Below are 1,153,433 nucleotides of genomic sequence, written 5' to 3' on the forward strand. Positions count from 1 at the left end.
TCCTTTTATTCATTGTAGCAACTTACCCTTAATACCATTCTGCTCCAATTTGTACAATAGTCTTCCATGCGCAACAGTGTCAAAAGCTTTCCTGAAATCCAAATATATGATATCAAAATTATTTTTTGCATCCAGTTCGTTTGTAACCACATCATAATATCCTATCAAATTTGTCAGACAAGACTTTCCCTTAACAAACCCATGCTGTGTCTGAATTATTGCTGGAATAATGTCTAGATGATCCTGCAATGCATATTTAACCAGTGACTTCATTATTTTACCCGGAACAGAAGTTAAACTAACTGGTCTGTAATTCCTCGTGTCACCTTTCGATCCCCCTTTGTGAATTGGGGATACATTTGCACATCTCCAGTCCGTGGGAACCTCCCCTGAGTCCAAGGACGCTCTCATAATTATGGCTAAGGGTTTGCTTAGTTGCTTTGCGGCCTCCTTTAAAATAACTGGATAGATCCAGTTATTTTAAAGGCGCTAAACGTGATGCAAACACTTAATGGTCCATCCTGGTATTACCTAAGTTGCAGAGTACAGCAATTTTTAATCAAGCATGAGGTTTCGCCATCAACTTTCATTGTCCCAAGTAAGCAGTAGATTAACTCTAGACTGCTTAAAACAACTCCGTACTATCACATATTTATTGTCCAACCAAATTCGAATAGATATTTCGGGTGGTGATTGTACTTTCGCGCAGTACCATCTGTTTGAAACCTTTCTTTGGCCATTCACCATATCCAGGTGCTCCCATCTGATTTCTGGACTGTGCAACGCGATTCATTACTACGCATCACCTTCTGCCACTGCTATAATGTCTAATGGTCCGTTCTCTGTGTCATAATAAGCAATGGCGTGCACTGATGGAATGTGCTTCGGCTTACGAGCAATTGCAGGACCATGGAAACCCATTTTATGGAATGTTTTTTTGACGGCTGTTACTGCAACATTCGTCTCAGTTATCGAACGTCTCTGAGTCAGCTTATTAAAGTTGCCTTTGCGATTTTCTGAATTGTTAGGATGTTCGTTAGATTTAATTGTGGCTAACCTCGTTTAGGATGAGTAGTAGTAGCATTGCATTCTGTTTTGCACTGGCGCATTTTATTTGCGACAGTTGAGTTGGGGAGGTGATAGCATACTGTTGCTTCTTCTGTGAAGAGATCTAGGTCCTTTTCTACCTTTGTCCCGTCCATCTACCTGTGATTGAGAGAACATGGCTTTTTTATCATATGTTTAACTGATATCGCTATCTAAATGATATGGAATTAAGCATTATTCTCATGTGTGAGATGTGTCGATTTATGTTGACTCTCATACTTGCTTTGATGTCAAAGAATATGGCATACTGTATAATTGTTCTCTGTTATTCAGAGCTTTCTGAATTCAGATAAGGATGTCCATTAGGTTCGTCTCTCTTGTTAAGAAAGAAGAAACTGCTTTTCCCACTGACGCCTCGTGGCCCTAGTTTCACTAGCACAAAAACAAAATAAGCAAAGGATTGATGTTCGAGAGAAAAATATTCGTCAAGTCAGTAACTTTTTAATAATTGTTTAGGCTTTATGCCAATATTTGTAACGGATATTTCGATTTTAACTCTTTTATAAAGAATGACGTATCATCACCATCACCATAGTCGGGTAGTCAAACACGAAGATACATTAGTAAACGCGTTTAGGTTCACTGTTATTCCAGTCACATGACTGATAAAATACTCTTAACACAAGGTAAATAGATCGTGCTCATTTTATTTTACCACAGAGTGTAAATAAGGGTACATTGATTTCTAGAATTAAAATTACTTTCGCCCTAGTTCTGTTTGGATAGAATCCACCTGAAAGATGCAGTGCCTGAGAAAATCAATATCAAATAAGATAACTTCAAGTGATCAATAATTTGGCATAAGCGCAATCAAACTACCAGTTAATTAAAATTTCTGAGAAACAAGGGACGGGGAGATTAAAAGAATTAAACGGAACTTAAGAAACTACAAACATTTAAGTAAGAAAACTTAATACTGCCTTACAGAAATTAAAAAAAACACGGCGGAAATTGCAGTTAACTTTACAAGTGTCCAACAAATGAATCGCATTTTTTATGCCTTTTAACGATGCTAAAATAAGCATTAAATACGGCCACATCGGTAAGTTGTTGAACAAGCGGCTGAAAAAAATAAATTTAAGAGAAAGGCATACTGTCAAACGAATGCGAAGAAAATAATTAAAGTGTACGCTATATGGACAACTAATTAGTGTGGTAGTGGAGGAAACGGCTTAAGAAGACGTGGTTCAGACAAAACGTCGATAGAGAAGTGAGCCAAATAAAAGTTTCACTGGAATATAAATCGCCTTGGGTAGCGGAACGAGCGATTTAAAAATGCCTCTGATACCAATGGGCAACTTCTCATGGCGGTGTTGATAGAGAAATCGAAGAAGTAAACAAAAAAGAAATGCATTCGTGAATAATTACGGACTTCGAAGATTGATTCGTGTCTGAGATGAAGTGAATGGAAAATTGGGCTATCAAATGATGCAGCCAAGTATTCAAACTGGAAAACACTGGAATAATAGTCCAAAATACGGAAATAATAGTCCAAAAATTATATTTTACTTCATTAACTTTATATCTACAGCAGCGGCAACTTAAACTGCATCACTATAAATTTTAGACGAAAACAAGCGTTACAAATGAAATAATTGGCATTATGGCTTCAAATTTGTTATACACTGATCTAAAATGATTATGCGTTTTTATTGATAAGAAAGTAAATTAAACAAAAAAACTATTTAGACATATTTCTTTACAAATAATCACAGAAATACACTGCAGGCCACATGAATGTCTTTTATTGTGTTTGAGAAATATCCCCAGCAGCAAATACGCTTGTAAACCATTAGTTCTTTTGTAACAGATATTAGTATTTTGCTGGCTCACCACGAGCCTTAATTTCCATCTTGCACAAGTCTGGCACGGCATATATCAGATTCTTAATATAATCGTTGCTCAGTTCATGGTACGAGACGTGAACTATTGGTTTTTAGCAGAAATTTTCTGTCCCATAACACTCCAGCAGTTTTCAATCGAGTTCAGATCGGTACTATATCTTGGCCATGAAATTGTATTAAATAATTGCAGTGGGGAAAGGAGCAGAGTCATGTGGGAAACCACAATTTTCTGTTTCTTGAAAGAGAGGTCTCTGATGATGGGAAGAAGTATCTCCTTTACATTTTTTTGTGTAGTAGTCACCATGAACAGCAACATTTTAAAAAATATGTGTTCTGACCACTCTGCTCATTTTGCACCCTCAAACTATCTGTCCAAATGGAAACATAACTCTTTATTGAATACAGTTAGGGTAAACTTCTTTAGATCCAAGTCAAATGTAGCATTTACCATCCGATCCATGGAGGTTAAATTTGGATTCATCAGAGAATATTACAAAATTGCATTGCCCAATTGTCCAATTAATATTATCTTCAGCACAGATTAGTTTGTTTATCGTCATGGATTTTGTTAATAAAGACTTCTTACGAGGTCGATGTGCTTTTAGATCACTGAACACAAGTCTTTGCCGGACAGTCAGTTCTCTCACTTGCATTTATCTCACTATGTTCCTTCCGAATGGATTTTAGATCTATGGAACTTTTATCTTATTTGAATTCAGGCTCATTACTCTTTAGCAGCATTGTGTATATATTTCAACACACTTATGAGCACTCTGATATTTTCGAGTTCGCGGGAAGAGTTTTTGGAAACTGTGACAACAGTTAAAATTCAAAACTCTAAATATATATTGAACAGATTTTTTTTATATAATAATGGGACCAAGCTTTTGATCATTAGACCATAATGCAGTGGTGTCTCCATCCACAGATTTTATATTTATCTAAGCTTAACTGTGAGCACAGTGATTCAAGTAGACGTTGTATTCAAATAAAGACAGAAGAACTACGAATTAGTGAAAGAACGAATTATAAAATGACCGATGGAGGAACCGAATAGCTTCGGATGGGCACAGGTATCAATATGAAATTTTCGCTATTTAGGAGCATTAGCAACTAAGGCCATATTGCTCCGGGATATGCGGTGGTCATTCCCTGACCTTTCCACATCCTCCGTATTTGTTGGTGACAGGCTCGAACCCCGAGCTAATCAAGAAGTATGTGCTATGCACTGCTGCTCCTTCCCACCTGGCTACGGAGGCGCCTGATATCAATATGAAAGAGAAGATTCAAATGATATTAGAAAAAGATTTTTCCATACCAGCTAATGAGTATCATATACTGTGCTGTGAAACAAGTGATTACGATATCACCTAAAGAATAAACCATTCTCAAATAATCAGAGAATTCAGGTTTTTTACTAAAATTATGAGAAGATGATGAAATACGTTTAGCCTGCTTCCCAAATTCTATACAAATTAATATAAAGTATGGGGATGAGTTTTTTTATTTCGATTGGCACCTTTGAAACAAAATGAATGACTGCCTCTCGAATTAAAAGCACTACCTTTTGAGAAGTCCTGAGTTTGCAATCCAAATTAAACTAATTTATAATGCAAGTGAAGGACTCTAAAGAGAGGGACTCCTTAGAACAGGTTATATTTCATATAAAGTGATATTCCGTTTAAAATAAAATAGTTAATGTACGCAGTTTGTTACATTTCAGGCGCGTTAGCAAATAGCAATAATTCATGATTTATAACAAAATAATTCAACCCATCGACATGAAAATTTGTGACAAAGTTTCCTAAAATATTCTAAGTAAGCATTGAAATTTTGAAATAGATGAGAGCTACTGTTCTAAATTTATAGTAAAATATTAGTATTGGAACTGGTAAGGGAATGCTATGAAATTTAAATCGAATTTAACTTAGAACAATCACCGGGGCCAAGAAAATATTTATTGAAAATTTGGTAGCATTGCACATTTTTCTTATCGATTAATTCGAAAACAAACTTATATTTACGTCCACTCCTTTGCTCACTATGCACCCCCATTTTTGTAGGGGGAAGAGGGAACGAGAGCTGTGAAATCGTAAGTAGACCTGAAATTTTCTCAAGAATCAGCAAAAGAACACAGGTTGAAAATTTGGCCTCGATTCGACTTTACGGAATATACAGTACTTTCGTTTATATGGATATATTTCTGTGGTAGGGATGGGCAGTGGAGGCTCTGACTTATCTTAAAAGCTTTCCAGGAACCCACGAAACATGCTGAAAATGCGATATCGATTCACCTTTTACTTATTAAGTAATGCCTAAACATCCAATAGCATTCTTCCATTACGAGTGAGGTTAAGCATATAATGCGTTGCATTTCAGACGCATTCCATTTTTTTTTCATAAAATTAATCTCTTTTTTTTATTTTGCTATGATTAACTGAAGTGAAAATTACATATACCTCTCTTCTTATGAATTATACTAAGATTATTACTTTATAGAACACTTAATAAAACTATAGTTTTACATTCTCGAAACTATCCGTTCAGTTTAATTAGAACTGTATAATTCATTGCTATTTTCTTTTCTCTCTGTATATGCGTATTTCTTTACAAGCGTATCCACGTTCACGAGTCTTAAAATGTTTTGCGATCTTCACCAATCCAGTTGTCCCTTTTTGGCCCGCTCTATATGTTCTATATCTTCCTTTAGAAGACACGATATTCCAAGTGCGGGCTCACCAGTGTCTTGTAGAGTGGGATAAAAACTTCCTCCTCTCAACTTGCAAAATTCTGATAAATCACAGATATAACACTATATGCCCTTCTTACTGCCTGCTAACAATTTATAGTTTGTATAATAAACTAATCTGTATAGGCACTCGGTGATCACTGAATTATGACCGCCCCATCCGTATTGGAATAACCCACATAGCTTTGAGTATAAAAAACCGAACAACTTCCTACGCTAGAGAAGTGGTAATTTGCATCTGGCCGTGCAAGTCAGAGTAATAAAATTGCAGTCATGGGACTTAGTAAAGATATCGCGAAATTTTAAAGGTACACGATTCTGGGCGCTCGTGCGTTGGGTGTTTCCATATCGAAACATCACGTATTTTCGGTTGCTCACGGCCCACTGTAGTTAAGGTGTATACAAAGAATAGGGTTGAACGGATTAAACCACCTCCCTCCTACAGGACTCTGGATGTTCGTGATGAGCGAAAGTTGCATCGCATTGTACGAGCTCAATGGCAGGTCAGTGTGAGACAGCTAACATCGCAATACAACATGGGGAATGCAAGAACAACATTCCAAATGGCTTTGCGCCGCACACTCACGTAAGGGGTTCCACAACAGACGACCCAAAAGAGACACCCTCTCCTCACTGCTGATCATCATCGAGGGTCAGTTCTGTGGTGTCAACAACAGCGGTACCAGTAATCCCTACAAGGCCAGATGAAGTAGTGTGGGTGCCATCAGAAAAGTGTTGTTGTGTTGTTTGTGTTGTTCGTCTAGCCACTTAGTTACTATCAGGTTCAGTCACCAGGAATGGGCATTTCAGCATCCGGCCACGGCACGAGAAGCTGAACGAGGTCAGTAGAGAGAAGACTGTTGTTGTTCACCTTCCCCCATAGAGCAAGGAGGGAGAGGACTCAAGAAAGGAGAAGGGTATATGGAAGAAGGGGGAAAAAGGTGAAGACAAAGTTAGGTTCACAAAAGATGAGATCACAAAGGCAAGAAGGAGGATAGAAAGCCACTAGTGGACGAGCATTATCTACTCGAGAAGGATGTGTGAGAGAGAGAGGACAGCATAAGATCTATCAAGAAAGTGGACAGAAAATAAAAAATATGCTGAAAAATCAGCAATCGCGCCCTTGCCCCAAGGCAAGAAAGAAAGGAGGCGTTAGCTGAAAGATTCTACGCTGAAGGATTTGCAAAGACACTAGAGAAAAGAACTTAGGGAATCCCGAGCTTAGATGAAAGTGCGCAGGAGCAAAAAAAAAAAAAAAAAAAATACTACCCCATATTGGTGTTTGCAAGAAGATAGACCGATGGTCCTGGAGTGAAGACAGAGACAGATCTGATGGTTGACCAGCGGAGCGTCCTAGTCTGGGACTGATAGAACAGTAGGAGCGGCAGCAGCAGCAGCAGCAGCAGCAGTCTAAAGGTGTATTTTTTGCTTGAATAGAGCGGTGCAGAAGCGCAGAAAGGCATTGAAGGAATCCTTTGTTTTGATGAGAGAGTGAAAAGGCTGAAATTCTGAGAGTTTACTTCGAAGAAGGAGTTGCTGTCTAAGACCCAGGTAAACAACACAGCCCATCCTAAGGTGAATGCAGATTTTCGTATCGCCACGGATGCGCACGTCGTCATCGACTATGCCGAGCTGTCGTAGATGGGCTTTAAGGACCGTTTCGTGTAAGCATGAGTGAAGGTGGTCTCCAAGTTTGGAGCGAGCCAAATCAGGGTACTTTTGGAGAGAGAAAAAGGCGACATCGGGAATCAAATTTCTTGTAATTTTTCATTTGATTCGGTGGACCAGCGGGCCTACCACAAGTGGGACTGTTCAGACTATGGCCTTTTCTTTTTTGGTTGCGAGGTTCACATCACCAGCTGTAGAGATTACATGAAAGGTGATCAGCATATTGGTTCTGGAGCTGTGCAGGAAGCCAAAGAAGGCTTCTACAGGTCCATAGAGAGGTTGCCTGAAACGACTTGGAGTGCCAGAGTGGATCTAGTTTTGCAGATGAAGGTCGCGTGTCCTTACTGGCTCTGGTGGACTGAAGGAGGAACAGACGTTTTAATCTGGTTGAGTTTACTGGAAAAGGGTGATTCTCTCATCCGTGCGGAACAAGGTCGGGGTAACATACGTGACGATTGGAAAGAAAACTAATAGAGTACATTTTTGTGAAGTCTAACGGCAGCTCTTAAGAGACCATGTTCATCCTGCCATGTTGTAATTTTTTTCGGAAAAAAACGGGATTTTCTAAGTGGATAATACGCCATGTCATCGTGCCCGCACTGTGCACGAGCGATTCAAGAAACACTGCAGATATAGGCATAATGTGGCCTTAGTAGCCCTTGTGTCATTAAACAACATACCACCACTGCAAATATCACCCATCTTGATTGGCCTCCAAATTCGCCTGGCCCGAGTCAAATTGAATATCTGTGGTATGTTTTGGAACGTGAAGTGAGGCGTATGGATATGCAACTTTCATCTACTCCGACGCTGTGGAAAGCCTTGAAGACAACATGGCTGCAGATCCCTAATTCAGGGATCTAATGCCGCCTTCAGACATTTAGTGGAGTCAATGCCTAGGAAAATAGCGGCTGTTATTCTTGAGAACTGTGGCCCAATACAGTGTTAAGTAGAAGGTCATAATTCAGCTATCACTCAGAATTATAATTCAAACCAGGTTTACAAAAATGAAATATTTTTATATTTTATGTTGTTCATCTGACAAAATTCCATGAATTTTTTTTTTCATGGATTATTATAAATTATAAAATTATAAAATTTTAGCATTAATATTGAACTGTGTTATTTTTAAAATGACTTCATAATCCTCATGAGAAATTAAAAGGTGCTGATAGTAAAGGTGGTTTATACTTGTTCATTTCTCAATGCATCTTTTCATTTTCTCGCGAAAGTTTCCAGTGCTCGGTTTAGATTAAAGAAAGTGTATAGTAATGCATTATCAGAGAACCGGAGGGAAAATAAAGAAAACATAACAGTGGTTTACCAAGAGATGTCATTTAATTAGATTTTGAATTCACGGACATATTTTATCGAATTTTGGTGGGACAAAAATGGAGCACTCATAATAAATCCACACCACACAGACTAAAGCCAACTAATTCCTACCACAAGAGATAATTATGCAGAAAAAAAAACATCAAATGGAATTTAGATTGAATATCAGTTCAATAAGCAGTTGTGTTATGTTGTGCCCCATGTAATTCTTAGTTCAAATTTCCTCAAAATATGAAACAAAAATTCAAGAGAAAATTATGCATAAGGAGTTTCTGAACATAAATAACGCTCTTTATCACCGACGAGTTTGCCTTAAAAAATTGCTAAACTCTTGCTAATGTTGCATTTAATTTCATAGTCACAGTCTATGTATATGCTAATATCCAAATGCAGTAGGGTGGAGCGTTATTGGAAACAGTTGTGCCAAGTGTACAGCAGTATTCCAGACATTAATTGCCGTGAAGCAAACACAAAGACTAATAGGAGTAACTAATTGCTGCACATCCTGTTTGGAGGTTTAATTAAAAGCTGCTGGACCTATAATTAAAACAGCACCCGTTAACATATGAATTTATTACACTAGACCTGGTCACATCATGTAGGGACAACAAATCTCCACCTCTATATTTAGAACTGGAGCCCCGACAATGTCCAGGAAGTTGATTACATTTTGCCGTCAGGAAAATCCTACTGAAGTCGCTTATCTCTTTTGCTAGAAATTTTACTTACTGTCGGAAGTGCTTGGGGCATCGTTAGTTTTCATCTGACTTTCAGAAACCGAATAATCTTAAATTACTTAAATGAATTCTTTTTATTATTTTCTGTAAAAAAAAAAAAAAATGTTTTCTAAGGTTTGCGGCTGTTTAATGAGTCACTCAGTAATTTTTTGGGAACCCTTTTTTTCTTTTAACCGCAGTGTGATACTCAATTCTCATTTTAATTAGCCCGAGTTCAGAAAGTTGCGTTTCAATGGATTCCATTAAGCTATTATTATGTGAAAAAATAGCCAAGAAATAAGCTGGCTAATACGCTGTTTCAAATTTGCAGTAAATGAAAATGAACTACTTCTTTATAGGCACTTCAGATCTACAATATTTGAAATTTGAGGTGAAACTAGATTTTAGAACTTCATACCTCTTTGAAGTTACTAAAACTAGTAGTTCACGTCTCTCGGAGATCACTTGCTAGTATAACTATTTAACCATACGATTCGGATGTGGATTAATGTTTTCCTCTATATGCTTTTTTTGTTCATAAAATGTGACCTGAAAATCTTAAGGAGAAAGAAAAGCAGTAATGTGAGTGATCATTAATGATTGACTGAAATCTGGACGACCTGTGACTGCGTAAATCGCAGAAAATATTGATGCTGAACTGATTTTGAAGAAGCATCGGATTGCAAACACATTGCAAATACTGTAAACATGTCATATATACAAGTCCATCCTGTGCTGAAAGGATTGGCCATTCAAAAATTCAGTCATAATGGTTCCATAAGATTTAAACGGCTTAGCTCATGCAGGAGAGACTTGTGGATTACCCACAACTGCATTGAACCATTATCCTAAGATATCTGCTCTCTGTTGTGAAGGAGTTGGATTCCTTCCGTTCTTTGTTGAAATGTTTTGTGATTGTGTGAAATGCTGCCTACCGATTTTTTCATACTTGGTAGTCCCAATATCTGTGGACTAAGAGACATGGTACTACAAGGAGAAAATACTCCAGTCATGGAGTATCTTCTTCTGGTAGAGTGCTTCTTCAAGTTGTTAGCCTCCGTGGAAAACCTTAGATACTGTCTGCGCCGATACTTGGGGAAATTCAACTAGTGTAACAATGCTCTCTCTCACTGTACTCGCAACTTGTGATCATGCTAGTGATGCTTTTTGTCGTTGTCTCCTGCCTTTCCCATGGTGCTTCTTTTAGGGCTCCACCAAGGTGCATCAACTCTTCTCGTAGGTCTGTTATAAACATGTGACTCTGCAGGTTATGGGCCATTTCGTTTGATTTGGTTGGTGTTCGTTGGATTTTCGTATAAACTATTCGGCAGTAAATGATTTTAATCTACTTCGTGAATTAATACAAATGGGTGAGTTTATTAAAATAGTTTAAAAAATTTCTACATTTATTTACATTTTATATCGAGGAACTTGTATTTTTTTGTAGGATTTTTTTGAAGTTTTTGAACCTCTACGTTACCAAGGATGTATTTAAATCCTTATCCTACTTTAAGGTGTGCAGTTTAGCGATTGATTTATGGTTTTTATTTCGTATGAAAAGTATTAATCTTTAAATTTCAGTGATGTAAAATACTGTCCACTTGTATTTCCTTACTGTGAACTTTCTAATGTTATTTTTATTATTTTTAGCAGCATTAGACCATTAAGCTCCCTGAAATTTTAAAGAACATTTATTTACAACTGTTGAGTAGTACAGTTTTAGGCTAACATCTTCTTTCTCTTTATCTTAAAACTGCTCTCTAACCTTTCGTTGTTGGTATTCCGAAATGGCTAGAATGTTTAGAAGCTTTCAACAATGTAATGCAATCATTAAAAAGGAAGAAAAATTCCTAAACCCACGTTACCGATGTCTTTTCAAGTCTTCCTTCTCTCCTTTCCCTGTCACGTCATTTTCGGTTAGCGAATGTGGTCTTCTTATGCTAAGCGATAGAATTTTCTAGCCGTGAAGAATACCGGCTACGGTTTGCCTTCATCTACATGAAACATCACTTCTAAAAGGCTTTACACACCGAAATCTCCATGGCAACAGATAAACTTGATTTTCTTTCCCTATTCAACCAATAGAAAGCGAAAAATGGAGCAAGAGGTAATGCAATTCTTCTTAAAACAAAGATAAAGTGGCTACTTTTCCACATATAAACCGCAAACACTCTGTTCCCTAAGGCTGCAACTCCAATGTTCATAGGAATTTGGTTATTGCTCGCACATAAAAAAACATCAAAAAAAAAAAAACATGGCGCTTTACTAGATGCGGTGAAACTGTTATTGTTTCTGTTGTTTGAATAACGTAAAGATGAACTGTAGATCATGAAATTTCTAGAAAACTTTAGTGAAAAAAAAATGCAAACTACTTATCCATAGTCTTCGCTTAGTGCGAAAGGGAATGAATGAATGCTTTGTCTTTTGAAAACACTGAATAGTTTTAGTGCTCTAGACTGGCTGTTATGAAGACGTTAAGAAAGTCGCCATTGTACAGTCTTGTGGGTTGCTTCTTTCTTTTAAGAAGTACCCGCCACAGTATTTTTAAGGTTTATGGCATATTTTTAAATGCTCCTCTAGTTTCTTATAATATCTTCTCTTTTAGTGAATCCGCTTCTACAGACTGGGCGCTTTACATATGAATCAGCTATTCGGATGTAAATAAGTTACGAGATTCTGTGAATACGATAAGAATTTTTGTTTTATTTTATTTTATATTTTTCACATTGTGGCCAAGTTAGTCCATTTCGCATGAGGAGCAGACATTTCCTTCCATCCAAAAAACGAGATTTTATTCTGAAAGACAGACAAACCAACCACAGAACATCATATAGACCAGTAATGGAGTCTGGTTGGTGATTGAATAATCAAAGGCAAATTGCTATACCTTAACTCTGATTCAGAGTTAGGGGCAGAGTACGCGCATTTGTCTTTAGTCAATATGAAATTGGTATATTTTTAATGGCTTGGAACTTGAGTCTGCTAAATAGTTCTCTGGCTCTGGAGTACTGGATTATGTTATGCACTGTGCATGACTGTTTTATTGATTGTGAGGAGACTGCTTTCCCTTGAGCTGTAATTTAGATCAGGAGACCATCAGATATCGTTTCTAGCAGAGACGGACATCTGTTTTTGAGCTGCAAACATCGTAACAGTGGACAGCGATCCAGTTAATATGTCGAGGGCCTGTTCTGGGTCGCCTGTTTCGAGAACTTCCAGCTGATTCAAGAAAGATAGGAAAAATTGCAGCTTTCCTTTCACAGCACTGGACACATAAAAGTTGTGCGCAGGAAGTTGAAATATGATGTCAGTGGGATCATGATCAGATTCAAAATGAGTTTCAGGTTTGTTGTCTGTACATCAGGAATAAGACGACAGTATGAGATCGAGACGTTTAAGATTCTTGTCAAGTCTTCATTTAATCCCTGTGGTGACTCAAAGAGACTTTAGAGGCTATCTGCACTAAAAGAAGTTGCTGAAAAGAATGTTAGTTATTACCTTTCATGAAACATTAAAATAAATGTGTGCAAAGTGATTGGAAACGTTGCTTTTAATGATTTTAAAAATATTTCCAACAGCTCTGAAAGCGATCCTACAATAGTGCGTTGCTGCCGAAGATGTCTGGTCTTCTCTGTCCTGGATTTAACAACATTTGTTGAGACTAACGATCCCACATTAAGAGGTTAAGATCGGAATAAATTTGGGTAGCCTATATTTGACTTTTCCAGAACTTTGTTTAAGATTTTTTATTTTTTTAATTATATTTTCAATCTGAAAGAATTCTTTGCTTATCGGTCACGCATCATATGCAACATTAAATGTTTTGCTGTTCCAGTATAATAAATTCCTCCACTACTCTCTACTAACATTAATTAATCACAAGTGAAATTACGTTAACACGAATATATCGTACACAACTTCCAACGAACCTGATATTTTTATTTTTACTTTATGTGGCGAAACTTTATTAAATATTTTCATGTGTGTGTGGGAATACGGAAGGAGATATGTTTTTCGTCAGCCTTCTCACTTCAAGCTGGTGCGGAAATTGGAAAGGTTCTTTAACTATAAAAAAAGGAACAGAGGTGGTGTGTACTTCAGTTTCGACAGAAGAAGGAATGATTACCTAGAAGGCGGGCAGAGGAGAAATTTTCTAGTTAACAGAGTTCTCAAACTACACACTATTATCATCAAATATTTGGTACTCATGGTCTTAAAATAAATTACCACGCAAGACTTGATTATACGTGGTCTCGTGGTTTAAATTCCATTATTACCTTTCATGGAAACTTTCGTAAAGTTTATTAAATTTTCTCTGCTAGTTGTTGAGATGCTGTTTTTATTTTCAATTTTCCCATAATTCTGGCAAAGTTGAGAGTGGCATAACCTTTATTGTACGCGAAGTGTAATCTATTTTCTGTGGACCTGATACGCTCTACACATGAATGACTGAAGATATTTGCTATCAACAACGTAGGTAGTTATTAAAGCAATCCCTTTGACTAACATCGGCTGTGTGCTAATTTTCTCTATCGAAGGTAAGGCAGCTCATCCATCATTATTTTGCTGTTTTATTACTGTTTTAATGCAGCGTTCACAAATAACCTTTCGCTGTTGGGGGTTGGAACTCCACATTTTTCGTTTTAACTCTCGTGCCCCTGTATTATTCTTTCTGGAGGGGCATCGCACATTTTTATGTGCGATGAAATAGTTTACGATTTAAAAAAAGGACTTTCATATTTTATTCCTGACAAATTTATTGTCTCAAGTTTTTCTTTCTTTAAGTATAATGGTTTCTTTTAGTCAGGAGCAATTTAAAAATGTTTTGACATTTATATCATACCTCTTTAAGCTACATAAATAAGGAGAGTAGAAGTTGACCTGAACTGAGCTTTCAGCAGCAGTAGGCTCTCTTCAGGGAAATATAGTTTCCTTCGCAGTGACACCTTTCGTTTATCATCTGATGCTATAAAAGCGTACACAGTGTTCACCAATAAACGTGAAGTCTCTCTTAAGGCAGTTCCATCAGTTCTCACGAGGAAGCGGGAAAGAAACACTGGACATTCTATCGATCCGCTCAATTCCTTTTAAAAGAGTTCTGAAAAACACTGTGAAGATTTATAATCCTGACATCTTTCAAAAACATATCAGTAGAAACTTCTAACGGGGTCAACTCTGCCTTATTCTACCATTGGGTAAGCGATAAAAGAGATTGCTTTGAACATTTGCTGTTTTGAAATGCAAAGTATCGCTAGTCAAAGTATTGCATTCGGTTGAAATCTGTCGAAGTGCCAGAAATTGTTTTCCTTGGAGAACTGTCAGGCATCAGAAGATACAGCAAAAATCTTTAGCCAATATTTTGAGTGATAACGTTCTCCAATTAAATTTGGTGATACAATGAAATTAATGTGAAGGATAATAGATGGATGCCCGTTAGTTCATATAAAAGAACATATTTACATCACCTCGTTTAAAAGATGCATTCGTGGATCGCGCATACTACTATTTAGATGCATTTTCGTGGGTCTCTTCAAGAGATGCGTTTTTTGGGAATTTTTTGGATTTTTGGCCGAATACTAAATTATAAATTACTCCTGTGGACTCTGGATTTCGCTATCGCATAAAGACTATTTGCTCAAACTATCTGACTTAGACTATCTGCTCAGTATGAAGATCAACCAAACAGAGCGGTATAAGCTCTGTATGAGTTCAGGGCTTTGGAAATATAAGGTATAATATCGGTATAAGAGTTCAGGGCTTTGGAAATTATGAGTTTAGAAGTGTGTGTGGGTTCACTGGCCAGTTTGCATATTTTGTTAGTAATAAATTACCCTGAGTGAGTATGGGCCTCGCACCTCTGTCTGACATTGGCTAACTGTAGATCCAAAAGACCTTTAAAGAAATTGATAACGTGTAATAAATCATGTAACTCAGATAATTTCGCTTTTAAAAGAAGCCGTTTTGGGTATCAGTTGGTCGGGTCGCCCTCTTCTCCACAGCGGGTGGATAACACCTGCCTGGAAAAGAACTGGGTACAAATCCAGTTAAGAAACCCTTCCATGCGAATTGGCAGTTGTTTTATGGGCTATTTTACGCCGTGTCCAATTTTATGTTGTTTTTTTTTCTTTTTCTCACATCTCGATCTCGGACGAGAGCTGCATGATTACTCGAGATGGATGAAAAACCGAATAAGAGTAAGTTTCACATAAATATCTTAGAGTGATCAAGATCCGGAAAGCAGGGAGAAGAGACGCACTACCTCGTTTAAATTATTTCATTGAGGTATAACAATTCTGAGTCTTAAAAGCTGTAGAGAACGGGTTTAAAAGCAATCTTAATATCTGAATGTAAAAATATTCTCAAACGTTTCTTGCCACGTAGAATATAAGGGAAACAAACGTACTTTAGGTGAAGAATTACTTGAGCTAATAGCCTACGCCTTATGGAGATAAAGAGAGGTGCACCTTTTTAATAAAACTAGTTTATCAACCATATTTAAATAAACCAGCATTATTTTGATAATAAATAAAAGCTTAGTAATTTTTACAGCAATTACTTTTAACTTCGTTGAGTATCTTGTTATGAAACTTTATTCTATGCTTCGAATAATGAAAAGCTTTGTTAAATCAGGCTTTAAAGCTGCATACTACGAGAATTTACTAATACGTATTTGGTCACGTAAAAAGGTTAGTTAATATGTGGCATAACCTTTAAGGGTCACGTAAAAATGTTCTTTACAAAATTTTATTTATATTTATGTGGTGCTTGTTACCTTAAATTTTGGTTTATAGTGTATATTTCGTTCGGTAGCAAAGGAAATCGAGTTTCAGAGTGATATTTGAAACGAAATATGATATACGAAGTGCATTATGCAATAAATCCACATATTTTAGTGGGGAAGCAGCAAACGTTTTCCCCTACTCTTGTATATCAAAATTAATACAGATTGGGTCTTAGTTAAAATCAAATTTAAAATTTAAATAATAAATGAAATACATTAATAAAGCAATTAAATAAAAGTGAAATTAAAGTGAAGAAATCGAAATCTTAAAAAAAGAAAGAACAGCTTTAAATATATGAAAAATAAAACAAACACATTATTCTTATTTGAAATTAATCAGTTTCTCTGATTAATTTGAAGAGATTATTTTATTTGCTTATTTTAGTTGGTTATCTCTCTTTAAAAGCAGACTTGCTGGAATATCGTTTCTAATAAGGTACGGTAACGATATAGAACAATAAAGTACTAAAAGAGAATGGGAATTGCACTTTGAACAGATTTCAAATTGGTGGTGACGCTGGTGATAAAAACTGATGATTGTTCAGTAGAAAGAGATGAAAGCAAACCCCTGTACCTAATCACGATAAAACTGTTCGGTGTTATTAGCTTGAAGCCGTTCTATTGGCGTTTTACGTTGTAGCAAAGACTTACTGGATCTTTTATTACATTCGTTCAAAGCTCTCTTTCCCAACTTAGAGATGGGGTGGCTGATTAGTTATAAGAATTATTACGACTTTACTTCGCGGTTTTGCGCATATAATTGTATTGTCAATGCACTTTGAAGAACACAGCGCCTAAATAAACCTCTTTCCTTGGTATAGTTTTCTCAGTAGCCTTTAAGTTGTTTGAAATTGTTCTTTTTTGACTAATGGAGAAAGCAATAATTATTCAATTCAATTTAATTTAGTTAAGGATTTTTTAATGAAGTAATGTTACTAAATTTAGTTTCACTGCTCATGATTGATTAAAATATATATATATATATATATATATATATATATATATATATATATATATATATATATATATATATATACCTATGCTATTAAAGATCCAGGACTGAATAACTGCATATACTGAACAGAATATGGGATATTTAAATACACTGGTGTTTGTTTTGCTTCTTTCTGAGTAGGCTACCTTGAAATAATAGTCAGTGTTGCTGAAGACCATTGAAACAGTTCCGAGCTTGTTTTCTGGATGGAAAAACCCACGTATCAGCTATAATAATAATCAGTATTTGTTTCGTCTTGCAAAAAAGTTGCATGGTTTGTCATATTCTAGTGAGACCAATTGTTAATTGCTTTATCGGGCAGAAAAATGTAGTTGCACTATTCTATACAGAAAGATCCAAGAAATATGGCTGACCATAGTACATTCCGCCTCCAGAGCAATACATTTGAGTTTTTAATCCTAGTTTTCCTTCGTAGCTTATAGTTTCGTGGAATTTTGGTCTTGAATTTCTCGCACTTTCAAAAACTTTTATACTGTTTGTCATTCCTTTAATTTATACGTCTGTGCTTAGAAATACATGCAGTTATATTTAACAAATGGGTACGAAAAGTTATTTTTGGATCGCCCAAAGCTCTAGGTAAAAGCAGTTACACTTTAGAATCCCCATAAACGGTACTTTGTCGACCGAAGAATTAAGTCATAAATGCTACCATCGTTGTATAATGAAAGAAGTGGCTACGCACATCGGGGATTTAGTTCATCGTTTCCACATACATCTGTGCATTTGAGCATAAACCTTTATGCGGCTCCTCTCCATAATAACTACTAACTATGCATAAATGCATACTAATGTTTCTTTACTACCCATTGGGACCTTTATGCTCTACGTCGGTCAGGAAATATAAAATGAAGAAAGACCGCGAATATAAAAGATATGGTGCTTCATACTTAATCTATATATTATAAATCTCTCTTTCTTCCTCAATTATTAATTTAGGAAACGTAAACCACACTATTATTAAGTTTAGAGAAACAAGGAACCTCCATTATGGCGATTCAATGGCGATTATTTCTTATTTTCATGCTTATGCTATGTGCCACAGACGTTTGTACTCAGTCATGTGTATCCGGTAATTACAATTATCAATAATAATTATCAATCAAAAATATCAATGATAATTATCAATCAAAAATATCAATGATAATTATCAATCAAAAATATCAATGATAATTATCAATCGAAACGATATCAATAACTATTGATATCGTTTCGATTTTTTTTTGAGCAAATGGTCAGGTTTTTAATGTATTCAGTGGAAAATATAACGTGGGGAAATGCAACATTATTTCAAAAATGACACCGATCTGAAACGAAATTCATTAAGTAGGGTACTGAACGCTAACTTAACTGTTTATTACAGTAGTAATTACTTAATGGCAACCTATGACAAAGATATTCAATTATTTATCATTGGCCAATGATATACGCACAGAAAGTATTCAGAAACATCACCCCGATAGGTAAATAGTTCAATAATTGGATAATGTGCTGGTCAATGAGATCAGTATTATTTTTTTATACAAATTATGGTTCATTGTTCATGACCTTTCATGGCATTTCAACTTCCATGATCTTAACACTGCTTGTGCGGTTTAGTTCGTCAATAATATGTTCCCTATGCACTAATATTTGCATATGAGGGCAGATGTTATTAATTCACGAACTGTAAAATTTTTCCAGAAAATTTGTCCATGTTTAGTTCTTTTCAGAATTTGTGTAATCTTTCTTCAGCTCCTCTAGCTCTGCTGCTGTGGAGAAACACCTTCGCCCCTAAAATCTCTTTCCTATTGTGCATAAAACATGCTTCAAATTGGTAAAGCCAGTTGGCCGCCATTTAACAAGAGGCTATTTGATAGATTTCTTTCTTACAGACACCTTTGAAACTTTTCAAAGTACTGCTGAATAAAGCTAACCACTTTAATGCATTGATATTGTCCAATTCATCTGTCAAGAGAAACCTAATTTCTTCCCCATCTGAGATTTGATTCCTCGAATTGCAAATCTACGCAAATATTCATTTCTAGAAGGTAATACTCCACTTTTAGCAATAGTTTACGCTATGGTCCGATGGACACTGACAGACCAATCTTTTCCAATCCTCCAATCATTTATCCAGTTGTCCATGTTAGTACCTGTCAGAGTAATGTCAATGTTAGATTCGACATTTACCATCGTAAAGGTAGCAGAATGTCCAATAATATATGTTATTAAGTGATTCACAGAGGTAAATTTCCCAATAACTTTCAACTATCAACTCTGCCACAATTTTTTTCACGGAAACTCGGATTTTTCGTTCAGCAAAACAGGTAAATCGACCTGAGAACTCACACACTCGACGGACATAATGCACATGGGCAGATGAATTAGTTTTCAGGTGGGACTAATATAGCACTTTACTTTTATATAAAAATGTTGATTTTGAATTAGAATCTAGAGCAAATTAATTAAGGCGTTCGCCAGCAGCTCAATGACCTCAATCATATACCCAGTGTACATTTACAAATCAGTAGAGTTCTGGCATTAAATAGAGACAATGAAGAATGAGACTTTATTAAAAGTAATAGTTACGCACACAGGTTGTGGAATACAGAGGAAACTTATTAAAGGTACAACAAACCCCCTATTTAATACCACAATGGCAGCTCGCAGATTCATGTCCCAATGCTGAATTATCCTCGCGTGTAAAGGGTATCAAGCAAAGCACCCATTATGGCTATACAGTACTTGGAGATAGATTATGCTAATACTCTCTTTTGTATACTCAGAGTTCTCATCTAATCAGCCATATCTGTACGAATTGATTTCATTACTGGAATGTTCCATTCTTGGTTGAATCATTTCTGGCATCATTAGCATTGTTTTTTTACGAATTGCGGTTTTCCTTTGTATTCAAGATAGGTCCTATCACGTACAGAGTGATATGGACTTTTGCTTTGTACGTTACAATTCGCCACAAGGCAGAGAATTTTTATCAGGGCAACTACGGTAACGGTCACCAATAGCTCTACAATTACACATATTGGATACAGTTTACAAGTCTTTATTTTCTAAAGGAAGAAACATTTTATTCTGGCAGAGCCATCTACTATCCAATCGTTACCTTTTTTTTGATGATTTAAAGAACAGAATCGGACTACCATTTACGAATTAAATTCTTCCGGTGATAACATCAATTGCTTCCTTTCACTTTTATTCTATGCCAATAAGGAATTCTTCCCCAATCAAGGAATGGTCCATATTGTAGATTATATTTTGTTTGGCCAACTAACTTGAGCTTATCCATTTTTAATCCCGGGTTCTGTGCCGTTCTCTACCATTTCTTGTTCGACATGACTATTAACCTCAATGATTACACCTTTCTCGCGGATGTCGTTCCAGCTCTTCACTTTCACTGTTTCCAAGGAGCTAATAGCTCTTTAACCACTTCACTTTTGTATTATCTTTGAGCTAACATTCCTTAACGCCTTAATGGTAATTAAATTGACTCTCTAATTAAATTAGAATCTAGAGCAAATTAATTAAGGAGTATAAATTTGTACATATTTCTCTCTAGGCTCTCAAACAAATTTAGTAGTCTGCGCCTTCGATGCCAAACCTCCCATAATATCACTGTGTAATTTCTGCTTACTTGATATTCCACGACAACTGTGGAATACAAACTAAGAGTATTTCTTCATACAGTTCTTTCTTGAATATTTCCTACTCCTTGAGGTCCTTTGCATATAGCTATCACCTTCCCCATAATTCGCCTTCCTTGTGAATACTAGAAGAGCATGGTGCGTCAACGGTTGAAAAAGTATGCCTTGCTGTACCCGTCGGACTATAACCACCTCTTGCAGATTCATTCCTTAACAACGGTGAACAGGCTCCTCTCACTGCGGGGTTACTCTCATCCGTTCTGGTTTGGCCCCATTTGGAACTCATACTCTTTGGTGACCTACTGCTAGAACTTAGGTGTCTACTCCGATAGACTCTATCTGCTGATCAAACGCATGCTGTGACCAACTCATTCTTGCCTTTATAAAGACCCTGTCACTCTTATCTCTACTTCCTATTTGTTGACTTCTTGAACGGCTTGGTATTGAAGACGCCACCTCAGTATCGTCTACTTGTACTTCATGCAAGTGTGGTTTACACTCTCTCTTTTGAACACGAGATTCACCATCTAAGATTTTTGATTCATATGACTACTGGAAAGTTTATTCCCAACATTATGTTTAAGTATACCCCAGTTTGTTTTGAATTATGTCTTTGAATGTCCTGATGTGTACAGAAATTAAACAGTACGTCATATAAATTCAATTATTATACTAATATATCGCCACGTGGTACCTAAAATAAATGAAATTTAAAACTTTATTGATTATACAATTAGATGGCAGTGTAACTAACTGAAGTTGACAGTACTGATGAAGACGGCAATATGTCTGCTCCTCCAAGATGGCTTCCACAGGGCATTTCAATGAGGAAACTGGCTCTGAAATATCTTAGTCAATATAAAGAATAGAGTCCTGGCATGAAATAGAGACAGAGAAGAATGAGATTTTATCAGAATTAATTAATTTTTGTGGAATACTATTTGTGGATTTCCACAGCCCTTCAACTTGATGGAAATTAGGCAATGGATTGGTATGTGCAACATTGGTCAATTATAAACATACGTTTTCTCGACAACTCAGATGCGGAGGTCACTGCTAATTTAATGAAACACTTTAGTTTCTCAATGTGCGTGTAAAATCAGGGAGATGGCGTTGCAGAGCAGCTGCCAAGGCTGTAGATCATTTAAAAGTGGTCGAATGTGATCTAATTATTTAGCCTTGAATTTCAACTAAAAATACGTAGAAAGTAAAGTAGTGGTGCCTCAGTCACAACAAGGCCACCAGCTGAAAGCTTTTCTTTTATGCAAATTGCCAACCAACAAATTTACAATAATTATTCACTCCGAATTAAAGTGACTACAGAAGAATGCCCAGCTTTAAGTTTTCTTAGCACTAAGTATAGTCAGACAGCTGCTAGGCGTACTAGAATAGTATAACTATCAAAAATCTATTTCCACCTGTAAATCCCGAAATATACGAAAACACTAGCTGAAATTTTAATAAAAGTTAACAAAAATTGCAGAGCTAAAATCAAATCAACTGAGAGCATTCGAGACAATTTAGTCATCATTTTCTCATTGCAGTTTACCTTGGTATCTTTTTTCCCTCCCATGTGTTATCCAGTGCTCTTTCACGCTGCCTTTTTTCCACTGGATGAAGGTTCTGTTGAAAGTATTCAAGGCGTCCGTATTCAAAATTAACCTTAATACACCGGTTGAAAACTGTTTTTGAAACTGGTAAGCATTTTTTTGACGATCTTCTCGTAGTCCATTGATTTAGGGATACCTAAAATGTTTTCCAAAAAACTGTTGAATGTTTAATCAAATTCTCTCCACCTCTTTCTGAAACATGGAAGTTGTGGAATTATCTTCTTGCAGTTGCTCGCAGATTTTTAGTCGGAGAGCAGCTGCAAGGTTAAAATACCAGCATACAGTTTATCATTGCTTCTTTCAGAAAGTTTTAAAATAATATATGGACAACAACCTACCTTTTCTCTTTTTATAATCTTAACAAACTGTTTCATTACTCCTAGTTTTATGCCTACCGATGGCGGAAACACTTCGCTTGGAGAGACATTTTTGCTTCTAGTGACCAAATCACACTCTGTCAGAGTATTTTACATTTTATAACAAGACCGTTATACGTGTCTAGTAAGTTTATGGTATAAGCGAAAAGGAATTGAAATTAATGTTTCCAGATTGTAGGAGGAACTCCTTTTAAGTGCATCATCGTGCTGTCAAGAAAGAATCTCCATTCCAACGGATCATACGTTATACCCAGTGCATTATTCAAACAATTTATATCAGTACAGAACACAAGAGGTCCCTTCAAGAAAGGAGAACACAATCACTAAAGAAGCAGAAGAAAAAACACCCGCGAAACGTATAATTATTAGAATTCATTAGTAATAAGGGATGTTAAACTTTACAAAAGATGAAATGCTCTTCTTTCAAGTATTTGTTTGCGCGGTAACACAGTGGTTGTAATCATTGTCCTTCCCGCACAGGGTGAAAAGGGTCTGGGTACGAATCCCGTCAATGATGCAAGAAAATTTCTTTGGGTTTTTTAACCTTGGTTGAGGTAGTCGATCTCAGGTGTGATAGGAGGACTTCTGGAAACTAAGGTTTATCGTACAGAAAAGCAGGCGAATCGACCTGACAACACATCAATTTGTGGATATATTAAACATGAGCAAATCTCTGGGAGCCTTAATATTAATGATACTTTTTTATATCAAGTATTTACAATTTGTGATGAATTATACTAAAGGTGTTGCTTTTGCAAGGATTTAGTCAAGTCAGTAACATAAAACTTGACAGGCATCCACAAACGCAAACTGAGCCCGACATTCCGCTCTTGGTAACAACGTCGGATTCCACGAGAGTGGAACCTAACGACCGAACTGGTTTCTACTCTTGTAGAGAAAAACAAGACGGTACAACTATAGTGGGAGTGGAAAAACGAAAAACCCTTGTTTGGTCTGACCAATTCTGGTTCTTGTCGTTTCACGCTGGTATGAGGAACAGAAGAATATGGTGAAAACCGGCTTGAGCTCATGGACCCATCCTATTGAGTATCAGCAATGCAAGCTGGTGATGGCGTGTAATCGTGGGCCGAATGTTCTCGTGGTGTACTGGGCTCCGTTATACCAAAGAACAACAGTTGGATGCTAGTGGTTATCTGAAAATTGTTTTCGATTAGACGCATCCCTTCATGGCTGCAGCGTATCCAACTGCGAATTTTTATTATTTTTTATTTTTTTTATTTTTATTAAAGCTTAACAAATAGATATTTATTGTATACCCAGTATAAAATGAAATATAAGTACAATTTCAGTTCAGTAGCTTTCGGAACTCGTGTCCCTTTATCAACTGACAAATTTGAATACATTACAAGCAAAGTGTGGCACGTTACTCATTCGTCATTGTTGTAGCACGGACGTGTGCTGCCTTGCGCCAGTGATCATCCATCAATAAAACGGTTGTCTCCAGGATTGGATGTACGCATGCCTTTCTGGCGATTTAATGCCTTAGGGTTGTTTATTATGTTTAGTGACTCTAGCCATAGGCGGTGGCGAAAGTGTCGCGCGTGGTCCACTATCTCAAAGTCGCGCTTGGGGTCAAGATCGTGGTTGGTAGCCCAAAAATGTTCTGCAAGCGCGGACTGGTCAGTTTCGGCAAGCCGGATTGCTCTGTCGTGTTCCGTGAGGCGATCCTGGAGACGTCTCGATGTCTCACCTACGTAGCAACTGTTACAGGCCCTACAGGTGATACGGTACACTACATTGCTGCGTAAGACAGGTGTGACAGGGGTCTTCACACTGGAGACAAGTGAACGTAGGTTCCTACCTGGTAATTGCACACATTTGATGTTGTAACTTCTCAGGATCTTCGAGATACGTCCTGACACTCCTGGATAGTACGGAATGTAGGCGGATGATATGCCGACTTGCTTCGGAGGTCTTGGGTTGGAAGTAAGTTCTTGTGCCTGTAACAAGCATCTGTTTAGTACATGGGATGGATAACCGCATCTGGTTAGGTCCGCCTTCACACGGGAGATCTCGTTACGTCTAATTGTGTCGGTGCTGGAATGGCTCCAGGCCCTGGAGAACAGGGTGCGGGCAGTGCTATTGAGATGGCTTGGAGCGTGGCCGGACCCGTAGTTGGTGAATTGACCGCACCAATTCATCAACTACGGGTCCGGCCACGCTCCAAGCCATCTCAATAGCACTGCTCGCACCCTGTTCTCCAGGGCCTGGAGCCATTCCAGCACCGACACAATTAGACGTAACGAGATCTCCCGTGTGAAGGCGGACCTAACCAGATGCGGTTATCCATCCCATGTACTAAACAGATGCTTGTTACAGGCACAAGAACTTACTTCCAACCCAAGACCTCCGAAGCAAGTCGGCATATCATCCGCCTACATTCCGTACTATCCAGGAGTGTCAGGACGTATCTCGAAGATCCTGAGAAGTTACAACATAAAATGTGTACAATTACCAGGTAGGAACCTACGTTCACTTGTCTCCAGTGTGAAGACCCCTGTCACACCTGTCTTACGCAGCAATGTAGTGTACCGTATCACCTGTAGGGCCTGTAACAGTTGCTACGTAGGTGAGACATCGAGACGTCTCCAGGATCGCCTCACGGAACACGACAGAGCAATCCGGCTTGCCGAAACTGACCAGTCCGCGCTTGCAGAACATTTTTGGGCTACCAACCACGATCTTGACCCCAAGCGCGACTTTGAGATAGTGGACCACGCGCGACACTTTCGCCACCGCCTATGGCTAGAGTCACTAAACATAATAAACAACCCTAAGGCATTAAATCGCCAGAAAGGCATGCGTATACATCCAATCCTGGAGACAACCGTTTTATTGATGGATGATCACTGGCGCAAGGCAGCACACGTCCGTGCTACAACAATGACGAATGAGTAACGTGCCACACTTTGCTTGTAATGTATTCAAATTTGTCAGTTGATAAAGGGACACGAGTTCCGAAAGCTACTGAACTGAAATTGTACTTATATTTCATTTTATACTGGGTATACAATAAATATCTATTTGTTAAACTATGGACCCCAGTACTCCAGGCCCATTTGTCACTATTTTATTAAAGCTAAAGGCCGCACCCAGAACATAAGTTCGAATCCGCCTAACAACTCTCAACTGAGTAACTGAGTATCTTACATCTTTCATAAAATAAATAAATAAATACAACATTATAAAAACATAAAATATATAAATTAATTTAAAAAAAACAACAACAACACAAAATTTACACTAGCAACTCATCCATAACATCAAAAATAGACAAACTCTAAGTATTGTTCAGATCTTCTTGGTGAAACGAATCTTATAGTCCAATTTTATCTTCAGACTTGATTGATTTGTGGCAGAACTGGGTTCGCCTCAAGAATACGCCTCTTCCTTTGAGAAAAAAACTTTTGCAGAGGTCTGGAGTGCTGCAAGATTACTTGCTGTTTGGATTAGCTGTTCCACTACAGTTGAGGAGAATCCCTGGACGTTATTCCTCAGCTTTTCTCTGGATTCATTATATATAGAACAGTCAAAGAGTATATGGGAACAGTTCTCCTTTGCTCCACAGAAACAAAGTTCTGACTCTGAAAGTCTAAATCGAAACAATTTCTCATTGAGGGCCCCATGCCCTGTGACTAAATAGGAGGTTTCCATCGTGAGAGTAAACCATTTCGTAACGGATTCTGCCATTGAAAAGGTAACATCCGATATGAAGTTTTTCGTGAATAGTCCCTTGTTGGTTGTGTCCCATCGTTTCTGCCATATATGAACTAGCTCATTATAGCAGCGCAGCTTCTCTCTTTTCACGTCCGTGTCTAAGTTAAGTCGGATGCCTAGAATTGCTGCAGGAATCCTTCTCCGTATTCTGTAGCATAGTCCCCTATAAACTACAAAGAGATTCAGTGGAAGAACCCCTGTAATGACTTGTTTTGTTTCTGTGGAGACAGTTCTGCAGATCCGATGGGTGGCCAGGAGAAGTCCCCGTTGGACAGAGTTCAGCTTCTCTTTAATTTTACACTTAATTGCCCGGTTAAACCACGCCACTGCAGCGAACGTGACTATGGGGAGGAACACCGCCTTGTAGTGTTGACTATTGAGGCTGAGAAGTTTTTTACTTTTATGTTGAGATTCTGAAGATGAAGGAGGAAAGTAAGTCTATGGTCAATGATGACCCCTAGGACTCGGGTTTGGGTCACAAGAGGTAACTGCATGCCTTGGATTTTAACTTGGGGAGGCCTTTGAAGGTCAAGATTGGCTCCAAAGATCATCATATTGGATTTTGTTGGATTGATTCGGAGCTTATTGGTTTGAGTCCAGTCGTCAAGGTCGTTAAGAACGTGGTTTGCAGTGGTCTCAAGGGCTCTCCGAGAGCGGCCCGAGAAGATGATGGTGAGATCGTCTGCGAATGCAGTGATCTTGGTACTGTTGAAGCTGCGGCACGCCAGTCCTGAAGAACCAGGTTCCAGATTAGGGGGCCCAATACGGAGACCTGTGGGCATCCTCTGTAAATTGGTCGTGTCAGTTGCCTATGTCTTGCCTGCACTGTAATGATTCTGTCGGTGAAGTAGTTTCTAATTAACCAGTAGAGTTGTGGTGGGCAATCAGCAGAGAGCAGCCTCTCAAGAGCTCTCTCCCACCATACCCGGTGAAAGGCCCCCTCAAAGTCTATAAAAACGGCCAGTTCGTACTTGGCCTTGGAGGTTTCCAGATGGAGTATTATTTCTGAAAGTGCATCCTCACAGGAGCCACCTTGTGTGAATCCATATTGTGAAGGAGAGATAAGTCCTTTCTCTTGAAATATGCTTACAATTTTTATCACTATGAGTCATTCCAGAATTTTACCAAGGTTGGGAAAGAGAGCAATGGGGCAGAGTGCCCGAGGTTCTGATGGTGGTTTTTTAGGCTTCGGAATGAGTCGGAGAAGAGCAACTTTCCAGGGTTCAGGGAAGAGAGATTCTCTAAGGCAGCGGTTAAAAAGGAGAAGTAGGTGCTCTGGTTTCAGTTTGAACACCCTTTGTGTGAATGCATACTCAATAAGATCAATGCCAGGGCATTTATTCAGGTTGATTCTGTTCATTGATGTCTCCAGTTCTTGGGATATAATAGGTTCATCAGGTGAGGTTGATGTGTAGAGTGAATTTCTTTTCCAACTGCGAATGAATCCTTCTAATAGAATAAAATGTGCGATGTCACAAGGATAGAACTGTACAGAGCTGGTTCAAGGATACAGTGATTTCAGCCTGGCCAGTCACCAGTTCTCAATTCAGATGCGAACCTTTGAGATGAGAGTGTTATGAACTTTTTTGGAGTAGAGATCTGAAACCATGCAGTTTTCATCAACTGTGGGAACACTGTCAGTTGAGTCAACATGGACCAGCTATCCCTGTAGTACATTTTCTCCACCTACCTAATAGCAAGTAGGTTTCACTTTAGCCCACAGAACAGCCTGGATATGTCAGCATGTACTCAATGAAGCCACTCATTTAGTGTATATCTGTTGGAACTGTTTCAGGTTCTAGGCCTATGGTAACTTTCAACCATCTGCTGAAACTTTCAACTGTTTTTAACGTTGTTGTTGTTGTACGGTTTTAGAGAATTGGCGACTAAGGCCATATTGCTCCGTGTATATTATCCGTAAATTGCATGCGTTATGAAGTCGATTTTCTGTTTGCTGGATGAAAAACCCGACTTTTCGGGAGTAAAAAACCATGCTTCCTCGCCTGAGACCAACTAACTCAGCCACGTTGTGAAAAAGGCCCACAATTTTTTCCCATCATTTCTCAAAATTAATGAACTTTCTTTTAATATCTCTTCTGTTATTTAATTTATTGTCTTCATTAGAGAAGAATTGCGCTTAAAACAGAGAGATAGAAATTTTGTGAAGTTAATAAGCTAACATGATTTCATAATTTTGATTCCATCAATTAAGTAAAACGATTTTCACCTTCTTCCTAATTTATGCGTCATTTTTATTCACGTTACGACAGACCAAATAAAACAATACTTTTAATGCTTCCCAGAACAATTCTGTATAATCAAATTATGACTGGGTTTGCTGAGCATGGGCATCTAACGCCATATTGTTTAAGTTTGTTATGATAAAGTAGGTGCTTTAAAGAGCCAATCTGCATGTTTTGCAGACCAAATAACTCGGAATAACACGAGGGAACAAAAACCTTTATTCTATCTTCCTGAGATCGGCGGCAACTGCAACGTCACTTGAAGAGGCCTTTAAAAATTCCTTTGGTTTTCAACAGGATTTGAACCTAGACCTCTCCAAACGACTGACAAACCAAGAGAAGACAACCACCTATATTTTGGGAATCAATGCAGAGGCCTACCAGCAAATGAGACTACACCACCACCAAATCTAAGAAGATCCAGTATAGGACAACCACAGCTGCATTCCTATTTATATCCCTACTGACTTAGACACAAATCACCGGATGACATCACCACTGAAATTGACATCACGACCGGACCTGAATGAGAAGAGCAAGAAGATTCTGCCAAATGGCGATCACGCTTGTGCTCTCTTGCACGGCAACTTTTCTCCCACTTCCATCCCTTACTTCCGCCTGATGGATATATTCCATTGTACCTGGGGGATGCCTTCTTCATCCCCCATATTTCTACCTGTCCCCCCTTTCTTGACTCTAAAGCCCACCCGCTCTAACTCTTTTTTTTTTTTAACACTGGTCTCTGTCAGAAAGCTTAGGCGACCCTGCAGAGACTAGCCAGAGAATAATGGGCAGCCTGGCTGCCTCCAGCGGTGTGTGCGGGCAACGTGGGGTTCCATCAGGGGCCCTGCGGCCAAATGCCAGGACACCCAATAGAACCCAACGCAAAACTACGTATTCAACACAGAACACTTTTCTGGCATTTACAGTAGTTCTGTATTTCTTCACAGTGTACATATGGTGCAGATGTGGGAAACCACAGGGGGCGCCTGACCCTAATACTATGCACACTATGACAAATGGCAAACCCACTATACATTCACTGAGATCCAGTTTTGGCTCTGAGGGCGTGGTAATAGAAAAATATAGGAATATCCATTGTGAACTATTTTTTATTACAGCTGGATAGAGCTAACTTGATGTTTTAGGGAATTAAATTTCATATATTTTGCAAAAATATTTTAGTAAATTTATATATTTCTTAAAAAGAGATCAATATTCATTTTTTTATATGTTTCAATTATATATACTGTAGATAATTAATTAATATAACTAAAAAAAAACGAATGTAAGAAAATACTACTGTGTTTTCTTATACCTTACCTTTTGGACTGGACATTGATATGAATTCTTCATATATTTTTTAAAATATAGACACATTTTGTCTTACTCAGAGATGACTGGGTTTCCTTTCATCGATGAACTTGTCTCTCTCTTCATACGCAGAAGAAATATTCTTAGAAAATATGTAATAAGTATTCTACCCATATCTTATCACGGAAATATAATTGATGCAGTACTGATCGTGTGTAGACACATTATGAGAACTATTTGTATAAATAATTTTAATAATATGTGTATTATTAATAATACACATATTATTAAAATATGTTAAAATAATATGTGTATTATTAAGTTTTAAATTCTGCTTGCGGTCCGGCACACAGCACTGTACTATGTATGCAATATTTTCGAGTATATAATAAATTAAATAAATTATTGTGTAAGTACTTTTTTAATTTGTAAACTTTTCCCTTATTACACGTATTTATTTCTTCAGTTTTTCTTTTATCGAATCTTTTAAATTTCGATAAAGTTGAAAAAAATTCAAAATGTTCAATGTTTTTCATGTTTTATATAACTCTTTGTGTGAAAAGAAAATAAAGTTTCTTTAAAAGGTTTTTGGTGTTATTTTACATAGTTGAGATTGTATTCCAATTTTAACAAGAGATATTTTTAAACAAAACTTGCAAACATCAGTCGTCAAAAACTAGCGGTCTGTGAGACTGCACTGGACCAAATTCGCACCATACAAGTTAAAATAAATTTAACTAAGGGCTAAAATAAATTCTTTTCTTAAAAGCTGCTAGATGGTATTTGTACTTACCTGCTATGTATAGAAAATAGTAAAAAAAAAAAAAAAACACGCAATACATAAATGCGTTGAGTGAAATACATAATGTGGTTTTGTTCTAATTGAAGTGATAAAATATGAATAACACTAGTTGAATTGTTAAAACCACGTAGATTGTTTTTTAAGTGAAGTTTATTGTGCAAAAATAATCTATTATGTTCGTCAAACTACACCATAATGCTTAATAATTGACAACGTTTCTGGAATCCATACTGAAGCCAATCATCAAGCATAACTAGGAAATATTTGGTGGTTTCTCTAATTTGCAGGGTGCAAGACTGTTTCTGGTTAGACCTGATCACAGAATTCCTTATGGATTAAGTAACGTTGTGTGGGAGGTTAACATACTAAATATTATATTTTTTACACAATAAAATTCACTCGATAGCAACAATTAACGTAGTTTAATTAGTGTTATTCACATTTAATTAATGTAATACATAAAATTTTGAAAATTAGTAAAACTGCTACAAAATTCAAGTCATGGTCCTAAACATGTCGATTCCTACACAGGGTGAAATGGGCACACAGAAATACAGGATGATTCTTTATTCATCGTAACATTTCATTCCCAAGAAGAACATATTGATTAAAAGCAAAATTAACACTTAACAATATTTATTAATGTTGGGAAGTTCATGACACAACATGTTCAATGTGTCTTCCAGGTATATCGATAAGTATTGCCGCCGGAGTGCTAAGTTGCAAATAACATGCTCCAACGTTTTCTCCGACTGAAAAATATTCATCTGTAATTGCTTTATTTAACGAAAAATTGTTTGTAGATTCTTCTGAAATACTCTGCCTTTGAGATAACCCACAGAGATAAAAATCACACGGGTTTAAATCAGTGACATTGGAGACCACGCCACTCCTTTGCCATACACCTCGGGGTAGCGATTAGAAACCACCTCGGGGTAGCAGTTGGTATAATCGCCGTCCTCCCAACACAGGCGTGTGGAAAAGACTGAAGTTCGAATCCCGTTGATTATGTGAGAATTTTTTATGGGCCTTTTTCATAACGTGGCTGAGTCATTTGGTTTCAGACGAGGGTAGCATCATTCTTTTTTCGCCCTGAAATTCCCGATTCCGTTCAACAAACATGCATATCGACCACAGAACACACGCAATTTACAGACGTAATATATACTTCAAAATATGGTCTAAATCACTGTTGCCTTAAAAACCCTACAACAACGTAGAAAACCACCCTGTTGTCAAAAATTACATCCAGGAATTTAAAGACGGCTCCTGCTGTAGTATGGAGCTTCGCACGGTCCTGTTGAAACCGCTTGTCATCTACGTAAAATGCCATAGCCATAGAAAAAAGGCACAAATTTGCTTCTAATGACACTGAGGTCGACTTCGCTTGTGATGTTTCCATCAACAAACACTGGCCCATAAATGCCAAATTTAGAGATTGCATACTACACACAGTGATCCTTTGTGCATATAATGGCCGTCAACATTAAACCAAAATTTTGCATTTGGCTTGTCCACGTAGCTGTCTAAATTAAAATACCTTTCATCAAGAAACCAAAATTTGTTTTGTTTAGAATGTCAGGTTCTCCCAATAAGAGTGTACGGAATTACATGCTAAACGGAACACGCCATTCTTTCTTATTTGGACTTAACAGGCTGGCTGATCTGAATTTTGTAAGAACATGTAGAGAAGTCACTTCGCTAAATGTTTTTTATTGTGTTGCAAGACATCCTCATTTATTATGAAAGTTTATGCGGACTCTTAAAGCTTCATCATCCTTCACTGGAGTTCTTAATGATGGTCGGCATACACGACCTTTCCTATCTTCTAAAATACTGCCTGTTTTCTCAAATTAATCCACTATCCTCAAGACTATTTGTTTTATTTGTCCATCACACTCACTGAAGTGTTGTTGGCATTTTCTTAGAGCAGAAGCACTTCAGTTCCAACTTCTCTAGCACTCCTCAGCAGTAAACGCTTTTTGATCAGTGCCTTACGCCGTCATATCCGTCACATCAGCTGGAGCGTATTGAGTATTGCAAACAGAATCTTCAAACCTTTCTCTGCAGAGAAATTATGTTGTTCGTATGCAACTTTTGCAGCTTACGAAACAAAAAACAAAATAAAAGAAAAGAAACAGCGCGATGAATAAAATATAACCCTGTATAACATACATTAAAATTATAATCTAACGGTTACATTAGCATTATAAATCATTATAATCGAAAAATAACAAAGCGATATCTATGAATCTGCAAGATACGACGTCACCTTCAATTACCAAGTTGGTTTGTGTTGTTTCAGAGGTATTTTACAAAATTACCATATAATTTTTTTATAAACTATTCACCTATTTGTTTTCAATTGACATTTACAACTTATCTCATATGTGCTATTCTTAGGATGAATTTCGCTGTTTTCTATAAACCAAAAGTCATATTAATGACTTATCTGTTTGTTGCTTAAATTTTGAAAACGAGTGTAGATTATTTTTATTCCTTGAAGCATATAAGTGATTATGAATTATACATTATTAAAATTAGTGTAAGGAATTTTAAACATATACGCATAATTAGAAAACTTTAATCATCACCTGCATTGAGTTATACATTTACTTTTAACAAAAGCTGTTCTTCTTTCTTTCTGATTTCGAATTATTGGACCGGTTTAAACTTCTCTTTTCGACACTGAAAGGTTTTTTTGGAACTGCATCTGTATTTTGTAGAGGAAACTACAGCTTTCGAGGCTTTTCGCTTCAAGTTGTTGCAATTATCCTGAATTTTTAATTTTCACTACCATTCAAATTGCAGGATGTACGAATTAATAAGATTTTACTCTAGTTTTTCTTTTGTAATGCCCTAACAAGTTGGAGTGCAGGTATTCGAAGAATAATTATACACAGTCGTTATATACAATCTATAGCTGCTAACTAGTAAAATGTAATTTGTCCTCGCCTATTTATGTCGTATCCAACATCAAAAATTTTATCCCTTTAAGGCAGATTTCACTTTCAAATCCGTACTGGTTAATCTCCTCGAAAAGCGAGCATAAATCTTTATGAGAAAATGAAGTCTCGTGATTTGAGGATTGTGTTCCCACTACTGTTTGTTGGAAAGAATTTAAAGGCTTAAATTGCCGCATATAAAATGGGTGTGTATTTGATATCAGATCTAGTATTTCAGGACACAGTGACATTAGGATGTAGTAGGTTGTAAGTATCTTGGGATGTAGTATGTGCTCCGCTAAAATGTTAAAGGTATTTCAAATATATTTCTAACTGAATTATTAAATTTCATCAAACCTTTTACTTTCAATAACTCTCTTTTTTCCAATATGTTTCGTTATCCAACCTAATGTTTATTAGATGCGATCTTACTGGTATCCTTCACAAGTTAATGAATGAGTTTCGAAATCATTCATTCATTTGAAAACATTCATTGATTCATTGATTAAATTTGCTGATGAAATCGAGACTTACTATTCCCATTTATTGCATATAGGCGCGGAACAGACTTAATATTCCAAATCTGTTTAAGACATTAGATTTCATTAAATAGGGACACTAGGCCGATGTCATCTACTTAATTTTATTTACAGCATTCGACTCGATATCCAATGATTATCTTTTAAAGATTTAGTACCGTGAATAAATGTGCTGCTTCGTTTCTATACAACATAAAATGATTGTGAGATCCTACTTAATGATATCCATTGATCTACATTTAAATTAAAGTCTCAAGGTCCTTGAGAGTCTTGACTCTAGCTATGTTTGCATCGTTTCCATCACTTAGCTAAACATAAAATCAACGGCCAATAAAACGGCTTTTCAATGTGTGCAAAACAACGCAAAATGATTTTGCTGTTTTATTACATTCAACTTACAAGATAACATCATTTTGTACTGTCTATATTTTCAGGTTGAATTTTACAAGGACACTTGCTTTCCTGTATTTTAAATACCATGTTTGTGGTCAGCGATATGTTGAAATAGCAGCTTTTGGCTTTAGGTGAAGCTATGAAGTTTCATTAAAAAATACTCTCTCTTTGTATTTTAAAAAAAATACTCTCTGTATTAAACCAACAAGTTAGTCAATCTGCACAGCGCGTTTCATTTCAGGAGCGCTATCAAATCATAATAATTCGTAATTTATAATTAAAAAAAGAACAACAGCAACGACTTTTATGCGCGAACCGAGAAAATTAATAATTGCAGGACTTCCATTGGTCCGATTTTAATGAAATCCGGAAATAGTCGAGAAATGGTTCTAACAGAGAGAAATATAAGATTTCATAAAAATCGCTAGGATTCGAGTTATTAGATAACTATATTTAATTAAAGGATGATGGAAAATAAATAATAATTGTCGAATTTCGGTTAGTCCGATTTTAAGGAAATTTGGGAGGGTTCTATACGCTTTCTAAGAGTCTCAATTATCAAATTTTCTGAATATCCAAATACCTGAAATCGAGTTATCACCTTAAAAAAGTATCATTTGTAGTGAAACGTATAAGATATTGTTTGATTACAGTCATTTTGTTTGTCGCAAAGCAAAGATATTGCGTCAGATAATGCTTCTATTGCATCAGCCGTTTCTATAAATACGGCGTTGGAAGGCTCTACACGCTCATTAGTATCCTGTTTTGCGGAGGTGTAAGCATGGCTCCATATGTTCAATTGACACCAGGAAAAAAAAATGTAGCTGTTGCTCTGCCCCAGGAAGGGCTTTCTACGCGTGCTGATAAAATAGGCTGCCACCAGTCAACAGTATCACCGGTGCTGAAATTAAAGCGTGAAACCGGTGATGTGAAGAAAAGACCTGGATCAGGTCGTAAGAGAGTGATTACGCCTTCCCAAGATCGATATTTGAAACGGCTATGCCTTCGTAATCGCCATGCTATTGCTCCTGATCTAAAACTGGACTTTCAGACTGTTGTGTTGAAACAAGCGCACTAACCATCCAAAGACGGCTTTCGGAATGTGGTCTGCATGTCTATCGGCCCAAGAAAAAAGCCTTTGTTGACCCAACAAATGAAGAAGAAGCGACTTACTTGAGCTGAAACATGTTTCATGGACAAAAGAGCAATGGGACTCCGTCGTCTTTTCTGACGAATCTAAATTCAACCTGCATGGCTTGAATGGGAAGCGATATGTCAGAAGACGAAAATCGGAGGCATACCATCCTGACTGCATAACACCGACTGTAAAATTCCTCACCGATCATATGGTCTGGGGATGCATAACAAGCAAAGGGATGGGGCGAATTAAGTTTATTAACGGAACGGTGAATGCAGAAACCTACACTGCTAACTTGGAGGAGTGCCTGAAACTCGTTATTAGGAATCACCACACAGACGTCCAAAACTCCATTTTTCAACAGGACTCAGCACCTTGCCAAACAACAAAATTGGTCAGTTTATGCTATTTAGATTTAATGATGAGTGTGCCTTCTTGTCTCACAAGGCTTAAAACATACACCAATGTTTTCCCTCGTTTTCCTCCCTTAAGGTGCAGTCATACCCCAGAAATGTTGACATTACAGTCTTGGACTGGCCCGGCAACGGTGCAGATTTGAACCGTATTGAAAAGTGCTGCCAGATAATGTCGTTTAAAATTGCTCAGAAGAAGCCAACAAGTAAGATTCAGCTGCGGGAGAGCATTGTAAGGGTGTGGTTGTTGGGACACCGTATATCTAGAATTTGATTAACTCTATGTCAGATTGTTGCAAGTCTGTACTTGCAGGTCGAGGAGGAACAACAAAATTTTTCGGACTTATTTTGCTGATTTACAGTACATAATACTATTACGTTAACTTGTCATTTCAGTTTATACACGTAAATGCAATAAAATGTATGTTTGGTTGTAATTATTGCTATTTCATGATTTCTCATATTTCCATTAATTGTGTATTTTACCCTTTGGGAAGATATTTATGACAAACAGGTATATCAGGTAGAGCCTTTTTATTGGATGTCACTCACAGAGATATATATCCCATCTAACAAATGCATTTCGAACATTTCTGCAATTGCAGCGCAATTACAGAAGCATTGCAGCCCACATTGCAGCGCAAAACACATTATTTGCAAAATTTACAAGTGATGCAGTATTTTTGTCCACCACTGTATGAGGACGAAAAAATAATCGTTTCCAAATTTATATTAGTCTGATTTTTAATGAAATTTGGAACGGGTCGAAATGGATGGGGAAACCGGTGCTATGCATGCAACACGTCACAGAACCTGCTATAAATATGCATACTGGGCTTCGAAAAGACAATTGCAAAAGTGGGCATGCAAGATGACACATTCAACAGAATTACCTCAACAGTTCAACAGAATTGATCACCTCAACAAATACTAGATGCCGATTAACATGGTGTAAGGATCACGAATTCTAGGCTGTAGAGCAGTGGAAACCAGTTCTATGGACAGACGAGTCGAAGTTCGCACTCTACCAGTCTGATGGCCGTTCCTGGGTGTGGCCAGGGGAACAGTTCCTTTCTGATTGTATCCTCCCAACAATGAAGTTTGGTGGAGACATTGTCATGGTATGGCGCTCCTTTTATGGTTTGGCTTCAACCCATTAGTCATTATCGACAAAACCATAAATGCTGTGCAATACCAGGCCATCCTGGACAATTATGCACTTCCAACATTATGGCAATACTTCGGGGAAAGTCCATACCTGTATCAGCAAGACAACGCGCCATGTCGTACTGATCGGGTCGTAACGGAGTGGTTTGAGGACATGGGTGGAAAAGTTTGTTCAGCCCAGAGTACTGATCTGAACCCTATCGAGCATTTTTTCGGCTGTATTAGATCGTCTGGTACGTGCACGTTGAGATCGCCCAAAGAACAAGGACGAACTGGTGGCTGCGTTAAAGGCCGAGGGAAGGAATATATCACCTGACATTTATAAAAAGCTGGTTGAGAGTATGCCGCAAGATTGAAGGTCGTCATAAAGCAAAAGGTTTCAGCACAAAATATTAAATGGCACAATAAAAGCTCTTTTTAATGGTAGGGCAGTGCGTATTCTAATGAACCTAATAAAACTGTTATACCATGTAAATAAAGGACAGTTTATATTATTTCTTTGTGTGTTGTCTGCTCATTTTGGATAGTGATACCTCTTATAAAACTTTCATATAGAGATTCCACTGAACAATATTCAAAGTTATTGTTTAGCTTAACGTTTTTTATTACATTACAGTTATTCAAAGTTAAGTTGTTGCAAAACATTTAAAGGAAAGAAACGAGTAAAAATTACTGTTTAGATTAGTGAACGTTCCATTGTGGCGATCTAAATTAATTTAGTTAAAAAATTATCAGTTATAATGTGCTGTGCGGTCACATGTAGAATGGCGCCTCCGTAGCCAGGTGGGAAGGAGTAGCAGTGCGTAGCACACGCTTCTTGATTAGACCGGGGTTCGAGCCAGTCACCACCAAATACGGAGGATGCGGAAAGGTCAGGGAATGACCACCGCATATCCCGGAGTAATATGGCCTTAGTTGCTAATGCTCCTAAAAAAAACCAAATAACAAAAAACATGTAGAATATTGCATTGTTATTCGCTTATCACCTGATGCACGATGATGACTTCAGAACAAAATTGATGTCTCCATTTATCGCAACTCTTAAAGTTTCCTACTGACCGTGACTGTTTTAATGAGCTTGTTAAGAAGAACAACAAAAAAAATGGAGAAACCATTATGGAATAACATCACTGGAATTAAAAATGATGATACTTTTTGTGGGAAGTTGGCTATTTAATTTTCATAAGCGAGCCAATAATTTTTGCTGCACTCTTCAGCATGTGTGAAAAGAAAGTGTTTCAGAATTAATAAGTGATAATAATTTTATTATTTAAGCCTCAATAAGTTTATTTGCAAATTTTATTAAAATCTTGTTGTCATTTTGAGGCACTTTCGCAAACGAAAAAAGCGTTAATTGCTTCAACCACATCTTATCCGTCCGTCCACATGCGTGTAACAATTCGATTTCTAGTTAACGAATTTTCATGAAATTTTGTATTTGGTTCTTATAGTGAGAATTTTTGAGACATTCCAAATTTTACTAAAATCGGCAAAATTTTTTAGCGTATATTCTGTTAGTGCCTAGGTGGTTTTCATGATCAATTTAGATCCTTTTCATTCCTTCGAAAAGAATCTATATGCAGTTTCGAATGTCCTCCGTAACAGCATATTCGTATCGCCACTTGTCACTTTTGGAAAGGGCTGAGTTCGTTCCATCGATGACTAGAGGAGTCTAAAGTAGGAATTTCTATAAAGACTGTGGTTAGACATTCTCAGGCAGATGTATATGTCAGTTATTCCGGATTTTTCAGCAGCACAATAAATAAATAAATTTTCTGTTTATACTCCGGGACGACGAAACGGTCAGAGGAGTTCACAAGATAGAAAGAATACAAGAAACAGCACCGTATTCAGCAGTCACGGGCTTGAACCCCGGTCACTCAAGGCACGTATACTTATGCACCCGCGCGCCTGACCACTAGGCTGCGTCCTGGGAACACAATGGCGCAATATGGTATACATTGTCGATGGACTTAAAACTCTACAACGACAACAACAACAGACCGATTCCAAATATTCAGTGCATGTTTAAATTGGTCCCTAAAGAGGAATTAGGACTAATTGGATTCTATAGCTGTAGTTTTGTGTAAATCCAATCGTTTTCAAAATTTTAGGCGTAATTAGGATAATTTTAGGCAGCTTTGTACCAAATATGATGACGATAGGTTAATCCATTTTATTTGTGGGCCCATCTCCCTTTAGAAAGTGATATTACAAAATTTCCACCTGTAGGCTTGCCATCACATGACCACAAGAGGTGAAGTTTTGGTAAACAATTCATGGAACCATATAAAAGTTCTTAATAACTGAATACGCATGAAATATTAATGCGTACATTGCCCAACGTGTTAAATGTATATTTAATCTGTTTGACTAGAGGTTCTGCTGAAATTGTCTTTCTGAAGTGCAAGTTCATATTCAGTCAGTGTTCTGTCCAGTATACGAGTCTGCAAATCCCTTTTAAAAGTGTATCTTCCACCTTTTAAATTCTATCTTTCACTTGAGTAGATATCCTAGTCCTACTAACCGAACGTGTTCACATATGTCTGGGTAACGTAACTGATAAAGTGACTATCGTACAGTAGTTAGGTTACATTTTGCCAACCATGATCCTTTGAGTGAACACCTTTTGTCTCCCAATATCATTTGAGCGAAATGGCCTCTCCATTAGTGACACACTCCTGTCCGATTTGTCTCCTTTTCTCTTTGCCGCCAGGGGCACCACTTATTTTTAAAGTGTTTTTCTTATGAAAAAAATGTTTGTTTAGTTGGCTTTGAATTACGTCCACATATTCTACGGTTAACATCATAAATCCAATCGGTGATTGAGACATTTAGCTTTTGCGACAGAAAAACTGTATTAGAATGCAACCTAAGACGTTTTTTGTTTTAAATTCTGAGGAGAAATAAAGATAAATAAACAAAATAATAGTGTATTTTTCTTTTGAACTTTTCTGAGAAGCATGTAATTCTTTTTAAATACAACTCGATATTTTTAAATTGTAACGATAAATCCGAAAGTGTGAAAATAAACATGCTTCCTAAGAGAGAGAGAGAGAGAGAGAGAGAGAGAGAGAGAGAGAGAGAGAGAGAGAGAGAGAAATTATATCTCCCTAAAATTAACAAAATAACATGAGATTTTTCAATTTCCTGACTGTGGATAAAGTTTGAAATATTGATTTCTTAAAATTATGAGGTAAACATTCCAAGCTGTAATTATAATGTTTATAAACTCTAAACTATGGAAACACATATCAAAGACACAGATTTTAATGAACGAAAGTCTTTTATTCAATATTATTTACAAAGGAGATATTATCAATAATAAAAAATATGCACAAGTGTTATCTAATAATGAAGTTCTCAATTCTGATAACATACCATTAACAAAATTAAATAGGATGCAAATTGTGACTGCCAGGTTTCCCTAATAGTCTTTTCAGCAAATATTTTGTTGATTCTGGAAACTTTTTTCTGTAATCGAATCCACTACTGTTGGCCACTTTTTGAAATTTCACAAGACTGACATGAACAATCCACTTTGAACTTACACAACGAAAGATAACACATTTCACTTATTTACAATGAGAGTAAAAAAGTTATATTACCTTCCTCTAGTCAATGTCAGTAAAATAGGGAAGTTAGAGAGTCTCAGATGATCTCCGAAGTGTAGAAATCATAGAAGGACTACTTGGAAACTGATGTTGAACTGTTACTCAGTTTGCATCTGGCTGAAAGTCTAAAACAACATTGTATGGTTCTTGCGAAGAGTTTGTGTACTTTTAGAAAAGGAATATCACAGACACTGCAGACACTGTGACTTTGCATGTTCTCGCGCACCACTTGTGTTTAATCCGTTAAACGAAATGTATTCTTTTCGGCGTTTAGAATTTCTACGAAATCATCCAAATATCAAATATTTTGTATAACAAGGTTTCACTTTCAAGACGGCCAATGTGAAGATTTTTCTTGAGTTGGCTTCTCGATTCCTCACTAAGGTGGGACTGCAGCATTCAGTTTGCGCACTTACGCCTTTCGCAATAGACAAACGTTCAGTAACTCAATAATCAATAACTATACAGCGATAGACATGGAAATAAGGAGTTATTTTTACCTCTAAACTGAAATTTGAAAGCTTCCTACACAACGTATAACTTGTGTACAAGATTATGTGCCAGGACGCAGAATTTTGTGCTGATGGAAACGGTTGTTTTTTTGGAAATATTTACTGTCTTTTTGGATTAATTAACATATTAAATTGTGTTTTACAAATAGTTTAAATAGTCTTAGTCACGTTCGTTAACTTATTTTTAAAAGTAGCTAGTAATTTTGTAAGTTACGACTTACTATTCGTTACTGCTATTACCTCTATTTTGGTGCGAATATCATAGCACGTAACCGTTAGTATAGAGGAATAGTAGGGTTTTAACTGTGATAAATAAGTAGCTTGAAGGATCTAATCACTCTTTGGGCATATATCTTTTTGTACTTAACTAAGGAGTTTTTACTTTTTAGCAAGGATATAACTACAGTAATTTAACATTGCAATCCTCACGGTATAGACTAACGTATATCCTGAACTTGATAGCGAAAGATAAGGTATAGCGAAAAAGATAGATAGCGTATAGATAAAAAGGTATAGATAGCGTAATACGTATCACTGCGTTTAGGAATCTATTATCTTAATGTAGTATTGTCAATTAATCAATTAAATTTATTAATCTCATTAATTTTCATTGCTAATCGATTAAATTGTATTACAACGTAAATCATGTAAATTGTATTACAACGTAAATCAAGGCAATTGTATTAAAACGGAAGTCATGAAATTCTCTGAGCAGTGCAGGCATGCTGCCAGGGCAGCACATGGGGCATGGAGTTTTTATCAATGATATGCAGAAACTTTGCTAACAGGGATAAGAACGTGATTATCTCTTTGCAGACCACGGTTAGGTCGCATCTTGAATACTGTATATAGGTCTGGAGGCCTCGCTTTTTAGAAGGATGTAGACCTGCAGAAACGGGTGCAGAGAAGGGCAACAAAATTGGTGAAGGGGACAAAAGGGTGCTATTACCTAGAAATATTTCAGTTCTGCAAATTGCAACTTCTCGAGACCAGACACCTGCGGGGAGATCTGATTGAGGTGTTGAAAGCCTTGAATGTATTTAGTAAGCTGAATGTTAATGGTATGCTTCCAGGATGAATGTACGGAAGTTTGTCTTCAGCGGTGGGTGGTTGATTGTTGGATCAGGCTTCCATTAGTTGTTGTGGAAGTGGATGAGTTGAATAAATTCAGAAGAGAACTAGATAAATTCTCGGAGGATAAGGATGGGTGAACTATTTTTTTTTTAACTGATGCTATATAAGCTTGCTTTCTTGCATCATTTGCTATTACTACTACTACTCCTACTACTGCTAATTCACTCTATTGATTTTTGAAAAGATTGATGTACGCTTCCGAATTCTCCAAACTGACTACTATTTCAGAACTCTTACAAAATGACAAGAAGTGTTGTCTTCAGTAAAGCACATAAGTTTTCTTACCGATATAAGATTCATTGGTAATACTGAAACTAGACATTTTAGAAATAATTATCACAGAGTTATATGTCCGAACTACTGCTGATTTTGACAATATTGAAAACTTAGGGAAAAAAATACAGGACGCACTCATAACATTCAACTTCTATTAATGTGAATTAGTCCTTTGAGCATAAAGTGCTTCTTTCCTTCAACACAACTGTAGAGCGTGTCATATGATTTTATTAGTCAGAGGTCGTAGGTCTTTCAACTGAGCGTAGCATCGATATTTTCACTTTTGCTTTTCCGGTGCATGGGGTTACTATTGTTATGTTCAGCTTTTGAAATGTCCATTGCAAAAATTAACAAATGAAAAATTTGACTGTTGAGAAAAAGAAGAAAAAGGACAGAAAGATAGAATGAGAGGAAACGTTCTCCATGAAAAGTTCTCTTGTTGCAACAGAGAGGAGAAATACAGATTTATTCCCTTAAAAATAAGCAATTTTTTCTTATTCTCCCCTCAGTAATACCTCTTTGTGTGAGTACAACTGTAATAGGGATTAACCAAGGAGGTTAACTTAATCTTTCTAAAAAACCAAGCGTGCAAATCATATATATGTTTTGTTACTGCCGCTAACAACGATACTTCTTACTTCGTCAATGAGCGAAGAGAAATCTTCGCTGATTGATGAAGCTCCGACAGAATTCTTTGTTAATTTTGACTAGAACTCACGTGCATGATTACATGTGCAAGTTACATACAAATGCTAACACGAATAATGCAGATTGAACTAACAGAACGAAAGAAATAATAACAGACACCTGAGAATCTGGTCCTCCCATCGCCGCCTAAGAAAACCATACACTCGCCTGAAAAAAAAATGTATAATGGACACGCATATCCATTTCACCGTGCTAACACAAACGGACACTCCTTCTATACCCACAGAATGGAGAAAGCTCGGATATATTTCTCTGAATTGAATAAACTCTTGCGGGCTTTATTAATCCCTTAAAACAGACAAATTGAATATAGAATACTAACAATTTACAGAATATGTGGATGCAGCGTTGCCTTAAACGTCCTTGTATTTTTCTGAAGAGTAACCTTGGCTATTCGTCAATGGACTTTGCTGTCCCCCTTTGGATCAAACACGGGTGGCTACATTCAATGTATGATATCATTTATGATACTTTTGGAGAGTATATTTATGATACACATGGAGAGTATATCAATGGTTATTTAACGATACGGCTCTCATGAAGGTATTAATATATATGGAATACTAGAAAGTGCCGGTATGTTGCCGAACAACCACTCTCTTAAAGTTTCAGATTTCCAACTCGGAACTTAGTTATATATTGCAGTACTGTTAGGGCTCCGTGGCTGTTATCACAGGAAGAATGCCCACAATCACTACCCATTCTGTCTATTACTCTTGAATGAGTATCTTTTTTTATGTGTTTTCTAGAGGTTTCAATTGCTATCTCTGATCTTATTAGGACGGAAGAAATTTTGTTGGCTTTATTCACAACGTAGCAAAATTAGTTTGTCTCGGGAGATGGTTGCATGAATATTTCGCTTGGAGGTCAGGTTTTTCATCCCGTATGGTCAGCTCCTTAGGCACTTATTCTGAAAAACTGCAACTGCATCTCAATATTATTTCGTTTTCGTAGCTTTTCTCCAAAACATTTATTAAAAAAAGTCTCAGAGGGGATATTTATAGTTATGTAACTATCACACTTTGGAAAATTGAAAGAAGTTAAAGTTAAATACTTCGTCTATCTCATAATTTATTTCTTTAGTTTAAGATTTAATTATACGCATTTGTCCGTAAATATGCTGCACTGATATAAAAATAATAAACATTGAAATTAATTAAAAAGAAATACAGTTTTCATTTTTTTTTTTTTTTTCAAAATACGATATAAAAAGAAATAAATTCTGTACGCGCTTTAAATCAGACATATATGAAGTTTACTTCTGTATTAACGTTTAATGCTGTTAAACTACAGTAATATAACGAAAATTACAAAACTTTTTATATAATTAAAAAATATAATTATATTTAGATAAATGATTTAATACTTCTTGATTTTTAACACAACGCGAAAAGTATTATTTAACTCTAGAGGGCGAAAGTCAACAGGTTGCTATGGTTGAACTTTGTTATCTTGCTGACTGTCATTGTATGTTGCTATCAGTTTCTTATACTGTAATATAATAAACTCTTACAATTTATTATGAAGAAAATGAAAGATATTCTAAAAGGATGTGCATGCCGTGAGAATACTGCAAACGTTTTACGTGATTTAGGTAAGCGATTTAACGAAAATTTGCCTTATGTCGATAATTGCAGAAATTAGGCTTAGAATATATTACGACTATAAAAATGTTACACAATTCTTGAGGTGCTTTTAATGTATTAGATTTTATTGGCATTTAGGCACATTGCTCTGTGGAATTGTAATGATTTTGCTAATGCGGCATAAGGTAACAATATTATGAACATGGTATTAAAATAAGAAATATATTAAGTCTGCTATTTATATTGCTATTTATTTTTATTTGTATTTATTACCAGTACAGTTGATTTCATATTTTTGTGGGAACCATTTTTTATTTTCTGCACATAATAGTAACAATAATGTTATGCTGCCTGCATCAGTATCGATCCTTTTTCATCTTATAATAATATCGAACCCGAAAGAAATGTTAAGACATTTATAATTTTTAGATTTGAAAAAAAAATATTACCTGTGACTGTTTATCCGGAGTTCAACTTGAAGAGATTTTAATAATTTTGCAACTTCCGCCTTTTTATTTGGCATATTAAAGCAATAATAATAATACAATTTTATTCATAAGATCAAAAATGCAATTCAGAACTTATTAAGGCAGGCATAACCAATCATGTAGTCCTTTTTAACAAAGCTTCCAAATAGATATAAAATATCTAATGAAAATACAAAAAAAAAAAAAAAAAAAAAACGAAAACAACAGATGAACTCATAAAAAATTAACGGGGGATTTCAAATACTTATTTATACCACTCTGAGAGGGAGAAAATAATAATTTATTCTTTCAAAAAATGATTATAAGTAAACTTAAGGAGAATAACGCATTTACTCATTATTATTAATCATAATAATATAATACAATGCTGATAATGCAGTATTCATTTTATTCAATATAACAATAATATTAATTATATAATTATATTATATTATTTATATAGTAATTATATTATATTATTTATATAGTAATTATATTATATTATTTTTATACTAATAATAAGGAGCAGCGAAGTTAACCATAACGTCCATGCCCCCTGGATTTACCTTGAACGGAAGAAAACCAAGGACATACAAGAGATGGCAGATTGGGAGATTCAAGAGGAAAAAGAATAACAGTCCATCAGGGAGTCGCACAATTTGTGAACTCTAGGAATAGATAATATCCACAATTACTGGTACAAGAAGTTCAGTTGCACCCGCCGCTACATAGCGGAGCAGTCCACCCAGATAATAAGACACCCTGACACAATTAGAGAGTATCTGGCTCAAGGAATCACTTATCCGAATGCTAAGACAGAGACTTCACAAAGCCGGCGAAGTACAGATCAATCATCTGTCTCCCAATAATATAAAGATCTCCAGACCAGCTGCATAACCTAGAAGATATCAGACCACATCATGGACGAGCAGCAGAAGGGATGTAAGCTGATGACCTAAAGATGCAAGGAGCAATTGACCATTGACACAGCAGTCATGGAACAAACCAACAAAGCACTGCAGCCTGAACATGGGCCACATCGACTACCTCAAAGCCATCGACTTCGTGCCCCATGGTTGGCTGATAGAGACACTGAAGATCTACAAAATCAATCCGATACCGACACTTCCTAGTAGTAACCATGGCGAAATGGAACGTCATGACCAGACCGATTCCCATCAAAAGAGGAATCTTCCAGCAAGATGACCTGAGCCCACTATTGGAAAACAGGCCTTGAGCTTCGGGATGCATATGATTTAAAGATGTTTATTATTTCCAAATCCTGTGATGACATTTCCAAGGTTAGCCATAATGCGAATTTACAGATGTGCGGAATCATCGAGTATCCAAAGAATTTCAATCTGACTATAAATGCAAACAAATCTGCTCAATTAACTTATTCCTTACAGAAACAACCAAACTACATAGAAATTAAAATTGCAGATGTTTCAATTCCAAATGTATATGCTCACAAAGACCTAGGAGTTTTTTTGACAAAAATCTTTCCTTTAATTCTCACTATGTATATGTTGCTAAAAAAATTCAAAAAGCAAAATGGCTGATTAAGCAAGAAACAGCAGCGATTCAAGGTAGAAAAACGGTCATAAACCATGTTCAGAGATGCATTTTTCCCATTCTGTGTTATGCCTCCTAAATCTGGTCTGGTGCTCCTCAAGTTACCGTCAAGAAATTTCTTGTCCTAGAGTATTGGGTTCTTAGATGCTTGAACAGTAAACTTGGTTTTCCCCATACAATATCTAGGCAACAGCTTTATAAAAACTTAAAAACAAAGCCTTTGTAACAGATGATCAACGAGTCTGGAGTCATGCTTCTTGCAAAGTTAATTACCTCTGCAACCAATTCACCAAACTTAGCCAACATAATAGCTCCCACCAACAGAGAAAATTCAAGAAACCAACAACAATTCAAATCCAAACTCTCCAGACTAAAACAAATGGACAGGATGTTCCCCAATCCCTTCACCTCATAAATTATCACAACATTGATTGTAAGAGGTTGCTCAACTCTGAAGCCTATAGGAGTCTCATTTCCAATCAAATGATGAGAAATAAAACAGTTGCCTGCCTGCAACCCAGTAACTGCATCCGAGAGCCAAATGTGATGTTCTGTATATATATTTTTGATCATTATAATTCATATTCGTTGTTAATGTATACAGGATGATTCACTACCAGTGCGACAAACTTGCAGGAGGTGTAGGGGGCACAAAGACGAATCGGAATCACATAGCATTGCAGGGTCCGAAATGCCTTCGTCATGCGGTAGAGGACGTTAAACGGGAGGTCGCGTGAACAGCGATCCCGCTAGAAGTCAGCATTTGCGAACCGTTTCTGTTGAAGAAACCAAGTAGAAAAAGTCCTCCGGAGTGGATAATCCGCAGGCTCCAATGATTGGACGCGTTGCAGATGGTATGAACTCATTTGGTTTGTTGACAGTATCCTCCATGCAGTGGATTGGGAAATACCTAATCGTTGGCCTATCGCTCGAGTACTCGTACTCGGATTGCCTTCTGCTTGTTTTTGTTTGTTTTGTTTTGGTTTTTAGGAGCATTAGCAACTAAGGCCATATTGCTCCGGGATATGCGGTGGTCATTCCTTGACCTTTCCGCATCCTCCGTATTTGGTGGTGACGGGCTCGAACCCCGGTCTAATCAAGAAGCATGTGCTGCGCACTGCTGCTCCTTCCCACCTGGCTACGGAGGCGCCTATTGCCTTCTGCAAGACGTAGGACATTCTCCTCATTGTCTGGCGTCCTCGTCGTTCGCTCTCGATTCATGGTACCTCTCGTGAAACAACCAGCCTCACGTAACCTTCTGTGCACACGTGCGAAAATCGTATGATGAGGAGCACGCCTGTGCAGTAAACGTTCCTGGTACAAGCGCAGAGCGGCGCGCCCGTTACAGTCCGCAGCTCCATACGCGAGGTGCATGTCGGGCAGTTCAACGTTTGAATACTCGTCCATCCTACTGCCTCGGGAACCGGTTCGCAAATGCTGACTTCCAGCGGGATCGCTGTTCACGCGACCTCCCGTTCAACGTCCTCTACCGCATGACGAAGGTATTTCGGACCCTGCAATGCTATGTGATTCCGATTCGTCTTTGTGGCCCCTACACCTCCTGCTAGTTTGTCGCACTGGTAGGGAATCACCCTGTATATAGAATATGCTATGTATTTGTTTTTATATTTGTCTCCTTTGTACTGAATTTATGCCCCTAGCCTAGTGCTGTGATGGGCTTGCTTTATTTGCAATAAATGAACATTTATTATTTATTATATCACTCAACTTTCTAGCGACGAACGACAAACTGACTTAAAATAAATTTATTAAAATAAATGAATAATATCATATCTACATAAAATTCTAAAAAAAGAGAGATAAAATAAAACTGTTAAAATACAATGAGATAAATGCTTTAAAATACAACAAAACTGTTAAAACACAATGAGATAAAACCGTTAAAATACAATAAAATATGGATAAAATACAAAAGTGGTGAGCCCACTATTGTTCTGTCTAGCACACTGTCCGCCATGCTAAATAACAGCAATACGGATATATGCTAAAAGAAGGCAAGAATAACATCCTCTCTCACTTGATGCACATATATATCATGCTCTCTGCCGCAACCGAGAATTAGCTCGAAGACCTACTACGGAACACCAAAGAGTTCTTCACTGACATGACATCAGGCCTAGACAAATCGGACTATTTGGCCTAGACAAATGCAAGACCCATGGATTTAATCAGGGAAATCAATCGGCCGAAATTATCAGCTGAAGACCGGTCAAAGGACTGTAGTCAACAGAGAGAGAGAGAGAGAGACCTACAAATATCTGGGGATAATGCAGGCTCACCAGTTAGAACACAAGGATATCAATGCCCGTCCGAGTGACATTACCATCCGTGACTGAGGAGCATGCTAAAATCAAAACTGAATAGTAACACATACAACATACCTGATATCCTTCCTGATGGGGTAGAACATGCGTTGAAGAAAATGAAGAATCAGAAAACCCCGGGGGAAAATGAAGTTACTGTAGAGTTGTTAAAATTGGGAGGAAGAGACATGACACAAAAACTGGCAAGGCTCTTCACAAAGTGCATTAGAAAAGGTGTGACGCCTAAAGAGTGGAATAATGCAATCATTGTTTTGATGCATAAGAAAGGAGATAAATCAGAAATTGGAAATTATAGACCAATTAGCTTGTTATCCCACATCTGCAAGTTGTTCACAAGGGTCATTACTAACAGATTAGAAAGAATACTTGATGAGAACAACCGAAAGAGCAAGCTGGCTTTAGGATAGGATTCTCAACTATGGATCACCTTCAAGTAATATCACAGCTAATGGAGAAAGCAAATGAATATAAAACACCATTATGCCTGGCATTTGTGGATTATGAAAAGGTATTTGAATCCATACAGCATAAGGCAATGTTTTGGGCACTGGAAAGCCAAGGCATAGATACCCCATATATTATTATTTTGAAGAAAATATATGAGAACGGTACCTCCTTTATTAGACTAGACAAAGACAGTAGCAAATTTAAAATTGGGGAATGAATTCGACAAGGAGACAATATCTCCGGAGTTGTTTACTGTTGCCCTTACTGGAAGCTTTCAGAAGATTAGACTGGTCGCAGAAAGGAGTCAATGTGAATGGAGAGTACCTAAACCATCTACGATTTGCAGATGACATTGTGGACATAAGTCCCAAAGAATTAGAGGAAAATTTAATCAGTTATGCACAGTTAGTAAGGATTTTCGACTAAAGATGAATATGGCTAAAACAAAAGTAATGATGAACAAGTATGCCACGGAAAGGGATATAATGATTGAAGGAGCAGTAATTGAAAAGGTGGAGTCACGTAGTTATCTGGGACATTGAGACGGGAAGTGTGACCACGCAGTTTGTTGCTCCTTGTTTAGTGCAAAAAATATATATTTTAAAACAGTTATCGAGATGAATCGTATACCAGGACATTCCTGTTAGTATGAGGAACCCATTGGCGGATCGAGTACGTTATTACATGTGACAGGTAAACTTTTATTTTCATTTTTCTGTGAGTTATAATTCAACTAATCAGTAATGTTTCATCAGAACAAAGTTTGTCTTCTACTACCCCGGCAACGCTAAAGCTATCCACGCGGAAACCTTTCAAGGTCAAGGTTTGCACTTAAGAGGGTCGTTTAAATCCCTTATTTACTTAAAGAATCAATTCCCTAGTAACCTGCTGCTAACGACCTACAAGCCGGTTTTTGTACCGTTCGTAATATACGGCACTACCGTATGGTTCCATCGTTTGTCCATCATCAGCACTAGGAACGTTATTCTGCAGATACAATGGTTGATGCTATTAAAAATGACTCGGGCTTGTAGAACGACCTCAACAGCAGCACTTCAAGTATTAACAGGTTGTATCCCCTTTGACCTCCAAGCGGCCTTCACAGCGCTTTCACATGCCATCAGAAAGAACAAAGAAACTGAGTTCCTTGGGATAAAAACTATTGTCGATGCAGATCCGAAACAAGAACTCCGGCGTACTTGGCAGGAACTTGTTTCCCTCTGGAAAATCCGTTGGGATGATTCCACCAAAGGCAGTACCACCAAGCTGTCTCTACCTAGTGTCTCCTACCTCAACAAACAAAGACTCGGCTGGTTCTTCCCTAATTTACACACTACCTTTCTTCTGACAGGACATGGCTCATTCAAAAAGCGACTTCAGGACTTTGGGCTTGTAAACGATGCCCATTGTGTTTGTGGAGAACTGAAGGACTGGCACCACGTAATGCACTCGTGTAACATCTACCTGGACCTACGTAATCAACTGTTATTGGATATAAATTTAACCACACTCAGTCCGGAAAGCAACCTGTTAAAATAAAAGAAGCGTTTTTAGCTTTTAGCACGTATGCCGTAGCAGTCTTCAAAAGCCGTTGGTATCATCTCTCCACGTCTGATCCCACAACATAGACATCCACACCAGACGTTCCTGAAACCGCTATGATCTCTCCTCGTGTATACTCTTCTCTCATCACCGGCCACTTTCAGAACTGATTGAACACCTAACTGGACGTCTTCCGCGTTGGAATGATGGCACTGTACTGATATATATCAAACTCAGATACTTCCCGTTGCACCTACCCAACTTTGCAGAATGCCCTTGTTCTGCAAGCTGTCTTCCTTCCCCTGGCCTTCGGTGGGCGTCCAGACCAGGGATGATTCCTACTTCTCCCTTCCCACCTCTTCTTTCCGCTGGAAGGTGCCTTCTTTCCTCCTCCTCCTCCTTTTGCCTACTTTTACTCCACCACTTCTACTATCTTCCCCCCCCCCTTTTTTTTTTCTTTTTTGGTCTCCGTCCAGAAAGCTCAGGCGACCCTGGCGGAGATCAGCCAGTGTATCAAGGCAGCCTGGCTCACCTCCCAGTGGTGGTGGCGGGCAACATAAGGTTCCACTAGGTGCCCTGCGGCCAAGTAGCCAGAGACACAATAACAACAGAACATAACACAATACTGCATAAACCAGACTACATTTTTTTCTGGCTTATGCAGTAGTTCTGCATTCCATCACAGAGTACATACGGCGCAGATGTGGGAAACCACAGGTGGCACATAACCCTAAATACTATGCCACTTATCTCGGACAAGTTATTAGCTGTAATAATGATAAATGGCTGGAAATCAAGTGAAGAATAAATTTTGGATGGATAGCATCCAGGAAATATAGTTTCATTTCGTCTCGTTGTTGTCTGTAACGTAAAATAATGAACCAATGTATACGCCCCACCATGACTTATGGAAGTGAAACTTGGGCACTCACCAAAAGAATGGAAGAAAAGCTGAGAACTACACAGCGAAGAATGTAACGAATTATATTGGGAATCAGACTGTTAGATAAGAAGAGAAACACGTGGATTAGGCAGCAAACTCAAGTAAAGGACATTGTTATCAAAACTAAAGAACTAAAATGGTCTTGGGCAGGACACATAGCTCGAAGACATTATGAGAGGTGAACTAAGAAAATAACAGAATGGTACCCAAGAGGAGCTAGAAGAAAACCTGGAAGACAACAATGGAGATGGACAGATGAAATTCACGAGTTTGTGGGCAATAAATGGATCACCATTGCACAAAACAGAAGTAACTGGAAAGTTGCTGGAGAGGCCTACATCCTGCAGTGGATTGAAAATGGCTGATGATGATGATGCTGCCCGTCACTCACCACGTGAAGGTAGGAGAGGCGGTGATACTCTGGCAATGTCCGCCGCAGAATTGCCTAAGCTTTCCATGGCGAGCCCTAAAAAATAAATATCATAGTAGAGTAAGGGGATATACATCGATGAGCGAAATCATTATGACCAGCGAGTCGTTATGCAAATCGAAGCAACTGCAGGTGAACCTCTGTGTGTGCGCGCGTCGGGACAAAGTATAAAAACACCTGATACTGAGCTCCGTTAATCAGCGTTACTCTTGTTCTTCAGAAGGGAAAGGCAGCGGACTTAAGCGAGTTTGAAAAAGGTCAAATTGTAATGGCCAAACAACTGGGTCAGAGCATATCCGAAACGGCATTGATGGTGGGATGCTCACGGACAGCCGGGGTTAGTACCTACCGAAAGTGGTCCGAGGAGGGAAACCCGCACCGCCGGCGAGGTTTTGGACGACCACGGCTCATCGATGCTCGAGGTTGCGCCATAGGGAGTAATGGTAATGGGAGTAATGTGTCACAACACGCAGTACATGGAATCCTGCTGAAAACGAGGATGCGTAGCTGCAGGCCGCTACGAGTGCCCATGCTAATCACGGACACCGGTGACAGCACAGCGCCTGCAATGGGCACGTGAGCATCGAAACTGAACCTTGAATGATTGGAAGAAGGTCGTCTGGTCCGGTGAATCACGTTTCCTGTTGCACTATGTGGACGGCTGGATACGTGTGCGTCATTTACTTGGGGAAGTGATGGTGCCTGTATGCACCATGGGATGAAAACAAGCCGGTCACTTTCCGTCTTGAGACCATACGTTGGTCTCAAAACGGAAGACCCTCAGATCTTGGCGAAATTTGGTGAACACATGATAGTACTGTTCTTCTGTAACGAGCAGGTATCTGTGTTGCTCTGATACGTCTTGGATCCTAGTGTAAAAGATGTTACTGAGGTCCTCATAGAGTAAGCAAATATATAGTAAATGGTTCCAGGGCTCGATCTGTCCACAAGAACAATAAGAGTTGTCTATTATGCCTGTGGAAGTCAATTTGTGATTGATGGAACCATGTCTAGTTGTTAGATAGGTTGCGTAAAAATCTGGGAAAAACCGAGTGCGAGGCTCTTCAACGAGACCGGAGGATTCATGTCAGAATCCAAGACCAAGTAATCAACACCAGGAACTACATCGCCAAATATCTAGCAGTGACAGATGACGCGTGTCCACGATGCCACGCTGGACTCAGAAACAATCTAGCAGTTCACCGTGGGATACAGGGTAAACACCCAGACGGAATACACTCATAGACACGACCAGGTTGCCAAAATATACATGAAAAAATACCAGTTGATCAAAGAACGTGTATCGTATTACAAGAACCCCAAGCCGTACTAGAAACTTTTACTCACAAACTATGCTGAGACCATGTCATAATAACGGAAAAGACAATTCTGCATAACAGACCAGACACAACCTTATCGACAAGAAGGAAAGTGCTACCGACCTGATCGCCATAGCCCAACATCATCAACTTCCAGAAAACCTACGAGGAAAAGATAAGGAAATAAAGTGACCTAAGAGAAGAAGTCAAAGAAATGTGGCATATGGAACAAGTAATAAAATCCCGATCACCGTGTCAACCACTGGCATGGTGCCAAGGACCCTCCATAAGAACTTAGCAGCAATATTCCTCCCAGAGAACGCTTATATGGAACGCTTACATATTCAGAAAGCTGCAATCCTCCACGCCTGTAGAAAAATTAAATGTTCCTAGACCAACACTATGATAATAATAATAATAATAATAATAATAATAATAATAATAATAATAATAATAATAATAATAGTAACCGGACACAACAAAGCATCCCATGCACCTGCTAACAGTCCCCGTCATGGGGCGGAAAGAATCTCATAAAATCAGAGAAAAAGTTTTATAATAAATTTTGAGCAACTAAGTTGCCAACACGAGCACAAGATATATAAAGTGGGGTGATGTCGACAACCCTCTCTGCAATCCTACTTGAAGCATTCCTTGCAAAAAACCCAAATTTTAGCTCCTTCGCTGACGATCTAAAATTCTTTATCATTTCAAAAGACGCCAAACAGATACAAGAAATTAATAATGAACAGATACAAGAAATTAATAATGAACCTCCAAGAAAATTCAACAGTTAATTGACTTCCTGCAGCGATCTGGACTCCAACTAAACAATGCCAAGCCAACCCACATGACACTCACGAAGAGGAAGGTCAAGAATGACACCCGAGTAATAGTTAATGGTTAGACAGTCCCTAAAGTTTCATCTCATACTGATCTTGGGAGAAGGTGGGATGAAACTTAAATTTCAAGGAACACTTCCTAAATGCAAAGAAGAATAGCTATGCTGGTTTCTAGATTATCCGCCAGGAGCTCTCAGGCTGTCAGAACGTTAAACTGATCGGACTATAGGTGTGAGACATTAATAGATGTCTCACGCCTATAGCACTATATGCATCCAAAATCTGGTCCTCTGCATCTACCTCTCAATCTAACAAATTTCTGATAATGGAATATTAGATTCTGTGGTGGTTGAACCGTCTGGGAGGGAACCCTTCAGCGTCTCGAAATCTGTTCTCCTAGTCAATCTAGGCACGGCCTCCTGGAAGCTCACTCTCCTCAAAAAGAATCTGTCAACAATTGCTAAGCTGCTAACTCAGCAGATAGTTTCCCCATCGATAGAAGATATTATTGCATTTCCAAAAGCAAGAAATAGAAACCACCAAAGCCAGCTTCCCCCATTTAGGATGAAGCTATCTAACCTGGACCCCTTAAAAGGAATGCTCCCATGTAATACCATCTAACACTTCAACACCTTCTCCATTGTTCCAATAAAGTTCGAAGACAATAAAACATATAGAAGCCAAATTGTGGACCAAATCACCAGGACTACCGTGAAAATTGAGCTGAATTGATTTAAATAATTAAATGTAATAATGTATTGAAAAATAAGTAAATTTATTATGACAGTTACTGCAGATAATATATATAGGTCACCCTGTATATTTATCTGTTTAATTTTTAAGATCAATTTTATTTTAAAGTGAATTGTAACTTGCTATTAAGTAAATATGATTATCTATTTAATACCATTATTGTAAATATCTTGAAAATTTGTATAAATTTGAATGCTGTATATAAATATATATATATATCTGTACACTCTCTTAGGCCACTGGCTGTTCAGGGGGTATACCATGGATAAATAAACTGATAATAATACAATACAATTTATTTTCATCAAAAGAATTTGTTTACAATAAATGAACTTGTTAAGAAAATTAAATTTCTTGGCAAGTTATAATTCTTCATATATAACAGTTTTTTCCATACAAATTTGTTATTTAACAGAAAAGATAATGAAATTACAACACTAAAATTACAATTACTATCATAATTGTAATATAATAATGAAATTACAATTACTATCACTGCAAACAGAGATAGTAATTTATCTGCATAGCAATTCTAATCTACTGAATCATTAAGTATCAATTTTTTTCTTATTAGGAATTTTAAGTTGCAGATAGGATAACTTCTCCTGACCGTGAAATCAACACTAGCCAATAAATTGTTTTTTATATTCATTGTATGCCTGTCTACAAATCTATTTAGTACCCTAAGCAATACAATTGCTTTTTGGTTCCTTAAACTATGTGAGAAATTTCTTTGCAGATTCAACTCTTCAAAAATAATGTTTAGAATTTTCAAGATTAAATTTAACTTCAGTTTCTGAACTGGATAAATTATTTTATATTTCAAATGTTCATTCCCATTAAAAGTCTCAAAATCCTGTTAATTAAGTTGTTTATTATCCTTATTTCAGTTATATTTACTCGTGCCCATACATTTCCTAAATAATTGAGGTGGTAACTTTTGTTCTAAGATTTGACTTATTCTTGATGTAGTAAAAAAGTACACATAAAATCTCATTTTTGTACAAATTTGTTATATGAATTGCCCAACTTAGACTGTAGTCAATCCATAACCCAAGGTAACAATGATTTGAAACTTCTACGACAGGTTGACATTTGCAATTCTGGAAATTCTGATTATGAAGGCGTTTATGTAATTTAATAGAGGGATGACTATCTAAGATTTGATGAGGAGGTCTAATTACCAAAAATTTTGTTTTTCAAAGCTGGGTGCTAATTTCTTATCATATAGCCAAGTTTGTAAATGTATTACACTGCTGTAAATCAGCCATTTTTGTTAAGTTCTTTCCAACTGTATATAAGATTATATAACGTGCATAAATTTTTATAAAAGATTTCTTAATTACTTCAGTTATGTCATTTATTTAGATATTGGACATTATTGGCCCTGTATGAGTGCCCTGAGGTACTCCTCTCTTTACATTATATGATTTTCCTTTTGTATATCTACATCAACTGTTATCTTTCTTTTGGGTAAATAACATGCTAAAATTGATTGATTCTTTTCCTTATACCATATTTCAGTAATTTTTGTTGCAATATCAATTAAGTCATATGCTTTGGTAAAATCTATAAATAAAATCATTACGAAGTTATTGTTGTTTAAATGTAAGTTAAATTAATTCGCTAAGTTCTCTAATAAGGTCTGTGTGCTCTTACCCTTCTGATATGAGAATGGAGAGTTGTTTAGCAGTCCATATTGATGTAAGTATTTTCTAATATGAGAAAAAATATAATTTTATGTTATCTTATTTATAACTGACTGTATTGTTATTGGTTTATAATTGTAATAGCTATCTGGTGATCCCTTTTTATATATTAGAATTACCTTAAATGAAAATAAACTAGTTGGATAGCTTCCTGACTCTAACATTCATGCTATAAACTCCACCAAGATAACAGAGAACTGTTCTTTATTTCTCTTCACTTCGGTTACTGTAATACAGTCCAGTCGACAAGATTTCTTGTTCTTCAATTGTTCTATAATCTTAAGAATCTCAGTACATTGTGGAGTTACGACCACACAAAGTTCACTATCTGAGGAAGACTATCTCGTTGGTTAAAAAAATGTTGAAAATAATGATTATAATACCTATTCAGATCTAATATATCTTCAAACGAATATTGTTTTGAGTACATATCCACTATTAGCATACATGTTCTGTGACCTGAAAATTGATTTAATAGTATGTACGAATTAGCATACTTCAACTTTATATTTGTTAGAAAGTGATCTAAACAAGACCTTTCTATTCTATCACTCTCCATCCTTTGTTGCCTTGTTATTCCAAATAAGGTGTGTTCAAATCCATATTTGTCCAACATCGCAAGAGTATTTGAGTATCACATTATCAGATTCATTGGTAAGTAAATTAATATTAAAATCTCCCACAAGTATAGTCTTATCAGCTTGTATGTCACCCCATTGCAAAATTGTTGTCTAATTCTATTAGTAAACTGTTTATAGCATCTGATGGTGGCCTATAAAAAGCACAAATCATGAATGTGTTTTCAGGATCTTCTAGTAATTTCAAACAACAGTTTTCACAAGACTGAGTTAATAATAACAAAAGTTTTCACAAGAATGAGTAAATAATAATAATAATAATAATAATATACTAGGGGGCTTCGCCCCCTGCTCGCCGCGCTTGCTTCTTTTGATAAAATGAAATAAAATACTTACAGGAGCTTTCGACAGTGTGTGTCTCTTCCTATGCTATGACTACATAAAGAAGTTTCTGTTACGTATTTTAGTATTTGTTACGTATTACACGTAACCCACATCTCTCTTCTCCAATTGACTGAATATCCTCCTGTCAATGTCCTCCTGGCTGTGTGTCCTTCGATCTGCGTGTAAAGACTCGACTCGCAATGAAAGGATTTTCATTAAACTTTATATTTATATCTTTTAGAAAGATTTCTGGAGCCATCCTAAATTTCATTGAAATTAGACAATTCGAAATCTGGGTTATTATTGTTATTACTAGCTGTACCCGTTGCGTAATTTTCGCAATTGGTAGCAGAGTTTTTCTCTAGCTATCCTAAAGAAATGTAGTCCGTGTTTTGTCGTGAGCAGGTAAGCCAGTACGCGATAAATCCTTTCTTATTTCTTGTATCTGAGGAAATAAATTTTCTTTCGTTTCACCATCTTTCCCATTATTACACGTTGTGTAACAATTTCAAACGTACAAAATGTAGTACAGTCTCTATAATACTTCTTTGACGACATTGTTTTTTATATTCTTGTGCCCTTCTGATAACCTTATCTTAACATGCTGGAATGACCTGACCCAAGACATTGCTACATACAATTGGCCGTGACTAAATACAGGGTTAGTAAGCGAAATTCCGACTCTATCAAACGTTTGCCCTTGACTTTTATTTATAGTAATCGCAAAGGCCTGCCGAATAGTAAACTGCCGTCTCCTAAATGAGAATGGCAAAGTCGAATTGGATGGAGTCAAATGTACACGCGGTAAGAGTACCCGTTTTCCTTTAGCTTCTCCTCTTATTATTTCTAGATACAAACAATTCTGATGCATAACGTTTACTATAAGTTTCGCACCAATGAGCAATCCTTCTGAAATTGTCATATTCCACAGTAAAATAAAATGATCCCCGACTTTTTCACGCTTAAAATGTAAGACTTGACAGTGAACATACCTTTCACTAAGTAAGCCAATTCTGTGACATATTAAATCTTTCGGATCCTCAAATGCACATATCAGCCTATCCTGGATGCATTTGCAGGAGCACCAAAACGCGTGTTTCTTCTTTGCCTCAAGGTACGTTCAACACGCTCAGACATGGTAGCATGGCGGTGTAGCGTGGCTAAGGTATGCAGCGCTAATAGACAAAACTGACCCCTTCCTTAAAATAAAACTATGCGGGATTTTTATATTTTCCCAATTTTCTGCATACCTAGGAAGAAATATCTTCAATTTGAGACTACCTTCAGCCCGATCGTTTAGGCCTATCGTTCACAATGGCCGTCTGAAGAAAACGGCTTCCGTATTACTATATAGACACTTCGCGCTACGAAGGCTTGCACAGATCGCAACATTAATGTGAGTTTTGACTTAGGAAGGAATGGATTATAAGGAAAACCCACCCATTGTCAATCGTGACTTCAATACCGCCAGCAGTTTTTTTCAACAGTGTATCCAGTATTAGGGCGTCTTCGATAGACTGGGGAAGACTATCTCGTTTTTCTCTTGTTTCTAATGGGAAAATTTTTGGAGCATGCGTTGTCCTTCATACAAACACATAATGGATTCAGCGTACCGCACGGTCCATAAATCATGTGTGACTTTACTAAGTCATGCATTATAAGTCATAATGAGGATCGAGGATTTCAGAACAAACTACTTTATCTATGTCCTCGGTTTCCTTTATTTTATATTCATCTTTTAAAGAAAGAAGTGGACATGAGGTAAACCTCCTTTTTGAAATTCGATGGTGTAAATGTAAGTTTTAGGAATCCAAAAATATTCTGCGTTTTAATCAGCTCCTGAACTTTTTCATTAAAAACGCTAACTACAATATCTGGCCGATTGTTGGGTATTTCGTTATGGGTTAAAGATTGTCGTATTTCGTCCCAATTTCCATTGCAAGTCATTGTGATATAACAGGTTGTCATTTTACAAATTTTGAAACAATCGCCATAGCATCCTGATAGTTCATCATCATATTTAGAAGGCTTTCATTGAACGAAAATTAAAATATAACAATACGGCCTGCTGTTAGAATTTCAAATACAACATAACTTTCGACTCTTAACCGAGATTGCTGATGTCTTATGAACTTCAAACAATCTCCTTCAATCCTACAATAATAATCAACTAATACTTGTTGAGACAGTTTTCCTGCATTTAATACAGGATTGAAATCTCCTGTGGGGAGTGAACCTCTGACTGTAATTTAATAGCAAATGTATTCTCGTAAAGTGAGCTGATGACTAACTGCTGTTTGTCTTATTCCGTTGTGCGTCATAGAAATATGTCAACCAGGCTCTCCTCGCGGCCAAATAAGTGGATATGCCATAGGGTCAACATGCATGCTGTCATAATTTATAACTTGTCTCTGTCCCTCTTTAGGGCAAACATCAATTTATCGGTTGGATGGTGGTGCACCATCATGCGATTCAAAAAACGCAGCAGCCGTTGATACCGTAGGCTCCTTAAAACGACTATGGTCTTTGTTTGGTTCATGATAGAACTCTAAATAAAATAAAATTTAAATTGGGTTGTCGGTTTTCAGCCAGTGCTCGATTGTATTCATCATCCATTTCTTCCTTCATGAATTTGTAAGTTCGAGCATATGCGTTAACATCATACAAAATTTTGCTTAACTGTTCGACGATTTCTTGCTTTAGGGGCCTATTTTTGGGTCTTTACATTCAAAAATTATTTGCTTGGGCTAAATCTATCTAATATATATAATTAGCCGTAAGTTTATGTTTCATGTTGTTCGTGTTTCATGTTGTTCAGGTTTCATGTTGTCCTGGAAATAGGGAACTGATATAATGATGGATATATTCAGTTTCAAGATATTCCTCTATCACTTGAGCTCTATGTGCAGTGGCGTTGTAGTGCATGAAAAGAAAATCTGGTCCAACGTCAGCCCTAAAAAGTCGCACATCGGGCTCGAGGATCTGTTCTGGGTAGTTTTGCGCAATTACGGTACCCCTATCAAAACGTGATGGGGTGCGGCCGTTGGTCGTTATTCCTCCTCCCACGAGAATACTGCTTCTACCGTAAGTATCCCTTTCTCTGACGTTGGAAGGATGATACTGCATTCCTCTGATATTGGAGGGCTGATACTGTATTCCTCTGACGTTGGAGGTAACGATACTGCATTCCTCTGATATTGGAGGGCTGATACTGTATTCCTCTGATGTTGGAGGTAACGATACTGCATTCCTCTATGTCTCCAGATGAAATAATGTCTAAGATCTGTTTTAGGTTAAAACGGGATTCATCAGAGAACAGAACTATACCTCATTTATCAGGGCTCCAAGTCACATGCTTTTTTTAACAGTTTCGACGAGGTCTGCGGTGGTTTGGAGTTAGTGGGACACAAACCATTGGCTTCCTTGCATAGAGTACACTTAAATTGAGCCTTCTTAACAGTCCGATTGGAAATGTTTTCACCTGTGGCCGCAGCAACCTCAATATGACAATTGATGACTGTTCAGGTTGAGGTAGTCCTCTGGCGACCTTGGCCGGCTCTTCTTGTAATGGTTTTCCTCTCCTGAAACTTTTCCCATAATGATGAGACGGCACACACTGCCTGACACATTAAGCCAACATGCTACCTCCGCCTGAGATCGCCCGGGTTCAAATCGTCCGACAGTCCGCCATCTCCAAGTATCATATAAACGACGATGGCAAGCCATCCTGAGTACTGGAGATGTGGCTGTTATTTGGTTTTTAGGAGCATTAGCAACTAAGGCCATATTGCTCCGGGAATATGCGGTGGTCATTCCCTGACCTTTCCGCATCCTCCGTATTTTGTGGTGGCGGGCTCGAACCCCGGTCTAATCAAGAAGAGTGTGCTACGCACTGCTGCTGCTCCTTCCCACCTGGCTACAGAGGCGCCCTCTCCACTGAGCAAACCAAAAAATGGGAATGAAGTGATGTGGTCACAACAGGTGTATTATAGATCTGAATAATTTGCATAATGTGCTGCTCTGTAAGGTGGTAGAGCGGTTCCTATTGGATACTCGGAATTTGCCTGCCAGGATGCCATTATATCGAATAATCGCCTTCGGCGACAGTGTTCACAATAAAATATGCATGAAAAACTTTTATTTTTTATTTTATTATTATTATTTTTTATTTTATCGAGCAGTGTATTTAAGTGTATCCCACCCCTTTGAAAACAGTCTCTCCTATTAACCAGCACAGACCACGCTGTGAAAAATTCTACCCCAGGAGCGTTGCATATTCTCTCCAAGGCCGAAATGATTGACAAGGCCCTCGACATGTACTCTTTTCTCTCGTGTCTGGGCTGAATTCAGACACTTTCAAATTCAATCGTAACACGATATTTTCTTAACGTTGCCATTATGATGGCTGGTTGTTTTATTCCTGTTTTGCTACTCAGTGTATCTCTTAACATAAGTTGTTCAGGAGTAGTCCATACGCCATTTTGCAGGTGGGGCGAGATATGTACTTAGTGTAAATCTCATTCTCTTTCAAACTCTAATAATCACTGTTTCTGCGTGCTTGGTACAATTACAGATTTGTGAATGTTACAGAGTACGATGTAGTGAATGCTTTCAACGATAGTTCAGATAGTCTTTTAATACATTGAAGGGTGGGTTCATTTTCTCTATTGTGATAGTAACTGTGGCTTTTCAGGTATCACTGAATGTATCATTCTGATTGTTAAGCAGTTGCACCTAGCAGGAAGACCACAACTATTCATGCTTTGCCTGTGAGACAAGTCTGCATTCGTTTACCATTGTGATGTAAGGAATTTTTGTTGGACTTTTTCACACCGTTACCGAGTTGATCGATCAGACGCAAGAATTGCATGTCTTTCTGCCGTAATTTGTTGTTTTTCATCCAGCACACAGTTAAACTACTGAAAAAAAAAAACATCATCAAAATAGAGTTACACGAGATCCACCTCACCCACCCATTTAAACCATGGCTTGTAGCCGTGAAGGGTATTGTGTACGGTGTGTGCCTTTTGTATGCAATAAAGAGTTCTTCTTTTTTCTTCTTCTAAATTTTGCCCATAAATTACGTGTATTCTCTGCTCAGTTTGCCTGTTTTCCGGACAAAAAACCGAGTTTCCAGGAGTATAATCTTCGCTATCCTCGCCTGAGACCAACTAACTCAATCATATAGTAAAAAAAATCCCGTAAAAGTTCCTCGCATCATTAACAGAATTTGAACCTAGGCCTGTTTCACCTTTGGCCTGTGTGCCAATTACAGTGATTGTAACTGGTGTTATCCACGGTAGGTGGATAACGCGATTCCGGACACAATACTCTTGCTATTTCGAGATCCTAAGGAGTTGGCAACATTTTTTTTTTTTTTTTTTTTTTTTTTTTTTGAGAGGGGAGGAACTTCGCAGTTAGCACAGGAAAGCCTTTAAAATGAAAGTAACTTCCATCGGCTTATATTCACAACCGGCCGGTTAGTAATAGTATTATTATTAATTTAACTAAAAATAAAACACTTTCCACATGGCCTGTCCAGCCCTTATAATAAATTGTCTACTTCCTACTTGAATTTATTCAAACTACCCACTTCCATAACACTAGACAGACATTTATACCAACAATTGTGTTGTGCGGATAGATGTGCAGAAATTTGCCTTCAGCAAATTTCCACACATCTTTCCTTCAACCATCCTTCCTCAACTCAAATTTATCCCCCCTCATTTCTATTAAGAGGAAAGATGCCATCAGCCTTTAGCTTACTTAATCAATTCGAAACCTTAAACACCTTAGTCAGATATCTTTGCAGATGCGTATTCTCCATTTGTTGCAGTTTGCAGAATTGAAACCATCTTTCTTGCTAAGGGCACTCTTTTGTCCTTTTCTCACTAATCTCGTTGCTCTTCCCTTCACTCGTTCCAAAGGATCCACATCCTTCCTAAAATAAGGTTTTCAGACCTGTACGAAGTGCTCAAGATGTAGCGTAACCATTACCTTATGCAACGAGGACAGTCACCTCCTTGTTCTTTCTGACAAAGTTTCTACATATCATTGACAAAACCCTGTGAGCTGCACTGCTCAAAGAACTTCATACCTGACACGTTTGATTTTCCACTACCCTGAATGTGGTTGTAGTAGGATTTTAGACGCATTAGCGATTAGGTCATATTGCGCTATAAACATTATGTCTGCAATTGAGTATGTTTTCTGGTTGATTTGCCTGGTTGCTGGACAGAAAACTGTAGTTTCTGGGAGAGAAACGATGCTACCCGTACCTCAGACCACTAACTCAGGTACGTTATGAAAAAGATCCATAAAAATTCCTAACATCATCGACGGGATTCGAACTTCGTTCTTTTCTACTCGGTGTGGGGAGGACGGCGATTATACCAATTCTGCTATACGCAAAGGCCAGAGTGTGGTACCACACGTTGCGCTATTTTTGGATTACTGCTGCCGATTTGCAGTACTTTGCCTTTGTTAATGTTAAACTTTAATTGCCAGTTCTCAGCCCACCTTCCTAATTTTTCTAGTTCTTGTTGCATTAGCATACCTTGATTATTGTCATTAAACACCCTGTCAGTCTTCATTACATCTGCATACCTAGATGTTAGGCCTGACAATCCTTCATCGGTATCATTAAGAAATATTGAAAACAACAGCGAGCTCAGTACTGAACCTTGCCGAACTCCACTAATAACAGTAGCCAAGGAGGAGCGGTGCTAATCGGTTACCACTCTTTGACTTTTCCTACTCAGCTATTTCTTAATCCATTGTAGTAATCGGTATACATAGTAGTATTGAGTTAGTCGGTTTCGAGTGAAGGTTGCGTGATTTTATTTCCCTGAACTCGCGTTTTTTGTCTAGCAAAGAGCTGAACGAATAATTCATGTTAATTTATACCGTTTATTTTTCGTCCGAAGAATATATGCTATTTATAGAGACAATATATTGATGCCTCGTGGCCTTAGTCCCTTTAGCTTTACACGAGGATCTAATACATACCGTATCTTTGTGCAGATTTTTCTGTCTAAGAAACACAGTCTGATCTCTTATTCACTGGTATTTATCAGATACAGCTTCCTATGATTTATTTCGCCTTCAAGACCAAAATTTAAATTGAAAGGGAAGATATTTAAGTACATTATGATCAACGAAAATCGAAAGAGTTGAGTGCAAGAGAAAACGAAGCAGGAGTTTTGCAGTAAGGAGAAAAACTATCGGAAATTCACGGTTACTACTAGGCCTACCTACTCCATATTCAAGCTGTGGAGTGAGTTGTTGTTATTTAGTTTTTAGGAGCATTAGCAACTAAGGCCATATTGCTCCGGGGATATGCGGTGTCATTCTCTGACCTTTCTGCATCCTCCGTATTTGGTGGTCACGGACTCGAACCCCGATCTAATCGAGGAGCGTGTGCTACGCGCTGCTGCTCCTGCCCACCTGGCTATGGAGGCACCCGTGGAGTGAGTGAGCAAAGAGAAGCCTAATGGGTGATCTTGAACAACCTATTATTTTTCTCCTTCTATAGTGCTTCAAGTAGTGGGAGAAACGCTGGACAAAGTATATTACCTCGGGGAAAAACTATTTAGAAGGGGAAATAGGACAGCCAGGTTGGTTGGTTGATTGGTTGGTTGTTGTTGGGTTTTAGGAGCATCGGTGACTAAGGCCACTGTTCAAATACTGTAATTGGCCCCACATGTGTTGTTTCTCAGCTCTGGTATTATTTCATAGATTAATGGTAATGCCAGAATAACTAATTAAAGTTCCATGCGGATATAGAAGCAGAGTTCCCTGCAAACAAGATAGAAGCACATATCCATTCACCACGGTGTAAAGCAGGGATGGTAAAAGTTCTGCAAGTTCGACGTATGGCAAGTAACATGCTCCTTTGGTTAAACAAATTCTTCATTTGGACACTCTTACTGGAAAACCAAAATCATGCGCCAGCGTGTGCGTAAACAAGAATACCGCTTGGTAAAAAATTCATAGCGTTCTGTGATTAAGGTCAGAAGAATATTTTGAAATTTGTAGCAATATGGATGATGCATGCTTAATAGCTTTTTTATAAATATGGAGATAATTCGTTGAAAAAAATTTAATTTCAGATCTAACATGAAACTCCAAAAATTTAGAAAAGCTGATCATGTAAAATGATTGATCAAACAATTTGATGACAGGAGAACGTTGAATGTCAAGATTGCCTTTCTGTTGGAACAGAATGATATTCACAAAATGTGTAAGCATCGTATTTAGAATTTGATATTTGTACGATTAGCACTGATCGTTGCTTCGTTTTACACCATACAACTAAAGCGATGAGACCTCAGTGTACTGCGTCTGTAAACTTGTATTCTATGGTCTGCTTGCCTGTTTTGTTGTTGAAAAATCTGATTTTTTTCCGAAAGAAAAAAACCTTAAATCTCGTGCACAGGACTGCGTTATTGACTGAGATTTGAGCTAGAACCAAAATATTTGCTAAATGTTTCTATTATCTTTCATATCTTTCTCAGCTATGCTGAGCAAGATTAGTGAAATAAGTTTTTGTGCAAGCTGAGATTATTAACAATTGTTGTGTTTTTATTATTTTGCGCATAGTAACAGTTAAAGAGTTTTTGTGACTCCTCATCTTATTCTGGCGCTCTTTAAAGTGTTTCAAAAGTACCGTTTGTGTGCTTTTTCTCTTAAGTGGGGGTACATTTATCTTACAATAAAGATCATATTTATATTTTAAAAATTGAAAACAAAACTTTAAAAAGTTATCCAAAATTTAGATTCCCTTAACGTTTTTTCGACATCTGCGAAGGAAATCTTTACAGACTCCAGTGAATTCAGATGTTTATTTCGTTAATCAAGCTTTGACTAACGGAAACAAACGTTCATTAATTGTACTAATTTGTCTGGACCGTGCTTTACTTATTTCTACAACAGCTTAGTAACTTTGTAAATATGCAAGAAAAAATAAAAGTAGTGCATTAAAAAATCACGAGCGGAGTGCTCAGTATTTCCTTAATAATTCAAGCCAATTGAACTGTCCTTGCTTGAAATTGCATAGAAAGTAAATGAAATGGTAAATACACACAATTATGAGAATAGAAGGAAGGGAAAAATTCAGTATGATTTTGGAATTTGTCCGAGATAATCCCAAATTAACGCGTTTTGTTCTGCAAGTTTGCAGAAAGGAGCACACCCATTCTTCTTCAAAGAATGAACAATAACCAGCCCGAGCAACACATGATGGATGCAGAATTATCTGATTCTATAGATTGCTCAGAATGATCTTAGCAAAAAATGTGCTCTTCGAACAAGATGACGCACTCACTCCATCATTTCCATAATTCGAAGCTATTTGGATCTCCGCTCTACAGGTCAATGGGTCAGCGCACCGGTCCGATTCTTTGGTCAGGTCGATCAATGGACTACTTTCTGCGCGATTACGTTAAGGACCAGACATGTAATTCCCTAGTTGCTAACTATTATGAATTCCTTGAAGATAACGATAGACATTGTTACACCAGCCGTCTTATAGCCCGTCTGGAAAGAGGTTGATTACCATTGCGATGTACCATTACTGGTGGACATCACAGCGAAATGTGTTAACTCTTGCTTCCACTGCAGATTTGGATTTGTGCTAATTTCTCCCAGCACAATGTTTCGTTATGAACAGAAGTTGTATTCATAACTAAATGAACACAACTTCTATAATGAGAAGTTGTTTCTATAATAAGAAGTTGTACCAAATGTGTGAAGCTGTTTTTGACGTACTCTGTGTTCCTTTATTGCTAGTTTTTCGCCAGGCTCAGCTACAGTGTGTTGATCTAAATGTTCAGTAAAAGAGAGTTTAGCGATTTTCTTCGTATTAAAGCCTTTCAGTGTTAAATGATTAAATATCAGTTAACATTTTTTTCCAAAGTTTCTGTGTTCTGATTCTTCACTTTTGAACTGAACTTTCTTCTGTTGGTTTGAACTACACATCCAATATTTACATTAATGAAACATAGCTTTACCGCGGATTTACATTTTTCTTTATAAAATGTGCTCATTTTTATTATTTTGCATATGGTACAAACAGCGAAATAAAGATTGTTTAGGTTTACTCGCGAATTCTGTTTTATAGGTACTAATTTTTTTTTAATCTAAACCATACCGATCAAACCTGTGACTTGTATTTTTTTGTCAATAGGTTACCCACTGGACGAAACATTTTGGCTTGTTGCTGGAAACTACCATTGTAGAGATAAGGATCAGAACTACTATATTGTCCAATAAAAATAACGAATTACTCCCGAATACTTAGATATGTTCATAACCTTTACAAACCGGAATTTTCAAAAATCCATCATGTGTTGAGTCCTGAGGATGCCGGATTTATGAGGTTCTCCTCCAATTGATTTGCGTTCTGTGTAGAATTCCAGATAAACCTGATTAAGTCTGCTATAAACAGATTTACAGTTTTGTGTCTTTCTCATGTTACCCTTTGCTGAATACCTTTTTAAAGAATGTCACTAAAACTAGAGAGCAGTTTAGTGTTCTCTGAAACAAGTGAAACAATCTGTCTCTCTCTCTTGAAGAAGAAGAAGAAGAAGAGAGAGAAACACAATCTCTCTCTCTTGAAGAAGAGAGATTGTGTTTTTTAGTAACATTCAATCTAAAGTTATTGATATAAATTTCTGGTATTCGACAGATTTTCTTTTCTTTTAATAAGAAAGAGGTGTATTTTCAGTACAATTTTCGATACATGCCTGATTACTAATTTATTCATTAATAAATAAAATTGTAAGCATCATCTCCCTTAAATACTCGTAGCATTAAAATTTAAAAAAATCTGACTCCTAGTCGATTCTAAGAAAATCCAGAAATCTAAAGGAGGGTGAACCAACAAGATTAGCCCAGAGGCGCTCGCGAGCACTATTATGCTCTTTAAAAAATAAATTTTGCTCGCGACCGATCCTAAAATGAGTGCTCGCGAGCACCTTCGCTTAAGCTAAAAAAATTATATATAAATTTTTGTATTTAAAAAATGTGCTTTCTATTTCTCAACTCTCTGGATATTCTACAAAAATCCATGCCACTCTTCGCTAGAAAATCCTTTTGATTCACCCAACGCCTCAAATTCTATGAAAGAGCGTAGGATCGCATAATAATGTCATAGAATTCGGTAGTCTATAGTGGACACAAAACTGGACTTTTCAACAGAAAACATGCAAGCGACCGGCAGATAGATTTACCTTCGTAAATCTCCAACCTTCTTGGAAAGAAAAACGAAAGTGGCTTTTAGAAGTTATTTTGTCTCCACTGCATTCATGAGTATGATGCGAACTTGATAGTTAAAACGCACTGTTATCGATGCTTCTCTTGGAAATTTTCAATTTAGTAAGAAAATTTTTATAAAATACTTTGTTCAGAGTACGATCATTGTGTCGTGGTGTCGCCGAGGATACTGCTTCATGCGATTTTCAATTTCTGGTTTTAACCGGTTTTTACGGGGTTACGCTCAGTTGCGTTGCTGCAATTGGTACCGTATATGTATAGTGCTGAGTTTAAAGGTGATGAAAATGTTATAGTAAGGAATCTTTTGATTTTGTGTGCAAATGCTTAAATGCATTTTCTTTTAATAGATTTAACTGAAGCTACTAAACCCTTTCAAATTGGATAAGTTTTTAAAAAGAAACCGAAACGAACATGATGAGGGAAAAAAATATGCATTAACACTTGGCAGTCGTCTTATTTAGACCTACACGTTTCACATTCAAAGAAATTGAAAAGTATGCATTTTTGTCCTCTTCGGAATATGATTATTTGGTAATAGGTAGTAATACTATTGGACTGGTGTAATTTGATTATTATGTAGGCGTGTTTGGCTGGCTATCGGAAGCCGAATTGTGAAAGACATTACGAAAAACATGTCATAGGAATTTTCATGAAGCTTTTCCAAAATTTAGTAATATTAGAAAATCTAAAATTCAAGAAGAAAAAAAGAAACTCGAAAGACAGAAAAATATTTTAAATTTAGGTCAAGCTAATAATAGTAAAGTGTTAGCGAATGAAGTTTCATTTATTTTATCAAATATAATTGCAAAGAATTCATTGCCTTACGCCAGTGGTGAAATAATAAAAAATTGTGTAGTGTCATCGTTAGAAGAGCATGCTAGCGCCTTACCAGAAAAACAGAGAGCTACCTTGATTAGCTCCACAAAAAATATTCCTTTGAGTAATGATACAGTTTCAAATCGAGTTCATAAAATGGCAGATGTAATATTCAATGAATTATTAGGTAGAATGGAAACCTTTGTATATTTTTTCACTGGCACTTGATTAGTCGACTGATGTTTCGGACATATCACAACTCATGTGCTTTGTTCGGTTCATTCAATTTGATGGCGGCTGTGAAGAAGATTTTTTGGCTGTTTTGCAGCTTACTGGTCATACAACTGGAAAAGATGTATATGAAGCACTTATGAAAGTCCTCACAGTGCACAAAACTGATCTGAGTAAACTTGTATCAATTGTTATCGATGGTGTGCCTTCCATGATAGGTAAAAACAAAGGCCTTATTGCTTATCTTAATAGAGATGAAAGGATATCTAATTTTTTGCATTATCACTGTTTGATTCATATTGAGGCCTTGTGTTCACGAATGAAATATCAAAAACAAATTATAGGATGTGTTAAAGTCATTGTTAAAGTCATCAACCATTTTATTGCTAAATTCCTAAATAAGCGACTTCTAAAAATATTTTTGGAAGATCTTCAAGCAACGCATTCTGATCTTATTACCCATACGGTGCTGATTCTTGTATTCTCTCTACCTTGTGAACTTCTCTGACCGTGTGGTCGTCCCGGAGTATAACCAGAAAATTTATTTATTTATTTATTTATACAGACGTTCGTTGGCTCAGTCGTGGAAAGGCGCTCTCCAGAATTTTGGAGGTGTTTAAAGAAGTAAAAGCTTTTCTAATAGAAAGCAATAAAGAAAACCTTTTTAACGAAATTTTTACTGAAGATTTCAAGATTACACTTTCATTCATGGTTGACATCTTCAGCCATTTAAATTAGTTAAATTTGAGACTACAGGGAAAAGATAAATTTGTGGTAATTTTATACGAGGAGATTATTGCATTTGCTAAAAAACTTCAAGTGTTTCAGAATCAAGTTTTAAAAGGAAATTTGCTTCATTTTCCTACTCTTAAAAATGTCTGGAGGAAACTGCTGGGGAGTGCCCGTCGTTTGTAATGAATGTAATCAAAGTAACCTTAGTGACCAATTCTAAGAAAGATTTGAATATTTGAAAGAGCACCTCCAAAAATTTGATTTAACGATAAATTACAGAAATTTTGAAATCATTAAATTGGAACATATTTTCAATAAAAATGAAGTAGCAGCAGCCGAGTAAGAACTTGATATGCAGTCATCTTTAGCTCTGAAATGCCTTTTCCAACACAAAACTATTTTAAAATTCTGGTGTTCTTCTGACTACAAAAAAAAATTTCCTTTATTACAAAGGGAAGCGTTCAAAGTACTTTCTATGTTTCGATCAACATACACGTGTGAAAGTGCTTTTTCATTAATGCGCAATATCAAAAAAATAAAAAAGAAAAGATTGTTGATATCGCATTTGGAAGAAAATTTGCGATTATCTTTTCATAATGGAGAAAATAATTTCAAAGGCTTGACATTATCTCTTCAAAGTCAAGGTTTACATTGATAAGGTAAAAAATATTAGCGCCCAAAATTTTAATTGAGAAATATGATTATTGTATTTGTAATACGGCTAAACAATTTATTAAAAAAAATCATTTTCAATCTTTAAGCAAGAAAATTTATATTCTAATGAACGGTGCTTGCACTTATTGTAAGATGCAAAATCTTGCTCCATTAAAGCAAAAGGTTAAAGAACCCCTGGAATTAGCTGTAGGCAACAACTGAAATAAATGTTTTCATTGTGCAAAAACAAAATTAGGAAGACTGAGACCATGCGCTATTTAAAAATGGTTTATTTACATAACATATATACATGCGCTCAGTACACTGGCAAATAGACTTACAAGTATTATATTTAAATAACCAATTTATTACTACATCTACACCAAAGTGTGAAACGTTATTTCCGTTTGTCATTACAGACACATTCATTATCACTTGGTATTATTAATTAACTTATCAGTTGCAGAATCTTTATTATTGTGAAAACAGTTTTGTCAATATATAACCATATATTACATTATGTATAAAAATATGTATTGGACTTTCTGCAGAGATTGACCATCTCCTTCTCTTAACACTCACTGTCTAAAACTTGATTCAGTATTACCCTAATATACACTAAAATAACCAATCATCAATACAAATTCCTGTATTTTATCAGTAAAACATTTGCCCTGCATTTGTTTGTCTTGTGTAATTCTGGGTAATCACTCTTATTCTTTTGGGCATATTCGTTTCATTACCATGTTTTTAGTTCTAAGCCAATCTGCGTTCATACTATTTTAGAAAATGCCAAAATTCCATAATAAATATCTGATAACAGAAAAATATATCCATCTGATTCGGTATTGCCTTGTATCTTCCAATGAATGTATCGGTATACTCAATGACCATTGAAATTTCCACTTTATAAGACGTCATCGGAGGGGATAACTGCTTGAACAAATTTTATATGGATGTTACGAAATTAGAAAACATATCTTTATATGATCCACCATACTATCTGTAGTGGTTACTACAGTTGCACCAAAGTTATCAGTGGGGGATCTACACTTCACACAACTGATTCATTCTTATCCCGTAGGTGTTCAGTGGAGTTTATATTTGGTGATTTACTGGCCAAGAGATGAGGGTAGTCTTCCAAATGCTTTGAAAAAAAAATATATAATATGTATAATAATGAAACCATATCTGCACACTTCTAGCCCACTGGCGTTGTTCATTGTCCTGTTAAAATATGTCCTCTCCATTAATGAATGGAGAGGGACATCTTTTAACCGAACAAGGCGCATTAATATACATTAATTAAGGTGCGCACTTGATATCCATAACAATTTTCAGGTAGTTCACAGAGGCCAAATTGTTGTTTGATGCTTTTCATATCCTTTTGTACCTTGAGCAGAGTGCACAAGGATACGCAATGCTTCACACCGCCACATCTTTCTCAATCATCATGCGAGTTGCAGCTGTTTGTAATGTGTGTTTGGTCATGGGGTATAGACTTATACATCTCTTGTTGTATTCGAGCTGGTGGAGGATAGGACACATTGTCTTGCAGGCTCGGAATATAACACTGTACTTGGACTGTCCAGTGTTATTTTCCGAGGTTTGTGTCTACATTGTCGCCGTACTATTGATACTCCTTAAATTTTCCAGTCTTTTTTATCTTTCTCCTTACATTACCTCGCTTGTGATAATCTTGTTTGCTTATGATCAAGTGTGCCTGTTTTCCTTAAGTTTTCCGGCCCATGTGTGTAATTTCAGAATGACAGTTCTGAACAGATATTAAGCATGTTTTTCGGAGGGTGAGAAGCACCTTCCCTTCAGGCACCAACAACAGCATATCTCCTTCAAACTCTGAAAAATCACAGTGTTTTTTTTTACACTTGGTATAATTACTAATTCACTTTAAAATCGGGGCGGGGGTGCTTGGTGGCATATTTCAATAGCCAATGAGTATATTTTCTATTATTAAAACCCTTAGTTAAAGTTATGAAGTCAAATTAAGTCTTATGTTGATTTATTCTGTAGACCAACTGCATCCATACACATTTACTTACGCATTTTTTCCAAAGTCCTGTTAAATTACAAAAATTGTCTTTGTGTAATCTGTAGTGCGTTTTGTGATTCCATTTTAGCCCTTCTTATCTAGAATATTTAAACCACAGAGGTTTAAATATTCTAGATAAGAAGGGCTGAAATTGGAATCACAAAACGCACTACAGATTACACAAAGACAATTTTTGTCCCATAATTTGCGTGGCAGATGATATCACTTTTACTTGATTCTTGTCAGAAAAAACCTTTACTCTACTGTCCCAGTAGAGTAAAGGTTCGCTGAATAGGTTACGAACCTAAGAATTACTTCTTCAGCATTCTAATCTACAGGTATACCACATGTATAATTTCGTAGTTGTGTGATTAGGGATGGTGTCCAAATTATTCAACTGGTGCAGTTACATAGGCCTCGACGTATCAAAGATTCCTTATACAATCATTTTATACTCGATATAAATTTATTTTTTAATAGAACTCTAGAGATTTGTTTACTATGGTCTACTTCCTTCCACATTTATTTACTGCCTTTAAAACATCATATCATACTTAGCAAAATCCAGAATACCATTCGTCAGTTAGGCAAAATTAAAGAGATAGGTGTCAAAAAAAAAAAAAAAAAAGAAAAAAGAAAGAAAGCTACAGTGGAATTCTCTCATCTGATATGATGTGCATAACGGATTATGCATTTCTAAATATTTATTAATCTCTATGGTTAATTTTATCACCCTCAGTGAATCGACTTGAATATACTAAAATTATGGACCTATCTGCCGTAGTATATTGTTGATTTCTTCTGGGCTTCATGGACTCTACAAATTCATACTTCTCCAAAGCAGCTAGAGCTGCTCATTACACGTGACAATTCGTCATCTATCGGTATGTCATCAGGAAATCCCATGCAGGAATTTCTTCTGTCACTGAAAAAACTCATAAGTCAATGAGATAGATATAACTTCGCTTATTTCTTAAATTTAAGAAAGCTTAATCTATAAATGTACAAAATCAAAAAATAAATTGTATTAAATGTAGCAATTAGGACACGAACAACTAGCGTACTAAAGTTTTCTAGCTAAAATCAGCCAATATTCAAAAACAGAGGTCATCCCTTAATAAAGATACATAATCTATTTTTATATATTTACACAGGTGGACAAAAAAAGTTAAAAGTATAAATTAAAAAATCCTGAATAGTTGGCAAAATAAAAATGAGAGTGAAATTTGGTATGGTGGTACATTATATTATGAACAATGCATATGTGCAGACTCCTCCGATTTATTCGGAAGCTTACTGATAATTGGAAGTCTTGAGATTGTCTGATAAGTTTAGTTTTCTTCCGGCGTTTAGTCAAGGTTATGTTAAGTTAGTTTTAAAGAAATGCACTTTTTCACGTGATAAGTTTTAAATTAGATTTAGTGGTAAATCAGGATAATTCTTTTTACTAAGGATATGCACTTAAAAACCCAACTTTAGGTTAATTAGCCCATGTTTAGCCTAAGAATAACGACTACGCGCCTATATTAATGTCTTTGCAACGTGGACGCGAAAACGTTTATCTGGACTGCCTATATCATGTTCTACAGATTTGTTTACATAGTCCATTTTTGTAATAAAGTTAACTTTTAATATATTACTTTCAATGGGTTCTGAAAGTAGCTTAATGAGTTGGAGATGGAGGGGAGTTTAGTGCACTATTGTTTTAGTTATCAGTTGATTTGTTGTGCATTATCTAATTCATTTTGTGTTGTTAAAAGAAAGTTAGTTTAATTTGAATGTATAAGTGTGTACGTTTTAGGAGAATTTGCTTGTGAAAGATTGGGATTTTTATCCCAATTGGGATTACTTGGAAATTTTGAGTGATATGATTTGCACTGTGGTAGTCGATTAGCGTAAGCTTTCTTGGTGTACTAACAATTGCAGTATCACCTTCAATAACAGTAGCAAGTGGTGTTCATATATGCGATGTAAAGCAGATGGGCTTATAAAGATGCTGTATAGGTGGAGTTCAGTGCTAGAATGGAAAAGACGAAAGATTTTTAAAAGTATGCAACTCGTCACACCTCGTCAAGGATTGGATATCGATCCCGACAACCAAACGGGTTCTACTCCTGTCAGGGCAAAAAAAAAAAAAAAAAAAAACAAGACAATACAGTTAGAGTAGGCTCAAAAACACCAACGCTGGATTGTGGAGTATTGGAAAAACGATGCCTGGTCAGACCAATCAAGGTTCCTGCTACTTCATGCTGATGGGAGAACTAGAATATGGTAAAAAGACACGAGTCTATGATCTTATCCAGCCAGAGGTTAAGGATACAAATTTTTGATGGCGGCATAATCGCCTGAAGAGTGTTTTGTGGTGCACATTGGCCCCTCTTAATATCAGTTAGCAATATTTGGATGCCAAAGGTTATTGGAAAATTGTTTCTGACCTGGTACATCCCTTCATTTCCGTAATATATCCATATGCGGGTGAATTTTTGCAACAGAATAATGTGTCGTGTTATAAAACAAGAATTGTACCGACCTGGTTCTAATGACATGACAATGAATTCATCCTACTGTGGTGGCCTGCCCGTTCAGCAGAGCTCAGTGCGATTAAGTACTTGTGGGATGAGGTGGAACGAGCTCTTCGGACAGAGATTTGCAGCCATCCAAGTTTGCAAAAATGTGGAAAGAAATTGAGTCAACATGGACACTTTGTTTGGTCCATGTCATGATGAATCCAGACATAAGGGTTAAAGGAGACTCTTCGCTCTTGGATTGGTAGAACTAAAAAGGGACCAATTAGTGTAAATACAACTTCTAAAATGATGGATTGCATTTTTTTCAGCAGTTTGGTTTGGTCGCGTTATAAAAAAAAGTTTGAGAAATGCTAATACATTCATGAGCCAAAACATTATGACCACCTACTTTATAGCTGTTGGGCAGTCTTTCGCCGTGATAACTGTTTGCACCTTACGTAGCATCGATTCCAGGAGACCGCGGAAGGTGACCTCAGATATTGGACCAGTTTGACATAAGGACATCCCGCAGTTCGGCAACGGAATAAGGCACTGGCGAGCACTGGCGAATATTGCGTTCCACTGTATCTCACAAATGTTCGATGGTATTGATGGAGCAATTTGGCAGCCAAGAGAGCACATGAAATTATTGGACATGATCTCGAACCATTTCTGCACATTGTGGGCCCTGTAAAACGAGACACTGTCTTATTGAAAGAGTCCAGTGCCATGTAGGGATGATAGTGAGGATGAGGGGACCCGGTGTTGTCCATAAAACATCCCCTAAACCTATACTACCACCGCTGCCGGCCTGTTTTCGTGCAACCGTGCAGTCCGTTTTCATACACACCCATGCATACGTCGAATACTCACCCATCCATCGATATAATGGACCTGGATCCTTTTTCTGGAGCTCTTTTCCAGTCATCCAATATCCAATGCTCCATTGTCCACTGCAGGCGGAGGTAAAAGTCGATTAAAATGGCACATGAACAGGTTGCCTACTCCTTAGGCCTATTCGCAAGTGCATCTTCTGGATGGTGTGTTCAGAAACGTTTCTCTGTGTGCCCTTATTGTAGCGACGTTCACTAAGGGACCGTGAGCCGTCTGTTGTCCCAGACAGTACTTGCTAACTGTCATTCATCTCGACTGTCAACCAGTGGTGGTCTCCCCGTTCCAGCACGTTGGGTGGTTGTGTGTCCCTCTTCGGACGATTCCTGTCACATCTTCCTACGACGAACCTGGAGCAGCCGGAAATATCGTTTGGTTTCTGGGATGTTGATCCCCACCTTTCTAGCGCCTCAAATCATTTCCCGATGAAACTCCATCAAGACCTTCCTTTTCTCCATTGCACGAGCTTCCTACTGACGGAGACTTCCGTGCCATGACTATATATGCTGTGCCGGACAGTGACATCATTCCAAGTGCTGTAGAATCCGTCCATTCCTGGAGACAGGATGGTCATAATGTTTTGGCTCATATATAGACTGCATATACGTACTGTCTCTTACTTAATTTTATAATCGTTTTATTAGAGACACAATATATACAGACAACCGTAGTCTTATTTGCACCTAAGAGTTATTTACTTCGTACATAGAGGAAAGCTGTCCTTGGTTATGATGAACCTTTTTCGTTACTACTTTTAACAAACGAATAATTTTTCACAAAAGCTACTCTTAAAGCGAAGGTCCTCACGATTAATTTCTGTCATGATGTCACTTAATAGTGCTCATGTTAATAAAAGTAATATCTCTTGAACTCATCTTAAAGAACATTACTTTAGACAAAGTTTTCTCCAAATGCTCTAAAGCTCTAAACGTATACAGATTTCATTATACCAATCCAGTTCTGGGCATTCAGTGAAATTCCATTATTACCAATAACGAAACTCCATTGAATAATGAAATAATAAAGTTAATCCTAAAGAAGCGCAATAGTCGGGGTGGTCAAGTTAATTATAAAGTTATTCTCAATGTGTGTTCAAATCCACATAATACCAAGAAAGATTGTAATATTCTTGTTTCTATCTTGTAAGCCTCTTTGTCATTGTGGCTGTCTGGGAATATAAATAGGAAATTTATTTCATTTTTTTGTTTAAAAGAATAATCAATAATAATAACAGCCTGAAAATTACTGTTATATTTTTTTTACAATTGTATTTTTTGTTTACTTATTTACGACCGAATGAAGCACTAAGTTCTTCATTTATAGAGTTATCTGCTCTTAGTTTAATATGTTCACTCTTCTAATTTTCGTTTTTTTTTTTTTTTAATCTGTATTTTCGTTTTGAAAAATATTACACCTCCGTTAAAGGCATCCCGTAGTTAGAGTACAAAACTCTGAAAAACTTAGCTTAGAACATAAAGTAATAATACGAGGGGTTTCCGAAAACGTATACAGATTTCATCATAAAGAAATAATTAATATACCAATCCAGTTCTGGGCATTCAGTGAAATTCCGTTATTACCAATAACGAAACTAAGGAAACACATTTTTTTTCTCGATGATGTTTAATAATACGAAGTTCAAATCACACACCAAGAAATAAGTGAACTGCACTACTTTTCCACAGTCTCCAGTTTTATTGATGCATTTGTCCCAACGATGGATCAGTTTATCAATACCAGGACTGAAGAAGGCCGTAGTAACCAACATCGCACCGCCTGGTGAACTTCCTCATCCGTGGTGAAATGCATTTCTGAAAGGTGTTTTTTCAGAGGGCTGAACAAATGGAAGTCTGAAGGCGCTAAGTCTGGTCTATAGGGGGAGGGGATGTGACAGAGTTTCCCAACGATTACGGCGTAACCAATCACGAGTGGTGTGGGCAGCGTGTGAGGTTGCGTTATCGTGCAACAAAATCACGCCGCTTGTCAGGAGTCCTGGTCGTTTGCGTCGAATGTTGGCTTTCAGTTTTTCCAATGTTGCACAGTAAAGCTGTGCATTGATTGCTCCTCCCTTCGGCAAGAAATCCACCAACAGAACTCCTTGGCGATCCCAAAACACTGTGGCCATGACTTTTCGGACACTGGGAACAATTTTGAATTTTTTGCGCACAGGAAATTGTGGATGTTTCCTGGTCATGGAGTCTTGTTTGCTCTCTCCGGGGTAAAGTGATGAACCCACATTTCGTCTGCTGTGACTATGCGAGCGAGAAAATCCTCTCCTTCGTCGCTGTATCGCAACAGGTTCTCCAGACACATCCCCATGCGTTTTGCTTTGTCCTCCTCTGACAATTGTCGGGGAATCCAGCGGCAGCACACCTTTCGAAAGCCAAGGACATCGTGAACAATTTTGTGAAAAGTTGACTTACTCACGTTCACTATTTGTACAATTTCATGCAGTTTCACTCGCCTGTTTTCAAGAACGATGCCTTTAATGCGCGAAAGTTGTCTTCTGTCTTTCTCGATGAAGGCCTGCCCGCCCCATGTCGATCTTCAATGTCAACACAGCCCGCTTTAAATTCATTGCACCAAAAACACACCTGCTTTTTTGTCATCACCTTGTCGCCATACACAGCAACCAGTTCACGGTGAATGCTAATAAATAATAAAAGCTAATAACTTCATGAACACCTGCTTTGGACCACACTCGCACGGTAGCCGCCATTTTGCAACTGGAATCTACTGTGAGGCAACAGTACCGTTACACTGCCCTGGCGGTCTTTTTGAACGCTATTAACGGGTCTATCTGTCCACCGCGCTTCATCTTATCCCCTTTCACCATTATTAAGAAAAAAAAATGTGTTATCTTACTTTTCGGAAACCCCTCGCCCGATAATTTTTATTTGGCACATTTGTAAATGCATTTATACAACAGTATCATGAAAATTATTTTAACGGTCTGTGCCTGTATTCAGTAGTCAGAGCGTGTACAAGTAGTGGACAAATCATTTGTAACAAGTAACCAACCTTTGAAATTATGTACAATTCCTTAAAATAATCAGAGATTCCTTACACAGTATTACGCAAAATATATACTTTATGACAGTCGCAAGCTTTTTATAGTTAGAGGCATGCCAATTTCTCTTTATAATCACGTTACTCAAAACATTAAATGCCTCAAAAATGCAATGCCATTATTGTAGAAATTTATTTAAGTAATCGTCTTTACAAAAAAGAAGCTAATTAATTATGTGTTTATCCGTTTTTTAATATTTTATTTTTCAGAGTGGCAAAAAGGACCCAATTCCGATTGAGTAAGAATTATTAAGATTTTTTATTCGTACAGATTTTTGCTAAGTAACTGAAAAACAGCTTTGATTGAATTTATACATTAATAGGAGGAATATACTGATATACTGGGTCATCATTCATATGTTGGAGAATTTCGCAGCCGATGTCTAAACCTTTGTCTTTGTGGGTAAAAAGTCTCTTCTTACTCAAAAGCACTTGAAATTCTGTCGAAATAGCTGTGCGTTGTTTTAGTAATCAGCGGGTCGCTTTCTCAAACAATTTCAACCTCTCTAGTCCTGACGATGTACAATATGTCGAGCATTGAAAGGATGACCAATTTCATCCAAATTATGAAACTATGTAATAATTTGGATGAAATGTTTTTCTAGTATGGATAGAGCATGACTTCACTATGTGAGTGCTAGATGAATACAGACGCTTATATTCACATTTTGGAGTGTCCTTTGTCTTCACTTGGGAAGTGATTCCTTATTTTGTTACGTCACCCAATACGTGAATCGATCAGTTAATCCTTGTTATTTCAGGCAAAAAGATAATTTTTTACATTATTTTTAAACTAAAATTCTGGTTTAATTTTCTATCAAATAAGAAGTATAATACAAATTTGATTTGTTCTGTGTTATAGTCTTTAGACTCTTTATAACAAAGTAATGCTTCATTGTTAAAAATGCCCTCTTAACAATCATCATCCAGTAAAACAGGAAAACCTAGCATGAAATACACTCAGTATGCAGACAAATACATTGCAAATGATGTCTCGTAGCCTTAGTTGCTTTGGTCACAAAACCAAACAGTGATAATAACAGTCTTGATCTAAATCTAGTTGAAAATCGTTGATTTCTGATGAAGAAACTGCTGCCAAAAACATCTTAGGATCAAAGGTGGGGGGGACTTAAGTGTCCATAGGTCGATCCAGTAAATTGACAGAGTAATAGAGTGGGGTGGGGTATAGCGGCCCTTCACATCAGCTACACAGTGAATCACTTAGGGTTGAACTAGGACTCGAACTGCTACAGATCACTTCAGCTTTGTCAGTATCTCATGTAGTCAGGGTTAGTCAAGTACTAAGTCAAGATTCGGAAGAAGAGTGAAGAGTACGAAAAGATTCACATACCACTATAGTAATGAAGTTGAAAAGACAAGGTTGCTGACTTGCTAAATTTATAGTATAGGGAAAGTCTCCGACAAGATCCTCTTCCGATATGTTTTGTTTCTGCAAAGCATTTTATTATCAGTTTCTAGGATGTGAAATATTTCCAGGGAGTTTGACGGAAACATCCTCTGAAGAGATGCATGCAGGGATAAACTGGTTATTCCTGTTAAGCCTACCCCTTCCCCCATGACGAGAGAGAGAGAGGACAACAAAACGGAAGATATCCGGGATGTGTATCTGTTTTGTGATGAACTGCTCAATGAGAAGGTATTCCATAATTATCTGCTGCTCTGGTATCGTGTTCATGTTCACTTGGAGAATGGCACAAAAAATAGTGAAACATTTGCCTGTAATACTGTTCATCCAATATTCACTCTCAAGGTGTGGAGGACTTCATGTATGTGTAGGACACGGAGGACCAGATGAGAGCGGTATAAAATGGAAATATAAGGGTTTGATTTATAGGATATCAACACGATGTACAAATGTCATATCGGTAAACGGCGCTTATTTTATTACTATACATATATTTCTTATTTTAGTAATGTGCACGTATTGTTTATTTGAGTAATATTAATTTTCTATTAAAAAGTGCACTACGAATTATTAGTACGTGTGCTGTTGTTTATTTTACTAGAAAGGTTAGTAAGGCCATGAGACGTCTGTGTATTCTGTCTGTAAATTGTGTATGTTGTATGGTAGGTTTGCCTGGAGTTGCAAAGCCCAAGTTTTCGAGAAATAAAGAAACCATACAACCGTCGCTGGAAACCGGTCTACTGGGCCAGTGTGTGGCATGCATATACATTCTAAAAATTGTTTCCTTTTTAAACATTTGTTCGTTACTTCTATGTAGATGAAGAGGCCATCTAAATAGAGTTTATATTAAAATCAGTGGTATTAATTTAGAAATATATATGAAACTGTTTTTGTATACAGTACATATAAACATAATTTATTATTGTTTTGTAAAAACCTTTTGAATAAAAATTTTCAATTTTCTCTAAAGCTCATTCACAATCTGACTGTAAATACGTTTTATTTTACATTTTTAGGAAATTGTTTATTTTAATATAAATATGGTGACCTGGAAATAAATATAAGAATAGGACGTAAACACTCAAATAAAAATGTTATGTTTTTGTTTGCATAACTTTTCTGTTCGCACTGTTTCTATTAAAGAAGTATTATGTCTTATACATTTGGTTTATATAAGATTTCTATAGTTGAAGGTCTGTTAGGGAGGCCAAGACCTCCCTAACAGATCGTAAAAGAAACCATTGGCTAAGAGAGCAAAGAATGGGGACAAGGAATTTTTCATGTATGTGAATACAACGAAGAGGAAAGCTAATCAGATAGTACCCTTGTACACTGGGTGTTGGAAATTGCTAGATAACCCAGCTGAGATTGCGGATGAACTGAATAGGTACTTTGCATCGGTCTTTACTGAAGAAAGACACTTCATGATGAAGAGAGGCTCTGCGAGTAAGGCTGAGCCATATGAGATTAGTGATTCTGTAATTACAGATGATTGTTCATTAGACCAACTTTTGAGCAGAAAGACAAGTAAAGCTTCCCGGAGTTGGCACATATCCGATAGTTTTGAAGGAGACCTCAAGAGAGTGTATAGAACCATTGAGGTTAATAATTATGAGGACATTTTTGGACTGTGCGGAGATTCCTTTGGATTGGTAAAGTGCTAATGTATCGCGAATACATGAAGGTGGTTATAAGAGTGAAGTTGGTAACTACAGACAGGTTAGTCTGACTTCAATGGTAGGAAAAATCTTAGAGGCAATGATTAAAAGTGCAGTCTATAAATATTTAGATAGATATGGCATTTTTTTTCATTTTGAAAGACACAGAGCATGGTTACGTTATGTTATAGGAAAATCATGTTTAACTAGCTTAGTGCCTATTTTGACACAGTTAGTCATGGGCTGGATGTAGAGAACAATTTAGACATAGTTTATTTGTAATTTAGCAAAGCATTTGACGCGGTCCCTCACGAGAAGTTAGTGTTATAAGCTTGAACAGGTTGGGATTACTGTTAGATTCTAAGATGAATTGCTGGGTGGCTGCAGGTTCTTGGACCAATGTTATTTCTCATTTTCATAAATGACATAGACGAAGGGATAGAAGGCATGGTGTCAAAATTTGCAGATGGCGCAGATTATTAGGGTCGTTATTGATTAGTGGCAAGAATGACTTCAGGTCAATCTTCAGGATGATTTGAACAGGCTTCAGGGATGATCAGAAAAGTGGTAGCTAAGTTATAAGGCAAGGTCTCACATTTGGGGAAGAGCAACCCCAAAATAAATTATACACTTGGTGGAGTTGAATAAAAAATAAAAGTAGAAATAGAAAGGATCTGGGAGTTATGATACGGACAGATATGAAATTTTCTGAAAAGTACAAACAGGCAGCCAGGAAAGGCCAGTGTCCTATCGATGATTTATCGAACGTAATCCTGTAGAGATAGGGAGGTCATAAGGCAATTGTAAGGCCACATTTGGAATACTGTGTTCAAGTATGGAAACTTCATCTGAAAAAAAAAATCTCTGAGCTTCTTGAAAGGGTCCAAAGACGAGTAACTCGAATGGTGAGATCGGCAAAAGGACGACCGTATGAAGAATGATTCCGATTATGTGGGTACAGCGCATGGCAACCAGGCACCTCAAAGGTGATGTGATTGAGGTTTATAATGGACTGAGAGGTTAGTAAAATGAATGAAGGTGGAATTTTCACTGTTATAAAGAATTCCAGAACTAGGGGCCATAGATTCAAATTAATTACAGGAGTTAAAGTTTAGATTAGATTGTAGGAAGTTTTCTTTTAGCCAGCCCCAGCCAGTCGTAGAATGCTGGAACAAGTTGCCCTTGTTCCAGCATTCTACGACTGGCTGGGGCTGGCTAAAGGAATAGAATACTTTAACAAGTTGCCCTTGTTCCAGCATTCTATTCCTGCTAGTTGAGGCTGACAGTTTGAACAAATTAAAAGGTCAACTGGATAGTTACCTGTATCAGGAGAGAAGCATATAATTTGTATTTTCTTATCTACTTGTTTTTTTTTTTTATTATTTGTCAGTGCAGAAAAAGCTTGCGGCTTCCTTGCATCTTATGGCTAATACTATTACTATTAGCACAGTGAATAGGTTTATCCCCTTGGTTTGGATTATGCTACCAAGATACAATTAACTGAAACGCAGAATTTCAGCAAAGCCAAAACAACTCTCTTCTTTAGTGAAGCTCACAAATGCTTTAAAAGCAAGGCGTGGAGCACAGTACCACCATCTTTGCATAGGAATTAGTAGAAAGTCTCAACCAACGCATTGAAGCAGTCGCTACGGCCAAAGGTATGCCAATAAACGATTAGATTCTTTGAATAACTACATGTTTTGTTCATAACTGAAATTTCTAATGACTTTTGGTATTCTTCTTATTTGATATGTATAAAGAAAAAAATGTATATATAAAGTAGTTTTATATATATATTTCTAAATTAATACCACTTGTTTTAACCTAAACTATATTTAGATGATATTTTTGCATTGGCATTAATGAAAACAGGAGATTAAAACGGTACCTTGGTACCTTCTTAGTAGACGCTAGAAGTTCATCGAAGCAGCTGTCAGGTTGCTGGCATATGCATTGTATAGGAATAGCAATACGTACTTGTCCTGAAAAGGGAAATTTCGTTTATATAAAGTATTAATATCATAAATTTTAATTTCATTTTTGAAAACTACTGTTTTCAAAAATGAAATTAACTTACCGGCTTATATTTCTAGACAACTTACCGACGAATATTTCTAGAGAGTTAAAAATTTTCATCACTTATGACACTAACATCAATTTCATCCCTTGTAATGAGATGGGAAACATCCAGCCTACCATTAGAAATAGGTAAGTTTAAAATTTTCTTTTGTGCTCGAGAGAAATAATTTTGTATTTTTTTTATAAATTAGAAAGGAGATTTGGCATTTCTGAATATAGCTTGCTTTTTGGAAAGATTTTACCACTCTTTTAAAGTAAATGCTGGATACCCTGATTTAAATATAGTATCCAAATATGTTAATATGCACATATAGTGTCTTTCTGACATTTTAGTAATTAGATACGAAATTATATTTCATGTTATTTCTATAATCTAAAAAATAAGTTATTTTTTAATCCAATCGAAAGCCAACTGTTTGCATCATGTGGGCTCTTTGACACTTTAATTGCGGCTTTCAGAGAAATACGGACTGCAAAAGTGCATGACTCAAAATAATTTTAACAGAAATTTGAGAACCAAAAAAGAAAAATAAATAAATACCCCTTCGCAAGTAGCAGCCAAATATCTAAGGACTTCAAAATCAATCGGCGTTTTTCAAGAAATTCGCTCAATTTCTGACTTTCATTCTTAAAAAACATAATCACAAACTAATAAGAGGAATTACCTCGATATAGTCATACAGGACGCTTCTTTCCTAACACTCTCCTTGAAAAAAAAGCGTGTTGTTACTATCCTGTGATCACGATCAAAGTAAATATTTTTTTTAGAATAGTTTTGTATTCGTTTTAATTATAGACACTGTCTTCCTTCGCTCGTTGATATTTGTTGGTGGTCTGATGTATTTTGTTGTAGGGTTTAGAGCTCTTGAACCACAGATTCCCGGTATGTTTGACCCAAATGTTTTCTCTCCGATTGTAGAGAATTCATTTAGCTTTTTTAATTTCTTTTATTCAAGGGGAGTGTTAGAAAAGAAGCGTTCTGCATGCCTATATCGAGGTAATTCCTCTTATTAGGTTGTAAATTGATTAATAACGTAGAATATATTGAGCCTTGATGCTCTTTCATTTACTAATTAGAGAACTATACAAGCTGCTTTATCTTGCTTTAGGAAAAGAAGAAAATTTCCTGGAAACAATTATAGTGTCTTTATTCATGCGACGTTTTCCTACTTGAAGGGGCACGCATTCTCCCGGAAACATCTCTTACCCTATTTTTTAAACAGAGGTCTTAGTTTAAACAGCTCTCTTATTGAGGATTTACATAAAATGACCATAAAAATTCAACTCACTACTGTGCTTTTTTTAATTACTAATACTTTACGAATCATTTTACGGTGCGTTATTTTTTAACAAGAATTTTAAATCTAATTAAAAATGAAGTTATTAATCATGGTTTTGAAGGACTCGATCTGAAAAGATCGTTTTTTTATTATTGCGGATACGAATTTTATTTAATAAAAGTTACGTATACACTTCGAAAGCTTGCGACTCTCAGACTTCGAAGGTTACCTTGTGCTTCTCGAAGGAACTGGATGCAAAATATAATTTTGATATCGTGTACTTGGATTTCAGGAAAGCTTTTGACACTGTTGCACATGGAAGACTACTGTACAAATTGGAGCAGAATGGTATTAACGGTAAGTTGCTACAATGAATAAAAGGGTGGTTGAGTGGAAGAAGACAGAGAGTGGTAATCAATGGACGCTGCTCTTCATGGACTAATGTTATTAGTGGGGTCCCACAGAGTTCGGTGTTGGGCCCACTGTTCTTTTGTATATTTATCAATGATATTGATAAAAGTATATCAGGCTTAGTGTCGAAGTTTGCAGATGATACAAAGGTTAGCAGGGTTGATAATGACAGTCATGGCAGTGTGCTACTCCAACAGGATCTAGAAAATTTGGGTAGATGGGCGAGGCAGATGCAGTTTAACATTGACAAATGCAAAGTACTACATATGGGTAGAAGTAACCCCAGAGGAACGTACCAACTGTGTGGTACTACACTTAGGGAGGTAGAAAATGAAAAAGACCTAGGAGTAATTGCGTAGTCAGATATGAAGTTTTCTGAGCAATGCAGACAGGCTGCTAGAGCACAAGTCATGGGGTTTTGTCAATGATATACAGGAATTTTGCTAGCAGGGAAAAGGAGGTGATTATCCCTTTATAAGGCAATGGTCAGGCTACACCTTGAGTACTGCGTACAGGTCTGGAGGCTTTATTTTAGGAAGGATGTAGGTTTGCTTTATCGTGTACAGAGAAGGGCAACAAGATTGGAGAGGGGAATGAAGGGATCCTCTTAACAAGAGAGGCTTAAGTTCTGCAAATTGCAGCGGTTGGAGACTAGGCACCTGCAAGGTGATCTGATTGAGGTGTATAAGGCCTTGAATTGGTTGAGCACGCTAAATTCTGATGGGATTCTTCCACTTGTTCAGATTAGAACCTAAGGGGGCATACTACATTCAAATTGAGGAAAGACAGCTGTAAAATAGATGTGCGAAATTTGCCTTTAGCCAGCGGGTGGTTAATTGCTGGAACAAACTTCCATCTGTCGTTGTGGAAGTTGATAGCTTAAATAAATTCAAGGAGGAACTGGACAAACGTTTAGAGGGTATTGTTGTATGAATTTTTTATTTTATTTTTTGGCTGATGCTACATAAGCTTATGCGCTTGTTTTCTTGCATCACATGCCTCTATTACTATTACTATATTCTCTCAAGCCTTTAAAGAATATCTTTTGTGGCTCTCAGGATTACTAAGCATGGAAACTCCTGGGTTAGGATATGATTTATTATTTAACTTACTGAAAAAAAAATTAAAGGACTTGCTGGTGTAAAAAAGAATAACTAAATTTTATTGTGTTTGAGCTACAAAACGTTTTTTTAATAAACGTAAAGATCGGTATGGTTTCGATTTTCGCGGAATTAAAAAAATATATTCTGGAAGGGATTAAATTAGCACTGTCCTTCAAATTACAAATTGATATGTTTTGCTATTTATATATAAACATATCTCTAAATGCGAACAGTTATTGAAGAAAGTAAATCCGCTTTTGCAATGCAAAGTATACGCAAAAATGCGAAAATAGCGTGCATTGAACAAGTGAGTAATGTAAGAAGAAATTTCCAAATTTTAGAAGAGAGTAATGGGATAGTTCGCATCTCTGGCTGGTTCGAATAGAAAGTTATATTTTAGAATAATTTGCTACTTTTAATGCATGATTCTTGTATAACATAAAGGTTCATTACTTATCAATTGTCTTGAACTCTGGGGCTTACTGTCTTCTCCGTTTTGTAAACCATTAATCCCTCAATGCTTTCCGAAACGAATGCTCGACATCCCAGGAACTCAAATTTTGGAGTTTTAGTAAATTCTTTGCTACATATGTATTATATTAAGCATATATTATATTACAAAAAGCATCATCAGAATCGTTTTATTCATTTATATGCAGTGGTACATATCTGACAATGATGCTCAACAGTGAACAAAATCACAGTATATTCGTTATAGTAAAAGAAAATTCAAACAGTTTTTAACATTTTATTCACAAGAATATTGTCCAAGATTTTGTATAGTTTCAGTGAACATAAAATCTAAAATTAAATCATATCATTATTACAAGTGTACTATAGAAGAGTAAACAGATTGCTTTCGAAAAGTAACATAAAAGGTCTGCAAAATACACTTGTAGCAATGCATTTTGATATTACATTTGCACAGTCTTATGAAGATTATATACTTCATTTAGTGCAGAATGGTTACTTTCGTCAGCATTCTTAAAGTAGAATCTGAGAGCACAAAAGACAACACATAAATCCTTGATGAATACTTAAGTGTGTATGTGTATATACAAACTCATTTATCAACAATTTCCAATGAACATTGCAGTGCTATCTTAAAACTTAATTTTAAAGTAGCACCGTGAATTCCTTGAATGATCACTTCATAAATTGTGTTTAGTTTAGATTCATGATAGATTTGGGAAAAAAAGTATTTTATTGATACAAGAGATAAATAAAAAATACAGTTTATAGATCTATAAAATTATTACATAATAAAATGACAGTTTTCCATTATTTTAGAGCTACATAATACAGTTTCAAGCTGAGTAATTATATCAAAATGGAATATAAAGTTAGAGGCATAAAAGCCATTAGCTGTGCTCCAATTTCGTGAAATATAAAAGATGACCTATATAACACACACCACACACACATCAAAACCAAAAAAAGAGGCCTTTTAGCTTAGCTTACTTCTCTTATATTGCATGGAAACTACTAATCCATCACACCTATGTGTTTTACAAGGCGGCATAAATGTGATGGTATTGGTGGTACCATTGGAAGCAAGTATTCTTTTTGTGAAGTTTGCGCACAGCCCGTCCCATTTAAAAGTAACAGGTTTTCATGTGTGTGTACTGTTTAGTGAAAACTTTATTATATTTGGCGCAGTAGGAGTAATATGCTTAAAAGCTTTTATGTCCAGCTTTATATCAAGGTAACAAATAATATGCAAAATTTAATTAACATATTATAACATTATATAAATAGAGATATGGTTGCCTGCACGTAATGAGATTACTGACGAATGGAATTGTTACATATATATTAAATCGTGGATATTTGTGTATTGAAATAACAATAGGGAAAAGTATCTCTGAATTATGAAATTAATTCATGTTTTTCATAAATGAACTTATGTTAGAGATTAAATTATGTGAAATAAGGGAACCTTTACAGTTCTACCAGATAAGAATCGAATAAATCAAACTTATTGGTACATTGTTAATATTAAAGATCACGTGCTCTCGGAGAGAGTCAGTTCAGTTAATGCTATGGAAGTGGGTTTTATAATGACTTCTTACAGATTTGTGCAGTCTTGTGTGAAAATGGAGGATCTGAGTATGTGAGTATTTGAGCATGGAATTCATGAAATACAATAAAATATGCTGTTTTAAGCATTTCTTTGATATACACTTCCCTGTGTCAACAAGGCTGTTCTGAATCTGTGATACTGGCTTGTTCTTTCAAATTTCTTTCACTTATGTACAAAACCGAATTCCTCCCCTAATTAACGAATCCTATGCTACTAACTATAACATTGCTTTAAAGCATTGAGCAAAAAGTGGATCTGACTAGTCATCAAGGACAAGAGTCACCCAGATTATTTCCATCATTCTGTGTATTGCTGCTAATCTCATGATTAAATACATACTCTGGGTTAATTAAAGCAAACGTCATGTCTCATTCAAAATGATCAAAGAATTTTAGTAAGCAATAATAAAGTATAAAGTGGTAACATACTTGCTCACATTGAAAAATGAAACATACTAACGCACATGTACATATACAGTGTAAGGTATGGAATGTGTAAATTACCAAATGAGTAAAATAGAGTTAAAATGAAAAGGTGAGTCAGCCTGACTAAATTCCCACTGCACTTGCTTAGCGCATATAATTTGGACTTCACGCTAAAACCTAAAAGTTGCGAAGGGAAATAAAACTGACTACTAGTTTAACAGAAGTAATACAACAGGCTACTTAAATGCTAATAAATAAAACATTGTTTCCTCCTCTATCAAAATAGAAACACTGTACTCTATATTATCCCTTTATCAGACGGATTGGTAGAATTTCACTAACTACATTCTTTAAAAACTTCAGCAACGGGATATATTTTAGCTTTAATTATGATTTAAAAATTTAACAGCATATCACCTAGAGCTACAGTCACTAAATTCCTTATTTCAAAGATAATTAACGGCTTTTACATGACTTGATGTAAACACTGAAGCAACAATCACATGCAATCTAATAAGAGCGAACAATAGTTCTTGGGTATAGTGAGAAACCACTTGTAAAGTGTGCACAAATAGAATGTTAACTGATTTCTTCATAATGGATTGCTTTTTCTTATATGCTATGTGTATAATTAACAGCGGAATTTCCTAAACCAAATAAAGAGACTACCTATAAACACACTACAGGATTGCTGAGGAATAAGACAGGAAATATAGAGAGGGCACAGCTTGCGATGATAACATTCCAAATGAACACATAATCTTTAGTTCTTTATTAATTCTATTTCTAAAGCAACTCGCCTCTGATTTTTGGAATTTTAGATCACAGAAATTGGGTCTATTTTTTTTTGCCGGCAGACCCCTTTATAGATTCGGCGGAAACACTAACCCGAAATGAAAAGCTAAATAGGAGGTGTCTTTGTGTAATCTACAGTTTTGTGATTTGGCAAATTTTATTGTGTGATGGCTCTATACATGCACTTTGGTAACTACGATGAATATTGCTCTGTTATTATCAGTACAGTATATTAGTGTCAAAAGAGTGTTGTTGAATAATAATCACTTTTAATGAAGTACGAAGTTAAGTTGTGTATCAATGTGTTTGTTTTAAATGTGTTCGGCCATGACAACATATACATATCAACAGCCTATTTACAGTCCGGTCCACACTATGTGCACTTGTTCTCTTCTCTTCTCTCTTTAAATAAGATGGTCATGAGAAACATCATACTATTAGGATTTGCTCCTCGTGAAGTAAGACCCCAATATCAGCGTATAAAGTCTATCTGGCTTGAAATCTAATTTCCATTGTGATAGTCAAAATTTGCGATTTACAAGAAACACTTCAGTATTGTGCCAGCGTGAGAGAAGAGCTAACCAGAGACGTAAGCCATTCATGGTGTACCGGATTAGATATTACCCGCCATGATATCCGATCGTCATTTGTTAAGGAGTAAATATTAGGAGGAGAGAAGATATCTAGAAATCTCTAGGTGTGAAACACATAGCTGTTAAAACTACCCTTGGCATACCGTCAAGTTACATCTCTGCACATGATGTGGTTGCCTACACAATGATGAACACACCTCGACTCTAAATGATCTTTACTATTGAATGGCAAGGGTGAAGATTAACTACTGGATTTCATGCGTTTCTTCTCTAAACTTGGCTATGCGAGGTAATGAGGTTGTGCATGTCATAATAATATGAAAATGGTGGAATCCCCAACTCCTCTTAAAAGAGAAGATGGCTGTGGGTAGTCTAGGAAGTCAGCAAAAAAGTACAAGTGTGTTGCTAGCCCGTGCAAGTAGCATAAGCCACAGTCTGATTCAAGAGTTTTGTTTTCAATGATCAGTCAAGCTCCTATGGACACAAAGTCTTCGCTGAGGACGTCGCTGATGTGTAAATAGATGATCCAATACATCAGGTTAAAACAGACGAAGAAAACGGGGAACACCACTCGAGAATATTTGTCAATGTCGCTCGGGCTGACACCGAACAGATTATTAGGATTTTTGCCGAAGGCAGCTTCTAGCTCCGGAGGAGGAGGAGGAGGTGCGCTGACGGTGTTTTCGAGAGATGATGTTTTACTGATACCTCGAGAATCGACCATCTTCAGTCGAACCTCCTGCAAAATAACAGAAGAACATCGTATAAGTATTTTTTTCAGTATCCTCCATTACTAATTTGCTGCATCTGTAAAATGAAATTTAGATCCTAAAGTAAAATAACAGTCGTGAAAAGTTTCTCTTCATCTTTTCTACTGAAATACTTTAACCACCAGTTGATTTATGTCGTATTCTGAATATGAGATACTGCAGTTTAAATTAATCCATATACCCTAAGTTCTTCAGTAGAGGCACAACCACTTGAAATATTGTTAAATGATCGTCTTGCATGTCAAGCATATGTCACAATTCTCGATTTACTTTAGTTGTTTTTCAGTCATTATCACACTTGACAAATGTTCTTAAATCCTTTTTAGCAGTATTTGTCTTCAGCCAACATATGCAAAGCTTGCTCGCCGAAATGAACTGGATTGGGACTGTTTACATTTCCATAGCGGAAATCTTATATACTTCCGACAATAAATTAACTTAATGGTTTGAAACTGCATTCATTAAATATTCAGACATGTTAAACATTTTGCTATATTTGGATACAGTGAACTGTAGGATCAGGAGGAAATATTGAATAATATAAGAAGTTTTTAGCTATAATATAATGATAATACTAATCAGAAACAACGTTCGTTTAAGAATAACAACTTATTTTGAAATAACCTTAAAATAATACTTTGTAGTTATAAGCCGTGTGCGGATATATAGCAAAAGTCATTTTTTATTATTTTTTTATTTTAATTTTATTTCGAAACGATTAAAGTTAAAGTGGCCTATTTTAGTTCGCTGCAACACAATTTTAGGATGCTGTTAACTATAAGTGTTTTGGAATAAGATCCTTTCTTAGCTAGTAAAAGTCAAATTTTAATTTTTTTTATAAGATACTGTATGGTATTTCTTTCTGTAACCGTATAATGGCTTTATTACTCGTCACCCGATTCGAAAAAGAAAATCTTTATCTGATTACAAAATGGTGGAATCCAGAATATAAACTAAATTATGATATGATGGTTCTGAAGACCTTTCTGAACTTCAAATGTTTTACTCATATAGTGTTTTAGTTTTTTTACTCATATAGTTTTTTAGTTTTTTTACTCACATAGTTTTTTTAGTTTTTTTTACTCATATAGTTTTTTTAGTTTTTTTACTCATATAGTTTTTTAGTTTTTTTACTCATATAGTTTTACTCATATAGTTGCTCATATGTTTTTTACTCATATAGTTTTACTCATATAGTTATTCATATAGTATTGATACTCCTGGATATTTTTTATATAACGGAGACTGACTTATTTTATGCATTGAATGAGAGAAATCATATTTTACTATTTTATGGACACTCATTTGTTCGGTTTATAATTATCTAAATTATTTAATTTCCTAAAAATAATTTATAAAACTAACGTCATTTTAATTTGAATCGATTTTTAGTATTTTGCTCGATATTCTCTAGTTTCTTGTAACATATCGAAAAGATCTTATTTACTGAAATAAGTAACTCTCTTTCACGTACTGTCTATGCCACCTCCGTAACCATATAGTGGCTTTATCACTCGTCACCCGATTGGAAAAGGAACGTCTTCATATAATTCTGAGTGCTGAACATAAGAAATTGAAGTGATATTTTCTCTTAGGTTAATCGGTCTAGGGCGGAGGTTTACAATTTTTCCGAGGTTTTTCTTGATTTTTTCCATGCTGCAAACACAAACCAGGTCATGATCTCATGAAGGAACTGGTGTAGCTGAGTAGACAGTAAAAGTACACAAGCAGCGTATTTTTGGAGTCCATGTGATACAGTAGTTTCTTAATCTCTCTTTTGTAAACTCCCTTAATACTCTGCGGCCGTCTCAGAATATAAACTAAATTATGATGTGATGGTTCTGAAGACCGAATGATCGTATAGCCGTAGTAAACATTCGACAATGGCTATGGTGATCTCTGTTATTGGAGACGGGTCCTGCATGACAGATTAATCAGCACCATACATCGCCTACTATCACTCGCTTCCAGAGATGAGGGTTCGATTGCCGTTGACGACTTGAGGAATTTCTGAAATCCTGTTTAATCAACGCTGTAGTTAACCGATCTCAGGCAGAAGGAATAGGATTTTTCTCCTTGAGTTAATCCGAGGTTGTTCAGCCCTCACACCATGCAACTTAGCCCGTGAACACAGAAAAAACACACGGTGTTTGCATTTCTACAACGCTTAATTAGGAGAACGAATGTCGGTTACGGTATTTTGCTGAAACTCGCCATATTATTATTATTGGGAACGACACTTGGGTTGGATACCATATTCCCAAATAGTATTTCATGTTCGTCTTTGGACGTAATGTAATTCCTAAATTGTATTTGGACAAATATACTTTAGGAATTATGTTATATTTTTCCAAAAGATAATTTCATAAATTACTTTTTCTCTAAAGGTAAATCTTGCTTCCCTAAAAGTGGCCACAATTAAACTACAAATAATTAAACGTTCTATAATTGCATATAATTTATGCTGTAACAAAACGTAAAAAAAAAAAATTAATACTAAAATTACAATTATAGAATAAAATACAAGATAAACCAGACAACAGTAGTCGCACTGATAGTTTTTCATTTGTGCAGCTTTATTGCATTGAAGGCATTATTCTATGGTAGTTTAGCAGTCGTAACTATATCGGTATTGGCAGAGTGTCCCAGGCAATGGTTAGATGTTTTTACTCCCCGAAACTTTGGTTTCTCTCTCCAGTAAAGATCTAACTGACCGAAGAGTATACTCAATTACAGACACAATAACTGATGCCTCATAGCCTTATATGCTTTGGCGCTTAACATATAAACATAGCCTAACCGGCAGAAAAATCAAGCCCTCTGATTTCCTTAAACACGCCTTGATGATATTCTCAATCTGAAAATCATCGGCTGGTTAAACACATAATTTTATTTCATGGTTTCATGAAAAAAAGTTGTAATTTGACAGATTTTTCATAATAAAAATTTATTAAGAATGTGCTCTCCAAACAGTATATAATTTCTAAATATGTCAGGTATGAGTTAATCAACACTGTAGTTAACTGATCCAAAGCTGCTACTAAGGCTAAGGGGCGTCTATATATTGTGACTGTATTTGCGTGTTTTCTTTTGGAGAGGAGGCAAATATTAATGAACGTTTCTATTTTTTGAAACAAATTGGAGTGTATAAACTTTTATGAATAGGTTTCTGAACTGAAAGTAAATTGAGCTGGCTTCATTCTTAATTATTTTCTGATATTCCTACGAATAGGCGCACTATAGCCATAGCAATCATACCACACACACACACACACACACACACACACACACACACACACACACACACACACACACACGGGTGTTTTCTTGGGCCAATGGGCCAATTTGCTGTTCTTTGGAAAAAAATAAGAAATAAAAATCTCAGTGAACAAACTCCAAGTTTTTGGGAAAACATACCATCCAACCCTCGCCTGATACCGACTAATTCAGCCGCATTGAGAAAAAAGAGGAAAAAACCTTAAAAATTCCTCGCATTATTCTTGACGAGATTCGAACGCATTTTTCCTCATCCGGTATGGAAGAACGGTAATTATAACTACTGTGTTACCCGCGAGGGGCCCAATTTCTGCCAAAAATTATAACTCCTAAATGATAACAAAACGGAATTCTGTATCTGGATCTACATGGCTAAATGAGTTTTTCACTCCACCCATTCGTTTGAGGCGGGTGACAGTTATGATTCAAATTTTGGTATGTGAGGAACTTATTCGGACGCTATCATGCAGAGATTCGTTAGCCGGCATTGCAAGTAGGTGCGCAGCTTTTGGAATTGGGAGATATAATAGACTGAAGCATATAGTTACCTAGGCAATAATCTAATCAGCCAAACCGAAATCATCTTAAGTACAGTAGAACCTCACAAATCTGGAATGCTCGGGACCAGTTGATGCTGGGTTTTTGAAAATTCCGTTTTTTTTTTTTAAGGTTCATCACATAGGCTAAATATTCAGAGATAATTTAGTACTGTTATTAGATAATACAGTATTTCTGCCCCTATAGTTTCCACAGAACAATAGTCGCCAGAATTAAGTCGATGTTAACCGTACTGCTGGTTTGGTCTAATAGTTAACGTACTTGCCTAATTTGTCATATGCAAATAATAGAAAATAATGCATTCAAAAGTGCCGGATTTTTGAGGTTCTGCCGTAACATCTCTTACAAAACTGTGGTGTATATCGAATGCTATGTAAATTTTTGCAATCTAGAGTTTATAGGCCGAAAATGCATACTGAGATTTATTTTATAATCTTAATTTTTCAATATTTAAACAAATCAATGAAAGAATTTGCTGTTTAAACTCTGGGATGACCACTTAGAATCAAAGGAGTTTATAGGATAGAATACATGAACAACACCGCATTTAGTAGACACCGGAATTTGATCCACGTTTAACTCAAAACGTATTATGCACTCTGGCCGTTAACCATTTCGCTAGAGAAGACTACTTTTGTTTTATTTATATGATAAATAAATAAATTTGTAGCTTTCTTGCAACACTGCTGTATAATAATAATGAAGATGCATAATAACCCTATATATAAATATGCCTAATATTTATTAGGCATATTACGAATTAAGGCAATTACGAATAAATGCATATATACCTGATGGCGAAGTAGCAGGACAGGGGATTGTAGTAAAAATCGGAAAACAAGTAAAATAGTATTGCAAATGAAAGATACTCATAACGTACTCTACACACAAGCTATGCCTTGTGACACGGGGCGTTACCGTATTGGAAATTGTAGGGGCTGTTTCTATAAAATTGTACCACACTGTAGGGTACACATCATTATCAAGTACGTTGGGGAGGTAGTGAGATTACTAGGTATTCATACTTCCATGCACTTTGACTTGGGAACCAAGGCCATACACCCACCCCATAACACTGTCACCTGCAAATTTTACAGTTATCCCAACAAATCTGGCAAGGCAAATACTCGTCTCAGCAGGACCAAATGACGGCAAGAACATGCACCGTAACTGATCACTCCACAATATTGTTTTTCGCTGGTCCATAATCGAGCTTTCGTGTTCCTAGCCCCATGTCATCTGGCGTGTGCATTAGATTTTCACCGTATAAATTCATGGAATATAACTTGAGTTATGGAAGAGTCATTAGAATTATTTGTGACTTCCGCATCACTAACGCAAGCATCGCTAAGAGTTGGTGATGATGACGTTACCAGTTTTTGCACTGCCCGTCAGCAGCCTCTTGGTAAAGATTGGCTTGTCTCGTAGTTTCTTTACCTTCATCATCCATTTTTGCAGTACATTGTTAACAGTTGTCTTCGATATAGTACGCACTGACATTTGTGCAATATTACATCAATTATCACATCCACCCTAACTCTTTTTCACGACTTATCCTGCTGCAGACAGCTATGAAATACCAAGTGACGTGCGTTTCATCTTTAGAGCATAAAGCTTTGCATATTCACATGCATTTCTCTGATTGAGATCTGCTCCTCCATTCAGAAGAGTGTTTCATTACTTTTAGTTGGGTAGAGGATTCATGGATTTCGTCGCCGTACCTTTATTTTTGTTCAGAGACATCTATAATCTCAAGTATACAGGGTGTTTCAATTAAAAGCAAATTGTTTGGACTGAAATTTTTGAATTTGATATAAAATTCAACTAAGTATTACTGTTTCGATTTTATGATTTCCAAATTTAAATTTTGTTTAATAAACGCCTTTTTTCTCAGTGGGAAAGTTGTACCCAACGTCCTTGGTTTATTCTAAAATCGCAAATAACGCATTCCTCAATCGAACGTAAACCGATTTTATTTCAAGAAAAAAAACAATAATAACACAATGGTTGTAGCATAAGAAAGCACAACACAAACCGCCCTCGTACAGCTAGCTGTTTTGTACAAATAACGGAGCACAACCAGAGCAAACAGAACGTACAAACGAAGTTTGCTTTATGATTCCGCACCTAAAGTTTTCTAAGCCTAAAATCAAATTGCTTAAACCTAAAAATAAGTGAGTAAATAACCTGTGTCTAATAATTTATCAAATAGCTCATTGGAAACAATTCCTTTCTAGGGGATCAGGAAAACACGCAATTTGTAAGCAGCTACTTAAAATATTGTTGAATGCTTAAGGCGTAGTTTATTAAGAAATACAGCACAACGTTATTTTAATTATAAATGGTAAAAGTAAGAACAACAGTAAATTAGCTGCTTGATCGGTGAAGATTAGTTAGCTAATTTATGAAATCAGTATTATCTCATGTATCTTCAGTTCAACATTGTCTCGTTTTCAATCTTGACTTTATTTCAAGTTGAAGACTTTATTTGCTTGCGGAGTCTACTCCACAAGCAAATAAATTTCGATACATTTAAAATGAGTTTCACTGATCCAAAAAAAAAAAATATATATACCTGCATATTCTTTAATAATTCATTCATATAAACAGTTATTAATAAATTATGGGGGATAATTCAGAATCAAAATCTCAGGCGAATGAAAATACCGAATAAAAATATCCGTTGTAACTTCTTCCCAACTAACTTGCCCACATATTTTTTTTCAATGGCACAAAATTTGTGGGCAAGTTAGTTTAGTTGGGAAGAAGTTACAACAGTTATTTTTAGTGACTAATTCCATACCTTATTCCAAGCTATAATCCATGACCAACGTTCAGAATACAATTCGTGTGCGTTAAGCTATATTGAATAACAACTGATCCAGAGGTATACGTTTTAAAAATACGCGATATGCATTCTCTCCTTGGACAATATTATGGCAGCACAACAGAATCTGTACCCAGATCAAATCATGTATATTACAATTTGGTTCCAAGAGGACTTTTATCCTGCGATTCATCCCCTTCCCGACCATTTCTTTGGATACTGTTGCACTTGGAAAACTGCTGTACAAATTGGAGCGTTATGGCATTAAGGGCGAGTTGCTGCAATGAATAAAGGGTTGGTTGAGTGGGAGACGGCAGAGAGTGGTAATAAATGAACGCTTCTCTACGTGGACTAATGGTATTAGTGGAGTCCCCCAGGGTTCGGTGCTGGGCCCATTGTTGCTTAGTGTATTTATTAATGATAACGATGAAGGTGTATCAGGATTAATGTCCAAGTTTGCAGATGATACAAAGGTTGGCAGGGTTATTAATGATAGTAAAGACAGTATGCTACTGCAACAACATCTAGAAGAGTTAGGTAGATGGGTTGAGATGTGGCAACTGAAGTTTAACATTGATAAATGCAAAGTACTGCATATGGGTAACAGTAACCCAAGAGAAACGTACCGGCTGTGTGGTACTACACTCAGAGAGGTGGAGAATGAAAAAGACCTGGCCGTAATTGTGCAGTCGGATATGAAGTCCTCTGAGCAGTGCAGACGGTCTGCCAGAACAGGTCATGGAGTTTTGTCAACGAGGTATGGGTATTTTGCTAGCAGAGACAAGGAGGTGATTATACTTTTGTATAAGGCAATGGTCAGGCCACACCTTGAGTACTGCGTGCAGGTCTGGAGGCCTCATTTTAGGAAGGATGTAGAATTGCTAGAACGAGTACAGAGAAGCGCAACAGATTGGTGAGAGGAGCCAAGGGGGGTTCTCTTACCAGGAGAGACTTCAATTCTGTAAGTTGTAGCTTCTGGAGACTAGGCACCTGCGAGATGTTGTTATTTGGTTTTTAGGAGCATTAGCAACTAAGGCCATATTGCTCTGGGGATATGCGGTGGTCATTCCCTGACCTTTCCGCATCCCCCATATTTGGTAGCTCACGGGTTCGAACCCCGGTCTAATCAAGAAGCGTGTGCTACGCACTTCTGCTCCTGCCCACCTGGCTACGGAGACATCACCTGCGAGATGATCTGATTGAGGTGTACAAGGCCTTGAATGGTTTGAGAAGGCTCAATGCTGATGGGATACTTCCACTTGCTGAGATTAAGAACCTGAGGGGGCATAGATTCAAATTGAGGAAAGACAGTTTTAGAATATATGTGCGGAAGTTTGCCTTTAGCCAGCGGGTAGTTGATTGCTGGAACAGACTTCCATCTGTTGATAACTTAAATAAATTTAAGGCTGAACTAAACAAACATTTGGAGTGACTGTATGGGTGAAACGGGAAGGTTTTTTTTTTTTTTTTTTTTTGGCTGATGCTCTATAAGCTTGCTTTCTTGCATCGTAAGCCTCAACCAATGGTAATGCTGATCTCACCCGAGGAAATTATCCCAGGTATGGTAGGGGAGGATGGAGCACTTAACCCCAATATGCATCGGTACATGTGAACGTAAACTAATGCAGAACACCAGTATCATGAGGACTGCAAGTGTAGATTATTGCAAGTACCACCGTAGTTAAACCACTAGCAAACCTAAAACATTATACAGTCACAATAATTCTTCAGATAGTTAGCTTTTAGTTAGTTAGCTTTTTCTTTAGTTAGCTTTCAAAAAGATTGTGGTATCTAAATGTTATATGTGTCGAATCGGCAACGAAAACTAAGAGATTCTCAGTTGGCATTACTGTCAATTAGGAATCTTCTGCCAGTGCTGTTTCGCTATTATGCTCAAAATATTATCTCATAATGATGAAGAATATTTAACGAGAGGTGAAATCCCTAATCTCTGTGCAGACTTGAGTTGTATTCTTCAATTAAATGGTGACCGATTTTATGAATGATCATCTGATTGGTTCCTGTGTCCTGTAAAGGGGTATCGTTAGCAATCTCATATGTGATTCAAAAATGTCGGGTATCACCATATGTCTTCAGGGGTGTGTGTGTTCGCACATTGCTCAATCAGTACTTCCTAGAACAACTTTTCATTCTAAAGTCATCCTCAAAGATACGTTCTTAATTAAGAATCGCCTTTTTATTGTTATAATTCTGGGCGCTTGGGTGCAGCGATATATTTTCCTCACAAATTACCTTCGACCAGCGTTACAGAAGGATGTCAAATTAAACCCTCTGGAAGAGTGCTGTTATTTTTGTTCAGTTTTCTTAAAACTGCATATATTCTAGGTATGACGAGTACTTTTTACTCGATTGTAATAATCAAACATATGCATTATTAGATAAGTACAATCCCATGATGCAACTGAGTGTTTAAGGCGGACGTTTTACACGCGTTTCGGGTGACAGTGTTTCGAGCCAAAGTGTCCGCTAAATACCACTCGCAGTTGGCAAATTGGATGCAAAAATCGTTCTCCCGCACTAAGTGAAAAGAGGACTTGGTTCAAATTCCATCAATGAGATTAGGAATTTTTGTCGTCTATTTTTCATAACGTGGCTGAGTTAGTCGGTCTTAGGAGAGGTCTGCATTATTTCAGCTCCCAGAAGCTCGCTGATTTTTACTGTTCAGGAAACAGGGCAGTACGGTTGTTAGAATTGCCATCCTCCCCACACTAGGTGGAAAATACCTGAGTTTAAGTCCCGTCAGTGAAGTGAGGAATTTTTACGGGCCTTTTCCCCAACGTGGCTGAGTCAGTGTCAGGTGAGGGTAGCGTGGTTTTTCATCCACAAAACAGAAAATAGACCACAGAACACACGCAATTTACAGAGAGTATACACGGAGCAATATGGCCTTAGCGCTGATGCTCCTAAAACTATTATAACAATATAGTCGCTGATGTTCCTAAAATCCTACTACAAGATAAGAAATATAGTCTTAGTTGTTTTGGGGCTTTTAACACACATGCACTTCAGCAAAAATTCAATATAGTATAAAGTCCGCCAGTACGGTAATGTTCGTATGCTCTTTCTATTTTGTAAACTCCTCTGGCCATATGTGGCTTTCCTGGTGTATAAGTAAAACGTTTATTTATTTATTTATTGTATAATGCTATAATGTGCCCAGTCGAATGATAAGCAGAACAAAAAATAATGCGCCTTAACTTTCTATTTATTCTGTTGCGATTAATATTATAGGATATTAATTGCATTTATAATCAAATACGAATTGTCGATATTCTTAAACAGGATGGCTGTATCACTAAAGTCAAGGAAGCGACGCCTACAACACTGGCCGGAAATAATTCAAAGTACAAGGCGATTATTTACTTAATTAATCTTTACAGCTTTAGAACTGAAAATATAAAAGATTTTAGGCACATGTTGAAATTTATGTTGGTAACTTTGGAACTATGCCATTTTAACTCTAAAAATTGGCGGCCTTGGAATGTATTAGAAAACTTCTGCTGCATTTTGTAGGCTATCGTAGGCCGCAGTGAACCAATGAAAGGCTCCTACCTTTCACTGTGACCAATGCAAGTGGAGTTTTTTCGTCCAGCAAAACAGGCAAATCGACCAGAGAACACACGCAATTTACACACAAAATACATATATGGGTATATATTAGAAATAATGGGTGGCCCCAATATAATAATTTGATTTGATTTGATTTGATTTGTGACCAATGAAATGCAGAAAAAAATTTTCATTGTGACCAAGCGCTACAGAGATGAAATTCCTTCGTTAGAGCACAGAGGAAAATCATCTATACAGTTTGGTTTCGTAATGTGCCATCATAAAATAGTAGTTGATGTTTAGTTAAGGAGTTTGGAAAAACGTATTGCCTTTTAATCGGAAATGACGTGCTGAGCTGCCATCCGTTCACATACCGACTTACTTGGTAAAGCCACAGAAATATTATTGAGGATTCCTAAGAAAACATCAGTATGAGTTGCGCTGTAGTTTATATTGATATTTCGTATGTTGCAAGCTTTTCTTTATCCAGACTTCAACTGGGGTCTTGAAACTGCTTAATTGAACGCCGAAGGGTGATTTAGTTGCGTATGCATTACGTAAACCTAACTCTGTACAGACTTTTCTTTGCTCTTCAACTACAGAAATTCCATTTTTATGGCAGTCAGACAGGCAGACAGGCACTCCTTCATAATGAACACTTTCTGCTGCATAATGTTGGCTGCCATGATGTTTGGAATTAAAATTGTGCAGTTTAAAATTTTCCAGAGAGTGTAAATTTCAAATATATACCTAGAATCTTTTACATTTTCAGTTATACAACAGTTAGAAAAATATATAGAACTAAAGTAGTTTAATGAATTAAAGATCAGCAGTATGCTCTTCGTGTTGCAGCTATATATTCATGACCAAAATCAAGAATTACTGCGTGTCTTTCAGCGTACAAAGAAAGAAAAATCGTTTCATCATAGTGTATATATTGATGTATATAGGAAACGTAAGGTCACGTTGTGACGTTTTAAAAAGTGAATCGAAGAGCGTTGCAGTGCATAAATATTTGCTTATGGCAGGTTAAATGCCCAGTGGGCAATGCAATATACAATTTTCGATTCCAACCTGCATTTTATTGTGAATACAATGCGAATGGTTACTTAATTAACAATATTTATTTTAAAAGATTAGCGGATGTGTGCAAGTCTATTAACCATAGACTGTTCATATTCAAATATTCTTTAGCATATTTTTATGGTTTGTTTGTGACTTTTTTCTTTTTAATATAATTTCATATGATAATACGTTTTCATTACATAAGATTGAGATATCAATTATATGAAAGGTTTATACGATGAGTGGCATTTTAATATATTTAAGGTGGAAGATAGCGAAGAATTCACTCCAGGCAAAGGAGGAACCCAGTGTTCATCGCAGCTTCAAAGTCTGGAAACGAATAAGATTAGCTGCTGACAGTGTCAGCTGTACACTGTCCAGTCAGAACATTACGACCATCTACCGTTAGTTAGGGGGTAATGTCCTCTTCTTGCCACCAGTACTGCCGTTAAATGGTGAAGTATGGACTCTATAAGGCCTCTGAACATTGCAGTTGGTGTAGTGTATCATGTCACCATGATTGCCTCCCATAGATATGCAATAGTTTGTGGTGGAGGATCCAAATGCTGGAGGATCCAAAACCCACGTAATTACAGAGATGTTCTGTAGAATTCATGTCTGGCGATATCGGCGTTCAAGGTAGTTCAATTTTCGTGTTCAGTGAACTACTCTCGAACAATACACACAACGTGGCAGGCGGCATTATCCTGTTCGAACAACCAGCACCACGGGGTTTTTTTTTTTCTTCTTCCCCCTCTTGCTGCTTTCTTTTCCTCTGGAATGGGCCCCAGAGAATTCGGGTCACCTTTTGGCAACACTAGGTGAGTCAGAGTCTCTTTTGAGACATTACGTGCTCTACTGGAGCTGGCCCACCTTCCAGTGGTGTGATGAGTACCCAAAATCATCTGTCCAGGTGACTGTTGCTTCTGGGTAGCCAAGCGGCCAGAACATAACAATAGAACACACACAGAATGCACACAAACCTACATCACACACATATCTGGCCCATTTGTAGTGACACTGTTCTTCACGGAGACACGAGGCGGAGTTGAACAGACGTTCTAGGTGCCGCCCTATACATATACACATGTCCACATGTTCGAACACGCCGGTGGTGGCCTGTAGTACGAGTTGATGGTCAATTGTGCTCCCTGAAGTGGCAAATTTAGTGAAAAATCTAGGTCATTACCAAATATGATGGATATCATAGTGGAAGCCAAAAGCTTTCCAATCATACGAATCATGGAGGCACAGGACTTAAAGCAGATAAGTAACTTTTAATTTTAATTTATCTTTGGAAATTTTGTTAAAGCCGAAGCAAACTACTGCCATTGTCTGACCGGCTGAAGGTCACTGCTGGGAAGAGCGCTTTTTGGTCGCTATATTGTCTTCGGCAGTAGTTGCCCTCCCGCCCGCCCGCGACTACCTGTAGTTAACCCATTAGACTTAAACGCTATTGTTCTTCCTCAGACTCTACTGCAGAATAGTAAACTGACTACCCCATCCCCAGTTCATGCTTGATTTGGCATCTGCTGCTATAGTTCTGCTTACTGGCTGAAAAAGGAAATGCACATCGTAGATTTTCGATGTGCTCCTGCAGGCAACCGCACCAGTCCTCAGGAGAAGAAAACTCAGGGAGGGGGTTCTCTCCTCGATTCCGATGACTAGAAACAAAATTCGGACCACAAAACAACAGGCTTCCGTGGCAAATGAACATGGCATACCTGCCGCGAACAACGATCCCAGCGGCGACGATCCCGATCGTAATGGGGGAACAGCGATTGTGCTCCCGAGCATCCAAAGAGACTTCCTCCCCTCAAGAAAAAAGGTTCTCAAAAGACCCGAAGCATCTGGTTCACTCCCCCTTAACAATGGGATGAAATGCTGAATTTATTTAGCAAAGATTTTCTCAATCATAAAATTATACACAAACTGATGTGCGAAATGGAATGCTGCCTCCGTAGCAAAAACAGTAAAGTTACCAGGGCCGTATCATTACAAATTTCGCGCTGCTGGGGCTCTTTAGAGAAGAAGTTACATGAGGTCATTATAGAAAATGAACAGCTGAAGGCCGCCAATAGCCAACTCCAACAAACTATTCAAACCCTATCTGAAATAACGAAAAATCCAACTATAGCAGCTCTGAATACTAGGCTACCCTCCAACCAATCTTCTGATGAAGGTACTCGGTACCAGTTGTCTTATGCTGCTTGTGCGTAGCACACGCTTTTTGATTAGACCGGGGGTCGAGCCCGTGACCACCAAATACGGAGGATGCGGAAAGGTCAGGGAATGACCACCGCATATCCCCGGAGCAATATGGCCTTAGTTGTTAATGCTCTAAAAAACAAATAACAAACAAACATCTTATCCTGCCAGGCTCAAACTACATCAGATTCCCACCACACAGAACAAGCACATGCTGATTATAAAAGCTAGAGAAGGGTGTGATATCCCAGACAGCGATAGAGTAAAGGACACCGTCCTAAAGAAGATAAAACCAAAACTAGACAATTTCCAAATCAAAAGCATTCGCAAAATTTGCGACAGAGGGATAATATTGGAAGCAGCCACTAAGTCAGATCTAGAACATATCAAGTCTTGCAGCACAGCTGAAGACCTAACTCTCTTTGAAACCCCCAATCTCAAGGGTTTATTTGTGTTTGATGTAGACGGCTTTCAAATTTATTTGTGTTTGATGTAGACGGCTCAATCAAAAAAGATGACTTGCTGGAGGAGGTGTAGAACAGAAATATCTTTGAATCTATGAGCAAGGAAGAAGCCCTGATGGAAATAAAAATTCAATTTTTTACCAATACACGGGCTCGTGGTCGACTTAACTGGGTTATAGAAGAGTTCCCCAGGATAAGGAGATTCGTACACAGCCAGGATAAAATTTTTCTGGACTGGTCATCCCACAGATTCAGAGATTTTGTGCCAGTCCTGAAATGACACAAATGTCTTGGTTATGGGCACACCTCTGCTAAGAGACTTAAAAAACAACCAATATCTGGGCATTGTGCTGAGGCAGGGCATCTCTAAAAGATTGTCCTAACAAAGCTTCACCTCCTAAATGCTCAAATTGAAAAGCAATTAACAAACCGTACGATCACTCTGTGCTGGATGGAGCGTGCTTTGCATATAGAAGAGCAGCAGATGCGGTACGCAATAAGACTAACTATGGAAAATAGGATGCTCAAGTCCCCCTCTCCCAGACTTCGAATAGCCCAGATCAATGACCAAAACTCCATCTCAGTGGCAACACAGCTTCATCCTTTAATGGACGAGTTGAATCTAGATTTCTTCTCCTTCGGAAACCCTACTGCGTCCTGTAAGGGTCTGTGGTTACATCATAGCTTTCAGCAAAATCTAGTAGTAACACAGATAGAATCACCTTGCACTCTCAACCTAGCTTAGGCTACAACAGATGACAGCTTCGGCCGTATTGCAATCTTAACAGCATACTTCTAATTTGGTACTGATATCCTCCAGCTCGACTGGAATAAGCTCTTGACCTCCTGGAGAACACGGATGTTAGTATAGCAGCAGATTCGAATGTCCGGTCTACACAATGGTTCAACACCGCTACCGACGCAAGAGAAGACGTGTTAGATGAATTCATTGTCTCACGTGGCCTTGAAATCATCAACAGACGAGGACAACCAACCACTTACTCTTCGGGAACTGGAAAGTCTAACCTGGACATCACACTGACTGCTTCTTTTCTTTGCAATAGACTCCTTCAATGGCAGTTGCATGACACGGTCACTACTAGCGACCATCGCCTCATCACCTACAGTGTACCTAGTCCGCCCTCTTTCCTCAAGTGTCTATCCAGGATATTGCAAGATTCTCTACTAAAACAGCGAATTGGAGCCGGTTTGACCATGTAATTCAAGATGTTCTTCATGACCCAGCTAGCAACTCCTACCAATCAATGAACAGTGTACAGAAAACAGAGTTTGTGCAGCGTCTGCTTCTCAAAGCTTCAGAATCTTCCATGAAAAAATGTTCCAGGAACCCAAGATCTGTACCATGGTGGGTTGCAGGAACTGACTAACCTGGGCAAATCTCTGAAGCACGCTCGCAAAGAGTACCAACGCAAGCGAAGGACTGAACTTTCTCACGTCGTAGAACAGTATAGAGACCGATTCAAAGCAGTCCGCCGTGAATATACTAACAAAATTTACCATGCGAAGCAGAGTTCCTGGTGTTTCCTTGTTGAGACTGAGGGCAACCAGAATCCGTAGGGTTTAGTCCACGAACTCATGAGGAATAAGTTGGATCCATGGGTGTCATAAACTCTGTCTGCTCTGATGACTCATTTGAGACTACCCACTGGGAGGATACAATCAACCGGATTCTGGATGAACTAATATATCAGGACAACACCAACTCTAACACTCAACTCTAGCACAATTCCAGCTTCCAGCCAGACATTATGGAGGAACCATTCACAGAGGAGGAAGTCGATGCAGCAATTAAAAAAATCAAAAATAATAAAGCTCCTGGTCTGGATTTGAGCTATGGCCCAGAGACTGTGCAATGTCTCTGGACCATAGCTCCAGTGATACTTATTCAGCTCTTCAACACCTGTTTGAGCGAGGGTAACTTTCCATCACGTTGAAAGCATGCTAACCTGAGGCTCTTACCTAAGGATCCCACAGGTATACCTCCAAGGCATAACACCCAATTGTGATGTTTCTCATTCTTGGCAAGGTTTTTGAGAGACTGCTGCTCTCCTGCTTCCAACCCCGATATGAAGCCAATATTTTGGCATCCTCACTTCAACTTGCATTCAAACAAGAGTGCTCCACAATTGATGCTATTTCTAAAACCATCAAAGGGGCAGAACAGTCAGATGCAACTTGTGTACTGGCAAACTTAGTTGAGTTCAAAGGAGCTTTTGACACAGTGTGGTGGCTGTGCGTTCTTTAGAGGGCAAAAGTCTCTAACTGTACCTGGAATTTCTACCACTGCCTCAAAAGCTACTTCTCTAACTGCAAGGTCAGCATCAAAATAAAATATCACTGCATCACCCTACATCTAACCCGAGGCTGTCCCTTAGGGCTCCCTTCTGGGGCCAGCTGTCTGGGATATGATACTCGACGACTGGCTCCTGAGGCACCACACACACTACTCAGCTTTCTTATGCCGATGACATGGTTATCATCATCGAGGGCCCAACCCGCGTCACCATAGAAACCCAGGCCGCAGTTGTTCTCTCTGCTCTGTCTGCATGGGCCATGGAAAATAAACTGTCTCCACTGAGAAGAGCCAGACCCTCCTATTGAAAGGCAAACTGGACTTCTCCAGACCTCCACCCATACGTTTTAATAGCGGCCCACTGAAAAACTACCGATCGGTGAAGTACCTAGGAGTAATTTTGGACGACAGGAGACTTTCATCCCCCATTTCCAAGCTATCAAAGAAACGATAAAAAAATTACATCACTATGTTAGCACGCTTTACCCACAAGGACTGGGATCTTAAAGGACTAACTCAACGCCTTCTATTTTAAGCAGTATTTATTCAGCAGTATACCAATTCTCACATACGGAGCTGCAGTATGGTGGTACCATACCGCAGCTCCGTATGACTATAGAGCCTTCACGTCAAATTCAGCAAATTCAACGACTTGTGCTACTACAAATCAGCCGCGCATGTAGAATGATATCAACTGCCGCCCTACAGGTACGAAAAAAAAAAAAAAAAAAAAAGCCCAAAAAAAAAAAAACCCAGTTTCTCGGCAAAAAAAAAATCTATGCCCGAGACTGACTAACTCAGCCACGGAGTGAAAGTGAAAAAAAACTCACTCAAGTTCCTCGCGAACCCCGGCCTTTCACAAACGGTGTGAGCCCTACTGGTACAAACAGACTACCTCCCCTTGGACCTCCACGTCGCTTTTATCGGACTCTCTCATGCTATTAAGAAGAATAAGAAAGCAGAATTCCTCGTTATTCAAACCCGTACCGATACCGATATCAAACAGGAACATAAACGTGTGTGGCTAGAATTGATAAACCTATGGCAAACTCGCTGAAATAACTCCACAACTGGTGCAGCTACTAAACTTTTCCTCCCTGAGGTAACCTACAACGTTCCACTTGGTTCTTCACTAACGTCTATGCTTCCTCCCTATTAACTGACCACGGGTTCTTCAAGAGACACCTTCTAGAGTTCGGCCTAGTCGAGGATGCCCTCTGTACCTGCAGAGAACCTGAAAACTGGGACCTTGTGATGCACTCATGCAACGTATATTTAAACCTAAGGACCCAACTACTCCTAGACCTCCACACTACATCACTTCGGCCAGAAACCAAGTTATTGGAATCTAACGATGCTTTCCGTGCACTGACCAGTTATGCCAACGAGGTCTTTCGTCGTCGCTGGCATCACCTGCAACTCTCTAACACTACTCTTGGATGACCTCCTCCATACAGCAACTGATACGCAGCACCAGAAACTTCCAGTCATGAAACTGCAAATTGCGGCCAGCCCTGCCGACGCCGCTCCGTGATTCTCCATTCTGACGATCCCGGTCTCTTTCATTTTAACTTTACCTGTTTTCGTCTCCCTAGACACGTTCCTTCTACAGGACTTCCACAACTGCACCTAGCACTCTTCCTGCTCCTTTTCGCCTGGGGGATGCCTATGCTCTGTCATTCCCCACTGTCTTCCCTGTCTTCCATTTTCCTGTCTCTTCTCTGCTCTTTTCTTGGCCCCTCAACACTCTCGCTCGTGCAGGAGTGTGTACGACCCGTCAGATGTGTTTTTACTCCCTGGTCTGACTCCTCGTGCCAGTGGACGGATGCTGGGAGGCTCCTTCCTGGTGATCACGCCTCCAAATAACGAAGAGGCCAGTCAAACAACAGAATCAACACACTACTCGCTCAACTCACACTGACTGGCTTTGCAATTTTAACAGAATATTTAAAGCGAATTTGTGGGAAAACACGGGAACTGCATTACAATAACACTATGAAAAAAAAAAAAAAATGTTCGAATACACCTCTGTTCGTTGATCAAAATTATTCACAAGCCTTACAAAAATAAATCTGATCCCAAAGCATACAGACCCAACTCTCTTTTGGCAAACCTTGGCAAACTGTTTGAGAGATTGTTAGTACCCAGAGTAGCAGATTTAGTTGAAGGTCCAAACTTAATGTCTCCATTCCAATCTGGCTTCAAGAAGGGAAAATCCTGTGAACACGCCTTGATGTCTTTAGTTAACGCATATCAGCTTGCAGGTCTATATATAAACTGGCCATATTCATTGACTTCGAGGGAGCTTTTGATTCCCTCTGGTGGGAGAGCACTCTCAATTGTCTTACCAAAGCCAAGTGCTGTCAGCAACTATTCCAAGTCATTAGAAGCTACTTCAAAAATAGACTCATTCAAGTAATCTCGAAACAGCAGTCTCTCTCAAGGACCATCTCAAGAGGATGCACCCAGGGATCAGTTTTGGGACCCCCCTCTTCTGGAACATAGACAGCTCATGCAAAACCCTGACAATATCTCTGCCTTCGCCTACGCTGATGATTTGCTTCTTCTAATTCCAGGTCGATCGCGTCTTCAACTAGAACAATCAGCCAATATAACTCTTTCGGAGCTAATCAATTGATCTGGTATAAAAAAACTGCGAATATCTGCCACAAAAACAAAACTGATGGTTTTTAAGGAGAAGTTAGATTACAGAAGACCTCCTAATATAAAGATAGACTGTAAGCAAGTCACTTTTGTACCTGAATTAAAACTAAAACATCTTGGCGTAATTTTAGATGACAGCTTAACCTTCTCCTCTCATATTAATCACCTTGCCTCGAAGATTAAGAAGTTCGCTGCAGCAATTATCCGGATTTACAAATCGGACTGGGGAAAAATAGGAAGACTCTCTTACTGTATTATACAGTAGTATTCGTACCAATAAAAACATATACTTGGGGGTCTGGTTTCATAGAGCTGTTAATGTTAAACTCCGTCCCAAGCTCATCTCCATTCAACGGATTATACTGCTTGCCATGCTCCGGGCCTGCAGGACAGTGTCCTCTGTTGCTCTGCAGGTCCTTGCTGGAGTCTTACCTCTAGACCTGCATGTCATCTTCAAAGTACTATGCTATCGTCTAAAGCACAGAGTTCCTGGCGAGATTCGCAGCATCTCATGCAACCTAACTCTTAACATCAAAGACGAGAAACGAAGAACTGGAAGAACTTATCAATGTGTGGCAATCACGATGGGATTGCAGCACTACTGGTCACGTCACCTGATGTTTTGTTCCTGCAGTTACCTTCCCTCTCTACAAGCTCGTCCGCCAATGGTTTTCTCCCAGCATAACAACATCATATATACTTATTGGGCACGTAACAACATCATATGTACTTACTTCATCAACTTCAAACTATTCCAGTTTGGCTTGTCTGACACCAACTTCTGCTTGTGTGGTGCTGAGGAAACCTGGACGCACATTCTGTATCGCTGCAAATTATACAAAGACGATAGATCTAGACTACAAACTGCTGTCGGCAACTTTTCTGAAGGAAATGAAGTGGCATTGACCGAAAATTCTCAATCGTTCTCAGCTCTATGATAATTCTCCTCTGCTGTTTTCACCAAAAGAAAGCAACTCTTCTCGAGTCTATCATCATCTCAACTACAAGGAACCAACCCAACGCATGCAATGTGTATTGATATTTCTAAAAACTGATATCACCCCTGCCATCTTCCGTTTTTTTTTTTTTTTTTTTTTTTTTTTTAGCTGGTACTCCGGTTTGGGCAGCATGGGTACAGGATTAGCTAGCACCCTCTGGTATATGAGTGCGGTTTTCGTCCTTCCTAGGGCAGAAAAAAGCTATCGGCCACATCGAGTACTTTTGTTATCAAGGAAGAACAAGAGAGCACGCCTCTTGTGGACACAGCAACACCAGCACTGGACTATCGAGGATTGGAAAACAGTTGCTTGGTCTGACGAGTCTAAGTTCATGATGCATTATGTTGATGGAAGGCTCAGAATTTGGTGAAAACAACTTGAATCCATGGACCCGTCATATCTGAAGACTACTTTGCAAAGTGGGGTGGGGGCAATGTTATGTATGGTCTGGGGAATGTTTTCTTGGCACAAGTTGGGTCCATTGATACCTATAGATTCACGTCTGAATGCCACTTCGTACCTAAACATCGTTGCTGACCAAGTGCATCCGTTCAGGTTGACAGTTTATCCTCAGTCAGATGGTTATTTCTAGCAGGATAATGCGCCGGTGCACAAAGCCCGAATCACTATGGAATGGTTACAGGAACATGACAATGACTTATTTGCTGCAGTGGCTCACTCAGTCCACGGATCTCAATCCTATTGAACATCTTTGGGATGAGCTGGAAAGGATTGTTCGCTGCAGACGTACACCTCCGTCGAATCTCAAGGAACTGCGTGACACACTCATGTCTGCAAGGTACTCCATTCCTGCACAACGTTTTCGGCATCTTGTTCAATCGATGCCTAGACGAATTCAGGCTGTTTTTACGGCTAAAGGAGGCTCAACACGCTACTAGGTAGGTGTAATAAAGTGGCAGCACAATGTATAATATAATATGTATGTATGTATATAGCGGATTTGCCAGTTTCTGGCTGGGGGTCGCTTGTTGTTATTTTGTTAATAAAATAAAAAGAAGCACTTCTGACGCCCGAGATTTGTTATCTTTGATGTCGACCAAAGTATTGCAAAGGAACATTTTCTACATGAATTGTGGACAAGAAATTTAGTAGAAACTAGAATTTCTAAAGACCAAATGTTATCCGATGTGATAGTGTTAACACGAAATAAGGCCGGAGGATCCTCGTGATTGAAATTACACGAACTATAAGAAAGTTTCTTGAGGCTCGAAGTAGAGGGTTTATGGACTGGGGGTCACACCGGGTGCGTGAGCTCCTGGCACTGACCCAATGATATAAGTGTTTAAGCTACAGACATGTAGCAAAATACTGTAAAGTAGAAGAGTTCTGTGGCCACTGTGCTGGGCGAGGCCACTCTTTTAAAGACTACACTAAGCGATCAGATCCGCCAAAGTGTGCCAACTGTTGGCGGAGGAAGTCCACTTCTGTGCACGCAGCAGTTGATACAATATGCCCATATTATGGATGTTGACATTCTAAGACAAAGGACCGAGTATAATGATTAGTCTTCCTGCTGTGTTGTGTGGTTGGGTACTGCCCTATGCTGTCGGCTAGTATTGATAGAGTTTAATAAGGTCGAGCCCTACAGTGGCGGTGGAGCAAGTCTTGCTAAGCTAATGGTATGGTAATGGGGAAGAGGGTTGGGTTGTGTGCCGGAGCGATGCTCAGGTGAACCTGCCTGCCATTTTGATGTCAAATGAGTCACTTGTTGAGTTGAGGATTGCTGTACAAATCCACTCAGAATATAATTGTCATGTTAAAAAGGCAATGTGGGTTGAGATGCTAGTTGCATCCTTAATTGAAATGTTACAGTGGCAGTGCCCTAACTAAGTATTGGATTAATCGCTGAATTGTTGTTCTTATTTAATTTCGTCTGACGAGATGTCGAATAATTAAGTTGCTTAGATGAGGCAACCTACCTCCTCGTGGTGGGGGGGTGGAGACGCCGTCCCCGCTGTGGGGCAAAATGGTTGTTTCACCTATTGTTATTAGTCAAAAGTTAACTCTGAAGATGTTACAGTTATAAAACTAACCAGAAAGGCTGGGAACAATTGCAGCATAGACAAAGTGGCATATGGGCTGAAGCCCGGGAGGCCACTCGTCCAGAGATTTCACAAATGACACCTTTGCCATCCGGGAAGATAATCGCCAAGAAGCATTGAATATGTAGTATTCAGCATTCAGAGTGTGATCTAGTTGTACGAAGGCTCCAAGATTTTCCCAGGAAAACTTACCCCATACCAAAACATTGCCACCTGCCTCTTCTTGTTGGACCAGGACATGGGACTGATTCCTCTCCGCAGTTTGTCACCGTACTCTCCATCTCCATCCACACTGCATAGCAAGAATCGTGATTCATCGGAAAAGTCAACTTTTTTCAATTTGTCAATGGACGCAAACTTTAAGGGTCGTTGGCGATGGTTTGTTGTAGGCGCCCATACGGAGAGGTTTCGTTGAATCGTGGTCTTGGAAACACCACTGATTGTTATCTGATTAAATTCCATGGTCAGCCATTCCAGTTTTCAGTCTATCGGTTCGCACAAGGTAGAGCAAGCAGCCTGCGTTCACCACCACCATCGATGATGTGCGGGAACTCGCTTTCGTCCCGGCGACTCCTGCTCTGTTCACTGTCCCGTCCACTCTTGGGAAGCCTTAATTACAGCAGTCCACGAACAGCCCACGGGATTCGTACTTTCCGTAATACTGCCGCCCTACAAACTGCACCCGACAATCATCCTTTTTATAAAATTCCATCAGCTCACGTCCCTTCCTCATGGCGATCAAGTACTTCATATGGACCATATGCCATGAGCCTGCAGTATCACATTTAACGGTTCTTGTCGAGATAGATGTGCCACCGGGCGGGGAGGAAAGGCCAATAGCTAAAACACAGGGGTTTGTCATAACGTTTTTACTGGGCACTGAATATATATATTTATATAAAGAATTGAACAGAGAGGAGATCCAATAACTGAAACGCAGACGGCACATTAATTGTAGTATGGTAACTCTGAAACCGCAAAATTTAAATAAATATGCTAAAAACAAAACCCGTAAAAAATGAGACTTAAAACGCATTTTTTTTCCATTTTATTTGGCCTTTGCCTTTTGTATCTGTATTTAAATTTTAGAGTTTCACAATCAGTATACTACTGTTATATGCCTCCTGTATTTCGGGTATTGGATTTATTTTCCGTTCTAATATTTTATATTATCCCCATATTAGTCTGTGTTGCTTTGTGCACAATCTGTAAGAATGGACTGGTCTGCAACGCCGGTGAAAACTCAAAGTTGGGAACAGCTGATATAAGATTGTAATTCTCACATGTGGCCATCAGTTTTTGAATATCTGCGAAGAAGAATGAATAATTATAATACTGGTTACCTGGTCTGCCTCCACGGAGCGGAGTGTGGGCAACGTTGGGCCCTATTAGGGGCCCAGCGGCTAAATGACCAGAGGGACAACGGTACACGACACTACACATATGCAAAATCCATACACCTTTAAACCTCTGGCATTGACTATTCTGTTTCACACCCATAATGTGTACTACGTGGAGATGGGGGAACCCCTGGTGCCGTTTGACAATAAACACACTCTACACTCTATCGAACGTGGAATTATTGCTGGAGCAAAACGTGGAGGTCCAGTATGTCAACAACAGCCAACTTGTCTGTGTCGTCGCCGACCGAGAACCCTCCCCATTCCCGATGACAATGTTTCTAGATAACTCCGGCTTCTATCAACAAGACAATGTGCCCTGCTACAAGACCTGGCAGGTTGCAAAGTGGTTTCAGGAACATGACAATAAATTTTCCGTCATCCAATGACCGCCCACCACATCCGATCTCAAGCCATTTGAGCGTGTTTAGGACGTACCGGTAAAGGAAATTCGATGCCTACGACCATTCACCTAACAATGTGCCGGTATTACTGGAAGTATTATATATATAGAAGTATGTAAGAATTGAAAAGTCTGATAATGTTTGCGTAGGTGGAAGTGAAAAATACACAAAGTGCCAAGTACTAGAAGAGTGAGGATAGCTGAGAAAAGAAGTACAAGGAAAAAGAATGTGAATATACTATAAGTTAGGATGAATATAAGTTATAGGCTGAATTGTAAAGCCAATTAGAGTTGAGGGAACTGCAAAGTAAAATGATTAACACTTAATGTTTAAACAAATAAGATAACAGGTGGGATAGCTATCATCAGATATGGGAGGGAAAATTTAGTAATAAGTAGAATATAGGGACAGCAATAATCTGATGCAGGCTGAAGTAAATATTGATACATGGTCAGGTTATACCTGACCAAGTATCAATATTTACTTCAGTTTGCATCGGAATTTTGCACATTTGCTGTCCCTGTATTCCACTTATTACTAAATTTTCCCACCCATATCTGATGATAGCTATCCCACCTTTTATCTTATTTGTTTAATCATTTGGTATTAATCATTTTACTTTGCAGTTCCCTCAACTCTAATTGGCTTTGCAATTCAATCTATAATTCTCTTAATTCATCATAACTTATAGGATATTCACATTCTTTCTCCTTTTACAAACCTACATTCTTTTTCTGTTATCCTCACCCTTCTAGTACTTGGCACTTTGTGTATTTTTCACTTCCATCTACCCAAACTTTATCAGACTTGTCAATTCTTACATGCTTATACTGTATAAACTTTTGCATCCTTTACTGCTGCTTTGCTCCTTTTGGTGCGTCTGTCATACCTAGTTTATTTTGTTATCCATCAAATGAAACTAGATGTTTAATACTGATATTTTTATATTATATTTAATTCATTTAATATTATTATTAAATGTAATTATTAATAATTACATTTAATAATTTTATATTACATTTATATAGATAGTTATACAGATATACACTGATTGATCACTGAATTATGTCCACTTACCTAATGCCGTATCGAGCCAGAGCACGGATAACAGCCGCTATTCGCCTAGCCATCCACTAGATGTCTGAAGACGTCCGAAGGGATTTGCAGACATGCTGCCTGCAAGGCTTTCCACTGTGTGGGAAAGATGGCGGTTGCGGGTCCATACCCCTCACTTCCCGTTACAAAACTTCCCACAGGTGTTCAATTGGATTGAGGTCAGGCGAATTTGAGGCCAATCATGATAGGTGATATCTTCGCTGTGTTCCTCGAACCACTCAGCCACAGTGCGGACCAGATGACATGGCGTATTATCGTCTTGGAAGATCCCGTTTCCATCCTGAAAAAAAAAATGCAACATGGCAGGCTGCACATGGTCTTAAGAGCTGCCGGTATATCTCATCAGTAAAACGTTGGTCCATACGCACCAGGAGTCCTAAGTTCTTTATAGTAAAGCATATCCCATATTAAGCAACCACCGCAACTTGCCTGGATAGTGGGCACCATGCACGACAGGTCCAAGAACTCGTAGGACTGAATCCTAGACTAGACCATGGATTCGGGTTGCTTACTCCCTAACCCAAGGCGTCTGTCGGCGTGTTGCACCATGTATTTAGACTCATCCCACTAGCACACCCGTTTCCAGTCCTCCAGTGTCTAACCAGCGTGTTGTTGACACCACAGCATTCGCTTTCGACGATGATCAGCAGTGAGGAGGAGATGGTGCCTGTTGGGTCGTCTGCTGTGGAACGCCATACGTCCGAGTATACGGTGCATCGTCATTTGGGATATTATTCTTGCAATCCCCACATTGTATTGCGATGTAAACTCCGCGTAGTGTCCTGCCGTTGAACCCATACAACGTGCTGCCCGCTTCTCTTACCAAGAAGATCCACCTTGCGTAATCCTTTACAGTTCTTTCGGTGGCAGGTGGTTTGACCATTCGACATCATTATTTACACGCCTTAACCACAGTAGGCTGCGAGCATCCGACAAGACATGCGGTTTCCGATATGGACGCATCTGACGCACCCGCACCCACAGTCATGCCCTTTTGAAACTCCGTGATACTTTTACTATGTCCTATAACTGCTACTTTATCACTTCGATTTGCACGACAAGATTGAAATCACCACTTCTCTTGCGTAGGAAGCTGTTCGGTTTTTTTTACTGCGAGCTATGCGTCATATTCCATTACAGACGGGGTGGTTATAATTCAGTGATCCCTCAGTGTATATAGATATACAGACGTACAAAATATATAGATTTATAAATATACATAATGTAGATAATATATATGACTAATAAATTAAAAGTCCATCTTACGATTTTCAAAATAATTTGGCTTGTCGGTCTATACGCTAGTGAAATAATACTCTCGTAGTATTATCATTAGCGTATGGTACACAACGCTAATCTCGTAGTAATATTAACGTATGGTACACAAGGCTAATGTTTAATATAGCAGTACTTTTCCCCATTCATGAATATTAATTTCAGAATGGAGGAAAGTTTCCTTATCCCATAAAATATTTTGCTTTCTTTATGAACTGCAACGAGAATCAACATTACGAAAGAAATCTATGCTTTGTGATATGAAATGAGTTTAATTAACGCTAAAAAATATAGCAATTGAACATAAACAACTCTGTATATCCTTTTAGTGGTCTTTGCTGTTCCTTCTAGTTTTCTTCATTTTAAAAATGTAAGAACATGAGAATTACAACACGTAAGGTATTTTAATTCTTTTGTTTAAACAGTGTTTTGAGTGTTCTTTAATTTCGAGAGAAATGTTGTAATTAAACACTAAACAGAACATACGTGAATCAACTACGTACTTGTTTATACAGTATTTGATTCACGTATGTGTGTGTGTGTGTGTAATTACATCATTTCTCTGTACAGTGTGTCTCCGCATGAAGAGGCGCAATTCGGCCAAAATAGTCCTTCCGCCAAAAACAACAACAAAGTTATTTCTCTCGAAGATACGACCACTGTCCTTTCGCCCTGGGCGAAGTCCTGGGCTCGAATTCTGTCTGTGTATGGGAATTTTTGTAGACTTTTTTTTTTTTTTTTTTTTTTTTTTTATACAGTGGTAGAATCAATTGGTCTTGTTTAGGGGGTCGCACGGTTTTGTTTCCGGACATTTGATTTTTTTATCAGGAAAACACTTAAACAGACATTGAAAAACAATTTACAGACACAATACCATAATATCGATGCCACATAGCCTTAGTTTCTTTGCCGCAAAAACAAAATAGCGCGTGGAATGCAAATAACAGTTATTTACAGGAGCAAACACTTAAAACAGCCACCCTGCATTTCATGGGAGCTATTCCTGAAATTACATAATAATTGCTGCCATTTAAGCGGTCTGGAAATAGATTTGGAGCAAGTAGTTTTCGTCGACAATTCTAGCGCATTTTTTAATGTTCCCCCTGTACATATGAACTATATGAAATCGTAATTCCCATTTGGGATGGGGATTACTTGAGATCACACTTGCCTGTTGCGATTGAAAAATACTCTCTACGCTTAAAATGCTCTTTGCCGCACGAAGCTGCAGTTAGTGGCATGCTGCTGCAGAAAGCACCGGCAGAACTGGATGCGGTCTTATCTTGCTTACTCAGTAGTTACCAGGTCTATCATGTTTGCTACATCATACACTGAACATATTAATCTTCACCACTCAATTATCAGTATAGGAGTTTTACTCTTTTTCTTGCAGCGGCACAATCAGGCCGAACTTCTGCATAGTGAAAGGAATATTAAACTAAAAAACTATTATTTTTAGGCCACCCAAATAATTAAATTCATCTGCCGTGCATTGTGTGTTATGTCTGTAAATTGCGTGTGTCTTCTGGTCGATTTGCCTGTTTTGATGGACAAAAATACCTAAGTTTCTGGGGGAGGAGTGAACCTTGCTATCTACGCCTGAGATCGACTAACTCAGCCACGGAGTGAAAAAAGCCCATTTGTAACCTCACATCATCGACGGGATTGCAACCTGGGCCTGTTCCACCCGGTGTGGGGAGGACGGTAACGATACCACTGTGCTACCGCGCAGACTAGTGAAAGGAATACATACTTTCTGTGCATAAGGAAGCAGTGGGCGCTTTTGTACAAACGCTCTCTGAATAGCGGGTCAATTCAAAGGATGATCTGTTTTCGCTGCCGATACTACTACCACTACTTTTGATATCCGCATGGCACGTGAGCTGACTAGAACGATGTACTGTCAGTCTTTTACTGCCTGGTAACATGTTGCCCATCTCTCTCTCTCTCTCTCTCTCTCTCTCTCTCTCTCTGGCTTTTCAGGGTCACAACATGCCTACTAAAGTAGGCATGTTGTGACTGAAAATTTTGCTTCAAGTTTGCAATTTGCATACATACAAATGACCAATTTTTATCTGTTTATGGTTAGGTGTGCGTCTTAAGCTCCATAGTAACTAAGACTATGAGACGCCAATATATTATGTTGGTAATTCGATCGGTCTGCTCTTTGCTAGAAGAAACACACTAATCGGAGAAAACACCATACAATCTTCGCCTGAGACCGACTAACCAGCCATTCTGTGACAAAAGAAATATAAAAATTCCTCCCGTCATTTACGCAATTAAAGTCAAGCTTGTCCCCAGTGATGGAGGACGATAATTATAGCAACTGTGCTACCCATGAGGGCGTACTGTCATGTTTGCTACATCATGTTCATCACGCAATTATTAGTACAGGGGTTTTACATTCTTTCTTGCAGCGGCACAATCAGGAATTCGAAATGGGAGTGTTTCTCTGGTTATTTATTTATGCGAGTGATTATCTGTTTATTTGCTTATGGGTTTGGTCGTCTGTTTATGGGAGTGATTATTTGCTCGTTTTTAATTGTTCTATCTGAAAATTTTGTCACAAAATTTTGCGAACTGCGGTTAAATATACAGATTGAACGTTAACATCTTCTGGAGTCGATGATGATGCAAATAGTTGTCATTGAGGGCAATCGAAGCATGTTGAAACAAATGAAATTTATACGCAATTGTAGAATGGTACTCGTAATAAATTCTTCACTGAATGTACACTATAACTTAGTTAAGCGCTTTCGCACTATGCAGTTCATTATTTTGTTAGGGAACTTTTTCAGTGAACGCAGAATGGCTGTTGTACGTTATCAGTGTATAATTTACTTCTTAATTTATTGTGTATAATTTTTTATCCATGTCAGCCCAGGAATGCAGTAGTACAGGCATTTTAGCCAATGATAATTCGAGTCCAGTTGACCGCCAAACACGTTAATGATTGTATTATTGTCGAAATGATTAGTTGTAAACTACCTGACTTATGTAGTCTTGCTGGAGTACAAAGAGAACGTTTCTTTTATCAAGGCTCGAGTCTTTTAGCAGAAGCTATGAAACTATCGGTTCTCTAGCGAACTTCATTCACAATTATGTCTTCGATAATATTTCAATCTAAAATAGGATAGCTATAAACCATAGTACAGGGGTCTGCAACCTTTTTTGAGTGAAGAGCTATTTTTGATCTAAAAAAAAAAAAGACATCCGAAGAGCCGCACCTCAGCTCAAGCTGGTAGGAGGGAGCGGGGTGGGGAAGTTTTTAACGAAATGGAATAGAATGGGAAGGTGTTTTATTAAAAAATATATATTTTTTTGAAATATTATTTATTAATACTGAAAAAACGTAATGAATATCCAATTAGGTACGAATTAATGTGACTTTTGCTGCTGAACCTCTTGAGCGAGTCTCTCAACATCAGGCGAGTATCCGTAATTTTCATCTTGGTGAGACATGCTGACACATGCTTTCAACATGCTGAGAGACTCGCATTGTTCAGACAGTTTCTTGGTTTATTTTTAATATAGTTCATGTTCAAAAATATTTTCCCGCAGAAATTCGTCGAACCAAAAACTGAGAGAAGTCCAAACGCAAATATTTTCAAATTTATATACGTGTCCAGTTGATCTTGCTTTTTCAACTCATCTGTCGCCCTCCATTTGTATAGAATTGCAAGGGCAGCTTGTTGCCTCTCCAAATTCTCACTTTCAGTTTTAAGGCATTTTAGTCTTGCACTCCACATGTCCTTGATTTTTAAATCCTCTTTCAAATTGTGCTTTATATGAGCTAAAAGTTAAAGAGCCGCAGTTACATGCTCAAAGAGCCCCATGCGGGTCGCGAGCTGCAGTTTTACGACCCCTGCCATAGTACATAATATCTTTTCAAGAAGCCACGAAATGACTGTGATTTATGGAAGCAAAGTATTTCGATGGCTAGTCAATTTATTGCATGAATATAATAGTGATTTAAGGAATGTAAATAAAACTATTTAATGGCTTATTTCTGTTTTAATTTTTGTGCAAGTTAATTGAAAGTGTTCTCCCGTTTTGACGGGATTCGAATCCGGCCTTTTTCAACACGGTAAGAAAAAATATCGATCGTAACCAGCGTGTTTCCCGATAATAGGTATTTTAAGGAAAATAAGACATGCATGTAAAACGGTAGTGGCAGTTGTACAGCGCTGCAATTGTAAAGCACATGGCAGTTGACTTTACATTGCACATGGCAGTTCGTTATTAGCACTTCTTTTTTTTAATTTTCATAGATCATTTAATGCAAGAATGAAATTTGCAGAAAAAAAACTTTTTCTAAGAAGACGTAATACTATATTGCTGTTTAATAGTAGCTTGAACAATCTTGTTTCAGTTTTGGTTATTTTGTCCACTCTAGATTAAGGACAGAAATGAGGCATATGGCCCTGAAAGAGATCACTGAAAGAGAGGTATATATTCTCACTGATAGGAGAGGCGAGAACGACGGGACCCAAATCTTAGGGAATAACAGAAGGCCGGTGTTATGAAGCTTTCCTTGGGGCAGCGTGTTGGAGAACATTGTGATAATTACTTCCACATTAGTCGAGGCGGAGAGTTTGTTAGAATTCAAAGCAGAATTTGACGGTCACTTTTCTGCCGATGGAGAAATATGAATGAATGGCGATTTTATTATTATTTTTAAGGCAGGTAGAGAAAATTCTGCTTCCTTGGGAAATTTAGCTATTGTAATATTAATGCTTATTTTTCTTGTCTCTGCCAAATTATACCCACATTGGCCAAAAAAATTCCAACTTTTGTATTAAGACAATCACAGACGGAATAAATGCAAATACTGTACATACAGCAGGGATAAGGAGGTGATTATCCCCTTGTATAAGGCAATGGGCAGGCCACACCTTGTGTGCTGCATACAGGTCTGGGGGTCTCATAATAGCAAGGATGAGCTGCTGCAACGAGTACACAGGAGAGCAACGAGATCGGTGAGTGGTTGCTCATACCAAGAAAGACTCAAGTTCTGCAAATTTCAGTGTCTGGAGACTAGGCATATCTGCGAGGTGATCTGATTGAGGCCTTGAATGGTTTGAGCAAGCTGAATGCTGATGGGAGTCTTCCTTTTGCTCAGATTACGCACCTGAAGGGGTGTAAATTCAAATTGAGGAAAGATAGTTGTAGAATAGATGTGCGGAAATTTGCCTTTAGCTGGCGGGTTATTGATTGCTGGAACAAGCTTCCATATGTTTTTGTGGAAGTTGAGAGCTAAAATAAATTCAAGGCAGAACTAGACAAACTTTTTGCATAATATGCCTCTGCTAATGCTAATATGCAAATAAAACTGTGACGTGGGGTGAGTACGTGTTGCCTCGTTGCATAGACTGCTCTGCTGCGGTAATCTGAAGCCAGAATGGGGAAAACGCGTCATCTCTTAGGCTTTAAAAAATGTCTTATTGTGGGCGCACGTTTAGCAGGAGCCACGATTCAGGAAACAAAACACATAACTGGTTTCTCAAAACATCCATCTCGAAAGTTTTGATGACTGTAAAGCAAGCGGTTCTTCCAAAGATGTAACTGTGGAAAAAAAAACACGATACTTCACGAGTCGTACTCTATGGAGCATGGTACGGAAAAAATAGGACATCCAAATAACATCTGAATTTCACCAAGCCAGAACTATCCTATTTTAACCGGTACCATGAGCAGGGAATTGAAGAAATTGGATAATGGAACACACTTGCCTAATCGGAATCCACTTGTTTCAGAGAAAAACAGAAAAATCCCCTTGCAGCTGTGCCAAGAACGTCGTGACGGGACAGTGGAACGATTGAAGAAAGTCATATGATCAGACGAATCACGATACACTTTGTTTTGCACTGATCGCAGGCAGAGTGTGCGAGTGTAGCACAGTGGTATTGTCATTGTCCTCTCTACACTGGGTGGAAAAGGGCCGGGTTCGAATCCCATTGATGACACGAGGAACTTTTATGGGCTTTTTCACTCTGTGGCTGAGTTACTCTGTCTCAGGCGTTGAGAGCAAGGTTTTTCTCCAGAAATTGGGGTTTTTTCGTCCAGCAAACAGGCAAATGGACTAGAGATCACACGCAATTTACAGACAAATTTGATAGTTTATATGGGTAGATGTAATCATTTACGGGGAACGCTAATATTATAATTTTTTTTTTTTTAATCGTAGGCAGTGTGCGCGCGTGTAGCACAATGGTATCATCATTGTCCTCCCCACACCGGGTGGAAAAGGCCCGGGTTCGAATCCCGTCGAAGACACGTGGAATTTTTGTGGGCTTTTTCATTCCGCGGCTGAGTTAGTCGGTCTCAGGCATAGATAGCAAGGCTTTTCCCCAGAAACTGAGGTTTTTCGCCCAGCAAAACAGGCAAATCGACAAGAGAATACACGAAGTTTACAGTTGCAATACACATTGGTATATATAATAACTTACCGGGTGACCGTAATGCAATAGTTTTTTTGTTTCTTTTTATGGTAGGCAGAGAGTGTGGCGAGGACTTCACGAAGCCGTGAATCCTGTTTGCTTTGTTAAGATAACGCAAGCAGCAATATCACAAATAAGGAAATGCCGAAACATCTTATGGCTAAAGTAATACTCAATCAAAGGTAAGCAAAGCAAGCTTAGATAGTTTGGACGTATGGAAAGGATGGGGGAAGGAAGATAAGCTAAAGAAATAATGTAGCACACATGGAACTATAGATGGACCAAGATGAAGGTGAATCGATGGCATCAAGCGAGCATTAGAGGGGAGAGAGTTTACTCTGATTATAGCTAGAGATCTCACAGCAAATATCTAGAACATCAGTAGGAAAACAATAATTGAAAGCCTGACTGACCAAAAAGACCGATACATATATAGCTATAGCAGTTCGTATAAGCAGAACTCTAGTTTTCCGAAGGGGAACCCTTAGAGTTAATCTCTTGAGACCGAGTAACTCAACCACTTGTGAAAATAAATATATAAACATGAAAATTCTTCTGGTTTGAAGGGATTCAAACTAAAGCTTACTCTAGCAGGTGCGGGAGGAGATGGTTATGACCACTTTTCTAACCCGCGCAGGCTGATGCAGACGCTGGAATACAAGCATTTTAATGACACAACATACCGATTCCTCACGGGTTCGGTTTTACTGGGCGCAAAAAAAAAGTAAAATAATAATAATAATAGATTACAACTAAAATGCAGTCACTTGTCGTAATACGGTATAAAATAAAAACGATTAACATAATAATGATTCTAAGTTTCAATGTAGGCACCAGCAAAAAAAAAAAAAATTAAAAAAATTAAAAAATATAGAATTATGTATAAATATAGTGCAAATGCATCAGGAATACATAGCTATATCTGAATAAATCAGATTATTAATAAAACGGCATCGTTTTAAGTTATATCTCATATTGTGAATACCTTCACAACGAGTTGCCATGATATTGCACTACTTCGAATAAGTAACGCTTCACCTAAGTAGAAGACTAATGTTACTTATTCTCAGATGGATACCACCACCCAGACGGCACCGTTTCAGGGCTATTTCGGTGGGTGGGTACCTACCCACCCACCGAAATAGCCCTGAAACGGTGCCGTCTGGGTGGTGGTATCCATCTGAGAATAAGTAACATTAGTCTTCTACTTAGGTGAAGCGTTACTTATTCGAAGTAGTGCAATATCATGGCAACTCGTTGTGAAGGTATTCACAATATGAGATATAACTTAAAACGATGCCGTTTTATTAATAATCTGATTTATTCAGATATAGCTATGTATTGCTGATGCATTTGCACTATATTTATACATAGTCTAGACTCCTTCATAGCTTGAGGCTTATGCCCTAAACGCTTGAGCCAAAATATAGAATTTTATGTATTTGGACCCATTATCACCAACGAAAAGTATGTGAAATTAGGATTAACCTCTGGCTTATCGCAATGAAGGGTTTGTAAAGGTAGGGTACCTGCGTGTACCTATGAACCTTACAATAAAGATCATATTTATGTATACACTATATTACCTGCCTATCTTTGCCTTTCTGATTTTTTTTTCTTCGCGGATTATAACTAATAAAGGCTTCTACTCTAATCATAATAACGGCAGTTTTATTAAGCATCATATATAGTGATGAATATCACAAAGAAACATAGCAGAAAATCGGACACCTGCATGCGTTATATATGAACTCGTTTTGTTCTAGATGCATATCAACACGAAAAAGTGTTCACTCATATGAACAGATCATATGGGCTACAAAACCAGAGGCAGTTACTTATATTGAATGAAGAGGTAGTAACTTGCAGCGGGCACACTTCATTCACTACGGATGAAGTATGCCCGTAGCAAATTACCTTGTAATTCACTGAATTCCTCCGTTACATGCATTTGGAGAATTAAAAAATTAGTTCGTTATATTTAGTCAAAATTACCATTGCTCATGTTATGGTCTCGTTTTAGCTAAATAAAGTTAAAGATGCCAATGTATACGGAGCCTCCAATAACAGCGCTGCTAGTATTGTAAATTCATAATACACCAGAACTTAAATAACAGTCACAAGAAAATAACCTATAACGAGACCTCGTAAAAATTGTGGACTGCAACTTTCCTAGGGATCTTTAAAGATTATTATAGATTGGTAAACAAAAAATCAGAGTTAATGGTAAAAATGATAATGACTATATAAGCACAAATGGGGAAGGATAAAAAAAAAAAGAAATTATAATATTAGGGCCACCCAAGAACAACTTCATCTGCTCTTGTGTATTATGTTCATAAATTGCGTATGTTTTCTGGTCAATTTGCCTATTTTTCTGGACGAAAAACCCCAGTTTCCTTGGGAAAAATATCTTGCTATCCTATCCACTGAGACAGACTAATTGAGTTACGGAGAGAAATAATCCGTAAAAGTTCCTTGCGTCCTTAACGGGATTCGAACCCGAGCTCTTTCTACACAGTGTGGGGGAGGACGGGAATTATGACCACTGTGCTACCCGTGCAGACAGTGAGGAAGGACACGCAGATTTAAGACTGAAGTCGGGGATGGAATTATCTCATTTGCTGATCATGGAGAGGGAGGGGTAATATCTCCTCTGACTACGTTAGAGAACGTGCAAAGATGTTAAGCGCTGTTGATAAGGCTATCAAGATGTCCAGAGACAATAATGCTTGTTTGTTCAAGAAAACGCCTGTAATACTTGTAAGTTCCTGAAGAGACTATGGATGTCATTGTAATATAGTAACGTGTCTCCCAATGCATTCTATACATTTTCTATAGGACAAAGGTCGAAAGATTTAGTTGGCCACGACATACAGATAATGAGGTTCATTTCTGCCTCTATTGAACCTGTATAAATAGCAATGCGGGGATTAATCGTGCTTCTTAAAAGCGCATACAAGTCAATTTGTCCTATATACATATAGCACATATAGGTCGAGATGCCAATATCGGTAAACTAAAGGTTATCCTTTCAATTATATTGTGTGGGAAATGGCGTGTCTTGGCTCCCACCAGATGAGAATATGTCTCGTATTACTCTGCAGAGGAAACAGAACTGGTTAGTAAACAGTTCACACGGCATTACTCTTGTATCGTGTAACATAACATGCTGCCTACACCAATTCAGGTACACCCTTGGGATGTTTGTGGTGAGGGGGAAACACATACCATCTGTTGTTTTTCCTAGAGGCAGATAAGACGGTTGTGCGTCTGCCAAGCGGTTCTTGGCAGACGCAAATGCCGTCTTTTCAGTATATATTAATGTGTTCACGGCACGTTATAATATGGAAAGAGCTCGTATATTGCAAATTAATATGTTGTTTAAGTTTTAGTATTCTATATAATACTTCTTAAGACGTGGCGCCTGTAGCTTGCAGTTTAGGATATGCAGGTCACAAAAAATTATATATATATATTTGACAATCTTATAGGGTTAGAGCAAAACGACGAGGATTCAGAAGTGATGGTTTCTCTCATGCCATTAGGGAAGTGTTTAAAGGTTTTCTTCTACGAAAAACGTGGGTACTCATAGAGAAAAACACGAAAACTGACCAAAGAAAACACGCAGTTTACAGATACAATAGGTTCACGCATAATTAACGCAATTATTTTGGGTCAAAAGCAAAGAACAAATGGTGACTTGGTCTGGAAACGTTGAGAATCTTTGGGTGAGTCTTCTGGTGATATAGCAGAATAACAGCTGGTGACTGTGAACTGTTTGAATATTACTGCAGATCAAGTACGGCAAATCGGTGTTCATAGTACCTTTCAACAGGATAATGCACCATGCATTCCGATCACCATAGCCATTTTTGAGAGCCATGTTTTTGTATCTCAAGAATCAGCAACTACCTGTCATATTTTATTCTTAACTTTTATTTTTAAATCGGCTAATTTTATTCAAGTAATTATTTTATTCATATATCTGTTAAGTGATTTGTGTTAAACGTTTGTGGTTCAAACATAAGGCCCACAGGTGAGAAGTTTCCAGAACTCTATTAAGCAATGATATAAAAAGAATGTAAAATTTCTAGGAAGGATTTGAGGCGCGCCTATTTCATGGCATTAATTTTATCTTTGAAATTGTACTGTTTGTATAATACTATTGGCCAATTTGAATTAGATGCAAAGCTCTATTGGAATCTTTAGATTTTATAGCTTAAAATTCGTTCGTGTTCAAAGCAAAATTACGGCGTTCTTATTGGGCGCACGATTTCAAAGCTAAATTGTAATTATTTTCGAATATTATTTAATTAAGTGAAAACAGTTTTCGCATAATTTTCTTACTTTTATTACAACACAAACATGGCACTACATTCATGACAGAGTTGAACTCACGTTTAGGAACCTTCCTACATAAGACGTAACACATATCGATGATCCCTCGCTGTGGCACAGTTGATAGAATAGCCGTCCTCTCTATACCGGGTGGAAAACACCTGTGTTCGAATCCCGTCAATGACCCGAAGAATTTTTATGGGTCTTCTTCACAACTTGGCTGAGTTAGTCGGTCTCAGGCCAGAGTAGCGTTGTTTTTTTCTCATATATCTGCTGGAGAAAAAAACCCCCAGAAACTCGGATTAGGACCCCGAGTTTCTGGCCGTACAGTTTCTGTACGGCCAGAGTGCAATCTCCTCCCCCACATAGGTTGCCCTGGCCCTGTGACTTTATTCCCCTTCAGTACCTGTTTCCCCTTCCCACCTCCCATCCAAAACCTTTCATGCTTGGTGGAAGCTAACGCTAACACCACAAACTTTCCCTGCTTTTAACAGTTCCCCCTGTGGAGGATGGGCTCCTTTCACAGGGGTATCCCTTTGTCCCCTTTGACTTCCGTTTTCGAGATGGAAACTTTCCTATCATCCACCTTATTTTCACCTTTATTTCCAATACTTGAGCTATTACCACGCGCTCCTTTTCCAATAAAAATCTTCCAGCGTTTTTTTTTTAAAGAAGGGGGTCCTCCCTGCCAAGCTCAGGCGATACCCAGGGTTCGCCCCAGCCAGAAACTTTATTTACACCATATGCCTGGCCTCATCCAAGTGGCGATGGCAGGCAACTGGGGTCTGCACTACACAGGCTACACTGAAACTCGCACTGTGTCTGACCTTTACATAGTTTGTACGCGTAGTGTGCAGAGTATGCTACTCAGAGTTGGGGGGTGGACCCGCACCTCTTGACAGTAAAACTGTACTACACTAATTTCAATAGGTATTACATAGTGATAAGTTTTCTTTTTTTCTTTTTTTTTTTAATTTTGTACAGTGGTATCGAGCCCGAAAGGAACTAAGGCCAAGAGGAGTCACTATATCATTCTGTAAATTTCTTGCATTCTGTGGTCAATTTGCTTGTTTGCTGGACTTACGGGTTTACAGGAGAAACAACTATTAACCCTCGCTTGAAAACTGAGTGGTCGATCTGAGTGTTCAAGTGCGATAATGCAAGAAATTGCAAAGAAAATGAAAGTAATACATATGCGTTTGAGTGGAACGCAGTTGCAGTCTGCGTGACTACTAGATACCTTTCCTTGTGATAACAAAAAAAAAAAAAAAAAAAAAAATCCCTTAAAATATCTCACATTATTGACAAGATTGGAATCCTGTCATTTTTTACCCGATGTGGGGAGGAGAGGGTGATTGTATCAATTGTGTTATATGCGATAGCATTTACGGTACAATCCTTTCCTATAGAGTCTGCGATCCGTGTGCAAAGCACCCAAATTCTCTCAGGGAGATTACACAGACTTAAAATTCGTAGTTTTTCCATTGCCTTCCACCACTACTATTTAGTTCATGAGCCGATTTGTATGTTGTGCTGATAAACACAGACCGGAATAACGGGGACTCTTATTCCCTCCGTCAGAGCTCGGCTACCGCAGCCCAACTATAATCCATTAGTCTAGTTGCGAGTGATATTCCTCCGGTGCAGACTTCTCCAAAAGAACGACAAGAGACCGAATCATTGTATTATTCGTGGAGGACATAGTTTATACTAAATTAATAATATTTCGTTGAAAATCCATACGGGGCTCTAACGGGACTTGACCTCAAGCTTTTACAAACTGCGACAAGAGAGTCAACAATCTCTATACTCTCATGGAGGACATAATTTATTCTAAATTCTGACTAAATAAAAATCCATAAATTATATGGTTATTCAATGATTTTATTACTGAATTTTTCGTGAAACGATAGCATTGGCGTACCATGCATTTATAGGCAATTTCCAGCAATTATTTCTATATCCCCTATTTGACGTGTCCAATAAAAATATGTTCGCATGCTTTTTTCACATAGTTTGTAAAGGTTTATCGTTAGATATACTAACTAAATTTTCATAGTATACGCCACAGTATAAACAATACGTTATTAATTGCTTCATAGCTTATTTAAATATATTCGAGAATGCTGAGAACGAATGCGCCACCTACATGGAAACATACCTATCCAAAAAAAGAGTTTTTAAGCGGTTTATGAGTCTGACTGCTTACCGAAGGCTGATGTCGTTTCGCGGCATTAGCTAATGTGCAGGCTTTATGGAGAGACAAATGTAATGGTTTTAAGAACAAGTCATGATCAGAGATGACAATTGCGCACTCTAGAAGTGAAACCGCCTTATAGACTTCTTTTCTCTTGATTATTGCGCTTTGGATGCATGAGTTTCCCATCCATGAGCACTTTTGGTTTTTCACTTTTTCATTTATGACATTTCTTAAATTTCCTATACAGGAGAATTACATTTATTGCAGTATTTCTCTGCAAATTCTTCTCTGGTGGCTTAATAACATTGGTTTCTAATATAACTTTCCAAATACTTGCTGAAGATTGTACAGCATTCTTGTTATCAATGTTTCTTTCTATGACAGAAAGAAAAATAAAGAAACATTACTTTAGTGGATTGCGTTTCTTTTTGATAAGTAAAACACTGCTTTAATTAAATATCAGTGAAAGTCATATATTTATGAATAAAGTGATACGATAAATATTAACAAATAATAGGCAAGTAGAGGTAAACGTAGACCTCATAAGTATATATATACCCTGATACAGTTAGTATCAAATTTCGTAAATAGTATAAGAGAGATTAATATGATGAAATACTAGTTTTAACTATTGTTTATAATTTTAATTTAATTAAACTATGATATAACTATTTTAACTGATTATAGTATATAATTTAAATTAATTTAAATTCTGAAATATTTTTTACTATTTTACCTTTTAATTAAATTAATTCAGTAAACCTTCACGAGCAATTGACAAAGTAAAAATCCATTTTACGACACTTATAAGCAGATTATGTATGAAACAATTTTCAGAATGTTAACACTACGAACAGATTTTTCAAAACGATTCTGTTTATATGCATTTCATAGTGTTTATGAATTTCAGTATGCTGATAGCGAATATAACCGTAATTTTTGCAAAGCATCAATGATTTGCCTAGAAATGAACGAAATGTGCAGTAATACTTTATCAAATTTATTACAATGTTTAACCGCTATGGAGAATAAAGTATTAATCTTTGCTACAAGTAAAGAACAAGATAAACAAAAATCACAAATTAAAAAGTAAAACCCCTCTCGGATTAACCATAAAATAAAATTCCTTAAAATATATATTTAAAGGTCTTTGTCCTTTGTGGTCAGTGTGATCATACTGAACCAAGAACGGAGACGTTGTCGACCATCATAGCTTCATCGCACCTTCCTTGATACCTCTTCTCCATTTACTGTGTGGCTTGTGTATTGTCTTTCCATGCTCTTCACTTTCAGATTTGGTCTGAAAAAATCCAGATGAGAGTGCAATTAATGGGGCTTGATTGACATTTGCATCCCATTTTTCCGTAATTTTCAATCAACGTCAATTAGTTTTTTTGTAAATTCGCTCTATTCTACGAAGAAAGTTTAAGAGGAGAAACGACTGTCAGGAATTTTGCACTGCAGTTGTAATGAAGCCGACATCTGCTTAACTTATGGACCAATAAATATGCCACCACCTTTCACTTTTGCATAAGACGGTTTTGGATCCATAGACAGATATATGTTTGAAAGTGTCATCTTGAGAATCCAGAGGAAAGCAAGGGAACTTACATAAACTATCTTTCAAACCCAGAAGTAACCAAAGAATATCGAAGTCCTCATAGATATGCTATTTATATTGGTCATTCTCTTCTCTAACACATGCCCCACATTTCGGCAGTCTTTAATATGAACAGAACTTGAATAGAACAGAACATTGCTGCAGTTGTGGAGCAATACAGTTTTCAAGCTAGTACTTGAACTGTCTATGAAAATCCCTCTACTGTCTTAGTTTGGAACCAGCTTCTTTTCTCAATGAAATCACAACAGGTATCCCAAACGAAAATTGATATCACAAAAGTTTACTTTTCATTGGGATTTTATATTGTTAGCTGATATTTCTCATATATTTGAAAACTATTTTGGTTTAATTAACAGGAAAGCCTTATAAAAATGCCTTAATTATTGCCTATCTGCCGGTGATATTTGTCTAACTGTAAGTTGTCTTTCGACATTTAGCATCAACGAAGATTTGCTTCTGTGATAGATAAAAGAGGGGTAGCGTCTGTCTCTTTTTTTCTCCGAAATTCAGGGTTTTGTTTCCTCTCTCACATGCATAAAGCAGCCCAGAATGCCTGTAAATTACAGAGGATTCATGGACAAGTTGTCTGTTCTGTTACCTAGAACAGACTTAACACAACTTACTTGGTATACTGCAATGCGTCATTAAATAATCATTTCTTGCATCTATCTTTTCCAGCTTGTTTTATAGAACTATGAGCACTCCATATCAGTTTCCGAAGCTTATTGAATTACGACAAATATGTTCATATAAATTAGCTGTCAGACTGCACTAGTCTAAACTACCATTACTATCATGGTTTTTTAAGAATTCAAAGGCTAATAGTGTCCAAAAATTAGGCAAGCAGTGAAATTGTTGAGCATCGTAATGAAGTAAAGTAAATAAATAAAGCCGTGACATGCATAGAAAATAATACTTTGAACAGAATAATTTTGAACTATTTCCATTAAAGTTTTTTAAACGTGTAAAATATGCAAACTTCTCAAGAACCCTATGAATCTGCTCTCTTTAATACATCTTTGGAGTGTTAAGGATAATTCAGAGAAATCAAACGTGAAGAAGAGACCTTGATGATAAAACTACACTGGGAATACATTATGAATGAAAACATATTCTGAAATTTTATTATTATTAGTCATATTATTAAACAGAACATGGCTTTTGTTTCGAGAATGGGTGTACAGTTCTTTTTCAAAGCAATATTAAAGATACAACGAGTTAACAGTATGTATATAGCACTAATGCCTGATTCATAGATACAATGTATCTTTGTATCTAGAACCTTTGCATCATTCCCCTAAAAAAAGACTTTTCTACTGTTCTCGAAGCACGCATAACCTTGTTTTATTCAGTTTATGCTGTATGTGCTTTATAGTTCATTAATTGGCAGAATTTCCCTGGTGGGTAGCGAAGTTAGTAGGATCGCCGTCTTCCACACACCAAGTGAAAAAGACCTGAGTTCGAATCTCGTCGATGACGTGAGGAATTTTTATGACCTTTTTCACAACGTGGCTGAGTTAGTCAGTCCCAGGCGAGGGTAGAATGATATTTTCTCCCGGAAACTTGGGTTTTTCGTCTAGCAAACAGAAAATTTAACTCGGAATACACGCAATTTACAGACAATATATACAGAACAATATGGCCTTACCCTCTGATGCTCCTAAAACCCTATTACAACAAGAATTATCATAATAAATTTGTTTTTATAACGTGGTACATATATTGTCATTTTTTTCCAAAATGTTTATATTTCTTCCTGTTTATCAAAGTGTAGAAAAGTGAACATTATCCTAGAGTGACTGACTTCTTCTACGAAACCCATTGTTGTATTGTAACTTTAAATATCAAATTATGACCAAATTATACAACAAACTGGATTACAATGGTTCTGAAACACATAATGGTAAGAAATCACCACCGACATTCGCATTCTCATCTTTCCAAGCGAAAATTGAATGAGAGGGAGAAGAAGGCACCAAGTTACGAACCATATTTTTTTCCTTTATCAGTTGTCACTAGGTCTGTATTTATTTAACTGATATCTAATTTTATTTTAATGTTAGTATATGGTCCACCACACAGAGCTTATCTAATGAACCAATCCCAACAGAATGAGACTTCAGCGCAGCAAAAACACTGCTGGCAATAGACAGCATTGATTAATCATGAACAATTAGTCATTCCTGTCTATTGTCTAGAAAGCATTAGGCCCTTTTGATTTATCTGTAAGGTCTTATAACTGCTTCCTTTTCTATAAAGGAAGAGAGGGAGATTTGAACTTCATTCTTTAATGGATTCTCTTCTTCTAAACATGAGGAAACATAATAGGACTGATATTACAGTGAGAGCCCTCATTTTCCTTATTTTTCCAGGTCATGTTAATCGACAAATTAATTGTTGATGGTTTTGTATACTAAACAAAATGAGTATTTAGAAAAAATCCAATGAGTATTTTGAACTGTTTTGTTTTCTGCTTAACCTTTACACATCATTGCTTATTCAAACATATCAGAAGAGTCGATATGTAGAGAACATTGTAAAATTAGCTCTACCATTCAATCATGTCATAATTGTTTTTTTCAAAAGCACCCTTGCATGCAACTTATTCCAAAGTTCCACAACAGTGTACCCCGAAGGTAAACTTCATGAATCTGGCTACTCTTCTTCCCTAAGATATTATGGCTGTGCCCTCTGGTTCTTGTTTCACTTATCAGTCATAATATTCCTTCCTCATTCATTTTACTAATCCAACAAGGTCTTACACACTTCATGAAATCCCTGCTAAGGTGTCTAATTGCTAAGCTCTGAAGGCTACATCTTCTAAGTTGTTTTTCATAGGGATAATGCTTGGCCTTCTTAACCAGTCTAGTTGCCCTTCTTTGAATCTACTCTAGAAGTTCTGTATCTTATCAAGTATTCTAAGTCTGAAGGCACAATCGTGTTATAGAGAGGGATAATAAACTCATTCGCTTTACTTGCAGAATTCCGAAAATCATAGAATTCCATGTCCTTTCTTAACGTCTGTTTACACTACATGGCTTCCAATATTGTAATTTACAAGTCTTTCTCATTCTAAATATTTTATTTCTCTTCCGTTATTTATAAACTACTCTCGAGTTTCTCTTGCTGAAGTACAATACTATAATACTTTGTCTTTGGCAGTAGTAGACTTCAGTTACCACTTTTAGCTCATACTTGCAGTCTGTTCAAATCCCTTTGAAGCAGCATAGTCTGGTTCTGATCATTAACCACCCTCCCAACCTTCACGCCATCAGCGGACTTTGATAACTTCTTGTGCACCCTTCATAAATATCATGTAAAAAGATAAGAAACAAAAGTCGTCCGGGCACTGATCTCTGAGGGACCTCATTTGCGACTCCATCCCACTCTGAAGAATATTCATTTATGACGACCTCTGTCTCTTTTCTTTAATTAAGCCCCAGATTCACTGATGGATCTTTCCTGTTATCGTAACCTGCTATAATTTATACAATAACTTCTTGTGAGGAACTGTATCAAAAGCTTTATTAAAATCCTGATATCATCTGAAATCCTGATATGATATGACATCAAAGTTGTTTCTTGCATCCCACTGCTTCATAATGTCAACATATTAATCTACCAGATTAATTAGTCGAGATATATATATATATAAGATTTATTTATACTTATATTTCTATCAGGAAAGAAATATCTAACATAATCTTAAAAGATTCTACTAGAGTTTGAGACTGTGTTTTTTGTCTAGCAATATATGTTTAGCATACGAATTTCTTTGTTTTACAAGGCAGCTTACAGAGGATGGCAAAGCAATGAGAGAAACAGACTGAATGAAAGTATATGACAATAATCATATACATATAATTTATGTATACACTGATTTTAATAAAAAATAAATTAAATTCACCTCCACCAGGAAGATTTCAGTAACTAACCTTAGCTATAAATCGTTGAGCTGGTGTAAGATGAGACTTGGATAAGTCTTTTTCTCAGCTGTTAATGGACAATTTCAGTTCTCCGCTTATCTTTCAGCTGGTTGAAGAATCTTCCCAGGAATATTATAAGCCTCCTTCAGTGTACCTTTTAAATTCAGCAAATTACAGATGGTGGATCTTTGGTTCCCTCTTATCTCAACAAACTAATGATCTCACAAATTTTGATGCCACTCTGCACCTTAAGGACAGCCACTGAGGAAATTTTTCTCTCTGCTTAGTGCAATTCCCATGTTCTGATAGCTTATGGAAAATAGATTTGGTTTGTTTTGGTTTTTTATGGTGCAAAGACAACTATGGTTATAATGCGTCACGTTACATGGAAAAGAGAGATTTCTATTTAAAACATAATCTTGTTCCTTGTCTTGTACTGTAACCTAGGAATCATGCTTTTGATATTAAACAGTGTTATTATTATTATTAAATTGATATGTATACGTTCTGCTTGTTCATAGTACTGCGCCTATCTTACTGCCATTGCGTGCAATAATTCATTTCTTAAAGATAACAACGAATTGTTATTTATTTATTACCAGCCAAGGCAGCAGCCTAAAACTAGTAACGGGGATTCAATAATCATGGCAATTATTTTTATAACCTAAATTAGTTCCTCAGTATTTTCTCTAGTTTCCACAACTGTTTTTCATTTTTAAAAGCCAAAGTTTTATTTTCTTCTCTCAAACGAATTTCTTATAATTAGGGTGGTTTTTGCAAATATTGCTAGAATATTATATACTGTTAGAATTTATGTTATTAAAATCATTAAAAGATTTAATTGCACTGTAAGTTATTGTATTTTAAAGCCTATTGCTAAGTCTATTTTTGTTTCAGAATTTAATGAATTCATCGAATTTTAACTAGCCGATTTTGGTAAGAAAAATTTGTACGAAAATAATTAAATAGATAGTTCACAAGAGCATATTTTTGGATAACCAGCATTAAGTTTTAATAAGATCTTAATGAAATTCTTCGACATAAATTTAATTTTCTTATTCTTATAGGCCTTAAGTTAGCCGTTTGCCTAAGCATCTCGTTTATGGGACTGGTATTCATTTTTAAGATTAATGTTGTTTGAAACCAAATAATTAGAACTCTGTGGATCTTAATAAAAAGACTTATGATAAATGTTTTAGATTGGAGAATTTACATTCTGAAATTTAATTTGAATTTAATTTTAATTATTTGTTGCCTAGACAAGTCTTGATAAATATTCTTAAGTTGTGTTTCCCAATTTCAATAATATTGCTTTCGTTGTAGGAGAATATTTTAGTGATGTTCATTTTCAGCCTTTAGACTTGCTTGCTTTTGAGAGTTCCTTGGTGCATTGTCTACTGTGGTAATAGCAAACCGAATTCATATAGTCCTCGAATTCATTTGGTCTTTATCGTACATAGCATATCTGTACAATTATGTTTTCACTGGCCGATTTTCATCTTGTGGGATGAAAATCCATTTGGAAAACCTTATTCCATCCGCCTAAGATCAGCTATCTACAACACCTATGAAGAGTCCTTTAAGAATTCTTCCGGTCTCCGACGGAATATCAACCTCGACTTCTCCAAATGAGTGGCAAGTAGCAAACCCACTGTATTGCCACGGACGACCACACTTTAAAATGCTTCTGCATTTTTCAAGGGAAGCCATTTTTCTTACTGAATTAGCTGTGGTAGTAATTTGAGTTATTAAATTAAATGTATATATCTTGATGCAAGGTTTTCCTTTCTTATGTTAGTTGTGTCACTCACGTTCTATGTACTATACAGGATGTTTCAAAAGTATGTGCAAAATTCCAGTTATCGGATCCAAACAAGAAAAAAAAATCATATAAACATGTGCCGGATTCTGAATGGTTACTGTGATATCTGAATGAAAAAATTGTTATGTAGTTTTTAAACAAGTTTATTAAAAAAAATAGAAGAATAAGCAAATATGTACCTATATATACGATGGAGAGAAAAAAATTGTTAACGCAATGTCTCACTAGGTCTGTCCACTTAAGATCTCACTCACTAGGCTTTATCTTCTATAACGTTAGTACGGAATGGGACGCTTAGTGATAATAGCCTTATGTTTTTTTATTTGAGCTGCTCCAATTTTAGTATAAATAACCATTTTTGCTAGATATGTATCTGTGCGTTGTAATTTTTTTATTATAATATTGTTGTTATTCTTTAATGATGGAGAAAAATATCTTGCACTTAGAGAGAATGATGAACTGGTTTTCAGTCAGGTGAAGAGTACAGTAATGGTTCTAAAAAGGAGTTACGAGCCTGACGGAAACATTACAATGGAAGGGAAAGAACTAAAAATGGTTAACAACTTCAAGTATTTAGGAAGCACCATCATAAAGACTAGAGAGATAGATGAAGATATAAGTAGAAGCATTCAAGCGGACGTGAATTTCTATAGGCAGACAACAGATCTGATCTGGAACAGGAACACTACTGAAATGTAAGAAGGTATATATTATATATATCATATATTATATGATATATATAATATATACCAAACCTATTACGTACCAATTGTGACGTATGCATCTGAAACTTGGAGAATGAGGAAAAAGGATGAAAGCAGAATGCAGGGGGCAGAAATGAGATTTGTGAAGCGCATAGCCAGAAAGACAAGACGCGACAAAATCAAAAATGATCTGATTAGGAAAAGAATTCAGGTGGAAAAACTCCAGAATAGGATTGGAAGGTCCCGTTTGAAATGGTTCGGAGATGTCAAGAGGATGAACGAGAGACGTTTGCCAAGAAGACTGTATGATTTACAATTAAAGGACAAGAGACCAAGGGGGAGACCAAAAATGAGGTGGCAGGACATGATAAAGTCCGATATCATTAAGAAAGGAGGAAACTGGAGTGAAATCAAAGACGGAGAGAAGTATACGGACAGGGCATGGTGGCGGGACGTCTTACGTGGAACAGCGGAACAATGACAGATGGTGATGATGATGACTTAAAGAGAAATGCAGCAGCACCGTTATTTGTTATTATGCACTGGTAACTTACACTAAACCATAGTGAAAAATATTTTCAATAGAAAAAATATAGTGGTCTTCTACCACTGACTTTTGTCGAATGTGCATCCCGTTTTTTCTCTGTTCCCTCAGTTCGCAATATATTTGATATTTTACTTTTCACGTACTTTGATTTTGGGCTGTCCATTAATATTAAACTACTGGTTGAGAAGTTCTGGAGGCAGGAGTTTTCTAGATCTAGGTGCAGTGGGCACTTTCTGCTTTCTATATTATTCTGTTCCATCTGTATCCACCCTGCATGTCAGCCGGATAAATCCAAACGGATAGGTCGTTCAATCAGAATTATAAGTCTGTGAAATAACATTGATGCATATTAGCAACAATATTATCTCACATTTTTTTATATATTAGTAAGCCCGTGTTCTTTTTATAGCTGCAGTTGAAATATTCTTTTAAATGTCACACTAGTGCAATAAATAACCAGATAGCTTTTGTTATCTGTGTGGTGATTACACAATTAAATCTGACAGACGGTCTATAACGCCGGTTAAAGAAAGCATAATTAACGTTATTTTAGTTGCAAAATAGGTGATCCGAAAAATAAATTGGCTTCTTATATAAGCTGTACTAATAGTACTTCGCGGATCAGAGGCTCGTTAAAAAATAAACATGTGTCACTTCCATTCTATGTTCCTATTTGTGTGTAGCGGGAACCAACCTTTCATATTAACGACTGCTTGATTTGTAAAAATGAAACTGAAGGATGGAAAGGGAAAGACAGAAAAAAGTGGCTCCGAATATGCCTTCAGCCATTACATCAATTAGTGGCGAACTACCCATTCCTGTTTCTCTAGAAACTAGTCATTAAAGGAGAAAGCATAGATGCACAATGGAAACAGTCAGTACGAGCTTTGAAAAAGAATGTGAATGTCCAGACATGAACAAGACTTATCTTATAATTTCAAGTGAATTAAAAGATCTTGTACATGGTTTAAAGCTTAGCAAAGTGCAATCCAGGTTGAAGGACTGAAATTTACAAATGGACAACTATATCTATATTTCGTAAACAACAAAAAGGGTTTTCTTAATACAATCTGTGACACTAAAATTGCAGTACCCTGAAGTAACAGAAATATATAACGGGTAATTTAGAGTAATGATAGCCAAGGGGTTAAGAAATTCATGATGTAGGCGCTGATGTGTGCGTGAACACATTTAATGACACAAAATGATGTTTACAATGGCGAGATCAATATGGGGTAAATCAACCACGGTTGCGGGTACATTGAGCTAAGCGTTTCAGTATTGAGTCACACAGCTGTCAAATAGTCCCATGCGGTATTTCCCACCAAGCCTCTTGCACCTGGTCTGCAGAACAACCGTGGTCTGTGCTGGCTCTCTAGTTAGCATCCAATCATGGCCCACATGTTCTCGATGGGAAGAAATCCAAGAATCTGCCTGGTCAAGACAGTACGTCCAAACCACGAAGACACTCAGAGGAAACCCCTGTGGTGTATGTTCGGGCGTTATCGTGTTGAGAAATAGCGTCAAGCACCCGGTAAAAATAAGGGAGGAGCAACGGATTTCAGAATCTTGTCGACATAGCGCCGAGCAGTCAGATTGCCGTTGACGAAACTAACAACGACCGGCTATCAAACTGGTCGCGTCCTAGACCATTACAACAATGGAGCGTGCCGTATGGCGTTCAGCAGTGGCTCTAGGATCATAGTGTTCACCACACGTGTATGCAGCGATCATTTGGCCCCAAGCAGAAGCGGGATTCTTCGTTAAAGACCACTTGACACTATTCTGTATCCCAGATGGCACGTGTGCGGCACTATTCCAGAACTGTTGATGATGGGCAGCGGTCAGGAGTAATCGACGCAAAGGCCAGTACGCACCCCCCCCCCCTTTCTGCTATTTGGCGTGCAATGGTTCGAGAGGTGAAGGGACCATAGCCAGCTGATGTTACAGATCGTTGGTTGGTAACCAGAATGGATGTAGGTACAGTGTAAACCTATCGATGGATAAAGCGATTCTTCCGTGCTCTGGTCCTCTGTCGTGTTCCACTACCCATTCGACGAACAGTCCTACCTTCTTGCAGCCACTGTTGCCAACATCTGTGTACTGTGGTATTGTCATGGCCCATACCTTCCCTTATACGACAAAGCGACTATCCAGCCTCTTGAAAGCCGATAATCCGTCCTCTGTTAAAATCGTTGAGTTTTTAATATCGGTGTGGGACATGACGTTTCGACATTCTCTGCAGTCTTCTTGCTCTCTGAAGTCGGTTCCTGTGAGAGAGAAGTTTGTTAACTGCGTCATGCATGTGTTGATTTGAACTCTACTATCTCTACCTTCATTTTTATGTCAGCCGAAGCTTCTGCCCGACTGGTCCCGTATTCCAATTATTTGTATATCGCAGCGCAATTCATCTGCCTGCTGATTTTCATACATTTTCGATCATTCCTTTGGGTGCTGTAATTTCAGTGTCACAGAGTATATTTTGCAGTGTATGATTCAATTTACTAATATAATGATATTGATGTACTACTGGATGCCCTTGGAAGAGAACAGAAGGGAACATAACAAAAATTATAGAAGCTTTTCGTCTACTCTTCGAAATTACGTCTAAAAGTAGTGTTACGCCGCAATATAAATATCGATCTATCTATACCAATCGGTTATGCTGTCCACATGAATGAATCCAAAGAGAGCACGAAACTTAAGAAAAGCTGTATGATAAATAAAAATGGCACATCTGCAAAGATTTCAAAGTTATTGGAATTCTTTTTGGTCTTAAATCTGGCTGTATAGAGTATTGGAACTTTTTGTGAGAGTAGAACAAGAGAGCCAAACCATTCATTACTAAATTAAGAGTTGTCTCTCTCTCGCATAAATATTGGAGCTAGAAAGAACAATATGATCTATAAGCCATTAGTTGATCGAAGAAGCATCTTTTTTTTACCGCCGATTTACATAATGAAGAACTTCGTAAAAGCTGTGGAATGAAATGGTGGTGGATTTCTCATATTTAAAACTAAAGTTTCCACGCATTAATGATGTCAGAATCAAAGACGGTGTATTTGTTATTTGGTAGATCAGACAGTTACTGAAAGACGAACAGTTTTAAAAAGTGTTAATTCCTTTTGAATTGGTAGTTTGAAAATCATTCAAGAAAATTCGTGAATGTTTTTTGGCAACAACAGAGCTCACAACTATAAAATCTTGATTGAGATTTATTAGAATCCTACCAAAGTCTCGGTTGCAGTATACTCTTTAAAATACATCTCTTCCATTCTCATTTAGACTTTTTCTCATGTAATGTTGGACGCGTTAATGATTAAAGTTTTGAAGATATTGCTACCGTAGAGAAGCGTTACTAAGGAAAGTGGAAGCCCATCATGATTGCTGACTTTTGCTGGGAATTGATTAGAGCAGCCCTAGATTATTACAAACGAAAAATAAAATACAAAATGATTAATTCAATTGTGCCGCTTTTATTTTAATATTTGTTAAAATTTCATTTAAAATTCGGGTGCTGAAGTGTAATCTGTCTTTCCCTACAGAACTGTCTGGTTCAAATTTTGATTCAGTTATCAATATCCATGAGACGTACCATATTTCGGAAAAAAATCAAAAGCTTAAAATGTGTTATCCACCTTATTTATTGCTGTTATTTATTTCGATTGAATTTCATAAAGTAGATTGTTATTAGGGGATTTGAGAGAAACCACCAGACACAAAAGCTTTTTAAATTGGGTGTCTCACTGAATTTAACCACACATTTACGAAAATGCACTATTTTTGTCATCTCATCTGCTTATGTGTGTGTCCCCTTCTACCTATCATTTTTGTCATTGGGGGATGTGCTCCCCAGCTTCCGGGAGGTTAGTATGCCGTGGTTTAAAGAAAGTTGCAATCCACTGGGATAGGTTAAAGACGCTTTGTATAACTGATGATAGTGCGCTTATCGCGTAAGTTAAGGTTTCATATAACTGTAGGAGAGAGAGAGAGAGAGAGAGAGAGAGAGAGAGAGAGAGAGAGAGAGACGCAGTGAAATGAAAAGAATAATATAAACCAATTCGAGTGTTTCTTGAAGGTAGTTTACTTTCCTAAAAATATATCCTTAGATATGTTTTCTGTCATATGAACTGGCATTAATATTGCTAAATATTTTTCTGTAATTCTTTATGCTCCTCTCTAGACTTTAAATGCAACAGTTTATAAAACAGATGTATTAAAATATGGTACTAGCTATTTGTATTGCTTTATTTCAGACATTTATTAATTAAAAAGCTTCTCATAATATTGTTTAATGCACGCTAAGAGGTTAAAAGAAAATTAGTTAAACCTGTTTTCTTTTTTATTGATTTTTGTAAAAAAATACACTCACTGTCAGATAAATTGTGTGAACTTTATTATAGAAACGGGACAAAGATATGGTTTTCAATAGAATGGCGCGCAGCAATATGGAGTGGGCCATTATGCACCTTGGAATTAAACCAGAAAGGCTCCAGATATCAATAATTATACTATTCCTATTCAATCAATTTATACTATTCTTATTCAATTAAATGTCTTTCCACGCCTAGGTTAACTATACTTCTCTTGTTGAGATTCAGAGCTTTTAGCATATCATGGAAGCATGTTGACATCGAACAGAAAATATCTGAGGCCGATCGCTGTCCTGATGGTATAAAGAATTACGTCATCGCTGCTCAAGAAATGGCAGAAAACTGGTTAATTTAAGTTTTAGCATGTCGTACTGCGAGATATACATAAGTTTGGACTGTATCTTCTTCCGATCTGTCAATTTTGACAAAGTTGCAGAACGCTGTAGACTATAGTGAAATTTACGAAATCTTGCCTTTCTGTGTATAAATGACTATATACTGTGAGATTACTTTCAGCAAAAACCAATGTTTCGCGGCTGCCATTAGAAATATTAGAATGCCATGGCTCATGGTGTTATGTTTGTGTCTTTATTGAATTACAGGCAGAAAACCTCTTTCACCAAAATGTCACCACACTGACTGATCTTTCTGTTATCGTTCCCCCAAACAGAATATTTTCTCATTAATAAGGATGATTCCTTGCCATTCTTTATTCCAGCTATGTACTCTTGCATATGCGCCACGAATTCGCTGTACACGGTGAAATAGAGTTGTTACCGCAATACACAATAAGAATACATCATTGCTTCTACCCGTCATCTACTAATGGTTTCTCAATGATGAATTCACATAATCTCTAAGCTTTCTCAGAAACTCAAATCTGTAAGTTGTAGCCTTTCGGTGAATAATCCGATCTGCATGCTCTGATTTTTTTTCCCTGAGTATTTCAGACTCTGAACGACTATGCGGGGGTGTGTGTGGGTATACGGGTGTACATCGATCCGTTGTAAAACACTTCGACCAACTACGTGCAGCAGGTAGGGAATTTTCACCCATTCCTCCTCCTTCACTGCATTCGCCACCTCAGCTGTAGAAGAGTAGTAGCATATTGGCAGTGTTCTGATCTGGTGTTTCAGTTCATCCCGAAAGTGTTTAATCGTAAAGTTGGATATGTTGCACTTCTCATTTCTGACACCAGGTTTTTGCATAGCTCTTTATATAAAATTATGCATTATCGGGCTGAAACATGGATAGGACTCTTTCCATAGAACTGCCAGAATGTGAACACAACATATGGCTCAAGATACTGTACGACTTGGTATTGTTGGTTGGTGGAACTACAACTAACGATCCGAGTCAGAACCACAATATTCAGCCCCACACTATGAGTCCGCATCCTTCGAACTCCATAATACACTACGTTCTTTAGGCATTCTCTACGTGCATACGCGACCTTGTGATCTGAAGTCTGTGTAGCGCGACTCTTTGCTGCACTGAACCTGTTTCTACTGCAGGATGGACTAGGCACACATCTGACTTTCGTTGGTGTAATGCGGGGCTTGTGAACCCCGCATTACACCAACGAAACCATAAAAAGGTATACAGCACAGCTACCTGGGGATCGTGGACTATATGGTTGAAGAATATTCTGTGGATAATTGCAATTAAAAATGTCTACAGAAGTGTTCATAACTTTTCTAAGGACACTGGTCGGTTTTGCTTCACTACTTTCTTCGGATTGGTGATGTTTTTTTTTTTTTTTTTTTGACTAGCCTGGCCATTTGTTTATATATATATATATAATATCCTATTTTTACATTTAAAATTAGCATTAGATATCAAATTTAATTAGTGATGTGTAGTGTTAATGGTATACTTAATCAATTAGTCATTATACGAACACGTAAGATACCATATTTTCAGTAAATATAATATAGTTGCATTCCAGGTGGTTTATATCATTTTTTTTGTGCTAACTAATAATATAGATCTGGATGGCGCAGTAGTAGCTAATATATGCTTATCTATCTAACTATCTCTTCCCCGAAATGTTACCACCTTGTCGCGGTGAGGAGGCTTGAGTATCCCGCTGACCCAGACAGCTATGCTGGCGGTAGCTAGACTACGCTAGGGCCACCCTAGCCAGACAGGTCAAAGGGTAGGGATCAAATGAAGAGTAACATGCTGGTCCTCCAGATTGGGGGTTGTGCGGAAGGCTGGTTCCCTCCCCATGTAAAAAAAATAAAAACTCATAAAGCTTATACTTATTTAAGCTTATACTTATTAAGCTTATACATATAGAGCAAAAGGAAAAAGAGACAGAGGAAGACCAAAGAAAAGATGGGTAGACTTCTTCGAGATCGGAACAGGCGGATCGCCTAATCCATGAAGGAAGATAAGATAAGATCTATCTATCTATAATACATATAGTATATATGTACATCAGATGTCATGCTAGAATTAAAAATAGAATTTAAAATTAGGATTTACCAAATTAGATCTTCATCAGATCAGTGACCAGAAAATAATGAACCGATTTCGATTTTTATTTCATGATCTTAATAGTATTAATAGTTGTGTATTAATATTAAGTATTTGTAATACTTTAATTTACTGTATTAACGTTAGATTACAACTAACAGCATGTTATTCTATTTTATTTTATTTATATTCTTTATATTTATTTATATTCCTTATGGCCTGGTGGAGAGGTACTGTGTTGTTCTCGAAGTAATCCTTCAGGTTAACTATCGCTGTTTTTTGTTGCTCTATCAGGCCCCTTCCTCCCTCTTTCCGAGCTATTGTTAGTCTCTCCACTGCTGACGACTTCGGGTGGTGTTGGCGGCTCTTGGTCGCCATTGTCCTTGTATTTCTCATGATATCTTCTAGTTCGGTGTTAGTCCAATCTACGACCCCGAAGGTGTATGTTAGTACTGGAGCTGCATAGGTGTTTATGGCTTTAACTGTGTTCCCTCCGTTCAATTTTGCTTTCAGCAGACTTCTGAAATCATCATCATTCAAAAATATCATCAGCAAATATCATTGCTGATGATATTTTTTGGTCAGGCACTTTTTGATTTCCTTGTGCTCTAACTGCTGAGCCCGCCTGCATCATCCGTAGGTATTTGTAGGTCTCCTTCTGTCATAGCTTTGATCTCTTTACCAGTCAGTAGCTGGTAGTTTCGGCCAATTAATTTTCTCTGGTGTAGTATGTGGGTCTTGCATTTTTCTAGACCAAATTCCATCCTGATGTCCTTGCTGAATTGTTTGGTGAACCGGAGTAGTTGCTGGAGTTGCTTCTTGGTTACCGCGTTGAGCTTGATATCATCCTTGTACCTCAGGTGGGTGAGGGTGTACAGGTTCTTTCTTCCTTCTTTGAGGTTATATGGTGGATAGCGGGTATAGTGCTAGACAGAACCACAGTGGGCTCAGAGCATCTCCCTGAGGGATTCCTCTTCTCATGGGGATTGGCGTGGTTGTGATGTTCTCGACCTTAAATGGTGGTATTCCATTTCGCCATTGTTTTCCTAGGAAGTTTGGCACTATCTGATTGACCTAGTAGATCTTCAGGGTCTATTAGCCAGCTAGGAGGTACGGAGTCGAAGGCCTTGCGGTAATCGATGTAGGCCGTGTATATGTTGAGGTGCTTCTTGTAGGCTCGCTCCATAACTGCGGCATCTATGGTTAATTGGTCCTTGCATCCTTTGCTCCTCCGCTTGCATCCTTTCTGCTGTTCGGCCATTATGTTCTGACTCTCTAAGTGGTCTGATACCTTCTTGGTTATGCAGCTGTTCAGGATCTTGTACATTGTTGGGAGGTAGGTGATTGGCCTGTATTTCGCCGGGTTTCTTGTATCTTCGTCTTCAGACTTCAGATATGTGACTCCTTCAGTGAGAAACTTCGGTATTGTCTCCGGGTGCCTTATCATTTTAGTGAACTGATCTGCTAGGTGCTTGTATGTGCAGGTGAGCTTCTTGTACCAGTAGTTGTGGATGTTATCAATTCCTGGGGTTCGCCAGTTGTATGTGTTCCTGATCGACTGTTTTACTTCTTCTTCTTCTCGAATCTCCCACTCTCTCATCTCTTGTATGTCTTTGGTTTTTTTTCCGTTCTACTTCTATCCAGAGAGCTGTGCTGTTATGTCTTACTTCACTGCTCCAGATATTTCCCCAGAATTCCTCGTCTCGGGTGGTCCGTTTCCTGCTTTCTCATCTTCAGACAGTTTCCTGTAGGAGGCTTTTTGGTCTTCATCGAAGATTCGGTTTATTTTCCTCTGGGAGCTCTCTTTTTATCGTTGTAGTCTCTTGCTGAGCGCGAGAAGGTTCTGCTTCAGTGTGTCCAAGTATTCTCCTGGTCTCTGATTTCTGGTCTCATGTTTGCTGTGGACGCTGTCTCTCTTGAGGATGCTGTTCACCTTTCCAATCAATTTATTACTTCTATTACCCTGTTGGTACTGGGTCAACTAACATATCTTGACTCTTAAGTCTTCTTTCCCAACCTGGCGGTTCCTTCTGTTTTCGGTTCTTCTGCTTCTGGTCTCTCGTTTGTTTTCCATTAATCCTAGTAGCTGCTATGGCAGCACAATATACGGCTGTGTGGATAGCCTCCAGCGTTGCACCATTGTTGTCAAGGTAATGTGGCATTATTTGTCTATTGAAGTGGTCTGTTACTCTCCACAGGATTTTATTTGGCCTCTGCTTAGGTATCACGTGGGTTCTTGTGGGGTACATTCCTTCGAATTCCGTTAGGGCCTTCTTCCACTCGTCTTCTATTCTGGATATCATGACTTCGTCTCTTTCCACTTCAGCTACTCTGGGTTGTATTTCTTCTTGCTCTTCCTCCTCTGGTTCCATATTGACCATATTCTTTGTGCTTTGTAATTGATCGCTCACATCCTACTTGATTTTTTCCAAGATGGCAGGAGCTATTATTATTGTTATTATTAAGCCTATATATATATTATTAAATTAATTAATAGCATTTAAATAAACTGTTCAAACCATTTTTAGTTAAAGATGAACTTAAACAGTTCATCTTTAACTAATTTTCTTGTCTTGTCAGTAAATTGCTAATCTTCTCGATAAACTGACTTAGGAATATATGCTATTGCCCTCATTGAGTTTATGCTTGATTTATGCATCTAGCTTTTATAAAAAAAAATGTTCTTTAATTTTAGTGCCAGCATATCATGTGATAAAATGACAGTATCATTTTACAGGGTGCTGCTTTAATACCTTAATTAAATAATAATAATTCATTGCAATTTATTTGAAGTGTGATGACATCCAATAGAGTATATAATAAGCTTTGTGAGTCTACTGGAATTAGTGGAATTACATTATACAAAGAAAAACAATTCGTGGGTAAGGAAAAAAAGATTTTGACTCCAGAACAAAGCCTTTCCGACGTGGTATCGAATTGATTTTTTATGCGCTATGAAACCTTTAGAAAAGATTCATTCACTCATGGGACATAAGAGCAGTGGGCATTGATCAAGTTGTGATGTTATCCCTATGAATTTCCATAATTTTACACTATAAACAAACTAAACAGTATTTCTCGTTTGAAAGATGTTTACTAATTGGCATGGTTGCTTGTGGCGCTAACAACAATCCAATAGTTTTGAGAGAGAGAAAAAGAGGTCTGCAAAGGCTTTACGCTATTGCAATCAACAACCAACTTTTCACTTAGGCGTATTAATAAACGTATTGTGTAAATGATGCAACTGCACTAACTTATGCGCTACATATTGTGTATTTAATTTTACTGTTGAGAGGCGTTATATAACTGATTTTAAATCCAGTTTACTTTGAAAGTTGTCATCTGCTGTCAGCTACTCAAAGTTTTTGTGTAATATGCTGTTTTTGTGTAATGCTGTTGTTTTCTGTGTTTTAGAACTATTCTTGTATATTTGGAGGAATGCTTTTCTAGGAACGTTAAAGGCTTTAATAGATTGTAATGATGATGATATTCAACTTGGTACTATGTTTAAGAAAAAAATGTATTTTATCTACAAATCTTACGTTACACACTTGGGTACTCATTACCGATTTTTCTCAGTTAAATGATGTGTATAACCAGATTCATAAAACGTAAGCTGTGTGATAGATCCTGACCACTCGGTACACACGTAAGCTGTGTGTACCGAGTGGTCAGGAGTGCAGTAGCACGAGCTCTTTGAGTGGACCGGGGTTCAAACCCGTGACTGTTAAATATGATTAATGTTTGCATTGATTGATTTATTGTAAACTCTACTGACCTGGTGGTCATGCAGGAGTATAAACAAGAAGATTTGTGCACTTTACGTTGGACATGCTTTCCGCTAACGCAGGTAGGTGGTCATGAATTCTGATGTACACAATGGCAACATCATTCACCACGTCACCTGCCTTATGAAGCATTCCATGGCGAGCCGCACACGCCAGGTTACCTTTCCCTCCCCAGTTGTATTGCACATGAACTGAAAACCATCCTTTTATTGTTTGCACCACTTGTAACCAATGTTTATCGTAATCATGTTACACGAAATATCGCATTTGGAAGTAGTACTGCAGTAATCAAAAGCTTTCACTGGGTGCTGTACTAATTTTCCGTAATCTGCCATTGTGTATTTTGTGTGCGTGTGTCCCACACTTAATACATCCTTCACAAATTCTACTTTGCATGCTACTGTGCACTTATATAGGTATTTTTATCGATGCCCCTGTGCGATAGAAACAGTTCCCACAATTATGGAATTTCTGTGTTTAATATCAACAACCCTTCTAGATTCATATACACCTTTCAGATGTTTGTTATTATTTACATGAAATTAAAATAGTATCTACAATTGTGTGGCCGATTATTTATAAAAATAAAATATTTATAAATATCCTAGTTATTATTATGAATGAATTGCTAAACAGCATTATTATTATTACTATCTCTAATTTAAATTACTAAAACTATATCAAATGATCATTCAATTGACGTTGACAATTCGCTAGTTACCTCTAAGCCGATTCATTTTCTCTTGATTTCTGGCATGCATATTTGTTGTTAGCAACAATATCAATTATTTATTTTGCATCAAGAGTCCCTAACTTTATTTACTTACTTTTATAATATGTATATACACGTGATTGTCAACTCAATTTGATAAATAATGTATATTTTGTATTCGTATAGTGTGTTTCATAAATTTCAGGCCAACCCGAAATTTAGGTTAAAAAAAAGATAAAAAAAAAAAAAAACTAGACAAAAAGTTTATATGAATGTGCATGAAAACTGCTTCCTCTTTGAATCATAGCTCACGAAAATACAAGGCTAAAAGTAAATGTTATTGCATCAGGAATCGATTTCAAAACTATCAGCCCACATATTTATTCAAGGTGTGCTGAGACAGCTACACCCATGAGGCAATCTGCAAATTGCTTCTATTCTAGTTTTGTGTGTTTCTTTTGTGGGATTAAATGCAATATCATATTTTCTTGTGACGGAAAACATGCAACTATCACGGTAGACCACGATGTGAAAAAGTCCGTAAAAGCTCCTTGTCATTATTATTAATTTTGCACTTTGTACTAAATTTCATATATTGGGCTATAAATGAAACTGTAAACGTTTTCAAACCCATGTTTACTATAAACGTTTATTTCAGTTTACCAAGTAGAATATAACTTTTATGAGTGTTTATTTACTGTGACAGGATTAATCGTTTTTGATATTGGATAACACAGTCTTCTCTCCCGAAAGTCAAATTCGAGTTTTTTTCCTTCCTCAAAACAGAATAACTACACTTAGAATATATGCACTTTACAGACATTGCATTTGATGCTTCATGGTTTTAATCGTCTTGAAACAAATCCAATGAATTTGTGGGCAGGTATTCTCAGAATTTTGCATGTAATAAACTATTTTGCTTATTATTATTTTTATTGCTTATTTATTAAATTTATCGTTAGTTATAGCAAAAAGGAAGAGTTTTTCGACTCATCTTCATATTAAAGTTTTGTTTTCGATTTAAGTTCACCTACCCTCTATCCTGAAATTTATTAGATAGTATAAACTAGAGCTATGGTGCCTGAAATTTATGAAACTTGTGATATTATTACCCTACTTAATATATAATTAAAAACCTTAGCCACACATTATAAGCGCTTACGAACACATTCAGAATGATGTTCACTCGCTTGAGGAGCCAAGTTTTTGCTAATATATATTCTTTATTTATGACTCTATTTCCATAAATTTAGTGAAAACAAGTCTCAGTCTTTGTCATTCTGATTTCAATTACATTATAGGTTCTGCCTCTAAGTTATAATATACGTTTAATCGCACCTGATGCTCCATATTAGCGAGTGTTCGAAGTAGCGTGTCCTTTGACAGCCGTTTTGTCATCGGTGGTGCAGTGTTTATTCTCGAACACGTTTTCTTTAAAATAGAGGTCCTGTAACAAATCAACATAAAAAAAAAAAAATCTGGCGGTCTTAAATCCTGAGATCTGAATTGTTAGACGCTTTTGAAATTATTTTATTGCCAAAGAAACGTCCAATTTCCACCATGCTAATATTCGCTTGTGACGAGTTGCTGGAAATAGTCACATATTAGCTACTCGTCGATTGTCTTACATATTCATTGAAATCAAAGATGCACACATTAAAGGAAAGGTATTATAGCATATGCTTCCAGCTATAGATGCACAAATGGAAAATATTCTACATAAGAAGTCAGCCAACGAAGCGCTTCTACAATGAACATTCTCTAATATGAAGCACTGTGTACAGTGGGTTTAGATGTGGAAGGAGACCACTTCATTTAGCATATGATGTAATTCACTTCACCTCATCAAAAACTGAGATATGTTACTACAAAAACTTTACGGAAAATAGTTCATCAATGAAGTTTATATTAATTAAACTCCGGGGGATCCATTGAGTGAATCAGTCTGTATTATTTTATCAGTTAAATGAAGTAATGTTGTTAAATTTCAGATGGACTGCCAGAGGTGCATAACTGAAAACATTTTATGACAATTAAAAGCTATATTTCATAGTCCAAATTTCTGGAAGACTTGCTCCGCTGAAGATTTACTTCTGAAACATGATTGTTAACTAAAAGGACATTCTGTCGGCTCCCTCTCGGTTTCCATTGTCTATTTGAATTTTTTCTCCATTTAAGCCCAACAGTTTTCAATTGTATTCGAGGTGAGTGCTTTTGCCCTTGACGTGTTAGAGAGAACGTAATTCATCTTCACACTTGTAAAACCTTAAAAAAATAAAATAAAAATGTATCATTACCGTCAGAAGCGAAAAGTTAAACTTTGGACAATATTTGAAATTAACGTTCATTGATTAAGAAATTCAGTTACTCACCTATCGTTCAGATTCCCTAGAGCAGAAGGTCCGAAAAGTTTAGATATTTATAACCATGATAAGGTCTTGAATAAAGTAAATAATTCTTTTAGATTTCATAGAATTTGATCCTAAACTGGCTATTGTTCATTATTGGTTCATCACTGTTATTTTACTAATATAGATTTCGAGTGTCCATGAAATTCTTACATGACTAATAACTGTCTCTTATATGAGGAAAAAACATTACGGATGCCTCAGTTTCGATGATTTCATATTTACATGTCCTTTTTTCTGTGCTTACATTCTTTATAATTAGTGAATATTGCTTTTATGTATATTTTATAGAGGTCTCTTTTTATTGTCTAGTATAAAGAACTTAGTAGTGAATGCTATATGGTCATACTGCAGTCATAGCAGTGAAGTATAAGTTGCTGGGATGCGACTGAAAGCTGAGGGATAAATAACCGGGAAAAAAGAGATTATAATATAAGCTGTTAATTACAAACCCTGAAAACAGAAGCGATATTTACTGCTTAAAACTCCAGTGATTAAAATGTTACATCTTGGTAGATTTCTTCCTTTGTCGAAAAGTGGCTAGTCCCTTGTTGCCTATTTTATCACACGCTTTTTGATATAGTTAATTTCAAGAGATGGATTATCTCAAAACCTGTTGTACAGTTCCCCCCCCCCACGAATTTTTCTTGACCTTGTATCATCTCATAAAAATATAAATTTGCTTTAAAATAAACACAATTTAAAAGATGACATACTTAGTCGTCTTCGTGGTAATTACATCCCGAACCCATCCTGGATCGAGAAGAAACCGCTATTTAGAAACATCTCACTGGAGAGTAGAACGGCAGCCAATGTTTGCAGGATCGCAAAATATAATTTTGATTTCGACTTTTGAAATTCTGTTAGCAAGGTTGATTGAATCAGTTGTTGTATGTAATTTAGATATACAAATTGTGTTTCCTTGATTCGGTAACAAATTAACAAAATGAAAAAAGAAGGTTTTTTTTTTTTTTTTTTTTTAGATATCATTTGAATATATCATATTGTTCTACTAATATTAAGTAGAAGATACGCATACACACAATTATAATAAAATATAAATGTTAATTATTTGTCGAAAGAAGATCACCATGTGGTTGCTATCCAGATAATAATATAATGTGTGGCTGTTATCCAGGTAATAGAAGTACTAACTTTAATAGCGATGTTTAAAGATTCAAGTGAAATCCTGATGAGAAACCCTTTATGGCATTAACAATGCTTAAAGTTAATTAGATTGTGTGACAGTTAATACAGAGAACATCACAATAATTATCAAAACCATTATAATAACTGTTAGATTCGAAGTGTTACCCATTCTATATTTTCAGGATCTTCATGCTTTTTTTAGCCCCGTATAGGCCTGATGAATTGATTCAGTTCAAAATCCTTCGCCGTGTCATTACATGTGTTATGGTTGCTATAATACGAGCAACATTTCCAATAAATTTACTTGATTATTCTCTCATGAGCCAAAATATTATCAACACTTACCTAATAGCGTGTTGACCTATCTTTCGCCGTGATAACTGCTTGCACTCGATGTGGCATTGACTCCATTTGACTGCAGAGGGTGTCGTTAGGTATCCAGGACCAGTTGAACAGAACGATGTCCCACAATTCGGCAACAGAGCAAGACACTGGCGTGGCCTGGTGAATTCCTCGTTCCACCGCATCCCACAAATAAATGTTCGATGGGATTGATGTTCGAGGAATTTGGCGGCTAAGGGAGCACATGAATTGCTTGGATATGATCCTCGAACCATTGCTACACAATTCGGGCCTTGTGACACGTGGTGTTGTCTTATTGAAAAAGTCCAGTTCCATCTGCATACACGGTCACCATGTATGACAGAACTTCGTCCGAAACAATGAGACGGGATATGGTGGTGGGGATGTGTTCAGAAGGGATGAAGGAACCCAGTGATGTCCAAAAACAAATCCACTATGATACCACAGCCGCCGGCCTGTTTTCGACAAACTATGGAGCCTGACTGCAGCTATTCCCCTGCTCTCCGTCGAATATGCACCCGTCCATCGGCATGATGGAGCTGAAACCTTGATTCGTCAGACCAGGCGACTCGTTTCAAGTCGTTCATTGCCCAGGAACGGTGCTACGTGCCCACTACATGCGGGAGGTGTAGATAGCGGTCATGGGCACATGAACAGGTCGCCTACAGGAAAGATTTCGCTGCTAGCGAAATCTTTCCCCATTCACACTCCGCTCCGCAGGTCCTTACCTTTCACTATTGCACAGACTTTGTATTAAAGAGCTGACAGGAACTACCTGTCAGTTCTACAATACCTTCTACCTGTGCCGTCATTATATGAGACCATGTGAGCCCACTGTGTGAGACCCGTGGCAGCATGCCGTGATGGTATATTGTATGATATCTTTACGTACAATTAAGATTAATTATATATGCTTCGCCAGTCAGTGACGCCATCCTTAGGTGCTCTGGGATACGTCTACTCGTGAAGACAAGGGTGGTCATAGTGATTTGGCTCATGAGTGTAAGTAGTACAATTGTGTCCGTTTTTCATCATTCATAAATGTTAATATTTCGTTTCCGAACGAGCGCATTCCCAACATATTACTTCCCAGCCATACTTTGCCTTTTGGCATGCCCAGATATACATGCATATTCAGGACTATTTTCCAGGTAAGGTTTACATAATTTCAGAAATGAAGTTTAATTTTGGAACAACATCTTAAACTCTGTTGTTCAATATTATATAATATTACATTTATTTCCACACGATTATCTCTAACCAAACTTGTTTTTAAAATACCTTTATCACTCTAAATAATAAAAGTACGTCTTTCACTATGGAAGGCAATTTTTTATTCAGTAAAATAACAAATTGTCTACTCCCTATGTGGATTGCAGAAAATGCTATATTTCATTGGTTAAAATCCTTTCTCCCACTCGTTAGGTAGCATAATAACTTTATTTTCACATAATGTTTGCATTTAAAAAATAAAGTAAATAAATAAGAATAAGCAAATATGTACCTAGTATGAATAAATATTTTACTAGGAGTGTATCCGCTTATTTCAGTAGAGAATCGATAATCAGAACTACGTAATTGGGACGGGGTGTAGTTCGGACGTCCAATTCGTTCAGATTTTCAAAAACTTATAAAATATACTGTTCTGGACACTAAAAAAAAAAGGTTTAGTAAGTTTAGAAATACAAACAGTGGCTTTAAAATCTGAGGGACTGCCTAATTTTTTTTTTTTAAATCTAATGTCTTTTCACACAACAGAGGTCTAGATATGGGTTCTCCTAAACTTCGTCCTGTGTGAACAACAAATGAACGACGTCTGCAAGGGATGGGTCATTAGCAGTTCTCATAGTTTCTCTTTTTTTTTTTTTTTGCATCATCTGAATCAAGTTTCGATGCGAATTTAAACTCTTTCCTAGTTGTTTTTAATGTCCGTTATGGTTGACTTCCCAACCTCGTAAAATTTTGCAAAGGAAGACCAGCTTTGTCCCTCTGAAAGTCCGTTTAAAATCTCAATCTTCGATTCAATATCAATGAACGGAAATATCAGATTACAAAGTGTATTGAATAACAAATTACAAAGTATTATGTTTAGTTAGTACTGTATGTATGTTAATTAAGCTATGTACGTAAGCGTAAATTTATTTTTATTTTGCTAACCTGTGGATAATATTCTTCCAATTTTCACGTATCATATAATTTAGTTAATTGTTAAGGAAAAAGAGGCGTAAATTTTTGCTTTATACCTTCATTTTTATAGCTTGTGGATAATATTACTCAGATTTTCGTTTATTAGAATTTCCGTTTAATAGAATCAAAATTTAATTCGCAAACGTGATCACAACAACCGGCGCTTACTGTAATTATTTTATGGCACCAGCATAAAAAAAATAAATAATAAATAAATGCTGGGTCGTTCGGATTACTGATGTTTCGAATTATTGACTGTCGGATTTTCGACGCTCTACTGTATTACCTTTTACTACATTTTGCCATTGAAAACATCATAATCATATAATTTGAATTGAAATATCGATAGCTCCGTAACTGTTCAGAATTGAACACATGTTTATATAAACAATTTTTAATTGTTTTAAAGTCCTGAATCGATCCTGAAAATATTGCCCACATGTTATGGAACACCCTGTATATATAGATTCAGACATGAGTGAAAAATGTTCTGCTTTTAAATATGAATAAAATTTTTATTTCACTTCATCTGTTTAGTTATGGAATAAAGTATCATTTTAAACAGCTTAAAACAAAACAGTAAAATGTTAATATAATTTAATTTTAATTTATATAAACCTTTTATTTTAGTGGGTTGTTATAAAGGGTTAAAAACTTAAATGTAAGCCAAGTTTTTTGTTTAAACATGTCTTAAACCATGAAGAAATATAACTGTCAGTAAAAGGGAATAAGATTACTCCTAGCAAAATCTTTACGCTGCAGAAGTATACAACAAAAAATGATTATCGAAAACATTTAAGGAATCAATGTGTTCAGTTTATAACTGTCATCTTAGAACTGTATTATTTCTATTGGTGATAGTAAAATACATATTTTCTGTGTAAATATGTATTTTACATATTAGTATATGTAAAATACATATATGTTATAGTAAATATATAGTTTCTGTTTCTTTTTATCATATGGATGATGCCAGATGTTTTTAATCGTCTTTTTAAGTCCCATTACTGCATTGTTACCAATTCCATTTTTTCGATGATTAATATTAAGCACACTGGAGAATCAGCCGCATTCGTGCAAATAGCTTTTCGCTGAACTATCTTAACACTTCACTTGAATCAGATTACCATATTTTCAAACTTTTGACTCAGTCCCACATGAGCGGTTGCTTTATAAGCTGGAACAGGTTGGAATCACTGGGAAAATCCTTAGATGGATAGAAGGATGGCTTCAGGGCAGGAGGCAGAGGGTTGTGATAAATGGCTATTCCTCAGATTGGGTTGATGTAAGAAGTGGGGTTCCCCAAGGATCAGTATTAGGACCACTGTTCTTTTTAATTTTCATAAACGACATTGATGAAGGGATAGAGGGCGTGATGTCTAAATTTGCAGATGATGTTAAAATTGGTAGAGTAGTTAATGTCCACTGTCAAGCTGAGCTTCTTCAGAGAGACCTAGATAGACTTCAGGAATGGTCAGAAAAATGGCAGCTATGCTTTAATCCAACAAAGTGTAAGGTATTACACCTGGGAAACAGTAATCCCAAAATAACTTATTCACTTGATGGAGTTCAACTAAACCCAGTACTGGAGGAAAGGGACTTGGGTGTTACGATACGGTAAGACATGAAATTCTCTGATCATTGTAAACAGGTTGCAAGGAAGGCCCATGGTGTCCTATCGATGATCTATCCAACTTTGATAATCCCATTATATAAGGTTTATGTTAGACCACACTTGGAATACTGTGTTCAAGTATGGAGACCGCACCTAAAGAAAGACATCGAGCTTCTTGAAAGGGTGCAAAGACAGGTAACTCGCCAAGTGAGATCGGCAAAAGGGCGTCCTTATGAAGAAAGACTTCGAATATGTGGGTTGCAGAATTTGGAAACTAGACACCTTAGAGGAGATTTGATTGAGGTGTTTAAGGCTCTGAGAGGCATCGGTAAAATGAATGAGGACGAAAATTACAAGATAATAAATGATGCTAGAACTAGGGGACATAAATTCAAGTTACGGGGGAAATGTTTAGATTGGACTGCAGGAAGTTTTATTTTAGCCAGCGAGTTATAAATTACTGGAATAAGTTGCCTTCATGGATGGTAGAGGCCGACAGTTTGGGGAAATTCAAAGGTCATCTGGATAGTACTTTCGGGTAAGGGAAGCGCATAGGATGATAGGTTTAATTTCCTTTTTTTTTTATTAATTATTATTATTTATTATTTTTTTTTATCATTGTTTGTTCGGAATTTTTTTTTTTTTTTTTTTTTTGGCTTGTGCAGCATAAGCCATAGGCTTTCTTGCACCATGCGGCCATTACTAATACTAAACAACTGCTATGAAGAACTTTGTTGTTTCAACGCTTCATATGTCAATTATTAATTTGTTCTGTATGTATTCACTTAGAGTGATATTGCCATGTTCTTTTCGAGATGCCCAAAAATAAGGCAAGGTCATGTGCATTGTATTTAATTTTTTAGATATTATTTCTGGTATTGTTCGCTGCTTATAACCAAAAATCCTCCCCGCATCGGGTGGAACCCTTTTTCACCTAGTGCGGGGAGGATTTCCAGATTCGAATCCCGTCAATGACACGAGGAACTTTTATGGGCTTTTTCACTTCGTGGCTGATTCGATCTTAGGCGAGGATAGAAAGGTTTACTTTCTCCCCCCAGTAAACTTCAGTTTTTTGTCCAGCAGAACAGGCAAACCTACAAGACAACACACAAATTTATGGGCATAATACCCACGGGCAGGTGCGATTGTTTTTGGGTGGCCCTAATGGCAATTTTTGCTCCTTATTCTGCATGAAATTATATTATTTAATGTTAATTCTTATAAACAACATATGGGAAATTAGTATACAAACTTAATTGTTATTATTTTATGGATAGCTATGCAGAACATAATCGGATAAACAATTAAATTTTAATAAATGTTTGTGAAAAATATGACTATAATATGACATAGAAAAGAGTATCAAAAGAAGATTTGTACTTTGAAAATAAAAATTCTACTGCCTTTCATTTTACTTTGCAACATTGGTTTATAGACTTCAAGGACATTGAAATTGGATTACCTGCTCTAATGGGAGCAAGTGGACTGCACGGAAATAGCAGATTGACTGAGTGACCGCAGTTAACAAATCGATGTCTGGACATGAGTACAGCTAGCACATATTTTTACATGCGACGAGCACGGGAAGAGGATGGATTATGACTGGCTTTCAGCGAAGCATGATTGTTGGTGCAAAGTGTGGAGATGTGCCCGTCTCCAAAACAGTGCACCTAGTGGACTGTTTCCTACCTGCATTGTGTGAGTGTACTAGGATGGCAGAAAAGGGACAAAACAAATAGCGTGCACAAAACCAGTGTTGCGAAACCGATGGTGGACGAACAAGTGGGAGACTACTGGTGCTCGTGAGGGCTAACAGGGCGGTCACTGGCACAATTGATCGCAGGATGCTACGTGATACAGTCCAGAGCACATTGCAGCAGGACTGTTTGACGTATTCTCCACATGACTGTGAGGTGTAACGGTCGGACGAATTGAGTTTTCTTTTGTAGCCTGTCAAGGGAAGGGTACCTGTGTTTCAATGACAATAAGAAGTGATGGACACCACATGCATAGTGCGGACTGCGCAGGTGGGGAGGCTGGTGTTCTGGTCGGAAGAATGCTTTGCTGGGACACTGTAGGTACTCTGATGACTGTAGAAGGACGTTTTATGGCAGAGATCTATCGAACCATCGTTGCCGACCACAATATACGCTTTCATGTTCCAACGGTCGTGACGTCTTCCTGCAGAATAATACATCATGCCTTCTGGCCAGATGTGGACAGGAATCATTTGCTGAAAACTCTAAAGAATTTATCCTCCTTCAGTGCCCCCAATACGCCCCTGACTTGAACTCCCCCATTGAAAATCAATGGGATGAGATAAAAACGGTCTCTCTCTCTCTCTCTCTCTCTCTCTCTCTCTCTCACACACACACACACACACACACACACACACACACACACACACATTTTCAAATTATGAGATATTATACAGATAGCATGGCGATCTATATCTTCCAGTGTGTTTAAGAACGTTGAAACATTCATGACACAACATATCTGGGAATCCATGGAGGCTCGAATGGATATTAGTATATGGTGCTATTTCAATAGAACCACGGAAGAATATAGGAGGGCACTGTAGTGATTTTAATGTAGTATCAATTCTTCAGTGATTGAAAATGTGATAGATTGAATTAAAACATTAGATTAACAAGGGGGAAGCATATCACGTTGAGCTTTAAACTTAAGCATGAAATTTGATACACTTTTTAAATTAAATTAGTAATGAGTTACAGTTAAAATTTAATAGGGCTTAATGCTTTCAATGTTTCGAAAATATTAATATTAAAACTAATTTCATATTAATATTATTATAATCTTAATGTTAATTAAGATTATAATAATATTAATTTTAACATTAAGATTATAATAATTATAATCTTAATGTTAAAACTGCACATTAATATTTTAGAAACATTGAAATTAAAAGATGGAAAGATTACTGATAAAAATGATGTAACTAAAAAATCGGAATTGAAATATAATTAACACGTTAGGGAAAGCTAAGATGCTCCGATATCCCCAACTTATTGCAAAGGGCAAGCAAATATGCATCTGCAGCAATCCTAATTTGTCTGCATGACAAGTTAGAGTTATCGGAGATAAGTCAAAAAAAAAAAAAAAAATTATGTAGTATAAGACGTTTTTTTGTAAACAAAATGTCTTATACTATGCGACGACCACTCTCGGTTAGAGGAGTTCGCAAGACACAGAGAATACAAACAACAGCACCGTATTTAGTAGTGAATGTTGCCTTGACCCATGGTCGCTCGCTCAAGCGGATGTGTCTTTGGCGGCGCACCTTTGTTTGCCCTAATGTATTGACAGAAAATAATTAATCAATAGTAACGATTTCAGTCCAGTAAAAGTCCTTGTAAAAACTTATCCGCAATATGCTTTGTGGTTTATATTTATCACAGAAACCGGCCAAACATATCATTTCACTTGCTATTTTGTCTATTTGCGCTCTGAGACCGAAATTGCTGCTTCCCCTGGTCATTATTTCATAGGGACGTTTGAAATAGGTAGCCTGAGGAGGTTGACTGTCATTTCATACCGCAACTACGTTGTTTCTGTTGTAAGTAAACGTTGTAAGTTACGTTATAACTTACAACGTTACGTTTTGAGTAAACGTAATTACTATTTACGAGGGCCGTTCAATAAAGAATCATAATTTTTTTTCACAGCATGCCTTTATTAATCATCCATATTTTTATGGTCCTTTTCAAAATAGTTCCCATTTGGTGAAATGCATTTACTCCAACATTTCTGCCATTCTTCAAAATCATGGACATGTTTGATATGCGTTTGAAAATCGCCCCCGGTGTCTTTACAACTTCTTCTGACCACTATTTGCATAAATGTAAACAAGCGGTATAAAACAAACTTTAAGAAACACACTACTGCATATTAGTCTCATGTCCAGAAGTGACAATTTTTCTATTTGGGCGTAGTGGAGCGGGGCTCAAAAAAAATAATAATAAATAAATAAAAAATAAAAATAAATAAATAAAAAATAAAAAAAATAATAAATAAATAAATTGTAATCAAAATTAATTTTTCCCACTTTTGTCATATCGGTGGTCAAGTATATAAGTTAGGTATTATAACAACAAGAACAAAAAAAAAAATATATATATATATATATATATATATTTGGTGCTCTAACCATTTTCTTTTCTTTTCTTTTCTTTTTTTTAACCGTTGCGGTTTAACGTGTTAAAATAGCTCATATAGTGGGCTACTTTAACACGTTAAAATATTGCGGTGCTTGATACGATTATTAAATAGTTTTGAAAGTTATACAGTATTAAAAAAGTGTATAATAATAATAATATAATATTCGCATCAAAATGGAATAGTAATTTTATTTTTTCTCTACCAATTCTGCCACCCGAAGAAATTACAAAAAATTAGGAGTCCGAACACAACCGCATGCTTAAACTCGAAGGCACGAAGACACCGGATCAAACTTGAAGTCACAATTTTAATATAGTGCAGTATTTAATACTAATTAATTTTTAGATGTAAGAAAGACTATATCATTAACTGTAATTTATCTCTGTATAACTACGGTTTAGAAGCTGTTGCCCTAAGACTATATATGCATGCATGCATTCTTACTCTTCCGAGTGAATAATAAGAATTCATATATGCTCACCCTTAAAATCACTGAAGTTCTGCCACTCGGTTTAATAACTTTGAAAAAGAAATAATTTGTATATATACTGTATTAGGTGTGCATCATATAACATTTATGGACTTGACTATGCATCACTTTACTCTCTGTTGTTTTCTAGGTATGTGTGAAAGAGGCTCGGTTTGAAATCCCGTGTCGATGAGAAACCTTTTATGAGAAATTTTCATATCATTGCCTTGCCGACTCTATTAATGTTGGGCAAAGGTTGAATCCCCACACGTTCCTCGTTTGGTTACTCGGGATTTTTATCTAACAAAACAGGAATTAAAAAATAAACAGATCATATACTGACGCCTCATAACTTTAGTTGCCTCTGCATTCATTTTGAACAATTGCAGAACTGTGGTTTGGAATGTGGAACACTGTGTTTGTTAGTAGAAACACAATAAACCTCGGCATTTAATATAAACAATCACAGGAAATGTGGTTTAGAATAAGGAACCATTGATTGTGCTGGCAGTTACTGAGACTGTTGAAATTTTGGGCCAAGGCAGTTAAGATCATGGGGCACCAGTGTATCATGATTTTAGATTGCATTTATTGCGTGTTCTGTTTTCCTGCTCCGAGGGATGGAAAAATCATGTAACTCTGTTGATTCCACGAATATTCTTTTGAAACAAGCAGAAAACAGTTTACCACTCGACACCGGTTGTAGAATACACCTTTGATAAATTTCACCCACACCACAAAATAAAATAATTGAATTCACCCTCTAATGCAAGTGAAATAGATATTTGGCAATATTGCATTTAAAGTATCATAAATTTAGTGAATTGTATAGATTTTCTATTTTTTTTCCAGGCAGCATGTAGTAAACAGGTATTCAGTTAATTTACATAAACAATTTGCATTTTTATAAAATAGTAATTTTTATTAGCAGTTATGGTTTAGGTAAACCACCCCTTCTTTTTCTTTTTTCCTAATGTGATTCAATGCAGTCTCTCGCAGCCATCTTGAAGGTTAATGGGTATATGACATCAAGTCCAGATTATGTTCGAAGGTTTTTAACAAATAATTATCTTTAATTTCAGTATTACTAATTCAAAGCTGCTTGGCCTCATTCACACAACTTCTCACAATAAAGGGCCCTTTGTCTGTAAAGATCGATGTGAAGTACTTGTTCAATTCATCAACATAATCAGCTGGGTTATTTAAGGCTTAGCCATTACGCGAGGATCTAGTTTGATTCATTCTCTTGTATTTACATACAAGAAAAACTCCGAATTCTCTCACCTTTTCTGTAGTGCTATTACAGATGAACTTGTCGCTCTCATGAGCTTTAGCACTTTTCTTCAATGTGTATCTGTCTTGTGTCATCTTTTTCTGCTCTATTAAACGGGCCAGCTATGTATTCATCCATCTCCGCATCCTCGTCGTGCTATATATTTTAATGATATATATGCATTAATAGTTCTGAGAAAGCTTTAGTCGTGCTCAAGCTGCCTTGATAACAAACATGACCCCCCACCCCTTCTATTCTGTCTACTCTTCCTAAATAAATTATACATGCCACAGTGTAATTCATCATCCTCTATTTCTTGGTAACACCACATTTCTGTGAACCCTATTGTGTTATCATTAGTTGTCCAAACACGAGTTCAAATTCACTCATTTTATTGATGACACTTCTGACATTACTACGAACACAGTTAAGACTAAGTGTTCTTGTGTAGTTTTCTGCCGTGACACACGTCATGAAGGTATTTTAGAGGTATTTCCCTACATTAATTTCGCTTTAGTTTAAAACATCCCTATAATGAAGACCTTATAATTAACTTAATGATTACAGGCGTACGCTATCCTTGACACAGCTTTTTTTTATATCGGTTGTTCCGGCAACTAACAAGAACTTTTGAGATGTGTGCCAGTCGTTACTTTGGTCCATATCATCAGATAAACGGGTACCTATTATTCTTTCTCCCTAACTAGCAGATTTACTGAACCCTTAAGGTATTCTTAATGATATTTTCAATTATCCTTTTACCACCGCACCACCTTTGTTCAAATTACTACCATGCTGATAAAAAATTAAAAATCATCATTTGAGTTATGATTATCAACTAGATAGACCTTTGAATACATGCCACGCACTCATAACTGTATTCAGTGTGGATCATGCAGCAACCATTATTAAGATAAGAATAAAACTAACAAAATATTACAGAATTAACTTGACACAATTAGAATAAACAAAATATTACAGAAAATAACTTCAAAAAATTGTCGCTAAATTAAATTTATATAAAATTACAGAAACAAAAGAAAAGAAAGGTATTTAAACAAAGTAAGGAAAAATAAAAAAAATACATCTACTGATCTCTTCTTGAAATACAGTTTCTTGAAAGCAGTTTTAAAGAACTCAATGCCCAGGGCTCTCATAGGAACTATTTATCAGTCACCTTAGGTAGAGTCACAAACGCGTGTTCCAGTATACCCTCGCCTTTGGCCACTTGGCTACGTTCTTTTTCAACGGCTCTGTTCTTTTTGTGAAATTTATATACATTTTGTTAATTTGATGGTGTGTTTTATTTGGCTACGCCAAATTTTGTTCAAATCGGTACACGTAGTGATGAAAATTTGCTAATACGTGAAACTTCCTTTGCTTTTATAAACGTCTGTAATTGAGAACTGCAACGAAATAGTGCACTCCTTTACTGATACTTCTTTTGTAAAATGTTTGTTAATTTGTGAGATTCCCCTATAAACCTGTGAAAGGAATCATAACTCTAACACAATTTAGTTTGATAAAGATTATTATTATTATTTTTTTTTTATTTAGAAATGTTTTTATAAAATTATTACAGCCTGTTAATTGTTATTCTTAATATTCAACCTAATTTCTGTCCCTTAAATAAGAAATACATAATGAGCGATTTACTTTCGATCGCGGATTGATAGTAGTTATCATTTTTGCACTCCTAGATCTTTCAGTTAATATTATAATTTACGTTGTTTTTTTTTTCAGGTTGCGGAATACGCAATCTATCGAGTTTGTTGAAAATTAAATTGAAGTCGTGGTATGAGATCACCCGTTCTGTAGAATTTATTAAGGTAGTCCTGATACCTTTAGAATTAAATCTTCATGTTGAATGGATACTAATTCTCTTGTCTTTGCTTCGATGAGGGAGTAAAGCAAGAGAAAGATATACTTACCGTCATTAGAAGAGACTTTCGTTATGCTAGTAAACTTTATTTTGCCACAATGTCAACGGTCATTATAATAAAGTAATGAAAACGGTCAGTATAACTCTGTGTTGTATTTAATATTTCCTAAAATATTTGACTCCAAAATATTTTAATTACATATTTCTGTTTTTTCACCAAAGATGAATTAATTTAGGTCTACGCTTATGCTTCTTAATGCAACTGAATAATTTTGGATGTTCATTTGCCATTCTGTTCTCAGTATTGGTCACCTTCGCTTTCTTCAGTTTTAATTACCCTTTCCTCATTTTTCTTCCATTTACAGATTTTATTTTTGTTGTTGATGTTATTTTCTAAATGTTGTTCGCCTTCTTTACCTAGCGTTCGTGTGCTTGTGCATGCTCAAGCAGTTCGGCGATTTCAATGTTAGATGTTCAAATGGCCTCAAAATGTGGCTCACACTTGATTTTCAGGACAGGTAAAACCTGCAAACTAGTTAACTATTATAATTTATGAATATGCTAATTATTCATTGGTTGATCCCAATACGAATATTTGGTAAATGCAAGACCATTTTTGTAAATCCAAAATAGTAGCCTAGTTGGTTCAACGAACTAGTAGATACGACTTTTTCCTTTATAATCTCGATGTATTGTTAATTTTCTACTTACTCTTTTATACATGTATAATTTGGCTTGTTTTATGTACTGTAGTGAAAAACCAATAATTCTTATATTTGGTTTAAACATTCCATTTAGTTTCCTCGACCCTACCTGCATGTAGTATTAAATGGAATATAATGTCGCAAAAGTTATTAAATGGCACACATCTCAATAGAATATAGCTGCACTAAATGGGAATGACAAAGTGTATACTTTACCGTTTTCCACAAATGATAGCAGGGAACTTCATACCTTGATGAAATCTTGAGGTGTCCTGGATTTCTCTGATCAAAGACAAACAGAATAATAGCCCACTCCAACAAGACAGAGGACACCAGTAAGAAATGTTGCAAGCTTAGCGTTCACGCATTCTCTGAGTGAGAGTGGTGCACTTTGTATACGTATTCCTATTATGAACTGTTAGGAAAGCATTTTTCAAAATGTAATACAAAAGCATTTCTCCCACCTTAATAGATTTGTATTTTTTCTGTTAAGAAACAGTAAAAATTATTATAACGGTAGAACATAATAAACCTCTTCTGGAACGGAAGACTTCCTTTCACGTTAGAAATCAGAAATACCAGGTGTTACTAGCTCAACAAAAATAATATGTTGAAGTACACTTCCTTTCTGTTTTTAATGGGAAAACTACGACTACAATGTCGTCAAGTCAGGACCTTTTATTTGCTTGCTATAAGCAGTAAATAACATTGAATGCATTCGATAGTTTACGATGGACAAGAGAGAAATCTCGCATCTGTTATATCTTCATAAGGAAATAATTACCTTCTTGCAGTTTCATAGTGAGGTAAAGAAAATAAATATAGCTCTTTGAGAATGAAATGAATTACAACTCTAAAACTGTATATAAAAATAAACTTAAATATTGGCACAATTTGTGTTTGCCTGTATTATTATTATTGTATTATTAATAACTATCATGTTCTAGGAATTTCGATACGCGTGTATATATCATCTGAGCAGTATAAACAGGTGACTAGAAAAGTCAATGGTATCCTATCGATGATAACACCGAATAATATCCTGTAGATATAGAGAGGTCAAAATCCGACTGTATAAGCCAATTGTAAGAACGCATTTGGAATAGTGTTTGTAGGTATGGATACCTCATCTGAAAAAAGACAGAGTTTTTGAAAGTGTCCAAAGACGAGCAACTCGCATGGTGAGATCGGGGAAAAAGAGCGACCATACGAAGAAAGACTTCGATTACGTGGGCTACAGAGTTTGGCAACAAGGAACCTTACAGGGACCGTGACTGAGGTTTATAAGGACCTGAGCGGGGTTAGTAAAATGAATGTAGGTGAAATTTTCACTGCTATAAAGAATTCGAAAACTAAGGACCATGAATTCAAATTACAGGGGAAGAGGTTTGATTGGGTTCAAGGAAGTTTTATTTTAACCAGAGAGTTGTTTATTACTGGAACAAGTTGCCTCTGCAGGTAGCTGAAGCTGATAGTTCGAAGAAATTCAGTAGTTAACTGGTTAGTTACCTACATGAGGGGGGGAGAGGAAGTGCTTATTTCTATTTTCTTATCTACTTTCTTTTTTTTTTTTTGTTGGTCGGTGCAAAAAAAGCTTGCGACTTCCTTGCACTATATAGCTAATACTAATACTACTAATACTAAGGAAATTATTTTTCTGTTTGTACTCTGGAATGGACACTAGAGTCAAAGAAGTTTATAAGATAGAGAATACAAGAATATTATCGCATTTAGCGGTCTTGTGTTCTCGATCCGCTGTCAACTCAAACGTGCGTACTCCTATACTCCCGTATTGACCACTCGGATACTTCAGCGCATAACAATATTGTGGTACTTGTCTATTATCCTCCCTCCAGTGTAAGTTACAAGTAAGTCTAACTAAACCAGTTGTTGGTGTGTATTGTCGTCCACTGTTATATTTCGATTATCACATCTTCAGTCATTTCCACCACGCTGATATTACCTTCTAAACTGTTCTACGTGCATAGGTTTTGCCGTCTTTGGCACAGATGTCCATACTAATCTGGCTCAAATGATTTTACAATCATTTTAGAGTAGTGTATAAGAAAGCTTATACAATAATCTACCAAAAATATTCGCCCCCTCCCAATGTAGTGAACTGTGTGAACGAGATGTATGCAAAGCAGGAAGATGATGAAACAACATGGAACAAGATGGATGAACAAGAACAATGTACACTGGTGTTCAAAGAAAGTACGTCACCCCTTAAAATTGTAATTGTCGTCCAAATAACGTATGTATATGGCAATATTTCTTACAGATTGCATCAGATAAGATTGACACGCGTAGGTGATAACGTAATATTGCATCAACTGTTATTTCAGCTATATAAGCACGCTCTGAAAGAGTTGCAGCCATTCCTTGCTTGTGTCAGGGTGGCAAGTTACGTGCAGTTGACGCCACGGAGAAAGAATGCTAGTGTTGCTTTACGTGAGGTAGGATGTTCTTCCCGTCATATTTCTTATAGAGTGTGTTGTAATCAGTCGATAGCGAGTAGATTTTTTTTAGAAACTCAAGAATACTGCTTCTGCTGATAGGAAAAAAAGAACCGGACGCAAACGAGTCTCTACGCCAAAACAGGACCGCGTTTTTAAGCACTTATGTCTTAAAAACCGTATAGCTTCTTCGTCTGAGCTGAAAAGAGAATGGGAAGAACATACAGGAGTGGCAACAAGTGCAGTAACAGTCAGAAAACGACTCTTCAAAAATGGACTTGTAGCCCGTTGTCCTCAGAAGAAGCCTCTCCTCACACAAAAAATGAAAAAGGCCCGGATAATTTGGTGTAAGGAGCATGTCAAATGGAACTCCGAGCAGTGGAAGTCAGTTATTTTCTCGGATGAGAAGAAATTCAACCTGCATGGCTCTGATGGGAGACAAACGATTCTTTGAAAACATGGGGTCCGACATATCCAGACTGTATGATGTCTACATTGAAATTCCCTACCAGCCAAATGATATGGGGGTGCATTTCGTATCACCTGCAGTTTATAAAAGGTTCCGTAAATGACAATTGACACCCTACATTGGAAGGCAAATTGCTACTAATCATTAGAGACCATTTCAACCTGCCAAGTAACTGCATCTTTCAGGACGATTCTGCTCCTTGTCATTGGGCGAAAAGTGTAAGTAGGCACTTCTGTAGTTACTTTAGCTTCATTTCTGCATTAGACGTTATTTCTATATTAGACAGTAATGTGGTTACATTTGTTACAGGTAAAAAATGGTTGGAAGAACGGTCCATTACAACTGTTAGCTGGCCAGGAAACATCCCGGACCTGAATCCTATAGAGAACTGTTGGCATCGTGTGGAATCTGAATCTGCAATTGCCAGAAAGAAACCAAAGATCCTTCGTGAACTTCAGGAAGACATAATTCGTGTTTGGAACCACGAACTATCAGTTGATTATCTTCAGAAATTGATCTTGCCAATGCCTCGATGGTGTGCTGCTGTCATCAGGGCCAGAGGCGGTTCAACTATTTATTTATACCTGGTGAACTTTTCATTTTGTTTTCCATTTAAAATAATAAACTGAAGTAAATTGAGGGCTTCTGATAATATTTCAGCCATAATTGCCGTGTTTACCAAAACTCTTGTATAAATGTTGCAAATGCTCATTTTGGAATATTTTGAGAGCACCTGTCAAATATTACATTAGCTTTGTCTTAACTATTAATAAATAGCTTTTGTTTATATTTCTATTTGTGATGCTAGTCATTAATGTAACACACAATCGCGAAAAAAGGGTTAGAAATGTGAAATTCCTGGCTGATGCACTTTCTTTGAACACCAGTGTAGATGTGCGCAAAGGTGTGTTTTTTTTTTTTTTTGTTTTTTTTTTGTGAAAACCCAAAATACGAACTTATTACATTCTGTAAAACTTAATACTGTACATGAGTTGACAGCTGAGAAGTCAGAAAACACTAATTGACATTAGACCTGAGTTTCTGTAGACTAATTTTTGGGGAATACATGTGAAGAAAGAGTCTTCCAGAGAATAGAAGAAGAGGGGATAAATGAGGAGGATAAAAAGTTAGTTCTGTAAGTTTGGAGTTGAGCAGTGAATGGACGATTTCTGGTTCAGCTACGTGTTCGGACTGGTTTGAAGGAAAACTGTGGAATTACTGTTGTCACTTCAGAAAAGCAATGCTCATGGCAATATCCATAGAAAAGGCATGCAGCAGAGACTGAACAACTATAAGACAGAGAGTAGAGAGACGTTGCAAGAAGCGGTTCGTTAATGAACCTGACTGCTCTCTTTTGAATAGAGAGGAACTTCAAAGAGATATTGGCGATCCCCCCTTCCAGATATGGAAACAGTATTTCGCGGTAGGGCGGATTTAAGATTTTTACAGCGAAGGAGAAAACACTGTGGATAATATATTTTATTATCATTGGATAATATATCCAATAGATAATATATCCAATATAATACATTGGATAATATATCCAATAGAAATATGTGATCTCGTCTTGAAATGTGATCGTTATTGAAGACGAGTATGGGACAAGTGGACTCTGTTTTTGCGAAAAAAAAAGGATTGAGTTTTAGAAGGAGTGAAGTTAACTACACTCTTTTTCTCCCCATTGGAGAATTACCTGGAGACCGACGTTTAAGGAATTGTCTGTTCTGAAGAGAACTCTAGATGAATGTGAACTTACATTTTATTTGTGTGTTCATATTCAGTTTACTTACAAAATCATTACTGGAATTTTTCTAGCTACACCAGGTATACATGCATACAGCTTATCTTCTAAAAGCCCAGAAGTTGCTGAAGTGACAGCATAAAAAAGAAACGACACTTATTTTATAGCTAATTTTGAAAAAAAATATATCTAGCTGGGTCAAATCTCGTTAAAAACGGAGCATGTAATAAAATATTCTAAACACATTTCTCTATTTACAAATATTTTTCTATGGTCATCGCTAAGCATTAATTCGATGAGGACTGCAAGTTCTACCAGTATAGTTCTATTTGCATTCCTGCCGTAAAGTGGCAACCATGACTTTCATCATGTCTAAAGTTAATGATGGATAAAGAATTTATATGCGTCTACGCTCTGTTATAATAATTTAATATACTTTTTTGTAAGAAAAAAAATGAAATATTCCTGTAAAGATAATCAAAAGGAACCCATATGTTATCATCACTGTAATATACTACAATCATTTCTGAGATGATTTTCAGAGAAAATTAGCTCGTACGCAAAAAGATTTTTCCGCATATTAATTAATGCAGTCTAATCATTTGTAGCATGATACCAACAATGAAGACACCAGAAATACCTTCTCTCTTCTGGTCCTGTTCATATACTTGCTGACTAATATTTTGAATTTGTCGGAAATGACCGTATTTTCTTGTTCACAGCTTCTAATCATGTAAAAAACATATGGCACAAGAATTTTTGGAACTATATCCTGAACAAGAAATATAAGTGTGATTAATAATAGCTAACGTTTGGCGCAGGTTCGAATTTGACTTTGAGTATCTGTACAAATGCAAATGGCATCATTCACAACAAAATAAAATAAAAAATAAAAAAAGGAAACATCTTTACTCACATCGGAGTGAAAGCAAATATCACCATTTACATAACAGTGAAAGCAAACAGCCTCACTGGCATCAGAGTGAAAAATCTTTATGCCTTTTACATGTCTAATGGCCCCCTTGGTTTTATGACCTAATGATGAAATGATTCTGCTTCAAGACAAGTACTATGGGGAGAATTGAACTGGTTGGGTCTTAGAGCAACATCAGGCAAAAAGTTCGTAATTCTTTGCCTGAACTAAAGTTTCTAATAATAATGTAACTGCAGTAGTTAACTATTAAAAGCACATTGCGAAGATTTATCCATTTCGTATTGGCTGAAAGTAAGAAACAATAGAAACCCACAGGGAAATTATGACTGTGTATAGTGAGAGCAGCATGATCTGGTAGCGTTCTAGATACTTATAAAAAATTCAAACAAACACCATCTGAAGGAGAAGGAATGTGCGCAGTCTTCTGGAGCAGAAAATAAATTCTCTGGCTCGATTTCGCAGAACATTACCATTTTCCGCGAAACACTCTTAGTGCTCAAACCTATTGCCTAATACTACAGGCAGTGCAAAATGCCATAAGAAGAAAATCACATAAAATTATTGCATGGACTTACTGATGATGGGGGGTCATCACATTGCGCGACAAGGCACGACACACATTGAAAAACGTACACGACATTGGTTGAAGTACGCTGGATGCTCAAACCTTGCCTAATTCTGGAGGCAATGAAAACTTCCATATGCAGATCGAGCATTAAATTATTAAATCAACTTACTGATGATGGAGTTATCACTTTGCGTGACAGTGCACTCACAAACATTGTATAGATAATAACCGATTGGTTGGAATAGGAACTCTACTGCATCTCCCATAGCTCTGATTTAGCGCCTTTCACTTCCATCTGTTTTCTTACCTTAGAATACATCTTGCAAGAAAGAGCATTTCCTTAACAACAATTAAGTTACAGTAGCACTACTATAATTGTATTACCGGTAACATGACACATCCTTTCAAAGGGGTTTCAAAAATCATCAAATCTTGAGATAAATGTTTGATTTTCATGACTCCTCCGTTGAGAAATAGATTACCCGTCTCCTTGTAACTGCACAGAAATTATTTTATATCTTTCACTGACTTCCTTGCATTATTCGGCCTTGATAGTATTAGTACTATTTTCAAATGAAAATTTCAAATGAATGTATTAATACTTGATAGTATTAATACATTTTCAAATAAAACACTGGAGTTCTTTTATTTGCATTTACTCTCGTTTTTTTTTTTTGCTAGTTGTTGGCCCATCGGCTTCTGTGGCCATAATGCACCTCCCAAAGTTTTTGCATTTTACTCTGATCCAAGCCCGAGGCAGGATTCGAACCCGCGACCTTTGGGTTGCCAGGCAATTTACTCTCGTATATTGTCACGCACAGAGGGGAATTCAAGGATGAAAGACAAATTCAATTTATCTCCTCGGCAGCACGGTTGAATCACGTTACAATAGAACTCTTAAAATGATTTTGCTTCCGTTATTATATATAGAATTAGCATTAGTAGAGGCATTTGATGCAAGAAAGCAAGCTTATGCAGCATCAGCCAAAAAAAAAGAAAAAAAAAACCAATCCCACTTCACCCCTCTGTTCGTTCAAAATACCTGTCCAGCTGAGCCTTAAACTTATTTAGGCTATCAACTTCCACGACAAGGGATGGAAGTCTGTTCCACCAACCAACCACTCGCTGGCTAAAAGCAAATTTCCGCACGTCTATCCTACATCTGTCTTTCCTCAATTTGAATTTATGCCCTCTCAGGTGATTATTCTTAGCGAGAGGAAGAATCCCATCAGCATTGAGCATGCTCAAACCATTCAATGCTTTATACACCTCTATCAGATCACCTCGCTGGTGCCTAGTCTCCAGACACTGTAATTTGCAAATCTTAAGCCTTTCTTCGTAAGAGCACCCCTTTGTTCCATTCATTAATCTTGTTGCCCTTCTCTGTACTCGTTCCAGCAGCTCTACATCCTTCTTGAAAATTCATCATTTACCATCATGAGCACTCTTCATTTTCACCTTTAGACCATAAAAGTTTAAGAGAATCATTCACTAATCGAGGGATTGTTGTGTGCAACTTTTTCAGCATTTGAATTCCTGAAGTCGACCCATCCCTGATTCTTCGGCACAAACTTTCTTACAACCATATTCGTTACAAACTTTCCATACACGTCGATACTTTCCATATTCTCCACCTAAATCGTGGAGAATATACTGCATTGTTTGGTTAGCTATAAACAAAACACATAATTTTTATATGTGGATAATTCGAGTTTATTAACTAACATAGCATTTCTACAGGAATGAACAGAAAGATAGATCACACAGTTTTTTTGTTTTTAATTGTATGTTGTTATTAGTTTCAGCTGTACACAGTTGTTAAGGACGCTCAAAAATTTGGTACACTTAATTTGAGCTCATGACTCCTCTGTTGAGAAATAGATTACCTATCTCTTTGTAACTGCATAAAATTTATTTTATCTCTTTCACTGACTTCTTTGCATTATTCGGCCTTAATAATATTAATATTGAAGTGTCAGATAAATCTTTAATCTTTATTTCCTTTATTTTCTTCGCAACATTGCGAGTAGCAATGTTTAAAGGTTGATTCAGAGGCAATTGATCTTTCAAACTGGAATTGTATGTTTAAAAAAATTAACTGCGTTCATTTCTTTTGTACATCTTTGCACTTTACCTATTTTCAGCAGAATTTAATGTTCACTCATTACCTCTTCATTCTTGTACATCTGGCTGGATATGACAAAGTGATGTGATATGAATATACAATATACAGGGTGTCTCAAAAATATTGGTACAAACGTTTAGGGGTGGTAGGTAACATATAAAGGAATGTGAATCGCATAGGAACCCATAACCGGAAACATCACCGTAAGTCGGTACGCGGCTTATATGTATTCTTTCCCTTTTCCAATATCTAGGCACCCCTTTGAATACATCATTGGATACATTATACATTTTGATCGTTGCTTCTACTGGTTCCTTTACTCTGAACAGTTCTTGCTGCTAATAGATCACTCTCCCTTGAAACATCTTTAACATATTACTTAAGTCAGCCAGCTGCCAAATCTAGAAATTGAAAATGTTTTTTTTTTGAGCAGTTAACTCACAGGTGCTAGCTAACATCTCTAAAGTTCCCCATAATATGGCATTCTAATCTGCTGCCCACTGTATATCTCTCTCTCTCTCTCTGTATAGATGTTCATTGTAATAATCATAGCCATTTGAATTTTAGTATAGTCCTACCCTCAGTTTTGTTCTCCCAGTGTTTACATCACACCAGGCTTACTCACTATTACACCGAAATTCACAACTGCTGGGTATACTGTTTTTTAATCTGTGCTCTTCTTGATCACAACAACTCCTCTCTCATCTTGTGAATCTGCGCCCTCAGGTTGCCCAATGGATTGTATCACTACTTTCTTGTATCATGTAGGAAAGGACTGGGTTCGGTTACAGTCACCAGCCGAACTTCAGAAATACGGGTAACTCACCTGGTGAGATCGGCAAAAGGGCGTCCTTATGAAGAAAGACTGCGAATATGTGGGTTGCAGAGTTTGGAAACTAGACACCTTAGAGGAGATTTGATTGAGGTGTTTAAGGCTCTGTGAGGCATCAGTAAAATGAATGAGGACGAAATTTTCAAGATTATAAATGATGCTAGAACTAGGGGACATAAATTCAAGTTACGGGGGGAAATGTTTAGATTGGACTGTAGGAAGTTTTATTTTAGCCAGCAAGTTATAAATTACTGGAATAAGTTGCCTGCATGGGCGGTAGAGGCTGACAGTTTGGGGAAATTCAAAGGTCATCTGGATAGTACCTTCGGGTCAGGGAAGCGCATAGGATGATAGGTTTAATTTCCTTTTCTTTTACCAGTTAAAACAGTTAGGGGATCGCAGTATGTGCAAACGATGTTTATGTAAATCTGACGGCATACATACTACATGATGTATTTGAAACTAAATTCCAATCAGGGTGTGTCAAAAACATTCAGAACATCTCAACAGTGGAAATTATAGTTTTATTGAAACATGACAACACATCAGAAGAAAAATATTGTAAGCTTGTAAGTGTAAGTGTAAGTGTATTTAGGGTCAAACGGCACAAGGGGTTCCCCCCATCTCCGCGTAGTTTACATTGTGGGTGAACCAGTTGACTGGAAAAGCCAGAGATTTAAAAGTGTATGGACTTTGTATATGTGTGATGCCTTGTACCGTTGTTCATCTGGTCATTTAGCCGCTGGGCCCCTACTGAGGCCCAACGTTGCCCCACTTACGCCCCGTGGAGGCAGACCAGGAACCCAGTAGTCTGTTTCACTCTGGCAGGTCCTGCCACTTAATTTCCTGAGATTTCGGCGGCTAGGACCTTAAAAAAAAAAAAAAAAAAAAAAAAAAAAGAAAAAAAAAGAGACAGAAACGCGTCGACGTAGGGGTAGAATCGCTTAGTTTTGCTAGGCCAAGTTATGGGCGTAAGGTAATTTAGATATGTTAGGTTTTTGGGTAGGGCTTTCGCTAGCTTATAGATAGAGAGGGGGGAGGCAGAAGGCTGGGGGGAGAAAGACAGAAATATGGGGCCAATAGAGTAGGTAGCCCCAGTTTTCAGTGGGACATGCCCATGTCCCACCAGAGTAGAAGATATAGGGTGGAGAGGAGAGGAGGACGAAAATGTCCCCCCTCCCCCCAGGGAAGTAGGTTTAAAGGTGAAGGAGGCTAGAGTGCCCTCTTCAGATCGCCATATGGCTATTGGCAGCTATTGTTTCAAGTTTCTTTATTCATGGGGCAAGCTCCGTCCTTGTGCTTGTGTCCCTCATCTTTAGTTGCAGCCTTTACATTGTGCTGGCTGGTGTCTCAATAGTGGTACTTGATGTCAGTCATTGTAGATGGTGATTAATGTCCTTCTCCTGATGAAGAGGTCTTGTGCGAACTGGGATAATGCTCTATATTCATCCTCAGTATCTATGAAATGGGATTCCAATCCTTTTGGTAGGTATCTTATTTTTGTTATAAGTACTCCTCTGAGGTCTTCATATTGTGGGCACTCGTACACTATGTGATTCCAGCTTTCTGTCTCCCCGCACGTACAGTTTGGGTCCTCAGTGAGTCCGAATCCGTGCAGCTTCTCATTGTAGGGTCCGTGTCCTGTTATTAGAGATGTCAAATGGTACCCTGGGAAGTACCAGGTCGGCTGTTTTGGGTAGATTTTCTGGAGGTCAGGTAGATATCTTCTGGTTATCTCACCCTTGGTGGTCTCCGTCCATCTTCTCTGCCATAATTTTAGCAGGTGGTTCTGTAATCTAGTTTTTTCCGTTTTTAGGTTGTTCGCTGGGTCAGTTGTGTAGTCCAGATGTGTGGCCGCCACTCCCCTGGATAGCAAGTATAGCAGACCTGTGCGAACGACCTCCAGGTCCAAAGGAAGCGCTCCAGCGAGTACCTGTAGTGCTGGAGTACTCACTGTACTACACGCACGCGTCGTAGTTAAGAGTATGGTCCTTTGGATCATGTCCAGAATTCTTCTATTCACTGCCAGTGCAGTTTTTGGGAACCAAATTGCTGAGGCGTAAGTAATTGCTGGGAGAAACGTTGTCCTGTAATATAGCGTCAGGGCTCTTTTTTTGAGTCCCCAATCTTTCCTAGTAACTCTGGCTACCAGTGCAGAATAGCTCCTGATTTTTTTTCTTATGTACTTTAGGTGCAGCTGGAACGAGAGGTTGTTGTCCAGCACCACGCCTAGGTACTTAAGTTGGTTTACAAACTTAATGGTGACATTGTTAATTTTTATTTGCGGTGGTCGTCGCAATTGCAGGGTTCCTTTAAGCAGGATTGAAGAGGTCTTTGTGGGTGAAATTGTTAGCTGGTGTTTTGCGGCCCATTGCTGGAGTTGCTGCAGTGCTTGGTTTGCGTGGGTTTCCAACTGGGCCCGGGAATCCGCTCCCACGGTCAATATCAGATCATCAGCGAATGCTTGTGTCCTGACGGGTCCCAGATCCATCACTAAGAACTCATCTAACACCATATTCCACAGGAGTGGTCCCAGCACCGACCCCTGCGGACAGCCTCTGTGTACTTCTCTTGTGACCTTATGGTATTCTACATTGATCTCCACTCTTCTATGTGATAAATAGTTTTCCATGACCTTGAATAGGTTTGTTGGCACCCGTGCCTCCCTCAACCTCGCCAGGACGCTTGGCCACCAAAGTGAGTCAAACGCCCCAGCAAAGTCAACCGAGATGAGAAGCAGGTACTTGTTTCTACATTCTTGTACCGTCCTGAGTAGGTTTCCCAGTGCGTCCACTGTCGAGGTCCCTGGCTTGAAGCCATACTGATTCGCGGCATGGAGTCCAGCTTTTCCGTAGTGAGCAATTATTCTTCTGTGAAGTAGTCTTTCGAATACTTTACTTACCACCGAGAGCAGTGCGATGGGTCGATATGCATCTGGGCTTTCTGGGTTTTTTTGGGGTTTTTTTGGAATTAGTTTTAAGTTGGCCGTTTTCCATGCCTTTGGAAAGTGGCCGGCTTCCAGGCATCTGTTGTATAAGGTGAGCAATAGGTACGGTGCGTATTCAACAGTTTTCTTTAAGATTTCCGGCTCAATCATGTCGAGACCTGGGCATTTCTTGCTTCTTACTCGACTAGCTGCCACGCTGAGCTCGTCATTGGTAAAGGGGGGCTCCATTGCCTGATTGGTGTAACTGGCATTGCTCTCGCATATTTCTCTCTGTGCTGTTAGTATCGGCATCGCTGGTTTCTGGTAGATTGTGTCCAGTATATTGTCCATCGACTGCTCCCAGGTCGTGGTAAGGTTTCCCTGCCGGGTCCTGGTTGTGGCATTCACCTCCCCTCTGGGCATTTTGTTGGTGGTTACCTTATAGACTAGGCCCCAGGGGTTAGTGTTTCCTTCTGTGGATACTAAGAGCTCCCAAGAGCGTCTTTTGCTCTTCTTAATGGCATCAGTATAGCGGTTTCTTATCTCCCTATATTGTTGTCTCAGGACTTCGACTTCGTTTGCAGGCCATGATCTGCGGGCCCTCTGAAAGTCCTTCCTTGCTTTTATCGTTTGCCGCCGGAGCATGGCAATTTCTCGAGTCCACCAGGGTAGTGCCCCCAGTTGGGGGTGTTTTTTTCTTATTGCTTGGTTACTGATAGTTGTCATCAGTTCCGTAGTAACTTTCTGCAGGTCGTCTGGGCTGTTCAATGGGTTCAGGGTTAGTGGGTTACTGTTGATCGCTGTGGTTAGTAGTTCTTTGAATAGCGGCCAGTCCGCTTTGGCAACTGCATATCTATGGCATCGTTGGTTGATTGTTGTTGCTCTTGTCATTGTTCTTGTTATTGTGCAAGTTATAACTCGGTGATCCGAGGTGGTCCAGGCTTCCTCCACCCTCCAGTCGGCCACGTGGTTCGCCAGGTTCCTAGTGGCTAAGGATATGTCGATTGTGGCCTCCCAGAGGGTGTTACAGAATGTCGGTAACTGGTGTGGCTGGTTTAGGACCGCTAACTGTGATCCTGTCAGGTAATTCTCAAGCTGCTGTCCGTTTGCTGTCCCTTTTCTATCATCTGTAGCGCTATACCATAGCGGGGAGCGGCAGTTTACATCCGCGCCTATTATGATTCTTTCGTTTGGCAGGATGTTCTGTAGGTAGCGTAGGTAGTTGATGGCGATCTCTATTTCTTGTCCCGGTCTACTGTATAGAGCCACCACGTAGAGGGAACCCAGTGCTGTGATGAGTTGGGCACAGGCTGCCCAAGCCGTGCATAGTTGCGTTATTCTTGTTGCGGTAATATTCTTGTTTCTGACCAATACCGCCGCCCACGGGGTGTCTTCTTCTGTGTGGATCACTTTATATTGTAATGGGTAGCCCGCCACCCGCCTTGCATGGACATACGGCTCCTGTAATATAATAACGTCTATGTTCTCTTCATCGGCCTTGACCCGAATCTGGTCAACCACCGCTTTTGCTCGCTGGGCATTTGTTTGTATTATTTTTATCATGGTTGTGTTATATTTCTTAATTTTTGTACCCATAATCGATTCTGTTTTGGTAGGTGCTCTTGGCTTTTATATAGATTGGGCAGTTAGGATCCCTGATTGAGTGTGTATATTCGAGTTTCATTGTTTTACAATTTGCGCATGTGGCTTCCTTGTCTTTGTGTGGGCATTCTTTATATTCATGTCCCTTTTCAGTGCAATGTCCGCATGTTGGGACTGTCTGGGAACAGACGTGGCTGGAGTGGCCGAACTTACAGCATCTAAAGCATTTCGGTACTGCCACCCGCTCACGAAAACGATAGCTTCCCCATTCTATGTAGACCCTTGTCCGGTCCTTTAGGACTTGCCACGCTTCCGGGATTAGTTCCACACTCCAGCTGTTTTTTAAGCCTCCTCTCGCCTCTATGTGGAACTTTGGTGTTATCACTTCTTGTGGCTGCTTGTCCGGGATCTCGCGTTGGAGGTTTCTGTGGTAAAGTTCTTCAGCTATCTGGGTGGCTGTAATTTCTGGGCTAACGTCATAAATTATTATATTTGGTCCCTTCCTTTTGGGCGGCTGGGCCGTTAATCCAAGGGCTTCAATCTTGGGGTTTTCAATGATGCTCTGGATTTCTTGCCTCGTCTCTGTCTCTATTACCAGCCCTACGTCTCTCATCTTTCTCATCCCTTTTATTCGTGTTAGCTTCAGATCCTCCTTCATGTTATTTATTACTTTTGCTTTGAGGTCTTCGCTTGTGGGAATTTTCCCTGTTTGTTTCGGTCTAAGTATCACCAGGTTTGGTGTTGGTAGTAGCGTCTTCCTCTTCTGGTGCGTTGTTATTGTCTGGTGCGTTGTTGTCTGTTGCGTTTCCGTTGGGGTCCTCAGCGCTTCTGTATATGTCGGGGCGCGCTGTGGCATTTGTCTTGCCCCGCATTCGATGTAGGCGTGTAGCCGTGTGATGGCTCTCTCGTTTTCAACATATGTGTCATGCAGGATTGTCTCCATCTTGTGAAAGATGGTGACAATCTGTGATCTCAGGCCAGACGATATCCTACTGGGATTCTCCTTAAAAATGGTTTCGAGGGCCGTTTTCAGAAAGAGAGTTTTCTCGTATACGGAGCCTTCTGGTATGGTATGGTCCAGACATAGTTCTTGTTGTTTTTCATCATTTCTTTCTTTTTGCGATGCATTGGCTTCTGGCTGTTCCTTTGTTTCAACCCGAGATCGTGTTTCGCGTTCCGGTTCGGGAACCAATCGCTTGCGGGTTTTCCGCTTGGTTGGGGGGGGGTCCCAGGTCGGGTGTCCTCTATATCCTCCAGTTGATCAATAATGATGGGATCATCATTTTGTGTCTCTGTCAGGGAATGTTTGTGCTTATCTTTCCCCTCCATATCCGTGGATTCCGGATTACCGGGACTGTTCGGTTAATCGGGTTCACAATGTTGGGGTTAGATGGTTTGTTAAAAATGATGGCGATTGATGCCAACCACAAGTTCGTGGGTGTATTTGAAGGCACACAATGGACTGTGAAAGTTTTGGGTCTCCCCACAGCACTTTGAGCGGGGGGAGGGGAACGCCGGATATATAAATTCTCCTAAAAGGACGGGATTACTTTCCCAGCGTGATATCTAGTAGCGGCGAAGAGGTTCATGGCATTCAGGTTTCTGGTAGAAGCACAGGTGCGAAGATAGCCTCTCTCTCTCTCCGTGGAGAGTTTATGGTGGGGGGGGGGGAAACGCCGGATATAGAAATGCTCCTAAAAGGACGGGACTACTTTCCCAGCGGGATATCTAGTAGCGGCGAAGACGTTCATGGCAGTCAGATTTCATGGCAGTCAGATTTCTGGTAGAAGCACAGGTGCGAAGATAGCCTCTCTCTCTCTCCATGGAGAGTTTATGGTGGGGGGGGGGGACACATTAAATTCATATTTCTTTGGTGATATTATTCGGTAAAGGCACAGATTGATAGAGCACAACAACTGCTCAGTTTGCACTAGTTGGGGCACCTCCCCAGTCAAGGTGTCAGGTGGAAACGCGGCCGCCGTGTTATATCGGCAGCCTCTCTATAGCCCTGTTGTCAGCGACATGGTGACCATGCGGTCTGGCAACAAAGGATACAGATAAATAACGCTTCAACCTGACCAAATTCCCAATATATAGGCAAAATTTTCTCACCAAAGGAATCCAGTCCAGTTTGTCTTCAAGTGAGGATACATTTCATGGCACTGACAGAAGTAAAACACATATTTTAAACTGAAATTAGCGGAGCGATGAAACACACGTCTGTTCACAACGGCAGCCATATTGGCGATCCATTGTAAGCTTGTAGGAACAGTTAACAGTTTTTGTCACCGTTGCGGCGGCATGTTCACGAATAACTGCTTTCATATGGTGTATGATTCCCAGCAACCGCCAGACATATTTCGCAACTGCGATTCATTGATGAGTTGTTGCGGAGACAATCGCCATTCTCTTGTAGGATAGGTAATAAAACTACTGACGAGGTAAGACTTTCAAAAGTTACGTATAGAAAACCGTTGGCGAAGAGAGCCAAGAACGGCCAAAAGGAGTTCCATCGTATATGAATACAAAGAAGAAAAAGTAAATCCGATAGCTCCCTTTCTTTGCAAGTTCAAAATGGTGGTATAATTGACCTTACAGCCGAAATGGCTGCCTAGTTGAACAGGTATTTGGTAACTATCTTTACTGCTGAAACTGTAGTAGATCCAAAGGGGGACTTAGAACAGTAAAACCGAGTTGAACCGTTGAAAAATAAGTGATATAATGACATCAGAGAAGCCTGAGGAGCAGAAGGTAAACATCCAATTATACTGAAAAGGCCGCAGGTGAGTGCGTCAAATCATAGTAATATTAACGAGATCATAATGATCATAATTATATTCAGGAATTATCCTGTGGCTAGTAAGATTATAAAATGCATGACTATAGACGCAATATACAGGACAATCTGAACAAGAATAATATCCTAAATGCGTCTCAGTATGGTTTAGCGAGGTAGAAATTTTGCCTTAAAACCTGATAAATTACTATGACAAAGTTATAAAATAATTGCATGCGAGAAACAACGCTGACTTACTTATCTGGAGTTTAGTATGAGTTTGATATAGTTCCTCATGAGAGGTTATTATATAAATCAGAGCAGATCGGGATAACGTGGAAATCCATTATTGGATCGGCACTGGTCGAAGGACACGAGGCAGAGGGTTGTCATAAATGGGTATTCAGAGTGACCTGGAGTAATTAGTGGAGTTTTTTAAGGATCAGTACTCGAACATCCCGTTTCTTATCTTCCTAAATGATATCGATGACGGAATACATGGGAAGCTTTCAAAGTTTGCGGATGACTGAAAGGTTTGGAGAATGGTTAACGATCAGAACCAAGCTAAGCTATTTAAAATGATATAGGTCGATTTCAAGTACTGGCTAAAAATGGCAGCTAAAACTCGGTGCGATCAAATGCAAAATATTGCACTTGAGGAATAGAAACCCAGGAGCAGTTTATTGATTGGATGGTAGACAGAAAAATTAAACAAACTCTGTACTGGATAAGGAAGTCTTGGGGGCTATGATACAGAAAAGCTTGAAGTTCAACGTACATGCAGTGTTTACCAGGCGGCAAGAAGGGCACATGGTGTTCTATCTATGATTTATAAGAATTTTGCAAGTAAACAGAAGGTGGTCATTATTTTTCTCTGGTAGATATTATTGTCACCACAATTGAAATTTTGTATTTAGGCCCCGAGGCCGGATCTAAAAAAGTACAGAACTTCTTTAGAAGATGCAAGTAAAGGCAACTAGATTGATGGAAAGCGCTAAGCATTATCCTTATGAAGAAATTCTCAGAACATGTGGTTTGCAGAACTACATAATACAATATACATCATAATATCTTAATAACACAATATTTTATGTCTTCTCATCCTTTTTTAGGGTTTTCATAATAAGGGAAAAAATCTTAGCAAGTAGAGGAGGATTAAGAGAGGAAGTAAGTCCCTGAGGAGGATTAGTAAAATGAATGAGGGAGGAATATTCTTACTAGTATGTGTGACAAGAACCAGAAGGCACGACTATAAAAATCTTAGGGATTACATTAGACTAAATCTTATTATTATTATTATTATTATCATCATCTGTTTATTTCCCATGAAATTTACCTTCGGGGCAACATGTTGTAGAACGCTGGAATAAGTTGCTTGAAAGGGCAATTTAGTCGAATAATTTGGCAAAATTCATTCAAGGAAGAATTGCCTAGACACTCTGCAGATTGGAATAATATGTGGGTATTTTTTTTTCGGAAAATGCATAATTACTTCGATTCCTTGCATCATTATACTATTTGCTTTTGGCAGTAATACTAATTTCAGTTCTTTTTTATTTTTGTTTTTATTTTTTCAAAAGTAAGTGCTTCTTGTTTGAATCACACAGTGTGATTCAACACTGGACACTTTTTATTTGAAATTTTTCTTTTATTTTTAGAATTTTTATTCCAAAGTGTATCAAAAGTAGCAAATAATGCCTGTAGAATGATTATAAGCGAACACGTTACCCTTCTTTCATGATTCCCAAATAGATGTAATGCATAAGACGTGAGTGAATATGAAACTAATTACTAGCTGAATTCTGAGGTAGTGGTGAAGGCAGTTCGATGTTGGAAAGGTGGAATTAAGGAGTTGCGATTAAGAGTAATTTTTAGCAAAGGGTGGCGTTCGTGTGAGAAGTTGTTTTACATTTAGGAAATTCAACAATTACTTCTTGTCTGGTTAACTTTTATAAATGACAGTATTACAAAGTTATTGGAAGGCACTAAACACAGACCCCGACCCTAGACTGATTGCCCTTGATTTTTGAATTTAAAGCACTGTCGAATTTAAAATTTCCACCGTGCAATGTTAATTTTTCATATTTTGATGTATTTTTGTTCTGTCAACCTTTTACTCCTGATTATTTATTTTCAAATGTTCAGAACAAACGATTACTAACAGTGTAGATAGAGAGAAGTAATACAAGAGTTCATAAGTAGAAATACATATAAAGCTAAAAGAGTATAAATTAAGAGTAAGTATATTGTTTTGAATCTAGATATCAAACGACTTAATGTAACTTCTGTAAGATGGGTTATGACAAATGTAAAGTGGGCTCTGGTTCGTATTATAGGGATTTTTTTACTTAATTTACGCAAGAAAGTCGCTTGCTTTGGGAGAATTAGGTGTTTAAAACGTAAATAAAATTCCATTGAGATCTTTTTGAAATTGTAGCAGGCGGCTTCCCTTTCAATATGTGATCAATATGTCTATGAAAGGAAATTCTATGTTTGCAGCATATTTTTTATTAATCTAACCTCGATTTTTTAACGTTCTTTATAAGATATTGTTGTTTGGCAGACTCATTTTTTGTCTTAGGAGAAATTACTATTTTTAGAGCAAAAGTAATTTGTCAGATGGAAATTTAATGGATAATTTGTCGGATTTGGACGTTTCGATGAATCGTTTGATCGTGCATAGCGCTGGAGATATAGGAATTGTTAATACTGTATAGGCTCCGGGATGTAAACTGACTAGTGAAGGCCATTAGAGAACTAAATATTATCACTGACTGGAATATTTACATTGCGGTCAGTAATAATGGTTATATCGGTAATGGTCTTATGAAATGTAATTGAAGATCAGGCATATATATTAAGTCCCAGTGGAGAGCCCTTGGTACTCCATCCTCCGCAGGATAGGCTAGATGCACCATTACTGTAACTGATCTCTTAAGTTGGTATTGAGATAACCAAGTTAGCATTAAAGATTGCTTCCTTAGAATTTCAGCTTGCAAACTAATAAATAATGATGTGCATCGAAAAAAAAAAAAACAAACATTAGGTATATTTGAAAAGGAAAACATCTGTTTGGCTGAAAAAAAAAATTGAAGAGCACGGATGGAGTGAGAGAAGGTGACACTTTTTTCAAACCAGTACTCTGCTTTTGGTGTAATGTCATTAAGCTGTGATTATACTTCATTTCGTTGTCTTTACTGAGCTCTTCCAAATATTGTTACAATTTGTAATTTTTATTTACAAATAAAATGGAAAATTAATTTTTTTATAAAATTACAGATTGATAATTTTTTCATGATTATGGGATTTATTCATGCTTCCTTTTATGATGCACACAAAGCATAATCCAAATTTTATTGTCTGATAGATGAAAGGTCATTCTTTACAGCAGTAGTTCCCAAATAATGAATTCTTACCGCTTATGTTCATATATCATTTCAGAATGCTGTACAAATAAAAATAAATCGTATTTGCTTTATTGCAAATATTATTTATGTCACTATCTATGTTTTTTTTGTTTGATGTAGTAAAAGTTAAAACTTTAAGTTAAAGCAAAGTCTAGGAACCCATGCTTTTGGGTAGCATGTAGGACGGATGATCATTTAAATCGCAGACTGGTGCAAGGTTTTATGTTTACCGCGCGAACTCTCCATAACTGCCGCTATAGGAGCTCTCCCTGATCACTATTGAGCAGACTGTGTGCGCATGCCTGTACTTGTCGACGTAGCGTTGCGTGCAGAGAGTTTTTTTAGCCGCTTTTCACTGACGATCAGTTTTGAAGAAAGTATGATGTCGGGCATACAGACTGAACAGCGATATGTGATTCATTATTGTGTCAGACGGGGCTTAAATTCATCGGAAACAGATAAAGGAATGTTTCGTATGGTAATGAGTGTCTTAGTAGGACGGCCATATTCCGGTGTGAAGTGGTTTCTCCATCAAGACAATGCCAGGCCTTATACGGCTAATATTGTGCAGGCATAGTCACTGCCATAGGTGCCAAGGTTCTTCTACATTTCCCTTATTCATCGGACTTAGCCTCGTGTGATTTCTTCCTGTTTCCACATCTGAAGGAAGCTCTGAAAGGCGAGCGTTTCGCGTTCGACACAATAATACTCGCAGAGCCACAACGGAAGCACTTCGCAGTCTTTCGAAAAATGGCTTGCAAGACGCATTTAATGCGTAGGTACGACGGTATTGAAGATGTGTATTATGATGACAATTAAGATAATATCTTGCACCAGTCCGCGAATTAAATGATCACCCCCCTTACCTGGATAGTGATATTGAAGTCTGCAAGCCAACATGCAAGCTGAAGTTGACTTTCGCTCTTGGTTCTGTTTACATTGGGTGTTGCGTGGCAATGATAAAATTAGGACTGTGGATTTTTATCGGATTTGGAAGTCTGTATAGAGCAATACGCATACGAAAAGTACATGAACATGTCACCGTAAATTTATTTAGGCTGGGAACAGGCAGAAATTAAAAATGGCCGAGAATAAAATGGATATCAAATCATCTTGAAAGTGGAATAACAAACGTTTTGCGTTTTTGAAAAAGCTTAAATTTTTGATAACCTTACTTTAAGAATATCCGCATATGGTAAATATTTTGATCCTCTTTTGTGTAGTGATTGGAGAATTCTCTTGTATCATGTCAGTCAGTCAAATATCTTTGTTATAAGCTTTTATACTTATCCACCAGCTGTAAAGGCATCGGTTTTTTAAGTTGTCAACTTTATTCTCGCACCCACGAAAGTTAGTTCCCTTCATTAATTATGAGTGTTTATTTAAATTATAATATTTCACTAATTATGATATTTTCACTTTATGCTACTTATTAAGCAATAACTTTTCATCATATGCATGAGCAGCCCTTAAAACCCAAATAAGAATTGTTATCAAATATACCAAATAGCAGTTTCTTTCAATAATCCTACTTTTAATGAATTGAGTTATCAGCTTTTACTTAAATTTACACCTGAGCTGAGCTATGCCTAATGATCAGTTTTATATATTTAGCAGCTATAATTTAAATTAGATAGGCAGATAAATGGATAAAAATTTTCATCATAATAGCCACTCTGCGAACAATTATTACGTTCTACGTTTATCAAATTTGCGCTCAAAGATCAGCAAACAACAATTACACAACAGCTCTATCGACAAGTCACTTTGAAGGCTTGACTACCCTTTTCAACATTTTACCTGGTTAGCTAACCAACTACAGTACTCTATCGAGTTGCTGAAAACCTAGTGACTAAGCGGTTGGAAAATTGTTCACTGTCAGAATTATATTTTCTTAAAATTTATCATAGAACGTCTTATAGGTTCGCACATCACTATTCGAAAATGTCTATAAAAGTTTTCACAAATTTCAATTATTATTTTATATTTTTGAGAGAGTTTATCTTCTGTATTATACGAAGAACTAAATGAAGTATGGAGTTTCAGTGAAAATAAATTGTTTAATGTAAGGGTGACGACCCTTTTCACATATGGCATATGAAGTGCTTTAAAAGTAAACAAAGTCTCGTGTACTTTTTACAATTTTTTGTAAGGGTAAAAAATAGTAATAGGTCAATCATTCTTCAGTTTAAATAATTCTTCAAATGTGTTTTAAATAATATAAAGTTTAAGAAAACATTTATTATAAAACCCATAGGTCTGTAGATGGCCTTAAATATTAATTAGGCAAGTAATTAATAAGGTTTCTGGCATTAGTTTCTTCAGAAAATTATATCATAATTTTTATAACCGCGTTACCTAGTTATGATGAATATAATATAATTATCTGAGGAACACCAATAGACCAAAATATGCCAGCCCCTGATTAATGTAATGAAAACGTTAAAAAAAGATAAATACAAGAGCTTTTTATCAACGAATTAATAGCAACTAGTGAAATGAGTTAAAAGTTCAAAGCTATCTATTTAAAATAAAATTAGATGAATTATGGCATAATCAAGTTTAATGCATCGTATTAGCTTACTGCCAGCAATACTTCATCAGCAGGCTTTAAAGAAGTCACCAATAAGCAGCAAATATGAACATTCGAAAGCCACCTTGAAGATCAGAAGCCAGCGATGAAAGGCAGAATTTGGACCATTCTCATTAAAATTTACATTGGAACTGATGTAAACTTTCATTAGCATTAATCTTGCTGTAATTTATCTTAACTTACAAAAACACGTCGCAGATTTTTGAAATTGTTCCCCTAGCCTTGGTTGTAATGGCTTGCCCATTATGGCATAAATGATATACAATTTATTTAGTTGCCTGAACAAGGAGAGTCTACTATTGTTTGTTTGCATCTAACTGGAACTATTCTCATCAAACTGCTATTTGGCAACCTTATTACCCCATCAGCATTGTGTTATATCCATCCACCGAATGTTCCCCATTCCAAAACTGTATAGCTATCACAAATATTTTGCAGTATATTTCAACGTGTGTAAAGACGCATATAGCTTAATTTAATAACATTTTGAAAATTTTATGGTACTGTACTGTCTATATTTTAAATGTCGTAGTTTAATTTAAAATGGCATATTTTAATATGTCATTTTTAAGTTAACCTCATGTTGACATAAGGTATAATATTTATGCCAAGTTGACATAAGGTATAATAATATCAACATAAATCTCGTGTTGGCATGAGGGTTTTTAAAATCGTACAACAAAAGCAAGACTCGGATGGACCGGAGAGTTGTTTCGTTTCGTCACACGCATCGGCACTGTAATATATTGTATATGCTTGACTAATAAAATATTTTATTAACAAACATTCAGTTTTATAAAACTTTCCATATCCCAAAACTTTCCCGAGCAAAACACTACAATAATCGAAGAAAAGTGTTACCATAACTTTTCCTGCAGACATCTGGATCGATATTTGTTCACCCTTGGAAACAGAATTTTTCCACTGCGGACTTTAAAACATAACCCAGTGATATCCAGTTCAAAATGATGGCACAGCGACTCATTTCCTGCCACAGTTTTATTCAAAAATTTATAGCCCTTCACCTGATAGCGCAGCAAGTATCCTTATTTATACTCAAAAATTCATAGCCCTCTACCTGACAGCGTAACAAGTATTCTTGTTTATACTCCAGCACGATTTCTAGCTCACAGGAGTTCACTATTTTGACAATGAATACAATCGTTAACCGTATTTAGCAGTCATGTGTGCTTGAACCATTGTCCACTCAACTGCGTGTGCATGATTGCACCTCTCGCATGACCACTCGGCTTATGGCTTTCATTTCATTCGTAACTTATTTTCTTTTCTAGAGTTAATTGCCATTTAAGATACTTAACACTCCAAGATAATTACTGCTAATAATTACGTTAGGAAACCTATGCTCGTTTCACGATTAGCTGTGCAGTGAACTGCATATCAAAACTATAAGAGTTAAATAGAAAAGAAGGTGATTTTCTCCACAAAATTTCTAAATTTTGTTACGAAATTCAGTTAGGCAAATCTATATACAACCACAACTGAGAAAGCATTACACTGTCTAGCTGATGAACTTTTCCAAATAGTCACAGAGGGAGCATCAAAATAAATTCGTAAAACCTTCAAAACCAACCCATGATTTAACAACTTTACTAAACAGGCTTTTTGTGTAAAGCAAACGAGTTATCTCAAATGGCGAAGAACAAAAATTCTGAATGATTTCCGTGCATATAAGGGGACTATGATTCAATTTTTAATGCAGAAAAAATTACCTTGCAGACAAATTATCCCTGATAACCTAAAACAATCCAGAAGGTTACATAAAGATATAGGAAGTTTAGGATAAAAAAACATTTAGAGAGCTGATTAAGATAACTCTCCGTAAGCCTGAGTTAACTAATTTCCCTTTAGTTGTACCTAGTTTCTCCCCAGACCAAACGTCCCCTGCACTGACTAACCGTCTCCTGAGCAAACCTAGTCAGAGTTATAAAGAAACCACCACTAAGTTATTATTGGCCCAGATATATTCCCCTTGTTCACAAAGAAGTTCTGCAAATTTTCTGGTGCACATCTTCAATAAAATTCGAATCGGTGAATATCTGCCAGAAATCCGAACTCTCATTATGTGAGTCCAACACCACAATACAAGAATCACAAATTATCAAGCGATTTCTTACCCAATCGTGGTCAGCAATGGTTTTCTAAAGATTTTGAAAAGGAGAGTCAACCTGCATTAGAACCCTGTTTGTTTTAGTTATAGCTATAGGCCACCGTATCTTCATACTTTCATAATACGAAGATCCATACCAACACACACCAACCTATAAATGATAGATCCGATCTCGACGTAATATATTTCGATACACAGATTGATCGTTTCATTCGCGGAATGGATCTACCTTAATTTTAATGTTCGTCGCTGAGAGCTGCCGGTTCTCTCTTCTTTTCGAAATGTATACACCTGCCATCGATAAACTCTCTGGTAGAAGCACTCACAGAATCAATTTCTAGATAAGTCTTTGAGAATGGTCATTGTGGCCGACGATCTCGACCTTTAATGCCCCTGTGCCACTTGAAAATTGTACTTATGTTCAAAAATATTTCTCTAAACCTCTGACAGGTTTTGTAGCACTCAAACGCAATATCTAATAACAAAACGTTTTTTAACCTCCCATTATTGAATTCAGTTCACACTACCAGCACGTAACGTAAGCCCACTTTGCAACTATCAGAAAACATCAGAATTTGCAACTATATCAGCGTATTCTTGGACACACACACACACACACACTCTCTCTCTCTTCCCGCCGTATATTAGCAGTTTACCGAAACGTAAATTATTGTACGGTAGCGCTACCATTCTGCGAGTTAAGTGATCAGTCTGTTTATAAAGGTAGCATATGATTAATTACAGGAGTGCTCTACAAGTAATCCAGCCAATCCTGAAGCCCAGCCACCTAATCATAACTGAAATCTGAAAAGTTGAATATTTGGAGATATGTAGAAAAGGGAAATTAAGAGAAATATGAATTAGTTGTTACGTCAGGTAATTAAGATTTCTTTCATACAGCTATCGCATTTAATATAGAAATCGATCAGTAATTTTGAAAAACCACGTGACTCCAGTAACGTATCGATCAGTAACACCATTGAATTCAATGGCCAAAATATTCAAATTTATTAATTTGCTTTGCAAATTAATAACGTTTACTAATTCGATTTTAAACAAACTAGAAATCACAACCTACTACACAGGTAAACAAAACAATTGCCAAACGCAGCATATTCACGAATAGGCCCTATGTGTGCAGGGGGGGGGGGGGTATGATGAATTAACTCGCGGTACGAAATTATAATTTCAGCAAATGAAATTAATTTACCAAAACGATTAACTGACAGGTGAGTGAGTCACGTCGAAGTGGCCAGAGAGTAGATGTCGGAAAAGTGATCTGTATAGTGAAAATTCAATCTGCTACCGGACAGGTCCCACCATTCCTAAAGCGCACCTGGTTGGAATCGTTAAATATAAAATGCTTGGATGCCTCTTTGAACAGGAACAGTGGTTGGCAAGTTAACCCCATCACGGAGGCAATAATTCTATCCATAGACAAACGCTGGCCACGTCACCACCATATGTCACAGCCACAAACATCAACAAACAATTAACCACGCGCCTCACGCACCATCCTGGCAGTGCACATCTCTATTCCAACTGCCATTCATGTATTCAATCTGAAGAAGGCTGCCTCCCAGCCGAAAGCTGATTAATTGTAATTATGTTTAGTTTGCTCTGAGAAACAAAATAAATTTTCGTAATGAATCCAGAGCACGTAGGCCTTTTTTACTATACCGGAGTGGAAACTTGGGTTTCCTAGTAACAATTAAAATCTACCTGATTCATAAACAAAACTTAAATTCTGAATTCATATTTAAATTCTGAATTAATTCTGCAAATTTCCTTACCCTACACCAAAACGGATGAGTCAGACATTTGGATATTTTCACAAGATAAATTAAAAATAATTTGTTTCACCCACCAATAACATACAAGGTGGTCCATAAGTGAAGCAACATGTTTGACTATAAATAACAATACTATTTTAAATATATATTATAATCAATGCTAGCACAATATAAAGGGCATATAACTTTAAAAAATAAATTGGTTCAATTTTACCGCCATTTTGGTATTTATAAAATTGTAGTCTTTTTGGCAGAGAGCAAGCAACATAAAGCAAGGCACAATTTCTCAGAAATATTCTAAAAATTATCTAATTATTGACTGCTCAAGCTTAGCACAGACTTGTGCTTATTATTAAATACTTCGTCCTTTAAGAATCCCCACAAACAGTAATCGCAGGGTGTCATATCCGGAAAGCGCGGTTGCCATTTAATGGAACCCGCCATCAGATCCATCGACATTGCAACTTTTCGTATAAGAATTCGCGGACAACTTTTGCATAGTGAACTGGTGCTCCATCCTGCATAAAAAAGCAATGCAGAAAATTGATTATGAACTGCATTAATGGAATTATTTTCCTTTTAGCAGTCTCAGTAATTTTTCGCCTGTCTGTTTCTTCAAAGAAAATAGGTCTGAGAACGCCTCCGGTCTAAATTTCATCCCAGACTGCCAAGCAGGGAGCTTTAAATCCTTGTTAAACAATAAATAGGAATTTCTAATAGAGTAATAAACACAGTTATGCCGATTAAGAATTCAGTTTTAGTTTAAATGTGTCTACATAATTAACAAAACATTGTCAGCGTTATCTGGGTTGTAACATTCATGGCCAAAACTGGTCGGCAATTCCGATCTTCTATTTGAGTCGTCCTCATTCAAACATTATAGCAACATGGGATGATAAACCCCGTTTTTGAAGTTCCTTTTGGTTCCAGACTTCGCTTTCTTTGAGATTTTTGGACTTCTTTCAGTATCCTCTCTTACAAAGTCCATTTTGCAGGTGTCTTTGGTACAAGGTCTTTTCGGTAGATTGTGCACTTTGCACTTCATCACTCTTCTTCACATTTGCTTTAAAGTTGCGCGTGATTTATGTCCAGTAGGCCTCTGGGATTGAAAAAGTTATGAATTATAATAATTGCAGTGCAATAAATACACCAATAAATACAGAAATAAATGAACCAACCGCATATGACCAAAACTTTATTAAAATAAAATAAAAATAAAACAGGATAAATTTGAGGTTAAAAAAAAAACACACTGACAACTGTATCTTTAAGTAACAGCAAGATCACTCATCACGGCATGTGTTACTGTAGGAGCATGGAGCCGGAAATGGCTCGGGAGCGTGCCTAACGCAACCAACCGTTCATCCTTTCCAAGAATTACGGCTTTAAAGATGGGGTGCATACGGACTCGACTGTTGATGGTATTATGTTCTGCAGAATGAATCCGCAAGCTCTCGAGCCAATTCCAATTCGAATGATCAATGATCATCTCCTGGAGAAATTGATGGTTCTCCTCCGAGAAGTGTTCAGCCACAGCAGATTTCACATATTCAGCGGTCTATATTGCTCTAGTATGTTCCAGATTTGTTCCTCAAACTATACTAGAGCAATAGTATGTTTCGAGTGATAGCTCTAGTATGACTCCCCCCTCCCCATGCGTGCATGGAAATGCCATGTGGACAATACTTTCGCCATTATACGGAGGGGAGGACGATGCTCACAACTTTCTCAATTATTTCTGCTCTTTCATTCAGTTTACCTCGGAGGTGGAAATAGATGGCACTCTTCCTTTCTTTGATGTGTGGTTTGTAGGGTTGGCCTCAGAGTGAAAACAAGGTGTAGAGGAAACCTATGTGCTGAGGACTGTATGCGCATTACAGCACGGCACAAGCCAACAGTCATAAAAATGGTGTCATTAGAACTCTATTGGATAGGGTTAGGTCCCACTTTAACACCTCCGAGGATGGAGTGGAGGAAATTAAACGCATGGTGGATCTCCGAAAATGCGACTACCCCTAGAAGATCTTGGACAAACATCTTCGAGAGGCGTTCTCAAACGCTGCTACCGCCTACGTTGCCTGTTATCCGGGCTTAAACAGAGCGGATCTGTAGAATATTACGGACTTGTCGACATGCTGTATGCAGCTATCTGGGCGGAGACTGAACACAATTGTGTCAAAGGTAAAAGATCCTGTATCTATCGAGGATACAAGTGGAATTATATATGAGATCAAATGTCAGGATTGTAAGTGTCAATAAAGATAGATGAGTCCGTATTTATCCTCTCTTTGAAACCGTAATTCTTGGATGGGATGAACGGTTCCCGCTGGCACGCTCCCGATATTTCGGTCTCCATGGAGCCGGAGGATCATTCCCATGCTGTTACAGTAACACGTGCCATGAACTGTGATCCTGCTGATGTTATTTAAGGATGTGCCGTGATAGTAAAGTTCCACTGTTCATAAAGGAGGGGGTCGCCTTTGAAAGTTACGATGATTTATCGCTTTTAATTTGTAATATTTCGTGTATATTTTAATTTTATCTATATTTTTCTTGCTTTTAACTCTATAGTTGTCAGTTTTGTTTTTATATAAAAATTTATCCGGTGTTATTTTTATTTTATTTTAAGAAAGATTTGGTCATATATCGGTGGTGTATTCCATTGTAGTTATTATGAGTCATAGTGCTTTTCCTATGTTCAAATTATTCTGAAACAATAAAGAATTATAAAATATTTTTCAAATAACTTTTACATATTTGCATTAGAAGGTATTCGAAATAGTTTCAGTAATTATGGACCACCCTGTAAATTCGGAATATTTCCTTACCCTACGCTAAAAACTGGTAATACAGATATTAGGACAAATTAAAATGGTAAAATCAAATAATAAAAAATATATTATATTATTTTTTCAATCTCACGCATAGGTACAGATTAAAAATTAAAATAAAATTAAAAATTTTAGATATATCTTAGCGTAGCTTAAATAATGTCACGCAACCTGTCCAAGCTGAACTGTAACAATAGGAGGCAGAGGGATTTTGTATACAGTGAGACAACAACATGGTTTTAGAAACTCAGGCTCACTGACAAAACTTATTCGTGTTATGACAGGAAGTTTCACATGCCTTGGATTCAAGTGCTTATATAGACGTCATATGTAAAGACCTTTCATGCGCTTTAGACTCAGTGAACCACAGGCTATTGCTAGATAATCTTTATTGTTATGGTTTCGTGCAACCCACTGCTTTAATGAATGAAGGGTTATCTGGCCAATCGATCGAACATAGTTCCTGCGCTTATGTAGAGTATATTTCTCTCCCTTCTTCTTAAAAATAGTTATGCCCCAGAGATAATCTCTTCATGTTAAAAGTTCATCTGCCCCTCATCTCTTAGTCTCCCCCCCCTTTCCAGCTTATATAGTAACAATTTGGGCACCACTAAATTGTGAACTGGTAATCCCTTCAATAATCAGGTACCAACCCTTCCTAGAATTCAACAGATATCCAATAATTTTCAGCTTAAAGGTTACCACGAGATAAACAGTTATGGGGAAATGGGTAGAGAGCGTGGTTTTCTAATGTAGGCAATTTATTGTCAGTTTTCTAAACAACCAAAACAGGATAATCCGATAAAACGTTCATTGGGATTGAGTACTGAAATAACTGAAAATGAAACGGGCAAAACTTTATTACTGGTGAACAGTTTTAAGTTTAGTAAGGAAGAAAAAAAGAAAGAAAAACGGTTAAATAATGTCGAGGTCTTTTGGAGCTGAAAAAAAAGAACAGTGCACTGCCAAAATGACTACACGTTCTCGAGGATTTTACACTTGGTCCTAGTTTTTTGTAATTTTAAAAAAATTATATCTTCATAAAATGAATTTTCATTAAATATTCTGTGCGTTGCACCTTCGGTCAATACAACTACAGAATAATTTTTTTATTTATGCATTGGTTGCATTAAGTGCACGGTCGGATTAAGAATACAGTTACTAGATCTAGAATCCAAAGGCAAGGATAGGGTTACCAGGCGTCTTCGGACGTCCTCGCGGATTTTACACTTGCGTCCTAGTTTTTTGTAATTAAAAAAAATAATCTCGCCATAAAATAAATTTTCATGAAATATTCTGTGCGTTGCACCTTCGGTCAATACAACAATAAAAAAATGTGCTGGTTGCATTAAATGGACTGCATTATCCAAAAATTACACAAGTGGACTGTACTATCTCAAATTACACAAATCCGATTATGACCTTCGCTACCAAGATTCTTTCTCGTACTCAATGGCATTCCGACGAGATCAGAAACCTCTGACAAAAAATTGAGAACAGTATAAAATTTTACAATTCATGGAATTAAAAGGTATTCCAACATGGAATGATATACAGAGTTCTTTGAATTTTTTTATGAAAAAGGTGTAAAAATCGATGATTTGACCAATATTTATGCATTTTAAGGATTTTGTTGCTGAAAAAAAGAAAGATGATAATTGGAAAAAAATATTAGCCCATAGAAAGTGGGCTGAATATTTTAATAAATGCAAGAGATCCGAGATTTTAAAAAAAATGCATTTTCGATTTTTGCCCACAATGGAATTTAGAGCGTGTATTTTCATTAATTAGCAATCAATGGAATAAACATTAGGAAGAAAATGGAAACAAATACTGTGACTAGTATTTTGTGGTTACTTATAATTTGAAAATAGATTGTAAAACATTTTATAATTACTTTCTTTGTAATCGAAACTTACTGAAAATGACTGACAGTAACGATAAAAATCTATTATAATTTTTTAGTAATAAATATAAATTTTAATATGCCCTCGTTTCGTCCTGGTTTTTACAACTAAAAGTGTCCTGTTTTTTTCCGATTTTTTTCTAGCCTTTAAATTCTAGATCTTGTAAGTCTTTGATAAGGCACAGTGCTACATCGATGGACGATCGCGATATGCTTTCCTCCAACATCTTAAGGTAAAGTTTTGAGTTCAATCCCTTTAAGATTGGAGGAATGAATTATATTGGCACTGTTCACAAATGACCGAGATAGCCCACACCGGGAAGAGGTTGAGTGGTTTTCACACCCGGTAACTTGTAATTTTTAATCAATAAAACAGGCAAACCAACCATTTAATACACGAAATTTTCAGACAGAATATACTGAAGCCTCTTAGCCTTAGTTGCTTTGGTGCAACTAACGCTATTTTCACATCGTGGCTGTATCAATCAATCTCACGATTTCTTCCCGAAACTCGAGTTTTTCAACCACACGTCTGAAAATGCTGCTCCAGTTGGCCCAGAGGCCTGTCCAAGTGATTATCTTTTGTATTGGATCACCAGGAAAATAGGCACACCGACCAACGAATGCATGTAATATTCATATAGAATACTGACACTTGATATCTGGAGCGCATGCTTAATATAGGAATATTAAAAAACTTTTATCTTATTCTTAATAAGTACTTTAAGAGATACATGGCCTGAAACTGCGTAAGTTGCTTTATATCACTCTGTATATAAGGATATTCATGGATAGGATGATAAATCTAAATATTTGGGAAGGATATTGAAGTATTAGGAATGAATTTGTTCCACAAAAGAATTAATATTTTAATTTTGAGATATAGGTTAGAATAAATTTCTTATTTATTTATTAATTTTCATTTTTTTATTTTAATTTTACTTCTACGTTTCTTTCTATAACATGAGTTTTTAAAAGATGTTTCCTTTTATAACATGAGTAATTATCATGGAGTACTAAGTTTCAATAACAGGTAACATGGCCAGCGCTACCCACTAGGCTGTTTAGGCAATTGCCTGTGATCCCTACATCTGGGGGGGGGGGGGGGGGGGGAACCTACCAGTTTTGAAGAAACCTAGATAAAATTGCCTAATCTAAGGAAAAGTGCGGAGCTTAACTTAGTGAAGGGAAGAATGTGTAGGGAAAAAAAAAACTTTGTTGACGAAGAATGGTTCTTTAAAACTAACAATTCATTCTTACATGAATTTATCAAAAGTTACCCGGGACACACACGCATCTGAAGATTCACTTAGGGCGCAGAATACCCTGAAGTCGTCCCTGCCAGTTTACTCGAAATAAAAGGAAACAGCGAAGAAAACGACTCTCTTTTCACTAACTTTGGATCCACTGAACCGTCAGTACGCAACCAAGGTCATGAATAATGGACATGTCACTTTCTGCCAGTCCAGTATTCATGGCAGAGAAAATGTGACAATTTTCTCTATTAAGCAATTGTTTTCTAACTGTTATACCTGTACTATTGTGTATAGAGTTTCAAAAATTCAACATTCTCAGTAGGTTTATCTGATGAGGCTATTCTTAATGCAGAAAATCGCATTTTCTTTCTCTTCCTTCTCGAAACTTTCTTGGTCACTCCACACAGCGGTTTTTGAGCAGCAACCTTCGTTATACACAGTAAATATTGTGTGTTTTGAATTTCCTGTGGTTCTTGCATTTCAAAACTTATGAGGATCCAATTTAGATGTATCATCTATTTGAAATGCATTACGAAAAATTACCCACACAACGGTAACAAAGAGCACGAAAGGAAGAAGTCCTTTTTATAAACTAGCATATCAGCTTGTTGGTTTTAGTGTCCTTCTAACCGTGTTGGGAAAGGTCTGGATTCGTATCTCGTCAAGGCAGGAGGAATATTTATGGATTTTTTCACACCATAGCCATGCCAGTCGGTGTTGGGTAAGGACTGGGCGTGGATCTCTGTAAACTTGGATTTTCGTCCAGGAAAAAATAGGCAACGCGACAATAGGATATCATGATTCAAGATAATCAAGCAACCTTCTTATGTAGAAAAAAAAAAGAAATATATATATATATATATATATATATAAAGGCGCGTGCTAAGCACGCGCGGTAGTTGCTTTTATGTGAAACATCCTTGGAGGCTCCTGTAATGGATTTATCATAACTAAAGTAAGACACGTATACTTGCGATTGCAACGTATCTAAATGTCTCTGGAAAAACAGCGTCGATACTTGCGACCTTCGTCTTTATTTTCTTAGGCTTTGTCGCTTTCATTCTTGCTGAATACTTTCGAGAACACTCTGCACTTGACTTCGCCATCGTTGAACACTAAAATTTTATTTTCGACAATTATTGATGTGAAAATATCTATAGCGGCACCTAACAATGGAATTTAACGAAATGCGAGACGAAAAAAGAAATTGTTGACAATTGTTGCAGTCATATGACAAATACTTGTATTGTTGCAATTATATGACAATTACCTGTATTGTTGCAATAATATGACAGATACTTGTATTGTTGCAATCATATTTTCAGGAAGTATGATGGCAGCAATTGAAAGTACGATTGTGACGTCGTACTATTCAACAAATCGCTACAGTCAAATGGGTAATTAGGCTACAGGCTTGAATTTTGCTAAACCCTTCCAAGCCAAGGATATTTTCACATAAGATAAAATATCTTTCGTGCGTACATGGTACACACGCGGTTTTTTATTTTATTTTTTGTATTTTTCTAATGCAGTTTGACGAAATTCAAACGAATGGCGTTTGAATTTTGTAAATAGATTCCCTAGAACTCGAGATATCGTTACAGTCACGAAAAATGCGTCACGCGCTCTAATCAAACTACTAGAGAGTGCTCAGCACAGACTAGTGGTGGGAGCATGGGTAGCACCTCTGGCGCAAGCCGCAGATGACGGAATCACTTCTGTGACGCATTTTTCGTGACCAATCAGATTTACTCCCTTTTAGGTGTCCCTAAGGATGTCTCACATAAAACAAAGGGACTCAACACTCTTGCAGCAACACTTATTGGTCTTCCTGGCAGAACTGTTGAAAACTTGTCACCCATTTAGAAATAATCGAAGAAATGTTCGATGCAGTAAAATCCAGTTATAATGAATTTTGCGGAGATGCATACATCATTTCGTTGTGCTGATATTTCATTATAATGAATATCGCTGAAAATTATTTTAAAAGGCCAATTATTTGTTCGAATAAATTCTGACACATTTCTAATATTAGAAGTACCAATTTCCGTTTGATTTTAGTTATTTGAATATCGACTTTACAATCAGTAATAAAAAATAAACAAAAAGACAAAGCGGTTTTTCTAAGAAAAGTAAAAATGTTTGTTCAGAGATGTCGCTTTGAAAACACATTGTATTTACATGACATACTGTCGCAAAATTTTAATAACCCACACTTTCAGAAATATGGTGCAGTGAACGTAACTTATCGTCACTTTGCACGTTAATTAAAAATTAATACGCCCCTTTTTAATACATCTAACTTCTTTTTTTTCGAAAATTAATGCGAAAATTCTATCCTTGTTCAATTGAAAATGTGTCTTTACGTTGCCCTAAGTTAAATTAAATTATTACTTCTTGATTTTTTTTTTTTTTTTTTTTTTTGATTTCTTGATATTTTTTTCGGTGTGAACCGTTTTCTTTCATTTCAGTGTTCTTTATCTTATTTAAGAAAACTGGTAAACGAAATATTTTTGTAAGTAATTTCTGTAATTCATCATAAATAGTCGTAAGTAAATGTAAGCAGCGAATTCGTCATCTCACGTACAGCATCATCCAAATAGTGGATGCGACATCCCCTCCCTTTCTTACTTTTTAATTAAATCTATTTCACTACTTACTCAATTGTTTTTAGTAGCTCTGTTACTTGGTCTATCTTTCTAAGAGCGGCACTTTAGTTCCATTAATTATTTTTACTTCCAAGTCCATACAGTGAATGTTCTAACTTTTATACTTTCTTGAAAAAGAATATTCAAGCCGAAGTGGAACAATTGTACAGGTCAACAAGTACTCAGGAAAAAGAAAATATGTAGGTTAGATAGATTCATCCTTAGATGCTGATTCTAAATATATTTTCAGTTTTCCTCTCTCTGTGATGAGACCGATTACACGAACATGATGACTGTGATTATACTACTCACATTCATATTCACTAATCTACTTGAATATAATAATTATTTATTTTATTGTTGATGCATTCTCATTTGGGTAATTCCCTGAATGTATCTATACCCTGTTTCACAATATTTTCATACACATTTATTTCACAATTGAAATATTTGATTATAAATTGTTTTATAATCATATAATTCAGTGAATTACTGAAACACATTTTCATCATGCTTAAAATGTAAAAATTACCCCAACAAATTCTGCTGTGTGAGGCTCTTTCCTAACTAAATCGCAACAGCGTACAATCACGACGGATATTCTTAAAATTTACCAGCTATACTTTGGTTGTTCTGTGGGTGAGCAAAATAAGGTGTGGGCACCACATGGTATTTGTTCAAATGCACTACGTGACTGGTTATACATAAAAAAAGTCAATGCCTTTTACCATATATCTATGATATGGAGGGAGCCAAAAGACCACGATCACGATGTAATGTTACCTTTGTAATGTGAATGTAACTGGATCCTCAGCGAAGAATAAGCATAAGATTATTTATCCGAACCTGGATTAGGAGATGAGACCAATCAATCACAATGACAGTAGACCAGTTCCAGTACCTCCAGAGCATAGACTACATTGTTTAGAAGACGAAATGGAATGCTATGAAGGTGATATTGGCGGAGACTTAAGAACTTCAGCCCCTCCTAAGTACACACCCGAAGAACCATCGGAGCAGGAGCTATTCACCCCAAGATGAGTTGAATGACCTCATTAAAGATATAGACTTCTCCAAATATAAAGCCGAACTTTTCGCCGAGAGACTAAAGCATAAACACTTGGTGAAGAAGAAGAAGAATGTCAAAGTGTTTCACTGTCGAAAAAGAAACCAATCTTTGGCAGCATTCTTTACAGTAAACGGCCTGCTTTACTACAGCCCTGTTTTTTTATGGAATTGTCACAAGTAAACTTCTGAACAGCGGCTATTCATTAATCCCTCACAGCACACTTTTAAAGCTCATGAAAACAGTACTCCACTCAGTTTAATGCAGTTCTCATCAATTGAGTATCTGTGGTGATTTCAGAGTCATTGGTATGTTATATTGGCATGCAAGGAGGGTCATAACATGTTCTTATGTCTGTGTGACAGCCGTTCTATCACATGCCATCATATCAGCCGTGCCTGTCTCAAACAAGAACATATGAGGCAGGATCCAGTGGAGTGGTATCATGCAGTGGTGTCCAACCTAAGGCCCAAGAATAATTTTATACGACCCTCGGGGAAAGTGAACTGAAACAGAATTTTAAATTTTGTAAATTATCAACCAAAATTTTCTCATTAAGTGTTAAGTTTTGTTCAGTAAATGTGTGTTGTATTTAATAAAGTTTTCGAATATTTTCAATTTTAGGTGTATCATTATATTTATTTATTCACCTTAACATTGAAAAGTAGAGATCCTTTTCGGGTTGTAAATTTTCTAAAATGGGGATTTAAAAGCAAAAGTAAGGTATTTTTTTAAAAAAACAAAAGTAAGTCATATTTTTATAATTTTAATAAAATATAAAAAATAAATCACTGACATAGATTTATTGCACGAAGAAGTGTTGGGAATTTGCATTTTTTTTATATATAGCCTTAAAATAAAAAAAAAATAAAAATAAAATAAACGTTAACATGAAAATAGAAACTTCCTTTTACATGTAACAAGATATGGAAAATGTAACACACTTGAGTCACTGAGTGCGGCCATGTGGGGCCTCACTCAGTGACATGTCGCGCCACAACCCTCACTGTGGCGCGACATAATCACTGGGTAATTGAAAATGAGAGTAAATGTGTTCTAGGCGTAATGACTGTGATGAGTATAATAAATAAGTATACAGAGAAATAGAGTCCTAGTAAATCAGAATATCTTATGATGAGGGAGTTTAACTTTCCACATATGGATAGGAACTTTCGCGTTCCCGTCCATATCACACACTAGCAAGACTTTTGTGGATTTTTGGATAGCTGTTTTCTACAGCATCGTGTTACAGAGGCAACAAAAGGAAGCAATATTATTGAACTAATTACACTAGCCAACACGAATTTTACCTTCAAGAACTCAAATGCTGTTTTTTACCAATTTTTATGCTTAGATTTCGAAAATCACCATGACAGTTTTACATCACGTCATAGTTATTAAATATAGAGGGAGTTACGTTTTATCCAAATATGCCATTTTCGCATAATCCAGCCAGTAATGTACGACATGCTGAATTTATTTTAACAGATATAAGCTAATTCTCTTAATTTTATCAATCTGTTCTGGCCTCTGTTTTCTTGTGATAAACATAATGAGACTTCTACCTGTGGTTCTTATTTTCAAATTCCGATGCAAAAATTTACAATTTGAAGAGAGCGCACAGCGTTTTTGGTGAGGATTTTTTCAGGCTGTGCCAAGGTTTTCCAAGTATTAACTGATCGTGACACATGTTCTCAGGGTTGTAAATCTATCCTCCAATAAAATTTTTTATACTTGTATTACAAACTTGAATTATAAGTATATATCCCTTTATTTTGATACATCTTTTGATGTAGACGTGATAGAGGCTTTTTGTTGATTTTGGGAATCAAGTCTTATTTCCTCCAGAATCACATATTTTCATTGCGAAGGTATGACAAAAATATTTTTGTTGGCCAGTGTTATCTGGAGCGATTTTTCATTCGTTGAGAATTTGCGGGTAAAAGATCTACTAGGTAGCAGTGATCACAGTGCCCTGATGTGAGATTTACTTGAATACATAATTACTGTCAAAAGTAAAGGGAAGGGTTTTTGCTTTGTTAAGTATGACTACAGGATCTCAGGGTTTTCACATTCTATGCAGTGGGAAGTAATTGTAGAAGCTACTAAGCATTTCATACCAACTAAGAAATATTGTTCAAGGCTAACTTGACCTAAATGGATGTCAGATGAACTTACGAGATTTGTGGCAGTGGCAGTAAAGAAAAAAGCATAGGATGCACAGAAACGATCAGGTGATACAGAACTTATGGTAGATATAAACTAGACAGTAATCAAGTCACATAGGGGTTTAGGCAAGTTTAAGGCAGATTACGAGAAGCGTCTGGCAAAGAATACAAAGAAAAGCAGTGAAGACTTCTTTTTTATATTAACAGTAAAAGGAAGGGTTTTATTTTAGTCCAGTTGATGCTGATGTTTAACTGTTCATGATCCTGTTCAGGCTGTTGGCAAACAGAATAAGCATTTTTCAGCTACATTCACGCACGAATTCTTTAGGGAAGGGAATCTCAGATGTTTATCAAACTCCAACAGGGAGTTAAATGATTTTGCAATGACTGAGAAGAAAGTGGAAGAGAAATTGTTGAAGCTGAACATAAAAAAGGCGCCAGTTGTATTACGGGGGCAGCAAATGAGGTGAACAAACCATTAGCTATAATTATGAACGCGTTTTTGAATACCAGGATGGTCCTTATCGACATTAGATGTGCGAATGTATACCCGAGTCACAAAGCGGGATCAAATGGCGACATGAGCAATTACAGACCTGTTAGCTTGGCTTCTGTTTCAGAGAAAATAATGGAGTCGCTGTTTAAAGAAGAAATGCAATTAAGTCACAGTCTGACTGGATACCGTGGTGCAATTACAAAAGTACCGGATATAAAAAAATAATTTTGATATAATATGCTTGGATTTCATGAAAGTTTTTGATAGCTTTGTATAAATTGCAGCAATGTGGCATTAAGATCAAGTTACTGCTATGGATAAAAGGCCTTCGTGAGAAGCGCAGTTGGTATAATTACCGCGCTCCCCACACTGGGTGGGAAAACTCCTGAGTTCGAATTCCGTCAATGATTCGAGAAATTTTTTTTGGGTGTTTTCACAACTTGGCTTGATTAGTCGGTCTCAGGCAATGTATCATGTTTTCTTATCGGATTCGCGGGTTTTCGTCCAGAAAACAGCAAATCGACCACAGTATTCACGAAATTTACTAGCTAAAGTATTCTGCGGTCACGAAATGTACATACATTTTATATACGGTTCAATATGGCCTAAGTTGTTTATGCTCTTTAAACCTTACAACAAACAACATAGATAAAGGGATGTTTGATCGGGAGAAGACAGTGTGATTATTAATAGAAACTGCACTTCGTCGATTAATGTTATTATTGGTGTCCCCCTTGGTTCAGTGCTGGGCCCATTGTTGTTTTCTATATTTATTAGGGATATTGATGAAGATATATCAGGCTTAATGTCTAAGTTTTTTGATGATACAAATGTTGGAAGAGTAGTCAATGACAGCAATCAAGTTAAGCTACAGCAAACACGATCTAGAAAAATTAGGAAGTTGAGCTGAGAAATGACAGTTAAAGTTTTGCATTAGCAAATGCAAGGTATTGCGTATGGATAGCAGTAATCCCATATTAACGTACCAACTCTGTGTTACTACACTCTTGGCAGTGGAAAATTAAAAAAGAGTAATTGTGCAGTCAGATGTGAAGATATGGAGAATGCAGATGTGCAGTTAAGTCAGTTCTTGATTGGGTTTTTTCAATATTATACAAAATCTTTTCAGCAGACCGAAGGAAGCGATTATCCCATTGCACAAGGGAACACAGGCCGCATCTTGAGAATTCTATACACGTCAGGAGACCTGCTTGCAAGGATGTAAATATGCTGGGACGGGTGCGGAGAAGGGAAAGGAGATTGGTGAAGGGAACAAAAGGGTGGTTTTACCAAGAAATGCTTCAGTTTCAGCTTCTGGAGGCCAAGCATCTGCGAGATGATCTGAATCTGATTTAGGAGTTTAAGGATTTGAGTGAATTGAGCATGCTTAACGTTGATGGTATTCTTCCTCTTGCTTAGGCTACACACATAAGGGATCCTAAATTCATATTGAGGAAGGAGGATTGCAGGAAAGATGTGCAGTGGTTTGTCATCAGTGAGTTGGTGGTCGATGGTTGATAAAAATTTCCATTTGTTGTTGTTGTTGTTGTGGAAGTGAGCAGTTTTAATAAATTCAAGGAAGAACTAGACAATTTATTGCTGATAGCCTTAATTGCATTGGCTTTTAACGCATACCTAATCTTAAACGATGGATTTTAGATAACCCAGGTAAAATCGAGTGTATTCAGTTCACCAGTTTCGTAGCCTACACAAGAAGGACTCCAGCTCCAGCTTGAGCCTCTTCCTAATTAGCATTAGCATTAGTAGAGGCATTTGATGCAAGAAAGCAAGCTTATGCAGCATCAGCCAAAAAAAAAAAAAACCCACTTCCACTTCACCCCTCTGTTCGTTCAAAATACCTGTCCAGCTGAGCCTTAAACTTATTTAGGCTATCAACCTCCACTACAAGGGATGGAAGTCTGTTCCACCAACCAACCACCCGCTGGCTAAAGGCAAATTTCCGCACGTCTATCCTACATCTGTCTTTCCTCAATTTGAATTTATGCCCTCTCAGGTGATTTTTCTGAGCTAGAGGAAGAATCCCATCAGCATTGAGCATGCTCAAACCATTCAAGGCTTTATACACTTCTATCAGATCACCTCGCTGGTGCCTAGTCTCCAGACACTGTAATTTGCAAAACTTAAGCCTTTCTTCGTAAGAGCACCCCTTTGTTCCATTCACTAATCTTGTTGCCCTTCTCTGTACTCGTTCCAGCAGCTCTCCATCCTTCTTGAAATGAGGCCTCCAGACCTGTATACAGTACTCTAGGTGTGGCCTGACCATTGCCTTATACAAGGGAATAATCACTTCCTTATCCCTGCTGGAAAAATTCCTGTATATCATTGACAATACTCCATGAGCTACTCTTGCAGCCCGTCTGCACTGCTCAGAGAACTTCATATCTGCCTGCACAACCACCCCCAAGTCCCTTTCATTCTCTACCACTGTCAGTGTAGTACCACAGAGTTGATACGTTGCTCTGGGGTTGCTGTTTCCCATGTGTAGTACTTTACATTTGTCAATGTTAAACTTCATTTGCCACCTCTCAGCCCATCTGCTCAACCTTTCCAGATCCTGTTGCAGTAGCATAGTGTCAGTAGTGTCCTTGACAACCCTGCCAACCTTTGTATCGTCTGCAAACTTGGACATTAAGCTTGATATACCATCATCAATATCATTTATAAATACAGAAAACAATAATGGACCCAACACTGAGCCCTGAGGGACTCCACTAATAACATTAGTCCACGATGAGCAGTGTCCATTGACTACCACTCTCTGTCATCTCCCCCTCAACCACCCCTTTATCCATAGCAGCAATTTGCCTCCAATGTCACACTGCTCCAATTTGTGTAGCAGTCTTCCATGTGCAACAGATAGTTCGGGAAGGACCAGTTTCGTAGCCTACACGTCCGTGTAGGCTACGAAACTGGTCCTTCCCGAACTATCCATTTATCACTAAGTCTCTGCCTATTCGACTAAAATGAGACAAAGCGTCTTCGTGAAAAATTCCGCAAATGATGTTGGACAACAAGAGAAACTTCATCTAGTAAATCGCGTAAATCTTAAAAAAAAAAAAAGAATAGGTTCTTAATGTTCCAAGCAAAACAAAAGGACCAATTAAGCAACCTGTAATAATTCCTTCCCATACGTTATTAATAAATTGTTTCTGTGCCTTAACTGGATATTGGCATGTGGATTGTTTTCTGTCCAGTCGTGAATATTGTGAAAATTGATCGCGCCATATTTTGTGAATCCATCTGCATCATAGAAAACAACATGTTCGATAAAAAAAAGGAAGATTGCGAGCACACCCTGTGTCGAAACCAAGCACAAAAAGCTTCTGGTGTTGGGAAATCAAATTTAGTAGCGCCTTGTAATCTTTGAAAGTGATATGAATAAAGATGTTTATTTCCGCAAAATTCTCCATGAAGATGCGTGTTTTACACCTTCTGCTACTGATGTCCTTTGGGTGTTGTTGCTATTATTTTCCTGCACTCAATTCAGGACCCGCTCCTCCAGCCTAACACTTCTGGTGCATATTGATCTACTGCCATATAAAACTCGTTTGTTGAATCTGCATGGTGCTCATCTTTCTTATCTAGAAGAGGACGATTCGGAAACCTTGCTGTGATCGCGTTACACTAGGCATTTCCATGCATGAGACGCACGTGTGCCATATATGGGTTTCAAAAAACCTCTATTCTCACTTTAAATGAGTACCCACCGTCACATAAGAGCACAAAACGTTTAAGTTTTTTTTTTTTTTTCTCCTCACTGAACTGTACTCATGACTCATTTTATGGGCATAAGTTACAATTAGGAGCAGTAAAATATCGTTTCAAAATAAATTTTCAGATTGCACACGCCAGATTAGTAATCAACTGTTATACCTATCTACCTATCTAGGCTGTTGTAATGTCGTTTGCCTGCCGCGAGACCAATGGGCATTGTTTAGTGGATAATTTCTAAACAATTTTAATTATGCGTTTATAAAATATTGATTTTTCAGGTCCTGAATCGGTTTTTAAAGTTTTTAAAGCAGTCATTTTAGGGCACACGCGTGTTATAAAAACATCGTGCATAATTGGAGAAAATTTTGCTTAGTAGTAAGATACTTTGTTGGAACGGGGAGCGGTTAAAAGAGATGAGACACAGTGCTTTTATAAATGGACATTCTTCAGGATGGAAAAATGTAGCAAGTAGAGTTCTTTCGGGAACTCCACTTTCTACATTTGCTGTGCTCCTCCACGTTCTAATTTTAATGAAATTGGTACTAAAACAGGGGAACTGTCAAGATTGCTAATGATTAGAAGGTGGGAAGGGTCGTTAGCCACCTGCACTAGATTCTGTTGCTCCAAAATTACATGGGTCGGTTTTGGATATCGTTTGCAAAACGGTAAATAACGTTTAGGACTTCTAAACGTATGGATATACACTTGGAGGAACACAAACCCTGCAGTTAGATATAAACAAGGGGGGAGTAGTTAAACGTTATTCAAATTGAAAAAGACTTAGAGATTATTATACAGTTAGATATGAAATGTAACATGGAGTGTACGTAGGCAGCCAGAAAGGTACATGATATCCTATGATAAATTTCAGATCTTTGCAAGTACGGAGATTGATGGACAAGACGTTGGTGCAACCGCATTTTGAATATTGTTTTCAGGTCAGGAGCCCAAACCTAAAAAAAAGAAAAAAAAAAGACATACACCTTTAAGAGAGCGTCAAAGAAGGGCAACCCGATTGGTGAGAGGGGCTGTTCAGTGTCCATATGAAGAACAGCTTAGATGAGTTGGACTAGAAAGCTTGGCAACTAGACTTAGCACCTTGGGGGAGGACGGGACGGACTAATTGGGATATACATTACCGTGAAGGGGTTCAGTAAAATGAACAATGAAAGTGGAATTCTTCCTGGCCGGAGAGACAAGAACTGGAAGACTGCTAATCCGGAGGTGTTCAGTTCAAACTGTTATCTGGAGGATGTCTGCCACGATTCTTAAAATCTTCTGATAGTCTTCTTTTTACCAAATTCTGTAAATGTATCTGAGATGTACCTTTTCATTTCGTCAAACCTTCAGATTCATACTGTACTCCCTGACCTTTACTGCTTCCCACAAGATTGTATCCCCATGGACTGTGTGTCCATGGAGGAATTTTTACTGCACTTCTGTGGCCTAGCTATCTCTAGGAAATTTTCATCAAGAAAATGAAGGTCTGTATTAAAGAAATGAGGTGCTTCCCGACCTTGTCGGATGTACGGTTGAGAGAAATCAGGCAGCTACTATATCTCTGAAGTCGTCTAGTCGCTCAATATTCGTATGTATTCATCCCTGTGACTGTTTGGTCAAATAAAACTGTCTAGGACACTAAAGCTTGCAGTGTTACCTGAAACGATAGCACTCCGCTAGCTGAAACCTACTTGAATTTGGTTGCTCAGTCTCAAGTGACCTCTTGGCACTTCAATATACACAGCCTGTTAATATTTTCAAAAAAACTTCAAGATGGCCTGCTAAAATCTCACATTTGAACTGAGATTATGGGTTTCAAGATTTATGGTCAATGAGATTCTGAAGCATCATTGACCATAATCTCGAAAAACTGCAGCGGCCTGTCTAGATCATCATCGAACAAAACGTGGATAAACCCTGGGTAATAAATGTATCAAATCCACAGACACAATGCAAAAATGTTCGTGAGATTTTGAGTTATTTCCAGGCTCACCTAGGAAACTTCGAAACACATTAACTGAATGCTTTTTGGGCAACTTGTTTTTTCTCCCCGTGGGCTATACCCGCACGTCTGTGTTGACCGAATTTATTGCCATTCGCAATTGAGCCAGTGGTTTAGAATTTATGGCAAATGAGCTAGATCGACGCCTGCTTGGAGCTGATGTCCCGGATTTACAATAATGATCATTAGGCACCTCTGTTGGTTGGCCATTAGTCAGGTTACCATCCGTTATTACCTGCCGTAAAGGAAAAAAACAATTAATTTATTCATTATATTCAACATATGCAATTGTATGCCTACTTTTGGGACACACTGTATTATATACATATTATTTTTGTTTTAAAGAAAGTTGAAAAATATATTTAGAACCTGCAGTGGAGAAAAAAGAATACCTTTTTCCCCTACAGTGATCGAACCGTGGGGAGACTATTCCCAGTCACTTCTCTGTCTTCGTTACTTATGCAGCAATTGTCACTTGCTTCTCGTTGGTGTGGTTCTAATCCCATCGATTACTGAGGAACTGATTAAGACCTTTTCAACTGGGGTGAGTTAACATGTCTCAAGTGACAGTGCAAATGTTTTAAATTCACAAGAAATTAAAATTGAAAGACATGGCACGCAAACGCTTCTTTATTCAATCCAGTGGCTTTTTTGTTGTTGATCATGTTGTAGTAATAGAATTTTTAGGAGCATCAGCGACTAAGGCTATATTGCTCCATATATACTCTCTTTAAATTGCGTGTGTTCTGTGATCGATTTTCTGTTTGCTGGAAAAAAAAAAAAATCTGAGTTTCCCGGAGAAACACCATGCTAACCTCGCCTGAGACTAACTCAGGTCTTTTTGTGAAAAAGACCCATGAAATTCGTCACGTCATTGACGGTACTCAAACTCAGGTCTTTTCCACCCGATATGAGAAGGACGGCAATTCTACCAACTGTACTACCCACGAGGGCTGAGTTTTTTTATTTGGCGGATGGTAGCGCCAATGGAGTTTAAAATTCTATTGTTTTGCTTCTTAAAAACATTATACAACTTTGTATTTCTATACAAGAACTCGTCATGCACTGCGTAAATAATCCATTAGCCGTTCTTAGAATTCACCGAAATAAAGTTTTGCTATTCTCACTGATAACCATGGGTATCAGTCCAATCAAACATTCTGTTATTTATGATAGAAAGCAGTTATTTATTGAACAGATAATAGAAATAATTTGTCTGAGAGTCTGACAAACATGCACAGTTCAGACTGGACCAAATATTCCGTCGCAATGCATAATGGGAAAGCGTTAACAGGCAGCAACAAATGGAATGAGGTATTTAAAATGATATTATATAGTATGATTATTAATAACAGTATAATTATTATAATATAATTAATAACTATCTAATCTATATAATATAATATAAGCCCTGCATAATCGCTATTGCAGAAGAACCAGCCCGAAATGAAGAATCTATTAACTGGGTAGATATCTCACAGGGAGCGAATACAATTGAAAAATGGTATACCTTTAAAACATTAATCACATAAGCCTTGAATGCGTATATATGCGTACATTAATCACATAAGCCTTGAATGCGTATATATGCGTACATTAATCACATAAGCCTTGAATGCGTATATACCATTAAAAATGCTCCACGAGGAAGATTTCAAGTTGGATGAATAATGAAGTTTCCAGATTACTTGAGCAGAAGAAAACGGAATAGAAAAGTTACAGCGCAATAAAAAGTACTGAAGCCTATAACTGCTACAAAGTGATCTGTAATACTGCCACAGAAAAGATTAGGCTGGCAGAGGCTGATTATGAGAAATAGATAGCAAACAGAGTAAAGAGTGGATATAAGGAATTCTTCACATATATTAATGCAAAGAAGAGAAGAGAAGGGCAAACCAGATCGGACCCTTACTTAATGGATGTGAGATAGTATTATATACCCCAGCAGAAGTTGCAGATGAACACAACAGTTACTTTCCTCGATATTTACAGAAGAAAAACCCTTTATATCAAAGATAAATTATAGGAGTGAAATCGAAATATGTAATTAATAATATTGACATTTCACATGATTATTTTACGAAAAAACTTTCAAGCCTACAGGCCAGTAAGGCTCCTGCGGTTGATGGCATGTACCCTGTAACCTTAAGGGAGGTGGAAAGTGAGTGCACTGAACCATACAATTGAGGCTAATGAGAGCGTCACTGGACTCGGGTGTGATTCCGTTGGATTGGAAAAGTGCCAATGTATCTCCAATACATAAAGGCGGTTCTAAGAGTGAAGTGGGAAATTACCGGCCGGTCAGTCTAACTTCAGCAGTAGGGAAAATCATAGAGACAATGATCAAGGGTGGAATTCAGGATCATTTAGATAGAAATGGAATTCTAAAGGATACTCAGCATGGTTTTCTGAAAGGAAATCATATTTAACTAATCTGGTTAACTATTTTGGCAGGGTCACTCAATTTCTGGACTTAGGAGTAATTTCGAAATTGTTTATTTGGATTTCAGCAAAGCATTTGACTCAGTCTCACATGAGCGGTTACTTTATAAGCTGGAACAGGTTGGAATCACACGGAGGAAGGCTTCAGGGCAGGAAGCAGAGGGTTGTGATAAATGGTTATTCCTCAGATTGGGTTGATGTAAGAAGTGGTGTTCCCCAAGGATCAGTATTAGGACCACTGTTGTTTTTGTTTTTCATGAATGACATCGATGAAGGGATAGAGGCAGGGATGTCTAAATTTGCAGATGATGTAAAGATTGGCAGAGTTAATGATCACTGCCAAGCAGAGCTTCTTCGGAGTGACCTAGATAGATAGATAGATAGATAGATAGATAGATAGATCAGACCTAGATAGATAGATAGATAGATAGTTTAGAGATCGTCAGAAAAATGTCAGCTATGCTTTAATCCAGCAAAGTGCAAGGTGGAACAGTAACGCCAAAATAACTTATACACTTAGTGGAGGTTGAACTAAAGCCAGTAGTGGAGGAAAGGGACTTGGGTGTTACGATACGGTCAGACATGAAGTTCTCCTAGCATTGTAGACAGGTTGCAATTATGGCCCATGGTGTCCTATCGATGATTTATCGAACAATTCCTAGTAGAGATAAGAACGTCATAATCCCATTATATAAGGCTATTGTTAGACCACACTTGGAATACTCTGTTCAAGTATGGAGACCGCACCTAAAAAAAGACATTGAGCTTCTTGAAAGGGTTCAAAGAGGGTTAACTCGCGTGTGAGATCAGCAAAAAGGCGTCCTTGTGAGGAAAGACTTCGAATATGTGAGCTGCAGAGCTTGGAACTAGGCACCTTAGAGGAGACTTTATTGAGATGTTTAAGGCTCTGAGAGGCATAAGTAAAATGAATGAGGACGAAATTTTACGGCCATAAATGATTCTAGATCTAGGTGCCATAAATTCAAGTTATGGGGGGGGGGATGATTTTTAGACCGGTTTGCAGGTAGTTTTATTTTAGCCAGCGAGTTATAAATTACTGGAATAAGTTACCTACATGAATGGTAGAGGCTGACAGTTTGGGGAAATTCAAAGGTGAGCTGGATAATTGCCTATGGAGGAGGGAACCGCGTAGGTTGTCTATTTCCCCTTTCTTTTATTAATTTATTATTATTATTTTTTAATTTTCTTCTTCTTATTATAATTTTTCTTTTTCTTTTTTGGCTGGTGCAGCATAAGCACCGCCTTCCTTGCATCATGTGGCCATTGCTAATACTAATACTAAAATGTAATTAACTTTAATCAAATCTGATTATATTAGCTTTATGTTGATGAAAACGAGGTGTTAGCAGGTTCTATGTACAGTATTTGCTATTTACCTACGTAGTTTTGTAAGTACTCAATTTAATGTGTCCAGTTAATTGTTAGATTCTTCTGGAAGTCTGTAGCGAGAATAGACTAGAATCTTTAATTGCAGCATGATATACATACAATTAGTCCGGTCACGGTATGGTGGTGCCAGGAATCTTGTCCTTGTGCATGAATAAAGAATTATTTTAATATTATTATTAAATGTATCTCATTTTAATGAGCATCGGCAGTGACATCTCTAGAAAGAAGTACCAGTTTTTCAGGACAAAAACAAAGTTTTACCTCTGGACACGTGGGATCAGAATTAATCACCAAAGATTTCTTGTAGTACCTTGAATTTTTCTCCATATTTTCGCTTTCGTCGATGTGCATAGCAGGGTTCTGTTAGCTTTTATCGGGTCATACTGTTGTTAAACCAGTTGTGCTTTGCATGTTATTGAGAATGTCTCAAATTTTCTTATAAATTTCATTACAACCTTAATGTTACTTTCAGTTATTGAATATTTTAAGAATAATTTAAAAAGTCTACAAATTGTAGAAATTAAGTAAGACTTACAACAGAAAATTATTGTTTTGTGTTCGAGGCTTGAAGTGGTGGAACTTATGTTTAGTCGCCAGAGTCTCCGGCAACCCCCCATCTCTTCCATCCTGCAGTAGATTGATGTCTTTTGAGGTTATGATGGACATCATGGAGTGGTCCAATAATTCCTTACATTTCGAGAGTACAGTTCTAAAAATGTGTTCGCAAGCAGATCGCTAGATTGTCCACCGGACCGAACCGCCTCTACACGACCTACCTGCTAACGGGTCACGGAGCATTCAATGCGAAACTGAACACTTTTAGGATCATGGACGACCCACGCTGCGTTTTGCGGCGAGGCTGAAATATGGATCCACATCATGCATGACTGTACACACTAGGAAGACCTCCGTTGCAGGCTAATAACGGAAATCACATACTTTCAAGGGACACTGCCCCCAGACCTTGCAGCATAGACCCACTATATAATGACAAACGGTAGTGTGAGGACTATCAAACATCACGGAAGGGATAAAACCCCATAATGACAGCCAGTAGACTTGATTATGACCCCGAGATAATGACCAGAAAATAGGACCCAGACCACATGCAGTCTGGAAGGATGACATCCCAAATTTAACCCCCTATTAGTGTCCCACCTAGATGAGACTCAACGGCCAGCTTTTTAGGGCCTGCAAACTGATGGAGACGACATACGGTGGCACTCTCCCGCCGGAACAGCTTATTGGCGACCCAAATCCGCACTCTCTTGAGCGGATCTTTCTTTCCAAACTCCTGGGGAGGAGAGGCTTGCCTCTCCTTGCCTCCCCAATTTTCTCACTCTGGTGGGGCACGGGCATGCCTCACTACCTGCAGGGGCTATCTACTCTGTCGGCCCCTTATTTCCAACTTCTTCCCCCCAGTCTTCATCCTTCCCCCAAACTTTTGTCTTGCACAGCGTTTAGCCCTACATTTCAAAATCAAAAGAGAACATCAAAATTCTTGCCCAAACCTATTTGGTTTTTAAAACTCATTTTCACGGCACAGCCCCACGTCGCGTACTATTAATACTAACTTGCTAAGTATCACTAATATCAACCTCGATTTAGATTTATTCATTTATTACAATTATTATTATTTATTACTTTTTTTTATTTTATTATTATTTTTTTTTTTTTGGTCCTAGCCACTGAAATCCCAGGAAAGTAAGTGGCAAGACCAGCCAGAGTACAAATATTGGTAACACCCGGCCGGCCTCCCTGTGGCGGGTATTGGTAACGTCGGGTCTCACTAGGGGCCCGGCGGCTAACAGGCCGGATGAACAATGGGCACAACAAACTACCCAGTACATATCCCACACACTTTTAAATCTCTGGCTTGTCCGATACAAAGAACATACGCGGACATGGGAGAAATCCCAGGTGCCGTCAGACCCCGAACATACCTAATACCTTCCAAGGAACCAAGAGATGCATATACTGGACTCACTGGAGGAACATAAGGCCCTGACCAAATATGCCAAGAACTGTTCCCCAGACGCAGAACCCTAAACGCAACCCATAGAGAACACTAACTAGAACCTTCTGAGCCAACACCTAGGCTTTTGACAGTGACAAAACTAAACGACAAAGCCACACCGAGCATATACCATCTACCTGCACCTGAAGGAACAAACCTGGACGGGTCGACGACCCATGCTTGAATAAAACCCTGACGAGACGCATACTAAAAGACAGACTTAACCTTGCACAACTAACAGGAACGAGTCGCTCAAACTGTGACCACAACTCCATGTGCCGACATCTACCTGACCCTTCTCAACTGAAACAAGTCACCGGAAGGGACCTGATCCCAAGGGTAACAGACACAAATGACAGAAAAATCACCTGAAATGACCGTTATCACCTTAGGAGCGAAAAACACCACATTAGACAACACCGAAGGATGGGACCTACTCCACTGAGAGGAAAGCACAAGCCATACTGTGACCTACCTTGATTGGACATTTCTTTGATCATGACTGCAGCTCCGCTGCCGCATAGCCAGCTGGCGATCTGGACTGGGCACCTTGCCTGGCCCGCTTTCTTTCCCTATCCTGGCAGGGGGAGAGGAGAGACGGCCTCCCCCTACCTCTATCCCCCCTGACCCCCTCTCTTCTCATGGTGGAGCTTGTTCCCACTGACTTTTCTAGGGTCCCTAGAAAAGAAGGTCCCCTTCACTAGAATCCCCATATTTCTACCTGTCCCCTCCAGCCTTCAAGTCTTTACCCCTACTCCAACTGCCAACCTACCGCGTGCCTATCTTTAAACTTAACTTTAACCTAACGATTAACTTCAAACTTCATCTTAACATAAATCTTAAACTTAGTTCTAAATTCTAAAGTTTAAACCCTTTGGGTGGTGTTTTTTTTTTTTTTTTTACATTTAGGCCCTTGATACTGAAATCCCCAGAAACTAGGTGGCAGGGCCTGTCAGAGTACTACTTCTACTGCGATCCCTGTATGCTTGAACTGATTCTTTGGGGAAAAGTGTGGGCAACGGGCGGTCCCACTAGGAGCCCAACAGTTGAATGGTCTTCCGGATCAGCTAGTATATAATCTCGCTGCCCCTACTCTGCTAGATAGTAACGAAACTAAACTATTATATTAGGTTTACCCGGAATTTCTTACATATACCAGTATTTGTGTCTGTAAATTGCGTGTGTTCTCTGGTCGATTTTTGCTGGGCGAAAAAACTCAGTTTCTGGGAAAAAAAACCGTGTTGTCTCGCCCGAGAAGACAGTGACAGAGGGAGTCCGAGTAGTGTGTGAGCGGGGGCATTGCCGAGGCCACGTTATATCAAGGAGCTGGGTATATTCTTGCCATGTTTACACCATATCCAAAAATTCAGGAAACAGAAAATTGACCACAGAACACACGCAATTTACAGAAGCATATACGGAACAATATGGCCTTAGTCGCTCAGATACTCCACATTCTTTCAGAGCTAATTACAGGAAAAACTGATGCACTATAAATTGCAGAAATAATAGCCGAACAGAGAACATTAAAAAAAAAAAAAAAAAGCATAACCCGAAATCTCAACTACGAACAGCTCTCAGTTATCATCAGTCATTGTCATGTATGTTCCCAACAAATACAATAAAGCTCTACAACGAAATGATTATTGAGCCTGAAAAGTATTTATTGTAAAAACGACAACTACGGAAGACAGAAACCGGAAAATAACTATCGGCTAGCTGAGATCAAACAAGACGGCCACTTTAGAATAAGCAAATTTAGAAGACTGTGAGGACAACCTCACCAGTGGAATAGCATGAACTGAAAGCTGACATGTTGACAAATGATGCATAACTTATCGCCGGCATACAATTCACGACATATGCCCTTCAGGGGCCTCTGATAATAATAACTGCTTAAGTAACAAAAGCCTACTACGACATATATTCAATGAGGAAAATCTTAAGAACTGAATAAATTCCCGAACACAGAGGTTATAATCAGCGTCACTCCCACACCGTGTAGATAGTCTGAGTTCAAATCCTGTCAGTTATGCGAGGAACTTTAATGTGCCTTTTGCATACCGTGGTCCAGTTAATCAGTCTCAAGCGAGAATTTTTCCTCCCCAAGAATCCCGTTTTTTTCGTCCACAACCCAAACAAACCAACCAACCAAAACGCGTTCTTTATAGACATACAAGTAATACGCCTGCGTGGATGAGTTTGTTTTCTCGGGTAACCATAATATGAGATATTTATTAACAACTGAATGGATTTTAACTGTAGCTATAGGGGTTTCTTAGTTTCATTGTAGACTAATGCCCTGGCCAGGGATGATGTCTTAAGGTTCACAGCAGAGCAAATTCTGCCTTCACAACGAGTTGTCCTGATATTTCACTGCTTTTATCCTTTTTTTTTTTTTTTTAAATAGAGCAGTTGGCAGATTAATCATCTGGCGATGTAATTTGTTTAAAAGTAGTGCAATAGTAGTGCAACTCATTGTGAACGCAAAGTTTGTTATGCTATAGGTTTAAAACGATTTAAAAATGCCGCAAAAAAAAGCAGGAAAAAAAAGCAGGCCATATAATGAATATTTTTATAATTTAATTATTATAATTAATTAAATTTATCAGTTAATGTTATGACATTAATTTCATTTATTTAATTGATTTGATTTATACAATCGAGTATAAGTGCTACACTGATCTCTAATTTAAGATTAGCTCTGTCTTTAGCCATGTTACAAAATGACATATGTTTTTCGATTACCTCTACGAAATCAATTAATTGGAATATATTCGCGTTAACGCTACAGCATTATATTCTTCAACTGAAATCTGCTTATCCGCTCACATTAATCAAAGAATGAAACCCCTCTCTTACCCTACATAGGAACTCAGAGTTTAAATAGGCCCTAGCTCCATAAGAGAAACCAATTTCTTTTTGAGAGAGAGTCGTTTTCTTCTTAATCTTGCCAAGGTAAATGCATTCTTCGCAAGGTCAGGAATTCATGTAAAATCATTATTAAAACATTTATATCCTTCCGAGTATTGTTTTTGATAGAGGGCCGCTTCTTTTCTTTCCTTTGTTTTTTTCCCCTTACTGATGTCCTAATGATTTGACGTTCTGCCGCTTTTAGATTGGGATTCGCATTTGCGACCATATTATCGTTCTTGAGCGTATACCTCTGGGAATGAGTTTCCCATCCTGACATGCTTCAAAAAATTCTAAGATTGTTCTTAGCATCCTTCTCACCGAGCATCTCTTGTTCTCTCATGGTTTTGTCTGAGTACTGTCCATATCTTTACCTAATTATGACTTTCTATATTTGAAAATGTATATTTAAAACAGTGGTTTCCTTCGCGGGTTATTTCCATTGAGATAATAACTATTTACTAAGGTAGTTATCTCTTATGCACTATTACAACGCGATTGAGAAATGGAAGTAACCAGCAAAGGAAACGGCTCTTTTAAAATCATGATCGCCATTATTTAATTCGGACCATCACATCCCTTATAGTTAGTTTTCAGTCGTTAATAGATAGTTGTTAATAATTATAATAATTAGTAAGCCAAAATAACCCACGCTTTAGACAAGATAAAAGCTTTAAGGAGGAAATTAATATGCTAATTATTTATTTTTTGTAATTGAACACGACCTAAGCTCACACTATGTTAGTCTTAAATTAAGACCAGCCACAGTAAGAGATATAGTAAGAGAACCATTATGTTAAACTTATTTCGATGTATAAAATTCAGAATTTCAAGTGCAATCTTTCATGAAACTGAATTTCTTAACAATACCATTAATTTAATAAGTTTAACTTGACATGTGCTCAAAGGTTTGGAGGAACATTAATAAAACTGAGTATTAAGATGCAGCATAAAGGAATTGGAAATAACCACATGATCCCTGAATTAATTTAATGGAAATACTATAAGGCCGCCGTAGCCTAGTGGTCAGGCGGGCGGGTGCATAAGTACACGTGCCTTGAGTGACCGGAGTTCAAGCCCGTGACTGCTGAATACGGTGCTGTTTCTTGTATTCTGTGTTTCTTGTGAACTCCTCTGACCGTTTGGTCGTCCCGGAGTATAAACAGAAAATTTATTTATTTACTTATTTATTATAAATGTGGACAGAAGCCGCATTTGGAAAGCCTCTGAATGAAAAGCAGAAAAATTGTGAGGAAAACATCCGCGAGATGCAGAAAATGATTAAAAAACTGATGGATACCACTGACACTAACCAAACTAGAGCTAGAAACATATTACATGAAATTAATATCACCAGGGAAAACTTAAAGGAAGCTATTAATTCGCTCCCCAGTAAAGCAACGATCGGGCCGGACCAGTTCCCGCTATTCATGATAAAAATACGTAGTGCTTACATAATCGACCCGCTCCACCATTTCTTCCAACTGAAGAGATGGTGGAGTGAAGGAGTTATCCCGAAACATGGAAGAGATATTATGTAAAACTAGTTCCAAAAATAAACAATCCTAAAACCAGTAAAGGTTTCAGACCCATAGCAATCGGATGCTCTCTGCAAAAAATATTTGAGAAAGCAATCCTGAACACTGTCAATCAAGCACTGCTTTGGGGACAGGCCAGAACACTTGCATTCTGTGCTTCCTCGAAGGTCGACTATTACAAACAACGGATACAGCTAGCATTAAATAATAAACAGTTGGACATCGTTTTGCTGGATGTAGCAGCAGCCTTCTACAACGGCTCTATCCCAGCTATGACAGTAATCCTCAAGGAATATTTCCTCATTTCAGGAAGCACTTTAAGTGTTCTGACTAACACCTTTCAAGAAAGACATATCATCGCAATAAACGGGAAAAAACAGCAACTTACTGTATCTCCAGGAGAGTACCCGAAGGGGGGAAGTATTGTCCGCTACCTTCTTCGCAATAGCACTAGCCCCATTTTTAGCTCAAAACTGAACAATTCATTATATATGCTGACGATTTGAAATTTTTTGTTACCTCTAAAGAACAAGAAACTGCACTTCATCTATCCGAGGAAGCAAACAAGACAATCAGGAAACTAGAAGAATATCTATACTACATTGGCCTGAAACTTAATGAAAAGAAATCTTCCCAAAGGACCTTCATCAACCAAAAGAAGAAAAACGAAATTATGATCTTTGTGAACAATACCAGAGTCCAAAAATCCCCCGCACATGTCGACCTTGGCCTTAAGTGGCATGATTAAACTTCATACCTCACTTCGAACACATTAGGAAAAAGACATACGCAGCACTCTGGACCACTAGACAAGAACTCACCGGTCTCCGAAGTCCTCATCTTATGATTCAATACATCCTTAAATGCGTTACACCGATTCCGTTGTACGCATCGACTATCTGGTCATCGGCTCCCGAGAACAACGTCAAGGCCTTCTTAGGAGTAGAATGCTGGCTCCTGAGATGGTTAAATAAGATCGCCGGGAAACCGTTTACCATTCAAGAGTGGTCTTGTTTTCCAATCTTGACATCACACCCTGGAAGTATATCATCATAACGATAAACATCTTAACTCTGGCAAAGCTACTAACGGAGAGAACAGATGCGCCGAAAGTGGGAAATGTGATCACTCGCCCACGGATGATACGACCGAGGATAAACAGGGAAGAACCAAGTCTCAAGTGCGAATTGACTCAGTTGGACTCTCTAGGTAGATCCTTCCCAAGCAAATACTGTGAATTATTTTAGTAATTTAAATATAGATCCAGAGAAACTATGTACAGACAAAATGTATAGGACAGAAATCTTTGGTAATGTGTACCGGCAGGTACAAATATAATAAGAACACTAATTTAATAATTTATTTAATAATATTTAGCTTTTATCAATTTAGTAATTAATTAAAATTACTTAATAATTAATTCATTAACCACATGCTCTATTTTTTCATCTCCAAATTTTGTAAATAAGCTCATGTAAATATGCTTGTACATACTGGAATAATGTAACCACACCCTCTAGTTACATGCTGTTTATGGGTGTCTCGAAAGAGAAATAAACAGATAATAATAATAATAATATTTATATGCATACTATATTTACACTGCCCTACCTTTAATATCTGGATATCCCTCCATGAATTGGGAAACAGGCCCTATGCATGCAACACGTCACAGAACCTGCTATAAATATGCACACTGGGCTTTGTGTGCAATTGTAAAACGTGGGCATGCAAAATGACACGTTCAACAAAATTACTTCAACAGAATTGATCACCTCAACAAATGCTAGACACCAATTAGCATGGTGTAAGGAACACGAATCCTGGACTGTACAGCAGTTTCTACTGTTAGAGTGTGAACGAGGTTCGCACTCTAACAGTCTGATGGCCGTTCCTGGGCGTGGCAAATGGTAGGGAAACAGTTTATTTCTGATTGTATGCTTCCAACAATGAAGTTTGGTGAGGCAGTGTAATGGTATGGCGCTGCTTTTCATGGCTAGGCTTGGGCCCATTAATCGTTATCGACAAAGCCATGAATGCTGTGCAATACCAGGACAACCTGGACAATTATGCACTTCCAACATTATTTATTGCAATACTTCGGGAAATTGCCCATACCTGTATCAGCAAGACAACGCGCCATGCCATACTGCTCGAGTCGTAACATAATGGTTTGAGGACACGGGTGTGGAAAAGTTGGATTGGCCAGCCAGGAGTACTGATCTGAACCATATCGAACATCTTTGGGATGTATTGGATCGCCGGATATGTGCACGTCGAGATCGCCCAAAGAACAAGGCCGAACTGGTGGCTGCGTTAAAGGCCGAATGGAAGAACGTATCACCTGACATTTATAAAACAGCTGGTTGAGAGTATGCTGCGAAGATTGAAGGCCGTCATAAAAGCAAAAGGTTTCAGCACAAAATATTAAATGACACAATAAAATCTCTTTTTTTTTTGTCTAAAGGAAGGTGTCCGGATATTAATGGTAGGACAGTGTATATGTAAATATCCAATTATTTATTAGTAAAATATTGTAAATATATATTTTTTATTTTATTATAAATTCATCAAAAGAGGGAAACCCCGTAACATTACATGAAGGCTTAACATTAGAACCAGAGGCCGACCGGGCTAGCCGGGTAGGTAAAGTGCCTGCCTGGTAACCCAAAGGTCGCGGGTTCGATTCCCGCCTCGGGCTGGATATCACGATGGTGCCGAACCAACCGGTTGGTTGGATATCCCGGCCACGATACACGAAGGAAGCAAGAAAAAACTGGTTCCTTCGTGTATTGATCACATCATACGAAATAAAAAAAAAAAAAAAATTAGAACCAGAATTATATAAACCAAGCAAGACCAATCAGAACAACAAAAATAGGGCGTTCATAATCAGATGAAAGCTAAGTGTGCTACTAGTAAACTGGTATACTCGTATAAAAGCAAACCTTTTAGGTGGTGAATAATAACGCGATTAGCCCAGTCTTTACGCCGCCAGACCACCAATATCATGGACCCGGGTTCAAATCCCACGACAGAAAAAAAAAATCGCTAAGAAGGAAGAAAAAAATTGCCAAAATCGCTTTTAGGGACATACCCGACAACTGGGGTAGAGAGCGGAGGCTTCTGGTGCCGTGTCCATAAATGCCACCACCACTGGATGTCAAAGCTAAATAGGTCCATCTCCATTTTTGGAAGATGAGAAGTATAAATGCTGAACATAATCCAGCGAGTGTGGGCAGGATGAAGTCATGCTTTCAGACCTCAGGCAGAGGGGCGGAGCAGTTCGAAAAATCGGAGGCAGTTTCCGACGGACTAAAGTGGAGCGAGTCGCTCTGTGTCCCGTATAGTTACCACAACTGTAGGGTAAAACCATCCAGTCCAACCAACTGGAAGTACTTCCTGCGCACCGGTGATAATGACACCCAGAAGAGAAGAAGAAAGCAACGCATGAACTAGAGCATTGAAATGAATACGTTCATCATGCGGGCATATTTACGAATCTAGAGACAGACATTGTCATGTTTCTACACACCAAGGGATTGGAACAATCAGCGAACAGCAGACCGGAGACGGACCATCGTCAAGAAGAACCCGATAATTCCAGCAATCGTGAAATAAAAAGATCAAGGTCGTGAACAGCGCGACTAGACCTGTACCAATCAGAAGAGGAATCGTCCAGGGAGATACTCTGAGCTTACTATGTTTCTGTCTTGCACTGAACTCCCTGTTTACCATGTTCAATAACAGTAAGTACGCGTATACCCTAAAAGAAGGGAGGAAGAACTTGTACACCTTCTCTCTCTTGACGAACATGGATGATACCAAAATCTATGCCGCCACCGAGAGTCAACTCCAACAGCTAATCCGGTTCACCGAAGAGTTCAACACTGACATCAGGATGCAATTTGGCCTAGACAAATGTAAGACCCATGGATTGCATCAAGGAAATCCATCGGGCAAACTAGTAGCTGAAGACCGGTGAAGAGATTGAAGCCATGACACAGAGACAGAGAGATAAAAATATCTGGGGATGATGCGGGCCCACCAGTGAGAACGCAAGATCATGGCCCGCCTTACCGAGAAACACCATCAGAGATAGAGAAGCTTGTTAAAATCAAAGTTGAATGGCGGAAACATGGTCACAGCCGTAAACACTTATGCAGTCCTCGTACTCACGTACTCTTTTGGGATAGTAGATTGGACCAGTGCAAAGCTGGAGTAGTGATGACCAAGAAGTGCCAACATCACCCGAAGTCTGCCATCGAAAAACTGATCATAGCCCGTAAAGGAGGGATAGGATTAACTGACTCCTTCGAACAAGAGAAGGCGATTAAGAGCCTGCGGTTTGCTTCCAGGAAAATACAGCACCAATCTACCAAGCTATAAGAAAGACAGACAAACGGCACACAACAGTGAACCTCAACAAGGGGACCACTCACATAGACAAAAGAAACAAAGGTAGAAATATGGACGAATAGAAGAAAAAGATGCTCCAGGTGAGACACTACAAAGACGTCCATCAAGCCTACATAGGTAAGATGGCTTCTAACGCATGGCTGACGAGTGCGAGGCTCCTCCTCGAGACGGAAGGATTCATTCTCCCAATTAAAGAACAGGTACTCAACACCAGGAACTACAGAAAATAAATCCCCAAGGACCCTGGAGTGACAGATGACACATCTGGACGATGCCGTCTGCCTACAGAAACAATCCAGCACATCACCATGGGCTGCAGGGTGATCCCAGAGGAGTACACTCATAGCCACGACCAGGTCACCTGTATAATACATAAGTAGCTATCGCAAAAATATCAATTTGATCAATGAAAGTGTACTGTGTTACAAGTAAGAATCTCAGGTTACTAGAGACCCCTATTCACAAACTGTACTGGCACTGTGATATAATAACGGACACGACGATCCCGCACAACAGATAAGACAATCCTCATTGACAAGAAGAAAATGGCAACATACCTGATCGATGTAGTGATGCCCAACTCCAGCAATATACAGAAAACATACGAGGAAAGTATCAGTCAGTACTTTGACCTAAGGCAGGAAGTTAAACATATATGGCATATGGAACAAACAATGACCATCCAGTTTATCTTGTCAATCATCGGCATAGTGCCAATGAGCCTCAATAACAACCTAGCAACAATAAGCCTTTCAGAGAACACTTACATGGAATCCAGAAAGCCACGGTCCTGAACACCTGTAGGGTAGTAAGAGTTCTTAGACCAACAGTAACAATAATAGTAACCGGACACAACCAACCATCTCATGCACTTGGTACCAGTACCTGTCACGGGGCGAAAAAAATCCGCACTGTGACGGGTACGGGCACGATTTTTTCCGCCCCGTGAGGGAGAAAAAAAAAAAAAGTTTTAAAATAATAATAATAAAACCTGTAGGATAGTCAAGAGAGTTCCTCGACCAACAGTAACACCAGGCATAACAACCAACTTGTGTACTTGGTAGCAATACCTGTCATGGGTGGAACCCCCTCCCCCCCAATCAGGGAGAAAAATCTATAACAGCAATAATAATAATAATAATTTAATGAGATTTCATTTATCCTCATTTTCACAAGTTTCATTAAAATGAACGACAAATAATAGAAAGTCAGTAAAGCCGAGTTTGCAGATCTTGCTGTTTATTTCAATTCATTGTAGAGGAGTATAGACTAAAACTAAAGTATTCAAAATATCAGCATAGAGAACAGAAATTCCAGAAAGTATGGCCTAGGAATACGCAGCGTAAAATAAAAAAAAAAAAAGAAAATAGTTGCATGCTGAAAATAAAATTTTATTATTAGATTATTCTCTCTAATTTTATAAGATTTTTTCAAGGTTTTTAACTTAGTTTTAATTACGGCAATATTAATACTCTTAGCATATGCTGAGACAGCTTTGCATTAGGGATCACCAGCTATAACTGCATTTTATCATATTTTATTTCTTCAAAGTATGCACAATGGTGAACCCATTTACTGTGTATAGCAGAGATGAGAAAGAAATATAATCATGCAAAAAGAAACATTTTCAAGTTGTAGGTTACCGAATCAATACCCCAGCGTATTATATTGTAAACTGCGTGTTTTCTGGTCAGTTTACTGAACGAAAAGGAATTCCAGTTTCAGAGAGGAAAATGCTTATTATCCTCGCCGCACTAACTGTGGCATGGTTTGAGGAAAGTCGATGAAAGTTCCTCGGGTCATTAAAGAGATTTGAGCCCATCACTTTTTTAGACGGTGTGGAAAGATGGTGTTTATAATTGCTCTACTGCTGCTAAGGTAATACAATTATTTTAAACAATTCAAAATATTGTTAGAACCGAATCGAAGCTTGTTGGATATATACTTTATATATTTTTTCCCTACAAGTCTGTGTTCACTGGTCGATTTGCATGTTTTGAAGAATGAAAAACCCAGATCAGTCCCTCTTTCTAAGATCGTCTAACTACAACCTGATAACGACTTCAGAAATTTCTCCAGTCGTCAACTGGAATCGAATCCAAACCTCTAGAAATGGGTAGCGATAGATAACAGCGGAGTATTAATGTATCGTGGCTCTGTTGTTTTCAATCATATCTCTGAATTTTCATTCTAACTTTAAGTAGAATCCAAAATTAGTAATTTCCAGGAACCGTTTCAAGTGACTACAATCTAAATTTAATAAATTTTAGGACTGGCTCATGTGGGCACTGTCATATGAACCTGATATCATCGCTAAAAATGCATATGACATCGTCTGTATATAGATAAGTTAGTTCTTTTCTATAATTTTATCAGGTTCCTATTGATATTGAAGGAGTTAAACTGGTGTTCCTGGTGCCGCCTCCATAAGCCATCTACTTACATAATCAGTGAATGTGTATTTAAAGGTTTCTAAATCCTTCCTTAGTATTATATATACTGTACTTTACTGTGCTTTAAACAGTTGATTTTCTTGGTTCCTTCCAAACATATATTTGTAATTTATGTACATAAAATCAGTCGAATATAAATATAATAAAACAATAAAAAAATCAGGTTCATATACCGCTACGGCTATCGTAGCAATTTCATTAGATGCAATTAAAAACTAAGTGCTATAGTCACTTAGTAACTGCGGACTCACTGATCCACCTCCCAGAGTAAGTACTAAACGGACGGGAATTAAATATTAGGAGTTATAACTTCAGTTATATATACTGGCCATGCAAGTATATATAACTGAAGTTAAAGATAAGGTTTAAAATATCATTTTAAACCTTATTTATAAGATAATTCAGTTTCGTTTTTTTATGGAATCCAAAAACTCAAAAAGTATTAAAAGCTACAGTAATACACCTCATACGTAGTACCATCCATGGGTTCAAGCTGGAGATGTCAAAAGATACTTGATGATATTAGACTTGAATTTTTGTAAGGGGAAATAAATGAAGAAGAGAAATAGTTGGTTCTGTGAGTTTGGAGTTGGACAGTGAATGGATGTTGAGTTGCCGCACGTGTTGGGACTGGTTTGGAAAAGAGTGGTAGAATTATAGATGGTAATTCAAAGAAACAGTGCGTATGGCAGTACCTATAAAAAGGCAAGTAGCAGAAACTGAACGTCTTTGAGTAGAGGTCATAAGAGACGGGTCAATAATTAACGTGACTACCGTATTTGAATAGTCTAGAAGCTTACGTGCGCTGAAAGCGAAAAGGAAACCCCAGTTTTATGCAGTGAAAGCAATATTTGCGGTGTTTATGCCAAGAGAGATTAGAAGTCAGGGTAATCCCTAATATAGATATGTGATCTTGTTTAAAAATCTGAGTGCCATCGAAGGTGAGAATGGAAGCAGTTAAACCTTATTCGCGAGAAATAAAATAGGACTGAGTTTAAGAAAAATTGTAATTAACTAAGTTTTCTCCGCCACATCGAAAAAGCACTTGGAGATCAGCATTTAACGAGTTAGTAGTGGATATTCGTGACGTTGAAGATTTTTGTACAGCAGAACGTTTTTCAAACTGGAAAATGGAAAGTACTGCGCAATTATTAGTAAAAATATATAGAATTTCCAGTCAGTGGAAGGTCATTAATATACAAGAGGAAACGAGTGGCGGAAAGAACTTAATCTTGCGGAGACCAGCATTAGTAAAAAGTTAAAAGTTAAAAAAGTTAAAAGTCTGCCATTACCCACAACGAGCGGTAAGAGAGAAAACTGGCTGCACCCCTCCTCCCACATTTGAAATGCTCTTTACAGATTAAAATCTTTTGATATATCAAGAGCAACAGATCGAGTTTCGCCGATCAGTTGCAGTTGAAACTCGAAGATAGTACAGATTTTATAATCATCCACCTCCCTTACTGGATGAAAAGAGCTTGAATTTCCAATCCCATTTTATGAAAAATCAGGTTTAGTCCAATAAAAAGCAAATAGACTGAAGAATACATGCAGTAACAGATAGAATATACTGACACCTCATAGCATAAGTTGCTCTGGTACTTAAAGCAGCATAATCTCACCATCGCTGAAATTTTCCTTCAGATTTCTCCAAAGATAAGCAATATAAATATATGCCAATTTACCACTATTGGTTCGACTCTGAGGGACTCCACAACGTTCATCATTGGTCAGACGGAAGATTCAGAGATAGTTTAAGAGTTGGCGGTTGATGACTTTCTCCATTACTTTGAAAATAATAGAGGAAAGTGAATAGGAGGATAACTGGAGGGAAAGGATATGAACAAATTTCCATGCGGAAGGACAAACACTATTGAAATAGCAAAGTGTAAATGGGCGATACTAAACAGGACCAAATTCTGGGGAACGGGTGTTGAGAACAACAAACTGACCCCTTCTTGCTATCAAGACTGTTCAAAATTCTAATAGCTTTCGTCGTCCGCGCGGTAGTACAGTGGTATCGTCACCGTCCTCCCACACCAGGTGGAAAAGGCCCGGGTTCGCATCCCGTCGATAACGCGAGGAACTTTAGTAGGCTTTTTTCATTCCATTGCTGAGTTAGTCTTTCTCAGGCGCAGATAGAAAGTTTTTTTTCTCCAGAAATGGGTTTTTTTCGTCCACCAGAACAGGCAAATCGACCAGAGAACACACTTTGATTATTTGTGATTCAATTTACAGACACAAATAGCGGTTTATGTATTAAATTGCGGGTAACCCTAATAAAATAATAATAGCTTTTGTCGGAAGAACAGAGGACGAATTGTATTTAGACTGTTTGGTGTTGCAGAAGATGATTTATCAAGATCATTAACCCATAGTTATAAGAAAAGTACAATGCTAATCAATGAACTGTAGCTGAGGATGTAATAGAATGATTATGTAATTATAGATGTGGAAATATAATTGAACAGCATTTGCGACCGAAATGCGACCGAATTTTAGAAAGAGAACAGAACGAACGACTATTATTTGGACAATGAACAAGTTTAATACCCTTTGCCTATTCAAAATCGAGTTTGAATTGATTAATAATTGTTTTACAGTTGTTTCAAGCATTAGTGTATGTAGAAAACGATAAAAATCACAGAAGCAGGATAAATGAATATAAGCAAGTTGCGATATCCTACATTTTTTGCCATGAACAGCATTGAACATTCATTGAAAAACCAAGGCTTAGATAAAGGATTTCATTACTATAAGCATAATTTCACCGAACGGTGAAATTATTCTTATAGGGATAAAATCCTTTATGGAAGAACTCCTTAGGGGTGAAATACTGCGATCCTAGTGTTTATTAGTATGAGAAAACATTAGGATCGCACATTTAAAACGGTAATTAAAAAGGAAAACAGAAATATAAATCACGCAGATCATCCCATTTCCCATTCTTGCAATGCCAAACGCACGTAATGAGAATGGCCATGAGAGTTGTGATTTGAAGTAGCTAAAGGGCCATTATTAATCGAAAAACTTTCGAAATAAAACAAAAATAATTTTAAAAATTCTAATTTTTACGAAAGTTAGATCGGAGAAAATCGTCAAAGAAAGTAAAATTCAAAAAGTTCCGAGTGATTAGTAGAGCTGGTAGAACAATAGAGACATCAAGTGAATTTGACAGAATGGGATAAAGAGATTTTAAGCTAGAGGAGATCAAAAAGAGGAAATTCCAGATTAGGAAGTCTCTGACTAGGAATATCAGAATGAACGTATGCACAATTACCCCTTCGAAGTGAAAGGAATTAGAATGAATAATTAGGGATTAATATTACAACTGAGATGAATGCTGGTAGAGGCAATCGATAATTGAGATTCTCCAAGAACAAGCGAGTGGAGCTTATTCGACTGCAGGTGGAAATTAATATCAGTGAGTTTGGATCTGAGATCACATATATTTGTGATATGAAGGAGAAAGTTTTTAGGAGGTTTAAATCTTTTTGAAAATAAGTTTTTTTCTCTTACTTTGATTATTCGTGATGCATTGAGTATATCGCGTAAAAAGTATTGGTGAGAGCATCTGTGAATTAAGGAAATGTTTGATATGGCGTACACACAGTAGAAATATATCCTGTCACTGGCATAACCTGGCCTCGACAATGCTTCCCCATACACACTACTCGGACTCTTTCCAGTCACTAGCCGTTACTCGATTAACTTGCACTTGCAATTTCTAAAATCAATCTGTCAAAATGTCCTGAAATGGACTTAGTTGAAAATGCGGCAATAAAAAGATTTCACCAACATTTTCCACATATATTGTTGAATGTATTCAACAAATAACTATTAGAGGGGACTTTTCCAAATTTTTGGAAGATTGCATTATTAAAGATGCTCAGATAACCTGGAAAATTGGCAAGGGTTCCCAAGGCATATCCTCCTATATCCCTTTTATGAAATCTTGGAAAGCGTTATGAGAGATTATTAGCGCCTAGATGGAGCAGATTTTAGCTACAAGTAATATGATTTCTAATTCACAATTCAGCTTTAATAAAAGCTCCTCCACTGAAGAGGCCATCAGAAATTTGGTGACTATGTAAAATAACAGGCAAGAAATACATGATGATTATTTTTATTGACTTTGAGGGCGCTTTCGATACATTCTGGTGGCAGAGCGCCCTCGGATCGTTTCGACAAGCAGAATGTGATGATTTACTCCATCAAAGTATTAGATCTTATTTTTCAAATAGCAGATAAAAGTAATTTTACAACATTTGGTATTTTCAAAATTCATTTCCAGAGGATGCCCACAAGGTTGGGTCCTTGGGCCTTTCCTCTGGAATTCTATTTTAGACCAATGGTTACTAAAAGAAAGTCAAATTTGCAATAAAATAGCATATGCTGACGATTTAGTGCTATGCATACCAGACAGGTCAAGACTTTTGCTAGAAACACATGGGAAAGAAATCCTGGTTGATTTACTGGAATGGTCTGGAATAAAAAATTAAATTTCTGAGACGAAAACTAAAATTATGATCTTCAATAATAAACTAGATTATAACAGACCTCCTAAACATATCAACAATGATATGTTATGTTAATGATAAGATACATATCAACAATGCCCAATTGCCTTATATTTCTCAAAATGAATATCTTGATCTCTTAATTCATGATAAAGTTTATTTTATTCCCCACGTAAAGAACTTAGCTGAAAAGATTAAAAAGTTTACTGCCAATGCGATTAGGCTCTCCAGAGCTGCCTGGGGTATAAAGTACAAAATGTTGGCATTACATATTATAAGGCTGTATTTTTTCCAATTGTAGTATATGTGGCTGCCATATGGTTTCCTACAGATGCTCACGTCACAGTGAAGGCCAAAGTTTTATCATTGCAGAGAAAGATGATATTGGCAACACACACAGATGTTGCAGAACAGCATAAACCAATGCATTACAAGGGATTATAATCCGATCGACCTTTATATGGCATACTGAGGCGGCATGATTTCTAACTTAAAAAAAGGTTTGGCAACTCAAATCCTCGACATTGTAAGTAATCAGACCACGGATATTCGGCAGGAGAAAATTAATCTTAGGACAAAATTCACAGAGAACTGGAAATACATATGGCAATCCATTGAAATAGGATTCACTAACAGGGAGTTCATTAAGATGTAACATTTGCTGTAAATAAAAAAGTTATGGGATGGTTTTACCCTTCAATGACGACGTCATATTTACTTACTGGACAACATGGTTCACTGCGGGATAAACTGTGTAAATTTGGACTTGAACCTGACCCTTTTTGTTTCGGTGGGGCAGTAGAAAATTGGAGGCATGCTTTATTGACTGGCTTATGAAGACTTCAGACAAGAATTATCTAATAGCACTCATCCTATTAGGACTGACAACCTCAATATTTTGATTCAAGATGGCAAGAACTTTGCGGCATTCCAATGTTTTTCTGTTAGTTTAAAAGAAAACCCACCTTGTTTACTAATTCTAGAAGTGGACAGTAGACTGATGCATTCATGAACTTATATTTCTAACTTACTTGGTCAAACAGCTTTTAACTTAGAAACTAAATTTTGTTTTCTTAAGTTAGTAACAATTTGGAATGCATATAGTGGTATTAACTATACATAGAAGGATATATTATTTCTCTGGCATTGAGAATTTGTGGTTCAATTATTTTAAGGGGCTAACGACCTATAGCCTGTGTTGCCACGGTTCATATGTAGTTTTGGAACAAGACTACACAGGTTGTGTAGTCTTTTCTTGGATTATAAGTTTATCTAGTTTTTAAAATTATATTTAAACATGCATTCAACCTTTTACAGGATTTAGTAATTATTTTTATTTATTTTTTATTTATTTTTCCCCTCCGATTGGGCAGCCTGAGGGCTCCTGTCCTTTGCTATTACATTCCTTCCACTGGACGACAATTTGGTGCAGTAGCATTAGATAATAGAATAAGGTGCAGCTCCTCATGCTTAGGAATGGATACTAGGCAGTGATCAACTTAGTGTTACTTTTTCAACACAGATTTTCCCAAGGTGGGTGGAGTTCGCCTAAACGTCTTATGTGCCACATAAAACAAGTACATATATACATAGTATATCTTTTTATTGCCTTTTATAACTTGCAAGTGAAGCTGTATAATTAAAACTTTTTATGCAGAATACGATGATTGTAAATAGAAAGTGTTTGTATCTATGTATATTTGTATAAATGTAATAAAAATGTATGTAATAAATTTTAAAAAAAGTCACTAGCTGCAGAGTAGTGGCAGCGAGATTATACACTAGCTTATCCGGATGTCTCCTTGAGAGTTACCAACAGGTTTGGGAACACTTTTAAAGCTGTACACTCGAAATGTAAGGTCCTCCAACCAGTAAAGTATATCAGATCAGTGATGGCCATAACTTAAAAACAAGAACAGACAAGAGAAACAAGTAAATTTCAGTAACCATTTGAAAATTTTTAATATACTTTCAGGATGTGATGGATGTAGCTCTCTCCTCAGGATGCAACAACATTGTCGAGCAAGTTTACTGGAGAATGGCTCTTGAGCTTACAAAAACTGTAATCTAAGGCTTTATCGCGAGTAACTTTCGAGAAAATATAAATGTACATGGGCAGACCTCCACAAATTTGTTCAAGACTTAGTCACCACTGCAAATGCTAGCACAGAAGAACATAATAAAAATAGCCATCTGGAGCTGTGCAGTAAACTCTATTTACAGACAGAATGAAAATACCGGGGTTGTCCTTGCTGTTTAGCGTTAAATTCACATTATGTTAATTTCCCAAAGCAGTCGATATACACTGAGTGATCACTGAATTATGACCACCTGCCTAATACTTCGTAGGCCCTCCTTTTACCCACAGTACAGAAGGTATAAGATGTGGCACTGATTCAACAAGATGTGGGAAGCGTTCGAGATGTATGGCCAACCAAGCCGTGGGTAATGCGGTCAGCAATGCAGGTATGGAGGTGATTGGTGTATTCCGACGCCTGATATGCCTTTCCATAGTGTGCACAAGTGTTCTATGGGATTGATATCGGGGGAGTTCGGAGGCCAGTCGATGTGCTGGAAGTCAGAACCGTGTTCCTCAAACCATTCCTGCACAACAAATGCCCGATGGCTCGACGCACTGTCATCTTGGAAGAGACCATCGCCATTCGTGAAAAAGTGTAACATAGCGGGGTGTACACAGTCAGCAAGCAGTTGAGATAGCGGAGACCAGTGATACGTTGTTCCACATGCGCCAGGTGTCCAAGTTCCTGCCAGTGAAACATGCCGTTTGGGAAATTGGGGCGCCAGCTCGTCGAGTTCCCACAATCTATCCCTTATCAAAGTCCGCTAAATCCTTCCTCTTAACCATCACGCTCCGAATTTTACTACCTTCAGAACCATTGACACCTTATCTATGCTACGTATGTCGACTAACTCTCACGTGGTCAACGGGTTGCATTCAGTTTTCATAGGGATAGTCATAATTCAGTGATCACTCAGTGTATCAGTCGCACGCTATGATATTGGACGATCACTGTATACAGTAATTAAACTCTATCTATGAAAATTAAAGTCGTTTTTTTAGTGCCTTTTATTGATTAGCTTTCATCTGTACGTTAACTATAAATAATTTAGAGCAGCAAAAATCGAAAACGCAAAGGTATGTTAAAATTATTAGGTCATCCCCCCGTCCCCAGTTGCAAACACCGTACTTATAAAAATGGATAAGCAAACAAAGATCTATAGAATAGTAATGTATAATGTTTTCGCGAATGAAGAATCTTCGAATATTTATTTATTTATTTTTTTTTTTTCAGTGAGCAGTTAAGAAAGGATTAGGTTAGCTATATTGATGTTGAAAAGAAACAAATTACGAAATGATCTCCAGGTAACTTCAGTTTTCTCTCTGTCTTAACGAAAGATGAATACGATTGATTAGGCTATTATTATTTGTCAGGTTATTTCAACGAATAAGATTCATTCTGTAAAATAATGCTATCTATGATCAGTACTAAGAGTCCACCGTACTCTACTTTTATCGAAGTCGTGCGATTGTAAAATCAAAAAACTGACAGTTCAGTCTCATAGCCGCTAGGCCGGCTTGTAAAATACTAGTCAACAGGCTAGATTTCCTAGTATTCATGAAGAACGTTTTGATTGATACTTGAATGGGTTAATTCTGATCATTTTTGATGAATATCAGTAGATTCTGCAATATTTCCCGAAGCCATTATCGCGTAAACTGTTGCAAGAAAATAAACATGCAAAAGTTAATTAGAGATGATCCTCCTCAGTCGAAACCTTAAACTGGAACCGCTTCTTTTACCTGAGTCCCTAGTCAGTCATCGAGTATAACTCAGTTTCCATATTCCCTAGGTAACAACGACCCCTCAAAGACTAAGTTGCTCATCTTCTTACAAAAATGTACTGTTCAACTTAATCGTAACAGTAATCAAGATCCTGATCATACGACAAACCACCACATGCCCTACTAGTCATAGCAGGAACCCCCTTCGACCGTGAGGTTATTAAGACTACCTTCATGTATTATTACGCCAGAGGAACCCTCATCACCTTTGCTAGATTCACCGTCAATCCTGAAAACGGCCAGAAAATAGAAAAAAAATCAGACTAACGCAATACCTGCGGCAGCGTGGCAGGATAGGTGGGCAAACTCTACCAAAGGAGAAATTGCGAAGAAATTCCTTCCACATATTGACAGGGTGTACCCAAAGAACCCCCCCCCCTGTTCTTCCAAGGACTGAACACGACAGATACTCCCCAGTTAACCAAGAAGCACATCTTGACACTGAGGAGGAATACAGAGCGCTCACGAGCTTCGCCCTATAATCGTTTTCCAGGAGACGAACACTCAGTGCTATCCACAGGGCAAATTGAGACTAGCTAGACCCAGAAATTATCCAGATTAGGAAATAGACATTAAATACTGGACGGGATTTCATCCCATGAATCAACCAACAACTGGCCAGCTTCCTGCTGCTAAACGCCATCTGCGGGGCGAAGAGGGGGAGACAGTCTTCCTGTCTTCCCGTAGTCACTGAAATCCCAGGAAACTAGGTGACAAGGCCTGCCAGAGTAAACATTTCAAATTACTATGTACCTGGTCCACCTCCACGAGGCCAAGTGTGGCAACATTGGGCCCTAGCAGGGATCTAGCGGCTAAATGGCCAGATGAACAATGATACATAACACTACTCTTACAAAATTCATGCACTTTTAAATCTCTGGCCTTTTATAGTGAACTGTTACACCCGCAATTACTATGTACCTGGTCCACCTCCACGAGGCCAAGTGTGGCAACATTGGGCCCTAGCAGGGATCTAGCGGCTAAATGGCCAGATGAACAATGATACATAACACTACTCTTACAAAATTCATGCACTTTTAAATCTCTGGCCTTTTATAGTGAACTGTTACACCCGCAATGAAAGCAACGCTGAGATTGGGGGAAATCCCTGGTGCCGTTTGACATCAATATACTTTGCACTTTACACTTACAACAAACCACCAAATCTGCGGATAGCAGCTCATTTACCCCAGCTCACCAAATTTCGTAAAAGGAAGAGACAGAAATAATCAGTCATCCAAGAATACTCAGGAGACAATGAAACAAGCTTCTGAAAAGGAATATATATCTGTTGCTGCTTGTGTTGCAGTCAGACACAAACTAGTAAATGCTGACTTTTATCAAAAGTAGTAGACTAGCCACAAATAAATAAATATAATGTTATGTGGTTCATAAAAATACATACAAATCGTTTTACCATTAAGGAACGTCAGGAGTTTTAGAACATAAGCGATGCCATAAAAGCCACAAAAACAGATAAAACTCATTAAATTAATAGGATAATAAATTACAATTGATTTTAACTGATATACATATAAACCATGGATGTTCATCACAGTTGTTTACAGTCCTTGAAGGAGGGGGTTCATTAGAGAATAATCAGGATAATATAAGGCAACAGAAGTATCAAAATTGAATGACGGGAAACAGCAGATGGACCCATGAATACTTCCCCATTCAAAGCAGAAAGGCGCAGAAAGTAATCCCAAGTTTGGTGACATGAGCTCTGTAAGGTTGATTATGGGGAAATTTCTTTATGGTAACAAAAATATGCTTTTCTTTATTTTTTTCTCTTTGACAAACATGTGCAAGCCTGCATCTGTTTTACTAAGAGTGTCGAGCAGTCGGAAGGAATCTAGCAGAGTGGAAAAATCTATTCTAGTGAGTGACGAGCATTGGAAAGAATCTAAGCTGGGGTTGTGGGATCCTCGAGGAGCAGGAATCCTAGATGTTAGGTTGGGAGAGAGATCCTATTAGCATTTTGGCCATGAAGATTACCCTAATTTTTATAAATAAAGGAGGACACTCTTCTGATTGTCAAGACAACTGTTATTTCAGTGGTAGCGATCTTGGAATTGGTCCACTTCACTAACCATTACTCTGTAGCTTAGAGTCTTTTCATGTTAGGAGCTGTTGTGATAAAAATCTTGTAATGTTGGAGGGTCCTCATGTAGCAGTTGCTGATTGGCGGCCCTCCTGAACCAATAGAGTATAGTAGTTACCAAATTAATGTAGCTATTGATGACATTTTGACATCAAAGCGCGCACCGGAGTCATTGTGGGCCTTGGCATTGAATTCCGGCTTCTCTAAACAAAGGGTTCAGTTGGGAAAAACTGAGTTTGAATGGGAAGCCCACTTGCGCAGACTTCAGTGAATTTACTTATAGGACAGGTATGCTTCAGAGTCCATGAGGGTTATGTTTATGATATATGCAACCTCCAGGGGACTGTCATCGGTGTAACCTTTGTTACGAGATTCAGGACGTCTGCACAGCTAAATATATTATCTTTGGATAAGATAAGTCTTTTGTGGATTTATTGGATGACTGTTTTCTACAGCAACATGTTCGAGAGGCAACCAGAGGGAGTAATACTCTTGATATGATTATCAGCATTGATTATTCATGCATTAAGAATTTGCAGATATATAGGAACCACTGGTTGACAGTGATCACAATGTACTGATGTGGGAATTACTTAAAGATGTAACTACCATCAAGGCTAAAGGGAAGGGCTTTTGCTTTCGTAAAGGTGACTACAGAGGACTCAAATAGTTTTTAAATTCTGCACAGTGGGATCAACTGATAATGTTACCAACGTTGAATTCTAAATGGGCTTCAGGGACTTAATTTTGGAGGCTACTGGGCTTTTCATTCCAACTAAGAAACACTATTCAAAGTTTAGGCCTAAATGGATGTCAGATTAATTAATGAGGCTCGTGGCAGAGAAGAAGAATTTATGGGACGCATATAAAGTATCAGGTGACACAGAAGCCTATAGCAGGTATAAACTAGTCTGTAATCAAGTCACAAAGGAGATTAGGGAGGCGAAGAAATCTTTGGAAAAGGATGCAAAGAAAAACAGCAAAGAGTTCTTTACTTATCTAAACTTGAGAAATAAAAGGGATGAATCAGATTGGACCACTTAACATAGATGGGTTGACTATTGATGATCATGCTCAGGTAGCTGATAAACTGAATGAGTATTTTGCATCTACATTCACGCATGAGGAGGTATTCAATGAGGGGAGCGCCAGAAGCTTATCAAACGCAAACAGGGAGCTAAGTGATTTTGCAATAACTGAGAGCAAAGTGGAGGAGAAATTGATGAAGTTAAACATAAGGAAGGCAGCTGGGGTGGACGGGATCTATCCAGTTATATTAAAGAAGGCAGCAAAGGAAGTAAGCAAATCCTTAGCCATAATTATGAGCGCTTCCTTGGACTCAGAGGAGGTCCCCAATGACTGGAGATGTGAAAATGTATCACTAATTCACAAAGGGGGTTCAAAAGGTGACACAAGTAACTACAGCCCTGTTAGTTTAACTTCTGTTTAGGGGAAAATAATGGAATCACTGGTCAAATAAGCATTGCAGGATCATTTAGACAAGACTGCAGTAATAGTTAAGTCACAGCATGGGTTTGTTAAAGGGAGGTATTGTCTGACCAATTTGATTGAATACTATGATGTGGTCACAAAGGAACTGAATGCCAAAAATAATTTTGATATCATATCCTTGGATTTCAGGAAAGCTTTTGATGCTGTTGCACATGGAAGACTGCTGTATAAATTGGAGAGGTATAGCATTAAGGGTAAGTTGCTACAATGGATAAAGGGATGGCTGAGTGGGAGACGACAGAGAGTGGTAATCAATTGACAGTGCTCTTCGTGGGCAAATGTTATTAATGGAGTTCCCCAGGGTTCGGTATTGGGCCCATTGTTGTTTTGTATATTTATAAATGATATTGATGAAAGTATATCAGGTCTAATGTCCAAGTTTGCAGATGATACAAAGGTTGGCAGGGTTGTTAATGACATTAAAGACAGTATGCTACTCCAACTGGATCTAGATAAGTTGGGAAATGGGCTGAGAAGTGGTAACTGAAGTTTAACGTTGACAAATGCAAAGTACTGCATATTGGAAGCAATAACCGAAGAGAAACGTACCAACTGTGTGGTACTACACTCAGGGAAGTGGAAAGTGAAAAGGACCTGGGGGTAATTGTGCAGTCAAATATGAAGTTCGCTGAGTAGTGCAGACGGGCTGCCAGGGCAGGTCATGGAGTCTTTTCAATGATATATAGGAATTTTGCTAGCAGGGACAGGAGGTGATTATCCTGTTATACAAGGCAATGGTCAGGCCACACCTAGAGTACTGTGTACAAGTCTGTAGGAGGCCTCATTTTAGGAAGGGTATAGAGTTGCTAGAACGAGTGCAAAGAAGGGCAACAAGATTGGTGAGGGGAACGAAGGGATGCTCTTACCCAGAAAGGCTCAATTTCTGCAAATTGCAGCGCCTGGATATTAGGCACCTGCGAGGTGATCTGCTTGAGGTGTATAAGGCCTTAAATGGGTTGAGCAAGCTGAATGCTGATATGGGATTCTTCCTCTTGCTCAGACTAAGAACCTGAGGGGCAGTTTAAAATTGAGAAAAGATAGTTGTAGAATAGATGTGCGAAAATTTTCCTTTAGCCAGTAGACAGGTGATTGGTGGAACTGACGTCCATCTTTTGTTGAGGAAGCTATTAGCCTAAATAAATTTAAGGCTGAGCTGGACAGGCATTTGGAACGAATGGAGGGGTGAAATGGGAGGGTTTTTTTTTTTTTTTTTTTGGCTGATGCTGCATAAGCTTGCTTGCTTGCATCGTATGCCTCTACTAATGCTAATAAGGGGTGCGATTATTGCCATAAATAGGACGACAGAAAAAAACTCCTCCTCCCTGATAAACCTGTGTGATTATCAAGGAGGAGGTTTTGCAAGAGAGGGTGCGGCTACTGGCTTTTAGCACGCGTGTCCTCTGATAGATAAAGGAATCCAGGAAGAAAAGGATATCTATCCACATATTCTAGTGATGATGTTGTAGATGAAGTGAGGCAGGAATGGAAATAACATCAAAAGCTAGGTGGATGTCAAGGTAACTGATAATCAAGTACTTGAAGAATGGACACTGTGGTTTCTATTAAGTTTGATATGGTTGATTTACCAGAAATTACACACACACACACACACACACACACACACACACACACACACACACACACACACACACACGTATTTATTCTATAGCGAGCGAAAGAAGTGCTGTGCAAAGCACGAATTATAGATGGAGAGAAACGGGTCCATAATAAATAGGCTGAAACATTTCGCAATAAAAATTGTGGTATTTTATCATCTACAATAGTGACTGCGGCAATTAAGGCATTAATTACTTTAATAAGATATTGTTTAGTGAAATAAATCTCTGCATGTGCATTGGGAGGATGGTCATTTATGATTTGTAATGACATTGCAAAAGCAGTAGTTTTATTAGAACCCCAATGATATATTTCAGCCATTTCCCAAGGTCGAGACAGATATTGTTGTTTGTGGTCTTATAGAATGGTTTACCACTTCTTAGTGTAGATTTTGTGTGATATTGAATTATAGCCACCTCTTGCGATTGAAGATGGCTCTGGAGGGAGAGGATCGAAATCTGTCTACGAGGTCCACAGAGGATTTCCACTTGCTATAAAGGAACTGCTTTCAGTTCAACACCATCACTTTCAGTGGATGGTGTTGAAATATTGGAGGAGTAAAGTAATGCGGAGAGCGAAAGAGAAAACGCAGTTTTTTAGAGCAGTCAAATTAGCAGTCTTCCATGCCCTAGGAAAAACGCCCTGCGAAATACGAGAGTTAAACAAAGCAAAGATAACAGCAGGAACAATCTTCCACACCCATTTAATCACATCAACCTCCAAACCATCATTACCCAGGTATTTTCCAGAGCGCATTGATCTGATGGAAAAGTCAATCTCCTCCATTGAGAAAGGGGGTTCCTCAGGAGAACCAGTATAGCCAGAGTTTTTCATTTTGATTTCTGCTTGCACGGGATGTACACAATCTTTATTATCCTGATAGATAGTGACATCAAGGATCCTATTAATAGTGGAGGCCCAAAAGAAGTTATCCTGATCATCTGCCGCTCTGACCGAAGCAAACACCTCTCCAGGTGGAATTTTATTATTCAACAGCTTATAAATAAGTCCCCAGGGATCAGCATTTCCCTGAGTACTCACCAAGTTTACCCAAGAGGCTTTCTTCTGTTTAGAAATGTCCTGATTATATTTCCTTCTTGCCCGTCAGAGGATATCAGCGACATACTTCCTTCTTTTGGAGTGCGTGTTCTGATTTTGTTTGGCTGATACCAATTCAGAACGGTAATAGCGATATTCGCTGATTTCCTGCACTTTCGATATGCTTGAAGCAGTTGTGGAGCTCGTCGCTTTGGGGTTACCAGTATTATCTGATGTGTTGCTCTCTACTGGGATATGCCAGTGTCCGATTTCTTGTTAGTGGTGTTAGTAGCAGCTGCAGATTTTTTCATTGAACAGCATTCTCTTAAGAGGTTTTTATGGTTTTCCTCTTGTTGAGAAACACACATGAGATACTAGAGTATAATGCCGATATGTGGCATATTCAGTGCTTGGATTTGCTATAGAATAAAGTTTTCTCTGCTGAAAGGTGACAGTGGTCACATAACTCATCGTTCACCGCGAGAGACGTGATTTTAATTACGTTCCTAGTGGGCTGTTTTCTTTGGTCAAATTTGAAATAAGCACGTCTGCGCAGAAAGCTAGAAATGTCTGGTGATAAGTAGTGATCAGCTCAGTAGAGATTATTCTTTTATAGCTGGAGAGTTAAAATTTGCAGTTTCACAGGGGGGGGGGGTATCGCTTTGCAGGGAATAGAAACACGCAGGGCACAAATTAATAAAAAGTGCAGCTTAGTTTATATATTTTATATACGTTTCTATATATATGACTGGTTGATTCTGGGTGTTGATTTTCTTGCTGAATAATGGCGACATGGTAGCCTATGTACGATGGAATGTACGAAGATATTTAGTAAACGGTTGTACTTTGCTTTCACTACAGATTCCTTTGAATTCAATGGCACAATCAGGTTTAGAACAACATTTCGATGTGTCATTGGTTAGACAGGATAATGCATATGATCAGTTAATTTTGATATTAAAGCAAAAACTAAAAGCACGTGAAATGAACAGTCAGACGGACGATATCGACAACTTGCACAACCTACTTATCGCCAGCCAAACCAATGAACCTACACTACGGTGTCATGCCATCATGATATCTGAGCTATTAAGCTTGTTTAGATAAAATAATCACAATTTTATCTAATCCCGTACCAGTCTTTATTCTTGAAAAACGACACACACTCCTTTCCTATGCTTTTCCACTAAATCATCACCCTCTGAAATGTACCCACTGAGCCAGCAGACCCCAACAGCTCTCTCCAACCATTCCACTTCTGTCCCTCGCCGACCCATTCAGCAATAGTTCTCGTGGATAGCACAATAGTTAAAATCTACATCCTCCCAACACCCGAGTTCAATTCCTGTCAATGACGCAAGGAACTCTTGTGTTTTTCATTCTGTGGTTGAATGAAAAATCAGTCTCAGGCGAGGATCTCTCCCTCCCGGAAATTAGGGTGATTTGTACAGCAAAACAAGCAACTAATACCCATACAATTTATGGACATAATACACATGGATAGATGAAATTATCGGGTAGCCTTAATATGACATTTTTTTTTAGGCAAACAGCAATAGAGTTGAACTAAAGTTCAGAAGTCGCCCCACACACACAGCTTGTATTCAAGACCCTTATTATTTTAAGAAAGGGGTTAGAGGTTACCCTCTCTCCAATTGTATTCAGACTAATCAATGTAACTGGCTGTTTTGTAACTATAATTGTTCGTAATCGTGAATTTGTGACGACAAAAATAAATTCTCTGTCCGTGTTTCATATGGTTGGCGCAAACGCGGGTTCCTTTAGTTCCCTCTTTGTTCTGTCTCCATACTATCAACTCAATCACATGGTTGAAATGTACATTAGACTCAGCTGAAAAATGAAGCTATCCTGTTTGCCATTGGTACAAATGCTAAATATATGTTTGTTGTGGCGCAACTTCACTACTAATCACATAGGAGAACTTAAGGCATTTTGCTTTCACAACATCACTTTCCAATTTACTTATGTACATGTTGTGAAAATAATATTGATATCACCTTTTGTATTCAATCGGAATTTCAATACTTTGCCAACTGGACTGTAAATCAAAATATATTCGCCTTACAACGCTCACTATTAGTCTTCGGGACGTTGAATTATTATTTTTTTTCCGTCGAACGTTTTAAGAAATACGGTAGAGAATGACAAAAGAAATATTTTGGATATTAAATTTTTAAAATCGGACTGCTAGAAGCTGATATATAGTGATTCAAAACGTAAACGCGACACGCATGCAAGTTAGACCATGGCTGCGCTCTAGGGGTGTTGATTGTGTCATGCGTCGCTGCTACGCACGGCGCTGCCTTACTCGTGCCTGTTACGGAGTGGTACAATGGTCGAGGCGATGAATCACTTCGTGTCGCATTTTCGTGGCAGTTTTTGTCAATCTACGGACAAGTTACTCCCATGTGAAAACTGCCTGGGGCGTGCCTAAAGAAGTTTCACTTCAAAACGTACGCATAATATGTCATAGGTTGGTATCACTGATAGCGGAATTGTCGCTGACAATTCACTTGGAAATTGCAGCCTTCTTCGTTGCACTCGTCCTGCATGTATGCACTGAGTGATCACTGAATTATGACCACCCTTATGAAAACTGAATGCGACCCGTTGACCACTTGAGGTACGAGAGTGCGGAGTTAGTCGACCTACATAGCATAGATAAGGTGTCAGTGGTTCAGTACGTAGTAAAATTTCGAGCGCGATGGGCAAATGGAAGAATTTAAAGGACCTTGATAAAGGACAGTGTGGGTATTCGAGAGCCGCCGTAGTTAAAGTGTAGCAGGAGTGGCGTCAAAATAGTCAAACAACGACCCGACGGCAAAACTGCAAAGGTCAGCGAAAGGTTGATGTTAGAGGTGAGCGCCGGGTCCAACAACGAAAAATGCATAGTAGATTTAAGACAAATAAGGAAATATGCCTTTACAATAAATATTCTTCCTTAAGAAGACAGGTTAAAATGACATTAAAACAGGACTACAACAAATACTTGTGCTTTTTCGAACGAAGAGTCTTCGAGGCAAAAAGATATGAAGCCTATGTTCAGCTATTTCAAAGCAAAAAATCAAACTGCGGCTGTAAACACGCTAGATATTCCCAGTAATTTGTTATCTTTGTCTGAGGCAGACTACCTTGCTAGCAGCTTTGAAGAAATTTACAAAACAGATACGAGATGGAAGGTAACGAAAATATTCCTCTCAACTACATTGATACACTAACAGCATTTGAAATCAACCAAGCAGAATTGTTGAGCATAGTCCACCCCGGACGGTATTCCTACTGTCTTATGGAAAAAATGTGGAACCACACTTGTAAAGCCATTACATCACTTAATAAAACTGGTATTTGAGAGTGGAATCTATCCAGCTCAACTGAAAAAGGTCTTTGTTACCCCTCTTTACAAAAAAAGGAGACCCATCCTCACCCAATAATTACAGACCAGTTTGCCAATTGAATACACTCTCAAAGATAATTGAATCCATTGTAATGAAGCAGCTATTTAACTTTATAAAACTTAATTTGTCAGATCACTCTCACGGATTTATCAAGGTTCGTTCCACCTGCACAGATATGATTTCGTTTGTCTCGAATATGATTTCGTTTGTCCCAGGCGCTTGACGAAGGAAAACAAGCCGACTCCATCTTCCTTGATTTAAGCAAAGCCTTCGACAAGGTAGTCCATCAGAGACTAATTAACAAACTGCATCACTATGGTCTCAGAGGACAGGCCCTAAACTGGATTGAAAACTACTTGGAAGGTAGAGAAATGCCCGTGACATTTAAAGGTAAAACCTCATATCCTTTGAAGCCTGAAATTGGTGTCCCACAGTGTTCATCCTTAGGCCCGCTATTATTTCTTATCTACATCAACAACCTGCCAAGCACCCTTGGAGACTACCAAATCAAAATCAACATATTTGCAGCCGACATAAAAATCCATAAAGCAATTCGCAGTACCAATGACTGCATCATCCTAAACGAAGCTCTTCAACGAGTTATTCAGTGGCTGAAGGAGAAAAAAATGACAGTCAATGAAAATAAGTGTTAGCTGATGAGCCTTGCTAATTAATGCACACAAGAAAAACAAACTTAATTTTTCTTATTGTATCAACAACAAGGCAATCATAAAAGTTAGTACAGCCAAACATTTAGGTATCTTTATTAAAGAATCATTTTCCTTTGATGTCCATGTCTCTAACATTGTGAAGGCAGCTAGTAAAAAACTAGGTTTCCTGAAAAGAATTAACCCAGACTTCAATCAGTTGGCACTTTTCATCTTTCTTTACAAAATCTATGTTAGGCCAGCCCTAGAATTTGCCTCACAGGTCTGGTCCCCACATGTTGCTTACCAAAAATTAGAAATTGAAAATATTCAAAAAAGAGCAATACAGTACGTCTGCTTTAAAAGTGGCCTTGAATACAATGAGAAATCCTACCAAGAGTGGTGTGTATTCTTTGGACTCGAAACGCTGGAAAAAAGAAGAGATAAAGCCGACTTACTCCTTCTTAACCAGCTGTTAAATGGTACCCTGAATTGCCCTCATCTCGTCTCACAAATAAATTTCAACGCACCGACAAGAGCGTTAAGAAACCATCCTATGCTAGAACACATTATGGATACTACACTATCAACTTCTACAACTGGACTGCAAGATCAATGAACAAAGCAAATGTGGAGATATTTGACACTCCCGGACACTTCAAGAGGCAACTGAAATTGCTAACCTCATCCATTACCTGACTTAAAATGGACTCTTCTTGCAAGTTCTAAGACTGATTGTGTAATGTGTGTGAAGTGCTCTGCCTTACACCTACCTCTTCACTTAAATAGGACGGATGAAGTCCTACTTTTATTTATTTAGTTTTATTTTATCTGTACATTTCAATTCACTAATCTTCTTATTTACTTCTCTCTTTACTTTGGAAATGTATACTCCAAGCTTCTGCTTTGAAGCTGTGTAATAATGCTTTGTAGCTGCACCCTCAGGCACGTTTGATTGCTGTTAATAATAATAATAACAACTCGTAGAGGGGCAACACTGTTGAGAATTTGACTACCCAATACAACATGTGCCAACCCGGAACAACATCTGGCATGATCATGCCGGATGTTGTTCCGGGTTGTACCAGCAGACGACCTCTACGGCATCCCCTCCTAACCAAGATTCATCGGCGTAAAAGACTCGCCTGGTGCAAAGAGCATGCAAGTTGGACGTTAGAAGACTGGAAGAAGGTGTACTGGTCGGATGAGTCACGTTATTTACTTGACACCGTGGATGGTCGTGTACGGATTTGGCGTCAACAGCATGAGGCTCTTGATCCATCATATATGGTATCAAGAGTGCAGGTCGGTGGAGGCGGTTGTATGGTGTGGAGCATGTTTCTCTGGCAGGAACATGGACCCCTGGTGCGTGTGGAATAGTGGTCTCTGCTGTCGTCAACTGCTTGCTGACTGTGTACACCCCGCTTTGTTACACTTTTTCCCGAATGGCGATGGTGTCTTCCAAGATGACAATATACCAAGCCATCGGGCACTTGCTGTGCAAGAATGGATTGAGGAACACAGTTCTGACTTCCAGCATATCGATTGGCCACCGAACTCCGCTTATATCAATCCCATAGAGCACTTGTGGGACACTATTGAAAGGCATATCAGGAATCTGGATACAATCACATCCATACCTGCATTGCTAACTTCATTAAACACAGCTTGGTTGGCCACACCTCCTGAACCCTTCCGACACCTTGTTGAATCAATGCCACGTCGGATAGCTGCTGTGCTGGGGGAAAAAGGAGGATCTACGAATTATTAGGTAGGTGGTCATAATTCAGGGATCACTGTATTTCTCTAGTATACAGAAAAAAAATTCATTTTTTTGCTAGAGATGTAGGAATTGCGATGACTTTAAATATCAACTCGGTTGTCTGTTGGGGAGTTTGAGTCTCTGAGAATACCAGTTGAAGCTCTAGAAAAAATCGAATTGGGACTTCGACAGTCTGCGCGGTAGCATAGTGGTATCGTCACCGTCCTCCCCAAACCAGGTGAAAAGGCCCGGGTTGGAATCCCGTTGATGACGCGAGGAACTCTAATGGGATTTTTTTCACTCTGTGGCTGTGTTAGTCGGTCTCAGGCATAGATAGCTTTTTCCGTCCAACAAAACAGGCAAATCGACTAGAGAACACAATTTACAGACATTGATTACATATATGGATATATGTAATCAATTACGGGTGACCCTAATATAATAATTTGTTTTTTTGAGGGTTCGGCAGATACCCAATGTCTGATTCTACACTGCGCGTTAATCTTATAATTCCAGCCCCAGCATTCGAACTTTCGGAGCAGAAGGCTCTAGTTCCACAGGGAAATTCAAATTTAAGAAAACCGAAAATATGAAGAACAGATGGAACAGAAGGTATGTCTTATAGGTGTGAAAATTGAAGCTGTGACTAACCGGCTCTGAGTTTTTAAGGGTACGAAAACGTGTGCAGCGACGAGTAGTGATTACTTAAATTGTAAACGAACTGATGACTATATTAGAAAATAGAAGCTCATGCTGGAAAAATATCGCGATATGGGAGAAAATATTCTTGTATCTGCTGTGCTGTCAGGCATGAAAAATACGAGGGAATTTATATATGATGAAAGTCTTGTGGGATAAGTGCAGTGGATCAAGTGCTGACTTGCGGGTTAGGGCAAGGCTTATTGGGAAAATGCTTCTCATTGTGGCCTGTCTTAGTTAATTGGACAAATTTGTTTTGTAAAGATGAAATTCATAGGTCCGACGGTTTTGCTAATGTCATTGAGTTCAACTTAAGTGTTCAGGGAAACTGCTAATTCAGAATATTAGATGAGTCATTGAAATGACGTAAGTTAGTGACATTGGCCAAAATCGCACTTACACCTTCCTTGTGAGTATTTATATCAAACCTGCAGTACATTATGCAGAAAAAGAAACATTGAAATCAGCAGAAATTACAAACCACTTGCAAAAATCGTCTATAAGCAATTCTAAGGGATGCTTCAGGGTTGCAGAAAGCCAAAAACTATAAAAAATATATTTTTATACAGTAATGACGATGTGTTGTAAATAAATAAAATTGATTTGAGGTTTTAATTAGATAAGCCAATGTTGATATAAATGTAATAATAGAAAATGGTACGATCCAGAGAACACTGATAAAGAATTTCATTATGATGAGTATACTATGTTCAGGAAGGAAAGGGAGGGTAGAAGAGGAGCGCGAGCCGTATTTCTTATCATAAGCGCCCCAAATGCGATCAGACTGCACCTAGAGCCAGATCATGTCAGATGGACATTGAGTCTGCCTGTTTCAAAATGAGGCACCCACCGGTATTGCACTATCTCCGGTGGGTGCGGGATTTGTGCCCAAGGCACTAAAGGTAATAGTAGACCCAGGCAGGCTGCTTGTGCCTGGGGGCAGGCAGCGGCTGCATAGGTGTTGGCTGCTCCCTGGTGGCAAGGTGGACGTACACAAGCGATAAAAAGCTTTGCAGAGTTTCTGCACCAACACAAACGTGCAACGTGGAGATGGGATAAGGCCTAGGAGCCACCCTTGATACAGGTAAAACACACACACACACACGTGTTCGTATATAATACAGTATATATATATATATATATTTTTTTTTTTTATATGTATAATGAGAATGCTAATGTATATAAAATGTATATATATCTTCTCTGTAAGTTTTTGTATATAATCTGTAAAGAATTGTGTGTACAAATAAATGGAAAATGTTTCAAAATGATTTGAAGTAAAGCAGATGATAGTTGTGGTAAGTTACAGACCAAACGACTTTGAAGAGTATGGCAAAAATCTCTATAGACAACATTAATTGATGGCAAAATGTGATTGCCTCATAATGGGCGAGTTCAACTGCCATTATGCTATGGGGAAACAGATTTTTTGAGCAGTCTAAGTGACTTGCATTTATTCAAACATGCCAGACAAAATATAAGGAACTCTAAAATATCAAATTGTTTCTCACCAAGAATATAAACTGCATCCATAATTCTGTAGTTAAGAGAGATATTAGCCGGTAGCGACCACAATGTCAAGAAATGGATAGTGTCCTAAAAGATTTATGTGGTCAAAGAAAAGGCGAAGGCTTGAATTTCAAAGGAGCACTATAATGTTTTGCCATATTTCTTGGGCTGTAATACAAGGAAAGGCGATTAAAATCCTTTGATAGAATGTATTCAGTGGATTTATCCTGGAAGATGCCAATTAAATGTATTTATTCCGGTGTAAAAGTCTTTCAAAAGAAAGTTGTCCAACTAAACGACAAAGAGGTTAAAGGTTCAATGGAACAATGGAAAACAAGCATGGGACAATTAAAAACCATCGCGAGATACTAATTTATTAGTATTACAAGATTATGTATAACAAAATCACTGTTAGGATAAGATAGGCAAAAGCTGAGTACGAGAAATCATCAAAAAAGGGAGCTAAAAATGGAGACAATGTGTTAATTTCTTTGTCTCGATTTACTTATATTTTCAACCTCTTCTTTTTTTGTACGTACATATAAAATAAGAAAAGAGTGAATCAGATACACTCCAGAAAAGCGATGCATAAGAATTTGCATATTATTATGTACTTGAGCCTGCCCTTTTTCCAGGTTAGTATTTTGCATATCACATGAGTTCTTTCGCCAAACGGTCAACGATAACATATTCGCTTACCATTACTATGGCTGAAATTAGTGCGAATGTGATTAGTCTAAATAAGGTATGACAGTGGGTATCCCGAGATACTAATTTAAATGAGTATTACAAATTATATTTAACAAAACCACTGCTGGGATAAGATGGTCAAAAGCCTATCTTATCCCATCAGTGGGCTCGAATGCAGATCAGAACTTTTCCTTCACAAAGAATTGCTCTGGTATTGCACTGCTAACAAACATTTGTTTTTTTAAAAGAGTGTGCAAATTAACCTTTTAGAGACGGAATTACATGGCTGAAAGGTTAATCGACTAGTTAACTATTGTCTTATTGTTTTTAAATAAATGGTAAAGTACACTGGGTGGACAGAAATCATGGGATACCTAACTTGTAACGGGTAGACTCACCTTTCGCCCGGATAAGGGCAGTCACGCGGGGAGCCATCGAGTTCACTAGTTCACGAAAGCGCTTCACAGGTATTTCCATCCATGCTTGCTGCACCGTTGTCCATAAGTCCATCGCATTCCTGGGTGGAGGATCCAAAGCTCGAACGGACCTATCCAAAGTATCCCAAAGATGCTCCACAGGGTTCTTGTCCAGTGAACGGGGAAGCCATTTCATGGTGGAAACATCTGCGGAATACACTGCGAACCATGTTCTAGTCACCACGATCTGTGGGGAGGCTCATTGTCCTGCTGAAAGACTCCATTGCCCCGTGGTTTTCGATGACCATGAAGGGATGCAGATGGTGTGCAAGGATGGACACGTAACCTGGACCGTTCAGAGAAGCGGCTAGACGTACCAGAGGTCCCAATGTGTTCCAGTTGAACACGCCCCAGTCCATTACCGACCATCCACCTGCCTGAACAGTTCCTTGTTGACATGAGCTGCATAACTTCGTATAGTTTCCGCCAGATACGAACCCACCCGTCCGCTCGAAATAACTGGAAACGGGACTCATTGGGCCAAGCGACCCGTCTCCAATCATTCAAGGTCCAGTGCGGATGTTCTTTTGCCCAGTTGAGACGTAAGGTCCTGTGTAGTGGTGTTAGCAATGGGACTCTGGTGGATCGACGAATCCCATAACCTATTGCTGCTAATGATCGCCTGATGGCCTTGGTGGAGATTTCTGGTACCTCCCTCGTTGAAGGGGCGGTGATTTGTGCCACTGTCGCTCTCTGGTTGGCTGAAACAACGCGAGACAGACGTCGATGGCCACGTTCATTCACCACGTTTCTTCGCCCACAGAGCTGTCCGCGATGAGATGCTATTCCGGAAATGGCGTATTCCCGATATACTCTTGATGCTGTCGAACGGGGTAATGCAATTTCTGTACGATTCTCACGATAGAGTGACCCCATGCGTCGTACACCCACTATCATCCCTCTTTCAAATTCTGTTAACTCAAGACGTTTGTCCATACTCACATCGAATTACCGTCTACGTGAATGCAATCTGATGCAGTGTACCTATATACCGGCCAAGCAGTGGGGTCGTCCACTAGCGAGAAGGTGACAGCGTCGTATTGCGCAGGAAACAGCTCTCCCTTGAATTATGTCCTTTCAGTGTAATCTAGAAACAGCTGTCCCTTGAATTATGTCCTTTCAGTGTAATCTGTTTGTGGTGTCGTTTGTGCGAAAATAATGCCTCACCAGTGCAATTCTTTGTGCAAGCAGTATTTGTCTGTTGTCATCATTAAACTAAACAGTTTAAATTCTGCTGGCTGCAAAAAGAAATGAGACGGAATAGAATAATACGCCTATGATCATTTAATTATTATTTTATTATCTGTTTATTTTATTAATTTATATAATCTAATATTAAAATTAATAAACAAAATTATTAATTAATGTTATAATATGACTATAATTTAATTTATTTAATAATAATTATTATTATTATTTGATTCCATCTCGGGAAATATAAAACGATTTATGTTCATCTTTCATATTCTTTAACTTGAAGATTTTACAATGGATTTGAATGGTTAAAACTGCTAACCGTGGACGTTATGTTCAAGAGTGAATTGTATAATCATCTTGAGTAGTATAATATACTATATGGACACAACAGCTTTTTAAAAGGAAAATCTGGTTTACTAGGAAAGTACTCATCGTGGCAATAAAAGTAGGCAGTTTAGCCAGTATATATACAAATTCGATTTTAAAATTAATAATATTTAAAATATTAATTAAGGATAAATTTTTAATAATAAAATACAAATAAAGATAAAATAAACGGTGTTAGAAATTTTGAAAACTGACTCGGCTTGTCAGGGTGTAACAGGAACTAACAGAGGGTTAGATACAATGGTTCCAGTACATCAGATGATTCTTAATGAGCACATACCAGTAGGAATTGTTATGCCCTATTAGGGTTGTTGGACTTAAACCAAATTTTCTTAAATTATGTTTCCTCATATAAAAACAGGTATTCGGCCTCACAATCACTTTATGGTTATCTGTACAGCTGAACTCTAAATGTCAGTTCCATAAATGATATCTGAGTAATCAATTCCGTGGATATGAGTCAGGGTACTGTAACTGATCCCTCACATGGTATCAATCTGTCTGGTGAAATGGACAGAACTTATGGTGCACAGTATGTCTTATGTTTTTCTTTATTCTTCTTTCTAATCTTATTAACAATTCTCCGTATTATCCATATTAAATCGACGTCAATATTTATTGAAGGAATGGTTCATTAAAATACAAGACGAAAGTCTATATTCAGTTTGAAGCAGGAGCAATGGGTTTTGAGTTAGAGCATTAAAGAGATTAGTGACGTCATTTCCGCTTTTAGTTTATGAAAAGTAATCATTATGTAAAAGCTTACTTTAATTAGGAACATTTTATATATGTAAAAACGTTTTTATTTTAATTATTACTTACTATCTGAATAATGTTACTTTACTGTACATAGTTATCAATAAATCCAGAACAATAAATGTTCGTTGATTAAAATTTAACCATGGATTGAAGAGAACTCAGAAATTCACTTTGATCTTAGTGAAAAGGCTTAGAAGCGTATAGCAGGAGTAAATGAATTGCATTAGTACTTGCAATCAAACTGAAGCATGATCAAAAGAAATATCGCAAAAGATGATCGAAATGAGTGCCGTGTGACAGGAGACAGACAGGCTTCATTCAACACTACGTGAGAAAGAATCCCATATACGTTCAAGCTGCATTGTGTCGTTTTTAATAGCAGCAGCTTCGTCCATGCGATTCAACAAGCCATCTCGTTTGGTAACCTCTGTGGCATAAACAGTTTGTTCCATGTGACCCCACGCGTAAAGATCCAACAGGTTTAGGTAAAAAAAAAAAAATACTATTTATTAGGGTCGCCCGGAAAATTATTTCATCTACTCATGTGTATTGTGTCTGTAAATTTCGTGTGTTCTCTGGTCGATTTGCCTGCTTTGCCGGACGAAAAACCCCAGTTTCTGGGGGAAAAAACCTTGCTATCTACGCCTGAGACCGACTAACTCAGCCATGAAGTGAAAAAAAAAGCCCATAAAAGTTCCTCATGTCATCGACTGAATTCGAAACGTGTCCTTTTCCACTCGGTGTGTGGGAAGAACGGTGACAATACCACTGTGCTACCGCGCAGACATCGGGTTAAAGTCATTTATTTTTCCTCTATTTACACACACAAAATACAGCCTCGGGACTTATGTACATCAAATTATATACAAGATATATTTATGTATATTTAAATACGCTCTGACATAACTTTTAACGCGTGTGTGTGTGTGTGTGCGCCTGGAAAAGTATATTGTGTGACATGGGTCTACTATCACTGTAGAAAAATGAAATCCCACACCCACCAAAAGTAGTGCAATACCGGTGGATGGCAGTAATCCCGCTCCCCGGTCAGAAGGCGTGGCAGCCAAGAAATGGGACCTCTGCTAGCAATCCAGTGATTCCGGTGACGATCATATAAGAATGTTTTTTCTTGTCGCCCAAAATGTGGAGGCGCTCCATTGGGCTGAAACCACATATTGACACGTACACCTGAAGGAAAATCTTCCAGAAGTGTTGGAAATGTCCTCTGCAAAAAGTGTAAGTAATGACCAGCTTTAGGCGGACAGGGAACTCGTCATGAATAAAGTTATTTTCTACAATGGCGACCCACATATTGACGCTAAAATGCCACTTGGAAACGGGATTGGACTGCCAAATGGTGTAAGGCTTTTCCACTGACCATGTATGGAGATTGTGCACGTTGAAATGTTGAATATCCCATCTCGTGTAAATGGTGCCTCATCGATCACGGGATATTGACAAGAAACTCAGATCTGTTGATACGATTAAGTATCTATCAACATAATTGCTCACGTGCAAGTGAGTGAATCTCTTGCTTGCAGTGCCTGAACCATCTGCATATGGTATGCATACTTCCCATGTTCATGCAGTGTGCACCAAACGAAGGCGTTCGGATGACGTGTTCTTGCAGCAATTGTTCGTGTGCTAGTAGAGGGATCTAATATCATGATATCCAGCACCTTTTCATCTGCTTGTGTAGCATATGACTGGGGCCGGCTTCGGTCGTCAAGCCCTTTCATTGTTCTCCATTCCCTCAAATGACAGGACGTTGACAAACACATGCCAATTAGGGTCACATTAGTGGAAAACGATGCTGGTATTCGGTGGTAGCAGCTCTAGCATTTACTTCACATACACCATATACACAAAGTGAATGTGTACATATTCTGCCAATGTTAATGCTCTTCTATTCACCATACACGTAATGACGTTTCTGTACCACAGCAACAATCCGTTTGTTGCATCCTTACATTTTCATCTCACGGTTTAATAAAAAAATAAATAAATATCAGATCGTTGCACAAATGCAACGATCTGATATGTATACCGCATTTCGTGATATTCGCAAAACACTAGAAGCGGAAATGATATGTTTAACGCTCTGAGTGTGGACTTTTCTCCTTGTATATTAATTTCGATAAATCTACTTCGATATTTATTGGCGAAATCATATACAAGGAGTATATGATTTCGCCAATAAATATCGAAGTCGATTTCAAGGACATTCCGTATATTTCTTAAAGACATAAAATAAGTTGTTGTTATTTGGAGCATTAACAACTAAGGCCATATTGCTCCGGGGATATGCGGTGGTCATTTCCTGACATTTCTGCATCCTCCGTATTTGGTGGTTACGGGCTCGAACGCCGGTCTGATCAAGAAGCGTGTGCTATGCACTGCTGCTCCTGCCCACCTAGCTACGGAGGGGCCATAAAATAAGTGGAACTGCTGCTATTATAAGAAACGACTTCAATCTTTAATGTATACATTTCAACTCTGAAAACTTGGAAGGGGTAGCAATTGAAATTCACTTCAGTGATTTTACTTTATAACCCTCTTTAACACAATAGTTCTCCTTTACAATATCCAGCACCCAAATTTGCATAACGACCAAAAATTAAATCTTTACTCGTACTCATTCGGATAAAGAACAAATGAGATTGCTATTTAAATACTATATACCACATTAATGGAGTATCCAGCTATCAAAAATATCATAAAATTAGCATCGGCCATTATTAAACCAATAAAAATGTAGATTTAATAAGCTATAAAAACATAAAATTGGTTGTTGTTGTAGGGATTAGGTGCATTAGCAACTTACGCATATTGCGCCGTAAATAATATCTGTAAATTGCTCGTGTTCTGTGGCCGATTTGCTGTCTGCTGGACGAAAAACCTGAGTTTCTGGGAGAAAAAACAATGATACTCTCGCCTGAGACTCATTAACTCAGCCATGCTCTGAAAAACGCCCATAAAAATTCATCGCGTCATTAACGGGATTCGAACTGCGGTCTTTACCACGTGGTGTGGAGAAGACGGTGATTATACTGTGTTACCCACGGTGGACATCATAAAATTAACACAGCGGTTATCACGCAAGAAATATGCATCCATACTCATTCATATTCAACAAGCTTTTAGAAAATGGACAGACTATCCCCAAGGGTAACTATCCCCTTCAGTTGATAAATCACACCACATAATAGAATCTCAAAGGTACTGTGGTCGTTAAGGAATTTTCCCGCCTGAAAGGTGGAAAAATTCTCTGTGCAAATTTGAATTACGTAAACGGTTAGCTTTTCAAGACAGTTGACACAGAAGCAATATGATCGATTATCCTGTTTATATAATGCTAGTGAGGGCTCTGAACAACACATTTTATAACCGTTTTTAAAATTTGCGACACAGGAATAACGTCTTAAACAAAGGGAGCACTTTCGTATGTCGTTAATGAGCGAGCAGGAAGGAACTCTGAATTACAGACATATGAGTGCTTTCTGCAAATATTTAAGTGAAATGTAGTATACGTTGAGAGCGTAATACCTTCCTTTACGTGTACTTCAGCAAAACTGAACAGACAAATTATAGAGTTGTTTGAAGTTGGATGGTTAACATAGTAAGTCACTATTCATGTGGGCCATACTGCCTATCTGTAATAAGGCTTTGCCAATAGTCCTTTTGCAACAGCCGTTACAAAAGGATAATACCCATAACTGTCTCCTACCGCAACACAGGGACAATCAATGGCTCCTTCGAATGTCTAAAGGGCAATTTCTACCTAGAGAACACTGAGAAAAATTGAACTGCAAATGATCAGGAAAATACGTAAGATTAATCCTGTATGCCTCTCTCTCTCTCTCGGCACCATTGTTGTTTGAAGTGGAAGGAACGAACTCATCGGTGTTATCAAAAATTCAGTAACGAGTTTAGACTTATTCTCGAAGTCGAAATTCGTCACTGCTTTCATGCCGCTTATTGCGACATTCAGTTTACATGCATTATGGAATATATTCTATGCCAGTGTGGTCATTATCTTTCAACCTCTATTGGAAAAGGTCTAGATTTGAATTCTGTCTTGATGAGAGGAATCAGTTTAGGCTTAGCAATAAAATGGCATAATGCTGCGAATAAGGAAATTTATTCTGTATATGCTGCCAAAAACACCTTTCTCATGTTGTTTTCATTGTCAAAAAGTCCATCTAATTTTTCCATTCTTTCTTGAAATTTGTCAAACTCTCAGCCTCCACATTCTTGCAGGCAACCTATTTCTGCGTTTCAAGACTCTGCCCAAAGGAAACTCATCTGATCTGGTGTGTCGCTAAGATTTTATAGTTGTGCCCCGTGGTTCTTGTCTTGCTAACTGGTCAGTATATTGTCCCTTATTCATTTTACTAAACCCCTTAATGCATTATGGTATCTAGTTGCTAAGCTCTAAAGATCACGTTTCCTAAGCCGTACTTCATAGGACAATGATTAGCGCCGTTCACTAATCTTGGCCCCCTCTTCTTTAGAAGTCCTATATCATTCTTTAGATACGACTTCCAGAAAATGGATGTGATATATCAAGTGTGGTCTCAGTATCATCCTACTGAGAGGGTTGATAATGATCTCCTCTTCTTTTCTTGCAGGAATCTAAAAAATCAGACAGAACATCGTGTGCCTGTCTCACTATCTGTTTACATTGCACTGAACTTCATGTCTTTCTGTATAGTTAAATTTACAAGTCGTACTCTGAACGTCTTTTATTTTCTCCCTCCCCACCTAATCAATAGACCAACCCTCGGTTTCTGTTCCCCAAGTGCTATTCATTGCATTTGGTAGCATCCAACTTCAGCTGCTATTTTTGAGAACATACTTGCAATCAGAGGAAATTCTTTTGAACCACCATAGCATGGGTTTGATCATTAACCAACTCACCTTCTCCCAAACATTAAGTTTTCACCGAATATTGATAGTCTTCCTTTATCAATATTACTTAGGAAAGTAAAACAAAAAACAAAATAAAATAAATGTCTGAACATTGATACAGTGGACCCCACTTGCTACTCCAGTCAACGCTGAAGAATACCCATTTGCTCTGTATACTATCCCTGCTACCACCTCCTAATCTACTGATGTGTCTTCACTGCTGTCCTAACCTTTCTGTAATTCAGAAAATAAACGCATGAGGTATCGCGTAAAAGCCTTGCTAAAATTTAGATATATGAGGTGTTTTCGTAACATATCGGCCGTATTTTCCAGGACCTGAAAATAATGAGAAACGATTATATAAATATACGCTCGAAATCACATTTGTTCCCAGTTATGTGATGTGTTATGTGTAACAGTTATCCACCTTACATTTAAGGGAAGTGTTAAAAATAACCGATTTGCACTTTAATACATGACTGAACTCTCTTTTTCATGGACCATGACAGATTCTAAAATTTCAGGTATTGTTCGGATATGCTAGCATCCTTGTGCTACCTATTAGCGAAGCATTTCAATGTTGTCACTGAGTGCTCCAAAAATGATAGATTTCAGATCTTCCCACAGATTAAAACAATATATTGTTTTAATCTGTGGAGCGCGCAGGCTACCAAACAGGATCATCAAAGTCTATCCATTTATCAAGAATATGCACATCTAAATAGTCTCTGGTTCTAGTAAAATAAGGAAGTGCGTCGTTATGAAAATACGACATACGACGTCGGAGGACCGATTAATCAGTCGGCAAAAAATTGCTCCCCATACGTTAAACTATTAAAAATCAAAAAACTATTATATTAGGGTCACCCAATAATTATTTAGATATATCCGTATTTGTGTCTGTAAATTGCATGTTTTCCTTGTCGATTTACCTGTTTTGCTGCACGTAAAAACTTCACTTTCTGGGGGAAAAAAACCTTGCTATCTACGCCTGCCCCATACATTAATATTAAATTGTTGTTGATGCCTTGGCTGCATGATGGTATGCAGATTCTTCACTGTCCAGTCATGAGTGTCGTGAAAATTGATCACACGACATAGCTTGTGAAGTCACCCTCCTCAGCAATCACTACGGATGATAGAAAGAAGAGTGCGAACACACTGTTCTTGGAACAAAGTATAAAATACTCCTCATGCTGGGAATCAGCTTCAATAAGACCTTGTAATCTTTGAATATGACATGGTTAAAGCTGTTATCTCCGTAAAATCGAAACAGTTGCGTGTCTTACATCCTATGCTGCTGGTATCTTTTGATGTTGTCACGGGATTTCATCTGGTACTCAAACGGATGCTCAATACGTTTGAGTACCCATTCCTCCACCCTAATAGATCTGGGCTTGACTGGTCTGTTACCATCTGAAACTCTTTCTTTTGAATGAACCTATATCTCCAAGACGCTCGTCCATTCCGTGAAAGGTCTCATCTGGCAGACAACGTTTCTTAAACATTTACGCGAACTGTGGTCCTGTACAATCGGCTATTACATATATGAGATGCGTGACTGTTATTTCTCGTTTTGAATTAGCATCCATTCTCACTTCAAATGTACACCATCATATAACAGCACAAAAATTCCCAATTTTTTTTCTCAGTGAATTGCACTTACAACTGATATTACGGCAATGATGTTTTTGCTGTTGTAATAGGATTTTAGGAGCATCAGCGACTAAGGACATATTGCTCCGTGTATACTGTTTGCAAAAATTGCTTGTATTCTGAGGTAGATTTTCTGTTTGATGGACGAAAAAACTCCCGAGTTTTCCGGAGGAAAAAAAAACATGCTACGTTCGCCTGAGACTGACTAACTCAGCCCCCATTGTGATAAAGGCCCATAAAAATTCCTCTCATCGTCAACGGGACGCTAACTCGGGTGTTTTTCCCCCGGTGTGGAGAGGATGGCGATCATACGAGGGCTACTGTAATAAGTTGCGATTACGAGAATTTAAATACTGTATCAAAATAAATTCAGATTATGCGAAATACGAAAGAGTAATCAACATTTGCACCTACCAACTTATGTTGTTATGTGGTTTGCCTATCCGGGGACAGACTTTTTTCGTACCGTGTAACTTCTGGAACACAAAAAGGGCTTTAACTCAGAAATAAAGCGATTCATCTGTTTATATAAACTGTTTTCATTGCTTTTGGCTCCTGAATCGATCCTATAATTACGATCCACGTGTTATGAAAAGCCCTGTACAATTACAAAGTTGTGCCTAGCATACAACTGCTTCACAAACCTGTGCTGAAATCTATTTAGGATGCTTGCCGTTATTGTGGAGATGGCCGAAGTTGCTAATGCAACTTCGGCCATCACCAAAGGTGTCCATATTGCGCTGTATATAATATGTCGCTAAATTTCATGTATTTTATGGTCAATTTGTTGTTTGATGAACGAAAAACCGAGTTTTTTTGGAGATAAAACCATGCTAGCCTCCGCCTCAGACCGACTAACTCTTCCACGTGTGAAAAAGATCCATAAAAATTCCTTGTGTCATTGACGGGATTCAACACAGGTTTTTTCCACCAGATGTGGGGAAGATAGTGATTATTCCAACTGTGCTACGAACGAGGGCTATTGTGATAGCACTGTATTGCGTTTTAACTATAGATTGCGTAATCTTACTAACTGCAGAAGTCAAACCCACCGCTTTTTAACTGCCTATCATTCTAGCTAGCTCCTCCCTTATACAGTGGCGTGTGTGTGTGTATCCTGGTATCAAGGGTGGCCCCTAGGCATAGCCCATCTCCACCTAGTGGATCTGTATTGAGTGTAGGCCCTCTGCAAAGGAGCAACCGACACCTGGGCAGCTGCTGCCTGTGCCCGTCCCCAGGCACGAGTAGCCGGGCCTGGGTGTTTTTTATCCTCTTACATGACACAGCGCACAAAATCCCGCACCCACTGGATGTAGTTCAATACCAGTGGGTGCAGCTATCCTGCTCCCAGGCTGCCCAGGGAGCGGGATAGCTTGCAAAAGGCTGGAACTCCAAAAACCCATTGAAGTCACACAGCCGAGACAAACATTTTTTAAGAACCCTGCAGTTTTCAATAGCATTATATATCAGTTACCCTATTAACGTTAGCACTAACGTTAATAGGGTAGCTAACAAGGAAATAAACTATTAACATTGATTACACATTCCACTGAGGTTTACCAGTCTCTCTGTTTGCGAGTTCTAGCAACAGAATTTTATAATTATTTACAGTCGGTTTTTACAGCAATATTAATTGTTACTTACCAATAGTTACATGTATTTTTGTTTTATACAATTGTAAAGTGTCCAGTAGTCTGACTGTTCAGTAAAAATGTAATCTGATTTAATTTCTTCCCTAGTAGAATCTGAGCTTGTACAGTAGGGCTATAGAAGTTCCTCAAGGCGATTTCATGTAGAGAGTTCACATGGTATTCCTGGGCTTTAGGCAGGAGAGGAAGTTCCCAGGATGCACAAAAGCACTTGCAGTAGCACTGAGCATTCTTGCAGAAGGTTTTCCTCTACGTGTAGTTATAAATTATCAGTCACAACGCAGAAATTGGAGTTGTGTTCAATAGGCTCGATGGCATTTTAGATTATAGCTGGAGTCATCTTATGGGGTGAATATCTTTTTTTATTTTATTTATTTATTTTTTTAATAAGACTTCATAAGAGAGAAGCGTGTTGGGGTGCACCGAAGTATGGATGTTCTTAACTATATGGTTAAACAATTATTAACAATTCTTCAAGGTTAGCTTCCTAATAATTTAGGCCCGTTTATACACAAAGCTTCTTGTTGAGCCGTCCAGCATCACCTAAAGGAAAAAGGGGTCTACCTATCATTTCCCGTTGCGTTGATGACTATTTTCCGATATGTTCTTCCCAAAAGTAAGTTAATCTGGTTCATTATGACTCCACAATAGAGTTTCTAGCCGCAAGTCTTTTTTTGAAAACTTGCCGCAGAGAACTCTTGAAATGTAGTGAAGACATCAGAATTTTCAAAGAGGAAATGTGCATTATTTTCTGAGAGATTATTTCTTTTACTCAGCAGTATGTGTCTTTCTTTCGAATAATCGTTACATTCAGGCTCAAGGCCCGTTTTAAAAAAATGTTTAGCCCTCAGCCAGTCATTAAATATGATGTGATCATGCTAGGCACAAACCATTTTGAGACTGTGGATAATGATGCGAATTCAACGTTTGAAATATATCTTCGTGTAACCTCACCATGTTCACTTTGAGCCCATCTTTGCTGCCATACAGCAGTGAGTTCCTTCCAGAGTCTTCGTTTTTCCTCTTTTATTCTGTTGGCAGGGTCTGTTACAATGTTAAAGATATTTACAGAAATTCCTTTTTTGAGATTGTAGATCATACCCCTGTAGGAGATATAAAGATCCAGAGGCAGGGTTCCTGCTAGGACGTGTAGAACGTTATTCGACACCGTCCTAGGAGCTTGAAGAAGAGTGAGCAACACCGAATGCTGTAATGAAAGAAGTTTAGTCCTAATCTTAGTTTTTGAGACCCTCCAAAACTAAATACCTGCTGCGTATGCAGCAATCGGTAGGAAGATAGTCCTATAGTATAAAGACAATTTTTTTTTGCTAAGGCCCCATTGTTTTCTGGAAATCCTTGCAATTCCAGCCGTGAAGTTTTTAATTTTCTCAGAAATTTATTATACATGAGCATGAAAGTTTAGTTTGTCATCGATCGTAAGTCCCAAGTACTTGGTGCTGGATACGTAGGGGATTTGTGAACCATTTAGGATAACTCTGGGAGGTCTGCCATAATTGAATTTCTTTCGGAAAACCAGGAAATTAGTGTTTTTGTAGGGAAAATTGAGCTTATTTAGATTGGCCCAGTTGGATAAATCATCCAATATTGTTTAGATCTTTTGTTCCAAAATTGATCTCGACCTTCCAGTAACGCCGACTGCCAAGTCGTCTGCATATGCAATTTTTAGGCAATCCCCATTTTCCTTTGTCAGCTTTTGGTTTAAGACTTCATTCCAGAGGAGAGGCCCCAGGACTGAACCCTACGGGCACTCTCTGGAAGCAGTCGTGCTGCAAGTCAGGTGCTTAACACAAACCTTGATCTGTCTGTCTTGAAAGTATGATCTCATAGTTTGGTAGATATGATTATCACACATGGCTGAACGTAGCGACCCGAGGGCGCTTTCGACCTCGAAGTCCACGAACACCACCAAGACAATTGCTGTGAGAATCCTGGATGTATTTCAGAAGAGAGATTATAGCGTCTTGACTCATTTTAAGAACAGTTACTTAACTCAGGAGTAGATGTATTCATTTTCAAAAATTTTTATATATATGCAGTGACATCAGGTATGCAAATGCAAGTTTACTTATGACCTTACTTTTTTTTTTTTGAAAAGTACACTTTTCAAAAAAAAAAAAAAAAATTATTATTTTTATTTTTTTAAATTTTATTTATAGAAGGAAGTAAATAAAAAAAATCATTTACTTCCTTCTGTAAATAAAAGAAAAGAGCCAAGTAAGAAAAATTTTCTTGCTTGGAAGGGCTGCGTTTATCGGACCTTTGTCCGTAAAACTTTTGCTCATTGGGACATGCTCCCGAATTTTGTTGACTTCTTTGAAAAATGCTCTGTACAGACAGGTTAAGTTTTGTATTTTCCTACTTTTTAGTACCTTATGCATCATTTATAGTTATTTATCCAAGCCATGCAATTGGGGAAGATTGTTTCTGGTTCACTGGCTCCTCTCATTTCAGACATATAGAATTAGGATAAATCATACAAATACTAAAGTACTAAAGTACTTGTGTGATATGTCCTAATCACACAAATACTTTCACACTATAGGTGATTATTTGCTTTCAGTCGAGGGTTACATTGTTTATTCTTCTGGAAATTCGGATTTTTCAACGAGCAATAGGTAGACCATCCACAGAATATACGCAATTTACAATCGCAGTGATCTGATTTCTCATGGCTGTCAACTTCCTCGAGGCTAATTCCAAACTAGTATACTGTGCCAATGATGAAAGTAATGATTTCAAGAGCTGTTACTGGCCATTACTAAAGGCATTTTGACAGCCCAACATTATTATGATATCATCGATCTATTGTCATTAATATATCTCGACTCTCGAATATGGTGCTAGACATCATACTCCAGCGAGACAGTGTCTTTGTGATACTGGCATATTTTCCTAGGCCCGAAATAGTTCATCCGATCTATTGGGTAGATTTATTCTATCTGTTTCATATAGCATGCTTAGGTCACGTTGTAGTCTACAAAAAACTCCATTCTCTTCAAGCTGAAATTGTTGTCCGGCTTATAGAAAAATTACCGAAAGTTTGCAAAACTCTTCTATAGGATGCTATTTACCAAATCTCTGACTCGCTCATAAGTGGCATAGTGGCTTATGGGGTGGCTCGTACGCAGAATCGATGTTTTTTTGTAAGCTGAGTGTAAATGAGTTCCTTTTGTGTTTGAAAATTTAATAATGTATTGCTTATGTTATTACCTATGTCCATGCAGGCTGCCTATATAGACATAGATGCTAACATACGGAATCCTTTGACAAAAGCAATGTTTAGGTTAAAAATGATGGATATTAATGACGAACTTCAGGTACCATCTTAAAGCTTATACATAATGTGAATTATGTATGAAGTGTAAACATGACTCCAGAGTGAGTGTCATCAAAATGCTTTTAATGATTCCAAGGTGATGTCCATCGAGATCCATCTACAACCGGGAACTCTGTTGAATATTTTCTAGGCAAGGAACAAATCCAACCATAAAAATAGCCAAAAAGATCATAAAAACTGGCGATATCCGGTAATCATAAGTGCCTCCATTTTCACTGTCTTTGTTCCTGTAAAGAAGAATCGAAAATCCCATGATTATTGCAGTCAAACTGTACTGCATCCTCTTTCTATCCACAGAACTGTGGTGAGATTGACATTGTCAACACTCAGTTGACATTGAGTATTCTTGACAGAAAAGTGTATATTTATTAATTTTTCTGTGCTGAGACCTATTAACGTGGAAGAGGTCACGATTTCACATAGGAAAACATACAGCATTCCGCACAAATTTTATAACAGATATACTTAATAAACACTTTCGCATCTTTTTAGAGGAAACTGATTAAGATACTTCATTTACATGATCCATAATTAAGAATATGTCTGGCTAGTGTAGCGGTGGAGAGGACAGAATGGCCAAAAGATCCTGCTATATCTTTGCATATAAATTACTTCTGTGTTCTAGGGCAGTTTATGTGGGAAATAAAACTGAAGAAAATGCGGGGAGGACCCTAGATTTCTTCTAAGATCTGCTAAATCAGCTCCAATCGGAAGAGAATAAAAAGTATCACAAGTAGGCGTTCTCCTGAGATTTTCTGAGGCAAAGTCTTAAATAATTAAATGTGCTTCCCGAATGCGGATTTGGGTGTTTGTATGCTTTTGGAAAAAGATTATACCTAAGGATTTTATCACCGTAATTGTCTGACAACAACCATGACTACTCTATAACTATTATTGTATTATTGTTATCATCATATCGCATTGCATTTATGAAAATTGGTTCCTGGCGTTCATAAGAAATCCAGTTTTATTTGATGCTAATTATCGACGAGATGCTGCAAATGGAGAGTGTAACTAGTCGTTAATAATGCGTAGATGCCAACTTTCCGAATTTACGAGGAAGAATCAGCCTTTTCGGCTCATTTTTTTCCCCCTCTCTCTTCTCACCGCAACACAGTTTCTAACCTAATTTTTCTCCCCCATTTGAAATAGCATAGTTTTTCCTTTCTTCGGAAAAATAGTAAAATTCCATTAAAACATTTGTTTTTTAATTTCTGCGAATTTCTGCATATTTCAGTTAATGAATTGACCATGTGTGCTGTTACGTTTCAAAATAGGAACGGGGGATATATAGCATTGTTCTCTATAATATGCGACCATTTCATCGAACTTGTGTGGTGCGAAGCTAATTAACACTATATTTCGGCAAGATACCAAAGAATAGGAAATAAAATTTCAAAAGACATGTATGCATGTTTTTTGAAATTTTAAATTAAGGTTTTCCACGTGTTGTAAAATCTGGGAAAGCTAACGAGCTTGGTTTGTGTATTGTAAGTAGGTTTCAAGTGGTGGCGATGTAATCAGACATTTCCAAACAAATAAGTATACGGAAAACGTGCAATGCATAGAAAGAAATGCAAAAAATGCACATATAATTTCACAATGACGACGTCATAGGCGCCATGTGTTCATTTGTGTCGTTTAACAAAAGCATAATCTTAGGCTGAGTTGTGCTAAACATTAGCATGTAAAGGCATGTGATGCAAGAAAGCAAGCTTATATAGCATTGGCCAAAAAAAAAAAAAAAAAAAAATATATATATATATATATATATCCCTTCCCGTTTCACCTATCCATTCACTCCAAAACTTTGTCTAGTCCACCCTTAAATTTATTTAAGCTGTCAACTTCCACAACAACAGATGGAAGTTTGTTCCAGCAATCAACCACTCACTGGCTAAAGACAAATTTCCGCACATCTATTCTACAACTGCCTTTCCTCAATTTTAATTTAGGCCCCCTCAGGTGCAGAATCTGAGCAAGAGGAAGAATCCCATCAGCATTGAGCTTGCTCAAATCGTTCAAGGCCGTATACACCTCAATCAGATCACCTCTCAGGTTCCTAGTCTCCAGACGCTGCATAACTTACACCTATCGTGGTAACATCAACTCTTTGTTCCACTCACTATTCTCGTTGCCCTTCTCTGTACTCGTTCAGATAGCTCAACATCTTTCCTAAAATAAGGCCTCCAAAACTGTATGCAGTACTCAAGGTGTGGCCTGACCATTGCCTTATACAAGGAGATAATCACCTCCTTATCCCTGCTTGTAAAATTCCTATATATCATTTACAAGACCCCATGAGCTACTCTTGCAGCTTGTCTGAACTGTCAGAAAACTTCATACCTGACTGAACAGTTAACCCCAGATCTTTTTCATTCTCCATTACCCTTAGTTTAGTACCGCACAGTTATTATTATTATTATTATTACTCTTATATTATTTCTCCCTGTTTGGGGGATCCCAATCCGTGACGGGTACTGCTACCAAGTACACAGGGTGGTTGTAATGTCTGGTGTTACTGTTGGTCGAGGAACTCTCTGACTATGACTATCCTACAGGTGTTCAGGATTACGGCTTTCTGGAGTTCCTTATAGGGGTTCTCTGGGAGACCAGTTACTGCCAGGCTGCTATGTAGGGTCTTTGGCAGCATACCGGTAGTCGACACGATGAACAGGATGGTCGTTACTTCTTGTATATACCAGATCTCCTTGAACTAATGTCTCAGGTTCGTGTACTTCCTAATTTTACCTCATGGGTTTTCTGGACATTGCTAGTGTTGGGCACTGCCGTGTCAACCAGGTAGGTAGCCTTTTCCATCTTGTCCACAGGAGTTATGTCTGGTTAGTTGTGAGGAATGATCTCATCCGTTATTATAACGCATTCACGGTACAGCTTGTGGGTTGGGGGTCTCTAATACTGCCTAGGGTTCGTACTTGTAATATTGTACACTTTCTTTGGTCAACTGGTAGAATTATTATTATTATCATTAAAATCCGTTTATTGCCACAAGAAACCTTGGATCACCCCGGGACGGAAATATGCTGGAAGGGTGTGAATATTTACAGACTAGGGTGCGAGAAACACATGTATAATATACAAGAATACATGCGTGCTCGACCCGAGAAATTTACAGGATTAAACATACAATTCCACGGGAACAAAAACTTTATGATATATAAATAGGTAAGGAAGTAAAAAAAAAAAACAGTCAGTTATATCCAGGAGCAAATGAACATCATATATTCATTATCTGGTAACAGTTCTTAAGGATTTCGTTCTTAAGGCTAGAAACATGTTCCTCAGGGAATCAATGCTTGACAGCGTAAGATGCAGAGGGAGAGAGGAGTCGGTGTGCTCCCCCTCTTGTCTTCTTCGGGCCAGAGATTAATGTGGATACCGATGTTGCATCAATTCGCCCCGTTATAAGCCGTGCCAGCGTGAGGACATTTCTTGTCATGATAAGATTTCTCGAGGGAGTGGTGCCCAGATTTGCTTGTAGGATCGACCTGGAGATAGTTAGAGGGTGGCCTTCCACCGTGTTCTTCCATCTAAGCAACCAGTACTCCAAACTGAGATACTTGTTTTAGTATGAGGCAGGGGCAGATGACTAAATTTCGAATGCATAGAAAGAGATCGGAGTAATATACCTCAGGATGTGCCGAACAAGGAACGCTGGCTGATGCAATCCAACGAGCTGCCCAAAGAGCCGCGTAGGTCTTCTGCCTCATACTCAAAGTTAGACTAGAAGGTGAGCCCAACATCCCAGGTGAGCCCACGGTCAGTATGGGAGGTCACTTTTTGCACTGGCTCCCCGTTGACAAAGATTTGGATATCTTTTTTTAATCCTCTTTTTGGTTATCCGTAGTTGCGCTGATTTGGAAAGGCTCAGATGCAGCCCAATTGTGGCAAGGTAATTCTCCAAGCTCAATATCTGCCTAGAAGCTTGTTGGTTGATATCATGAATCCGTTGAGGATTATCAGAGCTCACGTAGAACTTCAAATCGTCTGCATAAGCGAAAATTAGGATTCTGAGCTAAGAATTGCTAAAAACCTGCTGCGAACAGGATAGCTGAAAGCACGCTCCCCTGCGGGATGCCTCTCGACACGTCAATATGGAAGTTGTTGTGGATCACAGACACATTTGAAGTAAGTTATCTGCCAGACCGATGTAGTGTTTCAGAATAGTAAAAAGAGCTGGGAGGTGTATTCTGTCATATGCGGATATAATATCCAGGAATATGATATCAATCTGTGAATATCAATCTGTGATTTGCTGTTGAGGATCGGTTGAACTCTGAAGAGGGTATCAAGAAGATTGGGAGTTGTCGATCTCCTGTGCAGAACGGTATGAAGGTAGTCGGGCCTGTGTTCAAAGCAGTGCTGGGAAATTGCTGGCTGAATCACTTTTTCAAAAATTTTCAGTAAAGAACAACTGATTGAGATTGGTCGGAGATCTTTCGGAGATTTATATTTCTTTATCTTTGGAATGGGCTTCACATAGTAAGTTTTCCAAATTGAAGGAACTATTCCAGATTGAAGAATTTGGCTGAAGAAGTTAAGGAGAAGATCAAGTATATATGTACTGCAAATTTTGATAATAAAGAGTGGAAAACCATCCGGAGACACAGTAGCTTTGTTGGGTAATTTATTAATGACATCAGTTAGTTAGGTTCTCTCTAGACATTTCGATGTCGGTCAACTGTGCCCTAGGTAACCAGTCCTCCTGGGAGAGAGAGCAATGAGGATCACGAAAATCTGCCTGTAGAAAGTATTACTGGACAAGCTTTTGGTCAATGGCTAGATGATGATGCGAAAGGATCCTTCTACTCCTCTTCAAACAATCCAGAACAGCTTGGATAAGGACTTGCCTTTCCTCTTTCAAGAAACATGCTCTTTCTTTCTTAAAGATGCCAAGGTTTGAGGGATGTTGAGTTTTCTACCATTTCCGGTAGGTCTTCTGCTTTCTGATGCATGCCATCTTAGTTTCTTTATTAATGCACCGATTCGACCTGATACCAATCCTGTCTATTCTGGCTGCACCACGTAGTACAATTAACTTCAGTTGTTCGGAAAAAAGCATAATGGCATCCTCTAACGGCTCAGAATAGAGACACCCCAGTCAAATCCAATCAAGCACTGAAGAATGACATGCAGCTTCAAATATTTAAGAGAGAAGTTGGTATGTTACTCTAGGGTTACTGCCACCCATATGCAGTACTTTGCATTTGTCAATGTTAAACTTCAGTTGCCACCACTCAGCCCATCTGTTCAACTTTTCTAAATCATGTTGCAGCAGCTTACCGTCCTTACTGTCATTAACAACCCTACCAATCTTCATATTGTTTGCAAACTTGGACATTAATCTTGATATACCTTCATCAGTATCGTCGATAAATAGAGAAAACTGCAATGTGCCCAACACAGACCACCGGGGAACTCCACTAATAACATTAGTGCGTGAAGACCGGTGTCCATTGATTACCACTCTGTCTTCTCCAACCCAACCATCCATTGTAGCAACTTCCTCTTAATGCTAAACTGCTCCAATTGTACAGTAGTTTTCCATGTGCAACAGTATCAAAAGCTTTCTTAAAATCCAAGTATATGACACCAAAATTATTTTTTGTATCCAATTCCTTTGTGACCACATCATAGTATTCAATTAAATTGGTCAGACGAGACTTCCCCTTAACAAACCCATGCTGTGTATGAACTATAACTGCAGTCTTGTCAAGATGATCCTGCAGTGCTTCTTTAAGCAGTGACTGCATTATTTTCACCGGAACAGAAGTTAAATTAATAGGTCTGTAATTACTGGTGTCACCATTCTATCCCCCTTTGTGAATTGGGGATACATTTGCACATATTCAGTCCGTGCGGACCTCCCCTGAGTCCAAGGATGCCCTCATAATCATGGCTAAGGGCCTGCTTACTTCCTTTGCTGTCTCCTTTAATATAACTGGATAGATCCCGTCCGCCCCAGGTGCCTTGCTTACGTTTAACTTCAGCAATTTCTCCTCCACTTTGCTCTCAGTTATTGCAAAATCATTTAACTCCCTGTTAGAGTTTGATAAGATTCTGGCCTCCCCTTCCCTACAGAATTCCTCATATGTGAATGTCGATGCAAAATATTCATTCGGTTTGTTAGCTACCTGAGCAGAATCCTCAACAATCGAACCATCGATATCAAGTGGACCAATCTGATTAATCTCCTTCCTTCTAGAACTTACATAAGTAAAGATGTCTTTACTGTTTTTCTTTGCATCCTTTACCTAAAGATTTCTCGTAATTTGCCTTTGCTTGCCTAACATCCTTTGTGACTTGATTACAGACTATCTTATATCTACCATTGGCATCAGTGTCTCCTGATAATTTATATTCGTCACATGCATTTTTCTTCTCTGACACGAGTATCATTAATTCATCTGACATCCCTTTAAGGCCTAAACCTTGAAGTATCATGAGTGCAGAAATGTTTTCCGCAATGAAATGGTAAAACAAATTTGGTTGTAGAGCGGATATTTTTAGGGAAATTGCACAGGATGTTAGTAATCAAAGTGATTTCGAGTTATATCGCACTGTGTTGACCTTTCGTAATAAAAATAAGCATCAAAAAGAAAGTAACTTACTCTCGGTGCCAGCATCGGAATCTGACACTACCAGGGTACGGGCATCTACTGTAAAGTGCAATATGGCCTAAGTAGCCATCGCACTTAAAACCCCATCATGAACAACAACAACAGCAGCAGCAGCAGCAGCAGCAGCATCATCATCATCTTCTGTACAACCTGAAAACATGTCGGATTCCTTTAAAAAACTCTTTCACTTTGTGCTGATAGCGGCCTAAAAACTGGAGTGGCAAGTATTAAAAAAGAAAATTAAGCACTTTACGGTAATATCTTCCTGAAAAAGAGAACAATTACTTGATGGACATTTACTCCTGTCTAGAAAGATGGGTTAAAAAGAAAAATAGAGTTAAAGAGGTTCGAATAATGCATTCCACTGTAGAAAAAAAAAAAGATTTTGATGTGCGTGCACTTTGGCTCTACTTGGTTAAATGTGCTGCTAGACTGGTAGAACAGTGACAATCTGTGACACATCTATTTAAATAAACGGTTAAAATTGGTGAGAAAAGCCATATCAGCAAGTTACCAATTTGAAAAGTACAGGAAGCGACCACTTGTGAGTGTCGCTGGCTCATACAAATTCAGTTCATCAAAAAGAAATTTAAGAGAAACAAATTAATGAACTCAAGGAAGAGGACTTCTGAATCAGAAACTTCTGGTGAAAACAATCCAAAATAGACCAAGAAAACTTAACCTTATTATCTTAGGAATGTTTATCCTTATTGATACAGAAAGGCTTGAATAAAGCAGTCTGCTGGTTTCTTTTAAATGCTCTGCTAAAGTTCGAAAATCTGAATGTAGCTCTTCAGTTAAAAGAACATCTCAACCATGTTCTGTTTTAAATTTTTATTTTGGAAGTTTATTATCAATAACGGACTAAACCAAAAATATAGTTCTGATTTAGTCAGAAATATTTCTCGGTTTCATCAAAAATAAAGAAATGGATGAAACACTAAATGTTGTGCACCATCTATTCTCTTATTTTCAGATTTAGAATCTACCAGACGCTATTATGAAAGAGGAAAGAACTGATGTATAGTGGTTCTTGGTTGGGGAACTCACCATTGTACAAGGAAGTTTGAATTATAACAAATTATGCTTCGCATTTTAACAATTTCTAATGGTAATGCTGAGCGTGAGAGTTTAGACGAAAGATAAAAAAAAAACTAAGTTCAGACCTCTTTCTGGTAAAACTTTGGAAATGCTCTCGACAGCCAATGTTAGACATCAGGGTCATTGTTATGAACAAAACATTGATTCTAAGCCTGAAGAGGGCGAAGTCTGCAACGGTATCTTTGATTGGAGCAATCATAATCAGTTTGTGTCTAACAGACAATACAAACAGAAGTTTACTGTACTGATAAGCAATCCTATAGATGTAATTTAATTTCTTGTGCAGCGTGGACTTTAAAATAGCTCTTGCCTTTTTCTGAAAAATCTCCTGTTTTCCTCCTGCTTGCAGTTACCCAATCTCCAGCTTTTCGAAAGTTGGCAGCTATGATAATGGTAGAAATTTTCATATCTATCAGAACAGACAGAAGCACATCAGAATGATTATTTTATAACGAACAGAGACGACTATAAATAATAGAACTCTGTAGTATATCCGAGTTTCAGAGTTTAGTAAATAAAGCAATGCCCATAAAAGCACTAAATGGAGCAATCGAATTCATTGCCATAAAAAATTACGGTATCTTAAAAAAAAAAAAAAAAAAAAAAAAAAACTACTCCTTGCATCTTTGTCTTCAAACATAAAAGATATCACCTAAGAACATAAAAGATATACCAGCTTGTTCAATATTACAACTATTCAGAATCATATTTTCTTGTGGAAAATATATAATTACGCATTGGAAAAAGTGCAAAATATTGTCGGGCACTTTATGTTAATATCACCGTTACGCAGGCCTCCATTTAATGCTGCACGTTGCCTCCTCTTGCATTTAAACATTTCGGTTTATCTCAGTTATATTATTACCTTAAATAACGAGCAAATCTTATATCTTTATTCTTTTTATAAATAAATATATACCTAGAATTAGGCTAAATTATCCATGCCATTGCGATATGAACAACCGCCCCCCCTACTTTATTTACATTATTTCTACTGTTCGAATTGCATTCAAATAGACCTCGGAATTCTTCTTCTTCCAGTCACATAGTTCCCTAAGGAGCTGTTGTGGCAACCAACAAAATCCTCCAACTGCATTGATCATATGCTTTAAGAGCGGCATCGCAAAATGTCACGCCCAAAAGTTCACTGATCCCATCCTTCCACCTAGTTGCAGGTCTTAGTTTATCAGCAGTTTTTGGAGTTGGTTTTATTATGGTCTCTGTGACATCAGATAATGTGGTGGTATGCCATTGCCTACCACATGGCTAATTTTGAAAGGGGCCGGCTTTAATCATCATGCATCCCACGAGATGATCTTGAAGAGGAAAGGTGACTGCAGCAGAGCCCCACTTAGTGCAGAAGGTTGATTACAACCTCCGAATACGGATATATATACATGGAATATACGTATTGATATACGTATTTTTATGGCAAATACTTGAAAACAAAAGTGAACCCTTGTACAAGTTATTCGTTACAGTAAAAGATGCATGCAGAACTTCAGTGATCAAGAGACATGACTGTTACTACTATCAGTCTCGAATGGGAGGTTTCGAAAATATATCTCCCCCATATTTTTTTAAAACGGAGGCTTTTGTGTAATTGAAAATCATCACACTCTAGTTATACGTATAACCCAAACTTCGATATCTTAAAATATAAAAAGGTGCCAGATGGCAGCATATTATTTATGGTTACTCTCTGCATTTACCCGGCAATTCTGCGTAAATCTTAATGTATTAGATAAGGGTAAGTTAAAATGACTGAGGACAATTCACCATCAACGTGCATGAGGTTTTTTATTGAATTAATTCTTAATTAAACCTATTATGTCTATGAGAGATATTTCACTCTGATCAACTGGGCATGATATAAAAATTCTCCATTCACTTTGTAATTGACTATACTCGTTCAGTTTAATTTTTATATTTTCATGTGAGAATCCGTTAACGGCAAGCATTTTCTATATTACTTTCTGCCATATTAGTTGTTAATGATGGATGATATCTTCATTGTTCTGGTTCACAGTCAAGACAAACTAAAATTTCCACAAATTGAAACAAAAATTACATTTCTCTGATTTTTGCAAACTGCTTATGGGATTTTAATATTTATTTATTTATTGATAGCAGTTGGTTCCAAAAATAGAAGTTCCTACTTTCTTCTGAATAAAATTCTGTCCTTTCAAACGTTTTGCTACTTTATGCCTATTCTTCTTCAGAAGGAGAATTTCTCCTAGTGAATACGCGACAGCGGAAGTTACGGAAATGACCCAAAAGGAAGCATTTTTGTTTACATTTTTTGGAAAACTGTAGTTTGCATTCACTTGAAAACAATGCAAAGAATTTTTAATCCAGCTATAGTTTGTACTGAGTGACCGCTCTAATTTGCGTACCTCGCTTTATCATTTGTCTGTGGACATTTTTTTAAAATTCAGTTTGAATTTTAAGTTTACTGTATACACTGTAAAGCAATCTTACAATTCAAATTGGAATTTAATGTAAAGTTTATACTAAGTTTAAAGTTATAATTGTAATAAATTGAATAAAATTTGGACTACAGTTTTAGAGTGCCATATAATTACCTATCAAAAATTTTAATTAAAATAACAAATGCGTTTATGTTCCATAAAAGGTTGTTCACTAGATCTGATTTATATTAAGATCTCAGAGGTATCTTTGTTCGGTAAAATAAATGCACCATATATTACTCATTTTTTTTTTTTATATTACTCATATAGCGTTTATAGTGGATCAAACTGCGTTAGAAACTCGGTTAATTAATTAGCTCAAATTTCCACGTTTTAACTGAAAAGAACGGAATTTGGGAAAAATATACGATGGATTAACTGTGTCTTTTTACTCGTAAAAATTATATATATAATTATGAGTACAGTCGGAATATGATCTACATACGGAGTAAAATAGTATATAACAGAGCTATAATGCTCAATACGTTCTACGCTGATACAATATTTGTAGAAAAATAAGAGAAATTTACCTCACTATGATACGTAGAACAATTATGTATGATACTCTTCAGAATTGGTTTTAATTTCTGGAGAGTATCATGCGGAATTGTTCCCCGTATCATATTGAGGTAAATTTCTTTTATTCTTCTACAAATACAGAGTAAAAATATTACAGAATATGAAAAGAATACTGCACAATATTAATTTAGTGGTGGAAGAGGTTGTCCCTTGGCGGTGTTGATTATTTAACTTCAGATAGAAGGTTGTTAGAATAGGTCAGATTTTAGCTGAAGTGTAGATAAGTCTTTTTTTAGCTGCATTATTTCAACTACTTGCAGTTTACGTTATTTCACATGCAGCCAAATGTTATTTCGTTATTATTCAGTTATTTCGTGCCGCAACACTTATATAATGTATACATTCACTATAATTTTAGTTATTCAATTAATACTCAAACAGTAAAACTATATATTTTCTCAAGTAAAAAATAACTTTACTGTACAGTTTTCAGTTTTCTAGAATGTAAGAATGATTTTTTTTTTTTAATTCTTTCTCTAGAGGTATTTTATTTTAGTTTCTCTTTTCTCTAGAGGTATTTGATTTTAAGCTTATTTTGTGTTAATTCCTATTTTATATGCTTGACCGTGGTATTGTTCAGTGGAAATTTATACTAAATCAAGTATTTAAAGATATACGAAATAGATTTTTGGTCGAAAAGGCATATAAGTGTCACTTTCGAATATCCTCTCCCCTTAGTTATAGTACATAAATTACTGTAAAAAAAATAAAAAACGTAAAGAACAGAATTTGGGAAAAAATATACGATGGATATATATATATATATATCCATTGTATATATAGTGTGTGTGTGTGTGTGTATATATATATATATATACACACACTTTTTCATGGGAAATGTGAAAACATTTCAAGGCAACTTTATTTCATTAAACTAAAATTTTAATGATTTTACCCTATTCAGGAAACAGGAATTGGTATACGATAGGTTAGATAACAATTATTTAGGTATAGGAATAATTCCATAAATCTTTCAATAGACAGAAATATAAACAATGCCTGAGCAATTTATTTGAACGCAACAAATGGATTTTCTTACACGAATTAGCCATTTCATGTAAGAAAATTGTCCTTGGTTACGAAACTTATATATATATATATATACTTATAATATATAATTATAGTTAAATCCAAATGAATCGAAAATTAGCCCGCAGAAATAAGAGTAAAATTAAGTGAAAATAAAAAATAGAGATAGTAGAGCAGACATTGCTATAATTATAATATATATAATTTAAAATCCCTGCTTTTTTTTTTCAGTCACCGCAAAAAAATGTCAAAATATCTCTGGCTTCTTAAATATCACAATTCAAGAATAACTTTTATCACTGTCATTGGACAGGAACACAATGAAAACGTTCTGTTGCAGAAAGTTTCTCACAAAAAATGTTTAATTTCTTTCATTATTATACATAATATTTTACGAAAGTGTTATCAGAATCAGTTAGTAAAAGAAGAAAGGTTAAAAGAAAGAAAGAAAGAAAGAAAGAAAAGTGAATTCGGTATAGTAAAAGAAAGGTTCAAACAGTTTTAACATTTTATTCACAAGAATGTGGCCAAAGATTTTTTTTTTTTTTTTATTTCAGTGAACACGAAACCTGAACTGAAATCATTCTTACAATTGTACTTTACAGAGTAACATATAGTTTTTTTGAAAAATAACATAAAAGGTCTACAAGATACACTTGTTGTAGCAACGCATTTTGATAATACAGTTGCACAGTCTGATCTGATGAAGAATACTTCATTTGGTGCAGAATGTTTATTTTCGTACAGCATTCTTAAAGAGAGAATGTGATAGCATAAAAGACAACACATAAACCCTTGACGAATACTTAAAGTGTGTATATACAAACTCATTTTCAACGCAGTTTCCAAAGAACGATACAGTTGTCATGTTAAAACCCAGCTTCAACGTAGCACCCTGAATCCAAACATGGCATTCTCATAGTTTTATTAATAGTTCATATTAGGTTTATAAATTATATATGTTTATAAATATTACTTGACCTGAAATGACAACTTCACATTTTCAAGAACTATAAAACTATTTTATAATAAACTATGGCACTGCTATTTAAATTCTAATGTAAAATATAGTAACATATATTTAACATACGCATATCTTATAAAGTGTAAATGACACGAATGAGCAGTGTAAAGTATAATCATCATTAAAAAGTTATGCGCTTAAAACAGGGAAAACATTAAGAATATTTTCGATCCAGCACATATATATATATATATATATCTTTACCTTTCTTGCTGTTTGAAAAGAAAATCTTGAACACAAAAATAATCTTATTTATTTTTGTTCTATCAAACGAATGAGATATATATTTTACGCCAAACAGCGTAATATCAATACCATAAGCTCTGGATTATGTGAGCCGGTATTATGATTTCTTAAAGACTTGTGCTGGCTTGTGTGAGAATGGAGAATCCGAGTAGGTGAATATTTGAGCATGGAATTCGTGAGATCCAATAAAATATGCCTTTTTAAACATTGCTCAGATATACATTTTCTTGTATCAATAAAACTGTTTCGAGTCTGTGATATACCAACTTGTGCTTACAAAACTCTCTCTTCACCTATATACAAAACCGAAGCCCTCCCCCCTTAATTAATGAAACCTAATCTACTTACTACAACATTGCTGTAAAGCATTGAGCAAAAAGTGGATCTGACTAGTCATTCAGGACAGGCTATGCCCACAATTTTCTCATCATTCTGTATATTGCTGTTTTTCTCAGAGTTGAACACTTCCTTGGGGTTAATTAAAAGAAACATACTCTTGTATGTGTTTAAAACGTAGGATGAAAGAATGATACTTAAAACATTACGGATTTGTTTTATAGATAAATTATATGAAGATGAATGGGCGAAATATAGAAAGATGAACACACGTCTAAATTGCTTTCTTTAGTTAACAGTGAAATTTAGGTAAGCCTCTTAAACGATAATTGGAAAGATGCGCAGAAATAACGATAATGGGCTTTGGGTTACTACGAATTAAAAAGCTGAAGACCTTCTCTATCAAAATAGAAACGCTATATTCTATATTCCCCTTTGTATCAGACGGATTGGTTAAATTTTACTAACTACATTCTTTAAAAACTTCAGCAACGGGATATATTTTAGCCTCAATTACAGTTCAAAAATTTAACAGCGTATCAACTAGTGCTAAGGTCACTAACTTCCTTATTTCAAATATAATAATGAACGGCTTCTACATGACGATATAAACATTTAAGCAACTGTCACATGCAGCCTAATAGAGCATACACCAGTTCTACGTAATGAGAAACCACTTGTAAAAATTTATAAACAAAATATTCCATGGATGTAATTTTTCCATAAATGATATATGTATGTATGTATGTATGTATTTATTTATGTATACATACATACATATACTTTCTATATTTATTTCTTTAGTTATGAAATTATACTTAATTCTTCTAAAAAGAAGAAAGTTACTGATATCGCTTGCCATTGAACAAGAATACAAATGAAAAAATCGAAAGCAACTTGCAGGAATATAATACCGAATAAACACTTCTCATTTCTGTCAGTCATAATTCTGTCCTTAAAGCATCTCGAACCTTCATTTATGAAATTTTAAAATCACAGAAAAAATCTAATCTCTGCAAGCCCTAGCCTAGATATGAGAAAACATTAAATAGAAACGAAAGAGAAAAGAAGGCGCTTTTCCAAAGCTGATGTCCGGCATTTTGCAGATTTTTATTTATGATGATACTAGACATGCACTCTTGTAGCTACCATGAATATTGCTCTGTTATATCAATACATTTCCTTAGTGTCAAAAAGTTTTGCTCAATAATAACCAATTTTAATGAAGTATGGAGATATACTGTATATCATGGTGTTTATGTTTTAAATGGCTCTGGCCATGATAACATAAACATATCAACAGGCTATTTACAATCCGGTCCACACCATGGCCAATTGGTCTCCTCTCTCAGTTAAGATGGTTGGTGAATAATATAGAATTTGTTCATTGTAAATAAGACCCTTGCGTATAAAGTCTATCATGCGTGACATCTAATTTCCATTGCAATAGGAAAAATCAGTGTTTAAACGAACTCCGTTGTGTCAGGGGCAAGGAAAGGTGAATGGAGAGAGTGATGAGGGGGGAAAGGATGGGAAAGAGAGGGGGGGGGAGAGAGAGAGAGACCTTAGCCAGTTATGGTGTCCCGGGTGAGATATTACCCGCCATGGGCTCCGAACTTCATTTGCTAAGGAGTAAATATTAGGAGGAGAGAAGACATCTAGGTGTGAAACACATAGCTGTTAAAACTATTCTTGCCGTACCGTAAAATCACATCACTGCATGTGATGGATGTATTTGTCTATGCAATGATCAACACACCTCGACTCTAAATGATACTTCACTATTGCATGGCAGGGTTAGGATTAACTATTGGATTTCATGGTTTTTTTTTTTTTTTTTCTTCTCTAACTTGGCTATGCGAGGTAATGAGGTTGTGCATGTCACAATAATATGAAAATGGTGGAATCCCCCTGTTCCTTGTTGGGGAAATATGGCTGTGGGTAGTCTAGGAAGTCAGCAAAAAAGTACAAGTGTGTTGCTAGCCCGTGTAAGTAGCATAAGCTACAGTCTGATTCATGGATTTGTTCAATGAACATTCAAGCTCCTATGGACACAAAGTCTTCGCTGAGGACGTCGCTGATGTGTAAATAGATGATCCAATACATCAGGTTAAAACAGACGAAGCAGACGGGAAACACCACTCGAGAATATTTGTCAATGTCGCTCGGGCTGATACCGAACAGTTTATTAGGACTTTTGCCAAAGGCGGCTTCAAGGTCTGCAGCTCCGTTGACGGTGTTTTCAAGTGATGAGGTTTTACTGAAACCTCGTGAATCGACCATCTTCAGTCGAACCTCCTGCAAAATAACAGAACAACTTATGAGTATTTTTTTCAGAATCCTTCGTTACTAATTTGCAGCACCTGTAAAATGAAATTTAGTTCGTAAAGTAAACTAAGAGAGTGATGAAAGGTTTCTCCTCATCTTTTGTAGTGCAATGCGTTAATCTCGATCCGCTGGATGTGTTATTGATTAAATGGTGTTCTTCAGTGGATAAATAGTGGTAGCATCTTTTTACTCATCCGGTGATGTCGAACATCAAATTATTCATCGAAATGTAACTTTTCGTTTTCATCAGTAGTATTTTTTTCCATTTCACAATATTTCTTAAGTCCTTGTTCGACAACGCTTCAGAAAAGATATCAGTTTGTTTCTATTGAAAAATATGGTTTTGAACTGCATTCATTTTAGCAGACAGATCTTTATTTCTTTCCAGACCAAACTGGCTCTGAAAAATGTTATTTTCTAGTCCGCATTTGTATTACGGAACCTCCTCCAAGTATTTGTATCCAGGCATAGCTATGGTAGTAATTTTGGGTCTTAAAGTAATATTATTTTCCAGAAAATTCTCATTGAAATATTGATTACTGGGTATTAATATTATTTCGAAAATTAACGCTATATTATAGATTTAGATAATTATTGTGCACCCAAACTTACCGTAATACATATTTATTTATAGATACACCACCTGCGACAAGTTACAGGACTCCTTCGAATTTGCACAGTGACAGCTGAATTTCAGAATAGGATTATCGCTACTAATAAGGAGTATAGGATTATCTCTATTATTAGTTGTTCACAAAAGTTGATTATAATAATCGCATGAATAATTACAAGATCGGTTCGTTTAACTGCTATTCATTAAAAAGAACTAGTCTTCTTTCATAATTAAACTGATGCATTATTGTGGATGAAGGTAGAATGATTGCAATGTTTTGAAGAGAACTGATGAAGCAATATAGTTTTAATTATATATATATAAAATTAAAATTATATATATAAATTATAATATTACATTTATTATTATTAATTAATTAAAAGATTTATAGTATTTAGCTTTTCGTTGCATAATTACTTTAGTATACATTAAAGACTTTTTTGCATAATCACCTCTGAAAAACTTAGTGTTTATTCTTAGATTGTATATTCAGTCATCATTCATAAAACAATTATATACATATTTAATACTAATAAATGATATAAATAATACTTTCCAATATCAATATTGTAGTAATGCCTTAAAGTTACAATTTATTATCTATATTTCTTTATTATCTATATGTATATTGTATTATCTATATTAATACGGAAGCCGTTTTCTTTACTCCGTCAGCGTGAACGATAGGCTTAACCGATCGGGCTGGAAGTGGTCTCATTTCAAAGAGATTTCTTCCAAGGTGTGCACAAAGTTGTTAAATTTTAAAAATTCCGAATAGTTTTATTTTGCGGAACGGGCCAGTTTTGTACTACAAACAAGAATAGTTCAACATTCACTTCATAGGTGGAGCGACAAGATGTTAACTTAACAGTTAACAAACAGTTGTCTAATATGATGACTTTTTTTTTATTAACGATTTGCACGTTCGCACAATCGTGTTCTTTGTTCCGAAAATAATAATAATAATGCAAAAGTAACGACCATCCCGATCATCGTGTCAACCACAGGCATGGTGCCAGAGACCCTGCATAACATCCTAGCAGCATTAGGCCTGCCAGCGAACACCTACAAGAAACTCCACAGTGTCGCAATCCTGAACTCCTGTAGAACAGTCAGAGAGTTCGTCGACCGACAGTAATACCAGACATAACGACAACTACCCTGTGTACTTGGTAGCAATACCCGTCACGAGGTGTAAACCCTAATCAGGGAGAAATAATATAAGAGCAATAATAATAATAATAATAGCGGTACCCAACACTGGCAACCTGCAAAAACAACCTGGAAACGATCCAACACATCACCGCGGGACGCAAGGTGATCACTCAGACTGAGTACACTCATAGACACGACCAGGTAGCCAGGATAATATATCAAAAGCTAGCAAGGAAATGCCAGTTAATCGAAGAAATCGTACCGTAGGCAGTACCTAGAGACCCCAATCCACAAGCTGTACTGGGACAGAGCCGTAATAACGGATAAGACAATCCCGCACAACAGACCTGACATAACCCGTGTGGATAAGAAGGAAAAGGCTACCTATCTGATTGACATAGCGATACCCAACAATGACAACCTGCAAAAAAAACCATGGATAAAAAATCAGAAAGAACACGAACCTAAGACAGGAGATCAAAGATAAGTGGCATACGCAACAAGTTACGACAATCCTGATCATCCTGTCAACCACAGGTATGGTGTCAAAGAACCTACATAACAGCCTAGCAGCAATAGGTCTCCCAGCGAAAACGTACAAGGAACTCCCGAAAGTCGCAATCCTGAACACCTGCACGATAGTCAGAGAGTTCCTCAACCAACAGTAACACCAGACATAACAACCACCCTGTGTAGTTGGTAGCAATACCCGTCACGAGGTGGCATCCCCAATCAGGTAGAAATAATATAACAACAATAATAATAATTATAAAACTCTGCTACCAATTGCGAAATTCTCTACTAGCGCTGTCTACCTTAAGAGAAAGAACTAATCATTAGCATTCTATCACAACTCACTATATGTCCCCACGTTGGGCATGCGAGCTCCTACACTTATTGCCATTCGTTATGTTTAATATGTTCAGAACTCACCATTTTATCATTATCAACTTAAGATTTTATTTGTAATTTGTTTTGAGGTTATTTAAGGTAAGTAATTTGCGGATTTAGAAGTATGTCAGAGTCAAAATGCTACTCTGACTGGTCGTGTTGAACGTACCTTGCGGCAAAGGAGAAACACGGCTTTTCGTGTTTCTACAAATTTATTTAGGATCGTTTTGAAAGACCGATCCTGAATACATTTACACATATACACTGGTGCGCAAAACTTCAGGACCAGTCAGGTTTTCACCTGTAGCTTGGATATGGGAAAATCCAAGGGAAAAGGAACCTCGTGAGGTCCAGAAATTAAGGAAACAATGCCGACAACGGAAACAAAACGGTACAGAGGGACTTTATTCAAAAATGGCAACATAGCACTAGCTGCCATGATACAGATGCATCACTGCCAAATATGGAACAAAGGGAAGAGGTGGTCTTCAGTAGGAGATATGGCCACCTCTAACGTCATTGCAGGCTTTGCACTGCCTGTCCATACTTAGAATAATGTTGTTGACAAGTTCTTGCGGTAACATCGTCCATTCCTCTGTCAGCGCCATCTTCAGCTGGTGAACATTTTCTGGTGGGTGTGTACGTGCAGCTAGGCGTCTCCCCAGAGCATCCTATATGTGTTCGATGGGATTTAGATCGGCGAACGGGCAGGCCAATCCATACGTACAATGTCCTCACTTTCCAAAAACATATCATCAGCTGCAATCCGATGGGGTGTGGCGTTATCATCCATAAACACGAACTCGGGGCCAGTGGCACCTCGGATCAGACGCACATTGTGAAGGATTACCTCAGTACAGTAACGTGCACCGGTTACAGTACCGCCTTCCAGTATTTGGAGCTGTGTACGTCCATCCAAGATAACGGCTCCCCAGACGAGAACACCTCGACCGCCATATCGATCGCTTTCGGTGACGTTTGCGGGGTGATACCATGTGCCAACCTCTCGCCAATTAGCTGATGTCCAGAAAACGGCATGTCCGATGGCCAGGTGTTAAAGGGACACAGCGTACTGGCTGTCGAGCAAACAGCCCACCTTTGTGGAGTTGCCTGGCCACAGTAAACCGCGATATCCTGCGTCCTGTGCAGTTGGTTTGCAATTAATTCCGCTGTCTGGTGTCGGTCCCTCTTGGTCTGTAGGAGTATATAGCAGTCATCATTGGGCGTTGGTTTTCGTGGCGACCACCACTGGTCCTTTGAGCAGCTGTACCTGTCGGAAGTCGATCACGCACGTGAGACGATGCTATGGGCGATACCGAACTCTGCAGCCACACTCCTCGCACTTCGACCTTCCTCGAGCTTCCCAATTATTCGACCCTGGGTAAAGTCATCCAGATGTTGTCTACTGGCCATTTCGTTGTCTGTAGCACTGTATGAAACCAATCGAACGTCTGTAACAATCGTACTCATCATTCGTTAATTTGTACTTAACTGCTGGTTTTATCTGTTTATGTGAACCCTCTCATCACGATTCAAATTTTTGCATGTGCACCAGCTTTCTACTGAACGGCCACGGTTATGCAAAACGCCACAGGCTGTTTCGTTTAATTTAGTTGTTGTAACCTTTATAAATAGTGTTGGTCCTTAAGTTTTGCACACCAGCGTATATTGATACGACTTGGGTACTACATTTCTTTAGGACAGCTGGAGAAAAATCTGCTACCTATTGCGAAATTTTCGCACGGGTAAATTTTCTACACGGGTAAAGCTAGCTGAAGCCATTGCCTCCGATATGTAGCCATTGAGTATAACAGGCCTAACTGATTTGGTGTCAAATTGAAGATATTTCTTCTTAGTTGTGAAGAAACATGGGAAAATACAAAAATTCCGAATAGTAAAGAAAACCGAGTAGTTTTATTTTATAGAACGGGCCAATTTTCTCTACTAGCGCTGCCTACCTTAAAAGAAGGAATAGTTTTATTTTAGAGAGATTAGAAAACAGGGTAATTCTCAAAAGGGATGTAGCATCTTGCTTGCCTAGAAATCGGAGTGTCACCAAAGATAAGCATAGGAGCAGAAGAATCCTTCTTGCGAGGTATAAGACAAAACAGTTTTAGAAGGATGAAATCAACTAATAGAAATGAGAAAGGATTCGACGCGTGCTAACTTACCTGCTCACGACAAAACACGGACTACATTTCTTTAGGACAGCTAGAGAAAAACTGTTACCTCTGGATATATTTAACTAGCTGTTCCCATTGCGAAAATTTCGCAATGGGAACAGCTAGTTAAATATACCCTTCTTTGCATTCTTTTACTGAGAGTGTCAATTCTGTAACATTCATTAAATGTAGTAGTCTGGTGTATCGATTATTGAATATTATTGTTTGGCAAAGCATTTAACTATTATTGCTTAATTCATAATACAGAAAAAGAACAGTATACTGCACACTTTCTCGTAATACGAGTGATTTTTATCCGAGATAAGCATTATAGCATTTTTGAAGATGCTGTAGAGTAGCATAAGCTAGAATATATCAGCTTTTCAGTATGTGAGCTTCGTCACGCTGCTGAGCAGTTAATTAAAAGTGGGTCCCAGAAAGTATTAACATTTTTTAAAAATATTTTAATATTTTCTGATTAATTTTAATTTATCAATCTTAATAATTATAATGACTAACATATGCAGCCAACTTGTAACTACTAATTATGTATAGATATAACTGATAGGAAGGCCACGAGTTCCTTATAGTTTAAGTGGACCCATTATTTAATAAATTAAGTGCTGACCGGGCTAGCTGGGTGGGTAAAGTGTCTGCCTGGAAACCCGAAGGTCGCGGGTTCGAATCCTGCCTCGGGCTTAGATCAGAATAAATGCAAAAACTTTGGGAGGTGCATTATGGCCACAGAAGCCGATGCGCCAACAACTAAAAAAATAGAATAAGGAGACACTAGTGAAGACTGTTCTTATTTGTTTAATTTTTTTGTCTATTTAATGGCATTTAGGAATTATATTACTAATTGCATTATACTAGTTAACGGATTTCACGTATACATAAAGTACATTGATATTGAAGAAAACGGCTAATGAAATGCAAGAGTATGTAATCTAAATATTAATCCAAGACCAGAATTTATAAACTTCCTATACCTTTTGTTAATTAACATATATTTATTTCAAATTTTATCTGAATGTCTGAGGGTAAGCCTTTCTTGCCTGTTTTAATTACTTGTATTTAAATAACTAATATCAGAAGGTTAAAATGAGCATATTTCTAGCAGTATATGAAATCGAAGTGGTCATCTCTCTCTTTGTCTAGAAAGAGAAAGAAATGTTTTCGTGGATTGCAGGAAACACGTGAGCGTCACCCAAGTTTATCCTGTTCTTCCCGTCAAATAAATTGAAGACAAGAACCAAGAAATGTGAGTGTGCCATTCAAATCATTACATACGACTCAGATAGCGGAATCACATTTTTTCACAAGCTATCGGTGTGAATGCTGTATTCTGCCACTCTTTCTGTTCCTGGAGAATCTCTCTCTCCAACAAGAAACGACGGACTCGCCATGTTTTATGGGATGGTGCTGGTAACCTTGCCTAGTAATAAGAGGTAGACCACAAAAAATATTAAGACTATTTTAATATTTTATGACGAATTTATCAATTTTAATCAACTCTAATGACTAACATATAATAAAAGCATTGCTACATCGGTGGAAATGAAATAAAGAGGCTTGAGCAGGTTTTCTTGACATGAGTTTGCTGACTTTGGAATGCTTTACAAGATGAAGTAGACTCACATATTTGAAGTAAATACTCAAAACTGAGGTACAGTACAAGATATACTGCAGTCTTGTGTTATTCAGAAACCGAGTATCATCAGCAGCTTGGTCTTCAATAAAATCAGGCTGCTAACGGTATCAGACGCTTCTCGTATGTTTTCTGTATAACGATGATGTTAATTTATTTTTATTTATTATTACTTTTTTATAACAGCCGTGTTCCGCTGCATTTTGAATAAGCACTTAGAAAGCAAAAAGTTTAGTTCTGTTGTTGGGTTTACGAGGCATCAGCGACTTAGGAGGAAACTATACGCCTTCCGGTTCACTACAGTTTCTATTGTAGAGAATTTTAGAAATTCGTACTCTCAACAAGAATCAAATCCAGACCATTCAAAAAGAGCGAAAAAACCACTACACTCTCACGAAGTACAAAAGCCAGTGAGCTACTCATTACTTACAAGTAAATTTCAATTATTTTAATCAAAATTTATTTTAATTATTTATAAAACTTATTAGAGCAACCCTTTTTTATAGCTGATCTTCAATATGTAAAAGTTGTGCTATTACTCAAAGTTTCTTTTTCTTAAGAAATAATAAAAGTTGATTCAAAATCTCTATGAAAATAAATATTACCATATTTTTAGAAAATGGTTGAATGGTTTATATATTTCACAATTAAATGTTTACGTTCATAATTATAGTTGTAGATGTTTAATAGATATACTAAACAATATAAACTGTTTTTAACGTAAAACATATCAACTGAACTTGTCTATTTTAAAGGTGGATCTTGGAGATAATATTCATTCAACTGTTCATTGCACTATGTGAATATACTGGAAATGTAAAGTACAAAGGGTAAATGAACGAAATCACAGAGAATCGAAAATGAGTAGTGTGGCTAGGAACTTTCTCGAAAGACTGGTTATTTCTACGTAATCATCCCATTTGCGTTATACTATTATCTCTGTGGTTTTAGTACCCGTTACACTGCCATTTTACTGATATCCAGACACCACTCCGCTGATATTTGCTCACGACCTACCAAGCACCACGTGTCAGGGATATTTAAAAATATGCTCTTGGGAAACAGTAATACTATTGTGGATGCAAGATGCCGCTATCGCGTGGAATGATAATAAGTTTCCACATAAGCAATCGGTCTGTACGTGACACTTCAACGGCACTGAAGAGCCCAAAATCGGAAACTGATGTGATCTGCAAATGGCAGGGAACTTTCACGCTAAATTCTGCTATATGTTATGCACTTTACACAACAAGTGAAAATGATACTTCTAACCTTTGGAGCGTCATTTATAGCTATAAATGAGGCTGCAAAAAATAGATGAAAATATTATATAAATATTGTATAGGGCACTACCACCTACAATATTTGAATAACAATATGCACAAGAAACACTAAAACGCTCCATCCACGTTGATTCTTCCGGCAATGTAGGCGTCATAGCTCACATCACCAATTCAAGACGAAACGTTTGTGGGCAGGAATCCTGATACATAAGTTAGAGTCGACGATGGAGTCGGCTTCTCGCTTCGATCTGGATTCCATAAACCGGCATCCGAATCTTAAACGTGAATCATGAATAGAAGCATGAATCTCCTTACAGAGAGGGGATAGCGCATTATTATGTACTCACTCGTTGGAGTCCAATTAGATTGTAAGATTAACAGTACCAAGGGCGACAAGTAGGGTACTGGCTTAATTTGAATGAAAAATTAATAGTGGGCACAATTTGAATTACAAGGAGCACCAATATTATTGCCTAAGAACTACCCTCGGATTAAAATTTTAACTTCTTTTAGGGTTTATCTTTATGTTTGGCAACATAAAGATAAACCCTAGCCTATTGCGCTTGGACATGTCATACTTGACGTCAGTGCGTGTGTGGGAAATACCGATACCAATGCAGGAGTCGCGATAAATCGTTTATTTTGTTTGAATGTTCACGCGTGTGTGTGTGTGTGTGCTTGGGTGTAGAGAGAGAGAGAGAGAGAGAGAGAGAGAGAGAGAGAGAGAGAGAGAGAGAGAGAGAGAGAGAGAGAGAGTGTACAGTTGTTCAGTCCAAATTGAACGCAGTTTTTTTTATTTCCCCTATTTTCCAGCCGCTATCATAATGCTAATATTAATCACATATTATTGTTTAATGTTTTTCAAGATCGTGACTTTTTACCGAAGTTTTTATTGGGGTATCAAATTATTATATATATTGTATTCAATATTTAATTTAAATAATAGTAAAATATAGGATGTGATTATAATTAACGCGTATCGTCACCTTGGCCGCCTGTAATATACAGTGCCTACGCGGAAACGAAAGGTGCGAAAAATCGTTCCCAAAAGGGAAACATTCATGGTTCTTTTGAGATGGCTCTGTATGCCCTAAGCTGAAAAATTGCAGTTTATTTGTTAAAGTTGCAATACAGCATGAGAAAACTACAGTTATGAACATAAAGTTGTTTATAGATGTCATAGCCATTTGTGTTAAAATTATGCTATTAGTGCAGTACAGAAGCACTACCGGCAGTCGTTATACGAAGCATTTCACGTGGAATGTCCTCAGCATACCTTGCAATGCGCTCCTTCAGGTCAGTCAGAGAATAAATATTGCCTTCATAAATTGTCCTTAACGGATCCTCATAATTTGAAGTCACAAGGTTGTAGGGTCCAGAGAACTAGGTGACCAAAAATTTCCAAAATACCAGGAGATGATGGCCATCTTCATATGTAGCCTAAATCCTGTATAAAAACAATTTATACGCTTGAAGGGCAGAGATCGTACGGTGTCGGAGAAGATAACAGTAACCACCCGTAATAGCTCCATTTTGGGAATACTTGCTTTAACTTCCTCGATGAACAGTTCAATTATGAAGCTGATGTGAACCAATTCCAAAGAGTGACTAATGTGTGGGCATTGGAGAGGAGCTTAATAACGTTTGGAGGTGATGTTCGTAACACCCGACAGTTATGGGTACTTACACCACTGTCTAGCCGGGAATGAATCTTTTTTGTACATAAGATGTTTCCAAGGCCATATTCAGTGCTGGCCATTTCCAATTCTGTCCTATTCAAAAACAGTCAACAAAGTCGGTGAGATGTTGGGAATCTGGAGTATTGGCTATGCTGATAACCTAAGGATTTTCAGTCCCATCAGACCATATAATGGACTGATAGGAAAATGATAACAAATTGCCTTAACTTTGTCTTAGAATAAATCTTAACAAATATAGGTGCATGATGTTTTCTCTGAAAGACCATAACATAATTTATACAGCCCACGCTAATTGATAATCTTATCCTTAAAATAAGCCAACACATTGAGATAGTGCTAATGTTCGACCACAAGCTGCGCTTCTCCACAAGGACCACAAAAATGGCAAGTTCCCTACAAGCAGCTTCCTTTATTAATTGAGTGTGAACGCTTACTGGTTATAGGGAAATGATTACCGACAAAATCACGTCACCATCATCTGAGAGTTTGTTGGTAGCCAGTTCCTCACTCAAGCCCACCTCACACATCTGTTCAGGCCTATGTCGCCTGTACCTGTGATTATATCTTACCATGCCATTCGATGATTCCACTGGCATCATCAGAAATCGGAAGCAGATCTCAAGTTTGCCGAAAATAAAGCGTACCGGCGGTTCAACGTACTCTTGATCTCCTACTCCAAATCCACCTTCGAATTGAACTGTGACTATCTCCTGTCTCTCTACACAATTAGGTCACTGGATGAAAATGCATCTGTCAACTGAGGATGTGCAAACTTACCAGTAAATTTATAGCAGTCTCAGGAAAAGATACCATAGGGAGATTGCCAATTCCAAGAGCAGTTATTGGCAAAACTTAATTAAAGAAATAGGGAATACGGAACCGTGGGGTTTAATTTATCGCATTACAAAAAATAAAATGATTGCAAGAGACGTGTAAAATGAGTCTTTTTTGTCCATAAGATGTTTCCAAGGCCATAGGAAATGAACAGCATATTCAATGCTTTTCATTTCCGTCCTAGTCAAAAACAGTCAACAAAGTCGGTGAGACGTTTGGAATCTGTTATGGAGCAAGGGCAGAAAATAAGTGACTGGATTTCCACAATAAGGTCTATTGTCTCCAACCTTTTTCCTTTGGACTCCCCTGATTTTGATGTACGGGAACAACAGGAGATAAGACACAATAATGAAATGTATAGTGGCCCTACGGCCATCGTCCCGTTTACCCTCTTGGATTTTGGTGCTGCCGTTAGTAAACTAAACAGTAAAACATGTCCTGGGATTGACATTATTATTGAGAATGCTGTTATTGTTAAATTTTTTTACCTATTTCCGCAAATTCTGTTAAATGGTATGACCAAATGTCTCCTTGAGGGTATTTTTCCAAGGCAATGGAAAGTAGTTTTGCTGAAAATTCTTCAACAAGCCAGGGAAACCAACATCCGATCCCTGTGCCCACAGACCAATTTCATTGCTTGCGAATCTCGGAAAACTTTTTGAAAGACTTCTATCCCCGAGACTTCATAAGATGTTACGCGAAAAATAATTTTGTTCTAACCTACAATTTAGCTTCAAAAAAGGGAAATCTACGGAGGAGGCCATATCTGCTCTAACTACTTTTGCCCAGAATTCTACTTCAAAGTATGTTTTGGCTGTGTTTGTGGGCTTTTAGGGTGCTTTCGACTCCCTTTGGTGGGCGAGGGCCCTCGAGTCCTTAAGAGCTGCTAATTGTGATGATTATACCTACAAGGTCTTAAGATCTTATTTTAGGGATCGTATGGTAAAGGTAATTGCAAAGCATCTGACGTATAGTTCCCCTATATCCAGAGGATGCCCTCAAGGATCAGTGACCTCAAGCCTCTCCTCTGGAATGCAGTTCTAGACTAATGGCTTTTGAGAGATCATCAAGGTGTACTTAAAATTGCATATGCCGAATACTTAGTGGTGGCCATCGAAGGAGATCCAGAAAGGTGCTTGAGGAGTGTATGCAGCCAAAAATTGACAATTTAGTAACATGGGCGAATACAAACAAATTAAAAATTTCACCAAGTAAGATGACTTTTGGAATCATTTCAACTATAACAGATCTCCTAGGATCCTTGTTAATAACATACAGATACCATATGTCTCTGAGACTAAATATTTAGGAGTTATATTAAATGACAGATTAAGTTTTCAGTCGCATGTTTCAGAATCGAAGAAAAAAATTCGAAATTTGACTGCCTCAGTGGTTAGGATCTCTAGGAAAGAATGGCGTCTTACTAAGAAGACATTATCATCGTATTATAAGACGATATTTTTGCCCGTAGTTTATTATGCCGCGAACATATGGCATAAAAATGTTATCAAAGTCAAGATAAAAACAAAGCTAATATCCTCGCAAAGATGCGTCTTACTAACCATTCACCGCATTCCAAGAACTATTTCTAACAATGTCTTGCAGGTTTTGGGACGAGTTATGCCACTTGACCTTTATATCATTTATCGAGGAATTTTGTACAATCTCAAAAAGGGAATTTCGATCACGGCGTACGGAATAACAACCGACCCCGAAAATAACATAAATCAAGAAAAGGCTAGAATTTGGAGTGAATTAACTGGAATTTGGCAAAGCAGATGGGATGAAAGCCATTTTGGTCTCATCACTAGGAAATATATACAAAAGGCTGACTATCTAACATCCCTAGCTATCAACTCATGGTTTACGCTAAATATGTACACTTCCTATCTGCTCACGAGGCACGGCTCCTTACGGGCTAAGTTCTTTGAGCGTGGACTCGAACCTGATCCATACTGTACATGTAATGACCTCGAAACTTGAATATATTTTTCTTATTTTTCCCGGAATATGAAAAATTTAGACAGACTTTAGTTGGTCTTGTTCCCGAGTTATCAGAAGAAAACGTCAGTATTCTTGTTGAGTGTACCAGTAACTTTAAAGCCCTCCAATATTTTGCTACAAATGTTTTCAAGAAGCGTCTTCAACTAAGATCCCTGGCTCTCGGAGGATGTAATTAAGTGATCGCCAACTTCTTTCTCCCTTTTTCTCTCTTCTTTTTTTATCAGTAAGGATTTTATTATTCATTTTTTAACTATTTTTATTTCATTTTATTATTTTTATTGGCTGGCTCCCAGGTGTGGGCTACCTGGGAGTGGGATTGCAGGCACCCACTGGTATTGCACTACCTCCAGTGGGTGCGGGATTTAATGCTTATTTGCACATCACAGGTGATAATAGACCCAGGCCTGAATCTTAGTGCCACAGTTGAGCACCAGGCAGCAGCTGACCAGCTGTTGGCTGCTCCCTGATGAAAAAGTGGCCTGACACAAACCAGAACACACACTAACATCCCACACCCAAATATTTACACTTTTCCAGACCCGCTATACAGAGTTCCTGTATCAACACAGAGGACAAGATGAAGATGAGCTTTTAGCCTAGGAGCCACCCAGAAACGCAAATACACGCACCCACTGGATGAAAATGTACTATTTAAAATCATGTTGTCAATGCGTACAGGACGAGTCGCTCTGATTTCTCTGCCTAGCGGCCGCACCGTACTGATTGCGCTGATTAATGTAACAGCTGAACATTATTTATGATTAAATGACTAACTTTAATATTTCTTCAATGCTGCAACAGTCTATAATAACAGTAAACACAACAACAATCTATAATAACAGTAAACACAACAACAGTCCATAATAACAGTAAACACAACAACGGTCCATAATAACAGTACACACAACAACAGTCCATAATAACAGTACACACAAAACAACAGTCCATAATAACAGTACACACAAAACAACAGTCCATAATAACAGTACACACAAAACAACAGTCTATAATAACAGTGAACACAAAACAACAGGCTATAATAACAGTAAACACAAAAAAGTGCACAATAATAGTACTCTGGTATTGGAGACTGTTATTGTAGTTAAGGTTTCAATATTAATTTTTTTATATCAATTAATCTACGGTTATACTTTCGGGAACAGCAAATTCCAATTCATGTTAACGTCACCCGTAACTTGTTGCCCAAATTCGTGTGTGTGTGTTCTGTTCACGGGACATTTGCATGTTGTGAGGGCTAAAAAAGCCCTGATAATTCACGACGAAAGCGTACTTCTTCCTCCGCCCAAGATCGGTTAAGTACAGTCTCCATTGAAAAGGGGCTCTAGAAATTCCCCAGTCGTCGACGGGAATTGTCGGCGCCTGCGACTTAGACGAAGATGTTTCGTGCAGAATGATCTGCCACATATATGGGATTCGATTAAAAATTAGTCAAGTGTTCAGAGAGGAACATGTTTCTGCAAAGAAATTAATATTGCAAAAGTGGCATATAAAGTAATACTAGCAGAACCCATTGAAAATTTCGCAATTGGTAGCACGGTTTTTCTCCAGCTGTCTGTCCTAAAGAAATGTAGTCCGTGTTGGATCGTGAGCAGGTAAGCCAGTACGCGTCAAATCCTTTCTGATTTCTTATTTCTGTAAAATAAAACTATTCTTTCTTCTAAGGTAGGCAACGCTATTAGAAAAAATTGGCCCGTTCTGTAAAATAAAACTATTCGGAATTTTTATATTTTCCCCATGTTTGGGGAAAACTTGGTGTGCAGTTTTCCCCAAAACTGCACACCCAGAAAGAAATATCAATTTGAGATCAAATTGGTTAGGCCTATCGTACACAATGGCTACAGCTAGCTGTACCCGTTGCGAAAATTTCGTAATTTGTAGCAGAATTTTTCTTTATCTATCCTAAAAAAAAAGTAGTATCCATGTAGTATCAATATATACGTGTAAATTGTATTCAGGATCGGTCTTTCAGAACGATCCTGAATACCTCTGCATAAACACGAAAAGGCGTGTTTCTACTTTGCCGCAAGGTACGTGCAACATTACCAGTCAGAGTAGCATGGCGGCGGACAGGTCTTCACAGTTCTGACTGTGACATACTTCTGAATCCTTAAATTACTTACCTTAAATAACCTCAAAACAAATAAACTCGAAGTTAATAACGATAACATAATGAGTTCTGAACGTAATAAATGGCAATGAGTGTATGGGCCCGCTCGCACAACGTAAGGACATATAGTGAGCACTGAATGGAATCCTAACGATTAGTTATTCCTATTAAGGTAGGCAATTTAGCAATTGGTAGCAAAATTGTATTATTATTAGTTATTTTTATTTTTTTCGGAACAAAGGACACGATTCTGCGAAGGTGCAAATTGTAATCAGTTGCATACTTAAAAATTGTTAATCAGAAAAAATGCCTTATCAATTTAGACAACTGTTAACATCTTCCTGTGGCTTCATCTATGAAGTGAATGTTGAACTATTCTCGTTTGTACTACAAAACTGGCCCGTTCCGTAAAATAAAACTATTCGGGATTTTTAAATTTTAACAACTTTCTGCGCACCTAGGAAGAAATATCTTAAATTTGCCATTAAGCCTATCGTTCACACTGACTATTGAAAGAAAACGACTTCATCATTTAATACGGCATATAGATTGTTCTAAAGCAGTAGATTACAAGTGAAGAAAAATTCAGTTCAGTGAAAAATTCTACAGTTATAACAATATAATTATTGAAAAGGTTGTTTGTGCATGGGTGCACTTCCATCATTTCTCCTACCCGGGTAGTATTCATGAATTATTTAATTTTATCTCATATTGTGAATACCTTCACAACAAGTTTCCGAAGTATTGCACTGCTTTGAATAAGTAACACTTCATTAGTGGACAAAACTAATATGACTTATTCTCGGCGGATACTACCACCCAGACGGCACCGTTTCGAAGCTTGTTGCTTACTGATCAGTGGGTGGACAAGTACCCTGTTGTTGCAATAGTGACAACCCGGTTATGAAGTCTTGCCACTATTGCAACAACAGGATACCTGCTACCCACTGATGAGGGCCAACTAGCTCCGAACCAGTGCTGTCTGGGAGAGGATCTCGTTGGGGCCCTCGTTACCTCGAATAGGTAACAACAATCTTCCCTAATGGGGAAGGGTTGCCTATTCGGGGGATTCATGAGTAGTTGGTTTATTTCAGTGAGTGAATGTGAGGAGTGACTGTCGCTTTCCTCTTTCGATGGCATTTCTTCGTCTCCTACTATGACTTTCCTACATCTTTTTGGCTTCCCTAAGTCTAATAGGGACAGTATGTGGATAACGCAGTATTTTATCCCATACCATTTTTCAAACTGGGCCGCCTGAGTGGTAGTATCCGCCGAGAATAAGTAATATTAGTCTTCTCCACTGGTGAAGCATTACTTATTCAATGCAGTGCAATACCTCGGCAACTCATTACCCATGCATAAACAACCTTTTCATACTCTTAGACATTTAGTCAAGAAATATATATAGAATATAATAATTTGAAAAACCGGGTATAAAATGAAAAACTTTTGCCTCATGACTCACTGGGTATAATCTTGTCTTCCTTACTGGCCTAAGGGCTAATTACCTTTAGGCAGTTAGCCTTTAATACACGCTTATTCTATTAATTTTCCTTTAGGGCTCTATTGTATAGCTTTTGTTGTACAATATTGTACTTTAAACACCGTTCAAATCCTTTTATCAAAATAAAAAAAAAAACATATAATAGCATTTTTATAAATGCTATTATATGAAGGATTTGAAGCAGTCTCCGTCTAGATAGTTTCTCCCTGATTTTATTTATTTACTGAATGATCGTGTGCAACACAGATGGAAAGTAATTCCCATATAATTACGCACATTTATAATTTGCGATGAATTCAAAGTAATAATAAAATAGTTCATCCATTTAAAACATTAACAATTGTTAATGTATAAAATATATAATTAAATAAATAAAATATATATAAAATAAAAAATACATAAATAAAATATATATATATAAATAAAAAATAAATATATATAAATAAAATATATATAAATAAAACAAATAATAAAAATATTGAAAATATATTAAAATTAATAACAATAAATATTTAAGTAACTAAGCAAAACAAGAGCATGCGATTTACATTCATTTTTACCAATAAAAATCTAGTTAATACTCACTGATGAACTTGTGCGAATAAAATAAAGGACGAAAAGAAGAATAATTGTATAATTAGTATGAAAGAAAGGCAGGGAAGATGTACAGTAAGAGCTAAAGTTAAAAGGTAACTAAAAAAAGGCGAGAGATAGAGGAAAGATACACAAGTATCAGTGGAGAGATAGACAATGTGTCACAAATTAATTATGAAAATATATGTTTTGTACACTTCTCGCTAAGTAAGGCTAGTATTTATATCCCTATAAATAACATTAGGATTTAAGGAGCATTTCTAATGCGTAATATTAAAGAGAATTTTCGAAGAATCCATTTAATGAACTCAATCCTCTTTTTGGTAAATTTTCATGAATTAAAAGTTTCAGATGACTTTAAAATATATTTAAAATATTTTATATATTTTAGTATTAATAGCAGCAAACTGCCTCCATAGCCGGGTGGTCAAGAGCGGGAGTGCAATAGCAGACGCTCTTTGAGTAGACCGGGGTTCAAGCCATGCAAAATACGGACTGTTATTATGGTCGACCAGCTTGGCAGGCATTTTATTGGAGGGGATGTACAAATTTAGTAGGTAGTTGTTTATTTGCAGGATTAAAAAAAAAGGGATAAGCTTCTTTCTTGCATCGTTTTGCAAGGAAAATGGAAGCCTCCTCAACAATTCGTGTTGAGGGAATGGACCAATTTGTCCATCCCTTCCAATAAAATGTGTAATTCTTCTTTAATTTTTTTTTTTTTTTTAAACTACTCATTTCCACAAAACCACACGAAAATTTATTCAGCGTTCGGTTACTCTCTCTGGCCTGCAGCAATTTTTTCCACTTCAAATTTATGTCGCTTTCTGTGCATCGTCCGAGGAAGAATAAGGATGTCTTCATCAGTTAGTACACGTAACCTATTTCTTGCTTTAAAAACTTTATTCAGGTCTCTTCGCGGGTGTCTAGTTACAGATATTGCAAATTACTGAATTTGAAGGTAGAGGTAGTTCTTTATGAGTGTACCCTTTTTTGCCTTTGATTAATCTTGTTGCTGTTCTCTACATCCGTTCCAACAGATGCACTTTTTTCTTAAAACGAGGCTTCCAAATGTGTATGCAGTACTCAAGGTGTGTCGTAAATAGTACCATCTACTATTTACGCCAATTTACGTAATAGTACATACAACGTATAGACACGTCCTTGTCCCAGTTGGAAAAATTCCTGTAGGCCCAATATCACTGAAAACCCCCATGAGCTGTTCTAGCGGTCTAGATGCACGGTTCATAGAAACTTCATTTTGGACTGTACCTTTTGGTCTTGTTCAGTCCTCTATACCTATTGTGTATCAGAATAACATAACATTCTAGTAACAGAATACGCAAACTAGCATAACATACTACTAATAACACAACAATTGGGTACACAATCATTATTTTATTGTAGGATTACTGCTACTCAAATGCATTACCTTACATTTGTCAATGTTAAATATCTCAATTGCTGCTTTTCAGCCCATCTTCCTAATTTTCACAGGTCTTGTTGAACTAGATTACACCGTTTCCTGTCATTAACTAAAATTCCTGCCAGTCGTTACAACTCAGACAATGAATTTGATATGCCTTCGACATATCAAGTTTATTGTCTATATTGAAAAACAGTAAGGGGGCCCTATAAACTAAGGGGGCCCTATATCGATCCTAAAGGAATCCACTAATAACATTAGTCCATGAAGAACCTTTAATAACCATTCTTTCTCTCCTTCCACTTCCCTTTGAAACATCCCTTTAGCTATACCAATAATTTACTCATAATGCCACATTATGAGCAAATAATTATGAGTGAATTTATACAGCGGTCGTTTGTGGAACAGTGTCAGAATATCGTAATAACCACTGAAATTTAAGTATATGAAGTCATAATTAATTTTTACTTCACATACTTAATGAATAATATTTTTTTGTTCTTCCAGTGACATTATGGCTACCTTACATATTTAATATTAGAGTTACCAGAGAGAATAAACTCATGCATCCATATTGATTATGTCCGTAAACTTCATGAGTTCTCTGGTCGGTTTGCCTGTTTTGCTGAACGGAAATAAGCCCTGAATTTAGGGAGGAAAAACCTTACTGTCCTCCTGAGACCAGCTAACTCATCCACAGTTTGAAAAAGGCACATAAAAGTTCCTCGTGTCATTTACGGGATTCGAACCCATACTTTTACCAAGTAGTGTCGAGAGGACGGTGATGATAACTACAGTACTACATGCGAGGACTCCGCTACCTAACAGCTAATTGCATTGGTACACGAGATATCTCCTTAACAAATCTTTGCCGTGATTGTTGCCTAACTGCATTCCTGTCAAGATGAGCCTAGATTCCTGTTTTTAACCACTGACTCCATTACTTTTAGTGAAAAAAAGTAAAGCTACAGTTCTGCAATTACTCACTTCGCCATTTGATCCCCCCACACCCTTTGTGAATAAGAGAGACATTTGCAATTCTCTGGTATGTGGACCGCTCCTGAATTCAAGAATGCTCTCATGATTATGACTAATGGTTTGCTTATCACTTTTGCTGCTTCTTTTAATGTAATTGTATAGATTCTGTCAGCCCCAAGCGCTTTATTACTTTTAATGCCAATAATTTCGCTTTCATTTTAGTAAATTTACCTTCAGTTAGTACAGCAAATTTACCTCCAATAAATTTACGTCTGGCGTATTTAATGCTAATCCGGTGTATACCTTTTAAAATTTATGACTATCATAAAAACAGTGTTATCAAATTTTACTTAGTCTTTAATATTAAGAAATTCTTAATAGATTTATTTCGTGACTGTTTTAAATAAAAGGAAACAATTAAATTGAATTTCCTTTATTTAAATTAGTAAGTAGTTCAGGAGGCATCCCCCAGTGATATTATTATTACATTAATGCGACTTGCATTGTAAGTTGGAACAATTTTTATTAACCACAGAGCACCAATTACAGTGCATGTTTAACAGTATAACTGGTTTTAAGTTATAATAATAGAAAAATAACGGAAATAATGTGAGAGAAACTTATCAGATCATCAAAAGGGAGAGTCTGATTAGACTGTATCACTTAGTTGCTTTAGAGCTTAACACAAAACAGACTTAACACATTAAGACTAAGACAGCATATTGTGTGTGTCTGGCGACAGCATATTGTGTCTGTAATTGCAAGCATTTTTCCATCTTATGTTGTTTTCTGGAGAAAAAAAATCATGAACCTTAGACCGACTAATTCGGCTATGTTGTGAAAAAAGACCATAAAAATTCCTCGCGTTGTTAACGGGATTCGAATCACGCCTTTTCCTCATGGTGTGGACGGACGATGATTAAACAATTTTCCACCCGCGAGGGCAACTTTATCACTTATTTCACAAAGGGAAGATGCACAAACATCAGCGTTATTAAGGACATTCTGATAGTCAAAAAAAAAGTCTCAGTTTACATTACTTGCAATTGAGGAGAGTAATTTGGTGACTTTGAATTTGCTTCAAATGACTCCCAATTTAAAACAATCAAAGATGCCTATTTAAATAGAACATTATAAAAAAAAAAATACAAAATACTTAATAAAATTGGAAGTTTTCATTTAATTTTTTTTGTAATCTTCCATCTCTTTAAAAATTATCCATTTTTTTTTTAAATTTGTTTTTTTCAGAGTTGTATTCCGCTTAAAAATGAATGCCAGTTTATATTGTATGTATTAGGAAAAAAAAGAAGAAACTAAACTATTATATTAGGTTAACCTGGAAATTCTTTCAACTATCCATGTGTATGTAAATTTCGTGTGTTCTCTGATCGATTTGTCTGCTTTGCTGGACCAAAAACCTCCGTTTTTTGCGGAAAAAACCTTGCTATCTATACCTCAGCCCGACTAACCTTAGAGTGAAAAAAGCCCATAAAACGTTCCTCGGGTCATCTACGGGATTCGAACCCGTGCCTTTTCCAGTCGGTGTAGGAAGAACGGTGACGATACCAATATGTTACCGCGCAGACTATACATATTAGACATTGAAATGCATTGTATACTTACTTTTATCTGATAAGTCTCACCTTTCGGTTAATTTAATCGAAAAATACTTATGTCATATTGCACCGTCTATAATATGTCTGTACACTGCACATTTTCTGTGTTCGGTTTGCTGGACGGAAAATCCGAGTTTCTGGAAAAAAAGCCATACTTCCTCTCCTGAGACGACTAATTCAGCCATTATGAAAAAGGCCCATAAAAATTCCCGAGATCTTCGACAGGATTAGAACTTGTTGAACTAGATTACACCGTTCCTGTCATTAACTAAAATTCCTGCCAGTCGTTACAACTCAGACAATGAATTTGATATGCCTTCGACATATCAAGTTTATTGTCTATATTGAAAAACAGTAAGGTGAGGGGAATGAAGGGATCCTCTTACAAGAGAGGCTTAAGTTCTGCAAATTGCAGTGGCTAGAGACTAGGCACCTGCGCGGTGATCTGATTGAATTATATAAGGCCTTGAATGGGTTGAGCACGCTGAATTCTGATGGGATCCTTCCACTTGTTCAGATTACGAACCTAAGGGGGCATAAATTCAAATTAAGAAAAGACAGATGTAGAATAGATGTGCGGAAATTTGCCTTTAGCCAGCGGGTGGTTAATTGCTGGAACAAACTTCCATCTGTCGTTGTGGAAGTTGATAGGTTGAATAAATTTAAGGAGGAACTGGACAGGCATTTGGAGGGAATGGTGTGATTTTTTTTTTTTTTTTTTTTTGGCTGATGCTGCATAAGCTCATACATTTGCTTTCTTGCATCACATGCCACTACTACTACTACTACTACTACTACTATTACTTTTCCACCCGGTGTGGGGAGCATCGTGATTCTACCAAATGTGCTACCCACAAGGGTACCATGTTTCGGAGAGGACGCAGAAGCTTCGTTTCAGAATAAAGCTTTGGCGTCCTCTCCATCTCTTAGTCAGCGCGGGTTATCACAGTGGTATCGTCACCGTCCTCCCCACACCGGGTGGAAAAGGGCCGGATTCGAATCCCGTAGATGATGCGGGGAATTTTAATGGGATTTTTCCACTCCGTGGCTGAGTTAGTCTGTCTCAGGAATAGATAGCAATGTTTTTTTCTCAGAAACTGGGGTTTTTTCGTCCAGAAAAACAGGTAAATTGACCAGAGAACACACACAATGTACAGACATATTACACAAATGAATATATAGAAGAAATTCTGGGTGACTAATACAATAATTTGAAAAAAAATGTTTTACATCTCTTATATTATACTATACCAATCATAGTGGTTATAACAGCCATCACTTGCAGTGAGCCAATATTCATTACATTTCAATATTCCTTACAATCCTTAGATTTTTTATTCGTTTCCTTACATTTTTAAACGGTGTTCTCAGGCTGACCGCCGTACCGAAATTATTGCTAACCCCATTGGAGGATTCCAAATCAGCTAATTGTGTAATTTCGCTGCCTCTACTACGCTAGCTAATAAATGGAGAGTTCGCGTGGTGTGTATGTGAGAGGCACTGTCGAAAAACCACGTTACGTCAAGGAACTGGTTATCTTCTTGCTACGAGTCAAATAAATCTAAAAATTTCATAAATTCTTGTAGATCCTCCGCTCTACTCTTATCTACATATTGCATTATGAGTATTCAAACTGATTGAACGGCTTTATCTGAAAAAATATCTAAACCTCCTATAGGAACTTCTTCATTCATTTCCCAAATATATGTGGTCGCAGTTCCAATCTCTGTGATGTCTGTTTTACCTGAGATGTATCAAGCTCCACTTCCTTTTTATGACGGAATTTTAATAATCGATTGTCTCAAGCACCACTCATCTCATTTGCCTTAATTATTCGTTCTATGATTCCTGTCGCTTCAAAGGCGGTATCTGTGCGTACATCCTCTCTGATATTTCTTGTCAGAGACTTCCTAATCTAGAATCCTCTCTTTTTGATATCCTCTGGATTAAAATCTCTTTACAACAGTCTGTCACCAAGCGTTGCCTCTGTCTTTTTCCCAACTGTACAAATCATCTAGAACTTTTTAAACATTTGACTTACTCCAGTCTGGTTTTCATAACAGTAAAGTACCTTCAGCACTTTAGTGTTCACAGCTCAAATTAACTTCAATTTTGTAGTGACACGAACCCAGCTCATTGAGATGCTGAAGCTTTTGGGACATTAATGACCGGATACAATTTTTTTCATTTATCTAACAGAATACCCAACAATCCTAGCCACATGCAACACTCTTGACATTTTCCTTACCAACAACCATAAAAAAGTAGTACATAGTTAATGTTAATAGTTCTCTCGGTATCTCTGATAACAATCTGGTGATGATCTGTTCTCCAATGGAGCATCTTTCGTATGCCCATTTTCAGTCTCATGTCTTTTGTCATTACAAGAATGTGAAATGGAAAAAAATCTGCGTGATTTATGGTTCTTTGGTTGCACTACTGTTTTAAATTTACCATTCTTAATATTTTCTCTCATCACATCAGTGAAATTATTCTTTGTATGTATAAAATTCATTATTCCACATTCGACCTAAAATCTATTTATTTAAAACTTGTTTTTTCCACTAAATGTGTTATGGCCCTTGAACATTATGGTGAGCTGAAAAATTGGATCCAATTTTTCAGCTCGTGCTTTGTGCCCACACTAAGCACGCAACAGGTGTAAAACGATTATCAATCAATCAATCAATCCAGACTTGATGTTGATCAGGCTAAGAGTAAAATCCTGCTTCATGTCCAACCTGTAGCTAAGTATTCTGGCCGGAGACCAGAATGTTTAGCTACCAAACGGTAGCTAAACATTCACATTCTGGAAGCAAATAACTTCTTGTCCAAACGGACAAGTATTTATTTGCCGCAATGTCTGTCCATTTGGTTCTATTGCATTTTCAGTTAAAGATATAGCAGATTTATTAGCAACCTGGTTTCTTTCTTGCTCTTGCCGTGATTATCTTGGTAAATCACCTCCTAACTTACCTAACACGCTCAATACAATGTCTTCTGTGGTCTATCGGTAGAAGTATATAAGAGTTTTGAAAGAAAGCTTTAGGTCTTGATGGTATTTCTCCACTTTTTCTCAAGCCCTGTGCTCCTGAGCTTGCTCTTGTTTGTGTGGCCTTTTTCCCCTTATTCTGATTGTATTTTTCCTTCTGCATGGAAATTTGTTCACATCCATCTGATAAGATAAACAAATCTTTCCATTCCAATTATCGCCCCATTGCACTTACCGCTGCTCTTTCAAAGTAAAGAAAAATACATCAACCTCCAACTCTTACACTATATCGAAACCTTCCATCTGACTAATGATCTCGAATATGAATTCCGCCAGTGTCGGTCCACTAATGTTACCGTATACTGTGTCTGTTATTCATCTTTCGATAAATTGGATAGAAAGTTCGGCGAAACTCAAAAAGTTGGCCTTGATATAAGTTTCTTCATCGTGTTTGACATAAAGGTCTTCTAAAGTCTTATGCATTGCTGTCGGTTTTTTATAAATGGGTAGACAGTACTCTCTTTGATTGCACACGTTATAGATGGCTCTCTGTTTTCTAACTTCTCAACTGTCGGTGCTCAGTTCTATCTCCGTCACTTTTCCTTTTGTATATTAATGACCTTCTTTTAGTGATTGGAATATTGGTGGTAGTTTTGGTGATGGGGCGCTCTACATTCGATCACACAGTTTGAGGACTCTTGTTCTGCGCAAAGAGCTCCAAACTTTATAAATACCCACCAGCATTAAAGGCCGATCTCCAGGTCATTTTCCAAAGGGATGAAGAATTTTGGTGGCTTCAATCTCTCAATAACTCAGTCCTGTCTTATTTCTCGCAAAAATGATTCAACTGCTCCCATGCTTGTCTTCGATGACACCTATTTCTAGGCAATATCATGTATCTCTGTTCGGGATTATATTGACTTATTTTTATTGGCATAAGCATACCAGAAATATTGTTTTCGTTGCATCAAATGGTTTTCTTTTTTTGTTCCTAGCTAAATTTTTCTTCTGAATAACTGCTGACTCTGATAAATCTGAAATTCAAATCCGTTGTCCTGCGGGATATATGTTCCACCTCTGGAATAGTGCTCCGAAAATCTCACTCAAGCTTCTACACTATTCAAAAGAGGACAGTTTAGTTAATTACCTACTTCTCTCTTACAAATTCTTTTCACTTTTTTGTCCAGTTTATTCTCTAGCCCTTCCTATAATTACTTCAATAGGCACTGTTATTTCGAACTGGCAAGCGTAATTCCACCACTCTTGCAAACCAGTCCGAAGATGTGCCCTTACCAGTCGATATTTACAGAATTAACTTTTCCCTTTTCTCATTAACCCTTGTACTTCTGTTCTCTGTAATCATCTTCTTGCGTTTGCATTTCATGAACATTTTCCTGTGCACACGGTATCTTTTTCTTAGAATATTGCGTTACCCATCTGGGTACCATGATAACAATGGAGTAAGAAGTCCTTAACGATACTTTCTGAAAATTGGAAGTGGTTGTCAGTGATAGTGACAAATCCAACTGTATCCTGCAACTTCTTTCACACACTGATAGGCGTTGAATCGGAGCCATTACATTTTACTATAAAGACCAATGCCGGCATTTATGATAACTGTTCAAAATGGGTGTGCCATTCCTCTGAAACATAAGGGGAATAACAGTTGCGTATCTCTCATTTAGGTGCCCATATCATCCTGAACTCGACATTCACTCACTCAGTCCGATGCTCAGTATGTGTAGAGCAGTCACGCAGTGTTATGTGCGACGAGCGTGGGAAAAGGATAGCAATGTGACGGACTTTCAATGAGGGATGATTATTAGTGCAAAGTGGGGCGGTATATCCATATCGAAGACAGCGCGTAAGATGCCCCTTCCATTTCTTTACTTCGGGAAGCTCACCTACCGATGACTCAACAAGAGTGAAAGACAATGGGAGAAAACAACCACCTTGCAGAGAATGTGTGGTGGGTGCGAAACCGATGGAAAATAAACAGAGTGCGCTGCCTGTAAATATAAATTAAGCAACATAAATATTTATGGACAATGCTATATAATTTTATTATGAGTCACTGAAATAAATAACTATTAATTTGCAGGCAGAACAGCAATTGTTATCGTGTAGCTGAACAAAGCGTCTTTCTTTGATGCATGTAAATCTACCGTGAAACAGAAGTGTTCTTCTCCCCTCAATGGAGGTGATTTTGACAATAAAATAATTAGAGTTTGAATGGTAAGGATGCATCCCGTGCTTCTAGACTTAAAGAAATCTGGAAATTTTCACCAATTCTCAACAATAAGGAAAAAACAATTCTATATCTGAGGAAAGACAGATGTAGATTAGATGTGTGGAAATTTGCCTTTAGCCAGCGGGTGGTTAATTGCTTGAACAAACTTCCATCTGTCATTGTGGAAGTTGATAGGTTAAATAAATTTAAAGAGAAACTGGACAAACATTTAGAAAGAATTGTTTTGTACTTTTTTTTTTTTTTTTTTTGGCTGATGCTGCATAAGCTCATACACTTGCTTTCTTGAATCACATGCCACTACTACAATGCCTATGTATATTTATTTATTAAGAACAAGCATGCAATCAAACCCAGAGAGAGAGAGACGAAAAAACTAACCCGTCTTTGTAATAATACTTGTTCACAAGTAGTATACTTTGTCCAGACTATGTGGTGTAGAAATCAATGGGAGGATTTAAAGCTTTCCATTTCTGTGTTTAGATCTCTGTTTCTGCAATTTCCATATCTTAAAATGGAAAATGGCACTTGGAAGGATGATCATTCGAAGGCCGAATTGAAGCCGACTGTCAATAATTTGTTTCATCAGCAGTCGATAGAATTCGACGAGAAAATATCCTGCATATTGTATGAATTAGCCTTGCAGGTAAGCCTGGAAGCGGTTTATATTGCACCGTTTTCTCAGAGATATAATTTATACTGATCATTATTTTTTTTCACTTGGATTCGATCAAGTTTTTATTTTCGGATTGGATTTTAAGTTTATTAACAAATAACTGCAAGGCAGTTATATGTTAGGCACTGAGAAACATGAAGATCTCCGATTCTAGGAAATAGAATTTCAACGGTTATATCAGTGGGGGCCTCTGCTGTATCTGATTTTTTAAACGATCTCCTAAATCATCTGGAGCGACCACATAGGTCATGCCGAAGTATAAACAGAATGTTTTAATGCCTGACCGCCGTATTAGTCTGGATGATCAGTTATATCCTTTGATAAAACACAAAAAAAAGGAATGTTAGGCAGTTACTTATGCAATTTTTAAATGAATAAATAAAAATAAAATAAATAAGATGAAATTTTAGTGTAGCTTGAAAACGGTTTATTTACAAAATATAGAAATATCCTTTTTTTATTTTGGTAATTCTCTTTTATCTGCACATATTAAATCTTTTTTCGATTCCATCTTTATTGAATAATAATAAGCTTATTTATCAAATTGCACTTGCTCATAAGTACGGCATGGAAGGCGTAAAACGTTGAAGATAAGGATACCATACTGATAGGAACATACTGAATCTCAGCTTACCAACGCGTGCTTTGATTTTGATTATCAAGTTCTACTGCCAAAATGGAAGAAATGCAGCGGCAGCAATCCGGAACTATAGTGTTTCAAGCATCGGAGAAGATGTCCGATTACAACATTATGGTGTAAAGAATTGGAAGGTACGTATGGTTAAGCGTGAATGCAACTAAGGCGTGAGGGATCGATGTGTTGAATCTATAATGCGTATATTCTTCAGCTGGGAGATGAAAAACCAGAATTTTCGGGATAAAAAACCATCAACCCCTCGCCTGACATTAAGTCAGCCACGTAACCAAACAAAAGTCCAAAAAATGACATCATTGACAGGATTCGGACCCAGGCCTTTCCCACACAGTTTGTGAGGAACGGTGATTATATCAATTGTTCTACTCGCAAGGGGTGTAGGAGGACGATTGCACACGGTACGAGTAAACAAATTCCAAAAGAGAAGACAGAAAGAGGACGCAAACCTCCTCAACCAAGAACGGATTGATTGATATTGCTACTGCAGTTGTGGAAAAGTCTGTAAACCTATTCTGTAAATATATTCTGGTGAAAATACTGGTGTATTTTCACCAGAATGCAAAACCAGCGGACACGAGGCAGTAAATCGGCTGGATACCGTCTGCTACAGTATAGTATAGAAGGTGTAATGTAAGGTCTTTTGCGTTTCTACCCACATAAACATCACCGACAACAACTGCATGCAGGTTATTCAGAATCGCGACCAATATTTTCTCTCAGCTTCGTGGTACAAATGGAAATATACAGTGAATAACCATAGAAAATCATTTTTTCGAGGGTAATTTCTACTTAAATAGGATGTGAACTCCAAAAACAACAAGATTTGGGCCTCGGAGCCAGGAAGCTAAGGACAGGAAATCCCTTTACCTAAATGCACCTAACTCCACTTTGTGGTGTTGTTTCTCGGCTACTTTCATTATCGTTCCATTCCTTTGTTGAAAAGAAAAGAAAATAATGAAAAAAAAAATTCTATTTGACGTGCAATATGTTCATTTGCAGCGAACGATAGTGAGACTTGTTAGCGACTGTTGTCGGTTTAAAATGACAACAGCGAGGATGCCCTGGAAACAGTGATACGGCAATGTTCTTGTAAATTCTTCTGACTGTACGTGGTCGTCCCGGGCAAAATAAAAGTCATTTTAAGGCCACCAGAGGATGATCTCATCTGCCCACGTATATATTTTTATCCATAAATTGCGTGTGTTCTCTGATTGATTTGCTTGAACACGCGGTCACGTACCTTTAATGTTTCGCTGGACGAAAAAAACCGAGTTTCGGAAGGAAACCTTGCTATACACGCTTTAGGTCAACTAACTCAGCCACGAAGTAAAATAAACAAAAATAAAACAGTTCCTCCTCGTCGTTGACGGGATTCGAACCCTGGCTTTATTCACTCGATGCGTGTGGGGGTGGGGGGACGGTAATTATAATCATTATGCTACCCGCGCAGACCTTCCCGTCGTATAAACGGAAATGAAATTATTTTATTTATTAGGAGATATGTACAAGAAGCACTGGGATAGCAGTTTACTGCTGAAAAGGTAATTAGCTGCTCATTTCCCCTCAGCTTAGGTATCCGATCGCCCTCCCGCACTAGCGAATTTGGTTGTCGAGCCACACATTAAGGTTATTTTATCTTGGCATCTTGAAAGATATCACATGCACATAAAAAACATCATCCTCGATATTTTACAATTGACCATTTCGCGATTCAGTTTGAACTACAGTTCTGATACTCTTAAGTTGACCATTCTGGATTTAGTTTTGAAGTTCTGCTAGACCATAGTGGTGATCACATTGAGGCACGTATGGAGTACTGGTTGGTGAATCAATATTGCTACTCGGAACACGCCGTCCCGTACCTTTAATGTCGTCCTTATATACTTGACAACAGTCATACCACATCTTACGTGTTGTCTGAAATCGTGTTACTCGGAAAAGAGAAATAAAGTAACGATATCACTCTACTTATGTTAACATTTTCTTTTTTGTAGTACGAACAACCGCTTTATCAACTATTCAAAGAGAAACTTTTTCCGGTAATGATTTCTGGTATAATTCTTTACTGCATCTACCGAAGAACATAACTTCCTATTCAAATTTGGCTGCATTTCCATCATTATATGGTGTTCCAGAAGGTTCTACATAGGCATGCTTTAACTGTGGCTAGCGACCATTACAAGACCCATGACAGTAAACTTCTGGTTGTTTTCCAGCATGAGAAATCCAATCAGAGTTTTCTTAAGAAAGGTCCACTGATGTTTCCTCATACCTAATGGAAAATGTTTCTTATTTTTTAATCGTCAACAAGAGTCCAAACCAAACCTCTTCACAGAATATGAGAAATCAACGCCATTATCTACTGTGTTGTCTGCAAGAATCAAGGTTGCCGGAAAGTATCAACTCCCTGCACAGTCCTACTAGAACTTGACCCGAGAATTAAAATTTAGTTTCAGCATTATCGTATATAGGCGAAACAGGATCAATAAAGCTGGAGATGGGGAAAGAAGTCAGTCGTAGAGGTTTTGACATCGGTGTCTAAGTTTTAGGTTGTTATCATTGTTATTTCCAGAGGAACCTCTAGACCGGGTAAAAAAGACCGAGTTCGAATCCCGTCAATGACGTAAGGAGATGAGATCTTATACATCTTTTTCACAACGTAGCTGAGTTAGTCGGTCACAGGCGTGGGTAGCATGTTTGTTTTCTCCAGAAAACTTAGGTTTTTCGTCAAGAAAGCAGCAGCAGAACAACCACAGAACACACGCAATTTACAGACATATATACAGCGCAGTATGGTCTAAGTTGCTGATGAATCTAAAATTCACAACAATAACATCGGGAGGAACCTGCCAGCTAGATGGTATTTCTTTTAGTGAAGCGAATTTTATTTTGCCTGCGGGAAGTGATTATAATTCTTCTTTAATGACATTGGTGAAGGAGGGGTCGAAGGGGCGCGAGGTCATGCTTCTTATAAAAGCTCTCTGAAAGCGACTGGGCTGTGTCAGAGTCATATCACGTGTAGACAGACATTGAGTTTGAGTCTTGTAAGATGACAGATGACGTGCAATAAAGAGAACATTGCAGCGGGAGAAGATTCCTCAGACAATTCCGAGGAGAATGACAAAATTTTCCTTGGGCAAGTCATCTTGAATAAACACAGAAGTGTGACTTATGAGAGAATTCATAATACCTTTTATAGAGTTCAACCTACCTGATATTTATTGCAACATGTCAGAGAAAGGGGACTCTATCCTCGATTTGGTTCTAACTAAATTGCATCAAGTATTTGAGACTGCAAGAACTAATAGTGGGTTCCTGCACTCTCAAATACTATACCACTATATTATAAAATCGGGTATCTAAAGAGATTTTCAAAGGAAAATGTGATTACTTCAATTTATAGAGAATGGACTATAGTGATTGAGATATTTCTTGCGCTCTGTTAACTGGAGAGATTGTTCTATACTGTTGGATGCAATTTTATTATGGGAAGTATTCAATGGAATTATCTATAAAATAAATACTACAAATAAACAGATATACTGTATGTATCGAAATATGCATTGTATGGGGGAGAGAAGTTTTCCCATCGAAAGATGTTCAACTAGATGATAAGAGAAGTTAAAGGTTTAATTAAGCAAAACAAAGAGGCATGGGATCATTACGTCCCATGCGATCAAAAGCGTATGTGTAATAAAACTACTGAGAAATGCGAGAAATAACAAAAAACATGCGATTAAAATGGAGACAAGAGTTCCCATACGTGAATAATACTAAAAAAGAAAATAATAAATGATATAGTTTCTTTACTTGATCGAAGTGGAAGAACCATAGAAGCAAAAGAGGCGCATGAGTTGAATAGGTACTTCGTAATGGTATTTACAGTTGAAAGACCTTTCAAATCATATGTAATAGATATGATGTGTCAGATTACTGTAAAATGAGTGATATAACGATTAGAGATGAATGTCTATTAGAAAAGTTACTGAAACTGATGACAGGCTCTAGGGGAAGACCGATGACTTTTATTCCTGAAGTGGGTAAGATCACCGAGTCTGTGGCTAAGGATATGATTGAGAACATCTCGATTTAAATTGTATTCTTAATGGATCAAAGTATTCAACTTATTTACCTTGTTTTCAATAAACTTTTTTAAATTGCAGGAAAAACTATCATATAAATTTACACAAATTAAGACTAGTGATAAGATCTTTCATAGGATCAGAAGTTGGCTAAATGCTAGGAGATAGTGGTTAGTCGTAAATGGACATTCTTCAGGGTGGACCAGAGTAACAAGGGGAGTCAATATTGGAACCGTTTTTTTACAATTCTTCTTTAATGACATTGGTGAAGGAGGAAAGGGAAGCTGTCAAAGTTGCTAATGATTTAAAGATGGGAAGGGTAGTAAAGATAGAAGGATAGGAACGACTAGAATCAGGCAGCTTTAGACAGCTTTAGAATGACTTGAATCTGTTCAGTACTTCTAAATGTAAGGTTTTACCCCTAAGTAATAGAAATCCAAGAGTTAGTTATAAGAGGTGCGAAGAGAAGAGGACAGTTAAAAGTGGTTCAGAACGAAGAAATTAAAAGATATAATACAATCAGATAACAACCCATGCTCCTTATCTCCTTAGTCAAAGGCTGGGACCTTTATGACTAAGGAGAACAATGTCATTGTTCAGCTGTATATAGCATTGGTGAGACGGCATTTGCAAGTTGTATTTCGAGGTTTGAGGACCACACCTAAAAAAAAAAAACAGATTCTAGAATGGATTCAAAGAAGCGCAACCATATTGATTAGGGGGGAACTCAATCGCTGTCAATTGGCTTAGAAGGCATGGTTTGCAAGTTTGACAAATGGACATCTTTGGGAGAACCTATCTGGGAGTAATAGAAGATTAGATCTCTGATGTTTACCCTCAGTGTACTGTATATCACTATATAGAATTACCAGCTAAGCTGGCTGAATGAGCAGACAGTTTAGTAGAGTGTAAGGCGGAATTTTATGGTCACTTTGGTTTTGGGGATTGGAAAGTATGAATGATGTTTGTCTAAAACAGGAAATGTTCACTCCTTGCATCATTTAGCTACTCTAATACTAATTTTGTTAAGAGCTGTTTTATGTCAGTTCTGGTAGTTGGGTTGGTTAATATCCAGGAAGACTGGTGGTATGAGTGGGAACAGTATTTCCCGCCATACAATCCAGTAAGCGTTGTTGGGGAATTCCAGAACTGTACAAAATAGAAAAGATCCTGGAGAAGATATAAGAATTTGTTTAGATTTGTAAGTGTACCGAGGGCGTTGGCTAGGATCTAGAAGAGGCTGAGGGTCTTCGATATTTTTCTCGGCATCTTCCTGGTGCAATACAGTGTTGGTGGTGCCGAAATGTATCTTTTCTAATAAAAGCGTGTTATCTTTGACTGATATCATTCACTTGCTTTTTATATAGCTGTAGAGCAGACACGTGCACACTACAAGAAAAAAGTAATGCGAACTTTTTTTGAAAGAAATTTACTGATATGATTTTTATATTTTAAATTTATTGATTCCTATCCTCATTATTACTAACAATTGTATTTTGCTGTTGTATTTAAAAATAGAATAAGTTTTGGCGATGAGGGACGGCCGTCTCTGAGCGCAGCTATGTGAAGGATGAAATATTATCTTTTCCCTGTATTGTAGCATTGTTATGAGAATGTAAAATACAATATTTTTTATTTAATTTGATGTATTAATTTTAAATATAAGCATCATACGACTATCTTAATCATAGTCGCAGAAATTCACTCACTTAGCTTTGTCAGTTTTAACATTTCAGTCTAGGGCTTTAACTTATTGCTATAGGTTGAAGCGATAGTCCACACCATTCATAGTGCATTGATCATGATATTGACATCTTTATAGCGTTTTCGTTTTAAAAAAGAGATGCAAACGAAGAGTGCCTCGATTCTTTTTTGTTTAACTCCGGATATCCTATAAAATACGCATCCCTTGACTTCTTTTTACTTGTAAACTTTATTTTTAGCTTTCATGCCTTTGGTTTCCCTAGGTGGATGGACAGAATTAGTATGTCCCTGAGTTGCTTGGGCCACCCTTCCCCCCCCCTCTCTCTCGGAAACTCGGGCGTTTCTTCCGTGATAAGCTATTGTTATAAGGTTTTGGAGCATCAGAGACTAAGGCCCTTATTGCTCCGTGTTTATTGTCTGTAAATTGCGTGTGTGTTCTGTGGTCGATTTTGTTTGCTGGACGAAAACCCGAGTTTCAGAGAAAAAAACCATGCCATCCTCTCCTGAGACTGTCTAACTCAGTCACGTTGTGAAAAAGGCCCATAAAAAATTATTCGCGTCATGCGAACTCGGGTCTTTTCCACGCGATGTGGAGAGGACGGCGATTACACCAACTGTACATCTGTGATGAGCACACCTACGATACAATATACACGGAAAACTGAAGAATACACCTTTTGGGCTAGTCCAGTTGGTCCTGAATGCAAGCAGGCGCCCTTTTTTACGCAGGTCATCATGTACTATGTATGGATAATAAAAAAAAAACTAAGTTGTTTTTTTTTTTGTTTATCCATATTGTACTTTGTACTCGTTGAGTTCTATTTTCAGTGTTGCTATTGGTCTATTTTTCTTTTGTTATTACAAATTTTGTTAATACAAAGTAATATAACGCATCTGTATCTATTTTTCCTTATTCACCGATTCAGATCTAATTGTTACAAGATCTGTTTCTCATATTTAAGTTTCCTTTCTATAAAAGTCAAAAGTAAAAAAAAAAAAAAAAAAAAAAAAATGTGTAAAGTGTACTTATTTTCTGTCCATTAGATACATCGATATAAGCAAAGCATATGCACCCCTTGTTACGTCCAACTTAAAACCGCAAGTCTTCTTCGTTCAAATGTTTTTTTTCCATAAATGATACTTACCTCTTATAGCCAACATTTTCACAATGAGATGCCGAATTACTGCACTACAGATAAGCACAAATTTCCCCCCTTGTAAATGTTATTATAATTTATTTATAACAAGTTACTGCAGTCATACAGCCGTTTGGTAGATTTTACCATTTTATCTGAGGGCAGCAGTGCACACTTCAATAAAGGCCACGCATTAAGTCAAACATTAAAATAACACGCTTACAATGCTTCCTGCTAATGAAAAGCGTAAGAAATATCAGCGCCATTATGAAAATGAATCTATTATTTATCACTGTATAAAGAAAACTCCGTTTTTAGATAGTACAAAAAAGAAAATAACTTCTTTATAAAATAATTATATTCCACTATTTTATACTTTTCTTCGGCAGAAAGCTTTATAAGATAGTTTTAATTATATATTTACATTATATATTATATGCATAATATATAGTTTCATTTATTTCAAAGAATATGCATATGTTATCCATCAGTTTGTAAAAATGCTAAAGGTTCAGTTATATTTAAATTTTTAAATAAATCTCTATTCAGCATTTTCTTAAAATTGCATGATTATTAGCGTCCAAATAAGCACCAATCCCCACCCCCCTCCCTGGAAATGTTATTATAATTTATTTATAACAAGTTACTGCAGTCATACAGCCGTTAATTCACTGTGTTGCATATTAAATTTTAATAAAATACAAAATTCAAGAAATATATGGCAAATAAGACAATAGAGGGGTCGGGTTGTAACGATATATACTGTATAGCTACGTTTCGGTTTTCGTAACACACTTGATGGACTGGACTCTTAAATGAATATTCATCCTAAATTTTTAATTTTTTTGATTAAAATTTATTGCAAAATATTACAACTGTCGCTTATTACTTCTGATTTTGAAGAACTTCCTTATTTTCAAGAATTTGCATTTTTTTTTTTTTTTTGCAGGCGTTCTAATTAGCCAGTAAAATTTGTAATCTTTGCTCAGTTTTGAAAGAGATTGTTAAAATTTCTAAAAAACATTGCGTTTGATTATTATTGCTTCTTGCAATCTAGTTTATTATTTTTAATAATGAATCAACATTCGGCATAATTTATTTATGACGTTTATCACAATAACGATAATTGACGATTACCAGCTGAAAATATATGCTGATTAGTATACTGTTGAAAACCGATCCGTCATTTTATTTTCGTTAACCTTGAGGGGATGGCCACATTGCTGTTGAATTCCTGAATAAGCAGGTGGGTTTATATATTTACAAGTGTAAAATACTCTTATTCAAATAGAAAGGCAAATTAAACTATATTTCAGAAGAATCTGCTATTTAATGTTAGGGAACCAGTCAGCTGGTATCCTCTAATCACCTGAACGGTTGTCCAATCACGAAATGTCGATTCCACATACATGTCATGCAGAATTATTTCTAAACTGAAATTTTTCTTAGGACGGCCTGAAGTATTACTATTTATTTCAAATACGTTGACAATATACAAGGTTGTATATTTTTATAAGCATCAAAAATCACATAAACGAGATATTTCTCCTTAATTAAAATGAAAAGAAACTTTTTATCGGCAATTTTCTTTGCTCTAAGTCCTGTTACTTGTTCTAGGGTGGTGTATATAAGAATAAACAGGATTAATTTGTGCAGTAGGCTTTTTGTGCTTTTTCCTGTCAAGAATTAGATCTTACCGACTAATATTCAGAACAACGATCAAAATACATTTAAAGAAGGAATATAATATTTACATAATTCATGATCTTTATCACCCCCCACTAAGATACTTTTAAATAAAGGTATACTTGCTCTTTGAGTAGAATGCTCTTCACAAACAAGTGTCCAGTGCTTCTTCAGGTAAGTTACTCAATACTGTGTTATTTCAAATAAAATAATTATGTACTGGAGAAATTACACAGGTAAAAGGACTGCTGATTTTTGCTGTTTAAGGTAATTCGTAGGAAAGAAGTGGATTTTAAATTTAAAGGGGATTTTTCAGCTGTTAAAATAATTATTAAAGAATTTTATGGTTAATGTTTCCTTATCTTACAGATTTTAAAAAAAAGTAATATATACACATATATATATTAAATTACAATTCTAGATATTCATTAAAATTTACTCATTTTCAAATATCACATTAAATTTAATTCTGGATCATTTAATTTAATTTTAGCTATCAGTGATATCATCACAGAATTAAGTAGATATACAATATTTATAGATGCCGAAAAGCAGTATATGGGTAAGACCCAAAATTTGACAAACACAAGACAGTTTCCATGACTTGATCCTCAGTAATTCATAATACTACATAATTCACATGGAATTTTGATTCTATACAATTCATTATTATTATTTTTTTTTAATTTGCTGTTTATCTAAGGTGAGGCTGACCATACAGTGATCTGCAGATTTACAAACAGGAAATTTTATATCACACATTATTATTCCTCAGATTTTCATTTAAGATTATAAGTACTTAAGTCTGATTTGTTTAGAGTCTATATGATCAACCACTTATATCTGACCTAAATGAGCAACTGAAAAAAAACAATTAAAAACTTATTTTAAGAAACCCATAAAACAATTTACAGATGTTGTAGAAGTTCACTTTTCATTTCACTTCAATACATAAATACAAGTAAATATAACAAGTTATTCAGGAAGGTAGAGTTGCTAGATTAATCTTCATCATTCCTTAGTTGGGTGTCAGTCGGAGCGACGCTTGAGTAATATTCTCGAGTTGTGTTTCCCATCATTAATTATATGGGCTTCGCCTGTTGTTGATTATTTAGTGATATATTAGATTTTCACATTTAGTCCATAGTTGGTTAGTTGTTTGTAGTTCTGAAGAGACTGAATATGCTGTCTGAATATCCAGACTTTTAATTTGCTTGGGGAATTGTATTTCTTGTGTGTATAAAGTGTGTTATGTATAAAGTGACTTTTTATGATCACTATTGGCTAGACGAATATTTTCTAAACATTCAGTCGAATAAATGCATCAAAAAATAGACTCATTTCTCGGAGTAATAATATAATGCTCATTTTAATTAAATATAATAGTCAATATCTATTCCTAGATTAATATTTTAAGAAGCTTTGAGTACTGTAAAGTAATCTTGACATAATGATGATACGAACAGAATAAAAAATTAGAAAATAGTCGATAAAAATGGCGATGTCAGTAATAATTATTTTATTACTTCTGATAGAAAGATATAAGATGTAGGAGTCCAGATTATTAGCGTAACAAATAAAGATATTCTGGTTGGTAAAATCCCAGGAATGGATGCACCCGCCGAAAACTTGTGGTTCGTTCTGTATGCTTAATGGCAGCCTGTCGCAATTTCTTCGACCACTTATCAATTAGTTTCTATTTTATGCTCTGTAAAAAGAGGCTGCTTAGCAGAATCAGTTTGGTTGTTTTACAGAGAAAAGTAAAATTGGTGCTGCTCCTCATATGTTTCCCTTCTCAGTTGTCACAAATAATTTATTAAAGAAGTTAATAAATTATGTGGGAGTAGTACAAGCACATCTCTGGCCGATGGCCTCACATACTTAACCATATATATATATTTTTTAATGAATAAACATATTACTAAAATAAAAAACAAATAAAGTAATAGTAAGAACAGAATAAAAATAAAATGCAATGCAATTTTATTAACAGAAATAAAAAATATACAATATAAACGTAATAATAATAATAAACTACTGGTACAAGAAGCTCACTTGCACACACAAGCACCTAGCAGAGCAATTCACTCGAGTGATAAGACACCCGGAGATAATCCCGAAGTTTCTCACTGAAGGTGTCATATATCTGAAGCCTAAAGACGAAGATACAAGATATCCGGTGAAATACAGTCCAATCACCTGCCTCCCAACGATGTACAAGATCCTGACCAGCTGCATAACCAAGAAGATATGAGACCACCTAGAGAGTCAGAACATAATGGCCTAACAGCAGAAAGGATGCAAGCGGAGGAGCAAAGGATGCAAGGAGCAATTAACCATAGATGCCGGAGTTACGGAGCAAGCCTACAAGAAGCACCGCAACCTATACACGGTCTACATCGATTACCGCAAGGCCTTCGACTCCGTACCTCATACCTGGCTAATAGAGACCTTAAGATCTACAAGCTCAATCCGATAGTGAAAAACTTCCTAGGAGCAACAATGGCGAAATGGAGTACCACCATTAAGGTCGAGAACATCACAACAGACCAATCCCCATGAGAAGAGGAATCTTTCATAGAGATGCTCTGAGCCCACTGAACGGCAGCAAGTATGGATATAACCTCAAAGAAGGAAGAAAGAACCTATACACCCACCTGATGTACATGGATGACATCAAGCTCTACGCAGCGGCACCGAGAAGCAACTCCAGCAACTACTTCGAATCACCGAAGAATTCAGCAATGACATCAGGATGGAATTTGGTCTAGACAAATGCAAGACCCACGCACTGCACCAGGTAAAATTAGTCGGCCGAAGGAGACGACAGAAGGAGAGACTTAGAAATACCTAGGGATGATGCAGGCTCAGCAGTTAGAGCGCAAGGAAATCAAGAAATGCCTGACCAAAAAATATCATCAGAGACTCAGAAGGCTGCTGAAAGCAAAATTGAACGGAGGGAACACAGTTAAAGCCATAAACACATATGCAGCTCCAGTACTAACATACACCTTCGGGGTCGTAGATTGGACTAACACCGAGCTAAAAGATATCATGCGAAAGACAAGGACAATGATGACCAAGAGCCGCCAACACCACCCGAAGTCAGCAGTGGAGAGACTAACAATAGCTCGGAAAGAGGGAGGGAGGAAGGGGCCTGATAGAGCAACAGAAAACAGCGATAGTTAACCTGAAGGATTACTTCGAGTACCACTCCACCAGGCCAAAAGGAAGATAAATAAGTGGTATACCCCACTCAACCTAAGCGAGGAACCCCCTCCCACCCAGATGGCACAAGAAACGAAGTTAGAAAGATGAGAAAAGAAGATTCCATGGCAGACACTACAATGACCTCCATCAAGATCACATCGATAACATTGCTTCCAATGCATGGCTCACAAGCGGGATGCTCTTCCCCGAGTCTGGAGGATTCATGCTGGCCATCCAAGACCAGGTAATCAGCACCAGAAACTATAGAAAACACATCGCAAAGGAGCCCGGAATGTCAGATAACACATGTCGACGATGCCAACTGGCCTCAGAAACAATCTAACACATCACGGCGGGGTGCAAGGTAATTACCCAGACTGAGTACACTCATAGACACGACCAGGTAGCCAGGATAATACATCAGAAGCTAGCGAGGAAATACCAGTTGACCAAAGAAAATGTACAATACTGCAAGTACGAATCCTAGGCAGTGATAGAGACCCCAACCCACAAGCTGTACTGGGACCGCGCCATAATAACGGATAAGACCATCCCGCACAACAGGCCGGACATAACCATTGTGGACAAGGTGGAAAAGGCTACCTACCTGATTGACATAGCGGTGCCGAACACTAGCAATGTCCAGAAAACCCATGAAAAAAAAATTAGGAAGTAATTTAAAAAAAATTAGGAACCTGAGATATGAGGTCAAGGAGATGTGGTATGTGCAAGAAATAACGACCATCCCAATCATCGTGTCAATCACCGGTATGGTGCCAAAGACCCTACATAGCAGCCTAGCAGCAATAGGTCTACCAGAGTACACCTACAAGGAACTCCAGAAAGTCGCAGTCCTGAACACCTGTAGGATAGTCATAGTCAGAGAGTTCCTCGACCAACAGCAACACTAGCCATTACAACCACCCTGTGTACTTGGTAGCAGTACCCGTCACGGAGTGAAACCCCCCATCAGGGAGAAATAATATAAGAGCTACAATAATAATAATAAAATAATAATTCACCATCTGCACTTGGTACCAGTACCCTTCACGGGTGGAACCCCCATCAGGGAGAAATAATATAACAAAAACAATAATAATAGATATAAAAAAAATCAACATTGGAACAAATAAAAGTGACACCTAAAAATTCTTCAGTTCAGGCCATGAACTATTGGTGTATCGTGTCTTTTATTTGCCTGCGAACTCTGTTCTAAGGCTGTTTTTTTTTTTTTTGAATGAGAAACCTAAAATAATAATGGGTAAAAAACTTACACCTATCTCTGAAATCAGGCAACTCAGTGCACAAGCAGGAGACTGCTCACTAATTCACAGAGAAACTGGTACTGGAAAGGTGTTACTGACAGCACCGCAGAAGTATGAGCAATGGATCGATGCTGTCCATTCCTGGAATTCAACCTTTTAAGTAAATATGAAAAACCAACTTCGCTTATTGACCTTTAGTTCAAAAATCAAATAACCTGCCGAAATTTTCTTTAGCGGGAAATATAAACGATTAAGGTACAATATCTTTCAGTAACTTTTGTTTGAAATTTTAATGAAATTACAGAGAATAAAATAGGTATATAAACTAATGCGAAATATAGGCAACCGGAATTTTTTACATTAAATACTATATCACAATATAGTCTACTTCTTGATCTTAAAAGAAGTTTCAATGCAACAGAATTGTGCTTTTAGTCAGGTAGGTAATTAATTACTATGCATGTTTCTATTTCATTTTCCAAAATAATTTCATATACAATATCATTAAAACTTACTGTTCTTTTTAGGAAAGCAGGTAGTAATTGTCATTGACCATTATAGGTTACGGCTTTGGTGTATGCAGTAACATGTGGATGAAATATTATTAGTTTAAACAGGAATAGTTTTCAACTACAACAGAAAAGTTTCCTACTACAAAGGAACTGCAAACTATATTCATAATATCTATAAAGATGGAATAACATATTTTGATAAAATCAACCAAGTAGTAAAATAAATCAGTGAACTTGCATAGTACATTGAACGGCACGGAACTGCAATGCAATCACTAGGCATAATGGTAACTCCGTGGTAATTAGAAAAGAATAAAAAATTATCAAAATGAAAGCAATTTTTTCATTATATATTTCACAGTTAAATTATCTCATTATAGTTTTTGTAGTAGTAGCAGTAGTAGTTCATTCATAAATTATTCTTTAAATAACCTTTTCTCCGTCCTCTCTTAATTTAATTCACAAGTATATGATAATTATGAATAAAAGTATCAGATATTCTTTTGTCATTACGTTTCTTTTATTCATTGAACAATATTCTTATTATGTTTTTTTAACGTGAACCATGCTTACTGTTATGAGAACATGCGAATTTAATAGTTTTGTTAATACTAATACTGCTACTAATTTAAAGCAATACGTTACCTGCACCCTTATCCATATTTGCCATTAACAGCAATATACTATCCGATTTCCATGTGCGTTTAGTAAATTTTGACCTTCGAAAAATCATTGAAAAAATATACTTTTTGAATACTTCATTATGCTATATCATGAAGTATGGATGGATAAAAGGATATCATATAAGGAATTGTTTGAATTGATTATCTTTAGTGGTTTCGATATAACAGTTCCACGTTATCTTTTAGTTAACAGCACTATAAACAACTTTACTTGATTCGTTTTACTCCTATGATTGCTATTTTATATAATTTAATATGTGCTATAAGAACTATACAAATGCTGCATTGAAACTCTATATTATAAAACGGACATCATTGATTGTAGTAATACTGGATGTGCAATAAATTTTTGTTTAGGATAGGTATATTGCATTATACACATATACAGATAAATACATAGGAAGACATGATAAATGGCCATAGGTTAACCTTGTTCCCTATGGCCACTGCAGCATATAATAAAGAGAATTAAAATGAACAGATTTTAGTATCAAACATTTGCACTCTCTCAAACAAGAACTATAAAAGTTCTCAGAAATATTTTAGCAATCATCCATGCAAAGAAAGAATAAAAATGCTCGTTTGCTTACCGAGATGAATCCAAAAAGTCTGCCATTAACATCTGTTGCAGAGGATAAACACGAGTAGTTTTCAAACAAATTTGATGAGAATGTTTATATTTCGTATAAATAAAATTTAATGGAGAAGCAATTACTTGCATATGTCGAATATTGCCGAACTTTTATGCAACTAATTGCTTTGAATTTTTTTTTAATATTATATGAATCTCATTGAAAACATGGGCTGTTTCTCCAGTAGACACTCAGGAAACTTTGATTCTCCCATGTCAGTGTGTCCACTTGGTCATAAGATCCGATGTTAACATCAGTGCTCAAATGAAAAAGAATAACTTACCTTTCAGACATAATTATCCTGCAAATGTGAGTATAAATCACGTAATTGATCGCAAAGAGTGTAACATTTTTCTGTATAAATTGCAATTCTCAATTTACATTTTCATTCTGAATTTTCTAAACTCTCACTTAATGTTTAATTGTTAATTCTGCTTCTGACCATTCTACAATTTTAATCTAAAAAACATTAGTATTTTAATATATCATGGCTATAGAAAAATGTCTAGACAAATTATTTAAAAATAGTGCTAGCACAACCAAATTAACTGTAATTATAAAAAACTTTGCAGGCTTTAAGGGCACTTTTTTTAAAAGTTATTCTTGTAATTTTTTATAATAATCTTTTATTCTTGTAATTTTTCGGATATTTTTTCTAGTATTTTACGGTTCTCATGATCTTTTTAAATTTTTTTTTTTTTCAAGAAACCGTTTATTTATCAGAAAATGAATGCATAGAATCTTCTTGGAAATCTACTTTCGTTTCTATTTGTGTTGTATTATTTATCAAATTATTTTCATTATTTTTAAATCAAAGCTCAATTATTTGGTAAGTTGTAATCATTCAGGATTCCCCCATCTTCGGTATTCTATACTTAGTAAGGATTTCAGGAATGGGATATCTTTGTATGTCGATTGAGGGGCGGGCCTCTTCTCCTAAGTTTGTTACTAGTTGGATTCGTACAGTTGTCCTGCGTTCATTTCATACTTCATTTAGTTTTCATGACTGGATTCCACGCGGAATTTAAAAACGTTGCCAAATACTTAAATCACGCTCTCGTGTTAAGTAAGGCCTAAATGTAATTTCTCTAACCAAGGTATTCAGTACAATATATTCTACTTAAAATTGTAAGTCATGTTTTTTTTTTTTGTTGTTTATTCCTTTTAATAATGTCTTTTCAAAATAAAGAATCTCAAAAATTCACATCTCATTCTCTGTCTGTTATTATATATGTATATGATTATTTATCACATTTTAATGTCCTTTTTATAACATGACAAATAATTATATTAGAAGCACTTTACCTCATTATCTAAGAAATATCAACTCTGTTTATTAGCAATACTCATAATTCAAATTATTCTTGGGAATTCAGTCGAGTTCGGTCTATGTTATTGTATAAACCTTAATCTTACTCTGGCCAAAATTAGAAGATAAACTAAAATTTAAAAAAATTTTTATCATTCCTTAGCTTGATGGGGAAAAATATATTTCTGAATCTGTATAAATATTATTTTCTTTTCCTAAATTTCCTTACATTTTTTTTGTTCTATTGAACAGGGATATTCCCCTCAAAAAGATATAATTACTTAATTTATTTAGTAAATTCATTCTTCATGTGTTATTTTTATATTTAATTTCGCTTATTTTATCAATTCATTGTGTTGACAGGATACTTTTAAAGTATTACTAAAAATCGTGGGCAAATCAGTGCTTATCTTTACTTCAGAATAGATAACTATGTGGTATGTATAGTTAGCTGCCATGAAATTAAAGAAATTGAATAGCACGCTTAAAAATATCATTTTAAAACATACTATTCAACAATAAGATCTGAAGTTATGAACGTTAATGATAAAGTTCTGATTGAGTTAATTACGCATTAAATCATTTCTTTAAATTTATACATAAACTGTGTTATAATTTATAATTAATTTTAATAAAAATTAATGTCATATAGCTGAGCATTTGCATTCTGGGTGAGGCATTCAATTACTCTAGCGTGAAAACTGATACCTTGGCCATAACAGATCCTAAGTACAGTTAGGTTAATGTAGAATTTGTTGAATTTAAAAACACAGCTCTACATTGCAGTAAAGTAAACTTAAATGAGCTCACGCAAATGTGAATAAGATTTATAGTATTATTAAAATTTGATGATTGTGAATTAGTAATGCGCTCAGTTATTCTGAAACAACATATTTAGCATAATTCAGCTCTAAAAAATCCCATTTTGTTTCATATTATACAATAAAAACTAATATTCAAATTCAAGATATGAGTATATGAAATCATTAGCAGTTAATGAGATCATCATTAGATTCTGAATGATCATCTTTGAGTAAGGGAAACGCTAATATTTCCCCAGTTAATAAAGTTGCACCTAAATAGGCGACGGAAATCTGTAGGCGGATGAATTTAACTAACTTGGTATATAAATCATGGAGTCTGATTCCAACACGATACATTACTACCTCAGTAAGAATCGCACATTAAAGGGATCAGGAATGGGTTGGTTATGGCCAAATGGTTAATTAATGTGGGGCAGTCATAAAACTGAATGCAAGAAACAACTTTCACATTATATATCTAGATAAAGCTGTATGCAGTTCCTCATAAGAGATTTTATGAACAGGAATGAGATGAGATTACAGGGGAGACACTGGGTTGGATGAAGGACTGAGCGAAAGACAAAAAAAAAAAAAAAAAACCTATTTTTAGGCCACCCGAATAATTAAATTTATCTGCCGTGCTGTATCTTATGTCTGTTAATTGCGTGTGTTCCATGGTCGATTTGTCTGTTTTGCTGGACAAAACACCCCAATTTCTGGGGGGGGGGAGGAACCTTGCTATCTACGCCTGGCACAAACCGACTAACTCAACCACGGAGTGAAAAAAAACCATTAAAGTTCCTCGCATCATCGACGGGATTCGAACTCAGGCCTTTCCCACCCCGTGTGGGATGACGGTGACGATACCACTGTGCTACCGCGCAGACAATGAGCGAAGCACAGGAGAAAGAGGTAATCATAAATCAGCATCCTTCTGAGTACACTAGCGCGCGCGCGCGTGTGCGTGTGTGTGTTATGGGGTTATAACGGCGCATAAGCTGCAGTGTCTATAATGCGCCAAAGTACACTAGCGTAGCGAGCGGGATCCCTCAGGGATCAGTGATGGAGCCACAATATCTTGTTTATAATATTCATTAATGATATTGGTGAGCGAGTAGAGAAACTTCGCTGCACTCGTAAATATAATTTGAAAAACTACAATAAAACTTTAACGCCTAAATGTCGGATGTTTCGTATAGGGAAGAAAAGCTGAAGAGTAATCTACAAAATAGGAGGAAGGCAGGGTTAAAGAAGGTTCGAGAAACAAGCAAACTTTAATTGTAATATGAATTACGAGTATAAACAGGGAAGAAAGAAAGGAAAATTCTGTTAATGCTTTATCAGACCTTTGCAGGCTGTGAAAAATGGTGTCTTTATTCCTGTCTATAAGACGATGATGAAATCATGCTTGAAATATTGTGTTTAGCATGATGGCTGGACCTATAAAAAGATATAGAACTTCTAGAGAGGGTTCAAAGGAGGTTGGTGGCTAGATTAGTAAGGATGACTAATTGTTGTTGCAACGAGGTTCTTAGAAGGTTCGGACTGCAAAACTTGGTGTAAGAAGTAGAAAGCTGTCTCATGTTTTACTATCGGATATTAGTATTTTTTTTTTTTTTTTGATCGTTGAATAAATTAACTGCCAAAATGGTGAATTTGAAAGCGGTATTGGATGATCACTTTTTGGCGATGGTAAAAGTATGAGTGAGTGGGGATTTTACTTTTTTGGTAAAGGTAGAAAACTATCTGTTAGCAAAACTTTCAGATAGCAATATAAAACACAGCGTATGTTTTTTTTTTTTCCAGTTCATCTTTCATTCATTTAATGCATTTGATTCTCATACAGTATAATTCGTTCATAATAACAATGGAAAATTTTAATTCAAAGTATGAAGAGATTTATTGAACTTCAATTTTTCTGAATATTTATCTTGCAATTCAATTAAATTTTGTATTAAAGTTGAGGGAAATACGTATTAACTTCCTCCATCTTAACAGAAAAAATATCAGTGTTTCACAGGAATTTTAGTATACCAAAACTTTTGGGAATAAGCCCATGTGTCTTATGAAGTTACTATTTATGTTGTCATTCACGACTACGTATTGTACATTAATAAACAATATTTTCGACTATAATGAAAGTTAAATATGATAAAAAAAATATATTTAACTAACTTTCTAATGGTACTGCCGATTTCCTTTCCTGATAAACGATTTTTATATTATTCATATCTGGTTGAGATCCAGTCGGTTTGAACCCTTTTAAAATGCAGAGTTAGAAATTGCAGCATTATTATTTTTATTTTCTTGAATGCAATCATATGATATATAGTATTCTTTTATATTTTATGAATTTAGTATACCTTCATATTCAGTGTATAATGTTTGTAATGAGTCTAACAGTAAAAATAAAAATAAATAAATAAACTGCCCTGTTTTTACGTCTGTGACTTGTATTTTATATTTTAATATTTATGTTTTAATACTGTGACTAGTCAATAGGAATTAAAAAGAACTAATTAAAAAAGAAATTAAAATTTAAAATGGAATAATTTGACAGGATAACTTTAAAAATGATCGCAATCCACGATTAAATCACTGCTTTGGGAAGCTGTATGCTAACAAATTAAAAATGAACAGTCTTGAAGTTTTAAGCTAGTACTACTTCTTAAATTATGTTACTACTTATTATATACTGTTAATATGGAATCATATTAACCGAAGCCTGTTCACGAAGCAAGTTGCCAAAAGATGAGAATTTAAAGATAGCTATAGAAGACCACAAGTTACAACCAGTTCCATCAGTCATGCTGGCTGCAATAAGAATTTTGAATGACAGAACGTCATTTTTCATGCTAGTGAGATCACTAATAATACACTCAGTGTCAGAAAAATTGCTGCAATCTAAAAGGGTTGATGGAATCCTTTGAAATTTTGTATGTCAATACGGAGGGTTGATTCAGCCTTTTGATAACGATTTTGACATTAATCCTGTTTGTGACGTATGGCAGCAATGTAAATTTTTTTTCCCGCAGGCGCAGTCCCAAACCTTATGAACAGGTATATTAGTTGTAGAAGTTGTTTTAATGTCGACATACCTCGGAAATTGGACCCATGGTTGGAAAGTTAAATAACCGCACTTTCCGAAGAAGGGTACAGTTATGCGAAAATTATTGATAGGTGCAAGTCGAAAAATTTTAGTGTATCGAAGTTCGGTATCCATAAGGTTTTGAATGGCAAGGGAAAATTCCGCGAAGCCTGCAAGTGGGCGGAAAACACCGAAGAAACTGCAACCTGCTCCAAGTCGAACGAGGAAGGTAGTACGAAAAGTGCAGTCGCTCGTTGTCGGTGAAAATCTAAAAACCCAAAGAGCTATAGTGTCACGTGTGGGAACATCCCAGTCAACCATTTGTCGCATAATCAACGAAAATTTGCAACTGCAGAAGAAGCACAAGGTCCTCGTGCACCACCTTACTCGTACACCACCTAGGAGTAAGGCACATTGCAGAGCGCAGGGTCAATGCTCGAAAACTTTACGAAAAATATCTGGCAGCTGAAAGGTGAAAATTGGTAGCAACATTGGACGAAGCGTGGGTGTATCTCTCCTACTGAAACAAAATTCAAGCAATTTATTACCGTCCACCGAGTGACAAGGCTTTTCCAAAATGGGCGCATCAGTGCAAGGAAAGTTTTGGCAGAGGTTTTATGGTTGTAGCCAGTTTTTATTATAATGGCAAATTCGAGTTGCGTAGAGTCGCTAAAAACGTGAAGGTCAACTCAGTGTATTACCAGACTGAAGTTCTACAGCCGTTGTTTGAACGTGAAATACCCACATTGTACGGTTCTGACGCTGAAAAGGTCTGGGTGCACCAGGATAAAGCGTCCAGCCACAGTCACGTTCCACCCTTGCTTTTCTGCGGAGAATGGAAGCGATGACAGGTATTCGTTCTATCCCGTTTGAAAATATACCTGTTAAATCATCTGACTCGCACCCATGGATTTTTGCACAATCGGACTTTTGAAAAGAACTCTCGGAAAACGCAGCCCCAGAACTGTTGAAAGTTTGTGGAAAGTCTGCCGGAATGGGACAAGATCGACTTGACAGTTTTGCAGCGGGCTTTACTTCAATAGAAATTGCAATGCCGTGCGATAGTCCATGAGCAGGGAAAACAAATAGAGCACAACCGGTGGTGGCGACACAAAATTTCGTAGATTTAAAGGACTGTCAAAATCGTTATCAAAAGGCTGAATCAACCCTCCGTATACCGTGATGATATATATATATATATATATATATATATATATATATATATATATATATATATATATATATATATATATATATATATATATATATGTATATGAATACACAGGCTATAAATTGGAAATGAAAATATGCAATGTATAGATATATTTTTGTAGCATCCATTATCAATAAGCTTCATTAATAGATAACTGGCAGAGGCAGGATTGCGTTTATTATGCATTGCGTGACCATCAGCTTCGAGTAAAGAGAGAACCGACTGAAATGTAGAATAGGCGATCCCTTGGTGATAGCGATGTTCTAGCTATATTCCGCAAAGTGCTCAAATGGAACACTAGTCATAATATGAAGTGCCAGCTTTTATCGAGCTGTTTATATTTTTTCAAGGTATCTTCGAAGGTTGCCGTTAGGTTAAAGCTGCACTTAGACTTGTCCCGCACTTTGTACAACAAATTACATAAGTATCAACTGACCAATGTCGTTCCCATACTGATAATATCGCCACAGAGTTTTTGTCTTTTGTGCAGAGTCTTTGCAATGTCCATAGTATGTCCTGGACATGATGGGACAGCAACTTAGCGCAAGGCCTCAGTCAGCCGAAACCATAGCCGGTTAAATGGAAGACTGATGTTAATCCAAACGTAGAGGTGTATTCCTCAAGATGGCATAAAGCACGATTAAGACTCGGTTCTGTGAAGGTGAAGATCATTTGTTTGATTTTTTTTATGCTATCTTGTCTTTATCCTTAACTGTAAGGCAATTTTTATAACACTGAGTTTATCTGCAGATATGATAAGACAGTTTTAAAAGAAATAATGTGTTATTAATCTAGGAATGATATGAATAGCCCGAGTGAGATTATAAAAATAAGGGTTTAAATTTCATGCGTTAGTTATTTATCTCTACAAATAACATACTCATTCCAAATGCATTCCTTTGATGCGAACGTATACAGAATGGTAATACTTTTAACTATACTCTAATTTATTCTTAGTACATTTAAGCTGTTGCAATATTTAGTTTGGATTATCAGTTTTAATTAGAGTACCATTTTCAAAGTTAAAATAATTTATGTTTAATGGATTTCAATTTATTTTTAAGTCAAACTTTTTTTTATAAAAAAGATGAAATTCCAGTTACACCGTAAAGCTTCAGTATGCATTAAATATGTCATATAAATTAGTCATCTGTATTGAAGCATGCCAAATCTGGACAACCAGAGCATTCACAAAAATATACAGTAATTTTACTGAATATCCTAAAATTAGAAGCACAGCCATATTAGGCGACATGTATAAGAGAGAGAGAGAGAGAGAGAGAGAGAGAGAGAGAGAGAGAGAGAGTGTGTGTGTGTGTGTGTTAAGCGTCAAGGCAACAAGGCTATGTGGCGCTAGTATAGGTCTGTAAATGCGTATTTATAAAGGCATCTTTCCATAAATTTTATCTATGCAGTCTCAGAATTCCAGAAATGAACATTATTTCCGTTCATTCCCAGTTGTAAAAATACTTATTGCTGTAATACCCTTTATTATGTAACTCTCCCCTAAATGTATTATTATCTCTCTATACATTAAAAAAGTTTTCCTGCTGGTGATATTTATTCGAGCCAATGGGAGAAGACGGATGCGGGGACGTGTACAAGCAGGCACGGAAATCACGTCACTATAAATGCGCAGGTAAACAATTACATAGGTGATTTCCTCATTACATTTCGATCCGTTTCAACACGTATGTGTCGAATACGTGACGTTTGATTTGCTAATTATACGTACTAACGTAGTAATTAACACAATACCACGACCTATATAAAGAGAAACATGCCGAAAGGTTACGAACTAATTAGAGAATAAGTTCAATGACGACAGAAAAATTGGAAAATCAATGTGACAGGAAGCGTGTAGCTGATATGGACGAAGAACAGGCCAAAACTCAGGGAAACGTTAAACGGCTCAGATGTAATGTAAGATCTTCACAAGATCGCGATAACGAAGAAACCACTGAAGAATCATATTGCGATTTATGTGACATGGTAGATGAATGTCAACATTGTGGTTGATAATCTTTTCACAGCGAACTCGGAAGCCACACATTGGTGCTGCTCCTCTGAGGGTTGGCAAGCTAAGCGAGTAGCGGTTGGAGCTCCCTAGTTATTATTATGTTCATCGTAGCCAGGGGGTGTTGCGACTGGAATTTTTGATCCATCGCTGATTTGGATTATAACCAAGTGAGAGTCAGCAAAGTATCGTCGTAAAATGTGGCATGTTCCCAGTAGTGTTATTTATTTATATATATTTTTTTGTTTTTGTTTTTTATAACTGCGATGCTCTTATCCTATCTCTGCCAGAATTGTCCATTTGTTTCCTGAAACCCTCGGAATAATACCGAGTACTCCAATCATCGCTGGGATAAAAGTTACTTTCGTCTGGACTTCAATTTGTAGACCAATATTTTGTGATGTTTTAATATTTGTTCTTGAATTATGCTGTATCCTGGGATTGGCTGTGCATCTAGCACAGTACAGTGGTTATAACCACCGTACCACACATTTCAGAAAAGTGCAAGGTTCGAATTCCATGAACAGTTATGTTCGGATTTTTTCATTCCTTGGCTGAATTAGTTCGTCTGAGGCGTAGACATCAAGGTTCATCCTCCCCTCCATAGAGCAAATATTGTATCAAATTTCTATTCATATAGAGTATATAAGTCAATGTGGGAGCAGTATATACACTGAGTGCACAGAAATCATGGGATACCTACCTAGTAATGGGTAGGTCCACCTTTCGCCCGGATAAGGGGAGTCACACGGTGAGGCATTGAGCCCACTAGTTCACATATTTTCTTTCCACAGGTATTTTCATCCACGCTTACTGCACCGCTGTCCATAATTCTGTCGCATTCCCGGGTGGAGGATCCAAAGCTCGAACGGACCTTTCCGCAGCATCCTGAAGATGCTACACAGGGTTCATGTCCGGTGAACGGGGAGGCCATTTCATGGTGGTAAAATCTGGGTAATGCAATTCGAACTATGTTCTAGTCGGCATGGCTCTCTGTGGGGGGGGGCATAGTCCTGCTGAAAGACTCCATTGCCCTGTGCGTTCTCGATGACCAATGAAGGGATGCAGACGGTGTGCAAGGATGAACACATAACCTGGACCGTTCAGAGAAGCGGCTAGACGTACTAGAGGTCCCAACGTGTGCCAGTTGAACACGCCCCAACCATTACCGACCGTCCACCTGCCTGAACAGTTATTTCTTGATATGACGGGTGCATAGCTTCATACAGTTTCCACCAGATAAGGGGAGTCACACCTTCCCGTCCTCTCGAAATAACTGGAAACGGGATTCATTGGACCAGTTGATCCATCTCCATCCTAGGTGTAGTGCCAACGTTCTTTCGCCCAGTTCAGGCGTAGATTACTGTGTCGTGGTGTTAGCAATGGGACTCTGGTGGGTCGGCGGCTCCCATAACCTATTGCTGCTAATGATCGCTTGGTGGACTTGGTGGAGACATTTCTGTCACCTCCCTCGTTAATTGCTGGAACAAACTTCGATCTGTCGTTGTGGAAGTTGATAGGTTGAATAAATTTAAGGAGGAACTGGACAGGCATTTGGAGGGAATGGTGTGATTTTTTTTTTTTTTGGCTGATGCTGCATAAGCTCATACAGTTGCTTTCTTGCATCAAATGCCACTGCTACTACTACTACTACTACTAAATCGGCGGCGATTTCTGCCACTGTCGCTCTTCAGTTGGCTGAAACAATTCGAGAGAGACGTCGACGGCCACGTACATCCACCAAATAAAAAATATCAACAATATCAAAGTCTTCCTGAAATCCAAGTATATGATATGAAAAATATTTTTGCATCCAGTTCCTTGGTCATTGCATCAATCCAATCAGATTGGTCAGACAAGACCGCTACTTAACAAATCCATGCTCTGACTGCAATATAACTGCAATCCCGTCTAGATTGCCTGCATTACTTTTACTGGTGACTACATTATTTTCACTGGAACAGAAGTTACGCTAACAGGCCTGTAAATACTAATGTCACCCTTTGATCACCCGCTTTGTGAATTAAGGATACATTTGCACATCTCCAGTCCATAAGGACATCCCCTGAACCGAAGGATGCCCCCATAATTATGGCTAAGGGTTTTCTTACCACGTTGGTGCCGTTCTTAATATAATTCGATGGATTCCATCCACCCCAGAAGCCTTTTTTATGTTCAGCTTCAATAATTTTTCGTTCACTTTCCTTTAAGTTTTCACAAAATCATATTGCTTCCCGTTAGAATTTGTTAAACTTCTGTCATCCACTTCTCTAATGAATTCTTCATGTGTGAATGTAGATTAATTCAAGATAGCTATTCAATTTGTCAGCAACCTGAGGAGTGTCATCAACAGTTGCATCATTAATCAAGTGGCCCAATGTGATTCAATCTCCTCATTTTAATGTAAATATAAACATAAAAATCTTTGCTGAGCTTTACAATCTATATGCAGTACAAGCGCATGGATTAGTTATTTTGTCTGATTATTTGAATTAATGATTTGGTTTTTATATGATTATTAAATTGTTTGAATTGTTATAAACCCGAATCAATAGAGTTTGCTTGAAGACTTTTATTTCAAGCTTTACTGAGATTATTTCATTCTTTTTTTTTTATGAAAACCCCAAACACGAAAGGTATCAAAACCTATAGTACTTAGTACCGTGCATGGGTTGAAGGAGAAGTACGGGGGGGAGGGGGGGATGCCGGAAACTTTGCTCTAGAGACTAAACATGGGTTTCACCACTTCAAGCCTCCAATAAGCAAAGTGGTGGTATTTCACCGGTTCAGAAACCACAGTCCATTAAAATCGTCCTATTACCACTCATTAACCCCCCTCTCGAGAACGTTATATATTAATAAAATGTATTAATATTTCCTATATAAGCTAAACATTAAATAATTCCCCACAATGAATTTAAACTTGCTTTAATCGAGGTAATCATCATGCAGAAATCCATAATATGGGAATATAACATAAGTGATCCTTAAGTTCCCTTACGTTAAAGAAATTTGGATGATATATTGGATGCACATTGTATCCACTCCGAAATGACTGTAACAATATCAAAAATGTGTTACCTCATCCATAAAAACTGCTATTCTGCTCTGAAATGCCTTAAATTTAAATCTTAGAATAATGTTGGTCCACGCTTCATTAATTCGCCCATTGGCCTCCTGAGAAGGGCGGAAAGCGTGCATAATGCTCCTAGATGTTATGAGCCAATGACGCCTGATGAGACAGCTGATGAAATCTCAAACTGTTCAAGAAATTTCTGTAAAATCAAGTTGAGGTATTTGCAGTGCTAAGGATGTCGCTCGACGCCTGGCTATTCTACCACATCAAACCTGTTCGATCAATAACTCCGAATAATCACACTAGTCGGATTGATTTTGCTAGCATGGGCTTATCGAGAGCAGATGAAAACAAAATTGAGTTAATGTGTTTTGGGCAAACAAGGCTCGTTTCTTCTTTCATGGCATAGTGAATATACATCGCTTAGCGTAAGGAAAGATCCCACGTTTAAGTTAAAGCGCCCCTACATAATGAAAAAGTTACTATATGGTGCAGATTTACATTGCGAATTTTATCTGTCCACATTTATTTGAGGAATAAGTTAATTTTGCTAGAATATGTTTCTCTCAGGGGCTCTTCATTAGCGTAATTCAATAAAAAAGATGACTGACAATGTTATGGCATACCTTTTTCACAAGTTACTCTAAGAGTTTTGAGTATCTTGCATTATTCTTAAATTTATTAAAATAATGCTGATAAATATAATTTTATTAGGTTGATATTGTTTAGGAGAGTTTTGGTGCATCGGATGCCACGGTCATAGTGGTGTTCTGATTCACATGGTTTGTCTTATATTATCATCTGTGTGTGTGTGTTCAGGGCACGATTTGTTTGGGGGGGCCTAAAACACGAAGCTGCTCTACTGACTTATAGATAACTCTATAAATAAATTTAAAAGAAAGATGAGCAATCTTCAATCGTGCAATTTTGAAGCCGATTTCTATTTTCGCTGTATCCAGCTCCATTATGTCTATCTTTACTACATCTAACATTTGATCAAAAATTACGCTTATCATCTCTCAGCATAGTATCATATACGGTACTTTTTGGTACCTGATAAGTTATACGCGTACCTGTTTTTTATATATAAGTTTATTATTATTCCCCCACCCCCCAAATTAAGGGGCCCAAAAATAAAACTTTGCACAGGGCACATGAAAATCTAGTTACAACACTATGTATAACTATGAACTTTTCCTATTTATATTGTTTAAAAAATAGGGTTCTCTATTTTCCAACTCGTTAGGAACATTATTCTCCTTTTTCCATTACTTTACGCGTTTTCCATTCGCAATTTGGCCGATCGGGAGGGTTTGCCGATCCCTAATTCCCGTGATTAATGAACGATACTTGTATTTAAAAAAAAAAAACAGTTTAGGGCCCCTCAGAATAATTTCCAGCCATTTGCCCTCTATCATTCCCGTAAGAAACGTTCTTTCCGTGTGCTTATCGCTAAACGTTTAAAATTTATTCCACATTAACTGCTGATATTCTTTATAAGCAAAAGTATTTGCATATTTTATTGTCGTCTCCAATTTCCTGCAATTGGATGGGTGTACTATGACTTTTGGTAGCAGCATGTATGCTTAGTGACTATTAATTATGTCCAAATTTCCGTGCCTTAGTAATAAGTTCAGTATGATACAGGATTTATGACTTATTTCGTAATGGGTAGAACGTGATTAAAGTGCTTTGAAAACTTATAAAATTTAATACTATATTTTCGAAGCAGTCTGAAGCAGACGTGCAGATTTTGATTTGGACTGCATTTTATTCAAAGTTTTACGAAAATATTCCACTTCTCAAGCTAATTACAAGTAACAACTTTTCCCAGTTTCCGTTTATTTTGTAAGCATGGAACTTATCAAATGCCTTTGCTATTAGATATTCTTATAATTACTTTATCAGAGTAGTTTTAAACGCTTTAATATTTATATTTTGTTTAAAATAAAAACATATATATATATATATATAATCTTTATTGTATACAAACATGGTATATACAATAGACCCTTCACAGCAGCAATGCCAATAACAGTTAAATAGTTTCAATCGTAATATTTTTGAAAAATACCAGTAAAATATTTTGATATTTTTCATATATTTTTTATATATTTTTATAAAAAATCTATGTTTTTTTATATAAAAATCTATGTTTTATTGTTTCAGGAGTTTTGGAATATTTAGGACAAAGAATGATCAGTGGGTTAACACTTATCGTTAATTAAAATTAAGGAATATCACTATATAAAGCAAGTTACAAAATAAAATCAGTTTATTTAAGCTTATACAAATAATTTTTATCTATATAGAATTTAAAATTTTATAAGTTTATTTAGCTTGGATTTTTCTTAATTACGTTTTGGTTAAAATTATATCTGTAACTTTATTAAAACATTTTTGAATTGATTTCTTGCTTTGTATTTTTCAAAGGAGAACAGACTACTGGCTTTTAATTTGTTCTTACAGACTAATGTGGTGAATTATTTCTTCAGCCAGAACTTCGTGACAGTGTGTGGAAATAAATCAGGTAACGGTAATTTGTTCTGTAACTCAAGTGCCAATTTTCAACTTCGCGAAAACTTTTGGCAACTTGGAAATTAAGCGACATTTTTACCACAGAACATCTTCATTGGCTTTGAAAAGTTCCCGATACAAAGCAAATCACCGAGCGGCTTATACCTTTACCTTTTGTTTTCTGGTCTCTTTTAAAACAAATGTCTCCAGCTCGAGTTATCGTTAACTTTACCGATCAATAAAATCTAATTACATTGCGAACTGGTTGCTATACCCTAGTTGACTCTTAATTCTGTGCTAAATGTCGCAATTGGCTCTTTTTCCTCTGGTATCTGAATGGCTTTTGTGCAAAAAAAAAATTCTTTGCTCGCAAAATCTATTACTGGTAAAGCGGTAAATAACCAGTGATATTCTTTATCTATTAAGTTAGCTATAAAGTTACCTATTAAAAGTCTGAAATAGGTAACTTTTTTTAAAAAATATGCTAAGAACAAAAAAATATACGAAAATGTGTTTATATTGAACTATAGTGCTGATATTGTCCAGTAGCTTGCCAATGGTGCAGTAATATATTTAAGAAAAAAAAACGTTGCTTTAACGGACCTCAGTTTAACGGCTTCGGAAATAACTGACAGGGTCAACTGAACCAAGCTTCCCTTTCAAATATTTCATTAAATGAACATCGGTTAAATATTTTTACTGCCAAGGAGCCAGGATTTTTTCACTATTACCTAACGAGCAGATTACATATCAATAGGAAGTCATCTGAACCTCCAGCAAAGGTATTTGAGAGCTCTTCAGACTAAGGAAAAGCTTTAGTTAGTTTCCGCTGCCACTGTGCAATAAGGCAAAATTTTAAATTCTTCTAGAAGCTGGGTAACTAACAGCTAACCTTCTCCATTATTGAGCTACTGACAAAAGAACAATTGCCATTAAGTAATCAGGGAACTGTTCTTTGTTCGGTAGCTCAAATTTCTTGGATATTGTAAACCAGTGTTATTATTAACCAGCTCTAAAGTTTTATTCTTTTATTTTTGCTCTTGGAAATTAAGCGCTTCGACTGCTCAGGCCATTTGCTCCAATGGATTTATTGTAAACCACATTGATATGTGCTGTGCTGGTGTCAGTGTTTTCTTCACTTGTTCTTTCTTTCTGTGTTCGCATGTATAAAGCACTCAATTGTTGCCATTATGTCCATCTCTCCGCATAACATCAACTCCTAATGGAGATTTTTAGGAAATTTTATGTTTAGCTCTTTTAGAAAGATTTGCTGAACCAGCCCAAATATTATTAAAATGAGAAATATAAAACCAGCTATCCATATACCGTCATAGCTGAAGCACTGGATGTTATTTTTGTCGCCGTGCACATTGGAGAAATGAATGAGCAGTATGGCGGATGCGCAGAAACGAAATATTCTCGGTTCGCTCATGTGAAGTGGTCCCTTTTAGAAGAACTTACTTTTTGTTTTCGGTTTACCAAATATATAAATCATGAATTGTTACTATTTGCTTATTATATTAATCACAGTAGAAACGGGACATGCGTGTTATATTTCAAATGCTATTAAAATACAGGAAGAAATGAGTAAAGTACATTATAAAACGTTGAGTGAATATTATAACGTACGTGCACTTAACTGAAAATAATTACTTTTATATATTATTAGTTAATTGATTAATAATTAACTATTAGCAAATTAGTTATTTCTATTTAAATTCTATTAATCACCGAAAATGAAAATTTAATTAAAAACTAGAACGCCTGATAATTAACTACTGCGAACATCACCTAACCTATTTCCAGACTATTATTATGTATAGAATCTCTATAATTTGTGCATTTTATCTTTTTAATATTTAGCATACATATATACACTATCCTCCACATTGTGCTTGGATACTGAATCATGATATTATCACCCCCACCATGGATTTAAAGACATTATTATGCTTCTGGGAATCTACAAGTATTTTGATAAGTTTATACTGAAACCTCCAACCCCAAAAAAATGTCGAATCCAACGATCTGCTGAAAAAGTGTTGGCCTCAGTTTTCTTGAATACATACGGATTGTTGTTAACTGTTGTTACACTTAAAACCAGAATAACAGTAGAATATTCATGCCAGCCTTATGCCAAAGTTAAAAGCTTCAATTCGGGGAAAAGAAGGAAAAAATTGTGTCATCGGGTTTTGCTTCTCCATGAGAATGCAACCGTGCATAAAGCCCGGATTTCACAGGCTAAAATTCGTGAATGTGCATTGGAATAACTAAACCACCCCGCCGTTCAGATCTGATCCCCAGTGGACTATTATTTGTTTAGAAATAACAAGACTCACCTTAGAACTCATTTCAAAGATGGTGAAGAGCTAAAAGCAGCCGTGAAAGCCTGGTTTGATGCGCAACCTGAAGAGAAGAATTGTTTTAACGCCTTAAACTCTGCGGATCAAACACGATAAGTGCATCGAACTTCGGGAAGAATACATTGAAAAATAAGGAAGAAAAACAGAATTTTGTACTTTTATTTTATAGCCTGTCTTCAGACCTTTTTGACCGCCCCTCGTACAATCAGGGCGAAAGCGTTCACTTAGCATATACCACAACATGACTAGTCCATTTTTTATCCCTGGGATGTTCGTGGAATTCATCACCACATCACGAGCTGTCATTACTGTGATACCCAATGCGTCCGTACTCTGTAGGAAGATAGGTAGTGAAGTGAACTGATAGAACAAACAAGTAAAACCAATTGACGAATATATGCTGTTACTGACGTAATATAAGGACTCCTCATAGTCTTAGTTGCTTAACAACTATGCAACACACTAGCGTACAACCAGATAGAATTCATGGGTGCGGTATCAGCTTATGAGCAGCCACGCGACCATGCAATCCATTTTCCATAATGTTTTTCCATTGGTTGTTGGTCCTACTAATTCCAGTTCTGTAAACCGTGTCGGGATTGATTAAATGTACCTTTAAAATTTCCTTTCTGTATACTGTATATTTGAACTGTCAACATGGTGTGGGGTGATTCATTTGGTCTAACTGGCTTGACGTGAATGGTCGCGTTACCCTTTGTGTTCTGCTGGCGTACGATGTGTCCAACGGTTGAACAGATCTTGCTCCTCTTCTGATTCCATTCTGTTCCTCTACTTGTTATTGAATAAATGAATTTCATATTCTACCTTTAAGTGGTGTTTCAGTCTACCAGCTTGGGACCTCTGGAATTTACAATTACATTCCAAGGAGTGTCATATTCCGATGTATGGTTGCAGGATGGAGTATAATACAGTGCGCACTCATATTTATATTTTCTATTCTATTAATATATATTATACTATACGAAATATTTATGTTTTGTAATTCTTGTGGAGTTTATGATATAATAATAATAATAATCCCGCACAACAGACCGGACATAACCCTTGTCGACAAGAAGGAAAAGGCTACCTATCTGATTGACAGAGGTGCCTAATACTGGCAACCTCCAGAAAACGCATGAGGAAAAAATCAGGAAGTTCACATTGGCAGATCGCAAGCTGTGGCAATTGACTATAGCTAACCTGAAGGATTGCTTCCACAAAAACACAGCAGCACTCTACCAAGCTAATAACAAAGGTAAACAAACGGTATACGGCACTCAACCTAAGCGAGGAGTCACCTTCCGCCCAGACGGCAAAAACGAAGCTAAAAAATGGGCAAAGGAGACACTCCATGGTAGACACTACAATGACCTCCATCAAGACCACGTCGATAAAATGGCTTCCAATGCATTGCTCACAAGCGGGAAGCTCTTTCCAGAAACTAAAGGATTCATGCTCGCCGTCTGAGGTCAGGTTATAAATACCAGGAACTATAGAAAATTCATCGTAAAGGAGCCCGTAGTGTCAGATGACACAAGTCGACGATGCCACCTTGGCCTCAGAAACAATCCAACACTGCAGGATGCCAGTGATCACCCAGATGGCGTACATCGTATATACGACCAGGTGGCAAGGATAATAAATCAGAAGCTAGCGAGGATATACCAGTTGATCAAATAAAGTGTACCGTATTAGATGTACGAATCCCAGGCTGTATTGGAAACTCCAACCACAAGCTATACTGGGACCGCGCCATAATAACGGACATGATAATCCCGCACAACAGACCGGATATAACACTTGTCAACAAGAAGGAAAAGACTATCTGATTGACATGGCCGTGCCCAACACTGTCAACCTCCAGAACGCCAACATAACAACCACACTGTGCACTTGGTAGCAGTACCCGTCTTGGGGTGGAAAAATAATAATAATACAATACAATAGGCATTAATTCCGCAACCAGTTATAAAGGGGGAGGGGACTTATCAAGGACAAAGTGATCTTATCTACAAGTCAGTTTATGTAAATTATATGAATAGGTACTAATAAACTATTCTCCTCCTTTAAAAATAGTTAAGCTACATATAAAACTCTTGTTCCATTTAAAGAGTTCAACTATTAAATTTATTCCAATACAGTGTCACTATAGTACTCGAAAACCATCGTTTATAAAAAATTAAATTTCTGTTTATATTTTCGTTCGGCCACATAGGACCAGAGAAGTTTACAAAGAGTATTGTTGTATTTTGTGGTATTATGGGGTGGGCAAATTCAAATATTCAAATTCGCCACTTTGCTTGCGTTCCGGCCATTCTTCTACTGGTACTGTTTATACTATAAAAAACCTCTTATTTTTAGAAGATTTTAATTGTTTTAAATGATAAATTTAAAACCTTCTGACTTTCAGTTGGTTTCTGAAAATCCAAACGTTTCCATGAAATGCACAGCTACCGAAACAGATTCAAGAACTTGAAATTCCATATAGTTGACCTGAGTTTCACAGTTTTTTTTTTTCCCCAAAGATTTTGAAAGAAAACAGCAGATGCTTATCGCAGTGTATGCAATAAATTGATAAGCTGAATACAAGAGGCCTGACGTAGCTAGCAGGGTGGCCAGGAGTGCAGCAGCACTCATTTTTTGAGCGGACCGGGGTTCAAGTCCGTGACTGCTAAATACGATTAACTTTGTATTGATGATTTATTATAAATTCTGCTGATCTTGTGGTCGGGCCGAAGTACAAACAAGAACATGTAATATATATATATATATATATATATATATATATATTGTTAATAATCGCACACCGGAAACCGAACAGGTCCAAGATCAAATGTATTATTGCGCACATATTAAAGCAGGTGTGAATAGTGCGAATTCTTTAGATATCCTTTCTGTTAACACTAAGAACAGCAAAGAATAATTTTCTCTGAACTAAAGGAACCAATGGTTTTTCATGATCATATACATATTTTTCTAAATTCAGTTATGAGCATTAGTGCACTCTACTTACAAAATGCCTTTATTTCAGTGGTGAATTTTTTTTTTAAGTCTGACAACGATACAAGTTATTTTTTTTTAATCATTTAGAGATGTATAGATATCAAGTATTTCTTGTGAAACAACCATAAACATTTACATTTTATTAGAGAAGATACTTTTTGTTTCCAAAAAAAAAAATGCGATCCATTCCTTTTATTTCAGCCGATCCCAACCTCTTATAATAAACATCTGATAAACAACCAGCTTGAAAATATTCGCTCATTAATCGGCAGTTGATTCGTGATATTTTTAGACGATATATTGTGGTAATTTAACGGTTAATTTCTTTTAAGAAAGAAATAAGAAATGTAACTGGGTTGTTTTTCCCAATTATATTAAGTTATGAACTCTTAGAGACGATTTAGCAAGCAGAAAGAAACGAACTAAAATCAAGATAAACAGGAGGTATATTTTGCATTTATAAACGAAATAATTCTAAAAAATCCTATTCTTGTCATCCAGCAACAGAAAGAGAGCAGCTCTTTGGCATGCGCCATGCTCGAAAAGCACCGTAAAATGCTATCCATCCGGTTACCATAGTAACAAGGATATTATGCATCTTCCAGCTGCATTGGCAACCCCATCTATGCTGCTGTTCATGGTACGATCATTCTGCTTTTTCTTTTTTATTCTTCTTTTAGTCTAGTAATTTCAGCTGCTAGAACGAAACGATATTTCCCGAATAAGGTATAACTATTCGTATCGACAAACTTTCGAGCCTTTTCACTAAATCTTCTCTTGGTAGTAAGCACTGAACCTTATTTTCAAAGAAATGAAATAAATATCATAATTTTTTTTTAGCTTTATTTTGGCTGTTTTATTTCTTAATGAAAAGAGGAATATGATTAAGCGAAGTATCATAATGCATTTTGGAATAAGCTTGCACCACTTGATAAAAATATTATTCAGTCTTCAGATGCTGATGGTCATATTACTGTCATATCTTGATAAATAATATGTTGTTTACCTCCTTTGCCTCAGATGGTAAGAGCACCTTACCGTTGGGTTTCATAGTATTACATCGATTCCCTCCATTGTACTTTTCTGTTTCTTCAGTTTCCTTATTGTCGATTTAATAATCGACTAATTTGCATATACTCTGTTATTTCAATAATCGATGCAGGCGCCCATTTGGAGATCTTACAAGCAGGTTTACCGTTCTAGGAACCTTACCTGGATACAGTACTCCAAGTATGGAGTGCGGCCTTCATACTTGGGATGCCGATCTTACAATTTCCTTATAATTATGACTCGCCCGCAAGAAAAATTTTCGATAAAGCATCGATGGAACGCCATGGGTCTTCTTTGCCATCTGTCTGCATTCACAGAGAATTTCATATCAACTATCGTAAATCCCAATCCATTTTCTCCTATTATACTGTATTTAAATTTAGCTGCCGATTTTCTTACCATCCTAACTTGCCCAACTCAATCTGAAGTTGGCGCTGATCATTAACCATTCTCCCAATCTTCACATAACCTACAAATTTTGGCAATACGCCCTCTGTTCCCCCGTAGATGTCGTTTATGGAAATTAGAAACAACAGTGGTCTCAGAACTACGTTAGACCAGTCTCAAAAGTAACCATTAATCAGCGCTCTGCCTCCTTCCCTGCAATCGAACTCAAAGCTTATCCATGATTCCAACACGTCCCAGCTTGTACAGTAACCTGTTATGAGGGACTGTATCAAATGTTAAACTAAAACTGAAATAAACAATGCCAAAATAATTGCTTACATCCAGCTCATGCTGTGTCAAACATGATTTCCCTTAACAAAACTGTGTTGTATATTACACTCTTTATTATTTCCTTCGTGATTTTCTCTACTACCGAGCCAAACTGACCGGTCTGTAGTTACTATTTCGCTCTTAGAACCGACTTTATGTATTAGGGACATATTAGCACTTCCGCAATCTCAAGAAATCTCTCCCGAGTATATTGGTGCCCTCACAATTGATCTGATGATTCAATGCAGTCTCTTTAGTCTCTCACCGCCTCCCTCAAAATTACTGGGTATATGACATCGACTCCAAGAGCCTTATTTTTTAGGCTTGAAATTTTTTCTACTAAACACTGTTGCATTTTACTATCGATGATTTCATACCGCTGAGCTTCACTCGCAACAGCCTCTTCACTATGAAGGCTCTTGCGTCTGTAAAGACTGGTGCGAAATAGCTGTTAAATTCACAAGCAACGTCAGCTGCGTTACCAAAGGCTTTTGCCACCCATTATTTAGGGGTTCATATGATTAGTTTTCTTCTTTGTATTCAACATACATGAAAAACTCCTTGGCACCATTATTTGCTCCCTGAACCAGTCATTTCTCACATTCAGCTTTTGCCATTCTAACTTTTCTGTGGTACTTTGTCCCAAATGTAGTGTAGAGATCAATATAGCGTTGCGAGTTTTTTTGTTTGTTTGTTTCTGTTTTTTTGAATTTGTAATGCACCTGTGCTGATTAAATCAAATTAAAATTGAATTAGATTTAATTAAATTAGATTACATTAAATTAGACACAAAAATCGGTCTAATTCAATGTCTAATTGTCGAAGGCAAGACTGAATTATTGTTTGGTGAGTTTCTGATTGCTTACTGAGTTATTCTCTCCGCTTAATCAAAACGTTTGTATCAACAGCATATATTATCATGCTCTATCAGGAAAAATTAAAATACCGCCAAAATGGAAATCCTGACAATGTTTCTTACATGGTTTTGTAGTTTTACTGTGTTAATTTTAAATCCTTGTGTGTTGGGGTTCATAATTTTCTTGATAATTATCAAAATTTATTTATTTATTGAAATTTATTTATTTAATGTAAAACAAACATTAAAACCTGTTAAAACTGTTTAAAAAATATGTTAGTTAAACTATTAAAAACATTAATACAAGACTAACTTTGAGTAAATACAAAATAAAATACTGAATAAAGTAAAATCTAAGAGCTATGCAATTGCAATAATATGAGATATAAATAAATAGTTCATTAATTAAAATTATTAAAGAACATTTGTAAACTTTAGATACGTTTGAAAGTTGATTAAAACGCACAGCTATAAAATAAAATCTAAGTATTAATATATTACTGAACTAAAGAATGAACATCAGTGTGAAATTCACTGTGGATTTTTTTTTTAAGTCTGACAACAATTGAAGTTCATTTTTTTTTTTTTTTTCAAATTCAAAGAGTGAATATCAGTGAAAATGATCTAAGTCTGAAATATTTATTAAATGTAAAAAGAAGATTTGACTGAATTCTTCTTAATATGTACGTTTTTTAAATAAAAATATTTTTTTATGTCTCTTAAATCTGTTCGGACTATGAAAATTAAAATAAATTAAGCAATGAACTTCTTCGGCTACTGAACCTAAATATATATTACAGAAATCAGTAATAATCTTTTACAAATTAAATTAAAAACGTATTAAGAAAACATTTGCGGAATCCCTGAGATCCTTTTGGAGAAATCCCAGGATTCCGTGAAACAGCCTCTTCCCAGAAGTGACAATCAATCTAGAACGTTTAGATCGATATTATCACCATTTCTTCTGGAATCTTTGTTATAAGATGTTTCTGTTATAACGTACTATTTATTCTTAATTTTCTTACTCACTATGTATCCTATTTACCTATATTGTAATTTAATCATAATTTAGGTTATTCCTGTAATGCGTGTAGGCATTACAGGAACGCGAACAATAAACAAACGAATATAATATTAGGTTGAAGCCTCTTGTGGAAAGGTTTCGTGTATTTGCCAATATGCTTGTTATGTTGTTCTTCTGTATATTACAAAAAGATACATTGGCCTCTATTCAAAATAGTACTTGACTAGCATCGATACGATAGTTTCATGAGAACTTGGAAGAAAAAAAAATAGAAACAGTTTGTTCAGATCGGTCTAATATCCTTCATGTTTTTTATATAATTTGATTTTTGGTACTAATTTAGGTCATTTTGCTTTCCGGGGTATATGAGCTTTCGAATGACATTCCCTGTAGTTATCATCAGTAGTTTTCTACTTAATATTTGAATTCAATAGAAAACTAGTAGTCCAGAAGGATGAATTTTTGCATTGTAGTTTTCCTGTGTGCTTATACTTTACTATGAAATATTTCAAGGCGTGTGTAATATAGGGCTGCATATGTTAACCAGAAAGTTAAAATTTATAGTCACAGAAGTGAATATAAAGGTGGGCTATGATGAGAGACCTCAGAAGGATGTACCTCGACATAAACACATAATAACGTTAACTGTAATTAAATAAATAAACATGGCTACGTAAGAGGTAGCACTTTTCTGTTGGCCACTCTCAATGTGGTAGGTGCTGGGAAGGAGGGTATACATTTGATACGCTATCTCAGACTCGAAAGCCTTTGTAAGAGTACACTTACAAATAAAAGGAAAATATTTTTATAGGAGATAAATCCATGAAGGGAAGAGAAAAACTGGGAATTATTAAGGTTTGAATATTAAATTTGAATATGGTAAAAAAAATATTAAGTTCGAATATGGTAGATATTAAGGTTTGAAAATACTGAATTTAGAAATAGGGAGGTTAGAAATTTGCGAATTAAATAGCAGTTAGATGGAAACAAGAAGTAATAAGTATTACACAGAGAGTGAACAAAACAGTGGCCCGGACTAAGGAAAGAGCGGTAATTTGCAAACAAGCAAGAAAAGGGTTACTAGAAACGGGAAACAATGGGACCACTAGATACAAGTAATTAAGAAGCGCCTTTGATGTTAGCCGAAGCAGGACGGAAACAGAAATATGTTGGGACAGTCTGGCATTCGTGTCGGAAAACCTGCGCCAGAAGGCAAGTTGGCGACATTTGGCAAAAATGAAAACACAAAATAGTTGCTTTTGGAGGCACTCGGCATATATGAAAGGGTTGTATTGCTGGAGAAACAAGAAAAACGATCTAAACAAACAACAAGAAAATTACAATAGAGGGATTTGGTTTGATGCACTAGGAGAGAGACAGTTGTGCTAAGTTTTTTTTTTTAGGAACTAGGAAAGTGAGAACTTAAGTATAGTAGTGGGATTGTTTGAGAGCCATGTGGGAGAAGTTCCAAACTTCTGAGAAAAAAAAAAAAAGAGTTCGGATGAGAGTTCGGGAGTTGGAGAGCGAGTGCGGGTTATTGTTTGAATACAGTTTTAGAGGTCGAGTTCGGAGTTGGAAAATCGTGGAAGTAAGAAGAAAAAATAGTGAGGCAGAGGTGGGGACATGTAGGATTTTTAGAATTGGAGTTCTAGAATGGGAGTTCGGAATTAGATATTTTTCTCTTCTTCTTCATCTAAGATGAAGAAGAGAAAAAAGCTAGCGAGGGTGTGCCGACTGGAGGTGATTTGGGGGGGGGGGAGTGCGGACGAGTGAGAAAACAGGCGTTCTAAAGTTTAAACTGAAAGTGGAGTTGGCGATCAGTCGGGTAATCGGTCTAGATCCGGCCCGTCGAGAATGAGCCAGGTATGCAGATGTGTCAATCAAGAAATATACGTGGAAAGAGGGTCTAGTCCAAGAGTCGTAGAAGAAGAGATAGACCGCCAGAAAAAAAAAATGGAAACGGATATGGGAAGCCTATCAGCCACGGAGAGGAGCCTGAGCTGATATAGGAGCCCAGTAAAAAAAGCGAAAAACGAATCAAAAGTAGCAGTGCAGCTACTTTCAGTTCATTCCGAACGTAAGTGTGTTCCAATTTTATTGAACCCCTAACTTATAGATTTATAGACTGAACTCTGTGAGATATTGGTTGATATTTCCTGGCAACGGAAATTTTATTGTAATATACTGTACTGTTAAGTTATTAAGTTGGGCATATAGATTAAGGTAAAAACCATGGAATGATGTAGGGGTACTTAAAAGGGTTAAGGAGAAGGAAAAATAAAGGCCTAAATAATGACATTAATTATAGGCATAGTAGAAGGAGAAAGTGGCAACGTATATAATATTTCTATATAATGTGTTAATAGATAATATTATAAGTAATGAGTTAATTGTATGAAAGGAAAAAAATATATATATTTTATTGAGAAGCCTTGAGAGAAAGGGGAAATTCCTGCTCTGTATCAGAAAAGGGAAGTAACAATGATACTTTTGGGCGAGTTTGTAGTAACTACTACTGATGTAATATGGTTAATAATTAATATGATAGAAATGGGTGATTGATAGTAAGCCTACTGATATAAGGTGATATGTGAAAAAAAAATCTATAAAGGAAGAGAAGAACTTCTTCCTAGGTAATAGTTGTAAATTAATGATTTGTGTGAGAGATTACCAATAAGAAAAAAGGGGGAGGAAGGGATGTGTTAACCAATGTAATTATATATAGAAGTGAGAAAATATGTGAGAATAGCTGATACAAGTGTGACAAGGTGAAAATTTCTTGTATTATAGTTACTATATGTAAATACACATTTGTAATCTGTATGTGTATATATGCAAATTTTGTATGATGCTCATTATCATTTTTTTTTTATTTCAATTATTTTGTTGTCTTTATGCTTTGCTAACTTACCGTTTTACGCACTATAGAATTTGGAATTTTCTAAAAATTACAGTCAGAGTTGCGATTTGTGTCCTCCCATGACTTCAGTAGGGTGGAAGTCAATTTAAGTAAAAAAATAAGTAAATGAATATACGTGGCTGAACAACTACAGTTGTCAAGCCAGCCAGGGATTATACTGCAATTGGCCTATACCTAACCAGCAGAATAAATAAAATATAAATGGGCGACTACACCTTTTATTTGCAATTATTATGTTAATAGTCTACAGTATGTCGAGGTGCGGAACATTCTAACAATGTTGGAAGGGAACATCTCATCAAGGTTCTTTATCTTACTCAGGAGTGTGGGATGACAATAGTGACGGAGACTCCGTCACTAATACTGATGGAGGTTGGAGGGTAAAGAACAATCTCAGTCAGTCTTGGGATTTTGATCCTTTCTGTCAAGAGCTACGACTGATAGGATTTGTCTTTTTGGTATTTACAAAAAGAATATTTACCATATTTGTATTTAGTTGGTCTCTCTGTAGTTTTTATGTCCTCTTCTACTACATTATTTGGACAGCGATCCCACTAATTCATCAGACTACCGGAGTTTTCGTTATAACTATTTTCCAAACCTATATCTAGCCAGCAGAATTCGTCTAGAGGGTCCAAGTCTCTCTTAATTTTTGTTCTTGATGTAGGTGGTAGATGACTTTCATCAACCGGTGAAATACCACCACTTTGCTTATTGGAGGCTTGAAGTGGTGAAACCCATGTTTAGTCTCTAGAGCAAAGTTTCCGGCATCCCCCTCCCCCCATACCTCTCCTTCAACCCATGCACGGTACTAAGTACTATAGGTTTTGATACCTTTCGTGTTTGGGGTTTTCATAAAAAAAAAAAAAAAAAAAAAAAATTAGCCACAAAGAAGAAAACATTAACCATTTTATCACACTAAAATCCTTTTGTTGCTCTAATTTTCGCAATACTTTCACTCAGGCCATTGCTTTTTATACCCTCGTCGTGTCTTTCAGGGTACTCTTCCATTCAAATTCAGCTGGTGACACTATGATATGTGTATGCATGCTTGTTAAGTGCCAAAGCTGTTTGTTATTTGGTTTTTAGGAGCATTAGCAACTAAGGCCATATTGCTCCGGGGATATGCAGTGGTCATTCCCTGACCTTTTGTCATCTCCGTATTTGGTGGGCACGAACCCCGGTCTAATAAAGAAGCGCGTGCTATGCACTGCTGCTCCTACCCACCTGGCTACGGAGGCGCCCAAGTGCCAAAGCAACTAAGGCTATGAGTTCAACGTATTGCGTCTGTAACTGCGTGTATTGTTTGGTCGGTTTACTGTTTACTGGATGAAAACAGCAAACCGAGCGCATATAAACATACATACATCTCTGCTGAGACAAACTACCGTAGCTACTTCATGAAAAAGCCCATAAAATTTCTTCTATCATTGATGGATTCAAATTCATGACTTTTGTGCACTGTTCTGCTGTGTAACCCGCAAGGGCTCTAACTTAGCTATCAGTGTATATTCTAGTTTCTCTTACATTTTACCTATTACTTTCATATTCATAGCTTCCTGAATGGTTTCTTCTCTTCCTTTCTCACACAGTGCCATAACCGGCTGTTGCATGCCTTTTCACCTTACTTTAATATAATTCCGTATACACTACATGACTAAAAGTATTCGGACAAGTCTATACTGATATTGTGTACTGTGCCAATAGTCCTCCGCCAATGCGTATCGCTTTAAATATACCAACATAAATGTGATACTCGGGCAGCAATACGTTGAACGGCACTATGTGATACAAGCTTTCACCATGTGATCGATGTTGGATGCCACATGAGTAACTTTCTGTGCCCGCCCCTGTGACTCTTCCGAATACGATTCCAAAATTCACTACAGTGGACAATACTCAAAAACAGAAAACTTCAGGTGATATCTCAAACCAAAAAGGTCGCAACATTTAGACTTTTTTTTTTTTCCTATCAGCCGCACAAACTGAAGGAACGGGTTCAGTGAACCATAAAGAGGGTATTTCGTGCTTCATGAATATCGTTCCCGGAAAACAATTACGAAGCAGATGAAAGAGGCCAAAGGAAAGCAGAACCAGTTCGGCAACCAACCGCAAGGAGCTGTGTAGCCTTGGGTTCAGTGGTAGGGCAGCTCTAGTTTGACCGCTTAGAAAATAGCTTGAGCACTACGACAGTCGCGAAAGAGGATATTCCACATTGGAATTTTAGGAGTGTTTTGCATCAGTGGTATGAGAAGCTTCTACTCATTTTTGTGCGAAATACAAACCGAAAGTTCACAAATATTATTACCCTGCTTATTCGTAACGTACCTAGTTGGGCGATTCCATTTATGTAAACTTCGTCCCAGAGTTATTATCTAGGCGGTCAAGCTATACACATTACTAGTGCAAAATGGTGACTGATATGGTGTCGTTCCGAACTTTTATAGACACCAGGACAGTAGAAGAAGCTGAAGTGGAGTGACTAATCTCGTTATACAGCGTTGTTTCATCCCATTGGACGTATTTAGGTATAGAAACTGTCCAGAAAGTGCTTCCTGTCAGAATGTATCTTCTCCACCATGAAATTTCGATGGATGTTTTCTGATAGGGGGTGTTTATCCCGGTTCTGGTTTGGTTTGGTGGTGGTAGTGTTTGAAGCGCATAATATGCTTGGATATTTTGAACATTATACGCTACCTAGAACTGTTGATTGCTACACAGAAACTGGCACTCCAGTATCTGCACAACAACGCGTATGTCTAAGACAAGGTATATGTCTAAGTTTGCAGATATAAGCTACTGCAACGATATCTACAAAAATTATGCCGATGGGCGAGAAATGGCAGTTGAAGTTTAATATTGAAAAATGCAAGGTACTGGCATATGGGTGGCAGTAATACTAGGTTAACATTCCAACTGCTGGTAATATAATCCGAATAGTGGAAAATGGAAGAGAAAAAAATTGGGGAGTAATTGTGCAGTTAGATATGAACTTTTCTGAGCAGTGTAGATAGACTCAAACTATTATATTAGGAGTGAGCAATGCAGACAGACTCAAACTATTATATTAGGAGTGAGCAATGCAGACAGACTCAAACTATTTATTATATTAGGCCCACCCGTAATCGCTTACATATACCCATTTTATGTATTGTGTCTATAAACTGCGTGTGTTCTCTGGTCGATTTGCCTGTTTTGCTGGACGAAAAAAAAACCCAGTTTCTAGGGGAAAAACCTTACTATCTACGCCTGAGACCGACTAACTCAGCCACGGAGTTAAAAAAAAACCCATTAAAGTCCCTCGCGTCATCGACAGGATTCGAACATGGGCCTTTTCCACCTGGTTAGGGGAGGACGGTGACGATATCACTATGCTACTGCGCAGACAGTGCAGAGAGACTGCCACAACAGCTCATGGAACTTTGTCAATGATATACAGGAACTTCGTTAGCAGGAATAAGGTCGTGATTATCCCTTTATACAAGGCCATGCTTAGGCTGCATCTTGAGTACTGTATACAAGTCTGGAGCCCTCATTTTATGAAGAATATATCTGCTGGAATGAGTGCAGAGAAGGGCACTTCTCTGCACCCATTGAGATTGGTGAAGAGGAGAAAAATGTGCTCTTGCAGAGAAAGCCCACAGCTTCAAATTGCAGTGTCTGAAGACTACACACCTGAGAGGAGATTTAATTGGGATGCTTAAGACCTTGACTGGATTGAGTAAGCTCAAGGTTGCTGGCATTCTTCCTCTTGCGGATACTGCACAAATGATAGGACAGAAATTCGCCGAAATTTTCTTTCAGCCAGCGGATGGCTGATTGTTGGATAAACTTTCCATATGTTGTTGTGGAAGTGGGTAGTCAATAATTTCAAGGACTAGACAAATTCTTGGATAGACGGGTGAGTTGGACAGTTGTTTTTTGGCTGATGCATTATAAGCTAGATTTCTTATATAATTTTCCACTAAATTATTAATAGTAATCGATCTTATGCAAGAAATAGCAAGGTTCTTTTTATTCAGGCAAACCAAACAGAGAACACGCCCAATTTACTGACTGTTAACACAAGGATAAATTAGGTTGTTCTCAGGTAACCATAATATAACAGTTTTAAAAGATGATTTTGCAATTGAAAAAAAAGTTCAGAAATGCAAAATGAACACTCATAGAATTCTATGAAAGAAATTAGATAAAACAAATTTGATTGACTTCCGTTCATATGTGATTGTGAAATGATATTTTATAAATGGTCAATTACTTAGACACGTATACAAAAGAAGTTCAAGAAGTCATGGACTAATCACAAGAAACTGTAGATATCCACAAAGGCATTATGACTCTGGTGAAGCAGGAATGTTTAAATACATGCATAAGTGGACGAAAAACTCGAGTTTCGGATTGAAGGAACCTTGCTGTTAACGCTTTAGACCGACTAATTCAGCCGCGGAAGCCCATAAAAGCGAATTTCAAAAATAGGTTGACAAATAAGCGGAAGTGTGCGTATGGATTACTCTCTTTCCCTGAGCTGTAAACTTCAAAAACCCTCCAACTGTATGTCCAGGAGTGAACTATTACAGGAAACGAGACGTGGATGAATTTCTTATCTTCTGAACCACTGCAAACAGCCTTGATGTCAAGGCATCCTGGATCCCCATTGAACAAAAAATTAAATAAACACTCTTCAAAAAAAGTAATGCACGCCATTTTGCAGGCCAAGGCTTCACTATTTCTGCCAAAATCCTAACTCTAATGGCTGTGAGATATACCATATAAAAATAACTTTAACATTTGATTATGGAGTCATATCTTCATTGAAAATATACAACTCGTATTGTGTAATTTATAAGAGATTGGTTGGAACAGACTATAGAACGCTTTAGAACGTCACCCATGCAGTCTGATTTAGTACCTTCAGTTCACTGTGTAAATGTTTGCTTTATCTGTGTCCTCACCTTACGCGACACCTTGAAGGAAAGCATTTGCTTAACAATAATGAGATTATTTCAGCATTATGTCAACAGTGGTTTACCAGATCATGTTACATCCGTGCAGCAGTTTCGAAAATCTTATTAAACTTTGGGAGATAAATTCTTGAACATCCACTCGAGTTTTCACACGTTTTTTCACACTGTCTTACTAAAAAGTCAGAATATCCCTCTGATTGCAAAATAACTTTTGAAAATAAAACATTGGAGGCTTAATTTTGCGATTTTACTTCGTATTATAACTGCTCCATTACTTTTATATCATTCATACATCTCCCCACTCGTTGTTAGCGTGGAGGTTTAGCACAAATTTATTACGCTATAGTTAAATGGAGATAGATTATAAGGTAGTTTTAAAATGAGCTAAAATGTAAAAAAAAAAATCAGCGTTCCCAGAGATGTCCTAAAGGACACCCATTCTAGACCTATTCTTTCTAGTGTATTTTGGAATAATAATTTTTCAGCGTTTGACACTACCATGAAAATATACGCAGATAACATGATTTTATGTGTTGGTGATTGGGAAAAACATCACAAATGACTAATGGCCATTATTTATTCATATACGTTATGAAGATATTTCCAAAGTACAATGGTTTCATGGATATAACCGATTATGTAACTGTATATGCGCATGTATTTCAACGCAGAAGAAACGTGGTTCAGTGGGATGGTGTATTTTGTAGATAAAATACAATACATGCAGTCATCATAAAATCTTCCCCAGAATAGAGGAGTTGGTGTACTTTTGGTCAGTTAATAATCCATATAAAACAGTATTTAAGTTTCGTGAATGGAATAATTATGCATTTATTTTCTTGTTTTGTGTAGAAAATTTTCAGAACAGAAATTCAGAGCTTAAGCTTAATAAAATGGACAACAAATTGGGCACACTGGAGTGATTAAAACTTTCGAATTCAGCAAGAATAAGTTGACATTTGATAAAAAATAAAAAAGACACATTTTAAAAATGTAATGATCAAACACGAAAGAGTAATAATAGCAGCCTAAGTCTGATGAAAGTGGAGGAAAAACTATGCTATACAGAAAAAAATATGCTAAGAAATATAGAGATAAGCTACTAGAATTTTACTTAATGCAGTGAATGAGAATTCGGTTAGAATTTTTTGTATTTGCCATTTAGTGAGTATGACCTGAATCATTATTAAAGTTAAACATAAACAAATATTAACTAGTAATTATTTAAATCTTAAAGATTAAACGAATCTTGACTAGTAATTATTTGTACTTGGTTATTACGATTCATATTTCAGATAATATAAGAGCCTTGTATTAATAACTTAAGTGACCATTGACTGAGACCATCTCAATCACAATGTCACTGGACTTTTACTCGAATTGGATTTATGGCAGTCTTACACTTTCAGGCATGCCGCTTTGTGCAGTAAGCTAACTATATTCAGGGGCTGTCCAAGGTAGGGGCTATAGCCCTCTGTGATCAAAACAATGTGGATTTTTTTTCTTTTACTGCTACATAATGATTAAAGCTTATTGTTTGTCCGAAACACTACAGTTCCCACCCCTTTAACTGCTTAATTCATCTCTTAGAAAATCGTGGGCTGCCCCTGAACCTATCGATTCCGAAACTATCACAGCTATTAACGGAAAATGTATTTATCAAATTAAGGAAATCTACTATACTCAACTCATTAATTAAATTCATTTACTATTAAATTAATATTATAAGAAACTAATTTAATTCTAATGAATATAATTTCTTATTATTATAGATTTTAAGCAGATCGGAAATTTTGACATACATTTGGGTTGTTTCGCGACGTTATCAGTTCTATACCATGTTATCCCGTCAAAATAAGGAGTTGTGTGCTGCCTTTGTTTTTTTTTTTTATCTCAAAAAGTATAAAAGCAAAATGAAAATAGTATAAGTACTCTAAATTTTAAGCTATGAACAGTATTAAGGTTATTAAAAAGATGATATTTTGTATTATCTCTTCCTGGTTCTCTTTTTTAGTAGCTATAAATAATATTTTAATGTGAAAAACCATCAGAAGCATAACATGCCATAAAATTATATAATATTGTACCTCAAATGAAAATTTAAATGAGAATTGCAATTTATAGGAAATTCTAATATGTTCACTAATATAAGCGTTTAAAATTAAGGTTTTGCTTATTGTGAATAGGAATACCACTAATTATATCTTAACAAGGAAGTTTGTCTTACATTATAACTAAATAATGTTAGTATACAAACCGCAACACTATAAACTGACTATTGCTTTTAAGTATTTCATATAGATATTATGCATGTAATTTTGTTTGTCTTTAAATTAGATAAAGATATTTTAATCTGTTTTCTTATCCTATCCCAATACCCAAAACGAAATGTTTCAGAAAATTTCGTCTAGCCATTTTATTTTCATGTTAAACTTGTTATCTGACTAAAACCAAAAGATTCATCTATTATTTATTTTCATAAAATTTATAGAATAAGTTAAAATATTGCTTTAAGTATACATGATATACATTTATATTATAAGCATTTCTCTATTACAAATTATACAAATATCATTATTTTACACTTTATAAATATTCATTTTTTTTAATTATCATAAAGAGCTTCAAGAAGCCATTAAAGGGATTCTTTGGTTTGGTTTTATTTAAACATATATATGACAAAAACAAAGTACTTTAAAATCATTGAATCCCCAAATGTACACTCAGAAACTGTACATACATATACCATATTATTTTTTTAAATACAATCAAAAACATTTACAATACAATATTCTGATACACAAAATGAAATCACGATAAAATAATGTTTACAACATTTTAAATATTCGTAAATCATTTTTAAATTAAAATGATAAGTTTAGTGACTTTAATAAGCTTTCTTCATATTACATTTTCAATCACTTAAGCGTATTACTTTAATTAATTTGGCCAGCTGAATATATAATTTATCTTGTTTTGTTTTTTTAGGATATTATTATAATTTAATGAAGATGTTCAGTTTGATCTGCACAGTTTTAAGAAATTGTGTTCTTATTCCTTAATCTGCAAATCATATGTACAGATGAGCACAGGTATTCTGATTTCAGTAGAAAATCCGTGTAAACACCTACCATCTGATAATTGGGAACAAAACGGTAAAAGACATTTGTTAAGGGCAAGGTCGTTTATCTGAGCCATGATTTTATTAACAGTAACCTCACTGGAATATGATAACTTATTTCAGAGTATAATATCTTGCAGTGTTTTAGTAAAACAAAAAATGCCGGAAGATGCTTCCACAATCTGAAATATTTATGTACACTGCCCTATTAAAAGTATTGGAACACTCGTTCTAATAGTGAGCGGTGCGAACGATATGTATGCAAAACAGGAAAAGCGAATATATAATAAACAAGGCATGGGCTTTCATGACGTAGTGCTGCCATGAAAATAAACATCAATGAACGTTAGACGTCGTTTGCTATTTTGTTTAGTTCATCATTCTCATCAGACAGTTGTATTCGGTTATGAAAAATATATGGGAAATAACATATCTGAAGATATTTCCAAGACATCCTCCCACAATGAAATTCAATGGAGGAGTGGCCATAGCGTGGGAATGTTTCTCATGGTTCGGTCGCGAGTCATTGGTCCCCTCGCCTGAAAAATCAAGTCAGTTGTACAACACTTCATGTACAATTCCACGGTGCCCCTACTCTGAAAGTTCTTTTGAAATTTGTCCTCCATGTTACGGCACGATAGTGTTCCATTCCCTACACGAGCAGTTTAAAAACCTCGTTTCAGGAAAACTAAGCCCAAAAGTCCCACAGCTCACTTGACAAGCACCGATCTGACCATTCCTGACCTGAATTTGATTGAAACTTTTGGAATGAACTGAAATTCTGGATGAAGGCACGGCGTTTCATGGCAAAGTTACCAAGAAACGCCATGCTCCCATTGGGCAGTATGTTCCTCTTCTACAGCTGAACTGACGAGTGCACTACAGGGAGATTGACCATAAATTCTGCCGTTTGCTACAAGGAAATGGTGTCAAGTTTTCTACAACACTTTAATGATGCCATTATAGCTAAACGTGAATCTAACTTGTATTTTTTCCAAACAATATTGTGTTCTGCTACCTTTTCTAGGGTAGTGTACATCAATGTAAGGGAATTTTGTTGAGACACGACTATATAACAACTTGATGGAAATCTTGAAAATGTCATATATCCTTGATATCATGTAATATCTCATACCGTTACATCGTTGTTCAGCCTTTGTTTATAGGCTGTGAGTGTATTATATTCAGTAGTGTTTATCTTGTTTAATATTTATAGCTTTTATGAGTATCGCTAAACTAATTTAATGTGTACTATAATTAAGTTTAAAACATTTTCTTTTAAAATAGCAAAAGATAAATTATGGCTAGTGTTAAATTCGAGAAAAAAAATTTCATAACTTTTATATTAAGATAGATTTTTTCTTTCTTATCATTGTTTAAATATCACTGTAAAATTATGATATCTAATTGAACTATATAGAAACATCACTAACGTTCAAAAAAGTAGGGAAGAGTTATTATTAAAATGAGAGAAATGGAATGAATAAAATATTATTACAGTTCAGAAATCAGTAAGATTATCCTACGAAATAGGAATAAACTACTATTTAATTACCAAAAAATATATACAATAGGATATTTGTGTGGCTACAAAATCTATAGCAAAATTAATATTACAAGCGATTTCTTATTATTTTCCCGGAAAAAAAAGTACTATATTTAGAGTTTTTCTTAACTTATCATAGCTTAATAATTTAATCGAGCAACTATAATTATGTTGCTCTAAAAGCAAACACATTCAAAATAATGTATAGACTCTATTGTAAAAATTCTGTAAACTCATGAAGTCACTTGAACGCTTCGTTAAATAGCAAGGCATATTTCAGAAACAAGACGACCTAGTTTTCTTCAGATTAAAAAGCAGTTTTGACTATAATTTCCTTATTATACCTTACCAGTCTATAGCTATCATCATATTAATTTCAGAAAAATCCCAAGATGTATGTGTATTTCGGATGAAACAAGATTTGATTTCATTAATAGGCGTAACTGTTTCATGAATAAGAGTTCTACTTTTCTAAAAAAAAATAAATAAAATTAAATAAATAAAAAAGCGACGCGCAGAACGATTTCTATATTTCACGTGGATTTATGAAAATTGTAACTTCTTATATTGTTTTATTAAATATAATTTGCTGCGTTTGTCTTTTTACTTTAATTCCGATTTAATGAGCTACTAGAACATCTTAAGGTTACTTAAGATGCTCTAGAGGCTCATTATTTTTTTATAAATTAATTTAAGTAGATCTTTGCAGCAGCATGACTTCAAAAATTTACATGTCTTTAGAATATCAGACATTTCTCTAATTTTCAAATAAAAATATGGTCAGCTCTATCCACCGATACTGAGCGACAGAATTTCATATCTCGATTTAGAATATAATGGCATCGAAGGAGTTTAAATTCCTTTATTGGTAATTACTAATAGGTTACCGCCCAAAAAGCCAGTCGCAGTAGTGAACAGCTCAACATTATTTTCAATTACATCATTTACAAAGTGGTTTCATTCCTTTGAGTTAATGTCGTCACTAGGTGTTAATATTCACAAATAATATCATTTTAAAGCTAAATTAATGTGCTTGCCCATATTAATGAAGAAGGTAATTGATCAAATTGTTAACCCATAATATTAAAATTACCTGAGAGCTGCACTGCCACTAATTTCCCATAAAGGTTTTACACATCATTACGGAAATGGTCTTCCTAGCAGAGCGACGAATCTTGTTTTCCTTCTAATTCTACTATAACAATTTGATAGCTATATGTATTATATTATAAATTTATCAATTCATGCAAAAGCTATCGGGACAATCACTGGTAACATAAATCTGCTTTATTAGTAGTGCTTTTTTTCTGGTACTTGGTCAAGATAGTTGTTCAAGTATCTTTTCTGGATTTAATAATTGAATGACTATTTTTCATAATAAAAATTATTGATGTAAGGAATCGTGTTGAATTTAATAATCACGTTGCTGTGTTGCATTTTATCCTTTTGACTTTTATTTTCAAACTGACTCTAATAAATTACTGTATTTCAAAAAGTTTTCCTTCTTGGGATTTGTACATAGGATAATTTTATAAATTAAATTTTCATTCATTTCAAAATAAATTTCTTTGGAACTTTATCTTTTTAACTGAAGTGCTACTGTGCCAATTGCCTGATTTACGATTAACTTACAAAATAGCATAAACTGAAATTATATAAAAGATATTTTATCTGAATATATTAGGAAATATTACTGTGTAGAACTTGATAATAAACTTTACGCAAATATGTAATATCATATTTTGACTTAAATATTATACATTAAGTTAATGTATAATATTTAAAATTTAAATGTGTGTAATTTTAGTTAAACTTGGTATTTAAGACAAACAGAATAGTACAATATATTCATAAGTATGAAATTTTAAAAAGAGTTTACAAATAAGCCATTTGTGTACTATTTTTTCAGGCTCTGTTTTTTTTTTTTTTTTTTAATTTTTGTAAAACGTTGGAAGCCTGCTCGAATTTTGTGCAAAAATATATAGCTAATAAATCATAATATAAGCTCATATGCCTATATATGAGTTAATATACCAATGGTTATATATATAGTCAAATTTTGAGAGCCAACGTAATTTTAATATAGCTTATTAAATCTACCGAACGCTGGCATTTTAAAATTTAAGCCATCATTTGCGTTCTGACTGCAATCGTTACTGGTCGATAGTTGACCAGTAATGATTATCGTTGAAGTAGTGCAGTATAATGTACAATTCCTGACCAATACCAGTCGGTAATTATATATTACCTACTACTATTGCTGGTAAAAGTTTGGCCAGTAACTATAAAGGATAATGTACAATTGTAAAACAAATGGCATTAGTATTACATTATGGCATCCTTTCTGTATTTCATTATTTAAGAAAAAAAAATTTTTTCGGTATACAGGGAATGTAAGAATACCGACAATTAATTCTTTGTGATTAGTGGTTAAGGCGAAGGTTAAACAGAAATTATATGATGCAAACAGATTCAGTCTTGTACATATACTAGTTACCAAATATGAATGAATTTCTTTAAAAAAACGAATTATTTTTCATATATGATGTAGATTAATGTTACTTTTATCCTGTATATAAGATAAATTTGTATATATAGTATCTATATAGGTTTATATGTGCCATCAAAACCACTTGTAAAGCTCGTGGAGGAATGTTATCCAATAAAAGACATTGTACTGAAACAGTTTTTAACTCAGCGTTGTTCTAGGAGTAATATTTAATTGAGTTTGAAATGAAGAGCAATCAGAAGACTGTTCTATAAGAAGAGGTTTTTAAATATGTATAGCACATAAATTTTATATATTGCATGTACATATTTAATCGCTGCCAATTGGAATATACATGTTTCATTCCAATTGACAGAGATTGGAACCACCACGCAAACCAGAAAGTTTACCTGATTTCCTTTTAAATTTATTCTTTTCAGTTTATGAAAGCAATGTAATTTTCCATTTACAGGATAAGCGTCACGGTTCCAGAAACTGATGATCCAATTTGTTTGAAATATATTGAACTATTCTGTTATAATTCTTGATTTCTTATAAAAATGTCAGTCAACATAAATGCAATTTGAAACATTCACACAAATAGCACACAATGACTTAAGCAGAAAACATGAAAATGTCACTTGCACAGTCAACAAAATCTGCATACTTATCTTTATTTATGAACTGGAAATAACTCTACGTCTTGTAATACCTAACTAAAGATCTTTATAATTGTGCTAATTTATATATAAATTCCTGATTTCTTAACTGAAATTGTTTTTATAAATCTAGTTTGTTAGGAGAAATAACTGTTAAGCTATAGATGTACTATTTCATTTTGCTTGCCTAAGTGTAATTAATCTGTTTATGTTGTTTGGGAAACTATATATCAATGCTTCTCAAAGGCTTTAGTTCCCCTGAACGTTTTGTGCGCATATCTATTTGTGGTTTTCAGTGTCATAATATTCAGATTTCGAATATTTCAAATGAATTCAGAATTAAGATTATAGTAATTGCAAACCGGAAATTATCATTCGTAACCACCGCCTGCACGAGAACCAGCGTTTGAGAAACACTGCTATAGATAGACCATGTGCTATTTGTTCCATATCTAAGTGATATGCACTCATTTGAATAAAACAACTTATCAACACTCTAAAATTTTAAATCTGCTACAGGTTAAAATTACCCATGAATTTTAAACGCAAGTGAGCAAAACAATATTGCATACCTTTGGAGCACGCAGATGTAGCTGGCAAACTGGAAGATGTGAATTAGATTCAAGCTGCCAAGAAAAAAGGAAATCGAAATGAATGCAGTAATTGGAGCGACATAAGATTATCAGTGTCAGGAAAACTTTTTTCGAAGTCATAATTAGTAGTTAAAAGATTCAACTGAAAAGATCGAAAAATGACTAAGAAAAAAAAAGGTCATTTCAGGACCATGCCTTTATTTGGAAACATATATAAACTTATAAAGCCATGAGCTGAATATCAATATTTAATTTTACATCGGATTCGTTGAATAAAAGAGGGTTAAATGAAGTGTACATCAGCTGGTATGCAATATCTTTTAGAATAATGAAATGCATTCTGAAATGTTTTACTGTGAATCGAATTTCTCAAAAAAGAAAACACAAAAAAGTAAGCTTTAAAGGTGTTTTTATGTATCATGTGTGTGTAGTCTTTTGTTTTGTATGCACTTATATACAACACGTGCAGAGATAGATATTTTTAAGAATTCCAGAAGAAAGATTTCCACAACACTGATCTATGCTTGTTAGAAACAGTTTCAAATATGCAATTGCAAAAACGCTGTTTCACTTTATTTTTAATAAACATTAAACTGAGTATAAAACAGAGTATGGTAAATGCATGTCTCATATTAATTATAAGTGATTCATTCTTGTTAACACAGGGAAAAGGGAGATAATCTGATATCTCTGCTCAATGAACTGAACAATATTCAGTGCTGCAGCTTAGGAAGTGGTGTTGCGTTGCATCTTTTTATTTCGTTTGGCTGAAGTGATAATATAATATACTTAAATGTGTTGCCTTTAGAATTTTAATAATTCAATGAACAAGGTGTGCGCGCGCGACTTTTTTCGTTGAGAATCCGAAAAAAACAGCCGAAACTGTTTAAAAAAGATGCTGAAGTTGTTTAGGAGATCCAGGTAGTGAAGACCAATTCAGAATGAGAAATTTCCATGGATTTCAAGTAAGACGCTATTATTGTTACAATACTGTCTAATTACTTGACACTAGTGTCTAGTTACAATTTAACAATATTTCCATTAGACACTAATAGAAATATTGTTAAACGGTTGCGGTATCTGATATTCAAGAAAAGGGGTCATTGAGAATCAAAGAATAAAAAATAAATTTTCTGTTTATACTCCGGGACGACCAAACGGTCAGAGGAGTTCACAAGATAGACAGAATACAAGAAACAGCACCGTATTCAGAAGTAACTGGAGATGTGTACGTTTTACAGGTGGCTCGTGTAATGTAACCATTACACATGATTTGAATATGGAGTAAAATCTTTGATAAGTTTATGTTATAGCAGCTAGCATGTGAGCAAAACCCGAATAGTATTTGTGGCCGTCAGAATCTTTCGAGACAGTGCTAAGTCCCTGTTTTATGGACTTACCTTGAAACTAAACTCTAAAGTTCTTGACAGACTAAATTCCATATTACTTTTTATAAAGAAAGCAAGGGCGATGAAATAGAATATGAAGACCAAAACCCAAGCATTTTTCGACCATAAGCAAAATGAGTTCTTGCAATAGATCTTCAGATTTTCTACCAAAAAAGTCATCGTTTAATACCACCGCTGTATTCTGCATTGTTAGATATGAAAAGATGGGATTATTTCTGAGTAAACAACAGCCAAAACTATTGTAAGATTGGTTGCGCACATTACGAATAGAAGGCATAATACTTCTGGAAATTGAAGTCTTTTTATTCGTTGCGCAATACTGAAAAAAAACTTAGTGATAGCATTGTAATATGACGACCGTTGCCATTACTAAAATGTATTTTGTCTTTTCTTTATAAAAGTTCGGATAACTATAAAATAAAACTTAAGTCCTACTAGTTTATTTTAAATCATGAAGTATATTAATGCTCAATAATTTTTATAATGGCAAGATGATGCAGGTAATATGAAAAAGGCAGAGGAGTTGTTGAAGCGGTTTCTCTAAATGGAGGAAGTATTCAATGAAACTTCCAGTGTTATTACAAGTATGAAAAAGATGTTAAAGAGAGGATAAACGGTGCAGTTTCCGAAATTAAGAAGATTATGCATTATCACTAAAATTGACAGTAGATAACAGAACATTAAGTGAAAAATATGTTAAGTAAAATGTTAAGCTGTCCTTAGGATTCTTAATATATGATTCAGCATTGTATAGCTAGTAACATATATTAAGATTTATGAAATAAATTTTGGAATTTATAAGGAACAAAGAAATATAAAGAGTGAAAACAAGTGCTGATTCGTAAGATCAGGAATTAAAAACGTTGCATTTCTGTTTGAATAGTTAATATTCTGTAGCTATTTCTCTGATAGAAATGAAATCATTGATCTGTAAAGAAAATAATTTTATAATTTTATACATTTAGACAATTTAAAACAGGAACTTTGGAATACGTTTTAGGACATTTTACGTAAACTGTTTAGTTTGTTGCAGACGTTTATCAGAATACGAAGAATAAATTTGAATAATATAAAGAAACATTAAAAGCATCTGTTTTTTTGTTTTTTTTTTGTAATATTTGGGATAATCATGTGAAATATCGTAATTACAATAAAATTCATATTGCTAAATCTTAGTAGGACGTGTAGTTTCATTCATGGAAAAATGAGTGTTCCGTACAAAGCACAGTAATGGAACTAAACTTTCAACACGTTTTGTTATTCTTGTATTATATAAATGACATAAAACACATAACAGTTACTATTTGTTTATTGATACAATTCCGCCGAAAAAATTACGCATTCCTTTAATTTAAGTATTCTATGATAGTCAGACCATACATTCTCTTTCATATTTAAATATGAAATTCGAAACGAAATATTCCAGTATCACTTGGTATTTCTAGAGACAGAATATTTTTAAATATTAAAATTAATAGTAATGCTAATTATGCAATTTTAGAATACACATATTTACACATATCGTTCGTAGTGCTACCATTTTTCGAAGTAAATCCAAATAAATTGATTATACGGTAGTTGAAACAGATAAATAATATTTTGGAAAGGAAATATTTTAAAAAATAATATTTTATAAGCAAGTGGCATTATTAAAATTTTGAAAGTAGCGGTCACTTACATGGAATGATACCTGATAACTGCACTGATTCAAATAATTCTGGGGGCCAAATATTCTATGCTCGGTTGGTCTGTTTTTCTTGAAGAACAAAAATCCGTTTTCGTGGAGAGTGTGAGGACATGAAACCTTCGCTCGAGAATGACAACTCTGCCAAGGTGTGAAGTAGGAAATAGCCCATAAAAATTCCTCTCATCCTGACAAGATTCCAAGCCTTTTGTGCACGATGTAAAGTACAACGATTGTAACTAACAGGTACCCGCAAAAGTCCAGAATATGTGAGATTGGTTGAATGAACTCCTTCGTCGGTGGAATGGCCGAGATGGACAGCTTGTTTAGTCACCTCGTTATCCAGATCCTCAAACACTAAGAATTTGTTTCTTTGAGGAAATTTTAAAAATTCCGTGTTCAAAACACCACTCACAACAAGTTTACTAGTGCTAAAAGCAGGATAAAATTAGTCACACTTGACATACTGGTAGCGGAAGTAGACCTGTAGGGTCTAGTTTGTGTATGTGTTCTCGCATCGCTGGTGTAATGCCACATTGTGATTCAATAATTGTATCAGAAGAATTTTAATTTATGTTTCGGGTACCAAACGTATTTGTCGGAGGTCCTAGATATCACAGTAAATTTAACTAACTGTCGATTATTCAGATTCTCTGATACAAACTGCAAAGAGGGATTAGTGACGACAGATAAGTAACGATAGAAGTCATGCTGTTTTTGCAAGAACGAACTGAGATAAGGGAAGCGATGGTTGGGGATAATTGTATCGCATACTTGTATTTTTTTAGTGCTGTTTTTCGATGAAATTGGCCTACAGTTGTTTGCAGAAATCGTAGAATATTTCCTAAATATAGACTTAATATTTACTTTCTTGAAATGAGTAGATACTTTTCGTTTTTGAGAGACAGATTTAAGAGAGTAGGGAGGTAAGATAATTTTTGTAAACGAATTAAAATCACCATGTGGTACTAAAATATGTCTGAGGATATCTTAAGAGGGTGTTGTTGAGATTAAGCTTAGTGAAATATTTAAGATTTTCTCTCTTACACACACTATATATATATAATTTAAATAGCAATCATCGATTTATTCACCTCTTGGAATACTCGGCTTGATACTGGAAAATTCATTATACGAAAATCATATTTAGAAAAACTCAATCAGACTTAATTCACCTGATTCCTTAATCGCATCATGCTTCGTGCACAAATAGCAAAAACCTGAAGACAAAGATCCACCGACAAAAAGTTTATACATTTATAACAACATTTACTATAAAGTATTATTTCTTACAAAATGTTCGGTTGTACGAGTACCTATCCTTAAATGTTTGGTTGCATTATGTTGAGCAAATGTGACTCTTTACATCATCTGAGTAAAACCACAGTGCCTACTTAACAAAGGAAAGATATTTATTTTTACTAGTTATTACGAGTAACATGCTCTCACTTTTTCTGTAATTTATGGGGATGTGCTATATAGTGTTAAAAAAGTAAGATTTCTCCAGTGAAGAATACGCATGCTTTATATCTGTGACCCGAAATTATTCATAGTCATACGAAGGAACTACCGATTAGACACTGATTTCAGAAGTGGATATGGTAATGGAACTGTATTTCCTAACAAGATAAAAACAAATTTGACTTTAATTATAATCTGTTAGTCATTGTTAATACGATCTTTGTTCACTAGCGGCCTTGTAAAATGTATAAATTGAACATCAGTAAATCGTTAAGAATAGTTTTAAATTGAATATAACAAAACGGAATAAAAGATAAAATATAGAGAACTACAGACATTTTATTACAGCATAATTAACAAACAATTTCTACGTGCCTTAACTGCTATGTATTTCCTTAGTAGTGTCCATAATCAGGAATAATATTATCATCAGTTTTACGTGTTTAATGGCAAGAAAGTTTTTTTACTGGTGTAATATTTGTTGAGTCTGTGTAAGATTTATCAACTTGTACAGTTATTCTTTTTTAGAAGTTGAATGAATATAATTTTAGGTGTATTTTTGTGATATGTGTAAAAAACATTGAATCTAAAAAACTATATTTAATTTCGTGTGATGTCTCTCCAATTACATAGCCCAAATAAATTTTAATTTATGCATTTTTTCGCTCTTACAGAACAAAATATTTAGATAATAAAATATGGCAGTCTGGATTATTTAAAGCAGATATGATTTCAACAGAATTAATCATAATTAGGTGAAATGAATAATTCGCCATAGTAGAAACAATTATGCATTTATGAAATGAAATGGTTTCAAGGATTATTTCCTAATTTTATAGTTCCTTACGATTTCTTGGCGAAATTATTAGAAAGCTCTATTTTTAAATCAAAAACTGTTATTGGAAAAAAAAAGTTTAAACAAACCTGAAGGCAGTCTTAATTTCTATATATTTTTAATTAGTCACTAAAACTTTAAAAAATAAATAAATATCAGTATCTGCGCTTGTTTTTGATTTATCAACATGTACAAGCAAGGTTGATATGAACAGAGTTTAAAAGTTCATATAAAAGAATTTTAAGAATACTGAAATTTGCTTTAACTGTACACTATATTCTAATATCCAAAATATCGTTTAATGCGGATAATTATAGAGGTATATTACAGTATAGTACCTTAGAAAATTAATCTTGCTTTGTTCAACGTTTTCTCTCGTTAGTGGATTTGGTTCAAGATATTTATTAATTGCATATTTGAAAAGCACAATTACACAGATCTTGTTTATATTAATCACTAATCTTAATATTTATTATTTGTAGTTGACTGTAAGTGCAAGGTGATACATATTCATAATATGCAACAACACAAGTAAGAGGGGTGTTCTTTTCCACTGTAGCAAAGATGAAAACTAAATTCACTCTCCACTCTCTAATATCAAAAATGTATTTGAAATAAAAAAAGCATAAGCCTTCTTATGTTATATGAAACTCAATACTAACTTACATACTGAACAGCGTGTTATTTGTATAACAGGTTGACATTTTCTACAGATTTTCATAACTTCTTTCATTAAGGTTATCTAGAGATCTAGGTTATGCACTAAAATTATCTGTGGTTCTTATAAGAATAATATAATTTAATGATTTTCATCTTTATTGCACAGTGCCTTTATGATCTGTATATAATTATGACTATGTTAAAATTACAATTACTATTATAAATTTTTGGTTCAAGATATATATTTCACAGAATTAGTACATAAGCTTTATGAGAAAGATTTATTATACAAATACATAACTATAATTTACTGGTAGAAATTTAAGCATTCGCTTCTTCTTGGCGATCAATAATTAAAGTTTAAAATGATTATATATATATCTATATGAAACAGTTCAGCAATATGTCAAGTATCACATGGATGGAAAACGTTAAAAAAAAAAAAAAAAACGGAAGAAATTAGAAATGTGGTGAAGTTTCTTATCCAACAACCAACCACAACAATAATATGTTATATATTAAAATATTACAGCTAACCATTATGGAGAATTCAATGGCATTTTCCATTATATACTGATTTATAATGCATTATTACAGACTAGATACACAGCACCGAATTTCCACTGATGATATAATTATATCCATATTTGAAAATTTGCTTGTTGTGTGATAACTCTCAAATACGGACAAAAACGATCACGCGGATAAGCTCTTCATTAAATTAAATTTATAGGGAAATAACACGTCTACATATGATTAACTTATGATACATCAACTATCAACGTTTGGAAACATTTACATAGATTCAATGTAAAATTCTTGTGATTATGCCAAAATAATTCGAAATATTCGTTTATTCCTTCTTGGATGTATAAAATGCAAAAGAATAAGTAACAGGAAAACAATGTTTTCATTTGATTTAAAGGAAAATTATTAGGGGAAGGGAAACTAAATCGAGTGATCATGAACCGTATTGACAAATCAGTTTTCTTGAGAACGTGAATGATTCTATTTTCTATATTGTTTCTATTTTCCTCAACCAGATCATGTAAAGCAACGGTACTGGTAGAGATGTTTTCATCCCCATATGATATTCCAGTAAGGTTTAACAATACTTTATACTTGCTCTACTGAATCTTCATCATATTTTCTTCATATCAGAATCAAATGACAAAATACTCATTAACCTTAAAAAAACTGATATTAGAGCTGAACTTATGCTCATATTCATATTTATAATGATCGTAATTATAATATTTATAAATTGGCAAACAAATCAAATATCATCAGATTCAAGGATTGTTCAATTAATAAAAACGTTTAAATCAAGTGAATTAAAGTTGTCGATAATAATCATAGTTTTTTCTTATTTTATATGGTCATAATTATACACATACTGGAAAAAAAATTAGAATGGAGTGGAGCACAACCACAAAATGATCAGAATTCATTAGAACTCCGTGATGCTCATACTTAACAGCAATCCTCATAAGTAACATAAAAGATTAATATAGTATAGATAATAAATATTTGCACAGCTAATACCTTTCTACTGGTTGTCACCACTTTTCCAAAACCATTCCTATCTAAGGAACTTTCCACATTAACGTATCTGATTACGGTATTATTACAAACGTTATTCAATAAAGTGAGGATTCAGTTTAATACAGTAAGAGGTAACTTTTGGTTTTGCTTGGTTAATTGAATCAAATCTGTGGATCAAATCGGTCAGCTACTATCGATGAAAGGAATTAACATTTTAAGTGTTAACTGAAAATAAATTTTAGTGGAAGGAATATTAGTATCTTTTTTTTTTCTTTGATATTCTAAAATAGAATTGCTGTTATAAGATTAATATGGGCGTTTATCAGTGAAGGATGCTATATCTTTATTTATACGACTTAAATGCTTGATATTCGTACAATTGCTAAATCTTTGTCATATTTCGGTGCTCCTACTGATGAGAGAGGAAATAATCATTGAAAGCATGGTTGGGAAAATGGTTAAATGATATGAATTTTAATGAATATATATAATATTTCTTACATCACTTATCCAACACCGCATTGTTCTGTGCTGCTACAGCTGCTGGTTGCAGCAGCAAGACAGCACTACCAATAGTCCTGCATTAATTACATTATTTTTTTTTATACTGAAAACAGTGTTGGAAATATAAATGAAATTCTATTTATTAGTTCTTTAGAAATTCGAGCTATGTAATTAAGTCGGAGTTGAATTGTATGATTTCAGATTTTCATACATGGAATACAAAATCCGTATTTCAAATTTATCATTTAAAAAGTTGCAGTACTTTGAGGCTGAAACATTTAAAATTCTGAATTCTGCAACAGAAGGAACCGCCAAAAACAAATTGTTTCGGTTCGGAAAAAGAAATATGATGTAAGTTTACTTTAAATAAGATTTTGCAGTGATTACTAGTTTGCAAGCAACACACTGAATTTATATCTGCATGTGTATTGGTTTTGTTATGATCAAAGATAGTCTAGAAACTCATAGCAGTTTAAGGCAGACATTTTTCTAAGAATCGCAATTTATACCCTTATTCTAACGATATTAGCATTCGTTTTCAGAAAGAGCAAGAAATGTTTATGGAATTTTATGTTTTCTTCTTTGCTACATCTGGTTGGGTAAATTCTCTAACACAATCATGCAGTACATTTAATATATAATGCATTTAGTTCCATGCAATACAATGCTGTGACAAAGACACCTACCAATAAAAGCAAACACTACATAAATAATATAAAAATTGGTACTTTACATTTCTTACCGCCGTTTTCACCATAGTTACTTCTGCGTTCCCAGGAAGGAGTACTGCTTCTCCAGCACCACATCGCTCCTGCGCTCCTTCAGCCGCTGCTGCAGCTGCAACACAACGCTGTCGATGTTCTTGAGCCATCTTTGCCATCTGTTGGTTTCTGGTTTTACGCATTGAGATTCGCTTTCCCAAATATCCAACAGTGGCATATTCAAGGAGGGAGGCAAACACCATGACGAAACATGTGCCCAGATAGACGTCAATACTTTTGACGTATGAAATTTTGGGTAAGGCGGAATTTGTACTGGACATCAGCGTTGTCATGGTCAACACTGTTGTTACACCTAAGGCTACTCTAGCTGGAGTGGCGTTACGATGAAGCCAAAACGAGACCCATGAAATGATTACGATTAGGCCCGCTGGAATGTAGATTTGAATCAAGTAGTAGCCCATACTGCGGACAAATTGAATTTCGCATACTAATCTTGAATAATTGCCTATAAAAAAGAAAATATTCTTTTAAAACACTTAATTTCATTTTCATATAAAAATATTTTAATTTTGAAACATGTTATTTTATTTTGTATTATTTATATATTGTTTTTCAATTGATAAAATGAAACATTATTCACATTACATAAATAACAATTCTAATATAATTTTATCAGTGTTTTGCAACTTTTCTTTATTTGTTAATTTTAATATATTGTTGATTATAATATATTGTAAGATCTCTACAGTGGTTCCCACCTGTGTGACTCAGCACATTCATCTGACGAAACCCTTTTCAAGTGTGCCTTGAGATTAGGAAAATCACCACCGAGTTCAGTGGCAATTACTGTTTTAGAGTGTGCCGTAAATAAGCGTCTTTTAACTTCAGATGTGAAGTTAAAAGACGCTTGGCTTACTCTTTATCAAGAGTAAGCCAAGGCTTTGTCACTCAAGCCATCTTCATGGCTTACTCTTTATCAAGAGTAAGCCATGAAGATGGCTTGAATGACAAAAGATAGGGAATCACTGCTCTAAACAATCGAATTCATTGAGAAATATACGAAGAATCCGAATGACATTGCATTTTCATATTTTTAGTTTCAGCTTGTGAGAAACTAACTGATAATGGGTTGTTGATAGAGGCGATTTTTGTTAAGAATATTATAATAATGTTATAAAACAGACGATCGATGTTGTGATATCATCCGATTGGTTCCACATATAGTGTCAAATGTATTAACAAATTCCGTTTTGCTTCCTTTTGGCTTTGGCTGTTAGCTGAAGTCGCCTACAGTGATGGTCTGGTGGGTCAGTCTAAAGTGCTTCCCAGCCACATGTGAAGTTTTTTTCTTCGATTTCTCTTTGCATAGTGTAGGTAGATTACGGTTGCTTGAGTCAAGCACAAAGAGGCAGATGACTTCGAGATTCTGAGTTACTGATATCTGCATATCGATATCTACAAGCTGTTGTTTATTCTTTTATGAAATATCAATGCTTCTACCAAATGCCATGCAACAACTAAGTTTCTTATAAATTTTGAAACTTAGACCAAGGATCTTGAACTCTCATTAATGTGGTGCTCAAATGAATATTTGCCATCAAAAACTCACTCAAGGTTCCCAAAAACTGGAGAATTTTCGCTATAGAATTTATCAGAACGATTAGCCTATAATAGAGCAGTACATCGAAGACCGGAATATGTTTTGATATTGAGTAATAAAATTGCATGTATTCTATGATTGGCTTTGCCTGTTTTTTTTTTTTTTTTTTTATAAGAACCTGCCTTTTCAGAGAGGAAAAAGGACCGACTAATTCTGCCGCAATTTGATAAAAGCCTATAAAAACTCCTTCTGTCTTTGAGATTCAATCCGAGGTATGGAAGAACAGCGATAGTAACGGTTGTATTACCCGTGAGTTTTATTTTCGAAACTGAGCGAGCGATCACACAGTGCAAATATTACAGTGCTATTAAAAGGATGATTATAAGAGTTATTGGGGTTTATACGTAAGTGCATACCCCTCCAAGTTAATGGGCATTACATGCTGAGATAGCTTTGCATTAGGAACATTCCAAACTATGAATTCATGCGTTGTCGCTACCGCAGCTGCGTAGTGCACTGCTCTATATATGAACATTTAATGGGCCGATGCTCCCCACAAAGAACAGGGTGGACCGTGACGTAATCGAGTTTCAGGTTGTTGGGGCCAGCTTAAGTCGGGCACAGCCACCTTCCTCCAGTGTTCCTGTGTAGCTTTGTCTTTATCAAGAGTAAGCCAACCATGGAAGAGCTACCAACTAGAGGACCCGTGTAGGGCAACCACGTTTGTTGAGCAAAGGGAAAAGATGAAGATCCAACGTGCCATAGTGGAGCAGCTGACCACGTAATACAACATGGGGGTTGTATTAGCCAGTTTCAACGTAGACCATGCTTCCGACACTAGCGATTGGCTATCTCAGTTGTATTCCCACCTGGGTGTCCCTATTTACGACCTATCACAAACAAATGCGCATACAATGGGCAAAGAAGCAAAGATATTGGACAGCGAATGACAGGAAACGATTTGCGTTTCCAATGTATCATGCGGATGGGGCTTATTAGGATAAGACTCTCAAAAGATGCTGCATGAAGGTTGTGCAGCCCGAGTGGGGCACATAAGGGTTTGGACAGGGTTTCTTAACTTTGGGTCCATAGGTCCCTTGGGGGTCTCCATGGATAGATTTAAAGGGGTCCGTGAACTTCGATGAGAAAAAATAAATCTTTATTTTCACTAACTTTTACACAATCCCTGCAATCCTATCTCTGCAGACTGGTATGTCTTTAAAAAATAAAATTTAACTTGCCTAAATTTAAATGTATTGTCATGTTATTTAATGAATTAATAAAGAAGCTCATATATCACATTTGGTTTTTCTTAATATTTTGATAAATGTATTTCTGTACAATTGGTTTCCTTTGTAATCCTACGTATTTCATTTTATGCATTTAAAAATATTATTCTGAGAAAGGGTCCGTAGGCTTCACCAGACTTCCAAAGGGGTCCATGGCACAAAAGAGGTTAAGAACCCCTGGTGTAAAGCATATGAGTATGTATGAGACACTCTGGGCCTCCTGGTGACTATAATTTAGCTTATCACTGGAGACTCATACAGGTTCATCATTTCTGACCACGTGACAATTTTCCCGGACCATCCACTAAGGTATCTTTAAACAAGCGATCTGTAACGTTCCATGTTAGATAGCTGCAACGGCGCTGGACTGGTTCTACGAGCATTCAAGGGAGACTCAATCCTCCCATAATCACCAAACTCCCTCTTCCACTTGACATGCGTGGGACGTCAAGTAGCGAGCCATTCGGCACCTAAATCCAAAATCATGGAAAGTGTCGCTGGCATGGGTTAGCCGCTCTTCAGCACCACAGGGAGTATATGCCAACATGTTTCCATGCCACTCTTTGTTCGAGTGGTAGCGTAACCATTTGCCAGGTTCCAGTTACCTTGTTACTAGTTCAACGCTATCTCATTGTGCTATCTCGATATAATCACCAAGATCTTCTAACTACTATTGAACGGCAACATGCCTCGACTACACCATAGATCTGTCAAATGATCCCAAAGTAGAAAGGAACCGTCTCTCCGCTTACCTCCAACAAACTTGGCAGGCCCGCTGGGAGACCTCCAGCAAAGGTGCAATAACTAGAAAATTTCTACCCAACATATAGCTGGTATAACCGAATTATCCACCGTGGCTCTCACCAGGACTCTACACCACCTACCTGCTGACGGGACACGGGGCCATTATAGAAAAACTACAAGGATTTGGACTGAGTGATACACCGTTTTGCCTCTGTGGTGAACGTGAAACGTGGGAGCACCTAATGTACAGTTGCCCACTATATGAGGGCCTCTATTGCAGGTTCATTACTAGAACACAGTTAACCTCCGTAATCAAGAAGACCTCGCCATAACTGAAGTTTACACAAACAAGGCATTCGCGCAGCTGGCCCAGGACTTCTTCACAAGGAGAAGGACCCTCCTACAGCCTCAACCACCACTGCAGTAAACAATCATGCCGTGCAGATCAGCAGAATGTCTACACAACCACGAAAACCTTCCCAGATGATGAACTGATACCAGGGTGAAACAACCAAGGAATTAAAACTCACAACTGAGTCTACCTGAAGTCACAATCTCTATGACTACCGACAGATTTATCCACCTGACGAGACAATCTCATTCAATACATGAACATGACATGAATAAGTTAACTGGACCTGACCTGACCTGGAAGGGACCAACTAAAAAAAAAATAATAATAATAAACAAATAAATAAACAAAAATAATAAAAAAAGAAATCACAGTGACAACCCGATTAGACAACCTCATCCAGCACAGGCATTTGACAACCTGATCAAGACAACAATACTACCATGCAAGGGCTCAGCAAAAATGACTGCAGCACATTGCTGTCATCTAGATTTATGGCGATCTGGGCTGGTAACATTGACCAGCCTGCTTTCACTTCTATTCCTTGGCAGGGGGGGGGAGATGGCTCGCTGTCTTCTCCTCCTCCTCCTGCCATCCCCCTTTCCCTCTGGCGGGGCATGGACATGCCCCATTGACTACAGGGGCCATCTACCCTATCGGCCCCTTACTTCTCTTTCTTCCCCCAGCCTTCAGTCTCCCTACCCTTCTCTTTGACTATATACCGCGAAAGCCCCACGAATCCAAATTTAAATTAGCACCAAAATTATTGCCCGCCCCATTAGGCCTCTAGAACTTGTCATTTTAGCCTACAACCCCATGGTAATTTCGGGGAACAAACCCCACAGACTATCACGTAATAGCGATTTTGCAATTATGCCACCGCGATTATCTTTTTTTTTTTTTTTTTTTTTTTTTTATAGGACTCAGCCGCTGAAATCCCAGGAAATTAGGCGACGGAACCTGCCAGAGTATAATAAATTTCAAGGTACACCTGGCCAGCCTCCTCGTTGGCATAGTACGGACAACGTCGGGTCCCATCAGGGGCTCGACGGCCAATAGGCCAGAAGAACAATGGGCACAACATACTACAACAACACATGATCCACACACTTTTAAATCTCTGGTCTTGACAGAATACTGTCCCTCGATACAGCGAACACTCGCGGAGATGGAAGAAATTCCTGGTGCCTTTTGACCCTCAACATATTTTGACTACTATTGAATGCCGATTAATTTTAACCAATAACAATCAGGCATTTTAAAAAATATCGATTTTATTTATTTATTTATTTTTTTATGAGAACCCCACACACGAGAGGTATTAGAACCTATAGTACTTAGTACCGTGCTTGGGTTGGAGGTTGAGAAGACGAAAGAAGATATTTGTTGATATTGGACTTGAACTTCTGTAGATTGTAATTTTCAGGAAATACGTATGAAGGAAGGTTGTTCCAGAAAATGGCAGTTGAATGAATAAATGCGGAAGATGAAAAGTTGGTTCTGTGGGTTTGAAGTTGGACAGTAAATGGATGTTGGCTGGTGGCGGCACGTGTTCGGACTGTTTTGAAAGAGAGAGCGGGAATTATAGAAGCCAATTCAGAAGAACAGTGCCCTTGGAAGTATCTGTAGAAGAGGCATGCAGCAGAAACAGTGCGTCTATGAGAAAGCGAGTGGAGAGACTCTGTTAGAGATGAATCATTAATTAACCTAACTGCCCTCTTCTGAATGGAATCAAGAAGCCTGAGAGAGGTTTGGGGGCACCACCCCAGATGTGGGAACAATATTCCATGGCAGGGCGGATTTGCGATTTATACAGAGTGAGCAGCTGTTTTGAAGAAAAGTAACGCCGAGAGCGAAAGTGAAAACAAAGTTTTTTAGATGCAGAGGAAGCAATATTTGTAATGTGCTTGTGCCGAGAGAGATTAGAAGTCAGGGTAATCCCCAAAAGAGATATATCATTTTGCCTAGAAATCGGAGTGTCACTAAAGATAAGCATAGGAGCAGAAGAATCCTTTTTGCGAGACATAAGACAAGACTGAGTTTTAGAACGGTTGAAATCAACTAAGTTGTCTTTGCCCCACTGGAGAATTACCTGAAGATCGGCATTTAAGGAATTGGCAGCAGATTTTCGAGACCTTGAAGCTGATTGAGCAGGACAAGGTTTCTCAAAATCGAAAGTTGAATGCAATGTGCTATCATCGACAAAACTATGGATAGGATTTCCAGTCAATGGAAGAAGGTCATTGATATACAAGAGGAAAAGAGTGGGGAAAAGAACTGAACCTTGGGGGACACCGGCATTAGTGGAGAAGTTAGAAGACAGAGAGCCATCTACCGTCACCCTCATTGAGCGATCAGAGAGAAAACTGGATAACCAATTACTAAAAACAGTTGGCAAACCATAAGATGGAAGCTTGTTTAGAAGACTTTTATGCCAAACACGATCAAAAGCCTTTGAGATGTCAAGAGCAACTACCTGTGTTTCACCGAACCTTTCCATTGAATTAGTCCATAAATGAGTAACATAAGCCAGAATATCACCAGTGGATCGACACTGACGGAATCCATACTGGCGATCGTTGATCAGACGGAAGGTTTCTAGGTAGTTTAAGAGTTGGCGGTTAATTGATTTCTCCATTACTTTAGAAAGAGTAGAAGTAATTGCAATGGGACGATAATTGGACGGGAGGGATTTGTCACCCTTTTTAGGAACTGGCTGGATATGAGCAAATTTCCAAGCAGAAGGAGGAAAAACACCTTTGGAATAAGAAAGTAAAAAAAGGCGGCAAAGAATGGGAGTAAGTTCAGGAGCACAGGTTTTGAGAACCAGTGGAGAAATACCATCAGGACCTGGAGCTTTCTTAGCATCAAGATTCATCAAAATCTTTCTGATATCCTTTTGACGGAAGACCACAGGAGGCATTGAATGGAGCGTGTTAGGAATGGTGGGAGGTGTTTTACCAAGATCATTAATACATGAGCTAGAAGAAAATGGGATGCTAGCAGGTCAGCTTTATCCTTGGCTGAAGTGACAACAGAACCATCTGGTTTGGACAGAGGTGGGAGTAGAGATGGGCAAAAGTTGCGGCCAATAGCTTTGGCAAGAGACCAGAATGCTCGGCTACCATTAGGGCAAGAAGCAAGTTTTCTACTCTTAGCCTGTTCAAACTCTAGTTTGGACTGATTAATAACTGCTTTACAATTGTTGCGAGCTTTGTGTAGGCAGAAAATGAAACTGAAGAATTAGAAACAAGCCAATTACGATATGCAACATTCTTCTCTTGGACAGCCTTAGCACATTTATTGGAAAACGTAAGGTTTAGATAAAGGACGAGATTTTAAAGTGGAGTGTGGGATAAAGGATTCCATTCCTGCAAGAATAATTTCACTGACACGATCTGAGCAAACGTTGACATCAGAAGTTTTGAAACAGACCAAGGAAAAGAAGAAAAGAAGTCTCGCAGGTCATCCCATTTTGCATTCTTGTAATGCCAAACAATACGAGGTTCGGAATAGCCATGAGAAAAAGGACCCATTGGAGAAGAGACAATCACCAAGTTGTGATCTGAAGTGCCTAAAGGACCTCTCACTTCGACCTTGTACTTAGAAGGGTTGTTTGTGAGAAAAAGATCAAGCGTATTGGCTGTATGATTAGGATTGTCCGGTATTCTTGTAGGTAAATGAACAATCTGTGTTAGGTCATTAGAAATTGCAAAAGCCTCAGCATCTCGACCTGCTGGGTCGGTGTGACTAGAAAACGGAAGCCAGTTGTGAACGTTAAAATCACCAAGGAAAATTACCTCACTGTTAGGAAAGTTGGACTGGAGAAAGTCAAAGAGCTCCAAGTGATTAGTGGAGTTGGGAGAACGGTAGAGACAACAGATGAATTTGACACAATGAAGTAGAGAGATTTTAAGCCAGAGAAGATCAAAGAGAGGAGATTCCAAATTGCCAAGTCTCTGACAGGGAATATCAGAACGGACATATGCACAAGTACCACCTTTGAGGCGAAAGGAATCATACAACAAATAATTTGGACATCTGAGATGAGCAGTAGTTGAATAAACTGATAACTGAGATTCAGTCAGAAAAAGTACATGGAGTTTGGAAGACTGCAAGTGGAAATGGACATCGTTGAGATTGGAATTGAGACCACATATATTTGTGAAATGAATTAGAAAGTCCTTGGGAGGTTTAGATCTTTGCGCAGATAAGCTTGCTCTATTATTTTGACAATTCACGGTGTATTCAATAGTAAGAAAAAGTGGGTGGGACATACTGTATGAAGTAATGAAATTTTTGGATATGGCGTACATGTGGTAAGAATATACCCAGATCCTTGACATAACGTGGCCTCGACAATGCTCCCCGCATACACACTACTCGGACTCCCTCCAGTCACTATCTGGCAGAGTAGAGGTAGCAAGATTATACACTAGCTGATCCGGAAGCCTCCTAGAGAGTTACCAATAGGTTTGGTCCGGTGTACTATCTAGCGGCCGGCCTGCGAACACCGTTTTAGAGCTGTACCCTCGAAATGTAAGGAATATTGGATCTCGCCACGACATTCATCATAACCTCAAAAATCATCAATCATACTGCATGATGGAACAGATAGGGAAGGGTGGTCGGAACTTAGCTCTAGAAACTAAACATGGGTTCCACCACTTCAAGCCTCCAATAAGCAAAGTGATGGTATTTCACCGGTCGATGAGAGTCATCTACCACCTAGTTCTGCCTGGTAACATAGAGGGGCGGCGTTCCTCCATGTGGTGTGGGCGCCACACCTCGACCCCTGCTTACGTTGGTTCACACCTGGGTGGTCACCCACCATATACTTGTGCATGGAGGTTACCCAGGATTACTAAACGTCCCACCAACGTGAAGGTGCAAGCAGAGGATTTGGCTGTCATAGACCGTCCGGACTTCGCCGAAATTGGGTCCACTTGACTTGAGTGTCACTCGAATATCAGTTCCATCAGCGTTTTAGACTCCCAGGTAGCAAGAACAGCTTGTCTGTCATATCTGAGAGAATGTCTGTGACAACCTCAAGGACTTATATTCAATATGCAATATTAATTTTTAAAATTCTATTTTTTTTAAAAAAACAACACATTAATTATTGAATGTCTGAAAAAAAAAAACCATTTGGTGCCTTACAATCACCTACAATAATAATGTTTTGCTCACCTGTCGAAAGTGATTCTTCTTTTGCATCTTGTCTATGTCCTAAAACTTTGAACTGAGGCAATTCAACGTCCGTAGACATACCAATGGACTTTTCACCATCTCCCCATTTATACCGAATATCTCTCATCGTGTACCCAACTGCAAAGAGAAAGGATCAACCACTTTTAGAATTCTAGTTAGCAATATTGACATTAATACAGGTTTGTTAATCCTTTTATTTTACCCATGAAAATGGGTAAAATAAAAGGATTAACAAACAGAACATACAAAAGAAGCCAATTAATTACAGTATTACATTAGAAAAGTTTGCACTAGGATAAATTAAATGTTTTCGAATAATTCTTCTGCAAAGCTTTTTCCATCCATTGGTTGGAAGTATTAGTATTAACAATGGCCACATGGCGCAAGGAAGCCTATGCCTTATGCTGCACCAGCCAAAAATAAAATATATATATATATAATAAAATAACAAAAAATAAATAAAATAATAAGAAGAAAATTTAAAAAAATAATAATAATCATTAAGAGAAAAGGAAATAGACAACCTATGCGTATCCCTCCTCCCAAAGCTAATTATCCAGCTGACCTTTGAATTTCCCCAAACTGCCACCAGTGTAGGTAACTTATTCCAATAATTTATACCTCACTGGCTAAAATAAAACTTCCTGCAATCCAGTCTAAACACCTTCTCCCATAACTTGAAATTATGGCTGCTTGTTCTAGAATCATTTATAACCATGAAAATTTCGTCTTCATTCATTTTTCTGGTCTTTCAGGGCCTTAAACACCTCAATCATTGTCTTTGAACCTCAATCAATTCTTCTCGAAGGTGCCTAGTTTCCAAGCTCTGCAACCGACATATTCGAAGTCTTTTCTCATATGTACGCCTTTTGCCGATATCACACGCTAGTTACCCATCTTTGGACCTGTAAAGAAGCTCAATATCTTTCTTTGGGTGCGGTCTCCATATTTGAACAAAGTATTCCAAGTGTGGTCTAACAATAGCCTTATATAATGGGATTATGACGTTCATATCTCTTCTCTTATTTCTTCTAGTAATTGTTCAATAAATCATCGATAGGACACCGTGGGCCATCCTTGCAACCATTCATTCATTTCATTTATTGAGTAAAGCAGCCTCTAGCCAAAAAAATCTGGAAAATCTGTCATACATATAGAAATAGTATAGTACAGTATACAATTATTTACAATACAAATTTCACATTCACATTACAAATCAACTGTTCTGTGCAATGGTCATCCCCTGAGCTACAGCACAACAACGTGACAAGTAGGCTACAGCAGAAACCGATGAACAGACACTGTTCACAGATGAGCACAAGCATCACATCCTAGAGATTGATCATCGCCGGTATTCTCCAAAACTTCTGTTGAGCTCTCTGGCTGCTGGTAGATGGCTGTTCGTTGAACAGCCATCTACCAGCAGCCAGAGAGCTGAAAGAGCTGAAAGAACGTGTTATTGCGGGATCAAATCCCAGAAAAACAACTAAGGCTTCTTGCCAAGTGCGTTGGCAGGAGCAGAAGTGGACACCCACCCATTAAGGAAACAGAGTACCAACATCATATCCACCTCTGCAAAGAATTTTCTCTGTTCCTATATAAAAATTAACATACTGTTCCATGTAAAGAAGATGGTACAGTCCACAAATTCATCCATTTTTCAACCTTAACTCCTTGCAACCAGTCTACAATTCTCGACCGTATGTCAATGTCCCTCATGTCTGACCATATCGTAACGCCTAAGTCCCTTTCCTCCACTACTGGCTTTAGTTAAACTCCGCCAAGTGTATAAGTTATTTTGAAGTTACTGTTCCCCAGGTCCAATACCTTACACTTTAATGGATTAAAGCATAGCTGCCATTTTTCTGAAGAAGCTCTTCTTGGCGGTGATAATTAACAACTCTACCAATCTTTACATCATCTGCAGATTTACACATCACGACCTCTATTCCTTGATCGATGTCATTTCTGAAAATCATAAACAATGGTCCTAATACCGATCCCTGGGGAACCTCACTTCTTACATCAACCCAATCTGAGGAATATCCATTAATCACAACCCTCTGTCTCCTGAAATGAAGCCAACTGGCTATCAATCTAAGGATTTTCCCTGTGATTCCAACCTGTTTCAGCTTATAAAGTAACTGCTCATGTGGGACTGAGTCAAATGTTTTGCTGAAATCCAAATAAGTCCCAATAAAGAGTTCTTCTTCTTCTAAACAATGTCGAAACTACTCCCTAAATCCAGCAATTGAATGACCCTATGAAAATAGCTAACCAGATTAGTTAAACATGATTTCCTTTTACAAAAACGTGCTGAGTATCCTTCAAAATTCTATTTCTGTCTAAATAATCCTGAATTCCACCCTTGATCATTGTCTTTGATTTTCCCTACTACTGAATTAGATTAACCGGCCGGTAATTTTCCACTTCACTCTTAAAACCTTCCTTATGTATTGGAGACACATTGGCACTTTTCCAATCGAACGGAATCCCTCCCGAGTCCAGCGATGCTCTCATAATTAGCCTTGAGGCAGCCGTAGCCTAGTAGTCAGACGCGCGGCTGCATGAGTACACGTGCCTTGAGTGACCGGAGTTCAAGCCCGTGACTGCTGAATACGGTGCTGTTTCTTGTATTCTGTCTATCTTGTGAACTCCTCTGACCGTTTGGTCGTCCCGGAGTATAAACAGAAAATATATTTATTTATTAATGCTTCAATGCACTCATTTTCCGCCTCCCTTAAGATTATAAAGTATATGCCATAAACCTTACTGGCCTGTAGGCTCGAAAGTGTTTTTATTAAATAAACATGTGAAATTTCAAAATCGTTAATTACATTTTTTTCAACTTCACTTCCATAATTTCTCATTGATGTAAAGGGTTTTTCTTCTGTAAATATCGATGCAAAATAACTCTTGAGTTTATCTGCAACTTCAGCTGGTGTATCTAATACTGTCCCACGTCCATTACATAAGGGTCCGATCTGCTTTGTCCTTTTCTTCTTTGCATTTATATATGTGAAGAATTCCTTATCCCCACCTCTTTACTCTCTTTACCATCGGCTTCTCATAATCTGGCTTGGCCAGTCTAACCTTTTCTGTGGCAGTATTACAGATCAATTTGTACCCGTTATAGGCTTCAGTACATTTTATTTCTCTGTAACTTTTCCGTGCCCTTTTTTTTCTGCTCAAGTAATCTGGCAACTTCATTATTCATTAAACTTGGAATCCTCCTCGTGGAGTTTTTTTTTAATGGTATATGAGACTTCAAGGCTTCTGTGATTAATGTTTTAAAGGTATACCATAATTCAATTGTATTCGCTCTCTGTGAGATATCTACCCAGTTAATAGAGGCCATGTTGCATCTCAATATGTAGTAATTTCCTTTCCTGAAATTATAACCTATTCCTTTGCCTTTAACTACTGCTACCTCTCTCTTCATCCTCCACCATATCACTCCGTGATCACTTCCTGTACTGTCAGCCCTATTATGTCATGTGGTTCATGAATGGTGATGAGATCTAGCATATTCTTTTCCCTAGTACTTTCCCTGACATGTTGATTCAAATAGGAATCATCTAGTTGATTTAAAAATTTAGTCCCTCATGTGGAGTTTCCTTCCCATTTGCTCCCATCAATTAGAGGCAAATTAAATTCGCTCATTATAAGACACTGATGCTTACTGCCCATCCATTTGCATGTAGAGGCTCTCATCATAACCTTTACAATCACCTGGCCTGTATATTACTCCCGCGCTCATTATACCTTTGCTTCCAACTATCTCACACCATACATCTATACTGGCATGCGAAACGTCTGAATGCGGGAAAGCTTTCGTCGCGTTCAAACTGCTTTTGATAAGAAGCATGACCCCACCAACCTTCTATCTTCCCTATCCTTCCTAAATACATTATACATACCGTACTGAAACTCATCAGCCCTATCTCAAGGTGGCACCATGTTTCGGTAAGCCCTATTATGTCAGCGTTACGTGTCCTAACCAGCAGTTCGAATTCACACTTTATTGACGACACTTCTGACATTACTGTATAAACAATTAAGACTTAGTGTTCTCGTACAGTTAACTACCCCGACATAACCCTGAAAGTCATTTAAGCTCGCTTCCCTGGCATTTGCTACCCGCTCATTTGAAATGCTTTTGCCCTCAGAACAGCTTGCTAGTATGTTCTGTTGCGGTAGCAGACAAATACACTTGAGGTATCTGCATGAGTTAATTTGACCAATATTATCAGATAAACGCGTATCTATATTACCCTTGTCCCCTAAACTAGCAGTTTCTCTGAACCTTTAAGGTATCCTCAATAATACTGGAAAAACTCTTGCACCACCTTTGTTTAAATGTATCCCGTTTCTACAAAACAGATTCCTTCTAACTACAAGTGCGGACCAAGCTGATAGAAACCCCCGCCCCCCAAAAGCTTTGCAGAGAGTCCTTCAAGTTAACCCACAAGGCTTTCAGCATATAATCCCTGCTGTCGTGCCTGGGCAGGATTGCAGACACAAACATTGTGACCTCTCTCGCGGCATTTCTTCAGCATGTTTCTATATTTCTCTAACAAATCGTCAGATCGTGTATGCCTAATGTCATTAGTCCCACATGAATAATAATAATATTCTCTCCCCCCCTTAAAATCTGACAGCCTCTTGGTGACATCATTAATAGTTGTTCCCGGCAGACATACCCTGGGTTCTAGTACACCTATCCTAATTATAAAAAAATGTTTCCCGTTTCCCTGACAATGGTGTCACCTAATAAAACTAAGTCCTTTTGAACCAGAGTAGTTTGCACTTGGTTATTCTGTTCTGGAGCCCGAATCGGGAGTGCATCATTTGGTAGGTTACTACAGTCTTGAGTCCCTCCCAGTTACATTATTCTGGATGGCAAGCACCCGATTTTCAGTGAACTCAAATTGTCCTAGTAATGCACCAAATTTTTAACTTAAGATCGGTGCACTCCTTACAACGGTGACAAAGAAAATAATCTCCAAGCTAGGTTTATCTACTAGGTCGACTTTGGAATACATGTCACATGTTCTGCAAAGGATAAAATCATGACTCAACCGGAAATCGCAATCGGCTATCTCCGTATGAGTCATGATACTCTGACGAAGTGTACAAGGCGGGTTTTCTAATAACCATTATTAAATTTAATTATTAATAAAAGAAACTTTCAAAAATTATACTTATAATATTAAAAAATCAAACTAATACAGGAAAAAAACATATCAAAACAAACTTTATAATATACTAAATAACCTTTGAAATCCTGCTCTTCCTCACTAATCCTGCTCTAATCCCCTCTTATCTATACTTCAAGTATGGGGGAGTCTTTAATAGTTCATAAGGTAATTTTAAATTCATTTCTAGAAGCACAGTAAGAGAATTTGTCTCTTTTACATAAAAATTCGTTAGTTCTTACTTTGTGGTCAACTTTTTTGTGAACTCCCTATTTAACAATGGTTTCGCTAATTAATTATGAATATTTAGCGAGCCTCTAATTATAAGTAATCTGTTATTAGTTAATGACGAATTAGCTAACTTAGATTAGCTTCCCTCTAAACTAGTCACACTTAATTGTCTTAGCAACAGACCTAACCATCCTTCCAAAACCCAACAAACGGTCGCAGGAGTTCGATCCATGGTTTATAAGTAGTTAAAGAATTAAACTTGCCATTTAGCAGAAGTCACACTTATTATAAGAAAACTAAATGCATGCTAATGTTTATGTTTCTTCATTTATAAACCTATAATCATACGTCATTGCAAAACTTCAGCAGTTCAAAAGCTAACTACAGCTTGTTTCTAGGCCTTGAATATCTCTACTGCTGAAAATTATTTTCCTTCCTCTAAATGAATCCAATTTTATTTTAATGCATTATTGGTAAGAGCAAATGGAGTTTTCTGATACATCTAATTCTCCTCCCCTTCCCACCCTCCTCGCCTATAATATTACATAAGTAATATTATACTCAACTCACTCCAGGAGTCGCAGCATTTTTCTGCATCCTGACATTTTCTTATCATTTATCATGTCACTTACGTTGTTGGAGCCATTCACAGGCGTGGTGAACCTCATTTTTGCTCTTAAAAAAGCTAATTCACATCGGGCAGCGCCGCCTAAATATATACTGCAGGGTACTTTAATCAGATGGTAACGCCAGTCAGAAAGAGAGGAAAAATTGCAGTTTTAAGTAATGCTTCCATGCGGATGTATTCTCTTTCATAAAAATCAAATGGATCCTTTTGATCATTAGACTAGAAAGAAACATGGTGCCTCTTCTCAAAAGAAATATAATTTTTTTTAGCCTATAGTAGCAGATTTTTTTTTTTCATAAATCAAGAATTACGATTCCTGCTTGACTACATTTTATTTATTATTATTTTTTTTTAAATATCAGAATGTGCATCGTATTTCTTGGTGTAGAAAAATTCATTTGTTATTTTGAAAGAGGTGGTTTATGAATGGTTACTGCACGTACATCATTTCTACTACCCAGGTAGTATATGAATGTATCGTTTAATTATATCTCGTATTGTGAATCAACCTTCAACAACGAGTTGCCGAGGTATTGCAACTTTGAATAAGTTGTTGTTGTTATTTGGTTTTTAGGAGCATTAGCCACTTAGGCCATATTGCTCCGAGAACATGCGGTGGTCATTCCCTGACCTTTACGCTTCCTCCGTATTTCGTGGTAACGGGCTCGAACCCGGATCTAATCAATAAGCGTGTGCTACGCACTGCTGCTCCTGCCCATGGAGGCGCCTCTTTGAATAAGTAACACTTCATCAGTGGAGAAGGCTAATGTTACTTATTCTCGGCGGATCCCACAACCCAGAAGCTTGTCAGGTTACTCATCTGTGTGTGGGCAAGTACCCTGTTGTTTGCAATAGTAACAACCCAGTTCTGAAGTATAAGTCCACAATATGAGAGATACATGATGGTGTGCGTAGTTTAATTTAGAAAAGAATATTTCTTGACTAAAGGTCTAAAAGTATGAAAGAGTTGGTTTATGCATGGTTACTGCACGAAAATCATTTCTACTATCCATGTAGTAATGAATGCTTCGTTTAATTATATCTCATATTGTGAATCAACTTTCACAATGAGTTGCCGAGGTATTGCACTTCTTTGAATAAGCAACACTTAACCAGTGGAGAAGACTAATGTTATTTTTTCTCGACTTCACAAGTCTTTTTCACTGGTTATTCGTTACTTATTCAAAGCAGTGCAATACCTCGGCAACTCGTTGTGAAGGTATTCACAATTTGAGATATAATTAAATGATGCATTCATACTACCTGGGTAGTAGAAATGATGTACGTGCAGTAACCATGCATAAACCAACTCTTTCATACTCTTAGACATTTAGTCAAGAAATATTTTTAGATTTCTTATTTTGTTGAAAGAAGAAATTATTAGTAGAAAATAATGCGGAGGTTGATAATTAAAATGATTTTAATAATACCTTAAGAAGTCAGTGTAGAAAGTACGTTAAGGGAGCTCATGTTATAGGAAACTTTCTGTGTGATCCGCATCCTTGCTAAACTATTTGTTCAACACAATTCTCCAACAGAAGGAATCTGGTACAAACCCATTAGGGCAGCCCTTAGTAATCTTCTTGATAGTGATTTCAACCATTGTGTGGATGGCTGATGATCTGATCCTGAAATAATTTTGCATTGCCCTGTAATCTTTCATTGTGGATTCTATCTGATAGAACCTTCGGAAGATATTTTGTGACCATAAATTACTAAGACGTGACGGTAATGAAAAGTTTTCAATCTGGTTGTAATCCTGTAGAAAGCATCTACAGATTTACAACCAGACTGAAAACTTTCCTTCACCATATTAATGAGTCAATATGCAGAATAGGTTCAGTCATTCGAGGATTCCCCCCCCCACCCAGAGTTGGCAACAATGCTATTTGTTGGTATAGGGGCTGGGAGCTGGTCAGCGGTTTGTCTGACCCTTTCAAAAGGTCAAGTATAGGGTGTCATCAGGGATTGGGGGGAAAAACCCTTCTGAAAAGCAAGTATTCATAAATGTCAGGAAAACATCGGGATGAAGTTCCCAAAGCTGCTTGATAACCTGATTCTTCCAATAGCTGTCTCCAGCTCGCTGTAGCATAATTGGTAGAATCGCCATTCTCTTACAACGACCTGAATTTTAATCCTATCGATGACGCGAGGAATTTTTTCACAACGTGGACTGAATTCGAACCCCCGTCAATAACGCGAGCATTTTTATGGATCTTCTTCATCAAACGTCGCTGAGTTAGTCGGTCTCAGGCGAGGGTAGCATGGGTTTTGATTCCGACAAACAGCAAATCGACCACAAAACATGCAATTTAGACAATATATATATATATATGACGCAATATGGCTTAAGTTGCTGATGCAATTAAAACCCTACAACAAACAACAACCATCCCCTCCAGGGTGAAAGGCAGTCAAGCCAGTACTATATTGTGCTAAACCAGAAGACAATCAAATTCTCCAAACAAACCAAATATCCAGGGGTCATCCTAGACCACAACCTATCCTTCAAAGGACACCTACAATACATCCGAACCACGATTAGGAAATACGCTGCCCTCGTTGCTAGAGTGGCTTGAAGGGACTGGGCCTTGGTCGACGTATGCTACATATCTTCTACAAAGCCATATTCATACCCATCATCACATATGCCTCTGGCGTATGGTATCATAAGGCTACTACCGCAGTCAACCGACGTATCATCGACTCAACCCAAAGATCGATTCTACTATTTACTTCTAGGGCCTGCAGCATGGTGAGCACCCACACTTTACAGGTCCTGACCGGAGTTCCCCCCTTGACCTGGAGATTGTGGGCAAAGGATTACTTTACCACCTGGCAAAGGGCACCTCAAGGGCTTGTTTTGGACATACAACTGACCCAGCAAATAACCGCACCACTGAAAAGAAGTGGCTCTATGCTCATCTGCTACAGTTGTGGCAAAAGAGAGATGAACGAACTCCCACACAGGGGAGATAACCAGAAAGTTTATACCTGACGTCGGCAGAGTCTACCCTAAGTTCCCAACCAGGGTTCTCACCTGGACTCCATGCGGCATACCTTCTCACCGGACATGGCGCCATCAATGCCAAACTTTTCCTTTTGGAAATAGAAGAGGACCCTACCTGTGTTTGCGGCGGTCTGAAGAGCTGGCAACACCTAATGTATGATTTCAGCTTTATGATGACCTCGGCAACATCCTAATAACAAAGATCCTACATTGTCCTAGAGGACGGGAGTATAACATATTGGATGGAAAACAAGAGTATCTGGCTTTTTCCTGTTACGCCCAAGAGCTCTTTGCAAGAAGACGAGTGCTCGCTGCAGTGGAGCACAACTGAGCACTACACATGACAACCAGGAATGAAAACTGAACATACTTAACAAATGACAAGAACTGCATAAACCTTCAGAACTGGACGGCACAAAGCAGACTACCACACTAACACGCCTGTACTGACAACCGACAGGCGCTCTGCACCATTGTAGGCAAAACAACAACCTGCAAGGATGATATGCGCAGACACAGCCCCTGGCTAGCAAAGTTGTGGACTAGCACGTCGAGTGCAAGGAAAACAGATAAACGTGATCAGGAAGGAATACCAGCTCAACAATGACAAACCACCGAACTTGACATGACTTGACCAAAATGTACCGGATGGGACCTGGTGCCATGAGTGATATCCCAAATAGGAACACCAATACCACTGAAGACTAACTGCAGCTTGCTGCTGGCCAACATGGCTCTCAAACCATGCTCCCTTGCATGGTCCAATCTTCCCCCTCTCTCCCGGCAGGGGGAGGGGACGGTCTTTTCCGTCCCGTCCCCTCCCCTCCTTGCCACTCCTCTCTTTGCCTGGTGGGGCATGGGCCTGCCCCACTGATTATCTGGGATAGCCTTTTCTATCGTCCCCATATTTCTGTCTTTTCCCCCAGCCTCCTGGCTTCTCCCCGACTACCTAATACGCTAGCGTATATAACTTGAAAAATTTAATTGCGTTCACCCTAAACTCATTTGGCATTTCTACTCAATTTTCTTAACCCCCACCGAGCGAGAAATGTATTTTATTTTTCTTATTAATTAATTTATTTATTATTTATTTTTATTTATTTATTATTTTTTCTTTAGGTCCTAGCCACTGAAATCTCAGGAAATTAGGTGACAGGACCTGCCAGAGTAAATATCTAAATACTGGTGTACCTGGACTGCCTCCACAAGGCATAATGTGGAAAACGTTGGGACCCAGCAGGGGTCTAACGACTAAATGACCAGAAGAACAACGATACACAACACTACACTTACAAAATTTATACACTTTTAAATCTTTGCCCTTTACAGTGAACTGTCATACCCACAATGAAAGCAACGCGGAGATGGGGGGAACCCCTGGTGTCGTTAGCCTCGAATACACTATACTATATTGTGCAAATATATCTTCCCTCTCATCAGTTGGAAAATAGAGTTCAGGATATTTTCAATGCTGTCTGTCTAGGAAGCACTTTCAGCTCCAACGAAGTGGCACAAAAATATCTGTGACTGTGTTCAAATTCTGTAATCCGTTCATCAACATCGTAATAGTCATCTGACAATCCCTTACGTTCCAGGGGATCACTCAATCGTGAAGGCAGCCAGAAAACAGAGCACAACTACGTTATTTGCAGAAACTCAGTTTCCAGAAACACTCTTCAAGAACCAGTGCACTACATGAATCCTATAGATTAAATTTATCTCATTCAGTGCTAGTGCAACTGAGTTTTCAAGGGTGAATCTTACCGAAGAATCGACATAAGAATTGGAGAAAACGTCAGTAATTTGCAATTTGGAAGAAGCAAATGTCAGTAATGTGCAATTTGGAAAGACTAAAAATTCAAAAACAGTAAACTATGCTCCATGCCGCAGAGGAACCTTAAATTTCAAACAAGCAGCACCTAGACATATCAACTTTGATGTTTCAGACTCTCTAATTAGGAGATATGGTTGTTTATGAACGTATATAGAGTGTTTATAAGTAAAATAACTTTGTCCATTCCTATTCACCAGTAATTAGAAAATAGTTTGTAGTTGTTACTTCAGTTCCATTTATAGAAAATTATCACGATTCATAATATAAGTATGATTGTAGCAATGAATCAGGGAAGATTGTCTATTATATCTAGGAATAACAACATGAATTTTTACTTAAACTGTGATTTCATCACCGCAAACTTGAGGATATGATAAAAATCAAAATCCGAATAAAATTATGATGTCTTTCTTTCAGCTGCATGGCATAAACATCGCAGTTTCCACCATCAATCACAACATTTTGCTTTCTTCTTTATCGCTCTTTTGCAAGATTATTGGATTATAAAATATCATTTATCTTAACTTCTGTGAACATTGTTGCAAGTATGAGGTACTTCCATATTTATACAAACGGACTGCCCTTAAATTGTTTTATTATTTTTTTTTTATTATTATTAACGTCTTTTTATTTCCACATCAGTGGGCATCCCCGGAATAGCCTGGGTTGGCTAGAGAGGTGTACATTATAAATATTCAATGCGATTACATTGATTGAATTAAAAGAAAGGAAAACATTGTATTTACAATGTAAGCTCACATAGATACTGAAATTTCAAAACTGTGAAAGTGGTACCGTCAATAGTTCTACTTTGTACACTTCTTTCAGGTTGTCCAGTCTATAATGCTTCGAGCTGCAGAAAGTTGAGGCATCAATTCCCAGGGAGTTATATGGTCCAAACGTATTCGCCGGAAACACTGATTATAGGTATTGCAGGTTATGTTTTTCTTCTCATTATATCACAGAAATCTCATTGACAATAATAATAGTGACACATTTCCTTTCTTGAGTTAGAAGTTTTATTTTTCTTTCACAAAAACAAGAACCGACTTCTTGTCAGTTATATTTTTTTTTATGAGTAGAAAGTGAATCTCAGTTTTTATTATATTGTATTTTTGTATGTTTGCACGAGAATATTCGCCAACATTTTCTTAAGCATGTTTTGATATATGTTTCAAAAGTATTTTGGAAATATTTCATAAAAATTAAAATTTGAAAATGAAGAATTAGTTTATTTCATAATAAAAAAAACTAAAATTAATGTATATATGTGTGAATGACTGTACAACAAGTGTGCTCAAACGTTTTGAGCTTTGCGTGACCCATGAAGAAGGATATTCTTACTTGGGTCCACTTAAACTGCACCTTTATGTGGGTTTATTAATTAATGGAAAAGGAGGGTATCAAGACACTATTTCATGAGGGCTTATTTATTGGAGAAATATCATTGAGAAATGTGGATTTGGTGCTTTGATTACACCAGCTTCACTTTTCATTATTAAGAAAGCTGCAAATATGTGTTGAAGCAAACGAATTAATTCCACACTATCTTCTAAAGAAGACTGTATGGAACATGACCCTTATCCAGGCATTTTTAGAACTCAAGCAAAGACAGTTCGACGAGTTTGTATTTCAATTGATGATTATATTGCATAGCAAGAATTTGCACTTGCACTTTTATAGTAGTCCTGCTCGCATCGACGTTGAATAGTTTAAATTCTTCAAATTCGGAAAAATCTCGAAATTTCTGGAATCTAACATGAAGAACTTGGATAATTCTAGGAAATTTCTCGACGTTGAAGCCTTCCTCTCAATACCCCTTGCGAATTTCGTTCAAACATGGAAAGTGAGTGAAGTCACCTTTCTTCAGCTGCTGCTCTAAGCAACAATTTCATTTGAAAAACCTTTGCGGCTGAATGTAAGTGTATATTCAGCCAATGGATACGAAGATGTAGAAAGCAGGGTGTCCACTTTCCTGGAACCAACCCTACATGAAGCTTGAAAGAGTCATGTAAGTTAATGGAAGCACACACAGTAAAAGCGTATCAGAAGTGGCAAGCGTTGTTGTTAATCTGCCAGCTTAATGGAATGAATTTTAGTTAAAGTTTGCTGGTTGTCATTGGCTGAAGCACTGGTTATGCTTGTTGCTATGCACTGAATGAAGGAATGAATGGGCAATATGGAGGATATGCAGAAAGAAATGTTCGCGGTTCGCAAAAGTCTCCGACAATATTCCAAGTATTATTTGTTGTTTATATCAGTTACTCCAAGTTTTTGTTAATCAATGTTCATTCATTTCCAAAGTATAAGTAGTTCTCGATTAACTCTAATATACTGAAAAAAAAAAAAAAAAAAAAAAAAAAAAAAACCGTACTAATGCCGTTTTAATTCATTGAATATGGTGATATTCATCAAATTTTTCCCTACTGGAATTTACAGGGTGTACACCAGCCATTGTTATATTCAGTATGAAGCGAAAAAAAAATTTTCTATCAAAATTATTTCCTCACCTGAAAAATTAAAACTTGAAAACTGTTACATATATGTATATTCTTCTCAGTTCACACGTGCAGACTTGCTTATTTTCTGGCATAACCTCCCCAACGGCGTGTTACACGTAACGACAATTCTGAGAACTCACACTGCATAACCTGCTTTCTATCTGCTTATAGCCAGTAAGCAGATTAAGGTTTTTTTCTCAAGGCGGACAATAGTAGCCTCAGGGTATCGGGAAGGCACACTTACGCGCAGAAGACGCCTGCCGTCTACGTATGTGCACCCGATACCCTGAGGAAGCTTGTTAAAGTCATTCAGATGGCCTGTATGTCATCTATAAATGCCAACTTGTCACACCGAATACCAAAAATCAATCAATAGATTGCTATTTCCTTCCAGAAACATTTTAATTTCACTTGAAAGCTGTTAAAACCTGTCTATTACACTGCCACGAATGCGAGCATTCACATGTTACGATATCAAGGAACTCAACTTCAATGTCAGCTAGTAACTGTCTGAACTGACAGTGCTTAAGCCTCGCAGATAAACGATGGTCAATTGTAGTGCGATCAAGTCCCTCACCTTCATCCAGTTTCATCTTTTTGCAAGCGCAAACTTTTAGTGAATTATGCAATGGAGAGTAACGAGAGAGTTGCATTTCTGCTCCGTTTTTTTCTTCCTCCTGTGCTTTCGCGTATTCACATACGCGAAAGCACACGTCGAGTTTCGCAAATACATAGAAAAAAAAAGAACGAATCAGATTGAACCCTTTAATGATGGATGCAGCAAAGTCTTAGACAATCTAGCTTATGTTACCGATGTACTTCGCATCAATATTTACAGAAGAAAAACCCTTCATAATGATGAGAAACTGTGTGAACGAAGTTGAGAATTATGAAATTAGATTAACAATATTGGTAGATTAAGCGAGTCCTTAGGTTGATGGAATATGCCACTTAAATTTGAAGGAAGCTTGGTTGGTTGGATTGGATATTTTACTGGCGCATCAGCTTCTATGGCTATATTGAAGTGACAAGAAAGTGCATTGATCTATTGAGTTTAATGATGAGTTCATCATGGGACACAGGAGGAATTCCTTTGGATTGGAGACGGGTACCAACGTATCGGAAATACATAGATTGTTCTACAAGCTAAGTGAGTAACTAACGAACTAACCGGTCAGTCTGGTTCAAGTGATAGGGTATATCCTTTATTTTGGGTAGGGTAAATCATTCAAAAAGAATTTAGATTGTAGTTGTAGAGATGATTTCATTTGAACAAAGGTGGCGCATGGATTTTTTGCTGGTATCATTAAGGATACCTTATGAATTCAGGGAAACTGCTAGTTAGACTGGAGAATGGTAATATAGATCCGCGTTTATCTGATGATATGGGGTCAAAATAATGCTTGTACTCGCCTCAAGGATTCTTGTTTGTTGCCGCAACAGCCAATGTTGACAAGATATTCTGACGGTAGCAACGCTTAAAATGAAAGGGATGAGAAACATAGGTAAACAAGCCTAAATAACTTCAAGGAGTGTATCAGGGTAGTAACCTATAGAAGAATACTTAACCTTAACTTTGTCTACAGTAATGCCAAGAGTAAAGTGTGTTTCGGGTCAAACGGCAGGGGTTTCCCCCCATCTCCGCGTAGTTTACATTGTGGGTGAACCAGTTGACTGGAAAAGCCAGAGATTTAAAAGTGTAATGGATATTGTACATGTGTAGCGTTGTGTACCGTTGTTCTTCTGGTCGTTTAGCCGCCAGGCCCTTACTGAGGCCCAACGTTGACCCACTTTCGCCCCGTGGAGGCAGACCAGGTACCCACTAGTATATAGTTCACTCTGGCAGGTCCTGCCACCTAATTTCCTGAGATTTCAGTGGCTAGGACCTTAAAAAAAATGATCGCATACGCGTGGCGGGAAGCGCTAGGGAGAAGTCCAGAATGTTTGGCGAAATTAATTTAGATTGGTGACTTTAGATTGTGTGGGGCGTGTTCACGTTGCTGTCAGATAGAGTGGGGAGAAGGCTGAAGACTGGGGGGGAGATAGATAGAAATATGGAGCCGAAAGGGAAGGCAACTGCAGTTTACAACTGGAGTTGCCTTCCAGCACAACCCTGTTGCCTTGGCCAGGTGCCAAGGCAACAGGGTTGTGCCATCCGGGAACCCAGCGAGGGTGTTTCCATCCAAGGTTTTGGTCTAGGTTTGGTAGTGATTTATGTAAGTTCTGGTTACATATTCACTCATGGGATACAAGTCCCGTCCGTTGTTCAGCGAGTTTGTCCTCGTCGGTGTGATTCCGTCCATAGATCGGCAAGTAGGAAATCCGGACAGTCAGCTAGGATTTGGGTGGCGTCCATGCAGGTTATGTCATTCGTTGGGTCAGTTCTCTCATGGGATCAATGTCCCGTCCATTAATCAATATTCAGTTTCAGTATGTATGTATGTATGGTGTTTTATTCTGGTTGTTCTGGGTTTGGTGGCATAGGTAGAGTCTGTCGTCTTAAAAATAAGCACTGTGCAAAGTTAGTGAGGGCATTGTAGGTTGCCTCGTCTTCTAGTAGGTAGTGCTCTTGGTTTTTAGGGTTGAAGAGGACTCCTGTGATGAAGTGACACCGAAGATCTTCATACAACTCACACTCGTGCAGCAGGTGATCCCAGGTTTCAAGGGAGCCACACGAGTGTTGTCAATAAAATGGGTGAATGTGAACACATTACGACCGGGCTAGCCAATCGGCATGTATTGACATGTAAAGTGCCTACCTGGCAACCCAAAGGTCGCGGGTTCGAATCAAAGTACTGCAAAAACCTTGGGAGGTGCATTATGGCCACAGAAGCCGATGCGCCAACAACTACCAAAAAAAAAAAGTGAACACATGTTTAGGACAACTAATGCTGACATAATGGAAACGTGATACCACCAGGAAATTGAGGTGATGAGTTCCACTATGATATGCATAATGTATTTAGAAAAGATAGAAGGGGTGATGGTGTCATGCTTCTTATCGAAAGCAGCCTGAGCGCGAAAAAGAGCTTTTGCTGAGTCAGCAGTTACATCTGCCAGCCTAGAATTTCTGTGGTGTGAGTTAGTTGGAAGCAAAGATATTCTTCACAATCTTCTACAGACTAGAAGATTGTGAAGAGAGTCTTTACACACAATTGGAATTGGGAAGCAAGCAGCAAGCGCGAATGTCTTATTATGGGTGACATCACTCTGCCCCAGAATGATTGGAATTAGAGGGGGGGGATTCACCTTGGGGAAATTTTTTTCTGAACAGAATAGGTGATTATTATTTGTACCGGCTGTCAGAGATAATACTAGGGGGAGGGATATTATTGACCTCATCATTACTCATGAATTAGATGACATGCCAGGATTTAAAATACAGAAATACAAGATTTTTCCTTGTTATAGAGAATCTAGAACTCGGGAGAATAATTTAAAATTACAGGGAAAGAGGTTTAGATTAGATTGCAGGAAGTTTTCTTTTAGTCAGCGAGTCGTTGATTGATGGAACAAGTTGTCCTCGCAAGTAGTTGAGGCTGACAATTTGAATAAATTCAATGGCCAACTGGATAGTTATCTATGTGGGGGGGAGGACAAATATTTTGAGTTTTTTATCCAGTCGTTTTTTTTTTTTTTTTGGCTAGTTTTTTCAGCAAAAACCTGTGGCTTCCTTGCACTATATGGCTATTAATATTATAGAGGCAATGATTAAGAGTGAAATACAGGGTCATCTAGACAGAAATGGAATTCTTAAAGAAAAACAGCGCGGTTTTGTGAAAAGAAAAAGCATGTTTAACCAACCTAGTTAGCTAATTTTACAGAATCACTCATGAGCTAGAAATAGGAAATGGTTTCGTTATTCTGTATTTGAAATTTAGCAAAGCATTTGATTAAGATCCGCACTAGAAGTTATTGTATAAACTGTATGCCATGCTGGGATTACAGTGAAGATTTTTAGATGGATCATAGGATAGCTACAAGATAGAAGACTGTGAATAATGGTTACACTTCAGATTGGACTTACTTAAGAAATGGTGTTCAACAAGAATCAAACTGAGACCGCTGTATTTTCTTCCGATTTGTTTAATGACATCGGCGAGGAACACGGTGCATAATGTGAAAATTTGCAGTTGATATCAATCTTGGGAAATTAGTTAGTGATCAGCGCCAGCAGCTTTTCTTCAGGAAGACCGAAGTAGGGCTGGTGGAAGGTTAGAAAAGTGGCAACTAAATTTAATGCAGGTAATACAAGATCTTACACTTGGGGAATAGTGACTCCTAAGTAACGTATACACTTAGTGGAGGTGAATTAAAAAGTATAAAAAAAGAAAGGGATTTCATTTGAGTTACAATACGAATGGATACGACGTTCTTCATGCAATTCAGACTGGCACAAGGAGGATCATTTCGATGATTTATCAGGCATTTCCTTTTAGAGGTAGAGAGGTCATAATTCAGCTGTACAAGGCAAATGGAACACTATGTCGCAGAATGGAGACAGTGATTGAAAAAAACAGTAAGCTTCTTGAAAGGGTCCAAAGACGGCCAAGCATCTGGTGAGATCGGCAAAATGGTATCCATAAGAGGAGGAATTTCAAATATGTGGGCTATATAAATTGGTAACTAAACGCCTTAGATGATGCCAAATTCGGGTTTATAATGCTCTTTAGGTGAAGGAAGTAAAATGAATAAAGTCAACATTTTTAGTGTCATAAATGAGTCCATAACGAGGATGCCATAAATTCAAATAACAGAGGTTTAGACTCCTGTAGGAAGTTTTCATTTATCCAATGCGTTGAGAGTTACTGAAATAAAGTTGTCTCCATGTGTAGTTTAGGCTGACACCATAAGGAAATTCAAAGGTCTAGCTGACCTTCGAATTTCTACTTGAGGAGAGAATTTTGCTAGTTTAATTATTTATTATTGGTTGGTGCAACAAAAGCCTGCGGCTACTAAGAACCATATGGCTAATACTAAAACGAATATTAACCAAAACACAACACACGTACAAAGTTATACGCCCTTTATAAGCAGAGAAGGCAGCAAATTTATATTTACATTAATTTCTCTGCGCAACATTTATACTGTTTCTTCCTTTTTCTTCAAGATTTATGAATATTGAAATTTTATTTTACCTATTAGAGATTATATTACTTTTGATTTGTTTTATCATTATCTGCATTTTTAAAGAATGCAGTTTTGATGCTTTATATCTGAGAATGTTTTAATTTAGTATGTAATCTTCATTCTTGAAGGTTGGTCGGCGAACAATAGAACTCTAATGTATTCTGTACTCGAAACTAGAGGGCTTTTTCCAGTAATTATATATATATAAAAATAAATATATTTTAATAACTATCATCCCATCTTTTCTCATTTTATTTTAATAACCACCATGACAAGTATTACCATTTATTTCTATCATTTTTAGTCTGGTTAGATATCATATTGTATCTGCTTCCCACAATAATACACCAAGCTTTAAATTACAATCAACACCAGTCAGTCCACGCTCAGGAATGCAAAGAATGAGACTTTGCCTACGGCAAGGTTAACTATCACACCACGGATAAAACCTGGTATGTCTGCACAATAAACTTCAAAACTGCCCAATAAACTGCGGGAAATTGAACTTTTTCAGACTGACCACCACAGGACGTGGAGGTGAGATACTATGATACTTCAATCGGTTACATACCCGTAGGGCCTTGAATCACAGTTTGCTGTAATATACGACAACCACCCTGTTTGTTTAAAATTAAGTACTCATATAAAATTAAGTACATATATTCAATAAGATTACTCTAATTCCCAATTATCCATCAAGTAATTAACCTAGCAAAACTGGTATAGAGATTACAGAAACGGTATGTATAATACATTCCTCCAGTATGGCATTATGTCTGCTCAAACCCCTGAGGAGTAGCAAAGGTATGACCATGAAAATGTTAATTTTCATTAATTTCACTAACTTTTCCCAATATAGCCAGCTTTCTTTAAAATTTCATTGATTTTGTTGTTTTTATATGTATCTTATATTTTTATATATAAGGCTATCCAATACCAGGGCTAGATTTAAATATAACTAGCGGGTTGGTTGGGGTCACTATATCGTTAAATGAAACCTGATGCTCCCTCGTAGTACCATACATTAAAAATAATAATGAATAAATAAGTTAAGTATTTATATTTATATAATCTTATAGAATAATAGAATGGAGAAGCTATTGGTATAAGCGGGGGGGGGGAGGAAATTAAGATTTAGATAAGATTAGATAAGCAGTATTACGTTAACATGAAATATGGATCAGGGTCACTGCTAACGCAAAAATACCCTACAACCTAAATGTATATATAAAGAATTATTATTATTAGTGTAAAATATAGTAAGTAGATATTTATGCTTAGAATTAGACGACTAATGAAAATACGGTGTACCCTGGGAGCGATATACGTGTTGACCGAAAGGGGGGGAAAGATAGGAATCGAAATTAAAATAAATATAACAAAAGAAAAAATAAACCAAATGGAATTTTGAAGAGACGACCAAGATGGAAATAGCATTGCGGTGTCATTCATAATTTTAGTGTCTTCTTCAGAGGTCACCGCAATGCTATTTCCACCTTGGTCGTCTCTTCAAAATTCCATTTGGTTTATTTTTTCTTTTGTTATATTTATTTTAATTTCGATTCCTATCTTCCCCCCCCCTTTCGGTCAACACGTATATCGCTCCCAGGGTACACCGTATTTTCATTAGTCTAATTCTAAGCACAAATATCTACTTACTATATTTTACACTAATAATAATAATTCTTTATATATATATATACATATGCACACACACACACACACACACACACACACCTTTTCTTAATGCATTTAATATGCACATTATTAATAAATTTCAAATTATGTTTGAAATTGCCTCTATGATGGTCTTCCTAGTTATCTTGTTTCTTACTATGATAAAACGATATGCAAATTATCAATTAGTAAATTTAAAATTGTTTTAAATTAACTCTGTGATGGTCTTCAGTTATCTTCTTACGTATTATGATCAAATAACAATTTAACATGCAATTTAAATAGGTCCAATTTTATTGTGAAGAATAGAATTAAATTTTATCATTCTAAGATTTGGAATAACTGTAGCGACACTATGTAATATTCAATTAAATTTTTCACGATTTTTTTTTTTTTATGGAAAACCGTTAAACAAAGCGATAGACACTAAACAAAAAGATAGCTAGCTACTTCATGTATTATAATTATGCTTATCGCACTCTTTTTCTCTAACAGCTGCTTCATTTTTCGTGTTCTAGGCATTTTTGCTAAGTTCAGAATATGCTTAGAACAATTATTATGCAATATTATGAGAAGCAATCATTAAGGTAAACGATATCGTTAAATGAAATCTAACTACACCATTAAAACGAAACCTTTCAGGTTGACTTGAGTTCAACAATATTATCGGAAAGAAAATGTACATCATGCTGATGATCTTTTTTTCTAAACTTCTTTTCTTCCACGGATTCCACGGATGGTGTTTAAGATTTAATACTGTCCATTACATTTGTAAGAAAAACATGATTATTCATAAGTTAAATAGTTCCTTAATAACTCCTCTATAGGTAAAATCATCTTATCTCAATACACCGTTACATCATCCTGTAAGGCTAGTGTTATACTGCATCATTATTCTGTAATATTACTATTAGTATTAATGGTGGAAAATGATGCAAGAAAGCAAGCTTATACCGAATCAGTAAAAAAAATCCCATTTCACCTATCCATCTCCTTCAATAGTTGATCTAGTTCTTCCTTGAATATTAAACTATCCACTTCCACAAAAGGGATAGAAGCTTGTTCCAGCAATCAGCCACCCTTGGCTGAAAGCAAACTTCCGCACATTTTTCTGCCACCATCCTTCCTCAATCTGTTTTATGTTCCCCTCTGTGCATACTGGAGTGGTATTATATTATTTTGTTTATAAAAGCATTCACCTCCTGAACAGAGAGAGAGAGAGAGAGAGAGAGAGCGCAGCAGGTGAATTCTTTCATAAACAAGATGATATGCTGCTCTCTGTCTTTACTTTCTGTTGAGCTCAGTTAACTCCAGGGAAGAAAAGCATACTTATTACTTTTGAGGAGGAGGACTTTTCTAGTCGACATATATCGGCAAAAGTTGGCTGTAACCAGTCTACTGTTTCAAGGTTTCTTAAAAAGAAACGTGCGACCGGAGATGTCAAAATAAAATCTGGAATAGGACTGAAAAGGAAAATTACTGCAGCAGAGGACAATGGTTTGAAGTATCTATGCCTCCATGATCGTCGTGCAAATTGCACAAACCTGTTATCCATGTGGAAAGGAAATAAAGGGATAAAAAAGTTTATCTGAAGAATATACTGGGATAAAAACTTTACTTCTGATTAAATACAACAGTAAAAGGAAACTTGACTGTTGTATTCAATCAACAGTAAAGTTTCCATTGGACCAGATGGGTTGGAGATTTGTCATTTTTGTCATGTATCATTTGAATTAGCCTTCATCGTAGTACCTCCCGGCTTTCGTCCATATGCAATTAGTTCTTTGTTGTGATTTGCATGTGAATCTTTTTCAAAGGTTAGTATGTTATAAAAAAAAAAAAAACTCAGTGGCATCTAAGTCAAACAGAAGTAAACTCAAATTAATATGACAGTATAGAGAGGAACGAACATTTGGCCTCGCGGCTGGGACGGCCCCTGCACCCCCCACCACGAGGATGTAGGTCGAGCGAACTGCACCCAACGTAAAATACATCTTTAACAAATTCAACAAATCTGCCGAATATAATCTTATTCGAACCTAACTCCACAACCGTGGACTGTGAGAGATTGAGCGTCCCTCCCTCCAGCCTCGCTCGGAGGTCTGTATAATATGGACAGTTAAGCATAATGTGAAGGCCGGTCTCCGGCTCTCCACAAGAGCAAATATCTGAAGTGGTGAGGCCCAACTGGAGCAGCCTCGACTTTAAGCCATGTCCGGTCAGGACACAGCAGATGGCCAAACCAACCCGGAACCAAGGCCTTCGCCAGCTCACGGTAAGAATAGAGGAGACAAAGGCGTATAAATGACGGCCCTTCTCAGAAAGGTCCCATTGGTTTTGCCATATGGCCTCTGATTCATCATTAATCCACCTCCGCTCAGATTTTAAATTTATGACTCCATCCACCGGCACGATCGGATGCTGAAAGCAAATCTAGGAACACCTCCCTTCAAGGAGTATCTTAGGTAGGCCTGGACTGCCAGCAGATCAGCCGGAAATTTACCGGCTAATATGCATAAACCTCAGTAGCTAAAGTTCTACAGACCCTAGTTATGCCAAGACTTCTGTGCAGAGAAACGGATCCGACAGATATGAGATTCTTTAACTCTCATTCCCAAGCTCCACGCGCATATGTCAGGATTGGGACAAAAATGTCATAAAGTAGGTGGAGGGCTCCTCCCTTAAAGCCCCAATCTACGCAGGCGTGAAGCTTGGCATATGTCCGATTCACCCTCTCCCGAAAGTAATTGGCATGCGCCAAGAATGTCAGTTGCTCCTGAAGGCAAACTTCTAAGTATATGACCTTCTCGTCCATTTGAAGAAAGAAATCCCCAGAGCGATCGATTTTCTGTTTTATGGACGAAAAACCCGAGTTTCAGGGGAAAAAAACCCATCATGCTACCCTCGACTGAGACCGACTAAATCAGCCAAGTTGTGAAAAAGACCCATAAAAACTCGGGTCTTTTCCACCCGGTGTGAGGAGGACAGCGATCCTACCAACTATGCTGTCCACGAGGGCTCCATTGGGCCAGATGGGTTGGAGATCCATCACGACCAAAGGAATGGGCAGATACAACGCTACAACATCAAGTTACAGCATGTCTCGGTATGTCACAAAGCGGCATCAGCAGCTGTAGAATTTGTTTCAAGAATTAAACTGTTCGTGGGTCATCAACTATGGCAATGGAGGATATCTCTCTTTCCCAATTGTCCATCGCATTCAATGCTTAAATGCCTCCCAGTTACTCGGAAAATTTGCATTTCATTGAGTGCACGACATCGTAGAACCTGAAGAACGTGGGCACTCGAACATCGTAATTGAACTGACTAGGAATGAGGGTCGTGTTGTAATCACAAAGTCCAGGTACAGTCTGAGTCGGACCTTCATCGGGTTCTGGTGTGGCGTGAAAGACAAACTCGTAGCAGTTCTGTGTACATACAGGTGAAGACGAACTCGAAGCAGTTCTGTGTACACTTTGGTGGCGGTGGATTGTTGGTATTGGGTGGAATTAGTATCTCTGGTCGTATAGCCTCAGCAGAGAGAGCGAGATCGTTCTGATTGACAACTCTTAACACCACAATCCACAGCTGGTCAACAAAATTATATTGGTACAGTAGTTATCATCACTGTGTGAAAAAGGCCCGAGTTCGAATCCCATCAATTGAGGCCATGAATTTTTATGTGCCTTTTTTCACAATGTGGCTGACTTAATTCGTTTTAGGAGAAGGTTGAATGTTCATCACCCAGAACTCGAGTTTTCCTTCCAGCTAACCACAAACCGCCAAAGAATACACTCAGTAACACACATAACATATTGATGCCTCATAGCTTTAGTTGATTTGGCTCTTAACATTCACATATGTCAGCCTCTCTCCCTACATGAATCTCGTCAGCACGTCTAGGAAGCTCTTAAAAGACGTATTTCAGTTACCCAGTGGCAATAGTCTGTGCCGGTAGCACAGTGATATCGTCACCGTCCATCCTCCCCGAAGGTGGAAAACGCCCGAGTTCGAATCCGGTCGATGACGCGAGGAACTTTAATCGGCTTTTTTCATTCAGTGGCTAAGTTAGTCTGTCTCAAGCGTAGATAGCAAGTTTTTTTTTTCTCCCCTAGAAATTGGGTTTTTTTTCTTCCAGCAAAACAGGCAAATCTACCAGAGAACACACGTAATTTACAGCCATAATACATACACTGGTATATGTAAGAAATTACGGGTGGTTCTAATATAATAATAATAATAATTATAATTTCCGCACTTTCACAAGCGTGGTCAACGTATCTGCAACAGTGATTGAATACTTTAATTTTATCGACGATGCGTCGATAAAATTAAAGTATTCAATCTTTAAAATTTTGTAAATTTTGTAACGATAAAATTTTGTAACTGCGATCGCAGTTACAAAATGTGTCTGGAGTTTTCCGGGCCATTACACCATACTAAGGTCGTTGTACAACCAAATGTTTTCCATAATTACAAAAATTATTCCTAGAGACTCTACGGTATGTGCCATGAAAAGATTTAAAGATCTATAGCTGCAGTTGGGATTTAGCTTCACCTACATCATAAAATACGCATTTCATCATATTTACCCATATATCGTTTGCATATATGATCCCCTAATTATTTCAATTAGTGACTTTCTTGTATCTGAATGGCATGTACGTTCACAGATAGCAGAAAGAATGAGATACCCAAAATGAACTACTAGGGACATTGTACTTCACAGAAGACAGATTAACGCGATCATTAATTCACCAATCCACCAATAATTACTCCCTACCAGAAAAGTCAGCATTCGAACCGGATAGTGAGAGGAAATTGCAAACGCACACTCTTAATTTTCGAGAGAATTTATACAACTGGAATGGATAAGCGCAGGAAGAAAAGACAATTAGAAAAACACTTCATAAAATGGTTTATCATAGTCACCCAACTGCTCGTAAGCAGTATGTCTAGAAATGTTCTCCTGGTGCAGAAACGGAAGCATTGATAAAACAGAAGTGGTGTAATATGATGCGGAGTGAACCACCACACAGATTACCGGAAACAAATAGCCGCATCTGGGTGCGGCTATTTGTTTAAAAGAAGGTTTTCAACCAGAATGCACTGTATCAACAATTAATTTCAGTGATGCTAATGTTATTGTTTAGACTTGGTTTATTGGTTGTTAAAGATAAAACCATGAATGCAGCTGTCTATTTTGACCTCTGCATTGTGTAAATTCTATTTTAATGTGAATTTGTACGTTCTGTGACAATTCTCAGTCAGTATCACAGGTTTGAGTAGAATAATATGCCTTGAAACCTGCCGCGTCCACCCCAGAGTCTCCGGTCTAAACTCAGTCGAATATCTTTCGGATGTTCAATTGCGTTCAACACTTGAAGAGTTGAGAGCAGAAAAATTCGTCTTAGTTCAAGCAGAGAACTTACTGGATTCTTAGAGGAGAAGCGGAGCAAGTTTCCAGACTCCACTTACTAGAGTCTTGTATGACGTGTGCCTCCACAGGATAGGTGATGCCATTAAAACCCATAGATGTATATACTCGATGTTAAAATTTTCTTCTTCCTGAGCAGATGCCGTTTTCATCTAGTGTCTCGATACAAGTTGGAGGGTTTAATGAAGGTTTCCATGATATTGAGTATAGTTAGCAATAGTTTGCAACTCGCTTAACTGGCTGATTATTGTATATTTCTTTTAGAACAATGGCAGCATATGTATAGTTTTTGGCTATATTCGCGGCTGTTTCATCCTCTATAGCAGGGGTCGGCAAACTTCGAGTGAAGAGCCATTTTTGATCAATTTTAAAAAAAAAAAGAATCTAAAGAGCCGCAGTTCAGCTGGGGAGGGGAGAGTTTTTTTTAAGAAATGGAATAGAGTGGGAAGGTATTTTATTAAAAAAATATATATTTTGAAATTTATTTATTAATAGTATTTCTAATTAATGTGACTTTTGCTGCTGAACTTCTTGAGCGAGTCTCTCAACATCAGGGAAGTATGCCGTAATTTTGATCTTTAAGCATGCTGAGAGACTCTCATTGTTCAGACGGTTTCTTGATATATTTTTAATATAGTTCAGGTTCGAAAATATTTTCCAGCAGAAATTCTTCGAACCAAAAACAGAGAAATCCAAACGCAAATATTTTCAAATTTATATACGTGTCCGGTAAGCTACACCACGCATCGAACACAATTTGGTCTTGCTTTTTCAACTCATCTATTAGCATCCATTTATGTAGAATTGCAAGGGCAGCCTTTTGCCTCCCAAATCCTCAATTTCATTTTTAAGGCATTTTAGTCTTGCATTCAACATGTCCTTGATTTTTAAGTCTCTAACTCCAATTCAAACTTTGCTTCATGTAGGCTAAAAGCTAGAGCTGCACACGGATCGCGCAGGTTGCCAACCCCTGCTCCATAGGAATGAAAAGAAATGGAATGTAGATTTGTTTTATGCTAAATAATACCTTGCAATATAACGGTTGTGCTAAAAAAAATCGTATTTATTGGAGTAATTTCATTAAATTAAAATCCTTAAATAATGTGCTAAATCTTATTTTCTGAGAACTTTCTTGCAAGAATTCGATTGTTAATTGCTTTTCGTCTTCATTTATTACTGAAGTAAATTTTAAATTACTTTTAATTAAAATTAAGACATTGTGAATCTGTTCATCCTTCTTCCGATCCCTGGAGCTCAAGCCTTCTGATAACTAAATGACCAATCAAACAACACACAATTCACATAATTACACTACCCACACTGACTGGTTTTGCAACGCGGATTTGTGGGAAACCATAGGAACCATCTAATAATCACACTATATCCACCACATCTAATATTGCTGGTTCGTGCAATTTCTAAGAGCCTGTACCATTCAAACTCAACTATCGGTAATGTTATCGTGAAACAGTGGCGATTCCGTCATGTTTCCATTTCATGATAAATGTAAACATGGCGGAATCACCACTGTCCAGTAAGGCACAAGAAGACCATGGAAAGTTCACTCCATTTTGGCCAGAAGTTAGTCGGAAAGGTATTATAACAGTCTCGTCAGACATTAGTTCCTGACTGATGTTTTCTATCAACCAGGAGCTTATATTAAACAGGGCTGGAGGTCTGTATTAATGCATCACGTACGGATTTCCACAGCCTCAATTTTTAATGGGATAGCAGAGGTATATAAGCCAGTCTCACCAACCGTGATCAACAGTCCCGCACTGACTTGCCACGAATGCCAGTGAGCAGTGAAAAGAGATTATGTGGGATGGCGAATCTTTACACTTCCGATCAGATGAGCGAAGGTGAAAGCTCAGGATACCTGGAGAACGTCTTCTGCTGGAGTGCATTGCGTTAGCAATGAAGTTCGGACAGGTATGGTTTATGTGGCGCTGTTTCTCATTGGCGGTTGTTTGGGGAACCATGAATGTCGACGCTTACCTTAACATTTTGCACAATTCCCTACAAGGTGCCAGTTCTTTGTTACAGGCGCAGGTTTCTTTCAAAAGAATAACGCCCCATGCAGTACCATTGTTGCTGTTCAAACACGGTTCATGGACACGAATGCGGAAAAATTCGGAATGTCAGGGCGCAGAATTTCAGTTTGAACTCCTCTACTATGAAATTGAACGTCGAGTAAAGGCAAGACCAAGTCCCACTTTGGTAGTTCCACTTGGTCACTGTTCTGCAGGAGGACTGACGGATTATGCTCTTGCCCGCTACAGCCTATTGTTGATTTGGGGAAGGTCAACTCAGGAGGGATGGCTAGCGACATGCTATCGAATTGAGTAGTAGGACATCAATGTGAATCCGATGTGTATTCAGATTCTTTTTGGTGAGTGATATATGTACCCCATGTCCTTAGCTGTTGTGGAGTTAATTCTAAAACAGCCCCATCAAGAATAACTCATCTGTACATTTATATTTTTGTCTGTTATTTCATAAGTGGCGTGCTTTCTAAACGAGGAAGCGACAGATAAAATGCTGTATTTGTCCATCTCTTGACATAATATATTAACGTTAGTTAGTTAGTTTTTTTTTTTTTTTTTAGGAGCATTAGCAACTAAGGCCATATTGCTCCGGGGATATGCGGTGGTCATTCCTTGACCTTTCCGCATCCTCCGTATTTGGTGGTGACGGGCTCGAACCCCGGTCTAATCAAGAAGCGTGTGCTACGCACTGCTGCTCCTTCCCACCTGGCTACGGAGGCGCAATATATTAACGAATGTTAGTCTTTTTTTTGTGGCACTTATGCAGAAAAGGAATTCGGTAACATTTAGATGATTTTTTTTTTTTTTTTGGATTACAGAGTTGCAAACACTATTATTAGTATTAGGGAGCACTCAATAATCAGGGTAGGGACAGGATAACTGCTCAACTATGATGGAGACTTTTTTTTTTTGGAAAAGTGTCTGTTATTAGTAAATAAACAACTCGTTTTCTTTTAATCACCCTCGTAATTTGATGGATCTTGCATTCGTCTAAAAATACTTTCGTTTTAATTCTTTTTTTTGCTAGAATTACTTTCGTAGGACTGTTAAAGTTCGCACGTGGCTATTTTAATAAACGATTCATAATGTTGAAAACGGTTTTAAATGCCGAACGTGACTGAATTTATAATATTAATTAAATTAATGTTTTCAATTTTAATTCAAGATTAATGATAGTTCTTACTGTCTGCGATGTGTCTCAAATTTTCACAGAGTCGAAGCCAATTAAGTAGTCAATTCCATTATTTAAAATCATTGAAAGTGGTAAGCAGCCTAGTTCATCAGATGTTGGATAGTGATGAATATTAAGTATAGGCGGAACTGTAGAATGGGCATAAAGACCAGTGAACAATTTTCCTGAATCCCATTATCATGTGATTTAATATATCTGCAGTGATTCACTTATCTCCAGGATGCAGACATATGCCTAACATGACATTAAGGTTACTAACGTCAGAAGTCATCAGAGCTCATCGTTTGACCTCGCATTGTCTACATGAATCTTCTTGTCATATGCACCCGTAACCACAGTTAAATATACTACAGAAACAGGAGACCGAAAACTGTTAGGAAATCTTTGCTAAGTGATAAGATTAATAGTCTTTTAAGTATGTGATTTTCTGATAAAGCTGTTCTTAATTGCAAAAAGAATAAAAGAAAATTCTACGCCAATGTGCTTTACCTTTTAAGATTAGAATAACTGAACTGAATTTTAAATATATCATATTAAATGTTAAAAAAAAGAATATGCATTGTGATGGAACACTCAATAATATAATAATGATCAGATTGAACATAAACGCCAAAAATATATTTTTGATTGAAGTTGAGAAATTGGATTGAACATGTCTTGTGAGATAAAAAAAAAAAAAAAAAAAAAAATGGAGCGTTCTTCAGTAAAGCATCATTTGTTCATAGCATGCAGTATTAAGCAGGCCTAGTTTTTTTTTTTTTTTTTTTTTGGTTTGGTAGTTGTTGGCGCATCGGCTTCTGTGACCATATTGCACCTCCCAAGGTTTTTGCAGTACTTTGATCCAAGCCCGAGGCGAGAATCGAACCCGCGACCTTTGGGTTGCCGGGCAGGTACTTTACCCACTCGGCTAGCCCGGTCGGCTTCACGCAGGCCTAGTTAGTAGCGCAGTTGGTAGGCTCGCAGTATAAAGCAGATGCGCAGATACGAATGAATGTTGTATGTGTTCATTTCACTGCGAGATTGGGAAAGAAAAAAAGATTCAATTGACTTCCATTGTGACATGGTCATCACCATCAGCCATTTTCAATCCACTGCAGGATGAAGGCCTCTCCAACTTTCCAGTTCCTTCTGTTTTTGCACTGGCCATCCATTTACTACCCACAAACTCATGAATTTCTTCTTTCCATCTCCGCCTTTGTCTTCCAGGTTTTCTTCTAGCTCCTCTTGGGTACCATTCTGTTATTTTCTTAGTCCATCTGTCATCATGTCTTCAAGCTATGTGTTCTACCCAAGACCATTTTAGTTCTTTAATATATATCTGTTTAATATATATTTAGTTTTGATAAGAATGTCCTTTACTTGAGTTTGCTGCCTAATCCATGTGTTTCTCTTCTTATCTAATCCAATCTTATCTTGGGCACTCACCATTTTTTTGGTGAGTGCCCAAGTTTCACTTCCATAAGTCATGTGGGGAGTATACATTGGTTCATTATTTTAAGTTTCAGACAAACTGGGATATTGCTCTTTAGTATGTGACTATATTTCCTGAATGATATCCATCCAAAATTTATTCTTCTCTTGACTTCCAGCCATTTATCATTATTACAGCTAATAACTTGTCCCAGATAAGTATATGTCTCCACCTTTATAATTACTGCTCCTTCAATCATTATTTTCCTTTCTGTGTCATACTTGTTCATCATTAGTTTTGTTTAGCCATATTCATCTTTAGTCCAAAATCCTTACTAATTGATTAAGATTTTCCTCTAATTCTTTGGGATCGTGGCTTATGACCACAATGTCATCTGCAAATCGTAAATGGTTTAGGTACTCTCCGTTCACATTAACTCCTTTCTGCGACCAGTCTAATCTTCTGAATGCTTCCTCAAGGGCAGCAGTAAACAGCTTCGGAGATATTGTGTCTCCTTGTCGAACTCCTTTCTCGATTTTAAATTTGCTACTGTCTTTGTCTAGTCTAATAAAGGATCTAGCACTCTCGTATATTTTCTTCAAAATCATAATATATGGAGTATCTATGCCTTGTCTTTCCAGTGCCCGAAACATTGCCTTATGCTGTATGGAGTCAAATGCCTTTTCATAATCCACAAATGCCAGGCATAATGGTGTTTTATATTCATTTGCTTTCTCCATTCGCTGTGATATTACGTGAAGGTGATCCATAGTTGAGAATCCTGTCCTAAAGCCAGCTTGCTCTTTCGGTTGATTCTCATCAAGTATTCTTTCTAATCTGTTAGTAATGACCCTTGTGAACAACTTGTAGATATGGGATGACAAGCTAATTGGTCTATAATTTCCAATTTCTGATTTATCTCCTTTCTTATGCAGCAAAACTAGGATTGCATTATTCCACTGCTTAGGCATCACACCTTTTCTAATGCACTTTGTGAAGAGCCTTGCCAGTTTTTGTGTTATGTCTCTTCCTCCCAATTTTAACAACTCTACAGTAACTTCATCTTCCCCCGGGGCTTTCTGATTCTTCATTACATGTTCTATCTCATCAGGAAGAATATCGCGTATGTCGTATGTGTTGCTAATTTGCAATCCATCTTTTCCCCACTGCTGGCATCATTCCCTCGCTCCTTGTATAATTCTCTATAGTAGTAGTCTGCTATTTGAATTATGCCTTCTCTGCTGTTTATAAGTACACCATCGCTATTCTTCAGTTTCAGTATCACTGCTCATGGCTGCTGATTTAAATAATTTGTTTTCCCTTAATGCTTGTTCTACTTTTCTTGTGTTAAAATCTTCTTATGTCCTCTCTGAGGCTCTTTCTAATGGCTTTGCATAACAAAATATACTCAATTTTCTCCTTGTCAGTGTTTACCTTGCTCTTCATTTTTCGCCTTCGGTTGATCATAACAAATGTTTCTTAACTAATTTTTTCTTCTTTGGATTTCTTTTTCCCTATAGGTTTCTTGGGCTTTATCACTTTCAGAAAGTTGTAATTCCTCGTCGATATCTTGGTCCTGAGCAGTCTGCAGAAGCTCAAACTTGTTCTTAAGTTCCAGTACATACTGCTTTTTCTCTTCTTCTGTTATCTCAAAGACCTTTGTATTATTTACTCGAGTCAGTTTTTTTTTCCTTTCCTTTCCTACATCTATATCAAGTGTACATCTTACCATTCTGTGATCACTTCCAACATTTTCCTTATTCAGGGCGGTAACATCATTCACAATACAGTATATCTTCTGTTAGTGAAGATGAAGTCGATTTCATTAGTTGTTAATCCATTTGGGCTCTTCCATGTCCACTTTCTGTTCACCCTTTTCTTGAAAAAAAAAAAGTGTTCGTTACTGACAATTCTTGAGATTTTGCAAATTCCACAAGTCTTTCGCCTCTTTCATTTTTTTCACCAATTCCAAAGTTTCCTATAGTTCCCCTTTCTGCGCTGTTTTGTCTTTTTCCAACCTTAGCATTGAAGTCCTCCATAATAATAGTGTAGTGGGTTTTCTACTCATCTAGAAGACTCTCAATTTCGGTGTACATTTCTTCAACCTCTTCATCATCATGGCTCGATGTTGGTGCATAAATCATTATAACCTTTAGCTTGTACCTCTTGAGTATTAGTCTTCACACCCTTGGTGATGTACTTTTGAATTCCATAATGTTGTTTTTTAAATCTTTATGGACCAGAAACCCAACTCCACCTTCACTCCTTTCACTGTTTCCATTGGTGTACAGCAGATTTCCACTTGATAAACTTGTGATTCATTTCTTCTTCTTGTTTCAGCCAAACCGATGATATTCCAATTCACATTTTCTAATTCCTTTTCCAGCTCTAATATCCTTCCTGTCTTCTCCGATGAGTGATCTTACGTTGTAACAGGCCAAGTTCAGTTTCCGTGTATGGCAGCCTGGTCGTACCCAGAGATTCTTAGCACCCTCTTCTTCCACTCTGATCCTCTCGCTGCCTTAAGAGGGAGAGTGAAAGCCGCTGGGGACTGAGGGCCATTTGTTTTGTCGTGTTGTCATATGATGGAGGGTTTGCTCTTTTCCTCTTCACGCTGACCAGGCGTCTTGAAGAGAACCACTCTACACATTCGTTGCCACCTAAGTGACGTAACAGGGCTTACCATCGAGAAGGTGTGCATGAGTGGATTTTAGGGAGGCAGGCCAACCGGACTTCTCCTAAATCTTCTGTAATAGAAAGATATTGGATCCATAGTGTTTTAGCCTGAGTGTCTGATAACACACAGGATACCTGTTCCCCTCTAAGCCCCTGTGACACGGTAGTCCGCACCAAATGCGCAGACCACTATTTATAAGTATCTCGGACACGAAAAACCGACTACAATTTTCATGTACGAATGTCTCTCTCGAGTGTATCGATACTGATCCAGTAACCAAATAACATTCAGCCCAAGCGATCCTGCGGTCGAAAACGAGCTCCTTGATGGTAGAAGTGGCTGGCAAGGCCTGTGTCAGGTAACAGAAAGGCTGCAATCAGTCGAACAACAACCCAGTGCACTATAGAGGCATTTTCAGAACTCACGGCTCGTCTTACTTTGCCACGGATAACGTATCGCAGCCGACGACCCAACCAAGTTCCACTCTTGTCAGCAGCAAAATAATAAAGAACGGTTACACTTGACTTAGTAACATCAACACTAGACAGTCGAGTATAGTAAAACCGGTGCCTGGTGAACAGAACTAGAATATGGCAAAGACAGCATAAATATGGACCCATTCTTTTAAGTATCAACAATGTAGGCTGTCATTGGCAGCGTAGTTATGTGGGGAGCGTTTCCGACGCTCATCCTGCGATGGTTGCAGTGTATCCCTATATGTGCGAATGGATTCATCCATCAGGATAAAATGTCATAAGGCCATAATTATACAGAACTGCTTCCAGGAACCTGAGAGTGAATTCAGGCAATAGCGGTGGCCCCTTCGGTAAATGCAGTTGAGCACTTGTGAAATAAAGTGGATTGAGTTCTTTGGAGTAGAAATCCGCAACTACCTAATTTGTATCTAATGTGGGAAACAATCGTTAACTCAATACCTTTTTCGACACCTTGTTGAGTGCCTTCCACGGCGAATCGAGACTGTTCTGAGAGCTACAGAGGGACCTATTCACTATTAGGTAGGTATACCTAGTAAAGTGGCCTTTTTGTACATGACCAAGAATATTTTAGAATATGTCACTGCTTTGAACTTAATAAATTCTTTGATATCACCTGGCAACCCTGAAATTCGGACTTTCCCTCTCTATGCATATGGTAATGCTCCTTAGCATATTTACTATAAACATAATTTTGTTTGTTGCGCTAGTGTGCACGCAAACAAAACAAACAGGTTCTAGTTGTGTAACTATGACCTATACCAACCATTATTAACTTAAAGGACGCGTAGCTATCTCCTTGCTACATGGACATTCTAAGACAAGAAACGTAACGGCATTAGTGGTCATCTCGTACGACGATTCTGATGTAATGCTTTTTAAATGGGAGAAAATGTCTAACATGTGACAGTGGCCCTTGTGTTTCTATAAACCGTAGGGCAGATATTCAAACCTTTCAGGTAAATGGTCTTATACTGTACAAGCAAATGGGTGTTTCTTAGTTTTTATTATAATAACCTAAAAGGAAAACCCCATGGATATAAGGTGAACTGCAGCCATTATCAATCCACTGCAAGATGGAAGTCTCCTCAACGATTCACGTTAAGGTAAATGGACTATAATCTGCCACGCTGGTCCAGTGGGGTTGGTTTAGCAGTCTGGGGCTTGAACCCCGGTCTACTCAAAAAGCGTGTGTTACTGCACTCCCGACCACTAATCTACAGAGGCCCTTGGATATAGTATCGAATTATTGTCGTTACATAGAATAATTGGATACTATATCCAACTCATGCAATTGGCCCTGTTGAAATTCTTTCCGACTCTTCAGTCTTCCAGTCTTCGAAACTGGACCTCTCCAAACGAGTGAAAAATGGCCAAACCCCTATACTCACATCGAGAATTGTCTTTAAAAAAATATTACAGCAGTATCAGTAGAATAGGTGCTAATAATAAACAAAGTTTTTTGTCAGTTTCTCTGAAAATATTTTGTTGCCTTTTCATCAAGAGTGTGATTTATTTACCAACACTTGCCTTACTGTTACGAATCGTACGATACATATGATGAGGGTTTGTACCCTAAATTCTGTGAACTTTTCTAATATATTACATGTTATGCTTATAGCACATCAGAATTGTGCGTGATCTTTAATTTTATTATATGTATAATTTATTTTTTTCCTTTTTCATACCTGTCTTTTTTATAATTTGCCTATTAACTAGCCTTACATTGTTAACTTTTAGCTGCCTTCTGGCCGTGATGAAATTGTACAGTACAGCCATAGTGGGTATTATTCGTTATATAACGAGCTTTTATTATTATTATTTTATTTTAAATGCAGTCAAAACAATAGATACAAGAAAACTCAGTGAAAAGTTATGTTTTGGGTATAAGCAAAAAAAAAAAGCTTCTGCATTCAATACTTCAAAGCTAGCAGGCATTATATGCAATATACCTCAGTGAAAACCATATCGAATTACTGTACAGTATTATCACGATCCTCCATGACAGTATTGTGGTTTCACAACTTGTTCATCTGAAAGGTCTGTGGTTCGATTTCCGTCGGCTTTCTAAAATTCTTTTTAGTTGAGTCTATATTTAGCTAATCTCGGGCAGTGGGAGTAGGGTTCCTCTCCTCCACACTGTCCCAGCGAGTTATTCTGGGGTTTCAGCTCAGGCAGCATGCAAATCGGATAATTTTAAGACTTTTCTCCTTATTTATATACTGAACCATGTAAAGAACACAAATAATTGAATAACTTGCAAAATTAAGGTATTTCAGTAATACTCTAATAAAAAATACAACAAAAATTTGACTCCAAAATAATTTCTGATTTGAAAATACTGTACTTGAGTGAGTGTATATTACAGTTCAGTTTCAAAAATCCACAGTTTCGGAAGCTACATTTTATTAAGATAATTAGTAGCTCACACGTACGAGAATGCAGTTCATTAGAAGCTTAATGCCAGGCAACACATCACAAGAGAAGGACAACATCTATATTACGCTAAAAATGGTAGTCATGGAGATGCACAGAAGCTTGATTTGGCTTCTGAAGGAAAGTTCATTAATTGCAGTCACGAGAGTATATCGACCTGTTTACAAAAGGGAAGAGGCAGCATTCTCAACACTCTGGAAGTTTAAGGAGTGTGGATCAGTTTTTGATAAGCGACATCCTATTAGTTCCGAAATACCTCTGTGGAAACACAGAAGGTCTGAAGGGTTCCCTTATTAATATAATGTCGCTGTAAACCGAGCAAACCCGTGAAATTTTATTCATGTCTAAAATGCGATAAATTATAGCACAGATAAGGGATATCTTTCATCAAATTATGTTTCATATCCATTGACAAGTAATTTTCACAGCCTAGAAAGCAACTGACGCAGAATATATATGGGCATTTTTTATCTTTGTTTCACGGGTAACTAGATGACAGCTTTTGTATGCCGTCCGCAAATTTAGGTAATATAACTGATTACAAATACTAAATCATTTTTATGGGTGCATAAGGGCTTAATCTCCGGAAAGTATTTAGATAAATGCTTTTCTAGATTAAGCATCGTGCTATGAGTTGATTTGGTGCGAAAATATGAAGTGATATCTTAGGTGTGTAATGAAACTAAGTAAAACACTCTTTATGTCAAGAAATTTTTTATTTTTGATTATTGTGGTAAATAATTATTGTGGTAAACTCCTGGAGGTTACCACAATGCTTAACTGCTGTCCTTCCGCTGTTTGTTGGTTTGTTGTTTTTGGAACTTTTTGAGCTATATTAATCCAGTTCGTATGGTCTTCCTGTGTATTATGTCTGTAATGATTGTCTTAATTTTGCATGTCAAATTATATGTTGTGTAGCTATAAAAAAAACAATTTTATTTATTATTTTTTTTAAGCTCCTTTAGTGATATCGAAAAATTCTATTTCATTGTCTCTATATGAAATAATTAGAGTGCCAAAAATAGTAAAGTGTCCACAAAATTTTTGAAATTTCTGAATGCTGGCCCTTCTTACAGTTACAAACTTGGAGAACTTACTTAAGTCATTCTTATACAGAAGATAAAGTCCTTCGCTTCTTCAAGTCTAGCTGGATTTGCATGTCGATGTGATCAATCTGAAAGTGCTAGTTCATTTCCGAAAATGATATTTATTCATTTATATTCATTGATTTCGTTATTTTCTTTCTGTACCCCGTGACAGTATAGTAATTTCGCTACTTGTCACTCGTTCAGAGAGGACTGAATTCGAATCCCGTCGATTATGTGAGGAATATTTAAACTCCTCTTCGTTGTTTGTTGTTGTTTGGTTTTTAGGAGCATTAACAACTAAGGCCATATTGCTCCGGGGATATGCGGTGGTCATTCCCTGACCTTTCTGCATCTGGTGGTCATGGGCTCGAACCCCAGTCTAATCAAGAAGCGTGCGCTACGCACTACAGCTCCTGCCCACCTGGCTACGGAGGCGCCAACCCGGAAAGGTGAAGCACTCTAACGACCTTCCGTGCGAAAAACAGCTTGACGATCGTCGCATTTTGGAAAGGTATATTGTCGTGAAGCAAGAACTACTCAACTTCACCCTGCCGCGTCTGGCCTAACACGCCGAATTCTTTTCAACCATCTGTCCTACCGATACAAATTCTTTGTGCACAACTTTCCAATCAAAAAAAAAAAAAAAAAAAAATCGCTAACATCGTTTGGAGACTTTTGGAACCAGATTATCTTCGACCTCGCCAAGTTTTCTCCAAACCTTGCAGCTGATTGTCTTTTTGTTTCTGGTTCGTATGAAAAGCATCAGGATTCCCCACCAGTTATATTTTTTAAAAAAAAAGTCTGGATGACTGTCTGCCAACGCAATCAAATCTCGACACGAGGCAACTCCTTCAGTTCCGCCGTCAATGCATGCGGTAAGAAGTGCGAGCACACCACTTTTTTTTTTTTTTAAATCTTCGACAACAGTCGAACGTACAGTAGCCTTGCTGATGTGAAACTGGTTTTCTATCATTCAGACGAACTTGCATGACAGCTGCTGAACATTTTCGATGGTTGAGTCCGTAGGAGACTCGATGGGCGCCCACTCTGCGTATCGTCCTGAACATCTTTCCCCTACACGGAACCGTTCATACCAGCAAAAAAATGTTGGATTACGATAGTGCTTCATGCCCATAAGCTACACTCACCATTACAACTGTTTGAGTTGCTCTTTTTCCGGCTTTAAAACAAAATGTTATCGCCACACTTAGCTGGGACCTTGAATCTATGCCGACGTGATTTTACTGCTCCAACTGAAACACGACTTTCCAATAGAACGCCTTTGTGCACACTGACGAAATTTCACACAGAGCCGGTTCAGACTTGGTAGTGAATAATTTCAACAGTGACCAATGTATGGCTAGTAGTATCGTTTAATATTAGTCCTAACACTTTTCAGACATACCATGTATATTTATGAGATATTTCTGTATCTTATCTGCGTTGGTCGAGCTCAATACGGTGAAGTACGGAAGAAGAGAAAAGATTTAAAGTTGGTATAAAGAGATTTAAATTTTACAATGGTCCGATGCTCCAGCCAATCATGATTTTTTTTTTTTTTTTTTAACAAAAGAAGGGAAAAGTTATTCATGAACATATGAAAGCTATATATGGAGATGCTACTCTTCACGAATACCAGATAAAATTTAGTCTAAGAAGTTTATAAGGGTTCAAGAATCCATAGATGACCCTCGCTTGAAACGATCAACGGAAGTGACAACCCCAGAAATGTGCCAAAAATTGAAGACCTAGTTATACTGTCTATACGCGCAGTATAAAACACAGTAAAATGTCTATAATAGACGTGGAATATAATATATCTGAGGTTCGATACTGACTATCCTCCATGAACAAGTCATGTGGAAGCTCAGTTCTCGATAGTTGCCAAGAATGCTTACACCCCTTTAGAAACAGTGCAGGGCTCAAAGCTGTAATAAAAATTTACCCATGCACGTGGTAGATCCACAAGGGTTTATTTCAAGAGTGGTAATCAGTGGGTAAACTTGGATTCTTCACTGGGATTCAGAAACAAAATGGGAGTTCATGCAATATAAACAGCAAAAGTCACCATCGCCCAAAGTATTCAAGACTCAATCCTCCGTTGGCGCTTCCCTAGTCAGGTGGGCAGGAGCAGCAGTGCGTAGCACACGCTTCTTGATTAGACCGGGGTTCCAGCCCGTGACCACCAAATACGGAGGATGCGGAAAAGTCAGGGAATGACCACCGCATATCCCCGGAGCAATATGGCCTTAGTTGATAATGCTCCTAAAAACTAAACAACAACCCTCCACCGAGGAGATTATGACCACCATGTGGAGGGGGGATTGGAAAGATTAATAGACTACATACCACATAAGGGGCTGCTGGGGGTGCCTATGTTGCTTTTCTCAGTTATTTAAGAGACACTATAAAAGAACAAAGATGGGACAAATTAATACCAGGTGTCCTGCTTTTTCATGGCAATGCTCATGTGCGCAAGTCCAATAAAACATTGCTGCTCTAAGAGAATGTGAGTTCCAAGAGTTATACCATCCATCCCTGATTATTTCCTCTTAGAAATGTGAAAGACCACCTACATGGGCACTGATTTTCGAGGAGCCCATAAATAACTTTTTCGGAGACCTGTTTTTGAGTTATTTCCTCTTTGTCCTGAAAATGGAGGACATGTATCGGACTTCAGGAGATATATGTTGAGGGGAAAAAAAATCTAGGCAATGTTGTTTCTTCATTAGTGTATAGTGTGTTTAGGGTCTAACGGCACCAGGGGTTTTCCCCATCTCCGCGTAATATACATTGTGGTGTGATACAGAACACTGTAGAGGCCAGAGGTTTAAAAGTGTGTGGATATTGTGGTGTGTAATGTTTTGTACCGTTGTTCATCTGGTCTTTTAGCCGTTGGGTATCAAATGAGACCCACCGTTGCCCACACTATACCTCGTGGAGGCAGACCAGGTACACCAGTATTTTAGAAATTTACTATTTACTCTGGCAGGTCCTGCCACTTAATTTCCTGAGATTTCAGTGGCTAGGACCTAAAAAAAAAAAAAGTGAAGGGGAGGGGGAGAAACGCTAGAAATTGGGTCAGGCCGAAAGAGATAAGTTATACGGGTTAGAGTTAATTTTTTTTATTTTAGTGTGGGGCTTGTGTAGTTTTGGCAAGGGTCAAACGCTAGTCGCAAGATAGCTAGAGAGGGAAGGGAGACTGAAGACTGGGGGGTGAAAGAGAAATATGGGGTCAATAGTGAAGATAACCCCAAAAGTCGGCAGGGCAGGCCCATGCCTCACCAGGTGAAGATAGGGGATGGCAGGGGGGGGAGGGTACAGAGCAACCATCCCCTGCCAAGGGAAGGGAATGAAAGTGAACCGAGTGAGGGTACCAGGTTCAGATCGCCTAATGATGTTTCGGCAGCAAACTGCATAATGTCTTTGTCAGGTCTTCGTACGCCATTCCTGGGACATGTTGTCCCGTCCATGTGAGTGGTCAAGTCCAGATAATGACTCCAGTTTAAGCCAGTGGTCAGATCCAGGTTAAGTTAATGATTAGTTTTTCAGATTGTAGCTGTTAGGTTTTTGTTTGGTTGACACATCTAAGGATCTTTATTATGGATGACGAGTGGTTAGTTTGTGGGAAAATTCCTGCTAAAGTTGTGGGTATGTTCTTCTTCTAGTAAAAAGATCCTGCTCAAACTGCGTTAAGGCTTTATAATTGTCCTTGCTCTCCAGGAGATATTGTTCTTGGTTTATTGGCGAGAAACGTATTGCAGTTATTAAGAGGCAGCGGAGGTCTTCGTATAGTTGGCAGTGGTGCATGAGGTGCTCCCACGTCTCTGGCTGTCCACAGTGGCAGAGAGGGGTGTCACTCAATCCGAAACTGGAGAGTTTTGCTCTTATTGCGCCATGTCCCGTGAGCAGGTAAGATGTCAGCAGTCCCGGTGAAAACCAGTTTGGGCTTTTGGGAAACACTAGTTGATTATCCGGTATGAATCTTCGGGTGACTTCTCCTTTTGTCGAAGTCGTCCGGCGGGTTTGCCAGGCCTGCTGTAGGTGGGTGAGAAGGAGTTTTTTCTCGAGTTTACGATCGTTCGCTGGATCAGTTGTGTAGTCTAGGCAGGTGATTTCTTTGCCTTTGGATAGTTGATAAAGCAACCCACAGCTTCATTACCGAGGTGATAACGTTTTGAGTGTTCCTCTTAGTAAGTGATGTCTAATTTTTTATTCCTGTGTCTAAGACATATTTTGAATTGCGTCGTATATAATGTCATTAAAGTGTGTGTTTTCTGTAGTCGATTTGCTGTTTTCTGGATAAAAACTGTGCTCCTACTCCAAGTTTCAATCTTTGGAAACTCGACGAACTGTTCTTGATCTAAAACTGTTGTACTATATCTTCGCTGGTTCAATCTACCTGACGGTTCTCCTATGCCACATTTATCTTCACGCTGCAGCGGTGGCTACTAGACAGAAGACATAATAGAGTCATCAGTAACTCTAGGTTAGAGATATCCAGGAACTCCTTCTTCAGAAGAACATTAGCACTCATGAACAAGTTTGAATCGGATATGGCTGTGAACAAGAAAGAATTTCATAGAACTATTTGCAGTATGTTGACTGGCTGACGGATGAGTTCTGGGTTAATGTAAACTGCAGCCATTATCAACCCACTGCAGGATGGAAGCCTCCTCAACAATTCATGTTGAGAGAATTGGACCCTAGTCTGCCACGCTGGTCCAGTGCGGGTTGGCAGATCAACCGTATTTAGTAGTCAGCGGTTTGAACCCCGGTCTAATCAAAGAGCGTGTGCTACTGCACTCCAGCTCCTGACCACTCGGCTACGGAGGCCTTAGGTTAATGATGCCCTCATCAATTCATGTGTATGTGATGATGTCTCCTGCAGCAACCTATTCACTGCGATTTTCTTCATGAATACTCCTTTTTTTTTATTTATTTCCGTGAATTTGACTTTTCCCATTTGAAGTGCAAAGTGTGTCATTCTATTGTTTATGTTTTGTAAAATATTTGTTCTGTTAACTTTTTCTGCTCTGTTATACACTTTAACTGGCCGCATGCCTGTTGTGTATATTATATGTTAAAAATAAATAATAGTAATAATAAAAATCCGAGTTTCCGGGAGAAAAATCCAATTTACGCGCGCCTGAGACCGACTAACTCTGCCATTTTGTGAAAAGGACTGTTTCCCTTGCTTCCTAAATAACTCCGTTTAAGTTAATCAAAATAAGTTAAGCTAAATCATATAAACTCCGTTTATTGACTTAGCTAAATAGTTTAATTTTAGTTTAGCCTTATTACTCTGAATCCTGTCATTCTAAAGCACCCCCGGTTTTAGATTATTCATGAATTAATTCTGTCCAACGTTCCTTCTTATTTCAATAAGTTCACTGGTTTATATTTATTTATACCCATATTTTTTGCCTGACGAATTGTGTTGTAAACAAAACTACATATTAGAAAAGTAATGCTAAATTTAATTTCAAACAAAGTTGAACTTCAAGATTCTAATAAAGATGTTCGAAATAATGCGCTCTTAGATAGCTGATTCAACAATAAAATAAGAGCTCCAGAGATTAATGGTTCCTTTGAAGTGGCGAATCAAACCGCAACCATTAATTGTACAGAGCGTGAGGCTAAAACAAACACCCTTTCTTCTTATATTTTTCTTTATTTGTTCACCTTTTCAGCTAACCATTATCTCCGTCTAACGAATTAAAAAATAGAGCATTTTGGTATCTGCACAGTAGATGGGGCGGAGTTATGTCAACACCAAATGGATACGAACTCCAGCCCATTCTCTGTATCTGCCATAAACACTGGTTTTCGCCATTTCCCACCACTTAAGTATTGCTCATTTTCAGCGTTTCCTGGATTTTCTTCAACCATTAAAGAGCGAGTGCTCCTAAAGGTTTTCTGAAGTGTTACTCCCTTGGATTAGGTGTTTTCAAAGAGTACTCTTGTTTGTTTACTCTGTAGAATAGAACCATTTTAACTTGTTTCTCACACATGGATCGACGTTATTTATATTTTACAACTTAAAATGGGATGCAGTTATAAATAATTTTACTTGAAATGTTATTAGTAGCAGTGTGCTTTTATAAATGAGAAAAAAGTTGATATTTTTTATCAACTGTTTTTTTTTTTTTTCTTTTCAACTTTTTTTTTTTTCGGAACTGAGTATCTACTTAGTATTCAGCAAATAAAGACTAGCAGATTGTTTTATTTTTAGGCATATGGTCGTGCATTGATATAATTTATCCACAAAGTGTATCTCAAATAGTCCAAGCGTATGCAAATTATGATGCTGCAGCTTTATCTTTTGTATTTATGCAGTCGGTTTTGCGATGTTATAACTAAAACAGTCGATTTTAGGTTATAATACAGATCGGCCAGCCTTTATTCTCTGTTAATAATGATGATGATTCGCCCTTCAAATTTTGCGAAATAGCCATGGAATTTTCTGTACAGTTTTCGCTACGAATGGCGCATTATGAAGTGTGTTGTGAAGGTGGTCTTTTATGCACGATAATGTTTAATCATGTACATGTTGATGAATATGACAGAGCTTTTTAAATGCATGGGAAGAAAACAAATATTTCTCATTTTGTTTCTATTTCACGTAGTCAAACTTGAAGTGGTTATGAAGACTCAAAAATTTAGCCTTGTACTTTTGAAGCAGATTCAAAGTTATCCTTTCCAAGGCTTCAAGCTATCTAATTACAGGCAACAGCCATGTAAAACTGTGCCGTATTTCTATAGATATTGAAGTGCCCTGGCCCAGTTATTACATCTTCTCCTTTAATAGAGTAAAAAATGGCATCTCCCTCTATAAATGCGTGGAATATGAAACATTAAGGATATACTATAAAATATCGGTGTAAATACACAATACAGAACTCATAAATGAAAAACTACAATCGCAGTGTAACGGCATCGATTTAATTGTATCTCATATTGTGACCACCTTTCATCATAACGAGTTCCCATGTATTGCACTACCTCGAATAAGTAACGCTTCACTAATAGTGAAGACTATCGGCACTTATTCTCAGTGGGCACCACCACCCAGACGGTACCGTTTCAAGGCTTGTCGGCCTATCGTCGGTGGGTGGGCAAGTACCCCGGTGTTGCAATCATGCCAACCCAGTTGTGAATTCCACAATATGAGAGATGCCAAAAGGTAAAAAAAAAAATAATACTATATTAAAATATAAATGCACAAGGCATAATACGATATGAGCTTCAAATATACTATAAGATATCGATGTAAATACACCATAGATAGCTCGCAAATGAAAAACTACAATCATAGTGTAAAGGCATCTATTTAATTGTAAAAGTACGACTGTAGTTTTTTTATTTATGAGCTATGGTGTATTTATACCGATATCTTATAGTATATTTTAAGCTCATATTGTATTATGCCTTGTGCATTTATATTTTAATATAGAAACATTAAGGATATATAATATCATAACTCCGCCATGGACGGTCCCAAGCCCGGCTGCGAAAGGAGGAGGGTGGTCATCCTGCCGAAATGACCAGAACCGGGAAACCGGGGAAACTAGGCAAGAAACCGCATGAAATTCGGAACAAGCTCTTACAACAATGTTACCGCATCCGGGGTAGCCGATGCGCCAGCACTGGGGACCCAGGGTACTGGTGTGAAGTGGACCACTGGCCACAGAACAAGCTGTTATAACAATGTTACCGCATCCGGGGTAGCCGATGCGCCAGCACTGGGGACCCAGGGTGCTGGTGTGAAGTGGATCACTGGCCACAGCAATAAGCTTACTACGCCGAAAAGGACAATTAACATTGGCGAATGGAATGTTCGAACGGGGCACCACGTTGGACAAAAGGAAATCATTGCCCAAGAACTACTTAGGTGCAAGATATCAATCGCGGCATTATCCGAATTAAGGCTCACCGGGTCTGGAACGATGATCATCCAACCACCAGCACCTAATGAAGCGGTTATGCTATTCTACTCTGGTGGTGAGAAACGAGAAGCAGGAGTGGGCTTTATGGTCGATGCTCAGGCCACCAGTAGTGTGATCGCTTTCCAACCAATATCGGACCGCCTGGCAGTCCTTACTGTCAAGGGCACCATCAAGACCCATATTATCTCCGCCTATGCGCCAACTGAGACTAGCCTGGACCCGACCAAGAATGACTTCTACAACCAGCTCCAACATACGCTGGATTCAATTCCGCAGACAGAAGTGATCATCCTCGCAGGGGACTTTAATGCCCATATTGGCGTGGACAGATCTGGTTGGGAAACAACAATGGGCAAGTTTGGCCATGGGAAGATCAATGACAACGGCTTACGTTTATTGTCCTTTGCCGCATCTAACGACCTGATCATTGGAAACAGCCATTTCCAGCACCCTCAAAAACATCAACTTACATGGCGAAATCCATCTGGCAAGGACTCAGCAATCCTGGACTACATTTTGATCAATGCCAGATTTCGCTCATCACTCATGGACGTTCGTGCCATGAGGGGACCTGATTGCAGATCTGATCACTACCTCATCCGGGCTAAGGTGCAGCTCAAATTACGGCATGCAAAAAGATCATCTCGGTCAGCCAAGCTGGACTGGAGGCAGCTAATGAATGCTGCCAACAAACAGGCATATCAGATCGCCCTATCCAACCGCTTCGAGATGCTGGCCGTGCCCGAGGATATAAATGAAGAAGAAAAGCAGATCTCTGATGCCATCCTGGAATGTGCCAAGCCCCTATGTCCACCTGCCCGACGTCGAACGCAACCATGGATATCAGACGAGTGCCTCGACCTCGTGGACAAACGGAAACAGGCAAAGTTGGTCGACTTTGAACGGTACCGGCAGCTAAACCGAGAAGTCCGACAAAGAATGACAGCAGAAAGAGAAGCATACTGGAACCAAGTGGCAGACGATCTTGAAGTGGCGGCATCCAAAAACGAGTATCGCACTCTCTACCGCACCCTCAGATGTCTGAGTGGAAAGACCAAATTGACTAGTGACAACATCAAGAATGCTGATGGGACCTTCGTGCGATCACCATCCGAACGCCTGCAACGGTGGAGTGAATTCTTCAAAGCTTTGTATAATCACGACCCACCTCAGGGACCGCCAGCAACAGCACTCTCGATCGACCCCTCTGAGGTCTCCATGGTCGATGTTGAGCCTACAGTAGAAGAAGTGAAAGCAGCCATACAATCCCTGAAGAATGGCAGGGCACCAGGAGTGGACCAAGTCACCACAGAAGCGATCAAAGCCGGGGGAGATGTACTGCTTCGCCGACTACACTCACTCCTCAAAACCATCTGGTGCACTGAACAAATTCCGTTAACATGGAGGAAAGCCATTATCGTACCGATCCACAAGAAAGGTGATAACCGGGACTGCAAGAACTACCGTGGCATCAGCCTCCTTTCCATCATCGGAAAGGTCTTTATGAAGATCATCCAGTCAAGACTGCAAAAACATCGCGAGCAAACCAGTCGAGAAGAACAGGCAGGATTTAGACCTGGGCGAGGATGCTGTGATCAAATCTTTGCCATTCGTCAGCTGATGGAGGAGAGGATCCGGTGTGGACAGCGAACCGTCATTGTTTTCATTGACTTTAAGTCTGCTTTCGACTGTGTCCACCGGCCTGCCTTATGGAAACTACTAGAGGTTGAACATGTACCTCGAAAAGTCATCACACTCCTCCAAACTGCATACAACGGTTTAACCAGCCAGGTGCGCATCCAGAACGATTTATCTGAGGAATTTACCATCCAAACTGGAGTCCGCCAAGGGGATGTAGCCTCCCCGTTGCTTTTCAACATCGTGGTCGACGCCATTATGAGGCAAGCATTCAGAAACAGACAGGGCATACAATATGACAAGGATCACTATGTGACTGACCTGATGTTTGCTGATGATAGTGCTATCCTTGCCGGTAACGACGCTGAAGCCACGGACATCCTCTACGACATTGCCCGCATTGCCCGGCCATACGGTTTGAAGATCAATGCTGGTAAGACAAAGGCCCTGACAACAGATGGGTCGCAAGCCACCATCTATCTCGAAGGCGTCCAGATCGAGCAAGTGCAGGACTTTAAATACCTTGGGTCGCTGGTCCAGGAGAAGAAAGTTGCATCCACCATGGAAATCCACAGCAGAATTGGACAGGCGGCCACTGCGTTCGCCTCGCTCAAATGGTGTCTGTGGAAGAGGACCAACATTTCCACAAAGACTAAAATCCGACTCTTCCGGACTTTGATCCTGCCCATTCTTCTTTACGGATCGGAAACATGGATTTGTCTCAAATTAGATTTGAACAAACTTGAGGTATTCCAAATGCGATGCCTGCGGCAGATCTTGGGCATCTCTCTTCGCGACCGCATCACTAATGATACCATCCGTGCCAGATGCCAACAGCAACCAACCATTGCTGACCAAATCCAGAAGCGAAGGCTCAGATGGTTTGGCCACGTATGTAGAATGGGCACGAACAGAATACCATCCACACTCCTTTGGAGACAACGACCCACCCAATGGAGCATCCAACGGACTGCGCCTAGGAAAACGTGGGCCAAGCAAGTGGAAGATGACTTGAAGAGCCGACGTCTCGACCTTAACCAGGCCAGGACTGAAGCCATGGATCGTAAGGTATGGAAGAACATCACAGAGCAAGTCCGAAACCCTGCGGCACCTACAGCAGCATACTGGTTGCGTGGCCAACCGCCTCCCCCAGCTGCCAGCTAAGGACCAAAGAAGAAGAAGAATATCATAATTGAGAGAATTCCAACTTTCAGCTTTAGTGGGCATCCCCAGAGAAGCTTGAAGATTGATGAGGATTCTTCTATATCTTTCATCATAGAAAGAAGTCTTTCAGAATTGGCGAGTCTCGTTGGAGGCACTGAAATAATACTAAACGTATCTGATATTCAAAAATTCCACATTTCCTTAAACATGGTGTAGTACAAGTTTTTCTGTATATTTGAAAAGCGTTATTCATATGCCTGAAAATATGCTACTTTTCGCTCCGGCTGCTATCACAGTGATTACGATCGGTGTCCTTCAATATCGTGTGGAAACGGAATCCGAATTCAGTCTAGACCGAAATAACCCCTTACGCATAAACGGATTATCACGTCTCGCTACTTATTAAATGACAAAAGCAACTTTATTGAATTCTTTGCAAGCGAATGATGCTGTTGCGTTTTTTTTTCTTTTTCCTACTAAGCCTCGCTTTCTTTTGTCAGTGTACTCTGGTTGTAAATGCTTTTCAAAGGGCTGTTTTTTTTATTACCAGCCTGATAAACAAAAAAAATAATAATAATAATAATAAAAAGACAAAAAAAAAAAAAAAAACACAAATTCTTCTAGAAATAGCCTATTCGTTTCCCGAAACCAACGCATTGAGTATCAGATGAAAAAACTTCTACAAAAAGTTCTTCTAGTAAGCGAACAGATTTAAACTCTTTATTGTGTTAATTGGCAAAATATTAAAATAGCAAATAGACTGCACAAAAAATGAGTACTCTCATTTCTGAAGGAAAAAATTTAATTAATTTAACACGAGATGTTAAAAATATTAAATGCTTATTTATTTTCAAAATGATTCTTCTGGTATATAGCCACCAGTAGACGTAATTAAGGTAGTTTCCTTTCATTAAAAAATCCCACAAAATTAAATACAGTACCTAGCAAAAGTAATAGTTAAAGGAATTTAATTTAATAAATTAAATTACTAGGTAATAAGAATTATTTCGTGAAAGTGTTGACGGAGCACGAGTAAAAAAGGTTCATAAGAATAATATGATTTCCTGAAAAAAAAAGACTATATTCTAATTCACTGCGTGGAAAGAAATGATTCCATTACTTAAATTAGCTAAGCGTTCGATCGTTTGCCTGGCAAATGAATTGGAAAACACTTTTTTGTTGTTTTCTGAATTTCGTGCGAATAATGTTTCTGGATAAACTAATCACTAACATAGTTTCTCAATGGCGCTACGTGATGATTTTCCATAGGTTAATTTTGCAATGAGCCACTCTTTTACTATGTGGATAAAAATTAGTTTATTAACAACTACTGCAGTAGTCCTAGTTAGACAAGCAAAGGAGTGAAGACCTATTAATAGTCCATGTATGGTCTGATGATAGGATCCTGCAAGGGTTACTCACTGTCGTTACAAATTTAGAGTAGTAGAGGCATGTGATGCAAGAAAGCAAGCGTATGAGCTTATGCAGCATCAGCCAAAAAAAAAAAAAAAAAAAAATTCACACATCCATTCCCTCTAAAAGTTTGCTCACTTCCTCCTTGAATTTATTTAAGCTATCAACTTCCACAACACAAATGGAAATTTGTTCCAGCAATCAACTACCCGCTGGCTAAAGGCAAATTTCCGCACATCTACAACTGTCTTTCCTCAAATTGAATTTATGGCCTCTCAGGTTTATAATCTGGGCAACGGGAAGAAGCCCATCAGAATTGAGCCTGCTCAACCTATTCAAGCCCTCAAATCAGATCACCTCGCAGTTGCCTAGTCTCCAGACGCTGCAATTTGCAGAACTTAAGCCTTTCGTGGTAAGAGGATCCCTTCGTTCCCCTCACCAATCTTGTTACCCTTCTTTGTACTCGCTCAAGCACCTCTACATTCTTCCTAAATTGGGCCTCCAGACCTATACACAATACTGAAGGCGTGGTCTGACCATTGCCTTATACAAAGGGATAATTACCTCCTTTTCCTTACTAGCAAAATTCCTGTATATCATTGACAATATCCCATGATCTGCTCTGACAGCCTGTCTGCACTGCTCAGAAAACTTCATATCTGACTGCACAATCACTCCCAGGTCTTTTTTATTTTCTACCACCATAACTGTAGTACCACACAGTTGGTACTTTTCTCTGGGGTTTCTTCTACTCATTACTTCTACTTTGGATTTGTCAATGTTATATTAATGATATGTTGCCTCAACGCATTCAAATAGCATTTCTTCTTTCTTCTTGTTTGTACGTCACCGCTTCCACGCTGTATAATGTTTCTTGTTTGAGCTCTTGCGCCCATGACTGCGTCCTCTGACAATGTAGTGGGTTTGCTACTTGCCACCCATTTGGAAAGGACTGGATTGAAATTCCCGTCAGAACTGGAGGAATTCCTAAATTATGAACTGGGGCACGATTGGCCAAAGTAGCCGATGCGCCAAACAAATCCCTGATGAACAACAACTACCAAATAATCGTTTTGTTTTCTTTAATTAATATATTTATAAAACGACATCCATTGAAAAACACAGCTCCTCATAAACATTACGTGCAGAAAGATGGCCGAGTTTTTAGTTTCTAAATAGCTGAATATAATAATTACATAAAATCATGAAACATTTGCTTAACAAACACCTTTCTTTAACCTAGGTGAAAATGTATCCAATGAATACAAGGCATAAAAGAACATGAACAGTAATGAATTTTTAATGATACGTGTTGAGTACTTGCTTTTTTAAATGAATAGAATAAATGGTGATGATAAACTCATGTAGCAATACACTCATAAAGGAACTCTGTCGGTTGACCCACAGTTTTGTCCTAACGATTTTGCTCTACTAATAGTTTGGCTGATAGCTTTATTCTGCTAACTGACTGATAGTTTTATTCTACTAATAGATACTAACAGTAGTCGTACTACTGAAATACTAATAGTTTGACTACCAAAATGGAATAAAGGATGTCATTTACCAATGTATATTAATTACGCTTTTCAAAGATTAGCAAGAAATTAAGAAGAATCAATAGCATTATTAACTGTTACGTAGAAAAAGAATACCGTAGTTCTCTCTACATATCGATATATGCATTGAATTGAAACAAGCGCGAATCTGATTGTAATCAGTTTGATGAAAGACAACGTGCCTGCGAAAACTTGAAAAAAAAAAGTATATTAATTTTACTTGTATCCTCATGGTTTATTGCTAGGTGAAAATATAAACTTGTTAATAATTGGATTTAGAGTTACTTATAGCGTTTGCCGGTTTTTGTTTATTAAGATCTTAGCCTTTCATCACCGATGGATATTCATGTAGAAAAGAAGATTATTGGTATTTGATATCCAGTTGCATTTTGGGCCCTAAGGTTTGCAAAATATAGATGACTTTTATGAGTTGTTGTGGGATCTCGATATATGAAGGGAATATTAAATATTACTGTTCTCTATATAGTTTTCAGTTTTATTTCAAACGTTCTTCTTCTTTTAAGGAAATTGGAAAATTTTGCTGAATATTCGTTTAAAATATCTGTGGAATATACTATGTTGCTCGCTATTACGATATAGATACAACATGCGATCGCTGAAAGTCACGTGCCTCTTCCGAATATCACCATATAAACACACAACTATTAGAATATTCCAGAAAAAAAAAAAAAACTAAATATCACATCGCTGAGTTTTGTTATTTCTATAAAAAATAAAAAACAGAGAACGAAGGAAAATAGAAGCTGTGTTCTAGAGGTACACTGCATTTCCTGAGGTACTAAGACAGAGTGACCGTCTTAGTACCACATTATATTACTTTACTTTCAGAACGAGCTGTAAAAACAGAACAGAAAGAAACTAGTAGTATTTGCAGTATTCTTTTCTACTGGAGATGAAGTTTAGTGTTTCAAAATAAGTATTCAAGCACTTTAATTTGCATTTGTCTATCTTGATAAATAGAAAAATAGTTTCATAAATGTTGATAAATGGTTTCATATTCAGATAGGAAATAAAAGTTCCATTTCATTCGCCTTTAATCAAGTAAGAATTTCATTTTCCATAGATCACAAATAGGTTTCGATTAAAATTACTGACAGACCTAGAATTTCTCTTTCATATATTCATTTATTTTTATATGAACCTTCCGTCCATGACGTACTTTATAAGAAGGAAAGAATAAATCGGAAATAACCGGAAAATTAACGTTATATTGGGGGATTTGCTTCGGCATTTAAAAAATAAATGCAGAAAATGCCTTTAGTTTAGACTGAATTATTATAAGTATTACCAGTTTTGCTGTGGGAAAAAAAGAGACTTATTTCGTTCATGTTCTTTGAAATACAATTTTGGAACTCGAAGGAGCTGTTAAGACACGAAGATTAAATCAAATCGAAATTTATTCAAGACCATCTATTCAAAACAATGGACAAGGCAGAATTTTATTGTTCTGCTATTTTGGAGCACCTTTATAAAGACAAACATTCCATTTTGTCCAAAAGAACTAAATACTACTGTTGTACATTGATTGAATGTAACATAACTTATATATTGGTAGAGTGGAGCGAGTCTTCCGTTTCTGTTGTTATTAATCGCAGCTAAGCGGTCCAATTGGTAAAACAAACCCGTTCAATAAAATATTTCGATTACAAAATTCAGAAATATACCCAATAGTTTCGTTACCAAATCTGCGCAGTTTTGATTCCGTCGGATGCAAATTTGTTAGGAAATAGATTGCGATAAATAGGCAGAGATGCCTATATATTACGAATATACACTGATTGGCCAATTTATTAGGTACACCTAGTACACCCTCGTTTTCATAAAACGGCCTTCTTCATCACATGTTTGTAATATGCGATATAAATCAAGGTGGATAGATACATAGGGAGATGTTGCATGTGCAGTTTAGTGCCAGAATAGGCAAGAAGAAAGATTTAAGTGATTTTGAACATGGTATGACAGTCAGTGCCAAAAGTATCTCGGAAACTGCAACACTTCAGGATTTTTCATGTATGACTGTATCTAGGGTGTATCGTTCTTGTCCAATAATCAAATAACATTCAACGAACGGCGATCCTGGGATCAAAAACAGCTCCTTGATGCGAGAGGCCAACTTATGCAGGACAAGACTTATGCAAATTAACAATAAACTACAGTCAGCCAAATAACAACCCATTGCAAGGGCAGTAACAAAAGGAGCATGTATTTAACCATATTATTTAAAATTTATTGTTATATTAAAATTGGACGAAACCTGTGAACATTTCATTCAGTGCTTTTGCTTATATTTATTTTTCTGACAATACTTACCTATAATTCACAAGTTTTTACGTATAATTCACAAAAGATGGACAAGTTTTCCCTGTACACAGTATAGTTGGATTTCCCTGTACAAGTTTTCCTGTGTACAGATTGCCACTAGTGCATTCCTAGAATTCGTATATTTCTGAAATAATTTTCCCATAAAGGATCCTGGCCCCAAAGGCATTTTTTTACAAGGGCAGTAGGGACAATTTTACCTTGCAAGACGATCGTTCGAGCCTATTGTTCTTTTATGACGTGGCCAGCGCAATTTCCAGCCCTCAGTCCTTTAAAGCACGAGTCAGATGCTCTTAGAAAACGTATTGTTACTTTCCAACCATCTCCAACAATTATTTTCCCCTTGATTTAATTATAAATGTTGTCCTGTGCCAGTGGGCTTCTTGATGTCCTCATTACCAATCATGCCGTGAGTCCAGAAATGCAGTCTTATTTACTATACAGTACCCTTATTTATCAGCAACTGTCATTCCACCCACATCTTCACTCTTGACACCTTCGTGGATTATACATACATACATACATATATATATATATATACACACCATTGCCATTTTTTCATTTTCCAATCGACAGTGCTGGTTAAAGATCCTTTTTTTTTGTGTCGATTGGATGCCTCTCCAGAGCTACTAAAGCCAACCCGTTGCTTCACTGTTGTAGGGTCTTAAGCGCATCAGCAACTTGGGCCACATTGCGCTTTATATAATGTCTGCAGTTTGTGAGTGTTCTCTGATCGATTTGCAGTTTTGCTAAACGAAAAACATGAGTTCTTGGAATAAAGATCATGCTATCCTCCAATGAGACAGCCTAACTCAGCCACGTTATGAAAATGACCCATAAAAATTCCTCGCGTCATTGATTTTATTCAAACTCAGGTCTTTTCAACCCGGTGCGGGGGAGGGATGACGGTGATTAACTGTGCTACCCACGAGGGTGCATGAACTTATATCTCTCATCTGAAACAAATCAAATGCAAGTATTTTAGAAAATGTTTCGATTAAATAGAAAGATAAGACAACTGTAACCCTCTTTACACTAACATGCTCTTGTTGTTAGTTAGTTGCTGGCGCATCGGCTTCTGTGGCCATAATGCACCTCCCAAAGTTTTGCCATTTCTACTCTGATCTCTTGCAATTGCCGTTCAAATTAATGCCCGATTAGAAATTATTCACAAAGAATTTAATTGAGAGAGGGTGTTTGATTATATACATCGATTTACAGTGACTTTTTCCTTTTTAAATCTGATTATAAAAGCCTATTAATTTGAGATAGTGGAAAACCTCTTGTATATTATTTTCTTCACTTAAAATGTTTTTCAGAGTAGGCGTGTCTTGAATTTTAGTTACGGATTTAACGGCCGTTTTTCTTTAGTTTGTAAAATCTGGACAGTCTAGTAACAAATGCTTAACTGTTTGTTGTACATGGCACTGATTACATTAAGGCGGTTCTTCGGCTCTATGTAGATATGAAGAGTAAGATATGTATGTCTTATCCTTAACCTGATAAGGATTACTTCTTTTCGTATATCTCTTTCGCTGGACTTCCACTTCTTTAAATCTGGCTTAATTTGATAGAGTTTATTATAAGTTTGCTCGCTGTACACAGGATGATTTTTTGCCATTATGCCTTGCTGTTCATTTTGATGTTATGCCTGTAGTCTGTATATGGTACTTTGGTGGTTGAAGAAAGGGTGCCTTTTGCCGTTTTTGCTGCATGGTCAGCTTCTTCGTTCCCTTTAATTCCTGTATGTCCAGGGATACGACAAAAGCTTGTTTTGTTTTCTTTGAAGGAGCTTGTTCAGAGTTGCTTGGATTTGTCTTAGAGTTGGATGGAGATTCTTTGTGTCGCACGGTATTACACTGAGGGAGTCTGTTAAGATCAGACTATGGGGTAACTTTTGGTGCCATATTCGGTCTATTGCTAACTTCACTACCTGTAGTTCAGCTGTAAAGATGCTACATTCTGTTGGGAGAACTTGGGTTATAGTAGTATCACAGAAAACTGCTGCCGCACCTACTTTTGTATAGTGTGAATATTTTTCTAGATAGGCAGCAGCATGTAGTAGTTGAAAGCTGTTTCTTGGTAGGGAATTTCTTCCTCAGTTAAGGAAGTAGGTATCACAGAATGGTAATATTGTATCCCAAGGAGGTCTTAGTATGTTTTGTGTGGCAGCTAGTTTGTTGAAATCAAGAAACCAAATTGGAAGTAGCTCCTTGATGCGTATGTTTGCTGGTTTATTTGCTGTTGGAAGTACTTTGTACAATGTTCCCATATTGGTGCATATAATGTTTTGTACACAGGACGATTTCGAATACACTTTATTTTAGCTGCATAAGATAGGAGGTTCTTGTGGTCTGAAGTGAAGTGGCGGTTCATAGGCTTCAGCATAGAGATTTTGAACCGGAGAAGTATGATACGCTCTTAGGGCTATACGTAGTGCATTATGGTGTATAGGGTCTAAACCATCTTAAGGCGCTGGGTCTTGCAGAACTGTAAACTGCTTCCCCCGTAACCGAGTCTGGTTCTTATCAAGGCTCTATAAAGATGTAACACAGTGTACCTGTCTGCTCTCCACGTTGTTGCAAATATCACTTTCAGAATATTCAATTTCTTTAGACAGTTTGTTCTAAGACATTTTATGTAATCTAAAAAGGTCTTTCTTATCAAGGGTACAAGAAAAGTACCCTTGTATACGAAAGTAAGTCGAGGATGCTCTCTGTACCTGCGGAGAACCTGAAGACTGGGACCACGTGATACACTCATGCAACGTATACTTAGACCTAAGAATCGAACTACTCCTAGACCTCCACACAGCATCACTTCGTTCAGAAACCAAGTTACTGAAATCTAACGATGCTTTCCGTATATGCTAACCACTTATGCCAACGAGGTCCTTCGTTGTCGCTGGCATCACCTGCATCTCCCGAACACTACTCCTGGATAACCTCCTCCACACAGCAACTGATATACTGAAGACTGGGATATACCCAGCACCGGAAACTTCCAGTCATGAAATTCCAAATTGAGGCCAGCCCTGCAGACGCCGCTCCCTGATTCTCCACTGTGACGATCCTGGACTCTTTTAATTTGAACTTTACCTGTTTTCTCTTCTTCCTACCCACAGTCCTTCTCCAGAACTCCCACAACTGCACCTAGCACTCTTCCTGCTCCTTTTCGCCTGGGAGGATATCTACGCTCTGTCATCCCCCGCTATCTTCCCTGTCTTCCACTTTCCTGTCTCTTCTCTGCTCTTTCCTTGGCCCTCCCTATTCTCGCTCTTGCAGGAGTGTGGACGGCCCGTCAGATGTCTTTTACTCCCTGGTCCGGCTCCTCGTGCCAGTCGACGGATGCTGGGAGGCTCCTTCCTGGTGACTGCGCCTCCCAGTAACGAAGAGGCCAGTCAAACAACACACTACTCACACATAACCCACACTGACTGGCTTTACTATGTTAACAGAGTACTTAACGCGGATTTGTCGGAAACCACGGGAACCGTATAACAATAACACTATGTCCACTATGTCTGTTGTTTAGAGAGTTGAAAGCCATTGTTTTAGGTCCATCCTATTGCTTTATTGATTGTTGTTTGCAGTTGGCGCTCTATTGTTCGCATATTTTGGAAGTGAAAATGCTGAAATCGTCGACATAAAGTGCTGCAACTACGGTACTTGGTATTCGTTCAGCTATCGAGTTTATTTTTATGGAAAACAGGGTAGCACTGAGTACTGATCCCTATGGTACTCCTTGTATATAAAAACCTGCGATAGTATGGTTAATATCCTAACTTGGAAAGTTCGTTGTTGCAAAAAAAAAATTATGGATACATATTGGGAGATGTCCTCTCATTCCAAAGTTTTAAATGTCTTTAAGTGTTCCATATCGCCATGCTGTGTCGTATGCTTTTTCTATATCAAAAAATATCATTTCTAGATGTTGCTTTCTGATGAAAGCATTTCTTATGTTGTTTTCTGCTTTTAGAGTTAGAGTGCACCTATTCTTTCTAAAACCACATTGAGCTGTATTTAGTAAGTTATGGGTTTCTAAAAATCACACTGTGGGATCTTTATCTGGTTTCGGAAAGGCTAAGACCATTTCGTGGCGCCATTGATTCGGAAAGGAATTTTCTAGGTATATCCTGTTATACAAGAAGAGCAACAATAACAATGATTTCTCATCTGATTGTTGAACCCTTCTCGTACACTATTTCATCTGGCCCCGCTGCACTTTGCCTCGTCCTGAAATGGCTTTATGAAGTTCTCTGAGAGTGAAAGGTTGGTTCGTTACTTTTACTGGAGAAATTCATATATGTTTCTGTATTTGCTTTATGTTTTTGGAAAGCTGGTTCATATTATCTACTGCTTGATATATTTTCAAAGGTTCTACCAAGAGAATTGGCTATGTTTTCAGGCTTTGCTATATCTTTTCAATTCCATTTTATAAAAGGAGGAGAAATTCTTTAGTATTTGTTGTTTATTTTATTTATTTTGTCCCAAACTTTCGGGCTGTCTGTTTTTCTAATAATTGTAGATGCGAAACGAATCAAAGATTCTTTCTTACGGATCTTACTAATGCGTCTGACATTTGCCCATGCCTTTTGGATTTTATCAAATTAGTTGTGGTAGGGTATCTTCGGAAAATATTCCATGCCTTGATTTTCTCTAGTTTTGTTCAAATATATTCATCGTTCCACCACGGCTTTGGATGTATGGGGAACTTTGAAGTTTTTGATATTGTTAGTTCTGCTGCATGGAGGAGTTTATCAGTTACATATTTCACTGCAGAGTCAATTGAAACCTGTTGTATTTGTTGTTCTTCTAATATGGCCGGCTGCTTATAAAAACCTGCGATAATGTGGTTAATATCTTAACTTGGAAAGTTAAGGAAGAGGTTTAGACTAGATTGTGGGAAGTTTTCTTTTAGTCAGCGGGTCGTTGATTGTTGGAGCAGGTTGCCTTCACAGGTAGTTAAAGTTGACAGTTTGAATACATTCAATGGTCAACTAGATAGTTACTTATGTGAGGAGGGAGGCAAATAATTTGTATTTTCTTATCTACTCTTTTTTCGTTTTAAGAATATTAGAATTATAATCTTCTCAATTACCGGATTCCTACCCTTAAGCGATCTTTGCTTTACTGTATTCCGTAGTGAGGAAGAAAGATTATTTGCTTATATAAATATGACTGTTGGAAGGTAATTAATATACATAGCATAAAAATAACATAATTGTGGTTTTAGTCCAAGAAAATCCAGACTTTCTGTTCAGTACACAATCATTGAGTTGATTGAAAACAAAATAATAACTAGCAGTACCCATTGCGAAAATTTCACAATTGGCAGCAAAGTTTTTCTCTAGCTGTCCTAAAGAAATGTAGTCGTGGTTTGTTTCTCATTTCTTGTATCTGAGGGAACAAATTTTCTTTCGTTTCACAATCTTTTCGATTATTCTAAATGTGCACGTTGGGTAACAATTCCACACGTAAAAAATGTAGTACAGTCTCTATAATACTTCTTTGAAAACGACATTTTTTTTATATTCTTGTGCCCTTCTGGTAAATTTATCTTAACATGCTGGAATGATCAGACCCGAGACATTGCTACATACAATTGGCCGTGATTCAATACAGAGTTAGAAAGCAAGATTCCAACTCTATCAGGCGTTTGCCCTTGACTTTTATTTATAGCCACCCGAATAGGGAACAGCCGTCTCTTAAATGAGAATGGCAAAACTTACAAAAGATTTTTCTGCAGGCCCAGATAAGATTCCACTTATCTTGTGGAAGAAATGCTTTCCACAACTTAAATATATAATATTGCATATATTCAATCTTTCCGTTAAATCTGGTATCTACCCCACTCACTTCAAAACTGTTAATGTTATTCCTATCCCAAAGAGAAGTGCAAACCACTCACTAGAGAATTACCGTCCCATCTGCCTTATGAACTCGCTGGCAAAAATTCTGGACACTCATTCACCACCGATTAATGGAATATTTTCATCACTTTATCTGCGACTGCCAACATGGCTTCACCAGGGGCCGATCAACTACCACTAATCTTCTCACTATCTGGCAACAGGTTCTAGACACCGTCGATTGCGGGGGACAGATTGATATGATCTACACAGACCTTACTAAGGCTTTCGACAGTGTCCCGCATGATCAACTCACTCAAAAACTAAGCCACTATGGAATACTTGACCCTTTATTATCCTGGTTGATGAGCTATATTTCATATCGAAAACATAGGGTGATCATCGGACAGGAAGTCTCACAGGAATTTTTTCCATCGAGAGGAGTACCACAGGGATCATCTCTTGGGCCGCTTTTATTCACCATCTTTATCAACGATCTACCGCAATTTGTTGAGAGAGGTGGTATCAAGACACTAATGTTTGCCGATGATGTGAAACTATATTCACGTATCAGCAGTCAAGATGATGCAGTTAACCTTCAGGCTGCTCTCAACTCTTTTGTTGATTGGGTTGCTTTGAAATGGTTTAGAGGTTAATACAAGGAAATGCAGCTCTATTTCCTTTGCAGCTACGAGGAAAACTAAGTCTTTAGTTAATGAATATTACATCAAGGACATGCCGATTTCCAGAGTTGACGAAGTTAAAGATCTGGGAGTTACTTTTACTGCTACATGTGGGTTTGATAAACATGTTAGGCATATATTAAACCAAGCGAAAAAACAAATTGGCTTCATTAAACGGCAGACGTACAGATTTCAAGATCCTCAGTTCTCTGTGCTCCTATTTAAGACAACTATACTCCCTATACTGGAGTTTGCTTCTCCTATATGGAACCCACACTATGCATACTTGATACAGCAAATAGAATCGCTCCAGATGAAATTTATCCACTATCTTTCCAGACGTAACCCCATGTTTTACCACAGAATCTTCTACCGGAATCTCTGTTCCTACTTCAAGCTTCAATCTGTGGAAACTCGGCGAACTGTTCTTGATTTAAAACTGTTGTACCACATATTCGCTGGTTCAACCTACCTGCCGGATCTTCTGTGCCATATTGACCTTCACGCTCCAGTGGTGGCTACTAGACAGAAGACTACATTCCACATCGGGAACTCCAGATTAGAGATATCCAGGAACTCCTTCTTCAAAAGAACATTGGCACTCATGAACAAGTTTGACTTGGATATGGCTGTGAACAAGAAACAATTTCACAGAACTATTTGGAGTAAGTTGACCGATTGATGGATGAGCTCTGGGCTAAAGATGTCCTCATTATTCGTGTGTGTGTGTGTGTGTGTGTGTGTGTGTGTGTGTGTGTGTGTGTGTGATGATGTCTCCTGCAGCAAAATGCTTTCTGCGAGTCTACATAGCGCTGGACTTGACGTCATGAATATCTTTTTTATTTTTGTGAGTTGGACTTTTCCCGTTTGAATTAACTTTCATTGTACAAAGTATATTAGTCTACCATTTATTTTTATGTTTTGTACAACCTTTGCTCTGTTATACACTTTAACTGGGCGAATGCCTGTTGTGTATATTATATGTTAAAAAATAAAATAAAATTCGAATCGGATGGAGTCAAATCTACACGTGGTAAGGCTGCCTACCTTAGTGCATTTGGTAAAATTTCACAATTGGTAGCACAGTTTTTATTGCCTTATATTTTCCCGAAAATATTTGGACAATTCATTGTCATCTCTATAAAATACTACCGAGAAGGGCAGAATATTAAAAAGTACACTAAAAATACACCTTTCACTTTAAAAATTCGGTCAAACTTTCATTATTAGTGTTTCGTTTCTTTCGTTTTCTTGCAAATGCTTCTACTGTACAGTGCCTCTTCAGTATCCAGAAAATATCAACCCTGATGTTGACATTTCAACTCCCCATGATACCTCATCTCAATGTATTTAATGGCCTATATAAACCTTTCTTCCTGTTCTTCACTTACACTTCCAAATGTGGAAGTGTAAAAATATATGTACCATGACAATCATGTTGCAGCCCAATTTCTTGAAGTTCGCCAATATATTTTCAACTATAGTCTGGATCTTTATTGTTCTCTAAAAAATTCTCAACCACAGACGTGAAACTAATGCATACCTCAATTTCTCTTTTAAATTTAGTTCCCTCATTAGTATACGAATTTAAAGTTTTCTCTAGCTGTTCTAACGAAATGTACTGCGTGTTTTGTCATAAGCAGCTAAGCCAGTATGCGTTGAATCCTTTATCATTTCTTGTAACTGAAGAAACAATTTTTCTTTGATTTCACTATTTCAGACTGATCCTAAATACATTTGCAGAAACACGAAAAGGCATGTATCTTCTTCACCGTAAGGTACATTCAACACGACCAATCATAGTAGCATGGCGGCGGACATGTCTTCCTGATTGTGACATAATTCTAAATCCTTAAATTTTTACTCACTTAAGGTGAGTGTCGAAAAAAACTGACTGTCGAAAAAACAAAAGAAAAATAATAATAAATAAACTCGAAGTTGATAACGATAACAAACTGATGAGTTCTGGACGTTTTAAACGTAACGAATGGCAATGAGTGTAAGAGCTGGCGCAACATGGGAACATATAGTGAGTGAGCAGTGGAATGGAATCCTAATGCTTAGTTCTTTCTTTTAAGGTAAGCAATTTCACAATTCGTAGCAGAGTTTTATTATTAGTTTTTTTTTTTTTTTTTTTTGCAACAAAGGACACAATGTGCGAGCGTGCAAAATGTTAATGATTTAAATAGTTAAAGTGTAAATTGTTAATCAGAAAAAAATGCCTTATCAACTTAGACAACTGTTTGTTTAACAGTTAACATCTTCCTGTGACTCCATCTATGAAGTGAATGTTGAACTATTCTTATTTGTACTACAAACTGGCCCGTTAAGTAAAATAAAACAATTCGGAATTTAAATTTTAATAACTTTGAACACACCTAGGAAGAAATAGCTTCAATTTGAGACCACTTCCTGCCCAACCGGTTAAGCATATCGTTCACACTGACTGTCGAAAGAAAACGCCTTCCGTATTAAATATATAGATAATTACTTCCAGTTTGTCACGGTGATAAAAATATCCCTCACTATAAGTTGAAAATGTGTTTGAGGAAATTAATAAAAATGGCAGCTTAAAAAGTGCATAAAATATCACATTACCCTCGGTTATTTGCTCGCAATTACAATTATGTCACATGATCATCCTTGTCATTACCACTCGTTTAAATAAATGCAGTATGAAAAGATTTTACTTCTTTGCTTTCTTCCATCAGTCGAAATGGTTGGACTGAAAACTACCAGTGAAATTTTCAGTGCCGACATCTAACTTTGAACATATCGTTTTCTAATTTAATTTTAGACTGCCCTATGATTTGAAGCTCAAACAAAGCTAAATTGTAAAGTACAACAATAGAGAGAGAATCAGAAGACCATATGCTGTAAGTTGGTAGAAAGAATGGATCCAAGAAAGTAATAGTAAAAATTACAGAAGAAATTGGCACTAAGAAAATAAATTGTCAAATAAACAAAAATGACGCAATAAGAAAATGAAGTAGGAACGACAACAAGGTGAAGGCTATTATGGAGCTTATTGCATGACCATGGCGTTTAGCAATTCGGAATGACATTACGAAAAGTAGTTCCATTTCGAAGACAGCCATGGTTAGAATACCTATAGGCAAATAAATAATTCTTAAAATGAGATCTCTTTCTGTCTTGGAAAAGTGAATACGAACATTAGTTATGTGTGCATAAGTGTACATGAAAGTATTTTTACTCAACGATTTATAAAGATATGAAGAATGCTAGGTAAACATTGCTTATATTAAGTTTCTTATATCTTATCGTGAAGAAAATAAACCCTTGGAGGAGTATCCTAAAATATATCTCACTTTATGCCTCTAAGTTCTGAAATTGCCGAGAACGTTAAAGATTTCTACTTGGAAATTATCTCTTCAAAATATTCTACCTCTTACGACCATCTGGAGCGTGCAATGAATTAAGTAGCTCTATTTAGCTTAAGTATTTGGGAATAACAACACGTGTTCTCCTGGTATAATAAATTATTAGAACTAAATCTCTAGTGGAAGTGGACAATTGCGAGCAGAAACTGGTAAACTATGGCAGATACTCGCTGTTAAATCTATGCACGTAAGTTGCAAGGTAAGTGATGCACAGAGTTCGAAATGTTTATCAACAGAAGGAAAAAGAATAAAGTTTAAATGTAATGTGTAATTTAGACCTGCACGAGCCACAGAGGAAAGTTCTCTAGTCTGAACTACCAGCGTACTCTAATATTTCTTAGCATTCTAGCAAAAACCTTCTCAGTTTTTTTTTCATAGTAAATAGTAAGTTATTTACTATGACTCATTTTTCTTTTGCTTTACTTTTTTATTTTTATACACTTTTCTTCTTATATTTTTGTTATCCTCACTAGCAAAAATATAATAAGAATAGCATTATTGCTAGCTCTTTTTGATTAAAAAAAAAAAAGAAAAATATCCAAACCTGTGAATAAAATTGGGCCGAACAGCGCACTTAATGGTAAAGGAAAGAAAGGAATCAAGTGATTCCGTTAAACATCTTCCCTTCCTTCCACAAAGAAGGCAGAAAAGGATATATATCGTCAATATTAATTAGCTTTATTACGTTTTATTTATTTCACAAAATTAAAAGTTGAGTATTTCAGTTCCAAAACTGAAATTAAAATTATTTAGAGCTGTTTTTATTTATTATTTGTTTTATTGTTTTTTTGTTTATTTTTTGTTCTTTCTTTCTGCTCTAATACTTTAGCGGTGAAGATGCAACCTTCGGAATGGTTTTCAGTGTGTAACTATAGATCAATTTTGAAAAGATATATAGAAAAAATTACAGCTTTTGATGTAGAGAAAATAAGAATTTTAGACATGAGTAACAACTAAGTTGTCATTAAGTCAGGTTGCAAAGTAATGGTATTAAATCATACTGGTGCAAGGAAATGATCTTATGATATACTTGCCAATAATAAAAATAAAACAAAACAACTCTTTAATATTATTCCTGTTGTAAAAAATTGCGAATCCGTCTTCTTGAATTTTGCCAAACACTACACAAACTCTGAATTTTGCCAAACTCTGACAGTGAAAGTGCAGGAAAACGAAAAATAAAGGGCAAATTAGGAAACCTAAATAACAACAGTCGCACGAACTTTCTCTAGCAGAAACATCTTGAAACACCTCTATTATACGTTAATGACTGGTACATTGCTGCCATCTTCCATTTTAAATGAACTGCAGCCTGATACTACTTGTCTTTGCCCATAGGGAATTTCACTCTCTAATCGCCTGCGAGAAAAAGGCATATCTAAGAATTTTGCTCCAAAATACGTTATGTCTGAATTTCAGAACATTTGGTAGTACAACTGGTGACGCACCTTTTTGGTGTACAGGTAAACGGAGTTGTTTGGCGCTGTTTGCATTTTGATTGTTTTGGGAAATTCTCAGGGACTAAAGTTTCCTTACCTTGGTTCTAATGTTTCACAAAGCAGATCCCTGAGCATGCTAGCGATCGAGTCATCCTGACCATTTCTTGTGTTTTCAAAGCTGGCGCTCCTCCTACTGGATTTTCAATGCTGACGATCAGTTGAATTTCATTCACGACTCGACTTAAACTGTTACAGCATGTTTAGCAACCGAGTAGATTTTTTGAGATGCATGCTATTCACCTTTGTTTTCTATTAGCACAGAAGTCTTCGTTTTGCCATATTAAATCACGTGCAGTGATTTAAAATTTACAAAAAAGGAATACCATTTGAAGGCAGCCGATACCATATTTCTGTAGTGTAATACTTAGGTACTTGTGTTCTACACTCCTGTTAAGATACTTTAATTTAACCCAGAATATAACGGTCCTATTGGTAGCCCCTTAGTCGACAAAATGCAACACCGTCTGTCACTCGTTTGGAGACATCTATGTTGAATTCCTATCCTTTTCAGTTGAGGCTGTAGTTATCAGAATCTCTATTAGGGTTCCCCCGTAAGTTATTCCAGGTTTTGCAGCTGGCACAACATACAAATACACACTTCTGCAAACAAAATACACGTGTATATAGGACAAGCTCGCTCCAATACCATTAAATAACACTATGTAACAAATTTCAAAAAAAAGTGCTATGTGCTGTTTATCTCCATTTGGTGTCATCTCTTTATGAATTCGTGTATGCACATTCCGAATATGACCTAAAATGTTTGCATACACGAAAAAAGTATTTTTTTCTTTTTTCCCATGTGGCGCTGATTGTTAATGGCGTCTCAACTTGAAGCTGTAGCCATTCGCATCCACATTCGTCGCACCCCTGTCGTTGTTGTGGCGTACTGTGCTCCTAATATATCCGTCGGCCAGTTTGACGATCTCACTTCTGGTTAATCTCCATCGCTACTAAATCATCTGATATTGTAATTTGTGTTCGTGAGGTCTAACCTTCGTGATTCACTTCCTAGGAAGTGAATCACGAAGGTTAGAACAAGCAGAAAGCATTTCGGAACAAGCAGAAAGCATTTCGAAAGTTTCAAAGTAACGGACGTATGCTGATTTTTCAGCCCGCTGTTTGCTGTTTAATACCTTTTTTAACCTTTAATACATTAACTAACTTATGTAAAAATTGTAAAAGAATGCCACTGAAGGAATGAATGTGGAATATGGGGGATGCATAAAATCGAGATGTTTTGGTTTAGTACGTAAGTCATTGCTTTTTGACTATTTTTTGTTATAAATCAGGAATTATTAGTATTTTCTAGCATGCCTAAAATGTAACGCACTGCGTATATTAACTAACTTATTTAGAATTAACCATCTTTTTAAGAATGTAAAATTTTATAAAGATGTAAAAATTGTAAAATAGTATAAAACAGTATTTTACACTCATAACATGTTTTTTTAATCTGAAAAATGTATTTATATATGAGGTAAACGTACGCTAAATAAAGAATAATAGACGATAACAGTTTTCAGTTTAATGTTTGCGCAGGTATTTCTGTTTTTAAACGTCTTTTAAAACACAGAAAGTTTTCGTATCGTATGTTTATATACTTCGGACTGATAAATGACAATAAAATATTTACAAATGTGCTACAACGATATCGGCCATTACATTAATTAATAAATAAACTTCATACACATGACTGTATTTTTAGCAAGCCCTTCACAGTACATGCTAAGGGCAAATGAGTTAGTAAAGTAGGGGGAAAATAGTGAACAAGCAATATGCCTAACAGCTATTTGCTTTGTTAAACAATGAATATAATTTATATATAAAATTTTAAAAATTGTGATAGTTAGTCATGCTTTATTCTTCGAACTTTGCAGGACTGCAAAGTTCGAAGAATACGTATCCTTTACATAACTACAAATAACTTCAGATAGATTAAATGATGTGTATAATTTTGCATGTCCAGTGTACTCAAAAATTTGCTTTTATCCACTTGCTCATTTTACATTTATTACATATATTTAAAGCCTTATTACTATAACCACTTTACATAACGTTACCACTAATATTTCTTTTTTATGGGATACCGAAAAATTTGTATAGGCAGGTCGGCTTATGTTTTCTGTTATGATATCGAGAAAGCTATTAAATACTGTATGATGGTGTTAATTCCTTCAATCATTTGTGTAAAGCTCTCATAAGAAAGAGCTAAAACGAATGGCACTTGTCCTCAATACTTTACTGGTCTAGGCTGGAGTTTTACAGTTGGTAACTAGAGAGCCTCGTTCACAATTTAAGCTTACATTTTAAAGAAACTTGTTCATGAAAAGTGACAAAACATTTAGCACATTTCAGTAGATCACACAGCTTTTTTTCCAGTCTCCACAAATCAGTTATTACTCCTTTCACGGGCTCTTCAATTGCATATTACCTTGAAATACTAACAACTAATTAGAATTGTCTAAACAAATTCTGCTTTTAGGTGGATATAAATCAAGTTAAATACGTCCATTTTTATTGGTTTACTCTGTTAATGTTGACTTCCAGTAAATTGCTGACATTATTTAAAGGGTTATTTAAAGAGATAGCAAACTTACAGTCGAGCCCATTATTGGCGAAGTCATTTATAGCAAATTTAAGGGTATAACGAATAAGTTTCTATTCTCCTTAATTTAGAGTTAACTTTAATGTTTTAATGGTATTATCTTTTAACGAACTACTGGAAATGGCACCTATCTCCATAGCGAAGAAGTTTGAAGGACTTTGCATATTAATTCTTTGAGTATTTTAGTTTTTTTTGTTATCAGAAGAGTAATTTTCTTAACATATGATATAAAAATACTTATGATGTTGCATATACCGTTTTATATGGTACCATATAAAACTGTCAGATTGCGTAATGTCTCACAAATGTAAAAAGCAGAAATATCGTGAAATGTGACGGAAATCACAAAAAAGCTTGTGGCAAAAGAATGTCGAATTCCACTCGCCTCATTATCAGCAATAATTAGAGAGCTCAAATATAACTTGAACTAGCCTAAACACACGCTACAAAGAAGACCTTTCTCTGCAGCTAGAAGTCAAAAGCTACCAGGGAGTGAACAGGTCGAACATCAAGGACTAGCAAAAGTTCTTGATCTCTGAAATTTGAACCAGGAACTAGCTGAATTTCAGCAATTCAAATATCGACACACAACACACACTGTAGAGTTATTATTGGTCAGCCAAGTGGGGAGCCAATACAGCTTCCGTTCATGATTGGATTTCGAATTCTGTTGACATCATAAATTATTATTATTTATCGGACTTTTATATCGGTAATGGAATAGAATTAATTTATTAGATTCTCTCTCTCTTAAAAGATTTATTTTTTTTTTCGAGGTTATATATGTAGGGGGAAGGAAAAAGCAGAAGAGACATTATGGTTCCTTTTTGTGGAGGGTTTAATATGGCTACCAGCAACCAATGAAAAGTACTAATAGAAAACTCGGCAAAAATCTTTGTGTAAGGGAATATATTTGAATAAAATTCTAATTACATATCACAATAACAAACAGGCATGGATGATGCAACGCGTGTTCACTAAATGAGTACTAGAATTTGATTGCAAAATGGCTTCACGACAAAGAAAATGTTTGTTGATGCTTGACATCTGCTCAGCATACTTCAAAGATTAACCACCTAGTCTAAAGTATAATCGCAAACTTTATATATCATTATCAAATATGGGTAATAGAATACCTGCTTCTGAGTCTGGACAGTGGCTCAGAGCTGAAGACTGACATCGAAGATGGATATAACGATGTCCGCATGAACTCAGGTTTATGTGAAATGCATGAAATTTTGTCAAAGTAACTCCAGTGCAAAACTGTTTTTCGACAGCCTTCTTTTTCTGTCGTTTTAAATGAAGTAACCGTTTATGATACAGGTATCAAATTGCTGCTAGATGGCCTGTCCGACACGATATTACTGACGGTATTACTTTGAAGAACTTTTGTACTGCAGATGAACCATTGTTTATAAACTGATGATAATTATGATTAACCGATGCGGAAATTATAGAAAGAAAGAAACGCCCACGGAGAAGAGTGAAGATAAATTACCAAAAATCATGTTTTGGATGTAGAAACCCACATATTAATAAAGTAGATTTTTTTTGAAAACTTGATATTTTATAAGGTATAGTTAAAATTAAAACGCAATTTATATGAATGGTTAATCGTAAATGGTGAGTTGGAACATGTCAGTTATGTTGTGACACTCACGTTTCTTTGTTTTTCTGATGTCTATGAAAGGCAACTCTAACTTTGCAGAATTTTATTTAGTTTAAATTAGTTTTCCGTTTGTCAACTGGAGGGATAAAAAACCCATGGAAAAATCACGGGATAAACGCCATACTTCCACTTTTATTATCTCAAACCCAAGTGAAAAGGCCGTCGGAAATTCCTCCAGTCTCAGACTAGACTCGAACCTGATCTCTCAATGGGATGCCAAGTGACAAAGCATTATACTGACAGGCCTTCGATTTTGCCATTATTTTAAAGATGTACTGTACTTCATCCAACTTTTATAACGAATTGATGGATATCACGAAGTTTTCATCAGCTCCATTCGAATTCGTTATAAATGGTGTGACTGTATTTGCGTATGTGCATTGCAGTGAAGGCTTCTCACTGTGCGTTTTATCATATGATGTTACTACCCTTCATCCATTAGCAGTTTATTTACTACGTAATTAATATTTTAACTTTAGTCTTTAAATTAATAATGAATATTCAACATTAGTATCCCTGTTCGGTTTACTTTATGTGCTGTTTATATATCTCTTCAATAAATTTAAATAACATACACAACCAGAAAAAAAAAAAAAAAACCATAACATGAATTGAAATGAAATTGCAGTATCTTTACTGGGGGAAAACAGACTGAATACCCTATTATTTTTAATAGTTGTTATTGAAAAGTAACATAATTTGAAAGAGATAATGTGCGGCTAAAGCGAAACAAGAAATATTTTTAAAATAATTTATTTTAAAAAGAACGATTTCAAGGTTTATAACCTAAAAAAGTACTCTCCAGCAGCGCCTATTCAGCACTCCATTTGATTTCCAGGTTTATGATTTGCTGTGTTGTGTTCTTTTGAATTTCTGCTAGTCCTCAAATCTTTTTTCCTTTGTGATGGATTTTAACTTTCGGGGACTGAAAAAAAGTCACGGTGCCAGATCTGAAGAATAAGGTAGGAGTTCCAATTATGTGCTCTTGTTTTTCGTTAAAAATTCTCTCTCTGCGACAGAGCAATGAGAATGATAAGATCATGACAATGCGCCGTGTCCCGTTGTCATGATGCAAAAACCATTTTTCCTGCCATAAATTTGGCTGTGTCTTTCGACTTTTTTCACGAAGAGTCTTCCTAAAATCTCAATGCAGAGTGTCTGATTTGGCGGGACAAATTCACGATGAACAACCCCACGACAATGAAAGAAAACAAGAAACATGGACTTGAGAGCTTCGATCGAGAAATTCTTGCTTTCTTTAAACGGGAAGAGGGAGTGTTCCGCTGTTTGCTTTGACGCTAGCTCTGTGGATCATACTGAAAGACCCAGGATTCATCTCCTGTTATCACTGATCCAAATTTTTAATAACAGTTCTTTGCTCTAAATTACGATCACTCATTTTTTTGCCAAAGGGGAAAAGATAACTGATTCACTTAAAAAGGCACAGTTCAATCAAAACTTAACTGATTGCAACGAAACAAAAACTGATCAGTACAGAAAAAAAAGAAGCTACAGCACGATTTGAATGTGATTGACATGCGCAGTAGTAAGGCACTGGTAAGCGACGATCCTCCTTTTATTTTGGCCGCACGTTGCATGAATATTCAAGCATCAATAAGATGATTTAAACTGCTTTCTTCAAGGTGATATAAAACTTAGGAATGCAGATATATATTGAATCTGCATTAGGAATGATATATAATCCGTAAAAAATGGATTATAGTGTAATAACACTAATAGTGCATATATTGAACTGCAGAATGCATCTAATTGATATTAAATAAAAATGTCAAGTAGAACGAAACGCAACGATTCTCATCGAGGACAACTTGTATGCCACATCGTATTTCAGACACTCCGACGTTCTCCCGAAGGCCAGGCTTCTTTCTGTCAAAATATATGGTCGGCTGCACATTTTGACAGTAAGAAGCCTGACAGACTGAGAACGGCAAATACAATTGCCACTCCTGCCCAAGCATATTCACTCAGGATATCCAGTAGTAATCACAGTGACAACAGAGACTGTCATTGTGATTAACATTCATGGGAATTCATCGCTATGATTTTCATGGTTGAATTGGAATGCATCAACACATTACAAAAGCCGATACTCAGAGATTACAGTGGTGGTGGTATGCTCGCAGAAAACTGGATATCGGAGGAGTGGAAATTCATTGAGAGATAGTAAGTCGCTGTAAGATATCTTACACGTTTTTTTTATAATTGTCTGACGAAATTTGAATAATTTTTGTTATGAATAAATTCTAGAAATAAAACTAACTTTGTGCAAAGGTAGTGATCACATCGAAAGACGCTTAGCGGGGCTTGTTTGATGTAGAGGCGCATTCATCTTTGTTCAGAGAGGCTACAGAGGGAAAGAGGTAAACAATGGATGACCAACTGCATGGGACCTGGACAGCTTAACCGAAGTAGAGCAGGCACTGCACTTGAGGTAATTGAAGAAAGTAAGAATGGAGGCAGAAAACAAAGTAATAGATATGAGAGGGACCATTTTAGAAAGGTAGAGCGGTTATGGCTGTTAGGGAGGCAACCGTTAAGTAATCGCCTCCAAGGGACACTTTCCCCCGCAAGAAAATACTAGTGCTGTAAAGAAGAAGTCTGGAGCTCTAGTGCAGCATGGATTAGAGTTTTAAAAGTGAAGAATATAGAGGTCGATGTTAAAATGCACCCTTATAAATTTCAAGGGCGGTCACTTCTATAAAGTGTGACGAAAGCGGTGAATGGACAGATTGCAAGCAGGAATGTTCTAGAAGTCTCTAAACATAAAACTGTCCTCCGCTATGAACATAGGTACCGAATAATGAAAACGGGATCTAGAAAAGTAGAATCAATTCTAATTTGGGCAGGATCAAATTAGAATGAGGATGCTGTAAAAAAATGGAATGTCAGAGAGAGGATGCGATGAAAAATGGAAAAGGGCGCGAAGAGAGAGAGAGAGAGAGAGAGAGAGAGAGAGAGAGAGAGAGAGAGAGAGAGAGAGAGAGAGAGAGAGGCTTTTTCCTTTTGGTGTGGTGAAGAAAGGTTGGTCGAGGTGAGAAGTCAAAGTATGAAAATCGGGAGAACGTATAAGTAGTAATGAAAAGGTGCCGAGTTTTTTGAAAGGGAATGTGGGGCAGTGAAGAGTATTTAGTGAGTAACAGTGGCAAGGGTCCACAGGTAAAGGAGTGGTTAAAGAAATAGTGCCGAGACGAGGAGCACCAGAAATAAATCTTTCCTATGAAATGAGCAGAAGCGTCCAATACTAACAACAGCCTTTGTTATAGCCGCATCAAAGAGGAGAATATCAAACAAGGGCCATAGAAGCCATTCAAGGAAGATGACAGATCGCAGGAATCCTGTAAGAAAGAACTCTATCTAGAAGAAAGATATAAAAGAAAAGGGGAGAGAAGGCAAGAAGAAATGGTACAGGTAAATCCTCTGAATAATTGATAGTTAATCACATAGACATTAGGCAAGGCAGATAGGTTGGCCTGAGTAATTTAATAAAGGATGGGAATAGATTTGATTAAGTAGTGAGAAAGAGTGGGTGAGAGAGAGTATTACCTTTCTGTGACAAAGATTGTTATTATTTATGGCGCAAGGGCTGCTCAGTGATGTGGAAGATACTCATGATGGCTGTTATACGAACAGTCAGAAACGATCATACAGGTTTATCCGTTTGAGAAAGGTGAAAAATTCTATGGGGTTGGCATCGTTACCTATGATGTTACAGAGCTTCAAAGATTCTTTAAGATTAGGAAGAAAAAGAATGAGATTTGCCGGGCATGCGAGCACAAGGTGCATTTCAACACGAATGTGCTTCACTGTGAGTTGAGAATTGCAACGTGTACACTGAGTTGAGAATTGTAGCCTGTACACTGTGGAGGATCACTGCCTGTGAGGAGAAATTGGCGAGTAATATGACTGTGACCAGTTCTTGCTCTGACTAGGATTACTTCTTCCTTTCTGTTTTTCCTGGAAGCTAGAGGCCCCTAATTCTGGATATGATTTTATTTGAAAGAGCTTATTATCTGTTTGGGCAGAAATGAAAGTCAGGTGTGTTTATCTTCCTCAACATTGGATGGGACAGGAGGACATGTTCAGAAAGTGAATGCAGCTGAGGGATCAAGATTCAAAAATAGTGATGAGGTACGTTTAGCAGTAACTAAAGAGCTTAAAAGCAGCTTAAAGAAAATTAGGATAAGGAGGCTTCGGAAGATAAGGGATAATGGTGTGGTATTGGAGATGCAAATAGAAAAGGAGCTAAAAGAGGTAAAGGAAGAGGAGAGCATTAAACGACTGAGCGTGATTCTGTCGACTCCAAAAGAGCCAGAGCGAAAAATAATATTGTATGATGTGGAAAAACGATCAACAAGGAAGACCTGTTAGAAGACTTATAGGACAAAAATTTACTAAATATGAACGTCTCCAGGAAAGAAGTGGAGACGGAGATTTGTCCGTTTTTGTAGTATTAATAAAGAAAAAAACAGGAAACAATTGGGTCCTTCAGGTGTCAAAGCGTATTAGAAATTATTTGTTACTGCATGGAAAGATTTTAATTGGCTTCATGTCGTAGAAGTTCAATGACTTTCATTTAGTTCCCTTGTGCTACATTGTCAGAGATTTGGTCATACAGTCAGAACATTTTATCGCACAGACGCTGTTTGCAGTCACTATGCAGGTACAGGACAATCCTACACATTCTGAATTCATCAGCGAGAACAACCGATCTTGTTCCAATTGTAAGGCAAAAAATCGGGCCGTAAATAATTCTGTAAGGAGTAAAGAGTGTCCAGAATACTTGAATGCACTTAAGTTAGTCAAAGAAAGAGCACTGAAATTTGATAACGTTAATGGCAGATATTGATAATCACTTAATTCTTAATCAGTACAATGCAAAATCGAATGGTAACCTACGTATACTACAGATTAATGTTCAGAGATCAAGATCGGTGGCTGATGAAGATAGACTAGTGTGCAGCAGAGAGAATATTTAAATAGCCTGCGTACAGGAACCATACTTAGTGAAAGGTCGGGCTACAGGGTATCCACTTTCAGCACGTGTACTCTGTGCAGATGACCCAGACTTAAGAACTGCAATTGTAGTGTTTAATAAGGACATAGTTATTACTCTTATAAAAGTTATTCCTGTTATAAATTTGTTGTGCTCTTCACAGATGGTGTGAATACGGGTGGAGTTAGATCTTGCATCATTCTATCTATGTTGTACGTATTGTCATCACTCAAAGACATTAATATCTAAATAACGGATACATGGAACTGATTCAAAATCGCTTGAGCAGTAATTCAGTAATATTTGCAATGGATTCTAAGGCAAGATCAGCATCGTGGTTTGACAGAATTACAAATGATCGCCGTCGTCAACTAGATGAATTCTTGGCTTGTTGTGGATTGCTTATGCAAAATCTACCAAATGCAGATAGTACTTTCTTCACTGTTAGTGGAGAATCAAATGTTGACTTGACAATCTGTAACGTAAGGGCAACTGGTATCGTGGATGATTGGCCATTAAGGGCAGATTGGGTCTGCTCTGATCATCGTGCCATTGTATTTTCTGTCAGGGACATAACAAAACTAGCTCTGTCTCAGGAACAGTTACGACGATTTGCTATCAAAAATGCAAAGTGGAATAGGTTTGACGAACATATTCATGTCCGACTTGGGAATCTGGGCCTTCAGTCAGATGTCTAGAGAGAATACAGTGGAGTTACTTCAGCGCTCTCTTTGAGGCGTCCAGCACATCTATGAAGCAAAAGAACTGTAATAGGATTCCAGTTAAATGGTGGTCTGGTGAGTTGAGTCAACTTCGGAAGCAGATTCATAAATCGCGGAAAAGATACCAAAGAAGTCGAGGTAACAAAGGGGAGGAGGAAGTTAATGTACTTAAAGTAGAGTATCAGAGGACACGGAGTGCATACAAGTGTATGATAATTCAAATCTTAAAACTAAATAAAAATTAACTGCCTAGGGAGAACGTTGTTTAGAACAGTGGGCAATGAGAACCCATGGAGAACTGTATATGAGCTATGTACTGGCAAGACTAAAATACATAATAGAGATACGGCATACTCTATTGGAATTGTTGATGAGGAAAGTACGAGTTGGAGAGAAAGTATATCTGCGATTTTGGACCATCTGATTGGAGATTATCTCTGAGCAATATGGTGAGGAATAGATGTTGATGAAAAGGCTTAATTATGCTTACTCTAGGATATATGACGAGGATCCCTTTAGCCTGTTTGAATTTTATGATGCAGTACAGTGCATAAGGAACAATAAATTCCCAGGGATGGACCTCATTGAAGGAGAGGTCATTAAACAGGCTTATCGACTGATACCAGGTATCCTTCTTGAAGTTTTTAATAGCTGCCTGCATGACAGGGTCTTTCCATCACCATGGAAGGATGCCTTATTAGAGCTAATACTGAAGGGACTATCAAGGCCAAAGAATGATCCACGATCTTATCGACCTATTGCCCTCCTCTCTGGATTAGGAGAGGTGTTTGAAAGAATTCTGGCAAGATGGACTACTGACTATACTGAGAAAAAAAAACTTAGGCTGGTCTTGCAGACAATATGGGTTTACTTCAGGTCGTGGGACAGAAGATGCGCTTTGGGCATTGTGAAACTATATATTAGGCTCGAAAACAGTATGTCCTTGGAATCTTTATTGACTTTAAGAGAGCTTAGACTCCATTCAATGGAGCAGCGTTCTTATGGTGTTGAGACTTGCAAGCTGTTCGACTAATTTCTTTAGGGTGGTAAAAGACTACTTCATGCACTGTACAGTGACTGTTAATTCGTCGGTTGGCTCTGTTGTAAGAGAGGCGACCAGGGGATGCCCGCAAGGATCGGTTTTTGGACCACTAATGTGGAACCTAGTTTTGGAAGACTGGTTGCGTAGGGATTTCGACAATACAGAGATGGTGGCATATGCCGATGATCGTGTGCTGCTTATTAAAGGAAATTCACAGATGCAATTAGAAACCAGGACACAGCAGGTTTTGCTTGAACTTAATAACTGGTAGGTCACATAAAAACTGACTGTATCAGGAACCAAAACAAGGACAATCGTGTTCAAGGGTCATTTATCGAGTAGAAGACCCCCCCCACCCAGTTGTAAGAATGAATGGATCGAGCCTAAAATCCGCAAGGCAATTAAAATATCTAGGCATTATATTTGACGGATTTTGACTTTCAATCCTAATCGGTAGAAACCTTTGTAGTCCTAATCGGTAGAAAATTGTCACAGTCCATGTTTTACTCCTTTTGGCCCTGGGGGCTTTCTTTACCACTCAGGTTTCTGACCCTGCCACGGGGAGCCAGAAGAAATGCTACAAAGTGACCAAGCGGCTAGGTTAGTTTGTTAGTACTATAAGAAATAAAAACAGAAAGGTAACTTTCCTTTCTGGACCTTTACTTAATTCTTGTAGTGCAAAAGGGGTACACTAATTAATAAATAAAGAAAACAGTTGTTGAAACAAAATATAATATATTACTTAGAGGCTCTTTGGAGATAACGCTTTGAGGAACGCACGGAAATCGCTTGGTCACAGAACGCTTGGCACCCGGGGCCCTGTGACTAAGAGGTATGTGTAAAACTATAAATCTGAAAGTATGTACTGTAGGTATAAGGAAGTAAGGGTTTAAAGTGTAGAATTCACTCCGTATATGAACTACAGGAATCTGTGAACAAAAGAAGGTAATGATACACTAAGGCATCACCCGACTGTGATGCCTTAGTGTATCCGGGGAATTTAGTTGATAATGAAATTGTATGTACGTATGTATACCTTTATATATATATATAAAGTTCTGATCAAGTTCTGAGTTTAGGTTTTCACTGACCGTATTACCATTAAATTTAATTGTCTTACGTTTATAGCTGTAACCTTTGGCCATATCCACTATATATATATACACACACACACACACACACACACACACACACTGAGTGATCACTGAATTATGATCCCGTACCAAATACTTCGTAGGTCCTACTTTTGCCTTCAGTAGAGCAGCTATCGGATGTGGCATTGATTCATCAATATGTCGGAAGCGGTCCGAACTATCGCCAACCAAGCTGTGTGTAATGCGGCTAGGAATGCAGATAATTGATGTATCCACATGCCTGATATGCTTTGCCATAGTGTCCCACAAGTGCTCTATGGGATTGATATTGGGGGAATTCGGAGGCTAATAGATATTCTGGAAGTCAATCGATATGCTGGGAGTCTATTGGCCTCCGATTTCTTTTGTTCCTCCGGTTTGAGGAACAAAATGGTTTGTTCCTCAAACTAGAGTCCTAATCGTCCTTTGCAGTACTAATCAGTAGAAAATTGTCACAGTCCATGTTTTACTCCTTTTGGCCCTGGGGGTTTTCTTTACCACTCAGGTTTCGGATCCTGCCACGGGGAGCCAGAAGCAGTGCCACAAAGTGACCAAGCGGCTAGGTTAGTTAGTACTATTAGAAATAAAAACAGAAAGGTAACTTTCCTTTCTGGACCTTTATCCAGAAAGGAAAGCCCGATGGCTCGGCGCATTGTGATCTTGAAAGACACCATCGCCCTTCGGGAAAAAGCGTAACATAGTGGAGTGTACACAGTCAGCAATCAGCTGACGATAGTGGAGACCACTGATACTTTGTTCTACATGCACCAGGGGTCCAATTTCCTGCCAGTAAAACATGCCGCACACCATACAACCGCGTCCACCAGCCTGCACTTTTGATACAATGCATGATGGATCAAGAGCCTCATGTTGTTGACGCCAAATTTGTACACGACCATCCACGGTGTGGAAAAATAAGGGCGCTGACTCTCTTTAGAAAATACAGCTGCGAGTTACAGGCTCCGAAAAAAACGATAAGTTTTTGCTTATTATTTACATAATTGTTATTTTATATATCGTACTTAATACGTTGTCTTATAGTTCTAATTACGCTGGTTATTTTTATTTTTATTTGTATAAAGAGTTTTTGTAGATATACGTAATACTTTATAAAACCGTTATTTCATTCGAATATTGCAAGCATTGTTTTTTATATAGTGATCGGGAATTCAAATTTTTAATTGAGGTAGTTAGGTAGCTCTAACGTATAATTATAGAAACAGTAATACGCTTCACTGTTTCTATTAGATAACGTAGTATTGACATTTAATTTAATTTAATTTATTGATCTTATTAATTTAAAATATCGTGCCCCAAACTAGAGCAGCAAAGCAACGGGCACAAAGTGGCAGGAGTGCTGCGACTCGGGGGAGAACTGAGGGGGGCGATTCTCCAACGCATCACAGCCTTAAAAATGTGCAACTTGTGAAATGTTTGCCGACTATCTGGAACGGAACATGATATTGCCATGGGGGATGTCTTTGTGTGTGCGCGATGTAAGGAGTGTAAGGAAATCAGGCGACAACTCAGCGTTGTTATGTGCCTATAAGAGAGCTTGAAGGACAGGGTGGATGCCCTCGAAAGATCTAAATTGAGGGGCCCATCAGGCTCTCAGCTGCCCACATCAACGCCAGAGCTTGCACTTGGTCATCACGCAACACAGCGGCAACCCCCAAGGCAGATTGCGCTGGTCCCAAAGGAACTAGTAGTTGTTGGTGACTATTGTCAGGGAAACGGGAAACATCCTTTGTAGAAAGGATAGATGGAACAGGACCAGGCTATGTTTGCCAGGGGCAAAGGTTGATGACGTTGTAGAGCAGATATCATCTTTTAAGGGCACAAAAGGTGATATAGTTGTACACGTTGGCACTAATGATATTAAGAGTAGGAGACCGGCAGAATTACTTAACAAGTACAGGTCACTGATGAAAAAAAACCGTGAATTAGGGTTGAATTTGAAAGTGTGTGCAATTCTGCCCAGACACGATAGGAGGGAGTATATGATGAGAGCCTTTTCGATCAATCCGGCCCTGGAAAGATTGTGCAAGGCTCAAGGGGTCGAATTTTTTTCAGCCTGGACTGTACTTGTTAACAGGAGAGATTGTTTCTACAGGGATGGGATACACTTAAATAGAAAGGGTGCAAGAATATTTGCTGATGCTATCGAGGCAGTGTTAGATGGGTCGGAAAACTGATAGATTGGGGTGGATACAAGGACTAATAGTTTAACAGTAGCCGTAGGCAGAGGTGAAGGTGATTCATGCACAACTTCTATTAGAATAAGTAGCGACCTGGAGCGAGGGGTGTTGGGGTTTTCAGGGACGGATGTCAGTCATCGTGAAACAGGTGGGTATATGGGATGTGTTAGAGTGGCTGGGAATAGGAATAGGTGCATGTATACCAATGCTAGAAGTATAGTAAATAAATTTGATGAATTTGAAGTGTTGGTCAAGACATCAAAGGCGGATATTGTTGGGATATCAGAGACGTGGTGTCACACAGATATAAGGAATGCCGAACTGGAATTTGGGGAGTACAATGTGTACAGAAAGGATAGACAGGATAGGAAGGGAGGAGGTGTTATGTTGTTAATAAAGAAAAACATAAAATGAAAAGAAGTGCATCCAGTTGATATAGATGAACAGTGCACTGTTGAGTCAGTTTGGTGCGACATAAGCACTGCGAAAGCAAAAATTATAGTAGGAGTGTGTTATAGGCCTAATGACTCGAATGAGTACAATGAACAATTGTACAGAGAAATAGAGTGGGCTAGTAAATCGGAATGTCTTATAATGGGGGATTTTAACTTCCCAGATATTGACTGGAACTTGTGGGTTGGGCACTCACACACTAGTCAGACTTTTGTGGATTTATTGGATGATTGTTTTCAGCAGAGCATGTTCGAGAGGAAACTAGAGAAAGTAATACTCTTGATCTGGTTATCAGCAGTGATCATTCATGTATTAGGAATTTGCAGATAAAAGAACCACTAGGTGGCAGTGATCACAGTGTACTGACGTGGGATTTACTTAAAGATTTAATTACCATCAGGGGTAAAGGAAAAGGTTTTTGCTTCCGTAAAGGCGAGTACTGTGGTCTCCGACAGTTTTTAAATTCTGTACAGTGGGATCAACTGACGATGTTACCAACAGTAAATTCTAAGTGGGAAGCATTCAAGGAATTAATCGTGGAAGCTACTAAAAGTTTCATACCTATTAAGAAATATTGTTCAAGGTTTAGGCCTAAATGGTTGTCAAATGAACTAATGGGACTCGTAACAGAGAAGAAAAATGCATGGGATGCATATAAATTATCAAGCGACTCAGACGCCTATGGCAGATATAAGCTAGTCTGTAATCAGGTCACAAAGGAGGTTCGGCAGGCGAAGGCAGATTACGAGAATCCTTGGCAAAAGATGCTAAGAAAAACAGCAAGGATTTCTTTACTTATATAAACTCTAAAAGGAAGGGGATGAATCTGATTGGTCCACTTGACATCGATGGTTCGACTGTTGATGATCCTGCTCAGATAGCAAACAAACTGAATGAGTATTTTGCATCTACATTCACACATGAGGAGTTATTAAGGTTTGAAAATGGCAGAAGGTTATCAAATTGTAGCAGGGTGCTTAATGATCTTGTAATAACTGAGAGCAAAGTGGAAGAGAAATTGTTGAAGTTAAACGTAAGAAAAGCACCTGGGGTGGATGGGATCTATCCAGTTATATTAAAGGAGGCGGCAAAGCAACTAAGCAAACCCTTAGCCATAATTATGAGAGCATCCTTGGACTCAGGGGAGGTTCCCACGGACTGGAAATGTGCAAATGTATCCCCAATTCACAAAGGGGGATCGAAGGGTGACACGAGTAATTACAGACCAGTTAGTTTAACTTCTGTTCCGGGTAAAATAATGGAGTCGCTGGTTAAAGATGCATTGCAGGATCATCTAGACAAGACTGCAACAATAATTCAGACACAGCATGGGTTTGTTAAGGGAAAGTCTTGTCTGACAAATTTGATAGGATATTATGATGTGGTTACAAACGAACTGGATGCAAAAAATAATTTTGATATCATATATTTGGATTTCAGGAAAGCTTTTGACACTGTTGCGCATGGAAGACTATTGTACAAATTGGAGCAGAATGGTATTAAGGGTAAGTTGCTACAATGGATAAAAGGATGATTAAGTGGGAGAAGACAGAGGGTGGTAATCAATGGGTGCTGCTCTTCTTGGACTAATGTTATTAGTGGAGTCCCACAGGGTTCGGTGTTAGGTCCACTGTTGTTTTGTATATTTATCAATGATATTGATGAAGGTATATCAGTCTTAATGTCGAAGTTTGCAGATGATACAAAGGTTGGCAGGGTTGTTAATGACAGTAATGGCAGTGTGCTACTGCAACAGGATCTAGATAATTTGGGCAGATGGGCTAAGAAGTGGCAACTGAAGTTTAACCTTGATAAATGCAAAGTACTGCATATGGGTAGAAGTAACCCCAGAGAAACGTACCAACTGTGTGGTACTACACTTAAGGTGGTAGAAAATGAAAAAGACCTGGGAGTAATTGTGCAGTCAGATATGAAGTTCTCTGGGCAATGTAGACAGGCTGCCAGGGCAGGTCATGGGGTTTTGTCAATGATATATAGGAATTTTGCTAGCAGGGAAAAGGAGGTGATTATCCCTCTGTATAAGGCAATGGTCAGGCCACGGCTTGAGTACTGCGTACAGGTCTGGAGGCCTCATTTTAGGAAGGTGTAGATTTACTTGAGCGTGTACAGAGAAGGGCAACAAGATTGGTGAGGGGAATGAAGGGATCCTCTTACCAAGAGAGGCTTAAGTTCTGCAAATTGCAGTGGCTGGGCACCTGACTAGGCACCTGCGCGGTGATCTGATTGAGGTATATAAGGCCTTGAATGGGTTGAGCACGCTGAATTCTGATGGGATCCTTCCACTTGTTCAGATTACGAACCTAAGGGGGCACAAATTCAAATTAAGAAAAGACAGATGTAGAATAGATGTGCGGAAATTTGCCTTTAGCCAGCGGGTGGTTAATTGCTGGAACAAACTTCAATCTGTCGTTGTGGAAGTTGATAGGTTGAATAAATTTAACGAGGAACTGGACAGGCATTTGGAGGGAATGGTGTGATTTTTTTTTTTTTTTGGCTGATGCTGCATAAGCTCATACATTTTCTATCTTGCATCACATGCCACTACTACTACTACTACTACCAGCACATCTCCTTCCAGTCTTTTAACGTCCAACTTACATGCTCTTTGCACGAGGCGAGTTTTTTATGCCGATTATCCTTGGTTAGGAGAGGATGCCGTAGGGGTCGTCTGCTGGTATAACCCATACATGCGATGCATGGTCATGCCAGATATTATTACGGGTTGGCCCATGTTGTATTGGGTGGTCAACTCTTCAACTCTTGCAGCTGTTCGCCTGTACAAGTCGTCGGACCCGGCGCTCACCTCTAACATCAACCTTATGCTGACCTTTGCAGATTTGCCGTCGGGTCGTTGTTTGACCATTTTGACGCCAGTCCTGGTACGCTTTAACAATGGCGGCTCTCGAACACCCCCACCAGTTCAGCCATTTGGTAAATCGAGGCACCAGCTCGTCGAGCTTCCACAATCTGTCCTTCATCAAAGTCCGATCACTACTTCCTTTTACACATTACGCTCGGAATTTTACTATTTACTGAACCAATGACACCTTATCTATGCTATGCCGATCGACTAATTGCGCAATCTCGTACTTCACGTGGTTATCGGGTCACATTCGGTTTTCATAGGAATGGTCATAATTCAGTGATCACTCAGTATATAAGATTAGACCAAGAAACACTTTCATGGAATTGGCTATAATTGCCCTTATAATTGGCAGGTAGAATTGTGTCATTATATGATTATGATAATTATGTGTTTGTAAATTCCATATGATTAAATAATAAACTTGTTAATGTTAATAAAATGAAAATGGCTGATCAATACAAAGAATTACATACAGCTGTACAGTAAACTACCTTAGTATCAAGAGGAAGAAAAAGGGAATAAAGAAATCCTCACGAACCAGAGTTATCTGTAAAAGAATAGTAGCGCGGTTAGGTAATTTGTGGGCCTTGGGTCCAGTGATTGTATCCGAGCTTTAAAAAACTACCCAATTCTGGTTCCAAGGTAAGCTGAGGATAATAGAAAGTAATAAAATTATATAGTTAAAGAATTAAAATAAGAGAAGTACCCAGCTCCCACACACTGTATATGCTGTTTCAATATAATCGAAGAACCTTGATTTCATGATGGTAGGTTAAACGTTTTCAATACAGACTGCACCTTCCCAGTACGGAATCGCTTTTCGTTTTATGCCGTAGGACATTGACTTTGCAATGAATGGATTATCTTACTACGGATTATCTTCGGATTTTCTATGGATATTACTATAGATAATCTTCGAATTTTCTATGGATATAATTATGGATAATAGTTTGTCTTACTAAACATTATCTTCAGAGTTTATATGGATATTACTACAGTTAATGGATTATCTTACTACACTGATGCTATGTTACTCTTAAGGGCCATACACGATTTGGCAGGACAGTGCTCCCTGTCATAAAGCATCTTGCGTTATGACCTAGTTTGAAGAGAAAAACGGGTTATTGCAATGGCTGGTTAGGAGTTACGATCTGAACTCTATTGAGGATCTACGGAATGAACTGGAGAGACGAGTGCAAAATCGACTATGGAGGCCGTCTTCACAAATTGAGTTAAAAAACTGTCCTACTTGAGGAATGGCCAAATATTTCCATTGAAACTTGATAAAAATTAGAGGAACGATTTCCGCTAAGGCTACCTACATACTGAGCCAAAGGCATCATCGTTTAAAAATCATTTAAAAAGTGCATTATATGTGAATTTTTAACGTATTTATGGTTGGTTTGTTTTGCTGGACGAAAAACCAAGTTTTCATTTGAAAAAACTGCAACGAATTTTACCAAAATGTGAAAAAAAAGACGATAAAAATTCGCGGCATTTGACAGTATTCGGAGCCAGATGATTTCCACAACGTGGTAAAAATTGCTGTCCCAGTACTCTTGATAATATTGATGCATACTGACATGGCTAAGTCTGTCCTCCTTGACAGTACACTGGTTTCTGTACTTGAAAGTACAGTTTCTTCACTTGTCACTCGTTTGGAGAAGTCTGAATTCAATTCCCACCTTTGACTGGAGGAATTTATAAAGTTCTCTTCTGTTAGCCGATCTCAATCATTGGAATAGGGCCGCAATGAGTTCTTTTGGTTTATTAGCCCGTACAATATGCCAATTCGCCTGTGAATACATTCTTGCATAGAGATGACATTAGAACAGCGTAATATGGTCTAAGTGTGTTATGATCACCTAAATCTTTGTAACATACGACTAATTCGACACGACTTTCAAGAGAAGATGCAAGGAATGTAAAAGTGGTTTATAATTATTCGAAAAGCAATAAAATGTAAAGGTTTTAGGCTGTGTCTGGTAAATTAACTTTTTTGTAGATTTTAAAGAATTGCTAAGAAAGAAAGAAAAATATAAATTGTAAATAGGATATTGTGAATAATAACAATAATAATATCTTGGAAAAATCAAGCAGGGCGTGAGCGATCAACTACAAAGGATAAAGAATACTGAACCAAAAGAGGAAGAACATACCACCACCGAACCATAGGAGGACGAGCAAGAAGAAATACAACCCATAGTAGCTGAAGTGGAAAGAGCCGAGGTCATGATATCCAGAATGTAGGACGAGTGGAAGAAGGCCCTAACAGAATTCGAAGGAATGAACCCCACAAAAACTCACGTGATACTGAAGCAGAGGCCGAATAGAACCTTGTGGAGAATCACAAACCACCTCAATCGGCACATAATACCGCATTACTTCGACAGCAATGGTGCAACACTTGAGGCCATCCACACAGCCGTGTATTGTGCTGCGGTAGCAGCCACGAGGATTAATGGAAGAGAAACGAGAGACGAGCAGCAGAAAAACCGAAAACAGAAGGAACCACCAGCTAGAGAAAGAAGACTTCAGCAGAAGATAGAAGAATTAAGAGTCAAGATAGGCCAATTGACCCAGTACCAGTGGAGCAATAGGAGTAAGAAATTAATTGGAAAAGTGATGAGCATCCTCAAGAGATGACAGCCTCCACACCAAACATGAGACAGGGAAAAAAAATTAGAGAATAGGAGAGAGTACTTGGACACATTGAAGCAGAACCGCCTTGTACTCAGCAAGAGACTACGCCGATATAAAGAGAGCTCCCAGAGGAAGAAAATAAACAACCGAAACTTCGATGAGGACCAAAGAAGCTTCTACAGATGTCTCGGAGACGACGAGAAAGAAGGGAACGGACCACCCGAACAGAAGACGATTGAGGAATTCTGGGGAAACATATGGAGCAAGGAAGTAAGACATAACAGCCGAGCTCACTGGATAGAACGCAAGAAAACCAAGGACGTACAAGATATGAGAGTGTGGGAGATTCGGGAAGAAGTAAAACAGACGATCAAGAACTCTCACAACTGGCCAACTCCAGGAATAGATAACCTCCACAACTACTGGTACAAGAAGATCACTAGCACACACAAGCACATGGCAGAGCAGTTCACCCGAATGATAAGGCACCCAGTGACAATCCCGAAGTTCACCCGAATGATAAAGCACCCAGTGACAATCCTGAAGTTCACCCGAATGATAAGGCACCCAGTGACAATCTCACTCTAGGAATCACACATCTGAAGCCTAAAGACGAAGATACAAGAATCCTGGTGAAATACAGGCCAATCACCTGCCTTCCAACAATGTACAAGATCCTGACCAGCTACGTAACCAGGAAGATATCAGACCACTTGAAGAGCCAGAACATAATGGCTGAACAGCAGAAAAGATGCAAGCCGCTGAGCAAAGGGTGCAAGGAGCAATTAACCAAAAGTACCGCGGTTATGAAGCAAAGCTACAAGAAGCGCTGCAACATATGCACAGTCTACATTGATTACCTCAAGGCCTTAGACTCCGTGCCTCATAGCTGGCTAACAGAGGCGTGGAACATCTACATAGTCAATCCGATAGTGACAAACTTCCTATGAGAAACGATGGCGAAATGGAGTACCGCCATTAAGGTCGAAAACATCACAACCAGGCCGATTCCCATGAGGAGAGGAGTCTTTCAGGGAGATGCCCTGAGCCCATTGTAGTTCTGCCTAGCACTTAACCAGCTATCCACCATGCTCAAGAGTAGCAAGTATCGATATAACCTCAAAGAAGGAAGGAAGAACCTGTACAACCTGACCCACCTGATGTACATGGATGACATCAAGCTCTACGCGGGAACCGAGAGGCACCTCCAACAACTACTCCAAATCACCAAAAAATTAAGCAATGATATTAGGATGGAATTTGGTCTAGACAAATGCAAGACTCACGGATTGGACTAAAGAAAATTAGTCAACCGAAAATACCAGATGCAGACTGGTAAAGAGATCGAAGCCATGGCAGAGGGAAAGGCCTACACAAATACTTGGGGATGATGCCGGATGAGCAGTTACAGCACAAGCCTGCGTGACCGAAAAATACCACCAGAGACTCAGAAGCCTGCTGAAAGCAAAGCTGAAAACGGAAGTAACACAGTTAAAGCCATAAACACCTATGCAGTCCCACTGCTAACATACTCCTTCGCTGCCATAGATGAATTCGCTGTCATTTTATCCTCCAGCTCGGTGACATCACCGAGCTGGAGGATAAAATGAGAAAGACAAGGACAATGATGACCAAAAGCCGCCAACACCACCCGAAATCTGTCGTGGAGAGACTGAGAATTGCCCCGAAAGAAGGGGCCTGTAGACCTCATTGAGCAACCGAAGACAGCGATAGTTAACCTGAAAATGTACTTTCAGATATTACACAGCAGCACTCCAGCTGGCCATAAAGAAGATAGACAAGCAGTATAACCCACTCAACCTAAACGAGGAGTCCCCCCTCAACCAGGAGACAAACGAATCTAGAAAGATGGGCAGTGAAGACACTCCATGATAGACACGATCACATAGATCAAATTGCTTCCAATGCATGGTTCACGAGCAGTACGCTCTTCCCCGAGACAAAAGGATTCATGTTCTCCATCCAAGACTAGGTAATCAACACCAGGAACTACAGAAAATACATCGCCAAGGAGCCCGGAGTGTCCGATGACACATGTCGACGATGCCACCTGTCCTCAGAAACGATCCAACACATAACCGCGAGATGCAAGCTGATCACCCAGACTGAATACACTCATAGACGTGACCAAGTAGCCAGGATAATACATCAGAAACTAGCAAGGAAATACCAGTTGTTCGAAGAAAGTGTACCGTACTACGAGTACGAACCCGAGACTGTACTGGGACCGTGCCATAATAACGGATAGGACAATCCCGCACAACAGACCGGTCATAACCTTTGTGGACAAAAAGGAAAAGGCTACCTATCTGATTGACATAGGGGTCCCCAACACTGGGAACCTGCAGAAAACCTATTGGGGAAAAAATCAGGAAGTACACGAACCTAGGACAGGAGATCAAAGAGGTGTGGCATATGAAACAAGTAACGACCATCCTGATTATCGTATCAACCACAAGTATGATGCCAAATACCCTACATAACAGCCTAGCAGCAATACGTCTCCCTGCAAACACCTACAAGAAACTTCAGAAAGTCGCAATCCTGAACACCTGTAGGATAGTCAGAGTTCCTCGACCAACAGTAACACTAGGCATTTTATTATTATTATTTTTTTATTTTATTAATAACAAGATACACAACAGGTAACCATTAACGTTGTATCTGAGATCAGAACAATAAGCATAATAACAATAATATGAAATCCAACAGGAAGATAGGCATTAATATAGATTCAAACATTAAAATCATATGAACAAAAGAGGATTGCATTAAGTTAAGTTACCAGTAAAACAAGTAATAATTAATCAGTTAGAGAATAGAAAAATAATAAAATACATAATAATAATAAACTACAATAATTAAATGAGAGCTAGTCATTTGGCATTTGAAGTGAAGAGGCAAACTTGTGGATGGAGTTCATCAGTGACTGGGAGTTGTCAAAGAAGTCAATGAGAGAGACATTTGCTGATTCTGTTCAGTGGACTGAACTTCATAAAATCCGTGGTGGCAGAGTCAAGGCGAAACGGTGTAAGATTCCTGACTTGTCTACAAGGAGCATTGAAGTTTATTTTACTCAGGATATCAGATGCTTCATAAGTTCCAGTGATTACTTTGGCTAGAAGGGTGATGGCAGCAGTAACTCTTCTGGTGCACAGAGGTCTCAGATGAAAGTAATCACATAGCGATTCATAATACACTGAGTGATAGAATAGAGGATTGCGGTACCTAAGGTAACGGACAAAATGTTTTTGGACTGCTTCAATTTTGTTAGCTAAAGTCTTTGTGTGCGGATTCCAGATGGGTGAACTGAATTCAAGGGAGATCTATAGTTTTATAAAGGATGACAGCATATCTGTAGTTTTTGAATTTGTATGTATTCCGTTTGATGAATCCCACTGTTTTGAATGATTTGCTGGTGATTTTAAGGACATGAGCATCGAATTTAGCACTGCTGGAGAAGAGAATCCCCAAGTCGTTAACTTGGTCACACCTTTCGATGATCACAGAGTTAATATTGTACTCCGTATTTATTAGTTGTGGAGATCTGCCGGATGAGAAAGAGATTACTTTGCACTTCGAGGGGTTAGCAGACAAGTCATTCAGAGATAGACACAGAGAATTTATTGAAAGCACATTGAAGCTGTTGAGAATCGGTGATCTCCTTCCCTGCTGAGTAGATCTTAAGATCATCTGCATAGAGAGCAACTTGAACATTGGAGGTGTAGATGAACGAAAGAAGATCATTTACGAAAACAATGAAAAGAATGGGACCTAAGGGGGAACCTTGTGGTACTCCACTTAGTGGTATAAAACAGTCTGAGTTCACTTGATTGATGATAACGCTCAAGGAACGATGCGTAATATAGCTGCGTAGCTATGAGAGCAAAGGGTCACGGATACCATATAGCTTAAATTTTTACAGGAGTTGTTCGTGTGGGACTTTATCAAATGCCTTAGATATGTCTGTGTAGACTACATCAACTTGAACGTGGTTATCAAGAGCTTTAGAGGTGTACTGCCAGAAAGGAAGTAAATTTGTGACTTGTGACTTCTGACTTGCCACTGCAGAAACCATGTTGATTCTGATCGATGAAAGGCCTGAAGAATTCGAAGAGATGTTTGTGTACTGCTGTGTCGAAGAGTTTAGCCAGGCTGTTTTGCAAGGTTATAGGTCTGTAATCAGTTACATCATTTTTAACATAACAACAACCACCCTGTGTACTTGGTAGCAATATCCGTGATGAGGTGGAACCCCAAATCAGGGAGAAATAATATAAGAGCAATGATAATAATAATATTAATAATAATCACAGAGAGAGAGAGAGAGAGAGAGAGAGAGAGAGAGAGAGAGAGAGAGAGAGCACAAGTCAAAAGCTTTTTAGGGAGTGTTCCCTAAGAACAAAGATAGAAATAACAATATAAAACTTAAGAGTTCTAAAATTAAATATTTTGTATGTTAAATGAACAAGGAGCTTTATTGCAATTTCATGTGGTTGATCACAAAAAATTAAATAAATAAAACCTCAAAATCAAGCAAAAAATAAAAGAAATAATTTTTATTTAGTCAAAAGATAGTAAAAATAACTAATTACAATATTTCTATCTGTATTTATTTAGGGATTTCAGCTGTCTGGATTTGCTAAAAATCCAAGTGATTTTCATAAACTTTTGTATTTTTTAACAAAATAGAAAACAGTGTTTTATTTTAAAGAAAAACAAACACACTCTTTTCTATTGACATAGAATATACTACATATCAAATCTTGCTAATTCAAAATTTAATATATTCAAACAATAAAGTTTCTGCTCAATGATTTTCGATAGTTTATGAAACTTCCTGCATCTCAGTTCAGGGATACCATTTGCCAACTGAATTAGTCAGTATGCTTACACTTTCTAATCGCAATAATGAACATCTTGGCGAGTTTAAGCAGAGCTATCTATTATTTCGTAAGCATCATCATTGGATAAAGGTGGAATATTGAAACTGTTCAGGTCAGTTATGTGTTAGTGTAAACTGAAGCTCTAGGCAAGCTCCTATGAGCGTGCTCCATTGTACAAACAAACGGGACCAGTCATGGAGGAATGATGGTAAACATTTTCAATTGCTTGCCTTTAGAAAGCAATTCCTGTTCATCACGAGATATGACGATTTACAGATACACAGCTAATAATTATTGCTAAATGAACGTTATTTGGGGATCAATAAACAACGAGATAATTTTAAAACAATTGCAAAAGTTCGACTATTTAAATACACCAGTGTTTTAAAGTACTCAATATATATTTTGCGGTATTATGTATTAAAATACTTAACAAAATAATAAAATATTACGTACATGTTTTTTTCGCTTTAAAATCATTGTGCGTGTGTAAGAGTATCTTATAGGAATTAACAGTACTGACTTTAAAAAGAAATGACCATGTATTTTAATAGATTATAATCGTGAGATCCGAAATTTGAGGTCCAGTTCTGCATAATACATCCACTTCTGTGGCCATAATGCACCTCCCAAAGTTTTTGCATTTTACTCTGATCCAAGCCCGAGGCGGGATTCAAACCTGCGACCTTTGGGTTGCCAGGCAGGCACTTGGCCAGCCACCTGGCTAGCCCCGTCGGCCTGCATAATGCATGCACCTGATAGGGAGTATAGTAATCTTTAATCGTACGGTATTTTACAGTCAAATAATTCACAAGGGTTCTCATACTATTTACAAGGCTTGCAGTAAAAATTAATAATCAACAAATACAAAATCAGGTCACATAGGGGAGTTCAATATGTTCAACTTTATCTCTTTAAAGGTTCACAGATATGTTTAATTCGATTCAGAGACGAGAATTTGGCAGGAATTAACGGCCTCCGTAGGCGAGTGGCCAGGAGTGGGAATGCAGTAGCACACGCTCTTTGAGTAGACCGGGGTTCAAGCCTCTGACTGCTGAATACGGTCGATCTGCCAACCCGCACTGGACCAGCGTGGCAGATTATGGTCCATTTCCCTCAGCATGAATTGTTGAGGAGGCTTCCATTATGCAGTGGGTTGGTAATGGCTGCAATTCACCTTTTTTTTTTTTCAGGAAGGGCTACTCTCAAATTTGAAAGAATTTGACTGGCTGGCTCTAAGCAGAGAAATCATCATCAATCAAAATGAATGCAGTGCTCTGGGGCTTCTGAAAATCTTCAAAGCCTGAAGATCGGTAGGACCGTTCACGATGGCTCCTTCAGACGACCAAATACAGACAAATAATATCTGATATTCCTCCCTGGTGTCTAAGATGTGGTGCTCCTGGCCATATGGTAGATACTGTATTTTGGTGATGAATGCACTGCGGAGGTCGTCATAAAGCTGGCAATCATTCATGAGGTGCTGCCAGCTCTCCAGCCCCCCGCAGGTGCAGGTGGGATCTTCATGTATTCCGAGTAGGGATAGCTTTGCATTCAGAGCTCCATGTCCTGTCAGAAGGTATGTTACTTGTAGGCCCAGGGAGAACCAGGGTGGGGAGTTCGGAAAAACCCGGCTATACGGCCCATTTTACTATCCTCGAGGACTTTAATGTTATTATGGAGAAGAGACGTCGAATTATTTTTTGAAGAAACAGAATGGTGCCGCAGTTAGCGACAGATTCTATCAAATGGTCTAATAGCGATTATTTTGCTGTCATAGTGTGCGTGCTTATAAGAATTTAATTGGTAGATAATTTATAGTTAAATCGTCCGATTATGACTCTTCTTCTTCATCGTAAATAAATTCCGCTATGTTTCAGTTTATCAAATAGTTTGGTGTGAGTAAACATCTTTCCCACTTGAAGAGGGGAAGTTGGTTATTATTTGATATGGGAGTAGCAGTTTTAAAGGAGGATTCATCTTGCTGTTTTACAAATCATTCATTTCGAGCTGAGCATGAAAGGAATGCTTTTAATTTTAAAAAAATAAGCATATCTGACATACTTATTTTTACGTTTGGACAAATATTTATGGTTAGACTTGAATAACTGATTCCCTATTCCTAATAGTAAGAGCATGGACATAGCTTGAAGAAAATATAAACGTTCCAGACGCGCAAATATTAGCACTGTTATGAGTAAAATCCTGTACCAATTACAGAGCAATTATTTCCAATTTGTGATATTTCTGTTTATCAGAGGGAAGGAAGTTTAAGATACTGCACAAGAATTAATCATAAGCCTAAAAGTTCAACTTTGGGAATTCAGTCTTCAAAAATTCCAACTAAACATATAACTGAATTAAGCAGCGTACCAATAATTCCTTTGCCTGAGAAAAAAAAAAAGTAGGCAACAACATCTGTTTGGATTTCTCTGAAAAAAAGTATAAAGAAAAAAAATGTAGAAACAATAAAGGAAATGATATTAAGAAGAGAATGAAAAGAACAGGGGAGGTTAACAATGATTGAAAGAAAGGATGCGTGAATATGGTTCCACGTATGATACTAAATGCACTTTTTGGGACCTCGCAGTAGTACAGTAGATATAATCCTGTTAATGATGCATGGAATTTTTATGGTACTTTTTCACAACATGGCTGAGTTAGTTGGTGTCTAAGGGGGGGTCGCGTGTTTCTTCCGAAAACTCTGACATTTCTTCCACCAAAGAGGTAAATTGAGCACCAATTTATAGGCGCAATACCCTGACGCTTCATACCCTTAGTTTCTTTGGAGCTTAACACACACATTTTTTTGTAAAAGAGTAATAGAACACGAAGCGAATAGAATGGAAAGTAGTTGTTACTATTTGTAAACTGATTATTAGAGTTTAGTTAGCTCTATCTATGAAATGTGAATGGGGCATTTTTCTCGCAAAAGCTCTCCTGACATCATAAGGAGATATTCCAAAATATGTCGTGATATTCATATTTTTCAATAAAAAATTAATAATTAAAAAAGTGTTCATGAATCGACATCAAACATTAAATATTTTCAACAGTTATCTTCTACAAAAATGACACTATTTTTTTTCCTCTTAGGTATGGCATCCCTCAACTATAGTAATTAAAGTTACGAAATGTTATGTATTTTATAAATATCAAAGCCTCTTCGGTGGTTTTATGTCAAATAACTAATTTCCCAAAATAATTAATATATATATATTTTTTTTTGTTTTGGGAATTGCTTTGGGTAATCCTGTATATAAAGTGTTAGGACATACCGAAAGAGAGAAATATGCGCAAACAAATCTGAAATTATTGCGGAAATATTTTTTTCTAGTTTGATTAAATAAGATAACGTCCCAACCCAAACCAGTATGCTATCTGAAAAGATCAGCTTAATTGCAAGAGGATTTAGAAATTCGAATTGAATGATATAACAAAGCTGATTATATATCTTATAACTTCAAATATTAATCATCTACGAGTTGATGAAATTTAACAGATGTTAGAAATTGTCTTAGTATTTTGTTCGTTGTAAATCATGAAAACTTTCTAAAGGAAACTCCAAATGCTTACAATATTACATCCAATAAACGCGAAACATCATTATTGGCAAAATACTCGAACCACTGCAACCAATTCAAACAGTTGCTAAGTTATCTAAGATTCCTTCAACTCTGAATATTTTGATTCTCCACCTCGCCGATTACAAAGCTCTCGATGACAACTGCCACTTTCACAACCCCAAATTTGAAACGCTCTTCCCGGCTACAAATTCAATTAAGGAGTTACGCTCGCCGTAATTATAAGTCTATATCCAGTGGGATTTTGTTTGGTGTTTAAGTCACTTAGATCCTCCGTGCTGATAACAGCAGTGGAGCGAACACGAACCCATTAGGAACCAGTACCTAAACCTCTTTAATAGTAGAGAAATTTAATCTTAGTTCATCTTAATTAACTAAAATGCCATTGGATCCATATTAATTTAAATTTAGCATATTCAGTCAAGAATAAGACTTAACATGTTCCAGATGGGCTCATTTCCTGACTATCAGTTATTTCGTATTATTTTAATAATAATATATTTAGATTCAAGTCGAAGTACTGATTAAAGAATCTATCGCAATATTTAAATTAATTTCCTATTTCTTATTTAAAAAATAAAACTGTTTTCGTAACTGAATGAGAAAGGAATAAAGCAGTATATGCAGTAATAAGTTATTCGCTTCGTTTCAAAAGAATACATCAATACATTTATTTGGATAAGTTAGAGTTAGTTGAAACTCAAACGTGCAGAAGAATCATGGATGCGTTTAATTGATGGCAGAATGTAATGTAAAAACTGGAACAAGTGAACACACAAACGCTGTACGTATGTGAGTGCGTGCTTTCTTAGGTAATTTTAAGGTAATGTTCGCAAATCAATAATAGTTCTATATTAATGTGATATCTTAAAATATAAAAATAAACTTTTCCTTGCCTGATACCTTGATTTCATTGGTTTTTGTGTTCTTTGAATTTTCAAAGAACACAAAAGTTCCCCCCGTTGTTCAAATGTAAGACTTTAAAATGATATGTAATATAAACTGATGAAGTTAATTATAAGTAAAGCTATTAGAAAATAAATTGGTACTTACAGCTTTCTATTTCTAATCTACATACTTGTCTGTCCATAGGAAAATATTGTAGATCCATAGGACAGCCGGCTGTTACTGTCAGTCTGAAAGATAGGAAAATAACAAAGCATGTTTAACATATTGAGCGTAAGTGGCTTGCTGAATATTCTTTCATTCAAAAAAATACAATACTACTTTAATAATAATACTTATTTTATTAATGTCTATAGCAATACGTACTGAATTTAAAAGATTATTCTTGGCTAAGCTAAATGCTTCAGAGTATGAAGCAGTTTGTTCATACATGGGTTAATGCACACACATCATCGTTTTAAATATATCTCATATTTATGAGATATATTTAAAACTATGCATTATGAAATCTTTGTAATCGTTGTGGAAATCCTATTCCTAATTAGAGAAATTAGTAGTTTGTAAGATTACTGATTTACTAGTTTAATTAACTGATTCCCTATTGGTAAGAAATTCTAAAAGCGGTTGAAGATCATTCGTTAGCTGTCCTGTTCCCTCTAATTCTTACACCTTTCACCCACATTATTTATGGTACCGACTGCTTATGTAGTAGTAGTGGCACTTGATGCAAGAAAGCAAGTGTAGGAGCTTATGCAGCATCAGCCAAAAAAAAAAAAAAAAAAAAAATCACACCATACCCTCCAATTGCCTGTCCAGTTCCTCCTTAAATTTATTCAACCTATCAACTTCCACAACGACAGATGGAAGTTTGTTCCAGCAATTAACCACCCGCTGGCTAAAGGCAAATTTCCGCACATCTATTCTACATCTATCCTTTCTTAATTTGAACTTATGTCCCCGTAGGTTCGTATTCTGAACAAGTGGGAGGATCCCATCAGAATTCAGTGTGCTCAACCCATTCAAGGCCTTATAGACCTCAATCAGATCACCGCGCAGGTGCCTAGTCTCCAGCCATTGCAATTTGCAGAACTTAAGCCTCTCTTGGTAAGAGGATCCCTTCATTCCCCTCACCAATCGTGTTGCTCTTCTCTGTACACGCTCAAGCAAATCTACATCCTTCCTAAAATGAGGCCTCCAGACCTGTACGCAGTACTCAAGGCGTGGCCTGACCATTGCCTTATACAGAGGGACAATGACCTCCTTTTCCCTGTAAGCAGGGCGTTTCTTATACCAACATTTTGTTGATGAGAATGGTTGGAATTGTAGCGTGAATGCGTGGCAGAATAACTGGTGAATGACCTTAACCCGCCTATTGAAATACTCTGCTATAACTTTATTTTTCGCGGAAAATGGAATACATGTTAAATTCCTAAAAGGGGTAATAATATTCAGATAAAATATAATCTTAGTATACATAAGTGTTCTTTTTTTGTGATATCGCGGCTCCTATTAAATATTGGTATATCAAGTGTTTGGAGTGGGGAGGAAGCTCAGCTTTGGAAGCAATATCTTATTAAAAGTACTAACTATGCGTGGTCCTTATTAACTGTTGATTAATCGAATTAAATTAACTCTTTTTACCACATGCAAATTTTCTGCTAACTGCATGTCAAAAAGTTTCCACACCCATGCACATATTTTTTGGGAATTCACAATAGCTGATGCTCCCCCTGACGGAGTGGTTATTATGGTTCCCCAACGCCATCTTTTGTGTTATTTTTTTTCTTGTGATAAGTGCTCGTATTTGTTTTAGGGAACAAAGCATGGGAGGATGCAGACCTTTCATAATTCAGGCTGCAGTTGCGCCTATTCTAGCATGTTTATATGCAGTTGAAGTTCTTTGGATCGACTCTTGCTGGATAATTTAATTTTATTTTTTATATTCTCTAGTTTATTTAACTATAGCTTGGTTGTAGTTAGCGGTAGCACGTTACAAACATAACTTGTAGCAGTCAGCAGCAAATCGTACGTTGTAAAATAAAAATATTAAATTAATTTAGTTAATCATAAAAAAATACATTATAAATTTGTTTCTACTCTTAAGATATACTGAGAAATTTCTTATTCTGTTTGTTAACCACGTCAAATTTCATGTCTTGTATAGACAAATCGGAGAAGCATCTTAATCGGAATTCCTGCTAACTTGTTCATCTGCAGACTAGAAGAATAAGATGCTCAGGTGTATATATGTGAGAGTAGGTATGTATTTGTCCAAGAATATATATTAATATAATATATCGGTGAAATAGAAAGGATTCTGCACCGAAGCTCCCTATTTTATAATGTATTGCCTAATTAATAAACTACTATTGACTAACGCAACTTCAGTATAGTAATATAACAGTAATACATTAATACAGAGTGAAAATTATATTACTGATATATAGCAGTAATACAATTTATACTCTGCTCTATTTCATTGCTAGACGTTTCGCATTATTTAACAACGGTATGCCTTTCTAAAGAGAAAGACATACTGTAAACTAAAAGTATTGCCGTGCGACTTACTTCCGTAATATGTTTTATGCGATTATCCATGATTATTATACATAAGTTTACTTCCTTTGATGACATTATGGATACAGGCAATCAGAAGTCAGTTTCAAGTTTTACATTCTCCATCATGATCTGATGATGACACGAGAAATCTGTCGCTTATAATTGAGGATCAATATTCTGCTCCTGAATATATGTTAACAAGAAAAACCTTTGTATTCCGAGAGAGAGAGAGGGTGAGCAGGGGAGAGGTAGGAGGTTGCCCTCAGATAGTGAGACTCTCCAATTGAAATTTGGTATTTGTCCCTATTATCAGCGATCTTAGGTATCATTTTGTAATTGGCTTGGTGACTTACACGTTGAAATAGAGGATAGGATGGATCAGTAATCAGTTGAGGTTCATGATTATTAATTTCCGGAAGTAATTTCTAAGTGATATCCATTGGAGAAGCCATTATTATACATAAACCGTAGTGTTCACGTGTCTATTATTAGGTATATTTTACAACAGATTATTTTTTCTTGATGCTTAAAGGAGTTAAATTTATCAGTTATTAACGAAACGTGTGTGTGTGTGTTGTCAAGGCGCTAAAAGCAACTTAGGCTATGAACGACAGAATATTGTATCTATAAATAGCATGTATTCTATGGTCGATTCGCATGTTTGTTGGATGAAAAGCACAAGTTTACCGGAGGAAAAACCAGTCTGCGCTCACCTCAGACTGTCTAACTCAGCCACGTTCAGAAAAAAAAATCCTATAAAACTTCTTCGAGTCATTGACGAGATTCAAAGCCGGGCGCTTACCACTGGGTGTTGAAAGGACGGTAGTTATATTCACTGTGCTACCCCCCGATAGCATTAGAGAAACAACATACGATGTAATGCTGACCAATTTTTTACCTAGTTTCTGAAAACCGTTGTATCAAAACAAATTATAACGTGTATACCAATATATTTTGGTATATTTCTTATCAAATTGCGAAACATGAAATTCTCGAAGATGGTACGACGTTTACAAATGTGTCAATTTTGGAGAATCCGAATTCCAAGCCAAGCTCATGCTGGATCATTATGCTTTGTGGTATAAAATATTATCTTAATTTGTATGCCGAATTAATTCGCTTATTTGATTTTGCTTTTCCGCTTGTGGTGGTACCAACAGTAAAAGTAATGCAGCATAGTACTCGCATAGGTATACTCCTAAGAACGCACAACATCGTTAATATCCGTGCTACAAATTCGTAGAAATATATGGTTGCCACACTAAAGATATCTCAGGTCATGTGAAGTAGATTACAGAGATGCAGAAAGTATATTTTGCCATTATCCAGAATCCGTTATCCGTTATTTCTAATATCCTGGCACCTTAGAAGGGACCTGATTGAGGTTTATAAAGTTCTGTAAAGGGTTAGTAAATTGAATGAAGGCAACATTTTCTTTTATAAAGAATTCCAGTACTAGGTGACCATACATTCAAATTACAGGGAAAATAAAGTTTAGACTAGATTGTAGTAAGTTTTCTCTTAGCGAAAGCTACTGGAACAAGTTGCTTCCGCAGGTAGTTGAGGCTGATAGTTTGAAAAAATTCAAAGGTCAATGGATAGTTACCTATGTGAGGAGAGAAGTGCATAATTTGTATTTTCTTATCTACTTTTTAGTTCTGTTTCTTTTTTTGTTTTGCCAGTGCAGCACACGTCTGTGGCTTCCATGCACTATATCGCTAATACTTGAATATAACACTACATTCTGGAACAATGCAGTGTTGACCATTTCGATTGCTGAAATGTTTAGCAAAATGTTGTCCTTCAGGTCCACGATGTCATGAGGTTTAGTTTTTCCTTTTCCTCTTTAGTGCACCTCACAAAAAAAGTCTGGAGGAGTCTTAGTTCTCAATAAGGAGTCTTAAAAAGTCTGGAGGAGTCCAGCAAGCTGAGCAGCTACAGTGGTATGCAGGTCACGTTGCAAGTTTTAGAGGTTGAAACGTTGTGTTCAGATGTCTGGATATTAACCGCCGAATAATTTTAATGATCTAATTTTAAGCTGGGTCTATCTCACATGGTCTAGTGTTCAGTGTGTTTTTATATGCTTGTAATCATATCCATAGGAATATATATGTCCTCCTTGAGGGTACAGTGGATTCCCTTCGGCGACTGAAGGAATTTCTAAAGGCTGCTTCAGTCGAAGCTATAGTAGGTGATTTCAGGCCGCGTGAGTTTTTCCTGGTTTTCCAGCCCGCAAAAAATGCAAATCGGACCATGAACAAATATCCTACAGACATAATACACTTGTACGGATATATGTTACACTTGGGAGTCATCAGCATAATAATTTATTTATTTTTCTGTAGGATACATTAACGAATTCATTGGTTTCCTACTAAGTGGTACACCCAATACAAAGAAATTTAGGTTGTGATTAAATTTATGCAGCGTATGTATTCTGGATAGTATTCTAATATTAGACACTTCAAGAGAAGAATATCGTCTCTGAAAAGGTTATGAACAATTAAGAATTGGTATAATTTGATTTTTCTCTCCTCCTGAATCATCCGCTAATACAGTATATGTAATAATTTTAATTTTTACCCAGTCTAGAAGAATTTAATGTAACAAGAAAGTGGCCTGTTTAGCAAAATATATGTCCGGTTCTAGTTATTATGAATATATCGAAAAATGCGAACACTCAGGTTGCTCTTAATAAGTAGTATTTTATCTCTACGTTATTTTAAGATGGTCTTTCTCAATTCTAATGCGTTCGAAATTTCCTTTCCAAATTGATAGAAGAATTCATGTCTTTCAGTAGATCTGATTATGCCCATTACGTTCCATGACTCGTTCATTAAACGATTTTTTACACCTATATGTCTCTGGGTTTTTCTAATAACCCTCTCGTATATGCTTGCACCTATTCTTTCCCTGATGGTTCAACTAATTCTTCTTATCATTTAGATGCGGTCATTAATCACGGTGGGCTTAATGATACTGGCTCTATTATTCATCGTGATATCGATCTTAGCTCATTTAGCAATTGAAAATGTAAGAAGAAATTTTAGAAAGACGTTAGGGAATTGCCTTATATTAAATTCTTTCCATTTATTAAAATCACTAAGAATTTAAGTAAGCAGTATTTTACTTATGCTCATTCCTCTGAAATGTTTGTTTTATAATTAATCAGCGTCTAACTGTAAATTATCCGTTTTCAGTATAAAACACTGTTATAAGAGAGATATTAAGAAATGCAAATTTTTTTAAGTGTTTTTCCATAATAATTTACTTTATGCAGGTATACGAAATAGCATTGTTTTAATAAAATGTGCATTGTCATTTAAATATAATTAACACAATCCTCTGAGCGAAGCAGGGAAGAGCTCAAAACAGGATATGCTTAAAGTACACATGCGAGACAAAACGCAATCAGTTTGCACCTGCCCATAAACCTTCATAGAAGATAGTAGTATTTAATGATTAGTCATTAACGTTAATGATGCTTATTAAATATGGCTGTTTGTAAATTCCAACTGACGTTTGAGTCGTGGCGGAGTATAGTCAATTAAGAGTTATGATATTATTAAGATATTAACTCAATTAATGTGAGTGGACAGTTTTTTTTCGTTTACTTAAGAACTCCCAGAATTGTGACCCCTACTCAGGGGATCTACTAAACGTTTGCACTCAAGAAAGCAAACAAAACTGCCCAAAGAGCATTAGAAGCTACAAGGCATTATTACGATGAGGTGTAGTAAACTGTGAACCCGTTCCTACACCATGTACCGTCTATCTTGGAGTTTCATTTGTTTTTCCCATTACAACCTTCTACTCGATCCCATGGGCAGGGCCACAATTCGGAGAGTTCGTAGCTAAACGAATTGCTTTAGTAGAGGACCGTTAATACCTCATTTAGCCTCTTTAGAGAGCAATGAGATTTTTTTTTTGCCAAGTGTTATATAATTAGTAGTTCTATTTCTAATATCCTGCGTTGATTTTATTTAATTAAAGTTTCTTCTGTTCTATAAGGTATACACTGTTTAGTATATTTAATGGAAACTTAAAATTGATTTTAGATTTTAATATAAACATTAAATGATAAGTGTTATTATTTAATTTTTTTTTAGATTGTGGTTTTAAGGAAATACGTAATGAGGAAGGCTTTTACAGAACACGGAAGTTGAATGAATAAATGAGGAAGAAGAAAAGCTGGTTCTGTGAGTTTGAAGGTTTACAGTAAAAGGATGTTGACTAGTTGCGATAAGTGTGGCTGCTTTGGATGAGGAGCGGGTATTAAAGAAGGAAGAACAGTGTCCATAGAAAAACATGCAGCAGAAACAGAACGTCTAAGAGACAGAGTGGAACGATTCTGTCAGAGATGAGTCATTAATTAGCCTAAGACGCTTCTTTGAATGTCATCTAGAAGCTTGACAAGGTTTTGGCGGCATAGCCCCATATATGGGAACAATATTCCATGGTAGAGCGGATTTGCGATTTGTACAGAATGAACAGCTGTTTGGAAGAAACCTAAGCTGAGAGCGAAAGAGAAAACTCGGTTTTTTAGTAGCAGAAGAAGAAACCACATGTTTCAATTTAATTACATCGAAATGTTTAATAGTTTATCCATAGGCTCCCTAAAGCTGTGCAACGCAAACCCTACAGATCTCCCACTGTTGCAGATATACATATACAAAAGGAATTGATCAGATATAGATCAGAAATCATTGATCAGATGTAAGATTTCTAGAAGAGTTGGCGGTTAATTGATTTCTCTGTTACTTTAGAAAGAGTAGAAGTAATTGCAATGGGGCGATAATTGGATTGGAGTGATTTGTCACCCTTTTTAGGAACTGGATGGATATGAGCAAATTTCTAGCAGAAGGGAAAACACCTTTGGAATAAAAGAGAAAAAGTTGGCACAGAACAGGGATAAGTTCAGGAGCACAAGTTTTGAGAACAAGTACAGGACTTGGAGCTTTATTAGCATCGAGATTGTTCAAAATCCTTCTGACATTTGTTTGACGGAAGACCACAGGAGGCATTGAACGGAGCGTACTGGGAATTGTAGAAGGTGGTTAACCAAGATTATTAATACACAAGTTGGAAGAAAAGTAGGATGCTAGCAGATCAGCTTTATCTTTGGCTGAAGTGGAAAAAGAACCATCTAGTTTTGAGAGACGTGGGAATATAGATGGGCAAAAGTTGCGGCCAATAGCTTTGGCAAGAAAGAAGAATGCTCGACTACCATTTGGACAAGAAACAAGTTTTCTACTCTTAGCCTGTTCAAAATCTAGTTTGGACTGATTAACAATTATTTACAATTGTTGCGAGCTTTGGTGTACGCAGAAAATGAACCTGGAGATTTGGATGCAAGCCAATTGCAATTTGAAACATTAAATTGAACAGCCTTAGCACATTTATTGGAAAACCAAGGTTTAGATAAAGAAGGAGATTTTAAGATGGAGTGTAAAATGAAGGATTTCATCCCTACAAGAATACTTTCACTGACACGATCTGAGTAAATACTGACATCAGAAGATTTGAAACAGTAATCCGACCAAGAAAAAGAAGAAAAAAAGATCTATCAATTCTTGTAATGCCAAACAACACGAGGTTGAGAATGTCCACAAGAGAACGGCTCCATTCGGGAAGAGACCATCACCAATTTGTGATCTGAGGTGCCTAGAGGACCAATTACCTCGACTGTGTGCTTAGAAGGGTTGTTTGCGAGAAAAAGGTGAAACGTGTTGGCTGTGTGGTTAGGATTGTCTGGTGTTCTGGTAGGTAAATGAACAATCTGTGCGAGGTCATTAGTAATTGAAAAAAACATCAGCATTTCGACGAGCTGGATCCGTGTGACTAGAAAATCGAAGCCAGCTGGAGTTCATTAAAATCACCAAGGAAATTTACCTCACTGTTAGATAAGTTGGGCTGGAGAACTTCAATTTTCAAAGAGAGGAAGTCAAAGAGTTCCAAGTGATTAGTGGAGTTGGGAGAACGAAAGAGGCAAAAGATTAATTTGAATGTGGTAGAGGGATTTTAAGCCAGAGAAGATCGAAAAGAGGAGATTCCAAATTACTAAGTCTCTGACAGGGATTATCAGAAGACATGTTCACAAGTAACACCTTTGAAGCGAAGGGAATCATACAGCGAATGATTTGGACAACTGAGATGAGCAGTGGTTGAATCAACCGATAACTGGGATTCTGTCAGAAAAAGTACATGGGGGTTTGCAGACTGTAAATAAGATTACATCTGAGACGATGTATATTTTTGAAATGAACGCGGAAGTGTTTGGGAGGATTAGATCTTGTCGCAGATAAGTTTGTTTTATTAATTTAACAATTCGTGACGTATTCAGTTGTAAGAAAAGGTGGGGAGGACATGCTGAATAAAGTAATGAAATTTGGATATGGCGTACACGTGGCAAGAATATACCCTGCTCCTTGACATAACACACTATTCGGACTCCTGCATACACACTACTCGGATACCTCCGTCACTATCTGGAAGAGTAGAGGCAGCGAGATTATGCACTAGTTGTTCCGGAAGCCTCCTATAGAGTTACCAATAGGTTAAGTCTGGCGGACTATCTAACGGCAAACCTGAGAACACCGATTTAGAGCTGCATCCTCGAAATGTAAGGAAGATTGGATCTCGCCTGATGTCCATCATAATCTCAAAAGGCATCAGTTATACTGCATGATAGTAGAAACGGCAGGGTTACCGAAGAAATTACATCTCATTTTAAGATATATCCTTTTCAGTTTATTCTAGTTAATGGTAATTTTTAATTCCTGAACAGTTTGTTTGTTTTAGGATTTTATGGCGCATTAGCATCTAAGGCTATAATGCGCCAAGTCAATCCTGAATAGTTAAAAATGGCATATATAATAGGAATAATAAGAATAACAACTTATTGTTAAATTGTTTTTTACATCATCTCTTAAAGTTGTATCTATAACCAATTTGCAACACAACAATTAGTGAAACTATCTTTGTACCCATTTCAGTTCGCACTGGTCATCAAGATGATATTCGATTCCATTTTGGAGTGATTTTGAAATCTGAAGTATTGACAACAGCTTCAATTCTGTTCTTAATACTTTTTCTATACAATTTTCTTAATTTGACTTAAATGATATTCACCCAAATTTCCGTTTCAAGTTGCACTCGTCACACACTTGCCTGTATGTAGTATAAGAATATTCATCATCAATGGTAAGTAATTTTGAACAGGAGGGTTCACTTTCTCCAGCAAAATTTGGAAACAGTTTCTTGAACGAATTTTTTTTCTTATATGAAAACCCCAAACACGAGAGTACTTAGTACCGTGCTTGGGTTGGAGGTTGAGAAGACGAAAGAAGATATTTGTTGACATTAGACTTGAACTTCTGTAGACTGTAATTTAAGTTAGTTAGTTAATTTGGCCTTAGCAACTAAGGCCATATTGCTCCGGGATATGCGGTGGTCATTCCCTGACCTTTCCGCATCCTCTGTATTTGGTGGTGACGGGCTCGAACCCTGGTCTAATCAAGAAGCGTGTGCTACGCACTGCTGCTCCTTCCCACCTGGCTACGGAGGCGCCTTGTAATTTAAGTAAATTCAGGTAAAGCATATAAGTAAATTTAAGTAGAAGCAGCATATTATATCGCATTCTTATACTAAGCGATATAAAGTAGATGAGAAGATATATAGAGAGCCTGTGTGTGGAATTCAGTGCAAGATGAAATAATTAAGTGACTTCGAACGTAGCCTGGTAGACAGAACAAGACGAGCCGGTACGAATATCTTGGAAACTGCAATATTGTGTTTTGATTTTCATTTACGACTGTTTTACAAGATTGGACCAATAACCAAATAACGTCCAGCCAATGATGATCCTGTGGGCGGAAATTTCTCGTTAGTAAGAGAAGCCAACAATATTTCTGCAGAGTAATAAAAAGGCTAGAATTAGTCAAATAATAACCCAGTGCAACTACGGCAACAAAACAGGCATTTCAGAACGAACAACTCGTCGTACCTCATCACGAATGAGGTATTACAACGTAACACTGAACGGAATTCCACTCCTGTCAACAAATTCAAATATGTACACTTATAGAATGTATAATTACAAATTTTCAAATTATTATACCAGGGCCACCCATTATTTTTAATACATACCCATATATGTATTTTGTCTGTAAATTGCGTGTGTTCTCTGGTCGATTTGCCTGTTTTTCTGAACGAAAATATATGCTGAGACCGATTAACTCATCCACGGAGTGAAAAAAGCCCATTAAAGTTCCTCGCGTCATCGACGGGATTCGAACTCGGACCTTTTGCACCCGGTGTGGGAAGGACGGTGACGATACCACTGTGCTACAGCGCAGACAATGTACAATTACAGTGCGCTCGGGAACACAGGCATTGGATAGTGGTGGATTAGAGAAACGTTGCTTGGTCTTACAAATCCGGGTTCCTATTATTTCACGATGATGGAAGAATCTACCAGAATACCAGACAATCCTAACCGCACATCCAAATTTCTTGATCTTTTTCACACAAACAATTCTTATAAGTACACGGTCTAGTTCAGTGGTCTTCTAGGCACCTCACATCAAAACATGGTGATGATCTCTTCTCCAATGGGGCACCTCTGTAGCCAGGTGAGAAGGAGCAGCAGTGCGTAGCGCACGCTTCTTGATTAGACCGGGGTTCCAGCCCGTCACCACCAAATACAGAGGATGCGGAAAGGTCAGGGAATGACCACCGCATATCCCGGAGCAATATGGCCTTAGTTGCTAATGACCCAAAAAACTAACAACAACATCTTCTGCAATGGAGCCTTTCTCTCGTTGCCATTCTCAACCTCGTGTTGTTTGGTATTACAAGAATGCAAAATGGGATGGTCTGCAAAATTTCTATTATCCTTTTCCTTAGTTTGGTTAATGTTAACTTTCTGATGTCATTTGTTCACATCGTGTCAGATAACTATTCTTGTAGAGATTAAATCCTTTATTTCATTCTCTAGCATCTTACTTTTCTTCTAACTCGTGTATTGATGACCTTTGTAAAACACCTCATCATTCCCGCTACACACCATGCAGTGCCACCTGTGGTCTTTTGTCAAATGATGTCAGAAGAATTTGTCAAAGAATTTTGAACAGCCATGATGTATTTCTTCGCTTGTTATCAAAACTAGTACACCTGAGCTTACTTCTGTTCTGTGTCGCCTTTTTACACTTTCTTACTCTACTGTTGTTTTCCTTTCTACTTGGAAATTTGCTCATGTCCAGCCAGTTCCTAAAAAGGAAGAGTAATCCTTCTCATCCAGTTCTCGTCCCATTTCTCTCATTTCTACTCTTTCTAAAGTAATAGAGAAACCCATTAACCGCCAGCTCCAAAACTACCTAGAAACCTTCCATCTGATCAATGATCGCGAATATGGATTTTGTCAGTGTCGGTCCACTGGTGATATACTGGCTTATGTTACTCATCTATTGCAGATTCAATGGAGAAGTTTGGTGAAACTCAATCAGTTGCTTTTGATATTTCAAAGACTTTGATCGTGTTTGGGATAAAGGTCATTTAAATAAGCTTCTTTCGTACGGTTTGGCAACTGTTTTTTTGTAATAGGATATAAAATTCTCTCTGACCGCTCACTGCAGGTTATGGTAGATGACTTTCTAACTTCTCCACTAATTCTTGTGTTCCCCAAGGTTCAGTTCTTTCTTCTACTCTTTTCCTCTTGTATATTAATGACTTCCTTCCATTGACTGGAAATCCTATCCATAATTTTCTGATAATGGCACATTACATTTTACCTTCCAGTTTAAGAAGCCTTGTTCTGCACAAACAGCTTCATCTTGTCGAATATCCACTATCAGTTCCTGAAATGCTGATCTCCATGAATTTCTCCAGTCGCAGAAAAAAATTAATTAGTTCATTTCAATCCTTCGAAACCTCAATCTTTTCTCTATCTCTCGCAAAAAGGATTCTTCTGCTCCTATGCTTATCTTCTATGGCATTCAGCATTATAGACAACATCATATATCTCTGTTAGGAATTACCTTGACATCTAATCTCTCTTGACATAAGATCATCAATCATAAATATTGCTTCTTCGCATCTAAAAAACAGCTTTACTTTTCTTCTAAACAGCTACGTCACTGTATACTACAAATCTCAAATTCGTCCTATCCTGAAATATAATTCCTACATTTGTAGCGGTACAATCTAGACTCTAATCAAAAGAGGATAATTAATGTCTTGATTTCAACTCTTCTGCCCCAAAATTTCACACTTGCTTATACCACTTGTTTTTTTCATTTTGCATGCAAATTTGCTCACATTCAGTCAGTTCCTAAAAGTGATGATCATTTCCAATTATCGTCTTGCTTAAGAGAAGATATTAGCAAATTGATTTATTTTGTATGCTTATATTTAATTTATTATTTCCTTTGGATATCTATTTTCTATCTATATCTTATATCATATTATTTATATAATTAAAAGATATATATATAAAATCATATGACTTCTTACAGACTTGCATAAAAAGTAATTTATTTCAAGAAAAAAAAAATGGGGTAAATCATGATCATTAAGGTCAAATAAGACTGCAGTTCCTTTTCTTCAGAGTAAACAATGCGTAATTCTATTTCCCATTTTTTCGTTCTGGTATCAGCATGCATGGTTTAGCACGCGGTCTTTGACCTTTCAGAAAAACGCCATTGCATCGCTGGAAAGCTCGTAATACATAGAAGAAGAAAGCTTAAGATTTATTGTTCTTTCTCCTTTCGAAGCAGAACTGCGAATGTATTGACTCAACAAAGTATAGCCACTCTCAACAGGCATCTTTTACGAAACAACAGTTAATGGGCTCCTCTTCTGCGCTACACACTATTAACCGTGACATGCAAGAAAAAAATCATGAGTGAAGCACCCGTCTAAGTAGCAACCTACCCGTGAAGTGGGAGAAGACCATAGAGACTTCATTTATGAACAGCAGTTAAAAGTGGAGTGTATTTGTATATTTTAATAATGCACTCTCCTCCATAAGCAAAATAGCTAGTGGAAAAATAGGTACTATTTAGTACAAGGACGGTTAACAAATAAACATCCTGATGAACGAAATATTAATGAAAGCATTCAAAATAAAGTAGCTTAAGATGGGATCATAAAGTCATCTAAAATATGAAAAACTTTCATTTATTCATCCATGCATTTAGAAAACAAATATGAACATAGTGATTACAGCAAGGGTAAGAAATGCTACAAAATGAAACTATCCGTTTTTTAATTTGTTTTGAACTTTTAATTTTTATGCGCAATTAGGGAACATTTATTTTTATTAGGAGACAACACACAATATATTAAAAATTCGCAGTACCTAGGAAACAGACAATGGTGAAAGGAGTATTAACATTTATTTAAAATAATAATAGAATAGGAACCAGGAAGAGATAAAATAACCGAATAAACAGACAGATAAATAAGATGAGGAATAAAAAAGCGTCCAGGTAAGGACTTTTACTGGAACGTGGATGTATCCACGAGTTTCTGGAAAAAAAATGTTGCTAGCAATATCAGTGATAATCAGTGAGAATTTCATTATCGAATTGTTTGGTTAAAGAAGAAAGCATTGTGATTAGTCTGAAATTTTCCTATATCACGCTAGACTGATCGTATATAGAAAGTGTTCATATTATGAAAATTTGGACTGCACACGAAAAGCAAGTTAACAGAATTCTAATTCCCGGACGTCTTAGTAGCTGGAAATGAACTGGAAATGTGTTGATTTCAACTCTTCTGCCCCCAAATTTAACACTTGCTTATACCACTTGTTTTTTCATTTTGCATGCAAATTTGCTCACATTCAGTCAGTTCCTAAAAGTGATGATCATTTCCAATTATCGTCTAGTTGCACTTATCTCTACTCTTTCTAAGTAATGGAGAAATCCGACAGAAGGATATTAGAAGAATTCCCAAGAAAGTTCCAGGTCTTAACAGAATTTTTTCACTAGTACTCAAAAACTGGGCTCTTAAGCTTTCACCCGTTTTCTGTCCCCTTTTTATTACACTAGTGTTTTTCCTTCTGCATAGAATTTGGTGAAATCTAGCCAGTTCCAAAAATGGGTGACAAATCATTCCATTCCAAATATCTTCCATTTGCACTTATCTGTACTTGTTCCAAGGTAATCGAGAAATCCATGAGCCACAAACAGAAAGATGTTATTGCCAACTCCTCTTATACAATCTTTAAACCTTCCATGTAATCAATGATCTGATATGGATTCTGTCAGCTCTGATCTACTGGAGATGTTACTTATCTTTAGAAAAATTCTATGGAAAATGGTGAAATTCAAGCACTTGTTCTTGACATTTTAAAGCTTTTAGTTGTGTTTGGCATAAAGTTCATTAAAAAACACTCCAAATCTATTCATTACCACCGTTTTTTTTAATTTGCAATTGGATAGCCAGTTTTCCTTCTGACCGCTTGGTGTTGCTCACTTTCGAGGGCTTTGTCTTCTAATTTCGTAACTATTGCTAGTGTTCTCCAAAGGTTCACTTCTTTCACCTACATTTTTCCTTTTGTGTAATTACGACATTCTTACACTGATTATTATAAATCATATTCATAGTTTTGCTGATGATAAAACACAAATCATTCTTGTTTACACTCCGGCACCAAAAAAAAAAAAAAAAAATGGTTAACTTCAGTCCTCCTAAAAGTCCTCTTATTTTTCACAAAAAGAATCTGCTGCATCTATGCTCATTATTAGATGACACTCAGATTTCTAATACAAGATCACATATCTATTTTAGGAACTACTTTGAATTTCAACTTGTCTTCTAATAAACACACATCAAGTACTGCTTCTTTTTCTGCATTTGGTTTCTTTTTCACTCTCAGTGTTACTTTTCATGTGAACAGTTACTGACTCTGTACAAATCCCAAACCCGTTCTACGTCCAATGCTGCTTCCACAATATGGTCGTGCTCCGAAAAGCTTTCGTAACCTTCTTGACTCTTCAAAAGAGAGCAGGCAAGTTAATTAATAACACGTCTGGTACGAGCTATCTTCACTCTGTTTCATAGCTGTTCAGTTTTTTCTGCTTGCCTTTTCTGTGAACACTTACATTGGCACTCTTCTTCTGAGTTGACATCATTAATTCCACAGCACTCTTTCGAACAAGTTAGAACACGTGACATAAGCAGTCAGCATCTATTCACTGTACAACTCCAAACTTACAGGACTAAACTTTTTCTCTTCCTCATTTATCTCCTTTGCTTCTGTTCTCTGGAACAACCCTCCTTCCTTCACATATATTTCCAAAAAACTTACAATCTACAGAAATCCAAGTCTAATATCAACAACTTTCTTCTGTCTTCTTCACCTTTAACCCATGTGTGGCACCAGGTACTATGGGTTCTAAAACCTTTCGCGTTTGGGCTTTTCATCAAAAAACTGTTGCGGGCTTGTAGCAACAAGAATTAACAAAGCGATTTACTAGAGGTGACATATCGTACAAACCTCCACTAGGATACTTAATTTTTTATATAGGTGCTCATATTGAAGTGAGGGGGGAGGTTTCCAAATGGATACTAACTCAGTGGACAAACGATACTTTTAAATAATGAAACAATATATCAGTGATTCAGTACTGATAAGTAATATTTTTGTATAAAAATAATCTTATAGCCTTTCTCGGTGATGTGTGCTTTTCATGCTTTAAAAATATATCACCTGTGTTTATACTCCATTCTACACTATGAACCGCAGAAATCTTATAGAGTAGGCAAGGTGAAAAATTGACTTCATGACTGTGACCAGTGAATGCAGCACTTGCATTGTATTAACTTCTTAACCGTTAGAGGCAGTAGAAATAGCTTACTTATTAAGGGTGAGATGGAGTTGTGAGTGTTAGGCAGAAAAATTATGTACAGAGCTTCACTTCGAACACTTCATTTGGAACTGGCTGACCGCGAGTTATGTGGGGAAGATCATTCATACTGATGTTGAATGACATCTGTATGAACCACATAGCATCTTAAAATGACATATACCTGTTTTAATTTCATAACTAGAATAATCTACCTTAACATCACACAAATGCTCTTTTTGTATCCCTTCATGCAGGTTAAAAGTTAATAGTCAAGAGAATTTATGACTTAATAGGATATAATTACATTTACCCATATTCTCGAAAATGATAAGAATTCTTCACTTAAGAGTTCCTAAAGTTAATGAGTACATCTCTATTTGATTCAAAGTGGCCTTTCCGTACTTTTATTATGCACTTGACGATTGTTGATATACTGTAACCTTCCACTAGTGTCGTTGTTTTTAGGGCCAAACGATCTTCTAAACATATAACTCAATTCAGAATATTTTTTCATATTTTTATTTCCCGAAAAAATATTATAAAGAATAAATTTGGGACAATCACGCCAAGTTTTTTTTTACTTTAGGAAACTACGATCGATGTATTTGCTGCAGACAAATTTGCAGAACTCCGATTATCAATGCATAATAAAAAAGGAAGGAGTTAAAATAACGCCGAGAGACTTTTATTTTTTCATTTCACTCGATCATGATTCTGATCTTCCACGGATTATGTATAATATTTATGGGTAAAGCTAGGTATAATGGTATTAGCAGTTAAATAATGCATCCCTTATCTCTGAAAAATTATTCATCCCTGCGCTCCACTGTAGTAGCATATGAAGTACGGAATTGTTTCTGGTAGTTATTATTCATTTTGAGTAAATTACTCAAAAGGAATAATAATTTTATTATTCGATTTAGCTGATGCCGGCCAAGAGCAGATTGAATAATAAATAAATGATCTCTTTTTACTCTAGTATAGCCATATGTGATCAGAAGAGTTTACATGATTAAAAGACCTCTAGAATAGCACCATGGAATGATATATAATCATCGTCCTCTCCACACTAGGTAGAAAAGACCTGAGTTCGAATTCTATCGATGACGGCAGAAATTTTTCACAATGTTGCTGAGTTAGTCGGTCTCAGGCGAGAGTTAGGTTTTGGCGCTTAACACACACACACACGATTAAGAGTAAGAGAAATCACTGTATTTTATGGTACCATATGGGTTCTATTCAGAAATGGAAATTCTATGGTTAAAGCATTCTTTATCCTAACTTAATTTAATAAGAATATCCAGGGTTAGTTAGTTTAGGAGTTAAATGAATAAACAAGTTGTCTTCTCGATCAGTGACCTTCCTTTGACGTGGTGCAGAATTCCTCTAATGTTTATACCTTGCGCCACCTTAAAATATTTCATAAAATTCACGCTCCCCACTTCCAGGATAAGTGCAAATAAACAACTTTGACATAAAATTTAACTATGTGTATACCTTTATAAACTAATGTATACTTGTTTATATTTAATTTCAAATACATACTTCAAATCTTTTAATCTCAAAGACATACCACTTCATACCCGAATTAATGGGATGGTTTGTCCATGTTTCGTTAAAAAGGTACCTCATAAAAACATCATGCCCCCTAAAAAACAAGTGCCACCCTTTGGGAACCTCTGACATAGTGGATGAATCCAGACATATTATTCAAGACGCCGAAGAAAAACTTGCGACGTTTCTCACCCTGAATGTGAATTGGGTAAATCAGTAAATACTAACATTTGTCTGCGTTTTCAAATTTCCGTTGAAATAACTGTATCTTTTAAGTATATGATAAATCAGGACCGGTAAATTGTTCCATTCTCTTATAGTTCTCATTCATGATAAACAAATACATGTCTACCACGAATGTGAATTATATGAGAGTGGGACAAACTTACAGTTCTGATCATCTACTTATTTCAACTGAAATTTGGAATCACAGACAAATGTTGATATGCTCTGATTTACTGTTTTTCAACGAGATCTACAGTATTCTTAAGAATTACCAGCACATATTAAATGCAGTATCTTTTTTTTTTAAACTGTTATATCAACAAAGAAAATCTCTTTATTGTACCTTATAAAATTCTTGTATCGTAAGATTAACAATCCATTACAGTCCCAACGATTTAAAATGTGAAGTGTGCCCTTTCGAGTATTGCCATTATTGGACATTTGTTCATTAAAAGCATTGTCGCATCTGAAGTTCTGGATATTTCACAGAATTAATTTATTCCTTTTCTCCGTAATCCATGATACAGTGGATGGGTCAAGGCCTTTGCCTACATGCAACTTTTGTTCTATACCCGAGTATTGCAAGCTGCACATTCAGTACTGAGCTTTATGTCAAATGCTACCAAAATTCCCATACTTGTCTTAGGTAATAAATGGGGGAGGGAAGTTGGAAATGGTTTATCTAAAATATGCAGAATAGCAAATAATTACAACTTATTTGACTTAGACTTCTGACATCCATGAACTGGATCTAAACTGTTACTGTTATTTGAATGCGTTGATACTGATAGTTAATAATAAACAAGTGTTCATATAAATTAGGAGTGTATAAGAACATCTCTGCCTTTAATGAAGGAAAAAAAGAGATTCTAACAGTCATACGAACGAAGATAAAAGGTATACTGACTGCCAGATCCAAAAATGTATACTTGGAATAGAAAGTCATATAGATTCCCTTTAAAACGATAGATCTTTAAACAGTTTAAGATGGTTAGCCAGATATCAAACGTCCGATATTTATCTATTGCTAGTGTGGCAATATTATACAACTAAAATATTATATCTCAGCACTATTATACAGAATTTTAATAAATATAACATTTTAACAGGTTAAAATATAGAGATCGAAAAAATTATGTACTTAAATGTAATTTTATTAGTTATGCAGATTAAGACTGAGCAATTTAAGCCTGCATTTATAAAAATACAAGAATAATACAATTTATAAAAATACAAGTTCTTTGTCGAGTATTACTGAATTAATATGATAAGAAATTTAATTTCTAATGCTCAACAATCATTTTTTGTTTAATATGACACTAATCCAAAGTCCTTTAAAAGTAGAGAGAATTGCTTTCCAAGCGGAGTTTCTGCTGACTTTTGAATTTTCCAATGCTTTTTCAGGTCGGTTACCTTTGGCAGCTGACTGATGCTCTTTAACTCTCAACAAAGTTTATTCTACCTGCCAGCCCTTTTGCTGTCATATGACCCTACGAACTTCTTTATACTTTACTTAAAACTACGAAATTCGTTTTATTATTTTTTTTTCGAAGGTTGTAAGACCTCTTTTCTACTGACATTTGTCACTAATATCACTAAAAATTATATATATACAACGCATGTATCTCCGAGTGAAAAAAAAAGCAGCTTCAAACAGAAACTTTTGATATATTTAGTTCTCTCGCAGTCACAGTTTTTAAAATAGTTTGTCTAGAATGTTTAGTCAGATAATTTGTTTCTAAATGAACAAAGTGCGATCTATAAATCTGTTTTCTTTGTTAGAGTATATGCATCCATCTGAGTATAGACAAGTATACTTCAAAAAATTTCCATTCTTATTTTATTCGTTAATAAAAAGTTGAGTTATTTTATTTTCTCTGAAAGAGAGAGAGAGAAAGACAAACGTATATGCTTATTGTGTATTTTCTAATACTTATAGGAGTACTCCAAGCATTTAGTCAGCAATGAAACGATTTTACTGTTCTTCATGGCATTGTAATGGTTTCGGATTTGTCGCTCGTTTGAAGTGACAAGTGCTGATCGCAGGCACAGGGTGTAGCGTTTTTTCTAGTGAACTAACCTGGGTTTTTCTTCCCGCAAAACCTGTAAATCTGTTCTTGAAAGCGCACACATAGCATATGTGAAGTTGCTATCTGTCGAGCCTGTAGGGAGTTCAACCAACTCAATGAACGGCTTGAAAGTAGGGATTCTAACATCTCTTCTAATAAAGGTAATATTGCACATAACCGAAAGCTCCAATTTTATTGACAGTTCAACCACAACTTCGGTACAAAAGCTCTAATTTATCAGGTTTTTTAAAATGAAATACAGTACAAAAAATGTATAACTGTGAAAACTATATAAAATCGCCGTTGGTGTTTCGACACCTAAAGCATTTATCGTGGTACCATGTAGCAGAAATTTTGAGTAACATCTCTTGGCGATCACAAGAAGATCAAAGCATTACAGCACGCTGCATCACTTTGCAAGCATCCATCGTATGCACCGCACACATGTATTGTGCAGTTCGTTATGCCCACTTTACACATTCTGCTTTGCATACTATGCTGCAGGTGTACATGCAGCTGTAGCACTTGCATACAATTCATGTTAGTCCAACTCAAACCGCCACTTAGATTTCAATGTTTCTTTCAAACAACGCTTATAATTTGTCATTTGAAGTGCTGTAATTGTTCAAATAATTAAATTGATAATAACCGTCTTATTTGCAACTTTCACTAGCCGATGATAGCTCAACATCGAAAGTTTCAGGTCTAGTGAAATTTGTAAAGTGATTTGTTCAATTTTACTACATTTTCAATGAACCATAAAACGTCACCCCTGCGTAACTTGAATCTTCGGTAGCTATCTGATATTTAAGATTTTTAAACTATCAAGCCTCTCTAAGCTAAACATTCATCGTGTCATATAAGCACCAAATGGCAATCCAATAGGGATTAATGCTATACAGATGGTTATTTTACGTAAACTTAAACTTATTAATGAGACGAATCTGGCAATCACTACATATTTAATTGTCGACCGCAGTGTATTTTGATCTAGTTACGACATTTATGAATTTTATTAGTCACATAACCGTGATAATGTCAATTAACTCTGATATAATGGTGGTAGCGGCTACTCTTTAGAAACATAGGGCTGCTATATAATTATAATATTAAATTACTACTCTTATATGAATTGTAATATTAAATTACTACTCTTATATGAATTATAATATTAAATTACTCTCTTATGATAAGAGTACAAGATGCCCAGAGTTGGGCAGGCAACGCGTCTGGCGAGATCGTTAAAAAGGGCGTCCATATGAAGAAAGTCTTCGAATATATGGGCTACAGAACTTGGGAATTAGCCACTTAAGAGGAGACTTGATTAACGCTTTGAGAAGTGAAAGTAAAATGAACGAAGGTGGTGTTTTTATTGTTATGATTCTAGAACCAAGTCAAATTCAAATTAGTTTTAGACTGAATTTCAGGAAGTTTTCTTTTAGCGAGTTGTGAATTACTGTATTTCTGATTTCAGAAATACTCCGTGGGTATTTCAGGCTCACAGTTTGGGGAGTTTAAAAATCAACTAGATTGACACCTAGCTAGGAGAGAGTCAAATAGGGTAGTATTTTATTATTATTATTTTAATTATTTATTTATTATTTTTGAACGGTGCAGCCAAAACCCAAGAGCTTTCCTACGCTATACGGCTAATACTAATATACACTGGTGTTCAAAGAAAGTGCATCACCCCTTAAAATTGTAATTGTCGTCCGAATAACGTAAGTATATGGCAATATTTCTTACAAATTGCATCAGATAAGATTGACACGCGTATGTAATGAAGTAATATTGCATCAGCTGTTACTTTCACCTACATAAGCACCGTCTGCAAGAGTTGCAGTCATTCCTTGCTTATGTCAGGATGGCAGTGTCGTGCAGTTGACGGCACGAAGAAAGAGTGCTATCGTTGTTTTACGTGAGGAAGGATGTTCTTTCCACCCAATCATGAGGAACCGAAGACTGCAATAATTATGTTCAATAAAAACCGTAATATAGTCAGTTTCCAGTCTTTGTACACATTTTGCGAAGAGCATTAATGTTACTACAGCAACACTTTAATTTTATATTATTTCCCTTCATTGCCCGCCATCTACAGATGTTGCTCCTCATCTTCATAGACTCGGCACTTCATGCTATTAACCCAGAGCCTCTGCTAGTTTTAATGGACGCAAATTCTAAATCTTCTCTGTGGTACAGCAAATTCACAGATACAAGACGACGCCTTTTAGAGGACTTTTTTTTATCTCATCAACTGAATGTCATTAACCTCCCAGGCCAGCCTTATAATTTTTTCAACTCCTTAGGACAATCAAATGTAGACATTACATTGGTAACTAACAACCTACTCTCATTTATTCATAACTGGGAGGTAAACACTTATCTAACTACATCTGATAATAGGATCATCTCTTTCCTATTAGAAAAAACAGCTAAAGTTTCGAGGCAACCTGCAAAGGTTGCCTCGAAATATGATATTGGCTTCGTAATATTCATTGGAGCAATTTTGAAAAATCAATAATCCAGGATTTTCCTTCAGATGATATTAAAGCTATTTCTGACTATAATCCTGAAGAATTAGCACTTCTCATTGAAAAGACAGTTCTGAAAGCCACTTCCACATCAACAAGGAAGACGTTCTTGACCCCTAAACCACTCCTTGGGTCACAGGAACTCACGATACTAAGATGTAAAGTTCATCGAACTAGAAAACCATTCAAAAGGCCCGAAGAAACAATATCTTACCATCAGAACTCTCAAGACTACACCAAGAATTTAAAAATACTAAAAAACTATGTCAAAACCATCAAAAAAAAAATAAGTTGGAATCCTGGAAAAATTTGGTAAAAACTGCTGGTAATGAGGATCCATGGGGTTTGATTTACAAAATCTGCAGAAACAAAATAAATCCAGGAGATATCCTTAATACAGTTATAACAAATACTGAAGGCTCTTTAAACTAGACCAATACTGTTAAAATACTAGACAGGCTCTTCCCGCAGGAAGATCCTACCCTTCACTCCCCTGAACAGGCTGAAATCAGAAATTTAAATGAATCGTATTTCACCCCCACTTCAACGTTGTCTTTCTCATTGGATGAATTAAAATCTGCAGTTAATTCAATGAAAAAGGACAAATGTCCTGGACTAGATCTACTGGAATGTATTTTTATTAAACGCTTCTATGAGCTACGACCAAATCACATGCTTTTCCTCTTTAACAAATGCTTAGAATTTAGTACCTTTCCTGTTATCTGGAAGTCTGCTTTATTGAAAATTTTACCAAAACCAGGAAAACCTCAGCACGACTCAGCACTAGAAAGCAAGGCAATTGATCTTACAGGTCAATTGCCTTGCTTTCCCACATAGGAAAACTACTGGAACGTTTAATCAGTCTCAGAATTAATTCACTGCTTGCGGAGGCCTACTTAAATTCATCCCTTCAATATGACTTTACACCAGGCCGGCGCTGTGAAGATGCACTGTTTCAAATGAAAAAGCTCATAGATGAATCCACATTTTCCTCCATTGGATGGAAAATGAACTGGAGGAAAATCAATTCCAGTGGATGCGAGAATCTTACCTTGTCACTTTCGTTTGACAGTACACATATTGTTGTGGCCCGCCTCCTGGCGTGAATGGGTACTAGGGACGGGTACTGATATACGTATAATACGTATATCAGTTATGTATTCATAGCTGAGGAAGAGACACACAGTGTCGAAAGCTTCTGTAAGTATTTTATTTTATTTTATCAAAAGAAGCGAGCAGGGGGCAAAGTCCCCTTGTTATTATTATATAATATCAAGAAACGCTTCAGTATGAAATGGATTTGCTACTGAAAATAATAATAATAGCATGTATACTGGGAGTAATTGCTCTGATTATTAGTTGTTTTCAGACTAATATGCACGTGATACGAAGAAGTTGGTAGTTCAGTTCAGTTGGACAAAAATTTCCACTCCATCGTATGTCAATATGCCATCAGCTGTTATCGTAATGTTTCTGAATTTTCATTAATAAGAGAAACTGTTTGTGGATCTGCACGCACACACAAAAGCACCAAATAAGAGTATTCGAATTTATCAGAAATAATAAATTCAACTTGTGATATGGATACAATAATATAGAAACATATTAAGACAAAGAAAAATATTACTAAGACCTCAGAGAACTAGATCTGTCCTTCATTGTTTGGGTTGAGGAAGGGAGAGAGAGAGACGCTGAAGAAGGGCTTGCCTATTTATCCCCCCACCCCATCTTTGTGACTGGAGCCACATCCAACCACAAAAAGAAGAAAATACATTATTTGATGCAATTTGCTGAATATACTGTAATAGCTTCTTTTGTCCAATCATTAAATCCTTTCATCGTACTGTGTCATAATGATATGGTTTGATCGATTTTTTTTATTTTTAAAGTATTATGTATATACTTTAATGTAAAGTGATTCCGGACTTTGAAGTTGTCATTTTGCAATAATTCTTCGAGAGATGAAGATAAGTTAAAAGCTTGTTTAACAATAGTTTTAAATATTTTGTTTCATAATGTTTATTAATAAGTATACACTCGTATTGTTTCGTTTTGAGACTAATGACACCACAACACGATGTAAACAAATCGGAAGCATCGCACCTCCGTCTCTCTCTCTCTCTCTCTCTCTCTCTCTCTCTCTTACATTACCTAACATTCAGGTACCCTATTCTTGTAAGCTAAATCAATACGTCTTCCTCCCAATCTCAACAGCCGTTGCTTCACTTATGCGCCATTACGTGAAGAAAGCCTAAAGATACGAATATTACGCTTTCTTTAAATGGCTCTGGTCATGATCCCTCTCTTCTAACCTAAATTCTTGAAAAAGCAGAAAAATGCAGTCTCCACATCGTTCCTCACATATAAACGTCCTCCCTCGATGCAGACACGCACACTCTTCATCCGCATTTCAGTTAAAACGTTTACAAGTGTAATTGTGAAAGTCATTGGATACAAGCGAAGTGCTTTGCCATGCGACGATTATATTTCGCTCTTGTTTGCTTTTTTTTCATTTTTATTTGCGCTAAATTTTTGAGTTCGTTCTGCCCTCTTTACACAGAAAGAATTCTAGATAAAATTTGAAAAATGTCAGGCCCAGTGAGTATCAGTGTTTTGAAAAATATAATGTACGCTAGCACAGTAATAATAATAAGAAAAAAAAAAAAGTCACTTGTCCAGATTACGAACCTAAGGGGGCATAAATTCAAATTAAGAAAAGACAGATGTAGAATAGATATGCGGAAATTTGCCTTTAGCCAGCGGATGGTTAATTGCTGGAACAAACTTCCATCTGTCGTTGTGGAAGTTGATAGGTTGAATAAATTTAAGGAGGAACTGGACAGGCATTTGGAGGGAATGGTGTGTTTTTTTTTTTTTTTTTTTGGCTGATGCTGCATAAGCTCATACACTTGCTTTCTTGCATCACATGCCACCACTACTACATCTTTCAACAAACGTTATTATCATAATTAATGCATGAATTAAAAAAATAGAAAACAAACGTTGTCTCAAATGCTATTAAAAGCAAGCTTAAAAATCTTTAAACTGAAAATATCAAATATTTAGTCTCAGAGAAAATCGACATATCTTACTATGAAGCGTACAGTCATGTAGTTCTGTTCTTTATTTAAACTTAAAAATCTAGTACTTTTTTGTAAATCGTTAAAATCGCGCACTACTATATTATTCGAATTTTCTATACTCGCCCTGAACTGTTCTGTTCAAAGTCGTCAGAGATTATATTGCTATCTGACGAGATGCACTGACCTGCTTGGACATGCGCAGGTCTGTATTTCTGTTGATGCAAATTCGCTTCTCAATATAGTTACTCATTTTAAAATGCGATGAAACACCCAAAACACTTTCTATTCGACTTGCTCTAAATTATACTGACTGCAGATAAACGGGTAATTCATGCTTTCCTGCCTAAATTTCTAATTGAGTCATTGAGCATGTTGCGATGCCGCAATTCCAAGATACCAAAACCAGTCCTCGATCTTTATGGTCAAACTTCGTATATATATGCACTACTTCCATTCTTATATTAGAACCATCCCTGTTGTAAAAGAAAGTTAAATGTTTTCAACGTGTGTTGGTTGTTGCGATGTTGAGTCATAGTTCTGCAACTTGAACCATATCAGAAGCATGTAGTTAGCCTATTTCCGAGAGGTATGACAATGGACAACTGATATACCAACATTAATTTCCAATACATAATTCTCCTGTCAACTCGAGTATCCTTCACATTTTCAGAAGTAATTAAATTATGATCAAGAACCCCACAGGATTTATTTATCAAGACTTGATCATCTTATTCCCATTAAATTGCATGTACCACCTTGAAACAGGTGGCTGAGGGAAGGGCAGTTTTCCTCTTTTCCCCGGAATTTAGAGTAACTATTAATAAGAAATGCTAATTGCAGAATTATCAAATAAATAACTATACACATGTATAATCCGAGTGACAATCCATGCAGAGCAAAACAAACATTTCATGGCTAGTTTACAAAATTTTCGATTAACACTTAAATTCAGAATTTCCATTTATTCATATTATAACCTCGTGTCACTTTCGTGCGTGATTTTTTTTTTCCGGCAATTTTTGTTTTCTGCGATCGATTTAAGTTTCCATCAAGACAAACTATGTTCTATCCTGCTGCTGCTTGGGACTTCTGATGGCTTGAGAATATATAAACAAGACTAGACGGTGTTTTCCAGCAAAGTGATAAGACGAGTTGTAGAGATGTCGTTTTGGATAAGAAATAAATCATGATTAATTTATCTTATATCCCTGTTGCCCTACATTCTTGACGGTTTTCTTACTGATCGTGATTTGTTCTTCCCATTGAAATATCACCTACTGGGGAGTTGACATTCCAGGGAAGCATAGGTTTGAATGCTGCATCCATTTATCGACATCGGTTTCTATTTTTAAGTTAAAGTTATTGATGCAGTGCAATAAACAAATGAAGACAATGCATGTGCTCTTTTATTATCGCTCAATTCTTTAAGAGATATCACAAAAAAGCTATCGTTGTTCAGGAAATTTAAGAACGCATAAGTAAAGGGGCTAAACGATAAATTTAAAGCCTGCTCTATCAAGCAATTGTCAGAAGTCTAAATCACAACGAGTGAATTAAAAAGCAATCCCCTAGACCTGTCAACCAGGAAAATATACTAAATCCCACAAAATTAAAAATCTTTCAATCCTTCAGTAAGTACAGTGCATTCCGCTTATTGTGATCTCGGATAATGTAATCACTTTTACGAAGTTCTGAACGGACGTGTACGAATTCATAAAAGAAAAGCAGTTTATTGTAATCAGGTTTCGTTTATGCTATCGTTTTTTGATTTATCGGAATTTATGCATGTGCAGTAGAAGTGATTACGTAAGATCCTGATTTGTTTTTGAACTCAGACTCGCTGAGTGTCCAGTTACTGCTGTTGTTTCGTAGAGTTCGTCGGTGTAGTTACTCCGTGAAAGAAGAACTATGGCTATATTTTCAGAACTAAGTTCTTAGGTAGGTACATTCTCGTTTTGGTTTCAGTCTTTGCTCCGTAGTATGTTCGCACGATGAATGCATTCATTTCTATGCTCCTTCGTGCATTCGCATTTCTTCCCCCACTGGATGGTGATTTGCGCAGTTGTTCTGCACTTCCAGTTGGTTGGGCTGGATGATTTTTCCCTTTTCTTGTGGTAGCCATAAGTGGCACAGCGCCACTCGCTTTATGGGGGACTGTTGTCAACCTTTCGTACTGACTACCCTGCCTAAGGTCTGAACGCAAGTGACTTTATCCGGCCTCACACTCGACGCAGTATGTTCAATGCTTCTAATCGACATCTTCATCCATCTGTAGGGGTGAACCTGTTCTACTTCGGCGTGTGCCTACTATTTGGTGTTAGTTATTAGAAGCTACACCAAATGACTTTACATCCATCCTCGACCATCACATCGACCTTGGGTAGATAGGTCCCTTAATATAATAAGGCGACATTATATTAATAAGGTTTTGTGTTGTACTATTATTGTTGTTAATATATAATTATAACAAGTTATTTAATGTATGCAGTGCGTTATATTTCAGGCGCGTTAGCAAATAGCAATAATTCATGGTTTATAACAAAAAAAGCTGGATATTGGTTCTAAAAGCGCCAAATATAAAATTTCATAGAAATCTGTCCACTGGGCATAAAGTTATAACATGCGGACCGATAGACAGAGAAATAATAATTTCCAGAATTCTATTAATCAGATTTTAATGAAATTTGGAAGAGCTCAAAACGTCTTTCTTATGGGTCTAAGTTTAAAATTTCATAAAAATCCATCCTTTGGAAGTCTAGTTGTTACATGCAGACATGGTGAAGAAAACAGGCACATTATGCATATATACTAAAGCGCTTAAAAATCTGCCTGCAACGTGATTTGTGTAATTTTTTATCCTTATTGTTTTCATCTTCTTATTTTTGTGCAATAGAAAGGGACCCTCGTAATGAAACCAGCTCAGTTCAAGTAAAGAACAAGTTTATATTACAGAATCGGTATACAGTTCACGTCGAAGTCTTGCTAGTGTTTATATGCAGACATTGGAAGCAATTCTTTCAAATAAATAATCGTGTTATATACGATTATGCAGTCAATATATATAAAAAAAATGCTTAATTCCAAGCTCATGGGTTTAAAACACACAGGAACGTTTGTACATACTGTGTTGACTGTAAACTCCATTATTTTTTGTCCAATTTCACTTGCCGATGTGTGCAGTATAATTTTGCATGTATCTTATTTTGTAATCGGATTAAAACATGCCTTGTTGATTGTTCTCAAGGAACTAAACTGGTGTGACATTGACTAGGGCAGCAATGGAAAACCTCGGCCTGAGAGCCAGAAATAATCTGAAACAAAAATATAACAAAATCTTCGAGTGTCATTAAAAAATGGAAAAATAAAAAAAAAAACGAACTAAAATTAGTTTTCTATGCGTGTGCTGTTGATTCGTCAACTCTAGCCATCTCAATTAAAACATTGTTTTCAACTGATCTGTTTGAAACTGCAAGCTAATATTCTAGAAATACTTAGGCTGAAAATGGAAATTATACATTTAATCGCATCATTAGCTTAATTGTATTAGCGTAATTCTGGTAACTCTGTCTTCACAAACATTCCATATTGCTTCAGATTGGTATTAATCTGAGTTTTAAGTTAGCGGTCATGATTTTTATGGCTTGATCCTCCGGAGATGCTTCGATATTTTAAATGATTACATTCACAATAAAAGTACGACACTATAAATATTATTATACTGATATTTTACGAGACGGTGACTGGACACTTTAGCTGAAAATTAGTGCTGTTCTGCCTACATGACATATCAAGTCGAATGCTATCACAAATGAACAGATTACTCTAGGCATTCTTCCTTTAATTTATGCGACGTTAGACAGCCTCACCTGCGTTACCGAAGCGTGTTTCTTTTCGGTAACGACGAGCAGCTTCCGTTTGTAAGTGTCTTTCATGCGTTACAGCGTGAAACGAACTAGATGCCTCTGGAATTTGATTATTCACATGAATAGAACCGCTGGTCCTTGTGCGCGTCCATTGTATTGTCAACGTACACTTCGTCAGGCATGACATGTTGTATCAACAGTTTTACAGAACTGCGGTATGAATACGAAGAATAATCAATAAGCTGAACAGATAATGAACCAGTTCTCAATGCGGTCCTGGTTATTGTATCTCTGATAGCGCTCGGCTTCTGGTCTTTTAGACAGAGGCCATTATTGACTTCACCAGCTTATTGTTTAATACATTACCCGGAAATCGAGAGAGGCATCGGTATGATGGTTCCCAAAATTTTTTTATTCTATAGAAGCTTTCAGCTGAATTTCATATATAGGCAAAGAAGAAATTTGAAAAAAGGGAGGAACTTAAGTGTAATATAAGAGTAACACAAGTAGTATAATACATTAAATCAATAATTTACCAGTTTCTTGATTTGTAAATAGAAAGGTACAGTTTCCTTCCAGTTTTGGCAAACTGCTTGATCCAATCTATAACAATAATTAATCATTATTGCAAATACGAATAGCGATTATTGCTAGAAATTTTCGACTAGTCTTATGAATAAAGTAATATTTCTTAGCTCAATTATTGCGTATTTCATAAAATGTGCACTAATTATTTGTGTGGATTGTTGACTGCCCTAGTACTACTTGCGAACTACATTTCTAAAATAAAAATCCATAACGGTTACAAAGGGCGATGTTTTCTAACATGAGCTTCATAAAATTGTTAATGTTACTCACTGTCATATTTTGACTTTTCAAAAGTATTTGAATAGTTTCTTATGTGCACTCGTACAAATCGATAGTATCAATACTGTAGATCTCAATCAACACTACTAGAACAGAAGATTAATGGTTTGCATAAAAGAATCTATCTCTCATCCATTTGCCCTTGAAAAATGTGGTATCTCATGGTTTGTTTGAGCCTACTCTTCTGTGGAATGTTCACCAATGAATTCAAATTGAACGATTAAGATAGTTTCTATTTACATATGCGGACATTATTTCTTTACTAGATTGTGCTACTAAAGAACTTAATCTATCAAAGAATTTGTTAACTGGATCTCAAGTCACTAGATGAAGTTGTGGTTGTAAGGTTTGCGCGTATCGAAAACTTAGGCCATACTGCACCGTATGTCTGTAAATTTCGCGTGTTCTGCTTTCGATTTGCTAGATGAAAAAGTCAAGTTTCCAGAGGAAAAAACCATGCTGCCCTTGCCTGAGCCAGAGTAATTCAGCTACTTTGTGAAAAAGATCCATATTCCTTATTACCCATATTCCAAAGAATCGTGTTATTGACGGAATTGAAACTCGGGTCTCTCCCACCCGATGTGAGGAGAAATGGTGATTATACCAACTGTGCTACTTACGAGGGCACTGGATGAAGTCATATGATTCTTGAGTAATTCTGACGTATCGAATATTCTTACCCGTAGTATTTTCTCTAATATGCTGGTACAAACAATTATCATGTAGTTTATTTAAAAATTTTGTTTAAATGGCGAATTTTCCTCTCACACGTAATTCAATGAGTAAGGGACAGATCAAAGTCGCCCATAATAAGACATTCACACTTTCTTTCCCATTCCATCTGCATGTGGAAACTCTCATTATACTCTTCACAATCCTCTGATCTGATAGGTTTCTCCAACTCTCGTTATACCTGCTACCAACTAACTCACCACACAGATTCTATGCTGGAATGCGTAACTGGTGACTCAGGAAAAGCTCTTTTTGGGCTCAGACTGCTTTTGATAAGAAGCATGACTGCATCACCCCTTTTATCTTCCCTTTTATATACCATAAGATACATTTTATATACTATAGTGGAACTCATCATCCCCAATTTCCGAGTAGCACCACGTTTCTGTTAGCCCTATTATGTCATTATTGTTTGCTCCAACTAGCAATTCGAATCCATCCATTTTATTGACAACACTCCTGACATTACTGTAGACAAACCTAAGACTAAGTATTGTTCTGTAGTGCACTACAATGATACACCCCATGAAGTTATTTAGGCTTGTTTCTGTAGCTTTATCTTCCCGCTCATTTGAACCGTATCCATCTCAGAACATCTTGTCAACACATCGGCTGCTGCGGCAATAACAACAATTGTTGAGATGTGTGGGCAGGCGTTACTTTGATCCATATCATCAGATAAATGCATGTATATATTACCATTCTTCTCCCTAACTAGCAGTTTCCCTGAATACTTACGGTGTCCTTAATGAAACCGCCAAAACTCTTTATATCACCTTTGCTCAAATGAATACCGTCTCTAAAATACATTCTTCTTACCTATAAGTGCAGTCGACAATGATAAATGTTCAATAATTTCCTTCGCACCCAATCAAAAGATAAGATTTCGTCTGCTTAACCCTATCTGTAGTTTTAACACAAATTAACTTAAAATTATCATACGAATTTGAATCTCTTTGTTATCATTCTGTTTTCCTCTGTTCTATAAAGATTGATAAATCCTGTTTCATCCATACTGCACTTTCCTTGAGCAGTACTTCTTAAATGGAATTAATATACTCTTGGCTTTGAGATGAATGTTTGAAAGAACCCTATAGTTCCATTATATGTACTTTCCCACCTTGCATATTTCTATTTCATTTCAATCATCTTTCTTAAAATTAAAACTTGTCCTTACCCTTAATAATCGACATATAATTTGCCATTATCTAATTTCGGATATTACGGTCACTCACTGCTAATGATTCTTTTGCCATCATATTTGTGATGACCAGAAAGTCCTGCCTGCATACTCTCCGTAGCATTCTGATGCAGACAACAATCTGCAACTTGATTCAGAAAATTTACCTCATAGGTCGATCTCAAGTAAATGAGCGGTAACTTTAAATCTCCCTTAACAAGCCACTGGGACCTACTTGCCCATTCAAGTTGCATATAGAGACTCTTATCAAACTTATTGCTCTCATGCGTTCTGTAGCACATCCCACTCTAAGCTTTCCTTTCCCATTAACCAACTCGCTCCACAGATTCGGGACTCTTCTGAGATTGTTTAGAATAAAAGATACATCTTACAGGATTGCGGTGTTTAAGCAATTTTCAATTGCCTACCGCAATGCGATTGTTCTCACTAACGACAAACTCAGAAATCCAGGCTGACATGTGTGATATATATTTTTTTCTTTTATATACAAACACCATAAAATAGTAATAAAAGTAATGAATTATTGAACCAATCATAAGAAATCTTTTCTGTTCCCCTCGTAAAGCATGATGTAGAATTTTAAATGGCCAAAACAGAGACATGATAGGACGTAGATAAGTACTTTAAAAATAAGTTTGGCAGTATGTTTCTCTACCTTTCATTTTTTGCACAATTTCTTGTTTTGTTTGAATTATTTACCACTTGCTTTTTATTATTTGGACACGCTAAAGCATGTTCAAAAGAAGAAACCAAACAGAAACAAAACAATAATAAACGAAAGAAAATATGACCAAACAAAAAACTATCCTCTGGCAATGTGAGCGTTATCACATACACGCTAAGGAAAACTGGATGTTTTAGCGAAACTCTATCTGGATCACTGACCTCAGCAATTCTACCTCACTCTCCACACCAGCTACAAACTATCGTTCTTAAGAATAGCCGGTTGCGAGTTGGACAGTTGCTGAGTAGACAAGCTATTCTTTCTTTCCCGTTTCATGCTCTAAGATGCGTGATAGTTTCTTTTTTTCTTTACGAACACGGCGCAATCCAGTACTTAAATGAAACCTAAGGGAATTATAAAAATATCCTCTCTATACAGTTTCCTTTTTACTTTTAAAAATTAAGACAGCGCAATGGAATTTTAGTCACTGAATATTCAACAGTAATTATATATAAAAAAAAAGAACAAGTCATCTTAAAAAGGAGACAATATTTTGATTCACAGATATATTCCATTGATTGCTCGGAAAGTTGAATTTTCTGTGGTGCTGCACATCACAAAAACAATCAGTACTATAAGTCCTTTCTATAAATATGCATTTGATAAACAGAATTTCCTGTTTATCAAATTCTGGACGAGTTTGACCAGCAAAAGGGAAAGGGAACGCTTACTCCTGTTTCCTTATACAACCACTAGATTGCACCACCTGCGTGTCATTTCGCCACACCATCCGTTCGCCACATCATCCGTGAAAAAACGGAACTACTATAATCCAATGTCTGCATGTTAAGGGCACCATGTTCTCGGAAATTCACCAAATAATGATGTCTCATAGCCTTTGTTGCCGCGGCATACTCAAAACAGGTAACATAACTAATGTGTGTAAACTGTGTGGAAAGCGATGTGAACAAAATCTTATGTGTAGTCGTTCATTATGCATACGTCTATATAAGGATGCAGTCCTTCATATAGCAGTACTCCTTATTAACTTACGATGTATTTTAAGCACTTCATAACATTAACTTTTTTAAAAAGGAACCCTTTAGTTTTCGTAATGATTTTTTTATATACGAAAGAAGAGTAAAAAAAAGAATACGAAAACTAACTAACAAAAAAATACTGAAGATACTTTAAGAAAAAATCGTAAAATGCCATCTTCAGAGATATAATTTTACTATACTGCTGTCTATCATATTTTTATAAAATTTAATAGAAAAAGCTATATTTAAAGAATTAAACATTAATTTGTAATCCTAAAATGGTCGAACTGAACAGGCTATAACTAAACAAAAAACAAAAAAAAAAAAAAAAACTTCAAATAATTCTTTTTCTGCATCACGGGGTCATTAGTTTTGAAGACATTATAATTAGGTTGTACAGATCTTTAATTAACCACCATACATACTGTTTCTCAACACTCCTGTTCGTCCATTCTTACTTTTTCAAACTGCACGAGAATCCAGCAAAATAAGACACAAAGTAATCAAATCTCGTTCTGCCGGCCCATGGGATTTTTTTACTGTTTTCGGTATCACTCAGAGACTTGCAGATCCAATCACTTTTTGGTTCCCAAGAGAAGACAAGAAACAGCAGCTCAAGAATGACCAGAAGGAGAATGGTTTTTAGCAGATACCAGGAAGATGATTTCCAGGAGAGTTTACAGATGTGTGACTCAGAACATAATATTCCAAATCTAATATTCTACTACCGACTTTTACTTATGTTTAATAACTTTAAGGGCTGTTTTTGGTTAGTAAACAGGTCAGGCTTGAAACAAACTTGGCAGTTTAGTAATGATACGTAAGCCAGAAATTCCATTTCTTCATGTTAAGATCAGTGGTAAGGAAAATTCCGCTGAATTCCATTCAAAAGGTATAAAAAATGTGTATTCTGAAGCTAATAACAGACGTATTTGGCTACCCTTTGAGTATCTCTCTCTCTCAGTTGAAAAAACTAAGTAATGATAAGTGCTCTGTGTTTTCAAGCAATGCATGGGCTTTGTTTTGACAACAACAGAAAGACCGTCAGGAATGAATGCTTCGCAATTGCCAGATTGACTGAATTCATAAGGAAACAACTCTAGATAAATTCATTCATTGATTTATACCAAAACAAGTATGTCTGTTATAAAATTAGTTTCATTACTACAGGGCAGCACCTTGTATACTGCTTTTGCGCCATAAAATCCTTATACAACCAACCAACCTCGTATACTGAAATATCACGTTTAATATTGTTTTCTTGAATAATTTTCTTACTGTGTGGAATACACAGTATGGTTTTTAAAAATGTAAACACTTCGAAACTGCATAGTCATGTTCAAAATTGGTTTATCTTCATTAAATTGCCATTAAAGTAGTGAAATTTTATGATACCTCATGTTTTAACGACCAACTTAAAATAAACAATTAAATGGAAACATAACATAAAACTGAGGGGAGAAACTGCTTTACGAAACGTTGATTTAAATTAACAATGAGAGTTGCTAATTAACAGTGTGTTGGAATTTTTATTATTAATATTTAAGTGTTTTGCGATAACTGGTAATAGTTTTATCACTACTACTGCTGATTCAAATCTTTCAAAGCTATCTTACCATAATTGCTAATGACTGAGGCCATCAAGTCACCGTCATATAAGCAACCGAAAAAAAATGGCGATATGGATCCACAAGGTTGATGGTATTTAAATGTACTCTTCCCCCATAAAATTATGTGAACAATAGCTGGAAATAGGCATGGATTTGAGAAACAGGAAATAATAAAAACAAACTGAAGTCGCTGTTTTCCTTAGTACACTCTTTCTATCAGAACATATGACAGAGTGCACGCATCCAGTAAGCATTTAAACAAGCATAGATAACATAAATTCCATCTCATAGCCTTAATGTCTTTTATCCCATTGCAAAGAAATGTTGGTTCTCGGTGCTTGTTTCTGAAAATCCACAGCGTGTCTGTGTTAATAGTGATAGGAAGAGCATTCAGCTGTAAAACCTGCGGCATGGTCAATATATACCCTTCTACAAGAAAAATGCTAGCATCTGTTGCAGCTACATTCAACATGTGTCCCTGATGTGAGAAATTAGCAATGCTGTGGGAGTGGGTATAATCCAGCAGCATCCTTTTCTAGGTTTAAAGAAAACCAGTTAAGGAAAGTAAAAACATCAAATTTCTACATGGAATGTTAGGGCATTGATAAATAAATACAGCGAATCAAATGTGCAGGGATAAGAGAGAGAGACTGAAATGACAGAGCATTGCATTAAAAAAGAAAGGAAATGTTGAGGCAAGGAGATATCTTGGAACGAAAACAAAAAATTAGGACAATGGAAGTGACACGTGAAATCATAATGTGATTAATTTTATAGTAATAAAATAAAGGAATATAGCAATTGTAGTAACTTCTTATTGATAAAAGAAATGAGATATTCATAATGAATAAATAAAAGGACGTAATCATATATGGTTCAGATTTATGAAAAGTGAAAATAAGAAAAGTCATTAAAAAAAGAAAACTATTTTTCTCAATAGTTTTTCACCTTCTATCCAACTGCAGTGCCTTTACCATTAAATAAACAGCAAGGTAAAATCAAGAAATAGAAAACTTATACTAAGAATCTTACTGAAAGCAAAAAAAAACAATGCGTAGTATTAAAAGTTTTGTTGAGATTCATGCGAGAAAGAAATAGCGACAGAAATTGCATTTAGCTGTAAAACCTGTATAAACGTTTCTTTATACAAGAAACGCGCTAGTACCTGTTGAACTAATATGCAGCTGGTGTCTCTACCGCACGTTGCATGTTAATGCGAGAGAGAGGAAACGTGTTTATAGGAATGTATGGTATCAAGATGCAAGGACAGTAGCCACAAAGCGTTAGCATAAAGACAAAAAGGATCAGCACTGAGTTAATTTGTATTATTGTGCTAACGTCAAACTGAGAATGTTGAAAGAGATGGAAGCCAAGAATATAATTTAAAAGTCGCAAATGAGTTAATTATGATTGAGAAAACATGCCTTGAGAACGGCAGGAGGAACAATGCAAATTAAGAAAAATTACAACTTATTTATGATTGGATCACGGTCGTTGTTATGGATGTTACTCTTGTTTTGGGGAGGTTCCCTTGGCGTATAGTCTGTTTATGTCGTAATGCGCAAGTTACTGTGACATCTGGATTTTTCTTATTCTGTATATTTAAGTGTGCGCGCGCGCGTCCATGCGTGCGGTCTGCGCGAATGGCACAATAGTTAATATATGATCTTTATTGTCAGGTTCGCAGGTACCATGACTCTACAAAATCCTTCAGGACACCAGGGGTTAACAAGTGGCAGAGATACTACATCGTGGGTAATATAAAGATTAAATTATAGGCAAATTATGTATAATAAAGAACCATATAGTAGATGATATTAACTTGGAAGGAAAACGAATAAAAAAAACTAATAATAATAGAAATTAGGATAATAAAAGATAGTTTCCCTGATTAGTTTCCATTACGTCTGGGCAATAATCTCAGAGTATTGCCCAGCCGTAACGATATCAAATCAGTTGATAGCTGTGGAGGCCACGTGCAGATCTAGGATAAGCCTTCTATACTTTTTGTCATCTATAATTTTACACAAGTCAGCATTGAGGGATTGAACGAGATGGAGCTTATGATAGGGGAAGAAGCGATCTTCAAACTGTAGCCTCGAATGAAGAGCGAGAAGCTTAGGAGTGAAGCGGAGGGCTGGTTGCGTGATCTGCCAGCACACTGTGTCCCAAATGTTGGGCGCTGAGACGCTCCCAGCAATCATTTATGGTGAAGATGAGTCTTATTTCATGCATTAATGCTGAAAACCTGGTTAATCTCACCGTTTTGGCCATTGATGTTGTGTGCTGCTGCTATGGTGGGAGATGACACTTCCAGGTCGCCCACTTCAGGAGCCAGAATTCTACGGCGTTTAATGGTTTCATTGTTGTGTTTGAAGCAATATCACCGTCTTCCCTACATCGGGTGGAAAAGGCCTGGGTTCCAATCACATCTTTTAAGAGCTTTTTTTACTCTTTGGCTGAGTTAGTGTCAGACGTAGATAGCAAGCCCCTCGCCCCCTAAACCTCTGGTTGTCGTCCAGCAGAACAAACATATCGACCAGAGAACACGCGTAATTTAGAGAAAACGTAATTTATGGACAAAATACACATGGGCAGACGAGCGAATTTCTCTGGTGTTTTGTTCAAATGTGTTCACTGCTAATGTGCATGTTTCGGGCTGAAAAATTCACAAACAACTCACAGCAACCCTACTATGTCCGCTTGAGATCGATAACTAAATCAGCGATTTAAGAGGTCTTGAAGAATCCTACAAGGTTCTAACGCGGACCTTTCCAAACAGGTAACTGGTGGGAAACTCACTATACCTTATGGAGGACTGTTTTAAGGAAGAACAAAAACTGTGCGAAATAAATAAGAGTAAAAAAGAAACAAGGAGAGAACGTATATGTATAATCTTTTATAAACCTATATACACATTAATATACTGCATTTTCACGAATACTGTCGCCTTTGAATAAGCCTCTCACCCCATTTTTTAGTAAGCAAAATAAATTAAAAGTAGGTAAATCTGAATTTATTTTTCCAGTAGCATGGTTTCCGATTTTTTTCTGGCTCTTGAATTGTCCTTCGTGGAGGATTAGTTGGCAAAATACTTGCTGTCTGCCACTCGCTTGGAGTGGTCCGAGTTTGGTTCCGTTGACGACTGTAAAAATATATAAAGTCCTCTTCATTCAAAGGAGGAGAGAGTACAGTTTTTCCCCATAAATTTTCGGGTTTCTCAGCTCGCAGAACGTTCAGATTGCACCGTGAACACATACTTCTACAGACAAATACACGTTACCAATATGAGCAACAGGCTAACGTGAACATGCCTCGAATTATTTTCAGCTATTCGCTAACCATGAAAGATCATTGCCACATCTTTAATACTCGCGTTTATCAGAATTTATATACAATATATTCACTAGTAAAGGGCACCAAACTTGAACTGCATGAAGTGGGCAGGGCCGTTTCTGCCATGGATAAGGAAAGGTTTCAAATGAACGTGGTCCGTTACCCGCGACCTTTCATTTTCATTGATCAGTAATCTGTCTGTTTCAATTCCATCAGAAATCACACAATCCCGATATCTGACTGAATCGTGTATGCTGCTAGACAAACAAGAGTGGTCTTTTCCAAAAGAGAAAATTGAACTTTTTATGCAAGGGAACATTCGAAGTTGCGTTTTCAAAAATATCGCTAATGGACGAAGTACTTCTTTTAGTCTCCGTAGATGGACGAATAAAATCGCAGCTAATAACAGTAATTTCGCAAGTTTGGCCACCTTAGAAGAAATCTCAATCTTCGAATTAAATTCACTAATCAGCTGCGCACTCAAATTTTGGTTCCATTTTTTTTGCTAATAAAATGGGAATTCGAGAAAATGCGGTATGTATAAGCGTATATAAAAGACATATCTTTAGTTATTAATCCCAACAAAGTGAAGGGTCTTGTAGAAACTTAATGCAACAAATAGGTAAAGGGCTAATATGGCAAAAATTCATTAACATCTTAAGTCGATTTCTTATGACTAATTTTCAGGAAATATTTGTAAGACAACTACTCCAGAGAATAGTAGGAGAGGGCGTGATTGAAGTAGGAAGAAATTCAATTTGTTTACAGTTCAGCAACAAAAATAGGCAGACTTTTTTAGTCTAGTAATCAGTGTGAAAGAAATGGTTCTCTTAACACACACAAAAAAAAAAAAGAGACTTGAGATCTATACATTGTAGTATCTAAAAATGAGGCACCTGAGAGGAGACCTGACTTAAGTGTTAAAATTTTAAATAAATTGAGTAAACCTTTCTCTTTCTTGGACAATATACATAAGGGGACATAAATTTTAAAAAGGATGGCTGCAGGATAGATGTGGGAAACTTTATTTTCTTTCAGTTTGAGAGTAATTGATGTCGGAAAAAACTTCCATGGTGGTGTCGAAGCGAGCAGTTTGAATAAATTTAACGAAGGATTAGACGAATTATTAGAGGGGATGTAAAAAATGATTTGGGGAGTTTTGTTTTTTTGTCTAATGCTGTATAGACTTGTTTCTTTGCATCATTTGCCACGGCTTATACAAATATACAGAGGTTATTAGCCTATGCGGCCAAATGTTAAACATAAGAAAATGTTGTTAATGTGTTAAAAAGAATAAAAGGAAAAACAGAAAAAAAGGTAACTTTCCATGAGAAAATATTACGAAGTACTCTTAAATTTCCTTGCCTAGAAGCAAATGTTTCAGGATTAATTGCATGGCAGAATAGAAGTGAAATATGACCGAGACCTCTACGTACATTTGTAATGTCAATTTGAAGAGAGAAATAGCTATCCACAGTGACACGACAATTATAAGACAAATTTTAAGAAACGTTTTGCTTTTCATTTGCCAACTGCCTTCCCAGATACCACATTAGAAGCATTTCGTGGTAACCTGCGAAAGTTAGCCACGGTGATAAAGGCCAGAGTTCGAGTCCCGTCAGTAATGTGAGATTTTTTTTTCTCACAACGTTGAGTTAGTCGGCTCAGCGAGGATTATGGAGATTTCATCTTAAGCTCATGTTTTTCATTCAAAAGAACAAAACCGACCGAAGAATTCACGCAATAGATACATTATACTGATTCCCTCATAGCCTTGGTTGCTTTGGTTTTTAACACATACCTATGAACCAGTAAAAGTGGCATGTCAAAACGGATATCTCAACCATAATGAAATCAAAAGAACAAAGTGAGCTCTCATTGCTTTGTGACAGCGACAGGACCCGATTGCAGACGGGTTTCAGTGTCTATATTCAGAAATTTCAAAGCTGTCCTTCCGAAATGAAATCAAACTACTGCAGAGATTTAAATTGGCATTCACATTCCTTGATGTCATAAAAATGATTGTTTGAAATTGGCTACAAATAACAGTGGATGGAGGCTGGTCTGAAAATGAGACATGCTGCATAGCTGGAGGTCCAAGCTTCTTGCTAGCGATTCCGTCTTTTCGCGGAATATATATATATATATATATATTTATAATGGTCGACTATTCATTTTGGACAGTCATATTTTCAAACAAGAATGCACATGATCATATTGCCAATAAGGTCCTCTTGGTAAGTCAACTAAGGCCAATTAAGAGTCAGTGTATTGGGTGTGTTATAAAGTCACCTTTGTTTTGTTTTCTAAGACTTAAAACCCGAGTTTCTCCTCTCCGAAATATGCATACATCAACATTCATTTAGGTAGGTGCTGTAAAGAGCCGTTGCTGATTATATTGATAATTCACTCCATACAGGCAATAAGGTGTCCTAACTGATGGTGCCACGTTCTACTTCGCTGTCCGTCAGAAAATGACAAACATTTGACGTAAAACTGCGCTGTACGATGGATGAACTGTATCATGACTAAAGATGCGAATAGATATTATTTTCGGATAACGAGGTATCCTCAAGAAATAGCCGTCTTTAATCATGTCCTCTGCCTTTGTTTACAAGGATATACATACAAACAGCAAAATATACATATATATACATATATATATAGGGAAACTTCCTTTCACGGCCGGAAATATCACCAGGGGATATGTCTTCTAACCTCAGTCGCCTGGAATTCTCTTCTGAATTAATGTTGAACAGCATATTTTTCAGATGGAACCTTTATACCCGCTGAACTGAAAGATTGCATTCCTCATGTTCTCTGGTGAATCACACCAGCAAACTAGCGTATGTGAAAAAGTAAGTTTCAGAAGAATCATTTCAGACACTGCATTATGGATTGCGAAAAACATTGTGAGCATCTCTTCTGGTACAGAAATAAAAAAAATAATAATTAAAAAAAATGGTTTTATTTTTCATTTAACTGTTTTTTTGCCACACAGTATGCTAAGATCTGCATACTGTGTGGCAAAAAATGTATGCTAAGATCTGCATACTGTGTATGCACCGTACGATCAGCAAACAGCTTGAGTATGCATATGCTTCTACATTACACCTTAACTAATTGACCATTTTATTATACAAAATAACTAACTTAGAAAAACAGTTAAATTGCTGAGAGTGAATAATCATTATCATTACGGCATTTTCTACCGAAGAGATTTTCGCTTCCATGTAGGTAGTGAGAGATATATTACTACTTACATGGAAAGGAAAATCCCTCCAATGCAAAACACAGAAACGAATAATAACTGACTGAGAGTCTGCTAAAATCGAATGTGAATGGCGGGAACATGGTCACAGCCATAAACATATGCTGTCTCAGCACTAACGTACTCCTTGGGGATCATAGATTGGACCAATTGGACCAACACCGAGCTCAAGGAGATTATGAAATCGACCAGGATAATGATGACCAAGAGCTGCCAATACCACCTGAAGTCGGCCATCTGAAAACTAACCATAGCCCGAAAAGAAGGAGGCAGGGGACTGACTGACCTCATTTAACAAGAGAAGAAAGCGATTAAGAACCTGCTGGATTAATTCCAAGAAAACATAGCACCAATCTCTGACGCCATAAGAAAGGTAGACAAACGGGGCACAACACTCAACCTTAATAAGGAGACCTGACTCACACAGACAGAAGAAACAAAGACAGAAAAGATGGCAATAGAAGCCACTCCATGACAGACACTACAATGACCTCCATCAAGACTACATAAATAAGAGGTCGTTTCCAACGCATGGCTCACGAACGGGAATCTCTTCCCCGAGACCAAAAGATTGATGCTCGCCATCCAAGACCAAGTAATATACACCAGGAACTACAAGCCAAATCAAACTACGTATTATATTAGGGTCACCCGGTAAGTTATTACATATACATCTCATTGTCTGTAAAAAACTTTGCTATTTACGCCTGTGACTGACCAACTCAGCCACGGAGGGAAAAAAGCCCATAAAAGTTCCTCGCGTCATCTACGGGATTCGAACCCGCCCCTTTTCCACCCGGTGTGCGGAGGACGGTGACGATACCACTGTGCTACCGCGCAGACACCAGGAACTACATGAAATGCATCACCAAGGACCCCGGAGCAACGGATAACATATGCCGAAGATGCTACCTGGTCCCAGAAACAATCGATTACACAGATGGAGTACACTCACAGACAAGGCTAGGTGGCCAGGATAATACATCAGAAGCTAGCCCAAAAATACCAGTTAATCAAAGAAAGCGTACCGTACCGTATTACAGGTATGAACCCCAGGCAGCATACTAGAGACTCCTACTCAAACTATACTGAGACCGTGCGATAACAGATATGACGATCCCGCACAACAGACCAGACATAACCCTTATCGACAAGAAGGAAAGGGACCTACCTGATCGACATAGCAGTAAAACTAGCAACCTCCAGAGCAAAAGATCAGGAGATACACAGATCTAAGACAGAAAGTCAAAGAATTGTTGCATATGGAACAAGTAATGACTATCCCGATCACCGGCATGGTGTCATTGTTATTATTTGGTTTTTAGTAGCATTAGCAACTGCATATCCCCGGAGCAACATATTGCTCCGGGGATATGCAGTGATCATTCCCTGACCTTTCCGCATCCTCCATATTTGGTGGTCACGGGCTTGAATCCCGGTCTAATGTGCTACGCACTGCTGCTCCTGCCCACCTGGCTACGGAGGCGCCCGGCATGGTGTCAAAGCCTCCATACGAACCTAGCAGTATTAGGCCTCCCAGAGAACAATTAAATGGAACTCCGGAAAGCCTCGATTTTGAACACCTGTAAGATAAGGGAGTTCCTTGACCAACAATAATAATAACAATAATAATAGTAACCGAGCACACCCAACTACCACATACACTTGATACCAGTACCCATCTCGGGCGGAAAAAATCCCATAAAAGGCGAAAGCAGTTATAATAATAATAAAAGTAGAATTAAAATGATTCAGCCTTTTCGAGAGTCAAGAGATTTAATACTACGAATTTAAAATGCTGAAATTTATTCCCAATATTTTAATTATTTTTGTTTTATTTCACGACACAAAAACTCTATAGTTATCTTTTCCTTTTTTTAACGAAAATAAGGAAAAGATTACAATAGAGTTTGTTTTTCTGTGCTGTTTTCTATGTGAAAATTCCGTTGCAGAAATATCTTGAAAAGATATTAAAATATGAAGCATCCATCTGAATAACTTCATTGACAACAAAATCTTGAGCAGTCAGCTACAGGTGTGTGATGAAATAACACCTTGTGATAGTCTAGTTTGTTTATGTAACGAAACTTTGCCTCGATGCTGAAGGGACTTGGCGCAGACACGAGATTCTTTAACCGAAGATACAGTGAATACCGCCACCGAAAGTATTGACTGACGCGGATTCATTCAAAAGACGAAGCTGAAGCTTCATGTTCGGATAAATAAATCCTTGTAACTCAGTGGTAGAAGAAATCATTTAAAAACGGTCGGCTAGAAAAGGAATTCTTCAGCTTGATTCCAAACGTTTCTGAGGGATTTCACAGTGAACTAAAAATAAGGAATTTGTTGGCATAATTTAACTTAGCGAAATTTATAGTTCATAAAAAAAAGCAAAAGAAGTTACACAGGGGAAAATTACGGGAGGATACATAGGGGAAATTAGTTAACCTATAGACACAAAATTTGATACAGAGGCCGCTAAGGCTAGGGATATTTAGAATAAGTTCCGAAATTTTTTGGAGATGCTGTTCCAAATTTTTAGCCATCTTTGTTTGTTGTAATTGCTAAACTTAAACCTACAGCGCCTACCTATTTGAGAGTTCATGAGATTGTGTGCATTCCCCATTGTCGACGATTTAGACATTAATCGGGTCATACGCCTTTATAGCGCTTTCCTGCACAAGTTATATTCCGTGCGACCTCATGGACGGCACAAGCCATTTGTATATATCTTTGCATAGATTGTGGACAGGTGCTTCGAGGAAGTGGAATGCGGCTGATGGTTCACCTGCTCATGACCGGACATTGTGGAAGGGGCCTGAAATTGGAGTACGAATCAATGCACAAATGCTGCCAAAATCAAAAAGAATTAGCGAAAAATCAAATTTTCTTTCTTTATTTTTGAAGAAACCCGATATGTTGGAAACAAACGGAAGCCATTTTTGGAATCAGCATTAGGAAATGATTCAGAAACATCCTTATCTGAGAAAACATCAGTGAATTCTTTTCAAAATGCAGAGTAATGTTATTTAACACTTTTTTATTTAAGATATTTACAGCGTGCAGCATCTAATGCATTTGCGGAGTGGGATGCTTTCCATGTCATTCCACTCCGCAAAAAAAACAAAAAAAAAACATTCGAAGATGGATAATATAACATTATCCATCATTTAGCCTGATTTCTCAATGAAACTGTTTCATCGGTGAAACCTCTCAGTGTTTGATGCTCAGTTATTTCTGTTAATGCTCTGGATAGGATATCCAGACAGTTAAACATTTTATGTTGTGAAATTTATTGTGCAATTTAATGAAGAATAGTTTTGTATTTAAATAATTCGATAAGATTCCCTACATACTATAATTTAAATACGCATATAACTGGATACAATTTCAAAATAAATAAATTTTCTATTAATATTCTGGAACGGCCACTTAACGTCAGAGTTCATAAGGCACAAACATGACAGTATTTAGTGGTCACGTGAGCTTGAACAACTCTCACTCAAACGCACATGCTTCTGTGTCCTCGCACTTGATAATGTGACTGTTAATTCTCTTTAAACGGTAAACCAAATCCAGGTGGAATGTGTAACTAATTTTTTTTTGTTAGCAGCTCATTATCGTGGTAGTTGTCACTGAAACCTCTTCACAAAAAAGAAGACTTCATTATAAAGCAGAAAAACGATAACCACAAGAGACCTCACCGTACTAAACAAACTTGTTGGCTAATCGTTTAAATACTGTGCACGAATTAATTTCTGAAATACTGGGAGATATTAGTAGAAATTTGTCTTTATAGCAGTGATAACTAGAAATGTTCCAAGTAGTCGAGTTTGAATTATTGCTGGGTAATACTTGACATTCTAAAGTAAATGAAGATATCCGCCAAGAGAAAATGAAAGAAATGTTCAAACAGCTTGTCGACTTGTAGCTTAATTGGCTTTCTCTTCTCACGCGAAAGGTGTGTTTCGACTTAGAGCGTAGAGTAGGTGGTGCATTCAGACCATCATGGTATCATTAAGTGACACGCGATTGTATCTGGGAGAACAATTTCTTTTAACGATTTTTTTCTTGATATTCTATACAGAGTACTATGGAATCGCTATTTATTTCATATATTTCAGTAAACGGCTTCAAATCAAGAAAGAGTGGAAAATGTTCTCGAAGGTTTATATGAACTACTCTTTTCCAACGTAAATTTCCTAAAATCAGACTTTCCTACCAAGGTAAAGGACCGTTACTGTAGGTTATGGACATCACTACAACCTATGTATATAAATAAATTATGATTGTTGCTTTATCTTTTCAAAGGATAAGGTATGGATGGTATAAGATTTTTCTGGCGCATTGCAACGGTGCTTTTCAAAGAATTATAATATACTCGCATACCTACCATCGATAAGTAGTTCGATTATTCAATTTTATCATTTTTATTGTCAAAGTGAATTCCCTGTTCCCTATCTATATTTATCAAGTGCATCGATAAATCTATCTCTGTAGATCTTTTATTTTTAGAAAGCATGCTTCTTTATTTTCGGTTATATTTCACGTTTATCTCCCCCACCCTTAATGATAGTTCGGGCAATAGAACATTGCTGTGAACTTGAATCATATAAATGAAGAGGGGGGGGGGGACTTTGTTTTTCTTATATTTATAAATATGGAGCGTTAATTTTTCGTAACGTAATGAGATCATTTGATTTAAAATAAAATTTGTCACACTGGCTGTTCATTAGTATGATTGAAAGCCTTGAAAGCATCCACTTAGTCGAAAGCAAAGCCATGTCAAAGTTTCGTATTACTTCATTTTCTATTCTAGGATCAATCTGATAAATTCACAGAGCACGTAAATTGAACATAAACTCTGATTTATAGTTTCGTGAACCGCGCGACTGTTTTGACGACATATGGTATAAATCAGCCTCTGACAATTCATGCTTATCTCCCTATTTTATATTGCGTGCCTCCCTTAATTCCGTCATGCTGCTTTCTTTGAAATCTGTCAGTATTAAGTAAGGAGCATATAATCAACTAAAGATTAAAAGTCAGTTAGCTGTTCTTTAACTTTTTTTTTTTCAGTTGAATATCAACTGAAATGTTCCAAGTAGTTCGAAAGTTGGAATAACTTCACCATAAAGTTCTTAACATCTATAAAATTTTATAAGATGAAATAAATGTGTATTTTTTACTTTAAAAATATTCCTCTAACTTAAAGATTAATTTTATTGCATAATTGTAAATGAAAGTGATTGAAAAATCAAAAACCTAGTAATATTAAATTTTATTGCATAATTTTAAATGAAAGTGATTGAAAAATCAAAAACCTATTAATATTAAATTTAATAAAGTTCAATGGAGAATGGCCAATACTTCTAAAAAATATTATAAGTTAATAATAATCTTATAAAGAATATTATAAGATTATAAAGAAGACAAAGAAGTTTTTTTTCTTTTATAAGAAAAAAATTGAGATGATTGAGATAAATTGGGATGCTATAGAAGGAATAAGTTCTTAAAATTATTTAGACGTTGGTTGCCATTTAAAACAAATATATAGGACCCCTTGACGGTACCCACGGCCGAATTGCATGGAATATCGCTATACAACGAACTACACGACCAATAACATAAAGTAAAAAACAAAATTAAAACAGACCAATTTTTTAATTCTATAACCGTTGTTGGTCTTGTGGCCTTCCGATAAGGATTAAAACATATCGACCATTAAGCTGAAGCTTAATGGTCGATCTGTTTTAATTAATTTTTCTTCATATTATTTGTAGCAAGTTTATTGTTTGCTTTTATAGTGATATTTCGGCTATGAGTGCAAATTGCAACATCACAGTGCTACTATAACTGGAACCGTAAGTCAGGCTGAAGAGTAGTTTTCGGTCCCCATGTTCTTGCTGCCTCTCTGCATTCCTATTAATCAGGAGCTTGAGAGGCCACAGGAACTCAGCAGTACAAGGACCATATAGGGAGCAGACATCATCGGATTTTACTGAATAGTTATAGCCCAATAACAAAATATCACAGCACGCAGTGCATCGTCTTGACTGGTGTTCAACCCACTGTAATTGATCTCTGGAACGTTTGGTAGCAGTATTATGGAGTGAAAAATTCTGATGGTGGTTTTGGTCTGGCAAATGATCGGCGAACGTAAAATATTATATATTGCAGCAATTATTTTTGGCAATTGTACTGTATATATAAGTAGTATGCTCGTAAAATATGGTTTGCAAATTGTGAAATTTTGTCTGTTTAATTTTTCAAATATTTTTTATTATTTGCATATGTTATTATATACGATTAATGCGTTTTTATTGAGTAATCTTAAAATTTTAATTTATAAATTGGACAGCCATGAATTAGTGCAAATGCATTATGTCTATATGAAGTAAATTAACCGAAGTTACAATAGTGACGTCGTTTCATTGTTTCTCATATTGTGAATACCTTCACAACCAGTTTCCTATCTTATTCTTCGAATAAGTAACGTTTTCCCAATAGAAAAGATTTGTTACTTATTCTCAGTGGGTTACCACCACCCAGACGACCATTTCAGGGCTATTTAGTCTTTATCGGTGGATGGGTAACCCTGATGGCATAACAGCTGATAACCATGTGAAATTAAGTCCACAATATATGAAGGTATACTCGTTGTGAAGGCATTTACAATATGAGATGTGATGAAACGATGCCACCATAATAATTTAGGTTAATTAACTGCGTATGGACATGGTGGACAATAACTTGAACACAATCAAACTTTTGTTTTCTGAAATGTTTTCCATTGGATGTCAGAAGCATTGATTTTCCTTATACTGTACAGAGTATCCACAAACGTCTTTTACAAAACTAAAACGTTATTGTGTGAATAAGTTACATGATAAAAATCTGAAACCACTTCCAGGTGATAGATGATATCTTCAAGTTTTTATTCACCCAACCGAAAATGTGCGCTCTGCAGCGGATGGCAGCATCTACTGCAGAGAAGATGTAGTCATGCCAGAATTTACCAACCCTGAGAAGGCTTAGTGAGAACTTTGGTTCAATGGGCTGCAGTCAGACGGCTGTTATGCGTTGGATATAGTTTAAAACGAAGGCGCGGATTACACCTACAGTTCTGTAATGGTAGGAAAAATTCACAAAGGACGCCTGTTAGTGCAATCAATCCGGCTGAAGTGATGGATGAACAAAAGTCAGTGAAGACGTAATGGAGCTAGTTTAAAGGCGTTTTACGAGAAGCCCAGAGAAATTCATATTACATGCGAATCGTGAGCTTAATATGTCAAGGTCAGCGGTGCGTAACGTGATACGTCGTCGTTTGAAGATGAAACCACACAAGTTACAGTTCGTACAGAAGTGTCAAAGACAAAACTAAGAGGATGGAATGAATTTTGTTGATAAATTCCTCCATGATTACAAATTTGCGATTATGCTGCCGTCTACTGGAGCGCCAAAATTCTACAACCAAAGCTGCTAACATTGTAATCACTCTGAAGACCTCATGGATATAGCATAAATTTATTTTCGAACAAATGGAAGTATTTTGTATTACTTATTTCATTTGTCATTAATACATCTATGATTTTATTATCTTTATGCTACTGTATGTATTTTTTTCTTTTAGCTATATTGATTTCATAAATAGGGTAAACTACAGAGAGTATACAGGATTATCCATTTATCATGGAAAGGATTGCGATTGAATGTTTTCACTTTTAATCGTAACTTGTTAAACAGTATAGGCATAGGTAACTATAATGACAACAAAGAATAGAACTATTATATTAAGCCACGGCCACCCGAATATTTAAATTCATATGTAGTGCTGTGTGTCTTATGTCTGTTAATTTATGTCGTGCTGTGTATTATGTCTGTGTTCTATGGTCGATTTGTCTGTTTTGCTGGACGAAAAACCCCAGTTTCTGACAACAAAGTACAAGATGTCATTGGATATAGAGTGAAATACAATATTTTAGTCTGGTAGCAGAAGGCAGTTTCACTGTCGCATTTGAAGATCAGTGCAGTATTTATTAGTATGGTGCGTAAAATAGGTTCTTTCCGAGAACGACGTTCGTTGATTTGGTCAACTTTTTTTTTTTTTTGTTTTGCATAATCCTCCTTGAGTACACTAAGGAGGCGTATACAGACAGGCTTAAATGCAATGCAGACAGGCTGCCAGGGCAGGTCATGGGGTTTTGTTAATGATATATAGGAATTTTTCTAGTAGGGAAAAGGAGGTGATTGTCCCTCTGTATAAGGCAATGGTCAGGCCATGCCTTGAGTACTGCGTACATGTTTAATCCTCATTTTAGGAAGGATGTAGATTTGCTTGAGCGTGTACAGAGAAGGGCAACAAGATTGGTGAGAGGAATGAAGGGATCCTCTTACCAAGAGAGGCTTAAGTTCTGCAAATTGCAGTGGCTGGAGACTAGGCACCTGCGCGGTGATCTGATTGAGGTGTACAAGGCCTTGAATGGGTTGAGCACGCTGAATTCTGATGGGATCCTTCCACTTGTTCAGATTACGAACCTAAGGGGGCATAAATTCAAATTAAGAAAAGACAGATGTAGAATAGATGTGCGGAAATTTACCTTTAGCCAGCGGGTGGTTAATTGCTGGAACAAACTTCCATCTGTCGTTGTGGAAGTTGATAGGTTAAATTAATTTAAGGCGGAACTGGACAGGCATTTGGAGGGAATGGTGTGATTTTTTTTTTTTTTTGGCTGATGCTGCATGAGCTCAGACTTGCTTTCTTACATCACATGCCACTACTACTATACAAACAATTAGCATACTATGGATGAGTTGAAATGAAACGCTGAGAACTGGATTCGTACCTTGATGTACATATTATTCATAGAAATGCATAAAACAGTATGTAAAGAGTAAACAGATGAACACGTATAGCATATTCTGTAACACTTTAAATTCTACATTCGTTTTCTTTTGTACTGCATTTTAATTGCATTTTTTACTGAGTTTGTTATATAGCTATGCTGTATGCTTTGGTTTTCCTTAAACTGAAGTTCTGTTCCCCTCGGGCATTTGTTATTCAGAAGAAATTCATGTTTCTTTAACTGTGGCTGCGTGATTTCAATTAAAGTGGTTTTACTGAATAGTAAATAAGAGATTATTTCTATTACACTGCATATCACGGTACCGCACAGAATAAAGATAACTTTTAGCTCGGTAACTGAAATTAAATGTGCTATTTATGCCATGCCCATTTCCAAAAGTTTAAAAACTTCAGGATCATTTTAAAGCGATCAACTTCTCGCAAAATCGAAGAAGTTGACACGAGACTTCTCGTGTCGACTTCTTCACTCCATTCCAATTTTAGATTTAATAAATCTCAATCAAATAGTTGTATCAAATCACCAGTTTCAGTAAGAGATGAGCACACGTCAGATCCGCATTACTCTCTTTGTGCCTAAGTCACGCAAAGATTTTCCTGCTCGCTTTGCAGTATTTCAATCCAAATCTCTAGAGCTTCCAGAGTGCGCGTTTTTGTACTGACCCAATGGAATGAAGCTATCGACCATATAGTGGTAGTACGTAAAGTGAAGACCATTTCCTGTTTCCTCGAAGACAGCCTCTTAATCAGCTTGTCAAACTCACTACTAGCTTGAAATGTTTGGCATTTCTAATCTATTATGAAGCACAATTTTTGCATAAAATCGAACAGTTCTTCTCAAACACACCTGCTGGGGGAACAGTTTATGAGTATAACGAAAAAAAAAAAAAGAAGTGATATATATATATATATATATATGCAATGGCAATATATAAATCTTTTGAAAACATTTATATTGCCAAAATAATTTATATATTTTTTATATAATAAATTACTTCATTTTGTCTGCAGATGGCGCTTATGTAGAAATAAGATTCTGTATCAGGAAAGGGGGGAGGGGGAGGGGGAAGAAGCGCTAAGCTTTTTCGTTGCTCAGTGCAGTGACCATTATCAACAGCAATCTGAAACTACTTGAACAGATGAGTTTAGCATGTTTTGAAATGATATTCCAACCGTGACGGGAAATGCTAATATTTAGATCTGCAACCGCGTTGGGAGTATTATGACAGAAGATATTTTTCAAATACCTACACAGACACAAGTTACGTGGTCAAAGTCGGGTGAACGCGGGCCCAGTTACTGGAAAATTTTCGCTAATGATCTTGCTATTTATGACAGAGAGAGACTCAATCTTTCATGTTGTTCATCTTCCCCACAGGAACGTTCTTAAAGTGCAAGAATGACTACATTTTAAATCAGGAAGTGAAGTAATCGTCAAGCATAGAGGACATCTGGGATCGTGTCGATTAGTGTCCATCAAAAATATTGAGATCCGTAACAGAGTTTTCGGCAAAGCTGCAATTTTTGGCATGTGCGGAGCTGTTTCTTAGATACACAAGGAGATTTTAGGATAGCCGTATGTATATGTATTTGGAGTAAAACTTTATCTTTTTTACTTGGAATACAATATTAGTATTCCTAACATTCAGGGCAATTGAATTGAAAAAAAATCATAAATATATATAATGAAACTTTTACTAAATAAGCAGCTATTAATCTACTTACGTTTTATCGCTGATTATTTAGAACTAGTTTCCTTTATGTATATGCATTTGGAGTAAAACTTTATCTTTTTTACTTGGAATACAATATTAGTATTCCTAACATTCAGGGCAATTGAATTGAAAAAAAATCATAAATATATATAATGAAACTTTTACCAAATAAGCAGCTATTAATCTACTTACGTTTTATCGCTGATTATTTAGAACTAGTTTCCTTTATGTATATGCATTCGTGAAATGACTGAAGGGGGTAAGCATTTCTTATATCTTGTGTCGAACCATTTCAATTGAAGAATTGGGAGTGGAGCACTAACCCATACACACAGCCAAGCTTGCGCAATACTTGCGAGTTTAAAAAAAATCACAAGAAGGATAGTCTCGATACCCTGCATATATGGCTTCCTTTAACTTTTATATCCATCCAATAACTTTAAGAAAGCATTGAAAAGAAAATAATGTAAAGATGTGTAAAAAATTCTTATGGCTGTTCCCGAAATTTAGTTAGGAAGGCACTACCGTCATTATTAACCACTGTAGGATAAATTTGAATGCGCGGTAGGAGTTTAGCTTGAAAGGGATTTATTCTCCCATCCATGTATATACCCTTTATTCGCTTATCCCCGTAGAATTAAAACATACAGACGTAAGTCCATTAGTATGAAATTTACCTTCAAGTTACACCTTCAAACTGACCACCACGAACGTTATGGGGAATTGTGTGAAAGCCTGGAACATTCTCGGCGTATATTCATCATCAATTGATTTTCGAGCTCTTCCGAAACGTCTCAAGCGTATGGCTTCAACCCTTCCGTCAGTTCGAACATATCACGCAACGATGAAATGGTTAAACGTTGGTAGATCAGCTTGGAATTCATTTGTGCAGTGTCTTTGTACCGATTGCGCTACCGCTCTGCTCAAACATCAAATTAATTTTCGTCATTTTGATTAACAGTGAAACGCCTGTAGTAATAACACAACAGAACGCTAACTAGCAGATTATTACATGTTATCTTTGATGTCATCTGATTATCTCTGTAATTTTATGTTTTCTGAATATCCAAATTGTGTGTATGTATCGGTTAAAGTAAGAAACTGATTTTTCGTTATCACCAATCAACTTGGTAAATGTAAGAAATATATTATATATTTCTCACATTCATTTTATATGATCAACATGTGCAATGGTGGTAAATGAACTGTACAAAAAGGAAAATTATTTTGGCAATTAATAGTTTTGTGGAATCACATGCTGAAGAAAATCATGATAATGTGATATTTAAACACCGATTGTTTAGTTCTCTATTCACAAAATTTCAGTATTTTGATAATATTTTCAATACATGAACATTTTAATTCTCCACATTCCCAAGTGCAATAAGCAGTAAATTAGATGTTGTTGTTGTTATTTGGGTTTTAGGAGCATTAGCAACTAAGGCCACTCCGGGATATGCGGTGGTCATTCCCTGACCTTTCCCCATCCTCCGTATTTGGTGGTGACGGGCACGAACCCCGGTCTAATCAAGAAGCGTCTGCTACGCACTGCTGCTCCTGCCCACCTGGCAACGGAAGAGAAAGTGGATTATAGTGTTATGAGGTGAGAGCTTGATGAAGAATGTTATGGAGGGAAAAGCTGAAGGTAAGAGATCCAGAAGGAGATTGAAGGAAACTATCTATGATAGATTAATTGATTGAAGATGGTGTATATGGAGAAATGAAGAGGACGGCTGAGAATAGGGAGATATGAAGAAGTGGTAGTTGAGATGTATACTTGAATCTGCCCTAATAGATTACTAACGGTGATGTTGATTATGATAATGAGTAAATTAGTGCAATGCTGGGCTCGAATTAATTTATAATTAATGATATTAAAGAATCTTGCAATGTATATTATAAGGAAAAATCTTGTAATAACCACACTTTGGAAGTCGCTTCATTCTATGAGTATGTGTGCAGTTTCAATATTCGGTTAACATTTCGTATTAAAAACAACAGCAGAAACTGTGGTTGTTCAGAATACGAAACCACTACGTTTATTTTTATTAAACAACCGAAATTTATTTCAAACGCTGAGACAGTTACTGTAGTGGCAATTACTTGGTCTAATTGTTTAAAATTTGGGCCAAGGTAATAAAGGACATGAGTCCGCACATGGTGCTAATAAATTGAGTGAATTATAGCCGATTTTTCTGTTTTCTTGGTTAAAAAACTATTGTCTCCAGATTTACATGAGAAATATCTACTGGGATATTTCGTTTCCTACATTTTATACTCTTCTTTCTATGTACTGTATCTGAAAAAAAGAGATACATGTATATACTACTATAGTTATATACATATTACTCTCTTTTTCAACTCTACTAAATAGATAAGCTATTTTTCATAGTCCCATCCGATTTTGCACACAGCTTTCTCTTTATGCCTCTTTGTACTATTTCGCCGACTAATTCGAGGAAGTGGATATTACATTTAAAATGCTATAATTATTTCAGTTTGTATCTTTTTATAAGTTTTATTTCGCAGGCACATAGCCTAATCACGCTCATTTTTGTCACATTGTATTTTTTAAACTATTGGTAATTTAGATGGAGGCGAGTTTTCTGTTCGCAAACTCCAACACTAATTGGCCAATCAACACTAATTGGCCAAATGTAATATAAATTGATCAAACCTTCTCCAGATTGATCACAATAAAGTTATTCAAATTTGTTGCCATTACGCCTTTCCGAAAAATTTGCCGTTCTGTCTCAACCCATCGGTAAGAAATGCCGATTCGTTCTGTGCATGTAATCATTGATCTTAATGATGAACGATATGGGAAATTGTTGCCATGCACTAAAACATGATTAAAAAAACATCAACGGTGTATATCATGGACTCCGCCCAAGGATGGTGGCCATGTATACTTATTTCAAAATCAAGTAATACACATTGTTTGTTAAATTTGAGGAAAAGTGGGCTCAAACTTACATTTATTGGGTAAACAGTGATGAGGACCGAAAAACGCTAACAGAGCGATAGATATGGGACAAACAAACACTTTGTGGAAGTGTAACGATCACTTCAAATTCCAGGCATTATGAGATATCATTTCATATTATACATATCAGTTCTGGGCACTTATAATTATTATAAACTTCAATGATTTATAATTAGTTATATCATCATATATTTTCATACTGTTTGTTTTCACATTTCTCAAAAACAGTGTCAGCACTTTCAATCAATCAAATAAGCGTGACTGAACAAAAACCGCTGTTTTCACGATAAATAACCTACAGATACCTCTGACTGATTGCCCTCCTCTTGTTCAGTGATCCGGCAAAGGACAGCAAAACCTGACAGTTGGGAACTGCAAAACCCAGACGCGTCTAATTTTACTTAGGTTTATCATAAAAAGGGTCAGTTTTTACATTTGGATTTACCATAGAAACACCATTGAGCATTATTAATCAAGCGCTTCTTGTTGTTGGAAGTTTTAGCGTATCCACTACTCCAGTCATAATGCACAAGTTATTATGGTACTTCATACTGTTTGAAGTGTAATATGTTTGTACTAGTATATGTGTATGTTCGAGGGCCAATTTGCATTTTACGGGATAGCCTGCATTAAGTAAAGAGGAAATCATACCCCATCCGCCCGAGATCGGACAGGATTCGAATCTAGACTTCGCTAACAGAGCGATACATTTCGAAATCATAAAGTATTATTCAGGTTCAAATAAAGAAACATCAAGTTCAAACGACTAAACATACTTGTTTAGTCATCTGATGACGGAACGACTAGAATAAATAAATATAATATTAGCTGCATTAAAAGAGTTCCTACAGACTTATATAAACTATAATTCACAGAGCTTGTTTATTTTAAGACAGAAACACAGACAAGTTATCTTTTAATCACCTTCGCGGGGATGTTATCTTGGTCATTATGTACCAAGATTTGAATTAGATTACCAAGTTCCTTTCAAACGGCATTACGACTAAAATGCAAGTTCGGTTTACAGTAGATATAGTAATTTCAAACATTAGCATCTGCTTTTGTATTATGGCAAGGATTCCTTTTATTATTTTTGTAATCACGGTTCTTAATTTCGTATATTAGGTTAATACAAAATGATAATTTTTCATTGTTGTCTTTTAAGTTTAGATTAAGTGGATGAGATCTTGTTTAAATAATGAGCAGCTGCGCCATCACTGATGCTAAAAGTCTAGGAGCGGATTTTACTGGTTTCATTCTGGTCATGAAATAGAAAAACTAAAACAAAATGTTTCGCATATTTTTACCAAAAATTCTTTATGTAAGTGTGATATTTCTGCGATGCCAGTATTCTAACATACTGCGAATACCAGTGTTCATGATCAGTCGAAAGGTATTGTTTCTCTCTCATGGAGCATTCGGTTCCTCTTTGTGATTATTCTGTTTTCTGCAGCTGTTTTATATAAAGAAATTGAGGACACAGACAAGAAAATAAAGTTATTGAGTTAGCATTATGCTACATTACCCTGATATACTTGGATATAACTGTGCATATTAATCGCTTCGTATTGATAGGGACAAAAGTAATTATAATAAAGAGACATGCTTTGTGAAAAAAATCCTCAGTCATCTTTTAATTTTTTCTCCCGCAGTTTTATGCCTTTTCTTTCTAATTTACTGAAGTAGCTAAGTTTTAATTAGATAGTCATTATTGAATTTTAATAAATTCTTCATTATAACATATAGATAGACGGAATCTGAAGTTATTTTTTTATTATGTAAAAACTGTTCACGTTCACAATATTCATTTAATGACTAGCTAAAGAAAACAATTTCTCTATTTTTCCCTCTGAAGAAAATGCAGTCTACTCCAATTGGTGGTTAGTTCAATTATAATTAGAAGATTCTCAACGGCTAAAAAATGTAGGTTGTCTTTTTCGTTATCCTTTTTGCCTTTTTTTTAAAACTTTTTGCAACCATTTCTGAAAGTTGTGAAAATTGCTCTTTTCATAGTTTTAAAAAGCGTTTGTTCTTTGATTAATTAAATTATAGAAACAAACAAGGACTTTAGAAAAAAATTCCGATTTTGACTTCATTTTCTTACAAGTTTGGGCACCTATTTTTTTTATCATTGTAGGTCACTGATTAGTGATTAACTTTCAAAATCTAATGATCTCACTGCAATTTTAAAATAACCAAAGTTTTTTTTTATAATGTTAAAACATAAATTATTCTAAAAATGTATGTTTCAACTTATTTCATCATTCTGAAAATTAAAATTCTCTGCATCAGTCGTATATAAAATTATTGGCTTATGCGTGGAATTCATGAATAATAATTTCATTAGCTTACTTTTCTATTTTTTTATGATTTTGTCAAAATAAATATTTATCTCAGCTGAAACAACTTTTAAATATAACTGCAATGCGCTTTCAGTGAATACTTTTATTTAATAGCAATTTTACTGGGTGCTGACTAACATTACATTAAGCTTTGACGAACTCTTGTCTTAACCAGCCTATGTCATTTATTGAAAAAAAGGCTAAACCCATCATCTAGCAATCCTAAATCTCAAAGAAAAAAAAAGGATAGTTTATTACTTTTTTAATTTTCGTAAAGGAAAACAGTTTAATGTAGTAAAACAAAGTACTTTATCATAATTTTGCCATATACATAAAGTAAATGTCCTTATGTGGATATTGGCGTAGGAATCGTCCACACTTCCCATGACGATAAGCGTAATTCTGATATTGGAATGATAAGTTTATTTCTCTTTAAGTTTTTTTTTTTAATTAGATTCCATGAAGAGTAATCTTGTTAAAATAAAAAGCAGTTTAAATAGCTAAAAAAAACCGAAGTTTTAACTAGAACGAGAAGAGCCTACTTTCCGCTTCTTTCACCATGGTGCCACAACATAGAGCTAATCGTAATCTTGTTTCAAGATAAATCAGAATAACAACGTTCGTCAGGATACACTTGGACTATCTCCCAAATATTGAAAATTTGATTTGTAGAAACTGTAAATGCAAGTTCTAAAATTTTTCTTATAATTTGAATAACTGCCATCTCGGTCGACATGGTAGAATGGGAATAAAATCATTCCTATTAGGTGATGGGAATATTTTGTTGGTGAGGAGAAAAAACACAGGCATTTAATCTCATAAGTGTGATTTTAGTGAATACGCATAATGAACAAATACACATTTTACATACTGTTTTGTAATTTACGGAATATTTCCTACCTTCTTGCGATGATTCAAACTAGTCAATAACGCATATGATTTTCATACTTGATTATTATAGTACTCTTCCGATTCTTATAACGAAGTAAAAAATAAATAAATAAATAGCCTTTTGGAATATATGTCAGCTAAGTTGCTAAAGATAGCGTAAAATAAAAAAAATAAATAAATAAAAAAAAAAACTACAGAGACACGAACCATATGCCAGGTGAGGCAACCTAGTGAAAAAGAAGCTTGCGAGAGAAAGAGAGAGGACAGCCGCCAGCCGAGGAGATATTCATTAAGGTTATCTTATCCACAAGATATACGTTCAGTAGAGCTATGATCACCGACTCATAAATCACTTATCCGACAGGGATGATAACTCGCAAGCCGGAGGCGAAAGACTTCTTTCTTCCGTACCGTGCGCCACTGTCTTTGCTGAAACAAAGGTTTAAGAAAATATCCTCACTTTATATAACTAGATCACTAGTTCCGTTTCAACCATCCTCGTTAGAAATGTTTGATTAAAGCTGTCCGAAACGGAATGAGATGCTTTGATATTTATAGTACCAGTCAATGAGTAAAAAAAAACCGCATTTTGAAATCCGGAGTTCTTCAAAATCCGCCACATTTTTCGTAAAAAAATAATAAAATTTTACAATCCAGCAGCGATCGCTTTATAATCTGCTTTCTGGACTATTTTGCTTATTAGTTTTGATGTGAGACTTAAGATTCAGTTGTCTTCAATACCACAGCAAAATAAGCTTAATTATGCAACGAGTTTTCCTCCTATTGCAATACCTTCAAACAGATGCCTTATGAAAACTATAATTGGCCATTTAAAAAAAAAAAGATCAGGCTGCTCTGATAGTCTGTTTTAAGACTACTGATCTCTCATCACATATTCAGGTAGCTCTAGCGGCAACACACATATAGAACCCTTGCAAAGAAGTTGTTCCATGCTATCTGCCATATGGTATGCGAAATCAGTTTTCAAAGTTGTAATACAGCTAAAGCAATCAGTAGAGTGACCTGAAACATGGTGTCACAGAGGTTTTCATTTCAACAAATTAATCTTTTGGCGAGGCTATCTGTTTGAAAGTAGTGCAATACCACGAAACTTATTACAAAGGCAAGTTAGATCTGCTACGAAATTTAAGACCATTAAACAAGCAGTTTAAATCATTCTGGCCGCAAAAACAAAACAAAAATGACAAGTTAACCCTGCAAATATTTTATAATTTATCTGAGGCTATTTAGCATTAGCTAAAACTTTAAATTTCTCTCTTTTAGTGCTATCTCTTATTCAGCAAATTTCGTAATTTAGCGCGAACTTCTCCTGAAAAATTGAAGCATGTGGCGCTGATTATACAGTGCTGCGTGAGCTGTTGACCAATTTAACATCCCTTCAGAATAGAGGGGGGGGGAGCAAAACAGGTATAAAATGGCCAGTGCGTGTAGAGCTAGGAAAAATGTGCTTGATTAAACATTCTGCGACTTTGTTTATTGTCACTATTTACATCTGTCATCACTAACATTAACTTTTTGTTACCATAATAATGTTTACAGATGTAAATAAGTTTTTAGTTGTTAGTTTAATATTTTATTCACTAAAATGTGCTTCTCAAATTCTCAACCACTAGACATACATCTTTAAAATCCGTATAATTTTAATGTCATCACGGCACATCTCAATACCCGAGGGTACCGGAATTTAAAGAGTTTACTCTATTCCTATTTTATTTTGTTTAAATAGAGAATAAAACGCAATTTTGACTAATGCTAAGCTGATTACAAGTTCACCAGGTATACTTATTTACCTTAGTATAGTAAAATACTTCTCTATAATCAGATTCTAGCACTATTCACAACTTTGATCTTAGATCTCAGGATATCTTTGAAAACTGCTCTTCAATTCTGGAAAAAACCGCAATCTGATACTTTAAAGTAGCTACCCTTTTACTACATTTTTCGAGAATATTAGGGTGTTCGAAAAATATTGTAATGCAAAAGACCAAAAATGATCGCAAAGAATAACGATGAAAAATAAAGATTTATATAAGGCTTTCTATTTTTGTTTTTTTTTTTTTTCATTTGTACAATACATGTATTTGAAATTTAATGAAAAAAGTAAGAATTATTACACTATGGATACAATAAAAACGCAACATTTGACCAGCATGCATTTTAATTATGCAGTTCATAATTCAGTGCAATTCGAGTAATCTAATCTTAAAATGAGCTCAGTGCTGAATTTCAGTAAAATAGTTTTGCTTCCTCTTTCAATGACTTCAATAACTAAATGGACTATCTATGGCTATGTCATGCTCGTTTGCAAATATTTTGTATCCCTTGGAAGTTTTTCAAAGATCCATGTATCAGTTGCATTCTAAATTTAGATTTGGTGAATCATAATCAATCAGTTGTATGAAATCATCCGTTTCGGAAAATATTGGCACAAGTCACATGTGCATTTAGTAGCCTTTATGTCTAAGTGACACCAGAATTTTAATGCTCGCATTTGTATTCTAGTTCAGATCACTGGAGCCTCCAGAGTACGCTTTTTGTACGGACCCAATGGAATAAAGCTATCGACATACAGTAGTAATACGTAAAGTGAAGTCTGCGCGTTCATGGTAAAGTGAAGTCTCCTAGTTCATCCCATCAGGAGAAGAGGAATTTTTATGGGCTTCTTTTCACACGGCGACTGAGTTAGTTCCTTCGGACGAGGGTAGCTCACTCTACCCTCCCTTTTTTCCGGAAATTTAGTTTATCCACTCAACAAAACAGTCAAAGTGACCATACAATACATGAAGAGAATGAAATTTGCCAACAAAATACACTGGCGCCTCATAGCCTTAGTTGCTTTGGCACAAAACCAGAAAAAAAAAAAACAGTGCAACAGAACCCTCTCATCCATTCAACGCTATTTATACGTTCCTATATATAATGATACAATATAAATAACTTATGGGTTATTATAATGTTATTTTATTCATAGTCAGGTTTGTAAACTTATAAAACAGATTACCCCTTTAAGTAATACGCTTTTCAATAGCGGAAAGAATAGCAAACCTGCAATTTAATTTCATTTTAACTTCACGGTTCCATATTTCCTTTAAAAATTAAATATTTTAAATTTAATTCCTCTGCTATTTTATTTATTTAATTATCATTTTAATTATTTAATGAAATCTGACAAAAAAGGAAGTTCACATCTACCCCTGACTTGTTATTTTGTCACATTCTTTATTGCTTCCAACCAAGGAAATGCGATTCTTACATGCCAGTAAACAAAAATTTACATTTGTCCATTCACATGCAAGTTGGTGTCTTGAATGTTCTTTTATTTCTTAAGTTAACGACAGTGTTTTTAGTTTAATGTCTTATTTTATTCTATAAAGGCTTTTGCTCAGCGATGATAGAAATTTATGGCCCAACTTTCGATTTCTTATTACGGAAAATAAGAACATAGGATGTAACTAAGAAGTGTGGTTTGCGTTTCTTTATTTTAGAATTCTTTCGAAAAAAATAACGCCTATTAATAATATACATCTATTAATAATGTAAGATAACGTGCTACTATTAATAATATAATGCAATTTGTGTAGTTCTATTTATTTAGAACATTCCTGGAAGAGGTCTGTCATCCCTGATCTGCGAAGAAACTGCAATATACGTATCGGGATTTCCTTCCAGTTTGTTGTTCATTGGTAAAGGTTTTTAGTACGAAAAGCTCTGGCGGAAATTGGATTTCTTTGTTATCAAGAGTATATATTGATAAGTTAGTTTCTACTCATCTATAGTGATCGTTTTCCACCTTTCATCTCTATAGCCAACTTTAATGAAAGGAGTAAAACTTAATTTTATTTGAAGGTGTGCCTGGACGTAACTTTCCCCTCTCCTATCTTGAAGAAATCGGTAATGGAAGCTCTTCTAAGAGAATTTATTTGTAGGACGCGAATAAACCCCGAAACTTTCCACTGCAGGCCCGAAATCTTATTATCGGTACTCTTATGTTACCATATGTAAATGGTAATGGCACATAATTTTCTTATCATCTAGTTTCTTATGCTAAAGAAGATGTTCAGATTCGGATTACGAAAACAAATTATTGTGCATTATGGGAACAAAAAGGTTTTTGGAACTAAAAGGGAAAAAAATATTGCGACAAAAATAAAAACAAAATGTTGGAATAAAAAGAAACTACAATGTAATGTCATATTTGTAGTTTTTAAACCTTGAATATTTATTTCAGCTTTATTTAGCTCACTGTCCCTGAATTATGTTATTTTAGTTTCTTAGCAAGTAGGAAGGTCAGTTTGTCCTTGCGTGTTGGGAGAAGGAAAGATTTTATATATATATATATATATTTTTTTTTTTTTTTTTTTATAGTAACGCTTTACAAATTCTTAATAAGAGGGTTGAGAGAAAAAGTAGCAACAACCAGGTACTGCGATAAGAGGCAATCATAGGTTATTATCATGTAGTTATTGATTGCATTCCTTCAATATTGGAGTCATTGGAGAGGATATTTCGATTTGGGAAACAGCTCGAAATCGCAAGGACTCATATCAGGAAAAAATAAGATGTGCCAATACTTCCCAGTTCCATGGATCCAGAAGTTGCTAGACTTCTGGACCAATTTGTTAGACACTTAACCCATAAGGCAGTGGGCTGAGTCTAACAAATCATGAATTCGACAAAGTTTAGGTCGGAGATGGTGCTAAAGAAACATGCAATAGTACTCTGCGTTGACAGCGACTGATGGAATTTACTCGTTATTGGAAAAAAGTTAAAGATGGACGATAATTATATTAACGGAATGCAATCAATTACGTGATTATAAATTCTACTTTCCCGTTATTTCTGATAGCAACTAATATATTTTTTCTTAGCATGCGTATATATCTTTATAATTTACATCTTTATTGGCAACTGATGTAAAAAAATTCAAGAAACGTGCGCAAAATAAATAAGCTGCATTTCAAACTATAAAATAAAAAGTAAATATTATTATTCCGAATAATTTCACACAAAAATCTCACAAGATTAGTCGTCTCACATTTTACAGATCTTAACTTCCAAAATAAACAAATACCTAGAACGTGCTCAGATTTTTTGTTCTCTTTTTTAAGGCGCACTAACTACTGAGTAGGAGATACATGCTCAGATAACACGCTGAAATATAAGTACTGAAAGAGAAAGACGGTATTATAAATAAATTATTTTCCTTTTTATTTATCACGCTTTTGTTTAGTGCTTCTTCTCTGTCCTAACACTTGATATCTCTAACGTCAAATTTAACCATATGGTTACAATCTTCATTCGTTACCAAAGAAATGATGGTACATAAGAAAACTTGTCATCTAATATTTTATTTTTTTTATTTTAATAGTTTACGGTAAGTGCAAGTAAGTTTTGTAGATATTGAAAAGACAGAAAATTAAACTAATCATAAACGTACTTTAAGACTAGTATCACCGCAATATGGTAGCAAAACATTGAGTATCCAGTGGATGACAGCTAAACCTGCAAGTACAGAATTTAAAGGCAACAGCTACTTTTAACAAATACTATAAGTATCACTTACAATGTATCATATAAATGATACGGGAGAGTAGTGAACAACGAAACGTGCCATGATTGATCTCTTAAAAGAAATGTAAAGTAGTTGTCTCTTTCATCTTTAACAGAAGACTGGTTTGAAGTTATGGAATCACTTTACCATTCCAAGAATGATAATTTTTCCTCTAATTTACATCATCTTCTACAGCGTTTGACATAGCAGGGCTGCAATGCACATCTCATGCTTTTCTACCAAACCAGGTTAACATAATCGATTTTTGACGGTTCCTTTGTATCCGTCGCATTGACGTTTCCAGAAATTTCTTTTAAACAGATTTCATTTAAAAGAAAAAGAGTTAGAATGTCTCTTGATGCATTAAATTTCATTTTAGTTGGATTTTATTTGACATCGTCTGAGAAATTCATTATATAGTTTCTAATTAATTCTTTTAGGTATGTATTAAATTTCTTATAGAACGTGGATTTTGTTTTTCTGATTTACTTCTTAAACCAACAAAATTCGTTTTAATTATAAAAAACGAAAAAAAAAAAGATTTAAGGAGAAAATTTAAAGACGCCATTTTATTTATTTATAAGAGAAAGTTCTAATTATGACTAGTTCAAAAAGAAATGTTACACTCATCCGCATCCAACTTTCCCAATATTCCATTCCAGACAGGATCCTACCAAATATTTATTTTGACAGTATTTCTGATCACGAAAAAATTAATGCATATTTTTCACTCCCATTTCAATAATATCGTCTAACGCTATTCGTTTACCTCGCTTATTGTACTTCTATATCAATAAACTAATAGCAAGTAAACATTGGAAAGAAGTCATTCACCATTAAGGAGGTAATATAGATGAATTGCTGTGATACATTTTTTTAATATGCAGTTCTTCGCTAAATGAATTTCGATGGCTGAATTTTCTTTTTATATATATATATATATATATATATATATATATATATATATATATATATATATATATTTTTTTTTTTTACTAAAGATAGTTGACGTTATCATATTGTTTATTTATAAACTCGCATTTAAATCCATTTCATCCTTGCTGCATGTTTATAGTTTTCCAGTTTCACATTAGGATTTTGCTTCAGGGAAATAAAGTTATTGAATTTTAAAATAGTTGTTAACAAAAATAGCTCTTTTGATAGCGTAAAGCACCAATAGAGTATCAAATGAAAGCAAAACAAGAGGGCGTTCGCCTTCTGTGATATTGATTTTTTCTAGCAAACTCTACAGAACATGCGCAAAGAAATACGAAATGCCATCATTTAGAGTTTTAGACAACCAAAACTTCTGAAATTTTATTAATAATTCTATCTGTGTATAAATAAGCAGACTTCTTGTTTAGTTTATATTATTACTGCAGTTTTGTAATATTACCTGAATTCTATAATTCTCTCAGTAGCATAGATATAGATTATGAATAGTTTCACACATATTTGAAGAGTAGATGCTTTTTATTTTATTTTTAAAATACTTGGAGTTAATAACTGCTTCCACTAAGTAAGCGATACAACCACAGAAGTGGACTACGTTCAGAAGTCGAAGTATCTTGAATTTCCCAAAACTAGCTTTTATTTAACAAGACTGCAGTGCCTAGCGTTATTTTTTTCCAAAAAATATATGATAAATACATTCTCTGCATAGTATTCAATTTTGGATTAGATAGTTATTCAGCGTAAACTATCACAACTTTTGTCATTAGACCATATGCGAGGATTATTTAACTGACAACATTTGCACATTTTGTCCAATTTTTTTTTTTTTTTTTTCCTAACACGATTTCGAATTGAGTTCATCTTCCTCTTTGGCGTATATCCACCGCTTTCTATAGTGTAATGAAACGATGAAAATCAATGAGGAAGACAAATTTCATTTATTTTATTAATAAAATAAAGACGCGACGTCCATCTTTATTTTGTGGTCGAATGAACTGTGCAGGGAACACAATTTGTGCTACTTGTTTCTACGAGGTCACCCACTGAATCGGTGATTAAGCAAAGACTACTCCACACAAACCTAATCTTTCAAAGACTAAACAAGATTTCCTGCCTCTAACATACACGCAAGCATACACATTTCCTTCATCTGTCCAACCTCAGCAAGTAGGTAATTACAGACTTCCGAATATAATCCACCAGGGAATTAATTGCAGCATCTTTCTTGGCTAGATGAGAGTTCCAATGCCTGAAAGCTAAATTTAGCATTCAAATAATCGGAGAATTTCTCGAGGATGTTTGATTATGACAATCATGTAGTTAAACTCAGTGGGGGGGGGGAGAGAGAGAGAGAGTAAATAGTATATATATTTTTTGTTTCTTGTTTGGGTATAGCGATTTCCAACAAAAAAAAAAGGATGTGGGGGAACGTCTTATCGATTGAATGATTAGTTTTTTTCCTTCAAATATTCTGCATGGCCTTAGCTGTTTGAGTGCTTAACACACACGCCACAAGGACGAGTCTACCATGTATGATCATTTTCCTGTTGCACGGTATTTTTAAGGATCTCCTGTTGTTTTGCTAGTGTAATTAAGCAATAGCTAAATTTTGGTTTTTTCTCTTATATATTTATATATCAAATAAACATAATTAATATTTCCTTTATCTTTTAGACGAGTTCGCAAATTCATAAGTGCCTATTGGCTTCAGCATATCTATTCATCCATTCAAATGGTAACAACTCAACTCCTAGTAATCCTAGTACTGTACAAATTGGAGCAGAATGGTATTAAGGGTAAGTTGCTACAATGGATAAAAGGATGGTTAAGTGGGAGAAGACAGAGGGTGGTAATCAATGGGTGCTGCTCTTCGTGGACTAATGTTATTATTGGAGTCCCACAGGGTTCGGTGTTGGGTCCACTGTTGTTTTGTATATTTATCAATGATATTGATGAAGGTATATCAGGCTTAATGTCGAAGTTTGCAGATGACACGAAGGTTGGCAGGGTTGTTAATGACAGTAATGGCAGTGTGCTACTGCAACAGGATCTAGATAATTTGGGCAGATGGGCTAAGAAGTGGCAACTGAAGTTTAACCTTGACAAATGCAAAGTACTGCATATGGGTAGAAGTAACCCCAGAGAAACGTACCAACTGTGTGGTACTACACTTAAGGTGGTAGAAAATGAAAAAGACCTGGGAGTAATTGTGCAGTCAGATATGAAGTTTTCTGAGCAATGTAGACAGGCTGCTAGGGCAGGTCATGGGGTTTTGTCAATGATATATAGGAATTTTGCTAGCAGGGAAAAGGAGGTGATTGTCCCTCTGTATAAGGCAATGGTCAGGCCACGCCTTGAGTACTGCGTACAGGTCTGGAGGCCTCATTTTAGGAAGGATGTAGATTTGCTTGAGCGTGTACAGAGAAGAGCAACACGATTGGTGAGGGGAATGAAGGGATCCTCCTACCAAGAAAGGCTTAAGTTCTGCAAATTGCAGTGGCTGGAAACTAGGCACCTGCGCGGTGATCTGATTGAGGTCTATAAGGCCTTGAATGGGTTGAGCACGCTGAATTCTGATGGGATCCTCCCACTTGTTCAGAATACGAACCTACGGGGACATAAGTTCAAATTAAGAAAGGATAGATGTAGAATAGATGTGCGGAAATTTGCCTTTAGCCAGCGGGTGGTTAATTGTTGGAACAAACTTCCATCTGTCGTTGTGGAAGTTGATAGGTTAAATAAATTTAAGGAGGAACTGGACAGGCAATTGGAGGGTATGGTGTGATTTTTTTTTTTTTTTTTGGCTGATGCTGTATAAGCTCCTACACTTGCTTTCTTGCATCAAGTGCCACTACTACTACTACTACTAATCAATTTTTACAAAATTTTATACTTAATCCTTTTTGAAATATTTGTCGAGCCATACTGGATTTCATTAATATTGGTTTCCATTTGAAACCAATTTTTATACATGTCTGATTATTTTTTTTTATAAATCTTTTAAATATATCGCGGGTTATTTATATTCAGAAGATATTTCATTACCTATCTTCTTTTCTGACTTTTGATTTTGGCTGTATGATATCTATATAATGATAAACACTTCATAAATAGGTGTATTCGATATTATTGCAAAACATATGCATATAAGATATCCTCTCATTTTGTATAATGCTATGTGATTCATTGAATATAAACAGCCTTTTATTTTAATGCGAATTTATTTCTGTCGCCATTTATTTTCTGGAAGATTAAAATGAGGTTTTGTATTTTGCGGATTTTCAGTTGTTCGGTCGTCGTGGAACTTTAGAATCTGAAGGAGCCATGGTGATACTTTGGTAAAGTGTTGAACCAGAAAATAAGAATCATAGCCAATAAATACAAGTTAGGGGCACGCTTCAACACGTTCAATAAAATGAAAGGCCTAAAGTTACAGCACAATTACTGTAACGCGTAGAAATAAATTGCCCTGCGAAGTAAACTGCTCGTAATCAGAGATATACACAGCAAAGTAAACGTGCACTGCATTGGAAAGAAGGAGTAACGCGAATGTTATAAGTGTGAGGAGAATTCAGAAGCTAGAACTTGTCAAACCTATTTAGGAAGCTGACCGTGAAGTAACGGCTTCGGTGATGCAGTATTATATCGTGAAGAATCTTAAGGAAATAAAGATACATTGATATGTTTTATCCGTAAGTTTTACTACAATACCACGGGGATCGAGTGAATTAAAGTGAAATGGTCCTCGCATCATATATTGTTTCTTTGATGTCCATGGAAACTGCGATGTGCTTGGCATAATAGGAAACTGGTTAAGCAAAGAAAACTGAAATAGTTAAAATAAAAGCTCAAGTAACTTCACGACAAAGGCTTCGTGTCTTGAGCCAGCTCTCGTAGCAGGAGAATTTGCCTTAAATTTAGTTGTTTTCATTTTTTGTTATTTAATTATTACTTTTTACTTATGTCAGTTTTTTCCTTTTTTAAAACTTTTCTACCATCAAGCATCTTACATGGTTTTATTTCTTATCATTGAGTTGTCAAATTATTCTCTCAGGTGGCGATTTTTTTTTTCCCAGCGATGAGGCAGGCGCCGAAACCGTGACCCTTGTATGCAACACAGTTATATGATCGTCATTCTCTCCCCCCCCCCGGGTGAAAAAGGCTTGAATTAGATTTGTCAATGACACGAAGAATTTTTATGGGTTCTTTTCACGACATCGCTGAGTTCCTTGGTCTCAGGCAAGGGTTGCATGGATTTTTTTTCTCCTGGAAATTCGGAATTTTGGTCCAGCAAAAGGGCAAATCGACCACACAAATGCACGCACTTTACAGATACATAGTTTATACACACTCCGAAACTGGTATGACTAATGGCATGTATTTCAAATAAATAACAGTGTGTATATATATATATATATATATATATTTCTCCCTTTGGAACAGTTTTATTTTTTTTTTTAATTTAAAGTTCGACTGCAATACTGAGGCACTAGTGGTGAGCAGCCTCCACCCTCATGCAATTGATATATTTCATGGCAGTCTGTTTACCGCCAAATGCATGTAGTTCAAGAAACGTTTCCATTGTATAAGTTCTACCTATCAGAACTTATCAGAGCAGTTCTACTGCTCATTTTGCGTGGCTGACAGAGTGCTACAGGATGTCTGAGCATCATAGAGATGCAAGATACATACGCGCCACTTTCCTTTTCTAACAACCACAACTTTCAGGGTGACAATACCGTTATTCATCATGCTGGATACGTGTGGAAATTGTTCATGCAACGTGACCGCCTAACACCTCATGCATAACTGACCACTATTGCCACACAGTTTAATCCAATTTCGGCTTTAAAGTCGAGAAATATCTTCTGTTAAATTAGAACAGTCAAGCAATACTAGGGTAACCACTTTTCAGAACTGGAGACTTGATTGTTTGAAATGGGCTGGCTCTCATTGACTTATGAGTAAATATCACACTGCGTTAATGTTTTCAATATTTTTTTACCGATATGCCTGCATATTTTAACGAGAATGGCTTGCAAGCAGATTAACATCTAGTCACTCTGAAGTAAATGAAAGTAATCTTTAAGACACGTCATTATTATATGGTATATTTAAAGAATACGTGGCAGAATTTTCACAAGAATTTTAGCAGACATTTTAATGTCTTTCAGCCACTCTCCCAGGGTGCGCTATGAGTATGAAAAATATTTTTTACTTTCATAAAAAGCTACAAAATCTAAAAATATTAACTGTTAAATATTACAAAATGTTTCTGCATTTATAGGGCAAAAAAAAAAATAATATATATATATAGTTACCGGAATTTAATTTAAGTATTAAGTCGTATTAAGCATTAAGAACATTAAAATATGATAATCTAGCATTGATATGTTTTCAATTCAGTAGAACTCATATGCATCTTTTAATCCTCATAATTGTTCAGTTTGGTGAAATTCTTCTGCATTACGCAAGAATCCGAATAGGGGTTAAAACTAATATGAATGATCTGTTGTTCTTTAAGCAGATACAAAGGAGAAGGGCCTTCTCCTTTGTATCAAAGTTACACAAACTACCAACTCCGCATCTAATTTCATTCTTAGTGCATGGGTATTGAAGGTGACTGTATATTAGTTGGTCTCATTGAAATCGGAAATAAATGAGCAATTATTGTACATTAAGTTTTTCATGAAATTTTGAGAAACGTATTTCAGAAACGTTTGAAAGTTTCAAATGGGTATTCGATGGAAGATGGCTCGAGCAATATCTTGAGAGAGATGTCTATGATGTGATTCTTTAGGTCATGTCATGCAGTTATACGAGAAGACTTCTCAATTCTGAATTTTTTGACGTAAAAGTAATTCACTCCCTCTATTCACAAGAACTTCTGTTGGTTTTCTTGTTTCCAAAAATGAAAGACTATCCTTTCAGAAAGATTTGAGGACGTGGAGAGCATTTGAAAAACATGACTCGGCTTCGCAACTTTGTCTAAAAAGGATTCCAGAGGTGGTTTCTATCAAACGTTCTAGGGAATCGAGAACCACTGCATTCGTTGTGGACAACAATATTCTGAGGGAGACTATATTATTATACGATTGTGTTTTTGAAAGAACTGAGTTTCAAACTCAATCCTACTAATAATCAAAATGACTTACATAGTCTCCTCCAAGATTAACTTTGAAATTCATAATATTGTAGTCATTTGAAAACCCGCGCTACTTACGTAGACAAAAATAGGCTTGTAAAGCCTTTGCCTAAGTTAAGAGGATTCTTAAATATTCTTTTAGCAGATAATTTTAAGATAATTCTTTTTAATTCATGTATTAATTTTCTTAATCTGTACGCGGAGGTTTCAAAATATGTACTCAGATGAATTGTTTTTTTTTTGTTGGGTTATAGGCGCGTTAGCTACGTTGATCATATTATACCGTATATATTGTGTGAAAATTGGGCGTGTTCTGTAGTCGATTTGCCTATCTGCTGGAATCTTGGAAAAAAAAAAAAAAAACATGCAACCCTCGTCTGAGCCCAACTCACTCAGTCAAGTTGTGAAAGCTAATAAAAATTCCTCACATTATCGACGGAATTCGAACTGAGGCCTTTTCCAACAAGTGGGGGGAAGGACGACGATTCTACCAACTGATCTACCCTCCCGAGAGCGAGGGATTAAGTCAGAAGCACAGAAGTGCAAATAATTATCATGCAATGTTTTTGTTTTAACTTAACCGTATATGACATTCTCTGCTTCTGTGATGTCTCAACATCTATCTTTGAATGAAGAACGCTTTTTTTTAAAAGAAAAGAATAGCTATTGTTACATAATGGTTAAGGCTTGAGTTGTTAGCATTAATGACACGGATCTAAGAAAACGCTAATGAGTTTCTTATTTTATATATTTTACTTTAATTCATTGTTATTTATTATTTATTTTTTTATTTCTGTGTTAATTGGTAAGGATTTTTCCGTTTTCTGAAAACCTACAACTTAAACATTTTGTGAATTTTTCTCTTACTTTTTTTACAAAAGTAATAAAAAGTGAAAGGAACGAACCACATTTGAATGTTTAATATAAAATTGTAATAAAATTGGATTCAGCAAGATTTTCAGACTTTTTTTTAATTTCAATCGGAATTCAGATTTTACCTTTAGATGGGAAAATAAAAATAATTAAGATTTCTATGGTAAAAAGTTTCAAGACCAAATTTATGATTCCTGCCAGTTCTAGCAGCTCCTTTCAAACTCAATTTTGGGAAATTTACAAAGTTTGTTCCTTTGAATTTTGCTTAATTGTTTCTTTTTAATCAATTATTTTGAACTTAAGTTTTTTTCCCAGTTTGGAAAACAGGAAAAGATTCATAGGGGAAATAATATGTTATCAGGTAGGGAGGTTCCACTTGAGAAATACTTTTGTTTCTAGATTCTGCTGCACTATCTGGACTTCGCATTTCTCTTCTCTCAGCAACCTTGAAACTAAATTGGTTACCCGCCTCATTCTCAAATCTTCGTTTAAAACGGCCTGACGTGTGCAATAAGAAATGCTTACTTCTTCAATCATTTCGAGAACGTCAATCTCCTGTTGCCGTAAAGTGTAAAACACATCGCGGAGTAGTTGGCACTCAGCACATACACGATTAAGTATGTATGTTAAGTGCCAAAGAAATTGACTATTAGGCGTCAGTATATTAGGTCTAACTGCGTGTATTCTTCGGTCTGTTTGCTGAACGATAAACCAAAGTTTCTGGTTGAAAAACCATGCAATACTTAGATCTACAAACTCAGCCACACTATGAAAAAAAATGTCCACAAAAATCTCTCGCATCATTTACGAAATTCGAATTCAGGCCTTTTCCAGCCGGTGCGGGAAAACAGTGATTATAACCGCTGTTCTACCAGCAAGAAAGTAATGTTAGATTCCAGCGACATGCATACCCACACATCGACTATTTACTGCAATCATCCAGTGTACCTTTTTTCCCATAGTGCCGTCCACTTGCTCCATTAACATACTCGTATATGGTGCTTTTTAAATGTCTTTTACGTGCATATATTAGAAATAAAAAAGATGAAAGATGTTATTCATAATGGTTTATGGAGAATTTCACAAGTTGTTTACTATTTTAGACTGCTCGTTGCAATGGTGTCTTCAGTTTTGGGTGAAAAGTTGGAGCTGGAGATCCCTGCCTTTTATTATAACAGTTTAATAAACACATTCTGGACCACCCCCTTCATTTTGAGGCTGACTACTTTGCTCCTGCTGCCCTCGCCCGTCCTATTTTTTGTATGGGACTTGCAAATCTACTCTCTGAAATGAAGTGCCCTAAAAAGTCTGTAGATTTTCGATCCATCGCCATTGCGTATTATTAGCTATTCGAGTATTATTCCTCATTGTTAAAGTAACTCGATATTAAATCAATTATCGAAAATATGTCTACAGTAGCAAGCTAGTTAAATAGACTCGCTTCGGGAAAAAGATCATACTGTGACAGCAACTGGTTGTAGATTTTCTGAATATTTCTACTGCCTCTGACATTCTTAATGCTTATACACGCTTCAGATGCTCCAGAAATTCAATATTTCAGAATATGCAACATATATAAAAAAAAGTCCCTTTTAGTGTCCTTTAAATTCACCTAGTGTTTGAAATCTATTTTATACATTCTAGAGTCATTCCTCTTATCATATAAATGTGTTTGCATTTTGTTTGATAAATTTGAACATATTGAGTGAATTTAGATGTCGGCATATAACTTTTGTGGATAGAAAGCTCTGAAATGATGTCGATCATAATAAGAGTGTTGAGCATTAACAAATGTAATAAAGCACTTCACATCATTGCAGTTAAATATAATAAAAATAAATACTGTAAATAATTTTTTTCTTTGTACTCCTCTGACCTATGCGGAGGTCCACATAGGTCAGAGGAATTTACAAGATTTACAAGGGATTTACGAGAGACCACAAGAATATTACCGTATTAGGCATTGTGGGATCTAGCGGTCAACTCAAAGGCGTATACTTCGGTATTTTTGCATTAACCACTCGGCTTGAAGCGATAACTATTAAAATCAACAGAATATTACGGTTCGTTAGACAGAAGATGCCTGGGTTCACACGTCCTGATCTCGCCATCTCCTGCATGACAAGATTAACTCTAATTGCCGTATATAGCAGCCCTATATGCACGTAAGAAAGCGTTTTCAGCACAGTAATGTATCCTTGATGGCTTAATAAAGCTGTCTGCACTACTGTACATCTCGGCCAGGCTTTACATTTATCCTCAAATTGTGTTCTATTAATATTTAATCATAACTAACAACTTGAGATTTGTAGTTAATTTACCTTTATTTCTAACACACATGCGTAATGATGGCCCTCCGTATAGGAAAGATGTGGGTTCACATCCCAGACAGACGGGAGAGGCAGTTAAGTTTTTTTTTTTTTTTTTTTTTTTTTAAACACCTGAGATAGTTGGTCTCGGGACTTTAATCCTGAAAAAATTATTTCTTATGTTATTTTATTATTTATATTTCTTGGATGTAGAACATCGATGCTAGAGATCAAAGAAATCTAATTTAAAGTGAAATAACGAAACTGCTAACTAGCTGACCAACTAGTTATATATTCCCGTCATATTCATTGGTTGTAGGGACTTTAACGCCCCCTTCCCATCTGCACTACCTTTAGTCCCTCCCCCAATTGATTGAAAATGATAAATGAAGGCACAGAATAAATCAGATTTTATAATGGCCTCTGTGGAGCGCACATTGTATTTCAACCCTGAAACATCATTCGTTTCTGATATCAGAAGAAAAAGGTTGCGAAGTTCATCGACATTAATAAATATATTGAAGCAGTGGCATGGATTGTGGGAAGTTCTAAACTGTGCGACTCTGAACGTGCAAATTAAAATTCAAATTCTTATTTTTAATTGCACACCGGAGCCTGTCACTCATATCCGTATGGTATATTGTATCTTTATGATTATGTGGTGGGCAAATTTTAATGTTGTGTGGGAACAACATGAAAATGGGCAGATTTTCAGGTTGTCTTTATGGGCAGCAATACCGTCTGTAAAAACTGTCATATTAGGGTTACCCGAGAATAATTTCATCCATCCATGAGTTAACTATCTGTAAACTGCGTTCTCTGGTCTGTTTTGCTAGAGACGAAAAATTTCAGTTTGGGGGGGGGGAAGCATTTCTGTCCTCGCCTGAGACCTACTAACTCCACCAGGGAATTTAAAAAGCCCATAAAAAAATCCTCGCATCATTGTGAACAACATGAATTCTGTAATTTATAGACTCATGGTGGATGAAGCTGTTTTCGGTAACCCTAATATGACAATTTTATTTTGTAGCTCCTTGCCCTTTATAAAGGGAAAGGAGGTACAGAATATACAATAATAACCATAAGGGCAACATAACGGAGGGTTAATAAAACAAAAAGCAATCAGATTAAGACTATAGCTTCCGTCGAAAAACTGGACCACAAATCTGTACATAACAAGCAAATACGCGATTGTAAATATATTGACAGAAAACTAGCTTCGTATAAAATATATTACACAATTATAAAATTACAATATCTTTAACTGTCATTAATTTAATATTATAATAGCAGTGTATGTCATATATTTATCAATTATATGCTTGAACATTTATTTTAAACTTCTGGCTTCATGCAGTGCTAGATATGTTGTATTAGGTATGCTTTTTTTTAAAACCTTATTATGCAGTAAAGTTGATTTTTCTTCTTGTAAAGTTTGTCTTAAAATCGGAGGAATCCCATTCAGCACTCACTGAGAAGAATGCGTCTGCCGATGAACAGTGTTTTATGTAAAATATGTGGTGACGTCTGTTGTGGTTTTATGGTTTTTAGGTTCCGCATATGGGAGACGAACAAAACAGTATATTACTGATATAACATATAAATATTGGAACCAACTGTTTTCTGACCTACATGACGATCTCACTCCAGTGAAACCTTCTTGGCAAACCCGAAGACAAGTCTTTAAGACTAACGCACATTCAGGAGAATGATTGATGACATTAAACTCATAGACCGAAAAAAACCACCTGGAATGACTTTGCTTCAAAATTAGCTAAGAGATTTTGACTCCAGTTGCAACGACAGCAGATTTAGCAGGTGTCAGTCGGAATTGCAATAGTGCCTGTAATCTTCTCTACATATAGATCAGAATAAAACTTCCTTTGGAAAATATGATGTCACTTTGAAGTTTATTAAATCATTGCATGATATTCTCAACAGATTTATGATGTCAGATGAGAAAGCAAGTAATGATTTTTAGCCATATTTTCACAAGTTTGTAAAGAAATCTGATCTCAGTAACATTTCGTCTTCCTATGAGGAAAACGTACAAAAGGAAAAATTCATAATTTTAAAATTAAAAAGCGATCACGTTTTTATTCTTTCAGGTTTGATTACTTTACTTAAGCAGAAAGTTTAAAATGGTAACATATTGTTGTTCCCATTAGACTCTTTACATGTCAAATGAGAACAACTGGGTCTAACGCGATTTGCAGTCCCTTGGTTAACTTTTTGCTTTCACTACGGCAACAGAACTTATTCATCATGCCTGTGAACCGGAGTACATTTGTTCAACAGTTTGACCTAGTTTGAAGTCATTTTTAATGTGTCAGTAGACATGTTCTGTACGGTGGCGTCTCCTTATAGGTGGTATCTGTGGAATGTGTTCCGCACTGTAACTGTTTTTCCGAGAGAATTAAAGCGAAGTACGTTCACGCTAAGGGTAATGTTTTTCTATCCAGATACCGCTCAATTTTTCTTAAGAATTACTGCGAATAAATCAATCGTGTGTTGTAATCAACACGAACATTTACTGAAGAATCAATTCCTAATACTTTGAGGATATGGGAGCGCACTACATTGTGTTATCATATGATATAAAATGTGGGTAAAAATTACCAAGGCAAAGCGATTCCGTAATCACGTAAGTCAATTGTGGAAATATATATTTAATACGTTTTTTGTTTGGTTTGGCATGCCTGACTCAGCTGCAGCTAACGGTTATCAACCTCAGGTTTAAGCTGTTTTGCTGATTTTATCTGAATTCTGCTTTCCTCTGCTGCAGAAAGCGAGGAATACTAAAATAAATCGTTCAGGTCAGAGAGAGAGAGAGAGAGAGAGAGAGAGAGAGAGATGTGCAGAGATGTGCGTGTTTCTAACAAAACTTGCAAAATATAAAGCATGAAATAAAATTTGTGGCCTTGCTGCCTGTTTCGCGATATCTGTTAGATTTTGCAAGTTCTGTGTTACCAAGTGGTGTTCCTGAAAAGACTATTATTAAATACCTAAAATGCATTATAACCATTTCCCATATAAGAGAGAAAAGGAAAAGCATATTACACTGGTCAACACGTAAAAAATGTTACGAAAACGAAAATATTCAATCTTGATAAATTTTATGCTGCTGAACACGAATATCACATTTTCGAATTACAGGGAGTCTCATATTAGCGAGTTACACAACATTATCAAATACGGCTCTCGGCAAAACGCGTGATAAGTTGTTGTCGTCTCAAATGCGTCTTCAACTCTGTTGCCGTAATCCTGGAATACGTCTATGCACTGGGTGATTTGTTCTCAGTTAACGGTTGTTCTCTGTGCGATTCCTACTTTTTGCGCAGTATTTATGTCGTGTAAGATTAATATGCCTCGTAATTATGTGGATAGTCTGGATGATTTCTGTTACGTATGCGGACAAGTCACGTTAGCTTCAAGAAAGCATCCCTTAACTCGAGCTATAAAAAAGGCCTCCTTCTTGTACTTTGAGTGTGAGGGGAAGGGCTCCCCACATACGCTGCACTACCTGTTCATCAAAACAACGCGTTGGTGAATCAAAAGGGACGTTTTATGGCTCTCGCAGTGCTCATGATACGGAAGGAGCTAACAAATCACGTCACAGACTGTTACTTCTGTATGGTATCTCCTATTAAAAAGGGATGACAATGAAGAAAAAGTGGACAGTGACGTACCCAAATATACAGTGTCTCACGGTGAAGCACTGCTTATTCCTGAACCACCGATCGTTTTACTGTACACTGATGAACATCAACTTGATATACACGAAGCAGTACAGCAGCCGTCTAAGTCAAGGGATCCACTGTTATGTGCAAACTGTTATCCTTCTGAATCACATAAGATCACTGAAAATGAGCTTAATGATCAGGTATCTCGAATTGCCGAAGAATAAGACAGAGCTTTTGGCCTCGAGGCTAAAACAGTGGAATACTCTAGATAATTCTGTGAAAGTAACAACATATCGCACTCCAAATAAAGACTGTGATAAATTCTAACAAACAGAAGGTGAACTCACTGTTTGTAATGGTGTTGGTCTAATGGCAAGAATCAACATGAGGCACGTTCCCGAATAATGGTGACTATTTATAAGCGCTTCTAAGATTAGCCTTAAAGGCTCTGTTATTAAACAATGGAAATATGCTGCCTTCAGTACCTCTTGCTTATGCTGTCCACAAAAAAGAAACATACACAAACATGGGGAACATTTTCTCAGGTGTACAAATCCGCCACTCAGAAGTATGAGTGGCGGATATGTGGTGATTTAAAGGTAATCGCCATTTTAGGACTACAAAAGGGTTACGCTAAGTATTGTCGCTTTCTCTGCGAGTGGGATAGTCGTGCCAAGATACGCGCTACAGGAAGAGGAGTTGGCCTCAACGAAAATCATTAACACCTAGAATGAAGAACGCAGCATTTGAACCTCTGGTAGATCCAAATAAAGTTTTGCTTCCACTACTCCCCATCACACTGGGCTCATGAAAAATTTCGTGAAGGCTTTGGAAGTGAACGGTCTTACATTCGCATACTTGCAAGATAAATTTCCAAGACTCAGTACAGAGAAGATTAAGGCAGGCGTTTTAATTAGTCCACAAATAAGGCAACTTTTCAAAGACGAAAAGCTCGAATGTTCCCTTAGTGATAGCGAGAGTAGACCTGATACAAAATTCAGTACCTGAATTTTGTATCGGATCTACTGCATTCTGCAGTGTTACACTTTTATCATGAAGGTCACTTTATGGGTGATAATACAACTGCACATTGTGTCAGAATCGTGTAGGAATGGTTCGGAGAACATGACACGGATTTCCACAACTTCTCTCGTCCTCGCATTCACTTGATCTCAATTCTATTCAGAATATGTGGGTTATACGGGAGAGAACTATTCTGCAACGAAGTCCTCTTCCTTCAACTTCGTCGCAGCTGGGCCATATATTGCTGGAAGAATGGTTAAAATTAGACGAAAACGCATACTAAAATAGCTTAATGAATCCATGCACGCCGCACGCTTCCTGTTATTCCAAACAAAGGCGGCTCAATTCGATACTGAATAAAGGTTCCGTATTTTTTGGGGGCAGTGAGTGTAGAAAAGCGTCACAATGCGATTGATAAAGAATGAAAGAAAAATACATATTGGGAACAAATATCAAAAATTATATCAAGTTGAAAATAAATGCTAGATAAGGATAATTGTAAAGTAAATTTCATTATTAAAATTAAATAACGGAGGCAAAAAAAAAAGTTTGAATTGAATGATAGACGCATCCATCATTCAATTCAATAACTATAATTATTTTATGAATTGTAGTTATTATGAATGATAGATATTGACTGAATGACGGCCTTATGAAATTTTTGCAAATTGCAGGTTTATGATTGGTTTGGCATGATTTTACGTGGTGCTGAAAGAATTTTAAAGAAACAAGAAATAGTTGTGCAAGTTTAGTCTGAAAGTAATCGGATGATTACATTCAGAGTAAACTTCGGAAACTTATCTTATTTAGAACGTATTATGTTGGTCAGAGAGTATGATTATAAAAAGGTTTATATCAACAAGATTTTGTTTCATAAGCTATAAGAATTTAATTTTAAGTTAGATAAATTCTGTTGGCAATGATATTTATTCGTTGAGAATTATATATACTGCCTTTTTGAAATGAAAGTTTTATGAAAGCTTGAATGATAAATATTAAATGTTATAAGTTTTACTGAAAGAAAAATTGTTTTGGTTGAACTGATCATTATTGATTAAGATGTAATTTGTACAGTACATTAAATTACTAAGCATGCTAATTGTGGATACATTAGCATTCTTAATTATACAAAGTAAGTCTAGGACAAAAGCTTTAAGTTAGACATAGTTAAGTCTATTGCAAAAACCTTAATGTATGAAAGCTATATAAAATAACTGTAATGTTTCGCTTGCCTCTTTCTGTACAAAGCTATAAGAAAACTTGGTTTGCTGTTTAGCTCATTGATTTCATATACTATGGAGGCACTTCACTACGAACTATCTCGGTAGTGATAGTTCGTAGTGAAATGCATTTCTAAGAGAATTTTAAATGACAGAAAGAAAGTAAAAATGCGATAGATTGGAAATTTAAATGAAAAGGAAGGTGATCACTTATTAGTATTGATTCCTCTTGTCTCGGTTACTCATGAATTTTTCACAATTCAGCCCAATATAAATATTTGTATAAAAGATAACTGCCAAAGGATTTTCTGACCATGGTGGAAATTCTAGCATTGCAGGGGGAGTCAATTGTCAAAAGCTTGAAAATAATTGTCAGAGAACAGTGAGGTTAAGAGTATATAGGGAGGTGGAAGGAAAGAGAATATATAAAAAAATAAAAATAACGTTTATAATAAATAACCCCTCCCCAAACAAATAGAAGCATTGGATATTACAATAGTGGCAAAAGAAGTAATGGCATCAAGTGGACACATCTGCGTGTACTGTATATCAAAATAATTGTTTGAGATTGTTCTTATGAAGTTCAGTGCTATGCTGGTAGTGTAAGGATATAGGCCTGTTTTACATGGTTTTGGCTTGATTCATTCGTTGCCATCGATGAAACCAGGGAACAATTCTTCCCTATATTGTGGAAATTCTTTTGGGAGGGAATGTATTTGTGTCAGCATGGCAACGCTCTATGTCACAAAGCTTGGTCAGTAAAATAGTGGTTTCAGGAGAATAATTTACTGAACCTGTCATTTCGCGCACAGAGTTCAGATTTGAATACCTTTGAGCTGTTTGGGAAAACAGTTAAGAGCCAGAACAAGACATCCTAGTTTAAGTAGAGAACTAGACGAAGCTTTCTGCCAAAAAATCGTTACACCATGACCCCAAAAGGTTACTAGCGCCATTGATTCTCATTGGAGTTATTTGATATAAAAATTTTATTTTTTTATAAATAGATGTTTTTTCTTATTTAGTTTCGCCATATTTGTTGAAGGATATAATAGCCAAAATCCGTAAAACATTTCTTTGGAACCTATTCTTCAAATATAAACTGAGTCAAAATATGCTACAAAGACACAGGATTATTTATGAAGCGTTTTTTTATCTTCCCTTTTTTTTCCCGTTACCTTTTCGAATTTTTACCCTCGGTACAGCATGCATAAATTAGAATTTTATGTCGCCATCAAGGTCTTCTCGCCTTTGGGAAACGAGGCCAGATATCAATAAACTAACGAATCTTATTACTGGTTCTCAGTAAACGACGCAATCAAACTTCAAAAGTTCTATAAGAAACTTACACTAATTTGAAGAGATTGTAAAATCTAATGTAGGGAGCTGTTTCCCTTCAGACTAACATTTCTCGTCACGGAAGCGAAGAAAGGGCTAACAGAAGAGTTAAAATATTCTCTCTTTCTTCCTTATTTACCTTAAGCTCCTTTTATGGCTTCGCTTGTCTTTCCACACCGATCCGAACATGTGTGTGCTATCTCATCGGATAATGCCAGCTTTGTCGCTTTTGCTTCTACTGTAAGTGCCCCTTGCGTGTATGAAACTGTAAACGTAACTTGAAAAAGAACCAGTAACTTATACGTGAAGCATGAACATATAACCATATAGTAGTGCTCTCTCAATGGAGTGAATCCCTGTATATAAATTAAGAAGTATTTTATACTATGTTATTTCGGTTGGTAGCATATTCTCTCCATTAGTTTTTTTATTCATTCGATCGATACATAATCGATGTCAAGTGTATGTGTTGGGAGGGGAGGGAATAAATGTGTATATACAGTAGAGTGAATTTTTTAAATTTCAGTTTCGAGGCCCAACACCTGGCAACAGAGTGAAGATTTCTTTTTTTTTTATGATATATTGAGATAAAGGAAAACAAATTGAGATAAAGGAAAACAATGTGCCTATCCTCTAAGAGAGAGAATATTTCTGCTAAGATCAGTGCTGAAAATCTGCAGTATAACTGTGATGCCCGGAATTACAAAAATAATTCTGTTTGTTTGCAATATAGTCTAATGTTTCGGCCGTTTCGGTAATAGTCACCTCATCTGTATGAAGCGAGACACTCCGCTTTTCTTTTGCAAACTTTAGTTTACAAAATCCGGTTCTAAAAACAATGAACGAATTTCATGTGAATTTAAGAAACTGTTGCAAAACAGACAGGCAGACATGCTGGTTTTCTTAGCTTATGTTATTTGTTAAGACGTTTTTACACTTTGTCATCTCTTATCTTTTGAATTAAATTGTCACCTGGCTGTCTCAACGATTCCACTGGTAGGATCTTTCTCTCGCCTATGATGGAAGAATACTAAGTGAGACAACCGTTCGGAGAAATGGAGGCAAAGCATTATAGTTAAATAGCATAGGAATCCGTTGCCAAGTGGAAGGGGTGGGATTACGTTTTTGAAAGGTACCGGAGTTTGGCAAAACCGCAGGTGGCAAGACTAAGGTTTCATAGAAAATAGGGGATAAAGGGGGGGGAACAATAAATAGGCCAACATTATATTAAAAATACCACAGAAAAACTTCTTTTTCTATTCTCACAACATAAAAATTATTACTTCTATCAAATGCGTCTGTCTTCTGGTCCAATATCATTACTTCCTTTTCCTCTTCCAAGCCATTAATTTTCAGCAATTATTGAACGTTTAGCTGCCACAATAAAGTGTACAGTGAATACTAGTATACAAAACACAAGGTATATTTTCTTTAAAGTTTTACGAAAACAATCAAAATGTGTCCATGAAGATTAAATATTAATCAAAAACATGAAAATCAACAGACAGTCAGCGACATATCCATGCGCAACAGTGTGTATACTGTATACTACTGACGAGTGCATCCAGTTATAGATAGACATAGATATTATTATTATTAGCAATATGGTGCAAGGAAGCCTGAGGCTTATGCTGCACCAGCCAAAAAAAAAAATTCCCGAGTTACCCTAAGAGAGAGAGAGAGAAAGAGAGAGAGAGAGAGACAAAAGTAGAAGGGAATCACCAAGAAAGAGAAGAATGATGATATCCAGCTGAAGACCCTGGGTGTGCCAAGCCCATGCTCACCAGATGTGAGCCCCTGTGGTTAAATATTGATGAAAACAATTGCATTATGTCACTTTCATTATATCAAAATATTTATACTAAAAGGGATTTAGTGCTAAAAGCCTCAGACTAATGGATTATTCACTAATCGAACAAGTATGTGCCAAGCATCACTCCAGTTCATAGTAAATCACTGAAGTGAAATGGCACAGTTTTTGTGATATCGCATATTGTGAACGCCTTCACAACAAGTTGTCCCGATACTGAACCACCTCGAACTTCGACAGTGGATTCTTGGCAGATACCACCATCCCTGGGTGGTAGTAACCGCCGAGAATAAGTAACATTAGTCTTCTCTATTGGGAAGCGTTGCCTATTGGAAGCAACACAACACCGGGGAAACCCGTGAAGGCATTCACAATATGAGATACATGTATTTTAAAAACGATGTCATTTCACCTACAATATGAACAATATGAACATCCCACTTAACGTTTTTTAAACGTTAAGTGGGAAAACGTCATTATCATAATACAATGTATATTCTTTATCATGAACTTTTTTATGTGGGAAAAATTTTTACCTAGGAAACTTTATGCAGGAAAATAATACATTACAATATATAGAGTTGAAATTGAGACTTCAGAAACCAAAACTAGTAGGGGAATTGGATTTTAGGTAACCTTTTTATACTGATGAACATGAAGACTACTGTACAAGTTGGAGCTATATGGCATTAACGGCGATTTGCTGCTATGGATAAAAGGATAGTTGAGTGGGAAAAGACAGAGTGGCAATCAATGGATGCTGCTCTTTGTGGACTAATGTTATTTAGTGGAGTTCACCAGGAGTCCATCTTGGGCCCATTGTAGTTTTCTGCATTTATCAATAATATTGATGAAGGTATATCAGCCTTCATGTCCAGTTTTTTTTTTTTTTTTTTTTATGAAAACCCCAAACACGAGAGGTATCAGAACCGAACCTATAGTACTTAGTACCGTGCTTGGGTTGGAGGTTGAGAAGACGAAAGAAGATATTTGTTGACATTGGATTTGAATTTCTGTAGACTGTAATTTTTAGGAACTACGTATGAAGGAAGGTTGTTCCAGAAAACGGCAGTTGAATGAATAAACAAGGAAGATGAAAGTTGGTTCTGTGAGTTTGAAGTTGGACAGTAAATGGATGTTGGCTGGTGGCGGCACGTGTTCGAACTATTTTGAAAGAGAGAGCGGAAATTATAGAAGCCAATTCAGAAGAACAGTGCCCATGGAAATATCTGTAGAAGAGGCATGTAGCAGAAACAGTACGTCTATGAGACAGCGAGTGGAGAGACTATTAGAGATGAGTCATTAATTAACCTAACTGCCCTCTTCTGAATGGAATCAAGAAGCCTAAGAGGCTTTGGGAACACCGCCCCAGATGTGGGAACAATATGCCATGATAGGGCGGATTTGCGATTTGTACAGAGTGAACAGCTGTTTGGAAGAAAAGTAACGCCGAGAGCGAAAGAGAAAACCAAGTTTTTTAGTTGCAGAAGAGGCAATATTTGTAATGTGCTTCTGCCAAGAGAGATCAGAAGTAAATGTAATCCCCAAAAGATATGTATCATTTTGCCTAGTAATTGGAGTGTCACCAAAGATAATCATAGGAGAAGAAGAATCCTTTTTGCGAGATATAAGACAAAACTGAGTTTTAGAAGGATTGAAATCAACTAAGTTGTCTTTGCCCCGCTGGAGAATTACCTGGAGATCCTTAACCTCTTGACTTCTCCCTTCCCTGTGATATAGGAGAGGAGGAAGCAATAATTGTAATGATCTTTTGCTTTTGCTCTTTAAGGAAACTGAATGGATTGAAATGAGCATACTTAAAAAAAAACGCGGATTGTAAAATTATGGTGTGCAAACATTTGGCGAGGTATTGTGTTCTACTTCTGTTAGGTGAAATGCTTTTTTGCCAACATAATTCATAGCGATATCCTCACGACGTGATAGATCAAGACCATTACGAAAAGGTTTTTCTTTTCTTTTGCAAACTTTACGTTTGTAAAATGGTGTCGTATAAAAACCAAAAGCTGAAAGTGCTGTGAATTTAATTCATTTTTCTAAGTTTATTTACAATTTTCCTGTTATTCAATCATGTAAACGTGTGTGACGGTTATTTTGAACCAAGTGAGGACATGGAGGTGTCCGTGCATTGTATCTGTATCTATTTTATAGTTAGTTTAGTTGAAGCTGAAGTTTTCTTACGAAAAAATCAGTTCTTTATCGGGAAAACAAGGGAAAAACACTATACATCTGTCTTCCTTAGATATAGATATGGAACTCACATGATGAAAATATGCGAGGCTACCGCCTACCTGTTATTAAAACTGTTAGTACTATGCTATGCAGAATAAAAAAAAAATGACATCAACTTCGAAATTACACATGTGAAGATCAATTAGAAGGCTTACTTCAGTTCACTCCGACTAAAAATAGAAGTTTTCTGCTACTTCAATGCAAGTTACAGTTCGAACTTGAGCATATCATAAGGGACAAATGGGGCTCAGACCGGAATTTTCGATATCCAAGACTGAGGACAAAGAAAGTATACACTTTCAACTTTATTTTATAAACAGTCCAATAAATCCTGATATTATACCAATACTGTTTATTTAATGCTCAATCGGTGATCCATTTTTTTTTTTTTTTTTTTTTGAAATTTATCTTAAATATTACATTTATTGCAGTAAGCGATGATGCAACAAACTTGAACAACTATCTTATAAATTATACAGGGAATTAATACAAATAACTCGATATTTGGTATTATTTTTTAAATTGTTTTCATCTGCATATTATTTTAAGAATTACATAGACTCCATTGCAGAATGCTGCATATACTGTACTATAATTATATCTAAAGGGATTGTTCGCATTGCTATGTTGAGACTTGTTTCTTGATTTCAGTTCAGATCCCTGAACTGGATACTTACTGTGCCTAATGCTGTAATGGTTGTGGGAAAGTAATTGTACTGTGGATAGGGAGTTTTCTGAATACTTACAAAACTTGTGAACTTTCGAAAAGCAAACAGAAAACATGCGGTTAAGAGTATCCCAAAGGATTTTTTATTGTCCTTCAGCGTTCCATTTAGTGGGGTAGTCCTATAATACTAGAAGAATAAATAGTGATTACTATTTGTTTTTTGGTTTTTTATGTGGTAAAGTTTTGTCTGGAAAACAGCGATACGCATTCTCTTCTTGAAAACTTTTGATCACTGGAGTTATGAATTTATTTTAAAAGAAAAATAAATAAAAAGAACTTAAATTAAGACCATAGCGAAAATTTTATCCCGAAGAACAGGAACTTATTTCTAACGTGTTTATAAGCTTTCCATTTAAATATGATAAAGATTGTAAAAAAATATTGGCTGAGTTAGCAGTAATGTGGAATAAAGTTTTTTGTTTCTATATTGTGCATATCCAAGTAATAAAAGTCGTTATTTCTATGAGAGATAGGAGTTTCCATGGACTACGAAAAGCTTTTCTTACGGAGTGTTAAAGATATTTATTCTGTCATTGATGATTGGGGGAATTTTTTCTAGAATTCTTTGATCTGTATTGAGTTGACCAGTCTCGGATAGAGAAGATTAGATTTCTACATTCTAAAACTACAATTTTTAAATCCATAACACAGAAAAACCGATCAACAGAACTATGTAGTTTATATTTGGCTAACGTATAGTTTTGTGCACTTCCATCAGTTTAATTTGTAGTCATCTACCAAAGTAGTTAAATTGGCATCGTTTTAATTATCTCATATTCTGAAAACCTTCACAATGAGTTTCCACGATATTGCACCACCTCGAATAAGTAACGCTTCACAAGTGGAGAAGGCTTGTGAAGGTATTTACAATATGAGAGGGTCGTTATGAAGGTACCTACGCGTTAGTCATTCTACCACGTAGTTTGGGGCTCTTGCCCTTAAATACTTTATATTTGGCTAAGTCCAGCAACTTAATGGCTCGGAGTCCATTGGATCAATTTATCGTCCACCATTTCATGGCATGGAAATGGGGCTTGCCTCTTTTGTACATAACGCTGTTCCTGCTCACGACGGCATGTACACAGCAGTGTTTCCACTACTTTTTGAACGATCCTCGTAAAAACTTTCAACGTTGATAATAAATTAATACTATCGACTTTGAATAAATATAATACTTTTATATTAGATACTCAGAGCAACTCTCTCTCTCTCTCTCAATACACGAAACACCATTCTATGATATTTGCCTAATTATTCATTATTTTAAAAGTATACATTTTTCAAATAAAAAAACAAAATAATTAAAGCTTCACCGTTGCCGAAAGCTTTCGTGATGGGAGAAGAAAATTACTGAAGCACAAAAGGAAAATAATTTATTATTTTTGCTACTCTATGTTCTTTTCCGTCTGCTGTTGTCTAGAGGGCATTTCGTCTACAGATTTAGTTTTAGCTGGTTCTGATCATGTTCCTGTTCACAGAATTTCATGCAGTTGTATGATCCAATATCGTATTTGACGTATGATCCAATATCGTATTTGACGTATGATCCAATATCGTATTTGACGTATGATCCAACGTCAAAAAAAATGCCGTCCATTGCTATTTATGTTCTACTTAGTGCTAATATTATTAATATTTGCATGTCACTTGTAGGCCAACAAAATCCTGTTTCTCGTAGCATGCGTATCATTTATGATTATCGATTTTCTCCTTCTCTTGTGTCAAAAGATTGCTACACAGCTTTTCTGAAAATGTCTTTGCACGTCAACTGCTTGCGTGCCTTTACGGTAGACCATGGAATACATTGAGACCAGCAAATACCACGCCTCCTTCCTCTTTAAGTATCGCTGTAGAGTGCTTGAAAGCCAACACAGCTCTAATGTGCTGTGAACAGCTGCCATATCAGCAAAATAGGCGTGTCATGACTGCAGTAAAAACCAATAAAGCAGATTTCCGTTTAGGTCAAGAATTAGAAGCGTTTAGAGCTTTGGCCCACCAACAATATATCTTTTCTAGTTACTGTATATTTTTTATGCTATGTCAATTAAAAATAAAATAACAATAGCTCAGTTAAAAAAAGTAATAATACGATGTAGTTTGTTTTATGAAAATGTGGTTCTCTATAAGATAATGAAAGCTTTTCCATGCAAAAATGAGAAATTGATAATTATGCAATTATTTGAAATAAAATTTCGCGTTAACGGATAATACTGGGATGAGGGTTGTCCAAAAGTTGCTATGGAAAAAAAAATCATTAATACTGTATTTACAAGCCAAACAGCTTCAAAATTGCAGTATTATACAGTGACAGTGGAAATTGATAAAGCTTGTTGATAGTCTGAAAAACTCTCGTGTACTCCCGAGATTACTCCTTACTGATTTAGGACAGGCTTCAGTATTTCCTTCCATCTGCCTGTCGATGGAAGGAAGGATTCAGTATTATCCTACAATCGACAGGCAGATGGAAGGAAATAACGAGGAAGATCCTGGCTCCCTGGCACTCTGCTTTATTGCGAAAATATTTTAACTGATGGTAAATACCATCAAAACATATTCCGATTGAGGCAGTTACTTCATGATTCCGCACGGACAAACTGGGCTCAGGACGTTGTCCGTTATTTCCGAAGTCGGTTCCGAAGCAAGGGTTTACTTCATCTGTATTAAATACATACTATTGGCTCGCTAAAGCTTTGAACTTTTTATAGATAATTTGTTTTAACCTGGTCGGATATGAAATATATAAAAAATAACTGCTAAATATATTTAATTAAAGGCAAAATTCCTGAGAAGAAATAAAGATTAAATGATAAAATTACGAGATGTTATAGTTTCGATAGCATGAGATTTCTTAACGTTTTTAATATCCCCTCACATTTCCAAGATATTGGCATTCTTTGTAAAGTCCGTCTGTGTTAATTTTTTAGCTTTTTAAAATCTTATTAAGTAAAAAAAAAACATTATGATTGTTCTCAAGTGATCCGGTTAATAATAAGAGATAATTAAGTTAAACCCAAATTTAAGTAACGGATGCTGTTGATTTCCGATTTTAGATTCTTTCTGTCAAAAAAAAAAAAAATTGGAATGGAATAAAATCAAGTATGGAGTATAGTTTGGTTGATAATGAATATTTTGGTTAAATGAAAATAATTTAATGAGATTTAATTTTAAAACCAAGAAAAAAAATCACAAAATATGAAATAGTTCAATCAAGATATAAAACATACGTGGTGTAATTAGCTAATGATATTTAAATTAAACACTTATATACTACGTATGAAGGTAGCTACTTGAAACAAGTGATACTGGAAGTGTTGACTGCTACTGCGACCACAAAAAAAATAAAATAAACGACCGATAAATAAATAAACAATACATAAAACTTATCCTCATAAGTTTATTTATTGTTTATTCGTGGTATAAAGTATTTACTTTGATACGTCATTAGTTGAAATAGTTCAGATTAGTTAGAAACACTTGACTGAGGTAAATCTGGAACAGTCCTAAATGTCTCACATTCCATCCTGCATTTTGATTAATGTGCATGCAGTCGAAGGATACTTTTAGCTGTTTCTCGTCAGAACTCAGTTATTAAATTGTACTATTTTTAGAACAGTTTCCTCAGAAGAGAATAATATCAGAGACTTATCTGAAACAGTGCCGGTGGTAATCTGGCGCTTACTTCTTTGCTAGCAATGAGGTGGAACAGCAAACTTACAGCACGTTACTCATCTGTTGTAAATGCATTTTGTTTGTCAAATTTAGCTTGAAAAGTTTATCGAATAACAGGTTGAAACAAACAACTTCGCATGAATATATAATCAGGGTAACTTCTCTCTTGGAAATTGCATTCTCTATCATATATGGTGAATTATACCTCCTCTTGAACATCCAATATTTAAACTCTGGGTGGATGATATGTGACAGCTTTGGTAGTTTGCGTACATGAACTACAGCAGGAGTGTGCTTTCGCTGGTGCACCTGTATTTGACATTGATGTATTATGGATGGTCGCAATCGCCGAGTTTTGTCAAGATGCATGAAGGCTTGTATGGATAGCTGCAACGAATTTAGATTCATATGGTAAAAGTGTGCCTACATGTGGTTGATAGTGATGAAGTGAACTGCACTGTCTGCAAACCTTGGATAGACCATTCTTGTCGTTCGCAACTGTCACGTCCGAGGAGACAAAACGTGAAAATTCTATAAATTTATTGAATTGTCTGAAAATCATTCATAGAGAATAACATAGAACTCAGTACCCATTTTTTTAGTATGAACTTATTAAGCAGAGTGATCGCCTAAAGAGATGTAGAACAGTTTAAAATTTCATTATTATGTAAGTAGGCAAAATTGCATTAAAATAGTATTGAAGTAAACTTCTAAAGATATTTCTTCTTTTTTTTCGCCTTATGTTACGCTGTCCGCAAGAATCTAAAATATCATTATATTTAACTTTCACAGTATGATACATTTTGTAATCGCAATAAATACAAAATAAATAATCACTGAAAATAATTTTACAAAACTGTTTTGTTTGCATTCTAATTTGACGCATTTTTTGCATTGGATTAGTGTAGTAAATTTAATGTTATATTTTAACATACTATATGGTGATATGAATCATCCATGTATGAAGTGTTTTGAAACTCTGTATCTGTTCCCTTGTTTACATTTTTCATTGTGAATGTCATTGCACGATATTATAGCTGGTGTTTCTCAATTACAGTATCATCAAGCCAACTTTATTCTTCAAAATTAACTGAGAGAAAAATTCAGCAGGCACTTGCCAGATATGTGGAATAATAATAATAATCTTTATTATACACCGGTTTGGTTATACATTTTCCGCTCACATTTGAAGAGCTATACCCTTTTTTAAATTCCCATCAAGATAATTTATACTTTTGTATTAGTCAAAGTTAACTGTCAAAAGTCATAAATAGTGCTGCTATTTAATAAATTTAATTTCGATACTTTTTATATGCTTCCTGTCCTTCACATATCTATGATGATTAATGTCAAGATCCTGTGCTTATGTCAATAATTGGTATAGGAGAAATCTTTTGAGTTCTTTTCCTAATCGCATCTTGCTGTTATCTAATGGGGTTATTGCCCTCAGTGCTGGAATGGGAATCCACCAATAACAAGATTTTCAAGATGGATGGGATGTCTACGATGACTGCAGTCATCTTGATTGTGATGTTTAGTCTGGCTTGGTGAATTCTGTTTTGGAGTGGGATAAAGTTGAGGTTTTCTGTATACAGCTGCGAGGCTTTACGTTGAGGAATCTGTTCTTGTATAATATCCATTGTGATAGACAATATTAAAATGATTTCTATCCTAGATAGTGCCACTGAATGAATAATCCGATACATCTTATTCTATAATTTTTAGATGTCTCAGATTTGCATTTCATTGTAGACATCTTATTTTGAAACAAGTGGATGTGCCCCTTAAAACTTAACTTTTCATAAAAGATGATGCCAAAATCTCGGTGGTAAGCACATATGAAATCCGACTAACATTCAGTTCCGGTGAGAATTGTATCCGATTTGGCTTTAGAGAGAAGGTGATATGAATTGACTTATTAAGATTAACTGCCAATGTGAATTGTTGAAGACATCTAGGAGGTTGTTGTATTAGATTATTTAAATCATTCATGACTGTCATGATAGCGTCATGTATCTTACGCTTATACCGTAAAACTGATTCGCCCGAATCAGTTTTACGGTATAAGGGTAAGATATTATTTTAGCTTCATTTGTCGAAAACGGGTGAATTATGGCTGTAAAGAGGAGAGCAGAGAGAGTTCCTCCTTGCGGCACGCTGGCCTGAGTGTTTATTGAATAGTCTGTTATTAATTAGTCATTGTTAATCTTCTATTGAATAATGTTGATATAAAGTGATGATAGGAAGCTTTGGGTATTTCCCTTTATTTTGTAATAATGTTCAGGTAGTTGGAACAGTGCGTAGATATTGACTGAATTAAAGGCTTCTTGAATATTATAGTCGTCTCGTTGTTGGCTTCAAATAATTGTATTGCCCTGCTGGTAGTATATAGGAGATTAGTTATAGTTGACCTGTTTTTCAGTGAGTAAGGATCTGTGCTGGTTGATATGGAAGTGTGTGCAGTATAGATTGGTGGTATTATTTTCTCAAGGAACTTAAGGGTGGATGCTTTTTCTACTGACCTGAAGTGCCGAAGTTCACTGATTGACTGCTCTTTTGGTATTGATTGTATGCTATATGTGTCCAATTCAGGTGGAAAATGTGAAATTGGTTTTTTTTTTTTTTTTTGGATTATTCCATTATAAATGGTCAACGGAGGTTCAATTATGAAAGCACTCAGGAATTTTATCATGGACTACGGTATACGATCGAATACTGAGCACACTGGCAGTATCAGGCTTTTTATGGCTGCTGTTATTTCTTCTTTCGTTAAGTAGATACCTGTTAGTACATCTTGTTGATCCGGAAAAGGAGGGCAATGAGGGTGTAGGGACGCACTAATCTTGTAATATATTCTAACTAGTCCATTGGACTATGTTGTTCGGTAGTTGTTTTTGGAGTGGTATAGGGGAAGATCCCTGTCTTAAGAGGGACATGAAAATAGGGCTTCATTGCCTTGAGTTTTATCTGTTGAATGTTGCTCTCGCTTTTGAGAAGCTTATCCGATCCGCAGGATCATTGTCATCTTCCAACACAAGCAGTACCGAACTTCATGTGGATACTGCTTGTGTTGGAAGATAGATGTTAGGGTTTCTTGTTCACCAAGCGTGATTCTTGATGAGATTTTTTATTTACGAGCCAGCTGTGACTGTAATAAAGTTCATTCAGCCTGTGAGCAGGCAACCTGCAAGGTCTAGATCACAGTTCGTTAAGGTCTGACATGGATGTATAAGCAGTAAAGAAACACTTCTCAATATTCAATATTCCTCGGCTTAAATTAAAATTGGTTTTTGATTTTATCGGCTCAGTTGAATTGATAATAGAAATGGCAGCATGAATATGTTATTCACGTTAAAAACATTTTTACTGGCGTTATTCCAAAAAAATTGTAACAAAAAACCGTCATGCGAAAAGCGTTACGGAAGTCACGTGATCTCAGCTTCCGCCAGAAGCGAATTATTGTACCTTGTGTTGTATCAATCATACGTGAATGATGGCAACAATAATTTATCTTCTACAAGACCAAATTTAATGATATTTTTCACGGAGCTCCATCTTAGCTCTATACTAGAAGAAAAATTTTTGAACTTCTGAAAATTTCAGTAGTTTTTCTAGGATAGTGGAAAATATGAAGAAGGAAATTCTCACGTAATAAACGGCATAATGCGGACGTTTTTACATATCGTTGGAAAGCTAAGGAATTTAGAAACAGAAATATTACGCTCTTAAGATACAAAAAAAAAAACTTCCAGAAACTGGGAAATGCGTTAATTCGAAAACGCATCTAGTGTTTTCAGATTGACTGTAATTTTTTTCTTTTCAATTGAACTCTGAGGCTGGAAAAGAGTTCTGCACATTTATTATGAAAACATTCATCAACTTTGACACGTCATCAGATCTTTCGATAAATACTACATGTAATGGAACAACTATAGATGGTGTATTTAGTCGAACTAAAATCTCTTCGGTCTAAAAATTATTTATCCTACTTTAGTCATCACAGACCAACACTTTCAGTAACCGATATGTAATTATTATTAATAAAATAAAAGCATTGTTATATTATTATCCACGAATTTTATTAATATCTGAAAATTAAAACGTTCTTAACGCCTGCCGATGACTCTTAAATGTAAAACAAGTTAAATATGCTAGGGGCAGGACACTATGCATACCTGATACAGAATTTTTTATTTTGTTTAAATTTCAGATAAAAATTGGTATTTTAGCCATTATATATGCGAATTCATTACTCATACACTTTTATACTAGCTTCTATTAAATATAATTTTAAAAAAGGTAAGCCTCTATGTCTAGTTTCTTTATTGAAAACACTTTGGTCCGTCTACTGAAAGAGACCGACAGCACGAATTACGAACTACATAATGTTAAGCTTAATATTATTTAATTGGTGACTAACAATTACACATTTGTTACAAGTTTTCGCCAGACTAAGATCAGTTCAACCTTGCTTCCGAATCAGAGTTAAAAAAATAATAAAATAAGGTTACAACTCTGAATACATGTAATATAAACTCTCGGGATAGCACGGAATGCTTTGTACTTTTCTTTTATATAGAAGTTATTCATGTTTCATTCTTGAAACATGAATACTCAAAAAAAAAACTCCAAAAAAATCTATTAGGTTCTCTTTTTATCCTTGAAACATTCATTCACCGCTTGAAACAAACATTCATAATGAAGTGACTATTTGTTGGAACTCACAATATAAACTTCGAATATATATGGTATGCGACTTTGTTCAAAACTTCGCCAGGGACAACAGCTTAGCACGTTTAAGGAATGACGTCAGGAATTAATTTGCAATTCTTTCATTTCTAACAAGCAAAAAAGCATTCTGAAAGAATGTTTTTTACTTGTTAGAAATGAGACAAGTCTTGGATATAAGCAAAGAAAAAAATGTTCAACGAGCTAAGACAAATCGTATTATCTGAGTTTCCTCCTACAAAAAAGCTGCCAGTTTAACTAAGCTGGATATATTTTAATCCATTTATTTAATACACATTGCGTCTATCATGAAATGACATTTGAAGGCTTTGACTGAAATTATTCAATGTTGTTTTAAAAAATAATTAAATACGTTAACAAAAAAATACCATTACACGTTCGAGATATATATATTTTTTATTTATCACTAGTTGAAGTATTGCTAATCGGTTGCAGGACATTTACCGAAGCTATGGAATACTGTAAAGTGGGAACCGGACGCACAAAAGACTTGGTGCACTTACTGATGAATTGAAGCGTCAGACCTTCAGTGTGGATGTAACACAATACGACAGTGCGCGTTTAATCGTACACGTTTTTAAAAGAATTTATGGGAATAGCGGAAAAAATTCTGGGTAACGCTCAGGTTGGGGAAGAGAAGGGAAGGAAATTTCAAGAACATTGGCAGTACTTCAAAAACGAAGAGAAAGCACCTGGGATTCTCTTCCACCCAAGTATAAAACATCTGACTTCTTGATAGAGTCCTTAGGTATATTAATATAGTTGGTCTCTTTTATAATGCTGCATTCACAATGCCTATTCTTTGATTTATATGTGCAATGGTGAAAAAATATATTACTTTACATCGTATTCATTCTCCCATGGTGAGAGAATGAAGTTCTGGGAGTATTTAAACGTGGCAAGTTGAAATTTCAACTCTTGTTGATGAAAATCAAGAAGTCAAATAAACAGTATATAAACAAAGGAATGAAAGTATTGACCTTTTGGAATATCTTGGTAACTGAAGCCTTAGATTGTACTGAAGGAAAGTCTTCAGTCTTTCATTTTAATTCTTAACGCCGTCATAATGGAATGAACTTATAGTTTCTTAGTCTTCGAAGTTTCTGGCGCTGTTACTATTCTGGCCATAGTTCAGAATAGCCACTTTGAATGGTATCCCATATGGTTTGCTGTAAATTATGTTTGTAAGTGAATCGAAAAAAACAGGATAAACGGATTTTCGAAAGAAGAAAGCAGATTATTCACGGGGAACCCTACTCCCTTCTCTTGAGATCGCCTAATTAAAGCCCTGATCAAAGAATACTTTAAGACTTCCTCCAGTCTCCAATAATATTACAATTTAGACTTCTCTAAATGAGTTAGAAGTAGTAAAACCACCACGGAATAATGGGTGTGACTTTTCTCATTCTGCGAGTATTAAGCAGCAGCCATTATCAATACATTGCAGAATATAAGCCTCCTCAACAATTCATGTTGAGAAAATATTGATAAATGTCAACTCACTTGGTCATTTATATGGACATTCATAAATAAAAGTTCTAGTTATTATATTTATGTATCTTTTTACGTTATGATATTCTCTAAGTTATTTTCACATTTTAATATGAACAGCTTTGCTGAATATTTTGAAACCTGTATATCAAAATATAACAAGAGTAAATATTTCCTAAAAGTTTCACCTTTCTGCATCGCCTTTTCCTAAATAAAGTAGGCCCAATTGGCACGTCTAACGAAACACTGAATTGCTTTAGGTAATTACCAGTTCTATCTTCTCCATTAGACAAGCTGTCCTCTTAGTTAGTTATAGACAAACTATGGCCCTTAACAACATGATTGGATAACCGATTGGGGTACGCCTAATAGTAATCCAAGCAGGAGAGCAACACGAACAAAATCCTCTTAATTGAATTAACTGCAATGAAGATCAGTGCACTCATTTAGATGGCCAATAGTGGTCAAATTCCCTTGATAAATAATTATTTCTCCTTATAACAACAAGAATACCTTTTAACAGATTTTTGTTTCCCGAAAGTTTTCAAGCTCTTTTTCTTTAGGTTTATAAATATCATAATTGAAGCACACATATTTTGGAGGTACTTGATTAAGATTAATTAACAATCGAATTCATATTTAATAATTTATCGCCGTTATGTTCATAATGTGCATTAAAATCATAACAGAGCCTATCTTCTCGTGGAAAATGCAACACTCAGCATGTGTTAACCTAATGCCATTAGCAAGGCTTTCACCTCACTTTCTCTTAAGAGATCTTAATTGCTTTCTCTACTGTTTCATGTGTATCCTTAACGTATATAACTACACAGAAAGTTTTGTTTTGTTTTCTCTGTGCAATAATTTTTCACAATTTATTTTTGGCAATTAAGTAATTATGTTATTCAAAGACCACGAGAGACATCTGAAAAAGAAAGTTTGCCCACTTGTTTCCTCAAATTAGTAACTGGGAGGTGATGTCAGTCATTTTTAGCCAACGTGCCAAGCTAAGTGATGACTAGATATTTTTTAAATGTGTGTCATAAACAGGGTGACTTTACCTAAAAAGTGTTTTTTGTGATTAGCGGCACACTTTTTTTTATATAAACTAGGCCGCTTCCAGGGGCGCCTGGTCATCATCCTAGCCGTGCGTTAGTTCTGGTCTTTCTGTTAAACTTTTTAAATACGCTGTTGTAACATTAATTAAAATTTTAGGCGCGTTAGCATATATGCACAATGCGCCTATTTGAAATTCGAAATTTATTATTTCTTTGTACGTCCGTTCACATATAATCACTCGACTCCCAGTGGATGGGTTTTCGTGAATTTTTATACCCTCGCGGTTAGATCAGTTGATAGGGTCGCAGTCCTCCCCACACCTGGTGGAAAAGATCTGAGTTCGAGTCCCGTCAATGACGGGAGGAATTTCCATGAGCTTTTTTCACAACGTGGCTGAGTTAGGCTGTCTCAGACGAGAATAGCATGGTTTTGTCTCCAGGAAACTCGAATTTTTCGTCCAGCAAACAGAAAATTTACCTCAGAACACACGCAATTTACAAACAATATACACTGAGCAATATGGCCTTAGTCGCTAATGCTCCTAAAAACCCAACTACAATGACAATAATGAAATTTTATATTTCGTTCTTTTAATAAAAAATTATTGATCTTTCCCAAATTTCATTGAAATCGGATACATAGAAATCCGGTAATTATTATTTATTTTTCATACATATCAGTCTAACCGTATCCGTTATATTGTAGCTGAAGTATTGGATATTATGTTTGTTACGATTCACTAGTTGGAGGAAAATTGGCGGTGGGGCTGATACGAAGAAACAAAATGTACTCGGTTCGCACATAAAATTCGTTCCTTTTTTCTCATTTTTTTTCTTTGTTATAAATAATGAATATTACTATTTCCTAATGCGGCTGAAATGTAACACATACACTGCATGTATTAACTAACTTGCTTAAACATGCCATGCAGTGCAAATATACCAAATTATAAAATTGAGCAACTCCTAAAATCGTTCTCAGTAATATCATGCATATTATAATCTATTTATAAACAATCTGCAGCTGTATGGTTTTTTTTATTGAAATTCATTTGTTTTTTAATGTCTTCTGTGCTCCAGAATGCTTAACTTAATAGCTGTATAACTTAACTCAATCGTATTAGGTGTAATCAAAATAACATTCGTTTGGGAAACATAAATAACGGTCTTTTAAACAAGGAGAATAACTCAAATGGCAGAAATACAAAGACCTCATTCACATATTTCTCAGAATGCAAATTAACTGAAAAGTGGATTAAACAAAGTTTTAAATAGAAGACCGTATGGAAAATGTACGTGATCTGTACACGTTAGCCGCCTGGTTCACTCATTCAGATTTATGAAAAAAATGGCCTCGTCATTAAACAAAACATTTGATAGAATGCCATCGTCTTTGAATTCCAGTCTTTGCAGTTACATCTTTCTCTTGAAATCTCTTACTTCTCTTATAGCATTCATACAGAATGTTGAAAGAGTCCAAGGCCTCTCTTTTACACGTTTCCACTTATTTTCAGGTTTCAAAAAATGAGATGTAACAATAGAGTTCCCGTATTGGTGCAATATGGAAACATTTTTAGCCTTGGTGATGATTTTTACGCTCACTGCACGCTTCGTCTCTGGCTCCTACTGAAACACCCAACACTCATGTCCAATGTCAATACAGTCGAGGAAATTAGGATTTTCTTGACAAGTCTGGAGGAAGTGTTCGCATGATGATACTTCATTGCTTCTACTAATTGGTAAGGCTATGCTGCACAAATTTTGCGCAGTCCTTCCTTTTCCCTAAATCTTCATGCAGAATTTCACGAATCGTATCCTTAATCATATCCAACTCACCAGCCGTCATTCTGAGGGTTAAACGACGAAGTGGGAAATTATCGACCTGTCAGTCTGACTTCAGTAGTAGGGAAAATCATGGAGGCAATGATCAAGGGTGGAATTCAGGATCATTTGGATCGAATTGAAATTCTCAAGGATACTCAGCATGGTTTTGTAAAGGGAAAATCATGTTTAACAAATCTGGTTCACTATTTCGAAAGGGTCACTCACGAGCTGGATTTAGGGAATAATTTCGACATTGTTTATTTAGATTTCAGCAAAGCTTTTGACTCAGTCCCACATGAGCGGTTGCTTTATAAGCTGGAACAGGTTGGAATCACTGGGAAAATCCTTAGATGGATAGAAGGATGGCTTCAGGGCAGGAGGCAGAGGGTTGGGATAAATGGCTATTCCTCAGATTGGGTTGATGTAAGAAGTGGGGTTCCCCAAGGATCAGTATTAGGACCACTGTTGTTTTTAATTTTCATAAACGACATTGATGAAGGGATAGAGGGCGTGATGTCTAAATTTGCAGATGATGTTAAAATTGGTAGAGTAGTTAATGATCACTGTCAAGCTGAGCTTCTTCAGAGAGACCTAGATAGACTTCAAGAATGGTCAGAAAAATGGCAGCTGTGCTTTAATCCAACAAAGTGTAAGGTATTACACCTGGGAAACAGTAATCCCAAAATAACTTATTCACTTGGTGGAGTTCAACTAAACCCAGTACTGGAGGAAAGGGACTTGGGTGTTACGATACGGTCAGACATGAAATTCTCTGAGCATTGTAAACAGGTTGCAAGGAAGGCCCATGGTGTCCTATCGATGATCTATCGAACTTTTGCAAGTAGAGATAGGGACGTGATAATCCCATTATATAAGGCTTATGTTAGACCACACTTGGAATACTGTGTTCAAGTATGGAGACCGCACCTAAAGAAAGACATCGAGCTTCTTGAAAGGGTGCAAAGAAGGGTAACTCGCCTGGTGAGATCGGCAAAAGGGCGTTCTTATGAAGAAAGACTTCGAATATGTGGGTTGCAGAGTTTGGAAACTAGACACCTTAGAGGAGATTTGATTGAGGTGTTTAAGGCTCTGAGAGGCATCAGTAAAATGAATGAGGACGAAATTTTCAAGATTATAAATGATGCTAGAACTAGGGGACATAAATTCAAGTTACGGGGGGAAATGTTTAGATTGGACTGCAGGAAGTTTTATTTTAGCCAGCGAGTTATAAATTACTGGAATAAGTTGCCTTCATGGGTGGTAGAGGCCGACAGTTTGGGGAAATTCAAAAGTCATCTGGATAGTACTTTCGGGTAAGGGAAGCGCATAGGATGATAGGATTAATTTCCTTTTTATTTATTTTTTATTTCATTTTATTATTTTTATTTATTTATTAATTATTATTATTTATTTAATTTTTGTTTTTATCATTGTTTTGTTCGGATTTTTTTTTTTTTTTGGCTGGTGCAGCATAAGCCATAGGCTTTCTTGCACCATACGGCCGTTACTAATACTATTTCCACAGTTTACCAAACTTTTGCAACTTTCTCCTCATTTTGAGAGGTTGACGGACACTCACTTATTGGGTATCATCGCGAACATCCTATCGCTTCCGTCTTTGAACCTCTTATACTATTCAAACACACTGGTACGACTTAACGTTTCATCACCGTAAGTTTTTAACATTTCAATTTTCCCAGTTTAAAGCAAATTTTAGTATTCGTTCGTTGCTCGATTGCAAAATCGTGAGACTGAACGCTAACGTTATTAACGAAACTGGTTCTTATTTGCAACCTGTCAGCCTATTGGACAATTACTGTACCACCATCTGTTGCAGGAAGTTTGAACTACAGCATACCACTTCCGTTTGTTTTCAAACTCATCGAATATGACCAGACCAGCTACATCTCATATATATTTAAATCAGCTCGAGATACAAACCTCAAACAGAAAAAGGCCTACAAATCCAGGAGGTGACATGAGATGCACAAAACGTTTTGTTAATTTGATTAGCAGGTTAACAAAGTAAATAAACCAATAAATATAAAATGCACATAAGGAAATATTATTTATTATTATGGATACATGCCGTATAATTAATAGAAATTCATTAGAATTTGAGAAGTTAGGTTAGAAAGTCTTTTTGGGATCAGCTGTTGGAGACTACTTTTGGATTTGTTAACAATTTATCTTATTGTAATACTGCATTATAAAACAAACAAGGTGGGCGGATCGGTCTGTAATTACGTTCTCAGCACTTGAAGAGAGCGCGTTCTCAAAGCCTAGTCAGATGAGAAGCTTTATGAAGAATGGCTTTCCTGTATGCCTTACAAGTGAAAAGCTTGTTGTTGTCTATGGGAAGTTGGTTAGGTTCACCGCATTGCTTGGGAAAGTGGAGTGCAATGAGTCAGATTGGAATGTAGTGGGCCGCGCTCTGTGCCAAGATCTCCGTTGACTACTAGTAATGGAAGGCATTTCAGCAATACAGGATGAATCTGTGCGTGATGTAAAATATTTTGCTAAAGTATGGATTTTAATTATCTCAGGGGATAGCTTCTATGAGGTCCAACATAGGACTTTATATATGACACTCGTTGATATGATAAAATGCTGTCGAAGGAAATTATTAAACCATTCCAGTATCTAATACAGTACTTAGCGCTTTCAAGGATTAGCATCAACATCGCATGGTTTTCTGATATTATACTGATGCTGAGGACCAGATAACCACATAAGGGAATTGGAGAATACATCGTTGTATGTGTTTCGTGACCAGCCGGGAGTAGTTAACGCCTGTGAGTACTTGCTTCGCTTCGCTCACCACAAAGCAACCAGGGTTTTCTTCCTGGAATTTGCAAAGTAATGCTTGAATGCCAGTTGTTCATCTCAGACAAGCCCAAGGTCCATACAACGGTCGATTTCTCTCATTAGTAGCCTGTTAAGGTGGAATTGGACATTATTTACTTTTTTTTCCAGCAAAAGTTGCTTGTGCTGATTCAGCTTAAGTTCGATGGCTTCTTGGCATGAGACGAGGTTATTAACATGCAGAGCCGCAATCTAAGGAATCTTCTCAGCGTTACCACGGTAATGAACGTTTTAATATCTTCCGCATAAATGATAAAAACCTTTACGTCATACCATGAAACGACTAAGGGCAGCCGCGAATAGGGAGGCAGATAATGTCTCCAGCCAATGGCAAACCATGGTTTAGCTAATATATGTATCTTTCTTCACAAGGATTTATCTGTCAGTAGGTAATCCCTTTAAAATAGTACATTAGTTTCCAAAAATTCAACAGTGCTTTTGCAAAATACTTAGACGAGCGTTTGTTGCTATCCTGTCGAATGCTGCACACTTCAAGAAATACGATAGTTGTCTATTATTTAGGGCCTTTTGCTTTGTCATTGATTTTCGCGGACTACCTAAGAAAACCAACTGTGTCCTCATTGATTCTTGAATTCTGAAACTTTTATATTTCCATAAATACCTGGTTTCTAAAAATTTTGCCCTCATGGGGCAAACCTCATAGTAAGTGGCTATAATAGTCTTTTTATTCTGGAAAAACAAACAGATCAACCGAAAATATACGCAATTTTAAATACAAATATATGTGGCCTCGCAGACTTAGCTGCTTTGGTGCTTTATACACACTGCAGTCTTCAAATTATTTATGCCATGCATAAATAATTCTCGGTAGCGGAACTTTAGAAAACTTTTATGATATGAAGATTTCAGAAATGCGACTGATTTGCTTCCACTGAACTAGAACTGATTGTGAATTACCTGAACACGGTGCTGGTTTAACAGGTGCTAGTTTTATTAAAGCAGCTTCGTAGCTTTCCTTCATGCAATGAAGAACAAACAACTAGTTAAAAAAAAAAAACATTAGTATAAAATGACATTCTAAAATCACTAGTTATATTTATGCTCACTTCTGGCTTTTAGAGATAAGTTTCAAGAAGTCAAAAACATAAGCAGCGCGAGATCTATTTAAAGTAATAGTGCGCCACAGCATGATATTTATAAATAGTGCTAGATTAGTGTATCTGAATTCGGTATGTCCTGAAGGAATTTGAAATAGATTTAATAGAAAACTTTTTACGATTGGTTAGAGACGTTTTTAATATATAAAAAAAAATCTGTTTTGTGAGTGGGACGAAATTGATCGAAGTGTAGATGCGTTTTATTAAAAAGTTGCAATAATGCTGCACTGGCCATAGGAGTCTGCTTGGCATTCTTCTCCTGTGCTTAAATCCACTTTTGCATATACATATTATGTTAAACATATTCAAATTGAAAATCGATACAAATTTTGTAGAGAATATATGCGATTTAACTTATTTGGAATTAAAAATAAACAGATTTCAATTTAAAATAAAACACTATAAAATATGTACGTAGTTTTATTTGAAACATATTACAGGTTTTGCAAGTGAAAAGGAGAAAATAAGGGTACTAAATTTTGATATAATTCCCAGATATCTGTAAGGAACTGCGTCTTTTGTGTATTACGTACTTCGAGTATAAGCTCATAAAGGCGAACATAAATGCTCTATCTTACATTATTCATGAAGCATTTTGTGTCTTTTGAACTTAATAACACGGTTCTTCAGTGACTGCAAAATTCTCTCTGAATACAGCTTCAGTTTCACACCTGAACAGAGAAACATCGTTGATTATCCATAATAATAGGCGAGCCGTTGTCGCGATGCACAAAGAACACCTTCTAATTTCCAGATCTTATTTGTGTGGCGAACTATTTTGAAAGAAATAAGGTACGTATGGGAACAAGGCAGCTGAGTATTGTGCGCTTCTGATGAAAAGGCATGGTTATCCGTTTATATTTTATGCAATTCGAAGAACATCACAGAGAGAGAGAGAGAGAGAGAGAGAGAGAGAGAACAGGTAAATGAAGCTCGGAATTGCGCCGAAGAAGGATGGTTGCCATCTTTTTATCAGTAGATTTCGTATTGGTAAAAGCGAAAAAAATAAGGCATGATGAAAAACAACATAGCGTTTCTTCTGTTTTGTTTTAGAGGATGCAGTATATAACATGGGAAATCAATTGGTTGGGCTAAAGTCCGAATGACAGCAGAGAAATTTCTTTTACTCGCTCATGTTTCATTTCGAAACAGGTTAAAAACAGGGAGAAATCTGGGTCAGGTTTTATCCGCGTGGAGCCAAAGAAAGTATACCGGAAAAATAGCGACAAAGCTAATTGAGTACTTCTACACAAATTTTAATTTGGTCAACTTTTCTGTGGAGTAATTAGAAATACTTTATCCAAGGCTGAATAACGTTTATTAAGTTTTAAATAACGGGATAATAAATTAATGATTTACATAATTATAAAAATGAATACGTAAAGTAGAAGTTTGCCGAAATATAAGTTTGGTTTTTCTGCAGCTAGGGTCAATTTAAAATTCATTGCAATTAGATGATATTTAGTATTACTTGAAAGGAATTATTTTCCTCAATTTTTTCCCCTGGATCGAACGTCTGTATGAAGATATGAAGTTCAACAGTTAATGTTATTAGGGACTTCCATTAGTATTTCCAGCTGCTATAACAGCAATATACTAGTTCGCTCTTGACCATCAATGAGCAGATAGTTTACTTGCCACTGGTTTTTTTCTGATCAGTGGTTTACTGGTTATAATCGCCATCCTCCCACAAGGGATGGAAAAAGGTCTCAGTTCTAATCCCAAATGATGAGAAAAAAAATGGGCATTTTTTTTCAGAGCATGGATAAGTTAGTCGGTCTCGGGCGAAGGTTGCATGGTTTTTTCCTCCCGAAAACTCTGGTTTTTCATCCGGCAGAGAGCATAACGATTGAAGAGTGCACGCAGTTAGCGAAATGTATTGTCTTATATAGCCTTAGATACTTTTAGCACACTCACACCTATCCTAGTAATCCAATAGTGGTTTACGCTGAAATAGGACGGTAAAAAATGATTCTTTCAAAAACACGGCAAAAATTCTGCACATAATCCGCATTTGATACTGCATAAAAGTTACAAATATTTACAATATGTACATATTTTATTGCAATATATACATCCAAAATAATACTAGATAATATAATAATTAATAAATTTTCCATGAATATTCCAAGATGGCCATCTTCGAAAGATGAGGCTCAGAGGAATTTACAAGATTATCACCATTTCCTACCCTCACGTGTATTCGAACACACTAGGTGTACAGCTCTGTACATTGCGTGTATCGACCAGTCGAATAGTCAATGCTAATAATAATTTTCGATATTAATAATTAGAAAAGCAAGATATAACACACTTGAGAGCTTGTTAGTATTGCATATATTCGTACGTGCGTTGAACTAAAATAAACGTAGTAAGGTTTTTTTCAGAAACATCACATGTGAGAGCTTCAGATCCAGTCATTAAATTATGGAATATTTTGCTCAGTTTGTTCTATAACTTAAAAGTGGCTTGGCTTAAAGAAAGCAAAGTTGGTTTAGTATAGTCATCCTGATTTCAAGTGGCATAAGTTTAAAACAGATACAAAGTTGTCTGTAGTGCTGTTTGTAAGAAGACATCACTACTTTAAATGTAAGTTCTCTTTTTGTATTCTTTCAATTTGGTTGATTGGATCTGGTCTCAATGGACCCGAAATCTAGGAGGCAATTTCAAGCTTAGGCAAAATTAATGCTTTGAAAGCAGATAGCAAATCAAGGATCACTGAATTGAACTGCCTTTCTTCTGTAACACCTATTTGATTTAACGCGTGGTTTGCTATATTTGTTATACTGTATTTTCTCAAAGCCACAGTTTTTGCTAAAAATTATGCATAGATCCATCGCGTTTGATACATTTTCGCGTTAGCATACTTGTATATACATAATGGCCTGTTGTCTTCACATGTTATTCGGTCTGTCCGTTCGTCCATCCGCATGTAAAGGCTCGACTCCCAGTAGACAGATTTTCATGAAATTAAATTTGGGCCTTTCGAAGATTTGTTCAGCCTTTCCAAATTTCATTAAAAAAGTAGCGTCCCACTTAAAAAAAGTACCTCAATCTGGAATATTGGTTGCTCAGATGGATGAACAAGGTGGTGGGTCACCTTTTTACTATCTCTAGATCCATCCTCCAAGCTAATCTAGGGATTACTCCCTGGAGACTTCTCATTACAAGAAGTGCACTCATGCTAGCTCGGTTTATCACAGGCCGAATAGATGCTCCATCTGTATCCCCGTTAATCTCTGGCCCACAGAAGACAAGAGGTGAACGGTGAACGCCGCGACCTCTGCCACCCTCTGCGATTTACACTTGCAAACATTGATTCCCTTAGGGGCATGCTTCCGGCCAACTGCCTCCAAATCTACACTAAACTGGGCATCAACCCTGATAAGTTCTGTGAGGACAAGCTCTACAGAAAGGAATGCCTCAAGAACTGTTACCAACTATTGAACCTGTGACGATCACCTACACCTGGTCTTTTTGCCTGCTGCATTTTTAAAATTCTGATGTCTCTTGCTATAAACTGTTTTTAATTCAAGCGTATGTAAGTTCAATTATGTAAATATCTCGGGTCGAGCACGCATGTACATGTGGTTCCTCGCACCTCAGTATGTAAGTCTCTCACCCTCCTGGCACACTGCCGTCCCGGGGTGATCCACAGTTTCTTGTGGTTAATAAACGGATAATAATCATAATAATTAAAATTGGACCAATAGAAATCTGGAAATAAATTATTTCTTTTTCCCGTCCTTACGTAATAATTCGACATCCCCATTGATGGATTTTCGTGGAACTCTATATTTGCAACCTTTTAGAAAGATTTATCATGCTTTTCTAAATTCCATTAAGATAAAATAATAGAAATCTGGGAATTATTTATATTTTCATATATAAGAATATATATTAAAATATATAGGCAATGGGGAAGGCTTCTAGTTGGACGAATATATAGGCAATGGGACAGATCACAGAAACAAAAAGATTCGTACATGAAAGTTGTTACATTATACTCTTTTTTTATTTGTTATAAATCATGAATTATTACTATTTGTTAACGTACCTGAAATGTAACATATTACTTATATTAACTAATTCGTTTATGACTTGTAGGCAGATTGTGTATTTGAATGTGACAATGTTCTTCTTCGTAGGTTCCGTATAAGATACTAATTTGCATTTAGCTCCGTTGACAGCATGACAACTTTATTTGAAGCCTTTATTTGTTGTGTGATGGGATCTACTGCTTGCTTGAATATCCTTGAAATCGCTTTAGTTTCACGAATAGAATTTTACGTCGTCTGACGTAAAATTCCTCTTGGTGAGCGCTAAACAAATTTTTTGTTTCATCTGGAAATCATCATCTTCATCTTCATTTGCAAATATCATTTGCTTCATATTTGTTTGCATCATCTGGAAATCATCATCTTCATCTTCATTTGCAAATATCATTTGCTTCATATTTGTTTGCATCATCTGGTAATCATGAAAATATTGACTTAGCGCTCACCAAAAGGAAAGTGCAGTGAGCATTAATTTGTTTTTCTCATTTTGTTTTGACTTCGAGAAGATAACGCTACTCTAGTCTCAATTTATGCTTGCTATATTACAGTTATTTCTGATGTCATCAGGATTTATCAGCAAACTGAATTCGGCACTATAATCCTGCTGAAATTCTTTGTAATTCTGTGTAGAAATTGCACCTTCGATATTCAGCTATAAATCGATCCAAATCACCAGACATTCCATATTAAAAATTACTCAAATTCTCTTTGTCAAAATTACTCATAATCAGAATTTATATTATAATCCCTGAAGCCTCACTGCATCAAGCTTTATGTGTATCCGATACAACACTCATCGTATTAATTCTTCAGATAGTTGTCAGTTCCTATTCAGCCTCCTTAAGAACCTACATCAGAAGATTGATCCAAGTTACATGCATCACTACGCTTATCCCCTGTTAACCTCAGAACCGAAACTCGTTTGTAACTCCTCGGTTAGCTGCCATTTAACCAAGACCCGAGCGACAAGAAAGCAATGCATCTTCTAGTAACGTAATTGGCGGTCAGTATTTCTTTACGGTGTAGATAATGATCGGTCGGATTGAATGCGATAGAGAATATCTCAGCTCAGCGTACAAAAGCCATTAACAGGCATGCTCATGTAGGCAGCTATATGCTGACAGTAAACTATATAGTTTTATGTATAATACGGTGAGCTCCAACAATCTACTTGACGCTGATAAATGACCATATCTCCTTAATGGGAAATTCTACACGAATTGAATTAGCAGCACAATGATACTGTCGACTCCACGATTGCTGCTGAACTCCAAGTTCCAGAGTGACCACACGAAGGTCTAAACCTTGCAAACGTTCTGAACGCTAAGATGAAGACATAAATCATTGCTATTTAACGTAGTCCCTAGAAAAGTAGAAACAAAACTGACCCGGTTATTCAATTCAGCTAGGAAGTAGTAAGATGAGAGGGAGTTGAATAATTCTGTATGGCTACGTCTTCCAGTCTCTCACATTGACCCGGAACTTCTGAAGGTAGGAAGTTCCGGGTCAATGTGAAAGCAGAAAAGTACTGCTCGAAATGAAGACAACCCAAAGTAACAAAGATGAACTACTTGTATATAAGTTAGAGTGATAGACGCTAAAATTTTTGTGCGAAAAGAAAAACACGAAAATAATAAGAATACAGAACAGAGATGTGATGCTGATGATATGAAACTCCTCGCACTGATTTCTCGACATGATGATCTTCTTGCGATAACAGCATCAATTAACAATATACTCCTGGAACTTGCAAACTACCTCAACCAGTTTGGACTAAAAATAAATCCAGAAAAGTCTGAATTTATGATATGCTCATTAGAGAAAGCGCCTTCCTATATTCAGCCAACACTATGCAATTCCCCTATTCCCATCGTCAAGAAACATACTGATTTGGGGGTTGTTTTTGATCCTAAGTTCTGCTTTGGTAACCACATGGAAAAGCTGCTCACCCAGGCAGCTCGACTTCGATGGATGGCCAAACAGCATTTGCATTATATTAATGAAGTAACGACCACCAGAAGATACTCTCCGCTTCTATATGCTGCAGAAGTATGGGCATCTGCCGCCCCTAGCACAATTCGACCACTCTTTTCTACTGAGTTTTGGCTCTTAAAATGGGCCATAAACAAACAAACTTCCTCCACAGTTAAGGACAACTGAAATGGCCAGTTTGATAAAAAATTCACAGGCTTCCCACGCTGATTAGGGTAAAATGCCTTACCACAACTGTAAAAATGATCACTGGAAAGATCTCGGCACCATCATTCTGGGACCTGTGCTCTTGGAGTCCCTCAGCCTTCCCTCAGAGCGACTCCAACTCTATGCCCACATCTCAGCCGTCTCCACCTATCCGATAGGTTTCTGCCATATCAGCTACTTTCATGTGCCCAGTCTTTGGATGCTGACCTTAATAAGTTTTCTAGTGATAAGGAGTACAGACGCCGCATCCTTAAATTGTACTTCCCTGTCCCTGATTCTTCTCCTTGAAGCTCGCCTTAACGCCGCAATCCAGCAATGCGACATGAAGATGGCTTACCAACCAACCTTGCAGTTTTCCACCTATATATTCTTTGTACATTGTGATGTTTTTAATTGTATTATACTTTGAGTGTTGAGCTGTATTTACTTTTTATTCGTTCACATATGTATTTTATATTTAATTTATTTTTCTTACATATTGTAATATTACTGTTAATCCCTGGCCTTGTGGCCGTGAAGGGCTTTTTGCAATGTATCCATTGTGTTACTATTATTGCAATAAAGATTTCTATTTCTAGATCTCACAATTTTTTGAAAAATGAAAAGAAAAATACAGTACTTAATTAGTGTATGTAAAGCTGTGTATCTGTGTTAGAAATGTGTGAATGCGCTTTCACAGAAAATGCAATCCTCACTAACTTTTGTGAAGAAATTGTTATGTACTTAGGGAGAATATATGCGTTGTTAGGGTTTTAAATTATGCTTACGCAATAAATAATTGATTAAATACAAGTAACTGCACTGAAAGGACAGAATTTGTGGGATACCTGGTTACTTGGCAACGCGATGCTGTTACCCCTCTGGCTATTAGACGAACCCACTGCTTGGCAGGTATACTGCATTCCCGTAGACGGCAATTCGATTTCAGTATTGATAAACGACGTCAGTTGCCCGACTTTGAAAGAGGGATGATAGTGGCTGCCCGATGCATGAGTCAATCTATCGCGGAGGTGGCACTATCCCCGTTCGAGAGTATCAAGAGTGTATCGGGAATAAGCCATTTCAGGAATAAAACCTCATCGTGGACAGAGCTGTGGGGAACTTTCCACTGGAGAAAGGTGGTGGATGGACGTGGCCGTCGAATTATGTCTCGCATCGTTTCAGCCAACCGGAGAGCGATAGTGGCACAAATCACCGCCGGCTTCAACGAGGGAGGTTTGTTTGTTCGGCGCATCGGTATCTATGGCCATAGTGCGCCATAACTATGGTAGTATGCATGCTATTTCTTAACAGATCGCGAGTCAGAAAACTGGTTTTTGACTAGCTAAAGGAGGTGGTATACATTGATCGCTTTGAGAAAGGTAAAAATGTTTGAGACATTTGTTTTATTGCCCAAAAGTGAAGTTATTGTTAGAGGATCGTCTGGTGTGGCTGGAGGGAAGAGATTCTGGCTTTCTGTTGTAAATTTTGTGCATTCCACAAAGATATGCTTCACAGAAAGCACTGTGTTACAGTAATGACACTGATGGTGAATCTTCCCTCGTAAAAGATAACCATGGGTAATATAAGTGTGACCTATTCGCAGACGAGCTAGTATTATCCCTTGTTTTCGAATTGGACTGAAGCTTGAAGGCAATTGTTCAAGATTTGGCTTGATACTTCGAAGTTTGTTTTTAAGTTGGTTTTGCCATGCTAACTGCCACTGGTACATGCATTTTTCCTGGATTATTTGTCTATAATCTTGATGTGGAACTTTCCACTTGTCATCGGGTGGTAAGTCAGCCGCTTTTGCGGCATTATTCGCTAATTCATTTCCTGAAATTTTCATGTCCTGGGACCCAACAGAAATGTATGGTTCTTCCAAGCTCAGATAAGGCATATAAAGAGTTTATTTCTTTTAAGACTGGGTGGGCGATGTTCATGTTTTCCAGGGATTGAGGTGCACTTAGAGAATCAGAGAAAATTACTGTTTTCAATATTGGAGGACTCAATATACTTCAGGCAACCTGAATTTCCATTACTTCGGCGGAAAATATACTTAACTCATGTAGCAGTTGATAGGCCAAAGTGGTGTAAACTGCGGCGATTCCAACGTGGACGTCATTCCTTGATACATCTGTATGAACTACAACGAAGTTTGGAAACTGCTCCACTTTTTCGTGGTACAGTTGCAAGAAATATTCTTTATGTGGTGCAGATTTATCCCATTTATGAAGGTATGAATCACATGAAAGTGGAGTGATGCTCTATTGGAGCAAGGAGAAGTGGATCGGTATTTGCAATATTAACAAAAGTCAGATTAAGTTCTTCTAAAAGATGTCTTATTCTTACAACTAACGGTCGGTTAGCGGTAGGGCGGTTTTGCAACGAGGGAAGTGCCAGAAACGCCTCCACGAAGATCAGCAGGCGATCATTAGCCGCAATAGGTTATGGGAGCTGCCGAACCAACAGAGTCTCATTACAAACGCCACGACACAGTACTTTATGCCTCAACTGGACATCGGCAGTACTCTACGCCTCAAAAGACCACCGGTACTGGACCTTGGATAATTAGAGACTAGTCTCTTGGTCCGATGAGTCCCGTTTCCAGTTATTTCGGAAACGGGAAGGTGCGTATCTGGTGGAAACCGCACAAAGCTATGCACCCGTCATGTTAACAAGGAACTGTTAAGGCGGGTGGACGGTCGGTAATAGTCTGGGGCGTGGTCAACTGGCACACATTGGAGCGCCGGTACGTCTAGATGCATCTCTGAACGGTCCAGGTTACGTGTCCATCATTGCAGACCATGTGCAGTCCTCCATGGTCATCGTGCACCCACAGGGCAATGGATTCTTCCAGCAGGACAGTGCGCCTCCCCTTAGAGCCATGGTGATTAGAACACGGTTCGAAAAGCATTCCGCAGATTTTATGACTATGGAATGGCCTCCCCGTTCACCGGACATGAACCCCGTGGAGCATCTTTAGGATGCTGTGGAAAGATCCGTTCGAGTTTTGGATCCTCCATCCATGAATGCGAGGGAATTATGAACGGCGGTGCAGCAAGCATCAATGCAAATACCTGCGGAACGCTTTCGTGAACTAGTAGACTCAATGCCTCCCCGTATGACTGCCGTTATTCGGGCGAAAGGTGGGTTTACCAGTTACTAGATAGGTGTCCCATTATTTCTGTCCACTCAGTGTAATATTATTTAACTGAACACCTTATATTTCGCAAGCGAATATAAGTTTAAAAAATATTTAGGTCATCTCTTATAAGTTATCAAATCCACTATTGAGTATATGCTTGGTCATATTTCCTCTTTTGTATCTTCAGTGACAAATCATTCACATAGGCTCAACCAGGAATCCAGCTTATGATATTAATCAGAATTTAACTAGTTAATTTAAATACTAATTTAAGTAATTGATTTATATGCGCAAATGGTTAACTAATATTGTTGATCAGGGTGTCAGCATCCAATAACAGTAGAACCAGTAGTTGATAGACAAGACAGTTTCATATGTATTTTTATGTATACACAGGAAACTTATCATATATACAAAGTAGATGTAGATATTTTTCCCTAACTATTTCATTATTCTTTTGATAACTAAGCGATATAAAGGATAAATATAACTTATAAAATGGATATCACAAGGATGGGCATTTACTGATTAAATAAACACACAACTAAACATTTAAGTGGAAAATAATTTTTAGGACTCTCATTTTAATTTGGTAATGGTAATAAAATATTGTTGAAAGTTTGACTGTACTGAAAGACATTTCAATATATACATATTTAAATGGGAATATATACTGATAAACTTCAATACTGCATCCCCAGTTCTTATCGTGCAATGTAAAGCAGATGGGCAAATATGTAGGGATGTTGTTTATGTGCAATTCAGTGCGAGAATAGGCAAGACGAAAGAAGTAACTTTGAGCTTGGTATGACAGTCAAGTACCAGATGCGTTGGTATGAGTATCTCTGAAAGTGCAGTATCTCTGAAAGTGCAACACTGTGTTTTTCACATTCCACTCTATCTCCGGCGTACCAATATTGGCCCAACAGCAAAATAACATTCAGCCAACGACAATCTTTTGGTGGCAAAGAGTTCGTTGAATCCAGAAGCCATCAAAGGCTGACTAGACTTTTGCAGGGTAACAGAAAGGCTACAGTTGACATTTGCATCTACATTTATTGTGTATATATAGGTGGTCCCACTCAACCTTTAGCAACTCCGTCATTAACTGAACGGATAATTTTCATTATGTTACTCTAATATGCTTCCTTCTTTTTTTTTTATGCCCATTTACAGAGTTGGAAGTCAAATAGCAACCTTCTTCATCAGCGGTAACCTAAAAGGCACCTCATGATTGCAGTAGCCTCACGAACACAAACTCCAAACGATTGGGAAAAGCGTTGCCTGGTGTTACGAATGCAGGTTCCTGCTATTTTTGGAAATTAGCCAAATTCGGGAACCCGATTGGATGGTTTACCAATCGGACTATTTATGGATTTCATTTTAAAATGATATTTCCAACTGTTTTGTCTTATGTGTACTGCTTTAATGTTTTGTACAGGTCTTAACGAGCCGCGAATGAGATTCCAACACTGTTATTTTCAGGTAACCTCCCGTGTGCAGTCCTATCGCACCATCTGCATTTTGTGTTCTCTTATACGCATCACTACAAAGATATATGTAAACTTCGTTGCAATTATATTTAGATGGTTCTAAATAATCAAACGCGTTAAGTTTTGCGTTGAAATCGGTTTAACGGCATCGGAAACACGAAAATAACCATTGAATACACCAATGCTTCATTGCAAACGTGTATAGCAATGAAATATTAGGCCGTGCAACAGCATTCTGATTATTTTCAGACTTTAAAAACAGACAAAAAAATAGGGCAGGTGCGATGAAACCTCAAGTTAATGTTAACGTTTCTCAATTGAAAACGCCTAATTCATAATGATAGAAACCTTAGATGGCAGGTCAGGTGAGAGTAGAGTTACTCTTACTGAATATTCGAATCCAGACACAACAAGACACAAAACAAAGCCCGCGCAACATACGTCTAGCTATAAAAAGCTTTCTAAATCATGAAAATAAATCAGCGGATTATAAGAGAATCCTTAGATACCGTCTAGACAGAGAACACATATACATATGGTCCTCTACTATATGGCAGTGCTACAATATAAAGCGAAAATTTATTTACCTGTTTATTATGAGTGCATTCTTCACGGTGAATCAGACATTTACCGTATAGCCGTATGGTATTTCCGTAATTCGATTAGAAGGAAACTTCGTTGGCAAATGGGGAAAATTACGTTTTAGAGTTATATATTGCTGTGCTCTAAAAAGGCAGCATGCATCTTCAGATATAATACATTCCTCTAGCATTATCCTCCCAGACTTCCACCTTTCCCCAATTTGGCTTCTTGACATTCCTTGGTAAACAGGAAGCTCAACTTAAAGGGAGAACATTTAGCAAGGAGGCATTATTTATATCTAATAAAATACTAAAAGCGATTCCGAAAGGAGAGTTCCAGATATGCTTCAGAAGAATTACAGATAAGAGGCACATCACTAGAATAACTCTGTTCGGTTTACGAATAGATTACTTTTAAGTTCATGCATTTTAAAAGTGCATAAGTTTAAAAAAGCACTGGTATTGGTAAAACATTTTGCTCTCTTGCATCTTCGGTGTTTGTGTAAAAGGCCAAGGTTTTAACCCCATAGTTCGGCCCGGGTGAGGATTGTACAGATGTTTTCTCTTAGAAAGTTGAGGTTTTAGTCTCGTAAATCAAACAAACCAACCATTGAATACACCACTGTTTCATAGCTGTAAATGAACTAATAATCAGCGTTCTAAAACGCCATGGAAATACATCGGCGGATTATAACTAATGAACCGTTCTCTTGGCAGCTGAATGCATATGGAGAAGTAACAGTTGAAATATTCAGGCAGAATCTACTCATTCCTGAGTTCCAGTGTAGGGCATATAACAACATAGGGATGCGTCAAATGAGTTTTCAGATAGCAAACATTGAGTAAGGCATTAAATTCGTGTCCATACCAGTTATGTTGCATGAAGGAACAATATATTATTTGGATATATACAAATGTATATATCCAAATTTGTATGAGGATAATTTTTGTCTGTTTCACTGTCATCTTGTGTGTGTGTGTGTGTGTGTGTGTGTGTGTGTGTGTGTGTGTGTGTGTGTGTGTGTGTGTGTGTGTGTGTGTGTGTGTGTGTGTGTGTGTGTGTGTGTAGATGTCACGGGCTTGCCTGGTATGTTTATTTTCTTCAGTGTCATAGTTATATTTAGAAAATAAGAGATTCAGAGTATGATAAAAACAATTATGATATTACAGGAGATGAAAAGATCATAAATCCCATTCATTCGATAATCCCCTTCAGGATTGTTCAAGTGCACTATTTTGTCGGATTGAGCAGCACAACGATGATCGAATGTGTGGCAGATGTGACACACATCAACTTGACCCAGGCCGACGGCTAACGTTTCCGATACCTTTTCCCTCGTATGTAATTATTGACAGCTTCCTTGCCTTGTCTCTAGACTACGGCCAGACTTGGAGCAGCTGAACGACAAGCAATACATCTTCAGAGGTGAAAGTTTCGGCACGACCCACGACATCTTAGGAGTTCAGACTGTTTTTTTTTTTTTTCGCTTGTTCTATTGTTGCCCTTTTCTTTAGCAATTCCAAAAATGCACCTTTATCACACATCCTCATTCCCAAACCATTTCTGATTGTGAATTAACTGCTTTTCATTCATGAGCGTCATTATACGAGGAAGATGTAAACCAAAAAACGAAATTTCTGGAAAATACAAACTAAATGCTATAATTGTGCTTTGTGTATATTGAATATATCTTATACTCTCTGTAATTACTGTTATTAATACCATATTGCAAAAAATTATAAATAAATAAATAAAAACCATAAACCAAAGGGAAATTACCTAGGATAGTAGCTATTGCTATATTTACTTTTTATTTAAAATATCTTGTGGAATAAATGTATTATGACCTCATGCATCGATCGAAAATCACCATTCCCGTAAAAGTAAACGAATTTTTTTTCTAATAAATGCACCTAAACAACTAAGGCTATGAATGCTAAGGAAAGAAATTGTTGTATTTGGTGGTCCATTTCACTGTTTGCTGAACGAAAAATCCAAGCATGTGGGAGATAAAGATTCGACCCATGTCTGAGACCAACTAACTCAGCCACGTTGTGATAAAAAGGCCATTACAATTCCTAGCGTCATTTGAAGGCGCTCGAACCTATGCCTTTTCCAAACAGTGTGGGAGGACGGTGATTATAACCACTATACTCGTATATCCGAGAGGGCTGTTATATATAGTGAGAATTATAAATTTGTTTTTGGGTCGGAATAAGTATGACTAGGGGGCATCAGTATATTATTATATCTGTAAATTGCGTGTTCAAAAAGATCTATGGTCAGTTTACCCATCCTTGTCTGTGGTCAATTTATGTGCGTTTTCCTGTTTTTTTTTAAAGATGGCGCTGGAAAGTTTGAGGGGTTGAAAGTACAAAATAGTTGGTGTCCGATAATATCGATTAATAGAAAAAAATTTAGTTTGCTGTTGAATACCAGTATAATCAATATACTAAAATATTGGGGTCCATTTCAGAATCCCGTAATTAGAACAAAAACGAATAAACTAAAAACGAGAGGAAGTTACGGAGCTCTAAATTATAACTCCATAAACTTCTCCTTGTATAACTGAGTAACACGCATACGTTTTAATCAGTCAACCATCTCATTATGACTTTGTTTTGAACGGGTGGATGTTATTTAATCTGATTTATAACTCCATAATTTCTCTTTTTTTTTTGGGTCCGATGATGGGATTCTATATTAAAAAATATTTTAGTACTTTCACAGGTGTGTTTAACCGCTCATTTAGGTTAAACACACCTATATCAGGCACAAAGTGAATAAGCTAAAATTTTACTGTTACATGTGGTGAAAGGTGTCTTTTAAATTTAAATTGCATGCACATACATATATCTGCATGCGCACAACAAGATTTTATTTTAAGATTAGTAGGCAATCTTAACCTACCTTTAGCTTCTAATACGCAGAACTGTTTACGTATGAATAGCGAAAAGTAGATCAATAATTCATTTCAATTTTTTGAAGATAATATTTTACAGAAATTTAATATTTTGCAGTACTGGGGAGTTTCTCCGGACTTCATTTTCCCCACCTCAGACAGGGAAGAAAAGAAAATCAGTGCTACTATATATTAATAAGTGGGTATAGACAATCACACATATATAGTAAATGCATATATGTTGTGTGCATTTATTATTTATAAAAAAATAATACATAGCATAACACATATATTACACTCAAAATAAAATATTGTGTTCACATCTAAGAGGCTTCAACAGGTGTCCCATTTCAATATGTTTCTTTTCTATTCCCGATCTGGAATTACGAACCTTGTTCCAGTAATGCGTTCAGAAAAGAGAGGCATCAAAATCAGTTTACCTTAAAGTGTTTGATGTTAAAAATATAGTATTTGCAGCTTCGGACCATGTCACGTTGCAGAGCTGCACCATGGGATGAGTGAAGTGAGCAGCCGCTTCGAGCTTTCAACCCGAAATAGAGTTAAACTAGGATAAACTTCACTGCTGGTTACAGAATTTAAGCAGCTCATATGAAAATTAGCTTGTTGTAATAGCCAATTAAGTAAATTTTAAAAAAATTAAAGACAATAACCTTGTCTCCCAGAAATAACTTTATTAACCGGCGGTTGCATCCCTTCCACTTACGGAGCCAGAGGGAAAATATTTTTTTTCTGGTGACCCACTGGTTGGGATTCAATAATTATTACTTTTTGACCTTCTTTTGGTGTCTTTAATCTTGTATGATCCCTGTGAGAAGTTGCCAAATCCTTTATGTTACCACATTGTGGCTCGCTCGCCACATACAGCTCGTCGGTAGTGGAATACGTTCTTTCATTACAATGTTGTTACATATTTCTAGTTTTATGTTTTAATTATTATAGTAAAATTAATATTGTTATTTTTATTATTATTATACAAATATTGTTATGATATAAATAATAACAATTTTTTATGCAACAAATAGGCGGCCACACACGTATAGTTTTTCCTACAGATCCTGGACCGCCACTGTTTTAATACTTGCAGTAATTTCTTGCTAAATATTTTTTTGAAACTTCAAAACTAAAAATTAAAAGTATTTTTTTTTTTAATTTTATAGTAGGCCACCTACGAGAAGTTTTATCACTGATTTTGTTCTACAGATCTGGACCAAGTTTCGTACAAACAAGTATGATGTTTATATTATGTGTTACCAAGTATTTTAAAATTTTAAGCATATTTAAAAAAAATGTTTGATTAACCCCAACGAGTATTTCTAGCGGCCGAAAACACGCCATTTAAAAACGTTTAATTATTATAAAAATAATAAACGTAATAAGTATTGGAATCTACTGATAAACGATCAAGCATTATTGTAATATAAGCACAATTCAAAATACTTTTCTGAAAACTTAAGGTTAAAGTTATCTCCTGATAGGGGATGCCATACGACTCGTGATATACAACTCGGCCGAACTGGTACTGGGTTAAACAGAGATGATACTTCACGGCAGTACAGCGGAGTCGCACAGGTTGGTTACTACTAAATTTATTTCGAAATATAAAGCGAAATAAAAATAAATAAACTCTTGATTTTTTAAGGAGTCCTTAAGGAGTCCCCCCCATCCCACTATAGCTAACTGAAGACGAGGAATCTCGAAAGTCGCTCGTGCGCGACTATAGCTTCTATTTTTCTTCATCTAATTTAATTTAATTTAATTAGGCAACCACAGAATGGAAGGTGCACTTTCCTTTCTTAAAAATTTTTATAGCCCGTAACTTAGTTTTAAACCCATAATCCCTGTAAATTATTAGAATCCTATAACCACTATGTATGTGGTAAAAAACTCTCCACTAGCTAAGCGGATTATTATGAGGTGAGTGCTGAAAATTAAGCTAAGCTATACATACGATCTAAATAGATAACTCATATTATTAATATTACCTATTAAAATATGCGTTCATGCTTAATTTAAATACTGTGTTCTATGAGCTATACGCCTAAGCCGACATTTAAATAATTTAATAAATAAAGAAAAAGCTTATAAAATAGTTAAGTTTAAAATTAAGTGGTAATTGCATTGAGCTGAGGTTTGATCAGAATACTGCTAATTCGCATTGCAGTGCAAATAGTTCGGCAAAGAATACCATAGGTATTCGTTGCCGAAAAGCAACCAATCTGGCGAACTGGAGTTGAGGGTTTAGCTTGCACTTAGAGTTTAGTGCATCATACTTTCAAATCAACGCCAAAAATATGCAATAAATTGTTAACAATGAGTGCTATATGCTGAAGTATTTTGCAACCATCATGGTTCACTGGAATGCCTAGAATTCAGGAGAGGAGGTGAAATAGCGTTTATATTTGCCAGACGGACAAGCCAAGTAACGTCTTAAGGAACATAGGAATGAACCAGTATCGTCAGTATATGCTGAAACTGGTGGAAGTTCCAGAACAAAGTTCTAAGTACCGGCATTGACAAAGGAAAAGTTAAAAAAGGTTTAGGTTTTCTTACCAGTTACTCCTGCTCACTTAGCAGCAACACCGGGGTCCTAATTTCGGAAAACTTGTTAGCATCTTCAAAACAAATTTTTCCATCTTCTTCCGTCTCTTCCTCTTATTTTCATCTTGCATTTAGTAATCTTTATTTTATTTACCTTTTAAATTGCAGGATGGCATATAATACATCAATTCATTCACGGTGCCATCCGTGTTACTCGGGCCTAACAGAAGAGATGTGCGATGCACATTTTCAAAACGGTAAAACACTTTGTAAATGTGCATCGGGTTAGTGAGGAAGAGGTATCTTTTTGCCGTGCCACTGCCTATTTCTGTTAAGGTCTCAAGTTTCCCCTCCTCTCAACTCCTCTCATGCTCAGGATCGTGAGTAATTGTGATGTTACTGGATCGCTGTTTCTCGATTCTGTGTCGCAAATTCAATATCAGCGGAAGTTGCAGGGAACGACCATCACGGATCCACCACTTACATGATCTAGCCATATCCTATCTCTTTCTCCTCTCTAAAAAGATTCTTCACGTCGCAGTAGCAACATAAAAAAGCCCAGGATTACCGCTCGCAAAGAAGCCGCTTACAGGACTGCAACTAGGTACACAAACCATCCACTATCTCGAGAGTAATTTTTATGTGAATCCACTGCCTTTAGCATTCTTCACCGGCACATGCGCTGCACACCTGAACGTTCAATGGACGGTATCCTTTTCTTTCTAATTTGTCTAGTACGGATGGAGCTAATTGCCTTTTACATGTAATTTGTGTTTTCGCCTTGCTGAAAAAAATCCTGCTTCTCTCGCACTAGATGGATAAAGGCCCAGTTCTAATCCCAATATTGAGGAGACGAATTTTCATAGGATTTGTTTTACAACATCTTTGATGTTTTTTGTCTTACGAACTTTGGATGATCTCAGTCTAGCGTACATCCAGTAGACCGACTAGCGAGGGTTGCATGTTGTTTTCTCCAGGAAACGTTTGGGTTTTAAGGGAGAAAAGAGTCAACTGTTCGATAGGAAAAAACACTTACTCTGAGCTGAACGTTTCCTGCAAACAGTATACCGACCAAAGAATACACGCACGTACAAACGCAAAAAAGTGACGTCTCATAGCTTTAGTTGTTTCGATGGGTAACACGCACTTAACATCTTCCCTAGACTTGCAATCATCTTAATAAGGAAACGAGGTCACGAAACGTCTGACCTTATACCATTTTCTCTGTCATCAATCATACCAATAAGCCATGAATTCCTCAGCGTACTTTCTGACTATGATTAATTATAGCTATTATAATTTACAATCAGCAGGAGTAAAATTTATTGTATATCTACATCTGAGTTTACATCTACATGTAAAGCAATCTACATCTGAGTTTACTTGAGGGATATCCTTCAAATAACAGATTAAAATTATTTATTAAGATGCCCTTGTCATGTGCAATGGGAAAAAGAATTATTGCTGTTTCTTACGTTATTGCTTCTTATCTTTTTCAGCACAATATCAAGGGAGCTGAAGAACCTCCCCCTTCTCGTCGTAGCACAACTTGAGTGATCTAGCGCTGGGTTGCGCTGCGGCATTTTAGTGTGCCGTAAGAGCTTCTCGATGGGATTCCTTGAGGTTGGGAGTTTCATCAATTTAGATAAATGACACCATAATTGACAAGCAGTACTGGGCATCTAGCGATACCCCTAGAGTGGTTGTCAGTTCAGGTTTAGTTTATCTAAATTGTGTTTTTTTTTTAATTCTATTCATCCCCAGAGGTATTCCAGGACTAAAAAAACAGTATGGAAACTTCAGTATCATAATACAAAAACTACGCTATCATTTTCTGAGATATGTATTAGATTATAATACTGTATAGTTGTTTCAAAACTGCATTCGGTGAACAGTTTGTCTCTTTTTCCAGAAGAAATGGGAATTTCCGGAAGAGAACCCCCACGGCTATCGGCCCACTACTTTAAAGTTTCTTAAATATAACCCTTTGAGGGAATTTAAATCGCTGTTTCAGTAAATGTACTTTAGCACATTTCACTCTCCATGCCATAGTAGTCGAAATGGTATAGATATATTCTTTAAAATTCTGAAGAAATTACAAAAATCACACGATATTCTGAAAATATAAACTAACATGCTGCATGAAATTCCGTACGATTACCTATGTAATGAATGCACCAAGATAATAATAAAAACCAAAAACGACCAATCAACCTTCAAATATGAAAACAAAAATTATAATAGTCGATTTTTGAAATATTTTGATATATTTATTTAATTTCATGCAATAAGCGACGCTGTCTAAAAGCTGTGAGGTGTTTGTATTCATTGTGAAACGGACGCAACTAATGAAGCACGTGACAGGATCCATATGATAACTACCTAATTATAAATTGCTGCCATTAAGCTTACGGCTGCATTTCATTTATCCGTTTTAGTGCCCTGCTTTTGATACTGAATGCAACACGCATGGGTCATTATGGTATTCTGGAATACAGATGTTCATCTATCACTAGCCAGCGTCAAACTCTCTGGATGATAATGATACAACCGAAACTTAACATGCAGTAATTAAGTATTCTAATTAGAAAGGATGATGGTTTATGGTTTCTCACTTTTGATTGATATACTGTCCTGTAGTTTAAATATCGTTAGTTGTTGAAAGCTCAAATGCCTACTATCCACTTACAAGTGTGACAAGAAATTTTCAAACTTGGTTAATCCATTTAACTCGAAGTATAGAACGCTATCTATAGAATGTTGTTATACAGTTCTCTTCTATCATTTTCATATTTCTTTTGCAATTTTTATATTTTATTTTGGCACACAGGCTAAGAACCTTGTATGTAGGTGTGAGTGAAGGTAAAAAATTGCTCGCGTCATTTACAGGATTCGAACTTGGCCTTTTCAACTTGGTGTGGGAAAGACGGTGATTCTATCAGTATAATGCATATATGTTCGTCTGAGGCTGGAAAACTTCTCCTGAGTTGAAAAAGCCTCAGTAAAACATTCCAATCATCAGCAAAATTCGAACCCGGCATCTTCTAAATGGATGTCAACGGGTGAGATGTAGTCAATCACAGAAACCCTTTACTGAAAGGGAAAGTCAGTATATTGGCTTAGCTTTGACTTTTGACCTTTTAATCAGTATGAAATCAATAACAAGCGTATTACATGCAGTATACATTCGCAAGGCAATTTTCCTGAGCATGTTTGAGATACTTCAGATAATTAATAAGTACCATATTTCTGTAAGATATTAATTTCTTACAGAAAGGAGAATTTCATTCCTAGCCAAGAATACTTTTCTTTAAGAAAAGCATATCAAATTAAAATTTATATTCCAGTGTTCAGAAATAAATTACATGCGTGTGAAACATCATTTATATGAGAAAAACTACCCTGCCACAATCTGAATTCAATTACTGAATTTATTTTACCGCTATCAAATGTGTGAATGCGTATTTATGTGTCAATGACAGCAGGCAGACTTGTAATTTGATATGGATATGCATATACACGAGAAAAGATTTCAAACAGCTGACCTGAATGATTTCCATTCGAAACAGGAAAATCATTTAGGACATATGCAATAAGGAACGCGTTACTATAACTTAAATAACAGCCACTAAACACTGATAAAAGTAATGGATAACTGTATTTTAGCCATTCTCTTTGCTCTACTAAATTCCGGACGATTTCTGGATAAAATTATCTTCCTAAGATGTCAATTAAATATATTGAGTACAATCTCTTAATTATTTTACTAGAACAGCTGTGATGAGTATTAAACAAAGATATATAGCAATTTATAGATAGAAGAAATTATTTTTCTAATGTAGCTTTACTGCATTAGAGAGCCCCTCTTCCCCTTGCTCCTCCCGTTTATTTAATTTATCCATTATTCAAAAGTTAGAGAGAATGCAACTGTTTTTTTTATCATTCAGTTAAATAAAACTGAGTCACTGTCCGAATTAAAAAAAAAAAAACTCTTTCCTCGAACTTCGATAATATTCACTTTCATATTGTTGATAAAAATGATTAAACTTTGGATTATTTTCTTTTTTCGAACTGCGAAATGAAAGAACTTCGTTTATACCAATATAAGAAAAAGTTACTTAGAGCCCATAAGCCAATCGTAATCTGGTGAAGGTTTTCCTGAGAGGCAGAAAGAACGAGTTCTCCGTGTTGTCGCTTTCTCTCATGTCATCCTGCACACGTATAGGCCACTAAGCGAGCCTTGCGCTGCCCGTGGGCAAGCTACTGTAACAGAAAAGCATTCAGACAAGAAAGACACAATATCAGACATGCTTTTTTTTCTTTTTCCTCTTTTTTGTGTGGCTCCTGTTGTACAGGAAATGTACCGAGAACCGATGGAGGATGTTTCATTGCCATCGACTTCTCTTTGCGACTTTGCTGGCCGGTATGGTACAAGTGACACGTACCACAACAGTTTCTACTGCGGCTGAAGTTGAAATATCTTCATCACGTCTTGGACTTGATGCAAGGACAGCTGTTTCTTTCCCCTTCAGCGAGCAATTTCATTAGAACCATTGAAGTCAAGATTTCTCGCTTTTTGATTACTGAAATGGATGAAGAACGGGAGAGAAAAAAGCTTTTGCGTGTTTGAATTGTAGGAATTTTATTGTTATTTGCTTTCAGCTGGAGATTACTTCTTACTTTTTTTTATACTTTAAATATTTCTGTATCAGTGAATACTGCACGTTTCGTAGAAGGAGTTTTCCAGTTTATGTAGAAAGAAACTGTAAAATAATTACACTCTGGGAAGATTATCCTTCTAATTCACTATATCTGCTTACGTATGTAGGGACATTGAACTGTGATTGAATTCTTTGTTTAAAGTAAATCTTCTGCTTATACAAGTACAACGGGATGGAAACAGAGGGTCAATAAAGCTTTAATGTCTCATTAAAAGATTGACTACGAGAATATTATCATATTTTGTGACATTACGGGGAACCGAACACGTGGCTTTCATAACCCTGTACCTGCATCGTGACCACATGGCCGCTTATGTTATTTCTAGAAAGCTAAATTCATAGTGAAAATCTCAGATTTTAATACGTTATTAGGCTCAGCAGATATTATGAACTCAGTTCAGTACTGAATGCCCCTCTTCTAATCTACTTTTGTTTTCTCCAAGTGTGAAAAGAATGCAGAAAACATTTTCACATTTGGAGAAACTTTCCTTAGTCTGTTACAACTGGCTCAAGAATAATTGTACCAGAAGAATATCAAACGTACCAAAACGCTCAACTAAATGTCCAGTCATTATTGATTTGTACGAATAAGCTTGTTTTCTTAACATATTGTCGTACCAATTTTTGTTTTACTTTTATTGCAAATTTCCCATCTAATTGGAAGACTGAACTCAGTGTACTCCTGGATATATATTCAGTACCACGCTTCTCATAGTTCAGCAGTGTGCTGCTGGACTCAGTAAATTTCAGTTTCAATTCACTTTAGAAAGATAAAATGCAAAAGTTTTAGTGAATTTTATATTACTTGAACAAAAATATGCTGTATCCTGGACAGTGTCATAACAAATTCCACGAAAGAGTCTCATTAAAACAATTCCAAACCCCCACGCCTCAAGCAGACATTTAGCCATTATTTTGTGGGTCACTATAGTATAGCTGCCTTTGATGCCTGGGGTTATTTCCATGTTCTTTAAAACATGGTTCTCTTCCTCCCAAATTTTTATTGCTTTAGTCCGGACAAGAACGTTCCTCTCTATACAATGGAGTAAGAATAATGGGTATCTCCATCACGTTTTGGATTTCGAAGTTCTAATGATAATTTGTTTATACGGTATATATCCTCACACGTTTGAGAATGTATACCGTATATCCTCACGTTTGAGTTTCGCTACTGTCTTTGCGCAGTACTTCTGCGCAAAGACAGTAGAATAACTCAAACGTGTTTTTTTTTTTAACTATTAGGATGATTTATGTTTATTAATCTATATTCCTTTAAGATTTATCTTCAAAATCATGATCCTTATATAACTCTGAAGACCATCTTCAAATTTCTGAAAAAATGTATACAGCATTATCACCAAAAGTGATGACCCAACATCCTTTTATAACTTGGCGCCTCATAGCGAAATTTCTACTTTGGACTCACTTTAGATCTGGTTGTGTGATCGAATACCATCACTCATATTGTTAAGAAACACACGCTATTCTCATAATACACATTTGTTGTACTGGTTCTAGAAAGACAATTTTAATATCATGGTCTACTCCGTGACATTTACATTACAATTGGTGAGAAAGTTTACTATTCATTGTACGAGTGTTATTTAAAAAAATAAGATGAAAATCTGTTATGAATTTGCAGTTTGAGAAATGTGAATGTACTTTATAAGCTTTTTCATTTAAACTGTTTTCTCATACAATTTCTAGTAACATTATTTTGCTGCTTTTCTGCTTCTCCATCGTTTTCATTAGCTCGCACAAGACACTACCAACAGCACGCTGCTTTTATTTACACAAATTCCGGTAGTATCGATTTTATTTAAGTTCCTCATCGCCTTCCGTCTTGTTCTACAAAAATTCTCCGTTTACTGCCAAGCGGCTAATTATAGTTTTCTGCAGAATGTTATTGTGATAAGAAAATGTCAAAGTTCATCAGCTGATAACAAACAGCGGTGTTAGATATGCAGCAAGAAAGAGGATTGCATATAGGAACGAAGATGCAGCGTGGGTTATTGGATATCCTGTCCAGAGCAAGAAATTTGATTATAAAACTAAAGCAAACAGTGAAATGTCAGAAGTGCATATTTTATGCGTCATCCTAAGGAATCTTGGGCATCATTTACGCATATACTAGCGATACCTATTTCTTGAAACTGTTTTCCCTATTTAATTATAGGTCTGAGTTTCACTATTTATTCAACTATTGTGCAGAAACAATTTTATATTGATATTTTGGAATTCTTTGTGTAAATTATTTTGTGCCAAACAGAATTTTTTTTCCATTTGTCGCTTTTCAAGGGTAGAAAATATTTAAAATATGCTACTTTTTTACATAGCTAAAAAAAATAAAAATAAAAACAGACATATAAAAGTGTCAATGGTCCATGTTTTAAGCTTATGGATTTTCTCATTAATCTTATACTCGAATCCTTCACATCAATTGACTTTCTTTTTTTTGGTACTTGCTTTTACATAAGAACGTATGCAACTGTATTAATGTGGAAAATATCGATGAAAACTTTTACCACACATTGACACGCTTGTTTGAATTGAAAATTAGTCTCAAGTTCCTCCGGATCAGGGAGATTCCATTACGTATAACTTTCTTCTGATCAGTGTACTTGAAAAAAAAAATAAATAACGAACACCTTGTCTTTTCGAGCAATATAAACAGCACATTACAATTTACTTTTTTTTTATTTATATTTATTTCGTTTAGGAGGTGGCTAGCCAATCTTTGGCATCCCCACCATCTGTCGAACAGATCACTTACTAAAGTAGCACAATGAACCACAATCTAGGATCAGTCTAGGCTAGCACAACCTTAATACCATCCAGGATCATTCACTAAAGCCCTAGTGGAAGCACAGTTGGTAAAATCGGCGTCCTCCACACACCGGGTGAAAATGACCTCAATTCGAATCCCGTCGATGAGGTGAGGTGAGGAATTTAATGACCTTTTTTACAACGTGGCTGAGTTAGTTGGTCTCAGGAGAGGGCAGCATAGTCTTTTTTCCCCTGAAAATGCGGGTTTTTCATCCAACAAACAGAACACATACAATTTACAGGCAGTATATACAAAAAAAATCTAATTATTATTTTAGGGTTGTCCGTAATTAAATACATTAACCCGTATTTGTGTCTGTAAATTGCGTATGTTCTATGGTCGATTTGTCTGTTTTGCTGGACGAAAAAACCCCAGTTACTTGGGAGAAAAACCTTGCTATCTACGCCTGAGACCGACTAACTCAGCCACGGAATGAAAAAAGCCCATTAAATTTCCTCGCGTCATCGACGAGATTCGAACCCAGGCCTTTTCCACCCGGTGTGGGGAGGACGGTGACGATACCACTGTGCTACCCGCGCAGACAGGCAGTGTATACATGTGTGGACATGTGTATATATAAAGGGCGGCTCCTAGAACGTTTGTTCAACTCCGCCTCGTATCTCTGTGAAGAACAGTATCACTACAATTGGGCCAGATGTGTGTGAGGTCGGTTTGTGTGTATTATGCGTGTGTTCTGTTGTTCTGTTCTGGCCGCTTGGCTACCCAGAAGCATCAGTCACCTGGGCAGATGATTCTGGGTACTCGTCCACACCACGGGAAGGTGGGCCAGTCCATGTAAAGCACGTACTGTCTCAAGAGAGACTCTGACCCACCTAATGTTGTCAGAAGGTAGGCCAGGATCCTCTGGGGGGCCCATTCCAGAGGGGGGGAAACGATCACCCATGGTGCTGGATTTTTAAATTATTAAAATAAAACATTTATAAAAATAGCCTTAGACCAAAAAAGTCCTATTACAATACCATTCACTAAGGCAGCACAATAAACCAATATCCAACGTCAACCGCTACGGCAGCACACTTAGTCATCATCTGGATTCAACCACCTCTTGATGAGATACACAGATACTGGAAATTTGAAAACTGAGTAACGTATTTAAAGAGGGTCAGTGGTGAATCTCATCTGTTAATTTCTCTAGCAGTCAGACGATTTGGATGCGAATTAGTTGAAGAATACGAGCTACAAAAAGGTACTCGTAGACAGAAGTGGAAGTCGATATTGTACTGATTGAAAGTAACATTGTAGAGCTATTAGCAAGATTTGAGCTGTAGGTCTTATGAAAGAGTCGGAGTTCAATAAAGACCCTCCAGTTTTGTGCCATCAATTTTGTACGAGGACGATTCAGAGTAAATCATGGTAAATCAATTATCTCTAGTGAAATTTTATGAAAGAATATAAGAGACCTCGACGACAAAGTCCGTCGGAATTGTGCTCTTACATTCATCGTTATCGCTCCATTCAGTGGCCAGCTAAAATTATTTAGCTGGCCACTAAATAATTTCAGTGGCCAGCTAGAGCGATAAACTATAGTAAAGCCCCATTGTGTGTATATACACGGTACTATTTTAATAAGCTACTGCTAATTCATAATCCCTCACTAAGGTGGGTGCGAGATCTGTCCCTTTTTGGGCAATTAAGTTAATACAGGCCCACCTCCTCGTGTTGAGGATGGGTACCCCTTTGCTGCTGCCCGGTTAAGGTAGCACATAAAAACCACATGTGATATACATTTGGCCAAACTACAGAATTCTATAAACAATACGGTGATTACTGGCAGAGTTTAACTCTGTTACAGGTGCAGCTGCTATACAGAACACGTATTTTTCTATAGTCTTAGTGTTTTATTGCTTTTTATGAATTTGTATGAGATGGTTTATAATCAGAAGGAGTTTTCCAGCAGAACCGAATGATTGTATATGAAGTGTTTGTATATATGTATATTTTAATATGATCATTCTATATGTTCTCAGCCACATGGCAAGCCCATGACAACTGAATCTCTCAGATTTTATACTGAGAGTTGGAGTCAACTTTCGGGGTTTCTGCCAGCGATTTTTCTTCCCGATTTGATGAAAAGTGGCAGTTATATAAGCTATCGCGCGCGCGCGTGAAGATGACATTTTCCATTGCCAGTGTTCAGTTACTTTTAGATCTGTGCTATTTTGAGTGGTGCTTTGGACAATGCAGTCTTACCATTTTCGACAAACCTTCCGACAAAGATTTTTGTGTGATGTAATGAAAGATGAATTACACACAATAAAACCAGCAGGTTGGATTGATTAGAAATTTCGCCGAGGCAACTAAGGCCATGAGGCATCATTAGATCATGTCTGTAAATTGCATGTGTTCTATGGTCATTGGCTGCTTTTATGAAAGCAAATCCAAATTTCCAGGGGAAAATTGTGAAACCACTCTCTTTACATCGATTAACTCTCCCACAGGCTGAAAACATTCACCGAAGTTTCTCCTTCCTCAACGACCTCGCAGGTAGCACGCTCATAAACACCGTCGTCCCAGAGGGTGGAAAACACCCGAGTTCGAATCTAGAAGGAACTCCCCTTGGCGGATCCCTATATTCAGGGTGGAATTTTAGGAGCCTTTCTCATGAGCTACGCAGATGTTTTGGTTATTCAGGAATTTTACTGACTAACCAGAAAGGTATGGAATAAACTCCTCTCACTTTGGCAGGTTAGATGGGATGAAAGTCCCACTGGAGAGGTCACCAGCCTTTTGATCCCGGATGCCACCTTTGCCATGAATAAGCGGCATTGTAATTGGTTCTACCCATCCACGAGCACGTCCTACATCCTAATAGGACATGGCGTTCTTAAATTGAAATTGTTCCAATTCGGAATGGCGACAAATTCTCATTGCTCCTGTGGGGAAGAGGAATCCTGGAACCACATCCTATTGTCCTTCCCCATCTACGAAGAACAACGGGCAATACTTAATAAAGTGCAGAACATCTCAGAAGTCAATCTTAAAGCTTTAATTGAAAACGACACTAACCCTCAAGCCCTTCAAATCTTCACCAACAATGTCTTCAGCAAGCAGAAGAATGCAGATATTTCACCACACTGGATAATTCAACAAGTTTTGCTGAGCTGATCCCTGTGTCACCTATCAGTCATCCTGGACTTAATTCTTTTGATCTCTGAGGTTCAGAGATATCAACCATTGGTGTTTTTATTATTTTATAATTTTATTTTTATTTATTTATTATTATTTTTATTTTTTTATTTTTGTTGGTACTCAGGACTGGGCATCCTGAGTACGGGATTGCTGGCATCCACTGGTATTGCACTACCTCCAATGGATGCGGGATTTTAGCGCACTACTGAGGCGCAGATAGTAAATTATGCCCAGCTCCACATGTTTTGGGACAGGCATCAGACAGCAGTTGCTCAGGTGTTGGCTGCTCACATTTCAGGCCCTGATTACACAGATTCTGTAGTCAAGACAGAGAATTTGCGGAGATGGGCCCAGGTCCTCGAGCCACTACAAACAGGTCACATACATGAACGTCACTGAATGTGCATACATGCATTTTTTTTTACTTTTGAGTCTTTCAGAGTTTTGTTGCGTTCTACAATTTTGTAAGAGAAGCTCCATTTTCTGCTGGAGTTTCTTACATAGGTTCGAATGATTGTAAATAGAAAGTATTTCTGTATTTATATAAATAAAAAAAAAATAATTAGAAAGGTACAACTTCCTGACTGGTTAGCCAGGAAGCAGTAACTTGCATATGAGAGGAGCAGCGATCTGAAAATGATTCTCAAGAATATTGAGCAGCGCATGAGGAGAAAGCTTGCTTGTCAAACGCAGATATAATGTCGAAGTAGTATGCGGCATCGATTTGGCAGGATCTGAAAATCCTTTTGCAGGTTTTCTTTTTTTTTTTTTGGGCTTGTCGATCCACCTTTCAACATTGAATGTACGAATGGGTATTCACTTAATTCGCGGACTGGTGCAAGATCTTAACTTAGTTGTCATCATCTGAATCTTCTGTGGATTTATCCTTCTCGAAATACACTCCTTTGAATTTTACGCACATTCGCCACCGTCGTACGCACCCACTCTTTAAATGCTTCTTGCAAGCCATTTTTCGAAAGACTGCGAAATGCTCCAGTTGTGGCTCTGCGAGCATCGTTGTATCGGACGCGAAACGCTTGCCTTTCAGAGCTTTCTTCAGATGTGGAAACATGAAGAAATCACAGGGGGCTACGTCCGGTGAATAAGGGGAATGTGGCACCTATGGTAGTGATCACTGCCTGCACAATATTAGCCGTATGGGACCTGTCATTGTCTTGATGGAGAAACCACTTCACGCCGGAAAGTTCGGTCACACCGGAATATGGCCGTCTTACATCTACGCTTCATTAACCTCTTTAAATGTTTCCGATGCATTTAAGCCCAGTCTGACACAATAACGAATTACATATCGCTGTTCAATCTGTATGTCCGACATGATATTTGCCTCAAACGATCGACAGTGACACGCGGCTAAAAAATAAAAAAAACTCTTCACGCAACACTAGCTCGATAAGTACTGGCATGTTTACATAGAATCTGCTCAATAGTGATCAGGGAGAGCGCCTTTAGCAGCAGTTATGGAATGTTCGCGCGATAACCAAAATCTTGTACCAGTCCGCGAATTAAATGATCACCCCTCGTAGGTAACTCACTCGGCATGTGGCTAAATCAGTGAGGCGTCTCAAGGTTGAGGTTTGAACTTAATGGATAGCGGTCTGTAATTTTTATATGATATTGGTCGATTGTTTTTGGGCACGGGTATCATGATGCACTTCATGATTAATTTTGTTCTTCGAAGATCGTCCGTGATAGCCTCGTGGCATGATACATTGCTGTAAGCCGCTCATTTGGACGGGCCTGAATTCTAAATCAAACTCTTATGTTTTTTTTTTTTTTTACATAGAAACTAAAGCTAAATCCAATCTTAAGAAAATTTTACAAATTATTTGTTTAAGATCATAAGATTTGTATAAAATATTTATACTTCTTCTGCAATATAATCATGATTATATTGGGTGAAGTTAGTCAGACCTGACATAGTATTATTCTTTCCAAGTGGTTATTATGCAAATGAATTTAAAGAATAATTTTCTGGATCTCTTGGATCCAGAAAAGAAAAGGGAAATGCGAGCTCTAACTTCCCGCGTGCACAACTATATGCGTATATAAGACTAGACCATATCGTGTAATGAGCACTTTGTTCATTAGCTGTATAATTAAAAGCAGAAGTTAATGGAAATTGCCAATGTTATTTACTCTTCAGTAAGAAAATAAGAGCCTATAAAAATTTGTTTGGGAATAATTTCTTTTCTTAAACATGCGAAAGACTTTGTTGCATTTCCTATTTCTCTAAGAGAAATTACTACCAAAAATCAATTGCCTTAGTGCCCTTTGGGAATAAACAGCTGAAAGGAGCGAGTAAATTTTCCTGACTTTTTCTAATAAACCAATTTACTTCAGCTGGGAATGCTGATTTCATTCTGTTTAATGTTATGCTAATCAATAACTATGATTAAAATACCTCAGGAGTTACTGCTTTGTGTAGCATCTACTCTTTTATCCTTACACCATTTCAACGATTTAGTGATTAGTATTCATGTTTTCAAAATATGAATCAGATAACAAAAAAGGTTCCTTATAGATATGAAATAGTATTTATCTTGACTGGGACAAATCGTGAATTTAATACATATCCCTCGAGTACATTATTTGCTAAATTACATGCAATTACTTAGTCTCTAATAATACCCCAACTGGGAATTAAAGGTCATCGAGTGAAATGGAAAGATCTCATTAAAGCAGTTCAAGTGAGGCAACTGAACAAACAAATTTTACAAAATATTGTCATAATTTATATCTACTTTCTGAAAGACTATTGTCTTATTAAAAGGGCTTATTTTGTTTTGACTGCATTCAAAACTAAACATAATTAGCAATTAATCTCTCCGTTCTTGGGAATCTAGAACTGATGTAGCCATATATCAAATACAGTCATTTATTGGCTGTGCTTCATCAATGCCGCATCACTTCACAGATTGCTAAATGTATGAAGCAGATTGTTCAGAACAGTTAACAAGATCAATATTATTCCTCACAATATCGAACAGAACTTTCGGAAGACGTTACTAATTACATGCTGTTACGTTAATTGCGCAAATATCTCAAGGATTCACGTGGAAGTTTTAATAAGAAGTAATAATTATCCTCCTTTCACATCTTACAATTCAGTGAATAATGAAACCCTATTTCAATTTTATTGCGAGGAGTATTAGAAAAATTATCCTTAGAATTTGAATTGAGGCCATCTTTTCTTCATTTCGTCTATTTAACCAAAGAATAGAGCTTTCTGAACTGACATCAATACACACTTACATCATTGTTATTATTCATTAGCATAACATTGCACAGCTTAAACATAGTATACACTTGAAAATCAAGACATCCCACAACAATCTACTTGATACCTTATCCAGGAGACCTCATAAATGTACTCTTTAACGATTGTGTTAAACACAATCGTTAAAGAGTGATCAGTTGATTGTGCTTAACACAATCGTTAAAGAGTACATAAAATATGTATACTATTTACATGGCTGTATACATTTTAAATAATATCTGTACAATATACGTACAGTTTACAGTATTGCCATTATACACTAATTAATATTTTTCCATAAAATTACTTGCCACTTACGTATCATATTCCTCACTGAATTACTATGCAAGGTCAAATCTATATGTGATTCTTATGTACTCGAACAGGAAGTGGCTATATTCTCTAGGTCATTTAAAATAACCAGATCTTTTTCAAAGATGAATTCTTCAATTCCTGGCCCTTTTCATTGAATTCATTATTACCCCAATGGAGATCGAGCATTGGCATCCATTCCAATCAACAGTCGTTTGGATCTCAACTGATCACTAACCATATCCAGATAACTTATGTATCCTCACTACACTGGCAATATAAATTTACACAATATGCTTTCCCAAAATCACCTATGATGTCCACACAGACGCTGTGTATAGCACAGAGAGAGTCGATCTGTGTCACTATGAAGTTCTAATTACGACCACAATCGCACCAGTCACATTCCCATTGCGCTGCGCGATTCTCCACCCTTAAGGAAAATGTTTATGGTGGAGAATCGCGATAGAGTCTTCCTTTAAAGATATGGTTCTTGAAGAATTAGTATATCTATATACCTTTCTTCGAGAACCTTAACCAGCTGCAGAGATACTGATTTGGATTTTGACCATTGTCTTTTCGCTTGAACAAAACTCACTCTGTCAGCTCTTACATTGTTATCTCTATAATGTAGGAAATATGTTGTTCTGATTTCCGAGGTCTGAGCTATAGACAGTGCTTAACTGTATTTTAAACTGGTCATAATTCTCAAATCTTCGAGCCAATGGGCCATATCGGGAGGTTAAGGAGCGTTGCTACATCTTTCGCACGATATACTATCTGAAAAGATGATAGCGAAGGGAGTTTGCCCACCATCCTAATAACCTTCACATTAATTTTAAGGCGGTTCCAGATCATCTGTCATATGGCAAAGAAGTCCGTTCTTGGGTCAAGCCTGGTAACGAAGACGCTAGATCGCGTCGAGGCAGCTTTAAGTTTGGATTGGCTTGCTGCCTAAGATGAAGTTTTTTTTATTATTCTGTAGAATAAGGTTTTCCTGAATTTTATGTAGTTTATTTGAGTCCATTTGTTATCTGGATTGAGGTGCATGTAGTTTTAACATGGCTACTATGAACATTGACATTCTCTTGTCAAGCCTTGTTATAATACTTTTCTGTTTGGTTTGATTTGAATGGCTTGGGTGGTAACTGCACCTGCAACTGAGATGAACTTCCGACTGGTGGTTGGAAGTTCCATCATTGGTTATCCTACTTTGAGCCGATTTTTCTACGTTCCTATAAAAATAAACTGAGGTTCCATCTTCATTAAAGGGTGGTAAGTCGGGCTGGCAGTACGGCTTATCTAAATCCTCGGTGTTGTGTATATACACCTGTGTGTTGTTCTCTCTCATTCTCGCATGGTGGCGTACTAAGACTGCTTTGCATAAGGGTTTACGTGGGGGCATTTGCATCTCCACTAGCTCTGTGGATGGCAGCGTGTCTACAGTACTTCTGGACCTAATTTCTTGGAGTAACAAAACAAGCTTACAATATCTCGGGCGAAAACCAAGATGTAATTTAACCATCAGTTTAATCGAATCGCCCTCTTAGTATTAACATTGATGGCACACACATACCTATGTCCGTAATTTGAAATATCTTGTTGTCGTTCTAGATGACCGAATAGATTTCACCCTACACATCAACAATCTTCTTGAGGAGGTCAGGAAATTTACTATGGCCATAGTGAGAATCTCTAAATTTGAGTGGGGTCTTGGCAGGAAGATGCTCTTGCTCTATTACAAATCTGTGTTTCTTCCAATTGTCACTTATGGTTCTTCTATGTGGTTTGAGCGTGTTGAAACTGAATTTTCGACTTAAAACTGTACTCTTCAGCGCTCAATGCTGCTTTGTATACTACGTGCCTGCAGGGCAGTTTCTACGGATACCCTACAAGTAATAGGGTGGGACCTTGCAGTTAGATCTTCATCTTATATTCAGATCATTCTGTTATCATCTCAAGCACGCATTGCGATGGAATTTGCCAGTATTAGTACAAACTCTTCAAATGATTTTAAGCAGGAAAGGAGGCATATCTGGTCGGAACCTAATAACATCTGGCAAGATCGTTGGACCGCGTCAGTCAAGGGCAGAATCACATACAAGTCATCGATAATGTACTGTTTGCTTCGATCGGAAAATTTCATCTTTGGTTCTCTTCTAATATCTACACGTCTTTTGTCATCACTGGGCACAGTTCCATCAAATCGAAACTTCTTCAGTTCGGTTTAGAAAACGACACTTGCCTTTGTCAGCAGCGAGAAAACTGGGCGCATGTTGTCTTCCACTGCCCTTATTATTGTGACTTTAGAAATTCCCTCTGAAAAATGTTTCGCAGTTCTCGCCTGGCAATGTAAAATTTTTGATTGAAATTGTCTCCAATTTCAACTATTTTGAACAGTTTTCTGTTGACGTTTTCAACAGAAGGCAGTTACTGACAACTTCCACGACGAGTTCCAACGACGCATCGTTGTAAATGGATGCTTTATTCTTGCATCCTGCTTGCCTTTCAGGATTATCCGTTCACGAAGCCTTCAGTGACTTTTTCTTTACTTTTTTTCCCTCTAGTATGGACAACTAGAGAAATCTGCTGGCACCCACCAATTTAGCAGCACAATATTTTCCTCTGGTATTGTGTGGAACCTGTTGGGAGGTAAGATAGTCATTCGCGAACTTCCAAATCTAATGATGGAACGTGTGAAATTAGCTTGATCACTTTGCTTGCTGTTGAACAGGCTGCAATCCATGGCTGATGTTTGAGTTTGTTTCTGAAGCGTTTGTGCTTCCTCATGAAACGTAGATCGGTGGTGCTAGCAAGGTCATGCGGTTGATATCTATCTCGCAAGGAAGAAAGTTGTATTTGAGTACAGAGGGTAAGGATTTTGTATGCTGGTTGCTTTGTGGAGAGACACTTCCCAGTTGCTCTTCAGAGGTAATATCCTCAACATTGTTTTCACATAATGGATCAGGATGGGATTCAAACTGTAAACGCACGTTTTCTAAACAGTTGGTGATATGAATAACAACTAACTTGAAATAAAATGACCGAGTGGAATATAAAACCTCCAGTCAGAGTATCTTTGGTCTTCCTCGCATGATTGTAAACACGAAAGGAAGGACATACAAGGAAAAGTAAACAAAGACGTTATGAGCTCATAAATTCGGTTTTATTTTTGAAAGCAAACTAAAAAGATTGTTTTTTTTCATATAATAACAAATTTCAAGAAAAGAGTTGCTAAATACGAAAAGGATAAATATTATATTCTTCAGATAAATGCTTATTACCTGGAAAAGTGTCAATATCTTTGAATTATCCTTTTTATTTACTTATAATTTTATTTGAAATGCCTAATATAAATGTAATAGATTTTTAGTATATTTAATTAAGAATTGTTGAACACATCTCCATTAAGATATGATCAGCTTTCAATAACAGTATGTATTATAATTTATCTCTTCGTTATACAGTATTTTGGTATTTTGGTTTTCTGAAAGCATCCGCATTATAAAACGTCATTAACCATCTGTAAAACAAGATGGTCAGATGGAATTTGACGTATTGCATTCCTGTCTCGAAACCTTATTTTAAAAATACATAGAACTTCTGGAGCGGGTTCAAACAAGGACGACATTTATTCGATGAGCGCAAATCGTTGCATATGTGAAGAACGGCTTGGAAAAGTATATGAATTTATATTTTTCCAAGCCGTTTGAAAAATTTTCCAGCTAGACGTCTAGGATGAAATCTAATTAAGATGTATAAGGCGGTGAATCGATCTACTGAAAGGAATGAGGAAGGTCTGTTCTCCCTTGTAACTGAGGCAAGAATCAAAAGGGCACAAATATTAAATCTTAGGGATTAACATAGAATAGATCCTATGAATTCATCTAGGGACAACGAGTTGTCGAACATTGGAATAAATTTCCTCCTAATGAGGTAGAGGAAGTGAGTATGGTTAAATTCAAAGCAGAAACGGATGGTTGCCTCGTGGGAATGGAACAATATGAATTCTCTTTTTTCATTTATTATTATATATTAAAAAAAAAAAAAAAAAAACTTTTCTCTTTTTTTATGGCATTTTTTCCGCTCTGTGATGGAATTCATGGGATGATTGGTTGTGTCCGGTTACTATTATTATTGTTACTGTTGGTCGAGGACCTCTTATTATATCATACAGGTGTTCAGGATCGTGGTTTTCTGGAGTTCCATGTTATTATTACTATTTTGGCTGATGCAGAAAATGTCCGCTTCCTTGCATCATTTGGCTTTACTAATACATTTATGATAATTTTGATACCGTGTACTCTTTCATATTTCTCCCTATTGTGAGCCCTTCGCACCTCACTGTGACTGGTATTATGTACTACGTTTTTCTACTCCCTTCAGTGCATAACAAAGATCATTCATGCATGTTCTAGTCAGTAACTTTTTTTGAACCGACCGTGGTGCAGTTGTTAGGGTGCATGGCTACAAGCAAGGGGATTGAGGATGTGAACCTGTTCGCTGCAGCGGAACTTGCATGGTCCATTATGTACTGTAATGCCAGAAAATCCTGGTTTCACCTAATCCCATCTATATGTACAGTCACAATGAATATGTAAACTGCTGTAGCCTCGACCGTCATGAGAATAAACAGAAATTTATTTATGTATAATGCTAATAACTTGCTTTATCAGCATTTCTTAGATTTACCATTATAATTATAGTCATAATTATTAGCATTTTAGTATGAATCATTTAACTTTTAATATTTTAGTACATATAATCTTTCAAAAAAATTACGTATAAATATAAATGAAAATTGATGCGTAAAGTTATTTTAATCCACATTTATCATATTTGATATACAGTGTACTCGGCAAATAATATTCCTCAAAAAGGTTTTGTTAATTTATGAACCATTCATGCGATTAATACGAGTGTAATGTGATATTTTTCGCTTTAGTAACATAACGTTTTCTCTGATCCATTCACCTATTAATTTATTCTGATCTTGAAAATCAACAGTAATTATAAATATCTGTAATATTTGTTGAATTTTGGAATCACATGTTAAGCTTTCTAAACTTTTTGAACACTATTCTCTCCCCACCCATAAATTTCTTAAGAACATTTTGGCGTCTCCTGCGGTATATAAGCACCGTATATATAGTCCTCCCCATACCAGGTGGAAAAATCACAGGTACGAATCCTGTCAATGATGCCAGGTATATTTTCTGGGTTTTTTTCACAACGTAGATGAATTAATCGGGCATGGGTTTTTTTTTAGCCCGGCTAATGAGTATCATAACATTTTACGCTCTCCTCCTTCCCCTTCCCTTCCCTCCTTATTCTGAGAAGGAAACAAATTTGCAAATTCAAGACCCATAAAGTTATGTATACAGTAATGGCGTTACCAATAACTTCATGTGGGGAAAAAGAATAAAACACTATTTTTTAAGAATAAGATTCAATATCATTTTTTTTTCTGGATATTAAACAAATTCGTACCAATTTATTCAAGACTTAGTAGCGCACAAACTGAAGTATGTTTTTTTTTTTTTAATCGTCATAGTGACTTACATTCTGTATTATGTTTCTAATACTTAATAAATCTAGGATGAGCGAAATTAATGATTATGTATATGATTAACTTAAACCGAAACACTTAAAAGAACATGGACGATACAATTACTACTAGAATGCTTTGAATAAAGATAATTTAATCTGTTCTTTTTCGAGATGCAAGTAAACACGTTTTAAAAGTTTTTTTCTATACATCTTGTGCAATTCCTCGCTCTAAGTCTGTTTATTGCTTCTATGTCAGATCACAAAAGAAACTATTGAGATTTAACTTAAAAATAAATTTAAAAAGAAACTAAGTTGCAATTCTTTGTTGGTCTTATGCAAAATATAACTTTCGTTGGTTGAAGCGCAAGGAGCCGTCGCATTAAGTAAAGATAAATCAGTTCCTTGAAGTCTCTCGTGGCTACAAATGATGGCTTGAAATCACATCCCATGTAAAGCTACAGGTACCGCCTCTAATCTCTTCCGTTCTACTTTCAATTTTCATTTCTCTCTTGGCAATTTTTTAAATTTTAAAGTGTTCCGCTTCGAACGCAAACTTGTAACAAGTTATTTAAGAGCTACTCAGGTAGTTCCCTGAACCTTCCAGAACTTTTCATATGATGACAAGATTTATTCCTCGATTATAAAGGGCGCTTTAGATAGGAAAGGGAAATGACAGATTGGAGAAAAGCTGCGTTTTTTTTGACAAGTAAAGAGTTGACAACAGGAAATTAATGTAACAGAGACAAACTGTCTACATCTTTCATATAAATTGTATTTTTTAAATGCTATACCGAAGTTTCTGGACATATCAGATAAAGAAGTTTTGAGAACTAGCGAGACAATACTATTATAAAGAAATATGAATTTCACTTTGAATAAACTTCCTTTTAACTTTAAAAATATAAAGAAAATTTATTGAGACGATTACCAAACTGAAATACCATTTTATTCATTTTATAGAAGAATTTCAACTTCGGGAATGGAACATGACTGCTGCTTTGGGTAGAAAATCCAACTATGTACAATAAGCAATATTTTTTCCTCTTAATGCCAATAAACTGATCGACACTACTATTACTGATATTGCTACAGCTACAAATAATAATAAAATTCAATTGTATTTATCATCAGAATTTATTTATATTGAAAACTTGTTGAGGAAAATAAAACTCCTGATCAACAAGTTGGAACTGAACAACATGTTGACAAATTAACGCGATTAAATATTTTTAAGTGCTGTGTTAGCATATATGCGTGATTGCCTATTGTATTCACTCATGTCAGGATTGGTAACTCGTAGGTGAAATCAAACTCAGAGTTTTTTTTATACTGTACAGTATGAAACCGTTGGAATAACTTAAGGAATACAGTAGAGATGTAGGGACCTCTAAAAATTCCATACAGTGCCGCACTGGGCCTAGGGTCAACTTTGTTCCGAATTAGTTACTTTAAATTATGATCGATGGTGCTTGTATTGAGTTATGCCGATAGTGGGCTATGAGCTTTGAGCATATATTAACAGAACTCCGTGGCGGGACAAAATATGTTAAATTTTCGCGGCACGCGTTGAATTTTTCATGACACACCTGTTTATAATATTTGTTTTAGATAATATTCCGTCTCCAGTATCCATAAACAAATTACAGTATAGTTTTGTAGGATCTGATGGCGAGAGGAGGTAACCAGTCATCTTAAAGCAGTTAGGCTCCTCTAATTTTACACTTATCCTAGTCGTGTTTGGAATCAGTGTCACCTTTTGACTTAGTTCTGTTGACACTCCACCAAGTATCGATGTCGGAATGTTCAATTCCTGAGAATTAGTACCCACAGACAAATCTCCCGCATGGTATCCAGCTATCATTTTGTGTGTTCATTGTTTGGAATGAATTCAGCGCTAACTGCCGATAACATTTAGATGTCAATTAGTCACACAATTTCTTGCAATTAGAGGAATTTCCCAAGAGTACTAGTAGGGTAGTGGATCGTTCCAAAAAAAAAAGTCATGTTTCAGAGGCACTTCTGAATACCCATATCATCTTCCGAATAGGTAAATCTTCCAGTAACCATCCATAAGAACAACCCTCCCTGCACTCAAAGACTAAATGACTTAAATGGTGATTCAACAGCATTGTTTTTATTCGGAGGAGATGGAATGGCTTTCTTTGTTGTTGCTGTGTTATTAGTACTTGCGAAGAAATTTCCTTGTCGACTTCCCTTCTTTACGCTACTGTAAAATAACATAAAGTGCATTTCGTTGATTAATCCTTGAGTTTTTGAACAAGTCTGAGACTTTGTGGATTGTGCGCGCTCACACATTTTTGTTTGTATTATAATTTAGCGTGAATCATTATTTTCCACGAATATCGAAAAATTTAATTTCATCCTTTGTGAATTATTTGCGTTATATCTCTGTCAGCGAGAGAACTTATCCTCAGCTGTACCCAATTATATATTAAATTATTTCAAGATATTGAAAACCCTGCAACCCTGCATGTAATAGCACTACCATCTGAAAATCTTAAATTTTCGCGTAGCTTTAATTCCAGCTTCAACTTTCTCGTTTCATCGTATCAAGGCAGGAGTCGGATACCGACAGCTATTGATTTACTCCATAAAGCTGAAAAATGAGAAGGTTTATCGTTACGAGTTCTCGCTAACGAATTTCAATTGCTTCAAGACCTACCCATGAAAGCAGTCTTCATCTGCATTGATTAGATCTTGAATAATGGAAAGAAAGTGTAGCGATGGCATCAAGAGATTCATGATTATAAAAGTCAATTAATAATAGTCTAAGTTACCGTTATCTTTTGTTTTAAAAAGAACAAAAAACAAAAGTAATGTACTAAAAATTATGATGTAAAATGTGTTCAGTTTAGAAAAAAAAAAAAAAAAATTGCCTGTATTTAATACTGCTTGCAAAGAACAACGTCTCAGTATTGTCCCCTTAAACAAGGCCGTAAAGTATCTTTGTTATACAGGGCAACTGCAAGGCAATCGGCAACAGTCTTTTTTTAATGATTTTCGAGTTTTTTTTGTGAAATTACGACAAAAAGTGAAAACTTTATAAGATCAATGTACTCTGCATCTTAATTTATTTTTTGTGTAAATATATATTATCATGTAATTTTATACCGTCCTGATTTCCTATGGCTGTTGAGGAAATGTAAAAAAAAAAATTAGAAAACATTTGTACTCTTCATTTGGAGAATGCAGAAGTAGCATCAAACTGATTGGTTTTAAAAAGGTTTGTCATTTAATTCGCCGAAAGAATATGCCTCGATTTTATCTTCGTTGTTGCGGTCTGGCTATGCCCCCTTCCTTTTGAATTAATATTAATATTAGCCATTTAGTGCAAGGAAGCCGGAGGCTTTTGCAGCACCGACCTAAAAAAATAAAATAAACTACCTATTTGACTCCCTCCTCGCGTAGGTACCGTTCTAGCTGACTTTGAATTTCTTCAAACTGTAAGCCTCAACCACTCCTGGGGGAGACTTATTCCAGTAATCAACAACTCGCTGGCTAAAGAAATCTTCCTGCAATCCAGTCTCTAATATTTCTGTACACGATTTAGTTTCTAATGAGATCAGCATACGCTTTAGCATAAGCACAGATTCGCAAATTTTAATGTGCTCTTAACAATCGCATATACAATTCCGTATGAGATTGACATCCTGCTACTTAACGACAGAGTGCGATTCTCCAACATTCATCTAGAATCTCCTGGGCCTTCGCCCTGGAATGCTGAAAGTCCTCTGCTGTCCGGGCTGACAATTATCAGCCACACCCTCTTGACGTTCTTTAATGCACTTGTGACACTTGAAAATAACAGTGTTCTTCAAAATCTTGTTAGACGTCTTACAGTCTTTGTAGCACTCACACCACGTCAAACACAACAGCGAATGACAAAACGTTGCTCAATATCCAAACCTTCCATCATGCAGCTCCAAAACGATTCACGCTTATAACGTATAACCTAAGTCCCCTTTGGAACTACAACATGCGATAGCGTATTCTTGGACATACACTCCTCTGCCATCTATCGGCAGTTCGATGAAACCTGAGTAGTTGTATGATGGCGTTGCCATTCCGCAGATTAGATAAACAGCCTTGCATTTTTATCGTACTCATGTAATCGAATTTTTAATATAAGTTTTGGTGGTAGCCATAACATTTTTTTCCTAAGTCTTCTTTTGTTCAGCAAGCCAGTGTTAGGCATTCGTAGTGGAACGTTTTTATGGATTATCAAGTTTTCTTCATCAGAGAAAACACCAATCTTTACTGAAATGAATCTTAATTCAACAGAGAAAACACCAATCTTTACTGAAATGAATCTTAATTCAACAGAGAAAACACCAATCTTTATTGAAATGAGTCTTAAGTATCTCTATGCCCAGGATTACATTATCAGCAACATTATACACTATTTTAGATTCCTGATTTTATTTTGTAATTTGTATGGTCTAACGCTACAAGCACGATAGTTTAAAACAAGAATCATATCAGTGGCAAAAAAATTAAACTAAGCTAACATAATATGTTAATTATTTAAGAATAATTTAACAATAATCATTATTTACATTTGTACAAATATCCGTATGAGATTTTTGATTTTTCTTTCGTTTATTTGTTTAATTTATTTCATACCAGTCCGCGAATGATAAATACTTCTGGTATCTTATATATATATACAATTACGAACAAAACGTGATAACTTCAAACTAGTTTGCTTCTTATACCAGTGCATTTTAAGGACTCCGTGTTATAGGATCTACACCGCAATTTTGTTTCCTTTACCTGAACTAAAAACAACAAAAGGAACTAGAGGCAAACACATTAATCCCACATGGGTTCTAATTTGCTAAGCGACTGCTTTTCAATTGATTATTTAAGAATGTAACGAAGTCATGGCAGTAAGAATGGCCGAAATCTGTCCAGGAAAGGTAGAATAATGAAAAGTTCATGCATTCTGTTGTCGCCGCGAGAGCTAGGTTTTTTTGTTTATACAAAACAGAGTCGGGATATGGGTGGAGAAAATAAAATATTTACATGGATGGAATGTTTAGCGGTGGTTTCTCCATGCTTGATTCGGTGTTCAGCAAGAAACAAAAGCGTATACCAATAAATAAACAATACTGTAATCCAGTAGAAACAGAACTCCGTCCAGCACGGTCACAGCTGAATAACTCATGCGAAATGAAGAGAACATTTCATACGTAGAAAAAGTCAGTGCCGCGTGTAGAGTACTCTTATCTTTGGAAGATGCATTGCTGACCCTGGAAATCCTCATGAAAAATTGAACGAAGGTAGTGTTTCTAATTATCGCATAGTATTTCCATCGAGCCGTTAGACAAGCACGTATCCATCCGCTAAATAATAAATTACGTTCTTAACTCATTAGATGTAAAGGTTCCGAGTGTACAGCAGCAGCTGATCTCTACAACTCTTTTTCTTTAACTCCTACCCTCCCCACTCCTCTGTGTGCTGATGCTGTCTTGCTTTGCAACCGTTACTCATGCAGTTTCATTTACAAAAACATGAAAAGAATTTTCCATTAGAAGAATTACAACCCCATTGTAGTTGATTGGCGTTATTTTTCACGCGTCAGAGAAGAGATTGCGCAACTTTGACAGGTTATTACAGTTTCTACAACTCAAAGAAAACTCCCCTTTCCGTCCCAGTGCCCGTAGAGGTTTTAGCTAATTAGGTTCTTTGTAAATGAAAATACATTAATAACATATTTATTTAAACAACTTTCCTTTGCCTTCTTGTTACGGTGTTCTAAATGAACACATAAAAGGAAATCCACAATCAATTGGAATGTTACTCTTTTTTTTTTTTGAGTTGTGGTATACCGTTTAGAATTTTCACTGGGTGTATAATTTGTTTATGATTTCGACAGAATGGCTTTCAATTCTTTACCAATATTAAACATATGCGTGTCTTTGTTATACGCAATTGATTCTAAATGATCTTCCTTATATAAAAACTGAAAAGAATGGAACCTCTGCAGAACGAACCTTTATTCATAATAACTGGGTAAATCAAAAATACCCTGAAAAGAAAAACAAAATAAAACTGAAAAGGAAGAAGCAATGGATATTAAAATAAAATAAAATGAAGTGTGTTTTAAGCGCCAAATGCAACTAAGGCTATTAGACGTCAGTATTCTGTCTGTAAATTAGGTGGTGTGGTTGATTTGCTGGACGAAAATCCTGGAAGCTTGTATTTTTGGAGTTAAAACCATAAAATTACGAGACTGATTAACTGAGCCATTGTAAAAAACAAAATCCATAAACGTTCCTCGCATCATTAACGGGATTCAAAACCCAGACCTTTCCTACCAGGTGGGGGGAAAGGATGGTGATTATATCCACTGTGATACCCGTGAGAGTTTACGTATACTTCCGGGCACCAAGAACAAGCACGTATCCATCCGCTAAATAATAAATTACGTTCTTAACTCATTAGATGTAAAGGTTCCGAGTGTACAGCAGCAGCTCATCTCTACAACTCTTTTTCTTTAACTCCTACCCTCCCCACTCCTCTGTGTGCTGATGCTGTCTTGCTTTGCAACCGTTATGCATACTATTATGCATTTCAACGAAATGCATAATAGTAACTTCGACCGGACGCGCTTATCTCAAGGCCATGATGTGATTACATGATTAAACGGTATCGAATAATATTAATGCAATTACAGTACTGTATAATTGCAAAAGTATGTTTTAAAAAGACAGAAAAAGTTCGCCGATAAGCTTTTGCTATTAGAAGAGGGTTGAGTTCACTTTTATTGGGACATATGCTAGGCGGGTAAGCCAGGAACATAAAGCGTCAGCATATCATGTCTGTGAATTGCATCTGTTCTACGTAAGTTTGTTGCTGTGCAGGGTAAACCATCTCGGTGAGAGAGAGACACTACTCATTTACTCGACTGTCTAAATCGATCAATGCTTGAAAAGTCTAGGTTCTGTCCGCTATAATAAATAATTTCTTTTGTTATATTAATACAACTCTTCGTATAAATCATGCCGGACTAGTGATTGTAACGTAACTTAAAACTTCTCCAAATAACAGACAAGATGTGTACCCACTGCACTGTCACAGACGTTCTACAACTGCAACAATTTCTCTTCGAAAGGATGAACTACATTCTGCAACAATTCATCAACTCTTATATTTCTTTCCAGACTTTTCGGTACTTTTAAAGTCTGATAATAGTAAAGCCTGAGAAATTTCATTCGCAACACACTTTGATGATTCAGAAGAGTTTGTAAATTGCGTGATTTACAATCGAAATTCTGTTCCTGGAATGAAAAACCTAAGGTTACTAGGTAGGCGGATACAACTTTTGTACCAGACAGACTACCTGAGCCACAGTGAGAGAAAAGTAATAAATAAATAACATAAAAAGGGCTCCAAATATTATTGGAACAGATCAGAGAATAAGATGTGCGTTGTGGAAAGAAAGGTGGAAACATGGGCGCATGTTTTATATGATTGTGAAGAGTATGTGGACTTAAGAATTGAGTTGAAAAGTAGTGCTCCAAATATGAATAAAAATATGAGTAGAGGTTCTCAGGTTCAAATGGTTAAAACAAAAGAAGATTTCGTGTTTTTTAAAGAATTTGCGAAACATTTTTAAAAGAAGAACAGTTTTATTATAAAATGAGCAACAAGACTGATGAAATCTCTAAATAGAACGAAAGATAACAGAGCAAGCGTAGGATCAGAGGTAACTTCGTTCTGTAACTGGTGGGAGCTTCCCCTGGAACAGTGTACTCATCGGTCTCTGCATTTTGTAAGATATTCGAAATTGTAAGTTGTATCAATCCAGGACGTTCATTTTGTAAGATATTGTTCTTCACTTTGCATTTTGTATGACATTATAAATTGTATCACAATATCTGTGTATGAAATTGTAAACTGTACTATAGTTTGGTGGAGTTGCCAAACGTTAGCCGGGATCATCTAATTAAATAAATAAAAATCTCTATGATACAGATCCTTTCCGTTAAGTGTGGACAAACTCTGTCATCCGCGTAGGCCATGTGACTTGTCATTGCATATGACAGTATCTGAAACGATATAATTCTAAAAGATCATGAATGGATCGCTATATTGTTTGAAGATAATAACGCACTCAAAAATACGTTGATATAATTATTTTCGAATTGGAAATATGTACATAATCAAGTTAAACGTTTTGTGATATTTTCTAACCAATTTTCTTTGACAAATATCTCTGTAATATCACTGTCACAAAATTTTTAAAAAAAATGTTCTCGTGACCGTAGTGACCTTTTGTGACGGTGTTATTGCAAAGAGAGCTGAAGAAGTGGTAAAAATGCCACGAGAGGGTTGACTCCATTATGTACATATTTGAAATAAACATAATTATACTAAAGTAGGTTTGAGTGCTTTATTACCTTCAAATAACACAGTTTACCTACGTACGTACTATTCCGCTCAAGGAATACTTAGGATTAAAGGCAAACTGCAGCCATTATCAATCCACTGCAGGATGGAAGCCTCCTCAACGATTCCTGTTGAGGGAAATGGACCATAATCTGCCACTCTGGTCCAGTGCGGGTTGGCAGATCGACCGTATTTAGCAGTGAGGGGCTTAAACCCCGGTCAACTCAAAGAGCATGTGCTGTTGCAGGCCAGCTCTGACCACTCGGCTATGGAGGCCATCTTACCTAGCATTGCTGTATGCTAAATAATGAAATTTCTTTATAGGGTGTAAAGATAAAAACGTGGTTTGAAATAACCATAATACTATGGTTATGCATACAGTAGAGTAGAATGCCATACACTATTTTGAATCTATCCAATCGCTGGATAAATAATGTATGAATAATTAATGTACAAAATGTAGGAAATAAAATGCCCTTTCTTATTCCATCTCTTGTTTCACAACACTGCGTTATCAGATTTTATTGTTAGATGAGCAATGGTCTGTTAAGTTAATAACGAAACGAATCCTCTACAAGAAATGGATATTCGAATTTCCAATAAATTTGTGGCTAAAACAATAGCAGTTTTTTTTATTTTTTTTATTAAAAATCATAAGAATGCTTATTTGTAAATCACAGAACTTTATTATTAGGTTATCCATTCTTTTGATAACATAAAGAGCACGTCTATACAAGTTCATTGTTTTGGCCTTATGTGCTAATGGTGGCCTAGTGTCGTATTCAATACAAGGTTTCAAACATCACTGGTTTGAAGTTCGTAATTCCATTAGATGGACATATAAGAATTACAAATAAACCGTGGTTTTTGGACTGCTCTCTTATTTGCATTTTTATTATTTAATACGAATGTTATTTTATTATTATTTTTGGCAGATCGCTGTTTTTCTTCTGTTCGGTCTTAAAATTAAGGTAGTCATGTTCATACCTTCCAGTCTATTACTTGGCCCTTTTCTCCTGCGATATTAAATGATCAAGACGTAATCTGTAACTAAAATGATTTATTTTATAGTTCGAATATTTATAAAACAAATTAGGAAATCTAAATGTCTTATGAAATGAAAACCTGCTTATAATCTGCGCAAAAGTACTGCTTCAAATTATTCCGCCTAGAACGAAGTATTATATTGCTTTTTCTCCCACAAATCCTGTTTTTTTTTGTGTTTTTTTTTTTAATTTGCGTAACATGAACACAGTGACCACAGAATACACGGAATTTACAGACAGGTTTACTGACGCCTCAGGGCCTCATATTTTAAACAACTCAACCTAATATAGCACCTCTAAATGTTGTATATATTATTTTTTCATTTATAAATCCGTTTTGATGTCCACGTTTCACCATAAGGTTCCCGAAAATATATTCGGCCATTAATTTCTAGGTATACGATTAAGAAAAATGTTAGCCTGCACCATCTGTGAACAACCATTCCATACTTAGATACATATCAAATGAAAGTGTACCATTTCAATAATTCTGGTTTCATAGCAATGACTTATTTAGATTGCCTCATAAGACGGCACTCATTACGCTCTTGACGTGCTCGAGAAATATTCAGTCTATCTGTATAGGTTATTAATGGAGTACCAATCATTACTTTGCATCAATTGGTAACAAGAAGAATGATCTCATACGATGAGAAGGATATTGATTCTAGCCTGCTAGAAATCGCAATCGATATCCACTGTATATTGATTTCTATAGCTGCAGAGACAGCACAGATGACACTTACCTAACTGAAATTACAACTTAAGCATATGAAATGAGAAAAGCTGCACTCAAAGGTTTGCTTTGAAATTTTAGACATTCCATCTGAAAGTTATTCCGAGGTTTTCAGCCCTCAGAATGTAGAAATCTGTCTACTAACACATTTGTACAGTTATAAATTAGTATTTGAATGGCTAAATGACGCTGGTTGGTTATAATAGGGTTTTAGGCACATCAGCAATGCAGGTCGTATTGCGCAGTATATAATATGGCTGTAAATTAGTGTTCTGTGGTCGATTTGCCCGTTTGCTGGACAAAAAAACCGACTTACCGGGAGTAAAAAAAAAAACACTGTTACTCTCTCTTTTTCCACCCGGTTTTGGGAGGACACACCGTCCTCCCGAAACCGGATACATGCATTTCTATCAACTGTGCTACACGCGAGGGACATCTGTACAGACCTAATACGAAAAGTATAACAAAAGCGTCTGAAACGAAGTATTCGAGTGAATAAAGTTTCTGTCGCTTGCCAATTTTCCTTTTTCTTTTGTGAAGTCATGTAATTCCATATGAACTATTTATTTCGTTATTTATCGTAATTTATCATTCCGGAATGCTTTGCGATGCACTGATCACATCAATTCTCTAAGAAATATATGCACTACTTGTAATGGAAGGTCACCTCTGCAATTTGAATTCATTTTTTCGGTACAACGAACTCTTCACATAGAAAATTCTGGCTTTACATTCGAAGGGCAGTATCTATTTTCAAGACGGGTTTCGTAATGAATAAACTAAAATTTCTGTTACACGTTTAGAATAGTGTACTTCTTTGCAAGACGCAGATGGCAACGTTTTACAAGTTCTGCATTTTTTATGAATTGCACATGCACAAGAAAGTAGTCTCCATCGTGTGTAGCAAATGATCTTACATTCGGCAACTTTTATTAGTGACTAAATTACAAATCACTGTTGCAGTGCTACCGCATGGATTGGTTGTAAAGATACAAAGGCGTCTGGAATTTACTACCAATAAAACCTTTTTAATGGATAATTATGAAAGAAAATTACTACTGAAATATTCAACCTCGATTTAGATGTAGTTGCTGAAAGACATGGGCATATAAATTAGTGTGGACGTTCGGATAAGATGATGATTTCTTTAAAAACTTGTACATTCTTTCTAAGAATAGACACAATCAACTCGATTGAGACTCATCAGTGATACTTATCTCTACATTAAAATCCGTACGTGTTTAGCTATCCATTTTTCAGTTCAGTAGATAGGACCAGCCATGTTAGTAAGATATGTTTGCCAGGCATTTTGAAATTCAGCTTAGATTGTTCATTTATTTAGGTTTAACTGTATATAAGAACAATCAGAGTTAGGGAGAAGCATGGAGCATTTGGCCAGGGCCTATTCCGTTTTCATTATTTTTATAATGGGCCTCAAACTCTAGAAATGGTTGAACCACTCTGGACATTTGAGAGGGCTTGGCATTACGTGAATGGGTCGACTTTATAAGACGAAGTTGCTAAACGGGTTCAAATCTCTATTATAAGCACAACTGTTGCTGGTTTCAATAGCGTTGGTTTTTGATTTCTTTTTCGCTATTGTTTTCAGCTAATTTTATGTTGACTTACTTATCACTGTCTTTGTGCTCTAATATGAGTAGCTCGCGCAGTAAATCTAATGTGCACCATAATTGGAGATCTATTTTTTAATACACTGGTGTGCAAAACATAAGGACCAACACTATTTCTAAAGTTTACAACCACAAAATCTTTACTGATGAGTAGATTCAGTCTCAGCAGCAATTCTGGACGTCAGCTAATCTGGCGAGAGGTTGGCACACGGTATGACCTCGCAAACATCACTGAAAGGAGTCGATATGGCGGTCAAGGTATTCTCGTCTGGGGAAGCGTTCTCTTGGCTGGACGTACACAACTCCAGATACTGGAAGGCGGTACTGTACTGATGGTAATCCTTCGCCATGTGCGTCTGTTCCGAGGTGCCATTCGCCCCGAGTTCGTGTTTATGGATGATAACGCTACACCCCATCGCACTGCAGCTGTGATATGCTTTTGGAAAGTGAGGACATTGTTGGTATGGATTGGCCTGCTCGTTCCGCGGATCGAAATTCCATCGAACACATATGGGACGCTCTGGGAAGATGCCTAGCGGCACGTCCACACCCACCAGAAAATGTTCACCAGCTGAAGATGGCGCTGACAGAGGAATGGACGATGTTACCGCAAGAACTTATCAACAACATTGTTCTAAGTATGGCCAAGCGGTGCAAAGACTGCATCGACATTAGGGTGGCCATATCTCCTACTGAGGACCACCTCTTCTCTTTGATCCATTTTTGGCAGTGATGCATCTGTATCATAGCAGCCATTGCTGTTGCCATTTTGAATAAAGTCCCTCTGTACCGTTTTGTTTCCATTGTATCGGTGTTGTTTCCTTCATCATTTCTGTACCTCACGAGATTCCTTTGGTATGCTTTCCCCATATCCAGGCCACTCCTATGAGAGAGCTACAGGTGGAAACCTGACTTGTTCTTAAATTTTGCACACCAGTGTAGGAAGATGGGTCCGTATTTTGATGTTTTTCTCCCCCGGCTAAATTATTGATAGCTGGCCTGTAAATAAACTCCTTCTCAATTCGAAAAATCGGTTGAATTTTTTTTTTAAATTATGATTACCCGTATTATTATTTAAAAATACATAAAACAACGAAGGCTTGAATTACGTTGCATCTGTTTCTGGCTCTCTAGAAAAATTTTAAGCTTCTTCGCTTGCTACTTTTTTGAATTTCGAATTGAATTTAAATTTTCTCATAGGAAATAAAGAAGAAATCTAAATGATTTTCTTCATATAACCTGTACGCCAAACTTAGAGATTCAAAGTTTAAAAATAATAAATGAAAAGATCGTTTAATCATTTTAACTCGATTCCCCCATTTCGCTTCACTCTGAAGTGAACAATTACAATTCCCTTTCGAAGAATTATTATCACACGTACTGTTCATTTAAATACGCAAGGTATTTCGTGTAGTTCCTCAAGAAAATACTGTTATTGACCGCGATAGAATTATTTGCACGAATAATTTTTCTTAGCTGATGTAAAACAATGAATCGAAATCTTCCAAGTGAATTCGAAAGCATTGAGTGCTTCTCTGAAGTAATTCGATTATGCAAACTAGTTGGGATCCTCTGGGTATGCTTCATTAGATATTTTCTGGATTCTGCCGGTTATGAAAATTTATATTCTTCACATTTCATCTAGAAAAAGTGAAGTTCCATTAAAGATTATATTACTGTCTTCAAATGCATAAATTATTTGATTCAAAATGTACTTCCAATAATACAGAATTCAGAAAATAAGTCCCAAGGTAAAGAGGGGAGCATATAAACGCTTTATATATTTACTCTATATTTTATTTTATTGTGAAACGTTATTACCAATGAAGTGAGGCCATAAATTTTAATTTTTCTTTTTTTTTTTGGAATTCCAATGGAATTAAACCGAAATGTGCGTTTTGCACTTCTTGCACAAAACATTTTGATAAAATTAAGAGGTTTCACTTAACTTTGGTTGCATATTTCATAACCACTTTGCCATGCCTATCAGCAGAATATGTTAATCTGCGCTCTATGAAATATTCATCAATACACGGACCGAATAAATGTGTGATTGTGTGTTGTACTCGTCCAAGGATTCCAGGTGATACATCACAACTCACCATGAATTTACTTTTGATACAACACAAGTAATTCAGTAGCGATTGTTTTGTAGCCCAGTCATGACTCACGAACATTTCCCAAGTGGATGTTTGTGGTTGACATTAATTCATTTAACCTAAAATATCTCTTTGTTTAGTAAGCTATTAATAATTCGAATCAGTTTAGCTGTGTTTTCACACACGCAAATTTTTCTAAACGCTTTTGTTTATTACATACAGTGCTACAGAATCACACAATATAAAACGAAAACATTAATTTTAATTAGCCGCATCACTTTACTCAGAACTTTCATTTAGGTTATCTTTTTGACGGTAGATGGCACCTTCTCTGTGTCTTTGTGGCGTATCGGGAGTTGCTTCGTGTTGTAGGAATATTCAGAGAATATCTCTCTGAATATATCTCCTAATCTGAAAGGGATCCTCTCTTTGACATTTTTTCTGTAATCCTTTCTTCCTATTACTATCGTGATTTTATTCTCAAAGAAGCACTAGTACATCTCACGCTATCTGCAATCAGAGCAAAAATCCCAAGTATATTAGAATTCAAATCACAACGTTTGGTTTATATCAGAATACTTATTTGGTCACCATAAAACATGTATTCGAAATTTCATCTGTGGAATGCCAATTTGGCTGACAATAAAAAACACAATCAAAAACAGAATCAAGTTTTTCTCTTTCTAATTTATCCCTTACACTTCTTTTCTTGGAAAGACGCTTCCTACATATATATTTCCCGAAATTAACAATATAGAAAAATTCACGTCTAATGTCAACGTGTTTGTTTACTGTACCTTCAACCTATATACTACAGGTTCTAATACCTTTCATATTTAGGGGTTTCTTAAAAATATACTGTATATATTAAAATTATATAAAAATTAGCTTTAGTAATTTCATCTATCTAGCATATATCATATAGATATAAACTGAGTTGGCTTTGCATTAGCAACACCCCCCCCCCCCTTGTTTAGGAATGGACTGGTCTATGACAATGGTGAAGGCGCAAAGTCGGGAGCGACTGATATAAGATGGTAGTTCGAATACATGGCGATCAGATTTTGAGTGTCTGAGAAGAAGAAAAGATTGGAGTCGAGAGCTTTCCGACTTCGAACATGGAATTACTGCAAGGACGAGACAAGTGCCAGTATCTCAACAATATCTAACAGGGTTTAGTGCTCCCGATCTGTGGTATCATGAGTATACCGTGACTAGCTCAGTAGCTGTCGAACAACCAGTCAAAGCTTATGCGTGGAATAGATAGCCGCATGTAGTTTTTGCCTGTGGTGAGCATCGTGTCTCGTATCTTAACTGATCAGCGATGCACACAATGACCCAGCTAACTGGTCAGTACAACATAGGTATCACGTGTGGTACGTGACACCCTCCTGTATCCAGAATAGCATGTAGTCAAATCATAAGAGAACAATCACCCAACACTCATATCTCTCCCTTTCTTCCCTCCTCTTTTCACGTTTCTGCCTTCCTTCTCCAGTCCAATTTTTCTATATTCCCTCTTCTATTTTCTGTACTGATATAGTTGTTTATGTTTTGATTTTTTTTTTGGCAAATCGATTACTTTGTTCAGTGCACAATTTCGTGTGGTACGCTACTTCATATGGTGTTAACCCTGTATTAACTGTACTAACACTGATTCTATTTTACTGTTGGCTCTGGGGGATGAGCCCGAACTTCGATGTGGGTCCCGTTTCTCCAAGGCTATTGTCCACCAGCCAATGTAAAACCCCTGGCATTTCTGCTGTGAAGGGTCTATTGTATATACCACGTTTGTATACAATAAAGATTACATATATATTATATCTGTACAAGCTCATGCATAACTCTCAGGTCCACCGCATGATGTACGAGTCTAGAAATCTAAAATATCTCATGGAGGAAGGAATCCCCACTTTCTCTGTCTGAGATCGGTTGACTACAGCCTAGATTAAAGTCTTTAACGGTTTCTTCAACCTGTAACGGGAATTGAACCCAGACCTCTCGGAACGATTGGTACTTCTTTAGGGAAGAATACTTGTAAAAACACTAGTTAATATGCTGGATTTACGATTCGGATCTATTTTATATCCGCTGTGGATATTGTGTTGGGATATTTTTTTCTTTTTTTTTTAATTTGTATATATTTAAAGTTATTACGATATAACTGTCATGCAGTGCAATTTCAGGAGAATTTAAGGTGTTCGGCCAAGTTATTGCTCTGTCTGGGACTTTTCGTTCGCACATTTTATTTTATTTCGGTTTTTTCTACAGTTCGGGTCTATTGATTTTTAAATGGTTGGTTCTCTTTACCGAGTAATTTATGCTCATGCTTTATAAAAGGGGTACCCATATTTCTCGGCTTTTTGCAAACCTACTGTATTTATCTGATTTTGTTTAGCTATTTATAAGCAGATCACTCGGCTAACCAATTTCTCCACGGAGACGCTTCCCCGCAGTAATTTCCGCTTGTTTGGAGGCCGATACTTGCATTATTATCGAATGGCTGGATGCATCTCTGTAGTAAACTCTTTCTCTCTGGAATTCGCGTTAAATAAATATAATGCAACCACATTTGTGATAAAGTTCTACTTTTTCCCCTTGAAATCCTGGATAACAATAAATTGAAAATCTAATTAAAAGCGAAAAAAATAACTGAAGTTATATTAATGTAAATAACGCAAAAGTTATTTACATTTTAAATTATATCCTGGCTCATCTAAGCTATATTCATTGAATAAAATACTCAGAAATTCAGCACTACTTCGCTATACATCTGATTTTACTTAAAACGTTGTATGTTTTATATTATTTCTTACATCGTTGACATAAAACTCGATAAGTATTGCATTTAAGTGATGAGGAAAATTTGGGGAAAAATCTATTAAAGAAACCTTCCATACAACGAATATTTGGAATTCCTTCATGAATATGTTATATTTTTTTCCCTTTCTAACATGGATCAATGTCTATGGACTAAATGAAAATGCGACAGTTCGGCAAACTGTTTGAAATAAAAATCAATATTTCCCTAAAGGCTTTGCGCTATAACAGTAATCAGACAACGGACTGGATTTGGTGCTTTTGTTTACTGTTCGTTTAGTAAACGAAGTTATTTTTGAGAGATGCCTTATTTCTTTTGCAGATAAGTTCTTTCCCTTTTAGAAAACACGATTGTATCGGGTTTGAAACGTCACGCAGTATGAAAGGACTGGGGAATGAGGGGGAACAGTTTTCACGTAAAATGAAAAAAAGAAAGGGGAAACACTTTATCGGAATGGTTACCGATGAATGCATTTTTCCTAAGAGTATATTCTTAACATTTGTAAGGTTTTGTCGAATTATTGGATGACATTTTGGAAAAACATTAGTTGGCAGAGAAAATAAAGATATTTTAGAAAAATTGAATTTGCAGTAGAAACTAAACATGGCTTACTAAATTAGAAAAAAATATGCTCCTTGAATTTATAATAGCCTCCAGATGGATATAAATTGCCGGTGATGCCGACTTGGCTAAGGAGTTTTGCTTTGTCCTTAAGCAAAATCGGTTCATATTAATGAATATCACCGAGTGTCTTTCGAGTGTACTGTTGCTCTGAAGAACTGAAGTATCTCTTTATTTTTTCAAATGCCTCTCTCAAAAATATAGTAACTATGAAAATCTGCTTGAAAAATGAACGAGTGCACTTGGCTCAAGACAATATGCTGCTTTGGACTTTCCATTCTCGCAGAAGGAAATATTGTAAATTGTCCTCGAAGATCACAATTTGAAAACGTTCTTAGAAAATAAGCCTTTTCAATTTTTACGAACCATGTTATAAATTTAGAATACTATTTTGGTTTATTAGAAACGAATAAAATATGCAAATTTACTTATGATACGAAAAAAACAAAAAAATATATATAAACTGAGGTACACTTTCAAAGCTTTTGTTTTTTATGATAAAGGAAGAAACAGAGTCCTTTTTTTCTGTTTTCTCAATTTCGAACAAGCAAAAGCGTTGCAGTAGTAAGATGAAAGATACTGCTCGTTTCCCTCAAAACGTGTGAAGGCACTTGTCATTAGTTGTTTTGAAATATTACGTGATAACCTTATAGTTATGGGAAAATCATAACTTGTATCAAGTGATGAAATATTGCACAAAATGAAAGTTTAATGTATATATATAAACTAGAGAAGAAAATATATAAAAAAATATTTTCTAGGGGAATAAAATATATTTAGCTGGGGAAGAAAACAAGTAAAATATATTTTCTTCCCCTAGCTTATATAATATAAAAATGAAAATAGAATTTTATGAAATACTATTTTTAGAAAATAGTATTTCATAAAATAAACTCTTCTCCTTCCATAAGTAACCAATTCTGTTTCAATCTAGCCAGATTCACTGCCTCTGCCACGTTGGGAAGAAACTGTTCCAATGTTTGAGAACCTACTGACCACCTATGGGCAGTGTTGTCACAACTCCATAAGAGCAACTCTTCTGTTATTCCTTTAGATTTTATGAATGCGCCCCATGGTTCTTGTTTCACCTGCATATGAAAACAAGCCTTGCTCATTCATTTTACTTCTGCGTCTTATACAATTGAATTGAAGGCACTTCAGTATCTTATCTGGTCGCTCTTCTTTGAAATCTCTCCGGAAGTGTTGTGTTTTTCAGGATTTTCAGATGATATTCGCCAGGACGTTTGTTCCAAATGGGACCAACCATCGTCTTGTATCAAGTGATAATGATATCCTTCCCCCTACTAGCAAAAGTATTATAAATCATGGACAGGACATGTGCCTTCCCGCCTGTTTACACCCAGTGGAAAATTTTATGCCAGATTGATTCGTAACGTCTGATTCTTTTTCGTGTTGAATCACTTTAAACTACCCCGCCGACCGGGCTAGCCAGGTGGGTAAAGTCCCTGCCTGGCAACCCAAAGGTATGTTAGTGTCTAACGGCTCCTGGGATTTCTCCCATCTCCGCGAGTGTACATTGTATCGGGCCAGAGATTTGAAGGTGTGTGGGGGGTGATGTGCTGTATATCGTGTTGTATCCTTTGTTCCTCCGGTCTGTTAGCCGCCAAACCCCTAGTGGGACCCGACGTTTCCACACCGTGCCACGGGGAGGCTGACCGGGTGTACCACTGATGCTAGAGTACTCTGGCGGGTCATGCCACCTACTTTCCTGGGATTTCAGTAGCTAGGACCAGATTTGAGATCGCTGTTTCTTGAGCAATGGTTGTAATTTTAACAGAGTGTAGGGTTGTTCGCTAATAACTTGTTCTAGGGCCAAATAAGGTCGGTCAATAATTTTGGTGTATTTAGATTTAGACCTGTGGGGCATATATATACATACGAATACATATATACATGTGTAAAAAAAAAAAAATGTGTAAGAGAAAAGTAATATATATATATATATATATATATATATATAATATTAAGGATAATATAAAGAACCATTAGAATAAGCAAATCAATCCAATAATAATACCATCAGGGACCTAAGAAAACGCTAATATTATTTACATATTAGTTACAGTTATTGTCGTTTTAACTTTCTTTACTTTTTTATCAATAATTATAAATATATATATATATATATATATATATATATATGTGTGTGTGTGTGTGTGTGTGTGTGTGTGTGTGTGTGTGTGTTTACTTATATATACGCATATATTAAAAAAAAAAACCGTTGTGTAAGAGAAATGTAAGGGAGGAAGGCAAAATATTGGAGGGTAGGAAACAGAAGGAAGAGGCCGACAGGGAAGATGGCCCCTGCTGACAGTGTGGCATGCCCAGTGCCTCACCAGAGGGAAGATTGGGGTGGCGGTTGGATGAAAAACCACCCCCCCCTCACACGAAGAAAAAAAAATAATAAAAAAAAAAAAAACATTGGGTAAGAGATAAATAAGGTGGAGATAAAAGGCCGGATGGTAGGAAACAAGAGAAAGAGGCCGATAGGGAAGATGGCCCCTGCTGACAGTGTGGCATGCCCAATTCCTGACCAGAGGGAAAAGTGGGTTGAAACCACCAAAAAAAAAAAAAAAAAAAAAAAAAAAAAGAGAGAGAGAGATACCCCGAAAGTGCAGGGTAGGTACGGCTAGCACGGCCAGTGAGTGGGAGCTGACAACATGGAGATCCGGCAGCGTGAGTGCTGCTATAGTGGATGGATCGTGTTTGGGAAGGTCTAGTGTCGTCATTGGGACTCCACTTGAATGTGTCGCATCCAGACTGAAGGCTGGTCCAGTATTCCATGATAGCGAATAGTGGGGAGGTCAAAACTGGGAGTCCAAGATAGGATGGTCAAGTCCGTCCAAGGACCGATGTTAGGTCTCTTCTTGATGAGATGTGTCACGTCCGGTGGGGAGAAGTTGGTCCAGGAATCAGTGATGAGGAATTTGTCAAGGTATGTGAGGACCCTGTCTTTGATTGCACCGCTAATATTGTCACAAACAAGTGGGGAGACCAGTTAACTACTTGAGATGCGAGGGAGCAATTTGGGTTCTGTACTCCGGATGGTTTGTTGGTCAAGTCTTGTGTAAGTTGGTCCAAGGCGTTAGCAACCCAAGGGTCGCGAGTTCAAATCCCGCATCGGGCTTTGATCAGAGTAAAGTGCAAAAACTTCGGGAAGTGCATTATGGCCACAGAAGCCGATGCGCCAACAACTAACAAAAAAAAAAAAAAAAAAAAAGTTGAACTCCCCTACACTATAGCTTGTATTTGTTACCAGGAGTTTTGTTCCCTAAATGCGTATCCTTACATTTATGCTAAGTTTAATAATAAAGAAAATCCGAATTTTACAATATAACGGAATTGCTTTGAGGGATAGATTCGGCTATAGACTTCCAGGTGGCCGTCGTTAGTCTAAATAATTATTTAAATATTTTCCATAAAATAATGTGCCACTCCCATTTATATTTCCCACAAGCTATGCTAATCGACATCCTTTACAGGAGCATTTGGTTACCTAACAAATTGTTTTCATCATGTTTATTCTCTCCTCTTTTAATCCTAACGAATATTTCGACCAATAATATTTACTTGAATAATAAATTCCCCAAAGCTTTAGAGAACTAACTTTAGAAGAAAGTTTGTATTAATCAGAATAGAAAGCTTCGGAGTTCACAGAGTGTAAGTAATAGAACATATTCGTTGAATTAATGAAACATGGACAACCTTCTGAAATTTTGATTAATATAAATTATGCAGTGATACAGTTGCCTCAAGTCTAATCGTCTATGAACACCAATCAGGAATGTATAGTAAACCTACTGCGCTTGTTCACTCAACTTATTTGGAAATTGTAATTCGTTTGAAGACCAAATTTATATAGCATACAACAGCGGATGTCGGATTTTGCTTTAAATGTTATCGACTATCTATAAGGGGACACTTTTTAAAGTAATATTTGTGAAGAAATGGTTAAATTTATAAGTATGCTTATTAAATGTAATATGCAGTTCAATTATTTTGACATGTAAGCTGGTTAAATGTAAGACACTTTTAGCCGTATTTTATTATTTTAGTGAAATGGATCTTAATCGAAACCCTTATAAAAGGTACGTTTTAATAAAGCTAAGAAGAGACAATTGCTGTATTTTTTCGCGTTCGCTTTAATTAAGAGGCACTGGTTGAAAATTACAATTCATTATGATGGATATTTGGGGCATAAAGTGTACGACGTTTTACCTTTATCTTACTTTTATATATATTTAAAGGAATTCTTTACCTTTAAAACAATTTTAAGACTGATCTGAAGTGGTGTGACAGAAAATGAGACGAAATGGGAGTTTCACCTCTGATGCGTTACTGTTTAGTGCAATTATTTATGCTAACACATTGACTACTCATTCTCATTGGAGGATTCTGTCCTCGCGGTTAGCACAGTGGTTTTAATCACTGTCCACTCACGCCAGTTGGAAAAGGCTTCAGTTCGAGGCCTGTCAGTAACGTGAAGAAATTGAAATTTTATAGCTATTTTTCACAATAGCTCAGTTAGCCTTTCTAATGCGAGGCTTTCGTGCTCTTTTATCTTCCGGAAACTTGGAATTTTCGCTCAGAAAACTGGCGAAAGAACATGATTTACAGACAATACATTGTGTATCATAGCCTTTATAAAATAAGGAGGAAAAGTTACAAAGGACGTGAAAAAAAGAACGAACTGAACTTTAAGCTCGAAATATAAATAGTTTTAGATGGCGCATTAATTTTCTGGTGGCAGAACCTAATCATTGTCAGAACAAAATATTACTATATAATTCAATGCTTTTTGGAAAAACATAGTAAAATGCAGTAGTTACAAAAAAAAATCTGTTTGTTTGTGTATTTTATAATTGCATGCCTTTATTATAATTCCAAACCATGTGCATAACGTTTTCTCACACATACACGTGGACAGTGATGAATGCCGCCTACAGTCCGCTATTTTTCTTACGAATTCGTAAAGAAATACACGTATATTTGAAATATTAACTTTGCAGTATTCACACATCCTCTTCTGTAGACTGCATGCTTTCTATAACGTACACGCGGTGGCATTGAAATTGCAGCACCCAGAAGGATCGGAAGTCATGCAAAACAGCAGATGGATGAGTTGCGCCGAGATATACAAATGATAAAAATACGGACCCAATCGGGCGAAAGCTTCAGCTGATATAAAAACGAACGTGGAGTTCAAAGTAACGCGGGTGTGACAGGTAACAGGATTCTGTCTCGCAGAAACCGACTTCAGAGTGCGAGAAGATCGTTGACAATGCCGACACGTCAGGTTCGACACCAATATCAGCTACTCAGAGACTTCGAAGGAAGGTAGATTATCAGCCTTCGAGAGGCTGAAAGGTTCTTCGTCGTGTAGTGGAACGTGTGAGCCGTGACAATACCACAGTGTGGGAAGGTTGTTGTTGTTGGATTTTAGGCGCCAACTTACGCTATATTGCGCCGTGCGGAAAGGTACGACTGCTATTCGAAATTGGGAGTAGAGAACAACGGAGGACTACAGATGCACTTACAGCCATGCTAGCTACCATTCAAAGAGCTATGACATCAGCTGGTTGTCACCCCATCATTCATCGAACCATTGCTGACTGACTGAAGGGTGGCCGTGCATATCAGCCATTGCGCTGATTATCCGTAACCGCTGCCCGTCGTCAACAACGTCAGGAATGGTGCTGCGTACGGGCCACCTGAAATACAGAATGGCGTCAAGTGGTCTTCAGCGAGGAATCTTACTATTACTGGGGCCCGATGATCGTCGCATACATGGGTGGTGACGATATGGTGAAAGCAATGACCGAAAATCCATATTCGAATGCCACACTGCCCGCCCTGCTGGTGTCATGGTGTGGGAAGCGACTGTCGGAAGAGGGGTGCGTCTTTGTTCATCAACAGCAATCTGATTGCTTGCCGCTATGTTACCGAAAATCTGGCTCCCGTCGCACCCTTTTTTTTTAGTATGGTGGCTGACGCCATTTTTTTCAGCAGGACAGCGCCAGAACACATATCGTAGGGATTTCTTTGTGCAGTTACGGTACTCCTATTAAAAACATGAAGACGGGTGCGGCAGTTCATTATTCTGCCATACATGAGAACACCGCCTTCCCTTTCTCTAATGTTAGAGGGATGGTATCGCATTCTTTGTTGTCGCCAGATGAAATAGTGTCTAGAATCTGTTCGTAGGATAAAACGGAACCCATCAGAGAACAGAACTCTATCCCCATTTGTCAGGGGCTCCAAGTCACATGTTCATGGCACAAGTTTCGACGATCTCTGCAGTGGTTTGGGATTAATGGGATTTTTTTGTACTTTGTTGCGGCATCCACGGTTCCCCTATACGCCGGGATTAATAGGATTTATTTTTGTACCTTTAGGGTTTCCCCTATACGCCGTAAAGGGATTTTATGGGATACAAACCATTGACTTCCTTGGGTATTCCACTTCAATTGAGCCTTCCTAACACAGTCCGGTTGGAAATATTTTCACCTGTAGCCACAGCAATCTCAAGAGACAGTTGATAGGACATCGTAAGTTTCCGTCTTGCTGTTAGAACCAGTATTGCGGTATGTTCTGGTTGACGTCGCCTCGTGCGACCCTGTCCAGCTCTTAATGGTTCTTGTCTTCTGAAACTGCTTCCACAAAAAAGCTACTAAAAACTGAACTATTATAGTAGGGCCACCTGGAAAGTAACTTTAAACTATCCCATGCGTATTGTGTCTGCAGATTTGCGTGTTTTCAGTGGTCGATTTGTCTGCTTTGCTGCACAAAAAATCCAGTTTTTTTTTTTTTCTTCTTTTTCAGGGGAGAAACCTTGCTATCTACTACTGAGACCGGCTAATTCAGCCGCAGAGTGAAAAAAGCCCACAAAAGTTCACGTCATCGATGGAATTCGAACCTGAGCCTTTTCTAACCGGTCTGGGGAGGACGGTGACGAAACCGCTGTGCTACCGCGCAGAAACTGCTTTCATAGTGCCCAAACAACACTGCGTGACACATAAAGCCAACATGCCATTTCCGCCTGAGACTTGCCGGCTTCAGTTCGTCCAACGGCCTGCCATCTCAAAGAATTATCTAAACTAGTGGTTCTCAACGGGGGCCATGCTGTATTTCTGAGGGGCCACAGGTAAAAGACATAAAAATGGGGGCCATGGAAACTGTTAAGTGGACCACGAAAAGTTAATTTCTAAAATAAAATTATTACCAATATTAAAAAGGAATTAATAAGATCCGCAAGGTTCTCACTAAACTAAGGAACAATAATATTATTGTAATATTTTTTGTTAGGAGCATAATTATATATTGTGAATAAACAAAACATTATTAGCAAAAATTCTATTATAAATAAAGATAGTTAATAAACTCCTTTTTTTATTATTAATATTTCTTATATTATAAAGAAATAATACATGTTATAAATAAAACGTGCAGTCGATAAAGTACATATTTATTATAATTAAGCAATATGAGGAGGGTACAGTGGTGAATGAAACTCAGAAGTGGGCTACGAGCAAAAAAAGGTTGAGAACCACTGATCTAAACGGCGATGACTTACCATCCTGAGTACTGGAGATGTAGTTATTCTACTAGCAATAAAAAATGGAAATGAAATATTATGGTCGCAACCCGTGTTTTTAGATATGAATAATTTGCATAATGCACGGCTCTAAAGTGGTAGATCGATTTCTATTGATTACTCGGAATTTGCATGCCAGGATGCCAATTATATCAAATATTCACCTTTGGCGACACTTCACAATAAAATATTCAAGAAAAATATTTTGTTCTGTTGATTTTGTCGAGCAGGGTATGTCTGATAAATTGTGTTCTGTGGTTGATCTGCCGCTTTGATGAACAAAAATCCAGAGTTTCCCGGAGAGGAAAACCATGAAGTTCTCACCCAAGACCGACCAACTGAGCCACGTTGTGCAAAAAGCCCATAAAAATTTCTTGCGTAATTGATGGATTTGAGCCCATGTATTTCTACCCGGTGTGGGGCGAATAGTACTTATATGCATTATGCTACTCACGAGGGCGCAGTTTACATACATGTACGAGTATGTTTTTTTTATTGACGTTTCCCGAGGACTTTCTAGCCAATTTTTATCCGATGCTAGTTTGGAAGGGTACAAATCTTAGTCTTGTCAACGACTAGAGGAAATTATGGCCTCTTCAAGTAGCTGCGAAATTAACAGACCTCAGAGGAAGGCATGCCGCTTTTCGCCTTTCTTATTCCGCAAAAAGAAAAATAGACTACAAGTTGACGTACTGTGGCTTTAGTTGCCACCGAAATGCTAAGAGAATTCCAGATTCGGGTTTCTGGCTGACGCTTCCTATCTGAACGGTATCCTCCTCACCCTCTTTACACACATGCTCCAGGATGCTCCTCAGAAAAGCATATCGCTGAATTAATTCCAGAGGCTATCAGATAATAAAAAAGGTAGTGACTTGAGTTCGACATCTCATTAACTCATCAAGCAAAGTAGCTAACTGATTTGTCTGATAGGGAGTCTTATATAAATATATTTGTAGATAACCGTATTTAAAAATTCTATACTTATTCTTATAAATAAGAAATTACCAAACTTGCACATATGTATAAAAAAAGACTCCGTCTTCTCATTACAGTATAGTTTATTATATTGTCAGTCTTTTCACGTTTATATAGCAAATTTCTTTATTTGTTTTGTCAACGAAGTCGCTTTTTGGACTTTCTGCGGCATTCCTGTCTCTCATTTTCTTACTTTGGGTTGCTAAGTCATTAACATCCTGCTCCATCATCGGTCTTTTCAAGTCATGACGCGACCTCCCCATCTCTATTTGTTTTCTTTGGCTTTTAGGATTATGGCTGTTAGCTTTGTTTGTTATCAGATCCATGCATTTATCTTTCTGTCCCTTCCGTGCGATTCATTTCTGCTAGTGTGGCTGCAGACGTACGTTTAATATGAATTCTAGCGGTAGCAAAAGGTACTACTTATTGTAAGATACTTATTTTCGTTACAAAATGAAATTTAACTATTTTGGCTATCTGAAAATATATTCTATTACGTAATTTCATACAATATATTAAAGTATATATTCGAGCTATTAGTGCTATCAACTTCGAAATATTATTCGATTCGCATTGCACCTCGTGGTGGAATATTTATGAATATTTCATAATTATGTCAACACATTCTGATCTTATTTTCTGGTTGCTATAATTCTGGGATTGTCTATATAAACGACTTAAGATTTTAGCCAGTTTACATAAGGGAAGAAGTCAGAAGGGATTGAGACAAATAATCATGCTATTCTTGATGTTTTTAAAGAAACGTTTAAAATGTACAAAAACAATAAAAAGGTTATACTTTGCCTTGATTTTTCAAAGAAGCTTTATCCAGAACAGGATATGTATGAAAATTGCCTTCAGCATACTAATTTTCTAAAATTAGTCACGTATCAGTTGCTTCGAAAGGTATTCAAATTAGAATCCTATCGACTACAGGAGGGATTTATTGAGACACATTTAAAGTGAGACTGCATTAGTTACAATTCATACTGATGCTCAGTATTTTCTCCCAACAAATCAATTATAAAATGGATCAATTGTATAGGTATATTGTTGTCTGATGTCCTGAGTTTCCACAGCACAAATTTCAAGCCAAAGAGTTGTGTGAATAGATCAGTTTGAATTTCATTAATTTCATACGTTAGATGATTGATTTTATGCGCCTAATCATCCGCTTATTAAAACTAACTCTGCCTCCTATTTATATCCGTCCTAGAATTGTAAGTAATTAATGTACTTCATGAATAAAATTCCCTGTGGTCTAGTCCTTTTGCGCCATCGTGTGTTGTTACGCTCACAGTGGTTATTGAATTCATATTCTATAGGCAATGCAGTCAGTATTCAATTCGAATTTATAATAAACCGTCGTTCGTTAACTTGAAAAATGCTGCATTTATTTTATCACTCTTTTTTATTATATTTTTCACTTATAAATCCGCTTAAATTTCTTTTATATTGAGTCAAATAAATATTGAAGTGCAACCCCGTCCATCCATGTTTTTCAATTTTGTCTCGTGCTGCCATCTGTTAGGAAAAAATATTAAAAAACCTTAATTCAGTGGAAAAATGTCTCTTAAAATGATATTGTTGATGGCTACCATGATGATTATTATTATAATATCATTAAAGTGACCATCGAGATGGGGGAGACTGACATTCTTCAAAAGACATCCAAGCATTTCAGATGGTACTGTTTCATTGTTTTCTGGTTTCCTGTTTGTACGTCTTTGCTTACGATCTCCTTTCAAGAGCGAGTTGAAATTTCGTCTCGACGGAAGGAACTTTTATGAGATTTTTTCTGACCGTAGCCAAGTTAGTCACTCTTTGGTGGGAATTACGTGCCCATTCCCTCCGGAAACTCAGGTTTTCCGTATCAGAAAAACAACGGATACAATGTCCATTCAACACACGCTATTTACAAACACGACTGCGACTAATGTCTTCAGTTGCCCTGGTACAAGATCAATTACTAATAGTAAATGAAGTAAACAGTTGTTGATGCCCTTTGCTACATCTAGAATTAATATTCAAGGAGTCGAAAAAATTAAATTTGCTTATATTTAAACCTGCCCTCTTTTCCCCAAAGTTAATTTTTTTGCAAATGTGCATCAGTTAATCAGGAAACCACCAAAATAGAGGCGATAGATGTACAAATTAATCTCGAAATGAAAATCGGTTAATAATCATTCGATTTTACTTGTATGACATTTCCACTTTTGATAATATAAATACAGTGAACGTTAAGAGCAGTTTTAGCACTTGTACTGTTGTTATAGAATTACAAAGCAGTTAAAATGAAAAATTGATGGACCTAAATGACTCTTGAAGAACAGCATTATCAATGCAGCAAAGTACAAGGATCAAGTCCATGCAAATAACTCGGACTATCATTAATGAATAATAACTCATACTGAACTAGGACATTTAACCGTAGCTTTGAGGAAAGTGGACTGGAATGGACTTCCTGCATTTACCACTAGCTATTCTTACTAATCTGCTATTGCGAACTTCAGAATTACTTATCTCTAATTATGGTTTAATCCTACTCAGTCACACGCCTTAGTCTTAATATGGCATCGGTAAACTTGAATCGTCTCTACTCTAGCAGCTTGCAAAATCCGTTGCATAACTGTAAGTACATACTGATACGGCATCCAGCTGCGAATGAAAGAATCTCATTCAGCCATGGAGCAAATCCGTCTGTTGATGCTGTATATAGCAGCTGTTTTGATGCTCGAACGAACTGTGTTACCGTTGCTATGGAAGCAATTCCTTGGAAGCCCCTAATGAAGTGACGATGCACTTGCAGGCGAATTACAGGAAACATGCTATGCATAAGTAGTGGATGTAATTCATTCTCTGTCTAGCTGACTAATTGTCAAAAACATCGAAATCCTACATTATTATTTTTATGCATTACAGTAATCTAATTTATCCTATTCATTCGAAATCACTGCTCATTTGTCGACTCACTCAGTGAACGGTAATGCAATACCTATTAATTCAAGACTACTATTATTCCTATATCTGTCTTTTCATGCCATTAATAATCAATTTTAATACTGTTCAAGGTTCACAGAACTTGACAATTAAATTCTAATTATATTAATTAGATCACATCAATTAAAATGTGGTCCTTTACTATTAAACTTTTATAGTTAAATTGTTAAAGCAGAAATATATTGTTATAATTTTTATAATATAATAATTTTCCCTCGTAGAGGATTTCATTTTTTCCAAATAATAAAAAAACAACTTTCTTCGCCCTGTGAACTTCTTACTATTCGAGAGCAGTCTTATTTATATAAAGTAATTATCCCTAAATATATTCAAATCACCTGACAAGTTCGCAACTTTAAACTTATGCTGATAAACGGAATAAACCTATAATTTTACCATTAACCACTATTGCGAAAATAACTCAGTAAATGTTAAAGAAGAAACAGAATAACGATTATGAGCAATATGCTGTATGTATGTTTTTTAATCTTTTAAATTTACAAATAATCTCCCATCTTTTGGAAAGTTTTTTAATTCTCTTGTGGCTGTATTCCAAATCCAGTTTTAAGTAGAGTACGCATCAGCATCTCATTTTTTTTCTCATTTGTTGTTTGAACTTACTTTAATAGCTTAAAATGGAGAGAGAGAGAGAGAGAGAGAGAGAGAGAGAGAGAGAGAGAGAGAGAGAGAGAGAGAGTGTTTATAGCCTTGAGCAGCCTGCCTCCGATAAAAAAATAAGCTGGCTGTTCGGTATTTAAAGAGCAATAGCTATTTCGGTTTCTTCTTGAAATAGAGATCTAAAAATAAGTGTATATGGTTATTATGTGAGTTACCTGAGTTGGTATTCCTAGGGAATCCGAACTACTGTGGAGTGTGTAATATCTGTCAGCTCCACATGCAGTTAGAGAAGCCGTTGCAAAACTTTTGATGTTACGATTCTCTTAGTTAAAGGGATGGGTGGTGATTCTAAACGAACAGTAATAAATTATTTCAGAGATTAATCCGTCCTTTAACAAATATAATAAAGTGAACTGTATGCAAGAAAAGTAAAGAATTTTATCCCCATCGTGGTTACTGTTCACGTCCGAGAACTTCATTAAGTTACATTATGCAGCTGTCGACCCAGGCGATACATCATATTGAATTATGATATACATCAGCGTGCTTTTACTTTTGTTTATTTGATTTTAAAAATTCGTTTTATTATTTAATCCACTGTTACCAGCAATGTGTTGAACAGCTGAAAATTTAATCCAAGAATGAGTACATGTTGGAATGAAGGAATTTATCTAGATATTCTCGGCGAACCGTTTTTTCTTTCTATTTGTCTCTCTATTTCACATTGAGATTTTAGACGTACGGTAGCTTTATTACTATTATTTTGTCTATGCCAGAAACCACACCAGGTTTCTCGCAGCATCGGCAAGTAGGAGTCAGTCAGCACCATGGTCTGATGACGGGTATTGGTAAGATGCCTGAAACGTCACCTAAAATAGTGGTTTGGGCGATTAGCTTAATAAATTATATTATTAATTTCACGTGGTATATGAGTGCGTATTAAATATAGTAATTAACCTACACTACATAGTTTTCATTATCGATCGACTGTTATGACCCATCAAAAATATTCCAGAAGTGGCCACGATGTGACCACCGGAGTAGGAAGAAACTCAATGGATTTCAGAAATTCATTTGTCGTGTAAATCGAAGATTGCTTGTATTTTTTAATCCGGTATCACGTTAAAAAATAATAAATCTACGTTTCTTTATTTTTTAAGATTTATTTCGAGATGATTGGGAAAATATATACAGTACATAATTATTAAAAGGCTATGTTGTTGTTATGGGAGTTTAATGGTGCATTAGCTACTATGGCTATAAAGCGCCTATTCATAAAAAGGCTATGAGATCACCCCCCAGGAGACTGCAAATATGCTGCTAATTATATTTGCAGTCTCATGAGGATGATCTCCTGAACTAGGAAATAAGCATGGAGATATGAACTAGGCGTTCTCTTTTTCTAGAAATCATGAAGGTTAGAATTTAAAAAGAAGTTATGAAATTCCTACATTCGTTTTCTCGTTTATGTCGTAATTTGCATGAATAAAGTTGAATAATTCCGAATTATAATTACAAATGATAAGTAAAGAATACCTAGGGTAGTGCACTTGAGTTATGTGAATGAGGTATGAATTCAAGAGTGGATCCGACTTTATTCTCAAAGTTACAATATATAATCTCTGTCTGAGAGACATTTAAATCGTTTATGTAGTTTATTTGCATTCATCTGTATTGAAAACAAAAACAGTGAAAGGGAACTTCATTCTATGTAATCTCACCTTTTGCTCCAATAATAGACTTTTGGGAAATTCTGTAATCTGTATTCTAGAATGCTCTAAGAAACTCTACGTATGTTTCGATTATTCCACCGAGTATATCTGAGGGGATAATGACCGAAGGGTAACAAACACCCATAGCTATATTTAGTGTTAGCAATATTTACCTGTAGGGAAAACGCAAAGTTGAAAGGCCATGATATTGTGAAGTTTACCGGAGCCAACGTCTATAACTAAAAGTAATATATTGCCTTAAGTATTTATTTCTAAGTTTTAACCACTACCAGACCGAATCAATCAGAAGATTTAAAAATAATGGTGTGTAGAGTGTACGTTTAGCTCGGTGATTTTTAAATGCTGATTGTTAATTCTAGAGGCATTATAAAAATGTATAATAGCGAAGAGTAAAATTATAATTTGGAATTTACGTTCTGCGGTGATTATCCATGGATTAATTTTTAAAATATACGATTCTTTTATAGCGTTTAAATGTAGGAATTAGGTCAAAGCACTTAATTAATAAACTAATTTTATTTTGCACATTCACGTGAAAGAATGCTCTTTTTAAATATTAATCCAAACAGTAAAAAATATAATTGAAAAATAGAATTGTAATTCGGCAAAAGATAAGTTGTTTAAAAGGTGCACATAACATCCAACGTTTGTTTTAGCTATAGTTCTTAAACGGTTAAATGTAGTGTTAAGTATCGTTTTTATGATTATTGTATCACATGGTTATTTCGTGTGGTGATTAGTAAGGAATAGCACTGCCAGAAAAAAGTTAAGTGAAGTAACTTGAAATGTATAGTAGCTGCTACCTAATTTTGAGGCATATTTTGTAAAAATAATGTTTTGTTTTATTTCATTTCATTGTCAACTAGTTTATTAAGGCTAGTATGGAAAAACAATTTATAAAAATATTTACAGATTATACAGATCAGATTTCAATAGATACCTATTGAAATCCGATCCCTTTTCGATTGTATAATGCAACATGTATTTTGCGTGCAAGGATTTTAACAAATTTATGATACATATCAGTAAAGATTTCCCTAATCCTTCACCAGAACAGTTGTTAATTTGGCAAATAATGATGACATCCATAGATAACTTAGCATTTCTTTTCATCTCTATTAGGCACAAAATCTGAGCTGTGAGAGGGACAGTCCATCGATATTTTGTCCTCCCTAAGTCACACACGTAAACGTTGCACAGCTCTCGTGGGTAGTTCAATGGATACTTTTCCACTCGATCTTCGAACACCGGATGGAAAACAGTTGAGTTCGAACTCCAATGACTCGAAGAATTTTTAATGGACCTTATTCACAACATGGCTGAGTTATCTCAGGCAAGTGTCTCATGGTTTGTTTTTTCTCTTGGAAATTTGGATCTTTTTTCTAGGACGCATCAAATCGGCCGAAAAACGCATGCAATTACAGATATAATATACCGATGCTTCATTGCCTTGACGCTTAGCACACCTAACCTTTGACGCTTAATGCAAAATTACACATTCTGAAGAGAAAGTTAGGTTATCCTGAGAGTCGTAAATCCTACGCCATAAAACTGCTGTTGGAAGAGTAGTATTATCAAATACGTCTTAATAATCACTCCTTCTACTAAGTTCCCCTACAAAAAAAAAAAAAAAGTCGTTCAGAGGTCATTTACCCCATGGATGATACCATTGCATCTAACTTTTGTGCTTTAGCTTACGCAACGGAACATATGGTGTGTACTATTCTAAATGACAACCTGATGTAAGTATCAGGAGGACTGTCACTTAGAATAGTGTACCCCATACCTTACTGACCGTGGGTTCTCTGATATTTTTTTCAGACAAGAATAATTGTTCGGATATCTCTTGTAAAAATGTGTGCGTTCCATGGTCAATATCCATCGTTATCATCGCCAAACAGGGTGAATCTCGGAAACCGTGGTACATACACTCCTCCCATATCGCTTTCTATTACTTGTCTACGCCTATATTTATCTGAGCTTCTTTCCTCGTGATTCTATCTTCTTCAGCTTCATATGTACCAGATGTGCTAAGACATTCCCCCTCTACGGAACACTTTGCGTCAAAATGCTTATTCGCTAAGTTAATGTCCCAAAACTTTTGGCAATACAGTGTATAAAATTATACCCGAATGAGTAAAAATACATACAATACCATAAGAATATTAGTTACCAAATCTAACTAGGCTTCTACAGTACAGAAATTATTCTTACATCAGGGTATCTAACTAATAATAGTTGTTAAAAAAAAAAAACATTCCTTGGCACAATGAGTGATAAAATGTAGTTTATAAATTAATGCATGTCTATCAACAACAAGAGCAATAATCGGTCGAAAAAAGTTCAGTTAGCAGTGCTGCCCTTGCTCCATTATTTCCTATATTACGATTTTTTAAAGATATTTTCGAATTTTCATTTTTCTTTTTAATTGGAAATCCATACTCTATCCAAATAAGTTGTGCGTTAGCGTAATAAATCACTCAAATCGACGCCTATTAACCATACTCTATTGAACTAGAAGATAAAATATACGACAGAATATAGATCACGACACTTCGCATCGACGCATAATATAAATTTAACCAGTAATAACGCACACTGTTAAAATGCGCCTATCAGAATTTATAGATTAAATATAAAAAAGAGCGCCGAGGTATTGTCTATGCGTTGAGGCTTTCCATAAATACATAGCCTCATTAAAATGATTTCCGTTATGACAACGCGTGTTGCACTTCTGGAATGAAATTACACGAACACAATACTGATTACTAGAAATTTTGTCCGCATTAAAGCAATTCTCTCTTTTTTTAGATGAGAATACAGTAATTTACTTTACTAAAAAAAAACAGCAGGTTTCAAACCAGTCTCGTAAATGTGACAGATGCTGTCAAAAATATTATGTTCAGCATACTTTCACGATAATATTAAATGGAATCAGTTTTTAAATCAATGCTATTCTAAATAAATAGTTATGTTCCATATACTTTTGTTCTCTGAAAGTCCGAATAAGCTTTATTAATAACCTTCGTGGGAATTAATGCATTACAAGATGACCACCACGTTTCTTTTTTGGTCATTTTGTAGACTGATACTGCAGATAAACACTCTTCCTAGAACTCCATATCTTTCAAAACCGAATATTAATCGATTACGAAAAAAACCACATTTTTCTTTGCTGTCTGCTTTTTGTGTCCCGTGGTATTCGCAGTTATTATCGGCAGTTTTATGCTCTTAAGATAAAACTCGTCTAACCGCCATGACATAAATTGATTTTTCAACAGCACTGTTCGAAGTCAGCTAAAGATGCGCGCGATCATCAGAGATACTTCGTACATTCATTTTGTAGGTCACTGAATACATTTGAAGAACATTAATATTGTATATAAATTCCCATTGTTTACAACTGTAATTTATTCCAGAAATTAAAATTAACGGAAGATGAAACACATCTGTAGAAATCTGGAGCTACGTTAGCGAGATATGCAGATTATGTTTCCAATTGAGCGCTTAACAAATCTAAACCCTGACAGTTACAGAATCTGTTCATTCCATTACATGAGTAGTTACAAAAATTAAAGTTTTGTAATGGTTTGCATTTTAATGTTCGGATAAAGGAACGGAGTAATGTTCCTGGAAAGTGATATGCAACAGCCTTCACTTACTTGCACAAAATAATTCAATAACACATTGATTTACATCTGTTTACCATAATTGGTGCTTAACATAATTAAATGAGGTTGTAAGAAAATGCAAACTAATGCATCGTGCGATTCAAGTATATCGCAATTCACACATTGTAATTCTTCTTTCTTATCTTCAAAGACTTGCGCTTATTATACGATAATAAGTCCAATTATCAGAAATGGTACCACAGAACTTGACAATCATGTGAAAAATCACTTGATAAAGGGTGATCATTGACTGAAATATATGGGCAGTTTTAGACTGCTAAAATCTGCATAAAATTAATCGACAACATTTTAGAGCATATCCATGGCTATCAATTTTTCATGAACTTTACTTTTATTCTCATATGTCTGACTTTATTCTCTATAAAATTCGTTTTATTTGTGTTGTTTAAAAATCTCGATTGAGTTGGATTACTTTTTTTAAACGTATATAAGAACGTATATATAAACGTATATTTAAACGTATATAAGAACGTCAATAAGTTACCTATTTTTCCTGTAAATGTGCGTGATATACATGTATAATAAACGTATAGTTTTCACATACCTTCAGAAGTGTTTACCTTATTTGCGTAAGTCCTGCTCAATACAAAGAAGTACCGTCGAATAGAAGAAATTTAACGTAGCCAACCCAAATGAAATCACGGATGTCACGAAATTGGAACAGCGAGCCACCATCACCAAATTTTGACAAAATAAGAAAATGGGCCAAATGTTATTCATGAACGCAAAAAAGCTCCACAAAAGAATTCACAGAAGATGACCACCGACTCGAGGCGAAACCGGAAGTGAGAACACCAGAAATGTGCAAAAAATCTGAGTATATTGTTATGAAGGATAGATGTATTAAAGTTTTTATGACTCTAGAGAACATCTCAAAGATTAGTTTATACCGTCCTCTAAAATCACTTGAGCTTGTGAGAGGCCAATTCTCGCTGGCTGCCAAGAATATTTACACTTCTTCAAAAACAGCTCAAGGATCAAAGTTGTGAGGAAAATTTACAAAAGCATGTGCATATCCACGAGGCGCCTCCGTAACCAGGTGGGCAGGAGCAGCAGTGCGTAGCACACGCTTCTTGATTATACAGGGGTTCGAGCCCGTGACCACCAAATACGGAGGATGCGGAAAGGTCTGGGAATGACCACCGCATATCCCCGTAGCAATATGTCCTTAGTTGCTAATGATCCTAAAAATCAAATAACAACAACAAAAGCATATCCACGAGTGCTTTTTCAAGAATTATGATTGGTGATGAAATGTGAATAACTGGGATGCACTTTTCACCACCAGTATTTGTGGATAACTGTCGTAACTGGGATCCAGAAACAAAACAGGAATCCATTAATTCACAGCAGGGACTCACCTCTGCTGTGAATATCTTTGAATTGAACAATGATTTGATTGCTCAACTGCCAAGTACTTTTAACTTTGCTAAAGAACTTCTTAGCTTTTGATCTCTTTTTAAGTGACGTACTTTTCACTATAATTGGAAATGAAATTTGGATTATTCATTAATGTTTTATGTCTTAAATCATATCCGTGAACTTTGAATTAAAGTTCTAGAAGTGAACTTAACCGTGTTAATTCTGAAAATCATATTGGTAGTTAACCAATTTCTAAAATCTTTTATATCGAAGTTACTCTTACAAATATATATTTTTCATTATTTTATGAACACAAAGTGCTGTTAAAAGAAAAAAAGATTATTTATTATAAGAAATGACTTAAGTCTTGATATTAGTAGAGTTCTGCTGAGACATTGACGTAAAATCAAAACTTAAAAACCGATCGCACTATATCTTTCTTATTATGTTTTTTTTCCGTTTGTTTTTGTAACCTCACCTCCAACCACCACAAAACCAATATTAAGGAATTAATATTAGACAGCATTTGTTGAATTTTCCACCAGAACGCCTGGTTGAACTACTTCACGTGAGCAGAGGCGACGTACTGAAAAGGAAACTTGATCATTTTCTAGGAACTAGTTACTTAGACGGGCGGTTGATCGAACACGATTCGCATTGCCATCAGTTTGCTTCGTCATATAGCTTCCCTAAAGAGATTGTATATCTGGATTGCGTAAGGGTTGTTGTTAAACCTTTTCTAAGAAAGAATTATAATGCTTTTTGTAATAAAAAAGTTAGTGCTCTTCTCTTCTGAGTACCTGCTGTTTGAGTCTATTCCTAGAATGTATCAATTTGTAATACTATGATCTGACAACGGGAATCGAACGTAATTTTTTTCCACATGTGAGTCAAGTGACTTGGCAACCTACTCACGGGGAATTTGCTTCACTAGTAATCATAATTAAGTATACAACTCAAAAACGTTAAGAAATCTGAAAGACCACTCGTCCAACATTAGATGCTATGTTGATGAGTTTGTTTATTAACAGTGGGCACTATAAAGAAATTCCATTGTATTGGAAGATGGATTGTCAGTCAGGTACTTCTCAATTTTCGTTGTTGGTTTCTTTTAATTTTATTTTGATATGGTGTAGGACTGCTCTATCGTCGTAATTATTAGTTTCATAAATCTAGAAGTCAAAAAGTAAACTTTGTCGTGCATTTTGGTTAGGTTCACGTTTCTACGAAGTTAAGAGTTTTCAGTACCCAAATAGCTCTCTGTATTCCCATTAGATTTGAATCAAATAGCACTATTCGATTCTAAAAGTCAACAAAAAATTCGCATTTCTAAAGCGATTATAATTTAACTATTCAACAAATGCTTATTGGTTTACTGAAAACAATTAGGGAACTAGGAAGATTATTTTAATCAGGAGTACTTAATGATGTATTTTATTAAAATAACTGTCATTATCTCCATCTAATTTGGACTAAACTAATTTAGAAATGAGACTAATTTTAGAGATAAAATTTAGAAGGCTGCGAAAAAAAGCAACATCTGTAATTCAGATAAGTTATACAAAAGGAATGATCGGAGTCATCCAATTATGTTTTGTGGATTTTTGTAAAAATCTAATTACTCTCTTCCTGGTTTTCGGCATTACTTTGCTTAGATTACCTAATTATTATTATATATATGTTTTGTTTTTAACTCTTTCGGTGTTCTTTAGTTGGTTTTGTAAAATTTTCTGAACATGCCTTCCGTTAACCTAATGTACGCCATAAAGCCAGTCTACTACTGGACCACTCGTAGCGAGCAGGTGATGTTAGTACAAAGCTTCCGGTGACATTGCTAATAGGCTACTCTAGACCTCGTCGTCTTGGTGATGATTAAATTAGCCTCTCTTCCTGAGCGCGCTTTTATTTTTCCTCGCCATTCGCTTGCTTTGACGAACTCAGATGGTGGATTTATACGCCCCATGAGGATAGACACTAATATAATCAGTGACACATTCTTGAATAAATAACTCAATTACTTTGCCGCAGAAATAGTCAAAGAAATGGAGAACTCTTTTAAAGAATTTCAAATGAAGATTTCACTTGTGCAGGGCATGTATCCTTTCAGTAATATAATAAGAGCAGAGAAAGTTTGGGTCAAGCAGGTGCCTTTTCGCAAAGCGCTTCTTAGAATGTAAAGAGTAGTTTAAATTGGAAAGTAATAATATGGATTCTGCTTAGTTGCTTTCGGTAAATTGATTTGCAGTATGCCTTTTTTTGTTTCATCATAATCACTCAAGCATTTACAACACGTAGCTATTACATCATTTCCTCCACTTGTATTGTTTTCTTGTCTTGCATATGGAATGTACAGGAGAGATTAGAATGTACAGAGATTAACAGCACATGAATAACCAAACTAGATTTCGCGAGGATGTTTTTATATATGTGTTAGGCGCGTTAGCATATATGCACAATGCGCCTCTTGTGTTCACCATGTTCGTTCTTCCGTCCGCATGTAAAAACTCTACTCCCAGTGAATAGATTTTCATTATATTTTATATTATGGCTTTATAAAAAGATTTGTCGAGCTATTCCAAATTTCATTAAAATCGTACCAATAGAAATCCGGCAATTATTTCTTTTTTCTACCTATGTGTAGTAATTGGACTCCCAGTGGATGGATTTTCAAGAAATTTTATATTCCATCCTTTCCAAATTTCATTGAAATCGGACAATAGAAGTCCAGTCATTATTTATTTCATATATTACATAGGCTAACTATATATTGTACATTGTGGCTGAAGCACTGGATATTATGTTTGTTACTACTCTCTGGTTGGAGGAATGAATGGACAATGTGGCAAGTGGACAGAAAAGTAATACTCAGTTCGCGCATAAAAGTCGTTGAATTTTGCGCGTTTTTGTTAGAAATTATGAATTATTACTATTTAATAATGCGCCTGAAATGAAAATCACTGCTTACATTGACTAACTTATTTTTCTACCCTGGCAAACGTTGTCTAAATAGATTTGCTATCCTACGGTATCTTAACTACTATACTGACATTTTTTCTGATCCTTTTTAAATTTTATTAATAATGTCTTTTGGATCTTTAGCTATCAGAAGCAGTGGTTTAAAATATTACAGTTATTAATAACTTTTCTAAAGGGAATTGTGCGGACAATGGGGTAGAGTTGAGAATCCCTGAAGGACAAGAACATTTTATCACTCCGCCATCAATAAAATTTGTAGACGAGTGGAAAATTGTGACACATTTGCAGGGTGTCATTTATTCTGTTACGATCGTCAGAAAAGTGATAAAAACATTTATGTATCTGTTTGGTGTTTTCTGTCGTTTCCATCACAGGATTGAAAAATTACTGTAGATGTATTAGGCGATTGTTCTCTGATAGCTAAATTAGCCTGCGCATTATCATTGTTTACTGTGTAGACAGGTTTGCTGTGACATGCTTTTCCTATTCACGCCTTTGAACTGTGCCTCTCAAATCGGTATCTCCTAAACTATTTTGCTGTACAGCATTTAGTGCATTCCCAATTAGTTGGTGTGGTTTCGAGGGTAAATTCAATTTGCACGCGCTTGTCTTGATGAGTTTACTAATATATTAATAACTACATCACTTTCCCAGTTAATGGAATGTTAGTACAGCAATAATTCCGACATTAACCGTATCGTACTTTATTCTGAATTCATAGGTATCGTCACGTTAAGTGCATTACCGTATCCATTAGTACAATCTATTCCAGGTAGCTGGGCGCTTCTTGTAGACCTTATACTACAAAGCCTACTTCAGGCCAATTAATAATTTAGTGAAATAGTTATTATACATGTGCCTGTTGGGTGAAAACGTGTTCAAGTTACCCGATACGGCAGAAAAAAAATAATAAAAACACAATCTTCAATCTATCTTCAAATTTAAAAATGCATTAGTGCTTAACCTGTCTCTTCGGTCTAAATAAGGGGAAATAATAGCGCCTTACATACTGCAAGCATTGTGTGAAATACAGCCTTCTATATTAAAAACCCTACGAAAACCAGCAAAAATAATTACAACAAAATACTAATTAAAAGAATAAATTACGAATTTGGATGAGCAACTTCCGTCTAAATCGGCCAACGTGTGAAAAAAATCCCATAATTTCTTTCATTCTTCTCGTTCCAACGAAGATGATCATATTTCAGACAGGTGATGAGCTTTTTTTTTTTTTTAACAGACTTAATAGCTATAGATCTACCATCTGGAGTCTTTTTTAAAAAGTCACATCACAAGCGGTAATCCTGTTTCTTTAATTTCCGTTTGATTATATTCTGGAAAACCTGGCTAGTAAAGAAGATACTTAATTCACTTATTTTGTATGGGGAACGAAAAGAATTGAAGAAATCAACTCAACTGTGTTTTGGCTTTAGAGAGGAATCTAGTATCCCATTATTTTGGGGAAAAAAATAAATTTATGGTTCATTCCTGTAATATTTCTTTAAGTAAGTTGAGATTACCAGTTACTTTTGGAATTTATTTGTTTAACAGGACGCATACTCCTGTTACAGGAGTATATCCCATTCCAAAGTCGTTTGTCGCCTTGATGAATGGTATACGTATGTACTCAGCTAAGAATCTGCTTATCAAATCTGCTTATTTGCCTAATTGACAAAACGTACATTGCTGAAAAATGTTATGCAGACTACTAGAATATGACAGTTATTCAGATATCAATCTCCGATAACTCACTAGAGTGTAGTTAGAGTTTTTCTATGTAAAATACAAATGTTGAGTAGGTGATCATCCTCTTGGGGAATTATCCATAAAAAACTGATGTATTTTTTTTGTAAAAAATATCAAATAGTTTAACATAGCCAAGTGGTCATGAGCGCGACAGCAGTGCCATGCGCTCTTCGAGTGGACCCCGGGTTCAAGCCTGTGACTAACAAATACAAAACTATTTTGGACATATACAAAATACAAAAGCTGGACATATCAACATGGAGGAACGACAAGCGTTCCATCCATGTCGCTGATCTCAACCGGGAAAAACATCGGGATAATTTTTAGTTTAATATTTAAGTTTTTTTTTAAACAAATTCTTGTAATATTCTAACATTTGAAGGCGTCATATTTTAAAAAAAGCTTTTAACATCCTAGACACTGTTCACGTATATTGAGGAATACAGAATCACTTTCAGCGAGTCAATGATATTGCTAAATGTTTACTTCTTCAAAGTCATGGCGAAAATAGTCAAATTTACATGATTTATTCTATCATTGCTCACTCCAGTATAAACGGGCTAGCCTGTCCTCCAAGTGTATCATGCAGTTTTCGGTATTAAGTGGCAAATATCCCTCAATACATGTCTTTCGGATGGCGCTGGTACAAGTCATAGACGTTCTTTCCCTGTCTGAGCTGCAACGCAGCTGTATTGATTTCTTCTCTTGAGCTTGTATGGTATGTGAGTGAGTGAAAAAGCCAAATTTCACACTATGTGCAGAGATATTTTCAGCGGCAGAATTCTTAGAAGAATATATAAGAATTCCAAATCTGTTTTTTACCTTTGTGAAAAAAAGCAAATCTTTATTATAATAACTTACGTACCCGAAGATTAATTACACATCAACTTGCCATTATGCGAATCTTAGTAGAGTAATTTCAGAACTATGCTTCATGCTTTATTTTGCAAGAAATATATTAATATTTGGCATCAATTTATCATGCGCTGTCTCATCTTCATCATTCATTTCTATAATTCTTCAAATGAATTTTTTTTCTGCTGGATAGGCGAAATGAAACCCATTAATAATATATGAATATGCAAATTAGCATTCACAGATTTATATTTTAAATCACACAGAATTTAAATATGAGATTTCAGAACGATTAGGCTTATTTAAGTATTTTATTATGATTCATAAAAGTCATTAAATCAGAAGTTTCACGCCATTGCCTGCAACAAAACATCTCTTTAATAGATCAGCTGTCCTCAGAATGTATATGACATACAGGCAAGAAAGTAACAACTGAGTGAGATATATTTCTCGCCTGACTACCTAATGATTAATTATCCGAGGTTTAATTAATTTATCTAAAATTGATTAAATTAAATTAATTTTAATTTAATCTAATTAAAATTAATTAGAATTAGTTCGCTGCGTTAAATAAAAATATTTAGAAACCCTTTTCATTGTTAATGTTGCTTTGTACCTGATGTACTTTTAATCAGTTCTAGTTTTCATATATTTTTAGGGTGACTTCAAACAGGAAAGCTATTAGAACCTACAGCAATTTAATATAATATGTGTATGTGGGGGAGGGGTTTAAGATGAGAATACAGAATACATGGTTAAAGCTGGCTTTGAATTTCAGTAGCATAATTTTCGGGAGATGCCATACGAAGGAAGGGTATTCTAAAGAACAGAGGGAGGGATAACCGAGGAAAGGTTAATCGCTAAGTCTGGAGTTTAACTGTGAATGGATGTTGACTACTTGATGTGCGAATTTTAGAGTTTAGAAAACGGATGCAACAAATGAATTTGATAGAATCGCAAAGAGATTTTTAGCCAAAAGCGCTCAAAAAGAGGAGATGCCAGGTTCGATCGTCTCTAAAAAGCATATCATATTACAGGGGGATTTATATCCTCCTGTAATATTAGAAAAACATATACACATGTATCTCCGTGATACATGTGTGTATAAGTGTTCGCTTACGTTTAGGCGAACTGTTATATAACTGTCTTATATCGAGAGGTCTGGCTTTGATACCCGTCGACAGTTGGAGGAATTTATAAAATCCTCTTCGATGGAATTTGTAGTTAGCCAATCTCAGCAGGTTCCCAAGTAAGTATTCAGGGATTTTCAGCCCATAGAACATGCAGATCAATTCCTGAATACATTTCTAAAGACAAATGTACAATACGGATATGATCGAAAAATTCCAGTGCTGCTAATCTAATAATTAGATTTTTTTATACATGCAGCACCTTAAATCGGAAAGGATCACACAAAAATTAATTAAGACAAATGAGATGGGTGATAGGTGAAGCAGCTGATAGTCTTGATTTTGTCAGAAAAAGTAAATAAACATCAGATTGCAGCAGATGTAGTGTAATCGAGATTAAGATTCAGAAAATGTATATTTTAAAATGAATTAGGAAGATTATGGGAGGTTTAGTTCTTTTCGTAGATAAGTTTGTTCAATTAGTTTGGCTATTCATGATGCTTTCATGAGGTAAAAGTTGATTAGAGGACATGCATGAACTAATGAAATTTTTTTAGATATGTCATCCTCGGCAGTATCCACCTCCCCAACCCGACAGAGGAACAACGGTACACGATATTACACATATACAAAATCCATATACTTTTAAGCCTCTGGCATTGACAGTGTTCTGTTTCACACCCACAATGTAATGTATAGTACGCGGAGATGGGGACAACCTCTGGTGCCGTTTGACACTAAACACTCTACACTGCCCTCCCCGATACAAGGAATATCACTACTCGCACTCCCTCTGTCACAGCTGGTAGAAGGAAGGCGTCAAATTATTCACAAGCTGATCGGGTGTTTCTTAAAGAATTATCAACAAGTTTCGTAGTGGACTACTTCCGCTGGCTTGTAAAAACCATTTTTTAAAACAGTGCCATCGAAATGTAAGGAATATTGGGTCTTGCCATGATGCCCATCATAATTTAAAATAACATTTGTGGTGCGCAATGGAAGAGAACTAAAAATATGGAGATATTAATTTTTTTTCAATACCTACATATTTTTCAATATCTCCATAATTTTGCTACTTCAACCCTCCATTAAGCAAAGTAGTGGTATGCACTGACTAACAAGAATCGCTTACTGCCTACTATTGCCGATATCAGATACCGTCAGCCACTTCTGTGTGGTGCGAACGCTAACACCTTGACTACTATTTATGTTATTTCTCATCTTAGTGTCCCCTCCAGCATAATACTGTACTAATAATCATGCTAACGTGGAAAATATTAATAGAGGATTTGGTTTTATCAGACAGTTACGACTTTCTCGAATTTCGACACTCACCATTGGAACCTGAATCTGCCTGAAGCAACATCTGCCTTAGCTGTCACCATTGAAGGAATGTCAACGAAAAATCTCAGTAATGTGCTCATAAGTCGTAGTCGCTATAGATGAATGAATTAATCTCCATACAACTGCTATATATAGGCTAAAGGAATTAACAAAAAAAATTCTTCGATATTATATCAACAGCAATAGAACCTCAGCAGAATATATTAGAAAGCTGCTGAAAACGAGTCAGCAAGTCATACAACATTGAAATGCATTTAATGGAGTAGTGCCGTTAATTTCTTTCACTGTATTCTTTATTTCACGACTGGGAAAAGAAGGGGGCTTAACTTCCCTAATCTGTCGATCTTAACTTTATATCCGAATGCTATGTTGAGTTCCATTTCGTTTATCAAAGCACCATCTCCGAGATCAAAGATCTTTCTAACGCTGACGTCCAGGAACAAAGAGTAAATTAATCTGTCACATCGTAACCATTCCGGCTGTCTGGTTCAGTCTTGTAATCTCGCTAATCTATTGGATGTTTTGCAGCGGAAGACTACAGATAGACACTACGAAAGGCAATGATGTATATCCGGCGTATATACCGAAATTTCCTATGTGTCTGCTTTTTCATTAGCAATAAACAATAGGCAAGCATTTTCTTCCGAAGAATTATTGCAAGACTTATATTTGCTCAAAGAAATTTAGACTGTGTGTGCTTTATGCTACTGTTTGATGATTGTGTTACAAAATAACTGTGCTAGTTTTATCCTTATGTAAATGTGAAACTTAAGAATCATAAAAACTATGCCATTGAAACTTACAAATTCTAGAGGATTACAATAAGAAATCCTCCAAATTTAAGAATTTGTAATCCTCTACGTGTTCTAGAGGTTATGCATTGTAATCCTCTACGTGTTCTAGAGGTTATGCATTGTAATTCTCTACGTGTTCTAGAGGTTATGCATTGTAATCCTCTAGAACAGTAGTCCAACACTTCTTAAACTCTGAAAGATTTAATGCACACATGTACAACCTTCTTCATAAAACACGTGTTTTATGAAGAAGAAATAATGATATTTATGATTGCGTTGCTAAAACTTTTTATAAAATCAAAAGTTCGTGTTCATAAAAGACACTATTTAAACATTATGTTTTGTAATAACTGAGTTCTAACTTATTAAATTATGTGCAAAGAAGCAGAAATTCACTAATGAAAAATAAACTAATTATGTACTTAAGATAATAAAATATAGAAATGCCGCAATTTAAAAAGCTATTATAAAAAAAGAAATAGATTTAACGGAAAATACACTGATTATCAGAAGTGTAATGTTCTCTTAATATTATCAGATTGCTCCTTTTAGGCAGTAGTTTGATTGACTTATAAATCGATGTCAAGTTTTTAATTAAGATTCCCGTGACTAGCATTCAAGTTACACAACAGATGTAATACAAAATGCTACTTAAATATATATAAAGCACTTTCAAATAATTTCACCAGTTAATTTAACTATGTGCAATGCCTGATTATGATAAATGATAAATTAGAAGCAATGTATCCATTGAGGTCCTCTCTCTGCGTGCTCTTTCATTCTTTGCAGTTCATTACAGCAGACTTATACCCTTAGGAGTTGCTCATTCCACCTTTCAACACCTTTGACTTTCCCCATTTCATGTCTCAGTATTTGGAACTGCGAGGGCTTGTTTTTCACCCAGCGCTAAATGTGCTTTGGTTTGTGAAGCGCCTTAGCACTTAGCTTCCACTTAAAGATTATTAATATCAACTTTATGAGCTCCATGCCGTTGGTATTTATTCTAGTATTAATTAGAAAAGTTTAAATTAAACGAAATACAACTAGTAATAGTTCAGCAAGCATGGAAAGACGCCAGGCTATGACATAAACAAGAAAATTTGGAAATGTGTTATTGACTTGCACACTGCAACAGCTTAAAATTGTCTACATATAGGTGGCATGTTCTGAATTCTGTATTATTCGTGGTCATCAATTAACTAAATATCGAAGAACTTTAAGCAATGGTAAAATCTTCAAAATATTGTATTGATTTTATAATTATGCGCATTATAATTGAAAGTCAGCCTAGTGTTTTCCAGTCACGTTCACCTATTCTTTCTCCCATGTATAGAAACTACTCCCACTGAACAGATTCTTAGAAATTGCGTATTTATCTTGTTTAAAAGCATTTATTGAATTTCTACTAATTTTATTATAGCTTACAACTAAGAATTCCACTCTTACATGTTTCGAATAATTAATAATTTTTAACACGTTTCGTATTCTATTCAAATGCCACGCGTCTTTTAGAATAGTTCATGATTCCTACATGATTTCGTAAAAGTAACTACAAAAAAGTATTACTATTATAAAAAAATATATATATTCCAATGAATGCGTCTAAAATGGAAAGCTAGAGTACATTACTTAACTGGTTAGTGATGTGATATTTGGATGTTTAGAAAATAAATGGCCTTGTACATGAAAATAAAATCATATTCTTGCAAATATATCCATATTATTACCACCATTAAGTGTAGACTGATTAAAACAAATAATCAATACATGATTTTGTAACTGTACTGAAGGGATTAAGAAAAATGAATTAGGAAGGATTATTTTCTTCCTAATTCATTTTTGTTATTAGGAGAATAAATTTTCCTCATTCATTTTACTCGTTTTATGAACAGGGATACAAAAAAGTTTGGGAATAATAGAATATTAGCAATGATTCTCGTTAAGTTTACAGCAGGATTAAATGGTTATGTTGTGGGAATGGCAGTAAGATTATGTTTTAAAAAGTTCGTTTCCTTTTATTAAAGTGAACTGATTTCATTGCAATAAACCAGTTATAAAAGTAGTCTTTGTATGAGGTGATGGTTAGTAATGTAACGTTTGGCTGTTTTCCTGTTTACCTTGCAATAACACTGACGTAAATTGCATAATACTGTAGACCAGAGATGCTGCAAAAAGTAGAGCAAACAAAGGAGATGGAAATTTGTAATTTATGTAGTTCATTTTATTTTGCTTGCTAATTCAAATAATATACGAAGTTTGTGAAATAAAATAACTACCTATACATTTTTTAATTATTCCCGAAAATCATTTCTGTTATTTTTCCTGGTTTTACTGTGATTATAAAATGTAGATAAAAACTAACCAAAAACTTTAACGCTGGAATAATGTAACAGTTATAACGTTATCCGGTAGTAGCAACTAGGCGATTGCAAGTGCGTGTCGTAGCCACTATATTTATCTTCCTATTAAACTTAACAGTATACATTAAAGCTAACCTTGCCACGCCCTTTTCGTGCTCTACATACTATTCACGAGATGCGTGCATTTTTCCTGGCTTTGATTTTTTTTCTTTCTCCTTTGCAACCTGTGATGGTGAATTTTGCTTGGGATGGACTGTTTTCTACAAAGTAACCAAGAAACAATTGTATGGTTATAGGTGTCAATAGAGTAGAACGTTTTCCACTTTGCCCTTGTTAGTCGATGTTGTTCCTGTTCTCAAAAAGCTTTCGTTTTAGACGGTTTAAAAAAAAAAAAAAAAAAACGACTATTCATTTCCTTCTTTATATAAGCGATCGTTAAGGACTAATAGTGGGCAGTTTATTTTCTTAAAAACACTTTTAAAAGTCTTCGCAGGAACATTATGGTAATTTAACAGCAACATGTTTTTCTTTTCGAAGTTCCTTCAAAGAAAAACAAGTTGTGTCACGAATTGAAATATTGGTGGCGATGTAGATGTTAGATTTTCTCAGGCTTAGAGGAAGTCAGAAAAGAAAACAAAAGTTAACATTCTCTTTCAGGTTTTTTTTTTTTTTTAATTTGGGATTAAAAAAAAGAAATCCTTTAAAAACACTTCTTGCGACGAAGTTGTGCTCAGCTTATCTAGAGATAAAACATACATACCGTGCGTATGCCTTAATTTGAACCTGGCAGTCAATTAAGAATCAACTGTGTACATAGAGTCAGTAACCTTTACAGCAGAACACTAAAAAATGGTTTTGAACGTATTTATTATGCGTTCAGGAAATATTCATATTCCCACCGTGCATTTAAAACAAACATTGAAAGGTGCTTCAGTCTAATGCAATATGACATAAACATCAGTGTGGAACGACCTCAAAATCAGTTGTAGAACATTGAACTAAAGTTTGCTTAGATTAGGTAGTTTGGCTGCTTCCCAAAGCAGACATTTTACTTGGTGACACAGTAGGCTCTCATGTCTCCGTACCACTGCATTCCACATTTTAAAATAATCAGAGCAATCCAATTCTCCACCGAATGATGCTGCGTATTCTAGCTTCATTTAATTTATGTCATCTTCAAATACTTCAATCTCTTCATTGCACCCAGTGAATGGGGACAACATTTCAAAACGTGTTATGTGGGTCTTCTTTATAAAGAGGCTTTACTTTTACTTAGCGAAACAGTCATTCTGTTTGATAATTTGTTTACTTTTTTATTTAATCAGTATAACCCCGAGGTGCACAGCATCACCACATTGTTTTTTCTTAAGATTTACTCTATCTGAAGAAAAAATTCATTCTGTCTTAAGAACGCCCCACTATCTTGACATACGAGAGAAGAATTTTATTTGTTTTGAATGTCAAACTAGTGAGAGAGGAGCATTGCATGAATGCGATATATACGGAAATTTCGTTATGAGAAACTTTGCTATTAAGAGAGAGAATGGCATTTTAAGTCCAGATTCCTAACCAGGACCAAAGAAAGACTGCAGAAATAACTCCTATATAGGATTCGTTACATAGATCTCTACTGCATGCAATGTAGCAGACATCTGTTATAGCACTGCAAACAACCAACATCAACGATGCAAACCAAGATATAAAATACTTAAAGCGTATAAATTCATTCTGTGTGCATTTTCCTGTTCATACTGTTTTACCTGGAAAGATTGAGCAAGGTTCAAGGTATAGATTTTTTTCAACCTGGTCTGTACTTGTTAACCGGAGAGATTGCTTCTATAGGAAAGGGATACACTTAAATAGAAAGGGTGCAAGAATATTTGCTGATGCTATCGAGGCAATGTTAGGTGGGTCGGAAAACTGCTAGCTTGGGGGGAAACAAGGACTAATAGTTTAACAAGTAGCCGCAGGCAGAGGTGAAGGTGATTCTTGCAAAACTTCTATTAGAATAAGTAGCGACCTGGAGCGAGGGGTGTTGGGGGTTTCAGGGACGGATGGCAGACATCGTGAAATAGGTGGGTATATAGGATGTGTTAGGGTAACTAGGAATAGGAGCATGTATACCAATGCTAGGAGTACAGTAAATAAATTTGATTATTTTGAAGTGCTGGTCAAGACATCAAAGGCGGATATTGTTGGGATAGCAGAGACGTGGTGTCACACAGATATAAGGAATGCAGAACAGGAATTTGGAGAGTACAATGTGTAGAGAAAGGATAGACAAGGAGGAGGTGTTATGCTGTTAATTAAGAAAAACAAAATCAAAAGAAGTACATCCAGTTGATATAGATGAACAGTGCACTGTTGAGTCAGTTGTGACATAAGCACTGCGAAAGCAAAAATAAGAGTAGGAGTGTGTTATAATAGGCCTAATGTCTATATTAGGCCTATATAGGCCTAATGTCTCGAATGAGTACAATGAACAATTGTACAGAGAAATTAGAGTGGGCTAGTAAATCAGAATGTCTTATAATGGGGGAATTTAACTTCCCAGATATTGACTGGAACTTATGGGTTGGTCACTCACACACTAGTCAGACTTTTGTGGATTTATCGTATGATTGTTTTCTGCAGCAGCATGTTCGAGAGGCAACCAGAGAGAGTAATACTCATGATCTGGTTATTAGCAGTGATCATTCGTGTATTAAGAATTTGCAGATAAAGGAACCACTAAGTCGCAGTGATCACAGTGTACTGATGTAGGATTTACTTAAAGATATAATTACCATTAGGGGTAAAGGAAATGGTTTTTGCTTCCGTAAAGGTGAGTATTGTGGTCTCAGACAGTTTTTAAATTCTGTACAGTGGGATGAACTGACGATGTTACCAACAGTAAATTCTAAGTGGGAAGCATTCAAGGAATTAATCGTGGAAGCTACTAAAAGTTTCATACCTATTAAGAAATGTTGTTCAAGGTTTAGGCCTAAATGTTTATCTAATGAATTAACAAGGCTCGTGACAGAAGAAAAATTAATGGGATGCATATAAATTATCAAGCGACTCAGAAGCCTATGGCAGATATAAGCTAGTCTGTAATCAGGTCACAAAGGAGGTTAGGCAGGCGAAGGCAGATTACGAGAAATCCCTGGCAAAAGATGCTAAGAAAAACAGCAAGGATTTCTTTACTTGTATAAACTCTAAAAGGAAGGGGATGAATCTGATTGGTCCACTTGACATCAATGGTTCGGTTGTTGATGATCCTGCTCAGAGAGCAAACAAACTGAATGAGTATTTTGCATCTACATTCACACATGAGTTATTAAGGTTTGAAAATGGCAGCAGGTTACCAAATTGTAGCAGGGTGCTTAATGATTTTGTAATAACTGAGAGCAAAGTGGAGGAGAAATTGTTGAAGTTAAACATAAGAAAAGCACCTGGGGTGGATGGGATCTATCTAGTTATATTAAAGGAGGCGGCAAAGCAACTAAGAAAACCCTTAGCCATAATTATGAGAGAATTCTTGGACTCAGGGGAGGTTCTCACGGACTGGAGATGTACAAATGTATCCTCAATTCACAAAGGGGGATCGAAGGGTGACACGAGTAATTACAGACCAGTTAGTTTAACTTCTGTTCCGGGTAAAATAATGGAGTCACTGGTTAAAGATGCATTACAGGATCATCTAGACAAGACTGCAGCAATAAGTCAGACATAGCATGGATTTGTTAAGGGAAAGTCTTGTCTGACAAATTTGATAGGATATTATGATGTGGTTACAAAAGAACTGGATGCAAAAAATAATTTTGATATCATATATTTGGATTTCACGAAAGCTTTTGACATTGTTGCGCATGGAAGACTATTGTACAAATTGCAGCAGAATGGTATTAAGGGTAAGTTGCTACAATGGATAAAAGGATGGTTAAGTGGGAGAAGACAGAGGGTGGTAATCAATGGGTGCTGCTCTTCGTGGACTAATGTTATTAGTGGAGTCCCACAGGGTTCGGTGTTGGGTCCACTGTTGTTTTGTATATTTATCAATGATATTGATGAAGGTATATCAGGCTTAATGTCGAAGTCTGCAGATGATACAAAGGTTGGCAGGGTTGTTAATGACAGCAATGGCAGTGTGCTACTGCAACAGGATTTAGATAATTTGGGCAGATGGGCTAAGAAGTGGCAACTGAAGTTTAACCTTGACAAATGGAAAGTAAGTACTGCATATGGGTAGAAGTAATCCCAGAGAAACGTATCAACTGTGTGGTACTACATTTAAGGTGGTAGAAAATGAAAAAGACCTAGGAGTAATTGTGCAGTCAGATATGAAGTTTTCTGAGCAATACAGGCAGGCTGCCAGGGCAGGTCATGGGGTTTTGTCAATGATATTTAGGAATTTTGCTAGCAGGGAAGAGGAGTTGATTGTCCTTCTGTATAAGGCAATGGTCAGGCCACGCCTTCAGTACTGCGTTCAGGTCTGGAGGCCTCGTTTTAGGAAGGATGTAGTTTTGCTTGAGCGTGTACAGATGAAGTTCTGCAAATTGCAGTGGCTGGAGACTAGGCACCTGCGTGGTGATCTGATTGAGGTGTATAAGGCCTTGAATGGGTTGAGCACGCTGAATTCTGATGGGATCCTTCCACTTGTTCAGATTACGAACCTAAGGGGGCATAAATTCAAATTAAGAAAGGACAGATGTAGAATAGATGTGCGGAAATTTGCCTTCAGCCAGCGGGTGGTTAATTGCTGGAACAAACTTTCATCTGTCGTTGTGGAAGTTGATAGGTTGAATAAATTTAAGGAGGAACTGGACAGGCACTTGGAGGGAATGGTGTGATTTTTTTTTTGGCTGATGCTGCATAAGCTCATACACTTGCTTTCTTGCAATTCATTCCACTACTACTACAACTCTATCTCACTGTCCATAGTGAAATTTGTTTGCTTTAAAATATTTCTCCTCCTTCCATTAAAATCATCTACTTCGTGTCAAATGTTCTAGATATAACTTAGACACTCTACTCAACCACATATTGTTCGACTTCTTGTGTTTGTTGTCATAAAAATGCATTAATAACCTCGTATATTTTTCAAAAAACGTAAACATTAACCGTATTCCTTTCATAAAAAAGGGGACTTTTTTGCGATGTGTACGAATAACTCAGTGAACTATTGTAATTAAGTTCTTCAATATTCTGTTTTTCTCTGAATTTTCCAAAGTTGTTTTATTTTGGCTATTTATACGAATACATCCTGTTTCTAGTACAACTTTGAATACCAAAAACGGAGAGAAATAATAATAGGTAAAGCTATAAAAATATTTGCAACAAAATTCTAAAACACTCTGATCAAAATTTAAAAATCTAATAAGCGACTTTTTTTTTAATAGTTCAACTAAAGTGCCTTATTATTGTATTTTTCTCGCATTGAAACGAAGACTAATCCACTGAAGACTACACGCACCACTAACGACCCTGAGTGAACAACTGCTTTCAGTTTTATTTTCGGAGCGCTGTCTTAGTAAAAAAAAAAAAAAAAATGTATCTAAGTAATCTGCATTCATTACTTATTAAAGCGAAAATTAAAACAAACTTAGATTTCATTCATTATTTACAATTAACTTAAATAATCCTTACCGTGTTTCATAAAACTCATCCCATAGCGAAAGCAGCACCGCTGCGTCCATTAAAAACAGCCTTGACTAGAATGATATCGTGCCGACAGGAAAAGCTTGTCAGAAGTTGGTGTACGTGCCAGAGGGCACGATGAAGAATTTTCTAATTAAAAATCACAACTAAGCGTGCTAAAAAAAATAAACTTTCAAGTTTTCCAGAACTGTACACGTTCGTTCACGTACTTGCATTAACACCAAAAGCTCTTGTTCTTCGATTAGAATATATAAAATTTGTGACATATAATAATAGTAAATAGGAAAAATATTTAGATGTTTAGCATGCACGTAACCCAGTTAGATACAACAGTTTCCTTCAGCTGCGTATTGGTTGCCTCATTTACATCCTTCATGTTTTACTTCGAATCCGCCCTTGTATGTAGCACAGTTGGTAGGATCGCCATCCTCCCAACACCGGGCGGAAAAGACCTGGGTTTGACCCTGGTCTTTTCCAACGTGGTTGATTTTCTCTGTCTCAGGCGAGGGTGGCGTGGTTTTCTCTCCAGGAAACTCGGGTTTTTCATCCAGCGAAACAGAAAATTGACCTCAGAACGCACGCAATTTACAGACGAAGCAATATGGCCTTAGTCTTTGACGCTCCTAAAATCCTACTATAACAACAGCAACAACTTCGAATCCGTTTAACCACAAAATTTATATACAAAATGTGAAAAAAATTGCAAGTCATTGTAACAGTGATTTAGTTAACCCTACCTAGCTATTCCATAACATAAATAAGAAAATATTTATTTTTTAAATTTCTTTCGAATAATGTGGAAGCAGTTAACGGTCATCTGTTGATGTGTATCAATAATGGCCGACTAAAAATCCACATTTGATGGCGATGATTCGTTTAATTGCTTGAAATCTCTTTTAAAGCACTGTACAGAACAGTTTCTCAATAAGGTAAAATAAGTATGCTAATTTCCTAAATAAATGTGTTTGGCATGTTTAAGAAAATCCTCTCAAATCATATTTAACTCCAAAATGTGCGTTAATGAAAAATCCTTCAACTTTTCGAGATTAAATATACAGTATTTTCATTGGCTAGACTCCCAGATGCTAGTATGTTATTTGTGAAAGTTTCTTTCTCGTTAATAACTCGCTCGTACCGTTGCTCAGATGCATCAGTTTCCTTCAGCTGTTTTATTTGGACCGTGTATCGAAAGGGTATTATAACTAACGAAAAAAATTAGAAAGCTAAGAGATATGGAGCTTTAATGAAAAAATGTTGCATGCGAAGGAAGATTTTGTAGTTCCCTTTGCAATCTGTAAACAAAAAAAGTTATTTCAGTGATGTACAAAAGTTATGGCTCATTAGCTGTGTATCTGTTTTTGTTATTGGTTTTTCCATTTAAATTTCATGCCACCTTTCGAATATTTATGCCAGTACCATGAGCTAAACTTGCGTGGCACTGTGGGCTAAACAAATGCGAAAGGTCACCTGTACCACAATACTGTATTTGTGTCTGTACTAGTTTGATTTATAGCGTTCTAAACAGAGGGCGGTTGTTCCATATTTAGTATTAAGCATTTTAAATTTAAAAAAAAGTAGTAAATATATGGCGACCGGAATAGCTGGGAAGATTCTTTTTTCTTACCTGAAGAATGTGTCATGTGAGACAATATGGCATCACTCAGTAGTAGTAGAATTGTGGATGACAACATAGCAGTGAGCATTCTTGATATCCTACCTAGTAGAGTCCCCCCACGCAGGCGCTCGTTTGTGGAGTTAAAACATTTCATTTCGTACAGGACAAAATAATTTTGGCAGAGTTAATTAAAAATATTGCTGTAAGTGAAGTGACATGAGTGTTACGTTATGATCCCGAAGTAAAACAAGAAAGTTCTATTTGTAAGTGTACTGCATCTTCTCTGCTCAAGTTAGTTAGTTTGACTAAACCAAATTCTGCGAAAGCTTTAGGAGCACAACATGGAAGAAGAGACCACTTCATAACACATGGGGTTGCGTAGGCAATACCAACGTTCGCACTGCCTGTCCAGTGGACTTTTAAAAATAAAATATTTTTTCCTGACAGAAACTCTGCGGGAAAGTCTAGATTTTGTACCTTACGAGTACTATCTGTTATATAGTAACCCTTAATGAGGGAAGGATAGAGCATTTGAATCGGACACTGAAGTGTGCTCAAGACTTCGAAGGCTGAAGCTCGCAAAAATGGACTAAAGAAAACAATTTAGAAATATGAAAAGTACAGATAGGCCAAGTGCATTTTGGAATTGAGTCACCAAAAATGACTTAATTGGCATATGCTTACTTAGTAAATTTATCTCTGTTAATGAAGAATCAGTCCTCATTTTCTTTTCTTAAAAAGCAGACTCGGGATTTTTTTTTACCGAATTTAGAAACTTTAAAAGATCGAAATTAAATTAAAATTAAATAAAATTATTTTATTCACCGAAATTATTAGCTCTTACGATTTTTCGAAACTGGAAAAAAATTAAGTTAATCAATTATTAACTTTAGAATGTAAAAAGAAAAAAAAAAGATCCAAGCATAAATTTAACAAAGAACGACATTAAACAGACTGGTACAACAGTTATTCCAAATTAAATATAAAGAGAAATTAATTAAAATTGCTACAATATATATATATATATATATATATATATATATATATATATAAGTTAATTTTATTTCTTTATAATAAATGTAAATTATATAATAAGATTTATTTTATTAAATTATCGAAGATAGTGTTCTTTTCTAGGCCCTATATTTTTCTTTTAATCCTACTCTATATATGAGGGTAGTATAGTAATAAGTATTTAAGACAGTGGTGGGGCCAGGGTTACAGCTCTTTGCAATTATGACACCCTTTCTTTTCAATAAACTGCTAAAGTTTGGTTCGGTTGCTATTTTCAAAAGCTGTGAATATTAATGATTGAATTCCTTGATCTGAGTCTAGTTTTAGCAATGAACAATTCCAGTTGTTCAAGGAAAAATTAAAGTCTCAAGCTATCATGCGCACTTGATTCTAAAAAGAAACCAAGGAAAACATTTAATAAACCATTACCTTGTAAATGCTTCTTTTGAATTACCTCAAAACGCCATGCATTAAACAGTGTTGCGCTGATATCTCGTGACTCTACGCCTTTAAAAACCCGTCCAGACATCTAACATTTTAACAATACAGATTCACCTTTGTAAGACATGACATTTCTCGTTATCTACGTTTTTTATTTTTAGGTCTATAGGCTGTTTTCAAGCCTGTTGAGTTTAGGTTTGACTTTCTATTTGAATTCGAATTCAACTGAAGCTGTTCATTTTGGTAACGAGACAGGAATAAGTACACAGCGTTTAAATATGCAAATACTGAAAAGCTGTGATACTAAAAATAATACTAAGTCAAACTGAAATACAAAAATGCAGAAGTTCACTATTCAAATTAATAAATCCATATTGCTTCTTTCCCGTTTTTCCAGATTAATTTTATTTTATTTTTTGCCAAGGCAACAAAGCTGAGGGTTCAATACAGCTTCTACAATCGATGCAGCGTCAATGAGGATTCATACAGCATCTATATAAATCTGCTTATATTCTATTGTCGGTTTGGGTATTATGCCTTCTGAGAAAATCCGAACAATATTTTCTTTATTTACCTATTTTCGCATATATTCTCACCTAAACTGAATAATTCAGATGAGCGTTATGGAACGTTTTATCATCACTAATGTCCACATGAATGAGAGCTGTTTCCAACATTAATTATACACACGTCAGCTCTTTCTATCTCAATTTTATGCTATATTCCAACCCTTTTGAGCTAAATTAGGCCATACGAATTCATGTGGTTTTTCAAAAGTATATACATGTATTTTTAATGTATCGATTCCAACATACTACATTTTGCTCCACTGTAGTTAGAAAGCACAGTAAACATTCCAGTAATCGACACTGACAGTGTATAATATACACAGGGCACGTTCGTTATTTGTTGCATCTGTTATTTGATTTGCACTCTCATCACGGTTGTGGAGCGCTGCTTCTGACAGCTGATGAGAAACCTACCGGGATATTTCTTTCCGCACGTAGCGATGTCCACAAGGGGATGAAAATTTATTCCCCAAGGCAATGTAGAGCACTTTAGTTGTCATTTTGTCTGTTACGAACAGATCACTTTGATTCCTTGCTAAACTCCTGGTGAGGAATAATCACCCATTCCAAACATTTTTGAATATACACTCAGTGATCACTGAATTATGACCACATCATCCGTAATGGATTATGCTGCATAGCTCGCGGTATAAAAAGCCGAACAGATTCGCACGCTAGCGAAGTAGTAATGTGCATTTGGTCGTGCAAGTCAAAGTGATGAAGTAAAGTAAAGGGCATAATTGTGGGAGCTCTTTCGTCGGGTGCTTCCACAGCGGAAACTACATATCTTGTCAGTTCATCACTAGCCCACTGTGGTTAAGATGTACAAAAAATGGTGTGGAACGGGTCAAACGATCTTCCAGCGATAGAACTGTAAAGGATTATGCAAGGTGGATGTTTATGGTGAGCAAAGGGTGCAGCGCGTTCTACGGGCTTAACGGCAGGTTACTGTGTGACAGTTGATAGCGCAATATAATGTGGGGAATGCAAGAACAATGTCCCAAAATGACGATGTGCCGCACACTTAAACGTATGGGGTACAGCAGACGACCCAAGAGACTCTCGTCACCACTGATCATTAACAACTGATCAATGTTATTTGACATTGGAGAACTGGAAACGAGTGTGCTGGTCGGGTGAGTCCAAATACCTGGTGCCACGCCGACGGTCCCCTTGGGTGGCGTAAGCAACATGAGTCCATGGACCCATCGTGTATGGTTCCCATTATCCAGGCAGGTGATGGTAATTGCTTAATATGGAGCATGTTTTGCTGGCAAGAACTAGAACCCCTGATGCCTATGGATCAATGTTACACTGGTGAGGTCTACCGGCAGCTCTTAGGAGACCGTGTACACCTTGCCATGTTGTATTTTTTCCCAGACAGAAAAGGGATCTTCCAAGTCGATAATGCGCCGTGTCATTGGGTCCACGTTGTGCACAAGTGGTTCGAGGAACACAGTGAAGATTTCATCCATCTTAATTAGTCTCCAAATTCGCCTTACCTCGATCCAGTTGAACACCTGTGTGATGTTTTGGAACGGGAAGTGAGGTGTAAGGACACGCAACCGTCATCTATTCTGATAGTATGGAAAGCGTTGTAGGAAGCATGGCTGCAGTCCCTATGGACGTCTTCAGACATCTAGTGAAGTCAATGCTTAGGCGAATAGCGGCTATTATCCGTGCGAACGGATAATAGCCGCTAATACGGTATTAGGTAGGTACTCATATTTCAGTGATAATTGCTGCTGCTTTGCGCAGATGAAATGAGGACAGGAATCGCTGAACAATTTTACGAAATAAAACACTACATTAGAAAGAGAAAGTTTCTTTTTAACATACTAAAGAACTCTTGATTTTTAAGGAGTCATACTAAAGAACATGGCTTTTCTTTTTTTTTTTCATAAAAAGCAAAAAAAACTTTGCTTCTGGTCTTTTCCTGTGACTTGATGTTTTAATCATAAGAGTATTAGTATAATAATATTTATTCTTTTTTTTTTTAAATTTTCAAATTCAATTTCAGCAAATTCACATAATGTTAATCTTATCTTGTAAAAAGGAAATAATACCACTGTTTGTAGAGTACTAAAACGAAGAATGAATTTAGAATATTTTATTTTATCATATTTTGATATTAATCGTGATTTAATAAAACCGTATATTCCACTCACGATTTTGCATTCCATTTACAGAATGTTTGTTTAGTTTATTGCTATAGCTTTTATTTGTCGCTCTAAAATATCCCAGTGTTCATTTAATTAATATGGAATCTAGGCTGGCCAATAAAATATTTTAAACAGACAATGTGTGTTCAGTAGTCTTCTTCATTGGTGAAGCTTCAGCTGTTCAATAGTGAAAAATCATGGTAACTCGTTGTGAAGATATTCACAATATGAGATACGTATACTTAAAGGATGCTATTTTCAACTACATAGTAGTTGGCTACGTATAGACATGATGCTTTAGCACTAACTTATATGTTAGTTAACTTCTACGTAACATGAGGCTATTGCCCTAAATGTATTGTGTAATCTTAATTATTTGTACACAGTCAGGCATCTCTCATATTGTACAGTTATACTTCGCAACTGGGTTGTCATCATTGCAACACCAGGGTACATGCCAACCCGCCGATGAGGAGCCAACAAGTTCCGAACGGTGCCGTCTGGGGTGGAAGGTTTTATGGTCCCTCGTTACCGCGAATAGGTAACAACAGCCTTCTCTATTGGGAAAGCGTTGCCTATTCGGAGGATTTATGAGTGGTTAGTTAGCTCAGTGAGTGAGTGCGAGAAGTAACTGTCCCTTTCGTCGGCATTTCTTCTTCTACTATCACTTTCCTACACCTTTTATGCTTTCCTAAGTCTAATAGGGACAGTATGTGGATAACAGTTTCTTATTCGATACCATTTTGCAAACGGTGCCGTGTGGGTGGTGGTATCCGCTGCGAATAAGTAACAATAGTCTTCTCCATTGATGAAGGTTACTTATTCGAGGTAGTGCAATATCATGGTAACTCGTTGTGAAGGATATGAGATATACTTAAATGATGCCATTTTCAACTAGTTATTAGTTGGCTATGTATAGACATGATGCTCTAGCACTAACTTATACAATGTGTGTTATTGACAGAACTGTACGAAGCAAGACATTATCAAGGTGATAATATAAAGTCTTTCTCTCTAATGGATTTTTACAATGTTGACCCCACAGAATTATGGATTGTGTCACGGTAGGCATTATCAGTGATGGTTTCATGAACAGTTTCATATGTTTCTTTGTTTCATGTGAAACAAGTCCCGATCATTATGCAGGCAAGGATGAACTTTATTACGAATATACTGCAATCTACAGGAAACCGTTTCTTGGATATACGCTCCAACCAACTGATGGATGCACTATGTATCGTGATTTTTCACACCAAATTATCCTGTTACTTCTGAAGGGTTAATTTGTACAGCTTTACCCACTATGAAAGCATAGCTAAAACTGTGAGTTGACAGTTTAGATTTGTTTGAAGCTGTAGCTATATAGTCATGGTGTCCTATCCTGTGCTATGTATTTCTGATGGTAGTTGCTGCAACATGTTATAGCAGCTGTCCTCTTTCTGTGTTGTGATCTCGACAAAGATGGCTTCGTGATTTTCTTATAGCATGTTTTAATACTCTTCTGGTGCTTGCAATTATTAATGGTCATTATTTAGGCCTTTAGTAAATGGTAGTATTTCCCTGTTTCTTTTACTGCCATATGATTCCAAATTGACCAGGACCTTTTTGGAAGGGGTAATTTCAGGCCTTTTCTTCGATCACTCCTGTTTTTAACGCCTACCTCCGAGGTTGCTTTCTTTTAATCTATTTCTGCAGTCCAATTCCTCTTGAAATATATTATTATTCACTGCCTCTGATGCGTTACAGTGCATGTTGGAGAAATGTTTAGGCATATATATATATATATGTTAATTAAATTTAAAAACCATATCAAACGAAACGTTGCTAAGGCTACATTACCATAATTTCTTTTTTGTGGGAATCGCTCGCATGACAGTTTTTACCCATCAGAATTACACGCAACGCCTATTTCTGCTTCCAACCCATCAGACGAAAACTTTCGAGGAAAGTTCAGGGATTTGTGGACAGTAAGATCCTCGTGTCAGCATGCTAGTACAAGGTTACGCACATCGTCCGTTGGGATTACGATGATAGCAAAAAATACAGATATTCTTGGAGTCTATATTGTTAAATTATCTTATCCAATATGGCCGAACTGGAGTAAACAGAACATTTGTTTATTTATTTGTGTATTTTAATTATTGTTTGAAAAATTTTGGTCTTAGGCGCAGGAAGTCCTATAATATCCAAATCAAACATTGGTTTGGATGTATTGTATAATTAAGAATCACCTTAGAGAATTAAGAATTTCTCAGCTTATGTGTATAAATGGTGCATATTACACTGTTTTTTTTTCCAAACGAATAAACATTAATGTCTAATTTATTTATTTATTTTATTATTAAAGATCAAAAGACAAACAATAGCATTATCAAAGAATGCAATTGTAGTTCTTAACGATCTATCTGGTTATGAAGGTAGCGATATGTACTCGTATAAATCCAGTTCCAGATTGAACAATGTCCACTTCGGGATATTTAATGATTAAAGGTGGTTAACAAGTAATAGGTGGTGGAATCTCCTAGATTTAACCTGATTAATGGAGTGTGGGATACTGATTATGTCTGCATAGCGACTTAGAAATCCCCAGTATGCACACTTTAACAATTATATTCTCTATAATATTTGTTACGCGAATTTAATTCATGTATACAAATATTCAATCATTGAGCATTTTTCATGGAAATTTGTGTGCAGGTATTTTACGTTTAAATGATACTGTGACTGCATTTATAAATATCTGTTAGTGCAGAAATCTTAGCTGATCTTTAAAACGTCACAAAATTTCAATCGATAACCAGGTATTATGTATGAATTATGTTAATAGACAAGCACGCAAATCTCATGATATCGTTTTGATGCACCATGCTATTTCATTTACAGGTCCATTTTGATCAAGATTAAGCACAGTCGTCAAATATGAAATATCGTTACCTTAAGTTTTATAAATTTAGAACACTAACAACAGTATTTTAATAACGGTTAATATTTTAAGGTAAAAATAGAATAACACCGCCTCATCTTTTTCTCTGGCTGACTCAGTAGAGACCACTAATTGTCTAAAAAGTTCTTCAAATTCTCGGACCACATGACTTCAATCTGTTATAATATCTGTATCTCTAGTTTACAAATATTTATAGTTAGATTAGGTGTTTGTTAAACAGAGGAGCAACTAGGTCTGTAAGGCATCAGTGTATTGTTTATGTAATTGCACGTATTCTTCTGTTGATTTACCATTTGAAAATTCGAGTTTCCGGGAGAAAAATCATGAAACCCAGCCTGAGACAGACTAACTCTGCCACGTTTGAACAAAAAAAAAAAAAGAAAAGAAAAGAAAATTCCTCGTCTCATTGACGGAATTTCAACTCGGACCTTTTCAACGCTTTATGGGAGGAGGATGATGTCGAGATTCGAATCATCGGCGCTAATGCTTCAGCTTAAAGACAAATACTGTTATATAGGTCCAGCCATTGTATTTCTAGGGGTTAAAGTAAGCATAAAATGGTTGTTTTCAAACGGTAATTTTAACTGCGCACACTCCTGCATTTTGTCCACTTAGACAAAATGCAGGAGACTCAATCAGAATACGCAAGCACAACAAAGGATCACAGGAAGGAAAACTTCTTTACTTTATGCATAATGCTTGCAGCCTGAAAAACAAGCCGCACTCTCCCCAGACCGAATTTGATATCATCTGCTTCAAAGAAACTTGGTTATCAACAAATAGGCAGCTGGATCTTAATCCCATAAACAGTTCATACAAACGCATTGGAAATTTCAGGAACATCAGGTAGGATGGAAATGTTAAAATCTATGTTAATGATCAGTTTCAGCCAAATAAGTAACTATCCAGAAAATTGAGAGCAACGTTGAAGAAATTTGTACGATGCTGGGGCGCGCTACACGAAATACAATGCTGCCTGGTATATACATTGACAGGTAATAATGAGGAATACAAACTAAACTTCTCACCTAGTTTGTGAAAAAAAAAAATATATATATAGTACCGAGTGATCGCGGGTGACTTTAACTTGCCACTGCCGAAAGAATTAGGATGCTTTAATGGAGCTTAATCGCCCTTGGTTCCTTTGCCCACACTAAGGTAGTAACACCAGCAAGTAGAAGTGGACAGGCTCTAGATCTAATTTTCAATAACCTGCAAGATATAAAACTCCTACCTCGCACCGTCCAATCCCAATCGGATTATTTACCAATTACATGTCAGTGTCCTGGTGTTAACTAAAGCATCATTCAGCACAGAATCAGCAAAGGTAATTTTCTTCATTTGGAGAAGAGCTTCTTTGCAGATCGCTATTTATAGTGCCTGAACATCTTTAACTGGCTACGCCTTTATTCAGTGTCGATAGAGGATTATCTTTAACTTGTCAGAACAGATGAAACTGATTTCTGCCCCTGGAACTGCCAAAGAAGTCAGACTTTATATGAGATCAAATCGGGGTTTTAACAAGAAATCAAACAGGATTTCATCTGGAAGCAGAAACCTACCGAAAATGGCAGAAATCAACTTCCTTCAGACCTGCTGATCTATAAGAAAGAAAGAACATGCTTCTTGAAAAAGAAAAAGGCATGTCCATAAGCAATCTGTTCTCAAAAATTTGAAGGTGTAAAAGGATTCTCTCCAACCAACTGCAGACCATTGACATAGATCAAAAGCTATTTCAGGAATGGACACAGTAATTTTCATCAGCCTTGCCTACCATCCATCCTGTGGCTTAGGTGCCCTCTTCCTTAGGACAGCGAAGTAACTAAGCTGCAGATTGAAGAGATGGAAATATCTAGAGAGAATCTTACTGGTATGTTAAACAGATTACAAAAAAAATTTGCTGTGGGTCCAGATGGATTCCTACCGTTTATAAATTAAAATTGCAGGTCATGTATAGTACAGCTCCTTTCCCATGTCTTTAGACAAATACTAAAAACTGGAATCGTCCTACAAATTTGGAGATCCCATCATGCCAGGTCTGTTCTAAAGATTAAGAAACCAAAATCTCCCAAAGACATGCGACTAATCTCTTGCACTATCCAAAAATTAAGAAAGTGACTCAGCCAGTAACAGCCTCGGCATTGCTTCGGTCGCATACTGAGTATCTACATATCGTCATCCACAAAAGATCGACAATCTACTAATCAACTACTAGAGGCTCTTAAGAACAGATTTCAGACTGGCATTATATTCCTGGACATTAAATTGTAACATGACAGAGTATACATTCCAGCTATTTTCACCATACTCAAACGCTGCTTTAGTTTGTCCGATACCATACTTCAAATTGTGCAGTCAATCATTCCTTAAAAATGGCTATTAGTTTACCACAACAACTTCCACTAACAAATGAAAGGAAGGATTTCCTTGGACGTCAGAACAGGAATATCACAGGGTAGTATGCTATCAGCTGTCATTTTTACAGCAGTTTCGAAGCCATTCTTAGCATAATTTTGTTACCTATGGTGACGAGCTGAAGAAGTTCTACGTGAGCTGAAATAATTATTAGAACCATGCTATTAACCTCCAAGCTTCAGATAGAGAGACTAGAGGAGTATCTTGAAACAATCGGGCTTGAATCGAATCCATAAAAATCAGCTCAGATCACCACCATCAAAGATAATGTTAAAAACGATATTCAAATATTTGTACGCAGCGAACAGATTCAAAGGGCGAAGCCCCACATAGACCTAGGTCTCACCTCGGATGAAGGGACCACTTTCCAACATCACTTTGATAGGATGAGAAAGAAGACTTACTCAGCATTGTGAGTCATACACAGGAGCTGGTGGGAGTGCGTAATCCATCACTGGTATGCCAATGCTTCCTGAAGTGCCTTATCAATACCGCTTTATTCTTTGGAAATTTGATTCTCTCTTCCAGCTTTACCTCTGATTAGAATATTGGATTCTAAAGATAGGTGAATGAATAGGGTGGCGGGAAATCCTCTTACCATTTTTAGAACAATGCATATCTGGGCACCACTCATTGGGGAGCATCTGATAACTGCTAGAAATATCCTCGCTCTAGCACGGCTGATAACGCGCCGAATAGATGCCCCAACTATATCAGATTTAATCTCTACAGGGCCTTCTTTGCTCCAGGTGAGAAGAGATAATCTTGACTGTTGCCTCCCATTTCGGCTAACTCTTAAAGATGTGAAATCTCTGAGAGATATGTTCCCAGCCAATATCCTAGAAATATTCAACAAATTAAGTATACAACAGGAAAAATACTGGGAAGCTACATGTTACCGAAAGAAAACCTTACAGAAATCATATCTGTAATCTTTGAAGGACAATGTAACAATCTTTGAATAGTTTGGAATACTAGATGTTCGATCTTCAGTGAGAGCAGAATCGAAACAAAAGCAGATAAGGCGTACGAATTTGAAGTTATTTAAACGCAGAATTCAGCAAAGAAGCTCTTCGATGCATTTAGATAAACTGGTTAATTTCTTATCCGATGAGTCATTCTATTTTTGTGTGTTTCTCCCTATATTTTTTTTTTTTAATAAATTATCTCTATATGAGTACTAGCGAAAACATTCAGGAGAATTCCTTTAAAGAGCTTAGTCATGTGACCGATACGACCCGGTAATGATTTGTATATTTCTTTCAGAATCAACAGGATAAAGCCTTTAGAAAAATACCTGGAGCAAAGAACGCTCAACGACCAAAATAAAAATCCTCCAGGCTCAGATCACTGATTTCAGCTACAATTGGGAGTCTCTTCGAGTCAATGCATAATTCAAAGGACATGTCCACGGCACGTTGATTATAAAATACACTGAAGAAATAAGTTCCCCTTAAAATTCCGAATATATTCGACGACTTAAAAGAAATCTACGCACTTTTTTACTGATTGAAATCACCGAATACGAAGTTTAAAATTTTTCTTTTGCATCTGGTCTCTTATAAAGAAGTTAATAAATAAATTAATATGTGAAAAATAAAACCGAAGAATTAGACCGCTTTAAATATAAAGCGTTAATTGAATTACTTAGATTATTCTCTATAATGTAAAAGTGGCTATTTGTTGAAGACGTATGCATTTTACTATTATAATAAACCTTATGTATTGCTGATATAATATAATATAATATAATATAATATAATATAATGATATAATGTAAATATCATTGCAACCTACTTCGAAAATATTTTGATACATTTGTTCTAACAGTTGTGCATTGGGTCACAACGATGGTTAGACTGCATTTGGAATATTGTATTCACGTCTGGAGACTACACCCATAAATGGTCGCGCCTAGAAAAAGACACTTCTGGTCGTCTTCTTTAGCATCTTCTTCAGAAGTAGCGTGTGTAAAGAGGGGCGAAAAAACTAGTGCTGAGTGCAAATCAATATACAAATGAAGAACTTAGAAGGTATGGACTGCATAGTTCGACGACTAATCATCTTAGTGAAAATCTGATTGATAAAGCAATGAAGGGGTTGAGTAAAATGAAATGAGGAAGGTGTGTTCTTCCTCTTGGGCGAGACAAGAACCAGTGAGCACAAATTAAAATCTCAGCGAAAAGCAGAAGACTAGATTTCAGGAAACTCACCAATGGGCAGCGAGTTGTCGAACACCTGGAATAAGTTACTTCTCAAGTGATAGGGGCAGAGAGTCTGGCTAAGTTCAAAACAGACGTTATGATCCCCCCCCCCCAGTAAGAGTAAGCATAGGATGTGTGGGTACCGTTCCAATTAATGGTGGATAGTTTACCCTGTGAAAATACACAAATGCAGCGATCGCTCATAGTGAAATGGTGTTCTTGTGCGAGAGAAACGTGGAATAAGATGATCCCCGCATTTCCGTGTTCTGCATTGGATACTTCCATGCCACATTTAAATTTTTCGTGATTCATGCACGTAGAATGTCTCTTCGGCTGCAGCAAACATGACGAAAGACAGGTGAAATGATTCAAAAGGCTAGTGCAAGGACTCAACTGGCTATTTTTTGGGCAGAGATTCAAACTCACGTGATATGAACTATAGGGTTTCAATACCCTATAGTGGAGCACGGCACATGATGTGCGGCACTTCAACATGTTATAATGAAGCAATTGTAGTTATCTGTACACTATGTAAATAGTGGCGGGGGTGCCAGGAAAGCTGGTTGGGACCGCCTAGTACAATAAAATAAATAAATAATAAAAATAAATAAAAAATATGAAATCCCCGCATTGTTCGGGTTTCATATGGCGTCTGCTTTTGCATTGCGCGTTATGCTGGTGCTGAATTGGCACTCAGGGCTGGATTTATTTCTTCTTTACTTTTTTCTTGTTCCTTTTCTTTCTTCTGTTATCCTAGCAAGTGTTTTTATTATTATTTATTGTTCTATGTTAGCGCTTTTAAGTATGGGTTTTCAAATTCCCAGCTTGCTTGGGGTAGCTTTTTTTATCTTTATTTTATTTATTCATTTATATATATTTTTATTTAATTTTAATTTTTGGTGGCTTTAGCCTTATGCTAGAGGCTGGATTTTGCTGCTGCCCAGATTTGGGCTCCCTGAATAGGGGATTGCTGGCATCCGCTAGTCCTTCACTCCACGTAAATGCAGAAGTTTTTTGTTTTTTTAAAGAAAAATTTCAGACTTCCTTCGGGCATTTTATACGAGATATTGCAGGGTCCGCCACTATTCACGCCTCGTTGTGGCCCACATCCTTGTAGTGTAGACGGACACTGAGCAGGCTTTCCATGTGATCGCCTTCCTGGTAGTAATGTGGCCAGCAACAACTGGACAACAACACATTCAAACACAACATAACCCACATTTCTGGCCATTTTACAGAGTCTTATGCGCCCTATATAAGCTAGTATACGTATGTGCACTCTACCTGTCTAACTTGTGGGAATGGGAATAGCATGGATATTAACTTTTTTGTTATAATTTTGTTTTATGTTATTATTATTATTTTGGCTGATACACAAAACGTCCGCTTTCTTCCATCACTTGTACATCACTGTTTCATCGAACCCTGGCCAACAGAATATAAAATATGACGTTGAGATGCTGTTCAATCACCGACATCGGTAACGCTTTAAATTGAATGCCACGTTACATACTTGAAAATGGACTGCGTCTGCATCCACCTGTCAACATGTTAGAACTTGCACGCTGCTTTTAGATAAGCACACCGAATTTGCCATGATATATTTACTCTTATGGCAACAGAATCAGTGGATTGACACAAGGCTGAAATTAAACTTATTTTATTTATAAAAAAACTATTCTTAAAGTTTCATTGTTCACCTAGAAAATTATACTTGATACACAGTGCGTATAAAAGCAGAATGCGAAAATACACTCTGGATACTTTTAAAATACGGATAATCGAGATTTTCTATGCACAATATACTTTCATTTATTGCCAGTTAAGATTATTAAGTAACGCAGCTTATCCTTTCTCAAACTCCTTCTCCTTTTCAGAAGCAAGTGAACGAACTCGCACACAGACACGCATAATACTAGACGTAAATAAAATACTTTATTCAGCCTTTAACGCGAGACACAATCAATATTGTACCAGGGCGCAAGCTGGAATAGGAATAGACGCAAACGACAATTGGTCAAACGGGAACTGCGCATGCAGACAAATGCTTTTGCAGCCTTTTCACACAGCGTAGCTGAATCTTTGTTCGCAATTTACTGCAAACTTAAAACATTTTAACCATACGTTTGATTTTCCTCTTCATCCGATTTTCACTGAACATTCCGCTTTCCTATGATAATAAAACTACATTTTGAAGAAACGGAGGGCGAGAAAACGTGATTGGTATATTGACTCTTGTTTGCTTAACAAATATACACAGTGGCCAAAAAAATACGAACCTTTGTATTAAGACAGTCACTGAAGTGGTGGTGATGACGCGTTGCATCTTTGAACACAAAGACTGCACAGGATGTACAACTGCAATAATCTGAAGCCAGAATGCGGAAAACGCATGATCTATCAGACATTGAAGAGCATCGTATCATGGTTGCACTTTCAGCAGGAGTTACGATTCAAGAAAAGAAAGACATAACTGGTTTCTCAAAAGCATCCATTTGAAAGGTTTTTAATGACTGGAGAGCAAGCAGTTTTTTTCACATCTCAAAGGCGTAAATGTGGCAGAACACTTCAAGAGGGGAGCTATCGTTCTCTAAGGAGGACTTTACGGAAAAATTGGATATTAGTGCGCAGCAAATAACATTTGAATTCAACCAATCCCAGAACCATCCAATTTCAACTGTACCATGTGCAGGGAATTGAAAAAATTGGGTATGGCAATCGCTTGCCTATTCGAAAGACACTGCTTTCAGATAAAAATTCTGTACCAGATACATAATGTGTCCTGCCGCTAGCATATTGAACGTGTTTTACATTTAAGAGTCATCGGCAGGTTTTGAAAACCTTTTGATTTTCAGATATTAATAAAATTCATGGATAATAATATAACAATGTTTTTATTTTATTAATAATTACATATCGGTTACTGAAAATATTGGTCTGTAATGACTAAAGTAGGATATATAATTTTTATATTGAAGAAATTTTAGGACACTACTAAATACACCATCTATATTTGTTCCATTACGTGTAGTAATTATAAAGATCTGATGACCAGTCCAAGTTGAAGAATGTTTTCATAAATGTGCAGAACTCTTTTCCAGCCTCAGTTTAATTGTAAATAAAAAAAAAATATTCAATCTGAAAACACCAGGTGACTTGAAACTAGATGCGTTTTAGAATTAACGCATTTCCCAGTTTCCGAAAGTTTTTTGTATCTTAAAACCTTAATATTTCTGTTTCTAAATACCTGAGCTTTCCAACTTGAGAAAATTTACTTGATCACATGTTCATATTTTCCACTATCCTCGAAAAATCTACTGCAATTTTCAGAGGTTTGAAAGTTTTCCTTTAGTATAGAGCTAAAATTTCATTAAATTTGGTCCAGTAGAAGATAAATTATTGTTGCCATCATACAAGTATGATTGCAACAATACAAGTTTCAATAATTCGCTTCTGGCGGAAGCTGAATATGACGTTACTTCCGTAACGCTTTTCGCATTATGGTTTTTCGTTGCAAAATTTTTGTAATAGCGCCAGTAAAAATGTTTTTAACGCCAAAGAGAAAGGTCCACTAGCAGTTGTGCCGAGAAAGTCGTGACTGAAAGTGGAGGAAAGTCACGTGGTTAGACGAATCACGATACACTTTGTTTTCCACTTGGCAGTAGTGCACGAGAACCCCACGAAGCTATGGTCCCTGCTTGCCTTTTGAAGACAACTGGAGTTGTCTACATTCCCCATACATCATAGTATGGGGAATGTTTTGTTGGCACGCTCTAAGTCCGTTGATACTGGGTCGAATGTCATCGAGGGAGTACCCGAATTTTGTATCAGATCTAATATATCCCGCAATGTTACACTTTTATCCTTAAAGTTATAGCCACTTTATGAATGACAATGAAACAGCGCATCGCACCAGAATCGTGTAAGAATAGTTCGCAGAATGACACGTATTCTCACCATCTTTCCTGGCTTCCACATTCACCTATAGAGAATACATGAGATATGCAGGGGAGAGCTATTCGGCAACGAAGTCCTCTTCTTTCAATTTTGTTGTAGGCAGCTATGCGATATTTTGTTGGAAGAATGGCTGCAATTAAACCAAAACAGCTAATATAATACATGCACTTTTTGTTATTCGAAACAAAGACTGAGTATGTGTAGCTTTATAAATGCGTCAATGTATCTTCAGTTAGTTTTTTTGTTTTATATTTTTGTGTACAATTTCTAAATGTGACGCACGAAATTGGAGGGCATTCATTAGCTGTTCACATATTTTAGTTTCCAATTGCTCTTGTGTGGTCCCAGAAAACGTGCACGGAGCGGATAAATTCGCACATTGTAAGATCAATTTTGTACGCCGCCAAATGGAGTCCACGACCTATCGTTCGCTGTTGCACTGGTAAATCGGCTGTAGTAAAAGAGATACAATGAAATTCTAAACTCATCTAGCCTCAGAGGTCTTTAAAGTAGAACATTAGGGGGAAATTCATTTTTATATTCATATATGAGGTGTTGCAAATCAACTTGAGTCTCTTTTAGGAGAAGCTTAGAGTCAAGAGGAATTATTTGATTAGGAAGTAATGAACGTCACGAGAGCAAATATTCTTCCAAGTTCAGAGATATGAGGACTAAATATATTGCAATATTTTATTCCTTGTATTTTTATATCTTGAATATGAAAAATCAATGCCTTTTTATTATGTTTGGGTTATGATTTTTTTTTTTTTTTTTTTGCTTTGAAATGCAAACAACAAAATTTAACAAGCCAAGTTAATTGATCAGAATAAAAAGGTTATTTTCGTTTAGAACGTTATCATCATTGAAAGACCGAATACTTTAAAAGCAGTAAACTTAGTACTTTAAAGTAGACCATGCTGTATCTTTCATGTAATTGAAGATACAATTTATCACTTCCCCTATCGAAAGAGGAAGCTCCCATAACCGACATATTCGGCACTTTATGGTTCCTCATCAAGCAGTGAGCAAGGAGATCTTCCTCACCTATGAAATTATGTATTGTAGTATTCATTAACTATATTCTGGGTTATTCCAGTAATTACAGATGAAATTGTTTTCACTGAAATCTAAAGAACTTCTATTTTATATTTATTTTTGGGCTGTTATATTATTCGGCACAGAGTAGTAGGCCATGAGGCACCAAGCATTTTCTTAAGAGAAGGCTAAAGCAGTGTTCGCAGAATCATTAAGCTTTAATCATCATGTAGCAGTAAAAAATTCACATTATTTTGATCACAAGGGGAGGCGGGAATATAGCTTCTTTAGAATCTTCAGCCCGCCACTGTAAGCAACTACTTTTAATTAAGTTCATATTAAAATTCCACCCTGCTTTAAGTTGCATAATAGCTAGATATCATTGGATTTATATCTTTATATAATATATCTGTGTTATTTTCGAAATATGTTTTAAAATTGTATAAATAATGCATTATATAATTTAATGTGTCTTGATGTGTCAGTCATTTGCGTAGAAGTCATTATACGTATTAGTATCAGTTTCTATAGCTCACTAAAAGAATGAATGTTGTAACCAGAAAGCTATATTTTATTTATGGAATGCACATAAATTAAATTAAAATCCCATAAATAATTGCCGACTTTTTCTGACCACATGAAGTGATACGAATACGAATCAGTTATGGAGAGAATCGGGGGAAAGAGGAAGGGGGGAGGGAGAGGGAGAGATTACTATATTATACATTATATTTTGCATCCGTTAGCTGCTAAACCAGCTGTTTGTTTTCCTCGAAATCAAATAATACTAAGTGCTTTTGTATCGTTCGGATAATTTTTCGCAGCCACTTGTTATGAATATTTGAAAAGTGCTGATTATGATACTGATACTCTGGTGACATTACATCTTCCAGAATCCATAAATGGAGCTTTAGTGTAATATGTTCACTAGTATAAAATGAACTCAACTACCGCGTGTGTGTAAGTGTTTTCAGAAAAATTATTTAATGCATTTAATTCCAGAAGAGAGTTTAACAAGTTTTACAAAGATTTGGAAACAGTGTTAAACAAATGATCTAAATTTGCTATAAATATTCATATGATTTTCGGCTATAAAATTAATCTATACGTTATAGAATCCTTTTCGCTCCCTCTGTCATAAGCACATTGTTTTTTAATATTATATATGAGTGATCTCGTTTGTAATAAAGGATTGGCAGAGATCTCATAATGTGATCCTTAATTTAGTGTATTGTTTTATCAGAGTAAATTAACTTTCAGTTATATCATGGAGTGATGTGTAAATTAAATTAGTTTTTTTGATAGATCTAATACACATTGAAGATACATTATTTAACAACAAGATTAAGCAAAAATAGGAATGAACCACGCATCTGATCGCACCGCCACTTTCCTTTAGTTCTAAAATACTAAAGACGGCTTTCTGATAATGTTAATTTTTTTTTTATTGCAGATGCTTTCGTATTAATAGTCAAGAAACTCTCGAAAAGCCTTAATTGGCTCCCAGTCTTTTCAGGTGATCAGCGTTTCCTGCTTCGTTTTTGTGGCACCTATATAATTAGTGTGAACGATTTAAGGGGTTTTCTATTTTTCTGGAACACAGAGAGCTTAATTCGTGAGATATTAGTTAATGAACAGGCACGCCATCTGTTTGTTAACCTTTCAATGCTTTTAGTTTCATTTACATTTTAATGATTTTTGAATTAATATAGGACCTCTGTATGCAGGGACTTTCATTATTTATAATATAATACACGACAACTGCAGAATTCCTAAAAGACCTTTGCTGTTTAGAACCTTGACCTATATTTCAGCCAGCAACCGTTACGTTTCTTCACATGGAAACCGCAAGACTAATATTCTAAAAATCAATATCGGCCTAAGTATTTTCAGTGAAACTCCCGCAGAGTTCGTTTCTCTTCTGTTCCATTCTCTGGTCCTGTTCTCTTTTCAGAGTTATCTTATTTTTATATTTAAATCCACGTTGCAGAAAGAAGCGTCTTCAGAAAAGCGTTAGTTGCTAAGTGAGGACAGGGTTGGTTGATCAAGTAGGGATAGGGTTAGCTGCTTAAATAAGAAATTCTGCATTTTTTTCTTGGTTTAGTAAAATAATGGAGAGTGAAGCAATATAGTGATCTTGTCTAAATACACTCAGTTTCATGGTAAATACCTATCCAGATAAATTCTGCAAATACTTGTATTTGCTTAGATCCAAGAGACAAACACTGAGTTTTATATCACACAAAAAAAAAAAAAAAACTATAAGGAAACCTTCATTAGCATTCGAAAACAGAGTCCATTCTCTAACGGTCCTTCTGCCATTTGTGAATAACAGACCGCCCTGCATTTTCTTGTGGCATGTCATCATTGAAATTACCTATTCCTGTAACTGTAAATAAAATATATTTGTGGACATTTTGGTAATGATATCTTCACTAAAAATGACTGTGCAGCTTTCGAATATTAACTGTCAATGTTTTCTCCATAAATCAAAGTTAATCAAAATAAGGCAGCATTACGAAATTGTGCATGCAAATTCCATTTTCATTGAAAGACATTCAAAGATATTATGAACTTCAATTTGGTGCTTCCATATCTATAAATTGATGTATTACGCCCAAGCTGGTCTACTGCTTTAATTTATAGACATCTTCAAGGATGTCCAATAATGAATAAAGACATCTGAATGCATTATTCAGATGCATGGACGCTATTGATCTTGTTGAGCAGATGAGAAGAATTTCCATTTATCATATAAAAATACAAGAATAAATGAACTAATAATTTTCTATATAAAATGATTGTCTTGTCTTAAAAAGTTTAAGTAGGAAATCATTATTTCTATTTTTTTTTACATAGAACTATCGAAAATAAATTAACATCGAATTATTTTGAACTCCTAAATTGAAACAGTTGGACAGGTAATAACTATTTTTGTACATTATAGGAGGAGGCAAAATAATGAGCTAAGAGAGTGCTCTTTTCTAATCCACGAATTTTGATGGTCCTGCAAATATAGAAAATAATTTTGTCTTGCAAGCAGCAATCAATCGAAATCTTCTATTACTCTCTGAACATGATTGGCATGAGCGTGGCGCTGGAGATGAATATATCTGATTTTAGGATTTTTTCACAGTTTGATAACGACAGTTATCACCATTTTGTCGTCCTGCTAGTTGACAGAAGTACCAGAATATGGTGCGCAGGCTTATTCACAAGACAAAAAAAAGTTCTTAATAATGGACACGAGAACTATTAATTCCGAAGTTTTCTTGTTTCATTCCAGCGTTCACATTCATGGGTTGGTAAATAGGTATATTATTTCTGGTCATACAGACCGTTATAATTAAATTGTGGAAACTTCGGAACAGCGTTTAGTACAACGAGCATCATTTAAAAATAATAACAAAGTCGAAATATAATTAAGAATGGTTTGGATCTCTGTAATTTTATAATGTAATATATTTTAAAAGCAGAGAAATTGCCAACATTAAGCAGAGATTCTGCTTATTGATTATTACTGTAACATTATATTCCCAGGGATTCCATTCGTCATGGCTTTTCAACTGATGACACATTACTGCTTTTTTTTTTGTCTTCAGCCATATTGACATATTTTAGTGCTGGATATACGACACATGCTGATACACACCCAGCTTTTTGCGTATTCCCATAACCACAAGTCTTAAATACCTTGGGGAATATGGGTCGTGAAAATAACGCCTCGGCTCGTGAAATGCCCGGAATATGAGTGCCTTTACAGAATTCGCGATATGAATCGAAGCACCGGCTTACGAAAATACAAAACTGCATAGGATATAAGGTAACGTTCAAGAAAGTGAAGGATGCTTTTGCTAGGTGAAGCGTGCGAGATGTGAGGAATAAGCACTTTTCTCAGCAGGACGAAATTACCCTCAAGAAAATGCTATTTTCCTTATCTTATGAAGGTGAATGACTCCATTTTGATGCTCACAACACCATTGCGCGCGAGAGAGAGAGAGACCGCAGTTTATTAAACTTTTGTCTACATATAGAATAAGAGTTGGAAAATATAAGATAAAATGGATCTTAAATATATATTATTTTTCATACTAAAAAGACTGAATTCTCTTTAGTTTGTCTAAAAGTCTTATCTGAAACATACAATAATTTAGACGAGTAATATCTAAGAATATCTTAATAACAAATTTAAATTTTCTTTAAATGATCTTTGACATCCGCTGAAATATTAAGCAATTGCAACCTCCGATATCTGTATTAGAAATGCTATATTTATTCTGACAAAAAAATAATTCAGCAACTACAAAGTAACTCACTTGCCCTACAGTAAACAGGCAATAGCAATCTTATTTCAGTGAGCTGCTTGGGGTAGCATGATAATACAGTATAACATATTAACGATAAACATTTTGACGGATTTCTATCGGTACACGAAACTTTTGTTATTCAATCACAAATTCTGAAATTTTTTCATAGTCTATATAGACAATTTAACACAAGAAAATTTCTTCTCGAAAGATCTATTCTGTATCCCACTGTTCCTGGAGATGCCCGACTGCACAATCAAAATGAGTCGTACTCTATATCAAATTATGATATTTGACTTATATTTATCCTGGCTCTCCAATCATTAAATATGCTAATATCTGCAAATAACTTTATTTTAAAAATGAAATTCCACGCTTTGATCCCTGCGTCTTATTGCAAATAAATTCCTCTTCTTATTGAAAAATCAGATTATTATTATTTATTTTTTTTTTAATGGTACGGCTTTTTATTATATATTCATATATTCTACTGTAATATAGCTACCTGGTTATCAGGTACCTGCATTACAAGAAATATTTCTTACTGAAAGTTATTTCTGTCTTAAGACAAGTTTTCTTTTGAATAAGCAGCTTAAAAACGCTGTATTTAATAATAGCGATTTGTTGTCATAAAGAGTTAATCCGTTTGGAAAGGGCCTCCTACGTACTTTTTCTAGAAAATTGATTTAGGATTAACATGAATTTTACTTTGTACAGTTGAACCAGGCTAATATTTTTCAAGCACGTTTGGTGAATTTGTTTAAAAATATACTTAAAGGCTTGCTTTCAAAAATATAAGGGATTTGCCTAAATGTTGAAATAAAGTAGTTTTATTTCGGCAATAATTTCTCTCAGATTAGTTTTGAATTTTCCCGGTACCTTTCTATTAGAACGAAAAACGAAGTATATGAAATTTAAGTTCACTTTTCCATTTACATTTCCCTTTTATTTAAGAAGTTTCTGCAGCGAATAATTTTAATCAATTTCTTTTATTGAAATGATTGAAATTACGCCTTATTTGCTATTATGGTCTTGGAATTTTCTGTTAGGCTAAAATACTTGTTTATGTCTTTGCAGCTATTTTATATATTTTCGGGTTCCACCGTTTGACGAATGCTATTATCAATTTTCGAAAATTCTACACAGTGTCTAAATTCATCATTGTTTTAAAAATTTGATTTGAGAGCGTGCGAATTTGGAGCTAATCCTTTAGTGCTGGATTCATAAATCCAACACTAAAGGCTAATAACAGAGAGAGGTTATGCCATGTGTTGTTGTGGTGGACCCCAGGGTTCCCCCATTAGCCTGAGAGAGAGAGAGAGAGGGGGGGGACAGAATATGGACTATAGAATAGAGCGGACACCCAATATACGCATTTAGTTAATAATAACAATTGAACAGTACCATTTAATACAAAACAACTAGACAATGGTGAAACTGCCATGCCGCTAGGTTGGCCATTTGGGGGAGGCGAGAAGTCAGAAACCCTGCGGCTGGTTGCTAAAGATCACTTGTGGGCAGCCCGGAATTCTAGCGATAGGACCCGAGGAGTCAGAGAACCCACAACTGGTTCGGCATTGTTATTAAAGATAACGCAGGAAGCCGATGGCATTATGGGTGGGGCCCCAGAGCTGATGGTTTTGCAACTGTAACTGGATCAATAAGAGCCAAAATAAACAGTTATATCAGCAGTAATCGTTTCATTGTTCCTAAGAAAAAAGGAACAAATAGTTCAGAATCGATTCCTATGAGAAATTTGAAGCCATCTTTGTCTTTACCATGTATAATGCACATATGGATTTATTCTCTGATCGTTGTGCATGTTTAGAGGATTAAAATTATGAAATTACTCTTATGTGACAATGATATATAAACAAGTTGCAGTATGCAAAAGGATAAAAATCTGTAACGCGCAGAAAATATAAATTAAAAACATCCCTTCGTCTTCTTTTATCATATTCAGGATTAGAACGCCTGAATTTTATGAGGATGAAGCATACATCACATGACATGGTGTGTACGTCCAATCCAGTAATCATGTAAAATTCTACTGTTGTTGAAAAGCCTGTCAGACAAATTTCTGACTGATAAAGCCAGTATCCATTTCGCAAGTTATCATGTATATTTTAATTTAGCTGATTGTAATGTGTTAACTGTAAATATATTTTATTTTATTTATATAGTTTTCAGTTGTAGTGTCCACAACTTGATTTTTACTATCGCTTTTATAATGTATTTACATCATTTAATAAACGGAATTTTGAATACATTGTGGTCAGTACTCGATAGATTCAATACTTATTGTATCCCTGACCTCAGAAGGTTCTTTCAATGCCTAAATCTCGAGTATTCTGTAAAAGTGAAAACAATCATTAAAAGCCATCTCCTCCCGAAAGGGAGCATTTCTCTCCTTCAGTCTGCAATTAGAATCGAATCAGGCCTCTGCTACTCGATACAGAAGAGCCATCCGCGATGTGTAACTGCGAAGGTTTAGAGTAAAAAAGAATGAAAATTATAACGGAGATGAAAGAACTTTTAGGAGAATTTTTCACAACAGAATCTAAAATATTATATTCACCTCGATGAACACAATACGCTATAGGTATATATAAAATATAGTATAACGTTGGATTCATAAATCCAACACTAAAGGCTAATAGCAGCATCTTTTTTTTGGGTAGTTGGTTCCATTGACCTCCGCTTGTACGCTTGATGGTATTCAAACAACTTTATGATAGAAATGCACCCTTGATAGCCGCTTGCCCCTCAGGTGACATTTCCCATAAGGTAATACTGTGCTACTTGCCCTAATCATATCAAATAGTTCAAGCAACATAATGGGCCTACTTCTTTGCCTTTTTCTGCACAATCAGTGGACTTTATTCCATGTGGGAGATCGAAAGGGATCCAGAATTTCTCGCATCCAGGGATCCAGAATTTCCCGACCCTACAGGAACTGCAAAGTGTCTCATCGGGTGCACGAGTTAACCAAATCCTTTTGGCGTACTATGGCCACAGATACCGATGCGCCTAATAAATCCCCAAACAAACGAACAACAAAACCGTTGCCGGAAGTTACTGGAGTCTAGGCTGAGACGAATAGCTCCTATTTTATAATTATTTGTAGTCAAAAAGTACTGAGTTTATAATAATACTCAAAACTCTACCGCTGGTTGTCCCAAATAAAAAAATATGTAAGAAACACGCCATAAATTAATGGTTCCTAATTACTGCATCAATGTAATGAATTTTCGGTTCATGAACGCAATTAATGCAAGTAACTGGCAAAATATGATTACTTAAGCTCTACTGTAAATCAGAGTACATAAAATGTGGAAATGGCGTGTATGCTTCCACACAGATGGCTATTATGCATACGGAGGAGCCATTTTTCTCGAGATTCATTATTCTTTTGCATTTCTTTGAAAACGATGGCCAAACTTTGGATATCGTCGACATTACGAAACACACCAAAACTAAACGAATTTCACAAGCGAACATGATCGTTAAGCGGCGAAAAATCTCTTATGTGCGGCCGTTTATTTTGGGAACCCTGGATTACGGAAAAGCACGAAACACAGCGTCAGTGTTCAGCAGTCGTTTCTTCCATTAAGAAAATTATGGCACTTTAACCAAAGGTTACACGCGTTTCTGTGCTTGGCCATAATATGATATGGCAGGTAATAAGGCTTATTAGAAATATTATTACTGCATTAGAAAAAAGTGGAGGGTTTTAATTTGACTTTCTTATAAATGTATGTATGTCATAACAGAATCAAAGGTCAGGATTTAAACGATGTGCTCAGCGTTTTCTATAAACCGTCCTACCGATGTTTAAGACATCAAAACTTGTTTAAAAGAAAAGTTATAAAATTGATAAACCGCTTATATTTATATTATACTAACAGAGTAAAGCTTAATTAACAAATAGGTTACAAATTCTTTTAAGTAAACGTGATATTTCATTATATATATATATATATATATATATATATATATTTGGTTATCCGAATTGTTATTTATTATATATTTTACGTTTATACAAGTATTTTTTTAAATATTCCTCTTGTAGGATTCTGTATACAACTAGTAAATTTTGATTGCCAGTTGTTTTGACTTGTATTTTTTCAGGCTGAACAATTTCAGGCTGAAGTTGCCCTCTTGTACATATCGGTATGATCAAAAATATATCAAAAACAAAGAATTTTCTTAAGACACAGCAGTTGTAGTAGTAAAGATTATAACTGCTTCATGACTCGTTTTGCAACTAGAGCTATATTTCGATGTATACGGTACACCGTTTCAAATACTGAAAAAATAATTACACAGCAGGGAAGAGGGAGAAAATTAAAACGTATCAATTCTCTAATTAATTTCATCAAATTCGTTAAAAAGAGAAAATTTTAAGATAATTCTCAGATGAGTTATACCCAGACTATAAGCACTTTCAGGATTATGTTGATCAACAACTTCCGTTGGCATTCATGACATTCAAAACGTTTTCGTAATAATTAAGAAACAACTTTAATCTCATGGCTTGAAGAAATTAAAACTTTTAATTATCCAACATCCATTAAAGAAATGGAAGAGCTAAAGAATAATTTCTTGTGATTCCGATATTCCCTACTCTGATTACCTATGATAGAATTATTTTCCTTCTTCTATAAAATGATAGAAATAATGGATCTTGCGGGCATTCTGCTAATAAAAGAGACAAATTACTGTTTTTAAATTAATGAAGTTTCATTTTCTTTAAATCCCAGCGGCTCTTGGAATACATTTCCTTTCTTTGAAGGACGTAAAGTTGCCCAGGTTTGGACATATCGATGCGAAGATGTTCTTGTAAATGTGTTTTACGAAATGCAATTAACCCTTCATAAATTTGAAGTTTATACCCAGTGGAATATAAAAAAAAGGAAAAGGTGGGATACACAATCATTCTTTTAACAGTGTGACAATGTTTCATAATAGAAATACCAAAAATCAAATTAAAGACTGGATACACTAGACAGTTTTGCTCAAAGGCTGTAACAATTCTTATCGGTTACAGATTTTTTTTTCTTTATTGCAAGTAATTATTTAAGCAATGCTAATGAAATAAGTGGCATTTTCTTAGAAATAATTTTAAAAAAATTAAAAATAAAATCTTAATTATTTTACACATATCAGTAATGAAGGGGGGAGGTAATTTGTTGGACTGACATAAACGCACAGTACGATAAATAATCACAATAATCGTGAAAACATATTTTCTATCATTAAATATAAAACAGGAAGAGTACTGAAAGATATGCAAATTTTGATTTTATTTATATTTAAATCAACAGTATAGTATAAGTAGGTGTTAGAAAACAGCTAAAATAGTTCGCGTCCTTTTTCAGAGCACGTTATTGATTCAATTAAAGCTCTTCCTGGTAGTTATAGGGCTCATATATTTCATAAAATATGAAAAGGAGTAAAACTATACAAAAATGATATATTTTATCCAAGTAATATTATTAATCAACTCATTTTCCTGAAATTGGTCGACTTTCACATATGTATATACTACATGGGTGGTTCCAATATCAATTAGAATGGTGTTTCTATTGAGGGCTTTTTAAGAAACGTAGGGTGACTAAGCAACTATGGTGTTACCATTGGGGGATGGCAACCTTTAGCTATAGCTGACAGAGCAAGACTAAGTTAATAAGTACACATCATCGGGTCTGAAAGGGAAATGCAAGCTTTTTTTCTGCCCAGAGCTGTTATAAATGTTTGTTTGGGGAAAACGTGAAATCAGTCGAAGTTTTAACACTTATACACTTTTGATTGTGATAAGTATTTATCTCTTGACTAAGCTTTATGTGGTGTGAAAATAAATGGCTAGGGTTTCTGAAGTACAAAAACTGATCCTTACTCATCTCGTGTGAAATAAGCCAAAACCAATAAGCCAAAGACATTTTTTTCATCATGATAATGCCTGGCCTCATACAGCAGCAATAACAATAAGTACTCTGAGGGATCTGAAGTAGGAAGTGGTTTCTACTTCCTACTTCAGATCCCTCAGAAGTAGGAAGTGGTTTCTGTTTCACCACCCAGTCTAGATTTAGCACCAGCTAATTATCATTTGTTTAGATCGTAAAAATAGTTAAATTTTTCAAATTTAACAAGGAAATTATCGAAGCTGTGCGATTCTAGTTTCGTTAAAAATTAAGCTTTTTGGTAACTGGCATCGGAAGTTAGCCGAAAGATATCAGAAGTATTTAGATAAGAGAACTAACTGAAGAAGTAATAATATTTTTGATATTATTACAATTTGTGCCAATTAAGTTCTATAAAGACATTCAAATTCATATTTGAACCACTCTCGTACCTTTATTCTATGCCATGTTGAAAAGTTTATATTCAGTTCAAATGAAATTCAATGCATAAAAAAATTAATTACAAACCTGAGGGAAGTCTGCCGACGTCAAGAACAACCTGTGGTTTAATTTATTATAATATCTTACACAACTATTTGATTAATAGAGCTGAGTATAAATTAGAATATTAGGGATATAAACTCTCAAATAATTAGCTAGATTATTTAATGATTTCCTTTGGCATATTGTTGTAATTTAAAATTGGTCTTAAATAAAAATTCAAAGAATTGAAAACGAATATTCTTTAAGTCATTATTTTAGCATTATAACTATCCAAATAAACAATAATAAATTTGCCGCACTAAAGAGGTACTTTTCGTTTTTTTTAAGACAGTATTTGAATAAATCTTTGGGATGTTTAAGGATTGAATAACCGCGAAAATATTTCATTTATTTAATTGTATTATTGATCTTTGCAAACTGAGATGCCCACTGTCTTTCTGTCACCACTTTTCTGCTACCTCTTACGGACAGAGAAGCACCTCTTACGTGGCTTTTAGATGATCCTTACCTGATACTTCTGAATACTTCTCCGCCAGCTCCAATCCTCAAGAATGTGTTTTGTGTTGTGGCTTTGTGGAAGTATGCACTTTTCTCGTTCACAAAGAACGTGTCGGGTACCCATATTCTGTCTGCAACTTCAGCACCTACTGTAAGGCTTTCAAACCCAGGTCGGGGTGTAAAGGAAAGACGATCGTCGTTCCAGGCTTGTCGAAAGTAAAAGTCTAACGTGAAATCCTAAATTGAAAAACAAAATTCAGATTTTAGTAGGTGAATAAAGGAAAAGAAAGGGACAATTCAAATAATCAATCTACACTATGATTATCATTAGGAATGTGATAAATAAAACTAAGCATGGCATTTGCTATATTAATAGCGCTAGAAGTGGATAAGCGCGAAAATCGAAACGCTCATATTTGGTGACAGAAATGAAATTTACTATACATTGCTTTTTTTTCAATCATTCATACTTCACCATTAATTACTAATCTGTTCACACTTGTATTGAACTTAACTGAAAGTTAAGTTCAAAAAAGTTTATTTATCACCTTGGAAGATAGCTACTCATAGATATCGGAGTTTATGGCCTTTAAAATTTATAACCACAGTTTTGCGTTATTTGGAGGGAAATAACAGAGCGAAAATAAGTCCAGATTCTACCTTGTTAGCAAAATGAAAGTATTGAAGAGAAGCTTCAATTAATTGAATGTCGACTCAAGTAACATTTTTCAGAATTTTTCTCTGCGCAATTATTCATAAATTAAGCCCTTCAACTTGGACAAACCTTTTTATTCCTTCTCTAAATGAACTGAACTAGACAATATTATTTTACAAAAGATGGAAGCATCTTTTGATATTAATTAACGAAATCCTTATTTAAAACATCTAATTTAGGAGAGCCAGAATGTTATCTGCCTGGGTACATTGATCGGACAAGAATGTTACCTGGCTGATTACATTTAAAATTTTATAGAATAGGTGTCTACTAATCTTCCTTAGAAGGGAAGCTTTTACCGTAGCTGGGTTCGTTCAGCTGCACTTCCCCCTTTGTTTCAGTTCTTTGCTGTTTCAAAATATGATGTGGTGTGGTCAGATGATAACAAGGTTTGCAAATAAGGGCTCACATCCTATAAAGTTTAAGGATTAGTTATAATTCTGGATGATTTATCGACCAGATTTTAGTAGGTGAATAAAGGAAAAGGAATTTTGTTTGTGTTACGTGAAATAGGATGCGCGTAATTCACTTTTGAGAAGATTGATTGATGCGCGTAATTCACAACGCAAAATTCACTTTTGAGAAGATTGAAAATCTATCAAACCTGCTTTTGGAAAGCTGGTGAATCGTTTTTCCACCGCCTGTTTGGATTTCTGTTAATAATCAGAAATTTCATGAAAATTACGAAGGAATAATATAAGGAAAGAAACTAACAGTCAGTTCAAATTTCAGATATTTTCAAAATCGACAAAACTGTATAAAACTTCTATGCAATGACATTTAGAGAATTTCTCTGAACATTTTAAAAAATTTGAATCTCGAATTCTCCAATAAAGGAATAAATAAGAGAAGGAAATCTGCCATTCGAGTGAATTTTTATCAGAAAATGTAATCTTTCTTACAAACTGCCAATAACTCTAGACGGTGAGTGTTAGAGCAGTCTTTCTTAGTTACTGATGTTTGCTAAGAGTCTGGTTGCCAAGGAAACTGGTTGCATTGTTAAATGTTTGCAGAACACGAGGATCTACGCGCATCCTATTTCACGTAACACAAACAAAATTCTCCCCTCCTTTTGCCATAATGGATTGTTGAAGGAATTAAACGCAAAGGAAAAGGGATTTACTGCATTGGTCGGTTCTTTTAATCTGTACTACACTTTATGATGCTCAAAAGGCTAAACGGCCATCCGCTTAACCCCTGCACTCAATTTCAGATTAACTATATTTTAGACACTTAATATCAAGTTACTCAGTCTGGATTCTAGATAGGGATACTAGAAGCTATAAAAAGAGTCCAAAGTTTCAAACCTAAATTGTCGTCTTATTTTTTAAAGGTGCTATTACCCGAAGTTATCTTGAATCGAATAACAGACTGATAAGCGCTTATATGTTGGCCACTGACCGAAGCTATATTTGTGATAGTGCAAGCAATATTCCTTTTATGAGACAACCAGCTGCCCTTGTACTGCTTTAGTATATCTTTAGTAACAAATACCAGTAAACTTTCTTTCCTTGTTATATTCCTTCGCAATTTTCATGAAATTTCCGATTATTAGTTGAAATCCAAACACTGGAAAACCGATTCACTAACTTCTCTAAAACAAGTATCCTCAAGTGCAGTGTTCTTTAGGTCTTTGCAAAAATGAATCCTGCGTTGCTTGGCGTTTTTTAAATCCTCTTATTTCAAGAATTCTTAGCCGGAACAACATTGTTATCTCGATAACATCTTAGTAACTGATAATTTACAAGTAGGTAGAACGATTAATAATCAGAACCAAGCTGTGTTGCTAATTGAAGTTTAATTCTACTTAATATGGTCCGAATTTGGAAAAAAATTCGGAGGTAACTTACAGAGAAGAGGGTAAGGAATTAAGGATGCTTAAGATGAGAAAGAATTATGGATTATCATATAAGCAGATGTGAGGTGCCAAAAAATAAACTATGAATTATGATCTAAAGAAACCGGGTTTATAAGAATGAATGGCGAATGTAGTAGAAAACCTTTGACACGTAGTGCATTTCAGAAGTTATCCATGTCATATAAAGGAAAAGTTTTAACAAAAAAGATAAAATAACCTTAAAAATACATATATACACGATATGTATAATTTACGAGACAATATGGAGGGAGCGGTTGAAAACTATGTAGTTATGGTGAGTTGTTTGCATGTCGAGTCACGGTAACCTGCGCAAAAGTCATGCGCAGCATATAAATTATCAGCAGAGAGTCGTAAAGATCAATTTTCAGGATTACCTCCATATGTAGAACCCAAGATAGCGTCGCCGCAGAATGAGGATTCTTTGTTGCATCAAAAGTACATCATGTATGATGAAAAATGTGTATTAGTAGGTCATTCCAAAACCTGCAGCCGAGTAAATATCTACTGAAGTTATGTTTATCACGCAAAAAGGCTTGCATAATTAATAAACGAGTACTGCGGAAGACCTTGGAAGAGATTTAATTAGCTAACTATAGTCTGAACACAGATATAAAATCTACGGTGGGGTTTAGTACGTTGGAACAGCTTGTAAAAGTATCCCGGAACACACGGAAGTTTTTTTTTTAGTGAAAATCTGAAGTATTAATATTAAATAATTCCTGCTCTTAATATATTTACATAGCAAGAATAGTATCAACAAACCATTCTGGTTCCATCTGAGAGGTTATTTTATTTTTATTATTCATACTTTGATTGTAAGCTTTTTTTCTTCAACTATTTCAATGTGGAACATTTAGCGTTGTTATAAAAATTATCCTGTTGATGTCTGAAGTTATTACTGAATATGGGCATTACTCATTTGCCCTATACACACTTTTTCCTGCGCTGAAAAAAAAAAAAAAACTTGAATATACCTATTGTGGATTTTTCTTAAAGCTACATTGGCAGGCTGACCGCGCATATAATTCAGTTTTTTTTTTTGTTTTTTTTTTACTTCCATAAACAATCTAAAACCCCCATTGGAGGGGCCAGATTTTACTTTTGTTTATGGAAGATTTAACATTTTCAGTAAGATTTTTGACGTAAACATTTTATGTAAATTAAGCATATGGAAAACGGATCAGTTAATGGAAGAAGATATTCTGTGTGTGTTCTATTTGTTGCATTTTATTTGAAGCATTTACAGTAGGTTATGTAGCCGTCTTAATTTGGCGTCAGCTGAAAGGAGAATATGTTCTAATTTCCGAAATTTCCAAACGTTTGAAATTTAATTATATTAGAAATACTCTGACTGCTCTGAGAAATCACCATATGCCTGTTATCCGCCGCCATCTTTACTGATGATTTGTTACACAGTTTGAAGAGGAGGCGAATGGATACCATCCGTTAAAAGGTTAGTTTACATTCATAAGATTCGTTCAAAATATTTAAATTCATGTATTCTTCTGGCACCTACATAGATTCACGTGATGTTATAACTGTCTGAATGCCTAAAACGGGTTATACAAATATACTTCACGAATATCCACATTATTTTTTCATCTTTGGTGTTATTTCGTTTTTCAGTAGAAGATAGCATTTTGTTTTATTAGGCGCAATTTTCTATGATGTTTTAGTATCAATAATAGGAAAAATAACTCTGGGCGATGATCTCTGACCATTGAAACAGTCTAAATATTCTGCAATTTTTTGTTCTCTGCTAGTAGCCTAGCCAAATAATAATTCCTCTCAGAGGAAATCTGGTCTTCTATCTGATGGATAACGTCTCTTATATCAACGGTTTAGCAAACCGATGGAGAGTGAAGAGTAGGGAGAATGAAAATATTATTTTCAGTATACAGAGAATAATGAGCATTTTCTGCAAATAATGATAAAGTTTTGGCAAGACATATGAAGTACAAATTTCGACTGACAACAGTCCTTTACTGGTTCTTAAGATCTCCCTTAACAGAAATAGCCTCCTACTGTTAAGCTGGATTCTCTTGCTAAACTTCTGCTCAAGTACATGGGGATTACAGCAGAATCCCATGTACTGGAGACTGGCTCTCATTCCTGTTGTATGCATAAAGTACCTCAAAGAAAAGAAGAATATATAACAATGATATATAGGGTTATTGATACAAGAAATAAGTGGCAATGATATCCAGGGTCAAAAAGGAACGAAACCTAAATTGAATGACCAGGAGCTTTCTCTAAAAGACTGGCTTCATCCCCATAATAACTAACTGGGATGGTGCCTGCGCACCCAGAATAAACAAAGTTGCCATCTATAGGCAACTGGAACAAGTGCTGTCTGTAGAAAAGTATCAGGTGCCTATTGGACAGTTTCCACCGGCGGTCGGCAGTAGAAACTGATAGACCAGCGGTGAGAAGTTTAGTGGTTTATCCATGATGACCTCTGACCGCTGATCAGAGGTCATCATGGATAATCTCCATCTCCGTGTAGCCCTCGCTGGTTTTACTATTATATCAAGTAGAATATGACCACCACCATTATTGGCGTCTCCATCACTGAGAATTCTGACCCCAAACAACAGCGATTTCGGATGAAGACACCAATCAACGACATTTGGTAAACCTGATGAAATACGTCCGACTACGGCTCTGTAAAAAGAAACTTCACCCAGGAAGCGTACTTTGCAGAAGGAACAGACGGACACTTGTTCTTTCCCGGAGTCAATACCACGTTCATGATCAGAGGGCCGGCTTGCCCCATCAATAAAATGCAGTTTCACCGATCCACCCCCCCCCCTCACCCTCTTGCTACTGAGGTGAAGCAAGACAGCACTCATTGTGCTGTATAGCTTCCCAAATTATTAGGACCTCAGATAGGTTTTCGATCTTACCTGTGGAACAATTATTCTTAGATATGAAAACTTATAAAGGAGAGAAAGCGTCGAAGAATTCTTTGGTTTCACAGCGGGTATCTTCAACAAGCGAAGGAGACAGTACCCTTTGCGAATTTTGCCATCTACACCCAGAAGAACCTCTTGTCATCTTGGTTCTCCACAGTACCGTCTTCTCCACTGGCTTTTGGGCTCCGTGTGCTGACACAGTGGACTGCTGTGAGGAATGTGCTAACCCCTTGGGCTAGGACAGCTGTTCAACTTGCCGTACAGTACGCATGACTATAGGTCCTGCATGTTGTGGGGGCGAGATAATTTTTTTTGTACGGCGGCCTTATTTCGACAACGGTCTGGGGCCACCATTACGGCACTGATGTGAGGAATCTGCCAGTATTCCTTTCCTGGATGTATCCTCTTCCTTCCAACCCTCATCATTTGACTCTTCTTCAGTCTTTTCGCGTTCACTCTGTTCTATTCTTTTGCATTTATAAAAGCTTCTCCTACCGTTGGGCCAATTGGTGGGACATTCCGCTAGAGTAGCCTGCCACCCTGCGGCAGGAATTGGTACTAGGAAGCCGCTTTTCAAGTGATCGCTGCTTCCTGTTAGCGAAGTGACCAGCCTCCAACACAGCAATATAATCCAACGATACTCTCATAAACCCACATCAATCGCAGCACTGGCTTCAGCAGAGTTTTTGTCCTATACAGAGAAGACGCGGTACTGCGGAAAACCTTATGCATTGAAAAAAACAAAGGTGGCATACGTATAGAGTCCTTTATTTATGTTGGAACTGTAACAAAGAAATGTTTCTGAAGGATACGAATCCGTTCTTTATTTTTATACAATTCTTGGAAAAAAGTCACAGAAAAATAAAACTATTTATTTTGTTTGCAACTTCCGTCTTTCAGATTACAATTATAGTATCCAGAGATCTCTTCATGTCTTTTAACTATCGATTTTATTTTCTGTATCTTGTGAAATCAATATGTGCTTACGAATCTTTCCCTCAAACCTAACCTCTGGTTTCCAAATTCCATGAAATGCGGTCGCCTTCTGTTCCTTTTCATTGAAATGCACTGCACTCCTTTGTAAACATAGCTGCTGCTGTAATGTCCAGTGTGCAACTCAGAAATACATTTCCATCTAACATTTATTTCCTTGCTAAGCAATTGATCAAAAAGCCTGACATTTTGACATCTTCACTTGAAAGGAAAGGTTGCTTGAAAGTGATGCTGCTGTGTTTCTTATGTTGGGAACAGTTCATAAATATGAATAAGACTTCGCCTAAAATATGAAAAATTATTTTGGAAGCATTCATCTGTAGAAGAGCTGATTTCCACTTATAATTAGTACTAGTTTTCCTTCAGTTTGGCTGAGATGTTTATAGGAGTTCCATATAGATATTTCTTGGAAAGTTTAGGAAATGAAATTTAGAATATATTTCTGCATAACCTGTACAGTGAAATTCTCTTCAGCTTTCTTGAATAAAACTGAGCGGCTGCCTTTATTTTTGTATGGTACTTGATAAATGTCAAAGGTATGCTGAAAACGTAGTACTCATGTGTTCACTATAAATCTATTTGTCGGATGGTTTTTCACGGTTAGATCAAGATGTTCTTCTACCACTTCTTATATAGTCATCGGCGCACACTCAACTGCAGTTTGAAATGGCGTATAATGATTTTAGTCACACACATCTGCCGCTGATCAAGATTGCAATCGCTCCTTTCGTCATCCGACACGTTAATAGACATTACATTATGTGATCAATAGCGTTATCTTTGGTTCCATCCTATAACCTGCTCCTGGAATGCAGTTCCAGGATGTATTATTATACTCGAGCACGTTTTCTGCAATGTAGGTTCGAGTTAATAATAGGCCAGTCCATCTTGCATACATGCCTATTATCTTTTGCCCACTGCTAGTGAATGGCAGCATGGTGTACCGTTGATATTTCCTGATATTCACTGCATAGTCATTGTCTACTCTCCCTTTCCAATTTTGCATAATATGGTTTGATTATTAAATATGAGAAATAGTTCAGATTATGATTATCAAAAGCATATTTAGTTCTTTCCGAACTACAAATTTAAATGTTCATTAATTAATATTTCGTGGATTCCCGGATATTTTGAATAACAGCGTATAGCATTGGCATATAGGTTTCATAAGTTGCTCGCATAATTTAGTTCTTTATATATTGTATTTTCAGAGTAAAGTATAATTTAGTCATGTCCCAAACAGCACCATATATTCTAATAATACAAAAACTATTTCCCGGTTCGATTTACACATTAGGTGGTCTTAATCTAAGAAACCACTGATCGTCTATTATCTCGTTCAGAACTGTCACTAAACGCTGCTGTGAACGTTAATGCTAAAGACAGGCTGGACTTAATTAAGTACAATGCTATAGTAAGCAATATTACACCACAATAAATAAGTAGGTAACATTTCACACTTTGTAATAAGTTTAATTTCAGAATTATAGTCAAATGAGGTCAGATTCTGTGATGACAGAAGGCGATAATCCTAGCTATAATTAAATACATATATTAACAATTTAAATCATGTTTTTCTTAGAGAAGTAATTCAAAAGCGTGTTATGCGATACCAAATCAGCTATCCCTGTTTTATCCTGTCTTGAAAATTTGGGATCTGTTTTATTTCATCGTGAAATTTCTTTTTTAATGTGCGTCACTTAATCGTAAATCATTAATAGTTCAAAGCCGATCAGAAATTTCATTCCACACATGGATTCATTTTGGTAAAAAATGAGTGTATATCTAAGAACAATACACCCAACTGCAGAGTTAAAAACCATCCATATCTTTTTAACAGAATAAACAAGACAGAAGAATTATAAGTCCATGAACGCAAAAACGATGCTAATAAATCGATATACTGGAGAGTGTTAAGTCCCATAAAATGGATAAAACGGTCATGTCGAGAACGATAGAAAGGGGTTTCGATAATATATGTTTAGATCCACAGTTCATCCATCAAATGCACGTGTCGTTAATGTCTTTAGTTTCCACTCGCGATATAAGCGTACAGCAATATTTTACGTGTGTTGTTAAACTTGTCTTTGCTATCTGCTATTAATTTTTGGCGTGACTTTGCTGGTAAAGAGAGGAAAAAAGAATTGTCCATGAAACCACCCTCCTTCTCTCTGATTATAAAGTGCAGAACTTTAGATATCTGTTGCCTAGAGACCAAAGACTTAAAGCAAGGGGAGGAGTTGTCGAAACACTACTAAATTCCTTTCTTCTCTAACAAGATGGAATCAAGGAGGCAGCTGTGGGAACTGGGAAGCTCGAGAGCATCTGAAATCGCCCTAAGAAAGAATAAAGAAGGAGCAGTAAAGTGTTTCTGTGTGACAATGTTTTCCACCTTGATGTCCAATTTTGCGAGCAAGTGAATCTGCGTGCTGCGAGTAAGGAAAAACATCCATCTGTGTTAGTGGAATGCGGTGGTCCAGACGTTTTGCGGTGTAGCCTTCCTCGTGAATAATGTATTGTTTGCCTAGAATGAAATGTGCTTCGAACGCTGGAGCGACTTAAGAAATTTCTTATTTCTTTTGTGTTCTTGTGTGAGTACCGCGCCTTAAAGAAAATATATATTCGAAGTATTTATTGACTGATCATCAAATTTGGCCTTTATCTGGAGTGGTTTTAATACACAGCAAAAAACTGCAAGCAATATATCAAAGAAAGAAGTAATCTATTCCATTGCAAGTGATTAAAGATAAGAGCACCAAGATAGAATTGAAGATAACTAATGTTTCCGGATATATTTTCTAGAAGATCATTTATATTTCAGTTTATCTTTTTAATAAAATAGTTACTGCAGTACGGCCTATATTTAAACATCTGTTTTCGCGTAGAAGAACTTTCAGAATATCATATTTATTCCTGGACGCCTTATTGGTCATGCATGTAAATTTTAGTTTAGAATCTACAGTATGGTTCAAATTTACTGGCTTGATTCAATTTGCATTCTAACAGTAAGCCTGAAATTGAGAACAAGAGGAACCAACTTAAAATACGAAAGGCAGGCATTCTACATTGCAGAACTGCTATTTGTCCTCTGTGTTAACCATACAACAAAATTCATGTTAATAATTCTATTACGGCAGCCATGTAAACAAGACAGTCAATTATAGAGGAATGCATATATATTTCTGACTTCACGCTGATTCGAATTCGTATCAGCATAAAGTGAATTCGAATTAGCATGTATTTTCCAGAGAACATAACACACACCCTCTTGCACTCCTGCAAAATACTCGTTATTCGATTTCTTCTGCCATAATGTCGATCGTTTAGTAATAATCACAATTATTTATTGTAAATCAAATTTTTACAAAATTTACAAAACAGATTAAGTTACACATTTTAATTTAAATTACAAAACAAAAAAGGTTTTTAAATTAATAAACAAAAATTACAAAGCGCGAATTCTAAAAATTTTGGTGTTGCGCTACGCAATTAAGGAATTGCAAGCTAAATATATTTTATTGCTCTTATCTCTGATTGGATTCCACTAGGCAATATATAAGGAAATATGCACTATTTATTAGTAGACAAAAATGCACGCAATCTCTGCCGTTCTGATCAGCAGAGAAAAAAAGAATAAATTACCATCTTGGCAGACTAATTCCATACAGCTGCGAGGTAAATTCAAAAAGAAAGTGAAGGAAGAAGAAAAAGAATACCTACGAAATTTATTTTAAATAGAAATCTTCATCTATCAAAGAATACTTGAGAAATCTATTGGAGGTATTGAAATTGCCATAGTCCACCGTTCTAGATCGGTCTGGAGATTAAAATATAGAATACTTCCATGCGAGCATGCATTATTGATAAAAATATGACGGATAATCAGATGTCGGCATATTCGGTTACGAATCATATTTGATTGCACAATTACTCCCAGGTATTTTTCACTTTCCACTTCCCCGAGTGTAGTACCACACAGTTGGTATGTTTCTCTAAGGTTATTGCTACCCATATTGCAGTACTTTGCATTCGTCAAAGTTAAACTTCAGTTGCCACTTCTCAAGATCCAGTTGGAGTAGCATACTGTCATTAAAAACCCTGCTAACCTTTGTATCATCTGCAAACTTGGACATTAAACCTGATATGCCTTCATCAGTATCATTGATAAATATATAAAACAACAATGGACCCATTGTTGTTTTGTTGTTGGACCCGAACCCTGGGGAACTCCACGAATAACATTTATACACGAAGAGCAGTGTTCATTGATTACTACTCTGTCGTCTCCCACTCAACCATCCCTTTATTAATTGTAGCAACTTACCTTTAATGCCATACCTCTCCAATTTTTACAGCAGTCTTCCATGTGCAACAGTATCAAAAGCTTTGCCGAAAAACAAATTAATTACTGGACTTAAGTTTACAAAATTGTGTGAACGACCTTTCGGAAAAAAGGACTAATGCCAAAAGCAATTCACAAGGATATGTTTACAAGATTGGGAGAGGTGCCGTTCCTATTCCTTGATTAAGAAGTGGGTAACAGAATTTAACGAGGGAGGCAGAGCCCAAAAGATGACCCACGCTGCATGGAAGACTTTCAAACTTCAGATGTCAATATTGCGCATGAACTGGTGATGAGTGATCGACGAGCGACAGTTCAGTACACTGCCAATGTCTTGGGCAGCTCATCTGAACGTTGCACCATACAATAACAGAGGTGCTCGCTATGAAATTCTTTCAGCACGATGGGTCTCAAAGTTGTTGAGAGCAGATAAAAACGCACAAGCGTTGTTAAGTGAATATTTGAATCGTTTTTAAGCAGATAACATCAAATTTCCTTGCAATGTTTGGGACCATAGATAAGATGAGTGATGTGACGATGAATAAGATGAAAGTGCTGAAACTGATGGACCCATGGTCATAAACCTTTACAAGGATTGTGATCATAGGTCCATCACTTTCAGCCAGAGAAAAAAGGAGCAGTTCAAAAAAATGGAAACACAGCTCTTCTTTCTCCTCTCCCACAAAGAAAGCCAAGTCGATTCTTTCTGCTGGAAAGGTGAAGGCATACTTTTTTTTTAAGGATCTGATGGAGTGTTCCTAGTATATTACATTCAGAAAGGCCTGACAGTCACAGGAGCATATTGTAAGGCGTATGAGTGAGAATACAAAGACAAACAACGAGAAAAAAAACAGCAAAGAGTCATGTTCAATCAGGACAACAACGTTCCTGCTCATGAGTCTGTCACTACCATGGCTATAGTGAATAAGTGCGGCTTTGAAATCTTGGACCATTCCCCATATTCATCTAGCATTATCGGATTTTCACCTATTTCCTAATTAAAAAAAAAAGAAAAACACCTAGTTTGCATCACTTTTCCCACCGAAAGTGGCGTCACTGCTGAAATGGATGTATTCCTGGAGGACAAAGAGAAAACTCTCCGCAGCTTGAAGAAATCGGTGGCAAAAGTGTGTTACTTATAAAAGGAAATATGTTGAAAAGTAACGTATTACCTCATTCCTCAAATAAACCCTTCATATACTTAGGCCACGAACTTTCCAAACGCCCCTCGTATATAGGAAAGCTAAATACTTTGGTTATTAATATGCAGAAAGTTAGTGAACATGTTTGTCAGTCTTTGCTGTCTGCTAAATAATAAGTCCTAAAGAAAAAGAAATGTACGGTTTTTAAATCCATGACAATTACTTGTCTGTGCTATTACAATAATTTCTGTAGCTTGTCAATACGCGAAGAGCTACATACATGGTACACTTTATGGTACTTTTATAATGTCAAGTATAAAAGCACATCACAGATATGCTAACACGAAGGAGTACTATGTTGAAAATGGAATCTGTATACTTAAATGGCGGTAATAGAATTTTCAAATGAAAAGAAGCGTACGTATCTTTCATGTTTGCGTTACAAGAAGATTTTCCATTTGCACATTTGGTGTACATTATGGAAATATAAGCATATGTATGGTATCTGGTTTTATTTCCCTTATATACATAACTATATTTATGATCTTGAATAGCCAAATGTTGAAGTGGAGAAGAAATAATGTTATCAATAACATGGAAATTATAGTTACTTTATTATGATCACCAGAAGGTTAAATGAGTTCCTAGATCATGTATTTTTAATTACTCGGATTGCATCAGTTTAAAGATTTATACCATTAGTGAAATTTTGATCGGAATTGAACTTGGACTCATAGAATGGCCAAAAATAACTTGGTACATGTAATGTTTAGCAGAAGAGGACGATAACTCGCATTTCCCATGCCTGATAGACTAAAGTAATGTTTATAAACGTTTAGTATGAAAAGAGCTACTTTAACATCAAAGTAGGTGCTAAAACTTTTGAACCATCAAAAATAAGAGTAAAGTATGAGGTTATAATCTATTATGTTTGAGCACTATGACGGAGGATCTAATTATTATGATTACGTTTAAATTGATCAAAATTCTAATTAATTCAAAATTCATTTAGTATAATAAAATTCAATATACGGATTCTATGTGAATATATAAAATATACTAATATGAAAGTCGGAAAAATTCAAAAGAGGTAAGGGAATTACAGCATATATGTGAAATAACTGGGAATGAGATTATAGCATTAGCATTAGCAGAGGCATATGATGCAAGAAAGCAAGCTTATTCAGCATCAGCCAAAAAAAAAAAAAAAAAAAAAAAAAAACCCACTACTCCCATTTCACCCCTCCGTTCGTTCGAAATACCTGTCCAGCTGAGCCTTAAATTTATTTAGGCTATCAACTTCAACAACAAGCGATGGGAGTCTATTCCACAAACCAACTGCCCGCTGGCTAAAGGCAAATTTCCGCACATCTATCCGACATCCGTCCTTCCTCAATTTGAATTTATGCCCTCTCAGGTGATTATTCTGAGCAAGAGGAAGAATCCCATCGGCATTGAGCATGCTCAAGCCATTCAAAGCCTTATACACCTCTATCAGATCACCTCGCCGATGCCTAGTCTCCAGGCTCTGTAATTTGCAAAACTTAAGCCTTTCTCCGTAAGAGCAACCCTTTGTTCCATTCACCAATCTTGTTGCCCTTCTCTGTACTCGTTCCAGCAGCTCTACATCCTTCCTGAAATGAGGCCTCCAGACCTGTATACAGTACTCAAGGTGTGGCCTGACCAATGCCTTATACAAGGGAATAATCACATCGCTGTCCCTGCTTGAAAAATTCCTGTATATCATTGACAAGACACCATGAACTACTCTTGCAGCTCGTTTGCACTGCTCAGAGAACTTCATATCTGCCTGCACAATTACCCCCAGGTCCTTTTCATTCTCTACCACTGTCAGCGTAGTACCACAGAGTTGATACGTTGATCTGGGGTTACTGTTTCCCATATGTAGTACTTTACATTTGTCAATGTTAAACTTCATTTGCCACCTCTCAGCCCATCTGCTCAACCTTTCCAGATCCTGTTGCAGCAGCATAGTATCAGTAGTGTCCTTAACAACCCTGCCAACCTTGGTATCATCTGCAAACTTGGACATTAAGCCTGATACACCATCATCAATATCATTTATAAATACAGAAAACAACAATGGACCCAACACTGAACCCTGAGGAACTCCACTAATAACATTAGTCCACGTTGAGCAGTGTCCATTGATTACCACTCTCTGTCTTCTGCCACTCAACCATCCCTTTATCCATAGCAGCAATTTGCCTCCAATGCCACACTTCTCCAATTTGTGCAGCAGTCTTCCATGCGCAACAGTATCAAAAGCCTTTCTAAGATCCAAATATATAATATCAAAGTTATTCCCTGCATCCAGTTCTTTTGTGACTACATCATAGTATCCAATAAAATTGGTCAGACAAGACCTGCCTTTAACAAAACCATGCTGTGTCTGAGCTATAACTGAATTCTTGTCCAGATGATCCTGCAGTGCTTCTTTAACCAGTGCCTCCATTAATTTTCCTGGAACCGAAGTTAAACTAACAGGTCTATAATTACTTGTGTCAGCCTTTGATCCTCCTTTGTGAATTGGGGTTACATTTGCACATCTCCAGTCCATGGGTACCTCCCCTGAGTCCAAAGAAACTCTCATAATTATGGCTAGGGGTTTGCTTACTTCCTTTGCTGCCTCCTTTAATATAACTGGATAGATCCCATCCACCCCGGGTGCCTTTTTTATGTTTATCCTCAACAATCTCTCCTCCACTTTCCTCTCAGTTATTAGAAAATAATCTAGCCCACTGCCAATGTTTACTTCACCTACGACATTCCCCTTCCTGAATAACTCCTCATGTGTGAATGTAGATGCAAAATACTCGTTTAGATTGTTAGCCACCTGAGCTGGATCCTCAACTGTTGAACCATCAACATCCAGTGGACCAATCTGATTCATCCCTTTCCTTCTTGAGTTTAAATAGGTAAAGAACTCTTTTCTGTTTTTCTTTGCATCCTTTGCCAAGGATTTCTCATAATCTGCCTTTGCCTGCCTAATCTCCTTTGTGACTTGGTTACAGACCAACTTATATCTATCATAGGCTTCCATGTCACCCATTAATTTGTATGTATCCCATGCATTTTTCTTCTCTGCCATATGCCTCATTAGTTCATCTGACAACCATTTAGGCCTGAACCTTGAACAATATTTCTTGGTTGGTATATAACGCCTGGTAGCTTCCAAGATTAGTTCCTTGAATGCTTCCCATTTTGAGTTTGCTGTTGGTAACATCATCAGTTGGTCCCACTGTATAGAATTTAAATACTGTCTCAGACCATCATAGTCGCCTTTACGAAAGCAAAAACCCTTCCCTTTACCTCTGATGGTAGTTACATCCTTGAGTAAATCCCACTTCAGCACACTGTGATCACTGCCACCCAGTGGTTCCTTTATCTGCAGATTCCTAATGCATGAAGAATCACTACTGATAATCAGATCAAGAGTATTACTCCCTCTAGTTGCCTCCCGAACATGCTGGTGTAGAAAACAATCATCCAATAAATCCACAAAAGCCCTGCTAGTGTGTGAGTGACCAACCCACAAATTCCAGTCAATATCTGGGAAATTAAAATCTCCCATTATAAGACTCTCTGATTTACTGGCCCATTCTATTTCCCTGTACAGTATCTTATTATACTCATCAGAGTCATTAGGCCTATAGCACACTCCTACTCTCAATTTTGATTTACCTATGCTTATGTCACACCAAACTGACTCGACACTGCCCTGTCCATCAATGTCGACTGGCTTCAATTCCTTGGATTTTATGTGTTTTTTAACTAATAGCATAACCCCTCCTTCCCTCCTGTCCTTTCTATCCTTTCTATACACATTGTACTCCCCAAATTCTAGTTCTGCATTCCTTATATCTGTGTGACACCACGTCTCTGATATCCCAACAATATCTGCCTTTGATGTTTTGAGCAATACCTCAAATTCATCAAATTTATTTACTAAACTCCTAGCATTGGTGTACACGCAAGTATACATGCACCTTTTTCTATTCTTAGCTACCCTAACACAACCCATGTGTTTACTTGTATCACAATGACTTCCAGCAGTCTCTGAAATATCCTGCATCTTGTCCGGTTTATAATCCAGTTTACTGTTGAATATTTTTTAAATAATCAAATGCCAGTGTATACAGAAAAAAAAATACTTTGATGCAGAAGCATTATCGAAAAACAATATTGACTTAACTAATAAATCATTTTCCATCCTTCCCCATCGTTTATCGTTCTTTAAACTTTCTTATAATAGGCAATAAATTTTATGGACAACTAACTTTTGGTTTGAAAGTTTAAGGTAGGGTTTCCAGGCTGAAAGTGGAGTTTCTCCATTATTGAAATCGGTGAAAATAAGTGAAAGTTTACAAGCATGCCTGATGCAATGCCCATAAGAGCAAAAATGCTAAGGTTTAACATAGAAAGGAACTAAAACATGAAAAAAAACAAATTTTTAAACACATGAAATCTTTTTTTCTTTTTTCACAATAGCAAACAAACCGATCAAGGAAAAACAATGACAGTCACTCGGCTGAAGACGACAGCTGCTCCCTGATGAAGCGTCTTCTGTAGGTTTTGTCCTCAATGAATTTCTTGTAATCAGCATCCATCTCTTGGATGTTTTGGAGCATCTCCATTGGCAGGAATCTGTCTCTCTTCCTGAGTCTCCATGCCACGAATTGTAAAGAAGGGAGGGCCCCATTAAGCGTTTCGGGGGAATCTCCAATTACACATCTGCCAAAAACTTGGCATATTGATTTCACCCGCTATCATTTTAATGGTGACGAGTATAAGATCCGTTCTAAGACTTTTCTGTTAGTTTAGAAGTTTGGTTATTTCTGAAGTGTGTGTGAGGGTTGGAAGTTTATGCTTGAAGAGCACCCCCCGAAAAATCCAGTACAGATGAGATGGTTTTTAGCGTAGTTTTCGATGCTGACCCCCAGATTTCAGATCCGTAGGTGATGACTGACTGAAGAAACCCGGCAAATATATTGAAGGGTGTACTGAGACTGTGACATGGAGGCGTTGTTTGGCAAGCCATCTGGATCGATCGGCAGACCTTGTTGTGAATATCTGCGACATGGTGTTTAAAGCCGAGCTTTAAGTTAAAGATGATCTAGAGATCTCTGTGCTTTGTTACCGGAGGGATGGAGGTTTATGGATTTTAAGGTTTGAGTTGGGTGTGATTTCATTGAGAAAACACCATTTGTGCAAATTTATTTGGGTTAATCTGAAGAGAGAACCGTGCTAAGTATGCAACAAGAGGTTTTAGGTTTGTTGATGATGGATTCGGAAGCAGTCTAATGGATCCGATAGAGGAGCTTAAAATCATCTGCGGAACTGAGAAAATACGTTTGCTCGCACAGGAATGGATGGATGGCAGCAGTAAAGAAGAGCCCAGAAACGACTCCACCCTAGGCATTGATTAATGAACACCTACACTGACTTTCCTAGTGAAGGATTTTTTATTCACCGTCAGGTGAAGAACCCTGGTCGTAAGAAGCGACTTTAAAAATTCAAGGTTATTTTCCTTAATTTGGTATCCCTCCTCACACAACTGAAGGAGGGTTGGACGTCAATGCAGTCGAAGACAGACTAGATATCTACATACAATTTCCATCTCTTCCCTGTCTTGTAGAGTTCCAAAATTTTGTTTTTAGTGATTTCCAGCAAGTTAGTGATGGTGGACCTGCGTTTCAGTGCATAATGGTAAATTACATGGGAGAACCTGGTTGATAAAGATGGAAAGAAGGCACTTCTTCATAAATCTGAGGATGCATGACGCTTTCATGGTTGGCCTGAACTATGATACTGAAGTGGCTCTGATTTTGGGAATTGTCCGAGCTATATATTGGTTCCAGGCTGATGGGAAACTGAGTTGTGAGAATTCCATTTAGGATTCCTAGAAGCGCAACTATGATGAAAACACTTACGCCCTTTAGGATAAATTGGGGTATCGCATCAAATCCAGCACATGACTTGGGTGGATACTATTGATGGCCTGGATGAGCTCTCCTTTTGTAAGAAGGAGGAATACGAGGGTATCTTACTGGCGACTGTTGTGAACGTTCTTACGGTCTGATGCAAACTTTGGTTTAAATCTTGTAATGTAGTCAAGTCATTCGATCGGATTAAGTTTTTTAGGGAAATCAGCATGTCCTGCCTCAATCAGCATGTCTTCCCTACCTTGAGTAGCTTATCCTGTATATTGGGTTTGATATCGTTTTCTATTTTGCATGAAGCCTTTGTTTATTCTGAAATTCGAGGCTGAGCTGTTGGTTCCAAAATGCTTTGCTCCGGCGAGAGATTGATACAGTTTTTGGCGCTGCAGATGGAGCAATGGAATTCAGCCAGCAAATAAGAAAGTGCAGTCCGAGCTGTTAGTGACATTGGTTCAGGGCATCTCAAGGAAAGATGGATGCTGCAAAGCAGCATTTATGTGGATCGAGGAGTGAAGGGCTAATCACAGTTTTCTTAACTGGTATCTGATGTTGCCATGGTGTATTGGATGCAATTGGGAGAAGGGGAGCTACTAGTAAGTGGACTGATATGAAGGCTGTTTCAGGCTGGCTGTCTAAGGTGACGGTGTCTGTTGCATAGATTAGGTCCAACAGGTTAGTTTCATCATTTTGGTAGGGAAAAATTCTGGATGGTCAGTCTTATTGCAGTTGGATTAGAGGATAACAATCTGCTAATACTATGTTGGTCTGAGGTAATATTGAAGTCTCAACACACAAGTAAATTTGCTTTGGGGTGGCATTGATTAATGATCCAGTTAGAGACCTCTTGTATAGTGTTCTTAACTGATAGTGAGGATCTAGACTGTGCACACGCCAAGTCTGTTGTCTTGGACGAGTGAGACTCTTGCGACTTCAAAAAATTCTGTATTCAAAGTGGCTGAGCTAGTCAGTGAAAATTGTGTTGAAGAGAATGTCAACACCGCCGCCAATCATCCGTTCTCTTGAGGCAAATATGCCAGAGAAACAAGCAGGTTGAGAGAAGGCGAGGTCCTATTCATTACACGACGTACACGTTTTTGTAATGCAAATAACGTCATATAACTTTGACAGGAGAATGATTTTCATTGTCTGAAGCTTATTTCTCAGGCTTCTAGCGTTTTGGTAGAAAATAGTGCACATCATAGAAGTTTTGATGAATGTCCTTGTTGGAGCTCTGGTGGCCATATCTGGAAATATAATTTAATTCTCAGGCTGAGCAACCAAAGAGTTGTAAATTATGAAATAATGATTTGTATTGGATATGGCGGAATATTTAGTTAAAAGTTTGTAGTCATAATTCGTCTACGCTCGCGCCGTATACTATTGTTAAAATTTATCATGAGAAATTAACTCAAGCTGGTAAGTTTTATAGTAAACAGTTCAAGAATTAACTATTTTAAAATTCTTAATTCCATGTTTTAAAATAGTTCGCTAAATATCCTTACACTTGGTAAAATGTTTAAATGTTGGGGGGGGGGGGTTGAACTGTGCGTCGCAAATCCAGAGATCCCCAAAATCTGAAACCCATAGCTGAAATAAGTGGTCATAAATACAAAAATCGTGCTGGTCACTCTGCCGTTTAACAATGAAGGCATACATGAAAGTATCCTGTACAGGGGCATACGGCTGACTAGTGTCAAAACAATAGTTTATAGTAAATAATAACAGCACTGTTTACCTCGCACCACGGCCAACTAGATCAAAGGAGTTTACAACTACTCATTTAACAACAGTATCATCAATAATTATTATGCGGTCAGTTGGCTTCGAACTTTCGTAAGCTGATTTTTTTGCTCGGACAACTTTCACGGTCCTAGCAAAACACTAGCGAAGTTACAGAAGCGTGTTAATTCGGAATTTTACATTCGAAAAAGCTACATGAAAGCGCGCTCCATTCTGAATCGTTACAGAGCAATGAGCATCTAAAGCTGCGCAACTGTTTTTTGCTTTAAAGCTGATAAATTAAAAGGAAATAATAGAAATGTATACGCCTTTTTTCATTTTGTTTAAAAGTTGCTGTAAGCAACAACAGTTATTTTTGTCACAAAATATTTACAGTTTTAAAATCTGCGCATTAATGGGACGAAATTCCAATGCCTTTTGAATGTTATCGAAATTTAAATGCTAAATCCTCGAATGTGAATAAATACATTCCTGGAAATTTTCATTTGTGAAGCTTGGAATGTATTCCATCTTTACTGTGGATATCCACAGATCATTTGATTACTCACTATCTCTTTATTAAATTATTTTGTTATTATTTTGCAGTTTCTAAACGCTGTTCAAGAATTGTAAGTTGCTTATGAGGAACACTGTAACGTGAAATAAGTCTCTTGTCCAATTGAGTCGGACACACCTGCATAATCTTCGCCATTTAGACTATCGAAGTTTCCAACCTTGAGACAAGCCAAATTACTTCTTTTATTAAGTGCTAGAAGAATCTTTATGAGCTATATCTGCTGTAATTAAATACTTTCCATGATAATAATTTGTGCTAGTTCTAAAGAAGTACTGCCTTTAATTAGACATTTGCAACCTTTAATAGCATCTTCAACAATTAGAGCTTCGTATCTAAGTAGATTCATATGATTACTATCAACAGTTCAGTGACGGATTGCACAGCGATTGTCATGCATAAAAATCTGTGTACGCTTAATGCTTGCTCCTCTTCTAAAATGAAAAGATATCAGAATCCGATATATATAATTATTTTTAAAGGCTACTGAAAAAAAATGACAAATTCTTTAAAATTTACACCAACTATAGAATTAATGCTAAATATAGACGGATTAGAACGTTCCATTCCATATTTGTCCCGATTCTATAAAGTTTTTATACCTTTGGAATTTGATAAGTTTAGTTTTTTATCTGGTTAAACATTTTCAACATTCTAATAAAAATGAAATATCCCCATTTCGTTATGTTAAGATATTGAATATCATCCGAATTTTAAATATATGACAATGATAGAATAGATTTTTTTTTTTTTTTTTTTTTACAAATTCGCGTTCTTATTCGTTCTGATCAACATGTATTACACACGTGGATAACAAATTGTTACGTATTAATTGCCATATTGTATTGGAAGATTATTGGATCGTTATGGAAAAGATGGTGTTATGGAAATACTGCTGATTTGATTACGGTTTTTATTTAAGAAAAAAAAAACTCAGAAGTACGAACAAATCGAAATATAAAGTACGAGCCAAAAGCTATTCAACGACCTGTACTTTCTTTAATGGCACATGTGGAAAAATAACCACTGTCTTGGTTTTTCTTCATATAATATTTGTACGTTATGTCGCATAAACGTAATAAAGTGTTACTGGATATTGTAAGCTTTCTTGCCTAGAGATCCATATTCTACAACGAAATATAAGTTCTCCCTGTCATTTTTCGTATACTCCGAAATATGCCAGCAATAGTGCGTCTGAACTGCATGCATTCTGATTGTCGATCTGTATTTTATAGATGAGAAAACATACAAATCAGTATATCTGAACGTGACCTTTGCATTTTACACCTTTGTTTAAGCTCCGGGTAAAAAATTATTTTGCAAAGTGGTGTTTACATAGTAAATACCACTTTCTGTCCATTCATCTGTCTGTAGCTTATTACGTTGTTATAATTATTAAGTGTTATTTAGGGGCTATAATATCCTAGATCTGGTTTTCACTAAAGAGATTCTATCTGCATTAAAATGTGATAGTGGGGAATCAATATCAGGCAGCGACCGCAATACTGTAAAATGTGATGTACACTGAGTAGACAGAAATCATGGGATACCTACATAGTAACGGATAGACCTGCCTGTCGCCCGGATAAGGGCAGTCACACGGCGAGGCATTGAGGCCACTAGCTCACGAAAGCGTTACACAGGTTTTTTCATCCATTCTTACTGCACCGCTGTTCATAATTTCGTCGCATTCCTGGGTGCAGGATCCAAAGCTCGAACGGACCTTCCACAGCATCCCAAAGATGCTCCATAGGGTTCATGTCCAGTGAACGGAGAAGCCATTCCATGGCGGTAAAATCAGTAGAATGCTCTTCAAACCATACTCTAGTCACCACAGCTCTGTGGGGGAGGCGCATTGTTCTGCTGGAAGAGTCCATTGCCATGTGGGTGCACGACGACCATGAAGGGACAATATAGTCTGCAAGGATGGACACGTAACCTGGACCGTCTAGACGTACCAACGTTTGCCAGTTGAACACGCCACAGACAATTACCGACCGTCCACCTGCCTGAACAGTTCGCGCTTCGTGCGGTTTCCGCCAGATACGCACCCTTCTGTCCTCTCAAAATAACTGGAAATAACTGGAAAAATAACTCTGGTGGATCTGCAGCTCCCATAACCTATTGCGGCTAATGATCGCTTGGTCTTGGTGGAGACGTTTCTGGCACCTCTCTCGTTGAAGTCTGCCGTCTGCCGTGATTTATGCCATTGTCGCTCTCCGGTTGGCTGAAATAATGCGAGACAGATGTCGATGGCCACGTTCATCCACAAGATTTCTTTGCCCACAGCGCTGTCCACGATGAGATGCTATTCCGGAAATGGCGTATTCCCGATACACTCGATACTGTAGAACGGGGATAGTGCAATTTCTATACTACCTCATGCGTCAGGCACCCACTACCATCCCTCTTTTAAATTAGGTTAACTCACGACGTTTATCTATACTGATATCGAATTACCGTCTATGTGAATGCAGTGAACCTATATACTCACCAAGCGGTGGAGTAATCCACTAGTAAGCGAGAGGGCTGACAGCTTTGCGTTACCCAGGAACCAGGTATTCCATGAATCCTGTCCTTTCAGCGTATACCTAAAAATGTATCTAGTCAAATGTAAAAGCAAGAGATTCAAGTTCAGAAGCAGGAACACTAATGGAATGACATATTTTTGGGCTCCATTAACTGATGAATGGAGTCGGATACAAACACACTTTAGGAAGTTTTCAAGGGACTTATTCTATGAACAACAAGTATTCATATCAGTGATCAGAATCATTAAATGTTAGATGCCAAAATAGATGTCAGGTAAAGTTCAGAGTTTGATTGTGAAAAAAATAAAAACAGGCAATCACGTGACTCCCATTTGTACGATCATTGCAATAGAATATATAACAAAGCCCCCTCATTGGACAAGACTGATGAAGGGTGATTATAAGAAATCATCTAGCAAAGAAAGCTAAGAGTGGAATAAGAAGTTCTTCTCAGATGTCTATCGAAAAAGTAGAGTAAATTCAACTGGTCTCTTAACTCATTACAATAGAACGTCATAGAAAGCCCAGCAGGAATGGCAGATGAGTTGAACAGACACTTTTTGTTAATATTTATTATTGAAAGCAAGTTCGAAACTCTGGGGGAAAGTTAAGGAATCAGACAACTGTAAAATAAGTGATAACGAACTTATAGGAGCGCTTGTTAGAAAAAATGCTGAGATTAAAGGAGGTGAAGGATCCGAGAGGGAAGGAAATCTGGTTTACGTTAAGTTGTAATTGAAAAGGCTGCATATGGGTGTATCAAATAGTTGGACATGTTACTGAGAGGGACATTAGACTCCGGGGACATTCTTTTGGATTGGAGAAATGCTAATGACTCCTCATTACCTGTCTCCTCTTTAACACAAAGGTGGTGCTGAAGAGGACGTAGGTAACTATAGGCCAGTGCGTTTGTGGTATGGAAGATAATGGAGTCTGTGGTAAAGGATTCGCAGAACCACCTCGACAAGAACAGTATCTTGTATAGATCCTAGAATCTACTCGTTAAGGAGAGGTCATGTCCCACTAATATGGTGGGACATGAACCAGGACCACCTCGACAAGAACAGTATCTTGGATAGATCCTAGAATCTATTCGTTAAGGAGAGGTCATATCCCACTAATATGGTAAATACCATGATCAGTCATAAAATAGTTGCATGCAGATACCAATTTTCGACATTATATATCGAGACCTTAGTAAAGCTTTTCACAATGTCCCTCATGGAGGGCTGCTACATAAATGCAGCATGATGGTATACCATAGAATACGATTAAATGTGGCGGCGGCGAGAAATGTCGGAGAGGCTTAAGGAACATTTATAGGGATTGTATAAGAATTACGAAAAATGTAACAGAAATCGATACCGGATGCTCGAAAACATTGTCACATGAAATCATTACTGCGTATGATACACTCGAATGGATAAACAGACCTAACAGCAGTGAACCATATAAGGGTGTCTAAAAGAATTCTGCTGCAACAAATCCCATTCTTCCTCCAGCGTAGACCTTAGGTCACCAAGTGACAGAGGAGTTGGCTGGCGCCGTGCAGTGCGACGCCCAAGGGCGTCCCACACATGTTATATCGCATTTAAGTCTGTTGTGATGTTATCGTGCTGGCCACCACAGTCATTGGATATCTTCAGTTTCAAGATATTCCTCCAACACTTGAGCTCTATGTTCAGTGGCAGTGTCTTGAATGAAAAGAATATCTGGGCCAACCGCACCCCTAAAACGTCACACATAGGGTTCGAGGATCTGTTCTCGGTACCTCTGCGAGGTTACGATAATCCTATCAAAAACATGGAGAGATGCGACCGTTGATCCTTATTCCGCCCCACACGAGAACACTGCCTCCGCTGTAAGTATCCCTTTCTCTGATGTTAGGGGGATGGTACCGCATTCCTCGTTGTCTCCAGATGAAATAACGTCTAGAATCTGTTTTGGACTAAAACGGGACTCATTAGAGAACTGAACTGTACTCCATTTGTCAGGGCTTCAAGTCACATGTTCATGGCACCAGTTTCGATTAGCTCTGCGGTGGTTTGGGATTAATGAGATACAAATCGCTAGCTTCCTTGTGTAGAGTCCACTTGAATTGAATCTTCTTAAGACAGCCCCCGTTAGAAATGTTTTCATCTGTCCCCGCAGCAATCTTAAGAGACAGTTGATGACAGGGCATCGTAGGGTTCTGTCTTGCTGTTAGAGCAGGATAGCAGTCTGTTCCGGTTGACGTAGTCCTCGGGTGACCTTGGCCAGTTCTTCTTGTAACGGTTCTTGTCTCCTAAAACTGCTTCCAGAGTGCCGAAACGACACTGTGTGATACATTAAGCTAACGTGCCACCTGCGACTGTCCAGTTCAAGTCGTCCAACGGCTCGCCATCGCAAAGAATGATCTAAACGACGATGCTTTGCAGCCCGAGTACTGAAGTTGTGGCTGTCCCGCTGAGCAAGTCAAAAACCGGGGATGAAGTGATGTCATCGCAACCCGTGTTTTTATAGGCATAAATAATGTGCTGCAGCTCTGTAAAGTGGTAGATCGATTTATATTAGGTACTCGGAATTTGCATTCCAGGATGCCTATTATATCAAATATTCACCTTCTGCGACATTAACAATAAAATATTCATGAAAAACATTGTTTTATTAATTTTGTCGAGCAGCTTAGTCACGCTTAAGAGTGAATCAGCACAAGTGAGGTCCTTCACCGCAGTTAACAGTTCGATACAGGCCATATTTTTTTTCAAAAAGACTGCCATTGGTTGTACAGATGGCCGGCAAAGTGTAATCTAAAATTTTAAATGTAAGACTATGTATTTGGATATCAGAAATCGTGGAGTCTCGTATAAGCTAGGGAGAGAAAAATTAAAGTAGTTTTATTTAGGTGAAACTTAGGTCTGAAAAATTGTCTAGTCTAAAATTAGTTTGAAATTAGATGAAAACGACTTAATGTTATGACTGAATCTAACATGAAATTTTTCATGGCAATGATGACCTGTCTGTACATTTTTAGGGCTTTTGCTATTAGGTAGAAGAACATTGTCACTCTTTGCAAGGCGATAGTTAGACCTCATTTGGAACATTATATTCAGGTTAGGAGATGAGATCGCACCTAAAGAAGACCGAATTTCTGAAAAGGAATCAGAGAGGGGAATCCAGATTTTTGAGAGTGGAAAGCGATGCACATACGAAGAACGGCTTAGGAGACGGATTGCAGTGCGAATGGCTTAGAAGGGGGCGTACTGTAGTGTGAACGGCTTAGAATATGTTGACTTAAGTGCTTTATACACTTAATAATTATTTAAAATAAATTTAAATATATATTTTTAAAATAAACATGAAAGTAGAACTACGTAACAGTAAAGCAAAATGGTTAGAAGTTCAGTTTAATCCATTATGTCCAGCAACTACGAATATCATTGCACTCGAACTGAAAACCGAAAATCGTTAGGTAATATAAAAGGACATGGCGAATTTTTGAATATCGAAAATTCGCCAGCTTTGCAGTTTAGCTGTAACTGATTTTAAACAACAAAACATTCAGCGGAAAAAGCTCTTTACTTTCACTCAGTCTGCGCGGGTAACACAGTGGTATCGTCACCATGCTACCCACACCGGGTGGAAAAGGCCCGGGTTCGAATCCCGGTGATGACGCGAGGAACTTTAATGGGCTTTTTTCACTCCGTGGCTTAGTAGTCGGTCTAAAGCGTAGATGAAAAGATTTTTCCACCCAGGGACAGGGGTTTTTCGCCGAGCAAAGCAGGAAAATCGACCAGAGAACACACGCAATTTACAGACCCAATACACATGGGTAGTTGAATTAACATTCTGGGTGACCCTAATAAATAAATAGCTTACTTTCGCTCACGAGTTTCATTAAGAGACAGAAATATAATCTTAAGATTCTGGATAATTGACCACGATTATTCTCTAAATTTATCCAACAGCATAGAAGTATAGGAAATATTAGCATGATAAAACAAGGAGAATTGAATATAATTTGAAGCCAAATCTAGTATAAATAAAGTTCCTCCATCAGCTTGCTTGCTTATTTTGTGTAAAATAAGCAAGTAGAACTATGTGTGCAAATGCCTCAGAGCATGTGTCGCTGTTCTGCTCTTGCTTCATCTCTGAGCACTGCTTGTTATCCAGATGTTTCGCTGCAAGGATGCTACAGTTACAGATCAATATTAAGTCAGCACGCAATTAAATCTTTGTACCATCTTTATGCTATAAGAATCGTGTATCGAGGTGACTGCAACTACACACTTCGGAGGTGGAGAACATAGGAATATATAACATTGTCAATTTATGAATGTAGAAAATCCAATTTATATAATTAAGCTAAAATATCCTGGAAATTTTGAATCACATAAATGAATTTAAAGCAATGATTTGTTTATAACCTTTCCTTACTATCAAAACATTTTAAAGTAGCAGCTGGAAACAGCCAATGGAGAAATAATACTCTTCCTACTTTTTGCGAATCTGTTTGTTCTTTTTCAGACTTAAACCTAGCTACTGATACATCAGAGAAATCAAAATGTCTCATTATTGCACATTATTATCATTATAGCATAAATTTCTAACAAACACACTGCATATAGTTAATTTCAAACATATAACATAAATGCTGCATAGGATAGTTAGATAAATTATGTGTTCTATTGCAATGAAATATTTTCTATCGCTATCTATCCTCAATATGCATATTCGTCAAAAAATATTGCACTTATTATTAAATGTCACTCTTTCCAGTAGCTTGATACATCTGTGATCTTTCCATGTACGTTAATGACCTTGTTTTGACAACGCACGGACTTAGTGTCTTCTAAATATACTGAAAAGCAATTTCTTATCTTGAAATTGCTTAACAGATGTAGCACGAAAATAAGCTTATTGCATGTGCATTAATGCCAAACACCAAGCTACCACTAGCATACCGTCACAGCCTATTCTATTGATGAATTTTGTATGAACCTCGGCGTAATAATAGAGTTGCAGACAATCATTTTCTTCTGCGCATGTCCACTGAACTCTAAAGCTTTTGTACAGGTTAAGAATTTCTGACTTCTCTACCTGGAGAAAATCTTAAATTCCATCACTTCGCGGTGGATGGACAGCAAAAGATTAACTTTATACTGGAGTTAAGATATGAACCTGAATTATTTATTTATCTGAATTTCTTTCGAATGGAACATTCGAATGGCACTCAAGAATAAAAGATCTTAAAAATGAGATTCTTCAGATATAAAATAGCTAATACATGAAATTTTTATCTGCCTGTCTTGAATTATTACCCAGTTTTCGAAAGATTAATGACTTATCTACTCTAAGGAGATATAATTCAAGAGATAACTTCGTGCGTATAATCCTTCGTATATTTAATTTTAAAAAATAACTTGACTAATATTTTACCAAATTGTGTTGTTTAAAATACTCAAATATTTTAGAAAATACCATACTATATTGGGGAGACAGTATGCCGCAATGTTGTGATTAAAAATAATAAATAGAAATTAAGTTTTCCCCACCTTGTAATCTTAAGATGGACTAGTTTTGATAGAGTTGATTTTCCCATTAAACTGGCATGTATTGGGTAACGTAGTTTAAATATGCGTTAGTGAAATTTGATTTTTGATGCGATATGTATTGCAATGGAGGCATTTCAGGATTTTAGAATTAGTTCTGTCATGGAGAAATTTAAAACTGATTGGTTTGGTTATTCTGGATTAATCTATTGAGAAAAATCAAGATTTTGTTTAAGGGATTTTGTATTAACAAAATGCTATCAAACTGTTTGTATACAAAGTTGTGAGAATTGTAGATTCTATTTTTAGTCCGAAATGGCTATTCTGAAGTATTGGTGTACAGAAGAATACTTCTCTTTAGAGAATTTTATCAGAAATCGGGATCTAGCAATTCTTTTGAAAGTTTTATTCAGTAAAATGGAGTATTTGGGAATATGGAATAACTGAAAAGGAAAGTAGCGCCACGATAAATGTTTATTGAAGGGATCGGTGAGAGTGTTCATTATATGAAAGCTAGCGAAATACTGTATACAGGGTGTTTCAGTTAAACGTTTCAGAACTTCTAAGAGGGGTAGGGTACATCCTGACAACTCGAAATCATATAGCAATGTGGGGTCGGAAATGCTTTCCTGAAGCGGTGTTGTACACAGAAGCACCATAAAGAAAAGAGACCGTAGGTGAGAAATCGTTTTAATAATACATGAAAAGAAGCAAAAGGTACATGGATTAAAGTAAGTGTTCGAAGTTTCTTCCACGGGCTACAATGCACGCCTCACATCTCCGACGCATGGACATCCGAACATTCTGGAATACTCCGGGCGAATTTCGAATTTCTTCGGCAGCTACTGCGATTCTTGCAACCAGCTCCTCAGCATTGTCAACAGGGGTGTCATAAACTAGCGATTTCATATGACCCCAGAAATAAAAATCAAGACATGATAGGTCGGGTGACCGAGCAGGCCAACGCACGGGACCACCACGTCCGATCCACTGTTGACCAAATGTGACATCCAGGTAGTTACGAACATCTCCGCTATAATGGGCAGGGGCTCCATCGTGTTGGAACCACATTGTCTGTTGCGTCGATGCAGAAATCTGTTCATCTCTCAAAAGTTGTGGCAATACTTGCTGCAGAAAGATCAAGTAGATAGGTCCGGTTAGACGACACGGTAACAGGTAAGGTCCGACGAGGTGATCTCCCATAATACCGGTCCATACATTGACCGAAAATCGAATCTGTGCTGCACCACGTCGTATTGCATGCGGGTTCTCGACCGCCCAGATATGGTCGTTATGCGTGTTGAAAATTCCTTCCCTTGTGAAGGATGCCTCATCGGAAAACAACACTTCAGCAGGAAAAAGGGGATTTGTAGCACATTTTCCAAGGTACCACTGTGCGAAAGCAATACGAGGTGCATAATCCTCCGGTTGCTGTGTCTGGACACGCTGCCGGGAGTATTCCAGAATGTTCGGATGTCCATGCGTCGGAGATGTGAGGCGTGCATTGTAGCCCGTGGAAGAAACTTCGAACACTTACTTTAATCCATGTACCTTTTGCTTCTTTTCATGTATTATTAAAACGATTTCTCACTTACGGTCTCTTTTCTTTATGGTGCTTCTGTGTACAACACCGCTTCAGGAAAGCATTTCCGACCCCACATTGCTATATGATTTCGAGTTGTCAGGATGTACCCTACCCCTCTTAGAAGTTCTGAAACGTTTAACTGAAACACCCTGTATATGTGACCTATCAGCTGTCGGGAGACTACTGAATTTTTTAAGCTAGAGCAGTTAATAATTACACACAGACGCAAAGTGCCAGGTGTATATATGTGTGAGCGAGCTCAAACCTTGAAACATAGTCTGTCCATTCTAAGAGGCAACTTGGGGCTTTAATGCGAGTAAAACTGGAGGAACCGATAATTTATTTATTTGGACACTATTTTCTAAGACAAATGACGGGAGAAGTTATTCTCACTGTTAGGTTTATGTCTAATACCCCAGCTTAGAACTGCACACACCTGCAGGTCATTGGATTTACATTTTTGGTCAAGACGACTACGGTCCTTATAGTTACTCTCTTGTTTTTCGGCTGCTCTTTAAAGGCTGTAGCAAAAGTTTCTAATATGCTGCTTAGTATTTAAAAGTACTAAGCATATGCGTAAAAGTACTAAGCAGGGTATGTACCTATATAATATTTGCAATGCTAAGCAACCGATTCTGAAAGTTATTCTCGTTACTGATTTATCTGGAGAAGTGGAATGTGAGAGCTTCAGTGGAAGCATCTGGTTACCTTACTCTACACAAGAGTAAATGATACCTATGGTTATTTGTCACGGACATAATAAGTAGGAAGATTTTTATATCAATGCTTTGAGTATGGATGAATTATGATAATTATTTCCTGTTGTAAAATAACAAGGATGCAATTGCTATTTTCCCCACAGATAATCAGATGCTGAAAGGGAAAATTAGGATAAATTGAGTTTTAAAACCTAAACTCTTGGACATTTAAAAAAAAAACAGAACACTAAGAACTTCGCCATGTTTAGATTAACAGGTTCTCTAGAAATGAAACAGAAATTATAAAAGAAAATACGGTTTAAAGTGACATAAAATACCGAGTGCACTGCAAAGAAATATTTTAGGAACCACGGGTTTTATTCAATCATTTTGTTGAAATTCTCCTTCATATTTTCACATATTTTATTGAAATTCTCCTTCATATTTTCACGCTGAAAAATTCGTAATTAAATTCACTGGATTAAATTTTCTTCCTTTTACACTATTTCGGTAACTGGGGCGATGAGAAAGTGATAAACAAGTAATTTCTACACATTGAATGCAATTTTTAAGAAATGGTGTTCAAATTAAAAAAAAAAAATGTCAAGGATATACCTTAAAGATATATCGAGCCATAGTACTGGGTGATACTAAACGGGAGGGGGGTTAAAGTGCGGTGTTTGAAATGAACGCACGAAGAATAAAATAACCACGAAAGAATTTACTGAATAGTCTGTTTACCAATCTATCTATCTATCAGTCTGTCTAAGAAGGGAAGACAGTCAACAACATATAATTGAGGAACATTCAATAAAGCGATACTCATGTATGCACGGAAGGAAATAAAACAAAATCAATAATTCATTATGTTGTTAAAAGAAGAAAACGTTGTGAATTAATGACAATCTTTTGATATGCTGATAGATAATATTTGGACGAAAAGAAAATCAATCAAATCTCGCCAGAGAAAGTGATGAAGCATGTTTGTTGAGATAATGAGAAGAGATTAAAGGAAACTGCATCAAATGAATATTTCCTTCTGTTAATAAACACGGGAAGAAGATAGAAAAAAAAAGTTCCTAAATTAAAATTTTAAAAGAGCCGAGAACACAAAGCGAACCTCCAGAATTATCTAAAAAATTGCATGCAACGTTAATCTACATATAACACTGTAAGTACATTCACAAGCATTTAAAAGGAAATGGGATTTATCTGAAAAGGAATAGATTCATCGTTAGTTTCGCACAAATTTAAATAGAAGGATCATTTATATAAAAAAATGAATAAAGAACTGCTACCAAAAATTGAGATTACTGAACATTGTTTAGGATCACCTGGCATAAAACTGAAATTGCTTTCAATTCTGTATTAGGCTCTTATCCAGGTAGCAATAAATTTAAAATAGTAGTAAACTGTTACTTTTAAGATTGACTAAAACTGGATTGCCTGGTTATTTTGATGGCCTAATTAACTATTTGTGTTATACCATTCAAAACTGCACGCAATCGCAAAATTTTAAGCTACGTTATATATATTTAATTCGATATTAATCATTTTAACATCGTTTTATTCACTGCGCTTAAGTCATTAAAGGATTTTTAATTAAATTTAACCTAAATGCTTTAATTATTCTTCACTATTCAAAAAGACCTACGGGTTTTCTTCAGTGATAACATCTGTACACTTTTTAAGTATTTTCTTGTAAAATTATGAATGTACCAAGGGTACTCCAAAAGTAATGTACCAAAAACTGTCTTCATTGTTACTTCTGCACTGTTTCTTGCCTTTTATTATGCTAATGGCGCAGTGTTCCCAGAGGTGGTGCTGTTATAGCAATGATCAACATTACCATCTACATTAATTCCCATCAAAAACAGTATTCTATTATTAAATTCTTGGTTTGTGTGGAGGACAGATACGAAACTATCGGCCCCAGCGTAATTATTTGCTAGGCCAAGCGGATAACTTCCAAAGAAGACGGATACGTCGATGTGTGCAACGGTTTCGCAGCCACTGCGAGTTGCAAATTGAGTTTTGACATGGTTCAACCTTTTTTTGAAAAGGTCGCACAAAATATCAGAAATTCAGACTCATGAAACTACAGAATTTTCTTAGCTTGCGATTTCATCTAAAAAAAAGGTATAACTGTTATGTGGAAATCTTTCCGAAAGTCAAACGTATTTGTGTATGTGGAGGGATACTCCAAACTCGTTCACATCTTATATAAACTGCCAATATATTACATTTATGAAAATAAATGTAATATACATTAAGCAAATATAAATATTTATTAATCAATAATGCAAATAATCTTACTTAGCTACACTTTCAAAATTAGTTTTTTCTGCAAATGAAACATGATCATTTGCTATGACTATGGTGGATATTTTCCCGAGATGGGTATTTTTCCAATTTCAGTTCAAAATTACTTTTTTCTGTAGGTCAAAAATGGGTCATTCGCGATGAATATTTTCTCCCAGATGAATATTATTTAGTTATATGAAGGCAAATTACTTACACATAAATTTTATTAGCTTATCTGCATTTATAGGTAGCCTAATAAAAAAGAAAACGAAGACTTGATCAATAAAAATGTTTTTTTATCTACCAAAGACTAAACCCTAAATCGATATCTGCTTCTTGAAGCGTTACAAAATTACCCTTTAAACATCCGCATTGCGCTTTCATCGATAAGAAACGACAGTAGTGGCCAACTGTGCTCAGAAATCTGAACTTTGACCACTTTGGCCATTTCTCATGGTGAATGACCAGCAGGATTAAACGGTAAGCCTTGTGAAGTGATGCTGCAGTTATGAACACAGTGAGAAGCTTCCACAAATGTCCGGACCATTCTCGTGCCAAATGTTCGGAAGACAAAAAGAGGTCACATCGAGAAAGTATTTGTTGAGATTAAATATAACTTATTTCACTCAAGATAACTAACTGTCAAAGTTTGAGCACGAATTTTTCAAGCTTAGTTTTCGTCGTGAACAAGTTAAATAGAACCTGGGAAAGACAGGTTTAACAGTAGCTTTCACAGCAGTTAAATAGAATCCTTCAAATGTAATCAGTCGAAAATAGAATACTTTAGATTATTTGATGAAATACCAGTATTTCATCAAATATTCAACATATTATTTTACAGTACTGATAATTCCGGTTAAGTATTAACACTAATGGTCTTTTATCTTCTTTTCAAAACTGCTTAATAATAATAAAAAGCCGAAACTACGAGATGCACACTGGTAAAGAAATCGATACAGTGACAGGGAGATGAGAGCAACAAATAAATGGGGATGATGCAGGCTCAGCAATTAGATCACCAGGAGATCAAGACCTGCTTGATCGAAAAATACACCGGCGACTCAGAAGCCTGCTCAACGCAAAGGTGAACGGAGAGAACACTGCTAAAGCGATAAACACCTATGCAGTCCCAGTGCTAACATATTCCTTCGGGATCACAGATTGGAGTAACACCGAGCAGGATATAATCCTGCCCGGTGTTACTCCAAATACAAAGACAATGATGTCCAAGAGCCACGAACAACATCCGAAATCGGCAGTGAAGAGACTGATCATGGACCTCATCGAGTAGTGGAAAAAGAAACGATAGCGAACCTCAAGGATTACCTCAGAAAAACAACACCACTCTACCAAGACAAGGAAGACAGACACGCGGCAATACCCCACTCAGCGTAAGCGAGGAGAACCCTCCCGCCCAGATGAAACAAACGAAGCGCGAGAAAGATGGGCAAAGAAGACACTCCATTGCAAGCACTACAGCGACCTTCAAACCCACATAGATAAAATGGCTTCCAATGCGTGGACGAGCACGACGCTCTTCCCACAGACTGAAGGATTTATGTTTACCATCTAAGACCAGGTAATCAACACCAGAAGCTATAGACAATGCATCGCCCAGGAGCCAGGAGTGACAGATGACATGTCGACGATGCCATCTGGCCCATGAAACAATCCAACGCAACACAGCAGGATGAAAGTGATCAACCAGACAATCTACACTCATAAACACAACTAGGTAGCTAGGATAATATATCAGAAGATAGAGCAGAAATACCAGTCGATCAAAAAGAGTGTACCGTATTACAAGTATGAACTCCAGGCGTTCTAGAGATCCCAACCCACAAGCTGTACTGGGACCACTCCATAACAATGGACAAGATAACTACGTGGAACAGACCGGACATGGGGGTGGATAGCACTGGCAACCTCCAGAAAACCCACGAGAAATAGATCAAGCAAGTACACAGACCTATGAGAGGAGATCAAAGTGATGTGGCATTTTTCATTTCATTTAATGAGAAAAGCGGCCCCTAGCCAAAAAAAAAAAAAAAAAAATCTGGCAAATCCGCCATATATACAGAAATAATATAGTACAGTATATAATTATTTACAATACAAATGTCACATTCACATTACAAATAAACTATACTATGCAATGGTCATCCCCTCAGCTACAGCACACAACCTGGCAAGTAGGCTACAGCAGACTGTCCACAGATGAGCACAAGCATCACCTAGAGACTGATCATCACAACGAGCTGGACAAGTAGGCGACAACAGAAACCGATGAAGAGACACTTTCACAGTGAGCACAAGCATCACCTCCTAGAGATGATCATCGTTGGTATTCTCCAAAAGATAAAGAGTTCAATGAACAGCCATCTACCAGCAGCCAGAGAGCTTAAAGGAAGTTACTCATATTAACCAGCAAAACCAAGCTGGAAGAAGGTGTTATTGCAGGATCAAATCCAAGAAAACCAACTAATTCTTCTTGCCAACTGCATTGGCAGGAGCAGAAGTGGACACCCACCCATTAAGGAAAACAGAATACCAACATCCTGTCCATCTCTGCAAAAGAATTTTCTGTTCCTGTATAAAAAATAACTTTTTTTATATAGCATTCTCTATTAGTGAAGGCGTTACTTATTCGAAGTAGTGCAATACCATGGCAACTCGTTACGAAGAAAGAACATAATATGAGATACAGAGCAAATCAAGCCTCCCACACTACCATTGTAGTTTAAGAGTTATCTATGGTGTATCTACACCGATATTATATAGATATTAAACTCTTACGCTCAACGTATTATTCCTTGTTGCATTTAGTTATTTCAAATATCACACCTTTTGGCATCTCTCATATTGTGCGATTATCTTCACAACTGGGTTGTCACGTCTGTAATACCAGGGTACTTGCCCACCCACCGAGGAGAAGCCAACAAGCTTTGAAACCGTGCCGGGTGGGGGGGGGGGGGCTGATGGCCACTGAGTTTCCGAGAATAGGTAACAACAATCTTCTCTACTATAATAGGTAACAACAATCTTATGAGCTTTTGAGTAGTGTGAGTTGGAGTAACTGTCCCTTTCTTCCTTTTACGGCATTCTTTCCTGTACCTCTCCTACATCTTTTATGCTTTCCTAAATCTAATAGGGATAGTATGAGGATAACCGAGATCTTTATCCCATATCATATTTCAAACGGTGCCGTCAGGGGAAGCCTGATATTTATGGAGTTTCCGAGAATAGGTAACAGCAATCTTCTCTAATGGGGAAGCGTTGCCTATTCAAGGAATTTGAGCTTTTGAGTAGTGTGAGTTGGAGTAACTGTCCCTTTCTTCCTTCCTCTACCTCTCCTACTATCACCTTCCTACATCTTTTTTGCTTGCCTAAGTCTAATAGAGATAGTATGAGGATAACAGAGATCTTTATCCCATACCAAATTTCAAACGGTGCCGTCTGAGTGGTGGTACTCACTGAGAATAAGTAACAATAGTCTTCTCTATTAGTGAAGCGTTACTTATTGAGGTAGTGCAATACCATGGCAACTCGTGAAGGAAGAGCACAATAAGATACAGAGCAAATGATGTCTCCCACACTACCATTGTAGTTTCTTAAGAGTTATCTCTGGTGTATCTACACCGATATTATATAGATAAAAAATAACATACTGTTCCATGTAAAGAAGAGGGTACAGTCCACCAATTCATCCATTATTCAACCTTAACTCTTCCAATTGCAAAAGTGTATTCCTTCTCACGAAAACTCTGAATTTGCAAAATTTTGAAAAAAGCAATAAAATTTTCCCTTGTTTTAACAAGTAATGGCTCAGTCCCATCCACCAGACGAGTTACATTATCAACATTATTCAGTAAATCCAAACGTAAATCAGCATATTCCAAACAATTAAACACAACATGTTCCCAGATCAATACACGTACAGTTGCATCTTGCTACGATTCCAAATCTGTTCAGTTGAGCAAAAAATGATCAGTGACCTGTTAATAAGAATGTACAACGTAGATTTGGTACTAACCAGATTGGTTTAATATAATTCGCACCATTAACATAATGGAAAAATTTGAATGTTTTTCTACCCTTTTCCGAACAATTCCATCTGTTTTGCCATTTTTGTAAAAGGAGCTCCCAAATGCTCTTTTCGTTTCTTATTTTCATATAAAGTGTTAATTTCGATGCCCAGCAACTTGGATTTTATACCTCTTCTCAAATAAAAGGATAGTTTTCTAAACACTAACTGCAAATAAAGTGGCATTTTGCCAGCTAACACTTGCAAAACTTCTGTGGAAACCGTTCTGCAGGCTATAACCATTTTGAGTAGCATAACTCGATGTATAGAATAGAACTTTCTGGTGTTACTTAGTTTGATTGCATTGCCAACCCAGATTGATGCACCATACTAACAATCGGCAGAAAAATGGAATCGTAAATCAAATGGAGTGATTTCCCCTTTAACCCCCATTCCACCCGCGTTTTTCTTGAGATCATTGTAATAAATTTCTTCACTTTCTCTGATAAGCGATGTGGTATATGCAACAAGTAACGACCATCCCAATAATCGCTTTAACCACCGGTATAGTGCCAAAACCTTTGCCCAAGAGCCGATCAACAATAGCTCTTCCAGAGAAGACCTACAGAAAACTCCAAAATTTCGCAATACTGAACACCTGTAAGGTAGTTAGATTGTTCCTTGCTCAACAGTAATAACAGTCCAACATAACAACAACCACTCTGTGCATTTGATACCAGTACGTGTCACGAGATGGAGACCGGCCCCATCAGGGAGGAATAATAATATTAATTTAACCAAAGATGCCGCGATTATAGAGCAAGCTTACGAGAAGTGCCGCAAGGCCTTGGACTCCGTGCCTCATAGCTGGCTAATAGAGGCGCTGAACATTCACAAAGTCAATCCGATAGTGACAAAATTCCTAGAAGAAACGATGGCGAAATGGAGTACCACCATTAAGGTCGAGGAGCATCACAACAAGGCCAATCCCTATCGGGAGAGGAATCTTTCAGGGAAATGCCCTGAACACACTGTGTTTCTGTCTACCACTTAACCCGCTATCCACCATGCTCAAACAACAGCATGTGCGATATAACCTCAAAGAAGGAAGGAAGAACCTGTACACCCTCATCCACCTGATGTACATGGATGACATCAAGCTCTACGCAGCAACCGAGAAGCATTTCCAGCAAATACTCCGGATCACCGAAGAATTCAGCAATGATATTAGGATGGAATTTGGTTTACATAAATACATGAACCACAGATTGCACCAGGGAAAATTAGTCAACTGAAACTGCCAGGTGTAGTCTGGTAAAGAGATGGAAGCCATGAGAGAGGAAGGGGCCTACAAATACCTGGGGATGAGGTAGGCTCAGCAGTTACGGCACAAGGAGATTAAGTCGAAAAATACCATCAGTGACTCAGAAGCCTGCTGAACGGAGGGAACACAGTTAAAGCTATAAACGCCTATGCTATCCCAGTGCTAACCTAATTCTTCGGGGTGATAAATTAGACTGACACCGAGCTGGGGAATATCATGAGAAAGACAAGAACAATGATGACCAAGAGCCACCAACACCACCCGAAGTCAGCCGTGGAGAGACTGACAATTGCTCGGAAAGAAGGAGGAAGGGGCCTGATAGACTTCATCGAACAACAGAAAACAGCTATTGCCAATCTGAAGGATTACTTCCAGAAACACACAGAAGCACTCCACCAAACCATAAGGAAGATAGACAAGCGGCATACATCACTCAACCTAAATTTTCTGGATGGGAGAGGACTCCTGGAAGCGAGGAGTCCTCTCCCATCCAGAAGGCACAAACGAAGCTATAAAGATGGGCAAGAAGACACTCCACGGCAGACACTACAATGAGTTCCATCAAGATCACATAGATAAAATTGCTTCCAATGCATGGCTCACGAGCGGGAGGCTATACCCCGAGAATGAAGGATTTACGCTCGCCATCCAAGACCAAGTAATCAACACCAGAAACTATGGAAAATACGTCGCCAATGAGTCAGGAGAGTCCGATAACACATGTCGACAATGCCCCCTGGCCTCAGAAACGATCCAACACATTACCGCGGGATGAAAGGTGATCACCCAGAGTTAGTACACCGTAGACACGACCAGGTAGCCAAGATAATACATCAGAAGCTAGCAGAAAATACCAGTTGATCAAAGAGAGTGTACCGTACTACAAGTACGAACCCCAGGCAGTACTAGAGATCCCAACCCACAAGCTGTACTGGGATCGTGACATAATAACGGACAAGACAACAGACCAGACATAACCCTTGTGGACAAGAAGGAAAAGGTTACCTATCTGATTGACATAGCGGTGTTCAACACTGGCAACCTGCAGAAAACCCATGGGGAAAAATCATCAAGAAGTACACGAACCTAAGACAGGAGATCAAAGAGATGTGGCATATGCAACAAGTAGCGACCATCCCGATCATCGGATCAACCACCGGTATGGTACCAAAGACCCTACATAACAACCTAGCACCATTAGGTCTGCCAGCGAACACTTACAAGGAACTCTAGTGTCGCAATCCTAAACACCTGTAGGACAGTCAGAGTTCGTCGACCGACAGTAACCCCAGCCATAACTACCCTGTGTACTTGGTAGCAATACCCGTTACGGGGCGAGACCCCCAGTAACGAAAGAGAAAAAAAAACATAATAATAACAATATAGAGACAAAAATGGTGGCCGTTTACTCGAGATTATTTTTCATAGGATTTTTCTACTTCAGTTTTGATTCCCTTATCGAGACAGATTGGTTAGTTGTTCGTTTTGGAGAGTTCCTTGGTGCATTCACTGCATTGGTCAGAGAGCGCCAGTTTATATTATACAGTATTAGAATATGATATTTATTACGTATTATTTGTCTAAAATGATGTGTTCATGGTCCGATTTGCATATTCTTCGTGCTGAAAATCCTTAAATAGCTTAAAAAAGGAGAAAACCTATATTGTTTCTCTCCTCTCTAGATAGACAAATTGGCTAACTACAGCCCATATCGAAGAGGCCTTTAAAAATTCTTACAATTTCGAACAGGATTCTAACCCCGATTTCTCCAAGTGAATAACAAGTTGCAAATTCACGATAATGCAACGGAGAATATCGTTATGAACAGGATAAGATTTTTCAAAAATGTTTTATTATTAGGGTATTCTTCAAACTGAGATGTTAACTCGTATGCCAGTAGTGCTTTATTAATGCTTTTATTTTATGCTTTATTGTATTCAAATCCCTCAAAGCTCTTAGCACTTTGACTGTTCTTATCGCTGAAGAGTGTCAAGAAGGAGTCAAAGGATTCTGCAGTTCATAATTATTCTTAATTGAAATATGCAATTAGTTATAGTACAAATACTGAGGTCAATAGACAGAGGCTAAAGGAGCCGCTGTCTTTTCGATGATTTTCTGCTCTTTTCAAAAAGGCAGTAAATTTGTTTCTCCAACTTGGATCTGTACAAATCAAAGCTAATAAAATCAATGGAATCATTCCAAAAGACACATTCTCTCCTCTTGCGCCCTCGCGGGTAGCAAGTAGATATAATAATTGTCCTCTCACATTGGGCTGGAAAAGACCTACGTTCGAATCTCGTAAGTGACGCAAGGAATTTTATTGGGGTTTGTTACAACGTGACTGAGTTAGTCGGTCTCGGGCGAAGGTGGATGGGGATCTCATGGTTTATTTTTGCTTCAGGGAACTCTTATTTTTTGTCCAGAAAATACCGAACTGACCAAAGAACACATGTTGTTACAGAAAGACATAATATACTATCTAAGTTACTTTGACGCTTAACACACGCACATAATCCCGTCTCATTAAGCTCATCCAAGCTTCTGCTATAACTCGTTCTACCCTCATCTGTCCAGTACTTCAAACTTGATATCTGGGCACTGCAAATTATGACTATTGTTAAGACTAAACTAAACGAAATTACTAAAACTGCAAAAAGCTAAACTACTGAAAGAAAACAGACTTTCCAATTTGAGATATCGGATAAAACATCTGAGTTGAAAAGCCACCATGGTTAGTAACTATGACTGGGTTCTTGCTTAGCAATTTTGACCAATTCACAACAGGCGTTTACTAGTTTCTTGTCCCCCCACAACAACTGATTGAACTCCTGCTTGGTTCAAAACATCTCTTGTATCATTAATCCACGTTTAAGTTACCACTTTCAATTGAATGGCATATCAAACTTCAATCTTTTGCAGTTGTGATATATTTATTACAGCTACGAAAAATTCAAAGGAGCATAGTCATGCACAAGAGCTGAGAAAGCTAAATCTAAGTATCAATACATCGTGTTGGTAAGTAGCGTATACGACGTAGTCATTATTTTGTATTGAGATGAAAAAAAAAAAAAACGATTTCTGAGGGAAAAAAATGCAATCTGAGTGATAACGAAATCATGACAGTACCCAAAAAAAGACGTGAACAGTTTAATATTAAATTTGTTACGCGAAAAAAAGGAAGAGAACGACCAAAATGAACAGAACAGACGACAAAAAATTAGTTAAGATTACAAGTAAGAAAACAAACGCATGATTTAAATACAATAATCGAAAGGAGAAAAGAAATAAGATGGGAAAACCAGCCCAGAATATGAGAGAAACAGACCCATTTTAACTAGCCATTGACACGAGTGCTTGAGATAAAATGGTGAAATTCGCACTCATTAGAGCTCTAATTATATCCTTAAGAAGCTATAGTAAAGAAGAATATCTTGTTCCGCATAGGCAGAAGTGAAGGCACTGCTTTATCCTAAGCGATCGCCCAAGACAATTAAAGTTAATTAGGGCCAAAAATGGAAAGGCAATTTTTCTAATAAAGTAACTTGTTGAAAAATTTTCAGTCCGCAAGTTTTTTCTATATTAATATATTAAACCATTTTTATTAATCTGAAAAGTCGTGTAAGTTTACATTTTGCACTCCAATATGGAAAGAACATGGATATAAGGTTAGAGGTAAAAAGTTCCCTTTAAAATTCCGCTATACTCGTCTTGCGAAGTCCAGTATTTTAGCCAACTTTTTAGAAATGTAACTGTCAAACGAGACATTACACCATAATTGGTTATCTCCCCTACAACTTTTAGCAAAATATTTAAATTTATTGAAAACAATTTATATACTAGTAATCGTTGAAAAGGTTTAGGTTTTATTCTTCCGGAGAATTTTCTAATGGCGTGTTCCCTTGGATTTGAGTTAATTAGCCTCAAGTGGAAGTGCTGGGTTTTCCCCGTAAGTTATTTGGTATTTTACTTCCTACGAACAGACAAACCATCATTAAACCCGCGCGTTACAGACTCAAATATACAGGTGTAGAGGTCAGTGGAAAATCCTTACAGTGGCCTAATGAAAATTTCTAGGATTAAAGACGAACCTTCGGACAGTACTTATCATAATCATCACATCACTTCACATAATTGAGTCATAATTGTTAACTAAGCTTCCAACAGCGAAAATACTCCTAAGTGAATAAATAACTTAAACTTTCGTGCCATTTGCACCATATAATACATTTTCAAAAGGTTTAGTTCATTTTGCAAACCCAGAAGGAATCCCAGCATCCTAAAGTCTACAAACACATCTCATTCGTACTGGCTGTAAATCTGTAAATTATCTTCTCTAATACATGCTTAATATTTCCATAGTCTTCCTTAATATGAACAAAATGAACAAAGGGAATTTATAGGTATGTATACCCATTGTAAAACAATAACAAAGCTTTAAAAAAACTTTTACTTATACAGTATACGAAAAGAAGCCACTCTTCTGGATTGTGAATAATACCCGTTTCTTCATAAAGACCAATAAAATTAAAAAAGTAGCACAACGTCGAAATGTATGACTGAAAAAGTGTAAAACGTGCATAACAAGCATGTCTTTTTTTCTGTAAGTGGAAGTCTGCAGCTTGGATCCAGCAGATTTTAAACAAGATGTCTGTAACTCTGCAATGGGTTTTTTTACACCACAAGTCCCTTACCAAGTCATTCATTTGTTGTTGATTAGGGAAATCGCTTTACTTGAACATTCTTCCGAGGTGTTATCCCAATTATTCTCTTCACCAGATCCATGATTTCAGTTCTGAAGATTCTTCACTAAAAGGTGGATTGAAAATTGACGGATTTCGCTCCACACAATGAAGCTTTAGAGAATGGTACGTTTTGGTGCTACAGCTTTTCAATCTGAAAATTTCTTAAACTTTGACGCATATGCTATTGCTAAAGTAGCAGTCATCATGATGGTTCGTGGACCCTCTCCTAATTTTGCTGAGATACAGCAAAAGGCATACTTTTATGACTTTCATCAGCTCTAATTTTGAACTTTGAAACCAACGCAGCAGGAATGAGGTTCTCGCAAGCACCAATGTTATGCTTCTGCGGACCTATATATTATCCATAAACAGTAAATGAGCTGTGGATTAAACTTACACCTTCGTTTGGTAGCCATACCAAAAAAATTACACGAATGACACAAGCTCTTACATATCATAATACAATACGCGCTTATAGCTGTCAAAAACATTAAAAACTTTCAGTTGTCGCTAAAATATGGACATCAGCAAAAACCCAATGAAATCAGCACATAAATATATAATAAACTGTTAAATATAACCATAATACTTTGTTATATATTGTTATGATTATATTACTTAAAAACATATTTATCAAATTCGATTAACGTTCATAAAACAGAGACAGGCATAATATCAATGATATATTATTTCATTGCAAACAACCTATGAAATTTCCGTGTTTTTTCTTTCTTTCTTTTTTTGTCGGCTTCACTGCAATCACTGGCTTCCTCTGAATTCACATTTCTACAACCACGAAATACACGTACGTGAAGTTTTAGTAGGAATGTTTTTTCGTCCCATGGAAGAACATTTCTAGTGTACCGAAAATATGGTGCACACAATAAATGCTTTGTTTTGAGAAATGCTTCATCACAGACTTGGCGACATGCAGGAGTATACTGTCATTGTGCAGCTTCCAAATGTTTTGCCAAATAACTTTCCGTCTGTGTCTTATATAACCTGAAGAGGGGTTACATGATTACAGGCAATAGCTGCCACTTAATCATCCGTAAGGTAGTATACATGTACACAATTACAAAATCACTGAAAAAAAAAAAAAAAGTAATGACATATTCGATGTTCCAAAAAAGGATTTAAATGCTAACATGTCTTGTTATTCCCTCGTTGTTGGCATACTGTTTAAGATCACCGTTCCGTTACAGCGTGTACGAAGTAGTTGGGTGTGAGACCAATATAGACGGAACTTTCATGTCTTTTTGTCAGACTGTAATCAAGAATTCGGTCTTGGATGAAAGTCGTGTTATTTTGTCTTCGGGTTTTTCATTCAACAAAACGCCAAAATGACTACAGTTTACACGCAATTGACAGATATGAACTCATGCTTCGCAGCCTTCTTTGACTTGGCGAAAAAAATCAAATGACAGCTTCTCTTTTCTTTTCTCCCTCACATGTGTAGTGAATTTGAACTAGCGTAACTTATTCATAGCTAACACAAATAAAAACAACAAAACGACTGCTTTATTTCATTATTTGGATATTCTAAGTTATTTTGATTGTCTCACTCTGAGGAAGTAACTTGGAACAAACTGACTCCGTGTAAATTGCTGTTGTTTTGTTGTTATAGTAGGGTTTTAGGAACATCAGCGACTAACCTGCATACTTGGTGAAAAGAGATCATATGGTTACAACCTAAAAGGCTACTTCTAGGTTGTAATTAGTTAGCAATAACTATTTATTCTGATAATAAAGAAAAAAACTAAAAGTTAAGGGTTTGGTGGTTATTACACAAACATAATAATGGTATAACCCAATGGATGCTAATTATTGGGTCTTACTAATTCAGCATTAGAGCAGCAGGAGCTTCGTTTTACGTAACTCACTAAGAAAACCACTTATAAAGATGCTGTTTCTATTTTTAACGTTGAAAAAGATAAGATATAAATATACCTTAAATTAAAATAAAATTAATGAAACCTCAAGAAACATTTATGCGATCTAACTGTTAAAAGATCGGTATTACTAAACCAAAACGAAAATAGGACAATTCAAAACTATAAAAAAGTGGAAAACAAAATAAAGAAAAAAATGATATTTAAGAAAGCAGCCGATAATTGGAAATAAAAAGAGAAATCAGTAAAAATTAAAATAAAGTCGAAATAAACTGAATAATGGAATCAACAGCGTGTCAAAAGAAACGAATACAACGTACACAGAGAATGGAAGATACATTACCCAAAAGAATACCAAATTGAAAACCAAATGGATGGGAAGCAAGAGCAAGCCTGTAAACATAAGGTAAAGACAAGTATGGGCTAATTAGTGTAAAGAGAAGGGGAGACCATGAAGATAAAGATATAATCACCAGTCCATAAGACTGTATATGGCAGATTGTTTCTCTGTTAATTGAAAGGTCTCATATTTGCATGTAAGGTCAATACTAGTTGAGTTGTATTAACAACACGAGTCCAAATCCTAACACAGCAACTACATTTCTAATAAAGTACCCGCACGATATTTTATTGGCTCTCTGCCAATTTCATTAGCTACAGATGAACAGAATGTACCAGTCCTCTGAAATAAGAGGCACTTAGAAAATATGTCAGTGCTGGTAAGTATTATCTGGACTCTTTGTAGGCAAAATTCGGATTGCATAATCAAGTTTTCACAATAGAGAAGCTCTCGCCGTTGTTTAAAATCAAATCCACCACTTTTCATATATTAAATTGGATAATTCGTGAGAAAAAAAAAGAGATGGAAATTAGAAGCTTTTGAAATAATTCATGCCATACTTTATTTATTAACCAAAATTCCATAAAAATTGTTGTAGAACAATTTAGAGATATGTTGCTACTAATGGAACTGAAGATGTTATAAGAAAAAAACACCTTTTTAGGAAGTGTTGTGCCGAACATAGTGACGGACTTTTTCCCCAAGGTGTCAGCCACACACAAGAAGTTGACATCATACTGAGCAGGGTCGAAGCAAGAAGAATTAATGCTTCTGCAGAAAGAGTGAAATGCAGATTATTTATTGTGAATCTAAGTGGTTGCAAGCAAGAAAGAAACCTTTTAAGTGAGAAACAAAGAAACTATATGGGTACCGAGTTGAGCTAAACAACATTACAAACAGTCAGCGCATTTTAGCGATGAATCGAATTGTCTTCCACAATGGTTCAATCAAGCTTATTCTCGACGTTTTCCAAATGAGGAAATTCATCTTAAATATTATTACTACAGTTTAGCATCACGTAGTTGTCATTATTTGGTGGATATATCTGAGCAAATGGAGTAGGAAGACTCAGTGTCATTGGAATGATGAATAGCGCTAAGAAACGGGCTGGATCTGCCCCTGGTAAAGTAACCGTACACGGAGGTAAACATGCACACTGCAAAATCGAGTTCTTACTCTTCCACTAAAATTGCACAGCCCATTGATAACTGTGGTGCCAGTATATTGGCTCTCAAAAGCAGTTACAATGGAGTTAACCCTCTGGCCACATTAGGACTGTATTAGAGTATAAAACGATTTTTTTTTTATTCCTCATGAAATTTTATATTATAAATATTCGAAGATGATAGTGGCTCATGCCATTGCCCTTTAAACTGCAAAAATGGTATCAAGATCATCCAGTGAGTTGAATGAATTCACTTGCTCAATCATCTTATCTAAATCTCATTGAAAACGCATGAAAGAAATGAGGGCTAAGATGCCCAAATATAAATAATTCCAAAACGTGTCTAGCTAATAGTATATCATTAAATTTTAGCACCATATTATCTGAAATGTTGAGAAACTTGTTCAAAGTATGTCTAATCTATGCAGGCTACTCGAATAAATATTAAGTAAATAACACTAAATTCATCAAATATGTAACAGCTGACTTGTATATCTTTTTGTGTTTTGAGGTTTTAATAAAAAATAACGGGCCATATAATGGTTCCGCGGTTAGCGTGCTCAAATCTAACTTGCGGGTTCAAACTGTACGCTGCCTCAAAATATACACAGTACATTGTGGCGATTAAAATGTGGTGTCTTTGCTGAAGGCTTTATATTTGAAGCGGTTCATTATAAAATACTGTTTATTTCGTAGAATAGGAAATCTATTCGGTGAAGGAGTAATAGCTGTATACATATAGTTAATGTATATTATGCTTAGCAACTGCTATCATAATAACTGAAATAATTCAACACTGAATGCTGAATTATTTCCGTGATACAAATCCTTTCTGTCGTCAAATTCATAAAGGATTTTTTCCATCGGATTGCTCTTTTTAGGGCAGATTATGCTTAAGAATTACAACGGCATCTCCACCTTCAGCAGATGAAATCAATTTATGTCAAAAAATCTTTCAAATTTCTCTGGTATTGAGATCCCAAATCATAAGTAGTTAACCAGTACAGATTTATACATTTTACTGACTGTTTGGTCTGTTTTGTGCACACTTTTTTTTTCGAGTAAAACTTTCTTAATAGCTTTCTTCTGGAATACACGAGACTGAAGACAAACACTTAACGAGATGAGCAATATACATCATTGCCCTTTGTCTAAACCATTTTTTTTTTTTTTTGTGTTACGGTAGACTGCGGGTCCCTGTCCACTGCAACAATTTATCGAAAAATCGAAGAGATGCCAGTGTTTTATTGTAGCAGACACTGGCTTAGACAGACGTTGTCGAAATATTCTGCTGCACGTTTTACTTTTATGAACCCCGAGGCATTTAATTTCTGGAGAATTGCAATTCAGGATTTATTTGAGGGACATTTTTCTTCTACGAAAGAAAATTGAAACCTCCGGCAGTTTAACCATCTGAGGATCGGGGATTTCGATTGGAATGAAATTATTTTTCCAGCGCTTTTCTTTCAGGCTGCATCCACTGATGAGTGAAATTTATTAAGAATTTTAATAAGGTGTGGAATTATTTATGAATGCATACGTTTTGAGAAAATGGTTAAAGTCCCAAGTGGAAGCTGCAGCGTTATAATATTCCATAAGGCACAAAAGTTTTCAGGACGATAAGATTATTTTTCTAGTCAGAAAGAGTTCTTATCTCATTAATTCGATTCAGATGTGCTGTTGGTGAATCAGATTTATCTGGGTAAGTTATTAAATTACCTGCGACCGCATTTAGTACGCTAAATTCTCCGTTGTTTTTAGATGGAATTTAAAATACCTTATTGGCTAAAGATCTAAAAGTGTCAGCTGAATTAATTTTATTTGGCATCACTCGAAGTATTTATTAATATCTTGTAAAAACCCATTGCATATCACATTTTTTGTGAAATAAAGACTGTATAATAATCTTCTTCGCACACTTATAAAACATTCTTAAAATTCACTGGTTGAGATTTTTGATTTGATTGTTGAGTTCCGATTTTGTGTCCCAAAAGTACAGGAACACATTTTAAAATTAAATTTCAGTAATCAAGAAGAAAGCCTTTATTTATTTTAAACTATATTCTAGAAGGTGTTTTTTTTTCTGTCCTCTTGAATGGTATTTATATAATATATTCAAGAAAACAGATGGTCTCAGAATAAATAACATTAAAAAATACAAGGGATCGCAATTGTTAGCTGTTTTCGCAGAAACAATAAAATTCACTCTAAATTAAAACCATCACTGTGAAAAAGTTTAAAAATCACTCTTATATACAATAACTAAAATCATGACTGTAGCGGATTTCTGTACAACCCGATAAAATGAATTATTTCTTTGTACCGTTCGATGAACTCGATAAATAAATACTTTGAGGCATGTGGCAATACGCAAAACTACACATAAAGCAATGACTACGCATTATCTGAAGGTTATTTTAGTAACGATTCAGGTTAACAGATTTATGATAGAGTAGGAAACAGCATCATCATTAAATACTAATGTAAATCTCAGTGAAATTAAATAAAAATAAATTCTGTTTATAGTCCAGGTCCGAAAGAGTAAGCAGCGAGTGATGGAGGTTTAATCCCACGTGAACAGTAGATATGGTGATGTTCTTCTATTTTATCTGTCCCGTGAATACGAGTTAAAACCCCGTTTACTGTAATCCGGATTATGTTATCACTATTTTGCCTTATCGCGGTTTACCCATGCACAATGGAAGTGATTATGTAACATCTCGATATGTTCTTGAACTCGAACACGTTGTGTGTCCAGTTACTGCTGTTGTTTCGCACAGTTCGCATGGTTTTTGTTATTCCGTAAGAGATAGTGCCGCATCTGTACTCTTTTACTGTAGTGCATTAACCCATTTATAATTCTTGATTTTGATATATTTTCTTTGTTTTTAATGGATTTCCAGAATGATTGAGACAGTTTAATTTTTTATATGACTGTCCACTGTTTCTCGAAGGAACAGTGGACAGTCATATTAAAGTATTTTATATTGCTCGATTTCTCACGCACACATGTTCTGAATATATTAACCTATTTTTTTAGGATGGAGCACGAGAATGAACTGTGTGAAGATAAAAGCTTCGTAATTTACAGTTTTTGTCTTTATGCTAATATTTTTAGCAATTTGGCTAGTAGCCTAAATAAAAAATAAAAAAAAAAATACATGTTGACTTAATGGTATACACAAAAACAGGATCGTTCTTATTTTCTATGAATTTACTTTGGATAATGAAAAATAAAATTTGTAGAATCATTTTATTTTTACTCCTATGCCAATATAGTTCTCGGTTTATACAAAATATATAATTACTTTCTGAGTTATACTATAGTCTCTGGATAGTTTCTTCGCTAAAAATGTCATTAAAAACTGGTCTTTCTAAAGACTTATATGAATAATTTCTTTCAGTTCTTTACAGATTGTGAGGGATGATTAAAATTGGCACAATTCACAGTTTACTGTATTTTAATTATAATTGGTAAATTATTGTTAACTGTTATGGCAGTTTTTGCACACTGTTGATTAGTTTCTGCTAAATAATTAAGTATTATAATAGAATTGCAAATGACAGTGCTAACGTAAACTGCATGTGTTTTATACACATTGCTTGAAGAGAATCTTGTTCGTATTAACAGTTCACCATTAAGGTCAAAATTATTTTAATAACAAATAACCTAATACTCTATGCACACAAGAAAGAGAAAGTGTAACTTTAGAAAACCTTCTCATTGTGCTTAGCTAATGTAATAAAGCATATTTGGAAAATTATTACGATGTATCTTCTCCTTAGGATTTATTCCGTTATTAGAACGGCTCTCCTCAACCTAACGTCGAGAAGGCATTCCTTTATTTTTTTTCATTTTCTTCTATTTTCCCAATCTGTCCATCATTCCTCTACTATTCATGGCTGTACACCCTCATCCTCTATCCTCGTCCTTCTTGGTCTTTCTCTCTTTTTTCTTCTCCATGGCATCCATTGGCTCCTCTGGGCAATCTGTCGTCCTCCATTCTCTTCAAATAGCCAAACCACTCCAATCTTTTCTCCTCTATTTAATCAATGATGGTTTTTTTATACAATCGTTGTATTCCTTATCACGTCATTTCTAACTTTTTCAGTTTTAGACTTTCTTGCCGATCTTCGCCAAAAATCATCTCAACGGCCAGTAGTTTATTTTTTGTCTTTCGGTTAAGGTCCAAGTCTCACATCCATATACTAAACCATAGGTAATATTGCATTATATATTTGATGTTTAGTTTTGTTAATAATATTTTTATTCCATAGCACAGAATTGAGCATTCCTATGACCTTTCTTCCTTCACCCAGTATTCTCTCATAGATGATCCATCAGCCTGAATAATTGCACCCAATGATTTAAATTGCTGTACAGTTTTCATCTGTATTCCACCTAAATCCAGAACATCCTCACTTCGATTCATGTACTCTGTCTTATTAAAATTAGCTGTCAGTCCCCATGTTTGATATTCTTTAGTAACTTCCTGCCCATGTAATTTATATCATCATTGTCATGAGCTACCACACCTTGGTTGTCTGCAAACAGTAGATATGATATATGAGTTATTAATACTTAATATTAATTTTTATCATATTATATTGCATATGAAATATATTGCGCATATGTACAGTAGTTTAAGGAATAACTGCGATAAACCAAAATATAAAATAATTTCAATTTTAAAATTAATGTTTTCCAGTTAATCTAATTTAAAAGTTGAAAACTCTTAAGTGAAATGGAATTAATTATTAATATAGTAGCTTAGCCATGACTCTTATAAAAACAGAATTTCTGTGTAATCAAGATTTATCTTGGGAGAAATCTTTGTCGCTGTCATGGTTATATTCTGGCCACTGCAATGAAATTTTCCAAATCTAATTTAGCCTCGCACGACACTACTATGTCATGCTAGTCGTATACTTAAAATTGTGATAAATAACGCGTGAATTTCCTGAATTTTTTTAAAAAGAATTCTTGATTACGTTAACAATTTTTCTGCATGATTTTTAGAGGGTTATCGGTATTCGCTCTGTATGCTACACTTCATACTGCACACGTTTGCAGATTTTCAAATTTTGATTGACTGCTATGTAATAGAAGTTCGATACAATCAACAATATCAGCCTTGGTCATCCTCCTTCGATAATCATTTTTAATTTTGCAAATTATTCCGCTATTTTGGAATCTTAAATAATCTAGAAATTATCGAACTCATTGCAAAAATAAATACGAAGTAACTCTCAAACTTTGTACATAGGAACTAGACGATAAATAATTCTGAGGGGCCAGTCGAGTAACAAGAAAACAAACATTGTCGTTCACTTCTTCATGCGATCTGTAACTTTCAGAAAACAAGAAAAAAACTTTGTTTTCTTTTTAGTGTGCAGATCACTTTTACATTTGTCTGATAAGACCAGTATTTCTTTTTTCTTAGATTTCATTTTAAAAGAGCTGCGGAAGATTTTAAAAGAGCTTCAGGAGAAATATTAGACTTAATTCATTCTGGTTCCTTTTGCTGCTGTATCCAAATTTTATACGGGTAAAATCAGTGATGATCCCAACAACAGTGAACCTGGTTCTGAAATATATGAATGAAAAAAAAAGTACTTCAAGCTGGAAAATACGAATTTCCCAGGTTGAAGTAAACTTCAAAATGGTGCTATTTTGAACATATATAAAGCAGCGTGCCGCTATTTTGGCAGGAAACCTCGAATCAATCTTCAAGAAATAATTTCCTGGTTATGAATTGCCCACGGACAGTGAAGATGACAAACCCTTCTTGGGAAATAAGGTTACCATTCCGGTGCTCAGGAAATGCGTTAGCCTCATTTCTTTATATTCTTTAGAGATAACGAAAGAGGCCTACGAACTTACGTCACTAACTGCTAAAGTGTGGCTATCTCTCTTTCGTCAGTTTCTTCAAATTTTCGAACTCTTTGTTTATGTGTGCTTTAGTGATATAACGATTAATTCCTTAAACTTTTTAGTATCTGTATAGTCAAGGCACAGAGGAAATTAAATTATCATATTTTTGTTAATATTAACAATGAGTTTTTTTTTTACATTCACTGGAAAAGTAACGAAAGCTTCCTCCTGTTTACCACGATTTATGTTGTCCAATAATTTGATCAGTGGTGTCACTAAAAAGACAGGTATAGAATCAATTATAGAATGAGTTATTTTGCAATATATCTTGCATTTGTATAAAGTGTGCCACGCGTTCAGATCTTATTAATTTTAAATGCCTAGCCTTCTCTTCAACTGACGACAAATGCTTCATTCCTGTAAGGAAAATTCACAAGTAAATCTCTTAGCGCAGTAAAGTAGTATTAAACCCACTGTTTTACTTTTAAACAGATATCGCTTCCTCCTCTACCCTCAGTGTTTTATTTAATCAGTCACAATTTTCATGGTTTCGTTATCCATTGAATTCCTTCGTTTTATTCTGAATTTTTTCGAACTTTTTCATCCATTGTATCTTCCCAAAGAAGATATTCCTCATTTTCATTTTTTATCCATAAAAATGAGAAGTTTATTTTTTTTAATATAATTATCACTCATGCAATGTTCGATCTTTCAATAGTGACGAAAAAATAAGTTCCTTCACTACCAACTCAGTCTCGTATGCTGTTCACATTCTCTGATGGTTTCCCTATATTTTAATAACTCAAGTACAGAACATATCGGCTTAAAATCGTTTAATTAGTAATAATAAAGAAGGCGGGATGAGCGATTATTGTCATGCAGAGATCGAACAGATTTTCGTGACTAATTAATTTTCTGCTAACCGCATAAAAAGACAAGAATTCCTTTGAGAATATCATGTTAAAGTTCGAAAGCAATATCGATTATACAGGAACACGTTCTGGCTTCATTGAATTATCAGAATAATCAATAGACCATACGAAATCATTTTTATTAAGAAATAATGCACCATATCGAAAAAAAAGATTTAAGTTATCAAGTGAAATTCTTCTTAATTTTTGCTCGTTTTGGTCTTTTGCAGTTCGTAATTATATTATACGAGAAACGAAATGTTAACCGAGAAGATGAACAAAATTACTCAGTCAATCAACTAAATTAATAACGCCGTTAATCTTTTTTATAATTAACTTTAAAAGTACTACTTGACCTAAACTGATATAGGCGACAAAGAGTCGATAAATGGCCACTGCTCTTCATAGACGAATAGTATGAGAGATGTCACAGGGTTCAGTGTTTGGCCACTTACTGTTTTTAATATTTACTAATGATATCGGTGGCTAATAAACAAATTGGCTCCAGCATTCAGCTGTTGCTTTGAGGTGGACACTAGTGTCCTGATTATTGCAGAAGAATCCCATGGTGTTTGATCTTAATTCATTCAAGGAGCATTTTCTCTATTCCTTTCTATATGTTTACATCGACAATCAAATCACCTATTTGGCAAACCACTGCTGTCCACTTCTTGATATGATTGTCGTAAACGACTTGAACAGTCAGTGAATTTAGCTAGCTTCTCCCATACGTCCATTAAAGTGAGTTTCTCTATTCCTCTAAAAGAGATATCGCTTTTGCCAAAAAGCCGTAACGATGACTGAGAGAGTGTTTATCCAGAGAATATGGAGACGAACAGGAATGTGCTCAGACAAGATATTAAGAAAAGTTAATCACGGAAAACGAAATATTTTTCTTGATACCGGAAATGTGCCGTAAAGAATCAGTTGAAGATATGTTCCAACTCGTCATACATTTACCATTCAAGACTGGGAAACATTTAAAAATGTAAATTTTTGCTATGCATTTTGGAATATAAAAATATCCTGGATTAATAAAATAGGAATTATCTTTTCCCTTTTCTTGATTAATAATACAATCTTGAAAGGAATATTTTGTAATTCTAATATTACAAGTATTTGTATTTTTCTTGGATTTCTATTAATCTTGTTAATAATTTTATGGACTTCAGTAAATCCAGAATGATTAAAATGCATAATAATATCTCTAGCAAACACATTTAAGCATTTTTGGGTTTTCTCATAATACAATATATTATCTATAAGTATCTTGTAGCTCTGAACATGAATGCGACTTTAAAATTACTTTGCTCTCACCTCAGATTACTGAGAAGCAGTAACATTTCTGTTTAACTAGTTTATTAACATGCCTGGAGAAGTGCTTGTTTAAAGTGGTTGCCAATCAGATCCTTTCTCAGAGACCCCAGCATGCACATTACGCGCTCTCACAAAGATCGCCGATAACATGCATACAGGCTCTAAATTTGAAAAACCTTCAAGCCTGGGAGCAAGGCTATGATATGCATGCTGTTTTTTTTTCTGGATCTGAAAGCGGCCTTCGACTCAGTGCAAGTTAAGCCACTTATGTGTCTCCTGGAGAACTACTACGGTTTCACGGGTAGTGTCTCGAAGCTCCTCAGAAATTTGCTGACCAAGAAGTGCCTTACCTTCCAGCAAGGGAATAACTGCATCACAAAACAGGTGTAAGTCGGTATACCCCAAGGTGGATTGTTGTCGGCACTGCTTTTTTCAGCAATATTTATTCCATTAATGAATAAAATATCTGCGTTTATGGCCTATGCCAACGACATTGTATGTTACCTCTCAAGCCCGGCTAACACCTCACTGAACCAGGCAGAGGAATTATCGAATTCTATCATGCTGAACAAATTTCTGTCCTCTTTCTGTGAATACGCTACTTATTTTGGGCTTAAAATAAACCTTGAAAAGTCCAAATATATCATCTTCTCACCTAGAGGTCAAGCAGACCTCAATCCAGCAGCCTCTCTGCAGCCCTCTATTGCGGGGCATGTTCTCGTCGCCACTCATTCAGTAAAATTCCTAGGAGTGGTAATGGACGAAAACCTAACGTATAAGGAACGAACCCAGCAACTGTGTTCAAGAGCATTACGGGCTTTCTGGGGTATGAAACTTGATTCTGTAAAGCGCACAACAAGGAAACAGTCAGAAAATTTCTCCTCTACTACTTTAGTTCTGCAGATACTCTGGGGTCTGGAATTCTGGGGTCCTAAAGTGGGCCAACAATTGGGATCATCTACCCTATACAACAGCTCTGCATAAATCTGAGATACACTCGGCCCAGCACCTGGCATATGCGAGGAAGCTCACAATGGCGCTTAATCTGTGCTCCGCTGCTCTCGACTTCGTTAATATCTGGGAAATCGTATGTTGGAAAATCCCTGGTACAGCCCTCAGAAACTGTCCAGTGCTCTGTTCTAACCTGCAGAAGCTCTCGACCTTCAAGCGACAATTTCTGAACAGCATTATCGGCGCGCTGAACTCCGCAAACGTCGATTTGGATGTGTGGTTCAGAGATTCTGCCTATAGAGAAGAAAAGCGCAAATTCATAGTGAAGTGCAGTCAGCATTCCTGCAATTGTCAGCGGAACTAGTCAACTCCCAGTGAAAGTTTCCGGACTGTCTCAATGTGTTGCAGCTTGGATATAATAACTATAAAATCTATGTACTATAATGAAATATAAGCTCTGTATAATCAATCTATTATAATAACTATAAAATCCATCGATTGCAAATATCAGCTGTGTATATTGCACTGTATGTATTCTATGTATTTGCTGTGTACCCACGTAGTTTTTTATGTACTGAATGTAATGTGTACGGTTAATTGTAAGATTCCTCTGGTTGCCTGTAGCGGGAATCGTGTCCTACATTTCTCTGAATAAAGAATTTTATTATTGTTATATACGGAGGGTGGTAAAGCACCTCTCAGCGAAGTCGCTGCAGGGTTATTGTAGGGTCTTGCGTCGTCTACGGAAGAGCATTATTCTGAAGCAGAACTGCTCCAGTAACATTTTAGAATTACTTGAACGTCCAAGCGTCTTGTTTTGATGGCACTTCTTGAAGGTTTCAGTAGAGATCAACGTGACCGTTTCACCTTTACACATGACATGAAATAGTAGTGGACCTATTGAGGCCCTCTATCCCATGAACAGCAAGAACATGACCTTTCGAACTTACCAATGCTTTTGCAATTCTTGAAACTGTTCAGCGGTGGTGATAACAGATATTTCTACTATATCACGTGCACTCTGATTCGGTGTCTGCTCTACATCTTTTTCATAAGTGCAATACGACCCATTATGTTAATAAAGAATCTTATTATTATTATTATTTATTTGGATTTCATAACGCATGAAGCGTCCTTTGCTCAACTGAGCAAAGGACGCAGTTGTTTCTCGGCATAGTCTAGATATTTGGTTCGCAGTTGTTTCTCGGCATAGTCTAGATATTTGCATAGCCCTCTAGATAGTATATTCGCAGTTGTTTCTCGGCATAGTCTAGATATTTGGTTATGTACTAAATGCTGATCTGGCTGATGATGACTAACCTTTCGCGAACTGTGAATGCAGACCAATAGTCTGCATTAATAAATAGGATACCAATATGCTGAGATATTGGACATTCCTGACACCTTAAAAGCTATTATGGCTTGCTGCGCTTTGCGATGGGTGCATTCAGCGGAGCTGCACCTGCCTCATTATGGTCTTTCCATTACTTTCACTATTATGAAAATGCAATTTACCTTCTGGCACTATACACAGAAATCTCATTTTGAATTGGTAATATATAACAGAAGAACACACTATATTTTTTGGAAACAAGTAAAGACGTTAAATAAATTTGGCAGACAATTGTATGTTCAATAAGAACAAGTTCTCTGAAGAATATGACCAAAGGGTCGGCTTTATCAGCACAAGATAAGCGTATGCAAAGAAAAAAGAACAAGAATGAAGAGACATGAAATACCTGAGAATCTTTATTGAATAATGAATAAAATATGCTGTTGAGATAAGAATGCTATGTTAGAGAGAAAAAAATAATAAAAACAAAGTCGAAAATGATATTTTATTCATAAAAGTAAGTCACTTCTAGACTTAAAGAAAGATTACATTGGTTCGAAACTTTTACATAACCGGCATGAAGAAAAGAAACGGGAATTAATTACTTTTAGTGCACAAGGATTTTAACCAAAGTTAATTTTTTTTTCAAAGTTTTAGTGGAATAAGGTAAATTAATAAAAAAGTCAATTTTAAGTTAATATTTCGTAGATTAGAAAAAGTGATGAACGAAAATTAAATAACGTAAATAATCTGTAAGAATAATACACCTTTGAGGGAAGAGATAAATAAAACACTTCATAAGTTAAGAGGTTGAATAAGCGCCATGGGAGTTATTATATTACCCATTCGAACGAGTACATCATTATAGTGACTGAGATTTGATATTACTCTCTAATTCGAAAAAAAAAATGTCTTAATGATATGTATTTTAAGTACCCTATCTGTTTTTGAAATAAATGCTGTTAAAAGTGCTTCTACTTCTGTTTTAAGTCTTCTTTAAAATCTATGTTGATGCGATGCTCTGCAAAAACTGTCAGCATATCATCACTGATGAGACTAGTCAAGAACTTTTTATTTCGTTCTTTAAATCGCTAGTATATATTCATATTGTATCAATGCGCGTCTCAATACTTTAGTATGAATAATACAAATGATTTCAATTTTAAAGAATGAAATTTATTAAATGAAGCGCCACACTGTTAAAGGTAATACCAGAAGTTTCATATGTGACAGCGGACAAGATCACAATCAAAAGGAGTTACGTAAAGTTTTATGAAACTGAGATAGTTACAAGTGGATGATAATTACTATCAAACTGTCAGAACTTCTGTAATGAAGATGCATTTGTTGTCAGATTTCTCTTCAGGATAGATCGACTAAACGATATTCATTATTAGATCTCAGAAATAGCGAAAAATAACTAACTTGACAATTTTCTGAGCTCAGCAGAGTATACATGATTGACGTATAACGTACGATTACGTTTGTATTATTATATATGATTTAGTGATATCCAGCACATAACTAATAGGCGATGAACAGCATCACAAAAGGATCTGTCCTGCTCAGTATCTAAATGCATACATAGCAAAATAAACGATGAAAGGAATCTGAAATAAAGTTACAGGCTGCCTCAATGCTTTAATTGATAATTGAAATTAAACAGATCAACGAAAACACTGCAATTACTAATTACTAACATTAAAATTTATGGTTCGAATACTAAGAATTTGAAATTCCATTAAAGTAATAAATTACTTTTGGTAGCTGTTATTTCATATAGATTTTCTTATCGGTAATTAATTATGTTTAGAGACTTGGTAAGATGGTCAAGTGCAGTAATACTTAAAACCTTGGAAGAAGTTCCGTAGGAATACCTATCTTATTAAACGTTTAGAACAGTGAACACACAATGTTATTCTTGAAAACCGCTACGTTACTAGAAAGCAACCGTCAAAAGTGGCAAAGATTTTAAATGGAGCACGTTCATCACAAACACACATCAATGCTGTAAGTTATCTCAAATAAAATGCGTGTAGGGATCCTACTCAGAACAAAGCATTCTCGTCCTTGGAATGCCATCAGAGAGAAATCGATGTTCTTATTCCATTAGTTATCTCTCTGATGCATATTTTCGCTTAGTGGATTGGGCCTTTTTTGATTAACGAATCCGTTAAGAGCGATTATTAGTGTAGCACTAGTTATGTCCGTTAATTATGAAAAGAGAGTGCCCAAGCAGCTGGGTGCATTGTCAGATTTTGCTATTGTTTATTAATATAAGCTAGACAGATGATAACGTTGAGCATTAATAATCGATTTGCTCTTTTCCCCTACCCTCAGCGAAGCAAGTAGATAGAAATTTACTAATTGGTATAGTTTATTTCGCCTAATGATGTCTTCTTGTTCATGGGAACTAATTACACTAATTGCATTTTGGGAAGAAATTACATATTTTTATATTCCGTTGGGTTTGTATTTTAACATGTGGAGCTGGCACTCATTTAGAGTTCCACAGAGAAAAAAAGATAGACAGAGTTGTTAAAAGTAGCTTCTTTTTATTTGTAAGTCCGAATACCAGGTTTATCTTGGTCTGAATAATGAGACTGTTTGGAAAGGTGATCTTTCGAAGCTATTTGGGGTCCCTCGCTTCGGCGTGAAGACTTGTAATTTTGTTTTAAATTCTGTCATTGAAAACTTATTGTATTTAATAACGTTAAGTATTTACGATTTTCTAGATTAATCTGAGTCGTTTCACTATACATGCGGCTATTATAAAAAAAAAAAAAATGGCCCATAAATGGAGAATGCCAGCTTTTCAACTAAAAGAATGGCATTTACACCGCCCTACCATTAGTAACCGGACACCTCTCCGTCGACAGTTGGTCACGTCCTACTGAAGCACCAGATGTGCAAGACAACTATACATATGCGCATAGGACTTCGAGTAGGTAGTGGAACGATTCTAAATGCAAGGTGTAATGCGATCAACGGAGATGACTTCCAGCGTTAAATGATAATTGGGTGTCACACAAGCAATCGGTCTGCACATGGCATTTCAAGGGCACTGAAGCGAATTTGTGATTAAACCGTCGCGAAATAACCCCAAAAAAGTCCGAAGCTGACGGAACGCGAGGGGAAGCCTTGGAAAGAACTGTCCGCTTGAAATTCAGGTCGTCGTTGTCGCAGCGCATCAGGCCCTCAGTAAAACGATTGGGATGCCATTGACGTGGTTCAAAACTTAGTTATTTTCCACGTGATAAAAGGAAGGATGGTAATTATGTTAACTGTGCTATGCGAAAGGACTGATGAGTCCCAGTCTAGTCTTACTACACTATTCGGAAAAAGGCCTGGTTTCAAATCCCTCTAGACGAGAGGATGTCTGCGCGATAGCACAGTGGTATCGTCACCGTACTCCCCACACCGAGTGGAAAAAGCCAGGGGTTCGAATCTAGTTGATCGTGCGAGGAACTTTTATGGGCATTTTTCACTCCGTGGCTGAGTTATTCAGTCTCAAAAGTAGACAGTAAGGTTTTTTTCCCCAGAAACCAAGGTTTTTCGTCCAGCAAAACAGGCAACTCGACCAGAGAAAACACACAATGTACAAACAATACACATGGGTATATGCAATAACTTACCTGGTGATCCTAATATAATAGTTTGATTTAGACGAGAGGATCTCGTTTTATAGGCTTTGTTTCGCACAATGGCTGAGTTAAGTGTTCTGTTTACTACACTCCGGCGCGACCAGACCACATAAGTCAGTGTACGACTGATCGTTTTGACAATGAATACAGTCATTACCTGTATTTATTAGTCACATGAGCTGGAACCACGATGAACTAAAAGGGGTATGGTCCTTGCCTTTCCGTCGAACAGTCAGCTAAGTCAATTAGGCAATCCTGGGCCACGTTTATATGGTGTCTTCTCCCGTAATCCCAGGTTATGCATCCTGAAAACACGCAAACTAATCACAAAATTCACTGATGACTCCTGACCTTAGTTACCTTAATGAAAAATCAATCAAATGGAGAGTTGAAATCAATGGCTTATAAAAGATCTGCCCTGGGACTTTGCATTCTACAATATATGTATGTAATATAATGTATAAAATATAAGCGCCGAGAAGTGTTAAGCCAGAGATATTAAACATTTTTCCAAGGTTGAATATAGGAATGAGTGTAATTACCTATTAATTGTTTTTAATAAGTGGGTAACTTCGGAGAACAAATATCTGTTTCATTGACGAGGAATAAGTCTCTTTGCCTTTACTAATTTTGGAGAAGGACTGTCTTTTTCAAAATAAAGATTAACCAATTCGATTATCGGAAAGGTGTGTGTCGTAAATTTTATGCTATATACCTTAATGTGATAGGCTAAGCTTCCTCAGGCTAAGCCTTTTTTATATATAAAGAAAATTAATTCTGGATATTATTTTTTGAACATAAAATTTATTTTGCAATAAATGCAAATATAAACTATGAATATGAACAAATATTTCTATTACTGTTGGTAAAAAAAAAAACAAAACAAAGGGAATATACTCTTAATATATGGATATTTTAAAATCCATTTTTGAAATGAACTTTAATGAAATTTATTTTTAAATAAAATAGAATTTCATTAAAGTTATATTGCTTTATAAAATTGTCATTGTTAAGAATCATATGAATTATTTGTTAAATAGTGATCAAAATTACAATTTGCATTCTCAGAAGATGATATAATGTTTTCAATATCATGAAATTTATAATTTATCTTTTGAGTTAACATCTTCTACACTTTAAAATTTGCGGATATGTTTTCGCTGTGAATTAAACATTAGTCGTTCTATTAACAGCCAAAGGCTAGCTGAAATTTGGAAATGGAGGACAGATTTGCAATTATATTAATTATTTTTAAGTTTGAATTGGATAATAAAATACGCAACAGTTCTAATTATCCTAACTTCCACTGACATCTGCAGATCTCATAAATGCTCATAGGAAAAGTGAAGCATGGCTTAATTTACTACAACCAATGATATTATATATAAAAATATACACTGATTTCAATAGCTAAGTAATGTTATATGTAGATGGAATACTTTGTTTGAACTGAGACTTCTGTTTTATTGGGACATTTCCTGACAACTAGAAATTTTTATCTCACGTGTTTCTAAACAAATGCATGAATGAATGAATAAATAGTTTATATTTTTTTCAAGAACAATATTCGGAAGAAAACAGGATATTTGATAGCTCTATCTCCTCGCACAACTCCCTTTGAAGACTTTTGTGGAGGGTTTATTTATTCATATTACTTCTGCATTTCACCATCTTCTAGACATATGGTTTCTACTCCAGTCATCTACTACAGCTCTCTTAGGATTATAGTGTCCAAGTAATTTAAAATGGTTCTCTTGGTAGATATAAGCTGAAACTTTTCTTATGTCCAATACGAGGTGTCGAGATGAATAGTCCAGTGAGGTATATTTTCTTCCATTCGAAGCAGTTCATTTATTCTTTCTTTTTGTAATTTTGAGTAATACATGGACATCATTCGAGGAAATATGACAGAAGAAAATGTTCTTTGAATTTTGTATCCATCTGGCATCTGAAATTTTAGTGCAGAGTCCTATTGCTTGAGTACAAGTTTTTGCTTCGTATTCATTCGATATCTTTAAATATCCAATCGAATTCAGTTCCTAAAATACAAAGCGAACGTCCACCAGAGGATAGAAATAGCTCTATATAAATCTATATGATTTACTACTGCCATTGTTTTTATTGCTATTGGAGCTATAAAAGTCGGTTTTGGTGAATCCTCTAAAAAGTTAGAAAAGAAAGTAAATCGGGTTTATGAATCTCTACTGCTGCAAGGCTCTTTCTAGAGATTTTCATCTACATCTACTCTGCTGAATTAGTTTTCGTTTAAGGAACAAGCATGTGTTGAGTTTAGAATACGATCTTCGTTTTCATTTATCCTACATATTCCATTTCTGTATGGAATGAACAATGTCAGATCTCGTGCATAATCCCACTTCATGCTAAGGTAACTTTATTTTAAATATTTTTTTGCATCCACACATTTCAGAAATCTGAAGAGTTGTTGAGGTCTTAAAACATATAGTTGCGGTAAATCAGTTTTAATATCTGGAGCTTCTTAAATTTTTGTTAACATTAACCAGCAGAACAACAAAGCTTTTTATACTGCTACACATGAAAGATTTCTGAGCAAATTGGAGCAGTGTGGCGTTAGGGATAGGTTACTGCTATGGATAAAGGGATGATTGAGAGGCAAGAGATAATGAGAATAGTTATTAGTGGGCAAATTCATAATGCAAATGTTCTGCGAGTAAAGTAATCTTATAAGCATGATCTTCTCATTTGATCAAAATTGTCTTGCTTTTTGGACCTTGGAGAAGACAGTCTTCCGTGGCGACGATTGGGCCTTTGTTTACAGGTCATAGCCGTACACCCAGGTTTCATCACCGATAATGATGGAAGAAGGGAGTAGGCAAAGTCAGCAGCAAAAACACCAGATCTTATCGAAAATCTTGATATGCGATAACTCACATGTGATTATTACTTTTGATTTTCAATGAAGATGCGAACCAAAAAAAAAAAGACTGAAATGTGTTTCAGTCATAAATCACTGGTTTTTGAAGATGAAGGGTATAGAGAAAGCTTGGCTCATATTCAACGGACAAGCGATCGTCTTTAAACTTTGGGAACCACTGAGAAATTTTCGAAGGACACACAGCATCTTTTCGGAAAGCTGCTTTTAACATTCCTGAATTTCTGTTGCGCTTTCCATAATTTAAAACAAAATGTGATTCAAATTCTCTGTTTAGTAATATAACTCCTTTTAAAATGCATAAAACTTTTTCTGTTCAAGACGCACGAGTTGCAGTTCACTACGATGTCGCAATTTCAAGAAACAAATTCAATCTCCGAATTTTTCTTTCCATGTTTCTTGCACGAATAAATACATATTCCTGCAAGAAGGAATATGTGCGGGAATTTTCAGAATTGGTGTGTATATACACATGCCGCACTTCTTGATTTACATTGAAGTGCACACAAGTTCTAGTTGATGCAATACTAATAAAAAAATAATTAAATTTTAAAATTACTAAAGTTTGTTTTATTATAAAAAATTATGATTAAAACGTAAATATAATACATTTATTCTCGGATATTTATTTTTCAAAGCATATTCCTCTTCGCATAAGCGCCTCCCAATGCCTAAAATACATTTCTGTGAAAATCTGTGATTTTTTAATGCTGTGCTTAAGTTTATACTTGCAACCATTAACAGGGAAATCTCTTCTTAGTCATTTCTTTTTGAAATCATTCTCTTGGACGAGACTAACGAGTACAACTGAGAATGAGTATTTAAATATTTTCCTAATTGATTAAGCATCTTGGTGTAATTAATCTCAGAAAACTATATAGTGGAAGATTTTTTTGGAAAATTTCTTGATTGATGATGCTATGGGTTTCAATGTTTAATTGAAACCCATACTATAACTCATATAAGTAATAAATTAAGCTTTAGTTCTTAGTATTTCACTTCCAAATGGAGAAACTCGTTAAGTGAATTAGGGAAGAATACCATTAGTGAATAGAGATATAATAATAATAATAATAATAATAATAATAATAATAATAATAATAACTACTAGGGGGCTCCGCCCCTTGCTTGCGAACCCCCGGCACGCTTTTCTATGTAATATGTAGAATTATGACGGAGTAAGTCAAATCTTTTCAACATAAAAGATACCTGTCGAAACGCACTGATCGATATCTAATCAAGAAATAACCTATGTAATTATTTACCTGTGCATTTGTAATGCGCGGCATTCTCAAGGTCGAATAAATATCACTTAATTAAATACCTGCGTTTACATAGGTCACTTAGGAAAAACCCTGGTAAAAATTCAGATCTTGGGTACCACTCCATACTTCGACTAAAAGTCAGGAAGTAAGTAGGCAGTGATTGGCAGGTGCCATTCACTGTTTAGCCCCGCCCCTTTCTTCCTAGGTTGACACACTTGGCGTGTTTATCCCCCACTTGCTGCTGTTTTAAAAAAAAAATTGGGAACTCTTTTTTTCCGATTTTAAAACAGCGGGATGGGGGATAAACACCCTACCTAAGCTAAGTACCACCCTTCCTCGACGACACAAAACAATCAGAAACAGAACGCATTTACAATAATCACCCAACTCGACCCAAATCACTCCGTTCTAGGACCATGCCGGTTGCGCAGAGACAAGTGGTACCCAAAAAATTGATTTTAGCCAAAGCCTTTTGCTTTGGGTTCCATAATGTATGAGGAGTACTGCTGCATCCGAAAAAGCAGTCAGGACTTAAATATTTAACTATAAAAATATTCCTCAATATACAAAAAACGTTAAATGAAACATCAAATGTTAGACAAAGAAGCACGTGCACGAGGTTGGTGAACGTTATGGAGGAAGTTGTCAATAATTAATTGCATTTGTAGTGATGTAATTGCCTCGCTTTCTTCTCCCATGACTCGAATAAATATCACTAGGAAAAAAACTTTTAATGTATAGAGAGATAATAATCCAAACTTTGTCTGCCTATACAAAATGTGCACAGTCAAGTTTTTCTAATAATTCCTGTACTTTTGTCACAATTAATTCTATGAGTATAAAGAAAATGCTAGTCAGCTCATCCCGTCGCTAACACTATAATCTCCTTCTTAGTCTTATCTTCACTCATATTGCGATTTGTTCCTTTTTCTTCAGCTCTGACGGATCATAATTGATTGCCACCTTCCTTTCTCATATATTCTTCCTTTGGGTGATGTTTTCTTGTTTGTATTATTATGTATTTCTTCTCTGCGTTAGTATATGCGTCCGATCTAAATTAGCTTTTCCTTTTCGGAAATTAAATTTCCGTGGAATACTTTATTAATGGAACAGTTTTCTTTTTTTTAACCATTCTGCACGTTGCTCTATCTTATTTTTCTTATCGCGCCATTATAATATGCTTTTATTTCTACGTAATTAATTATGCCGGTTTATTAAAATAAATTAAACATCTTTCAGACCTAATCAAAACTTCAAATTTTCAGGGGCATATTTTCATAAGGTGTTTTCAAATTACCTGCAGTCTACGCTTGTTTACCTGTTTGTAGAATATAAAGACGAGTTTCCTTAAAAAGAGAGAAAAAAAAATCCTCTGACCCACTAATTCGGTCATGGTATAAATAAAAACCATAATAATTCTTCCAGTCTAGATGGGGATCAAATTCAAGTCTTTCTAGATGTGGAAAAACGGCAGTCGTAGCCACGAGAGATACGCCCTATTGTTTCCATAGCACCATTTTTTTTTCTCTCGAGATCAGTGGAAAAAGACGCATGTGCTTGTTTCAAAGTTTTTTTCTTTTTTGATAAATTTCAGTTCCCTTTTGTTTCTAAACTGGTGCCAGTATTAGGAATATAAAAAGCCGATTCTGAGCTATCTTTGTTAGTGCAATTTTTTTATGCAAAGTTATCAAAACTATTTACTAATGCATTGTGTTTTTTCTTCTAAAGTTCCATTACTGATAATGTTACCTGTTCTGCTGAATCCATCCCACCTATAACTGTAGTCTTCAACTTGTGATTACAACGAAGATATTTTTCTCTGAATAGACAATAGCTTCCCTCAATAATTTACGGTAACGGTCATTACTATAAATTGTTAATTTATGTTTAGTATTAAATATTGCCGATTTTTCATGATGCTGCGTTTTTCTAAGGAAGAGATCCAGCCTAGCTTTCATTTGTTAATGTTAGTTATAGAGAGCCTTTGGTGCTGCCATTCCATTGAAGGCAATAGACTCCCTTCTCATGGAACCCAATACAATGGAAGAATAATCATTGCACTGGGTTTCATGTTAATAAAGACAGCTGTGTTACTTTTCCATAAATCTCCACGATTTTACAAATTAAGAAATATATATAAAAAAAGAAGTCTTTTTTTTTCTAAATAAACTTTTTCTGTTTTCTCTTTTTTTTTTTAACTATCTCTTTTTAACAAAGATTTCTCTGATCCTTTTTATGATTGATTAATTCACATAGGAAGGCGTGGCTGTGAAAACTTGGAAAAAATACTGCTTTTTCCTTCTAACTCAAAAAAAAAAAAAAAAACACATCTATAACCTTTCGATTTAGCCATGATTTATTTTGTTTACCAGTTGACAGAACTGTGGAAGTGACGTTTACAGAAGTACAGGAAGATGTTTTTGTTTTGTAAACAGACAGTTCGAAATGCAATCTGAGTATTGTTTGGGAATAACACTGAGTGATAGGGTTATGTGAGCCAATGCCCAAATGAAAATTGTTCATCGTTACCTCTATTTTTCGCAGAAGACGACAGAGTGAGGCGGGCGAGATGATCATCAGTCTTTTCTACTCACTGGTATTACTTTGGTCCCTGTGGTACAACTTCGGACTTTTTTCCGGTTCTCCTTCTTCTTGTTCCTGTCCCTTGGAAAGGCAAGTTCGCATATCGCTAACTATAAAAGAAACTCTTCATGCTTCGGCTTGATTCAGTGGTTTGTTCACTGAGTAAAACTGTCAAAGTGTTTCGAGTGAAAAATAGTCTTTCGATTTTTGAAAAGAGTGAGTTCGTTTAATGGTTTTCGATAAATGTACAAAGTAGTTAAAAGGAAGATTTTTAGTTTAGTAAGAAGGGAGGTCTTTGAAATGTCAGCCTCAATCGTTAACTGTTTTCGAAAACAATATTTTCCATTAGAGCGATAACTCGACTTGAATATTTTATTTTAAAATATCGTAGTCGCTTTTATCACTAGAGATTAATTACGCCAAGCCAATAAGTTGGAGTCAAAGCTTGAAAGAATTTTTGAACTTTGCAGTTTAATCATTCTACCCTCAATTTATTAATTTCGAGTACAGAATCTTAAAAATTGTTAAGTAACATGATATTAGTTATTGAAGAAACGGAGTTGTTGCTTGTTTTCACATACAAGATTGATAAAGTTCTGCATTTATATTGCAATTATGCTAATTACAAATTGTTATTGAATAATAACAGATTTGCAATTAGTAGAATAATAATTAACTTTCTTTCTGTTATTCTAAATAACAACGATATTTTTGGGGAATTAATATGCTTTCAACTAGATTAGCAACTTAATCGCTTCTTTTTTTTTTAAGTACAGTTTCTTGAAAAATAAAATACAAAACCTTTTGGGGTCCATTAACTAATTTGCTTATACAAAACAAAGTTTCTCTTCATACTTCGGGGCAGCAATACAACTTCATTTTTATTGCAGTCACACACAGATAGCACACACAGTGACTGAATTAGTAGATGCACCAAGGAATACGCATACTAACACACTGTTAATCTTCGAATACGCATGCTAACACACTGCTACAATCCTCGAAGATTACTGGTCACTAAAACTAACCACACAACGGATCAAACTTCAAGTAAGATCTTAAAGTAAAGGAACTTATTAGGTGGCAGTGATCATGGTTAACTGTGGGATTTGTTTAAAGGAATAACTAGGGAAGGAATTTTGTTTTCTCATATATAATTATAATAGGCTCCGACATTTTTTAAAATCTTTTTCAGATGCTCAACTAATGTAGTAAAAATGTAAATGGCAAGTGTTCAGAGAAGTAATCACAGAGGCGAATTTTATACCAACTAAGAAATATTATTCAAGGTTCAGCCCAAAATGGTTGTTAGATGAACTGATGAACTTGGTGGCAGGGAAAAAGTAAATATGTAGGATGATTATAAATTGCCTGGGAGTGCAGAGTCCTTCAGTAAGTATAAAATAATCTTTGATCAAGTTATTATTAGGTAAGTTAAGGCGGATAATGAGACATCTTTGAATAAGAATTTAAAGTAAAATAGCAAGGAATTCTGAGTATGTTAACACTTGAAGGAAAAAGTTTATCACATTGGTCTACTGGATATAAATAGAACAAATGCTGATGATCCTATACGGATTGCTGATAAACTGAATTATTTTGCATCTACGTTCACACATGAGGAAGTTAAGAGACAGTTACAGAAATTTGTTTAACATAGATTGAGAGTTAAATGATTTTATAATAACAGAAAGGAAGATAGAAGAGAAATTTACTGCAGCTGAAAGAGAACAAAGCAGCTGGGATTGATGAACATTATCCAATTATATTAAAAGAATCTGCAAAATAGGGAGATAAACCTTTGGCAATAATAAGAGCATCTTTAGATTCAGGAGAAGTCCCTACACATTGGAGATGTGCAATTTTATCTCCTATTTGCAATGCATTAAGCGGATAAATACACACCTGTAAGCTTGACCTCTGTCCCAATGAAAATAATGGAGTCGAAAGTTTGAAGTAATGCAAGATCTTGATGAAATTGAATTATAATAAATAAGAAAATATACTCTTACTAATTTTTCTTCCCAAAAAAAAAAATAAATAAATGCCAAATGTTATTTGGACATCTTTCTGTTGAAGGCTATTGTATGGTATACTGCATAAACAGTATTTGAAGGAAAACTAATTTGCATATTTTAAATGACTGTCATCTTATTTTACCACTTTAAATAAGAATTTGTTACGCCGAACATTAAATAATACTGGAAATTTTAGAAATGTTAAGGGGGGGGGGGATTAAGAAATGAACCTTCAGCCATGGCCGTGACACATTTATTAGATCATTTTTAACAACTGGAGTTAACAGTGCCATTATAACGTTTTTTATTAGATCACAAATAGACCTGCGAGTCCGATGTGTGGTTTTTTTGGAAAGGCAGCGCAATCTGTTTTTATTTTCAGTTTAGCAGTGTAGGGTTGAGCTTCCGAATTTGGAGCAGGTCTTTTGCACAGGGAGCAAAATCGAAGGCCAGTTATTTGCAAGTAGTAATAGAGCCACATCTCTCAACGAAATCTGCCGTAGCTAGAAGCAAAATACATACAAAATAGAGCAAAGCGGTGCACCTTGTTCAGAAAAAGCGTACTCAGTATTCCATGACTGGCAAAGCATTCAGCATAAAGACTCACATAAACATGTAGCCTACGGTGTTTGGACATTTTACCTGGTCGCTTTATCTCAGAGTACGTAGTCTCTAACACGAGCTTTTCGAATATATCTTCCACTGTGAGAGCGGAAAATGGCCTTTTTCTGGTGGTTCAAATTCAGTAGAGCTTTATTTAAAATAATTTCATAACAAGCTCAGAAATAATACAAAAGCACAACTACCGCGCAGTTTGGACAAATTTCTTAATAGATTGTGAGAAATTAAACTTTTAATGAAGATTTTATTTTAATTCTAACAAAAATAATGTTGAAACTCCACAGTCGTATTGCATAAATTATTCTGAGAGTCCTTGTGAAACAGTTCCTCTTTGGATGATTTCAAGCCAATCGCACACCTAGTGCACTTCATTTAGAAAGATCAATTTTGTCACATGCGATTATCTGTAACAGTTTCATGAATTTCTTTGTAGATATTAGCAATAGCATGTCAGTTCACTTGGAGGTATTGGACAGGGCTTCTTTCCCGGGATTCAGTTTTCCAGAGATTCCGCATGTTTTTGTTTGTTTTTTTTAATTCCCGGAAATATTAAATTTATTTTATTTTAATATAATGATATGCATCAAAAAATTTAGACATTAATGAAACTATAAAAAAAAGGTAAAAATATTCAGATATCCCTCTCAAGAATGAAATTCTTCAAGACTACGTGAAAGCAGAACATGGTTGACAAAATATGCTAATTTTAGATTCGAAAGCTCGCTAGGAAAGTTTATTGGATATGATTGAGAGATTTTGTAGAAACAAGAGAAGCATTTCTAAAGCATTAATTTATATTAAAGAAAAGCAAAGTTTAACTACTGAAGAATTGATGTCCTGCAAGATATTGTTTCAACTCTGCAGCCAGTCAAAATTGGTGCAGAGAAATTATGCAACTCTGCTAACTGCTGACGGAGTATTTGCTTTCATTATTAATGAGTTACAACAAAAGTCAGAATTCGCCAAGAAGATGAAAAATTCTTATAAAATGGATTAATGAGAGAAGGAGTACGACTTTGGTTGACCTTCTTCAATATTTAAATACTGGGGAAAATTAAATTGTGCAGCGACTCCTGGCCTCCCATCGTTACCAAACAAAGAATCATTCTTTGAATTTGCTAAGATGACATTGATTAGGCTTTTCAACGAAGACGAATCTCCATCTAGCCTCAACTCTTGACAATCAGTAGATGAAGAAAATCAAGAAATTGCGCAAACCATGTGTCTCATGATATTGAGAGACAAGGACAAGTTAGAAGCAGCGATTCAATCTATCTAAGACAAAACTTGCGCAATCTTCGACTTTTTTTCAGGATCAAAAACAGTGCTTAGGCCTGGTTTTGAAGCAAGAATTGCAATTTTTCGAGGCTACTGGGGACATCAGCTTCCAACATTATGCATTTAGTTTATTCAACCATTGCACCAACATCTGAATCAGAGAGTGCATTTTCTACAGTCGATTTATTTATCACAAAGTTGACAACTAGCCTTAGTGATAGGAGTATTGATGCTGTGGGGTTTTTAAGGAGTTATTAAAAAATACAAAAAATAATTCATTTTTGATCATAAATGTCAGTTTTAAATAAAAAGGCTTCATGTTTTAAAAGATTATTTTTTTATTTATTCACAAAGAAATTTATTTTAGTTGTAAATAAAGAAATAATGATCTAGTCTTTCTTTGTTTCCTGTAAATTGTTTAATTTTCAATTGTTTAATCGACTGTTTATGTTTATAAACATAAACAGTCGATTTTTATAAATTTATACAACCACTCCCTGGAATCAGTAAAATTTCCCAAAAAAATTCCAGGAAATTCTGGGATGAAAATACTGTATATTTGAAAAGCCCTAGTATTGGACAACAGGAACAGAAGTAACGCGACACCACCCTTGGAAATGGATAAAAAAAATTCGTGTGAGTTACCGGAACTGGTATTCATATAAATCGTCGAAATGTAGATCTCACTGAAGGAAATTTGAACGTGATTAGTTGAGCCTAATCAAAGGTAATTATATCATCCCATTTCAACAAGCTCCCCTGATGTTGTCTTATTAGCACCGTGCATGGTATTTAACGTGTGGTAACCTGTCGAAGGATTCCTCGATAGCAGGTTGAGAGGATAATTAGATCAGTATCCAACCCTAAATGCTGCGATTATAGTTAAGCGTTGCCATTACAGTTTGCGTTGCTTGTTTGGAAGCTGAGGTCGCTACACTAGGTGTTCAGCGTAATAACTAAATTGCCTTGTACAAACTTTATCCAAAATCCAATAAGGGACATTAGAAACCAAAACGATAAAATACACAAACACACAGAAATAATCTGTCGCCAACTACCTTGGACACAACTCTATGTGAAATAAATGCCTTTTTAGTTGTAATACCTAACGCTTTAACTTTCAGTAGCTGGAATGATAAATGTACATCAAAAACATCAATAATCAAAGTTTATTCTAATAGTAGAATACCCGTGACGAATATTTTCCCATACTGTTTCCGAGGAGAAATAAAGATTACTATCATAATAGTTAAAATATAATTTGATAATTTTTTACTTGTATAACTATATCGTCCTTTAAAAAATTAAAATTATTGTAAAAATTATATGGATCTGAAAACTGCTACGGAAAGGTATCCATGAGAAATGGTAACTTTGTTGAAAGCCTAGTCAGAGATTTGATGATTGTGATGACAAAAGATAACAAGGTTAAAGAGGCCTCTGAATCCGGTATTCATGATAAAGGTAAAATTACTGTTTACTCCGGATAAACGGAAAAAAAATATGCTGTAGGTAGAACCCTTTAATAAGGTATACTAAAGCAAAAACACACAAATTAAAACTGAAACTTTCACGTCAAAGAGACTCTTCATCAGCTGAATATACGTTAGTACGAACACAAAGAATTCCCGGTCGTGGTCATGTGAGGCAAACAAAGTGGGGCACAAAGAGAAAGAGAGACGGAGGTACGTAAGGAAACTATTATATATCAGCGGTTCCCAATCGGTGGTTCGCGAAAGTGTTCCTCAGGGGGGTTCGCACTAAATTCTGCAATGGCGTCTGGTCAGACTTACATAGGTATATTATTGTAAACTATAAAATATAACTAATAATAAACAATAAAGTAAAATAAAAGTAAAGAATTGCCGAAGAAAAAAAACACATCTTCCACAATTCCTTATAATTAGTTTGCTATCTCACAGAATATAATGATAAATAAATCTGTTTTGCATACTAGATTATTTTTTTTTATTTTCAAGATCATTCTTATGTACAATTACTTTTTTTTAGAACCTGTAAAAATTAGTACCGCAGAAGTAGTAATGGCATGTGATGCAAGAAAGCAAGTTTGAGCTTATGCAGCATCAGCCAAAAAAAACACACACCATTCCCTCCAAATGCCTGTCTAGTTCCTCCTTAAATTTATTTAACCTATCAACTTCCACAACGACAGATAGAAGTTTGTTCCAGCAATTAACCACCCGCTAGCTAAAGGCAAATTTCCGCACATCTATTCTACATCTGTCTTTTCCTAATTTGAATTTATGCCCCCTTAGGTTCGTAATCTGAACAAGTGGAAGGATCCCATCAGAATTCAGCGTGCTCAACCCATTCAAGGCCTTATACACCTCAATGAGATCACCGCGCAGGTGCCTAGTCTCCAGCCACTGCAATTTGCAGAACTTAAGCCTCTCTTTGAAGGAGGATTCCCCTTCATTCCCCTCACCAATCTTGTTGTCCTTCTTGTACACGCTCAAGCAAATCTACATCCTTCCTAGAAGGCGGCCTCCAGACCTGTACGCAGTGTGCAAGGCGTGGCCTGACCATTGCCTTATACAGAGGAACAATCACCTCCATTTGCCTGCTAGCAAAATTCCTATATATCATTGACAAAACCCCATGACCTGCTCTGGCAGCCTCTCTGCATTGCTCAGAAAACTTCATATCTGCCTGCACAATTACTCCCAGGTCTTTTTCATTTTGTACCACCTTAAGTGTAGAACCACACAGTTGGTACGTTTCTCTGGGGTTACTTCTACCCATATGCAGTACTTTGCATTTGTCAAGGTTAAACTTCAGTTGCCACTTCTTAGCCCATCTGCCCAAATTTTCTGGATCATGTTGCAGTAGCACACTGCCATTAACACTGTAATTAACAACCCTGCCAACCTTTGTATCATCTGCAAAATTCGACACTAAGCCTGATATACCTTCATCAATATCATTGATAAATATTCAAAACAACAGAGGACCCAACACCGAAACGCGTGAGACACCACTAATAAGATTAGCACACGAAGAGCAGCACCCATTAATTACCACCCTCTGTCTTCGCCCACTCAACCATCCTTTTATCCATTGTAGCAACTTACCCTTAATACCATTCTGCTCCAATTTGTTCAATAGTCATCCATGAGCAACACTGTCAAAAGCTTTCCTGAAATCCAAATATATGATATAAAAATTATTTTTTGCATCCAGTTCCTTTGTAACCACATCATAATATCCTATCAAATTTGTCAGACAAGACTTTCCCTTAACAAACCCATGCTGTGTCTGAATTATTGCGGCAGTCTTGTCTAGATGATACTGCAATGCATCTTTAACAAGTGACTCCATTATTTTACCCGGAACAGAAGTTAAACTAACTGGTCCGTAATTACTCGTGTCACCCTTCGATCCCCCTTTGTGATTTATTATTATTATTATTTTATGGTTGCCCGTAATGAAATACATTAACCCGTATTTGTGTCTGTAAATTGCGTATGTTCTATGGTTGATTTGCCTGTTTTGCTGGACGAAAAAACCCCAGTTACTGGGGAGAAAAACCTTGCTATCTACTCCTAAGACCAACTAACGCAGCCACGGAGTGAAAAAAGCCCATTAAAGTTCCTCACGTCATCGACGGGATTCGAACCCAGGCCTTTTCCACCCGGTGTGGGGAGGACGGTGACGATGCCACTGTGCTACCGCGCAGACCCCCCTTTGTGATGGGGGATATATTTGCACATCTCCAGTCCGTGGGTATCTGAGTCCCCGGATGCTGTCATAATTATGGCTAAGGGTTTGCCGCCTCCTTTTTATATAACTGGATAGATCCCATCCACCCCAGGTGCCTTTCTGATGTTTAACTTCAACAATTTCTCCTCCACTTTGCTCTCAGTTATTACAAAATCATTAAGCACCCTGTTACAATTTGATAACCTTCTGCCATTTTCAAACCTTAATAACTCCTCATGTTTGAATGGATGCAAAATAATCATTTAGTTTGTTTGCTATCTGAGCAGGATCATCAACAGTCGAACCACCGATATCAAATGGACCAATCAGATTCATCCCCTTCCTTTTAGAGTTTATAAAAGTAAAGAAATCCTTGTTGTTTTTCTTAGCATCCTTTGCCAAAGATTTCTCATAATCTGCCTTCGCCTGCCTAACCTCCTTTGTGACCTGATTTACAGACTACCTTATATCTTCCATAGGCTTCTGAGTCGCTTGATAATTCATATGCATCCCATGCATTTTTCTTCTCTGTCACGAGTCTCATTAGTTCATTTGATAACCATTTTGGCCTAAACCTTGAACAATATTTCTTAATATGTATGAAACTTTTAGTAGCTTCCACGATTTATTCCTTGAATGCTTCCCACTTAGAATTTACTGTTGGTAACATCGTCAGTTGATCCCACTGTACAGAATTTAAAAACTTTCTGAGACCACTGTACTCACCTTTACGGAAGCAAAAACCCTTTCCTTTACCCCTGATGGTAATTAAATCTTTAAGTAAATCCCACATCAGTACACTGTGATCACTGCCACCTAGTGGTTCCTTTATCTGCAAATTCTTAATACACGAATGATCACTGCTGATAACCAGATCAAGAGTATTACCCTCTCTGGTTGCCTCTCGAACGTGCTGCTGCAGAAAACAGTCACCCAATAAATCCACAAAAGTCTTACTAGTGTGTGAGTGACCAACCCACAAGTTGCAGTTAATATCTGGGAAGTTAAAATCCCCCATTATAAGACATTGATTTACTAGCCCACTCTATTTCTCTGTACAGTTGTTCACTGTGCTCATTCGAGTCATTAGGTCTATAACACACTCCTACTTTTATTTTTGCTTTCGCAGTGCTTATGTCACACCAAACTGAATCAACAGTGCACTGTTCATCTATATAAACTGGATGCACTTCTTTTGATTTTACGTTTTTCTTAATTAACAGCATGACACCTCCTCCCTTCCTATTCTGTCTATACACAATGTACTCCCCAAATTCCAATTCTGCATTCCTAATATCAGTGTGACACCACGTCTCTGATATCCCAACAATATCCGCCTTTGATGTCTTGACCAACACTTCAAATTCAAATTTATTTACTATACTTCTAGCATTGGTATACATGCAAGCGTACAAGTATGGGTTGATGGTTGAAAAGACGAAAGAAGATACTTGTTGACATTAGACTTGAACTTCTGTAGATTGTAATTTTCAGGAATACGTATGAAGGAAGGTTGTTCCAGAAAATGGAAGTTTAATGAATAAACGAGGAAGATGAAAAGTTGCTTCTGTGAGTTTGAAGTTGGGCAGTAAATGGATGTTGGCTGGTGGCGGCACGTGTTCGGACTGTTTTGAAAGAGAGAGCGGGAATTATGGAAGCCAATTCAGAAGAACAGTGCCCATGGAAGTATCTGTAGAAATGGCATGCAGCATAAACAGTACGTCTATGAGACAGCGAACGGAGAGACTGTTAGAGAGAGTCATTAATTAACCTAACTGCCCTCTTTTGAATACAATCTAGAAGCCTGAGAGAGGTTTTGGGGCCACCACCTCGAGATGGGGAACAATATTCCATACCAGGGCGGATTTGCGATTTATACAGATGCAGAGGAAGCATTATTTGTAATGTTCTTTATGCCAAGAGAGATTAGAAGTCAGGGTAATTCCCCAAAAGAGATACATCTTGTCTAGAAATCGCAGCGTCATCGAAGATAAGTATAAGAGCAAAAGAATCCTTTTTGCGAGATATAAGACAGGACTGAGTTTTAGAAGGATTGAAATTAAGTTATCTTGGCGCCACTGGAGAATTACCTGATTATCAGCATTTAAGGATTTGGCAGTGAATACTCGAGAAGTTAAAGCTGTTTGAGCAGGGCAATGTTTCTTAAACTGGAAGGTGGAATGTAATGTGCTATCATCAGCAAAACTATGGATAGAATTTCTGGTCAATAGAAGACTGTCATTAATAGTATTAGTAATAGCCGCATGGTGCAAGAAAGCCTATGCCTTATGTGCTGCACCAGCCAAAAAAATATATATAAAAAAATAAATAAATAATAATAAAAGAAAAGGAAATTAAACCTATCATCTTATGCGCTTCACTGACCCGAAGGTACTTTCCAGATGACCTTTGGATTTCCCCAAACTGTCAGCCTCTACCACCCATGTAGGCAACTTATTCCAGTAATTTATAACCCGTTGGCTAAACTAAAAAACTTCCTGCAGTCCAATCTAAACATGTCCCCCCGTAACTTGAATTTATGTCCCCTAGTTCTAGCATCATTTATAATCTTGAAAATGTCGTCTTCATTCATTTTACTGATGCCTCTTAGAGCCTTAAACACCTCAATCAAATCTCCTCTAAGGTGCCTAGTTTCCAAACTCTGCAACCCACATATTCGAAGTCTTTCTTCATAAGGACGCCCTTTTGCCGATCTCACCAGGCGAGTTACTCGCCTTTGCACCCTTTCAAGAAGCTCGATGTCTTTCTTTAGGTGCGGTCTCCACACTTGAACACAGTATTCCAAGTGTGGTCTAACAAAAGCCTTATATAATGTGATTATCACGTCCCTATCTCTACTTGCAAAAGTTCGATAGATCATCGATAGGACACCATGGGCCTTCCTTGCAACCTGTTTACAATGCTCTAATATACAAGAGGAAAAGAGTGGGAGAAAGAACTGAACCTTGTGGAACACGATCATTAGTGGAGACGTTAGAAGACAGAGCAGTCTACCATCACCCGCAGTGAGCAGTCAGAGAGAAAAGTGGATATCCGTTACAAAGAACAGCTAGAAAACCATAGGATGGAAGCTTATTTAGAAGACTTCTGTGCCAAACACGATCAAATGCCTTTGAAACGACAAGAGCAATGGCTTGAGTTTCACCAAACCTTTCCATTGAATTTGTCCATAGATGGGTAACATAAGCCAGAACATCTCCAGTGGAACGACACTGACGGAATCCATACTGGCAATCGTTGATCAGATGAAAGATTTCCAGATAGTTTGAGAGTTGGCGGTTAATTGATTTCTCCATTACCTTAGAAAGAGTAGAAGTAATTGCAATGGGACGATAATTGGATGGGAGGGATTTGTCACCCTTTTTAGGAACTGGCTGAATATCAGCGAATTTCCAAGCAGAAGTGGAAAAAAAAAAAAACTTTTGTAATAAGAAAGTGAAAAAGGCGACATTTGTCTTTTTTCACTTTCTTATTACAAAAGGTTACTTATTTCTTATTACGAAAAAAAAGGCAAATGGAGAAATATCACCAGGACCTGGAGCTTTCGTAGCATCAGATTCATCAAATCCTGACATTCTGTTGACCGAAGACTACAGGAGGCATTGAATGGAGTGTACTGGGAATGGTTTGAAGTGATTTACCAAGATCATCAATACATGAGTTGGAAGAAAAATGGGATGCTAGTACGTCAACTTTATCTTTGGCTAATGTGGCAACAGAACCATCTGGTTTTGTCAGAGGTGGGAACAGAGATGGGCAGAAATTGTGTCCTATAGCTTTGGCAAGAGACCAGAATGCTCGGCTACCATTTTGACAAGAAGCAAGTTTTCTACTCTTAGCCTGTTCGAAACCTGTTTAGACTGATTAATAACTACTTTGCAAAGTACAGTATAAATAATACTTAATAATAATTTTTCTTATTACACAATGTAATTTATAGAAACTTAGTACTGGAAATATTTTTTAATAAAAATTCAGAAATATTACACGATTTCAGAGAATGTAGGCATAGTGGTTCGCATTAAACATTACGTTGAAATGGGTTCGCGAGTCAAAGGTTGGGAAGCTGATATATATTAATATGATATGAGATAAATGTCTTAAACTACAAAAGCCTGTTATTTTTATAAAAAATAAATTAATTTTTTCATTCATAAGTTTAATATTTATAATACTACGAATATTTTAAATTTCAGTGTGGATATAACACACTGAAATTTAAAATATTCGTGGATCATTCTCTAGACTGATGTCTTTTCAACTACAGTGAGCATGCATTTCTTCTTTTTTTGTTGTTTTGTATTTACCTTTGAATACAAGGTTGTTTGTTTCAAATGAAAAAAAAAAAAAAAAACAAAATGCATAATTATTTTATTCCCTACATCTAAAATGAAATTACTGATTTAGGGAGTTATATTATGTTATTTAAGACCCCCGAGTGGAATTGTCATATGTTTATTTCGTAGCGTGTATCAGCAGTTCTACGAGGGGTTATAAAACATTCCTACCCTGACCTAGATAAAACATCAGTAGGAAGATGTCGTTTTAATATAAGTTGTCTACACAATTTACGCACACATTACATAAATGGGTATATGTTAGAAATTATGGGTGACCCTAATATAATAATTTTAATACGTTGTCTACATATTCAATAATTAACACATGAAATTTCATTCCCGTAGGTGATCGTACACCAGAGGTGGAGCCCGGAATCTGAGGAAGGACGCGATGGTTGACAAAGTGGAGTATCGAGTAGTGATCAAGTTCGTGCATTTGCAGGGCAAGAAAGCTCAGGAAATTGACGAAGAAATGAAAGCTGTGTATGGGCAAATTGTCCATCCTATGGCATTGTAAAAAAGTGGAACCTAGAGTTCCAGTGCGGTCGTACAAGTGTCTTTGACGACCGAAGAGAAGGAAGGCCATCAACATTCACAGACAGTGAGACGGTTGCAAAGGTTGAGCAGCTGGTGCTGAGTGACAGACGTGTGACAATTCATTTCATCGCAAATGCAGTGGGAATTAGTTATGGGTCTGTCCACAGCATTTTACATCACCATCTGCAGATGTCTAAGGTCTCTGCACGATGGGTTCCAAGATTGCTGACGCTTTTGCAGAAGCAATGTTGGATGTGCTACTGCAGCACGCGCCCTATTCTCCTGATCTAGCACCCTAAGACTTCCTGTTTCAAGAAAAGAAGAAACCATTGCATGGACGCCTCTTTGATTCGTCTCAGGAAGTCAATGAAGTGGAATCGTGATTTCAGGCAAAAAGTGCGGATGTCTATAATTAAGGCATTAAACAACTGATCCACTGATGGGAGAAATGTATTACTACACATGGAGAGTACATAAGAAAAAGATTAAGGTTCCTGTAAAGTTTCACATTTCTATAGCTATTATTTCTAACTTTTCGAACTTTTTGATACCCACGCGTATCATTCAAAGTGATAAGGTGGAAATGAGAGTAATTTTATGATTTTTACATAGAGAAGGGATGAAAACTAATTGAAATTCATTACAGGATGATTAATGTATAAGATCACCTTGGTTTTCGCCAAGGAGGGTGAATAAATGGGTACAAAAATTAAAATGGAGAACACGATCTGAAGGTTCTTCTCGATCTGGCCAAGCATTATAATTGTGTTATCACATTAGACAGCATTTCTTTTGTTGAAAGGCTCTTTCATGGAAGCGGAGTATTTAGCTGAAAAATACGAGTGAAGAACTCAGAGGCGCCTCCGTAGCCAGGTGGGCAGGAGCAGCAGTGCGTAGCACACGCTTCTTTGATCAGACTGGGGTTGGAGCCCGTGACCACCAAATACGGAGGATGCGGAAAGGTCAGGGAATGACCACGGCATATCCCCGCAGAAATAGGCCTTAGTTGCTAATGCTCCTAAAAACCAAATAAACAACAAACTCAACAGATGTGCTTATTACATAGTCCGTAACTAGTTGGATTCAGTAAGCGTGTGTGTGTGTGCAAGATACATCCTTCATTGACTTAACAGATGGGCTGAAGCAATGACCGGTTGACCCATGCTTTGTGTTGCTGGCTCGTTATGAAGTTGAAGGAAATGTTTTTTTAGATTTTCTGTGAAGTGACTCAGGATAAGTAACGGTAATGAAAGTCCAAAAGAAATGTGCCGCATGAGTGTCTTAGCTTGCTGCCAAAGAAATTCTTCTCTGACGATATCAAGGCAATACTTGTCTTCCACTATAGTCTTACCTGTTATGCAAGACTGTACTGCAAGAGGAAGAGACAGACATAAATTAAAAAGGATATTTACCATAGGTTTGAATAAAAAGATGTTTGTTTAACACGTTAACCGCTGTGATACACGATTGCCGTGTGTCAGTCCTTTCGGTTTGGCAGGCCTTGGGATCCAAACGCCTTTAAGTCTGTTTCGTTCCGGCTCTGCGCGAAGAAGTCTCTGATTGTACATTGTCTCTGAGCATTTCAAGTGGCCTGGTGAGGCCGAATATGATGTTACCCCGAAGTAAGGTGAACTATTTTACACTTAGTTAGGCTGCTTTATTGAACAACCCTTTTTATGTTTCCTTTATTATATTCTAAAGAGAGAATATACGAAAACTTTGAAAAATACAAAAATAATGAACTAAGAAAGTAATAAAAACATACCAAATCATAATATTTCGAAATGATTAAAAAATGGTCATAATAAAGATAAAAATTAAATTTATAAAAAACCTTTATACGCCCACCTAAACACACCGATCATGATATTCACATTAAAATGTTTATGTTGGACTTAAAGGTTGCTTAATGCGTTTGTCTTCGCATGTAGTGAGTTGGCTCCTACTGGATGGATTTTTATGCAGTTTTATAAATGAGCCTTATAAAAAGATTTGCCAAGCCATCCAAACTGAACTGCCAGTGAATAGATTTACTTGAAATTTATTTATATTTCGCGATTTTTCTAGTTCTCAAATTTCATTAAAATCTGACCAAGGAGAATCCAGAAATTATTTTTGTCCGTCTGTCCGCATGTAATAATCGACTTCAAGCGGCTTAAGGAATAAATGGACAATGTGACGGATGCACAGAAACGATGTGTTCTCGGATCGCCATAAAAGTTGTTACTTTTTTGCTTTTGTTTTAAATCATGAATTATTATTTGCTAACGTGCTTTAAATGTAACACACTACTTTAACTAACTTGTAGGTGTTCTTGGGAGAGTTCGAATATGATCCCACAATATTATTACGCTGATTTTCTTCATACGTTAACCTAATTATATTTATATTACACCATGCATCTTCATAAACTCATGCCAACAGGAGAAAAAGGTGACATGAATGTAAACAAGCGGTTTACATTCATGTTTTCTAAAAGGAAAAAAAAATGGTTTCATGAAGTATTTTTGACACGATTTGTTCATAGGCAACCTCACTGCTAATGCTCTCCAGAATATATATGACTCTGCAGTAAGCTAAACTACCTTTTTTACTAGATATCGGTAGTTCTTAGTTTAGTGATTGATTGTGTTATAATCCTATGAACGAGTAAGGAGATCTAAAGACTTAGCGTTTTTCAGAAATTTATCACGTATATTGATTATCAAATTTGACACTCACTAATCTCTCTAAATTGGCATAAGAATGTATCTTTCTTTTGTCTTAATACACATACAATATTCGAAAGCAGTTATCGAAGTCTGTCTCCCCCCACCCCCATTGAACTATTTTGCAGCATTTCAGGAATTTCGTTTCTTATGAGTAGTCCGAGATACTGAATCAGCACAAAAATGGGAACTTGAGGAAGAAAAATAAACTGCAAAGTTTTTTGTTTAATTTAAAATAATGAAAAGCTTGGAATTTTCCGTTTGTCTGGTCAACGTTAATCGAACAGTAAGATGAAATAATAGTAGGAAAGAAAACACGATTATTTAACCAAGACCAACTGCTTGGAAGACAAACAGTTTCGTCGCAAGCAAGAATTCCTCCAAAAAATGTCTGGTTTTCGCTGATGATTGTTTCTAGCCTAGAGCTGTATAATTCCCTTGTGCAAGCAGTTGCAGGATCTGGAAGTGCTTCTGGCTACTGCTGAAGACCGTAGCGATATCATCACCAAAAATTCCCACAGACGCCCGATGTCACTCTAGTTAACATTTAATATTTGGATCATCTGTTTTCTTTATAGATTTATGACAGCCCTTTCTAAGATTCTTGATGTCTGGCTGGCCCGGCCTGTGTTTGTGTTCTGGTCTATCATTCAGTAGAATGCGGCCGGAAAAGTAGAGAACACATTTGATCATATTCTTTAATCCGTTTTCTTATTCAAAGGAAATAAGCATTCTTTCACGTCGAAAACAACATTTTTATTACATGCAGTTGAAAGAAAACCTATCACATTGTTTATAAAGTATGGATAAAGAAAAAATGCTGTATACGTGAAGAAATGAAATTTTGAAATAAAACTTGCAACAAAATAGCACCCATAATGGAATTACGCCCTTTCGTATAACCAAATAAATTAGTCTACCATATGAATACGCCGTTGAAATTCAAGAAAGTGCTAAGGTGTATTATATGCTTGGATTATATTCAAAATTTTCTTCAATATATTCGTCAAGCTGCAGTACCCGTGCTTGACGCAACCGAAGAAATTTTACAGTTAGGAACTGAAAAATTCTCCATCGAATCATCACGAAAAAATAGTTTTGTCTTACCCGATTCTAATATGACACTTATATCTAATTTATAAGACACGTTTTCAGATAATTAGCACTTTATTTGGTTTACGAGTGTTCCAAGATAGAAGAATTTGTGTACTAAGTACATGCAGAACTAGATTAAAAGTTTTTCATGTAATATTTGTGACATTTTGTCATTAGGTTTATGTGATTAAGAAATGAATGATAATGCCCTTAACTATCAAAGAAAAGAGCAAACTTATTTCTTTATTACGATAATGACAAAAAATTATCATTATCGTAATAAAGTTTGTTTAAGTTCGTTTAGTAGATGCAACAGAATTTAAGAAATCATGTGGCCATGGAGATATCGCGCCACGTTGTCTTCATAGTTAATTAAGTTGCGTAACGAGTGGTGGCTAGCCATAAAGTGCCGCTGAACCATAACAAGACAATAAGAAAATGTTAATATCTTACAATTTTTGTATTTTATATAAAAAAATGTTATAAATAACTAAAATATTACGCAATTGTAGTCATATTTGTGAATCAACAGAACGAAGTGACGTGCCACTCTAAACTGGTTCTGATTGTTTAATATAGCAAATAACCGACGCATGCGCATAACAGAGCTTTGGAATTCTTCTATGTCGACCCGAAGGATAATCGAATGCGCCAGAAAAAGGTTCTTTCCAGTTCCTAGTCTCGAGTGCTTTTATTGTTTATTCGCGAAACATAAGATAAGTAATTTACTAAAACAAAAAAAACTTTTCGTTTTTGTCATGTGATGATGAACTCCAAATTAAACGATTGGATGGATCTCTACGTGAATGTCAAAAAATAATAATTAAACATTTAGTTTTTCATAACTAGAATTATGGAACGGCGGAAAACAATGACATTTTTCCAATTTTTACTCGCCAGGAGGCGATATTGTGCGAACCCATATTAAACAGGCTTATTCGCAAATATACAGTATGAAACAATTTTGTATTAAAAATAACCTTGAAACAATCACGACGTATTACAATATTAAATTAAAGTGTTTTTTTTCCTCAGATACCTAAGGGTGAAAAAAAAAAAATTAGGGAACGGCGAGTAAACATGTTTTTTAGCTAAATTTAAGGTCAATTCAAGTGGCACGAACGATTTTTGAAGGAAGAAAGAAAATATCTGTTAGAAAATATCTTTCAGTTAAGTAGCGCGTGTCGTTTATATTTAAATCTTATTACCGCTATGCAATGGACAGAACCAATAACAAATAACAAAACCAACTCCAAAAACTTCTGTTAAAGGAAGACCTGCAACTCGGTGGAAGGATGGGATTAGTGAACTTTTGTGCGTAACATTTGGCGATGCCGCTCGTATAGCACATAATTGATGCAGTTGGAGGGATTTGTTAGTGGCCCCAACAGCTTCTCAGGGAACTATGTGACTGGAAGACCGCTATACTTAATAAATTTATGAAATTCATTTGTTTAGGGGTACACAATACAAGTCTTTCGTTCTGCGCTTCACGTTCTTTAGAAATAGTGAATTTCATATCTTTATATATACTTAGATTTCACTATGATAAAAATTAAATCAGATATTATTCAAGTTGAAAACTCAGTAATAAAAGAGTATGCCAAATTAGAACTTTTTCAGGTGAAACCTAGGAAATGGGTGTATTTTAGATTTTTACTGAAAAGCGAAAATTTAAATTATACAACACTATAATTACGTATTTCGAGATTTGTCACAACGTTGCATAAGAATATGAACTTTCCCATCCTGGACATACAATTCAGACGACTGCCGTTTAAATCACTTCATTACTGTGATGTCTGTGTGGCATACTTTTCAGTAGTACTCTCAGGAATCAAAAACACTAATCCTACAGAAGATCGGTGCTGTTGAGATATTGTTTAGTATATCTGAATGAAATACGTACATGCAAGGTATCCTTTGTAACAACGATTCACCATATGGGACAGTATAGTACACAGTTGTTGTTGAATAACGACAACGCAGCATTCATCATGCCTTTCTAGTTGGTTTTGTCTGCTGCAAGTGTTGAACTTTTCTCGACAGAATTCAATATTTATCGCTAGGTTTATGAAATAAACCCAAGTGGCTGGCAGAAAGCACAGGGTTTTGATTAATGGATATTCTTCAGATTGGTGTAAAGCCAGGAACAGGGTCCCTCAAGGATCGGTTCTTGGACCACTGTTGTTTCTCATTTTCATAAATGAGATCGACGAAGGGATAGAAGGCGTGGTGTCAGAATTTACAGATGACATAAAGATTGGTAGAGTCGTTAATGATCAGTGCCAAGAAGCGCTTCTTCAGGATGACTTGAACCGACTTCAAAGATGGTCAGAAAAGTGGCAGCTATATCTTAATGTTGCTAAATGCGAGGGCTTGCACTTAGGGAATAGTAAACCACAAATAAATGATACACTTGGGAGAATTGAATTAAAAACACTGGAGGAAGAACGGGATATGAGAGTTAAATATGGGCAGATATGAAGTTTGGTGTGGGCAGATATGGTGTCATATCAAAGATTTATAGAACTCTGTCCTGTAGAGATACGTAGGTCATAGTCGCACTGTATAAGGCAATTGTAAGACCACATTTGGAATACTGTGTTCAAGTATGGAGATCTCGTATAAAAAAAAAAAGACATTAGCTTCTTCAAAAGGTCCAAAGACGAGCAACTCGAATGCTGAGATCGGCAGAAGAACGATCGTTTCGAGGAAAGCCTCCGATTATATGGGCTATAGAGTTTGGCAACCAGTCACCTCAGAGGTAACCTGACTGAGGTTTATAAGGATCCCTGATAAGCGTCTCTAATAGGTGCGTGTAGTCTCAGGCGTAGATAGCAAGGTTTTTCGACCAGCAAAACGAGCAAATCGAACACACGCAATTTGCAGACAATACACATGGTTAGATGAAAATAACTTTCCGAGTGACCCTAATCAAGTTTTTTTTTTTAATAGGTGCATGTACACTGAGTGGCCACTTCATTCTGTGCGCCTGCCTTTTTCACGAAGTGGAGTGCTCCTTTAGTAACAGCATCATTTGTCTGTATCATGCCATATAAAACAGGTAAACAAATACGTGCAATTGAGTGCAAGTTAGTGACAAGATTAAAGTGACTCTGAACGTGGCATCGTAGTCGGTACACGACGCTCCGGTATAATTATTTCCGAAGCATTGCTGAGGCTTTCACGTTCAGCGGTATCTCTGATATGTCGAGGTTGATCCAGTAACCAAATAATATCCAGCCAACGGCAATCTTGTGATCGAAATAGTCTCCTGTTGAGAGCGGCTAGCAGAGGCTGATAAGCTTGTGGAGGGTAACAGAAAGGGTGCACTCAGTCAGTCAAATAACAACCCAATACAACAGTAATCAAAGAAGAATTTCAGAAGAGAACTCCTCGTACCTTGTCACGAATAGGGTACCTCAGCCGAAGATCAGACCGCACTCCTGTCAGCAAAATACAGGAAGGTACCGGTTACAATGGTCTCAAGATCAGTAAAAGCGTTCCTAGTCAGATAGGCTCCTACTGTTTCGCATTAATGGAAGGGTGGCGAAACCGTTCCACCAGGTGTCAATAATGCGCGGTGGCGGTGTAATGGTGTGGAGAGCTTTTTCGCGGTGCATATTGTGCCCCTAGATACAGGAGCAACATCTGGATGTCGCAATTTTATCATTGTTTCCTACCAGGCAAATTCTTTCGTGTCCTGCAATGTATTCTTCTGAGAATGGGCTCTTCAAACAGGAAAATGTGCCACCTCATAGGGCCATAACTGTATAGAACTTGTTTCTAGATCTAAAGCATGAGAGCGGATTCTGCCTACTGCAGTGACTTCCGCAGTCATCATATCTCGATTAAACTGAAATGGAACGAACCTTCGGCGTAAAACAACTGAGTCTACATGGATCAGCGTCATTGGACTTTGGACGCGTCCGACTCCATGCGACAAAGAATCCAGGTTGTTCGGGATTCTTTGTCGCATAGTTATTTGTTCTGGCTAACTGATGAGCCTTACTCGCCATTAAGTAAGGTACGCCACTTTATTAAGTATAAGTGTGTTAGTTGTCTGACGGCACCGGGGGTTTCCCCCATCTCCGCGGCTTTATTAGGTATTTTGAGTGTGGATTGGATTTCATCAGTATTTGTTGGCTCCTGAAGAGCTGATAATACTAATCATGGCTGGATGCTAATATTTCTTAACATTAATAATATTTCTTAAACAAAAAAATCAACAATAAGTTAAAATGTTTAAAACACATTCTAGCCTTATAAATTAGTTATAAATTACATGGTTACATTTTTTTGAAAATTCAGGGTCTGTGGTATGCGTCAGGAAAAATATCTAACTATGAACGTTTCATTCATCCTTGGTAAACTCCGAGAAAGGACTGCCAAACTAAATTCATTAAAAAAAAAAAAAACCGAATTTTTCACATGGAACTTCCAGTACTGTCGAAATTGGAGCCTACTTTTTATAATTGAGAAAATGGGAAAGCTAATTACAGGCATCTAAAAGATGCAGGAAATTTATTCAGTCTATGTGCCTTACAGGCAACATAAACAAACCGAATAACTGAGGAGTTGAATTCGTTATCAGAGCAAATAGCAGACAGATGATTCACACACTCAGCTTCTGTTTAGATTATTTGTTCTTGAAAAGTTCGAAAGAAAAAAAATCTGTGGCATCCAAGGAGAAAGATATTTAAATTTCATTATGTAAGTAATCTAAGAAGTTTCTTCTACTTTCTTTGTAAAACAGTCTGATAATCAGAAAGTAAATTAGACGTTCGGGTATTTTTATAGATAAGGTTTTTTTTCCAAGACTTTTAAAAACGAAATTCTTCCATAAGATAAAGGAAATTACCTCGAAACTAGTAATCAATGAAAAAAAAAAAAAGGTAACAAACTTAACTACTTTTTAAAAAGGCGACCTCTTAAATTCATTTTCCTCATTACTTTTATAATAATTACTTATTTTCTTTTTATTGTTAATATGCCTTTCTAATACTCCATAAAACCTGTTTCAGAAATTTACAGGTCTCTCTGCATACATACAATAGAAGATAAGAACCACTGGCATTTCTTTCCCTTAAAATAAAATTCCTCCATCCCTCGCATTCATATACTCTTACAATCATTGATGTTTATTGAAGCAGATTAGGAAAAAACTTTCTGGAGTACTCCTCATCTGGCTCTCTCTCACGACCGCTTCAATCTGTTGAACGTGCTAGTGTCGATTAATCTTTACTCATTTGAACCATAAAGAAGTCTCGTGGGTCAGATCTAGTGAATATTAAGCACGTTGTAAAGGATCAATTTGTTTTTCTGCTTAAAACTGTTGATGGTTACTAGTTTATGTAGTGGCCCATTATCGCGTTGAAGAAACCACTTTACTGATACCTACAGTTCAAAGATGGTGGTACGGTGACAGCAAGACATTTATTTAGATTTCCTACTTTATACTCCAGCAAGACTACTAGATCAGAGAAAATTAATAATTTCTACGATGAATATAATCACTAACCGTATTTAGCACACACGTGGGCTTGACGCATGGTACACTCAAAGCACGTGCTTCTGCACCCTCGCGATCAGACCGTGGTTTCGCCTCAGGAAAACCAAGTGCTAACGAGGTGTATATTAAGATAGGAACACATTTAATATATTTAATGCATGACTACTAATATTTAAAATAATAAATAATATAAGCAGGTTAAAAACCCACAAGTTGCAGTGTGTAGTCTCAGAAATGATTAAAAAAAAAAAATGACGTTGTGCTGAGCACGCGCAGTAGATGGTTGTGTCAAACATCCTTGGCGGCACCTCAACCGCGAAATCCAAGCCATGCCTAATTACCCATTTTAATTGTAATCATTTGTATTGGATTGTAGTCATTTGAATAGCTACAATAAAATAGCAGCATTTACAATAAATGGCAGCTACAGGAAGTACGATTGTAACAATACAAGTATTTGATTACATTAAAAATACTTGTATTGTTGCAATGTTTGATTACACGTATGTAATTATATTGTTGCAATCATACAAGTATGATTGCAACAATAAAAGTTGCAATTCTCCTCTGGTGGAAGCTGCAAATGACGTCACTTACGCATTTTTCGTGACTGATCAGATTTACTCGGTTGAGATGCCCCCAAGGATGTTCACATAAAAAAAAAATAGCAGTGTCCAAATGGCTGGTCAACTGTACCTTTAGATAAAAATAGATGTCCACCTATTTAGTTTATGGTTTCGAACTGTACTAAAGCAAAGGTTTTAGTTGTCAATGCATTGTTTATGAAGATCATTCTGAAGAGAGAGTTGCATATCTTAATGGTACTGGAGAATCAAGTACCATTACTCAAGATTCATACTTGAGAATCAAGTAAGAATCTGTAGTTCGTTTCGACTGGTGCAGAATCGAGTTACTTTTCTTATTTTATAAAACTCCATGGAGCGAAATAACATGTTCAGCTTTAGTTGACGAGGAAGAGCAGCCCGATATTGGATTATCTTGTCCGACAACGTAAATGACTATACCTTTTATATGAGCATGCACTTGATTAAGCTGAAGATTTTTGCAATTAGCTATGAGAGATGATTGCATTTTTATCCAACTTAAATAGAAATCTAATGTTGATTTCTTGCTCATAGCTTGCCTAGTTTATTCACTGGTTTGGCAGTGGAGCTGCACTGGTATAACTTACTATATGGAAAAGAATAGGGATTTGATTTCTTTCCAAAGCGGAGGATTTCTCTAAAAAGAGAAATCCAGAGCTGAAATCAACATGTTTCTTTCTCCTACGTTCAAAATACAAAATCTATTTTTCCATTATCATTCTCAAATAATCATGGAAAGTATTTATGTTGAATACATATACAAAAGCATAATTTTTTCATGACGAAAGAGAAAACTAACTTTAAAACGCACGAAATAAAAATAAATACGAATCATTCTTATACTAAAAATAAAATCCGTACTATGTAAATTCACTGGCTTATTTTCGTATTGTACAATCTATAAATGCCAAGAAAAAAACTTATAGGGATAAAGACCTATCCCCGCCTGAAATCGGCAAGATAAGAGGCAGCAGGACCAAGCGGTTGAGAATCGAACAGGATTCGAATCAGAATTCTTAAAGAGAATAATAATTGACAAAAGCGCACTGTCACGGAAGACTGTATTTACATTTCATGTTGTTAATATTCAGATTAGTAATAATAATGAACTGTTATTATTGCTATAGTTTATTAATGAACTATTATAAGCAGTTTATGTTATTGACTTTCCTCAATAAGGAAATAATCAATAATATCAACTGTTATTCTGCTGTGTTATAAAATTTGTTATTTACTGCTTAATATTAAAAATGAATTAACTTTTTGAGATGATTTCAAACCTGGCTGAGTGCCACCTTTCAAGCAGAAAAATCAACTTTAGGATGCATGCAATTTATAGGTACAACAACGCCCGGGTTGCCCTGGCGATCGTTCGGAATAATCCAACTTCTATTTACAGAAATAAATTGAACATATTACAAAAAACTACAAAATTTAAAATGCATCCAATTAAAAATTACACAATTCATCTATTTAGACATTGCAAAACACACCACTAAAGGACTTTCTCAATTTCAACTCAAGATTTTCCAAATATTCAATAATAGATGGCTGAGTATTGCCCTTTCCACCACACTTTCAACAATTTATTTCCGGCATGAAAATCTATTATCGTAAAGCATACGTAGAAGTTTCCTCCTAACATAGTTGTTTATAATTTTGTAAATTATGATTGAGTGCAGGGCTCTCTCGCTTAGATTCCAAACGTGTCTTTAGTTGAGAGTTAGGAAGTAATCAATAAAAATAAATTGCTAACTTGAGCACTAATCGATCTAGTGGATGTGTACAATGCCCATTTATCTTGATCTGTAGTGTTTTCTACAGAGGACATGTGCGGTGCAAATGTTCGTTATCAGCCTGAACACATCACAGTAGTTGAACTAAGTGCTCTTATTTGTAAACCACTAGGGTAAGGCGATTCTAAATTTAGCTACATGGTCTAGCAAAAATATTTCTATCTGAATATTAAAGTTATTAATCATGATGCTTTGTCCTTTGGTTTAGCTATGATTAAAGCGGCCTCTGCAGCTTCTGTAATTTAAAAGGAAAATTTTGAGCAATAATTTGCACCTCTTGTACGAATTTCAGTAATGGATATTAATGAATTGAAATGAAATCTGAATTATTTCAAAGGGCTGTGCGTTTATCGCTTCTAAATTCGAAAAAAAAAGTATAACTGATTGGCTAATCATCTTCAATTCTTTAGGTCCATTAATGCCCACAAAAGACTAAACAAAATTCAAAAACGTGCACTGTATGAAAGATCACAGTCTTCTCCAACTTATAAGTATACTCCCTTCAAACACACTTAACTTTTAATTTCTCTAAACCTTGAAATTTTCCGATCGGGAAAGCATAGAAAACAGATGCCATGCCCAGATATGAACAGGATAAGCTTGTTTCCAAATACAGCTTCCAAGTTTTTGCATTTGGCGAGTATGAAATTTTCCATTTATCAAGAGAGTGCTTCCGCATGTGTTTTTAGCCATTATCTAGGGAGAAACGAACCATTCATCAGCTATGCGCGTACTGCGCAAGTTTAGTTTAATAAAGGTTATTTTATTGTTGATGTGTATCCTTGCGTACGAAAAAAAAAAAAAAAATTAACTACACTTCATGCACGGTCACAAGTAAACAGGGAACTGCTAAAATGTGAATTTAGTTTTGTCTGATTATTGTTTACTCGTAAACACAGTACGTAGAACCCAACAATTCTTTCAGTATGTAAACATCTATTCCCTGAGGGGAAAAGTTGCATGCCATTATCGTAACTTTACACAATAACGAATCCTTCGCGAGAGAGAGACATGGTAGGGTTAAAAATATCCAGATCATTCGAAATATCCTTCGTCCTGTAGGAACATACGAACGTTAGAGAAAAGGTGGAAGAGATAGGTCACTAGAGACACCAAGACATCCGACTAAACCTGCTCTGAAATTTGTTTGGCAGACGCGACCCAGTACAAGGCACTGCGTTCCCGTCAATGGCGATAATTAAAATATTTCATTTCGATCAAATATCAGCCATCATAATAATTAAATGTCAGGTAGTGTTAGTAAGCCAGTGGTCAAGTCGTCAAACGCGAGTGTTCAATATTCTACGAATATGAGTTTATCGTGGTCAACTCAAAGATAAATTATACGACAACAGACAAATTAATACGAAAACAAAAGGAGCATTTCCTTCTCTGTTCTGATTTAGCCTGCAAGAAACAAGTCATTTTAACAGATTTGGTATTTTAACAGATTTGGTTTTCAGTTGGTGAAAACTTCATTCTCAATGAGTTTTCCAGGCTTTTAAAATAAACTCAATGAGTTCATTTTCGAATAAGTAGCACTTCCCAAAAGAGGGCATCTTCAATTTATTCAAAAAAGCCGTCACAGCGCAATATATTTTTCAATGATTTTGTCTCGTCTATACTGGATAGACACCCATACCACTCCATGCCTTTGGGCGCCTCCGTAGCCAGGTGGGCAGGAGCAGCAGTACGTAACTCCATGCCGTTGTCCAAATTGGCGAAACAATTGAAAATATTAAAGAGACTTTATTTGAGATGCCATTTCAGTTGTAAATTTCGAGAGCCGTATGTCATGTCTCTTAAGGGCTCCGTTTCTTTTCATTATTTTATGATATCCAATGCCCACTCAGTCCCTAATTAGGTGGCAACGCAGTCTAAAGATTTGTTTTGACAAATAACAAAATACTTCTCGTTTTGGAAGTGCTGTTTATTGGAAAGTGTTGCAATACCGGACAGTTCAATAATCAGATTGTTAAAATGATTTTAGTTTTTCCTCACTCAGTACAGCTTCACCAAAATGTGAAGTGGTACTGGGTGGGAAAAAAACTAAAATCATGTTAACAATCTTATTATTAATTTTGAACCGAGGACTTCAGAGGTCTTCAGCTCGATTCATTTATTTTAATTTTCTAACCAGCTTGTGCAGCTCCCCTTCTAAACCTGTCATTCTCCATACTTTTGTATATTGCTAACCACTATATCTAATAAGAATCTTTTTTCTTTACTTCTTTCCCTCCCATCCTGTAATTTTCACAGATTTTTTTCTCTATTGAAACATTCTCTGACGATCTTCACAATTCTCTCTGCCATATCTTCGTTTTCGCTGTGCTTCACACTCGGTCTTCTACAAATAATCGCAGAAGTCCTACTAACTTCGAAAAATATTTCCAAGAATAGTGAATATAACAAGTGTTTACATAGTCATCTGTATTTTGAATGACTAACATTTTCTCTAATGAGAAGCACTTCTACGACTCGGATAACGGTTATGTACAATTGTAGAACCGAATATTTTCCCTTATATCACTTTCATATTTACAACTGTTAGGCTCGCACAGCTCTGTAAAAGAGGATAAATTTGCAGGAGTTGTCTTTTCTTTCCATCTGCTTTATGCTGAGATCTTAAAGTTATCTACCGATTTTTTTTTAAGGGATTGACATCTTAAACGTGCGCGGATACACACATGAACGAGGTAGTGGTAACATTTCATATCTTATATGGAACATCATATAAGATATGAAATGAATATCTTATATGAAACATCAATGCCGCTAGAAATATCAGTCAAGGAAATAATTTGTATTGTTTCTTGATCCCTTTGTGTTCTTTCTTCAGAATGAAAGGGATGGCACTTTAAGTCGGTTAACTACATTTCATTAATTTCAGGGAACTGTTTGTATTAACCAATCCTAGTTATGATTAAATTGGCTTCCTGAGAAGGTTCTGGTGTTGTTGTTATAGTAGGATTTTGAGAGCATTGGCGACTAAGAACATATTGGCCAAGGTATATTGTTTGTAAATTGCGTGTTCTGAGGTCGACTGTCAGTTTTGCTGGACGTAACATCCGAGTTTTCGGGAGATAAAACCATGCTACCCTCGCCTGAGACCGACTAACTCAGCCACGCTATGAAAAAGCCCTATGAAAGTTCCTCACGTCATCGACCGTATTCGAAATCCGGTCTTTTCAACCCGGTGTGGGGAAGATGGCGATGCTACCAAATGTGCTACCCACGAGGGCTCCTGAGAAGGGAATGGAAAAGAATGATTATGTGCACCTAATGACAACTGGTAGTTTTATGAATATCAACGAAGTTCAGTTAATTCACGTGTGCTTACAATAGCACTCTATATTACTCTTTCAGATGCTTCGTATTACAGCATATAATCCAGCACTAAATTATTTCACGTTTTACCCGTCCGAAGAATTTAATTTCGAAAATTACCCGTTACTTCGTAAGATGGTTTTGTTTGTCGAAACCATATTACCAAGACAAAATCATCGTAATCATCTTGTAGACTAAGATGAGAGCTCTTATTACATGCCACTTTCGGCATAAGTTTAGAACGACAGAATAATTAAATAAATGTGTGCAGAATTATTTTTTTGTTATGGTTACATATAAATAAAGTAAGTTATTATTATCTAACATAATACACGCCAGACATCTTTTGTGAAATACGATTTTAACTGAGAATTTAATTGTTTATAAATTAGAGAAATCTCCCCTACTTGGAAAACCTTTAATCAGTTCCTCGTGCCATCAACATTATCCAAATAATGCAACTGCCAGTCAGTGAAATAGTTGATATCACTGAGCTATTTTTTAAAGTTCCACCATCAGTCTATACCAGGTTTACGATTTTTTTTTTTTTTTTTTGGTATTTGGAGTAAAGTAAAAATATCAGTGATGTCAACCAGTGGTGAGTGAACTAAGAAAGGTTTCTTGGGCAAAAGTATACGCTCTTTTTTTCATATATATTTACTTTTTATGTGCATATATATTCTTTTAGAGGTGGGAGTTCTAAAAATTTATGGGCTCGATATACTAACAAACTTTGCCAGCAGGGATAAGGTAATTATCCCTTTGTACAAGGTCATGGTTAGACCGCATCTTGAGTATTGAATACAGGTCCAGAAGCCTCACTTTAGGAAGGATGTAGAACTGCTGGAACGGGTGCAGATAATGACAAGATTGACGAAGGGAACAAAAAGGGTGCTCTTTCCTAGAAAAGCTTCAATTCTGAAAATTGCACCTTCTGGAGATTAAGCAACTGCTTGGTGATCTGATTAAGGTGTTTAAGGCACTAAATGGATTGAGTAAGCTGAATGTGAATGACATTATTCGTCTTCCTGAAACTACACACATGATGGGGCATAAATTCAAGTTGAGGAAGGATGGTTACAAGATAAATGTGCGGAGGTTTGTCTTCAGCCACCGGGTAGTTGATTGTTGGAACAGGTTTCCATCTGTTGTTGTGGAAGTGGATGGTTTGAACAAATATCAGGGAGAACTGGGCAAATTCTTGGAGGGTATGGATGGATAAAGTGTGTACTGTGTTTGTTTGCTGATACTTTTGATTTCTTGCATCACTTGCCACTGCTACTCTTTCATTGCCAAGACGTGTAACTAATGGGACGTTTGCGACTATATTTTGGACAGATCAGAACTGTCAAAAATAGTTACTTTCATTAGTTCCGGGTTTTAAGAACTACGCAGACAGCACTTATTTTCACCATAGTGTCCAATTCCTGGTTTTACCTTTTTTTAAAGTTTATTTGTATTCTAACTAGAACTGAATTTTGAAAATCTGGTTTCATAAAGAGTCAGCATATACTCTCGTATATGTTGATGCCAGCGATAACATCAGTCGGTGGTAGCGGTTCATCATCGTTGATTCATATCATTGTATTACCTGCAGCAATACGAGCAGTGATGCATTATAGTGTATACTGTAAAAGTATATTTGTATAATTAATTAATTGCATTGTTAAAAGAATACCAGTGAAGAATACGACTGCCCGAAGGCTCAAATCTTTTCTATTCCACGACGAAAATGTCCTTCACATTAATGGCAGTTTAATCGACCTATTAAGGACGTATCAAAATAGATAGCTAGCGAAGCCAAGATTTACACCGAATACCTGGTTAAATTAAGAATTTCAAAGTTTGCTTTACATTAAAGGATTACATTTAAATTCTCCTTGACCCACATGACATAATTCACTGAAATAAAAATGAATCTATTTTCTAGTTCGTTCTTTGAATAAGAATAAACATAAATGAACCAGATGTGTCATTTTAAACTGAGTTGAACGAGAAAAAGAAAGCCATTCTGATCGATCAGTTAAATGAAATAATAGATACAGATGCAGTTCCTTTACTAGTACCATTGGAATTTCTTTTCTAACTACCACGAACTGAGCGGAGAATGTCAGTTTTTAACCATGTACCACCAGTATTTAAGTGCTTGCTGTTCAAATTACTGATCCATACACAAAAGGGAATCTCTTCATCTGGCAATCTGACCATGAAATGGGTGGCTAGCCGTGATGGAGCTTTTCTTTTTCTTCTTTTAGATTTTTTTTTTTTTTTTGTGTACAAGATGGAACTGAGGAGCTCATTTCAGCATGATATCTTTCCCGTGTTGTTTAAGCCTTCTATTTTGATTCAAATTACTTCGTCTACTAGAGTAATGTACCTTTCTTTTTCTTAACAGGGAGTTTGATTTTTCCTCTCATTTCTCCAAATAACATCTGTATAAACAACACTCCACTTTTTTTACATGTTCTTTGTAAATTGTCATAGCATATTCTTCGCAATCTGAATTAAAGTTTTATCGTTAATGTTAAAAATCAACAGTACTTAATAGATGTACTTTGAAAGGTGCCTTTATGTTTGGTAGAATGCCATCCATTGTTATTATTAAATATGATAAAGTTTCTTAAACCCTTTATTATCGTATTAATGCGTTCTTGCTTATACTTGTACAACTGCTTTAATTATTGCATGCTGATTTTTTCATAATTTTTATTAATTCATCTCAATGTTTCTTTCTTGTAGTTTTGTTATTTGAGCTTTTTTTTTATATTCCACTTCTGTTAGTCTGTTGTTTTGCTTTTTTACCAAAAAATCCAAGGCTGCGAGTCGTAAGTGGGTTGCAGTTGTAAAAAGCGTGCATCCTTCTGTGGTCAGCATGCTTGTTTTATTGGAAGAAAACTCCCAATTTTCGGGAAACGGAGGAGTACGTAGCTCTTTCCCAAAACTGGCTATGGTCTGCAACGGTATGAAAAAAGCTACAAACAAACCAATCCTTCTTCACACGCTGTCGGGACAGCTATTGTAACCATAGTGCTACCCACAAGGGTTTCTTTTCTTTGTGGAACTAAGCATTGCCATTGGAAACATAAGTCAACTTTATTATAAAATTATATCTGCTTATAATGACTCATTATCGAAACGAGTATTGGTTGCAAACTCCCCTGTCTCAATGACGTTGAGGTGTGCGTTGTAAAAAACTGAATATCACCAATTCAAAGTGGTGATAAAGTCCCAATATATTTACATGGAAAATACTTTTGTGTTAAAATGAAGAGGTTTTCACGGAACAGGTTGGGAACCCTTTCATTTTTCCTTGACGTTATGAGAATCCTGTTGTATAATTAATCACATGTTCATTTCTTATTCATCAAGAATGATTCTTTCATAGAGAAAGATTCCATTCAATTAAACGCAAGGTCTTTCGTCTTCATCATTAAAATGGGTGGATAAAGATTTTCCTTTAAGTTGCAACTGAACAACAGTATTCATATCAGTATCTATATTAATATTTCTTAACCTGTTAAATATAGAAGAGTGCTAAGAATCCATATTATTCTCTCTCTCTCTCTCTCTCTCTCTCTCACTCTCTCGATTACACTTTAATTATCTTTTCCTTGACTGATGGAACTTAGGCGATATAAATATGTAAAATATGCATATAATATATTCATCATCAATCATTCTAGTGAAAAAGAGGAAAGATTCTCTGCGCATTTTTCACTCAGATGGTAGAGAAAAAAATATATAACTTTGACTTCAGGATGGATATGCCCAGTACAAAATTGACGCTCGTATTCAGAAATCGAAACGAAAAAAATTCAGTATTTAAATTGTTTCAGTATTGGAATTTTATTCAGCATTATTATTGTAAATGGTGGGTTGAAACTGATACGATTCGATAATTTCTATAATGATCGAAAAATATAGATATTTTTCTACAAATGTGTAAGCTGATTTTGCAAGATGAGCATTTAAAAGTAGAGGATAAGCAAAAAAAAGAGTAGAGAGAGAAAAAAATTAGAAACACTTATAAAACAATCCACGTGTTACATAATGCGTGTATAATTCAGAACCAGTTCAAATATGTGCAATTATATGCATTTCTGACATATCAAGAAAACAAACTGCAACGGTTTTTATTCAGAGAAAAAACCTGATGCACTGGTCAGCGCACTTTTGGATTCGATATGTTCAACCCCTCTGAAGAATTGCCAACCAATTGAAAATCGGTACACGTACGACTCGATTCACCTTGTCATCATAAAACTGGACATCAAATATTTTGTTTTTGAAAAATTCTGTTTTTCACTTTCTGTATTTCGTTTTTTTTTATATAAGAAATGTATTGGTTTCTGGTATCTCCAGAGAATCCTTAAAAATTAACTTTTTATTGGAACCTTTTGAAACTGCTTGAAGAAATATTTATTGAGTTTCAACGTTTACTGGACAACATTCATCCCTGAAATCATCTATATTTGTGAAATAGAACTAACCCCTGAAATCTCCCGCTAATTATTAAAACAACGTTCTATACAACTTCACTTTAGGATGGTCCAATTTAAATGAATTCGCAATTAAATTTCTAAAATCTCAAAATATTTATAAACCTGATTATTTCCTATCTTTTATGAAGAATATTTTACGCAACAATCTTGCAATTATGAAAATCAAGAAGGTCAAGGAAAAAAATGAATGTTTGTTTTTTTTATTAAGAATTAATAAACGTTTAAGAAATTAAAAATGCATTACATATCTTTGGTTACCATTTCTGGTACCCTGGAGTTTGCATTACAAACAGATATAACCACTACAAATGCAATTTACAAGTCCTCCGAAACAGCATAATTAATTCGCCACTTATCACCCATTTGGTTTGAGTTGTATTGTAATCCCATCTGAGAGATATCTCCATTACAGTTCACTTTAAGGAGGTGACACATGATTTCATGTTCTTATACTAGAAATCGCAAATAATATGCATATGAACAACTGCATAAATATTCTATGCAAAAGAGAATGCATCCATTTTTAGGACTTCTAGCTTTAATTAATATTAGCGGTATACGTTAAATATGCATTTTAATGAAGCCCGAGTCATTTCTTAAGCACCGGTCACTCAATTTTTTAATTCTTCAGGGTTTCCTATATACCTCGTAAAGGGAAAGAACAGATTGCTTTTATGCAATATAGACATAGTTGCATTATGTCTACGAACCTATGTGAGCAAATTGTTAGTTCTCGCTGCTCTTATAGAAAATCACTCACAATGGAACAATATAACTTGTCAAGTAGAGGCGCACACGATGGCCAACTCTAATCCAAACTGCCATTATGGAGGTTGTAATGGCGTAATTTGCTTAATGCAAACAGTGAATGGCGTGGAAGCTATAACATAAAGCATATACTGCAGCCTCCATGCATGATAGACAACATGGTGACACATCAATACCGAATTAAACTACTAACTCCGTTGTTATAGCAGCCATGCAACAGTATCCTTACCGTAGTGCAGTAAAATATAGATAATGCCTAAACTACATGAAAGGGAGGCTACTGGACTATTCCAATACTTGGCATGCCTGTTAACTCAGTTACGATGGGTTATCTAGAGCAGCTCGTTAGAAAAACTTAACAGAGCAGAGGAAATACAATTTAGTAAAGTCGCTTAGAGTGAATTAAGTTTTTTTGGCACCGCTTTTATTATGGAAAAACCAACAGAGATAAAACTTAACTTTCTTTTCGTGCATAATGTATTAATTATATATTCGACAATATAACATTTCTCAGTGTGATATTACAATAACCGATTTTAATATGTATACGAAAACTTGAAATGAAGGTGCTTTTTTTTTGAAATCCGTAAGAATACATCAGAATCCAATACTACTCATAGTAACTGTACCGCATTATTTTATCCTAGTCGATTTAAACTGATAATGTTTTAATTGTGAATCCGCGACTCTTAGTGGGTGAGGGATAATGTTAGCATCGAGTACTGAAAGGACTTAAATGATTTTTTGTCGGGAAATCGGTAGCCATAAGTTTCAATGTTTCAGGAGGCTCTTGGAATGGCAACTCTGGCCAGAGTATAAAACAGGATTTGCGGTATTCAAATAGGGAAAACATACTTCAGAAGGCCAGCAATGGACTACATGAAAGATAAGAGTTTTACTGTTAAATATTTGGTTCAAGGAATGAGCTGTCAGTGAACTGGAATGCTCCTAAAAGTTATGTATGGGGATACACCTCTATGGATTACTTTCGAAATGAGACGGATTTCAGATGTAGGACATATTTTTTGTTTGTTATTTCTTATGAGTATTGGAGAATATTATTTATTGATCAAATTTAGTATGCAGGGCTGCCGCTAGACTTTGACGTCACAAGTAAAACATTTTTTTGTGCGCCATAGTTAGAGCGAAGAAGAAAAAAAAACATAGCTGGCTTTGATAGGATGCAGTAAAATCTTAGCTTGCACAGTATTTTGTTATATTACAGTGCAATTACAGTTATAATGGTAGTCAACTGGCAATATTATACAAGTTAAGAAATAAGTGCATCATATCATTCATTTATTCACTCAGTTTTTTTTTTAAAAAAACAATGTTTTAATTGCGACTCCTGGACTCACGTTGGGCGAGGAATAAAGTTAGCATCGAGCCTAAAAGATTTTTGTCGGGAAATCGGTAGCCAAATGCTTAAGATGTTCCAAGAGGCTCTTAGAAGGGCAACTCTGGCCATAGTATGAAAAATATTTGGGGTATTCAAACAGGAAAAAACATGCCTCAGAAGGCCAGCAATGGAACACATGAAGGAAATGTGTTAATTATATATCCGACAATGTAGCATTTCTCTGAGTGATAAGGCACTCCATGGTAGACACTACAGTGACCTCTATTAAGACTACATAAATAAGATAGCTTCCAAACATTGGCTCACGAGTAGAAGGTTCATACCCAAGAACAGAGGATTCATGCTCATCATCCAAGACCAGGTAATCAACACTAGGAACTACAGAATATACATAGCCAAGGACCCTGGAGTAACAGACGACATGTCAACGATGCTGTCTGGCCCCAGAAACAATCCAGTAGATCATTGCTGGATGTAGAGTGATCAACCACACGGGGCATAATCAGACACGACCAGGTCTCCAGGATAATATATCAGAAGCTAACGCCGAATTGTCAATTGATCAAGGAAAGTGTATTGTGTTACTAGTACGAACCCCAGGCCATACTAGAGACCTCTACTGACAAACTATACTTGGACCTCGCCATAATAAAGGACAATACGATCTTGCACAACAGACCTGATCTAACTCTCATCGACAAAAAGGAAATGGTTACCTATCCGATCGACATAGCGGTGCCAAACACCAGCAACCTCCAGAAAGACAGGAAGTCAAAGAAATGTGGCTTAGGGAACAAGTAATGACGATCCTGATCACCGGGTCAACACCTAAAAGAAACTCTAGAAAGCCGCGATCCCGAACACCTTAAGACAGTCAGAGAACTCCTTGACCAATAATAGTAACCGGATATAACAACCACCCCATTCACCTGCTACCAGTACCCGTCACGAGATGGGAAAAATCCATGATAATAATAATAATAATAATAATAATAATAAACCACTCGTTTCATCAACACAATCTTTGGAAAATTTTCTTACCCCATCCAAAAAAATAAATTGGGAGAGATTCAGAATATAAAATAAAAATAGAATAATCTGTTTTCGCTAACGAATAAAATATATTCGCACATTACATTGGTTTCCCATTTCATGGTTGGCGTAGATTAAAAATTAAAAGAAAATGAAATATTTTATATATAACTTAGCGCTACATCAAAATATTTTCACGCTACACTGCAACAGATCGGAAGTGCAAGGATTTTATATATAACAAGAGATATAAGTTGGAATATACCGATTGTAGCGCTGATGCCCTTTTAAGTCAAATATTGTATTAACATTTGATTAACCGTAAACGAAACTTTTAAATGAGATCTGTCTTTCTTGGTTACTCTTTTAAGAAGAAATTTTAAAAAGAAACAGAAAAAAAATCCCAAGGTTGATCCTTATTGAGTCAACATAAAGTCAAACAATCATCAAACTTGAATTAGAGACCTGAATTAGGTTAGAGTAAATTTCACATGAGACGTGATCATTCCTAAATAAACTATTCAATTACCTTTCTCCAAACCAAACTCTCTTCATCTCCGAACCTAAGTAGCAATTACAATGACACACATTTCAAAAGTAGAAGAAATCCTGATGAGAATTCCTTTGACCCGCATCACAAAAACCTAGTAATTCTGATTTAATCTAAGTCATTTGATATTTGTTAGAATATCATCTAAATTTTATATAAAGATTCTTTATATTCCAAGATTATAAAGAATTATATTATTCTTTAGATTCTAAAACAATAGAGGACACCCATACTCATTTCAAGCTTTCATTATTTGAACTTAGACCATACCAAAACAATTCCAGAAATAATGAATGTGTAATGGCATCGATTAAATTCAAAGCACTGATTTACGGTGTACCTATGTAACTCTTTGGTAAAGTCTGCATTCAAATAAAACTAAAATTTGTTCAGATCATGCGAGCTAAAATCAAAACGAGATTAAACTCTTATTCCACTAGAGATTCTAGATATCCCATTGCATATAGTAGTAGTAGTGGCACGTGATGCAAGAAAGCAAGTGTGTGAGCTTATGCAGCATCAGCCAAAAAAAAAAAAAAAAAAAAAAAAACAGCACACCCTTCCCCCAAAATGCCTGTCCAGTTCCTCCTTAAATTTATTTAACTTATCAACTGCCACAACGACAGATGGAAGTTTGTTCCAGCAATTAGCCACCCGCTGGCTAAAGGCAAATTTCCGCACATCTATTCTACATCTGTCTTTTCTTAATTTGAATTTATGCCCCCTTAGGTTGGTAACCTGAACAAGTCGAAGGATCTCATCAGAATTCAGCGTGCTCAACCCATTCAAGGCCTTATACACCTCAATCAGATCATCGCGCAGGTGCCTAGTCTCCAGCCACTGCAATTTGCAGAACTTAAGCCTCTCTTGATAAGAGGATCCCTTCATTCCCCTCACCAATCTTGTTGCCCTTCTCTGTACACGCTCAAGCAAATCTACATCATTCCTAAAATGAGGCCTCCAGACCTGTACGCAGTGCTCAAGGCGTGGCCTGACCATTGCCTTATACAGAGGGACAATCACCTCATTTTTCCTGCTAGCAAAATTCCTATATATCATTGACAAAACCCCATGACCTGTTCTGGCAGCCTGTCTGCATTGCTCAGAAAACTTGATATCTGATTGCACAATTACTCCCAGGTCTTTTTCATTTTCTACCACCTTAAGTGTAGTACCACAAAATTGGTACGTTTGTCTGGGGTTACTTCTACCCATATGCAGTACTTTGCATTTGTCAAAGTTAAACTTCAGTTGCTACTTCTTAGCCCATCTGCCCAAATTATCTAGATCCTGTTGCAGTAGCACACTGCCATTAACAACTCTGCCAACCTTTGTATCATCTGCAAACTTCGACACTAAGCCTGATATACCTTCATCAATATCATTGATAAATATACAAAACAAGAGGACCCAACACCGAACCCTGTGGGACTCCACTAATAACATAAGTCCACGAAGAGCAGTACCCTCTGTCTTCTCCCACTCGACCATCCTTTTATCCATTGTAGCAACTTACCCTTAATACCATTCTGCCCCAATTTGTACAATAGTCTTCCATGCGCAACAGTGTCAAAAGCTTTCCTGAAATCCAAATATATGATATCAAAATAATTTTTTGCATCGAATTCCTTTGTAACCACATCATAATATCCTATCAAATTTGTCAGACAAGACTTTCCCTTAACAAACCCATGCTGTGTCTGAATTATTGATGCAGTCCTGTCTAGATGATCCTGCAATGCATCTTTAACCAGTGACTCCATTATTTTACCCGGAACAGAAGTTAAACTAACTGGTCTGTAATTACTCGTGTCACCCTTCGATCCCCCTTTGTGAATTGGGTATACATTTGCACATCTCCAGTCCGTGGGGATCTCCGCTAAGTCCAAGGATGCTCTCATAATTATGACTAAGGGTTTGCTTAGTTGCTTTGCCGCCTCGCTTAATATAACTGGATATATCCCATCCACCTCAGGTGCCTTTCTTATGTTTAACCTCAACAATTTCTCCTCCACTTTGCTCTCAGTTATTACAAAATCATTAAGCACCCTGCTACAATTTGATAACCTTGTGGCATTTTCAAACCTTAATAACTCTTCATGTGTGAATGTAGATGCAAAATACTCATTCAGTTTGTTTGCTCTCTGAGCAGGATCATCAACAGTCAAACCATCGATATATGAAGTGGACCAATCAGATTCATCCCCTTCTTTTTAGGATTTATATAAGTAGATAAATCCTTGCTGTTTTTCTTAGAATATAGTATATGCTAAGAAATTTAAGAAAAAAATTTGTTTTTCTTAGCATACGGTAAACTCTTATTACACAAGAAATCCTTAAACTACATCAGGCGTCATAAGTAGGAGAATCACTTAGAAACTCCACATTCTCCACAATAATATTTTACCATCAGCTTTGCAAATATTTTTCACCTCTGACTGACCTCTTCATCATCGTAGACGAAATTATATCAGATTTCTCCGTATGATCATTTTTTTTCATCCTTCACTGCCTTTGCTTCTTACACTGAAGAATGATAACTCTGTATGTGATCCCTATTCATTACATCCTCATTCACCAATTTTTTCCTAAAGAAAATTCGTCTTCAGCAGTACCATTAAGATGCCATTTATCTTTTGTTGCTACGCCAAGTTCACTATTTTCTGGTGAGTTGGCATATATTTGCATAGCGTTTGTCTTCATCGTAGCGGTCCGTCTATCCCCATGTAATAACTCAGCTCTCAGTGGAATTAAATTTCATGAAATTTAATATTTGAGTGTTAAAGAATGATTTGTCGAGCCTTTCCAAATTTCATTAAAATGAATAAACAGAATTCTGGCAACTGTTTCTTTTTTCATACATATGATATAGGCCATCCCTACACCGTATTTTGGAAGAGAGCAGAGGAGTGTTTTAAGTTGGCACCGGTGGTTTGACTGAAGGGGGTTAAATTAAATGTCTTACTTACAATTTATTTAAAATTTGTTTAAATTTAATTTCTCCAACTTTGGTTTCAGTAATTTTGTGAAATTAATTTCTAACTTTCTGAAGTATTTCTACTTAAATTTAATTTCACTAGTGGATCAAATTTTGGTTACAGTTTAATTTCTGTAATATATTGCAAATTTAAAATTTGTATTTTTTCTTAAGTTAAAATTTTACCTAAATAATGGTTGTTACAAATTTTACTTTCCATCACAAGGTCCATCATCCAAGGACATCATGACTAACACGAAAATGTCTGCAGCTTTTGCGGCGTGAGTCATGAGTTCGTCGCTTGTATATTCTGTGGCATGTATTACAAGGTCGATAAATCAAACAAACCAAGCTCAACTGGCGATTTTTTATTCCAATCTTTGTAAGGAGTATACCAATCCAAAATTAAATCAAAATTTGACTTGGGTTCTCCAATGATTAGTTTTTGGACTACCCTTGTTTCTGCTTTTCATAAACGACGTCGACAATTTTCAGAAGGCGAGTCCTTAAAGATCAGTGCCAAGCAGCCCTCCTTCAGAAGGACTTAAACAGGCTTCAGCAACTATCAGAAAAGTGTTAGTTATGTTTTAATTTAGCAAAATGTAAGGTCTCAGTTGAGAATAATCCCAAAAATAACTTATACACTAGGTGGGGTTGGATTAAAAACAGCAGGGAAGTAAGGGATCTGGACAGATATGAAGTTCTCTGAGCAGTTTCTCTGGTGGCCAGGAATGCCCATCTAAAAATCAGATAACGACTTCCTCATGACGTCGAGTTCTCCAAGGGTCCAACACCCAGAGTCTGTAGGAACTAGATACTCCATTAAGAAAAGCCTGTAACCACAAGTAGCTGCCTATGACAGAATTGCCAGCACAAGGAGCTGGAGCTCCATATATCGCAACAATGCTGAGAGTACCATAGACTGGCAGGGGATATCAAGAGGGAACTGAAGACGTCGATTATGTGGATGTGGACACCCACCTCTAATGTTGTGGTTGTAGTAGCAGGGTTTTAAGCGCACCAGCAACTCAGGTCATATTGCGCTGTATATAATGTTTGTGCATATGTTCTATGGTCAATTTGCTGCTTTCCTGGACGAAAAATTCAAGTTTCCGGGAGTAAAAACCATGTTACCATGGAAAAACGTCAAGAAAGCCCATAAAAATTCCTGGCATCATTGATAGGACGCCGTGGTGACCCACGAGGGCCACCCAAATTCAGCAACAGAATACCACATCCTTGCCCCTTCCACCGAAACGAATTCATTCATTCGGTTTCGTCACACATCACAGTTCTTCATGTTAAAACTATAAACTATGTAAGCTAGCCTTGTAATTATAACAGTGCATACATCTTTCATACCTAAATTCGCAGCTGAGTTGCTAAGTATTTCAAGATCCTCGCTTCCAGATCACGAGCTGATCTACCGCAGTATCATATATTACAATGAGGGATCCCCAATTTTCCCAAAGTAAAACCTACTTTTGCCAGAAGAGAGAATGATTTGAATGTGACTCCACTACACGAACTCATGACTCCATTAATGCAAAGCAGTGCAAGCCAAGTTCTCGCAATTTTAGATAAGACGGCTCATACTCCACACTATATTGCATTATCATTCCCAAGCTTCCAGACGCAGAAGAGTTCGCATATCAAATGCAGCAGTCACGAAGTCCTGAAAAGCTGAAAGGTTATCTTGAGTTTCCACTAGAATTGCTTCACAGCCTTCTAACGTAACATTGAGGTCACTCACCCGATATAACAATTCAACTCTTAGATCGTTATATTCCTTACAAGTATATATAATATGCTCCTATGTCTCCGTTTCTCCACAATGGCAATTAATTCCTTTGCGCTAATCGAACCATGGCCAGTTAACAAGAACAGTCTAAGTTCAGTACGAACCATCGAGATTATATCGATGCTGTTGTTTTACATCCCAGGGGAAAAAAAAAAAAAGGGTAGTCGTTTAAATGCAAGAGAGAAAATGGAAACAAAAGAACTAAACCATTAATAACTGCCAATAGAGCAATATCGCTTCAACACCACAACTTGCGACCTCACTGTAGCATGAAACATCAACAATAATTTTGTCACTGAGATTTAAAGTTGTTCTGCATCTTCCATATAACCTAAGTTTATGAGATATAGCCAGATTTATGTAATGGGTTCAAATTCCACAAGTAACTATGACCAAAAAATAGCCTATTCCCCATTCTGTAGTAAAGCGGACGCAAACTACATCATGGAAGAACGCATCACTGCACACGGAATATATTAACTAGTAAAATGGACCTCTTGTAAGCACAGTCTCCGGTCCTACTTTAGGACAATCCAGATGGCTGAAGAGCTAAAACTGACAAGATTACCCATATCAATTGCTACCAGACAATTCACCTATAACTAGCAAACTTCAGACGGGGCTGGTTAATCTCCTCACTAAACATCACATCACGAGTTCTGCATCTGTCGGTATTTTCTCGTGATTTACGAGAACACCCACTCTTTAACCACTGCTAAAATCAAGCTGAACGATGGAGTCATCCAACTCAAGTTCTTCCCATAATGGGGATCTTTTAATCTCAAGGGTTCATTTTCAAAAATTCGCCACGCAGGCAACACACAAACGTCAGATTGGCAGCAATTCAGAGTTATTTTCTCTTTAACTGGGACGAAAAAAGGCTCAAAACGATGAACTGCAATCCAATCTCAAATCAGAGTAAACTTGCTGCCAAGCCTTTCATAGTGAAAATTTACTCCCTCCTGTAAGATGGATAACTATTCCCCAGAACGGCCTCACATTCCATCCAATGAATTGCAATGTTCTCTGAATACAGCAGTCGTTTCAGGCATACTGAAATTCATGTACTGAAGTTTTTTTTTTTTTTTTTATCCCTTGTACTAAAATTATTATTTGTGTTTATTTAACTCCTCTGGCCTTATGTGGTCATCTCGGAATATAAATAATAAAAAAATATTTTTTAGCTATTTTTCTTCATTTTAATTTATGCTCTATATGTACTGAATGCTTACCTAACTGGAAGTTCGCCCTACCATTAATATCCGGACACCTGCCTTTAGACAAAAAGAGCTTTTGTGGCATTTAATATTTTGTGCTGAAACCTTTTGCTTTTATGACGGCCTTCAATCTTCCCGGCATACTCTCAACCAGCTTTTTTATAAATGTCAGGCGATATGTTCCTCCACTCGGCCTTTAACGCAGCCAACAGTTCGGCCTTGTTCTTTGGCCGATCTCTACGTGCACGTACCCAACGGTCCAATACATCCCAAAATGCTTGGTACAGTTCATATCAGGGCTCGGGCTGGTCTATCCAACTTTTCCACACCCATGACATCAAACCACTCTGTTACAACCCGAGCAGTATGGCAAGGCGCATTGTTTTGTCGATACAGGTATAGGTCTTCTCAGAAGTATTGCCATAATGTTGGAAGTGCATAATTGTCCAGGATGTGTTCATGGTATTGCACAGCACTGATGGTTTTGTCGATAACGACTAATGGGCCCAAGCCAAACCATGAAAGGAGCCCCATACCATTATACTGCTTCCACCAAACTTCATTGTTGGGAGGATACAATCAGGAAGAAACTGTTCCCCTGGAGTTCGCCACAACCAGGAAAGGCCACCAGACTGGTAGAGTGTGAACCTAGACTCGTCTGTCCGTAGGACAGTGTTCTACTGCTGTACAGTCCAGGATTTGCGCTCCTTACATCGTGCTAATCGGCGTCTAGCATATGTTGAGGTGATCAATTCTGTTGAACGCATCTTGCATGCCCACTTTTGCAATTGTCTGTTCGAAGCCCAGTGTGCATATTTACAGCAGGTTCTGTGACGTGTTGCATGCATAGGACCTGTTTCCACATCCATGGAGGGGCGTTCGGATATTAATGGTAGGGTAGTGTATATGAAAACTCAGTCTTAGTTATAAGTTCCTGATTGTCTTTGTTAAACCCCAACCTCCTTGTCTGTGAAGGATCATTTTGTCTTTTCTGTATTCATAACACTATCCAAGATTTTTACTTCCAAGAACTGAAATGCTGTTTTAACCAATTTTTATGCGTATATTCCGAAAATCACCATGATAATTTCACATCATGTCGTAGTTATTAAATAGAGAGGGAGTTACGTTTTACCAAAATATGCCAATTTCGCATAATCTAGCCAGTAATGTATGACAAACTGATTTATTTTAATAGACATAAGCTAATTCTCTGAATTAGAGCAATCGATTCCGACCTCAGTTTTCTGTGATAAACATAATCAGACTTCTACCTATGGTTCTTAGGTTCAAATTCCGATTCAACAATTTACAATTTCAGTTAGCGTTTTTGTTGAGGATTTTTTGTAGGCTGCGCCAAGGTTTTCCAGTATTAACTGATCGTGACATGTTCTCAGAGTTGTAAATATATCTTCCAAGCATAAACAGCCCCTGAAGAGTAAGAGTTTTCGAAATACTTTGCCACCGAGGACAGTATGTGTTTTTGCAAAGACATTATTAGACTTCTTAAAAAAAAAAAAACTAGGTGTTGTGCATAAGTCAGATGAATGGTATTATTCATAGAAGCCTCAAAACTAAGTTTAAAAGCAATTTTGCTTCATAATGGCAACAAATTTCCATCAGTTCCTGTGTTTCATTCAGTTGGACTTAAAGAAAGTCATGAAAGCACGTCTAAGGTTCTATATGCTATAAAATACCAGGATTATGGTTGGGACATATTCAGTGATCTTGAGGTTATTTGTTTGAGGTTATTTGTTTGGTTATTTGTTTTTTTCTTGGTTTGCAGAGGAGTTTCACAAAATATTGTTTTTTTTTATGTTTGAGGGACAGCCGTGCGACAGAAGAACGTTATGTTGTGTGACTTTGGGTCAAGCGGGACAAGTTCAAACCAGGACAATGTAATGTAAAATATATTTCTTTAGGGCAATCAAACAAGGTTCTTTCTCCACCCCTGCACATAAAACTTGGATTGATGAAAATTTTCGTGAAAGGACTAGATAAAGAAGGTAACGGATTTTCATACTTGAGAAGGTGCTTAATTTAACATATGCTAAAGTTAAGGAAGGAACTTTCGTAGGACCCCAAATTAGGAAACTCCTAAAAGACGATTTGTTTGAAACCCAGTTGGAGGAGGTTGAATTGGCAGCTTGGCGATCATTAATGGTGGTAGTACATGCTTTTTTGGGTAACAGGAAAGAAGAAAACTATGAAATGTTGGTGTATAATTTACTCGAGTGCTACAAAAACATGAACTGTCGAATGTCGTTTAAAATTAATTTTCTCCATTCCCATATCGAATTTTAACCCGAACATCTGGGAGATGCGAATGATGAACAAGGGAAGCGGTTTCATCAAGATGCTTCCATGGAAAAGCGGTACCAAGGACGCTGGGATTCTGCAATGATAAAAGGTTACTGCTCTCTCTTGTGAGGGAGAGTAAGCAGGAATACAAGAGAATATCCCTTAGTAGCGAACATTAAGGACAATTACAGGTATGCTGATTATATATTATTGAAATATAACTATTTCACTACGATTTATGATATTTTTTCCGAATTAAAATGAGTTATAGAGAATGAATAATATTTTTTTACACTTTTATTACAAACTTGAATTATACGTATATATCCCTTTATTTTAACATTAAAGGTTGGTACATCTTTTGATATAGACGTGATAGACTTTTTATGGTAATTCTCGGAATAAGCTCTATTTCCTCCAGAATCACTTATTTTCATTACGGAGGTATGAAAAAAATATTTTTTGTTGACTAATTATAGCAAAAAAAATAGAGATGAGATTATTTATGTATTTAGCACTGCGCGACTTTTATTTGTTCCTACGAAGTTTTCAGTCAACTACTGCATTCAATAATGACAAAAGAGAGCGATACGAATACTTTTTACCAAAAGCATACTTAATCGAATGTAAGATTCAGGTAATTTTCTAAGACGAAATCTACCTTCTACTGTCTGGAAAATAAAAACACAATGTGAAGATTTGAAGACTAGAAAATCCCCACTTTATAAGAGAACACAAATCCGACATTCCGGAAGTGAATATTTGTTGTTTGTTTCATGAACTAAGAATTCCAGCAGTTACTGGATCTAAAAGACTTCATATAATCGTATCTACAGCCTGGGGTGTTTATTTGACAAGATAAAAAAATCTACCATCAGTTGGCTTCCACTTCTTTGGCCAGTGGCTTTTAGCATTAGTTCAGGCATGGGATGAAAGAAAACAAGCTAATACGAATCAGCCAAAAAAAAAACCTTCCCACTTCACCCATCCGGTCGCTCCAAATGTTTGTCTAGTTCACAGCCTTAATTTATTTAAGCTATCAACTTCCACAACAACAGATGGAAGTCTGTTCCATTGCCTTATACAAATGGATAATCACCTTGTCTCTGCTAGACAAATTCCTATATAGCATTGACAAAACTCCATGACCTGCTCTGGCAGCCCATCTGCACTGCCCAGAGAACGAACTTCATATCTGACTGCACAATTACTTGAGGTGTTTTTCATTCTCCACCTCCCCGAGTGTAGTACTGCAGAGTTGGCACGTTTCTCTTGGGTAATTGTAACCCATATGCAGTACTTTTCATTTGCCAATGTTAAACTTCAGTTGCCACTTCTCAGCCCATCTACCTAACTTTTCTGGATCCTAAGAAGCATCGATCGCAGTGATCCAATGTTTCTTGCGTTTACTGCACATTAGTCTATCAGGTTTATTAGTTATTTATTATTTTATTTTTCAGAATTGTGTCAAGGACAGCATATCGAACTGCAGTAGTAAAAGTCGGTGGCCTGAAAATGCGAATTATGACAACAGTTGAGACTGTCTGTGCAACTTTGAAAATGTAAATAAAAGAGACAAAGTAAAAGAAAAATATATCAAAACAGTATCGTAAAAAATATATACTTCAATGCTATTAGCAGAATATAATTTAGTTTAACAGCCAGTGGTCGTTCCCAAATTCTCGTTGGTTTGCCAAAGAAAGATTCTCATTCTCTCGCTCATTTATACTATTTCACGGTTTCCTAAACTAGATGAAGATATAGTAGAACCTTTCTAGCAATATCTCAGTGATCAATTTGTTAGGCTGGCTGTTTTGCTTCGTACAAGCGTGCGTCTTTTATTTGGTACTGTAGATAACAGTTTCGTGCCACCATACATACACTATTATATGGAAAGAATCTCTTTTCTCTGTATAAAAACATGCTATTTATAAATTAATTAGAAAGAAATTAATTGCTTAAATAAAATAAAATAAAAGGATATTCAAAAAGGGGTTCAATTATGTCTTTATTTCTCTTTAATACCTAAAGGAAAACTTATTTATAGTATGAACACGTCAGTTTTACGACTTCACTATTTTATCCCTGTACCGAAAATGCCACTTCTAATCCACAGAAAAGAGAATGTTTCGGCGTGTTCCCTTCCCTAATGTATTCTTCTACTGCATAACAAACACTGAGTATTTTGTTACTGTAAACCTTTTCGTGTACGGCATCTAATCCTGTCTACTGTAATATATAGTCACGAAAACATCGTTTATTCGCTTAAGGAGATAAGCCCAAGAGTTAATGGGACATGATGACGTAATAGACCTTTACTGCTTCTTCGTGTTCTTGTATAAGATGCGACATTCACAATCGTGAATTTCCTCTGAACACTTATACTAAATGGCAGTGCCATATCATTAGCAACTTGGAGTGAACGATGTTCTGTTGACTTAGCAGCTTCGTAATGTAATGGCTTTATGAGAAGCTCTTCTGAGCGTGAATTTTAAAGTTAACTGTTGTTTTTGGTTAAAATACTATATATTTTTATGCAAAATACTTTTAAGGCAAACAAGCAGCTTTTTAAATGTATAAATGCATTAAATATACTATCAGAAGTGTGCCCAAGTTTGTTTATCACTTAAGGGACTCTTAGTCCTTTTTGGAGTGATTTTGGTTCTGATTCATCGATTATCAGAGGATCTTATGTAGATGAATTTCGAGAGAGACTTTTACTGATGTTTAATGGAAACTTTCCATCCAATACCAATTTTTATTGATGTTGGATGGAAAGTTTCAGGAATTTCTGGTTTTAAAATCCTACGACAGATAAATGGACTTAGAATGCATTCGGTTTGAAAGTATAATATGAAAAAGCACATGGTCCATTTGTTGGCTTTGAAATGCCTTCAGAGAGTGGCTGAACGCCAGATCCGAATCTCTGGTCTGCATTTTTTATGAATAAATAAATTGATTAATCATGTGAGCAATTTGGAAACTTAGGAAATGTTATGGAGGAGGAAATAATTGTTAACTACTCCAGTCATTATCTTATTTAATTAATATAATCAAATTTGGTCCTTTCCTCAGTTTAGAGGTTGGCCATTGCGCTCGCGACAAAAGATTCATATTAGAATTCCGATTAAGTATTACCACTATATTGATTATATTAAATGAGGAATTCAATTTCGATAACAAAGGGGTGACACTGAGTGCACTGCTAGGTGAACTTGCAAGAAATCGTTAAATACCTCTGTAAAATTTCTTGGAAATTTAGAGGGAAAAAAACTGAATATAATTCGGCCCATTTATAGTGCTTAAAAGCTTAATCATTTCAAAATAATTGATACAAGTCATGGAAGTATATTTTTTATGACGTAGCAGTGATGTATGTGAACTTTTGGATAAAGCCCAATTTCTGAAATATGAAAATTAGATAATGCACATCTGAAAATGTGTATTTGTCAAAGGAGATTGCAGTACGATCATCCCTGGCAGCTAAGTAACATTCACTAAGAGCTTTCGTGGAATTAATAGTGTTGAAGAGACCTGTTGATACTGAAGCTTACTTTTCCAAGTGGAAATTCGTAGCTTAGTTTTATGAGATGAAATTGTTGAATCGCAAACCCGTATTCCCATAGCTGACAATACCCGGTCAACGACTTCACGTCCTAAGATCTCAGGAATAACTCTCCATTCCTGGAATACCTTTCCTCTGTAGGAAACTGTTTACTGATTGTACCCTTTTGGGAGAGTGCCTTATCATCTATTAAAAGCAATTGGAGACCGACTGGTCCTCTTCCCCCACCCCACCATCAAAGTCTAGCATAGGGTTCACAAGAAGCTGGCTTAGCACTGTTCCTCTCTGGGATATATAGCATATGTATGGGCTGTACTTTAACTGCTAGAAAATCAAATTTTTATTTAGTCGTCCTGTCCGTAATGTTTACAGGGCTACCATCTCCATTCAAATCTAGGAACATGAGATAAACTGCGATTCAAACTGCATTCTTGTTAATCGAAATATATTACTTGGTTGTACAAATACTGCTACATTCCAGTTTAAATACAATCCAAAAACAACATTAGAATTCTCGCTACGAACGTAATCTTCGTAAACGAAACTGCTGAATGCTAAACTTAGAAATTCACAGAACAGAAGAGGAAAAGTAAACGAATCTTGAATGAAGAATATGGAAAGTAAAATTTCATCTTATCAATGGACTATTTTAAAGTTTATGACCATAAATGCTTGGTCGTTGACCGTATGTGTAGAAAAATATAGGCTTATAGAATTGGAGTGTGTAGCGATTGTGAATGGTGAATTCCCAATCCAGTGGGAAGAAATGAATGTGGAGGAAGTTAAATTATAAGTGTTGATTAATGCAGTTGTCAAGAATCTGACAAATCGATATTCGGTTTTAACTTTAGAGCGAAAGAAAATATTTGGATTACATATAAAACAAAGGATACCATATTGCATTTATGCGCTGCTTAGTTAATTTAATATGCTCGAAATTTTAGGTGAATACAGTAAGTAACACAAAACAGTGATCTACATAAACATAAATTATAACGAGACTGAAATACCTCGTTATAAATTTCTTGGGACAAATACCTCGGTATACTTAACAAAAGAACATTGTCTCAGTTAAACTACAAGGTAAGAAGAAAGAAACGCATAAAATGTTACAGAAAAACAAGTGCGGACAGAGTCTTTGCTTTGGCTATTGGCGAAAGAAAGGCTTACCGTAGCAGGACAACTGGAGGCGAAGACAAGACAAACAGTGATCGGCGAATTACAGAGAAAATCCCTGATGAGACAAGACCCAGTGGCACGCCAGAACTAAGCTACAGAGACCAAATTGATGAGATGCTACGGAGATGTGACATCAAGCAGGGGACTCTAAGACGATATCGAGGGGCGGGGAGTGAAGCAGCTTTATGTCACTATTCTCAGGATCGAAAATTTAAGGTAGGAACACCTGTGTCCATTGGAGAAATTATTTTCTATGTACGAAGTGTATATAAAATTGCACCACTTTCCATTAAGTTGTGGAGTATTCTTGAAATAAGAATTCGGTTTTCCATTAGTAAAACCGAAAAGACTTAATTTTTCAGTCTCATCCTTTACAGTTTTTATATAACATATACGAAAATATGGGTTTCATTCTTATAACTAAAATCAAAATATTTAATCTCTTGAAGTTGCCAAATTAATTGCATAGAGAATATTAAGTAAATTTAATATTTAGTTAGATATTCCGAGGGCTTTTCTTTAAGATTGGTCATTCGAACAGAAGTCAAAACAGTTATTTATATTTAAATAATATCGCTAATCTCCCAATGATTTCTCACCCACCCTCTGGAGAAGTTTGTTCGCTAAATGTTTGTTCGTTAAATTTGTTCGCTTGCATTTTCGTGCATAACAATTCTCTTTAGAAATATCTCTGGGAAACTCATTAGGATGGTGAGTATGTGGTGAGAAATGCGGATAATTAGCGTGGAAAAAATATTCACACCTTATAAGCTGACAGGAATTTTGGTTCTGTAACGTAATAGGATTATAGATGGGTGGATGGCAGTTCAATTACATGGATCTCCACCCTGTACTGAAAAGTAGTTTGTTGTGCGGTTCTGAGCCAAGATTAACTCGATCTCCCAGCTTTTTACGGTTTTTCTTTTTTTTGTGAATGGACTTTAAAATCAACGAAGCGCATGGTCTTTAAAAATCGACCATCGCTATCTTGGATTACAGGTATCGCCACTACGCCTGGATATTTTTATAATTTTTTTTCTGATATAACTCAGTTTTTTTTCACCCGTTGGAACGTTAGGTTCTCCTGTTATCTTATGACGTACGAAGCCTCTGCGTAGATGTCAGGATAAACCTTCCCCACGCGCATTTCTGTTCTGAAGCGTTGTGTCAAATTAAAAAAAAAAAAATCGTCCATTACTTACATGAGTCAAGCTGTAAAACAACATTAAGTTGAAACGTAACAGGCTAGGAGAGAGAGAGAGATCGATTTCGTTCTCGTAAATTATAAAAGAAAAGCAAAACATTAAGAGACAGTGCGTTACTTCGTGTCACTATCTAAAATAACCTCAAATGGAAGCAAGTTACCATCCCAAGAAGAGCGAAATATTTTCTAATAGGTTGGTTTCAGCTTCTCAGAAATCTCTTGAACGGAAAATTTCATTTTAGAAGAATGTATTAAAATATATTATATGAAAAGCATTTCAAGGAAAAGGTGTTTGGGTGGCATGATATCTCACTTTACTCCGCTACGTCTATATTTGGCTGTTTAAGAACTATCGGAGTTTGAATGTATGTGCTAATTAATTTTTCTTTATTAAGAGTAGAGGATGTGCAATAATAGTTTTACTAATCACAGAAGTTCACATTTTGTTTTTTTAAATATTAATAGACGCATTCTGGAATGAATTCCAGCGTGTCAAAGTCACCTTAAGGTTTTTTTTAATATTAACAGATTTTATGGGAGGGAACGATAGATAAAAAGCCAATCGCAAAATCGACTTAGTAGTAATTTTAAAAGGAATATTTTTAATTATTATATTGCTATCAGATATAAAATTGAGTTTTATTTATTTAATGCTAATTTCGAATTAATCGGATTCCCATCTGGTTATTTCTTAAGAGAGCTTACTTAAGATAAATGTTTTAAATGGCAATTTGAAACATTTTGTTTTAACTTAGCTTGTATGAAAGAATTAATAAATTTACTCAACGAAAATGGGCTTAAATTGTATATTCCAAAACACTGAATAATCTGAAAGAGCAATGAAACTATCTGCATAGAAATGAAGTAATCCCATGAATAAGTTCGTAATGTTGGATAATTCAGTATGAATTATGTTGTTTTTAATAATAACTTGAACGAATGGCCCATTATTACTTTTATCGAACTAATGCAAAATAAATCCACTTATGCTTCAATGTGACCAGCTGTCTCAGCTGAATCTCAACTAACTTAGAGTTCATCTAGAGAATGTACACAAGGATTATTGCCTCCAGTTCTGAATTCGATTGTCAATATTTGCAAGACCTTTGCATTAGTTATTTGAATTATGCCTTGCGACAAGAACTCTTTATATAAAATTTCTAAGACGTTCTGTTTGCATATTCGTATTTAATTTATTGTCTGACTCCGGTAATTATATCCGCAGGAAATGATAAAAACGTCGAGTAATATTTTATGAAAATATTTATGCATGGATTAGAGTTCTGCATTTCTTCATGGTTACTCTTCAGTCTTTAAAGAGCATGCGTACAACTTATTTCTTTCGAATTCAAAAGAACTTTAAACAAAACGTTTTATCCAATTATCAGGACGATAAGAGAGTATGGGTAGTAATTGCTTTATTTTTTGGAACTTAAATTCTTTTCATCTTTCAAACCAAGTATTTTATCCATGGCACTCATGAGTTTAAGAGTTGTGCACCTTTATAAATTCCCATGACGCATTGCAGTTTGTATACTAGTGACACTTATGAGATGTCAACATAGAAATACTCCTTTTAGTGCTTTGGGGACAGCGCTTCTTGAGAGACTAACCTGTATAAATATACACTGCTTGGGAAATTTATTAAGGATCATAAAGGTTTGGACTCCATACAACAGGCTATACAAAAAATATTCAAATCGAAGGCATCACGGGGGGGGGGCATCAGTACTGCACTATGTGATGACGCTTACAAAGAATGCAATGCTACGGGAATAAGAGACTTCCATGTAAACCACTGATCTCGGACACCTAGGGAAAATAAGGTTGGGAGGTAGTGCTATGAATCCAAAAGACCGCTGGAGAAGGATCGGAGGCAAATCCTTCAGTCCGATAGACCCAATTTACTCTTTTCAGCATAATGCAATTGACGAGTTCACATATGGAGGAAACTTCACAATGCACTTGTTGCACCCTGCTGTGTGGCGACAATACAAGCTGCTAGAGGAGTAATAATACTGTGGCGCATGTTTTCGTGACATAACCTTAGTTTCCTTAGTCCATTGAAAGGAACCGTATACGCCAGAGTATACCTTAACGAGGTTACGGATCAGGCGACCTGTTGATGTTTACCCCCTATGGACAGCGATACTTCGAGTCGTTAACAATGCAACCAACTATTGCTTGAAATGCGTAAAAGACTGACTTGAAAAATACGAGAAAGACTTCAAAAGCCTGTCATGAGTAGCAGAATCCTATTGAGCATCTATGGAATAAACTGGAAAAGAGTGTTAGTTTGAACAGTCCCTAGTAAACGTCACTCCAGAAATTGAGAAAGAGTTTGTTATATGTGTGATTCAGTATTCATGATGTCACAAAACCTTTCTATGCGCATATTTTTTTAATTTTAAAGGACTTGATTTTCAAACCTTAAGTTCCCTTTCAGTAAACAAGCGCTTTCGAATATCATCACATGGATTCTTAATTCCTTATAGGATCAATTTTATGCTCAAACTGAGTACCGGATGAAGGATTTTTACATAATTGTAATTTTCTTTCTATGAGTATCGCTAACAAACAGATTTGTACAGAATAGTCCCCTCTGAAATAAAAGAAATTTGCCTTTGATTATTGTTAGGATATTACTGTTGTGTATATAATAATTTTTATTCTAGGTTTTGTTACCGATACGAGTGTTGTTAGAATATATATTATTTATTTAGGTGGTTTGGGGGAACTTCCAAATTGGCATTTCGCCAGCGTGACCGAAGAATTTAAGTTAGGGCATAGTACAACCTACATACATAGAGATGTAGTAACACTATTTTTAGATCCACCACCATGGGAAAGCTGCCATATCAGTTTAATTTTGAAATTGCTTCTTAATAGTAAACATTTCCTGAAAAAATAAGTCAGAGGTTTCTTTTAATATTTGCCTTAATAAAATTACAAAACCTGAACTGCTGAATAACAACTTAAATTATCACAAAACCATTTAATATCTTGGTTAATATTAGGGTATTCACTTTCATGTCTTTTATACTGTAAATTATTCCAAAAACTCGAATTTAAATTATTAGGTTGCAGGCACTGATAAAAGATCTAGTAAATATGATATTCATCTAAAATATTTATTTATCAATGATAGTCAAAACTCACGATTGTTTTTTTGTTCATAACTATTCTAAATATTGTTTTTGTACTCACCATTAGTACTTCAGACACCGAGCTAATACTGAGGATGAACATAGTGACACTAACATACACAGGAGGCCCTGAAAGAAAATGAGAAAAACATTTTAGATTCAATTGTTTTGGAATTAACCATAAAGTAATTTTAAATTCCATTCCTTTCGAATGATAAATAAAATGGAATCATTATCTATCACAGAATTAAGTAAATTAGCAAATTCTTCAGCTGACTGAAAATAATTCATAAATTTTGGTTCCGTACAAGAATAGAATTGTGTTTATGGCATATCAGAGCTGCCCAGTTCAGGGAGGGCTAAAATAGTTCGTAACACCTTCGGAGGGAAAAGTAAAATGCTCCTCAATTTAAACTTCCAAAGAAATGAAGCAGTGTTGTCCATGTGCCAACTGTTACTTTATTTTGATCAGCTTGACTCCGATTACTATTCACCAGTATGGATTTTATTATTGCTACCTGTTAGGGCAAAGGAAAAGAAGGTAATCCGATTCTGGCTGAGATATCCCGGAGTACTGTTTTTTCTACTCTTATTCTGTATGTAACAATATCCTTATTCCATTACCTATAAATCCATAGCTTTCGTGACCTTTCTTATTTTACAGACCATGCACTACAAACAACACATACTTTTCGAGTATCCACCATTAGCCCTTATATGGGTCGGGAAAACCTCTATTATCTTCAATTGTTATGAAACACAATCGTTCTGTCTCCGCTTATAAATGGCCATCCATACTCGTCTTTGAAACAAATTCTTCGACTTCAAATAACATAACCTTCCAATTTCTCTTGGAACAAACATAAGCCAGATGAAAGATGGGAACAAATTCGACATCAATCTGTAGCTCAGTTTAACCCCCATGAGAGCTACTATTCTCTGGAGAAGTTCAACAAGGTAACTTAAGATTAGACAATTTGGTCACTTTCAGGAGGCGCCGATCTCTCTCTCTCAGAACTGCACGATCGTCGTAATCTGTTTTAATGACAAAGCCTTGACATTTCTCCCTTTAGAATGCAGTTGCATTTATGTCTTGTGTGATAATTTTCTGTCATTAAATAATTCACTGTAGTTCGTTAATTTCCTTTAAATTTTTATTTATTCTATTTTCATGTGCGGGATGGCAATAAATAATAAAATCCTTTCCTGTATTTAAAATTTAATGACTCGAGAACTACAGCTCGTATCGACAAGTCTTTATTTCATTTATTTTTTGTATTGTAATCAGTATATTCATTTAAACAATAAAAAGTTATATTTGACCACGATGGGAAGCTAAGAGATATTGAGTCCAGTAAACAAATTAGTTTTTGCGTCCGATATATAAAAAGGAGCAATCTGCAATTGGAGAAATCGAATATTTTCCCTACATGGTCTTATTCTTGTAGCTTAAAGCTGTAAGAAGTTTACATGAAAGCCGGACTTTATGCAGAATGCTCCATATAGCCAATAATGTCAAATAACATCTATGAGAAACTTTCATGGAAGAAAGAATTATCGGTCGCCATTTTCCACATCCCTTACCTGCAAGGACGCCTGATATAATTCTGACAGAATTTTGGTGGTGATGATATCGTAAACATTCTTTACACAGAATGTCTTGAACTCTTTCAGATTCCAAGGACGCATTTCATCGGAAGGTAGCGAACATTCCATCGGAAATTGAGGGCAGCTTTGGTGAAGACAATGCTCTGTCTTGATTGTTTATTGGAAAATGAAGGTGAATACGTGCATATTTGACTGTCAATAAATATTTATGAAATGTTTACTTTAATTTTTTATTCAATCATTGTGCACACCCCATCTGGTGGTTAATATTTTTCGAGCTATTTTGTATTGTATGAAAATTCCCACATGCATTGATTACAACATAAAAACTGGTTTTCAATGCAGAGTATAGTGACTAGTTTTATCAATTTTTATTGTTGTTTAACTACGATTTTTAACTGATAACTACGATTTTTACCTGAATAATTAAATGAATATGGCATTTGAGACTTCCTAAATGTCTAATAAACCATGGCGGCCTTAAACCTCGCCAAACACACAATACAAATCTGCAACTCTGTTCGAAATTGAGTTTTCACAGATTGGTTTGAATGCGATGTTACTACTTCACTCATTTCATATAGATACCAATTCAGAATATTATTCCGCCATGAAAATGAATTGGCATCTGAAGCATTAATTCAGAGTTCAGCTCTGAATTTTCTATAGGTATTTTCTTCTTCATTCATTCTCCTGTGATTTCATTCTCTTCCACACCTTTTATTCTCATTACCTGAAAATTAGAACTTTTAGAAATACATGAACCATCAATCTTTCAATCCCTGTATTCATCCCCAAGGCTTCAGACTTACAATGGTTACGACCATAGTATCTTTATACATCTATCGTAAGATGCAAAAGAGCTAGATTCGAATTCCGTTTATACCATTTATGGGCATTTATTCTACTGTGACCGAGTTAACCGGTCTGAGATAAAACCCTCATGTTTTCTCTCTCTAAACTGTTTTTAATCTTAAAAATATATAAAACCAATATTTTTTTTATTATTATTAGAATCAGTTTATTTCCCCAAGAAACCTTGGGTCGCTCCCGGGACGGCACTGCGCCAGAAGGGTGTGAACATTTATAGACTAAGGTGCGAGGAACACATGTACAATAAACAAGAGTACATGCGTGCTCGACTCGAGAAATATACAGGATTAAATTTGTATTTGACAAAAGTCTTTGTCAAATACAAATAGGAAAGTATAAAAAAAAAAGCAGTCAGTCCAGTCGCAGGTGAACATAATGGATTTATTATCTGGTATCAGTTCTTGAGGATTTCGTTCCTGTAGAGCTTGTCTTCACAGAACCTATCAGGGTGTATCCTAAATTTATTGAAGATCCGAAGACAACTGGCTGGAAACATGTCCCTCAGGTAATCAATGCTTGACAATATAGAATAATTCGACGAATACAGACAAGTCGAAGTCCCCGCAAGAACCAACGAAGAAAACCGTATTGTAAGGCCTGCTACCTTATGCAATTTTGAGGACCACGCAGCTGTCAATGAGAATGAAATTTCGTGTGAGGTGCTAACCAGCAACAATGGGGCGTATTGCCTCGCACGATCAGGTCAAAAAACAGACGATGCCATACCGGAGAAAACAATCTGAGAACATTGAGATTTCGAAAATAGACTGCCAACGCAATTCACCTGTCACTGAACGGTCTAAGAGTGGTAGGCACTCTGTAGAGTCTGAGAAGAACAGCCCTACACAATTTCATACTAATGAAGCATCAGAAAGAAACCCCTCCACCCAACCGGGCATTTCCAGCGAACAATCTCCCGCGCAGGATGACATAGATTCGGATAAAGAGTCATATGAAAGAATGACTATGGGCGAGCCTTAGCTTCTCTCTCTACAGAACAAGGCACGGGAAAGAAGCCAGCTAGTAAGCCATGCTACTTCAAAACTCCTGATGTTAGGGAAGAGCTGCAAACTGTCCCAACCACCCTCCCTCTCTCATCAATCAAATCAACCATTTATCCCCACACAGGAAATTACGTACAGGATCCTCCTCCTCACAACTTTATGTCTCCTCAAGAGACCAGTCTTGAAAATATCGTGAAACCGATGGAAAAGAGTCTGGCAAAACTTCTGAGCGATAATTATCCAATCAAAATTCAGAACGCGGAAATTAGAGATGAGCTACTTCTGCTCAGAAAACAAATTAAGGATCTGACATTTCTGGTCACGGACATAATTAACCTAACAGCTCTCTAAACTAGGTGATGCCTCGGTCATTACTAACATCCTATCGCCACAGGAACTTAGTTATACGAATACAACGCTGATGCGGAGGGAATCGCACAGGCGGAGCCTCATGCCAGACAACTTGAGAACAGAGCAGGTCCAACGAAACCCACCAACCAACCTATAGAGAACCAACAAAATCAGTGACCAGATGCCACCCAAACGGGCACTTTGGTCTCCCCGCTCCCGCAACACGCATTCACAGGGAGACCAATTTCCCAGCTCCCCTTTAACAACTACCCCTTCGACAGAACTTGGACAAGCCATCGGCTGTTTCTGCAGAGAACCTCACTCAGCCATCTCCTCCCTGCCAAGCAAGCAGTACATAAACTCCGGATTGACACCAAGGAACCCATCAGATCTTATGCACAAGTCGTTCAGACAGCAGTTGCTAGCACAAATGTGGACAGGTCTACCAGATGCATCATGTCTAATCCAGACGGAACGGACGCCCTTAATTCAACCACTAAGCGTACTCAACGGACTGAAACTTACATGAAAAATCTCCGGCTCAGGCAAGTTTGCGAAACTTACAACATCACAGCAGTGACTTCCCGTGCCAAGCTGTTCATCACTAGGCTGGCGCCTACTACCTAGGATACTGCTATCAAAAGCTTCTTGGATATAGAGCTTGCCGTAAAGGTAGATGTTAGACCCATCGAAACAAAATACTCATCATATTCCTCGTTTGTTCTGTCTTGCCCTCGGGCACATCACCAGTATGGCCGACAGGTGCCTTAATTAAGCCATTCATCGAAACAAAAAAAAGATACCAACCACAAGGCCCCTAGTGTACACCAACAACAATCAATTGACAAGAGGCAAATGGATGTAACCCAAACAACTAACATTTGTTTACAAAATATTAGGAGCCTTGCTAACAAGCAACATATCTCGCAAGCCCTGCTCCTTCAGGAAGACATTGATTTCATTTGCATCTCGGAAATATGGGTTGATGAGGGAAAACTTTGATTGCTCCTCTCGTCCACTCATTATCAATATATTGAAAAAAAAAAAAAAAAACTCTAGGAAGGATAAGAGAGGAAGTGGTGTTGCCATCTTCTACAAGACCTCTTTCAGGCAGATGCATGTCTATAGCAGTGAAACAAACTATGAAGCAAGCACTGCAATTTTCAGCAAAAATGAAAAAAAGATCCAAATCTGTCTTGTGTATTTCCCACAAGGACATGACCCATCAATCAGAGAGGATCTTATCTCATGGATGGCTGCTCATCTAGGCCCCGATATCCAAACTATTTTAAGGAGATTTCATCCTGCCTCTGCCAAGGTACAATGATGCATGCAAGGCAAGACATGGAAGATACCATGCGGACCTGGGGGCCCATTCCATTGAATACACCACCGACCAGAGGAAATGAAGTGCTGGACAGCTTCCATCACAATTTGGAACAAATACAAATCATTCCCTATAGCCTACCAATAGTGTTCGAAATTGCACAGGCACCTGCAACCAACCTCAGTTGCTGGGACCAAATCTGCGGACCCGGTGCATACAGTAACCACGTTTTCAACCAACCTGGTCAGGCCAATTGTTATCCTCACTGAACTTAGAAAGCATTTAATTGGAATAATACTCTGCTTCAAACCAGTGGAAGAGGCAACTAATGCCATTTCTAATGAAATAAGACGCATTGCTCTCATTGGTGCGTCGAAGAGAAAATCTCGTCAAACACAAAGTGGCGGTTCAACTCCGAAATGAAACAGGCTTTTAATATCTAAAGCAAAAAGCCTGCAGAACCTGTAAAAAAGTCTGGCTCCATTATAGATCACATCGCTTACAAGAAACAAAGAGCGAATTTCCTGCGTGTTCGGAAGAAGGCACATCGTAAGTATATCCAGAGAATCTGTTCCACACGTGGTCGTCAGGTGGAAATGGGTGAAGAAACGATAAAACTGTGGATAAAGTCAACCTTCCACCCTGATCAGGAACAACATCCACCCCTCCCCCTGTAGCGGCCATCACATATTAAGGCCAAGACCGAGCTTGCGCATGTTAAGATCTCAAGGGAAATGATTAAGAAAGCAATAAACAGTCTTTCCAATAAATGTACATTTGGTTCCGACGGATTTCCCCTCTTTATTCTCAAAATATGCAGTTTCTATGTGATTGACCTGTTACATCACCTCTTCAACCGTATCCTCGAGACTGGTATCACACCGACAATATGGAATGTCTACCATGCTTTAGACATTCCCAAAATGTCTAAAGCATGGTAGACCGAAAAACTAGTAAACCAAAAGATCAAAGAGACTACAGAGCAATCTATTTCCCGTGAACTAATAAGTGTTTGAAAAAAACATACTGTTATTCCTAGGAGGAATACGCTTTCAAATCTATTAATGACCAGCTGGGCAATCCAAAAAGCCCTTAGCTCTAGAAACAATTTGAAATCTTTTTCTTGACATACAAGCTTTAGACACACTCAGCACAACAGAGCTAGTTAATTTTGAAGCATTATTTCAGAATCGAAGGTAATCTTCTTGCTATCCTCCATCAACTCCTCATCAGATCTTTATTAAATATGACCATAGAATGGAGAGGACCACAATGTCCTCTGTCGGCATCCCATAATGAGGAGTTCTTTCATCATGGTTTTTTTCCGCAGCACTAGAGCCCTTCCTTGCGAAGCACCCAAACTTCATTTCATACGTTGATGATCTTAAGATGCTGGTCACATCCGATGATCCAGCAAAAGCTGAGGCAGTCGCCTATAAAAATAGATAGTACTGTTTGACCTCCAGGAGTATCTAGGACATCTGGGACTTAAAATGAATCCTCAGAAAGCAGCTCAGATGACTTTCACAAAAAGGACTTAATGAAATTATGCTCACAATAAATGGGACTGCCATTAAAAAGGTTCACTCCCACACGGATTTGGGGTTGAAGTGATGGGCTTACTTTCAAAGGCCATCTCATGAAATTTAATACCCGTACCGCTCTACGCATCGGTACTCTGGTCAGGAGTTTCCTCTACTCAACTAAAGAGATTTCTGGGGGTTGAATATTGGCTCTTGAGATGGCTAAAGAGATGGGCTACCCTTTCACCATCTCTAGGAGCGTGCTCTATGCAAACCTGGGCATTAAACCCTCGGAAACCATAGTCAAAGAGAGGAATCTACACACCTTTGCACAACTTCTATGCAGCCAAATGGATTCGCCTGACATCTGGGATGTTTCTGCAAACCCTCGGAACTCACAACGAACCCGGTGCAGTTCAGCACCTTGTCTATAATCTTGTCTGCAAAATGTGCAATACCTTACTTAGGTCAGTGTTCCCGGCAAATACGTTCGGAATGTATAACTTCCCGGGAATTGATACCTCATCTTTCTGCAGCTCGACGCGCTATAGACAGGGCATAGTGAAAGAACTCTATAAACACGAACAATAAGCACTATGCGAAAAGAATTCCCCGCAAAGACTTTCCTGGATTCACGATTGTTTTTTTATTGTTTGTTATTTATTTTATTGTATTGATTTTTACTTTGTGTATTTTCAATCTGTTTTGATCTCTTGCAATTCCAATGAATATAATCAACTGGAATTTACATCATGTACACTCTTCTAGCCGAACTAGGCTGTTCTAGGGGTGCCCACTGATGTGGAAATAAAATGATATTAATAATAATAACAACAAGTTTCACTCATGTAATATAATCTTTCGTGGCTTTAGAATCTTTATATAATAAAATATTTATATAAGATTTTTTTTCTTTGCGTAAAAGTTTTTTACCACAGTTTTAAAACTTTTGTTATTATTATCTGACATTATTTCTGTAGAATTGTTTCTTCCAACACCTTTGTGTTTCCCAGATGTTGAAATCAACAAATGCCTATTAATGCTTCAGTATAACGTTGTTTGTTATGCTGAAGATGTAAAACTGTTGCCTGCAGGGCCAATTACGTGGTTGCTGTTCCTAGAAGCAGCGACACTGCTAATCGATGATCAGATAGAAGAAAGAGTATCCTTTCCTCTCACACTGTTAATTTCTATTTCATGACATTACACTGAAAGATTTTTCTTCTGTTATAAGCACTACCATAACTGTAGTTAATGGTGAGAGAATGTTTTAATATTATATATCACAGGAAGTACGCTCAGCATGTGAAATAATCTGCGGTACCGTCGTATTTAAAGAAAAAGCTGTCATTAAATATTAAGATACTACAACACTTAATTTTAGTCTCAGAGTTCGCATCAGAATATCCCATACTCACACCTTATAGTTTTATGATTATAAAACTATAATGTGCAGCAGTAGTCTGGCCAGGAAGCCGGGTATCAGTCAAGTCTGGTTACACCATCATTCATCGATTGCAGTACAAAAACAACATTCGCCGCTACTTAGCCCAAGAGAGCATAGAAATTAATTTATGACCCTCAGTCAAGATGGCCAAAATTTCCTACTCTGCAGTACTCCAGCCATAGGAACAGGTCAACTGAAAAATCAGTCTTCCTACTGTGCAAATCCTTAACTATGGATTGATTTTTCTGAAAAATCAAATCTCATGCAACACAGAAAAAAAGCTAAAGCCCCCAGAGAACCATTTTTTCGCCCAAGACCAGAAAACTCCCTGCATTCTGGTGTCCTCTGCGATGGTGACCGCAGATACATCTGATGGACCGTAGGTCCATTACCAGTCAAAAAAAAATATTAGAGAGCAATACCAACTCTCGGGAACACGGCCTTGTCGAAACAATCGCTATCCTACTGTAGAAACCTTGAACCCCACGATTAAGGCATCCAATGTATTTTTCGAATAACAGGAGGGGAAAGTAAAAATTATTTTAATTGGGCCGGAGCTTTCCAGATATTCATATAATTGTTTTGTCTGTAGATGTATGCGTCCATGGCTGAATTGCATGTTGTGGGAGCTGAAAAGGCTCGAGTGACTGACTGAAGGAAATCAACCTCCTCTGCCTGAAATCCACTAACTACAGCCTCGATTGAAGAGGATTTAAAATTTCCTCTTGTTCATCGGTAGGATTCGAGCGGAGACCTCGTTTAGTGAGGTATGTGTACGACTCCATTCGATGGTTAGAGAAACTCAATTCCTTTAGTCGAAGCGCTAGTTAACCGATCTCAGGAAAATCAGCGCAAAGTAGACTCTCAGATGTCTCAAAGATTAGCAGAAACGTTTGCGAACGGGATTATGTTTATGGCACCAAAGGCTGTATGAAGAGAAAGGAAATTATTGCTTGGATCGCTTGCAATAGAAGCACTTATCACCACGGGTGAAGAAATTCAACACTTTCTATAACAATGGCAAAGTTATGTTCGAAGAACTCACAGTATTCTTGACAGGGAATACTGCGCATTTCCTGTGTAGAGATGAAATAATCAACGGATAGAATTATGCACATATCCTTACCAAAATCAAGACACCCGGTCATTTTGTTATACAGCAATATGCAACTATATTTGGCTCAATATGCTATGGCAACCACCCAGCAATCGCATCGGGAAGTGATTGAGCAGCATCCTTTGACCCAGTCTTGCAATTTGTTTTGGGAAGACGGAAATATGTCACAGGACACAGATTCCAGAAGACGACAAAGTGAAGCCAGCCATCAAATAATGGCTTCAAGACCAATCAGAAAACTTCACTAACGATATTTATTGAAACGGTGTTAGATATTTTTAATGGAGTTACAGCTATTGGTGAAAATTAATTATCGTTTTCATTAGACCCGCCCCTTACACTTTAGCTGAAGATGCCCGTTTACAAAATGATAAAATAAGTAATATGCGTTCTTAATTACTTGGTTCAATATAAGATTTTGAACACCTAGTCGTACACCTAGCAAGTAAGATCAATGAATGGCGTACCCTTAACAATAGTTATTCTGTTAGACGGGCGTTGTTGATGATTATTCACTCGCATAAAAACCATTATGGGCCATCGTTATTGCATAGTGATTAGGCTTTCGAGGAATATAGTGTTACGTTTGATTATTTCTCCTTTATCTAGGACCTCAACAGCTAAGGGAAATTGCTGATACTTAAATGGGTGCGTTTAAGAAAATCTCTTCGAACATTTCTTAATTTTTGTTTCATGTAATTTTTTTTCATTTAAATTATCTTAAATATGGCAACAGTTTGCAAATATTGCTACTACCTTTATAGTGTGACTTAAATAGTTGCAATTCTATGGTTCGTTCTAAAATTCGAGATTTATAACTAGTATAAACCTCAACTTTATGAAGGAACCCGATTTTATATTAAAAAAAAAAAAAAACGGGTACAAATTTGACCAGAATCGGTAATTTATTGGTCAATGGGTATATAAAGATGAATAGAAAATATGAAAAACAATTTTCCTATTGCCAAGAGGAAGTATTTCTGAACTGCTGCCAGACACGATTCGAACCCAGGTCGTTTTCGTATGCGGTGAGACAACAGCAACGCTCTCCAATAGGATACCGCGAGTGGCCTGCATTGGAAAGAATGGGTCGTCATCTGCCATTAATTGGCCTTTGACACAGTCTCTGTTGGAGCGTCTGTAGTGTCATCCACAGATGTTAGCATGTCTTACTGTGAGCAGGGATCCCGTCGATTTTCGCTCTTCTGTATATTTTGGAAATGTCTTACTAATAATGTTAAACGTGCTGCATAACTGCTGCCGACTCAGCATGAGAATTATAAGTTGCTAACTTTTCACCGGTCTTTGCGCAGGAATCTGAAGCTTCATTCATTTTAGGAATGATATTCTTGAAGATGTGAGTGGCACATTTTGCTACTCTTTGAATGTTTTGAGTGGTAGATGTATATATTATTCATAAATTTTATTCATATTGCTTTGCCAGAGATGAATTATTAGTATTAGCAAATTATGCAAGGAAACAAGCTTATACAGCAACAAAAGAAATACTCACTTCATCTCTCATGCCCCCTCTAACAATTTGTCTAATCCCTATTTAAATGCATTCAAACTAGCCACTTCATATCACTAAACAGGTTTGTTTCAACAATTACTCGCTCTCTGGCTGAAAACGTTTTGCGTATAAAATCTGCTACCATCCCTTTTCAATTTATGTACCCTTGCGTGCTGTGCGAGAAGGAGTTAGGGTTCCTTCAGCATTTTGGTTTACTCAATCCCTTTAAAGTCTTAAGCACTTCAGTCAAAACTCCCTTCACCTGCAGAGCTTCCAGGTGCTGCAGTTTGCAGACCCGAAGTCTTTCTTGGTAAGAGTACGTTCTATCCCTCACTAGTTTTTAGCTCTTCTCTGCACGCGTTCCAACACTCCACATCCTAAAGCAAGGCTTCCAAACCTGCATGCATTGCTCAAGATGCGGCCTGACCACTGGTACGTTATTTTAGGATTACTGCTAACCATATACATATTTTGCATTTGTCAATGTTAAACTTTAATTGTTCCTTCTGAGCCCATCGGCCTAATTTTTCTAGCTCTTGTTGCAATAGTATACAGTGATTCCTCTCATTACCTATCCTGCCATCCTTTGTATAATATGTAAACTAAGACATTAAGCATCATAAATATCCCTCACATGAGATAGTCTTTATTGAAATTACAAACTAATTCTTTGGCCGGTGACTGATGCTTTCCCTCATATTGCTAGCGTAGTGACTGTCCACTGCGCTTTCAGCGAGGGTTTTATCTTCCATACTAAACTGAATTTCTATGGACGGGATGAAGATATTCTTTTATTAATAAGCGAAACTCTAGGCATTATACCTTTCAGGGTATTGCAAAATCCGTTCAATTTATTTTTATTATAAGAACTGAAAATTTAAGATTGTTCCGTTTCATGGGCAATTAAGGCAGAAAACACGATATCCCATTGGCCATCGTTAATAAGCAGAAAATCCAGTTCTTAAGAGTTGAAAGCAAATCGATTTTCATTCAATTGGATGGAAAGCATCAAATAACTTTAGAAGTGTGGATGGATTAAGAATAAGTAGTATACTTTTCCGTTACATATCCTGATGTTTATATGGACTTAAATCAACGAAGAAAAGGAGATTACCTACAATGATATATTTCGAAATTAAACTATACAACAGTCAACATTAGTCTGGTTAATTATAATAAAAAACTGGTAATTTTGCTTTCACTTTTTTCTTTTAAGTGAAGGAATTTCGACAGTTTCCTGTATATATAATGCAGGAGGGATTAGGTTTCTTTAAGGTGTGTGTCCCGCTAATGGCGAAGTGCAGTGATATTGACAAAGGCTGTGGATAAATTACCGGGGATTAAGTGTACAAGGCAATGCGCTGTGACAACAGAAATCTCTTAGCTTCACTCCGTCTAGAGAACCTCATGAAGTTGCATGAGATCTATGAATAATGCAGGCGAGGCCATTTTTGTCTCTGATCCTGCTAATGGAACTGTCTAGCTATCCCTTTAGGTAGTTCGTTCCGCGTTTGTCACCTCGCTGCAAGTCCGTCAGCTATAAACAATAGCATCTGACAGACATTTAGCCCTGGTCTTAGGAAAGGCGAGTGCGCAAAGAAACCTTTGGAGTCGTATCGTGTAATTATGATCGTAAATTTTGTTTTACCACCTTTGATAATAAGAAGAAAATACTTTATAATTAACTGGTAAATAACCAAAAATTTTTTTTTCCAGCAGATCTTGCATCTTTTTTTGGCACCAAACTTTGCAAGTTATTTTGAATTTTTCTTTTATGAGCTGTCAGAAGAAGTTAAAAATATGTCAGCATAGCACTAAAACATCGGAACATGATCCATTTTATATAATATAAGAATACACATGACAGGTGTTTTGTAAAATTACATTTAGTTATGGAAAAAAATAAACAATACACAGATGAAGGGATATTAGTAAATATTTTTTAAACGTAGTCACTCATTTTGAGACACTATTCTGACGACTTCCATCCTGAGCAGATGGAAGTCAGAAGAGACAAGGTCGGAACTGTTATGAATCAGAAAGCACCTCTCATCCAAAGTACGATAACTATTACTGTTTGCAGACAGCGATGTTTGGAGTGATCACATCTCAAAGCCTGTTTTTTTGTTTCAAACACAGACTTGTTTCTTGGACATGCTTGTGAGGCGATACATTTATCATCGTTTTATGATGCAAAAATCGAATAACTGTTCTCACTGTTTCTTTTGGCCCCGTTTCAAATAGAGCAGCAATTTTCTTATAACGAGAAAAAAGTTTTACCAATGTGTCTTTATTCATGCGATATTTCACTAATAGGGAAGGAATAATTTCTCTTCCCAAACATCTTTATGGATGTGTATTTTTATTCCCGCCTTATCCTGTCCTGCTTTTACACGTAAATACAATCACTGAAAGCCATAATGACATTACTTTTACGGATTGCGTGTATTAAGCGACATTGCTGCTAAGGCTATGAGGCCTCAGTACATTGTGGCTTTAACTGCTTGTATTCTTCGGCCTCTTGCTAGATGAAAAACCTTTTTTCGTTGTAAAAAATGCAACCCAGCTTGAGACCGAATAATTCAGCTACGTCGTGAAATAAACCCATAAATTGCTCGCTCCACTGACGGGATTCGAACTGAGGCCTTTACTCGGTATGGATCTATGATGATTAGAACCACGCGTTACCCTCGAGGGCGAGTAAAGCCAAAGAATAAGAACAGTGCTTTGATTTATGAGTATTATGACATTCCAAATCTTCTATCCCACATAAAAAAAACAAATCTCTTGGTTCTACAACAATTATTCACAACAGGCCAGTCTTCCTGGTCACTAGGAAATTTTTGTTGCCAAAGGGGAGATTCTACAGCTTTAGTGATGGTCATAACAAAAAGTTCTGAGTTTTTTTTTATTGAAAAAACTTCGAATATGTCATTGATCGTTTCTTGCAATTGAGTTTAATTTTGCTCATTTGTAAACATTCATGAAACCATCTTCCAGCCCCTTTCCCAAAAAAAAATATCTATATAAAAGAAAAGCACATCTGGTAAAACTATAAAATTTAGTACACAACTCTTAGAAGAACGATATTATTTGTTCATAAAAAAATTAAAACTAATGTCATAATTTAGTGTGTTGAAACTACGAAGTTTTTACTTTATTAGATTTCACAAATGTGTGAATCGTAATGAAAACACCAAAAACTTTATAATGAACTTGCTTTATTAAACATTTTAGTTGAATAAACACTAGGAAATCCCGTTTGTTGCATCATAACTCTATCAGAAAAAATCGTGACTTGATTTTCTCTTTAATCGTATATGACGCAATTTTTAAGCAGTATCTTTGGAAACACTATTTATACATAAATTCCTATTATGGTTTTATGACCAAGTTCTACCGAAGATTATTAGAAAAACTGAAACAGTTTAAAGAGCATTTGTGCTTACATTATAAGTAATTGGGATTTTGTGTTTCATTTAATGGAAAAAAAATAAACTCCCCTCTCTCTAACTTTATAAATAAATACTGCGTACAGCTTCGTAAAATTGCTATTTAGCGCGAACCATTTTCCATAAAAATATTTAATTATAAACCCAGTTTTCCGTATATGTAATCATAGAAACTTTTAGGATTTTTTATTGTATAAATATTCGACACTCTGATAAACCTTTACCAAATATTAGAATCAGAAACAGAGAATATCTCTTGAGCCTACCAAGCGAATGTCACCTTACGTTATAATGAATGATTTGGTTGGGAACTAGAGTTTTGCGTTAATGGTTGAAGTTCAAGTAAAGCAGCGCAGTCATATACTTCAAAGAAGAAAGAACAGGTCTTGACACTCACCAGAAAAACACTGGAACATAAAAACAAAACCCATATTGGTAGAAGAAGAATAGAGAAAAACAGTTGGACGGCCAAAAGAACAAGGTTATGATATGTGTGCGAGAGAACTTTTAGTAAAGTGAAACACTGGTTCGAAGCAGTATAAATCCAAGAACGTTGCCCAGAGGCAGAAAGTTAGAGAAGCAGTCAGTTAGAAAACTGATTTCAAAGTTGGAGAAAACAGAGTTTTAGGATGTTAGATGTTGTAAAGTACTAAGCATCATTCACTTACTTTAAGGGCTTACTACCTTGAAAGAATCTTATGGATTCATTCAGTGTATTACATCAGCCATACATTGAATGGAAACCATGTTGGCGTTTACTGAGCAGAGGAGTACTTTCAAATAAATGAATATTTCCTCCTATTTCAGAAGGAATAACAAATATAAACTATAACGGAAAGTAATGAATATCTTAATGTATATCCTCTGTACAAAGATTTAAAGTCCAATTCTGGATAGTTAAGGAGTTATGGCTGTTTGAATTTTGTGTTATAAACATGGGGGTTTAAATAGTAAAGATTAGAAAAATAATAAAATTATATCTGATTAATTTTATAATTACATTTGATTTTAAATTGTGATTAGTTTTATTTTTTTTTAAGTACTGTATTTTTTTATATTCCAAAGCTCCATAGCTGTTTTTTTAATTCATTAGCTATTAAAACAGCTATTTTAAAAACCAAGTAGCCATTTCTTCACATAGCTCTTTTTTTTTTTATTTTGGACACTAGAATATTGTCCCAGAAGTTTTGCGCATACCTTTAAAACACTATATATCGTTTATATACATTCGAGGGGCGTTTGAAGTTTGTGGCCTGATTATGAAGGGTGTATTTGAGTAGTCTGGTAACATGTTACTTATCAACATGGTCTTTTTTGTGTCAATACAGTTTTTCTACTGATGCTGTAATGCATTGAGTCCAGCTACGGAGAAAGTTTTCTCTTGGGCCTCCAAGAATGCATTCACTGTACCAGTGACGTCACTGTCGGTGGAAAAATGAATGCCGGCAAGGTATCTTATTTTTTTTATTAGAAAATAGGTGAAAGTTCGATGGTGCTAGATCTGGCGAAAATGGAGGATGGTGCAGATTTCAAATCCACACTCATGCAATGTTGCCATGGCAATGATAGACTTATGAACATGAGCATTGCTTTGGTCCAACAAGACTCTTTTGGTGGGTTTCCTCGGCGTTAGATTTATGTTTTTACGTAAATGCATCGCTAAGTCTGCCAAATATGATGCTGTAAGTAATGTCTTTCTGAGGGTAATTCTCTATTAACACTCCAGCAGCATTCAAAAATCCTATGCCATCACCTTGCCAGCCGAAGGACTCTGACTTGGCTTTCTTTCGAGGGAAGAAGAGCTGCGTTTCCACTGTTTGGACTACTGTCTCTGGCCAGAGGTCATGGACCTACGTATCATCCATGGTAACAAATCTTGCAAGAAAGTTTTCTAGGTCTACTTGAAAACAATGTAAAACTTCCCTTGACTTCAAACCTCTTGTTCGTTCCTTTGATCTGCTATCAACTTTGGAACCCATCGTGCTGATCCTTTTTCATAACAAGAACCTCTGATTATGTGGCAAACACGTTCAGGTGAGATGCCCAAGAGCTGGCAATGTACTGAACTCACGATCACTCATGACCAAATCATGCACACTGTTAACAACTCCAGGAATGGACTATTCGAATTGTTATACTTTAGGTACAGAAATTTTTAACGTTGTACCACTACCCTTTCATACTCGGGCCACGAAAATTTCAAACCCCTCTCATAAACTACATAGATTGTATGGTAAGGAAATATTTGAAACGTTATTTTACGAATTTCTTTTTAATGAGCAATTTTTCGACACTCTTGCTTAACAGTATTATGAGAAACTAATTTTATCGCCAAATGTCATATATAAAGTATTCCTTCGACTTTATATCATATTGTCAAAGAGAGAAAAAAAAAGAAATACGTTGTAGTTATAACGCTTTTCGCTCTACCTTTGAACATCCCAAGCTGCTCAGAATATATTATAATAAAAATACTTGGCAATCAATTTGAAAACGCCTCAAAGCTCTGCTTGGTATTTGCCACTAAACTTTTGTGATAAAAAAAAACAAAAAAACTAACATGCCTTCGGTTGATAGCAGAAGCCATCTACAAGAGAAAGCTGTGATGAACACAAAGAACGAAAAAATATTAAAAGGTTATGGAAGAGGGATGAGATGTGATTCAATGTATCTATTATCTTCATTGTTGAAAAGAAAAGAAACTTTTCTTATGCAATGAAAATTTTATTTTGCAGCTATTCATCTCAACTGTTCATTGAGCAAAATACCGACTCAAAATAGAAAGGCAACAGCCCTTCCTTTCCCTTATGAGTATTGAAGATGCGGGAAAACTTCTAACATCTGGCAATTGCTGACAGAAAGAGTTATCACACGAGTCTAGCTTCTAAATGCTGCCGTTGACAAATAGTTCTCTTTAGGTGCTTGGGAATGCGGTAAATTTCGTACGCTTGTCTAGATTTAGTGGATTTCCCTCTGCAATTTATGAGCATACCGATCACCTTGAGTGGCTTCTGGAAGGACAGTGCCATAACCCAATTTAGTCTGTTGGAATCCGTTAGTATTCAGAGATACACACTTAAGTATTCGATATTAAAATAATGCTCATTTTAAAGAGGTAGGTCGTCAACCAAAGTGTGCGGTTTATGTTTAGGTTCCGCTCTCATCACCACATCCCGTCTCTCTAATGACATACTTTTTGAAATAGGTTTGACTTGTGTGATTGCTAAACTTCGGCATTTAAGACTATATTTCAATAATGCACATTAATTTGATTAGCGTTGACTTCCAGTTTCTTCTCGGAGTTCCATTACCACTTTTCTTTCATGAAAGATCTACAATGATCAATATGTCGTATTAATGGATAATTATTGGTCAAGTTGAAGTCTGTTAATTTTAAATCGACTCATTGTCTGTATCAAATACCCAGTGGAATTATACATATCTGACATACCCTCTTTCTGTACATAACTTTGAGTAAACTGGGTTTGTCACTCAGGGCCTCGATCTCATATTGTGAAGGACTTTGCCCCGAGCTGCTTTGGTATTTTGCAACTCTAAATAAAAGATCCTGCTCCAATGGAGAAATATATTATTTTTTTTATTTAAAGTGTATACCACTGCCCACACCTTGGTTTCGACTTTGACTGGAGGTTCATCGGTGTTTTTTTTTTTTTTGCTAGACTGGTACTTTCGTCGTGTTGTCTGGTCCCCCCTGTGGTTGTTATTGTGACCTGAACAACCCAGTAAGATTTAATATAAAATTCAACTTCTTTCCAGTGTTTGCAATTATTTTTTCGCAGTTTAAGATATTTTAACTGCATCCCAATACAAATGTATTTTGCACTATGAGTTTCTTGCTTCCATATTATTGGATTAGCTGTCCTGCCTCGCTCACTCTTGTTGCTGCTATTGTTAAATATTGATATTTATATTACCTTTCCAGTTTCTGATGTTCTCTTTGTTTGTCCTACATAAATTACGCCGGAAAAGTAGGCGTGGCGAAAACCCTAGAAAAGTTGTAATTCGGTGTTAATTAAAGTGCTTTATCAGAGCGTGGTGTTAAGCGTGGCACCTTTATAATTATGAATGATTTATCACCAACGTAATACGTTATCCATGGAGAATAAGATTTCCAAATTGACTTTATTAGTAGTAAAGTACTTTGTATTTAAAAGGCGCTTATTTTTGAAATTAGAAATGTAAATATTCCACAATTTGAAACCTTTTTAGAAGTATAAAAAAGCGGTTTTGGAGAAACTTTATGTTCACTGAAATTTTGCTATATTTGATTAAAAAGTGCCTCTTTGAAACTTAGAATTTCACCTTAAAGATCTAGTTTCTTTCATTTTTGTTCTCATATCACTCTATATAAATGACGTAACGCGACAGAGACCATTACGGTCAGCCTTTTCTTCGAAGACTATCCTCCTTAAAGAAACATTGTATCTGGTACACTTAAAGCACTGGTGTTTTTTTGATAGATTGGTACTTTCGTCGTGTTGTCTGGTTTCCCCTCCCCCTGTGGTGAGGGTCAGGCAATCCGATGAAAGTTTTTTAATTTCCAGAACAAAACTAGCACTATCTGGACACTAATTTCATAGCAATGAGGACGATCTAAGAGAAATGCATCTATCATTCCAAGCCTTGTTGTTAAGTTGCTATTAGACCTTTATTGGGTCGTAATGTTAGTATTGTCCCTGACGAGCAATAAGTTGAGAAGCATAAACAAGCCTGAACCTCAATGCCCACATCCAAATATTGCACTCACGTATCGTCGCACTATTTTATGGCCTTTTCTGCAGTCTAAAATGATGTGGGCGATGATAATCATGGAAGTTATCAAAATATTATAAATATGGTATGTGATACGACGGTATGCTCCTTTCACCTAAATAATTTAAATATTACGGCACATAGTTTTCCAGTTTTCAACTGATAACAACAGGGATATCCAGAATATTGCGTGTGCTAAAAGTGATCAATTTTCTCAATAGAAAAGAAACTACTGTAGGCCTAAAGTTGCCTTCAAGGGAATTTTTCAAACACGTACGATGAAATCAATGTTCTCTTTGAATAAAGGACTACTTCTTAAAATATGTGGACAAAGTATTAATAATGTTGCCTGTTATTTGAAATTGGACATCCTGATGTAATTTACCATGCGATATGTCAAGAGATGTGAAGATGTTACAGTAGGACGTTTCAGGCTCTAACTGCACACTTAGAAACAAAAATGATTCTACATACCTGCCATATCAGTAGATAATGAATGGGTGGAACTTGATAGTATGTCCTAGAAATAGTATATGAAATTTTCTTTAAGGAAACACTATCACTTACGCGAGAAATTTTTTCATGGGCGTTTCTCATTACGTGGTTGAGTTAGTCAGTCTGCGCAATTTATAGACTATATACTCACCGCCCATGCCCTTACTTCGTTGGGGCTTAACACCAGATCGACATTGGAATATAATTTTAAAATCTAGAATATACATGATTGAAAAGTAGATAATAAACCAGAAATAATTTCCCAGTATGTTAAGTTTTGTCTAGTTCAAGAACCTTTCTTCTTGTATAGGAAATAAAATTATAGAATTAAGATCAATGCATGGTCATAGATAAATACTTTACCTTAAGAAAATACAATATGCAGTGTTCGTTCTCTGATAATCTAAGGTAATCTGTATAAAAAGATAATGTTGAAATGAATTCTGCGTGAAGATTATCTCTGGTCAGAATATGAATCTGATAACCGGAAGGAAAGAAACGTAGAAATCTCTTTAGTTTTACAATGATATTCGATGTTATAGAAAATAGAGGTAAACTAAAGTAACACATGTTATAAATTCTCTTCAAATAACTATAAATACAAAGTAAAATTGCAAAATAAATTAAAAGAAAATTGCTCTATAAAAACAGCATTAAGTAACATTAACAGTTAAGGTTTATACAACCTTAAAATGCACTAGCTATTGTGGCTGTATCGATGAATAAGATTGGTTATCTGAACCCATCGAAACTACATATTGAATACCAATATCAATAAACATTGAGCTTCAGAATGTTTTTTTTTTTATTTTTTTGATATTTAAAATCTGATCGTGGATCCGTTTAAACTAATAAAGTATTTTATATACTTTTACTGTTATAGTATGATTTCTTTTTTTTTATACAGGGCGAGACAAAAAAACAATGCACTTTTATTTTCAGTTTTCTATCTCAATCATCTTCATTAAGTCTGATGCAATTTTGGAATATAAACCTGAATCCTTTAAGTCATCTTCCTTACTGAAGTTAGAGGACATTTATTTCATTTACATTCAAACAATTTGAAAAAATACAAAGAAACTTGTCTTTTTTGGGATGACGGAGCTTGCTCGACAGGTGTAGCATTATCCTATGTTGTTCTCAAATCTCTTCATTATTCGATAGATGGCCTATTTGCTTCAGATGATCGTCACGCCTTGAATGTTTGTAATAAAAATTTTGCATAAATTTTATCCTCGATCGTTATTTCAGCCATAATTCATATAAAACGTGAATTATATGAATCATGATTTTATATGAAAATCGATTTGATGGACATAAACCCAGTTTCTGGGGGAAAAACCTTGTTATCTACGCCTGAGACCGATTAACTCAGCCACGGAGTGAAAGAAATCCATTAAAGTTCCTCGCGTCATCGACGGGATTCGAATCCGGGCCTTTTCCACCCGGTGTGGGGAGGACGGTGACCATACCACTGTGCTACGCGCGAAGACAGGTACTTCCATTTCGTAAAAGTAATGTCTTATCGGTTACTAAAGGCCCACTCTGGTTAAGATATTTAAAGAATGGTGTCGAACGGTCAAACGATTTCCTCCGACAGAACTGTAAAGAATTACGCAATCTGGATGTTCCTGGTAAGCGAAGGGTGCAGCACGTATGGACTCGACGGCAGGTCACATTGCGACAGCTGACATAGCAATACAGTATGGGGAAAGAAGAATAAAATCTCCCAAATGACGATGCACCGCACACTGAGACGTATGGGGTTCCACAGCAGACGACCCAAAAGATACCCTCTCCTCACCGCTAATCATCTTCATCAGTTAATGCTGTGGTGTCAACAACACGCTGGTCGGATATTGTAGAACAGGAAACGAGTGTGCTGGTCGGATAAGTCCAAATACCTGGCGCAACACGCCGACGGACGCTTTCGTGTGTGGCGCAAGCAACAAATCCAATTCTTGGACGGTGCCTACCATTCAGGTAGATAACGGTGGTTGCTTAATGTGGGGCACTTTTTGCTGGCAAGAACTAGGATCCCTGGTGAACTATGGACCAACGTTTCACTGGTAGAGTCTACCGCTAGCTCTTAGGAGAGCATGTGTACCCTGGCATGTTGTAATATTCCGGAAAGAAATGGGATCTTCCAAGGCGACAAGGCGCCGTGTCGGGCCGCACTGTGCACAAGTGGTTGAGGAACACAATGAAGATATCACCCATCTTGATTGATCTCAATCCAACTGAACACCTGAGGGATGTTTTGGAATGGAAGTGAGGCATATATTGACATCTACTCGTATTTCGACACTGGATTTAAAGCTGTGCTGCCTTGCAGGAAGCACGGCTTCGGATCCCCATGGACACCTTCAGACGTCTAATGGAGTCAATGCCTAGGAGAATAGCGGCTGTTATTCGTGTGAACGGTGGTCCAACACGGTATTAAGTAGTTGGTCCTAATTCAATGAGCACTCAGTGTGAATAAATACAGCATCTATTTCTTGCAGTTATCTCGTAAAGCTATGAAATATATTTGCAGATCCAACCACGGAATATGTTGGATCAGCGACAGTCAGTAGATTTTAATTTACTTTAGCCTCTTCGTTCTTTCGCTTCTTGATCAAGGCGTGTATCGTACTTTAATCAACTTTGCAGTTTCTTCACAGTATTATTTTTCCGTATGCTTCCTTATTTTGCAGTGTTCCATTAATAATAAACATTTCTTTAATAATTATTCAAATGAAATCATCCAGGTATTGTCATTTGTTTTTCAGTCTTTTCTTCAAAGTGACATTGTTATTACTACTCTCTCTCTCTCTCTCTCTCTCTCTCTCTCTCTCTCTGGTTCTGTGCTTCATTAACATTATCCTCGTGCTCATATTCGTGTCTTTATTCTGTTGCTAGGCTTCTAAACCGTTGCATTAATTTTGGTCATTCTTCTAAGTTTATGATTCAGAACCATCTTCTCATTTCTCTTGTTTTTTCACCCACGATGCACTGCATTTTCCCAATATTAATACCTGCCTCTACTTTCTAAGTTTATATGCAAATCTCGAATTTCGCTTTTAGTTCATGACTGTCTCTGCTGCAAACAGCAACTCCCACGGGGTTGCTTTTATCATGGCCAAGTGAGCGCATCAATTATGATAATGAATAAAAATGCATTTAGTACTGATCCCTTGTGTACATAAACATTGATGTCAAAATATGCGGTTATACCATCCTTTGTTCAGAATTCAGCCTTTGCACATTTTTATTTTTCTCTTTCACTGTTGATGAAACGTCATTGTTGGACGGATCTCATCTAATCTCCTCCCATTTTTTACAAGAAATTTTATTTTGCATGCTTGCCTCAGGGCCAGTGGCCTAATCAGGGAAGGCGTGCAAATGCGTACGGGATCCCAAAAATAAATCTGGTTTTAACTGATTAATGCTTCCTATGAAAACAAAGATATTTATATTTGTCGGCAGGGACTGGGAGGTGATTATCCCATCGTATGAGACAATGGTTAGGTAACATCTTGAGTACTGAAAATAGGCCTAATTTTAGGAAAGATGGATCGGTTGGTACGGGAGCAGAGCAATGAGATTAGTAGTGAGGAGGAACAAAAGAGTGCTCTTACTAAGAAAGGCTTCAGCTCTGCAAATTGCAGTATCTAGGAATTCATCTGTCATTCACTTGCAAGGAATGAGATTCAGGCGTTTAAGGCCATGAATGGATTTATTAAGCTTGTAAGATATAAGATCTTACAAGTTAATTTAAATGACGATAGCTGGGTTGTCTTTCGCAAACTAAGAGATTAATTAGAGACAAAAAAAAAAAATGTTAGATATAGTGAATATTGAAAGATGAAAAAAAATGTTACAAATTTAATAAAATAAGGATAGTGGGTTTTTCGCAAGGGAGATTGAATCAAGAGAAAATTTAATGAAGGGATGGGGTAAGCGTGAGAATAACTAGTAGCAGACGGATAAACTTTCAGCTTCCCATATACACGAAAACAAACAGGAACAGCAGGAATAGGTAGCGGGGGTAATTTGTGAACAGGCGTCAAAAGGGTTGCTCGGGAGCAAACAATAGGACAGGAGACAGGATTAGTCGAAGCGTTTCCTTTGATCGGTTTCCCCGTCAGACTAAACAGGAAGTAGGTGTACTTCAAATGTTCGGTTTCGAATTAAGACTGGCGTCTGGCTGTCTGTGATGGGAAGTTTCTGATGCTTTAGAAGGCAAGGAGCGAAATGGAAATGAGTGTTTGGGGAGGTGGCCAGTCGACATCAAAGGGGCATACTGCCTGGGAAGAAAAATAAAGATATTGAAAAAGGAGGTTGGATCACGCGCTAAGGGGACAGCATGGGAAAATGATATTAGCGAATGAAACGGAACGTAAATTTAAATAGAAAGGGGAAGATTGGTTGAAGTCCCGAACGGAGGCTGGACAGTAAAAAGGGCGGTATGGAATTCAGGGGAACAAAAAGGGAGAGCGCAGGAAAGAACGTGTGAACCTCTCGAAAAACAAGGGAAAGGGAGCTTTGTGAAAAAAGTTTGAAGAGAGAAAAATAAAGTAAGTCGGGCAGTGCAGAAATATAGGGAGTGATAAAAAGGAACCTAGACAGTAATAGAGAAATAGTTAAGAGTAGAAGTAACGGGAAAGCCAAGGATGACAAGAAACGGGGTTATGAAGGACAGTTAAGCGTGCCAGGAAAGGTAACGACCTCTTGGAGCAAGATGCATCAGAATGATCTTTAGTAAAGGAAGAGATGCGCATTCAAACATGAGAAAGCATGCCAGACCCATGCAGCCAAGAGTTCCGGAAATTTATCTGAAGCTGATTCAAGCGAAAGCAGATGAAGGAGAGCCATAGAAGATAGCCTAAGATGGTAGCCTGAAACCTCCCTGGAAAGGAAAGAAAATGAATAATAGTAGGTGAACGATATATTAAGTACTCTAAGTTAGCAAGAAGGACTGTTAGCGAAATAGTATAATAATTACGAAAAGGGAGTAGTGCTAGAAAGTAAAGAGACTATCTCTGAAATAGAAATACTAACAGAGTTTATTATGTTAAAAGGGGTTAGCGTATAATGGAAGGGAAACTAAGGAATTAACAGTAGATGAGATTGATATAACAGATGTGTTAGGAAGGGTAGCAAGCTTACTAAGAAAGATTCTGAATATGTTTTAAAGTTATAGACAAGTAAGTTGTATGAGAAACTCTGGATGTAATGTTTTATTGATGAAGATTGTTGGTTGGTTTATCTGAAAGACTAGTGACAAGTAGAGACTTTAGGAAAGTTCAGACTGGTCTACAAGTATATTGTAACAGAGTGGGGAGAACACTGAGCATAATGATTGTTAATGTAAGAAACGGAATTGTACCAAGGAGTAATGAATGAGTATAGTGAATGCATAAGTGTTAGCAGTTAAGTTAGAGCAAGACGATTGAATCAGGTGTTTTCATTCAATGGTAAACTCAGATTATCTAGTGAATGGAAATATGATGGGAATGATTATGCAAGATACCTCTGAGTTTACTTTGTATATTATGAATGTGTGTTTTCTTTTATTCAACTGTATACGATTTTGTATATGTGTATGTAATAAATTTCATGTTTTGTTTTCACTTGAGTTCTGTTAGTCTAATCAACACACGCCTTGCTTGCCTAGTTAAGAGCTTGCTCTCCCTCAGTTAGGCGAGAGAGTGCTGGTTAAGGGGAATCAAAGGAAGTTACCCTCAACAGCTTGAGTCTTTTGTGATATTTACAGAGCAGAGCAGTCAGGTGGCAAAGAGTGGGGTCTTGTAGGTGTGAAGGCACCTACGAAAACCTGAGTTAAATGTATAATAAGACAAAGAAAGATAAAAGGAAAAATAAAAAATAAACAACCCCCCACAAGCTCAATACTGTTGAGCTCCTTCCTGTTGCTCAGACTACGCACGTAAATTCAAGACGAGGAAGGATGATTGCAGGATAGATGTGCGGAAATTACCTTCAGCCAGTGGATAGTTGATTATTGCAATTATCTTCCATCTGGTTTGGTAGGAGTGAGTAGTTTCAATCAAGTCAAAGAACTAGAAACTACAGTATTAGAGGGGGATGGACAGGTGATATGCTAAGTGTTTTGTTTTGGCTGATGCTATATAAGAATGGTTTCTTGTATCATTTGCCATTACTAATATGAATGTTTTTGTTGCACCCACCAAACAAAATTCTTTGGTGAATTCAACGGTTTCTGTACTATCATTCCCCTCATGCATTGCAATAATTATAAGTAAACAAGCTCATTTTTTTGCAATGAGCACAAGAATAACAACAAAATGTTAAAGATTTTTACTGTGTTGGAAATGGCATTTCTCTCCTAACTTGACTGCAAATCAAATTTGGTTAATATTTGTATTTCCAATTCATCTAATCATTTTGTAACAAATATTTGTATTTCCAGTTCATCTGCTAGTCAATATTCAGAATGTGTCACATTGATGGTGAATTGTCTCTTGTGGTCATCCTTCATCTGCCACGAATACTGCCTACACATTCTTCATCTTATGCTCTCTGCCAATACATTTACAAGAACATCAACATACAGTTCTCTGCAAGCGAATTTTTGCTGTCTGTGCGAGAATTATTCGACCATAACCACGTACATATATAAGTCAACGTTATAGCTATGCCCAGATATTGCATTATATATTACGAAGGGTTCAAAGAAAATTGATTTTTTTTTGTTTACTTCCCTTCCCTCCAGCTATCTTGTTTTTGTGTTTTTTATCTTGTATATCAAAATGCGACGCGAGAGTGCACACATACACACGCGCAAGTCTTAGGATTCAACATGGTTATTCAACACCATCAAATGGAAAACTAATTAAACATCCAACTTCAAGAAACCGACATACACACTAACTTTATGTATCTTTCCATAATTGCTTACTTCGTTATATCCAACTGAAGCAAACAAGAACGGAAACATGAACAAGGGCTAAATTTTGGCGATAAATATGTTTTGAGCGGTTCGAATACCAAGTTTCATCCAAATCCGTTTGGCCTGGGCAAGTGCTATTATAATAGCTTCGAATGGACAGTGACAGATGAAAAAAACAAACAAAAGGACATCAACCATAACTTCGCTGTAGAGCATACAGCCAGTCCCATTGAAAATAAAATAACGTCCATAAATCATACCTCAATTGCTACTTTTGAAGGAAGTGCATGGTAATATAACAAAATAACATCTAAATACTCCAAATTCATTTATCCAGTCATTTCCAAGTCAGAGAAAAATCGAAACAGTGTTATACGTTGTTTTGATTTTTTATACACCGAAACTGCAAAACTTTCGCGAATTCAATTCAAATAATAGCATATCGTTAGAATGCTTGAAGTCCCTGTCGAATACTACGAATTGTCGTGCGAATGCATACCCGTAATTACCGAATGCCTTGCTGTTCCTACGGTCGCTGCCAACCTGGTATTAAGAATACAATACATTTTCCTTTTTCGAATCCCTCCCTTCAATCTAACGTCTGTTCAGTAGCTATTAGTGGCACGTTTTTCACAGAAACTTACCTACCTATCACTGGTATTGAAAATTTTCGAAGAAGCGAGCGTAAGCCATTTCCTTCATTTTCTTTCCTAAATGCAATACTCACAAGTCACTGGATTTCAAACCGCAGGTTCCAATAATTATCCGGTTGTGTCTAAACAGCATATGCTGTGCGCAAAATCGAACAAACTGTTATCAGCACTGCGTATGAACAAAAATGCACATTCATATGGGTAAATTTTCCTAACGGTAAAGGATTATTAATATATTAGTAGCAATTCAAAATTCATTCCAATCAAAATATACAAACTGAATTTTGTTCACTTATTCTTTCCGTTCCTGGATATGGCAACGCACGTCAATAGACGCAAAAAGTCTAGACTGGATGCTTACGCAAAGGTAAGAGCACTGGTAGGCCAAATGTTATTGATAAGTGTGTGCGTGTGGTCAACATAAGTCGATATCAAGAGGCAGCACAGAGTTAAGTGTGCTAGATATTATGAAAAATCCTGTGCATTGGTCTGAGTGGACACCACTGGTCAAAGTATCAGAGATACTGAAGGATGGTGTTGATATCATATGTTACTCTATTGTAACCATACCATAGGGTATGGTTACTATAGAGTAACACAGAGCTCATACTGAACACTTGTAAACTTTTAGAGGATTTAAAATGTTATTGTTATTATCAGTTTATTCACCTTAGGTTCAACCCCTGGACAGCCAGTGGGGCTAGGAGAGTGTACAATTTTTCTTTTATATATAACATACAATTTTATATAAATTTTCCATATTTAAAATAATGATATTAATTAGAAAATTATATTTACTTAATAGCAAGCAATGATTAACTTTAAAACAAAATTGATATTAAATTAATATTATATATACAGGTTGTCCTACATATAATTTCTTCTGTAATTGTCATTACAGTTTGCTTATCTTTTACAATATATTTTTACATTAAATTTATATACTATACATTTCTTATATAAATACAACTTAGATTTTATAGTAATTCTTGTGAAATGGTCTAGATTTGGTCCATAATTTGGTTTCTGTTTGTTTTATTTTCTCTGAATTTATTTGGATCTATGTTGTTGTTATTTGGTTTTTAGGAGCATTAGCAACTAAGGCCATATTGCTCCAGGATATGCGGTGGTCATTTCCTGAGCTTTCCGCATTCTCTGTATTTAGTGGTGACGGGCTCGAACCCCGGTCTAATCAAGAAGCGTGTGCTACACGCACTGCTGCTCCTTCCCACCTGGCTACGGAGGCTTGCCGGATCTATGGTGAAGGTGTTGGATCATCTTACACGGGTACATTCCTTTTAAGGAATCCAGGTTGGCGAGCTTCCTCCTAAGTGGAGGATGCTGGCTCTGGTGGTTTCTATTCCTTGCTTTTGGGAGTGAGATAATGATCTTCTATTGATGGAGCCTCAATCTGGCGGGTTAGCAGCTTAGCGAGTATGGACAGTTTTTTTCAAGAAAAGTCAGCCCCAGGGGGTCATGCCTAGATTGAATAGATTTTGAGATGAACGGTTCTCCTCCCAGACGGGTCAGCCACCGCAGAATCCAATATTCCATTGTCAAGAATCTGTTACAGGTGCGGATGACCAGATTTCAGAGGCATATAGAGGTATAAGGAGTGAGACACCTATCAATGTTCTGCCAAATCAATTTTATGTTGCGGCAGCCTACGAGCTCCTGGCGGATAGCCCAGAACGCAGCATACGTCTTTGTCTTTAGGAAGTGATCCTTGGAATTTAAGTGTTCATTCCACGTTAGCTCAAGGTCAGTATGCGATGAAACTTTTGGAATTGTCTGGCCATTAAATATTACTCGGATGGCATTCTTGAACTTCCTTTTCGTAATTTTCATGCGGGCTGACTTGGAATTTAGTTGAGTCCAGCTAGCTGTAAATAATCTATTAATTGCCGAATTTGATTATTAATTTTTTGAATCTGTTTGGGGTCTTTTGAAACAATAAAATAAAATTTAAATCATCGGCGAAGGAGCTGAAATTTTGATGTGCCGCAAGGAATAGTTCAATGTAGAGGTGAAAAGAGGGTGGTCGACCCCACCATGAGACACCCCCTTCATTGCATATATAGTTTTCTGGTGAGATCCATTTTCTATAATTGACTCTCCGCTATAGTAAAGACACCAGAATGCTTACGATTTCGTTTGATGCATTGGAATATACTTTTAGGATGTATAAAAAAGTAGCAAAGGGCACAGTATCATAAGCAGATTTAATATCGAAAAAGATAATGTCCATTTGAGTTCTGTCACTCAGGGATTTTTGTGCTCTGAAGAGAGTATCGAGGAGAGTTGAGGTAGACTACTTGTGGTGTTGGACTCTGTGGAGGTAATGTGGTCGGTGAGAAAAACAGTGCTGGATAATTATTGGATGCACGTTATTAAAGATTTTAGTTTCTGTATTCAAATGCTTATTAAATTGCCGTTTCAATATCCAAATTGCTTGGAGTTTCTGTATTTTCACTGTAATAAATTTTCAAAGTTGTTAATATAATTTGTTGTAACGCTGCTGATACATATTAGTATGGTAATAGCTAAATGATGCAACGAAGCAGAATTGCACCTGAAAAAAAAATAAATAAAAAAGAAAGAATTCAGTTATTCACACTTTCTTCATCTCCAAAAACTGTCTATTTACGCTTTAAACTTTTCTAAACTCCCTGCCTCTACCAAAACATCATGTAGTTTATTCCAATGAAATGCAACGCTGCTCGAATGCAAACTTCATAAGTTCTGGGTTTTTGTTAACTCCCTAAACTTTTACATTTGTGAGTCTTATTTCTTGTTTCTCCTGCCAATAGAAATATACCTCTTCCATTTATTTTAGTAATCCCCTTCAAGGTCCTTGTATACCTCAGTCAGAATCCCCTCAGATGTCTAGCTGAAAGCTTTACAGTTAGCGCATCTTCTAAGCCGTTCTTCCTATGGACATCGATTAGCACCCTTCACCATTCTGGTTGCCCTTCTTTGAACCTTTTCTAGAATCTGCATCTTCTTTCAGGTTTGGCCACCAGACCTGAACACAGTATTCTACATGCAGTCTCACCAACGTCATATTTATTTATTAATAAAGTATATATATGTACACTGCTCGACAAAATTAATAGAACAGTGTTTTTCATAAATATTTTATTATGAAAAGTGTCGTCGAAGACGAAAATTTGATATAGTAGGTATCCTGGTACGCAGTATATATCGATCTACCACATTAAAGATCCGCACTTATGTAAATTATCATTCTTACAAAAACATGGGTGCGACCACATCAATTCATTTCCGTTTTTTTGGCTTGCTCAGTGGGACAGCCACTTCTCCAGTATTCAGGATTACAAGTAATTGTCGTTTGGATTATTCTTTGAGATGGCAGGCTGTTGGACGAATTGAAGCCGGGCACTCGCAGGTGGAACTTTGGCTTAATGTGTCACACAGTGTTGTTTCAACATTATGGAAGTTGTTTCAGGAGACAGGAACCATTAAGAGAAGAGTTCGCCAAGGGGCCCGAGGTCTATGCCAACCAGAATAGACCGCTGCCTGGCTCTAATAGCAAGACAGAACCCTACGATGTCCTGTCAGCAACTATCTCTTGAGATGGTTACGGCCACACGTGAAAACATTCCAACCGGACTGTTAAGAAGGCTCAATTCAAGTGGACTCTACGCAAAGAATCCCATTAACTCCAAACCATCGCAGAGCTCGTCAAAACTGGTGTCATGAACGTGTAATTTGTAACTCTGATAAGTGGAGCACAGTTCTGTTCTTTGAAAAGCCCCGTTTTAGCCTAAAACAGATTCTAGACGGCAACGAGGAATGCCGGTATCATCATGGCAACATCAGAGAAAGGGACACTTACGGTGGAAGCGATCTTCTCGTGGGGACGAAATAAAGATTAACGGTCGCACCCCTCGTCATATTTTTGATGTGGGAACCGAAAATATATTTTCGAATTCTATGTGCCACTTTTTAGGGGCGCGGTTGGCCCAGATTTTCTTTTCATGCACGACAACGCCACTGCACAGAGCTCCAAGTGGTGGAGGAATATCTTGAAACTGACTGTATGGAACGGTTACGGTGGCCAGCACGATCATTCGACTTATATCCGATCGAACATGTGTGGGCCGCCTTGGGGCATCGCATTGCACGTCGACCACCAAATTTTGGGTCACTTGATCAAAGGTCTGCGCTGGTGGAAGAAGGGGATTTGTTCCCACAGAATCTTATAGACACCCTTATATCGAGCCTGGTTAACCGCTGTCAGCCTTATTGGCCATTTGATGGAATCATACACCGTATTGATGGAATGTAACCATTTTTTCGAACATCACGTATAGACTTCTGTAATGATCTTTTATATAATTCTTATACAACCCCTATAAGTGTCCCTTATACCTGTCCAAAGTTTCTCGCTCTCTCCTCATTTCATCGTTACTATGTGGTACACTACCATACGAAATTTTATCCTGCTTCATCACAAGTTGCACCACGTTTTCTACGTGTTCCGTTAATGTTGCCGAGTAGTGTAGGTAATGACATTTTGCCTACTTGCGAAGGTTCTATATATCATGCACGGGACACCAAATGCCTTCTATCCTATCTGTTTATTTCATGGAAAATTTAACATCTAATAGTACCATAATCCTTAGGTCTTTTTCTTATTAGCAGTAAACTTTTACAATGTTTCCTGCACTCCCTAATCAGTTTAAGGAAGATTATGGACAGCCTTCTGGTTTATCAAACTTCATTAATCGCTGTAATGTAGAGAATTACAAGTGACTGTAATTTAATTTTAATACTATTTTTCAAAATCAAATATTGTGGACTTCAAGTCACGAAGAAACAGTTAAATGCAAAACATAAGGCATCTGAATATTAGGGTTAAATTCTTTAAGACAATTAAATATTAGTGGACTTTGAAGAACCATTTTTTTTTTGATAGTGATAAAGAAATATTCTAAAGTTTCTGAGCAACAAACTTTTTAAAATTACTATAAAACAACATTTTTATAACAGTATATTATGTCTTACCTCCATAATTAGGCCTCACGCGTTTATCGTAGCCCTGGTCAAAAAATGCGTTGAGGATTTTAGTGATATTCACTCTGTCATCTCTGAAATAAAATGGATTTAATATAGCATACGCATTATTTTTAATTATTTTTGCTAATCAACATTAATTTCTAAGACATGGTCATATTGAAAGAAACTTTTATTTCAGATATCATATAGAAAACACAAAAAACTCTTACAAAATACTGAAAACTTATTTCTAGTTTTATCTTCAACACAGAGATAAAAAAAAAAGTTGTGTTCGGGTAGGCTGGATTTATTTTTGGATACTATAGGAAACGAAGGCGGCGAAGCATCAGTACGTCAGATGTGTTTCATGAATTTGTTTTATTGGCGGTTCGTCTCTTTGAGAAAAGAAATGACTTCAGCAGAAAAAAAAATTACATTTAAGCTGAAAACTGAAATTGATTACCATTCGCTGAAGACAGAGGGTGGTAATCAATGGACGCTGCTCTTCGTGGACTAATGTTATTAGTGAAGTCTCCTAGGGTTCGGTGTTGGGCCCACTATTGTTTTGTATATGTATCAATGATATTAATGAAGGTATATCAGGCTTAAATGTTGATGATACAAAGGTTGGCAGGCTTGTTAATGACAGTAATCACAGTGTGTTACTGCAACAGGATCTGGAAAATTTGGGCAGAAGCGCAGAGAAGTGGCAATTGAAGTTTAATATTTACAAATGTCAATGTTCTGTTCGCACTTCTGCAAAGTACTGCAGATGAGTAGGAGTAATCCCCGAGAAACGTACCAACTGTGGTTCCACACTTAGGATGGTAGAAAATGAAAAATATCTGGGTGTAATTTCGCAGTCAGATATGAAGTTTTCTGAGCAATGCACATAAGATGCCAGACCAGGTCATGGGGTATTGTCAATGACATACAGGAATTTTTCTAGTAGGGAAAAGGAGGTGATTATCCCTTTGTATAAGGCAATGGTCAGGCCATGCCTTGAGTACAGGTATGGAGACCTCATTTTAGGAAGGGTGTTGAGTTGCTTGAGCGTGAACAGAGAAGGGCAACAAGATTGGTGAGGGGAACGAAGGGGTCCTCTTACCAAGAAAGGCTTAAGTTCTGAAAATTCCAGCGGCTGGAGACTAGGCACCGGCTAGATGATCTGATTGAGGATACAAGCCTTTGAATGGGTTGAGCACGCTGAATTGTGATGGGATTCTTCCGCTTGCTCAGATTACGAACTGAGGGGGCATACATTCAAATTGAGGAAAGACAGTTGTAGAATAGATGTGCGGCAATTTGCCTTTAGCCAGCGTGTGGTTAATTGCTGGAACAAACTTTCATCTGTCGTTGTGGAAGTTGATAGCTTAAATAAATTCAAGCAGGAACTGGACAAGCCTTTAGAGGGAATGGATGTGTGAAATTTTTTTTTTTTTTTGGATGATGCTACATAAGCTCATACGCTTGCTTTCTTACATCACATGCCTTCATTACTACTACTGCAGCTTACATTCTGTATAAGGCTCTTGCATATATCACATAACTATAAAAAAATGCAACAAAAACACTTTCTACCACCTCAACCTAGTATGCCTCAACTCTATATCCTGAGAATAATATAATAGCGATAAAATAGGACTGAAGCACATACTGAAGAAGATATAATATAGAATCTTGACCACACAGTGATCGTATTTTTACTAGTTGCAGGATGATACCATATTCAAGTTATAATTTTCATTCACCGCATGAAAGGTCCTTTATCAGTTGCTGTCGTTGTAGCTGGGAATGTGTATCACTTCGATTTATTTACGGGACTCGAACTTGGAATTCACCAACCGAGAGGCAATCAGCGCAACAAGTTTAATGCTATGAAAGGTAAATATAATAAAATAAAACGAAATGGATTAATATTCCAGTCATATATCCTATTTTCGTATATACTGTCCACTATCTTCTCAAAAGTATCAGTTACTTATCTGAAGGTAGTGAACAAGCGAACTGGTCGCCTGCAGATAATGAATTATAAAAAAAAAATGAGTTATATGGATTATCTACTTTACGCGAATTAAAGTTTTAATTAGCATATATCCGTTATTAATCTATATTATGTACACAAAATAAAAACACATCACTGCCATATTGAATATTAAATAACTAACTAGTCTATGTAATTAAATTATAACGAATAAAATATCAAAATTCAACTTCATTTGCTCTAAGAAAGTTACTTCTTTATAAACATTTTTAAATTACTGTTTGTTCGTATGATGAAAACAAAAGAATTAACATCGCAGACATAAGCTTAAATGATTCCTCTGAGACCGACTGGCTCATTTCTGCTTAAGACCGCAAGGGTTTCTTTAACCTGTGTCGTAGTTGTGGTTTGAATGAAGATGATAAATAGTTTCATGTTTGCTAAAGACGAACAACAAGCCCACGTGCCTCATTTGTTCGAAATCAGTTTCAGTTTTTAACAAACGTTCACTTTCGAGCATCACTGATATTAACAACAGCGTAACGAACCGCGATTAGGCAATAGTGCAGCTTTTATAATTCATAATCATTACTATAATTATACTCTCATTTGATTCCGCGAACCATTTTTAGAGGGCCCACAACATGTCAAAGTTGTTACCCCCTTTGCGTAGTGCTACTATTCTTCGGTATCTATTTACGCACGAAGAGGCAAATATACTGTATGTGATTGAAATATTACTTCAAAATGCTTAGCCTTTTCTTTTTTTTTAACGAAGGAATTCATTGTTTTTGATCTTCAATGATTTAAGTTACGTTTTCCTTTGTTTTTTTAATAAAAGCAAGTCATATCACCTAACAGAATTAAGGGAATGCTGAGCCGCACCCATAACTGGTGAATATGACCTCTGTTCTGGGTGCGGTTCAAATATTTTTCACTAGTTCCCTCACATTTCTATTAGTTAGATGCGATCACTGTTATGTATGACATGCCAAACTGAAAACGCGATAATACTTCACTGAACAAAGAAGTGCTAACTGATGAGAATTTTATAAAGAATTGCTCTGAACTCTGCGCATAATGACATTCTTTAATAACTTAATCTTCCCAGTCATTAAACTCTTTCAAATAAAATTTTCTTCATCAATAGTTTGGATATAGTTTAATGGATCAGAAAGAGAAAATGAGTTCTTGTTTTTAGCTCTAGCAACATCATGAACTATGTGAAAGTTTTACCCAAAGGATTCTTGTTTCATTTTGTTTTACATGTGTAGGTTCCCAAGAGAAAAGTAACCCCACCTCTCTCTTTCTTTCTTTCTTTCTTTCTTTTTCCCTTACCTTGATAGGTTGTACATAATGCTGTGATGGTTCTATACGCAAATATACCTGTCATGGCAGTGAGCCAGAGTTTCGCGTGTCCAATTTTACCATCAAGAAAATGATCATCGCTGTAGACGTTAGTTCTCAATATTGCGATGAGCAAAAGCATCTCTTGAGTCAGGAAAAAAATGAGACTCCAGCCATCTACACTGAAAAACAAGCTATCCCATATAGGAAAGTTTTATGGTAGCAAGTAAAGTCTATGATAAATGAGAGTTTAGGAAGTCAGCAGAAGTTTCAGCACAGATTAAAGGATCAACAGAAACGGCTCTTAATCAAAACTTACTTTTGAAAAATAAAAATGATTTTCCTCGGCCAACGTTGATGTAATTCTACACGATTTGATTTCTATTTAGGTTAAATATGTTGATCTAAATTATTAAATTAACAGTAAATATTAAAGCAACCGTGTCTTGTAAATATTCGCTAAATAATAGAGGTATCAATGTATATCATTTAGTTTTTTCATGGAATATAAATACATTAGTGGAGTGAGGTAGTCGTTGCGATGAAGAGATAGTCATTCCGATATGATGCTTCAGTACTACATTTTTAGTACAATAAGGTGCACATGTTATAAACACGAGGGTTTCAAATATCTCTGCTTTTTAAAGTTGAAAGTTCCCGCAAAACCCACAAGTACAAATGCTTTTTGTATTCTAGACAATCAATATCTGAACTTAAAAAAGTGAGTCTTTTGAGGAATGTTAAAAAAACGATCTGGTTTATGCATAATGATATCATCAAGAGTCGCTTTTGTGAATTTTATTATTCCTTAATTGTGTACTCGACAACTGTATGGGGCACTATAGCTAATCATGAACACGGAAAAATTTGGGCAAATTTACGCACGCTACTGGCTTTTCTCTTTAGTTAGACGCATTTTAATGATTTGGATTTTAGAAGATTTGGTTAGTTGTAGACCCACTACAACGAATTCTTACGAGTAATTGGTTGTAGTGCTTTGTGTAATTAAATCGTGGTGGATAGGCATAACAACTAAAGAGCAGCGGATTCCTATAATGTTGACATGAAACTGATAACCAGAACAGCCGAGGGATTTTCACTATTTATTTTTGCTTTTGATTTGTAATTACCAATAGAAAACTTTATACATGAGGTGTTTGCAATTGAAATAGGTTTCTTGAATTTTGTCTTTCAAAAGCGTCGTGTATATTGGATATTAATTAAATAAAATGCAATAAGTGTACAACTTCTCTTCTCCTCAAAAAAAAAAAAAAATAAAATAAATAAATAAATAAATAAATAGAAAAGTATAGATTTATTCTGATTATTTTGAGGAAGTTGGTAATAGATCTCATTCAACATTCAAATACTGGTTTGCCTGAACTTATGACCATCGCATGCGACGAAACAGTGGTCAACGGAACACTACCTGACGGGATTGCCAACCACGATGTATGCAGCGCTAATCAGTCCAAGTCTCTACCGGAAACTAATGATCAAAATTGTGCCTCGGTCGTTAATGTGTCCTCCACCTCAAACCAGACGCTAGTCACAACAGGTACTCCAAGAATTAACGCCGAAGCTACAGTGTCGACCCCTCCTCTACAGTCAGACAGCGTAGACTTCTTGGTCCTCCTAATTCACCAGTTGAGATCCCAAATTGAGGATCTGAAGGATGAAGTTTACTCGCTGAGGAACCAAAATAAACATATCACACATATGCTCTCTGCTCTTTGGTGAGCGAAATGGAAAGCTGACATCTCAGCCACTAATAATAAATAAACGGACAAAATCTACACAAACTGTCAAACCTCCTAGCCTTATAAAGCTTAGCTCCCATGCTCAAATTCACTCGAGACAATCAGTAGATAGATCTCCAGACACTCCGACTGAGCACATTAGCAGGGCCCAATCACGCTCTCAGCAGAAGGCTGGTGACCAACCACAGCTGCAATCTTATGAAGTAGTACCCCAACCAAAGAACCCACCAGAAAATAGTAAACACTCCCTACAAGCCCCAGAACTAAACATTAATTCAATAAACGCCCATCAAGCTCTGCCCACGTCATATGCTGGTATGCTTACCAACAGCCCTTCTAGCGATACTTACGTCCCATCTGGAGATAAAAAGTTCCCTCATTACCACAGCCAACCCTGCCTCAAATTCTCTGGATGCCTTTCTGATATCAATATTGATTGCCTTTCCCATCACGCTAATATTCATAACCAGATCTCCCTGCCCCGCCTAGTAACAGCTTCTAAATCTCGTCTGACACTGGCCGAGAAATATAACATCTCGGTAGTTTCCACCAAAGCCAAGATTTTTGCATCCAGATTTGGACCCAGAACGTCTCCTGAATCTATAATGAGAATGTTAAACGAGGAACATAACCTCTCAGTTCAGGTTAAACGGCTTAAAAGCCGGCAAACACGCTATGCCTCTTTCCTTATAATGTGTTCTCCTGCTGTCTATAAAAAAGTTATAGATCCAGCCTCCTGTCCCCAAGGTATATATATCAGACCATTTTCTCAGAAAACGAGCCCCTGTCATCAACCTCAACTAATTCACCCTCCTCGATAGCAATCAACGCTGCAAGGGAACAAGCATGAATGCCGAACATTCCGGGCAATTTCTCAAAATGTGCGCAGCATAATTCAAAATTATACAAGTTGTGACAAACAGCGGCATCATCAAATTGGTACCATCAGCCTTCAACCACCAATAAATAACAGTTCGGGAATGCTCATCCCAACGTGGGTCACGAATCGACAAACTAGAAAGCCTGCCTTGAAGAAAAATACTAGAGACACATGCCTTCAAAATTTGCATAATCAGAGTCTTGTACCAGAATTTTAGAAGCCTCCGCAACAAACTGGATATCGTTGATCAAATCCTGCTCGCTAGTGATATCGATATTCTCTGCGTTACAGAAACCTGGCTTGATAAAGACCAAGAATTTTTCACATCTTGTACTCCAGCTGGGTATATATCAGCGTTTACTTCCAGAGTTGACCAAAGAGGAGGCGGCGTTGCCATTTTCTTTAAGAGCTCACAGGCCTCACTTGTTCAAGTATCTAGCAAAACAACAGCAGCATATGAAGCTCTCGCTGTTACTCTCAGCTACAATAGCGTTCTTATAGATGTAATTGCCATATATATACCCCCAGCACCTTCATATGACGCCATCCATGAAATATCAAACTGGATCATTAACCAGCTTCATCCTTCAGCTTTGCACTTTGTCTGTGGAGACTTTAATCTTCCTCCCCAACTAGCTAACCTTCAGCAAATGCTCCTGTCAAACTTATCTTGTACTGGGTTACATATGATTAATGACCTCCCGACCAGAGGTAACAATCAACTAGATCTCATCCTTGCCTCTTTTCCTTGCACACCTGATTACATGCCAGAGACTTATTTTAATTCGGACCACAAGCCATTATTGTTCTTTTACAGATAACTGCTCCAAACTTCAATGTTGTGAATTCAATTAACACCAGAGTAATAGTTAGTCCCAGATTTTTGAGCATTGCTAAATGTGTTGAGGCTGCCTCTGCCATCCCGTGGTCAGTCCTAGAAAACGGTGATCTTGAAATTGCAGTAAATCTGCTTACTAATTGGCTTAAGACGATTGCGACATTTGCAGCATCAAAGAGAATTTCTATTATGCGTCGGTCCAGAGCATGGTGGACTCCCCATCTTAATATGAGCTTCAAATTAAAACAGCAACTCCACAAAATGTGGAAGCAGTCGCAAAGTGTTCAAGACAGGATAGCCTACTCTAGATCCCGTGCAACATTCAACAGGCTGAAATCTCAAGCAATTAAGAATTATATGGACACCACCCTTCGTAGAGGAAAAACCCCCTACTTTGAACGGCCTTCTGATTTCCCACAAAAACTTGAACCTAACCAGTGGCTAGACTTTATATCTAGATTTGCCTCGAACTCGGAACAATGTGCTCATCTTGAGACACCAACAACTGAAATCCCCCCCCCCCGACACGCTTTCTGCAGTATCAATTTCCAGGGAACAGCTTATTGCTGCCATAAATTCTACACCGGCTTCTGCTAAGGCAGGTGCAGATGAAATACCCCAATTCATTATTAAATGAATTAGCCCATACATTTTGGGTCCCCTTCTAACTATTTTAATGCTATTTTGTCAAGTAATTTCTTTCCCCAGCAATGGAACATCTACCCTGTGAAGCCTATACCAAAAATTCAATCACCTACTCTTCTTAGGCACTACCGGCCAATCTCCAATGCCTCAAGCCTTCTAAAACTCCTAGAGAAGATACTTCTCCCCATTTTAACTAAACAAATTCTTCCACATCAGCCTTATTAAATCCACTACACTCTTCCTCATAGATCCACTGTGACTAATCTCTTAGCCACCACCAGCTCTATCCTCTCTGCGTTTGAATCTCATGCAGAGCTTGCAGTCACTTATGTAGACCTCGAAGCAGCATTTGACTCAATAAATGTTCCTGCAATGCTGAAGCTACTTTCAGACCATTATCAAATCAAGGGAGGCACTCTACATTTCCTCACTTCACTCCTTCAAAATAGAATAATCCTGCTTACTGTCCACGGCCAAACATACGAGCGATGTGTCTCTTCAGGCGTGCCACAGGGTGGTGTCTTATCTGGTCTCTAGTTTACAGCGCTCATCTCGGCGCTTGTTGAGTCCAGGTATGATACTCTTTGCTATGCTGATGATATGAAACTACTCACACTGATTTCTCCACATGCCGATCTAGCTTATCGTGATAACAGCATCAATTAACAATATACTCCTGGAATTTGCAAACTACCTCAACCAGTTTGGACTAAAAATAAATCCAGAAAAGTCTGAATTTATGATATTCTCGTTAAAGAAAACGCCTTTCTATATTCAGCCAACACTATGCAATTCCCCTATTCCCATCGTCAAGGAACATACTGATTTGGGGGTTGTTTTTGATCTTAAACTCTGCTTTGGTAACCACATGGAAAAGCCGCTCACCCAGGCAGCTCTACTCCGATGGATGGCCAAACAGCATTTGCATTATATTAATGAAGTAACGACTACCAGAAGATATATAAAAAGCACGGTATACTCTCCGCTTCTATATGCTGCAGAAGTATGGGCATCTGCCGCCCCTAGCACAATTCGACCACTCTTTTCTACTGAGTTTTGGCTCTTAAAATGGGTCATAAACAAACATAAACTTCCTCCACAGTTAAGGACAACTGAAATAGCCAGTTTGATAAAAATTCACAGGCTTCCCACGCTGATTAGTGTGAAATGCCTTACCACAACTGTAAAAATAATCACTGGAAAGATCTCGGCACCATCATTCTGGGACCTGTGCTCTTGGAGAGTCCCTCAGCCTTCCCTCAGAGCGACTCCAACTGTATGCCCACATCTCAGCCGTCTCCACCTATCCAATAGGTTTCTGCCATATCAGCTACTTTCATGTGCCCAGTCTTTGGATGCTGACCTTAATAAGTTTTCTAGTGATAAGGAGTATAGACGCCGCATCCTTAAATTGTACTCCCCGTCCCTGATTCTGCTCCTTGAAGCTCGCCTTAACGCCGCAATCCAGCAATGCGACATGAAGATGGCTTACCAACCAACCTTGTAGTTTTCCACCTGTATATTCTTTGTATATTGTGATGTTTATAATTGTGTTATACTTTGAGTGTTGAGCTCTATTTACTTTTAATTCATTCATATATGTATTTTATATTTAATTTATTAATTTCCTTTCTTACATATTGTAATATCACTGTTAACCCCTGGCCTTGTGGCCGTGAAGGGCTTATTGCAATGTATCCATTGTATTACTATTATCATTGCAATAAAGATTTCTAAAATTACAGGTGATCAGGGCTCATGCGACTTTATTTATTCGCATACTTATCTGCTTGCTTCAGTTACAATATTCCCAGTTGGTTTACAGAACTCCAATTTTAGATGTACACATCTTAAAAAGAAACATGCAAGGGGTGATTAGGTGGGTGTTAAACGCCAGGAAACTAAGACAATACATCAATGCATTGCATCTGAAATTGCTTGCATTATCCAGTCGGTTTGCCGGATGAAAAACCGGTGGGAAAAGCTGTTTGGATTCCTTATCAAAGTTATTTTTATTTAATAAAGCCCCTTGGCTTTTAATGAGAATTTATTATAACTACGCCTAAACGGAAGCTTTAGGCATAGTTAAGCTATCAGAAACATTCAACACTGTATGGTCATTTAGGGAAATTTCGGCGCACCGCAGATCGCGAAACTTTTCAGATGATTTCTCCTTTAGCAGCAATTTCCTTCTCATGGCGACATGGAAACTACGCATAAGAATATCCCAAAAGTGTTGTGACCACGTGTTACAAGCGAAGGGTCTATTTTGGCATTTGGAATCGCAAACAGAACCCTGAAACAAAAATGGGTGTGTTTAACATACATCAAATAACAGATGCTATAACAATTTCCTTCTAGATAACATTAATTTCACCGAACATGTGCAATGTTCGTGGATTTATACTTATTATGGTTAAAGCCCTCGCCTTTACTATTAGAAATATTCCAGAAAAATTTTAATGCACCTACATGCAAAACGACCTAGGAATAACCTGGAATGACTAGTTATTCCTAGTCGCCCTTCACAACCCTACAAGAAAGAACACGTTGGCCGCCATCTAGTTCTCCAGGCATAATTGAATGGCGTTTACCATGCTAATCTACTGACGGAATACGTTCTTAAGTGTTATCCTTGGTCACCTTATACGTTTCGATAATTCAGTCATCAGCTCCAGAAACACATACTAAAACTTTCTTAAAAATAGAATATTGATTATTTATGTGAGGAAATAGCTTTCTGTACGCCCCTTCAGAGTATCAAAAGGAATTTTCATGGACTATACACCCTGGAAGTTTGTCATCACGATAAATATTATTATTAACCGTGTGGTGCAAAAAGCACCATGCTTTTGCTGAACTTCAAGTTTCATTATACCATAATTCTGGAACAACTTAGATTTCACATCTAGTTTCATTCTAGATTTTAGGTTCAGTTATCTGTACAGCGAGTTAGGAATCCCTAATATTTATCGTAATAGAGAGCTTCGCTTGTGTTCAGAAGCACAAAATATTGTTGTTTATTAGTAACCTTAAAACGAAAGAAAGATAAATCATGTTTACGAGAGCACTAAAGTATAAACAATGTGGTGAATAATTTCAGCACTTTGCATTCTAAACCAATTCGTAATATTCGTCATTCATGACATAGTAATTAAAATCATGGGTGATAGAAGAACCTTGAGTTCTGTCTAAATTTTCTCATATCAAAAAGAACTTATTTAAATGTATTATTCGATCAAAATCCGCATAGTTAGATGGCCTATGCCAGTTAAAATTCCTTTTGTTAATTTGGCTACCGATGTACTAAACTGTGTAAACCGTACTCCATAGAGTTACCAGAAGTTCAATCTATACTAGGAATGGGAAGAATTTTGGAAAATAGTGTATATTCTGAATTTGAATTTATTTAATGAGACTAATTTAGTATTTTTCTCCCTATATATAACCTGGAAATCATTTTCATCGAAGAAAAATAAATGCAATTATATTCATTTCTTCCGGAAAGGCTGATTGTCTCATTGCAAAGATACAAAAGCACTTCAGAATATTGATCAAATGCTCGTAATGGAGGAGTGCGCATCGCCGGCATATGGGGCAATATGCAAGGAATTATCTCTAATTGCAGAGCCAAATGAACAGAATCTGATGTGGATACTTGCCTATATCTACGATTATCATTAATTACTGAATCGCTGCAAGGTTCGCGTCAAGGATGACTTATTTCGCTCTACTAAATGATTCATACCACACAAATAAGAATCTTGCGTAGCATAGCAACCATTGAAGCAATTATCTAACCGAGTCCAGCACAGTCGATTGCCCGTTCTTTTTTGCACAAGAAAAATGGCATTTACAAGCAATTGGTTTGGCTTATGCAGATAATTAGGATATGAAAAAGTACCGTTAAGTGTATCAAAGAAAGAAATGAAATGGGATTTTATGTATTCGAAAAATAGTTCAGTTGTGATTACTGTATCCTTGGTAACGACTCTCTTGTTGCCTTGCGCAGACGCCAATCACTTTCAGGATGTTAAAAGACACTTGCAAGACACCAAATAAGAAAGTCAAAATATAGGTCAGCTCTTGTAGTGTATCGTGTTCTTTCTAGTCAGAATCTAGTCAACTTAGACATCAGTGAAAGTTGCAATGAATATACGAAATTTGTTGTTTGCATTTATAAATAATTCCAAAGCCAAATTAAAGTTACTTATGACAACAAATGTAATGAAGATATTGACTTACATCGCAAGAGTGACACGAGAAGTTGGTCAAAAGATGAGATTAGTTTCAGTTTTAAATTATGAAAAGTAATTACATAACTTGAACTTCATTTTCAAATTCGTTCTCTGAAAACTTTGTTGGTGTTCATTTAAAAGGTAAAAACGAAATTACTGCTTTATCCATCCCTTAGGCAAGAATCAAGTAAAAAGTTCTAGTTAATTTCATGTTGCCATGCAAGACAGTAACTAATATGTTCCAATTTCTGTTATAGTAGACGGAAAATAGGAACGGAAGACCGTATAGAAATCAAATCACATTATAAAAATGTTCTTTAGAAAAAGTACACGGTTTGCTTACTTGGCCAAGATATTTCCCAAGTAAAGTTCTCTGGATATTCAATTATATTGGACTCTTTCTGATCTCAACATAAGTTAAAGTAATTGGACTTGTCTAAAAGGATTATTCTTATTGTAATGCGAAATCCCCTCGAGAGGAAAATATTAACTACAATATTTGTAATTGCTTTCTTGACGACTGGAAGTGAATTTCAAAAGATAGTTTGTAGTACAAAAATACAACCATTGTAATTTACTATTTTAAGTTCTCTACCCGTTTTCGTCATCGAATTATTTTACGGCTGTAAAATATTTGTGACAAAATTCTTTCAAAATGTTTTTCGCCTGTAATTCGTCACCGTTCATAATCTTGTCGAAATGAAACCCAATTTTGTTAAATGTTAATAATAATATATATACAGGGTTGTTAAAATTAAAATATCCCTATGTAGAGGGCTCTGGAGCGAGTTCTAAGGCTCGAACTGAAGAGAAATTTAGACAACGAGTGCAATAAAGAAAGCACTCTCCATTTATTTAAAAAAAATTGTTTCAGTAAGTTTTCTGAACAAGTAACACCGGGGTTCAGTCGGTGTTACTTGTTCAAAAAAAAAAAAAAAAAGCCCAATCATGAATGTGGCCGTAAATCCCCACCACACTGTCACTTTTGGAGAATGCAACGGGACCTCTTGGATAACTCGAGTTTTCTGTTGCCTAAATGTAACAGTTGTGCGTATTCACATGTCCATTTAAGCAGACGTGGGATTCATCACTCCAAAGGATGTTCCATGGCCAAGTGATATCCACTGTCATTCGCGCCAGAAGCTGAAGTGCGTGTGTGAAACGAATATCTGCATCACCATGCTTTAGCATGCGCATCTTGTAAGGATAGTACCGCAACAACTGACGCATTATTAGCCTTACAGTGGAATATGGAATGTCCACTTCACGAGAAACAGCTGGCACACTTGCGCTACCACATGGAGATCGACTTGATAAATCCACGACAGCCATCTTCAATACGAGAGGAGTCCACTCGTTTTCGACCTCTACTTTGTTGAACACCAAGATGTCCTGTCGCTTTAAATTTCGCAATCATTTTGCGGACAGCACAAACAGTCATAGGTCCACGTGGACCTTCTGACGCCGGAATTCTTTGATAGTCGCAGCTGCTTGTTACTTTACTAATAGCGCCTTTTCCTACAACATTGTTGGCATTGCTGCTGTAGTGAAGGCAAACATAGTGTATATTATGAATTTGAATTTATTTAATGAGACTAATTTAGTATTTTTCTCCCTATATATAACCTGGAAATCATTTTCATCGAAGAAAAATAAATGCAATTATATTCATTTCTTCCAGAAAGGCTGATTGTCTCATTGCAAAGATACTAAAGCACTTCAGAATATTGATCAAATGCTCGTAATGGAGGAGTGCGCAATGCCGGCATATGGGGCAATATGCAAGGAGCTGAGTAATGGCGCTGTGGCAATAACTTACGATTATGCAAATAACGTAAGTTATTTGCGTAATCGCAACTAAGATAGTTACGGACCACAGTGAAATTTTGCAACAAATTTTTCCAATAAATGGCGAGAGCATTCTTTATTGTATACGTTGCCAAAGTTTTTCTTCAGTACGAGCCTTAGAACTCTCTCCAGAGCCTTCTGCATAAGGATACTTTAATTTTAGTAATCATGTGTGTGTGTGTGTGTGTGTGTGTGTGTGTGTGTGTGTGTATGTATGTATATATATATATATATATATATATATATATATATATTTGATCTAATCTCCAATCACTGACACACCCAAATATTTTGGAGATTCGAATTAGCATATTAAATAATTTTAGCATATTATTGAATAACAGATAATTGAAAAGGCTTCTTCAAGATCTCTGGGCTTCTTGATCGGGAGCATCGAATTAGTCCTTTTCCTAATGTTTATCCTACAGCTTCTTCCATACAACTTTTCAGTTGTTGCTAAATCTGAAGCTGCCGATTAATTTGCATGATATCTTCAAATTTATCTTGATATTTATATCCATTTTATTTTCCAAAATGAAAAGTAACCCTCCAATATTCAGAGTGGCGTCGGCATCTTGATAATTTCTCAAAACTACAGTGATTTTCAGCGTTTGGCAAATATATATTACTTTAAAGTGAAAGAGTTTGCTTTCGAGTAAAGTTGAGTGTTTAATACCTCAATATTCTGCATTCTTAGACTACTTTAACACGCAGTAAAATATTCCTTTATATTAAAAGTTAAAATTAAAAATATTCTACTTAATGAGGGCATTTTTTTATGATTTGAGAGAATGAAAACGTGTATAAACAAAAATAAAACAAAACATGAGAGGACGTCATTTTGGCCGCTTTACATATGCATATTTGACTACTAGATATTTAACAGCTTTTCCAAACTTCCTCTGGTGTTCTAGGAACCTTACAACCCCTTCTCATTACTCTTAATCTAGCTGACATTATTCCATCGCGAAATCCAAGAATGCAAATACCAAAATGTACTATGCCTCTGGGGATAGACATCTCCGATGATGAATAGGTCCCTTTAGATTTACTCCTGAAGGAAGAGGAGAAAATTCACTCATCTTCTCAACCGCTGTAACTGAACATATGGTGTTTTATACGGTACTGCCTCTCCATTAATTCCTCTGGGACTTTTTGCCATTATGTACCTTTCACGCTACAACACTCAGTCTAAAAATAAAAACTCCATTTGGTATTATCCGCTAAGGTTATTATTTCATTATTTTCCACAGTGTTCTATTAATTCTTCTTTTCTTAGTTTTAACAGGTTTGGTGTGAGAAGTTTTTCATTAACTTAGGTGGTATTAATCCATCATTTTGTTGGAGGGGGATGATGGTATTAATATTATTCAGTTCCAGACACCCCAGAAGTAATGGAGATAATTTGAAATTAATGATATGAGAGCATAGAAACTCACAATTTTTGGTGTAATGGATGGGATATTTTCTAATTCCAGTTCATATCATTAAATTAAACCAAGTTAATGCCCGTCTTCCAAAATGAAAGACAAATGGTAATCTTGCTTTGAATATCGGTGTTGACGAAACGTAATGAAATAAAGAACTGCATCGTAAGCAAAGCCTGTGGGGTTTTAACTTCAGTGATCTAAGAAAGGTAATTAGTAATAAAATCCAATTGCAAGCGCCGCGAGTTTATTTGTGGCATAACCCTGAATTTAAGCAGGGACTAGCCGAGCTCTTTTCTTTCTTATGATCACCGTGCCACGACTGACACTGATTGTACTAATCTCTTATTTTAAAAATAAAATCTATAATGCAGAATTAAGTCCATTTATGAGTTGGCGAGAATTATATCATGAGCAAAAATTAATCGAGCGGAGCACAGAAATAAGGAATTTTAGTTAAGGTAGAGACTGGAATCAACAGATAATCTGATCATTAGCTCCTAAGAATTTGTTTATAAGGTAGGTTGTTGAATAGTTAACCTATTTTCCCCTTGATCTCCTATTAGCACGAGAGGAAGAGATTCCTGTTGCAAAGGGTATATTCCAAAATACTGTATGGCTCTTCTAATATCTAAATTGAGTACGCTATACTGTATATGAATAAAGAGTTGTGGCTGTAAATCAAGTTCTGTTTTATGATTTTCGCAGGTGATGCGTGCTCACCAACGCTGTGGAGCATGTCACCAGGATAAACATCGCCTTCTACATTGCACGTGGGTATAGCCCATGGTGTGAAATATTGTGCATATTGAATTAAGATTGCAGATTTGATTTTAATAAATCGAATCTGCAAATTTTGAGAATATTATTTTATACACTATCCTACAACTGTTGTACGAACAGTTCCATGATCTAAGTAGATGGCGGTACCATTAAAAAGCAGGATATAAAAAAGGTATGCACTCTTAATAAAAGTTAAAAGGAACAGAATGAGAACAGGACAAGATAAGAACACAGATCCCTTCAAGACAGGTGTGATAGTAGGCTGTTACAATGAAAGCATGTCTAGTCTCCAGATGGCCAAAAGAATCGGACACCCAAAAGTAAATTTTGGACACATCATGGTACCAATACCAAGCCGAGGCTTAATACCCACAGTGCATATCAGCGGATAAAGTAAGTAGTTAAAAGAAATCCCTTAAGGAGCTGATTCAAGAGACTTGGAGTCGGGATAAGTATACGACCCTGACCAACAGAAAAACCCTTCGTAGAATTGCAACACATTTTACAAAGGGTTTTTCTGTTAGTTCCTACAGCTGCTCGAGGCATATAATCTCGGTACCGGCATCAGATAAGTGTACCTGGATGTAGTACATGCCCAAAGAACATTTTCACCCAGATTGCATTGCACCACAACGACGTTGACGTTCGGTGATGTTACAGGTCGTTTTATATGATTTGGAATTTATCTACTGGATCATACACTGGTGAAAACATGAACGCAGAGGATTGTTGCGGTATTCTAAACAATTCTGCCTTATATATGCTGTGGTAGCTCTTAAAAGAAAAGGTCATTTGTTTAAGCACAATAATGATCCATGTCACACGATCAGCACAATAGCAGTTTGAAGAGAAGACTTTGACGAACCTGCCATTTACAGTGAAAGCCCAGATCTGAACATCTTTGGGTTGTTTTTGAATTAAGGTAGGATAGTTCAAGCAGAGAATTAACCGCAGTTCTACGAGAGAAATGGAGTAAACGTCCAAAGTCCTCATATCAGAAAGTCGTACAAAGTTTCCACAAAAAAAATTATATCATTAAATACACGATCAAAATTTCTTTTGTTTGATCAGATGATTTTTCGTTTAGAGTTTCAATAGCAATATTGTTAGGCATACACTGCAGTGAAAGTTGCTAGACGCTTTTACTCTAATAGCCAGAAAAATGAATGTACCTTCCCATGAGGACTTTTGAATTTCCCCAAGACGTTCGCTTCAACTATTCCTGAAGGTAGCTAATTGCAACAACCTATCTGGCTTAAGGGGAAAACTTACCATAAACCATTCTATAATTCTCCCCTACCATAAATTTTAGTTTATACCTCCTGGTTCTGGCGTCATTTAATACCTTAAATTTCTACTTCATTTCCATTACATTTAAGCATAGTTTTTATTTCATTAATCAACCAATTATCCTCTACATCACCTATTTAGCAAAGCTCTATTGCGCACATATTCGAAGTTAATTAGATTAGTTCTCATATGGACGCCATTTGCTGATCTCGCCTTTGTTGCCCGTCTTTGGATCTTTTAAAGAAGCTTTTTTTTTGTTTTTAGGTATTGCCTCCATACCAGGACATTAAGTGTATATCTTACATTTACTAACTATCATTACAATATCTGCCAGTACTAAGTTAGCCGACAAATTCTGGTTTGAATTGTACAGGAATCATTTTGTTATTCGATTTTGTTAATGCGATGAGGAATCTATATATAGATATATACTATTTCTAATTAACTGTTCTTAATCAATACTTCTGTTCCTTAAAGAGCATTTTAAACGAATACCTAAAATAATTAGCAGTATTAATAAGAAAGATCATTTTTCTGTATTAGTAATGAACGTATATTTCAAACGAAATAGCTTTCTATTTTTAAACCAATGCCTCAACAATGTGTCGTGCGAACAGGATCTAACCAGGAGCACCAGAAATCAATATTCGCATCTCATACTCGCCTTCGTAAGATAAGGAGAACGAATAGAACGTTTCTTCAAATCCCCAGAAAAGTTAACGAATTTTTAAAAGAAAAAACATATAGCAAATTTCACTGTCTAAAATTTTCTTTTGAACAATTTAAAAATGCTTCTTTGATTGTACGTTTTGAAAGCGAAAGCAATTGGAGATGAGGCAATTGTTCTCTTAGAATCTATTTGCTGTGTTGCGTAGTAATAGAGGAACTGTTCTTATCATTCAGTCAGTCAGCCTTCGAATTATGTAATCTAAGATGGAGGCACATCCACAGTATACTTTCAAATGCACATTGTTATGTCGTTTTCGGCATCATGTTTATTTTCTAAATCCTTTTACATACATTTTCTTATGTGCTCTAGAGAAGACCGTTGCCTCGTAATAAATGCCTGTTAGAAGTTCCTCACGTCCTCATGGAACAGATGCACGATTGTTTTCCGATACTTTAGAAAAAAATACTGCTAGAAATTCTCCATAATCTATACATCGTTATAATCTTCAGTATTACGTGATAAAATAAACACGAACAACAAACGTAAAGAACTAAATTCTGGGAAATAGGAATTGGTTATGGGCTTTGAAATATTTCATTGTATACGAGTAAAGATTGGTGGCTGTAATGACTTTTTTTAAAGTACTTATATTAGCAATCCAACCATCATGCATATCTTAGCCATACATTATTTTCTGCCTTGCCAAATGGTACTTTTTTCACATACTTTTATTTAGTTATTGTTGCTGATACAGCAGAAATAAAAACATGAAATTTGGAGTAAAAATGTAACTCCTTTCGAATACTTTCCTCATTGTATTTTTATTTATTTAAATAAACGTAATCTCTGGAATGACTGTTTCTGATCATTAAAATTATTAGCATACTAAACGGTATCGAAATTTTAAAACAAAGGCAAGATGGATATTGAAATTTATACAGATTTATCACCCCCTGTTTACTTTTAAAGGTTAAATTTTATTTAAAAATAAATCGGTCAACTACTGAGTGCCGGGCACGCAGGACGAAGGGTCCACAGTCAAGAATGGTCCGTTAGTGTAGTATCTCAAATAGAGAGCTTTATGGTAACTGAAAAAAAAAGTTTCTAGTACCCTAGCTTGGCCTAAAACTGAGGAACTAACAAAAACGTTGTTTGAGCCTTTCCAGTTGTTGTGAATGACAAGGGTGGGGGAAAATGACACCGACTACTTCCTGGAGAAGCGATTAAAGTCTTGGGGGAAGTGGCGACTGTCAGGTGAGGGCCGTGGAAGGCTCCGCGCAGGAATATTGGCTCTCTGAGTACCTCCTTGCCGAGACAACTCCAGCTTTAAAAATTGTTAAAAAATAGTTCTCGTCGAAAAATTTATAAATGACCTTTATAGAATTATTAACTAACTATTTAGCAACCTTTTTGTCACCAAAAGGAGATTAATTAGTACAAAGAAGCGCGCTATCGAAGTGCAAAATATGTGGGCCAGTAAATCAGATTGTCTTATAATGGGGAATTTTAACTGGAACTTGTGGGTTAGTCCCTCGTACACTAGCAAGATTTTTTTGGATTTATTGGACGACTGTTTTCTACAGCAACATGTTCGAGAGGCAACCACAGGGAGTAATACTCTATCTGATTATCAGCAGTGATTATTCACGGATCAAGAATTTGCAGATAAAGGAACCACTGGGTGACAGTGATCACAATGTACTAATATGGGAATTGCTTAAAAATGTAACTACCATCAAGGCTAAAGGGGAGGGCTTTTGCTTTCGTAAAGGTGGCTACAGGGGTCTCAGTTTTTTTTAATTCTGTACAGTCGGATCAACTGATGATGTTACCAACGTTGAATTCTAAATGGGAAGTCTTCAGGGACTTAATCTTGGAGGCTACTAGGCTTCTCATTCCAACTAAGAAATACTGTTCAAGGTTCAGGCCTAAAATGGATGTCAGATGAATTAATGAAGCTCGTGGCAGAGCTCGTGGCAGAGAGGAAAATGTATTGGATGCATAAAAATTATCAGGTGACCTGTTAGTTGAACTTGTATTCGGGAAAATAATGGAGTCACTGGTTAAAGAAGCATTGCAGGATCATCTAGACAAGACTGCAGTAATAGTTAAGACACAGCATGGGTTTGTTAAAGGGAGGTCTTGTCTGACCAATTTGATTGTATATTATCGATCACAAAGGAACTGAATATCAAAAATAATTTTGATATCATATACATGGATTTCAGGAAAGTTTTTGATACTGTTGCACATGAAAGACTACTGTACAAATTGGAGAGGTATAGCATTAAGGGTAGGTTGCTACAATAGATAAAGGGATGGTTCAGTGGGAAAAGACAGTGGTAATCAATGAGGGCTGAGAAATGGCAACTGAAGTTTAACATTGACAAATGCAAAGTACTGCATATGGGTAGCAATAACTCAAAAGAAACGTACCAACTGTGTGGTACTACACTCAAGGAGGTGGAAAGTGAAAAAGACCTGGGAGTAATTGTGCCGTCAAATATGAAGTTTGAAGAGCAGTGCAGACAGGCTGCCAGGGCAGATCATATAGGCTTGTCAATGATATATAGGAATTTTGCTAGCAGGAACAGAGAGTTGATTATCCCGTTGTACAAGGCAATGGTGAGGCCACACCTAGAGTACTGTGTACAGGTCTGGAGGCCTCATTTTAGGAAGGATGTAGAGTTGCTAAAACGAGTTCCAAGGGCAACAAGATTAGTGAGGGGAACAAAGGGTGGCTCTTACCAAGAAAGGGTAAAGTTCTTCAAACTGCAGCGCCTGGAGAGTAGGCACCTGCGAGGTGATCTGATTGAGGTGTATAAGGCCGTGAATGGATTGAGCAAGCTGAATGCTGATGGGATTCTTCCTCTTGCTCAGATTAAGAACATGAGGGGGGGCATAGATTCAAATTGAGGAAAGACATATGTAGAATAGATGTGCGGAAATTGGCCTTTAGCCAGCAGGTGGTTGATTGGTGGAACAGATTTACATTTTTCGTTGTGGAAGTTGATAGCCCAAATAAGTTTAAGGCTGAGCTGGACAGGCATTTGTAAATGGAGGGGTGAAATGGGAGGGTTTTTTTTTTTTGGTTGATGCTGCATAAACCTGTTTTCTTGCATCTTATGCCTCTACTAATGCTTAATGTGTTTTTGTAATGGGCGGCACCTGGAACGTCAGTTCATCTGCGCCTCGTATCTCTGAAGAACAGCACCACAGTAGAAGAGCCAGAAATGTGTAGTGTATGTTTGTTCTGTTCTAGCCTCTTGGCTACCCAGAAGCATCAGTCACCTGGACCGATGATTCTGGCTACTCGTTCACACCACGGGAAGGTAGGCCAGTCCCAATGGAGCTCGTACTGTCAATTAGAGACTCTAACCTACCTGATATTGGAAAAAAGATGGGCCAGATTCCTCCGGGAGTCCACTCCAGAGGAGGGGGCTCCCAGAGGAATGACGTGGTGTTATTAAAAAAATAATAATAATAGCTAAGTGATTTTTAAAATTTTAGTTCCATTAGCGACGGAAATAGAGGGGGGCACGAAAATTACTCACATTTTCCTATCTGGCTCGCCATTTTTAATTTAAAAAAATATTTTAAACCCCTACTCGTTGAGCTCTTTCCAACGGCGTATAATAATCTGTAGGTTGTCGACAACATTTTTGTCTCCCAACATTTACCTCCACCCATTACTCAGAGAAATTTTTGTCAACAACGATCAATATGATCGTATGTTAGCCCACATGATGTACAAGCCCATGCAAGGTTTCAAGTCAATAGGTTGAGTGGTTCCGGAGATGCAATGCTGTGACAGACGAAAGAACAGACAGACAACCGAATGACATAAGGGTCCCTCGTTAGACTACGGAGCCTAATAATAATGTAGATCGAAAAGACGCTGTTGTAACGGTTCTTTTGGTCATGAACGATTTTCTTCCATTTTTCTGCTATCGCCACTGTACACATGTTTATGTCAATGCTGCTCTGTTTGTAGCGGCCTTATATTTATGCTTTACATGGCAAACTCAATTTGTATAATAAAAGCACAATCTACGGCTTACATTTCGCACTAGGCGGGCACGCAAAAATTGATCGGAATAATTACAAGGGCAGTGTTTTTTTCTTTTTACTCTGTTGCAGACACAGCGACCTACTTTTAACTGCAGAATAGAGCAGGCTGAATATATGACTTATTTAATGCGTGTATTGTTTCATACTTCAGAACACCGAGATCGATACAAGGAAAGAAATTTATGTTTCAAAACTTGAACTTTATCTCGAAAAATCCGATCAGAATGGATGTTAGAAGAATAGCCCTTTTCTTTCACGTGACAAACTCAGAGTCCCGTTCTGTTTGCTACTTTTATTAGTTTAAGCTGGCTACAAGTAACTTAATATGAAAGAAAAGAAGACTCCCCGGATTGCTATTTTATATAACATATGGAGTGTATAACACCGGTGGTATTTTATTATATTCAAAATTCAAGAAAGAGAAGTAAAGAAAGATAAATTAACTCTCGAAAGCGTTTCTTCTAAAACGAAATTTGCTATTTAGCTCCCCGAAAGATCAAACATTTAAAAATACGGTGAACGAACATGTCTCTGAATTTTATACACCAATTGTGTCGTGTTGCTCTAAGCAGCACTATTGATTTAAAAGAATGATAAACCGAAAGAGTCAGCGACGACTTAAGAGGTTTCTCCCTTATATGGCTGACCACTGGTAGAATGGCATCTCGGGGAAATGCATGTACGTCTTTTAAAGTACAAATGCGGGACATGTTTTGTATAAGCGCTATGCAGTTTCGGAAGTAACATTTTTCAAGCGTCCTCACTACAACTGCGGTTTATGAAAAAACTCTGTTAGTGTTAGCTGAACTGCATTTGCCTCCTGAGCCCATTTATACCAGAGTCATAACAAACAGCGAGAGTTTTGGAGACTAGCATTAAATCAAACTTATTAGACACTTGCAATGCCTGTCCAGTTCTGTGGACCATCAATGATCCAAGAGCCTAAACAGCACGTGGATCTTTGTAGGTTGGTGATAAGACAGAAAACAGCTTTTCTCAGTGTTGGTTCCTGTAGTGTATCATTATTCAGGCATGCCAGCTGCAGGTGGCAAGTGAGCACCTCATCAGTAGTGCAGGGAATGCACTCTCAATGTAGCGGGGAAAGATGCATGAGCATGCCAGAGTGTAAGCAAATCCCATGCACTTTATTGAATGCTGTCTACTTGGGAACTGTAGATTTTTATTCTTAATGTTTATATCTTACTCCAAAGATTGTCGTGTATTGCTGAAATTGTGATCGTTATTGAGCCATTAAGATTGTTCCGGTTCTTCCTTATGATAATACTTTTACCATAGTGATTTGGTACACTATGTAATTGATTTAGCAAAATCAATTTATTGTAGGTATTCACGTGTTCGAATAGTTTGTTTTATTTATAAAAATTTCAATATGATCTCATTTTATTCATAAGATCCTACCTTTGTGCATTAATTTAAATTACATATTTACTTGTTGATTTTGTTCTGGATACTTGGATCCAGACCAAACATGGATACTTCAGTCTAGTTGGGTAGTTTAGAATATGCATCGGGGCGAATGAGGCTATACGGTATCAATATATTATCTATTAATTGAGTGTAGTCTTTGTTTGGTTTTCTGATTTGTGGGATCAAAAATCAGAGCTTCTGGAAAGGAAAACCATCCTTGCCGAGGCAAAATAAGCCACGTTGTGATAAAGTTCCTAAAACTTTCTGCCATCTCGGTGGCAAATCAAAACAAAAGTGTTAGCAATCCACATAACCTTCATGAACAACCATGTCGCAGCCAAAAAGTTACGTTTTGGTGGGAACTGTTCTCGGCATCATCGGTCCATATTTTTATGTAAATATTAATGGTTCATCTGTCACAGTAACTTCAGCTATATATGTAAACATACTGCAATGTATTTAAGGGGGATCTTCGTCAAAAAAAGGAGTCAAATTACGAATTGTCTGGTTTCAAAAGATCGATGTTAGGGGACATGCCGCAAGACTTTCCATAGATACTTCAAAGGGAATGTTTCCAAATCACATTGTCTCGTTTTGGTAGCAAATTGATTAACAAGATCACCAGACTTACCCGTTTGCGATTTCTTTTTATAGGATTTCTTAAAATCCAAAGTCTATGTAAAGCATCCGCAGAAACTTGAACAATTCAGAAGATTAGTGTTGAAATTGAAAGAAAATCAGCAGAACCATTACATAAAACAATGGATAACCTGAGAATAAGAGTAGTGGTGATGACCATTTATAGAGAAATATTTTCAAACACTGAGAAGTGTAAAATAAATGCGTTGATCAAAATAAATGTCATTTCCAATTTGCACAGTAGTAACTTTTTTTTAAATGGGTAGTTGTTTATTTATTTATATATACACATATAAATAAAAAACTATTGTGCACTAAGGGGAAGTACAGAACTTAGTACATAATACCCGTCACGTCAAGATGCCAATGTCTTACAGTAGACTGCATTAGAAAATAGAGCACACGGGTATCTTAAATATAATGTAACAAAACTGATATAATGAACAGATAACTTAATACATATAGACTGCTGTTAATGTGATCGTGTCTTACAGGAGATGTTCAACACATTAGTTGAATACACTAACAAGAAATACAAATCACAGGAATACACACGTAGATATTATGTTAGAGATAATATTCATTTCATATTTAAGGGCCTTATGAATTGTAAATGGCATTACTGATTTAGCCAAATTATATTAATTTAAGTGGCAAGTAAATGAATAAATCACTAACTTGCTCTTTTTGATTTTAGAGTGAAATAACTTTTAATATTAACCTCAAAGAAAAAAATTCTTCCTCAGAAAATATAAACTTCCTAATTAATATGAAAATTTAGCTCATCTTCAACACATTCGTAAAGAAAATAAGTCAAAAATCTCCATATAAAATATGAGACATGAATGAGAAGAAACACAGGTGTCTGTGGCATGCTGGATATCTAAAATTGACTTTCTTGAATCTCACCTAATTAAGTAGGGCTAGATAAACATATATGCATGATGCGTCTTCGCTCACCTCGACTAATTAAGAAAGGGACTGATTGACATTTCTACCAGCTTCGCTACGGCAAAATAAATTTTGATTATGGCTGAAAGCAAGAAATATTTAGGACGCCTTCCAGTCTGTTTAAACTAAACAAAATGTGTACTTTAATTTGGTTTGAACAGACTGGAAGGCGTATGATATGAGTTTATATTCTGCATAAATAACGAAATTATTTTCAGTCATTGAAAGGGAAAATTTCAGTCTATCTCTACTGAGACTATTTAACTACACTCTGCAAGCCTTTATGATTCTGTTCGTAGCTCTATGGCACAAAATCATAAAATTAACAGCAGCTAGTAGTTTCAAACTGCCAATAGCCATTGAAGAACTTTTTTTAAACTTTAAATTTTGATAGTAGATCAAATCTATTTTAACGCCATACGTGTTTTAAGCAGTGAGATTGAGGGGGGGGGGGGTGGAAAATGGTTTTACTCTTGTATTCAAGTATCGTCAGTTTCTCGCAATTACTTGATTTTCAATGGTTCTCAATACAGTCCAAGGTTAATCACTGAATGTTACTGGTGTCACTCTACGTGCGCACTCATTTTCTCATAAATTCTATTTAGCAAGTTCAAAACGGAATAAAACAAATCAACTTATATTCTGTCGTCATCGGAAAAGACTAAGAAAATGCTTGAAAGATTCCAGCACTTTTATAAAGTCGAATCATAATTTAACTATTATGAAAAAGTAATTCCCACAAAACTTTATTTAGATGATATATAAATTTGTATTAAAATAAATCAGTTTAGAAGTCTTTTAACCAAGAATTTTATCTATTTTAAAGAAGAATTTTATCAACTAAATCTAGTGAAGATGAGCAATAATTCAGTCCATCTCACACCCATTGATTTGTTACATGACTGTGTACGTCCAATCAAATAATTTGAGAAGTCTCTTTAGATTTAATTAATGTTCAAATCACTTTCGTCCGCTCAAATCCAGTTTACATAATTACTTAGTAAGTCATTGCAAAATCATCTTTCGTCGTCACTAGATCTAATAGATCTAGTGTGTCGCTACGATTAATCCAAAAATAATTCAAAATTGCTTTGCATCATTTTCCTTTGGGAAAATGTACAGAAATATGCTGGCATCCACTTTATATCAAAGAACTCTTAATTAATTTGCACGTTAGCCAGAATTAAAGTTAAGACTATTTCAGAGTATATAGTTCACTTAGTCTTATAAGAGTACTGTGTAGAGCGGGTCATTACAGCTAACGAGATTGAGGATTAACCAAGAAAAATTCCGCACGAGAAGCCCATCGCAACCACTAAATTTTTCATCAACTAGGGTCACGTTACTTTAATTTTCTTACTAAAGTTGATCAGCTCCTGAAATGGTATACGGTTGATCAAATTACCAGTTAGCCTAAGAGAAGCTATATTATGAGTTAAATTATTTTAACGAAGTAAGGCACAAATATACTTACAGAACATGGGCGATTTAATTTTTTTTAGAAAAGGACTAACTACCACAGCATTACAGAAAGATGGAATTCCATCTACTGCTTTTCATGCAGATCAGTGGATTAGGTAGAGCGTGTGTGCTTATAGCAAAGCGCAGGAATGTAAAACGAAAATGTTTTGAGTTCCGTAGATGTTGACAGAGTACCAAGTCCTCAACACTTAATATTTTCAAAACAACCGAGCAGCAAGTGCTCATTTTATTTGGAAAATATTTTGCAAATTACAAACTATCTTGACGATCATTAACACTTCTTCATTTCGTATTTCAGTTTATTTTCCATTTGGAAGCCAATGATAACGGGTCATGTAATATAGTCTAGTGGCTCACAACTCCACTTGAATATTCAGTTGCAACTGAGAAAAGGAAAATCCAGAACGAGTTTCTGGTGACTCCACTAAGGCAATAGTTCGGTGCGACTGCACAGCCCACTTCATTATTAGTCATATTTTCTTTGAACAGCGTGAGGCGAATAGATTCAGAGCATGTTCTGTAACTGCTGAACGAAATTCTAAACTGCTTGCAGATCACGTTTTCCCGAATCTGCTTCCCAGAGGAAGCAATTTTGAACGCATCATTTTTATGCAAAATTGAGCGCCTCTTTACTTTACGTTGGAAATCTTAGGCTTATCGCTCTATCCCCTGTAAACGTATCTCTAAGGAGTCCTTAACAAATCTTTGACTATGGAGTTTGCTGAAATCTAGAGTCTAGTATATGCACTCCTATGTCAATATCGGAATTAAAGCCACCATAATTCGTTATATTGACAACATTCTTATTCGCAAGTTACATTCTGTTTTCGCTGTCATTTTTTGGTGTCACGAAGCATATTTTTTTATTCTCCATATTATGTTTAAAGCCAAATTTTTAAATTTCAGGGCGCCTTCGAAAAAGGCAGGCCCATTTTAATTCTCCTATTTATGCTTTTTGGGGTGGAAATGTGGTTAATATTATTATCCAACAAACTGTCTGTATGGGGAATGGTTATCCATATATCCCTCATATCTTTATCGTTAGAGAAACACTGATTACATTTTCTGACAGCTTAGGCAAAAAGGAAAATTATTTATACTTCTTGGAAACAAAATTGGAAAATTCAATTAATAATTCATTTTAATTGAAACTACCTTTAATTATAAATTTTATTTGTCAGAAGAATATTTTACTGAAGGATGAACTAATTCTTTCACCAGATGTTTACATTCACGAATCTACGAAATAGAATACAGTACAATTCACCAAAATTAATCACTTGTAACTGTGTCAGGCCATGAATTTTCCGATAATTTGTCATCGAATGAAACTGTCATTAAAAGTTTGTTGAATGGTATCAAAAATCTTTCCTTGACTGAACAAATTACGGTACACATCTCGGCCACGAAATAGAAAAATGAACAGGTAATTAAGTTAAGCTTTCTAACACTTCTAAACCAGTGTTATTCTTAACAATACATCAGCAATATGGAAAGGACATTTCTTTAATTTTTCAAATTAGGAAAAAAAATAAAGAATTTTTATATTTTTTGCGAATAAATATGAAAAGTTTCTTTGGTATTCTTTGATCAAGTCTGCTTTTGCTATTTCTTGAGGTACTTATTTAAATCACACAATATTTTTGCCCATTAGTAAACTAGACATGATTCGGGGATAGCCTGCAGGTAAAGAGTTCCTCATGTCTCAGATTCGTTACCATAGTTAGGCGCATTGTGACCATGTTTGCTCCTGCGCCGTAAAGCCCACACTCAAACAAACAAACGTCTCAGATTCGAACCTGAATTATATCCAAAATGGGTGTGATTTTCGGTCTTATTGCTCGCGGAGAAAGTGTTTTTCACTCTATTAAACTATATTTGTCTATAAAAACATTAATAAAATTCTCAGAATTACTTTGAGAACGAAGGAATGCGCGTACCGTTAAGCAAACTCCTTAAAAATCAGATCTCTCAGCAACAATAGTTGTTTTCGCCAAAGACTAAGGTTATTGGAAGTAGTAGTACTAGTAGTGGCATGTGATGCAAGAAAGCAAGTGTATGAGCTTATGCAGGATCAGCCAAAAAAACCTCAATCAGATCACAGCGCAGGTGCCTAGTCTCCAGCCACTGCAATTTGCAGAACTTAAGCCTCTCTTGGTAAGAGGATCCCTTCATTCCCCTCACCAATCTTGTTGCCCTTCTCTGTACACGTTCAAGCAAATCTACATCCTTTCTAAAATGAGACTTCCAGACCTGTACGCAGTACAAGGCGTGGCCTGACAATCACCTCCTTTTCCCTGCTAGCAAAATTCCTATATATCATTGACAAAAGCCCATGATCTGCCCTGGCAGCATTGCTCAAAAAACTTCATATCTGACTACAAAATTACTCCCAGGTCTTTTTTTTTTTTTATTTTCTACAACCTTAAGTATAGTACCACACAGTTGGTACGTTTCTCTGGGGTTACTTCTACCCATATGCAGTACTTTGCATTTTTCAATGTTAAACTTTAGTTGCCACTTCTTAGCCCATTTGCCCAAATTTTCAAGATCCTGTTGCAGTAGCACATTGTCTTAACAACCCTACTAACCTTTGTATCATCTGCAAACTTCGACACTAAGCCTGATATACCTTCATCAATATGATTGATAAATATTCAAAACAGTGGACCCAACACCGAATCCTGTGGGACTCCACTAATAACATTAGTCCACGAAGATCAGCATCCATTGATTACCACCCTCTGTTTTCTCCCCTTCAACCATCCTTTTATCCATTGTAACAACTTACCCTTAATACCATTCTGCTCCAATTTGTACAATAGTCTTCCATGCGCAACAGTGTCAAAAGCTTTCCTGAAATCCAAATAGATGATATCAAAATTATTTTTTGCATACAGTTCCTATGTAACCACATCATAATATCCTATTAATTTTGTCAGACAAGACTTTCCCTTAACAAACCCATGCTGTGTATGAATTATTGCTGCAGTCTTTTCTAGGAATAGTGGAGTAGATAAACTGGTTGAATTATTTCAAGCAACCATCTGGCCCTATTGCTTTGCTGAACTTTAAGATTTTTTCTGAAAATTCCTCAGGTAAAAAATGTATCTCGCATTATGCATATACTCAAACTGATTTCTCATTGCAAATCGGACTTTGCTGAGTGTTCAAGTTTAAAATGTGGAGCATGTCTCCCTGGGCGAAACGGCCGTAACACACTAAGCATGTCCGAACTTTTCGCCTTGTTCAGATATGCGACACACGGTAGGAGATATCTGAAAGTTCTTCCTTCTGACGGATCATCTGAGGCATTTAGAATGTGTCTTGCTTACATATTCTTTAAAGAAGAACGCTATCAAGGGTGTAATCAATCTCAAACATGGCGACAACGCGGCTTGTTCCAGTTGAAAGCATGTCTAGTTGTGTCAAACCCGCGACTGTATTCAAGAATTCCTGAAATGAAGACAGTAATTTGTATGTTTGCGTATCTTCATCGCAATTTTCCTGCGACAAACTCAATTCCAGTCCAGTAAGTTGCAAAGAGATTTCTTTAAAACTTTCAACACCTACGAAATTTATGGTTAAAGTTTTCTGAACTTATAGAAATAATCTTAACATGATGTTAAAAGAAATGTTGCTGAATATTACCATGAAAACAGTGCCATAAAATGAATCATTCAACCAAAAATTGTAAGTACGTAACATTTTATAAAAATTGCCATAAAATTGAAAGAATTAGTTCAATAGCTTTAAAAAAGGTGATAGATATACGATCTTTTTTTTTTTTTTATTTGGTAGTTGTTGGCGCATCGGCTTCTGTGGCCATATTGCACCTCCCAAGGTTTTTGCAGTACTTTGATCCAAGCCCAAGGCGAGAATCGAACCCGCGACCTTTGGGTTGCCGGGCAGGTACTTTACCCACTCGGCTAGCCCGGTCGGCTAGATATACGATTGGTTGTTCTTCATTAGAGTGAAAAGCATTAAATAAATGAGGGAATTGAAGACAAACATGGCAAGTTTTACTTTAGAATTGAACACCCTCCATTGATCTAAAATGATCAAGAAATAAATATGATCAAACAATTGACGTGACATCAACTGAATAAATGTTCAAGAAACTTGAAGGAAATTCTTCCTTTCTTTATATCAAGCGACAACACATCTGATTTTATTGAATTTCGTGTGTGCATCCTTGCATACGTTTGACCTGGATTCAGTAGCTGCGAATTCAGATGGCAAAGAATAGTTTTATGATGCCATACTATTAACATTCATCATAGTTGGCTGTTTCAAATCGCTATGACGTATATCAACAGGAGATGCAGAAGTATATTCTGAAGTGGATGGTAAAGCACACGAATACCTTTGACAATTTAGAAGTAGCTCCAGTTTATAACCGATCATAGTTTACAATAGTTATGTTGATGAAGACTACAACTACACTCGCTATCAACCTCAAACAAGTCAACTTCGACAAAATCAGCTGTAGCCACGCCTGTAAAATTCCGGTAATAGTATAAATACGTGAGGAGAATTGTTGGTTCAGCCTAGCACCTCTTTCACAAAAATTGCCTCACCTTTCATCAAATCCTGCAGTTTCATATTTTATTTACAACGATACAGCCATATCTATATGTTTTGAAATCGTTAACGCCAGGTCAGTTACCAGGCTCCCTTTTGAGAAGTCCAAGTCCACTCACGTACTAGGTCATGGCGGATGGTCCTAAACGCAATCTCATGTTACACATAAAACTGAACCTCAGCAGTATTACTAGTTCCAATAACTAAATTGCAATTTCCTTTACAATCTTTATAAAATGTTATCTAATTGCTTCTATAGAAAAAACCCTCTATTTCAGAATTATGACTAAGACCAAAGATATTTGTTTCCCTTTTTAGATTTTACATGAACTATACACCTAAGGTGGTTTTATAGTTAACTCTAAGATATTCTGCAGACGATTTTTCAGATATTTCCGAAAAAATATTAAATACACGAGCTGCTATAGATCTAAGGCTACTGCAATAACTTCAATAATCTGCCAAAATAAGTTTTTATATTAATCAAGAAAACGTTTCAATGCGTGACACTTATTATCTTGCTTATATACCGAAGCTGGAATTTCTGCCTTTTGCCATTCTGTTCCAATAAAAAAGAAAATATGGAACAGGCTGTACCTTATTTTTAAAACGTCATGATGCTATTTTCAATTTCTTGAGTAATCTGCTATTTGACATTTATGATCCATTGTTATGGCACCAACAGTGAGTATTAGTTCTACGAACTGCTTAAATGGATGCGGCTGAGTTAATCATCTAAGCTGCCCTCCTAACTTGTAACATACATTAGATGAATTCTTGGAGGAAAATCTGATATCAGCGCACTTTCCAAACACACTGATGTAGCCAGAAAAAAATCACTTTGCTGATTACTTCCTTAAAATGAGTGTGAGTCAGATGCAGCATTTGATATAGCAATTTAAATTGCTCATAAAATAGATTCTGTCTACAAGCAGAATGGAATCAAATGGAACAGCAAATGCTTCTTCCAACTTTTTAATTGGACACATCGAAACAAAGTAAAAAAAAAAATTGCCCTTATCAGGGATTTCGAATTAAAATAAAGTAGATATTTATCTTATTTGCCCTCTGGGTTTTTAATTTATAATTATATATATAAATATTTATTTATGCAGTGTCCGAAAAATAAAAACTATTATTATAAAATTTTATAACTTTTGATTTGATATGAAATAATAGAAGACAATAGTTTTTACTATTACAAAAATAACTCAAAACGTTTGCTCGCCGGGTAGTTGACTGGTTCGAAGGTGGCACTACAGTAGGCCAAAAAAATGGCTACTCTTCTAGGGAAAGAGCAATATGTTTTGTGGTTTGCTGCTACAGATTCATGTTCAACGTAATTATCATTGGATATTTATGAATGATCCAACAAATGGTCGCACCTTTTATTTGTGGATGGAAAAGTTAAAAAAACTATACGATAACAGTGGCCGAAGGTCTCGAACGTCTGTCGATGTTCATGAGAACATTCCATCTATAATGCATTCCATCCAAGTCCAAGAAAGTCAATCCGAAGCGCTGTACGAGAAGTCTCTCGAAATAAACATTACACGATATTTGTTCATAAAAGGCTTCACTTATTTGCCTATTAAGTTCATGTGGTGCAGCAACTGAAGAAGACAACTTCCTACAAAAAGTGTGCTTTTCTGATGAAACATCATTTATCTTTCGACACATGAAACCAGCGGCGCCTCCGTAGCAAGGAGCAGCAATGGGTAGCACACTCTTCTTGATTAAATCGAGGTTCGAGCCCGTGACTACCAAATACGGAAAGGTCAGGGAATGATCACCGCTTATCCCCGGAGCAATACGGCCTTAGTTGCTAATGCTCCTAAAAACCAAATAACAAACATGAAACCAGCACAATGTTCACATATGGGGATCTGAGAACTCGCATGGAGTCTTAAATTAAGAAAAAATCTGAAGGTCAGTGTACGGTGCGATAATGGAACAGTCGATCCTGACCATCTAGAGACTGAAGAAATATCGGGCAAATGCTTTTTTCAGCACGATGGGGTTCCGCTTCATTGGTATTCTACCTTATATAACAATCCTGATGCATTTATCCAAAATCACTAGAGATTGGTCGTAGGGAACAGATTGAATGGCCGCTTCGGTCTTCTAACGTAAGTCTGCTCGGCTCTAGCTCTTCTTATGCGGTTATGTTAAGGATAAGATATTCGCAACAAGGGTACCAGATTTTCCAATATTAAACACAAGAATAATTGAGAATAATACAGCAGCTCCTCCTCCAGACCAAGCTTCCAGCCCTTTATTCACATCATTCCCTAATCTTCTGGCCACTGCTCTCACTTCTGCAGTTGCATCAGTTCCAAAGTAGACCACCTTTGCCTGAACCCTGTTCCGTTCTCCCAGGCGCTGAACCTCAACTTCATGCTAACCTTTCGGGATTGGATCTCTTGCTGACGCCACTGTGCTGGCGTGGGATTTCTCCACACAGGTCTCTCCATGTGCCTACGCTCTGCTTTTTGGGAACAGGCACCATCATTTGTCGTCTTTGGGCATTCACCCCTGTCTCTATCAGCTCTTATGTACTCTTGCTGTCCTCATTTAACTGTCTTTGGGTGTTAAATCCAGATAATATGAACGCTTAAAGCGTTGCATCCAGGATTTCACAAACCCGCAGACGAAAGGAGCTCGCTAAGAAGGTAGCTGTTGAATTTCTACTCTCCTTAAGGACCCCCTTCCTTGTGATCCCCGCTTTTCCTCAACGCTCTGTCGCTGTTCCACTTTCAACTTCTTTTCTTGGGTTCTCTTCCTCCTTTCTAGGCAGGAGGGGTTCACCCTGACAGGCATCCCTCTACTGACCTGGCTCATGCCGTGCACGGATGCTGGAATGTCCTTTCACAATAACACTATTCTCAAGATACCTACATGACTGACACCCTCATCTGGTATTGGCAAATTTTGCTTCTTCACAGTGACACTTTTACGCAGTTTTGTGGGGGACCACTGACGGATACACGCTACTTCGACTTCAATCCTATTTTATGATTCCAAAGTTGGATTTAAGTCAATCTTAATTTCTGAATGTTCAGTATCACGGAGGACATGTGTCTACATGATACTGAACATTCAGAAATTACTATTTTTCAATATTTTCTTAGCAATATAAACATTTCTCACGGAGGAGGGTTTGTATGTAAAGAAGTCATGCACTGTCCTTGCTTTCCACAACGAGAATGCATCTCCTAGAGAAATTATCAAAAAGTTAACTGTTGCCTTTCAACAGTTGTTAGAACTATCAAAGGAAATATTAAGAATAAACTGCGCTCAGATCGATCAAAAAACACAATTACCAGAGATGACAAGGTGTTGAACAGGCTGTCAACTTCGCCTGCGCATTCTCGGAACAGGAAGCTGATATCTGTTGCTGCATGATTGAACTGAGAGTTAGCAAAGTGTCCGTATATGTAACTATGTGTTAAAAATTACTGATGTATAGCCACCCATAGTTTGTAATAAGCTATTTTTATTATAACTGAAAAAATAAGCAAAATGGATTACATAGGAAACAGTAACATCGTTACTAAAGAATTATTTCGTGAAAAATTTTATTCATTGACGAATTAACATTTTTAATTACTTCTAAAAGCAATGCTTTTGTGTGGAGAAGACATTCAAGTCGAGAATTGAATTCTGGAAGAATTCAATTCTCGACTTGAATGGTTCTTGGTAGTTTAGGCTGATTATAAATCGTTAACAGTACCATGAATATCAATGTGTAGTGCGTAGTTTTTTAAGATGAAAAAAAGCTCCAAATCATCCTTGATTTTTGTGTTGCTTCTAATTTCTACAAAGATTTTGTGTTGCTTCTAATTTCTATAATCATACACTTATATTATAGAGTAAATTTGGAAGATAGTAGTTTAGGACAAACGATGTTAAGCAAATAAAGTGGTTGGTTTCATTTGCTGTAGATTTGAACTACGAACAAACTAATCTCATACTTTTAACAGCAAAACTGAATTCACTCAGAGCATTTTAAATTCACACACTTGAGATCAGGTTACTCCCAATTGAATTTTAAATAATGTTTTTTTTTTTTTAAGAGTCACCCATTTCAAAAGATTGCAAACCTGTGCTGAAATTAAAAGTATATTTCTTCAGTTGTGAACGTGATTGGTTAAAACCATGTCATGGATATTACCTTACCAGATCCTCTTCGCGGATTTGTGGGAAACCACAGGAACCGTCTAACAAACTCGCTACGTGCAGCATTCATTAGCATAGGCATATTATGCAGAAAGCAAGCTTATGCAGCATCAGCCAAAAAAAAAACTTCCATTTCACCCCTCAGTTCGTTCGAAATACCTGTCCAGCTGAGCCTTAAATTTATTTAGGCTATCAACTTCCACAACAAGGGATGGAAGTCTGTTCCAGACAATCAACCACCAGCTGGCTAAAGGCAAATTTCCGCACATCTAACCTACATCTGTCTTTCTTCAATCTGAATGTATGCCCTCTCAGGTGATTATTCTGAGAGAGGAAGAATCCCATCGGCATTAAGCATGCTCAAACCATTCTAGGCTTTATATACTTCTATCAGATCATCTCGCCGGTGCCTAGTCTCCAGACACTGGAATTTGCAAAACTTAAGCCTATCTTCGTAAGAGCGCCCCTTTGTTCCATTCACTAATCTTGTTGCCCTTCTCTGTACTCGTTCCAGCAGCTCTACATCCTTCTTGAAATGAGGCCTCCAGACCTGTATACAGTACTCAAGGTGTGGCCTGACCATTGCCTTATACAAGGGGATAATCACCTCCTTATTCCTGCTAGAAAAATTCCTATATCATTGATAAGACACAATGAGCTACTCTTGCAGACAGTCTGCACTGCTCAGAGAATTCGCTACTCTTCTTCCCAGTGTAACGAACAAGACATAAGCCCGTTTGAAAAAGTGTTGGTTTTGCAAACAGGCTTAATTGCAGAAATGTCACAAATAAGAATAAATTGAAGCGTTTCGAAGATTTAGCATCTTCGAATTCGCATCAGCAAAAGGTTAGGTAAGTAGGCTAAAATAACTACGAAAGGAAGGAGTTCCAGATATCACAGGAATATCTATAAGGGCATTTTGCTGTCCCTTGGTTGTTGCAGTGTTTTAGGAGCATCAGCAACTAAGGCCATGTTGCTCCCTGTATATTGTTTATAAATTGTGTGGGTTTTGTAGTCGATTTTCTGTTTGCTCGACGAAAAACTCGAGTTTACGGGAGAAAAATCCATGTTACCCTGGCCGAAGACTGATTAACTCAGCCACGTTCTGAGAAGAGGCCTTAAAAATTCCTCTCGTCATCGAGGGGACTCGAATTCAGGTCTTTTCCAATCGTTGTGAGAAGGACGCTATTCTACCAACTGAGTACCGCGAAGGCTGGTTGCACCGCTGTTTGTTATTTATTTTTTAGGAGCATTAGCAACTAAGGCCATATTGCTCCGGGATATGCGGTGGTCATTCCCTGACCTTTCCGCATTCTCCGCATTTGGTGGGGAGCTCGAACCCCGGTCTAATCAAGAAGCGTGTGCTACGCACTGCTGCTCCTTCCCACCTGGCTAGGGAGGCGCCTAGGTTGCACGGCATGTGGTGTTTAGTGGTGCTTATAAGCTCCACATCACACACCAAAGAACGCCATACATCGTTTATAGTACTGTTTAATCCACGATTCTTCAATTATTAATAACAGATGGACAATATTTTATATAGTTTTGAGTAATTCGTAATTTCCTTAGTTGTTCAAATATAGTAAAGCATACGAAGTTCACTGTATGCCTTACTTTATCACCTACATGTAGGATTTGCCAAAGACCTTTGCTTAAGTGTACACTCGTCTAGCATTTTTCGCATTCGGTTTAGAATAACGCTATTATTATTATACAAATTGCGGCTATTTTACTCTGAATTCATTAATTGAAATGTATATTCACTTTAAAAGATAAATCAATGAACTGTCAATAAAAATACCTTCTTATAACCATTATATTCCTGTTGGGTCTTAAGGTAAATTCAAAAATAAAATCATGAAGCAATTTTCTCCAAACATTTAAAAAAAAAAAAACATTGAGAAACAAGGATAATTTCCCCATTTTGCGAATTAAGAATGCATGTTAACTGTTATTCGATCATTTGTTTCTAACAATTACAACCTCAATGTCCTATTATTTAACCTAGAAAAAAACAAAAGCTACAAGTTATGCAAAATAAAGATTTATATTGTCCTATAAAGGGCATTCCAAAATTAGCAACCGCAGTTAATTTTAATATTAGTAAAACAGGGTACAACTTTTGCCTGTACAGAGTAATCTAAAGAATATTAAGCATTAAAATGAGATTGTGCGCTTTTCGATATTCGTGTGAGTCAGAAAGCTCTATCTGTATCTCAGACTTACACGTTTCCGATAAATTCCGTGCAGTTTCGGAATGCAAGAGTTTGCCCTTTGTAAAACCTCAGAAGATTGATGACAGAATTTGGAAACTTCGTTTAAATTTTCTTTTTAATTCGCTGCGCGGTGTGCGAGAAACGTATATTCCTTAAACAGAACTCAAACTTTCAACATTTGTGTTAAATGCTTTCTGAAATATAACTTTCCTGAAACGAATTTAATTAACCTGGATTCCAAATTGTGCCTGATAGGGAGGATTACATGAGCATGGTAAACAGAAAGCTCATTATAAAATCGCTCCACTGCCAGTATGCATGAGGCATCAATAAGGAGCTAAGCCTCAAACGTGCGATATAAAAGGAAAGTTGAGTACTTCATAACCTCAGGGTATTTTCATAAAAAAAAAGTAAAAATATCAGTTGTCTTTAAATTCTTTAAAAAAAAATTAAGCCTTTTCAAAAGCACTTACAAGAAATGGTATTATACCGAGGATAATATTAGTGGGAATGTATATTAGACTAAAATTTTAAAAACTACATAAATTGATAAAAATGTAAAAGATTTCGCTTGACAGTGTTTAATTTCCTCTTATCTTCAATTACATATATTTTATTTATTAAAGAAGGCAACCCCAGCCAAGTTTCCTGGAAACCCCACCATCTATTGAAATACTGTAGGCCATTATCATTCATGGCACATAGGAGACGACCAGGATCTGCGTACAGGATATTGAGCACAGCATCGGTTGTCGGCCAGCGTACTGATAACATCTACGCAGCATCACTACAATACCCCAATTTGGAGGATACGTCAGTTCATTGGTTCTTATTTCAATGAAACAGCAAATTAAGCATCAATATAATACTTCCAATTAGGAGGATATGTCAATGAAAGAGCAATTTTCTCACTAAAGCTAACTATGAGTCTGCTGGACTTTATTAAAAGGTTAATCTAAGTATAATTGATTATTTTGGAAAAATATTAATTTAATCCGGGGTTTCATCGTTTCTTGACAACGATGTTGATCCGGTGGCGTTTTTATGCAGATATTTCATATTTCTCTTCCTCACAATATTCGCATGAGTGATCTTAGTTATAGGAGATCACATTCATAATAGTATGAGGCAGAGCAGCAATGTTTATTCAAAGTTTTGGAAGCCCACAACTCAAATATTCAACGAAGATGCGTAGCACAGTTTAATTAATGCGTTGTTGTAAACAAGCGTACGAGTATGGGTGGTTTACTACATGTAAAGATAGTCGTGAGAAAGTTACTAATCTCTTCCATACTGTACTGCTGAAAACAGTACTCAATCACGTGAATATTAACAAAAGCTGAGAAGCTTATTTTGGACAATGTCACATTTCTGTCCACGAAATCTCAAAAGTAAACATCGTTGTCGATGACAGTCATTCACGAGCACCTTTTCTGCCTGAATTGAATCGTTCATTTTGGAAACAACAATGCTCGCATCCATACTGTCAATAGGACCATCTGAACATGGATTAGGAGATCTTCGACAACTCGCTATACAGTTCAGACATTTCTATTCCAGATATCCTCTCTGGACGGTTAAAAGAAGTTTTGCAAGGAAATACGTTTGTAAGCAACTCATTGCATGTTTATGTTCTTCAGTGAGGGAAAACTACTAAAGAATTGTGTGCTCCACGCCGTTGGACAAGTGTGTACCCAACATTTAGAAGAGTCAAGAGTACTGTCTATTATGAAAGAGGCCAGAGTACGATGTACGAGTATATTTATGGTGTAAATAGCGGATTCTTAATCCGCCATTGCCGACTTGAACGTTTACTTTTAAACACTTTTCTCAGAAAGAGAATTTTTTCTATTGTAACGATACGTCCGGATTTAATGACCGGCTGACTAGCTCTAGCATATGAACCAAGCAAGTAGATTGTTTATTTATTCTTCCTGAATTGGTCTCCAAAGTGTTATTCGTAAAAAATATTCAATATTCGTTGAATATAATTCAATATTCAACGAATATTGAATTATAACGATGTAAATAGCAGATGGACATGTATATGCAGTACACAGTGATGTAAAAATTAACAAAATATATATGCCTTATTTTCATTGTATACATTACTTTACAATTCAATCTCTTTCGATCATCACATACTGTGTCCAAGGGGTTAAAAACTTTTATGGTACAATAAATAAAAGTTATGAAACATACCATGATGGTATATACCTCATATGTATCTAATAACGTGTACATACATAATACGTATTCGCACATACATTTATAGCTCGTACCCATATCATGGGAACGAGGCAAAAATTGTGTAACAGTTTTTTTAGAGACTAGTTCACAGCGGATACAGAAGTCGAGAAGAATATTTTATGGAGACCTTTGTATTTGTGCCTTTGATCGGAACTGCTGTGTCAAACTATTTTTTTATTATTATTATTTTTCAATGAGGGAAACTTTAGAGTTATGGAACTGAAACTAATCCCCTCCGGGACTAACAAATTTGTTAAAATCTCGCTGTAAACTTGGTGTCGATCCAACTTTTCCTTCTCGAGTAAAGCCTGAAACATCCTTTCCTTTATGATTTTTGTGGAAGAGGGAAATGGAGGTCTATGGAATCGTAATTGGTCCTAAAAGCTTTCAGCTGACCAAAGAAAAAACATGCACTGAACATCTGGTGCCGATCGCTTTTTCTTCTCGGTAGTGCCCAAACTAATATAGATTTTTCTGGAGGGGACATTGTGAGGAATTGTCAAATCAGAAGGGTTCTCAAACCCTCCCACGGACTGCATATATCCAAATATGTACAAAAAAAAAAAAAAAAAACAACAACTTAAAATCTTAAGATAAAAATGCCGAATCTATTAGTCTAATTTTAATAAATTTGATTGCATAATGCGCCAATTTCCTTCACTACATCTTAATGTCCGTATAGACACGATAAAGACAGTAGACGCTTTAAGCTACGCTACTAATATCAACGTACGCCTATATTTACAATACTATATTAGGCTCTGGAATTTACTTGTATTGAATGAAAAGCAATCTTTCTGAAATTCTTAAATTGGAAGCAGGCTTAATATTTCCACAAAAATTAAACACTAGTTTGAAATAAAATATTGGTGCGGTTATATACTCAACACGTATCAATAATTCGTATTTCATTCATGAGTCACGCAGCATATTAATTTGTTGCGTGTGCTGAAAATTACGAAATTAACAACTGACGAAATTTGAACAACGAAAAACGAAATTTGAACAAACTTGAGAATATTAAATATTCTTAAACTTGAAAAACTAGCCACGGAAATAGTACTCACTATTGTAATACCAGGTGCTAATCTCAACCATTCTGCGACCCTCGTCAAGCAGAAGCTTAAAGAATTAAAATGCTACCTTTCAGGCTTTAACTTACAAACTAATCCCAAAAATCAGAGCTGATTACCTTTTCACTGAAACCTCGCCCACACAATTTAGTGAAAATGATATTAAACAGCATCTTTTTCGGAAAAAAGATCATTATTCTAATACATGCTTCTTGATCTAAAAGGCAATCTTTGAGAAGCCTCCGTTACTTCAACCTCCTCATGCACCTTAGCTTCTGCAGTTCTGAAGTCCAGATGCTGAAGAATTTTTTCGAGCACAAAATGCAAAATTACCTGCTCCTGGCTAGCTCAAGAAATGCAATCGAACTTGCTTGCAACGTGCCTTTGGCGTAAGCTCCAAACCGAATCCTCTCCCGCTATGAATCATCAACAGAAACAAGACAGAACGTATGTGCCCTGTAAATATGGTCCCGGTTTCATTCCTAAAGTGTCTATTCAGAGAAATGTGTCGAAAAATATCCAAGTTCAAATTTTCCCTCAAGAAAAACAGTGACCCGAGGAACTTTTACGGGTATTTTTTCACAAGGTGGCTGAGTTAGTCGGTCGCAGGCGAGGTTAGAATGCCCTCCCCCCCTGCTTCGGAAAAATGTTTTTTTTAATCCAGAAAAAGCAATTCAACCACAAAACAGACGCAATTTACAGATATGGTCTAGAAAACGCAAAACAAATTATTCTCAAATCATGTAAGTAAATATCCAGTTCACTTTTGAATTTATTAAAACTGTCAGCCTCACCAACCGCGAAGGCAACTTGTTCCAGCAACAAGCCATTCGGTAGCTAAAAGAAAAATTCCTTATCATCATCGTGAACTTGGTCCGGCTTAGGTGTTTTAAGACCCGTTTCATTGAAGCTCTTTGAGGTGGTCTTGATCTCGCCATTGTTATCTTGGTCAACTCATCTCTTACCTGTAGGTTTGTAGTTAAAGGCTAATTTTGCGAACCCGTCTGGGTTATGCTTTCTATGAGCTGATCTTTTTATGTCATTTACTATGTTATCTACTTTTAATTTCTCGCGGATATCTAAATTTCTTTGGTGGTCTAGTCTTGTAAAGCCTAATAATGGTCTTAATCTCGTTTGTGCTGTTTCTAGTTTGTGTCCATCTTTCTTATTTATGACCCAAGTTTCACAACAGTAGAAGAGGACTGATTTTAAAGTGTTGTGCAGTCGTAATTTTGTTTCAGTTGTAATTTGCTTTCCGAAGTGGCGTTTAATCGTTCCGTTCATTTTATTATATTTTTCTAGTTTAGCGTGAATGTCTTTCCCTTCATTTGATATACAATTTCCCAAATAAGTTAAATCAGATATTTGTTCTATTATTTTGTCATCAATAACAATTTTGACTCTTCGTATGTTTTTTCTACATAATCCTATTGATTTTGTTTTTGAGGTGGATATTTATCTTGAACTTTTTGCCTATTTTATTCAGCTCATTAACTGCTATCTGTAGTTCAACTTCCGATTTTGCAATTATAACTTGATCATCAGCATATAAAATAGTTTGGATTTTATTCCTGTTGTTCAACTGTATACCATTGTTTTGTTTCCATTCTTTAATAATTTTATAGATGTAGATATTAAATAAATTTAGTGATAGTCCACATCCTTGTTTGATTCCTTTATTGGTGTTAATTGGGTCTCATAGTTGGCCATTATAATATTTTATGCAGACTTGAGTTTTTATATAGGCTTTGCATCGCTTTCCGGAATTGGGCTGGGATATTTTCTCCATGTAGAATCTGCAAAAGTTTCCCTGGTTTCCATCGTCATATGCTTTTTTCACGATCAATAAACAGCAGAAATCTTGGTAGGTTGAATTCTTTTTCCCAAAATTTGTTGCAATGATAAAATGGCATATATTGTGCTTCTCACTTTTCTGAACCCACATTGTTCTTTTAAGAATTGTTCACTACTTAAGTTTATTCTGTAGTATAATAGAGTATATCCCTCTAGTTGTTAGGTTATTTCTGGAACCTTTTTTGTGTAAATTGATTACTATTCCTGTTTCCCAATCTTCCTATAAAGTCTAAATCTCTTCACCTGTAATTTGGATTTATGCATCCCTCCTAGTTCTGTAATTCTTTACAACAGTAAAAATATCGCTTTCATTAATTTTACCAACCCATCTCAGATCCTTATAAACCTCAATCAGGTCGCGCTAAAGTTCCTGGTTGCCAATCTGACAATGTGAGTTACCCTTCTTTCGACACTTGCAAAAATTCAAATGTCTTTTTCAGATGACGTCTCCATGCTTAGACAGTATTCCAAAAGCAGTCTTACAATTGGCTTAAACAGTGGGATTGTGTCCTCCCTATCGCTACTGGATATTATTCGAAAAATCATCGGTAGGACACGGTGGGCTTTCCTGGCCGCCTGTTTACACTGCTCAAACAACTTCGTATTTATCCGTATCTTAACTCCCAGGACCCTTTCTTCCTCGACTGTTTAATTCAACTCCACCAAGTGTATAAATTATCTTGGGGCTGATGTTCCCCAAGCTAAGACCTTGCATTTTGCTACATTAAAACATAGCTGCCACTTTTCTAACCATTCTCGAAGTCTGTTCAAATCAACCTGAAGGAGCCCTGCTTAGCAATGATCATTAACGACTCCCTCAATCTTTACATCGTTCACCAATTTTTACATCATGCACTTTATCCCTTCGTTGATGTTGCATATGAAAATCAGAAACGACAGTGGCCCTACAACCCATCCTTGGGGAATCCCACTTCTGACGTTGCACCAATCTGATGAATATTGCATTAATAACAACCCGGTGCCTTCTCACTGCAGCCGCCCTGAAATCCAATCTTGAAATCTCCGATAATCCAACTTTTTCCAGCTTATAAAGTAAGCTGTCATGAGGGACAGGTTACTGTGTAAACTCAGTCAAATGACTTGCTAAATTCCAAATAAACTTATGCCGAAATTGTTTCCTACTTCCAGTCCATTAATAACTGTTTCAAAGTAGCTTACCAAGTTAGCTAAGCACGATTTAACTTTAATCAAACCATGTTGTGTGTCTCTCAGAATGTCATTTCTATCTAAATGTCCCTGGATTGCACTCAATCATTGCCTTCAAGATTTTTTCTGCTACTGAAATCAGACTAAACGATCTGTAGTTACCGACTTCACTCTTAGAATCGCCTCTATGTATTGGTAATACGTTGATACTTCTCCAATCTAAAGAAATCTCTCCACAGTTTAATGATGCCCTAATAATTATCAATGGTTCAATATACTCGTTTGACGCCTCCTACAAAATTAATGTGTGAATGCCATCAAGTTCGGGAATCTTACTTGCCTTTAGGCTTGAAAGTTTTTCAAATAAAGTTTTGTAATTTCGAAATTACTAATTTCATATTGCTCAGCCTCACTCGCACGGACTCTTCATCACGAAGAGTCTTTCCTCGGTAAAAACTGATGCAAAATGCCTATTCAATCCATTAGCAACATTAGCTGGGTTATCTAAGGCTTTCTCATATCTAATACAAAAAACGTTTGTTCCATCTGATTCGTTATATTATTCTCTGTATTCATATACATACAAATTCCTTATTCCCCATCTTTACTCTGTTAGCCAGAACTGTATCATACTCAGTTTTGGCTTCTCCAACCTTATAGATGTGGTACTATTACAAATCAACTTGTAGCTGTTGTAGGCTTCAGTACTTTTAGTCGCTCTAACTTTCCCATGCTATCGTTTTCTGCTCTATTAGACCGACGAACTCTGTACTCATCCATTTACATCCTGCTCAATTTTCTTAATGGTATACGTGCGTTCATGGCTTCTGGGATTATTGCTTTAAAAGGTATTCCATAATTCTAATGTATTCCCCTATTTTTGCAATCGGCCCAATTAATAGATTCCATGTAGAGGCTTACTTTTCCACAGCTTCCCTTTCTGAAATTAAAACCCATGTCTTTAAATTTAGCTACAGCAACATCTTTCAATCAATGACTGCGTGATCACTAGCAGCCAATGGTTCCTGTAGTGTAAGCCCTGTGATGTCATCAGATTCGTGAGTAATATTGAGATCTAGAATATTTTTATCCCTAGTATTTTCTCTGACACGCTAATACAAATAATAATCAACCTGTTTCTTTAAAAAAAAAAAAAAAAAAAAAAAAAAAAAAAAAATTTTCCTATGTTTGAATTTCATTCCACATATTCCAATCAATTAGGGGAAGGTTCAAGTTACCCAAAAATAAAAACTTTCGCACTTGCTTACCCATTCCATCTGCATTTAGAGACTCGTCATACCCTTCACAATTTTGTAGTCTAGTTTACTCCAGCTGTCATTATACCTTTGCTTCCAACCAGCTCACACCACAGAGACTATGCGGGCAGGCGTAACTTCCGATTGTGAAATGAAAAAAAAAAAAAAAACCACACACACCTCTTCATGTTCAGGCTGCTTTTGATAAGAAACGTGACACAATCACCCGTACTTCTTTATTCTTCCTCAAATGCACTATACACACCAAAGTTAACTCGACATCCCTAATTTCCGGATCGCACCACATGACATTATAAGCTAACATTCTGTTAGTTTATGTCAGCATTCGTTGTCCTAGCCAGGAGTTCGAATTCATCCATCTTATTGACAACAGTCTTGATATTACTGTAGACACAGCTAAGAGTAAGTATTATTCTACAGTTACTACTCTGACACATCCCTTGAAGTTATATAGGCTTGTTTCCCTAGCTTTAACTTCCCTTTATTTGAAATGTTGCTACTCTCCGAACATCTTGCCAACATCTGCTGTTGCGACAACAAAAAGAAATCTTGAGGTGCATGACTTTGATCAATATTATCAGATAAACGCATCTAAATTACCCTTCTCTCCCTTAATTAGCAGGTTCTCTGAACCCTTAAGTCATCTTCAATGATACGGGCAAAGTTCCTTGCACCAACTTTGTTCTAATGAATACCTTCTTTACAAAATAGATTCCCCCCCCCCAGAGACCCTCAAGTCTTGGATTAACCCCTATCGGTTTTGAGCAGAATTGCAGACAAACGCATTCTGGCCTAGCTGGCAGCATTTCCTATATTTTACTAACATTTCGTCACAGTGTTCGTTTAATATTGTTAGTCTCCACATGAATAATGGTCTCTTTATTCTCCTTAATATCTGGCAATCTGTTGGTAACATCAACAATCGTTGCTCCCGGGAGAATATATCTTTATTACAGAACGATGAACCCGTTTTCCTGACAATAGTGTCCGAATAAAACAATATCCTTCAACCAGAGCAGTATGCCCTTCACTATTCTGGGACCAGAATCGGGGTCATTACTTAGCCGATCACGAGTTTAAGTCACTAATGCGCCTAAAACCCTACAATAACAGATATGTTAGCATAATAGGTACAAGAAATATGCAATCTTATGTTGAAATGAGAAATCGGCTTCTGCTACTTTTAGAGCTATAAATACCTGGTAGAGCTTTCAAAATAAAATAAAAAATCCCATATGCACTTCTTGCAGACAGCTCTTTAATTGTGACACACAATATCTAAACCCCTGATACGTGGTCTGCTCGTTGTGCCTTATAATGGAACTATTGGAGGTACAGTCACCAATTCTGGTGAAAATCTACCATCTAATCCTCAATCTGCTGGACTGTTTGCATAGTTAGAGAATACCTAGCCTGGTTCACGTCTTGTATACCTTCATTCAACATAACTACTTATTTCATCTGTTTGCAAACATCGTTCTGACACATGCATCCCAACACCTTCATGCAAAACATATAAAGTACGAAGCTTAAAGAATAAACTGTTTAGCTTTATTGAGTTATCGATAGAAGAATATGAAGGCATCATATTCTTAGGTGAAACGTGGATGCGAGAATCTCTAAAGGAAGTTTCCTTCTGTCAAAAAAAATAACTATTCATCAATAATGACATCGAAGTTTAATATAAGAGGTGGAGTGGCAAAACAGTCACTTTAAAATCTTATCTAAAAGTTATGAACACCTAAAAATCTAACAGCTACACCTTTGAATTTCCCTGCTAATCCAATTTAAAGATTCACTGCTACAAAATATGTAATCTTTATATTCCGCCTTGACCTTTGGGTGACATGATTAATGAAGTGATAACCAGGATCCGTAGGTGAGTGGTCAGGAGCGGGAGTGCAGTAGCACACGCTCTTTGAGTAGACCGGGGGTCAAGCCTCTGACTGCTAAATACAGCAGATCTGCCAACTTACCCCAGGGGCTCACATCTTGGGAGTATGAGCTTGGCACACCCAGGGTCCTGAGCTGAATATCATCATTCTTCTCTTCTTGGTGATTTTGTCTCTGTCTGTCTTTTTTGCTGGTTCACCATAAGCCTCAGGCTTCCTTGCACCATATAGCTAATAACTCGCACTGGACCAGGGTGGCAGATTATAGTTATTTCCCTCAACATGAATTGTTGAGGAGGCTTCCATCTTGCAGTAGGTTGATAAGGGCTGCAGTTTACCTTTTTAACTGGGATCAATACTCTTCATGAGCCTCTAACTAACATAATTATAACGGGCAACTTTAATCTTCCCCTGGCTAAGTATCATTTAAAAATAAATCTGCTGTCCGACTATTAGTTCTAAGTGCTGAAAAAAATAAAAATGACTTTTACCTAAAGGAAATTAAGCGCTTGATCTTGTTTATTCCGTTCTTTCCCTTAAAGTAAAAAAGCAGCAACATTATATTTAAATCTAACCACAGAAGTATAGAGATTCGAGCAACAATTTACTGAAGGAACTCACGTTCCATTCCATAAATCACAAAAATACCATCAATAAAATTCCTTCATAAAGAAATGGTTGTTGCAGCCCTTAAAATATTACCCATGGGATTCTCTGATAAATATACCTATACAAGACAACACCATTTTTCTAATAAAATGGTCAATCAACCAAAACACAGTCAGAATCCAAACTTTAAAGACTATTTTCTCATTCCAAACCTTGGGTTAAATCACATCCAAAACCATACTTTAAAAGAACAAAAATACCACAGACAGTAGAAGAAATATCACTTCATCAGCACACATAAAAGCTAATTTATTTTAACTCAAAAAATTCAATCGTACAGAAATTATTCTATGGTCAAGGCTGTAACACAATAAATGAGCAGCTTCTACAAAACAAACAGTATCTTACAACATGATCAAATCGTAGAATGGATAAAGTGCAATATGGAAACAAATAATTGTGACATCTGCGCTGAAGGTGTGGAGCATAAATTTCAAGAATTTAAATCGTTATGAACAAGCAGTTTGCATGCAACATGAAACGCCTCCTCCTAGTGAAGCCCTACTGATTAACCAACTTGTGAACAAGAATACAGAACAGCAGATAATTAACCAATTACACCTTAAGGGTAGAGATGGCTCATCCCTAGTTTTGCTATTAAATTGTCTAGTGCCTTCATCATTGATTGTTTAGTGCAAATCATTACCGCGTGCATTTCCCAGCCATTCCTTCCAGGACAATAGGAAACCTTCATGATTACACTAATTCCCAAACAATCTATCTATAGTTGCTGTTTCGTCAGTAATAACTAAAATTATTGATAAAGTCATACTGCCATAGCTTCAAGATAGTCTTTGCTAATGCACCTGTCAAAATGCATTTTGGTCCTAGAAGGCGCTTCACAACAAGCCTAACCGACACCATTGCACGCATCCAGACTGCGTTTCAAGATAAGGCACAATGCAATGTCTTTTATTTGGACATCCAAGGGTGTTTTCAACAGCGGATCACAAGGGAACTGTTGATACTAAAAAATTATTTTCCCAATGACACGTTAGTAATATCTATCTACAGTACAGCATAAATCACAGATAGGTCTTCTTCCCCAATAGCATCGACGATATTCTCGCCATAACCACAAGCATTCCTTAAAGATGTGTACTCTCCAGCTATATTTTCAGCAGCTCTACAACTCCTGTAAGAAAATCCAAGTTTTCTTGAATATATCGATGATTTAAAAAGCTTTTTATTAATTCAAAAGCCACTGATTAGATTTTAAAAGTTAGCCGTGATACGACTTTGCAGATGTAGAGACACCAGCAATGTGGAAGACCTCAATCTCACTATAAATGCAAATAAATCTGCTCAGGTAACTTATTCCTTACGCGTACAGAAATAAATCAACCCGCATCGAAATTAAAATTGCATATTTTCCAAAAAAATTAATAAAGCAAGATGGGTAGCCAAACAAGAAACAGCAGCAATCCAAGAAAAAAAAAAAGCAATCATAAGTCATTTTCAAAGATATTTTTCCCATATTGCCATATGCTTCTGAAATTCGGTGTAGAGCGCCTCAGGTATCCGCTAAGAAACTCCTATCCTAGAGTATTCAGTTCTAAGATGATTCAATAAAGAGCTTACTTTTCCCTATACAATATCCGGGCAAGAGCTTCGCGAAAACAACACGAACCCTCTTTAACAGATTATCAACGAGTCATGCTTCTTGCAGAGGTAGATTTGCTTCTCAAATCGATTCACCAAATTTAACCAGCATAATAACAGCAGCTCCCAAAAGAGAAAAGTTCAAGAAACCGGCAGTGATCCAACACAAACCTCGACAGACTCAAGCAAACAAACAATGTTTCTGAACGCACCCCTTCATCTCATAACGTTGATTGCTAAAGGCTTCTCAATTCTCAAATATACAGGAATCAGATGATCAAGTCAGATGAAAAGAAATATAAAACAACGGCCTGCCTTCAACCAATTATGCGTTGAAGTATTTTCAACTCAACACATAACGTACCTTACTGTAACTGTTTTCTTATTAAAAAACAGGAATGTAAATATATTCCTTGTTATATATATATATATATATATATATATATATATATATATATATAAATACGTATATTGTTTATTCATTATTTTATTCGGTATAGAGCGCCTCAGGTATCCGCCACAATAAAAGTAGATTAATTTGCCCTTAGCCATGTGCTGTGAAGGGCTTTGCTGTAATATACAATAAATGAATATTTATTTACTATGGCAGTTCCACTACATCTATATGTGAAAGTTCATGAAGATTTCCCCATTATATTCAATTTTAAGCTATTCTTAAAATCTCGATCTTTAAGCTGTTCTTCACTCAGGACAGCTTAAAGATCGAGAAGCTCCATCCTAAAGTTGGCAGATTACGACGGCATGCGAAGCAGAAACTAATCTAACTGGGGCAATCCATGGCATGTTGCCTCTACAATATATCTCAATATATTCTACGGTTCAGGCATTTTGGGGTAAGTCACCCTATCCAAAGTTAAGCAGAATTTCGCCGACGATTATTGGTTCATGAAATAGACCACCTTCAGACTCCTGCTCCCTCTACTTAAATGATTAAAGCCTTAAGCAATCGAGAGGCTCCATCCTTGATGAATTTCATTAACACAGGTTAGCAATCACGATAATAAAACGTCAAGTGTAGAAGTCGCCAAATCCAGAATCTTGAGCAACACTTCATTTACAGTAAATATACACAGAGTCGCCTTGCGAATAGATTTCTTCCTCATCAACACAACTTATCAAGCTGTGACTGCAATAACTTTCTTAATGACAAGGTTTATGGACGTGAAATCCTTAAAAATCTGCCCGTTAATCCGCCTTCAGCTGTCGATGCTTTATAAATGTTATTTCTTTCCTCGTATGTTCCTGGTCATTTTATGTTGCTACCCCTGGCATCCGCTATGGGTACTGTAGACTATGTTGTGCTGCTATCACAATTACTATTTACACTGAGTGGTTGGTTGTTTAAAGGTTTTATGGCTCATTAGACACTGAGGAGACAAATCATGAGATACCTAACTAGTAACGGGTAGGCCCGCCTGTCGCCCGGATAAGGTCAGTCACACAGCGAGGCACTGAGTCCACTAGTTCCACAGGCATTTCCATTCATGCTTGCTATACCAATGTCCATCGTGGGCGGAGATGGGAGAAATCCCAGGTGCCGTCTGACACGAACATACCTTATGTCCATCGTGGGTGGAGGGTCCAAAGATCGAACGGACCTTTCCACAGCATCCCAAAGATGCTCCACAACCTTCATGTCCAGTGAACGGAGAGACCATTTCCAGTGTGGTAAAATCAGCAGAATGCTCTTCGCACCATGTTGTAGTCACCATGGGTCTGTGGGGAGGCTCAGTATCCTTCTGGAACAGTCCATTGCCCTGTGGGTGCACGACGATCATGAAGGGAGGCAAATGGTCCGCAAGGATGGACACGTGACCTGGACCGTTCAGGGATGCGTCTACACGTACCAGAGATCCCAACGTGTGCCATTTGAACATGCTCCAGACCATTACCGATCGTCCACCTCCTGAACACTTCCTTGTTAACATGACGGGTCATTGATTTGTGCGGTTTCCACCAGTTATGCACCCTCCAGTCTGCCTCTCAAAATTACTGGAAACGAGATTCAACGGACCAGGAGACTCATCTCCAATCATGCAAGGTCCAGTGCCGATGCACTTTTGCCCAGTTGAGGTGTAGAGTCCTGTGTCCTGGCGTTAGCAATGGGACTCTGGTGGGTAGGCTGCTCCCATAACCTATTGAGGCCAATGATTGCCTGATGGTCTTAGTGGAGACGTTTCTGGCACTTCATTCGTTGAAGTAGGCGGTGTTTTGTGCCACTGTCGCTCTCCAGTAGGCTGAAACAATGCGAGACAGAAGTCGACGGCCACGTTCATCCACCTCCTTTCTCCGCCCACAATGAGATGTTATTCCGAAATGGCGTATTCCCGATTCACTGTTGATACTGTCGAACGTGGATAGTGCAATTTCTGTACCACCTCAGCGATAGTGACCCCTGCGTCGGACATCCACTATCATTCTTCTTTCAAAGTCTGTTTACTCACGACGTTTATCCATACTGATATCGAATTACCGTCAACCTGAATGCAGTGATGCCGGGTACCTATATACCTGCCAAGCGGTGGGTTCGTCCACTAGGGTTAGAGACAGGTTACAGCGTCGAATTACCCAGGAACCAGGTGTCCCATGAATTCTGTCCTTTCAGTGTATTTTTTACTAATATTTTTCTCCATAAACATCCACATGGATAGAAAGACGTGCATTAAAGATGTGAATTAAATACAGATTTCATAAAAGGTTTAAAAAATTTACCGATTTTGAATGAATGACTTGTTATAAACTAAACTGAATAAAGAGGAAATTTGGCAAAATATCTCAATTTGGTTAATCTCAATCAATGAATATATAACAGTTCAGATTAGGCGAATCTGTTTGAGTAGACAGTTAATCAAAAGGTAGCAAAATAAATAAATAAATAAATAAAAAATAAAAAAAGCAGAAATTTCTCTATCACTCGCAGTTTCCCCATTGCCAATTCAAAGACTAGTTCCGTTTCGAACTTTTTTCCTCGACCTAAATTGCAGTCAGTTTATTCCAGTAGTCTATAACACCCTGTCTGAAGGAGAACTTCATGAGATCAAGACTTATTACTCCCTAAAATTGTTTGTGATCTAGTTCTTCTTTCACCTACTAATCAAGATATCTTTCTAGGTCATTTTACTGATGTCCTTCATTGTCTTATATCTCAGTCAGGATTCTTTGAAATGTCGAGTAGCCAAGATTTGAAGTTTACACCTTCTAAGCCGTTCTTCATATGGATATCAATTACCACTCCTCACCTGTCTGGTTGCCCTTGTTTCAATCTCTTGTGGAAGCTGTTTCATCAAGTGTGGTCTTCAGACTTCAACACAATATTATAATTACAGACTCACCATTATCTTATTTAAAGAGACAATGGCATCCTTTTCCCTACTTGTAAAGGCCCTATATCTCAAAGACAAGATACCAAGTGCATCGGCTGGGAATGCACTTTGGTATCTTGTTATTAATTAACTATTTTATATTTAATTATTGTATTATTTTAAATATATATAATATAAGCCAATTCAAACGAAATTATTTTTCGTTGCCAGGGTATAATATTTTATGTATCATGTTATAATAATCAAATAAGAATACAATAAATGTATCGTTCGTTGGACCATTACCATTTAAGTTTGATTTCTTTTCCCAGAGTTAAATGTTAATTGCACTTGAATAATTTCATTGTACTCTTTGTACTGGTTAAGCAAATTCGTTATAAATGAATCGTGAAAGTGCATGAAATATTTAGTAATAAATAAATCTAATTAGTCTCATACAGACAAATTTTCCGGAATAAATTTTAAGAATAGCATAGAAATGTCCGATAATAAAGGAGATCCTATTTCATAACTGGAGTCAGATACGCTTGAAGAGAACGATGTAAAATTTCGTAATGGTAGTTGGCAAAATTATATTCAATAATTAATTGCGCATATCAAGTGGATCGATGCTTCTGTAAGGGAGCATGTCTGGGTGACCATGAATTACATCTAATTATGTTGGTTTTATATATTCCAGCTAACATTAATTTAACTTTCGGTGGAATGTTACATAAATCCAGTTTTCATATTGCTTTAGGAATGCATTTGTAGCATTCTTAATGAGCATCATTGTCATTTGTAATTCAAAGTGCATCAGTTGAATTGTAGTTATCAAAACAACTGTTTCAATTTTTGATTGTGTGGTACCATAACCAAAGTAAAACGTTTTGCTTGCGGTTCACAAAATCGATTAAAATGCAATTATCACAGATTAAATTAAAAATCTTAAATATTATCCAAATAATTTCTTCTTTCTGGCAAATATTCAGTCCCTTCTCGCTTAAAAGCTGAGCTTTGGGATGTGGATTAATGGCTTGTCATAATCCTTTGGTTACAGTGATATATTGTAGTCCACTATTCTTATGGTTCCGAAGTTAACAGATTAATTTAATATGACATTTTATTTAGTAAAGTCATTAATGATTAGACATTAAGCATAATGTTCCGGAATGCCATTACGTATATTAACGAACTCCCCCGTTTAAAATCTTCAGGGTAATAGAGTGAAATATGCACACCATGAGCCCTTTAATGCGAACCCAATACCATATCAGTGAAACCTTCCACTCATGTGATAATTGATATTCATGATCTTCGGAGATCTATAAAGCTACACGTGGAACAGTGGTTAATTAAATATTGTTTAGAAGTTAATGGAAATGAATTTTCCGTGGTAAAGCCAAAAGCTTGTGGGGAATTTGTTGAAATATTTCGTCCATTTTTTAAAACGGCGTTATTGATTGCTAGTTCCAAAACAGAATACCTGTAAGTGGACTCCTTTAGAAAGACTGCCTCAGGAAAGTATCTGTCAGTGAAAAAAAGGAATCTTTCAATTTATTTACAGGAAGACCATTTTAAAGTAACACAACTTTGAACATTCAAGATATGTTTGATTGCTAAGTTTATCGCACAGTGAGATGAAATACTCAGAAACGCGCTTCTGAAATGCATTTTCTAAAGGCAGTATCTACAACTATAAAATCGTTTTGTGATAAGTGAAGCAATTTGTTGTAGAACGATCAAGGATAGTCCATAATCAAGATTCTAATATGACATCTAAGAAGACATGCTAGAGAGAAAGCTAAATATAAAGGGGTGGAAAAAATTTTCATAATACAAAAATTAGAATTTGAAATTCCTTATTTGAAGTGATTTTAACCATTCTATTAAAGCATGAAGACATTCAGAAATCTTAATTTCATTACCTTCGAACAGAAAAGCAAATTAGGTTCCCAAATCGTTTATAATTTTAGTAACGTCAATAACTTTTAGATTTTGAAACAACCGCCGAACGACTCAGTGCATATAAAGATCTTCACACATACCAAGTAAAATATTATATTTGCGTATGAATACTCAGTCACATTCGAGATATGAAGTGGAGCCTCAATTAGTGCGGAGGTGTTTCAAGGATGAATGTCATCTAAACAAAAACGCAAATGAATTTAGTTTCTTGAATTGGAATATATTTCGAACTAATTGTATACAATTAGTTTCTGTTCCATCTTCCCTTTCAAATCTCTGATTGCGCAAATAGAATTCAAAGAAGCCTAACTTCACCTTATAAAAAGCCACAGTCCTACTGCAATTAGAACATGGATATAATATTTTCATGATTATTAGTCTAGAAACTTAGTCATATTATGATCATATGCATCAACCAGTCATATTATGATCATCATTCTGCAAATACTTTTACTTCAAACTGATAGTGAGTAGAAGCCCAGCGGACCTTTGATTGCTATTCATTTTTATTGCTGCCTAATATCGTATCACTGATTTTCTTCAGAAAATCTCCATACATGTGTCACCCAAACACACATGTATTGCTGGCAGCAACGTTGGGATTTGAGTGAGTATGGAACCATTACAAGAGGATTCATTCCAGCCGTAAGCTTTGCAATGGACAGGAGGATGTCTTCTTGGTTTGCTTCCACCATGACCACGAGTTACTTTATAATTGGACATGGCTTAAGGGCCAAACTATTTGAAAGAGGATTAGAACCTGACCCCTCCTGTTCGTGCGGCGAGGTTGAATCTTGGAGACATGTCATCTTTGAATGCGGACTGTATACTTCAGACAGGAATTACTAAATAGGTTACCAAACCACACGGAGAATAATTTACCTCTTGGTTCAGAGGTGGGACATCTTTGCTTAATGAATTCTCGGCCAAAGTTTTTAAGAGAAGACAGGAGTTTAAGAAATCTATTGCAGGATACCAATTAAGGGAAGTGCTGCACATTTGACGACAGAACGCTTCGTGTACTGTCATCTTTATAGGATGTTTCTGGTTTACAGTGCGAGTTGATCTTCCGCTCCTGGATACCCAAATGCAAGCTTGCATTTGCGGATGGACTCTAAGTGGAGATAATGTTAATATAAGTGTTAATGTTTTCTAAGTGTATGTATTTGCATGTAAATAATTGTATAATGTTGCTTTTGTTTCAACAAGTATACATTGTTCCTAGTTGGATATTTTTTTTTTATTAATATTAATTATTTTTTCGCTGGGCTCCAAGTTTAGGCAGCTTGGGGGCGGGATTGCTGGCACCTACCAGTATAGCACTACTTCGGGTAGGTGCAGGATTTGTGCATTACAGCACACAGAGAATGGTTGATCCAGGTGTTGGTTAGTCCCTGGTGACGAAATGGCCTGACATAACTCTTTTTGCAGGCCTGTTTTGCAGAGGTTCTGAGCTTTTACAGGAGTAGTAGGTGGAGATGGGCTTATGTCTAGGAGCCACCCTTCATATCAGGACACACACAAGCAAATGAACAGAAAGACTACAGCATATATAAGAGTATAAAATCTGGATATAAATCTTGTATATAAATTGATTAATATGTATCTTGAGAATGTATATACAGTTGTGTTAATAAATAAATAATAAAAAATACACGTAATTGTGAGTGCGTTAAGAACCGCAGCTACTAAGGATATGAAGCTTCAGTGAGTAAAAATGTATTGCCTGCATTCTGTGCTCGATTTGCTGGATGAAAAACCCCAGTTTTCGGGAAGAAAAATTCACAGAACCTTCGTCTGAGACCGACTAACTCATCGCCTTTGGGAAAAGGCACAAAAATTCCTCGCATCAATTAACAGGATTTGTATTAAAGCCTTTTCCACACGGTATGCAGTACTTCATAGCAGATATTCAGAGTGATACTCACGAGGAGTTTACACATAAATCCTCCTATCTGAAATAATTCACTGAACAGAATCATCCGGAGCTAAAAAATCCTAACAGTCTTGTTCAAACTTACGAGATGAACTTTCTCTGTAATCATCATATAAATTTGATACTGCCTCTAATAATAAGCAACACTTATTTAGTTCAATAATTAAATTAATTTTTATCCTTTAAGTTTGATAACTTCATACCACTTTATTCTATCAGTTCTTAAGTCATCATTATCAATGCGTACACTGAAAAGAGAGAATTCATGAGATACCTGGTTCTTGGCCAACGCGACGCTGTCACCCCTCACTCTAGTGGACGAACCCACTGCTTGGCAGGTACACTGCATTCACATAGACGGTAATTCTATGTCGGTATGGATAGACGTTGTGAGTTAACTGACTTTGAAAGACCGATGATAGTGGGTGCCCGACGCATGTGGGTCACTATCGCTGAGGTGGTACAGAAATTGCACTATTCCCGTTCGTCAGTATCAAAAGTGAATCGGGAATAGGTCATTTCCAATTAACATCTCATCGTTGACAGTGCTGTGGGCGGAAAAAGGCGGTGGATGAACGTAGACTTCTGTCTCGCATTGTTTCAGCCTACTGGAGAGCGACAGTAGCACAAATCACCGCCGACTTCAACGAGCGAGGTGCCAGAAACGTCTCCACCAAGGCCATCATTAGCCGCAATAGATTATGGAAGCAGCCAACCTCCCCCCCCCAAGTCCCATTGCTAACACCATTCGACAGGACTACGCCTCAACTTAGCGAAAGAACATCGGCACTGGACCTTGGAGACAGGTCCCCTGGTCCGATGAATCCCGTTTCCAGTTATTTTGGAGCGGCGGACGGGAGAGCGCGTATCTGATGGAAACCGCACGAAGCTATGCACCCATCATGTCAACAAAGAACTGTTCAGGCAGGTGGATGGTCGGTAATGGTCTGGGGCGTGTTCAACTGGCATACGTTGGAATCTCTGGTACGTCTAGACGCATCCCTGAATGGTCCAGGTTAGGTGTCCATCCTTTGCAGACCATCTGCATCCCTTCGTGGTCATCGTGCACCCACAGAGCCGTGGTGACTAGAACATGGTTCTAAGAGCATTCTGCAGATTTTACCACCATGGAATAGCCTCCTCGTTCACCGGACATGAACCCTGTGGAACATCTTCGAGATGCTGTGGAAAGGTCTGTTCGAGCTATGGCTCCTCCACCCAGGAATGCCACGGAATTATGGACAGCGGTGCAGCAAACACGGATGGATATACCTGTGGAACGCTTTCGTGAACAAGTGGACTCAATCCTCGCCGTGTGATTGCCGTTATCCTGGCGAAAGGTGGGCCTACCCGTTACTGGGTAGGTATCCATTGATTTATTTCCACTCAGTGCACATCAATATCGATTTATACGTATAAAGTCCCTTATCACTTTTACAAATTAACTGTAAAACTATAGGTTTTTTATCGATAAACGGCTTTCTGCATTGTAAGTAGCATACGCGGGATTTTTTTTTTTAATAACAGAACATTTCTAAGTTCGACCACTAGTGGTTAAGCAATTGATTCAGTCTAATCAACAAATTAGCTTTTCGCCCGTTATAAAATGAAATAACTGAGATCAGAAACTTTCAGTGTCTTAATCTTCGTCATCAAAGTAAAAAGTTAAGATGTAGCCCTAACTTAAGTTACCAAGTCCAGCTAAAAATTCGTTTTAAAATTCTGTAGATAATGCCTAAAAATAATGCAGTTTTAATTAAACTTTATTAGAACTTATTGAAGAGCCTTAGAGCACATCAAAGACCGTAAAACGGTCTCAACGCCTCCTTGTCAGAGAACGGTATTAAACATTATAAGGCGTTTCTAGAAGGGCTAAAGAACTCCCAAGCCTAGAAGCGGCTGTCCATCAGCATCAAAAATAGTGATCCAAAGAATTGATGAGATGGAATAACAAACTTTCAGATTTGAAGGACTCAAATCTGTCGGGAGGTGTTAAACATTCCATCGGAAATTTAAGACAGCTATGAAGAACAACAATGTTTCTATTCATGGATTATTAGAAAATAATGATGCACAAGTGCAGATTCAATCCTTATTGTTAAAAAAAATTGTTTCTATTATTTTTAAATAATGCACTTTGCTCTCTCTCTCCTCTAGTGATTAAATTTCGGACTAATATTTTATTGTTAATAAAATTCTAACGTTAATTATAATGCAAGTGTTTTTTTCGATATTATCTATAGCTTTTGAATTATTAATTTTTGAAAGTATGAAAGGACATTTTAAACACTACAAAAACTGACCTAACATTCAACGGCAGCTCAGAGCAAGGAAGTAATTTCACTTTCTTTTATAGTCATCTCCCACTTTCCTGTGAAGTAAGAGATGACTTGTACCTCGTGTCTTCTGATAGTTCTCGGATCAATTTTCACATTGTTGGGACGAAGAAAAAAAAAGGAAAATACATATATACACGAGAGCTGTTGAATAAAAAATAATCATAACTGTTCATGATCAACAGTACTTCTTGCCATTTCTTGCTGAAATGACCAATTTAAAATCAAACCAGGCTGCATTACATATGAACTGCACAATTGACTCGAGCGCACAGTGTGACCTTGTCGATCAAGTTCATACCTGTTCAGTTTCGCCTGTGTAAAAACGGAGGTGACATGCGAGGAACAGTGTGCTGCTCTCAGATTTTGTTTCCATCTCAAGTGGCTTGTGATGGATCTGCGCTTCCATGTACCACAGCTCGCAGGTGGTTAGAATGGTTAAAGATGTACGTGACTCGATCACAAAAATCAGCGCTCCTGGAGCTTCAACCACATGGTTTATGTGATGACTGCTACCACCACAGAAACCATAAACACTGCTTCTGTAATAGAGCCAGAAGATCTTCGTATAACACACTAAGCCAACTGGCAAAAATATCAGTAGGAAGCACGTACAGTATTCTCCATAACCACTTGCACATGACACGTTTGTGCACGCTGGCTTCCAAGACTACTCACACCTGAGCAACACCAAATTCGCATGTAGGTTTGTCAGGAGCTGCAACGAATGCATCCTGTAGATGGTGAGGTTCTGCACAAGGTAATAACGGTGGATGAGACATGGCTCTTCCACCATGATACTCAGTCATCATTACTCTCTGGGTAATGATGTTAGTTACTCTCTGGGTCATCATTATGACCCAGACAGTCAACGCCCATACCGAAAAAATATTGAAATTGTGTGCCGAGCACGCATAGCGGAAGTAAAGTGAAACTTCTTTGGGCGAACATTTATCACTTGACCGAGGATCCTGTATTGACCGTACGAATAACGCAGACGACGAATCTGCATGAATGGGAGCCACGGAGATATCAGACGTTCCGTTACCAAATCTAGTTTCGGCAAGTGCTGTGGCAGCGAATGATATTTAAAACCAATTTACTTCGATAGAACTGAAATCACTTCACTCTTGAAAGAGCCACGACAGCTGTTACAGGTCGACATTTGACTTACATCCTCATTGGAAATTGTTTGAAGAAGGCGACCTCAAGCTTCTACAATCTTCATATCGTTCTTGAACTAAAACCGATCACACACAGAACAGGCTGAACCGAAATCATTATCCAGGAATCTACGTTTAAATACAATGGAGAATGACGAAAGAAATAGCAGGGGTACTGATTGGGTCATGCGTTGCTGGTACGGAGTGGTACAATGGTGTGGGGGGGATGAATCATTTCGTGTCGCATTTTCTTTGCGATTTTTTCAATCCACGGACGCATTGCACGTGTATTTTACGCCTTACAACGCTCACTACAGTAGAGTCTCCGCTTTACGATTGGTTCACTATATGATCAAATCAGTTTACGATGGACACTCCATAACAAAATAGCGTTCACTATGCGATATGTAGTAAGCGCCAGCGATTGTAATCACGTTTACGAATTGAATTTTAGTTCTATTAACGGCGATTCTGATAAGCGAAATATGAGGAATATTATCTACAGGCTATCTTTAGTTTTATATATTTACACTTTATTACACTTACCAATTAACAAAATTAAACGATACGTGAAAATTGGTAGAATATTTTTCAGATTAAAAAAAAAAAGAAAGGCAAAAAGTCAACTAAACTATGTATTACCTGAGGGCCGGATTACGAATGAAATATGCCCTCGGCCATATTTAAATTTGAGGCACCTTTAAAATATATCGCACATATATATAAATACAAATATTATGTAGGTTTTTTTATTTTGAATAATAATTCCTTGATAAAAATGTAAAATAAGAGATCAATTTTTTTTTATTTGAAAAATAAAGAAACATAATTTTAATAGAAACTTTATTTCTTGCACAATAAAAAGGGTATAAGAATAAAAAAAAAAAACTTAACTCGAAGTAAGCTTTTTATATTACAAATTTTCTTGTTTTATTATTGTAATTAGAACATTTTACTACTACTTTAGAAAATATTTACACTGAAAATGAGGATCCCGGGTATGGTCGGTTTGGCCGTAGCGTTAACGTAGCCTGGGTTATTCTCTCAATTACTAACCGGATCTAATGCTGTTTAACTTCGGTGATCGCATGCGAACAGGGGCATTTAACCTAATACTATAATTAGCTATTAACAGTGCCTGTAATGCGTTTACTTATGGCAATGGTCGCATTTTCGTTGCGTTTTTTTTGTAAATCCACGAACGCAAGTTACTCCCATCTGAGAACTGCCTGGAGCACGCCTAAAGAAGTTTCCCTTCAAAAAGAAAGGAAGGCAAAATTCAATAACACCAGGTATTCAGGAGGTATCACCCACAGAATTCTTAACTATGACTAACGCTGCTTAACAACGATGAGCGCGTTAGAACCGGAGCATTTAACCTAGTACAATAGTTAACTGTTCAGGGTGTATGAAATGCATTTACTTATGGCAACGGTGACATTTTCGTTGCGTTTTTGTCAATCCACGGATTGAAGTTACTCCCATCTAAAAAGTGCCTGGAGCGCGCCTAAAGAAATTTCCCTTCAAAAAGAAAACGTCGTTTTTTTTTTTTTTATTTTTGACATTTAAGGAATCGTTTACCAGGATGTTTTGTAACGTCATACGACTATTAACGGACCAAATTACAAAATTTTTTATACTGCACATTTTGCGGGAACACATTGGTCGCAGACGACCACAATTGCATGTGTGTGTGCGCGTGTACTCCATCACAAAAATGACCTGACATTGCTCATACAGTCATCGAGTCCTTAGCCAGCTTTAATGTTAAATGCTGTCCTCATCATCCCTACAGCCCTGACGTTGCACCCTGCGATTTTTTTTTTTTAAATTTAGAAAGATGTGGTTAATAAAATTTAACTATTATTTACCTTTTTTGTAATAAATGCGAAAAAAAAAAAGTCGCTTGTGATATTTCGGCCATATAAAAGATTGACCACGAATATCTTGCACACTTGTCTGCTTACTGTACTGAAATTGAAGTATAAAGTTAACCTGTTTATTTCCAGGTATAACTTGTGGCTGAAGATACAAGGGTTTCGGTCAAAAAACACAGGGGCGCAGAAAGTAGGTTAGTGAGTGGTAAAGAGAAGCTATAGCATTTGGCAGATCTCAAGGACATCCTGTTAAAGAAGTACCTGAATCCGCTGGTGCTTCAGCAAAGAAACAAGTTTTTAAGGAATGGTGCGAGTGAAAATCAACCAGAAATCAGCGGAAGAATTGAGGTCGAAAGTCAGTGATAGTCATCGGCGACGTGTCTAGTAAACGAAAAATTTCAAACAAGACAAGCACTGCTGCATTAATTTAACTGAAGACCTTACCAGCCGATTTCCGAGAGAACACCTTAAAAAGAAACACTGCAATAATGCTTTGGGGATGTTTTAACTATTATGAAGTGGGTCCGCTACTTGATATACTAACTAGGATGGATTACGCTGGCTGTATAAGTATTCTTATGTTCAGGTTGTGGTATTTGCTGAAGATTTGAAGGACACTCATGATTTCGATGATCATGTATTCCAGAATGACACTGTGGATTCACAGGGCCTCCACCGTTTTAAACTGGCACGGCATTTAAGTTGGCCAGCCAAGTCATCAGACTGAAATCCTATGGGGAAGTAATTTGAATGGAAAATGAAAACAACAGCGGCATTTAAGAAACCTCAATGAATTACATTCATAATGGATTAATATTGATATTAACTATTTAAGGGTCTAGTTGAAGTCCTAAAAACGAAAATTCATGAGGTTATTCATGCTAAAGAAAGGGTTACAAATTATTAATCGAAAAATTGCCCAGGAGACTAATTTTTTGCCCGGCGTCTATATACGAGTATCTTGAAGATATCACAACCATTTGTAACAAACGAGACGAATAATGCCACTTCTGGCTGGCTTTCGATTGGTTTCTTTCTTTTATCTCCCACAGGAATTCTTTAGATACTGCCATACCCTCATTTATATATACGGTCGCAATATGGAGCAACACGTCGTGATTGTACTCAATATATCAAAGGATGAACAAAGATCTAATGTAATATTTATTATAAGGTAAAACGGCTAGGATTCACAGCAAGAACTGTGCAAGGAAACTCAAGAGAAATAAAGATATTGTCCTGCTGACATTCCTCCGTTGATTTCAGTACCCGCACGTAAACACAAGACAATTTCTCCACTTTAGCAAACAACCAAAATGAATTCCCTGAATTTGTTTTGAACGATTGGTTTTTGGTTCGATTTTATTTTTGCCTAGGATAAGCATCAGACTATCGAAACTTATGTCGTTTCTGACAACATTGTTACAAAGCATAACGTTGGTGGAATTTTCTAGTAGCATTTCGAACATAGCAAATGACTTCATGTACCCATTAAATTAATTTCTCTTAATGGAAATTAATTACATAATAAATCAAATAATTGTTGTTAGTGATCTGTACGGTTTAATAGGACGATAGTGAATTTAGTTGCTGTTAAAGTGTATTGTGGAAGACAAATATTAAAAAAGTAATTTACAGAAAAACAGAGAGAGACTAGAATTATAAATGAACTGAACAGATAGATAAATTAACTATATAATAACAATACATATTCAGATATTTTTTGTATTAAGAAGTTAGGGTGACTTTCAAAACAGCTTAGAAGTTAAAGAATATATTCAGTAATTAAATTAAAATGGCTCTGGACTTCATGTTCATTAGTATCGAGTTAAAAAAGCGACACACCATTTGCAATAATGAAGACAGCACAAAATTAAGCCTCTGGTTCAAGAATAAACTTAACTGGTTAGGTCCAGTTTCTTGTTCACAGATAACAATTTAAATAGACAATAAAAGGCAAAAAATACCTGGTTTATAAGCCGGATAACTTCCTTATAAGAGTTGAACTTTTTGATAACTTGACTGTCTTTCAAACACAAAATTAATTACCAGTTTTAAAAAACTGTGCAAAACCATGGTAATAGAACAATCATCCGTAAATTAGTAATATTGAATTCCTATTAACTCGGTTAGATATTTATAAAGCCCAAACATGGCAGCTACACGCTTTAGTTTGCTGTTCTCAATTTCCCAATACTAATATTCCATAGTTGCAGGCTTTGGAATAACGAATGTGAAGAAATTACCCCGAATTTGCGATATACTTTCAAGCGATGGAAAGCTTCTTCCAGAAAGATTCCTACAGAAATGAGTGCTATACTGTCTCCATTTTCCCTGACAAAGTTAATAAACAATTCAAACAAATAGCTTGGAATTTAAGGCAGAAGAAAAAATAAATAAAATCAAACTCATGCGTGATAGATACTGAAAAAATGGAAAACGTTTGAAAACTTCCACGTCGCTTAACAGTTATAAGCGGAATTACTGACATTGACCTATGAACTTGATAAAGCAGAATGGTTGGCTGTTAGATGAGTATTTTTATTTTATATGTTAGCGACTCGCTGATTGGCCAATTTCGTTTGTACAGCAGGAGTTCTTTGCTTCCACCCCTTCTACAATTACGCGTTGATGAAGATTTAGAATACAAATCAAACTGTTTCACAATTGCATTTTGTTAACGGAGAATATTTAGGCTATAAGATAAAATGCACTATGCTAATTAAGAGACAATTATCATATTCCATTTTATAAAAGAGTTTCTCTCGTTTTACTTGGGTACGTATTTGCTTCTCTTTCTCTGTTCAGTTTTTAATGCACTTCGCTATGGTGGCTTTCCATAAACATAAATATCCTTTTTTGTACGACCGGTTGTTTCATTTATAAAGAATAAATAGCGAATAGGATTACCAACTAATGCTTTGGAAAATGTGAAATATAAATACCTGAGTATAAGTTCGCCGTTTTGAAAGGAAGCATCATTGCAATGTTCCCCTCCCCCCCAGCTCATAAAGAAACAGGAATCACAAGATTAATTTTCTTTCTTCACATTAGAATACTACGATGTACATATATGTGGAATTCACAACACACAAGCTTATTATTACTTCCTCATTCATGCTGAAATAAATTACGACCGCATCTCTTTTTATTTCTCTTTTAGATTCGTCTTCGCATTTGCGGCGACTTATGTATCCGGCCAACCGTGAATTCTTTTCCCAAGAAAGTAGCTTCTCTTCCGCCTGAAGAATACCTTTAGAAAGGAAGAAGGTGAATATCTAACTTCATTTCGAGATGATTTCAAACATTTATATTTGACTCTAGACATGCGATTGATATGATTGCTTTTCTTTACACCACTTTAGGTTGGAAACACTTATCGAAATGTCCAAACTAGAGATAATATTGCAGCTTCACTTTAGTAGCTACTCAGATTGGCTAAGCGTTATATTTCCATTCGTTTGAAGAAAAAAAAAACCTTTTGAAATAAAACTGTGAAGTATCAACTTGGACCTGTTTACATGTGCTTTACGATATTGCAGACAATATGATAGGTGAGTACTCTTTTAAATGGATGTCTTTTAACGTCGCCGCTTTAATCTGACAAAAGAAAACGTTTCGACACCCGAAATAATCACGGTATATGTGGCGACAGACGCCCACATTTCAGTTGTGCAAAATACTGCAGGGTGAACATATCTGAAAACATCTTTAGATGATGTTTTCAGATCCTTCACATTCTCATTGACCAGCCATTTCAGATAGCACATTTTAACATACAAGATGCGAACAGAAGTGAAGTTTGGGATCAAAGACAACCCCTAAATCTACATGTTGGTTAACACTTGGAATCTGTGTTCCTTCGGCAAGTTAAGCAACTGTATTATTAAGGAATTATTCATAAAGAGTGATTTCTCGTGGTAATAGTCAGCTCGTAATAAGAAAGATTGTTTTCGAGATCGCAGTTTTTGGTTTGAAGCTAGAAATACTAGATTGAGATCACCGGTTTACTGACTATCACGATTTTTATATGACCTCTATAACAGATGATGTACACTACATATGAATTTTTTCAAAATGCATGATTTTCAGCACCAGTTGAGGTGCCCACACAGTGCAGTGCAGTGCAGAAAGCAAGAGTCGAACAAATGAAATGAAAGCCAGAAGAATGAATGAGAGTGCAAGTTTTTGAGAAAAAGAATACAAACCATAAATGTTACGGTTAAGTACACACTAACCCTAGTTTTATTCTGTTATATTCTTGCTTATTTAGCTTAACTATTATGCATTAATAATTAAATTCACATTACACACCATTGTATACGCCCTGGTGTGTGATAAAAATATGAATGAGTGAGTGAAAAACAAACAGTATATATACACTGTGCTGCCACTTTATTAGGTATACCCCTGTTGTGCACACAAATGGTTTGTCCCACAACGTTGCAAGTCACATGACCACAGTTGTGGATATAAATGCAGCAGAGCAACCATTCTAGTATCAGTTAAGCGTACAAACTGTAGCAAGAATGGAGAAAAGGACTGATCTAATGGATTTCGAACGTCGTATGGTAGTAGGTGCAAGACGTGCTGGAAAAAGCATCTCTGAAACGGCAGTTCTCCTGAACTTTTCACGCACCACAGTTTCAAGGGTGTATCGAGAATGGTGCAACGAACAAAAAATATCTTCTCAACGGCACTCCTGTGGAAGAAAATCGATTGTTGATAAGAGAGGTCAGAGAAGGATGGCTAGAATTGTGCAAGCAAACGGACGAGCCACAATGTCGTGCATCACGTCAGAATACAACCTTAGTGCGCAGAACAGAATATCGCAACGGACCACTAGTCCCATTTTGTCGCGAATGGGCTACAACAGCCGACGGTCATATCGCGTACCTTTGCTATCAATGCAGAACAAGAGAGAACGCCTCCTGTGGGCACAGCAACACCAGCACTGGACTATCGAGGATTGGAAAACAGTTGCTTGGTCTGACGAGTCGAAGTTTGGGTGCATAATGTTGATGGAAGGCTCATGTTGTTTTCAAGTCCGAAAACAACATGAATCCATGGACCCGTCATGTCTGACGACGACTTTGCAAGGTGGTGGGGGCAGTGTTTTGGTGTGGGGAATGTTTTCTTGGCCCACTTTGGATCCAATGGTACCCATAGATTCATGTCTGAATGCTGCATCGTACCTAAACATCGTTGCTGACCAAGTGCATCCGTTCATGTTGACAGTTTATCCTGAGTCAGATGTTTACTTCCAGCAGGATAATGCACCCGTGCACAAAGCCCGAATCACTATGGAATGGTTCCAGGAACATGACAATGACTTTTCTTTGCTGCAATGGCCCGTTCAGTTCGCGGATCTCAATCCTATTGAACATCTTTGGGATGAGCTGGAAAGGGCTGCAGGCCTACATTTCCGTCGAATCTCAAGGAACTGAGTGACACACTGATGTCTGCATGGTACTCCATTCCTGCACAACGTTTTCAACATCTTGTTCAATCCGTGCCTAGACGAATTCAGGCTGTTTTGAAGGCTAAAGGAGGCTCAACACGCTACTAGGTAGGTGTACCTAATAAAGTGTCAGCACATTGTATATGTATGATATAACCTAACAGAAAAAAAAAATTATAACATAAAAGAGACATACCGCGGCTCCTTTGCCGACACGCCATTTGGCGATCTGAACCGGGTACACAAAATCAGTTCCCTTTAAAAACCCATCCCCAGGCAGGGGGGTAGGAGACTAGTCTGTATACTACCTCCCCCCCTTCCTGGTCTGTCTGAGCCCCACCATACTTCGCCTGGTGGGGCTCGTCCCCACTGACCTTTTGGGGTTGCCTACTCTATCGTCCCCATCCATTTAACTGTTTCCCTTCAGTCTCCTATGCCCACACTCTAACTAAACCGACCCTAACAATACCGCCAAATTCTGATCAACGTCTAAATTCAACCGCTTGCTCGTAAACCTCTTTCGGGCTTTCTAAATTCTAGTGTTCACCTTTTTTTATACATGCCTTGACACTGAAATTAGGTGGTGGGGCCTGCCAGAGTACTTAAATAATCTACCGGGTGCCTGACCTGCCTCCTCGTAGCAAAGTGTGGGCAACGGTGGATACCAATTGGGGCCCAACGGCTAAATAGTCAGAGAAACAACAAAACACTCCCTACACACTTTTTAATTCTCTGGCTTCCACAGAGTTCTATGTCACACGTACAAAGAATACAACGCGGAGATGGGGTAACCCCTGTTGCTGTCAGATAACTAACACACTTTACACCCGTCAATGAACATCCCTGCAGTATTATAGGCTTCACCAAGTATGGTTACACGCTTTGTGAAGTATATAGAGCTTACGGACGTTGCCTGGTGTAATTAGAAGCAACACACTCAAGACATTCTATTAATAGATTGTAACCAATTACTTTATTCCCATGTCATAAAGGTATTTCAAAATTCGACACTGTGAAAAAACAGACACCTTCAAACGGGATTCGTTCTCCTAATGACAAACTCATACGCGTATCAATGAAGTCAGCTTTCTGGTTCTCTCAATATCCTTCATGGCTCTGTTAACACTCAAGTTGGCGTCAGCTGTTGCTCTGAATCAGCTCCCTTCTTTTTGACGTTTGATCTACACAGAATTGAAGTGCTTCATGATGACAGTGGTACAAGTTATGAAATAAGAGTATCCATAATATATGCAATGTCATCCTTGACTCCCGTATTTTCTGGATTTGGATCTCATTGAAACTTGTTATTTCCGAGATAGCACGGAGGAAGTTAGGCAATGAACCATCAGTATATTTTGTCTATAAGGCTACCCATTATTTTATTCAGGAAGACCTATTATTCCATGCTCGAGAGCTACCAGATCATCCCATAAAAAGTTTCTCCCATTCTGCTGGGGATTAGAACTCACGGATTTTCCCAAACGTATTGAAGGACAGAGGTTGCAACCACTGTCCTAGCCTCTAAATCTTTTATCGAAAGCATCTGTGGAATCATTTGGAAAAACGCAGCAGAAAGCGCTTACAGCTGCCAACAAATATGCGAAACCAGAAGAATATGCTCTCAAAGGATAGACTACCATCCCAGGCGATGATAGTCCACCCTTCAAGAACTCATGCTATTTCCTGTATTATACAAAGGTTGATTGCTGCCTTAGGATGCTTACACGTAGATCGCAGGTGGCCGCTTACCGGAAACCAGCAGCGACATAAAGCGGAAGCTTTTCACTGGCTATGAACACATAGAAAGCAGTTGACCAGTGCAACTTCTCCGTATGCGATGGGGTAAAAGTTTTGCAATGGTCAATTGCATTCTGTTATGTTCATATCCAGTGAGAAGCTTCACCTGCATGTCACTGCTGATTCCAGGTAAGCGGTTACCTGCGTTCTACGTGTAAGCACCTTTAGGGTGCTTACACGTAGAAGTTGAACTGGTAAACTGCTTTTTATGTGTTCGTAGCGAGTGAGAAGCCTCTGCTTTATGTCACTACTGGTTTCTGGTAAGTGGTCACCTGCGTTCCACGTGTAAGCGCCCATAGGAATGACTATTAATTGCATTCTGTAATATTTAGTAGGGCAGTGCATGAAACAAGCCTTTGGTTTAGGGATCTCTAGAAATAAAAGTCCTTTTGAAAAATAATTTTCTGACTAATTGGACAAACCACAACAAAAAAACTTCTCTTCTAATAGGATTCTGGAAGCACTATTATTTCAGTTATCATACCTTCTAAACAAAGATGCAGTTTATTGAAATAAATTTAAAATATATATGAACATAACGCTGAACTGCCATGAATATTACATGTATTATAAATTAAAAAATCATTATAAAATTTCATATAGGATTTATGTAGCAAATCACTGAGAAATCAGACTAAGTTATGCCTTATTGATGTCCCAAAGGTGAGCTCAAAGAACTTAAGAATGGAGAGATTCTAATTTAGTCCAGTCAATTAAGTTAAAATAGACGGACAAATGCAATTTACTTAATAGAGAGAAGAAATGGCTTATAGAGAAAGCACTGAAATTAAGGGAAATAGAAGGTTCTCACATCTTTCAAATTAATTGGAAGATATCAGAACGTTCTCTGCACTCGAAATTCCTTCCCAGTTTAGCCTGTCTTGTAGTTGGACTACACTAAACTATGCATGAAATCTCTTATTGAAGCTTAAATTTCGAATTAAGGTTAATATTACAGAGACATTCAAGAAAAAAATGTTTTATATATATTTTTGCATGAGAGGAATAAAGCGATTAATTGAACACCGTTTCTACTGCCTTTAGCGATAATTCAATGTAACTGCTCATGAAAATACTGGTAAAATCGAGTTCCGGGCACATTCTTTGTTAAATTAATCGAAGGAATTTCAGAAATGCGACAATAGTTTACTGTCACGATATAAGAAATGTTAGAAAAGGCATCCCTTAATGTTGGCATTATAGATAATGGAAGAAAAAAGTTGGTCCGAGTGATACAATTAGAAATTGGATATGATCCGATCAGAAACCTAAATGATTTATATTATTCCAAACATCGCTCTCATTAGTTCATGGGAACTCCCTAATTAAAGTTATTAAAATTTAAAAAATAGTATTTAGTATATATTAACTAATCCAGAGAGTGAGATAAATACATTAATTTTGCTGTTCGGTTTCTTTCCATCATACCATCCATTTTTCGAATTTCGTTGTCTAAAGATTAGGAATTGATTTTTGCCATATTATTATGCTAACTTATAAGAGGTGTACATGTCAACTTATTATATACTGTACAGTAGAAAGTATCCGAGGTTTAAAACCTCGCGATCATTATTCTTCCACACCACTTCGCGCAAAAGAGAGAAGTCCAATCCCATTAAGACGATGAATTCATATGTCCCTTTTTCACTTCTTGGTTCAATTAGTCCATCGAGTGAAGATTGCACGGTTTTTTCTCCAAAAATCCAGTTTTCGTCCATAAAAGCAAGCAAACTGACTACACAATGCGTGAAATTTAAAGAAACTACACGTATGCCTCACGATTATAGTTGCTTCCCAAATAGTAAATAAATAAAATAAACAATTTTCAACCTCTGCTGGAGCCATAGATCCAGTTTAAATACCGTAGCAGTGAGGCAATCTGTGTGGTATGAGTATGTATAGCAATTTGTACCGCTAATATTCAAAAATTGGTCAGTGTATACTCATAGAAGGATATACACTCAGTGGAAATGAAGTATGACTGGCCATCCGTAATGGACTGAGCCGCATAGCTCGCAGTATAAAAAAAAACCTGAACAGCTTCCTACTCTACAGCAGTAGTAATTTACATGTGGCCTTGCAAGTCAAAGTGATAAGTAGCAGTTATGGGACGTAGTAAAGACATCACGGAGTTTCAAAAGGGGTGGGAGCTCGTTTGTCGTTGCTTCCATATTAGAAACGGCATGTCGTGTTGGTTTCTCACAACCCACTGTGCTTAAGGTGTTCAAAGGATGGTGTCGAACGGGTCAACCCACCTCACGTTCTACAAAACTGTAAAGGATTACGCAAGGTGGATGTACGTAGTAAGCGAAGGGTGCGCATCGCCATTTGGGATATTTTTCTTGCATTGACCTATAGGGTTCCACAATGGCGACCAAAGAGACATCCTCTCTCCATCGCTTTGACCTATAGGGTTGCATTGACCTAATGTGCTGCACAGCAGACGACCCAAGAGAGATCCTCTCCTCACCGCTGATCATAGTCGACGGAGAATGCTATGGTATCAACAAAACGCTGGTTGGACAACGGAGGACTGGAAACGAATGGGCTGATCACGCGTGTTTCTTGTGCCATCGTGCGTGGTGCACACTATCCAGGCAGGTGGCGGTGGTTGCTTAATATGAGGCATGTTTTGCTGGCAAGAACCAGAACCCCTGGTACGTATGGACTAACGTGTCACTGGTGAAGTTTGGAAATAGTGTGTATCTTTCAGCCGTACCAGTGGCCCCGCCCACAAACTCGCTGACTGGTGAGGTCTGAAAAAAAAAAAAAAACTATTTTATTAGGGTCACCTGGAAATGTAATTTCAACTACCCATGTGTATTTTTGTGAAAAAGTGCAGTTTTCCAGTGGGGAAAACCTTGCTATCTACGCCTGAAACTGACTAACTCAGGCACGGAGTGTAAAAGCCCATAAAAGTTGCTCGCATCATCGACGGAATTCGAACCCGGGCCTTTTCCACCCGGCGTGGGCAGGAACGGTGATGATACCAATGTACTAGCCGGGCAGACACTGGTGCGATCTACCGGTAGCTCTTAGGAGACCATGTGCACCCTGCCATGTTGCATTTTTCCCAGACAGAAACGGGATCTTCCAAGGCGATAATGCACTGTATCATCGGGCTTGTACTATACACGACTGTTTTGAGAAACACAGTAAATATATCACCCATCTTGATTGGCCTCCATTTCGCCTGACCTCAATTGAATTGAACACGTGTGGGATGTTTTGGAACGGAAAGTGAGGCTTATGAACATATAACCGTCATCTGTTCCGATACTGTGAAAAGCCTTGCAGGCAGCATGACTTTTCACAGTATCGGAATAGATTCCTATGGACGTATTCAACCATCTAGTAGAATCAATGCCTAGGCGAATAGTGACTATTATCCGTGCTAACGGTGCCGCAATACGATATTATGTAGGTGGTCATAATTCAGTGATTACTCAGTGTTAAACGTTCATACACTGCTGCAATTCTCGGATTTGCAGATCATAAAAACATGTCAAGAACTTTGCAATGTTGAGCAAAAGAATATTTGCTTGTAACATTGCCTGTAGAAAAACAAAGATTGAGAGCAACATGGATTATCTATGCCACCGAGAAAGGGGGAGGGGAGGCAGCATAAATCATTGTGACCTTTGAAATCTGCCTTGTGGCCTGGATAGACAAATGACCGAAAGTTATAAAATTGGACACGCATACGTCCACCTTAACAACTTAAATAAGGCCGGCGCTGTTTTATGGTAGGAAATTAGTGAAAGAGATTACCTCAGGCTGGAATACATATTTTCGAAAGAATTCGCGGTCATCGTTGGTACTGTGGAAGCGGCAAGTTGGAGGTTCAGCTACGTAAAAATTAAAGTGTCAATTCATTTTATTATGACCACGTTCTGGATCCTCTGTTCCAAACTGTAAATCTGTGCGCAAAGAAAAGCCAATTATAGTATAAATTAATTAGCAATTTTCTACTGAAATGGTCTCCTTCCTTCGGGATATCGATAATCAAAATATTATTCTTGTAATGCATAATATCAGAAGACAAATTTTCAATGGATTTCTTTTTCTAAAATTTTGAACCCCCAAGAAATTGTTATTCTAGCAAGACGGTCTTTGGAAGGCATATCAGAAGTGATGATTGGGCAAAGGATAAAAATCCAGGAATCCATTTTATGATTCAAGACCGTACTCAGAGAATACATTGCACTCTACGTATATAACACAATGGATGGTGTCGAGATGCACGTTGTTTCATGTGCAGTGTCAAAAAAGCCAAGTTTGTATTCTCGTTGCGGGTAAAAATTTAAATATATTTCCTGTCGAAATGGAAAGAACTTCGATTGGTTCCTCCCATGTAGTCTGATAAGTGTTGTATGTTCTTTTTATACAGAAAATCCGAGTTTTTTTTTTTTATCCTGAAAAACAGACAAACCGACTATTAAATGCGTCACACAGTATACTGAAACAGCGAAAGTTTCGGTGTCGCATTTTAATTAGTTGATTTAGTGTTTTTTACGACATTGCACATTCGCCTATCAAAATTCATATCATAAGAAAGGAAGTATTTATTGGGTAAGATGTCTAAACAAATATCGAAATATTTTTAAACATTTTGAAATTTTTACATTATTAATTGAATAACCCACCTTTATCCATAGTCGATTGATAAAATCGACCGCGATAGTTGATATTCAGATTTGAAAATAAACTATAAGGGAATGTGGTAAAAAAAAAAAAAAAAAAAACATCTGTGCTGAAAGGACAGAATTCATGAGGTTCCTGGGCAACGCGACGCTGACACCCCTCTCGCGAGTGGACGAACGCACTGCTTGGCTGGTATATAGGCACACTGCATTCACACAGATGGTAATTCGATGCCAGTATGGATAAACGTCGTGAGTTAACCAATTTGAAAGAGGGATGATAGTGGATGCCCGACGCATGGGTCATCCTATCGCGTAGATGGTACAGAAATTGCACTATCCCCGTTCGACAGCGTGGACAGCGCTGTGGGTGGAGAAAGATGATGGATGATCATAGACGTGGACGACTGTTTCGCATTGTTTCAGCCAACTGGAGAGCGACAATGCCACAAATCACCGCCGACTTCAAACAGGAAGGTGCAGGAACGTCTCCACCAAAAGCATCTGGCGATCATTTTATCCGCAATAGGTTATGGGAGCCGCAGACCCGCCAGTGTTCCATTGCTAACACTACGACACAGGACTGTAAGCCTCAATTGGGCGAAAGAACATCGGCACTGGACCTTGGATGATTGGGGACGGGTCTCCTGGTCCGATGAGTCCCATTTCCATTTATTTCGAACTGATGGGAGGGTAGATTACCGCCCGTCCACTTGCCTGAACAGTTCAACAAGGAACTGTTCAGGCAGGTGGACGGGCGGTAATGGTCTGGAGCGTGGTCAACTGGCACACGTTGGTACGTCTAGTCGCATCTTTAAACGGTCCAGGTTGCGTGTCCATCCTTGCAGATCATCTGCATCCCTTCATGGCGATCGTGCACCCACAGGGCAATGGGCTCTTCCAGCAGGACAATGCACTTCCCCACAAAGCCGTGGTGACTAGAACATAGTTCGAAGAGTATTCCGCAGATTTTTACCACCATGGAATGGCCTCCCCGTTCACCGAAAATAAACTCTGTGTAACATCTATGTGATGCTGCGGAAAGGTCCGTTCGAGCTTTAGTACCTCCACCCAGCAATGCGACGGAATTATGGACAGCGGTGCAGCAAGCATGGATGGAAATACCTGTGGAACGCTTTCGTGAACTAAGTGGACACAATGCTTCTCCGAGTGACTGCCCTTATCTGGATGAAAGATTGGCCTTCCAGTTACTAGGTAGGTATTTTTTATAATAATGTGAAGATGTGCTACTTATACTAAACTGCAGGTATTCAAATATTTTCAAATTTAGTTATGAAAATATTTGAAGAAGAAACATTTAAAATTTGGGAATCTTTGTAATAACATACCAGTGATCACTGAAGTCTTAAGTCATCCATATTAAATGAATAGATATTAAATAAGAAGTGTTCTCTCTTCTCAAATTATATTGAAACATTCAAATGTATTTTTCTCGTGTTAAAATAAAAAAATATACTCGGATATTTATTAAGACCGCCAAAGAGCAATTTCGAAATTTACAATGCTGTTGGAGAATATTTCATTTAAACATTCTTTTAGCTTGGAATGCTTTATTTAATCTGCATTCAATGTTTGAGAAAATGGCAATGTTATAGGAATGTATAGAATGCTTTTTATTTGTCTTTTTATCCCCTTATGAGCAATTATTATAAAGGTTTGTGTTCCATTATGATTTTTCAGTTAATCATCAGTATTATTCATACTTTTCATTTGGTATTAGCAGGGTTTTTTATATTTTATAAAACTCAAAATATTCTGTTCAGTATTCTGAAAACGGAATTTGTAATTATTAAAAATCGCATTTCATAACTGCTTCCCATTATTGTACTCCTAATTGCTAAAGGCCAAAAGTAATTATTGAATCAAAAAAAATTAGTGGTAGATCTGAGTGAATATGTGTAACGTTTTAAATATTTGTTTTGTTATTGTTGGTATTTCAATAAACTAATCTAAGGATATGTTGAGAAGATTTCTCAGTGTTGGTGGCAAAGTTTCTGCTTAAGATTTGGAAATGCTATTCTTACCTGAGAATACGAAAAGTTGATATACATGTATAAAAAAAAACGATTCAGTTGCAATTGCAATCTAATTCAGATTTAACTATTATTTTGTTCAGTCTAGAATAGTTTTCAAAAGAAATTATGGATTTATTTATGGATGTTTAAGTGACCGATCACTTGTACTCTAAAATTCTGTTTTTTTGTTTTTTTTTTAACTGTAGCGTGTTTATCTAAATCCCTTTCTGTATAATACAATTTGGCTTAAGTGGACATCACTGAATTTCTGTAAGTTTGGAGAGTCAAAAGAAAAAAACGGATCTTTATACCTTGTGGTAAAATACGATGGTATTTTCTGTTTGCAGAATATCGACCTCATGGTACGAAAACGTTCTAAAAATAGCTACAAGAAAAAGTTCAGATTAAGAAATAACGTTAAGAGGCTATTCCGTTCTACTTTCTTAAAGCCGAAAGAAAATTCCAGCCGAAACAAGACTAACAAGCTACTGCCCACGTGATTCTTTTTTTTTTAACCTGTCGACGATACCTGCCAACGCGACTATGTATTTCAGCTGCAAGTATCATAATGGGAGATGGTACATCGTGACTAGAAATATAAAGTTGCATCTTTTTGTCCTTGCGGTAGTAACTTTAACCGCGATGTGAGCAATAAGTGTGCTATGAATTCTTGAGGACGAACACAAAATACGACAAATGAAGTGATAAAATGCTTGCTGTCTTACAGATGTATGTGCCTTATTGAAAGGGAGAGGGGTTGTACTATCCATTCAACGTTGCACTATCTATTTCGCAATTTTAAGAGTAATCAGACTGACGAATGATTGCTGGACCTTTTACATTCTAGAGTGCTAGGAGTTACCGTTGTTGAATTGAAGATTGGGAAGCCAGAAGAAATCTTCTTCTCTTGTGGCTTGAACATCTGCAGATTTTAATTTTCGCAAAATATATACGAAGAAAGGTTATTTCAAAGAATGAAAATAAAAGGGACTGAATGCTAAAGAAGAAAGTCAGTTCAGTAGGCATTTGGAGTTGAATTGTGAAAAGATGCTGGCCAACATTGCCGCATTCGTTGGAACTGTTTTATAAATAATTGGTAGAATTCCAAACAGCATCGATATATTGGTAAAATGCATACAGGAGAAACTAAATTACTGTGCTTGATAAACTGGGTGAGTCTATCAAATAGAGGTCGGTCGGTAATTAATCTGAAGCATCCTCCTATGAAAGAGACCAAGAATTAAACAGGTTTCAGAAGGATAACTCCAGATGTCAGAACATAGACTTAAGTGTAGTTTAAATTATAGTGATAACATCGTCCGTTGCCTAGCTATTATTGATCATGAAGCTATGTTGTATATGTTCAATAGTTTTATTGTATATTAATAAAAATATATCTTAATAGTTATGCTGAATTCAGTTGTTTTAAAATATGCACAGGGGCAACGAAGGCCACAGGGCGTCAAGGTTTTTTTTTTTCTGTGTATCTATAAATTATGCATATTCTATGACTGGATTATCGTTTTTCGTGGTGCAGAACTTGAGTTTCTGAAATGAACCCAAGTTCTCCAAGAGCGCTAACTCGATAAAGGTAGGAAAACTAATGAGTTCTCTTCAAATTAACAGGTCTAGATGTGATATGTTTATGTCAAAAACGGCTGGAGAAATCTTGGTATTAAAAATTATCGAAAGTAAGTGCATGTAAAACAGGATATTTTTCGAAAGGCACGAGAAGATTAGTATTAGTCAATATTAGGATGTCAATACATTATTTGTACCTTTTTCAAGAAGCTCGATTCTTTATTTTGTTTTTTAAGGAGCGATCATCTTGGAAGCAGTATTCAGATTCAAGTGGGGTCTTTCAATTACATTATGCAGTGGAATTGTGACCTCCGTATCTCAACAAGCAAATGTTCGATACATCACTGATAGGACAACACGGGCATTCCTTGTTGCCTGTCCGCATCCTGGAGAGTTTCATGTCCAGATTTTATGTAAGGTTGCTTTCCCCAAGTGTAATTAGGATTTCTGTTGATTGACATTAATTAAATTATCATTATAACTGAAGAGAGGTCCACCGATCATTAGTGATCGGTGATTAGAACTTGTACCAAAATTTTCGGAATTTTTGGTTGCCTGTGCATGGTTTTTCAGAGATTTGTTCCATTGAAAATTAGGAAAGATGAATTATATGTGAGACTTGTTTAGATGGTTTCTATGACCATCTAAACATGTCTTCTTGTTTTAAAGACCATCATGGGTCTTAAGAACATCAGCTACTTAGACCATATTGCTCCATTCTTTATTATATCTGCACAAGAGAATATTCACGGCCCGATTTGCATATACTACAAACTGAAAAATCAATCCAGCTTCAGTCGAGGCTGATTTTTCAGCCTAAATCAGCCTCGATTGAAGAGTCTTTAGGAATTCCTAAAGTCATCGATGGGATTGGAACTGAGACCTCTTCAAACGAATAACAATTGGCCAAAGGACAAACTATCGCGGATAACTGTCTTTAATGTTTATGCATAATGCTAATATATTTATACTTTTGATGAGCAGACTATTTGAATGCAACAGCAAATGGCTTCATCAATCGATTTGTAAAATTCTCAGTTTGGAAACTTCGATGATCCTTAGATCTTCTGTTGTGTGGGATCAAAATCCATGACAGAAAGTGAAATGTTCTAGAGATCTGTTTCATATGTGTTACTCATACCCAGGGGTGACCATTTTTAAGAAAATAAAGAGCTTTAATCTATCAGTTCCATCACTACATGATACTCATAAGATTATTCAATTCATATCTTTGCGTAAACTCCAGTGGTCAGATGGAATGCCAACGATTCCATATTACTACATAAAACCTATTAAATCTTGTATAGTTTAAAAAGTAGCATATTTGTCTTGGCTGTAGTCAGCGCAGTAGCCCGGTGGTTGTAATCCCCTCAATGAAGCGAGGGACTTTTATGGACCTTTTTCACACCATTGCTGTCAGTCTCGGGCGAGGATAGACGTTTTTTCTTCGGAATCCTTCCCGGGTTTTTTTTCATCTAGCAAACCAGGCAAACTGACCAAAGAACACTTCTGTAGATGAGTTTATTTTCTCATATAACCCTAATATGAAATATATATATTCAGCAGAAATTTCCCATTTTCTTTTTAAATACGCACATAGAAATATTGAAATCTTACATTAAATAAAACAGGATATAAACATAACGAAAAAAATGTATGTCAGTATTGATTGCCTTCAGGTAGGAGAACTGAAGGCGAATAATGCCCAAGTATGTTAGATATAAAGTTACTAATAGTTTAATATTTCTTCTGTTTTAAATTGAAATTTCTTTTATAAGAAGTACAAACCCAATCATATTAAACTCCATTCTTACCATTGGCTTCAATGATATTTCTTGAAAATGAAGCGATAAAATCAGGGGATTGATCAGCACATTGAAGCAATAATCGCTCTACGATGAAAAATTACTGCACCATAGTTTAGTTTTCCTGCACAAAAGTGGAAATCAGCCAATTCATTACGTAAGTGGCTTTTAGTTTTTTTTTTTGTTGTTTTTTTAATATTAGCAAGTAGAACGAAAAGAGATTTATGTGCAGAACTAGAAAATCTCAGGCGCACGTTCTCCACTGACAACTAGAAATTACATCACGAGAACTAGGTTTTTTTTTTCGATTGCTTTACATCAATCTGGTGAATTCTAACGTGGGTGTCACAGGTAAGATACAACCTACACCTGTGACGTCATACATCGAGAAAGTGCGTAAAATACTATTTACAAAAGATTAACTTGACGTGGATATAGGGTTCTCTTCCACCAACATGCAACGGAACTAAATTACCTCTCAATTTCCTTTTAAAAAGAAATAATCCTTTTTTATTATAATAATTTTTAGCGAATTATTGCCTGTATTTAAATTAACAGTATAGAATTTTTTATGTTATTCCAATACAAAAAAAAAAAACAACTTTTCTTATTTTATATCCAACTTTTGTGAAATCTGTCGCATTGCCTATTATTTTAAAGTAGTCGTTTACGTCTGTTGCTACTTTGATCGCTATCGTGAGTGGCACAGTTGGTATAACCACAGTCCTTTTCCAACCCGGATAGAAAAGACTTGAGTTCGAATTCTGTCGATGAGAACTGGAATTTTTCTGGGTCTTTTTCACAACATGGCAAAGTTAGTCGTTCTCAATCGAGGGTAGCATGTTTTTTCTCTCCCCGAAACTCGAGTTTTTCGTCCAGCAAATCGACCACAGAACGGACGCAATTCAGAGACATTATATACTGTGTAATATGACATAAGTTAACTGACTCGCGTAAAACCCAACAGCAGCTACTTTAATTTCAGTTTTCTCTCTTTTCTTCAATATATCCTGTATTGAAGGGTATTATCATCTGCACACCTTGTGGAAGTTTGAAGGTGACACAAAGGTTGGTAGTGTTGTTAATGGCAGTGTGCTACTGCAAGAGGATCTAGAAAATTTAAGATGTGCTGAGAAGTGGCAACTGAAGTTTAACATCGAAAAATATAAAGTACTGCATATGGGTAGAAGTAACCCGAGAGGAACGTATCAACTGTGTGGTATTACACTTAGGGTGATATTGTTGTTGTTGTTATTTTGGTTTTTAGGAGCATTAGCAACTAAGGCCATATTGCTCCGGTGCGGTGGTCATTCCCTGACCTTTCCGCATCCTCCGTATTTGGTGCTGACGGGCTCGAATCCCGGTCTAATCAAGAAGCGTGTGCTATGCACTGCTGCTCCTTCCCACCTGGCTACGGAGGTGCTTAGGGTGGTAGAAAATGAAAAAGACCTGGGAGTGATTGTGCAGATATGAAGTTTTCTGAGCAATGCAGACAGGCTGCGAGAGCAGGTCATGGGGTATTGTCAATGATATACAGGAATTTTGCTAGCAGGGAAAAAGAGGTGGTTATCCCTTGGGTAAGGCAATGGTCAGGCCACGCCTTAAGTACTGCGTACAGGTCTGGAGGCCTCATTTTAGGAAGGATGTAGAGTTGCTTAAGCGTGTACAGAGAAGGGAAACAAGATTGGTGAGGGGAATGAACGGGTGGTCTTACCAAGAAAGGCTTAAGTTCTGCAAATTGCAGCCTCTGGAGACTAGGCACCTGCGAGGTGATCTGATTGAGGCGTATAAGGCATTGAATGGGTTGAGCACGCTGAATTTTGATGGGATTCTTCTGCTTCCTTAGATTACGAATCTGAGTTGGCATACATTCAAATTGAATAAAGAAAATTGTAGAATAATGTGCGGAAATTTGCCTTTAGCCAGCGGGTGGTTAATTACTGGAACAAACTTCCATCTGTGGTTGTGGAAGTTAATAGCTTAAATAAATTCAAGGAGGAACTGGACAAACTTTTATAGCGAACGAACTGTCTGTATGGAACACATTAAAAAAATAAATTTTTATCAATTTTATTATTGTAATTGAAATCTTACGTGATCTACTATGAGAGTTGGAAAAGAAACATTCCTATAAAGAGACCAAGGTAAGCCCTGTATTATTTATTATAGCGAATGAATGGGTGAAAGCGGATTTTTTTTTTTGGCTGATGCTACATGAGCTCATACTCTTGCTTTCTTGCATCACATGCCTCTACTACTGATACCGCCATTTTCCATTTGAAAATGACAAATTATTTACTTATTTTATAAAACGTTTGGTTAATACGATCTCACCCATCGTTATTTGTTTCCTTGCCCTTCAATGTATGGCTCTTTGAATTATTTATCCTTTATTATTTTTTTTGTATAATCCGAGAAATAATCGTCTATTTTAATTCGGATTTCAATTTTTAAAAATTGGTTACTACATCTTTTCCGTTAAAATATCCGGGGTAATATCGGTTTTTTTTTTTTTTCTCTTTTATGTTACAGTTCAGGATCTCTGTTCACGAGGCTGCAGTTAATCTCCTAACACTGATATTTTCACCTGCCAGCTATATGACGTTACAATCAGAGCCAAAAATGTTTATTTACTTAATGAGTATTGATATATACGCCAATACCAATAGGGAAAATTATATCAATTAATGCCCTTAACTGATATCATCTAATTAAGGCTTATCAACAAGGTTTCAGTGAAAACGTGTACATAAAATAATTCCAGTTTATGTTAACATATTCATTGTATTAAGAGAAATAGTTAAAAGGTTAAGTCAAAAATTAAACCACATTTGTATAATATTTCTAGTCGTGTAATTGCGTTTGAAGTCTGACGTGTTGGCGCCATCTAATGAAATAAAACAGTCTCGAAATACGGCATCAAAATGAATTAGTTTGCTTATACACTTAAGATGAGCAGTTTTATCTCTAAAGAACTCATTCAAATCAATGTTTGAATTCTGCTTTTCTAAACGTGCTCTCGATAAATGTAACTTCTAAGGACAAGATCATGTTTGTTTGTAGGTGGCTCGACAGAGAGCCTTTCTATATTTGATAGAGGTAATGATCCCATAGTATTGATCTGTTTCTCAGATAGTCAGTATACGTCTATAAATATTGCAGTGTACTACAGTACATTAAGTCCATTACTCTCATTTCATAATGATTTTATGAGTAACAACACACACACACACACACACACACACACACACACACACACACACATGCTGAACAAAGTGGCTGTGTATTCGTACTCATTGAAATATTCATTGTATGATTGCGATATATAGCAATCACTCAGCCCTGTCGTATTATGAGAATTTTGAGCCAGATTAATAGCGTTAAATGATTTAGATAATAAACATTATGGTTTCTCTAGCTGATTGGATAAAATTGACTGTATCAATCCAATTAAACAGAAATTTACCCACGTGGAATAACTGAAAGTAACGTTCTATATCATATAGGATGTTCTCACCTGCCGTCTCAATTCAGTTGACAATATTAATGCAACTTTTTGGTTATGAAATTCACTTTCTAATTCTGCAAAAGGAAAACCTAAAAGGAAACTCGTACTTAGCTTTTAAATACTATATCCACCATCACCACAGCTTGTCTGCTGCTTTACCTTAATGATTATTTACACAGGTCTCATGGCGATTCTGCTGTTGTTGGTCACCCCTATATTGAGAAGAGATCGTTTTGGATTCATTAACTTTTCGCATTCTGATCGTTTTAACCAATACGAGATGAAGTATGTTTGAGTGAAACGGTTTTCAATCACTTATAAGAATAGCTTATCGTAGAGTTTTTTTTTTTTTTTTTGTTTTCACTCTTTCATTATTTTGCTGCAGTCTAACAGAAGTGCAATATTTTAATAAACCTCGAAAATAGCCCTTAGGCACAGCAAAGAAAAACTATCAATAAATTATTCCACTGTTTTAGGTTTGCTATTGAGATTACTGGAGAACCTTCCACTTCCCGATAAAAGGAAAAAATATATCCCGGAAATCATATCGATTGGAAGGCATTCAACAAAATTATATTGTCAAATATATTTCTTCAGAATCCCTACTATGTTCGTATTGCACTTGTATTTAGAAGGAAACATTTGTCACTGAAATTTAATCCCTCACATGTCACAGTCTTTCGGGTCAGAATGCAACTCCATGACAGATTCCCATTTTTCACTGTCCTTTATCTCATAAGTAGGCAGCTGCACGCTTGTATCAGAACTTCTGCCAACTTGGTCCACAGTTTTTCTACTCGTTACTAGAAGAGCTACCTTACTTTGTATAAAATATAAATGCGTTATTCGCTCTACCACTTATTTGATTCCGTTTGTTCCTCGTAGTCTGGAAGAGTTTACGGATTTGGTGCATTTCCTTAATTTATGACGTGATTATTCTTTTTATTATATGGATTTCTGAAAGCCCGAGTTTCTTTATGCTAAACAGATCGAAGTGCCCTTCTCAACTAGATGTTAGGACGGATGTGGCCTACAAAAATTGGAAGGAATATGGGATTGCATCTTAGTATATGAATTGACTGCACGCCTATGAAATATTAAATAAGATTACATGGCTTCTCCTTGTTATTTCGTAAAAGAAGAGTTTTTCTTATAAATATGTTGGTTCGGTTAATCTTGTCGTATATATTTTAAAGGATTAAAAGAGAAATTATTAATGTTTGTTCTGGAGAACAGTATCGGTTGAAATATCGAGAAAATTAAGCAACAAAAATTAAAAGACTATGGTGAAGAGTAGACTAAGTTAAAATTTTGTACACAGCACTGTTTAGTCTTTTTTTTTTTTATTATTATTCACCCGATTAGTTAGGAGCGTGTATTGAAAAAGGGAAAGTCTTTCTTTCTGTTTGCAACATCACTAACTTATGCTCCTTATTTACAGAACTGTGATTATACAAAATAAGTTTTAAGCACAAAATTTATCGACCGTCCATCTGTATAATGACAAACATGTACAGTGGTTGAGTGTTTCTTATAAAGCAAACTTCCAAGAGACACAGGTCTTTCAGGTAGTTCGACGCCCTTTTATTTAGAAAAATATTATTTTTATTTGTGGTAACTTAGGGAAAAACGATTTGCACATATACAAGGAAAAATTTAATTTTATTGACTAGTTAACAAAGGTGTAATAAGATAGGTTTCAAGCAGTGTGTTCTTTACTGTATATTAACCGATGAATGTCCAGTGTAAAATAATAAATGCATTACAGCAATGTTGCAGCTTCGTTATATTCCTTTCAACACGGTACATATGCTCTTAGGAGCAACGTACAAGCTGTATAAACCCTGGCACTATGAAGGAGGTTAGACTGGTCTTTGAGGAATTGTGATGGCTACGATATCCATAAATATGTCGATTAGTGCAGAATTTTTTTACAAGCGCATAGCTTCAGACTACAAGAAAAATTTTGTAATATTGCATTAATATAAATATGACTTAAGACTCAAATAATCTTGTACCATAATGCTTGTGGTATAACCCTTAGGTAGAAACAATATCAGAAGTGATTCGTCCTTGCTAAGAATATGGGCTGGAATTTCACGTGAATTTGTGCCAAACTAGCTTAGCTATCCAGGAATTTGATAAAGGTATTCAAACGAAACACTGACAGCTTAGTTGCCTTAAATGAGCAGTCTTCTTTTTTTGGAATGTATTTTAGCCCGAAATTAAGTTCACACCACTACTTTAATTGTAGGATCCACTATTGTTCAGTTGAGGAAGGAATCAAGAAATTGGCTAAGCTGAATAGAACAGCACCTCTAGGCAGGAGGTAGTCGCCATCAAATTCCTGCTGCTCAAGGGAAGAACATTCAAGGAAACAAATCGTTTCGATTGAAGACTTATGACTTTGTGCGATTGGTGCCCTTCATTTCGTTTTAGATAATTTTCTTGATTCCAAGATTAAATTTAATAATATTGCTGATCATGATTCACAAAATAAATTGCTAAGGACAGAAGTATAGTCAAGAATGATACCAAGACTAAAGGTATAGCCAAGCATTGACGTATATATTTATTTTAAAGTTAATTGCATAAACTGTTTTGTGATCGTGTCACTTTTAGGATCGATTAAGAAATTGGTATCATTGCGGTAATTGTTAATTTATGAGTTTTTATATAAGAGAATACAAAGTTCATAATAAAATATCTCCACTTTAAAAGTCTCTCTGCACTTATATTCGATTTTCTTTAATTACAGAAACTAGCAATATAAAATATAGAGAAGATGCTAGCACAGAAAAATAATACAATTATACTTGCTGTAGTGCGTATAAGACGATAAATGAAGTTTTGTGCTAGCATATGTCTTGAAAAACTATTTTAAAAAAATGAATTAAGAAAACTTTAAATAAATTAGGACTTTATTCAGCGTGCTGCTTTCGAAAGAAACATTTTTATTCTTGGAAGAGTTTAGCAGAATTCACCTATTCTCTGTTTGTAAATATTCTTTCTGGTTTTCTGAAAAACATTTTCTCTTTCATAAAAAATACTGAACTGTGGTCGTTTAATTAATTTATTTATTCAGATGGAAAATTCCATTAGTTTAATTCCGCTAACTACTTCACGCTTTCATTTATCAGGTTTTCTTATTTTGTTTGTAGCTTCCCATTAATAATTTTTTATTAAAAAAAAACACCATTACATTACCAACCTCCTGCAATGGTGTTTACTTTATCAATAAATGAAGTTTAAGTTTTCAGGATTCTCTCATTGCAAGCCGCAAAGCGTAAAAACATATAAATTACATTCATTTTTATATTTTTCTTTATTGTATAGATAATATGCTTTATCTGCGCACCGCTAGTACTCTACCCATCTAAATAATTGTTACTTGAATGCATTTATACATGTAAAATAATAATGGCTTAATTCAGTTTTAATGATCTTCGTCATAGGAGAATTTCATATTAATTAGGCCTACTGGAAAATAAAAAGCAATCCTTCCGATAAAATGTTTCTTCCAGATCAGAAAAATCTGATAAAAACATAGTTCAAGATCTACAGTAGACGGATCACGGTCAATGAGGAAAAGAAAGTTTTAAAAACTTTAGATTTTAAAGTAATTATTAATGCCGTTTTGCTATACGTATTAGTTGATTATTAATATAAATCATACATAATAGAAATAACTTCCAATTTATTATGTGCATATGATAATATGGGTTGCAGAACGGGTTGTAGAACGCCTATGAAATATAGGTTGTTTATAATGTTTAAATACGAAAATAGCCAACCTTATTACTGCTTCGATCTGATCTGTGAGCTATATTAAAATGTTTAATAAATAAATACGTTTTTAAAATTTTAACAAATCAGCTTGAATCTACTAGACACACATATTAGAAGTTCTACTCTTCCCGTTAAGAAACTGTATACAATGGGAATAACTCCATGCGGTTTAAAAGACATTTATGTCTGATATGTTGTTAATATGGATTTACTCAGGAATCATTCCCGACAAACGTGGTAAAACTATAGGACAGCTTTGTTTCGGAACAATCGATCTTTCTTAACATTTTAAGTAACTCGGAAGTCAGTTGTAGTCTTCGCACAGTAGCCATATGACACGAGAGCCTTTTGTACATTCATTGTGCGATTAATCGATAGTGACCTCATTTATCAGAAATGTGCACATCTGTTTGTACGTAACATTCCTCAAACTATACACAATTCTGTTCCCATGTGCGTGAATTAATGAAATAAATTTTCCCATATGACTCTCAAATGAATGTCCTTTCAGTGGACAATAGCCACAAGCGATCGTTGTGCAGATTAAATGGAATTCCTTAAATTGTATTTTGGTGAACCAGTTTATATTTTAATTTTTACCCAAATACGGAATTTAACTTTTGTCTCAATAAGGAATTAATTTTATTATAATATAAACACCGATTATATAATCTTTTTGCATTTTAGAGCTTCTCAACCATTTTAAAATATATTTATCCACGAATGTTTATAATTTAAGTTTAGATAATTTTATCGAGAGAATTTTTTTTCTCTTATCTTTCTACCAAGTATACACCATTTACTACCATTTGCTATGTTTCAGCAATAAACCTTATGGAATTGTAAAATTCTAACCTAAGGGTTTTATTTGCTTTGCACTATTAGAACAACAACAGCCTTGAACTCACGCTCTTTCATTCAAGATCAGTCACCTAAGGTACTCAAAGACAAAATTTACTTAATATTTAATCACTGGGTAGTTTTCCAGGCATCAGCTTTTTTTTGTAAAAGGTACTTGCATATTTACATTGTTAAATTCAGCGTTGTTTTCTTATAGGGGTTCGATTAATACCGATACTGAAAGAATCCTATGTCTATTATACACAGTTAGTTATATATAATTTTACAATCTACTGCGATAGCAGTAAATGAGCATGGAACCTACAATTCTATTAAAACTGCATCTCGTGGAACCTCGTAACTTTGTAAATCGAAACTGTTCACTAAAAGTATTTATAAAACAGGCCTCTGACTGCAAACAGATCAGCCATGAAATAAACTTTCTTCGGAGGTAAATGAGCTGTATTGTGGTAAGTAGAACCGCTAGATATGAAATGTGGTTTCTAACATTTTGCAATTAGGCCCACCCACCTATCAGGGTTCCAGAACTAGACGTACAGTCACTGCATTCGAGCATCTTAAGTATACTGAGATCCAGCATTTTATTTCATTTTAGCTGGGTTCAGTAATAAGCAAAATTGATCGCATTTCATTCCAAAGTTGCATATAGGCTACACATATATAGAATTACTAAAATAATGCTGGATGTAGGAATTTTTTTTCTTTTTTTTTTTGTTCCCTGTATCGAATAAAGTACTTATTGGACGGAAGAGGGTGGAAACTGCAGTCGTAGCTTTGTAAAAAGGTTTTCTCTTTTTTTTTCCGTTTTATTCGATTCCAATACTTAATTGGAATGTTTTTTTTTTCTTTTGAAAACATCCAATTAAATGTAAGAGGCACTAGCCTTTGTACAGAAAGACAGACCTACACGAGTTATAACTAGTCACTACATTTCATCTGCAGTCTTTTTCTGGTAGTCAGATTGTCAACTCTCACCATCGAAGAGAGCATCTTATAGAAATAGAAGATGATGAAGATGTAATGAAGGACGCACCACGTATCTATCTAATGTCGTATATTTAGACAGTCACATCTGTTCTATAATGATACTTGCGATGGGAATTTTCGGGGCAAACGCATTACCATATATGGAACACGCATTCTTAGGTGAATGGATTGCTGAAGACGATCTTAACTTGTCACACCTTCCAGAAACGCTTCGGGCTTTTGATCTTTCCATCAAACATTTCTCCCGTAACTTACAATGCTCTATCAAGAGTCATGTGGACCTACCATGAAATTTTGGGCGAACGGCGCGCACTTTCACAGAGAAACAAGGTCATCTTTTTTGAAGATGTTTGAGGGTACTTTGATACACGATTTTCAAACGTGTGGTCGCCATTATGAAAAGCGAAGTTCTAAAAGTTTATTGTAAACACAATTCCACAAACGAGGGTAATTCTGTTAAAAATAAATGTACACCTAAAATGGCATGTTTTTGTCTCTGTGCATTTCTGAAAAGGCAATGACACAAAACAATTCGCTTCATTTGTGAGAAACTGTTTGAAAGAATCCTGTAAATATAATTTACCTTACTTCAATGCTATTTTATTCAGATACTAAGGAAATTTTTTTGTGTTCTTCAGCTTAAAGATTTTTCCCCTCACGGGGCTACATATGTTGTTTACTACTTTCGAAAACAAGTCTAGTTACGAAAATATAAATTACTTCATTAGCAAGGTTTTAGAAGAATGTATAACGTAAAATACAACAGGAGCTCCCTAACAAGTCCTATGCGAAAAGAACTGGTATTTAAATTGCTACAAATATTTGCGTTTCAAACTCGAGATTTTTTTTCGTGAAATATCTCACTAGCAGGAATACTATTACTTATTAATAATATTAATATTGGTTTTTTTTTTTCGATTATATTACTATATTAACCCATGTATAAATACTTGTTTTTTTTAATCTTAAAATGCTGTTTATAAATTTAAATGCGATACCATGACGTCAGTGGAAATTAATTTACTAATCACAAGCGCTGTGTTTCTAGCCCAATATTATGACCTTATAAACTAATAAAAGGTGTAAGAATAAATTTTTATTAAATGGTAAAATTTAAAAAAAACGGATATTTCAGAAAACACACATGAACGTTATCACTGAGGCGATTTTTATACAATTATTAATAATGAATGACGATTTATATTAACTTCGTTTGAATTAAGAGAATAAAGAATTTTTGTAGGTTAATCTTTTGAAAGTTGGTCAGTGGATAGGACCTGCAACTCATGAAGCATTTTTCGTTAAGTTGCTAGCTGAATAGGGCTTATTAAGCAGAAAAATCTTGAAAAACACTGATGCACAAAGCTCTACAACAGCAACGTTAAACTTCAGACACTTCTTTTAATTCTCTTGAAAAGTAATATCAACTCAAAATTTCGAAAACATTCGAGTGATGAATTCTTGGTCTATTCAAGATGTCGCATGAGTCAAAGAATAAGTCACTTTTAGAGAGGGCCTCTTTCTTTGATGTGAAACTAAATTCGACCATCGCAGACGGTCTTTGACAAATTAGCGTTATAACGACAATAATCCTTGATAAACCACGATGTTGAAGATGTGAGAAATGACTTCTTGTTCAAAGATGGAAAAGGCTGAGCACACAAAGTACGCTTGGTAGATTCCTTATGTAATGAACAAAATACTTTGCGAAATGGTATTGCTAGCTTAATCTCTGGACATAAATCGAAATACGAAGCCCTGAAATATCCTGGAAAGAATAGTTATGAACATTTATGTAGGGCTGTTAACTCTCCTGAAATTGAAATGAAAACGTTGGGAAAGGGTGCCATTTGTAGCAGCTTAAATACCCGTACTAGTACTGGTATTTCAATTGCTACAAATATAATATTATACGTGAAGTAATCATGGACTCCTCAGTAACATACACACTAAAAACTGGCGATATAATCGATAAAATAAGTGATAGTACTGTTCATTCTATTCCTTAAATTTAGTTCACTGATTGTGACTATTGAAAACTTACACTTCTCAGCCAACAACAGCGAAATATATTAAACAGTGTTTGATTTGATATAAATCAAACTTAACTAGCTTTGTCATAAGGTTGTAGTTAATAATATTTATCGGCCACAGAAGACCAAGAAAGGAACCAGATTACTTATCTAGGCGTAATGAGTAATCATATTCATGAGTAATAATATCTCGTATTTGTTCAATATTGTTATTCGATTAAGATTATTTATCAACTGGTATTCACAGATATCGGATAAATATTACCCAAATGTATTTATTAGTTTTTATTATAATGGGTCGCCTACGTAATATACTACATTCCATCAAAATACTGTACATTTACTCCTCTCTGTCAGCTGAATCGAAAAACACTTTCCTCATATTGGATTTCATAAATGGCGAGCAGCCATAGTCAGTCATGTCTAACGTAGATGGATTACCGTTATTTTTATATATTGAACCTACCAAACCCGTTTATTGCACATTCCAATAACTCCAACATTTCCCTAGTTCATACAATATTTGCCAAAGCACATTTCCCGATTAAGAGATATTTTCGTTTATGATTACATAATGCCTTATGGAAGGCATTATGGAATACCTCCAGCATGGAATAAATAATTTACAAGGGATGGTATATAAAGTACCGATGTAGATAATTATTAGCATACGAATACAACGTGCTCGTAAAGCATGCGTACTTATATTTCTATGTATTCGCAACTACATCTTAGGAACTTGTTCCGCCCCTACCCCTCCTAATAGGCGGAGCGTGCTAATACCCGCTACAAAAGAATTGCAATCAAATAACTGAAACCAGACTATCACTGACTATGTATCACGCCTTCATCAGTTACAAATTTCTTCCCTAAAATATAGGAGGACGAAAGAGAGGTGTTAGGTAAGGTTTAAGGGTAAAGTCTAGACTATGTGGAAGATTAACCAAACCTTTCCGCCCATACTGCCTGCTCCAGCTATTTTTTTTTTTTTTTATCTGCACAACTGTAAGCCGCGTGATGTTGCATAAAGAAAGATTAAATTTCATACAGGCCTTGTGTCTTTTTAACAAAGATCCCTCAGTATCTCAATGTTTGTACACTCTTCTGCCACCACTGACGTCACATACCAGTGAATGCACAAGAATGGCACTGCAATTACTAGTACTCTCCTTACAGAAAATGATTCTAACCCTTTCCTATTGTGCCCTTTCTATTTCCTGGTCCCACCTTATCGTGATTCCTTTGATTTCTTTAATAATGCTCATCAACCTGTTTGTTAAGATAAATGAATAGAAACAAAGTGGCATGATTCCACTATGGAATCAAAATGGCATGAATCCTCATATTATTGGATAGCGACTGTGGATTATCATTAATCCGGCTGATCCAAATGGGTTCTGTAGTAAAAATTATGAACTTAAAAGGAAATGTATATTTCCGTATAAAAGTTTTTACAAAATTAGCAAATTTAGTATTACACAAACTAAATATTTATGTTTATTATAAAAATTCTACTTCTGGAAAAGGTGGGAAAAGGCCCACAGAATATTTTTCTAATAAAATGGACTTTATTCTAATCCTTTCAAAATAGTACAGCACGATTAGGGAGAAAACAAACAATATCCCTCAGCAACACCATATCTGTTCCCACCCTAAAAACGATAAAGACAGATAAAAGACATTTAAGACAGCATATCGGAAATGGGAAGAACAAATAATATTCTATTCTTGATCTTTTTAATCCTCCATTCATTCATTTAAGATGATTAAGTGTCCTTAGTAAGTCTTCAACTAGAATACTATTTTTTGAGTGAATGACAGCGTACGATAAAAGAGAACCTAACTTCATACCACCTCTTAACCATGCAACCAATGCAAAATATAATTTACAGTCTGATTAACATAATTAGTGGTACGGCAGGAGTACCGTACAAGCACTCAAATTTTAGCGAGTTGCTGGTAAATGACAGAATATTGTATGTCCACGAATACGCTGACACAGTTGCAAGTTCTAAAGTGTTGTGTGTAATGTAATTTCAAAATGCCTTTAAGTTACATGCTATTAATGAGAATTGTTTTGTGAGCTGCATAACGGAAGATCTGAGCAACATTTTGTCATTCGCTATTCTGTTCGACTTGGTATGAATGCTACAGGGACTATGACAGAAATGTTAAAGGTTGAAGGAAACAAGTTCTTGAAGAAAACTGTAATTTTAAAGTGACACGGGCGCATTAAAGAAGATCGCGAATCTGTGGCCACAATGACCATATAACCACTCTCGAAACCTTACCCTCATTAGACAATACAGAATGATGATGGTGTTGTAGGGTTTTAGGAGCACCAGAGACTAAGGCCATATTGCTCCGTTTATATTGTCTGTAAATCGCATGTGTTCTGAGGTCTATTTTCTGTTTCCTGGACAAAATATCCGAAATAATGAATAGCAATAGAAACTGTAAACTATAATGGGGTAAGAATGACTTTGCTTTGTCAGGTTACATAACTTCACTGTTCTTCAGAAATTTTTACATATAGACATTTCTTGAATTAGACATGTGGGTTGAGATCCATACAACTGCATGCCTTTCTTCGATGAATAATCTTTTCTATTATTTAATACGCTGGCTTCATTAAACATTCAAAGATTTTGTCTAGATTTCTAGAAAAATATGACTGTCTGGTTTTTCTTTTTTGTTAGACTAGACATGAAATTGCCTGCTGATTGGATTGTCGAACTAATTGTTAAAGTCCACTGTAGGATAGTATGGTCTCTTTGAAATTCTTGAAACACGAATGTCAACGCTGTCACTATCATCAATGTTCTGCCAAGGACAGGTACAAGCATACAACTCAACAACAAGAAATGAAAGAAATCTCAAGAAAAGCAGTATTCCATTTCAAGAAATTCATGTAGAATTTAATTTCAAGACGTTTATGTAGCATAGCGTTTAATTCAACTCAACACTGTTTAATTTAGTAATAATCATTGTTATTTAATGCTTATTCGAGAATGGCCAATTTTTCTACTGAAATATATATTTTTTAAACTATGGTATGTTCTTTGAGGTGCTCTGCGCCAATTGTAGAGGTCGCTGTTTTGGTTGTCAGCGTTTTTGTAATGCACGAAGATTATTTTGACTTAACCAGGAGGGGAAATCATAGCAATTCATTACACATATTATATTTCCATAACAAATATGACGCAATCAGTTCCATCAGTGACTCAGAACATATTGCGCATTATGTTTGTACAAGTGTGTGTTCACTGGTCGATTTGCATGTTGTGCGCGCTAAAAATTCGGAATAAATCCCACAGAAAACTTTACTCCCTCCGCCTGAGATCGGCTAAATGCAGCTTCTATTAAAGATAACATTTAGAAATTCTTGCAGTTCTCGACGGGAATCGAATCTAGACGAGTTCACCACTTGTCACTCACCAAACGAGTGACAAAGAGCGAAACACTATACTATCAGGATATGTGTGAATCTGTTTATATTTACAGAGTCGCCCTTCTTATGGTGGATTTTGCGCCAGAACCGAAAGAATCGAACACTTATTGTTAAAATTTTAATTTAAATTATTAATTTAAAACGTTTCAAAAAAACAATAATGGCATTAAGCCATTCTACACAGTTAATGCTTTAAAAAGAATCTCTACAAATGACGAATGTTGAATAATGGAACATGAAGAACGTTACACAGAATAGGCAGTTCTGTTCTCTGTGTACGATTTACATTTCATTTTAGTTGTCTTTCAACTGAAATCACATTTCAGTTGAAAAAGATTTCCATCTCACAAACTGGTCACGTATTCCATACAATTAATTCCCCATTATGAAGATTGGATTCCTTCACTCCTAATTTTTTAGCCATGATGACGGATTATTCCCTTATGTTATACATGAACATACATAGCGCTATTGCATTAACTTTATTAGCATATTTGTCAAAATGCACGAATATTACAGCATAGTTTTAGTATTATCTAAAGTAGGAATCCATTCAAGATTTCATATTTGTCTCATAAACATGCAGTAACTGTCTCTTCTGCGTTGGCACGTATATAGTTTTTTGAATCTTCATAAAAGTCATTCTTTTCTCTTGTCAGGACAATATAATTATCATTTTCCCGATAAAAAGCATAACAGCTATATCGATGTCCAGATAACACTAGAATCGCAGATAATCTAAATAACATAACCAGCTTGTTAAATAATTCAAAAAAACCATCGATTATGATATGTTATTCTTCTTATGATTTCCATCTATCAATTTTATTTAGTGGCTTTCTCTCTCTCTCTGAAAACTTCAATGCCTATTGATGGTACAATGAATATTTTCCATTAGCCAGATCAAACTTTCGGCGATAATGGTTTTGCACTCTACACGTATTCGCCCTTTTATCCCCAGCTCTTAAAACGCAACCAGTACAAATGAGAGGAAGCACACAATCCTTATCGCTCCCTCTTATAAAGTGTATCTAGAACCAGTCGCATAACTCTTTCTATAACTCTGTATTAGAATTTAACGATTGCATCATTTTTCCTTACAAATTTTATATCAACAACTCGATATCTCTGTAAGTGTCTCTTTGAGTTTACTGCTTGCATCTATGGTTTTTATCTATTACTTTTTTTCTGATGTAGAGAGGAAGATGGTTTTTATATACAGTACCCTGGCAGAATAAAATGAGCACCCATAATACACAGTAACTGGGTAATTACTCCTTTTATTCTGCCAGGGTACAGTATCACCATTGAGTTATCAGAAAGTTTGTGAAACGTTGAAGACATTAGTTAAGTTGCTATAGAATATAGAGATGATCCTGCAAGATATTAAAGTTATCTGGGACCCCATAGGCTTTTGCGGCGTCCTTTTTTGTAGAAATTACTGACTGACTAGAACCCCAAAAATCTGAGTGATATTCAACCCTTCCGCCTGAGATTGGCAACTTACAGTTCTGAATAAAGAGGCCTTTAAGAATTGCTGCAGTCTCCGAGGGTATTTGAACCTACATTTCAATCTTTAACTTTCTGCTCGTTTACTCCTTGAGCATATGCTTAGTAATGGCTATTTATTTTTCGCCATTGAAGATGAGACTTCAATTCCTGTTAGCAAAATTATACGCATTCCACAAGGCTCTCCTTTAGGCCCTTTTCTGCTTTTAGTATATCTAAAGGATCCTTTATCTGTGTTCCAGTCTGCCGCCAACGAGTGGCAATTGTTCGCGGATGAATTGAAGCTTAGCAAAATTATTGATTCATCCTCTTTTGTAGCTACCACTTCCATCGAAACTACAACTGTTATTAACTTTCAGTAGTTATCCTTCGATCTGATTTCCATCATATTCCTCATAACAGGAGTTATCCTTCAATCCTATCCTCATCCTTCTCCTTATATTAACTATTTCATAGGCCTCCTAGCTCTGGGATTGATGAAGAGTTCATCGTCTGTTTTTAAGAGTGACGACTGTCATTTGGTTGGCCTTACAATTATATCTCTCTCACGCAGTCTTGAACGTATTCAAATTACATTTATGAGATTTTTTTAACTTCCCACGCGACTCTGAATTTCTTTGTCCTTATTTTATACTTTTACCCTTGCGCTTCAAAATTTGTATCATGGTACCCATTTTGTCTACAATATGAAGAATTGTAGACAAAGTGGGTACATTTTGTCTACAATTTAATGCCAAGCATCACTCCTGTTTCTATCTACCTGTTTCTCGCACAAACTATTTAGCAGCTAGTTATTTGTTTCACTTTTATAGTTAGTAAATAACCACCATATTCATTTACATTTTTAATACTTTGTTTAACAAATTATTTTATTCATTGTTTTTACTTGAATTTTGCATTATTATTAGCGATATAATTATATGAAATGACTATGCTGCTCTATATCTTTTTATGAGCGTATACGTATCATATCGAACGCATGATTTTTGTATGAATCCCTCTCAAAGAGATGAGAAGTGGCAAAACTGCTATATTGTCATAGACGCTACGGCATGTAGGATCCTAAAAATTAAATTAGCAACCGACTGAATACTGTGGAAGTTACTCGTCAAATAGAAGCAGTAGAGATATTCTGATCGGTGTTGGTTCCCAGGCGCATACGGAACCATGTTAACTTGCGATATTGCGCCATTGTGGATGTGTGGACAAGTGTATTTTCAGGCCAATTTGTATGCGTACTTATCGGATCGGCGTATTTTATTGTATTTATTATAAAAAAAAACCTGTAAGCCTATTTTCATTGAATCTTTAGGCAGCTGGATGCAAAATATTTCAATGAATTTGAATGGAAATGCTTCCATGGGGGACTTGTTAATCAATCATCTGTGAGAGTCTGGAGTCTTTTCCACTGGATGCTCAGGTAAACAGAATTCCCAATGAGAATCAAAACATATATCTGAAGAAAACTTTTATCATTTCTCGAGTGGTTGGAATCGACTTTTGTTTCTCTTTTATATTTCTCATTTTCTTTTTTTGTTTCTCATTTTCTCTTTATATGTGAAAATGAATTGTTATTAGAATCTCAATGCCTTGAGAACTATTCTGAACTCTTGTTATTAACTTATTAAGAGGAATTCTTTCATGAATTCCTCTTTGCCTAGGAACAATTACACTTTTTACATGTAATAGCTTTTTTACAAATAACCAAATGTTTTAGGATATAGAATTATCCGGAGATGAGATGATTCCAAAAATGAAATTAACCAGAGGATATACAAATAGTGTCTTAATTAACCAGTACCAACAAGAGTACGTACACCTGTAATAATAGTTTGATAATTATCAATAATTAGACACAGAAGCAGTGCTTGTTAGCTGATACATAAACGTAAAACCTTTTTATGCCTAAATCGGATTTAATATTTTAATATCACTGCGTTTTTCAGTGCCGATAATCCATAGTCGATAGTACATATCGACAAATCTGCATTTATAATATTGGCAGAACCAACTATTAATATATTGAACAATATAACGTAAATCATTTCGAAAGCGAATGCAAATATTTTTATCTAAGATGAACATACTATTCAGTTCATTTGATATTAAATGTTTGTTTATTTTCCCTTTAACAGTCTTTAAAAACACGTGTATACTGCGAGCCTAAATTATTTTATAGGTAAAATCTTTTCTGGGTACACTGTGCATGAAAAGATAATATCTTTATCTATTTATTTGATTATCCAAAATATTTTAAAGAATGTTAAAAAATGTAAGTGATAATCATTTCTATCGTATTGAGCAATGATCTAAGAAGCAGATCACAAGAAATATTAGATTATAGACAGTGGTTAATTAATAATCTTTGTTGCTACTGGTATATAATAAAGAATTTTATTATGCATAATAATCTTGAAAATAAATTGCATGTTAGGAAATTATGATTAAAAAAATCCTGCTTTACAAACTATATATTATTATTTATTTAAAAAATTCCTTTATATTAATAAAATATGAGTTTATTCAGTATATCTGATTTAATATCTGAGTGTTTTAAATTTTAATAAAACATAAGGAAATTGATACTCTGTCATATGGGTTGGGTTAATATTTTTAGAGGAAATTCTCTTTTATTGCTCTAACATTTTAATGAAAATAGGAAGTAACTAATGCATGTATATCACTTAAATAAAAATGCGCATATCTCTGACTATTGCTATAAAATGATGCAATAACCTGAATATTTTTCTCTGCCCTTTTTTGTGGGTAATTTTGCCACGTGATAGAAGTTGTTTCAGTGGGCCATCATTTTTATATGGCGTCCACGTTGTTGATAAAAAAAAAACAAACTCAAAAATAACTGAATTACGGTTCTATAAATCCCATTTTGAATCATCGGATTAAACGAAGCATTTATACATGCATTCTGAAAAGATTAACAATTGATAAAAGTCCCTTTTTATATACCGAAGCAGGTAACCAGAGAGGTGAGAGACTACATTATGATACATTCATGAAAAGTAACCTGAAAATAGAATTTTTAAGCTAAAATTTAATAATCATTATTGCTCCTGGTATCAGCTTCTGTTTCATCTTCTCTAAGAGACATCTAACATTGTCTTTACACATTACAGCACATCGCCATTGTCTCTGTATCTCTAGAACAGATATCTTGCAACTACACAAACAGTAATCATCTTCAGACATCAGTCCTTGTTTATTCTATTTTAGGGATATGAAAAATACATGGGTAATCGTTTATAATTAATTCATCAATGATCTTTTGTCGTAATCGCTATGGATAATTAAGGCTTCTATAAGTATTTAGTCCTAATGGTATGCCTGATTTGAATGGTGTTATGTAGCGTCCAAAATGCGTCATTTCTACGCACATCGGGCAAATTTATATCTGATTGTGTATCGGAGACCTTATAAGCAACTGAAATAGTAGCTATATAATATATTTATTTAAGAAAATATATCTGTGACTCTGTACACTCTTTATATCTTATATTAATTTAATATAACTGGTTCATTTTAAATAAATTTGCCAAAACAATGATCTTAGATTACTCATCCACACTGCACAAAATATTTATTTGTTATTGGACTACAGTAAAAAGTTATCATTTATACCAAACGGTATAAATTGCAATAACCCTAAAAGCGGTCATATATCTGTCATTCAAAGACTCGTTCACTGCTGATTCAGAATAACGCCTAAGAGAGCTAACTTTACTTTCAAAACAGCCTTCTGTTGACAGATTTTACCCGGTAGTAAATTCAACGTACATATCGCTGGTGTGAACACAAAGATAACGCAGTTTAAACACACTTGCCATGAAGAACGATGTCAGCACTACACCGGAAAATTTTCGCAATCCATTAACTCAGTTAAATTTTAAATATTTACCTGCCTATTTTTAGAGACTACACGAACGCACCGCGATAGATTAACGTACGCCAGTTACTACCCGATGACATCTGACAATAATAATAGTAACGCGAACAGCAAAGAGCTACTGTTCACTTTAGCCTAGAAAACTTACCCAGACGCAGCTACCGTTCCTTGATTCCTCAGAACGGGGGCAAGGAACAATAGTACACAGAGCATCAACGATACGCGGATGTCCTCCGTCATATTTCCTTCGCCATTGACAACACCAAACGTGAAGATCAGCTACAAACAGATCACAGTCCTGCGAGGAGATGTCAATAATTCCACTGCCGAGAACTGCTGCGTTAATTTTGGGCCGCCGCTAGTCCGCAGATCTGAAAACCGTCCATTCAGGGGCAATGGTTGTGTTGACGGCGGCTCTGATACTGAGAGGGTATTTTCAGTCAGTTTCTAGGCAAAATAAAGTGAGCACATTTCAGTCCAACAGTAGCTAAGCCCTGGATCTCCTCCCTCCCACTGTAGCACACAGTTCCCTTTGGAGAAAGCTCACTAGCCGAGAAATTCCTAACAGCTAAGACGACAAATCGATCCCGCGGGCTTGGCGCTCGCGCTCGAATGAGCCGCAGCCTCCTTACCGTCACTGTACCGATCCACACATACCGACACCAAAGCGAAGTTCCGAGGTACACCCGAGGTGAATCGATCTTCATTGCTGCGCACGATATCTGCGCAGCCTTCTGCAGTCCGCACTAATGGCATTCTTTTCTTTAAAGGGCAATACTGCGCAGCTCCATCTGTTAGTGTGTGACTTCGGGGTGTCACTGATTTCTTAAATTGCTCTTCTGACCGTTCACCAAGAGGTGAAATTCACGTACTTGGACAGACAACGCTAACTTTCAAGGCGACAGTCCATTCACATCTAATCCGAAAGCAAACAGGAGCAGTCAGTGGCTTCTACCGCAGCTTGTAAAACATGAGGGATACGTCACAATCAATGCTGACTTGGTTCCATTTTGTTCCTGAAAATAAATGCGGGTAAACATGTTCTTGAATCTTGAGTTGTCATCAGATGAGTCTATCCGATGACCAGCATTTTGGCACGTGAGAAAAATAGAATGTAAACATTTCTTTATGCGAAATACAATTAAAGACTACGATCTAGTTTTTCATTCGTACCAAAATTCACTAATTCACATGTAAAAAATCGAAACAGCTATACCTACACGCAAGTTTTAAATAAAATCGACACATATTACGTATGAGTATATTTTAATTTGTCTTCTGTGAGAATATTAGGGAATTTTTCTGTTATGGGACTTAAAATAACTTTTAATCATTTTTTTTTACACGTATACCTTTTATTAGACAATTTAATCGGCTCGTTACAGAAATAATTCAGCTTTATATGGTTTTCGTTTTATATTTATATTGTTCATAAGTGCCCGAAATATTACGAATAAATCATTATTATCGATAAGAAACGTAAACTGGTAATTATCCACATATTATCCTTTGACAAAAATATAATAATTAGAACTGCAGTACTATTCAGTTTATACTTAGAACTATATTTTAATAGCGTCTGCGTTTTTATTATTTTTTTATTTTAGGTCCTTACTTTAATTTAAATTTAACATACCATAAACAATAAATATGGTAATTAAATATTGTATTACAAAATAGAATTGCAATTAAAATACCATTATATTGATACATAAATGCGTCGATATAATAATACTAAGTGAAAGGTTATGTTACTCACAGAAGGAGGCCATGTTTTGAGAGTCAATATTAATTATGAAGTGACCTACCCGAAGTATCACCTTTTAAAGTACTGCTTTGCATCTTTTTTTTTAAAGAGCACTAAACTTATAATATTGTACTAACCCCTAACATTTACCAGCATATATTCCCAAATAATTGTAGATAAAGCCAAATTTTATTACCGAATTAATGAGTAATATAAAGGTCAAAAATTAGGTTCCAGTTAGGTTCCTTCAGCGGTCAGTTTATTTAATCAATATATTTTCCGTCCGGTGACACGCTTTACTGATATCTCTCTTTTGTGTCACTCATTCAGTTATTGAGTCAAAAGAATCAAGAATTAGGTGGAGAAAATAGCAAAGTCTGCATTTGATCACGTATACCTAAAATAACAAACACACGCACCCATAAAGCGCATTTATCCATTACACAAGTCATTCGGTGTTTCAGTCTTTTTATATGATATCGTGATTACAATGCCAGTTATCATTTGAGCAAATTCATTAATTATTTGATTTCTTATTTAAAAATTAACAAATAAAAAAAATACTTGGTTTTCACTGATAATTTTGTTTCGGTTACCTATCAAATGCCTCAGCTTTCATGAAAAATATAAGAAAACTCTTTATAACTTAATGCATTCCTAGTTGATTTTCCACCAAAGCAACTAAGGCTATGAGGTATCATGGTACTGTAGCATTAGTATTAATAGAGGCATATGATGCAAGAAAGCGAGCTTATGCAGCTTCAGGCCAAAAAAAAAAACCCCATTTTACCCCTCCATTCGTTCCAAATGCCGGTCCAGCTCAGCCTTAAATTTATTTAGGCTATCAACTTCCACAACAAAAGAAAGATGGAAATCTGTTCCACCAATCAACTACCCGTTGGCTAAAGGCCAATTTCCGCACATCTATTCTACAACTATCTTTCCTCAATTTGAAACTGTGCTCCCTCAGGTTCTTAGCCTGAGCAAGAGGAAGAATCCCATCAGCATTCAGCTTGCTCAACCTATTCAAGGCCGTATACATTTCAATCAGATCACCTCGCAGGTGCCTACTCTCCAGTCGCTGCAATTTGTAGACTTAAGCCTTTCTTGGTAAGAGCACCCCTTTGTTCCCCCCCTCACCAATCTTGTTGCCCTTCTTTGTACTCGTTCTAGCAACTCTACATCCAACCTAAAATGAGGCCTCCAGACCTGTACACAGTACTCTAGGTGTGGCCTGACCATTGCCTTGTATAACGGGATAATCACCTCCCTGTCCCTGCTAACAAAATTCCTATATATCATTGACAAGACTCCATGACCTGCCCTGGCAGCCCGTCTGCACTACTCAGCGAACTTCATATTTGACTGCACAATTATCCTCAGGTCTCCTTCACTTTCCACTTCCCTGAGTGTAGTACCACACAGTTGGTACGTTTCTCTTGAGCTATTGCTACCCATATGCAGTACTTTGCATTTGTCAATGTTAAACTTCAGTTGCCACTTTTCAGCCCATTTACTCAACTTATCTAGATCCAGTTGGAGTAGCATACCGTCTTTACTGTCGTTAACAGCCCTGCCATCATTTGTATCATTTGCAAACTTGGACATTACACCTGATATACCTTCATAAATATCATTGATAAATACTGAAAAAAAAACAATGGGCCCAACACCGAACCCTGGGCAACTCCACTAATAACATTTGTCCACGAAGAGCAGTGTCCATTGATTACCACTCTCTGTCGTCTCCCACTCAACCATCCCTTTATCATTGTAGCGCCGACCGGGCTAGCCGAGTGGGTCAAGTACCTGCCCGGCAACCCAAAGGTCGCGGGTTCGATTCCCGCCTCGGGCTTGGATCAAAGTACTGCAAAAACCTTGGGAGGTGCAATATGGCCACAGAAGCCGATGCGCCAACAACTACCAAATCAAAAAAAAAAAAAAAAAAAAAAAAAAAAAAATCATTGTAGCAACTTACCCTTAATTCCATACCTCTCCAATTTGTAAAACAAGTCTTCCATGTGCAGACTTGGATATTATCTGTACCCGTAACTTATAATATCTTTATTGGAATCAGCGAAAATAAGTAAATTTTACATGTATGGCTGATGCAATGCCCATAACAGCAAAAATGCTAGGGGTTAGCTGTCTTCTGTGTTCGGATTGCCTGTTTGCTGAAGGAGATTCGGTATTTTCGGATGAAGACTGACTAACTCCACCACGATGCGTAAACGTCCAAACAAAAAAAAAATTCCTACTCTTTTGATGGGATTCGAACGGAGGCTTTTTCCACATGGTACTGTAATACAACGATTTAAACCATCCCAACGAAGATCACCAATCCTTTGGCCATATATACCGAGGTAATTGTGACATCAAAACACATAACATGATCAGTTACGTAGTGTGATATTTTTAGAGTGGGGATAAATGGTAGCTCTTATGACAACAGTAGTTTAAAGAATAACACAAAATTTATTACTGCGGTGGTTGACATTTTTTTTTTTCTAGAGAAGACCTTGTGTTTATTTCGGAACATTATCAAAAAAAAACAACAAAACGTTCATTACGATTATCTAAACAGGCTTGTACCAAATAAAACTGAAGCAAAACATTCAACTACACTGCTCGACAAAATTAACAGAACACGTAAAAACGTAGTAACTCGTTAGGCGTGCAATGAAGAGGGACAAAATTTGGTATGGCGGTGTACCATAGAACAACGATGAAATGAGTAAACAGCGAGAAACTTCAGACAGATATAAGGGACATTTATAGGGATTGTATAAGAATTACCAAAACGGTCACATTACGAAATCTATACAAGATGCTCAAAAATATGGTCACATGACATTACAAAGGCGTATGATTCCCTCCAGTGGCTAAACAGGACCTACAGCGGTGAACCATGTTTGATATAAAGGTGTCCATAAGATTTTGTGAGAACGAATTTCATTCTTCCACCATTGCACACCTTAGGAGTTGGCTGTCGGCGTGCAATGCCATGCCCAAGGGCATCCCACATATATTCGATCGGATTTAAGTCGTCGGGGCGTGCTGGCCACGGCAGTAGGTGGATATTTTAATTTTCCAAAATATTCCTTCACACTTGAGCACAGTATGCAGTGGCGTTGTCGTGCATGAAAAGAAAATCCAGGCCAACCGCTCCCCTAAAATGTCGCACATAGGGTCTCAGGATCTGTTCTTATTACCTCTGCGCAGTTCTGGTATCCCCATCAAAAACATGGAGGACTACGGCCGTTGATCATTATTCCGCTCCACACGAGAACACCGCCTCTACCGTAAGTGTCATTTTCTCTGATGCTGGAGAGATGGTATCGCATTCCACGTTTTCTCCAGATGAAATAACGTCTAGAATCTTCCTAATGTCACATGACATTAGAAAGGCGTATGATTCCCTCCAATGGCTAAACAAGACCGACAGCGGTGAACCATGCTTGATATAAAGGTGTCCATAAGGTTCTGTGGCAACGAATCCCATTCTTCCACCATTGCACACCTTAGTTCATCAAGTGACCGAGGAATTGGCTCTCGGCGTGCAATGCGACGCCCAAGGGCATCTCGCATATATTCGATCGGATTGAAGGCAAAAATGGGACTCATCAGAGAACTGTATCCCATTTGTCAGGGCTTCGAGTCACATGTTCATGTATCAGGTTCGACGTGGTCTGCGGTGGTTTGCAGTTAATGGGATACAAACCAGCCTTCTTAACATAGTCCGGTTGGAAATGTTATCACGTGTAGCCCTAGCAACCTTAAGACACAGTTGATGACAAAACAACGTAGGGTACCGTCTTGCTGTTAGAGCCAGACAGCGGTCTGTTCTGGTTGACTTAGCCCTCGGGCGACCTTGGCCAGCTCTTCTTTATTATAAAAAATATTATATTATATTAAGGTTAGCCCTAATTCAATACATAAACCCGTATTTATGTCTGTAAATTGCATGTGTTCTCAGGTCGATTTGTCTGTTTTGCTGGACGGAAAAAACCCTAGTTTCTTGGGGGGTGGCGTGGACCTTGCTATTTACCCCTGAGACCGACTAACTCAGCCACAGAGTGAAAAAAGCCTATTAAAGTTCCTCGCGTCATCGACGGGATTCGAACCCGGGCCTTTTCCACCCGGAATGGGGACGGTGAAGATACCACTGTGCTACGCTCATGCGGCCAGCTCTTGTAATGGATGGTCCCTGTCTCGTGAAGCTGCTCCCGTGTTGCCGAGATGACATTGCGTGATGCATTAAGCCAACGTGCCAACTTCGCCTGTGACTGACCAATGGCTCGCCATCTCAAAGAATCATACTAAACGTTGATGACTTGCCATCCTGAGTACTGGAGTTATGGCTATCCAACTGAGCAAGCCAAAAAACGGGAATGAAGTGATGTGGTAGCAACCCGTGTTTTATATGTATGAATAATTTGCATAATGTGCTGCTCTATTAGGTGGTAGATCGATTTCTATTGGATACTCGGAATTTGCATGCCAGGATGCCTATTATATAAAATATTCGACTTTTGCGACACTGTACACAATAAAATATTCATGAAAAATGTATTTTTTTTCTATTACTTTTGTTGAGCTGCGTACATTCGCGCCATTGATGAACATATTCTTCCAGAGTTGCATCAAGCACTCTAATCAGAATCCTATCTCCATGTGTTCTCATCCTTTAAGACAGTTTTAATAAACAATTTTTTTCTATTCGTTTTTGATAAAGCTTGGTTATTTTTAACAGCGTTTGCGTTTAATTGGATTATTTCAAAATGAGTTGTATGTTTATTAGATAACGTTGTATTTTAATGGGGAAAAAATTATAAATGTCAACTTTCTATATTAAAGAATTTGGTGGTATTAAAGGATTTAGTAGTATAATTAGTATTCTGTTTTTTTTAATAGAAAATATAATATAGAGTTTTAAGAAATTCGCACACAATCACAACTTGGAACAATGCTTGGTGAAAGACTTTCAGGAACAAAGAGCACTAATTTGTATGGCTTCAAGACATCACATGAGGTATAGCCATGCCCATGTGTTAGAGAGAAAAAGCAGCCAGTTATGGCATAGAATAGTAATATTAATTGCGAGATAATTTAACAAAAGTATACATAACAGTGCACAGCAAACTCTTTGCTAGTTCTTGCAGAGCTGCTGCACTGAAGGATACATAATAATTACTAGCATTAAAACGAACTGGAAGCAAGTGTGTGGCAAACAGGATGTTCCCGACGATTCCATTTCAGCATTTCATACCGTTGTGTGCGTGCATGCGACGTGCATGTGTAATGAGGATTGTCATTTCGATCTGACTGTTGTAATAATAAATCTATTACTCGATCGTTGTTTATAGTATTTCCCACTCGAATATGTGGCCATGGCAATGTCAGATGAATTGTTTGTTGCAGGGTTTTAGGCGCATCAGCAGCATAGGCCATATTACGCTGTATACATTATCTGTAATTTGCGTGTATTCTGTGGTTGGTTTTGCATGCTTTTTCTTCCCGAGTTTCCTGGAACAAAATATACGGCACCCTATCCTGAGAGACCAACTAACTTCGCCAGGTTGTGAAAAATGCCCATAAAAATTCCTCACGTCCGGAATTCCAACGCGGTTCTTTTCTACCCTGAGTGGGGAGAATGGCGATTCTACCAACTGTGCTATAAGTAAGGGCTACTGATAAGATGTCACGAATATTGTTGGCCATTGTTCCTGACATTGACCTCATAGAGTCATGTTGTTTGTTCTGTTGCCACACAGGCCATTGATCCACGTGGCGATTGCGCATGATTTTCCGAACACCTTGTGTAATTTAACCCTTCTAATATAGCGGAGTCCAAAATCTCTTCTCCAAATGCATAGCAATCAGTGTACCTGCTACATACACACATACTACGCTCTTCGCTTCTCTCGTAATAGAATCTCCAGATCTCAGCTGTTCAGTGTTTACCTTCAGAATTGTAGGACTATAGTTAGTAACTTAAACCACTTTAGAGCAATTGAAGGCTCACATATTTACGAAATTTATCTGCTCACTGAAACCTGGCTCTCCGTAGATATTGATGACCAGGAGATAACAGATGGACAATATATAATCCAGAGAAAAGACAGAGGATCTCGCGGGGGCGGAGTAGCCATTATACATTCTAACCACATATTCTGTGAAACTGCATCAAATTTCACAAATATTGAATCGCTATACTGCCTTCTCCATCTTGTCAAGTTAAAAGTTTTATTAGTATTACTTTATTTTCCACCTCCCTTAATTAATATTGACCCTTTAGTACTTAGAAAGCTCGCTGGAATCTATCTTCCCGCTAATTCAATCTGCTGACATCGCAAAGGTTTTGGGTGATTTTAACTGTGAACCGGCCAATTTAGGATCTTTATATACTGTGAAGTATACTGTGAAGTTTTAATATACTGTGAAGTATATTAAAGAGGCGAGAGCTCTCTTTAATATACTTCACAGTTATGGCCTTGAACAAGTTTGCAATTTTCTAACCAGAGAAATGGCCTACCTTGATCCAATATTCTCCTCTACTCATATAGAGGTTCAGTTCGCAAAACAATCCTATATTCCGCTCGGATGATGTCAAAAGTATCACTGTGACTTTTCATAACTTCAAATTCAGCCTCCGTTCTCCACGATTCAATTTCATAATGGCTGACTGGCCTCTACTCAACCTAGCTCTCCGCAATATGGAAAAGCAGCTTTTTGATGCTGTTGATGACACTGTGCTCACCAATAACCTGATCAACTGTGTCCACTCAGTTATATCCGACATTGTTTCTCAATCCCATCGGACGGCACGCTCTGCCTATCTGCGCTGGTATAACAGAGAATTAATACATAAAATTAAATCCATAGAATTCTGTAGGAACAAGTATGAGCAATCAAGTGACATTGCATACTGTGAAATGTTCAGTCACCTCCTCAAAGAATTGGAAACACTCATATTAAAATCTTACAATATATATACAGAGTCCGTTCGGGATAGTCTACTTAATCATAAAGATATTAAACCATTATAGAATTTCATGAAGCACAAGAATATAACCAGTTGAAAGTTACAACTCCATAACGCAGATGGAATTCTCTTATCGGACGAATTCAGTATTGTTCAAGAGTTTGCCAAACATTTTTCCAGAATTCAAACCAGTGATACATTGAGACCTGCCTCATTTTCTGACTTCATACCTGGTAAAGATGATATCATCATCAACCTCATTATCACAGATGATGATATAAAGTCAGAATTAAAAAGCATGTAAAATGACTACACTAGAGGTTCAGATGACATTTCTGGCTTATTTTGGAAAATGACTGCCACTACCTTAAAACCCATCATACTTCGGATCTTCAACCTGTCTCTCAGGATGAGGAAGTATCCTAAGCACTTTAAGAGCAGTTCAATATAGTTCCAATTTTCAAAAACATGTGATAAAAAAGATGTAACTGACTACAGACCCATATCCTTGCAAAACAGCCTGGCTAAACTCTTCGACACAGTAGTACACAAATATCCCTTCGAATTCTTCAGGCCTTTCATTGATCAGAATCAATATGGTTTCAGCAATGGAAAGTCAGGTCACAAATTTGCTTCCTTTCTGGCAATATACTTCTGAAGTTCTTGTTAACCACCTTCAAGTTGATGCAGTCTACACAGATATATCTAAGGCATTTGATAAAGTCCCGCACGAACAACTTTTGGAAATACTTAAGCTATACGCTATAGCGTGACCCTTTGCTCTCGTGGCTACGGAGCTATATTACTCATTGTTCCTTGAGCATTATCATCAATCAAGCGAACTCGGACCGTTTTGTACCACTAAGTGGAGTACCTCAAGGCACCCCCATAGGTTCTATCCTTTTCATTGTTTTCATAAATGATCTTCCTTCTTTCATCTGCACCTCCAACATTCAAGTTGCTCTATGCAGATAATCTTAAGATCTATTCAGCAGTGAAGGAGATTACCGATTCTCAACAGCTTCAATGCACCCTCAATAAATTCTTTCTGTGACTATCTCTGAATGGCTTGTCTGCTGCTAACTCCTCAAAATGCAAAATAATCTTTCTCATCCTGCAGATCTCCACGACTAATAAATACTCTAACTCTGTAATAAGTACACTATTAATTTTGTGATCATCTAAAGGCGTAACCAAGTTAACGACTTGGGGATTCTCTTCTCCCGCAGTGGTAAATATGATGCCCATATCCTTAAAATCACCAGCAAGCATTCAGAACACTGGGATTTATCAAACGGAACACCTACAAATAAAAACAAACTACAGATATGCTGGCATTCTTTATAAAACTATTGTTCTGCCAATCGTTGATTTCAGCTCACCCATCTGGAATCCTCACACAAAGACTTTAATTAACAAAATTTAAGCAGTCCAAAAACCATTTTTCCCGTTACCTTACATTCTGTAATCCTCTATTTTATCACTGAATGTACTATGAATCGCTGCTTGATTACTTTCATCTGCAGCCTCTCTTCACTAGAAGATTTATTGCTGACATCACCCTTCCAGCCAAAGTTACTGATATCCTTAGCAAAATAAATTTGATTGCTCCTTGTAGACAAGACAGGAACCTTAGGCTGTTTCGCCTTGTGCTACCACTGATTTTATGAAGTTCAATCCACTGAACAGAATCAGCAAATCGGCATTGACTTTTTTGACGATTCCCAATCACTGATGAACTCTATCTACAAGTTTGTCTCTTCTCTTGAACTGCAAAGCGACTAGGTCTCATCTAATTATTCTGGTTTATTATTATTTTTTTTTCTATTCTCTAATTAATTTATTATTTGTTTTACCGGTAACTTAACTTAATGTATACCTCTTTTGTACATATGATTTTAATGTTTGAATCTATATCAATTTATCTTCCTGTTGGATTTCTTATTATTGTTATCGACTCTGTTCATTATTCTTCTCTCAGATACACTGTTAATGATTACCTGTTGTGTATCTTGTTATTAATAAAAATAAAATAAAATTATCTACATTATGATTCTTGATTAATCTGTAATTAATTAAATTATTTTCTTCTTTTATAAAAGTATTCACTTTAACTTCAAACTATCCTCCTCTGTTTTCATCCAATTGTCAATGACAGTTTCCCCACTTCAGAAATTTCTCGTGTTACCTATTTAAATGGTTATCATAAATAAAAATTTAATATTGATATAATTTATGGTCACACTAAGAAAATAAAAAATAAAGATGTAAACATAAACAATGTTCTCGGAAACCAAGAACATTTTGTTCAGCCATCGAGGAGGAAAATATATTCAATTAATAAAATTAAGAACCTAACTGGAATCTTCCTCCTGCCATGGTCTTCTTATCTTAGGTGTATAAGATCTTACTGTCATTAGTGCATCCGGCTAATCGCTTCTCTGCTGAATACTGCTTGAATGAAATGTGTAATTACAGAGAGAGAGAGAGAGAGAGAGAGAGAGAGAGAGAGAGAGAGAGATATTTATTGCAACAAGAGGAGTGCATTAGCTGATCCTTCACGGCCAGAACACAGAGCTCAGATGATATTGATAATTAATGTACGATAAGCTAAATATAGACATAAACCACTCGAATTAGAAAAGTTAAGAACTAATCTGTAATGGGAAATTTAAAGTTAAGAACTAATCTGTGCAATGAAAATTCTATGACTGTCCGTTATATCATGGGTATATACGCTAGTTGGCCACTTTATTAGGTACTTACTCCCTTTTCATGAAATGGAACGATACTTCAGCAACGGCATCATTCGTTCCTGACATGCGATATAAAGCTGGTGGGTAGGGATGTAGTATGGGTGCAGTACTGTACGAGAATGAGCAATACGGAAGATTTTGTTTTTTTACCTCCGGAAACTCAGGTTTTGAGTCCAATAAATTTAATACTCTATCCTCTCATGGTCTTAGGTTCTTTGGCGCTTAAATCACACTCACTCACGAAAGATTTAAGTGACTTCGGACATGGCATTGTAGTCCGCTCCAGATGCACTGGTAGGAGTAACTCACAAACTGCACCCCAGGTGGGGCTTTCGCATAAAAGTGGGACTCAAGTATATCAATATTCAAATAACATCCAGCCAAGACGAGTTTTTTTCGACCTGTGCCCAAAAACAGCTGATATCAATCATATAACAACAAAAGACTACATTAGTAACCAAAAATGCATTTAGAACGCAAGTAGTCGAAATTTATCAGGGATAAGGTATTCCAGTATACGACTGGATAGAATTCTATTCCTGTCTTGTGAGAAAAATTTAACAGAGTAGAGTTATTACAGTGGGCTCAGAAACACCAACAGTATTCAGTAGAGTATTTGGAAAAACATTGACTTGGCTGATGAATCTCAGTTACACCATCAACCCATGGGCTTTTCCTGTTTGGTGTTAACAATACAAGGTGGTGGTAGCTGCGTTTATGTGGAGAGTGTTTTCGTGGTGCTCATTGGGAATTTTTGTTTGTTTATTGTATGGTTTAGGCGCATTAGCAACTTGTGCCGTATATATTATGCCTATAAATTGTGTGTATTATATGGTCAAGCTGCCTGTTTCTCTGGATTAAAAACCCAATTTTACAAGAGTAAAAAAAATTGTCTTCGCAAGAGACCAACTAATTCAGCCACGTTATGAAAAGGCTCATAAAAATTCCTCACATCATCGACAGGATTCGAACTCGGGTCTCTTCCACCCGGTGTAGGGAGGACAGCAATTCTACTAGATGAGATGAGCTAACCGGAAGGGCGCCCATTGGGCGCCTTGATACCAGTGGAGTAACATTGCGATATCATAGGTTGCCTAGAACTTGTTTCCAATCAGGTGCATCCCTTCATGGCTGCAGTGCACCAGTCTGCGAATAAGTTCTTTTAACAAGGTAACGAGCCATACCGCAAGGCCATAACTGTACAGAACTGTTGCCAGGAACATTAGATTGAATTCAGAATACTGCGGTGGTCTTATCATCCGATCTCAAAGCAGTGAGAAAATGTCTTCGTTTGTAGCACAGTTGGTGGGATCACCGTCCTACCCATACTGTCTGGAAAAGACCTGAGTTCGAGGAATTTTTGAGTCATTTTTCGCAACGTGACTGAGTTACTCGGTCTCAGGTATGGGTAGTGTTTTTTTCTCCAGAAAACTAGGGTTTTTCGTCCAGCAAACTGAAAATCGACTGCAGAACCCACGCAATGTACAGTGTACACGAAGCAATACGGTCTTAGTCGCTGATGCTTCTAAATCCCTACTACAACAACAAGTGTGGGATATAGTAGAACGAGCTGTGGAGATATCAGCAGCCATCCAATTTGCAACTGTGGGAAGAAATTCAGTCAACATGAACCAGCATTCCGGTGACATGCTTTCGACAATCCGCTAATTCCATGCCACAACTAATCCAGGTTGTTCTAAGTCCTAAGGCTGTTCTGAGGTATCTGTACCTCAGAACAGAATAGGGAGAGGGCGCTGACTCTCTTTAAAAATTACAGCTGTGAATTACAGGCTCCAAAAAAGCGATAAGTGTTTGCCTTTTATTTACCTATTTGTTATTTTATATTGAACTTTATAAGTAGCTATATAGTTCTAGATACGCTGGTTCTTTTTATTTTTAATTTAGATAACAGTTTTTGTAGATTACTACTTAATATACGTAAAACCATTGTTTCGTTCGAATCTTGCAGCCATTGTTTTTGTATAGAGTGGTAGGGAATTCAAATTTTAATTGTGGTAACTAGGTAGCTCTAAGGTAAAATTATATAGCGTAATTCGCATCCCTGCATTTATTATTCTATTAGATGGTGTAGTATTGAAAATTAATTAATTAAATTTATTAATCTTATTAATTTAAAATATGGCAGGAGTGCTGTGACTCGGAGGAGAACTGAGGGGGGGGGGGAAAGCGATTCTCCAACGCATCATAGTCTAAAAAAATTTGCAACTTGTGAAATGTTTGCCGAACTCTATGAAACAGAACATGATCTAGCCAAGGAAGATGTTTTTGTGTGTGCCAGGTGCAGAGAGTGTCTAGAAATTAGGCATCAACTCAGCGTTCTAATGGGCGTCTATGAGAGCTTGAGGTGTAGGGTAGATGGCCTCGAAGAAATTAATGAGAGGCCCGTCAAGCTCTCGGCTGCTCAACCCAAAGCCAGAGCTCACTCCTGGACATCAGGCAACACAGCGACGACAACCTCCAAGGCAGAATGCACTGGTCCCACAGGAGATAGTTATCGTCGGTGACTCTATTGTCAGGGAGACGGGGAATATATTGTGTAAACAGATTAGATGGAACAGGACCAGGGGCAAAAGTTGATGACGTTGTAAAGCATATATCTTTTAAGGGCACGAAAGGTGATATTGTTGTACACGTTGGCACCAATGACATTACGAGTAGGAGATCTGAAGATTTACTTAACAAGTATAGGTCAATGTTGCAAAAAAGTCGTGAATTAGGGTTAAATTTGGAAGTTTCTGCAATTCTGCCCAGTCATGGTAGGAGGGAGTACATGATGAGAGCCTTGTCAATCAATTCGGCCCTGGAGGAAATGTGCAAGGCTCAAGGGGTAAAACTTTTTTCAGCCAGGTCTGTGCTTGTTAAAAGGAGAGACTGCTTCTACAGGTATGGGATACATCCCTGTAGAATATTTGCTGATGCTATCGAGGCAGTGTTAGGTGGGTCGGAAAACTGCTAGCTTTGGGGGGGATTCACAGACTAAAAGGTTAAAAGTAGCTGCAGGAAGAGGTGAAGGTGATTCTTGCACTACTTCTATTAGAATAAGCAGCGGCGTGGAGCGAGGGGTGTTGATGGGACTGATGGCTGCCATCAGGGACTGATGGCAGTCATTGTTCCAAAATTTGTTTAACAGTGAATAAACACATGAGTATCCAGTCGAAAAGCCACACTATTCCTCAGAAATATCAATCTCTTGTTCCAGTTTTTATTTTATCACTTTTAATGAATTTGCGATGAAAACATAAAATCAAGAAAATAGCACCTTTGTTGATTGCTATGCTAAGTACATTAATGTCTTTACCGTGTATGGAATTTTATGGTTATTTTAATTTGAGGAATATATTCTGAAGAGTTATCATGAATGCATTCTTCAGATCTTCGTTAAAATTAATACGAGGGTAATTCAAAAGAAAATTATTTTCTTTTACTAACAAGTGCTACTTTATTTTTTAAAATATCTCCACACACTCTGAAACTTTGCATCCGTACACCAGATTTTTATACTTGGCCTATAAAAGTCTTTTTCTTGCTGTTGGCATCGTTGTCTGATGTCTTCCATCATTTCATCATCCGTCTGCCAACGACATCCTGCAAGATTATTTTTCAGCCTTTCAAAAACATTTAAACCGCATGATGGCAATGTCCAAGCTGTTCGAGAAAGTTCAATCATTTTCAAGTGTAGTATGCAAATGGTTGTCAAAGTAATGCTAATCCTTGTGTTGTCGCGCATTGCCGAATAACGAAATGACACAATGAGCCACACGTCGGTGGGCCTCTTGATTTTGATGGCGCGTCGAAGAATTTTGAGGATTCGTGGTAATTTTGAGCGGATGCAAGTCGCCTCTATATATGAAATGGTACAATAGCTGTCCCTGTAACTTGAAGATAGCATGAATATAGCATTCCTAGTATTATCGAAAGTCTCGGATTACCTCGATTGTATAGATGGTTGATGTTTCCACTGCATGCGGTCGGCAATCACTATGTGGTCCAAGAAGCAATTCATTTTCTCTTCATATCGCGTTAGGGGCTGTATATATAAGTCACGAAAAATTGCGAAACATTTTCATGAATTATATCCGTCCTGTATTGCAATCTTTTATGGATAACGTTATAGGAAGACCTACAAATGATGTCTCTCTCTTCTTCTCTGTCAGATGTTCTCCTGAGCGAGGACCATCCCCCAGTTTTTCTTCCTTCACAGTAACTTTTTTGTCGATTCGTACACTCCTAAGCGTGAGATACAATTAATACACATTTCCAATATGCTGGTGGAGAAACATCCCCAGTAACTGAATAACACTGCGTTACGCTAGCTTCGCATTGCGAACGCCATTTCTCTACTTCTATGCAGTACTTCCCGGTTATACAGGATAGCCAGCATATCCTGTTGTTCAGTATACGCATTAGTGCGGGTACCAAAACTACTAATATTAAAAAATCGTTAGTTGAGTTGTGAATGATTAATCATGTCCATTTTGTACGAATATCGATCAACCAATCATTTTAACAATCGTGCGAACACAATTTTAAGTATGCAGGAACTGCTAGACTAATGTGATCTGAAGAATTTAGATATAAAGTGAAAATAATAAATAAAATTCGGCATCGATGTGTTAAAGATAGAAAAGAACGGGCACAGTACTATATTACTTTTCGAAAAGTTTATGGCTATTTAAATTACTATGGCTACGTAAGAAATGCCCTGCATATTTAATACAGCGTTTTCTCTCCTCCTTGTTTCAGCTGATTCTCTTTCTTTGGTGATTCCTGTTATGCGTCTTACAGCTTCCACTTCCTGCCATGCTAAAATTGCATCTTTCTGCGCTGCTTTGCCATTAGTTTTGCGGCAAAGATAAACCTCTATCGCGAGTGTTCGTTCTTGGGTGACCACGTCATACTTTATTGTGCCATCTTCACCCGTATGAATTGTATCTCTACAGCGCTAATGTGTAAACCATTTACCGCATATAGCTCGATGACATTCTCTTGTTCTGAATCATTTGCTCCCTGTCTTTTGTAACCTATTGATATCTTGGTTCCTATATTTTCTCCTTTCTATTTATGTATAACGAAAATAAAAGGTATTTAAGCTACCAGTCGACAATATTTTATAACAGAAACCTCATAACTGTTTATCACTGCCTTTGGAATCGGTCTCATTTGATTTATTTCCTGTTGATGGTGTAAAACCAGATTGTGTACTTTGCGTTATCTCTATGAATTATAATTTATTCAAAAGAATTTTTGTTGTAATCGGATGTTATAATCTGGTCTGTTGATTCTAGATCATTCCACTACTGAAGTTCAATCTCAATAAAAAGATATGGCCTATTATGCAAACTTTATAAAGGATTTTTATATAATTCTTTAGGTTAAATGAAAAAAAGATTTTCTAATTTTAGTTGTTATAAACCCAATTTTTATTCAGGCACCTTTCTTTGTCTAATATAAAGCTCCTCAAATAAGAATGAAACTGTAAAGGAAAATACGATTTTATTGAGATCTCAGGATTATTAAAGAATTGTTTCACACTTTCATACAGGAAGACGATTGCTTATCGAGATTGGATTTCTCTCAACAGATGAAATTAAAAATGGACAATTCCCATGACGTTTTTGAAGAATTGACTATTTTCTGATAAGGCTACTGTCCACATTAGTGGCAAAGTCATCTGAAATAATTGCCATATTTGGGGGAACAGAGACACCTCCAAGCCTGGAAACATGAAAGAGATTCCCCAAAAATCAATGTATTGTTCGTTCTCAGGAAATCATGCATTATCGGGCCTTTCTTTTTTAAAGAAGCAACAGTCAATGGTGGATGCTACTTTAAAGTGCTGCAGAATTTCCTCATCAATGTATTACGACGGTTAAAATCTTTCAGGAATACGGTGCACCCTGCCACTATGTTGTCTTCCCAGACAAGTGGATCGGTAGATCTGGACCAAATGCTTGGCCACCTCATTCGCCTGATCTGACCCCACTGGATTACTTTTTTATGGGTTCGTGTTAAAACTGTTGTGTACTCATCAAAACCACGTTCTTTGGATGAACTAAAGGTCAGGATCACAAATGAAATTATTCAGCAGTAACTAAGAAATGTTTTCAACGACTTGGTAAATCGGTTTGAAAAATGTGTCACAAATGATGGCGGTTGTATTGAAGCTTTAAAATTCAACATTGTATTGAAGCATTAAAATTCAAACTGTATTGCTTTACCGTAGCTGAAACGGTGGACGTTATGTTTGTTTCCATGCGCTGGTTGGGGGAATCAATGGACAGCTGTGGCGCATGCGCAGAAACAAACTTTTCTCAGTTCGCACATGAAAATCATTTCTTTTAGCTTTTTTTGGTTGTAAATTATGAATTATTACTTTTTTATTTCTGTAAGTTATCATTATAAATTGTTTCTCTAAAGTATTTTTGTAAATTATTCCTCCGAATTTATTTTGTGATATAAAAGCTGTTTCATGCCAATTATAAATATATTAACGATAATCAAACATTCATTCTTTCACTGCATGAAGCTTGGAAACTTAAAATAAAAGTTTTTTTCTTTTCCCTACAAATCTAAGTTTTTAGACCTAATATATCAAACGCAGGTATGGCTGACTATTATTATCGGATATATTCACATATGGAAGCGTGCATACAGATGGGAAATAAAAAGCAAAAACCCACATTGATTGCATACCATTACGAATAATCCAGCGATTCATAGCCTCATTAAGTTCCTTAACTCGCATCTGTGCGTTCTGTTTAGGACTAACGATGGCAATTCTTAGGTCTTTGGTAGGATAAATGGCCTATTTAGAACCTCGCAGTCATTTTCATTCAAGTCACAACTGGCTGGCGTTTGTAAGAAAAGTAAGTATAGCATGAAAGTGGAAGATTTTGAAACGAATTATTTACTATAAATAATATATGTAAATATGACTATTAACAGAACATTACAGTGCGTAGTAATTTAAAGAATGGCACGATTGTACTAATTCTAAAGTGCTGCAATGCTGTATTTTCTTCGTAACACTCTCTTACTGTACTTTATGGATAATGCATTTAAGCAAATGGGCTTTCATGCATTATGATATTATTTGGAACTATGATTTATACCGTAATTCTTTCTTAGAGTCAAGGTCCTTTATTTTCTCCATTATTCTGTGAAGTTTATTTTCTATGGGCACCATTATTGTCTTCAATTATTCTATATCGTTTGGTGTAAGGTGGGACTATTTAAAATTTAGGCAGTATTATTAATATATTTTTATTTAAAATTAATGTAAATAAATGTACTACAAACTCCTTAAATTTATTAGAAATTTTATTGGTTAACATCTTACTGATACTGTATGGATTAATGGGCAAACGTGAAAATTGGAAGGACTCGAGAGATTTCAGATTTATAGATTCGGCGATGGAACAGCAATGAAACCACAAAATGCCATCTGACATCACGATAGGCAGACACAAACATGTTTTCGAGAAGCAAGCCCAGTTTCTAAGCCTGGAACGCGAAAACAAGACAGAATGCTTATTTTGTTTTTTTTTCTTGAAATCAAAAAGTAATTCGAATCCATCGAGATGATTTTTTATGTTTAGCTTCATAACGTGTCTACCACAGTCAGAATTTCCTATAGGGATCATAGAACCAGTGTTTTCAGAGTCTTATAAAAGCCTTATTGTGCCAGAAAAAGGTGTTTATTAAAAGTATTAAGGAAATATCAGAATTTTATTATTAATAATAATAAAATTACAAATAAAAAGAACAGAATTGTAGCTTCATGCGTAGAATTCAAGGAACTCCATAGAAACACAATGGATTCTTCAGTATATAACGACTTGTACTTTTTGAATTACAAAAATATAATTAAAAAATTGGATAACGTAATGACTAACTTTTTAACGCTCATTTCAGTGCAATTTATTATTTTTTTTTAATTCATTTCTCATATTATTACTTCGATTTTTGTAATATATACAAAAAGTCTGTGTGACTTTTATAGATATGGCAAATTTACGTGGATCGTTAATTATAACATGCGCAGTCTTAAGAAATAACAAATCCCCCACACTTCCAATATTTTATGAATAACACCGTGATGTAACCCAGTTTAAACAAAGCAGAACCTTTCTGAGAAAATAATAATCGCTGTAGAAACAGCTAAAAGGATGACCATTTTCTTTGTATGAAGAAGAGTCAAAATTCAGCTTAAATTGCTTCTCAAACCAAGGAAAAAAGAATAACCAAAGTTATATAGATGTCGTTATTTGAAGCGCTCTAGCTCTGAAATATTTCCTGATATAATATTTATCAACTAAAGTTCACTGTAATGGCACAGTGGTTTCACTACTTGTCATTCATTTTGAAAGGTCTGGGTTCAAATTCTCTTTTCGATAGACGGAAATTTTGAAAGCCTTTTTATTCGGGGCTGTAATTAGCAAGTCTCAGGAGCTGTATGCGTTTTTATCGTGGAATGAACTGTTCGATGATTTCATAAAGTGTGACAAAGTGTTATTTGAAATTAAAAATTATATATCTATTTTTATTTTAATTCTTCTGCTAGGATATATAATTTAAAAGAAGCAAAAGCAATGTTAGGTTATCTAGACTTCATTTTTGTAATTGGTGCCAATCATCATCATGACGTCAAACATGCAACCTGAAATTTATATGATGGATTGCATTCCGAAAGAGCAGTGGAATGTTTTGCTGTCGTGGTGAAATAATTATAGGAAAATAATCGACGAATAGAAAATTCTTGAGAACTAGCAAACAGCTAGATTAATAAAAAAATTAAGAAAATTGCAAAAGGAACAAAAAATCTTCTGTATTACTGATGCAGATATATAGCAGTCATAAAATAGTGTGCGAAGTGTAATAATAATAATTCAATATATAATACAATACAGTGTTTTGTTTTAGTATTAGTAACGGCCGTATGGTGCTAGAAAGCCTATGGCATATGCTGCACCAGCCAAAAAAAAAAAAAAAAAAAATCCGAACAAAACAATGATAAAAACAAAAATTAAATAAATAAATAAATAATAATAATTAATAAATAAATAAAAATAATAAAATGAAACAAAAAATAAATAAATAAATAAATAATAATAATTAATAAATAAATAAAAATAATAAAATTAAACAAAAAATAAATAAAAAGGATATTAATCCTATCATCCTATGCACTTCCCTTACCCGAAAGTACTATCCAGATGACCTTTGAATTTCCCCAAACTGTCGGCCTCTACCACCCACGAAGGCAACTTATTCCAGTAATTTATAACTCGCTGGCTAAAATAAAAACTTCCTGCAGTCCAATCTAAACATTTCCCCCCGTAACTTGAATTTATGTCCCCTAGTTCTAGCATCATTTATAATCTTGAAAATTTTGTCCTCATTCATTTTACTGATGCCTCTCAGAGCCTTAAACACCTCAATCAAATCTCCTCTAAGGTGTCTAGTTTCCAAAGTCTGCAACCCACATATTCGAAGTCTTTCTTCATAAGGACGCCCTTTTGCCGATCTCACCAGGCGAGTTACCCTTCTTTGTACCCTTTCAAGAAGCTCGATGTCTTTCTTCAGGTGCGGTCTCCATACTTGAACACAGTATTCCAAGTGTGGTCTAACATAGGCCTTATATAATGGGATTATCACGTCCCTATCTCTACTTGCAAAAGTTCGATAGATCATCGATAGGACACCATGGGCCTTTCTTGCAACCTGTTTACAATGCTCAGAGAATTTCATGTCTGACCGTATCGTAACACCCAAGTCCCTTTCCTCCAGTACTGGGTTTAGTTGAACTCCACCAAGTGAATAAGTTATTTTGGGATTACTGTTTCCCAGGTGTAATACCTTACACTTTGTTGGATTAAAGCACAGCTGCCATTTTTCTGACCATTCCTGAAGTCTATCCAGGTCTCTCTGAAGAAGCTCAGCTTGACAGTGATCATTAACTACTCTACCAATTTTAACATCATCTGCAAATTTAGACATCACGCCCTCTATCCCTTCATCAATGTCGTTTATGAAAATTAAAAACAACAGTGGTCCTAATACTGATCCTTGGGGAACCCCACTTCTTACATCAACCCAATCTGAGGAATAGCCATTTATCACAACCCTCTGCCTCCTGCCCTGAAGCCATCCTTCTATCCATCTAAGGATTTTCCCAGTGATTCCAACCTGTTCCAACTTATAAAGCAACCGCTCATGTGGGACTGAGTCAAAAGCTTTGCTGAAATCTAAATAAACAATGTCGAAATTATTCCCTAAATCCAGCTCGTGAGTGACCCTTTCGAAATAGCGAACCAGATTTGTTAAACATGATTTTCCCTTTACAAAACCATGCTGAGTATCCTTCAGAATTTTAATTCGATCCAAATGATCCTGAATTCCACCCTTGATCATTGCCTCCATGATTTTCCCTACTACTGAAGTCAGACTGACAGGTCGATAATTTCCCACTTCACTTTTAGAGCCACCCTTATGTATGGGAGATACATTTGCACTTTTCCAATCCAAGGGAATCTCCCCAGAGTCTAGTGATGCTCGCATAACCAGCCTCAGTGGTTCAATGCACTCGCTTGCCGCCTCTCTCAAAATTATAGGGTATATTCCATCAACTCCAGGAGCCTTACTGGTCTGAAGGCTCGAAAGGTTTTTCATTAAATAATCTTGCGAAATTTCAATATCATTAATTACATATTTTTTAACTTCGCTCACACAATTTCCCATTGCCACAAAAGGCTTTTCATTTGTAAATATCGATGCAAAATAACTGTTGAGTTCATCTGCAACGGCAGCTGGTGTATTTATTACTATCCCCTTTCCCTTACGTAAAGGTCCGATCTGGTTTGTCCTGCTCTTCTTGGCATTTATATATGTGAAGAATTCTTTATCCCCCTCTTTGCTCTGTTTGCTAGTGATTTCTCATAAACTGCCTTTGCCTGTCGAACCTTTTCTGTGGCTCTATTACACATCACCTTGTAGCTGTTATAGGCTTCAGTACTTTTTATTGCTCTGTAACTTTTCCATGCCACCTTTTTCTGCTCAAGTAATGTGGCAACTTCACTATTCATCCAACTTGGAACCCTTCTCGTGGAGTATTTTTTTAATGGTATATACGCATTCAAGGCAGCTGTGATTAATGTTTTAAAAGCGTACCACAGTTCAATTGTATTCATTCTCTGCGCGATATCTACCCAGTTAATAGAGGCCATGTAGTACCTTAAGGCATCGTAATTTCCTTTTCTGAAATTAAAACCCATTCCTTTGCCTTTTACTTCTGCTACCTCTCTCGTCATCATCCGTTTTATTAAAGTGAAGGTTTGTATTAAGCACCAAGGCATCTAAAGCTGTGTAGCATTGGTATATTGTGTCTCTTATTAGGAACACAATACTAATAATGTATAATAATGCATATAGTTCTTATATGCAAATATGGGTAGTTTTAACAGGTGATCTAACGGTGTTTAACTCACCTTGCGTATACACTGAATTTCGCCTTTTGCAGGATGGAATCACAGGCGGAGTTAGCAGGAGTCGCAATGTCTATTCAAATGATTCTATAGACGCTAGATTCAGATTCTAGAGACGCTTCCACTAGACCAGATAACTATTTTAAAGAGCTTCAACAGCAGCAGTACCAAGAACTTCAACAGCAGCAGGTGGGCTATATGTGACCCTAACTGCCAGACGCACAGGGACTGCGGAGAAACTCTTTTTTAAGTCTAGTATGATGATCACATGAGTGCAGATTCAGTCTACAGACCGATTTTAAACATACCTGGAGAACGAGAGAAATTTAGATTCTTCAACTTCCAGTTCCCCACAAGAATTTACATGGGTTAGGAATTTCTCTCCTGGAAGAGTGAAGTTCACTGCTACCGAGACTGATGAACATGTCCGGCATGAAAAGTCATTGCCAGTGTTGCTTCGTAGGCAAGTATAATTAACACCCTTCCCCCTATTATGGCTCACTGCCTCCTCTGCTGGACACTCATTTTAAAGTAAGAATGAGTTATTTTGCGTATTTCACAAATGGCATGTTTATCCCAAAGTTCACAAAGCGTGCTCTTGTGTCATAACATAATCCCTTATCAAATTTTATTGCTTTGTGGCAATTATTTTGCAAACTGTTGCACTTCTGTAATATATACCTTATTTTTGTATACTACTGTGGTTACTAGTCCCTAGTGATTTAGGTCCTTCGTAAAGCCTCTTAAAGCAAACGTACGTCAAACAACAGAAATAAATTAGGATTACATAGTACCATTTATAAGAAGATACGAAGGCGATGACTCGTAATTCTGAACTAGTTCTCGGTTGTTTTTCAATTCTCAGAGGATTTCTGTAAGGAACTTCGTGTCTGATCTTTCTCTTCATGTCTGACTCAGGAAGTCCCAAGAGATAAAAGCCACACATACACATTTAAGTCATATCCTTCGCCAATTTCGTTTCTCCTTTAATATCTGTGACTTCTCTCACTAAAAAAGCGAGGAAGCTAAAACATGATTCGTGGTAAAGTCTTATTATAAGATGCAGTAAGCTGGTAGCACGAGTATTTTGTTACTTATTAATAACTGCAACGAACTCCAAAGGAATTCTGTACGTCAAGGCAGTTTTTCAAATTTAATTTTTCAACCTTTCAACAGATTATAATTTTAGAAAAAAAGATATTTGTCACCCTATAAAATTACTCATTAACGTTATAAAGATTTGCGTTATGCTAAATTTGTAGCTCTTTAACCTGATTTTCCATAATATTACATTGATTTAATTTTTTCATGATTAATAAGTTTATATAATTTTATTGTTTTTATAAATTGGTTCCCTCTTGCCATTAGTATTTATTCATATTATGGAACTGCATTCTATTCGAAAGTTAGCAAACGCAGTAGTTAGAAATGTTCTCCTTCGTTGGTCTCTCTATCTTGATTTTTTTTCGATCTTAGCATGAATAAATAATGAAAAGGTTCGCAGTACTTCTAAGCGATAATCAATTTCGACCCATATAAGTCGCAATAACATTCAAAACGGCCACTGACATACGATCCTTCGGTGTCTCTTGACAGCAATTCACTTGTGCGTTGTACACCATGATCCTTATAGAGATGTCTAGGGGAGGATTCATTTGATTATTTTGCTGGCCAAGGGACAGAGCGATCACAGCGAATCTAGCATTCAGGGAAATGCTATTTTTTAGGTTTCGTGTACAATTAAGACTAAAGCGGGAAGAGTGTGGGAGAATCACTTTGCTGAAAGATCACACTTGATTACAAATTCTCCAGATGATAATGTATGTGGAGCAACAAGCAAGTCTTCGTATGTGATAGTCATCAGTAAGAAGAAACCAGTGCTCTCTTGGGAGTAAATGTTCCAAACAATCACTTTTCCACTAATATGGGTTTTTCGTTCCTCAAAATTCCTATCCTTAAAGGTTGTTTTGCTTAAAAAAAAAATCGTTTCTGGACCTCGCCATTATTAACAATGTAATCAAGTACATGTACGGAAAACTATAATATTTTTTGGTCTGCCATCTTGCTGGAAAAATGGGTGCTGATACACGTAAAGAGATATCAGTTTATGAAAAATGAAGCGTCTGGTATCCACTTCGTTGGTGGAATTGAATTGTAGTCCGAATAGAAGTTTGTGGACTGTATTGCCTGAAACAGACTAACTACAATTTTTAAAATTTATTGTATTAGGCGGTCCCAACCGACTTTTGGCAACCGAGTCGTGTATTTTCAATACCATACAGATAAAACCAATAAAAGATAAGATAGTTTCTGTGATGTCTACGTCCGCACCAGGAAGGAATATAATACTCGGAGAAAAGATGTTACATTCCAGAATTTGTTGTCAAGTTAGGGATGATCTAGTTAATCCTTAAATTCTTGGTTTAAATTCAAAGTCGTTATTGGAGTTAATATTGGTGTTGACTGTTAAAATCTTATTTATAAGGTATTCCATACAAGTGCAGTATAGTTGGGGTGAAATCGGTTTTAAGGAGCCATACCCCGTGAACGGTCTACAAAATCATGAATGTGTGTTTTAAGTTCACCAATTCGACATATCTTAATTTCACTAAAATACGTTTTTAGAACTCAGCATCATTAACAGTGTAATAAATAACATTCCACACCACATAAAATCGGCAAAAGATTCATGCATCCACTGATTACAACGGACAGAACCATAGAGCAGGTCAGTGTACTTCCAGGAACCGCATTATCCCTTGCCATACCGTTGTTTTCATACATTCGCAGCACAGAAGAACGCTCGGAGTTGTGTTGTTCAAATTATTTGACTTAGCACATGTCCCAGACAAGTTATTCCACCAAAAGCGGTACAAACCCAAAGCTGACGAACTACAGCACCCGAATGAAACCGATTTTGATAGTTTCTAGTAATCAACGGGACAAACGGAGATTTTGTCAAAAACCGAGATTGAGATCTTTCTACTGAACTTTCCACACAAGGGATGAAATCTCAAGAGGTGTGGTGGGAAGTTCGTACCTCGGAGTGCTTTCATCCGAACTATATATTCTATTAGACTGTTCAGCAAAATTAACAGAATAAATTGTTTTCATGAATATTTTATTGCGAACGGTGGCCCCAAAGGCGAATATTTGATAATAATAGACTTCCTGGCATGAAAATTCCAAGTATCGAATAGAAATCGATCTACCACCTTACAAAGCCGCACATTATGAAATCATACATGGCTATGAAAACACTGGTTGCAACCGCATCACTTAATTTCCGTTTTTTTTGGCTTTCTCAGTGAGATAGCAGATCTCCAGTATTCAGGATGGCAAGTCATCGTGATTTAGATGATTCCATGAGATGGCGGGCAGTTGTACGATTAAAGCCGGGCATTTGCAGTCGTGGTAACACGTTGGTTTAATGTATCACGCATTGTCGTCTCGGCACTATGGAAGCAGTTTCAGAAGACAGGAACCATTACAAGCAGAGCTGGCAAAGGTCGCCCGAAGACCACGTCAACCAAAACAATCCGCTATCTGGCTCTAACATCAAGACGGAACTCTACGATGTCTTGTCATCAACTGTCTCTCGAAGTTGCTGTGGCCACAGAAAAAAACATTTCCAACTGGACCGTGTTAAGAAGGCTCAATTGAACTGGACACTACATAAAGAAGCCAGTAGTTTGTATCTCATTAACCCGAAATAACCGCACATCTCGTCGAAACTGGTGCCAGGAACATGTGACCGGGAACCCTGACAAATGGGATACAGTTCTGTTCTTTGATGATTCCCTTTTAGCCTACCGTACCATCCCCTCAACATCAGAGAAAGGGACACTTACGGTGCAGGCGAATAATGATCAACTTCCGCATCACACTTAATGTTTTTGATAGGGGTACCGTAACTGCGCAGAGGTGCCGAGAACACATCGTCGAACTCTATGTGAGACCTTTTAAGGGTAAGGTTGGCCCAGATTTTCTTTTCATGCACGAAAACGCCATTGCACATACAGCTAAAGTGTTGGAGGAATATCTTGAAACTGAAGATATCCAAGGACTGCCGGGGTTAGCACGATCACCACACAGAAATCTGATCGAACTTATGTGGGGCGCCCTTGGGCGTTGCATCGCACACCGACGGCCAACTCCTTGGTCACTTGGTGTCCTAATTTCAGCGCTGCTGGAAGAATGGGATATGCTGCCTTATAGACACTCTTATATCCAGCATGATGCAAAACTGTCACGCCTTTTTAGCAGTTGGAAGGGGTCATACGACATACTGATGTCATGTGACCATATTTTTAAGCATCTTGTATCGACTTCTGTTATATGATCTTTTTTGGTAATTCCTATAGAACCCCTTTAAAGTCCCTCATGCCTGTCTGAAGTTTCTCGCTGTCTTCATTTCATCGCATATTTTGGTATGGTACACAACCATACCAAATTTGTCCCGCTTCATCGCAAGATGCGCGAGTTACACCAAGTTTTCTACGTGTTCTGTTAATTTTGTAGAGCAGTGTATTTTCCATAGGACGTTCATACACGCAGTCATTTCCATATTTTGTGTAAAATTTCTTTCTGTCCTAAATGTGTATTCTGGTTTCAATAAACCGCTGTCTTTATTATCTTTACTCCTGGATGGACGCCATTTTCATCGATTTTTTTCTCCACGCTACATAGACACCACCTATCGAGGGAATTTGCCAATGCGCAAGTGCTAATAAAACCCAAGGAGTTTTATTAGCAAAATCAATGCATCTCTCTCTTTCTCTCTCCTGTAATCTCTTCCCTCATGAGAGAGACTTTTTAATGTTATAAGGGATTAAATACGCTAAAGCAAGAAAAATAAATTGTTAAACAGATACTGCTCTTAAGTACTTGCATGTTTAAAAAAAAATATATATATATATATATGTAAAAAAGAATACCGGTGTATCGATAGTTAGTCTTCACTCAAAATAAGGATTCAGTTCGACGTAATAAAAACAAAAATGCGATTATTTCGAGAGATTTGTTTAATACTCTTTCTTTTCCGCTTACCAGAGCAAATAATATAACTATTAAATGTTTTCTTATTGTTTTCTGTAAGTGGAAAGTATGCATCCAAAGGATTTAGCGAACGAGAATAAAACCTTTTTTTTTTTAATTGTTTAGTAAAATCATTGCTTAGTAAAATCAGGACAAAGGAAGTCAACTGTTCCCGATTTGTGACAACAAACGTTAGAAGCAAAGTTTAGTCACTGGCAGCGACATTCAAATATGCTGGCATCAGCTGTTTCGCTGATTACTGATGTCTCGTTTCATATGGCGATGCGATCAAATGCCGCAATAAAAGCTTTTATAAGTGTGCCAACAGGTCATAAAACACAGCGGCTCTGGACGAATTTAACTTTGGTTGAATTTATTCTAAAAGTACGGTTTCAGTTACATTCCAAAATTAACTAATGAATAATATATATAGTTTTTGGTGTTGGAAAACAATTATTACAATACAGTTAATATCTGCATTCTGCGTATTGTAATCGAAGATTAAAATAACTTATTAAATTTTGTTTAAAAATATCCTTTTGGTTTCTACAAATATATAAACACCCACGAAATTTTGATTACAGTATTAAACACAAAGGCACTGAAATCTAGATGTGCATACGAGTCGTTGGTGGTAACGTGAGACAGAAGGGATCTAATCCTTAAGAAGGTTCAGGGTTATTCCTCCCTCGAGGTGACAGAATCTTCCAAAACAACGGAAGGACTCTTGCCATATAAAGAAAGATTGTCGCTAGAGAAGAATACCACCACCAGAGATCTGCATTGGGCAGACTGCATTCGGAATCCATAGCGTCTTTCTGATTTATTGACACTTGAGGGAAAACACTTCCTTCAAATGTCAGCCATTGCTGAACAATGTGAATCTCGATTCCTCCTATCATACTGCATGGTCGCTTAACAAAGACAACGAACGTGGCCTTTCCGGAAACTTCTGATGATGGGTTCGTCTGTTAAGGGCGCACGCATGATCGCTGTTTTGGACTATCATCAAACTGTACAGACCCGATTTATTGACTAACTGAGTGCTGTGCTAATAGAAATACTAGTAAGTATTCGCTGTCTGATGTTTAAAATTTTATGATTAACTGCAATGTATACCTTCTGATTTTTGCATAGTTACTTTGAGCGGTTTGTCCTACAGTAGCCCCAATATGGAAGACCGTAAGCACCGAGGCCGAACGTTGGAGGGAGGAGTTGCACGTGGACCTGGACTAAGAGGGTCCTAGATCCCAACCATGGACCTCCTTCGATACAGGCAGGATGAATGCCATCCTGTTGTCCTTCTCCCCAACATTATTTCTCGCACCAAGGTTCTCGGAATTTCAGAAACTCATCCTGATAAGCACGACCTGCACCGGTACAATGGTGAACTTCATCACCCATGCGGAGTTCGGCCTATGTTTCCACTACACCAGTAGTTATGATCATACCTCACTTGTAGTCCCTGACGTCCTGCCTCTCACGATACAACTTTAACAGCCTTGCAGCTCTTCTTATAGGTCTGTCTTACCACGTGTCTCATCATATGCATACCACGAGTTATTTCGTTTGCTTACGACGGGAAGCGTGCAGAAATCAGGACAACGTATCCTCCACTTAACTAAGACGTTGTGGACCACTTGTGTAACAAGATATGATTGGACATATCGAATAAAGGTAAGCCGCATAAAGTCATAATTTATTCATAATGCCTACAAAAGTAATTTCCATCTTGAATGATTTTTAAATTTCCTCTAGGAGTGGGAAATTTATGCATGCCTATAAACAAGCAAAGTAGAGTTAAAAATCTCTAGGGTATGGGTAGTTCCTTTAGGTGGAAAATGAAATGAGAGCCTTCCAGGATTGCATTACAGCTAATTTGTACCTCCAAAAGATTTAATTTGCAACCATTATTACAAAATGAATATTAAATCTATAATGAATGCAATTAAGCTAAACAGCCGTTCCTTTTATTTCTCAATAATTTTGACTAATTGAAGCTTGTAGAGATATAACCTGAAAATCTAATTACCATTATCGTATTAATTTTTGAAAACAGTTAAATCTGTAAATAATATTATTAAATATAATTTACAATAAGCCTTTAATTTATACACTTGTGTTCAAAGAAAGTGCATCACCTTGGGAATTTCACATTTCTAACCCTTCTTCGCGATGGTATGTTACGTTAATAACTAGCATCGCAAATAGAAATATAAACGAAAGATATTTATTAATAATTAAGGCTAAGATAAGTAATATTTGACAGGTGCTCTCAAAATATTCCAAAATGAGAAATTTGCAACCTTTATACAACTGTTTTGGTAAACACGACAATTATGGCTGAAATGTAATCAGAAGCCCTCAATTTGCTTCAGTTTATCATTTTAAATGGAAAACAAAATGAAAAGTTCACCAGGTGCAAACTAATATTTAGTTGAGCCGCCTCTGGCCCTGATGACACACACCATCGAGGTATTGACAAGATCAATTTCTGAAGATAATCAAATGATAGTTCGTGGTTCCAAACACAAATTATTGCTTCCTGAAGTTCACGAAGTGTCTTTGGTTTCTTTCTGGCATCTGCAGTTCTACGCGATGCCAACAGTTCTCTATAGGATTCAGGTCCGGACTGGCTGTTTACTGGCCAGCTAAGAGTTATAATGGACCGTTCTTCCAACCATTTTTTCACCTGTTACAAATGTAAACACATTACTGTCGAACCTCTAATGCAGAAATGAAGCTAAAGTAACTACAGAGGTACCTACGTACGGATTCATCGCAAGCTGCATGAGTTACACCACGTTTTCTATGTGTTCTATTAATTCTGTCAAGCAGTATTATTAGGATTGACTGTTCACATTCAGGTGTTTCTACAGTATTACTGACCGTATATATATATATATATGTATATATATTAGTGATTAAATGTATTACTGACAATATACGCTACCCTTCAGAAGTATCGAGACTCACGTCGGTTTCACATTGACGTCACTGCTATTCATTTCTGTTGGTACTGTTTTGACTGTTATGACACACTTCACCAGCCTGGGTAGGCTTTACAGCAATGATAAGTGGGTATAGTCCTCCATTCCTCTTGCAGGACGTTGCAAACTCCGCCAGCTGACGTTCTCCAGGCATTCTGCACACGATAAAACCTCATTTGATAGTAAGAGGATGAGTGTAGAGTGTGTAGAGTGTGTTTAGTGTCAAACGGCACCAGGGGTTTCCCCCATCTCCGCGTGCTATACATTGTGGGTGTGAAACAGAACACTGCCAATGCCAGAGGTTTAAAAGTATATGGATTTTGTATTTGTGTAGTGTTGTGTACCGTTGTTCATCTGGTCATTTAGCCGCTGGGTCCCTAATGGGACCCAACGTTGCCCCACTCCGCCCCGTGAAGGCAGACCAGGTACACTACTTAGTTATTTACTCTGGCAGGTCCTGCCACCTAATTTCCTGAGATTTCAGTGGCAAGGACCTAAAAAAAAAAAAAAAAAAAAAAACACGCTATAGATAGGGGTCAGCCAAAACAAAGGGAGTACTAGTTGGGAGCGATTTGATGTTGTTTTTGGATGTAGGGCTCAAACAATTTGGAGTTGATTCAGACACTAGTTGTAAGTTAGAGAAGGGGAGGGAGACTGAAGACTGGGGGGAAAAGACAGAGATACGGGGTCCATAGGGAAGATGACCCCAAATCAGTGGAGCAGGCCCATGTCCCACCAGAGTGAAAAAGAGGGGTGGCGAGGGGGGAGGACACCAGGGATGAACTCCATCTCCCGCCAGGGAGTGTGGAGGCAAAGGACCACGCAAGGGAGCGTGGCTAGGGAGGCCTAAAGGCAGCAGTAAGAGGATGAATGAGTTTTATTACTACATATATCCGAGTTTCACTGCTCTGTGGGCCAATTACAGCTTTCTTTGCGCCTGATAATGCAACAACCGCTGATTGGGGATTTGCGATGTTTGCTTTTGCGTCGCCGCTGTCCGATAAGCACGGAGCCTGTGGTGCTCCGTACTTAGCGTGTTCGTGCACACCTCAATCACTGTAAACGCCAAAGTTCTCATTAATGTTTTTCAGGGATGTCAACAAGATTGTACTTCCGTTACAAAAACATGGAGGGAACGTTTGTGGTCTTTCTGTACGTTACTGCAAAGTGGTGATACCGATACACTTCCATTTCGTGATAGCATCTCTCTGTTGTCGACGGATGGAATGGATGGTGTAGCCTTCCACTTGTCAGCAATGTGAAAGTTAATGATAATACCCCTTTTGAAATCACTCAGCTCAACTTTACGTGCCATGACGAGGACAACTAACCAACATGGTTCCTATGACTTCCTTAATTAACAGTCGAAGTCATTTGTTGATCCAGGAACATCAAATGGTTCACGAAAACAGGGGCATCCAAATAATTTTAAGATTTGTATATCTGTATATCTTTTAAGTGGTGTATATCTGAACGCTAAAGAATACCTGAAATTTATCTGCTCATCATCAGAATATTTTTTCGTCATATTTCTATGGTTTGCTTATGTAATTCTTTTTCTCTTTCATTGCAATATCATGCGATTAAAAACATAAAATGGAAGTGAGTGACAAATCCTGGCTGAAAAAGAATAATACAACTGACCAAAGCACGAAGACAGCATTAACTGCAGCTTCAATATCTGAGTAGCTTGCAATACAAGACGTAGTAATTTCACAGAAACATAAGTTAATAACAGAGCTATATCATTTGCGAGACATAGCAGTGATCTAGTTTGGAATGATTTGCAATGATCCAATTTGTAATGGTTTTTCAATGATTCAATTTGCAATGGTTTTTCGATGATCCTATTTTCAATGAGTTTTTCAGTGATACAATAATATGAGTCTATTGAAAATAATTAAGAATCTGGAGTATAAAAATTTCCGTAGGTTGTGAGAAAAATTACTCCTTTTTTGCGTTTTCATTTTGATTGAATCCCTTTGAGGGGTGGAAATAAAGCCCAGCAGTCTATCCTTTCTTTCCTCACCCTGAGTAGGCCGCTATTATGAACCCACGCCTGAAGCATGTCAAAAGAGATGGTATAACCTTTCATTTAGTGTAAGATCTCAGGGAATGCATTGCATGGAATTGGGTTATTTCTATAAATACGCCCTCAATTCTGCGAATAGGAGAGATTTAAGTCTGCTTAATGCGGAAGCCAGAAATTGAGAAAATTCGTGGTGATAATTTACGCCTCTGTGGATTGCAAGCAGAGTATACTGTACATAATGATACTGTGATTATCTTCATAATAGAGACGAACTAGTAATCTTTGTCTATGTGGAAACAGCTCAAGGTTAAAGTGACAATTCCAAACACCAAAATGCAGTAGAAACGTTTCCTTGATTTATAAACACCAATGTAGAAGACACTAAAGATGACTCCGTACATTTTACCCTCTGGTGGCGAGAAAACCATATTTTTCTTCCCTTTGTACTTGACGAAACGTGAATATAGAAATATATTTAAAAGTTGATAAATAACATGCAATGATAATTTGTGTAGCGACTTTTAGAACCAATTTATATTAGTTTGTAAGAGGAGAAAACAACTGTCAGAAAAACGAATCTACCTCTGTTGTTTTTCGCTCGCTGGCTAAGTACAGTAAAGAAAATTATTGATTGAAAAGTTCCTTAGAGTGAATCCAACCCCTATGACTTCGACCTATGCGGGCGTGCACTTTTAGTTAGAAATCCTTTCTTCTGTCAGTCGGAGGGATCAGCTTCACAGTGATTCTGTAACTGTTCTCTAATGACACGTGACTAAAAACTAAACAAGGTCCATTGTACAGAAGGTTACGCACTAATTTTAAACTTCAAGATCCTGTAACCGATTCATATTGTCATTTATTAAAGACAATATTGATTTTGAAATTTACTTTGTAGGTAGTTCTTTTCAGGTTTGCACTTAAAAACATCATTGAAAGAATTTGAATGCAGGTAATTTAACGATAGATAAATCAAAACAACCTTCAGCGAGATTGGTTGCTGATATTCAAGTTAAAAATGTAGTTAAAATTGATAATTACAAAAGAATGAACTAAAGCATTTGCATTTCATATATTATTGGAATTATAACCGCATAATTTTATTTTAAATTGTTGTGAATGAATTCGTCTGTAGAAGTTTGGCGTTTAATTTCTCAAAGAGAAATATCAATATTGAAGATAGTCGATAGGAATACCGCCGCCCCCATTTTCTCTTACATTCCTTTCTGTAAAGAGTAATAACTTCGGGCCATTCTGGAAATCATAACATTTAAGGAAAATAATTTAATGACTTTGACAACGTTTGGCCACTTTATTAGGATCACGTTTTAATGTGGTTCAATTGTAGAATTTAGCCCAGATATGGGATATATGCAATAATTTATCAAAAATATGTAAATATAAGAGAGGGATGGTGTGCGATTTTATATCCAACCTGAAAATACGGCTGTAGTAGTACCAGAAAATAAAAGAATAGACCCAAGATGGCTGAAAGTAAATCAGGCGGTCCTGATTTACGCTTTTCAGCACCGATTTATGGTACACAAAACCCGAGTTTCTGGAGAAAAAATCCATGCTACCCTCACCATGACCGATTAATTGAGCCATCTTGGGAAAAAGTCCCATAAAAATTCATCGCATCATTAACGGGATTCAAATTCAGGTCTCGTCCACCCGGCGTGGGGAGGACGATGATTATACCAACCGTGCTATGCACGAGGGCAGAAATCACACGAAGCACTGGAACTATCATGTTGTGTACCGACAGTAGAGGCTGCTGGAATAGGCATGATGGCGTTGGGAATATTATCTAGGTGTGCCCTTAATTCCCTGAACTCATTGGATGAAGGGCATCATTAGCGCCTGAGAATATCCAAATGTCGTTGTGAATCAAGTAAACTCAGGAATGTTGCATGTTCAGGAATGTTTTATATGAAAGGGAGGTATGTGGACCCCGAGAAACATTTTAAGCATCTACCGTGGCCATCCTCTTACCGAATTTCGATCCTATTGAGTATGGGATGAGCTAAAAAGCTGTATTCGTTAGCACAGTCCCCATCCCACGTCACTAATAGAAACCGATAACAGTTTTGTTACACGAATGGTCCAGTATTTGGTTTCATATCACTTTAGAACACTTTGTTGACATCACGCTATGTTTGATCGTCATGAAGCTAATAAAATATCCAGTGTAGTACTATTAATAAATATTTGAAATTTGGTGTCAAATCAGCACATTTTTAAATAACTCTTTGTGCATTTAAACAAAGGTCACTTGAAAAATAATGATTCCAGATTTTTTGGAACCGTTTTGTTTATGAGAATGAACCGACAACACAGTAATAGCTAAACTTTTGTGTGAAAATACCGCCGAGCCTACCAATGAACATGGGCTCCATTATGTTACATACATTTACGGCAACCCGGAAGCAATATCATAATGCCACCTCCAAGGAAAGTTTACTTTTGTTCATGTTCCATCGATGAACCAGCCTTCTTCTCATTATCAGATTCAACCGGGAGCGCCCTGTGAAATAACCTTTATTGAGAGGTCCCAGCATATAATACAAAAGAAACAAAATCTAGGCCACATGCAGGACGAGAAAGAACAACCTGTTCTATCCATCGAACATCACATCTTCGTTAATTTGTCCGATATTTGATGATTATGTCTGTTTTTGTGTGTTTATATGCGCATGTGTACGTGTATGTGCGCGCGTGTGTACGTGAATGCGCATGTGTGTGTTTTCAGGGAATTTTTATTCATCAATTCCAGCACAAGGTGTGTGTATGTTGTTGAGGTTTTCAGTAATGCACTGTGCATGTCCGTGTTCTTGCCAGTTCAGCGTTATACGGGGTAAAGCTTCTTTAGAGCCCATGGCGGTATCACAGAGGTTATAATCAGCGTCCTCCCACAGGGAGATTGAAAAACAAAATTGGGTCCGAATCCCGTTAATGAAGCGAGCATTTTTTCCCCCGAAAACTCTGTTTTTGCTTCTAGAAAAAAGCAACTCGATGGAAGAATGCATGCAGTCGGAGATACAATTTACTGAAACTTCACAGTTTAGTTTCTTGGTGCTGCTTATCACACATACATGTGTGATGAAGATTGGATTAGGTTTGGTAAGAACCAAACCTAATATAATCTTTAGATTAGACATATATCACCACTCTGAATATATAAATCCACTGTCTTACTATCTCCATACTAATGGCATTCTCTTTGTACAGTTCTTGACACATTTTCAAATTGTTTTTTTTTTCTTTTGCAATCAAACTTTGGCCGCAATTCTCTGCTTCGAATGCCAATCCATTATATTCGCTACTTTCGATTTCTGTAGATATTCCCTAGTAGAAGAGACGAAACTCACTCAGAAATGGCAAAAAATATAATATAAATGCTTATTTTTAGATAAGAAATAATAATTATAATAATTATTAATAATTTTTCTCATTATGGGATTATTTCCATCCCATGACGGATACTGGTACCATTGCATGGAGCGATTGTTTGTGTCCGGTTAGTAATATTGTTATTATTATTACTTTGGTCGAGGAGTTCTCTGACTATCATACAGGTGTTCAGGATCGTGGCTTTCTGGAGTTCCATGTAAGTGTTCTCCGGGAGACCTATTGCTGCTAGATTCTTATGGAGGCTCTTTGGTATCATGCCGGTGGTTGACACGGTGATCGGGATGATCATTAATTGTTCCATATGCCACATTTCTGACTTCATGTCTTAAGTCTGTGTACCTCTTGGTCTTTTCCTCGCGTTTTTTCTGAGGGTTTCTGGTGTTAGAGACCGCCATGTCTATCTGGTGGGTAACCATTTCCTTCTCATCGATGAGGCTTATATCTGGTCTGTTGTGCGGGATCATCTTGTTCGTTGTTATGGTGCGGTCCCAGTATAATTTGTGAGTTCACGAAAGTTCCCAGAAAGGACTGGGGACTCAAAACACGCACGCTAACACTGTACTATAAAGACTTCTTCACCCCGGCGATTACATACGCTTTCCCCGTGAGGTTCCATAGAGCCAGAAAGGTGGTTAACAAAAAGATCTTGGACACCATACAACGCTCAATTCTCCTGATCATCAGTCTGCGCGCGTAGCACAGTGGTATCGTCACCGTCCTCCCCACACCGGGTGGAAAAGGCCTGGGTTCGAATCCCGTCGATGACGCGAGGAACTTTAATGGGCTTTTTTCACTCCGTGGCTGAGTTAGTTGGTCTCAGGCGTAGATAGCAAGGTTTTTCTCCCCAGTAACTGGGGTTGTTTCGTCCAGCCAAACAGGCAAATCAACCATAGAACATACGCAATTTACAGACAAATACGGGTTAATGTATTTAATTACGGGTAACCCTAAAATAATAAAATAATAAAAAAAAAAATCTCCTGATCATCACCCGTGTCTGCCGTACTATTAGTACGTATATCTTCCAAGTCCTAGCAGGGGTCTGCCCCTCGACCTAGAAGTTATACGCTGCGGAATGACGTACCACCTGACCAAAGGATTACCCTACACTCTGGGAGAATACACCATAAACGTAGCAGGGAATAGAAGAGAAGAAAGGACCAGACTTGAGAATTATGTGCAGCAGGCATGGCAGGAAACGTGGTCTGCTTCAACAAAAGGGGAAATTGCCAGGAAGTTCCTGCCTACAGTCGGACGCGTATATTCTAGAGCCCTGTGTTAGTTCCACCCAGGTCTATTTACAACGTTTCTCCTGACGGGCCATGGCGCTTTCAACGCCAAGTTAACTTATTTTCGAATAACGGAAGATCCCCTCTGCACATGTGGAGAGACAGAAACATGGTCCCACATTATGTACAGCTGCGACCATTATGAGGACTTCCGCTGTCGACTTATGACGGAACTCACATAGCTACCAGCAGGACTGGAGCATCACCTTCTAGACTCGAGGGAGAAGTTCATGGCCTTCACAAAATTTGCGCAAGAGGTGTTTTCTAGGTGGAGGACACTTATTGCTATTCATCACAACTAAAGCCAGTAACTGAATGAAACAACTCAACCTAATTGAACAGAAACATTCAAACGGAAAGATTGAGCTAACCACACTAAGGACCTTTTGCAACAGGACAGGACCGGACACGGAACTAACGCAGTCCGCTGCTCACCTGTCTCGAGATCCCTCTGCGGCGGAAGACACCAGTGATCACCAAGTCAGACTTGATTCTACACATCTCCTGAACTTGACACCAGCGGCTGTGACCTCTGAAACAAACTCACCGGACATGACTATTGCTGCTAAAGCCATTGGCCTCCCCATACCAGTGCACTCTTGCACGGTACTTTCTTCCTACTTCCTGGTTGGGGGAGGAGAAGTCATTTGTCTCCTCCCCTCCTCGCCACCCCATTTTCTTCCATCTGGTGGGGCATGGAATTGCCTCACTGACCATCTGGGGTCGCCTTCTCTATTGACTCTACCTCTATTTAACCCCCCAGTCTTCAGTCTCCCCACCCTCTCTCTCTAACTTTGCGACAGCGTCTAATGAAACCAAAATTTTCCAAACCCACACTCAAAAACTTAAGTCAACCATGCAACAACGCTATTACCATTCCACCTACCCCCTTTCAACATATAATATAATAACTGTTTTTGTTTTGTTTTTTTAGGTCCTAGCCCTGAAATCTCAGGAAATTAGGTAGTAGGGCTTGCCAGAGGAAATATAACTATACTGGGTGTACGTGGTCTACCTCCACTAGGCTAAATGTGGGCAACGGTGAGTACCATTAGGGGCCCAACGGCTAAAAAGCCAGATGAATAACGGTACAAAACATTACACATATACAAGATCCACACACTTTTAAATCTCTGGCTTTTACAGTGTACTGTATCACACGACAATGTATACTAAGCGGAGATGGGGGAACCCCTGGTGCCATTTGACCCAAAAACACTTTACACTTTATAGTTTGTGAGTAGAGATCTCTAATATGGCCTTGCGATTGTACTTGTAATATGGTACAGTTTCTTTGATCAACTGGTACTTATGTTGTTAGCTTATTATATATTTATCCAGTCGACTTGGTCTTTTTTATAAGTGTATTCCGTCTGGGTGATAATCTTGAATCTCGCGGTAATGGGCTGGATTGTTTCTAGGACCATGCGGCATCATTGACATAAGTCATATGTCATTCTGGAGTCCCTGGCAATGTATATTCTGTAGTTCTTGGTGGATGACGAGCATGAATCCTTCAGGCTTGGGGAAAGGCCTCCTGCTCGTGAGCTATGTACTGTATGTGGGGGCGCCTCCGTAGCCAGGTGGGAAGGAGCAGCAGTGCGAAGCACACGCTTCTTGATTAGACCGGGGTTCGAGCCCGTCAACACCAAATACGGAGGAAGCGGAAAGGTCAGGGAATGACCACCGCATATTCCCGGAGCAATATGGCCTTAGTTGCTAATGCTCCTAAAAACCAAAATAACAACATAACAATACTGTATGTAATCTTCTTCTCTGCGCGGTAGCACAGTGGTATCCTCACCGTCCTCCCTACAGCGGGTGGAAAAGACCCGGGTTCGAATCCCGTCGATGAGGCGAGGAACCGTAATGGGCTTTTTTCACTCCGTGGCTTAGTTATTCGGTCTCAGGCATAGATAGCAAAGTTTCCTTGGGGGTTTTCCGTCCAGTAAAAACCACCAGAAAACAGGCAAAACCACCAGAGAACATACGCAATTAAAGACAAATACGACTTTATGTAATCAATTACGGGTAACCCCCTAATATAATAATTTAATTTTTTTGTATGTAGTCTTCTTGATGGAGGCCATTGAAGTGTCTGCCATGGAGTGCTGCCTTCGTCAACCATCTTTCTCTCTTTGTTTCTTCTGTGGTGTGGCTTCGTTGAGGTTGGGCGATGTCTGTCGTTTCTCTATCTTCCTTATGTCTTGATAGATTGTTCTGTACTTTCTTGGAGGTAACCCCTCAGGAACTTAATCGCCTTCTTCTATTGTTCAGTGAGGTCTAGCAAACCCCTTCCTCCTTTTTGCCGGCTATGGTCAGTCTCTCGATGGCCCACTTCGAGTAGTGTTGGCGGCGCTTGGTCATCATTATCTTGGTCTTCTCATTGTCTTCACTAGTTCGATTTTGGTTAGATCTACTATTAGTTTCCTATTTTATTTTTAGGCGAACCCCGTTTTTCATATAAAAACGGTTTAACTGTTTTTATATGAAAACAGAATTATGATTATCAATGAACAAATTTTATTGGTTGTAAAAATCAAGTGATTTATAAATAATTAAATTCTCTTTAATGCTTTAATATTCTATTTTCATTTTTTTTCTCTATTGCTCATGTCTTGTGGTGTCAGTTTCTGTGTCTGCATTAATATTAAAAACAGTGCTTATCTTTGATATGCAGATCTGTAAAAAAACAGAATAAAATGTAATAAACCGAATATTTTAATAACTTTATGAAATTAGTAAGTTTTTTGATTTGAACTCAAAATAGTATTTTGTTGCTCTGAGACACAATTGTAGCAGAATGTATACCACCCATCTGTGTTCTATACTGAACCCTACTGAATAAAGTTGTAGTCACCTTATTTAATTAGTTACAATAATAATATTATTATAAAATTAACAAATGAAGAAAACTGGCACTAAAGTTGTTTTAGGACTAAATTTCCTAAGTTTCTGCAGTCATCGTTGTCTCGGTGCAATCATCTAATTGAGTGATGTTCATCGACAGTTTCACCACTTATGAAAAATCGGTCTAGACTTCCGACACCTCTTGAATGCCAGGAGGTACTGGAGTTCCTAACTGTTTCAAGGTTTATTAAAGAGCATTATACCTCTGAATGAGTCTAACACATGTAATCCGTGTAGATATCACTATTATTGTTCAATGACTGTTGGAAATTTCGAACCAATGTGCGGAAACATTCCAGTTTCGTAAGTGTTATGATATTCGTATATCTATCATGTTAAGTGAGGGGAAGAAGATTATAGCTGATTTCGTGTAAGTCTTCAACAAATGGAGATAGTTAGTTGTCACAGTCGTAATCGATTTTTCTCTCTTTGAGGCCTCTGTCAGCCGTGTTTGTGTCTGTGGAAGGACGTTTGTAGTAAATAATCTTGTACATGAATCAACCGAAATTATCCTGATGTTCAGTGTAGTCCTCCATACTTCAGTTGAGAAGGAGGAGGAATCTGTCTGCTAAATTTAACCTTGTGTACCAAAATGAAAATAATGGTCTTGCAACTGTGTTAAACATTCAACCATACTCAGCTCTTCAATGTGATAAAATTTTCGCTCGATTTCACTTTTTCGTTCGAAAGAAAAAACTTAATTACAATGCGCTGCACGAGAGAACTTGGCATTTTTCTTTCAAACATAACGTTGGATGCTTGCTGTAGTCTTACCATTCCTACTATACCTAATAATGATCCTTCCATCCAGTGATGCCACCAAGAGCTGCTTCTCATTCCTATGTTTATTTTAATAAGCCAGCAATAAAAATAAATAAAAACTTATTTGTATTTGAATCCTGGCAGATAAATATTGAGAAGACAATTGTGGATGACCGCACCTGCTTGTATTTATTATTATCACTAATAATCTTGGATATATTCTTGATAATCTGTTTATCACTTTTAACATTTTCTTCCCTTTTCTATTTTATTAGTAGGTATGCTAAGTGTCTGAACTCTTCTGTGACTCTCTCTATCAGATCTAGAATGTTTACGGGGTCAACACTTAGCTGCATGCTTGTAAATTGTGCAGCTCATATAAGGAATGTAATGTACTTCACATAAAAATAACAGTTGTTTCATGTAAAACAAATAACGTTTCTAGAACTTGGAATAACAATAATACTTAAAGTGGTGCGTTTTAAACTCCTTTGGGACTACTGAGAAGTGGAAAGTTATAGTTCGTGAGGAAATAGTGAGTTGCAATTTTCGCTAAATGTGTGAGCAAGAAAAGAAATATCATGGTAGCGCTATAATACTTTAAAAAATTGACTTGACTTGTTTAAAAAGATTTTCTATTCCAAATGCGACGAGGTTATCGAACCAGTGAGCCATTTAATGTATTGCGTGTCGCTGTAAAAAGAAACAACTTTAAAGAGTCTACTGTGAATCTCAGCGATTATCGTGTTCAAATTGATATTTTGTATTTTTATTTTCTCAAAATGGAAATGATCATTGTACGATCACTATTTCCTTACAGACTGTAACTTTTCACCTCTCACTAATCCCCAAGGAGTTTAAAAGGCACCAGTTTAAGTAATATTGTTATTTTAAGTAATAGTGTTCATTATGCCTCGTACATTATTACAGCAGACCAAGGTATGAGTGTATTAATCAGCCATGTCCACATGCATAATGCGTATTGTGTACAATATTATTGAAGACGGAAATTCTGATCTGTTATTTCTGCTCCACGTATCGACAGAGTATTGATTTACAGAGTTGCTTTTTCACAATGAAACTTATCTCTAAGAGGGTATTTGGACATCCAAATGGATGTAGAATTGTATTTCTAGTCTTATGTTCATACGACATAATCTATAATACCTCAGTGGATTGTTATTCGTGTGGATCTCTTGTTTCAATGAGTATTTTCTCTGAGAAAACAAGGGAATGAATCATATCTCTAAAAATTGGTAGCCACTTCAAAATTAACAAGCTTGTTAAATGTACACATTCTTAAGAATTACAATTCATTGCTATAAATTATCTCTAGAAATATTTCGTTTTTATTATCAGTAGAAATGTGAAATATGTATATTACTTAAGGATAATGAAGTGGAATGTCAATTTTTATACTGCAAGCAGCGAAAAAAAAATCTCAAAGTTGTTTATATGTTTAGTTACACTGTGAATGGCGATGTCCCACAAACCTAGATTCGTTTAATGAGTTTAGAAATTACCTCCGTTCTAACTTGCATTCTGCTTTTTCATCTCTAAAGTTAAGTTTAAAATGTTTGGTCTAATTAAATATATTGCTAAAGAATTTTATCCTGATCATATCCGATACTTTTTAAAGCTTATTAAAGTTTGCTAACACGTACCTCTAAAATATCATACGTTTAATAAAAATATATCATTGTAAAACTCTAGATATGGACTTAACTTCCACCTTGTCAATTCTATAGTAATATAATCATCAGTTCTATTACTATATATCAATTTTATAATAGTAGAATTGCATTGATTTTCAATGCAGTGGTTGAAATCAGATAAAAAATTAATACACTTTACCTGTGTTCGATTTCTATCATGTAGAGACTTTTTGTTCTCACTGAAGACGGAGCACCATGTCTTCAGCTAAGTCTTGCTATTTCGTTCAACTTAGAAACAAATAATGTCGTTGCTTACGACTCTCTAAGTTGCTAATAACTTTTTAAGTTTTTGAGCATCACCATAATAGTTTAACCCTGCATACATTTAAAAATCTAAGGCACGGCCAGGATGGCTATTTTGAAACTTGCTGGCTTCTCAGTTCAGCATGCAATCGCTAATAGAGAACACTAGGTATTGAGTCAAATTGTAAGCTTCGACTCAGTTGTTCGAGCAGTGTCTCAAAATTTTAAAATATAGCGTATTCACTTATTCTGGTGAGAATATAGCATCACCAGGATATGTTAATATAAAATACACACTAACATCTCTTTGAATATCCAGTACCAAGAGATATTATTAATTTAGGCAGAACCCAGGATAAAGGGATTTCTCTCTAAATTGAACATATTCTGTTTTTCAATATCATATGGGAAATAACTTTTCAACACTTAAGTATAACGAACCGAAGTTGAGTATATTAATAATTTATTAATTAAATCCATCGTAAAAACAAAGTTCTGTCCAATTACTTATCCGAGGAAGTGTGCATTCAATTGATTAGCTAAAATATAATAAAACCATCATGCCTTGCTGGAAACGGTGAAGTTAACTTCTTTTGCAAAGTAACAGAAACAAGTTAAAAAAACAGAATTCAAATTACGGAGAAATAACGAAGAAATACCACATTCGGTTCATTGGGTTCATCTAGATATTCGGTTCTAGAATATCTTCCATCATAAACCCAACGAATAAACCGGATGTGGTCTTTTATACGTACTCTCCACAAAGCAGCAACGAAGTACAGTCTTTTTATTTGTTTTCTCAGAAGGTGACCTCTATAAACTTTGTTCTTTTTGAGTAAACGTTTTATATGGAAGGAAATCGTAAGATTCGGAAAAAGAACGCTGGAAAATTTCTGGAAAATAATATATTATTAAACACAGGAATCAAATTTGTAGGTTCCTGGTTCTCAGAGAGTGCGTGCTCTCTTTATTTGCACACAATAGTATAGTATGTGTACAATCAAACATGTACACACAATAGTATGTGTGTACATGTTTAATTAATTTGGGTTCTAATTCCTTCAGTGACAGGAGGAAATGTTATGAGCTTTTTTCACAATAAGATGGCTTGTGAAGAGAATTGTATTATTCAGCGCATAGACTCTAAATAAAGTCTGAGCAGATCTTGAAGCTGCTTCCTGAATACAATCAATATTGTAGCTCCCTATTTTATGAAGCCTATTAAGTATAAACATATTAAGTTTAGGCACTGTCATCCATACAAAGAATCCATACAACACTATAGTATACTATACGCAGAGTTATGAACACAGTCGTTTTGGCTGAGGCAGAAAAAAAACATTCTAGTACTAATACTAGTCAGAGATCTAAAGCTAGCCTGAAAAAAAAAACATTGTCAACTTAAACAGGGAACATACATTTCTACACGCTCTACTCATGGAGTATTTAAATAATATCATAATTTATTTTAGTATTATCGATATGAAAAGAATATATGAGTATGTTAAAATTGAAAAAAGATTGAGATCGCCTTCATAATGTAAATATAAATTCATAGTTTAGGGTAAATTTTATATTATTTCGGAGTATTTGTCCACTTTATTACCTTAACTGTATTACCTTTAAAATTGGGCGCTTTTCAGTATTCTGTGAGTTAACAATTTCTCAGGAGTGTTTCAGTTACAAGCGTAGGCTTTCTTTTTTCATCATTTTTATTTCCGCAAAACCAAACTTTCAGTCACAGTGTACATATACTGTATAGCATTAGTGGCCTTGAGACGGAAACACTAAAACGAACTTATTCTAATAAATTAGGCGAATTATAAAGATGCGTGTGAACCATGCTATTTTTCTTTCAGTGCGTAGTCTATTTCATACACAGAGAATTTCATCTCACTAATCAGCTACCCTCATAGTCAATAGCTGTAAGTGCAGGAAGGTGGAGTCTTTGGGGTAGGGGTATTTGAGAGGCAATCTAGAGGTGTAAGTAATTGATATAATGCTAATAAAATATATCTCAAACTTTCTCGCGAAAGGTAATTTTGTTGAGCTAATAATCAAACTAAAAGTAAATGTTAGAAATAGCAGTTATTTTGAAAGTAAATCTGAGCTTGCTGCTTATTTAATCACAAAAATAAAATTAATATAAAATACTTATAAACGTTTCAATAGAGTACCTGGGAGAGTATCAAGCGATGACAAAGTAAATCTCTGCTGTGGTACCGAATGAATTAATCAAATTTGGAGAAGTCAGTTATGCTATTATGCTTTGATTAATATTATATACATTAGAATTAAGAGAACTGTAAATATTATTAAACGTTTTAGAGCAACGTTTTGGACAGTCCTCTCAAATATTTGAGAGGACTGTCCAAATTCATTTTCATTAATATCATGATAAAGTTGCGTAGTTTACTTTGTCCTGTAAGCTCCCAGGCTTCAGATTTTGACAAAAATATTATTATTTTATTTAAACTTATTTCGCTAAAAATTGTAGTTTATCTTTAATTAAATTAAGTTAATCAACCATATGGACCCATGACATTAAATTAAATCTCATTGGTCCAAATATCCATTAATACTGAATTAGGAAGAAATAAGAGAAAACAGAGTGCCTATCCGTAGCCGAGTGGGCAGGAGCGGGAGTGCAGTAGCACACGCTCTTTGAGTAGACCGGGGTTCAAGCCCCTGACTGCTGAATACGGTCAATCTGCCAACCCGCACTGGACCAGCGTGGCAGATTATGGTCAATTTCCTTCAACATGAATTGTTGAGGAGGCTTCCATCCTGCAGTGGGTTGATAATGGCTGCACTTTACTTTTTTTTAGAAAACAGACACATTTCCAATATGCCCCTGTAGAGGATGCTTCTCTACAGAACACGGCGATTATAAGGAAGAGTGACCATCACGATTTTTAAGAAAAGCATTAGTGGGCACTTATTAAATCACCTTTAGCTGAGTTTCAGTAGCGTGGATGCACTTATTTGGATCATTTTGCCCTCCATCAGTAGGTGATTAGCAGCCCTTCTACCAGAATGATTATGCTTATTATGTCGTAAAATTAAAGTTTGATGCTTTTTGCCACACAGATCAATTTCTTTTTATAAAATGGGAGTACAGTAAGGGGAAGGGATTGAGCTTATGAACATAAACTTGACCACTGTGAGAGCCGTGTTTATTGCAAATTTGTTGAAAGCGCAGTATATCATAGTCATCTGTTGCTGGAAGCATATTATGGGCATGTTGGCAATGCGCCATGTGAATGCTTTGTTTTCTTTCAGGTCACCCGGAGACTATATATAGTTAAGATATTCTTAAACGCGGATTAAAATGGAAAGAGCGAGGTGGCCATGCGTTGGTAAAATACCCATGTGATTAGAAGCAATAGTTTTAGTGGACATAAATATTTTTGAAATTTAGGAAATAGTTTGAATAGTATGTTTTGCTTTATATATTTTTTTTTATATTTAGCTGATGCAGAAAAAACTTCCTTTTTTCATTTATACATACAGATACTAATATTATGTTGGTGTCCTGAGAGGAGACACTTTAGCTGGGAAACTCATTTTCTTTTAATTTTTATAATTAGGTTGTCGCCTTTGAAATATCCAAAAGCGTCCAGCCTGAAAAATACAAAAAAGTTAATTATAAAAATGGACTTAATAAAAATACTTGTTAGCTGCGATAACTTTGACTGATGATGCAGGATGCTTGTTATAGATTAGATTTTGACGTGTTTTTTGTCGCTTCAATGCTCTTTATATGAATTTCCTCTTATATTGCTTCAAAGTTCCTCACTGGAAAGTGAAGTAATTAATTCGTATTATTTGAATATGCTTATGTGAGCATCTGATTTAGAATGGTTTTTACTTCCTGACGTTTTGCCTTATATTTGTGATCTTCTTTCTATGTACATCAACAGACAGCCAAAATAAACACTAAAAGTTCGGTTTTAGCATTTGAATAATACGAATAAGAATATTCGTATTATTCATTTAGGTTTTCTTGAACAGAGAATATTTCACGTACAACTTCATATATATACTTCTTCAAGACTTGTGCATGGCAATGTCTGTATTAAAAGGGGAACCTTCATGATCTACAGTGAATGGCCACTTTATTAGGTAAATTTTCCCATTACATGAAATAGAGCGCTCCATCAGTAACAACATTATGTTTGTATCATGCGATATAAAGCAGATAGTCAGATACTTTTGCATGCTTCGTGTGTGCATTTCAATGCGCGATTGGGAAAGAGGAAAAAAATTAAGTTACTTTGAATGTGACATGGTAGTCAGCACCAGACACGCTCTTATGAACATTTCAGAAAAATTAACCTTGGTGATGTTTTCATGTACGACTGTTTCTCGAGTGTATCGAGGTTGGTTCAATAATTAAATAGCATTCACCCTTGGCGTTATTATTATTCGTAAACCGCTCGCTGAATAGGGAGAGTAACGGAGGTTGGCATGTGCACAGTAACAGAAAGGTGAATGAAAGGTCACAGTCAATCAAACAACCAGGAATGTCAGCGGTAAACAAAGGCATTTCTGAAGGCATAATTCCTGGCACCTCCTCTCGGATGAGTTAATGAAGCCGATGATTAAGCGATGTTCCACTCCTATCAGCAAAAAACAAAGAGGTATGGTTATAGTTCTCAGAAACGCCAAAACTAGATAGAGGAAGATTGGAAAACCCATTCCCGGACTGACGAATAACGGGTTTCTGTTTTTAATAATAAAATTCTCCTCATCAGCCCTTTCGTATTGATGAGAGGACCAGAATATGACAAAAACACTATGATTCCATGAACCCACCCTACCATGTGTGAAAAATGCAGGTTAGTTTCAGTATAATGGTTGGGGAGTGATTGCGTAGTGAATATTGGACCTCTTAATACGTAGTGCGTATTGGGACTCTTAATGTTTGGATTCCATCTAGATTACATTATCTGGAAATTGTGTTTCAGAGCAAACGTATCCCTTCATGGCTGCAGTGTTTCCATCTGGGAAAGGGTTCTTTCAAAAGGATAATGCACCATGCCATATGGCCAGAATTGTAGAGATCTGGTTCCAGGAATATGAGAGCGAATTCATCCTGCTGATGTGTTCTTCTCAGACACTTGAGCCCAACGAAATAGCACTAGGTTGAGGTGGAATGGGCTATTCGGAGCACCGATCCTCAACCATCCAATTTGAAACAACTGTGGGTAGCCAATGAGTTAACATGGACTAGCACCTATTCTGTGGCACTGTATGACACCTCGTTGAGTAAGTGCCACGATGAACAGTCATCTCTGAGGGCTGAAAGGGGTACCTGATCATTAATACGTAGGTATATCTAATCAGGTAGTGACTCAATATATATACGAATTGTATAACAGATTTATTGCAATAAGTTCATCGTGGTCACAGGGGTAGGAGCTCGCTATAAAGTTGAATATAACAAATTCAATATATACTAACGGTTTTCATATTTTATAAATAAATTGTGGATTTATAAGATAGATATATTTTGAAGTTATTTATTTGGCTCATAATGTCCACTGGCTCGATATTTATTATTTTTTTTTTGTGAAACATGCCCTTTGATCAGTGCCACTACAAGTCAAAACATAGGTAACATGATGATATTATGTGTTGATTTCGATTGCTGTAATTTTTTAAATTTTACTGTCTCTCCCTCTCTTTATTTATCTGTCTATCTTTAAAAATAAATATATAGATAAACGTAAGAATTGTCAACATCAGCAAACTTCTGTTACCCGTATAATTTCCAAGAAAAGGGACCAGGGAAACCTCCAAAACTTGCACCCAGTTTCTATAATGAATGCAGATTGCAAACTAATTTCCAAAGCAATAGCCGACAGAATGAAACCACTCTTGTTGATATCATCAATCACCGTCAAACATTATCTATACTAGGAAGGTCGATATATGACAACCTTCATCTAATACGTGACCTCTTAACACTGCAAACAGCCAGCAGGAAAATCTGCCACTAATCAGCTTGGACCAGGGAAAGATTTTTTGACAGAGTAGAACACAACTACCTGTTTGAAGTCCTGAAAGCCCTTGGATGTAGTTCGTACATCATTAACATGAATCATCTTCTATAATAACGGGCAAAATTCTGCCTGAAGTAAATACCCAGATCACTGATACGTTACCATAATCTCCAGGAATTAAACAAGCCACCTGCTTTCTTCACACTGGCCAACGAACTATTCCTCAAAATTAAAAACTAATAAAATAAATAAATATGGACTTAAAAAAAAAACTGTTACAAGAATCACACCTGGAGACTAATACTCTGTCTCTCCAGACGATGTTAGCATTATCAGACGTAATGATAAATATTTTGAAAACCATCCACACTGTTCATTAGTTTTAGGCAGAATCCTCATGGTCAAAATCAAATAACTGATGAACCAATGGCAAAAAAATGAAGATCCAGAATATGCTCCCTTGCCTTTGAGAGCATTCTAACCATCAAAACTACTGGCATGAATTACTGAATCGCTGAAAAAGAATACTTGGAAGATGCAGCAGATCGTGTGAACTGAATCACTAAGAGAAAGAGTTGAAATAGTCAACCGCATGACAGCGAGCGTGCTTTGACATACTTTTAAAGTGCAAACTCTACCCACTGACCTCTTACATGAAATAAAATGTGCCATGTGGTGCTTCCTGTGGAGCGGGACACGCTGGACCTCCTTTTCTAAACTGTGTCTACTACTCACTCAGGGAAACTATGGTTTAGTTTCTCTTGATGACAGAATAACATAATCCAGGAAAATTTCTCTCCTAAGGGGGCCCTGCAGTTGAAACATGCTCAAACCACCACCACTGTAGAATATTTATTTGAAATAGCCATAAGAAATCTAACCATATCCACAGCTTTAAGGATGACCATGGCACTTGCTCCATCTCAGTTGAAGAGAACGCACTACATCGTTGGAAGAGCCTAGATTTACAACACTCACTTACTGGTTCATCTTTCCCCATTTAATCTCAGAACTAATATTTTATAACAAACTGATAATGTATCCTACAATTTTCTCGTCATTTCTTCTTCCCTAAATGAAAAGGAGATACAATAAGGACAATCGGAGACATCCTACCAGAGACATACCATTGACCATCTAACAAAGAAAACATAAGTAAAACCTAAAGTCTATCTATCTTGTGAACTCCTCTGACCGTTTGGTCGTCCCGGAGTATAAACAGAAATTTATTTATTTATTAAAGAGTCGCTTCCTGACTGGGCACCTCCGTAGCCAGGTGGGAAGGAGCAGCGGTGCGTAGCACGACCGCGGTTCGAGACCGTCACCACCAAATACGGAGGATGCGGAAAGGTCAGGGAATGACCACCGCATATCCCGGAGCAATATGGCCTTAGTTGCTAATGCTCCTAAAAAAAAAAAAAAATAAAATAATCAAGCTTCCTGACTACAAGAACAGAAAGGCAACAACTGAAAAAGCCACCGTAAAAGTACATTCGGACATTACAACAGCGCGAGGAATTGCACATAACCCAAAAATTCACCTTCACTGATCTTTGAATACACAACGCAAGGAGCCTCTGCTCCACTGTTTCCTGCATGATACAAAACAATACATATTAAGCCAAGCAGCTGCGACCTTCGGATCATTTGGCCACCAAGCGTTGCCTATATCCTTCTCGGCATCCCGAAATCCGGTGTCCATCTTTCACTAAAGCATCCTTGGCAGAACTAAGTCTCTGTTGGATGCCGACATCTAATAGAGACTTACGGATAGTGCCACAACTTTTTTTCCAAATGCAATCACGCTGCACGAGTTTGCACGCCTATTTGTGCTTCTCATAAACCCTCGGGCATACGTACCTAACCTGCTCTGTAAATTCCGTGATCACTAAATATGCCCTGGAAACCGCCAAGCTCACTTGAAACCAGGGTCACAACCAGGCAAACGCGCGAGCGCGCATGCAGGCACGCACACACACACACACACAACGTGCAACTTCCTATTCACTGCTGCTAAGGACGTCATCTACAACTTCTACCTGACATCCACAAAAAAACGGGAGGGGAGCAGATGTGCCTCCTCTAGAGAGTTCAAAAAGGCCTCATTCTGAAGTTACAGAAAAAAATGCAACCAATCTCGTCCTTCATTGTCCAAATGGCCTAATATGTTTTTATCATAGTATTTTCTATTTTAATGTAATTTAATATGTGATATCTATGACGCAAATAGATATCACTATACGCTGCCGTACCGTTAATATCCCGTCACCCTTACGTTGATAAAGGTGGTCAAATCATATTCAAGCACCACGTGCCATCCTGACGTAGCTGAGTGGCCAAGGGCTAGAGTGCAGTAGCGCACACTCTTTAAGTGGACTTGTGTTCAAGCTCGTGACTGCTGAATAAGATTAACGATTGTATTTGCGATTTGTTGTGACTCCTCTGACCTGTGATGATGCCAGAGTATAAAAAAGCACTATAAATATGCTTGTAAGCATTCGAAGAAACAGTACTACTACTGTGAATGCAAGATAACGCGAGTGATGGAGTTAACGGAGTTCCAGAGCCGAATGATAATAGGATGCCACATAAGTAATCGACGGTAATTTAATTTCACTAAAGATCTCCAGGTCTATGATTGGTATTGTGATCTGGAAATGTAAGCGGACTGCTGATAAAATCGTTACGAAATGACCTGGAAAACCTTCGAAGTTGACGGAACGCGTCAGGAGAGTCTTTCAAAGAATCGTTCTCTTGAAACGCAGATCAACGTTGTTGTACAACAAATAGAACCTGAGTGAGACGATGGAGACACATGACAGCACCAATACAGTGATCATGATACTGTGTCGCTATGGTTGTGCAGCCTTCCACAAGCCACTGATCATCCCGATTAATACCAAACACTGCCTGGCTTGGTTCAAGCCTTACCTTTCTTGTTCCTTAGACAAATGGAGACCTATAGAAAGTTTTGCTTTGGAGTGACCACGTTACATAGTCTACCAGACTGACGATCGTGCCTGGGTGTGGCGGATGCCCGAAGATACCTACCTGCCTATCCATAATTAAGACGTCCATACGTATCTGGCCCTTACATGTATGCCTGATTTGAATGGTGTTATGATGTCGTTGAACTGGATCGTCAAGTGTGTGTGTGCAAGAAGGGGCTCCAGAAAAAACAGAGCTGAAATAGTCTCCGCTTTAAAAGCATAATGGCGGAAAACATCGGGGGACATTTACAAAACACTGGTGTAGAGTGTTCCAAGGAGACAAAAGGCTGTGCAAAAGTGTAAAAGTCCAATGAACGTTTTAGCTTTCCAGTCAATAAAGGGTTATTTATAGACATGAACGTGTCCGGATAAGAACGGTAGGACAAAGTACCTTGGGAAATAAATATTGTTATACCTTGGCAGTTCTGGAGAAAAGACGTTGTGTAAATATAATGCTTAAATCTGTTTTAGATGTTCATGTCTAATATAGAAAGTCTATCAATCCAACTCTCTATCTCTCTCTCCCTTTAAATATTTCTTAACGAAAATGAAGTGAACCCTGTATTCATTATTAATGCAGAATACGCTGCCCTTAATTTACTGTTCATAATTCCACATTATAATTATTAATTCTTTTAAAATCGTCTTTTAAATATGCACCAATAATTCGGAAATTCTTTGCTCAGAACTGGGTAATCGTTTAAATAACGTAGTTTCTGTTTTGTTAATCACCGATTTGTGTGGCAGTGAAGATCACTAAGGATTTAACATGCAAGGAGAATGATTATCTGCGGTTAATTTTCTTTTGCTATAACGGCATGTACGAGTTGTTTATTGTTATTGCAATCCTATATCCATAAACTCTGAGTTTGTCATAAATATTTTAAAAAATATATTTTAAGGCTGTTATGTATATGGAAATGGTCTAGCATTTACCATGCTGCCTCATTCTTCTGATTTAAATTTAGCGATAGCTTGGGCCACAATAACATGCAGTTTATAATCATTATTAAAATTATTGCTTTGCCTAATTTTGTTCATTAAGTAGAAAAATCCATGCATGTATTGAAAGCCCAATCTTCCCTACATCACTTTGAAACCTATATTTATGGTAATACGTCCCCGCGTGCTCGAAATGTAAAAGGTTCAAATTCAGAATGGCTATTTCTAACTGATGTCGAATCAGTGTATTTGGCTGGAAAATTTGCTGCCACCAGTTAGGTTGTCTAAAGGATTTAAATCCTCGATTTGATAATTGAGTTCACTGGGATTTTTAAAACGCACCAATTTTGGACTAAGATGAGAAAAACCAACTTTATGTCCGTGTTTCAAAATATGTTACTGTTCCTATTCATGATCTTTGGTAGGGTAAAGTTTCTACTTCGCTATACTTTTATGTTCGAGCTTGTTCTCGTTCGTAAGAGCAGAATTTCTAATACAAGTCAGCATCCATTTATTGTCCAACTCCAAACTCAGAAAACCAACATTTTCTTCCTCATTAATCCTATCAAGTTCAGTTCTGTTTCCTGGAACAACCATCCTTCACTTGTACTTTCTTAAAATTAAAATCTACAAAAATTCGACTCTAATGTCAATAAGTACCTTTTGCCTTCTCACCCTTCATCCCATGCACGGTACTCAGGTTCTAATACCTTTCGTTTTTCTGATTTTCATAAAAAATAAGAAGAAATCAATGACTCTGTTTACCAAAGGGAAGTGGAATAGGTACTCTCATGAAATGTTGTACTAATGCACTGTAATCCACTTTCTAAATCAGCTGTTCATATGCAATATTTTACTGCATGTGTACCTGTGTTGTAAATTTACTTTTTACGCTGAATGAATGGTGCAAACTGTAATGCAACAATCATAGAGGTTTAAGTGTTCTGTAAATAGGCATGGTTAAAGTCCCCTCATCTCTTATAATGATCACATTTAAAATAATAATAATAATAATAATAATAAGGATATCATATAGTGGGTATTAATTGCTATGTCTAAGTTCAACTGCTGTTTAGTAAATGTCTGAGAGTGGTCTAGACACGCTTAAGCCGAAAAGGCGTCTAAGAGTCTAAGGATGATTATGTTTAGTGTATTTGACTTAAACATGAATCATGTCAGCTTAGTAATATCCTCTAGTGTAAAGTTGGTACGCTTTTTGCTATGTGGGTGCAGTTGTTATAATCACCAGCTTCCCATAATGGTTGGAAAAGACATGAGTTCGAATCCCGTCAATTGTGCAGGGGATTTTTATGTTTCTTCTTCTTTTTTTTCACAACGTGGCTGTTAGTCGATCTCAGGCCAGGATCGCATGGTTGTTCCTCAGGGTTTTTTCGGCTAAACATACATATAATCTAACCTACCCTACCGGTTCATTACGAAATAAAATGAGAACATATTTCGAAATATGGGCATAAGGTTAGTTTTCTCATCTTTGTGTAAATTCGGAGACTTTTTTTTTTTTAAATTCGAGCGAAGTCAATTATAAAATAGAGAACGTAAATGCTATAGTTTTCCTGATTGGTTGTCAAGAAAACTGCCCAACCAAATAAATCTGTCAGATTCGTTGTTCGGACGTTCGCGCACGTATCATCCTAAATAACGATTTCAAATGGCAGGCTGAATCCCTGAATATACACACGATTTTTCCTCCTGAACACCAATATTAGACAGTAATAATTTTAATAAAGTTAAATGATGATTGTAAACTGGTATTATGGGGCACTTGCAATTACTTACTTTAAATGAGTAGGTAGAGCCACGTTAAATGCTAAAGCACAGTGGAATCCTCAGCAATGTACACTTAGACAATCTTAAATAAAATGGATCGTCCATTCACACGGTTCTTTTCCAATATATAAACTACCACTACGTTGTATTCAAATTGAAAACGAATGACAAACTCGAAAACAAATAGTCTTTATCTTTATGATCGGTATCTTTATCCTCTTTACCATCATATGCTGAATTTTAATGGTTTTTAATATTTTTGATTTTCAAGCTATTTTTATTTGGTTTTACGCAGATGGAATGCATTTTAGTCTGAGTAAGGTCTCTTTAAATAGTTTTCAGCTTCTAGTTTGTTTTCATTTTAGTTTTTTAAATATTATTTTTAATCTTTCTATGAAAATTTATCCAGAGAGTAGAGGTGAGTCGCTTAAAAAAATTGCTCCGCATATTGTTATTTAAAAAGATAGTGGGCTAGAAATTTTAACTAATAAAATGTAACAAAATATATTTAAGTGGGAAAATACACCATTGACCTCAATTAAGTTCGAATTTTATTTCGGTAGTTATTTTATAAATTATTTTACCTTTTGGATATTCGGAATTTGTTTTCCCTCTGATTTGTTAACAACAGAACTGTCAAAAATATGTAAAAAATAAGACAATAAATCCAATTTGATTGAAAAAGTTTCCATATATTAACTTTACAATATATATTTAATACTTCAGAATTGTGTATTGAAATCAGAACTCTAGCACAACTTTATTTCTCAAAATCTCATCTTTCCGCGATGTAAAAATAAACAGTATGCCACCTTCTTTCTGCAGAAACGAAAAATCTCTACTTGTGCAAAAAGATAATCCAAAATAAATTTATTTTCCTTTCGTATAAGCCGGTTACATAGCTGGTTTCAATGAGGAAGATCGACAAATACTGGTTCCTACTGAAAGTCTTGCATCCTCCTGACCTTTGCGGTGCGTTCCTTGTTGCAGTGTGCCTACAGACTTTACTCGTGTCTCGTATATCATGGACAGCAGCTCACTGAAGCAGGGAATGTCTATAGCAGATCCTTGGCGAACAAAATAAAGTGTGTTGGAAGTGGTACTTAGCTGAGATTCTCCGTGTAATGTGACGTCGGAAGTGCCTAAACTAGTGTTAAAACTTTGCTTGCAGACTCAGGAATCAGCAGGGGCTTGTGCTTTATCAGTCCGCCTACGTGAAGAAAGTGTTACCTTTACCAATGAAATATTGAGTGTTTTTGTTTTGCTGAATATATTCTATTTGTACATTTAACAGACACCATTTTATCATATTTAATATCAAATAAAATCATAATATGGACTAGAATCCATAAATATTATTCTGTTTGTAATTTTTTGAACTGTTAAATAATTAATAAACGATATATAATTGAAAATCGCTGTGAATGAATCAGTCATTAAAAGAAATTAAATTATATTAACCGTGCTAGTTTGTCCATTCTTAGATCGTTTTATTCAAACTTAACTTACAGACACTGATAATCGTAACATATTTTAAGGCTGGACGAAACATCCATACATTTCTCCAGTAGTGTCAGAATTCTAATGAAGGTCATTTCCTCGAAATTAATGTTGATACTCTCTCTCTCTCTCTCTCTCTCTCTCTCTCTCTCTCTCTCTCTTTCTCTCTCTATTTAAATTATTAAATTCCGTGTGTTCTTTGGTGGACTTGCTCGGACGGAAAACCCGAGTTTCCGGTAGAAAATCCGTGAAAAAAAACCCATAAAAATTCCTCACGTCATCAACGGGATTCAACTGGATTCTTTTCCACCCGGTGTGGAGAGGACGGTGATTATATTAACTGAGCTATTAACTCTCTATCTCTCTCTCTTATCAGAGAAAATATACATCTATTCATTTACTCATTCTCTTCAGGGGATGTTATGCATCTAAGTCCCCTTCTAAAACGTCTAGTTGTCAAAATCCACTGTTCACACACTTTAAGCCGTTCCTTGCAGGGAGCACGTGTAGAACCCCCCTCACCCAACTGGTCTTGTTCCTGCAATTATTTATATAACACATTGTTATCTAATGCCAAAATGCTCTGTATCGGCTAACCATGGCTGTGATTGATTCAACATCAATCAACAGAAGAATTCGAACCCAGACCTCTCAAACAAGCGAAAAGTGGTAAAATCACTATATTTTCACTGAGAGAAAAATCATTGATAGTACCCCGTTCAGAGCAAGTCCACCAAAGAACACACGGAATTTACGACACATTATATACGCAGCAATATGGCCTGAGTTGCTGAGGCGCCTGAAACCCTACCACAATCAACTACAACAGCCTTTTTAAGTGAAGTGTATCTTAGACTTCATTTCTAATTGTACTGTAACTCCTATATCTTTCTATACCTGAATCTCATTTAATCTCACCCCCGTATAATCTGGGAATTTTGTTCTTCTAGTGAGACCCTGGATTTTTGACCATATTTGTAACGGTTTCAAATCGTTTTGAAAGAGTATATCGTTGTACGTTAACCACCCTTTCAGTCTTCAGATAAATCACGGTATTTTTCAGCATCTCCTGTATTTCCTTGATATTACTAAGAAAAATCAGAAAACAAAGAGGAGTTTCCTAGAACTGAGGGATACAGTTCGTCTATCTGTATCCCTCAGGGATGTTAGACGTGCTGGTCTACTCGAAGACATATGGAGACAGACAGAGTGGCCTGTGTAAAATGCTATTTTTTTATGAATATCAGGATTCAGTCAATAAATCGTGCTATTAGTAAATATAATAAATAATATAATGAAACTCGTTTTATTGATTAAACATCAAAATCGAAGGACGGATTTATTGTCGAAAATATTATCATTAGGTAGTGTAAAAATAAAATCACATTCCCACCTTGGTCTTGTTCTCAAATCTGTTCTTCTGCACGAAAGTAGTCCAAAATAAAAATATCTTTCTTTCCTATTAGCAGGCTATACAGTTTGTTTAAATCAAGAAGATTGTCAAATACTGTTTCGTCTTAATTCAAAGAAGAATCTTCCTATATTTCCAGCTCACCGAAAAGTTTTGGCTTTGGCTAGGTCACCATCAAAGAGGTTAAGAATTCCTCCGCATGCAGCCTTTAAGAAATCTTTCCAATGAAAAGTTCCGGAATCCCACACCCGCTGGATATTGTGCAATACCAGTGGGTACCAGCAAAAATCCCACACTCATATCCCCTCAGACAGGATACCGGCAAAAATTTATATAAAATAAAAAGAAAGAAGAATAGTACATATAATAAAGAAAGAAATGATGTATACATAATTTTTAAAAAAACGAAAAAAAAACCTGCCAGGATTTTGGACATTGTCAACATAAGTTGGTAACCAGACTAAGAGGTGAAACATCCATGTTTGTGGGCTAGATTTCAACATTTAAGGCCATCACTAGATATCCATGATCTAAGAGAGCTTCTGAAGGGTTTTAATAGAATGGCCGTGCTTAGGCATGAAACATCCAGTAAACTATGGTATGAAATCAAAGTCACCATGGCAAGAAGTAGTCTTAACCTTTTTTTGTAGAAGTACCAAGAAGTAGTAATTTTTTTTTGTTGAAAACTTCAGTAGAGAATTGCTGCAAGGCTTGAAAGTATGTAGCGTTTCAACAAAAACGGATTCGTTACCTTTAGAAAATCCTATTAGAATTTCTCGAATCAGAATAATTGTTGCAGTGATACAATATATGAGACCATGTTTCTTGTTCACCGCAAGAGCATCAATTAGTGTTAATATTGAGTTGCTGTTGAAAATAATGATTCGTCAAGCTTCAGGTGATGGGCCGAAAAAAAGATGGGAAAAGTGCAGCTGAGGAGAACAAAGTGCAGCTGAGAAGAACAAAGTGCAATTGAGGAGATAAAAATGCAGCTGAGAAAGGAAAAAAAAATTGGTAAGAGGCAGTTTATGGCGGAAATCGAGAGCAGCATTCCATTGGCGGACTCCGATCTGCTGCTTATTATGGACCAGGACATATGTCAATTGGAATTCCCTAGTTGAGTAGGGCTGTCCAGCTATATAAGCCAGAAGATTGGAAACTGCAGATTTAAAAATATAATGGGAATTTGATACAAAAATACTGTATAATGGGAATTGGAGATTTAAAAATAAAAACAGAGAATACCTCATTCAATTCGGAGAGAATAAAGCATTCTGACGTCAGGAGGATGGTCGGAATAGCGTGCTGCAATTTCGATATCACAGAGTATACATATTTGTATATATATAATTTCCCCAAACTCTTGGATCTTCTGATCACATTAAGCGAGTAGCTTGCACTGTGGGCGTTACTGGCCTCCGAGAGTTGTTTGTTTATCTTTGAAGTAAGTGGTTCATTTATCTTTGAGGTAGTCGGAGAACAATACTAGGGTAATGGGTACAAAGACAGATACTTAAAGGAAAAGTAAAGGATGTAGATCAAACTAAAAAGAAAAGCATAATAGAAAGAAAGGTGGTGAAGGAATATATAATATAAATAAAAAATAATAAAGGTTATGATATTATATCCCTCCAGAAATCATGGAGCTCTCTGAATCAGTCTACACAGACTGGTTTACATGCATAACTGCACTGCTCGACAAATTAACAGAACGCGTAGGTAGAAAACGTGGTGTAACTTGTGTAGCTTGAGATGAAGTAGGGCAAAATTTGGCATGGTGGTGTACCATAGAATAACGATGAAATTAGGAGATAGTGAGAAACTTCGGACAGGTATAAGGAACATTATAGGGGTTTTATAAGAATTACCCAGATTGTCGCATTACAGAAGTCGACAAAGATTGCTCGAAAATATGGTCACATGACATCAGTACGAAGTATGATCGCCTCCAACTGCTAAACAGGCCTGACAACGGTGAACCATCCTCGATATAAGAATGTCTGTAAGATTCTGTGGCAAAAAATCCAATTGTTCCACCAGCGCAGACCTTAGATCTCTAAGTGACTAAGCAGTTGGCTGTTGGCGTGCAATGCGACGTCCAAGCGAGTCCGACAGTGCGATGATTGTGCTGGCCATGGCAGTCGTTGGACATCTTCAGCTTCAAGATATTCCTCCACCACTTGAACTCTGTGTGCAATGGCGTTGTCGTGCATGAAAAGAAAAGCCTGGCAACCCACCCCTAAAAAGTCGCAAATAGAGTTCGAGAATCTCTTTTCAGTACCACTGCGCAGTTATGGTATCCCTATCAAAAATATCAAGAGGGGTGCGACCGTTGATTTGATCATTATTCCTCTCCACACGAGAACACTGCCTCCACCGTAAGTGTCCCATTCTCTGATGTTCGAGGGATGGTACCGCAGTCCTCGTTGTCTCCCGAAGAAAGACCGTCTAGAATCGGTTTTTTAGGATAAAACGGGAGTCATCAGAGGATATAACTACACCATGAGTTACACCACGTTTTCTACGTGTTCTGTTAATTTTGGCGAGCAGTGTAGCACAACATAATGGGGTACGGTTCGGTAAAACTGCCATGAAACTATACAATCTCACCATCTATCTTGACAAAATAAATAGTACTATTATCAGTACTACTGTTGCATGATGCTATTCTGATAATTCTTGTGCTATCATTAGACGTTGCGAAGGAAATCAGGAAAATCTTTACAGAAGGGTGCATAGTTTTAGTGGAAGTCTTTTCCTAATTTCTAATGCGCGTCTAAAATCACCTGTCAGTCCTCCTTATATTTTAAACCAAATCAGATAGTGGACATTTTTTTTTTTGCACAGAAATATAATTAAATTCAGTAATATAGGCAATTTGTTGATCGCATAAACTAAACTATCAGAATCAATAATAATCCTTTTAAACACAAATTCTGAAAGTTTCAATATATTTATCCTAATCCTCTGCTAGTTGTGTGTTCCAGGTTAAAACTAGAAACGTTTATTCCAACAGCGAAAGGTTGGTAACCTAGTTGAGATCTTGCTATCAGCGCCGTATATTTTTCCTTATGAGGCTTAGCCTTCAACAGTGAATCGCATCCGTTATTACCAGCGCAGAGCGAGACTGCATCTCCACAGTGTTACTGACAGTCTACAGCTATTGATCAGCGTACATTGTGCTACTTATCAGTTCACAAATAGTTGGCCACTGGGAGTGTGAGATGTTGCCTTTGGCGTGACGTCATGCTCTCTTTAGATTACTAGTCCCACCTGCCCCTAAATCATTATCTTGAGAAATACAGGAATCTGGGTGGAACAAAGTGAGTTAATGGCTTCTGTGCCCAAAGTCTTCAATAATTATGGCTGTGGGGAATCTCAGAAGGCCACATTTTTCGTAAAAGCTAATACTATTAATTTGAAAACAAGCAAGGAACGAGAGAGAAAGAAAGCGTTTCTTTTAACTGTCAAAAGAGAAATGGAAATAATTTATATTCACGTTGTTTAAGGGACTCTTTAATTCATTGCTAATAGAATTCTATGATTTCCCAAAGAGTCCATTCCTTAAAGTTAGAACAATAGATCCTTAAACCAACCATTTTAATTAAATAACAATAGATTCTTTGTTATCCGGAGTAAAATAGGAATAAAAGTACCTCACATAAAAAATTAATTTCGAGAGGGTTCTAAGTGAATTCTCTATTTAAAGAAAATAAAAACTCATTTGTAATTTCGAATCTCTTAAATGTAGTAATCAATTGCTGTCTACTTCAGGTTTCAATTGTGTCTAAAAACGTTCCTATGTTCATTTTAGGATTGAAGAGTTAGGGTCTGGAACTTGTATTTTCTTGCCAAATAGTGAAGGTAGAAATATTTTACTTATTTATTAAAACCAATTATTTGTTGTTTCTTCGTTATGAACTTCGGTTCGTAACGAAGAAAAAAACCTCATTCTAAGAAATTAAGTATCCATCAGTAAATGTATGCACAAAAAAGCTGTGGGAGCAGCCATATATGTGCTGTATGTACGATGAGCATTTGATTTTTACATTTTTATCCCTTGATTAATTTTAATAGCTCATTCTCTGTACCTTTCTATACAATATGGCTTCTTGATTAGCTTAAATTCTTTCAAAGGAAGATCCTTTATCATTCAAGGGTCTTTGGGAGTCTTTTCTTAACCTTCAACTATTTCTTTCTCACACCTGCAGTTGTTTAATGATAAAGTTTAGGGCAGTTAAACTGAAGAATTTTTCTGATATCTGCACGAGCATTGTAAAATATAATGGCAACAGCTTATGTTTCTACCTATTTTCCATAATTAAGAATTTTCAGTTTAATCATGCGGAATGTAAAACTGCAGTTTCTAGGAAGGGGGAAAAAAACTTTCACTTTCATTCAGAAATAGAGCACTGCACTCGTCTAACGAAGTAAATCAAGCGAAAGCTATTGTTTTTATTGTTTTCCTATGAAACACTTTGTCTTAACATTACAAGTGATTCTTAAATAATTTTCAACAACTTTCTCATATATTTATTACATATATTTTCAACTTTCCCAATACACCTTCTTTCATTGTAACTGTAAAATGTTGGGGTGTCATTCACGCCCCTTCACTCGCCCCTGTCGATTTGATGGTGCATTACACAAGCCTAACTTTTATCGATACGATAAAAATAATAAAGAAATATTAATTTAAACGCGTGCTGTAATAAAAACTCACTGTGTGTGTCACTGTGAACTGATTCGCCTCCATAAATTAACACTAGACCTAACTAACTTTAACAAAAATTCATTTCTCAAGTAAATAAACTAAAAGACAGGTGGTCACAGCTGCGCGTGATCGAGACAGAACTCTGAGAAAGAGGAATAAGACTGTCGTCCAAGAGAATTAACAAGTCTCGCAGAAACAGATCAGCAAGCAATTATGACCAGCTACATACAGTCATGAAAAAATAGGCCGTTTTTCTAATCACATGAGTGGAATAAGTTATGCAATCTTTGCTTTCTACAATAGTTAACAATGTCCATAAAAGCAATCGACTTTCTATAATGAGTGATATGCGAATTTTCACGGTGCGTTTAAAGAATCCAGAGCAAATGAAGCTGTGATGAAAAAGAATTAGATAAATACAACGAAGGTTTCTGTCAGTTATTAAGCGAATGTTGATGGCATTGAAACAGGCCATGGCTGGTGTGTTGCTAGGGGCAGTTGGCTTTAGCATTAGCAGAGGTATATGATGCAAGAAAGCAAGCTTATACTGCATCACACAAAAAAAATTCCCGTTTCGCAAATCTATTTGCTCCTAAAGGTTGCTAAAACTCTAGTTCTTCCTTGAATCATTTAAGCTATCAACTTCCCCAACGACAGATGGAAATTCGTTCCAGCAATCCAATACCCGCTGGCTAAAGGAAAATTTCCGCACATCTATTCTACAACTGTCCTTCCTCAATTTGAATTTATATACCCTCAGGTTCGTATTTTGAGCAAGAAGAAGAACCCCATCAGCATTGAGCCTGCTCAACCCAATTAAGACCTTATACACCTCAATCTGATCACCTCGCAGGTGCCTAGTCTCTAGACGCTACGATTTGCAGAAATTGAGCGTTTCTTGGTAAGCGAACCCATTCGCTCCCCTCACCAATCTTTCCCTTCTCTGTAGTCGTACTAGCAACTCTAAATCCTTCCTAAACTGAGGCCTCCAAACCTGTATAAGCAGTACTCAAGGCGCGGCCTGACCATTGCGTTATACAAAGGGATAATCATCTCCCTTTCCCTCCTTATAGTTGGAAGTGTGACTCTGCAAGACTCTCGCTACTACAGGAAGAAAAAACTTAGTCCCAGTTAAAACACGAAAAGCTTTAAAGACCAGTGATGTAGCAAAAATGTTAATGTAAAAGTTTTAATGTAACCTCACCAAGAGTTTTAAGAAGGTCTCGTGTTTCAGTGTTTAATTTTTCAATAACTTAAAATATTTGATTTCAGTTCCATCTCCTGTTATCAAGACAACCTGGAGGTATTGCATCCTTGGCATGCATTGTTTTTAACAAGAATCTATAAAGATTTCAGGTAAATTTTTGCATATTTTGAAGACAAATTGGATACGTGCTAAAACCAGGTCCCTCGCTTTCATCATATTTTACAATAATGTCTTATAAGATGTGAGACAGGAATTGCTACACCTTCGCAATATTTTTATATTACGAAAGAAAATATCTTGATATCTATTAGATGGTTCGCTGTTGGTTAACTGTTTTACTTGTAGCTACTAAAAGATCAAAAAGTCTAGGCTAAATCATCTACCCTGAGTGTTTAATTTTTCTGTCACGGAATATGGACAGAAAAGAAAAAAAAAAGAGTGTAAGGGAGAAGTGTAATAAATATTATACTGTTGAAATTAAACTGAACGGCTAAGTTTAGTAAAACTATAGAGTTTTATTAAATGTTCTTTAAAGTTATAAATTTTTTGTATTTAATTGATAAGGAAATAATTATGTGTACTTTTCGCTTCTATTAATCGCAGAAAATGAAAAACAAAATCAATTAATTTAACCAAAAATCGAATACATCTGAAATGTAAAGAATTGCATGCATTAACTTGCTTCCTTATTCCACTGTCAATAATATACAGGCCATGCGCAGCATGGCTTGTATATTTTCACTCGATGTATCAGCTACATCCGTTATTCCATCACTAAATTTAATGTTCTGTATGTGTTGATGAAAAATTATTTTCAAATATGGAGACTTTCACAATACTCGGATTTAAATTAAAAATTAAGTTTCGTTTTAATTTTTTTACACTTCTTCAATCGATCTTTTCAGAATAATATATTTTGCAATTTCATATTTCCATTGTTAGGTATTAAGTATTCCATCTATCACTGATATGTTTGTATTTAATAAATATTACCAAAGGATAAATAAAATTTCACAAGTGACATTCAAGGTAATACGCAACAGTAACAGCTCTCATTCTGGGTGAAAAAAAAAACAGAGAGAGAGAGAGAGAGAGTTCTATGACCTCATGTAGTACGAATTTAGAAAAGGAGATAAACGTGCAACATTTATTGAGCTGCCACAAGAAACTTGGAAACCAATTTCGAGAAAAAATACTTCACCTAACATCGGAAAATTTTACTGAACTAAAGGAAACACGATATTTGTAAAAACGAGGATGATGGAAAACGGTGAATGCCGTGATCGGCTTTCACTTAAAAAAAAAAGGAAAATACTAGCAACAGCATTGAGGGACACAACTTTCCTATTGTGGACGTAAAGGAAGTGTTCTTGAAATTCGTATTAAGTTAGCAGTTTCATGGAGAATGTTAAGCCAGACGGATGTAATAGTGGGTTGTTTACAAACATGAAGGACTTGTACCCTTTTCTAGTGAAACTGCTGATCGTAGCAACAAAACTGCTTTATTTGAACGCGTATGTCCATGAAATTTATTGGAGCTCTAAAAGAAGATGAAACTTTATTGTGTTGTCCTGCAGAGTAAAATTTTCCTTCCATTTCTTTTATAAAATTTTTAATCTGAAATTATAATCTGTTGAGGCCCTGTAAGGGAATATTTTTTAATAATAAGCTACTTGCTGAAATGTGATATGCAAAAAAAGCGAGGATAGTGCTCGTTTGGGACTCCAACTTCAAATCACTATGAATTTCTGTACAAAATACCAGTAATATCCGTTGTGATAATTATCAGTTCTTTTGACTTATTTGACTTATCCTCCATTAAATGTACGTTAAAAAAATAATAACATTTTTAAGTTAGGCATTATCCGAGCGCTAGCTTGTACATTCAATTGCAATTTCTGTTTAAATTGCGTTTGGACTCTAAACAGTTTGCCCGTCTTTTTTGGCGGAAAAACAAAATTTCTTGGAGTAAAAACCCTGCTTCCCTCATACGAAACCCACAAACTTGATCATGGTCTTAAAAGTCCATTAAAATTTCTCCTGTCATTGACGATATCAATGAACAATCGCGCTCATCAAAAGTTAGTTTAAGATTAGTTGCACAAATTTTAGACGATCCTTAAACCGAAGGGAGCTAGCATCAGCCTTGAAAATTCCCTATCGCCTCCTTTTTTTTCAGGTATTTGTTAAGCTGCTCCTTTAAATTCACATGAGATCTTTAGTGGAAAAGCGTAGGTGGTAATTTATTCCAACAGCTAAAGATCCTTTGGGTAAAAGGCAATTTTCTTATATCCAATCTACAAGTGTCTGTTTTTTAATTTAAGCACATATCATTTAGTTTCTGCTCTCTGAAAAACAAAAGAGACATCCCCTTTATTTAATATACACAAAGCCTTAAATACCTCGATCAAACTCGCACACAGACGTCTGGTCCAGAGACACTGCAATCTAAAAAAACTGAAGTCCCTCTCTCTCTCTACGGGAATGTTTCTTCACACAGCAAACATGACATTAATAACGCTCATGGCATTCTCTGTTAACCGCATCTCAACTCAAATTATTAATGAACTTTAGACGTCTATGCTATACAGAGGGCCATCACGAAGTCTGATTATTTTAATTGCATCATCACTTAAGCGACTTTTTTTCTTATGTTGATACTGGTAGAATTCTCATGTCCAGCAATGCGGTTACTACAATTTAGTAAAAGTGGTAAATTCGATTAACCATTTGTATTGCGAGAAGTAGTAGGATGATATCGTCGGCACCAGGCCAAAACCACAAATGTACAGATTTGACACTTTTTACCTAAATGCATTCTTGAGGTTGTTTGTTGGTCAACTAGACTATGTGTATTTCAAGGCCATTGGTTGAAAAGTTTACATGCATTTTCACTTATCTGTAAAAAAAAAAAAACTTCTCACCATGTAGATTCATTTGTAACATCTCATTTCTGTGGTCAAAAGTAAAATTTGGAATAATGAGTACAAGAACGCGAAAAATTCTTGCACCGTGTTCCTCACTTTAAATGGAATTTGATTTGGAAGATGAAGATTGCGATCCCTTGAATGACTTTGAAGTTTCAGACGACGATAAAAATTATGTAACCTCCCATTATGATAGTGAGTCATCACTTATGTCTTCGATGTGCATGTACTTAAAAATTATCCCTAGTTTCAGAACTGTTATACACACAATTTTTGAGTCAGGCCATTCAGAAATGGAATGCGACTCAATGCACTCTAACGTTGAGAGAAAAACCAAGTATGTACCCGTATGTGTTCCTGAGGGATGGACCCAAATAATTAGAGGCGGAAGACCTACATCATTCTGTGTAAATATCATGCAATGCGATGACTTTTGAGATTTTACTTTCTCGCCAAACAGCTTAAAGGCGCTGTTCCTTGGAGAAAAATCTGATGTCTTGAAATCCAAAAAGGAGAGGACGGGCATGTCACAATGTTAAACAAAACAAACTACAAAGATGAATTTATAACAGTAAACCTAAAAAAACCAAAAAGGAAGATCCAGCAATGAGCAACCCAACCTTCCCAAAGTGTATAATGAGGAACTTTGTATATCTCAAGCAAGGCCTAAAGATTCAATGAAAATGTGCCAAGATTTGGCAATACTGAAGGAGTATTACAAATTCTATTTAAAATTAAAAGCATCAGTAGAAATAAGGGATATTACCAGCACCGGATTTAAGTGAAGAATCTGAATATGAAGAATATATTGAAAATTAATTTATACCAACTTGTATGCTATTGTAATTGAACCCGTGTTATTAATATATTTTTCATTTATTTATATGCTATTCTAACCTCATTTTTTTAATACATTACTCATTTCTGATCAACAAAAATGTGTTAAATTTTTGTCTTCACCTTTTCAATTTTTTTTTAATTTGACAAACTCTTAAACTTCACAACGCCAAAACCACGAAAGTGATTTTAACCCCCTACAAGGCCTACATAATGGCAATGTTAAATTTCCAATATGGATTAAAAACAGCATCTTTTGAAGGTACTTATAAAACAGCATTTAGTTAAATAACTTAAAAACTTGATTTTTCTGCAGTCAGAGAATCTTTAAATGCGTTTTTCTCAAAACTGTCTTTTTGAAGATTCGTGGTTTTGACGTGGGATCGACGATATATTCTTGATCTCTTTATCACACCATAGCCGAATTTGTCAGCATTAGACAAAGGTTACTTACACCTTTTTACTGTGTTTTGTAAGAAAAAATAATCATGTTCTGCAACAGAACTGGTGTACGCCGAAAATTTGGTGTCATTTCGACTTTCCTTTCTTAAATAATACTCGAAAACCCCGAATTGAAGAAAATTGTGTGGCACAGAATATGGTAACACAGTTATGTTTGGTTGTAGAGCTATGATATAATCTCATTATTGAAGTCAATTGTACGCCTGCATTTGGAATATTGTCTTCGAGTACGAAACAGTGCCTAAAGGAAGACATCCATCTTTTGGAAAGAATCCAAAGACGAAAAACGGGTCTGGTGAGGTTGTAAAAGCAATGCCCAATGAGAAACAACTTGAATATGTAGAGACGGAATTGCAGAGTTTGGAAACGAGGCGCCTTAAAGGAAATCTGACTGGTTATACAATGCTCTCAGAGGGAGAAAGTAAATTGAACGAGGGCGAAATTTTCACTGATATCAATTGATTATAGAGAAGAACTAGGGAATTCAAATTGCGATTGCAATAAGTTTTCCTTTTAAATCAGCGAATTGTCTCCGTGGTTGGTCGAGGCCGACAGCCTGGGTAGATTCAAAATTGAATTGGATAGGTGCCCGTGCGAGAAGGGAGAAAAATAGGTGGGTTGGCTTATTTTATTATTCCTTAATTTTCATTATTTTATTAATTATTTATTATTTATTTGTTTTTCTTTTTATTTTATTATATTTTTTAAATAATAAAATAGAATAAAATAAAAAAATAACTTTTGACTTATTGAATTGTAACCACAATTGAAACCACAATATTCCAATATGTGTTTTATTTTATAAACAATGAAAAATAGATCGAAATTTAACTAATCGCTCCAATAAATAAATTGTCGTTTGTTTTCATAAAAAAAAAAAAAAATTACTCTTGAACCAGAGAAATCGATGTTTGTTCGCTGTGTCCTTCACTGTCCTTTTCAACCCTGGGTGGAAAAGGCATGAGTACGAATCCCGTCAATGACGTGAGGAACTCTCATGGGCTTTCTTCACTCCGTGGCTGAGTTAGTTGACGGGCGAGTATATAATTTTTTTTTTTATCAGGGAAAAACTATGGTTTTTCTTCCAAAAACAGGCAAACCTACCAGAGATCACACGAATTTATGGTCAAAATACACATGGGTGTGTAAGATTCAAAATCTTACAGAATAAAAATAATAATAAGTTTATTTTTATTAATTAAGAAATAGGAATTCTTACTGCTATTGAATAAGAAAGTAATATCGTCTGAGTTCAATAATAACAATTTTTCAGCATGGAATATAAATTTAATGGGTAGTAAGTAATAAAAGCAGAGCCATTAGCCATCAACTTCCGTTATAAGCGGGGAATAAACAGTAGAAACTACTGTAAAGCGGCATGGGTCCAAACAAAAACAGGCAAATTAAGGTTTATGCAAGGTCGAACGTAATTTTTGTCGGTGTGAGTGAAAATGGTTTAGTCGGTCAGAGTTGAGCAAGTGCTGACCAGTTTAAGATGGTATAGTCAGTCAGTGTCAGTAAGTTGAGTAGTTGTAGTATAAATTAGTGTTGGAAAGAAGAAAGGGGATCAAGTTAAGATGTAGCAGTTAGTCAATCCGTCAGACAGTAGCAGACACAGTTTTGTTTCAGTAAAGAGAGTTCAGAGTTTTTTTACAGAGTTCAGTAAAGAGCAGAAGGCAACTAAAATAGTTGAGAAAGCAGAATACGGTGAAGTTAGCTCATTGTAGGATAAACAGGATGTCTGATGCCCAGGAGATAATGGAGCTGAAGCTGATAGAATCCGGAGCCGGACCGAAGGGAGATCAAACATGCTGACCAGATGAAATGAATCTTTTTTTTTAGGAGCAAAGGTACTCGAACCCAAGAAGCAAACCCGAAAACTCCTGTCGAACTCTCCAAGGTTCTGTCGAACTCTGCAAGGTTTGCGAGATGCGTTCCAGATGGAATTGACCTGATGTTCAGTGCGAGAAAGATGAAGGACATGCCGCAGAGCCCTCGAGATAACTAAGTAAGTGACTAATTACATAAGTATTCTCATACACACCAAGAACTGTAGGAACCCCGAAATTTAAGTAGCAGGACTTTTAAAAGATACTGTGTATAAGAATTACTCAGTTGTAAGGGTAGGTTATTTTAGGATATGCGCTGAAGGACATTAGCCAGGGCAAGTTAATATATATATGATATTTTGGAAGGGAATAGTAAAGGATCGATATTTGTTATTTTGGTTTTAATATACTAGGATTAAACATATGTAGAAAGGAATAGAATGGAATTGATATTTCTTGTTAATGGTATTTAATTGACGCGGTATTAAATATATGTAGGAAGGAATAGGGAGGAATTGATGTTTCTTATTAATGTATTTAGATGATGCAGTATTAAACATATGTAGAAAGGGATAGAATGGAATTGATATTTCTTACTAATGGTATTTAAATGATGCAGGATTAAATATACCTAGAAAGGAAGGGATTGATATCAGCTAGTAATGATTTTAACTGATGTGTGATTATGATATATATATATATACATGTAGGTGAGACTAAATCATGTTGTCTTATGTATGAGTTAATTATTTTGGTTTTAATACACTCATGTAAATATGTATAATAAACTGAATTTTATATATGACCTCTGTGTGTGTTTTTTGTTGTTCTGAGTACCAGCCTATCCGAAGGGAATTAAATACATCTAAGAGCTTTTCCCCTTGAACCTAGAATTTTCTGTGAAGTTAATAGTCAGATGCGCAAGTGGGGAATTATTCTAAAGGGGAACTAATCACAAGGGGATAGATAAAAAGATAATAAGTAAAAGGATAAAATATACAAATATAAAATAAAGGAAATATAATATAAAATATATGTAATAAATAAGCTTCTTAAATCCCCACCCCCCACAGGTGGTTGAGTTGTTCTCGGGTAAACCTTAGTTTTGTTGTTTTTTTTTCCGTCGTGATATTATTTTTGTTTGCAATTTAAAAAATGTGAAACGGTAGCCCTTAAATAAACAAGTCCAGTCAAGTTCGTTTTAAAATGTTGCCTAAAAATAAAGCACTTTTAATTAAACTTTATTACAATAGCAATAGTGTTATTGCAACCATTGCGGTGTTTCCTCTATATATATCCCTCTATATATATATATATATATATATATATATATATATATATATAACTACTAACAATAGACTCATGGAGACTTTTTTTTTGTGGGGATATCTGAAATACAGTGTTTACATAGATTTCCTTTCAATTATTTAAGATTTGATGAACACAGTCCTTTGGGTGGGAGGGATAGGAATCCGCTCATAGGAAATTTGGGACCATTGTAGAGAATACAAATTCCTATCTTGATTGTTTATTACAAAATGGTGGACATTTTTAGACTTGATCTTCGACAAAGACTGGTGTCATTTTTACCTTTGTGTTATTTCTCTAAATTAATCACTTTAGGCGCCCTGGCAGTAAAATTTCGAATTAATTTTTTATTGTATAAAAATCCACATATATACTGATTACAGTTCAAAGAACATTTTTGATACAACCCATAATTTCAGAGTTATTCATTTTTAAAAGTCAAAAAAGGGTTTTATATCCACCCTTACATTTAGAGAAAGGGAAGAATTTTATGGAGATTCTTCACGTATAAACTAAGGAGAACGCTATTGATTAGAATTTGTACAGATCTTATTTTCTTATCTAGTGATGACCGAATATCTAAATCATACTATTTGTATAGGTATGATGGGGAAAAAAATCCGGATTTATATTTGTACTATTAAAATGAAATTTGCTATAGCTCGACAATTCTTCAGAAAGAGATTAAAATATAAAATTTTATGCAAATCTGTTCACTGGGATTTGAGTTGTTACATGCGGAAGGACAGACGTACAAATGTCGTGAAAGACAATAAGCTGTTATTTAATATTACATTAGCTGTAATTAATTTAATATTTACATTTTCTATGATTAATAGAAGCGAAAAATAAACAACGTTAAATTTTCAACAATTTATTAGTAGTTAATTAAATAATAATATATAAAAGTAATTGCTTTCACTTCACTACAGTACTTCACAAAATAAATTCATTGAATCTTTTGCAATCTACTTTGATTATTTCTTGTTATATTTCAATAATGATTGAAATTCAACATCTTTTTCACGCATTTGTCTGATTAGCAGAATAAGCAAATGCAGTTGTGATAATTTATTGCCTATATATTTAATAAATAAATAACAAAAACAAATTCTTCAAATGCAATCACTTTAATATGCGCAGTGCCGTTAATTTTTTACTCCATGTGCCATATTGCCCATTCGTTCTTCCATTCAGCGGACTGGCAAAAATAGATTTTCCACTGCTTCTGCTAATTACAGCACACAGAATATGAATAACTCGAGATATCTTTGAAGGAAAAAAAACAGAAGTCCACTGTAATGAAATTTGGAACAGCTAGATAAAACACTCTAAAAGAGACATATAAAAATGTCACGATTATCTGTTAATTTGGAGCCAAATTATTATGCGGCGAAGGGCACGCTGAAGCCAACAGGCGTTTTATACACTTATGAATATGACAAAATACCTAAAATTTCTCTGAAAACGGCAATGAAATTAGCAAATTAGTTTTGTAATTTATGTACCTCACTGCAGATCGCTATTAAAAACTGTTAGCCCTTTTGTAGTCGTACGCTTCTGCGAATGAAACGATTGCGTGAGCGGAAAATTATAGATTGACACGTCTGTTTTAGGTCGGGAAGGCATTAACAGAGTTTCAAGTCAAGCAAAGGCAAGTTTTGGTGATACCATAGGATGCTATGCTGCTGTTTTTCTTTGAGAAACAGTAAATCTTGTGATCTTTTAGAAAATATGATGCACTAGCAATAATGACTCATTTCAGTGGTTAAGGAGATAAAGGTGTTATTGCTATGCAATAGGTTATTCCATAGCAAAAAACGTTACTCTGGAGTTATTGCTATGCCATAATCCCAGAGTAACTAATCATCTGTGCGGTACAACGCTAATGGTAGTGGAGAATGAAAAAGACCTGGAGTAATTTCGCATTCAGATATGCAATTTTCTGGCAGTGTTAACAGGCTGCTAGAGCAGGTCACGGAGTCTTGTAAATGATATACAGGAATTTTGCTAGTAGGGATAAGGAGGTGATTATCCTTTTGTATAAGGCAATGGTCAGGCCACGCCTTCAGTACTGCGTACAAGTCTGGAGGCCTCATTTTAGGAAGGAAGGAGCTGCTGGAACGAGTACAGGGGACAACGAGATTGGTGAGAGGAATGACGATTTGCACTTACCAAGAAGGGCTTAAGTTTTGCAAATTGCAGCGTCTGGAGACTGGGCGCTTGCGAGGAGATCTGATTAAGGTGTATAAGGCCTTGAATGGTTTGAGCAAGCTCAATACTGATGGGATTTTTCCTTTTGATCAGATTACGCAACTCACAGGGTCTTAAATTCAAATTGAGGAAAAACAGTAGTAGAATAGATGTTTGGAAATTTTCCTTTACCAGTAGATGTTCATTGCTGGAAAAAGCTTCCATCTGTTGTTGTGAAAGTTGATGGCTTGAAGAAATTCAATGAATTGGACAGACTTTTGGAGCGAATGGATGGGCGAAATGGAAAGATTTTTTTTTTTTTTTTACTGATGCTGTATAACCTTGCTCTCTTGCGTCATATGTCTCTACTAATGCTGTTCCTAATGCTAAATATTAAGGAAATGAAAACTTCGACATTTATACTTGTTCTTAATTATTCACCTTGAAAAATCTCTTAAAAGATCCTTAAGATCTTTTAAGATTTTATTGTTACGTTACCTTGTTATGTTATTTACAGAAAAAGCTCAGTTCGAGAATGTTTTAAAACAAAGCATACTGAAGTATTAGTAAATTAATTTAGTTTCTTCCATTCCATTACGTCATTGTTATTTCATTCATTTATTAATTGCTTCTTCAAATCAAGTATTTTCAAGAAATTAAAATATTTAATACTTTATTCTTTCAAAAAAGATGCTATATATATTCATGTCTAGAGGCGAATTCACCAAAGCAAAAGTAGGATTAAATCACTCCAGCTTGGTAGACTTGGCAAACTAGCACTTAAAAAGAGAACAAACATTTTCTGCTTTACGTTATCTTCTAAAGAAAGTTAAACACTTTCTTAAGGAGAGAGGTAATGCAACAATGTCTCTAGGGAGTATATTTTTCATGCAAATGATTCATTTAGGTTTCTTTACATGAATAGTTTATAATGCAATGGTTGAATTAAACTTCTTTGCCTCTAAAAAAATATCCTTTGAAAAGAACATCATCTTTTTATTCTGTTATAACTTAGAATAGTTTATAATCCGTTAATTAAAATATACGTATTAAAAATTAAGCTAATAAAACTTGAGCTTACAAGTACAATACCCTAAAATTCTTTTAAGGTTTTGTAATTTCACAGTCGAATTATTTCTATAAAATAAAACGCTGAATGGATAATTTTTGACTATGGGAATAATATGAGTACAAAAGAATAATATATTTCTTTTATTTGTTTTTCTTTTATTTATTTTAATAATTGCTCCTTTTTAATACTACTAATAATAAAGTTTCCTTATAAGTTTTCACCAACTTCGCAAAGTACAGATAAACAAAATCTCCACCCTTCCCACTAATGATATTAATTATTCTTAGTACTTGATCTGAGAATACATGGCTACATCAATTCTACAGGTAATTCTTCCTTGGTACTATAAATTTATGGATCAGCTAGACAATAATTGCTTTAAATATTGCTTTAACATTGTCATTGTGTTTACTCGCTGGTAGTAGTAGTGGCATGTGATGCAAGAAAGCGAATGTATGAGCTTATGCAGCATCAGCCAAAACAAAAAAAAAAAAAAAAAAAAAATCACACCATTCCCTCCAAATGCCTGTCCAGTTCCTCCTTAAATTTATTCAACCTATCAACTTCCACAACGACAGATGGAAGTTTGTTCCAGCAATTAATCACACGCTGGCTAAAGGCAAATTTCCGCACATCTAATCTACATGTCTTTTCTTAATTTGAATTTATGCCCCCTTAGATTCGTAATCTGAACAAGTGGAAGGATCCCATCAGAATTCAGCGTGCTCAACCCATTCAAGGCCTTATACACTTCAATCAGATCACCGCGCAGTTGCCTAGTCTCCAGGCACTGCAATTTACAGAACTTAAGCCTCTCTTGGTAAGAGGATCAATTCATTCCCCTCACCAATCTTGTTGCCCTTCTCTGTACACGCTCAAGTAAATCTACATCCTTCCTAAAATGAGGCCTCCAGACCTGTACGCAGTACTCAAGGCGTGGCCTGACCATTGCCTTATACAGAGGGATAATCACCTCCTTTTCCCTACTAGCAAAATTCCTATATATCATTGACAAAACCCCATGACCTGCCCTGGCAGTCTGTCTGCATTGCTCAGAAAACTTCATATCTGCCTGCACAATTACTCCCAGGTCTTTTTCATTTTCTACCACCTTAAGTTTAGTACCACACAGTTGGTACGTTTCTCTGGGGTTACTTCTACCCCTATGCAGTACTTTGCATTTGTCAAGGTTAAACTTCAGTTGCCACTTCTTAGCCCATCTACCCAAATTATCTAGATCCTGTTGCAGTAGCACACTGCCATTACTGTCATTAACAACCCTGCTAACCTTTGTATCATCTGAAAACTTCGACACTAAGCCTGATATACCTTCATCAATATCATTGATAAATATAGAAAACAACAGTGGACCCAACACCGAACCCTGTGGACTCCTCTAATAACATTAGTCCAAGAAGAGCAGCACCCATTGATTACCACCCTCTGTCTTCTCCCACTTAACCATCCTTTTATCCATTGTAGCAACTTACCTTTAATACCATTCTTGCTCCAATTTGTACAATAGTCTTCCATGCGCAACAGTGTCAAAAGCTTTCCTGAAATCCAAATATATGATATCAAAATTATTTTTTGCATCCAGTTCCTTTGTAACCACATCGTAGTATCCAATCAAATTGGTCAGACAAGACTTTCCCTTAACAAACCCATGCTGTGTCTGAATTATTGTTGCAGTCTTGTCTAGATGATCCTGCAATGCATCTTTAACCAGCGACTCCATTATTTTACCCGGAACAGAAGTTAAACTAACTGGTCTGTAATTACTCGTGTCACCCTTCGATCCCCCTTTGTGAATTGGTGATACATTTGCACATCTCCAGTCCGTGGGAACCTCCCCTGAGTCCAAGGATGCTCTCATAATTATGGCTAAGGGTTTGCTTAGTTGCTTTGCCGCCTCCTTTAATATAACTGGATAGATCCCATCCACCCCAGGTGCTTTTCTTACGTTTAACTTCAACAGTTTCTCTTCCACTTTGCTCTCAGTTATTACAAAATCATTAAGTATCCTGCTACAATTTGATAACCTTTTGCCATTTTCAAACCTTAATAACTCCTCATGTGTGAATGTAGAAGCAAAATACTCATTCAGTTTGTTTGCTATCTGAGCAGGATCATCAACAGTCGAACATCGATGTCAAGTGGACCAATCAGATTCATCCCCTTCCTTTTAGAGTTTATATAAGTAAAGAAAACCTTGCTGTTTTTCTTAGCATCTTTTGCCAAGGATTTCTCGCAATCTGCCTTCGCCTGCCGAACCTCCTTTGTGACCTGATTACAGATTAACTTATATCTGCCATAGGCTTCTGAGTCGCTTGATAATTTATATGCATCCCATGCATTTTTCTTCTCTGTTACGAGTCTCATTAGTTCATTTGACAACCATTTAGGCCTAAACCTTGAACAATATTTCTTAATAGGTATGAAACTTTTAGTAGCATCCACGATTAATTCCTTGAATGCTTCCCACTTAGAATTTACTGTTGATAACATCGTCAGTTGATTCCACTGTACAGAATTTAAAAACTGTCGGAGACCACTGTACTCGCCTTTACGGAAGCAAAAACCCTTTCCTTTACCCCTGATTGTAATTAAATCTTTAAGTAAATCCCACGTCAGTACACTGTGATCACTGCCACCTAGTGGTTCTTTTATCTGCAAATTCCTAATACATGAATGATCACTGCTGATAACCAGATCAAGAGTATTACTTTCTCTGGTTGCCTCTCGAACATGCTGCTGCAGAAAACAATCATCCAATAAATCACAAATATCTGACTAGTGTGTGAGTGCCCAACCCACAAGTTCCAGTGAATATCTGGGAAGTTGAAATCCCCCATTATAAGACATTCTGATTTACTAGCCCACTATTTCTCTGTACAATTGTTCATTGTACTCATTCGAGTCATTAGGCCTATAACACACTCCTACTCTTATTTTTGCTTTCGCAGTGCTTATGTCACACCAAACTGACTCAACAGTGCACTGTTCATCTATATCAACTGGATGCACTTCTTTTGATTTTATGTTTTTCTTAATTAACAGCATAACACCTCCTCCCTTCCTATCCTGTCTATCCTTTCTATTGGTGTTCAATCTGTCATTATTTTTACATTTTGTTCGTAGGTAACCTCTGCAATATTCCTAGGAAGACTTCCACCATAAGTTCTGTGAAATGTATCTTATTTAGGAAGCAGTTGTCTTCCAAGGTATAGCATCCTCTCTTTCTTTCATTCTTTATAAAAATACTAAATGCATTATAAACAAAAATTCCTTTAAAAATACGGTTGCAATCGAGATATGTCATTTTTGCAGGCTGTTCTGACTTGGAAAAAAGTACTTAAGCAGGACAGATTGTTTAAATTATGCACCACCAAACAAAACAAACTTGCAAATGTGATCTGAAGCTCCTTTTTCTTAATTATCAAAACAGGAGGCTGAACAAGACACCATAATTTATTGAAGGTTTATATTTGATTCATAAAGGTGTCAAAAACATTCCGTAGCTCTTTTAATTTTGAAAAGAAGGGATCATTTCAAAAACCACCGCATTATATAATGGAGTGCAGGTTTTATCCCATCTTTTTTGCTTTGCAGGTTTAATAATTCATATATATATTTTTTTTTTACTTAACGCACAATACCGATATCACAAATTAATGTTTCATCACCTAAAATAGTACGCTAATATTACTGACAATGGTTTAAAGTCTAAAATAGCATTTACTGACGATCAAAATTTGGTTTTTCCTGAATATATCTCACGTGCAAAGAAGAATTATTAAAATTAACTTCGGCTATCTTCTGAGGCGTATAGATCCACTGAAGAAATCGTTTGTAGTATAAAGTCTTTGATTGAGCATGAGGCTCAAAATATCACTCCGCATTGAGAAAATTGTCCGTATAATTTAACTCTTCACCATTCGGTCTTAAATATTTCAAGGAGGATTATAAGCTATAAAAAAATAAAATTAAGATGTGAATGATGCATTAATGGCATGGCATGCGGTATGGTTTATTTATACTACGAAATAATTTAATGAAGCAAAAATAATTATTAAATAAACTAATTAAATCCGTTCGAATGTGTGTTAATTGAATTATAATAGATAATTTTCCTTTTTTTCCCCGAAATAAAGTGCGATGAAAATTACTTTATATTCTTCTAGTTATGACTAATTTAGAATTCAAGAACGCGCAGTATATCTTGGATGTCTGTGACACTTTTCCATAGTAATAGTTTTTAAAAACTTGCTGAATGTCACAGGTGCAATGTTGATAGTACGAATAATTTAGCTTTACAGAATTAATGTGTGAAAAATCTAAAGATAACTGATTTTCTAGTACACTTGGTCCTTCTCGACCAATTTCACTGAAGTCTTTCCCATGAAAGAAGTACCGACTCACTAATTTTTCTGGACGAGTAATTAGAATCCAGTGGCTGTGAAAATCTCGTTCAGAAGTAGTCAGTGTTTATTAAGGGAGCTAACTTGCGTATTTTATTAAATGGGGGCACCATCAAAACACTCTTACAAACCGCTTGAAAAGAATGGTTAATTGAAACATCAGATTATTACATTATGGAGTTAAGTACAAATTTGATTTGCTGGTAGGAACAATTTCATTGCTCAAGGTGTGAGTTACAGTGTGTTAAGGAAGCCATGAATGGAATTGTACTAATATACTAAAGAAAACCAAAACTGGAACACCTTGCAAGAGATATCTGATTTTACCATATCGGAATAAATGATTAAATTTTGAAGTGATTACAATAAATTTTATTCGAGGTATCAATGAAACGTTTGTGCATTAAAAATAAATTTCCTGCGAGAACCCTATGTTCTTGAATAAATGCACTGATTTTGATAAGCATTCGTACGTCATCTTGTGGTATAATTCCAGGCCTGTTTTACTTGAACTCGCAATAGAGGGATCGGAAGTGTAAGATAAAAATTTGAAGTTCGGTGCATTCCAATCATGTCCCATACATGTTTCACTGGACAGAGAATTGGTGATTTCTTAAACCATGAGAGAATATTCATGTTTTGAAGAGCGCTAATCTGGAAATGTTAACAGTACACGGAGCTTATTGTGTTCGAACACCTCATCATTATCCATATTCACCAAAACTGGATGAGCCTAGGTTTGTGATATTTTCAACACATTAATGGGATATCATACTACTCCACAAACACTAGAGTTGTTTTCATGTCATCTCCTACTGTTCATCAAACTATTTCGCTGGGAATTTTCGATGTGTGTGTCTTCGCCTAATACAGTATTTAATCTCTCTCTCTCTCTCTCTCTCTCTCTCTCTCTCTCTCTCTCTCTCTCTCTCTCTCTCTCTTGGCCCAAATTTCACCTCTAAACACTACTGAAAGCCATTTATGTCACTAATAAACCGTCCGCACCCATACTCAAGACGATGAGTAGAAATGAGAGGCATGCAGTTCAGTGAAACTGGAATCGCAGCTCTGCATCCAGAAAAATATTGAATTGGGCAGGGGATCACGTAGAGCACAACAACACTACTAATCTGGTCAAAATGTTGCCCGTTATCAATATCATCCGTCGGATACTCGAGTCCCGCTTTTTATCGGTACTTCTTGAAGGTCTTCTTCCTGGTTTAAGCACAGGTGTACCTTCCTCTTCCCAACATCGATGGACTGCAAGCGCGGCTCTTCAATTTCAAGATAAAATGCAATGTGCTACCATTAGCAAAACTAGAGATATGATTTACAATCGATGGAAGAAGATATTAATAACAATAGGAAAAGAGTGGGAAAAAGAACTGATTTTTGGGGATACCAGCATTAGTGAAGAAGATCGAAGACAAACCCGTCAACCATTCCAGGAGTTTCAAGGAATGCTGGTAGTCATCATGGAAAAAGTAAATACATGAGCTGGGTTAGGGTAACTAGGAGTAAGGACAAGTTGATGTTGCTGTAGGGCTTTAGGAGCATTAGAAACTAAAGCCATATTTCTACTTTTATATTGTCTGTAAATTGCGTGTGTTCTGGGTCGATTTACTGTTTACTGATCGAAAAACCAAAGTTTCCGCGAGAAGGTCATGCTACCCTAACCTGAGACTGACTAACTCAGCCACATTGTGAAAAATTCTCGTAAAATCCCTCACACTATCGAAGGGACTCGAACTCGGGTCTTTTCCATCCGGTGTGGGGGAGGATGGCGATCCGACCAACTATGCTAACCACGAGGGTATGGGTACATGTGCATGTATACTTATTGTACACTAATACTAGGAGCGTAGTAAATAAATTGATGAATTTTAAGTGCTGATGAAGATATCAAATGCGGAAATTGCTGGGATATCAGAGACGCGTGTCACACAGATAGGAATGCAGAATTTGAATATGGGGAGTACAATATGTGGAGACTACAGACAGGATAGTACAATGGGGAGTACAAACAGGATAGTAAGGAAGGAGGGATTATGCTGTTAGTAAAGAATAAAATCTAAGGCAGTGCATCCAGTTTACGTGGGTGACCAGTGCAATGTTCAGCTGGTTTGGTGTGACGTAAGCACTAAAAAAAGCAATATGAGAGTAGGAGTGTGTAATGAGCCGAATGATTCTAATGACTACAACGAACAACTGTACAGAAAAATAGAGTGAGCCAGTAAACCAGAGTATCTTATAATCGGGGATTTTAACTTCCTAGATTAACTGGAATTTGTGCTTGGTCACTCGCACACTAGGAAGACTTTCGTGGATTTATTGGATGGCTGTTTTCTACAACAGCAGGTTTGGGAGACAACTTGAGAGAGAATACTCTTTATCTGATTATTAACAGTGAGTAGTATTAGTAATGGCTATATAATGCAAGGAAACCAAGGGCTTATGCTGCTGTTATGTTGTTGTTATTTGGTTTTTAGGAGCATTAGCAACTAAGGCCATATTGCTCCGAGGATATGCGGTGGGCATTCCCTGACCTTTCTGCATACTCCGTATTTGGTGGTCACGGCCTCGAACCCCGGTCTAATCAAGAAGCGTGTGCTACGCACTGCCGCTCCTGCCCACCTGGGCTTATGCTGCACCAGACAAAAAAGGTAAAATAATAATAATAAAATAAATAATTAATAAATAATAGACAACTTATGCATTTCCCTTATCCCTTAGGTAACTTGAACTTCCCCAAACTGTCAGCCTCAACCACCCATGTAGGTAACTTATTCCAGTAATTTATATTTCGCTGGCAAAAACAAAACTTCCTGCAATCAAGTCTAAACATCTCCCCACCGTAACTTTAATTTATGGCCCCTAGTTCTAGAATCATTTATAACCGTGAAAATTTCGTTCTCAATTATTTTAATTTTGCCTCTCAGTGCCTTGAACATCTCAATTAAGTATCATACAAGGTGTCTCGTTTTCAAGCTTTGCAACCCACATATTCGAAGTCTTTCCTCATATCGACTCCCTTTTTCCGATCAAACAAGGCGAGCTACCCGTGTTTGTACTTTTTCAAGATATTCGATGTCTTTTTTTAGGTGCGGTCCCCACGCTAGAACACCATATTCCAAATGTGGTTTAACAATATCCTTATATAATGAGATTATGACGTCTTTATCTCTATTAAAAATGTTCAATAAATATTCGATAGGACACCATGAATCTTCGTTGCAAACTGTGCATTTTGCTGAATTAAAGCATAGATTCCACTTTTCTAATCCCTGAAGTCTGTCTAGATCACTCTGAAGAAGCCCTGTTTGGCGGGTATCATTAACTACTCTACCAATCTTTACAATCATCTGTAAATTTAGACATCACGCCCTCTATTCCTTCATCTATGTCATTTAAAAAATCAAAATCAACAGTAGTCCCAATACTGATACTTATAGAACCCTACTTCTTACATTAACCCAATCTGAGGAATAACCATTTATCACAACCCTCTTCCTCCTGCCCTGAAGCCATCCTGCTATCCATCTTATATGAGAATCAGTCAAATGCTTTGCTGAAAACCAAATAAACAATGTCGAAATTATTGCCTAAATCTGGCTCATGAGTGACCCTGTCAAAATAGCTAACAAGATTTGTTAAACATGATTTTCCTTTTAAAAAAACCATGCTGTGTTCCATTTCAGAATTCCATTTCGATCTAAACGATCCTGAATTCCATCCTTAATCACTGCCACCATGATTTTCCCTACTACTGAAGTTAGACTGACCGGTCGATAATTTCCCATTACACTCTTAGAACCGCCTTTATTTTTGGCACTCTTCCAATCCAACAGAAGAATCTCTCTCTTGGATCCAGGAATGCTCTCGTAATTAATTGCCCTCAAGTTAAGGTTCCGTGCACTCACTTTCCGCCTCCCTTAAAATTATAGGGAATATGTCCTCAACCTCAGGAACCTTACTCGCCTGTAAGCTCGAAAGTGTTTTAGTTAAACAATCATGTGAAATTTCAATATCAACTTCACTCCCATAATTTCTCATTGACATAAAGGGTTTTTCTTCTGTTCGATTCTTCATGCATTAAGAACCGGCAGATAAAGGAACGACTAGGTGGCAGTGATTACATTGTGTTGATGTGGGATTTACTTAACGATGTAACTACCATCAGGGGTAAAGGGGAGGGTTCCCTTTCGTAAAGGTGACTACAGTAGTCTCAGATTGTTTTTAAATTCCATACGGTGGGAACAACTGATGATGTTACCAGTAGCAAATTCTAAATAGGAAGTAATCAAGGAATTATTAACGAAAGCTACAAGGCTTTTCATAGCAACTAACAAATAACGTTCAACGTGTAGGCCTAAATGGATGTCAGAAAAACTAATGAGACTCGTGGCAGAGAATAAAATTGCATGGGAAGTATATAAATTATGAGGCTACACAAAAGCCTGTGGTAGATAAAAACTGGTCCGTAATCAAATCACAAAGGAGGTTAGGCAAGCGTAGGCAAATTACTAGAAGTCTTTGGCAATGGATGCAAATAAAAACAGCAAATACTTCTTTACTTATGAAAACTCTAGAAGGTAGGGGATGAATCATATTAGTCCACTTGATATCGATTGTTTGACTGTTGATGATCATGCTCAGGTAGCTGACAAACTGAATGAGATTTTTGCATCTACGTTTACACATGAGGATTCCCTATGGAAGTGGAGGCCAGAAGTTAACCAAACTCTAATGGGGAGCTAAATGATTTTGGAGGAAAGGTGGAAGAGTAATTGCTGAAGTTAAACATAATGAGGGTACCTGGAGTGGATGGGATGTATCCAACTATATTAAGGGAGGCAGCGAAGGAATTAAGCAAACCCTGAGTCACAGAGAGGTCCTCACGAACTGGATATGTGAAATTACAGACCCGTTAGTTTAACTTCTGTTTTAGTGTAAATAATGGAGTCACTGGTTAAAGAAGTAATTAACGATCGTCTGGACAGGACTGTGGTTATAGATCAGACATAGCATGGATTTGTTAAGGTGAAATATTGCTTGACCAATTTGATTGGATACTAAGATGTGATTACAAAGGAACTGGATGCAAAAAATAATTTTGATATCATATACTTGGATTTCAGGAAGGCCTTTGATACTCTCGCACATAAACGGCTGCTGTACAAATTGGAGCAGTGTGGCATTTATGGCAATTTGCTGCTATGGATAAAGGATGGTTGAGGGGGAGAAGACAGAGTGGTAATCAGTGGACACTACTATTGTGGACCAATGTTATTAGTGTAGTCCCCCAGGGTTCGGTGTTAAGCTCATTGTTGTTTTTTTATATTTATCAAATGTACTCATGAAATGATATACATTTGATGAAATTTATCAAATGTATATTAGGCTTAATGTCCACATTTGCAGATGATACAAAGGTTTTCACGGTTGTTAATGATAGCAATGACATTATTCCACTGCAACAGGATCTAGAACCGTTAGGCATATTGGCTGAGAAGTTTAGCATTGACAAATGCAAAGTACTGCATATGGATAGCAGTAACTACAGGGTAATGTACCAACTGTGTAGTACTGAACAACAGTAGTGGAGAATGAATCCGACCTGGGGGTAATTTTGTAGTAAGATATGAAGTTATCAGATATGAAGTTGTCTGGGCTTACTAAGTACTGTACTCGTTCTTTTTTATACCCTTATGTAAGATAATTATTTATCACGATTAGAATTTTTAACTGAGGACTTATAAAAGGGAAAGTAATTTACAAATTTGTAATTGTACTAACTTGCTCATATGTCTAGCAGCAGATGTCCAATTAAAATCAGTTCAAAAGTATCACAAGAAAATATTCTTCACCGAAGTAAATAATTTGATTAATATAAATAATGTATTACGTAATAAATAATGGTATACCTTATTTATATTACATTATTTTTCAAGGAAATTTCGTGAGGAAATCTTCTTGGTCAGAAAAACCGTTTTTTTATATACATCTTTATGCTTTATATTTTCTTGCCCAGTGATTTACAAAGAGTGAAAAATAAGTATCTCTTCAATGTGTCATGGCACAAATGCAGTCATAGAATATCTTGGTGACGTAAGAGTTTAAACCCATGACTTAACAAGAATTTAAGAAATTATCCCACTACCCTTATTGTACTCTATGCTTGCGTTTCTGGCAGAGGGAAAACAAAGGATTGGTATCAAGTGAGATTCTCGGGAAAAATCCAAATAATTAGGTAAACGTGTGCACATACAGCATCTGCAATAAAGTAAACCGTCTTAATAGCAAACGTCGAGTGGTTGTGGGCTGTAACAGATGCCCGAAAGGAGTACCCCTTGCAGTATGCATCACGTTGAAACACCCTGTCGTCAATATGTACGTGACGGTATACTAGGCCATAACGTTGAGTTTACTTTATCCCATTTGTGTCCAGAAAAGACGTTTCTGCTGCGATATGATGCTATTAGATTGTTACAGCAGGGCACTATAGGTGCAGTTCCTGGCAAATGTATTCGCATTGAGCGCAACCTTTCCCTGATCACGCCATTAATAGGAAGTTATTTTGTTGACGACTGCAATGAGAGTCCCATTGCTTGAATGGTTAGTCTAGTTTCTTAACAAGCCATCTTACAGCAATTCTGATGAACCCAATGTCCTTATAATTCGCTTGATCTCTTCGTTTTAATTAGATTACCAAGCAATTAACAAAGTAGCGATAAATTGAGTCGGTAAAGGACTATTTTCTATCAAAATGAGTAAATCTCCCTTAATTTCTCTTTATAGAAACAAAATCACTCTGTTGGTTGTTTTAAACAAGTTTGAATTTGCTTTAAACAGCCGAAAAATTTTATGTTTTCGAATTTGATGTCCTTTTTTTTGTTTGTTTAATGGGTTAACATTTATTGCCATCTCCATTATGATTATGTTTATGATAATAAACGAAATTGAACTTAGTAGACCAGCATATTACTAAAGCGGCTATCGCTTTCTAAATGATGTGGCATTCGCATTTTTTTGAAATGTGACAAGCTGGTTAGTTGTATAAATTTTAGTTATTTTTCGATTTCGTAATTTTTTTGGTAAATTTGTACTTTATATTCTTCTGATCACGTGGGCCACTTGTTTTTTCCCCTTTTTTGGAGTATCGACTACTTTAGTCACAGAGCGCTAGGCCATATCATGCAACCTACCGATCAGCAAAGGCTGTTTGGCAAACTCACAAAACTGATTTTTTAACAACGTATACTGTAAAGCTGTTCAGTTATTTCATATAGTACAAAGCGCATTTTTAACATATTAGTATTTAATTTTTAATTGTCATTAATTTCTTAGGGGATATGGCAATTGTAGAGATTGTCTTTTAATGTAGTATAAAGGATGGATCGCCATTTGTCACCAGACCACTATAATGATCACGAAAGTCAAATTACGGCCAAAATATGCAAACAGTTTCTTGATGTTGGTTGAAGTTTCTCTGTTTCACCTACATAAAGTGTAAGGTTTTCAGAAGCACGCCTTCTTACTTAAATGAGGATTCACTGTTCTCGTCATATCAAAACATGAACGAAATCATTCTGAACCGGGCTTCTTCTACAACCAACGCTAACCTCGATTGCTGGTGGATACACGAAACACGAGCTTTTTTGTGCAGCTTAGATCAGTGGAACACTGTTTGAGCATTACATGCAATTAAAGGATCACTCTATACAAACGTCTTAATCGCATGTAATCTTCCGCGTACTGTTGAGGTGGATACCAAGGCCTCCTGTGACTGCAGTCATGTAGTATTACCTTTCAGAGTACTACTGATCTGTTGTATCAAGTTGCGAAAACCAAATAGTGATCGTGATCTGAAAGCTCTTACCTCTGCTGTTCTTTTTCCTCGTTTCTTAAAAAAAATGTTTTACTTCTCTTAGCGTTTTCGATACTATTATGAAACGTTTTCCTTCTTATGAAGTAATATAGATATTTCTAGCCTTTCAATCGCTGCCCATTTTGAAACTGAAAAATTTTCCCCACGGAGGCGTGCTGTTTAATTTTAACGAAAGCTTAGTAAACTTTCAGTATTTTGTTTATCAGTTTAATATAAATGATCATTTGGTGAAAAACATAGTTTGATTTTTGCATTTTTAGCTATTTTCTGCTTTTGCTGGTTTTTTTTTTTTTAGAAATACAACACTGAAGCTTTAGCACTACCTTTAAATCAGTGCGATATACTTCCTTAGCTGGAAGTATATTGCATCTGTAGTATGTCCAAGCCATATGTTGTAATGAGCAAGTATAAACAGAAGACGCATTTGGAAATATTCACGTAATTTTTTCTTTGTAGGCTGACAAGGTACGCATTACTATGAATAATGACTTTTAGATTTAAATTTCATTCCATGTTCAATATAATTGTAAGATAAAAAAAAAGGTAGGGCTGTTCCTATAGAATTGAAAAGCAGTAATGCTACAAGAACTTTGAATATGGGAACATGTACACATTCGCCGGCATGATATTAAACCTACAGTAATATATTCCTATTTATTTAATTTCGAAGTGAATTTATGTTTGCGAGACAGTCAGACAAATAAATAACAAAATAATCTTGAATACCAACCGAGAACGCATAACAGAGCTCGGGAGCTCCGAAGGTCGGAATCGGGTGTAAGAGGTTGCATGACAACGAGAATGTAATATGAAGAAAATTCAAATATGTGGTTTGCATAATTTTCTCACAGTTATTTTAGAAATTAACTTGATAAGTAGATAAACTAATACTATTTTGCTATGTACATTTGGGTCTATTATCATGATGGGGTTTTTAATTTATTATGTGGAGATTTTAAAATCTGTCAGCTGTGATGAGCTTTTCAGATATCTCCACTCATCAACAGTGAATTGTGACGGTGCTTTGTTAAAGTGTAATCGAATCTGATGCACCTTGCTTTGTAATGAGAACCTTTCAATCTTGGACGTATGGCATAACGTTCCAGCGTGAGCCAAAACTTCAGCTCACAGTTCTTAGTGACCCCGGAGATCATGACAGGACCTTGAACTTGAATTTCGTTACAAATAACCTCGAATTGAATATTTCCGTTTTGCGTCACGTTCCACCTTACAGTGATACGGTTTGATCATCTCGAAACACGTGTTTTCGCTAAGGGCATTAAAGTTTTACTAAATTTGCGACTAGGATAAGAAATGAAGTGATGCGATTTTACTTGTATCCACCCTTTTAAATTATTTCACATTTCCCTGATTATATACTTACGTTCATGAGTCGGAAAGTCTTATAATCCGTCTCGAACAGGGCATATAAGAGAGAACATGTTCAGTTGCTTACTAACAAATCGTCATACCCAACATGCACATCCACTTTAAACGGTATCCTTCGCAAAGAATTCTGGTTTTTTGCCATTGCTGCTTAAATTTCACTTCGCTGGCAGGCATGCGCTATCTGCTGCTCCTTTCTTCATGAGTCACTGTTCCTGTTTCTTCTAATTGCCTAAACTAACGTGGAATACTGTGATGGAACTCTTTTTTTCTCTACAATTGGGAAAATTATAATTTTCTCTATGTTACTTCCAAGATTTCAGTGCTTTTCATATTTTCTTTTTCCGTATTCTGTTAATATCGACAAATATACTATTATTTAAATTTAACTTATCGACCTCGAATATCTCCCCAAAATAAATGTATTGTGATTTGCATTAGTTAAACCATTTAGCTCTTGCTAAGCTACAGTGATAATATTTTCTTAATTACCGTTTATATTATAATACATGGCAGTATATATATTTATGTAAACAGACAGACAAAACGACCCTTGCAATGCATTCATTATCTTTAAATAGAACATTTTGTTGTTAGTTGTACAAAACATAAAGAATCGAGTTTTATAAGCATACACATTAAATGGCAAAGTTAACTAGAAACGGTATTTGTCTTCTTGGTTATATGTAAGAAGTACCTTTATTTTTTGTTAGTGATGTTTTTGTAGCAAATTCGTTCATTCACCCAAATGTTGGACTGTTCCTTATAGTGCCATACGATATTTTTGTAGTGGAGCAAGATGTAATGCACCGGAATAAATGATCGTTGACAACCGGTAATTTTTCAGCTCGAGCATCTGCGTGTTTCCAAGGAAAGGGTTCCTTTGGATTGGAGATAAATATATCCTTATGAACTTAGTAATCAGAGCATTCCACATACCTTTCCACCAGGTCTAAGTGCGTATTTCTAATAATAGGATTAAAGTTATTTTTAGTCTGCATTTCGAAATCTAAGTGTGAATGAAGTAGGAAGAAAAATAAAATAAATGAATATACACCATTAAGAAAAAATGAGCATCCATGATATTCAAAAATACATGACAATTTTTACACCAAAAGAAACGCAGACATTAGGATTTTAAATAATGTAGATATTTAAGAAACGAATAAGTGTATTCTTGTAATCATTAAATAATACAATACATTTGTTAATAATTAATATATAAATAATTAAACTCCTTTGCTTGATTAATTATATTATAGTTTATAAGGAATTTGGCTCATGATATTTAAGCAAAATCGAAAGAAGCATAAATAAATGGAACTGATTCACATTGTGATAATTTCTATTCTGTTTTCCCTAGCCTTCAGATGTTACTATAGGAACTACTGCTTCATTCATTCACTTTCCGTGCACACCACGCTCTCCGTTGGAGTCTAGTTTAATTTTCCTGTTTCTGCCATTCTCCAGCGATTATCTAAACTATGTAACTTGCAGGAGTAATTACTAAATACTGCACTTCCGTCGTCATCGACGCTATCTGCTGTACAAGGCTTGCGTATGTGCCCTGTGTGAATATGTACGGATGTGTGCCCGGCCTTTTGTATGTAATCCTTCTCGGCAAAGTTTCACAACGAGTAACACTGCTGATGTTATGAACAATGTAAGACCATGCTGAGTAATCTGGAATCCTTAATAACTCGAACAGTGCTTTGCATTTTATAAAATATTTATTATCATACACTTTAAATTGTAAATCTCTTTTCCCAGTGGGAGCTGTGCTTACTTAATGTACATTTTAAGGATTTAGCTCCGCTCGTTATACTGTAATATTTAATGAAAAGCATAAAAATAATTACTTTAATTTGCTCTGATAATGGCACGGGTTTAAATTACTTGCTAATTAAAGCACGTATTCCAAAATATGTGTTTTGGATCGATATTTAAAATATTAATACATAGTAATTTATACTCAAGTGCAGAAGTTAAGGAAATTATACACTTTTCAATTTTTGAGACAAAATTATGTGTAAAACTACAGTATATATACATTTTTTTCGCGTGTTCTTTCAGTTAGCGTGCATCAAATTCACATAAAAGGCCGACGATATGCAAATTTTGTTTATTTCATAAAAATTTAATGGTAGTTTCCATTTTTATTTCTGCTAGTCGAGTGAAAGTATCTAATTAGTGTGAGATGGCGTATGTGCAAAAGATACGTCATGATATCCTCCATCAGAGACTCTGCTGGTTATAAATTAAGAGCTTGTTTACTTGACTAACCTTTCTCTTTCAGCGTCTCCTATGAACTGTCAATATTTGAAGACACGCTTGTCTAACAACCTGCATATAAATTGTTATATATGCTTTGATAATATATTATTTTGGGCAATTTTAAATGATATATTGCATAAACTGTAACAACTGTTCCAGAATAAACAAGATAATTGCTCACCAAGAATGAAAATACTGTATTGAACTGATAAATAAATCAATAAATAACATATCATCAGGATGATCGTTATTGATGAATAGTCGTTGGAGGGAGGATGGACCATAGTGTGCAGCAATATCAGCGACCGATAATAGCCAAAAGTAGGAAAACAATGGCCGCACGCTAACTTACATTGGGGCTTTCATGGGCCTCATGAAGTCATGGGTCACATGAAGGCTCCAGCACAATATCAACTATAGGAAAAGACGTTTTTGGTGGTGAGGAAATAATGGTGTGGGTCGGCATAATGGCAGCACGTCCCTTCATGTCTTCAAAGGCAGAACCATGACTGCTTGGTGATATAGAGATGTAACCATAGAGAACTATGCGAGGCTGTTCCGGAATGACATTGTTCCTCAATCCATTTCTGGATATCTTCGCTTTCCAGAAATTTCTGGAAAGCGAAGATATCCATAGAATGGAATGACCTGACAATTCGAAGGCTATATGGAATGACCTGACAATTTGGATATCTATAATAAGTAATAAAATATTTATTTATAAATATTTGTCCAAATGTATATGGACAAATAGATATACAAGAATTATTTTTGAGATCTGGAAGGCGATGAGATATTTCTAAAAATGTGGAATTTCTTAACAAATTAGTGTGCTTTCGTTTTTCGGGCAGAGCAAATAAGATTATGAGCCGTCAGTGTTTTGTCTCTCTTAGTTGGGTGTATTATATTATCGGTTTGTCTCTTTTGACAGATAAAATAATCCGTCAAATACAATGGGAAAGGATAACAGCAGTTGGGGCAACCCCAACTACTGTTATCCGCAACGTCTACCTTGTGTATTACTATTAATTTATTTATGTTTTTTATTCATAAAATTATCAACCTTTCTTTTTTGAAAATGGCTTATGCATTTAGTTCATAAAACCAGATGAGGGATCAGAAACCTCTCAGAGACAATGTATCGGGTCGGCCTATGTGAACGCTGTTGTGTCGGTTTCACACTGTGTTGGGATTCAGGTGCCAATGGTTATTTTTCGAAATTGTATAGTATAATATAGTATAGGCCTGTATGTTTAAATACCGTCCTGATGTTATTGTGAAAATGAGCACATACGGTTAAGCAAAGTTTTTATGTTTTTTAAAATGCATTTAAATAATTTCATGGATTTTCTCTTTAAAATTAATTGGCAAAAAGGAGAAGAACCGCGACTTTTATGTGAATGTTTTGTTGGAATGATTATATGGCATTTTCCCATTGTACTGTTAGGGAAAGTTTCATGTGAGTGATTATTGACCCGCCGCGAAAGATTATAAAAAGAAACTGAAAATTTGCAATCCTAAAAAACACGTAATACTTGTAATTAGATAGAGGAAAAAAATACTTCATTGCGTTTTGTTCTCCTGCTTACCTACGTGAAGAAATAGTGATACAAAGCAGATGTTTCTTTGAAAATATTTCTTTCTTTAATTGTACTTCTCGTATAGGTATTCTTGAGATTGTTTACACTCAAAATTTTATCTTGGACAACCAAAACTTGGATAATTGCCATGATAACCGCAATATTCATTAAGTGTTGTTAAATTTTGCTAGTTCCGTCTTCTGTTTAATGTTCGATTGTCTCTAGGAAAGAGCAAACCACACATTGTTTGCTCTTTTCTTTTCCAGCTTGAAGAAAATGGGAGATAAAATGATTAATTTCGAAAAGTAGTGTTCTAGTATACGATTGCAAAACCATTTTTTTGGAAAACTTAATCAAACGAACTTTACTAATAAAGAACGAATGGAATGCAGTATTCAGTTTGTTCTTCCACTGTAATATCTGGGACTGCAGATATAAAAACTGCTAAGAAATCGTTACCATTACCAGAATGCAATCACGTGTATTCTGAAATTCATTTAGACAATGGGCCTCCGTGCTATAGTGATTTGTCGCTTGCCATCTGTTTAGTAAGGTCTGAATTTGAAACCTGTCGCCAAATAGAGGAATTCCTTAAAGGTGTTTAGACTCTGAGCATAATTAGCTGGTATGAAATGAGGGTGGTGTAGCTCTCACAAGTAGCGCAGTGCATATAAGTACCATCCTCCAACACCTGGGTGAAAAAGGGTCAGATTCTATTCCCGTTAATGACGCGAGGAATTTTTATGGGTTTTTGTCATACCGTGGCTGACTTAGTCGATCTGAGGTGAGGGCCGCATGAGTTTTTTATCCGGAAACTCTGGTTATACGTCCAGTAAAGAGGTAAATCGGTCACACAACATAGGCAGTTTACAGACATATATACTGCGCAATATGGTCTAAGTCGCTAAAATGCCTAAACCCTGCAACAACAACAGCATCATCAACAAACAATAATAATAATAATAATAGTGTGGGATGCAGGTTTTTAACCCTTAAAAATTTACAAGCTGGGGAACACACTGAACTTATGGAAACATGTGCCTTTTTTATTTTTCCTCGTATATTGTAACTTCCATATTTGTATTGATAGCTCTCCTGAGAACACGAGAATTGGTGTTTGGAAACCGAACACTGATTCTCGTGGTCTTTTTATAAAACCCAAAGTATTTAGTACACTACGTGTATTTAAGGTTAAGAAGATACTTATATTAGACGTGAATTTCTGTGGTCTGTAATTGTGATGTGAGAGAAGGCTGTTCCAAAGAACAGAAAGAATAAATCAGGAAAAGTAAAAGTTAGTTTTGTGAGTATGTCTGTAGATGAATGTTGACTGGTTGAGGCATAGGGTTTGGTCTGGTTCAGAAGAGAGTGACGTAAATACAGATGCCAGTTCTGCAGAACAGTGCGCTTGGAAGCATCTATAGAAAAGGTATGCAACAGAAGCTCAACGTCTAAAAGACAGAAAGTGGCCTGAGTTAGTAAGAGAGAAGTCACTGATTAAACTGACTTCTCTCTTTTGAATAGAGTCCAGGAACTTGAGAGTTTGGAAGACCACCCTAGAAATTAGGAACAACATCCATATACATGATTATGTAGAATAGATGTACGGAATTTTGCATTTAGCCAGCGGGTTGATTGCTGGAACAAACTTCCATCTGTCGTTGTGGAAGTTGATGGCTTAAATTAATTCAAGGAAGAACTGGACAAACGTTTAGAGGGAATATATGAGTGAAATGGGAATTTTTTTATTATTTTTTGGCTGATGCTATATAAGCTCGCTTTCTTGCATCATGTGCCTCAACTAATGCTAATAACTATTTCGCTTTCATATATTGTTTCGGAACTTAAAATTGTGCCATTGTTATTTGAATTTATCATATTAAATGACACAAGCACGTCAAATGCCATGTAAAATTTCACCTAGTTTAATTTAAAAATAAAAAGAGAACATCGTGATTTAATTTTTGGGACCAGTACAGTCACCAAATATGAAAAAAAAAAAATAATAAAATTGTTTATTGATTTTTATTATTCAAAATTATTATTATGATAATATCAAGCAGTAACAAGTAAAACGATTCAACAAATTAAAAATCCAACTAATAATTACTACAGATACTTTCCAAGAGGTATATTTTTGAATTCTGACCACTGCTACCTGTACTAAAAAGTATATAAATAAAGGAAAATAAAATGACATTAACTAAATAAAATAAATGAAAATAAATGGCATAATAACGAAGCAAAGAAATACATTATATGAGAAATTTAGAATATAGAATCATTTAACGTGCTATGATGTACGAATAATTGTTGACCAGTAATTCATATAAAACTTTATGAGGCTTAATCAACTTTGACTATGCTTACTTTAGCTAAATTGAGCATTTCATTTATATTTTAAATTAGAAATTTAATATAAAATATAATTTTTCATTTATTAAGCTTACAAAGGCTCAATAGGACATTACCCACAGCTGTGCACGTTTTGAATACACAAATGTAAATTACTCTCCTGATATTTATAGAAAAATAGTGGCAGGAAATATTAATCGCATTAATATCATCAGAATAAAGCTGGGTGATGTTTAAAAATTTATATGCTCTCTCGTTCCGAGGTAGAACATTCCACTAGAAATGTGTGCTTACAAAATTTAGGTCAGCATGCAATTTATTGGGTTCTTATAGACGACTGATCTCATTTTATGAAGATTGTTTAAAGTTTTGTATTAAGCTGTCATTTATTTCTGTCTTTGAATGGTCATTTTGTTGATATATGGATTAACAGACATTCAACTCAGATTTTACATCAATACCTAAATTTCTATTAATGTTATGTAAAAGAAATTCTTTACTATTTTCATATAGAGCAAGTGATGGTCTAAAAATTGAATTTTAACTTGGAGTTTATAACCCAGCTTATTTCTTTGAAATATTTGAGCTTATTTCCTTAAAAATATAAAATTTTAAAAAAGTTCAAGGTTAGTTTTCATATTTTAGGTTATAATCCAAGTTATATTAAAGATTTGTCATTTGTGCAAAAACAAATAATGCGGGAGAATTCCAGGCAAGATCCCTGTATAAGCTGAGATGATCACTGATGAACAAATATGTTTTTGCAAGATTCAAAGGAGAAAAGAATGAAATGCATTTGATGTTTTGTTGAATTCTTAGAATTTATATAAATAAACATTTCCTAAGTTTTCTTATTTATTAAGTTTTAGTAATAACTTATATTTTTTAGTACTCACCTCTGAAACCGTATGGTTCTAAGTTATGAACTTGGGGAAAAGGTTACTAATTCCCCAAGGAAAAAGGAATGCACTTCTCTTTACTTATTTAGGTTGTCATACATAATTAAAACTGTAACGAGAGCTGATTAACCATAGGAGACTTTCGTAAAACATCATCAGTTTGTTATTTGAAGAAAATAAATTTGTGTGGGTGTGTTTTTACAGATGAAACTTAATTCCCAGAATGCATAGCTAAGGCACGTGTTGGAGATTTTATGTGTTAAACTAAATATTGGCTGGTAGTTTCGTATTGAGAATCATGTTCTGAAGGCTCTGTTTGGAACCATACAATAGCTAAAGCTTCTTATAATAATAATAATTTGTGTTTGTGATTTGAATTTAATTTCATTAAGGTAATTGCCGAGTCTATTTAAGGACTATGGTTATGTGATTGTGTATGGTGGCTAAGTTCTGTTTCAGAATAATTCGATTGAAGACTATTTCTATGATAAGAGGCTTTAGTATTTTCAGTTTTGGTTGATCCAAAATTTACAGTTTTGCTGCCTATATAGCATGCGTTACAGTCATGTTGACATTTGATAAGATATATTATATTGTTTACATCCTGAATATTATATGTATATGTTTATTTATACTTGTTAAATAATGTGTATTATACGAATATCTTATCTCTCAACCATACGGATTCAGAAGTGAGTACTGTATCGTAAAAAAACACAAGCCCTTGCTAAAAACAAAATAACAGAAATAATGAAGAATTCATGTATTTTATATTTTTATTTTATATATATATATATATTTAGAAAATGTTAAGCACTCTTTGATGATGTAAATTTCAATGCAGAAAATATTTAATATTTTATGATAAAATCTATATAATTACAATGCGTTGAGATAATGAGGCTATACGCTTTAGAATGGAATTAATGGTAGGTGACACTAATATAATCATGAGACAAATAAATTAAATTTACTGTAAGGTACGTTACAAAGGTGAGGTTGAAACCACAATAAAATAATAATTCAACCAAAGGCAATATCCTGAATTTCCTATTCTTCTGTAAGGGTGCTATAAATCCAGAGGTCTCCAGATTAGAGAAGACTATCTTTCTTCTTTATCTATTTTGCAATACAACTATTCAAACCTCTCTATGATGGAGTTCATTAAAATGACACGTTTACCAGCATTTTCAAATCATAAAGCTGCCAGGGCCTTCTGCTATTCTAGCAAAAAGCAATTGACTGTAGCACTGTCTCATCACCTTAAGCCTCTTCCAACATCTTGAAGACTTTATTCGCAGCGTTATTCAATGGAGAAAAACTTCAGAGCTACACGTTTTTTATATGTTTACTTCCATTACGAATTTGGAGAGCAACTTGGAATAAAAGGCTAATTTATGGCTATGTGTAGCTCTTCTCATGGCAAAATAGTAAGTAGCAGGAGAAGGGTCTCTTCCTTTATACTGCCATTCACCTGGTGTTGTTCACCTAGTTTTCTTGAAGGCTGTTCAGGTGAACAGCCTTCAAGAAAATTTTACACTTTTTATTTTTCTTCGACATGCCTCTTTTGTGTTTAAAACGTAATGGAATTTATCAGAAATCTACGATGGCTTGAAAACTTTAAATTTACTTTTAAAATAAAATAGGTATTCCACATTTTTTATGTTAATTTACTTATACTGTAATCTGACGCAATTAATATTTGATCAGTTAGTAGGAATTTTATCTCATATATCAACAAGTGACATTTTTGCATTATCCATCCACACAAATACGTTGAATGAAATGTAACCAAACCTGTTAAAACCCTTGTTGCTGTGTACCACCATGCCATAATATTCAACCATCTGAGTTGGAAATTCACATAAAACGGTCAAAAGAGTTCAAAGTTCTCATCAATTACATAAATTCATAATTAATATTGGTTTCATTTTTGGAGTTCACAAATGCTGATGTTCCCCTGAAGAAGTGTCCCTGTGGTGGATTCCCTGTCTTTATTTAATTTCATTTATCGGGGATGTGGCACTCTTCCTTTGGTGGATGGGGTCGCTCATTTGTACTGTTAAGGTTGAGGGTTGTTTTGATTCTTTCTTAATTTTATGATTTCTTTTATTTTGATATTCCACTAGCCGAATTAATCTTAGCATTATTTTGGCACATTAGTGTCACGATATACATTTGAACGTTCCTTTGTCTACAACAGTCTTGGATCCATGACTATGTTTCTGTTTATAGTAAAGTATCGTTAGTTTATTTAATTTTACTATTTACTTCATCGGAAAGGTTTAATGAAGGTTGGAATTATGGTTGATATCATAACATAACTCCTCGTGAAGATATTTCTACTGATATATGATATGTCCTTTTAAATGAAAAAATCGCATGAAAAATAGTGGACAAACATATAACGTGTGTTCAACAACAGTTGTCGTAATTTAAAATCTAATCGGGGAGATTTAATTACAACTGAATTGTGTTCACCTCCCTCTATGCTTCTATTTTCGCAGTGAAAAATTCTATTCAGGAAATTAATACTTGGCTACTAGATCGGTAATGTTCGACGTCTCCAGTATTTTAAATAACAATGAAGCCTATGGGGAATAAAACAGTAAAATCATAAGCAGCTAGTTCCAAATGCGATTCAAGTGAACTGTGACAATTTACTCTCTGTAGTGCAGTATAGACAGTATCGTGATAACTAGTTTGGTAATGATATTTCTGAGTTTTAAACGTGGCCTGTAGGGAAAGAACAAATTACAAAAGTACTGTATATACATGACTAAACGAACTGAATCAGCACTAAAGCACCAAGCACTAGTTATAAGTGCTCGATGGTCAAAACATGCTGAGCTTTCTTTTGAATGTTCGTTGAAATGCTAACTAGTAGAGTGACAACGGAAATTTTCCATCAAGTTTTGTTCTCTTTACTGCTCATTCTAACTGGTTGGCATTTCTTTACTGCTACTTAGAAATTGTGATTAATATAGTATAGTACCAACGTTCTCAAAGTGTCTTGAAGTGATCCTCTTGATTCTCGTGACAGTATAATTGAGCTCTTTGTTAGTGGAAACGGTCATGGTTGTTGCAGAGTACTGCCGATGGTTGAGTTGGAAAATCATTACTCCTCGTCCAGGATTAGATCCGTTTCTATGTAACTGTAGTGCTGTGCAAATAGGGTGACTCGATATCTGTTGTCACATGCGATCGTTGTCTTTCCAAAAATAGCAGAATACATTGGTTGACATCATATGAGTGCGCTTCAAGAGATCGAAGGTGTGAGACCTCATGCGAATTAGTGCTGAGTAGTAATTGCTGTGATATTGACTTTCATTTTTAGAGATGAAGTTAAACATAAATGAGCTAGGAAGGATACACGGTAGTTGTCCTGTGCTTTGAGGCGAACTCTGATAGTATATGGAGTTTAGTGTGTTTGTAACGTGGAAGACTGATAGAGTAGTGGCTTTTGTCGGAAGTGATACTCATTAGTGGAGAAGAAAAAAATAGTGACATCGTACTTCTGGTCATGGTGATTGACCGTTATTGTAAATCATTTGGGCGATGTAACACAATATCCAAAATTCTTGCGCTGCAGGTATTCTGGATATTGTGCTACATTGCCCAAATGATTTATATCCTACAGCGATAAATAGTAAATTAACAAAGGGGAACGTCCTCGATATGTGAGATTGAAAGCTGAATGGCACCTATAAATTCATATTGAAATGAGTTCAAAGCTTAAACATATGATGAAAAACTAGCTTTTAGTGATGTTTCTCGCTGTATTCTTCCTCAGCACTAATGTATTCAACTTTTTAAAACTGTAAACTAGATTTAATTTTATACACGTGATTTGAGAAATGCAGGCGCGATCACTGCAAGTATATAAACATTAATTTATGTGTGTCAGATGCCAAAGACTAAGGTATATTTTTTCTGTAAATTGCGTGTAATCTGAGGTAGGTTTCTCCTTTTTTTTCAGAATTAAGAAACAGTTTTCGGAACCCTGTCACTCTCGCATAAAACCAACTCGGCCATATTATGAAAAATGATTGTAAAATTTCTTCCATCTCGATGGAATTCAAATCCTGTTCTTTACCACACGAGTGGGAAAAAACAGTGATCGTAACCAGTGCATTGGCAGATATAGATATGCACATAGACATTCGTGCCTTCCATTATTAGAAAAATACCAACAATTCCTACAGAAAATTTCTTTGCTTTCGAAATCCCTAAATCACGAGAACATTACCTGATATATCCACCTACTTATCATTAAGTTTTGTATGAGAGTTGAGGGTTGCCCATATTTCATTTTCCATTTCTTTTTTTTAATTTTCTTTTACCGTTTAGTAATGGTTGCTCTCAGATATTCCCATTATAAAGCTTTTTCTTTTTTTAATTGCTGTGTTGTTAGGAGATCTGACCACAAATAATGGACACGAGTTTTAAAATACAGTGAAATGTATACAAAAAATAAGATAAGATTTATTAACAAGACCAACCTAATAAAAAGTGACTTAAAAATTAAGGCAGTTTTCTTTATTTCATTTCATCTCTCTCACCACCTCATGAAGAGCGATACCTCTTACAAAGAATGGATTTGATATTGTTTCAGTAGAATGATTAGTAACTGCAGAAGAGCAGTTTAGAAATGCAGAGAAGTGCATTAGAAGTATATACTGCTCAATGAATATTTTTTAAAGTCCAAGTAGTTAAAGTGATGGCTCCATCTCATTAGTAATTCATAAATAAAACCTTCATTTCTTTCTTTCTACTTAAATTAGAATTGTTTTATTCAAATAAGATTTTTAGTTGCATTTTTCGAATGTTTAAAACAAGGTTAGCTCATTCTGCAGTTCCTGTATACAAATGTATTCTCATACGCTCGCTTCGTCTTTTCATTCTCTCGAGAATAAAAACTAGGGAGATAATAGACTTGCTGTAGGCAATGAATATCGAAGTACAGTACTTCCAAGCTTCGTATCGGAACTGCCAAATGAATTCTCGTTATGGCACTCTTGGGACGAGCTGAGTGTTTTGCAAGATAATGACGCGAAGAGAGGTACTTGTAAACGCCGGATTTTATTTTAGAAACACAAAAAAAACAACGGTTCCTATCCTAGGAGAGCATTCGCATGTATATTACATCAGATTTAGAAGTCTGCCCTTATGTTATATACAACCCGCATAGAAAACCTAACACTCCATTCCGGAATTCAGGAAGTGGGATTAAAGTAGCTTCTAATTTCGTACACGGAAATGCTAAAATTCTTGCTGAGTACGCCACTAATAAAAATAAGAAAGACTCCTAACTTCTGAATATTTAACCAAAGTTAGGCCTTTGAAGAAGTGGTTTCAGAAGACGCGTTTGTCTATTGATCAAGGAATGGCAGCTGCAGTTGAATGTATTGTTCGAATGTTCATGGAGTAAAGTAGCTTTAGTTTCGTGTTGTGGGCCGGTACTCGTTTCTTATAACATTATAAATGTGAATCTGTGGGGAATAAATTATAAATAAAACATTGTGTGCTATAACAGGTTTTGTTAAAACTTGCGCTGTTTTAAAAGAGCAACAGGAGCCTAAGAGAAACACTTTTTATTATCTAAAAGTATGTAACCCCTGTAATTATTGGGTAAAAGTCTGCCTAGATAAGTATCTTTTGCTTGTTTTCTAGCTAAAAATAAGCCACAGTTTCTACTTCAGGAAACAGAAGTTCCTTAAGACTGGAACTGAATTCTGATATTAATTTCACCCGCTTTCACGAATTTTTCTGGTATTTTGCTACAATAAGTTGTTATTTGTAATTTCTGTTATCAGTGTTAAATTTATTATTATTATTTTCTCTTTCTTCTCCTAATGGGCTTTTTTTTTATTCATCTCGCGACGGGTACTGGTATCAGGTGCGTGGGACGGTTGTTATTATTATTGGTCGAGGAACTCTCTGACTGCCCTACAGGTGTTCAGGAGCGTGGCCTTTTAGAGTTCCATGTATGTGTTGTCGGGTAGGCCCACTGCTGCTAGAGTCTTACGGAGGCTCTTTAGAACCATGTCAGTGGTTGACACGATGATTGGAATAGTCGTTACTTGTTCCATTATGGCGCACTCACAGTATAGTTTGTTAGTAGGGGGTCTCTAGTATGGGCTGGGGTTCGCATGTGTAACACGGTACACTTTCTTTGATCAAATGGTAATTTTGCGCTAGCTTCTGATGTATTATTGGCCACATGGTCTATGGCTGTACTCCGTCTGAAGGATAATCCTGCATCCCTCGATGACATGCAATTTTGTTGCTGGGGCCAGGTGACATCGTCGACATGTGTCAACCCCAAAATAAATTATACACTTGGTGAGGTCGAATTAAAAGCAATATAGGAAGAAAAGGATCTGGGAGTTATAATTAAGGGCAGCGTAAACAAGCAGCATGGAAAGCCCATCTTGTCTTATCGATGATTATCCAGAAGATAATCCGACTATATAAGGCAATTGTAAGGCCACATCTGCAGTACTGTGTTCGAGTATGAAGCTCAATGTCTTTTTTTTTCAGATGTAAAAAGACATTGAGCTTCTTGAAAGGGTCCAAAGACGGGCAACTTGCATGATGAGATCGGCAAAAGCGCGATCATACGAGTAAATATTCCGATTATGTGGGCTACAGAGCTTGGCAACCAGGCACCTCAGAGGTGGTCTCATTGACATTTATAAGGCTCGCAGAACGAAACTGAACGAAGAAATCCACAAATAGGGAGCATATAAATTTAAATTACAGGGGAAGAGGTTTAGAATAGATTGCATGAAGTTTTCTTTTAGAAAGCGAGTCGTTAATTTCTGGAAAAGGATGCCTTCGCATGTAGTTGAGGGTGGCAGTTTAAATAAATTAAAATGTTAACTGGATAGTTACGTATGGTTTTTTCAGCGCCTCAGTGACTAAGGCTATATTGCTCCGTGTACACTTTCTGTAAATTGCGGGTTCTGTGGTCGATTTTCTGTTTGCTGGACGAAAACCCGTGTTTTCGTCCAGCAAACAGAAAATCGTGATACCTTCACCAACTAATTCAGCTTCATTGTGAAAAAAAAGCCCATAAAATTTCCTCACGTCATCATCGGTACTCGAGTCTTTTCTACCTGATGGAAGAAAGAAGGCGATTCTGCCAACTGTACTAGCACTAGGCTAATTACCTACGTGAGAAGGGAAGTAAATAATTTGTATTTTCTTATCTATTCGGTTTTTTTTTTTTTTTTTCAAGTGCAGCTAAGTGCAGCAAAAGGCTATGGCGTAGCTTATTTTCACTATATGGCTCTTACTATTTCTGTCACTCCGGGGTCCTTGGTGATGTATGTTCCGTAGTTCATGGTGTTGATTACTTTGGATTGCGAGCATGAATCGTTCGGTCCCAGGGAAGAGCCTCCCATTCGTGAGCCATGCTTTGGAAGCCATCTTATCTAGGTAGCCTTGGTGGAATTCATTGTAGTGTTTGCCTTGGAGTGCCTTCTTCGCCCATCTTTCTCTCTTTATTTCTTTTTCTCTCTGTGTGAGTGGGGTTTCCTTGTTAAGGTTGAGTGTTTTGTGCCGTTTGCCTATCTTTCTTGTGGCTTGGTAAATCTGTGCTGTGTTTTCCTGGAAGTAATCCGACAAGTTATAAATCTCCTTCTCACGTTCAATGAGGTCAGTAGTCCCCCACCATCCTTTCTGGACCAAGATCAATCTCTAGATGCCTGATCGGGTAGTAATAATAATAATAGTATTCGCCATATAATACAAGGAAGCCACAGGCTTTAACTGCAATGGCAAAAAAAAAAAATTGATAAGAAAATACAAATTATATACTACTCCATCTTCTGGAGTAGCTGTTGGAGATTATCTTTAGTTGTGGCATAGAGTTTAATGTCATCCATATACATCAGGTGGAGAGGAGTCTATAGGTTCTTCCTCCCTTCTTTTATGGTTTATCCGTACTTGCTGTTATTGAGCATCGTGGACGGGTTTAGCGCTAGACAGAATCATAATACCCAGCGCATTCCTTGGAAGATTCCTCTTCTTATGGGAATCGGTCTGATCGTGATGTTCTCGAACTTGATGGCAGTCCTCATTTCGGCATAGTTGCTTCTAGGAAGTATATCAGTGTTGATACACTTCCGAGAAGATCTTCAGTGTCTCTATCAGCCAGCTATGGGGCACGGAATCAAAGGCCTTGCGGTAGTAGGCTTTGTACAGTTTTCAGTCGTTCCTGTAGGCTTGCTCCCTAACTGCCGCTGCAATGGTCAATTGTTCCTTTCATCCTTTGTTCATCTGCTTCCTACCCTTCTGCTGTTCTGCCATGCTGTTCTGACTCTCCAGGTGATCTGATATCTTCTTAGTAACCCAGCTGCTCAGGATCTTGTACATTGTTGGGAGACAGGTAATTTATCTGTACTTTATCGGGTTTGTGGTGTCTTTGTCCTTAGCTTTCAGGTGACTCACAGACTCTGGGATTGTGTCAGGGGTGGGTTATTATTTGGGTGAACTGCTGCGCTATGTACTTGTGCGTGCAACTAAACTCCTTTTACCAGTAGTTGTGTATATTGTCTATTCCTGATCGACTCTTGTACTTCTTCCTCCTGAATTTCTCAGAATTGGACATTCATGAGGAAAAAGTACATTCTGTCATCTTTTCTACGTCTTTGTTGGTTTTCCGTTATACATCTATCAAGAGGACTCGGCCATTGTGGCTAACTTCGCTGCTCTACAGGTTGCTGCACAACTTCTCGAGTGCGGTCTGGTTGAGAGGGGTCCGTTGTCTTCCTTGTCCGATTTTCCTATAGAAGGTTCTCTGGTTTTGTGTTTTCTTCTGGGCACTCTCTCTGAAAGGGCAAAGTCTCTTTCTGCATGCCAGGAGTTTCTGCTTGAGGGCGTAAAGGTATTCTTTAATCCTCCAATTGTCTCGTGTTGCCTCTGATGGTCTCATGTTTGTTGTGGATATTGTCTTTCTTGAGGATAGCCTTCGCTGCTCTGATCAGCTTCTTACTTCTGTTACCCCGCTGGCACTGGGTCATTTGGCCTATATTCACTCTTTTCTCTTCTATCTTCTGATATTGTCTTCTTTCCCAGGCTGGTGATTCCTTGTCTTTGCGTTTTGTGTTATGTTGGTTTCTGGTTTCCTTTCCGTTCATCCTGGTTGCTGCTACAGAGGCACAGTAAATGGCTGTGTGGATGGTGTCTAGTGTTACTTCAGGTAATCTGGTAATGTTGAGTTAATCTGGTATTATTTGCCGATTCAGATGATCTGTGACTTGCCGCAGGATTCTGTTCGATCTCTGCTTCGGTATGATATGGGTCTTTGTGGGTCTATTAACTCGAATTCTGCTAGGGCCATCTTCCATTCTTCTTCTATTCTGGCTAACGGGCCTCCTCTGTTTCCACTTCGGCTGCTCTGGGTTGCAGTTCTTGTTCCACTTCCTGTTCTGGTTATTATTATAATTGTTTTTATAGTTGGTCACTCATATCCTGCTCTATTTTTTTCCAAGATTGCACAAGCTATCAGGTTCTTCTTGACAATGGTCCTTCTCTGCTCTGCTAGTCGCTGTTCGGCGACCTGAGCAGTCGGAAATCGTTCTAGCCCCTTGGTGTGTAATTTCATCTTGTACATTGCCATGTCTGTTTCTAGCTTCGTTCCTTCGAAGTACTCTCATGATGAAAGTACCTTATTCATTTCGATGCTCCAACTCATGCGTTGACTTCTTCTTGCCACCTGGGTGGTCATTAGTGCAGGAAGCACTTCCAGTTGGTTGGGTTTGATGGTCTTGCCCTTCAGTTGGGGTAGTCATACGGGAGACAGCGCCACTCACTCCACTGTCGTCCGTGGGAGACTATCTCCAACTTTTCGAGCCAGAGATACCTGTTTTAGCTTTGGCTTTTTTCATCCAGTGGTAGGTGATAGTCATGGGAGAGACACCAAATAGCGCCACTCTCTGCCTCACCTGTCACTTCAACCTTGGGGAAGGTAGGTTCGATTAAGCGACTTTTGCGATTTTTTTTTTTTTTTCTCCAAGGGATGCCAGTCCGTGTCCATGATATTCGTATTACGGCGTCGTAATCACTGGGCTAATCACAAACTCTGTTGTTCTTATTAATACACATTTTGTCTACTGCCGTATTGCGCCATGTCCTGTGTCTGCAAAAGTGCGTGTTCATGGAACGATTATATATGTGGCTGAAAAACCCGGAATAACTGAGGTAGGTCCTCTCTCTCCCTCAATGCCGAGGTCGGTTATGTTCAGCCCCAAATCAAGCGTCCTTTAAGAATTCTTCCATTCTCCGATGTAATTCGATCCTAGAGGTTTCAAAACTACTGACAAGTAACGAAACCCACTGCGCTGTGTCCGAGGAGGTTACAGTAATAACTCCATTTGTGGAGAAGTCTTGCTCAGAAAGCATTGCCGCAAGGTCTTCTTAGAAGCGCCTGCAGCAGTGTTTCATAATTAGTTTGCTGTTTATAGAAAAACGCCTTAGAAAACATGCAGATCGTGGTTAGAGAAAGATATTTGAATGATTTCTCAGCTGATAGTCAACAAAGATTTGCAGTACTTAAAAATACAAAGAAACAATGAAATAGACAAACAAACAAAAACTTAAAGTAAATTTCCCACTACGATAGAAAAATCCAAAAGACTTCATTGCAACCAACTGTCGTTTACTCTTGTTACTAAGATTCAATCTGAAATTCTGTAAGTTTTTAAATTGACATTTGACGCAAATGTATCGTATGAAAATATCTCATTCTTTTAATCCAAACAACGACAACAAAAAAGCTGCTTAAAAGAACACGAAGAGCAATCGAAATTTCTTTATTATATTCGCGGATAGAAGTCTATTGCATAAAAAATACGTAACTCAAATTAGCAGCTGCTGAGCCTAGTGAAAAATCCTTTAGTCATTTCTTTGGATAGCAGCACCTAAGCTGCAATTCGACTGCATTGATGAAATAAAGAATATTTACTGCTCATACATTTTGTTTCATTTGTTTGTACTGAAACTACTGTCTAATTTCGACCTTTTAAAATTGAATTGTCTGTTGTTTATTCTTGTGCAAGAGCTGCTGTATGGATATTCTTTTGCTTTATAAAAAGTTGTTGTAATTTTTGTAAAAATAAATGTGGTTTGGTCGCATTAATAATGAAATGAAAAAGAAATACTCTCCCTCGCTCTTTTTCTTCCTTTTCGCTGTTCTCTAGTTGATTTACCAATCGCCCCCTCTGTTTACTGAAGAGGAAGGATCATTAATGTCTCCCTCTTTCCCTCTTCCTCTCTTTATAAACTTATAAAAAAATGAGAACTAAGACGAACCATTTTGTTTTTGTGTTGATTTTATTGCAGCATAGAAAAATGAAACTTAAATGCAATCAGAACTTACATTTGAATTACTAAATGCCATAATATTACTTTTCTTGTAACATTCAGGAAATTAAAATAAAACCGATTTGTATATTTTACCTTCTCATGGGTATTCCGTTTAAAATTATTACTATTATTAGAAAGTTTCTTTGTAGCAGTTTTCTACGCAACTTTTTTCTTATGTTTCACTTATTTCTTAAATTTCCAAATCAGTGAAATATATACTGACCTGTGACTTTTACAAACATTGTATTTAAATATATATCTTTCGGCAGAATCTCTAGGTAAGTAACATAAATCTTCTGAATCGCTGCTTTCGAAGTACTGGTATGTCTCAGATTTGCTGGAGATTGATATTGGGGTTGGATTTAATGATTTTAAATTTTAATGATTAAAAATTATCAAATCATGATCGCAAAACTCAGGTGCTTACGTTATACTTTTAAATAAATGTGTCTAACCTCTTAAATGTGCTAAATTTAAGCCTTCAACGTCGGGAATATGATCCATAATAAAATTCTTCTTGACGCTAAGTAAAGTTCAGCCAAATTGTAAAAAAACTGTAATAGAACAATACTAAAAGGCTGAATATGATAAAGGCGTACATTTATAAAACGATGTACAAAACACTGTCATATTAAGGTTAAAAACGAGAGTTTCCGGGGAGGGGGACTTGCTATCCTCACTGGAAACTGATCAACTAACAGAGTGAAAACAGCCCCAAAAAAGGTAACTCATATCATTGACAGAATTCGTTCGAATCCTCTCCTGTTCAACCTGGTGTCGGGCCTACTAAGATTATAATCCTGTTCTCAGTATATCCTCATTTGAAGCACTAACAGAATTATAATTATAGAAAAAAAAAAAGAGATAGAACTGATTCCAATAGTCACCGCCCCATCACTTAAACCGACTGGTCAAATTCAAACTTACAGAAGTACAAACGTTTGATTGACCTGATTCAAGCCACCCTGACCATTAATACAACATTGCTATTGTATTCTTTACATATTATTAACTGCTCTGATATTATGTGGTCGTCCCGGAGTATAAACAGAAAATTTATTTACTTAACGCCTGTCACAAAACCTTTGAAAAGTGAGTTTCAAGTTTTTCTGTATCTAATTTATTTCTCATTATTTCATTGAGTTCGCGAATATAAGGCTCTCTTGTTTTTACTAAGTATTAAGTATTTGTTGTTAAAGTTCCAATTTGCCAATCTTGAATGATGGAAACTGTTCCTAGATTCTGAAGATTTAGAAAGTTATGAATTCTTTCTAAAGGCTTCAATTATTTCATTCGAATTAAGATCAAAATCTATGAATGCTTCTGTCTATACAACTAATGTTGTTGGAGTCAATAATACTGTGTTGAAAACTTCTCATTTGAATTGTTTCGTCTGTCCCCTACGATTCCGTTTCGGACAAAATACGCTTCACGTTATAAACACAAAATAAAGTGTTAAGTAATGTAAGAGAAATAAACTGAATATGTCTTAACGTTGAATTTATTCGTAATAGTAACATTATAGTATTATTAAAAGTCGAAAAAAACTACATTTGACTTCGTTGTTGTAATGAATTTGTAATCACCGGAATCTTCAGAGACGAGTGATATTTCACTTCTTTTAGGAGAAGCTCTGTTCAATTGTAGTGCAATTTTTAGGAAACTCGTTACGACTGTCTGAGATCAAGAAAAGTTAATGAAAAGATTTTTGTCTTTCCTTTCACAAACTAAAGTTTGTGAAAGAGAAGACAAAAAGCAAGTGTTTCCTTTCACAAACTAAAGTTTGTGAAAGGAAACACTTGCTATTAATGCATTATGTTTATTTTATAAAAGAAATGGACACAGTTCCTGTGAATTTAACTACAGTATTAACATACTCAGAAACACGGACACCTTTGTGTTTCTCAATTTTTGTGTTATGTGCTAAATGTTGAAATTCTTGTGCAAGTGAATTTCTAGCATAAATTATATCATGTCTGAGACTATGTATAAATATAGTGCAAATGCATCAGGAATACATAGCTATATCTGAATAAATCAGATTATTAATAAAACGGCATCGTTTTAAGTTATATCTCATATTGTGAATACCTTCACAACGAGTTGCCATGATAATAATAATCTGATTTATTCAGATATAGCTATGTATTCCTGATGCATTTGCACTATATTTATACATAGTCTAGACTCCTTCATAGCTTGAGGCTTATGCCCTAAACGCTTGAATCATGTCTGAGATTACATTACTTGCGTGCTAAGAAACAGTAAGTAAGACTATGAGGCGTCACTGTGCTGTGTTTATAATTGCGTGAAATTGTATGAAAAACCCGAATTTCTGTATTAAAGCATACAGTCCTTGACACCGACTAACTCACCCACGTTATAGAAAACAAAAAGGTCTCCCGCCAATGATGGAATTCTAAGCGAGGCCTTTTTTCACCCGATGTAGGAGGACGCTGGTTATAACCACTATGCTACCCTCAGAGCATCATTTCTGACTGTCTCAGAGACAGATAAATCTTGTTGTATAAAAAGAGAAAATATCTATTATCTTGTAGAGGATCCCCGGAAGTTAAATTTGCACTAGTCCTGGAAAAACCTGAAGCTAATATTAGGTTTAAATACAGGAAATCTTAATTCACCTCTTAAAAAAAACAAATCAGGCTGTAGCTCCTACTGGTATTTCTCCACTTGTTTTCAAAACCTGTGCTCTTAACTTACTCCTGTTCTGTGTCGCCTTTTTTCACTTTCTTGTTATAAAGGTGTTTTTCCTTCTGCTTGGAAATTTTCTCATATCCAGCCAGTTACTAAAAATGGTGACAAATCCTTCCCATCCAGTTAACGTCCCATTGCAATCACCTCTATTCTTTCCAAAGTAATGGAAGAAAAAATTAACCACCAACTCTTATACTATCCAAAAAAACTTCGATCTGATCAATGATCGCTAGTATGGATTACGTCAATTTCGATCCATTGGTAATAATCTGGCTTATGTTACCCATCTTTGTACAAATTCAAAGGAAAAGTTTGATAAAATTCAAGCAGTTGCTCTTGACCTTTCAAATGCTTTTGATCGTGTTTGGCATAAAGGGCTTCTAAATAAGCTTCCATCTCATGGTTTGCCAACTGTTGTTTGTAATTGGCTATCCAGTTTTCTCTCTGATCGCTCACTGAGGGTGATGGTAGATGGCTCTCTTTCTTCTAACTTCTCCACTAATGCTGGTGTCCCCCAAGGTTCAGTTCTTTCTCCCACTCTTTTTCACTTGTATATTAATGACCCTCTTCCATTGATCGGAAATCCTATTCATAGTTTTGCTGATGGAAGCCCATTGCATGCCACTTTCCAGTTTGAGAAATCTTGCCCTGCTAAAACAGCTTCAACTTCTTGAATATCCACTACCAATTCCGTAAATGCTGATCGATCTCTGGGTAATTCTCCAGTGGCGCAATGATAACTTAGTTGATTTTAATCCTTCTAAAACTCAGTCCAGTCTTATACCTTGCAAAAAAGGAATCTTCTGCTCCTATGCTTATCTTTGATAACACTCCGATTTCTAAACAAGATCATTTATCTCTTTTGTATATTACAAATATTGCTTCCTCTGCATCTAAAAAAAGACAAAAAAAAACCGAGTTTTCTCGTTCGCTCTTGGAGTTACTTTTCTTCTAAACAACAATTCACTGTGTACAAATCCCAAATCCGCTCTACCGTGGAAAATTTTTCCCACAACTGAGGCGGTGCCCCCAAAACCTCTCTAGATTCCATTCAGAAGAGAGCAGTTAGATAAATTAATGACTCATCTCTAACAGAGTCTCTCCACTCTCTGTCTCATAGATATTCTGTTTCTGCTGCATGCCTTTTCTATAGATACTTCCGTGGGCACTGTTATTTTGAATTGGCTTTTATAATTCCCACTCTCTCTCTCTCTCTCTCTCTCTCTCTCTCTCTCTCTCTCTCTCTCTCTCTCTCTCTCTTCCCAAGCATTCCAACACGTGTCGCAAATTACTCTGGGATTACTGCTGCCCATGTGCAATACCTTGCATTTGTCAATGTTAAACTTTATCTGCGATTTCTCAGCCCATCACCCAAATTTTCCTAAATCTTGTTGCAGTAGCTCACCCTGATGACAGCGTTAATCACTCTGCCAACACTTGTATCAAACTTATACATTAAGCCTAATATACCGTCATCAATATTAGTGATAAATATTGAAAACAACAATGGACCTAGCACTGAACTCTGGGAAACTTCACTAATAACATTAGTCCACGAAGAGCAGTGCCCATTGATAACCACTCTCTGTTTTCTTCTGTTTAACCACCCTTTATCTAAAGCAGTAACTTGCTCTTAATGCCACATTGCTCCAGTTCCTACAGCAGTATTTTATGTGCAACGGTGTCAAAAACTTTACTGAAATCCAAGTATATGATGGCAAAATTATTTTTCAGCCAGTTACTTGGTCACTGCATCATAGTAAGGACGCTATCAGTTGGTTAGACAACACCGCCCCTTGACAAATGCATGCTCAGATTGCACTTTAATTGCATGCCTGTCCAAATGGTCCTGCATTATTTCTTTAACCAGTGATTCCATTATTTTCCCTGGAACAGGCGTTAATATAACAGGTCAGGTCTGTAATTACTCATGTAGTCTTTTGATTCCCCTATATGAATTGGGGATATATTCTCACTTCTCCAGTCCATAGGGACCTCCCCTGAATCCAAGGACGTTCTCATGATTATGGCTAAGGGTTTTCTTGCCTCATTTGTTGTCTTCCTTAATATAATTCAATAGATTCCATTAGCCCCAGGTGCCTTTTTTATGTTCCTCCTCAACAGGTTCTTCTCCACTTGCCTTTCAGTTATGACCTGACCACTCTGCTAATTGTGCTACATTTAACATTGACATTAAAAAAATATTTTAATATATATGTATATACATATATACACACACACACTACCCTACCATTAATATCCGGACATCCCCCATGGATGGGGAAACAGGTCCTAGGCATGCAACACGTCACAGAACCTGCAATAAATATGCACACTGGGCTTCGAACAGACAATTAGAAAAGTGGGACACGTTCAACAGAATTACCTTAACAGTTTAAAACAGAAATTGGTCGCCTCAACAAATGCTAGATGCCGATTAACATGGTGCAAGGAGCGCGAATCCTGGACTGTAGAGCAGTGGGAAACAGTCCTATGGACAGACGAGTCGAGGTTCGCACTCTACCAGTCTGATGGCCGTTCCTGGGTGTGACAAATGCCAGGGGAACAGTTCCTTCCTAATTGTATCCTCCCAGCAATGAAGTTTGGTGGAGGCAGTGTCATGGTATGGGACTCCTTTCATGTTTTGGCTTGAGCCCATTAGTCGTTATCGACAAAACCATGAATGCTGTGCAATATATCAGGACAACCTGGACAATTATGCACTTCCAACATTATGGCAATACTTCGGCGAAGGCTCATATCTGTATCAGCAAGACAACGCTCCATGCCATACCATACTTCCCGGGTCGTAACAGAGTGGTTTAAGGACATGGGTGTGTGAAAAGTTGGATTAGCCAGCACAGAATGCTGATCTGAACGCTATCGAGTATCTTTGGGATGTATTGGATCGTCGGGTATGTGGACATCGAGATCGCCCAAAGAACAAGGCCGAACTGGTGGCTGCGTTAAAGACCGAGTGGAGGAACATATCACCTGACATTTATGAAAATCTGTTTGAGAGTATGCCGCAAAAATTGAAGGCCGTCATAAAAGCAAACGGTTTCAGCACAAAATATTAAATGACACAATAAAAGCTCTTTTTTTTTGTCTAAAGGCAGGTGTCCAGATAATAATGGTAGGGCAGTATATATATATATATTTTTTTTTTTTTTGTTCGTATAGTAATTATGTAAATTATGCTGGCTACTCGAGTGAAAAGAAAAGTACGAATGCCCTCTATGTACGTACTAGTGATTATTGTATCCTCGAAAACAGTCTTGCAATGGGTGTGAAGCTGTGCTGATTCCTGTACAGAAAAGTTGTTGCAATTTTTTGTGAAAATTCGGTTGCAGACTAAATAAAAGTTTCAAATATACCTTGGAGAGTTTTAAATAGCTACTGACTGTTTAAATTGAATAACCCTTTGTGATTTGTCAGTACTTTATTTCAAACCAGTTATGTACTGAAACGTTTTAAGAATTTAAGACAAATACCTTACGGTGTAATATTTTTATTATTCAAATCTTGGAAAGGTGGGTAAAGTGAAAAAGAGACTGGGCTGGTGTAACCCACCCTAGAAGTATCTCCGTGCAAAATAGATCTGGACACGCATCGCAAGATTAACTTGAAGATATCGGGCCCACCTTTGGTTATTCAATTCATTCATATCTTTACTTCGTTTGTCTGTTTATCCCTTGGCGACTGAAATATTTTCAGACTGGTCCTGAATGTGAAAATTATCAACGGTGCTTGTCTTTCTACCTTACCTTGTTAGCATGGCGTGCTAAAAATGTAAGCTGCATGATCCGGTTTCATCTACAATACTTTGGTTACATTATGGTAAGTCTGAATTATATTCAATTAAGGTGTATTGTTAAAAAACAATTTAACCAAATAAGTGATAACATATTATTAACTAGAGTTAGTGAATGTACTCTGCCTTCATGTGCTAAATGGTGGAGGGAAGAGGGTAAATTCTAATTTGCATAGTGAAAACTTAATGTCAGAAGTTTAACTTCAAGTTGTTCCTTGAGAGATTTAAGAAGTGAATTGCAATTTAACTATAGATATATTTTGGATTATATTTGAAAATCTAGCAGTTGCTCTTCTACGTATATTTCCACGCAAGTTAAATTTAAAATTAACAAGGCGGTTTTGTACGTTGTAATGTTTTTCAGTTTTATTAAATAATTATGAGGAATTTAACCTTAAACGTTGAACATTTTCATCTTTTGAAAGAAAATGTAAGACTGGATACTTTACTTTATTGAGATTTTTAATGATCACTTTTCGGTATAAATTTAACACAGCTTGAAAGAAATAAAATGGACGATTATTTAATGATTAAGCCAAGCACGTAACTTGAAAACAAGAGTCCTTTCGCGAATTATGGGTTTCGTAGATTTTTATAGAGTATGATCTTTAATACACTGACAGGAACAAAATGGGGTAAAAGATAACGCTGTACTCCAGTATACGGTGCACCCTGGTAATTGGCTGTGAGAACTGGGTGGGAAAGCAGAGATTGACAGGTTGACTCGGCCCACTGACTGCATCTTCCTCTTCGTTTCAGGCGTTCGTCGCGTATGGTTTCATTTGTATGCTGGTTTGTGGTCTGTATTATGGAGGATACCTTAAGGGTTCAGAGGAACTTCTAGTTTGGGGGGGGGAGGGCAATATAGATACACGTTTATCTGATGTATTGGTCAAAGTAACGCTTGCATATACTTCAAAAGTTCTTGTTTGTTACATCTACAGAACATTTTAGCAAGATGTTAGGAGGGCAGAAACGTTTCATATGAGAGGGCAGCTAATGCCAGGGAAGCCACCTTAAATAACTTTAACGGTTGTGTCAGGGTAGTTAACGATACAAAAACTAAGTTTTAATTGTTTATAATCCCATTATAAATCCTATAATAATCCCAATATATACTTAATATATTGTTAGACCACACTTAGAATACTGTTCATGTGTGGAGATCGCACCTAAAAAAAGACATCGCGCTTGTTGAAAAAGGGTGCAAAGACGGGTAACTCGCCTGGTGAGATCGGCAAAAGGGTATCCATATGAGGAAAAACTTCGATATGTGGGTTTGCACAGCTTGGAAACTAGGCATCATAGAGGAGACTTGACTGAGGTGTTTAAGGCTCTGAGAAGCAAAAGTAAAATGAATGAGGACGAAATTTTCACGGTTTTAAATGATTCTAGAAGTAGGGGCATGCATTCAAGGTACGGGGTGAAATGTTTAGACTGAATTGTAGGAAGTTTTATTTTAACGAGCGATTTATAAATTACTGGAATAAGTTACCTACATGGATGGTTGAGGCTGACCGTTTGGAGAAATTGAATGGTCAGCTGGATAATTACCTACGGGAGGAGGGAAATGCATAGGTTGTCTATTGCCTTTTCTTTATTAATTATATAATTTATTATTATTATTTTTTTGGCTTGTGCAGCATAACCCTTATTTTAACCCTCGTTTTACTTTTGCTTCTCAGAGCCTTAACCCTCACCTAAAAAAAAAGACATCGCGCTTGTTGAAAAAGGGTGCAAAGACGGGTAACTCGCTTATTTGCTTAAGGTGCAAAGACGGGTAACTCGCTTATTTGCTTAAGGTGCAAAGACGAGTAACTCGCTTATAGGCTTATTTGCATCATATAACATTAATACTAATAACTGTTAAAGGTGTTAAGAGAAATTTTAACTTATTAAATGTCTATTTCGAGTTGCTAATGTTTATTTTGAATTGGCCTATTAAATTAATATTATTGCTTTTTTTTTCAAAAACAGAATAAATGTAAGTTCTACTGATTATAAAAATGAAATACTCAAATTACATCCTGTAAATGTGCACATATCAAAGTCGCACAGAAAAATAGCCCACTGAGTTATAGTAGCAGAACCACGGCAGACCGAAAGAAACTTTTTTTTTCCATTAAAAAAGTCCAAATCATAAATCTTAAAATGACAGCAAGCTTAAAGTGATTGATTTGGGAAGATAACCAAAATCTTTTCTATGAATGATCAGAGTAAGGCAATAAATTCGACTCTTGAAAATGCGAAGCATTGCTGCAAACAATACGCATATGATTAATATTAAGAATGTCATATTTTATTAGAGCTAGTATTTGTAAATATTCACACTTTTCAGATATAACAATGTAAAAAGTATGCGATAAAAAAACAAACTTGAATTCACTCACCAACTTTCGTATGGAATAGATTTTCCCAAAGAAAATTTTCATGCGAATCATATGAATATTTCTTTCTGGAATTGCAGATGGATGCGTGGAATCTAGGCAGAAATATACGCCTCTGTGCTAGGTAGTCGTGATGTATGGCTTTAGAAAGTTGGGCAAAGAGGCAGTGGGGGAAAGAACTTTTGAACTGAACTGATAGGATGAAAAATGGGAAACCACCAGGAATCATAGACCTTCGTCAGTGCTCTCCCTTCCAAAATGACTTCTCTTATATTTTGTTTAAATGCATGCATTCCTTTAAATTTTAAGCATGTAATAGACGTTACACTGTATGTTTCCTTCCAGTAAAATTGATTATAATACAAGCTAACATTTAGCGTTTCTGATGTTCGCAGTAGTATCACTTGCTTTACAAAAGGGAATTAAAATATTTCTTAATATTCACAGCTCTTCAAGAAGGACATTAAGCCTTAGACCGCTTAGACTTTTAGGTAATCTAATTTTCGGAAAAGGGGTATTAACACATTCCTAATTAAAATCTCGCGCAACTCCTGCTTGTGGTCGATAAGCACCCATCTCAGAATAACCATTAGAAGTCTCCGGAGGAAAACGTGGTGAATTTTATATTTTTGTTTACCGACAGAATGAGTGTGTGCCAGAAATACGATAACACAAAACTAGTTTCATGATCGTTAACCGAAGTATATAAACTTTGCTGGGTATTCAATCATAATCCTGATGTATTAATGCTATTCCGTTATTCTAATTACAGTACTTGATATCTAACAACGATGCGACACTGGTTAAAATGGCATTTACCATTACCGTGATTGTTACAGCTCTCCACTTTTATAGAAAGGCATTTGTAGTTTCAAATAAGATACACTTTGACACGTATAAATATTTTTGCGAATATTTTAAGTTGATGTTTGAAATGTTTCACTTTTTGGCGTGTTGATATGTTCTAATGTACGATGCTTGCCTAATGCACGTGTTTGGCTTTTGTCAGGGTAATAGACGACATCATCCACCTATTCATGCAAATCACAGAGGTGTTTGGAAAAACAAGGAAATACTTTCCACTCTACAAGGAAATTCACTTTAACAGGACTTAATCCTTGTAAGTAGAGGAGAGCTTGTGCATTCTCTGAATGCACAGTGCTGAACACTAGTCTCTCAGGTACTACTGTCTGTTGTACCCTTGTTATGTTTATTTATCCAGCATGTATGGCTCGGTTCTAGCAAACGTGTAATACGTCACATTTCAATGTAAACTGAAGCATTTGGTAATTAATGATACTAGTTTACCTTCACTGAAGAGGATGAACCTTTATCTTTGTCAATTTTTGGACATTTCTACAATACAGCTGAAGCAGTTTCAATGTCATCTTCAAGTAACACTCAATTTCTCATTTTGCAGTCATTTCTGGATAGTGAAAATTCAACAATCGATTTCAATTCAATTTCTGCTTAGACAATGTTCATATTAGTGGCATCACATGAATAAACTGAAATGTAGACGTAATGAACGATCGATAATTAAAAATAAATAGCATCATAATTGGCTGGCTGTGTTCCTCGATGGGGTTTCCACTCCCTTGTTTTTTAAGTGTTTTCTATGTGTGAGTAGGGAAAAACAGCATCACAATGCCGAAGTAACCCAACAAACAATTTATGCATTCAGAGTGCGTTAACTCCACTTCTGTTGATTTTGTTGTGGTGTGTTAACATGTTTGAATGTACGCTTAATAAATAAATTAATTAATTAATAATATTTATTTATTTCACTATCTTGTTGACAGATGGCTTATTGAACTAAAACTCGGCCGGTATGAGCGTGTCAGTCTTAGCACCTTTTACTGTGATATCTTAAACAGATCCATGGAACTTTGATCTGTTCTGAAATATAACATATTGCACCACTCTGTATGCCCTCGTGGGTAGCACAGTTGGTAGAATCACTGTCCTTTCGACACTACGGGTTAAAGGCCCGATTTCAAGTCCCGTCGATGACGTGAGGAATTTTTATGGGCCTTTTTGACAACGTGTCTGAAGTAGTCGGTTTCAGGCGAGAGTAGCGTGGTTTTTTTCTCCCGGGAACTCTGGTTTTTAGTCCAACAAAGAAAATCGACCACAGAATACTTTATTAAGAAAAATAAAATAAAGTTTTGTATTGGCGCTATCTCTCTCTCTCTCTCTCTCTCATAAGGAGCACGAAACTATTTTTGCAACTAATTGCATCAGTATGGGTTCATTTCAGGTAAGACACTACATATCCGGTTAAATAATTACCAGTATGTGTATCTATAACGCTAAAGAGTCAGCGTCATTTTAGGATTTAAAATCGAAAATGCCTTACGTTCTCCCCATTTATTGCCTATCATTTATCTGGGAAGCCTGCCTTTCGAAATCTGAAAATGAACGATATCTTTTCTAATTCCGAAAAAAATAGAAGCTTCAAACCAGGATATTTTAGGGCATATGTATACCTACCTTTACATGGTCCTTTTTAAAGATAGGTATTATTATTACTACTACTACACTGCTCGACAAAATTAACCGAACACGGAGAAAATATATGGTATAACTCGTATAGCTCGCGATTAAACAGTACAAAATTGGGTACAGTTCTGTTTGCTGAGTCCCGTTTTAACCGAAAAATAGATTCGAAGCGTGATTTCATCTGGAGACAACGAGGAATGCGATACCAACATCAGAGGGGGCACTTACGGTAGAGAGGCGGTGTTCTAGTGTGAGATGGAATAATGATCAACGGCTGCACACCTCTTCAAGGGGTTTCCCCCAGCCCCGCGTTGCTTTAATTGTGGGTGTACCAGTTTGCTGGAAATGCCAGAGGTTTAAAAGTGTATGGATATTGTATATGTGTAGTGTCATGTACCGTTCTTCATCTGGTCGTTTAGCCGCTGGATCCCTGCTGAGGCCCAACGTTGCCCCACCGTCGCCCCGTGGAGGCAGACTAAGAACCCAGTAGTTTTAGTTTCACTCTGGCAGGTCCTGCCACCTAATTTCCTGAGATTTAAGTGGCTAGGATGTAAAAAAAAAAAAAAAAAAAAAAAAAAACGCGCGTACGTACAGACAGATCCATATACATGCGATACATATATCCATCATCGTCGGTTAGATGATCGTTAGGTGAGGGGGATAATGCTTGCATAATAAAGGCCGAAAAAAATGGGCGAACGGTAATTTTGACATAAGTTTTTGTGTGTGGGGCATTCGCTGGCATAAAGATAGAGGGTGGGAAACTGAAGGCGGAGGGGGTTACGGTAGAAATATGGGGATGATAGTGTAGAAGTCAGTGAGGCAGGCCCATGCCTCACCAGGAAAAAGTAGGGGGCTCAGGGGGAGGGGATGGAAAGGCACCAGGCAAGGGAGCCCGATGCGATCGCCAACAAGCGTCTGCAGAAATTCTATACAATGGCCCTGTTGGTGGTGTCCAATCTGGTGTCATGTCGGAGTTGTTATCCTTGGGACCTGGGTCCCGCCCATGTTAGTCCTTTACCTTAGTGTGGTTTATTTCCTAAGCCTTCCAGTTCTCAGGAGTGTCTTGTTCACATAGACCCAGCTGGTGGGGTGTCTAAGTTTGGTAGTCATCTCCATTTGTCTTTCATGGGACATGGGTCCCGTCCATGTTAGTCTATTTTGGTATAGTTTGTTTTCTGAGTTTTCTATTTCTTGCGGGTGGGTCATTTCTGGTGTCCAGTCCAAGCGAGCTGAAAAACAGATGTTATTTGGTTATAATGGTTGTGGGCTGCGGCCATTTGGTTTCTCCTCCTCGCGAACAGTGTCGGTGCGTAATCCGAGAAGCCTTGATACTCCTCCTTCGTGGTTGGATCATCCTAGATCCCAAGTAGAGACAGTTTAGCATTAATCGCTCCGTGTCCAGTTAATAACGCCGCTGCACAGAGCTCAAGAGGTGGAGGAATCTTGAAACTGAAAATATCTAAGGGCTGCCGTGGCCATCACGATCAGCCAAGGTAGATGTACGAAACCGAAATGTGTCTCGAAATGTTCAGATAAATTTTTGCAAGGTAAACAGTTGTCTTGAAAGAATCCATCGCAATCCTTTTAAAAGACCTCGTGGGTAGAACAATTGGCATGTCGCCGTTCTTCCTACCCAGGGTGGAAAAGACCGGAGTTTGAGTCCCGTAGATGAAGGGGGGTATTTGTATGGGCTTTTATCACAACATACCAGAGTTAGTCGGTCTCAGCCGAGGGTAGTATGGTTTTTTTCGTGGAAACTCGGGTTTTAGGTCCAGCAAACAGAAAATCGACCACTAAACACACGCAATTTATAGACAGAATACATGGAGTAATATGGCCTTAGTTGTCGATACTGCTAAAAACTAATTACAACAACAACAGGGTGATAAATAAGCATTGTAGGATGAAGTTAGTAGGACACGATAGAAAAATATTCATTGTAGGTAATTCGACCTTGTAATTGTATGAGCAGACCCATTCCGTACTAAAAGAACGTAGCCCACGCCACGATACCACTTCCAATCGAGTGAGTGGTAGACCCATGACAATCTGGATGGATGGCTTCAATGTTGAGGGTCACGCCACACTTTCATTCTACAATTGGTTCAGAAAAGTTTTTAAATCGACATTCATCAGACCACATTATTTTTTTTCACCCTTTCCACATTGCAGTTTTGGCGGTTGCGGCTCCACTCCAGTTGAATGTTTTGATTTTTTTTTTTTCCCCAGAAAGAACTGGCTGTCGTATAGCATACGACTACAATATTCCAGATTCTTCAACTCCCGCTACATAGTTCAGTTGTAAATGGTTCTTTGTTTGCTTAAATTAAATTTTTCAGTAGTGTGCTGAACACTGGACATTCTATTCTGAAGCACAAATCGCTTTAACTTCCTGCAGTCAAGTTCTTTGGAGTACCGACTTTCTGCCTCATTTCTTCGTTTTAAAGTCGCTTTCTTCTTTCACTGATTGCATACTTTTGAGATGTTGGTTGCTTTCGCTCCACCAATGATTTTTTTTGTTTCAGCATTTGTGGCTCCTGCTAAATACGTTTCAACAATAATACTTTTCCGAAAATCAGAAAGATCACCTTTCTTTCCCATGACTGGATCAACCAAGAAGCCCAGGAAAGCGTGCGATATTTATCTGATGCTAATGAATTTGTGATCATACCATGTGACAATTTATATTTGCATGCCGTAAATTAAATTATCTGTTGACGCCAATTGCAAAACGTCTAATTCTTTTGACCACTGAGTATATTAATGCGAGGAAGCAAGAATAACCCTGAATAAACAACGTAAATTGTTATAAAGTGAATTTTATTTTGTGCAAAAAGTTATGCTTTACTATTAGTAAGACAAATCCACACACAATTCCGGAAAAAAGGTGCACAGGAGAGAAAACTATTTCAAAATGAATAATAATTAATATCTACCCTAAAAAGGCATAACTAGTGTTTATTATAGGGGTCAGGCGAATAATGAAATAGTTTTGTATCATGCATATAACTGAGTTTCAAAAGTGGGCTTTGCCAGGCACACAATTCTTCATAAAATAATAACAACCGATATTGTTATGCATTCAAAAAAAAAAAAAAAACAGTAGCTAATATTTAGATATTATTAGGAATTAGCAGGGAAGAAAAAGGCAAGATTTCGCAGTCGTAATATTGGCAATAAGAATTCAGATCTCCATGATAAATACATAAGCTAATTTAGAACTTAAAATAGTTCTCTTGTTTTTGTTGTGAATGAAATATAATAGATTGTGGAGAATGAAGAAAACGAAAAATTTACTTTTTACGGACATTCATTCTAGTGCTCTGACGTAATAGCTTTAAGTAATATCAAGTTCTTAGATAAGAAATGCCACTAGAAACGTGCACAGTTCTATATATCGCCCTTTTCTAAACTGAACTGGAAAACATTCACCCTGTTAAACAACTGGCTATATTTGGTAAATAAGTACACCGATATAAAATCCTTAACCTGAAAACTTTTGTTGAATTCAACTGTACTGAAACATGTACAGTTCGCTGCAATAGAAATAATTAACGGCTGTTGGCATTAGCTAATGGTTAATAATGGTTTTCCTTGAGGAGACGGATTTTTCTATGAAAGAATAAGAAATATAAACGATCTTTCTCAACTGCCTTCTCCAAACCATTTCTCTTTACTGTAACAATAAATTACTCATAACGTCCAAGTTCTTTCACTACCTTTCACTATGTATGCCACATATTTAAGAATAATGCTGGAGTAGTCGTTGTTATGGAGTCGTTTGTGAGATAAATCGTACGAGAACTGAGGGAAGGAATTTAATGCGCATATTAGCAAAATACGAAATAAAAATTCCACATTCACTTCAGCTGTTAACGCTTTACTATTCACTGGTGTGTTTAATGTTCCCATCTGAATTCTAAAAGTAATACCGGTAATCGTGTTCTTTCTTATTGTGAGAATATCTTTGTCTGTTTGTGTTTCCAGTTGAAAGAGTTTATCATAATGAAACAAAAGGTCAGAAAATCAAACGATATAGACTCCACACTGTATTCTTTGAGTAATGATTATAATCTGGAAAATATTAATAGAAAAAGATATGGAATTTCTTTGTTTCACTTGTGATACTTTTTACTTGGAATTTACACGAAATTTATCTTTGGAATTACATGGAATTTAATTTGGTATTTGCATGTTTCGATAAAAGGTGGTCGCATGGATGATATCTATGATTGGCTTATCCGGTGGTGATTAAATAATTCAGCTGAATGGTCATGTTTCAAGGAAATAAGCACCATTTATAGAATAAAAAACTTTATAAATGACAAAAAGCGTTATGAAATATCGTTGCTTAAGAACAATTTTTAATAATAACTTTATTTATGAAGTCTCCTGTTCAACAAGAAATTTTAATAATGCTCGTATTATTTAGAACCACTGGAGGATTCAATGACAACAAAAGACGTTGATGATAGTGCGAGATCTTCTCTGGTTCTTTTGTGAGCCATCATGATTTGATTAGTTTTTTTTATTAATGCCACTAGGGCTTATTCAGTAATAATTATGCCAGTCTACATAATACAAGAGAAAACTCAGTTAGTATTAAAATTTTTTTTCTCTTATTGCCAGGGACAGCCACATGGAGTCAGAGGAGTATTCACGAACACCATATTTAGCAGTCAAGAGAGCTGTAAAACCATGCCAAACTCAAATGCATGCACTTCTGTACTCTTACGTTTGGCAACCCGGATACAACTTTTCAGCATTCTAGTCCTAGAATTTATTGGGAGGCCTGTTGACGAATTCCATTATAACCAACCTTAATCAAAGTCTAGTCACACTCTCATCCCTATTTACTACAACAGATTAAACTGGTAAGGGAAGTACTGTAATGCTTCCATTATCCTTCATTGATGTAATTTTCATCGCATTCATTTCTTCAATGTAACGTTCTAGTATGCCTGGACTGTTAAAAAAAAATCATATTTACGAGAGGCTTTTTTCAACTCAACCATCTGTCAACAACCTATAGAGTATGCAACCAATTGATGTACAGTTTCATACTGTACATTGTCACATTGGTCTCTAGCATGGTTACTTCCTAGTATGCTAGCTTGATGAACGTATTCATTTCGCTGCTCTACTTTATGCATTGGCTTTTTCTTCCTTCTTGAGTGGTCATTAGTGCAGTTGGGCTGGATGGTCGTGACCTTCCCTTGTTGTAGCCATCCTAGGAACAGTGGCACTTGCTTAAGACTTGAACGCTAGTGATTTTATCCTGTACCACACTCGATGCAGAATGATCAATTTCTATTTGTCACCTTCATCCAGCTATGGAAGGCGGACCTGTTTATCTTTGATACCCATGAAAATGGGAAGGACTTTGAGTTGAATGTTTGGGGAGACTGGAAATGTGAACGTTGTGAGCCCCGTTCCACAGCGACTGTTGTGAGTGATAACCTTCGTTGTCAATGTCAGTTATGGTGATAATTTTTAACAAAACGCATTTTTGACATACATTACCATGAAAAATTAATGTCCGAGAATAACGAATATTACAAGAAAATTTCAAATGAATCTCTACTACTTTTTACTCGAAGTTATTCGAATTTTCATGGATTATCATTTAAAATGATCACCGTCTATTTATAATGCTCAGAATTGATTGACATAAGAGGCTCCGACTATTATAGTTATTCATTTTACTTTCTTGTGAACAAAGGTGATTTTCTTGCATCTTGTAGTGGTTCGAAAGTCTTCCAGAGCGATTCAATAAATGTTTAGGTAGGAGGTGATTACATTGAAAAGATTGTATTTTCATGTTTCTGAAAAATAAATGACCTACCTTTGTTGATGAATACTATAAAAGCTAATTCTTATTGGAATTTGCCACTTTTTATTGAAACACATTCAAATGTATTTTTTATACATTGTATTTATACGTTGTTTTTTTTGTTTTCTTTTCGAATTTGTGCGTATTTCTAAGGAGTCAATATGCTATGAAAATAAATTTGTAATATAGGCCCCATTGATTACAAACCATTTTACTGATACAGGAAGCATAAAATATTAAGTATTTTAATTTTATATGAGTAACTTTTTTCTACCTTGCTGATAACAGCAATGATTGCTGGGTGCAGCTCCGCTGATATTCATACCTTCGTGATTTTTGTAAGATAGAAATATATGAATAATTGAGTTGCCTTATAAATAAAGCGAAAACTAGGAATGGTTTTTATTGTCGCTCTTTTAAGGTTAATCTTTTAAAAGATGAATATATAATAGTTTGTTCAGAAAAGAGATTTTTCTTACAAGGTATACGCGGTTTTTATTTTGACGTTTTTTTGTTTGTTTTTTAAACCTTGGTGGTGGAGGGATATATTGATCGGTAAAATGACATGCTGCAAATTTCCCTGGAGTAAAAGTACCTAGATTCACGTTTGAAAAATCGAGACAAATGCCTAATGAATTTGCTGAATATTTAATTAAATAAATGAATTTTTTTCGTACAAATAAAGTCGCATACATATTCGTTTGCTCATGTGTCATAATAAATACTATACCTGTGCAAAATAAGTTGATCTGGGTTTGTCTGTATACCTAATGTCACAAAATATAATTCGGGTTATATATAATTCAAGATGACAGTGTTTATTGCCTCCTCGATACGAAAAACAGCCTACGTTAGTAAGTGATGATCAGGCGAAGGCTTAACTGGCAATGCAGGACCTAATTTAAGACACATTTAGAGCCTCCAACTCTGGAGGAATGATTATTAATAAAGAAAACAACATATCTTGTAAATCATAACAACAAAATTAATGATAAATAATTTAAAACACTCACGGGGTTGGATGAGTTAAATAAATATTCTGATCGCTGTGCTCCCCACACCGGGTGGAAAAGACTTGAGTTTGAGTCGTGTCGAAACGGAATTTTTATGGGACTGTTGCAACGTATCTGAGTTAGCAATATGGCCTTAGTTGCTAATGCTCCTAAAAACCAAATAACAAACAAACAAGTATCTGAGTTAGTCAGTCTCAGGCCAGAGTAGCATGGTTTTTCGTCGTTTAACGGAAAATCGACCACAAAACACACAATTTAGAGACAATATACAGAGAGCAATATCGCCTTAGTTTCTGATGCTCCTACAACAACAACAATAAATATTCTTTATTGCGGAGATTATATATACACCTGCAATATACCTTTAATGGCCACCTCACATGGCGAAACTTGTTGGTTAGTCGTTCTATTTGATGACTGAACGTCAAAAGTTATCCTTAAGTCAGAGAGGAGAGAGAAAAAGAAGTGAACTTGAAGAAACGCAAACAGGTCGCTTATATGAAAATTAGAATAAGCCTTTAAAGGTAACATGTCGTCTATCCAAAGTGCAGGCTTTCTTGGGGTCACAACGACCGTACGTTGTTCTGTATGCATTGCATTATCTCTCCTTTGGAAGTGTAGAAGGTACCCTCGATTAACCTTTTTGGCAGCTTATTTATAACTTTATTATTGGTTATAGAGTAGGAGACCTGTTATTGAGAATTACTCTTATGTAACTATCAGTAGGGAATCTATTCAGATAGGTAGGGGGCCGGAAATCTGGGTGGTAAAACCAACCCCCAGGGCCAAAAGGAGCAAAACATGGACTGTGACAATTTTCCACCGATTAGGACTGCAAATTCATTGGATTTGCACATACCCGATAATGACTCATCCAATCCAAAGAGACTGAGGACGGATGCTCCCCGAATGGAAAACTCAAGTTTTCTGATTCTGCATTCGCTAACTAACCAATCCTTGGGTAGTTTATCACCAATCCTCATTCAAAAATGTCTTGAGAGCGTAGCTGACTCCCCTAAAATGGTACGACGACTGAAATCTGGCGACCTGCTTGTTGAGACCACCAACCCCAAACACTCTGAGTCTCTACTCAGACTCACCTCATTTGGTGGAGTTCCAGTTAAGGTGTCCCCACATGCCACACTTAATTCATCCAAAGGTGTTATTTCTGAATGGGACCTAATGAATGTATCAGAAGAAGAAATTGTTCAGGAACTGCAGGATCAGAAAGTCACACAGGCAAAACGAATTATGATGAAAAAAGATGGCGAACTCCTTCCAACTCGCAGCATAATTTTGACATTCAGCTCACCTAATTTACCTACATCAGTAAAAGCAGGGTATTTGCATTGTCGCATTCGCCCATATATTCCGAACCCAATAAGATGTTACAAGTGTCAGAAATTCGGACACTGACAAACAGTCTGTCGAGGAGACCCTGTATGTCCTAACTGCGGTTCAAAAGAGCATTCCCAGGCTGACTGTAAAGCCCATGCTCCGCTCTGCCCCAATTGTAAAGGTAACCATCCGGCCTTTTCTAAAAGTTGTGAACAATGGAAATATGAGAAAAAAATCCAGAAATATAAAATAGAAAAGTTTCATTCCCAGAAGCAAGAAAGCAAATACAACTAATGACACCCAGACGCACGTATGCTGAAGCCTCTAAAAGGTTTCATTCAGTATCAGTGCAGACTGACACATCAATAGCTCCAAATATCTCTATTTCGGAATGGGCTCGTTCCCTGCTCAGTTCTGTACCTCAACCTTCAAAGCAACAGATCTCTACTAGAGCTAACAATACACCAGTCACGATACCACCTTCTGTCGATGCAGATCCCGTAAGATCCGTCCAAGCAGATAACGCAGATTCTAATCGAAAACAGACATTTGACTCCTCCCTTATGGATACTAATGAAATTTCCAATCAAGATGATACCGAAACCATTCTGGAGATCCATCCAGAGGATGAAATTGACAAAAGACCTGTTTTCTCAAAAAGAGATAGGATTAAAATTGACCGTTCCAAACAGACTTCCAAAAAGCAGTCAGATTCAGTTCCTTCATCTAAATTGAAACAATGAACAACGTTATCCAATGGAATTGTAGAGGCTTTAGGAGCAACATTGATGACATATACGACATAATTAAGCAGCATAAACCAGTGGGCATCTGCTTACAGGAGACATATCTGACTCCTCAGGTATCTCCCTTGATAAAATACTATACTCTTTTCAGACAAGATAGACCTATTGCAAATAATGCTCGTGGTGGAGTAGCCATACTCGTAGATTCGCGAGTCCCATGCAGACGCATTTCTTTACAAACCTTTATAGAAGCCGTTGCTACCCGAATAGCAATTGGCATCACTCTGACTCTTGTTTCAATCTATCTACCACCCAATCATCCGTGTACTATTCACGAATTTGAAAATCTGATAATGCAGTTGCCAACCCCTTTCTGTTTATTGGGCGACTTCAATGGATACCATCCATTGTGGGGTTCTTCCAATGCAGATGAATGAGGGCAACTCATTGAAATGCTCATTGACAGACAAAACTTAACCATCCTAAATACTGGTTCACCCACTTACATCCATCTCCCAACAGGAACAGTGTTGCAATAGATCTATCTATATGCTCTCCGATCCTCTTTCCTAATATTGAGTGGACAGCTCTAGATGATCCACTAAACAGTGACCACTACCCATTAATCTGTAAGATCCAAACATCACACTCTTCAACTGCAAAAAACCAAATAAAATGGAAATTTTCCAAGGCAGATTGGGCCAAGTATACCTCTCATGTTTCATTTGATAAACAGACTATTGAATCTTTCCCAATTGACACAGCCACTGATCATATCACCAAAGAAATTCTAGCAGCTGCATCTATTGCCATCCCGCAATCACAACAGACACCTACAGACCCATAAATTATTGGTGGAACAATGAATGTAAGAATGCCAAAAAAGAAAAAAACCGAGTGTGGAATATATTTCGCAAATACCCTACTACCAACAATCTTATAAATTATAAGAAACTAAGAGTCAAAGCCCGACACATCAGAAAGAAAGCTAAAAAATACTCTTGGATCCGATTTGTGACTTCAGTTAATAAAAATACTGATGTAAGAATAATATGGAAAAAAATAAGACAGCTAAATGGCAAATTTCCTCCATTATCCTCGCCAACATTCAACTGGAATGGACAGGAGCTCTCTACTCCTGTAGAAATTGCGAATACTCTAGGGACAGTATTCTCCCAGTTGTCTGCCTCGAACTCGTATGATCCGTCATTTCAGAAGATCAAAGCTTCAGCCGAAAAATCAAAACTTAACTTCAAAACCGCTGCTTCTCTACCATACAATCAGACACTTACTATGATCGAACTTCAAAAAGCTATATATTCCTCAAAGAACAGTGCTGTTGGTCCAGACGGAGTATATTACATAATGCTTCAACACTTAGACAATAAATCACTATCCTTGCTGCTGACCTTTTACAACCATATATTCATTGAACATTCATACCCCACTCGCTGGCATCACTCCTATGTACTGGCAATTCCCTAACCAGGGAAAGATCATTCTATCCCTCACAATTATAGACCCACCTCTCTTACCAGTTGCTTGAGTAAAACATTAGAAAAAATTATACACCGCCGATTAACATGGTATCTGGATTCAAAACATCTGATCTCTGATAACGAGTTTGGTTTCAGAAAAAATCGCTCATCCCTAGATCTTATGGTTAAAGCTGAAACAAATATCAGGAATGCATTTATTCGAAATGAACATCTTGTCATGGTCTGCCTTGACATAGAGAAGGCCTTTGACACCACCTGGCGTTTTGGTATCTTAAAAGATCTTCATTTCCTTGACCTGAGAGGTCACTTACCATGCTACATACAAAACTTCCTTCAGTATAGATCTTTTCAAGTTCGCTATAGACAAGTCTTCTCGCAAATCTATATGCAAGAGGAAGGAGTCCCACAGGGTTCAGTTCTCAGTGCTACTTTATTTGCATTGAGAATAAATCCATATTACCAAATGTATTCCTAACACTGTGAACTCATACCTCTATGCTGATGATCTCACTGTTTCCTGCAGTTCGCTGAATATGAAATTCATTGAAAGGCAACTACAAATCTCACTAAACAATATTGAACTATGGATGACACAGAATGGTTACAGACTATCTCATCAAAAATCTAGTGCCATTCACTTTTGTAACAAACGAGGGATGCATCCTGACCCAGAGCTACACCTGACAAATCATCCTATCTCAGTTATGAGTAGCATTCGCCTCCTCGGTCTAATTTTTGATAGGAAACTTAATTTTTTAGAACATATCAAATATCTCCGGACAACCTGCCAGAAAAAATGAAAATTCTCAGAGTTCTTTCTTCTACAACATGGGGTGCAGACCGTTACACCTTACTTCACCTGTATAGAACTCTAATTAGATCTCGTCTTGATTATGGAGCCCCGGTGTATGACTCTGCTAGGGAGAGTGTGCTAGTACGGCTTGCTCCTGTTCAACATTCTGCCCCCAGGATTGCTACAGGTGCTTTTAGAACATCGCCAGTACAAAGTCTCTACGCTGAAGCCCATGAAGTTCCACTCTGCCTCCGAAGAAAGGTGTTACTTCTGAATTATGCCCCTAAAATTCAAAGCAGGCCTACCCATCCCATTTGGCCTATACTTAATGATCCACAGTTTAAAATGTTCTACAGAAAGAAATAAACCCAGAGCAGTCCAACCTACTGGCATCAGATTGCAGGCTCTATCTGAAAGCTGGAATGTACACCTTGAAAACGTCCTCCAAGATCCAAACACTTCAGTTCCCCCATGGTCCTGTATTAATCCATCCTGTGACAATTACTTCTTGAACTGGGGAAAAGATTCCCTTGCAAATATTAACGTGCGACAACTTCATACTGCTCACACACAAAATTATCCGCATTTCATGAAAATATACATAGATGGATCAAAGTCTGATAGTGGAGTAGGTGCTGCAGCAGTTTTCCCTTCTAACACCATCACTGCATCTCTGCCTACTGAATGCAGCAGTCATACAGCTGAGTTATTCGCCATTAAACTTGCCCTAGAAAATATTGTCCATCGTTCCATTAAAAAAAAGTATAATATATACCGACTCGCAGAGTACACTAGTAGCACTACAAAACACCTCTTCACCAACCAATCCTTTAATAAAAACCATAAGAAGTAAGATGATTCTTATTCAGGAACGCCAGCAAGAAGTCATCTTCTGCTGGATCCCAGGTCACACTGGGATCCCAGGAAACGAATGCGCAGACTATGCCGCAAAACATCCATCTAACCCATCATCTTCAGGCTTTTGCGTTCCATATGTCGATTACAGACCTATGATAAGAAGAACATGTAAGGAACAATAGACACTTCTATGGGAAGCTCAAACGGATAATAAGCTATTGGAAATAAAACCAGAACCACAGTTATGGACCTCTAGTTTTCGAACTAACAGAAAGGAAGAAGTAATCTTAACCAGAGCACGAATTGGCCATAGCCAGTTTACTCACCTATTTCTCCTCACAGGAAATGATCCTCCACAGTGTTTTCAATGCAACTGTCAGCTAACAATGAAACACATTTCTTGTTGAATGCACTCTGTACAAACATGCTCGTCAATGTTCATTCAGCTTCCTTCCAAATCTAAAAGAACCTCTAAAACTCTCTCATATCATAGGCAACGATGCTAATCCCTTGGAGTTATTCTGCTTTCTTAAACGAATAAAATTATTTGATCGTCTCTGACTGTTTCCATAACAGTCACCATTGATAACTTTCATATCACTGATAGGCGCAACATGGTCTAAGCAGCCCTTGCGCCAAAAATAACAATAACAACAACAGATCGGTAGCAAGATTCTGTACCTGATTGAGCATTTGATGACTACAAACCTGTCTGAAAGATAAAGCTGTATTGAGCGTGGGAAAAGCTTGGGATTAGCTCTTAGGGCAAAGGAGGAATCCTCCTGCGCATGTTCCTTCAGTACGAAAATGTTCAGCGTGTTCCGGTTGTCATCTTGACTGTCGATAGAAGGTATTGTGCATCAATTATGGCGCAAAGCCGTCGGATCCCTAGAACATTGGCAAGCTTGGTAGTGCGAATCTATCAGAGCCGGAAGGTTGTGCTCTGTTATTCCACTTCATGAGCGAAAATTTTACAGAAAGGAACTGTTTAAGTGTTACCTCTGTAGCCAGATTTCAGTTGCATAAACTGGAATCACGTCAATTGTGTATAAGAGAATTCGTCGTATGACAACGTGTATGCAATAATTGAGTGCATGATGTTTCGGTGTATGAAAAAGACAATTTGGTGAAAGACATTTGGTGGGCATTCTCCTCCCCAGGCTGGGTGAAAAATTCCTTGGGTTAGAAACCCGTCAACGATGAGAGGGATTTTTATGTGCTTTTTCACAACTTGGCTGAGTTAGTTCGTCTTAGGGTAAGGGTTGTATAGTTTTTGCTCCCGGAAACTTGGGATTTCATCCAGAAAACGGACAGAACACATCACATCTACAGACATATGCACGGCACAATATGGGCTAAGTTGCTGATGCGCCTAAAACAATCACTGCATAAAGGTTATTATGTTTAGTGGAAGAGATGGCAGGACGCATACAACGTTTCCTGTTTTGATAGTGCCACTCCAGGAGGGCGTGAAGTTTGTTCACTTGGACATCATCGAAAATGACCTCAATGTCCATAAAAATGACAGCTAGTTCTTGTTTTTGTTCAAACTTTGACAAGGTGGCGTTAGTAGTGGCCAGAAGGTTGGTAATAGTTGACCTACATCTGACCCTAGTACAATTAGGGTCGACTACTGGGCAGTGTCTGTCAGTGATGGAGAATAGGACTTTCTACAGAAGTTTGATTAGATTTGAGTTGGAGATGGGCCTGTAGTATTTAAAGAAGATTAAAAACAAGAGGGAATTCCAACACGGTTCCCTGAAAGAGTCTACTTTCTGCATAGGCCCGCCCTAAAGGATATCCATTTATGACTACCTCTTCTATATTTTTGACAGCAACTGACCCAAGGAAAGGTTACTATTAATCTGAATTGCTTCACTTTGCATGATAACCTACGCCATCCTTGAGGTCAGAGCCCACACTAATCCTCAAATACAACCGGTTGAAACTGTGTAGTCGGTTCCTACCTGCCCAGGCACTCCCCAAAATTCAGGCACTGCTCCGTCTTGGAGTCGACCTTCAGAAATTAGCTACCGACTACAAATACCGTCACATGCTCCTCGAGTGGATTCCATCTGTGGAACTAGGATAATTTCCTCCATATGACGTTTAGTCCTCATTTTTCATTATTACAATTTACATGTTTGTAACTCATAATTTACATGTTTGTAACTCTTAATTTCCATGTAACGGTAATTTTTTTCCTTTTTGCCAATTAATTTCATTTATAATTTAATTTATAATGTAAAACTCCTGGCCATGTCGCCGTGTTGAGTATTATTGTCTCTAGTACATGTCATGTACTTATTAGCAATAAAGAATTTATTTATTATAACCATGGTGAATCATGTTAACAGGTTTAATGTCTGAGGCACATTTATGATGGTTGTTTGGTTGGTTATTGGAAGTTTAATGGCGCATCAGCATCTAAGGCTATCGTGCGCCAACACACATTTATGATAATTGGTCTTCCTTGAATCACATTATGTAAGTATAAAAGGCCCACAACCGAAACAGTGTTCGATGATGAAAGAGTGAATTAGTTTTTGAAAAAAAAATTGTTATTGAGCATCAAATGTATGTTTGGTGTGAAGCCTTTAGCGAAGTTCGGGTTGTTACATTTTGGAATAGATTTTATCAAAAATAATCCAAGAAAGCAGACTTACGTTATTCTTAGAAAAATACCTCTCAAAATAAAATAACTCAGATCGATATTTCACAACTGTATAGTGTTTATAAAACTTTGCCGCTATAGCACCTAAGAGGCTAGGAGGGATATTTGAAGTATTGTAACTGTTCTGTGTTATAACTGACGGCGGTTTTTCCTGGTCATGCCAGAACGACATAAACATAGATGCTAAGGTGATTAATAGACCGGCTTAAAGCACCGTATATGAATTAGATGATATCTTTATGATATCATCCCCAACTAGATTCTATTTGTATAAAACTTTACACTTAAAGATCAGTAGCAAATGGGATGCATGTGGCGCTCCAGACAACCCCGGGCTGTAATAAATTGGGTTCGTATTTGATACTCATTACTTCATTTCTTGGTATCAAAAATAATCTGATAAATGGGTATTTTCACCCATCTTACGGTTAGGAAGAAATCCGTGTTTACTAACAAGGAAACCACGATATTCTTGTAAATGCAAAATGAACATTGAGCAATAGAATGAACAATATTCGGTTATATGGAGACAAAGGAATAATGGTTAAAGTGACTTTTCTTGTATTGAACCGACTGAACCATGAAAAGTTTCTTTCTTTCAGATTCCGAAATGTTAACGATGTGTCATAATTTATCTAACAGCCTATATTTTAAAAACAGTCTTTGATTTTTCTTGAATTCCTTAAATTTTATTTTGATTTGCTTAAATTTTAAGTTAAGTGTTATGTATTCAGTTTTAAAACTGTGACATGAACGTGGCTTCATCGTTAATAACTGATCTTTTAAAAAGTGGGCGACAGTATCAGCAAAGGAACTTACAGAAATTTCAAATTTTAAATGCGTTAGAAGTTTAATGGATAGATTCAATGATTTTAATGGATAAAATCACTTAGAGGATAATGAACAAATATATTTCCAAAAGAAATATAACTAGTGAAGAAAGAATTCGAAAAAATTCATAAGAATTTGTCAATGAAATTAACAAATCGCTTCTGGAAAATGAGGTTGGAGGAAAACTTAAATTTAGAACGTTGAAAAGCAGAAATGAATATGAAATAAAAGTATACAATTACTTATTAAAGAAATCTGAAATAGAGAAAATGACACATGCAATCGTTTAGTCATTACAAATTCATATTCCTTTGCTGGGAACTTAGAAAAGAAAATTTATATTTGTTACCAAGAAACAAGTGATACATTTGGTTTTGAAATTATCAAGGAAATTGAAAAGAATACTTCACCAAATGTTTTCCCAGTCATAAGTTCCTCTGATATGATAAAATAGCATCTGTTCATGTCAAGAACTGGGTCAGATATGTTTATCCTTAGATTTAACTGACGACAGAATTCTTCTTTCGGTCGATTCTTGGTCAGATGAGAAAGGTGAACGCTTGATTAAACACAGTTTTGCCATGTGAAAAGATATCAAAATATCAATAAGGTATCAAAAAGATATCAAACGCCAATGAACACTTTAATATATTTAAGCTAAACCATTGGATGTTACTTCTTCAGACAGCATAAAATGATAGTAGAAAACTAAAGATGAGAGAAGTTTCAAAAGCATTAATGAAAAAAAAAGGGGGCAGCTATGTTAACTAATGGAGTTTTCATCACCGAAATGTATTCTTTGGATTATTATCAGTTATTTGCCCCTTTATTCCAAAACACTGTTAATATGCTTCGCAAAAATATGATTAGCCATCAACATAATTTTGATAATGTTAAGATTGTAAAGAACTCGCATTCATAAAATGAGCACACGTCCAATATTTTTATTCATGACCATGTCCTTAAATGGACATTGTCATGGATTTTAAATTTTTGCTGTGTTTGAAAGATTAAATTTGTATTTTTAATTTAAATGCGTTGTTCCATTTTCTTAATGGTGATCTGAACTAAATTCAAACACTGAAATCGTAAAAAAATGAAGGGAATGCAGTTCAGCTTTTGAACACGGTCTAGCGAGTTGGCATGGGGTCATGACAGTATAAGAATTTCGCCATTTGTCAGTCGTTTGATCCGAATCGTGTCATTTCTTAGGTGAAGAAAGTAAGTTCCCCCTCCCCCGTAAGAAATCCCAGTGTTTTCAGCTCACAAAAACAGAAATATATACTTCAACAGACAGTGCAGAGGATATAAATGGAAAACAGCTTAATAAGATTGTTTTAATATCTATAGTACATTTCAAATGCTTTGTAGCCCCTTGGTGAATCCTCTGAGAAAGAAGATTGCATTAATCTTTCTTCAACATCGAAATCAAATTGTGAGATGATAGTTTTATTAATTTACTATAGAAACTTCAACCAGCTAATCAATTTTATTTTTAATTATTACAAATATTTTTCATATCAGTATTACCGGTATTAAAAATGCAACATTCCATCAAGCTATCAAAAGTAGTACAAACACGATCTAAGAATGGTTACATCACTGGAAATTCAGTACTGTATTCATTTTAACACATTTTGGAATTCTTTGAAGGACAATATCATTACATACATGAGAGTATCTATCCCACACTGCGTGGAAAAGACCTGGGTTCGAGTCCCGTCGATGACGTGAGGAACTTTTATGGGCATTTTTCACAATGTGCCAGAGACCAACTAACTCAGCCATGGTTTTTCGTCCAGCAAACAAAACATTGACCACAGAACACACGTAATTTGCAGACAAACATGGAGCAAAATGGCTTTAGTCGCTGTTGCTCCTAAAATCCTACTGCAACTACAGTATTGCTTGAAATTAAAAAAAGTTTACATTATTTTTAAAGAAATGAGACAGTGTTAATAGCCACGAATCACAGCCAGCGTAGGACTAAATTTACATTACCGCATACTGTACCCTACTTTAGCCTAGCAACAACGCAGATTTCGAAAAAGAACATAATGGCATTTTTTTTAACGAGTTCTTCTAAACAAATGACGTCGGTTTGATTTATAAAAATTCCTCTTTTTGAAAAGTGCAGTTCAAAACTCACTTTTAAAGAAAAAGTGGGAAAATAAAAAGTTCTCCGTTAGTCATGACGAATTTCTTTAAAAAAAAAAAACACTTCAAAAATTCCATTACTTCATTTTTACTGACGGAGTAAGTGTAATTATTACGAATGTAAAGCGCTCTGGCAACAAACAGTCACAAAGTGTACGCTGCTTGGTGCCCTTACCAACTCTCATTTATGCTTCCGGCCACGGAACTGAAGCAATGAAGAGAACACACTTTTCTCGTCCATTATTACACGTCACTTTATACTGTAACAGCCATGTGTTATCTAAATTAAGGTAAGCAGGAAAGGCTTCGTATGGATGAGCAAATATTTTAAAAGGAAAATTTTGTATTTTCTACCCTCAGTACGTTTTAGGTGAGCCTGCACCTCATGTTGTCAAGCTTGCTACTTAGAGGCTATTCGCTTATTAACAATTAATGATCTTTTCGTGTGTGTATATTTATGCAGAATGCTTATTATATATTTATTTGCAGTCGTATGTGATAAGTGTTGGTTGTCGTCGGATTTTAGGCACATTAAAGGCTTAAACCGTATTTTGCCTGTAAACTGTTAATTTGTTGGACGCAAAACCCCGAGATTCCTGGATCATGCTATTCTTGCCTGAGACAGACTAACTTAGCCACACTGAAAAAACCCATAATTTCTCGCGTCATTGATGGGATTTGAACGCGGCTCTTTTCTATACCAATTGAGATATCCCCGAGGGCTGTGATAAGTGTAAACAGGCAATACGTATCTAAAATAATAGATTAAACTTTTGCTGGAACAAAAACCAGAGTTTCCTGGAGAAAAAACCATGCTACCCTCGCCTGAGACCGACTAACTCAGCCACTTTTTAAAAAACGACCCGCAAAAATTCCTCCCGTCATTGACGGGATTCGAACTCACGTCTTTTCTACCCGGTGTGAAGAGGACGGCGATCCTATCAACTGTACTACCCTCGAGGGCTGGGTGGTTGTGATGCAGCTACTTTCTCCCACCACGGTTTAAATTTTAATCTTTTCTTTAAAATGGTGAACACTGGAACAAGAGAAACACTTCGGAGGACAGTTTTGAACTTGAGAAAAGTAGTTTTTGAAGAGATCGAGGTACAGTTGGTCTCTGTAAAGTATCCCAGACGTGCCAAATTTTCTGACTTCCCACTCCATCTGAAGAATATTCTCATTTTGAATAAAGTTGAACCGTATATGAAAGCGTATTATTCTCAATGGAAATAAATTCAGGATCTACGGGACCTCTGAAAGGACTCGCATAGAACTCGAGTAACTTGTACCTCTACCTCTCAGTATGAAGATGCCTCCCTAAATTGCTGATAGGTACGATCGTTCAACAAGATATCTCCCCCAAGACCCAATACGATAGTGGTTTATGATGCTAAAGGAATGGGAGCGTTTCCTTCCTCGCAGATGAAAACATAACAATAAAATTTCATACTGAACCTTTAGGCAGCTGTAAAGAGAACATTAGCCCATTTATCTTCCCTCCACAGTCAACATTGTCTACAATAAATTGGAAGAAGAAATTATTGGTAATACTTTTTATTGTATCCATTTAGCTGCAGAGCTTTCTGTATACAGTTTACTTCCAAACTGTTGGTCTTGCGACAGCTGAAAAAGAGAACTGTCTGTCTCATTTCTGTTATAGTTAGCCAATGGGTATCCTGGGATGCCCATTGGCTGACTATAACAACCTTTAACGTACTTTTAAGACGCCTCTCTCCTGAAGTTGGTCCCCCATTCCGGCTTAGTCAGCACAGTACGTCACCATGTGCACTCATTTGGAGAAGGCAAGGAGAAGTTCAATTCCTGACGATGAATGGAGGAATTTGTTATATTCTCTTCAGTCAAGGCTGTAGTTAGTCTGCCTCAGGCACGGCTTTTCCCCGTCAGTTATGCTGGGCAATTCTCATGAAATATCTAACTCCGCCACGAAATTAATAATTCAATGTTTATTTACTAGGTATAAACTAAAAATTCGATTGATTTATTCATATTGTCACAGAATCAATTAATGCATTTTACAGTAGGTTTAATTGTGGTTGGATGGTTTACGAAAAGTTCAAGTTTGGAGTTAAAAACCGTGCACCGTTACTCATGAGCCACCAAAAGTGTGAAAATAGTCCGTGAAGTTTCTCGTCTGCAATAAAAGTTAAAATGAATTTTTCGCGACTGTTTTATTGCAGCCTCTTCTGGCAGGGGCCGGTTCTAGATTCAGCGGACACAGGTGTAAGAATTCGTGCTAGGGGAAAAAGAAAGCAAGGGGTAGTCCTTGTTGAATTTAGGCAAGTCCTCTTATTGGTATATGGAGCCCTTTTCAATTGGAGGCCCATGCGCATTGCACCTTTTGTACATCCTCCCTCCTAAGGACCTCGTGGTACCGGAGGCTCTTTAGAGTACAATTAGAAATTGTATTTCCACGCAGCGTGAGAATGCACCGAATATCAGTAGAGGAAAGGCAATTGCTTGACAGTTCAAAACTGAGTAGTCATTTTTGAAATGTAATATTTCTGTTTCTTTTAAGTAACTGTTAATGCGACGACGAAAGAAATTGATAAGTTGAGAATTCAAAATATCTTTAAGTACAATAATAGTGAAATATCAATGGAACAGTTATAATTTTTTTGAAACGGAAGGAAATCGAGGTCCTCTTTTAGCTTTTCTTTCAACTAATCGTTTGAATCACTCGTTCAGGATTAGGCTTCTACCTGTTTTGATTCAACTGATATCAGCGATTTGAACATACACTCGATGATCACCGAATTATGACCACCTACCGAATACTGTGTTGGGGCACCGTTCGAACGAATAACAGCTGCTATTCGTCTAGGTATTGATTCCAGTAAATGTCCGAAGACGTCCGTAGGGACCTGCATCCATGCTGCCTGCAAGGCTTTCCACAGTGTCGGAATAGCTGATGGTTGCGCGTCCATACGCCTCACTTCCTGTTCCAAAACATCCCATAGGTGCTAAATTTGATTGAGGTCGGGCGGATTTGGAGGCTAATCAAAATGGCTGATAGGAGGGATTATATGATTGAGAGCCTTGTCGATCTATTCGGCCCTAGAGAGATTGTGCAAAGCTCACGGGGTATTTTTTTCAGCGTGGTGTGCGTTTGCTAACAAGAGAGAGTGGCTTCTACAGGGATGGGATACCCTTAAATATAAAGGGTGCAAGAATATTTGCTCATGCTATCGAGTCAGTGTTAGATGGGTCTGAAAACTGCTGGATTGTGGGGGGGGGATTCACCGACTAAAAGATTAACGGTAGCCGCAGAGAGATGCGTAAGTGATTCTTGCACTGCCTCTATTGTAATGAGCAGCAGCCTAGAGAGCAAGTTGCTGGGGGCTTCAAGAGCTGCTGAGAGTCATATATATTTTTTTTTTTTTTTTTTTTTTTTTTGGCTTATGCTGTATAAGCTTGCTTTCTTGCATCATAAGCTTTAACTAATGCTAATCCTCACTGTGTTCATCCCATGGTACAAACGTTAGGATGAACCTGGTCTCTCAGGGTAATCAGTGGCAGTAGTTCTTTTGTTCATCGTGATGATAGGACCTAAAGACTACCAAGATATTGCTGCCTAAACTATTGATGATCCTCTTTCATGTTTGATGGTAGGCACAAGATAGTTAGGACAGTGCGTTTCCTTTATCATGCGTCAGATGTAAACTCTCCCTGAGTTGGAAGTGGAAATGATGATTCATCCGAAAATATATGTTTCCAGTCATCAAAGGTTCCAGGTTTTGTGCTCCTTATACTATTAACATCGGTAATCAGTAGTTTAGCAATAGCGACTCTCTGTCATAAATTTCGGCTTTATGAAGTTCTTGCCAAACTGTTTTGCTAGAAACTGGATTGCGGACACTCAAATTAAGTTCTGCAGTTATTTTTGAGGCAGTAGTTTTACGTTTTCTGGCTACAATCCTTTTCATTGTTCGTCGGCCTTTTTTTTTAGTCAGCTTCAATTTTCTGTCACAATTCGTCTTGTCAGATTTTATTTTCTATAATTAGTGAATGTAGAAATAATTCTTGACACGGTTTCTCTGTATACATTGAACATATCATATCAGAACTTTTAATCACCGACACCTCTACTAAACGGCGCACCAACAATTTGACCTTTTTGGAATTCATATAGTTCGGTCATTTTCTTCTATCTTTTTATATCATCTCTAAAGAAACATCAGCTCTTTTCGTCTTTCCTTCACAATACTACTTGGACGTGTGTGTGTGTGTGGGGGGGTATTTGTTTTTCTTTATCCTTTTTTTATTTACCTATCTCACTTTCTTATTATATTTTATCTCACACAGATTTCTACCCTTATTTATATTTATTTAGATTTTTCTTAGGTGCCCTCACACCTACAAGGCCCCACCTTTTGCCACCTGACTGCTATATTCTGTATATATCACAGAAGATTCTCAAGATCTTGAGGATAATTTCTTTTGATTCCCCTTAATCAGAGACCAGGATTCTCTCACTAAATTGTGTGAGAGCAAACTCTTAACTAGACAAGCAAGGTGTGTGTTATTTAGAATAACAGGACTCAAAGTGAAAACAAAACATGAAATTTATTACATACACATATACAACATAATATACAATTGAATTAAAAAGCATACAGTCCTAATATACAAGGTCGACTCAGAGATACCTTGCATATGTTATTCTAATTACAGTTTCCCTTCACTAGCTAATCTGAGTTTACTATTATATGAAAACACATGATTCATTCTTCTTACCCTAATTAACTTCTAACACTTATACATTAACTATACTTATTTCATTTACTCCTGGATACAATTCTGTTTCATATATTAACAATTCAAATATGCTACGTTTATCATTCAGCTCTGTGATCTCACGACACTGTTACAATATACTTGTAGACCAATCTTCAGTATCCTAAAGTCTACTTGTTATTAGTCATTCAGATAAACCAACAAATCTTCATCAATTAAAACACTATATTCAGAGTTGTTCATAACTCAATTATCTATCATTAAAACATATTCAGAATGCCTCTTTATAAACTTTACTACCCTTCTAACACATATCTATTTGTACATCTATTACTCATTCCTTCGATTCCCTTGCATTATACATTAACCCTTTTTAAAATAATAAACTCTTAAATTATCTTTGAGGTAGATATACTATCTTTCACTTTACTTTCTAGTGCTATCCCCTTTTCATTAATTACTATACTATTTCACTAACAGTCCTTCTTGCTAACTTAGTGTACTTAATATATTGCTCACCTACTTCTGTCTTTTTCTTTTCTTTTCCAGGGAGGTTTCAAGCTTCCATCTTAGGCTCTCCAGGCTATCTTCTAAGGCTTTCCTTCAACTGCTTTCTCCTGAATCTGCTTCATATAATTTTCCAGAACTCTTGGCTGCATGGGTCTGGCGTCCTTTCTCCTGCTTTGAATACACAACTCTTCCTTTACTACAGATCATCCAGATGTATCTTTCTCCAAGAGGTCGTTACCTTTCCTGGTTCACTTAACTGTTTTTCATAACCCTTTGCTTATCATCTTTAGCCTTCCCGTTACTTTTCTATTCTTAACTCTTTTTCCCCTTTCTGTCTAGGGCCCTTTTTACACTCCCTACATTTCTCCACTGCCCGACTTACTTTTCTCACTCTGTCATCCCCCTTTAGCCACACTCCCTCTTACACAGGCGCCTCCGTAGCCAGGTGGGAAGGAGCAGCAGCGCGTAGCACACGCTTCTTGATTAGACCGGGGTTCGAGCCCATCACCACCAAATACGGAGGATGCGGAAAGGTCAAGGGAATGACCACTGCATATTCCCGGAGCAATATGGCCTTAGTTGCTAATGCTCCTAAAAACCAAACAAACAAACCTCTTACACGTGCCACTCCTGTCCTTTCTCACACTGTCTCACATCACCCTGACGATCCCATCTTTTTCTCCACCGTTTGAACCTCCTTCCCCATCCTCTCTACCTAATCAGGTGGATTCAGTCCCATTCCTGGGACTGAATCCACCTGATTAGGTGAATTCAGTCCCAGGAATTCACCTAATCGTCCGACCTTTCTATTCGTTAAAGAATTCACCATAATTATTTTGCTCCGTGTGTAAACCAAGCCTTGTTCCATAATTTTCTCGTATAGTTCTCAGGGTAGCACAATCCTTTCATGTCTGCCGTCTGTCGTCTCCTAGGACAGCCATTTTCGTCTTTTCCCATTTGCGAAAATGTACAACTTACCAAAAAGCCGCCACAAAAAGCCTGGTCTTTTTTCGACCCAAACGCTAGCCCATCTGGACTTATGTCCAGATGCCGCATAGATCAGATGCGTCTTAATCACCTGCATTTCACCGACCCATTGTTCTGTTTCCGGCAACCCTTTTCCGCTCGTTCACTAATGACCACTCCTTCCCTAGTGTGGGTGGCTGTTCTTTTACTGTCAGTTCACCTCTTACTCTCACGGATCTACCTTTATGTTAATTTCTCTTCCATTTGACTGCTATTCAGTTTGCGCATCTGTAATCGCATATTTTCTAAATCTGGTATTCTTCCCATATATGCTTCTCTTAAATGTCAAAAACTTCCCTTCCATATCAAAGATTAAATTATTCCAATTTCAAAAATTTCCCATAACCACTAAATATCTATATTTTTAAGATTGACATCTTACAGAAAAATTTAAAAATCATCACTGAATGTTCGTAAAAATGTCACACGACCATTACATTTCAATATGATACTTTCATATTAGTTTCCATTATAATATCTCAGCCCAACCGAATATCTCAGTCCCCAACAAATGACAATAAGTTTTAGAGTAAATCAACAGACTTATACCATTTAAACTAATAATTCATAATATATCAAAGGTATCCAACTGAATTCAATCATATTCTCCCAAGAACACCAACATTTTCTAGCGCTGTCATTTTGATTCAGCTGCATCATAAACATATGTACCTACGATAATTCTCTTATTCTAGATCTGTGAGCGTCTTATTCTATGTCTATCATCTTCTTATTCTACTTAAATTATTCTTAATCTATGCTCAATCTTAATGAATAAATCAATGGATTCCTGTAATATCTAGTTCTATACTAATAAATGAATATTTTATCATAGATATACCCGCATAATTAAATCAGCCTTCTTTCAAACCGTTATCTCCACTCGATTAAAGTATCGCGTACATTTAATTTCCTTTTGTAATCCACATAATGTACCTTCCTCAACTTTTAATAAAATCTTCGGTAAATAATAGAGGAGGTTTAATGGTTGTCTTCGAACAACAGCCACTATGGATCAAAGAGACGATCATAGCATTGTTTCACTTCCATCAGACGGAAGTACTCATAATTTCAAAGTCACTCGTTCTTTGTGTGCTATTGAAAGCTGCACGAATTTCCCTTATTGAAGGAGAAAAAAAAGCATCATTATGCAGCTGAATTTAAGAGATACGTCTGAATATTTCCCTCAAAAGACTCGTCGCTCTTATATAATAGAATAACCCTTATGCGCGCGTCTTGAATTGTAAACCGTTTATCAACATAAAAAGAAATGCAACCCGTTCAAACCCATGGAGAATATACTGCGGGTTTTCCTTTCTCTGTTTAGCTTTCTAGAATATATATTTCGGGAGAAGCAACGATGGATTAGGAGTGTACTCATCACAGCATCTTTACAGAAGTAGTGTAAGAGAAATAAACGGAGCAGATGACCTTTAAATTTATTTGATCCTCTTCACAGATAAATATTCTTCCCATATCACAAAATTCCTGTTTATTTAATTATACTGGGTTATTTATATCTTCAAGTATTCTAAACCCATTCTGTGAGCATATTCGTACATTTCGTGAGTCATGTTGTATATATGCAAATGAATGGGCAAGTAAGCGTCAATGCCTTATTATGGGTGATTTCAATTTGCCTCTAATTGATTGGAGTAAATGGGAAGGAAACTCGACATGGGGAACAAAATTTTTAAATCAACTAGATGACTGTTATTTGTATGAACATGTCAGGGAAAGTACTAGAGAAAAGAATATCCTAGACCTCATCATCACACATGAATCAGATGACATAACAGGGCTGACAGTAGAGGAACCAGTAGCAGGAAGTGATCATGGAGTTCTACGGTGGATGATGACGAGAGAGGTAGCAGAAGTAAAAGGCAAAGGAATGGGTTTTAATTTCAGAAAAGGAAATTACGATGCCTTAAGGTACTACATGGCCTCTATTAACTGGGTAGATATCGCGCAGAGAATGAATACAATTGAACTGTGGTACGCTTTTAAAACATTAATCACAGATGCCTTGAATGCGTATATACCATTAAAAAAATACTCCACGAGAAGGGTTCCAAGTTGGATGAATAGTGAAGTTGCCACATTACTTGAGTAGAAAAAGGTGGCATGAAAAAGTTACAGAGCAATAAAAAGTACTGAAGCCTATAACAGCTACAAGGTGATGCGTAATAGAGCCACAGAAAAGGTTCGACAGGCAAAGGCAGTTTATGAGAAATCACTAGCAAACAGAGCCAAAGAGGGGGGATAAAGAATTCTTCACATATATAAATGCCAAGAAGAGCAGGACAAACCAGATCGGACCTTTACGTAAGGGAAAGGGGATAGTAATAAATACACCAGCTGCCGTTACAGATGAACTCAACAGTTATTTTGCATCGATATTTACAAATGAAAAGCCTTTTGTGGCAATGGGAAATTGTGGGAGCGAAGTTAAAAAATATGTAATTAATGATATTGAAATTTCGCAAGATTATTTAATGAAAAAACTTTCAAGCCGACAGACCAGTAAGGCTCCTGGAGTTGATGGAATATACCCTATAATCTTGAGAGAGGCGGCAAGCGAGTGCAGTGAACCACTGAGGCTGGTTATGCGAGCATCACTAGACTCTGGGGAGATTCCCTTGGATTGGAAAAGTGCAAATGTATCTCCCATACATAAGGGTGGCTCTAAAAGTGAAGTGGGAAATTATCGACCTGTCAGTCTGACTTCAGTAGTAGGGAAAATCATGGAGGCAATGATCAAGGGTGGAATTCAGGATCATTTGGATCGAATTGAAATTCTCAAGGATACTCAGCATGGTTTTGTAAAGGGGAAATCATGTTTAACAAATCTGGTTCGCTATTTCGAAAGGGTCACTCACGAGCTGGATTTAGGGAATAATTTCGACATTGTTTATTTAGATTTCAGCAAAGCTTTTGACTCAGTCCCACATGAGCGGTTGCTTTATAAGTTGGAACAGGTTGGAATCACTGGGAAAATCCTTAGATGGATAGAAGGATGGCTTCAGGGCAGGAGGCAGAGGGTTGTGATAAATGGCTATTCCTCAGATTGGGTTGATGTAAGAAGTGGTGTTCCCCAAGGATCAGTATTAGGACCACTGTTGTTTTTAATTTTCATAAACGACATTGATGAAGGGATAGAGGGCGTGATGTCTAAATTTGCAGATGATGTTAAAATTGGTAAAGTAGTTAATAAACACTGTCAAGCTGAGCTTCTTCAGAGAGACCTAGATAGACTTCAGGAATGGTCAGAAAAATGGCAGCTGTGCTTTAATCCAACAAAGTGTAAGGTATTACACCTGGGAAACAGTAATCCCAAAATAACTTATTCACTTGGTGGAGTTCAACTAAACCCAGTACTGGAGGAAAGGGACTTGGGTGTTACGATACGGTCAGACATGAAATTCTCTGAGCATTATAAACAGGTTGCAAGGAAGGCCCATGGTGTCCTATCGACGATCTATCGAACTTTTGCAAGTAGAGATAGGGACGTGATAATCCCATTATATAAGGCCTATGTTAGACCACACTTGGAATACTGTGTTCAAGTATGGAGACCGCACCGAAAGAAAGACATCGAGCTTCTTGAAAGGGTGCAAAGAAGGGTAACTCGCCTGGTGAGATCGGCAAAAGGGCGTCCTTATGAAGAAAGACTTCGAATATGTGGGTTGCAGAGTTTGGAAACTAGACACCTTAGAGGAGATTTGATTGAGGTGTTTAAGGCTCTGAGAGGCATCAGTAAAATGAATGAGGACAAAATTTTCAAGATTATAAATGATGCTAGAACTAGGGGACATAAATTCAAGTTACGGGGGGAAATGTTTAGATTGGACTGCAGGAAGTTTTATTTTAGCCAGCGAGTTATAAATTACTGGAATAAGTTGCCTTCATGGGTGGTAGAGGCCGACAGTTTGGGGAAATTCAAAGGTCATCTGGATAGTACTTTCGGGTAAGGGAAGCGCATAGGATGATAGGATTAATTTCCTTTTTATTTATTTTTATTTCATTTTATTATTTTTATTTATTTATTAATTATTATTATTTATTTATTAATTATTATTATTTATTTATTTATTTAATTTTTGTTTTTATCATTGTTTTGTTCGGATTTTTTATTTTTTTTGGCTGGTGCAGCATAAGCCATAGGCTTTCTTGCACCATACGGCCGTTACTAATACTAATATTTTCATATTTTAGCACAGCGAGATTTGTGGCTACAATACGCCATATTTGTTTTATTTCTTAGTTTAATGGAGATTGGTTAGTTTTCAGTAAAATTAAGTTTGCAATATGAATTCAGTTACACTCTATTATCAGCCAAAATCTTCAAGTACAGGAGTTCCTAAATGTATGCGTCCATAGATGGCATATAATGGACTGGTAGATGGAATGACACAATCGTGTCAGGATTCGCTGTAGGCAAAGGCGCAAGTCTTCCAGGATATTCTTCCTGTATTTCTTGTCATCCAATAGTTTGTTTGGGTCAATTTGCAGCTGGTTGAAATATTCAATAATATTTGCGGGGAACATGTCTCTAAGGCAAACGAGGTTGGTAAGAGTCAACCAGTAACATCGATTATGTCGCTCTCTAGGATGAGTTGATGCTGATATGATTTCATGGACGTTGGGGGAATCTATCCTATTAGTCAGTAGTTTGGCAAGAGTGATCAAGTTCTTTTCCAGAATTTTGATTTTCCATGGTGTCATATTCATGTTGCATGTAGTATAGATCTAGAGATGGTGAATGGAATACCATTGATCCTGTTCAACCACCTCAAAAACCCAATATTCAATTCCCAGGTTCATTTGTTAATGTTCATAGCTGGGGCAATTTTAGTTGGAGTTTCGTTTCCCTCCTTTTCTTCAAACAATTGAAGAATAGTGTTATAACATAATGCCAAACAAAAACATCCCGCTGTTGCATTCTTCTCAGGATCAACACACTGATTTTACCATTGTGGAATGCGCTCATTATATGACTAATTGCAACTCATGTCCAAAAATCTACGTAAATGCAATCGGTGTTTTCATCTCGATGAATAATTTTATATGGATTGATGTTAATCTTTTAAAAGCAAGGGATCTTATCCTTTTAATTCGTCTACGCATCGCATTTCATTCATTAATGTAATTGCATTTTCTTTTGGTCGCTTTAGCTTATTTAATCCATGGTTTCAACAGCCCTTTTGACCGTCTTATTTATTAAACGAAATATCGAAGACCAGGAATATCTTGTCTAAGATGATCCAATCTGTAATGACTATTCACTGAAGTCAAAGTTAAGGGCAAAGGTCAATCTAGATTAAATGTCAGTAATTTGTGATTCCATGCAGTGTTCTTTCCAATTAAATAATTAAAAAACTGTTTTAATCAACTGGATGGCATTTTGGATATGCCTGTTCTCTAGGTTTGGATGTATTGATGTTGGATGCAATACAAAACATTAGATGGAATTGTTAATTTCTATTTAAATTGTTAATTTTACCAGAATGGTGAAAAAATAACTTCAACTAATAATGGCATGCTTATTTCTTGACTGAAGTGACAAGAACTTGGTTTCTCAGGATTTTCGCCAATAGTGTCTTGTAAGTTTGCATATGTTCTGTTATACTTCTGTTGTTTGTGGAAGAAAACCAAGTTTGCTGCTGGAAAAACCATTAAACCTCTCGTTTTGCCGACTAATTCTGCTGGGACATGAAAAAGAATTAAACAATACCTCTCTTCGAGACGTAAATAACCCCCCCCCCCACTCAAACTGTTTCCACACGGTGATAAAGAACACTGTGCTAGGGTCAAGAACGCGCAACTTACTTGCCTACTCGTTTCTCAAACCCTCTTGACTTGGTCTTGCAGCGAATTCCTTTTAACCTTTGGGATTTAAAATTAAACCCGGGTAAAACTTAACTAAAACCCGGTTTTAAAACAGTTAAAATAAAGTGGCTGTTTGAACGTATTGAATTTAGCTAAAACAAAGCTTCAATAACAGTGTTTACACGTTTATAATAAATTCTGAATTCTAATATTGACATCACCTTTATAATGTATATGATGATAGTAAAATATAATTATTGAAGTAATAAAAAAAGGAGGAAGACCCATGGCAAGATTCTTAAATAAAGGCTGATACATTCGACATTTCAAACGAAGACAGGATGACAACAATATCTCGTCGAAAAATTAAAATCAAAGTTTCATTTTCTTTTTTTTTGAAAACCCCAAACACGAAAGGTACCAAAACCTATAGTACTTAGCACCGTACATGCGATTAAGGAGCGATAGGGGGGGGGGGGGGGTGGATGCTAAAATCTTTGCTCTGGATACTAAACATTGGTTTCACCTCTTCAAGCTCCAATAAGCAAATGGTGGTATTTTACCAGTTAATGAGTCATGTACCACCTAGTGTAAGTATTATATTATTAGTTTTATATTATATTAGTTATTAGCAGTGGTACTGGATAGAATTAGCACTAACAGTACCGTGCACGTGCCGACCGGGCTAGCCAAGTGGTTAAAGTGCCTGACTGGCAACCCAAAGGTAAGTGTAAGTGTGTTTAGGGTCAAGCGGAACCAGGGGTTTCCCACATCTCCGCATAGTTTACATTGTGGTGTGTTACAGTACGCTGTAAATGCCAGAGATTTAAAAGTGTGTGGGTCTTGTATCGTTTAGTGTCGTGTACCGTTGTTCTTCTGGTCGTTTAGCCGCTAAACCCCAATTGCGGCCCAACGTTGCCCCACTTACGCCCCGTGGTGGCAGACCAGGAACCCAGTAGCTTATATGCACTCCGGCAGGTCCTGCCACCTAATTTCCTGAGATTTCGGTGGCTAGGACCTTAAAAAAAAAAAAAACGGTGGCACTTAAGTTTAGAAAAGCCAAGAGAGGTTGATATGGTTCAGTTTTCAGTTTAGAAATCGTTAATTTTGATTAGTTATGTGGGGTTTACGCTGGCGTATTAGTCAGAGTAGGGGACAGAGACTGAAGACTGGGGGGAAAGACAGAAGTATGGGGTCGATAGGGAAGGCAACCCCAGATGGTCAGTAAGGCATGCCCATGCCTCACCAGGCGAAATATATGGGGTGGTAGGGGAGGGAGGAAACAGAAAGACCATCTCCTCCTCCCCCCTGCCAGGGATAGGAAAAAAAAAAAGGTACCAGGCAAGGAAGGGAGCTGGTAGAGATTGCCATTTGGCTACATGGCAGTGAGGCTGCATCAGTCGTAGTGTAGTCATAAGTCCGGTAGTAGAGTCACTCGTGGGACAGTGTCCCGTCCAAGTTGAATGTCTTTGTTTTGGTTCTCTATCTTCATTCAGTATATTTGTCAGTTTCACTTAGGTCTCATATTTGTCGGTACATAGGCAGGGTTTCTTGGTAGACAGCTAGTAGCTTCCACGTAATTTTCATTCTGGGGTATGTCCTAAAGGATGTTTTGATTTATTATCTGGCTAGTCGTCTTTCACTCCTGGTGTATTGCATATAGTGTTTTCCTTCTTGAGCGAAGCTGGTCAGGGCTCTGTATTCCTCCTCTGAATACAGTAGGTGAAACTCTTGCCCTCTGGGGAGGTATCTTATACTCGTGATTAGAATGCACCTGAGATCCTCGTATTGCGGACAGTCGTACATGAGGTGTTCCCAGGTTTCGATCTCTCCACATGTACAGTATGGGTCCTCTACAAGGGCGAAGTCCATTAACTTTGTGTTAAAGGGGCCGTGTCCAGTTAGCAAGTATGTTGTTTGCAACCCAGGAAAGAACCAAGTAGGCTATTTTGGATAGATTTTTTCAAGTTGCGGTAAGAACTTGTGGGTGATTGCTCCTTTGGTTGTTTCTGCCCACCTGTCCTGCCACACCTGCAGCAGGTGAGACTGAAGCCGGATCTTTTCTGCCTTATGGTTGTTTGTTGGGTCTATTGTAAATTCCAAGAAAGTGGTGGTTATTTCCTTAGATAAGTAGTAGAGGAGTCCTGTTCTTGCGATTTCAGGATCAAGTGGAAGTACTGCTGCTATCACCTGAAGCGCTGGGTTACTCACCGTTCTGCAGGCGCGGGTGGTAGTGAGGAGGATGGTGCGTTGAATTGCATCCAGGGTTCTATTATTTACGACCAAGGCAGTTTTGTCATACCAGATTGCTGAAGCGTATGTAATTATTGGGAGGAAGGTTGTCTTGTAGTATAAGGCTAGGGTACGCTTTTTGAGACCCCAGGCTAAAGGTCGCGGGTTCGAATCCCGCCTCTGGCTTGAATCAGAGTAAAATGCAAAAACTTTGGGAGGTGCATTATAGCCACAGAAGCCGATGCGCCAACAACTAACAAAAAAAACCGTGCATGTGTTGAAAGAGATGGGGAAGAATGCCGGAAATTTTGTTTTGGAGAATAAATATGGGTTTCTTCCACTTCACGCCTCCAATAAGCAAAGCGGTGGTATTGTTCTAGTTGATGAGTCATCTACCACCTAGAATAAAATATGGTAATTATAAACATGAATAAACTCTAAATAGAATTTGCGAAGAAAAAAATTGATAAGAGGATAAATAAAAGCGTTAAATAAAATCACGAAGGTTTCGGGCGCAGTGTCCCATTATCAACGTCCTTTTGCACTGCACGTGTAGCTGATTACAGACAGAGCGTTTCTGTCTGCCTTTACTATATTAAAGAGTTGTCACGAGGGAGGCCTATCTGTAACACCACAGTTGGTATATGATATACGCATCCCACGTTATAATAGAAGAGTGATAAAGAGCGAGTTTGCAGAAGCACATGCGCTTGGAGTGGACCGTTGTTCAAATTAAATGACTGCTAAATTCGGTTCATGATGTATTCATTGTCGAAATTGTTAATTGTAAACTCCTCTGAATCAGTGGTCATGCAGCTGTATAAACAAAAACAACCCATTTCTCACAAGACAAAACACTATTTCTGTCCCTGGTGGGATAAATTAACCGATTTTTTATACTATTCTCTTCCCCATGTGGATTATGCGGTTATATTCCCAAATTTAACTTATTTGCACATTAGATAGCGCATCAGAAAGAACTGAACAGGACATTTTACGTTGTTGATATTGTTTTAGTAGAATTTTAGGTACATCAGCGACTTGACTATATTACGTTTTTCATATGTCTGTGGTCGGTTTCCTGTTTGCTGAAATAAAATTTAATTTCTGGAGAAAGACATTCAATCCTCGCCTGACACCGACAAACTCGGCCACGATGTATAAAAAGCCCATAAAAATTAATCGCCTCATTTACGAAATTCAAATCCTAACCATTTACACCCAGCGCGAGGAGGACGGTGTTTATATGCATTGTAGCGGCACTTTAGTTATAAATACTATTTTCTCTGCTGGCCAATAAACTCAGTAGTAATGAAGCTGGTGGTCGTGGTGTCTTATTTTGTGCTGAAACGTTTAGTTTCCGGATTCGTTTTCATTGATTTTATAATGGCAGCACAGGACTGCCTCTTTCTTTTATAGGATGCAATAGTCTACATAGGCATACATCATGCCGAGGTGCTCCCATCTGATGTAGGGAGGGTGTGGCTGATTAATCACTTTGCCACTGCAACAGTGTCCATTGCTAGTATTATGTATACCATGGCAGACATTGACTAGAATGAGTTCGGGTTTTCTCTGACGTATCTGCAATATAATTTAAGCTTGGCAAGAGTGATTGTGATTTCCAGTTGTAACGAGTTCCAAATGAAGATAGGACTCATTAATGGTTAGCTTCCAGGCTTTGGCTGGCTGATAGTATTATATTTTGTTTTCTTCTGACACCGATTGTTTCACCAATTAAAAGGAGTCGAGAACCGCCTATTCATGAGTTTGATATCCTTTTGCTAGCACTCAAAACCAGCGCTGCCATCTATCAGTGATGCTATTCCAACAACGGTTTAGTGTTTCTTAATACATATTGAAAAATCGTGCTTATAGCATTTTCAGACATATTGATCTATACTAAAGGATGTACGTTTTCAGTACTCATCTGTTATTAGTGAGGCTATGATGAAAGAAACCCAGTGTATGGCTTTAGGTAATGACCTGCATGTAATGGAATTCTGATTGCAATTGCATACGCATGATGATGCCAGAGGTACTGGACAGTGAAATTTGTGGTTTCTGGTAGAATTGTAAATTAAGGAAAGTGGCACCATCTAGGGTGAGTGATGAGAAACTACTACGAAAATGCAAAATACTTTCATCACATCATGTGAAAACAGGTGCTTTCATTATTTTTGTTTTTGCTGAGTCCAGTGAGATCTCAATGTAAAGATACTAGTTGAGTTGTAATATCAGATCTGAAGAGGCCTTGCTTTTTCTGATCGTCTATTATAACTCAACTAGTCTTGCAGTCAATGCCACGTTTCCGAAATCCATTATTAATCATTTTAATGCGATATCTGCTAAGAGAAGTTTATGGAGACGTGATATTATTTTTATTTATCATGTGTTTAGTAAATAATAATACATATATACCTACATCGCTCATTGTTATTTCATCAGAAAGACGCTAGATGGCCTATTGCAGCGACATTATGCTTGGCAGACCCATGGAAGACTGGCGTGCCCCTTTATTTCACGGTACCACCTCAGGAAGTAGATGCTTTCGTTTCTTGAAGACAAACATTCTTTTCAGTACTAAGGAACTTTATAGAAAGAAGGAAATTTATTACCAGCGAGAAGGGCCCCGCGTTATCATCACGTTGTTGGTTTCTTGACGGCAGATTGACTGAGTAAGAAAGGGAAGGGGTGGGACTTCGTGGACTCATTTAAAATCCGACAAGATCTCTAGTTCTTACATCCGTCCTCGATTTTTATCTTTGGGAGCGAACAAAAGGGCATTATTTACGCACGCTAGTCACAACTGATGGCAGTACACTTTGGTTTGTGTATCTCTTGGTTCTCGATATCAGTTGATGCAAATGAACAGAATCTTGAGTACACGGGCAGATTTAAATAGCAAACTCAGCTCCTTGCTGTCTTCCAGCGCAGTAATCAGTAACAACCATAAATCAATATTAAAATAACTCCAATTAACGTTGATACTAATGATATGACTGGGATAGTTTCATAAAAATGGAGAAATTAAAATAAAGATGACCACTGAGTTCGAAAATGAAACCATAATTTGTCTGTTTAATCAGAATCTTGTTCCGAATAAGCTTCTAGGACAATAGGATGTCAATACGCTGTACTTCTATTTGATGTATTTTATGATTATTTGAAATAAAATAGAAGGAAAACTGCTTCTCCCGAGACATTAATTTTTAGATTAGTTTAAAAAGTCGTTTACTGGCAGACATAAACCAGTCCAGTGCGGCGCAGTGAATCAATTCCAGATCTCTGCAAAATGGGAGAGGAGAAACTGACGTTATCCACTACACTTCCAAGAAGGGGCGTGGAGTGTGAATTCAGTTTACTAGAAACTAGTAAATCTCTTCTAAGGTGCATGAACCGCAGTCCATCATGATAAGGTCATTAACCAACATACAATCGATTTCTCTTGGATAGTTCAGCATAACATTTACTCGTATCATTCCCAATATGTCATGTGGAAACCGTAAATTTGGATAAAACGTTAATGTTTTTTCTGATTTCTATGTGGAAAAGCTAAAACGAAGGAGAAATGTCAATCCATAGAAGCGCTCAAAAAAATCATACCACCACTACTAGGTAGCTTCGATGTTCCAGTATTCCAGAGCCTCTAGGAAGATAGCAGAATCCTGGTTCTGTCGTGCTTGAGGAGAGTAAGAGAGTTGATATGTGAATTTGTATTGTCGGAAATACGTTGAGGAAAATGTAGGGTTACTTAAGGAAGATAAAGAGCCGTTCCTCTGAACACGTTGCTGTGAGCCTTAAATTATGATATTCCTAAGTAAATTTAAATTTTAAGCTTTTCACAGTTTGTGTATTTATTTGTACTTAACATTTATACGTAATATTTGAACTTAAAGTTAGTATTTAACTGTTTTTGCGAGCAAATTTTGATTTCTTTAAAGTTTTAAAAAGTTTAAAAGTTTTATCAACTAAAAACTTTGTAATTTATACGTTTAAAACTTTTTAACTATTATAACGACATTTAGCTGCTATAAATTTGGTAAAAATACTTAATATTACTTGGATTATTGTTCTGTTCAAGTTCTGAATATTTCATCAAAAAGGACTTTCAGTAAGTGGCTGAAGTAAACTTCCTAAACGTAATAATGGGGCTTAAAAGCTAATAATAAATGTCAACTAGGCAATATTGCGTACAGTTACCTTATAACACATAGTTCCTATAATTTAATATATTAATAAAAGAATTTTTAATGCCTGCTTACTATTTTGATCAAAAATAATAATCTTATTCCGTTCTAGGAACCTCAGTGATATAATTAGACTTAATTTATTGTGACAGACGCTAAAGGAGAGAACATCTATATATGAACCAGTTGTGCTCCTCTAATGTGTCCCATATCTTTAGATTTGTGTTAATTGGCGGTTTTCGGGAAACGCGAGATTTCTGGAGTAAAATCCAAACCCACACAAAGAGCGACTAACTTATCCAGTATATAAAAGTCCATTACAGGTTCCTGCTGTTCCTGGTCTAGTCAACAACCGACCTTCTTTGCTAACGTGTGAAGAATAGCATGGCCACTAAACAGTCACGAAAGAAACTAAAAATTAGAGTTCTATCATTAATGCTAAAAGAACAGAAGAAAGAGAAAAAGAGAATGTAAAATATTGCGACCAACCTTGTTATTATAAAACACGGAAACCCTGACTGTCCTGTGGTTTTCTTCTTAACAAAAGAATACTTTGATCGTGAACCGTTTCTTAAAATTGTTTTCAAAGAAGTTAAATGTGAACTTCTTAATTTCCTAAAAATTCGCGTGTTTTATTTTTCTTTTGTTTCACTCCATCATTTTTAATAATGGAGAATATTGTGCGGTTCTGTAATGCTTTGGAGGACAATCCCATTTTGCGTAAATGGAGCAATTATTGTAATCGAGTTACAGTATGCGTTAAAAATGAACAGCATCCCATGCAAATTTAGAAACTAGCGATCTGGCAAATTTTATTCCCTGCGGAATTCCACAAAGTACTTCGAGGAATTATAAAACGTAATTGTGCATATCAAGAATTCATTTTCCAGTGCAATAACCAAGCGAGGACAAGAGCTGAGTCAGTTACAATTAATGCGAAGTGTCTGAGGCAATTTTTTTACCCTTAGGATGTTGATATTAATGCCAAGCATCACTGACACGTAATCTACAAGACACTCCAATGGAAAACTTTTATTGCTCTGCTTCCAAGGAAAAGAATATCGACGTGTTCTTAATGAGAAAGAAATATCAGTACTTATTTTTTAATATATATAGAAAACAAAAGTCGGAAGAATCAAAAATTTTAAACTTTCCCTTAAGGTCATTTACTGTCAACATCTCGTTCAGTAGAGAAAGTAATCTTTCTCGGATGATAAGTAATTACGACGGTCGATTTTCAGACTCAGATTTCGCAAATATTTGGAAGAGATTATTAATTTCACTTTTACGAAAGGAGCCCATAATTAGAACATTCAAGGGAGTTTAATTCTGTGATCTTTCGTACATAGGGGTTGATATGAATGAAAGCTGTTTATTTACTGCAAATTTCAAATCTATTCTCTTTCGGTGATAACGGTCAGAATTTTCTATTTAAGAAGCAGAAACAATAAGCTCATGATAGACAAGTATATCGTTTTTGTAAATCGCTGTTATTTAATGTTCGCTTTGTCTGTTTTGCGGGATGAAATTTCGGATTTTTCCCAAGGAAGAAACCAAGGAAAAAAGGAGGTTTGCTAGAGGAAAAACGGAATTTCCGGTATTAAAACCATGTTACCTTCCAAAGGGGAAATTTTAATAGAGGAAAACACAAACATCAGGTGTGAAAGAATATTGTGAACAGCTGTTCCGAGCACCTGCTGACACTACTAATCTGCCACCTCCCTTTTCAAGAGTGTAATCATGAACCAGTTCCACTGAAGGAAGAAGTCGAAAAAGCCATCAGAGAACTGATGCGTGGCAAGTCACCTGGAATTGATGAAATCCCAATCGAATTGATTAAAGCTACAGGTGTGAAGGGCGCCGAGTTCTTTTCGTAAAATGATTGTAAAAATTTGGAAAACGGGACGGTGGCCATCAGATTGGAAGAAATCAATTTTCATTCCCCTACCAAAAAAAAGGAGATCTGAAAATTTGTTCAAATTACTATTAGCCTAATTTCTCACGCTAGCAAAATTCTTCTTAAAATCTTATTAAACAATCTCAAGAAAACTTGAAGAAATGCCAGAAGAGCAAGTAGGTTTCAAAAGGGGCAGAGAAACCAGAGATCAGATCTTAAGTCTACGATTGATTATTGAAAAATGCAAAGAATTCAATGTTCCAGTCGTTTTGTGTTTTATGCAAAAGAATTTGATTCTGTTAAACATGAGAAACTATGGGCAACGATGACTAATATTGTTTCCCAATCCACATAATTCAGCTGATTAAGCTACTATACCATGAAGGAGGTGTGAAGAACTAATAAGGGACACATCGACTTTTTCACAATAGGTAACGGTGTCAGGTAGGGCTGTATTTTGTCACCAACTTTTTAATCGTTATGCCCAAGATATGTGTGTATCTTTGGAAGATTTAGAGACTGGCATCACAATTGGAGAACTGAAGATTAACAACCTTCGTTATGCAGATGATACTGTACTAATTTGCAATTCTAAGGATCATTTTAAAGAAACTCTGCAGAGAGAGTGTATGTGAAGCAAGTAAGAAAAAATGATTGTTTCTGAATGTGTGTAAAACTAAAATTATGGTGATTGGTGATAATCTCGGTTCCTGTAAAGTTAAGGTTAATGGGCAAGATGTCGAAGAAGTTGATGAATTTGATTACTTCGGGTCAAGAATAAATAAAAATAGTGACTGCTCAAAGGATGTAAAGAGACGACAGGCAATTGCTAAAACGTTGGCCACTGATCTGATAAAATTATGGAGAGATCATGATCTGCCCCTAAAGACGAAACTGAGAATCATTGATTCTTTACTTTTTCCAGTTGCCACTTATGGATGTGAAGGATGGAATCTGAAAAGAGTTCACAGGAAGAAAATTGAGGCATTTGAAATGTGGTGTTACAGGAGAATACTGCGTATTTCTTACTTGAATCGAAGAACAAATGAGTAGGTATTGAATAAAATTGGCAGGCCTAAAATTCTTCTTCATAGCATCAACAAAAGAAAACTCAAGTTTTTTTGGTCATATAGTAAGAAGGGAAAACTCTGAAGAATGTAATGGAAGGAAAAATCGAGGGGAAGAGGTGCAGAGGAAGACCTAGCAACTAGGTAGAAGGATGGGATCAGTGAACTTCTGGGTATGACACTTTACGATGCCGCTCGTAGAGCACATGATCGATGCAGTTGTGGAGGAATTTGTTGGTGGCCACAACAGCTCCTCAGGGAGCTATGTGATTGGAAGAAGACGACTTTCGCCTGAGACCGACTAAACGTGACTACCTTTCTCCCAGGACGAAAGGTCGCTGTTCCATACGATACGAACAGCAATTCTATCCACTGCTGTGCTACCGAATAGGATAACATCTTTCTAAAAATAAAAATATAAAATAGAACAATAGCAGCTGAATAACTATGTTGATATGATGTAGTAGAGAATTAATTGAATATTTATCACGGTGATTGTTAAGAACATCCTGAACTCATATCTATACAAATACATATTAAAACGTGAGACACAAAATTCCATATATTCTCGTATATACAACGCTGTTGTATATCTATCACAACGTCCTATTACCCTCATTATAATCAACGTCCTTCTACACCTTGTGAAAAATTCATTGCTCAAATCCCTTCAATGAGCACAGAATTTTATTGGCCTTTTTCACAGCAAAGGCTATCGATGATAGAATAGTTTTGTTCTTCCTGAAACTGAGGTTTCACCTCCAGAGAATTGTCCTTTGGGAATAAAGGACTATGCAACTCTTTGAGAAATGGGGAAAGGAGTAGAGTTTTAATGCAACTGATCTACGAGAATACTTTTAACCAAACCATTGGTGATTAGCAATCATAAGCGAGAAGTGCCCCATATAAAGAGTTCTGATGCTCCATTTGTACGGTTTAATTTAATACAGGCGGGAACATCTTTTTCACCAAGTAGTCACCACACACAGATCCTTCTGTCATCACTCCTCAAGCAGAATCTTGACTCATCGCAAATATGGCGAAGGGAAGGCTTACTCGTACTTACGAAAAAAGAAAAACTGCATATTATGGTCACTCGTATGTTCTCTGGTTGATTTACCTGTTTTTTTTTTTTTTTTTTAGATGAAAAACACGAGTTTCCGGGAGGAAAATCCTTCCACGGAGTGAAAAAAACCCAAAGTTCCTCGCGTAATTGACGGGATTCGAAACGGGCGCTTTTCCACTCAGTTTGGAGAAAGCAGTGATTATAACCACTGTGCTACCAATGCAGATTTGTAGTAAGCAGAGCAAAGTGCAGATTTTTCATTTGACACCACTTGGGATATATGGGAAATTCCCAAAGCAGCAAAGTCAAAGGTACAACGCACTTGATAATGGTACTTTTTTGATACTACAGTTCTCAAAGATTAATTAACGCCATCTCTAATCCTTCTAAGAGAGGTAAATCTGTCAGCCGCAATCCGCTGAAGAATTATCTAGTCCTCATGCTCTGATGCTTGTCTGGGCGCTTTGTGTTCTGTTCACTGGTGCAGCAACTACCGGTTTTCCTAGAAATGAAAGGAACAAATTTCCAGAGTTTGTTGAGTGACTAATAGTCTCACGGATCTCAACTATACAGATCTGTACAGACTTGATAAACTGACTCAACAACACCCAGTATTCTTTTGCCAGTAGCAGTATATTTCGAATCCTGATAGCTCCGTATTGGTAATTTTCGCTTGGAAGTTGCAGCCTGTTTGACTGTTTGCATATATTAGCACGTAAATTCTCACAGTCGCATTAACTCTTTCAAGATTAAACAGCTTTTCGGACACTAATAATAATTATTTACTAACTGATTTATATCAAAGCATCATGTGAATTTAAAATAAAATTTTTATATTATAGTTTTCCTAAACATAGTGGTAATAAGTAGGAACGCAAGAAGAAATTAATATACAGGGTGTCTCAAAAATATTGGTACAAACGTTTAGGGGAGGTAGATAACATCTAAAGGAATTTGAATCGCATAGGAACCCATAACCGGAAACGTCACCGTAAGTCGGTACACGACGCTGGTCATCAGTTCGCGAGAGGGAAAATTTCTTGTTTACTCATTCAAGCAGTAGTCGCCGCACGAAGAGCATGCATCGATATATGAACTGTGAGCTGGCAGACATGAACTTAGTGTATGGATTAGCAGAGGGCAATAAACGAGCCGCTCAACGAATTTATGGAGAACGCTTCCCAGACACACATGTACCGGACCACCGTTTGTTTGCGCGGGTGCATCAAAATTTGTGCGATTATGGATCATTTAGAGGTAAGAGGAGTAGCGCGGGCAGACGACGTTAGACGCGAACTCCCGCCATGGAAGAAAGTGTGTTGAATGCCGTCCAGAATAATCCTACTACCAGCACACGTGCCGTTGCCTCTGCCTTAGGAGTGTCTCCTTACAGTGTACAGAGAGTCTGGCACCACGATTCCTTACACCCCTTTCATCTCCAAAGGGTGCAGTTACTGCTTCCCCAAGATCCGTAGCCAGGTGGGCAGGAGCGGCAGTGCGCAGCACACGCTTCTTGATTAGACCGGGGTTCGAGCCCGTGACCACCAAATACGGAGGATGTGGAAAGGTCAGGGAATGACCACCGCATATACTCGGAGCAATATGGCCTTAGTTGCTAATGCTCCTAAAAACCAAATAACAACAGCTTCCCCAAGATCATCCTGCACGTGTGGCTTTTGCGCAGTGCTTTCTCCAAGAAAGCGTTCAAGACTTGAATTTTCCAAGCTTTGTTTTGGTCACGGATGAGGCTTATTTCACTCGAGAAGGCTTATTCAATCAGCAGAATGCTCATGTGTGGGCTCACGACAAAACACACGGTGTGCGCCCGCATGCGGCACAACATCGCTTCGCAATAAATGGTCGGTGACTGCTTAGTTGGCCCATACCTGTTACCATCCCGCATGAGCTCCGCTAAATATCGGATCTTTCTTGAACAAGTTCTACCAGGGTTACTTGACGATGTTCCAGCAAATGTGAGACGCAACATTTGGTTTCAACGTGAGGGGGCGTCTGCCCTTTATGGAAGATGTTTGTTGTTATTTGGTTTTTAGGAGCATTAGCAACTAAGGCCATATTGCTCCAGAATATGCGGTGGTCATTCCCTGACCTTCCCGCATCCTCCGTATTTGGTGGTGACGGGCTCGAACCCCGGTCTAATCAAGAAGCGTGTGCTACGCACTGCTGCTCCTTCCCACCTGGCTACGGAGGCGCCTTATGGAAGATGTGTTCGTGACCATTTGAACAGGCGTTTTGGGCGTCGATGGATTGTCCGTGGTGGACCCGTTGCCTGGCCCTACGCTCACCTGATTTATCGAGCCTTGATTTCTTTCTGTGGGGGGGGGGGCTCAAATCTATCGTGTATGAATCGCCCGTGGAGACGGAAATGGATCTCGTGGAGAGACTCGTCTGCACTGCTGCTAATTTGCGTGTCCGCCAATCCATGCTGCGTCGGTGTCACGCATGCATCGGATCTCATGGTTGGAACCTTCGAGCATCTGTTGTAACATCATGAAATGCATCCATCTCGTACTCCATTGTTAATATTATGTCAAATGAATCTTTGCCACTTATTATACTGCCTTGTGTCATTTCTGCTTCTTGTGCTTCTGCTACTACTTTCCCGTGACGTTTCCGCTTATGGGTTCCTATGCGATTCACATTCATTTAGTTGTTACCTACCTCCACTAAACGTTTGTACCCATATTTTTTGAGACACCCTGTATATATACAGTAAACCCTCGATTTAACGGACTAATAAGAGAGAAGGAGTATCCGTTAAATTGGATGTAACGGGAGGCATTTTTTATTGTTCTTAATGTAAAAAAAAAAAAATTATAATACAATATACAGTACTGTACAATATAAAATTATGTTGCAATTTGGCCTTTGATTTACGGTTATCAGAAACAGTTTTTTTTTACACCGTAAATTTCCCAAACACGTGCTACTGAGACGCCTTGTTCTAATTTTTCAATTAGCTCTAATTTCTGTGCGACATTTAAGTTCACACGCTTTCTTTTAACTCCTCTATCACTTGATGCCATTTTAAATTGTAAGGATTGCAAAATTATTTAATAAATAAAGTGTCGCACTTTATTTATTAAATCTTTATTAAAGAATGAGACCGAAACAAAGCGAGTCGGTAGACCTGCAGTTTAGTGTCCCGAGTGACGTTCCGCTCGCAATACCCGCCTGCTGTAATCTGGGAAAACAGCTATTTGTTTTCAGAAAGAATAGAAAACAATTTTCTGAATTTGATTATAAAAATAAAAGTAGGTAATTATCAAAACAATAATGGAAATAGGTAATTTTTAATTAATAATAACCTGAAGGTTTGTATAACCTAAAAATATATGGTCGAGATTAATATATATACATTACTGTGTTATTAATTGTCCGGCCTGTTAAATCAGAAATCCGTTATACCGGGGTCCGTTAAATCGAGAGTTTATTTTATATATGTGTGTGTGTGTGTGTGTGTGTATATATATATATATATATATATATATATATATATATATATATTTGATACATTTCGTCTCAGTGAATGCATTTTCGACAATGAATTAAAAATAATGCACGTGGAAAAGAGTCTGAAGAATTACATTGAAAATTTTAAAAAGAAAACAGTTTGGCAGTATTCACTGCGAAACTTTTTGTTTACATCGGTTTGCTTTTATTTTATTATCGTTTAGGCATTTCCAGAGGAAGAAGTGAATGACTAGAAGTTTACTACATTCCCTGGAGTATCGCATGGCGCACTTTATCTTTTCCTTGTTCCTGGATCAACGCTGCTGCTTTCGGTAACAACAGTTTAGCGGTTTTCTGTCTACAAGTAACTACAGCGGCGCCTATAAGGGAAGTGTCTCTCAACCAACGCACGGAAACACTCATTTAACAGCGTGCTTTGGGTGGTCACCTCGTTCAAGTGAGCTCAGCCTTCAAAAGGAATTGTGTGTGTGTACGAAATCAAATAATTAAAGGACTCTTTTTCCCACTTATCTAAAGACTTAACAACTACATTGAAGATGTTATACACTCAATGAAGGAATCAACGGTTTCTTAGAAAGAATCCCCCCCCATCATATAATACCTTTCTACTAAAATCTCCCATCCTATAATAACTACCTTTCAACTAAAACACCTATCTAAAACAAAAATCACAAAAGAACCCACTCCAAAAATAATTAAAGATTCGTCATATTAATCTTTAATAAAGAGATTACATTGCAGCGATGGAGTGGTGTACAAAATGAAATAACAAATGTTTTAAAATAGTTTCTAAATAATTTACTTTTTCGGCAGAAGCCTTTGTTTTCATATAAAAAAATGCGTGCATAATTCGCAAATAATTTTAAAATAATACAGGATTTTTAAAAAGATTTGATTTAGACGTATAATAGAAATTTGCGTGAGTTATGATTGGATGACATTCGAATATTGACAAATGAAAACAAAATCACTGATTTGAAAAATTTATTTGAAAAGTGTTTATTCATTACATTTAAAAACATTAAATTAAAACATATCGGTCGTTTTCTGAAAATTTGTAATAGAACTTAATTACCTGGAACAATTTTCGAGGTGCATTGTATATTATGCATTCTGATTATTGCAATTATGAATGCGCACCTGGGGGTGATGCAATAACCTGAAAATATTAGTACCAATAGTACATATGTTTAAATATTCTTCATCTGCATGCTGCTTATTTGCGATGGCATTTTTGTGGGGTTTTTGAGCACTTCTCTTCTATCTCATTTTACGCTTAGTAAACAAGGTGCAAGGTGTGAGTGAATAAATTTCAATTTCGTAATGAATATATTTAAGAAATAGGTAACACATTAAAAGAAACAGATTCAAATTACTTGGTTAAAATTCTTATATATTAAATTATTATAATTAATAATCATTAATTAATAATTTAAATTAATTATTATAGATTAAATTTTATATAATATTAAAATATAATATATTTTTATTCATTAAATCATAAAGCGGTAGAAAAATTGCTGCTTAAAGGTATTAGTTAATATAAAACCAGTTACAATAAACAGAGAATCCGGGAACCAGAGATGCTTATTAAAAACAATTTCCATGAAATAAAAGCAAAAAAAAAAAAAATTGCTTTTATAAAAATAAAAGCGCACTTCTCTTCTGTCCCATTTTACGCTTTGTAAACAAGAGGTGTGAATGAATAAATTTCAATTTTGTAATGATTATATTTAAGAAATAGGTAACACATTAAAAGAAACAAATTCAAATTACATTGTTAAAATTATTTAAAAAAAAAAATAAATGTAATGAATGTAGAACCGACATTAGTACGATTTACATGGGAAAATTAATGAACGACTTCAAAATACAGCCAAACCACCGGTGCTTTTGTGCATTTTTTACAAAGTGCACAAAAGTATGCATTTTTGTGCACTGCTAAAAATGTCTTCTTTTCTTGAATTTTAAGTAGTATCGAAGAAAGGCTAATATCTGCATATTATCGAATAAATTCTATTATTATTTGCATATTATCAAAATTAATCACAATACTAAGCCCTTAAAGCTTCTAGAGAAATCATTAACATTGGACTTAACTATATGGTAGCGTATCTGAATATTCTTGTAATCCATGCTGATTAAGAAGCCTGACGTCCTATATATTACTTAGATTTCTATGTAACTTTAATATTTATGATTCAGTAACTAAGTTCAGATTCCTGAAATTGCACAATTGTCCTTGTATTTCCTCATTCCCGTCTCTGAGTAGTTTGTTGTATTTTAAGAATGTGATTTCATCAAATGAATGAAATCCGAGCGCAGATATTACATTCTGGAAACATGCTAATGATAATAATTAGAACGAATGCCTGTCAAATGACGTTGCTGTTCTCGATTTATGTTTTTAGGTCCCATATCTGGGCAAAGGATTAATTTAATAACTTCGCTTCAAATTCGCATTAATTATAGAATCACTTCCAGTAATAACTATTGCGTTGCAGACAATGCTTTCTCTCACTGGCTAAAATCCCTGCTTGGAATGTGTGGTCAATACTAAATCATATTTCTCATGAAATTTTATGGTGGTTTACCGAAAGGTCTTTCAAACAACAGAATTTGTTTCGTTATTTGTAATATTTTTGTTATTCACGAACGCAACTGTATTATTATGTTTTATATTTAATTTGCCCATTCTTTTCTATTTGCATTTATGCTTTTGGAAACTTGTGCCTTGTATTCAATTGTGCTGTCACCTGCACAAAGTATTCGTCAATAATTGTTATCATTTCTTGAACCGCGTTTTATTATCCTTCAAGTGAAAACATACCTTCTTTTTTCATTTTAATCAATCCCTTCATGGAATTATGCAACTCAATCAGTCAATCAACAAACCTTCCAAAGTTTGCTAAGTTTTGCAGCTCATACCTTCTAAGATATTCTTCCTAAGAAATGATTTCTCATCACCACTCAAGTCTAATATAATCAAGTCTGAATTGCAACCGGCTTGTAGTAGCAATTTAGAAATATTTTGATGATATAATAAGGGTAATTATTGGTTCCAGATAGAGATGGACAGTACAAGCAAATGATCTTTGGTAGATGCATGCCAGAAAGGCACACAAAGTAAGAGGTCTGGGACTTCACTTAAAGTAAGGAAGCATAATTTAAAGCAAATTCGACCACGAAAAGTGACAGGGAGAATGTTCTGTTCAGATTTGGTTTCTTCGGACTACAATCTTCGGCGCCCTGAAAGACAGAATCCGAGGTCCAAAATTTAGAAAAGATAATTATAGTATGGACAAACATGGATGGTCAAAGTGAAACAGTTCTGATAAGCTGGTTAACATTTATCAACTGGGGAATGCTTTTATTTCCCTTTAACTTATCGTCATTATAGCAGAAGGAGATGGTGTAGAAAAGCAATGCGCATGTAACTAAATCAGTTGCTAATTCTTTAGTGCGCTTTCGTTTTTTCAATATTTTTATTGAGAAAAATGCCAGGAATTAGATTTTAGATGTTTCCAAGAAGATGGATGGATGTGTCCTAATTAAATATTGTTCTATCCATTCTACTAAAACTAAAATATTGTTCATGGTTTATACTGTTTTCTAAAATCCTGGCCTTTGAATTTTTTCAACAAATTGAGAATTTTCGAACCTACAATTGTAATAAACAAACTTGTAAAGTTCTTAATTAATAGTCAACTCGACTCAGAATCATTTCCTCGTTTATTGTCTGTTTTTCTTCTTACCGCTGCCTAACCAAAATTGAATACTAGCTTAGTGATTTGTTTTTGACCACGCTCCATCCTGTATAACTTAGAGCATCATTTAAAGTTTGCTGGAAATATATTTCTTAAAATAACTGCAAAAGAACCTGTTTCTCGTGCCATTATCAGGCGACAAAAAGAATTCTGTAAACATCTCATGAACTTTGCGAAAACTCAATATATGGGAGTCATCCTGTCGGTAGCTATCGGTTTGTGCTGGCATCATTATCGTCGGTAGGGTCTTATTATGCTAAGAAAATGCTTTAAAGTTCGCTGTGAGGAAATGGGATCACCCTGAGGAGAATCTCATATTTCGTAAACTGCTTAATGATATGATCGATAAATTCCTGTCGCTGCCAATAATTCACCGTATAAATTATTGTGATGCAAAATATAGTTCACCACAGAGCTGTAGATAATAAGAAATATTTTTGTGGAATTCCAGTAATCCTCTCATCACTAACTAAGCCGCGCTGTCTCGAAAAGGAAAGAAAATTGGAGAAGAAAAATTACCTGAAAGTATACTTTATACATGGCCTCATAACTTTCGTTGGTCGTCATCTAGAAATAGAGAATATTAGAGTTTGTTTCCTGAATAACAACTGAAACATGAATACGAAATTACTTCCAATATGCAGTATAAGTTAAGAAATGTCAAAGGGAAATTTGGGACGAAGTACAAACCCATGAAATTACTTCCGTATGGAATCAGCGTTATTCTGCCTCTAACATATCAAAAGACATCGGCTGTTCGAGATGTGATAAAAAGAATTTTGTAATTTACCTTAAGGAAAAGGCGTTTTACACATTTCCTGTATTTAATAATTTTGTTGTAACGAATGGGCCTGGTGTACTGGGGTCCATGGTTATGAAAAACATATACAATGATAACCCAGTTAATATAATACAATAAAATATACAATGGCAGAAGCTTTCAAGACTGACGCGTCTCTTTTTCAACTGATGATTTGAATACAATGGATAAGTGCAATGAGTTATCATTGTATATATTTTTCATAATTTTGTTTTTGAAGACTTTTTTTTTTTTTTTTGTGTTGTTTTCATTATAAGCAGAATTTCCTGATTTAGAGAATATGTAAATTTATTTTAAAAATGTGGGAACATTAATTTTTGGGTGACTGTATCTCAATGGGTTTAAATGACTGGAGAGCAAGCGGTTAATATGTAGATGTAAATAATGTGTAAATTGGGTGTTCGGTGGTCGATTTGTTGTGTGGTCGAAAATCCAAATATCAGGGAGAAAAACTATTGACTCTCACCTGAGACCAACTAACTCATCCACGTTGGGGAAAAATGGACTAACTAAGGAAAAATGGGACATCCAATGTGAATAAAATAATATCTGAATTCAACCAAACCCAGAACTGCCTTATTTCAACCCCTATCATGCGTAAGGAATTGAAAAAAAATTGGTATTGCTATTCGGAAGCTTATTTCAGAGAAGAAAAGAAACATCCACTTGGAGTGGTGCTTAGAACCTCGCGATGAACAGGGGAACAATGAAAGAAAGTCATGTGATCAGACGAATTTTTTTGCACTGAGGGTAGGCAGAGAGTGTGGCGAAAACCTCACGAAGCAATGGCCCCTGCTTTCCTTGTTATAACAACCGAACAATCTGGAACTGGTATTATTGTACGGGGAATGTTTAATTGGAACAGAATGGGTCCATTGATACCGGTGGAAGGTCGAATGTCATGCAATGAGTACCTGAATTTGGATAAGATGTAATACTTAAATTTTAATCTCGAAGGTGATGGCCACTTTATAGATGACAGTGAAACAGTGCCATGACTTGGATTTCCACCATCTTCCCTGGCTTCCATATTCTCCTGATTTCAGTCACCCCTATTGGGAATGTTTCGGATTTGTTGGAGAGAGCTATTCGCCACTGAAGTTCTCTTCCATCAACTTTGTGGCAGCTTCACGATATTTTGCTGAAGAAGGGTTACAATTAGAATAAAACGCATTTTGGGAAATGTTTTGATTTATTGGTGCAAGGGCTACTAAGGCCATAAAGCACACTTTGGCCCAATGAATATTACTAATAATTACATAAGGCCTAATTAGATCTGTGCATATAAATGGATGTATTGTGCGGACATACGAAGTATTAATTTTTCTAATTAATATAACTAGTTCCGATAAACTAGCATCGTCTCCATTACTATATATTTTATGTCAGAGGTTCCTGGAGAAATAACAAGAATGGCAGAATGACTATCCTGGTCATGATGATAATCTACCGTCATGATGAGGATACATTTTTCTAGGTTAAAACGGTACTAAGTAGTATCTCTAGTAAGTATGAAGATATGGGAAAAATCTGCATAATGAAGATTTATGAAAGGAATATGCACAATACTTATTCTGGAAAGGAGACACAAAAAAAAAAAAAAAAAAACGCCAATTATTTGCTATTTCTTTCCCTCCCCACATAGATAACTATCCAGTAAACCTTTTGGTTTATTCAAACTGTCAGCCTCAACTACCTGTAATATAATGCCTATAATACTATAATATAAACTACAGATTGTGGGAAAATAAGATTGGAGGTATTTATGTCCCCGAGTTCTGTAATTCTCTATAACAGTGAAAATTCCTCCTTTATTCATTTTGCTAACCCCTCTCAGAGCTTTATAAACCTCAATCAGATAATTTCTGAGGTGCCTGGTTGCCAAGCTCTGTAGCCCACATAATCGGAGTCATGCCTCGTATAGCAGTACCCTTTTTCCGATCTCACCATGCGATTTGCCCATCGTTGGCCAATTGTGATCGTACAATTGCCTTATAGTGGGATTATGATCTTTATATCTCTACAGGATAATGTTCAAAAATAATTTATTAATAAATTGTACGAAAATAATTCGTATAATTTATTTTGGGGTTGCTATTCACTTCGTAAATAGCAATAGCAACCCAAACCTTGCATTTTGCAACATTAAAGCATAGCTGCCACTTTTCTGAGCATTCTTGCAGACTGTTCAAGTCATCCTGAAGGAGCGCGGCTTGGTACTGATCATTAACTACTCTACCAATCTTTACGTCGTCTGAAAATTTTTGCATCAAGCCTTCTATTCCATCGTCGATGTCGTTTAAAAAATCAAAAATAGCAGTGGTCCAAGAACCAATCCTTGAAGGACTCCACTCCTGACTTTACACCAGTCTGAAGAATATCCATCCATCACAACCGTTTGTCCTACAGCCACCCAGCAATCCATCTTAGTATCTTACCAGCAGTCCTAACTTATACAGTAACCTCTCATGAAGGACTGAGTCAAATGCCTTGCTAAAATTCAAAAACACTATGTCGAATTTGTTTCCTACATCTGTATCAAAATAGCCTACTAAGTTAGTAAACATGATTTTCCCTTAACAAAACCAAACCCTGATGTGTGCTATTCAGATTGCTATATCTGTCTAAATGTCATTGGATTGCACTCTTAATCATTGCCCCTGGGATTTTCCCTACCGCTGAAGTCAGACTTGCCGCTCTGTAGTTAGAGTTTTCCCTCTTACAGCCGTCTTTATGTATTGGTCATACGTTGGGACTTCTCCAATTCAAAGGAATCTCTGCCGAATCCAAAGATACCCTCATAATTAACTCCAATGGATCAATACTCTCCCAGATATCTAATTGTTGGGATACCTACGATTAAGAAGCGAAAGACTTCAGAATACGATAAGTTAGTAAAAGAGAAGTTTGGTCGCATTCATTCCCTTATATTCCAATTTGCTCTGGGATCGAGCAGAAGGTAATAATTTACCGATTTTCAGCGAAATATTTTAGTCGAGGTGTTACGCTGCTTTATTAAGCGTTCATGGGGGTGTTTTGAAAACCTAATAAAGGACTCTGCGAGTTAGTGTATAGCGTACTCTTTTTAGATGGACTGTTTTCGATGTGTTGTAGAGAAAGTTTAACGTTATGTAATTCAGTGGTATAACGGCTATGCTCAATAGGAAGCAATACTGAGACAGCAGTATTGAGGAGAACACCTAGCGTACCTACTGGATCGCCATCATTTTGACTATCCGTGAAAATTTTAATAAAATGTGAACAGTTTGGTGCGTAATCATTCTGTATACATTATTCATTAACATTTGTCACTAGTAGCTAGATTATATAATACAAAGTGTTAAATTAGCATTATTAACAGCATCAGAATTTATTATAAGTCTGTCTATCGGGGATCATACTGCTAATAAATGTTTGAATTATACTGCACTGTTTCATTAGTTATGATCTCAAGATTATGATTTATGAAAAATGGTATATTTATTTTCAATGTAAATGAGTCTTTTCATATGTAAATCTCAGATGAGGTGGGGATTTATATAATAAAACAGCTTGTTATGGATGGACATGACATGGATATGTCCACCTCATCCATTCTCACTTATAGCACAAACATGCACTAATCAGCTGGAGAGAGTAGATTTAGATGTTGTGTAGATCTGGTGCGACCAAAAGTTGGCCCACTTAAGCATCCAGAATTCGAGGCCCCATAGTTTCCTGAGGCTGGTGGGTGGTGCCACCGACCAAACTTCTACGGCATGGGAGAGTACACAACAGAAGTAAGTTGCGAGGTATTTCTTGATTATTTGCTTATTGTGCGTTTTGCACAGATCAATTTTCATTCCCCAGAACGCTCTCAGGGCTTTGGAATACTGAGCTTGGATTTGTTTTTTATAGGTGAGGTTGGCATCAAGGATTACTCCTAGGAATTTGGCACTGTCTGTGGGAGTCAGAACATTTCCTGCCTATTCCGGAAGTAGAGAAGATACAGTATCAGGAGAAGTCATCCGACTTGGCGTATCACATAGGTTTGGTGACATGTGTCGAAAGTTGGATTGGCCAGCGCAGAGCACTGATTTCAATTTTGTAGGAAACATCTGGATTGGATCGTGGAGTGCTTGTGAAGAGAGACTGCCCAAGAAACAGAGCTGAACTTGTCGCCGGTTTGAAGGTCGAGTGGCAGAAAACATCGGATGCATTCACAAAAAACTGTTGTACCGTGTTCCACAAAGACTAGAGGCTGCTATAAAGGTAAGAAGTTTCAGCATATGCTAGTTTTCCTGTAAATGAAGGTTATTTGTAGATACGTATATGTCCGGATATTAAAGGTATGGCAGTGTGTTTTGCTCTATAAAGATAATCAACGATTAATTCGAATTAATTTATATTTTTCACCGAACGTGAGCACTTTATAAAGCTAATAGTTTCAGACGGGAGTAATAACTGGCTATCATGAGGAGGAAATTATCAGTGCGTTCTATTGCTAAGGAATTAAACATTTCCAAGTAGACAGCCGGAAAGACGTGGAGAAATGGAAGTCCAGGGACAACACTTGAGTCCAATAAAGAAAGAAATGACCCATTAGGCATAAAATATTGCCTTATAGGAGCCAAAGCTCCTGTGATTGTGTTTTAACCTATAGCTACAAGCAGGTACAGGATTGCCTGAAGTGCATGAAAGCACTGCGCTCATGGTCCAGTGGAACCACGAATTGAACCAGCATGGACTCTAAATTCCCGGTTTTATCGCAGTGGCCAACAAAGGGCATCGACCGAAACCCAAATTAATATCTTTGAAATAAAGCGGAACGCAGAATTAAAGCAAGATCAAGCCGTTCCTCTTTATTAGTGGAGCTCATGAGTTGTTGAATAAAAGGAGGGGTGGTGCGTAACTATCAATTTTCAGCTAGATATTAGCAGGAACTTCTTCCATTATGGACTGATGCAGCCACTATAGCTAAGAAGCAATACATTATTAATTTCTTGGAATAAATAATATACATTTTGTTCATAATTACAATGTCAGATGACTTTTAGTGTTTAAAAAACCTATGTGTTTCACTCATCGCTGTCTTGCCCACTCTGATGCTATCCTAAGTATTCTTTTTTTTTTTTTTTTTAGAAACATCGTCTATATAAAAATCCAATTCATAAGTTCTCGTCAGAACTTATTACTAATTATAAATAAGTAAATTAACTTATCTCCTTATTCTTTTAAATAAATTTTCATGAGATCAAAAGAGGCATCTATATTCCATTTGGTTACTGTTAAATCTCCTGCAATTGTTTTATTTATTCTGATCTAATTTTATTTATTCTTATAAAAGAACAAATAATTATTAATAAATAATAGAGAATGGAGTTTAACCTAGTCCAATATTTATTTTATAAACATTTTATATCTCATACAATATTTTTCTAATTCACTTGACACTAACAATGTAATGTATCAGTTTTCCTTTTGAATCGTATTATGAAAAAACATAGTAAAATATTACAGTTAATATGACAAATATATACAGCAATATTTTATTTTATTATAGTTTATTTATAGCGTTATAGATAAACTAGTTTGATGAATAACGAATCAATTCCTTTGATTAATATACGCCTTTGAGATTCTAACACCAGAATATTAAATGTAAAACGAATTATTTCATAAACAAGAATGTTACATAATTGTCATTCGCATTTGTTTCTCAGGAATTATCCAAAAGCAGGATACATCCGATAACAAGTTCACTCTTAGAGGGAAGTGAATGGTCATTTTTATCCATTCCTCACCTATCGAAGTTCTTCGTATGAGAGAGAGTTTCTTCCTGATGACGCTGTCATCTTAAGAATAAATGCAGATGGATATATGAACACTCTGAAGAGTTTGAAAAAACTTTACAAATGGTGAGAACATCAATTTTCCTTGCTGTGGTCAAGACAATTTATTTCTATTTCCTAGAATTGCTCTAGACACACACTACCTTTTCTAAAAAGCGCGTTGTGAAATTTATTTGGCCACAATACGCGTCATTTGTTACTTTGTCGTTCGAGTGTTCAGACAATCCAATAAATATTCAAAAGCTTCAGTGAGAATTAAGAATAAAAGCGTTTTTTTTTCCCCGATTTACTGTCAGATCCAGTTATTACTTAAGGATCCTTAAATATCCGTATTCGTACAGAAATACAGTAGTCCTAAAGCCTGTTCAGTTATTCCATTATCATTAACAATCAATCAATATTTTCCAAGCGGTTGGGATAGCCAAAGTACAGAAACGACAACGCATCCTTCGAAACTAAAACGAAAAATTCGATTTGGAGTAATATTTGATATCTGTCATAAATGTCTTTATTTCAAACTTGCCGTTAAATAAATTCTTATAAGTATTATGAATAAAACCTTGAAGAATTTAATTCCATATTATTTTCATATATATTTGTTTCATATAGTTTTTTCATTCTGTGATACATTTATAATTCGCCTTCTAAATTCATAATAAACATTTTAATGCCAATTGTATCTGTGCTACTTACATTAATTACTTTGTTACGTGTACGTATTAATACCGGTTTTAAATAAATTATTTTTAATTTAAACGCTGAATTTCAGTTCTTTGTTTATTGAAATTCTGTCTGGGTTTACTTTCATTACTATATTAAAAAATTCTTTCAGCGTCATATTAATAAATTAAAATGAAATAATAACGAGTATTCATGGTTAGAACTGAGGAAAGTTATGAAAACTAAGTAAATATATTATTAAAATATGAAATGGCGATTTAAACATTAGGTTCGTTACCATTGAATAAGAAGCAACGTTTCATCTTTAGGGTCGAGTTAGTATCGTGTTCTTGAACGGTGTGAACAAAATCTCCTAAACACATCAAGGCTACAGATATACTCTAAAGCAATGAATAGGTGCGCGCGTGCGTTTTCTTTCTTCATGGACCAAGTGTATGTATGACCTACTAATTTTAATATATACGGTTTGACAATTAAATTCCTTGACTGAGTCCGTTGCAAACATTAAAAGATCGATTATACAACGCCTCGCCGAGCTGACCTATGTGAGAATTTCCTCCTCTGCATTGTCATTTTGCACCGTAAGTCGTTCGCACGCAGTCGTGTTATAACTGGTATGTTGTTCAAGGCGTTGTAATTGTTACAAACAGGTAAATTAAGTGTATAGTAACGACTCTGTCTCGTTCACTTGTTTTTAATTGGTTTGCAATGTTTCAGGACGTTCGTGAAGATCTGAAAGACTGCTAGCACTGTGGACATCCAAAGACACTAAGAATTCCAGAAACAGTTAAATTCTTATATTGTTCATAGGATTATCGAACCACTATTCAAATGATGGACAAACAACCTCACATTAACAGAGAAATAATTCGTGCAATTCTGACAGAGGATTCGAACCAACAATTGGTTTGCACAGTTTGACTAATGAACTAAAGCATCTTCAGATGCCAAAAAAGGCGAACAGGCTATTTATGATGAACCATACTTGCTCGATTTCATCGAAATCGAGAAAGTATGGTTCATCGATCATAACGAGTCGTGATATTTCAAAGAGACAAAGCATGAAATAGCAATCAGCATGCTCTCTGACACACTAATCTTAAATAAACAGTACCCTGCACCAGTGTTATACCGTTTAATTAGAAGAATTTATTGGTTTTTTTGAGAGAGAGAAAGGAAGCTTATTCGTATTGCATGACAAGAGTAGACTATAAAATCAAGTCCATTCTGAAAGGACAAAGATTTAGCTGCGTATATATGACATTAACAGATATATGATAAAGGAATTGCGATCGAACAACTGTGTAGCTGATCTACAATTATTTCAAAGAATATTAAAATATTTTCATTCTAATATCTTTACGGAGACACCTGCTATCGAACAAGTAATAATTGGTCAGGAGTTGGACACTAATAAGATGTTTTTTTATTCATAACAATCTTTTAAAACTGACTCAGTCCTACCATTTAATTGTTTAACCGTACATTAATGTACTTCATTGGACTTTTAACATGTGGTAGTTACTGTTGATGCCTCGACCTAATGTTAGAGAACATTGCAAATATTATTTCGAGAACATTTTCTTACGATATTTCCATAATACGAGAACAATATCTTCTACAGCAATATCAAAGTTGTTAACATTTTACTCCAGTCTCAATTCAGTGATCTGTGATCATTGCACTGAAAATGAATTTGGATGATCACTCATTGTCATATACATTTCACCAGCATAATCTCCTTTCTTTGGAGTGTACTTGTTAAACGAGTTCACCAATCGAAACTAGCATAAGATTGACTGCCATGTTGATATGAGTAGAGCAATGCGGAAGCAAGTTGGGTTAATCAGAATTGTTTCAGATTAAGTGCCCAGACAATTAAGAAGTTATTTCTGTAGTTATTCATTGCATAATAATTTTTTTTAGCATTAGCAAAGGCACATGATGCAAGAAAGCAAGCTTATATAGCATCAGCCAAAAAAAAAAAAAAAAAAACCCTTATTTTACCCATCCACTCGCTCCAATTATTTGTCAAGTTCTGCCTTGAATCTATTTAAGCTATCAACTTCTACGACAGATAGAAGTTTGTTCCAGCAATCAACCACCCACTGGCTATAGGCAAACTTCCGCACATCTATCCTACAACCGTCTTTCCTCAATTTGAATTTATGCCCTCTCAGGTGATTATTCTGAGCAAGAGGAAGATTCCCATCAGCATTGAACATGCTCAACCCATTCAAGGCTTTATACACCTCTATCTACCTTTATACACCTCACCGGTGCCTAGTTTCCAGACACTGTAATTTGCAAAACTTAAGACTTTCTTCGTAAGAGCACCCCTTTGTTCCATTCACTAATCCTGTTGCCCTTCTCTGTACTCGTTCGAACAGCTCTACATCCTTCTTAAAATGAGGCCTCCGGACCTGTATACATTACTCAAGGTGTGGCTTGACCATTGCCTTATACAAGGGAATAATCACCTCCTTATCCCTGCTAGAAAAAATCCTATATATCATTGGCAATACACCATGAGGTACTCTTGTAGCATGTTCCTTATTGCTCATTCATACCTTGGACGAATAATCAGGAACTTGGCAATTGGTTCTGATAAGAGTGAGAGTGTGTGTTAAGTACCAACGCGACTAAGACTACGTAATAACACTTTAATGTGTCTGTAAATTGTGTGTATTCTGCGGTCTAGTTTTCTGTTTTCTGAAGGGGAAAAATCCTCAGCCTGAGACCTAACTCAGACATGTTGTGAAAAAAAATTTAAAAAAAATAAATAAAAATAAAATAAACTGTTGCCTTTATTGACGGGATTCGAGCCCTCACACTTTCCACCTGGTGTCAGGAGAATAGTGATTGTATCCACTGTGCTACTCTCTAGCATAGATCTGATATAGTTTCTGTCTTGAGTTTATAAGCTGCACCTGTAACACCGCAGTCTGTATAAAATATTCTGAGTACCTCGTTGAGCTCCCGGAGAAACAGTTTTTATTATCAAGATTCATATAAGTTTTATTTTAGTTTGGTGCCCTGGACCCCACTCACCACGAAGTGTAAGAGCAAGCAATTGGACCCCAGGGGCACCCAGAGCACCCTGTCATTCTCCTCAACCAACCCGAATCCGGGCTTCGGGCAATGAAGGCAAACATTGCTTTAGCGCGGTTGTTACTATCAGGGAAACCTACTTCCTGACTTATCTTGAGCGAGCTGTTTCATGATCTTCAGTCCTGTAAAAGCAGGGTTATAGGGCCCGTTAACCACCAGGATAACGATTTCAGAAATTAAGGGCCTCATGCACAGCAAATACCTCCGACAATTTCTTATCTTGGAACCTAGGCTTTAGGTGTTAGAGCGATGCTAAATTAGAAGATCAGATGCATCACTAGGAGCCCTACCACAATCAATTTGCCTACGTCCATGTGATAGAAAGAAGAATATCTTTATTTTTAAACCAAATTCAGTATTTTAACTGTTATTCATTCATCAGGACAAATCCTAAAAAACCGTCTGATGCACTAAATTCTCAGCCGTTTTGAAAGATTTTATATTATTTTATCTTCTGAAATGTTTTACACCTTGAAAAAAGTACACATCGTGGGTGTCTGAAGTATGGAATATCAATACACTCTGAAATATTGCTTCTCCTAGTATATTTAAGACAGTCCAAATACCTGAATACAGAACCAGATCAATGGTTGCCGTTCATTGATCAAGCTGTAGAACTACAAATTCTATTATCACAAGCAGCGAAATAGCTCCATTAATTCTCGTGACAGCAGCATTATTGCGGTTTTGTATTGATTGCAGCAACCTCTACTGTATGAAGTTCTCCAGAAGAGTCCAAAACTATATTGAGAATAATACATGTGAGGACAGGTAACGCATAATGTACTCTCTCTCTTTGTTTATGCGCAGTTTATATTTTTCTTATTTCACTTCCTTCGATAAAATAATTTTCCTTACTTTGAGGTCATTCAAATAATAATTTCGCAGCAATTTGATTTCCATTACATTTTTCATGTTTTTTCACCTGCTATTCATGACATCTATAAATCACTGTACATAAATCGATTGGAAGATTTGCATATCAAAAAATGTATATGAATAGATCAATACTGTTTTACTATGTCAGCAAATAGTTTCATTCCATAAGATAAACATTTTTGTTTAATTTCAAATAGAAAATTTTGAACAGAATCTTAACAAAATATTGACGCTCTAAATAAACGATATGTCAAACATAAGAAGATGATTTTACATCTCGGGAGGAGACTGTATGGCTCCGATACCTTTTAAAGATAAATTTAAATTAGAGTAAGTTAATTGTATGCACCGCGTTACATTTCAGGGGCGCTAGCAAATTGTAATAATTCATGATTTCTAACAGAAAAAAAGCAAATAGCGACGACTTTTATGCGCGAGCCGACACCATTTCGTTTTTGCACACCCGCAATATTGCCCATGCATTTCTCCAACCAGTTAATGTCAACAAACATATGAAGCGCTTCAGCTACAATTTGATATTTGTTAAAAAGAAATAATTCCCGGATTTCTATTGGCCTGATTTTAAAAAATTGGGCTCACTCGATAAATCCTTCTAAAATGGCCAAATATAAAATTTCAAGAAAGTCCATCCAAAACGAGCCGAGTTATTACATGCGGACAGACATACGGATCGATGGACGGCGATTGTAGACATTTGGCGCATTATGTATATATGTTAACACCTAAAAATCAACCAAAATATTTTATTTCACTTTTAAATGAACTGGAATTACCTGTTAAATTCTAGTTTTCCAATATATACACCGAATTTATAATTTTATTATAATAATTATGCATCAGCATATTGCAAAAGAATATTGCTGCCCTTTATCAAGGGACTTTCTCTTTACCTTATAGGTCTAGGCTGCATTATGCTATAAATGCGCAATTTGAGCTTCAGCGGCTTTTTTAGGGGTTTCAACTTTATGACCTGCCAGTTTAGCAATAAATCAAGTAGACGTTAACCAATCACCTGCCTTTTAACAAAAAGAATAAGAATTTGAATCATTTTAATGATACGTTTTCTTGTTTATTATTTCCTATTAATTTTTCTCTGATAATATATAACACGCGTGAATTAATAAGACGTGACTGCTTCGATTGCTGCGGGTAAGTCTTTTTTATCTTTACGTAAACGACTAGTGCTACTTTAAGAATTTCTTCTAAAGGACTCTTGGTTTATTATCTGTAAAAATTGAACTGTCTCTGCTTTGCACGAAATGTCATTAGAACAATCTGCTGTTTTCTTCAGTCACTTATTAAGCTTTAAACTTATCGCTGTTCTGGCTGCATCTTAATAATCACTTTACGAACAGCGAGACATCGTGACTCGATGTCTTCTGAAGTTACCTCATTATTCTCAATTCCGAGAATCTTGTTTCTTTATTTATTAATAAACTTATTTTCTTAGCAATTCCATTAAACCATTATTTTCCTGACTCGTTATTTTACATTCCATCAAACAGTCAAGTTGCATTTTGGTACTTTCTAAAGATATTTTTTTCTTTCTGTTTTGTTTTCATGTCTATTGTCTTAAAGATTTGCTATTTACTTCTGTTTCCTTTGTAAAAAGAAATTCCTTATCTACTCCCTTGCGGAATAACACATTCTTTAGTAATTTTAGTTTAAAAAAAATCTACACAGAAAAAAAAAACATGATTTAACCGAAAGAAAGGGCAGCCCTTCCTTATTTTTGATATTTTAATGATTTTCCTTATCGTACTCTTAAGAAGAAAGATATTCTGCCCAGACTCTTTTCAGATAATCTTTTAAAAACAATTTACAACAGAAAATTCTTAAAGCAGTGCCTAAGAAGAAAGGCTGCGAAACCCAACTAAAGCAAAATTAAAATTAACTGTAATATTATAATGGGGCTTTTTGTTCTTGACTGAGGTTAATAAATAAATGTTGAGACGTATTTGGAACCCCTCCCTAGCTAGAGAACTGTACCGGAATTTATAACCGATGGAAAGAGATAGGAAGAAGGAAATCGGGCAAGAAGAGACAAAGGGAAAGATAGATCTCACCACTATAAACGCATTTAATGGAATCCAATTTATGTCAATTATTTTACTATATTTCGCTGATTATGATACACGTTATTTATGTTTTGCTTATTTAAGAAGGTTGTTCAAATTTGAGTAGATGTTCAACTCGTACTACTACAACAACAACAACGAGCATCACCACTGATCTTTTACGCTACAGTACAGTGTCATATAGCTGGACTCTGATGGTATTACTGAGCAGTAACAATGGGAAATCCTTGGCTACCTATTATTCTTCCCATGTGAGTTCTTATGGCTTTTATTTATGTCTGTCCCAAAACGTAGGCCTATGAGCGGCCTCTCCAAAATGTGGAGAGGCCAACGTTTTCGGACAGCACAATATTTGCTGTGCATTAAATCTCTCCCTTGCCGCACTTCAATAAAAGAAGACTGCAGTTGGTTGGTTGATTATTAGGTTTTCATACACATCAGCAACTCCGGCCATATTTCGCCGTACGTGATAATTGCTTGTGTTCCGTGTTCCATTTGGTGTTTTCTGGCGAAACACTAGAGTTTATGGAAGAGACCGACTAATACAGCCACGTTATGAAAAAGATCCATTAAAATTCCTCGCGTCATTAGTATTAGTAGAGGCATATGATGCAAGAAAGCAAGCTTATTCAGCAGCAGCAAAAAAAAAAAAAAACCTTCCCATTTCACCGTACCATTCACTCCAAATGTTTGTCTAGTTCTGCCACCTTGAATTTATTTAAGCTGTCAACTTCCACAACAATAGATGGAAGTTTGTTCCAGCAATCAACCACCCGCTGTCTAAAGGCAAATTTGCGCATGTCTATAATGCAACTGCCTTTCCTCAATTTGAATTTATGTCACGTCAGGCAATTAATCTCGGCAAGAGGAGGAAGAATTCCATCAGAATTCTTCAGAATCAGCCTGCTCAATCCATTGAATTAGATACACCTTTATACCTCAATCAGATCACCTCGCAGGCGCCCTCGTCTCCAGATTTTGAATTTTGCAGAGATTTAAGCCTTTCTTGGTAAGAGAAATTTGTTTCATTCACCAATCTCGTTGCCCCTTCTCTATACTCGTTCCAGCAGCTCTGCATCCTTCCTAAAATCCCGGGGTGACCCAAGGTTTCTTGTGAAATAAACTGATTTTAATAATAATAATAAAATGAGGTCTCCAGATCAGTATGTAGTACTCAAGATGTGGCCTGACCATTGCCTTATACAAGGGGATAGTCACCTCCTTGTCCCTGCTAGAAAAATTGCTGTATATCATTGACACGACACAATGAGCTAATGTTGAATACTGTGTGCACTGCTCAGAAAACTTCATATCTGACAGCACAATTATCCCCAGGTCTGGATTCCAACTGGGGTCTTTTCCACCTAGTGTGGTGAGGACGGTGTTTATACCATTTGTGCTGCCCATTATGGCAAAGACTATGTATTTCATCAGACGCCTCTTGAATGTTTGGGATCCGATTTCAGCAGGTGTAGAAGGAAATAACGTGGTTATTTATTTATTTTAAATATGCTTTTACAGGCATGTTGCGTAAGCATATCAAGGAATGAAAATTAGTAAAATAATAAGCACTTAAACCTGCGTGGACTTAAATCTGCATTTAATGCTGTAGTTTGGCCAAGTGTAAATTATTTTAGTTTGTATGTGCCGCCTTAACCGGGCAGCAGCAGCAAAGCGGTACCCATCCTCAGCACGAGGACGTGGGCCTGTATTAACCTAAATGTCCGAAAAGGGGCAGATCTCGCACCCACCGAAGGTTGTGCTAAATCGGTGGGTGCCAGCAGATTTCTCTGGTTGCCCATACCAGCGGAAAAAAATAAAATAAATAAGTCACTGAAGGCTTCCTTAATTTCAGTGTTACTAAGAATAATCCTGAAAGGCAAGCTGGATACAAGAAGAAAGCATCCATTCACCATGATGTGTCGTGGAAGTTGTTAGTAACTGCCTTCTGTTGAAAACATGAACAGAAAACTGTTGAAAATGGTTGAAGTCGGAGACAGTTTCAATATAAACTTTTAAATTGTCAGGCGAGAACTGATGAACATTTTCCAGTAGGAAATTTCTAAAGTCACAATGACAGTAGAAGACAACGTGCGCCCAGTCTTATCGCTGTTGACAAAGGCAAGTATCATTATTTTCTAAACCGTGCTGAACAAATTTCGATTTGATAGAACCGTGTCCAATGATGAGAAAAGACGTGTAGATATTAGGAGAGAAAAAGATGATTTGCCGTTCATAAGCAAACGGTACGTTATCGATGAACTTGTATGTGATGCTACCCTTGACTGACGCTATCCAAAGATTGCAAGATGTTATTAAGTTCCAACCAGATACGCCTCTTTCTGCTTAAAATTATTTGAAGAGTTTGCAGTAATACCAGAAAATTCCATCGGCAATGCGTCCTTTTGATAACAGAAAGATCTGAATATAAGATGAGGATCCAACGACAATGTCCAACCTGTTACTGTAGGTCACAGTAGAAACTGTCCTGCAGGCACATACAAAGCAGCATTCAGCGCTGAATGGAGTACAGTTTAAGTCGAAACTTCAATGTTTTAATACGCTCACATCCCATTAGAGAACCATAAGTGACTATTGGAAGAAGCACAGCTTTGTAGCAGAGTAAGAGCGTCTTCCTGCCAAGACCCCAATCAGATTTAGAGATTCTCTCTGGCCATAGTAAATTTCTTGACCTTCTAAAGAAGATGGTTGATGTGTAGGGTAAAGTCCACTCGGTCACCTAGAAGGACACCAAGTATTTCAAATTCCAGATCTGGGGTGTTTGTTTGCCATCAATATTAATAATAGGAGTGTGGAACGGATTAAACTGATGGTTAAATGGCATCTTGGTTTTCGCCTGGGATATTGTAAGCTTGTTTTGTTTAGTACAAGCAATCAGGTAGAGAAAGACTAGATGCTCTGGTTTCAAGCAGAGTTCTTGAACATCGTGGAAGCTACTAGCTTTTCATACCGATTAAGAAATACTGTTCAAAGTATAGGTCTAAATGGATCCCAGATAAAATGAGAGTCGTGGCAGAGAAGAAAAATTCATGGGATGCATATAAATTATCAGGCGTCACAGAAGCCTGTGATAGATATAAGCTAGTCTGTAATCAAGTCACAAAGGAGATTAGGCAACCAAAGTCAGATTACGAGAATTCTTTGGAAAAGGATGCTAAGAAAAACACCAAGGACTTCTTTAGTTCTATAAACTCGAGAAGGAAGGGAATAAATGAGATGGGTCCACTTGATATCGATATATCAACTATTGATGATCCTGCTCAGATAGATGTCAATCTGTAAGAGTATTTTGAATCTACATTCACACATGAGGAGGTATTAGGGGAGGAAAATTCCGGAAGTTAATCAGACTGTACTAGGGTGTTTATTGATTTTGTAATAATTGAGAGCAAAAGTGGAGCAGAAATTGTTGAAGTTAAACAAAAGAAACCCGCCAGGGATGGATGCGAGCTATCCAATTTTATTAAAGGAGGCGGCAAAGGAAGTAAGCAAACCCTTAGCCATAATTATGAGAGCATCCTTGGACTCAAGGGACGTTCCCACGAGCTGGAGATGTGTAAATGTATCCCCAATCCACAAAAGGGATTTAAGGGTGACGCGAGTAATTACAGACCAGCTAGTTTAACTTCTGTTGCAAGGAAAATAATGGAATCACTGGTAAAAGTTGCATTTCAGAATCATCCAGACAAGACTGCAGCAATAATTCAGACACAGCATGGGTTTGTTAAGGAAAAGTCATGTCTCATAAATTTGGTGGGATACTGTGATGTGTTTACAAAGGAACTGGATGCAAAAAATAATTTTAATATCATATAACAAAATTGCTGGATTTCAGGAAAGCTTTGGATAATGTTGCGCATGGTAGACTACTGTACAAATTGCAGCAATATGGCATTAAGGGTAAGTTGCTACAGTGGATAAAAGGATGGTTGAGTTGGAGAAGGCAGAGAGGTAATCAATGGACGAGGCTCTTCGTGGACTAATGTTATTAGTGGAGTCACCCAAGGTTCTGTGTTGGGCTCACCTTTGTTCTGTATATTTATCGATGATATTGATGAAGGAATATTCGGCTTAATGTCGATGTTTGCAGTGACAAAGTTTGACAGGGTTGTTAATGACAGTGAGCTACTGCAACAGGATCCAGATAAGTTGGGCAAATGGGCTGAGAAGTGGCAACTGAAGTTTAACATTGACAAATATAAAGTACTGCATATGAGTAGAAGTAATCCCAGAGAAACGTACGACTGTGTGGTACTACACATTGGGTGTTAAAAAATCAAAAAAAAAACCTGGGCATAAATTTTCTTACAGTGCAAACAGGCTGCTAGAGCAGGTCATGCGTTATTATCAATGATATATAGGAATTTTGCTAGTAAGGAAAAGGTGGTGATTATCCTCTGTATAAGGCAGTGGTCAGGCCACGACTTGAGTACTGCGTACAGGTCTGGAGGCCTCATTTTAGGAAGGATGTATAGTTGCTTCAGCAACTGTACATCCTTCCTAAAACTGTACACAGAAGGGAAACAGGATTGGTGAGGAGGCGAAGGGGTGGTCTTACGAAGAAAGGCTTAAATTTTGCAAATTGCAGCGTATGGAGACTAGACACCTGAGAGGTGATCTAATTGAGGTGCATGAGGCCTTGAATGGGTTCAGCAGGCTGAATTCTGATGGGATTCTTCCTCTTGCTCAGATTTCGAACCTGAGTGGGCCTAAATTCAAATTGAGGTAAGTCAGTTATAGAACAGATGTGCGGAAATTTGCCTTTATCCAAAGGGTAGTTGATCGCTGGAATAAACTTCCATCTGTCGTTGTGGAAGTTGATAGCTTAAATAAATTCAAGGGGGGGGGGGGGGCTGGACAAACGTTTAGAGGGAGTGGATGCGTGAAATGTTATTTTTTGGCTGATGCCAAGTAAGCTTGCTTTCTTGCATTACATGCCACTACTGCTTCTGCTCCCGCCAGAAACAATAAGAACCAAGTCGTTTGTGTGGGCAATTGGGTGAGTGAGCTCAAATTTCCTGATAAGCTATCTATTTAAAATAATATTAAAAAATAGAGTTGCCAGGACAAATCCTTGAGGGAATCCACACGAGAGAGACATACTAATTGTCTGAATTTTAGATAATACTTGGATAAGCATGTCTCTGAAGTAATTCCAGATGACCTGATAAACCTGTATCGAAGACTTAACAGCACGCAGAGCTTCCAATAATCTTTCTCACTACAGGGAATCGAACGCTCCTTCAAATTCAAAGAAGATAGTTAAATGGTAATTCGAGTCTAGGTTCTTAGCATGTTTCTTTAGTTTTAATAAAGCGTCCTCACAACATTATCCCTTGATAAACTGGAATTTGAGTCGAGAATGATTCCTGATTATTAAATAAATCTGTAATTTTATGATAAAGTATGCACTCAAATAGCTTATCTAAGTTTGGAAGAAGAGACAGAAATATTTTGGATGTGCAGCTGGCTTGTCCGGCTTTTTGACGAGCTTCACAAGGGCCGTTTTCCACAGACGCAGTAAGATGCCATTTTGCAGACATTTGTTAAACAAATTTAACAGACCATTAGGGAGTAGTTCGCCAAAATTCTTTATTATAACATTTTAGATCAAATCCGTCGAGGACACTTTGACAAGCTGAGTTTTTTTCGGTGCTGTTTGCAACTCATGTAATGTAAAAAGGTGTGTTTCCACTCTGGTAGAATATTCAGAATTAATTTTGCAAACAGATGATTGAAAGTGGTTATCGACAGGAAACAAGCCATCAAGAATAACATTAACAGTGTCAGTCCAAGTCAAAATTTCTGAGTTATCACATATTATATAGTTGTAGATTTCGTTTGTAACCAGTTTATGTCTAGGGATGTTATACAGAGGACTCCACGGGTCAGAATTTCCAGTTGTGACAACAAAAGACGTCCTATACCACGAAATGTCTGAAAATGTTTTGTAATTCTTTAAGGAATTAAAGTGCTCATATTTCACCATTTTTCAGTTTTATTTATTTGAAATAGTTTCGCTCCTGCTTGAGTAACCCTTGTTTGCATTGCATAATCTGTTCTTATTTACTTTATATAACAGTTATACCTAATCCTGAGATTACTTCTATTCCTTTGATGAACCTGCCTTTTTTTTTAATTTTTTTTTTTTTTTGAAAAATCAGAGATTTAGCAGTTAGTGTAGAAGTCAGATTCTTGCTGCTCTCATGCCTTGTCGGATTTCCTTCTGCCTTAATGCTATGCATATTGTTTGTTTCTTTAATGTCATATCAGATTTCTTGATACCTTAATGCCATGTCAGATTGCTTGTTTCTTAAAGTTATGTCACGTAGCTCTCTGCCATATATTTAATATTAGTTTGTAAATGAAAGTAAAGTAAGACGCGTATCCAATATTCCAGGGTAATTAATTTTGTTTGCTGAAATCGGAGGACTTTTTAATTTTTTTTTTTACTAATGAGATTTAGATCTTTGCGAGATTCGACGTTTGGAATGACTTCAACATAATCTTCTTACGATATTTCTGAAGATAGAATGTAACTTGGCTGATTTTTTGGCATTCACAGTTAGATGCAAACGTTGTAGATAGTTAACTAAGTTTGAATTCAACTGTTGCGCTGCTAATATCATGTTTTGGTGGGTAATGAATATTTTGAAATCTGCTGCGGTGGACTTATTTTAGAAAACTAATTTTTATTCATCTTTCTCGAAAATTACGAAAAGAGAAAAAATGGCTAAAACACAGAAGCGCACAATTTTGAATTAATTTAATTTTTATTTTAAAAAATTAATTATTTCCTAATATTTTAGGAATAATTGCGCTTTAACTGATATTGTATATTATTTCGCAATATATTTTACAATTATTTTATAATATAAATACTGAACTAATTATAATATTAAAAATGGAATAATATATTTCATATCCCCGAAACAGTTTCAGTAATTTACATTCAAAGTAGTTTCGCTGATCAACTGAGGCTTTTGCCTCAGTTGAGTTAATATCAAAGAGAAAACTGAATTTGCTATAAAATTTCTCATTTTGTGAACCGTTTCAAAAGTTTCCTCAGTACTGCACTTGCAATGCTTATAAAAATCGGTTTTTTTCTACTGGGACTCTTGTCAATCCACGTGCAGCCAAATTTTATAGTGATATGGCTGAAGCTTCTGCTCTAAATTTTTTTTTTAAAGCAATGTGACGATTGTAGTTTCCCAGACATTTCATTTTGCTGTTGTTCACATGAATTACATTTCCTATTTTCACTCTGATATACTGCTAAATTTCGCCTCCAACATAAACAATTTTCTTTAACTGCTTATGAAATAGAACAGTCTTTGATCGATTTGATTGGAGCTTCCAGAGGAGCCTATCCAATCTTTCCACACGTATTTTATGGTGAAAAAATTAAGTTTCTGGTCGTTTACCACGGTGAGAATTTCAATCAAGACGCTTCAACCAAACCTTAATAAACAAATGTTTAAAACAAACCCGTTTTTTTAACCAGTTTACACTGATTCAAGTGGTTATCGAGAACTGCATTTTATGATATTTGGGAAGAAAATGGAATCAGTCTTCAGCATCTTTGTATGTGCAGTCTTGATAAATGACCGGGCTATAAGGCCAAACTTTGGGAGAGATTAATGATTCGTACGACTTTTTTTTTTTTTTTTTAAGATTCAGAAGCACTTCCGGACGGAGCATTGCAATTGGGAAGAATGCTCTTCTCCTTCCACGGCTAATAGAATTAGACAAATAGCGTAGGATTCTCAAATCAAACGTGTCTGCACTGAGGAGTTTTATTTTTCCCTGAATAATGCATTTATCGGAACTGCATCGAATTATATACGGACATCCCTTGGCTAACGAAGATTCATTTGGCTGGGACATCTTATGTCCGAATAGTATTCGAAGTTGTGAACTTTTTTTTATATAAAAATGAGAAATAATAAAAATAAATAATTAATATGATAGGAAGAAGAAATAAATGGTAATTATAAATATAAGCACTCTAATTTTATATAATATAACTAATTAAATATAGGAGTTGAAGATCAATATTCCCACGAACGTAATATAATGTATGGATTACGAATGTTAGAACACTACAGATAGTCAACAGAACCCAGCCATTACCATTAAATCCTCCACCTTATGAAGATAATTGCATATTCAAAGACAGGATAGAAGCTACGTTATCAGCATAATAGTTTCTTCATGGGGCCGCGATAGAGATCAGACTATCCAGCTCTCTTTTATTTCAAGAAAAAGTAATTGCTGGAGTAAACAGCTCCCACAGACGTCCGACACAAGTATGGACCAATCACAATCTTTCTCGTGGTTCTTCGTTTTTTGCAAACGCCATCAACTAGATCTCTAAGGGTAAATACGTGTAAGAGTACACTCTTACAAAAATAGAGTATTTTTTTATCTGGAATAAATGCATGAAGCGCAGAGAAATTTGGGAATTATTAAGGTATGCATATTAAGTTTCAGTATGGTGAATCTTAAGGTTTGAAAATGAAGTTTGAGTATGGTAAATATTAAATTTACTGGATTTGGAAATAGGGAGGTTATATATGTGGGAATTAAATAGAAGTTAAATGGAAACAAGAAGTAGCAAGTAGTTCAAAGAGGGTGTACTGAGAGAAAACAAAACTGCGGCCTGTACTAGGGAATGAATGGTCATTTGCGAACAAGCGAGAAAGGGTTACTAATATCGAGGGACAATGGGACGGTGAAGTGGTAGCTATGAAAGTGCCTTTCATGTACGCCGAAACTGGATGGGAACAGAAATATGTTGGACAGTCTGGCTTTCGTGCCATAAAGTAGATTGGCGACAATTAGCAAAACTGTGAAAACACGAAATTAGCTACTTTTGGAGGGGCTCGGTATATATGGAAGAGCTGTATTGCTGCAATGAGAAAATAAACAAGAGAAGAGTTTGGTTTGTTGCACAAGGGAGACGATTGTGCTACGTTTCTAGCAAATAGGAAGGAGTGAAAATTTAAGTTTATTATTGGGATTGGTTGAGAAAAATATTGGTTTTCCCACAAGTTTTGGCTTTCCAAAACTTGTGGGAAAAAAATAGAGTTCGGGAAGAGAGCGCAGGTAGAAGGGGTTGTTGTTGCTGAAGTTGGAGTTCGGAAATCGTGGGAACAAGATGAAGAAAAAGAAAAAAAAGAAGTGAGGTGGAGAGTTGTTAGAGTTCGGAATTCGGAAAGAGAGAAAGGTGAAGATGTAAGATGAAGTAAAAAAAAAAAAAGATGTAGTGAGGGAAGAGAACGTGCGGACTGAAGGTAATGTTTTTTGGGGGGAGGACGAGTGGGAAACATGTGCGTTTAAAGCAAAAGTGGATATGGCCATCAGTCGGGTGATCGGCATGTCTAGCAAATGTAATTGCATGCTGTATTTCTGAAGTTAATTCGTGTAGGAAACTACACATGAGTCTAGGTCCAGTCCCGTCGAGAATGAGCCAAGTATGCTGGTGTGTGAGTCAAATCTACGTGGAACGGAAAATGTCCAGTCCAAGAGCCCCTGAAGAAGAGATAAACCGCCAAAAAAATTTGGAAACGGCTGTGGAAAGCCTGTCTGCCAAGGAGAAAAGTCCAGCTGAAAAGGTGAAAATGAATTGGAAGTAACTGGCCTGTTCAGAACGTAATTGTGTTCCAGATTTATTGAACCATGAACTTATAGACTTATAAGCTGAATTCTGATATATTGATTGAAATTTTCGTTCAACGGGAATGTTATTGTAATGTATTGTTAAGTTAAGTTGGTATCTATAGATTAAGTTAAAGACATGAAATAATGTAGGCGTACTTAAATGGGTAAAGGAGAAAAAAAAAGAAGGTAATTGATAATACCATTAATCATAGGCGTAGTAGAAAGAGAACACGGTAATATATGTAAATTTTCTATATAATTTTACAGATGATATTCTCCCAGTTAAAATTCTTGGTAATGTGTTAAAGTACGAAAAAACTTTTATTGAAAAACCTTGAGAGAAAAGGAAGAAACATATTCTTGTGAGTGAGTTTGTAGTAAGTACTACTGTTGTAAAGTGATAAGTAGAAATTGTATATTGGGTGTGATTATCAATAAAAACAAAAAGGAAGGAAGGGATGTGTTAATAAATGTATATATGTAAAGAAATATGTGAAAATAGTTGAAACGTATATGTTACCCATATGATAAAAGGTAAGGTAAGATGATAAAAATTCTCGTATTTATTACGGTTCTTATATATAAATTCAAATTTGGAATCTGTATGTATATATATGTAAAATTTGTTGAGCTTCATTACAATTTATTTATATAAATTTTGTCATCTTCATGCTCTGCTAACTTACCACTCTACACACACTAATTTGGGATTTTCTGAGATTTGCAGTCAGAACTGCGGATTGTGTCTGCTCTGGACTTTAGTAGGGTGGAAGTCGATTATTTTAAAGTAAATGGAAATATACTTGGCTGAACGACCACAATTCGCAATAGCCAGCCAGGGATAGTACAACAATTTGCGTACAACCGTAATAAATAAATAAATATACGGGCAACCACATGAGTCTGGCGCAGTTTTTAACTAGACTGAAACCTCAAAAATCCACTGTTGAAGGCCGTCACATGTCAGTTGTGCAACGTACGGTAATCCTACTTATTGTCAATTTTATCTATCTTCAGTATTCTGTTTCATTCTTGTGTATATAGTGTTATTACTAGCCAATTGGTAATGAATACACATGAACAAAAAATTATGTATGGAATACCTATCAAGAGAAGTTGTGAATGGATCATTAATTGGTGATGGTTTTTCATTTATTTAATCGAAAATTTTATTTCGTCTTATAGTGTTTTATCTCGATGATGACCTTATTTGGAATTCCGGCAATGGCATCAGGAATTGTTATGGGCTTTCTTCACATGAATGGGTTAGTTTGTTTCAGGCGTGGTAGCGTGGTATTTGCTCCCAGAATCTCGGATTTTTTGTCCAGCAAACAGCGAAACCGACTGAAAAATATAGGGAGTTTACAGACACAATATACTGACGACTCATAATGTGTGGGGGAGGAATAAATATTTTTGTTTGATTTCATTTCAATTTCGAACCCTATTGACGTCTCAAACCCCACAAAACGCAAATCTTTTGCGTTTTGACTTCCGCCCTACTGAAGTCACAAGCCCAGCCCACAAACACAAATCTGACTACAATTCACAGAAGATTCTAGGAGTGTGTAAAGCGGATGTTCCAAAATGGCCACTACTTCCAGTTCCCTTGCGCTCAGGCTTCCTTCGTGGCAGACAAGCTTTCTTCCATTTCTTGGGCACACTACTTTCCTTAGTGTCGGACAGACTTTCATTTTCTTTTCTTGGCTCACATATCTGCACAACTGGCCATTATCATCGCCTTGCGATGCCGGACCAGGCTTTCTTTCTCTTCTTAGCTCACTTATCTGCACAACTTTCGACGCACATGTTCTCCCACTCTTCCATACCTCCAAAAAATCACTTTCACTCCACAGTTACTCACGTCCTCTACGCCTCACTACCCATTTCTCTCACTCCTTCCCTTTTTTTTCTTTCTTCATCTTGCTACAACGAGATGTGAACTCTAACCACCAAAAAATCTACTTCAACTCGCAAATTCACGACCTTCTCGATCACAGAAGTCAGATACAGAGTGGACACTTGCTCAAATTGCTCCCCCCGAATGCCTTCCCCCAAAGATTCCAACCAATCCCCATACTGTTTAATTTTTCATTCCTTCCTATTTGCTAAAACAACTCGCCACAGCTGTTTCCCTGGCGCACAAACCAACCCTTCTCTAGAAATTTCTTATTTTTTTTCACACCGCAGTGTGGCCCTTTGATGTTTGCAGGCCACCTCCAAAACACTCATTTTCGTGTTCTTTCTCTGCGAATTTATCCAAAATTCAGTCGCCCTGACGCAGTTTTCTTTTTATGCGAACACAGGGCGTCCACTAATTTCCTGTTTACTTCCTAATGGTGGCTTAGATCAAAAGAGACTCTTCGCAATCACGTTTCACGATCCTATTGTTCTTGCCCTCGGCAACCCTTTTCACGGCTGTTCTCAAATGACACCCATTTCCTAGTCCTGCTGTCCCTGTTTGCTGTTTTAAATTACTCGAAATTACTTGTTTCCATTTAGCCACTATTTTAATTCCCATGTCTAAAACTGTCCATTACTAAATCCAGTATTCTTCCAACTTTAACCTTTACATTCAACCTAAATATTCTATCTTAATAATTACTATTTTTAAATTAATACTCGGGCATTAATACTAATTTTCACTCTCCATTGCCCTTCCTAATTTATTTTAGCTAAATAGATATTTCTATTATATTTGTGAGATCTACATATTACAATAGCCTTAATTACTTTGGCAATTAACTTACGTTTAAAGCAAGGCGGTATTGCAGACGATACACATCTTTGAATTCATGGATGTTGCCAACGGAGACATGATGGGCGAGATTGAGTCTCTGAAACAGTGGTTGCCATTTTTTCGTGAATTATAAGTGGTATTTTAAACTGAGTATAAAAAGAACAGCAACTATAATTGTAGATTAGTAGTACATTAGTGGTAATTGAGACTGTTAAACCATGGTAATTATGGTAACCTTACAATAACCACCACTAGCAGATGAATCCGACTGATATCAAAAGTTCTAGAACTTTTGAAGAAATTTGGGATCTTTTAATGCAAAATATGAGATAATATTCTAAAATACGTAATTAAAAATATATAAGTGTAACAGTTTTATTGATAATATTGTGAGAGATTTCAATTCTGTTGTCTAGATATTATTTTAACTAAAACAGCAAGTGGATTATTATTCAGTTTATTGCATACGCTTCACTCCTGAACAGCCTTCAGCTAGGAGGCTGCCTATATACATTTGTACATTATAACTTAGACAGTAAACATAAAAGTCGTATATAAATTACAAGTACATAAACATTTATTAAAAAAAAAAACAGTACAACGAATAATGCGAGTAAATAAAGCACATACAGATCTATACAGTGACACAAGCAAAGGTAGATACATATAAATACACATGTATATACCTACAAACAAATAATAATTTAAAACAAATTAATTATTCTCAGCACAGGAGCAAAGTAGGCTTTAACGGAGATTCCAGCCTGAGGTGGATAATCAGGAAACTGCTACATGATAGTAATGTCCTGTATCTTCAGGGTATAGTACGCTTGGAGGATGTTAGCCGGAAAAAAAAAAAAAACTAAGCGTGATTAAATTCTGTAAGGAGCTTCTTAGTGTAATCCAAGCGTCATTGAAAAGGACGCGGGACAGCCTAAGGCCCGTATGTCTCTTGGAGGAATGCCTCTGTTAATTTACCCCTAAGTTGCGGTCTCTTTCCTTGCACAAACTGAGGATATGCAGAACTGAAAATGGTGCGAGACTTGCCAGATGTTATTTCGTTAGTAATTCTGTCCAGATATGAGAGGAAGGACTATTATTAAAGTTTTGTAGACTCACTCGATATCTGAGGGATTCCGAAAGGCTAATGGGAAATAGTTTTCTCATCTTAGCTTGCCTAATTAACAGATGATTCACTTTACGAGGGTGAAAATCACATGAACATGAGAAGGGCAAGGCCCTTTTTGCTGATACCATAGCGGAGGGAGCCTCATGGGCTCAGAAAAACTACACATTTCTGGTAATCAGGAAGACTCTGATAACATTCAGATTAAAGGTATCGATAAAAGTTTACACTTGCACCATCTTCGAGTATACTTGTGGGGATATACTTTTCGATTTATGAATGGAAACCCAGTGAATTACGAATAACAATCTCTAGCAGCTACATAATACAGAGAAATAGTTAGTAAAATAACTAAGGAATATATTAGATTAACCTACTTGTATGCGAGAATTATTCTAAATAAAAAAAAATAAATTAGTGAATTTAATCTTGTGGTTAGATCAACTTATACTGATAATACAGGAATGACGCTGATGCATTTCTGTATTCAAGGTGATGTGGCCAAGTGGTCAGCGCGGGGGTACACAAGTACAGTCACACTGAGTGGCTGCTAAATACTGTGCTATTTCTTGTATTTTCTCTGTTTTTGAGCTCGTCTGGTCATCCCAGAGTATAAACATTCATTTTTATTATGCAACGTGGAAGATCCATCGGTGGATTACGGATTGCTTGCACGATAAGAGATGATTATAAATTAGCATCCTTCAGATTGGACTGGAGTAGCAAGTGGGGCACTTCAATCATTTTTGCTCGGACCTCTCTTGTGTCTTATCTTCCTAAATAATAGTGATGAGGTAATGAAGGTGAAGTTATCAAAGTTTGTCGATGTGATAAAGGTTGGGAAGAGTTAGCGATCAGTATCTGTTACTTCCAAAGGATTTGAACTGACCACACGTTCAGCTGAAAATTGCAAATAAAATTTAATGATAATAAATTCAAATTATTACAGAAAGAAATCCAGAAGTAATTTATATATTAGCGGGATGGAATTAAAGGATGCCCATAATGAAAAAGATTTAGGGATTATGATATAGAAAGATTAAGTTCAACAGACATGTAAGCAGCCGGCAAGAAAGGCACATGGTGTTTTATCTATGATCTATTAGAATCTTGCAAGTCGAGAGAACGAGGCAATCATATATGTATATAAGACGATAGTGTGAAACACACTTGAAATATTTAGATGCGCCCTCCAGACCTGGAGGGCGCATCTAAAGAAAGATATAAAACTTCCAAAAAAGTGCAAGGAAGGGCCACTATATTGGCGAAGGCTGCTAATCGTTATCCCTATGAGGAACGGCTTAGATTATGCAGATTTCAGAGCTCAGCAACTAAGCGCCTTAGGAGAATTTGATTAAAATGTGCAAGACCATGAGAAAAATGATTAAAATGAATGAGAAAGGAATATTTTCACTGATGAAGGTGAGGGCACAACCATAAAATCGTAGGGAGAACAATAAATGAGACGAGACCTTATGAAGTTTACATTCGGGCAGCTTTTTGTAGAAAGTTGGAAAAAGTTTCCCGCAAAGATTGTGGAAGAGGATAGTTGGGCAAAAATTCAAATAAGAAATGGACAATCAAGTTTTAAAATTGGTCATAATACGAGAGTTTTTTTTTTTTTTTCCGTAAGATATAGAATAAGTTCGCTTCTTTGCATTATTATGTCATCTTAATACTAATATCGAGGTCATCTGTGTACTGTGCAGTATTTTTATAGCATATGGCTTGGTGTACACCCATATAAATATTGATATAATTGATTAATTATTATTAATCCACTAGGATTTCGTCTCTGCATGTAAGTAATTTTCCTTTAAAACCACAAGTCTTAGAAAGCTATGAAAAATCTTGAAAGTAGTAATATTTCTTCATATTTTCTTTATCGTGTAGCGCAGTATCTTTCAAAATGTGGAGCGAACGGTCTCACAATTATCCAGCGGTGAAGCGAACGTATTTGAATAAGACAAAAGGATAAAATTTAAAAAAATGCAAATTAATTTTAATATAAATATTTTAAGTAAAATACTAATGATTTTACGAAGATTACAGCTAATATAATATATAGTTTAAATATGCTATTATTCTGTTTATTCTCCAGTAATTCTACACGGGACGAGTAGATCGTCCTAGAAAATGCACTGCCACCCCAGGAGCAGAACTGGCCCTGCTAATGCCAGTGTGTGGGTGGGGTTGTTTTATTATATTTTTTTTTTCTTTGTTTTCTTTTGTCTTTATTTACTTATTTTATTTATTATTATTTATATATTTACTATACCCCACTTTGCATCTGACTTGTTATCTTAGAGAAGAATTCCGGTTCTGAGGGAGTTTCTATATTAGTGCATTCCTCCTTTTGGGTTTTGCTGTGTGTTCAGAAATGACCAAACTCCATTTTCATTAAGTTAAATACAATTAGTTTATTATACATATTCACAAATAAAAAAATCTAGCAAATCATTACACATTATTCACTTGATATAAGTACATAGCATGGATTACGTTCCTGGTCATTAGGTTCTCCTATCCATCATCTTCTTCTTACTATTGGCTCACTAACACTCGCCTATGATCAGTTTAACTTAACTCTTTCTTAAATACAATTGACATTTTATTTATTATTCATACTTATCTAGCACAATCCTACATTCTTCTTCCAAGTAAGGCAGATGAAACATAACTATGAACTACCCTCTTATTAAACAATCCTTATGACATTTCTGCACTTATCTATAGATTAAGTATTGAATCAACTATACGAATCCCAAAAGAATTCCCTTTAACTATTATCTATCTTTAGCTACAGTCTTTTGTACTACCTAATGGTACAAATGCCGTTCAGCACTTACTTCTGGTGAGCTGAATTCCTCAGCTAATACTAGGATTGGTCTTTGACTTTCTGCTCTGCATCGGGGTTCCACCCTCATTCTGAGATCGCTTTTCTTCAGCTTCGGAACCTCTAACATCTGCCAGGGGTACTATCCACTTCGCCGATCATTCTTGGTGTCATATCTATCTTCGCTGTGCCTGATCATTCAGTAGGAGTCGTTTCCCTTTACTTTACTTCACTTCTTTCTGTAGGCTGCAGGACGGTCCGGTGTTCTTCCGTAAGCATTATCTCGCTTTTCTCCTTAATATATCTCTCGGTGGACGCTTTCGGACTTCTATGTCCCATCTCGAGAAAGTTCCCTTTATTGTAACTTATCTATACTTTACTAAAGTTATCAGAACTTAGTCAACTCACCATAACTGGTTCTACTGGTGGATCACGTCCGGGGACTGTTTCCTGAGCCTACCTCTCCGAAAAACTTTATCACTCTGAAAAAAAACTTTATCGTCCTCCGAAAAATAATTTATCACCCTCCGAAAAAACTTTATCACATTCTTTGCGCGCGCTCTTCCCCTTTTATTTCCCAAAATTTCGTAACACCCCTCCTTGCCTCAACCAATCATTTCTATCGGACCTTCATCTCCATGACAGGAAGGTCGAGCTCCTTCCAGTGTAGAAAGGAGACTTCCGTTTTCCAGAAATTTCTCGAACTTTCTAGTAAGATGACCGGAAATTCCAGCAGCTAAGAATCCTTCTAGAACCATCCAGAAAACACCTGCGTCCATTTACTTGGTTCGTCTCGCCTTATTATGAAATGACCACGCCTGCTCTGTTAAGGGTAAACCAGGCTGCTCCCCGCTGGTATCCCTATTGTAATCTTTGGAGCACTCCATCCCTTGCCATACTATCAATTGACCCCCCCACTGTTCCGTCTCGCTACCTTCACTTGCTGCTTCAGGTAGTGGGCGCTGATCGTACATCTCTTTCTAATGTTTATTTTCACGATATATTTACATTAACTATAACTCCCACTTAATTTAATTCCATTAACGTGAGACCCGCTATCTTAAATATTTATGACTTTAAGTGTTTTCTTGTAAGGTTTACAATATCACTCCATCTAGCGTTCTTTCTTTAATTATATTGATATTTAATTTAACTTGTAAGACTTTGTCTCTTACACCAGCTTGCTGAATTTATATATCCATATAAATTCAGAGTTTATATATCCATAACCGTTAAAATAATCTTAACCTTACTTTTCAATTCTTTAATATCCTCTAATGAATTTATTCATACCTCTTTATAATCAGTTTATCATCTGATCGAATGAATTTATATAATCAGTTTATCATCTGACTAAAACCAGCTGCGATGCGTTTTCTGTTAAAACTGCAACATGATCGTTGCTCAGAGGTCTGCACTAGAAAACTAGCTACTATTTTTAATTTTAATACCCAAAGTACTCCATCCTTATATTCTTTACTGTAAACTTATATATTAATTTAAATTTCAATATGACCTCTGTTAAACTTCTGACATATGAGAAACGATGGAAAATATTGTATGTTTTGGTTATATTTGCTTAGCAACCCGATAATACCAATTTAATGATTAATAATAAAGATTATTATTATTAATCATTAAATTGTTAGTAACTTTTAGTACCACAGAAAACAAGATATGTCACTCATTTGTGTAATACAGATATCAAAATTTCAGCGTTATGTAATTATATAATTGAATATAAAATTTCTGCATCCTTCCTCAAGGGCTGGTTAGTTTCAGAGAGTCGCCGACGTGGTAGACATTAAAGACAAATTAATGCCCAAAAGTCAAGAAATAGGACTGACACTAAATAGATTATTCTGCTCATGTTATTCATGAGGAAGAGATTTAAGTGTAGTAGTATGGAAATGTGGCGAGCAGAGGAGTACATTCAGTGGATAATTCACTTAACAAAGGAGTGTAAAATTACTCACCGCACTTGCTAAATGTGGAATAACTCAGCAAGTATCTCCGTCTACCCTCCTTGGAAGACTGGGGATCGTTCGCTGTATTGTATTATGTATTAATGCCAAATTCGTCCTTTCCAAAAGTACCTAGGAAATTGCTGTACGTAACAAAATATACAACTAGAAATTATTTTTTTAAGATTATCATGATGGATAGCAGTTATTCCGCAGTTTAACAATCTGGACTGAGATATTTTTAAATATTAAACATGTAAGCCCCTGCGTGAGCAACGAAATGTTGGATAATATTCTGAAACGGATCATTAAAGTTTAACAGGTTACATCATGAAAATTATTCCAGTGAACTGCGTAGTAACAGCTTAATGCTTTTTAGTTAGAAAACTAAAAGATTAACTGTAAGCTGAAATGTATTAATTCTGGAAAATGAAGGAAAAATATACCTTGTACTTTGTTATTTAAATTAATGCTAAAAGTTATTACTTAAATTAATACTAATCCTATTAGTGGAAATAAAATAAATTTTCTATATCAGATGACTGTATAATGTCCCACAACTAATCCCGAAAATTTGATAAGCATTTCTCATATTAGTCACTTGTTTAGGATTAAGGAAGTAATTGACATCAACAGTAACCCATATACCAATAATTCCATTCTGAATCATATGTATATACACCGATGAGCCAAAACAACTCGTACCCGGCGAGGTATGGAAGCTACAAGATTTCTAAATGTCTTGTGGTATCTGGTACCAACGCGCAATCAGCAGATCCTTTAACTCCTGTAAGGTCCGTGGTTGAGACGCAAAGTTGCTGTTCCAACACAAATCGATGCTCGATGGGACTGATGTCTGGGGAAACCTGGAAGTCTTCATGTTTCTCGAACAATCCGGGCGGTGTGGCATGGCGCATTATCCTTCTGAAAGACCGTTGCCATGAAAGGGTGTACCTGGTCAGCAATGATGTTTAGGTAAGGTGTATTTAGTGTCAGCGGCATCAGGGGATTCCCCCATCTCCGTGTAGTTTTCATATTGGGTGTATTTCTGGAATTTCCAGTTCGCTGGAAATGCCAAAGATTTAAAGTGTATGGGTATTGTATATGTGTAGTGTCGTGTACCGTTGTTCATCTACCTCGTGGAGACATACTTGGAACCCAGTAATTTTAGTTCACTCTGGCAGGTCCTGCCACCAAATTTCCTGAGATTTCAGTGGCTAGGACCTATAAAAAAGTATTTTTATAATTCATATATATATATTTTACTCTCCTTATTGGTAATTATTCAACTACTGTATTGTTGACTTTTAGCGGTATCTACAGAGCCTGTACATATGTACATAATTAGGCACTACCTCAGGAGCAACACTAATATAGCTTACGCTCATTGAAAAAGTTGTACCTATATTTGCTTTTGAGGTAGTAATCAATTCTTGGCTTCCCCTTAGCCTTCTTTTTCTACTGAGAACCTTATATCTAACTACTTTTCTTCTTTTCGCCTCTTAATATAATACTGAATTTTTAGTGCCATACGCCTAATTATGCTATTGGGCGCTTTTTGCTATTAGGCATACTTTATTTAATTATTTCTCAACTAATTACATGTCAGAACTGCGAGGGCGCTGGCATCTATATTGGATATAAAATAACACGTGCTCTGCAACGTGGTCTTTCTTATATTTCATTTTCGTGGTAAGTTTGATTTTGCCTAACTAGTTTGTTATTCTTAACGTACCGTTATACCACGGTTTAAGCATGTAGGAATTAGCCTTTCCACCGTCCGCTTCTTTTCCATAATATACATTATATATTATCCATTATATTATCCCATTTTGCTTCATTATACTTAAGATATACCAGGATCTCTTTCTATAAGGGACGGGAAGTTACGCTCCCGGTAAAATCCGACGTACAATTGCATTATAGCTTTTCCTTTACTTTTAACTTTTTACTGTCATATTCTATTTTTCTTACCTCATGAACTATTAGAGTAATTCGAGGAGGATTGAGGTACTATTGCTATTCTTAAACCTTGAATCCATTCTCCTTATTTTAGCGTTTGCTCCTTTGGTACTTATTAATATGATATTAATTGAAGGATATTGGTTCTCTTTTATTACTCTTCTTCCTTAATATTTGCTTTTGCTAGTTTTTCTATATGTGTCTTAGCTATCGTTCGGGCTAAAGTCATCCAGCCTGTTAACAACTAAATTATTTTCTAACTTTAATTCTACTTATCCATTTATCTCATAAATTACCTTTTTGACGGTGTTAAACAGGCAGATGATATCAGAAACTGATACTTGGCTAATTGTAGGGGGACATATTGAAAGGTTAGCCCTCTATAAAGTACCTTTCAATGTGTCCCATGACCTATAATTGACTTGATATATATTATTATTATGTTTATTAATTGTTTTACTTTTACTTTGAGTAATGATCATCCTTTACTAGGTTTGGCCTCGTGGACCAGCTATGGCTATTATAGGGTTAAGTAGCTAACAGCTTATCCAATATGAAATATATTTATTCTATATCTTACCTATTTTACTACTAATTGTACTTAAACTATACAAAAAATATATAATAAGACTGATGTAATGTTCTACCTAGATATGTATAGATGGCATTAATCAGTTCTTGTTTAGTTTACTTTACATAAGATACTTATTAATTTTCTATAATTATTTATATATATACCAGCGTCAATCGTGAGGGGGAGGTTGATGTCGCTTGAGTTGATAGGCAGGAGGTGGGCGAAGATATTTTGGATGTGTTTAAATTTGGGTGTGTGGGGCTTCGCTAGCGTGAAGATTGGGGGGGGGGAGAAAGACAGAAGTATGGGGGCGAATAGGGAAGACTGCCCCAAGTTTCAGTTGGGTATGCCCATGCCCCACAAGAGTAGAAATGAGGGTGGGGAACGAGAGAGAAAATCGTCCCCTCGGCAAGTAAGGTTTATAAGGTGAAGGGGGGGCTAGGGTGCCCTCTTCAGGCTGACATAAGGCTTTGACAACTAGGCTGCGGTTTGTTCTCTCTATTCCTGTCCAGTTAATTCAGGTTGTGATGCTCATGGGGCAAGCCCCGTCCTTGTTTTTTTTTTTTCCTCCTTCCTTCTTTTCTTTATCCCTTTTCCCTTCATTGTCTTTTCTTCCCTTTCCTTTATTGTTTTTCAACAGTTTTCTTTTCCAGGAGTCGTCTCTGTAGTTTATCTGTCTTATGCGATTTGTTTATGATACTGTACTATCAGTCTCGATGTATGGCAATTAACACTTTTCTCCTTGTGAAAAGGTCCTGTGCGTAC

General features: G+C 36.7%; 1 protein-coding gene across 5 annotated transcripts; it reads right to left on the bottom strand.

Moving 5' to 3' along the window:
• Positions 1 to 90,062: 90,062 nt before the first annotated feature.
• Positions 90,063 to 953,267, bottom strand: LOC150088045 (gamma-aminobutyric acid receptor subunit beta-like). Of its 5 annotated transcripts, none has more exons than XM_090369303.1 (9): positions 952,771 to 953,267; positions 853,623 to 853,705; positions 821,604 to 821,671; positions 701,202 to 701,428; positions 477,872 to 477,954; positions 383,452 to 383,589; positions 374,288 to 374,781; positions 365,436 to 365,489; positions 90,063 to 93,512 (listed from the first exon to the last, which is right to left on the bottom strand). In XM_090369303.1, exons 1-9 carry the CDS (start codon positions 952,860 to 952,862, stop codon positions 93,240 to 93,242), a joined length of 1,512 nt encoding a protein of 503 aa, XP_090225429.1. In that variant the 5' UTR covers positions 952,863 to 953,267; the 3' UTR covers positions 90,063 to 93,239. The 5 variants fall into 5 exon arrangements, with proteins under 5 accessions (XP_090225429.1, XP_090225431.1, XP_090225433.1 ...); XM_090369307.1 differs by lacking the exon at positions 90,063 to 93,512 and adding an exon at positions 154,770 to 154,968; XM_090369304.1 differs by lacking the exon at positions 90,063 to 93,512 and adding an exon at positions 282,796 to 284,082.
• Between the last annotated feature and the right edge of the window lie 200,166 nt (positions 953,268 to 1,153,433).

This window comes from Mastigoproctus giganteus, chromosome 3, assembly GCF_048544385.1.
Source record: "Mastigoproctus giganteus isolate SK-2022 chromosome 3, ASM4854438v1, whole genome shotgun sequence".
NCBI classification, from domain to species: domain Eukaryota; kingdom Metazoa; phylum Arthropoda; class Arachnida; order Uropygi; family Thelyphonidae; genus Mastigoproctus; species Mastigoproctus giganteus.

Coding starts and splice junctions, on each gene's coding strand:
- LOC150088045 (XM_090369303.1), bottom strand. CDS start 952,862: ATGACGGAGGACATCCGCGTATCGTTGATGCTCTGTGTACTATTGTTC. Junction 853,706..952,770: donor GGAACGGTAGCTGCGTCTGG/GTAAGTTTTCTA, acceptor ATTTTATTTCAG/AGATGACAGAGTGAATATCA. Junction 477,955..701,201: donor GAAGTATTCAGAAGTATCAG/GTAAGGATCATC, acceptor CCTATCTTTCAG/ACTGACAGTAACAGCCGGCT.